Source organism: Vidua macroura, chromosome 18 (genome assembly GCF_024509145.1).
Source record: "Vidua macroura isolate BioBank_ID:100142 chromosome 18, ASM2450914v1, whole genome shotgun sequence".
Taxonomy (NCBI): Eukaryota; Metazoa; Chordata; class Aves; order Passeriformes; family Viduidae; genus Vidua; species Vidua macroura.
Window position 1 is genome coordinate 6,173,918 of NC_071588.1, and position 937,789 is coordinate 7,111,706.

The 937,789-nt window shown below is 44.3% G+C and overlaps 3 protein-coding genes and 1 long non-coding RNA gene across 9 annotated transcripts; 3 read left to right on the plus strand and 1 right to left on the minus strand.

The window, feature by feature from the left end:
• The first annotated feature begins 231,822 nt into the window (after positions 1–231,822).
• On the plus strand, positions 231,823–232,688 carry LOC128816522 (uncharacterized). The gene is made up of 2 exons (XR_008439929.1): positions 231,823–232,031; positions 232,131–232,688. It is a non-coding gene; the product is annotated as an uncharacterized LOC128816522 (long non-coding RNA).
• Positions 232,689–339,350: 106,662 nt separating this feature from the next.
• FBRSL1 (fibrosin like 1) lies at positions 339,351–842,319 on the plus strand. 5 transcript variants are annotated; one of them, XM_053993750.1, is made up of 20 exons: positions 339,351–340,019; positions 472,523–472,723; positions 558,022–558,123; positions 568,931–568,966; positions 670,684–670,713; positions 746,920–746,973; positions 786,977–787,022; positions 814,985–815,381; positions 816,962–817,215; positions 821,268–821,755; positions 823,880–823,930; positions 824,859–824,954; positions 828,297–828,368; positions 828,932–828,970; positions 829,816–829,887; positions 831,139–831,271; positions 834,416–834,493; positions 835,920–836,003; positions 837,016–837,256; positions 839,277–842,319. In XM_053993750.1, the coding sequence occupies exons 1-20, from the start codon at positions 339,726–339,728 to the stop codon at positions 840,508–840,510; spliced, it is 4,002 nt and encodes a 1,333-aa protein (XP_053849725.1). In that variant the 5' UTR covers positions 339,351–339,725; the 3' UTR covers positions 840,511–842,319. The 5 variants fall into 5 exon arrangements, with proteins under 5 accessions (XP_053849725.1, XP_053849727.1, XP_053849728.1 ...); XM_053993752.1 differs by having other exon boundaries at positions 821,520–821,755; positions 828,932–828,961; XM_053993753.1 differs by lacking the exon at positions 824,859–824,954 and having other exon boundaries at positions 821,520–821,734; positions 828,932–828,961.
• A 32,745-nt stretch (positions 842,320–875,064) lies between these two features.
• Positions 875,065–896,351, plus strand: CHFR (checkpoint with forkhead and ring finger domains). Of its 2 annotated transcripts, none has more exons than XM_053993903.1 (18): positions 875,065–875,137; positions 875,525–875,672; positions 877,502–877,601; positions 882,315–882,424; positions 883,989–884,048; positions 884,201–884,413; positions 885,100–885,315; positions 885,610–885,766; positions 885,994–886,148; positions 886,591–886,753; positions 887,562–887,704; positions 888,187–888,306; positions 888,583–888,666; positions 889,388–889,458; positions 890,064–890,151; positions 890,318–890,425; positions 891,463–891,535; positions 893,628–896,351. In XM_053993903.1, exons 2-18 carry the CDS (start codon positions 875,537–875,539, stop codon positions 893,668–893,670), a joined length of 2,040 nt encoding a protein of 679 aa, XP_053849878.1. In that variant the 5' UTR covers positions 875,065–875,137; positions 875,525–875,536; the 3' UTR covers positions 893,671–896,351. The 2 variants fall into 2 exon arrangements, with proteins under 2 accessions (XP_053849878.1, XP_053849877.1); XM_053993902.1 differs by lacking the exon at positions 875,065–875,137 and adding an exon at positions 875,187–875,292.
• Positions 896,352–899,993: 3,642 nt separating this feature from the next.
• On the minus strand, positions 899,994–932,030 carry LOC128816496 (uncharacterized). Its single transcript, XM_053994159.1, has 8 exons — positions 931,923–932,030; positions 912,955–913,949; positions 908,875–908,926; positions 908,672–908,774; positions 907,285–907,448; positions 903,262–903,507; positions 902,596–902,640; positions 899,994–902,499 (listed from the first exon to the last, which is right to left on the minus strand). Exons 1-8 carry the CDS (start codon positions 932,028–932,030, stop codon positions 901,885–901,887), a joined length of 2,328 nt encoding a protein of 775 aa, XP_053850134.1. The 3' UTR covers positions 899,994–901,884.
• Between the last annotated feature and the right edge of the window lie 5,759 nt (positions 932,031–937,789).

The window sequence follows — 937,789 nt, forward strand, 5'->3', positions numbered from 1 at the left end:
CCCTTTTAATTGGCATCTGATACTTGATTTGAACAGACAAATAAAGTGCCACTCAGCCCTTATTGCCAGTGAACCCTATTTTCCCCCTATTAACTCCACTATAGCTCCTGAAGACCAGACCAAATTACCAGCTCCCTGTCACAGCCTAGCCTGACACCCTGAAGTATTTTATCATGATTTCAGTGCTGATGTTGCATTGAAACACTGCATATGATCTGCTGGTTGCTCAATATGGTTTATATTAATACAAGTTGTAGACTGTCACTGTTCAGAGAGTAGGTACTTACAAGGAATGCATTGGTTACATTATAACTGGAATAATTTATTATTGAGCAAGCAAGTTCAACAAGCACTACAAAAATCAATTTATAATTTTTATGCACTTCATCTGGGCTGAAAAACGGTTTTGTTCTCCACTATTTTCTGACTAGACCTCTTTGACAGAAAAAAGGGGAATAAAGCTTTTAAATTGCAGTTTGGTCAGCAATGCACTCTGGAAATCGAGATTAAAGATGACAGTTTTCAGATGCATAAGTTATGCTTACTTTGTTTTATGGACCTAAGGCCACCATGGTGCCAGGCAGTCCCTTGGCAAAGAAAATCATCCAAAGGTTAAAGAAAGAAACATAGTTTGACAGAGTCAGCCAGAAACATAGGTGACTTGCATTAGCTGCAAAACTATTCCACTTCTGTTTACTCCTTCAAATCACTGATTCACAAAAGGTAAGCTGGTGGTTATTAAAAGTTTCAACAGCAATGTCAGTTTTGGAGGAATTAAACAAAGAGTACTAAAATCTTCAGCGGCTGTGCCTGCAATTGCTATGCAAGACACAAACCATACACCTTCCCAGTAGCATGAAATCCAATTAATACAGTCCTGGGAAGGCTCAGTGCTCCAGCTCTGATGAAGATTTAAAGGTGCAATGACAGATTGTAAGAGTTAGCTGAGACTCACACCCTTAAAGACCTTGTTAATACTGGCAAGATTTACTTAGCACGTGTCCAGCTGGTCAAGTTAAAGGGAGAGTTCATCATCCCTGTGGACATGAGTGTCTGATTTAAATTGTACTTCCAGACCAGGCAGAGGGAGGGAGGCACAGGCATCTGGCAAGAGCCTGTTCCAGCAAAGTCTACCCAGAGTGTGACACTAGGACATCAACCTCAGAAGGGGACCCCACCATCACACACCTCTGAGCTGTTCAGGGAGTAATAAATCTGTCACCAGATTGCCCTGCTCAAAACCAGACCCAGCTGCTCAGTTCTGGGGTGCTCCTTGTGCTGCATCCACTAAATGAGCAGCACACCTGCCAGGATCCCAGCCTCCTGCAACCACCACTTTACACATTGCTTCACATCACTCACACATTTATTAAAAGGGCCTCTGAGTTATCCTTGGCAATGATTAGCTTTGATGAAATGCCCCCTGTTCGCAATCAGCACTTTGCCTTGTGATTTGTTACTGAATTAGTTTATCATGCATGCTACAATCGCCCTCTAATACTTTACAGTCTGAACTGTTGTGCAGTTTAGAGTTACATGTTGCTATTTTCTGATGCTATTTACTTCATTTTTATAATATTCAACCTCCTGGAATCACACACCCTGGGAGGCTGTTGCACCAGCATCCCAACAGTGGAGAAGGGTGATGAACACAGTGCAAAGCCAGCCCCACACAGAACATTTCCTGCTGCACAGCACCTATTGCTTTCTGCTCTGTGCAAGGTCACAGCCCCATGTTTGACATGTGGCTCCTTAAGCCAGAGGGAAAGGGCATGAGAAGACACTGTCTGAAAGAACAAGCAGCTCCACACAACAACCCAAACCTATTTTGCAGGTAAAGGAAGAAGTGTATGGTTGGAGAAGCTTTGAACCCAGAAGCTGATGGCAGACAATGCACTCACACAAAAGTTCAGGCTTTGCAGGATCATTTATCACCTGTGACTGTGGCTTGCAGTGAGAAAAGCTCAACTTGTGTCACAGCTTTCATCTGGCTGGCACAGGCTGGGAAGCTTCAACAGGACACTTCTGGAACAAACCACTGGATTCCAGCTGGAGCCACGGGTATTTTTTATTCAGCACCTTGGAGATGGCACCTCCACAAGGGCCCTCAGGATCTGAGCTGTTCAGAGGAGAGCCAGCTGCAGGGATGCTGCATCTCTTCGATCTCACCTCTAAATATCACATTAAACTTTGAAGAGCAATGACAGACCAGCACTGCTCTGACACTGAGACATTTCAGCTTTGAAATGCACTTTGCCCTGACAGCTTTAGCCAGGGAAGCTGCAGAGGGGGGAATGATGCTGCATACCAAGAGGGATTTGTCTGTCACAGAATTTGGGTCTATATAATTTAAAGTCATGCATACTTACACTGCCTGGCTTTTGTTGTTATACTTTCCAAGGGCTTTTTAAATGGCTCCAGGAAACATTTAGGGGAAGAAATATAGGCTGAGATCTGGACTCTCCAAGATATTTTAGCATTAACAGATTAGAAAATTACCTAGGGAGGGTGAGAAATCATTCCCTAAGTAGTCTCAAAGGTAATGAAATAAAACCCACTGAAAGACAAATAGGAACATGAAGGCCTGAATATCACTATTTCTGCTTTAATCGGATTCCTGAGAGATCTAAATCCACTAATGCTAAATAGCAATAAACAATAATAGCACTTACATGGACCTATTCAATTCTGAGGTGTTATAGGCACTCATTTATGAATGCATAGCACATCAAAGAGATAGGTACAATTCTTCTGTATCACCAATATTAGCTAAAATTGGAATTTCTGTTCCAGAAGAAATGCTCTTGGAGTGTAGTTTCCCTTCCAAGCCATAATAATTATTCTAAAAATTTAATTTCATGGGCATTTTTAAACACACTTTGCTTTATTTTAGCTGAAAAATCATGAAAATAATTGATGCCAGTATCAGGTCTGCTCCACAACTTCCCAGCTCTAAAAGCTGATCCTCTTCAGATACTCCAACATCATTTTTCTTCAAAAATCTAGTTTCACCCAACTGCCACATACTGCAAAGTTGAATTCTGATAAAGCTGCTTTTTCTAGAAGAGAAATGTGCTGGTGAGAAAGAAACTGCTGCAGCAGGAAGGACCATGCACAGTTACTCACACAGCACCCCATTTTTAAAAGAAAATACAACCAGATTTTATTCAGATATTATTACACCACGAAAATTTGACAATTCAGACCAACTTCACAAATTAACAAGGATGAAAAAACTTTTGGCCGTGTAGGGACCACAGGCAGCAGAGCAGCATGATAATTTTATCCACAGAAATGTCCACAGACACAGCCACCACAGAGGCTGACTTGGAGTCACCCAGCCAAGCTAAAGCCACGCCATGTATCCCCCATCACAGGGAATTCCTTCTCTCCAAGCACTTGCCCAACACGATGGGTTTGCAGTGATTAGTGCTGGGAACCATTCACTTCCACCAGGCTGATTCAGGGGTTATTAAAAACACACACACACTCTCACACAAATTAGCCTGTCTTAATTATGTCTTCATCAAAAGCAATCACAGTGGCTGGAACGTTCAGCTCGACACCTTGTGCATCAAAGGAAATGCAATCCTCCAGGCAAAATGTTTACCAAGCTGAATGACCCAGAGCAGTGGGAAACCAGTGTCACATGGAAAATTAAGAGTCCTGGTGTTTGTAAAAGCCTTCCAACAGTGGGGGGAAAAAGCAATCATAATGCATTAGCAGAGGAGGGTATTCACACCTCCCCCTAACCCTTTTTTTTTTAAGTTATAAAAGCAAACTCTGCATGAGCAAAGCAGATAAAGCTTGAATGGGCAGGATTAATTAGAAAACAAAACAGTAATGGGAAATCTGCTGTGCTTTTTTTTCCCCCCCTGCAATTTTTAGTTCAGTAAGTGGCCACTTATAAAACCCAAACAAAGCACTCAAAAAACTCTACTATGGGATGACATCTCCTTGTCTTTCTCTGAGTAATGAACCTATTTTCTTCTTCCTTGAAGATAAGACAACTTTTGACTATGAGAAATATAGGAGAAAGTTTTCTATTATACGTATAGGTCAGCTAGAGTACAGAGGCAGAAAATTGCAATACAGCAGTGAGACAAAGTTGTGGAAGATAAGTTTTCCAGATGCTCTGCTACACCCTCTTCTCAGATTCTAGCATTTCAAGGGCAGTTTCTGGAAATGGCAAGAGATATGAAAAGTCTCTGACTGGAGTTCATTGATTTCATAGATAAATGAAGGAAAGGATCACAGGGGTGGGGGAAAAAGGGGAGTGGAGGAAGAAAAAAATGGAAATAAAACTTTTCTGTTCCAGAGCAGGGGTAGCTGAGGGTGCAGAGAGAGAAGCTTGGCCAGGAGGCACCATGGGCTATTTGCTCAATCTAGTTGGCGCTGAACGTGAACCTTCAGATCTTGGTGCTGGTTGTTGCCCTGGAACCAATGGATACAGAGCAAATTTCTCACATTGTGCCCATGTTCTTGGCCCTGCCAGGAGGATTTGAAGGCAAGGTGTCAAATCATGAAGCTGTTTAAGCAACAGATGAGTCAAGGATTTTGAAACACAGAAAGCAAGACTGGGTGACACCAAGGCAGAATAAGAGATGGCTGATTAGCTGTGAGCTGAGAGGCTGTGCCAGGGCATCTCTGTTCCACAAACATCATCCCAGTGTGACAGGGTGACACGAGAGATGGGGGAGAATTCTTCAACAGCAGCAAAGAAAGGGAGAAAATTAAATTCCCTGTCACTCAGCTGTAAGTAGTCTAATGAAGTGACAAGCAGATTTCCCAAAGTGAAAGCAAGGCATGTCTCTGTCTGAATAAGGACCATTAGACTGGAACGTGAAAGAAGCTTGTGAGCATAAATGCTGAACTGGAATAACCACTTTTTCTAGGGAAAAAAAAAATAAAAGAAATGAACAAAAACAAACAAACAAACAAAAATCTCACTAAAGTTTTCTAGCAAAGCATGTTTCCTTGCCCAGGCAGCAGAAGGCTGTGCCCCAGCAGCAGCACTCCCCAGCCCCAGGGCAGCACCCTGGGCTCAGCAAAGGCCAATCCTCAGCCCAGCCTGGGCTGGGTGGCTCAGCTCTGTGCAGTGTCCCAGGGAAGGAGCCCCTCTTCTTCCAGGGCAGTGCAGAACTACAGCTGTAAACGCTCTCTGGTCTTGAATCAAGCTCTCTTTTCCCAATGGAGATATTTTTTTCTGGTGGAGAAACTTCCACAGAACATCTCCAAATTACTCCCTGCGTTAGGGCAATTAGTGAGTCCAGGACTGACAGAGCTGGATCCCTTCCAGGGTCCTCCAGTCAAGCAAATCCAGCCCTCTACACTTAATTAAAGCACTAATAGGTTTGTTCATCACCAGGGTGCCCCACCAGCCCAGAGTTTTGCTTCCAAATGACCTAGCCAGAAACCACAGGCATTCAAGTGATCTGTTATTAGGAGTATTTATCACCAGGCAGGTATTTCAGCTCTCAGAAGTCTGCATGATGGGGAACTGAAAGCTACAGCAACCTGTCAGGGCTTTGGGAGAGCTTCTCAAAGCAGGGCTGAGCCTGCAGGACCCCAGTGCCATCACCTCCCTGCCCCAACAGGCTCACCTGGGTCCTGCCCTGGCCCATACACAGGTCTCATACCAATATATAATATTCATTATATCATATAGAGTATGCAGCTAATCAGAAAATGTTTTCATTTATGTGTGAGCAACATGGGTTTTTTTTTTTCCCGAGAGACTTATCTCAACCCTTTTTCTGAGTACATTCACTGACTGCTTGCACACAAAGGCAGTTCCCAACTCACAAACTGCCTGTGGAAGTTTCATTTCCTCCAGGTTGTCTTATTTTCCTTTCACTCAGGGATGCATCTGAATTGGCTCAGGAAGCTACACAAGATTCTGGGAAGAGGCACCAAGGACAAGACAAGTTTGGGGAATTCATATTAACACCAAGTAAGGTTGTCTGTTCATTGGTTATCTTCTTGGAACTATTCACACATCAGCAGTTCATGACCCATGTAAATGAAAACAAAGGGTTTGGTTTCATTTTTCGTTCATTTTACTTCAGAGCCTCTAGTCTGATCAGTTTACAGTATAAACACTCCAAATTTATTTACAGTGGCAGATATTTCCAATGTGGAAAAAAAAAAAAAGCAGCAAAACTATCAAAGGAAGAAGTGTCACTTTGGGCCACTTCCAATGCCATGAATTACACAAGGCTGGATTCAGCTGGAACACATCCCATAGGATGCATTAATTCCACACACTTCAAACCTAGCAACGTTGAGCAGATTTATCAGGAATAGACAATTCAGAATGTAAGAGTGATTTAAGATGGTGCAAAGGGGCACATATGCTGAGCCTCTCCTTAACTGGCCAATTTTTTTCAGCTGAGCTATCACTGACTGTGGCATATTTCATTACTGTGGAAACCCTCCTTGGAAATAACATTAAAGGAGAATGCTCAATCCATGCCTATGTTAAAGAATCTGTTACAAGTTTCTTTAGAGCAAAAGAGGATTTAAAGTACTGGGATTTTTTTTTTTCTGTAGTCCCCCCAGAAATTAAAAGACATCTTTTTTTTACATTTTGAGGTTGAGTAGGGAGCACCAACAAAAGCCTTGGCACCATTTCCATAAAGTCAATGATTTACTCGATCTTCCTTCTGAGTTTAGGTAACACCCAAAAGGCTGAAGGCCTCCAGCAAATCTAGAAACCTTCAAAAAATCTCAGTTTTGTCATCTACCTAGATAGCTCCAAGACAGCCCTGTTAACAAGACTAAATGACTCTGAGATATTTTAACCCCAAGCCCTTGCATGCGGACACTTTGATCGTGCCCATCATCAGGGTATTGTTTACACCTAACCTTAGCATTTGCCCTTTCTCAAAGCTGAGATAGGTTAGAAAGGATGGAATTGGCTTCCTGTTCACAGCATTTATCGACCTGAAGAGGTCATTATGATAGACTGCAAGTGCACAAGGTCTCTGCACTCCAGTCTGATTTCCATACAGTTATAGATTTTGTGATTACAGCTGCTCTGTAGAGGTGCATTCAGCTAACAGTTGCAGCCAGGTGCCCAATCCAGCCTGGCTGAAAGCAGAGCCTGCTGAGGAGCCTTGGGGCAGGGTCTGCTGTGAGCTCTTTGCTCTGCAGAGACACAGAGCATTTGTTCATGTGGACAAAGATGAGGTGACTTCATGCTGGAGACCTCCAGCCTCAGCTACACAGCTCCAGCCAGCCCCAAGACACGTAACAAGGCCATAGAAAGGCCCCTCAGTATTATTCTGACCAGACACTGTAGCTAAGTTGTTGTCCAGGACTGCCTTCAACATTTCTACCTCTGTTTACCAGCACTGCCACTAAAATAAAGTACTGCCAGACATTCAGAGTCCACTCTCACCTCCACATGAATACTGAACTGGCTTGTATTTCAGGAAAAAAGGATGGGCCTGAATGCCTCAAACTGCATTTTCCTCTCTTATAATGAGATCCATGGGTCTAGCAAGAGATAGCCCCACCTAACACACTGCCCACATTTTCTCCCATTGTTACTTAGATAAATGTCCATCCCAAAAAGTTTAAGGCACTAACAGGATGAGATACTGGCCTATACCCTGGTTGCTTGTCACAGTATTTTAACTTGTGTCTTACATTGTATTTTTATTTGCTTGTAAAAATATTATAAAACTAGATTGAGTTTTCCTCAGGGGGCACTGGGGGGAGGAAATTACAGAGACCAAAGTATTGCCATGGAACATTTTTCCTGGCTGAGAGGAAATTTTAAGGTTTCTGTTCACAAGACTTTTTAAAAACCATCAACTGTTCTCAGAGGAAAGACACAAATCTCCACTTTTATTTGCTAACTTGATTGGTGCTTTTTCTTTCAAGATTCTGCTGAGTCTGCTTGGCTCATGGCCAAGGGATGCATTTTGCCTCTCTATTTGTATCAAATTAAGAATGACCAAATCCAAGTTGATGGGGGACAGGCTGCTAGAGAAACAGAGTATTAAATAAGCCCATTTCCTTAGCAGCATTTCCTTCTTCTCTGGTACTTCTGAAGCTCTGGTTTTCAGCACCACTCTATGCTGACACAAACTTTCTGCCTCTTGACCTTAATCTGATCTGAGCTGTGCCAACACTAAGTGTCAAATTCAGATGGAGTAAATTGCTCTGAACCTCACCTTTCTTACAGCCTTCCCTGAAGCTGACAATGCTTCATATTGCAGGAGATCATTACCCAGAGGAACCCGTGGCATTTAACGTGGATGAGCCAAGCCCCAGAGGACACCTGGACATTTCCAGCCCTGCATTTTGTATTCAACCAATGACATCCTTAATTAAGGCCAACTGAAATCTTAATCCTGGATGTGCCTGTTGTTAAAAAAAAAAAAAAAAAAAAAAAAAAAAAAAAAAAAAGACCATTATCTCCAAGCAGACAGTGCATCTGATCAGGTTACATGATCAGGTTACAAAAGTTTTTGTGCTTAACATAAAACCTTTGGTAGGAATGAAGATGGTATTTCTCTGCTCCTAGAGAAACTAATTAGTGCTCAGAGCTGTGTTCAAACACCTTCCCCTAATGCAGCAGAAAGCAGCCACTGGTTCACACTGAACTTCTCCTAAGCCTGAGATCTGAATGTCTGTTTCTGTAACTTAACAGAGTCAAAGATAAATCCCTTCTCAGAAGGGGAAAAAACAATTGCCAAAACACAAAGGGGTTTAATTAAGAAACAACTCCTCATTTATCAGTATTGGTATGAACATGTAAAACCACACAGGGAGTTCTTAAGACAAGAGTCTCAGGAATGAGGACTTGCCTTTGACAGGTTTGTGGTTAGTTCTGTTCTCATCAGGAGCTGCCAACACCCACTCAGTCACAGTGGTGAAAACCAGGAGGAATCTCATGTGATCCAACATGTTTTTTAAGAGAATTCATGTGCTTATTTTTTGATTTAAACCTTCTGTGGATCAGATTCATTTTGGGGTGTGAGGTTTACACGCATTTGTCTTGAGAGCCTGAGGTGCTGTTAATCCATTTACACAAGCCTGATCGACTGTTAATTACTGCAGTCTAAACAATTGGGAATAACATGATTGAGATCCATAGTTACCCTCTTCACATTAGCTGGGCAATACCTGGCCCAGCACCACCAGCCTAACAAAAGATCATGTTTTTTTATAATTTCAGAGATATTGCTCACAAACTCATACTTGCATACAGATGGCTGCAGTACAAGCCACAGAACAAGGAAAATTAACAGGGGTGCAACAACGCTGATGCAAATCTTCCATTTGCATCCATTTTGCCACTGTGAAACAGGTGTTCTGCTGGGCTTCCCCACTGGATATGCAACTCACTAATTACCAGATTTGTCTCAGGACCACTGGCACTAATTAACACTGCAGTCTAATTAATCAGAAATTTAAATTCCACTGAAGAGCTTTTGAGCTATTTCTATTAGGCACAATGGAGGACATTTTTTGTTGTTTGGTTTGGCTCTTTTGACAGTTGTTTTTGCTTTGAACTAGTAGCAAGATTAATAGTCTTGATATGAGTAGAACTGATCACTTTCTATTAAACACCTTTTCTCTTTATGTGTTTTTTTTAAATAAACATTGTTCTTACCAAGCTCAAACACATACCCTTACCTTGCCTTTGATTTTATTCTCAAAACAGTGTTTTTTTTCATATGACATTAATCAATATGGTAACTTGCTTGCCATACAAGCTTCCATCTCCAGTCTATGAGCAGGCTGGGCTTAACCAAGGAGTCATCCTGCCACAGATTCTGAAGACTGAAGTATCTGCAATTCCCTCCTGGTCAATATTAATTTCAGTCCCACGGGAGAGAAACATCTTTTTTTTTTTTTTACCAATGCAATGATTTTTGGAATATGTGAAAAAATATGACTACTGATTGCTTTAACTAAAAAAAAATAATAATTACACTGGCATAATAACAGATGATAAATGCTATCTGCTTTAAATAATCTTCCTTCCCTACTGTTACTCCTCTACACCTCTGTGCAGGTTTATCATCATCCTTAGCCCTACAATCTACGATTAAGGTGCTTCATTAGCTCTTTGTACTTTGCACTACTTAAATAATTCAAATGCAACATTACACGAGCCTCTGCTCCAGAGGCTTACAGCAGACATGGCTTTGAGGAATTCCAGCACAGCTTGGAAACACAACGATTCACCAGGTCAAGACAACCCCTCAGTCCCCATCCAGCAGAGCCTCAAACCTCTGGGAATGCCCTGCCTGACTTTCAGGGCCAGCAGGAGGTCATCACAGCAGTGGTTAGTTTTGGAAAGCACAGACACACCAGCTAAAACCCAGGTACACTGCCAGATAAAAGCCAGTGAGAGAAACCCTGCAGTTCTGGCCCTTCTGGAAGGTCTGGGTCACTGAAAGCTTGAGGCAAAGGAGCCACAGGTGCTGCAATATCACACCTAACGTGGGGTGGGGGGAGTACCACAGGCAGGGCTTAATCCTGACACTTTGCCGAGTCAAAACAAACAGAAGTTAACCATGGTCGTGCTGGCTTCCACATGGGGTAACATGGCAAGTCCTGACTGGCTGCACACTTTGGAAAACTTTCACTGGTTTGAGAGATTAAAATCTAAACACATCTGAACAGGCAACAACTTGCAGAAAGGGAGCCCTCTGTGTGAGCAGGAGGAGGCACAAACAGCAAACCTCCCTGTGCCCATGCCCCAAGTCACCTGCACTGAGAAAAGCCAACCCCAGAGAAGCTGCAGCAGCTGAACTCCAGCAGTTCCTTCACCAGGTACAGCCTGACCCAGATGCTTTTACACTTGTACAAAAATAACATAATGCAGGCCTTGTACCCCTCTGAAAACCAAGGCATGTTTTCCATCTCCCATTACACATCCATGCATCACTGCATTTGCATTCCAGGGTTTTTGTGTGGAAGGAAGAGGGGCTTTGCAATCATCCTGCTGATTACACCTACAGCTGGTGAAAATTAGGGACAGCCAGATGGTGTCTCACCAATTGTTCTGCAGCTGGCCACAACGAAGGCAGCTGGGGAGACAAATGCTCCCACCACACTCATCACAGAGAACAGCACGGAAAAAAGAAATAGAGCTCCATAGAGCAGAACTCCAACTCATTGTTTGAAAAAAAATACAGGATGAGGAAAATTGTTTTGTGTAATTGCCAGAGGAGAAAGAAAAATACCACCAACATAGAAATTCAGTGGTATTATCAAACCAGTGCAGCAAAACTGAAATGAATGTGGTCAGTTCCCAAGGCAGGGAAGTGAGGGATGATCCTTTGGCTGCAGACATGCCAGCCACGTGTGCTCCTTGTGAGGCTGACACCTGCAAGCTCCATTTCCTGCTGTCCCCTGAACTGCTCAGATCAGTCCTTCTCTACAGCACACACCACAGAGGACAGATGCAGCTCTGAGGCTCACAAGTTGAACCCATTTTTGAGCAAACACGTGGTGGCTGACAAAGAGAACCATCCATTAACACAAGCAGAGAGGGGATACCAGGGGCTACAGTGGAATTCTGCTCTATTGCAGTGCTTACCTAAAAAACCCAGGCTTTGGATTTCATTTTATATGACACACATAGACCTGTCCTTGACTGTCACAGACACCACAGGCTGAGTGAGCCATCCTCCCACCTGAACGAGCCAAAGAAGGAATCTCCATCTCAAGCTTTCCATAATGCTCAAGCACCAGCTGACTTTAAGACGGGAACTGTCATTCTGATGATTTCACAGATGATTTGGAAAGGCAATTCCCTAAAAGGTCACTGATTTGTCTCTCTACACCTTTAGCTTCATTGCATTCAAGGGCTCTTCAGCTGCTGAATCCATTCCCAGAGCACTTTCCATTACATCTCTCCAGCCAGTCATGCCTTTAGCCTTACAACCCTAAGCTGATATTCCCATAGCCCTGGATAAATTTTGCTCCCAAGCTCTGATTTCTTATTCCAGAGCTGGGATGGCAACAAGTACACCAAAAAATGTCTACAACAGTTGTGCAAATCTTACTATTCCCATCCCCCTCTCACTTCAGCAGTCTTTTAAACTGCTCATGAACACTCAGGAGCATTTACACACCTGCTGAATCTTCACTGTGTCAAATAATTGGTTTGGCTCCATCACAAAAGGTAGGGGGAAAAAAGACCCCAAACATAATTTCAGTCTATGGCAGACTCAAAGCCACCAACATTCTTCCAGCATGACAATACAACACTGAATGAAGCCTCTTGTCTGTGATAGAAATTGCACAAAATTGCAAATTAAGCATTTGAAATGCTCATTTTCTTGAGAAGGAAAACCAGAGCAATCTCCAGAGACGTGGTGACAAACCATCACAGTTCTTCCATCATGCCACATGAACAGACATTTGTTCTCTTACAACACTCCATCTTTTCAATGCACTCAGAGTTTCTGGGGTCTTTTTTTTGTTGTTGTTGTTTTTGTTGTTGTTTTTTTTTTTTTTTTTAAGCCAAAAAACTACCCAGCACTACTACAAACCTTCTGCATTTCATCCCAGAGGCTTCACCAGCTAAATGACAAGGAAAGGGAATCCTGTGCATGCAGATCAGGCAGCTGCACCCTGCAGAGCCACCCAGCATGAGGCTGAGGATCTCATAATGACCAGAGTTCATGAAGCTTCACAGACTGGCTGCTCAAGCAGGGGCAATCTCACTGCTTGTGCATCTCACCCCAGAAAGAGGGAACATAGATTATTTGGGAGAGGCAAACGTGGCCACCGACACTTTGGCTGCTCAAGAGGCTTTTCAGTCCACAGCTTGAAGAATATCAAGACCCAACTCAATTTAGCCTGACATTTAAATCAGAGGTCCTGGTAGGCAAGTACCTAATAAAAGCAGTATTTTGACATCGAACAGTACATAAGAAGGAAAATTTTCTATCAACAGCAGGAAAATTATTAGATTCCCCATGCTTGTCCACATCTTCTTTGAAGACAGGTTTCTCCACTAGAGAGAACAACAGAGGGCCATACATTAGTCTTCATTTTTTTAATAAGCTCAAACTTATAATGTGCTGAATGGTTATCAAGGGTATAATTGTGTGGGCTTTAGCTAAAGGAGGAAGAAGAGAAATAGGTCAAACTTTCGTGCTTTAAGAGTATCATAATGCTTACTTTTGTTTAATTAATATTGCCACACATCTCTGTAATGAACTTGCAAGGACAAAAAATAACACCTCATGAGCTTTTTCCCCCTAAGCTTCATGTAGATATCAGTAATGATCAAGAAGGATCATTAGCTGGAGATAGATGTACATATATATATATATATATATATATAAAAGTTTCATGCAAGAAACTTTAACACTGTAAACTCATGCCTTTCTACAGATGATGATTCACTCATTAAATCTAGAAACATTTCTAGAAGCAGAACAACGTGTCTGTGTGGGTATGGGGTAACTGGAAAACTCCTTTGATGGATAGCTGGAAATGTTAAGATTCTATGTTAAGAACATACACTTATGATCAGAGCTGAAAAGACTTGCAAATTTCCCCAGAAACTTAATACCCATGTTTTGTCTGTGTTTGATTGATTTACCTATAAAACAAAAGGATTTCCTATAAATCACCAGTTTGGTGAGCTGAAGGGGGAACAAACCTATTTCCTAGCCAGGTCCCTTGCAGTGCAGCACAGTGCCCACACTCCTCCTTGCTGAGGGAACCCCCAAGGCAGCCATCAGGTCTGTGTGCAGCTGAACCACACACTGCTGGCTCTTGCAGGCTTTAATAACCCTCAGTGTGCACTGGGAAGGTAGGGGAATGCATATATTGTGTACACATAGATAGATTTCTCATTTTAAATTGAGGTAGGTAGATAGAGACACACAATAAGCAAATAAATAAAGTACCAGAAAAGAAACCCAGACTAAATTGGTACTGGGAGTGCATGGCTGCTGCTCTGGGCTCTGCTTTCAGCACACCACATCCCCAGGCTGCTCTCAGCCCACACTCTATCGTGCCATATCCACCAACTCCACATGGACCAGCTCCTCATCTGGTACAAGCTGGCACTGCTCCAATGACTTAATCAGAATTTTGCTAATTAGCACCAGCACACGACTGATGGCTTTCTGCCTGAGAAGATGTGAACGTTTTTCCTGCCTGCTGGCCTGTGAAAGCTTTTGCTAGCATGGGATGATCTTTTCTGATGTGGTGGGAGCACAGCTGTGTGCTGCATTTGCATTCCTGGAGAGGACTCCAGCAGTTCCTTGCCACCCCAATGAGACAGCCCCCAGCAGGATGCAGTCCTGTACGACCCAGGGATGTCAACCAGGGCACTGTGACCACACAGGTCAGCTGGAAAAGTGCATTCCTGACACCCTGCCAGAGGAAGCGAGCCCTGCTGGTCATCGGTGTGGAGTGTGCTGAGCCAAGCAGTGCCCCCATTCCAGAGACAACCCAGCATACCTGCAGGACAATTAACAGCTTCCCAATTAACTCTGGGAAGGAAATGAACAGGGACAGGAACAATGGAGCAGCTCCAACGAGGGACAGGGGACAGAACTTCACTCTCTCTGGGAGGGGGCTGTGTGCACACAGGCAGATGTAACTCTCCTGCCACCCCAGCAGGATTTATTGGTGATGTTTGTGGCAAGAGGCACTGCACAGTGCAACAGGGATGGAATCCAGTTGCACCACACACAGGCTCTGCCTCCAAAAGCACAACACACAAATGACACAGTGACAGATGAGGCATTTGTTAGTGAGGCACAGACAGGTTAAGTGATGTGACCAAGGCTGCACTGACAGCTGAGCATGTTACAGTCCCTTTATCCAACATGGGTAAGCTTGAAATGCATTCCCAGATGGAAACACACAATAAAAAACAGAGTCAGTACTGCCAGGAAGCCTAGGTTTAACTGGAGTCACTCAGATTTGCAGAACTGACTAGAAAAGCTCATCAATTTTACTAAGTGAGCATTTCATTAGATATAAAGAAGATGGACAATAATGGGCATGAAATTAACAGAATAAAAGCAGCCCAGGATCATATAAAATTACAGCCTGATTGGTGTCCAATAAAATGCAACATTCAGGGAATGGTAAAGGCACTGTCACTAATTAACTAAAGGTGCTTGATCACATCACCTTCCTCAGATAGACTCCAGGTTGTAGTTGCAACTGTGCTGGTGTTACGAATTGAGGCAGTGGAGAAGGCAGCACAGATCTTCTAGCTGACCTAACAGCACAGTGCTCCCACTCCCATCTTCAGCTGCTGTTCCTTCCAATGCTGCCAAATGTTAAACAGAGCCTAGAAGCAAAGAGCTCAGCAGTTAATGTGGTACAATTTACAGTAGGAGCTTCACCTATGTAAAATACAGCTCTTTGCCACCTCAGCTGCACGGGTTTCATACAGAAGACACAGAGGCTACTCTGACTCCCAAAGTTATAACTCAGCAGAAGAGCTGGAGCAATATTTCATTATGAGAGGCTGCAGGCTTATTTATTTATCCAGCTTGTGCACCAGGCAGGGGCTAAGAAGAGGATGCAGCCTTTCCCCCAGGCTCACACGTGTGTGAGCAGTTCCCTCCCAGGGAGGGAATGGAGCCTCGCTGAGGAGAACAATCCAGCACTGCAGGAAGCCAGGGAAGGATGCTGTGGGAATGCAGGATAGCACCACGATTCTCAGCCTTTTCCCAAATCCCCCTCTTTAACATTCAACTGAGAACCAGTATCAATCCAGAATTACATTGAACGACTTGATAAGGCTGTCAGACAGAAGCCCTGAGCCAACAGGATTTTAACCTCTCCATCTTGGATGTGAGACATCCAAGATGTGAGAGCATCCAAGTGTGAGAGCAAATGTGGCTAGAGGGGTGTTCAATGGATGGGGTTTGTATTTGCTTTATGGGGAATCTCCTCAGAGCTTTTGATCCAGATGGAAACCAGCAGGGACAACAGGGTGTACAAAGGCATCTGTTGGGTACAATTGCACAGGCAGCTGACCTACAGCATTGAGGCATTGCATGGGATGCTGAGATCTGTGCCAGGGACCACTTCAATTCACATAGGTTGTCATTGTCCTCAAGGGGCCACTCTTGAATCCAGGAATGAGTAGTGTGCAAGGGAATCAGCACAGGCAAGCACTGGATTCACCTGAGGAGCCCCTCCAAGGGAACTTCCATAATCCCACAGGCTGGTTTCATGGCAGGACAAACTGTGCTTAAGGAAGACATTTCCTGTGCTTTCTTTCTGGAGCAACTGGAGTTGCAGCAGGGCCCTGGAGAGGTTATGAAGGGGACAGGCATGAGAGGTTGCCTTTTAAAGATCAGGCCACACTCTGGCCTCTTCCCCAACATCCATTGTAGAGCTGCTCCCAGTGAGCTCTCCCCTGTTGCATGGCATTCCCCAGGTCATTAGCACACACCAGGACAACGTGACTTTGGCAAGGAGAAGGCCTGCCAATTAAAGTGTCTCTACAGCAGCCCTTTCACCTCACTGGGACTTATTTCTTGTGGAGTTAACTGTCCATTTGCAGCTTTCAAATGAAAGTTGTCAGCTGTGTAAATACTGCTGGTCCCACAGGAGCTGAGTTCCCAAGCCCTGTTCCAAATAGCAGAGAGGATGGGAAATCTGACAAACTCAATTCTTTGTAGGCTCCCTCTGAAGTGTTTCTGCAAATGATAGTCTGGAGCATCCTTCCAGGCTTTACATTTTCCTTCCTTCCTGCATCTGCAGGCAGCACATGCTCAGCAGCTGTGTCCCCACCTTCTTCCCAGTGCCAGCTCCTGGCATCAGGAAATGCCAGCTCCTGGAAATATACTTCTTTGAACTCCACTACAGCCAGGACAAAATTCAATGTGACACACAAAAAAACTGAGTGCTTGTTTTTTGGGCCTGGCTGCAATTTGAATCTCACGAGCTGTGAGATCACCTGGGGGTTCTAAAATTACTTGTGTACAGGTGAGAAAAAGGTTCATTTATTTTCTGGCACTTTCTCCTGGAGAGCTGGGTAGCATCTGCGAAAGGCAGTGATTTCATTTTGATTAACGACAAAGGTTTGCTGAGCACATCTGGAACAAGCCCAAAACCACTGTGAGCACAACTGCTGGGCTCACTGCTACCCAATAGCCAAACACAGCACAGGAGGGCAGGGAACTGGCCCCACAGCCAGACATGGGCATGTCTGTGCAGTTCCATGAGTCCAAAAGGACTCACAGTCCCTAAACCCAGCAGCCACAGAGCTTTTAGGGCCACAAGGACAGGCTCAATCTCTAGATGAAAGAAGGCACCATAATTACAGAGGACTCTGGCCTGTTTTAATCAGGGTGGTGCCTGTTTATGCCAAATGTCATTAACCCAGCACTTCCCCTGCTGTTGGAGGTAAATCAGGTATGGGTTATAACTGCCATATCGAGCACTGGCTTCCACTGCTAACAGCTGGACAGATGAGATCAGGCTGGTGTTGGGGCTCTGAGAGGCATCCTACCAACGCTTCCTCCTTGGCTATCCACTTTCTCAGGTCTTCTAGTTCATTCTTCTTTTGCCTAGAAATTATTGCTTGTAGTTTCTTTGAAAAATCCACATTTTCAAAGTAGTTTTTTCTACCTTCTTCCATCACTGTTTCTGAGTTTCATCTCACACGCTATTTCTAACTTGCTCCCACACAGCTCCGGCTCCATCCACCTTCCCTAGAATTTTACATTTGAATCATGTCCTCTCCATTTCCTTTCTTCTAATGAACTCAAGCCTAATTTTCTTAACCTCTCCACATGGCTCTAAACCATTGAGACCTTTTATCCTACTAGTTACTCTCTCCTACACCTTTTCTAATTCTTCAATATGCTTTCTGTAATAAGAACAAACTGCTAAAGGTAAAAGCCTCTTTTCTGGCAAGCAGAAAGAGATTAGAAAGAATAGAAAAATTCTCATGGCAGCCCTATTTTCTCTCTGTGAGAACAGACAGACACCTGCTTGCAGCCTGAGTAGACCCCAAAGTATCAATCCTGCAGCAGGGGCAAAATGGGAGCAGCTGATCTGTAGGGGATTCCTTCTGCTTCCTCGTTTACTCACACTGCACAGACTGCAGCTGCTTCTTGCCCTGCTAACAGAACAGTAAAAAATCTGATGCCCACTTCAGTAAATATTTCACTCAAAGGACTTTCAGCACTATTGCACAGTGCAAGTACCTTGCAGGCTGGGACAGAGCAAGTTCCTTTCAACAGTTTTACCAATTCACTTCTTTCTTGACCTAAAGAGATGGGGTCAAGCATTTCATTCTGTGAGCATGTCTATCAGCCTCCTCATCTATTTCTTGGCAGCACAATACCACTGCAAATTCACGAGAGAGATCAATCTAAAGACAGCAAAGATCAGCATCTTTACATCCTGGGTGTTACCTGCAGAGTGGTCTAAAGGTTTATTCATCCCTAAAATAACTGCCCCGAGCAAAGCCCCGGGAGTCTCCTGGAGGAGTTAGTGCAGTGTCACAATTAATGGGTGACAAACAAAGCAGTTCACAGAAACTTCTGAAAGACTTTGTCAGGCATCTTCATCCTACCAAATTAAGACAATATGAAGGAGACAGAGCTTTTCCCTCCTCATCTTCATTAACCCAGGAGAAACGCTCTGCAGTGACATGCTGCCAGCTGTCATCACATTCTGCCTGTTAGTCCTCACAGTAGGAGAAGCAGCAGTGTCTCTAGATTAGAAATGCCTTTAACCTCGAGAAACAAGCCTGATGCAAATCTCTGAATTACTTTGACTCTTCTGAATTACCAAAGCACTTAAGTTCAGCTCCTAATTCCCCATCTAATTCATAATTTGTAAAACCTGCAAGTAGACACACAATGCTAAATTTTAACCAACCTTGGAATTCAAATCTGGATCAGAGCTTCTGCTAGAAAGGTTCAGAGCAGTTAGAAGCTCCATGAAAAACATTTGCAGTAACAGTAACCCATGTTGCTAAGCTATTTTTTATTATTATCTGATGATTTCACAAATTAAGAAAATACAGTAATTATGTCAAGTCATTAAAAGACTTTTTTCCCTTTTCCTCCTTGTTTCCAAGGTGTACTCAGAGAAAAGACAGTGCCCCAGTGGTAGGAGCTGCTTTCAAGCCCACCCTCAGCTCATCAGCTCAGCAAGCCAGAGTGAGCAGGCTGCTGAGGCTAGTACGAAAATAAACCCTGAAAATACAACACCTGCAGGAACATTTTGATTTGATTTTTTTTCTTTAGTTTCACCCAAACTTTTAAAAACTGTACTGTTTCTTCTACCAAGCAATGAGCAGTTCCAGCTGCATTTTCAGCAGCTTCCTTTGGTGGAGGGCACAGCCTGGTAGAACACAAAGGCATGAAATGAAACATTAGGAATTCTTCCCAGAATAATTGAACCCATTACATTCCATGAGACATCTACATTTCATTTAGACTAAAATAAAACAAAGGCTGTGTGTCTTTCCTGAGATTTTCTTTTCACTATAGGACTGAGACTGTCAGGAGGCTTCTCTGGGCAGAATTCTCTGGATCAGAAATGCACTGAAGCACCCACATATTAAGAGGGGTTTGGGTGAACCCAGTGACTTCACATTAAAAAAGATCAATAAAAATTGCCCAAGAATTTTCCAGTGGCCCTGGACAGACCTCGAGTGTCAGGCTACAATCATTAATGTATAAACATGGGGGAAAAAATAGAAATATTTGATCAAGTTTAACTGGGCGATCTTCTGTCAGGAAAAGCACCAGGAGCACCCTGTGTCTGTTCAGTACTGTTGTAAAATTGCTTCAGAATCTCCTAAAGCTTTCTGCCTGCAGTTTCTGGGGGGTAGGAGAGGCCTGGCTCAGCATGGGGTGCTAACAGTGCCTGGGAGATTTAATGCTGCATTTCAGTACCAGCCCACGGAGCAAGCGGTGAAACTCCCTCATTAAACTGCTCTGAGATAAATCAGTGCTAAACTGTAATTGCAATTTGCTTTTCAAGAACACTCATTTCTCAGAAGTCTATAAAAGTTCAAGCTGAACATCAACGGAGCCAAATTCTACTCTTCAGCCCCTTTGTTTTTTGGATTTGAACTACTGACGATTACCTTCCTTATATACCCTGACATTTATGAGATCTATGGGCAATGTTTTGTGTGCCTTTTGGCAGGAGCACAGCATTATTCACAACACAGATACCACTGTCTGTAATAACTCAGCGAGGGGAAGGTGTAAGCACGGCAGCCTGGCCTATCTGCAAAGAAAAATAACATTTTCCTCTTCTATTCTACAAAAAAAAAAAAAGTGTGGTTTTTTTTTTTTTCCATTCACATCTAAAAAGGGAGCTTTGGGAGACAAAGGTCTCATTTTGAGCTCCATGCCCTCTGAGGATATGGAGAATAATCTCAGAGGCATAAAGGGGAGAGAAAAAAAAATTAAAAATTACAGTTAGCTCTTTCTGTCCAATCCTGTCATTTGCTATCTCAGCCAGACACACCTGCCCTGCGTTTCTGGGATCACATCTCATTAGCCTGGGGTTCACACATGCCCGGGGTAATCAGTGCTCTGCAGAGAGCCCACAGACTGCCATTTGAAAAAGGGAGCCATTTGGAAGCCCATTTCCCAAACAGATGTGAACAGTTTTCTCCCAAGGCTCGCAATGCAATGATGTCCTTGGCATTTCCTTCCTCACCAAACAGATGCCCCCAGGAAGAGCCTCTCTGGCCAGATACAGCCTGATCTGCCAGCAGGGTCTGGTGGATTCCCTGGCGCAATCTGGCATCGTCTGCCCTTGGGAGCAGTTTCATCAAGAGCCAGATCTGCTCTCGCTGTGCCAGCTCTGGGACAGACATCTGGGCCATTTACCCAGCATGAGAACAGGGAGGGCTCTCCTGGTGGAAAACTGCAGCTTGCAAAAGAGAACTGCAGCTCCACAGGGAGTTGAGAAATGAGAGCCACATGGTGGAGTCCCATTTTGGAAAAGACTCTCTGGGGAACATTTCAGTGGAAAAACCATATGGCTCTCCTTTCATATGAAGTTCTTGCCACTCTGGAGTGTCAGAAAAGGGAGCTGTGCAGTTAGCACAGTGAGCAACTCTTGCAGCAGTGATGTGGGGCTTTAGAAATGTACATACTGCTACAGTGCACATAAGGACAGAAAGTGACACTGGGAAAGAAAAAGGATTGTTAATTGGATTGAGATGGCATTTGGAGAGAATAATTAATCAACAAGGTAAATTTCACCGCTGGCATTACTGCATTCCTTAGCAGGGGCAATTTTTGTCACTTTGGACAACAGAATTTACTTTTTGTAGTGTCACCTTCCAGTTCTACTGTACTTAGAGATTACTTCTGTGAACTTCTTTTTTCTAGAACACAAACTGTACATTTCTTCCTTTTCAGCCCATTGTTTCCCTTCTTCATTTGTGCCTTAGCAAATTTACTAGGACAAGAGCCTACTGATGCTTTGAGCTTATTCTCAGTGCACATCCAGTCAGTCCTTTCTGCAGATACTTGTCATTTAAATATGTACTCCTCATTTTCAAAGTTTAATTGTGAGAACTTTTTAAATTGTGAGTATGCAAAGAAAATGGACTGCTGCTATAGTGCAAATAAATCAGTCAGCTGTGTCAAGAAAAACTTGGTTTCTATCTTCATTAGCTCCACTATGTGCTTATAAAAGAGCTCAAACCAATGAATCCTAATTAGAATTTAAAAATAAAAAAGGGTGGGGGAGGGCAGGGAGAGATATTTCTTTTAGTACTGACTTTCTGATTGCTAAAGAAGTAAATTTTGCAGAATTGCTCCATGCCATGGTGAGTATTTTAATGGGCACCCTCTAGTTTGTACTGCAGAGAATTTCATCTCTAGGATGTTAAAAGCTAAATTGCATAATAAGACAGCAGAAGCTGGGAGATCACAGAGGAGTTCCAGATCTGTTTGGGTTTTGTCTAGCACAATGGAGCAGCATTTTTCACTTCTGCTCAATATTTGTCATCCATTAAATCTGTTTAGGAGGTTAGTCCAGCAGTTCACACACACTCCATCTGGTTTCACAGAATGTTGTATCCCTTGGTGACTGGTAAAGCCAAAGAAATCAAACAAGTGACTAGGCTGTGTGGCTTCAAACAGTGCAGAAACACACGGAATGCTGAGTTACATCCATTTAAGTGTACCCTCTGCAATACAGTGTAAAATGGCAATGAGTGGTTTATGATGCAAGAATTGAAATTATTTATTTGCAGCTCCCCTGTAACAACCCAAAGACACTTTTACCTTTCCTGAGGAATTATAATCCCCTCATGTACCAGTCTCAGGGCCTCTCACTGAGAATTCCCTTGCAGCATTTGGCCCTTGTTCAGCAAGGCTGCACAAACCAAGCAGGAGGGAACACACTGCCAGGGGGGTAATGCACAGGCTTTCCTGTGTTTTAATTATGGAGAAGAGAACAAGGTATTTTGAGAGATGACAGCAGACTCATTGATGATTTCTTTGATGGAAGCCTGTCCTGGTGAATGGAGTGTCTTTCAGTACAGTGGAAATAATGAGCTCCCTAGAGTAGGCTCAGCTGTTTTTAAGAAACCATTTTCGTTCTGCTCCACAGCTATCAGCCAAGCTACACCAATCCTTTCAAACACAGCTCAGGGTAAAAAAAGGAAATGCATAGCAGTCCAGCCTATCATTATGGACAACAAAACACACTGTGCCAAGCAGCACTTCGCTCTCTGATTCAGAAATCCCACCATTTGATCAACAAGGCCCTTTACAGTCACAAGCAGCACAGGTTTCACACACACACAGGATTCAGCCCCAGCATCAGCTCCATTAACCTTCAGATTCACCCAGCACTTTTCCCCGGACACTGAGCCCCTGCCTTGGCCATGACTCCACCAGGGCACCTTCAGCTGAGGCTTTGTGCTTTAGATTTTTCTGCTGGATTTCCAAATCCACCACAGCTCAACTCTCAGCCACAGTTCCAGCCTTCCCACAAGTTATTTAGTGTTTCCTTCTCTCCAGGGACCATTAGGCCCTACTGGCTCAGATTTCTTTGGAAATACTTTACTAGCAGCTCTCAAGAAATAATATTTGACCCCAGCCCGTCTTAAAGCATGAAGACATCAAAAGTTTCATGTGACACACAGCTCCATGTACCCACATTTCCCACAGATGCCAGGTTCAGGAGATCATCTCTGGTTCAAGGGTTGAGTACTTGTTATCCTAAAATTCAGATTTCTCTATCAACAGGCCCAGTGTAACCCAGAGCAAAGGTGACTGTATTGTACACTGGAGGAACAAAGAGACCAACACCAGTGCCAGGGCAATGCTTCTTACAAGTAGCAAAATTATAAGCAGACAGGAGGAGAAATGCACTGAAATGAATACTGACCAGAATAAAACAGCATAAGAAAATTAACATAACATTCTAATTATGAGAAGGAATTAACTTTCAGCAATAGCATAGCCTTAATTAACCCCTACAAAGAAAATGTAGTGGTAAAATAAAACAAAAGTAAAAACTGCAAATCAGAAATTAAGTAATATTTTCCTCAAGATAATAGGTGGGTTTGCCCTCTCTTCCTTTCCATGTCCTTAAATATAATATACTCCCTGAAATTATTCCAAACCTACTTCTCCTTTTGAATGAATCAGCATTGATGCAGTAACTTCAAAAGCAGATGTACAAACCAGAGACCTAATGCTGAAACTTAAATGGGGGGGGATGAAAGAAAAGGTCTTCTCTACCATTATTTATCTTTCATGAGCAATCCCTGATTCCTGCAAATTTATTCATTATTTGAAAGCATTTCCCAAGTAGGCAGTATGAATAATTTCCAGACTTTGGGCAGTTGACTAAAATGTCCATTTCAGCAGATGCAATTCAAGATTGGCACTTTTACAGCACATTTCTGCTTCTGCCTCGCCACCGGAAATGTTTCAGCAGGACTCTAACGAATGACAAGGAGAGAGGCAGTGCACATCCAGCACAAGCTGCTGTGTTTTCAGGAAATGGGGAATACTCTTCAGGGAAAGCAGACACAAAGATGAATTTCTTAGACACTGTAAGCATCCTTGAGTATCATAAGCAGATCATTCAGGAGCATAATCGAGAGGGATGTGGTGAATTCAGCTGCATCTTTCAGTCAGAGCTGGGACCCGCTGGCAAAGGCCTGGCCTCTGTATGTGAATCACTGAGTAGAGCTCATTAGCCTGAGTTCTAATAAAAGGTAAGATTAGATTATTAAGTTCTTAATTAACTATAAATCTCTCTCACAATTCTCTGCTTCTGAAGTACACAAAGTCTACAAAGAAGTGGCCAAATAACAGAGAAATCCTTTAAGACTGACAGCTGTGCTTGGTGCACCTGCAGGACCACAGCTCTGCATCCCCCAGGACAGTAACTCCAGGAAAAACCTGGATGCAGAGCTGCGGTTCTCCCCTGCACAGCTGCTCCAGTCCAGAAACCAGCAGGATGCAAAATTTCCCAGAATAAACCCATGAGTCAAAACCTGACTCAGATTTCCCATGAGTCAAAACGTGCTGGTATTTCAAAAAAAAAAGAAGGAGGAGACCATGCACCAGGCTGCCTTCAGCTGCCACTCACCAAAGATGGATGCATTCATTTGTTTCAGGGAAAACCTCCTATAGCCCGTGCCCTCAGCAGATTGCCCTAGAGATCACAACTTTGAAATTACTACTCGGCCTGAATCTTTTTAACCAAGTCAGCCTGATTCACTGAAAGTCATTAAAATTTGGAGAAACTAATAAACCATACCAGATGGGTTTGGGCGCTTCAGCTCCATGTGCTTGTTTTCACAACTACTGAAACTCTAAGAGGAACATTTCTCCCTCTAACCAAGCCAGTGCTGTGGAATCACAATCATCCAGCAGCATCTTGGCACAAAAATCTTTCCCAATATCGAAGAGATCACCAGAACCTCTTTGCTGGTCAATACTTGGTCCATCCTCATTTTGCATGGGAAGAGATTGGCATTGTACTGACTAACTCTGAGGGCACAACACCCAACATGTCCTGTGTGTGTTGTAAATCCCCCTTCTCACTCACTTTGTGGTAACCATTCCACTGCTCAATAATTTGAGTGTCTCTGCTCACCAGACAGACCAGAGCCCACGTGCAAACCCAGCGTTTACCTGGATTTTCTTTCACTCAATGGAGACCGTTCACCTCCCTGACAACACGAGTCACTCAAATTTGATGGATTACAATCCCCACCGTGGGCAGAAGGGGATTTAGCTCAGGTACAACACAAGTGAAGCCACTCAGGGAAGCTCCACAGGACACTGAGTGCTCCTGACAGCCGCGGTGTCGTTCCGACGCTCGGCTCAGGCGCCGGCTGCGTCTGACAGCTGGAGAATAACAACGGGGGGAGCCTGACAAATCAGCCTGGGCTGCCTCAAATTAGACTGGACTGACTCCCTCTCTCCCATGCCGAGGACAACACCAGAAATTTGAGCCGTACGTTCTGCAGTGGAACTGGAAGTAGATATGAAATGGGTTCCCAGGGGCCTGGCTAGCTGATGCACTCGGACTCAGCGCTCCTTTCCAGCTGTCACTCAGGCAGTGCTCGGGGCTGAGTGCAGATAAAAGTCATTTTTTCGTATCCAAAGACTCCTTGATTGCTGTTAGAGAGCCTGATCCAGGCTGTGAGGAGGAGGGAGAGGCAGAGCTGTGAAAACAGAGGAGTGCCTCGCTCCCTGCATGTATTGTTTTAATTTATTTGTTTACCACTATCCAAACCTATGGCAATTAGCAATAAATTTAAATTATTTTTGAATCGAGGCTGTTTTGCCCATGATGGTAACTACCATTTGTCTCGATTACAAGACTTTCTATCCTATTTTCTCCCTACCACCATCCTGCTGAGGGGGAGTGAGAGAACAGCCCTGGCAACCAGCCAAGGGTCAACCCACCACTGCAATATATCAAAATCCACTGCCTATTCTCATGTATTTCAGATAAGGGGATTTAGATGAAGGCTTTCTAAAACTGGGGAAAACAAGGGAGACAGCAGCGGAGTGCACTGGAGAAATTTCCATCTTGAGATGTCAAGATGTTTTACAGAGATCAAAAAGCACATTTTATCTGGTTTTATGAGAGTCTACAGGAGCAAAAATAAGACCAGAATAACAGCTTCCTGGGCCCCACCCAGTCATGTTTGTAACATACATGGCAATACTGCTCCTAATACACATGAGGAGTATGAACAATAAAAGTTAACACATCTGGCATTTCCTTGACAGACTGGCAGGGAAATACAGGTCTAATATCTAGTTTGGGGTTAGGGTTCCCTGGCACCCAGCTGTTAAAAAACACAGCCAGGACTGTGTGGAATGAAACTGTCCACAGCTCAGTCTTCAGAAGCATTTACAAACTTCCCCTTTGTCAAAGCTGCGCAATTCTGTACGTTTTGCAAATCTTCAGCACTGTGGAAGGGAAAATAGACTGAAAAAGAAAATAAAAGCCAAAATATAAACCCTGTTAAAGAGAGGAAATTTTGCTTTGTGAAACAGAAAGGGTTTTTATGTAAGAAAATGGTTTGAGGGGAAGAGGTACATTAATCTTACATAGGATGCACAAGTAGTGGGAGCAGCAGAGGGTCCACAGTGTCATTGGAAAACAATGTTATTACCTGAGATAAGTATATTTTGTGTCCTGACAAACAAAGTGTAATGTTCCATAAGATATGAAAACAAATGAAGGAAGAGCTACACCAAGGTCTAGCAACAAAGTGAGCATGGAAGAAACACAAGCATTGCTGGGCTAGAGGGAAAAACTGAAGTTCAGAGTAGCAAAAGGTGGTGAGCAGAGCTGATGCTCAGTAAATTCATTGGCACAGCTGGCATCCACTGCAGTGTCAGTGTCAGTAATCTAGATGGAGAATCTGATGATATCAAACGGGGATCCTGAGCACTGAAGAGCTCCATGTAGTGAAAGAGACACCCAGGCAATGAGGCAGTTGCCTCCTGGTCCCCCATTCTGTCGTGCTGAGAGCCAGGGGCATTGCTGCTGTCACTAAAATACCTCACTTTAAGGTGTGCACTGCCTGGCTCTGCCTCAGGCTGTGCTGGGTTTGCTGGCCAGGATCCCATCCTTGCTTTCATTTCTTCAGCCCTTGGCTGGGCTAAGACACAACATGATGAGAGACCTGCAGTCTGCAAGGGAGACAGAAGCACAAGGCTTCAAAGCACAGCTCCCACCTGGCTCTGCAGGAATGAGGCATTTCTGTTCAGCACAATCAGGGCTTCAGAAGTGTTTTCTTCCATTTTCAAAAAGGAAAATTCTGCTTTTTAACTACAGTGTTTTCAGTCTGCTCTGTGGAGAGGAACAGCTGTGCTCAGACCTTTGCCTTTCTCTAACCAAGGATTCCTATCACCCAGAGCTGCAGCATCAAGGAAGCCATGGAAATCTTTTGAAAGGTAATACTGCACTTTTAAAGCCTTGAAACATGCTGAGAAGGAAGCAGGTCACCTTTGCTACATCTATCACCAGTGTGAGCTCTGTTCCCTGCAAGGGAGGCAATTCTGTGGGCACAGGCTCCTGTGTCTGTGTGCCTATTTCTCAAACAGCTACCAGAAAGACATTTCTCTGGAGCAGTCACCATGTTATAAAATTTGCTTTGCTGTAGGAAACCAGGTCCATCCTAGGAGCCTGCAATTGAGCTGTTAGACTTTCTCCTGTCTGTGCTGTCTGTCCATGCTGTTCTGTACCACCATGCAGCAATGACTGCTGGCACAGCTTCTTCCTATTGCTGCAGGAGCTTCTGAGCAAAAGAGAGCTGAGCCCATTAACTTAATTCTTCTCCTACCCAGCCCCATCTGATCCTCCCTCCCACTCCACCTCTGGCATCACTCCCTTCAAGCTCAAATCTGCAGGTGTAATTCCTATGGAGCTTTATCAATAGCTATCACCTCCCTCCTATGAGTTTCTAAGCCTTCCATTGACTTCTAAGGCAACAGGAATCATCACAATTTCTCTCCTTTATATATATATAAATATAAACACCATATATATATATATATTTCTCCTGTCACTCTGCAAATGCTTCAACTGGCCCCAGCTCCATGCCTTCACTCTTCCTGAGCTGAATCCTTCAGAAGTTGTTGATTGTGACTACAGATCTCCTGGCACATAACCAAATTTCTTCTTTACAGTGTTAAAGTCTGCCCAGCTGCCAATCCCCCTTTCCAGGTACACATAAATAAACGAGCTGCTGAGAGCATTTTCAGCCTGTTATCACTGTATTGGGTGTTCCACACAGAGAAAACTGGAGCAGCTACAAGTCACACTCCTTTATTTAATATGTATCAATGCCAACCAGTATCTAATGGACATAATGATTGAATACTGACAGGCATATTTCTCCAGCCTAGTTCTCCTTTGGCAATAATGCCTGACCAAGATTGATGACTCTAATACCAGAGCAGGCAGTTTGTTTGTTTCTTCTATAGGCTTCATTTTTCAAATAGCCTCAGATTCCCCTTCCCTCTCTCCCAAAGAAAAAGGGAATGGAAAATTGCAGTGACTGCTGAGATACCTGTACAAGTGCTGCTGCTGTCTCCTCAGGCCACCAAACCACAAAGGTCAGATTCACTAACATGCTAACTGGGTTTATTCTGCCATAATTCACATGGTTTTACATCAGTATCAAACTGGTGTGTCACAGTGACACACGCAGCTCCCCGGGTGAGGATTCAGCCACTGGAGTGGAGCAAAGCCTGAGCAGGTCTGGTCAGATCACAACAGGCACATTTCACAAGCACTCCCCAAGTGCCCACACAAGATTCCAGGCGGTTCTCAGGAACAGGAGTGTCAGCAGCACAAACAAAATGAACAAAAGAGACTCCGCCAGCAAGGCATGGGTTTCTTTTTACATTCTTGAGGAATCAGCAGCAGATGCCAAGGACATCAGAGCAGCAAGGAAACATTGATGTGCAGAGCTAAGCTAGGAGCCATTTTACAGCGGGGAGCAAGGCTGCAGTGTACGTGGCTCAAAAATAAGATAATTAAAGTTTGTCTTGCCTAAGGACAATCCACTGGGAGGCAAAGTGCACTGCTGCATGCTCTTACCTAAAGAACAGAAAAGGGAAGAAGGCTCTAAAACAGAAACTTGTTGGTGTGTTCTGCGCTTTAAGGAGAAACCCAGAAATAATTTGTATTTGCAGATCAGCTCTCCTGTGTTTTTATCAAGAATGCTGTGAACTTAGCCTACTGCTTAGTTCTGTTGTTCTACCACTTGCATTTTTATATGCTTTTTACAGAGAAGTCACCCGTGTTTTGGGGCACATGAAAAAAATTAAGATGCAGGTTTTGCTCCTTATTGGCACAAGGAACCCCACAAGGGAGATGCTCAAGGACTGGACACAGGAAGGTGGCAATACACAGAGAGGCAGAATTTCCTGTAATCCATAAGCAGAAACAGCCTCTCTCTAAAATTTCCTGGGCCTTATTTCCATGAGGTCTTAGACAGCAGCAGTACTTGTGCCTCACAGCAAAAGCAAAATGCAATTGTAGAGATGAGTCCCCAAAGGGATCTTTGCTCATCCTTAGCCTAGAGAGCTCCTCACTAGTCTATTACACTGTTCCTAATTTGAAGCAACGTGTGCTATACAGGAAAGGTTAAACAGGATCAGCAGGAGAAAGTGCATTTCACACAGAATTAGGTAGGCTAAACAGGAGCCAGCAGCTGTGTTATAGCACAGATCTACACTACAGTGACCCCATACTCTTCTCACAAATCCTGTCCTGAATGAAGCATCCCCACACACTCACACCTGAAAAGTATCCCTGCAGCTGCATCTTCAAATACAGACCCCTTTAAGGGGGGAAGAGACAAGACAGATTTCATTCATTCTTGAGGACCTTGAGCCATGATTGTCAGTCATAAATCCCCAACACCATTTCATTTCCAACACTTTTCATTCAACCCTCTGATTGTGCCCCATTTCTTTGTCTCAGTTTCCCCTCGAGTTCCACCAATAATTACTGAAAAGTCCTTGAAAACCCACAAGCCTGTAATCATAAACTACAGATTAGGCAAAGGTGATTTAAAATGCCTGGACTGAGTGCAAGGACATTTGGTAAATGTCAATTAGAAAACACAAGAGCCACAAAAAAGAAAAAAATCCCAGACTTTTATTGCTCTGAAGCACCTTTTGCACTCTGTAATACCTAAATCTAACTCATCCTCTTCTCACTTTATTGGGAGGTTTTTCTCAGAGCAGAGGTGCCTTTGAGCAAAGGGAGATCATCCAGGAGCAAAGTCTTACTGGTAAAGATTCTGAGAGGTTAACTGCTTGGAAAAAGGGGCAGCAAAGTAGGAGATGCACCATGAAAATATAAATATTCAGAGTACATTATGCAGACACTGGGAATAAAACCAAAGCAAGCTCTCACTGTGTTATTTATTGCTGTAGTTGTCATGATGCTCCAGTGAACAGCTCCAGAAACACAATGGACATTCTCCTGTGACCTCCACAGACACACAGGTACATTCTTACATAACCATCTTCATATATGGATGAATCCTGAATTTTAAGGTTTGAAACCAAACTAGCAACTAAGTTAAAAACCAGACTAAAACATTCTCATAACTATGAATTGAAATACCAGATCAAAAACCTCTTGCCCCAGAATCCACCATTTGCACCACAGAGATCACTTGTATCTGTAAGATTCTGGTTTTCTTTTCAGCTTGGAACTTTAAAAAAAAAAAAAAAGGCTTTTCTTTTACATTGTAATAAAAGACAGTCACAAAACACCACAGCTTCTAGAGAGTTTTGTATACCATGAATTTAAACTAATTCTTAATTATTCATGTGTATAACATGTGCCAAGGGCAGAAAAGATATTAAACAATTTAATAAGCCTATTTTTAATTTATAACCTGGATCAGGCAAAACTTTGCCTGGATGCGCTCCTTCTCCAGGTGCATCCAAGAATTTATTGCTAGCAAAACATTACAGTAAATAGCCCAGTGCTGTAAAACACAATCAGCCATCTACAGTATTTGATAAAAACATACCAGAGCGAGAACACAGACTCACAAGTCACTGAGCAGAGTGACTTGGATGATGTCCTGCAGTGCTCTGGTCAAAAGCAAATGCATGAAAAGAGACTGAAGAACTGACTTCTGTCAGCTGAGGTAGGAGTGAGGAACTGAGAGGACTCGAGAGCAGCACAACACTCTCAGGGAGCAAACTGAAAACAGGGTTTTAGTATTTGAACCATTTCACATGAAGCAGAGGCTGGGCCATTACCGATGGGTTTCAGTTTCTTCAATAAAATTTTCCAAACAAAGAAATGCAGTCAAGGAATACAGACAAAATAAAGAAAACCTGCTGCTTATCAAAGGCACACACTCATGGGGTTTTTTTTCTTCCTTCATAAATGCCTGGCTCAAATTCAAGATGTGCTTTCCTCAGAGCAGCGTGGAAGCCTCTAACATTTCTTGCCCTTTGATATTTGGTTTGCACACACATATCTGACACACAAGCAAGCCTGACACATTTCTGTGTGGGTAGTTCACAAGAGTAATTCTGCATCATTACTGCTCCTATTTGCTTTTACAGCAGCCTCACTAAAGCATTGTTGAGTAAGAGACCCTGCACAGTCCTACAGTGTCTAAAACTTACCAAATCCCTCACAATTCTGTTAAGGCAAAGAGGTTCATAAACACAGTTTAGGGTAAAGAGCCACTATGAAATGCATGTAAAGGGACATCATGCAGGTAAGGTGGTAATTATTGGTATAGATCACAACTTAAAATCACTTCAACTCACACTTTCTTTGAAAAATAAATATGTATCAGCAGACCTCCAAACTCTGCTCAATACACGAAAATTATCAGTAATTGCCTTAGATCTAACAGATATCACAGAAGTGGGTCTTGAAGATACAGCTCTCATAAAGTAAGACTTTTTCCCTCAAAAAGCTGCTTCATATTTGAATTCATTTGCAAAACATGGGTGATTCAACACAAATTCCAGCATCCCAGATCTCCAGGTCCTGAGAGATGCCTCACTGTTTGCCTCTCACTTGGCACAATGAACTCTGACATATTCTAGTCCCTGCCCAAGGTGGTGCAGCAGGCTTGCCCTCTGCACACCAGGGCAGGTGGTGCACGTCCCTGGGAACTGTAACTCCTGCAATAACTGCTTTCTTTGAGCTCCTTGGAAGCACTGTTACTATTCTTGGGATATTTTCTACCAGCCCTTGCTAAATGATCCATATCCTCTGCTGCAGCTACACAACAATTGATTTTTCTGTTCTTTCTAAGCACTGTCCCCTTGCCAACATATATTTCTCATTTAAGTTCCTGGAGCATTTTGTTGCCTCTCCAGCTTAATCTTGCCTTTCCATAAACTTGCTTTATGAGCCTCCCCATCTGCTTCTGAGATGTGTGTGCATGTTGGGTGTATCTCTCTCTCCAGCTACTGCCCAGACAGGTGTATGTTTGCTGACTGCACAGCATGTACATGCAGCCTGTCAGGAAAATGAGATTCTGAATCTGCTTCACTGCTGGTCCTGCTCCCTATTTCATACCTGTGACCACGATGAATCATGTTGGACACCCTGAATCACAGCCTGCAGCTCTCTCCTTGGTGCTCCACAGATTGTTTTGAGATTACAAGCTCTTTGTGTGCATTAAGACTCAATTTCTGACCCATTCCTATTGTGGATTTTATGCTGATAGTAAAGCAGGTTGTTAGCATCCTTCTCATCTATTTTAGCATTCCTTCTCATCTATTTGCCAAAGACCTGTAATATTGAAATAGTGAGTGAGGAATCACTGCACTGCCCAAACCTCCTGCCTGATATCAGTACCCTGGGGAGCTGCATCTGACACAATTAAATAAAGGTCAGTCCTAACTGGGTTTGGCCCTGAGTAAAATGGATTCTCCACCTCTTTGAAAAGAAAAAAAAAATTAATAAGTGTCCATAGCACTAACAAAGAGCCCCATATTGACATGTCCCTGTTGGCAGGGGTTGAGACCAGCCCTGCTGTGCAGATGTGGGCAGCAGCTCAGTAAGTGCAGGAGCAGTTACTCAGGAACTGGAGCAAGACCAGCTTGCAAGGGCTGCTTTGTTATAGCAAAAAGCACAGGATGCAAACCCACAGCTTATTTTAATGTTCTTGGGATGCCTTTGGGGACTCAGGTTAGCCAAAGACAGTAGCAGCCAGGTATTTTCTGCTCGAACTACTGGTCCCACAGGCAGGGCTCTGTGCCTGTAACCATCCCATCACATCCTCACAGCACTGTGCTTATCATGTTTCTGTCTAGGGTTTAAAAAGAGAGTACATAAAGCTCTTGTTTCACAGAGCTATCACCCAACATCACAAAGCAGGATGCAGGATTCATTCCCAGCTGATTCCTTCTGCAGGCAAGCCAAGGGTTAAAACACCTCAACATATTTTGTGTCTTTTCCTGCCCTTTGGTGAATTTTCAATTTCTCTTCTTAGGTCCTCAGCTGAGAATTTCACCTCACTGAGCTGCTGCTGTTGCAGGGACCTATGACCTCCAGCATGCCTCCAGGCCCTCCTGCTCTTTTCTTACAGCACACCATAACTGTAGCTTGTGATTTTTATTTCAAGTCTTAAAGTTGTGCAGGGAAGTATTTTGTGCTTTATCACTGTGGGAAGCCATGGAGGATGGATGCTTTCAGACACTGCATTTACCCCCACCCCCAGCTCTTTCCAAACTTGTCTTTCCACAAGTTGAAAGCCTCTCTCAGTTGGAGTAAAGAGCTGAAAAGAAAACCCATTTCCTCTGAGAGTTTGCAGACCAGCCTGTTTTTCTGGGAAGGGAGCATTCCTCTCCCTGCAGATGAAACACCAGGATGCCCAGCAAATGTAATTTAATCATCGGGAAAGACATATTACAGCTCAAAAGCACCCATGCTCTTGGAGGAAGGGCCAGGTGCCCACTTCACCAGATCTAAGCAGTGAGGTTCAAGTGGCAGGGAACTTTCCAATGAGTACCTGTAGAAAAGTACTCCTGGAAGTACTGAAATTATCATTAAACACAGCACAGGGTTCAAGTGCTGGAGACCCCATTTAAGTTCAAGTATTCCATGCTTCAAAACAAAGAACTTTCCTGCCCTACAAAGGGCAAGATCCAGCCTGTGCCTGGCATTCGAGGCAAGTGTTCTTAAAGTGAGCATTTCTGGATCCACCTAAGCTCATAGTTATTTTTTCTTTAAAGTTTACTGTAAAGCAGAGAAAGAAGTTGCAGCCCAAGTGTCTTTACTTTGCTACAAGATAGATTTCCCAAAGACCTCCTGCCATTGGCACAGCCCCTGTGCCAGGCCTGCTGCCAGGCCATGTGTCCCCCAGAGATGGGGAATGGCAGAAAGCGATGGGGGAGCATCTCTGACATGGCTGAGATGTAAAAGCCAGGGTGCAAATAGAAAAGGGAGGGAAGGCCATCAAACTAAAAGGTTTGTTTTGCTGTTGTTTTTCTCCCCCCACCCCCAACAAATTAAATAAAAAGTCTAAAGACTACAGCTTGCATAATTTAACATGCCTGTAAACATGGAACATGCATAATTGATGTTAAACAACATGCTAATCACCTCATAATGTGAAGAGAGGGGCAACCTACCCTCAGTTTATGTATAAGTAACAAGATGGAAGCCTGCTGAGCTCTGTATAATAGGTCCCCCCCCACCACCCTTGCATTTGTGTCTCAGCATGATGGTAAACCACAGCTTAGGCAGGAAAGCTAATGTATTATTTATACCAAGCTTTGAACTGAAATGCTTTTCCCTGTGTTATATAAATATATATATTACTCCTTCAAACACAGTGATTGATTCTGTCAGGTCACTGTGAGAACACTTTCTCTGCTACAATGGGAAGGAACTGCCATGCAGGGAACTCCAGCAGCAGTGAGGAGCAGCTCCCTGTGCACAGACACAGTCCCAGGCCTGTTCCCATTCCTGCAGCTGCCTTGGGAACTCCACAGAGGCCCAAAGAGTTGTACAAATGCTGCCACCACAGGGGAGCACTGCCAGAGAAGCCTGTGTGGGTGTCCTGTGATCTTTCACCTCTGCCCCTTTACATTGCTGAATGCACTGGGGAGCGAAGGGCCCTGCTCCAGCCAGGACACAGCAGGTGCTGCAGGGAAGTCAGAAAGTGCACCAGGATGCTGAGAGCAGGGACAGAGCTCCTGGTGACTCCAGAAGGAACATGGCTGAGCTTAGAAGTAAATTTAACAAGAATTTTATCACATTTTGTTTTCAAAAGATAATGCAGCTGGGGGTTGAGTAGAGCTAACAGATATTGAGCAGAGCACAGCAAAGAATCCACAAGTGCCTTCCATCTAGCTAACCCCATACATAGGACTTTTGCCTTGTCAGAGGTCTGGCTTTAATTAAAATCAATCTTAAATAATCTATATGGCATTTCATTAGATGTATGCTGAGCTAGACCAGGGCACTATCAGTACAAATACACGTACCCAGTGGATGAGCTGAGAAGCTGAGGTCACAACAGGGCATTTTGGGTTCTCCTTTTTAGAATCTGTTGTTTAAAGATGGAACACCAAATAATATTTAACCTTGCCCCAGGCAGACCAGCTCTCTCCCATGCAATATGTTAGCCAGATAATTAAAAGACTACAGATAGCCACAAACAGATGCAAGGCATTTTGTTTTAATGCCAGAGCTGTTACACCAGTGGCAATTTAGAAATTTGACATGAGTTCCAGCATGCCCAAATTGTGCTCTCAGCTGAAAAAGAGGTAAATATTTAATGCTGGAAGGAGTAAACTAAAAAAAAAAAAAAAAAAAAAAAAAAAGAGATACAAAAGGTTGTAGGACGTAAGAGATACAAACCCTAATGGAGGCAGCCAACGTAGCCAGGATCAGCTGTACTGAAAAAAAGTGGCTTTTCCATCTCTGAATGGAAATCATCCCTTTAGAGTGATGGCAGTACTGCTGGAAAGCTAATTGTGCAGACTCTAACTCCAGACCCATTCCCACTGCCCACTCTGCTCATCTACAGTGGGGTGAATCTCCTTTAACTTGGTTCACGTGAACTTCAACATCTTACAGCGTTAAATATTGTATTGTTACAGATTTGAGGAATTTTGGTGCAGCTGGGTTCCAAGGCTCTTCCTGCACAGCCCCTGTGAGGATGTGACCACCAGAGAAGACTCCAGGAGGAGCAGGGGCAGCCCTGGCTCTGCAGTGGCACAGCAAACCCCTCCACTCGGTGAAAGGAGCAGGGTGAGCACCCAGGAGGGGAAGATGGGTCACAGGGAGGGAGCTGGGTGTGAGGATTACATCACTGGGAATGAAATCCAGCTCCCAGACAGATGGAGCTGAGTTTGTTTACGAGCCTGGGCTGTGCTAGCCACTCATTCCATCTGGCTGCCTCTGAGGGGAAGTCCTGCCAGCAGATACCCTGGAAGGACCATGCTGCTCCAGCTTCCATTTCATCATTCCACGTTAATCAGCGTGCTCTCCAGCCTGCTGGGGAGGGTATCATGGAGAGGAAACACCAAGCTATGAAATGCAGCACTCCCTTCCTGATTAATACTAATGACTAAAAAAATTAGACTCTCTTGAGCAAACCCTGCCAAATTTTTGCAATCTCTGCAAAGACTCACTTGTACAAAGATTACCACTTGCTGCTGCCTTATCATGGCTGTAAATTGAATTAACCCATCCAGAGCCCTGCAGCACTGCCAGGGGATTTAGAGGTCTCAAGATCAACAGGAGTCTTCTTCTGGACCATTATCCTGACCACAACCACACTGGTGCTGCTGAGGGAAGATACAACACTGGACATCCTGCTACAAAGTGATGAGAGCCTTCAAGAGATTGTTCCCAGAGACACATTAAAAAGTACCCAAGGGAAAAAACCAAACCAAAACCAAACAACCAAATCCTTGTTGCAATCAGTTGCTGACAAGCAGTAATGAACAAGGGGTACCTTGGCTCATATTTATCCACCAAATGAGATGATGGAGGGCCACCATGAAGACAGAGCTATGTACTAAATATCTGTATATGCAGAGAGTATTTCATATTATTCCAAACAAGTTTTCATGGTTCAAAAACACCCGTTATAATCACCAATAATGAAACTCATTGAAGGCACCCAAAATACATCCTCAGCACTGGGGGCACAACTGTTTTAGTCTCATTTCTCTTAAGCAACGCTGGCATAATATCCCAAAATAAATAGAAGGAATGAACTGAACTGTTCTACATTTGATGTGAAAACTGCTTCTCAGTTCAGAGGGGAAAATAACAACAGAACAAGAACCTAAGGAGGGTAAAAGTGCTGATTTTTGCTTTTCCTTCAGCAGAGCTGGCTGTCCCCACTGTGGGAGCAGCAGAATTACCCCATGGAAGAGCCGAGTCCAGCACACGGAAAGTCCGCGGGACAGCACCGTCATCTAGTGGGCATCCGAGAGAGCACTCCCACCAGCTCCTGCCTTGGGACACACCCCGGCAAAGCAAGCTCTGGTCCCCTGGGCAGAGACACCAGAGAGTCCCTCTGCTCCTCATGCCCTGCATCACCGCCCAGGGACAGAGCTGTGTCTATCACACCCTCTCCTACTGAGTCTCAGATATTTCTTTTTGGCAATCAATAGAAAGACTCATTTTGAATAAGGGTGAAGAGTTCAGGCAGGAAATTCATTGGCACACATACCCAGAGGTTTTTTCTTATTAAAGCTGCCACAGTACACCAACCTTAGAGATCACCTATCAGTACTACTGCCCTCTTCAAAGTAAACCTTCCTAATAAAGCCAGAACAAGGAACTTTTAGTGACACTGATCCATCACTAAATTCTCTTCTGGGAGAAAACACTAAAACCACCAAAGGTAGCAAATACTCCTGAATCAGAGTGTTTAGGTCGGATCTAGGTGTCATTCTGTTTGTTCATCACCATCAGCTTTTCTCCAGCACTTTTCCTAAGGCAATATTATCACCAGGCCCTGCCTTTAGACTACTAAGCATTGGACCTTTCTTCCAGAGGATATTTAGCAGTGGGGCTGCCTCCTGTCTTAGCTGAGGGAAACATGAGCAAAGCAATGAATTTTTACTACAGTTTTGTATTTTGTCCTTCTTTTATAATCCCTCTCAGTGGCAGAGCCTGGATGAGGACAGAGCTAGGACTGGCAGTGTCCTCTGGGAGTTAGAACAATTCTCAGTCTCTGATGTGCTGCTTGAAGTTCCTGTTTTAAAGCTGAGCCTCTGCTGTCAAGACATCTGCCTGGTTTTGAGTTGTGGGATTTTTCTTCCACATTCCCATTCTTCTCATTGTTCTCACAGTCCCTCTTTCAGTTTTATATCCTCAGCAAAATTTCACTTTATAACACAGTTTGCCCCTCCTCCAGAGATATTAACCCACTTCATTTGCTGCCTGCTGGGTAAAAAGATAAAAGGGCTCCACTTGTGTCAATTTAAACTCTCTCTTAATAAAGGGAACCAGAGCATTTATGCAGCAACTATTTACCTCATTATGTGGTGTTATAGCCAGGTATGTGCTCCAATTTTAAAGCAAGCAGCTAAAATCCATTTTCTGTTTCTAAGAGAGGGAGTGAAATCAATTCCTAATGAGACTGCAAAGTCTCCATTCCCAGCAGAGAACAGAGCTACATTCACCAGTAGGAACAGCACAAGAAAAGGTGGAGTCTTAACTCCAAAGCAGACATGCACAACACAAATTAAACAGCCAAGATTAAGTGTGCCACATTGGGATCACCACGTTTGCTATGATGAGTACGTTCTACAATCCTCATCAGATCCTGGGGGATTTAAAGATGCAGGAAGGGCAGACACACTGTCATTGCTGCCAGAGCATTCCATTCTCCACTGCACACAGAGAAGACCAGAACACTCCATCCTCCCAGTTCTACCTTTTGCCAAATAACTGACTCTCATGACCTAAAATGATGCACTGATGCTTTAAAAAATGCTTTACTTGAAGTGTCACCTTTTTTTTATTTTAGTTTAAATCAATGAATGCAGTCAGAGAAGGCATTTTTCTTCCCTTTCCTCTGTGTAAGAGTTCTTCTGTCTCCTAGATAAATACTTCTGCTCTCATCAGATAAATCTGGTGCTGGAAATCCCATAGACATTGACTTTACTCTCACTTTGACTCAAAGAAGCTAAAGCAACAACAAGATTTAGTTCAGCTTTGTGGTGTACAGACAGTCATTTAGCCACAGAGCAAAAAGTGTTTCTAAGCTTATCACAGCCTCAACTAATCTGAAGTTATCATCCCAAAAACCAGCAACAACAAAACAAACCTGCAGAGCAAGCACTCAGCTTATAGTATTTTTTTTTAATGGGTAGGTGGCAGCGATTGAAAATCAGGAGCTGGATCTCTGGCATAAGAATAGCCAAGGAAAACCCTCACTATGCATTTAACTATTCTCACACAAGATTATCCGAGAAGTCTCACATGGTGCCACTAGATGTCATTCTCGGACTTTCAGTTGAAACAATTGTTTGGGTTTTATTTTTTCCTCTAGTTGTTATGCCAGTTGCCACAAAGAATGAAGACCTTGCCGTGATTCTACATCTTAATTTAATATGATAGTTCCACAAGAATATATTTGGCTTAATGTTTATGGGAGAAGACACATGCCAAATTCCTTCAGGACGAGACAGGAACTGGTCTGCTCATAATTCAGCCCACTATATAATCTTTATAAAAGGAACACTGGCTTCAAGAACTTCTTGTTTAAATATTGATCTTATCCTCAGCATTGTTTAATCCCTCTGAAAATATTAGAGGAAAGCAGTGCTTTATTGTGGGGAGGCTCTATTTATTTGAGGGTTTTTTTGGTCATCTCCTATTTGCCAAAGCTGGAGGTGTAAATGAAATTGTTTCTGAAGGTATTTTTATTTAAGGAAACTCTGATGGACACAATGTGCACAACTACCCATATTTTAAAATGCTTACACTTTCCACTTGTGAAGGGGGGTAGAACAGGGAGGCATTAAGCAGCAGGGTAAAAGAGGAGCAGGACTGCAGAGGGAACAGAGCACAGCAAGCAGATCAGAACAGGACACCAGAATCAAAGGGAATCTGAGAAAAAACTTTTCAGATTGCCAGCACCAGGCACCTCAGGAGAGGCACCTACACATGGCCATAGTGAACACCATGCCAGAACTGGTGCACATTCAGAAACAAGAAGTGTTTTGGGGTCAAATCCCAGACCATGGTGCTCTAAAAGCTCAGCACTCCAGACATCATTATTCCAAAGCCAGGGCTATAGACAGCCCCCTAACACACAGGGATTTATATTTTTTGCTGTGAAGGTTACTTAGATGCCTGAGTAAATCCATCTGACCCTTTTTCAAGGTTGATTAATCAAAACACTGGATAAACATTCCCTTGCTAGCAGCAAGTGCACTTAGGCAGGCAGCGCTGTGGCCCCCGAGCTGATCCCAGCAGGGAAGGTCACTGCAGCACAGGCACAGCCTCCCTCAGCCCAGGCAGCAGCTTTGGCAGCACCAGGATGGATTTCTTTGGGTCCAGATTAAAGGCACTTGAGATGGTATTCCATGTTCAGACTCAGGTGTTTATTATTTCTTAGCTATGTTACAGTCTCACTACCGTGAGTTCGGCAGCTTTTTCATTAGCAAGGCACAAAATGGCTAACTAACTCTTGTTATAAGGTCTTTTAAAACTAAACTACCCAATTAAAAAAGGACACCTAGATTATTTTCCCTTTTAAGCCAATAACTGATCCCCCAAGCCCACAATGGGGACCTTTCTGTCCAATCACAAAACATCACCCAAACCCATGAAGAAGAAGGAAGAATAAGGTAAAGAAAAACAACCTGCCTCCACCCTAAAACCTCCATCTTGTTTCATATTTATTTCTATATTCTAAAATCCCAAACTCTAAGTTTTCCACCCTGTGATATTACACATTTCTAACCAACTACACACCCGTAATCCCAGTGCTGTTAATCAATTTTAAAAGCCTGTTCCACGACCTCGGGTCAAATGCAGTGTTCTCTTGTGGGTCTGTGCCTTTAAGCACAGAAAGTTTAAAATTCTCAGCATCCAGGATTCCAATAGAGCAGGGCTCAGAGAAGCAGAGCTTTCCATCCTGGCAGGATTATCCCAGCCCCTCACCACCTTGCAGATTCCCTGCATTCAGTTCTTTCAGAGAGAGGGGCACAGAGCTGTCCCAGATGCCAGCTCCTCCAGCTGGGGGCTGTTCCCTGGGGTCCTTTGTGCCTTTCTGCAGCCAGGCAGGAGTTCACTGATCACAGCCCTCCCTGTTTGTCCCTGAACAGACTGCAATAACCAGGATGCATGGGGCAGGCTGCCTTCCTCCCACTGATGTGCAGAGGGAGGAGGGTTCCCTTTGCCAGAGCGTGCCTGGTGGCTGCAAAAGAGCAGATGTGCACCTGTCACCTGAAACCCATCACATTTGTGCTGGCCATCACAACACCCATCTCCTGTTCCACTTCCCACAGTATCTCTCGTGTTTAAGCATGTGGAAGTGGTGATCTAAAGACCAATACTCCCACCAAGAAAGGAAAAATACTGAAAATATTAAAATTCTAATCTAGTCAGGAAAGAGGAGGAAAAAAAGCAACTTGCACAAGCAACAGACTCACAAGAGAAAGCTGAGCACAATCTTTACATGGGAAACATCCACAGGGTAATAACAGATCTAAAAATGCAATTTGTTTTGAAAGAGAGCAATTTTTTTACTAAAGGAAAACCATGTGTAACACTGAATTTGAAATAATCCATCCAGCATCCATGAAAGATCCCAATCTAGCACTTACTCTCTTGAGGCACATTCAGAAGTGAACAACTCATGTAGGGGTTATTTCATTTGTTGCAAGCTACAGCCATCAGCCATGGTGGCCTGGTGGCCACTAGCACCACAGAGAAGTTCAAGATGAACTGAACAAAGGTATTTCTCTGGACATGAAGTCACCAAACTCAAAACCAGCACATTCTGCAGCTGAAGAAGCTGCAGCTATCCTCAGGATGGACACCCAGCTATAATTACAGCTCAGCAGCTGCTTGCTCTCAGTCTTGACTCAGTCTTTTTTATCATAGGAAGCTGCTTCCTATATAAGCAATCAACTTGACAAACAACCCAGATGTTTCCCCCCCTCCTGCACTACAGCAGCTACAGAAACTATGATGTCCTTCAGCTTCAGCATTCCTTCTCCTGACCAAGAAACAGGCCATCTGCAGTTGGAATTTGGGACACAGCATTCCATACCTCTCTCAGAGGCTGCCAGCACGTCCCAGTTCTGTTCTGGTGCTGCGAGTACAAGGGGCAGAGCAGCCTCACTGGCTGATTCAAGCAGCCTTGATTTATGCAGTCGGCTGGAGCTACAATAAATAGATTTGTAGCAACACAACACAACCGTGTTACAAGGGGTAGCTGGGGATGACTTCAGGACAGGTGTTCTGCAGAATTTATAATCCACATCTGTATCGTGAAGCAGCAGGCAGCTTATTTAAAATGACAAGGCTGGAGAGAGTCTGAACAGTCCTCCTTCCCTTTTTAATTTTTTTTTTTTTTTAAATACAGGGAGGCTGGTGGGGAGAAACCCAGCCAGCATTTGCAGCGAGCCAGTGGTCCCACTGCAGTTCTAACATGCTTAACATAGGGGAAAACATCTTAAGGGAGTGAGTGGTAATGGGCCATGAAGCATATGGCAGTGTTGTGGCATCTCAAGAGCCATATGCACAGACCTACAAACTGTTGGGATGTGATACACTACAGATAATATCCGTGATAAATTATTCACTTAACCAAAAATTGTACATCAACCCTCAACAGCTGGTAAAAGCTGGATCCTTGCCCAGTACATTAAGGAAGTTTGCTTCCTCAAAGCTCCACTGTTCTTTAGGGGATTTGAATTATGCATGTTACCATGAAAGCTAATGCTGTACATATGCATTCAAAGTTATTATTAACCTCATCAGGCAGAGGAGTGGAGCAGGCAGCTGTTTTTCCAGCTCATGTGCTTAGAATGTGGTGATGTTTTAAAGGACTTGCTGAGAGCAAGGATGTAGGAGAGTTGATTTTCCCCTTAGAGTAGCTTGACAGTAGCCAGTTCAGCCTGAAGGGTCTCTGGGGTGGTCACTGACAGAGCCAAGCCTGCTCTGCAGTATTTTTATACTAGAAGAACTAAAAAGTAACATTTTTTGGTGACCCACATTATAGCTGTGCTGTGCCTTCCATTTAGGGTTCTTAAAATGCTTCCCAGACACGTGGGGGACAGGTCCCCAACAGCAGAGCTGTTGCTTTTGGTGACAACACCAAACTCTACTGCACCTGCCAGAGCCCCCTGCTTGAAGTGTAACCATTGCAGGGTTTGATCTCATGTGGACTGACCAAGCTGTCTTTGCTGGCAATTACACCAGCAAGTAAGGACCTGAATCTTAAAACTTCAGCACACAAAAATCAGCTTTTTCTCTGCAATGTGCAATATCCAGGGTTTTTCCCAGCCACCAGTTCATCAGTCCCTCCTTTCTCAGCCTCCCCCAGCCCCTGGGACCACTTTTCCCCATCTGCTTTAGGGAATTGTCTCCTCATGACAATACTGTATATTTTCCCTCAAGCATCCAAATTCACCAGGCTCCCACCTTCAACGTTCACATTTCATTATACAAACTCTGAGTTGAATTTGTTATTACAGATGTAAAAACAAATCAAGAAGCTTCAAAAACCTCTCCTTGTCCCCATCCCAAATTCATTGGAGAAGCCTGACTTGCCACTAACAAGACTTTGATTTTTTTTCTATGTAGCTTTAAGGCTGCATCTTCAAATGTTGCCTGCAGGACTGACATTTTCCTCTTCATTCCAAACAGCAGGAGCAAGGCTGTGGCATGAACTGCAGATGGAGAGCCTGGGACAGTAAAGGTAGCACCATTATCTCCTGCTTGGCATACACGTGCTCCTGGCATTCATTTTTTGAAGCACCCCCAGTCTTTCATTTCTCTCCCTTTCAAATATTTTGCTCTGCCAAGAGATTCAAAGCCAGGCTCTCTGGATAAATGGCCAGCTGGTGCTACAGCACAGAGTGTCACGGGCTGGAAATGGGTTTGGAGAACAGTTTGGGGGCAGTTTACATCCCCTGCCCAAATGAGAATGGGGAGGCAGACCAGACATGCTGCTGGGACTACAGTAAGATTTTGCAGCATTAACTGAGCTATTCTAGCAGCTGCTGGATAGAGCAATAATCTTTGAACGTGACTTCTTGGTCTCTTCTTCCAGAAAGACAAGTTAATTAAAAAGGGGTTACAGAGAGATTATGTGGACCAAGGGGAGATTTCTGAAAGGCATAAAGAGCAGCTCAGCAGCCAGATCTCCCCAAAAATCAACGTGAATTAGGAAAGTAACTCCCACTTGGCCTTTAAAAAGCTCTACTTTGCAGCTTTTGAAGCTTGTCCTCTGGTTAAAAATAAATAATTAAATGCCAATTTCTTCTAGCAAAGCTGTGCATCACCTGAGACAGATTTCTGATCCCTTAGAGGATCAGTGCACACGCACTGTGCAGCAATTTTTGGTTGTTCTACTCTGTTCTCCCGTTCCTCAGATGATCAATTGTGTCAACACAACCCATCGACCCTGGCTCCACGTTCAGCCAAAGGTGTTTGGTAAATAAGGCCAGCACACCCCTGGTGCTGTGCTGCACACAGGAGAGGCACTCACTGGCTGTGGAGACACAGTGATTAAATCAAAGTCTCCCCAGGTCTTCAGGAGACACAACAGGAAGGAAAAAGCACCAAAGTAGAACACGGCTCACCCTCCTCCCCAAACAGCCCCAGCTGGCAGCAGCAGCTCTTTGCTGCAGGCTCTTCTCCAGGGCACCCTGGGAGGAACCAGCAAGCTGCTGCCAGAGCCAACATCTCAGCTTGAATGTCAGTGTCATTTACACAGCAAATGTCACTTCAAGCTAACACCAGAAGGAGCTTGTCGGGGTAATTCACCAAGAAGCAGCAACAGCAGCTCAGCAGCTCTTTCCCCCATACACACATAAAAAACATATCTATCTAAAATTGGATTTAGACTGTGAAAGGTTTTCCGGTGACGACATCAGAGTGATGAGTTTGATTTTACAGCACCAAAATCAACATGGTACAATCGTGTACCACAAGCCTGACATGATTTAGACACTGCTCCTGAAGATGCAGGCAGTTTACACTCAGTATTGGCTCAGCCTCTGGCAGCTCTGCTCAGATAAGGGCCCAGCTCTGCCTGTGGTTCTCAGGCTTGTCCATAGCTGGACTGAGGATTGTTAGCACACTCTGCACTGATCATTGACAAGCCAGCACAGTGACAGCCAGTCCCTGCTAGCCTGGATTTTAGCTGAGAGCTGGAAACAGGACAGTTTCTCTCCAGCAGATTTCTGCTGCCTCAGCCAAATGCCAGAGCTGCACCTCAGCACCTTAAATCAGCTGCTAGCCTGATGCCACCACAGCACACAGAGTCAATCTTCTTGCAGAGATTGCAGCAGACACTCACACCAGTGCTGCTGACAAGGGCAGGGAAGCCCAGCAGAGAGATCCCATCTTCCCAGCCCGCAGAGGAGCTGCAGAGAGCACAGGCACAGCCCATTTCCCCTGCAGGCTGAGGGAAGGGAAGCTGGCACTGCCTGGGGAAGCCATTTCGGGTGCTCATGGGGCTGACTCCAGCCACAGAGTTGGGGATAAAGGTATTTACAGCATTTCATACAGAAAGAACCTTACACTTGTAATTTCCTCATCTCTAGAGCAACTAAAATCATGGGGTGTTTTTTAGGATATGTCCTGTCCCTCTCAAAATCCTTCCTGCAAGTTACCTGGGACCTGCAGAGCAAGCACAAGGGCAGGCTTGGGAAGAATTACAGAAGAATTGCTCATCACCAAACAATAAGGTTTGGTGACTACAAATTCATTTAGTTACTCTAACACAACCCACGTGCCTGACACGTGCAAACAAAACATCCACCTGTTGAATGGAATTACCTGTGGTGATGTGCAATATATTTTTATAATGTAAAACACAGATTGGAGTCATCATTTCCTCCTTCCTTGACAGAATGCAGCTGCACAGAATAGAGACATAACACGGGAGCCTCATGAATCCAGAGCTAAGCTGCGGGAGACCAGGAGCAAATAAATATTTCACAAAGTGTTAGCACAAGACACGACAGCATAAATAAGTGTGAGGATAATGGCTCCGAATGCAATTTGGCTTAAGTCATCTGTGCCTTCAGAAATAGAAAGATGATTTATTTCAAGCCTGAACGACCTGAGAGGGAAGCAGTGGGGGTTTTCTTGGATTATTTATTTATTTTTAATCATTATCTTTGACCTTTCTGCAGGCAGCAAAGGGAGCAGGGGTGGTGGGTCGCTGGTACAATATGTAGGTTAGCACTGGAAATATTTCTCAGGGGTCTGAGAGATACATGAAGTTAGTTGAGGTGATCAGAGCAGTCCCCAAAGCCCCTTTTGCTGGAACCTGTTAACTGTGTGCCTGTGCTGAGAGCCCATGCTGTGGCCACAGCTGATGAAAGCTTTTACATTTAATAGCTCTCAATGGACATTTCTTCCTCCAGTTCATCCAATTGCTTTTTGACCCACAAAAACTCATCACCTCCCACCCCTGTGGCAACGTCAGCACACTCTGTGAGGAAGGATGTCCTTTTTAATTCAGGCCCACCATCTAAGCCCCCTTAAATCACACCCTAAGAGTAAATGAATGGTCACTCCCTACTCAGTTTTCTTGTTTCACTCAGGATTTTACAGCCCTTGGGGATATTCTCTTTGGTTATTACTTTCCTAGGAGGAGACTCTTGGCCCTTTTCTAGGTCTACTGAGCCCTGCTTGAGTCAGAGCAGGGCCCAAACCCAGCACACTTGTCCCACAGCAGATGTCCCACACACTCAAACAGTGGCAGAACAAGGCTGGACATGTCAGAGCCTAAAATGAACCAAGCTGCTGGAGTGAGGAACACAACACTTCAAGCAAAAGTTTGCTGAAACAGTGCCCTAAATCTGACTCACTCTGAGATGCAACCCCAGGTCAGAGGGCTTGGCAATTACAGCTGAGAAAAAGCATCTTAAATGTATTGTTTATCTTAAGGCATTCCCTGGTTTTGGTGGTTTTTTTTAATATTGCCACAGCTCATACAGAATTAAGCAAAATAAAAACAAAAGTGAACCTTTTGCTGTTCTAAAGCCTTCATCAAGCATTAACTCTTAATCTGAAACACTGGAAATAAAGTAATGAAACAAATACAAAACTCTGGAATTCACACAATTTAAATTAACACAAACTTTGACCCACAGAACACTCTCAGGTCAGCTCCTGAAGCAGAGCATTTCAGGGTATCACTCCCAGCTAAGCACGCTGGGGTTTGCAGCTGCACACACCAACTCCCAGGCACCACGAGAACGGATCTGTGCGTTCCACATCGCTGCAGGCTGAGCTGCCCACAAACCCTTTGGAGCCTGGTGGTGCTTCCAGGCGGTGCCAGCCCTTCCCAGCCGCAGGGGAGCCGCTCCCTTTCCCACTGAAGGAGCTGGAATTTTCCCTCTGGGACGGGGCTGGCAGGTTGCCACCCTGTGCCACACAGAGCTGGTGGCACCCAGCCAGGGGCAGAGCTGTGCTGGCACCTCCACTGGCACAAGCACAGCGGGGGAAAGGTGAAAGGCACGTTTGGGTGAGAGGGAAGGGCTGTGCACAGCCTGAAGAACAGTGGTGCTCAGCCAGCACAGCCACCTCCTCTCTGGCCCTCATCCCCATCACTTGCTGCTGGAGGATGGCCCCACTGGGGAATGCAGCTCCTTCTGGATGCTCTCTAACGCTGGAGTAGGAGGCAGGTTTGAGGAAGGAGTGCACAGATAATTATTTCCTCCTCTGAAATCCCTGCTGGATTTGGCATTCCTGCAGCACAAGCCTCAGCGAGAGCCAAGCAGAGGCCAGCCCTTGTTTGGTATTCCTGCTTTGAGCGACTGGCAATAACAAATCCTAACCTAAACAACCCTGGCTGGAAAAAAAAAAAAAAAAAAGGCAAAAAGAAACAGAAGCTGCACTCCTAGAAGAGCAGTATGTGTTTGGAGAGCGTGGCTCCCAGCCACAAAGGCAGCCTGCACTGCTGCCCCACACGGACGCAGGCAGAGCGGGCAGCTGACCCCCTGCAGAAGGGCTGAAATGCTCTGTAACAGCAAAGCAGGCACTGAATGCCTGCTCTGTGCCCACAGATGGATCTGTGCACACCCTGCAGCGCTGGCAGCATGTGGCAGGGCCATGGAAACACCTGCCAGGACATGGGGACAGCAGCCAGGAGGCAATGCCACCCCTTTGGCACTTGCTGCTTCTTGACAGCCATCCTGAGGGGCTGGACCCCAACACAGCAGCCCCAGGCAGGGCAGGAAATGCACTGACACAAAGGAGGAGGCTTTCCCTGCCTCTGCTCCCCCTCCTTTGTGGGCAGAAGGAGCAGCTGATCCCCAGCAGCTGTAAACCAGCCCAGCCTCTCTGATTTCCATGGACTGGAGCAGCTCCTCGGCATTCCAGCTCCAGCCTAATTGAATCCAGCCCATCAGAGCCCGGGCTGGATGCAGGAACACAACAAACAGCCCTCTGCTGCCCAGCAGTGGAGTCAGGCCAAGGCTGGATATCCTGACAGCCCTGCCCTGCAGCGACCACAGGCTGGCTCCAGCCCAGGAATCCCAGAGCACAGCAGGCTTGGAAATGTGACTCAGGAAAAATGATGGCCATGTTCTCAGCTGGTATAACCTGGCTCTACTCCACCGACTTGTGTGGAGCAGCAGCTATTCAGAGCAGCTGACAATCTAATCAAATTGCCCTGCTTTGGCCTGAGAGAAGGTGCACAGCTCCCAGCCACAGGGTGCAGCCACATGGGTCAAGGCCATGAACACACATACAGTTAAAAAAGCAAACTCTCTCCAAAAGAAATTGTCAAATCTTTAGTGAGAATACTGTCCAACCCATTGTCTGGTTCAGTTAAATTAAAAAGATGCTATAAAAGACTCATACTTGCCAAGGATTGTATTTTAAGCACTTCCCCCTCCATCTCTGCTTGTGCCTCCTTCCCCAAAATAAATCTTATCTCATGTACACGTGCCCTACTTGCAAATGCTTACACTCCACAAAGCAGTTTTATGAAGAGAACTCAATTACACCCAGGTAAGGTTCACATAGAGAAAGAGCTCCACCCAGGGAAGTGTGTGATTCAAGATTAATTAGCCCTACTACCTGACTACCCAGTCTTTTTAAATGGTATAACCTACCAATCTGTTTAACAGGACAATTAAAAAAAAAAAAAAACTACAGAAAAACCCACTAGATCAAATAACATTCAATACCCAAAATTAGCTGCATTACAAATATTGTTTTATCCAGTGTCATGATTTATTGCTGTCCTCCCCCTGAGAGCTTCTACTGACCTCAGATTCACCTCAATGAATCTTGATTTTTGAATGAAAACAGCAGTCAATAATATTTACTTCCTATTGACTTCATCCTCAACAGCACAAGGAGAAGACTGAACTATTCCTGACCCCCCTGTCTCAGTTCTAATCACAGTGGTGAGACCCCAGGCCCCATCTCTGAGGTCAGAGAGAGCAGTGACACCCGGCAATGACCCCACCATGAGGTGATGGACAATGCACACATCCAGCAGGCTTATTTATGCAGAGAGGCAATGGATCTCCTGAAATCTCCTGACCACTTCTGTATGACAAGAACTTTAGTTTGAAAAAAAGAAAAAAAACCTCATCCTGCTCCTGGCTAGTCACATCTGTTAATTCTATCATCAGGCAGCAGCAGCTTTAAACCACGATATGAAGACTTGCCATGAGCATCTGGCAGTCAAATTTACACAGCAGGAGTGATTCAATTGCATTCCAAGGTTACTGCTGCTGTTTATTTACACCTTTCCTGATGATCCTGTGGTTTTAAATGGAAAAGCTTCCATGTGCTACTCCTCACCCCATAGACCTTCCATCATCAGTTTGGCAGTCAGGTGTCTCTTAGATGGTCAAAGTCACAGGTTGGCTTAGCTGTGCCTGTCAATGGGAAACTCAAACCCTTCCCATCACACCTAATGAACAGACAGAGCCTTTCCAGTGTCAGGTTTATTCTCTGCCTGTAGGATTATCTGCAAACAGATAGTCCTTGATTCACACATGGTGGATCCTAGGGAATGCATCAGGCTCCCTTGGAAACTCAACCCTTGTATTTACCAACATTTTCCTGATCTATTAGTCATTATTTGAGTCTTAACTTTATTACAGTCCCTCCTTCAAATTCAGCTCGTTCTTTGCCTGACAAACCCAGCCACTGCACTGCTGATGAGCTGTGCTCAGCACCCTCCTGTGTTCCATCACAGACATTTCGTGCCCTGCCATGGCGTTCCCAGCGAGGCCTTGGCAAGGTGAGTCCATCTGCATTCCCTACTCACCTCCTAAACCATGGCTCCTGCTCTCAGCCTCCCCAGTTCTGCTGCCATTTCCCAAAACTGAGCTCCCACACCACAGAGTGTCCTTGCTCAGGTTGTCTTTAAGCCACCTGCTTGGGTTTCCTCTTCTGACCCATCTGCCTCTGTAGAACTTTGTGTCTAGACACATTATCAGTCTCTCTTTACAACAACAGGCACTAAACTGAGCTTACATCCTTCATTCTTGCTGCCATGAGCTGCAGACAAAGCAAATGTCACCCTCAGGGAACGTGGGCAAGTCCCATGTGGCCAGCAAAGCCAGTTGTGACAACAGAAACCAACTTGCATCAGCAGGCACCAGCTAAGATAGGCCAATTGCCTACAATTTTTTTTTCCCTTGGTACATTCAGGCTCAGGGAAGCAGTTCCAGGTTACCCCTCATTAGGCAGATGTTCTTTAAATGATTTATGCTTCTATCAAGCTTGATATCCCCACAGAAGATTGTTAGTGAAAAGCTCTGTGTAATCATTTATAGTGGGATTTATGATGTTTAACTTAGTAACTCTCTGCAGGCCCTCTAACAGGATGGAGGTGGGCTGTGGGCAGTAAAAGGTCAGTCCCAAAGGAAGCCAAACACGATGCTAAGAGGAAACTAGAATAGGGCTCTGAAGGGCTTTGTTCACATTAGAGGGGAAGCAGCACAGACTTTAATCATCCTTCCAAAGGCATGCAAGGAACACAGGAACCAGTCAAGATTTTGCCTCAGATTTTCAAGGTTGGTGGCAAATGTGGTTTTAGACTGGTTATTGGGCTTAATCTTGCCCTCGTTTCTTACTTTGTTTATATTAAGTTGCCTCAATTACAGTCCTGTATTAAGCAAGCAGATATGCAAATGTTTTTGTTTGGTTAGGGCTTTTAAGTGTTGTAAACTTATTTTCAGGCAAAAAACATACCCAATCTAAAAAAATCCACCAAAAGATGGGATAAATAGTGAGCAGCTCATTGCACCAGACTTTGGTCCCCTCTAGTATACTCAGAGGTGGGAAGAGCTGTTAAAGTCATCTCGGGGACATCTGCTAAACACCAGGACATTCTGGAAATAAATTTCCAGTTTTACTCATCTTTTTTACATCCCTGTTTCATCCAGAACTGGGAGGCAAAGTTCTAGAACACACCCAAAAGAAAACACAAGAAAAGCTCGATAACTCCAGAAGCAGGAATTACTGGCTCCTGGGAACATCCTGAACTTTTCTGCTTTGCAGTGCAGCCCCTTCAGTGCTTGGATAATTCAGCTGTTTGGATTTTACCCACCCAGGTTAACCTGAACCACCTGGAAGTGCCTTCTCCTGCAGCCCAGGAATCTCACAGGGATTATTCGGGGGCACTTGAGCCACCCTTTCTGCCGTGTCTGAGCTAATGTAACCCAGCCAGAGCCAATGGGCATGGACAGCATCACTGGGCAGGCTGGGAATGTGCTAAAGAAAACTGAAATACAGCTCATCTAAGCAAAGAGCATTATCCCAAAGTACCTGGGGGAAGGAACAATCATTCCTGGCATTATCCTCCCCAGCAAAGCCACAAAGGTTCTGCAGGGCTCTGCTCAGCTCAGTTACCTGCTTGCTGTCTCAGTTTCTTCACCTGCAACATGTGGTTTTGTTTCAAATCCTGCTTCTAGAGCACACTGTGAATGCTCTCACAGGACTGGAAAGTTTACACATCTTTTACTGGTTTTATGCAAAGCAGCCATGGGACACATTGCTCACAGCTCATCATGCTGCAAGGGATGCTTCCCACCCCAGAGAGGGGGCAGGCAGAGCAGCCTGGGCATCCCACAGTGGTGGGAGGGAGCAGCAGCAGCTCCAGCAGCTCAACCCCTGCTCAGCACCCCCAGCTCGGGCTCTGCTGTGAGGGCAGGCCATCAACAGAGCTCCACCTGCAAACCTGGCTTCCCCACAAACTCTACAGACACCCTGAGAAAAGCCTTGCTGCTTCCTTCCCACCCACTTGTCCCCCAGGCCAGCTCTGCTGGAAAATCCCATCCCTCCCTCCCACACAGCACAGAGCAGGGGTTTGACAGTTCCTGGAAGAAAATGTTTTAACCACACACTTGCACCTGCAGCCTGGCCCTGTGTGTCACAGAATTTGGAATTAAGCAGCACAGCTATTGTAAAAATGAGTTACAGCACAAGCTCCTTCATCTCAGTCATCACAAGGGCTATATCCCACTCCTGTTTTGGTACCAGATGGCTCAAGGTCTATTTTTCAACAAGTGCTGTCTGCTACACTTGCAGCAAGTCCTTTGAGTTACAAGGCAAATCTCTTCCCTTAATATCTTTTTCATCCTTTCCCCCTCCCCTCTTTGAGCTCACAAGTACATCTTTTCTTAAGAAACAGAAAAAAATCTATTATTCTTCAAAGGCCCAGTTGTGTCCTTCATTTACTGAAGTAGTCAAAGAATATTATGGGTCATTTTGTCACCATGGAAACCACAAATAGACCTTCAGGGTTTTGGAGAGGTGATATTATTTTGGAGAGGCTGTGCAGGGCTCTCTGACAGAAAATAATAGGGATGGCAAATCAAGGAGACCTTTTATACAGACTGTGTGAAATGCAAAGGGTATCAAACATCATTTCTCTGCCACCGAAGACTACTCCAGGCAGCAGTTTAATATGGTATCCTCTGACAGCTGAGCCCAAATGGAAAATTAATGAGGCAGCATGATATATGAGTCTTTTTAAATCTCATAACCAGCCTCCTTTATAGAATAAAAATGGCCAAATCAGTTTAATATTAGTGGAGAGGTTCTCTGTGTGTCTTTCTTCTGAGCCTTGTCAGTGCAGTGCTGAAGAGACAGTTTTGGTTTATTGACTGTGTAAGTCTAGCTGTTTTCAAGTTTTGGACTGTCTAAATCAAAATAATCCTGAGCTTTATTGGTTTATCAAAATACAGTAAAGATATGAAAGCCTAAGGAGCACCTGAGATCCCAGAGGAGCCACATCCTGCCACTCAGGAGCACAGAATGCCCTGTGTTGGTGGCCTGGGACAACAGCTCCTGCTCTGCCTCCTGCCAGTAAGGTTTTCCCAATCCCACTCATCAGAACACACCCCAAACTGTCATTTCTGTCATGAAAAGAGGGAGTTGTACACAGTGAGAGTGCTGGCTGCTCTGAGAAAAGAGCAGAAAACAGGAGGATACCCTGAACTGAATGTAACCCACCCCAGGCTCAGCCCTGCCCAGGCAGCTCTCTCCTCTCCCACACTGCTCCATCAAAACCCTTTGGGTGTTGACCTCGTTCTTTTGCAAGGGAAACTCCTAACAGCATAAATAATTGAACCCAGAAGGCCCTTTCTGTTGGCATTCTGGCAACCATAGTCTCACAACTGAGTCCAAGCTAAAGACCTACAGAGATAAGAGCAGAAGAAATTGCAAACAAAGTTTACATAAAATAATGTCAAATCCTACCTGGTGATGGATGAATCCTAAACCTACCGGGTACCCTGACACTTCCAAGGTTGCTGCTACTCTGAATTAGAACAAAACCTTAAAATCTCAAGTCATTTTGCAGAACAGAAATTTCAAAATGCTTCTGTTTAGAAACAAGCAACCACTTCACTGAAACACTGAAAAAAACAGCTCAAACAAAACAAAGGAGTCAAAACAAACACTCTTTTCCAAAGTTTTCTGTCAAAACATCCTTAGATGAAGGTGAAATAGACACCTTCATGCAAAACATTTCTGCTGCAGAAGAAAAAAGAGCTTCCTTTAGAAAACTGCTTTATAAAAGAGACTGACTCTGGCAGCTTCCTCCACAGGTGTAAGCAGATCCATGGCACACAACCATCCACTGTGGCTCAGATGTTGTGCTTTCCCTGTCACCCCTCAGCTGGAACAGTGCTTTTATCTGGGCACCTTCAGCATCCAGGCCTCCAATAAAACACAGTGCCCTAAAGACTGGAACTTCACCACATGAAAGCAGAGGGATCAAGAGAAGTTCGACAAATAACACTTTGCTAAAAGCGAACCCTCAGGGAAGAAAACAATGAGCATTGAACACAGCAACAGAAGGAAACTGCTGTAGAGTTCATTGCCTTGGTAAGACAACCCCAACCCCTCCAAAGCAGCACACTGGCTGTGCTTCAAAACACACTGATGGCACTTTGCCTCTCATATTACTACTTACCCAGCTCTGGTCATGCTGAGCGTCTCCAGTAAGGGAGAACACGCCAAGCAGGCTTGGAGAAGCAGGAGGAACTTGAAGTCACAGCCCTTCACACCACTCAACTCCAACAGAGACATCTGGATGTTTTCCTGACTCCTACCCCAGTAAAAACCACAAGCAGAGGGCCCAGGTAAGCACACGCCAGGGCAGAACCATCAAAGAGAAGGGCAGGAACCCCTACTGAGCTGCTGGTCCAGTCAAGGAGGAATTGGGTGAACGTGTGTGAAAAGAGGTGGGGAATAGAGCATCAGCCAAGCCTCAGTAGTTTCAAAAATGCCCACTTTGATATGTTTAGGAAGGATGATGAGGGGGGGAAACAGGGATATAAGATTTTTAAAGTAATCTTTCATTATTTTCCTCATTCCCCAGCTCTTTTGAAAGAGTGAATGCTTTACTTTTCAACAGTGCTAAAAGCTCACACTGCAACCAGTGTTTGGTGCACAACAGATGACCCAGCTCCTCCAGCACTTTGTGGGACCTCCTGCACCTGTGCCAGGCAGAGCCAGTTTCCACCCTCACAAATGCAGTTTTCCAGCAGCATTAGGAACGTGGGTGCTGTAAGGTTGCCACAGTGGATGGGGAATTAGTAATACACAAAAAGTAGCAGAGAGAAATGTTAGTGTGAAAGCAGAACTGCAGTGCACCAAGCTCCCAGGTCTCAGAAACATGGGAGATGAATTCTGGTGTCTTTCCTGTGACTTACGTGATCCCAAGATCCCAATCAGTTTCATTTCTCTAATGAACAGCATGATAGTATCAATAAATGTATTTATTGGCCTAATAACATCTCCATTCCTATTTCATCAAGGCTTCACTCAGAGGGTGGGAAGACAAGAAGGTCATTTAATATTTCATATGAAAAAAAGTTCACTGCCCAAAGCAAACAGTAAATGTGGAATAATGTGTGCTTGTTTCCTTTATCATCTGATGCTGTGTTGGTTTTGCTGAAGTTGTAAATGGCTGTTTTGTTCCAAGCCCTCCTGCTCTTAGCACCAGTGGCTGCACACAGGCTGAGCTAAGATTCTGCCTGCTTTAGCCATCCCCAACAAGCAGCACCACATCCCCAGAACAAGGCTCTGGCTGGCTTGAAATACTGCCCAGTGTCAGCAGGAACACAGCAGCCCAGTGTTTAACTTCTTACTGCACTAAGTACTTGGAGACCTTTCTTTCCCAAGGCTCTCTAAATGCTTTATAAACATTTATAAACAGGCAGAGTGAAAAATCAATGCAGAGATACTGTGGGGAGGAAGAGATAGCAAGGAAAGGAAAGACAAACTCAATGAAAAATGAAATAGTACCCATATATTTGCTACCAGCAGCCTTGCTGTTCCAGGGCTTTTTCCTCACTCTTCCCTGTCCCAGTCTTTCTGTGCAGGAGGCAAAAAGCAGGCATTTTGTTCTGATCAACCGCAACAACCAACGTGGTTTTAATAATGGCAGTGTTTTCTCTCCTTCCTTGAACTAAGATTAGGTTTGGAAACCCAGAGACGCTTTGAGAGTTCTGTAAATAATTCCAGGCTGGAGCTCTGAGCTGCAGTGGTCACTGCTCACAGCCTCCCTGGAGCCCTGGGGTGGACACTGGGATCCCACCCCCCATTTCAGAGCTTTTTGGGGAGAGGATGAGCACAGACATGTGTGGAGAAGCTGGGTGGGGGGGGGTGAGCAGTGCCAGGGTCTGTGGGTAAAAGCAGTAGGGCTGTACAGACATAAAACTGACATGAGATCAACCAGACCCCACTGCAGCCTCATTCTGCTGCCTGCATTGCTCAGGTGAATTCAGAGACTTTAAAAAAATATTAAATGTAATTACTCAGCCATACAAGCTCAGAGCCTCTGCTCAGCATAGAAAATACATGGTCTTGCCCTGACATGCTGCTGGGAACTTCACTTTTGCCTTCAACAGGATCAGCAGCAGAGCCTGCTACAAGAACATTTGCTGGGAACAGGCTCAGTGCACCTTGCCCAGGTGCTCTGTTTTCTGTAGCCTAATGCAAACACTCTTATCTCCTTTACCCTGGCAGGCTACTAATAACAAGTTTATACAGTTCATCTTAAACAAATATTGGGAAAGTCAGTCCTTACAAGGTCTGCTAAATTGCAGAGACGTCTGTGCAATTGCAGTTGATGACACAGTGCTGAATTATACAAAGGACGGGGTCAGTGCCAGTCAGGCTGTTTCTCAGAGCAGATTGCATGGAGGTCTCATTTAACACTGCCAACTCTGAACATGTGCACTGTATAAAGCAGAGCTTTTATGGTCCTATCAAAGGTCCCTAATTTGGCTCTAGGAGCCATCTGCTGATTTAATAGGGGATCTGGATGGTTAGGTTGGATTTGGATTTTTAGTTGTTTTTGGGGTTTTTTTTTTCCATTTGTTTAAACACCTAGTGCTTAGGCATTTAATAGAGAAAAATATTGCAATAAGTTAATCCTCTGTGCAGTAAAAAAGGAGAAAATTAATGTGTTCAGCTTTGTTTAATTTTGTCTCCTAAGCAACCAACATATTGGATATTGTGGGTACCAAACCTTAAGTGTGTGAAAGTCATTAAATTAGCCCTTCCAAGACTGCTGCAACCATATTATTAAGAAATCTTAGATGAATTACACTGTCAAGACTGTTAAGTATCACCTTGTGCTTTTATCAGCCACTAATCAAGACTGAAACAGAATGTTAATGCCCATCTTACTTTGGCTAAACAGACAGAGATAATACACATAATGCTACCTATATTTAGATAATAGGCCCAACACCCACAATGTACATTACTCCTCTAGTTCTCCATGCAGATCTATGTGATGATTAAAAGCCCCCCCCCCGATGCCAGAATAAGGAACCTTGAAAGGGTATTTCACCTCCTAAGCACTCTGGGGCTGGTGACATTTCCATTTATCTTCCAAGGTAACAATCTCAAGAGCCTGCTTCAGGAGGAGCACAGGGAGAGATGTGGGCTCAGCCCCAGAGCTCCATCTCTCCACACAGATGATTTGCTGGGAATTTATTAAAAAGCCTGAGCTGACACAAACCATCACAGGACCCGGTTTGAACAGAAGTGCCAGAGCAAACCAAGGATTACACAGGATCATTCCAACAGCTCAGGCTTTACAAACACCAGGGAAACCCCATGAGGTGCTCCCCAAACCCATCCTCCATCCCTCCCTCCCTCCCTCCCTCCCTCCCTCAGGAGCAAGGCCATCAGCTTTCCAGCAGCAGAGCAGAGTGAAGGCTTCATCTGATGCAAAATTAATGCAGTGCCACTGAAATCAGCCCACCCTCACTGGGGCTCCAATTCAATCACATTCCCTCATTTGTAAAGAGTCTTGAACAAACATTTTATGTAAAGGTCTCAGATTTTTCATTTCAAGGGCTGTGAATCCCACAGGCAATCCAGAGAGCACAGAAACCGGGCAGAGGTAATTACCTTTAACTGGGCTGCACCTCTGGTGCCTGGGGATTTCAGGGCAAGGAATGAGTCAGCAGCTGAGCACTTCCCCAAGACATTTTGGATGAAATCAAGGGCAGTTTCAGCACTCACATGTTGAAACAATATTATGAATGACCACTGGATGTGACAATTTACCTTGCCACCAGGATTTCTCTGAGATTTACTTTTTGCCCTTTATTCATGCAGTTGTTTGGAGGTCAAACATGTTCATCTGTTTTACTTCCCTGATTCAAAGTAATGTTTAGGAGCACAAATAAGCAAACAAACAAATCCTCCCCCCCCAAAAAAAAAAAAAAAAAACAAAACTAGAGACCTAAACTTATAATTTTTGTGTTATAACAATAAAGATGAGAGAGAAGACAATTTACCAACCAATTTACTGGAAAACCATGGTACATCTCCTGCTACTGCATAATGGAAAATGCTTTGAAAATGGGTTTCCAGATTTCTCACTTGTGGTGAGCTGTGAGCACACGTGGATTTAATATCATGGGTAAAACTGTTAATTAGACAAGAAAAAGTCTGCCTTGAATTCATAATATCTTGTGATCCAATGTGATTCCTTCTCATTCTCAATCCTTGCTTCAGACAGACCTGAAGCATTTTTGAAGCCCAGGGGGGATGAGGATCCATCTTGTCCAGCATCTGAACACAGTTCAAGGAAGAGGCATTAAATTAGTGATGAATTACACTCTGAATGAAAGCAATCCTTTTGATGTTCATTCAAACACAGCCTCTCCCACTGCAGTCAGCTGGGGCAGCCACAGCCTTAATAACCATCAGTTATCCCTTAAGCCATCATCTAGTGGGGCAGTGGGGCAGCAGCAGATCCCTGACTCACAGAATATGACTGGAATCCTGAAGCCAAAGACTTACTGCTGGTTTTTGTGTGATGGCAGAGGTCACCCCCTTAGTGCTCAGAGGCACACAGCCCATCCCAAAAACCCTAGAGTGCTTTTTGTTGTGCTGGTGTCAATTGCAAAGATCATGAACTGGACCTGTCCCCAAGAAGAAAAAGTACAGGGGCAAAATACCAACAGAACTCCAATTCCTGCAATTAGAAGAAGAAAGCCAGGAAGAGGTGGGAAATTAGAGAAGAATGCAGCCTTAGCCTGGGAGCTGGGCCTGTAGGGATAGACCAGAGAAAGCCTGATGCAAAACCTGGCACTGCAGTCTGGCACTCTGATTGACCTCTTGGAGGAGATAACTCAAGAGTCTCTCTGTTTTTGTTCTCTTTAAATACATGTACAGTCTGCTCCAGCTGCTTGGCTCCAGTGTGAGCTCGTGGTGCCAAGCCAGACATATTTGGCTTTGATACAACATTGGCTCAGCCTTCAAATAAACCACTGCTGTATTGCCATTAGGAAACAGGAGCTCCTGAGTGATTTCATGCAGAGGTCTCTGAGCTCAGCCGGGGCTGGGGCACAGCCCAGCCCAGCCCTGGGGCTGAACGTGACCAGGAGCAGCAGCTGCTGGCTGGAGGCAACAGCCTGCTGGGAGAAACCTCCCCTTCCCAACATCTGCTGTTTATTCCTCAGTCTCACACCATGGGTGACAAACAGAGCAAGCGCTGCTGGGACACTCTGGATCTCAAACTGACAGCCTGTTAGAATTTGGGTCTGTTCTAATTTATTACAGGGTTTTTAGGATAATGCTGCCCCAACTTCAAGTTGGTAACGCTAAACCTGAGGTGTTGGACGAGCTACACAGGAGCTCTGCTAATTCATTCACTCAGCTAAACTTGGCTCCTCCTGCAAGGCCAGGATTAGCAGCCAGGCTGAGCAGAGTGATGGCAAGGAGGCCTGTCCTCTTGCCACCACAGGACTTGGGATTTGCATTGTGGCCATGGTCCTCTCCCTTTCTTGGCAGGATCACACTTTCAACACTGCTGACACAACATCTCCCTTCTGCTTGGTTTGTGCCAGATCTGAAATTTGCTCTCAGCACCAGCCAGCTGCAAGGACCCATCAGGTTTGGGGTCACGAGGAAAGCAAGACCCTCCTGCCATCCCAGTGTGGCCATTCTGTGATCTCTACTTCTGCACCACTCACCCCAGGGCATTGCCACGGTGGGAGATGAGAAACTTGTGAGGTTTGACTGCAGCAGCACTGCTGGGGCAGGGTACACAGGAAAGCAGCAGCAGAACAGGATGGAGTCAGGAATACCTGCCAAAAGCCAACAGTGATCTTGTTTCATCTGCTGACAGAAGCTCTGACAACTGTGTATAATCTGCCTGACTTTCTCTAGCCCAAATAGTCTTTAAAATAGAAGTAGTTTAGCTTTTACAGGAGTTGGCACTAGAGAACAGAAATTTGACTAGACAAAACAGTGACCAGGGAGAAAGACTCCTCACCCTCATTCTTCCCATCTCTCCATCATAGCAGAACCAGAAAAGCAAACACATCCAGCAGACTGTTCCCCAGAAGATGGGAAATGAAAGAAGGGAGACAGAGAGAGAGAGACTTTGTTCTATTTTTAAACACTTGAGAATGGCTCCAGAACTACTGAGAATGGCATTGAAAGCACTCAGATAGGAAAAAAAATCACCCAAGTACACATCCAAACTCCAAGTGGCTCCACCACAGGCTTTGCCCTTGACCAGACGAGGCAGGGATGTTTTCTTTCCCTCTCCATGGGCTGGCTCATGTCCCCAGCCAGGCAGACCTGAGGGAGGAGCTGAGACCTGGCAGGAGGCTGCTGCACTGCCCAGCCTGGTGCCTTACCCCTTCCACGGCCTCACCTCTGTGCCCCACACAGCAGCACAGCTCGTTTTGCCCCAGCTGCTGTCGCCTTCTTCATTTTGCCTCCAAGCCCTGAGAACACTGACATTCCTGCTGCAGATTCCCAGCAAGCTGCAGGGCAGGAGAAAATAGGGAGAAGAGGAGTGTGAGCAGCAGAAGCCCTGAAAGGATGGATGTGATGTGCAGTGCTCTGAACTGCAAAGGATGTGCTTGCTGGAAGCTGAGAGCAAAAATTCTGAGTGATGTCAAAGGATTCAGCGTTTTTACTCACTTTCCTGAGCTCCCAACATTATCACAACAGTCTGGCAAACTTTAGGAAAAACTTATTTAAGATGTGAGAGTAGGCTTTTCCAATCATATTCTGGGATTTATGCAGGGTTGGGAACTAAAAGTTACAGCTGAGTTATGGATTTCATCAAAGAATTTTCCATTGAAATGAAAAATCAAACAACTTTCCAGATGCTAATGGAAAGCAGGTGTTGGGCCTTAAACACGAGAGCATTTACTGGTTTAGCCACATTAATATTATGGTTGAGACATACTGTACTGATTACAGCTTTAATTTAATAAAAGTCAGTGGTGCAGAGCATCATATCCTTTATTTACAGATGGCACCCTTCCTCCACAGAATGAAACCAGAAAAAACAAAAGGACTTTGACAAAGTGAAATTCACCTCAGATTAAAGAAAGCTCTGCAAAGTTTAAGGTTTTAATAAACAACATCATGTGCTGCTGAACTAATGGCACCCCTCTATTGGGGGGGTTCATATCAATAAATACCAAGGTTCTGATTTGGTAATCCCACAGTGCCCCTTCCCCATCAGAGCTCATGGTTCCTTTTGCCCTTTTCCTCACACAATTATTGTACAATTTCATTTCAAAGGACTTTGGGACCTTCTGGTCTTGCCCAAAGCAATGCTGACTGCAGCGACAGCCTGAGTTTCTTGGGACAGTTTCTTTAACAGGAACAACTGCTCAGCTCAGGGGCTTCCAGCCACTGGGAGTGACTGTCAGCACCTGCATTCCCCTTCTCCATTCATTTTTTCCCTTCTGTTTCAGGAGGAACAGGGCCAGAATCATGTTCAAAGAAAAACTTGGTGCTTGTGGAACACAGTGCACTGCCCGCTTAGGTCAAGAGGAAAAGGCAAAGGCCATAAAATTAAACAAAAAAGGAAAATTTTCTGCAAAACTGGGGAGAAAGGTGTCATGAAAGCCTGATGCAGTGGATTTAAAAAAAGAAAAACGCCTCAAGAAATCTTAGAAGCCCTGGCCAACCTTACAACAAAATAGAGGAAGAAACTGAGAACACAAAAATGACTTTGAAAAGAAAAGCAGCCAAGCAGTGCCATGGTGTGAGTTTACTCCACAGCACCTTTCTCAGTGTGTAATGAGCCCCCAAACAAAGCTGCCACTTGGGAGCAGGCCCTGGATCCCCCTGGAGATCCCACCAGAGATGGCCAGAGCTGATCCCAGAGCAGCTCCACAGGGTCAGCCCTGCTAGGAAGGGAGGGAAGGCTGATGGCCATTCCTAAGAGCCTCTGGAAAGCAGTGTTTGCACAGCCCCTAAGAACAATAGCAATAACATTCTATTGTCTCTAGGTTTTAGAGCCACTAAGACTAATGAGTTCATTTATAGCCCTGATGGAAGTAATTAAATCTGAAAATCAAAGCACAACATTCTTGTTTAGTGCTCTTTGAAACCAATATTCTAATGGAATGCTATCAGCAGCTAATTGAAGCACTAATCTTGCCCAGGGTTGGGCCCATTGCCCAGATGGCTCATACATCATTTTCTAGTCTGGCAAGCAACATATTGCACTGGCTGCATGAAGCTGAGATTAGATATAGCTATAGGATACAATGGAAGCACAAGAATTTTTCCAATCAATATTTTGATAAAATTGATATTTAAAGTCAGTCTGCCAATAAACTTCTTGCTGAAGTACAAGGACACATCCTTGGCTTTATAAAGAAAAAAAAATCTGCTGCCTTATGCAAATAGAAGCTCCTACCAACTGGGTAGTAATAGCAATGCAGAAACATTAGCAAGATAAATGCCCAGTGAGAGCCATGAGGACAACAGGGAAGCTAAAGAGCTTAATCTTCCTCCTAGAGCTGAACCACTTAACAAATAAAAGTCACATTTTTCTGCTGCAACACGTCCTTTCTTGAAGTTTCTGCATATTGCATGCTCTGTCAGGGAGAGGAGGGCAGGAGGGTGCAGTGGTGTGTAAGGTACAGCTGACAGGGATGTCTGAGGAGGCAGCAGGATTCTTGTCCTGAGGTTAATGAGCTTGGGGTGCAACATTCGGCTTTTCTCAGAACTGGAAGTTAAAAGTGTCAGGAGCCACGTTATCAAATCTTATCTCCAAGCAATATAATTTCTATGTTTTCCTGGCAGCTGTTAATTCCTTTGCAAAATTCAGTAATAGGACAGATGTTGGCATTTTAGTTATTCAGCAGCTTTGGCCTCCATTATCAACTTTTCGTACATTTTTCTTGTTTCAGCTGTGTGGTGTTTAGCCAGGCAGAGCCTCCCCTGGTGTCAGTCAGCAGAACTCAGAGCAGAGCCAGCTCAGGATGGGCTCCCGAGGCACAGGGCAGCAGGGAGGCAATGAAGCAAGATAACTGCAGAACATCCTTAAGGAGCCCAGTGATCTGTGTCTGCACTCTGAAAATGCTGTGTGAACTCCAGCCTTGAGCCATGAATTAAGGACTGCTCTCAGCACATGTTTTTCCCTGTCAAGCACTGCACAAATCCTGGAGTTTGTGGGCAGCACAAGTGCTGATCTGCTTCTGTGCTTTAGCTTGCTGCTCACACAAACTTTTGAAACTGAACAATTGTCTGTGCCAGCTCCCGGTCCTCTCTATAAAGCATGAATTATCTCAAGAATATCCTGGTTTATTGATATTTTTTGCTGCTGGCTGGTTAGATAGAGTGTTTTGAAAATATACTATTTTTTAAAATACCGGATGAGATATGGTTTAATGTCAGTAAGAGTCCAAATGCAGCATTATCTGGAGACCTAGCAGGAGGCAGCATGATACAAAACTCTGACTTGGGAAGACAAGAATCTGCCTTGACAGGTGGTAAAAGTGAGAGAACTAAACATCCATGTTCTTCTGTAACTTCTTTTTGAATATGTAGATCAAATATTTTGTATTTCTGGCCCTTTACCCTTAATACTCATTTTTTGGTTTTACTTTGCAATTTAAGCTTTACACTTACAGTCAAGCATTAGTATTTTCCCAAGGTGTCTAAATTAAAAGCATAATTATTCAAAACTCCCTCAATGACAGGGAAAGAGAGAGGCAGCTTCCAAGGACTGCTCAGCCCATCTGAGATCTGAATTGCTGCTCTCTCTGCCTCCCTTTGTCCCTCCACTGAGTCTAGGAGTAGCCTAGCACAGGAGTTACCCAGCTTACATATCACTGATTATTTGTTCAAATTCCAGGCGAACTGGAAAACAAAGGTTAAATATAATTCCTGATCCTTAAAAGCTCAACAACAAGTAGGTGAAAGAGTGAAGGCATGCTCATCCTGCTTCTTCAAGAGCCCTACTAAAAAGGAACATTTCTGGTGGAGTCAGGCTCCTGGGAAGCCCTCTTCAACAGGCATAAAAGCAACCCAAAAATCAGCTATCTGAAGATGTCAAAGATCCATTGGCTGTTAATGGCAAAACACATAATTGTCTCTCCTCTAGTCCAAAATGCTGTTACCAGGACACATTTCCTATTGCTTTCTTGTTTCCATCCCTATTTAAGCTCTTAATTAGGCAGAGTCATTCCACCCATGCACAGAGGAAAAAAAAAAAAAAACCCATAGGCGATATTTTAACTAATAATTAAAAGGCTCAGCGAGGGATCCTTCGGCACAGCTCAATACAAAAAAATATTAAAGCATCTCTTGAAATGTGCCCAACGGGTCGAGCTGCCACGTGAGGTGTGAGAGGTGCTGTGGCAGGAGCCAGGGCAGGAGGGGGCAGGGGAAGGGATGGGGCTGCTGAGGTGGATGTTAAGTGATGTTCAGCAGCTCGGTGATAGCTGCTAAGAATAATGAACCTGACCTTGTCAAAGGCCGTCATTATTGATAATAACAAAGTTCAACAGCATTATTATAGGATTTTACAACTGCTAACCTTTATTGCTGGAGGGCTAATTGTGACCTTTCTTGTGTCTCCTTCACACCTAATTAGGTTTCTGTTGTAAAGAGATAAAAGAGTGTTTGTATCAGTGGGGCATCTTTTTCTGCAGCTGAATGAATTCATGAAAGACTGAGATTGTTAAGTGAGAGAGAGAGAGAGAGAAGAGGAAATACAGAAAAAGGCAGGAGGAATTAATAGACTTTAGAATAAAATCCTGACAGATTCAAATTGATTCTGCTGCCTGAGAAAATTGAGTGCGGAGGGAATTAGATTTATGCACTGTTAAATGTAACTGCCTGGCAGTATCCATACAGAAAGCTGTTAAAATGGTAATCTTTAGAGATGTATGAAAATTGTGTGTGAATAGACCAATGAACCATCACTCAGAGCATGTCTCTTCTAGCCGAATAACACAAGACAGTATTATTATTATTAATAATGTATTACAAACACTATGCATTATGTATGTAATTTAATCACAGTATCTAAATGTATAAACAACAGCACAGGCACGTGGTAACTTTTTCGTGCTTGTGGTTCTATATTCCCTTTTTCTCTTTGAGGACCCCCTGAGGATGCTGCTGGTGCAGCTGAGCCAGGGGACCTCGCACTCTGGAGAGCCCAGCTGGGTGTGAGGGGCTGTGGAGGGTGTCCAGGGGTGCTGGTCCTGCAGCCTGGACTCAGGACAAGACAGCAGCAAAAGGCCTGGAAAGGGGCTCCTTTCAGACAAGGGAGGCTGGGCCACCGTGGGCAGACAGCCCAAGTACCTCTGACCTGGTTTTTTGTTGTTTTAACCTTCTCAGCTTGGCTGGTGAACCTTCAAAAGGCAAATTTCCAGCAAGGGGCACAGAGCACACCAGCGTGGGTTATTGGGAGTTTTGAGTTGCCATCAAGGAAGCTAGGAACAAGTTTCTAATAAACATATCCATGGCTCAGATTGAGGGGAAAAATCAAGCTAGAAATAACCTCTTGATTCTGCCATTTGAATTCAGATCTGTGGTTCTTATGTCAAGATCAAAGCGACTGCGAGTGAGACAATGTTATCACTGATGGCAGGGGCAATCACTGATTGATCTTTCACGATCTGATTTAGATTAGATTCTGTCCTAGGCTCTTTTTATGACTCTAATGGTGGTAAGTTTGCTCTACCCACATCTGGAAGTGCACTTGCTGCAGTAATTGAGCTATTGCAGAACAGAGAGTTGCTCTTTGGTTCTGGCTTCGTCCCATCAAGCAGAGGGGGCTGTGAAAAGTTGTAAATCCAGAAATACTTCCAGGTGAGCCACAGAATTACTTCCTTTGGATCTCTCTGGAGCCAAGTTTGAGTTCCTCACGTCCTCACACACTTTCTTCTATTAAGAAAATGCTGTTTCTACATGGAACATTAATTCACTAAAGTTTTGCAAAGCAGCATTGCCATTTCCCAGGTCCAACCCAACAAACCATCAGCCTGTACCCAGTGCAAGGCCTTGCCAAAGACACACACGGGTGTAAGGAATGGAAGTAACACAAATTAAAACTCTAAACCTGCAGAGAAAAGCCACTGCTGCCCAGCTCCCACCCTACCCTGCAGTCAGGCTGTTTATATCCTCCTCGGGGAGATAAGATACCTTATCTACTGCATCTGGTTCCATGCCAGAAACTCCAGAGTCAACACACTCCACCAGGCTTCCTGAAGCTGCTAGGAGAGAATCAGGGCTAGATCATCCACCCTTTGCCAGATAAGGAAAGAGCTTAATAAGCAAACAGAGAAAGAATTTTGTTTTCAAACATCATGGAGGGAGCTACTAAGTACATATTATAAACACAGGAAAATATCAAAAACTCTTAATGATTCCCTACATCAAAAATATCCAAAATGCTTTCCTGGCTAAAGAGCTGGATGAGCTGATAGATGTCTGTCTTTTAAGGGCTGTAGACTTGACTAAAGAGATATTTTCATGCATATTTTTGGAAAAACTTTCAGAAGAATACAGAAATTAGGGTTCCAAGTACTCAGAATTACGGGGATTTTCTGCATGGGGATTTTTTTCACTCTTGTTATAGACAGATGTGAGGTATTTTCTACAACTGTCCTGAGTACACCTTGGGGGAGCAGAGGCATCCTGAAAGAAGCACAGCTGGATGAAAACAAGCCACAGAGGAGAGCTTTTGGGTTTAGTGTTTCGTTTTTGCAGCAGATGTTTTCTGGGCATCACAGACCCCCTGCTTTAATTTGCTTTGTTAATAATACAGAGCAGAAAAACTTGCTTAAGGAAACAATTAATGAGAATTTAAAGCAATTTTTTTGGTAGCATGTTTCATCCCAGTGAAGACTGTAGGTTGGCTCTCCGAAGTGGAGGAACAATTGGGGCACAATACCCTGAGCAGACACTTGGACTGCTTATGAATATATGGGGAATAAACTCCCCTTCTCTCCCTTGCATGTTCCTCCTGGATTTTGGTCAGGAATTGTGCAGTGCTGACTGCTCATGACTCCACCTGAAATCGACAGGAAAAGCAAGTGCTCTGGGAATGTATTGAAACTGCTTAAATAGGCATATGCAATAACATGTTGACAAAAACATATGAGGAAAATATTCCTGGGTATATTGCTCTGCAGAGATGAGTATGATAGCAAAAGCAAGTGTTTTATTTACCAGACCAGCTCATTTTCAGACTAGCTTTCTATAACAAAAGGGTTTAATAATAATGTTGAAGGCAAGAAAGATGCCTATAAATAGGAGCAAGACCTGTCTATGGAACTTCTTCATGAAACTTTAATGGCAAGAGAAATAGCACTTGGCAAATTCTTTATTGCTGTCCTGCCTGCACTAACTTAATGTGAAAGTAGGTAGCAGAATCAAGAAAAGATTTCTTTTATGAGTTCACAACTCCCTTTTCTTCAGGCTTGTCTACCCAAAAGGCTGGCTACCGGTCCTGTGTTACCCCTCTTGGCCCATGCTTGGATTTGGGGACAGTAACAGCCCTGCTTCCCAACACCTGCTGTTCCCATCCTCACCCAAGCACCTCTGCCTGCCCCTAGATCAGGGATCACTGGACACTCCAGCCAAGCAAAAGGCAGTATTTTCTTCAGAGAAAAAAAAAAAAAAAAACAACTCAGCTCAGAGCTTTCTCCCACCTCAGTGACCCACCCACCAAGGGTCTGCCTCTGGACGAGGTTCCCAGCAAGTGGGGTTCATGAAGGATGCAGCTTCCCTATGGATAGAAGGCTCTGGCCCAAGCCATCCACTATTTCTGTATTTAGAAAAACCTTGGACACACAGGGCCTCTCAAAATGAACAACCCATTCATTCCCCTTCATCCGTTCAGGTGGCCTTTGCTGTGTCTATTAACCACCAAATCTCCAGCCTATCTAAAATGCAATCTGTCTTCCATGACATTAAAGATTTTATCTCTGTGCCTCAGAACACACTGCTCTGTGAAAAGGACAGGGATTTCACTCTGGGCACTTCAAACGTTACACGTAGAACATTTGGCATTTCAGGCAAAAAAATGTTTTTTACAAAGGAATGGTAGTTCTATAATTATTTTCCATTTTAATAATTTCATTGGTGTTTATTATCCATCGGTTATCAAACATTGCTGACAGGTATCTTCTTTTTAATGACTTATGACTAACACTTACTTTAAGTGGGATACTTCAGATTGCAAAGGCCTTTGTCTCTCCTTCCTCTTCAACCCCTCCCTCTTTAAATCTTTGCAGTGCCTGTAATAAAAGAGCAGCATGCCCAGCCTGAGATTCCTCAGAAAGAATCCAGAGCTGCATTTCTTTTCCTGGCTGCTGTGCATGTTTATGTGGACATCTGAGAAAGATTATAAATATCTCTACCTTTTAGTTATTTGGCTTCTTAGAACTATACAGGAACATTTCTAGTTGGTGCCACTGCTCATCTCTCAAGCACTTTGGTCACTTTATAGTGTTTGTTTCTCTAGTCCCACAGCTCTTGTCCTCCCAGAGGTTTTATTTTCCTTTAGATGCACTCCTATAGAAGGAGCAGAAAATGTCACATATCCCAAAGTGCTTCTACCACTCCACTGTCCTGTATAAAACTGAAATTTGCAAAGAGAGCCTAAGGGAATCCAGCAATGCTGGTTTGGGGGAGCAGTACTCTCAGGCTAAAGGAAGATTTGATCAATTCCCAAATATTCCATAGCAGAGCCAATAATAATATCATGTTACTTAATAACTAGCAAGGGGAAGGGCTGGGCAAAGCATGTTTGCAGCTGGAATTTGAAATGCACTGGAAAGGCCTGTGCAGAGGGGCTGGGTGGCTGCTTCAGGCAGGAGAAAAGGGTGTTGGTGGTGTCTGGAGGTTGCAGATGAACACAGGAATCGGGAAAATCCCGGGGAGGGAATGTGTATCCACCTGACTGACAGAGAAGAGACTTGCAACAGCCAATGCAAATCCTGACCGTGACAGCTCAGCCGAGAATTTCTCCTGCCCCTCCCTCGTCCATGATCTTACTTCACGATCAGTATTTCAGGCTGCCACTGCACCAAGAGTGATTAAAACCCAGCTCATGCTCCAAGGAAAATCACTTTGCAGCAGGCACACTCCGAGACGCCTGGATCCCAGCAGCCGGGAGCAGAGCAGGCGATGGTGATGGTTTCCTTCATCCCAGAGGTGCTGCAACCTTGTGGCCAGAGAAACAAACCCTCTCTGGGGCATTTTCCATAACTTTTCCTCGCAAAGATGATTTCATTTTCCAAGTGCACGGCAGTTTTGATGACCTCAGTGTCTAAGCCAGCAGTAGCTGTTTCCTTCTGCCAGATAAATAAATCCAGCAGTGCCGCCCATTTTAGCAGCACAGTTTATGCTACAACTCACCCCATTTTGTACAGCTGGAGCAAAGCCTCACTCACGGCCCTGTTACTCCAAGTTTCTGTCAGGTCCTGACCTTCCAACTCCGTCATTTGATGCTGGCAGGGTGAGTGGGTATCTCCCAGGACAGGTTTGTGGCTGTAAGAGCCCCAAGCCGAGCTCAGTGTGTCCAGCCTGGCTTGACAGAAATGTCTGGCTGGAAATCGTCAGCCTCTGCTCCACACCAGAGCCCAGCCGTGTTTACCTAATCTGAAGACCAGGCACATCCACTCAGGGAGAAAAAAAGAAAATCACAGGCAATTTGTCAGAGCATTAGCTGATAATTCAGACAGAAATGTTAGATCTTGAGGCATGGCTCGGGGCTGCGGGGGGAAATGTTATTGACTCTGACAGATCCCTGATGACAGATCCACTCCCTCTCCCAGGGGCAAGGCTACATTTAGATACACTTAAATTTTCCTTGGAATTCCAGGGTAAGGCAGCAAGTGGACAGCAGGGAAAGAAAGGGAGAGGTTAGTGGAGGAAGAGGGAGCTTGCATGGTTTGGCTTTTCATCCCACCCCTGTAATTGTGGACTAATTATTTCCTTTTAAACTCATTGACTTCACCATGGTAATTATTACTCAAGATTAGAAATAAATATCCCTTCTGCTCAAAGACAGCCATTCCTGCCTACTTAATGCTACTTTACTCCATGTAATAGCTCAGAGTCCAGATTTAGACAACAGTGGATTCTTTTCAGACTTGATGAAATGTTCCACAGCTATTTCCCAGCATCTCTGGCTTCCCAGCCAGTTGCATCTATTCCTGTCTCTCAGGCAGAGATTTTAAGAGCCTTCAGGTTATTTTGTTTTTCTTCTTCTTCTATGTATTCATAGCATCCAGCACAAAGCTGTCCTGAGCCTCCAATGACAGCTGTTAAGTAGCAAATAATAGTAATAATTGGAGCATTTCTAATTGGGCTTTAGTTTTTAAATCTGAGTGCCTGAGGAGGTGCATTATCCTTGAGCATGCCTCTGCCCCTAATTCACTCAGGTTGCCTTGTAAATGCCACACTCCCAGTTGTATTTATGCACCTAAAGAAAGATCTTCATTTTTGGAGAGCCTGAAAACAAATTTCAGTAGAGCTTAGGTCTGAGATCTCTTCACAGGAAGAAAAAATCACATTTCATTTGATTTTTCATCCGAATTGAACAAAATTCCTACAATTATTTTTTCCCTACGTGGTTTGACCCCCTTTGTCAAAACTGAGCCTTGTTAATATTGAAACACGCAAACTTTAGCATAAACTTGTGCTGCTCAGTGGTTCTGACAGCACTGAAAGCACATCTAACATTTCATTAGCATACATTACCTTTCAGGCTGTATATTCCTTTCACGCCTGCCCAGGTATTTCCACGTGGGAATGCTGTGCAGGGATTCAGCTCAGAGCTGCCTGACTTTTGGCAGGTGACCAGCCCCAGCTGCTCTGGTGGCTCTTTGTGTGTTTCAAATGGCACAAAGGCTCTGCTGAAGCAGGCACAAGAGCTCCCAGAGCAGAGTGTACCCGATGAATCAGGGCCACAACAAGCAAGAGGGAAACAGGAACCCATTTAATCCTGGACACGTGCAATAATTTAAAGAAGCCCCTCTTCCATCCCAGCCAGCACACGGGGTGCAGCTGTTAACTTTCAACATGCTGAGGGCTACAGACAATGAAAAATCCAGCCCTGGCAGAGGTTAAACCAGTGCATCTTTTGCCAGGGAGCTGTGAGCCATTAACCTTTCCACTGGCACTGGCAACCAAGAGCTGGGAGATAAACATGTTGGGGAGGAAACAAATTGGTTCATTCGAATACTATTAATGTGCCTGCCCTTGGAGGACACGTTTATGCTTTTGGAAAATTACACATTCATGCATAATGAAGTGAGATATAGCTCACCGATTGCCAACAGGGTGCAAAGCCCACAATAAAGATTTATAGCAGGTGCCTAATTCTCTAAACATTTGCAAATTAAGTATTTACGGGTGTAATGCTGGCGATTTTATTGCCAGTTTAAGTTACCATCATTTGAGCTTTTTATTTTGCACTGAAACTGAGCTGAGCGTTTAATATCCATGATGTGTAATTTATTCAAGTATAATTTGGTGATGTTATAGTGGGAATTAAGGCAATACCCAGAGACCCTAATTATGACACAACTACACATAAACATAGGAAGAAATCCCCTGTCCTAAAGAACATGTTCTTAGCTGACAAAAACAGATAAAGATTGTAATAGACACTGCAGAGTGAAGAAATGCTGTAAAGGGAGATTGAATGACTTGCCCAATGACACATGAAAAGACATCCTGTTATAGATGGAAAAAATCGAGATCTCCTTCCCCACACACCTGGGGCATGAAAGTAGATTTTTCTACCTGCTCACAGAGGATAGGCAGCTGTCCCAGCCTGAAGAGCCTGGCTCTCAGTGATACTGAGCACAGCCACAGAGCACACCCCTGCTACTGAAATAACTTGTTTCCCTGGGGAGCTGCCACAGCTCACAAGTGAGATAATATAAAGATTTCCACTAGTACCAAATAGACAGAGGTGAAAGTATGGCTAGAAGAGAACACACCACCTAAATATTCCTGTTGCAGCTCTTTCCCATGGAACATTCAAGGAAACTACAGGAATTCACTGTGAGTTTGTAAGAGATTTTGCACAGCAGCAAAGGAAACATTTCCCACGTGCTGTGCCACGATGGCTGTGCCTGGGGAGCACCAGCTCAGCCCCAAAGAGGAGCTGGCAGTGCTCAATCAAACCCCAGCTTGCTGTGTTTAACATTCCCCTCTCCCACCACAGCTGCTCTGCAGCCTGGCTGGACCACGGGAATGGGTTTGTTTTGGAGGGTATCCAGGTCCCCCCACAGCTCCATCCACAGCTGAAGGAGAGCATGGATGGTTGGTTGAGTTTCAGCCATGGAATGGCTTCAAAACTCAGCATAAATGACCCTCAGGAGGAGCAGGGGATGAAGTGATTCACAGTGGTGCTCTTCTCACAGGTGGAGGGAGCACATCTGTTTTTCTCAAAGGGTCTCTCTCCCTGCTCAAGTGGCTGGTGACATATTCAACCTGCTCCTCTGGATCCACTGCTCAGCCCTCCAGCTGCAAGAGAACTTCCCTGCCTCCTCTCATCATGTGCTGAGGAGCTAACAGTTCAGAAAGAGAGGAAGAGAGAAGATTACTCATTCATTAAAAATGTGGCTTTGAACCAGGCCTAAAGTGTTGTTCCAGGACTCTCATAATGAAACACATAAGGGCCACTGGCAGCTTTCTCACTCTGCTGAGCAGCACAGCAGTGCAAACCCAGAGATCTGTGAAGCCATTCCTCAGGAGATTTGTGGAGGACCTTACCTGATGTGAGCATTCCTCCCACCAACTCCCCTGCCAGCACACACCGCCAGCAGCATCCTAACCAAATCCACTGCAGAGACACGACCTACACATGCAGATCATGAGAGATGAAATCTCTCTTGGCCTCATCACCTCTTAGACCAAATCAAAACAGAAACTGCCTTTTGACATTGTCCAGACCCGTGTGAAAGGAGCAGACTGGTCTTTGTTGCATATAAATACAGCTCCTGTGAAACAAGATAGAAAAATTTGACACTCTGCTACCACAAGGTTTTTAAAGATGAAGATCAACTAATCCAGCTGAGTTCGTGGCACACCCTGGAAGCCACTAAACATATTCAGTATTTCTGGTTGGATGGAAAGTGGATAAAATTACATCATTATGGGAAAACTGTTAAAGCACAGTGGTTCAAGAAAGAGGAGAGGAGGGAATAAAAGCAAATAGGACTGGAACTACTAAGCACTTAAGCTGTTTTCCAGCCAACATGTATTAAGAATGTATCTTCAAGTGTAGCAAGGGATGCTGTCAATAACTGTAAGTAAGCCCTGATGCCAAGTGCTGCATATACATTTAGAACAATTGACACTTGTAGAGGTTAAAATGGACATCCTTCATCCATGAGATGCTATTTTGGTCTCTTCCTGAATGAAACACAGGTAGCTACAATGACAGATTCAGAAGAGCTGTTAACACAAGAGCAGCATTTGGAAGCACCTATTTTCCTGAGAGAAGCTAAGTGGGGAAACACATACAGGTCTGTAATTGTTTTCCTTAAACCAACAGTTCTTTCCACTCACTCTCATGAATTCCCCTCTCCTGGGAGAGCCAGAAATAGAAAGGCAGGCAGAATTTTCAGCTTTTGAGCTGAGTTTGGTGACAAAGCAAACAGGTCAAGGCTGTGTGACTTTGAAAGTCCCATCCATTTCCTGGGGTTGAAGCATTGACAGGAAAACAAGAGGAGAGATGGAAGACACAAAGTGCCATTCCACTCCTCTGAGATCAAAACACATCTCCACCCACTAGCAGAAATCTTGTGGGCTATTAACAGACCTCTTGGACCTTCCCATATGATTCAATATGCAGCATTAAATTTCTTCTCTTTTAATCGTTCCTGATTTGAAACTGTTCTTATGATACTCCTTCACTGTCTGCTTTTCCTTCTACAGGCATGATTCTCATCCCCCTGTCACTTTACACACATGTAAGCTTGGGATGGTAAAGAGCTTGAGTGATAACCACAGCGTGTTATAAACACACAGGGCATTCTTATCTCCTATTATTATTATTATTATTATTATTATTATTATTAATCCAGATTTTCCTGGAAGTTCTGTAGGAATTTATGAATTCTGTATATATAAATTCTGTATAAATAAATTCTGTAGGAATTTATTAAATCATCTCACCAAATAACAACACATTGACCCAGGGGGGAAAAATGAAAATTAGAAGCATTAAGTGAAATGTGGGCTGTGCATCAATAGAAGAGTTCTTACATCCATATTGGGTCTGACATAAATGAAGGACCCATGTCAGATCCACCCACTGACATCATCACCCTTGGCCATCACACTGGTGATGGTGTTTGTGCTTTCAGACCTCTCATTCATCTTTGTGATGTCTGAGGATTTTCACAAAGGGAGAACACACGGAAATCAAAGGCTTAGTTTTGTCATTATTTCAAACCACTTTCACTTGTTTTACTTTCAGGATGGATATGTTGTAAATAAAAGGGCCAGGAGACCTTGTGCTCCTTTCTTGATAAGGCCTTTATTAAAAGATAGCATAAGGGGGCCGGGGTACGCGGTTCGCGACGCCGACGACGCCAGGTGAGTCAACGTCCCAGAGGAGAGGTAGACGAGCCTGTCCATTTTGGTAGGGTCAGAGTCTCCACCCTCGGAGGATCCGTCCAGAGACTCCATCATGGCTCGTTGGTCTAAGGTGGTGACTCCGTTCGGACCTCTCTAAAGTTATGACGACTCTAGGGATGTTGAAAGCTTTCTCCACTTCTTTGAGACTTCCCTGTGCTGTGGATGTGGATTGTCGAGCAGCTCCTACTTTGGTTTGTGGTTTAAGTCCATTTTTATTCCTCTGCTGGGCTCCGGCAATCAATATGCAGCGCACGCTAGGCCTCCTGGGAATCAGGAAGTCGCCTCAGGGAGCAGCGGCTGAGGTACCCGACGCCATGAAGGGGACAAAGAGGGTTTAACTTACTAGGAAAAGGGGTTCCAAAACTAGGGGAATACAACTGGAGCGTGGACCGGGGATAAGGGCAAATGCATCAGGTAGGGAGAATACAAACAGGGGTAGAATCAGTGAATACATTCAAGCGAACTTTCAAACTGTGGAATAAACAGACAAAAGGTTAAACATACAAACCAATGGTTAAACCTTAGATTTATTCATAACAGATACAAGCCAAGCTATGTCCCTGTACCAAACGTTTTTGCATGTTTTCAGTTTTAGAAAGCTTCATTTGTCAGAGACAGGGCGCTCGACACCTGTGACACCCAACCCTGGTGAGAGGTCCAGGCATCCTCTGAGGTGGGGGCCCCATCACAGCCCTCTCTGCTGGGCTTGCTGGCTTTATTATCATCAAAGGAAAGCATTTGCTGTCAAACTGTGAAGAAGCAAAACCAGGATTGGCTTCACCTTGCACTTACAATCACCTGACACCCTGGCTGTGGCTGCTTGCTGTTTGCCTCAACCAGCTCACTCCAGCTTAGGATAAGGATGTCGTTTTTCAGTGTCATTTTTATTCTCTTGTTTAAAAGCAGCTGAAGGAGGAAGCAGAGTGCTGGTGTGTGCGTCCTCCCATGGGCACAGGTCACCAAATGCCTCAGCCACTGGCTGCAGTGCAGGCAGGACCCAAACACGCCTGTCAGGACACAGGACAGCCCTGCAGAGCATGGAAGGCACAGGTGGGACCCTCCTCCTCTCCACCGTGCACACTCCTCCTCCTGCACTGAAAAACCACGGGGGAAGCCCGACTGAGCCTGAAGCCAGAGCAGCCCCCAGCCTGGAAGGGCAGGCAGACTGGTGTGCTGTGCTGGTGTGGAACACACACAGTTGTCAGCCCGAGCACAGCTCACGGCAGCACAGTTACATCTCTTAATTATTACCAGCCTGGCTCCCCCAACGTGCACATTTTTTCACAGTTGCTAAATAAGTTAATCACTTCATGAACAAGGAAATCTGCAGATGCCTTTGAGGCTTTGTTAACATAGTGCCTAAGCCAGCTTTACACTCTCTTCTAATCCTCTTTAAGACCGTATGAGGCAGTGAAGTAGCCTATAATCAGTTTTTAAGGTTATAGACAATATCCCCACTCAAGCTGGTTGCCTAGAGCAACAGTGCAGGAACTGAATACTAGCAATGAGATTGGATTACTTGCCTTGTTTATTCATCCATATATATTTATCCTCTGCTCTGCCTACAGCAGAAGCAGGGATTTTTGTAGCCTGTGCCTTACACGTCTGGATGCAGAGCAGAATTTATGTAAAAAAATGCAGACAGGCTTCAAGAATTAATCTCCTTCCATTTCAGATTCTCTCCTTTCCCTCTCCACCTCAATACCTGAAGGTTCAAAACACTCCCAGAACTAAGATTGCCTGCAGTCTCTCAGCAGCAATAGCAGCCTCCCACTGCTTCTCATGCACATGGAGGCAGAAAGCCCTCTCCCAAAAGTGCTGCCATCACCAGCAACATTTCAGCAGCCTGAGCTGCCTCCTGAGCTGGTGCCTGCTCACCAGCAGGAGCTGCTACTGCACTTTCACAGAGGATCTGTGCCAGCCTGACCCACAGGAAACCCCAGATACCGTTTGCATAAAGCAAACTGTTCTGCATTTGAAATCTGCTCACAAGAAGTCAGTCTGTGTTCCTCTTTTGCTCAGTTACAAGCATTCTGACTTCGTCTTCTTTTCTGGAAAATTTGGATTCTCCCTCCGGCCAAAGCCACTTCCCTTTTGTACTTTAAACTTAGGCATAGTTTTAACCAGTCAGTGGGATTTTGGTATGCCTTCTTCCTCTTTGAAAATCCCAAAATGCAGAGAGTCCTGGTGCTGCCATGCTTCTGCTCATCTGAGCCTTTTTGGAGCTCACACCTTCTGTATCAATCTAAGCAGTCTCTTCTATGCCAAAATACCTGCCTGGAGCTCTCTCCAACCACAGACTATACAGAGACCTCCAGATCAGCCATGAACAGTGAAACTGAAAGGCCCTTCTTCACCTCTCACATTCCCTGGAGCATGGCTGTGTTCTGTGGCCAGAGCTGACCTCTGCTGTGCAGCAAACACCATTTACCATTCGTCTCTCAAAGAAGAAATAATCCACCCAATTTCCTGCCACAATCAGAGCAGCACATCCTCGTGCAGCCCTGGCACACGAGAGCTGGTTTTCACTGCACATCAACTCACTGAGGAGCTGGTGTGGGCAGCTTTTGGGGAAAGGATCAAGTCTCAGGGGGACTGCCACACACTTCTTCACATTATCTGGGATATCACTTTGTAACTCACTTCTTTACCAGTAAAATATTGTATTCATTCAAGCAAACCGAGGTTTGACACAAAATTGCTGAGAAAGTGATTTGTAAAGAGATGCAAGTGAATGGCAGATGAATTATGGGGGTGGTTGTTGCTGTTAGCAAAGAGGGTGAGGGGCTGTGAGGTTGCTCCTAGGAAGGAGATCTAAAAAAAGAGTTCAAGACACTTCATTTCAGGACAAGGCTGTTAAAATCAAAGGCTTCATTTTGGGAAGGACAAAATGTATCCCTGAAGTCAGCTCAGCTGGTTAAAGCATGGTGCTAGTAATGCCAGGGTCATGGGTTCTGATGGGCCATTCACAGAAGACTTGGACTCAGTGATTGTTGTGGGTCCCTTCCAACTCACATCATTCTGTAATTCTGTGATAATATTTTCAAAAAGAAACTTTTTTGGCTTCTCTGTTTGAAGTGTTTTTTTTCCTCACACTAAAAGCCACCTAAATTAAGAGGAAAAGCAGGTGATAAATAACCCCATATCAAAATAAGACTGCTTCATTTTTTGACCTAATCGACATTCCAGGTTGACCTGAAAATTTTAAATTTCACTGAAAAAATGGAAAACAAAAAAAAATCTGTCTCAAACTGACATGAACCATTTTTCCCCACCCATCCCACCTTGAAACCTGTCTTTGGTTTCTGCACTAGAGGATCAGCAATTCTCACACACTATTGCTTGGTTTCTTGCATCACTCCCCCAGCTGGTGATGTGCAGCCCAAGCTGTGTGTGACCCTCTACCAGGTGTCTGTAAAGTCTCTCCCACAGTGCCACATGCTGTTTCTGCTTTTCCCAAATCCTCAGAAAATGAGCATGTAAATATGGGAGCTCTACTCCTGCCCCAGGCCCCTGTGCCCCCTCTCCATGGGCTTCCCTGCAGATGGCACTGCAGGAGCATCTGAGACCCCCAGAGCTGACAGGAGCCTTTGCATCTTCCACCCCCTGCCTTATCCCCTGCACTCACATCATTTCCTTGGCCTACTTTCTATTTAGGTTTTTTTTTTCCTCCCAGAGAAATTATTTATCATAGGGATTGCCAGCGCCTAATAAACATCCCTCCAAGAATAAATTTGTTTATCTAAGGTATTTTATTATGCTGCCTCAGATAAAAGAGAGGGGGAAAAATCCTCCCCAGAATATTTTGACTGTGCAAACAGTGGAAGAGCAGTGTCCTTGAGCACAATTTTCAAAGGGGAGGTTTGTCAGAAGCCATTTCAGCTGTTAAGGAATGAGTAATCTTTCAAATAACAAAAAGAGGTGGCAGCACAGGCCCTGGCAACTGATCCAGTGTGACAGAGACAGATTTGAGAACCTCAAAGCATTTTGTTCCAGGGGCTGCACTGGCTGTCCTCCTGTTTCACCTTCTGTTTTCATCCAGACTGGGTGGCAGGGGAGGAAGGTGGAAGCATTTTAAATTCAGATTGCACAGGTTCGAGTCGCAACACAAGACGGCAGGTCACGGAAAATCAAGACTTCTGTCACTCAATCCCAGGGTGGCTCTGCCTCTGCCTCACCCCCCTCCCTCTGCTGGAGCAGGAGCCTGTGTCTCTGTGCTGATGAGCAGCGCACGAGCCAGCAGATCTGCTGCACCAGGCAGGCTCCCCACGCCACAGAGTCATCGAGTAACACCAGCTGGGGCCCTGGCAGGAGCAGCCCTGGGCTGTGCGAGGAGATAATGCACTGAAAGGAATGCTTATTAGAAGCAGGAAGCCTGGCAGTAGGATTTCTCATCCCAAATACAAGGTTTGCAGCAGTATAAATAATGCATGTCAATTGCCAGCATCCTGAAAATTAGTTAAAGTAGGTTAGGGGTGGGGGGGAAAGAGAAGGGAAAAAAATATTCACACCGCAATGTTCTCCACTGGAAAGGAGTTAGCTGCTTGTAAAGGACCAGTATGGAAAGAGGGGGCAGCAATTAAAAACTTTTTTTTTTTTAATGAGAATCTGTTAGCAAGAGATAGAATATTTTGCAAATTGTTGGACTCAACCCTTCAGCTTCTTGCCCTGTTTGGAACGTGAACAGCAAATCCTGTACCTTGGGCTGGAGCAGGTCACCCAGAGCTCTGCCGGGCTCTCCCTCCAAGAAAGCACCTGGAAATCTGCTGCCCACAGCTCCAGCACTGCTCAGGGATGGGGCAGGGTTTCCCTGAGGATCCACCCTGCCCTGAGAGCTCCAACCCCTCACAAGTCACAGCCAGGGAGCAGGAGGTGGTGTTCCAAAGCTCTGCAAAGTTTTCACGGAATTGGTGCTTTCAGACCTCTGAATTCTGAAGATTTTTGCCAGAACCCTCAGCACCTGAAGGAGGGAGAGGCTTTGGCTGCTCCTCTCACCCACAGCAGCCCCATCTGGGACTGCCCCAGTCCAGCACTGCTCTCCAAAGCCCACAGAGCCAGAGCCACGGGGAACTGGCTGGCCCAGGGGAAGCAAGACCTGCTGGAGCAGGGCTGTGGGAGCAGAGCTGGCAGCAAGCTACCCACCATGGAAATGCAAAGGACAGGCATGAAATGCACCAAATCCTCACTCTCTGTAGTGTTTTCAATGAATTTCATCTTTGTTTTGGCTGACAGGATTTGCCAGTGAAGTGCTGAATGCCCCCAGCATTGCTGTTGGGAGCACCCTTTCTGCACGTTGCTGCTTGAGTTGGACCCACCTGCAGCCTCTGCAAAAACAATGAAGCCTTTTGGATTTTCCTCATCTTCCTCCAAGAGCAATCTGAGCACTGCAGATACCTCAGCACATGGGAGGCCAGCAGCTCCCTCTGACTTGTCAGGAGCAATTTCATTACCAGCAGCAATTCAAGCAATGAGTTGTCCCCTTCAGATCTATCCAAAGTCCAGATCCCACCAAACTCCCCCCTCCCTCCCTCCCTCAGCTGCAGTCTTCCTCCTACTCTAATAGTAATCCCACCAGCAATAAAACACAGTCATGCTGGTAGAATGCTTCCCTGCTAAAATGCCTCTGTGCACACCAGTGATGACCTCTGTGGAACTGCTATGCTTAAATAAATATCCTAAAAAAATAAATCTGAAAACCCTGCATCTTTTTCCATTTCATTTTGATCACCATGGCTGACTTCCAGCTCCTCTGTCTAAGCACACAGGCCTTTGGAAAATACCAGATATCATGAAAAAATAGTCCCCAAGGAAAGCTAAGCATTAAGCCAGTGATTGCCTCAAATAATCACCATATGCATGAAAACATACATCTTTCTGCACATGGCACCAAACCCTTCACTCCTGCTGGACCACACATTTGTCTTCACACAAATTTTCCAGGACTGAACTCCCCCTCAAACACACAGGATAGCACTGCCTGCTCCTCCAGGCAATGAGCATGTCTTCATCACAGCGTCTGCTAGATCTGTCAGCATCACAGGAATTAAAAGCTCAGACTCCATCACAGCTGGGTTCTCCAGAGACTAAAACTCCTTACAGCATGGGAAGCAATTTGACTCAGAAAATACAGAAATGTCCCCATCTGGCTTCCTGTCTATCCTGACCCAAACTTTGGATGCCATTCAAAAACACATCAGGGATCCAGAAAACTGCTGGAGCTGCCTCTTTCACGTTGAAACAAAGTGTCCATTCAAAACATGATATTTTCTGGTTTTCCATGTTACTTCTAGAGGATAAAGTTGCATGAAAAACAAATGAGAATTTGGGAGATTATTTCTTCTTTTTTATATTTTTCTTTTTAATTTTTTTTTTTAATGAGGAACCTATGATTTTCATCTGCAAAGGCCAAAGGCCAAAGCATTCAGCATAAGAAAGGACAGAAGATACCACACATAGCAGGATATCTTTCTCCTGAGCTGAGCTGTGACCACTTTGGCTTTTTCCCTAGGAAGGGCTGTAGATACTCTCTAGATCCCAACACTTTTTACAGTCAAATTAGAAGCACTTTATTGGGAAGATCTTTTCAGCTGGGTCACATGCTTTTTGCTGTTAACCCATTCAAGCTGCACTTTGCCTAAAAACAGGGCAAAGCCCCTCCAGGTTTTGCTTCACATTTCCAACCAGAAGGGTGAATTTACAGAGCCAGGGGATCCACTTGATTCCAGGGACTGGTGAGGGTTACAAACCACCTTTTATACTTTCCCAGAGGATAGCCAGACCCTGGTGCTAACATAAGATAAATGTTAATGCATATGACCAACAGAGCTGCCCAATCCATCAGCCACCCAATTACACCAGGGTATGGCATCACAGGGCTGCTACAAACCAGCAGCAAAAATACCAACCAGAGTGCCAAAAAATCTAAATATGTGGCTGAAGAGAAGCCTGGTTTAGCTTTTCAATGGGATCAACCCGCATAAGACGAGGCAAAGGCAAGTTTTTAGGTGCTTCCTGGGCAGGACAGCACCTGGATTGCATCTCAGGAGGCTGCACTCAGCTCCTGGTTATGTCAAGCCTCCCAAGCAACTGTGAGCAATTGTGTGTCTGTGCTCCCCCTCTGTAAAATAGCAATAATAATTCCTCCCATCTCCTTTGCCCATTTCTATTAAGACTGAGCTGTGCATGGCAAAGAGCATCTCTCACAATGGGTAGCAGATACAGCAGCTGGAATAATTCACCTTCCCCAGTTGTCTGCTGAGATGCTTTTAAGATAAAACTGAATGACAACAGTGTAACTGAGTTCATTTTCCACTTAAAAAGAGAAGTCTCTCATCACAATACTGCAAAGCTTTGTAATGAATGTGTTTCCTGTGCTATTTCATAAAAACAGTGTTCAGGGAAATGCGTATCATGATAAATACACATTTTAAAATGCCATTTATATGTTACTTTATGACAAGTTCAAAAGCAGAGATTCTAGCATTGGGACCAGACACATTTCATAGCGCAGACTATATTTAATAGAGTTGTAATCACAAGAAAATTTTGTGGCATTTGGAACAGAGTACAGATAACCTTCCACAGGTAGAGAAGAACATAAACCAGCCTAGTGTGACTGTGCTCACCATTCCCAAACAAGCACTGGGGGGTGAGCAGGCTCTTAAGTCTTTTCTCCTATTTGCTTAGGGAGCCTGGTTTGAAGTTTTAATTTCCAGTGATCAAGTGCAGATTTTTTTTGCTTAAGCAGAACAAATAAAATGGTAATATGAAAACTGCTCAGTCAGGGGAGCCTCCCAGCCAGCAGAGGTGTAGGATTGCTCCTCGCCTGCTGCAGACTGGTTGCCTTACGTGCCCCTACAGTGCTGTGTATTGAGCACAGTAATTACAGCACTTCCTTCCCATCTGGGACTCAGTCCAAAGGCATTTTACCAAGTAACAATGCTTTCTCTATTCACCCTCTTCAGAACAGAATAGCATTGTTTGGTTTAAGTGGGCTTCCAGCCAGAAGAAGGTCAATCATAACAAAGTACTGACATTAAGATAAAGGCTAAAACTATGCTTTATGAAAAGTATCCAGCCCTTGACAGTTAGCACTTGAGTGACAAGTCTGCACTAGGGGTGTTTCATGTACTTAGCTTTTGTAATTTGGGTAGTGTTCGATTTCACATTTGTGTTTATTTATTGCAAACCACTGAATCACCCTCCAGGTTTTCTCAATTTTCTCTTAAGGAAAATACAATGTTCTACTGCAATTAAGTAAACAAAGTTGGTTTTAACATACACTTTAAAAAAACATTGATTTTTGAGCTTGACAGTGGCTCAGCTTGTTTACAGTTTGTGGTCTCAGGCATTTTCCCTGTGGTTCTCTGCATGGTAATTTTGCAGGAGAAAAGAGCTGACATTGTCTGGTCTCCTTTTTTTGGTGTTGTCTGCAAGGAAAGCTATCCCTAATAAAGCTGTAATGGTGAGAATATCTTTCCAGCTATCACACCCCTGCAGACTAATGCAGCTTCTTTTATTTCTACTTTTCTTCTTTAAAGCAGCCCCCCCCCCGACATTTGATCTGAACTTCCCCTGGTGTTTCCCCTCTGTGCTTTGATACACACTGCTCTCCTAGCAGTTCTCCAACAAGTCTCTGCTATCTGGATAGTATCCTCCAGAGCACGTGTTTGAAGTTTTGCTGTGTCTTATCTTTTAGTCTCTCCATAACTGAGCATTTTTTGCTCTTTCAGTGTAGGATTAACCTTCTTGGCTAATTTTCCTTCCCTTCTAATGCAGTGGGTTTTGAACTGAAATCCAAGAGAGGACAGTAACAAGTTTAAAACCCTAGACCAGAGTTGGGGAGGATCATTTTCTCTACAGTTTTTTGTTTAACCTTATGTGTATCACTTGACATCACCATGGTTTCCATTCCCATGTATAAAAGAGGACATTCCTTCCATTTATTCTAGCTTCTTTTTAAGGTGACAGGGGTTACACACATCCCAGCACATGGAACCCCAGGTGATCTGGGGTTTCCAGCTGCCAGTGTCATAAAATCAACACAGAGCACTTGCAGAGCATCCTTCAGTGATGCTGTGTGGCAGTTTTGCTCTCTGATAAACAGTCTGCAGACACAGGGAGCCCGTGACAAGTGAAAAGGTTCACAAAGAACAACTGCTTACCACGCTGTCACCACCCTCCTGTTGCCAAAGGGGCTTCTATTAAAAACAAGAATATATTTTTGAAAGATGAGGTTTTGTGATCCACAATGTACTGGCCAAACACTTAATACATGCCTCTGTCCAAAATTCCTCCATTGCCTCTCATATAATCCTCATTTAAGTACACTCTATGCACTGCACTGTCCAATGTTTTCCCTATGCAGACAGTAAAGGAAGAATTAACACCTCAATATTACAGTCAAAGGCACATTTCAGACTCAGATTGCTAAAAAGTTTAGGGGGCAACTCCTACTTATCTCAACTGCCTTGAACAAGAGCTGAAGCTAAGCAAGAAATCAGTAACAGCTCCCAGGAGCTCCTGGACTGTCACTTCCTGGACATCCCTCCTGCCCCCAGGCAGTTCTCTCTTGAAATATTCCAGGGTCTAGTACTCCAGCCAAAGGTGTTAAGGAGAAGGAGGTACTGCTTCTTGTTAAGACAAGACAGGGGAAAATAAACTTCCAGGCACTGAGTCTGTTCAGACCTGTCAGATAAAGACATTTCTGCCAGCTTATCAGAGCTGGGTAAGTGCTGTCAGCTGATTTAATGCAGGATGGTCTGTTTCCCCACAAACCTTACAGCTCTTATATCCTTAAACCACTCGAAGTCATTTTGAATAATTTATTCCTCCCCCTTCCTGCAAACCTAGAAATACATTGAAATATTAATTTAAAATATGCATGTTGAGGAATGGTGGGGAAGAGAAGAGAGGAAGACACGTGTGCACTGGGGGCATCAGACAGCACTGCTGGGAGGATTGCACTTCTCTGCCTTGCACTGGGGTCTCATCAGCCAAACCACCACCCTGCACACCCCTGTTCTGCTGGTGTTCACTGAGCCCAGACACAAATCCTCATCACAGAAGCCATGCTGGCACCAGCCCAAAGCCCTCCTGACAGCGTGTGCTAAGCACAGCCCAGAGAAATCAAACCATCCTTCATCTGTGCACACGGAGCCTTCCAGGGCTGGCCAGGAGAGTGTTAATGAGGCTGCACGTGATGCCTGGGATAACTGCAGCTTGTGGCACACTCTGTGTTGTCTGCTGGCTCCAGTCTCCAAGCTAGTTAAACTGGTTTCATTTGTCAGAACTAAAATTAACTCACACAGATTCTCAACGTTATCTTAATTTGCTAAATTCTACAGTTCAACCTAGATTATCCAAACTTCAATTATCCAAAACTCCTTGGTATTCAAAACAGGGTCAAGTCTCTTGACATCCATTAAGTACATTGAAAATTCCCTCAGTTATCAGAGACCTCATTTATATGAACATATTCCATATCCCCAATGGTTTTTATATAATTGAGGCTGAATGTCAGTAAGGTTTTGATTTCAGGATATTTTGACTGATAATTGAAACTTCCAGAGATAGCAATTATTTCACTATATTATTTTTGGCTGCCTTTTTTTGTTCCCCTGTCCTGAGAAATCTATTTTATTAAATATTGAAATTCTGACTCAGAACACCTTTTGACATGCCACCAAGCACTTCCAGACCTTCAATGCCAACGGAATGCATCACACTGCTCACTGCAGGAGCTCCTGGAGGCCCTGAGTGAGCTGGGAGTGAAGCACAGGGAAAGGGGGTGCCTTGGGGGGCTCCTGGAGTGCTCCTCCAGTGGGCAGGAGCTGGGAGATGGGGTGGGCTCAGATCAATCACAGAATTTACAGTCACACTTGGCTTAGCCCAATGAGCTGACAGCACCTTGAAATGGAAATTTGAGAACAGCACAAGGGACACAGAAAAGGTCTCAAATGCAGGTTTGCAAATTGAACCTCAGCCCCTGCAATATCAGGCCAGTGCCCAGCCAAAGACTGCTCTCCTGCATGCTTAACTGGGATGCTGCCCTGTGTGAGCATCTGACTCTGCAAGGTGTTCCACGGGTACCAAAATAATTTTTCTGTAGCTAAATGCAGACAGAGACCAGCTCTGTTTTCAACCAGTGAGACAAATTTCATTGAGAATATAGAAAAATGTGTCCAAAGCAAAATTAATATGAAATTCAAATACTTACAAAATGTGAGGCTTACATAAATATTGCAAATCAACTAGTATTACAATTTGCATTCCATAGTTATTTAATTTAAATATGATACGTTGCTATGACTATAGGTAAAGTGTACATTGTGCACAAAACTCAAATCTTTTCAGCTGTTTAAGCATTTCTGTGTTGCAAACAATTTGCATAATGCATGAACTGGAGATATTGATGTGGTGAGCACATCCCTGGCACTCACCTGTGAATGCGAATTTTGGAGCCACAAGCCATGAGCAGAGCATGTCCCTCCCCAGACTCCCTGTGCTCCCCATGTGTGATGCTACCAGGGCTGGAACAGGTCTGCAGAGCTATGGGTGAGCCTGACAGTGCTGGGAAAAGGTTGTGGGCAGGTTTGGGGAACACCAGCACTTCACCACCTCCTCACCCACACCCCTGGGAAGGAATGGGGGCTAGGGAGCTCCCAGAATGAGAATGGGTGCTCCCACTCCTGGCTCATGGTTATGCAGGCAGATGTGTTCATAGCTTACCAAACAGAGTTTTTAGGACCCCGAGGCTCTAAACACACCAGCTGTACAAATGTGAGTGAACAGAGAGGCAGCCTGACACATAACACAGGATCATTCCAAGCATCTCCCACAGGGTACCATGCTGCCCTGTAACCACCCAAGGGCTTGAGCTGCAGCTCTGGCCACCACACAGAGCCTGAGCCAGCCCACCAAGGCCACCCCACAGGAGAGGAGGCTGAGGAGGATCGTGGCACTGCATGGGAGTGATCATGAAACACCTGAATACACTTTATAAACTGTTTATATAAGGGAGTGTAATCAAAAGCACTAACAGATGATTAATGGCTGCACTAATCAAATTTAGTTGAAGCTCCCAGACAGGTCACAAGGCAGAAGATTCAAGAGGTTGCTCATCAATATTCCTTTCCTCCTACCTGCAACACCTGCTCCTGATGCTTAGAGCACACACACTGCCTCCTCTGTAAACATCAATAATATTTGTTAATTGGTTATTACTCCTTCCACAATGGAACCTTTAGGAATGAGCCTGGGTGTTTGGGGAATGAAAGCTTGCCCTTACCACTGGGATGGAACTGTGCTTTGGAACTGCTGAACTGCTGTTTTATTGCATGCTGTGTGCATGAAAAACATGTTCCACAGCAAACTGAACTGTAGCTCCAAGTACTAATTCAAACACTTAAACATCACTTCTGTATAATATTGAACTCACTGCTGCTGTCAGCAGGAGCAACAGTGTTTGACACAAGAGCTGGTAGGGGAAGGTGTTGGTGAATGTGCACGAAATGAGGTCACTGCACAACGTGACACAATTTGTCACCACCCCTCCCATCCTCAGGCTCAGGATTTTTGCTGATCCTGTATCCAGGCTGAGAAGGGATGGCAAGAGCAGAGCAGCAATGCTGCACAGCCCATGAACAGTCTGGACTCTCTTTGGGCTCACAGAAATTCCAGCTGATATGAAGTCACTGAGCAACGACAACCACAAAAATGTCCTTGTTAGCAGTGTCCTGGAAAACGAATATTCTTTTTGCTTACAAAACATTTGGTTAAAAATGGGTCCTTGTCTAAGCAAAGAGCCTCAGCATAGTAAATTTGTTTGCACTGTGGGAGGACAGCTCATCCTTCAGCACAAAAAAAGAGAGAACAAAGTGTAGGGATGAGAAAGGAGGCAATAAAAGTGGAAAATTAACAGCAACAGCAATAAAAGACAAGGTTGAAGAAGATCTCATGGGAGATCCATGTCCAGGAAGTTTTGGGAAGGAGGAAGAAGGACTGACTGTGCTCTTGTAAGAAAAATCAGATCCCTCCTGAACACTGAATCAAACAGCAGCAGAAGAGACAAAACATAAGGTGTCCTGCTTTCTGAGTTTAAGACAGAAAGCTGACTTCTGACATCTGCAGATTTGTCTAATTATTGTCTTTTTTATGTTTTAAATAAAACCAAGAGACACTGAGAAATTCTGGAACGTACATGAAAAGGTTCTTAGAGTTACACTTTGCAAATTTAGTTCAGAGGTATTTCAGGAGAATGTGTGTGTACTGATGTTATCCTGAGAAGCAAAACTGGATCTCTGGGAAGAGGAAATACTAGAAATTAAGTACTTGTGAAATTCTAGCAATAGGGGACTCAGACATCTCCCTTCACCTTGTACCCAAAGTCACAGCTTGCCAAAAAGCAAGTCACATATGGAAGTTTCCAAAATTTCCTCATTTCAGACAACACAAGCCAACCACTACTCAGAGGGGAAAAAGATCTTTTGGATTATTATCATGAGGAAAATCCCAGTCTGTCCCTGTGAGCTGGAAAACACCCTTGCACTCAGTAGCACTGACTAGAGGATCCCAGGAGCAGCCCCAGATCTGCTTTGGCAGGGGAGGAAGGGATCCTTCCCCGTCCCTCTGGCCAGCCTGCAGCACGCTGGCCTGATAAAGCTGCAATATCTGTCTGGAGTTGCCTGCTCTGACAGGCTTTATCAGGCCAGGCACTTCCCAGCACTGTGCAGCTGCCCCAGCAGGAAGGGAGCAGCTCCCCTCCCGGCCCCGGTGCATGCCTGCAGTAACCACATTAACCACAAAGCATGTTTTTATCTTGTTAAGCCGCTAAGCTCTGAAGTGTTCCGTTTAGTATGGTAATAACAAGGCTGAGTGATAAAGCTTTTAGTGGGTAGAGAAATAGCAGCCAAGATCTCCCGTGAAGGGGACATGCAGTTTGTTTTCTTTACAGGGAATCTTCTGGACATGCCAGCACAGAAATAAATCAAATTCCATAGGCTAGATAACACCCTGGCTGTGAGACAGACCAGCAAAAGCTGGGAACTCAGCAATAAAAAGATGCTGTTAAGTGACTTAGGCCAAGAAGCCAACCTGTCAAACCTGATAAGGAATATCATCTGGATATGAACCAACCAATAAAATAAACCACACTATTTAGGTACTTGACTGTTTTTCAATAAAGCCAATATAATGTCAGCATCTGCAGAAATAGGTTATTTTTTTCCTGTTTTGGTTCTGCATGAGTAGTTCCCTAATGAAAACAGGAGAGTAAACACCAGCCAGTGTTCCGACCCTACCCACAAAACAGATATTTTATCCACCCAAAATGCTCTCATCATTCAAATTAGCAGCCTGGCTAAGACCCTCTCACTAGTGATTTAAACCTGGAACGAGGGTCATTCATAACCACAGTGGTGTCTCTGCCCTTGGGCAATCCAGGTCACTCCTCTGACCCTCCTGCCTCCCAAAGAGCCACCTCCCCTTTTCTTTTATCTCCAACAGTGCTGGAGCAGGTTGTTCTTCAGGGTTCAGATCTTTCCTACTGCTCTCATCAATGTAAACTGCTTTTCATGTTTTGAGCTCAGGCCTCACTGATTGGAAAGTCCCATTATAGATCAAAGGGGATGTTCATTTGCAACCCAATTTAAAGTAATGGAAAGTTATTCAAGCATCTATAGATGAAAGAGTCCAGCCTTTAATCACTTTGATTGCTATCTCACCCCTCCACTTTCAACTAGGCTGCTTCAACCCATGGCAGCTGCTCCCTGACAGGTGCAGACCAGTGGTTCATTTCTCACCACTGCACATTTGTGCTCTGGGTCTATTTATGACCATGTTCTGCACTCTCAGAGCAGTTTCTAACAAACTCTAAAAAGGACAATTTTCAGTATTTTTTTTTTTGTTCAGATCACTTGCAACAGAAACTAAGCTGAACAAGTCAAAAAGCCCTCACAGAAAATGCAGAGCTCCAAACAGAATGCTCCAATGGTGGAGCAAGGCTTGGAGATGTCAGCACTGCCCACCCCGCTGGACCAAAAATTTGGCTGCTTTGCAAATCAACAGGATGAAAACACTCAGAAGGGTCAAGTGCCTTCCTCTTGTTGGTCAAGTGCCACAGGATCTTTGTCTGAAAGCAAAGGGTGGGATGCAAACAACAAAAATAACAGAGAATAAACTAGGATTTAATTATTATTTTTAAGCAGAATGGGTGACCATTCTGACTCCTTCAGAAAGCCATTCCTACTGCCACCCTTAGAGCTGCCTGGGAGGGCAGCAGCTGGTGCAGCACTGGCTAAGCTGGAATTATCCCAGGGTGCCCAGCAGCTTGGGCTGGCTCACAGCCTGTCAGGGGCTGCTCCTTCAAACAGCTCCAGGTGGTACCACGCCTGCCCTGGCTGCACACAGCCAGGATTAAACCCTGCACAGCCCACTGGGGTACCAGGAGAGGCTTTAACCTCTGAGAAAATGGACTGAGCACTCGGAGAGACCAACTGAGGAGCCTGTGGTGCTGGGCTCTGTGAGGGGAGCCCTCATCCACACACAGAATATCCACAAACAGATATCCAGACACAGAATATCCACATACAGAATAGCTACACACAGAACATCCACTCACAGAACATCCACCCTCAGAACATCCACTCACAGAACATCCAAAGAGTGGAGGAGCAGGCAGGCTCCATCCTGCTGCATGCCAGCTGGGTGAGGAAATGAATCCCCTCCACCTTTAACAAGCACAGAGTCAGGCTGATTGCCAGTCTCCCCACTTCCTCGTTCCCCCTGAAATACTGAAACTAGAAACATAAGGGAAAGCACTGACCAAACCACTGCAGCAATCCCCTGCTGCAGCAGCTCTGAGGCACTTGTTTCACATGCCAGGAGTTAAGCAGGACCACGGCAGCTAGCTGCAAACCACCCCATGGAGACTTCTGCAGCTTCTGCAAGCTGCACCAAGGAGCAGATTTTCAGGTGTCTCAGCTCCTTCTTCACACTCACTACTGCTCTGTTCAAACTCCACTTCACAAGCTGGGCCACTCTCCTGCTCACCTGAGATTTCCCAGCACTCTGGCTCCACACTCATGGACTCTGGTGCAGAGGGAAACCCCTGGTGATCAAATTCTGGGACCCTGGTCTCTTCTGATTCCCTGCTCCTGACATTTCTTGTAGTTCTATCAACCAACTTTGCATGTGTCTTCATAACTTCACTCCCCACAAATATTTTTTCTTCTATTCCCATCCTATTTTTCTGCATCCAGTTATCTCCACATCACATATTTATTCTTACTGACCTTTTCCCTTGTCCCCTTTCTTCTCCACGTTGATCTGAGCATATGCTGGCCTGCCTGAGGCTGGATTTTGAAGAGCTGTGAGTTACAGCTCACCCGTGTTACCCACTAACATAACCCGTGCTGAAGCTGCAGAGGAGTTTATTGGCATCACCTAGAGAGGAACTGACAGCAGATGACAGACTGCAGAAGACACTGGGCAGGTCTCCAGCATGGTTCCACTCCAGCCCCTGTGGACACCTGCCCACTTAGGCTGGGAGAGCTCACAGAGCAAGGGAACACTCATCAGCTGGCAGAAAGCAGCAACAGGCTCTCCTGTCTCCTGTTCCCTCTTCATTAGTGACAGCTGGAAGCTTTCTACAAATGAGAAAGGGGCCGAGGCAATGGCCAGTAACAACCTCTCCATTACCTGATGTGGTTTGGATAAAAACCATCCTGAAATAATAATCATAAAGGGAATAAAACCCCTGGGTATGTTACAAATTCTTGGACAGACAGTAACTTTGCAGACAGACTCTACAAGAACACTTTGGTGCCCACAACCAGTGAGGCAGGTGTTCATTTCCATAGTGTTTTATCTCCTGTTTAAGCTCACCAGAGTGCCTATCCCTCCAACATCTGCTGGGCACTGCTCTCACAGTGGAAACCTTGCCCAAACTAAGCACACAGCTGAACCTCAGGGGGCTGCAGGGCACTGTGGAGTCAGGAATACAGAGAGCAGGAGAGAATGAATGGAAGAGAGGAGCAGAAATTAAGATCTTGGGCTTTAAGGTTTGACTAACTGAATGAGACAAGATTATTAAAAAAGTGGGAATGGTAAGCAGGGGAGGAAAGCAATTTTCCCTAACCTGCCCTGTCCTGCCATTAACATTTAAATTAAAATGATGAATTACTGAAATAGCCATGGTCAAGGCCTCTGTATACTCCCCCGTAGTAAGTAGTGATGCACTGTCATGTGCAAACAGCTCCTTCATGAGACACCAAAAGGCTCTTAATAATGGATATTATACTTCTGCAATGATCACAGTGGAAAGCACCCAAAATTACCAGCTTTCCTTGCAGAATAATTTGTTATTTTAATGCTGTCAACCTGCAGAAATAGATTTATTGTTATTAATAATAGTGATTTGCCACATTTTGCTAGTTAAATTACAGTGCTGTATAGTTAGTTCCACAATAAAGGACTGGAAGTGTGCCAGGAGATTGCTCATAGCTCAGAGTAACAGCAGTTGGCACTGTTCCCATTAAGGCATTAAAATTTGAGTCAGAAACATAACAGATGCAAAACAAAACATGAGGTCGCTCGCGGGGATTATATAAAAACAATTAAAACAAATTAATTACCAGTTATGTTAGTGTTTCTCGGCGTACACGTAGAATGATTACAAATCCATGCAGAGGTCTTTTAAAGACCATAAAAGTCAATAAAGATCCCTGAGGGACTATGAGGGAACTTTTGGTTTCCAGCATAGCAGTGGGTTTACAGAGGTGAAACACAGGGAGGCACAGGCCGTGGGACAGGCCCAGGAGCAGCAGCAGCTCCTGGAGGCTCCCGAGGAAATCCAGCTACAAGGGTTCCTTGTACAAAAAGTCACTGTCCCTTGGTGCTGCAGGTGCCAGAGGGACCCAGGGGGTGTGAGCACTTTAGGATAGCCCTGCCAAAGCACCTTGACCTCAGCTCAGGAAAGCTGAGCTGGGGCCAGTGAGATAAACTGGAGCCAAGGCGATGCTCAAGAGCTCACAGCAGGACAGACTTCTCATAATTGAGGAGTTTCTTGGAAGAGGCTGCATCAATTTTCTCCCCATCTTCCCCCAAGCAAGCCTGAAGGTTTCTAGTCCTTGATGAAAATTCACTGAAAAGTCTCTACAGGGAATCCCTGTGAGGAATCCAACCATAACTAGATTCCTTTGAAGAATCGGGACTTTCTGGGGACAAACATACAGTGGCTGCAGCTTTCACCTATAGCAAAGTTTCCAGAACTGAAAAAAACCTCCTTGGGCAGCATACCAAAGGTGGTACCTTTCTGCTTAACTGTTACCTTTCTGTTTAACTGTTGTTTCTAGTTTTATGTTACCAGGGAAAAGAAAAATTGCCTTGGTATTTTAGCATCTGACTAATGGTGTGAAAACATTATCTTCCTATTGCTCTCCAAGGGGTGATTTAATTCTTTGGAAAGAAATAGGTATGGAATAATCACACCAAGGCTGCTTATTGTGCATGTATAATATCTAATAATAAAGAAATTGAGTTCAGCCTCACCACAGACCTCTCCTGCTGTCCCCCATGTGTGCACATCCAAGCCATCGTTTTTCTTATTAGTTCTTGTTAAGCATCATTTAAGTGCTTGATGCAGCACAGGAGAGTACCCAGTCCCTGTCCTGAGGAGCACAGCTCTCTCTTTTTTCAAGAGATGTAACAGCAGGCATCAAGTGTTCAGGTAAGCACTGATCCTGGGAGGTGGTCCAGACACCACTTAGAATCACTTGAAGGGGAAAATAATCTGATTTCTTTTCTGTAATTCATATATTTGAAACATTTTTTTTTTAAACTGTTTTAATTTGCACAAATACTGGCAAGGAAGGAGGAAAAGGGGAAATATACACCTCTGTGTCACACAGACTTCCAGAAGTGGACAGATGGGTCAGCAAACATTCTCCAGCACCATTTGGTGGAAATAGATCCTTTTCCCCAGCTCACATCCCCGGTGCAAACCAAGCAGCGAGACAAGGCCATATTGAGTTAGGAAAGAGGAAAGATATGTTATCACCTCCAATGGCCCTTGCCCAAGAAGCACCCACATTCCCAAGCCAAAAACAGGGCAAGCTGGCTGCCAGGAGCAGCCCAGCCAAGTGCCTGGCTCTAACTTACTTCTCAAGCAAAAAGGAATTTGCAGGCTTTAATTCCACCCTCTTAAAAAGCAGAGTGAAACAGTAAATATGGATGGGTATCACCAGATGTCACTGTTGTACAAAGTCATCCAAGATGCACATGGTAGACTTGAAAAGACACCTCGAATTTTGCAGTTGCCCACCCTCTGGCCTCCCCTCACCCCCAGCAGCCTGAGGAAAGGTTCTACCAGGGGAGCAGCAGCAGTTTGCTCCCTGGCTGGGTTTAAAGCCACTTTAAAGCAGAGGCACACCAGGCTGTGCTTTGGGGCAGGAGCCACAGTGCACCACGACAGCTTTTGTTTCAGACCTGGTATGTTTATATTGAGCTTTATTTTTTGGTTGTGTTCCAATACCATTCTTCCTGATGGAAAGCTAAATTGCAGGGCTTCAGCCACTGCTATCAGCTAGCAAAGAGATAACAATAATTAATACTTGGTAACATTGAGCCTGGAATGTCTTTTGCATGATGCTGCCTTATTAGTTTCAGCAGGGATTCTCTGAGATAATCAAACCCAGGATTTTGAAGTTCATTTGCTTCAAGCCTCATTCATACAGATTTTGATGCACTTCTAACATGGCTTGGAAATGAGCATTTGCCTTCCAATAGTATTGTTCCCTATCTGCAAGATATCTACCAGAAGAGAACAGTAGCTAGATGAGCTTAAGTTTAAACAAGATATGCACAGAGCAGTGTCCTGTCTAAAGTAAATCTGCTGAGGAAATAATTTCAGCTAAAAAAATAAACACTACTGGCACGGCATCAGAAGAGCAGCAAAATAACATTGATCCTCTAAAGGAACACACTTAATGTTTTAAACCAAAACAGATCTGTGCAAGGAAATGCTTGCTTAAAATCTGTGTGGTTTTATTTTGCAAGTCCCATTTAGAAACAAAAAGAAGACAAAACATACAAGCATGAGGCCCTTCAGCCCCAGCATGCTGCTGCTGGTTCGTGGTGTACCATCTGCTATTCCCAAGGTGACAAGTGATATCTGGATGCTGTTTGTGTAGTAATCCAGAACAAATTAGGTGTAATAGTTTTCTGTGAAGTACATTGTAAAAATAAAGAAAGCATGCTGATTGAAAAATGCACTTCTCCACGCTCAGGGCTGAGGTGGCACAGGCTCAGTGGCTCCCTGCTCTCCTTCATGGCCACGTGGACATGGAGCCAGCAGAAAAGGGACAGAACTGTGCTGGACTGATACCTCTGGTACTCAGCAACTGCAGCATGAGCCAGCCCCTCTCCTCGTGGCTGTTTTTACCTTAAGCTATTTTACTCTACTCCTCTCTTCAAAAATGCAGAGCAATTTTTTATTACTCATCAGCTTCCAGTTTGGCTCAGCTACACAAACCTTCATCCATGTATAAAACTGCCTTAAGCACAAGGAACAAAGGAAAAATAAGGACCAGAAATGCATTAGCTTGAAGGGAGATACTCTGGGGATACTACAGGGATTTGTCTGGAGCCTAATACAATTTAAATTATTTTTATTAATGTGCTGAAAGTAGAGCACAGAGCAAATGGCACATGAATTAAGTTGATCATTCCAGAATGGAAAGTGTTGCAAAGAAAAATCAAAGAAAAATAGCAGGTCTGGTGAAGTTCACAAAATATTAGCATGAAGTAGCAAAATGATATTCCAGCCAAAAAAATGCAGAGTTAATGCATACCGTGGAGGCTGGAGGAATAAATCTCCTGTGCAGCAGTCTGAGGAAAAGGAAGATGCTGCTGAGGCACAGTAAGGGGAGCGCTCTGAGCTGACACCAGCCCGTGTTCTCCAAGGACCAGCACAGCACCACTGCTTAGCTCTCTCCTTCTCCCCACCAGCCCCAGCTTTTCCATGGGTCATACCGAGGGGCACGAAGGCAGTGCAGACTTCTAATGAGACAGCATAAGGCAAAGAGCTTTGGGAGAAAGACTCCTTGTTTCAAGACAGAAAGCAAGCACAGGCTACCCGAGGTCAGGCAGCAGCAGCCCACATCGGGCTGTAATTGCCTGCTGCAGGATTTCTGACATTTTCTTCTAATACAGCTGGTAGCACAGTGGGAGACAAAATATCATACTCTGATCCAGTCCATGAGTAGACTTAATCTCTCATGCTCTCTCCCCCTGCCATCCTTCAGCAGCATTTTCTAATAAAATAGAAAATACTACTTGTGCTTCCATTAATAAGAGCTCCAAATTTAAAAAAAAAAAAAGCTTATTTTTGAAAGTCTGAAGCTACAGCCTTGTAATGCCAGAGCAGGGTCAGCTACAGGAGTTATCCCAAGGTCAGCCAAGCAAGCCAGGGCCAACTTAGCAAACCAACCCAGTTCTAAACCCCAGTCCCAGCTGCCTGAGCTCCTGCAACTGCACAGATTTTCTTTTGCTCTCAAAAGGGGCCGCTCAATGCCAGGAGAGATGAGCAGCACAAGTTTGAACAATTGTGAGCCACGAGGCACAGCAGCAGTGCTGCAAACTCCAGCTGCATGGGAGGGATCCCACTGACAAAGGGATATTAGAGAGCTGGAGCTGCCCCTTGTCCTTTACCCTTGCAGAAGGTTTGGGAGAGCAATTACAGCCTGTCAGAGCTGGAGGCTGGAGCTGCTCCAGGCTCCTCAGCCCCTGTTCCCCGGCTGACACTGCACCCAAAACAGCCCCTACAAAGGCAATCCCAGCCTCGTTGTTCCTGCAAGGCACTGGGGACAGCTTGGCTCTGGGAGAGCGCAGCCAAATGCTGGAGCACCGGCACTGGATAAACGCTGTCACCAAGCCAACAGCAGAGTCATCAGGGGCCAAAGAAAAGAGCAAATATTTGTAATCAGAGCTGCTGCAAACTTACTGGTTCCTTGCTAAGCCCTAAGAAAAACAAGGAGATGAAAAGTTGGCTTCTGCTCTTTTAAGTAGGCACTGGAAATGCCTTGGCTCAGTGCAGAGCGATGGTGTTTACACAGCCTCCCCATCACCTCCCGCCTGCACTCACCCCTGAGCTGCTTCTGTTGACAAGCAGCAGGGAATGGGATCTCTGTCCATGAAAATGGATGATGTCAGGGTTAATTAATCCGACCTGAGGTGACACGGCCAGCAGCAGCCGCTCCATGGGCTGGCAGGGAGAAGCTATATATAGTTCTGTGACACGATGAGACACATCAGTCACGGGGCAAGGGAAATACAAAGACACTATGATTTAACAGCAAATTCTGCTTGGTGATCCCAGGAGGGCTGGCCAGCTGAAACAGGGCACAAAACACAACACGAGCACAGTGCAATATGCATTTTCAGCATGTGGCATTTACTGGTGGCAGTTTGCACCTAGAATGAAGGATAGAGGATTTGTGCATCTTCAACAGGGAAATTTCCTTCCAAGTCTGGAGGTCACAGCTGTTCAAAACACACAGAAGCTTTGCTTCCCCAGGGTATGTGAACTATGTGCTCAGTTCAAGCTGCAGACTTTGTCTCCCCCTGATTTCTCTTGCAAATCTGTCTGAGCCCAGAATGCAAAGCAGAATTCAGTCAAAGATCCAAGCAAAGCCACACAAAGCCATGAATCTCATGTGGTTCTTGACAGGAAGCTATAAATCCATCCCGGGTTGCCCCTAAAGGTTTCCCAAACCTTCAGGTGACTTTTCAGCTATTTATTGATGGGATTCTAAACACAGGACACAGCTGAGCTAAGGTGACTCTCAGGGTGCTGGGCTTGTTCCTGAGCATTTTCAGAGCTGATGAGGAAAAGCAAAAATCCTCCTCATTCTTTCTTCTCACCAACTACCTGAACATAAATCCAGCTCACCAACCAGCGCCTTCAGGAGGCAATTTCAGGAAGCCTTTGATGCTGTTGGACAGAAGCCTTGTTTTTTGGTTGCAGGTTGTTGCTGTTGCCTGAGAAAAAAGCTGGCAGCTCTGAGCAGCATTTGATGGGTGGTTGTGGGCAGCTCCTGGAGGGAGGCAGCTTGCCTTCATCACATCAAAGGATAGCAAGCTTAAATTCAGGCAAACCCCACCAAGGGAACACTTGTCCTTGTTGCTGGTTCCTGCTCCAATCAAGAAATTGATCCCAATACCCCCAAAGTGCTGTCAATATTGACAACAAGTAAGGTTTTGTTTGCACTGCTACAGGCTCTGGTGGAGAGCTGGGCTGCAGGTGGGCTGGTGCTGTTCCACAGCCTGCACTGGGTAGAGTGGATAATGATAAGCGCTCCCTCTCGGCCTTCAAACACATTAATCCATAAATATTGATAGCCCTGAAGTGCTCTGTTTATCCAAAAAACAGGTGAAATCTTGGCAGGAGCCAAGTACCTTCCTGGAAATGGCTCAGGTTTATGTGCTTCCCCAGCCTGGGGAGAAGAAACGAGTGGTGCAGTGCAGCACCGGGTACCCAGAGATTGCCACCTGCTCCAGCAAAGCCAAAGCAAGCAGCCAATTTGTGTTACAACAGAAGCAGAGCTGTGGGATGAGAGATTTTCTTGCCTTAGATGAGGGACAAGAAGGAAAATTATATAAGGAAAAAAAAATTAAATTCAACAACGTGCTGCCTCTGAAGACTCAAGTGACTGAACACGGCAGGTGCAGCAGGGATTTCTCAATGACAAACATGTGCAGGCAGAGTGTGTGTTTATCCTGTACGTACACTGAGAAAAATATAGCCCCCATCAGTACCACGCCTGAGCACACAGCCTGTGGATCAGGACAGCCTGACAGCTGGGTATTATTTATGGCAGCTTTTCCAACTAGGTAGACATTTACAAATCAAAATAACTGTCATCTGTGTTGTCTGAATGCAATTTTTGGTGTGTTCTATCCTCTGCTTTTCCCCTACCTACTGTATTATTAACAGCCCTTGGCCTCTCCCTGCCAATCTGTGTTTCCCCGTGGATGTTTTCTCTGCAGCCACAGCCCCCCGACCACCAAAGCCCCTTGCCCAGCAGATGGCACTCAGAGGCTCCAGGAAACCCACACGCTCCCAGAAATCCCCTCCCTCCGAGAAGATGGGGGTAATTGAGATTTATTTTCTGGCTGACACCATCTCGGGGATGCTAAGCCTGAGAGCCCCCGAGGGCTACCCAAGGAAAACTGAGGTTGCAGCTCCCCTTTGTCAGGAGGGCTGCTGGTCTTGGGTGGGTGAGATGCAGCCACCCCAACCCCTCCGTGAAGCCCAGCCTGAGCTGTGGGATGGTGTCTGACTGCAAGAAGGGTGAATTTTGAACTTTCCCTCAAAAACTCCAAGGCAACCAAGAGGGGAGGTGTTACAGCCATTGCCTTTAGAGGAGGGATGCAGGAACTGTCCAGCTTGTGGCCACCTAGGACCACTTCTTCCCTCTAGGATGCCTCCCCTGCAAAACCAGGCATGGGGCAGATTGTGCTACAAACTTGGGAAATGCCTGCAGGGAATTTGGCCCAGGAGCAGGATCTGGCCAGCAGCTGGTCCTCTAGAGGACAAACAACTTCCACCAGCACATGGCAGCCGATGGCAAATTCACCTGTGCTCTCCCCCTGGTTTTCTGGGCAGCCACACAGCAGCAAGACCCAGTGATAATGAAGCAAACTCCCTTTGCAGCTCTGCTTTTCCCACAGAACTTTCATTACAGGAATAAAACTGAACAAATAAACCCTCCTCGCTTCTACTCTCCAAAATAATAACCCCCAAAAAGGGTGAACGGAAAATTTATTTTTACCCCTTCACTGCCACGGGAACACGCGTTTGTTTCCTAAAAATTGCACCTCTCACCTCACGCCCCATGACCTGCCCAGGGCTGGTGCAGGGTATGGAGGGCTGGAAGCTGGCAGGGGGCTGGATTAATGAGGGCACGGGGAGGCTGCAGCCCTCCCCATTAGCTCTCTATCATGTGCAGTAAGAGCAGCCATCCTACTGTGCAGCCCTTCCCATTCCCATGGAAACCACTGGTGCATCCCGCCAGGAGTATAAATAAACCTTCGCATGAACTTCATCCTGTGTGCTGTTCCACAGCTGTGATGTCTGACACCCACATTAGGGACACAGGTGCCTCTGTGCTGCATGGACACTGCTGCTCCCCCTCGTACCTAAAAACAGGCCAAGGTTGGGCACACAGGTGTAGCAGGCACATTCTTCTCTCACTCAAGATTTTTTCATAGAGCAATGGAGTTTTTCATGGAGTAATTACTCCAGGTAAACAATTCTCTAAACACATTCTACCTGGGAAAAACAAGGAGCAGAAATAGAAATTGTTTTCTCTTTCTTTCCTCTGTGCTCCTCTATGAAAAAAATCTTGAGAGAAAGAAGAATGTGCCTGCTACACACAGGAAACCAAGGAAATGAGGGACCACATCAGGCAATATAACACACAGTCAAATACCACATCTCACAACCACAGTGAACAAACATAGCCCTGCCACCAATCCTAATTGTTATTTAAGTGCCTAAGAACAGCACTAAAGAGACACTCAGAATGCACATAATCTAATTATAACGAGCCTTGCAAAAACTAGCCCTGCATCTTCCATTCCTGCAGTGCTCCCCACACTCTGGAAGGGAAGCACTGTCCCACCTCCAGAGTTATGATTCCTGTTAGATATTTGTGATTGGGAATATCTGCTCGAAACCCACCCACAACACAAGCCAGGGAGCTTGGGCAGGAAGATCAGCATTCAGCCAACAGGTTTTGTTTCATTTTAATTGGGACAACTTGCAGATTATTTTTAAAAAATCAGGTCCTGTGGGGCACACACAATACCCTTAGCTCTAGCTGGAGTGGTCCATGTTTTATCTACACACATTATACCTTTCCCATTCCTATCCCCCTTTCCATAACCATTTTGTCAGGGAGGAAGGTCTGTCCCAGTATTTTCCATGTTTGCTTTACACAAAGGATTAGACACTGCACAATATAAGATCACCTGCTGCTGCACCTCAGGATAAAGTCTGTAAGTGTTATCAGCTGCCACGCAGGACTCCACATCCCAGGGTTTAGCCCTTACACACAGGTAGAATTAATATCAGAAGCAATGGTCGCAAAGGAAATGTCAAACCTTTCCAGGTTTTGGGTTTTTTAGCCAGGTCCCTCAAGCCTGCTGCCATCTGCACTTTATCAATTATTATCTTTAATAATTATCAGATTAAACTCCCTGAAGAGAAACTTCTCCAATTAATTACAGCCACAAATAGTAACGACAAGATCATTTCCAGACCTAGAGCAGGCTCCTCAATGATTCTGTGAACCTGTGAACCTGAGGCTCTGACAGCAAGGGAAAAAGCCCTGCCTGACTTTGTTGGAGTAATTTTATTAACTCTGGCTGGTTCTGTTAGTTGACAAAGTGACAGGATCCTGGGGAAAATTTCTCTGTGTGTTTAGTACATCTTTGGCAGGTGTCAAGGTATATTCTCTGGCTTGTCACTCACTGTGCTGCCCTTTAGATAGTTATTATTTCATGTAATTATGATTATTACATGTGGAGATGCCACCCTTATGAATAGCCTCTGGTTGCTGTCACTCACTGCAATGTGAAGCGGGAGGATGAGTTGTCAGGAAGGAGCTGCAGGGTATGAAATTGCCACATTTCTCCATTTTAAAACAAATAATCCATGTTTTTGCTGGCCATCCCTTTTCACTTAGCAAGTAGCATGCTCAGGACCGGGCAGCACAGCAGAAAATCACCTGCTATGAAGCACTGTGCCAGAGTCACAGGGTAAGGGCACCCAGAGAATAACTGCGAAAGGAGGAAGGGTAACAACCCTGGAGCTGCACACCCGTGCTGTCTGTGAATCCTCTGTGGCAGTTCTGCTCCAGAGACGCTTTCTCCTTCACTGCTCAGTTCAGAATACCTCCTGCAGGTGCCCATGCCTACCCTCTGGGTGAGATGCATCCATCCCACCTTCCCACATTTCCCTGGCAGCTGAGCTGCCTGTTGGGGGTGACCCACACTCCATTTCCTGCAGAGCAAGGGAATTACACAGGATTTCACACCACCTCCTCAAAACTCAAGCATTCCAGTAAAAATCCTCAGTTTTGCAAAGCTGGGTTTCTGTAGCAGACATGCCAATAATTCCTGCTCTGGGACGATTTCCCACCAACCAAAGCAAACCAAAATAAACTATGATTCTTTCCCAAAGTCTGCTACAGACTTTAATTGACCTTGGGCAAGTCATTTTGTATTCCAGGGCCCTGCTGGAAAATGGAAGTCAGGGTATTTTCTAAAAACTCTTTGGTCAAGCATTCATTCCTACAGTAATCTCTGAAAATAACAGCACAAGGAGGCTGCAATCTTGACTAAAGCCTTTTGGAGTAACTGCAATGTTTAAAAAATGCACTTTCTCAGTCGATTTCAGATACCCAACACTTCTACAGCACACAGCTCCCACAGGGAGTTATTCACAATTACAAATAGATCAATATTCATAAATTGTCTCCCTACAACAGCTGAACAAATCATTTGTAACGATTCATTTCCTTGATGAATTTCACCTCTTTTCCAGTTTGCAAATTATGTGTGAACAGAGCTGAATTTTCCAAATTGATTTTTTTTCAAACCCCCCCCCCCCCAAGGTTTTTTCCATCCCATGTAATTTCTGAGAACAACTTTACGTCTTAAAAGAACTCCAGGTCTTTCAGCCTTGCCTGGCCAGAGCTCCCCACCAGACCTGAGCCCTCGTTAGCAGCAGCCCCTCACTACAACCCCAATTCCCCTGCTCAGTTTAATGGTGCTCATGAGCTGCTTGGCTGCCTGTGTTCCTTGCCAGGATGAGTGCAGCAGTCACCATCAAGTTTCTACTGCAAATACTTCCAATATCTCAGTTTGCAGTCCTCTTGGAGATTAATTGAACAAATATTTCCCTTCCACATGAACATACTCCTGCCAGTAAACGTGCTCACTAAAACATTCACAGCAAGCTAACACAAAAAGGACAAAGGAAAGGTAATATTGAAGCCAGGCCTGCTGAGGCATTTGCTCAACTTAATACCTGCTCCCTGCTCACATATCTGGAGCCGTGGACAACACTGCAAAGCATCCCAGCTCCAGATGCTCCCCTTGATGCCCTGATCTGTGTCTGTGTCTCACTGCCTCCTCCTCAGTGTGCAGAGCCATCCCCAGCCCTGGCACATTTGGGAAGGACATCTCTCAACACCACAGTTAAACACCTGCATCCCAGCCAGGCTGGCTGTAAGCCCTGGCCACCCCAGCCACGCTGCAGGGGTTGCCCAGCTCCCTCCAGCTCAGGGCCTGCTCTCCAGCCAGCTCTGCACTCTCCTCCCACAGCTGCCAGGGATCCTGGTTCTGCTGCACCAGCACTGAGACCTCCTCTGCTCCATGGGGGAAAGGCAGATTGATAATTAAATCCACTATTGAGATATTCACATCCTGTTCCCTTGCCATTTAAGCAGACATAAAACATTTTATTATTCTGCTGATTTAGGAACCTGAATTTAAATATTAGAGTATTAAAGCGATACTTAATTAGTTGACTGAATGTTCTCCCTTTTATCAGTGTTGACAGATCTTAATTATAGCATGGGCTGTGAAAGCTGATAGAACAGCTGATGGCAGCAGCACCGCCAGGAATACTAAAGTGTGTCAGAATTACTTGTCTGTTTTCCCTCTTCCCTCTTGCTCTGTTCTTCAGGCATGCTCTGAAGTCCTTGGCAAATAAAGCCAATGCTGCAGCCAAGCCTGAGTAGTTTGGCATTTACTCTCAAGGACGTCAGAAACTGCTTGCCCTTGAGAGAGCCAGGATCATCTACAGGCCCAGACCTTTGGGAAGGAAAAAAACCCAAAAAATAACAACAACAAAAAAACCCCCCATATGATGGGAATTTATCTCCTAGTTAATTGTTTTCCTATCCACTAATCAAGCAGACACAGAGATTATCGTGAAGCAGGAGTGCTGACGTTAGTTATTCACTGAAGCCACACTTTAAAATGCAATTCAGACATGCAGGTTATCCCAGTGAAACCTGCCCTTAAAGTTCCCATCATCCTGACAAGTCCTGCTGCAGTGACAGCAGGGGTGGCTCTGAGAACCAGCCAGGCAGATTGAGGCACACCCCTGGTTCCAATCCCCTCAGACAGTGCCAGCACTGCCCTGTTTCGATGCCACCCAGAAGAGGCTGAGGGTTCAGCCTCCTTATTTACAGCAAGGATTGTGCTTGTTCCTGTGCCACAGCACAGGGATGAGGGCTGTGGCTGGAGGCTTCTGCTGGGGTGAATTACATCCCTCAGCAGCACATCCTTCACCTTCCCGGGATAATAACAAATGTCCACCTTCAGGGAAGGTGGCTGGCAGCAAGTATCTCTTGAAGAACATATATTTTACCTGCTCCCTGCAGAGGCCAAGCCATTCACTCTGAAGCAGCAGCATTTAACAGAGCTCAGCAGCAGAGGCAGTGACAAAACACAGCACTTGCAAGAGGAATGAGGAAATGACAGCTTGGGTTTGGCTGGGAGCCCATGAAGGTGGGCTGGTCACCTGTCTTGGATTCCTGACTTGCTAGCCCACTTGCCCAAAATATACCATCCAGCTCAGCCTAAGAGACACCAGTCTCTGAGTTTATTTTTTTCTATTTATTTTAACACAAATTAGGAGATCTGAAGCTTTAGTTAGATCCTGGCATCCCACAAGGCTCTACCAGAAGAAATTCACTTTGCGAGGAAAGATGTTCAGCTGCATTCCAACCCCAAATGCTCTAAGTACAGCAAATACTGTCCCCCTTGACTGCTCAGGTGAGGATGGGGAAAGATCACTGTGCTCCAGTCTCATTTCTGCAAGTTCACTTCATAGAATCCAGGAGAATACAACCTGCTTACATTACATTGCTTGCAGAAAAAAAATTGCTATGAAAAATGTGAAGAAAATGAGGTAGGAGCAATGTGTCAGAGCCAGTTGTCTAATTAGCTAAAGTTACAATCCTAAACCAGTCCCCAGACACCAGAAATACAGCTCAGTTCTCTAAAGTGCTGAGTGCTGACTGCATTTCAGCTCTGCATCCCCACCCAGAATACTTCAAGATTATTAAATCACCCAGATACAATTTTATTCTGGGGGAAAAGTGTGGTAAAAATAGTGAATAAAATCAGAAATTTTCATCAGTTTGTGTATCCTGCCTTTAGCTCCTTCCTTTTAAGGCTGCAGAGAAAGAGAAGTTGAAATCCCAGTGGAACGCTGATGCTTTATAAGTTATTCCAGCATGAATGATCTCAACCTCAGGAACGATGTGTGCAAGCACTGCCAGAGCAGAGAAGACAGGCATGGAAGAACAGCCCCTTTGTTGTCACGACTCAGGCATGTGATGGGTTGTGACACCTTTTCTGTGAGTGCCATCCATCACTCCCAGATGTTAGCACAGAGCCTCACTGCCTCCCCACCAAGGAGCTTTTCATTCCCATTGCCAGGCACAGAGGGAAACAAGTGCTTTTTCCTGCCTTTTCCCAAGAGGTAAGAAATAACTTTGCGCTTTGTGCATCACGGTGGGCAGGCAGAGGATCTGTGCACTGGCTAAAGGCATCTCTCTGCTGCCCTGTGCCATGGCACTGATGCTGGGAGTGCAGCCTTGTCCCCTGTGAGGGCACCAGGACCTTGTCCCCGCTCTGGTGATGGCCAGCACTCTCCAGGAGCTCAGTGAGGAATGCTGCCAGCATAGTCAGTGCTCAGGCCTGACTCACATCAGGCTTTTTTAGTTTTTAAATTAATCTAGCTGGGGGAAGAAGTGCCCAGGCTGCATCCCCTGCCACTAGCTCTGCTGCAGCAGCAGGGCTGGATCAGTAGGGCCTGCCTGGCTCCTGGCCTTGCCTTTATAAACACACTTAATGATCAGCAATGATGTCTTGGCAGCCTCAGCCTCTCTCACTAATGCCCATGTGCTAGGAGGGCATTTTGCCTGCTCCCAGACAAGCCAATCCCGTTTAACAGGGCAGAGATTTAAGAGCAGCAGCCTGCACGGCACAGCCCAGTGCCAGGCAATCCTCTCGCTGCAGCAGCCAGGCTCCCTGCTGCCACAAAGCTTCTCCACCTAATGAACCTGCCTCCCAGGGAGGGAAAGGCATCCAGGGGACAGCACTTTCTGGAGTCCTGCTGGTGCTGGCTCACAGCAGCCCTTTCTGACAGGCAAGCAGACATTTGCTGCCTCTCTGCTCCCCCAGCAGCACCGACAGGGCCGGGCAACGAGGTGATTTATCTAGCAGAGGTTTGCAGGACTAAATGCCAAGGTGGCATCCTGCCCCAGTGATAAATCCACCCACACGTGGATTCAGCACAGTGTGCAGGCTGCAGGCAACAGGGGAAGGGGTCTGCCTGCCCTGCAGCCCCCCTCCACTCAGCAGGGACACCCTGATGCTCAGGTGTTATTCTCCATCAGTTCCTGGGTGAAGCCCAGTTTTACCAGACCCATAAAAAGGCAGCAGAACACAGCTACCCCTGGGCTGGGGTTGTTGGCACTGAGCTGTCACCAGTTGGCACTGCTGGCAGGGGGCTCTGGCTGGCCAGCCCCCAGTTTCACTCACAGGAGGGCAGCCTCTGCCCACCTGCCTGGAGGATGCTCAGTGAGTGCAGCTGCAACTCAAGGGCTTCCCCTGAGCAATCCAGCCTTGAGTGCTTCAAAGGACAATGCCATTTTTCTCCAAGGTATCCCATTACAGAGCCATTCAGGGCAAATCCATCATGTCACACAAGAGCACATTTCAGAGATCCACACACCTGGGCGATGCCCACGCAGGGAGAGGGAGAAGAAATTGGACCTTGTTTGCCAAGTCATCTCTCATCACCGACCTCAGCAAGCTTTTCTCTCACCACCACTGTTTTTCTGCCACTACAATTACACTGAATGAGTTGTAGCATCTTCCTGGTGTGTATTGCCTTTCTCTGGCCACCATCCAGTGTTTGCCCCATGAGTTCCCTGCCTCTCTCCAAGAAGCTGTCACAAATGGAACCACAATAAATGTAATACACAGACCACAGCTTTCCAGAGAGCTGGCAGGCTCAGCCAGCAATGATAAAAGATCAATGAGAATTTCAATTGTTGTTTTAAATGCCTGTTGGGCTGCAAACTCCCTACCTTTGATCACCAACCACACACAGTGAGTTGATTTTTTTTCTTTATTTAATTTGTATGCACAGGGTGGACGAGAGGTTTAGGATTCCACAGTGATGAGGGCACCAGAAACAAAAAATGCTGGCCATGGAATCCTTCCCTCAGTGATAGACAGGCTAAACTGGAAATACATAACAAAGAACAGGCATGGAGTAAGCAGAACCTTAGAAAGAGAACCTCTACTGAACAAAAGAAACACAAATGCCTTTTCCTCCAGGTTTCTTTGCATTTAGGACAATTCTTTTCTCTCAATATCCAACAACAGAAAGGAGTTAAACTGAATTCTCTCAGTCCACAGGCTGCAAGTGTATTGTGCTAGTGCAAGGACCAGACCCCTCCAGTGCAGCAAATGCCAGCTGGTGCAGCTACCCTGGCTTGTGCCAGCTGAGGCTGTGACCCCTCCTCTCCAGCTGCAGCTGGCTTTTCCCAGCCTCCTGCTGGCATCGCTCTCGGTGGGCAGCAAAAGCTTCTGCAGCACTGTTGCGATGGGAGCTCTCTATCAGAGGATGAAAAACAGTTTGCAGCCAACTGTAATATCATTTCAGCAAACAGCACGATAAATCAATGGCTGTAAATTAAGCATTTTGTTTACTCTCCACACAGCAGGACTCTTCCCTTGGATGCAATGCCAGCATCAGTGAGCACTGCCCAGAGGAGCTGCCTGGCACAGTGAGATTGTGAGGGAGCTGTGCCACATGGGGACATCCATCCACAGGACTGCTCCCATCCTACCCTGCTCCAGGCAATTAGCCCTTTGCTGATGGCATGTGCACGTTTCAGTGCTGCCTGGAAGGCTCCCAGGGACAGTGATAAGTCTGTCCCTTCTCTGCCTCTCTCCAGCTGCCTTTGGGAGGGCACAGGAAAGCACATGAGATCCCCATGAATGCAGCAGTGGGAAGGTAAAAGGGTCCCAGCTTCTGCCATGGAGCCCCAGGCTCACTTGCTGTCTTTGCTGAAGCTGTGACAGACAAGAAACTCTCTCCCCACCACCCCAAACCTGTTAGAAGGAGATGGGATGCTCCAAGCCTGCAAAACAGGAGAAAGAGAGGCTGTGTCTCCCACTGCCTCCACACGCAGATGTCAGTGTACAGTGGTTGGCATGGGGCATTCCCTCCCCAGGGAGGGGTTCAGCTGTGCAACATCCACCCCCAGCATCCCTAATACTGTTTCCAATGAGTGCTGATACTGACCCTGCAGCTGGCACTGCCACAGAGCCTCTGTCTGCAGAGTGGGATCACTCCCTGCCCGTTCCCCATCCAAACCCCTTCAGCCCTGTTCAGCCCACAGTGCATGGATGCTTCCCCTCGCTCCCACCCCCACACTGTGTGAGAGACAGGACCTTTATTGGTGCTTTTTATGATTTCCTGGTAACGTGTATATGCCTCCCTTCTGGCACTTTAGAGCAGAGGTGAGACTTGAGCTCCTATAAACCACCAACACCAGGAAGTCGAACAAGTCCCTCTCCCCACATAAAGCGTGCAGAATAAGCAGAGCAGTAATTCAGCCATGCTTTCAGGGAATCCCCCCCACACTTCCTTTCATCTGAGCTGCCACTCTCCCTCTCCCTCACAGTGCTGAGCTCCCCCTTGTCCTGCCTGTGCTATCCATGGCATTTGCAGGCAGGCACTGGATTAAGGGAAAAGCACGCCAGGAGCTTTGCTGCTATTGTCCATCTCACAGTCTGTCTGTTCACAGTTTAACCATTCTAATCCCTGCTTTGTGGTCTGATGTGCCTTCAGCCACACAGGAGACGAGTTGGAAAGATCTTACACAACTGTTTCAAGCTTAGAAGTACTCGGGTATCAGGGACCTCAGAGGGCCACACTCTGAGACACTGATGGACACAAACAGAGATAACCCCAAAGGGGCTTACACGGGGACAGGCTGGGAGAGGAAACACAAACAGAAAAATGAGGAGGGGAAAAAACTCACACAGCAAATCACAACACCTAAATACCTAACTAGGGGTACAACACCTAACACAGCCCTGAGAGCCTGGCCAAAAATTAGCACATCACCATATCCTGCTCTCATTAGGGGTAGAAAGCCTGTAAAAGGAATTGTTCCTCCTGTCTCTGGCCAAGAGCTGGTCACCTCCTCCAAGAAATGAGCAAAAGGCTATTTGCTGGTAACTCGGCCATGCAGCCCCTTCTCTACACTCAGGACACAGCTGCATTTTAACAGCAAGGCAATCCCTGCACTTACTTGTAGTTAGCATGGTGGCTGCAACCCCTCTGCGACTGGGGACCTTACATATGTGAATGACAGCAGTATTTCAGAGGATGACAGTGATAGCCAATATAGACTGGTGAGTTCCCTGTGAGGAAGTATTATGAAGCCCATAAAAGCTGCAAAGGACTTTGCAATTGCCATCAGTTTAATGGGGAAGACACTGCAGTGATGAGCAACAGCCAAAAACCTGAAAAGAGATTTTCCAGCTGAGACAGAAGGGAAATGGAGCAGCTTGGGTACAGACCTCAGGAAGAAGGGACCAGAGCTGAGAACTGAACACTGATTCCTGCATATCAAGTCACAGCCACAGGCTATAATGGGATAAGATATCCAAGAGAATTCATTCAATAACTTACTGTGAGGGCTTTTTTCGTTGTGACTTTTTTTTCCTGTAGACCGTTGAAAATGGACTACTGTGTAATTATTTGTGAACACAAGTTTCCCACATTTTCAGCCAGCTCCAGGGAAGTGAGAAAGCTATATTTACTCTGGTTCAAGTGCTTTGACTCTCAGCAGATCAAGTGCAGCATAAATCCCCAGGTCTCCCAAAGAGATTGTGTGGACCAGTCTGAACTCATCAACCCCTCTGCACCACCAGCCCTGGATTGCCCCTCACCTCCCAGCCCTGGAAAAACAACTGGGAGCCTCCAAGCCTCTGCTCATCTCTCAGATAATGCTTTCATTTCAGTGAGGTGGGTACAGGTACCCTGGGATGAATTCAACTGTAAATATTCAGAGTGATTCATTGTTTGGCTTTCCTCTCCAATCTAAATAGTTGGAGCTGTCAAAATTGATCTGAGTTTTTATGGTACAATACTTTAGAGAGAGAACAAACTGTGGATTAAATTTGCTGTTGTGGCCCAAAATAGCTTTCAAATATCAACACAGGCAAGATACACATAAAAGAGACTATTTCCTTGTGAAGCAAGGCAAGCCCTCCTATCTCCATTTAACTGTTTCTCCCTGGAGATGCGCAGCACTAGGCTGAGCATTTGAGCTTCCTCCTTCTTCCCTTCCCCATCACTGGGTTGACTGGGAGCTGTGTGAAAACCTCTTTTGTTCATAAAAATCCCTGCTTGGGCCCAGTAATCTGTCCGGGGTGGGAGCAGAGCTGAAAACAATGAGTGGCTCTTACTTTCTTACCATATCATTAATGTAGTGCTTATCAGAACAGCAGATTATTTTTGTTCAGTGGGTGGAACTGCTCTGATTTCTATTTCTGTACTCTGTACCCTTCCAGTAAAGAATAGAAGGGAATATGGATCATCCAGCTTTCAGGTTCAGGGACATTCATGGGTTTGCACACCTCTTTCAAGCACACAAGCATCCTTGTGGTGTCAGCGATTCTCTTTCCCCTTCCAACAGAAGAGCCTGACTCTGCCACCCCTTCCATTGCAGGGAAGCTACAGACACGAGAGACTGATGGCAGACTGGAGGAAAAAGAAAAAAAAAAAATCCAAGGAAACAAGGGAAAAAAAAACCACTTACAAAAACAAAGTGCAGATAAAATCTTGTCTGGTAACTCCCAGATTCCTGAGGTCTGGAGTGCTGAGTTGCCCCTGTGTGATTTTCTCCTGAGGCTGCCACAACACCTCCTGAAGGTGTTCAAGGACACAGGGATAGTGGCCGGTCCTGTTCTGCTGGGATGTGTCCTGCATCCTGGGATTTAACCTCAGACACTGCAGATGACAAAACCCTGCCCCTCTGAGGCTGCCAGGGTGGCACTGATAAGTTGGTCTCCACCACCTTTCTTTGGTGTAATCCTCTCTCCATGGATTCCCAACAGATTCCCCTCTGGCTGCAGTTCTGCTAAAGGCAGCAGGGTATGTTCTGTCACTTCATGATGAGAGAGGAGCACACCGATGAAAGAAAATCCCTGTCCAGAGGGAAAACATTCTCCATTTTAAAAGACAGAAGAAGAAAACTACTTTTTCCCAGCTGGAAAAAAAAAAAAAAAATCCATGTGTGGTTTTCTAAATGTGAGCTACTGCTTAGGTGAGAAGCAGTCAAAAATACACATGGGTATAGCTGTAATCCAAGGCAGTCCACATCCCTACTATGAGCACAGCAACATTCCAATTACACCAAGTGCTAAAGGAAAAGATAACATTTTCTTTTGTTGGTTTCACTTTAAAAAAAACATAAACAAAAAGACCAGAACAAGGCAGTTTCCTGAAAGAAGGCCAGCTTTTACAGGAGGCACCTTCCAGAATTTCATGCAAAAATTATCAAGCAAGCCACTGTGAGGCGATATTATATTGAAAAAGTACAAATAAAAAAAAATAAAAGAAAGCAGTAGCAGGAAGGGAAATTAAGAATTCTTCACAGAAATACACCACTGTTATCAGCTCAGGCACTGTGCATGAGCAGAAAGGGACACAAGAAAAGAAAAAGCCAAAGAACACTCCCAGTTTCTACAACAATTTTTCATTGTTCTTTACTAGGATGACTCCTAGTAAAGCTTTTTCTTTTTTGGGGGTGCACAATGTAAAAGTCACCAAATGTGTATTTTGACCTTTAATTCAATAATTAAGCTCATGTTGGGGTCACAGACTCCCCTGTGTGAGTTATGTACTTGGTTAAAACAAGCTTTTAAATCAGGTGAGTGCCCAGTGCTCCCACAAAGGTCAGGGCAGAGGCCAAGGCACACTCCTTGGCTGGAAGATCAGCAGGGATTGTTTCAAGATAAACAGATAAAGCCATTAATGCTCATTACAGACTGGAGATTTGAAATAAATTGTCCAAGACACAACCACGTTGCAGGTCAGACCAAGAATCACCTGTGCAGCCAAAGTGGTTGACTAAATTTTGGGCACGGGAGCAAAAGATGAAGCAGAAAAGCTTGGTGACAAGAGGGAAAAGAGTGGCCCAAGAAGGAGCTCTTTAGGCCAGCTATTCGCTGGCAGAGGCCTGGAGCCATGAGCAGGGAAACACTTCCCAATTTAAAACTGGAACCCTGAAAAAAAAAAAAAGAAGACTTGGAATATCCCTGCTAAAAAACCACCTGTGACAGTGACCATCCCCAGATTTCCTCCCAGTGACCAGGACAAGCTCTAACAAGAAGTACTATGAGAAGATGTGTATTGCACATCTATGGTCTTTGTATCTGTGTGACAGCATAACTGTGCCTCAGTTTCCCCCACACAGGACGAGGCTACAGCCTTGGCTTTGTCCAGTCCCTTTCTCTGGGGGCCGTGGCAGCCGATGCCCAGAGCAGGGGAGGTGCCACAGTGCCACAGCAGATGAAGAGCACTGGCTGAACTCCCTGCCTTGTGGCTGCAGCAGTGCTTGTGACCACAGCCACGTGGACACCATGCCATGAGGAGGAGTTTTCAGGGGAAGAGAGACATTTATTAAAAGAGCCCTGGAGGCAGGAGGAAGGGGCTGCTTCCCAAAGCACCAGGCTCCTCTCCAGAAGCCCCGCTGCGTCCCGCTGGACTGCCAGCGGCAGACAATTAATAATGTAGTGGCTGTCTGCTCCTGCCAGGGACCCGGGGGAGGCAGGCCAGCAGCTGCCTGCTGCTCCATTATTGAACAGATCTGAGAACAAACGTAATCTGTTTTCCATTTACTCTTCAGGGATTACTGCATGCCGCCTTTGTCTAGAAACTGTCTCCACTTTGCAAGCCTTTTTCCATCCATTTGCACAGCCCTGGTCAGTCTCTGGCTTCAGAGGGGCTCCTGATTTCATGGCACATCTTCAGAACTCTGGACCTTCTAATTAAGCCAGGCTGCAAAATTAGACCATGAATGACCTCTTGGTCTGGGAGAGTGAAACCCCCCCAGTTTCACAGCGGTCCTCTGCAGAGCATGTGAAGAGGAGTTACAGGTGTAAAATTTGGGGAAACTTTGGAGATATAGTCTTACATCCTTTAATTTAAAAATCAAATAACCCAAAAGACACAGATTTGGCTTTATCATTGGAGCAAGCCACCTCTCCTCACTATCAGCATCAGCTGACAGGAGATGGTCCCACACTCAGGACATGGGCATGGCTCCAGGCAGAGAGGGGCAGGTCTGCCACTTTACCTGCTCCTGCTTTGTTTGCCTTCTAGTAGCAGTAACAGACTCACCAAGGAAGGAGGGGCATTTGCCTTCTGATTTACCCAAGACTACAAGCTGTAGGAGAGGTTCTTTAACAAATCTCAGATCACAACTGCAAAGTAAATCCCATCTCTACATATATCCCAGAGGACTGAGTGGAAGAAAACAGGATCTAACAGGATCCCTCTGAAGTGGCTCAGACTATACCTCTGGCACCAAGAACAACAATCCTCCTCCTAGCAGATCATCTTCATCTGGATCCCTGGGGCTGTCCCGCTACAGAGCAGTGCCACTCCTGCAGTTTACAAACAAGGCTGGTCAGAGCAAGGCTCTGATTTGTTATTGCACTAAGGACAGATGGATGATAAGGGTAGCTAATCCCTGATCACCATCCAAAAGCTTTTCTGCAAGATCTGGAGCAGAAATATAAAATTTCTATTCCCCAGGCTATTTCTACACACTTGCCATTTGCATCTGTCAGCAGGTAGCACAGGAAAGAGAATCTCAGCTCTGCTGCCCGAGGCAAGGAGACCATGGATGATTCCTATGAGCTTTTCTGAAAGCTATCTGTAACTTTTGGGTTCACTCAGTCCCTCCAGCACTCAGTATTCCTTTTCTACATGAAGAAACAGCTTAAAGTGTTGTCATGAGCTAACAGACAAATCTTAATGGGTCTGCACATCACCACCCAACCTGCAGGCAAATGTTCCTCTGCATTGAGGCAGGGCTACGAAAGGAAGGACACCCTTGGGAGTACTGCTGGCACTCCTCACACCAGTTAATGCTCTCCCTGCAGAGAGATTAAAATTTAGGAGGAGAGGAAAAAGAAGAACAAGATGAGAACGAAGAGAAGAAAAATAGATGGAATCTGCCAGTGTTGCAAGATGTGCTGGCAAGTGGGCAGCCAACTTCTCTCTGCTTGAGAAAGGACATGTTACCACAGGCTGAGGCCTCAAGAACTTGGCTGCTGTACCTGGTAAGCAGACATTCACTTCCCCAAATTACCTGGTTTCTCTGCAATCACTGCTGGCTGCCAGCATTTCACTAACTGGAGAGTGAAGCCCCCACCTAAGGACACGCTGCCCATAACAGGACCCCAGTGATACCATAAGGTGCTGTTACTTTTGGGTCTGACCTCAGGGCTGAAGGGGTCAGAAGAGCTTGTTTGCCAACAAGATATAGGAGACCATTTGAGAGCTACTCAGAGAGGCTTCCTAAAGTCCAGGGCTGAGAACAAAAGCTCTTTTGGTACAAATCCATGACAACACTAATGTGTATTAACCCATGGCACATAAATCCTTTAAACAGCATGAAGAAACCATTAAGCAAAACCCATCAAATCCATATAAAATCATGCTTGCAGAGCAGGAAAGGGGTGGAGGAAACATACAGTGCTTTCTAAAAGTCTGGCTGAGGAGGAAATGTTTGCAGAAAGAGTGCAAAGACCCCAAGGAATCCATTAAATTCAGCATCACCACAATGCATTGCCAGTGTGGAAGGCCTCATTACTCTCAAATCACAGCCTCTAACCCAAAGCACAGAGCTGCTTCACTGAGATCTGTACCTGGAGAGGATAGGCAGTACTTCCTTTCAGAGACACTTGCTGTCTACAACCTCTTGCTCTGACACAGGAGGATATTTGATGTCCACGTGCACTGCACTGAACCAGAACACACTCCCATCTCAGCATCTTGAAATAATTGAGAGTCCTTGGAGCCAAATGCAGAAGTGCTGTAAGGCAGCAGCACTTCATTCCCATGCTGTGTGTTCATAAGGAAGACCTCAAGGCTCTTTGAGAACATCACAGTGTCATAAGGGCCTTGCTGCAGCCATTATTAAACTCATTTAGCTGGTGTGTAAATGGAGGCCCAGACAGGATAAACAATCTGTCTGCTGAGAAGTGAGCACCTCTGAATGGCAGCCCAAAATGATTAAAACTCTCATTTTCTTTACTTATCCCAAACATTTTTCCATTCCACTGGTGAGGCAAGGGGACCTTATTGCAAATGTTTCCCTCCCCATCCAAATTCACTCTTCATCCCTGTCTGTTTTGAGACAGCAGAAGCAAAAGAGTTCCCATTTGTGGGGAAGGAAGCATCTCCTTCCCCTTTTGGGTGGGTCAGCACACTTTTATGTCTTTATGTCTGTGCTCCTGCACAAATGCAGTCACAACTGGAAATCTCCACCCTCAACCTACAATTGCCATGGGCACACCAGTCTGTAGCATAACAACAGGTCTTGGTAAGCAGGAGTGCTTGCCACACACCAAGTGCTTGGCTGGATACACAGAAGTAATGGAAAAATGGAGCCATCCTTCTGCCACATTAAGGACATTGATCAATGAAAATGCTGCATTGAACAGCCTAATAGAGTTGTTAAAAGATCATTGCTGCTTCTTTAGCTAACAGGTCAGCTTCTGAAAAAATCATTTTTTATGGAACCCAAGAAGATATATCAACACTGGCTGAGATAGCCAGCAGGTGTAAATTGATGTAGTTCCACAGATGGCCATGGAATTGCCTTGATTTAAAATCAGCTTATAACTTAAGCATGTAGTATTTTTCAGCAGTAAATAATACCCATGAAAATTAGACAGGGGGTGAGGGGTCAGACAGGCTAAAGCTATTTTCTGTCTGTAGTCTCCATGCTATTTCCATGCTGTGGAATTCTTTCAACAGTACCAAGAGACTCAGGGTCACCTGTAGGGTCCTAGCTGATCTGTGACACTGTCATCAATCAGGCTATTTCCTTCAGACTGAAAACCAGGGAAGGGTGTGGTGGCAAAAAGAAAATGCAGGATTTCTTCTCTTGCCATAGCTACTGGTCTAACCCCAAATGATTTGAGCCAGAAGTGCTGCTCCAAAAAGGGCTTTATTTTAAAAATGGGGTTTGCTTTCATGACCCTTCACACTTCAGGATTCTTCACCCTGATCCCAGAAGGTGCCCTGGAGGTGGAAGAGCCTTCACCAAGAGAGCAGGCTCCTCAGGGACCATGCACTGGGGCAGGGTGGGTGCAGGTTCAAAAAGCAGGGGTGGTTTGTGAAGGAAGCCCCTGCTGTGCACACAGCAACACGATCTGCACAAGCCCTAATCCCATCAGCTCTGGTTAAACCCATAGAGACCATTAAGATTAGCAGGATTCCAAGGCATGGTATCCAGCTGACTTCCCACGGGAATTAGACAGCTCTGTCCTTGAGATCTTCCCCTCGGGCTCAGGTACTGTGTTTCACTTTCCACAAGCAAACAACGCTGGAGAGAATACAATCAACACAGCAAAAAACAAGGCAAAAAATGGAACAATTTCCTGCATAAGTGCCTCGTGTGCTTTGTCTGGAAGTGGATTCTGAGGACATGAGTAATACCAATCCCAGAAGAATAAAAGGCAATGTGACTGCAGCCCAGGGAAGGAAGCATCTCCTGAGAAACCCTGGAAGCAGACCAGCATCCCACAGAGAAGAGCACTGCTTTTGCCAGCCTGATCCATGAATGCCAGCAGCTCTGCCCAGCAGCAGCCAGGCTGGTACCACCCCTCCCAGGCTCTGGCATCAGTCCAGAGGTGAGAGCTTGAGCTGATTCCTGCCCTTGACCTGGGCCACCTGAGCTGTGCAGGCAAGGCTGGGCAGCAGCTCAGGAGCTAAACCTGCCCTCACTGCCCATTCCAGCACCACTGGCTCTCAGTTGTTGTCCTGTTTTTAACTCCATGAGCCCCAGAGCTCAAAAAAAGGCGTTTTCATCTTCCAGAGGAGGAAACAGCTTCACCAAGAAGGCAACAGATTAGAGAGGTATTTATCAGGGCCTGATCCTTTATAAAAAACAACAAGTAAGTGAAGGCAAACAGTCCCATTTTTGCTCTCTCTTTGCTTCTCTGAGCACCACAGACACGTGTTCAGACTCCCCCATGGCTGGTGCCACTGAGCAGAGCAGACGAGCTGCATGCAGCCCTTTGCTGGCACCATTGCTCTGCTGCCTTCCGGACGCCTGGCAAGCAGCAGCTTCCCCAGCCCATAAATCGCACAGGACTCAAAATTAAGTCTCCTGCCTCCACTCCTGGTTTATTAACCCCATGAGGCATTAGGAGACCTTTTTAGAACCAGAATGGCAGATAAAGGAAAAGGTAATAAAGCAGAATTGGCTCTCAAACAACCAAGATTTAGTCCCCAGGAAGATGCTTCTGGTCATATCTTTGAAACATTTATTCTGCCTCCACCAGCCCTGCAATAGCAGCGCATTCAGATACCAGCAGCTGATGATTTTCTAAAGACTGCAGCATACATGAGACAACAAGAAGCAACACACCATGTTGTAAGCAGCAAGACATTTCAGGAGCATCTGTGCCTTGCCAAACCAACTCTCTATGATCCAACACCTTGGAACACCTCACCAGGAGCTGGACTGTAGATGAAATCTCTCCCCCTGACTTTTAGGAGGAAAACCTCCAACAACTTCAAAGGCAACAACATTTTCACCTTTTGTGAGGAACAGCTGCAGAGGTGCAAGCCAAAGATGCTTTTATCACCTCATAGCACTTGGCATAAAGGATGGCACATGAGAGGGTCTGGTGTCACTTCTGTCTCATTCCAGCTCTGGTCTCCAGGCAGAGAAAGCACCAAGACACCCAACCCAGGGCTTATCCACCTTCCCAGCACCTTGGCACAACAATGCCAAGGGATGTAATGGTGACCTGTATCTCTAATAAGCTGCCAGATCTTGGTGTTCCTTCACCTTGCTGCCCCTGTGCAGTGAGGTGCATCTCACTAACCTGCTTATTTCACCGCGCCTCTGCCTGAAGATCCTGCCAACAGCAGCAAAACCCATTCTGTGTATCAGGTATGCCTCTCCTCCCCATCACCCAGCCTCCTGTTACATCCTGCTCTCTGGAGAAGGGAGCCTGCCGTGTTTTGCAGTTCCATGCCCTGCTCTTCAGACAGATTTCACAGTAATTGCAGAGCCGAGCTGCCTGGGCTGCGCGCGGTGCCTTCGCTTCAATGTTTATCCAAGGTGCCACGGATTTCCAGCTGTGATCTGTCAGTGATTATTTCCATACCCTTCACTTCACCCCTGTATGCAGGCATGTACCGAGGAGAGAGCAGTAATTAGAAGAATTGGGGTCTATTTAATTAGCTTCTGACATGATAACACAGTGGCTGCCTTCAAAGCAGGGAGACTCCCAGCGAATCAGGTGGAACGGCAGCAGCGTGGGACCTGCATCACATTAGCACAGGTTGCCTCTGCTGGCAGGGGGGATGGAGCATTTGGTCCTGGCTGGCTTAGCAGGAGGCAAGCTGGGCTTTGGAATGAAGGGGGGGTTGCCCAAATTCACCCACAAGAGCCAGAAAGAGTTGGTTTCACACAGGTTCACGACACCTCATCCCTCAAGCAGAGGAAAGGTCTCCTCCCACACAACTTTCCCCTCTCTCCTTAGCAGCAGTGCCTGATTTCAAGAAGACAAGAACAGCTTGGGAAGGCAATGGGTAGTGGAGGTTCAACCTGCACCTTCTATAGCCCAGAGACCCTCAGAGGACCCTGGGGAAGGATCTGGACTGTTCACCCACAGCCTTTTCCATGGGAGAGCTGAACAGTGACTATCAACCACCACACAGCCTCAGGAGAAGCACCATGGGGTGAGTGGTCCAGAGAGAAAACTCGAGCAGCCTGCACGTCCCAGGGTGCACTCCTGCACTGGAACATTGGCACTGAGCTTCTCACATTTGTTTCTGTGTCAGGATGTAATTGCTTCTCCTCATCACCCTTTCACCCTGCATCCCATGGGCTGGGTCTAAGTTTGTACTCATGAAGGTCATGGTTCTGCTAAAGGCATCTTATTTTTGTTTCCAGCTCAGGCAGAGGGCACAGAGCTCTGGGGAAGGATGCCCCACTGCCCTGCCTCCCAGCAGGTGACCTCAGCCCTCCTGCTGCAGGAGATGACTTTCAGCAGCTCTTCTTCCCTAACACATCTCACCTCCGAGCTGTACCCTCGATCCTTTCAGACACCTCCTGCCTTAGAGGAACACAATTATCTTCAGGGGTGTTTGGAAATTAATAAGGCCTGGGTGATGGCTGGAACACATCTGTGCCACGACCACCAGAGCAGCCTCAGGCTCGCTCAGTCCTGCCTTTGGGGATGCTAGCTGGCTCCCCACACCAATCTGTCACAAACCTGCGGTGAAGAGGCAGGATGTAAAACCCACAAACTGTTCCTCTACAGAAAGGAAATGAAAACCAAGCAAAAAAATCTAACCACACACACACAAGTTCATCAGGAGACAACCAGAAAGAAGGGAAAAAAGGAGATCCCTCAAGATGACAGCAGAGTCTGTGCCACCAGCCTGATTCACACCAACTCCAGGAGGAGCTGCAGGTGCAGAGCACCTCTAAAGACAACATGGTTTTAGCTTCGTAATTCACCTAGGAGCTCACAAGAAAGACACCCCACCATCTCCTCCTAAACAGAAAGCCCTTTCAGAATCTGTCAGGATATTGAGTTTTGAGTTTTTTCATGACAAAAAATTAGTTATGTGAAAGTCTCTTCCCCAGAAATGATTACATGCATTCTGTCTCCACTTCTCTTTTGGTTTTACTGGTGCAAAACAAGAGAAGAAGATAGCCATCTTCTCCTAAGCTGTTTGCTGGGTGTATGCAAAACCAGGATATTCTGGCTGATTTTGGATGTAGGAATCAATGTCCTATCTCTGTTCTGCAGAAGGTGGTTTCTCTCAGAGCCTAGCAAGAATATGCACATCTATGACTTGAAATTCATTCTCTGGAAAAGTCCTCCATGCTTTGTTTAAAATTCATTGTTTCTTGTAAAGCCATTTGCTAGAATATTAATAGAAGGAAAATATATAAAAGGAAGAAATGCAGCTGACAGGAGTTTGGTTAAAAATTTAAACCAATGTTCACAGTACTTTTCAATTTCTCTGCTCTGAGTTACATAATTTTCAGTGCACAGGCCCTGAAACAGGCCTGACTTCTAATGCTATTTTGAAAAGAAAAGAGATGATTAATGTTTTGGCAGATCCTTGATTTCCTTTTCAGCTCACTGTGAAAATATGATTGAAAATGCAAAGATGCCATAAAAAAGAAAGGAGATGAAGGACAGAGCATTACACAGGAGAAAAGAGCTTGCATATCCAAAGAGGTCAAAAACTGAATTTTCCTTAATGAAAGGCTTGGCAGTGCTAGGTTAACACTGGGACTTAGTGATCTTACATAAATGATTCTGTGGTTCTAAGTTTGGGTCCAAAGCAACCACAATAAGACCAAAAGGTGCACAAATCCATTTTCCTTTGGTGGTGCTCCAGAGGAGTGAGGAGAACAATTTATAAGACCAATGGCTTGGAAAACACCTGCAGCTCCTTTCCCACAGCCACCATTTGACTCCACAGTGCAGGGGTGAATGATGCCTGAACCAGTGACCAACTCATTACAGCATTCAGGTCTGTACCTAATTCACATACCACTGCATGTGTTTCCATTAGACAAAATAAATACATATGATTCTATGAGTAATATCATTCTAAGTTGCAGAAGAAAAGAAATTGGTGGGGAAGGCAGGAGGGAGAAATGACTGAAGCACTTATTAACGAGAAACTACCCTGTAATTACACAGATTACCATTACCCCATCAAAAGGCAGCAAAACCACACTGAATTAACACCCAAACACTCCCAACAGGCACAAACTATTTCATAGCAGAGCTCTCCTTACCACAGACCCTGCAAGTAGCAGAAGACTTGGCCTCACAGATGGCATCTGCTCTCTATCCACCCCCTATTTATCTCCAACCATAATTAGGAAAAACACCAGCAATCAGAGGCCATCAGCTGCTCCCAGCCCATATTGGAACAGGGCTGGAACAGCTGTGTCACAGCTTTGTACCATTATCCTTCCTCCAATTCTCTAACCAGTAACAGCTTCATGAAGAATAAACCTTGCTCCACCTGAAATACTTCAAAATAAAGGGATGGCCTGGCTCTGCTTCAGAAGCAGCAAAAAGGGGACAGCACCACAGTGAGCTGCCTTACTGGATCTGTTCAGTCACTACTACTGGTGTTAAAAAGTGCAAAGGCTTGATGTGACTGTGTCACACCAAATAAAGCAAAGATTCCTCTCAGCCTTTATTCAAGCAGTTAACCAAGATCACTGCTACCCTTCTGGGGCTGGAACATGACCCACAGTAATCAAACTCACCAGTACAGGCTAGAGGAGGGAATTACCCTCATGGGAACTGCAGCTGCAATTTCAAACGAGCAGAGCACAACCATCTGCACTGGAGTCTGGCTCCGACAGCTGCTCTTCAAGACTTCTTCAGACTTCCTACAGCCTTTCAGCCATCTTTCATTTGCTGTGCAAATCCCCTCCCAGAATTCAGCCCCTTGTAAGAACATCAGCAAAAATGAACTGTTGAGTGTTAACTTAATGCAGGGCAAGAACAGAGTCAAATTCAACACCATCCTCCACGAAGGGCATGACCAAGGAAGAGCTGGTCAAGGGCACTGGTGAGCCAGCCCAGCAGTGCTCTTCCCCCACTGTCTACTGAGAGCAAAGCTGAGGACTGCTGCAGCCCTCTTCCCTCCTAGCTCTGGTCCCTCCTGACACGTGGGCTATGGCATCTCCTGTCACCCATGGCCTGGCACTCCCTCCCTGCTGGTAGCACAAAGCAGCAGCACGGAGCTCATCCACAGAGCACTGGGCCACTCTGTTGGGCAGACGAGGCTGGGACAGCAGTGCCTCTGAACTCCCAGTGCTCAGTGTTTGAATGGTCTCACAGGGAGAGCTGGCACCACACCAGTAACAATGTGTAGGTACTAACTGCAAAAGGAGGTCTCAGCAGTGAGTAGTGCCACCCTGAGCAATGCTTGCTGCTGCTACTACATGAGTTTCCAGGGTCATTGCCATGGTACCTGCCCATGACACCCCAAAATCCTCCTGGATGGGCTGGGATCTGTGTGGGTGGCTGGGAAATCCTCTCCCCAGACATGGGGCTGAACCCAATCCAGATCACCCCCTCTCCCACTCCAACCACATGCACACTCTTGTGCAGAAGGCAAAACTCTCCTCATGGAAAACCCAAAAATGGCTATTGCTGTATTTGTGAGCGTGGAGGGAATTCTTCACTGGTGAGAAGCACTGGCAGAGACTCTTCCCAGTATGGGGCTTTGCCAGGACAGAGCCCATCCTGCCCAACAACTCAGCCCCAGTGCCCAGCAGGGCACAGACAGGATGGGCCCCCAGGTGCGTGTCTGCATCAGCAAAGTCTGCACAAACCACAGAGCCATTATCAGGGGTAAAATTAGCTCCTGTTACTGACAACATCTATCACTCTTTCCTACTCTAATCTCTACCAAGGGAAGGATTTACAAGCAACAGTGATGAAAGAGAAAAGGGAAGGGGGAAAAAAATCAAAGCAATACAGAGGGGAGAAGAAAAAAAATCAAAGCAAAGATAACAAAAGCATTTGTGAGGCTGGAAGAAACAAACTACATTGTATTACAGGGACCAAGGGATCCTTATCATGCCCAGATAAGATTTTCATTCACCATGTTGGGAATTTTTTTTTTAACTGTTTAAGAAGATTCAAATACACTGGCAGATACCTCCAGCTCTATAAGGATTTCCTTTTAGCCATGCAGCATTGCAGCAGCTTGTCCTAATAAAAATCCTAGGGAAACACACACAATGGGAAGCACATCAAAGGGACACATGTTGTAAGCCTCCTACCAAACAGGTATAAGAACTTAGGGTGGGGAAATTCAAAGATCAGATTTTATGTCAATGTTATTCTTTAAGAGGTTTAGTCACTCTTTAAAAAAAGGATTTATTAAAGACCTATCATTCACAGAATAACCAGTTTTAATAAACCTAACCTTTAGATCAATGGAGGTACACTACTAGATGTGCATTAGTAAACAATTATGTAATGCAGACATTAATGAGATGTTATGAAAATTATTATTAAAACATGACCAAAAGAAGAAAGCAAACTACCAACACTGCTGCTTGTTAGCTCCCAAATAACCTTTGCTTTGCTTGCCCTTAATAAAGTCCTTCAGTTACTGGCAGAATTAATCACCACAAACAAATGTAACTTGTGGATGCACTATTCTGTGAGCTGCCCAGGAACAGAGCCTTCCTTTCCTGAAGGGACACACCTAATGCCAACTCCACAGGAGTCAAAGGCACCTCAGCAACCTGCACCAACACCATCCACAAAAACAATCTGGTTAAAATGTGCCTTTTATGCACAGACCTCAGAACACCTGACCAGTGGTTATTAATGGAGCTGTTCAGCAAACCTACCCTATCCTGCTCCTGTGGCCGCTGCTGTGCCAGGGGAGAGCCAGCCATGAGCTTCCAGCCTGACTTGGTGTCACACAGCCAGCTGGAGAAACAAAGGAGAAACAAAACTGAGTGAAGGGCCTGCCTTGTCTTTACAGCTTCGCCACAGGCCAGTCTCCCACCAGGTTTCTCCAGACTTGTGCTCCTGAGCACCATTTGGATGGGGATGCCTGTAGGATATGGGCTAGTGGGAGCTGAAAGGCAGAAAGCCATGGGCTCACAAAACATACCTGCTGGAGCTGCTGCCAGGCAGGGTCTCACAGTGAAGAGTAAAGAGAATGTAGGGCTGTCTGACCACCCAGTAGTACCCCTCTCATCCCTCTCCCTTCCCTCCTGGCAAAGGGAAGGCATCAACATCTCTCTTGTAACAACATTGAAATAAATGTGAGGAAATTACCCATTTGCAAAGAGAGGCGATATGTATGCATATGTGTGTTGGGAAGTCTAATTTGCATTTCTGGGCCTCAGAGCACCCCTAATAGAATTTACAGTGGGTTGTGAAGATTGCCATCCCAGCTAATCAAATATAATAAATAGCTCTGACTGAGCAGATGACTCTCCTACAGCACTGTGGTTATCAGAGGGATCGGTCTTAATTTGAGACTCCATTCATCAGCCCTGCTAACAGGATTGTGTCGAGAGTGATATTTGACAGAAGTGTTTTCGAAATTCCTAAATGGAGAGTGTGCATTGAGGGAGACAAGATGGATGTTTCCATTACAGTGACCGTGCAGGATGTCACAGCAGCCCCAGATTCCCACCCAGCAACAAATAACTGACAGACACATGCCATTAAGGTGAATGCAGTAGCCACAGATTCCTTCTTGTTTTCTTTATCTAAAGGAAAATAATGAATTAATTCTAGGGATTAAGTGTGGCAGCAGCTTGTGCTCCTGGCTGTACATCACAGTGACGAGCAGCTGTAAAGCTCTACCTGGGGACAGTGGTGAAGGCAGGGGAGACCAGAGGAACACAGGCACACTTGTGCACATGAGCTGCTGCAGTACCTCCCACAGCCCTGGGCAAAGGGGTTGTTAAGGATCAAAGGGCAGAAAGGACCTCCTGATTTAATGATTCATGTACTCCGCAGGTGGAAACATCTTAGAATCCCTTTCTGCAAGTTATCATGTCTCCGTAAAACCAGTTGGGTTTTTAGACCTCACTGCTCCCACTGGGCACTCACCACTCCGTGTTTTGTCTTGATCTTGACCTGCAAGAATGGCTCTCCACCCTTCATACAAGGAGCAGCAGGAACTCCTCTCAACCTTTGCTTTGCTAGCCTGAATGTCCCTTTAGTCCCTTTAACCTCCATCCACAACATAAACTTCATTTTGCAGCCATGCCAAACTGAGCTCACCTTGGTCACCTGGGGTGACACCCTACTACAGGTGAGTTTATGCTTGCCCTTCCCCAGCCCTCTCAGGATTCTCCAGACCACTGGAGCTGTCTCCAGTTTGCCCCCACTCCACAGGGAGAAGTGCAGGGAGACTCATTCAAGCTGGGAAGAGCTGTGATGAAACCAGACCTGTTTGCTTTGAGAAGCTCTCCCACAGCAGATTGGGCCGTTGATAAGAGATTAATGAAAGACTTGTTAATTATCACCACCACCATCATAGACGTGCACAGGTTTTGAGACACGGTTGATAGCAACTTTCAGCACAGAAACATCCTCTTCCATTTCCTTGGAGGAGGATAATGCAAAGCCATTTTCTCCTTCTGTCAACAGCATTGGCGGAGGGGCAGATCAGATTCAGCAAGCTGATGAAGGGCAGCGTGAGAAACACCACTCCTGGCCCAGCTGTGCAGCAAGCAGGTACCCAAGTGCCCCACAAAGCATCTCAGGGGCTGTGAAGGTTGGTTGCTCCTGAAAGAACAGGGCAGAGGAGCAGAAAGGAGCAATAAAACCCAGGAATGACCAAGTTGTCTCAGACCCATTCATCCAGGCAGTATATTTTACCCCAGATTTTGTAAACAACACGGTGGAAATGGTAAATCACACAGTTAAAGCAGCATCCACTATTCTTTCCATCTTCCTTCTCTTCATCTGGAGCCATTCCTTTTGGCAGAAACAAAGGGAGTATGAAACATGCTGGAAAAGGCTTCTCAGCTCTTGCCTGCTTGTTCCACCTTGAATAGCCACAGAGCTGAGAGATGCTGTCCCAGTGTGAAACAAGAATCACTGTGAATCCTCTTCAGAGACAACCCCATAATCAAGGGACAGAGGGGAGCAGGGGCAGGTCAGTAAGGAACAGGAAAAATATATATAAAAATACGTTTTTTCTATATATTAAAAAAGAAAATATAAAAGGAAAGAAGGGAGCTTATTCTGCAAGTCAAAAACAGTTTGGCATTTCCAAGTTAAATAAAAGTGAAGCCTCTGTCCGCATACTTCATTGTAACACTGTTGCTCTAAATCCCCTTTTATCCCTTTAATTATGCATGGAAAAACCACACGACCTCCCTGCTCGTATGCTCAGCCGAGCAGTGGCTCACAGTGCAGAAGGCTCATTATACAGCTTTAGCGGGGCTGAGTGCTCTGAATTATTTAAATCTCCATTAAGCCTCCACTATGGCATATCTGTGTGATAAACGGATCAGGTGCTGCTGGATTTCTCCCCTGGCCAACCCGCTCTCCCTTCTCCTTCCCTCTCCCCCTCTCCTTCCTCCTGCAAAACTCAGTAGGAAGGGAGATAATTGCCAAGAGGGAAAGAGTTTGCACTCGTGCTATCAAGTGTTTCGTTGTCATTTAAAAAAGGCCAACTGAGCCAAGTAATAAAGACACTTAATCAGGATTAGCACTAGAGGGCATGGTAAGGTGGTCAATGCATAACTTGTTTAATGGCCATTTTATTGTTTAAATTAAATAAAATTTAAATCATTATGTTTGACTTAAGCGGTGTGAATGCCCTGTCCCTGTTCCCGCAGCACCACTTCAGCAGCACAGAGAAGAAATGGTGTATGGCCAGAGATGGGGCAGTGGAGATGATGAGGATCAGTGTAGCCAGAGTGGGGATCATCTCATTTATCCTCCCTGTCCCTTTTTCACATGCCCACTGTTCTACAGGCCAGTATCATCAGGAGAGCAATGGTCCAAGGAAGAGTGAGGAGAGGTGGACTGAGGGATCTTGGAGCACAAAGGGTGAGGGTGTTTGTGGAACAGCCTTCTGGACCCACAAAAGGGGGAAGAAAAAGAATAATAATCACAGTGAAACACAGCAGTCCCTGCAGCTTCCCTGGGAGCAAGGGAGTTCATCCCAGACCAAGGAGAGGCCCTTAATCCCTGTGAAGGGCAAGATCAATCCTCCTTAGAGACAATTTCCTGCTGCCACAGAGCTCTTCAAGCATGAAAGGATGGGGAAACAGGAGAAAAACTCTTCCTATTGCTATGCAAAACACCTCCTCAAGGCACGGGCAGACATACCCAAGAGCACCCCAAGGGCCATGGCAGGAAAGCTGCAGGTTAACACTTTTGTTTTCCTTGATTTCCTACCCCTAGGGACAAGTAGGCATGGGTGATACCAGGTCTGGGAACCCAGCAGCCACAAAGTCTGGAAAATAATTAACAGAAATCTCAGGTAGAAACACTTTCAGAATGCTTTTGGGTGTGGGGAAAAAAAAAAAAAAACCCTTTTAATGAAAAACACCGCCAGAGCTGAATATACCTCCGTGGTTATCTCAACACCAGGGAAGAGGAAGGATCCTTCCTTGGATGCCACCACTGAGGACCAGCACAAGTTACTGAGAGTTCCTCACCAAAGCACACTCGGCTCACCAAGAGCTGTGTGGCATTGTCACATGCCACAGGCACCTGTCACCTGAGGTACACACAGCCACACAAACACACCCCAGTAAAACAGACCTCCACAGTCAGTCCACAATGGCTGTAAGGGAAGCCACGACCCAAAAATACAATTGTTGTCATGTTCAAGTCACAATTCCCTACCCCCCTAAAAAAGTGAACAGGATCTTGCTCCTGATCAACCCCAGGTTTCCTGAGTGAGCATGAAAAAGTCCCAGATCTCCACAGGCTTTGGCTCCTGGCCTGCAAGATGGAGATAAGGGTCCATCTGTTCCCCCCTCGTGCTGTGGAAAGGCTGGAGGATCCCGAGGAGCTGCTGGAGGCTGAGATAACTGCCTGGCTCTCCCCACGGCCTCAGGAAGCACCCGCTGAATGGGGCAGGAAGCAGGTGGAGACAAGGAGGTGCATTAAGTTATTTATTTATGAAAGCAATGAGAAAATGTGTTGAGGAGAGGGAAAAAAAAGTCTTCTGTGTTAAAAAATAACCTCTGCCTTAAAAATATTTAAAGGCATCTTATTTTAGAAGTTTTCCACCATATTTTTTTGAGATAAATGGAAGCAGCACAGTGGCAGCATTTTCTTAAGACTTGAGAAATAGATGGCAGGACTCTAGAGACAGGTTTCACTCATATATCATTGCCTTCCCCTCCCAATCTCTGGGGGACACATGTTGCTGTGACATCTTTTACTAAGATTTACAGAGCAGTCATCCTGTCAGGGATGTGAAGGCAGCCTTGCTGCCACAAAGCTGCTGTCAAACCTGCCCCATGTTCAGGAGGCAGCAGCTAACCTTGTTTTCAAGCCACCATTTCTATATACAGAGGCAGCAGGGACAAAGAAAGAACCCAGTCTGCCCCGCTTCTTCTGCAAGGGGACTATTTGCTGTCTACTTACAGTTTTTTAAACTGGTATTTATTTTGCTGCCCTGGCAGTGCTTATTTCTTCAAGATGCAGGAAAGCGATTAGAGCTGGGCATCCTGTTCCTGGCTCTGCTCCTGGTTCCCTCTGGGTTACCTTTGGGGATGGTGTGGGGGAAGCCTGACCTCAGTGGCAGTGCTGGAGCTGCCTTTGCTCTCCCTCCATGCCTCAGTTCATCACACTCCTGCCAACTCCAGTCTGTATTTTTAAAAACAGCATGAGTCAGGCATGAGTCAAAGTCTTAAAATGTGAGGAACTGGCTTTAAATTCAGGCTGCATTTTAAGGAGGAAGGTGCCAAATTTTGTGTTTGTGAAATCTCCAGCAGTGACCCCTAGGTTCTTCTTCTAAAAGTCTGAGATTGATAGTAACTATAATATTTACAAGTGTGAATCATCTCAGTTTACACAATATGTTTTCCCTTTTGCTGACAACTCTCAAACTAACTTGACTACATCAGGGCAACCTTTCCCAGGCAAAAACCATAAGGCATTGTCTCCCATGAACAATAAAGCCAGAATAATATTAGGCCAGAAGGGGAACTTAGGCCTCAGGGCTTCAATGGGTGCCTCGAGTGACTGTCCAGACCAAAGTTCAGGGGCTCAGCCAAGGGGAGGGGATGCCTCAGCACCCCCAGTGCCCCATCCATCCTTCTGGGCAGCCACCGTGCTGCTCCCAGCTTCCAGAGACTGATCACAAGCAAATGCTTGCAAGATGGATACCCAGAGAAAGTTCAGTATTAAAAGAAAAGCACTATCAGTTTCTAACACAATTAACAGCCCCCTGCCAAGAGAGCCAGTACGAGCACTTCATCAGACCATTATAACCCTGGAGGGTATAGAGAGGCTGCCACGGTAACTCCTTTAATTGCCCTTAATGTTTCATTAAACACAATTACATTTAAACCTAAACTGTGCCATTTGTTGTGGTTTTAATTAGACAAAGGGCAAGATAAAAGGATTGGATTAACCCTCCTCTTCCCTCCCTCCTGTCTACCAGGGACTGGCCACAGTCAAACTGGATTGAAATAGGGAGAAAAGTAAAAAGGATGGAAGCACAAAGCACATCCACAGACCTGCACACGGTGGAGAACAGCTGGACCTGAGCTCATGAGAACCTGATGGGGAAGGTAAAGCAGTGGCTGTGCCTCTCCACAGGCCTTGCAGTCCCCATCCTGGGGCTGCCACCCACCTGCCTGCAAGGTGTGTGCCACTCCTGAGCCCTGAGATCCTCCTGGCTCTGCCAAGTCTCTGCTGAAGTTATCAGTCAGTGGTCATTTGCTTCAGCTAGGGCAGCACTGGCTGGATGTGGGATTCCTCAGTACAGCCACACCTGGGAAGGACGGTCCCAGCATGGGTGGGAGCTCTGGGTGGACACTGGCCTGAAGGAAAGGCATTCCTCTACTTCCATAATCCCTGTGCTGACAGCAAACAGCGCTCTCTGAGCTTGTGCAGATCACACTTACCCATTTTATCCATCTGAAATCAGTGATTTCCCTTCAATACACCCCCAGTTACAGCCCTTACACCATGGATTAAGGTCTCTCCAAGATCACCAGCTTGTTTCCATGCTCCAGCAGCCTCTGCAAGGAGAGCTGGCAGCACCTTCTGCTCTGAGCCTTTCTTCCAAGTCCAGCACCCCTTGCTGGAGTTCCAGACCTCTTTTTTTAAATCCAATTCTGCAGTTTCTTTGGCACAATGACTGATTCCCATGGCCACACAGTCACACTGGTCCTGATGCCTTTCCTCTGCTAGGAAGATGCATCAGCCCAACTCCTCTGAAGAGAGGCCACTGTGCTGGATGTGCTCTCAGTCCCATAAGCCTTTAAAGCCATTCTTGAAACACACACTGAAAAAGAGCATGCAAACACTTATTTCAGCCTAATAAAAAGAAAAACCATACAAAATTTATTTGGTACTTCTTTAAGTATTGCTTCCAAATTAGGTCTAAGGCTTAAATGCTGAGACTGTGCAGTCCTCTTTGATGCTGCAAACAGCTTTGGCAAACCAGGCTGTCTCCTCCATCTTTTCTGAGCCTTTCAGTGACTTACAGGAGAAAGAAAATAAGATTTAGTTGTGGTGCCACACACCCAAATCAGAATAAACTGCTGAAATGCTGCTCTGTTCAGAGATTTATGATACAATTAACATTTTCGTTGGTTTCTAATGACTTCTTTCTTCCTTTCTGAAGCTGACAGGAGAGTAGGAATAGCCACGGGGTATAATCAGACTGTCTGCAAGGTGGAAGGGAAATGAACAGAGCAGAAAGGGACTCTCTGAAGCAGCCGGGTATCATTATTATCTCTTTGTGGGAGCATTAGCACCATTGGAGGGCACTCGGGCACCACTGGAACAAGAGCAGCATAAGAACTTGAATAGAACCGAGGAGAAGATTAAAAGAATGAAACAGACACTCAGTGACAGGTCTGAATAGTCTCCTTTGTGCCACAAGACTTGCTGAGATTTTGCTATCGCTTGACAAGTGCCAAAACTCCACAGGTCTGATCCGAAGACTGCATGTGTCAACAGGAAGCCTCCCATTAACTTCAGGGAAACTTAGCCCCAGCCAAGGTGTAATAGATCATGTACCACCATTACAGGGAAATAAGGGAAATCCATCTTGGAATTCTCACTACTAATTTTCAGCAATTTTTCACAATATATCTCATCATCACAGTGTCTACTCGCACAATAAATCAATGCTTCTGCAGAGCGGCGAGAAAAATGAGGGGATGGGGCGGGTGGGAAAGGTGGTAGGGGAAACATGTGCCATGGCTGAGCAGGGAGTAATTGCAGCAAGAACAAACCTCCCTTTGGCCCATTAACACAGCTGACTAATTGCTGCCAAGGTACACAGTAGCATCACCAGTTGAGGAGACAAAGCTTTAACACCTCTGCTTGGGATGGGAGGGAACTGAGGCACGGAGATTCCTCTGCCAAGGTGCTGAGAAAGGAACAGCTCCTGTGAGATTGCTGTGGCCACGGCTTGGTGCTCCACTTGGAAAAAACTGCCAGAGCAGGGCCCTCCTCCATCAGTGGAGGCTGCCTGTCTCCAGTAAAGCTCCAGGTGCTGCTGGAGGAGCACGTGCACATCCCTGCTCCTGCCTCCAGGATTAAGGGGTGACCCTTAGGTTTGAGCTTTGGGAAGCCAGAGGGAGTGAGGGGCAGAGGGGTATGAGGGAGTGGGGAGAACAGCTGTTAAGCTGTTAGAGATAATAAATTGAATAGCTCTGAAATTGGACCCACAAGGATAAAAGTGATTTTAGTGCCTATAAGACCGACTATAAACTCAATCTGTCAGACAGCAGCAGCTGTTAAAGATAATGGTCCTGGTAAATTTAACTTCCAAACTGCCACAAAGGGACTAGTGTGATGTTAAGTTTCTCCCTTCTTTGAAAGGGGGTAGGGAGAAGAAAAAAAGGCATCAAAAAACCACAAGATCTTAAACATGCATCTCCCGTCAGCTCATCAAAAAACCTGCTTTGAAGAGCCAGGATGGGCAGTACCCCCATGGGGGAGAGAGATCTCCCAGAGGCTTTTAAGCAGATGAATACCTCTGGGCTGCTTTGATAGGATTCTACAAATAATACCAAATATTTGCTAATCAGCCAAGGTCAGCGGGGAAAGAAGTGACTCTCTGCTCCAAAGCCAGGCATCTCCTAATTATTTAAGTCCATGCTGTGACTTTTTCATCAGCTCTAGGCAAAGAAAATCATCTAGCTGGACTGCTCCTGAGCAGATGGTGACTCGGAAGTGTTCCCTGTCCCTCAGCCCTCCCTTATCCTGGCAGGGCACAGGGATTGCCCAGCACAGAGTGTGATGGGGCAGTGAGGGCACAGCCCCAGCACAGCACAGACAGGCAATCTTTGCTCCAGCTAGGGATGCACTTGCCTGCTCACAGAAAATTGTTGCTTGTACCAAGTGTCCCACCAAAAACACAAGGAATTTTACCACTGAGCCCAGCAGGGTCAGGGTGTGGCTGCAGAAGAAAGTTCTAGACTGGCAAGTAATTCTTCCTGCCAAGCAGGTGATACAGCGTGGCTAAGGACATGGTTTACACTGACCACTGTTCCAAACAAGCCATTTGCAGCGAGCGGTTTTAACACAACAACCAGAACTACTTAGGCAATTTTGGAAAGGCAGCAGGATTTGGCCACAGGAACTGAACACAGTCTAGGTAACTTCACCTAACAAAGCAGCTATTGCAACTACAGAACCATCATCAATTTCTTAGAGAATAAAGCAAACAAGACCCAAATGGCCCAGGTGAGAAGGGAGGGCTGGTCTTGCTGGACTGCCTCCTCATCCCTGCTTGGCTCCACACCCCCAGCATGGTTTGCAGCATGTCCACTTCTACAGCCCTTCCCAGGGCACACCACAGGGATGTGAACCTTTCCTACATGAACCTTTCCTTAGCACATATTCTTAATATCCTGCTTGATTCAGGATCAGAGGAGGGCTTCATCTCAAGAGGATTTCTACACAGCTCATTTTTCAACTGCCTGAGTGGTACTCTTGGCCTCTTGCCACTCTGAGGGAAGTGGTTCCTTTGGAAATGTTTTTATCCCAATGGAGACAAGATTTCTCATGTGCTTAGCATAACATCTGTGCCTGGATGGATTTGGATTTCACTGCAGTGAAGGATATGGTGTCAAATGCAGCAATGCTTCCAGTCAAGGTCTTGGGAGAGGACCATGCAACTGCTTTGAAGCAATATCCTAGAGTTACTTCCCAAGCCTGGGATATTTTTCAAGGGGTTGGAGGAATCACTCCTTTTGGATGTACTTCAGCAGTACTCATCATTTCTAACCAGTAGTCAAAGAGGGTTGAAGGTCTAAAGTCAGAAGCAGAGCAATGTAAAATAGCTTTAAGCTACTTTGAGTTAAAAACTCCTGATTTTATTCAACACTATGGTTATTTATCACTGTTGCTGTCACCCAAGGACACAAGAAGAGTCCAGTCCAACTTAAATACATAGAATACCTAGGGGGGCATTTACAGATATGCTAATAATAGAAGAGAGCAACCCCAAAGCCCAGTGATTTACACGTTTCATTGTCACTGGAAAGCCCCGATTCAAGAGCAGCTCCTCCAGCCTTTTCTGTATCAGTGATATGTAAGGACAGTATGGAAAGGATTGAGGGTTAATCCCTGTGAAATGATTTATCACAGCAACCATGTACAATACAGCTTCTGTCACAGTTGTCTGTCACTTCCCAGCAATGAACTAGGGAACATTATTCTCAGGAACATCCAAGTTTAGAACTGGAGTTCCCCTAAAGCAATTCCCCAGATATGAGCAGCCCTGTGCACACAGCACACACTGGTTATCTACCTCCCATCACATTTCTTTGTGCTCTCAGAGGGGGAAAAAAAGAAAAAAAGGGCGAGGGAGGGGAGGGGTAGAAAAAAAAACTGGCCTCTGCAGGCCTCCGGGTTAAACTGTGACCTACTTCAATCCACACTGCTGCCCATTATTACCAATCCAATTATTCCAGACAGGTTAACTCAGCTTTAATTTATGTCAATCCAATTACTTTTTTTTTATTATTTATTAAATAAAAAGATCACTTCATGCTTCAAATGATTTATGAATACTGGGTCAGCATCCCAGGGAAAGGACTTGGGAATGCTCAAGGTCAAGGCTGGCCTCATGCAGGAAATCCCTCCCAGAATTTGTGGAGAGAGCTTTACTCACCTCATCTCTCTTTTTGCATTTTAATTGGATCTCTCACACAAAAGCCTGTGGCTTCCAGGACTCTGCTCAGTGAGCAGGAATGGTATTCCAATTGCAAATATGTTTCAGCTGAAGTAAGAGGCACTTAAATTAACTAGATCTCTGTGTCTGCTGCAGTGTAATGGGACAGTCTAGCACACAGCATTCCCCTTCAGGGGAAAAATGAATCCAGGATGGACATTTTTCAAACACAAAGGGGAGTCAAGTATCCAATTCCTGCAAATGTCCCCTTCATCCCCCTTTGGTGACCTTCTCTAGAAGGCAACAGCAGAGCCGTTTTAAACAGCCCCATCCCTACTTTCACTCCTACCTTCAGTCACTGCCAGGATTCTGGCAAACTTCCCTGGGAATCAAGTGCCTTGTATCAGGGTGCTGTTAAAAGATGCTCAGCAGCTCCTCCTCAGCAGGGCACAAAGCCTCAGCCTCCCCTTTGCCTCCAGAGCCAGGACTGAGGCACCACGAGATGCTGTGTCTGCTTTCTGACACCTCTGGAACTGAGCCCCAAAAAGGAGCTCCAGATGATCCAGCTCAACTTCTGCCACTAACCCACCCTCAGACCTTGGCAAACTCCTTTTGACTTGGGTGCCCTGGTTTCCTGTCCCACAGAGCCACCCACCCACTCTGCCTCCTACCCCTGCTCAGCTTGGGCTGGCCACTACAGCCCCTGCCAGGGAGCAAGAGAATCTGACCCAACAGCCTTCTGAGTGTCTCCCTGACTCCCAGACAGGCCATGAGCAGAGCTGGCTAAGTTCTTAACACATATTCCTCAATTATTTTCTCCCCAGTGTTTCTAATTAGGACCAAAATAGTTTCACCCTTTTTTCTTTAATACTGTGCAGCCGATCTCGGCTGCCGTGGCAGCAGAGTCAGTTCTGCAGATAACGTGGATGCCAAACCATTTCCAAGGCTTTGAGTTAAAACCTTGAGAGGTACCTTGAAGATAAGATAGAGTTGCTGAAGTCGGTGAGACCCAGTTTCCCAAGCCAAATGGCAGCAGCCAGGAAGCCACACTCTACAGAGGATGGTGCTTCCAAGCCAGCCCTGGAGCAGAGCCTTGGGGGTTGAGGCCACAGAGGCATGCTGAGTCACAGGGAAGGGGATGTAAAGCCTAATTGCATCCAGATGGGGAAATACAGGGAAGAGAGATTTCAAGGATAAGCATAAAATCACTTCCAAAAAAGCATCTTCCTTTTGGAAAAAGAAAAGGGAAGAAAAAGCATCTCAAATCAAGAATATGATTTTAACAGCCTCCTAAAAATGCTTCCTTCACCTCCTTAGGTGAACAAAACGAGGACTACCTACATCTCAGCCTTAACCAGACAGTTGGACAATAGGGTTATCCAAAACCATCTCAGTCATGGACAACACAGCAAATCCTCTGCCTGAAAGCATGTGCAGACATCCAAACACTGAGTCATTTCAGTATCCCAGCCAGTGTGTCCTTGGGGGAGAAAAGCCAGACACTCAGCTGGGACACCCCAAAATGCCAGACACCCCCCTGAGGCAGAGCGCCTTCGGAGCAATGCCAGCCAGAGTGAGGATCTGTGGTAAGAGGTGGGATCTCGTATTACCCTTTCCCAATCTCTCCTGCCTTTGCATCCTCACACTACCCACTATCTCCAGCAGCCTGGGCAGCAACACCTTCCCATCCCTCCCACATTGTTTTGGGAATAGGGCATGTCTGTTTTTATCTAACATCCTAAGAATAATTATCCGTGTGCACAGATTGCTTGTAGCTGACTGGGTATTGTCATCCTACCCCAGTTTTAGATGAGGACACCAGAACAGGTCAGTAGGCTACTAATAGGTACTCAGTTCCCAAAGGCACCTCATTAAGGGGTGAAGGACTTTAGAATTTATTTAGTACAAAGTTAAATGCTGGATAAAGAAAGCATTAACATGCACAAGCCTATTATATTATTCCTTTCCTTATCCTCAGGAATAATATTAGAAAATATGTGCCATTAGGAAAGTACATGAGAAACTGGAATTTGCTGTATGGCTTCAATAGATGTCCACATGCTTCTCAAGGACTTTTTGGATACAGCTTTGTGGAATGCACAGCCCAAAGTCATTATGTTCTGAAGCAGTTGTTGAGTTGTCTGAAAGCAGACAAATGGAAACAGAACCCTAACCAAAATTACTAACTTTTGCAAAGAGGCATTTTTGAAATTCAGGAAATGCATTACTAAAGCCAGAAAACTTAAAACTCACATTTTGCATGCCACCAAAGAAATGTGGATAGGCCTCCTTGGAGAGAAAAAGAAAACAAACACACACAAATAAAAAGAAAAAGTACACGTCCACCAAGTGGCTTTGAAATTTCCATCCCAAACACCAAGATGGCCCCTTGGGCTGGGACTGCGTTGTTTCAATTAGTGCTGCTCTGCCCAGCCTAATTGTAAGAGTTGGGAACAGCCAGCATTCCCAAAGGGCCATAAGCTCTTCCCCCTATTGTTTTAGGCTCAGCATTGAGAGAGCAAGTGGAGGAATACCAGAGACAAACAGGAGAGAGGCAGCTGTAGTCACTTTCCCTAGGGCTATTTCTGCCAAGTCTTAAATTAATATTGAGATCCTTCACCCTCCTCCCTCTACATTTTCTACCACAGACACCAGGTTTGTCCCAAGTTGGCTGTGACCTGGCACTGCATCTCCTGAATGGAAGCCCCACTTTTGAGGTCAAAACCTAATGTGGGCAGGTGAAAGAAAAATCCTTACGGCTCCTGCCTTTGGCTGAATCCAGGGAAGAGTTTGCTCTCTGCAAACAAGGGCTGGAAACACTTCCAGTTCCAGGCTGGTATGCACTGAGGGGAACCAGTCCCTCAGGACCCTCTCTCTGCCCTTCATTTCAGAAGAAGTCCCTCAGCAGGCTCCAGCTCAGCATGTGCTGTCAGTTCACTCATGACACGTGCTCGTGTTGCTTTTCTGACAACCCTCTTCAGAAGCAAAAAGGAGGAGACAAAAAAAGAAAAAAAGTACAGCAAAAAAATGATGCCACTCTCAAGAAATGGCACTTTAGGCAGTCTCCACTACATCAGTAATGACAGTCAATAGTGCCTCCAAGGACTTCCTTTCTTCAAGTCAATACTACATTCTGACAGCCAGTTTCTTCCTGGATCCATGAGCCTCTCTTCCAGATTCAATCTTGCTCAGACAATCATTCCTCCAAGGCTTTTATCCAGCTTACAGATAGTGCAGAGATACAAGAGCCAAACTGTGAGGAAATCTTTCTGCTGCTCTCCAGAAATGCACTTCTTTACTAAGTGGCTTTTCTTCCCCACCAGGGTCACACGCAGCACTAAGCAAGCCAAGGGTCATGACAAATACAGCAGAGATGCTTAAACAAATACCTCATCCTGGATTCCACACAGCTTAGGCTTCAGGTGATCCCCTTCTACGGCTTTCCCTCTAAGGGGATTTACACTGCACTGGCTTGCAAACACATGCACAAGAGGAAAGCAAGCCAGAGAACAGGACCTTCCAAGAAGACACCACAACTTAAAATCTACAAAGCACATTTCCCTGACTTGGCTGCCTAAGCTAAGTCTGTCACCAGTTTTGGTGTCTCAGCAAGGAAGGTCCCATCTTGTTAAAGAACTGTTCACCTCCATCATTAAAAACATCTTTAGCAGACAGTCTTTTTCCTCAGGCACCAAGGATGAAATACACAGTCATCCTCTAAAGAAGGCTTGGAGAAGAGAAATCATGTACTAATATAATTAAGTTCAGTGCAACAAGCCCCTGGCCTTCACCTGCAAAGACACAAGTGTAATTGCAATATTAAACAGACACATGAAAGGCCTCCAGGGCATAATAGGTTTTGCAGAGATCAACAGCAAGTCCTGTGCCTTGGCAGCTTCCACACCAAAAGGGAGGTGCTTTGTGATCATCTCTACTGATGACCCTGTTTTACTCACAGCCTTGTATTTCAGGAAAGCCATATTTGCTGTAAACCTTGGACAGAGCCTTTAAGGTTTTTAAGGTACATTCAGTAAGGACCCGTTCCTGCTTCTGCAGAGGCCTGGTTTTAATGTACCTGAGTGTTGTGTGCTGCCAGGAGGAGTAGAGGGGTTCCCTGCCAGATGGTGAGCAGCACAGGCAAAGAGATCCACTGTAAATTAACCTGCTGCTCCCAGCTTTGGAAAGCCACAGTGGGAAAGTCAGGTAGCAGTGGTGTCCTTGAGGTGCTCCTCCTTTCCTACATGCCAAAAGCCTTTTATGACATGAAAGCTATCTATCAAAGAACATTTCATCAGCTAAACTGGGCTCTGCCTCATTCATCACCAGGGCCTCTGCCCTCCTTCCTGCACATCTGATACCTGGAGCGAAGGAGTGGACACCAAGCCCCACAGCTGATGTTGTTCAGTGAGTAGATGAGGGCAAGCCTGAGAAACAAGGAATGAGATTTTTTTCCAGCACCTTACACCCACCTCTGCAGCAGCAGTAAGAGCATTACACACCCACAGGCAAGACTCTCCGGTGTCACAGAAAGTTCACCATCTCAGAGTGAGAATGTTGGTGACTGATGGGGTCCAGGGAGGGAAGGATTACTGCTGTTTGTACAGCTTTATGGAGGAAGCTGTAAGAGTGTTCTGTAGATGAAATCAGTACATATTTGCACATTAATGTAATTTAACCTGAACTCGTTCTTTCTTTTAAACCTCTGGAGTGGCAGGGAAGACCCATGAGCAAACAGGCAAAGAACATCTTTATTAAGGAAAGGCTAAAGTGACAGTCTGTAACATGTCAGGCAGCTAAGGCTAGCAGGAGGCTGTAGATCCATGGAAGAACAGATTGCAGGAAAGAAATGTCTCAAAAGTGTTCTCCAGTACCCACACAGAACAGAGAATTTTACCTGGCAAATGCAGTTAAAGCAGTGTAATCCTACACACTCAGGAATAGCTTGTTTGCATGGCTGTTCTCTTAGAAGGAAATGCTTTACCAAAAACAGATGTTCACACAAAATCCCCAGAGGCTTCTGAAAATCCCCTGCAGTTAGGAGCTGTCATGATCAGTATTTTGTACAAAATAATGCCAAGGACTGCTCAGTTCCCCACAGGGCAAGGTAGCTCTTTAGAGATTTGTTACTTCAGCCCTCCTCTCCTCATTGTGCTGATCTAGGACAAACTCACCTTGGTGGCCCACAGCAGCGAGGACAGGCTGACTGTGCTGCTTGGCTTTGTCCCAGCTCAGCCTGTCCTTCCACAGATGGTGCAGGAGCACAAGAAGTCACCTCAGGTGCTGCAGCTAATTCAGCAAATATGAGCATAGACTGGACTAGCTTGTCACACACACAGCCTCAAATATTTTTGGCCACAGCGACCTCTCTGTCACAACACCTCTGTGGAGATGGCCCTTCCAGTGCCACAGGATGCACCTCCAGAGCAGCCCAGACACACCCTGAGCTGGGACACCCACCAGCAGCAGCAAGGGTGTCTGTGAGGGCTCTCTGCAACTCAAGCAGGTGTTCCCAGTCATGCTGAGCTCCTCACTGGCACCGCTAGGCAGATCCCAATGCCTGGCACAGCTTGCCACCCTGCTGTGTTCACAGGCCTGACATGAGTCCAAGCCCAAAGCTGTCAGCTTTGTCCAGCTGGAGTTAAAGCTCTCTACCAGTAACAATGATCACAGCATTCCTAGGAAGGGACTGACTCACAACAGACCAAGTAGTGGATAGAGCTGAGTCACATGGGATAAACTCTTAGCATAACCCACTTAGAAGAAAGCTACCTCCTCAGCAGGAAGAGAAAGGGAAGGAAAAAAGGAATATCCTGAGAAGTGATTAAGGACATTGCTTAGGAAAATGTCCTTAATGAGTTGTAGGATTTCCCATCATAGCTTCAGGGTGAAGCTGCAGAGACAGGACACAGAGCTCTCTCTCCCACACAGTCCCTCCATCCTGTGCTGCAATCAGGGAAAGCATTCCAGCACTCCTCCAGCCACAGGACTGCTGTTCCCCAGCCCTCTGACCACAGCTCCTCCAGTCAGGGAGGCCAGAATTGTCTGCACTACAAGCAGGACATTTTGCCTGGGCCCCCTCAGACTCAGATGTGCAGCATATCCCAAATGCCAGTGGTCCTGCACTCTGCCCTCATCCCAGCAACAGCTCCCAGTGGCTGAAGCACAGGACAGTGCTGACCCCCAAATCCAGGGAAGCATGCTGCTTCCTGCCAGGTTGAATGCATTAAAATTACACCAGGAGCTTCAGTGCCTCTGGTAAATACTGCACAGACTTGTTTAGCCTGTGGCTCTTTACACGCACCCACCAGGCTCTTTAGATGTTCCAACATAGCTTTTCTTATGGAGGACAGAGTTAGGAAAGGCTGAGCAATGAAAGCAGAGATTGTTACCAGCTTTAACAGGCTTTGGATCATGCCAAGAACAAGTTTCACTGTTTTAGTTGCTTCAGTATGATAATCCCACATCTTTTCTATAATAATCAGATGCTCCTACACTGCAGTCAGCAGCAGAAGACAAAATGAGTAGTAAAGAGATGAGCAGCAATCTCTTTAAAGAGCTGAGAGGACTGCCAAGAATATTTGTGATCTGATTTCATCCCTTGCCTTCCCTGACCTGTCACTGGAACCCAGGGTGATCTACACAGTGGGTTTCAGGCTGTGGTACACAGAACACTTCTGAGCAAACCAAGGAAAGCCAACTGACGGGCAGACTGAGATTCATCTCAGGCCTACATCACTGACCTATGCCAATTCATTATGAAGGACTTTCACTTTATTACCATTTATGAAGGGGTTTCACTTTATTACAGGTCACGGAAAAAAAACCTAGTCTAGTAGGGTGATCTATTTATTTCAGGGAAAAGATCCACTTAGTAAACTATGACCTGAACATCAGTTCCTCACTATCTACAGTGACAAAGACATAGCTGAGATTGAAACAAATTTCTAATAATTTTTTTAAAGTAAAGAGACTTCCGTTGAACAGTATTGAAGGTGAACTCCCTCATGGGGAAAGAAAAAAATTATTTATCATTTGCTGTCTGTCACAGCAGAGATGAACAGTGAGAGCCCAGCAGGGCCCTCTCTGTGCAGGACACTGAGAACTGCAGCCACTTGTCACCTCCTCCCTGCAAGTCTGAAGTGACACAGGCAGATGATCTTTTTGAGGCATGTAATACAACACACACAAAAAAGTAAAAAAGCCACACCATGATTCAGTGGCAGCACAACTGTCTTGCCTTGCACAGGATTGCTCTGCTCAGCCAAGGACCTTTTCTGCAGAACGCACAGGAAAACAGCTGCAACAAGAGCTCCATGCCTTCAGAGGGATAATAATGTTGACAGTAAAAATATGAACCCAGCACAGCTATTTGTGCTCATTTACAAACAAGACACTGCACTAATTTATGCTCATTTGCACGTGAAAATTGCTGGAGTATTTACTGTACATTTGGGTGATCAGAACAGCTTTGGAGCTGCTGTCCTGTGACCATCACAGCAAACAATTAAATACATTTCATTACTCATTTCAGGGAAGGCATCCACAGTTACAAGGGAGAGGCTGAAGTGGATGACAGGAGTGTTACATAAATGTTATTGATTTTGTTTCTCCAAACATTCACAGCAAACACAGCGACTGGTTTTGCTGAACAATGCAATGCATCATTCAGCTTTCCAACAGAACATATCAGACATCAGCTATGCACAGTGTGTTCACTGGATGCTGCCATGAAGGACTGAGGAAGGGTGAAGTGGTGATCAGATAAAGGGAGTGCATTCATTCCTCTGGCAGCAATGCAGCAGCTAAATTTCCCAGAAGCAGCAGAAATATAGTGGTACTTCTCAGGCAGAATTTACATTCTAAAATATATCTTAAATCAGCCTCTTTCTTGGTAATATCTGTAGTGACACAGGAGTTCTGTTCATCAGCACAGCAAAAAAAATCTCCACCCTAGTGCTGTAATTGGAAGTAGGCACAACAAAGGAGGAGGGAGAAGATATCTTGTTCTTCCCCCTTGGGAAGAAAAGATCCAAGTGCTTAATGTGGTCACACACCAAAAAAAAACAACCCAACAAAAAACCATAGCATTTTTATGTTAGAGGCAGGAAAAACAATGCTGAGGAGAAAATACCACCAAAAAGCGCAACAGATACTTATGGGCAGATCATCTGCAAGAGAGGGCGTTCCAAAAAACAAACCAACCCATGTGGCCAAGCACAAGGATAATGTTGTCCTTGTTTCACCCACACCTTCTTTCCCAATATGTCTCTTTCTTCATCAGCTAGAGATCTGGTAAAAAAAAAAAATCTACATTTTAAAAAAAAAGGAAAATTATGTAACTCACAATTCTCCCATATGCTCAGTGCCTGTTTAGCTCACAAATCATGGAATTGTGTTAACTACCACGGCAAGGGGTGGATGGACACACAAAAAAGCAACAAAGACTGGCTTTGGTATGTAGAGCCTTTGGGCGATGAAGAAATCTGTCGCTACATGTTTTTAACACTTAATGGTTTATTTTTCCTTACTCAACAGAGGGAGAAGAAGAGGGTGCTGAAGATGTGAAATACTAACTACTTTGATCTTTCAAGGGTTTGGCAACAGAATTTGTGCTTTGATACATCTAGTTCCATAAATCTCAAGACACAAGGAAATAAAAATCAATGGCTAAGAGAGATGGATCACTCACTGGGATGGAGAGAAACGAGTCAGCTTGTATCTGATCAGCCAATGAGGCCCAGGCAATCTGTCAAAATGCATTTTTTCAGGGGCAATAATCCCCTTAACCAAGGGGGAGAAGTCTCAAGTACCAAGGAGGTGAAAACTTAACGAGAGAAGGTAAGAATTCTCAAAACATTTTGGGTAATCTTTTTTATTTTAACTCTGAAGCATCGTTCTTAACTCTTTCACTCCATTGAAGAAGGATGGGACATCACAGACTCGTTGCAGCTTCACTCCTGTATCACACTTCGAATGGAACCCTTGTGGCTAACCAAAAAAACATCCTACATATCATTTGTTATAAAACTCAGATCATGGAAACAGACTGAACCCCTGCCCTGCTAGGAAGAAGGAAAATGGCATGGAAAATCCAGCTAGCTGCCTCCCTGCAGCACTCAGCTCTGTGGGCAGGGGCTGGATGGCATGTCCCACAGCGCTGCCATCACCTACACACCCCAGCTGGTACCTGCCCTCGGAGAAAGACATCAGCAAATGCCTTGGCAAGCCACACTCAAACCACTTACAGGCTCCTTCAGTAGGTCAAGTTTCCCCTCTAGTAACTCAGCTGCCCCACCCTCATGTATTTTTAGCATGCTTAGGTAAGACTTTTCTGGTATTTCCTCACATCAGAATTTCACCTGTTGCATCTTGCAGTCAACCTGGGTGGGGCTTTTTTCTCTCTCCTTTTCCTCCCAGAGCATTTTGTGGGCAAGCAACTACTTGGGTATTGGATGGGGGCCACAAAGAGGAAGGGAACGCAGGTGGTAAAGAACTGGAGATGCTTTTCCTTCTGTTTTTCTGTGCTGGCAACAATAACTGAAATGCCACACCAAAGCCACCCTCTCTGAAAAACCTGAGCGGGTACAAACACAGAGGCCCATCTGCTTAGCAACACACGGTGCCAGCAAACAGTTTCCAAGCCTCAGGCTGAGGCTCGCAGATATGGCAAAGGCACATTGGGCTCCCAACTCCACAGACAGCCATCCAGAGAGGGGGCAGGGCAACAGTGGCCTTCCCACAGCAGGCAGGTGCCACCAGCAGGGCACATCTCCTTCCCTTCTGGCAGCTTCACACAGCAGCAGCCTGCTTTAGGATCTCCTGTCTTCTGCAGTCCTCTTCAGATGCACCCTCTTCCTCTGCTCCTTCAGTGCAAGGATGCTCTGTGCAAGAACACCTTTCCTTGAGCTCAGGAGCAACATCCCCAGTCAGACAGCAGCTTCTCCCCCCTCTCTCCCCATCCAAAACACGTTTTCAAATTTTCCTAAATGCATTCTGACACCTGACCTGCTCTCCAAAGCTCGTAAGAAATGAATCTCTACAGCATGAGCTACATCTTACAAATGTCCCATTACAGGGGTGCTCCCTGATTTCCTGCTCTCCTTCCCATCTCCCAGTGAACCCCTTCACCTTCCTTAGTGTCAGCCTGTCCCAAGTGCTCAGCTCACAGCAGCTTTACCTCTTTCCTGGAGCTTCTCTGCTGTGCTGGGCAAGGATCAAGGCTCACATGTGCTGTCCCACACCCGTCCCTGCTGCCCTGACACAGCTCAGGCTGACAGCACTGCAGGGGAAGTGGCTTTATGGGATGTGACTGCAGGATTTCTGATGCATGTCACCCTTGATGCCAGCAGCTGCAAGAATTCCCCGCATTAGCAAAACACAATGAAAGCTGCCCCGTGGGTCACCCTGCAGGTCAGGGGATGGGAGCTGCCTTGCATGTGAGTCCAAGCACTGCCAGGGATACCCAGCAGAAGATTGGCTTTGTCTGAGAATAAAATCTTTGGTTCAAATAGATAAAATCCCACCCAGGAGAAAACATCTGAATGCTCTGCTCAGAAGCCCTCCCCAGGACAGACATCCTGGGTGTAGCCCAAACACAGCATCCCACAGACCTGCTTTGGCCTGGGAAAATACAGAACAGGTGGAGTGCTTGACCAAGAGAAATCCTGCTTTTTGACATCCAAGAGCAGACAGCGATCAGTCCACAAATCAGGACAAATAATGCAACTGAAGGCAACAGATCTATTAGCTGTTCATAACAATCCGGGTTGCTCTACAGGGTGACAAAGTTGTGGCACTTGAAAAACTCTGTCAATCGAGTGGGAGTTCAGAGAGGTTTATAATAGAGAAGAACACACTTGGTGGAAAGTTAACCAAAAAACCTGTGCCAAACATTAAAAACTGGCACAAAAAGCCAGAGAAAGTCAAGAACAAACAGAAAAAAGGAAAAAAAAAAGAAAACACAGTTAGAAATGCCTGAGTGATCATAAGGAAATGATGTTTTGTTGCATGATCCCAAGCCCTCTGCCATAGGTGTCATATAAATAATTATTAATTATGTTGTTGATTATCTGTGTGAGCAATAGAGCTAATGAGCTGGTTCTTACAGGATATAAATACAGCTTCTAAAGAGCAGGGCAGCCATTCTGCCAACGGCAAGCAATTAGAATTATTTCTTCTCTGCTGAGAGTTTGCTTTTTTTTTTTTTTAACCTAAGGACAACCAATACACACTGTAGATATTTGCTATTAAAAATCTACTCCCTTCACAGTCCCAGTAGACATAAACTGAATTTCCTTTAATGACTGGGCCCAATTAACTGGAACCTGGAGCTCCACTTTGAAAGCAGCAGGGTTCCTCTTTGGAGGCTTGGCCCCGATGGGCAGGAGGCATCCAAAGGTTGAGGATTAAAGTTGCTTTGTTTCACTGAGCATGTACACCATATTGCAGGATGGTTGGCATGGGAACACAGCTATGGAGCAGCCTGTAGTGCACAATAAACAGTCTCCATAAAATACAGAAGCAAATAACTGGAGAGATGAAGGGTAAACCCTTCACCTATCATTGGGAAAGCTCAGCAGATGGAGGAAGAAGGAGCAGCCCTTCCAATTCACAGCCCTTCATCCACACCTGCTTGCAGGATTTTTGTTTTAACATTAGTGCTTTAAGTGCACAAGTGTACTTGACCCATTTCACCATCTGGTGTCCAAACCACAGGATCCAACAGGAAATTCTACTTTAGCTGCTGTCAGCCTTGAATTGCCACATCTCTCAAGGTGCTGGTTAATCCTAGGACAGAATTTGAGAAGAGGGTTGGCCAGCAGGGGCCTGAATATCCATCAATAAAAGGAAAAGGGCAAGTTTCCTCTACAGAAAAATACTCTTTTCCCTCAGAGTCATAGATATAGGTTAAAAGAGGTTGGACCCTAAGTCTAATTGACAGAAAGTGCAGCAGCAAATAAGGAATAAAACCCATAATCCTTCTGCTGCATAAGAGGGGAAGTGGGGGGAAAGGAAGAGCAGGAAGATAGAGAACAACCTTAGGAAACCTGAACATCTCTATTAACACTTTGCTTTGCTTCTTCTTTTACAACAACAGAATTACCAGATGAAACACCACAAGCATCTTCTGGAAGTTCCTTTTCTCTCTGATCTCACCCATGGCTGTAGTTCCAGCACGCTGACCTTCAATCTGTAGAAATTTCCTGATCCTGATCAACGCACTAGATAAAACTTGCAAAACACTGACCCTGGGGATTTGCTCAAGAGTCAGGAACGCAAAGATTCAAACAGGAAAAGCTGGAATTCATGGGCTTGCTGGCAGTCTGGCTACAGTGTGGACATCAGTCTTCTGCAAGGGCTGAGAAAAGTCATTCTTTGTTACGAGCAAGACAGATCAAAACAGACAACATCCTCTGTATACTCAAAATTATGAATTCTAAGTACCATCCAGCCCCTCCACCACTAAAAGCAAAGACACATCTTACACCAACCTGCCCTGAAGGCCTTCTGATGCAGCTTTGTCCATGGTTTTGAAGTATGCAGTAGGAAATTAGTACATTTTCAGGCCTCTGAGTTACATTTCTTTTCTTTAAGAAGAAAGTCCATGGTGCACTGACACAGGAACTTTAAAAATGCAGCTTTAAAAGGAGCACCCTGGGCACTGACCTACACAAGCTGCTCCACTCAGCCAAGCCATCCACTTCTTTATTAGACATGATCCACAGTACTTTATGCATTTCCCTGCATTTTAAAGGGATCAGACAAGAGTTCCCAAACAGGCTTAGAGCTACCAAGGAGCCCTTGCTTTTTCCTCCCTCTTTTGTTCTTCAGTAGCCGTGTGCTGGGAGCAGGGCTCTGCATCCTGAGGTTATTACACATTTCTCTAATGGATCTCCATGCATAATAAATTAGCTCATTAATGAATTGATTTGAAGGAAGAGTTCACTGCAGGGGCTAGAAACCCAAAGACACACGCCTATGACTGAACAAATAAGTCACTTCTGCAGCATCACATCGTGCATCCTGCTGGTGAAGGCCCCATTAAATCACCTGGCGCTGCTGCTGCCTGTTCTCCATCCTCACCATTATAAAAGATATATGGGAACTGCTTTTGCCTCACAACTGCTTATTTGTGGAGGTCTGGTCTCATTCCTTACAGGCCTTTTCCATTTGGGACTGTCAGGTTTGTCGTTCACGTTGAGGGAGTTTGTAATTCCAGCAGCAGCTTTTGCAGTGTTTGAATGATTTGGATTGCGGCTCATTTGGATTGCAGCACAGGACTGCAGGTCCACCCTGAGGGTTGTTACCAGCCTGAAAAATCTCAAGGCTGTGGTGTTTGCCTGCTATTGCTGCCCAAAATGAGGGAATCTTGTCTGAAAACAGCTGCCCTGAGCTGCTAACTGAATATTTCCAGATGATCCCAGGAACCTACCTCCATGCTCCAGCACCGAGCGCTACCTTGTAAACAAACGCCCTTATATAGGTCTGTGTGGGCAAAGTTAATTATCTCCAAATAGCTTCCAGAAGCCTCAAATCAATTTATGAAAACAAAAATTAACTTTCCATATAAACATAATTACAGTCAGACAACAGTATCCAGCCTGGTGCTACTGCTGTTTTTGGAAGCTGGGCAGAAAGCCAAATGAGTTCATTAGGCAGTGTAATTAATAATGGTTTTTTCCTGCTTTAGGAAGCCATTTATGGTCCTAAGAGGCAAAGGTACTGGGGAAAAAACCCACAACTGACAAGTTTTTAAAGGTGCTTCTGCAACAACAATTTATTTTAGAGTCTCTATGAGAATATATATCATTTAATGAGCAGAAAAAAAATTTACACTGCAGTGAAATCCATTCACTCTGCTCACAAAGATGACTTGGAAGAACTTTCTTGAGAAGGAACCACCCAGTTTCTGCTCCAGGAATAAGCATCTCCTACTTCATAACCCAAGAGGCACAAAGACAGCACCACATAACCAGCTCCCCCTGTTCAGTTCCCCGCATCCATTGTGCCATGGCCGTAGAACAGCACAAGATTCTACAAATGCAAGAGGAGTCCACAAACAAACACCATTTCATGACTCTGGTCCCAGCAAAACCCTGGAAGTTTCTTTGGTTGCTAAGTCTATCTGATTATTACTTATCAGTTCTGAATTGCACTCTCTCAGGTTACAGAGACATGCTCTTTGCAAACACAGATCACTTTGTCTTTCAAGGTGGCAACACAATCTGAAGTGGAGCTTCTCCATGTGTGAGAAAGCCACATCTGTTACCCTCTGTCCCACTAGAAGTGTGTGTTGATGCTACCAGAGAAGTGCCAGCTGGTGTTGATGGACACTGCACAGGGTGGTCAAGCCAGAAGAGCACAGGAGTTGAGCCACTTTTCACTGTGCACTCGTTTCTGGGGAAGTAGAGGGTCAGAACTGTGCAAGTCACCAAATATCTACTTAACAGGACGAATTAAAAGCAGATAGAGACAGCAGCCATCTCATCATCCATATCTAAATATCTGTGTGGCTCTAAGCCACATAAAGGGAATATTTGGGTGTGCATGCACCAAAGCCAAGAAAGTTGGCAATCCCTGCCCTCTAACACCCCAACTCAGCTTCTTGCCCAGCTGCTTCACCTCCCCATAGCAGAGGGTAAATCCCCCTGCCATGGATTGCCTGGTGGAATACACAAACCCTGGCTCAGCCCTGCAGCACAGCAGTGTAATCTATTTATGAATGGCAGCGGAACTCCGAGATTGAATTAGGAGGCAGGTATTCAATCAGGCAGGATGTGTAGCTGCTTTCTAACAGACTGGAGGATTAAGAGAGCGATAGAATACATCCTTTCCTTCCACATGACAGCATCTCCCTCTTCTCCCCTCCCCAGTGAAGAAACTAGCAGAGTCTGTACTTGAAGAGAAGAGGATTTGCAATGCTCAGGACTCACAAGAAGGATTAGAGAAAGGTTAAAGAGAACATGCATACAAGAGACAACTCTCCTGTATCACACCCAGCAGAAGAATTATTTAAAAGCAGTCTGTGCAAGACAGTGCAAACAAACCTGAGCTACCAGGAGAAGAGAAGGTGCAGCTGGAGGAGCTGCCAGCTGCTCAATTTGCACTGTGTCTGGGATAAAACCACAGCACCTGTTTTTAGCAGAGCTCAAAGATGAGCTTCACAGTTTTTAAAAAGCCTGTTCAGTGCAGGGAATTGCAAGCAAGAGAACCTGCAGTCAGTTGGTTTGAATATTCCCCTAACACCCAGGGTTCATTGCCCTAACTGCTCTAGGTCCTGCACAAGCAGAAGAAAGGAGAAGTCCCTACTCAAAAGAACACATCACATGCAATGTAGAAATCCCCATTTTACCCATTGTCACCATTCCCAGGGACATGGAATGTCTGGGCAGTAGCAGAGTATGACAAAGAAATATGGAAATTTATGGCTTAGAACCTAGAGAAGGACACAGTGCATGGATGTGAAAATCGCCTGATGGGAAAAGGCTGCAGTCTGGTGCAAGAAGACAGAGGACAGTGTTTCACATGGCACAGGGAAGAAATTCTCTATCTGATGCAGCAGGATTACATCATGTCTGACGGCAGAGGCCCATTGTGCTCTCGCTTGTAAAGGAGGATTACTGTATATCTGATCTGCAAGAAGGATTATTGTGTTTGAAACGGGCTCGCTACAATCAGGATGAACTGAAAAGCAGTAAAATATGCTGGTGGAAAGTTTCACTGGATTTGTGACACGGCAGATGCAGAGCTGTGTATCCCTCTGGCACTAACAACTATGATTCACACATTGGAAGAAGCCCCCAGACCTCCTAGAGATGATTTCAGCATGTGGCACAGGCCCACTTCACTGCCAGCCTCCAACTCACTTGACAGGTCACTGAACAAAACTTATGCCTTAGCCTATAACAGAAGTCCATGTAGTTCTGGGAAGAAATGCCAAACTCACTTAATTCTCTTGATTTCAGTCTCTCTTCTGTCCAATCTGACCCAGAACCTATGCTTAGCCCTTCCCTGATCATAATTTCCCATGCTTGAATGGTCAATTCTTTTGATTTATAACTAAAACCTTAATTGGATTTGACAGTGATAAACATGCAATGTATTCTTTAATGTCTTACAATATATGAATTCTGGGACATGTATCTATTGCATTCTCCATTATCAATAGTTCAATAAACTTTCTGTTAAACCTTGTTATAAGAAAATTGAATTTTCATCAAAATCACAGGACCGGCCTATTATAGCAAGAACCATATCAGGGAAGACATCACAGCCACTCACACACAACACAAGCCAGACAGCTCTTAACACACTGGGGGCATTTATCAAGATACTGACTATAAATCATTGCAAATGGAACTGCAGGAGAAGGAAAGTCCTAGGGGGCTGTTGGGATCATGCAGGCTTTGTTTTATTTCATGCTGGGTCATGCAGGCCTTATTTTATTTTATGCTGGGTCATCCCTAGGTTTGTCTTCAATAATTTTCTTAGTTCTTTATAGACACCATCCCATCAACAGGAGAAACCCTGTGCCTCACCACCTGAGCTGAAAGTTCTGCATTAAACTCCACTTTCAGCACTTTAGCTGAGGCATAGCAGCCATGGAGACTTAGCAAGACTTGTGCCACAGAGAAGAGGGAGCCTATAGACTGCAGATAACCCTCCCAGCTCCTCATCTGAGCTGCTAGGAAGTTCATCCTCAGGTTTGGCACAAAAAGAAACCTCTTTATTAATATTCACCCACAAACACATTTCATTCTTTCGTCCTTCTTGCCAAATCCTCCTGCTAGAACCCATCCTTCAGGAGAAAAAAAAACCCAAACCAGTAAAACCCTTCAGCAAAGCAGGCAGACTTGCTGCACTTGTACTTGACAGAAGGGAGAACAGATTGGGACTCCATGAAGAGTGACTCATTATCAGCAAATAGTTTTAAGTGATGATTGTTTCATCACCACCCACCCAGCTCTTCCCTCTGTCTGCAGGCTAGCGCAAAAACTCACTGAAAGAGGATGACAAAAAAGAAAAATTAGGCAGACGACCTTACCTCTTGCTTCCTCTCCCTGGATCGTGAGCAGAACTGTCTAAAAAGGGATCTGTAACCTTGGGTTACAAATTGAGTGCTTAAAGGTTGTCTTTTCTTCCAAAAGCAATGTGTAATGTTGTCTCCCTTCTTAACCTATCCAAGAAAACGCTGAAAAACATTTTCAGATAGCTGCCCTTTTCCTGCACAAGCATATGCTGAGCCTAACCCTTAGGGACACTAACACCCTTGCAGTCATTTAGCCGATAAGCCCTCGCTGTAGGATCAAAGCTCCGTTGCAATGTGCCAATTGATGTTGCTGTAAATGAGCATTAGCACATTTGGGATCCAGCAGGACTGGTGCCTGAAGGTGAAGAATCCCATCCTTGGAGTCAAACACATCAAAACTCCATCAATAGCAGGGTACAGAAGGTTACAGCAGCAAAAATGAAACCCTGGCTGTATCACGTTGCTCTCAGCAACTACTTCCAGCAGCGAGCTGCGTTCAGAGCAGCTGCAGAGCAAACGGAGAGAGAGGGAAAGAGCAGAAAATCATCACACACACTCTACCTAGAGAGGGGGTTTGAATTGAAATGGCCCAAGGGCAACCATATAAGAAAATGGAGTTGTCTGGCTCCGGGCACAACAGACGAGCTTCTCCTGTCGTAACCGGGAGAAAAGAGAGAAGGGAAGAGAATGGGGCAGGCCCCCATGGTGGTGTTCTCCCACCCACACAGCAGAGGCAGCAGGGTCACAGACTGGGCTTTCCAGAACTGTGACCTCTCCTGTCCACGTCTCCAGACAATAAAAAGCTGTTTCAGGTTCCCAAACGCTTTCAAAAGGATTCTCGGCAGGGAATCCTGCTCACTGAATAGCTAATCCAGCACCTTCCCAACCCTTGCCAGGCAGAGAGGCACACAGGAATTCTGTTATCAAAAGATAATCACATCCCCGGGGCATTACCAAGCACAAAATGCAGCTGTGTCTCTAATCCTCTGGGTGCAGTTACCTCCTCATTCACCGTGCTCCCACCTGCCCTCAAGCTGCCTTTAGTTCTATTAGGAAATTGTTTGTACTTCTAGATTGCTTTAAATTATTGAGCAGTATCTGAAGCCCTGAAAGGCATTATTCCACCTATCCAAAATGAGTAAATAAATAAAACCCCTTGCCATCAGGACATCCACTTAGACCTGAATATTCCAAAACCAAACAAAATTTACACAAAGGCTTAAAAAATTCCTTGTGATATTAAACACAAACCCACACCATAAGAAACTACTCACAACTCCTATCATTTCAACATCCAGATATGCTTGCAGGCATTTTGCATCTCAGCTCCCAGCGTGGGTTGTATTTTGCAGGCTTCACATTGCTACCAAAGCTGGAGACAGCCATCATTGACTCGTTTGCCAAGCAGTGATACAAACTTAAAATATTCTTCAATTGCTTTTTTTGTACTGAGGGCTATCAGCCTCATCTAGTTTCTAACCAATGAGATCTATATCTTTTGATTTCTTCTGAGTCTCTGAGGAATATAAAACCAGACACAGTGGAAAGGAAGAATCATGCACAGTTTCTCCTCCAGAATTTAGTGATAAGGAAGGATTCAAAGCCAGATGAGTTGGAGATGATGCCAGCTATCTGTTTCCAGGGAGGGGCAGAGCAGGTAACCACCTCCCCACCCTCCCATCACCTACTTCAGGATCTGACCAGAAAAAAACCACACTGCCATGCTGGCAGCTGCCTCCACTTTATCAAAAGGTACTTTAGAGGAGAACTAAAGTTTTAATGACTTCCTGTTCTTAGCTCTCTGCCACTGTCCCTTAAAACATCTCTACAACATGGACGTAGGGAGCAAGGAGAGAGAAAAACTGCAAAGTGACCCAGCTGACCTCCCTGACTGACAGAGGTAGTCTGAAAGTCTCCATTATCCAACAACTCAATCCCTACAGGGTCATGCAAGTCACCCCACAGGCCAAGGTCACCCTTAATCTCCATTAGCATCAGCTCTTGTTTATTTTCCAACCTTTACTCCCAGGAAGCTGAAAGCCCAAAGCAGGGCAAGAAATACAATTACTTTCCCTGGACACTTACTGCATTTATTAAACATGGATTTAAACAAGGTTTTCTATCTGTATGCTAAAACGCCTTTTTTTTTCTTTAAGACAACTTTGCCTGAGGGAAACCACTCTTTGTTTTGGCTTAAATGAACACCCATTAATTTTATAGGAAGGTCTAGGGGGAAGGGCTTGTGTCTCCACAGATTTATAGTCTTTTCATGCCAACTGGGAAGGAAACTCTCACATGCTTGTGTAGCATCAGACTTCTCCCACAAAGCTCATATTTACAGAAGAATGCAAAGCTCCCCCAGGGAGTCTAGGAGTTGATGAGACTATGAGGATCTGTTATTTATATTATAACAGTGCCCAAGATTTTTGGCCATTGCACATATTCGGGGGAAGATGCAGCCCCTCTCTGACAGGGTTCACGCTCATAGCAAATTACTCACTTTCATGGAAATCAGCATGAGTTACACGTGTTTTTCTGGAACAGAGCTATTGGTTCACACAATCAGAGGCAACCTGATGCCTTCATCTCCCCACTCCAGCAAACAATGAGCCTACTCATTCGGATCATGGCTGCTGTGCCCAAACTTGCCAAACAGGATTTTTGGTCGAGCAACAGAAGAGCCATCCTGTGCCAGGTGCACCAACACCCCCTGGGAGCAACTCCACTGGAGTTGGTCACTGGTGCTGATTGTGAAAGAAATTTGTGTGCAATCTGACTGAGTTCATGAAGCAGTTGAATTCCTGAGAGAATGCTGGATCAACCTGCTGCCAACAGAGCTGGTGTCATCACTTCACCTTCAAACCACAGATGATTCATCCCAGTGAACATAACCTGTTTTCCACCTGCATGTGCTGGGAGGCACAGGGTGAAGGAAAGCTGCACCATGGTTTGCCCTAGGGACAGAGAACCCTTTCTTTTTTTTTCATAAGAAAATCTGTATTGAAGGGAAACAAGTTATTTCACTGACTCGAAGGCACTCATTGAGCTTACAGAGCCTTCCAGTATGAAAAAGGCTGATATGGCTATTATCTTTAATTCACTCTGAATTTGCCTACAAGTGTCTGGTGCAGGTTCTATGGGAGCTTTCTAAAATATCTACAAGAGAAAAGAAGGGATGGGGGAAGACAGCACTATTCAGGAAAGAACAGACTATTCAGACTAAGACAGACTATTCAGGAAAGAACCAGAATGGGTAGGGGGAAGAATGGAAAGGCCCAGTAAGGGTCAAACACAGAGTGACTTCTGCAGACCACAAAATCCTTTTCCTATTTGCAATTCATGTGCAGAACACAGAGTGATGGACTTAAAAACACAGAAAGAAAAATGTGAATTAGAATGAAGAAAACCCTTTCTAACAGAAAGAGCAAAATTTGTAAATGAGAGATGCCATGGCACCTCAGCTTTGGAGGTCTGCAAAGAATTGCCCAAGTGCACATGGTCTGAAAAAAGAACCAGACTGTTACTTGGAGTCCCCTACTAGTCCTACAATGAACACAGAACTCTGAAAACAAGTGGTGAAGAAATTCAAAGTGTTTCCTAATGGCAGAGCTCTGGCTGAGGCACACAGGCAGTTTCATCACGACATCCCAATCTCTCAAGCACACACCAGGCGGGCTGCATGTGAATGACAGAGCTCCAGGAGGAAGCTGGAGCCTGCTCAGGGGACCAGCAGAGCCCTCCCATCCTCACACCAGATTTGAGTAAGTCAATGTCGTGAACTGAGACCAGAGGCAGCACAAGCAGGAACAACTGTATTTCCCAAATCTTGCCCGGGGCAACACTACACACAGGATTTAGCCAGAAGTGCTCTCACTCCCAGAACAAATCTTCCCACAGCTCAGGTTCTCCTGGAGGTGATCTGAGCATCCCTGCCCTCAGGGCAGCAGGCAGGTGCCTACCAACTCCCTTTCCACATCAGATTTTACTTTTTCTCATTACTTTTAACTGCTGATAGGAAGCAAAGCCCGTTGTCATACAAGGGTTTGTAAGTGATGAACATTTGTCTCTCTGCCTACGGAAAGCTGCCAAATCATAAAGCTCCATCCTGTTTGTAAAATAAGCCCTGGGGTATTATTTTTCCTAAAGTCAATGATGTCACAGAAATACTACTTGAAAACAGAATCTAAAATTACACTCTTGAGTGCAGCGCATTCTGGAGTTTTCATTGGCACTGCTAAAATTGTTCTGTTGTGTTTTTCTGGCACAGTCCATAGTCAGATAATTGCTTGGGGCTAATCTTGAGAAGGCAAAATATACACAACCAGCACAATTCCACTTCTGCTCCATCTTCTATTAAGAAACAAATATTCTCCACAGCATGAAGTCAGGTTTTTGCCAACAAACTCTACTAAATGGAGCAGAGTGAATTTGGGGGAGCAGGGGGTGGAGTGTACAATTTTGGCAAGGCAAAAAGCTTTTGTGAATTATTGCATGGCCGAACTGTTAGCTTTTTTTAAAAGGGGGAGAAGAAAGGCTATAACAAGAGGTCAAAGAGTTTTGTTTAGTCTGAAAGATTTCCGAAATATTTTTCCCTCTAGAAATACATATGAATGAGGAGAAAAAGGGACACCTATGCTATTTACTCTACTCTGGCTCCAAGCAGAATTTCATGACTGTTCCAGACAAGTTCAATCAGCCATTTAAAGACCTTTCCACCTCCTATATTTACTGTACTATAAAAGATTTGCTGTGCAGCATTATTCCACCCTATTTCCAGTAGCAGTGCCAAGAGCCAGAGCACACCAAGTCATGTTGGTGAGGTGGTAACAAGCAGTGCCAAGTCCAGCTTTCAAGAATATGCTTGCAACACCACTAGCATGATTGAGTCAGATATTATGTAATTCAAGCAGATATTCACTTGACCTGGTCTGGCAGAAACACCCATCATTCCCAGATGGTGTTTTCACCTCAGCTTTGCTGGTGGGTGACTTACAGAGACTTGCTGCTTGTCCAGCAAGCACCCATTCCTTCACATGAGTTCCTCTGTGTGGGTGAACAGCCTTCCTTAAGCAAAGCAAGACATGCAATTTGGTTTAATACACTCGTTTCAAAGGTCTTACAGAAGTTAATACACTTTTAAAGGCTGCATAGTTGTCCTCCACCTGTGAGGAGATATTGTGTTTGAAGAACAAAAAAAATTATATGACCATCAAATCAAGATACTGAGGACCAGAGTGCATAAAGTGGATCACAAAAAGTCATGTATAGGATTTAATCTGTCAAAATAATACAAGCTGAGATTTCTGTAAGAAAGGTCAACCTCTTGGACTTGGAGTGAGAAAACCAGAGTCGGATAAGACCCAGCAACTCATGCTGAACCAGTATTTCTGGTTGCATGTGGCAAAGTTCACATTCCCTTTTGAACAGAAAAGCAAAAGCCTGCAGAGGAGAAAAACTGGAGAGAAATACAGGGGATGTCACCTCCCTTTCATATCCCATATTACCAGATAGTCCTGAATCAGTGTATTTAATACCAACAGTCATTTCAAACATGGGATGCTAACTTGCTCCAACTTATCACAAGTGAGAACACTGAACAGGGCTGAGCCAAAGCCTGCACCATAACCCAGCTCCCCACCTCTAAGCTGGCAGGGGCAAGACACTATTCCTTCACCCCCTATAAATCAGCACAATAATTAATAATATCCTATAGGGAGAAACAGCAGGATGTAAAATCTGCTTATTTAGGTGCACTGCCAATGCTTCCAGTGAAACCATCCCATCTTCCAGCCAGCTAAGATTTCTAATTAGAATATGAGGAATTTCAGCTTCAGCTGACAGTAAAATACTTGAATTAGCCACAAGCCATGGTAATTTGGGATCCTGGTTTCTGTCATCCCCTGCAAAGCTGACACTACAGTATGCAATTTCTGCAAAGGAAAAAAGTCAAGTTTGTTCAAGATAAGGCCCTGACACAGTTTATTTATTTGCAATCTTTAGGACTGCTTAGCAAGCTCTAGAAACAGGCAAAATGGAGAGTAATATGATGAATTCCATTTATTTAGTCCATCAATGACACTGCACACACACCCACCTTCCCAAAACAGCACTCTTCAGGTAACACAAGTCAAGGCACAGCCAGGGTGGTGGAGGGGAAGTCTGCTTTCAGCCCAGGAAAAAGGGAGTGGAAAAGCTGAGAGCTCTTTTTAACTCTAAACACTGCACTACAACCAACCAACAAAACAAAGTAATCTTCCTACCCATCAAGGACTGCTGTGACAATTTAATTCAGAGAAATACAGCATAATTTCAGAGAAATTATGGCAATTTTTGTTGGCAAACATTCTAGTGGCGCAGTGATGCATGTTTCTCAAATGCCAGTAACTGTTATTTAGGTTTCACCTGAGCAACATCTCTGTGGGCTGGGACCTTCCTTGGGAGCCACAATGGGTGACCTCTCTTTCCAAGCAGAAGGGCTCAGTGGCTATTTCATTGTCTCTCCAGACACAACAAGAAGGGGAAAAAAAGTCTTACTGTGTGCCTTCCTCAGCAATTTATCTAAGAGGCCAAATGCCTCCAAGACAGAGACTAATATTTCAAATAAAGTCTCTTGATTATCCTCACAAAGCTTCCCAAAGGGGCTGGAAGGAAAAAGATACTCTGTGCTGATCTGGACCGCTGGATTCCCTCAAGGCAGATTGTTCCACAATGACGTAAGAAAACACTCCAGCTAACAACAGGCCCTCTTACTTTCTTATTTTCTTTGTGAGGCTTGGAAAATCCCAACCCCAGCCACTCCTGCTTTATTTTGGCACCTTTGCTATTGATCCCAGATGAAGCCAGATACCACAGAACTGCGGAAACATTAAAGAGAAATGCACCACACTTCATCAAAACTTGAACTCCAAATCCTCACAGTTTGGGCAAGTACACAAGTCAGTTTTATTTTACCTAGAGGTTGATCCTAATTAGAATGAGCATATATGTAAAGAAAAATCTATGCAGAGCCCAAGTGTGCAGCTAGTCAGGGAATACAGAGGTCATACTTCAACCACTCAGACCTGATTTCAGGCTGGGATTTGAACACAATGCTGAAAATAAAAGCAAATACCTGGAGATCAGGATCAGCACAGGAGCAGAAGTTTTAGGAGCCTCCCAGGAAAGCCAGCACTCATGCTTTGGATTCCCATCCTCCAGGTTCAGATCAGCCACTGCATTTGATGCCAAACCAAAGCAGAATACCAGGTTTCTGGGGTTAAGTCAAGTCTAGCTTATTATGCTGTAGTGCTTATCAGCTGTGCTCATGCATGCAGTCACAGAGGAGCTGCTCTGGTGGAACTTGGTCAATAGTACTCAGACCTGGATTACAGCAGGGGTAGTAAAGAGCATCAAACCAAAGGAAAAAAAAACATCTGGGTGTGGAGCATGAATCTCCTCCCAGCCTGTTAAAACTGAGAAAGTGAGCATGGTATCCCTGCACCAGCAGCTCACCGATACCTAAAATGCACAACGAGTGCCATAAGTTGCTTCTGAATTCCCTCGGGCCAAGGCTTATTATACAGAGAACAAAGAGCTTTTTTATGTATTTTTTTTACTCTCAGACAAATAAAAGTCCTGCTTTTTGCCTGTGGGCTGTGCTGAGAAAAGGGCTGTGCCTTGCAAAGTGAACAAGCTGCCCTGAGGCTGACAAATGCAGGGAACAAGGCAGCTCAGGGTCATCCCGAGGGGGCTGGAGGACCAGAGCAACCTCAGCTGAGGGGTAGCACCTTGTCCACAGCTGCATTTAGCAGCAAAGATGGGACCAGCCGGGGCCAGACACAGCTGCAGTCAGTGTGGGGGTCATCTTCAGCTGCACTGGTGTTTGTGTGCTTTGAAGAAGCCAGAAGGAGCCCTTTAAGTGTAGGAAATCTGCTTTAAGGATGAAGCGACACCTTCACAAGGCTGGCACACGAGTCCAGCTTCAAAAGGAAAGCTAGAGGCAGGAGTTCTGGAGGGTTTCAGCCTTTCACGGGGGGAAGTCCTGTTACCTGCACATCTCTGTGCTGCACTCTCACATTACATTTCCTCCAGCATCACAAGGAATTTCACTGCAGATGAGCAATGCTTTCAGACAGACAGATGTGCAGAGAGGCTGGATAAACATCACAGCCCCACTGGCTAATTCAGTGCTGGCCCAGGGGCACAGATTAAAGTGGCTCACAACCTTTGCTCAGCCCTCATTCCCACAGGTAGCCAGAAGATGACAAACAGCAGGAAAGTCAATGCCTTGTAGTCATACAAGGCAAGCAGTGGCAAAAAGGTCCATGCCCAGCTGCAGCTGGTCAGGAAGCATGGCCACATGTTTTTTTCATTGCCGTTTCACTTCATAACAATCAAAATCTTGTGAACAATTTGAACAGGTTCTAGAGTTGGCAAGACTTCCCACAGGCAGCCAAAATATCACACTTCTGTCAAAACAAGGACTTGAGCCCTATTCTCCTCAATCACTGGCAACTGCTGAACTGTTATGCTTGCTATTCACAATTAAAGTTCATGAGATTTACAGGGATATCCTTATTTTGCAGGTGAAAGCCAGTAATTAGAAAACAGGGAGTTGTGTAAACACCTCCAAAGGGGATGAAAACAAGAACCTCAGCCTTCTCATGAGAAGCATCCAACCCCTTTGTCTCCATCACCTCTCAGCCACTTTCTCCAAGACGAGCACTGAGCTACAGCCACCAAGTCCCAGCAGAGAAAGCAAGGTGGCAATCAATGCTCTCCAGGGCCTGCACTGCTGCAGCAGAACTGCAAGTTGCCACCCAAGGGCTGTAGCAGCAGCCACCATGCCCTGCTGATTCAAGTGGGTTGGTCACTTCACACAGTTTGCTCAGCCGAGTCCCAGGAGAGTTTGGTCACAGCCAAGCACCAGCCCTTCTGACAGGGGAGGCTTGCACTGCACAGGGAGGGCAAGCAACAGAGATTGAATCCAAAAGCTGTGCTTCAGCAGTGCCCAGGGCCCCATGCCATCAATAAGAGCCCTGTTAAGCCTCAGGCTGTACAAGACAGACAGGTAGCTTCAAGCCCAGGACAGAGATTATTTCAGTTTGAGATGAAGCAACAGGGGAACAAAGTAAGTAGAAAATGAAAGTGGGTAGCATGAAAGGAGCAGTCCTAGGATAGCAGTGAATAGGTTTAAACCTGAACTCTCACAAGTGTCAGAAATGCTGGTCTAGCTACAGCCCTTGAACAGTTCTAGGGCTTGTGCAACCACTCACTGTGCAAAAATAAACTCGAACAAAACACCCACTCACTCTCTAGCACTGAAGTAGCTGTTAGAGATGGACCAGAAATGCAGATGAATGAGAGAGTGGAAAATCTTCTCTTTTGGTTTTGATCTTAAGATAATACTGTGGACAAGAGAGGTGGTCCTGCAGATATTTAATGGACGACAAGCATGTGCCTGAACACAAATGGTGAAGACATTCTACTTAATGTGGCAAACAGGCAGTGAAAGCTGCAGCTCTGACAAACAAAAGGGAACAACAGCACTCACAACAGGGCAATAAGGCAAGCAGTTTATGAAAGGACTGGAGAGAGCTGAGGCAATTGAAGTGACTACCAGCTTTTTGCAACAACATCTGGACACACATTTCCTGAATGCACCGGTGACTGGTGTGGAAATCCCTGGAAGATGCAAGAACTGGAGCAGAGATGGAGCCATGACATCTAATCTGGGGTGACATCTGCTTCTGGGCTAGAGCAGCGAGATTGTTTTTGCCACTACTGGAAAGAAGATTGCTGTAGTCAGGAACAGAGCCACTCAGGGAAAAAAAGAAAGCAGTAGTGTGAAGAGAAAGCAGAATTCAGTATTATTCAGAAAACTGAGGTGCAAACTGGACATGATCTGTAGAACAAATAAAGCAAATGCCAGTCTGTAATCCTTGTGGGTCACACATAGTGACTGAGGAGTGACACAGTTTGGGAGACAGGCCAAGTACCTTCTGTGTATCATTCTGACACTTCAGTTGTGGCAAGAGCCATTTGGCACAGACACCCTCCTGAAGTGGAAGGACGCAGCTGCAAAAATGGAGACCACTTCCAGTAACACAACCTGCAAGGTATGAAATCAAGAGAGAAGCAGGATGGACACAGGCAGAGGCATGGAATAAACAGATCAGATCAATTTGGGCTTAAAATGAAAGACATGTTAGAAAGTCAAAATGAAACGTGTCTGTTTATTGATAGATCTTTGAGACTGAGCTAAATTTAAATCAAGAACACTTGAAAATGAAACATTCTGCAGAGATGTGGTTATTTGTACAGCTTTGGTTAACACCCTTCCTGGCAGTGAAATGCGCTTTAATGTGGTAAAGGCAGTGCAAGAAGAATGTTGCTGTCTTCTTCTCACCGTGCCTTACACATTAATCTTTGCATTTTCCTTACAAAAATCCTTGCAGATTTTTGCCCCATGTGTCTCTGTGCAGCCCCATCCCCACAATCAGATATCTTAGAAGTTTACTCAAGTACCAGAAGGTCTAAATCATCAGTTCCCAGCACTACATTACATCCCAACCACAAAACAGAGCATCTGGAACAGCCTGCAAAGCATGGAGCTCCCTCAGCATCACCCAAATCTGGAAAAAAGGATTCTTCTTTCCATTAAATCCCAAGTCTGTCATTGCAGAGGGTCAAGGCAGACTCCTCAGAGAGTCACAGGCTTCATGCTGTCACTCATATTAATGATGCAATGCTTTATTAATTGGAGTTTTCCTGAACAGCATGTGTAGTATCAGTGACACTCATAATTAAATAGGCAGGCAGCATTTTTTTTTAAATGAGCTGAGAGTTAATTGAATTCTGGAGTCCCTGTGATCAGCTGTGAAATTTATACCTGCAATTTGTGCAGGCAGCAAGAACTAGAGCCTTTGGGGCCTTGTTATTCATCAAAAATAGGCTGATTTATTTGTGCCAAGTATCTCTGTAGGAGGCTCTTGGGCCCGATGTACAGTCACTTTCCTCCAATTAACCTCCCTGGCCTAGAGGGAAAAGAGAATTAGACATCTGTTAAAAGCACAAACCTAGTCTTGAGAAAGTAGGCACATTTCAGTGGAAGCCAGCTCTCAGCTGAGTTAACCTCTGGCCACCACGGGCTGAGGAGTTCCCAGCATGAAATATGTCAAAAACAGCCGACACAAACTACAGAGTTAAAGCAATCACAGATGATAAGAAGTGGAAGGGTCCTGGCACAAGTCAGCTGGACCACTCTGCTTCACAGAGAGCAGACCCCTCTGGATGAGGGGGAGGACTCCTGCTCTGGTTGACAAGTGCTGGTGTAGGACAACAATTCCTCTCCTCCTGTTTCCTATCTCTGCAAAATTCACTTCCCAGAAGAATGGGTGCTTAGCAACCTCTTTTCATGGCACCCTCCTTTCTCTTACTGCTCAGCATGGGTACTAAGTCTTTGTACAAGGACTGGAACTGGTTCACTTTTTTAGTTTCCTTAGGTTGGGGCTAAGCACAAAGCAGCTCACTGTGGTGAAACAATTTCTTAGTAAGAAATCTACACATACTTTCAGGAAGATTTCCAGCCACAGACTACTTTGTGTCAGAATCATAAGGATCAGCCAGAAGCTGAGAAGAGATCTTGAGGACTGGAGCTGTATCTCCATTCTGTACAAATCCTTTTGGGATCCCTTCTTAGGGCCAGTCATTGCCTAAGAGCACCCATGAAATGGTACAGCAGAGCCAGGAACCAATAATACTCCCTGTTCAATGGATTTTCCAGTCCAAAGTTAACTCTGCCAGCAATATGACAACATTGTTCTTCATCACTGAAGCACGGCACTGAAGCATTAGCTAATCCCTCTCAAGGGTGTGGGAAATAGTTTGGAGTTCTGCAGTTGGCTTTTATAAAACCGTCCACCAGAAATGGCTCCAAGGCACAGACAAGTCTGCCATGTGGCCATTCTGGAGAGCCCAAAACGTGACTAGTTTTGCATGGGAGAAATACAGGCCAGCATTTATTTAATAATGTTTGCTTTCACAGAGAAAGTCTCAGATCAAAATGGCACCTGCTACCCTCAAAAGTACACCAGAACAAGCACAGCCAAATTGTCCACCCTGCTTTTTTTTTTTTTTTTTTGTCCACAGCAGATAGCAGCACCAGGTTTTTATCTTCACCATACTCTTTCCAGCTATGGGACCTGTGATTGGGATTTTGTTTGCCTCTTTTTTCAGTGCTGGATTTCCTTTAAAAAGCTGTAATTTAGTTTGCAATTTATTTTGGTTGACTTGGGTATAAAGTTTACTCTGTCCACCACCTAAGAAAGCCTATATCCATGTCTGCTGGAAATCATGGGTGGTCAACATGCTTCTCTTGAACAGTTCTTCTCCCCCATACAGTATCACTGGTTGTTTTTGGACAGTCATTTAGGGGTAAAACAAAAACCCAAACACACAAACCACAATAACATACACCATACTGACAGCCTGATCAGCTGTTAAAAAGCCTATCTTTCCATATGACTAAAAGCAGCCATTTAAAATCAGCAGTCAAGACTTGTTAATGACTCTTGTAAAGACCTTCAGTGATGCCCTATGACAACATCATCACAAGAATCTATGTAAAAACTGTTTATATAGAAACCAGTCTCACAGGCAAACTATTTCATAAATAGTTTTAGAAATTCTTCTGTATCTCAACTGGTATTTGTTTATGAACTAGCATAAAGTGCAATGCAACTCAACCTCCAAGCAGCTTAGGTGGTTGATTACCAAAAAAAAAGGCAATGGCAGAAGCTGGTCCCAGAAGTCAGCCTGGGAACCTCTTTAGAAGGACATTTTAGTTCCCCGAGACACTCCTGCCACTGCAGAAATGAAGCTGCAGCACAGCAATTGTAGCCTGCCAGCATTAGGTGGGATCTTCAGTAGGTTAAGAACTGCTCCAGTGATCCTGGACGTCTGCAGTTTCTCGCAGGAGCACTTCATCGTTGAACCACGCTTTAGGGTACGCTGCTTTCAGCAGGGGTCTCAGCAGGTACCTTTGCTCATTAAAGCAGACAACAGCCCAAGATTTCCTGCTGATCCAGGAAGTTTCCCTGCTAAACACAGCAACTCCAGAAGCACACAGTTTCACATCCAGCCACTACTTATAGTGCCCGAGTTCAGTGAGCAGCAGAAACACCACAGTATATTACCAGGGAAAGACATAACACAAGTATAACTGCACAGGAGTTACATGACAGGAGTCAAATGTTTAAAAGCATGAGATACACAGGTCCACAGTGAGGTAAAAGAAATCCCACAGGAAACAACCAGGCTGCTAACTAGGACAACACAACCAGGACTTATCAAACAGCTTTGGGTACTTTCTGTGAATGCAAAGCTGTATTTTCAACTTCAGGCATTTTAACAGGATTTGAGTACTTTAAGCAACACAAGCTATTTGCAGTAGAGAACTGGGTACCAGATATCAGGCTCTGCCAGCCAGGGGGAACACCATGCCACCCCATGAATGAGCCTCCCACCCTGAGCCAGTGTGGTTGGGACAGAAAATATAACTGCTGGCACTTAGAGCTCTTCTGGATCTCTGCAGGCAACAAGCTGGAATGAGTTTGGAGCTGCCTTCCAGAAAGTCTCAGACAGTTCATGGACAGCAGGCTAACTCACAGCTATGTTAGAGAGAGTCACTCAGAGAAATCAGGGCACAGATGCAAAAAGGGCAAAGTTTTCAAGCCATTCATGGCAGAGGATCACCACTGAGATTTTGTGTTGGTTTCGTTGTTGGGTTTCTTTTAAGTATATACATACACCTACATGTAAACATGCTTACAATGAAATCAGAACATGTACCTGGAAGTTATTTATGCAATCTCTATAGGTTTAGTCATCATAGACAAAAACATTGCATCCATCTGTCATGCTGGATCAGATAACCAATCCCTCAAACCTAATAACTACTTCTGGAAAGCAGGCAAAAAACACACTTGCTTAATTCTGCCTCTTAAAGACACAGCCACTTGTCTCAGTGTGGGCACACAGGAGCCAAGCTCCAAAAGGACTATATCAAAGGGCATCAAAGGTTTGCTTCAGGTCTCTTGAAAAAAAAACTCAATCACCAGGAAACATAGAAGGATGAAACACCAAGAGGCTCTCCTGGTGAGCCATCCAAAAGTCAGCCATCAAGAACTGACCCTAAAAAGAGGTCATCTTCAGTACATCTCTTTTTCATCCACCATCATCCCAGCTAACGCAGCACCGCAAAACGCCCAGCACTCCCTAGGGCACTGGGAGTGAACAGCCCAGACCTCACGTACCTCGTGGTGGGCTCTGCAGCCTTCATCCCAACAGGAATCACACAGCGGGCTCTGCAGACCTGCATCCCAGTGGGGATCACACAGTGGGCTCTGCAGACCTGCATCCCAACGGGGATCACACAGCGGGCTCTGCAGACCTGCATCCCAGCGGGGATCACACAGCGGGCTCTGCAGACCTGCATCCCAACGGGGATCACACAGCGGGCTCTGCAGACCTGCATCCCAACGGGGATCACACAGCGGGCTCTGCAGACCTGCATCCCAACAGGGATCACACAGCGGGCTCTGCAGACCTGCATCCCAAAGAACTCACAGTGGGGCTGTGCAGGCTTCATCACAACAGAACCCGCACACGACAGGTTCTGCATGCCTTCGTCACAATGGAAGCCCCTCTCTAGGGTTCTTCGCGCCTTCCCCACTATGGAACTCTCGCACGGCAGGGATCTGTGCCCCTTCTTCCCACGCTGGCTGGGCACGGCAGCAGGCGGCGGCAGGAGCTCTTGGGCCGCCGCGCTTCAGCCATCGTTGCCCTGCAAAGCCACGCAAACCCCCAAATCTGTTCTTTATTGGAAACACATGTGCCTGCCAGGGAGCTGCCCGATACCCAGCTGCCCGACCCCGGGCCGGGGCGGCGCCGGCCACAGGCGCCTTGGCTTTGCCGCTCGCCCGGCCTGAGGGCCGCAGGCGGCGCCCGCACAGCCACCGGCCCCTGAGGGCAGCAGGAACCCCCAGCCGGCCCGGGGCTCTGGGGCAGCCCGCAGCCGGTCCCGCACAGCCACCGGCCCCTGAGGGCAGCAGGAACCCCCAGCCGGCCCGGGGCTCTGGGGCAGCCCGCAGCCGGTCCCGCACAGCCACCGGCCCCTGAGGGCAGCAGGAACCCCCAGCCGGCCCGGGGCTCTGGGGCAGCCCGCAGCCGGTCCCGCACAGCCACCGGCCCCTGAGGGCAGCAGGAACCCCCAGCCGGCCCGGGGCTCTGGGGCAGCCCGCAGCCGATCCCGCACAGCCACCGGCCCGGGGCGGCCACCAGAGGGGGACAGAGCACCGCACTGGGCCGGGCCGGGCCGGGCCGCGCTGCCCGGGCCCACCGCGGGCGCTCCCGGCCCGGCCCCTCGCCCTCCACCCGGGCTGGCCCCTCCGCCGTGCCCAGGCCGGGCGAGGGGCACACGGCAGCCTCTAAAGGGCTGCAGGAGGTTCCCCTGCTCCCCACGGTCCCCCCGTGTTTGGGGTGTTGCTGTAGGGTCTGGCCGCTCTATTGGGAGCTGCCCGGCAGTTCGGGGTACCCCCCGAACCTACAGCTGACCCCAGCAACGCCATCTGATCAAGCACCGCAAATAGTGTTGTTTGTTTAAAAAATACTAGAGCAGCTCTTTGCCATAAGTGACAAGTCATTATTTAATTCCTTTGGTATTCACGGAAATAACATCAATCAACATGAATGCATCTGCTAGCTAAATATGAATGTAATCATCCATTAAAATGTTAACATTTATGAAAACTGTTTATTAAAATAAAGTTATAAGAATCTCATTGTGATTTGATAATCAGTTAATGTCCCCTTAAGGCAGAATTTGAACATTTGATGTTTGGAACTAGATAACATTTTAAATGCCCCATCAGTTTATAACTCCAGTTATTCTGAAACATGATTAAGCCTTTGTGTTGCAGCCCTGGAAACAAATGTCCTTTTTTTATCCTTGTGCCCTGTGCAAAAATGGGCCTTCCTCCCTCCCCTAAAAAACCCAAATTCAGATAAAGAACCAATGAGGTGAATGTATGGAACCAAAATGAGGTGGTCTACCCTACCAGATCTAGTAGGGCTTATGTGACAACAAGAAGTGCTGAGTTAGGAGAGCCCTTTCCTTCTGGCAGGGTGAAACTGGGAGGGGGTGACAGAGGAGCATCCTCAGTACAAACGGGCTGTGCCCAAGGAGACACCGATGTGACCAAGAAGCCATCCACGTTCCCAAATGTGCCTGCAGCTGTGGCCCTACAGACCACGCTCTGTCCTTACCCTGTGTACCTCCCAGCTGGCATCTCCACTTGGATATGCACACTGGCATCCTCCACCTCAAACCCAGCCCCTTTTCCAGGAAGGGAGATGTAATACATGTAATTAGGTACCACTTTGCTGTAAGGCAGCTGACAGCCATCCGCAGGTTTCATTCTGAGTCATGCTTTCTATTAAGCCCATATCAGGTCTGCTTCCCTGTGCAGAAGCCCCAGCTCCCCAGGCAGCTTGCTGTGTGCCCAGCCTGGCGTGCAGGAACTACACGGTGCATTCATGTGCACTGAGATTTCTCGCCTTCCCTGTTCTGGTAACTCTTCGACTCAGATTCAAATGTGACTGCGACAAATTCAGTTGGCACCTGTTTGCTCCATCCAGCATTTCAACAGACAGCTCTGAGGGGAGCCGGGCTCCTAATTCCTGCTATGCTTTAATCTCCAGACTCAAGCCAGCTCTGGCATACCTCCATAGAAAGCTCATATATGCCATTGTCCTTGACAGGTACAGTTTGATCCTAAAGGACTATCTCCACCACAGTTAATAATGAATCATAATGAATAGACTTAGCAATAACTTACTCAGGAACTAAATTGTTTCAGACACCCCCAAAATTGGTATGATTAGTCATAAAGTCCTGTGTTGAAATATGAAACATCCAACACTATATGGGAATAAGAGAATTTTGTATCTTAATCTGGCTTTGTGTGTACTCTTTAAAAATCTTGAGAACTCTTAACACATAATAAATAGGGACTTTACAAATTTCTGAGTTTCAGCTGTTTCAGTTGAATTTAGTAAACTGCAGTTTCATAATTCCCAGTCAATTCAGCTATAAACCCCCAATCACTGCCAATTCATTACATATTAGTTTTACCAGAATAGATCCAAATTCCTTTGATAACCACGAGGAAACTGTCTTTGTTCTGGAGAATTTCCACTATCATTCAGCATTAGTCAAGCACTAATGGACATTAAAAAATAAAGAATTGCTGTAGACTGTAAAAAAATACATGATTTCAACTTTCCCATGTGACTGACGCCTTGAGAAATTGACTGACATAGCTATAACAAAATAATTATCCTGTTATAGCTGTGCCTATATAACTTCTCCACATGGACACTCTATTCTAAAATTTAAGTGACTTTATTACAGAATAATTACTCAAGGACTTTAGACCAGAATGAGGTTCTGCACAGGAGAGTTTTGCCAGTGTGGCTCTGGTGATTTAAATTCACCGTACTAAGCAGGTAAATTTTGCTGTGCGGACTCTCAGGAGAGCCTGCCAGCAGTATTAGATAAGACATCCCAATTCTGTATTATCTGAAAATTGAACTTCTGCACTGTGCAGGGCATAGCATCCTATTTTGCATGCATTGTCAAACAGGCAGGGCTTTTGCCTCCCAAGGGAATATCTTCTTGAAGCTCAGAAGGAAGGACAGACAGGCATCACTCCGTTGTAGAGAAAAGAAGTGAGGACAAACCCAGAGTCACATTTTCCAAGTGCACTATCACTTCCATTTGCAAACACGAACAGCCTTCCCACCCACTTGCCTATTCTTTTTGGCTAGAAAAACACACCTCTGAGGCCAAATTCCTTTTGCTTGCTGGTATTCTCCTAATGGGCTCTCAGGAACACGCGGGCCTCACACGGGTTACAGCTGGCCCTTCAGACATGCCGCGCTCCCAGCACACGCTGTCCGGACGTGCTGCCGAGCCCCTGGCTCCTCTGCCCGCTCCTGGCTGCCAGCCCGCTCTGCCTGAGTCACCCTGGCCACAAATTATTCATTCGAGCCACCGAGCACCATCACAAGCCACATTCTTTTAACAAGACTTCACACGCCTCTGCTAGCAAATGTCGTGATGATTTGGGTCGTGGAGACACGGCGAGAACCTTAAGTGTGGGATGCACAAGGGAGTCGCAACCTCCTCCTCCTCGTCCTCCTCCTCCTCCTCCTCCTCCTCCCCGCATCAGCCGGGCTCCAGCGGGCGCTGGTTACACTGGAACAGGGAGCTGTGTTTTGCCTGATCTCGGCAGCAGGAACAACTCTGGTCTCTGCACAGAGACCACCCGGGAACCTTGGGTGCTCCAGGCACAGAGTCATTTACCACGTGTTTGAAATTGAACTAGTGGAAAGATCTTGTTCGGTCCCAAAACACAGCTGAGCTAACACACAGGAATCAAAGGAAACAAGCAGCCCTATTAACAGCAGGATCAGTGAAGCCTGGTTTGCCGCACATTTGTCTTTCAAAGTTGAGCTGCTCTGTGGATTCCCTCGTGCCTAAAGACTGAGTTTGTGCTTTTTATTTGACGGACAAGTGTACTGGTTTGCATGACAAGGTTTTGGTGGCAGGGGGGCTACGGAGGTGGCTTCTGTGAAGAGCTGCCAGAAACTTCCCCTATGTCCAGGAGAGTCAGAGCCAGCTGGCTCCAAGACAGACCCACTGCTGGCCAAGGCCCAGCCCATCAGCAACAGTGGTAAAGCCTCTGAGATAACATTTAAAAAGGGGTGGTGGGGAGGGGATGGGGGGTGGGAGTGCCTGTGCAACTGCATCTGGAGAAAGAAGCAAGAGAAACAGCCCTGTAGGCACCAAGGTCAGTGAAGGGGGAGGATGTGCTCCAGGCACCGGAGCAGAAATTCCCCATAATGAATGATGGCGATGGTGAGGCAGGCTGTTCACATGCAGCCCGTAAAGGTCCATGGTGGAGCAGATACTCACATGTAACCTGGGGAAGACCCCTCATTGGAGCAGGGGGATGCCCCAAGGAGGCTATGACCTTGTGGGAATTCTGCACTGGAGCAGGTTTGCTGGCAGGTCTTGTGCTCTCCCTGGCATCCCTGAGAGGGTCAGCTTTCCACTGAGCTGTGGACCACTCCACAGGACAGCTGGGGGGGACTGCGCTGGAGAGATGGGAGAAATTGTTTTTCTGTAGACCTCTTCCTAGTCCAAAATCAGGGGGAGTAGCTATACATGGGACATCCTGTTTCGAAAGAGATTTCTTAAAAGTAATCCTTTTTTTCCCCCAGAAATTTTGACACTTCTCATTCTGGACTCTACTCACCATAAGTTTGTCATGGAAAAAGAGTTCTGTAGCATTAGAAAGCAAGGAAATACTGAACAGTTCTTGCCTTGTAGCTAAATGTGATCCAGGCTCCACTGCAGTCAGAGCCAGGAGTCGCACTGACATCAGTGAGGCAGGGATTTCACTTCTGAAAGTTTGGGTTTTGTTTTGTGTTTGTATTAAAGAGCCTGAGAACCCATGCTTGATAAGGTCAAGCAAGCCCAGCAGGGTCAATACAATGCTCTTCTCCCCTCTCAGATCCCAGGCACAGCCCAGACCACTCCGTGTGTGTCTGCCTCTGAATTATTTAACTGTCCAGCTGGTTAAAAATAGCACAGCAGCAACTCCCTCTCCAGCCTGTGACTGTTAAATGGGCCGTCAGAGCCCAGCCAAGGCCGAGGTCGTGGCCTGGGCTGCACATGTGGCCAGGGCGAGCTGGATGCCAGAGGGAGGGAGAAGCATGTCGCCGCAAAGCCTGGTTCCAGCACGATGATATCAGCCTGTGAAAGAAAGGCAAGGCAAACTCAGAACACTATGAAGCTGCCAAAGAAAACACTGTCTTCACAATGAACAAAAGTCTGATTAATTATTAATTGCCTGGCAGCTAATTAGCATTCCCTTGGGCAGCTGTCTACAGAGTGCCTTATATTTCCAACACACTGTGGGCCAACATCATTGATGCAAATGGCTTTGGATCAGAGTTAGCAACTGATTTGTTGCCTGAAACAAGTTGTACCCCTCCCATCTCCCCATCTCCTCCTGTCACTTCTCTTTTCTCCACCCAGGGACTTGGGCTCATTACAGTGTGCATTGAGCAGAAACCATCCCTTGCTGATGAATCTCCTTCCTGTGGTGCTTTTCCAAGGCAGCCGGACACCTCCCAGCAGCCACCCCTGTGCACAACCCCAGCCTGCATAACAGGAGGATGACTGCAGTGCTCCAGCCCAGGAAAAAGCCTTCCTTGGCTGTTTTGTGACCAGAGGGGAGGGGAGCAGTTCTGGGTGGTGAGGCAGCTGCCCAGTCTGGGCTTTAGAACTCAAGGCAGCATTTAGGGAATTCAGCATCAGCTAATGATGGAATCATATAGGTTAGAAAAGGTTTGTAATATCATTGGGTCCAACCCACTGCCAAGGGCACTACTAAGCCATGTCCTTAAGCACCACATCTACACATCTTTTAAATCCCTCTAGGGATGGTGACTCCACCACCTCCCTGGGCAACCTGTTCCAATTCTTGACAACCCTTTCAGTGAAGAAATGTTTCCTAATATTCCAGCTAAACCTCCCTGCTTGCATTCAGCTCCTATTAATGTTAATGGGACTTAGGCACATGCATCAAGGGCAAGCAGACCCCTTATGAGAGCATGAACATAAATTAAGCTATGCACAGGCAGAGCAAGCCTTCAACTTGCCAACAAAGATGCACTTTCCATTTTAAGAACTTAGCAGCTTTAATTTTTTTTTAATGGAACAAGTCAATGGAATTGGTGAAATGCTGCAGCAAAATCTGAAGATTTCTCAGTTTACCATCACACCACTTGGCAAAGGCTGTCCATAAACCTGTGCAGACTAGGAAACAAGTTTAGGATTACTAGTGTCTTCAAAATGCACTTTTCTGAGGTTTAAGTAAGTGTCATGCTGTCCCTGCAGTACAGAATTAATTTCAAAGAGTTTTTGACATTTTCCCTGAGACATTCACCCAGCCTCTGTATTTTTACACCTGACACCTGAGTGTACCTGTCACTCCTACTCATTAGATGAAAATGTGTCTTTAAAAGGCAAACTTTAAAAGGAAAGATGGTGAAGGAAGCAAGGATCAACTACAGAGTGGGCTCAGATGTCAGCTTTGGCCATCAGGAGCCAGGAGTACCAGAGAAGGTGAGCTGACCTGGAACCCAGCAGAGGTAATGGATATCACCCCAACAACTTCACCAGAGTTCAGCCTGATGCTCCAGCTCCAGACATTAGAGGAATGATCGCTTTCCTTGCAGACAAGGCCAGGTGATAAAAGCTGCCATGGTGATCAGAGGAGCCCTCATTAACAGGAGCACAGAATTGTTGAGCCAGAGAGCAGTTTCCTGGTCTGTTTACACATTTTTTGGAACAAGGAGTCCTGCATCTAAGACTATGTGTCCTGGCTGTTACTGCAATATAAACATCATAAAATGACTGTTTTCCTACCCAAAAGCCAGAGGATAAGTGCTGATGCAGCAAGATGATTGAGATAAGAACAGTTGTTTTCAGAGTGAAGGGATGCAATCTGTGGGAAGTTCTTTGTTTCTAGGCAAAGAACTTGAGCTACCAAGTGAAAAAAAAACCCACAGTCAAGTTTCAAGTTCTTATTCTCATTCCACAGGTTTACCCTGCCTGCTGCCTTGCTCTAGCTCTACACTGTGCCAGCGAAGCAGCACATTAGTCAAATATGAGACCATTAAGTTATATCTCTGTAGATATGGAATATAACCCCTTGAAATATATATGCACTGCAGAGGAGCAGAGCATGGTTCTGTTGTACTCCTGTTAACAGTTCTGCAAGGAACCTGCAGCTATGATGCACAGCCAGATATTTTATTAGACTACATTTCTCCTCGCATACATGAGTCACATAGAGTACATAAACTCATGAAGTCCATCTAAGACTGGCATAAATCAGGGGTAACACCAGTGGAGCCAATAGAGTTGCACTGGGGTGAAAGTGGCATAAATCAGAGGCTGATCAGGTACACATTTTCTTTAAGGTAGACAGACCATTAAGTGGCTTACATAGACTTCTTATCACATTACAGTTCTGTAAGGTAAATAACAGTCACCAAGCACTGTATATAATGAATTGCAGCCTGCAACATACAGCAAATGGCCATTTTTCTCTGGGAATCTCTCAGCTCAGAGCTCTGAGACCAAAAATAATGGGCAATATTCTCCAGCATTTGTGTGTGACATTCCCATTAGTATAAACACAAGGTATGTGCCCAAAGTCAGGATGTATTCATCAGCAATCTGAATTGGATATTACTGAGGCTCCCAATGAACATTCCAGTTTCATCCCCAGCCATGACCCTCCTAGGGAGCAGCCACAGCTCTTTACTTGCCTTTGCACGTGAAAATATTTATTTGGTGTCAGGTAGGGCTGGAATCAGAGGAAGCAGGGTAGTCTGGTATCACTCACCTCTGAGCATCAGCCCCCAGAGGAGCCTCACACGGGCAGCCCAGCTGGCAGCAGGACTCACAGTGCATGCAGTGGGCGTCTATCACAGCAAACAGCATCAGGACTTGGAGGCTGCATGGCAGCTGAAGCCTGAAAAAAGTAACAGAAGTGAAGTGACCACAAAGTTACAGGACAGATCAAGAATTTTACAACTTAAATGACCAGCCTGACTGTTTCCTCCCAATAAAGCCTGTTTTCTGCCTATATACACATTTATGGTACGTTGGAAGGGCAGTAAAGAGATCAGAGTTTGTTTAGATTGAAGTTTAAAAGTAATTTGTCTAGATCAGGGTAGAAAGATGCTTCTTGAAAGCTTGATATACACATTAATTGCTTAATTTTTAAATTAGACTTCAAGGTGACTGGAATACAGAGTTCAACAGGCAACCAAAGTGTAGCTGACACAGGCAGGGCAGGCATGTGTACGCAGCTCTGTTAACAGGAACAAATTGCTTCCTGCCCTGAATTGCACCTAAGAAGAGCCATAAGCTGGTTCAAAACTAAATATACACCACAGCATATGTACTTGCTAAGAAGGTCATTAGAACACAAACCTAGGGGAGACAGCTGTACCAGGAGAAAATAAATATAAAAATAAGATGTAGTGAAATCTGTGCAAGAGAAAACTGAAAAGACACAGAAGGCCAGGGAGCACAGCTGCTTGAAATAATTCTTTAGAAAAGAAATGGTGCAGCTGCATGCCTTATTCTAACCTCCTGTCTCTGAAGGTAGGAACCTTAGCAATGCTATTCCTGCCCTATTCAAGAGTAAGCATCTGGCACTACAGAATGCCTTATGGAGAGCCAAAGATGAGACTGCCCATCCAGCCTAAAGAATTTGGTTATAAGATTCTGAAGGTCTTGGCTTTGCAGTTTAACAAGTCTCCCTAGCAAAGACTTTCTCCACTGCACTAATACAGACTTCTCTCAGCTCTAAATGTGAGGGCTTAATCCCAGAGTTATTGGCTTGTCAACAAAGTCTCCAGAATACTGTCCATACCTTGGACAAGCTGCAATTAGTGTAACAGAACAACATAAACAGGCCTCTAACCTAAACGTGACTGGCAGTGATACAATAGAGGGGTCAGGGGGAAGCTAATCCAGAAATTCAGTGTGCACCCCCTTAAGCAAGGAATTTGAGTGCAACTAAAAATAGAAGGTGAGACTATCTGACAGCTAAATTGCCAGTGGTAGTTCAGCATGTATTCGGTTACATTGCTCAGCGACCCTCAGTGAATTAAACAGATTGAAATGCTAATGATAGAGTGAATTCCCAGTACAGAGGTAGAATAAAGTAGTCAGATTAGGCTTCAGAGAAGGTGAGTTCAACGGCAGCAAAGAGATCAGAGTTTGTTTAGATCAAGGTACAAAAGTAATTTGTCTAGATCAGGGTAGAGAGATGCTGCTTTAAAGCTTAGGGGCTCCCCAATGTTAAGTAACATGTCAAAAACAGTGTAGACCTGAGAAGCTATTTCAGTGACTGCTATTTTAGGTGATTTCTGTCAACACTGGAACATTTCTCACTGGTCTCAATACACTCCTAATGGCATCGTCATTTATCTCCTAATTAATTAAATGCTACTCTGATGACAGATGTGCGACAGTTCACCTGCGCTGTCACTCAGACTGTACTCATTTCATCTCTCTGGATATTCCAACCAGGGTAGTGCTGCAATGAAACCAAAACTGTGACATTTCTTCTCTTTGGGGTTTACAGGTGTTCACCATGACATCTCAAGTACACAGAGGCTCATCCCCACTGCTCCTCCTAAAGCTCAGGAAGCAGAAAGAAGTCACAGGCTTGATCAAGTGTCTTACCTGCCACTGCACAGACCAAGCCCAGGCCAGCTGCTTAACAAAATTTAAATCCCAGGCTAATGATAATGGAAAGTGATACTCACAAAGCACACACAAAAATTAAGACCTGAACTTGAAACTCCACTCAGGGTTAAGCTATTCAAAACAACTCTGGAGGTTCTGCAGAGCAGGTGTATTAATACATAAATTCTAGGATCAATTTAGCCTCAAACAACTGATCCATCCTTTCTCTTCCAAGGTCACAAGGCAAGTCAATGCCATTAGATTAAAACCAAACTTGATAGAAGATGCACTGTCCTCACAGTGAGGGCAATTAAAGACCTTACTTGACAAGATAGCGGGCTCACCATCACTCAGAGTTTTAAAAATGGGATTAGGCATCTTTCTAAAGGATGTGTTTCAATTCACTACCCTTGTAATTCAGGATAGTTATTCTCATAAGAAAGTGACATTGCAGCTTGTCATTCAACTATCAATCAGCAGTGTCATAATACTTCAGTGTCAGTTGTCTGTTTCCATTACAATAAATAAATAAGAATTACGTATTCTAGTCAAGAAAAAGCAATGTAAGCCTGTGTAAGGTCAGGGGAGGTGTAACATGTCATGCCCATGGGAGTTGCTTTTGCTGTAGTGCTTAAATGAAGCGAGAGCAAGAAATCCAAGCTCTCTGACACCCGTGTTTTCAGTCTAAGCACCAGACCTCACCATCTGGCCATTGGGTTAATTACCATATAGGAAAAACTACAAGAAAAAACATCTCCCAGAGTGATAATTTGATTTAGGTTGCTCTGCTTGAGGTCTGACACAAACAGGACCAGTTTTGAGGTGGCAGCTGACTTGGCAGGAGTCAGTCCCTCAGACAGACAGGCTGCACTTTGAGCAGTCACTTCTCAGACACCGCATATGGGATGGGACTCACTTCTGCCTTCCTCTTCACAGAGGCCAGTTGTTGGCTTACTCTCAGTATTACTACAGGAAAAGGCTCTGTGGCCAGTATTTAGGAACTGTGTGAGACAGCTTTGATGACTGCCCATGAGGCACCACCTCAGCACCAGCAGTTAGCAAGATCTGGGACCAGCGCAAATCTGAGGAGCTGCAGTCCCACAAGTACAGAGGAGCTGACAGCAGAGTCTCACCCCTTGTGGTTCCAGGCCAAAATGAGATGCAGCAAGTGGAAATAATTCTTGAGAAGCAGAGCCCTGATGTGCTTTCTCCATTCATAGTAACAGTCCACTTTATGCCAAGTGACTCATTACCGTGAGTGAAGGGAACGTGATTCAACCAGAAAAGCACATGTAATTTGCATAGATTACTTTTCCACTTGGTTTCCATGCTGTGAAGTAACAGGGACTGCCTTCAAGAGAAAAAAAAAAAAAAACAAAAAAAAAAAAAAAAAAAAAACAAACAAAAAAAAAAAAACCAAAAAAAAGAGTGAGTCCCATGAGTAATTCTGTGCTTAAGTATTAAGATATTATAGATTGAAGAGACATTTGGATATGGCAATCTAGAGGAAATAAAAACAAACCAAGCATTGTGTTCCAGTTATTTCTAGTGTTGCGAAAGTGAACAGAAACTATTGTTCAGAGAATGCTTCAAACATCCTTGCAAAAGAAGAAATAAATGTTTCTGTGAGCCCATGAAAGAAAGACAGAGGCAGCAGACTCAGCCATGAGTTGGTGGGATTTCAAGATTTGTTTTTCTTCAACGGCTGAGTGCATCTTGTGTTTTTGTCAGTGGTGACACCACCCTTACCAGCCTCTGAGGAAAGACCACTGCAGAGCTGGCTACTCCCTCTGAACAGGGTGTGTTCTCCTTCAGACTTGCACCTTGCTCTGGACACCGCAGCATTTCACAAGATGAAATTCAGAGAGCTTTCAGCATCCATATATCCAACCATTAACATAAAACTAGGATGTGATTTCACTTGTAACTGCACTGAAATGCAGTGGCTGCAGTGGGTAGTTTGCAATTTCTTTTGCTGAAGCACTTGCTGGCAGAATTGTGATAAGAATAAGCAACTGGTTCCAGTGAAGTCACAAGGGCAAACCCAAACTGCTTACTTTGTGCATAAATGGTTTAATGTGACAGGGCATGGGGAAAGCAGAAGATCTGTCAGAAAAAATAAACAGGAAAGAAAATATTACTTCAGAATAACTCATCCCAAGTAAATTGAGCTTTCCGAAGAAGCAGCTTGTAAACTATTGGGTTTCAAGAGTTGCATCCTGGCTCCAGGCAATGTATGATGCTTCACTTGACAAACAAACCAAGCTCAAGAAAAACAACTTTGCTAGATTAAGACAGCAAGGAGGTTTTGGGAAGAACTGAAGTGACACACGGCTCACCAGATACAGGGCTCGTTTCACTGCAAGAGAGCAGTCAGGCTTCAGATGAGGCAGATAAACAAACAGCCCTGACACCCACAAAGTCTTTCCCCACGTTTTGAACCAACTGCAAAGATCAATAACACCATATTTTAGGAAATGTGCAGAAGAAAAGTTGCACCTCCTTACAGCAGCACAATGAAGACATGCAAATCAACATGCAGCTACAAGCCTGGAGCATTACTCAGCTTTCTATCCTCAGGCCTGCATCTCCTGAAGCCTTCTCCCTCTGCCTTGCATTTCTTTTACTTCCATCTCAGTGGCTCAGAGGTGGTTACATACCTGAAATTGTGCTGCTGAAAGAGGAGGTTCACCTCTGCTGTCCTGAAGGATAGGAAATGTCACTGCAGAGATGGGTTACATTACACCCTCTAGAAGGCACTCCCTTAACATTCCAAGAAATTTATTATGAACCTCATATAAGAAACCAACTGAAAAATAAAGAGAAGATAAGTAATAGAAGGGCACTGCAAAAGTAAATAGAATTCGGCAATAACAGAACAACAAAAAAATCCCTGTTAAGTCTCTGATCAGCTTCACATTTTGATCTGGTCCATCTCAGCACATCCCAGCATCTTTGACAAGTGGGCCTTGTTTACAAGTGGCAGCAGCTGGAAATCTCAGCTCCAACTGAGATCTCCTTGGGCAGAGCTCCCTGAGGAAATGGGAATCAAAATGTGCTGGGTGAGAGTTTACAAATGGGGAACAGCGGCACAGGAAGGTTAATAATAATGATACTTCGCATTTCTTTATTGCTTTAAATGGCCCACACCCTTTACAGACGTTGACCCTCCCAATGCCCTGGGGAGAGGTGACTGGCTATTATTATCCTGTTTTTTCACCTATGGGGACAAAGAGGGTGAAATGTGTCATTCCTCAGGCCATGACAACTGATGAACATACTTCTCTGTTTCAAGTCCAGCTCAAGTGCTTAATGAAATAGCATAGTATTCTCCTTCTGATCAACCTTGTCTTATTGTTCCTCCTAACTGCAGACATTTGGAACATCCTTAACTCCTTTGCTGGAACAGTTGGTTGGAGGCCAAGCATAAGGTGCCCTCACCCTTTGAGGACAGACAGCTCCTTTCCCTGGGACATCACTCTAGCCCAGCCCCACCTGCCAGCAGCAGTCCAAGTGTGTGTCCTTGGTGGGCTCACTCCTCCTAAACATCTTACTACAACCACCGATTTTATTGCTCCAGTGCTTCCTGTAACAATCTCCTCCTTTTCCCCTGCTTTTCCAGCTGAAGGAGGACCACACAGGGCTGGGAATGGGGCTGAGCAATGATTTCTAGGAGGATAAATAGAGAGAAGGGAAATAGCTACCAGGCAATGTTGACATAAGTCTGAGTGGAAATTAAACAGTTTCTCACCAGCAGAGAAAGCTCTGGAACAGGCCTGGGAGAGCAGTAGTGGGGAGTAAATATCAAGGACAAAAAAAAAACCCTCAGCCAACCTATGTAGTTTTAAAATGGAGCTTGTTCAGTCTATAGGGATGGACCTTATAGGATGATTTGCTGATGGAGGAGGTCTCCCCAACCTGGAACTCCCTGTGACTTCCTTGAAAGCACTGAGCTGTGCAGCTCACAGCCACCAAGGTCATTTCTGTAAAACCTTGGCTGCCAAACAAACAAAGTAGTCATCAAGAAAATTGCATTGCAGCACTCAGCTCCAGCTCTGTTCTGGCACTTTGGGAATCCGTGTCTTTATGTCCTGAAGAAGTACCCCCATCCCTCCTATGGCAGGAGCTGCTCAAGTCCCACCTTAATGAGGTCCTGGGATGCTTTGCCATAGGGCTGGTGGTCCCTGACTCCAGTGGCACTCATTCTGCCTCCCCATGTCACACCCAGCTGCTCTGATTCATTTTGTTCTGCTCCAAAATAAATTTACAGCCAGGGCTTCCTGTGGCTGGCATGTCCTGTGGACACGGATCACAGGCCCCTTTGGTCAGGCTTGTGGAGAAGGCTGTAACAACAGCAAGGGGAGTTGGTGTGATTTAGGAAATGTTGGGAACTTACATTCAAGAAGGCAGCCCCTCCACTCCCCTCCTTGCTTTCCCAGGGTGCAGACTGCCCTCGTCCCCCCCAAAATCAGCCATGCAGTGGGCACACTTCCAGCCACAGGGGATGAAAGGGACGGGTCAGAGGCCAGGTCCTCCTGCCTGACCCAGGGGGTGTCAGAGGCAGCCAAAAGCCATCCATCAAATGTAAGTGCTTGGTTATCACAGAGGGAGTGCTCGAGGCTTTGTCTCCATGGGAAGATTGTACTGGTATCGTTCAGGGTATGAACACAAATTGCTGTGATCCCTTGGGGCCCTTCTTTGCTAAAAAATGTGAGTCCTTAATGCTCATTAATTAACTTAAAGGAGGCTTTGCGGGAAATGTGTAGTTTTCACATGAATCAGGAGGTTATATTAAAGACCAGCTCTGCATATTTTATTGCTGTATGATTCAGCAAAACTCAAGCATGCACTTAAGTTTAAACATCTGCTTAGAGCTCAGTGAAGTCAAGGGAAGGCTGCTAAAACACTTCAGTGAATTGAAGCTTATTTACACTGGGTGTGATTTAGGAATCAGCACTCAAAAGTTTCCAATACTTTACCTTGTACTGTAGTACCTGAACATGTCCTCCTTTCCATTTGGCTGGAAAACTGCTAGCACTATGGGAATAGACAAGACCCAAGAGTACAGATAATTCAAGGCTGGCAGTCATGGCACAGAGGTGCATATTTCTCTCTGCAGGACTAAATCATCCCAGTGCAATAAGGACCCATACATTGGTTTTCGGCTTTGCTGAAGGCTGTTGTATTACAGACTGAACTGCTTTGTGCCAAGAGGCTACAAGGTGCTGCCCAGATATGCTAAAGAGCTTGTAAAAGTGCTGTGTGTGTTTGGAAAGCACTCACAGCCCTGGGATGACGAGGTACTGCTGTAAAGTTGTGAAGATCAGCTGTGCTTTTCTGCCTGGATAGTGGCAGGCGTAAAGCATGTGCTGCCACAAGAAGGCAATTCCTGGAGCTCTCTTTTCCTACCATAAAACAGCGATATAAGAGGGTCCCAAAACCAGCAAAAACACCATCCTTCAAGCTGGGGCTGACTCGCAGCTGGAGCAGCAGATGCAAGACCCAGGCTGTTCCCCACTCAGCTTTTCAAAGGGCTCCCTTCCTCCACCAAAGCCTAATGATTGTTCTTTAACCTTAAAGTATGACAGCCCCGTGCTGCACTTCTGTGATCCTGTAATCATATCTTCCTACAGACGCCCTTCTCGTGCAGCTTAAATATTTTACAAATCCATGTCTAAGTACAAATCTACCACATTAACTCTTGTATAGAGGGTACTTATTTTCAGCTGTGTGGCTGGGATTCCTATCAGTGTAATTTACCATGCAGCATGACAGAGCTGAGCTAGGAGGCACAGCTTTTACTAGCTAAAATACAATAAAATATGCTACACCGTGTTTCACAGATGAATCACTTCTAAACCATGCCTTTAAGTATTGTCTGTCACTGCAGTTCCTTATTGTAATACTTTGTGAGAGCTAAGAGAAGGAGAGAGAAATTGCCCTTTAAATCTCTACAAAGCCTATCATCTAGAAGAAATAAAGGACATTTGTTCTTGGAGTCAGGTGGGTTATGTAAGATAAAACTATACACAACAGGTTTTATAGGAGTGGAGGTGAGGCAAACGTGTTTTCACTTATTTATATTATGTTTTATTCTAAGAATATTCAAGGACCAGCTCACAAACAGAACAACACCCAAACTCTGTAAAGAGCAGCTGCAGTCCAAAGGGTGCAGACAACTGTTTCCTCTCAGCTTAAGCTGCCAGGCCACCAGCATAGAGACCCCAGGAGAGCAGAACTTCCTGATAGCTGCTCTGAATTAGCTCCCAAGGGGAGAGTCAGCAGCATGTGGACAAAGTAGAGGAGCAGGTCAGACAAATCAGCAGACAGTAAGGTATTCCCATCGGCAGTCAGTGCCAAATGGTCTTTGCAGCCCTTGCTCCAGAGGACAGCACTAGAAGTACTGGCACGAGCCCCAGCAGCCACAGAAAACCTGAGGAGCAGACAGCTATTTGGGAAATGGCCATACAAGACCCATGCCAAAGATCTCTGAACACTTCCCAATGTCTAAAATCAAACTGAAGTAGGAAAGACCCAAAGTTGCAGGGAGAGAGGAGTAATGATCTCCAGTGGGATGTCTAGAGTCTGGCCAAAGTCTTTATAATTTATGTGATTGGAAGGCACACACTTCATTCCTGCTGCTAAATACATCTCCACTCACCAGATACCCAGATTTTCCCTGCATTCCCTGGCTTGCCTGCAAGGGCCCCAGAGCCAAGTGTCAGGTTATCCCCAGGGCTGCTGGAGCCCTTCACAGACCCAGAAGTTTTTTCTGCAGATTGCAGCAGGTTGTTTCTAAACCAGCATCTCCTGGGCTCTCCTCTCAGTTCTTTAAGGCCACCTCTGAAATAATGCAGTAAAGACAAAGCTGGAGCAAGAGGGCTTTCACAGCTGGTGGCCACAGCTGCAAGGTTGGGCCAGAACACATTGTTCTTCCTGCTGCAGATGCTTTCTGTTAATAAGACACTTACCACAGAGATGTTTTCTTCTTTGGGCATCTACAGCACAAACCAAAACCAAGGTCAAAGAAAAAGTCTATTTTTTTCATGTACCATTTTGGAAGGATAAACAAGAAACGCTTCAGTCCCATTTGACATAAATTAATAATGCTCCTGTTATTCACTACCTGTCAAAAGCTTCATCAAGCTCAGGTTTTGAAAGATATCCAAAGGAGATTAAAATGCTGCATGATAGAAGAACACTTGACCTTGAGGGCAGAGCTGCTCAGCAGCAGTGCAGGAGCTGTGCATGGCTGCTGCACGGGGGTGCACACACACAAACAGCCTGGTCCCTGCAGGGACTGCCACTGAGCTGCCAGCACTGGGATGAGTGTTAGAGCTCCCTGTCCCGTGCACACTGAGGGTATGATCCAGAAGGTTTCTCTCTCCAATATATTGCAGAGAAGCCTCCTCTCCTGCAGCTCTGAAATCAAGTGCAGCAATCATTTCATGCTGAACCCCAGCATTCAGCTCCAGAGATGAAGGCCCTCTGGATTGTGTAACACTGCCTTTTGGTCACATAGATCTGAAAATAACATAATCAGAGGAGAAAAACTGAGTATCAGCTCAGTGACAGTCCTCTCTTCCAACTTCAGAGAAAAGTGTGATTTGGGGTTGCTGGAGATCCCTGTCATGCCCAGGGCTGGTCCCAGGCTTGCATGCAGCTCTGGGTAGCTTGGCGCAGTTTCCCAGTTCACTCCACCCACAGAGTTCGGTTTTCTGTCTCAGGCTGCACAACTGAGTGTGTCTCAGTACCAAAAAACAACATTAAGTTAGTTGGACAGGTGCCTTCCTGTACATTTTGTAAACAGTTTGAGACCACGGGGTTTCACTATGTCTCATGGCTTCTGTAGAAGGAAGGTGAGTCAGAACTGGCCAGTGAAGAAAGCTGTTGTGTCTGGGACCCTGCTCCACCAGTTTCAGAAGCTGGAAGGTGCACATTACACTTTGCATGTATGTTTAGTTCACTTTCTTCAACTGCCCTAGTGGTCTGGGAAGGGGAGCCATGAGGAAGGGAGAATTTTTCCTTTTCTTTTTTGACAAAACCAGAAAAACCCCAAAACCCTCAGAAGTATCAAGTCTCAGTTTTATGCAAGAACTTTCACAAAGGTCCCCCAAGCATTTGCATCTAGAATAGCTCTGTCTCCTGCAGGCACTAACACCTGCTCTCATCAATTTCCATTGAGCATCACCTCACCCCGTGGTCCCTGCAGTCACATAGAGCTCAGACCAGTGCAGGACAGAGCAGACAGATTTTCCAGCCCCTCACTGCCTCCATCCAGCCATGCACCACACAAGAAGGCTGTGTGAATTCGAAGGCATGCAAATCTCTGCCTATAAACCTGGCTCTGCTCAGCTGCTCTTTCAGCCCCAGAGATTTATGTATCCCCTCCCTTTTAAGTAAACTCTTTTTCAAGAGCATGACTGTAAAGGTAAGTTCAGGCATAGAACTGTGTAAATTATATGGTTTGAGCTCCCCAGGGATCAGCATGGTTTCTGCAGTCTCTCCACTGCTCAGGCTCCCCCGTATGCTCCATAATCATTTCCAGGTCCCTTCATGCTCCCTGACTCAGAGCTGTAACTCAGACTGTCACCCTCTGTGCTGGAGAGGCCCCTCTGGCAGCTCTCAGCTTGCCTGGGGACCAGCCCCCAGGCAGCTCCAGCTGGGACGGAGGAGGTGCCAGTGGCCTGGAGCAGTGGTGCCCTTCCAGCTGCCAAGGTGGGACTGGGAAATATGCCCTGGTTCACTGGGGGACAATGGACTGTCAGCTGAGGAGACCTGGGTGTTTTTAAAGATCATCTATTTTACATCTACATTGTCAAACTGAGTAAAAGTTGCCCTTGTAGCAAACGACTTCTATAAAGATCAGAAATGGATGTTGCTTATTGCCTATTGATTTCCTGGATGAGGAATGTGCACATGGCACAGAGCAGAGCATTCACACTACAAACACTTGTATAATTATGGGAGAAGTACACAGTAATGAGGGGCTGACTATATTTTCCTTAAGTGGAAAGTGTATTTAAAAGGAGAAGGCTCCTAGAGCTTTTGAAGTCAGTAGTTGTTAAACAGTCAGCAGCTGGAAATTTAAAATTCCTTCACATCAAGGCTCTGTGATCAATAGGGATTAAGTCAGACAGGACCTTTCAAAGCCTTCAAAGCTTCTAGCCTTATTAACAAATAGGTATCTGAAACACAGAGGCACTGTGGAGGTATCTGTGAGACCTTGGTGCCAGGAGAGAGGCAAGGGGACAGAGGCTGAGGCAGAGACAGGACCATTGTACCTGGCTGACTCACCTACAGCCACAGCAGCCAAACCTGGATGCTCATTTCCCTTCTTTTGGTGCTGCCTACTGATCACATGCCAGTCTGAAGAGGAGGTTTCCTGCCAAGTTTCCAGGCATCCTACTCCTAAATATGCTCCTTTCCCACCAGGAGCTCTCTGTTGTAGCTCAGATGGTCACAGAGGATCAACCAGTCCTGGGAGCAAAGACCCACCTGTGGGCAGGGAAGGTGCAAACAGCTGCTTTGCATTTGCTCTACTTGCAAACGTCCCTGGTTTTATTCCAATTGCTTGTTTGGGTTTTTGTGTTAAACTTAAAGCTTCTCAATTTTCTTTGGGGAAGGACTCTGTCTTGGAACTTGTTTCTGCTGCTGCTTAAAGCCCCAAGGCCTGTGAGCTACAGGTAAAGTAAGATTCCCTCTGGTACATGTTCACATCACAAAGCAAGGGGACTGATTTTTAAAAAGATCAGCAGCTCATATCTCTGCACCTCTGGACCCACCTGAGCCCTGTCTGAGGACTGATATTGTGAAATGCCTGGTTAAGGGATTACAACAGTCTTCACTTTCTCCTGTCACCTGAGAAGCACTGAAAAGAGGAGAACAATGGATCAGAATATCTTTGTCTTTTTCTATTTTTTTTTTAATCAAGGAAAGGGAATAGATTAAGATCCTTTCCCTTTCCTGACAGTTTTCCATTAAGTATGGACTGAAAAAGCATTAGGTCCTGGGCCCATAGAGAAGGTGTCCAGGCAGCAATTCTGTAAAAGAGGAGCAAAGATTAAGAGCTTTCCTCTGATCAGTTCCAGAAATCAATTTCTTCTTCTTGTAGGATGTTTTTATACATCAGTTTTGCAGTTTTACTAGAGTTATAAATATGCTGTCTTTTGAAGAAAAAAATAGATTCCTGCAAAATTAAGAAATCCAGTCCCTTTCTTTTCTTTGTATCCAGCAGGTGCAAGCTACCAAAAGAGATTTCCTTCTCAGCAGTCGCTGTATCCGAACACTGCGGGTTCATTTACAGTATTTCCTGCATGAATGAGCATAGCCCTGTTGCTGCCACGTCTTTGGATTTACGATGTGGTCAACAGTTTGTTATTCTCTTCTCTGCCTTCCAATCGCCTTTGTCTCGCTCGGGTGACACGGGAGGCTGAGGTGAGCCTTGTGGCCACTGGAGACTGCTGTGCATCTTCCCCAAGTGGCAGTGGGAGCTCGGGGACCCCGCTGATGTCTCAGCCAGAGAGGCACTGCAGTGACAGATGTGAGACCAGAACAGCTCAGAGCCCGCTGTCCTCGGCACAACATCACCGCGCTGATGAGCAGAGGGAAATGTTTTCTGTTGCTGTGAAAGGAACCGACGCGGCTGGAGACTGAATTGTTTTGGATTCATCCTGGCACAGTGCCACCGGTGTGTACAAATGGAGCATTTAATGTTTAAAGCTCTGCTCTGGCTGCGCTCTGACCTCGGTGCGCCATGGCGCGGTGGGGATTTCCAACACCGCGGTGCCGCACGCGGCATCGCCACTCCCAGTGTTTGAAGTGGGTGAAAAGCACTCACCCTGACACTGCAGCCTGCCCTCCATGGGCTTGGCACCCAGCGAGGGACCCGCCTGAACCAGGGGGCTGGATGGAGAGCTCCACTGGTGGCTTCTTGGCATGGCAGCACATGGTTGTGGTGCACATCGTGACACTCCAGGATGTGACTTCACTGACCACGCCGGTCTGTGCCTGTTGAATAATGTCAGAGGTTCGGAAAGGACATCCTTCTGATAGTGTGGCACCTGTTTAGGGCAAACACAACCATGTGGAAAATAAGGTTGCAGCAGCTTCCTCTTCCCGCACTTCATTCCAGATCAGCTTTCCACAGCTGGAGACCACAGTAGGAGGAGACTGCAAGTCCTGCATCCCCCTCTCAAAGCAATAGCAGACCTGGGTGAGGAGAGCTGGATCTCTGCCTCACATTGTGCAAAAGTAGAATGAGTACTAGAATATTATGGAAATTGAATCAAATGGGGAAATGCCTTTTTTGTGCATATATTTTTTTTTCCATTCCTCTCCCCGGCCCAGCAAAATGACAGACTCCTACAACTTGCAAGCTTCCTGAGGATGCCTTTATCAGCCAAAACAGGGATTGTTTGTAACATTCCTCTCTTTCCTTCTTCCACATCACTTTTTTTGGCTGGTTCAGCTTCCGCTGCCATGTGCTGTTCACTCCTCCAGCAGAGGAAATGAGCAGCACACACAGGCTGGGCAGGAGAACAATATTAATGAAGGAATTGGGTACCATTTAATGCAAATTACCCTGGGATCAGACTGAGCCTAGCCACTGCTCCCCATCTAATATCATTTTTGTTTTTAAGAAATATCTAAACGCTGGGAGCAAATTTCAAGTGTTGTTTGTACTTGGCCCCAGTGTGGGCCAGACAATACAAAGCAAACTCCCACGTGCTCTGCCCCAAGGAGGCTGATTTCTTCTGCACTCTGATTTCCTCCTGCCCTGAGAAGTAGGTATCATTTGTTACTCAAGCATTTCAAATGCCAAATGTGGCAGGATTTGTTCTAACCAAACTCAGCAGTACTGCTGAGAAAGCAGCTCTGAATCTGAGATACTTTTTTTTCTTTGAACATTTCCTCTCCGTTGCTAAACCTTACAAGCACTTTCAGCATCTGGCAAGTTTCTTGGTTGGGTTTCCTGGGACTAGATCTCAGGAAGCCACACAGTTCATCTCCTTCCCCAGGGAAAGTCTAGTTAACAAAGTCATCCCTGACAAATGTTCACCCTTTTTAGAAACCTTCCCAAGATGGAGGGTTTGTAGCCTCCTCATGTGAGCCATTTGAGTGCTTCATAATTGCAGAAAATACATGACACCTTGGGAAAATCTCCATAATATTACCTCAACCCCATTCTGCCATCTGCTTTGGTTTTAGTAATGACATCTCTTAGCATTAGGGAAAATCTCTAACTCAGTATTTGCAGGACAATGGCACACACAGGTATCATTGCAGGGAGAAACTCCCAGGAACAAGTGGATTTAAAGAGATTTGCTGAGCTTTAGTTGTGAGGTTAACTCTGGATATGAGAAGAAAACACAGAGGGACTGTGAGGTATCAGAAGAGCTGAGTTAGACAAAGAGGTGTGGAATGGTGCAAGAGAAGAGATGTTCTGTCCTCACAGGCATCGTTATCCAGTGGAAGGAAAGACCTTACAGAGGGCAGTACTGCAGGCAAAGGTCAGCCTGTCTGGTCAGAGCGTCAGGACAGCCCTTTCTACACCATAGCTTCACAGGTGCCAGCCTACTGGGAACCAGACAGGACCTGGCCACTCATCAGGGCACTGAGCAGCCTCAGGGAACGCCGAGCACATTCGCTCATTACTGACGTGGTCTGATCTGGAACCTCTGTGGTGGAAGGGAAAGCACCTCTGAGTCATCCCCGCTCTGTTTACTGTTAGCAGTGAGTGCTGAGAAGGGAGCAGCCTCCTGGGGCACCTCCTGGGGCACCTCCTGCCAAATGGCCCACGCTCTGCAGAGCAAATGGAAAGGCTGCTGCAGCAGGAATTTCCTAGTGGGGAATGGTTCAGAGCGGAGTGAGGCTCACTGTGGTTGCAGTTTGCACATTCTATCAGCTTTCACCTCCAGCAAGTGCTCCTGCGTGCCCTGTTCCCAGGAGTGTATTTTGGGACATAATTTAACTTCCCGGCCAGGCAGATCAGCTGGGTTCCCCTCCAAAACACTCTGCCAACCCACTCAGAAGGGCTGGTGACCCTCACTCCCCAGCTCCCAGTCCCAGCTGCTTCCCAGAGCACTGGTTGCTGCCTCACAACCTCCTCATTGCTCAGGTCCAGGGGAGAGGACAACTTCAGCACCCCTGATCTGGTCCCACATCCCTCAGCCCCCATCAGCTCCAGATGCTGAATCTCACCTGGTCAAAGCCAAACCTGTGGATCCAGGGCTTGATCCCAGCAGAGAAAAGAAAAGGAAAGTCTCGGGAACACAGAGGCAAGAGACAGCAGGCACATTGTGTCCTATTCACATTCACACAAGGGTGCAGCTTGCCAGCATTTGAAAGCTCCCATGTTCTAATGTATTTTTTAAAATAGGCTTTTTTAAAAGTCCTCTCACACAGAGAGGATTTTTTTAATAAAATAGTATTTGAGGAAAGAATAAAGCTGGGATTTTGTTGAGGCCAGAGGGCCTAGATAACACCACTGAGTAATGAAACAGTGTTCCCCATCCTAATGGGCTTATCTGGATGGTCCTTGGGTTTCTCTTTGTCTCCAAGCCAAAACTTGAGAAAACACCTGCAGCAAAAATCTTATCTGCACTCTTCAGTTTTCTTCCCTCCCTCATCTCCTGCACTATGTGTTATAAATAGTTTCTTTCCCTCCTCCCACTATCCCATTTATCAGCACAGCACTGGTTTCGTTAAAATAACGCTACATCTAGAACTAGGCTCCAAGCCTATTCGGAAGGATTTGTAAGTATTATACATTTCTTTTGTTCAGCAAACAGAAATAAAGTGGGAATAAATCTGTGAAGGAGCTCGAGGCTGATACCCTGACCCCCTAGCAACACCATCAGTTCTGGCAATTTTCTTAGCAGGCACTGAGCTGCTGTGAGTCCCCCTCAGGTGGCACTGCCCGCCCAGAGCAGATACAACACAGATGGAAAAAGGCAGAAATCAAAGCCCAGGAAGGGACTCTGTCAGCTTACCAGAAGTTTAAGGAAATTTTGAGTAAATTAGAGCAGGTTGTGCTGGCCTGGAGAAGACAAGGGCACCTGAGATGTGTGCAGGTGGCTCTTGTAGGTGGTCTGAACAGGGAGCACACTGACTGCAGGGAAAGCAGATCCCCAGCTGTGCTTCAGTGCTTTTGGAAAGGGGGGATTCACAAGAGGATAAAGCAGAGCTCCAGGCCCAGACATAGGTTTGGAACAAAGGTGACTCCAGCCTGATGACTCTGAGAAAGGAAAAGCAGGTACTTGGGAGTCATCCTGCAGTAGAAGCTACAAGAATAAAATGGCATCTCAGCCTCAGGTAAATTTATAAAGGGAAGAGCAAGAAGAAGAGGACAGAGGATGTCAGGACAATGTGCAAACATAAGAGCAGCTGACTGTGCATACCCAGAAATGTATCTGAGCTGGGATGCATCTCACTGTACTTCAGAGGCATCTCTGTCCCCCTCATGGTGACTCTGGGCTCCCTTTATAGTCAGAGCAGAGAAAAGGGCCCATTTACAGAATGATTCATCTGACCTATTTTAGACATTTACTCTAGCATACAATGACTCATGTCCTTGGGGTGCCCATTTCTTTCCTATAAACAAGAGTCTAGACAAGTAACTCAGATGTAGACATTCACAATTAGATGTCTACGTTTGGACAGATGAATTCTGCCTCTAATGTTCAACCAGAAATCAGCCTAGAAGCTCTGCCAAAGACAGCTCTGGTTGATAGCCACGATAGGGAAGAGAAACAGGGTCATTCATTCTTTTTGATGGTGCGTAGCTCCCTGCACAAAACGCTCAAAGCACTTGCTGAAAGATTAAATATCCTGTGAAGGGCTGTGAGAGCATTCCTGGAGCAGCAGCAGGGACCAGTAAATGCAGATTCATTATTGCAACTATTTTTCTAACCTACACCTAACGTGTCAGATCCCTTTTCAATCAAAGTCATTTGGCAAAAGGAAACACAAATCAGAGGAGTCTGGAGTGCCATCACCTCTCGGGGTGGTTGGTGATGGTAAAGATGTGCCTCTCACATGGCCTTCCACTCGCCCAGACTTGAGAGGCCACAAGAAAAGCTGGTGGCAAATCTCTTGCTAATCCCAAGGTTCCTTTCTGCTCTCAGCAGAGTTAATGCTGGGGCTCTCAGAAGCTCCTCAGGCTCGGAGGTAGCTGGCAGGATCTTGTGATGCTTTAGGAACCAATAATCTGGACAAGTCAGGCCAGACCACTGGGAAGACTTTTTGTTTTGACAGTTTTAAAGTGTTTCTCATTTCAGCCTGTCAGTCTGATTTCCTATGGCTCACACGCTCACACTGGCTGTGTCTCCCTCAACAACTTTGAACTCATTGAGCAATTTCAGCCAAATTTGACAGAGAGATAACAGCCTCAGAGACAATTCAGTTCCTCAAAGGTTCACAAAAATAAACATCCACGTAAAGGAGAGAGTTGTTATGAGTAACCTCAACTGAACAAAAGGCTGCAACGTGAGCTCAGCCTTGAGAATCAGCACCAGACATTCCTCAAAGGAAGGAGTCTTTGCAGATCACTCAGACCCCAACCCTGGGAACAGTTTTCCTGACCTCCTCAGCATCCCAGACACACCACCCCAGAGCAAACTAGTTTCACCCAGCAGCCACAGAGCACAAGGGTTATTCTCCAAGCAGTTTTGGTAAGAATCAGCTGAAGTTTGAGCACAGTCTCACCTCAAATTTGAAAAAGCAGTTCTGTTGGGTGGGTGAGTTCTGTTTTTAATGTTACAACTGCATTTTCAAATGTGTAAAATCAGGTTACTTATTCCCATAGAGCTGAGTTGTGGAAGGGAAAGATAAGCGTTTTCTGAATTAAAGAGTGTGATAGGGAGGCTCCCCAGCAGCTCCTGCCATCACATCCCCCAGGGCAACCCTTCCCGGGCAGCATTGCCCAGGGAAGCGCTGTGGCTGCCGAGCCTGGGCAGGGAGCACAACCCAGCCCTCACTGCTGGCACCAGCCAGCCGATGTCCCTGCCCTGGGTGGGGCTCAGGAGCTGCTGGCTGCCCTCCCCACACCCCCCTGAGCTGAGCAAGTTGGGTTTATCAGTGCCACCAAGGTTCAGCTCTGCTTTGGGTCCCTCAAAGCTCCTTGTGGGCTCTGCCAGCAGTGGCTGGAGATGCCTCAGCTCAGCAGAGGCTCCAGAGAAGCCTCTTGCTTCCCTCTGATAAGGGGTGAGTGGATGGGAGGCTGCTGGCACCACATCCCCAAACTCAGGCAGGGGCCAGGGAGTCGTGCAGAGACAGGCTGCACAGGGGGACTCAGCTCTGAGGCTGGCACCATGGCAGCCAGGTTAAATGGCTCACAAGGCTGCCATGGCTATGGATGAAAAGGAAAAGTTCTGTGTCAGCAGGAAATTTGCACGCTCTGGGCCAAGTTCTGCATGGCTCACTCCCCAGCCAGAGCCAGGTGCCTGGCTGTAGGAGCAGCCCTGCTCCCAGAGCCCGGGCGTGCAGGGAATCAACCCTGAGTTACAGCTGGATAACTGTTACAACTTCCCTCTGCCTGCCAAAGGGACTGCCCTGCAGCAAAAGGGCAGCTGGAGAGTGAGTGAGGAATGAACCCCTTCCTCAGCACCACACAGAGCCATGGGCACTGCCAAGGCTGGGAGGCAGCAGAAGGCACAGCTCTGTGCGTTCCCCTCATGGCCAAGTGGTGGGAGCAGCCCCACATCAGGTCAGGATTTCATCATGGGCAAGCACGGGTTTATCAACCCAAACCAAACCTCACAGCTTCTGGGCACTGCGGGGGCACAGGCTGTGAGAAGGAGGAAATCTGCAGCATCATCTGATTTCTGTTGCCACCTGCCAACCCTCTCTTTCCCTTCCCACAGCACCCCAAGATGCAGCACCTGCAGAAGCCCTGGGACAGCTTTGCTGGCCCAGAGGAAGCAGTGGCATCAACGGCAAACACAGGGCTCTGTTTTCCTCAGTGGCTGACCCTTGCAGCACTGCAACAATCCAGCCCTGTACAGCCAATGCCTGGAAAATTCCTCCAGGCTGCCCCTCTGATGACCCCCAAGTGATGAGATTTTATTCCCTGTCTGACTTTATCACTCCCACAAGTGGCAGAAGCCAGAAGAGACCAGAAATGCATGCTTGCACTGGGCTGGCACAGTTTTGGCAAAAATCAAAAGGGCATCAGAAGAAGGGGGCTGACTCCAAGGGAAGAAGCACATAAAAAGTTCCAGACATCCTGAAGTGCTCAGACAACTAAGGCAGGCTGTCGGCCACCCTGAGAAAGCACAGATAAGCCAGAAGCCCCCATTTCCCACTTGCAAGAGCTCTGTGTGCTGCAGGAGAGCTCAGCCACCCCACAGCCAGAGCTGCCTGCTTGCCAGAGCTCCTCACCAGTGACAGGGGAGCAGCAGCAGGAGGGGAGACGTCCCTTCAAGGCACCACCAAGATCATTTAGACACACGCCAGTCTAAATGATCACCACCAGACACCAACTTATTTTCAATACATCCCTTTCCCCCCCAGCACAGCTTCTCCTGCAGTTCAAGCAGCACGAGTGGTGCATCTTGCTGCCTCATTTATTTTAAATGAGATTTATGTTGGCTTTACTGAAACAAAGCTGTCTCCCTTTCACAGCCATAACGTTAATGGACAGAACCAAAACCCCAAACCAGGCTCTCTCACCAGCTCTGCTGTTCCAGCCCAAGTGGCAGAGGGACCTAAGATCACACCTCATGCTCTTTCAGGTGGGTCCTTCAGCCCAGCACTGCCCAGTGCCCTCTGTGTCCAGGTGGCATCACGCCTCCCATGACACATCAAGGCTGCAAAGCCTCCTCTGAAACCCAAAGGAAAAGGGAGCTTTGCCCAGCCAGGGAAGCACCTGGCAGTGGGTGCAGAATGTGAGTGTGGGAGAGGCTCTGTGTCTGCAGCAGTGGCTTGTGATGGTTCCTTCCACACTGCTCTGCTGATTGATGGCTCACCAGGAGCTGTTAACGCAGCAATATCCCAGCCCTATTTACAGACATCTCTGCACATTTACTTTGTCACAAGTAAACTCTGCACACGGCAATAAAGCTTAAGGTAATGACTTCTTCAGCACAAAGCCAGCAATTTCCTGTCAGCTTGGTTTACAAATGGCCAACTCTGCGCTTAATTTTCAACTGTGGCTCCAAAGATGGCTATGCAAAGTGGGGGTGAGGGGAGGGAGAGACTCCAGGCTGTGCCACTCTGAGCCGTGGCAACCCTGCTCTGAAGGATGAACAGGGTGGGGCAAATGCACCCCATGCTCACCCACAGTCACGCTGTTCTGCTCTTCTTCCATCAGCAAGAAGGCCAGGGAGTGGCAGCCCCAAGTCTTGGAATAACTGCCTCATGTTCCTGTGGTTGTGTGCCCTTCTCAAAGCCAGCTTGGTTCTGTCACAGCTGCCGTGACACAAGGGGAGACCACAGTGGGTTTCCTCTCCAGAGGCCTGTCTGAAGGAGATGCAGGCATCTCATCCCACTTCCTACAGCACCCTGCAGCAGTGCCAGTGTGACCTGGGTGGGAATTGTGACCACACTCCCTCTACCATGCTCAGCATTACCAGAAACAGAGCAGATCATCAGCCTGGACAGGCCTGGGAGTACCTGCATGGGCTTCAACACCTTCCTCTGGAGCAAAGGGAAACAGGGCAGGGAGGCCATAGACCAGGGAACTGGGCTGCAGGTAACCTGCACACAACTCACTGCAGCCATCAGGGAAAGCAAAGTGGCTATTGCTGCTCTCTCCTGCAGCATCAACCTTCACGTGCTGAAACTGTGCTAAACATCTCCAGCCTCCTGCTATAATTAGTGCAGAGAGAGAATGTCTGAGAAGAGGAATCTATTTTAGGTGTCATGAGTCACCTTCCAGAGATGTGGATTTTTTTTTTTTTTTGCACTGACCATATAGAAAGATCTGAAAGTAGATACTTAAAATAGATGGTATAAATACGCATTGAAAGCTTGGAGCATCCTGCCCTTTAACTGGGTTATGATGTTCCTCCTTACCAAAGGGTGTGAAAACACTTTGTCACACTGAAATCTAAGCTGCTGCACCTAGGAGGGCTGTCAGCAGCCAATCCAGGTACAGAGGCACAAGATGATGCTGGTGGAGTTTTTCCAAACCATCCTGAACCAGCATCCTCATCCCACTGGAAAACAGCAACCTGCTTTCCAGCACAGACCCTGGACTGTGAGAAAACAGCTTTGGCATTGTTGAAAAGGGGGGGAAGTTAATATATTTCCATCTGTGAAAAAAGGGTCAAAAGATCAAGAGCTCTTGTCAGCTCAGTCTCCAAAAGGCAGGTCTATATGTAATGTTTTCATTTTAAGCTGTGGCTAAAAGGTGAAGAAAATAAAGATGGGAAAAGGCATGCTCTTGATCCATGAGGGGAACAGCTGCAGTGAAGCCTCAGAGGTTTTCCACACTGGAGCCCATGATTTGGGGGCTTCCCATTTTCCTCTTATCTTTCTAGTTTTATTTTTCCCACTTAATGTTTCTCTACTCTTTCACAACAATTTTGGACACAAAAATTGTGTTGGCTAAAGCAAACCCCTGTGTTTGCAAGAGCCCAGTCTTTAACATGTTTTGCTTATTCTTATTGAGATCTCACTCCCATTGTTTCATTTCTACCTTGAAACCCCTCAGTCTCCTGTTTCCACTATGAGCTGTTGTCATTGTTCCTTTTTTATGCCCATTCCAATTCACCCTCCTTTAAAGGTCCTCCTTTACCCTCCCAGCTTCCATGAAGACTCCCTCAACCCCTTCTGTAAATACTTCAAAGCTTTAGAGAATGAACTGTGTGCTTCAGCTCTGCATCGGCTTAAACAGTTCGCTGAATATGCTTCTTGTTATTTTTAAGAATCTCTTAGAATTAAATCCCTGTAAGAAATCTGCCACCATTGTGGGGGAGAGCACATTAATCAAAGACACAAGCTTCTCCCCAGCTGCCTGGGCATGGCCCAGCCTGGGATTGATAAATTGCACCTGGAGGTAACTAATAAATCTGAGAAGTCATTTGCTTTTTATGAACAGGAGCTGCAGGAGATCCAGCTCCCAAAGGAATTTGGGTGGAAGCAGAGCACCCAGCACATTCCTCTTCCCATTCCCCTGCTCACTGTTACACCTGATGCCACCCCCTGAGCCACTGCCAGGCACAGCAGGTCCTGCCACGCTCGGATGGGGAATATTTCAGTGAATCCCTGGGGTTTTTCCGAGGCACAGGGCAGGAGAGCAGCCAGAGCTGCATCTGCTGGCACAGCCTGCACAGCTCCAGTGGGAGGGGAGGATGCCCTGGCCTGCAGCTCTGCCCAGAGCAGCAGTGCTGCTCCTGCCAGGGGCTGTGACAACTGGAGACACCTCCTCCATCCACGCTGCCTGTGCTGGAGGAGGAATTTTGCTGTTCTCAGCATTGGAGCAGCAGAGAACTTCCTCATGAGGGGCTTGGAGGTGAAGTTCTGAGATTCCCCAGCTCCTGTCACATAAAGGTCAGCACCTTCCCCCTCATCATGTTCTGAGCAAACTGTCCCCACTCCCCACTGAGCAGGGGCTCCAGAAGAGTCACCCCTCGTGCTGCAGCCTCAGTGCCAGCAGTGGGGACCCTGCTTTCTGCCAGCATTACCATCATGTACACGTCAAATAACCAGCCTATGGGCAACTTTCTCTCACTGCTATCACTGTACGCATTTGACTATTACCTCACAAGTTTAGGAAACACATTCCTTGTCTTTCTTAGTTGGAAACAGTTACATGGTGCCCACATCATAAAAATCTGCAAAAACTAGGATAAATCATTAATTAGACATCTGGTCCTAGAAAATACTACAAATGACTCCATTCAAAAACATGGGGTCAGTGAAAACCCATCTTCTGTAGCACTGCCCAAATATTATTTCCTGTTTTCCCCAGATCACAAACTCCCATGGTAAGCAGCCTTTTGTACCCAATGCACTGCACAGAACTGAACACAGAGCTCTAGAAAACACACACCAAACACCTACACTTCAGTGACCCAGAAGGGAGGATCAGACAGGATGTGATCACAGGAGGGATCATACTTGACATGGGTTAAGATGTTTCCTCCCTCCCCTTCCTTTTCTTTTCATGTGAACATCATTAGGGCAGGCTGGAAGAGCTTTCCTGACACAAGCAGTGCTTTTTCCAGAAAGCCAGGACCAGGCATGGGCAGTGGGGCTCAGGCCCTGGGCACAGAAGGAGCAATCTGCTGGCACCCACTTGATCCATGGTGGGAAACAAATGCTTTTCCCTGATACATTACAGCACAATTTAGACACCAAACTTCAAATCACAAAGCTGCATTACAGCCTGTATTTCCCCACTGACCTCACTGCAAGAGAGGATCAGAAACATGTTTAGAAATTCAGAGGTGTTTGGGGTCATGCTGAGATAGAGACAATCCTTATTCTGCTCCAGGATGTGCTGGCCTCTGCCAAGGCTCCGATTCATTTACTATAAAAAAAATATCTCTGCTATCCAAATGTCCATTTTTTCAAAGTCATTCTCTCTGTGGGCAGGGAGAATGAAAGAGCCTCGTCTGCACCTCTCAGTACCACACCTGGGGATAAATGTGTCCCCTCCCCTGAGGCACTGTGCAATACATCCCACTCATCCAGAGATGGACACAGATGAGGATGTCACATCCAGTGGAAATCCTCCCAGTGCTCCTGGCCACATCCAACACCCACACCACTTCCATCACTGTGGAACATCATCCCCAGACCCATCCTCTGGGTCACAATCAGCAGCTGTGACTTTTATTTTCCCTTTCCTACACAGGGCTGCTCTGGTATTTGTTCACAACACGGGCTGTGTATCACATCAGAGGGGAATTACTTACTGCCAATTATTACATTAAAGTTCAAGTGGAACGATGCACTAATTGTCTTGTTATAGCTATTAAAGCTCTGGTGTGCAAGCAAGGCACTTTTCAGATTATCTGCATCCTCTGTGGTGACACATGAAGCATAACACGATCTGCTAAGAAGTGATTGCTGATACAGTCATAGACTCTTTAATAATATGTACATTAAATAAGCAGATATTATATATAAATCTAATAATAATTACATATATATGTAAATAATAGAAGCTTTCAAGTTCAAGATTTGCTGGGGATTCTGCAATCTCCTGGAAGCAGCTACTTTCTCACTGCCAAAGCAAAAGTCCTTATGAGGTACTGACCATATCCAAACTTTTAAAAGGGAGTAAATACAGCAAGAAGTACCACTCTAGTAAGAAGAGGAGAGGAGACATCTCATCTCTTCCCAACATGACACTGGCAGAAAGCCATCCCAGGCATTTCAGTGATCCCTGCCCTCCCCAGGGTCTGATCCCTCACTGGAGGGTTTTGGACGTATAGGAAGGAAGAGGAATCCTCTTGTGAAGAGGAATCCTGGTGAGATTTCATGGAACTCTGAGCTGTCTCTGGCATCTTTGCAGGGAGTTAATTCACTTCCTTCCAAAGGGCTTAACAGGTAGATAAACGAGTGAGCTGCTCCAGGGATTTCCAGCTGGGGGGGCAAGGTGATGTGAATGGCACCATGACTTTCTTGCAGCTAGGGGAAGAAAATAGCCTGCTGTATCCCTGCTTCCCACCACTGGGATCAAAGCAACCTGCTGGATCATGGTATCATGGTCAGAGACTCAGCAGGAGCCAGCTCTGCTGTTCAGACATTGCATGAACATCTCAAGATATTAATAGGAGGTAACTAACTATTCCCTCAAAGCAATGTGTACAAAAGGAGGGATGAAAGGCCAGAATGGGATAAAATCAAGTTTAAAAGGCTGCTGCAGGGTTTTATCCTCAGTCAGGTTCTTGTACAAGCTCTCTTGCAACTACTTATAATGTTTTTCCAGAGCCCCAGCTATACTCATTGCACAATTCTCATAGACCACCTCTGGGGCAAAGCCATTCCCTGGCCAGATTCACACAGAGGTGCTTTACAGCTTTACAGCTGGGACACGAGTCCAGCTTCCAAACACACAGCTCAGTCCAGCAGAGTGGGGTCTGTGGCTAGAAAATGCCTTGCCAGCCTGGGGGCCATGTGGACCCAGAAAGATCAGAAGCAAAACAGAGATGAAGCAAAGAGCACCAAGTCCCCAAAGAGGGAGACCTGGATCACCCTGCCACATCCACCAGGTACCTCTCCTCCTTGCACAACCTCCCCATTAGCAGCAGATACCTCCTTATTGTGTGACCAGAGCAAGAACCAAGATCTAAGTCTTTCTTTCTTAAATTGCTCCTCCACTGGCTCAGGTTGAGGATGCCAGCACAGCAAAATCTGTCACCAGCAGCTTCCACTGATGGGATGACTGAAAGCTTTTAGAGATTAAAGGAAAAAACATGGAGAAAGAAACTCCTTTCTGTGCCAGAAACACACACTAAAAGCTTTCCACAGTGCAGGAAAGGATGAGGATTTGGGGGGCCTATTCTAACACCCAGTAAAGTCAGTGAAAATATTTCCTGAGTACTTTAGTGGGCCCAGCAGAGGAAAGAGTAGTGCTTAAGAAGTCCTTTAACCTTAAACTCTTAGAGACCAGATCTGTTCAGATTGCTGCTTTTGTGGGTTTGGGGAGGATTGATTGAGAAGAAGAGACAGATAGGAGCTGAGTTTCAAAAAAAAAAAAAAATAACCATTGTTTTCTTTGTGATTATTTGAAACTGTAGCTTAATTTTATCAATCCCTTGGCCTGGTGCAGCATGGTACCAGCTCAGACCATGCAGGCTGGCTGGTGTCACCACTAAAGGGTGATCCTGCTTTTATAGCATTGCCTCAAAGGGAGGACAAAGCAATGAACTCATTTTGGCATAATCTTTAGTAAGACATAGGAAAAAAAGTGTGAGCAGAAAGTAGTGTTTTACAAAGGGGATAATGAGAGATTCAATAATATCCAGGTATAAACAGGAGCTCCTCTAAACTACTCAAGTTAAACTCCAGTCTGAAATTATGCATCACACTAGACACAAATTGCAACTAAAAATAGACAACTTTTGCAAGGAAACAACACTGCAAGCTAACCAAACAAATGGCTTCCCACTTCAGCCCCAGCTTTGTCTTTCTCCTGGCCTGGGTCCCCTTCCAGCACACAGGGCCCACTCACAACAGCCCACACCCGTGTGCCTGCTTGCAGGGATGGAGCCACCTCCCCCAAACCCCCATAAATCCAACCTGACCTGGAACAGCCCTGAGGAAGGCAGCAAACCCTCCTGTAGGCAGCAGGGCTCCTGCTGCACCTCTGAGGTCTGAGAGAGGACAGCAATGTGCCACAGCCCCCTGTAACCCATCGGGGTGTGCATCAGAGCCCCTGGGATGCACCGACTCAATTATCACCCACATGGGCTTCTCACCGACCCATCCCCTGACAGCCAACAGAGCTGCAGGTTCCAAACCTGTAAGGGGGAGGAAAACACCACCAAATAGATTAGCTCCACAGTTGGGCTCTTAATTATGGGTCATTTAGTTCAGTTAATCAATAGGCAGACTTCTTTAACCGGCTAATTATGCCAAACTGCTTCCACAATGAGCAGGTTTGCTGCTGGTTGTTAACCATGAAGGGATAATATTTCACTGTAAAGATAAGAACGGTCCCAGTCCTCAGACAAATGCTTTGCAGTCACAGGCTGCAGTTTAACCCATTCCACACCAAACAGAGGCTCCCAGCTGGAGCAAAAAGGTACCAGCATCACTGGCTTCTCAGGGCTGAAGCACCAGGGTGAGTATTGCCTCGAGTGAATCACTCAGATCATTTACTCTCCAAATCACTCCTGTTCAAGCTAAACAGGAGCTAAGAATTATCTATGCAAATCAACCAGGTGAACTTTTCTGGTGGCAGCCCTGATACAAACCAGCCAGCCTCCTTTGCCTTTCAGGCAAGGAATGCAATTCCCTCCCTTGCTTTGCCAGGGAGTTGCATGAGACAGCGAGTCCCAGCTGAGGCAGGAGTCTGGAGAGCCAAGCCACATCCTCCTTCCAGACCCTGCAAGAGCAGATCAGCATGCAGAGGAGGAGGTCTAGGCCCTCGTTTGTCAAAACAGATAAAAGGCCAAGACAACCTCTTGTAACTTTTAGTTGTTTAGAAAAAAGAACGGATTTTGTTGCAAACTCGAAGAACTGATTACTGGATTCAAGGCCTCTGCTGAGGTCATCAAATAGTTATTGCAATAGAGCAAGATAAGAGCTAAGTGATAGCAAAAGTTTGTAGCTGAATTTCCTGGATATTTGTTTTAACAGAACAAAGCAATCTGTGCTCGGGGTTTGCTGGCAAGTTGCTTTAACTGGGGAATAACAGCGTGCTGAGAGAGCATCCCCAAGAGAGCCCCTCAGGATGCTGCTCTGCCAGCCTGGGATCCCTCTCCCACTGCTGGGGTTTCAGACACCTCTCTCCTGGAGGGCTCCACTCCCAGCCCCAAGGATAACTGGGACTGTCCTCAGTGCCTCCACTGGCTTCTGAATGACTGCAAGGCAAGGCACAGTTCCTGTCCTACCTGTATCCCCTATTTTGATTTCCCCATCTCATTTCCCCTTCTTAACACCCACCTACTGGCAAACCAGACCTTGGCTTTTGCTGCTTGAGAAAGCCCATTAATGGAGCCTTAAATAAAACCCCTGTCCTTAAGAGCTGGCCAAAAATTTATCTGCATGGAAAAGTCACACTGCTGTAATTTACACCAGGATGACTGATCCAGTTTGATACTGTCATAAAAACACAACTGAAAGCAACAAATACCTTCACCAGTAGTATCAGCCATCTTTGTGAGGAGGACAGTTCAATGATATGAGCAATCAGAATCATTTTAGAATAAATCACTGTGTGTCTAATTCAGCCCATCACACCAGCACAAAACTTGCATTTCCACAGTTCTTAGTAACAGGGGATTCTTGAAATGCAGTGCCTGGGCCAGGGGATGGCCCACAAGCTGCCTCTGTCACCTCTTCACATCTCTGATGACTTTTTTGGGACCACTTCACTGCATTCTCAACCACAACAGACTCAATAGCTTAAAAAATTAAGATTTTTGCTGATAAAAGTTTTACCTTTGCTCCCCATCACCTTCTTTTTGGCACATGAAGCTGTATTGTTTTCCAAGGAAGCAAGGCTTTAACTTCCAACATTTGTCTGCCATCAGCTCGTTCTAAAATATGTTGTTGAAGTGCAAGCTTTATGTAAGCTTTACAATTTTAGAAGCTATTTTCTAACCTCCTAAAACATTACAAACATTGCAATGTTGACTGGAAAAAAAAATGGAACACAGACTTGTAGAAAAACAGGCATTGCTGAATCACTAAAAAAAATCTTTAAAGAGCAGTAATGTTTGTATCCCAAAGTGTATCATCTGCAGAATTTTCTTGCTGAAAAACAGGGTGCTATCAAAAAGGGCTGCAGTTGGATTCCAAGGGAGTTTGGGCAGAACTGCAGGATCAGATTCCAGGCTAATTCCATGTTTACTCTGCAAAAAAGCGCTACTGAGATTTAAACCCACTATTTCTAATACTATAAAACATCATACATTCCCACATGCAACTGATTTATTAAAATTTAGTGCATCTGCCAGCAGCAAAAATATCAAACTAGAAACTAGGAAACAGAAGCTTAATAGTTCATGTTAAGGAAAAAAAAAAGTCAAGACTGTTTTTACTGGGATCACGAGAAAACAATGGGACAAGGGGTATTCCTTTGGGACATGCAGTGCTAGATTGCAGATGTGATTCACAGAGACATTCAGTCAGATGGCACATCAAAAGCAATGGTAAATTACACGTCTTCAATAAAAAAAAACCCATTAACTCATAGATAGTTGGCCACAGAGGAAGGCAATTAGACTTAGCATTATTTGTTAAACAACAGGCACAAGATGATACATGGTGAATTTTTTGCAATAATAGCCATTCCTGGTCATTGGTTTTGAAGAGAATAAACCTGTCACTTGAGTGAAAACAATTGACAGCACCATTTATTACCCTGCATGTTTCAGAATAACAGCACAATTTACATGTTGCCCTTTGGCACTGGGACTCTGAGCTCGCCTAGAAACAAAGCAAAAATATCTACAGACCTGGTAGCAAGGATTTAAGCAGCAGATGACCTTATGGGGTTTATTTAAACTTCTATAATGGGGCTCTCTTGTTCAGCCTCTGGTTGTAGAAGAAATAGGTTCTTCTGGAGAATCCACAGCCTTGAGACTCTGAAACACGAAGGGTCATGCAGAGGTCTCTGTGTGTAATAGTTCAGAGAGTAATGGTTTAGCTCTGATCCTCTGAGATATCTCCTGGGAATTAAAGATATTTGGTTTCCTTTCAGAGGCTTTAAAGGGCTGGGTCCATCAAAAAGGAGGAAATTTTCCCCTAGCTCATGAAGATAAATCTTTGTGCTAAATCTTTCTTTTCCATATGAAAAAGGCCATGTCCTCAGTACATGCAAGCCATTTAGCCCAATGGAAAATAAACCAACAAAGTCTAAGGGAAATACTACTGGAATAGAATATACTCAGCCAAAAAAGAGACTAAATATCCGAAGATGCTGCCTTTGATAGTGACATCTGTGTGGCATTAGCTGTTGGCTGGTGTTTCTTTTTGAGAAGGTGTCCTATGGCACCTGTAACAAATACATGAGACACTCAAGTTTGGGTTCAGTTATAATGGAGGAGAAGTCTGAAAACAATTTTGGAAAGGCATTTTAAAGGTATAATTAGCTCTTTGAATCCAATAGAAACACTTAGGTTGAGAGCTATTATAAACCTCTACAAAGCACTTCTGTCTACTTCAGCAGCAAAAAGTTGTCCAGAATAGGTAAACTGAAAATACCTTACACTTACCCTTATGGAATTAAACTGGGATTTCAGGTCTATAAATGGATGCTTGGGACAGCCAGGTGCTGGCAGGACTTCCTCTCTGCACAGGGAGGTCTCCACAACTCCAGCACACCCCTGCAAGAGCCAAAACACAGCTTTTCCCACCACAGAGCCCTCGGTTTAGCAGTGGCAATTCCAGCTCCGAGGGTTCAGGCTGCTCTTCCCTTGGCAGTGATGCCCTGAGCCTGAAGAAGGGAAGGGCAGGCCAACAACCCTCTCTTGTTATGATTACCATGCAGACTGGGCTGTTTGGTTTCATTTCCCACCACTGCTTGGTAGCACATGGCCAGGTCAGTAATGGCTGGGCCATTTACTGAGGAAGGGCATTTCCACCAACCCCAAGCACTGCTCTGCACACGGTGAAATTCTAGGGCATTATTAGAGCTGGAAGTAGCATTTATATTTTCATCTCACACCTTGTGCCTTTGTGCCTCTTTCTGCAGCACCCTGGTCCTTGTAGAGCTATGAAGCACCTGTCACCCTGAATTTTCCTACTCTCAGCATTGTGATATTGTTATAATAAAGTCAATTAAATTCTGGATTTCAAGTACCTTGACAGATTTTAGCCCTGTGCTGTTAGAGAACATTTGCAAAGATCCAGGCTATATCTGCTTTCCTAGTATTTTTTTCCCTAATTCCTGGAGATGCTAATATATAAACAAAATGTCTTTTTTTTTTTCCTTTTTTAACAGTTGTCACCAAACTGTAGTTATGTTGTCAAATAAACTGCTGATACAGGTATATTATTTACTTCAATTTCTAGTAGGGCTGAGAGCAGAGTTTCTTTTTTTTTTTTTTTTTTTTTTTTTTTTTTCTTTCTTTAAACACCACAATGTAAATTCCCACCTGACTCACATGTCAGTTCAGAGCTCAAAAACACCCTAAATCCATGTGAATAGACTGAATGACCAAGAAACACATGAGAGGGTTCTGGACAGCCCAGGACCATGAAAGTCCCTGTCCATAAGAGCAGACAGAAACCACCAACCAACCACAACTCCTTGCTACAAACAGCAAACACCTGGAGGTTTGAACCTCTCCCTCTCCACTAAAATCAAGAAACAAAGGCTCTAGGTAGGGATTATTTAGCTATTTAACCATTCAGCTTCCATTCAGAAGGGCCTCGGCCAAATCTTGTAGATGTTCTAATTTTTATAAAGATATTTGCGCAGCAAAACTCTGCGCAATGGGATTTTTGTTTTACTTTATTTCCTCTTCCTCAAGTCTGACACAGAGATGTTCAAGAGGAATTGTGCCTAGTCTGTGGTGTATAAGGTGAAAGCTAGATCTCCTCACATTTAGAGTTCTCTTAACCAGGCCTGAAATCCTTTATCCAGTTCCCTTCATTGTGCTCCACATCTGCTTCCTCTTTAAAACAAAATTTGGCAATGGATAAAGCAGCACAATACCAGGCTTGTGGGGCAAACAGAGGTCACATAACCTGTCTCTGCCTGTGGAGTATAAAAGCAGAATACTGAGTGTTATTAGCTTTTCTGCATGAGTGACCAATTCCAAATTGGACATAAGGGTGCCATGGACAGACTGATAAAAGTAGCATTTATTTTTTTCTGAGTGAGCTATTTACTACTTACTTGGGACTACAATAGCAACTGCAAGCTCTCCTGCAGTGATGTGCTGCTATCATTCTTTGTGATAAGGCTGAAACCATTAGGCAGACAATAAACAAACAAACAAACAAAGGGGAAAGTGCTCATGTAAATGCTAGGGGAATACTTGAAGGCAAACTGGATGTCTGCTAAGAGAAATGACACCTCTAAATTTTATCCTTCATAGGGCTACTCCTGCTACCTCTCTACAGGGATATCTGAAGAAATAGAATAATCTACCAATTTTAGGTAGGTATTTACCCTCAAAGGCTCTACTACACAGGGGCAAAAGACTGCTTCCCTTTCTCAAACACACTCAAATAACAAAATGCCCAATTCTTGCACAGTTTTCCTTCACAGCCTTTGTTTATCTTTTATTTCATAAATGGAGAGACAAAGTCACAGCCATGCTGTGCCAGGCAGCACAGCTGAGTTTCCCCATGTATAGCTGTGGGATTTTGCTCACAAGAAGAATGAAAACCCCATCAATGAATCACATTAAAGTTCAGATGACCTTCAGCAAGTCTCAGAAATTAACTCTGACACATCCACACACCTTGTAAGGCAATGGGGAATTATCACCCAGCTTTGACACATGGTCCTCCCAGGGCCTTTTGCTCTTCAGATGAACTTTCTCTGAATTTGAAAAGTTTCTGCCTCCTGGGAAGCAGGGCAGCTGCATCCAACAGGGGCACGTCTCACCAGGTCAGGCCAAGCAGTTGTTCCTGAAGGTGAATTTGAGGGCCACCACAGCCCTTCTGCATCTTCCCTATTCTCAAATGTCTAGAAGGAACTGAAAAAAGTCACGTCCTGGAATCAGGGAAATCAGAGCAGGGCACTGCCTTCAGCCCAGTCATGGCCCCTTGCATCATGAGAGAGAGACACCCATTTCTTTAAAATATTCCCTCAGCTTCTGGTTTTTTGTTTCACTTCCCTTCCCTGCTCTTTGACACTGCAGACCTCAAGTTTGGGCTTTAGCACCCAGGAGCCAGCAGGCAGACCAGCCTGGGTCACTCCTGCCCCAGGCCAGCAGTGCAGGCACTTTTGAAGAGCATCTGGTCCACCACAGGAGGTAAAGCAGGGAACAGTCAAAGGGCTCTGAAATTCATACTTTGCACTTTGCCAGGTAATTCCCTTTTTAAGCATTGTCCTTTCTATATGGCAAGCATGCCAACCTGCACAAACACCTTGAAGTTACTTTGCTCCAGAAAATTGTTTTCTCAACCTCCACCCCCAATAGGAAACCACCCCACAGGGGCAGAGGGTCATTGCCCTGTCTGAGCACAGTGGGCACCAAAGGAGCAGCACAAGAACCAAACTCTGTACAAAACAGTGCACGGAATTTCCAGAAGCCCCCACATAAATCATCTTAAACCCACTGAAATCACAGCCCAAGCCAAAAAAACAGTTCCTCTTAACACTGGGACATTTTTAATTTTTTTTAACTGGCAGATTAACTGGAAAACCATTTTCATTTCACATGGCTTTACAAGTTGCTCCAAGTTGTTTGCAGCCCAGCAATTTGAAATGTATGGTGCTGCATAGCTGTCTACATTTCTTGGCACAGCTGAGTTTTCTACTGCAGATCCCATGAAATTAATCTGTTCTTTAGAAAGTGAAAGTCAAACGAGGAAGTCCAGTTGCAGTTTTGGGAATCTTTTCATGAGCTTTAATAGAAACTGAACACTGAGATAACTCAAGGCTTTGGAACAGTCCACAGGCTTGAGACAGCAGACATGGGGAATGGACTGCAGTGATTGATGCATCCCTGGATAGTGCTATTCCCTGCTCTGACTGGCCAGCAGAGCCATGTCCCACAGGCTGTCTGGGGGGGTTGTGGTGGTTAATTATTGTGGATTGATAAATGAAGGCAAACAGCACAAGCACACACCCACCCTGAGCACAATGCAGGTTTTACAGGTGCCAGGATGCACAGCGTGCTGGCCCTGGCAGTTTGTGTCACACACCCCACGTGTGAACCACACACTACAGCCCACAAGGAGATCTCCTCAGTGGTGCATCCTCCCAGCCTCATCCCCAACTGCAGAGACACAAAAACCACAGGGGACAATGTCAAGGAGTCAGTCAGCCCAGGTCTGGGATAAATCTCAGGAACCAGACACCTGGCAGGTCACCTTGCTCTGCTCCCCCAGCAGAGGCTTTTGCCTCTCTGGTGGAACTGCCTCCAGCAGCCATCCTGCAAGAGCTTGTTAAAACAAGCCCAGCAGCACCACTGCTGCCCATGCCAGAGACTTGAATCATGAGATCATAAACAGGGCTGATGGGATCATAACTAACACGCCTGACAGCTCTCACTGCTCACTCCGCTTTTGTCTCGCACAACGGGGACAAAAGGGGGCTTGGAGCTGAAAGAGAAGCCCAGGACACATCCCTGCAGCCTCAGAGGTGTTACTGGGCTGTGCTGGGCAGCAAACACAGCTCTTGTAGGGCACTGGAAAACAAGCTGCTGCCTTGCTCCCTGCATGCCTGAGCGGCTCCGGCAGGGACCCTGCCAGGCTCCCTCCCAGCACAGCAGCAGGAGCCCACGTGGGGAGCCTGGGATGGAGGGAGGGGGCAGGAGAGTGCAGCACAGCCCATGCTGGGCTCTTCAGCTGTGGGAATGTGAGAATCATGGTGAAAGCATATTCTTTGACTATAACCAGAAAATGAGACACATAATGAGTCATAAACATGAAGGAAACTGCTGAAAATCAGCAAGAACTAGGAAAATACACTTCCTTTCTGCATCCAGAAAGCAAGGGTAGCAGTATTTCCTTACCTGGACAGGTAAAACAGTTCTCTAGGTCTGCAGTTATTAGGTTGAGAGCATCTTCAGGGACTTGAGCAACAATGCCATGCTCAGGGAAGCAAAGGCTCCAGCCCCATGGGGTAAAAGGCAGGGCAGCTGCAGGAGCAGCCCAGCCCAGGCACCTCTGTGGGTATGGGATGAAGACAGATCAGCCCAGGGGGCTGCCTGGCTGAGTGGGGCCATGGCAGAGCTGGGGACACCCTACAGCATCACTAGGGAGGCAGAATGGCCCCAAACTGAGCCAAACCAGGCTCTTGTACCCCATCACCAATCACATGCAGGTGAAGCACTCACACACTCATCCCAAAGCAACTACTCTGGGGTGCAAGAGCCACCCCAGGCAGGGCGTGACCCCCTCCAGGGGGCTGACATCTCCCATTCATCATGTCCCACTGCACCCAGCTCAGGCTTCCATCCAAGGGGCAATCCAAAAATGCAACTGGGCCCCTGCAATCCCATGAGCTGCGGAACTAAAAGGAGATGAAGCTTTTTCTACAACTGCTGATTAGGTTATTTTCATGGATAAAACATTAATGATAGGTTTTTGGATGGTAAATGGGTATGGGAGGAGATGGATTTTCCAAGGTGTCAGAACATTTTGTTTCAACATTTTTCAAAATGAAAATGTTGACATTTTGCAAGGAAAAAAAAAAAAAAACTAATTTAGATTTTAGTTTAATATTAAATGTAGTTTCATCAAGAGGAAAACTCCAGAAAATTATCCACTTTTTGTCAAGCATTTTAGAACTTAGGTCAAAATGAAATTGGGGTTGAGATTTGTTTAATTAATTGAACCCTTCTGGAAAGTACAGCTTTCAGCTGGCCTGAAGTGATACAACCCAGTTTACACATTCAGGCATGGAGATAGATAATTCTACATTCAAATAAAAGGGAAGTGGGGGAAGATAAGCCAGCTTGAAACACAAGGAATAGGTTGGGAGAGGGAGTGAGATGTACAGGATGGAACAGTGCAGATGTCAGGGGAGAATATTCTAAGCAAAAAAATTATGTACAAGTGCATAGACCCCACTGGAAAGGGATAGAGGATTTGGCATTCTAGGGAAAAGTAGGATGCAGAAGACAAGGGGCTTTGCAAGCATGCCTTAATCCCTTTGCATCCTCAGGCTAAGCCCAGCTTCAGAAGATATAAATGCTTAAATAAACATGAGTCAATTTATTATTCCTCTGTGTTTCAGATCCTCCTCACCTTCTGCCTGGCTCATTTACTGCAATTAAATGCTTGTAAACAGATTATACCCTGAAAGCTACATTTTCCTGGTAAGTGGTCACCTTAATCTCCTCTGCTTTGACTGTGGCTAATATTCCCCAGGTCACACTATAATCACTGAGTAATGGGAGCAGAGTGAATCACGAGGTCACTTGGTTGGACAAAACTCTCCCCAGCATCCAAACCACATCTGGGACTGGGCTTTGCTGGTGGCTGTGACAAGCACTGCTTACACACTCAGCAAAAGGATTACTAATGTCATACTTCTTACAAATCTGAACAAAACCTGCCCTGAACACAGGGCACACGCTGCTGTGTAAGGCTGGTGAGCATAATGACAAACTCTGCACTCCCATGGGTTTGCTCTGTGCTTGGGTATGGCATTGTACACGTTGTGAAAACAGCAAAGTGGAGCCTGCTGTGACACAGTGCAATTTTCTGGAAACCAGAAAAGCTTCTCCAAACCATTCTGAGAACTGGTGTTCAATCACCTTGCTTTAACTTGGATCAAAATATTTTTCCTCACAACCAATACAGGTGTGGGGAACTGCATGGCCAGCTTGTGGAACCTTCAACAAGCCTGACTTTTTATGCTTTGTTTGGTTCTAGAGGCAAGGTCTGAGCTGAAATACTACTGACAGGGACAGAATTTATTATAGATTCTCAAATGGGAAGCAAGTTCTGAGATGGTGTGGATGAGCAACTCTCCTGAATCTAGAAGGGTCACCAGTTTACAGTAATTGGTAGTCTTGCTCTGTATTTTCTGTCCTCTGACTGTCAAACTGCATTTATTGTCTCTGTCAGAAAAAAAAACAAAACAAAACAAAACAAAACACATATATATAGGGGAGAATAAACAATATTCCCACATTCAGATTAGAAGATTTTGCTCTCCTGAACAGGCTCAAGCAGATAATTTCTCTCCTACATTTCTCAGTGCCCACCCTTCATCTCCCCCAAACACAAAATAGCTCTGCAAAAATGAGTAAGAAATTTGAAGTTGTCATGGAAAAGAACTGCATTGCCTAAGCTGAGCTTGTAGCATGAGTTTCACAGCTGAGTGGTGCCTGTCATGGGCTGATCTCTCTACATCCCTTTGGAAAAGCAGCCTGAAAGTCAAGACTTGTGCTCTCCCCCAAGCCAACACGCTGTGCTGCCCTTCAGTGCCTCAAGCCCAGCAGAACAGAGGAAAGGAGGCTGCTGCATGCCACTCACTACAGGAAGCCAGCTCTTTGTTTTTACATAATCATCTCTATTCTGAGCTTTATGAAAAGTTCATAAAAGGGAAGGAACAGAAAGTCACGGTGACAATGCAGCCCAGCTCAGAGATGCAGTGTGGTACTTAGCAGTGTTTACCTGCTCCAATAATTCTGATCCCAGGGCAGAGCACTGAAGATTAGCTCCAGACCTCATTAGGCAGGATAGAATTATGTGGGTTAACAAAGTAATACTCTTGGCTTTCTCTTGCATTTTAAAAGTGGCTTGAGACCTATAAAATCCCTTTGAATTTTATTAAAAGTCTTCTGCAATCATTTTTCATCCTGCAGCCCAGTTGAGCTGAACTAATAAATTAGCATGTTATCTGTGTGGATATCCATTAGAGCTTCAAATGAAGATTATTAGAGCCAAAGAACTAACAATGCCACTTACAGCTGGGGAGGAAGCAAACTGCTCCAGTGAGCAATGGGCACGGAGGATAAGGAAGGAGGGACACATCAGCACAAGGAGGAGCAGCTCCAGCTGCCCAAGGGCAGGCTCTGGCCACCCCGGGCAGGCTCTGGCCACCCCGGGCACTCCAGTGAAGGCAGGGAGCCCAGGCACATCCCACAGGGTGCTGTGTGGCCAGCGTGGATCTGCTGCAGGCTGCCAGAGCCTGGGCTCACCCTGCAGCAAGCTCATCACAAGGCAGGGTTTTAAAGGAAATGTCATCACATGCTGCCTGGCTCACTGAACCACAGCAGCTTGGTTGTGCTTCCCTGGGCTCTTTTCTTTCCCTTATACAAGACCCTTTTTCAGGGCTCCAGCCACAAACTCGCTTCTCAGCCCCCACCTGCATCAACACCAATATGACATTCATGTGGGCATGGGTTGTTCTTTCCCAAAAGAAGAGAGCTCCTGCCTGAGCTTGAGCTTCATGATGTGATATACAAAGTGAATTTCAAGATACATCTCCAAGCTGCTGCTCTTCCCCTGGGGTCATACAGTCAACCATTTCAGAATGTCTTTATTTCCAGCCTTCATCCTCTTCATCTAATTCCTTTTCACCTCCCACTCCTATCCTTTATTACTCTTCTATTATTTTCTAAGAGGAAAATGTTTCTTTTTTACTCTCAATCTTTGTTCTTTTCCTCCTGTCATTCCCTTCATGTCTCAGCCATGATGATATTTTTGTTCATGCAATAACTAGTTTGCTCTTTCTCCTCTTCCCACTGGGCTACTTTGATCTACTGCTCCTGTGTCTGTTTTACACATTCCTTTTCCTCCCTCCAAAGACACATCAGCCTATTTCCCATTCCCTCCTCCTTACTCATCTCTCTTTTCCTGCTCTGATCTATTCTTGCTGCACCAAGCTCGTTTCATGTGGAGATGGATTTAAAACCTGCTCTGCTGCCCGGATGGGCACTACAATAAGTGCTGAAGGATATGGTCTGTCAGTCCAGTCACCCTAAACCAGCACAGGATGCCACTGTAACACCCTGCCCATGCTTTATTCAGAAGAACACCACCTGAATTCCAGAGGCAAACCTAACCCAGGGAGCACTAGGGACCATAAACCCTCGGTCACTGCAAGTTCAGCAGATCAAGTTGCAGCACAAACCTGGAAAAGCCCCCAGGGAGCTGTCTCACTGCCTGGATCTTTGACAGGAAGTGTGCCAACCAACAGGAATGGGCTTTTTGTTGTCTGTAATCAAGAAAATCTCCCCAAAATGAGCAAAATTCACTTGCAGCTTCACAGCATTGTGGAAAGAAGAGCTTTTAGAGCTGTGTACAGTTACAATAAATCACAGCAAGATCAAACAGGAGGGAGCCTGTTGCCCCTCCACAGCAGAAACAACCTGAGGGTGGAAATTACTCTTCCCCTCCACATGGCAGCCACTTGTAACCATTGTCCCTTGCCTGAGAACCTGTCTAAAACCCATGCTTTTCCATCCTTGCCAAACAAGGCATCAGCACTCTCTGCAGCTTCTCCTCCTGATGAAAACACACTTCTACATAACCTGGCTGCTTCAGGGAGCGAGCAGGTAACAAATGGCACAGAAACTGCTGTAGCATCCTCTCCTGAGACAGAAAAATGCTTCCTCAGGGGCAAACACTGTGAAACAGGGGCTTTTGCAGCCAGAACATTTGGACAAAGAGCTCACATTTGACCATTTGGTGCCCAGCAAGTGCCCACTGGGCATCTGGGCTGGCTGCCAGGCCATTTGTCCAGCTGCCTCACCTCCAGGCTGTGCTGAGCAGCACTTAATTCAAAGGTTACAACAGAGAGTTTTGGCCACTTCAATTCATAGTACACCATCCAGCGATTTCATTAATGCTGTGGAGCTCTGGGACTCTTGCAAACACTGGCATTCTCCTGGAAAGGAGTAAAGAGGCTTACTGCATTTTTCTGGTTCCAGACTGGAGAATAGGGGAACAAAGTGCTGTGCTTGTTGTGATAGGAGTGGTCTGTCAGCAGAGCAAGTCTAAGCTAAAAGACCCAGCTGATGGCAATGAAGAATAGTTAATTTACCATTTGCAATGCCAGTCCCAGAAATCTGGCCTTGCTTCTTTTACCTCAAACCACCATGTGAATCAGTCATTTTCAAGATGAAAACTGCAATGAGAGTCACAATAATGGCAGCAACCTGCAAGAGAGCTCTGTGTGCACTCCAGCACCCATGAAACAGCAAAGTGGCCACAGCAATCTTTGTGTCATTGCAAAGGTTAGGTGCAGGCTGCCCTTTGCATGCCCCAAATCCAAACCTGGGCTATGTCTGAGCAGGGAGGCAAGGGGGGAACTGAGATGAAAGAAGTCTCAGTGATTGCTTCACACACAGTGCATTGTTCCATAGCAGTGGTCTGAAACATTACACTCTCACAAGGCTGTAACTGCATCACTTAGAGCCATTACACAGGCAAAATGCAGTTCAATTTGGCAGCATTTTGCTTTGGTTTTTTTTAGCACAGATGGGAAGAACTAGAAGCCTCGTGAACTTATGTAAGTCCATCCTAAATAATTTCACTGGAATGTAAAGTATCATGCCTCAAGTCAGTTCAATCTCTGGGGCATTAAATTAGCCCATTTGTTGAATAAATACCATTATTTCTATGTAGAAGGGAGCAGTTCAAGTAGCTGACAAGCATCTATTGCCTCTTTGACATTCAACTGTGCCTGTTGTAATGGGCACAGATCTCCTGCATCCTAGATTCCAGCAGTATGGCCACGTCTCAAATGCTGCAGAGCATCAAAAATGTCACAAGACACCTACACTGGGGCACCTGATCCACTCCCACGTGGCCCTGCAACAGCAGGTGATGTAACATGATAAATCTCAGTGTGGAAAATCCCTCCTCTGCACAATTTCCAACCCACTTCTGACCATGAGCTCACTGAGGCCTCACGAAATTACCTCAGGGTACAAAGACAGTTGATTTAACAACAAAGTCATAATTATTAGTATATTTATGTATGGCTTCAATATTGTATATATTTGTGTCTCCCCTTTGTATTCTGCTTACCAATGGTGAGCAAATTCTCTCCTTGGAGGTACGGTGAAAGCCTGTGGGCTCAGATCAGGCTCCAGTCAAGGGCAGCATTTGTTCATAAACTGAAGTGACACAGGTTAATGGAGAAGAAAGATAATTTCATTACCTGAATCTGAGCAGATCTCATCATATAAGAAATAACCTTAATGCAGTGCTGATGGCAAATATAAGTAGATACCTTAATAGCTGTCATCACTGCCTGAACCATACGAACACCTATCACAACTGCTGTGCTACAAAACAGCTTTTGACCTGCTGGTAACATTTCATTTTGAACTCAGCACTAGCCACAAAACCCAAGTCCATTGAACCTGTAAGGATGTACACACTGCACACACAGTGAACTCCTAGCCTTGAGGTCGAATGTTGCCTTACTTGGTGAAAATTGATTAGATTTGTCAGGCAAATAAAATTCTTTATTACATTTTCCCAGTTGAAACTTTGCCTGTGTATTTTATTTTTTCATTAGAGCACTGCTGAATTTGTCTGAAGTAGTTAAGAACATTTGTAAGTGATATGGCAGTAACAATTGGACCAAGCCACAGCAGAAACCCCCCAGGAGAACACACTTTGCCTATGGATCTAAACTCTAAACACTGCTGGTTTCAGTTTCTCCCTGCCAGAGGGGACCAGAAGAGAAACTAGGCTAGAAAGTTCGGGAGTTTTTTTAAATTTTTAAACAAGAGAAAATAAAACCCTCAAAAACACCTCTCCTCACTCGCACACAGACTGCCAGGAGGGACAGCACAAATATTTCAGAATTAGCTGTGAAATTTGGCAACAAGCATCAGGGCCAGGCACTCAGCAGAGCTGCCTCTCACCCTCCCCTCCCCTCTGTGCTCCCCACTGCCCTCTCCACACCAAACACATCCACGCCTGGGGAATTAGCTTCAGTTGCCCCAATCTGATTTCTAATTATGATGCAGGATGCACGGTGATAAATTTCCTATGGGATACTCATTATATAGAGCATATGAATGTGCTGTAATCAGGCGTATTTGTTGCTATGGAAAAGCACAGCAAGCACGCAGAGCCTTCTGTGTGGCATCTTTGGTGTCCCTGCACTCAGATTCCTTGGCAGTGTGTGGCATAGCAACATGTTATCTGGCACCAAAGCCAAGGACCATGCGAGTTTCAGCTGGAAAACTTGAGGGGTTTTTTAGCCTGTTGCGACTTCAAGGGGTGTGGGATGGTATAAATTTGCATTATTCCCTTTTAAAGCAGAGATCAAAGAAAACTGTCAGAGAAAGCAGGAGGTTTAGAGTGTGACCTTTCCCTCCTCCTGTTTGCTGCCTTCCTCATCTGCAGACTGGCCACATCCCTTCCAGGAGGTGGGATGGGATTGCTGGTCCTGTATTCACGTGCCATGGCTACATAGGGCCAGGTGTGGCTTTCCCTGTGCCCAGGTAAAGGGGTATTAGCCTGAACAGCACAGGGAGGGCAATGTCCAGGTAGGACACACCATGCTAAAGGGGAAAAAAAAAAAAAAAAAAAAAAAAAAAAAAACACCAACAAAAAAGTCACTCACTCTGCTTATTAATTAAATCCTGTGTTAATCCCTTCTGTGAGAAGCTGGTGGAGGTGGGGAAGGTGCCAAAGCACAGTTCTCTCTGTGCTGCTGAATTAAATGGATCTTGAGGCACATGGGAACACTCAGCCCGTTTGTTTTATGCCTCCCATACTCTAAAACACTTAACCCGTGGCAGCAGAGCACATTCCCTGGGGGCTTGCAGAGTCTCCATGGAGAGACAGGACAGCAGCAAAGCCACCTCACTCCAGAGCCTGCTCCTCCAAAGGGACAGGGAGGCAACGCTCACTTTCATCTGCTCTAAACAACTCTCGGCTCTGTATTGCTGGAGACTCTGACCCAGAGTCTGCTTCATGTGAGGCTGTGCTTGGTGTGAGGAGTGAGATGGCGTAGCTGAAGATCTGCTCCACACCTGCATGGCCCACACAGAAGTTAAACTGGGACAGTCTCAGCAGTCTTCTACTGGCATGGCCAAGCACCCACCAGAGGGATGTGGATCCTCCCAGCTAAAATTCTTAGAAATTCTTCCTTTCAGGAAAGCAGGGTCAGTTCTTCTGGTGGACTTTTGCTAGGCTATGTGCATGAAGCTGGGAGCAGGCCAGTTTATATGCATAACACCATAAAGTCAGGGCTCCTCACAGTGCACAGCTCTCACAGCAGTCTGGGACAGAGACTTGGCTTAGCTTGAAGCCTGACTGCCCAGAGAGAAGCACAACTAATGAGGGACACACCCATCCAGGGAGCCTTGTGGCATTGTTGCCATTCTTGTCCTTATTCTTATCTGAGCATCTCAGGATACTCCACAAAATCAGGTTAATACCATCACTCCTACTCCTTTTGAAAACTGGGAACCAGGGAGCAAAAACTAAAAAGTTGTGTTTCATTTTCCTGCCAGCTCCTCCTGGGTTTTGAGGGGACACCACGCTGTTAGCCACGTGTGTGTACAGCCCCTCACACACCATCCCAATATCCCAGATGAATAATATCATCCTACTCACTCCATAAAAATTTACCACCATCTCAAGCTCATATCATATCTCCCTCCAGAACAAGTTCACTGATGAAAACTCATCTGCAAAGAGGCTGTGATATTAAACTGAGCTGACAGCAGACCAGTGACTGCCACACTCCCCAGCCCCTGGCAAGTAGCAGGTTAATTGTGAAGTGTTATTCATTCAGCTTGAAGGAAAACTGTTCAAAACATAGCTGGTTTTGTTAGCACAGCTTTACACAGTGCTTATAAATGAGGAACTGGACAAGAAATGTGAATACACTGTTTCTCAAACAAAACACATAAAAGAGTGAAACTCTCCTCCAACTTCAAGGGAAAAGTGTCTCATTTGCTGATGCCAAATACTGATTTAAAACACTGACAGACCCAGACCACTAAAACTTCCCGTAATAAACTGTGGTTTTCAGTGTTGGTAAAAAACCTCAAAACACAACAGGAAATGAGGCAAAGGGTTTGTTTTGTTTCCCCTACTGGTGCTTATATCAAAGGGAAATCGTTATTGTCTATTGCTAAATCCATAACTCAGAAAAAAAGACCTGATCTTCCCACTCCCCTGCCCCAGCCCCTCCTTGATCCCACACTCCCACGTGTCCAGGGGAGCTGCACCACTGAAAGAGGCACAGGTCTAGGTCATGCCAGGTGCAAATGAAAGCAGAAGTCTGGTGGTTTTTTTGGAAAAAAACCTTCCAAAACCGCTTTTCTTTTCTGTCAGCTGCACACTGCCAGCACCACCACCATCATTACCACTGGGGCCTTTGGGTTTAAAAGTTTTTAGTGGCTTTTTGACTCTCTGCTGCATATATTGGTATTTTTAATCTCTCTGCTGAAATGTTTCATAGTCCCATGGGGCTTTTCTCTCTCCAAGCATAGGAAACCAACACCCATAAAGTTTTTTTCCAACTCTGAATTGAGTGTGAATGTAAGTATTTGAGGTTGCACTCCCAGTCTTGGGGACCAATCACACTTCTGGGCTAAGCTAAGTTTTACAAAACTTGAAATGTAAAAATATGCTTTTTGCAATGATTTCTGCCTAGAAACGATAAATAATTTTTTTTAATCCATAGAAATATTGCAAACACATTTCCCCAACTGTGTTCAAATTAGTTATGAAAGGAGCCTGCTAAGCAAGGCAGTATTAGCACGTGTAGCAGAGCAGCTCACTGCAGCGTTCATCTGCCTCTGCCACACTGCATTTATCCCCAAAGGACAGCAAACACACAGGACCAGCTCTCTGGAGTGAGAAGTGCTGCTGTTCTGTGAACAGAATCCAGCACGAGCAGCTGTAGATAGTAAAGGGGAAAAAAGAAATAGAAATTACCTTAGTTTTGAAGACAGAGTCCAAAAAGATCGCAGCAAAGATCCCCAAGCTGCGTCACTTTGGAGCTCAGCCAGAAGGTGCCATAAATAAGGTCTGGAGGGCAGGATGCATTAGGGAGGCACGAGGACAGTGTTCCCATGAACAGAGATGGCAATCTCTGCTCAGCTGCAAAGGGCTGCAGCTGCTGAATAATTGCTTCAATACCAGTGGTTTCAGAGAGGGCTTATCAGCCCGCCCTGTCCTGCCCTTGGAGTGGGAGGTTAAGGTCCAGGGACAGAGACAAATTTAGAGGGACAAAGAGATGATAAGTAGAAGGAAGAGGAAGGCCTCAGCTTGCTTCCCATTCCACTTCTAGTTTAGAGAGATAAGGATCCTTTTCTTTTTGTCAGAGCAATAAAAGGGAAATGGATTAACTGTGTTGGCCAGGATTTTCACTGTGGAGCTTGAGGGAGGGGGAACAGCCAGCCTGGGCTGTGACTCTCTCCTGATGTCTGACTGTGGCATTACTGATACCAGCTGTCCTGGAGGTGAGCAAAGCCTCTTCCAAATGGGAATTCATCTCAGTGTAGCTACTCACTTTTTAAGGTGAAAAAAAAAAATCACTGGTTTGTATACTTTTGCCAGAGCAGATGGGATTTTTTTACCAAAAAAACTAGCACAGATTTATTAGCTGGGGCACAGCAGTGAGCTGATGCTACTCTACAGCTTCCAGGAAGCAATAAAGCAATGCCCAGCAGTTCAGCACACAGGAGCTCATCTGTGTCTGTTCTGGCCTGAAATAAGACCCCTTAAGAGCATTAAAAATAAAAAATAAATAAAAATACACCTTTTAAACCTGCATCTAGCAGCAGTGAGACAGAGGGCAGGTAAGTAGGAAGAGGGAACCCAAAAGCTTCAATGAAAAATTTATGCTCCCTTCATTTTCAGGAAGAAAATATCCAGCAGTACATCGTGCTAACACAGCACTGCTGTGCTTAGAAAAAAAAAAAAAAAAAAAACCTTTGCAGTGGGTTCTCTTGGCAGCAAAGCTGCACTCTGCTTCTGGGCTGAGGCTTGTGGAGAGTCCATGTGCCCTCAGCCTGGACCTCCCACTTCATTGCACTGCTGGGAAGGGCACCGTGGAGGGGCACAGATGATTATCTTAGAACAGCATTTTTTAGTGGTTATCCATGGCTACACTCAGTTTTGTCAAACAGTACAGCACTGGGATGATGTCACTTCTTAAACCACAGTTTAGCATAATTCTTAGGTGCCTCATTGAACTCACAGGAAATTAAGCAGATGATTATCTAATCAAGAGCACAAACTGCAATAATTTTCCCTTATCTCCTCATCAGCCTAAGATCTCAAAGCAATTTACAGAATGAGTGAGTCAAGACATGTAGCTCATCTCCAAGGGATGGTACTGTGCCATTCTACAGATAGAGAAACTGAGGCACAGGAAACAAACTTTCACTTTACACTGTGGAGACTCATCCAAACCAAGGTGGGTGACTGTCACCGTTGAGCAGGACGGGAACGAAAGACTCCAAGTTAGAAGGCAAAGAGAATGAACTGATTTATTTCAAATGTTCTGCTCTATATATAGAGAACATCATGCAGATTAATTTCATTGGTCTTAGAGTAAAAACATCCCACACCATTGGTGTGCAGTGAATGATGCACGGTGGCAGAACGTATCTATAAACAATGTGAACAACAAGGTAGATTAGAGAATTATTTACATTCTTTCCCACCTGCTTCCCAGGCTCTCGCCTGGTTAGAAAAACCTTTCTCTTCCTCTCTGACTGAGCTGAGAATATCCACAGGTGACAGTTGAAATGGGAGGACGAAGGGAATAGGGACAGCCCCAAAAGCCTGAGTTACAGATCAAAGGGTGGATCAGAGCAGGAGAGGCCTCAGGAGCAGGCGCTGCTCGGTGCAGCCATGGCTCTGCTCTCCCAGGCAACACAGAAAGTCTCTCTCCCTACATCAGTAGGTACAACACACGTGTTGCTCTGTGAAATCCATTCCTACACCACACCGGTGACTTACCAGCCCTCTGCAGCAGGGGAGGGGTGATGGATTCACATTAACATGCATCCCGGGAAGCAGGCACATCCCCAGGGGAGCAGCATGATTCATTTTTAATGATACTTCCCCGAGTCTGTAGGCCCATAAGCCAAGAATTACAAGCCTTGAAAGTCATCACTGCTGACTGGGCTGTTGCTGGTGAAGGAGGGTTTCCAGCCCAAGTGGGAGTCGTTACAGCAGAGGGATCATTTTAAACTAAGTGACAAGAATCTATCAGGGGAAGGAAAATTACACTTTCCAACAACTGAAGGAAAAAAAAAAAAACCAACAAAACACACTTCCTGCCAGAAATTCTGATTCAGAAACAAGACAAGAAGGCAAATTGCATCCCCCAGTCTACCCGGCATGGAGCAAACCTACACACATAGGTCAGAGGCCTGGCAAGAGCCTGAGGCTAAACTAATTATTGTGATTTGCTCGTCTTTTGTAATTAATCTAGGAAAGGCTTAAGGCTGTTAGCAGCTTTAAAGAAGTAAATCTGAAGGACCAATTAATTAAGAACAGCAGTGCTTAATGAGGACCTTTTGGTTCTCTCATGTTGATTGTTATATTTGTTGAAAGTTAAGTTTCCGCTGTCTGTCAGATCTTGTCTAGTCTTGTAAAATAGATCTTCTTACTTGGTGCTTAACCACTTGACACTGGAACAAAAGCTTTCGATTACAAAGCAATTTGTGGGGATTATAATGGAATGAGCTACGCCCACACTCCCTGATTTAACAATCAATTTCAAGCAATGTTCAGTTCAACCCAGAAGGCTTAAGGATCCTGAAAGTACAGTTTGGATCTCCTGGTTCCCTGCCTCCAGGCTAGACCCCACAGGTGCTGATGGTGGAGCTAGGTTGAAGCATGCACCTCAAATCCTCTGAGAACAAAATAGGGATGTACTTTTCCTTACTCATTCTTCTCTCAAATTGGCAATTAAGCACCCATCTCTCTCCACATTTTCTGTGTGCCAGACTGGTGCAGACCAGGAAAATCATGGCCTGCTGCACAACCCAGAAGTGAAATTCAGCTGAGCACCACAGAGATACGGACACATCTTTATCCTCTCACAGCAAACATCATGGATCCAAACAGTCAAACCACATCCTGAAAGAGATCCTGCACCAGCAGAGCCCTTCACCTGAGGCAAATGCATTTGGGTGCAAGAGGAACAAGACACTAGAGATGTCACAGCCAGAGTTGACAGGAAAGGTCAGTGCTGGTTCTGCTGTGCTCCTCAACACCTTACCTGATTTTCTCACACATGGAAAAAAAGTTGATGCTTCAGTTTATTTAATTGGAGGAACAAATAATTCACCTCAAGAACAGCCTGGTTTTTTTCTGCTTTTGTTAAGATGGATCTCTGAACCAAGTCAGAACAGTTCTTCTGTGGGGGGAAACATGGACAAACACATCACCTAGAGGCCCTGAGCATCTTGGAGAGACCAGCAATATCATTCATCAACTGAGGGAGGCATCTGCCATTCACAAACACCAGGACACCTCTGCCTGTTCTGTTTTTATGCAAGATAAACACAAGCGTTTTGCGCTGGAAGAGAGAGACCAGCAAAGGAGTAAACCAGTGTGAAAGGAACAAAGATAAGGTTACCAGCTTACCTCAGAAACAGTCCTTTGTGAACAGTCCTATTTTGCTTTGCAAGGAGAGGAGACATACCCATGCTGTTCTCTTTCAGACACCTTCCCTGTCATCTGTCCCCACTGCCAGCATTTTTCACATGCAGCAAATTAATTTTACATTCTCAGCAGGCATCTCTTCTAGAGACCAGCCAACTTCCTGATATTTTCTGTTCAGCTTTTTTATCTGCAGATCTATTTTAAATAAAAAGCTATGTGTTTTACAAAACATGAGTGCCAGTAACACAGAGAAAGAATGTGACATTTTTCTCCCCAGGATATTTTGACTGACACGTGAAAAAGTCTATAATCTTACATAGGCTCAAGCTGCTCATGTTGACATCCAAATGTTTGATGAAAAAGAGCTTGACTGCCTTCCATGAAAGGTGTAGTCTTCTGATTTAGTCTCTTTAGCCCAGAAAAAAAAAAAAAATGACCCCAAGCTCTTTCTCAAGGTATTTTATTTTATTCCCCTGTCACAAATGCAGCAGATGAATTGTGGGTGAGTTGACTTCCAACTCCCTAACCAAATCTCCATGCAATACCTTGTTTATTTTCATCATGTTCTTATACTACCAGCTGAGCCTGTTCTGAAAGCCACCTCAGCTCAGTGCTCAGCATGGTGGAAATGCTCCCTGGCTTTTACAGCTATGTGATCATTAACTCAGTGGCCTTCTTAGAAGCTCCTCACAATGATCCCTCATCATCCTCCTGGAGAACCAGCCACCCCTGCAGACAGGGAGCATCTGACTGTGGAAGTGAAAAAGCCTTCCCTATCCCACACCACCACTGTGCTGCCTCATCTCAACATGAGTCAGCTTTAAACACCTCCCAGACAGCGGCACAAAACTCCAAACAAGAGCTAGAGCAACATTTTATACATTTTTTGTATCCTCTGGTTCTGTACTTGAGTGAAAGCAAGACAAAAAACATCCCCCAAGGGTTTCCATTCTCAAACACCACAGTGAAAACTCTGCAAGCTTTGAGTCAGTTTTAGACTTATTGTGTCATCAGATATTGGGAGAAACAGGCAGAACTCACCACTGAGCATTGCAGGGCATGGTAAATCTGCTGGAAACTGGGTCTCTCTGAGCAGAAACCCACAAAATCAGCTCTGCCACCCAAAATTGTAGAAGTAGGTGTGTTACCAATGTGAACAAGTAGCTAATCTCTCCAGGATGAGGACAAACACAGATTTCATACTGACCCTTGCAATGTGTCAGCACTTAGGAGTTCAGTTTGTGCCTGAGCCATATCAGCGCATAAGACAGGAAATAATATATGAAAGATAAAAAGCTTATTCTGCAGTGCAGGGAGAGGTCATCTGTCCGTGCTCCACACTAGGTTCTGAATCCAAGCACTGGGGCTGGGGAAGCTGGCAGTTCACTGCTGCATCCGTGGACTCAAAATGTGGGATGTGTATCTGTGTCAGCAGGTGTTACCATACTTCACTTCACAGAAAGGAAAACTTGGGGCAAACAGTGGAAGAGGGAGATTTTTTTCTGGTTCATGCAGATACACAGAAGTTGACTGAGGGAACTGATGGTGGGGGGATAAATGCACCTCTTCTGATCCTGGGTTTGGACATGAATAAGGTAATTTTGAAAACTGCAGAGCTAGAAGAGATTGCTACAGAGTCACAGCAGGGCTAATGCCTGAAAGGACCAGGGCCTTAGGATTAGCTCTGAGCATTTCATGGTCACTTAACTGTGGCTAACCCCAGTTTTGATTTACCTTATGGTAAGGAAAAAAAAAAGGGGGGGGGGGGTGTGGGGGAAGGACATTTCACTGCAGAGCTGTTAAAAAACAGGGCTAGCCTGAGGGATGAGGCTGGCAAAACCCTACTCTTATATTTAATATTAGTACAAGCACAACTGGGCATTGCTGGACCCAACCAGCCTCAGAGCTGCAAGGGCTGGATGTTTATATGTGCTCTGAGATCAGTTTCTTGCAGAGCTCCTGGTCTGAGAAAGCAAATATTTACACACAAGTGTTCCCCTGTTTATGTCCCTGTCCCCCAGCCCAGCACAGCTGGTCTGGCTCTGACCCAGCTGGGCACCCCCAGAGCCCATCCCTGCCCCAGGCAGGGCCCCAGAGCCAACCTGCTCCAGATCCTGGTCCTGTCAGCCCTCCCAGGGAACAAGAGCAAACACAGCCTGCACAGAGGAGATAAACACCCAGAGGTGAAGTCAACAATTTGTGTCTGTTGATACAAACCCAAGCAGACAGAACCGTCTGCCACAGCACAAACAGGAGCCCAGCCCTGCCTTTTAACTTCACTTTCTACAGGACACTGGGCTTCTTTTCTTTAGCACTCTTTAACTGAGTGCTAAATATTAAACTCACTAAGATATTTTTCTTCTCAGCATAAGGTTTCCCAGAACTCATTTTCCAGCAGATCTCAGCTTGATGGTCAGCAGTTTTGCATAAACACACACACACACATCAGCTTTGCAACTTCCCAACCATAAATGCAAGACAGGCAGAAGACTGGCAAGCTGGTGATTGCTCTGATGGCAACTGGGAAGGGAACAAAAAATCCTGATCCAGCAAGGTTAATTCCTTGTTTGTTCAGCTCAACTTGGTAAAGACCATGGCAGCATCTGGCTGCTTCTAAACAGAGAGGACAGAAGTGCATGAGCATCTGATTTGTTGAGTATTATCCCTCCAGACCTGGGCCTCAGCACCTCTCTAGGACTGTGATTTTTGCATATTCACTTCAGAGTAGGGCCCTCCTGGGAATGAGGGAATCCAGCAGTCACTGGAAACACTGACTCCCTGCAAATCACAAAGTAGAAAATAGTGTATAGTGATTGGTTTTGCCATAATTCAGAGTAAATAAAAATCTAGTAAGATAATCAGGAAGGGAACATCTAAATGCTGTCTGTTTTATGCAGGACAAGAACACTTGTTTGGAAGCAATCAGAAGATGCTTGATAACATGTTTGCAGCTGTGTCACTGATGACCTATCAGTCTCCTCACATATGGAGATGGATGTCAAGGCTGAGCTATTGTGTATTCTTGAGATACAAAGGAGAATACTTTGAGAAGTAGTCCCAGAGCACTCCAGTCATCACCATGAGATGAAGTACAATAAGACATGTGAAAAGCTGTGGCAGTTGTTTTATGTCTCATATGTGTCTTTGTGAATAGCAGCTTCAGTAATTTATGTTCCTGGTTGAAAAGCTTTTTGTGGCCTTAATACACAGAGTGGTTAACCCTTCTAACTCCTCAGCTCAAGAATCTGTACAAGTCACTGAAGACAAATAGCACCATCCTTGGCTCCATCTCCAGCATCCTTTTTTACAGCTGCACACCAACATCCCTTATTTTCCAGGCATATAGACTGGCTGCAACCCTGAAGCACAGAAGATATTTCAGAATACTTCTTTTAGGGTATCAACACATTAATTTCTCTACCCTTCTGCCACCTACCTCTCCCTCAACATCCTTTGTTTTGTTCCTTTGGTGCTCCATCCTCTCCTTCCTGAAGAATTAATCTTTTCCCTTTGCTGCCTGTACATAGCTTGCCACCCAATCCTTCCTGCAAACATTTTGCAAGGGAACAATTCTCTACAGATCAATTCAACACAATTTCCAGTCTTTTTGGGCAAATTCAGGTCTTTCAGAATGACCTCAACAAATCATATTGAGATACAAAGAAACCCAAGTTGCACCCATCAGCTACTCACACTTTTTAGCTGGTAGGATTTCGATAGAAGCACTTGCAGTGGTTTTGCATGTGTGTGAACATGCACACAATGAAGGAGGTGATTAAGAGAACAGCATCACCCAAAAAAAGAACACAGAGAATAATTTGTTGTAATAATATCAGTAGAACAAGAATTTTTAGTGCTATGTGCTGTAAAACCAAAATAACCCTATCTTTAACTTGTAATGGGCATTACCTCTTGCCTACATGCCTCTATCCACCCTCAGCCTGCACTGGCCTGTGCCCAACTCTGTGGGGCTGAGAGTCAACAAAACCCTCAGAGAGCCAGTGCAGGGACAGGAGATGCACTGAAACCCTCTGAGGTGTTCACACATCTGCAGGAGAAAGTGACACTGCCTCTGTTACATCCTGCTGCCACCACATGTCACTGTTACGACAGAATGGCAATGAGTGACAGGGATTTTTAGGGAAGGCTCTACATTTCTCATGGAGGTGAACCCCACAGTCCTCAAGAGCTGCCCGCAGCTGTAGCTCAGCCAGAGGTACAGCTCTCCTGACACAAGTGCAGCATCAGGGCCTCAATAGCATTTGGGCCAAGATGAAAGCAGCAACAGAAGAAAAACACATGCTTGGAAGAGGGAAAAGGGGGGGAAATAGATGTGAGAAAAAGGATGTCAAGGGGAAGGACAAAGAGCAGTGACTAAAGATCACTTGCAAGCAGAACAAAGTTAGGTTCTTACCTCTGACAGTGTCTATCAGCAGTGAGCAATTTCACAGCAACACAACCATGTCTGTTTTAATGCTAACAACAACAACAACAACAAAAAAAGAAACTTCAGTGTGCCCAAAATTAATAGCAGCTAAGCAGGGACCACTACTAGCTGCACTTTGCTGGTGTGTTGGCAGCCCATCAGAAGCACAGCTCTCAGCAGCACTGTGACAGCACAGGATAAAAAAGCCATTTTCAGAATCTCCCCCCTCTGCTCCTGCCCCTGCAGCCACAGGAGACCCTCTGCTCCAGTGCAGGTTCTGGAGCATCTTGTGCTTGGCCTTGTGTGCTGGCCTCGTTTCTAGTTATGAGATCTGGGAGACTCATTTGAGATTAAACAAAGGACTAAAGATTAGGTGTTCTGTAATTTAGTACTTCCTTTGCCTGCTTTATGTTTAGCAGCTTTTGGCAGAGGAAAGGAGCAGCAGCAGCCAAGATGGGCTCTCTCTGAATCCACACAACCTAACCAGAAACAAGAGCATATACTTGACTCTAGTTAGCAAGAGAATTTTCATCCAGGGTCCCTTTCCAAACACTACACTTGCATTCATTTTGCCATCAAGCCATGTGGTTGTTTAACTAGGCTCATGGAAAACACATTAAAAAATAAACCATAGAGCAGATCCAGATGTTTTGAAATGCTAAACTTAGTGCCTCACACTCTTCCCTCCTCATCCAGCTTAAAAAAATTCCTGAAAAACTCAAAAGCATTCCTGAACTGGTTTGTCATGAGCCATTACTTCATACCAAAAAGTATACTCTAGCACAGACTTAAATAATCAATCTTTTAGCCATAAACACAATTACCAAAACACTTTGAAGGTTTGGATCAACTTCATGAAAGGATAAAAATTCTCTGCTCTCTCTCCTATTTTAAGTGAGAGACTTGTTTCCAATAAAAGTTTCTTTCCACATTGAAAATATACACAGAGAAGCAGGATGATATCCCTGAGTTCCAATCTCAAGATGATGCAGTAGGCAAGGAAGGCTGGAAAAGAAGGAGGCAAAGGCACATCACACATGGTTTTCAAGGTGTTATGCACAAAGCAGGAGAAACAGAGCCCAGCAGCATTGCCCTGCTATAATACCCTCAAAATGGGAAGAAAAATTTTTGCCAGTTGTACTTAGTTCTGCAGTCAGGTGCCATTTCCATGTTACTCCTTTGTCCCACTCCTACATTTTATTTCCAATACAAAGATTTTTAACCTGATCTCCTTCCCTTGAGCTGTCCAGGAACCTCCTCAATTCCCTCCCCACACCACATGTCAGACTCTTAATTTAAATAGCTGCCAGGCCAGAATCAATTACCTCATTTTTCCCCCTTTCTTTTCCAGGTATTCTTCTAATGGTTCCTAAGCTCTCTCCCAGAATATTTCCTACAGCTTTCAGGCAGTTTGAGAAACAATGGAGATCACAATCTATTTTTTATAATCCTAGATGTGGTAATTGAAGCCTTACATCCCTGAAAAGCAGCTGAGGGTTGTTCACTGGATGAATGTCAAGTGCATGAATACATCCAGCTTCACATTCAGCCATGAAAAGCTTTACTGGGAAAGACATTAAGCCTAGGTCACCACAATGAGACAACTGAGGTGATGGCCACCTTCTTCATCCCTCAGGCCCAGTTTTCAGGTTTATTTATGCACAAATACCAAGAATGAATGAGTCAGCTTGTCCAGGTGCTTTTGAGAATGCCCTGAAGGTACTCATCACCAGCTATAAGCACTTCACTACCTCTGAAGCCTTGATCCACAAGCTCTCCTTTACATATGAAGCACAGAAACCCCATAAGCCACCCAAACCTCCTAAAAAATGAGGGGTTTTAGCCAATGGGATGGTCTTTGCTTCAAAATCATCCACTGAGATACATAAAAAGGAAAGGGGAAATTATTTTTTTTTCTAATAAAGCTTGCATAAAAATGTCAATATAGTATTCCTAATATCAAAACTCTGGTCATGTCTGTGTATCCTCTCTGCACTCTTCTCCCTCTTTTCCCCCAACCCATCAGGTGGTGCCACTTTATCCAGGCCAGTTTGTGGTCAGTGTAATTCTTACATGCATCAGTGAAGATTTCCTCAACAGAGTTTCCTGTAAAAACAAAGGATCTGAGTCTTTGAGACTTAACTACACATTGCGCATCAGCTTTAAAATCAGCTCCAAAACATTTGGAAATTGTTACAGTCCGCTGGCTCTGTAATTATAAAAAGCTGAAATTACTTTTGAAGCTTCATTTAGAGAAGACTAATGCTGCAATTACTCAACAGAGCCCTTTGCAGCCTGATTATCAATGAGGGTTCCTGTCTGTGCACAACCTGAGGCACAGAAGGGCAGGACACCACGAGCCACCACCCCCAGGCACCTCTCGTTAATGTGCTCCCCCCATAAAACAACCCGCTATCAGCTAAGAAAATAATATATTGCATGCTGGTTTAATTGCAATTTAGTTTCCTTGTAAAGCAGCGCATGCAAGAGGGCACTGAGAAAAGCTGGAATGTTTTACAGAAGAGGCCAGCAAATTGTGGCTCAGCTGTATGGGGGTGATTAGCACCTGCCTGTCGGTACAAAGCAGCAAAGCCCACAAACCATGAGCTCAGCGTTTGGCCCAATGCAGAGACTGAAAGGCCTTAAGTTTTCCTGGGCAATAAATCCAGTGATTACTGAGATTATTATAACTCAAATTAGCTCTCAACGTGGGTTTGTTTTTTTTTTGGTTTGTTTTTTTTTTTTTTTCCCTAACAGCACAAATAGCCCAGTTGGGCACAAGCCTTAAAGGTATTGCTTCCTGTGGGAAGGAGAGATGAGTCACATAGGAAAACCTGATCCTATGACCTCTACTCCACTCACATGAGTAGACTCTAAGCCTGGTGAATCTGCTCAGCAATCAAAAACTCTCAAATTTTACAGATGTTTGTGATGAGAAAAACTTCTTCAGTTAAAAAAAAATATATTAAAAATGACAACTTTTCTCTCTAAATGTTGTTCTTTCAATACACACACACAAGTAAATTCATTCTGCCAGCAGAAAACAACTTTTTAGCAATTTACTGACAAGCAAATAGTTTTGCCAGACATTTTAGCAAAATGAAAATACAGTTAAAAATAATTCCTAAGTAAAAACAACAGTTTATTTTGTTGGAGGGATGGGTTGGCTCAGCTTGGGTTTGAGTTTTGTCTTGTTTGTTTTTTTTCTTTGTTTGTTTGTTCTGTTTGTTTGTTGTGGGAGTTTTTTTACTCTGTCAGACTCATTTTAATTACAAAGCTAATAGTGAGAGTAAAGATTGCAAAATTAAGGTCCTTGAGTTATTTGGTTGCTTTCAGCAAAACACACAACAGCCAAGGGGACTGTTCTTCCCCATGAGGAAGATGCTGTGCAAGGGCCACCACGAGCCCTGGTGCACCCAGCTGACATGCAGAAAAAGTATTTGCTAGGAAATCTGCTAGGTCATAATGTTATTCACCCTCCAATTTATAAATGCTGTAAATTAGGAAAAAAAATAGAGTTGCTGCTGTGGCAAAAATGCTGGTTAGATGCAGACAGGGTTATAAAACTAGGCAGAAGCATCAGTCTTCTCCCACAAACACACAGGCAGTGAGGAAGAGGACGGCAACTTCCCACCCAGTTACTTCTTGCAGGTTTGGCTCTAATTCTTTTTACAGGCATGCAGCCCTTTCTCATCGATGGAGCTGTGTGAGGAAGGCCCTAAATTCTTGTCTGTTTGTTAATATTGACTATCTTGGAGAGTGGAAAAAGTCATTCTTCTGCCTATCAGTGCCAGGGAGACGATGAGCTTAGCAGGAAAAAGAGCAGAGGCAGGATAACAAACATCTCCATCTCCCAGCACCTGCAGGGAGCTGGGGGAACACCTGGCATCAGCCTCGGTGCTGCTCAGAGGCTGCTGATGGTCTCTGCACATCCAGCAGCAGCTGGCTGCCTGCAGCACACCTGGGGTTCAGCACCCAGCCGGTCCCCCCAAACATGAACCGCTTTGAACAGCACACTGCGGCCTCAACACGGCTGCAAACATCCCTGAACCAACGCCCTGCAGCTCGAGGAGGGCTGGGGCAGACAGGGCGTTGCCACACGTCTTCAAGCAGACACCACCTGGGAGAGAATAAAAGGCAGCACTTTCTCCTTGGGTAATACTGACACTTTCACTTAATTAAAAGCGTTTAATAGGCATCTCCCTCCCTCACACCTCCCTGCTAGCAGACACTTATTCAGAGGCGGAAGATTAACAACACTTTTGCTACTTTGATGGTACCCAGCACAAATTAAAAGTTTAATGAATCTAGTTAGTCACTTCAAGTACAATGCCTTTTGTGTTACATTACTAGGGTTTTTTTTTTTTTTTTTTGGTGGTTTTTTTTTGGTTTTTTTTTTGTAGCCTGACACCCAAACTAGAAAGCAATTGGATACTTGTGTGCTCACAGCGTTCAAATTTTCTCTGTTAGTGTAAACCTGCCCTAAAGCTTTGACTCAAAGTTGTGAAGCCACAGGTATATGAGGAGGGGGAATAATTGTTATGCAAAATTATCAACATCACTGCTTTATAGTTCTGTTTACCTCAGGGGCTCCTTTCAATGCCATGTCCTGTTTGGAAAGTCAACTTTGAACCAGAACAGATACAGCACCACAGCAACCACAAAGTCAGCCTGAGTATCCCTGAGGATGGAGATTCCCCATGCCCTCTGGGCCCCAGCTCCAGTGCTAGACCACCCTTGTGAGGAAAAATGATTAACAAAACAACAGCAGTTCTCATATTGTAAGGTCAGCAAGGGGATTTGACTGTTAATCTTTTATCAAATGTGCAATCTGAAGCAGCAGTGGTGTGACTGCATTTCTGCCTGAACCCCTGACCTCTGCTGTGCAGGGCTGCCAAGAACACACGCACAAGAGGTGAAGAGAAACCCTTTCAAGAGCATCTTTGCTTGCTGCCCATTTGCTTGCTGAGGGGTAGGTTGCTCCTCTCCCTTCCCATGGAAGCAAGCTGTTGTTTCACTCCTCTGATAAAGCTGTTGGTGTGGTAAACTCAGCACTGAGAGGCAGAGTTCAGCAGTTCAGGAAGGCAGCTGTGAAGCAGCCCCAGCAGCATAGACTGCTCAACCCATGTCTATTAAAAACCTTGCCCAGAGCTGCTCCCTCTCCACATGGGTTTTTAGGTGCTGCTTTCCTCCCTGGACAGAAGTGCAGCTTGTAAACTGGGAACTGCAGCTACTCCTGTTAACAGGCTTCTCACCGTAAGCTGAGCCACACGGTTCCTCTCTGAATATTTTATCTGTTCCTAGCATCGAGAAAAATTGGCTCCTTCCCCTTGGCCTCCTGTGTTGACCACAAAAATGAAGTTACAGGATAAAGTACCTCCCCAGCAGCAGCACAGCCACATCACCATGAACCAAATCCCCAGTTTAAGCAAAGTTTTTTTAGAGAACCCAGAATTGTGGGCTCAATAAGCTCGTGTGCCCATGTCTGCCTCTCTCTGCCCATCTCCAAGCTCTCAGACAGGATGCCCAAACATATCAGACATTAAACCCAGATCCAGCAGCCCTCTCAACTCTTCAAGTAATCCCTCCCCACCTCCCGTGGTTTGTCTTCTCTCTGTGCAGGGCAGATGCCACTCTCCAGGGCCATGAAACTGTACCTCTATCACATTTTCTCATCTCTATATAAAGTCACAATCCCTTTCTCCCAAAGGCAACCTTGAGACTACAGTAATGCTCGAAAATGAAAAAGCCTATGAAAGGTACAATAATTAAAATTCCATTTTAATTCCTCTGCACAGGGGAAGGAGACAAAGTCTCCAGCACATGTTCTCCCACTACCACAAACAGTTCGTGCATTGTGTTATAAAATTTTTCAGTGCCATTTATTTTTATTTGGCCTGTGAAATACTTTGGGGAAGGCCTCCTTGTAAATGGCCCATAAAATTTGACAGGAACTAAACCTCCTACTGGTTTTGTGACTGATATAAAAGAGAACCAACTTAGTTGGCACCCTTAATGCATGTTTTATGGGAAAAGGAAGACTGTCCCCTGTACGAGCAGTCAGTTCCCGAGCAGGCTGAGCTCAGGCCTGTAAGGATCTTTTGTGGCCTTTTACGAGGTAAGGCTTTCCCTATAAAGTTCGGGCCTCACCACAAACCCACTTCCCTCTGGGCTCATCCATTAATAAGCACTTTCATTAAAATTCCACCTTTCTTAGGGAAACAGCCGAGCTAATTTAACAGGAAATTGACTTTCGCCGTCACCCGCGCGCTCTGGCTGCGGTGACACCGGCCGGCGCTGCCCAGAGACATCCTGCCATTAGCATTTCCCCTTCGTGCATCGATTTGCAAAAGCCACAGAGCTCCTGGCACGGGTTGGGGGAAGAGGAAATGGGACAGTCACGCAGAAGATGCAGCTGCTTTCAGATAAACATTGAGAGGAGATTGATCCCTTGCATCCTCGGCAATCGCCAGCCTCAGGAAAGCACAGGAGCGGTGATGAAACTCGAGGACTGGGTGAAAATAGAGTTTGACTGTGGGTCCAGTCAAACACACAGAAGATGCACAGCAGGAGGAGATCTGTGTAAGGGGGATTAAGTGCAGGACAAGGTCACACAGACTGTGGGCAGGAATCTGGCTGTCAGTCCATGCTATGCAAGCATCATCCTCCTCCTGAGGTGTTACTACAGTACCAAAGGATCAGCCTTGCAAAGAAAAACCCCAACCTCCCGAGACAGACTACATTCCAGAATATAAATTTCATCATCATGCCAATACTTTTGGAGCAGAGTTCATTAAATACATTATATGTATCCTGCATATTGGCAAACTTAAAAGAATTAAGGACTTTTTTGGCTTTATTGTAAAAATCTATTTCATTCTCTTTTGGCTTCCAAGACAAGCTTTCAGGTGGAAGGCTGTACGTAACGCCACTGTATTTAGAAATGAGAAATCAGAAATGACACTGACTCCATCTGTCCATAAAAAAACACAGCATAAAAAATTCTATATGAATTTATTCTGCATTCTAGTGAGGTATCTCTCTGCATTTCACAAGAAAGTGTCCAGGGAAAGTGACAGGTTTATTTTTAGCCTTTCTTTAATCTTTGCAGAGTATGGCAGCAGATTGCAACCCATCATGAGTATCCCAAACTAGGCTGAGATATGCTGCTGAAAAAGAATGGGTTTAGATTGACTGTCATACTGCAAAGATATGGAGATGTTCTTAACAACCAGCCCCACTCCAGCTATAAGAAATTTGATCATATGCATTTCATTCTCAGTGTCACATATAAGTGGGAGATACATTTGTCACTGGATAATACATTCAGAATTAACAAGAAGAACTTGTCAGGTTTTGGCTGCAACCACTGAAGCTAAAGCCTAGAGCGAAATAAACTGTCAGATCAGAGCTTTGTTAAAAGGATTAAACCCATTCTTAAGGGTGGAGCTGTGGAAAAGCTTTTAAGCTTTGTACTTACACCTGAAAGGTTTTAAACCAGGTTTCTAAAAAAGACTGACACAAACCAAATGTTTTAAAAAACAACAGCTAACCTGACCTTGGAAGCAGGACCATCTCCAGGATCAGCTGTGTCATGAGCCCAGCATTGAGCAAATGCTGCTGAAAACCCTGGATCCATCAGGCCGTCACTAATTATTGGCCACATTTCTTGGCATCTGCTCAAGTTGCTGTAGAATCAGTAACTGTTTTGTGGGTTAGTCTCATTACAGACCTACTACAGTAATTGATTTGCACAGTGGCCATGTAGTAACTCATAAAACTTTTCACAGGAGTCCCAATTCTGCAAATATTTCCTCCTGCACTTACGGGGAACAAAGCACCCTCTAGAAGCCAACGAGTTCAGGCACACGCCCAGCCGGCACAGAAGCATTGGGAGGGTAGATCATTGCAGTGCAGCCTTTATGTGAGGGGAAAAAACTCTTTTCCTACATTTAATTAGTTGCAAAATTGCACCACATGATACCCTTGCAACTGAAGTAGGTGTTACCATCCCACTCCCCTGGCAGCTGGGGAGGCAGGGCTGGACTCAGAGGTGCAGGGAGCTGCTCAAGGTCACACAGTAGTTCAGTCATAAATAGTATACAGGTGCCCAGCTCTGAGCTTCCTCACACTGCTTCTGCAGCATTTTGGGAGCATAGCTTCAGCTGCAAACAGGTTTTGAACCTACTCAGTGTTTGGCCTGTCCTGCATCTGCTTCTCTGCAGCAGGGAGGCTGATGGACACCAAAGCAGCTCAGGGGGGGCTGCTGCTGCACTGCCAGGGCCCTCCTTACACTGACTCAAAAAATGTGCATCAGGAGTGTCATCTGGAAGCAAGTGAATGGTGGAATCTGCAAGTGAAAACATCCTGCTGCAACCATAATAAATATATCCTACCACAGAGGCCACAACTCCAGCTGTCAAATGAAAGGCTCCACTACTACACATAACCTGTGGGCAGAATCTTCCCAGCACCCGAGTAACATCTGAAACTTCTGCACCTGTAATCAGCCATTGGCCAAGGACAGCCTGGATGGGACCAGCTTCCAGCACCTGGTCTAGTGGAAGGATCTCTCAGGTCCTTTCCAACTCAAACCATCTTATGATCAATAAAATACAAAGTGTGTCCCTCAAATCCCTGGCAAAGCTCAGACATGCAAAGAGCTGAGGGTGACCTTTACCTCACCTGTTTGGTTTCAAGGCAAGGTTATTGGGCTCTGCAGCTGTGGGAGCTTGTGAGAGTTGAACTTCACAGGACTGGACCCAAGAAAGAAGGGAGAACCAGCTGCAGACCTCCTGGCTTTGCAGCCTCTACAATCCAAGGACAAGGAGCTAGAATGAGTGTGCATCACACAAGCCAGATGTTTTGCCAGAAGTGCTATAAAATGAATACTGATAAGATTAAAGTTTAGTGATTCTGAGAGACATCAGGTAGACCTTTGACACTGTAATGGGATCACAAGAGCTGAAGTCTAATTTCACTACCAAATTGGTACAGTCATCTAGGAATGTGAGCAAGTGTCTTAACTTCTCTGTGTCTCTCTGCCACGTGATAGGATACATCTCCATTGACTTCATCTGTGCAGTTTATCAAGTCATCAGAGCACAGCCTGTTGCTCAGCAGTGCAACCCCCACCGCAGACATTAGCCTTCCATAGCAAGCTCATATTTAATGCTGGCCTCTGAGTGGTGTAGGCATTACTAAATCATATGTTCAGGCTTCTTAAAGCAAGGAATTCTTCTTTCACAGTTGAAGTCAGTTTTGGTTCAAAAAGGCTCAGTTGCCCCACCTGGGAGGAAAAGCATCACAGCTTTTTTAGTGATCAAACCAAGCTTTTCAACCTCCCAACACCTTTAATCATTGTGTACCATAACTGTGCAGCACCAGTCCCTGTGTGAAACTCTGCTCTCACCCCTCCTGCTTTCTACACCAGCCTGTTTTAGGGCTGGGTTGTTTCACAGTTTTTTGTTTTGTTTTGTTTTTTTAATATTTTAACTCAATTGTGGTAAACATTGTACACTCACTGAAATACCAATACCTGGCCACCATTCCTGCCAGGTAATTAGGTTTGTTGCTTTCAAAAAAAAAAAAAAAAAAGGAAATAGAAAGCAAATAAAATAAAAAAAGTGTAATTATGGTTTAGAGCTCACTGGTCTAAATTTTTCTGTTCTCAAAAGTCCTCTAGGGAGACAAAGAATGAGCGCTACTTATTGATTTCATCCTCCTAACACTCACACACAAGACTTGCTGGAAAACAGGACCCCTTGCTAGAAATCACCGCTGTCCTCAGCTCCCCCAGGGAAACACAACTGAAGGCACTTGAGTTGAAAAGGGAAAAAAAAAAAATAGAGAAGAAAAAAAAAAAAGAAAAAGAGGGCAACAGTTTCAGCTTTCATTATAAGCACTGTTATATCAACAATGGCTGGGGAACAAAGGAAGCCATTTCCACTAGTTCCTGCTTCAATTAGTTATTTGAACTAGTGAAGATTGTGCCACTTTATCTCCCCCTTGTAACATAATCATTGTATTTTACATCTCATGAGAAAAAAGGCCTGCCAGAGGACGTTATCTGGCTCTGGGTCATACATCACAGGAGATAACATCGTTATTCATGTCAAAAGGGATGATCAAGGTCTTCCTGTTTTATCAGCGATTAGCCAGGAAAGAAAAGCTGCTGCTGCTGCTGGCCGGGAGCCAGGCGCTGTGCAAATCACAGGAACGGTCCTTCCAAAGCCTTCCAGCCCCGGCTGCTGGGGAGGCGCTGAGCGGCGGCGGAGATCTCCGCAGGGAGGGTCTGATCCTGCTCCCACCTTCGGCACCGCTGCAGCCCCCTGTGCGGAGCAAGGCTGGAAGCCAAGCCAGGCTTGTAACAACTTCGGGTAGTCTGGGAGGCACCCAAGTCCCTTGGGAAGGAGCCAGCCTGTCCTCTCACCCCCACATGCCCTCACCTTGGCTGCTGCCATCTGCGCTTCCCTCCATCTGCTGTTCGCACCGTTCCTGCTCATCCTGCCCACAGATGGCTCTGCGGTAAAGCTGGGGCACAGCTCAGCCTCTGGCTCTGCCACCCGCTGAATTATTCCACTTCCCCTGGAGCTCAGGGCTCTTCACTCCTGAATACTTAGCATATTCCCATTTTAAGCATCTCGAGCAGTTTACCTACTATCTGAGAGCAACAGTAAAACCTACACACCTTATCTCAGCTACAAGCCCAAAGGGAGTGAGAATTCAGTGCCTCGTGCCTCCAACACTAACAAAAAGAAGAAAACGGCTGCCATTTGAAAAATACACCGTGTTGAACTACAGAGGTAAATTCCATGGTGGCTTCCTGGAGCTGCTGAGCTTTATGTGCGTGATGCAGGGTTCATTGAACCAAGAAAGTGTTTCCACTCACTTGCTGAGCTCCAGCACTGTATCCTCTGGCAGTAACACAGCATCATGGAAATACAGTGCCCCAAATCACCAGACAAGGCCCATCTGAGCAGGGCTTTACTGCTTTCTCCCACCCAGCTGGCAATAGAGAGGTCCTTTCACCATCAGTACTGTCATAAATCAAAGCATGTAGAAGATCACATGCATGAGCTGGGTAATTCTTTTAAGAGGAAATATGTACAAGTTCTCAGTGTTGCTAAAATAAAAAAAAAAAAAAAAAAGTGATTAACAAGCACAGAAACCCGTAAGGCATACACAAGCTCCTGCTGTGGGAAAAGAAAGAAGTCCTTTGAATGCACTCTTGCGATGGATGCATTCTGTAGGTTTTAAAAATCTTCCCAGATTATCTATCATAGGCCAAAGATGAGGAAAGACACACAGGAACTGCTATATCAAAACACTCTAAAGTTATTCCAACAAGTTACCCCAGCTCAGAGCCCAACATGCAATTGTGCTGTTGCAGCAGCCAGCATGAAACTGGAAGAGTGTTAATAGCAAAAATAAAGTGTGAACCAAAAGCTATTAAACCTTGCCATACGTTAAAAATAATAACATAAGAAACCTGAGACTAAGTGCCATTTCCCTTCAAAAGGAGATAAAATGAAAAATGACTCAGCAACTATGAGTCAGGATGGGAAACTTGTCCCAGAGCCAGTGATTGTAGCTGCAGTGGAAATGGGCACAAGGGCTCTGAATTGCTGTGGCTGGCATGTTCATCACTGCCAGCCCTGCCAAACACAACGCGTGACCTGTCTGCAGAGCTGCCCGGGACGAGCTCACCACAGAGAGCTTCACAGAGTCAGATGTTCCTCCAGATGAGTTATGAAAAGGAAACATAACTGCTCAAACAGACCACAAAAATAAGCCCAGTTAAGCCAACACAGCTGGGGCGCTCTCAGGTCACACAGTTAAACAGAAAAACAGCGAGTTTGGGGCACAGGTTTTTTTTTTAGAAGGGGCTGTGGTGGAAGGCTGGGAACAGAACTTTTCTGAGGGCAGAATTTTCCTCCTGCCCACCCACAGTGCTGAGGTGATGATGTACAGCAACTGTACCCCAAAGTACAACCTAAACTTCCTCATCCTTTTGAGTCTGGGCACAAAAGGACTTGGACTGAGAGGCATCTTGTTTGACCAGCTGAGACAGCTGAGTCATCCCAGCTCTTACAGCAGAGCCATGGCTTGGATTTGCCACAGAAATCATGAAAGCGGAGCTGGAAGCAGCACCCTGGCACCCACTAGAGCTTAAGGTCCTGCAGTGCCCCTCCTGCTCCTCACAGCACAACAAGCAGCAGGTCCCTGCTTCTTTTTCATCTTGGGGATGCATTTTGCTGCCTTGGCATGCTCAGGACCAGGAGGAATCTCCACTGAAGTTTGGCTCAAACTCAGCTGATGTCCCAGCTGCTCATGAGGCAAATCTTGGGAAGCTGAGCTGTACAGAGGGAAGTCACCTCCACTGTCACCATCAAGACTAAGTCACGCTGATAATTGGGCTTCCACCCATGGACATCCTGGGCAAAAAATATTCAGCCCTCATGAGCTCCAGTTACTAGAAATCGTGGGATCCAAACTGGGAAAGGCTGGCAAATAAATCCATGAGTGGTTAGCAAACCCTACACTGCTCTTTTGGAGCAAGACCCAGGAGATCGCTATCTAGATAGAAGAATTCATGAATTTTTACTACAGAGATCATATAACCCCTGCAACCTTTAATAAAGCCATTGTAATTACAGAGGATTCTTATTTTTAAAATCAAATGCTTCAAGTAGCAGGTATCTAAAAACACTGTTGCACAAGCTGCCAAAAACGAATCAAGCAAAATATATTCTCTCCCAGTAATTAGTATTTATTAGTGGTAATTTGCATGCAATCCCTCATCAGATCTAGAAATGCCAATCCTGAATAACTGCCCAGTTTGTCCTTTGGGCATACTAGCCTTGCTCATATCCTGTCAAACCTCATAGACCTCAAAAGACCAGCAGAAAGAGCCGGTACTTGCTGCCACAGGAGGATCCTTATCGAGATGGAGCAAACTCCTCACGGGCCACGGCAGCAGAAGCTACAAAGCAAACCCCATATCTGAGCTCCATTAATTAGCTGATACATCTTGAGTTTAATCTTTTCCTCTTCAAAGGTGGTCCAGACCATCCCTCTGGTAGAGTCCTCCCAGGAAGCAAAGCCTTTCTTGCAGGATTTTCCCACCCTGCCTGGAGCAGTTTTCCCACAGCCTTGCACATCCCACCAGGAGCACCCTGCCCCCAGAGCTCCAGCCCTGCAGAGGGGCCCCACAGCCCCCAGTTAATGGGATCATCGTGGCTGCTGGGGGATCTGCAGGAGCAGAGCCAGGAGCACAGAGCTGGATGCAACCTGGCAGGGCCAGCCCGAGTGCAAACCGGCCCTGGTCTGAGCTGGAAGGGTCTGTCACAGATAACTGCTTCTACACCCACCCCAGGAAAGCTCTCTGGGGTTGAGTAATGGATATTAAAATACCAGGGAGATGAAATCCATCTGCAAGTGTTTCTCGTGGAAGCATTGTGCACTACAGAAACTGCACACACTGCTCCAAGCCAAAAGTGTTATTTTGCATGGGCTGTACCACATGGTTATTTTTATTACTACACTTCATAAAATATTTCTGAAGTTTCCTGGAAGATACTGTTTCACATGCCACCAACAAACACAAAGCTTGCTCCAAGCAACTCCTGACACACATGCAGAGGAGAAGAAAAACAGATAATCACCTAGAGCTTTTTCATAAACCATATCTCTTATGCACTGCAGAGATAAGAGCCGTGACTTGTGATGGATGGGGCCGTCACTGGAGTCCCACTCATGCAGAGCTTTCCCTGAAAACCACACACTCAGTCCATGAGGGCTCCCCTTGGATCTCAGCAGCAGTGAGATCACCAGCAGGACAGTTTCCCACACAAGTTTCCAGATGCACCCTGCCAGCACAGTCCCCTCTGCTACCACATATGGTCACTCCGTGACTGCTGCAGCCCAAGGGGAACCAGAAGGGGTTTTTGGGTGGCAGCAGCAAACCCCAAAGTGTGCTGCTCAAAGCCCTCACCAGCAATCCTCCCCCATGACTTTCACTTCTAATCCTGCAACAGTTGGACCTCAACAGCACAGAGAGAGCCCTGAGCACCCACATGTTTATTTCAGCCCAGCTCCTGAAGAGCCATTGCCCACAATGTGGTTTTATAACCTGGGTCTGCTCCACAGCATCTCCAGTAACTGGTATTTGTGTCCCACCTCCACACCTGGAACACCACTGAGATCAGCAGTGACAGGGTTAGCCCAGCAGCTTCAGCTGGGAGAAAAGGAAACACACATTAAAAAAAAAAAAAAAAAAAAATAGTATTTTAAATAAATGTGGAATGATAACTCTTAGAAGTGCTGCTATTAGGTAGCAGCTTGGAAAAAAAAATGTCTGATAAAAAAAAAAAAACATTTAAAGTGGTGCTTGTTTATTCACTGATTTCTTAGGTATTTATCAGCTTGGTATGGGTTAGCAAGGCATAGCAACACACTGAAAAATTACTTTTAAATCTCATACTGTGACAAAATAATAGCTGGATAATAATGCAATGACTTCTAAAGCCCACTTAACAGGGGATATTAATGAAGATATTCCCTAACTTCTAAATTACTGATATTGATTATATCTGTATAATGAGGATAGATAGGATTTCAATTTGAGAGTTAATGCGAGTGCTGAAATAATGCACATGAAAACACTTCCACAACTCAGTTACTTTTGTTTCTTTAGAAATGCTGACTTGAAACATATTAACAGATTACTGGGATCTTACAAGAGAACATCCCAAATTCCTCCTTCATGTTTCAGTGAAGTGGGTATTTCCTCAATGATTTCTCAGTAAATTTATTACAAGCGTCACACACAGAAGAATGTGGATTAAATACCTCAGTCTGAGAAATCATTAATTTTTGATATTTAATTGAAATTTTTATCCCTGAAAAGCTGATGGCCTCCAGGCAAGATCTAGCTATAAAGAAAAATAAAATCTATGATTCCTGTATTTCCTGAGGAGCCAAAGGAAGACTAGAAGCAAGCAGTGCTAAAAGAAATAATAATCATAATCATAGACATGCAAAGTTCCTTTAGTCTTTTATTAAATGATTCAATAATTTGAATCCTTATAATATCATGCAACAAATTACTGGGAACACAGGGTCATTGTCCCATTGCTACTGGATAGTGGTGCCAGTGTAATTAATAACTGGAAAAGGCTTGTCTTTGAAAATGTAGAAATGGGGAAAACCAAACAAAAAATGTTGACCCACACATTTGAAATAGAAGCACAGATTTATCAAGCCCTTCTTCCAAGAGCACATTTGCCAGAGAGCCATAATGCCCAGAGAGCATTTATAATGATAATTATCCATAAGAGTTATGGAGAATGACACTAAGCACTAAGTCCTAGACTCACTCATTGCTCCTGCCTCAAATCCCCTTGCTTTTTCCTTTGCTCTACTTCTACTTTCGTGGGGTTCATACACAAAATAAAGAAACCTTAAAATACTTAATTTCAAGCTCCCTATTTATCCAAGTTTCCATAATTAAGAACTTGGAAACAGCAAGCTCTATGACTTTTCATTCAGCACTAACCACTTTGGGATATACAAATTTTTTTTTTTTTAATTAACCCCAAAATTTCTGCCAATATTTAGGGGAGGAGGAGATGTATCCTGGAAGGGAGGTGCTTAAGATAAGAGTGAAGATTCCTGCAGGTTTTTTTGCTCACAACTTTGCATACACAATCAGTAGTCAGGGTTTAGTTTATTGACAAAGTTTGTGGCAGATCAGACAAGGTGTTTGTGAGATATGGGACTCTGAAAAATGAGGTGCAATTCAGCCTTTGAAATATTCCTCTAACAATTTATCCTCGAGCCATATCTCAAAACCTACTTGACCTAGAAACTTCAGGTTTGTTTTATTCAAGAGTCCTTGGCTAGATTCAGTGCACAGAAATACTTGAGATAAGGTCAAAGTCTTATTTACTATATGTTACCCCCCCCCCATTGGGTTTTTTTTTTTGTTTGTTTGTTTGTAGTTTTTTTTTCCCTTCCTTAATCCATCAAACACTCCTTCAGTCTGTAAAAAGACTGCAAGACAGGCTCTGCCAGGATTTTGGCAGGGATTAGTTGCTGCGTGGGGATGTGGACACAGAAACACCATCACTGCTCAATTAGCTTGACTTCCAGAAGATTAATTCTTGCTCCCCAGCTATTCCCTGGGATCCTCACACACTGGCACTTGATTCACTCCTGCTGGAGCCACACAGACAGCAACACAGAGCCATTCTGTAAACTGCAAAAGGAAAATCACTCCTGTCCAGAGCCAGCAGACATCAGCACAAGCAGCAGCCTCCCACACACCCCCAGCAGAGGGGCTCCCCAGCACCTGGGCAGGAGATTTCCAGACAAATCTCACACCATTCTAAGGGAGAGAAAAGGAAAAGCCTTGGATGAAAGATTTGTTACCCAGGTTTCTTACATCACTCAACTGCTCAACTCCAGCTTCACGTGGAGCATCCCAGATGCACCCAGCACAAAAACTGCTGGAGCCTCACTAAGTCAGACAAGCTGGTACCTTCAGGCTGAAGGTAGGAAGGCTTAACAGGATAAACAAAGCACACAGATTTGTGATCATACAGTGAGGTGGGGTGTGGCAAGCACATTTCTCTCTCTGTGCACCTCAATAAAAAATCCTGAGAGAGAGAGAGAAATGTGCTTGCCACAGTGGGGTTTACCCAGAGCAGAAGGGGAAGCTGAGAGAAGAGTTTCCAGAGAGTTTCATTTTAATCCAGCTATTATTTAGAAGAACAAAAATACAAAGCCTGCAACTGCTGAAAGAATAACTTCACCCTAGGTTTATAGATGTTAATGTAGCTTGTTAAAGTCTTCAGCAACGAGAGAGAACTCAGATGTTCTAGAAGTGCTCCTCATGGCATAACATCTCCACTTAGTATCTAACATTTAGACAGACACATTATCTCAGCTTACCTCTCTGATATTGGTGCTGGTTTCTGGCACATAAAAGGCACTCAAGCTTCTGGAGTCTGAAGAAAAAATGGAGGGGACAACAACCAGCAGCTCCTTGGTACCTCAGAGGACACCACCCAGCTTCCCCAGGCAATGCTTTGGCTGAAAACCAAGGGATGAGGCACCTCACCACCAGAAAGGAACCACAACCCCCCTCCCTGACCCTCTTTATCAGCCCCTGTTTCATCACTCCCATCAGGCCTCCCCTGCCTGCCTCACCTACCCCTCATCCGTGTACTGGACCAGCATTGGCTGTAAATTGCCATCCATGGCGGATGGATCCAATTGCTTTTGACCTTACAATTTCAATAATCAGGTAGGCTTTTCACCTGTCACCTACCCTGACAAGCAAATTGATGTTGCAGATGGGAAAAAAAAAAAAAAAACATCAAGGAGGAGGGGAAGAGAGGGGAAGGGGTGAGAAATGACAAGCTTTTCCTGTCTTGCCCCAGGTGAGTGTTGCAAATTGGCAGCAGTGGTGAGAGAGTCACCCAGGGCTGCCATGCAGTGATTTGAGTATTAACAAGCATCCTTCATTGTTTTAATCCATAATGTATAATTAACCCCTTGGAGCCACCAAGTCTGGGAGTGCTCTTGTAAGGGCTGATGTAAAAGGCAGCATGACACGCTGCACTGGGAATTCCTAACAGCCCACCATCAAAGGTTTAATCATATGCAATTTATGCCTTTGCAGTTTATTATATATTGGGGCTTGCTGGAGCCTCTCCTGTTATCATGCACCAACATGCAACAACTCCGTGTAATCTCCAGTTGAGAGCATTGTCTCACAAGTGCCCTTTCCCCACAGGAAGAAAAAAAAAGCCAAGCAATAACAAGGCATTTTTAAAGAGTCTAGACTGTAAATTGAATAGGAGGAGATGGAGGCTGAGAATGGAAGATATGAATGTAGCTCCTTTAATACAGGAGATCACGCATACATAACTTGCTTTACCTCTTGTGACAGTTTTGGAGCACACAGAAAGGTGAACAGAAAGGTTTGACTTTTCTGGGCTCTAAAATATTTCCATTAAATATGTATATATCACTTTTCCCAGATGGAATTTCTTAATACCCAATATATGTGTTCTAGCAGCAAGTAACAACAGAGAAATATTTATTAAGATACGAACTCTACAGCAGCAGACTGTCCAAAGGAAACTGCTGAGACTCAGTTTTTGTGTGGACAGTGTCAGCTCCATGGGATTCTCTGCTCCAAGCTAGAACAGAAAAAGCAGCTTCTCTCCTGGCTCCAATGCTGGTTCTGCACAGGTCCATCCCTATGCACAAGACTGATGAGTTGAGCCTGGGGAAAGTCACAGTATCAGCCCAAATTTCTTTGTATTTGAAAAAATAGCAGATTCCAGCCATCTGGGGACATCTCTCTCAGGATCTTTTTTTGCACTGGTGCTAGTGATGTTCTTTTAAAAGACAAGACAATTAAAAAAAAAAAATCCAGAGAACCCAGGAGCCAAGATTCTCATAAAATCAGTGAAGTCAAGAAGTTGGGATTTAAATATTGCAGAAAATCTCATGAAAATCTCAGTCTGGTTAGCGGTGAACTGGAGGAAACTGAAATATATTCCAAATCCAGAAGTTAATCACCTACTTTATTGGTTCCAAAGAGTCTGCTGAGACTCCTGCACCCAGAATAGCCCTGCCTGGACCACAATCTGATCCACAGAGAGCAGGCAGATGACAGGGAGGAAAAATGCAGTATTGTGTTACAGATGAGGAAGAAGACAATTAAGTGACTTTATATCACAGGCAATATATATTTAAGTGGCTTTAAATCACAGGCAATATATAACAGAAATGAGGGATGAATTTAGACCTCCATAACTGTCATCCCAGATTATTGGCACAAAGCTGGCACACAGTGCCAGAGAGAAGCACAGAAGAGTCACCCAGAAGTCACGGTGTTAGAAATGACGGACGGCTCCCAGATAACAAATGCAAATAGATCTTCATTGCAAAACGTGGCAGGATGTTTTTCACATCTCAAAGACAAGGTCTCAGTGCACACAGGGATGCTCCCAAACAGAGAGGATTTAATTGTTCTGCAGCCAGCACTGAAGGGGGAGTCTGCCTTTGCTGTAGCAATGCCACTGGAGGAATGTCATCCTCACCCAGGCCTGGGAGTGACACTGGAGCTCCTCCAGCAACGAGAGATACAGGATCACATGGCAGAACACCTGGGATGGGAAATGTCTTCTCGAGGGTTACTCAGCTCTTCTGCTTTCCAGTTTGCAGAGGAAAAAAAAGAAGTAAAGGTGGTTTGAAATTATGGAAAATCATCAGTAGTACTGAAAGTTGCAAAGAATCCAGCCAAACAGGCATATTGCTCCATTCCCACTCAGAATCCATCTCCCACATCCCTCTTCCTGTAAGGCTGTGTGTCTTTAAATCTCGTATCAGCACCTCCCTTCTTCCTGCAGCGCCGGGCTGAGGATGTGTGTGCCGGGCTAGCAGGGTGGCAATGGATTTTGTATTCATGGCTGCACAATGCAAACTCTGGTGGCAGAGGAAGCAGAGGTCACAGAATCGTTTGCTGCTGCTCACCCTGCGCTGGGCTCTCACACTGGAAGGAGGGGTTCCAGCTCACATCCTCACTCCCCACCCCAGCACGCCCTCCCGGCTGGATTTACATCAAAAGCAAACCCAGGGTCTGAACCGCTTGATGTAATCAGGGAACAGCTGTAAAAGGAGAAGCAGTGCTGGGCTGCTGCAGGGCTGGGGTGTGACAGCTCAGCTGGGGCTGGAAGCAAAGCCAGCTACCCCTTAGAGCTGGCCTGGAGGGGTTTGTGGGGACCAGATCACCTCTCCAGTGTTTCATCCACTGCAAGCTGGATTCCAGCTCACCCCTGTCCGAGATGTAGTTAATTACCTCTGAGCAGAAACAACTCCACCAAGAGAGAAAATGACAACATCTATAAGCTAAAAGCCCTTATTCTGATTTTTGCAGACTTCTCACACATGCTTTCCCCCCACTTTGAACAGCTACTGTCCTATCAAAATTCATAACATCAAAGTTCATAACAGAGCTATCTGCCCAGGAGCTAATAATGTTTCTCACAGCCAGGAAGCAATTTGGGCTCTGACTTCTTTGTTCTGGGATCCATGTCAGCAAACCACTCTTCCCAGGTCATTCCTGGTCATCTCCCTGTACTTTGAGAGAGGCTATGATCAGTAACGAGGTGCTAAGAGGAAATCAGTCATTAGATTCGGGATATCCAAAAAAACCCCAGATCCAGTTTAGGATAAACAGAACTGTTGTAATCTTGGCTGCTTGGGTTTCCATTGCCAGACACACACACCCAGAAATCAAACATTCCTCTGCACTTCAGAGGAGGGATTGTGACAGAGCAAAAGCAGGTCTGTGGGTGTGTTTCCCTATCTCCCCTTAAGCCTATTTTCTTGGCATCTATTAAGAAATCACTGTGCATTATTAAGATATCTCTTAATTAGCATTAACTACATTACACTCCAATTTTTTCATAGGCAAACCAGATCTCTTTACAGCTTCATCAGGTCAATAAATATCAGATGAACCTCAACCTCACATATGTTCAGCTTAGAAAGAAGTGTAGCTTCAATTTGAAGCGTCCATCATGCAGAAGGAGATCTGATACAGAAACTCTACTTTGCCATCATCCTCTGGCTGCTCCCTGAATGTGAGTGCAATGTACAGAGCTTCAGCTGAGCAGAGCACCTCCTAAAAAAAAGGGTATGGAAGCTATTAAAGTTTAAAATGCAATCATGTGCATGGAAGAGAGGTCATTCCTTCATACTGCTTTGAGTTCAAGGGAAAAAGAAAACAGTAAAGTATTTCAGCTGATTAGAAGAGGTCAGTGGAAAAGGACTAGAAAATGGAAGTGGTGGGGGAGAGATCCCAAAATAACTTAGACTGCAGTGTCCACATGATGCCCAGAACAAGGAGCAGGGCAGCTTGGTCAGGACACTGCCACCCCTGGCACATTCCTTCCCCTCTCCTGGCCTCAGCTCACCCAGAGAAGCCAGGCCAGGGCAGGGTTACACAGATGTGCACAGGTTTTCTTCTGAACCATCTGAATTTCAAAGTGAAAAATGTCAGGTGAGATGCAGCTCACATGGAAACAACCATCACTGGTCAGGGCTGACCTCTGTCCTTGCCCTGGGTGGAGCTGCCAGCACAGGGCAGGGCTGCACAGGGACAGGGGGACAGAGTGGGGACACCTCTCCCACCTCCCCACAGCCTGTCCCCACTGCAGACCCACCCCACAGCCTGTCCCAAGCTGGCCTGGTGGGAGGAAAGGGGAAAATATAGAAGACACAGATCTTACCCCTGGGAGACATCATGTCCTCCCCAAACCTGAGGATGTGCAGGGGGTGGAGGGTGAAATTGAACTCCCAGCTGTTCCACGAGGGAGCAGGTCGGAAGAGGCAGCCTGCTGTATCAATAAAACCAGGACAAAGAGTGCCAGAGGTGAGGAATACCTCACCCATGGCCCATTGCTCCCTTCCTCACCCTCCACCTCCACAAAACTTCTCCACAAATATAGGGGTGTTATTTTTTAACAGCAAAACTCCAGAAAAATGAGGGGAAATGGTGAACTGTGCCTCTCCAGCAGCATAAATATCTACATCTATTTTTCATAACATAATTCATTCTTAACCCGGGTCTCTGTCAAACTCCAATATTGGTTAAGACCTGTGGAAGCAATAATTTATAAATTACTAACAGTAGCAAACAAACAGCTTTTTCAGCATCTGTCATTGCTTGTGACAAAAAGAATATGCAAAGCTCTGGAAATCACAAAGTGTCACCTGAAGAAACATGCCAGGATGAGTTTCCCCATCCCTCAGAGTGACCAGCACATCTAACCACAGCTCAGAGCAGCAGAAAACAAATGCTTCCAACAAGCTGCTCTGTATTTGCTCTGGTGACTAACAGCTCGGGGGGAAAAATTTTGCAAGCAATTTATGAGTGGAAAAAAAAAGGTAACACTTGAATATTATTCATTACAAATTATTCATGCTCTTTTTCATGCAAGTAGTCTGCCCATTCATCAAAATTTTTGCTCCATCCAGGGCTGGGAAACAAGCTGTTACTCATTTTTATTTTCTTGTATTGCACTCAAGGTATAATATATGAAGAAAGTCATATTCTGCTGGTGCACAGGCAAAGGACAGAATTACAGAGTGGAAAACTGCAGGCAGCAGAGCCGTGGGGCTGCAGGCAGCAATCCTGGAAAGGGATTACCACTGTTGGTGGTAAATCCACAGAGGAAGGTCTGCTGTCAGTGGGGAAAAGCCAGGCTTTGGATTGCACCCCACCTTCAGCACTGCCTCTGGAGTGGGGGTAGTGGAAAACCTGCAGAATCTGCTGTCACCCAGCACAGAGGGTCCCAGAAGGCCAGGGAACCTCCTTGCCCCCCTGGAGGGCTGAGGGCACAGTGTCAGGCCACCAGCACTGCTTGGGGACACAGGGCAGTGCTTGATGGGCTGAGCTGCTCCCCTGGCCCTGCTGCACAGGAGGGAGTCATTGCACCTGCACAGGGATTGAGTCATTGCATGTGGCAGGTACCAGACGGGCCTTTGCATGCATAATTATCCAATCTGCATTGGTGATAATTGCCTGGGCGAATCCGGCACGCAGGCGGGTGTTATCCTGGGCTTGTTAGACTGCTGATAGAAAGGAAAAAAAAAAAAGATAAAAAAGAAGTCAGACTTGCTTATGCATTCCTGTTTTGTTGTTATTCCATCTCATTGATTAAAATGTGAGAGTGAATTTAGCCTTAATGAATGTCAAGGGCTCTCTTGCTGGAAGGAGAGCTAGTTCAGGCGCTGCTCTGCAAACTCCGGGCACGGGGCTGTGCCAAGGCAGAGTGCCCTGACTTGCCGAGCTCCAGCCCCACCAGAGCAGGCCACGGGGATGGGAATGCTGCCTCCCATCCATCCCCTGTGCCTGGGCTGCCCATCCAGGGGGAAGCAGCAGGAAAAGCCAAGCCAGGCTGGCGTGGAGGTGCCAGAAATGCCATGACTGTGGTTCTGCTCCTGGAGCACCCACCCGGGCCAGGCAGAGGCAGCAGCTCCTGCTCTGCCCTTGCAGAGTGAAGTGTTTACCTCGAGCCCTGCCTTTCTGCAGCAGCTGGAAGTAGGTTGAAATACAGGAAACATGACATCATTTGCCTTCTCCCAGCACAAGATAGATTAGCTCCTTTGTAAGGGGAAGCAGTGGTGAGAAACACACACCCCCAGCAGTAAATTCCACTATTACAGAGACACATTTATTGGGAGATAACAAAAGAAAGCTGCTTCTGCAGTGACTTTTTGGACAGAAAAGAGAAGACATCTATTTTATTCTTTGAAGTAGATGCTGTGTAGGAAATGGCTAGCTTTTTACAGCTGGCTGTGTTTTCAGCTATAGCTTTCCCCAAACCTGCTCCTGAAGCTATGTGCTATATGAGTCACTCCATCAAATAAAGAGCAATAATAAGTTATTGTGAGCACCAGGCTTTTAGATTTCTCAGTCTTCTCATCTGAAGAATAAAAATTACCCCCTTCCTGACTTCTTAACTTTGTTGGCCAAACTTTAAAGCTGTGGCTGAAAACCAAGCAAAACTACCAAGTATGCTACTGTAGTGCAACTGGTTTCATGTAGTTCAAAGACAACATTCCTGGGTTCATTTCCCAGCTCTACCATGGCCTTTTCTTTTCCTTTTTTTTTTTTTTTTATTAAACCTTCATCGAGTTATTTCATGAGTTTTTCCTCTGAAAGCAAGCCTGTCCTGAAGGACACCTGGAGGTACAGGAATTCATACAAGCAAATTGCTTTAAATCATTCTTTGCTTGTATAGAAAATCAAATTAATAATGAAATTAGTTGCTTCTTCCTGAAGAAATTAAAATTTAAGGTAAATGTAACCCCCTGTGGCTGTCTCATCCAGCATTTTTTTTAGGATAGAGTGCAAAGATGATCAGACCAGGGCCTTTGACAGGTCAGCCTGGGTTAGATGGGTTAGTTCTGGGGACATTTCACAGTTTTTCTGCAATTAGGCTCTTGCTGCACTGTTTTTTGCATTTTCCTATTCCTCATACCAAAATCTCCCTCCCGTCAGCCAGCTCCATCCCTGCAGCTCTGCTCCTCAGTGCTGGGATGGCTGGGGACAGGATGATATGTCCCATCAGGGACTCTGCAGGGAGGACACACAGTTTTGGCACTGCTTTGGGTGTGGGGCAGCCTTTTTTGTCTGCAGCAGCTGATGTAGCTCCACGCCTTGCACTTCACACCCAAACAGAGAAAGGAAACCACCTCTGTGTGCCTCTGCACACACTGCTAATTCCCACAGAGCCAGGGAACCTGCCAGGAAGGAGTTTTTTTTTGAGAGGGCAGATCCTGGCGAGGTCTGATTTCTAGCTGGGAAATGCATTATGCATCTGGTACCGTGGGGAATCCATGGAGAAGGCTGAGAGAGGCTGGCAGCGGGTAGCTATTAAATATATTGCAGCTATTATTACTGTGGAGAAGGCAGGCACCAGAATATCATTGAGGGGAGCTGAGGAGGAGAAATGCAAGCAAAATACAGGCATCACATAGGAAATTACACTGTCTTCAGAAAGTAACTCAGGGAAATGCAAAATGCTGGTAAAACGAGCTGGAACAGGCAGTTTTTCTGCAAATGTTCCCACATTGACCCCTCCACCTGCTCCTCAGGCACCATCAGAGCCCCATTTTGCACTACAGTGGAATGGTTAAACCCAGCAGAAACGCAGCAAAAGTAAAGGTTATGTGCTCAGTGTGAGATTCCGCAGCCGAAAGAGCTCATTGACTCCAGGGGTCCCTGGGTCAGGAATTCACTTGTACAGATTTGGTTGGAGCTATTCTGGGAAGGATGCTGGCTTGTTCTTCTGCTCTGCCTGTGCAGCCAGGTGTTTTGGAAATACCTGGCACCACGATACCCTGTGAACACTGGTTCTCAGAGGTGAAATTGCCATGTCCCCGAGGACTCTGCACTTTGGAGGAGCTGGTCTGGAGGCAGGAGCAGGCAAAGTGCAGGGCTCTCCTTCATTTCCTGGTTTTGGCAGCATTGCTTCCTTAGAAATAAGAATTAAGGCTATTCTAACCATTTCAGAATTAAAGACTCCACCCAAAGCCCAGTGAGGAGGAATGAGAGATTCCCAGTGAGCCCAAGAGTCAGCCCACAGTGCATATTGCTCTCCTGATTTATTGGAGACTGAAGCTCACACTCCCATGGGATCCCCAGCAAAGAACAAATGAAATTAAGGCTGCTGCCTTTGGAAATCAGATTTCAAGACAATTAACTGCTGCAAAAAGCTTGCTGTTCACATCACAGCCCCTAAAACTGCAAAATTCTGCCTTTTATTCCTCAGAGGTCCTGCGGTAGTTCATAGTTCTGTTCATACAAATAACTCTTTCCACCCATAAATACCCCTCTAGCTTTCACCTCTCAGCTTTTTCTGTTAGTGTCCTAGATCTGCTACCAGGAAAGCATCCTTATTATTCCTTGTAAAGATTGTCATAGGAAAGTAGATACCACATGATCTAAATGCTGTACTGATGGGAAGTAAATCACTGCATTCTCACTTAAAATGCGATGGCATTCAGGGCTCATGTCAAAATCTGGATCTCTCTGTGCATGGGGCGGTGCAGACTTCCAGCAGATAACCCCTATACAAAAGGCAGAAGGAATTGGAATAAAGGTGTGTTGAAAGCACCCCTTTTATTCCACTTTGTTGAAAGAAGAAGAACTTTAGACATGTTCCACTTCTTTCTTCTAAGGAAATCAATGTGGCTATTGTCACCGTTTTCAAAAGAACCAAGATCAGGCCTTTCACTGAACACACCAAAACAGAAAGGAATACACTTTCCCTTCCCTGGAATACTGCTGCTGTTTGGCCAGCCTGCCTGCCCTGCACAGACAGGTAATGCTGTGCCAGCTGCAGCACGCTGGGACATCACAAAAGCCAATTACACTGAGAAAATTCAGTGTATGGGATTTTCCAGCAGCCAGGCCCAGTTCGGATGGTCAAATCTTTCAGGATGGCAGAGCTGAGGATAAGCATTTGCCACCCACCTCCCTCCTGCTAGGGACAAGCAGGTAGATGCAGGCTAAGCTCTTCCCATGCTTTTCTCTCTCAGAACTCTACTTCCTGGGGAATTCCTAAACAAAGCTGCTTTTATTCCCAGCTAGACTGGAAGTTTCCCAGAGGAAATGTCATTTATGCTGAAGTGCATGCCAGGCTGCAGTGAGGCCCAGCTCTCAGCAGTGGAAATCCAGTGCTTCCTTGGCTGGAGCAGAGCACAGGGCATCTGTTCTGTCACACACGGGCAATCTGCTATCTGCAACCTGCTGTTAATTGCATGGGCTTTTGATGAATGAAGCACTGACTTTATCAGGTGCTTCCACAGGACAGTTCTGTGTGCTTCTGCTGGAGCCCCTCAGGAAGGTTCACACACTCCACATCCTGCTGCGGAGCAAGGCAAAATCCCCAAGTGCTCAGACACAGCTCCCAGCATGCAGGAGATGCAGGAGCTCTCCATCTCTGAACTGCAAACACTCCTGTCCCGTGGAGTGTGGGCTGAGGTGTGCCCCAGGGCTGGCTAGGTGTCTACAGCCAGAGGGTCCCACTGGGAGCTCTCAGACACTCCCTCCACCCCCCATTGTAACATTCATGTACATTTGGTCACTGGGGTGTTATGAACGCTGCTGGTGAAGGGTTTCTCCATGGAACAGCCCCATTCTATGCTAATGGCCAAGGACAGCACAGCTCCAACCAGCCCTGCACTGATGTCAGCCTTGTCCTGACCACCCTGCAGCCCCCCAGTGCCCTCACCAGCAGCTTTCCCTGCACACCCCTTCCTCAGCATCCCAATGTGCTCAGCAACACAAATTAAACATTTTTTCATCAGGCTGGGCTGGCCCTGGGCTCCATTTGTGGGCAGGCCAAGGCTTGTGAAGGCAGCACCTCCCTGCCTGCAGGGTATCTGGTGCTTCCTGTGGCTTGTCAAACCACTTGGGGATTTCATCTTCCCTCCAACTTCCTTTGAAAAACGCAGCCCCAAGGTTTCTCTTTCCCTAGCTCACATAGAGGGAAATTTGGGAGAGGAGCTGAGGCAGTCAGGTTTACCTCTGCAGGGTTTGAAGGACCTACCCAGTCTGTACAGCCTCCTCTCTACTGCAAGGGGAGGAGTGAAGTTCCACATGGTCAAGTCCTATTCCCCCTTTATCTTTTAATTTCCAGCCCTGCAAACAAGTACATCTGCCAGGCTGCATGTAAACAGAGTAATGGGTTCTCTGGCCAGCAGGAAGGTATGACTCATTAATTGCTTTACACCATACTATAGAAATCCATCAGCATCTGCTATGCCCAAGCTCCTTGTAGGAAAGACATATTTGAACTTCACTGCTCAAAAGAAGTTTCTGTGTGCTCTGCCACTGTTTGCTATGCAAATTTTGGTGTTAATTGCACCAAAATGAGAAACATATTACTTAAATCAGTGCACTCCTCAGATGGGCATCAGTGTGTGTGTGTGATATTCTGCCAGATGTTATTTTATTACTGCAGTTTAATACCTAACCATCTGCTTCCTTCTTATTTTGTCATGGTTTGTATTCTCCCTGGGACCTCTTTTCTGTTACACTGGCTTTTATCATCTGCATTATGTATTAGTGTGGCCAGGGCTAAAGGCTGGCAGTATCAAGAGCATGGGATTTGAGCAGAGAAGCAAATGAGCAGCAGATCATTAAAGGAAGAGAATAGAACTGATACTCCAGTTGGATCAAAGAACAAAGTTGATAACAAAAAGATAAAATCAGCGTTGAATGCTCAGGGATTAGCTACAGTGATCCCAACTCAGACAGAGCGTGCTATGCTCTGGCAAACACGTTGCAACTTGCATCACCTTGTAGCTTAAAAAATACCTATAATATTTTAAAGCCTAGGAGGGATGGACTGGAAAAAAAAAGTATTTTATGCACTTATTTGAAATTGCCTTTTTCCGCTCCTTTCTCTTTCCAGGCTGCTCAGTGCTGCAAATGCCCAAACACAGACTAAAAGAAGAGACAGCAGCAAAGATTTTAGCTCAATTTCCCCCTTGCTTGTACCATGTTAGCAGTTTGAGCCCTGGCACCTTGAGAGCACTGAGGTGCAGCACAGCAGCTGCACAGGTGCTCACACTGTGCTTGCATGAGGGCAAGTGAGAACAGAAGGCAGTGGAAAATGCAAGAGAAATTATCAAGATGAACTCTTCCATATTTCAGGAGGACAGTACTGCTAACAAAAACTAGGAGAAGGAAAAGCCCTGTTGAACGTGGATGTTCTCAGGGGTTGCCCAAACACAACGAACAACAACTGGAATTACAGGATGTTTGCCTAGGACACAGGCATTCCTACCTGAACTGCTTCAATCCCATTTCATAAACCAAGTTCTTCATTGGCAGAAAAGAGTGTAAATACACCATCTCATAGCCACCCTGCAGAGGTTTTTATCAAACCTCATTTTTGTCAAACAGGGCCATGTTTCACTGCTCTTGATAATGGCTCTGAATATTTCCCTGATAGCAGTTAGGATTGCACCACGTATGTCCAGGGAAGGGAAGATGTTGAGCCAAACAGCCACAGGGGCAAGAAAGTGAAAGCAGCAATCAGATAGAAAATCTCATTCTTATTTCTCATCCATTTTGAAAAACAACTAGAGAAAGTTTATAATTTTTCTTATAATTTACATGGAGATGTTTTTAAGGGTTTAATGGACCACCAAAATCCAGGAGCCCACCTTTCCCAGGTTCAGTTGAGGTCTTTGAGGCAGTTTCACATTCCTGCTCTAGAGAGGAAATGAGATGATTCAGATAATTCATTTTATGAACACATAAAGCAATATTTTCAATAATTCTGCCTAGTTTTCAATTTTATTGTCTAGTAAGAGATAATGGATAAAAACAACCTGACCTTTTTGTAAGTAAAATTCCACTGGCCACACATAAAATTAACCAGCACTTCAGAGCTTTGAAGCAGCATACAAATACTTAGTGTTGGTAATTTTCCAGTACACTAGAGAGCAAAGAGTGCAGCATTTATGGGAAGCATTGGGACCACAAGGTATAAATCTCACTGGTTTGGGGACTGTACTATACCAGGGTCATGTCCTTGCCATGCTATCCCAGTTTGCCCAGTGGTCCTATAACTGTTGTGAATAATGCCCTGTAAGGCCATAAAACAAAACCAGTTGTGTAACAGTAACCCATTTCTGGCTCCCTTTCAGTTAAGAACAAAATTAACTTTCAATTGATTAGGAATTAAAAGCATGGCAGGGAATATAACCCAAATGCACTGCTCGACGGGCAACAGACCTGAGCACCAGAAGCTCCTGCCTCCAACCTTTAAAGCTATTAACCCTGGCATGAATTTTTATTTAGTGTTAATTAGGGGACTGGCAGCAAAAATCAATTAATTAATTACATCTCAGATCCACTGGAAAGCATAATGGAAATCAAAGAGAGTTAGGTTATTCTGCCTCCATGGAGGAAAGGCTGCTGCACAGCCCTTGGTGATGGCGCTCCCTGTTTCTTTTACTGTAAAGAAACAAGTGTTAAAAACAGAATTAAAAAAAAAAAAAAATCTCGGCAAGATCATTTCCCCTAGTTGGAAATGCCAAATACCTCCTTGACTTGGCCCATCTGTCAAGGGCTGCTGCTTTCAGTTTTGCTTCTGGAACTCTCTAACCCTGGGGATTTCTTGCACCAGTCCTACAAAGTTCACCCTCCCCCTGCCTGCTTGCAGAGCACCATCCACACCCTGCCCACAGATCCAGGTTATGGGACCAGTGGAGAACGTCCAGAAAGTCCCCAAGGGAGATGTTTCTGCAGGACTCAGAAGGAGCCACATCCCTCACAAGAACACACACATTTGGCTATTTCATCTCTTTCAACAAAATTATGTGTGAGGTTTGGGTTTGCTTGGGTTTTGAATGCCCAAGGTACAATTAGCTAACTAACATGGCTGGCAGTGATTAGCGGGTGCTAATTACAATAGAATTCCTGTCAAATTACACGGTGCATAAGTACAGCCTGACAAACTAGTTCAATTTTTAGGGAAGAGGGGGTGAGTGGAAGGGCTGGCAGTGCCGGCAGGCGTCTCCAACATTAACACACCCCTCATCCTGCACAGTGTTTCAGGCAGCCAGCTACCACAGAGGGATTTTTATTTGGGCAGGACAATGACATTTGTCCCTTATGACTTCAAGAGACAAAAACCAAGAGGTGAGCAAGCATGTGTGCTTGTGGTGGGCATCAAGAGCTGCCCAGAGCACAAAACTGCTGATGTGGCAGCTTGAAAACGTTGAATTTCATTACAGGGATGCTTGAGAGCTGCTGGTTAACAAGGTCCTGAGTGTCCTAACTGGAAGTGTTCTGATGGCGTTGATAAGAGAAGGGCTGTGTTCCCTGCCAGCCCAGGAAGGTGCTGGTGCCAGAGCCCTTTGCTCCAGGAGAAGCAGGCAGAGGGAAGCAGCTCCACGAGCCTCTGCCGACACTGCTCAGCCCATTTATCAGTGCCACCACAGAGAATAAATATTTATAAATGGTGTGTCAGGTCTAATGTGATAAATTATCTCCAGTCATCACAGAGATGGTTCAAGATGTGTTAAGCCAGTTTTAAACATTTAGCTAAGAAAATGTCTCAGAGTGGAATTGAAGGAGGAAGAACAAGAAAAAAACCCACATGTGCCAAAAAGAGGACAAAACATTTACCTGTTTGACTTTGTACCATACTCCTGGCCCTGGGTTTGTGAAGTGCAAGTAACCTGTCGAAGTACATTAAAACTCTCTTGACTTACCCCAGTTTATTGTAAATATTACATCAAATCCATTGTAAACAGCAGCAAGAGGCTTTTGGGAACCCATTAATCAAAATAAACTGCTCTGGAAAATGCCTCTGCTCAGCTTGTTTAACTAGTGCTGCAGCTCCATACTGCATAGCTGATTTCAAAATATACAATTTATTGCCTTGGATGTCTTTGCTCAGAGCTAGAACTAAATTCCTCTGGGTACTTTAACATACAGTTAATCAAAGCACAATGCCACCCCTATCATATTTACAATCTGGCAGGCAATTAGTCAATAATAAATAAAATGCATTGGAAAGACAAATGATATTACTGTGTATGTATCAATGGGCTTATAGGCTCAAAAGATTTATCAGTACCACCGGAGAGAATAAATATTTATAAATGGATGTGTCACTCATAAAGTGATAAACTATCTCCAGTCATCACATGAAGAATGCATATTTTCAAGTTGACATACTTTATTATCTACCTAATCATTTTTCAAAGGTGTTTTTCAACTTTATTAGCTGTACTTAACAACTGGAGGAACTTATTATCATCATCACTGAATTGAGGTTGTGCAGCAAAGCCCCAGTCAGGATTTCCACTGCAGGTTGTACAGAGAGAATAATAGATTCCCTTTCTGCTTTGGTCCCAGACTACTGGAAGACCTTCAAACCCTATTTTTGTGAGTAAAACCACTTTAAAAGGATTAAAACCCATAACCTACCCCCAAATAAAAATTTCAACATTCATAATATTTAAATTTCAAATGCCACTGACATACAGATACAGGAAACCCATTGGGACTCAAACATTTTTTAGTTCTACAGCAGTTCCCTGCTGGGAGGGAGCCGGGTTTGAAACATCAGTACAAAAAAGTATTTTCCTTACAATTCTTTTCTCACCCTCTCCAAAAATAGGAGCCCTGTTTACACCCAGTCCCGACAATCTAAATGAGTGATTTACAGTGTCCAAACTAAGGATGTGTTTTAAAACCCACTGATTTTTTTGTGTAAATATTTAAATAAGAGTACTTTTTAGGAAAGTAGCTTGTGTTAGCAAAAGTGTGAATGAAGTTGTATTTGCATAAAATTTAAGCCAATATAACTGCATCCACACACAGAAATGTTCACAGCAATCACACAGAAACCCAGTAATTCTTTTCTGCTTACATCCTCACCAACAGATCATTAGCTAATGATTAACTCAGCCGTACTTATTTATAGAACTTTGATTTTCATCTTATTATATGGTATTTTATTGACTGAAAAGCTGGAGTGGTTACATTCTGACTTAGCCACGCAACCATTTTAGGTCCATTAATAACCCAATAACAAAGCTTTCCTTCACAACTAGAAATACCAGAGTTTGTCCTTGCAGGAGTCCAGCCAGACACCACATGCTGCGAGGACAGATGTTGGATGGCTGCTGCACCTCTGGGTTTCCCTGCCCCGGGGGATGGAGCTGTACTTGCACATGGAAACTTGTTAGTAAGCAAAGGAAACTGGATATTCTCCACATTTGCAAATCTGCCATGCCAGTTAGACCTGATAAAATTTTAAATGCTCCCTTGAATGAAGTTTTTTAAATGCTGCTGTTGTTATCCCACTCATTTTACATCGGAGTTTGGCAGCGGATGCCATTAGTGAACATTCAGTGTCAACAGTGTCATGATGTTGCTCTTAGAGATGTGTCAAGTACCGTAGCATGATCTTGTTGCATTTAAAATTAACCACAGCAGTGAGACTGTGCCAATTTCTTGCATTAGATCCAGAATGAAGCCAGCAAACGTGTCAGGTGCACAGAGCGTGCTTCAAGAATAAACAAGCAACAAAGGAAAACTCCTTTCTTCTGCTGCTTTTTTCTTTCCAGCACATCTTGTCACACAAATTAATTGTTAGGGAAAAGCCTTTCTTCTGCTCTGCTGTGCTGAGCAGCCTGCCTCTGCAAGGGGAGAGGAGAGGTGGTTGCCAGCCAAGGGCCCCAGAGCCCTGGGAATCCTGTAAGGCAGCCACTTACAGCCTGGGCTTAACTTGCTTCTCATTCAATATTCTTCACGGAATCTTTGGAGGCAAGACAGGAATTTAGATAAACCACACAGATCTAGTTCCCTAGGATAAGAAAAAACCCCTTTATTTTAGAAGTGTGGTGCCCAGGCCACGTTAGTTAGCAGATCTGACTAAATGTGCTTTTTTTTCCTGACGTAGTCACAGAGTTTCTCTCTGCAAGTCGTTTCTCTGTCTAAATCTTCAGTTTCTTGGAAACCACATGACTGATGGTCCTGACTGCTCGAGCTTGAGATAATCTATTGCACTTCAGCTGCAGACTTGCCCACTCAGCGTTATACATGGCTCGGGTTTGCACCACTTGTTTTATGAGGTATAATACCAGCTTTATATGCTTTGTAGCTGAAAGGCTGACAATTTTTTTTCCTCTGTGATTCAGACCAGAAATGCATTTGTTGAAGTGAGAAATTCTCATGTTAAACCACTTTAACCTTGCTTTTTCACATGAGAAGATTTAGGATGGAATCCCTGTAGTGTGCGTGCAGAACCAGGGTTGAGGCAGAGACCTGACATGTCAAACACCAAGATCAGTTTGCCCAGGGTCACCTGGGGCTGGCAGCAGGACTTGTGCATGACCCAGGGACTTTGGCAAGTCCAGTCATCTTCAAAGCTTTTGAAAAAACCAACTCTGTTCCTGTTTCATAACAGAGTGACGGAGACCTTGCCTTCCCAATACTGCTTCTTGCACAACTGGGTGCAAGAAACTGGAAAAGCTGCTGGAGCCAGGTCACCTCAGTCCTAAGGCCCAGCCCAAAGCCCTGCCCAGCTCCTGTGAGTGCAAGGCAGAGCTCACTCCCAGGTAAACCCTGCTGCTTTCATCCTGGGCACAGGGCTAGGTTCCCCATATCAGATGGGCACTGGTGGCAGCGGGGCAGGGGGCTCCACATTCCAAGGCCACATTCCTCCTGTGTGAGCAGTCCCAGCCTTGCTTTATCTGGCTGGGATGAGGCTCAGTTGCTGTCTGACCCAATGGAGATGTTTCCTAGGGATGAGAATTTTTTCGAGAGCTTGCAATAAAGCAAACTGCTGGAGGCAAAATAACAAAACTGGGAGTATGAGCTCTTCCAGTGGGTCAGCTGAAGCTAATGCTTTGAAAATAGCAATCTTTCATCCAACTGCACCTCACCAAAACATTTCCAAGACAGATATCAAGTGACCTGCAACAAATCACCCAGGAACTTAGGTTAGAGCTGAAATTCCAAGAAAATCCGAGCTCAGGGAATAGTGGCTGAGCTCATGCGTGGGAGAGTAGACTTATGCTGTGAAAGGTTATTCTGGTGTTCAGTAACAGCGGGGGAAATGATCTTTCAAGTTAGAGATTTCTCAGCTGAGGGTGGCTGTTGAATAAGCCGACACCAAGGCTCAGAAGGACATTTGAAGGAGCTGACTCCTTACAGCAGTGTGCCATGCAACTGGCATTTTATTTCTAGCAGTTGAGCAAAATTGCAAACAGCTGGTGGATTTTTGGAACATTTTAAAACATTTCTTTCAAGGTACATTATTGCTTCCTTAAAAATAAATACACATGCCACACATTCCTCCTTTTGCAGATACAGCGAACGTGTGTTCCAAGCACCAGTTATTAGCTGTGCTACAAAACCCCTGTGCTACAGTGGTGGGACTTGATTTTAATTCTTTTTTTTTTCCCTGAAGCCTGGTAGTCCCCCTATACCAGGTGAACAAGTGCACATGGTAAAGCAGGAGAGGGTGATCACAGAACAGTTGTATTATTATTATTGTTCTCTCCCTCCTGGGGCACAGCCCCTCAGCAGAGCATCCCAACTCAGCAGGGAACCAAGAGGGGGTTTCTAAAAGGTGACTGGAAAAACCTGATTACTTTATGCATGAGGGACTTGTTTCAAACACTGCTGTGAGAACTCCCCAGAGGTCCTAAAAGCTAAGGATAGATTGCAAAAACTGCGTTCTTGCACGTGGAGGGAGGAACTGATGACTGCTCTGCTCAATTCCCTATAGCAAAGGTCAGGAATAGAAAGGCAAAAATTTAAATCTCAGCTCACAAATTGTCTCCCTGCATGAATATTTTGCCTCCAGTTAACACTTACTGCTGCCTGCTCCCAAATCCTTCCTGTGCCTCCCTTCATCTGTCACTGCTGAGAACACAAACATCCTCTCCACCACACAAGGTCATCTCCATCCTCCAAGCAAGGCCCCGTTGTGCTCACCCTCCCCTCACCCTGCACTGGCACCGGGCTGCATCCTTTGCTTGCACCACTTGCAGTGCAGTGGGAACCAGCTGGAAACAAGCACAGACAAGGTGAGGCGACCCTCCAAGGCGAAGGGCACGGAGTCAACAGCACACAGCTGCTGGGAATGCTGAGAGCAGTGGGGGATGTGGCGCTGCACTCCGTGCATTTTAACACAGGCTCTAATTGAATTCATTATGAGAACCACATCCCAACATCATCAACACCATACGGTATTTTGCAGCTGTGGTCGTAACTCAGCTTCATCAAAAGCCTGCAGTGGCGAGGAATGAGCAATAACAACGGTGTGTCACTTTGTCAAAGGCTCTTGTGCAGGGTATGCATAACAGGCAAGTGAGTGCAAAGTCAAGAGGAAAGTTGGGGACTGTGATTTTCTTAATTTTAATGGCAGTTTTGAAATATCAGAAAGAGACACTCCTTTGCATATGGACACATTTTTTAAAAAATTAGCAAATAACAATGAAGTGCAAGGTCAGTGCTGTGGATGTACCTAGGGGCTGTGTTACATCAGGGACAGTTCCCAGACTGAGCAGATCCAGGTTTGTTGTTGTCACAGGGCCATACCACATTCAGTCCCACTTGTCTTCCCTCTTCTCCATCCTTTCCTCTGCTCTCAGAAAACAACAAAATGCAGCATGAGAGACATGTTGGAAACCAGGAGTGAGTCCTGACAGTCCATGTGCTTTAGCAGCTGTTACCTTGGGATAATGAGGTCAATCCTTTCCAAAGTGAACTTCACAAAATCACCATTCTGTCTGGAGTGACACATAAGGACGTCACAGCAGACCTCCTACAGACTTGGCACAACATGTGACACATTTTCACAGACTTCAGTTAACTAAGGCCTCACAGAGTTCTCCTGCATCCATGTGCCCAGGCAAGGACATTCCAGGGGGTATGGGGGGCTGTTCCCCCACTCACAGGGATAAGCAAATGAGGGGCAGGTGGGTGGATGTTACAGAGGGATGTTAGAGGGAAATGATAACACTTTCTCTTTTCCATCGTACAGCAACTAAACACTGGTATTAACTTGACAATGAATATTTGGTATTTCCCCTCTTTCCTAGGGTGTCAGTCTCTAGAGACCTCCCCTGCCCTATGCACGTGGGCACACTTGCACACACTCATCTATCTAAAATAACTCCTGCTTGATCCACACCATTTAAAAAGCCTCACAGGCAGTGGCCAGGACTCCTTTCTTTCTTTGTCCTATGATAAAACTGTTCAGCAAGCCAAAGGACAAAACGCCAGGAATTTCATCTTGGCTGATCATCGCTCTTTCTTCTCCCTGTCTCAGAAGTGCAGTTGCTTCCAGCAGCTCTGCTGCCTTGCCTTAGGAGAGGGTCTCTTTAGGAGGAAACCATAGTTCTCTTAAATTGAGAGGGGGCAGAGCTGAAAAAAAACTTGGAGGCTTGACAGGGCTTAGATCTGAAGCTTTGGTATGAGTCTCTCTAAAGACTGAGAAAAGGAAATTTCACAGAATGGTTGTTAAAAAAAGAAAAAAAATCTGTAATCAGTCTAATTTGATAACCAATTTGTCACAGCTATGCTCTCACCCTTGCTTTTGAAATGAATGTTGTTTGGAGACAAATGTCAGCAAGCCAGGCTGGAGTGTGAAATCCATCACAAGCACAGCCACCAGATGTGTTGGCTGTATGAACTTCGGATTTCCTGAACCTCTTGGTTAAAAAGCATCTGTCTCTATTACTCGAGATCAGGAGTGGTGAATTCAGCAAGTTGAAGCTGCTCATTGAGAAGTTTCTTATTTCTCGAGAAGTTTCATCAGATGAGGTTATTCATCATGGAATACATGCTCCATTCAAACAGTTTGATACTTTCCAACAATTGTTTGGTTCCAGACTCACTACCTGGATGCAAAATACTCTAATATAGTTATCATTTCCAGGTGTAAATGTTCAGTAATGAACCCAAACTTGTCTTTTGTTAAGGTCTCACAGTGGAACTTATGAGATTTATTAATCTCTAGAAGTACACACTTCTGATGCAAACTATAAAATTATCCATTTGAGGCAAATCCTAGATCTTCATTGGAAAAGGCGTGATTTATATGGTTGTAAAACTTTTGCAGGAAGCATACAGTCTTTGACTTACAAAGAAAGCTGGAAAAAGGAAAGCTTCTCCATTTGCAAATTCAGCGTTCAAGATCAAGAGCAACATTCTTGTCTTCAGACTTCCCTATAAAACCATTTTAACATCACTCTGAGCTACACTGAGTATGTACCCATATTTATAGAGAACTTGTTGGTATTTCTATCATACCAAGGTTTAAATTCAGCATTTTAGCTCATGCCACCTCTGCTTGCACAGCACACATGGGAGATGTCCCTTCTTTTCCAAAAAACTCTGGGGTGAGCAGGTCCCACAAAAAAAAAAAAAAAACAAAAAAAAAAAACAAAAAAAAACCCAAAAACAACAACAACAAAAAAAAAAAAAACAAAAAAAAAACAAAAAAAAAAACAAAAAAACAAAAAAAAAAAAACAACAAAAAAAACAACAAACAAACAAAAAAAAAACCACCAGCAAAGCTGTCCCAAATCCAAGTTCAGTACCAGCTTTGCAATCTCCTGTCCAGCAACATTTGTTACAAGCACACGTTTACACAAAGCTGGCTGGATCCATACAGAACAGGAATTGTACATTTTAAACATTTTGTTCTCAAATTTCTCTGCTAGGGTCAAGACAAAACAGCTGAACTGCTCATTCATCCTCCCTAATTTAGTTCCTTACGTCTGGGACTGAGGGGCACAGGAGGCATCCCCTTCACATCCCCAGGTTTCGGGGCTGGATGCATTTCTCCCAGTGGAGAACATGCTCAGGGAGGAACTTGCTCAGCAGCACCAACATCACTGAATGAGCCCCAGGCTGGGCACTGCCACAGGTGCCACCACAGTGCCCAAATGGCCTTCCCATTTTTCTCTTACCTCCTTTCTGCTCTTGATGACCATTCCTGCTCCAAAAGGCAAGAAAAGCACAGGGGATGCTACTCCTCCTCCTGTTTATCTGAGAGCCCAGCACAAAGGCAGTCCAGGAGCAACTGAAGTGTACTGCAAATTGATGATCAGGCAATAAAACTGTCTTTAGATAAGTAGAACAGTTTGCATACGCCTTTGTGCGTGCACCTGCCTGTTCGGTGAGTCATCGCTCATTTCACAGCTCATTTCGCTGACTCTGGTCTGCAGGTTTTATCTCTTTAATTGGCCAAACAATACACACCTTGTCTCTGCACATGAAGTCCAGTGCTAACCTGTGTGTCTCCTACAAGTTGGTGGTTTGGCTCTTTTTTAATCAGCTCGAAGTAATGATGAGCATTTAAGGTGGAGGGTTTTTTTGTGATTGTTCTCTGTCTGCAATGCAAATACTCAAATTCTTGCAAGGATTTTGATTCTGGCCAATCTTTGAGAGCCCACATCTACTGAAGCCCAGGGGCAGAGTCCCTTTGATATCAAATGGCTTTGGGATGGACCCAGTAGGGCTAAAATGAAAAGACAAGAAATGTGAGTTCCCCTCCCTCCCAAGCAAGGAGTCTAAAGCAGAATAGGGTAGTAGCAGAAATTTATCAGTTACCCTACTTCAGGGGGTTTCTGTAGAAAATGATTGGGTTTGTAAACTCACAAGCAGTCACAGGCTTTAGGATCTCCACCAGCAGAGTTAATGCAGTTACAGCCTTGGCTCGGCAAGAGCAGCTGAAAGTGCCCAGGCAGAGCACGGTCCTCCAGCAGTGTGCTCTCCCTCCTGCTGCACCTTTCACTGCTCCCTCTCCCAGTGCTTCCCGTGCCGTCCTGCAGGGCACGGGCACAGTCCCTGTGCATCCCGCAGGGGGATGCAGGGGATGCTGCTGCTGCACCATCACCTGCCAAGGGCTCTGCACAACCCAGCTCTGACTGTGCCTCCTGCCTGAGCTACCAAGAGCCAGGACAAACACGACAGAGTGGACGAGGCTCTCTGGAAAAGGATGAGCACCCATCCCTGCGGCAGTTTGAGCAGCAAGGCCAGAGAGAACCACTCAAAAAAACACACACCCACACAGGCTTTGCAGCATGATTAGTTTTTGGCGAAGACACACGGAATGTAGGGGGGGGGAAAGTGCTGTCTTTGTTCGAGGATGCAAATGAGCATCTTTTTTAGAAGCTGAGAAAGAGCCCCGACTAACCAAAATTGTGCATTGACTGAAATAAGCCAGGCTGCCTTTCAGATGTAGACTTCAGACAGAAAATGAAACATATCAAAGTGTCTGATTTGACGTGGCTTGCAGCTGCAAGGCAAAGCGACTGTCCCATTTTTTTCCCCTGAGGCAAACACTCAAGATTTTCTTGATCTTATCTTTGTCTTTCTATAAGTCTTTGAAAACCATCTGTAGAGATTCATAAAGGGTATTTGTGTTTTAAGTAAACTGCAGAAGTGATCTATACCGAACAGATGGAAACAAATCAAAAAGCTTAACGGGATGCAGAAAAACAGCAACACTTAGAAAAATACTAGATATGAATGAGTAGGCAGGTTGCCTCCCATTTGTATTACATTTCGTGTGGCATCTCTTTCCCGGAGCTCTCTCTGCAGCCTGCACAGTGAGCTCTCCTCATTCCTCTCCTGTCCTTGTTCACAGGCTGCAAAAAACTCCCCTGGCTGCGTTTGCTCTTCTGGACAAGCATCCCCGTGATGGGAATTGTTCAGCTCCTTGGCAGAGCCCTCCTATCCACCCGGAGCCCTCAGTGCAGCTCCCTCAGAAATAGATTGCATTTGACAGCAAAGGGTTCTGATTTTTCACGACTTGCCAAAACATTTCTGCACAGGGAAGGTGGGGGAGAAAAGTGCTACAAATCAATCTCGGCGTGCTCGGGGATCCTGCGGTTGTTTGTTTGTTCCGGGTGATGTTTTTTTCTGACAGACGATTTCAAAGAAGCACAAGACTGCTTCCTCAGTACCAGCTTTTCATAGAAGACACAATAAGGTGCAAAATGATGTGTCTTACTGGAGTGAGTGGGCGTTAATGGGACTTCCTGAGAGTACTAGCAAAACCCACAGAGAAAAAGAGAAAAAAACACTTGAAAAAATTTTCCCTGGTGTTTCAGCTGCAGCCTTGCTTGTTCTGTCCCCATTAGTCAGAGCCCTGTGTGCCCAGTTTGAGGAGGATGATGTGGCACTGCAGGGGAGCATCAGCCCTGGTTCAGATCAGTCATTGCAGTGAAGCTGTGGCCAAGGATGGGTTTTGCTCAGGGTTACAAAGACAGTTTTTATATCAGCATAACTCTGACTTCACAAAATTCCCAGCAGTTTGTTGGGAGAGTCTGGTCCCTGCTAACACAAAGTCTGGACTGTATAATCTCCTCCATAAATGTATCAGCTTCCATCATAAAACCACTCGGACACAGGGTTGCTGCACAGCTGTTTCATAACCTCAAGCCTCTGGTGGCAGCAATGCCTGTTTTCCTTCCAGCTTACATGTATTAATGGCCAGTTTGTACCTTTATTTTCCCTCCTACTTTTCCTTTCTTTACTCACCAGTCCCTAACAGGCCCAAGGCAAAGGTTAAGGTAAATTCCAAATGGGAGACCCAGATGGGAATGGAGAAGCCTGTTGGAGTGACATCAAAGCACTCCTCCACTTTGTTTCTGTAGGATGTTACATGATAGAAGTTCAAGATAAATGTGTGCTTCTATTGAGCTACTTAATTTATTACGAAGCCAAGACACGGGTTCTGCCTTAAGGATCTCAGGAGGTGGGTGTTCTCATCCTGCAGTCCCCAGGATAGGTCCTCAAGAAGGACATTAGGGACAGCCCTGTCCCTTTAGACTGAGACTCTCTGCTTGGGGTCCCCAGACACACTTCAAATGAAGGAATGACAGGAGATGCTTTGGCCCCACATCAACCTTCCCCCACCAAGATGAGAGTCCAGCAGGTTTAAGCTATGGGCTGAGCTCAGCGCAGACCCAGATGTGTTCCCACTGCTGTCAGAGGGAATTCATCTTTGGCTTTGCTAGAGCTGAGCGGGACGATGTCAAAAGCATCTGAAATCTCAATTCTCCTCTCTATGCCAGGAGTCAGGGCCAGAGCAAACCCCTGACATCCCTCCACTCCCTCAGCATGGGGCTCAGGCCAGGAGCAGCTGTAGTGGGAAGGGCTCTTCTGTGACTATCCCCCAGCCTCCAGGACAATCACTGTGCTGTGCTACCCACTTTTGCCACCTCTCTCTTTGATCAAGGAAATGAAGCATTCCTATGTTTTTCTCTGCTCCTTCCAAAGGGGTCATTGCCTTCTGCTCAGTCATGCCAGCTCCCTTCTCCAGAAGGGAACAAGCCAATACTGACTTCCAGCCTTGTTCATCAGGCCACACTCATGAGACTATGTGTGGATGACATCTGGGGCATTGTCACCCTGAACACACCCATTTTCACCCCCTCTGGAGCTTAGCCAGCTCCAGGCTCTGCCTCCTGAGCAAAGCACAAGGCCTCCCATGCTGTCGTCCCAATGGCCCTTTGGTATTTGGGTCCATATAAGTGCGAATTCCCAGTTCTATCCATCTACCAGCCTGGAGAGCCTTGCATGCAAAAATAGAGGCAATACTGTGACTGATATTTTTAGAAAGGGAATGCATATGTAAATTATTCCCCTGAAAATGTCTCTGTGCGTCAGCCTCTCCCCTGATTCAGAGAACATCCCTTCTATCTTTTCCTCAAGTACACGCTGCGTACAGAGAAGCTTAACATCTCAGGCAGAGAAGGTTGCTGCAAAGTGATTCATCTATCACATCCTTCACAGCTTCGGTAAACGGGAACGGTGCGAATCTCTCTGCCCCCAGCCTTGGCTGCTCCAGAGCTCCCGACTTCCCTCCCATTCACAGCTTCGTGCGCACAGCGGAAGGCGAGGAGCGCGGCTGGCTCCCTCACCTCGCTGTCCCCAGCCTCCCACCGTATGCTTCCTGCTGAGGATGCAGGCAGAATCCAGACAGGCCCATCTGCCGGCAGCTCCTTCCCGGCCGGCGCCTCGGGGGCTGTGGATGGAGCTGTCCGGGCGCCGAGGAGCCCTCGCTGCCCTCTGCAGCATCCCACCAAGCATCCCACCCGTGCTTCCTGCACCCAGAGCATCCCACCCGTGATCCTGCGCCCAGAACATCCCACCCGTGCTTCCTGCACCCAGAGCATCCCACCCATGCTTCCTGCACCCAGAGCATCCCACCCGTGATCCTGCGCCCAGAACATCCCACTCGTGCTTCCTGCACCCAGAGCATCCCACCCGTGATCCTGCGCCCAGAACATCCCACCCGTGCTTCCTGCACCCAGAGCATCCCACCCATGCTTCCTGCACCCAGAACATCCCACCCGTGCTTCCTGCACCCAGAGCATCCCACCCATGATTCCAGCACCCAGAGCATCCCACCCATGATTCCTGCACCCAGAGCATCCCACCCGTGATTCCAGCACCCACAGCATCCCACCTGTGATTCCAGCACCCACAGCATCCCATCTGTGATTCCTGCACCCAGAGTATCCCACCCGTAATCCTGCACCCACAGCATCCCACCCGTGATCCTGCACCCAGAGCATCCCACCCGTGATCCTGCACCCAGAGCATCCCCCCCGGCCAGAGCTGAGCATGCTCCAGGCTGCTCAGCCCCCGGCAGGCGAGGTATCCCACCCATAATTCCTGCATCCAGAGCGTCCCACCGGCTCAGCCCCCCGCAGCCGAGGCATCCCGCCCGTGCTCAGCTGGAGATGGAGAGCCTCCCAAGAGGAGGAGGAGGCACTTCCAGCCACCACCACAGGCAGCTGTGTTTCTCCACCCCCTCACATTCACATCCTCCATCCGTGCAACCTGCCCAAAACTTCCTCCAGAAGCTGCTGGGCAGCTCAGGCAGGGCAGGAACTGTGCACAGGGATCTCACAGTGCCCTGAGCTTGGGGAGGTAAACAGCCCAGTCCCCGACGTTATGTTCCATCACTGTCCAGAAGCTATTAGGGAGCTAATTAAAATGAATAAATCACTTAAGTATTCAGAGTTCATATCCCATTAATTCAACAGTGCAAGATACAGAGGAAAAGACAAAGGCTGAAGAAAAGGCCAAGGACGCTACAGAAACCTTCTCCTGTGTGGATTTTTTTACCCTCCATTCTTGTAATACAAAAGATAAGTCTGTCTCCTGGCTTATCTAGATACATTTGTAAAGATTAAAACCACACTTCTTTGCCTTTGCATTCTGCTGTAAATGATTAGCCCATGGTATTGTTAAGCAGGCACTCTGCCAGCCCCAAGGTTCTGAGTTAAGCCACAAAAACAGGGAAATTCAGAGGGGAACCTGCTGCTGCCTGTGAGGAGCAGCCAGGCAGGCAGGACACTGCCACTTCCTTGCCCTTGCAGGCAGATGGGGAGATGGGTCTGCACACACAGCCTCAGCTCTACAGGAGAGGCTGGCCCCAATACCTGCACCAGGAAAAAAGAGCATTTTCCTGTTTTTTGGTGCTGTTTGGGAACATGGACACTGGTACCCAGGCAAGGGCATACCTCCCACCTGGAGCAGCCCAAGATTCCACTCTGGCTTTGAGGCTGGCTATGAGATGGGAGTAGCAGTTTCAAAAGCCTTGGGCACAATCCAGGGAGGTGTTTCTGCAGAGAAACCACTGTCCCAAGCACATCCTGAAAACCCAGCTCAGCAGGAATGAGCAGGCTGCAGAAGAGGAGTCAGGTAGCTCAGAGGGTGGGAAATGGGATCACACCTTAGAAAAGCCACTGAAAACCAGCTGCTGCACAGCCCTGCAGCCTGTAAGGCCTGGATGTTCTCTGCTGCAAAGATCTGTTTGCAATGGTTCAGTGTGAGGCCTTGGAGAAATTCAAGAGTGGCTCTCGTGCCAACCCCACCTTGCACTGCCAGGTTTATGCTGCTCTATCACCCTGCTTCATATTCCTTTTTCAAACTGGCATTGCAGGCATCTAAGTCCTCTCTGTCTCCCTGAAAATATTGCTGGGTCAGAGAAATTCCTGAAGGCAACCTCTTGAAGAATGGGTGTGCTTGTACCCCAAAAGATTCTACTCTATGGTTTGGAGCTGAAGAAAACCTAACTCAAGGAAAGGCATTTCTTTGTCACATTCCAGACCAGCACAAATTAATGTATCGACATTAAAAGTCCATGAAAAATGGGGTTAATTACAGAAACGATGACCTTTATATAGTGCAGCTCAGGCATGGGCTGCTCTCATACATCATCACATTAGGAAGAGCCACTTACTGACACACAACAGCAAATAATAAATAATAAATAATTAATCCATCAAACTAAATTGAACTTTGTGTAATGTAGTCCTGACAAAGCATAGATTAATTTGCCTAATCCATCATCTGTTAATCCTTCATCCCCAAGAAATGCACATAAGTGCTGCAACTGTGTCTATTCCTACAGGCAGGGTAACTCAGGTACAGTCTTCCTGAAATCCATCAACTGAATTTCCCACCTTTAGCAAATACTGCCAGAGCTTTGCAGATTCCATATGTCAAAGGTGGATAACTGGAGCATCAGAAATTCTGGATTTATGAAGCCACAAAAATAACAATCAGGGGTTTATATCATCTGTAACTAAGACAGTTACACTGAGTTTAGTGCATTGTTTGCACTATATAAATAATAAATGCTAATATTCAATGTTAAAGGAAACTGGAGCTGTAACCCATACTAGTAGATTTACACAGTAAAGCTCATTGCATAAAAGCTCATTGCATGAAGAGAATAAGGCTCTTGGTAAAAGGAGGAAATGAAATGGATTTCTAGGTTTCAAATGTATTTTATTCTGAGTCATTTTAGGGTTTTGCAGCTGTGGGAGAGGTAACACAGCATAGCTGGGGAGCTGTACCTGGAGAAGACACAGAAGTGGTGGGTGTGCCCACCTTACTACAGGTACTGGAAATTGGCACTGTATTTCTGTAGCCACCAAGTGCCAAAGTCCCAGAAAAGAACAACCACTGGATTTAAGTGCAATAAAATCTCCCAGACTTTCTGTGGTAATCAGAAGCTTTTGTGTCAGACTCAGTTGAAGTCAAAGGTGCAAACCAGCAGCTGGTACCGAGCCCTGTAGCAGGAGGCAGGCAGGAAGGCAGACACCCAGGCAAGTTTGGTACTCAGATCTGCCCAACTTCCCCGGTTAGTGAGCAAATTTCATACAGAATCCTTAAATACTGAAGGAATCCAGTATTTTTTTCCCCAGGTCATGCTGAGTACAAGTTCCACAGCAGTGGAAATACTCACTTATCCAAACCATTATTGGAAAATAATGCACCAGAAAGGTGCCTACTCCCACACGAGAGCTGGAAATCTGTGTCTGGTTTTAAACAAAAAGCCAAGAAGCCAGCAATTAAATACTTTCCCTTCCTGTAACAGATTACTCCAAAGTCAAGTAGTTTCCTAGTCTTGTTGTCCAATCTAATTAATTTGTTCTTTGCAACACTGCTTGCATTTGCTTTAACTGTCAAGTGACACCATGAAGTGACAGTGCCAAACCTGCCCAAGAGGATCCCTGCAGCCCTTCTGCATTCAACATTTACCCCTTGTGTTCCCACTCAGCTTGTGCATTGTGGCTACTGCATCCTCACCAAGCAGATGGGAGAGTGTGCAGGCCTGCAGGGTCCTTCCCTGGCAGAGGGACCAGAAGGATGCCTTTTGTGGCACCAGCACAACACAAATCTTGAAAAACATTCCAGAGATGGCAGGAGCAGCAAGGACAGCTGCTGACAGGAGGGTCATGTTTTGCTGCCTTACTTGGCAGCAAAGAACAGCAACTTGCATTGGTCCTGCCCCCTGCAGAAGTCTCCATCCCCACACAATAAATATAGTTTGAGGGGAAAAGCTTTCAGAGTAGAAAGGCAGGACTGCTCAGTGGGAGACAACACAGCCAACCTTTGCTACACCTCAGGGAGAGGGCACTGCACTCCTAATGAAGTCTCTAGGGTAGAATGGCAAAGTATTAACATGCATGTGTGTAAAAAGTGCAGTTATGGCCGAAAGCTGGAAACCAAGGATTAATGGAAGAAGCCACAGTCACCTGTGCAAATGCATATTTAATGTTCTCAGAGGACAACTGTGCCAACTGCTCGGCAGGCAGGAACTCTTTCTTAAGAGCTACTGTTATAAGCTTCTGATCTAGTTCATAAATAATCATCAAATGAAATGATTTGCTGAACCAAAACTTTCTCTGTTCTTCCTCAGCTCCTCTTCAATGTCTGGGAGACGAGGGGATGCAGCAGAGCTGCAGGAGCTGGGGCTGATGTTGCTGTGCACAGGTTAAAATTGTCCCTTGCTTTGCCAGGGGCAGTGTAGGCAGCTGAATCTGGCACAGGGATACCCATGGGATGGACTTGGGGACAATCTCAGGATGCTCCTTGGGTCCCAATGGCCATGTCCATATCTGGGACCTGCCCCAGGCTCCTGCCCTGCACAGCATCCTTCAGGTCCTGCCTTGTGCCAGGCTGGGAAAAACTTATCCCAAAGCAATGATGATTAGATTATTACCCAGACTTTAATCTCAAAAATCCCAGTCCATTTCTCCAGTTATCCCTTTACTCAGAAGAGCCAGACTGACCATAAATTGACACCCAAGTGTTATACGATTATCACTATATAAATAAATGTCATCACATTTAAATCACAACCCAATCTAACTTTGAGGTCAGCTCTGCTTTCAGCAAAGGTTGGACTTGGTGACCTCTTGAGGGCCCTTGCAACCTAAATTATTTTTTGATCTGGTGGTTTTCCCTGACAGAAATTTCCTTCTCTTTTAGCAGAAATAACTTATTGCAAGCCACAGGAAGAAGAAAGTTTAATAACAGATACCTTCTATTTTGAAGCTATGTCGGACTCAAAGCTTTAGGAGAAGTAAATACATTTAAAAGACACTGGAGCCTTTAACAGAGGGCACAGGTTGCAATCCTGCAGCACTCTGCACAGGGCAGGCACCCAGTTCCAGTGCTGGCATGACTGCTTTCACATCCATTGCTATTTGATTTTATAATGGTATCCAATTACTTTTCATAGCATAGAAGACAAGACATAAAATATGCCCTATATTTATTTTTGTTTTCTTATTGCTAAAACCCAAACTCACTTGTAGCAATTTACAGGCTGCCCTCCTCCTCCTGTGAACACCAGTCAGCAGCACATTTTTGGTATATTTATAGAACCTTGGGGTCAGATGGTTATTGTGGGGTGGACAGCCCCTTGCTAAGAGACCCCAGGAACTGCGTGTGCCTCCTGCCAGAGCCAGGGCTGTCCCCACAGCCCCTCCTGCCCCGCCAAGCAGCCGCAGCCGCTGCGAGCATCAAGCCGCGCTGGTGTCGGGCTTTGATGTTCCCAGGTGGAGGGAGCTTTAACGGCGCGGTGGAGTGTTGTTTTTACACAAGATTTATCAGCACAGTTAACACACCGCCACGGAGCTGCTCTCTGAGCATGCCCTGCATGGCAATGAGCGCTGGCAAGCCCGGCTGCTGCCGCAGGTACGCGCTGGCACTCACCTTCAAAGGGCTTTCCAAACAGCAGCCCGGGCAGCATCACCTCCGGCTCCCCGGGGAGAGCCCGGCTCCGCTCGCGGGGAGGGCAGGGAGGAGCAGAGGTCAGGACTGGCTTTGTGATGGGCTTGGGAGAGCCGGGATTCAAAAGAGATTTAAGTATCTTATTTTCACACAGACGTTTATATGAGGCTTACACATTGTACTGCCTGGAGGAGCCTCGCACTTCGGCGCCTGAGACTTTTGGTGGGTTAGGATGTATTTTATCCTGAGCTGTGTAATTTTTCAATATCCAACAGGATGAGCTGCTCTGTAAAACAGAGTTCTCAAGCAGAAGCTTTGTTGAATTTTAACAGAGGCACATCAATGAATCCACACTGAGATCCCAGGGAGATCAAACAGGAGGCTAGAAAAATTACAGGGGAAAGCATCTGGGATCCTTTGGGGGGAAACTGTCAAAGTGTCACAGGAAAATATAAAGCTTGATGGGGTGTCAAGAGGTCATCCAGTCCAGTGTTTATAAACCTTTAAAAATCACTTAACTCTTTAATCTAGAAGTCACAGACTACTTTGTGCACTGCTGCCACAACTGCCTCACTTGCAAACCTAACCAGGATTTGGACCAATGCTGAAACACATTTTTTCTTCTCCTGTTTTCTTTTTTAATCTCCTGCATCATTTATTCTTTCCTGGTTGTCTTCTGAGCTACCATGGGAAGTTCTGTGAACACCTGGCCTCACCTTCCAAAGTCACAGGTGCCATCAAAACCATCCACACCAGCCCATGACAAAATGCTGTTCCCTTCAGTGACCTCCAGGCTCCATCCCACACGTCACCCCATCATCTGAGATCAGGGCTCCTGTGGTTTCTCTGCACAGGGACATGCTCTGTTACAGGCTTTTAAAAACAGACCATCCTTTCACATACCTCTTGTCAAAACATTCCCAGTTTCTTCCAGTCAAAGCTGGGATGAATAAGTCTAACAAAAGCAAATGGGTCCTTTGAATTTGCAAAGGAAGATTGCTTTGAGATACCAGAGTCATCCTTGGATCTCTGTGGACAGCACATTTTACAGATCCAGCTGTGCTGCCAAAGAGAAAAGCCCAGCAATTTAAATGAATACTATGTCTCTAATCCTTGTTGCTCACTGTCCTGCCCAAATTTGACTGTCTCCTGAGCTACCCTTTGCTGTAGGAGAGGCTTATCAATACCAGGCACTGAGACCAGATAATCTGTGCAGCCTCTGTACAAAATCCTGATCTCACGCAGAGCCAATCCCACCTCTCCTAACCCTTGGTGCAGGACTCTGGGCCCATAACCACCCACCCACCAGGACACACAACCTTTGGGAGGACACCAAGCAGCTATTTTCCATATCCATACACAAAACCATTCCCCCATCAGGATTCAAAGCCTTTGATACAACACCAAGCGTGCTTTGGGTTTGTTTTTTTTTTTTTTTTTTACATATTTGGGCAGATAGAAGCAAGCATTTCCCACACCTTTCCCACACCTCCTCCCCGGAACAAGCCCAGCCCATCCAACTCCTTTCCCAGCCACAGGAACCGCAACCCTCTGTGATTTGTGTACGTAACTAATGCGCCGAGGTCTGCTTTTTGTTTAAAGAGCTGTGAAAAGCAGAGTGTGTGTTTTACCCAGAGATATATTACACTTGATTAGCCGGGGCGCTGGAGCGCGAATGCTACAACAGGAGACGGACGTGCTTAACCAGCGGTTTGAGCCCGCGCTCCGGCACCACGGGGTCAAGGGAAAGATTAACTATATCTGACTGCCGTGTCAAAACACTCAATTGCAGCATTTATAAACCCACAGAACTAGTTGCCTCGGTCGGCAGAGCAGATTTATTTCCCTCTGTGTAGCTCCCACGAAACCAACCGGGGCAGTTGGCGGGGCCAAGCCTTGCTTTTGGCTCCTGCCAAAGGGCAGGGAGAGCTGAAAAGTTCAGATGGAGATGGGAGGCTTTCAATATCTTCAGAGAAAAAAAAGTAAATCTTGGGGAAAAGGTGGTGATCTTTCCATTGCCTCTGCTTATGGCTGACACACAGGCAGGTGTATAATTCAGCTCTGCAAGTCACCTGACTAAACACTTTTAATAGAAGAAAAAAATCCCATTTCCCTGCTCTTCAACACATGTAACACACACATAATAACTTCTGGTTTACACTCAAAAACCTTGTGAAAAACAAAGTCCTACTTTTGACGCTAGGGATGTTTGGGTTTTATTGCTCTGTAGAATCCTAGAAATGTGTTTCTGTGCAAAACAAGTTGAAGGTGACTCCTGAAGAGAGATTCCCAAGGGAGCCCTCCCACTTCAAAAATCAGCATCTTTTCAGGATGCTGTGTTCTAAACTCATGGTTAGATTTGGAACTGCACATACAGCTATGTGCTATGCAAGTTTAGTCCTTTTTATCTCAGTATACATCTCCACTGGAAAAGATTGAGTGATGCCCAGTGTGAGCAGACAACTGCAGCATGTGGCCACTGAGAATCAGAATTTGGACAACTAGGATCACCACTTTAAAAAACCAAACCAAAAAACCAAAAAAAACCCCCACCATCTCTTCAGCTTTATGATATGTATGAGTAAGGAAAAAAGCTTTGGTTCCCTTCTGCTCCCAAATTCAAGATTTTTTTTCTCAGCATCCAGACTCAATTCTATCTAATTTACTTCAAAATTTTCCATATCAAACTCAGTGGCCATCATGCGACGTTACTGACAGCTTATTCCTCCCTATTTCATCTGTGGTTTCAGCATCAAGGCCTGGACTGGAGATGTCACCAGCATTTAAAGAAAAAGGTGCCAGACATCCAGGGTCAGTGTCCCAAGAGCACACCTCCTCTTCACCACTCACACTGCAGGTACTATTGCTATTGCTCCTCACGCTCTTCAAAAGCAGCAGATTCTCTGTATTTCAAGCCTGTAAGAGCACTTTCGTTTCCAGGGGCAGGACCGGTGTATTCAAGACCTACCAGAACTAGAAAAGTTCATCCTTCAAAGCCTCCTAGGTGTCTCTGAGCCTACTCCAGGCCCTGTGGACTCCCCAGCTCCGAGCAGCCATTGCTCAAGGGTTCCTGCTCTGCACCCTGCTGCACGACACAGCTGTGCCCTGGCAGAAGACACAGACATGATTTCTCCACTCAAGTCACAGGAATGTTTCTGGGTAGAGACTGTCTGGATAAACCAGATGCTTCAGCACCCTGAGCTATGCTGCAGGGGTGCAATTTTGTTTTTAAACTGCACTTAGTAGGTTCTGACTTGTAGGTTTCACTTTTTAATAGTAAACACATTCTGTAGGTGCCAGAGAACATTTCAAAGCATTTCAATGGAGTCCTTTTACCCCCACAGCCTGGGGGCACATACACTGAAACAACAGCTGAAATCCAATTACTGAGGAATATTCCCAAGTGCATTTCCATAGGTAATTTGTTAGTCTGTTGGAACATGCAAAGTGCTTTTTCTCCACTTCTTGATGCTATACCATAGGCTCCTAGATTGAAGATCTCTATCCAAATTGCCAAGTAACTACCACTGGAAGGGAATCCACATAACCACGGGAACAACCTGCCAGCACTTTCCAGGACCCAGCCCTCACCTTTGATTTGACAAAAAGTTCATCAGCCCAGAACCACCACAATCCCTGCTATCACCGAGTTTCTCATTGCCCAATCGGTTTGATGCATAAAGACATGAGAAGCCTGAAAGTATTTTTCCTTCAGCATCCTGTTTATTGATTTAGCAAGGAGCTGACACAGATGTGCAGTTCTAGAGACAAGGCGTAATGCAATCCCTTCATCTGCTGTCACTCAATATCACACAAGCTGGCTGCTGCCATAAGGGGAGGAGTGGCCACCCTGCTCATTTTGGGACTTCCAAACAACCCAGCCAGGAGCTTTGTCCTCATTAGGGAGGCACCCCCAGATTGCCACCACATCTGTGCTGTATGTGCCATCACAGTACATCAAACGCTGTGCCCAGGAAACCTCCACGTGCTGGGACAGCCATGATGTCCTTCCCTCCTCCCCACAGCCAAAGAAAGGGAAACACAGCACAGACCAGCCCAGAAACCACCCCTTTGCTGGCCCTGCTTGGGGTGCTCTCCCACACTTTCAACCCAGGGGAAGAACCCCTGGCCATGTCAGTAACACAGGACAGGTTCACAGCACGGGCTGGTCTGCAGGTGGGAGTACCTCATCCACTCACTATCATCCCCACTGGTGAAATATCACTGGAAATTGGTCTAATTTCAGAAAGAGGAAACAAAAATTAAACAGACAAAGTTTGGGTCAGAGTGACAAGGAACGTAATCAGAAAAGAGCATAGATGAACTGCCTGTGAGTTAAAGATAATTCAGGGCAAATTAAAGCATCTGAACTCCTACTGAGAGCCACTGATTTAGAATTATGAAGTTAACTTACAGCAATCATTTTCTATATGAAAGCAATTATGGATGGGTTAAAAGCTTCTGTTATTATGGATTGTGTATGGCTGCCACAGAGGGTTCAGTCTCCCAGGATGAAAATTTAGCCTTCGTGAAAAACTGCTACATCCTGTATGCCAAATCTTGTTCACCCATCAGAAAGTCATTGAACATCAGACATTTTATTAACCAATGCAAATGCAGACGGCCAGGGAGAGGTAGATAGGGAACATCCTGCTCGCCAATAAAGCACATACACACAAATCACCATGGTTCACTTCCCAAAATAATCACACAGGCTCAAACACACAGCTGTGATGGATGGCAAATTTCCAAGTCTTAATGCATCAGAAAGCAGAACCGTTGTTTGAAGTGGTCATCTCTTGAGGGGAAGAGGAAAGTCGGGGGGAAGCTTGTGAGAAACCTGCAAGCACGGGGCCATCCCCAGGAACGGCCTGGTGGTGCCTGCAGGAAGGTCACCAGCCATGGTGACAGTGGCCTCCTCCATCTGCTGCTCCCCGGGCAGAGCCTCCCAAGCAGGTCCAGCTCCCACAGGGAGACAAAGGGATGTCAGAGAGCAACACCCCAGCCCCTGCTCCCCGCCCTTGGCAGGAAAAATGGGGCGCTTGGGGTCTGGGGGCACAGCCTCTTGTGGGACAGCCCATCTTCATGTCCACAGCCCCCAGAGCTCCGAGGAGCAGCCCCCAGGACAGCTGCCTGCCCTGCCTGCCCCCAGACCAGCCCTGCCTGCCCCCAGACCAGCCCTGGCACTGGGTCACATAGCAACAGCTCAAAATGGAGCTGACGAAACCACTTACCAAAACAATCTATTACACTGAGCCTCTTCCTTCTCCTCATTCTTAATTGGGCTTTATTTCTTGTTCAGTGTTTTCTGAGCAGTTAAACGAGTTGACAGACCTTTTGTTTCTGGAATGAAAATGAGATTTTGACTGCAATATGCATGGCAATGAGCCAAGTGTGTGAGGGCATCTCCATCATGTGTCTTTCAGGGAAGAGATTTGGAAGAGGGGGGAGAAAAGGGAAACCTGTCCAAGACCTATTGGAAACCAAAGGTTCAGAGGTGTTCTGTGTAGGTGCAATGGTGTAGTTATTTGGATTTCTCCTGCTGCACAGGCTGTGAGGGCAGGAGGGGTGTGAAGTCACAGCCAGCCTGGCCCTGTGTCCAAGGAGCAGCCCTGGGGCACTGCAGGCATCCTTCACCAGGGCAGGGAAGCACTTGCTGCTGCACAGAGGCCAGCAGAGACTCAGCACAAGGCTCTGATGGTCAGCATGGATCCACAATTGACAGTTACAACAAATGAAATTGAGCAGCTGAACTGCGAGGGTTGTGATAACAGCACTGAACCCAGCAGTGCTGCAGAGGCAGGAGGAAGCAAGGCTCGTGCATAATGCATGAGGGGGAAACCCAGGGCACTGACAGCAAGGGCTAAATGCTGCTCACAGAGAGGTGGAAGGCAAAGATCTCATTGGATTCAGTAAAATCTGAGTCCTAATGAGGAGATAGGGCAGCTCATTCTCATCACACCATCCTCCCTGAGGACACCCCAGATCCTGCTCCTCTGGCTCACCTAAGGGCAGAGATCTTCTGGCAGGAGGGCTGTAAGCCTGAACACAAACCCTCACAGGTACTTCTGTGCTCTCCTGCTCATGTCATCATGCAAGAGAATCTCTCTGTTTGCCACACACAGCCATCAGTACCTGTGGGTGATCGAGGTGGAGGCTCCTCATGGTTTTCCCAGGGCCAGGCAGAAATTCTATGCCAAAGCACAGCTCCAGGCGCTAAATGAATAATGGAGCATCCTCCCTGCAGCTTTTGGGAAACTTTAGATGCTGGTTTCCTGCATGGGTTCCTGGCTCAAAGGTAAATGTGATAAATAATCGAAACAAAGCTTTGCATTCCCAGAAATCCCCTGCTAAGGTGGATTTGGAGTCTTTATTACCACCTCAAAAGTGCTGTTTAAAGTGGTATCTTTTGGGAGCAAAAATCCCCAAAGTGGCCATAAAAACTGATAAATGATCACTGGGAAGCAACAAAAGAAGAAACTCAATCTTTTTCCCTTTCTGCTCATCTTTTCTGTGCATGTTTTCCATAGCATATTCAACACAAGAAATGGCACCTATTTAGCACTATTGATCCAGCTTACTTCAGTAACAAACCACATTAAGTTAAAATCAATACCAGCCACTCTTAAACTGATTTAGGAGTGTCCACACAAAGGGGCTCACACCAGTTTAGACAGATTTGCTTTGTAACCAATTTAGTTAAAACATGCAATCCAGGGACTGATCTGTGCTGTGAACAGCTGGGAGGCATTAATTCCTGGGGTTCAAAGGCATCAATTCCCAAGTGTCATCAATGGCTCTCAAAGGACAGGATACAGGAAGTGTCACTGACAAACATCCATCTTTCTTGGCAAAACATACAGGTCTCCCTCACTCCAAAAGCCAAAGAGATGGGGGAAACCCAAAGAAAACCAAATTAACCTCAGAGTTCATTTTATTTCTACAGCTCAAACTTTGCATTTAAAAAAAGAAAAGGCAAACTGAAGCTGCAGGAGACAAACAGCTCAGAAAGCTGTGTTTTATTGCTCCCCCTGGAACATTTACTCCACAGGACACATGCACTGCAGATCACTGTGCCCTCTGTAAATCCAGCAGCACTGGACTTTGCAGCTCAGGTTGCAGCAGCAGCCCAGTGACCAAGGTTAGGGAATGCAGCACGAGGAAGGGTCTGACAGTGCTGTTTATCACAGCAGCCTCCTGCTGGTTGAACACCCGAGGGTGTGCGTGGGGCTGAGGGGAGCCCTGGGGAGCACAGCACAGATTTCATCACACACCATGACATCATGGCAGCGCTGAGCAGGCTGTAAATCTCAACACAGCAGAGGGATCTTACTTCAGGGGAGATGAGGCTTTAGTGTTTCGTCAAGGGCAAGCTCAAGGTCTCCATCAGATGTGATGCCAGGGAAAGGCTCCAAGAAAACTTTTGGTGTTGCCTATCCTGGCCAAGGGGAGGGAGCCCAGGCCCTGGGAGGTCCTGCCAACCCTGTGCCTCAGCACCCAAAAAGCTGACACATCATAGAGAAATCAGTAAAGAGTATCTTAGGCTAGAGCTTCAGAGGGAAACTATCAAAAGTTTGCTCAGGACTTGGGGATTCTTCAAGCAAACAGCTTTGGGCAGGAACAGTTCTGGTTCACCTATAGCAAAGGAGAGAAGAGGAAATCAGGCTATTCATCCCATGCTTTTTGCCCACAATATCATAAAATTATTGCCTTCAGAGCTCTTTTACACCTTGAAGGAAAATGTGGAAAAGCATCAGGCCAGTGATGTTTGTTTGGTTTAGAAGCAGGTCTTTAGGTTTCAGATTCGTGGTGGTTACAGCCACGGGATGATCACAGAGCACCCACACAAGGCTGCCAGATCAGCAGAGGTAATAACCCTCAGAGCCCTTCAGGAGCCACACACCTCCATTCTCTAAACCCTGTTCATTTATTTCCCCTTTCTCCCCACTCCTTCCCTGCAGCTGCAGGCACCATTTCCCATCCCTGTTCATTACCTCAGGAGATCAGGATCAGCCAACCCACTAAAACCCTTCCAAAAGGCAGGAAACACCACACTTCATTGCTGCTTATCCACCTACAAAATATGCATGTTCAGGCATCTTCTCACCTCAGCTGCTTTTAAACCTGCCACTCAGAAGTGGTTTGGGGCTTCAGTTTCAGGCTGTAACTCTGCTTTGTGATTTTCTGGATACCTGGAAGAGATTTTTAAATGGTTTTCCCTGCTGTTACCAGGTAATAATTTGTTTCACAGAAAGAGTCAAGAATTATACTTATGTTGCTGAATTAAACACAGGAATGTTTTGGAAATAGAAATAAACCTTTTTGGGTTTTATTATTTATTTTGCTTTAAAGCCTCAGGTGCTAAAAATTAGCCTCCACTGTTCCATAAAAATACAAGGAATGGGTTTTTCCCTAGGGTAAATAAAATAGGTAAAGAAAAAAAAAATCATTTTCCACATATTGCTGCTGGTTGTAGAGCGTTCCTAAAGAGGGACAAATCCTGCCGAGATGTCCTGCCTGTGGTCTCCAAGGGCAACAGGCACTCGGATCCCAGAGCCAAGCAGGGTTTGGTGCTGGCATCCCAAGTTCCTGGGCAAGGGGTCAGGTCTGGGACACGATGATATCTCCACATTAACTGCTCCACATTAACCACACCGAGCACCGCATCCCATCCTCACACTGGAATCAAACACCTCTGGGAGCAGCCAGTGCCTCTGCCCAGCAGTGCACTGAAACCCTTATTTAGCTGACAGAACACAATGCCCCTCACTCCAGAGACCACAGCTGGAGCTGGGAGGACTGGCATCTGTCATCAGGCTTAATGCTGCACTGCAAGGCAGAGCCAGGGCTCCGTGAGCCCAGGCCGATGACAAACGGCGATCAAGGACACCGAGCCCGTGGCTGTGATTGCTATCAGGGCCTTACTGGCAGGGAAAGGCAGCATGCAGCTCACATGGCCATTTAAGGCCTTCTCTGATGCAGAGAAGGAGAGAAAAACCCTTCTGTGGGTGCTCCACTGCAGGGCAACATGAATTAAAATGCTTCCTGTGGTAAGCAAGTACTTTCCAAATCACCAGATCTAAAGAGAAAACCAAGACCCTTGTGGGCACAAAGCCCACGCTTGCAGAAGCTTCTGCTGAGGATGCTGAGGAGGATCTTCACTGCCAAATGCTAATGCTAGCTGCACTGGTGGTGGTGAGAGGGTGACATTTGGTCTGATCTCTTTCTTTTGAGCACGTACACACATTATACAGTGCCAAGGGCACTTTGCAACAGGAGGACTTAAAACCCAGTTGCAAAATGTGCTGCAAGCAGTGATAAGCAATTAATCTATTTTCACTGTCTAACCTAATGTGTGTGGCAAGGCTCCCACCACTCTGCTGGACCCACTCTGAGCTAATCTGAGAGAGCCCAAGAAGCTCTGCCCAGGTCACTCTGTTTCTGTTTTCATCAGAGCCACAACAGGAGCTGGAATGGGAAAAATCTGCAGTGCTCCGAAAAAACCACCTCCAAGCCCAGCATCTGAACCCCTCACCAGAATTTTTGGTATATACAGCCAGTCCTTAATTCAGTTTCACTCACAGAAAATGCCACAAGCCAAGTTGGTTTTGCATGATTCCAGAGAAAAATAAAAGTATTTTTGGGTTTGTGGCTTCAAAGGAAGCATGAAGTGCCTATTGACCACATCCTCCCAGTCATTCCTGCTAGGAGTTAAATTCACATGACCCTCCTGGCAGTGCCCTCACAGCAAGGTCTCACCCAAGGGCTCAGGCTCGTTCAGGGTGCTGTGGGGGCTGGTGTTCCCATCTCTGTTGTGTCCTCTCCCACTGTGAAGGTCCCATATAACCAGTGCTCCCCAAGGCACCCCTCAGGCACAGCCCGTGGAACTGCACTCGCCTCTGGCCAGCCAGGCAGGAAGAAGTTGAAGCCAAGGACTAAGAGAAGAAAAGTGGTCAGGTTAAGGCAGACAGAGGGACTTCCTGTCCTCAGTTTCTGTGTGATCCAGGCTGATGGCGCAGCAGAGGCCACAGGACAGGCAGAGGTTGTGTTTGTGGCCACAAATCCCCCTTCCTACCATCCTGTCCTGTCTCCAGCCTGCACTTAACTCCCTCCACCTGCTGAGCATTCTCAGAGACACAAAAGCTCCCACCTGACTACAAATTCACTCTGCACAAGGGGCCAGCAGCCTTGCTGCTCTCCCCACACGTGTGTCCCACGCAGGGCCACCAAGGAGCCTCTGTTAGTGTGAGCTGCCACACGCACAGGTCTGACCCCAGGGACGTCTCCCACCTCTCCCTGCTCTGGGGGCATTCCAGCCCAGGGAACAGGGACAAGCCCAGGTCCCTGTACAGGCACATCAGCCCCTGTGCCCAGGCAGCTCAGGCCAGGCCCTGGGAGAAGGGACAGGAGCCACCCAGCCCCCCTTTCTCTCTGGGCACATGGCTGTGGCCACCAGCAGTGGTCAGCTCGAGGGTACCTGGCTCTGTTTGCAGCACTGCCATTGATTCAGCACGCTCAGAGATTAAGAAAGCAGATTTACCACATCCTGGCAGTATAAGGATTTCTTAAAAAATAAATTTAAAAACAAATCAAAAAGCCATTACCTAAGGTTTATTTAATCAGGATTTGCAAAGCACTGAGAGATATTCAGGCACCCTTAAGTGCAGATGAACATCTCCAATCACCAAGTGTCAAGATGTACAGAGCTGCCTATAGACATGAAGAGGCACTTGGCCCACAAAAGCCCCCCTGTTCCCCTGCTTCTGGAGTATCTCTGTGAGCCTGGGGCTGGATTTACCAGGAGATGTGAGGCCTCCAGATGAATGCACGGGATTTGAATGCACCTGGGAGGGGGCTTCAGCTGGGTGACAGCCAACAGCATCAGGCCACCATGGTCCAGGGGCATCTTTGGGTTCTCAGGCTGCTTTGGCTGCAGAAACAAAGCACTTTACCTTCGAGACAGAGCACTAGGGGAACCAGAGCATCTCCAGCCACCCTACCTCAAGACTAAATCACATCTTCTCTTCCTTACCTTCAAAGCAATAAATGCAAGAAAGGATTTATTGCTTTTTAACAAGTGCCACAGAACATGCATTTCATTAATTTACACGGGAGGTGGGGGGGAGGTGAAGCCAGTTCAATAAATTCTCCCAGACTATTGCTTTGAAACAAACAACTCTGCAGATCCAGCCTGTGGATGTCACAGCAGAGGCTTTTATCCAGATGAGCTATGTGTTCAACAGGGTGACTAAAATGCTTCAAGAAAATGAAAAAAAAAAAAAAAAAATACCAAGAAGAAACCCAAAGAGGGTGGAGACAACAGAGCCGCTCTCTACAAAAGGCAACGTATCACTGACACGTTGTTTGAACTCCCAGTGGTGTATTAAAAAAATAAAAATAACCCCCCTCTGAACCACAGCTGCATCCTTAGCTCTCACTGCTGTGTTGTTTTAGCTCGGAGGGAAAAACGACATTGCTAATGCCTTTTTCTTCTCTCTTCCCCCCCCACCCAGAGAGGAAAACACGTTTGTTTTTCTTGCAGTGTTCACCATGTGGATGGTGCAGCTCCACTCCCTTCAGACTGGGGAGAAGGGGAAGAGTGTTTGGAGAGGGGTGGCTTCAGGGTGGGATCCTTCCCATCTGATTTAGTGGCCAGGCCAGAGCAAATAAAAGGGATAGTCTTTCCCCAACCCCAAGCACAGCAGGGCTGCAGATGTGAACAGTGAATACAAAATCCCGCCTGAGCCCACAGCATTTCTTTGACAATAGAAAATAAATAGCTCCATATTTGTTTATTTAGTTAACTTCACTTCTGAGGGATTCATTTTGTGCTACTGAAGAGGAGGAAATAGGGAGGAGATGAGGCTGGCTGGGCGGCCCTGCAGACCCTGCTGCTGCTGACACCAGTCCTTGCCACAAAGCCTGATGCTCCCTGACTGTGCCACCCCAGGGAAATCACAGGGATGTGGTGCCAGCCCTTTGCTGAGCTGCCTCAAGGTCACCAAACATCCCAGGAGTGATGTCTCACAGTGCCAAGTGCCCCAAGCCCAGGGCAGGTGGTGCTGCCTGGCCAGCCAGGCACTCACAGGAGACCCAAAATGTCCAGGGGTTCATCCCAGCTTTGCCCTGTTTGTGACCAAGGACCACCACTCCAGCTGTCACCCCTGCACAGCTACACAGGGTCAGCAACACAGAACAAAACTGTGGGTGGCTGGGGAGAACCTTCCATCTGTCACCTGGTGCCAGGGGCACCCCAACACTCGTGCTGTTTCCTGCACATCACCAGTGCAGGGAGGGATCAGGAGCACCCTTTGCCCCTGGGAAGGGTGGACTGGGATGGGATGAAGCCAGAGTGGGACAGGGAGTGTGATGGGAACCTCCAGACATCACGAGGGGATTCCCCCTTTCCCCACACAAACAGCTGCACGAGGTCAGAAATGGGCATGAGACCGCCGAGGGAGCAGAGGCAGGAGGATGGAGCAGTGAAACATCAAAGTTATCCAGTGGTTCTGCAACAGAGCCAGGACAAGAAGTATTTTCTGCTGGCACCTGCTGCACTGCTGGTTTCCATTAGATTATGGCATAAGGATTGGCACTTGAGTTGCACAAGCTCCAGGCATCCCAGTTTCCATTTCACCTTTCCATCTTGTATCACTTTTCTCTTACAAAAACAAACCAGAGGCAGACAGGTACCAGTGTGTGCAAACTCATTGTTACCCTCACCCTCCTGAAGAACATATCAAACAATCTGACACCAGCAGCTCAGGCACACACTGTTCTCTCCCCACGCTGCTCTCAATGCCATTTATCAGGCACAAAGCTTTCACTTGCACACCTGTTTCTGAGTTCCAAATCAAAAGCATCCTCTTTCCTTAAAAAAAACTCCCAAATGAGCCAAGTAAGCAAACCACAAAGTCACAGTGCAGGCCCTGCTCCTGAGATGGGGAAGAACAGACAGATCCAAGGGTGCTCCAGGCCCACTCCAGGCTTCTTTCAGGATTAGGGCTCAAGCAGCAGAAATTCACCATCAGGTTCATTAAGGTACCTGGGGGTCAGGAGGAGCAGCAGGGCAGCACTGGGGGACCATCCTGAATTACCCCTATCAGGGAGATCTGCTGGGGAGGAACCTTCCTCCAGAGCCTCATGGAACACCCACTGGCATTTGAAATGTGCCCTGTGCTCCTCTGGCCTCCTGGGAGCTGGCTGTGTGTCCTCTAACACAACTCACCCCGTTCTATGGGTTTTTAACACTGCTACCACAAAGTTAACTCAGTGTGGACATACACTCCTGGGATTTCCCATTTTCATTCAGGCTCTGTGCCTCTTCCCCAAGGTCTGCAGAGCTCCTGGGCACTGGCAGCCACTGTCCCCTGCCATCTCTAAAGGCAAATATTGAAGGTAAGGCTTGCAGGTGTTCATTTAAACAACTGGCAAATACATCACCCTTATCAGAAAATGTTCTGTTTGATCTGCTTTGCCATCAGATAAGAGTAAAAGCAGAGGGTTTTGTTTAAAAGTGTACAATTTTCCCCCCAATAATTACCGTTAAAATTATTCTTTTTATTTTCTGATGATTTCCAGACTTGTTTTTAAAAATCTTCCCACAAATACCAGCATTTCTGCCCTGCTCATTGCTACACCTTCTCAGCACCTCACAAATCTCAATTAACCTCAGCCAGCCTGGGAGGTAAAGGTATATTAATAATCCTGTCTCAGATATGGAGAGACCAAAGCTGTTAGCAAATGAGGCCAACACTTCTCACCAAGTGCCAGGGACTGACACTGCTTGATTTGGGGAGCAGGGAGGTAGAGTAGGAGCTTCAGGGCTCTGCACCTTCCCAGCAGCATGTCCAGAGCACACAACACAGGGAAGTGGCTCTGGGAGCTGGTGGCAGAGCCAGTTCAACTGGAATTATTCTGCTAATTACATTTCAGCACCCTCACTGAAACATTTCTGCTCCACAAGATGCAACACCGAAACCACTAAATCAGTTTTTTCCCAGAGGATTACAGATTTTGAAACTGCTACGTTTCAACCCTAAACTCAGTTGATTCCTTTTCCCCCCATCTTTCCCCATGCTCTGGGATGGATCCCATCACCACTCCCTCATAACTTTTACTGGGCTGATCTACACAGAATCTCCAAGATAACCAAGTGCTGTTATCCAAATTTTACAAGGCAGGAGGGGAGCACAGAAATTAATTTGGTTAGCTGCTATCACAGCCATCTATAGCACAGCCAGGGGAGGGACACCCCAAGTCAGAAGCTCAACTTAACATCTGTTCTATAATTCCTCTGAGATATCAGCTGGGATTTGACCTTGTAGCTACTTGAGCAGAGATAGTGAGCTCTAACACAATCTTCAGAGAGACAATATTACATGGCTGCTTCCTATATCACACAAAGATAACACTACTATGTTTTTAAATCATGTGTTATAAAAGAAGGCAATGAGAGATTAAGGCTACTGATATTTTCCTGGCAAAAATTTTCAGTCTCTCCACAGCAGCTTTGTCACAGAGTTTAGGGCTCTGAGAATTGCAGTTACTCTGCTTTATTCCCCCTGGACCCTCTCAAAAGCTAATTTCCCAGGTTATAAAGCTACTGGAATGTAACACACATTACCAGACTCCTGTCTTCTGAGGGCACCAGCCCATGAAGCACCACGGCAGGCTATCTCCAAAGCCTTGTCCATGAGCAAGAAAGCCTGGTGGGTCACAGCCTGCAGGTGACACCCACCAATTCTTGTGGACACACACCCAAATAAGGCATCACCACACCACAGAGCCCCCTCCTAGAGACCATGATAACAGCTTCTTACGCCAGCTTAACCAGGAGTTAACCAGCTCCGCTTCCACCAACCGCAGCCTCACAACCTTCCTCTCCTCATTTGTTACAAATGAGATACATCCCAGCCAATTAGCTAATAATTAAACCTTGACTGCCAGGGCTCAGAAGCTTTTAGGGCACCAGTTCCCAAGTCTAAGCCTTCTCCCAGCCACTTTCACACAGGTTTGAGCTCAGGATACGTTTGTGTGTCTCAGGGCTCTGGGGTGATTCTTGGCACAGGGACTGCGATGAGCCCAGGCCAGCCTCGGTCACTGCTCTCCCTTTATCTCTCCTTGCTGCAATAAACACCAATGCAAGGACCCAGAGTTCTTGGTCCCCTGCCAACGTCCCTTCCTCTCTGCAAATAGCCCGGAAGAGGGTTTGTGACAGCCGCCTTTGCACTGCCTTTTTTCCCTTTGCTTTGCAGGCGCTCCCCTCTCGCAGGGTGTGAGGTTTCCCTCACCTGCTCATTGGACACGCTACAAGCCTTCTGTCTGCTAGAGGTTATTCTGCCAGCCAGGAAACCGTGTGGGACTGGTGGTGAGATCCAAACTGAAAACAAAACTCGGGACAAAAGCACTGAGAGCCTGCAAACCTGCTCAGATTAACAGCAGGCGACAAAGAGGCTTTCACAGGCAGGACAGCAGCGCATGCTCTGCCCTCCCTAAGCTGTCACTGCAAAATGAAATTGCTGATCTCAAATGCCAAGGGAAAAAAAAAGACAAAGAACTTGATCCAAAGAGAAAATCTCACCCAAACTAGCCTTCAGATGGGGCAGCAATGGAGAGAAGTTGAGGCCCTGCTCCCCATTCTCCCCCTGCTCCAGGGATGCTCATTTTTATTTCCCCCCTGGAGCAACAAGTGGACCCATCCTGACTTAGATTAATTGCTTATGGAAGAAAATAGGCATTTCCTATCATATTTTCCTCCAGCACTTGGGTGGGACAGCAGCAGGCTGATGAGTTTTGGCAGCAGCAGGGAGCTGGGGAGTTGGTGGGAGCTCAGCCCAGCACTTGCTCGGGGTGGGACGGGAAATTCACTGTGGATGTCGGTCAGCAAGATGTGACTGCCTCGAGTTAAAAGCAGAAGCATTTTAATAAGAAATATGCCTCTGAGTCACGATGCTCCAGGGACCAGTGGTGTACTGTCTTACCCACCAGCCTCACTCAGGGACTTTTTAAGGTCAGAATCTGGGCTTAAAATTGCTCAGCTGTAAAGAGAATAAACACTTGGTCATGTTTGCTCACTCGAGCTAAAGGTGAGTCACCTGTAATAACTTTCAGAGGGAAAATTATATGAGTAATACTTTGAGAACAAGGTATGAAAAATACCAAGAGGGAGCCTTGTGATGTATTTAATAATCACGACCCCTTGCTGAATCATGATCCTCTCAAAGAACCATTCCCTCACTCCCCATCATTTGATTGCATGGCTCTGGAGCGTGCTAACCCTAAAACATTCTGCAAATACATTTGTGTCGCTCAGCTCTATCTGTGTTTAGAGAGTGCCTTGGAGAACACATTAAACACTTCAGCTGCTAAAGCGAGTGTCAGCGCCGTCCCAAGAGCCTCTGAAGTAAATGATGTCGTTAAGCACATCGTGGGAATAGTCATATTAATCTCCCAGCTCTGAGCAAACCTGCCTTTCACCAGAGCCACGGGGGTCAGAGTGGGTGTGCTGGCACATTTTCAGCAGCTCCCAGCTGCTGGTACCAGCAGCAGGACGAGCTGTGTGAGGCCTGACCCTGCTGCTGGCTCCTGTGGAGCTGGAAATGGAGGAGCAGGTGGGAGATTCTGGCCAGGGCTCCCCACAGCCAGTGTTTGCCTCGGCGCCTGGCAGCATCTCCTCAGCCCTGCTGGGCTCCTGCTCCCAGTCCAGCCCAGTGAAGGCAGTGGGGCACACCAGCCTCGAGGGATGAGCATCCACCCCTCAAGATAGCCTTGGAGCAGGGGATCAGGACCAGGGAAAGTGCCTACTGCTGGGTATTCAGTAAGGCCAGGGAGCCTGGCTGCTCCTCCCAGGCAGCTCTCATGGTGTGCTATAATCTGCTCCTGAAGGCTGGCCAAGTCCCTGGAGAAGCTCAAGCATCAGCCCCGAGCTTCCTGGAAGGTTCCAGGTTTGGATTTACAGCACGCTAAAGCACCATGGGGGGCTGAGAGAAGGCTGAGCCGTGGGCGCAGTGGTAGCAGAGCATCTCCAGCCCCAAGGGCAGAGCTGCAGGTGCCCCAGAGCGCAGAGGTGCAGGGATGGGCTGTGCCTGGCAGAGCCAGGTGCTCTGCTCCCAGCCATCAGTTTTCCTGTGCTGTCCTTGCCATGTGCTCAGGACGCATTGCTCACGCTGCCGGGCAGCAGGATCCTGACACGGCTGTAATGTAATTTTGCATGTGTTAATTTCATTTCTTGGCTTTGCTCAGGATCAGCTATTATTCTGCTGAGATCGTAACCAGGAACGGGTGAAGCTGGTTCAGAGAAAACAGCCAAGCCCATGCCTTTCATTTCCTCTCTCCTCCCAACTGCTGTGACCTTTGCCCATTATTAGAACCAAAATTGAAATAAGCCTTTTCTTTCGGAGGCTCTGAAATACTCAGCTCTGAGTCAAATTCATGGAACAAGGGAACTGATTCAGACAGCCACAAGCTATTGTTTCAGTTCCACCTTAAAGCAGTTCCAGCTCTGTCAGCTCTTTTCTTTCCTCCTTTTAAAACCCAGCTGGGAAAAGCCCCAGTAAGAGGCTGGTTGACACTGGGGATGGAGGCACTGGGCTGCTCACAGCTCTTTCCAAAGCAGCAGCACACACCTCCCACACTGTCCCAGGCAGGGGCTGGCTCCCTGTCACTCAGGGGACAGACCCTCTCCATTGTCACCTTGCTGGAAAACCAGTGCCATGATATGGCAAATATGGAGTGGGTGGCTCCTGAGGCAGGAGCTGATTCTTTGGAGGGCCTTGGTTTCACTAGATCCCAAAAAAGCCAGCAGCTGGTACTGTATCCCTTGGAGCAGGGAAGAAGTCCCACTTGAAGGACTGCTCTGCACAATCTCACTCCCACAACACAATAGTGTTATTTCAATAAATAAATCCTCCATCTTCAGCCAACAGCATGACAAATTCTGCCTGGACATCCCTGCAACCTCTCCCTGGAGGAGGGCTCCCTGCACTGGTGTGACCATTTCTCCCAATCCCACCCTGTTTCTGAACCACAGGTTCGTGCTGGTACAGACCTCGGTGCAGCTACACCCATGCTCAGTTCCCTGGAGAGGGTAAGCCAAGCCCCTAGGAAAAAGGCTATTATGGGATTCTCTGAGTCACCCTGTGCCTTCTCCAGTTGTACTTAAACCTGATACTGATCCATACTGTTGTTAAAAGCAGAAATTAAGCAGACAAACAAGTAGCTAGGAAGGCACTTTAAAGACTTCTCCATCAAAGGCGATTTCAAAATATTTTCCAACTCGGCATCCTTTAGCATAAATACACCACCCAGGTTCCCAGGGGCCTTTGGGGTAAGATCAGTGTGGTAAGGAAGCCTCTTCTCTGCCAAAGTCTGATATTTGAGCAGCTCCTACTTGCAAAATAACACAGGCACCTGTTGTTTGTTTTGGCAATTCTGAAATCACAGTGTTCCCATAAACTCCACACACACACACACACATGGGTCCTGGGAGAGCCCTCACTCTCGGTGCTGGAGAAGATAGTGTTATTTAAATAAATAAATCCTCAAGGTTTCTGAGTGGTTTAGCCAAGACTGCATGGAAAAATTACCATGCAACTGTCAGATAGTTGAGATTTAGGCCCAAAGGCCATGAAAGGTGTCTGTTCTTGTTTCATTGCAATGAAAGCTTGCCAGCCATGACCACAACTGAGCACAGCTCCTGGTAACAGAAGTGCTTCTTAACAAGGAGAGGTGGGATTTGCTTTTAGAGCACCTTTGACACCCAGTCCAGTGGAAATCTCACAAGGAATGTGGTAAAAGGTTAAATTCAGATGCAAAGCAGAATTTAAAACCACCAAGAGCTAGAGCAGGTACCCACATGTGTGCAGGCACGAAGATGTGTTGGTGCAGGACCCTGAGCAGGGATGGGCACAGGGATTCTGCACCACATTAGGGAGGAATGGACAGTGTTTGAAATGAGGCTTTTTGTCCTCTTCCAGAAAAAAAATTAAAAAGCCCATGGTTGTTAAAACTGCAGAGCTGTGCATGAAATAACAACCTGTTACCCAGCCTCTTGCCTGAAACATGTTTGCTTTGTGCAGCGTTTATACAGAAAATTTTTTCAGACACCCAAGACAGTTGTGATTACTCACCTTAATGTTCAGCATTTATCCATATCTATCTCATGGTAGTTAACATACACAAGCCAGCCAGGCTTAGCAAATCTTTGCCCTTTCCTACATTATTGATCTGACATTTCCTCTGGAGTATTTCAACTGAGAATTAAATTAACGCCGTATCTATGGACATTACCTAGTTAAAGCAGACCAGCTGCACAGCCTGGCACACCCTTTGTTCAGTCAATCACCATCTTCCTTTTATTAATTCATGAAACCTTGTTGTTATTTCTTAAAAGTGGAAGACGCCATTAGCAATGCTAATGAAAACTACCAGGCTCATTATGGGCAGAGCTCTGCAGACAGCCCTGAAAGAGCTCCCTCCATCCTACAGAGACCTCGCTCTGCCCTTCCCAGGCAATAGGAACGAGCTGTTTGCTTCCCCTCAGACGTGTTCTTGGGAGAAGATATGCCTGCACGTTAACTGTGTGGTGACCAGACAAACCTGCTCCACCTGGGCCATCTCCAGGAGTCCCCTGGAATGGTCCCACCTCAGTCCTGGCGCCAAGGAGGAGCCAGCACAGGTAGGAATGGCATCACCCCAGTTCTTTCCCTTCTCTTTTTAAGCTCAAACTAGATTGTTTCCACAGTTAAATATTAAGGTTGTTTCCACTGTTAAATATTCATTTTCCCTTTTGCTTTTATGTCACAGAAACACCACTGAAAGATCAGCAGGAAAAACAAATTACTCAGGAAAGGCTGTTTGGCCTCAGGAAGAGGTGTCCTCAGCATAGACTCAACTGCCTTCCTGGATTTACAGGGCTTTCTTTGGTATTTAATAAAGATTGCTGCTCTGACACTAAAGAGAAACATCTGCTGCCTTGTGTCTGGCCAGCTTTAACAGCCTTTATTTTTCCTTCTTAAGAGAACAGTTTGGATTGATTAAGACTCAAGCAAAGTATTTTATACTTTGATACATCCCCAGCTTGTTGAAATCTTAAAAAAATCCCAAACAAACCTACAAACAAACAAACAAAACAAAACAAAACACCCCAAAAAAACCCCAGTATGTGAAATGAAAGTCTGGAGGACATGTGAAGGCCCAGAAACTTCAAAGCAGCACTTTCAAGGCTGAGGACTGGATCTAAAGACTTTTATATTGCTCCAGCCACAAAGAAGGCCTTCAGCTGGGCTCTGCTCAGGCTGGGGCTTCACCTGCACAAAGCTTTGCTGCAGCTGAGGGGTTCCCAGTTTGTACACACACACAGAGAAGCCTCATGAAGACCAAACTGGGCAAAATCCCCAGTTTTGGACTCTGTCTGACCTTCCACCCAGTTGGAGAGCAAAGCATCCAGAAGTTTCATGTTGCTGGATCACTTGGAGATGTGATGGGAGAACCTAAGGATGCTCTAACACTTGCAGAACTGTATCTTCAGACTGGAACAAGACAAATTTTCAGTTTGAAGAGTGATAGTAACACAGAACAAAGAAAACAAATTGGAGGTGGTGCCTTTTATTACATACAAAGCTCTAAACAGGAATCAGTGCAGTCTTGTTGACTCCAAGCATAGAATACCTCTAGGTAAATAAAAATACTTCTGCGTCACACATTGCCCTGGGTTATTCCTCCATGGAATACCTAAAAAGAGGTTTTTGCTGTCAGATTTCACTTCCTTCTTTAAAACTCCTCTAGTTTTCGTTTGCAGAAAGGAAAGCTGCCAGAGAAGATGATAAATGTTAATGTTGGTAAATGCACTGTGCTGGGTGAAGTCGTGGAGCATTCAGGCAGATGATGGCTCTGTAAAAGCATTTCAGAGGAGAGGAGATCAGGCTCAGGGCTGGCTTGATGCTGGGACATGCTCCAGGTTGCTGCTCTGCACCCAGCATGAGCAGGCACAGGGTAAGGGGTTAAGCACATGCAGCCTCTGAGCTGCAGCAAGAGGCCTCCCTCACGCTGAAAACTCATCACTTGAATAGCCCAGCTCAGCAAAAAAGCCTCCATTTCAGAGATAGGGAAATGATGTGCTACGGTCCCTTGCACAGCTGAGCTGATGGGTTTTAGGAATAATGTGCCTTGCTTCTGTTATCAAATGTAAAAAAATTCCTTGCTTCTGTGCACCCAAAGAGTCCGTTCGTGTCAAAGCATGGGGTGTATTTTGTACTGTGGGTAACAAGTGCCCACTGGGGTTTAGGCTGGGGCTACTTCACCTCCCCCTGACCACAGGCACCAGCCAGGGACCACCCTCACTCAGCTCCTTTGTCTTCTGTTCCCCCTAAGGACTGTCCCTGTGTTAGGAGGGACATTTAATTCACTCCCTTCTCCTGTAGTTTAATTGCTGAAATTATATTATAGAACTGGAGAAGGACACAAACCATAGAAACCAAACCCCTGGAAACATTGTGACACCCAACCACAACCCACTCTCTTCACAAAGAAGAAATCACATCAGGTCAGCTTCTGCACAGCCAGTTTATTTAGCTAAGACAAGAGAGTTGCTGGAGCAAATAATTGAGGAATAATATGATAAAACACAATAACAGCAATAACTGCCTTTGCTGATGGGCCTCTGAATGAGACGTGCTCAGTGTGCTGCACGTGCCCCACGTGCTGTCATTTCCTTGCTCTGAACAGATTTGCTGAAGATTTGAGCCCTAATCTGTGCACTGCAACATTATCTCAGCATTTGTATTTGTGTGCTGATCTTCTGTGGTTAGACGTGGGCTTTGGCTCCCGCAGGGCTCCCTGACACACTGTGATCCTGTCTGCTCTAAATAACTGCACACCAGGTTTTACTTGGGGAGAAAAGGTTTGTTTGGGTTTTTTTTAATAGGTTTTTTTTTTTTGGTTGGGTTTTTTTTTTAAAGCAACAGATTTGTGGTGTCTGACCCCAGTGCTCACCCTGGATTTCAGAACTGCAAAGGCATCCACTGACTTTGGCAGAGGGCCTCATCCAGGTACCCAAAACAAATGACCTGAGCACAGACCCTCAGCTGATGTTAAATCAGTGCTATTCACACTGCATCCCAAGGCAGGATCTGTCTGATCCACTGTCCACTGAACATGCAAGAAGCCAAGTGAAGACCCCAAACTGTTACCATATAACGTTGTTTTTTTAATGTGCTCAAAACTAAACAGTCCATGTCAGGAGCATTATCCTGAGAAGGAAGAGCACCTGCCACTCCTATGGTCACAGTCTCCCTTTTTCTTTATCTTGGGCTTCTGACTCCTTAATCTGTTGTGGAATGTCATTTAATTAAGCATTTTCAGGGTTCACTCTAGGCCGTGGGATTATGCTGTAAGCAGGCAACGCTGGCCTGAAGTTGTGATAATTAAGGCCACGAAGGACAGCTTGGCACATTGTCTAATCAGGGAGCCAACATAAATATGCCAGAGCTGGTACTAAATATTTCCACGGTAGAAGCATTCAGACTTACTAGATGGGGTTTCCCCTAATCATAAAGGAATAGAGAAATAAGAAAAAAAAATTACTTTTTCCAGTTATATTAAATTAGAAAGGAAATAAAAGACGTTAGAAACATTCTTGACAGAGGAGGGCCTGAAAAGACTTAATTCCAACCTTAATAACTCTATTATTTTATGAATAAAGGATTAATGAGCACCAGGAAGGGGAGGAGCTGGGCAGTGTAGGGCACTGCTGCCTCTGCACCCCAGCTCTGAGCCAGACCCCAGCCCTGTGAGCTCAGACTAAGGGAACTGGTGCAACTGGGCTGACCCAGGGAAGCTGCTGTGGATCCACCAGAAGAGCTGCCAGTGCCACCTGTGCCAGTGCTGCCAGTGCCACCTGTGCCCCTGGTCCCTCGGCACGGAGCAGAGCAGGGCCAGGCTGCAGCTGCTGAGTGCTGGCACCAGCTCCACAAACAGTCCCTCCCTCCCCACGCAGGGTGTCACAGCAAGGGGGGCAGCTGGGATCCCACAGCACCCGTCGGGCAGCCTGGGGAAGGAGAAGAATAAGTTAGGGAAGGAGAAGAATAAATGAACTGCCCAGGCCCAGTTCCCTCAGGCAGTACCTCCGTGCAGTGGCTCACTGCCCAGTGGTGTCTCTGGGAGCCACAGGAGCACTCATGGGTCACATGAAGGACAACCACCACCTCCTCCTACACTGCAGGTGCAGAGGTGTTTCTTGTATTCCTGCCTTCACTTCTCACCTTCAGTTCCAGCTGAGTTGTCCACACTGCTTCCTGGGCATCACCTCTCCTCCTGTCTCCATGCTCTCCCTCCCACTCCAGTTCTGTGCTCCACACCATCATTGCATTGTGCAGTTTCTGACAAATGCCTGTGGAAAAAGACAGAATCCCTCAGCACAAGAGCACCTGCCAAGTTTCCATGCTGGTGAGACCCAGTGCGCACCCAGCACCCAGTGCTGGCACCCATCCCCTCCCAGCCTGGAGTTCCTGCACAGGCAACACCCTCAGGAATTTTCCCCTGTTCCCTGCTCCTCTCATGGGATAGGAATTTACACAGCATGATGTTTCTCTTAGTGATAATCTTGTCTGTTTTCCCAGTTTGCTTGGGCTTCTTATGTGCTGGCAGAGGTTTATTTTATCCTTGAACAGGCTCAAACACAGCAGATGGGTACAACCAGCTCAGCTACCTGCTGGAAAGTCTGTATTATGGTTGTACTATGAATGCTCACAGAAGTTTCTTTGAAAATTACCAAGTGTGACACACAGTTTTGGGTTTGAGGGCTCCTATTGTTTCCAGTATTGCCAGGCATGACAAGTTCATATAATACAACAACAATGTTCAGGGCATTACAAAGGAAAAGGGGGAAAGATGCATTCAATCTATACAATGTGATTATGGAAGAAAGACTGAAAGGCTGGATTAAAAAAAAAAAAAGAAAAAATAGAGAGGCAAATGATAAATAGAAAAGAGCTCTATAGTCTAAGCATAACTTCAAGTAATAGTGTCTCCTGGTTACTGAACTGCATTTTACAGGACAGGGAGACACTTGTGTGTCCAGCACTGAGCACAAACAGGGCTCTCTGTGATCCCGTGCACCAGTGGATCTCACAGCTGCCATTCACACAAAGGCTTGAAGGAACCAGGTCATTCTCCTCCTTTCACCTGCACCTGAGTAAAACGCCAAAGAGGCTGGGAAGCAGCCCTGTCCTCCCTTTCTGTGGCCCTGTCCTCCCTTTCTGTGCCCAGCAGGCCCCGAGCTGACAGCCAGGGCTGCGCGCGGCGTCGCTTCCCCAGCGCCTCCTCATTAGAAGCCTCTCCTGAAACATGCTCAGTGTCATTTCCATTTAGCATCAGGTGACAGGCATTTCCTTCTGTAACGTTCACTTTAACAGTGGTATTATTACTTTTACTTGAGTGCTTTGATTTAAGCCACGGGAGATGTCACAAATTAGTGTTTACAAAACTTAACACGAGGGGGCTGTCAGTACTTGCTTGAAGACAAGGATTTAGATGGTTGAGACCCCATTGAGGAGGTAGCAGACTAATTGCAGGAGCCAGGGTACAGAAGGATTCTAGACCCAAGTGTCACCTCAAGCAGAAGTGAAATTAATGATGCTCAGAGCAATGAAACACCCTCCCCCCTTCTGTTGTTTGTTGTTGTTGTTGCTTGGGTTTTTTACACAGTGCAAAAAGGAATTAAAAGAACAGAGTGACAGAGTCCAGCTCACCTTGGTAACTGCTCTATCTGCTTACAGCATCCTGCCACGGCCCATGACATACATGAACACACTCAAACAGTGAGCATCACTCATGAACCAGCACCAGAGTTATGTGCTGCAAGAGAACAGAATCCAAGAGGGCTTGAATAAATAAATTGCCTTGTGATTCAAGGAGGATATACAAATTCTTCTGTGATCCAAGAATTCAGTGATACTATCTGTTAGTTGGGAGACTGTTTTCCAGCAGTTAATTATCCAAGTGGAAGGAATCTATTTTGCATTTGAGAAAGTCTGAAAAATACATGTAATTGCTCTGACTAATAAACAGTCAGGAGAAATAAAAATTGTAAAAGCGTGATATTTAAAATCCTTCAAGTATAGAAGGCATCAGTGTGCAGAGGAATGCAGAGTATCCCTTAGAAACATGGCTCTCCTAAGAGGCCCTTCAGCAAGGCTAGGTATTCCCATGTTCATCATTAATGAACAACAACCTGCCACTAAACACACACCAGCACTAATGAGGAGTTTGATACAAGTGCAGCTTCCTTTGTGAGATGAGCACACCACCCCAGAGCCACCGAAGTGGCCGAAGGTCCCATCAGACACCTCCTCTCCAGCCTTTCATCATGATTCATTGCACTGCTCAGTGCAAATCACAAGCTACAAAATTGCATTATCAGTACAGCTCTTTTTAATCAATTCAAGGTACTGATGTTTAAATATCTCCTGCACTGAAAAGCAATTGCTGTTTAAATCCATTTTTTTAAAGAAATCATTATAACATTCTCATAATTGCTTATCTCTCAGAAGAAGATAACGCAGACACAGCTGCTATTTCAAAGGCCATTTTAAACATGTAACTCAAACAGTCACATCTGAAATACAGCAGAGATTCTTTTTAATTCAGGAACCTATTTACTGCTGACTGCATCGTGTGGCAGGGCTGTGGCCTTAATTACACTCACACCAGAGGTATTTATACACTGTGACTTGCCCAAGGACTTTTTCCTCTGCTGGGCCCCCCTTCAGCAAAACATTTCAAGAGATGCTCGAGATCACACTCGAGCGATTTACTGAGCATCTCTACACTGGCTTTAGGGAGCTGTTTTCCTCTGGATGATGCTCCCTTTGCTTCCCCCAGCCAGCCAGGCAGAGCACCTCGTGTGCCCCACCAGCCACCTCTGCTCAGGGTGGGTGGGTGGCTTCAAACCTCAGCATTGCCCCACGCTCGCCCTGGGAGCCCCAGGCCTGCCTCTCTAATAGAAAACCTCAGGAAAATATCTGTGTGGTAGATAAGGTCACATAATGCTGCTGGGGTCAACAGCCATCTCTATCTGTCTGGATTTTAAAGAGGAAATATGATCTTGCCTTGAAATTGAATATCTCCCTTGTCCACAGGTGAGCGAACGCTTCCAGCTGCCTGTGAAATGGAACGCTGCCTCCCCACCCAGCACAGCCACAGCAGCAAGGCTGCTCCCCTGGGGCAGCTCAAATGCCAGTGGCCAGGGCCACAGCAGCACCACAGATAAGTGCACCAACTGCTGTTATCAGTGGGATATCAGCTCCCACAGGGTTCCTCAGGAGCAGCCCTCCCATCCTGCCATCCCCCTTTTTGCTGTTTTCCTCGCCCTGTGCAGCCTCCCAGCCCAGCAGGGAGGGGATGATCTCCCAGGACACTGCACCCCTGCATGCAGCAGTGTCCCCAGACAGTGCCCACAGCACGTTCCCACTCCCACCCCCTGGGAGCAGCTGAATCCCATATCAGCACCCTTTGATGCGGCGCCTGCTCTAGCAAATGCAATCAGAGGCTCTGGGAGAGTGCAATTCCCATTTCAATCAGTGATTAGAGAGCCCAGGAGCCTTCCAGGAGCCAAGATTTCCCACCAGTTCACAAGCAATTCATTGCCCTTCCCCTGATGTGGCCTGAGATGCAGATCTCCAGCTCCACAGTGCACATTCCTCTGGGGTGGAACCCATGACCAAACCCTCTCTGCCATCCTTTCCTGAGGGGAACAGAACTAAACACAGTGCCCCAAGCACTAGGTTTGGGAAGTCCCAAAACATGATGGCCCATCAGGATCATCCATCTTCCATGTAATACAGGCCTCAGGGCTTCCAAAAATTAATGACAGTGGAAAACCAGAGACATTTCTTAGGAAAATACACATCCCGATGTTATTATTGCTAGTACTGAAGGAGGCACTGGTGCTTGTGTTGTTCCAACAGTTAATTATCTTCACTTTTAAAAATGTGCATCCTTTTTCCCCTGACAGAAAACTATGCCAACAAATTAGTCAAGCTAATCAGTGCCCTGACTCACTACCTAACATCTAAGAGCAGGAGAAAGAGATGAGATAAAATACATGGGTAATACAGGTTCTAGAAAACTACAGATAAAAATACTCTGGAAACTAGGTTAAATTACCAGGAAGATAAAGCACATTAAAAAACAGGAGGATATGAATCAATAATTTACATTTCAGAACAGTTACTCAGACATTTACAAGAGCTTTCAAATACCTGTCTCCCTCATCCCTCTCCAAATCTTGACCCTGACAATGATCCCCAAAAATTTCCTCAGAACTGAACTAATTTTACAACCTCCTGTGATTTTGCTAGACAGGAACATGGCAAGTGAATGGAAAGGGAGAATATATTTGGGGCGTAGGAGGGGCTCCAGAATCTCACTTGATTGCAATTGTTGCCACCAACACAGTGTAGGTGATTTCCCACCACTTATAATTTAAACAAATTAATGCAGTTCTGCTGCTAAACATTGTGTTTAAGGACACAGAGCCCCTGATGCTGTTAACACAGCTGGAATGCCAGCTCAGAAATGTCAGCTTTCCTCCCTGCACTGCAAAAGCTCTACTGTTAATTTTGACATCTGGTTTCTAGTGAGATGCATTTCTTGCAGAGCAAATGCATACTGACAAATCCAGGGCCCTCTGTGTATTTTGGTAAATTGCAATCCATTATGAATATATATCTTGCTGTAATTAAATGTTAGCTTTGCACTTGCAACGCAAGCTGTCCAAGTATCTGGTGGGAACATTTAATAACAATAATATTTTGCTACCTCATTTAAGTATCCCTAATACACTTGCCTGGATGAGTTTTTCCCCCGATATATTAACAGCTTAATAGCACACAGGTGAAAGCAACGAGGTGATATTGAGATAAAAAACTGCCCTGGCAGCTTGGAGCCTCTCTGCAGAGGAAGCAGAACATTGACATGTCTGCAGCAGCTCCCACTGGGATCTGGCTGACAGCAAACATCATGGATCAAGACAGTCCTGCGACAATGCACAGCTCAATTACTGCACACTGCTCACCCCGAGTGTGCTTTGAGGGCCTGGCCCAGGGACCTGGGGGTGGGGATGGGTGCACTGAGCACATCCCCCACAGGGAAGGAAGCAGGGCTGGTGAAAAGCCTTCCCTGCACCTGCTTTCCAGCACTGCAAGGAAGGAGTCCTTGCTCTTGTCGGTGATAAACTGTTTATTTTTCTTAATTTAGCCCAAAATATTCTGAATACAAAATCAGATCCTAATGTGAAGAGTTGCATCTGTCTCAGAGGAGAATGGCTGAGGACATGGTCAGGCATGCCAGGGAAGCACTGCATCCCCAGGGCAGCCTGAGTGCCCACTGGGGCTCGGGACTGTGCCTCCCAGTGCTGCTCCCTGCACCAGCAGCCACAGCCATGGCAGCCCAAATACTCCAGGCTGCATTTAGGCCTGACCTATTCCGAGATCCAGTTGCTTCAACTGGCTCAGTTTGACTTGGCCCTGGATGTGTATCCCAGTAAATCACCTCCTGTCAACAGCACAGGCTTCCAAAGGACTCCAGGTCAGTCTGGTGGCACACCAGCTCCCTGCACTCCAGAGGGGCTGGCTGCCTTCTGCTGCCCCGGCCAGGGGGGATCTGGTGGCAGGAATGCTCAGCAATGCTTTGTCTTACAGGATCACATTGCTCCAGCAGACAGAGTCAGCACTGAGCTGCCCTGCCCGGCTGGGAATGTGTTCCCTGCCTGCCTGGAGCTGCACAGGCAGTGCTCCCAGGCTGAGGGTGCCCAAAATCCCAGGTGACCACCCTGACCCCAGGCTCTGTCAGCAAATACAGGAGCTGGTCAAGAGCATGAGGCTGTATGCTTCAGACCCAGGGGAGAGGTGATAAAAGCCAGCATTTAGACAGACACACAAAGCCAGGTGCTCCAAACCCTGCAGTCAGGCACTGCTGGTCTCAGATCTGCACTCACACGGGGCCAGGGAGAGCAGAACAGAGCCAGAGCAGCCTGGGAAGTCCAGCTCATCTGCTGTTCAGTGTCAGAACCTTTCTGAGCAAAGCTGAAAGCAATCACCCCCCTGGCAGAGCCAGCTCGCAGCAGCAGGCTGGAGACACGGCCACCCCCTCCACGTGGCATCACCTTTTTCTGCTGTATTGCAAAGTTAGTTAATTTATCCCAAAGCTTCAGGAATATCTGACTCTACCTGATATTAAGGATTCTGTCGGAAATAGATTAAAAAGGAGGCAGCAGTTGCGTAAATCATGGCAAGTTATGACAAGAAAAAGAATACAGTGCGGCCTAGACACCAGAAAAACAGACCAAGGAGCTATTTAGACACAAGCATTACTTTTAATCTCATTAATTTTGCAAGAATTGCTCTCTTTCTTAAATTATATAAAACAAAAATAAACTATAGCATCTAGAAAGAAAACCTCAAGAAGTCATTAAAACTTTTGATGCTGTTTATAATCAAGAAAAATGAATATAAGGTAGCAGGGGGAAGGCAACTCAGCAGCACAGGTACTACAATTCCTGGGGATTTATGAGCAGCCTTGGTGTGGGGAGAGGGGAGTTTTCCCAAAGCTCTGCATGTAGACTGGATACAGCCACACAGAGCTTTACACAACAGGAAAACAGGCAACAAAGAGAATCACAGGTTCTCATTTCTTCTGAATTGCTCATCATGTCTTGCTCTAGCACATAAAATTTGGAATTTTATCCAACATATATCAAGACTCCAGACAGTAAAATCTAGAAGGAATTAGGACCTGTGTTTTTTCATCTCAAATCAGTACTTTGCCCATCTACTGGAACAGTAACAGTTATCCCAGATAAAAAACAGTTTGCACCATCTGCTAGTACTGTCAAACTTATTATTATACTCCTTGGATGTATTTTATTTTAAAGTGCTACTTCATAGGAGGGAAGCAAAGCTCACAGTGGAAAGACTTAACTGACATCAGGGATCTGGATCAGGCCCCTAGTGAGTGGAAGAGAGTTAATATGAATTCCGAACTTTCCTATTTGAGCATGACGTGCCCCCAGGCTCGCTGCTTGTCTTAGCAGAATCACTATCTCCTGTTTAGGCATGACAATATTTGTCAAGTGTAATGCTCATTAGGCTGCTGTGTGGTCAGGCCAGCAGTGGATAAACTCTGGGGAAGATCAGGTGGGGACTAAAGGTCTGTGCTTTGTGGTCAATTACAGCCAGCAGCATTAATGATGTCACCATGGAGAGACACATGGGAGGAGAGAGGGAAGTGCTTCTCCAAGGCTGGTCTTGACAACACACCTTGGCTGAGAGGAGCTGGCAATGAAAAATGTAGTGTGCACTTCCAGCCCCTGCCTAACCCTCTCAGTGATTTATTTCAAGAATAGTCTAGTGGCTTCTTTTTTTTAATATCTGAATAAAAGACAGGCTTTCTAACCTGAAGTGTGTTCTCTTGTATTCTTCAGAATTCACATTGTTGATGATACTTCAACTTGATGCCTAATCAAAGAGAGAAAAAGCAACACAGGAGCTGAAGGAAGTTTCGTATCTATGCCTTTGTTTTGAGCTTTACACTTCTCCCCCCCCCCCCCCAAACCCTGCAATTTCCCAGCAATCCCTGACATTTTGACTCTATTTGCTTAGAGAGTTCTTGTCCCAGTTTCTATGCAAACTGGAAAAAAACCAATATGGTTTCTTAGCCCTCTGCTCTTGAAAAATTACATGGTTTTGTTTGGGTTTTTGTTTGTTTGTTTTTTGGTATTTTGGGTTTTTTTGGTTTTTTTCTACTTTTAATAATTATTAAAATGGGGATTTAGGTTTGCAACCTCTTAAAAGGGGAAGGATAAAATAATCCACTTTAAAAGCAGAAAGATGCAGCAATATTTAAAAATACTCACTAAAGGAAAACTAATAATATGGATCATCATCTTCAACTGGCAACATCCCACTTACTACCACAGGAAAAGGGCCACTCGTCAGCCTCTGCTGCCAACCCATTGCAGGGCAGCGCTTTAGTGAAAGCACCATCAATGAAAGCAGAAACAGCACGAGCTTTTGCAATCCTTACTCAGCTCCCCAAGCCCACTGGAGCACTATAAATACAAAGGAGCATGAGACAGCAGTAACAGGTCCTGAAACTTGGCATATGCATAACGGACTAGGTAAGCACGGGTATTCCAAACTAAAAAAAATAACCCAAAAATCCATGGTCCAGCCTTTCCCTAAGCAGGAAATTACTTAAGCTCAATTTTAAGCAGGATATAAAACCATGTATTTAAGCTTAGGACAGGTTGAATGCCTTGCTGAAAGAGGAGTGCTTTGATCAGAGTCATCATTTGTTTAACCTATGACCATTCATTTCAATTTAATTGGCACCCATCATCCTCAGCAATGCAGTGTAACAGAGCACTAATATGGGGGGGGCTGGCCATATTCCATTCCTTTAATTGCATTTGTCAGCCTAAACAGAACCCTCCATGTAAGGTTATTTATGTACTTGTCCATGGACAAGCAAGCTAGCATTCAATATTTGATGCGTTCTCTAAAAAAGAAAACCACATTTTCTGTAAGTGAGGTGTAGCTCAGCCAGTAATTCAAACTCTCAGCATCCATGAAATCCTGCAATCCATTTATGCCTGCTTTGTAGAGCTGACGTGTGCTTGGTGGTCTAAAGCCTTTTATTTTTCTCTTTTCCTTTCCAGCATGCGCTCTTGTACTTACCAGGGCACTTACAATATTATTTAGGCTGCTGCCTGCAATATTTTCAAGCTACTAGAAGACAGTTTCTTAGACATTTTCATAATGTTTTGAAATGCTGATGAGGATTTAGCATTAAAATTAATGGCAGCCAGCCGTGGTCTTTCAGATGTGAGACTGTGCAGTATTTTCTGGGAAAAAGAGGGGGAGCAGTGGGGAGAAGAATGGAGATATAAATAGCCAGTCTTGCTTTTCTCTAAGCAGGATCCTTTTAATCATGTAAAATAGATTTTAAAGATTAAAGTTTCTAGGCTCCTTTCTGCCTTTGCTCATGTCTCGTATCACCAATTTTTTTTGTATGTAATTTGAATGAAAAAGGACACACATGGTGTTTTCATTTGCATTATCCCAAACTGGAATTTCCCCTTGAAGAACTTAGCCCCTATCTCCTTTGCTGCAAGGAAGAAGCCACCATACCTGTGTGGAACAACACAAAACAGGAGAAAAAACAACAACAACGACAAAAAAATCGTTACCCTATTTCTTGGAGCTGGAACTTCAGTTTTCTGAGATTTCATTTTGGAGCTATGTCTTATGATCTGAAAAGGAGACAGAAGAAATATAGTCCAGCAGCTGTGTATGTATGAATTGCAGCCTCAGATTTCATCCAAACACCACCTGCACATGGAAAACCTGCACTAATTGAAATAGGGGCATCAGCACTGGGAAAAAAATGGCTGCACCAGGGGCAGGAGATCTCTGTCCTGCTCAGAAAGTTCAGTGGTTCCAGGGGTGCTCTGCAAGAGCTGCCAAAAGTGCAGGGCAGAGAGGAAAGGCCCAGCTCCACAGAGGAACAGTTAATCAAGGTTGTCCTGCAGGACAGCACAGCCTGGCAAGAAGCCAGAGGAGATGCTGGGAGGAGAGAGTAGATGAAAGGACTGAAAATCTGGGGCAGAGTAGCCTGTCCATGCCCATGAACAGTCTGTTGACAAAGATGGAACCAAGAGACTTCCATCTTCTGCCACTGGCATGATAAACCCTGTTTTGTCACATCACTCCCTCTCACCAAGACACACAATGCAACAGGACTTTGATCTCAGCACAGGTCAGTGCTCATTCTTAAATCTACTTTTCCAATGCAGGTTATGGTCAATTCCCCTTAGACATTGACCAGAGCATCCTTTCTCCACCTTACACTCCTCAGACTTGCAGCTACAGTCCCACTCAGTTTCCAGCTGCGACTCTCCTGGAGCAGGAGGTCCCTCATCTCCTCCAGGATTCTGAGGCCAACAAAAATCACTGCTGGAATGCATTGGTTTTATTATCTGTACTTAGCTGTACTTCCCAAATGACACAGGCACAGGACATCTGGATAATTCTCCTTGATTATTTATGAATACTCAGAGCATCCTAACTTTGTTCCGTATACTAAAATATCAGTGGCCTCATCAGCTAGATATTCTTTCATATTCATAAGCCAAAGAATAGAAAGGAAACAAAGGACATTGTTCATCAGACACAAGCCCATAAATCCTCCTAATGACATTTGGAATTCACCTAAAAATCCTGACCAAACCTGAGACAGTTTTCTGGTGAGCTTCATCTCTGTGGGTTTAACAAGTAGAGTCTTGTACCCCACACAATTACTCTGCCATGCACGTGGCCTGTGGAGAGAGAGGTACCTAAGAGCATGTTTACATTTAAGAAGCTGTTGTCATTCTAAGCAGTGCCTTCTTGTTGGGACTGCTTGGTTAGAGTGAAAATAAATCATAGCATAGTTTGAGTTGGGTTAGACCTTTAGAGATCATGTAGTCCAATCCCTTTGCATTGACCTCAATGAGATCAGGTTCCTCAGAGCCCCATCCAACCTGACCTTGAATGTTTCCATGGATGGGGTATCCACCACCAATCTGGGCCATGTATTCCAGTGTTTTACCATATTCATCGCAACAAAAAAATTCTTCCTTACATCTGAAACAAACACACACCACCATACTACAAGAAAATAAAACATGTCTGTTATTACAGGGAATGACTTTTTCTTGACAGCTCTGGAAATGAAAGTTCACAAAGCACATGAAGTGTGGGAAGTGTCAGCACAAACCTCCCACAAGAGCCTCCACCAGCATGCCCGGGGGATGAGGGCAGCTTGTTCCCAGCTCCAGGCCTGGTCCTGCCTCTCTGCCAAAAGTGGCCACCAGCACTTTCAATTAATTCCAGGTGGGTTTGTTCCACAGGCACTGATCCACTTGGAGCTGGACCAAAACGCTCCCCTTGCTGCACAGATACTGCACATACTCTGCTCAGTCCCAGCCTGCAGATCTGTTTCAAGGTCCTGACCCGAGTTTTTAAAGCCTTTAATAGGCGAGGGCCTAATGAACCTTGGAGACTGCTTCTTATTGCACAGTCCAGAGCAGCAGCTGTGATTGCTCTGGGTGAGCAGGGCTAAGTGAGCTCAGGGTGAAGCCCTCCTCGCTTTCTGCAGCCAAGCCTCCTGCCACCAAAGCCTCAGCCCTGCCTTTTAACAAGAATAACATCCTCAGTCACACATCTGCAGTCCTGCCACAGCTTTCTCCACTATAGCTGCTGCAGCATTCATTAAAACATAGCACAAGATAAAGAAAGGCTGCATTTAAAAAAAAAAAACCTTCATTTTGGAAACAGGACATTTCTTCAGGTCTTTGCAGAAAGCCATGGTGAGCTCATGTCCTCCAGAGCAAAGGGAGAGGGACATCTTCTTAGATTGGTCTCTTCCCTGTGGGGCTACAGCAAGAGCAGCTCAAGCACGGGCACCCTGATGGAGCAGCTCTGCAGTGAACAGGACCAGCCCACTTCACGTCCAGAACAGCACAGCCAGACCCCCACAGCATCACCCTTCCTAGCAAACTCTGGGAGAGGCCATGCCAGATGTGTGTGTGGAATCTTCATACTTGGTAGGAGCCAACACTGCATGCAGCTGAAAGAAGAAATTCCCGATTCCTGATATATTAATGCTCCCTCGTTTGCTTATCAGGCTCTTCTCACTCCTGCACGTGCAGCCTCTGCTTTTCCTGCTACACAGCTATGAATAGAAATGCAGAATTACCCTGCCCCTAAATGCTGATTTGAAAGCTTGTCTGTACCTCCATCCTGCTTGCCACATGCTATTTCATACTTTATTATCAACTTTAAAACAGATGAGAGGCTGCTGAGCTGAAACACACCCAGCCTGTTACTCCTACAGCACTAGCACCACTCTCTCCCTGCAGTCTTCCTCTCCTCCATATCCATCTGTCCCCTTTGCCTCCCTCTGCCACCTGCCCTGTCCTTTCAGCAGAGCACAGCCCTTGCTCAGCCAGAGCTCACCTGCCCCTTCCAGGGGCCCACCAGGCACAGGTTTTGCTGAATCCCTTGTCTGGCCAAGCAGCTCATTCCTCTGTTCCTAATTTTTGAACTTCAGCTGGCCACACTGGGCCCTTCTGGACAGCATGTTCATCTGCTTTCACAGCCTGCTGTGTTTTGTAAGCACAGGTTTCAAAAGAATAAGCAGTAATTACTGCAGCCACACCTATACTGGAAATGCCTGTGCAATGATCTGTAGCTCATACAAAGAAAACAAGAGCTGTAAAGAAATGAGCATCCATTTGATATCTGGTCCTTCTCTGCAGCAGGGACCCAGTTCTTTGGAGCCCTGAGCTGCCATAGCCCCTGAGGGACTTCAGCTTCTTCTCATACATGCAAATACAAATCAGAAATCACACTACTGAAGCCAAGTGAGTTATGCAGGTGTAACCTCAGTGTGACAGCGAGAGCTCATGGACGTCAACAGAGCCTGGAACAGGTGCCCTTTCATTTTTCACACAATTTTTCATTCTCAGCCACTTGTTTAGTGCAGCTACAGCAGCACATGTGGAGCTGGTGCAATAGGATGGCTGATATTTAGGGGAAATCACACGCTTAGATCAATGCACACTGCAGGTATTCAGCTGGAACCAAATATGTTGGAAGCAGTGTAAACCCCAGGGGGCTTGTTCACTAATCAATAAACACGAGGAATGTATGCCACTGAGTTATTGCTGCAGTGTTAATTGCAGCTATACAGGAGGGTTTTTTTCATTGCTAAAGAAACTGACATCTTCAAGAGGTATGGCTTTTACAAAACAGAGATGATACGGAAAATACATTGCTATTCACTTCTCTGATGTTTTTGGCTTTAGGAAAGCACAGGAGGGTCTCTGTTTTGTGGCTAATTAGAATCTCCCTGTGCTGCCTCTCCAAGGAGAAAGGGAAGTTCAGAGTGCTTCCAATGCCCTGGCTTACCACAAGTGACATTTAAGCAGTCACCTGGGGGAAAATCCCAATGGGAGCACTGACAAAGCTTACCATTTGAAAAAGGTCACACCTCCTCTTCTTGCTCTGAATAGATGGTGCTGACCTTAAAAACCTTCCAGTCCCAGTCCCCCTCCTCACAAGCATGTGATGGAGCAGCCAGGCAGGGCCCTTCCAGCCAGGAGGAAACACAGGGCACCATTGCTCTGCAGAAACTTTCTTATGCCTTGTTTTCCTCTTGATAAATTGCAGATAAATCAACTCATCTGAGAGCAGGTGCTCCTGAGAATCAGCAGCACAGGCATCAGTACAGGAGCACCAGGCAGGGCACAGGCTGCAGGGGTATACATACCTCTCTCTAAGGTGACTGCCTTGAAAACGGGTGGCAAAAATGTAATAGCACTCCAAACTCAGGCAGACGTGGCATTTGGTGTAAGTATGAAGGAAAAAGGGGGATTCATAAAGAGCAGCTTTAATCAAGGCATTCAGAGCAGGATTTGCCATTTAGCAGCCCTGATTCAGCCTCTGGAAAAGCCTATTAGATACAGACACTAAAAGAAACTAGTCAGCTAAAGTTAGCTTTGTGAGACCCCTCTCTTGTTTCATTGATTAAGGCCCATCCTCACTCATCAATTTAATTACAGAAACAAAGAACAGGCAGATGGAGAAACAACATCTTCACCCTGTGGATGGAAACTAAACCTCTGGTAACACTTTGAGCACAGGGTCAGGCAAGGCTCCCAGAGCAGAAGTCAAATCTGGGTTCATGAGGTTCTAGCTCAGGGCCTCAGGTGAACCTCCCAGTGTAATCCTCTTAGTCTGAACCTGTAAGTGTCAGCCCTACCTGTTCAACCTGATGGGGAAATGGCACCCTAGCACCAGGCTGCAAAGTAAAAGTAGCACCATGCCAGGCAGCTGCACTCAAACACAGCTCTCTGCCCACTCAGGACCTGTCAGAGGGTGCTGATGTGGAGGGTGCTCTGCACGGGCTGCAGAGACTTGCAGCTGGTTTATCCTGTGGGATGAAACAGGACAGCCCACAGCAGTGATCCCAACTGCTGCAGTATGCTAGAAAATCAGTCCCTGACTGCTGCAGTCATGAAAATACAATAAACATGCCCTATGATTCCATTTTTAGTTGCTTTTCAATGCAGCACTGCAGTTTGTCAGGCTTTCTTGTCCCAGCTGGAATAGATGAATTGCTGATGCTTTTTAGGACCATTGGCAGATGAGCACAATAGAAACATCGCTCAGATATTGATGACTAATGCACACAGAACGTTTCCAAAAACTGTGTTGCCATCGCAGCTAAACAAAGTGTACTAAATTAACATTCACATGGAAGGAGAGGAGCTCATTTCCACATATTCAGCATTTAAATGAACCTATGGCACCACTGTGAAACTCAGCTGAAATCAAAAACTGGCCACAGTTCTCTTGAAAGTTTCATGGACCTACCAAACCCTAACTCAGGTTTCAGGTTGGCAGCAAAGCCTGGGATCTCTCACAGGGTTTGGAATTTCATTTTAGAAACTTCTAGCCACTACTGGAAGAGCTTCTCTCGGGTCACAGACCTGCAGATATCATCCTCTCTTTAAATTATTGTTGCCTTGCTACAGAATTGACAGGAATTACTTGTAAGGAAGTGTCTGGCACATTTCAAAGCTCAGAAATCTTTTACCAGCTCAAAGGAATTAGATCAGCTTCTTCATGGGAAACCTCCCAGACAGTTTTCCCTTCAGGACTGGAAGTAACCTGCTTGAGCTTGGCACAAGACAGGGCTACCCTGCAGTGGTAACAGAAATCCCTGCAATGGCTGAAAATGCCACCACCACAAGAAGTGAATGCACAGAAAAAATAACCTAATTTAGAGAGAAGCTAAACCAGCAATAACCAGCACATCTAAGAGCAAGACAAGGGAGCTACAGACAGACTAATGCAGCAGAAGGAAGAGCCCTCTGGAGCAGGGTTAAGAATATGACTCATGATGAAGTTCTGTTGCCATCATCTCTGACTAAACTTTATATTGAAGTCCAGATAAAAAATGATCTGACTCTATGGAGAGCTCAAGCACTTGGAAGGAAACAGAACTCCCAGCTCCAGTTCCCAGCTCACAGTCATTTGAACCCTCCTACACAGGGCTGATCCACCACTTGAAAAATTATAAGCAGGAAAAAAAAAACAAAACCACACCAACTTTTTTTTCCTGCCCTGTGTACTCTTAAACTTCCTATTATGACAACAATAAAACTTATAAATGCAGAAGCACAGACCATTTCAAGTCTCCAAGAGAATGCTGCTTGTTTTGTGGCTGAAGTTATGCATTTCCTTCAACATTTTGTGAGGATTGATGCTTCAACACACTTAGAAATTGTCTTAAGTATTTTTTCTAGCACCCTCTTCAGATTATAGTTTGTTCTTCAGGTACAAACAGACAAACAGAGCAGATCTCACTATCTCTGGCTATGATGCCAAACCCAAAAAGTCCCTTTTTGTACAGATTTCAATCACCTTTGCACAGGTAAAACTTTTATTGACTCATAGTGTGCTTTCTGCAATGCCACTAACCATTAAGAACCCTAGAAACTGGCTCATATTTCATAGATAAATATCCATCCCTCCTCTTAAAACAGGAATATCACCTCCATGCTCCTGGTGATTGCAGCTGCTGAGAGCCAAACAGGGTGGATATATTTTAACAAAAAGCTCCCTTCCAACAGACTGAGCCCATATTAATGAAATTGTTGAGGGGAGAGAGGAAAAAACAGGAAATGTTCTTGAAAATAGTAGAATGTTTTTATATATCTCATGGATTTCTGTTTCATTAGATATGGGAGCAGTGCCTTTAATGTAACTAACATGTGGCAACCACAGGGTAACCACAGAGAGTAAATCTGTCCTGCAGGAGGAAGCTCAAATGCAGCAGGGCTTGCTTCAACTGAATAAAAAAAATCTTTTTAGCACTGGTCTCAACTGGGGGTGGAGGGGAGGAGAACTGAGAAAACACTAATAATGACAGCTGAAAACAGAAATGTCTCAGCATTTGTGGGTGGGGGAATCAAACAGGTCCCAGCATCCTGTCAGTGCTCCTATTTCTGCTCCAGATTTGCTCTTGTTGGGGAAAAAAACATATCAAAGCAATAGATCTAAGTGTCTTGAGATAGTCTTGAGATATATCTTATTACCAGCAGTTAATCACAGCATTTCTAGAGATGTGCACATTTCTGTGCAGAAGCCATGCAAGCTGGAGGAACTGCAGTAAGGCTTGGCTCAAATTGCCCTATGGTTGGGAGATCACAGTCTGTTTCACTGCTTTCCTTCAATATTCCCATCAGGACTGCAGCTCCCTTGCTTTGTTCCCCACACAGCCCAGCATTTAACAGATGTCCTAAGTAAATCATGATCATTTGGTAGGCTTTGGGAATAGAAGCTAGATGGAAAAATCACAGTCTAATAAAACAATCAAAAAAGCACCAGCACATTACAGGCCATTTCAAAATAAATTAGGGTATCTTTTAAATCTCTACGCAACAATTTGTATTTGAAATCAAAAGACCGTATGTCATTGACTTTCCCCTGAGTAATCTAAGTGAGAGAGCTCTCTGAGGTGCAGTAATAGGATGTAAGTGAAGAACTGGGTATTATTTTACCCGTGCTGTGATAATCTGAATGCATCACTGCCCAGCATCATAAACAGTGAAGTGAGAAGAACAAACAGCACTTTCAAAACCCCCATTGCATTTGGGGACTGCAGGAGGGGGTGGGAGACCAGGTCTCCAGTGAGAGGGAAAGCAAACATTTAAAACTAAAGCAGAAGCAACACAGTATTATTTAAAGTCTAAAGAGGAAAACTACAAAAGCCTGCTTTCCACCTCTCCAAGAAGTAAAAAAGGCAAGTCAGAAGCAATGTCAAGAAATAACGTTGCAAGCAGGGAGTGCAGATCTTAATAATCAGCAGTATTTTAAAGATCTTCTTGAAGTTTTGCACTGAGACACTGTAATTAAGGAAAGAAATCAAAGCTTACCAGTTATCATCTGTCTGGAGCAGGGAGGGAGCTGATGCTACAGGATTTTTTCCACGGAGTAACACACACTGCAGAAGTACCAGAAAGGGAAAAAAGTAACAGAGCCATTACAGGCAACGACAGCAACCCCACAGGTCATGCTCTGTTTTCCTTCTCTTTCCCAGCCAGCCAGGGGGGGTTTCCTCCTTCTCCCCCAGGCACAGCCCCCTTCCCCTGCCCAGCATCCCCCCACCCACACGGGGACAGGCTCCAGGCTCCGTTTTAATGGTGTCAGGAAGGGGAAACCAAGCCTTTAAGCTGCCTCTGGAGCAGACTGGGGTGAACAATGCAGCCACCCGGGAGCAGGATTATCTAAAGGAAGGCTCAGCTCAGTTCTGAGTCTTACCTGCACTAATCAGGGCAAATCAATTCTTTTTAAAGCATGAAGACAGAGAAAAGGACGATTATGTGTAATTATTTTAAAGAACTGTTTTAACATCCTTTTCAATGTGAACTGTGCGAGTTAATGCTGCACACACTGAGGAACCCACAGAGGTTTCTCTGTCTGGGAAAGGATTCTCACACACAGATTTGCCTCCCAGGAGATTTCTGTATCTGCTTGCCTACCTGCATCCTCCACAGCCTACCCAGAGCCTGCCCAAGCAGGGCACACAGCTCCCTCCTCCTCTTTTTCATTAAATGTGTTTGCCCACAGACAATTGGGATCATGAAGCAGAAGAGTCACCCAGCACACCAGAGGGAAGGTGCATCTGTTACTCTGCACCAAATCTGGAAAACAAAAAAGTGGCAACTGATAATCATATTCAACAAGCAAACTCCTGCTTTTCCCTAGAAAAACCCTTTTTTTCCTCCTCACATTAGTTCACAACACAATTTTCAAGTGTTGTGGGTTTGCATCTGTTTGCCAGGTCATTCACATTTAATTTCTTTTGTCTGTAATTTTTGTTATGCTTTCCACAGAGAAAGCAGGTAACACTACACAGAGCTCTCATGTCAGCAGGACCCCAAGAAAAACCCAGGTACAGTTCAGTGGGATACATACCTGCACTGAATAAAAACCCTCACAGACTGATCTGTGAGCTGCTCCTGGATTACTAGGGGTGATTGGATCTGAGAAACACAATAGCTTTGTACACCAAGCCAGTCCTTTGACTCCAGATGCAAAATTACCATTTTTCTGCTGAAAGGGTGATTTCATGCCATAACTTGCATGACTAAGGTTTCCAGAGAAGACTTTTGTTTAGATAAGGACAAGAGATGCCCTGAGGCTTGTATTGTAATGTTATATGGATATATAGATAAAGAAATTTTTTGTTGAGCTGAGGGTGTGGTGTGATTTTTATCTGCATGATTACTTACTGACAGACACTGGGAACAGCAAGATTCTTCCTGACCTTTTTTCACCTCTGCCTGGTTGGTTACAAGCTTCACAGCCAGTGCAGTTCCTGGGTAGCACAGGCAGCCCAAAGTGCAGCTGGTTTCTCTGTGTGCCCACCACAAACTCTCCCAGGACACTCCAGGAGCATTGCTGGAAGCTTCACTGTCCTGTCTGAGGCCATTCACTATTCTTCTTCTTATCTTCTACTTGAGTCAGTGGATTATCTCAGTTCAGATTACTAGAAGGCTGTAAAACTCTATCTCAGCCTAAAAATTAATTCTCAGCAATTTCTGAACTCAAGAGCAAAGCAAGGGATTGGATGGTTGGGGTTCAGTAATGTCAAAACCAGACTCACTAAAGGGATAGCTAATCCTGATAACTGTGAAGCCTTTTCAACCAAATCATATAAATAAAAACCACTCCTGCTTTCCAGACAAAAAAGGACAAATGAAACCACTGGCTGTCAAGGTATGACAGAGAACTTTCAACTGCTGGCTGAGGAAAGCTGCAGTAAGGCAGAGGAGAAAGACCCTGGGATAAAGCCCCTGCTCTGGCAGCCCTTCCCCAGCCCCCTCTGCTCCCGGACTGCTCTGGGAACACACACACAGCAAGTGGCTGCCCTCCAACTTTGCAGCTGAATATGTTTCCCTTTTCCTTGCCTTCTAATTGATATCCCAAATCAGAAACCTTGAGCTTGTCTTTAAACATGAGCATAATCTCAGGCTCAGACAACTGATCCTCCAGCAGGAACATAAAGACAGGCAGTAATCAGCTCCAGCAGTGAACCAGAGTCATGAGCAAGTCATGGAAATGGCATTTCACAGTATTCACTGTCAGGTTTTGTGATATATGATTTCATGGCATGCTTTGTTTTGTCCAGCCATCTAAGTTTCAAAAGTTTCAATAGTAAAATTGAAGCTTTCTTCTAGCCAGAAGAATACCAGTGAGTGCACATAAGTACAACAACTGCAGTTTAAGTCACATAATTCAACAGTACCATTACAACAAACTCCTGACAGTGGGACAAACCCAGTACCCTATTAATTCAAGTCCCAGGGGTAAGGTAGTTCAAAAACAAATATGAAAATATTGTTGATAATATGAGTACTTCTAAAATGCAATCTGACTCTAGAAGCTGCAAAATAGTAAAGAAACATTTTCCCATCCGGTTTCATAGGTAACAGCATTTGAAGAAGCCTCTTTCAGCAAAAAAAGTTGACAGTTTGAAAGGGTTTGAGGGCTTCTTTCCTCCTACTTTTGCTTTCAAGCTATCTGTGATGCAGCCCAGCATCACAGTGGCACTGTGTTAAGGGGATTGAATCCTCTGTTCCTTTAAGCCTGAAGATTCTTCACACTTTCAGCCTTATCCTTATTCAGCTGTGGGAAGGGAAATAATCTGTCTTGGATTTTACTCCACATTTCAAAATACCAAAACCATCCAAACAAGAACTGCTTGTGTACAGGGCAAAGTCTTTGTTTTGACTGGCACACAGGAGGAATTATGACATACTATCATCAAAGCAAACTGCAGATTACGGGGTAAGCAAAACGAGTTTTCTCAGTTTTCTGAGTTTTCTCATCATACAAATATCTCTGTAATTAAACAGGTAAAATATATAGGTGTTAAAACCTTGGAACCAATGTAGAAAATTGATTTTCAAAAATTAACTACTGTCCACACAGAATATGTTTCTTGAGCATATGAAAAGCACATGCAACTTTATTATATATATGCTTTTAAATAGCATTCCATCAGGTTTTGTGGATATGTACACACATAACAGAAGTATTTAACACTTCCACATCATGGTCACACATGCACAAATACACTGTTCTGCAGTGGAAGAATGCTCTTCCTCTGCATAGTTCTGTATAGGAAATACTAATCTGCTATAAATTTCATCTTAGCATAAAGACTCATCCTGGTGCCTTGGAAAGAGGTTCTGAACCTTAAAAAGTTTGAGCACCAAGTTAAGACTAGCATTGCATAGAAATCTTTGGGCTGATTTCTTGAGAGATGTTTCTTCAGGAGCAGGAAAAAAAAAAAAAAAAAGAAAGATGTCATGACTTTATAGTTACCAAACACAGACATTAAGAGTTGGGATTTGAAACATTTCTGTAAGCTTATAAAAACTTGGAAGATGCAACAAACTAATTTGAATCGTTTAACACAAAACAAATATTGGGCACACACCAAAAGAGTCTTCCTGAAAGTCATGACCTCTCCCCACAGCACATCACCATCCTGACAAGATGAATAGGGCAGCCAGACACTGTCCTTGTATCTCCACATGAATAAAGTAACAGGTAAGGACAATGAGTAAAGATTTTTAGCCAAAATGCAAATAAGAAATTCTATATTTTCAAAAGTCTGGTTTTCATCAAGTTTGACCTCAGTTGGTTTCTTACCTCTCAAACATTTGCTTTTCATAATTCCACTTTTCTAACAAAGCTCTTCTGAAGTCCTCTAATCGAAGTGTATTTTTAAAGCCACACAGATCCTTTGTTGAAGTTTCTATTCTAAGCTGAGAACTTTAATTTTCAGAGAAGCTGATTCCTTAGAGGTACGGAAGCATCAAGATGAAGGTTCAGTGAACCCAAGGTCAATAAGTCACACATTTCTTTTGACTAGTATTTGTTCTTGACAAGCAGGCTGCTCACAAATCCCTTTTGCAAGTTTAAGGCTCTGTGTAGCCTGCAGAGACAAAATTAGAATATAAACATCTACTCACTAGAGAAAACAAGGGAGTTATTGTCACTGTAAGGAAGGAGACATCTAAACCATACCCCCTCTGCATTAATTCCATTATTGTGCACAGGCAAGATGACAGCTATACCACCAAGCAAACTGCAGTTATCTAGTCAAATGATCATTTAATGTTCTTTATTCTACTTTTTCTAAGGAAAATTGATTTCTTGCTATTTATGTTCTGGGTATTTCATTGTGCTGTGATTATAAACCAGACTGAATGCATTTCCACCGACTCCCTGCAAAGTGTGTTTTACAGCCCTTCCTGTTTGCACAAGGCAAGATGTCTTTTTTAATTGCCAGTCTGTTTTTTTTTTTTTTTAAGTAGGATGCATGCTTGTTTGTTTACTCAGAAGCTCTGAGAGAGCCAGGCTGGACTCCAGTCTTCCAACAGGCTGCTGTGAGATATGGGAGGAAATATCCCCAGTAACGATGTCTGCTATGCAAATGACAAAACCGCCCACAGCCCATTAAACTTCATCAAGGCTTTGCAGCTCTCTGAAATGTAACTTGTAAGGACAATTCCTGGGGTGGGTTCTGGGTCACAGCTGTCACTTGTATCCCATCAGGTGTTCCCTTCCATTCTGCTGGAAGGGTTTCCAGCCTGAGTGGACAGTGCAGAAGAGCGCAGCTGGAGCTGGCTGAGGCTGCGCAGCAGGAGCACCGGCTCTGAACGCACATCACCAGATCCTCTCTCCCACACACCCAATTAGCCCCTTATCTCTGCCCTGCCAGCACACAGAAATAACATGAAATGACAATTCAGGGAGTGCTGCAGCAACTGGTGTTTGAGCTGATGGAACAGCAAGGCACGGCCAAGCTCTGCTGCCAGTGTGACACCAGCACCACGCTGAGCCAGGTTTATCAGGGATTCACTCAAATTTCGTCATCTTTGAGGAAATTAAGTGATCCCTTACTTGAGAAGATGCAAACTTTCCACCTTTCATCTGGTTAATTTACCCACCCCTAGGCTGAGAGCCTTTGAAGGACAGACGCTTAGGCTCAGGTTTTGAAACACATTCAACATCCTGTGAATATTTTTTTTTAATTTCCTTCCCACATCTCAGTATGTAAAACCTTATTGCTGTGGAAATAAACGTGTGAAAAATCAATCAGGGACCTTTGCAAGCTATAAAAAAACCTAACATAGCATCACAGGTTTACCACCAGCACTTAAAAAGAAGCTCTCTACAAAACTGTGTGGGAGACATTCCCCATGACATGAGGATTTTGATGGACATACACAGAATTTTGATGGTCATACACAGAATTTTGCATAATCCAGCAACTATTTACCTAGAAAACCACAGTCACTTCCACAAACATATAGCTCTATAAATATTATTTTACTGCTGTCCTGGTCATCTTTAGCATCCCCCAGACAACCCTGAAACACTCAGGAAAAGTGGGATTTTGGCAACTGAAAAGTTGACAGGCACACACAAACACACACCCCATAACCCCAGCTACGTGACACTTTCTTGGCTGCTCATACAGAAAATTAATGAAAACTGCAGTGAACAGCATGGACAGAGGTCAGCAAAAATACAAGAGTCACTCCATCAGCATGAGTATCAGCCCTTTGCTGACAGCAAAAAGTAAGTTCATCAGAGCTTAACAGGGACAAATCTACATCTGAAAGAATTAAAAGCAAATAAACTCGCCTTAATCCAGCCTTGCAAACCCTGCTCTCCTAATTCCCTGCTGCCCAGGCTGGAGGGCGTTATGACACCTTGGCAGAACACGTTTAGTCAGCAGCATGACCTGACCTGTTGTGCAGGGAGAGCCCTCTGTGCCCACATTCCAGCCCTGACCTGTGCTGCAGCATTTCTCCACCGTTACCGCGCACGGTTCCGTCCCAGCAGCATCCCAAGTGCACGGGCCATTGCCCTTCTCCTGCACAGCACAGCTGACTCCAAACACCCCCACCACGCTCCTCTTTGGGTTAGACAGAAGCTCAGCAGCACTCTCAGTAATGCCTTTCAAATTCCCAGCCATGCCTTTTTAATGGATTCTCCCTAAAGCAACCGCTGCTCCTAGAAGCAGCCTCTTTGCTGGCGAGATGTGCTTCCCAGAATTCTCAAAGGCAAGGAGCTGAAGAGGGGGCTTGTCTACACCAGACAAGCACATTAAGCTCTGCATGAGCCTGTGTGTGCACTCTACTCTGCAGACAAGTCATCAGCTGAGCTATTTCCCAGTCAGATTAGAAAGGAAAATCCCAGAATTATAAAGTCGAACTTGCAGGGCCTGATTCTCTGCTGGATTGGATAATTCTAGCAAAAAATTCCAGATAAAGCAAGTGTAAGGCAATGCTACATGAGAATCAACCTCATTGAAATCACCAGGACTGTCCTTTTAAAGGACCATCTCATTCAGTGTCCACGAAAGTGAAGCTGTTCCCAAGAGAGGTCCAATTGCAAGTGAGAACTGCAAGGAGTTGTGAGAAAAACAATTCTCCCAGGCTTTGAGGATAAATCCTCACATCTCTTGGTCACAGCTCCACTTCTCCCAGGTTTGTGAGGAAGCTCACAGTGCTGATGGTACTGAGCTCATGTAAGTGTCAGTTATTTTGGAATCTCTCCAGAGAGAAATATTTTGACAGTCATATTCTGTTCATTATTCTTCCAAGAGAGGAAACACGCACATCGTTATCAAAAGGAGTTCAGGCAGCCCACCATGCTCTTGCCTGACTGGCTTACTTATCTTGATAAATGCTGGCTAAGATCAGGACTTAGTGCCATTAGATGTGTCTAAAACATGAAGCTGTCATTACTGTGTCAGCACCAAGGATTGTTTCCAACCGTGATAATGGTGGGGCCACGTTTTGAACAAAGATTTGAGCCTGCACTGGCCTGCCACACCAGCTGGTTCCCATTACCGCACGGAGACCTTTTGCTCACGATTATGAGCTTCACCATTTCTTTCTTTTTAATTGGAAACCAGAGATATCCTCCCCTTCTATGACTCATGTTGGGCCTAGCAAACGGTTACCTCATGGTTAGGGGCTGGCAGGGTTGGAGTCTGCAACAGTTCAAAGACCTGTTTGATGCAAAGCCTGAAGAACAGCGGGTTAAGAGCTCCAGACTGCAGCCAGCTCTGCCACACAGATCCTGCATCCTGATCCTCCCACACTGCCAAAGCTGCAGCAGCACGGGCACCACGGACACAGAGCTGATGACACACAATGCTGATGCAAGAACACATCTCTGGAACACCTCTTTGACACTGGCCAGCTCTAAGGTGAGCAGTTTCATACCAACAGCGAGATGGGAAGAAGTCAAATTCATTCCAACCTGACTCAGCCCAATATTTCAGCAAAATGCTTAAACACTTCCCTGTCCAGCAAAGCATTTAAGTGTGTGGTTTAATTTATAAAAGTAAATGTTTATGTGCTTTTGGACTGTTGAACTGGCAGGTATTACACCATTACACCAACTGCTATGTATGTACATATAATTATATATAGACAACTGTTGGTAAAAATACATCTATAGCTGGTTTTAATCTCAGGTTTAAGGGATTCTCAGTGGGTTTGTAGAAATTACATAGCCCTGCAAACAAACATAATTACATACATCATTCAGTTGCTTTCCATTTTCCTAGCAGAGCTCTGTCCCTGCAAGGCAGCAGCCTGTGCTTTATACCCCTGAGCCAGCACCTGAAGCTGCGTCGTGTTCCTGTCCCCACCAGACTGAGTGCAGAGGATTCCACATGAATATAGATTTAAGACTTGCTGCTTGAAAATGTGCAATGTCAAGTGTCCCACTGAGTTTTACTGAGCTGGCTGTGGCAATATCTGCTACACGGTGCAGCATGATCATTTTAGACTTTAATCCTGCCTAATCCTGTTCTACAGGGTTTCATATTCCCTCCCATCCTCTTGGCCTGACGGTTTTGGCACCTATACCACACACATCACATTACTTACATTGAAAATTAAGATCATCTTAGGGTAAGGACTTTTGCTGACCACAGGGTTTTTCTGAGACCCAAAACCCAGCACCTTGTGTTCTCACCTTGGAGTTCTGTCCAATCTCACCTTAAACCATTTAAATTCTATTGTGCTGAGAGCTCCCCACATTTTGCTCAGTTTACACTTCAGTTGGTGGCATCTCTTACTTACAGTACATTGTAATGCAAATAGTTTGCAGCTATTCAGCATAACAAAACTGTGATTTCAGAAGAAGCAGGAATCATGTGCCTCTTCTTTTGATTTTTTCCCCCCTATGGCAAAGCAACAACTTACCATCCCTAAAATAAAACCAGTTGGGAAAAAAAAACAAAACTAATTAATTTCCTAGTAAATAGACACAGCATTAGAAGAGGTTTGTTGAACTGTCTCACTGGAGCTGCAGGGTTACCATCAGGTGGAAGCTTGGCCCTTGCTTGATTAGGAGCTGCCAGTTTTGGAGCAGGCACTGGGCACCCTCCCCCTGAGGAAGGGAGGTGCTCTTTGGGTGCCCACAGAGGCACAACTTCATTGCCATTCACTAACAGCCAAGTTCCACATTTTTAAGTATTTGTCTTCTGTAAAGAAGGTAATAATGCCTCCTGAAATGAGGAGAGAGATGAACCCACAACGAGCACAAGACTGAAAGGGCAGAGACAGTAAAATGGTCTTGTAAACAACTTAGTGTGGAGACACTTTGCTGCATACTGCTAATGCTCCAGTCCTAGAAAAATGACAGGGCTCCTGAAAACAGCTGTGGGCACTGCAATGTGAAAATAAACATCAGAGACTGCAAGGGCATGGTTTCAAAGGGCAGACATGTATCTTAGACCTGTCTTCAGGGCAGGTATAATGCAGCAAACCAAAGAGAAGGAAAATAATCTTGTTCAGAATATGGCAACTCATGATCCCAAGTGGGCAGCAGTAATAAAGGAAATTGTTATTTACTATCCCCACAATGCCTGACAGGCCCTCATTTGAGGTAAAACACACAAAGGTCTCTTATGGACCAACCAGAAAGTTTTAAAAGGAGAGCACCTGGGGCTGTATTTGGTAAGAGCTTCCAAAGCCACGTGGGTGTCAGCCCAAGGTTTTAGGGTAGTAGCCTGTAAGACAAACTGCTTGCAACCTCCTCAAGTGAAGGACAATAAGATCTGGTACTTCTCTTCTTTAGACTCTGAAAACTGAGGTGTTTCAGGGCTTTTTCATTAAGCTCAAAGCATTGAAGCGATTCACTGATAGTGAGCACCCAGATAAGAACCTCATCTTTGGAGGGAACCCCAGAGGAGAGGAAGGATGGCCCACAGCCTTTGCTGTTAGCTGGGATGGGGAAGTCAGAGCTCATTTCCCTGGTTTGATACCAGCTACAAGCCATGGTTCCTCCTCTGCCTGGACATCTCATCTGTGCAGTCAGAAAGCCTGGGCTAACAGCAATCCTTTGCCTTCCACACTTCTGGTAATGAGCTGCAAGCCTCCCAGTACCACAGAGGCCTCAGACTAGAAGTGATACAAAACATGATGGGTCAGAGCAGAACAGATTTTACCACAAAAGCAGCTGTGGATATCTCAGGCAGAGGTTCAATGCAGTTAACACGCTCCAAAATCATTCTGCTATCATATGTTGTCACTATTCAACAACTAAAAAATACAGATATAGATTTTTATGCCTTGAACTTTCTTCTTTTGACAAAGCACTTTTGCTGAGAATTTTGGAAGGTTGCTACACTATTTTTACTTTGTTCAAGTGTCCCTGATGACAACCATATCCTGGAGTGTATTAGAGTTTAAAAATACAGCAGCAAGATAAGCAGTGGCAGGAAGATAGAAGAATTCAGAACTTTGAGAGTCAGAAGAAAAGACATTTCTAATCTCTGCTGAAAATATAAGACAAAGTGGATAAGGCAGACAAGCATGAGGAGGCTGTTACAAACAGGAGAGGCTGGAAAGAAGGAAAGGAGGAAAGGGAGGGGGAGCTTCTCACACCAGCAAGTGAGTTTGATAGCAAGATGAGAGAGAGAGGTCACAGCAAGACAAGTAGAGCAAGCAAGGAGAGCTCCACAGAGATACAGCCTAGAAGACAGGTCAGGGCAAGTCTGTGTCTATGGTTTGCTTTGTTCTTATTTTTGGCTTTCCACATACTTTCAAAAGGAGAGGTTATCAGATAAGATTTGATGGGACACCATTAAGACAGAAGGTTTTTCCAGCTCTATTGTGTGCATGGCATTCCTTCCCCTCTGGTCTCCAGAGAGCTGTACATCTGGGGATGTAATCTGCAAAGCACGAACACAGGACGGCACAGCGACGCTGCCTTTGGTGAGGAATTTGATCAAAGGTGCAATTAAAAGTGGGTGTTTAACGGCCTCATGGTGTTTCTTTACCCTGGGATTGTACAGCCCAGCCTGTAACATACCCCTTTGTGCTACCAACAGGTGCTGGGAAGTGTGCCAATGTCCTCCTCTCACTGAAAGTTTCTGCCTTTGCTGATGGACTCCCTATGCTAAAGGAATTCTAGACCTTCACTGCTGTAAGCCAGGAGATTCAGCCACCTCAGCTTAACAACAATAATTGGTACCAGATGTTGATTTCATGAGGGTTAAATCTACAAGAATATAATATATTGGAAGGGAAAAAAAAAGTAGTGTGTTTTATAGCAATGCTGAGGGAATTGAGGAGAGATGTAAACGGAAAGGCTGGTTTCCACTGCAGCAGTCAGAAGTGCCATATTTCTAAAGGTCAGAAGATTCTGCATAATCAACATGGGGAAAAAAAAATACTGGTGTGGAACACTTGGCAAAAAGAATCAGTAACCATAGAGGTGGATAATAGTATCACCAGTGGTGCTGCCAAGGTGAAAGAGGACCTGATGCTGTTAGCTTGCTGAATACACACTAAGACACCAGCAGATGAGATGGGGGCTGAGGTGGGAGGAAACTATCATTCTAAGATTTCAGCTGCTCTTTTACAGGAACCTACCAGTTCCTCCCTTCTCTGAGCTTTCTCTCCATTCACCTTCACACTGAATAATCTCCAACAATTCCATTCTCAAAGCATTTTCCATGTTGCCCACCGTATGGACCAAATTCTGCCAATTTATGCCTTGCATCAAAATTACTTTAGACTGCTTTAGTTTTAAAGAAACTCCAGACCTCCCATGGCCACGTGGACTCAGACAGATGGCACTGGAAAACTGCTCAGCACTCCCTTTCAGGCAGAACTTCTCTAACTGACACACACAGGATATCACATTGCCCAGCACAGACACTGCTCCAAACAGCCCACCCTTGAGCCATTGGGTTTTTTCCCTCCCACAAGCAGCCAGAGAACACAGGAGAAAGCAGAAGCTATGACACAGCTAAATGTAGGGGCTCTGGGAAGACAACAGGGAAATGGCAGAGATGCATGAAGATATCAGAGGTAGAAGGAAATGACAACAGGGACATCAGGAAGATGGGAGAGACGAGGCTATTGCAGAGCAGAAACGAAAAGTCTGCCAAGGTTGCTGCAGCAGAGGAGCACACAGGACTGGACAAACCCCCACTGCTTGTCAAACAACTCCTTGTTTGCCATTTAATATTCAGTGCTATTTTACAGCAGCACGATGCCCCTGACTCTTCCCCTGCTTTGGAATGTCAATAGCAGCTGTCTGTGCTGGTGGTGCAGAGCCGCAGGCGTGCTCTGCCTGTGCCACCAGCACGGCCTGGCAGGAGAGAGCCCAGCTTGCTAATCTTGACAGGCTTAGGAGAGAGATCAGATTTGAGCAGTTCAGCATCAACAAGACTTGGATAATTCTGGGCATGCAGAGGAGAGCTCTAAGTACCTAAGGAACCCTCTTGGTGGTGATACTCAGCTGCTTACAGAAGTAGGTGGGAGCAGTCAGGATTATCCTTTAGGATTTAGGTGCCTAAACTCTTCCTTAACATCCTCCTTAGGCATCCATTCCTTTCTGTAATTCCAGCACTTAAAAAAAAAAAAATGGAAAAAAAAAAATCACTGCCCCTTGTCTTCCCTATCCATGGTTAAAACCACCTCACTCTCCAAATAAATCCAGGCATCCTGGAGCCTCATTTGCTCTTTGCAGCTGACTTTGGTACAGCAAGGTGATATCATAAAATCACAGAAATATTTAGGTTGGAAAAGACCTTTAAGATCATTAAGTCCAACAGTTAAACAGAAGATAAAAAAACAGATAAATAGATAAGAAGATAAATAACCTTCAGAAATAGGCAAGAGTGCAAGGAACAAACAACTACAGCAGGAGATCGTGAAACAAAAATACAAAAACAATAACAAGATTGATCTACTTCTGTCCTAGTGAAGCAACTCACATTACTGCTCTGCCCCTGGGATTGCCTTTGGGTTCCCATCAAATTGACCACAGCCACACAATTGAGGTTTTGAGGGCTACTCATAATTTTTCCCTTTTTACTGTAACTTGGCCCCAAGAATCCCTCACAGGAAGCCTTTCTAATATCCTCTCTCTTTTACTAATTATAAATGAGTAGAAATATTAAGATCTCCTTGCAAGGAACCTGAGGATTCCTGCAGAGCTTGTTTCAATGTAAATCTCCTTAGTAACAAAGGAAATGGAGGGGGGAAGAGAAGGAGTCTGCACAGGATTTGCAGCCTGCTTTTCTAGGGGTGTTTGCTGCCACGCTGTTCCAGAGATGATTCAGCCTCTCCCCACCAGCACCCCTCACTGCTCCTAACTTCTGGCAAGGATCACCCAAGAGGAATGTGGGTTTTTTTTTTTCAAAGTTCTCAATGAGGTATCAGCTGTTCTTTAAAGAGATTATGGTGGGAGCATTCCTAGCACATTGACTCCACTGTGCAGCCAGCCTTGTGATTAAATGGCTCAGCAAAGGTGGTTTCCAAGGATAAACTGTGCCAGGGATGACAACATTTCCTCACCAAAGGGGGGAGAATCTAATAAAAAATAAGGATAGAGGGAAACTGCTCTAGCTCTACAGCTATTATTAGTGTCTCAGAGCATTGTCACTGCTTTGCCTGTGCTGTCAGATGTCACTTTGCATCAGTTCTGGGCAATGCTCAGAAGAAAAATGGTGGAACTCATTGAATTCTGCAATGCATGACTGGGCTCCGCAGCAGGGCCGCACAGAGGGTTAAGTGACCTCTTAATGCTGGTGGGAGCACTGCTCAACAAGTTCAAGTGGGCTCTCCAATAATTTATGCAAACACCTTTTTGCATAGACTGGCAATTTATAGTAATTTATCCCTTCTCTCCAGCTGCTCTCGCAAAGCATAAAACAGGAACTTAAAAATGAGTTCCAGCACTCTGTCCTACTGTCCCCTGCAGCTGCTCCCTGCTGAACTGGCAATCCAAACGAGGGGGAAAAGACAACTGAGGCAATGAAATGACTGACATATAATGGACACTCGGAATTTTGGGCACACTGGCTTGGAACCCAAGTCTGGGTCACGAGTAACACATTAGCAGCAGCACAGCTAAACCCCTACACCCACCCTCTCTGGAAATTTGCTTTCCCATAGTCATTCTACTTTTTGGATGATCACCCTTTTCATGTTCATTTGTTTTTCAGGGGCAGCTTCTCAGCATAAAGCTGAGCAACTTTGTCTCAGTGAAGAACTCTGCCCTCAGCAGATGCCGACTCAAATTCTTTCTGCTTTGAGGAAGCACGTTATGAGCATCCTCTGACCTCTCAGGAGGAGTCCAAAATCAGAACATGCTCTTTTTCCCTGCTCAGGATGACCGAATGGTTGAGTTCATTCTGCTGATCACGTGGCAGTTTACTTTGAACTCTGTGTACAAGCGAAGTTAATCGGAGCTGACGTGAGACCTACACACATCCTACAGCATCCACATTACATGCTTTACACGCCTGCCTTTGCTCTGAACTAAAAGCCACAGCCACCAAGAAGAAAGAAATGTATCTAGTTTTCCTTCTGATCTTAGTCACCTGCCAACACAGTTTGTCTGCTCTAACAGAACACAGGATTGTTTATCAGCCAGCTAAACACAAGTTAAAATGGCAGCTTTGGGGGTGAGAACCAAAAAACACTGGTTTTAGTGACTTTTTAAAATAGGCTAAAATCATACCTTAACATCCAAGCTGCAGACAGACCCTGTATTCTTGAGGTGAATTTTGGGAAGCTAATTTAAATTCTCCTTTCAAAACATCTATTAGCAATTCGTCACACTTGATGTGACTGGGAGCAATGTCATGCTGACGGCTGCAAGATTTCAGCCAGACTTGTAGATCAGAGGACCTGATGGATTGCACTTCTAAGTACCTGCACAGCTCTGAAGCTCAAATTGACTGTCTGGCAATATTCTCTCTGTCCTGCTGCACTGGAAAGCTTGATTTTAAGGAAAACCTTTCACAGTTTTGACCACAGTGTCCAAACCTCAGAACATTGAGGAAAAATGGATTTTTATTTTCTGAAGACAGCAAAAGACAGCTGTGTATACACACAGGCTGTGATGTAACATTAGGAAAATCAGAGAGAGACTGAAGCCATTTTTGTATGCAGACACACACCTGATTCCCTGGGAGAAGGCAATGCACTGGCATGAATTCTCCATGGCCAGCCTGGAGGTGGAAGGCAGCTCTGACAGCTGCATGATGAGACAGATCCCACAGCTCCCATTTCATCAAGGGCCCTGTCCCCTCCATTTGCTGGGTTCTGCTCCACTACAAGTTTATTACTGGCCATGTCCTGCTACCTTAAGAGTCAAAAGCTCCACTAAGCATCTTTTTTTTTTTTTTTTTTTTTGCTAGACCAAATCAGGAATAAACCCAAAACTAGAGGAGAAGGAAGTAAAAAAACCCTCATGCACAAATATTTGAGCTGTTAAGTACCACTGGGGAACTCTTAGACTAGAACACACAAACAGAATTTAATGATCATCCAAAGATGCAAGTGTGGAAGCATATGAATTCCAACTTGGGAATGAATTCTTTGAGAGTTGTGCTTCTTTGTTTCCAAGGTCTGAATTTGTATTATTTATTTTAGCAGCAATACTACTGGTAATGTTTTTCCCCTTCCCTCAAGAAAAAATAGTAATGTCTACTTTAATTTGTTTTCTCTAAGCTGCTGCCTTTGAGCTTTTCAGAGTGACACAGAAGTCTAAGCAAAATTTCACTGACTCCAAAACCTCTTCCTTTGGTTTAATCACAGTTAAAGCTTGAGCAACAAGCACACAAAGACTACCTCGAGTGTAAAAAAAATAAAAGGGTGAAGAAGTACATCAAGTGCATCTGCCAGGCAGAAAGCAAATGGCTAAATTTATAGAGGTGGCTCCTGCTAACAGAGGAGCTGCTCAGCCCCAGCTATTTCATTACTATTGCACTAAAGGATCCTAGGGACGTTCTTTTTGAGGTGTAGGCAATTCAGAGAGCAGAAACAGCACTGTAATTTGGCCTATGAAAAATGAGTAGGTGTTCACAGTTCATTTCCCAACAGAGAAAGTCATGCACATCACAGAAACCATCATCATGCACAGAACTAATAGCTGCCCTGCTCGGCAGGCACACCCATGCACATCGTGGCAGCCTTGCAGTGCCCCAGCTCTCACCACATAAGAACAAGAGACTTTGGTTGGCAACACTGCCAGCAAAGCACCTTTTTTCCCAGATCTACAGACAGGTGAAAAAATATAGCAGTGCTGTAAGTAAGTAAATACGAACAACCGACACTAGACTGCTGAAACCACAAAACAAATTGAAAACTGTGAAACATTCCCAGAGAAATCCCCTGCTCCCAGCTGAACTGAAAAAAAAACCCACTGAGAGAGTCATAAACACAAAGTGAAAAACTCAAGGATGTGGGGGAGAGGATGCAAAGCTAACAAAATGTTGGATAAATAGAATAAAGCCCACTGCTGCTTATCAGAATGAGTAATATCAGCTGTGGTCAGAGGGCAGTGGCTGGACAGGACAGTCTTTTTCACATTCCTGTTGTAGGCAAAGGAGAGGGCAAGGCTTGGGAACAACAGAGCACCAGCTCTTGGGATTCCAACAGTCAGCTATGAGCCTACACAGAGATTCTGCCTTAAGCCCATGCCAAGTCTTAGAAAACCACAAGATCCCCCTAAAAGACCATTAAAATGATTTCTGCTTGGATATTGTGAAAATAAACCAAAGTCAAAATTAGACGTGGCTGAGTCCAATTTCACCTTGATTAGTATTTACATAATGCACAGGAAAGAGGAGAGGAGCACATAAATAATGTACTGCTTGTTGCAGGCCTCTCAGGAGGAGAGTTCTCAGCTCTGGTATTGATCTGCACACACGCACCAGCTCCCTGTGCAGAAACCCCAAATCTGCCCTCTGTGCACAGCAGCAAACTTCCAGAAGCTGAGACACACAGGTTGGGGTGCTGACTCAGGCTTTACTACACCAGAGGGTCAGCCAGCTGCATTCCACAGCCCCTTATGGAAAAACATGGGGAGCTCCCAGATCTGGTTAATTTAGAGGACGTTCTCCATTTCCTTCACTTCTTTCCTTCTAGTGGATTTCACATTTATGACAACAGTTCCAGGAAATGCAAATTTGGGAGAGGCTGATTGTTGAATTTTTCCTTCTGTTACATTACCACTGCTTATCCACCCAGTCTTAATGCAAGTTGGGGGGACTCCAAAACAAAATTATTACCTGGGAATGACTCAGTACCACCAGTTTCTAAGGCAGCTGCACAATACAGTATTACTCAACAGCCACAAGCTGTCGGTGCCACCTGTGAGAATAAAGTGAGAACAGTTTCTCTTCCCCATTCTCATTCTTTTCATGTTGGAAGGAGGGGTTAAGTTCATGCCCAGTCCACATGGGTAGAGGTGGAGAGCATCAGGACACTTCTCTACTGTATCTTGGTGAACATTGTTAGGAAAATAATTCCAATACTCTCTTTGAAGAGACTTTTCCACTTCTACTTATCCTACTCTGAACTTCTGGGTTTTTTTTAATGACACCACAATCCTTTACCACACTGCTCCCCAAAGCACCAGATGTATCTGATCCTGGTTTGCAAAGTCCTGGGAAGCATCTGCAGACATTCAGCCAGAGTGACAGAAGATGGTCATGTGGCAAAGCAACAATTAAATCCCACCATATGCTGGAAGCAACAGTGTTCCTCTGCAGGTTTACAGCCCTAAAGCTGGAAGTTTACAGCCCTTAGCTGTAAGCTAAGTAGCTGAGGGTATAACTAGCGGCAAGAGACATCTAAACTGTCCAACACAACAACTATCCCCTGATAAGACACTCATACTGAGCCAGCAAGAGAGGTACCACAAAGATTCAGCATCACTATTTTCCTGATGCATCAACGTCTCAAGTTTGCAGCAAATGAATGTCATCCTCAAGCATACTGTTAGAAAAGATTGCTTAAAACTAATTAGCTCAGTGACAATGGCCTGTCATTATGCTACTAAGTCACCAGCACGAGCACATAAGTTACAGTGACAGCTCAGGGTATAAAATAAGTGCCTTTATATCAAAATTTGCAAAGTGCTTAGCAGTCAAATGCCAATCTATTCACTTCTGGTAATATTGCATAGTTTCCTCTTAATAGACTGCTCCAAACTCCCACACAAAGATATGACTTATTTTACTACAGAGAGGTCTTTCTACTTCACACACTGTCCGTGCACAAATATAGAAAGCTTTTTAAAGTGCATTTATTTCTACGGTGTTGATTCATTCCACATCAAGATGAACGTGAGATTCAGAACATGACTTTAGAAAAAGCTGAAGGTAATGGAACAAAAACTCTCTCTTGGGTGACTTAGCCAGGGATGCATGATAAACTGAAGGTAAGGACTGGATTTCGAGGGGCAAGAACATCAGCAGTTCCCACATGCAGCACTTTACAAGATTTCCCCAGTAGAGAAGGAAATAGTTATTGCTATAATTATTTCATAGTTCCAGTCAGCTGCATTCAGTTGTACTGTTATATTCCAATGGCAGGAAAATGGAATACAGTAAACTATAAATATCTGTCAGAATTCCTTTGAAAGGACAACAGTTAATTGCATAGCTTGATCTCCTGCCGTGCAGAGCTTGCATTTCAGGTTAGAAAGGTACAGATTGTTATTGATTTCATTCTCTTGAAACATGTGTGGTATTAAACTGTTCAAAAGACTTATGGGGGAGAAATATATGCTTCCAAAGGAAGTCCTACAGCACAAGACTGTGGCAGGCTACCTTCTTTTAAAATGCTTTCTGAAATTCAATACATTCCCTTCCAAAAGCCCTCACAGCCCCCTCAATAAATTGAGGCTCCTTGCTTCATTTGCAGAAGTGAAATTAAATTGTGAATCAGATGAAGGACAACAAAAGATTAGCAATAATATAAGGTGCATGTAAAAATTTTCTGTGTTAAGAATGATTCAGTTCTTATTACACACTCACTCTAACAGAGCCATTCCCATCTTTCCTGTTTTCCTTTCATCTAACTTCCAGTTCTACCTTCCTCTTTGCAAAATGATTCCAGGCAGTCAAGCCAATCCTTTTGACTATTATATTCTTCTATCTTTGAATCCCCTTCTGATTTGGCTTGTGCAAAGTTGGTCTGGTGACCCAAAGACATCAGGACATACAACTGTCCATTAATTAGTTAAGCCTCATCCATTCTGGGAATAAATTTCCCCTCATAGGCATGGGCAGCAGTGAAGGTGAAGCCCTGTTTAACACTTGTCCAGCTCATCTACTTGCCATGAACAGTAACTTGACCCAGTGTAAATTATGTATCATTGTGATTTTGCCAGCCTCCCCCAGTGCTTAGCCTGCTGCTGGTACACAGAGAGCCAAAATCCCACTGCAGGGAAGCCTTTATTAACAAGTTACACAGCTACTAATAAATAGCTTACGCCCAGATTCTGTAATTAAGATGACACAACTTCCTGACGATTGCTTTAAAGAGACAAAATATTAGTGGAAGAAATGCTGCAGAAATGTTTCAGCACCTGTTTATCATGACCATGTGTTAAGCTCCATTTGCACACCCTGCCAGCCTTTATTAGGAGAGGTCTGCAAGTTGCAGACTGCCAAATGTACCTTCTCTGAATCAGTTGTTACTAGCTTTCCCCTCACCTTCCAGGCTTAGGACACAAAACCATACTTACAGTCTTAATCTTCAGGTTTCCCAAGGTGGGTGGATGAGGGTTCTTTCTTGTTCATTTGGAAATTTTTAACATTTTTTTTTCTTTGAAGCATTAGCTGATTAATAATGTGCACTGAGGGATTAAAATGAAATGCATTGCTTTAACAAATATAAGAGTCAATTGAGCACAACCTATGAGACACTTGGAAACAGAAGCAACTTCTACCTGAGGAAAATTTTTAACACTTGCACCCAATAATACTGAAAAGATTGTGACTTTTATTCACCCCTAAACACCCTGCACCAGGACACAGCGAGCACTGAGGACTGCACACTCGCAGCGTTCTAAAGGCAAGCAAAAGCATCATCAAATAGATGACTGAGCCCAACAGGATTTAGGCATCCCTAGCCAAGCAAGACACAGCATTAGCAGGGCCTGACAGCAGGCACGGAGCTCTGCAGGCTTTTCCCAGGTGAGGCAAGAGGAGCTCAGAGCCTCCCCAAAGCCGCCCGTGCCACCCAAAGCCCGGGCACCGAGCGTCGCCTCGCCAGGGCTGCAGTTGGCACTGCCCGCACCCAGCGGCTGCCACCCGGCAAAAACACAGCCGTGGGAGGGCAGGGGAAAGCTGCACCAAGGTGAAAAAGGTATGAAAGAATCTCTGGAGGAGAAGAATAAAAGAAATTAGAGAGATATTTAAGATAACAGACAGGATGCAAATGAGGAATTCTCCCAACAGATTTTTACCACGCAGGATCACAGGAAGCGTTTGGGCTCACTGCTGCATAGGTGAGGAATACAGCCTGCTAAAGACATCATGGGAGAGGAACACTGGGCTTTTGTCTCTTGAGCTCCATTTCTGTGGTTTAAAGCAAGGATAAAGATAATAACATCCTGTCCTGAAACAATTTCAGGAGCTAAATAGAGTATATACAGTCAAGTAAAATTAAGCTATTGTTATTAACTCTCACCTTCTCTCACCCATGATATCAAATGAAAAAGACAGTTTCTCTGAAGAAGGAAAAAAGGCATCATAAGAGCTACCATTCACACTGCTATTACCTATAATAGCATAAATCCTCAATATCTGACTATTACAGATAGACTTGAACTTCCTCCAAAATTCCCTCTCCTTTGCCCACTCAGAACAGAAGCAGGGAACTCCTTCCTCACACCCTGGCAGTGAGGTGAATTGGGACAGAAGCCCCTGCTCTGCACACAGCAGCCTGGCAGGAGGGCTGAGTGTCCCAGAGCTGCTACAGCTGGGCTGGGCACAAGGGCTGCACCTTCCACCCCCTGCTTTATGGCTCCTCAGACCAGCAAAATCACCCCATGTCAGCATATGGAAGCAATTAGTCAACGAGGGGAGGGTCAGATCCAGCTCTCTAAGCATTGATTGCAAGCTCACAGTTTCTCCCAAAGGCAAAAAAAAAAAAAAAAAAAAAAAAAAAAAAAAAAAAAAAAGTACTTGAACCCTTACTTAGAGCAGATAGGCTGAAGCTGATTTATTGGGGTGATTTAGATCTGTTGAAACAAATTTAATTTTGAATACAATTTTATATCAATTAACAGAGTCTCACAAGTGTAGCCATTAAGGAATCTCTTTCCAAAACCAAAGCCAAATATTCAAGATTTATGAGACTGACTTGCCATATTGGAAGTAACTAATTATTCGTAATGATTCTTTGTACTCTGACAGTGATTATGTATTTTCAGTGCAAATGACCATGATGAAGCAAGTGATAAAGGCAGCCCATGTTTGTGAAAAGGATACTAAGCAGTTAAGGCCTGATTGTTTTGGCAAAGTATTGGTGTAGCAGGGAAAGAAACAACAGAAAACAACTAAGCCCATCGACACAAACCCCAGCTTATTTAACATCCTGAAGAGTCTCCTGGTGCATGTCAGAGCTGTAATGAAAGTCTGTGGTCTCCTTTTATTGCCTTAAGCAATTTTGTATTCAGTTTATTTATTGTGACCTTTTGGTTGTCCTTCCACCTTGGACATGACAGTCTTTAACAAAGCAAAGCCTCGCAGACTCAGCTTGCAGCATTTGCAACAGATTGTGGAGCGTGTTTGGGGTGAGAGGAACAACACAGATTTGGGGCATGATTCTCACTTGCATTGAATTTTCTTCACCTCTCTCTGATGGCACTGGGCAGAAAAGTATAGTAACAACCCACCTCCAGTGGAAGAAGGAAATGTCTCTGGATTATTCTGCCCTGATTAAAGTACCTGTGAATCGAAAATGATAGTTACACAGGGATTGGGTAGATTTTCACATTGCCTCAGGCTACAGAGGATACAAAAGCACCACCTTTCTCCTTTTTCATAACTTCCAGTACTGCCCCAGACACAGGAACAGAGTAATTGAGAACAAAGTCCCTGTTCCAGTGAGGTGCTCAGTGCCAGCAAGGTTAATGTCCAGGGGCAGGCTCGTGGCAAGAGCAATGCCATGTTTGCTGCTGTGGTTGCTGCTGCTCTGATACCACACTCACTCCGGCTATGAACAAGGGTCTAATTTCTGATCCTCAAAAGGCAAAGGCACAGCAAGTTTGTCATTAAAATCCGCAGCAGCATGCGTGTGATTAAAATGTTAATGTCAATATTGTAATCAAGGTCTGACTCACAGGACAGCTGGTAAGAGACTTGATCTGTATTGCTTAGCCCCAGTCACCTGATGCAGACCAGGGTTACAGAACCGTTGTGCCCCATCACATGGCAGGGATTGGCATTCACTGGCTCATGTGGCGAGCTGGGGGCTGCAAAGGGACAATCTGCTCAAACCCAGGTCCAACATTGGTAAGTTCAGCTGCGCCTGCACTCCAGCCACAGGAAAGCTTTTCAATAAATTTCCTCAGCATCACCTGAGCTGCAGCTCTGCTGCAAAGGCACTCATGTCCCCTGCCTACCTGCAGTGCTGCTCCTGGGTTGTCCTGTCCCCTGGCCTCACTCACCCATCTCTCTTGCTTTTGGAATTTTCTGTGCTAGTTTCTATCCAGTTGAGTTTTAGACATTTAAGCCTGTGGTAAATTTTGCCTGATGTTGTCTAAGCACCGAAAGAGCTATAGTCTGCAAAGCTTCTTTTCAGTAAATTCAGGATTAATGAAGAAGGCCTCTCTATTGTTGGAATGTCTAATACAATTATCCACTGAATGAATGGACTAGGCAGCAGTGGAGGGCTCCCAGGTTTGTGGCAGGGAATTGTCTGTTTTAACATCCATCTGTTTTCATTCCCTCTGATCCATTATCATTCACCTAGAGTTATAACATGATGAATATCATTGTATGGAATGCCATTTGATGCTGGGGGGAAACAAAACCACTGTAGGTCTGCCTTCTATTGAAAACACGAAATTGCCTTGGTGGAAGGAAAGGCATGATTGATTCAGAGACGCTGTTTCAAGCAGAGGCATCTTTTCCACGTGGACTGCTTGATTTTGTTAATTCCTTTGGATGACCATTCTGCTGCATCTTTCAACAAGAAAAAATATATATACAAAAATGAGAATAACTATGGACAATCATAGTGCTGCTGAATTTGTGGAGTTAATTGAAAAAAATAATGGTATTCACAACTTTCCCCAGAAGGCACCTTTGGTTTACGTTCCCAGTGACATTAAACTGCTGTACGTAAACACGGGATGAGAATCCTGATGACCCTGCTGACAGGAAATAAAGAAAGGAACTTTACAGGCAATTTCCACTGTCCTTGTTGGTCAGCAAATTTGGAAGTGAATGAAAAAAAGAGAACTAGAAATGCATATTAATGATGGAGGGCCTATAGCACAACGGGAGTGAGATGAGTCCTAGCAAGAGAAAAGGTTAAAAATGCCCCAGTTTATCTTTTTAATGACTTACCCTTGTGATGTACTTAAAAGCAACATAGGAATTACCTTGTAAATAAAAGGACATGCTCACCAGTGTAAAAATAACTTACTGAACTCAGTGTAAATGCTTTTTTCTATGAAGTGTCCCTTAAAATACTGGTAAAGCAAATGCAGTTGTTAAACCCAATCCAATGTTAAAGTAGGTAGATCTAAACTGGGACCTTTAATTAACAACCATCTCCGGGATCTTGGTTGTGCCTTTCAAATACCACACATTCAAAAAATTTCTGTACAGTCATTTAATGAAACAGGAGAGGAAATACCCTTTGGAAATCCACAGTCCAGCAAAACCCAGGGCAGATAACTGTCTGGCTCCCCACTAGCCTGTAATTACCCGAGGAAGCAGCTAGATTTAGCTATCTTCCTTCTTTAATTGGCACGCAAAAGATTATAGGATTTTATTAGGACACAAATGACACCGATATGAGTGTGATTGAGGCATGCAATGCATGACTGACTATTTGCATTAAGAGGCTTTGCACTACACTTGGGATTTCTACCTTTGGTTTTAAATGGCTTAAATTTAAATGACGTTTCTGTGCTACATTTTAAGAGGATGATATTTATTTTAGCGCTTGTCTAAGTAAGGTAGCGCAACGCTGTTGCCAGACACCAGAAACCCTTCTCAAAGAGCCTGTTTGGGCCAGGTGGAGCGGGGTTCATTTTTGACTGCTCCAGTGTTACAATTAGATCAAGAACATAAGAAAATGGTGGGAAAATGGTCATTGAAGTGCCCACACTGAAACCTTTGATGAGTGTCTTCTGGGGATACCAGCCTGAGGAAACCACCATCCCTGGTGATGACTGAACTGGAACACAGTGGGAGCAGATAGCTGGAGATTTTTTTGGTGTCCCTTACTTCCATGGCTTCCACTAACTCTGAATCTCCTTCATGGATTTTTTTTCCCTTATACATGAATCTCAATGGATTTCTTTAGGCTTTATTTCACAGCCTCTTTCTAATGCCTCTCACATCCAGAACTAAAGGCTACCCCCCAGGGAAGGTGAAAGCAGCTGAAGTAAGGAATTTAGGTGAGTCAGTCCAACCGAGCAAAGCCAGGCCCACACAAGGAAGAGAGTACCCAGAAGTGATGGTAGCGTGCTGCAATATCTGACTTTGTGCAATAAAAGATGATAACAGGAGGATTAGGTCCTGCTACCATTGTGATATGTAGGACAGCCCTGTGCAGGAGCCCTGATCCAGGCACACCTTCCTCAGTGCTGTCCTTGGCACCGGGCACTGCACTGGCTTGGCACAGTCAGCCACCAAGGCAGTCCCTGTCCCAAGGGAACGCCTGAGGACCAAGCCTTTGGTCAGGCGATGTTGGAGAGAGGGCCTGAAACTGCAAGGAATCAAGGAAGGAAACAGCCCCCTCCCACACTGCAGAGCCCGAATAAAACCTCGAAAGATGAATGGATGGGGAGCAGGGGCTAATGAACAGGGTCTCCTGTTTCCATCTCCATGAGTCTTAACCCTCGGTTCCCTTACACTGCTCCATGTCCCACCTAGAGCTCTGATGTCCAGCTCCCATGTCCTGCACCCTCATCACCAGCCCATTTCCTAACTTGTCTCTTGACACACAGATTGTTCCCTAGCTCATCCCTCCGCTCTCTCCATGTCTCTCAGCTCTTTCCTGTGTTCCCCAAGTTGTCCTGAACCCCCAAGCGATCCTTCAGCCTGACCCTCGGTTCAGCGTTTAATCCTCAACTCATCCCGCAGCTCGTCCCTGGCTCACCCTCCGACCCCCAGCTCACTCCTCGCCCCTGGGCTCATCGTTTGACCCCCAGCCCATGCCGCAGCTCAGTCCCGGTCCCACCGCTCGCCGCAGCTCGTCCCCTGTCCCCGGCTCCCCTCCATCCCCCGTCCCGGCCCGCGGCGCTGCCGGCGCTGGCCCCTCCGTGTCCCGGGGCAGGGCGGCCGCGGGGCCGCGGGCCGGGGGAAACTTTTCCCGGGGGCTCGGGCGGGCGCCGCGCCCCCGGCCCGCGCGGAGGGGAGGCGAGGCGGCGGCGGGGCGGGAAGGAGGAGGAGGAAGGGGGGGGGGCCGGGGGCACGGCCGGGCCTGCGCCGGGGAATGACGCGCAGCTGGCAGCCCTGCTCATGCGCGGCCGGCCGGGCGGTGCTAGCGCCGCGTCCCAGCTCGGGGAGAATGGGGCGGCATCCGGGCAGCGCCGACTGAGCGGCTTCTGGGGGCCGGGGCTGCGCCGCGCCGCGGGCGGCCGGGCTGGGGCGGGCGGGCGAGCGCCATCCGGCAGCGGGCGGCGGCGGCGGGGGCGCCGCGCCGCGCCGGCGGGGGGCTGCGAGCCGCCGGCGGCGCCCGGCGAGGAGGGGTCGGCGGCGGCGGCGGCGGGCGGCGGCGGCGGCGGGCGGCGGCGGGGGCTGCCCAGGGATTGTCTCGCTCGTTCCGCGGCAAGAAAGTTGGGCGGCGAGCGCGGCGGCGGCGGCGGCCCCCCCGGCGGTGCGCGGCGGCCGGAGCGGGGCCCCGGAGCGGCGCTGCCCCCGGGGAGGGGGCGCCGCGCCTGGATTATCCCGAGCTGGGTCGAGCCTCCTGGATCTGCCTCTCTCCTCCGCGCCGAGTGAATCCGAGGTGTCCTCGTCCTGATCCAGATAAATCTTCCCCCCCTTCTCTTTTTTTTTTTTTTTTTTTTTTTTTTTTCCTCCCCTCCTCTTCCCGTCGTTGCTTTTTTTGGGGGGTGGGGGGAGGCGGGGGGTGGAAATTTGTCAAGGTCATTCCGTGGATTTAATATTTTTTGTGTGTGTGTGTGCCGCTCGCCCCACCGCCACCGCCACCCAGCCTTGCTCTGTGGATTATCATCGCTCTGGATCCGAGGCTCTGAACAGCAGGATTTTTTTTTTGTTGTTGTTGTTGTTGATTTTTTTTTAATTATTATTGTTATTATTTTTTAAGAGCTCCGGGGTTTGGAGAGGGGAAGCGGTGAGTTGGAGGGGGGCGACTTTTCTCTCCCCCCACGCCCCCCCCACTCCCACCCACCCCCCCCTCTCTCCTGGCCTTCTCATTTTCATTTTTTAATTTTTTTTTTAATTATTATTATTATTATTTTTAAAATTTTTTAATTTGCTTCTTCTTCGGCGATGGATGGGAAAATCCGGCAGAGCCGGAGGTCGAGGTCGCAGCGGGACCGCGTGCGGCGGCGGGAGGCGGCGGCCCGCGACCCGCGGAACCAGAGCCCGTCCTCGGGCTCCGAGAAGGAGCCGAGCCCCGGCAAGGAGAACGGCGGCCAGAACTGCACCGCCCCGCGGGGCCCGCCGCCCGCCGCCCGCGCCGCTCGGCCCCCGCGCCGCCGCCGCCGCGAGTCCAGCTCCCAGGAAGAGGACCTGATCGATGGCTTCGCCATCGCCAGCTTCAACACCCTGGAAGCGCTGGAGGTAAGAGGGCCGGGGGGCTCTGCCCTCCCGCGGGGCGGGGGCTGGGGCGGCGGGGAGGGTGGGGGGGGTTGGAAGGGAAAAGGAACGGGGGGGGGGGGGGGGAAATAAAAAAGGATTTGAGAAAGGAAGCGCGGCGCTTTCAGGCTGCTGAATTTTGCAAATAGCAATTAACGTGCATTAATCGTGGTGTCAGCCCGGGGGGATCCCGGGGCTGCGGTCAGGAGGGTGCCGGGCCAGCCCCGGTGATCGCGGCTCTGCTGGCAACTTGCTGTCCCCCCCCCTTTCCTTGCTCCTTCCCTCCCCCGGTCCCCTCCTCTGCCCGGCTCCGGCCGGTGTTCGCCATCACTTCGGGCAAGTCAAATGTTTGTTTGGGGTTTTAACTGGCTGCAAAATAATTCCTGGCGTGTTGGGATGGTCCGGCATTGTTGTGAATGGTGGAGCTTCCCCCCCTCCCGCCCTCCTTCCTCCCACTCCCCCCTCCTCCAGCTCGGGAGTTTGTGTTTGCATTGCCAAAATGTTACTTTATCTGTCTCCGGAGATTGTTAGCAAATGGCTAGTGTTTGACATTTTGTGGAAAAGAGATGTTTAAATGGATAATAATCCCTCGGTTGTAATTCCCATTTTTGAAGTAATTGAACAAATTCTTCATCTCTTGTTGACTGTACATATTTTTCTGGTGTTAATAGGCTGGCAAAAAATATTGCTTGTCTAACTTATTACAAACAATATTTGCTGAGCAAATACTGCCTGCCTTGTCTGAGCTAAGTTAAGCAGAGCAGGAAATTTAATATTTTCAGAGGGGCATTGACAAACTATGACTTAGGCTTTTGATTTTTGTTTTGTTTGTATACAATTGGAAGAAGTGAGTTGTCGAGAGGAAGCACCTCACAAGTTGCTTGTTGGGTGTAATAACTTGAATTCCCAATAAGTATGAGCAATTCTGGTGCTTTTGCCCACTTTCTTTGCCACACCATGGTGGAAACCTGGGCAAAGTTTTGGGTGCTCTCCTTACTTTGGATTTCCTGCCACTTGTGTATCTGTTAACCCGTGTTACAGCAGTGAAGAGTTCTGCGTGGGCTAATGAATGCTCTGATTTGCCCTGGGATCTTGAACGTCTTTGGCTCAGACTCTGAGGTCCCATTTTGTTCGTGGGCTTTGCTGCTCCCCAGCCCACCCCTCCAGCCACGCAGGCCTCTGGTGACATCGTGGTTGTCTGGAGTTTTTTGCCTGTAGGACCAACTTCTCAGAGTCCCAGAGATGGTCCCTGTGTGCCCGAGGAGGTGTCAGCGGTGGCCTTGGTGTCAGGACCCTTGCTGGGGGTGCCAGGGGTTCTGCTCAGCAGGGACATTTAGCCCAGCAGTCCCTGAGCAGCTCTGGGTGTGCAGGTGCTGGAGAGGGAAGAAGGTTTGTGTTAGCTTGGTGGTGGCTGTTTTTTGGCTTTTTGTGCTGTCATTTGTGGGGTGTTGTCCTAACAGGAAAGCCAACTACTTTGTGTATGCAGAACTGATAATGAGCGAGCAATCTGCTTTCGTGTGCCTCTAAACCAAGCCCTAGACCTGCCTGTATAACCTTATTTTTTCTTTTTCTTGGGCATGCTCTTAGTCAAATATGCATCAGCAGATAGGTCCAATTAAACCCCTGAGTCTCTACTGAGCTGTCAGGGAAGAAAGAAAAATTCATCTTCCTGCAGAAATTTTCTACCATGATGAGCACATTATCAGGAAATAGAGTTCAAATGATAGTGCAGTCCCTCCAGGCTGACGGGGAAAACTCTGGGCTTTTCAGATGGGGAGAGCCTTGTTATTGAATCAACCAAACCTTGATAATAAGGTACACAAGGGTAAAAAGTGACCTTAAATATCTGCCACCCCAAGGTACTTCTGTTTGTGGAAGCACTTCTGGTTTTTCTTTAAAAATAATAATAAAAAAAAGTCCTTACAAAATGATCCACTTTAAAATTCTTGCAAAAAACTTCAACGCCACCTGAAATTAACCCATTTCTACTCTATTTACGAACATGTACGAGAACAGCTTCCTGGAATTAACTGCTACCTACTATGTTTGCCAACATGTACTAGAACACTTCCCTGAAATTAACTGATTTTTACTATATTTACCAACATGTAAGAGAACACCACCTGAAATTATTGTGTATTTGCCAACATGTTAGAAAGCAACATGTGTGCACCTCTGCAACCATGGTAGTTGACACCTCAGTGGGAAAAGTGTGAGCAGAATTCACCTGTTTCACACCAACCCGGTGTGTTACATTCAAGGTTGTGTTCTTGGACATAATGATGGTGTGCATTTCCTAAATCTCTGTAAAACTAGAAAGAAGAAAGTACATTGTGTGGATTTTTCCCTGCAGCACTGCCTTGGACCATGGGTGATGTTTGGCAGATGTGATGCAGCAGCAAGGGAAGGGGATGGTTAAGGCAAAAGCACTTTAAATCAGTATATACCCATGGAAATTACTAAAATGGCATGGTCATTTTGTGTGGTGTGGAACTGTGTTCTCTGGTGAACTTGACTGCAACAGGTAGTTTTCTTCTGCTTTGAGGAAATCTGTATATTGGTGTACATTGTTTTTTAAGAGGATTTAAAATCTGCTGTAATGCTTTTTTAAAAATAAATAAGAATTGAAACCTTCTGTGCTCATGAGGGGGAAGAAAGTGTAGAAGTGAGTATATGGCTTAGGGACAATACTGAACTAAGAAAGTATTTTATTTAATTTTTTAATCCTTAAAGGAGCTTTTGTTGCTTATGTTGTAGTTCATTGTGGTATTCTAGGTTGGTTTGTCTCTTGATGTTACAATGATCTCTGATTATGTTTAATAGACTAACTAAGCCTTGGGTTTCCCCTTGGAAATGAAATTTTTCAGTGTTTAGGTAGAACTTAATGGTAGAATCATTTGGGAGAGGTAAGGTGGTTTTTGGTTTGTTTTTCTTTGTATCTCACCATATTGTGAATTCCCCTTCCCCACTGAAGGAAATTCTCACTGCTGGTGTTCCTGTAAATAAAGGGTGCTTTATAGAATAAATATATGTATTCTTCCTTTGTGTTGACCTGGGAGTATGAGCAGTTAAGGTTAATGCTGAGAGATGGCTTTGAGGTCTCCTTTAGTTCTCTGGTGTGAATTTTAAGCATTTTGGATTTTAAGTCCTGTGGCAATGTTTCCTTTGGCAGTTGTCATCTGAAAACCATGTGTCTTGTTTCAGCGAAACTTGTGACTTATGTATCTCCTATCCTACCATCTTCCAAATAAAGACTGAGTTGATTATATATTTATTAAATTAAGTAAAAAAGAACACAGACACACAAGCAGCACCCTGTTTCTATGTATAAGAAGCTAAAACTTATCCTTTCTCTTCCTTCCCCTGGATCTTCTTGTATAAATCCAGCCCAGGTTTCATGCAGTTTAGGGCTGGTGTGTGTGTGTGTCTAGGGCTGTTTTTTTGGGGTTTTTTTAGTACCCAGCCACTCACCACGACTTTGGACTTAACCTGGAAATGTAGTTTGCTCTGACCTCTTGGCTTGAGGTGGTCAGTGAGACGGTCAGCTGCTGGAAAAACCATCAGGTGCTGCCCAGGAATGGTTGCTGTGCCAGGGGCCAGGAAGGCTGGCGGGCTGAGGAAAGGGGGATTTCTGCCCGCCTTCCGAAATGAATGGTGTGGATGTGAGCATGTGTGTATATTCATTACGTTCAGATGAAGCTGCTAATTATTCTTGAAGGTGATTGGTGAATCAGAGCGAGAGAATCTAAATGAGTGAGTCGGTAGTTGAGGGCTCTCTCTGATCATAGCTGTTCCTTTCAAGTATGAAAAACAGCGCTAAAAGGGAACTTCATCAGAATGTTAATGAATGCGATCTTTGAGAGCAATTGTTCTCCCAAAGTAGTTGAAAAGACAAGGGGTTGTGTTTTCTTTTTGGCTGTTGTTTATCATTTTTACAGATTCCAGCAAAGCTTTGGCGCTCTGAATGGAAATTTTAACTTTCTTGGGGGGGAGGGGGGGGTGTGTGTACAGTTTTTTTTGAGGAATGTTTAACCTGTTTATAGACTCTTGTGGAGAATCCGTGCTCAGACGTGTGTGGAGTGCTGTGTGGAAGCAGCTCCCCGAGCTGAAAAGGGGCAGACCTTGACTCGATGCACGTGGTGTTGAAGTGGAGATGCTGCCCTTACAAGCAGAGCTGGGGCCCAGCTGTGCCCAAGGAGATGGATGCTTTACCCACTCCCTGTTTGTATCCAGAGGTCTGGCAGTGCTGCCTCGCAGTCCCTGCTCTGCCTCAGTGTAGCAGAGTTTAGAGAGCCTGTTGCTCCTAGTAGACTCCTGGACAAAATCCATAAGTTCTCCAGCTGTCATCTTGATAAGACTGTTTTCACATGTGTGCTGTACACTGTCCTGTTACTGTTGCTCTGATCTCTCATTGATAAGAAAACCAATGTATTTAACTGCAGCTTTCTGTTCCAAAGGTTTTGTGCTAGCTCCACTGACCTAGTGATGTAACTTCTGATTTTTCACCATCTCCATGTCTGCTTTGCAGCTTAGATTTTCTCATTGCTAGCTTATGTTTTAAAACAAGTTTCTAGATATTTAAGTATTTTTTCCTTCTACTTAATTGTCAAGTGTATCAAGCTAGCGTTTCTGATGGCCAGTTATTCCTCTTTAAAAGTGCTTTTGACCCCAGGAAAGCTAATGATTTTCTGGATGATGCTCTAAAGGCTCTAAATGCCTTTTGGTTTTCCTGAAGGCTTGCTAGTCTCTATTGATTTGTTCTCCTAGCTGTTGATTTTCTTTTTTTTTTTTTTTTTTTTTTTTTTTTTTTTTTTTTTTTTTTTTTTTGTTTTTTGGTGGGGTTTTTTTTGGTTTTTTTTTTTTTAATCTTGTCTGAAGCAGGTACTTAAGGTGTCTTTGTTGTTGTTGAGGAATCAGAGGTGATTAAAGCAGAGGAGGAGAGCTCTAGAAAGCTGTGCCAGGAAGGGAGGTTTCCCTGCACACCGTGGCTGAGTGGTGGGCTGTGGTGAGGAGGGATCCAGCCCTGCTGCTGGGTGGGGAATTCTGCCTCCTCAGTGAAACCTGCCAGGATTAAAGGAGTGATGGGGTGCATGGCAAGTACAGCCCCTGCCTGGGGGCATCCCTGCAGCCAAGGTCAGGGCACATTTAGTGCACATAAAGTGGCTGCAGGGGTGTTGAAGGGAGGAAATTGCTTGGAAATCCCAACCAAGCTCAGGGGTCACCCTCATCCCTACCTGAGGTTTCATTTTTAACTCAAATTGCCCTTGATTCTGTCTGTCTGGGTGTTTTGGAAGAGCTTTTAATATCCTACCAATTTTTCTGAAGTAGTTTCCCATAGTATAACTGCTCAGACTTTCTTGACCACTCTGAAACCTGAGGCAGAACATGAGGTGAAGTTTGCTGAAATGTCAAGTAGACCAACTATCACAGAGAAATTCAGAAGATACAGTCAGTTTTAAAATAAATTAGAATCTATACTATTTAAAAAATAAAGTGCTCTGTATTGCACAGGTAATATTTTTTTTGTAATAAAAGGGACATAATAGAACTAGTGTTCCACTTCATTCAGATAATGTTTACTTGCAGTAGTGCATTTGACTTCATGCCTAGTAAGAACTGAAAACTTTACTGTCCTCTCAGTGTGCTAAGAAGATGCACTTTTTATAGTTTATCTCAGTTATTTCACAGAATGAGACTGACTGTCACAATGCTACTTTCTGGGAAAATAGCAGTGAAGAAGGGAGCTGGGTAGGATGAGATCAGCCTGGTGTTTCATGTTGTTTTTTGGTAGATCCCTGCTTGCTCTGCAGAAGGGCTGATGGTCACGGGACTGCACTCGTGAAAAAATTCATTTCGGTGCAGATATGCAGTACTGTGGCTGGAGACATTGATAGAAAGGCTTTGGGGTGGTTTTACTTCCCTGCTTTTTTTGGGTGAGGTGTGAAATTCTCCAGGCACAGCCACAGCAGGCTGCTCCCCTGTATCAGGCTTTGCATGCACACAGATCCCAACTCCTTGTGCACCTTGTCTGGGTGCAGTGTTGTCAAAATGTGCTTACTGCTTCAGCATCTGGGCTTTGTCCTGGTGGTGCAGGATGAGGGAATATTGTGTAGTTTGTGGTGCTCCTGCAAGTACTCGAAAGAGAACGGTATCAGCAGAACTGAAACGCTGTTTCCTGCTTGATGCAGTTTGGGTTTTTTTTTTTAAATAAAGATTTGAAATACAGTGCGTAGGGTGTGCAACTTGGTATCGGTTGTAGGTGAACATCCAGCTCTAAGTGAGAACAATTTCCAATTCACTGCACTTTAATGCCTCCAGTTTATCATGGTAAATGTATAAAAGAGTTTTATGTAGGTGAAGTGGCTCTTGCTGTTTAAATATCTCCTGGCTCTACCGTGTTCAGCACAACGGTGGCTGTGACTGTTCCAGCCATGCTCTTCAGACAGGAAAGAGTTGCAGCACAGTGTTACCAGCCCTGGTCCATCTCCTTGAGAAATTCTCTTTCTCAAAACTAATGAACTATTAAGAATACTGCTCTGATGCTGAAAGGAGAATCAGTCTTTATGTTCTAAATCCAGAAACATTTAACATGGAGGCAAGGGTTAACCAGCTCCAGAGCCGCCCAGGCAAAACCGACCTGTGTGTAGTAGTCGGTCCAGTTCCTCTGGTGCAAGAGTTGTGAAAGCTGGGCAGGTACAAACTGCACCAGCTGTGGGGCTCCCACCTGCACCAGCCAGGCCAGCAGTGCCGAGCCCAAGTGACAGGCAGAGAGGTGAGTGTCACCCTTTGCAGCTTAATTATTTTGTACTGAGTGACTGGATGGGAAGTGCAGAATTACCTGGCTAACAGGAGCACGGGGGCAGCTGAGTGCACAGCGCTTGGATGATCCAGGATGAATGTAGAGTGTTTCCTTTGTAGCTCTGTCTTGCTTCGAGCCAAAAAGGGACTGAATTTGAACAAAAGTTGCATCTGCAAGGTCAGTGGTTGGCATGGATAAGGGGATTGAAGGGATCAAAATTATTTCCCTGCGCCACTGGCTGCAAAACATGGGCTTATGGCACCATTCCTGTCTCTCCCTTTGTGCTCAGAGCAAAGCTTTTTTAAATCTTGTGCTGGCTATCTATAGTGCCACGCAAACGTGGCAATTTGAAGTTAAATGTTCTATTTTGAGGGCTGCCGTGCATGGTCAGCAGGGCAAGGAGCTGTGCTTGGGCTCCTCTCCTCTGCCCACAGCCTGCCTTGCTCTGTCTCCTGCACAGGTTGTCATAGAGAGGAATTCAGAAAACACATGATGCAGTTGTGCCTGTAGTCTGAGTGTGAAGCTTATAGTGTTTGTGGTTTGATATCATTGTGTTACCTTGCCCTTCAACAGATGTTCTTTCTAGCTTCATAAAAATAAGATAGTGATTGTTTGGTGTTTTGATTTCCCCCTCCCCCCCTCAATTTTAAATATAGATTGATTCACTCTGGTGCTGGGGTGTCCCTGACCTAACCTGTACTTAGTGATGAGATGCTGAAGTTAGGAGCAGCCCAAGTTGGGAAACAAATGATAATTCAGAGCTGTTGGGTGGCTGCTGAAGGCCACCAAGCTCATTCCTTTAACCCCTCCTCTTGCTGACTGAAGCTGCAGCTTCTTTCCTGGGAGCTCTTATTTGTAGAGAAGAGCAAAAACCCCCAAAGAGTTTCAAGGAAAGTGATGTCTCAAAGCTTACAGTGACATCAAGTGCATCAGGTAATAAAATGCATTATTGCTGTTGATGTTTTGGTGGCTCTTAAATGTCTCTTGCACTGCTGTGGAAGAGGATGTGCAGCCTCTTAATCCATTTAGCCTGAGCACATACCTGCACTCAGGGGGAGTGAGACTCAGGATGGTGTGCAGCTAAGAGATGTTTATTCAATCAGTCATACTTGATATAAAATAATTATGATGTTTTGACATCTTGTTAATAACTTGCAGCCATTGGGAGAAATGGAATTATGGCATTCTCAGTCCTTGATGGAACCTTGGCATTTCTTTCAGATTGTAAAATTAAAGAAAAAATGTGAAAGCCATTAAAATAGTTGGATGTGGGGCCTGGGAAAAATGATGGCCTGCTTAATTGAAAAAGTGCTTCTTTCCAATTGAGTTTCATTCCAGTTCAGTTCTGCCCATTTCCTTGCATCTGTAATGGAGAAGGAAAAAGGCTGATCCCCCCCAAAATCTGTCTGTGAGAGCGTTTTGGGTGTCACTTGGTTCTTCATCTTATCTGTGAATGAAGTGGAAGGAAATCCTAGTGAGCATTAGACATGAGAGAAAAGTCTTGTCACCTGTAATGACTAAAATCCCCTGAAGTGTTGCCAGCGTGTACTTTAGGAATCATATAATTATATGATTATTGAAAGAGACATAAAAGACCTCATGGCAAAAACCTTAGAAAGGGGGAGGGAGGGAATCCGTATGCAAATAAAGATATGCAGAATTTGCTGCCTCTCTTTTTTTTTTTTTTTCCCTAGTTATTTTTCAGTCCAAAGCTCAGTAATTGCTTTTATGGGGATTACTTAATAAAACTGGGGCATGCAAAGGAGGGAGAAATTGTTTATGCCAAGTCACAGGGCTGGCTTGAAGTCCTACGGAGTTGGAGTAAAAATGGATTTTTAAAAGTAAAACTGCAAAGTGGGTTTTCTGCTAAGAGAAAATAGCTATTTGTTGAAATGTTATCCTACAATAAAAGTGTTTTGTGGTCTGGTGGTTAAGCAGAGGGGTCCGGAAGTTGAGATAACGGGGTTTTCTTTCTGACTCCGCCACAAGTTTCCTCTCGCGGAGCTCTGGGCAAGTCCTTTCATCACTGCCTGTGTCACCCTGGCTGTGCCACTGCTGGGGTACCTGGTGGGTGCTGGAAGTGCCACTCAGGGAAACTCCTGTCACCCCTGACGCGTCGGAACTGTCTCAGACCTGACGTGAGTGTTTGCGCATCACCAGGAGGTGAGGGGAGAGCCTCTGATGTCAAAATCTCCTTGTGCAAACTCCTAGGGAAATGCTTCCCCTCTGCCCCACACCAGGTGTGGGAGAGCCTTTCTTGTGGCATGTCCTGAGCAGTGCCAGGCCCTGCTCTGAGCGTGCTGATGGTGCAAATGCAGCCTGAGATTTTCCCGAGCTCTAGTTCTCCTCTCAGAGTGAAAATACAGGCCTTGACTTCAGGCTTCTTAAGTTCCCTTAAGCTTCATCAGTCCTTACTGATGCTCTGGATTTATAATCTCGCTTCTCATAGCAGCGCTCATTCATGCCTTCACTAGGAAACCCTCCTGATGCAGAACAGACGTATCTCAAGAGAGGTTTTGTTGCAAGATAGGCAAAAACTGCCTTCCATTTTTTTCTCAGGCTTAACTAAAGCACTTGGTGCATTAAAAAAAAAGGAAAAAAAAAATCCTGTCATACTGCTGTTAATGTTGAGTTACTGAATTTTTTGCAAGATCTGCCCAGGAAAGAACACCACCACTTAGTCTGGTATTCTAGTTTGGCACTGAATGGTACAAAGTTGTGATACGAGTTTGCTGGTGTGATTTTTAGCTGAAAATGACAATGGTTTTCCAACCAGATGGATTTTATAACTTGCCTGCCATCAGCTCATCCATCAAACTCCGCAGAGATCTGTACATTCATGTCAGTGTGCACATGGCAGTGTTGTTGATGACATCAGACAAACTGATAACTCTCTTGGAGCCCTGTTCCCACTCCCTGGGCAGCCCCTGGGGTGGGTTTGGCAGGGAGGGGAGCGGTGGGGGTTTGTTCCCAGCCTGTCCCCCAGGTTCTCGCTGGCAGCGTGGAGCTGAGCTCTGTCCCAGCTCCTGTCCGTGGCTGTGGAGGTGGCTGCAGCTGCAGGGTCCCTGGAACTTGTGCAGGGAGCGGACACAGGCACTGGTGTTTCCAATGCTGTTTGTGTTGGGTGAGAGCTTGGGGCTGCACAGGGTCTGGAACTTGGTTTCACACAGCTCTTTCATGCTCATACACGGCTGTTCTTCCACGTTGCTGGAAGATGCTGTCACACGGGGTTGTGACTTGGAAATTAAAATTTTAGCTGCATCTAGGCTAGAGTGATTGCAGGGCTCAATCAGAAAAGGTTCCCATGTTCATTACTAGGTCTCCTGTAGAACTTTTCGGCTTTTTGCAAGGAAAGATGCTCTTTTTAGCAGCTGTTGGATACAGGAGCCACATGTTAACATCAAGCTGGTTTGCCTTGGTTAGAAGATGACCCTGTGTTTTGGCAGGGGAAGGACAGGCTGTTTCCAAACCAGAGGTTATGGAACTGCTCTAACGGGGCCTGTGCAAACTAATGTAAACTCCCAGGTGACACCTCAGACAAACAGCTATATGCAGTTTGTTTGCTTGGTAGATTCCCAAGAATTATTTTTGAAAAAAAAAGGAAATAGTTTACACAAGCTGTTTCCAGAGAAAGCATCTTTGGTTTCTTACATTCAGCTGTGTTATGTCCTGAGAAACACATGGATGGGTTGTGGAGTCTGAGTGTGTTGCCTGGTTCTCCTCTGCACAGGAGATACTCAGGGTTTTATAATTATAAAGTTGCTGGTCTCCAAACACTGTAGCTCTTGTGCCACAGCTCTGAGGCCAGCCATGCTACTGGACTGTAAGATTATTAATATTATTTCCTGTGATGATTGCGAGGTGCTGTGCTGCTCAGGTGGAGCAGGCGTGTGTGGCTTTCCAGGGGAGGCTGTTCAAGCCTGGCTCTCGGGCAAGAGCGAGGGCTCTGCTTTCCTGATCAGCGCTTCCTGCTCAAAATGTATCCGTGGATTTTCATCACCACTGCCAAAATAAATGCTGCAGACAATCCAGGGCCAGGAATGTCATCATCATCATCAGGTTACTGAGTTTCTGCCTGAAGGTCAGCTAACTGTGACTGCTACTAAATAGCTGTTTGCTGATATGGTGTCTGCAATCATACACCACGCCTGGTGGCACGTTTTCAGAGGAGTTTTGGCATGGAGCTGTGTGGCCCAAACACAGGGGCATGCTTGTTGATAATTGTAAGGGTGATACAACCTGAAAAGATACTAATTTGACCTAAAAAAGGACAGCATAAACTGTGAGTGAGTGTTTATCTGACTTAAGTACAATGTGCTGGCCATCCAAAATCGAATTAATTTAGTTTGCTGTCCTTCTGTGGCATGGGATGGGGTCAGCACCTGGGGTGGTCTTGAGCAGCATGGTGAGATGCTGTAATGCAGAGCATGTGTCAGCATCAGGGCTGGTAAATGGGCAGCTTCTGGTGTTTCCTGCAGGCAAATAAAGCTCGTCTTCCCTTGGGGTGCTTCCCTTGGTTTGTTCTTTTGTGTACTTCTGATTAGCTGCTAGTTACCTGCAGGTGAATTTTCACTGTTCAGTGCACATACCTGGACAAAAAGGAGCAGCTGCTGAAGAGGGGGAATAGATATTTGTCTCAAACAAAAAATGAATTCTCCTTGTTCTTTTATGTCTTCCTCCTTTTGTGCTTGTGTGTGTTAAAATTCCCATTCCCTGTTTATATATGTTTATCAGATGAAGTCACTGGTGTTTTTTCCCAGTATTACCTTTACAATGTTATGAACATAAGCAGAATGTGATTATTCACTGCTGAATGCTGTAGGAATAATGGGTCTGTGCCTAAAGCATAAAGCCAGGCACATAAAGCATGCCGTAAGAATACGGACATGAGGGGGAAATGCCAAGTGTAGTTTCTTTTACCAATTTTACCGGAGCATTCAAGTACTTACTTTGAGTTAGGAGGAGGTTAATCATGATGTAAGAGTGGTATTTTGATGTGAGGGAGCAGAAAATGGGGAGAGTGTGGGGGTCACTTCCCACCATGGGAATCTGTATTCCGTGGGGAGAGTGACAGCTCCCAGCAGTGCACTTTGTGTCTTCATGGGGATCAAGCCTTTTCAAGAAGAGTGAATTTTAGTGTCTTGCAATGTATTCCTGATGCTGGTGAAAGGAACAAAAATAGGCTGTGGAGGTTTTCCCACCTGGTGCATTGGCATCCCCTTGGCTCTGCCTTCCCAGGCAGCTGCCAAACTAGAAACTTTGGAATGTCTTTTTGCAGGTACTTTTTAAGAAGGTCAGAATTTGGGTTGCAGCTGAATTACAAAGTAAAAACTTTGCTGTGATGTGCAGAAATGTTTTTAGACTTTTTCGTTTTTCTAATGATACATTGCCAAGCTTTAAAGTTGAATGAACTTTAAATATCACCTCTGTTTAGCAGCAGTTGAACTTTGTTTTCTACTTCCTTCAGCCTCAAAAAAAGAAATAATATTGTGTCCTCTTTGGACTATGGCCACTGAAATGGTGTTTGTCTCTATTGTTAAAAAAAGAATGAGAATCTGGCTGCCTAATTACCCAGTGCTGCTCCTTTTAATTTTGAAAGTTCATCCTTTGCCCCTGCTCTTTTTAATGTAGATTTTCTAAACAGCGTCTAAAAATGTGTGTCTGAAAGACCTAATTAGTGTTGATATTTCAATATCTGAGCTTATAATTTAGCTTTTTTTAATAGGGCACCTGGGTATCAGCACTAAATATGAAGAAAATTGAACCTATCCCAAAAGCGAGTTCATGTAATTTTAATTGGGGATGGGGGAAGAAACAACCCTTAGACTTCAGACTGAATTATTTGTTTGGGCACACTTGGAGCGTGTCCCAGGGAGGGGGGGGGGGGGAATGGTATTTAATTAATGCTTTAGTAATACCATGCTCACTTAGCTTTATGGTTTTAGAAAAATTTGCCTAGCCAAAGTCATCCTGGCCGAGGTGGATATCTGTTTGCTTGATATTTTAAGTCCGATACAGCATTGTTCACACCTTCTTGGAATGTAATACAGGAATAAACGGGAAACCCAATCTCCTTAGCACCCTGAGTCACACAGACAGGCCGTGCTCTGAGACAGGGATTTATTTCATGCATGGTGGCCTAGACATGAAACAAATGTGTAGAAAGGGGAATTATGTAGAATTGAAAGTGACAATTATGCAAACATTCCAGTTGAGGAAGAAGTAAATTCTTCTCTTTTTCCATGTGCTCAGCTTCAGAGCTAACGAGCAGCCTCTTGGGGGTTTTGCTCTGTGTTTGTATCTGTCATATCTCTCTCATCTCTCTTGCTTCTTGTTCCTTTTTCTTTTTTTTTTCTTTCTGGTTTGACCTTATTTTCCCTTTTGTTCCATGGAGTCATTCAATCTTTGTACTGCCGGGTTTGTTTACCTTGCCAGAGGAAAATGTTAGCACCCTTCCATTTCGGAGCCCAGGGCTGCTGTGCTCAGGCCCTTGCAGCCCAGCACCGCGGCCTTCGCTCCCTCCCTGGGCACAGGAACATGGTGACTGATGGCATCCAAGCCCCTTTATTCAATTGTTTTTTTGCTTTGAAAGGGAGTAGAAGCTGCTGAGAGAAGAAACAAGCTGTGAAAATAGCTCTGTGTTTAGATGGACACCCTTTTGCAAAGCTGAACAACTTGATCTTCCACGCTGCTGGGTAATTCCCGTGCTCGCAGAAACAGGGGGAGAGCGAGCAGGGAGCTGGGGCTGTGACCACTTTAATCTGACATAAGTATGTGTTTTTGCTGAAGGGGATGGTCCTTTCCTGCCCTGGCTGCTTGTCCTGATTACCTCCCTTGTGCCAGTGCTAGCATTTATGCTGCCAGGAAAACTAATTCCCTGGTTCCCTGATCTGGCTCGCTGCACAGCCACGCAAATGCCCTTCTGGCACGGGGCAGGCAGGATGCAGGGGAGGAGGGGATGCAGAGCAGATGTGTATTGATTAAAGAAACCCTGCAAATATGGCCAGAGCCTCTGGAGCAGGATTACAGCTGCATGTTCTTCCTGTGTTTTAGGTCATCTTCCAAGTCTGCTGAAATGGGTAGTGTAAAATGATGGTTCTGCTGGAGTGACTCTGGTCTTGGTTAAGCTTCTGAAGTTGGTCATATATGGGGTAGTGGGGAGTGACTGAGGGTAGAAGGGAAAGATGAAACCTCACTTGCAAGTTAATTGCTCTGAGAACACAGTTTCTACCTTGTTTTCAGTGATTAGTTTCAATGTGACAGGGAGAAAGAGGAGACAAGCCTTTTTGTGCTTGGCTGGTTGCTTGGAGTGGATGAGGTATCTAACTCTTTTGATGGCAGAAAGTTAAAAGCAGTTCAGTCTGTAAATGGCATTTGTATCTCTGTTCACACAATGGTTCTTCCTTTTTAGCCTTCTGTTATTTTTTTCTCCTCCTGTCTTTCTTTCTGTACTGTATCCCATGCATGTGTTCTATTAAGGAGAAGCCTGTATTGGATGTTAAATCCAAAGAGTGGGAGAAGAAGGAGCTCTTCTAATCAGTGTCGTTTTCCCAGCTGTAATCCCACAGAGGGATTGAAGAAAGTGTCAGGAGGATAAGATCAGTGTTTGAGCCCAGCTAAATGCTGGCTCTGCTGTGTGAAAATGGCTTTAATGGAGCTTGGTTGTGTGGGGAGAAAATTGCACGTAAATTGTGCAAATTTCTCAATAAAAAGCATTTAATTGCGCTAAAAGAGGGGGAGGGCCCCTCTTGTGTGCACATCGGAGACTTCAGTGAGCATAAGTAACCTCTGTGGCACAGCAGTCACTGACCTTGTCAAGCCCTGCCATCGGAGGTCACGTGTGGTGAAGTGGGTTGCCACAGGGGATTAGCACATCTGGGCAGAGGGTTTTTCCTTCTGAGCCCGTGCACGCCAAAGCCCATCTCCAGCAGCGCACGCGGAGTCATCAGAGAGCGCGAGGGGACGGGGAGGAACCTGCCAGAAGAGCAGGGAGAAACCTGTCTGGAGCCAGGGGCTGTCTTGGCCCCAGCTGCAAGAGAAAAAGCACTTGGTTACACCACGGACTCCCAGCTCCAATGAGGAAAAGGTGGACTTGAAAATTAACCATAAAACCCCACAAACTTGCCTTGGTAATCTCATAATGAGATAGCTTTGAGCGCAGAACTGTCTTTTTCCCCAGGTTTCCCTTACAGTTTTGCACGTACAAATGTACTTTTGCATCCTGCCTGCAGCTGTTGGTTTGGTGTGAGAGGTACAGTTTTATGCAGGAAGAAGGCTGATATGCTGATTTACTGGGCTGGAAATATGCAGGGGATGATGTTTTGTTATAAGCCTCAGAAGGAATGAGTGGTGTATCGGCTCCCATGTAAGACTGCACAATTGCTGTGTGAAGATATTAGGCCCAATCCACAGATGGTAGTGTCTGAAGTACAGGGAAAACAGATAATTACTAGCAACTGATCCATTTGCTCTGTGCCTAAAGGAGAGAATATTTAAGGCTGGCTTTCCTGCTTGAATGAAGTGTTTATTAGAAAGCTTGAAGCCATGGCATCCTTGAAGTCTAAGCATTGCAGTGTCAGATTTTATACAGATCTGTTCTGCTTTGCCTCCTGTATTCTTTTACAATTCTGCCTTAGTTGAATTAATTTCATACCCCAGGAAGAAGGTATTAAAAGAAAATTACCAATACTTCCAGCAGGAATAGTTGGTATCTTAGTAGGCAGAAGAGGCATTAAAGTTGAAGCTCTCTAGTCTTTGTGTTTGCCAGTAAAGGATATAATTTGGCATTAATGCCCAGTCACCTCCTGGATGAGGAGAGAAATGATAATGCTCTGCTTCTGCCTTGGTTGTGAGCACCTAGAATGAAGCTATAGTTGGTTGTAGTTACTAGAAGACTGGGTGCTGATGGGGTTTGATGTTTGTGCTAAGTTTTTGCTAGGCAGGAAAATGAGAGTTCTGCAAATTTATGAGTTATAGAAGGCACAGTCTGAACATTTTCCATCAGGAAAATGATGCTGAAGGTTGGCTGTTGGAGATTCTTTGTTCAGGCTCACAAGTGGCGTTGATGACACCACAGAGATGCAGCCCACGCTGGTGTTTTCAGCACTGGTGGCTTCTCAGACTTCTTCAGAGGTTACACAATTCCTACTAAGAAGTGTTCATGACTGCTGGGCATAGGTGGTTTTTTACAGTCACCTTTAGAAGCTGTGCCTTGACTTCCTGCCAGGAACTGTGGGGCACAGATGAAAGTCTGGACCTGTGTCACAGTAGTGGTGGAGATCTGGATGGATCTGGATCTGTTTTGGCACTTACTGTACCATATTGCATCTGAAATACCAGGTTGGACTTGGAGAATTAAGTGGAGCAATTATGAAGCAGAGGGAAAAAAAAGCCCACTTATGTGGTGGCTGTGATAAATTACTCATTTTGTACCTCCAAATAGCCAATTATTCCTCTGACTGGCTTTTATCTGACCAATTTGCATGTGCAGTCATGGTAACTGGTTTGCAGATTAGGTGCAGAATTTCGTGTGGATCTGATGTTGCGTTTTCATCCTGCTCCCTTGGAAGCAAAACACATGGATGAGGGGTTCTGTGCAACTCATTACTATTAGCTGCTTTGTTTTTTCACTCTCAAAGCTTCTTCAGACTTGAAAGAAACAAGATGGCTCACTCTTGTAGGTTGGTGTTTTTTGTTTTGTTTCTTTTTTTTAATATCAGGCAAGATGATGTGAAGTGGTCCCAGCTCCATAGAAGCTGCAGCACAGATTTCATTTGTATTGGCGTTCTTGGCTGCACCTTTTGAGAACACATTGTTTGAGGGCTGGGAACTCACTGGAGTGTATTTCAGAAGAGATGTGAAAGGAGAAAAAAATAAAAAAAGCTAAAAGAAAGAAGGCAAAATGAACTGAAGTAGCTAGGAGTGACCAGGGGTGAAATGGTGCCTCACTGAAGCAAGTGTCAAAACTCTGTGCTCTCTGATTTTGATCTGAAGCTGAAAATTAACAAATGGTGGTATATATAATACTGTACACCTAGAGAGCTAAGTGAAGTCTTAATTTGAAGAATATTAATTATTCAGGTAGCTGAATTTTACTAGTAGGTTACACATAAGCTCTGTTTCTGTCAGGGATTTGTGTCAATTTAGCTTGCTGTGGACTTTAGAGAATCTCTGATATGAGCAGTCTTTGAAGTGGAGAAATGGTATAAAATATTTGCCAACAGCCATCCAGCTTTTTAAAGCTTCATTTCCTTCAAATAAGCCTTTTTAAAAAACAAACAAAACTGAGTTGCAAGTACAAAAATAAGTATCAAAAGCTGGAGTTTTTTGTATAGGCTTCAGCAATGCAGCTGTAGTTACCTTGGTCTCCAGTGCTGCTAAAGACAAATTAAGCTAATAAAACAGTATCTTGCAACATCCTAACAAATAAATGGGCTAATCTGCATGCAAGTTTCTTGCTGCGCCAAATTTACACTGCTTGAGCATTTCCTCTTTTGGTGAGAGGTAGAGATTTTTGTAAACATAACCTTTTCAAGGGTCTGTGGAACAATGCCTTGTCAATCATTCAGGATTTAGGGATTGAAGATTGCATGTGAAGAAGTATTTGAGGAAATTATATGTTTATTTTCTTGTGACAGCTTCATGTTAAACTGAAGGCAGGTTCCAGGGAGGCAGCTGTATCCACCTGCCTGCTGTTACACAATTCCATTGGTAGCTGAAGGAGTTCCCTGGTTTCCATCATGTCCCAGCTAGTATATGGTCAGTATAAAGTGTACGTGGGTGCACATCATGTGTGAGCAAATGTGCTTTCTCTCCTCTATGTGCTTAAAATAGTTGGACCTGTCTTAGGTTGCTTCTAAACTCCTGCTTGTTCCCCCTGTTCTTTTGGATTGAGCACTCATTACACTTTGTTTTTGTGTTTTTTTTTTTTTCTTTTGAGTGGAGCAGCACCTGTGTCCTGGTCTTGCATAAAGCCTTCCATTAAAATAATTGCAGGTGGACAAACATCTAGCTTTAAATTCTCTGAGCTGTTTAAACTTACGAGTTTTTTTACATCCTGCTTATTGAATTATCAGGGTGTATGTTCTATTAAACCTGGGTGTGAAATTTAATTTTTGCAAATAATTTTCTCTGCAGTAGCTGCTGAAGAGCCCTTCCAAAGCACTTTCAGCACAGCTTGGGGCAAAGCTGGAAAAATCAGAGTTGAAAATTGGGGCACGTCACTTTCCCCCCTCTCTAGATAAGTTATTTAATCTCTGTCCCTCTGTTTCTTCTGTAAAACAAGGATAACTTATCTCCTGGCACTTTACTGCTTAGTAGTTGTAAACCCTGCAAGCAGGATCTTTCTGATAGGGAGTACATTAAGATTAAAGTACACGGTGTTTTGTTCTGAAGAGTTTGAGGATGAAATTTATAGGCAACTGTAAGCTGCATGTTTGCTTATGATAAAATTGGGGGATGAAGTATAAAGGAACAGACATTGGTACTGGCCATGTAACTTGCAGCTTTACAGTACAAACAGCCTCTTGTTTGTGGTGATAAAGGCAAGAAATCCAGTGTATTCTACCAGCTACAAATAGCTGCATGGGGTAGAGCTTTTCACTCTGTAAAAATGGTCTTTTTCTCATTCTCAAATCAGTCTCTCAGCTGTTCCTAAAAGGTCCTCTCTCCACTTGTTTAGTGACTGTGAATTTTTGTTACTCTAACAGGAAAAAGCATCTTTCGCTGCTGAATGTCCTTCAGCCATTGCTCTCCTCTCCTCTCCTCTCCTCTCCTCTCCTCTCCTCTCCTCTCCTCTCCTCTCCTCTCCTCTCCTCTCCTCTCCTCTCCTCTCCTCTCCTCTCCTCTCCTCTCCTCTCCTCTCCTCTCCTCTCCTCTCCTCTCCTCTCCTCTCCTCTCCTCTCCTCTCCTCTCCTCTCCTCTCCTCTCCTCTCCTCTCCTCTCCTCTGAGGATTTAGTTTGCAAAATTCCCCCCAATCCTTGGGCTTAATCAGCTGGAAAGTGCAGCCAGCAGCCTGGCAAGGCAGTAGGTTGCTCTGGATGCTCATCCTTCTCCCAGCCCCTGTTGCCTGCTCTGCAGAGGCTCATGGATTGATGGCTCTGGAATCACACTGGGATTGCTGCAGCACATCAGAGTGCCCTGCAGAGCAGAGCCCTTCCCCTGCATCTGCCCTTGGGATTTCTGTCTTGCCTTCCAGAGCTCTGCTAAATGCAACAGCAGCCCTGCTTTGTTTTTCCCACCTCCCAGCTCTTCTGGATGTTGTGTATATATTGGGAATACTGGGGAGGGGGATGAGGTTTGTGTGGAGGATGAGGCATTTTGGAGAGGGAAACTGGCTTGGTATCCTTGGGATATGATTTTATAACTAATAACTGGAGATGTCTCTTTGCTTCTCTCTGATGGATCCACTGTCTTAAAGCTTTTTGGCAGCAAGATTCAAAACTGATATTTAATCTTCGACAAGGGGAAAGATGAAAAGCTGAAAGATCATTTCTCCTCAAGATTGTACATTTAGATATTTCTGGATGTGTGTCTGTGGGTTGTTCTTCATTCCCAGCGCCTTCCACAAACACAGCTCATCATCTTGTGCCATTGATCATTCCCTTGTGGTTTTGAGCCAGAAAATCTCAAAAGCTTTTCATACCTGCTTAGGAGATTTCTTAATAATAATGGGCCACTGGGGCAGGTGTCCAGGAAAGCTTTTCAATGGTGGATCAAAATTTAAACTAAAATTAAAAAAACCTAAACTGATAATACCCAGCACCAAACCCATCCAAACTGGGTAATGCATATAATGAACTGTGAGCCATTTGCTTCCCCAGAATTCACACTGGTGCACTGTTTAACCTGTGATGTGAGTTAAATACCCCTAAGAGAGGTTGTCTAGTACAAGCCTTAGATCTTGCAAAATGAACAAATCATGGTTTAGGCAGGTGTGTGAAAGGCTATTTTAAAAAGAGCAGAGGGCCACATTAACAGGGTTGTAGCTGGGATAATCGGGAGAGTTATGTGTGGAGCTGCTGTAATGGTTGCTGCCAGGGCTGGTCTGCATCCCTTTACAAGAAAGTTACATCCATAGCGTGGTACTAACGTGTTTACATGAAATCAGGGTGAGCCTGGGCTAGGGCACTACACCGTGCCAGACTTCTAGATCATTGCCTAAAGAGGGGATTTTGCAGTGGCAGAGGACCATCATGGGGAAAACTTTCCTTTGGGACTGTATTCCTGTTATTTTGTTGATATTTTTTCAATAAATTGCAGGAAAAAGCAGCAGAATACCCAGATATGGAGAAGCAGGTGGCTGGTCTGTGGGTCAGTGGCAGGGTTGTATTATGTTCAGTATTATTGTTACTTGGTCATTTTATTTTTTTCCTCTGCATTTTGTTGAATTCTCCATCTCTCCATGCACATCGTAGATGGGAAAATTGCAGGGAGAGTTGCACAAAGCTGCCTTTCTTGTCATTTCTGCTTAAATCTCACGTGACAGTTGGACAGAAGCTGTTTTCACTGCTTGAAGTGAGGGGGAGGTGAAATGGGTGGTGGATTTCTAAAGAAAACTATATATACTTATTTTTCTGCATGCAGGCAGCTTGTGTTTGTGGTGGTGTGGGCAAGGAAGCACCTCATTACACAATCTATATTGGGTCTGTAGTGGAGAGAGCTTGATTTCCTCCTGGGTACAGATTTATCTCCCCTGTCAATTGAGTTTGGATACCCCTGTGGAGGGGATTTATTCTGTCTTTCCTTCCCAACCAGTGACTGCTGGGGGAGATGCAGGCAGTGGGAACACAGGGTGTACTTTGCCTTTTTATTTCTTTCTTCCTTTTTTATTTATTTCTCTTTTCCCCTCCTTTCAGTGGAGAGTAGGTGCAGGGTGGAGATGTTTCTAAACCACATTAATTGGTTGTGACGCCACTCGGCCTCTGGCCAGAGCTGACCAGCCAGGGCCAGTCATCACCCCTGCAGCATGGCCAGACCTGGGCTTGCACCACAGCCCGAGCCCTTCACTCTCAGGAGGGTTGGAAAAAACACAATTTAGCCATGGCTGGGATTTCCTGGCTCGGATGCAGGAGCTGCAGCACTGTCTCCCCAGAATGGGGCAGGTGGGTTGGTAACTGTGTCCCAGCACACTGCAGGAAATGGCAGGGCTGTGCTTCCTCCATCTGCTGCTGCCTCCCCAGGGCCACCTTCCCCAGGGCTGTGCTGCTGGGGTTGGTGAGGCTTCAGAGACACCTGGGTGTGCTGGGACACACCCATGGGCCCACTGTGACTGAAAACAAAGGCAGGGAGTCCAACTAGAGTAAATACTGAAACGGTGGAGAACTAGCCAAGCTTGACCCCCGCACCCATCGCCTCCTTCACCCTGAGGTCAGTGGCTGGCAGGAGAACTGACTCACTCCTGGTTCCTACTGAATAAAACATTCCAGCTGCAGTCCAAAAGTGGAAGTGGAGCTGGTCCTGGAGTGCTGGAGCTCCTGGCCAGCCTTCCCAGCAGCAGCACAGTGCCAGGCAGTTGTTCATGTGGAGTTCTGCGTGGTGCAGCAAGCCAAGGAGAGAGGAGTGGTCCCTTGGTGGCCCAGTGGCTGCTGTCCCTCAGGTTGGGCTGTAGATGAGCAGATCTGTCCTCAATGTGTTGCTTAGTGCTAGGAGCAAGTTAGGCTCTGTGTCCTGGTTTCCTGTGGCCACAAAGAAGTTTTTCTGTGAGAGGTCAGGTGAGCTGCGGGCATGGGTGTGCTGCTGGGCTTGGCCAGCTTGGTTACACAGCTCTGCCCCTCCTGTTGCTCTTGCAGCAGCTGTAAGGGAATTAAACCTCAAATTTGAGTTGGTGTTTTAAAGTCATGCACTCTTCAGAGCAGCAGTCAGGGCTGGGATACAACACAGTGCTGTATGGGGGAAAGAGAGGAGCAGTTGGCACTGGTATTACATACACTGGTTGTTTTTAGTGTGATATTCTAGATGTCACTAAGGGGAAAGAATTTAAAATACATTTACTTGCTGATTTAAATCTCTACATCCCCGGACTTTGGGCCAGTTCAGGTCTAAAACGGAGGGTTTCTTTTGTTGCAGAAACTTCTTTTTTCTCATTCCACCACTTTCTTCTTTATAGGAGCGTGGGGATGCCCAGCCAGGCTCAGCTCGTGTAACATGGGTCGAGCAGTGAGCCTGGCTTTGGGCGAAGGCTGTGAGCAGGGAATGTTATCCCAGGCTGGCATTTGTGCCCTCTGGATTCATGGGGACACACGGTGTACAGCGGGAACGGGTGGGAGAATGAGCCCCATTGTTTGCCAGGGGATAATGTCTGCACAGTGTGAAAGTCAGCTGGAGACTTGGCACAACAGAATTGCAGTGTGCGCACGCACGTGGTGCGGGGAGCCCTCGGCACAGCCAGCACTTCCCTCTGCCTGCCTGGCTTCTGGCATGCTCAGCACTTAGGCAGGGTCTCCTATGGTATTTAATAGGAAGGATGGGTGATCAGGTTTAGTTTGGATTGCCTTCATGCCTGTCTAGGGAAAACAACTTACAAAAGAAGGAACAAAGGTCATCTCACACACACGACAAAAAATGTGGCAAAAATACATTGCAGTTGCACCAATTTTCTTTACCACTAGGACTTTATTGGACTAGAGAGGAAATGGGAACCCAGGAGAGGTATATTGAAGAGGTGACCTTTTGAAGTCCAAGGGAAAAATAAATTGTCCAAAAGCTTACAGTTACATATTAAAAGTTGTCACCTGCCTACCCCTCTCTCCGTATCTTTCTCCCGTTGTTTTTTCTGCATCAATCTCATAGACTGTTTTTCTCCTGGCTTCTTTGCTGACTCTAGGTATGTGGTACTTGTCTGTTCTCTCTGAATTCTGTTCTCCCTGGCCATCTGAGAAAACCTTCCTTTAGCAGACAGCAGCACTGAGCAGCAGAAGCACAGGCACATGTGAGTGAACAGCAGAACAGGATTTGAGTGTTGTTGCGTGTTTTGAGAAATGGTGATCTTTCCCCTGAAGGACTGAGCTCTCACATCTGAACCTGGCACTCCCCCTAAATTGGACTTGGCTTTCTCTGGGAACTGTAAAACCAGCAAATTTTCAAAACCTTCTGCTAATGGCTTGCTGAGTGAAGATCAATAGAGATGCCTAGAGGAGCCAGGCCTGGAGAAAGAACATATAATGCAAGCTGCCTGATTAATTTGCTCTGGAGAATAAAAGCCTTCAGAGATGAGAACAGGGTATAATAGAAGTAGTTATAGACTTGCTATCCACTGAGTAGAATATGTTAACTTCAGTCTGGTTAAGGGTTTCCAGCATTAGTTTTGTAATAGCATAGTGTAATTCAGTGTGAGAGGGAATAGTCAGAGTGTGGATGAGACCCCTGCCTATTGCTCTGCCACCCAAAGCCACCTTTACTTCTAATCCATGTGTCGTGCAAGCACAGGAAAGGAGATGTGCTGCCTTCAAAACTGGAATATGTATCTGCTTCTAGTCCTTGGAGTAGGTTCATGATTTCTATTGTCAATGCAGGAGTTTAAACAGTCCTGGCTGTAAACAACAATAAGAAACTGTTTTCTTCCCTTTTGGGCAGTTTCAGTCTGTATTTAAATACAGTATTTCTTCAGGAGGATTAGAGTAATCTCTGTTCTCTGAGTCACGTTTAACCATCTTTGTTGGGCAACCACATCTGGGGTGGAGTGTCCTGAAATTGAAGATGGGCAGTGAACAAAGCTGCCCTTGGAAGTGTTTGCATGTTTGCTTCTCAGCTGCTCCTAATTCAGATGACTGCTGCCTTCCCCAGCCCAGTGACTTGCATGCTTGTGGTGTTGTTTGTGTTGTTCTTCTTGATGGCTCCAGTTAAGAGACAAGTCAGTTTTCCAAAAGAAAAGAACTTTAAAGGCTGTTTTTTTGCACGCTCTTCTGTTGCCATGATGATGCCCATGTTCAGATATTGCTGGTAAAGAATGGAAATTGGGATTTTGGCCAAGACACTGGTCCTAATCTTCTCCCTCTGTTTAGAAAGGTTTGTTAATCACAGGTGTTCAGAACCCCCAGTAAATATCCCGGTGGCACTTTGCCAAAAGCAAAGGTGTGGTGGTGGCTTGACTAGATCCTGGAGTGATTACTTGGGCTTCCTGCACTACTGTGTTTCCACTGAGAAGAAAAATGTTATCCTAAAATCTTGTTTTCATGTTTGTTCTCAAGCTACTTAACATGCACGGTTTATTTTTAGAGAAAACAATGTCAGCCAGATTTGTGCTAATTGTTGGCAACAGTATGTTAGCCCCTCAAATGCTGACAGGGAGACAATGTTTGGTGATTGCAGCCATGCAAAGCTAAAAATGACTTTAATTAAACAATCATGAAGTATACTTTTCAATGTATGAGTAAAATAGTGGTTTTTGGATTGGAGTTTCATTTATGTAGCTTTTTTTGCTCAGTTGATTGCAGGTGTTGTGTGACAAATTGGATCTCATTGTGTTCTGCCTTTAATTATTATTCCTGAACATATGAAAAAGATGAAGACTGTGGCATGTCCCTCTCCTTATGACCCCTCCCCTTTGCTAGCATTGTAGTTGCTCTCTGCTTTAATTGCATTTGTTTGTGGGCTTTGTTTGGTTTTTAATTTGCTGTCGTGGGATTTTCGGTGGCGTTTTTTTGGTTGCATTTTCACAGATCTTTCTTTTCTCGTTTGAATGTTTGAAGGCCTTGGCTCACTTTGTAGTGCTGAGGCTCAGCTGAGCTACAAACACTGATTTTTCTTGTTTTGAGTGAGCAAGCAGAGCACATTGGGTGCCAGTTTTCTTGTGGGCCAGTTTGTGGGGTGCAGCACAGGTGGGTCCCTCACCTTCCTCATGAGCTGCCCTTCCTCTGCTGGGTCTGGAGGGGCCCAACAGGTCTGGGGGCTTCAGTGAGTCCCCACAGTGCTCTTTTTGTCCAGCCGTGAACAGCACAGAGCATTTCCTGCCCTGGTGTTTTGCTCTGTCTCAGGGATGTTCCAAAACCCCTGGAATCCTGCTTGGCCTTGGGAAGAAGAGCAGCACTTGCTCTCTGAGGACACACAAATAGTTGCTGTGTATCTGGTGCAATTACCAGCTGACTAATTTGGGAGTGTGCTTAGGCACCGTGTGGTTTATTGTCAAGTTTCATTATAATTTCACAAAATCTTAATAAGAAAGTTTGGGAAGGGAAAAAAATCCCCACAACTCAAAAATCCCCACAGTCGGGAATGATAAATGTTCTCCAAAGTAATATTATTAAATTTATTTTTAATTTAATTTTTCTTTAAATCTGAATATGCATGTAGAAGTTGATGCTTCTGACTCTAGGGAAGTTCTTGTTAGCAGCCTGGGGGTCCTGTTGATGGCAATTGTAGTTAATGAATTTTAATAAATATGAAATTATGATTCTGTTCCAAATCTCCTACCCTACTAAAATACAATCGTGATTTGGCTTGGAACACACCCTTTTACTTTTGTTTTATAGAATAATGGGGCTTATGGGGCTGGTTTTTCTAATTTCTTTTCCTTGAGAAATCAATTATGTATTTCGTGTGGTGCCAGAGTAAACAGTGCATTCCAGAGCAGAGCAAAGAGCACAGCAGCTTGACTCTAATTCCAGTGTTGCATCTTGTCTACCTTAAATCTCTAGCCATTTTAAAACCACTTAGAATTAATTATTGAGCTTTAAAGCACCCCTTCTCTTGTGCCTGCCTACAGTAGCCAGCAACAGAAAGGAGGATTCTATATAAATAAATGGTGTTGCATTGCATTCTCTGGTTTGAAGACATCTTTTTTTCTCTTCATTTATAACCTTTCAAGTGGAATTGCCTATTGAAACGTGACTGTTGGTGTTGAATCAAGTGGCAGGGCTCCATGAGGCTTCAGAGTGCTGTGCAGAGACAGTGCAGAGGAAATTAGGTGTTTCAAAGAGCTGAACAAATTAGAAGGCAGAGAGTGCTACTTATGGCATATTAAAATAGGAGTTTTAAAGGGCCTTTGAACTTATTTTTCAGTGGCTGGGTCAGAAACATGCTGTTTAGCCTGACAAAACTGCTCTTTCCTCTTTTGTTTGCTTGCATTGCTGGGTCTAGGGGAAGCAAGAAAGGAGGTTTTGTATAAGCAGCCTTGTCAAAAAGCTTAAATCGGTTGGGTTTATTGTTGGTGTTTCCTAAATACTCTTTAGCAGTGGTCATGTATTTCTTAATTCTCACTTTGCCGTGGTGGTTATTAAATCCTTTTGCCTGCTGCAACTCAGACCAGGTCCAGTGTGTGTGCTGTTGGTTGCTGGAGTTTTCTCCAGAAGGTAAATGTATTGGTGTGACACCTTCAGAGCATCCTCACCACCTTCGGCAGTTGCTGTGTACCTGTTCTAACCCTCGTGTTCCTCCTCCAATCTTTCCCCTAGAATGCCAGGCTGCCTGCTGTGGCCATCTTTGATCAAACAGCTTTTATTTTCATTCTGTACTCTGAGAAACTGCTCCAATTTTAGTAATGTAAAAGAAAAAGAAACTACTTGGAGGAAATGTAGTGTATCCCAATTAGCCAGAAGAAGCAAGAAGAAAAACATTGAGAGCAAACCCAAGCAAGCAGCCAGGAAAGCCAGCACTGTTTATTTTTGGCAGGAGCTGCTGAATGGAAGCTGCTTGTAGTTAATGCTGTTGGTGGCAAGATGCAGCCAGGGTCAGGTTACAGCTCGGATTCAGTGACCAGTAAATGGTTTTCCTTTTTCTCTCTCCTGTTTTTTTCCCCCCTTCTCTTCCTTTTGCATAGATGTTTGGAGGACTTCTCTGGCCCTGGGTGCCCTCGGAGGAAGATGCTGGGGTGGTGAGATAATCTCCAGCAAGCCCAGCAGCTCAGTGGCTGTTGCGCATTGGCGAGGGTCTGAGTGTGCCCGTTGTGCTGCTCCTGGCACTGAGAGTGCTGCTTGTATTTCAAAGCAGTGCAGCAGAAAACTTCACAGGGAGAGCCAGACTGGGCCAGTGCCGTGAGCTGGGCCAGTACAGCTTTGGCAGAGGCAGCAGGAGCTGCTGCAGTGGCCGCAGAGGTGCAGAGAGCCAGGCTGGCGTGTCTGCCATCAGCGTGCACACAGCGTATTAAACAGATCATGTCGTGTAATGCCGGGGTTTGATCACAGCCATGGGCAGGAATGAAGGCTTTTCAGATGAGTGAAAGGCCCTGATGAAAAGTAAATAGATGAATTCCTTAGAAAACAATAGGGAGATCTGCTGAAGGATGGAAAATGTATTTGCTGGTGGGTGGAAAGAGCCCCTTCCTTTCCCTCTGTGCATCCGCTACTGCTGCTGCCCCTCAGCCTCTGTGACTTTCAAAGTCACTTTTTGTTTGCTTCTCTCTGGAATCTTAGAAGGAGATACAAGTCACATTAAAAAATCGACTCCACAAGGAAAATAACCAACCCCTCCCTTTCAAACACAAGCAAACAAACCCAACCACACACAAGCAACAACAAAAAAACCCCAAACAATTTTAAAACTGTTTTGTGTTCTCTTTCCTGTCAACTACTCTGTTGCTTGTTTTCTTTCAAGGAGGAAAAAAAACCCAAAACATAATTTGTGTTCATTTGTAGATTAGAAGAAATGTACTTCTCTCAAAACAGAATATGGAGTAGATGTTTAAATATAATTTTGCAAGGTAAATAGTTTCCCCTCAGTCTTCCACTTTAAATACTTGAATTCCCTGTTTTACAGTTTCTGGATTGAAGCAGCAAAGAAAATTCCCCCACCAGCATCCTCTGAACTGGGAGCAGAGATCTGTTATCTAATCCACAGTCTGGCATGTTTATTAATACCTTTTGCTACAGTGTTACAGTTCATTAACACCACGTTAGGAAGTTTTAAATCCAGACAACAAATACTTTCTAATTAGAGTTAAGGGATAGCTTGTTGCAGCTGTAATCTTCTGTTTTGCTGTAATGGTTTTAAAGTTAAAAAAAAATTAAAAAAGGAAGCTCACATCTCTACAGAGTTTCTGTGTGGCAGAACTATTGGAAAATTGGTCATCTCCTGGCAGGCAATGTCTGTGTTATTTTTCTTTCTCCTCCCTACAAATCAATGATTATAAGTAGCTTTCTCCTTATGCTGTGGTTCCCTTTTTGGTGCCTGTGTAAGGGTTCAGATGTGAAATACAGCATTACTGTATTTCTGTGTGGAAGTGCAGAATTGAGATGCATTGGCTGTAGTGCTGGGGAGCCACGCTGCATTTTTCATATTCCCATTTAGTGAGATGCAAGGATTAGCTGCAGCTCAGTCATCCTGCAGCATTTCTGGAAGTAACTGAAAATCCGTCTAATTACAAAGCCCAAGGCTAATAAAAAGCACATATGTGCAACTCACAAAAGAGAGCAGCTAAAGATGGGAAGGCTATTGTAATCTTATCTCAGTGGGGGAAAAATTAAGGATGTCTTTGGCTCGAATTATTCTCTTTGTCTCCCTTGCTGTGAGAATCAGTAATGACCATCTTCCTACAAAACTAGTGTTTTAAATTATCTCCTTTTTGTCACTGGGTGGTCACTGCTGAGGTGGGCTTGGTGGCTGCTGTGGGTGAGACTCAGCTGAGATTTCAGAACCCTGAGTGTTTATACAGTGTCCTCTTCATGTTAGTGCTGGGGTTCTAATGTGCATTTTTCCTAATGTTAGGAAGTCTCACCTTGTGAATGACACCCTTTAAGTCCTGGAGGCTCCTGCTTGACTATGGTCACATAGGTGTTTGTAGAGCTACACTTGTTTGATGCATACATTATATTTAAATTGCTTTGGTTGTGAGCTAAGGGAAGGAAGGCCAGAGAGTAAATGACCTATTGATATGTTTCCTGCAATGCATATACCTGTCCCAGAGATGAGTTTCCAGGTAGCAGCAGCTCACTGAGTTGGTTCACTTAATTCAAATGTGTCCCACCCCCCAAATGGTGGGACTAAACACCAGCTTGAGAATGTAAATATTGAAACGATTGATTTTTACTTCTGGGGGGGAAAAAAAAAAAGTCTTGAATTATTTCCTCTCTAAAGGAAACATTGAATCTCTGGATGGAAATGGTTGGTGTGTATTTCTGGAAAAAACAATTTGCTGAGCAGTTCCCAGCAGCTACACTTGTTCCTCTTGGAGCATCTGACCAGAAAGAAGGTCTTGCAAGGGAATCTAATGCTCCTGACTGGGCACACAAATATTCACACACTTAGGAACCGAGTTTAAAATTTAATAAACAAGTGTAACTGTTGGAAAGCAGATGTACTACTTTTAGTTCAGTTGTGCAGAGACTTCTCACATGTTTACAGTTAAGGAAATGGGAAGTCTCATGGGAGATTGGGGGAAATACTTGGAAACATGCTGTGGCTCTCTGCTAGATCAAGGCTAATGCTGTACTCATTTTTCAATTTTAATTCTACTAACATTTTGCTAGCCAAAACCCCCTAAAATCTGCAAGAAAACTGTACAGCAGTGCTTTTATTTAATTTCTTATTCACAAGACCCTGGAGCAATTCCTAGATTTTCTGGTAAGTTGTTGAAGTGACTCCCATTTCACTGCTGCTGACATAAACCTTGCTAGTGAGACAAGAAGACAAGAATTTGCTTTAGCCAGTGTTTGAATGGGCCACCACAGTGTCCCTGTGACAGTTGACCCCAAACTGTGACAGGGTAGCCCCGCTGCCTGTTCTCCCCACGTGTGTGTTGTACCAGATCCCATCTCTCGTCTGGGCTGAGTCAGGAGTTTCCCCATCCTCCTGCACAAAGTGCAGCCTTCAGGAAATGACAGCTTTGAATGTGGTTTTCCTTCTTAAAAAAAAAAAAAAAAAGTCAGTTTGCCATATATTGCAGTTATTCTCTGAAGAGGAATAAACCATACTGCAATATTATAAGTGAGCCTGTGTAGTCTTTTCATTCCCTTTAGTGAGCTTCACCCACTCCTTGGAGCAGAGGGGAGCCTTTCTGCTGGCCACTGCTCAAAGCACTCTTGGGCCTTTTCAGGGCGGAATTAAGACTTTAAGAAATGGTGCAGTTTGTTGGCAGGAAAACACAGTGATGTTGTGTGTTCTCTGTGAGCACCTTCCCTCATCCCTTCAGCAGCAGTCCCAGTCCCAGAGCAGTGAACCCCAATGAACTCGAGTTTTTTCAGGTTCCATGGTTTGAGGCCTACATGTGGTAACTGTAGAGATGGACGTGTGTGACAGGCACAAAGGAGCAAAACAATAACCTCAATCAATTATGGTAATAATTGATTATAACCAGTTGTAATAATTGATAATAATCAGGCAATCTTCAACTCAGAGTATCAGCACTGATACAATGCTTTGTCTGGGCACTGCTCTGAGTCAAAAGTAGATGGAGAGTGAGCTGCTAGAGCTGAAATAAGTGGGAGCAGTTGTTTTTAATTTGCAGCAGGTAAAATAAAGCGTTGACCGCCTAGGTTCTTGAGAGTTTTGGGTGGGGGTTTTTTTTGGGTTTTTTTTTGGTTGTTGGGATTTTCTGTTGGTGTCAGTGCTGTGTGTTCTGGAGAAGCATTAGGGACCATTAATAATTGAGGAACTTGCCCAGCTTTGGTTTGGTTGAGCTGTTTGTGGAGGGCCTCGTCCTGCGCAGGGGTGGTACAATGTGCTTGGGGAAACAGAGGGTGTTGCACGGGGGCAGGGAGGTGCAGCTGCTGGCTGTTTGCTGCTGAAGACAGGGCAGCTTGTGCCTGGGGAGCCTGCAGCCTGTGTGGGTGAGCTGCTGTTCCTGCCCGTGCTCCCAGAAGGGAGAGTGTAGGCATGGACTTGAAGGAGCTTGTCTGCCATTGCGGGTTGAACTTGGTGGTGTGATTCCCCTGCCCACCTGCTCCGTGGAGACTTCCCTGCACGACTCAGACTTTCAAATATACTTTCTACCAATGGCATTGCTTTTGCAGCAAAGCGTTATGGCAGGGTCTCAGTGGATGAGGGGTTTTGTGTGTGTGATTCCTTCAGGCTTGCATTTGGAAGTGTGGCTGAGGTGGAAGGCAGTGGAACATGACTCACAGAGAGGATTATTTCTCTCCCACCAGTGTTTGAGCAGGTTGAGTTTGATGGCTGAGGAGGTGACAGTCTGACTTGTCTGTAAGGTCAGTAGGATCCAAGCACTTTCTGTTAAAGCTCTGTTTCTAATATTTTCTGAAGTTCTTGAATTCAGTCCAACAGTAATTTCCTAGTTTGTCAGGAAATTATTTTGCTGCTTTATTGAATGAACTGCAAAATAATTCCGAGGAGAGGAAAATGTCTTAAGGAGAGTCTGAGCAATGCTTTAGCTGCTAGTGCCTGGTAAAACTGTGTAGATCAAAGGTACCCATCCAGCTTTTTTATCCTTATTGCTTTCAGCAATGATATTGAATTGATTCTCAGGCAACTGGAAAATGCTGGGTGGAAGCTAATCAATAAATGCACAGCAATATCTCCTCACCCATACCAGCAGGACCCTGGTTGATGGAGGAGCTGCTTTAGGTCCATTGAACCCTGAGTGCAGCAGAGGAAAAAGGCTGTGATATTTTTCCTCTCAATGACTTAAGTGGAAGGTTTACGAGCTGGGTTGAGGATCTTTTCCTTAATCCTCCTGGGCTGCTATTTTGATGTTGGGTCATGGCTGGGTTTGGTGTTGGCCCTTCACAGTGTGCTTTTTTCTGGACCTGGCTCTTACCTTCCACTCTATGGCCAATGAATGAAAAACAGCACACAAGGAATATCACATTTTACATCAGTGTCAATGACTTTTAATTTACAGTATTATGGAAACAATGTCTCTAAGTTTTCCTTTCATGGGTCATACTTAGTATTTACTTTATTATGTGCTCTCTGATAGTGTCCCACCCTCTTGCTGCATAACTTGTTTTCCTGGAGGCTGGACCTGCCTCTAGTTGAAAATATTGCCAAGCAAAAACTAAATAGCTGGCTCAGATGAACAGCTAGAAAATGTTTCTACTAAGTCTGTGTAGGAGGGTAGAAAGGGAGAGGCTGTATCATGGCTGCAGAATAATGTAGAAGTCATATGCTAAGTAACTTCCAATAAGTAGTAAACTTTTTCACTAAGTTGGTATTAAGAAATATGAAAAAGTGACACAGTAATAGTGCACTTTGAGTATTGTCCTCCTTCTCTGCTCTGGCCAGGCTTCTGCTCTGCCTGCCAAAGCCCAAGCTTCATATAATAGATGCTTTCTTAAAATAAAGCTGTATTGAAAACGAGTGAGAGGCTTTAGTGATACTAAACCCCCACCCAGTTATGAAATGCTCAAAGGGGTTTTTGTTTTTGTGGGTTTTTTTTTTTCCTGTTGTGGTAAAACTGATAGTGTGGTTGGGGAAATTAGGGAAGGGGCTTGGAACTTGAATATGTGTTTTAGAAGCAACCAGACTTTAAATGTTTTATTGCTGAGGTGAAAGTGCTTCTTGGTGCTGCTGAGGAGCAGGGGCTGGGTCCGTCCCCTCCTGGGCTGTGTAGGGTATGGAAAAATACCTGAGGCTGTTAGCACCAACCTTCTAAGGCTGAGGACAGCCCGGATATCCTGGACCAAAGCCCTTCCAAAGGGTTAAGTAGTCTCCAGAGAAATGTCCCCTTTGAGATGCCAATGTTTGATCCCAGACACAACTAGCTGTGTAAAAAAACCTGGGTGTAATTTACTGGATTCCTGCTGCAGGGAGGCTTTTGTTTTTGATGCACAATTTGATGGGCGCCTTGGGGAGGGTGTGAAATTCCTTCCTGATACCAGTTTTGGGACATGAGGGAGTGGACTTTCCATGGAGGCTAATGGCCCATGCAGTGTAGCAAAGCCACATTACTTCCCTGAGCCAGAGGCAGTGGAAACAATCCTGAAGTGAAAGTTCTGGGTGATCAGATGCTATATTGTAAAAATTTTTGCCACAGACATAACTTATCTTGGGCTTGTCAGTGCTTAGCATCCCCCTCCTCTGCCCATCTCCCACTTTCCCATTGTGTTTTACAGCTGCTGTCAGCCCCAGCTGGGAGCTGTTGCAGCCCCTCCTTGGAGGGTCAGCAAAGCTGGACTCCAAGTGCTTCCACCACTTATGGAAGGAACAGCTATGTGACAGTAAGTCTGTTCCTGCTGTTCCACGGCCACAGCCTGAACAGTGCAGGGAAAATACCCCGGGAGCAAAGCGTGACTCAGCAGGAGAGCCCTGCTGTGTGCCTGCACCAGGCAGGCTGCTCACATGAAATATTCTTGTTCCCAAAGTGCTGCAGCAGCCCAAAAGCTGTGTGGTAGCTTTGCCTGTTGGCATTGCTCTAGGTAAGAGTTCTCTGCAGGCTTATCTCTATCCCCTCTAAGCAGGGACATGGCAGACCTTAATTCCCTTCGGGCTGTGTCATTGAACCTCAGCATCTCATTTTATGCCGTTACACAGAGACTTAAGGAGGATCCAGCCATCTGAGGGCTGCTGGGGCTGGACTGGACTGGTGCTCCAGGAGGATCTGCCTGAGCCTCTGATGCAGATTTCTGGCATTTCTTTTCAGTCTAATGGGTTCCTGCTCTGTCTGCTCACAGACTTCCCTCTGAGCTGAGCCCTGGTGCTCACACTCCATGAATAAAGAGCTGCTCTGTTGCTCCTGGGATCCTTAACACGATGCTAGGAGCTGTCTGATTTGTCTTTTGCTCTTCAAATAATTACTCAGACTTTAAAAAGTCTGAGAGCAAATTTCATGGTGAAGGAACTTCATATGTTACACAGAGCCCAGGCTGTTCTGCAGGAAGAGTTCATGCTTTGGCTTCTGCAGGATGTTTCAAAGCAGAGGAAAGAGCTGTGTGTGTATTGATGTGTATATAGCTGTGGGTCTGATGGGATGTGGATGCCTCAGGCTGCTGCAGAATTCACCACAGTCTGGTGATAGGAAAGTTGCAGGTAGAGGTTTGTTAAGCTTTGTTGAGCTGGCATGCGTTGTCTCAGATAAATGGGTTGTTAATTGTGCAGGATTTTATATTTCACTTGCTGCAAGGGGAAGAAACCCCCCCCTTACAAGGGTTAACTGATAGGGCTAATGGCTCTGTCTGCCTGCTCACTTGACCTGGTGTTCTGATACCAGGTGTACTCAAGATTCTTACCTGCAAAGAGATACCACATTAAGTCTCAGAGTAAATAGATGGATCCCACCTCACTCTGGCCAGAATAAGTGCTGTTAGCTGAGGAGGAAGGAGCTGTGCTGTTTCACCATTGTACCTTTTCATCAGCTCGGGCATCGCAAATTTTAATTCAACTTCCAAGGAACATTGGAAGAATTTCAAAACCCTTTGTTACTGATACAAAGTCCGGAAGAATTTCGGTGAGAAGACATGCTTGGCTGTCCTCTAACAATGACACATGTGTTACGTCCTGCTGTTGCTGCCTGTGCTCTGGAAACTTCTACAGAAGGCAAGCTGGATTGTAGCTGGAATGAGCTGGGCTTTTCTAGACATATTTGGTAAATACACAAGGACTTCCTTTTCCTTTTTCTGACTGGTGGCTTGGAAATGCAGCTTACACATATTTGATGAAATCAAGTATATTTATTATGAATAAGTATATGGGATTTTTTCTTTGCTTGAACTCTATAGTAGGAAAGACAGGTGTATATTCTACTGTCATTTCTTCCTGATAGTGAAATCTCAGACTGAGAAGCTAGGTCAGTGCAGATAAAAATAATAATTGAAAACCCCCTAAGCTACCCCCTGCCATTAAAATTGCAGTGGAATATGTGGCACAGTGTGAATTGTAGGAAAGGGCACTGCTGTGGGAGAGGCTTTAAAATGAAGTCTGGTTGCAGGTGAGAGAGTTCTCTTTTGGGTTCCCTTTGAGTGGTGGAGCAGTTGGTAACAGCAGATTTCTTTCTCCTTTCTTTCTTGCTGTCCGTGTGCTCGGTCCACGCCGCTGAATTGTTCTCTTGGTAATAAACTGCTCAGTCACAGAAATTCTCACTCAGGCACTGGGGTGACACTGCTGTGGAGCTGGCAGCTGTGGGCTATCATGACTGTTGGGTTATTTTAGCATCATCAGAGGGCTGAAAGAAAAAAAGAACCATCAATATCTCTTGAAGCAATGGCCAAAACCCAGGATTGGCAGGAGGAGACCAGATGCACACACAAATGTCATGGTTAAACACTTAATAGGATTTGGGGGAATTCTTCTTTTCTCCAGATTGATTCTCTTAGTATTTCTGTAGTCTCTACAGAACTGTGCCTTTCTTCAGTGATGCTAAAACCAATTAGGGCAGAAGTTCTGACTTAGGCTTTGAATTTTCAAGTTTAAACTAAGTTACAAATAGCTTTCAAGGTCAGTATGTAGTTGCATGCTATGAAATTTAATTGATATTTTTCTTCCCTAAAGCACTGACATATTAGCAGGCAGCTCATCACTTGCATAGTATTCCCCTGGACATCATTAAATTTAACCTGGGATGCTTTATCTCTGAAGGACTTGTATTCAAATTTTAAATGCTTTCTTTTTCCAGAAATAAGTGATAAATCCTACTTAATGTTTCCAAAGGAAGTATGCATGATGAGAAACAGGAGGAAGAATGATTTAAGAGTGGAAGTGCACACATGTAATACTGAGCAGAAATGTTTTAGGTGGAAAAAGATGGAGGAGCTGAAGTTAAAAGTCTTTAGAGAAAAACAAAGCAGAGAGTTTAAGTGTGTGAATATTGCCAAGAGAGAAGTAATTTTTTTGTTAAAATATTTAATGCAAAACAACAGCATTTTCATTATTGTGCTTTATATTGTGCTTAAAATATTTGGAGACCATTTCTAAATCATTAACAAATGTATAGTGAACAAGCACCATTTGTCCTCGAAAGAGCACGTTTTGGGGGATCATTTAAATCACATAAAGGTAATATGCAAACGCTCTTGCCCTCTTCAGAGGTTTGGACTCTTTTCAAGTTTTCACTGGGTATCTAAGCAAGACATTCCTGATTATTGATCACCTCATACTTAAGTCCAGGTTTTTCATCGCTAATGAGATTTTTCCAGCGTGGCCAGTACCTGAACAGTGCCTTTGGTATAATAATGTGCAGTAACAGAAAATGATGTGCGAGCCAAATGTTATGTGATTCCAGTGCTGGACTCTGTCCTATTTATTCCTGGCAAGAGATCACGTACCATAAGGGAGTGGTGATGCTTCCAGAAATCCGTGGCACGTGATGTGTTTTTCTGCACTGAGGCACGAGGCGATGTGCCATGAAATGTCAGCTCCCTCTCTGTTTCATAAGCGAGTTTGTTCATTCAAGGGAGACGGCAGCATTTGTAATTAGGCAGGTGAAATTGCTAGGAGAAGCATCCCGTGTCCCTTTCCAAATGCAGGTCAAGGTGTTGTGTGTGTAATCAAATCTATAAAGTAATTTGTGTTTATAATATAAGTTAGAATGAGCAAAATTCTGGCCTGTGGGAAGTTGGAGAGCAGAGGGGGGGGTTTATTTTAGTACATAATCAAGCAAAAAGAACAATATCTCTTTTATGTTGATAGCCAGGATTAAATTATTCTTGGACTCATTATTAAATGAAGCATATGATTAAATATTGAAACGAAGACTATTATTTTTCATATCTGCATTGGAATGAGGAAAAAGGGGGGGGAAAAAACCCCTACGGATGAGTCAGTTCCTGTATCCAAAGCAGTGGGAGAGAAGGGAGCTGTTTCCTCACAGATGAGTCCTGGGTTTGCAGTGTGGGGAGGAGGAGGTGTTCACATGTGACTGGGGGCAGCAGGCATTGCTTACTCCTCATCACAGCTGTGCAGGTGGAATGAGGCACCTCTTGTAGGTGCATCACCAGCATCATCAGTGCTTGGCATAATGCTGTAGGATCTGGTGCTTTTCTCAAAGGGATCCTCTCTCTGCCAGCACTGAGAGATAATGATCTCCCAGAAGACCCAATTTCCTGCTGCTGACTTGCATATGTGTATATCTCTTAAAGCAGATGCTGGCTCAAAATGTACATTTAAGTGGGTAAATAAATACTGGAGTATTTAGTTGCTGTGGGAGATCCCAGTGAGGTTAGTGCTGTGCTAAATCCTGCTCGACTGGGTCCTGTTTTACTCAACAGCCCCAAGAGCTGTGCCCCAAGGGTCTGCACAGCAAAGGTGATGGACAAAAAGGAATGAAAGGTGATTAACCCCAAAGTGCAGGAGTTGTGCTTCAGGTCCTCAGTGTGTAGTTGTCTAAAGCCATATGAAAGGCTTCCCAGAGATTGGAGCCCTGTCTTGTGTTTATGGCTTGGTTACACACGTGTGTACATAAACCAAACAAAACCCCACTACCACCAGCTCTTGCAGCGTGTTTCTGCTTTCAGGTGGGGGTGAATGTGCTTCTTGCCTGCAGTTTATGGGAAGAAGCTAAATTGGTAGAAGCATGCCTGAGAGACGTGGTATTTCTAGTGAAGTAAGAATATCGTAAGGGATAGAAACTGGGGAGGAAGTGAAATTGCCAGGCATAATTCTCAAGTCTGTTTAGGTTTACTGTATATGAATCAGTCTGATGGGAACTCGGCTGGGAGATGGAAAAAAAATTTCTTATGGATGCAGAAAGTTATGTTTTGTTGATTTGTGTGCTATCAAACCTCTTTACAGGAAAAGAAATTTCAGTTATGAGTGTTTTGGGTGGCAGCTGCGTTGTGCTGTCAGCCCTTCCTAATGGCAGTGGCCTGTTCTGCTGGGTTTACTTTGGTTTTTGCATCCACTCTTGTGCTAAGGTGGTTAAAGTAGAATAACCCTTTTTCCCTAAATGAAACTAGAACATTTTAATTGATTTCTCTGCCATGCCCACAGTTGAGGAATTTCCCTCATGCAATTACTGGCCTTTTTCACATGATGAAAAAATAAGAATTTGAAATGTCAGAGGAGAGCTGCGAATGAGAAATTGATTTCAAATTCAGGTGGTGTTATGTTATGTGTGACAGTCTGCAGCGTGAGCTGAGTGCAGGGAAAGACTTCATGCTGCAATGTGCCATTCGCAACCTCCTCCTCTGAAGGCACATCCCTGTTTCCCTTGTGTTGCTCCCAATTCCCACAGCTGGGGTTAGAGGGGAGAGCAGGTGAGGAATGTGGCCTTTTTTCCCAGGGCTAGACATGTCAAGCTCTCTTGACTCCATCCACAGTAGAGTGCATAAAAGTTTTCTGCTTCTGAGTAACATCCTCAGTGTTCCTATTTCTGCCAGATCTCAGAGGTGTGATTTTGGCTGCTGCAGCTCCCTGATGGCCCCATGACTCAGAACTTTGACTTCACTCAGCCTACCACTGTCCCCTCCCATGCCTTGGCCCACTGTGTTTTTGCAGTCTTCATATCTCTGCTGTTCCCTCAAAACGGGGAGAGGGAGCTTCCCAAATCATCATGAGGATGACTTTGGTGATAAGTGAAGCTGTGTTAGTTGCAAAAAACATGAGAGTGAGTAGCACAGCAATATGTGTGTTTTCTAAGGCTTTTTTTCTGCTGCTCTGGTAAAATAGCTGCCCTTGCACAGTTTGTTGCTTGTTTGGTAAACTTTCTAGTACAGCTATTAAAAGTATTTAGTTTGTTGTTGCATTGATGGTGCTATCAATAGTCTAACTTGGTAGGAGTGAGTGGAAGTCATGCAGTAGTACAGGTAAGCCTTACCCAGGCTCCATTTTGTTATTTTTATTAGTGACAGATGTGCTTTGCTGGCATGCTGTCTCCCACAGCTGAAATGCATCAAAGTCCTCATAGTCTTGGAACGATATCATTAAAAAAAAACCAAAAAACCTTGTTTGGACTGTGGAGCTGAATTTTAGATTGAGTCTATGGGGTTGTGTAATTTCTTAAAAGTGTATCCCCAAACTTGCTGAGCTGTGTTTCTAAATCAGGCTTCAGTCCAGTTTGCAGTGTCAGTAAACCTCACGAGTGACTTGGCAGTTGGCTTTTGAACGCTCAGTGGGCAAAGTCCAGCTCAGCCGGGCTTGTGTCATGAGCAATACCCAAATGTCCCACGAGACAAGTGTGTCAAATTGCAGATTAGTGTGTGTTTTCCTGTGCCTGGGATCTTGGAGTTCTTCAGCCATCCGAGGACCATCGGCTGCTGTGTTGGTTCACATCTTTAAATAACAGAACCTGCCATGGGCTGATCGCATCGATTCCAAACTGGCAACTAATGAAGCAGATCAAATACACCAGGGAGGCTCTGCTCTTCCAGAAATTAAAGTTTTCGTTATAGAAATGTGGAAATGGAAGACTATTAATTTTGTTCTCTTGACAGTTGTTATTAAATCCTACTTATTTCATGTGGTCTCAATTATTTTCAATTTTGACATTTCAGTGCACAGGAGATCTGTGCAAAAAAAAGCCCAGTCACTCTAGAAGTTACTGACAGATCTGGAAGTGTTTTAAGGGGGGACCCTTGGGGTTGTTTCTGCTTTATCTGGAGCAAAAATATCTGCAATGAAACTCCCATTGCCAATGCTGGGACCTGCCCCTTTGCAGCCTGCCTCAGTCCTGGATGGGCAGCATTGTGTTCTTTATATCAGAGCTCCCCTTCTGAGGTCTTCAGAGCTGTCAGTAGAAGCAGAATGGGTTTATGTTCTAGCACAATTTCTAGGTGAAAAATGGTGTGAAAATGATTCCTTTTATCCAAGTCTCTAGCAGGGATTTCCTAAGCTCATGTAAGCCTGAGCTGGGAAAACATAAAGGGAAAGGTCTGTAAAATAAGATCCTTTTGCTCCTATTAATGCTTAGAGGAGGCTTCCCAAGTTGCTTTCAGAGAAGAGCGTTATGGATTTTATTTTAAAGCTATGTCACATTTACTTCATTGCTCAATTCAAAATATCCCAGTGTTAAATCAAACTAAACTAATTTTTTTCCCCTCCTGTTTCTGCATTGCTGGTTTGATCCCTAGATATAGAAGATCAGCAGAAATCCCCCACCATTTAAAAGGATTAGAACTGGCTGGTGAGATTTTGGCTGTGGAATTAACTGGTGGGAGCAGTTTTAAAGTAATACTGCACAGGTCAAACATGGGGATGCATTGTGTGTTTCTGTATAGAGCAGAAAACAAGGTGTGCAGTCCTTAAGCACAATTCTGTGTCTGCTCAAAATGTGCTTTTATACTTTCTGTTGGGCTTCATGTTTTAGGCTTTCTTTTTCACTTGACACTTGTATTTCAATTACTCCTGTTGCCTTGTACCTCTTTGCTTGCCTTTTGTGGTCTGGGCAGTCCCTTTCTTTCCAAGTGAAATTCCCCTTCTGCCTCACTGGTCGTCCCTCTGGTGTGGAACCTGCTCTGCTGGTGAACGTGATTAATGACCACGCCAAGCCTGCTTGTCTGAACTCTTACTTTTTCTGGCACAAATGGGGAGGCTGAGGGGTCCATCAGGGCTCACAACAACAGCTTTTCACTTTACTGCATTGCCTGCCACCATATACTCACAAAACTTCCTTTTATTTCTTGGAGCAGTAACAGGCACTTGTCTCCAATGGTGTGGTGGTGCAGCAGGGAAGGCTTTGAGCTGTTTGGGATGCTAGAAGGATCTCCCCCTATTGCCTTTTTGTTCTTGAAGTCTGTTTTCTGTGTGGCTTCCCCCTTTCCCAGTCAGTGGAAGGTGAGGGTCAGAATCTTGTGCTGCTAGATCCTGCAGCTGAATCTGATTCCTCAATCTCCACCAGTAGGTTCAGGAAGTCAGTGAGACTTGGCTATACCTGAGTGTTCCTTACCCTGTGAATTATTTTTGTTAGAAATGGAAATGAGCCTTCTGAGGAAATAAATTTATTTCCTAGAAGTTTATCTTCTTACTCTCAGCTAATGTTTCTGGTGACTTTTTTGGTACCATCAGTATCTGATTGAACAGTTCTGCTGTACAAATCCAAGCTATTTTCAACATTGGTGTTAAGTCAGAGGTTTTAAGAGAAAGTCAATCAAACTGACTTTGGAAAACCTTTGTCCTATTCTGACTGACTCAAATCTTTGCTCTGGAGAGCCTGTGACCACTGCAGCAGGTGATCTGTGTATGTCTGCCCTGTGGTGGTGTTATCTGGGCCTGTGTTGGCTGTCCATGGCAGTAATTAACGCCTGCACAACATCCTTAATTTTGAAGGGCTACAGGAGATGTTTTCCGTAACACAGAAACTCTTGGGAACTGTATGAGTGAAGTGAGAGAAAACTGAACTAGTGTGAATTTACTAAATTGTCTCTATAAGGGGTTGGAGACAACATTCTTCTGCAAAGGTGGGGGGCACCTGTCTCACTGTGCTTGTAGTTTTCATGTGAACACCTGGGGAGAAACTTAGATTGGGAACATAGCCAAATTTCCACCTTTTAGAAAGTATCTTGCAAAACTGGCTCCAGTTGCCTTGCTCTGGGGTTGGCTTCTTGCAACTATTGGGGAAGGATTGGTTTGGGTTTTAATTGCTTGTCATCTGAAATAAAGCTCCAGACTTTCTCTGGCTTGGGTTAAAAAAGACTTGTCCTCAAAAGTGAGTAATTTCCTGGCTATACTTCACTTACTACATGTATGAGCCAGAAAAAGCTCTTCAGTCTCAGAAATCCATCAAGCCATCTGAAGAGTGAGGTTTCTGGTGATTTGAATCTCTGTCTCCTCATGTGTCTATTGAGCCAAATCTAGAATGCAGCTTTTCCAGTGTATCACCAGATTGATGTGCACTGGTTTTGTCAGAGATGCTGTAGTTAAGGACTGGGGAAAGTACCTGCACTCTGTATGCAATATTAAATATTACTTCTGAAATAAAATACTACTTTTGGTTAGTGTGTCCAGCTTAATCATTAACTTCAGGGAGAAAATTCTTCTAAATAAAACACTGGTTTACAGTTCAAGATCTACCCTGACTAATCAGCAGATGCTTTTGTACCCAAAAGTATGTATAGCTGCTTGACTGAAATGTTATTTTTCATTTTTAGAAGTGGAGTGCATTGGCTAAGGCTTGGAGTTTGGAAGCTCTGACTGCAGTCAGTATTATCAGTTAGATTTTAGAGAGAGGAAATTGAGGCAAAAAGTAAACAATTTGCCTGAGGTTAAATGAGAAATACGTGACAGCTACTGATGTCTCCTTATTCTTTGCTGGCCTTGTCTGCTTAGAACTTGTCAGAAGCTGTTTTTTGTTCCCCAGCCTTTTTATAGCACCTAGTACTCTGATTTTGATTTAAGCCTTTAGCCTTTGACTTGAGGGCACAGTGGCTCCTGTAACATGGTCATGTTGAGCCCTGTGAGTCTCTTGGCATGCAACGATCAACATTTGAACAGAAGTAGCAAAAAGATTGCAAATACTCTTAATTCCTTTTCTCATGCTGTCTGTTGTCGTGCTAATAAATTCACAAAGCTTATGTGCTTAAAAACTTGAGAACCTGGTGCACTGTATGAGCTCCAGTTAAAAGCAGTAGAGAACATGAAGCTTTCTTTGAAGGGCTGGAGGTGGCTTTGAGAGCTGGCTGCTGGCAGCAGGGCTGTGGCAGTGCGGTGGGGTTTGCTGCAGGGCAGGATGTGGTTGTGTGCTGGTTGTACCTCTGCAGCTCCAAGCAGCACACCCGGGGCTCTGACACAGGGAGTGTCTCACTGACTCACTGGCGTCTTGCTGTGACCTGGGTAGTTTTGCTCAGTGCTGCAGTGGGTCACTGACTGATGTGGCTGGGTTCCTAAAGAGAACAAAAGCAGTGCTAGTAAAAATAAAGTGCTTTTTGCCAGTGTCTAGTCTGTAAAAGTGGTATGTTTGCATGGTGAGAGTCTTTATGTAGTGGTTCCAGATTTAAAAAAAGCTTTCCCTCTGCCTCCAGATCCAAGGATGGCCCTTCATCTTCTCTCTTTAAATTGATGTGCTGCAGAAGTTGCACTCTGCTCTCCTGAGCTGCCGGTGCCACAGGGTCACTGATGGAATGTTTCAATGAAATAGGACTCGTGTCTAATTAGGATCAATGGGTAGCTGAAACCTTTGTGTCTAGGCTGCCTGGTCAGAAGCTGGGTGGGTGATGCTGTAGCCACGGGTGAGGTGATGGTGAAGGCTGGAGGCCACTGTTGTGTTCACCCTTGGCCATCATCGCCCAAGGAAAGCCATCACTGCCCTCCTTATGGAAGGAAATTGAAGTAAAGCAGTGTCAGGCTGTCCCCTGTCCTCCCAATTTCACTGCTTGGTTTTAGCCACAGTCCTGTTGTCTCTCTTAATTGGTCTGCTCTTGATTTACTATAAGAAAAAAAGGTAATTTTGGCTTTGAGTTGGTGCACTCAATAAACTCTGGCTTCTTGGCTGTTAACCTGAGCTGAGTAATGCTGAATGAATGAATCATCTCTGCACAGCAGCAGCTGGGGAAAGGCTTCCTTCAAGGATCAATCCTGCAGTTTGTTTAGCAGCACAAAGGGCAGTGGCTGTGGCGTGCCCGTGGTTCAGGGTACAGCAGGGTGGCTCTGTTAGGGTGCAGCATGATGAACTCAAATAAAGGAACACCAGGGCCCAACTGGGAGTGCTGCTGCTCAGCCCTGCCCTGCATCCCTGGGAACCAGGAGACAAGTACCCTACTCTGCTGGAAGCTTGATCTTATTAAAGAGTAATCAGCAGAGGATATGTGAGCATAATTTACTGGGTATCAGAAGGTCTCTTTAAACACTGCAGTGAATTAAAAAAGAAAAACTGCTATGCGTGGTTTTATTGTTTCTTTATGAAATACAGCTGTTCCATTTGTTTTTTCCCTCATTATATTCACTGTCCCTCAGCCATTCATCATTACAGCTCTCTGGAGCCGTGATTGCTCCCCAGTCTCAAATATTAAAAACCCATCAGAAGAGTCCAGTTGGAATTTTCCAAGCCTGCATGGCACCTTGGCATTACAGTTCTCATTACTTCTTGTGACGTTAAGGATTGAGATCCCACAGATAGTCTTTTGGAAATATTTTGTTTTCATGAATAAGAAAATGGGAGGGAATTTTTGCCTCCAAACTCCTTTTTCTTGGTTTTCTTTTTTTATCTCTTGAAGTGACTAGATGCAAGCACTTCAGTTATCCTGTTGGTGAAAGCTCCCCTCCAGCAGTAAATGGGAGCTGGTGGTGTGGTAGGGAGCCTGTAGCTGGCACACAGAACACTTGAATTAAAGTAGCATCTCTGCAGGTACATATTTAAAGCTAAAATATTACAGCAAGTTAAAACAACTTTGGCAGCATGTGCAAATTACTTGGCAAAAGTGTTAATTTCCTTGTTAAACGTCGTAGCAGAAAGGGCCTTTGATCCCAGCAGCCTGTTGGGAGTCCTTCCTAATTGTTATCAAACTATCCTGTAGCTTTAAACAGATAAGACCTAATTAGCTAAAGTGGTGCTGCATTTTTTTCAAAATAAAGAGTGCCCTCTCAGTGTTAGGCACCTGTGTTTCTGTGCTTTCAGCTTGAATTACAAATTTGGTGCAGTGCCCAACATAGGACTTCAAGCGAGAGCTTGGCTGTGGCACTTGGTGACTGTGGCTTGTAGAGACCCAGGAACAAGGTACAAATAACCCCCTTCAGATGGGAGGCAGAAAGTGACACATTTTTAATGACAGCAATATGAAGGGCTGATATAACAGCCTTTGTTTGTGTATCATTTGTGCTGTGAAAAGGAGCAGGGGAAAGTGCATCAATGAAGCGAGGTCTGAGTTCCTTGTCTTGATGTGAAGTCTTCTCCACTTCCAAAGATCACTTTAATGATGAATCTGAAATTCTCTCTGCTATTTTTATACTCAGGCTATTAGTGAGGCCACCACAGATAAGAAGGAAGGAGAGATGTTGGAAATGCAGTATTCTTGTGTCTCCTCCACCCATCTGCTTCCAATGGGAAAACTGAAGCATTAAGGATTTGGTTCAACACCTGTTAGGTTACTCAAGGAAAAACAAAGACTTTGCCAGATGTTTAAGAAGAAACATATGGCAGGCAGGGAGGGAGAAACTGTGCCAATTTGTCTGTTTAATCAATCAAACTTGTAACAATCAATGCTATTGTCCATACCCTTAATAAATAATTGTTCCCATGAAATGCTGGTTAATGCAGAGAACTTCATTAATGGCCCATGGCAGTGGGCAGAATGAAGTGAAGGATGCAGTAGGTTTTCCTTCCTTCCCTTGCTGATGGTGCAGAGCTTTTGAATTTTTCTTGTTCTATGTGCTTAAGACCCAAGCAAAACAACAAAAACCAATCAATTCTGGGAACAGATCAAACTACCTGCACAGTTTTCAGAGGTCACTTGAATTTTAGTTTCAGCGAGTATCAGGGAAAGTTGTTTTGCAAGGTATTTTGTGGATATGGGTTCCTGGAAGTTCTGAAGCTTAGGTTCCCTTTTGATATAAAGTAGAAATAAAAAATATCACCTTTGCTTTCAATGCAGGCTGCCACTGATTGCAGTCTAGAAAAATACTGTTGCTGTAAATCCAGAGAAACCCCTTTAGTGGTGTGACATGGGGTGTGAAAGGTTTCCAGTGGTTTATGGAGAAACACTCCACACCAGGTCCCATCAAAGATGCTTTTAGACCTGCAAGGATGGAGCCCTGAGTCTTTTGCCTGCCCCCTCACCCTGGCTGCATCCTCCAGTCTTTGGCCGTGGGTCAGAAGGCACTGAGCAAGCTGGGGATGCTTTCTTAGTCATACAAATGTGGAGCATGTTAGGATAAGCAACTTGTCATTAGAGGCAGGGCACAGTTCAGCTGCTGACATTATCTCGCAGTGGTTCGCCTTCTGTCGCATCGTAATGATTAATCACAGCCCTGTGCCATGTGTTACCAGGCAGCCTGCATTTGCTTAGCAGTCAGGAACTGCTGCACGTTCTCTGCTGCCTTAATCCCCTGTGACTGTTTCCTAATGCTAACAGTGCTGAACAATGGGATATCGTGACAGCTTGTGATTGATTCTTTTTTTTCTTTTTCCCTCTTTTGCAAGGAATTGGGAATTTCCTGGTTTAAGATGCTTACTTAGCTACCTTTTACTGTCAGTGATTAAGAACTGCACTGGTTGCTGCCATTATCAAATAGCTTCTAACTCCTCTAATACACTATTTGGCCAAGCAGAAAATAAGTGTATTTCCTTTCTGTAAGTTCAGTGTGTGAATTGTTTGGTAGCCAAGTACTAGGTCAAACAGAGGGGAGCATTTGGAGCTCAGGTTTACTTCAGCTGCCCTGTACAGCTCCTCCTCAGGCACTGGAGAAGTTGCAGCAGCTTGAAGGATCATGTGTCTTTAAAAAGTCTCAATTGACATCCTTGGATTCCAGCTCTGCAGTCTTTTCTTTATTACAGTGCAGATGGAACTAGTTTTATTCTGCTTAGGAAACAAAAAGCCCCAGTTGTCACAGAGCGTACAGTTTGGTAAAGGAAACTCAGGGTTTTGCTTTGGCCTCCACCACAAGAGTTGGATAGAAGAAGTCTTCTCCATAGCATGTGGGAACAGCAGTATGATTTTAAACAGCATTAAAGCCATCTACAGACAATATTTTTCTTAATTCATACATTTTTTTGCTGACGTCAGAAACTTGTTTAGACCCAGCTCAGTGTATACTTTAGCTGTCAGGCTCTTTGTGCGTGTGGTGATTATTGTTAAGTGAAGCATATGCTAATCCAGGTCGAAATATGCTTTTTCTCTATTGCGTGACACTGTGTTAATTAAAACATCCCTTTGCTGTAGGAGCTGATGGGGGGGAGTGCCATCCTGTTTCCTTAGAGCTCAGCTCAGGCTGGGCACTGCTGCCAGCCAAGGGCTCTGGGGGTTGTGGATCCTGGCCCTCCTTCTGCTGGGCACCGTGTGTCTTTGAGTAGAACTGAATTATTAGTGGAGGAATTGGCTAAAATTGCAGCTTTTGAGAAAAGCTGAAATTTGTGGGGGGAGCTCCAGCGTGAATGATTTATGGCTATTTCTTCCCTACCCTCTGCTCTGCTGTGGTGTTGGTTTTCTGGGAATGAAAGATGCCAGAAGGTGGAAGGAGAAAGGGCTGTGTGGCCTATCCTTTTTCCCCAACCTCATATAATCTCCTTAATTTTCTTTGCATAAACCAATTCTCATTTCCTGGCACTTCCAGGCACACTTTTTCAAACTGTGGGAAGCATTATGTCCACTGAATTTCATTTTGGAGTAATGAAATTGTGCTTTGCGTTAGGGGCTAAATTATGCCCCTGTAGAATTTTTAATTGTTCTTTTTTCCCCCTTAACTTTCTGGGTATCTAAAGGAGGCTTTCCTGCTTTAATCCAGATCACTGGGATTTGGTTATATATCAGATGCAAATCTCTTTGCATCCATAATCCTTCTTTATAAACTGTTGTTGACTTTTCTGCCAATTTTTTTTTTAAATTTTATTTTATGCCCTATCTCAATGAGTACATATATTCTGAGGCTTGAATTTTTGAGGAGTGCATCCCAAATGAGTTATGAGACAGATCTGTACTAATACGGTTTGACAGCCCGCTGTGAGGTTTGGAGGATTGTGCTAAAATACAGTATCTGCCCTGTATAAGCTCTTGCATTTTCTGAGATGCAGGGATGAAAAGTTTGTCACTGTTCTAAAGACTTCTGTGCATGGCTTCCCTGGCAGAGCAGTCCCTTGTGTTTACCAGGCTCGACTCTGGAACCAGGGGGAGGAAAAAAAATTGAGGCTGTGTTTTATTCAGCATTAATGGAATTGATGGGCGTCACATCCTGGTGTTGTCAAGTATGACGTTCTTCAACTCTGTGAGGGTTGTAACAGAGAAAAGAGGAATTCTGTAATTGAAATTTATTCTGAAGACAGCTGGATTTAGAATAAGTGTATTAAGCAATATGTGAGACAGTGGAAAACAGCATGTCCGTGGTTGAAAGGAGAGGGGCAAAGATGATGTCTTAGAGCCTGATTAATTGGTGATCTCATGTATTACTGCCCCTTGCTACAGATGGAAAAAATCCCTAGGATGACTTATTAAATGATTAGTTTAATCTTTGTGTAGTTGGTTGATTGCAGTGCAGTAAGTAATTTTGTTGCTATTGCTGTTTAAAATTCCAGTTTGATCTGGAGTAGAGCAGAAGTGTAGCAGAAATCGGGTAAAACATAATAGCACCAGACTCTGTGATTAGAGCCTGGAAACAGAATCAAACTGAGGAGTTATGATACAGGCAAAGACAGGAGAAGGTGCTGGTGGTAATTGATCAGAGATGGTAAATCCTCTGGGATAGGAGGGATATGGGAAAGACAGCAAATACCACTGGGCAGGGTCTGCACTTGGCTGGGAGGTGGCAGCTAGGACATGGTGTGTCCTGTGTGTCAAAAAGAAAGTGAATGCAGCAGTGAAAGTTTCGTGTTTCACCTGAAATGTGTGCAAGTGATAGAAAAGCCAGGAATGATAATTCTAGGGTGAGCTGCTGCTACCTGAACCTCTGTTAGGCAAACAGTACCTGAGGCTGGGTTCAGCATGGGCCAGCCCATTGTGTTCCTCTGTGATTCCTTTGGCTGATAATGGGAGAAAAAGCACTTCTAACCCCAAGTATCAGTGATCCTCACAGTTGATGTATTGCCTTCAAGTAGGGTATCCATAGCATGGTTTAGGTGGAAAAAGACTTTCAAGATCGAGTCCAACCATATGGAACAAATCTTTACAGCATCTTCTATGTTGGGTGCTAGGAAAAGAAAATAAAACTTTTTTTTTTTTAATCTTTACTAGAATGCACCTAATTAAAGACAAGAAAAAAAAGACATCCAGATTGTAATAGCAAAATATGCTTTAATCACAGTGTGACCCTTTTATAATGGTTTTCTTGTCACAACTGTAATTGCTGATGCTTTGATACCTCCTCCAGCGTGGCTTACAAAAGTTGCAACATGAATATAGAAAGGATGTGTACTGAGTTTTGCAGTTTTAAAAGCATCAAAGCAAAGCTGTGACATTGATTTTTATTCTTTTGTTGTTCATCTGCATATTCTTGCATCTGTAGGGAAAGCAGGCAGTGACTAACAGCTGGTGAGTAGTTAGAGAGTGGTTTGGGGTTGGTACAAGGTGAAAACACTGAGCAGTTATCCAAAATCCATTATGTATTTACATGCAGCTGTTTACCTTTTGAGGCAGTGGTTATAGTATTTAAAAGCCAGCTTTTGCTGTCACACTCTAGGATAATTTCCTTGTGTTGTGACAACAGCAGCAGTGCTGGTGTTTTGTCAGTGGATTTTCATTGCTCAAGATCCTTAAACAAAGAGAGCGACTCCTGGGCATTTCCCTCTGACAAAGAGTTTTATCTCCTTCTCCCTTGTGGCAACCCAGCCTTCCTTCCTTTACAAACATCTTGCAAGATGGTGTATGGATTGAAGGAAGCTTGGTGGTAATAAACCTGCTAGGATTTTTTGCCTGGATGGTAAGAATTTATAATAAATGCAACGAAAAGCTGCTCCTTGATATCACTGCCCAAAAGCAGCCTCAAACAGAAAGCTTTATAGCCCCAATGTGCTTGGGGTGAGACAGCAGGTTTATCCCATCTCCTTGGTGAAGGGCTCACATGAGGTTGTTCCAAATTCCTCTCCTGGAAGGTGTAACTCTCCCTGCTTGTTTATCCCTGTTTGCAGGCGGGAGCAGCTCCCACCGCCCGGGAGTCGCAGCGAGTGGGGCTGTCAGTGTGAGAGGCACACAATTGAATCAAGGCACTAAAACATGCCACTCCAAAGCTGTTTAAATCATCCTAATGCGAATTATGAATTTATTACAATACATATTACCTCAGGGGACAGAGAGGGAAGGGAGATCTGAAGGGGCTGTTTGTAAACATGTAAAACAATAAGCGTTTCCTGCGTTGCTACCGCGACAGGGAGCTCGCCTGCCAAAATAAAACCTAAATAAATAAATGTGTTGACAAGCAGCAGCTCACCTGGGCTCAGGTGGCTCCCAGTGGATCATGTAACAAACAGCTTCCTCCCCAAAAAATGAGCAGCAAACAACAATGACCCTGAGGGGGCCAGGAGGAGGCCAAACCTCTGAACATTATTTTGCTGTTTGTGGAGCAGAAGTGCTGTGCTCTGCATGGTGTAATGTGACCTGTGCTTTAGACAAGCTGCCACAAACTTAAAAGACAGACAAGGCTGGAAAACCACAAATTCAGCAGTGCTTCCTAAGGAGAGAGGAAAGAAATGCACACCTCTAGGGGAGCATCACAAAAAGTGCATGGACACTCGGCATTTCCCTGAACAATGCTTCTGAGTGTGCGTGGTGGTTGTTTGGGGATTTTTCTTCAGTTCTTAGCAGCAGTGCTGATCCTTGGTGTCTGACAGCCTCAGCTGTCACTTCTGAGATGCTTAGAGAGGTGAGATCAGCAGCAGCTGCCTTCCCCACCTTCAGCTCTTCACACCATCAGTGGGCTGTGTGCTCCAAAGAGGATGGGCATCCCCTGATGGTGCAGAGCCCTGCCAGCCCCTCCGTGCAGCTCCCTGGAGAGCAGTGCTGGGATAACGAATTCCAGGCACTGCAGACTGGGAGAACATAACAAAAGAGACAGCAGCCAAGGAGGGATGGCTCCATATCCCAGTGCTTCTGCTTTTGAGAGCAGTGTGCTTCACGGGGGCTCTGCAGGGGATGGCACTGACTGATGTGGAGGTAATGATTTATAAAGTGGAGGACCTAAACATAGTGCAGGCTGCATTGCCAGCACGCTGGCTGTCCTCAAAGGACTCCGGAATCTGCTGCGTTGCAAGACTGCAGCGATTTGGCTGCAAGCTATATTTAGCCTATTTATTCTTTGTTGGTGTATAATGTGCAGTTCAGTGGAAAACTTGGTCTCTCCAAAAAGGAGGTTTGAACTGGAGTCAAGACAGGGAAAACACCATCTGTCTAGAAACCATTTTTCTTAAGCGATTAGAAAGGGGAGGCTGTGTACGTAAGATAAATGTGCATGGTGCTTGGTTTGCTGCTTGGGTCTTTTTATTTCAGGTTTTTTTTTCCTTCTTCAGTGGTCTTTTACCCTGTAAGTTATTAAAGGCTATTAAAAATGTAGACAGCAAAATGCACTTTGTAATTCAGCTTTATAGACCAATTCTTTAGTAAGAAAATGGAAATTGTTTTTCTACTCGCATCAAAACTCCATGTTAGGGTAAAAATCAACTGTGCTTTGAGGTGGAGCTTATTCCTGTTGGAAGCACCTTTAAATGTTGAACAAGGATTAGTCCTATTGTGTTAAGGAATGGAAAAGAGCAACAAATACTGTCTGTTTTAAAGTGCTCACAGTCTGGGATGAAAGGTTGGCAAACTGAATAGGTCACAGTGAGCAGCAGCAGGCTGGTGGTGGCTCCCAGCGATTCATGCATGCAGGAAATATTTGTGCTCTGCCTTGCCAAGGAATGTGTGCCATCCCTTAGAAATCAGTTCAGGAATTACCTTTGGGAAGAGTCTGTAGCCTGAGATGTGCTCCCCTGGGATTTCCTGCTTTCCCAAGACATTGTCTGCCCTCATGGAAATTTGAGCCTGATCACCTACTCAGAGAGGTAATTGCAGAAGGTGTTCTGAGGTTGGCTGGGGGGGAAGAGAGAAATTCTGACAGCTTTGCTGTCTGTTATTTTTTGAAGCTCATACAGTGTATCTGCATAATGATATAGGTATCTTAAAATACTGCTCTAAAATGACTGTATAAATAAATTCTGGGTAGACCATACATGGAACAAAATTCCATCTATTCTTTTTGAGTTTAAATAGGCAAAGAATCTTTATGCAGATAACACTTTCTTAGATAACATTTCCTTAGTTTTAATAATGTTATATATGAAATATTGCTTTTTATGGCTGTGCAATACCTTTTTATGCTGTTTCTTGGGTGTCTGTTCATCTGTCTCCATAATTATATTTTACTTCCTGGAATTACACAATCCATCAATGTCGGGAAGGGCAGGGTGGTTAAGGGTTGCTCTGAGACTCATCAGACAAATGCAATGCATTGCTGGCAGTTACAATTGTATCCCTATTAAAATGGAGAAATTTATTCTCCCCACCACCTCCCCAGCTTCCATGATTCAAAAATACACCTCATAAAATAGAAATCTCAGTTTCTCACTGTGGCTTTATAAATTTAAAATTTAATTTAAAAATAGCCCATGGTGAGTGTTTTTAAATGAATTGTTCTTTGGCTTTGATACAGCGTGCAAATATCAAAGGGTTTGGCTGTAATGGTGTTTGATTGCTGCCTGGCTTTTCTGGCTCTGGAGACTTTCCATGGGAAAACTTGGGTTGTACCTGGGGAATGTTCCAGCAGTGCTGACAGCAGTGGGCAGGAACCACAGCACAGTATATGTTTTAGGCAGCCTGAGTTGTACATGGTGGCTGTCAAGGACCAGCTTCAAAAAATGTAAATAGATTTAAAAGAAAAACAAATATAAAAATAAAATGAATGCTGTCTAAAAATAAGTACAACTTAAAAATCAGTAAAAAAGAAAAAAAATTAAAAATGAGAAATACATCTAAAGTTTCTTAAAAGTAAGGATAAGGGACTAAAGAAATATAGCATGTGCTGTACTTAACATATGCTGTGAAAGACTGAACTGAACTATTTTAGGTAAATTTAAAATGGAAAATGGAAGGGACTGGAGTTGGGGGATACATGGTTCATTCAGACAGCCTTACAAATATCTTATTGTGATTATTAATCCACCCCTGCAGAGCCCAGTGCCCGGCTCACTGTGGAGCAGGCTGCTCAGTCTTAGGAAGAAGTATGAAAAGTCTTGTGGAACAAAAACAGGCAGCAAGGTCTCGACCTCGCTGGGCACCGTGAGCCAGTTGTGGTGGTGAAGATGAACAGCAGGAATGCTGCCATGTGGGTTTGGTGGAAATCTGCTCTGATGAGCTGTGCTGCTTTTGAAGCCAGCTTCAAGCTCTGTCAGCTGGATGAGGCAGAGTTTCACCCCCAGGGCTCAGTGTTTTGGGATCTGGTGCACTTTGCTCTGCTCAAGAAAAAAAATAAACCTGAATTTTTAATTCGTGGTCCAATGGTGGCTTTTTTCACCACGTCTTTTTTCACAAGCCGGTGAATACTGGGCAGGCAGGTATGATTCTCTAACTCCCTCAGCCTGTGCCATGCACAGATATTCCCACAGCAGACCATCAGCATAAGTGCAAATCTATAAATTATAAAAGCAGGTGATAAATGGGAGAGGCTGCAGGTGCACTTCAGCACTGCAGTCTCTTAAATCCTTGCTGAGGGTTTTCTTCTCTTCCCTTTTCTTCCTCAACAGTTAAGCATAAAGGCCTTGGGCTTTGCTTCCACCTCCTTGAATTCTTCAGAGTGCACATCACAGTGTCTTTAAACAGTGTGAGACGTGTCGGGGAACTGAAGGCATTAGCAGAGCGCTGGGATTTATTGGCAGATTGACAGCCTGATAGGCACACTCCCTTTCTTCTCTGTTTGTCACTCTTTGATACTTTCCTTTTCACGCTCCAGGAGGAGGGAGGGGTCCCACTGTAACACTAAATGTCTTCAGCAGTTCTGCTCTGCAAAACGCTTTATCTTGGTTTAAGATTATTTTTTTTTTTCAAGTCTGAAGTTCACCTTATCCTTAAAGGTGCATAATTTGCCAGGCCTCCTGTGATAACTTTGTATCTTGCAGAGAAACTGGAATGGGAACTGAGCTTATTAAAACTAAATTAGTATAAAAATAAAAATGTTTTTCCTTTGTGGGAATGCTAGCAACTAGTGTGAAAACCTGAGATGTGCTGCTTTGTTGGTGTGAGGATAGCAAATGAGGTGGTATCTTGGGAAACTGAATCTCTCTCATGATCTGTGTTGAGCAGTGCTCAGTTGCAGACTCAATAGGCTAGAGAGAGGCTGATTACGTGTGTGAGACTGGGATTTAAATACACTTCTCAGCTCTGATGTTTCACAGGTTAATCTCCCTGTGCCTCCCTTACCAAGGTTTTCAACAAGACAGAAAAAACCTCCCTCTGTCACTTGCATCTGTTCTGCCTTTTTCATTTAAAAGACATTTAAACCCAGCAGCACAGTCTGTGTGTGTTTTTACTGAGTGCACCTACACGCCGTGGCTGTGCAGCGAGCCTTGTAGCTGGCTCAAAGTTTGCACCCCTAAAACTGGGGTCCGTACCACTCAGAACAGTTTATTTTAACCTACACAAGACAGCACACAATGCTGACCCTTGGTATGCAGTTTACTTTCTGCAGCTCTGCCAGCTCTGACCGGGCACTGAGCTGAGCAGCAGCCAGTATTGCTTACCCTGGATCCTCTGCCTGCAGCAGATAATGCCTCAAAGCTCCTTCCTCCTGTGCATTTAAAGTACACAGCCGTATTAGAAGATTAAGTTACTTTGAACAGGAACAGCTCCGGTATTGTAGCTCGGGCTGGTTTTCACTTTGTTCCACTTAAGATGTTGCCAAGGCTCTCTGTGACTTTTTTCCCCCCATGATGTAGTTGCAGAGCATGAAATTGTTTGGTACTGGATAATTCGGTGACCATGGGGTTATTGCTGCTGCCTTCAACATATCAGGCAGCTGTAATTTCTCTTGACATTTTAGTGTCCAGGTGAGTTGGTTTCTGTGGGTTTTTTTAGGGGGGTGTGTGCTATTACTGTCACTTTTTTTTTTTTTTTCCAGAGCTTCTTTCCCTGCCTGGCTTTGTACCTCACCAAACTGTCAGATGAGGAATGAATACATTTGGTAGAGAAATTAGACCATTAATTCCGCAAGATGTTTTCAGTGATATGTCAAGATCTCAGTTTGATAGAAAGGACTGGTTAGAGGAGGAAACCATCTGATCACTTCAGATTGAGCAATTAACTACTTAACAGCTGGAAAAAAGATTGCAAGTGATGTGATTCTTCACACCGGCAGCACTTAGCTATTCCATCCACAGTTTTAAAATGCTTTGAACAGGAGATTAGTATCTTGCTCATTTTGCAGATGAGCAAACAGAAGTACAGAGGGGAGATGAATAGGCTGAAGCAGTAGGTCAACAGCAGAGCCAAAAGAATGAATCCTGGCTGTCTAAATCAGCTCTGTTAGAGCTGAGGCAATAATGTTTTCCCCTAGGATTATTTCATCTGCCAGGGACGACAGGGCCAAAATTTTCAAGGCTTTATTTTATGTTATTTTTTTTTCTTTAATATGTGGGTGACTGAACAAAATCCTCATAGTGAGTGAGTCTACGTCCAACACTTTGCAAACACGTGAGAGCCCCTGGTTCAGCATGCCTCATCTTTGTGATACCTAAAGAGCAAAACCAAAATGCTTCTCTGCACATTTGAGAGCTGGTTCAGTGATCCTTGAGCCCCAGCTCAGTGTGCTGACCACCTTTGCCATCCCCTTGGTGGTATTTTACAGCAGCTCTGGAAAAAGTAATGGGGCTGGAGCTGTGTAGCTCTATAAACAGACAGTTGTGCATCCTGGTGGTGAGAGCCAGAAAGCTTCCCGCTCTCCTGCAGCCTGTATTTGGGCAGACCCCTTCATTTTCCACTCCCTCTGGACTCCTGGGGCTCTGATCTGATGTAGCTGTTCCATGGCGCTGCTTCCCCATTAGTCACGGACCCGCAGCTAAATTTTGGGTTGGAGTTTGGCTGTGGGAGTTCAAGCAGGCTCTGCTTTGCACTCGAGAGGCCTTGCTGCTCCCCTTGCTGTGTTGTTCTGTAGCTGGGTTTAAAATATATATTGTTGCTGGCATTGGAATCCATATCTGCTCCCAGCATATGCTATTGGCACAATACCAGCAGATGCTGTTGAGCGGTATCAAATCTCGAGGCGCAGCTCTGCTCTGAAGTGTGACTCTGTGAAATGGCACCATGGGGCTCCTCCTCAGTGTCTCGGTGACTTACACGTGAAGTTCTCTCTTAGCAAGTGAAAGATGCTGGTTGTTTGTTTTTGACAGCCGTCCTGACAAACCAAACCTGTAACTGGATTTGGTTTTAAGGGAAATGGCAGGGCTGAGGTGGGTTTCCTGTCCTTGCTCACAGCTCCTCTCCTGCCTCTTTCTGTCTCACTTGTGCAGCAGGGAAGCTCTTGGGGCTGGGAGAGGGGCATTTGTCAGTGCCAAAGGACTCAGGCTGCCCTTGAAGGTTAGAAATATTCCCATTTTGCTGTTTAATAACAAGTTGGTCATGCTCCATTTGAAACTCTCTTAAAAATGCAAAATCCATTGGGGGGAATAAAAATTTCAGAGATGTCAATAATTAGCATTGTCAAGAGTATGGGTTTAGTTATAAAAAAAGAAAGTGAATGAATGCTGAGTTAATATTCTTCTTTACATCTTTCCATCCTTATTCTCCTTTTGCTTGTTTGAGATGAAATGATTATAAGCAAACTTACTGCACAACTGACTCTTTGCTTATTGTTCCTCCTCCTATGAAGTGCGGTGCCATCTGGCACATGGACAAGTGGGGAAGATTGATGGCTAACAAAGAGCACCATTCATTTTCTCCTACCAGATTTGGACAGAAAACAAACGTTTTTAATCAAATCTATATGTTTCTAAGGAATATTGGCTGCTGAAAACTTGCCAGCAGCTGAATTTTCCCCCTTTCCCTGCCTTGTGAGAATTATATCCTGCCAGGCTGATTCATGGATGGGACAGTGTGGATGCTTTTTCTCCTGTGCCTTGTTTTCTTTCATCTTATTGAGAGACAAGCAAAAAAAAGGGCTGTCGGTGCTGAGGAGAGAGAAGAGGGGGAATGGCTATGTGTGGTAGCACAAATAGTCTTAAAATTCAAGAGTACAGTTGTTTTAATGGCCTCACAATGAATCATGCAAAACAACTGTCTGAAGAAAACACACAGTTGATTTCAATGAAACAACTAAAACATCAGTGGAAAGTTTGCCTGCAGCATTCTTTCATTTTCCTGAGAAAAATGAAAGATTTATGGATTCCTTCTCCCATCTATCTTCTCTCAATAATTATGCAGTCACTGGATAATACAGGAATTTAGGATCCATAAGGGGAATTCAGTCATGGTGCTCAGCTGGGAGGGGGCGAGATTCAGCAGAGGTCCTGGGAGGGTGGATCCATGGTATGGAGCAGCTGAGCCACAGAGTGATGTGGAAACCCAAAGCTCTGGGTGAGGGAGCTTGGAGGAGGTTCTGGGATGTGGCTTGGCTTCCATGGAGCAGGGGACAATCAACTGCCTGGCGCAAGAAAGGAGGTGGTTAAGGCAGAGATGACGTCAGTTTTTGGGGATCAAGGAACATTGTCATAGATGTTTAAATATCCTGGCAAGTGCTGGATGGGTGCTGGCCTTGCTTAGCTGTGTTTTCACTAGGCACATTTAATGAAAGGGGCTTTTGCTTTCTGCTAAGATACAGAAAGGGGTGGGAAAAGACTTGGCCATTTGAATATTAAATTCAGATGCCTTTAATAGTACCTATAAATTAATAGGATTTCATGCCCAGCATTCAAAAATATTGTAAAGAGGATGTGGATATGTAAAGATAAAGTGGATTTTGTAGTGCTTCAGCTGTGGAAAGAAAATTATTTTCGTTTTGATTTTTTAAATGTATTTTTTCCCTTTGAAGTCAAATAATGGACTTAATTAACTCTAAGCACCTGGATTTGAAGCTTTGAAAATGATCCTTTCATTGCAGTGCTGCTGAATTTTCTGGAAAGTTGCATCTGCAGGTACACAGCCTTGTACAATGTACGTGTGCTGGTGGCAGGCACAGCCTGAAACTGCTGCAGGTCTGAGCCTGGAGTGTCCTGGGCCAGCACTGGGCTTGGAGCTGGGGTCCCCCAAATCCCCAGGGCAGGTGGGAGCATCTGCAGGGGCTTGAGGAGAGGGGAGAAGGGACAGCTCTGCTGTCGTGGTATTTGAAGGAGAAATAAAACCAACTGAGGGAAGGGAGTGACTGTGTTGACACAAAGTTTCCAACTGTTATATTTATATATAAAGTTCAGAGCTTAAATTGCTCTTGAAGCAGGCAGATTGATATTCCTTCCAAGCATTGCTGCCTGCATACTGTTCCCCTCTTCTTTTCTTTCTGCTGCTGTAAATCTGGATGCTCTTGTTGATACAAATATTCTGTCTTTTAAAGAAGTTTTCTAAACTTTCCACACCCTGAATCAAGTCTCATGGACTTTGCTTTGCATGGGATGATTAAGTTTTCCCTTTATAAGTCTTTAATTTGCTGCCTTTTCAATATTTCCTTGCACCTTTTTTGCATAATAGGAAAATACAGAAGGAAGTGTATTTCAGACAGAGGGACAGCTGGTCTTTTTATTTGAAGGAGAAAGCTTGTGTTTCTCTGCTTTAAGATGGTTTGTAGGAAAAAAGTGGCTCTGAAGAGAATGGCATGGCCAGGAAAGGGTTCAGGGTGGAAATGTGCATATTCCCTGCTGCCTTAAAATGTTCTGGTGTGGCCTCTTAGCAGGGCAAAAGTGAGAAGCAGTGGCAAATCTTGGAAGGTTTTCTTTTTCTGTGACTCTGCACAAAGGCTTTAATTAATGAATCCAGTGGTGCTGCTAAATGCCTGTGGTGCTCCCCTGGGGACAGCCCAAGCCATTTGGTCCCCAGGAGGGTGCAGATCCTCACTCTCTGGGCTGGATAGTGCTGCCCTAGGCTGGAGACAATAACCTTCAGTTTGGTGAGAGGCTTGGCTTGGTGTGTGAGAGCTGAAAATATTCAAATATGAGCGCTGTGAAGAGAGGGATCTCATAATCTTCGTGCCTGATAGAAATCCGCGGGTGGGCTGAGGAACCAGCACAAAGCTGTATTTGGGGCTGGGTGTCTGTCTGCCCCCTCTGCCTGGTGTTAGTGATGACTTTCATGTCATAAATGTGTACTTAACCAGCAGCGTGGCTGAGCGAGCTGATGTGCAGCCTGTAGAAGCAAAGGGGCGGCTTTCCATTGTCTTTAGTGAGTTGTGGATTAACTCTCAGGAGAATAATAATATCATGGTTTACTTGGCAGTAACAATGCTAGCAGTGCTGTTTGACTGCAGACAATAAACTGAGCAAGTTATGGAAAACATGATAGCCCTGTCCTGAACAGGAGGAGAGCCACTCAGACGTGAAAGCAATCCGTTTTGCATACTATTTCTGTGGGGAACTTTCAGCAGGGTATTTTGACATATGGCTTCTACGTAGATGAAGTGCCAGACCTTAACTGGATAAAAGATATAATTAAATTTTCAGTGAAATTGCTGGGAGTGAAGTATGAAACTTCATTTGGAAGTTCCCAGAGAAGGGGAGACCTGTCTGCCCCTTGGAAGTGTAGAGCTATGGCTGTGAGATGCTTGTTGAGTTTGAGGGCTGGCACCACCACCCTTTGTGCTGTGCTGAGAGGCTCCCGCTTCAACAGCTGTGCTCTGGAGCCGGTGGTGTGGTTTGTCAGGTCTGGGAAGGGACCTTCTTTGGTTTTTAAGTGGTTTTATATGAACTCACTGCAGCTTTTCCCGTTACGGAGATGCTGCTGCTGATCAGACCTGCTGTGTTCAGCAGTGTCGGTTGAGGAAACGCTCTGGGTTTGATGCCAAATTAATGATGTGGACTCTCAAGCTTCCCACAGGAGGATGAGAGCAATGTTGGAATGTTCACACAGGCTGAGCTTCCAGGAAGAGTCCTTGTGAGGCAGCAGTCATGGGTCTTCGGTGTCACTTAATGTTGGTTTCTGCACGAGACACAGGTGTGCCAGGGATTGTTGACTCACTGACTTGCTGTTTGTCCAGCTAGAGTGACCCTTCATGGTCCTGCCTGGTGGCTTCTTTGTTTTGTAGGTGGCAGTGTGAAATATATAAAAAAAAAAAAAAAAGGAGCATGCTGTTGTATGCTTATTTTAAAAAATGGTGAGGAAAACGAAACAGAGATTAAGCCAGGGTTCTTAAACAAAGGAGTGCAAATCCTCAAGGCACCCAATGGTCTGATCCTCAGAGGTAATTAGTGGGTAGCCCTATTAATTTTAATGGCAGCTCTGAGCTGTTAAAGCTTGGCTATTGCCTCTATATTTTAAATATTATTAAATGTTACACATTCTAAGTACTTCATTGCTCTCATTTAAGAAAAAAAGGCAGCTTGTTCATTGGGTGCCTCACTGAAAATTATTTTTATTTTTAGTGCCTGTTGGAAAGCAGGTAGGCTCTTCTGGGAGGCAAACTGCTGTTAGGGTAATTGTACTCCTGTGCTGCTCACAGCTTCAGGGAAATCCCTTCAGGCTGTGCTGGGTAAGAGGCTCCAGGTGATGAAGGTGTGTGTTGATAATCCTTGGCTTTGAATGTTCCTCCAAAGCCAGAGCTGTGCCACAACACAGCTCTTGAGTGACAGATGCTGGCAGCGTCACGCGGTGCCACAAGAAGTCATTTGATGCTGGAGTAGGGATAAGTGGTCCTGCCAAGTTTTCACAGCCTCTTATTTCTCTGGCTGGTAGGACCGTTCTTGGGTGGCAGAAGCTGCTTTGAAAGGCTCCCCCTTGGCACTTCCAGTAGCTCTCCCATACTTGTATGCCCTGTGTCTCCTTTTACTCCCCTGCTTCTCCCAAGCAGGTGCCTGGGCTCTCAGTTGAGCTTGAGACGTGTTTTAAAACAACCCTGGAAAATACAGATGTTTTGAAGACCTGATTCTGCGTAGGGTTGTAGCAGCTGAAGATGATTGTGTGGAGGGTGACAGTGACTTTTTGCTGGAGGGGAGGATGGTGCAGCGGGCTGTCCTTGGGCCAGCAGCAGATGTGACCTCTCTCTGGATTTGGGAGTGAAGTGCAGAGCATTTAACCTTTCCCAGTGCTCTGTGGCATGCATGAGGCGAGTTGGAAGCCCCAAGTTTAGTGATTCCTTTGAGGGTGTCCTGGCAGCCTGTCAGGTCCCAGGCTATCTAACATCCACAGTGCTACATTGTTTTTCAAGTGGAAGAGGTCAGAGCTTTTCCTAGGCTTTTATTTATTTTGCTGCTAGTTTATTCCAGGTCAAGTTGTGAATGGAGCTACCATGGGCTATGCCCCAGAAATGCTTGGCTGCCCTACAGCTTTCTTCTGTGTGCAGTGGGGCAAGTATTGCCCAGGGACCTGCCTGAGGAGGAGCTGGTCATTATTTTTAGGGCATGGGGTAGTCCTCAGCAGTCCCACTGTGATGGAGATAGATGTTTGAGAGCATTGCTGTGCTAAGGGCAGGTGGGCATGGTGTGAGCAAACATCCTTACAGGAGGGAGGAAGGATGAACTGCAGTGGCAGCCAGTGCTGCCCAAAAGCCTCTTGCAAAGGGAAGCTGCTTGAGTGATGATCCCTTTTTACTCACTTCACGTGTAAAATATAACCTGCAGCATCTCCCTCTAGCAGCAATGTCCTTCCCCATCTCCCTTTTATTGGAATACGTGCAAAGTGTTTTAAAACTCACCTATTCTTTCTGTATTATAGCACTGGGAGAGAGGGTAGTAAAAACAAGCCCCTGCCATTTCCAAGCAACCTTGTTTGTCTGGCACTGAGACTTACTGCTGCTTGCAGTTTGCTGCCTTCACAAATGGCTGTTAGAGCAAGAAGTGAGGCAGCTCTGGATTTGTGCCTCCCTTTGCCTCCCACCCTTAGGAAGCAGGCTTCCAGTGTGGTGTACGTGTATTACAGCAGCTGATTTTGTATTAACACAAAACCCCACCCGTGCTGTTATCTTCTGAGGGAGGCATTTTGAAGGGAGCTAATACTGGAACGTCTTCACAGGCTCACAGCAGGATGCTGAGTTACTCCAAGATGCTGCGCTCGGCTGGCACTCCACCAACAAGCTGATTTTGGTTGAGCAGATGTCTGTTAATCTTTGTGAGTGTGGTGGGCTGACCCTGGCTGGATGCCAGGTGCCACTCACCTCCTCAGCTGGCCAGGGAAGAGAAGGTGCAGCAAAAGATTTGTGGGTCGAGATAAGGACAGAGCGATCACTCACCAGTTACCATCACAGGCAAACCAGACTGACTTGGGAAATTAGTTTAATTTATTACCAGAGTGGGGTAGTGAGAAATAAACACAAATCTTAAAACCTGCCCAGGTTTTATTTTCCCCTTCTTAAATTCCTCATCCCAGAGGCACTCCCACTGGCACTGATGGGCTCGGCCTTGGCCAGTGGTGGGTCCCTCTTGGAGCCAGCTGGCCTTGGCTCCACTGGACACGGGGGAAGCTTCTGCCAGCTTCTCACAGAGACCACCCCTACAGCACCTCCAGCCCCTCCACGACCAAACCTCACCACACAAACCCAGCACAGTGAGCAGCTACCTTGCCATTCTGTCAAGCACAGCCTAGAGGACAGATGTTTGATGAAAGCACTGAAATATTTATCTAGGATATTTTTCCCCCTGCAGCCGAGATTGCTTGTTGTGCCTATTAATCTTTTACAAGTCTTGCATCTACTCAGAGGTGGGTTGTTTCAGGCTTTGAATGAATTCTCTGTGTGTGTGGCTTGAAAGAGTGGTGTAATGAACAAACATGATGTGTATATGAATAAATTGAATGCATAAAAAAGATGAATTAATCCCTTAGTTGCCAAAAGTCTCTTCCAGTAACAATAATAGAAAATCCTATAATGCCCTTTCTTCTATGGGCATTTACTCCTCTCTTTCAGGAGCATCTTTGCCCTGCATTTTGTAAAATTAGGATTTCAATGGGCATGTCCTTAAAGAGAGTTTGTCCTTTCATGTATGGTTTTATAAAGCCTGGGTACAGCATTGCTAGGTAGTGCAGAGTTCTCACCCTGAGTTAGTAGCTCTCTTGTTTATTCAGAATTTATTTTCAGCTGCAACAGTACCTTTCTGTAAAGCTTTTTTCTTCTGCATGCACTTGTAATCAGAGGCACTTGTGTCTCCCTTTCCTCCTGTTGTACCAGGTGTGTTCATCAGGGCTGGTGACTGAAACTCCGTAACAACCTTGGAGAACCAGGGGCATTGAAAAAAGCAAAGAAATCACATGCAAAACTTCCTCTCCCCCACCAGGAGTAGCCTTGTTGGACAGTATTTTATACCCTGTATTGAACTTCAGAAAAAAGTCCCAGCCCCATAATTAATAGTTAATAGGGATTAATACTTGTAAAGTTATTAAAGAGGTCCCCAATGCTCTTTTTTCTTTGCTATTTCTGACTTAATGGCTCATAGCTGTTTTTTTTTCCTGGTCTATTCCAGCCTGCTTTTCTTTGAATGTTGCAATTCTGAGCTTAAAATCCAGTATTGTCTTTTAAGTATCTCATGGGTGTAATCCAGTTTTTGTTTTCTTTAAAATTCCTTGGCTTTTGAATCCCCCTCTTCTTTTCTCCCTGTATTAACTAAATTGAAGTAAAATGGGAAATTGTCACACAGAGCCATCTAACTTTCCCCTTCTCTGAATAGATGATAAGTTACTCAGTAAGAGTAGCACCAATTTGAAAATGATTTAGCACAGCCAGAGTTCTACTAACCACTTTGAGAACATTTCAGGGCAATCCCATGAGATGATGGTGTATGATGATAATTATGCTTTAGCAGAATAAGCCTATGGGATGAACAGCTCAGGCTTAGACACTTATATCCAGTCTGTGCTTTAAGGTGTGCAATTTATTCAGTTTTAAGTATTCTGTTTTCTTCTCTGCATGTTCATATTTTATATGCAAGATTAACTTGCTTAGTCTGTAAAATTCACCAGATATTTTCTGTTTATGTGAACCTGCCTAGTTTGAGTGATGTTGCTCACGTCACAGAAAGTGACGACAGCCCCAGTGATGTCTTCTCTGAGCAAATGTTCTCAGAAGAGTCCTCACTTAATTGTAATGGAAAATTAATTGTTCAGCTGTCTGTCGTCTTTTTCCATGCCCTATGTATTCTGCTCAGTAGCATTCTTCTTTACTATGATTCATTAGTCTTCAGATTGCTTAAAAATATCCTGGACTGGAAAGACATATTAGCAAAGTCATAACTATATTGGCGGATGAATATAATCTCTTTTCAAGTGTCTGCATATGTGCCAAGATCACATCATGCATAGAGAGAATAAATGAGTGGGCTTGTGAATGAGCAGGCTTCTGAAGGGCTTCTTTTGTTAATCACTAGCAAAATTGGCCAGAGAAGTTAAAGAAAAATCCAGTCGGCTTTTTTTAGAATTTTTATCACATTTTACTCATCGTCAAGGTGCTTTTTTAATGTAAGAACTCCTTGTCCACCTGTTCCTCCTGTGAAACCTGTTGTGCTGGACCTCAAAATATAATAGACTCTTCAGAGGTGTTTGTAGAATTGCTGTATTAATCATGCCAGATAATTATGGATTTGTTTTGGCCTGCTTACCTGGTTTGCACATCTCACTCACAGCAGTGCTGCAGGGCAGCCCCCCAGTGCTTGCCATGTAAGCATAAGCAGGATTTTCCAAAGCACTGGCATTGCCTGAGAGGAAAAAATCCACAGGAGGGAGAGAAATTGTGATTCTTATTAGAAGCATAATTGTTACATTGTGATTTGCCATGGTTTTCTTGTTTTGCAAATCAGGCCCAGTTGATGGAAACCATTCTGTGGCAGAGGGACGGGAAGAGATGCTGGGGGCTGGAGGGCTTGGGAGGCTGACTCAACACTCTCATATCTGCTTGGCAATGCCTTTTCTCTTAACGGTGTTTAGCTGCTTTTAGGAGAGATGAGCAAGACATGGGTCTTGACTTTAGCTGAAGGATTGAAGAAATGACAGAACTTGTCTGAAGTGGTGCACGTGGTTGTGTGTGCCATTGCTGCAGGACGCCGTGCAGCTTCCACTACATCATTTTGCTGCGTCGAGCAAGGGGAAGAGAGGGGGGAAAAGAAAAGTTGGGGATCTAAATTGTGACCTCAGAGCTGTTGATACATGTTGTGTCTCCATCTGTTCTGCACACATTGCTAAGTGGGGGTGAGCCCTGGCGTGGCAGCGTGGGACAGGCTGTGCCTCAGCTGTGGGCTCTGTTTGCACTGTGAGCCTTGACGTGACTGGTTAATGGAACTGGCTTTGGCAGAATGGAGTGTGTCAGGCTTTCCTTTTTGTTACGTTCATAGGTTATTATGTAGGACATCCAAACTGTCTTTCTAAATATGGTGAGCTTTAGTACAAGGAGTACTAAAGGAGTACAAGGAAATTAAAATGGAAAGTATAAGCAAGGCAGGCGTTTATAAATGATTGAACTAAATTGCACTCGGTAGAATGAGCTGCAGCTGTGACAGTGATGTTTCTTTCTTCAGGTAAATAACATTACCCATCATTACTTGTTATGCTAAAGAACCATAATTCCATGTTAACATGTCTTATTGCAGTCTGATAAGTCATAGCCTAATCTCCATTACCAGACTGGCCATAAATATTAGAGATATGTGGGACAGGGAAGGGAAGGAATGAAACCTGGTTTTGATGCAGCAGTATTGGTTCTGGCTGGCCTCTGACAGGTCACAGCTGAGTCATTTGAGATAAGGCAATTCCTGTAATGTATATGATGACTTTGTTTTTATATAGTTAAATATAAAGCTGTTTTGTCACCTGCTCACTTTTCTAAGAAAAGGAAATTGTCCCAAAAAGCCTTGATGACTTTCGCACACAAGGAAATACAAACAAGTTTTAGCTTTAAGGTTGTAAGGGTGTTGTACCACAAATGCAATACTGCTGTTGTTTTCGCTTCACTAAGTTATTGCTTTTTGTGGACAATAAAACCACAGGCTGTTGAAATTATATGGTGTAATAATGGAGTCAAATCCACATGCTCAAGTGATCCTGTGTGTTTTTGACATTTTATTAAATTGATGAGCGAGTAAAAGGTTGGATTTTTTTTTCCCTTTGCTGCTAGAGTTTGAAGGAAAACAGAGAAACACAAACCTTTCCAGTTAACTATTCCTATAAAACATACATGGTATTTTTTACTTTTTTCCAAAACAGTTGAGAAAGTTCATCCCTTGGGATGGCCTGGAAGTGAATGACGCTGTAGTCCCTTCCTGTTGGACTTCTTAACTTTTCAATTCATGGTGAATTGCAACCAGCACTTGTTTACTGCAGAAACCCTTAGACTGAAGTTGAAATCAATGGATTAGCTTTGTTTTGTGACCCTTTCAAAAGCATCCCGTGCCAAATCCACTGAAACAATTTCCATTGAAAGCTCAGTGTGGTTTTTTTTCCCCTCCCTATTCTACACGCAGAATGTGCAGGAGCAGGGTTTTTAATATGTTTAAGTAACATGGGTGGCGAAGAGAAGTTTGAAACTGTTACTAATATCAGGTGAGGTGTTCCAACTCAGCTGTCTGTTCCCTGAAGTTATAATAGAATTGTAGTAGAGCAGCACACTGATAACTCTCTTGGACAGCCTCATGCCTGGGATGGGGTGCGAAAGGGATGCTCTGTGATTTGTTTAAAAGGTAAATAATTTTGGGCTTTAATGGAGCAAAAGCTGACTAACAGTTGTAAAAATCCTGTTAGGGAAAAGGGCGAGAAGAAACTTTTTTTTTACTCACAGGGGTGTGAGTAAATCAACGTGAAACAAGTTAGGGCATGAACTTGGAAAATACCTGTGATATTTTAAAGTCTTTTCCAAGCTAATCCCATAAATAGCTGTGTGTAGTGAGCGTGGGGAAGATCTTCCCCAGCTGCAGAGGTGGGTCAGTCTGGATTTGGGGAGGACTTCCACAGCAATGTGGTGATGGATACACTGGTGGTGTTTTCCTTGGATGAGCAGAGTGTGCACACCTTCATGGGTTCGCAGAGATAAAATGACATTTATTTCCATTGCTTAGTTGTGTGTTTTCCTCTGATTCTGCTGGATTTTTTCATTGTTCTCTGTTACTAATCCATGCTTTCCAAGCTTACTTTCCCTGCCTCGGATTTATTGAGGGAGCACGAGGGAAAGATGAAATGAAGTAATATATTTTGCTTGTCGTTGTCTTGCTGTCAATTGAGTCTTAGTGGTACCATTATTCATTTTATGACATGTTGCTGTACCTGGGTGAGTTTTGCTTCCCTCTGTGTGTTTGGCTGAATTTCTAAACATGTTTTTGTGGGTTGCCATACCCCCCTGAGACTGGAAAATGTGCATTTTCTAAATTCAGTGACTTTTTGAGCTTTCAGACCTTTCCTCCCCTCACCCTCTTGTATCAGTATGTATTTGTGAGAGCTCTCCAGGGCTGGAAGTGAGTTTTATCCTTGTTGACACAATTAGCTGCTTTGCAGTGTGAGTGTGACAGCGACTGTGTGCAAGTCTGGTGTACTGTAATTACAGATCCCAAAAGAAGATGTAATAGTGAGGCTGACCAAGGAATCTTTAATTTTGCAGAGCTCTTCTCTGTAAGGGTGCTTGTGGCAACCCCAAAGCTTATTTTACTTACATGAACATTCAGAATGGTTAGCTTTGTTAAATTTATAGAATCAGACCGTGGTTTGGGTTGCTGGGGTCCTTACAGATCATCTCATTCCAACCCCTCTTTTCCCCTGTGGCAGGGGACACCTTCCACTAGACCAGGTTGCTCTACCTTGTCCAACCTGGCCCTGAACACTTCCAGGGGTGGGACAGCCACAGCTTCTCTGGGCACTCTGTATCTCACCATGCTCACAGGAAGGAACCCAGTTCTGTTCCCAGTCAAAATGATCACCATCAAAGATGTTCAGGAGCCTTGACTCAAGGTGGTTAGAGATGGAGATGGATCTGAGCACAGCTCTTTGTTTTCCTACTCCTTCCTTGCAAACTCTAAGTACAGCAGAAAGGTTTGATGAAGTTCACATAGCACAGGAGGAACTGGAGTTTCTTTTCTGTCTGTGAAAGCTTTGGAGTCCTTTGTGTGTGCTGCATGTAGCTTATGATTGCTGTTGCTAACAATTGGTTTATAGAATGTGGTTAGTGGGATTGGCAAGTGTGTATTGGCTCCAAGGAGCTGGATGCAAGCAGCAGGCTGCTAATGCACCCCTACAGAATCCTTGGTTTGGCACTTTTTGCAAATTATTATCTTTGGGCTCTACCTGCATGAAAGGCCTCTTGGGTTCAATGCTCGAAGTGTGAAGTTTGTGGTAGCAAGTGCCTGGCTGACTAGGTATAGTTACACTGGTTAAAACAGAGGTGTTAAAAATGTTTTCACTGAAAACTTTTAGCTGAGACTATGATTACAGATCACAAACTGATTCTAAAAGTTGACTAAAAGGGCGGTAAACATGTCTCTAATCATAACAGTGTGATTTTGAGCATTTCTTACAGGGATCATTCAGCTGAAGGCTGAGAAATTTTGATGTAAAGCCTTCAGTGACTCACAGCTCGGGGGCAGGGAGGGGAGAGTTTGAGAGCAGAGAAAGAGAACCTACAGGTCAAATGAACCATCTTTTAGTCCAAAGTGGAGGTGCAGGCCAAGTTTTTTGTCCCCTCCACCACACTCTGAGCTTTCCTATATTCCAGCTTTCTTGAAAATAAAATAGAACTGAGTTTGTTTCCCTCCACTCCTCCTGACTGTGAGTTAGAACTGCTGGTTCCCTTGGTGTGAAGCCACCAACTGTGTCTCCACAAAGTGCAAGATCAGACCAGTCCAGAAACTAAGGCTGTCAAGTTCAATTTAAAGAAAAAGGATTTTTATTTAGTTCGGTTTCTTTAAGTGCAAGCATCAGGAAGACAAGCCAATGTCATCTACCACATTATTGCTATTTTGTGTTAAGGGTTATAATGCTTACTGTAATACTGACACAGGCTGGCATCTGTTTTGTCTCAGCTCTAGTGATTGAGAATTACCCAAAGCCATCATGCTTTTGGGACTGAGATGATGTGGAGGTGAGGGTTAGCCAAGAAGGCTGATCAAAATGGGGCTGTTACCCCTGCTAAAATATCTCTGTGGGTGACTTGGATGTTGGTAAAGGAGATTGCATGTTGGTTTGCAGGAGAATTCTTTTGAGCATAGACAGTAATTTCATAATTAGCCCTTAAAATTACATGGTAGTGAAAACTCAGAAACATTAAAGATCACTAACATTAAGGCATCTGTTTTATATTTCAGCTATTCTTGTCTGGATCCCACTTGCAGCTCCTTAAAAAGGACGTGGAAAAGATAGTGTGCTTTGAATTAGTGCAAGGACTGGTTAGAAGGGTAGAGATGATTAAAAGCAGCTACTAAACTGGCCATAAGCACAGGCCATGGGATGCTCTGAAAGGACAGGGAAATATTTTTGCACAGTCAGAGCATGTGTGTGCTGAACAAGTAGATTAAATCTTCACTGTCTCTAATATTCAAGGATGTAAAGTTTATTTCAGGTAACATAATTTTCAAACATCCATTGATACCACAGTGATACTTCCACAGAGTACAGGACTTTGTCTCTTACCATGAACTTTGTGAGTTCAGGTAAGACTTCAGTGAACAGAATTCACAATTTAAAAAAAGCCTGATGGGTGTTTCCAATATTGTTCTCTACAGAGATTTTTCATTTTCTTTCTGGTGACAGCCTGTTGCTCAAAAAAAGACAGAAAATGATGTCACTAGAATCAACTGTTATACCAAATTATGGAAATTTAGCATTGGTTTCCCCCTACTGCCTGCACCTTGTTTTCCTTACTTAGAAGCTGGTAACTGTTTAGGGATAAATCCTTCTTTTTTTTTGCATTCCAGTTGCCCAAGTTGCATGTACACAGCTGGTTTAGGGACACGCAAAAATCCTTTTTCTGACTGGGCATTCTAAACCAGCTCAATTCCCACCTATGACCCCACTTAAACCATTTGGAAGTGTTTTCAGAGCTTGTCCACAGGACACTGCAGGTAGTTACTGAACAATCCCACCTTTGTGTTTGAGCAGGTGGAACCACATGGCTGGGTCCAGCCTTCTAGTTATCCTCCACCTGCCAAGAAAGTCTGTGTCCAGTCCAGGTTATGGCCTGAAGCTCTGTAGACTGGAGCTGTGTGGGCCTTGGTTTTGTCTCTGATACTTGAGAAAAGGCTTCTTGTGATACAGACATGTGAAATGCTTTCAGCATCCCCACTGATGCCTGGCTGACAAGTCACGGATCAAAAACATTCAGAAAAAATCAATTTAGCAGTCTTTAACTTTGTGTTGTAGAGAAGGAAGATACAACTTAATTGCTTTTCTATAACAGTGGAGTTATTTTAAAAATTGTGTTGAAAAACATTTCCATTAGTGTTTGGTCTAAATAGTGGTTATGGTATTTTCTATCTAATTTATTCTGCCTGTATGTATTTCATTTCTAAATGTCAGTTTGCCTTTCGATGAAATTAAGTGTAAGGTGATGACTAACATCACAGCTTTTCCCAACAGTTTACACATTTGCATATTCCTAGGGCCTTCGTTCAAACAGAAAAAATACAGACTAGGTAGGAAGAACTTATTTCAGGAAATGTTTAAGTGAAACACTCATAGTACCAGCAAATGTATTGTCTTCTGAATTGTAATTTTTCCTGTCAAATCCATGTGAGTTTCTTGCTTTTGTTTGGGTTTTGTGCCTCTTAGGAGTGTCTGAAAGAGACTTGGAAGCCCAGATCTGCCTGGGCTCTAAAGGCAAGAACAGAGTCCTTTCCTTCTGGAGCAGATATAACTTGTGAAGAACCCAAGGCCATGGAATTCTGGTTCTGGAATCACTAAGGGAGGAGGCAGTTTCTGGCACTGAGGAGGAGAATGCAAAATAGCCTTTTCCTTGGGTGTGTAATTGCACACACACAGTGATTAGCCATGGCAGGCACAAGTGTTGGGAGCTGGCTGTAAAGCCAAACCTCTGGCACGCAGATCCCACCGAGCCAGCACTGGCCATGCCCAAGCCAGCCAGGCAGCAGGAAGGAAAATCACCTGGCTGGTTTTGAACCCATTTTCCTTTCTTCTTTGACACTGGCTTGTGTCACTGAGCGTGTTGTCCAGCACTCTGGTTTTGCTGTTCAGCCACAAAGCTGGTCAGAATTGTGAGGGGCAGCCAGGAGAGCAGACTGACACAGGCTGCACCGTGCTGCTGAGACCTGATCGTGGTTAACATCTTGCTGAAAGAGCAGGGAGACCTTAAAATCATCTATCTCGTCACCACAGTGCTTTCCTGCCGCTTATCACTTCTTGTGCCCAGAAGAATTTTAAAGCTTTGAAATGTTAACGCTTGTGGTTTAAGTATCTCTTGAAAATACAACAGAAGAATCATGTATTTGTGCACGGCAGTTGAGCAAAACTAGGCTGGTGGCATCTCCAGCCTAATTTTTTATTCTTAAACACTGTATTGCTCAGTTCAGAGAGCACTTATAACCCCCATGCTTTGGAGGAAGCTTTTTTGTTTCCTGGACTCCTCACTGCGCTGCCTGCTGAACCGGTGGCCAGCCACTGGGATGTTAATCTGAGTTTATCTAAAGTGTGCTATTTTCTGTCTGCTGACACCATCCAAATCTCCCAAATCCACTACCTCCTCTAATGCTGCTTTCAGGGAAGAGAGTAACAGATGTACCTCATCTTTTGCAGGGTGGTCTAGACTGTCATGGAGGTTTAGAAATAGAATATATTAATAATGAATGTTCATAACACCGCCATTACCATTAGCGTTATTTATTCACAGCTGCTTTGATCCTCCTCTCTTCAGTCTTGGCTGCAGTGCAAGGGGCAGCATAAAACCTGTGATTTGAAGCCCTGGTGGGGAGGGGTGAGCTTGGGGAGTGGGAAGTTCCTTCACATGGAGCAAACCCTACACGTGAGGGTGATTTCTGCTGGGAAAAGGGCAAGAGGAGGGAATGGGAAAAAAACATTAAATATGTTTGAGGCAAAGAGTGTCTTTTTGTTTAAACAAGCTTTTGTAGTTAAAAAGAAAAATAGGTTGAAAGAGGGGAGGGTACAATGAAGGGAGTTGCAGGGTGAGAATGTGAATTCAGCAGCCCAGACGTGCAGATCTGGCAGTCCAGGGTGGGGTGGAATTGCTGTGTGTCCAGTCTGGGCAGCAGAGTGGAGGTTTCAGATTTAACCAGAGCTCTTCAGCTGCTGTGGCAATCCCTGATGGCTGCCTGAGAGAAAATCTGTGTTCTCATGCATCCCCTGCCTTCTGAGGATTGCACAGATCCCTCTTTCCATGTGTGCTGGGAAGGGGTAATGTCTTAAATCAGCTTGCAAATAGGAACTGTACCCCAGTTTCTAAGGGGCGGCAAGTGGGGGAAAAAGCTCCGCCTGAATTCCTGGTATGAGAGGAAGCTTTATTCCAAGCAGACTTTTAAAATACATGTTCCCAGCATTTATCAGAGCATGCCTTGAGCCAAGTTATGATTCTTCTCAGATTTTTGTTCCCAGGGCCAACCCACCCTCAATGTTCATTAGCAAATAAAAGCACCACATGACCCACACACTTGGCTAGCAGCACCCCAGCCATCTTGTAAGCATTTGAAGTAATAGTACAACTTGCATACATTTCCCAAGCAAGCTCAGTAATTTTATGTTTAAAGAGTTTGAGCCAACTGGTATTACTTCCAAGAGAAACATTGTGTGTTCACCCACTTTACCTTTAAAGCAAGAGAGAAGGAAAAGGGTTGTATGGCCTGTGTTTTGCCATCTCTCCCATGGGGCTGCTTAACTGCCCTCTTGACATTTCTTTTACAAAAGAAATAGTAGCTTTCAATATTTTTCTCCTTGAGTTTCCTTAAGAAAATACAGTAAAAAGAAACCACTGAGGTGCTGGTCCCAGTGGAGGGAACTGACCCTTACTTGGTGATTGGCTTGTGTTGTTCATAGTTACCTTTTACAGACTCTTCTAGAAGTAATCAAAATACTTCAAACTGGAAATGGATGCAGTGGGAGACTCAGATGCTGCAGTGACACAGCTTTGGTACCCTCAAGGGGGATAGGCTGTCCCCACCATCTTTTCATCCATTGCAGCTTCAGATTTGTGGCAAGGCTGAGAGGAACGAAAGGGTTGCTGGTAGGTTTGAAAAGGCTAAGGGAGAAGTGAATGTGTTTGAAGCAGCCTCTGGGGATACTGATGAATGAACATCTGGTAAAAATTAAATATCAGTTACTGCAATAAAAATAACCCCAACAAAATGCAAGGTGGCTAACAGCCAGGAGATGGCTGCTGGTACATTCTGCAAACTGCACAGAGGTTTCTCCTGCTGCATGTACCCCAAGCCTCACAATCCTAAACATAACACAGATAGTACCTACTGCCCTGTCCTGGGCTATCCCCAGCCCCAGTTAAATAGCTCTCCTCTAGACCATCAGGCATCTGCTTTCTAAAGTCCTAACCACTACTGTGAAGTGACCTGTGACTGTGACAGATGGTTCATAAACACATGCATATTATTTAGGTGGTCAAATCATGGTGCATTTTAGGAAGCTGATCTACGTAGGAGGAATTTTCAGCAAATTGGGTCCCAGGTTGTAAAAAGGACCAAATAGAAGTTTTAAAACTGGTTGAAATGGCCATCAGGTATTAAAATAACTTTCTTAAATACTGCATCCTCTGCTGATGGGTCCGTGGGGTGTCTGGCTTTCAGTTTATGTGTCTGAGCTTTCCTGTTGTATCCTTTGTGTCTCGGCTAAATATGTTTGAAATCAGGGCAAGTCTCTCTATTTTACTGGACCAAAGGTAAGAATTCTGCTTACAATGCAGCCAAATTAATTGTGAGGTATCCAGAAGGTTAGGGATCCAGAAAGTTTCTAAGGAATGTCATACTTTTCTCAATAAACTAATTTTAGTAAATTGACAGTGTTCTGTATTAAAACAGATTAGACAAATCATGTGTTCGCTGCTGTCAAGTGTCAACAATGATCTGATTAATGCAAAATAATGTTGTTTGACTGATTGTTTGTAGCTGTCCATAAGATTTTGAGTTTGAATGTGGGGTTGTAAATTAATGAGTTTGGGAGCACTTTTCACTCCTGATGGTGGTCCAGAGCCAGATTTTGGAAAGAATCAAAGGCAAATGATTTGATTTGGATGTACTGTGTGAGGGAGAGAACATTCTGTTCCCGTGAGTGCTTTCCAGCAAGGGAACCTGCTTTGCCTGGTGTCTCTAGAGATGGCACATCATGCTCCAGCCTAGGGCTGATCCACCACCACTGCCCCTTGGCATAACCAGTTCAGGCTCTGTTCTGCCACCTGTGCAGAAGACTGGTATCTCAGGAAAAGTTGCAGGAGATGAGAGTTCTGGTTCATGTGAGCAATTTTACATTTTACCATAGAGCAAGGAAGCAGCGCTTGGTCACTGATGCACCTGAGCTGACTTCTACAAACCTACCTGGGTAATTATTTGAAATAGCATTTAATGCCTCAGGTGTACCATGTGTTTGACAAATACAGGAAGAAGTATTTTCTCTGAAAAGTATCTTTTAGGTGCACTGTGTGTCAATCACTTCTAGTCTTTCTCACTTTCCAGCTTATCTCTGACCAATTTAAATAAATTGACCTTTGGGGTTTTTAAGGTAGAAAGGAATAAAGATGTGACTAAAATGTCATGAAAGCCACTGGGTTGACTCTAGGGATTTCTATACCATGTTATCTTTGCTTTTATCTAAAACTCTGTTCTGATGTACTTTGATCTTCAAGGATTTTCAAAACATGTTTTTTTTTTAATGTGCAAATGGCTACCAAAAAGTTTACAGATTCATAATGTGTGTGCAGTGTAGGGCTCTCTCAAGACGGCTTTTGGTATCTGACTATATCTACCCCAAAAAATAATCCTTGAGCACCTAAATAAGCTTACTTTATATGATAACACCTGGGTCTTACCAGTGTGTTTTGTCTCTGGGCATTGAGGCTTTTTAAGGATTTGGTTTAATTTTCCTCATTTTACAGATAGTGGGGGGGAATGGGAGTTGGGAAATACTTGTTTAGGAGTGGGAGTGGGGAGAGAGAGAGAAAGAAGGGATAATTTTCATTTCCAAAAAGGCTGGGGAGTGGAGACACAAATAGCAGCTGCCTTGCCTGAACACCCAGTCTGGTACTCCATAGGATTGCATATGTTTTTTTCTCCTGGGCATGCGGGCTTACAGCTGATGAAATGCATGATGTCTGGTGTTTGGTTTGCATGAACATTTATTTTTATTTTGCTAAGGTTTTTAATATCTCATGAAGACATGTTTATTGTGCCTTAGAATCTGATTTTTCCCTTGTGTGATTTTTCAGGCTCTGGAGGACTTCTAGTATCTCAGTTGAAACCAAAGCCTGATCTTCCCGTTTGGCTCTGGCAGATGTTGTGGAGGATAAACAAAGAAAAATCTGTGGAGCTTTTCTGTTTATTTGTAGTGCAGTCTAATTTGTGTTCTGGTGGAACAGGAGTAGGGTGTAGGACTGCAGGAAGCGCAGTACAAGTGGTGCTGGAGGAAGGGTATCATCTCCTTCAGATTGCACAGTTGGACTGTGCATCTGAATAGCTGAACATTTTCATGTGCTTTGCTAATTTGTTGTAAAACAAGGCTGACTGATAGCAGTGTTCCAAAGAATCTGAACTGGAAATGGTCGTGCAAACTACTCAGCACCTTTCTGTCACCATCAAAGCCATTAGTTTCCTTGGAGAATGAGCATTAATTAAATCAACAGGAATGGACAGGGAAAGGAGTAATAGATAAACAGCTGTTCAGAGATGAGATAAAAAAATCACACATCAAGCAGGACACGTGATAATGTGGGGAGCTCTTTTAAATACTTGGATAGTGGCATCCAGGAGTGGAGACCGCCCTTCCTCCCAAGTCTTTCCAGCAGTCTCTGGAAGGAGGCAGAGATCAGGGGAGCGAGCACTGATCTTGGTGACCCTTCCATGCTAATGCCTTCCTCGGTGCCACCTCCTGTGAGCTGGCACAGCCTTGCAGCACCAGCAGGCACGTCTACCCTGCCATCTGTCCTGCGTGCAGAGAGGCAAAGGTGCCAAATTCCAGCCAGGGCCTGGCGAGAGACTGCTCGGGGTGGGAGACGAGCAGGGATGGACACATCCCTGCACACATTCCAGCATGCTGTTCCCAAACGTGGTGCTGCCTGCTCTCCTTGGGTGTCTGGGTGATTTGGGGTGAAGATGGTGCGTGGAGCCCAGAGCTGCAGCAGCATCAGAGCCTTGGGTCCCTTGGTTAATTTTTTGAGTCCAGCAGAGCATGGAGATCAAACAGTGAGGGGGCAGAGAAGAGTTGTGATAGAGTGAGGAGAGTTGCAGCCCTGATCTGTTCTTCTTTTGCTCCTCTTCACCTGCTAGCAGTTGGCTCTGTTTTTCCCAGTGCACTGCTGAGAGCTGCTATAAACTGCAATCAAACTTGATCTTGCCAAATGCAAGTTAAAATGTCACAATGTTCCTCAAATCCTTTTTTAAAACTACAGACTTCTAAGGTACTCTCCCCCAGTATTTTCTCCTCTTTATTCTTTCTTCTCCTATGATTCATGAAGTGACCGTGTGCTCCTGTGCATAAAAAAAAAAGCGAGCATTATGTTCATAATGCGTCAGATCACACAGAGCTACGTTTTGCTGGCACGTTTGTACAAGCTCCCATTCTGCACATTGGAATATTTTCATGCTGGCTTCCAAAATTCATGAGCAAGGGCAGGCTAGGTTTTTGTGTTGGACAGAAATCAAAGGATCTCGAAATGTAGCCAGTGACTGTAGAATAAAAGCAATTACCACATGCAACAGTATGTAAATGTGTTTATTAGGAATGTGTATGTCCCTTGTTAGTGTGTATCTTAGTGCCACAGTGTCTTTCATTGTGACAATGGTCTTGTGAAACATAATAGCGCTGTTTTTCCCCTTTTGTAAAGCTTCATCCTAAATAACTTCCCCTTCAAATTAATTCTCTTGGCCCCCTTTCAGACATGCTGTTATTTTCTTTTCTTACCAGCCATCTAGCGATGTGGTTGACCTTGGTTTTCATATCCTGCAGGCCAGATCAACTACTTCCTGAAAAATATTTGACCAAGGGGAAATGCAAGGCAGGACAGAGATTTCTGACACGTTCTGCTTTCTGTGCACAAGCTAGATGGTGATGAGGCAGGAGAAGATTGTAGAATAACCTTGGAGGCAGTGGGGATGATCAGGAAATTATCTTTTGGAAGTCTGTCAATGCTGACTGTTTAAAAGCAAATAACCCCCACCCCCCAGGTAAACAGACATAAACAAGGTGGTGTGTATGGAGTGGGCAAGGGAGGTTTTGCTGTACCTGGGCGAGAAACAAGATTTGACAGCTGGTTAAAGGCACAGGTGGTGCAGTGCAGGTTGCTCTGTGGAAACATTTTCTGAAGCACCGGGAGAGCTTTTGTTGTCATCTTTACCTTGAACCACATCTGTGCAACATCTGTTGTTTTAAAAGCACATACCTGTCATTAGGTGTACATAATTAACTTAATTTCATTTGAAACTCTGTTTATTTTTTTTGTAATGAAGCACAGGCTTGTTTTCTCTTCTGTGGGGAAACTTTGTTTGGAAGTATACTTACAGAAAGCAAGTCTATTCTAAAATGTAAGAGCAGCAAAGCTTTTGGCCTTGAAAAGAGGGTGAAGATTTCTGAAGAAAACACCTTCCACTTGATAATGTTTTGGCAGGAAAGAGTTCTTCGTGTCACATCCAACCTAACTTCCCATTCATGTAGCAGTACTTTAAAGGAAATGAAATAGATATTCTCATGTTTTTTTGCCAGAGCCTGTGCAAGGTGAGGGCTGCAGGTCAGCCTCTCTGTGCCTGTCTCCTGTGGCCACTGGATGCTCAGTGCTGAAGTACAAACATAGCATGGTGTCTGGCAAATCTGCCTCCTTTCCAGCTTGTGAAAGCCATCCTGAAGGCTGGAAACAGGACAGCAGTGTGAACTCAAGCCAGGGTGGCTTTGGAAGAAAGGGGAAAGTAAATAACAAGTGCAGACTGCAGCTCAAATGTACAACCCCCTTCCTTCCTGTGAGCAGTGGCGCAGGGATGGGCTGGCAGGTGAGTGGTGTTCACCCACTGGTGACTTTCCCAGCAGCTGTCATAATGTTATTCTTTTCAACAACCTCTTTTGTTTTTGTTAAGAAACTGTTTCAAACATTTCAGCCTTGATCCTGTGAGAAGGAATTAGAAGTTTTGGCAGCTGGAGTTCATCCACTGCTCCCTTCCCTCCCCCCAAAAACACTCCTCAGGGAGCTGTGGCCATAATCGCTGTCTGCAGCGTCCCCAGCACTGGGGTGGCTGTGGCTGAATGGCACCGGGGCGAGTGGCAGTGGCAGTGCCCTGTGCTGAAGCAGCTGTGACAGGCTTCCCTGCTGTGTCTGAGGGAGCCTTCATAAGAACTGAAAGCTCATTCTTGCTGTGGATACGGTTCAAAAGCCAGCACGGGTTGTTGTGGGGTGTTGTGCGGGGGACGTGCCATGGTGGGCGCTGGGGAAGGGGAGTCATTGCCCCTTGAGCTGGTGTTTGAGTGAGAAAGGACTGGGAGAAAGGCACCAGGGGCTGGCTCTCACAGCAAGTTTTCTTCAGCATTTGTGTCTGGTGGTGGGTGGAAGGCTGTGCTGGTCTGGTTAGCATGGCTGGACACCCAGCAGGACTGGTGTGTTTGAAGTGTCAGAAAAGCCGGGGCTGAGCCCAGGGGCCAGGGCAGGGCACCTCTCCTGGCTGGGTTCTGCACAGCTCTGTGTCACATTCGGGCTGAGGGCTCAGCCTGACCCACCTGTGCCCATCAGCAGCAGTGCCCCAGGTCCCTGACCCTGCTGAATTTTGGCTCCCCAGCGCTCCTGCCCTCACCTGAGGCCAGCTGGTGTCCTTGGCACCCAGCTGCTGTCCTGGCAGTGCCCAGCTCTGCCTCACCTGCCGGGGAGCAGCGGGCAGCAAGGGCCAGGAGGTGAGTTGGAGCAGTGTCCGACGTGGAATAAGGAGTTTGTGAGGAAAATCTGCCAGGGTTATATTTGAGGATGGCACTTGGAGCACGGGTGTGCCAGCAGGAGGGAAGGAGGGGCAGCAGTGCTGGGAAAGGAAGGCCTGAAGAAGCGGTGGGTGCAGGTGTGAGGTGAAACCCCAGCAGGTGCTGCTGAGAACATTGAACCAGGGGCTTCTGGCTCCTGGCAGGGACACAGCAGGGCTCTTTGTCTCAGAATTGGTGGGGCCCTATCTGGGTTTGGGAGACTGTGGTGCCTCCTGGAAAAGGGAGCAGGTTTCAAACCATCTCTGCCATACCTGTGACAGCTGCCTGCCAGCTGCTGGCCACGGTTGATGGAAGGAAACCACAGAGATACTCAAGCCAGAGGTACAATGTGGGAAAAAAAATAGAAAAGAGGTAAGACATGTAGCCAGGAGAGGGAGGAAGTCTAGGTCCTGTTGGAATGAGGCTGCTTCCACAGCAGTAAGTACAGGGAATGGATGCACATTTGTGGTACTTTGGGACTGTCAGGCTCAGGAGACCTTTTTTCTTTCCTTTTTTTTTCCTTCCAGTTAATTTCCCACAAAAGGTCATGGCCTGACATGGTCATGGCTGATTTGCAATCCCTGCCCAGCCTTTCTGTGCTCAGGGATCCTTCGGCATTCAGGACTGTTTGCTCAGGGCAATGATTTGACTCCAGTCCACTTGCCTGTTACTCAGACTGCTAAAAACCCTTCTCTGCACTTGCCTGAAGTTAGGCTGTGATTTTTCTAGTTCTCTGAGTGATTTGCCTTCTCTCCTGATATAATTTAGACAGGGAACTGTAATCAATCAATCAGCATAGTAATTGCCTGTTTAGCATTGAGGACAGTTGAGAGATTGCCTTGCATTTAACAAGTCCTCTCTGGTGGAGACAGAGCTCAGAGGTCAGCACCCTCTGACTCCAGGGATCTGCTCCCCGGGGAATATGTGACTCTCTTTTGGGGGATACACTGCAGGGAGAGCAGTGCAGTTCAATTTGTAGTGCTTGCTGTACTGGTTTAGTGTCCTGGACAAGAATGGCAGCAGTGGGATTCTGAGAGATCCTCACTGGCTGCTTGGCTAAAACATTGTCATGGGATACATATCCAGGAAAAATCACAGTGGGATCATGGGCAATTGGTTTCTTGGGTTACTTGGAAATTTAAAAGTAGTATTTGCTCATATTTGGCAAGGTATCATGGGGGATGTGGGCCAGAATTTCTTTTGGTGGGGAACATGTTTGTGAACTTCCCCCCAGATATGTCTCTTAAGAGGAGGACCTGAAACAAAGGGAGAGGACAGTTTGCCTGTAGGACATGTAGAAGTTGACAAGTAACATGAGCAGACTATGAAGCTTATTCCAGGTAGTTATGCTTCCTGTGATAGGATTTTCCAAGTCATTGGGTTGACTTTATCAGGTAACAAGACCCTAGTGGGTTTTGGTCAACCTACTTTTCTTGTCCACCTGCCTAACATCTCACTGCCTGGCAGATGTTTACAGCACTGTCCCAAAGTCCCTTTTCAAAAAGCAGTTATCCAGATAAATGGCAGTTCCTGCTTTGAAGCCAGTTCAAATCATTGGTCAGTGAACCGCATAGTTGTGCTGCTCTGAAATCTCTACTTCTGCTATTTACAATGTTAGAAACATGTAAAAAATGTACAGCTTTATCCCTTCCCCTCTCTTGCCTTGACAGCTGCTGTGTGGTGATCCCAGGCAGTTAACTTACACTGCCATTTTTGGCAGGAGCCAGGCTGGTTGTGTTCAGCAGCCACCAAAACCTCACACACTTTTCCAACCATTTGATTGTAGAAGTTTTCCCAGCAACAAGGTAATAATAAAACATGAAATCAACAAACACTCCTTCAGACCAGGACAGAAAAATAAAATAATGGAAAAGTCAGTAAGCGGCATTAAAATGTAAAATATTGAGAGCACATAAAAACAAACAGGTTCTGGACAGAAAACATCAGTGGATCTGAGCTCACAGAAATCTGAGCTTCAGTCCAGATGCCTGCAGTTGATGGTGTCCAATTAAACTGGGGGCACGGGAAGGAGTTCTCAGTCATACCGGTCCGAGCGGTTTTGTGTTTCTCGTTCCTGCACACGTGATGTGCTGTGCCAGCTGAAGGTTTCTGACATGGCTGAGCTCTTCCACACTGGTGGAAGCTCTTTGGTTCCCCTCCCCTTCACCAGTTCAGGGAATTGGCTGATCCTGGGGTGGCAGTGAGCCGTTTTGTGAAACCTGAGTATCATTTGTGCCAGCAGGAGATAGTCTCCTCCCCCCATTTTCTTTTTTATGAGGGTGTTAATTCCTTCTGCCATTCTTCATTTCCCGGTCTGGATGTTGAAATAGTTGTACTGCCACAACTTGCAGCTGTGAGCACCCAGTGGCATGAGGCCGGGTACGGGGTGGGCAGCAAAGAGAAGGGAAGACAGCATGACAGGAACTGCTGTAAGCCACTGTTACTGCCAGACACATCACAGAAACACAGCCTAAGTGCTACTGAAAGATTAAATATTCAGCAGCAGAAATATGTCCATTGTGAATTAAATTGTAAAGAAAATAGTTAATTCAGATTTGGACATCCAGAAGGAGGGTGTCTGTAGCTTGCTGCAGAATTACTCTTAGTGATTGAATATTTTTCTGCTTATTGTTCAGAATTCCATTGTAAATTTGATATTTGGTTTCTGGAACCTGTTTAAAGATAGTCTTTTGACTGTTTAACACCTTAAAATAAAAATTCTCTTGCAGTCTATATAGAGGAAATAAGCACTTCTTAAACTACTGTCATTAAAAATCAGCTGTTGAGGGTTTTACTGTGGAGCTTTGCATGTGGTTATGATCATTGTAGAGTCCTTTCATGGGGGTATGGGCTGTGCATCATTAGGGAGTGTACAGAAACAAGGAGTGCATCATTAGGGAGTGTACAGAAACTAAGACAAAATATGGCCATAGAAATTGCACTGAAATGCTGCATCTAAACCAGCCAAGAACAAAAAGGATAAATCTGATGGTGTCCCTTTTCTGAAGACTCTTTAGAGCCCAGGGTTGCATAAGAGAGGAGCCACCAGGTTTGCAACCTTGCTGGCTCCTGGTCTCATCAGCACTTGTTCTCTCCTGCCCATCTCCAAAGGCTCTCCATGAACAGCAGATTGCAGAGCAGGTGCTCTGTGACTCTCGCTCTCTAGCAAGGCAAAGGAGTGCTTTTGCTTGTGTTTTGCAGTAAGAGTTCATCTGTGTTGTAATTTAAGTAGATTCGTTGTTCTCCAAGAAGGTTTAACACGCACCTCCCCTTCCCAAATCAAAACCCCATCCCTGTGTCTTTACCCATCCAGTTTTCACTCCATGCTGCGTGGCAGTGTGAAGCCATGTGTTGCCAGAAGGCTGGCAGGTATTTTTAGCATAGCCTGTTTGGCAAGGAAAGGGACGTGTCCCTCTTTCCCCCTGTGAAAGGAAGCAGGACCGCAGGCCATGGTGTGGTTGGATGGTGCTTTTTAAAGTCTTATTGGGGTAAATAGTTGCCTTCCCCTCTTGTTTGTAAAGAAACATTTAGTGCATGGATGCTCCAATTTCCATAGCTGTCTTAGCTTTTGCCTTTCCCTGTCTGTCTCTCCCTATTTTTTCCTCTCTTTGTCTCAAATTAGCGCCACAATTAAAGTGTGAAGCCTGCTGGCAGCTCACTAGTAATTACTGTACAGTGAAAGAGAGGAACATCTGTCAAAGCTAGGACAAGATAACAGCTGTAATTGATTGCCACATCATGGAGCTTGACCACCAGCAGATGGCTGGGGCCAGTTTTGGAAAACCGGTAACAGCAGCAGTCCCAGGGATTCGGGGTGACTCTTCTGAGGTGACTGCATGGGAGTTACACCTGTTCAAAAGATGCAAGGCTCCATCCATTTGGTTCCTTTATTTGGTTTTCCTTATTTATTTTTGACTCCCAGCTCACCTCGGAAGCTGCAGCACGGAGCAGCATATGCTGGTGCTGGCGCCAGGCGCGGGGAAGAGCGAGCGAGGCACTGGAGCTGCAAGCCATGGCTCCATGGGAATTGGCAACACTCGGCACTCCGCGGCTCAGGAAGTGCCTCCCGTCACTGCAGCACTTGTGAAAAAGCACAGAAGCAAGTTCAAATTCATTGCAAAACGCAGGGATCCCTTCTGAGGCGAGCTTTTAACAAGGAAATGAAGGGGGAAGCCATTTACTGCAGAGCATGGGGCTCCTGCAGCAGAAGTAAATGCTCTGAGTGCTTGCCCCGAGATAACAGGGCTTAGTCCCCCTGTTACATCCCCTCCAGTTCGTAGCTCCTACTCTCATCTCCTGTGTTGGGTTTCTGTGGCAAAGCTGACAGTAAAAGGTCTGAGTTTGTTACACCATCACGATTGGTAAAACCTGCAGACTCAGGCTATCCGAGGAGCTGTCATTGTTTCCACTCCAGTGCTGGCTCTCTGTTTGACTGCGTTGTTTCCAGTATGTTTGTGGCACATTCTCTATACATCAGAATTGTTGCTGAAGAGGTAGAGAATGAATAATCTGGAGAGAAAGGTCTAACTTTTATTGCACATAATGTCACATGCTTTGTGGTAGCAGTGAGATAAGGCCTGAGGAATTGGTTCTGTCCTTATTCTGTAGTTTTCCTCTTCTGGTCACACACATATGTACAGGAAGCAAAAGGGATTTTTCTTTTCCAATGTCTTCAAACCCAAAGGAGTGTGTGCCAAGGGGGGCTGGGGGAATCTTCTCTTGTTTTCCATGAGAAAGCAAAATGCCTCAATGTAAATGAATTGCAGAGACTGGATGTGAATCCCAAAGTGCAGAAGGCCTGAATGAATAGCTGCTGCCATTCAGCTCTCCTGGTGTTCAGTCATAGGGTTAATTGTTAAACAATTAGTGCTGCATTTCAAAGGCAATCAGACAAATTGGCTCAGGTATGGTGAGCAGTTTCACCTTGCACACCACCCTCCTCCCATCCTTGCTGTGACTCAGTTGGATGGAGCTTCCTGGGTTATTGTGTAAAACAGCAGCTTGTTCTAAACAGTGCAATCTGTCATTAATTCAGCTAATAAATCACAGCATAAGAACAAGAGTCTTGTGAGATTAACATCTACAATCAATTGGGAATTACAACATTGGCTTTCATAGGCAAAGCTGGTCGTTAAGTCATGGAAAATTTATTACTTTACGAATCTGCTTATAGAAAGTGTTGACTTGAAGCCTTTATAGATTGTACTTATTATCAGATATTCACAGTTTTTGATGAAAGGTTAAATAACTGTATTTGTGCTCGGGGTTTGAATTGCAAAAAGCAATTGGCAATTTTTTAAGGTAGATGGAAATTTTTGTGCAATGATCCTATTCAAGTATGTGGTTCTTGTGAATCACAATCTTCTTAGCTTGACAATGCCTATGTTAAATGTCATAGGAGGCCAAAATCATCTTGTGAAGTGTTCCAACAAGTCTTCAAACAGTTTTTGCTGGTGCAAGGTGAAGCAAGATGTTTTATTTTTTCTTTATCTGTGATGGGAGAATTCTCTTAGAGCTGCAACGCCACCATTGTCGAGACTTTCCTGCCCTCTAATAAGAAAAGGAAGTCTGTTGAAGTTTCATATTAAGAAAACAGCAGATCCCTCTATAAAATAAAACAAAGTCCAATGAACACACCGTACAGTGAGTCCTGGATCTGTTGTGTTTGTTTAAGGGCTTTCTTGATCCCTAAAATTAAGCTCCTGCTTAAGTGAGAACATGGATTCTTCACCCTGAGTATCACCCTGTAATTTCTGCTCAGAATAACCAGAAGGTAACTGTACAGTGTATGCATAATACTAGATATTTTGTGATGTGCAGAACATATAACCTTAAATTTAATTGAAAGTGTTACTGGATATTCCAGTGGCAGCTCACTGAGAATGAGATTGAACAGCTGAATCCTGGAGATAACTAAGAGAGTTTCTGATATTTATTTATTTATTTGCCTATTTATTTTATTAGCTGGATTTTTAACAGTTGCAGCATTAAAAAAAAATGTACAGATGTGATCCTGGTAACTGGTCACTTAGCACCTGTTCATGTATGTAGGAGTCATTTCCTACCTTATGGGTAGGGTGTTTTTTGGGCTGGAGTGTCTGTGAAATGTTATCTAAAGGGTCCTAACCCAAGTGTTACTGTCACAATTTGATTTGGGAAGACTCCTCTTCTTACATATATATATATATATGTCTGTGTATATATATATATATGTGTATATTTATGTGTGTGCATATATATGCATATTTGTATATGTTTCCTCTTTCTGTGTACCCACCCTATTTTTTAATCCCAGGAGAGCTCCATCTGAAGCTGGCAGCTGGTGAGAGGCAGCAGAGGGGGCACTGGATGCTCGGGGTTTAGGTGTGGGATCTGGAGGCTGAGGCAGGCGAGGAGGTGATGTCAGCATCTGGGGCGCGTGCCAGCTCGGTGCCATTCATGCTGCGCTGGCAGCGGGCTCCAGAGAGTGCAAGAAAGTGAAGAAATGGAGGGGGAGGACAGAGAATGCAGAGAAAACAGCTTTGAAAATAGAGGAGAGGAGAGGGCAAATGCAGGAATTAATAAATGAAGGAGCGTATTTATGGTGTGTGGACTGGGTACAGTACCAGCTGGGACTATGTGAAGCACTTAGGCAGCTTCAGAAATGAATTCCCCATCCCTTCACCCCTGTGCCTTGTTGGTGGCACCTCGGGGTTAGTGTCCTTTGCATTTATATGCATTCCAGAGCGGTGGAGACGGCGGCAGGCAGCACACTTGACATGGAGAGCCCCTTTGTGCTCCTGAGCAGCAGGTCAGCGAGTGAGCAGGGTTTGAATAAGCAGCCCTTGTGTCTTCATATGTCTCTCTGATCCCTCGAACAAAACCAGCATATGAAAGGCAGTAAGGCAATGTGAAGGCCTCCTAAATGTCACCATAATGTCAGCAGCACTGGGAGCAGAGCAGCCTCCGAAGAGCAGAAAGCTTTGTAATATTTATAGAAACAGAATTTGTTAAAAATACATTTGCCTGTTACAGTTCAACCTTTTGGAGTCCTCACTCCTTTCAGCTCCGGGAGTGGGTGGTGAGTTGAGAGTCTCTGCATGTGTTCCAGGCTGGGTTTAAGCTGTTGCAGTCAGGCTGGGATCCTAGCACATGCTGGAAATATGAGAGTTTTGTAATACTGTGGGCCAGGAACAGTCGTGGTCCTTCTACCAAATGAGTTCTAAGTCTCTTAAAAATAAACCTTTTCTGCCTTTCTCTGTATAAACATGAAGGGGCTCAGAACCAGTTTTGTGTTTGCAAAACAAAGGTAAATGTGGTGCAAAGCAGATAGTGATATTTTTACCTCCTACTAGGTAACTGAGTCACTGGCAAGGCATGAGATACCTGGCACCCCATCCCTGGAAACCCGTTTTGTCTTTTGGTAGCTGGACTGGGAACTGACTGCTGAGAACAAGGCAGACCTGTGTGCTTGTTTTTGCAGAGCCTGCTGCCTTTAACTGCACTACCGTCATGGTTTGTCTTGTCACCATGATCACAGGCATGTAATGCTTTTACAGCATAACAAAGTGGACCTGGAAAACAACCAGGAAATGGAGCAAGAGAATGCTGTGAAACTACCCTGGATAAACCTGTCTCTTGCCCCCTGTTGTGCAGAAATGCCAGCGATGGCTCTGCTGTTGCACACTGCCTGTCAAACAGCAGTGGGGGCTGGCAGCAGGCAGGCAGTGTCCGTGACCCAAATGGTCAGCAGTGCTTTCCTCCCACAGCCCCAGCCCTCTGGAACAACTGGGAGATCTGCTCCATGTGTTGTGGGGAGCAACTTCTGCTGTTAGCATTGGTAAGAGCATCAGGCTGGACCCTCAGTCACCTGAAGTCACAGGCACTTGTGCAACGTAAAAATTATTTTCTTTAGCAAAGCAGAACTGCTGATTCTCATGTAGGCTTTTAAAATTTTTTTCTTGCTCTTGATTTCTTGCACTGTTCCTATTCCCCTTCTAATCTTAGGGGAAAACCTCTTTGGTCAGTCAGCACCCCATCCAGAACTGTTAAAAGACAAATATTAGTGCTTGAAAACTGTTGTGAATCCCTTTCCTTTCCCTCCCCTTTCCCCCATTCCGGCTCTTAGTTGCTTACATTCCTGATGTTCTGGTGAGCAGGAGTGTGGAAGATGCATTGATTCTTGATTCCCAGCTTGGTGCTCCTGGTTTTGCTGCTCCCATTTATCTGACCTTTATTGAAGTGAGGTGGAAAAAATATCTGTAATCCCACCAAGCTGATGATGTCTGGGTTGAACATGCAGCTGTCATGTTTTAGAGCACAGTCTAAGGCTACATAGGATATATTCCATTGGGGGAGCAGGAAATCATTCTTTTGTTCTATGTGTTTGATATTGTGCAACATTTCCTGGTACCAGATTTGCTACTGTGCTGCCCGCCTCTCACTGATGTCTGCTGGTGTGTAGCAGTGTGCTGGGAGAGCACAGCACTCACTGCCCCTTCTCGCTCAAACCATATGTTTTGCAAAGGCATTTTCTCCCTCCCTCCCACCCTTCTGAGCAGGAAAGGCCAACAGAAGACGTAACAGCTCCTCCTGGTTTCCCTTCCCTGAACATTAAAGTCATTGACAAACACACCTCTTGAATATTGTGGACTGAAAACCGGCAGAGCTCAGATGCAGAACCAAACTCTGTTCATGCGCGGCTGTGACAGCCACCCAAAATCTGGGGCGAGGCAGCTGGCCCAGGGTGTAACCACAGGAGCCCTCCTGGGCCCTGGTGAAATCTGCTGTTTGTGGGTTTGCACGGACACGTCCTGACTGCCCTCCCACCCCCTCTGCTCTCACTGAAACTGCACATGGGTGAGTGGAGCTTCATTTTACTCGTGGGGAATGGATGGAGAAGTGCTGCTTGGTGGATTAATAGTGTTTCTCAGCAGTTAGTGGGTGCTTTGATTACAGTGTGTCTTTTTTAATGACCACTTGACTGCAGGTGGTGAAGGATGGCTTTAAAAGGTCCTTTTAAAATTACTTTCAGACTCCACAAAGAAATATAAAATTGTACCTTTTCCCCTTTCCAGAAGAGCTGTAGCAGAGCTGTTACTTGCTTCTGGCATATAGAACTACGTGCACCTTTTTGATTTGTTTCTCTTATCAGTCTCTTCTTGTGTGGTTTTTTTCCCTGTGGGCAACTAAATTGGTTTGTAGGGAGGAGGAAGATTAGCAAAAGGAGTGTTTATCCATCTTAATTAGTGCTCTGTTGACAGAAATTATTTTGAGTATTTGCTGCACAGTAGTTACTGTTCATGTAATTTTTTTTTTTTTTAGCTTGAATTTACATGTTTATTTCTTGGACTAAGTTATTGATGGGACTTAGTGCAGGTGGCTACTGATTCCACTTTGCCACCAGACCCTTGGTGACTTTTTGGTTAGTCAATTGCCCTGCAGGGTTGCCATAGGCTGTACTTACAGGACAGACCGTGGTGGCTCAAAGCAGGAGAGCTGAGCTCTGGCAGTAAGCTGGGGTCACCTGTTTTTGGAGCTCCAGCAAGAGAGGTTTGGAGCTGCAGCCCTGGATCATGACCACAGGGTGACTGTACCCAGGGGTGGCTGCAGGGAGAGGGCTTGGAGAAGGAAGGTGTCAGGACATGTCTGCAGAACTAAACGAGGACCCACTTTGTGTCACGGCCTCCACTCTGTGTGTTATCAGAAGGTAGAAAAGAAATGATGGGCAGAAGGACTTGAATGCTGAGCACAGCACTCCTTGTGTTCACTGGCTGTTTTTGGAAGCTTGCACTGCCACTTTCATTAATCCTCTAATACATGTGAGAAGTTTTGTAGCAAAAGCTCAGCTATTCCCTGGCTTGGAGAGGAAGTAAAATATCTAACAGGGCTTGAAGGGATTTGTGGATTTGCCTAGCTCTTGTACCCTGTAAAAAACCAACCCAGCTCTTCTAGCCCATATCCTTCTGGAATAGGGACTCAGAAACTGCTGTGGGGTTCTGCAGGGGACTGACAATACAGTTCTGCAAGAACAATATGTGTTAAGGTGTGGGATGCATTGATTTCCAGTGGTGAGCATGCTGTTGCTCATAAATATCTCCCCTTCACAAGCTAGTAGATGACATTTAGTGGAAGATTCTCTGTAAAAGCCCTTTTGGTGACATCCTAGTGGTATAGAACTGCGGTGTTGTATACAAAGAGATAATTTTCTCCACACTCTTAGGAGAAAAGGTGTCCATATAGTGTCATCCTGGGCCTAAGCTGTCCTGGTCACTAGTGGCTGGTTTAATTTCACAGATTTATGTTTCTAACTCAAAAGAAAAATAATACATGGCTATGGAGATGGAAGGTTGCCATCACGAATGTTTGCAGAGTGCCTTGAAGTCCTTAAGTGGAGCGTGCTGTAATGGATGGTCTTGAGGCTTTGTGGTATTGCATTAACAACTTCCAATGACATTCCCTGCCTGTCCTCTCCCATCTCCCTGCTCTTTTCCTTGGATTTTTAAAGAAATGTGGCAGGACCATTTCAGTTTTGAACCGAACTTTTCAAATTTAGTGTGAAAAACCGCCTGCCTCTGTGGTTTACTGACTCCTTGGGTAATGTCCCTTTAAAGCAGCAGCTGCTGCCAAGGTCTGGACGCCGTGGTCACTAAATCATTTAGAGCTGTGCTGTAGCTGAGGGCTTCCAGCTTCGCCTTTTGTTACTGTCACACAGTGGGACCTGGAGGAGCGCCAGGGCTGCAGGCGCCTATTGTGCAGGAAAGCCGCACATCTGCAGTAGAAGACGAAAACTGGATGTCAGCTGCCTGAGCAAAACTTCTCAAAAGTGGTGTCGTAAGGCCCTGAAAGGGGGCCTGGCAGGGCTTTTTCTCTTCTTCTCTGTGCAGCCGGGCTGTTCTGGCGTGTTTTGAATCCTGATCTGTCTCTGTGTTTTTAAGCTCTACCTTTCATTTTGGTGGAGGGGATGGTGGTGGTAAGAGAGAAGCGTGGCCAGAATCTTTATAACTGTAATAGACTGCGACAAAAGGTCTATTCACTTCTTGATGAACCAGGGATTTACGTGCGTTAGTCCCCACTCTGTACAGAGAGGGGACGACTGCCTGATGAAAGGAGAAAATTCCTCTATTCTGTGCACCCCTTCTGTCACCCCCCACACCAAGTCAGTCAATGGTGTCTGTCAGTAATCAGGAATCTGCAAACTCTCTGCTTGGGGGAAGTGTTTCTGCACTTTGCTTTCTTGAACATTCACACAGAGCAGCAGGAGCTCCTTTATTTATTTTAGCTTTCTATTAATTTTAATTTTCAGTCCAAATGTTTGCAAACATAAATTAAGTAGGGATGGGTTTACATCACAGCCAAGATAGTTGTTAAATGAAATTTGTGTATAATGTATATATATAGTACAGAAACAGCATGCTTGTCTCATTAGTGCAGTCAGAAGTAATTGCTCTGAGTCTGAACATTTATGTTGCAGCAAAGCCCACAAGATTTAAAAAAGGTCCATGCTGCTGGATGATGTATGAACTTGTGCAGCAGAGTACAGTAAGCAAAAGTGAATGAGTTTTAAGACCTCCTTCAAAGTTCCAGACAAGGCTGTACTTTTTCCTTGAGTCGAGTCCTTTTTCTTACAATGTATTTCTCTACCCATCCCACCTCCTTGTAAGTCCTCTGGGCACTCCACTGAGTCAGTCTTCTCCATGTTGTGAGGGACTGAAACCATGCTCTGCCTTTCAGGGAGAGGATGGAGCTCCCACTGACCACTGCGTGTCCAAAGCTGTCTCAGGGCAGCGTGGTTATGGTGGGACTGACTGTGGGGCTTGGCCTGTTGCAGAGTTCTGTGGGGATCTCTGTGCCTTGAGATCCTGATCAACATTGGAAATAGCTGAAGTAACTGATGGAAAACATCTTGAACAGTGGGAAGGCCAAATTTGCTATATTGCAGGGTTCTGAGTGTCTGTTGACTGGAAAGGATTATTCAAAACAGCAACATACGTGTATGGCGTGTGGTGTCATGCAGAGGAAAACTCCAGCTCCTGTGGCATCCAGCCCCTTCCTGTCTGCTGGTGCTGAGGAGCTGTGACCCTTGGCATGTGCTGCAGTCTCTTTGTGCCTGCACAAGTCTGGCAGGGACGATAGGAAGGAGAAGTGCGGCTTTCCTTTAAAAACAAAGCGGAGGACAGGAAGGAGCAGCTGCTCTGTAAGCAGCTGTCTACTGATGCAAGTGTATTTTCCATTAAAACACAACTGGGAACGATGTACCCACACTAAGGGAAGATCTGATGCTGTAGTTTATGTATGTGTTTTGGGCTGGAAAAGTGTCCTTATCCTGTGTCCATAGCACTGTACTTTGGGAGCTCCTTCATTCAGGCTCCTGCATGCTGCCAAAATATGGATGTATTTCCAGGGACATGGGACCAACTCATTCTTAATTCCTCCTGAAGACACCTTCTCTGAACCATCTCCTTGGGCAGGCATAGAAAGAACCACATTTTGTTTCTTCTTTTAACATTTAAGCGTGACCCCATGCTACAGTTCATGAAGTCAAAGCTGTGAATCCCCATTCCCTGGGGTTTTCTTCTAGCTGTCTTTGGCTCTGGGATAATATGCCAGGAAAACTCTCTGGATTTATGAAACCACAGCCTGGCTGGATTATGCTAGCAATATATTTGGAAATGCAATTGGTCTCTTGAAACCAAAAATAACAGTGCACTATTTTTCATAGGGCTCTCATACTGCTGATACAGCTAATGATTAGAGAAGATTTGGAAAGAGTTATAGCAAATCATAAAAATAAATCTGAACTGAGGTCATAATTCAAGAGGAACCTTTGGTAAATCTAGGCACATCATGTTTTCCTGATTAGAGGTCACTCAGCTTGCATACTTTCTATAGTCAGTTAATTCTGCAAAGCCTGTGTGTTAGTGTCCTGTATCCAGTAAAATCAAGCTGAAGCTTTCTTTTTCAAGGTATTAAATTCTGTAGCACTCTGCCAGTCTACTTTTATAGTTACTGACAGCTGTAGTTGAATTTTGAAAGGTGGATTAGTCCTCCTCAATTCTCTCTGTGCCCCAGTGCAGCTCACCTGCAGTACAGATGGACCTGGCTGTGTTGGGTGTTGGCAGAGGCATTGCAGGAGCTCTGGGGAATCCATCCAGGCTCAGGGCTTGGGCTGCAGTGACTGTGATGGTGTTTTGGTTGCAGACACGCTCCTGTGGTGCCTAAAACACCAGTCAGAAATCTAGGGGAATGAGAAGGTTGATACACAAATTTGGGATAGGAGAGTCTACAGGGGGGTTTGGTTTCTAAAAGACAAGTTTTGATCTTGAGGATCACCCTGCTACTGGCAATGGGTCTGAATAGGCAGGAGTTGGAAGCAGGAGGGGGGTGTGGGATGTGCTTGTTGGTGGTTAATGGTGTGCAGGTCTGTAGCTGATACTGGCAGCTAGGGTCTTTAGATTATGCAAATGGCCAATGCATTATTAGTGAAGCACTGTTCAATTTTTAATGTAGTACATGGAAGCATAGTGATATTACTTCCATTATTTAATTAGAAAGTTGTCTGGGCAACAATTGCAATCCTACTTTGAATTTTTGCATGTTAATAACTGCTTTGTACCAAGTTGGGAGTGCCCGGTTTTAATAACATCACATGTGTAAATACTGTTGTCTTCAGATTGCTGAGACCTTTCAGCAATACTGAGGGGAGGGAAACAGTCTGTATACAAATGTTTAAACTTCATTCTGACCTTGTAAATCCTGTTTCCTCCCCAAGTGCAAATCTGGTGCAATGCAAACAGCAGTGCTTCAAAAATAACCCTAATTAGCAATTAGCTGCAATAAATCAAGCTTGGATGGGTGTGCTCAGTGCTGTTGAATTTGATACTATTTAATGGCACAAGTTGTGTAATAGACATTTAACTGTTTTAGCTTGTAACACTGCTTTTCTCACATTAAGTAAAATATCTAAATGTCATGTGAATTTCAGCAGCAATGTAGTGGATCATACATACACTTCTGGTATAGTGCAGATTTGCTTTCTGCATAAGGATAGCAGATAATCTTAAATAACTACATGCTGCTGTGGTATTGATGTCTTTATTCAATATTAATAAATATAAAGATTCGGCCATTCTGGTTTCCTTCTGAACTGTGTCAGGTTTAAATATAATGATTTCTGATAGCAGCCAGAAAAAAGCTAGAGACATGAGAGGGATCTGGGGTCTAATTGGGCTTGTAAAAAGGCAAATGGTATTTTGATGATATTCTAACCAGACTGATGAGAAGTGCATTTTTATGGCCTGGGATACATGAATTTTCTAAGATCCTTTAGAAGTAACTGGAAACTATTCAGCATTTTCTAACACGTCCCATGCTGTTTGTGGGTACTGAAGAAGCAATTCTTCTCTGAAAACAAGAATCAGTGCTGGTGGTTTCAGGTGTGGGAAGATGACAGCGGTCAGCAGAGCAAGCACTGACATATCTCTTCAGCAAGAGATTTTTTAAAATGGTTATAAACTCCACCTGTCTATAAATGGCTTTAATTTTTCCATAGCAGCGAAGGTTTGACGCCCCTTGTGCAGCTGTGGGGCTCTGCAGGGACCCCAGTGGGGTGTGGGGTGGGTAGGGGAGCCCAAAGTGCTGCTGGCCCCAGAGCCCTTGGGCAGGGATTGATTGCCCTGCAGCTGCTGTGACTCAGGATTGCAGGGTGGAGCTCTGCTTTCAGGGCTTTCCTTTTGCTTTTGTTTTCTTCTGGCTGGTTTGGACATTTATTGCACCAGTGAGTTCTTGTTTACTCACTTTGAATTTGCCTTTGAAACTTTGTATTGCTGTTAGATCAATGTTTTGCTAATACAGATTTGGATTTTGGGGGACTTAAGTGTTTTCAAATTGAAAAGTCAGTATAATCTCTAGACAGTAAATACCAATGAATGTATTTTTCAAAGCAGCGATATAAATAACACTTTATATTTTGCATACATCTATTTTACACAGTATTTGTTTCTCTTGGTCCTTCTTTAAGCTAGATAAATATTGCTGTCAGGCCTCTGGGTCAGCTGCTGAGATTAGGAGCCTTTTCCATCGATTCCCAATCCCACAGCTCAGTTAAAAGATTACATTGACTGGATTTGTCTTTATTTAAATTTGCCTCAATGTGAGCAGTGTGGCCTGGTGTTACATTCAGGGCCTCTAAAGTGGCCATAATTCATATTCTGACTTGGTCAGACAGTTTGCTTTCTTTCGGTTAAAAAAGTCAATATTATATTATTGTACAGGAAAGAATGGCATTAGTGTCTCTCACACCTCAGTTTCTTTGAAAGAGAATGGAATTATTGGTACTAATTTAGATGGCGGATCCCTAATTTATCACCAGCTATGTTCTCAATATGCTTTACTTAATTCCTTTCTTGATTTTTATCTGTGCCTTACAGAATTATAATGCTGGTCTTAGAGGTCACCCCCCTTCAGTTTCTGGAAGGATGGTGCCTTGCTGAAGTTGTATCAAGCAGGAGTGGTGCTGTTGTGTTGAAGGGGCAGAGAAAAGCAGGCACCCGAGGTCTGTTTTTGTTTGAAGCTGCAAGAACTCTTGGTGACTTTGTTCTGCTGGGTGAGGGAAAGCACTGCCCTGTGTATGGTCAAGTAGCAAAAGTGACATTTTATTCTTGTGACTGAATGAGCTTTGGCAGAGTAGGAAAAAATAGAGGTGCATTTTCAAGAAAATCTAATTTAAAAAAAATCTAATTCTGCATGTACAGAAGCAAAGACACTCTTTTGGGATGAAATTAGAAATCAGAATAACTAAGGGGTGATGATTTAAACTGTGTGTTTATGGCTTTTAATGTGAAATAAGTGCTTCCTCTTTGTCTATTTCTAAATCTTCTGCTCTTATCATACCTTATTGTTTCTGTTGAGCTTCCCTGGATGTCCTCACTGTGTGCTGAGGTCTGTTGTGCCCCTGGGGACAGGCAGCTGCTTTTGGGAGAAGCTGGTGCAGGAGGTGTCTGTGGTACTGACCCCCCAGCCCTGCCCACTCTGCAGGGCATCAGAGTTGTGCCCTTGTGGGTTCTTACCCTCCCTTGGACTCTTCCATATATTATGGGGTAGGTTGGACTGAATTCCTAAGTGAAATTCTATTCTCTGCAATGACTGAGTTTTAGGATTTACACCAAAGGAAGAGGAGTGTTTTCTTTCCCTACATGTTTTCAGTGTGCTGTTTGCATGCTTTGAATTTTTATGCAGAGACCTTCTCAGTGTATTTTGAAGACAGGTAGTTTAATTTTGAGCAGTGCTTTAAAGGATGCTGGCTCTTATTCAACTAACAAGTGAAATCCTTTAACAACTCCAATCTTAACCTGAAATTTGTGTTCTCTTCTCCATAATCTTACTCCACTCATAACTGACTGTGTGTCATGTAGTAGCAAAGATGCTGATAGTGTTGTCAGCACCAGCTGTCCCTCTTTGCTGCCGTTTCTTGTACTGAATTATTTACTACTGGGATTTATGCTGTGTATATAGTGTAAAAGTTTTATCACAGCAATTGTGCATGTAAACCAGTACTGGGTACAGAGATGGTCTCCAAAGTGTTAGAGGAATGCTGAAGGGGAGGACTTCAGTTTAATTGGTTTTATCTGTGGCTCCAGATTTAATTCTTCTCTTTATCTGTAGCTTTACAAGTAGTCATTCTCCATAATTTGACACATTATATGGCTCAGTAATTATGTTCCAATTATGGAATCCCTTAACTGCAAGGTATAGTTCCACAAAAGGTTTGGGTCTTTTATTAACTTGTAGGCACATTTCCATGGGATCTTTTTTTCAAAGGAATGTGAGGGGTACCAATACTGGAAAACTTTAGATTCATATTGTGATTCTTATTTTCAGGCAGTGAGACAGGAGTGAGTAATGGAAGAGAAAAATGAAAAGATTGAAGGGCAGCTGTTAGCCAAAAATCTTGGGTTAGTCCTTCAGTGCAGCCAGCAAGAATCACAGTACTTAAACTTTAGCTGAACTGAAAGGGAGGAGGGTGTCTGACTCATGAACTTACAGCATGATACATTGAAATGTAAGCAGATGATTTACGTAGTTTAACGTACCTGTGACTAGTGTCTTTTTTGATGACTTCTCTGGATATCTCTAATTCTAGAAAGCACTAATGTGCATCCATTAGGTGGCTGTTACAATAGTTCAGGACTTCTCCAAAGTGAAAGTCAGCAGATGACATTTTTTAAATGAAAAAGAAAAATCCAATTTATGAAAGGCTTAAATGTAGTGAGCCGGGAGTGTCCCTGGAGCATGGTCACCACTGCTGCTGGGTGGAGTATCTGCAGTGCTGTTGTTGTAGGTTTGGAGCCCATTGTTCACTGATGCTCTCCTGGGCAAAGACCTCACATTGTCTTACTCAATGTGCTCAGTTAGAGCTGCCTCCCTTATTACAGATTATTTCCTCTAATCTGTTGATTTAATGTCCATCTAGGTGACAATCTCTTTGTCCTTCCCCTGGGCAGTTGTCTGGCCTGACTGAGAGTGCTTGAAGACAACAGCACTGTGCAGTAAGGCCAGAGGTGCCTGCTGAGTTAGGTCATTTCTAAGGAGTTTGAAAATATTAGCAAATGTCCAAACCAGCAGCGTTATGTCCTTTGCCAAAGCAGCATTTGTTAGTTGCCAGCTATTCCCTGCTGTATTAGAAATCTTCAGGGAAGAAATGCTCGCCCTCCTCAGAAAGGGCTGCATTATGTGATATTATAAAAGATAGTATATTGCAGAGCTTAATGCTCTTCTAAAGTGTATTTCCTAAAGACGTGTCCCAATTTTATTGTAATGTAGCATCTTGGATCTATCAAGACCTGGAATTGTTATGAGATGCTGGACACATTCCCAGCCATGTAATTTGATGCTGTTTTGTTTGACAAACAAGAATACGTAGCTTGCAGTTGCCACAGTGTGAGTGGTAAGTGATAAATCACAGGTGTGGTGCTTAGCTGGGGACTGCTGGATTGTTTCCAGTAATTTTCAGAGTATGTGGAGGTGGTGCAAAGCAGACTTTCAAATCTGGTTTTCGGGGCTATGGCACTTGATAGGACAGGAGGGAAAGAGCAGAGGAAGACCCTTGATGCCAATCCTATTTGTGTGCATAGAGGCTGGAAAGCCAGCTACATCTTTTCACCTTTATGGGAGTTACTTTTTTGTTACAAAAGACATAACTATCACTTTTTGTTTAGCTGTTCATATAAATTTCTAAAGTGAACTGCCTTTAATTTTAGAGAGGGATGAAGGAGGTTTGTTTTCTTGTGCTTGAGCCTAAGAATTGCACTGCCTTCAGTTTTAGAGAGGAATCAAGGAGGTTTGTTTTCTTGTACTTGAGCCATGCTAAATGGGCATCAAAAGTAGCTTCAGAAGGTGCTTAGGACAAGGTGAAGGCAGGCACATACACAGCCTTGTGTGTGCCTGCACAAACTCAGGATATTTCCCAAGCATGTTTGTCAGTGTAATCTTTTAAAAAGAATGGTGGGAGGATTTATCCAGTGGTCTTCAGCCAGAGGCACTCAGAGATTGCTGTCCCATCCTCCTTACATAAAGGGTCCATAAAGAATAGGAGATCCTGGGTAATAACTATCCTTCTGTGCTGGAGGAGTTCCAGTTCAGAGGTGGACTGTCCTTTAGCTACCAGAATTGATGTAGAGACCCCTTTATCCAGTCTGGGTTTGATGTTAGATATTATTTCTGTCTGAAATTCTGAGAAGGGGATGTCCTGAGGAAGAGTCTGTTATTGCCTTTCTCGTTAACAGAAATTGTGTTTCACTACCATTGGGCAGAATTTGGCTCTTTGGAGACATCCTATTAAATTGTCTAGGGAATAGGTCATACATGATGTGTTCATTTCCTTAGTATAATTCCCTATCACCAATGCCATTAAATGCACCATTACCAACCATCTTATGTAAATGATTTTTCCAGTCTTTTCTCTTAGCTCAAAATACCCTTTTGGAGGGCTCTTGATTAGTTGAACTCAATTTGCTCAAAGGTTAGCATGTTAAATTGGTATTTGGTTTTCATTAACCTGTGGAGTAATATCTTGTCATTAGGAAAGGCCCTTTGCAGGGTTTCCATCATCATTCATTTCTTGTAGGCAAATGCTTTGCCTTTTCTATCCAATTCACTCCATAAAGGATGCTGCTGTAAAAAAGCAGCTTGTCCTTTGTACCACACAAGAAAAAACTCTGTGGCAGGATGTTGACCCAGAAGTGTTTTGTGTAGTGGGCTCAGTTAGCAAGAGTAGCTGTTTGATTCTGGAATTTTTTTTAGTTAGTCTTCAATTAGGTTTTATTGAAGTGTTATTGTTAAAATTTCTTAAGAGTATTTATTGTTTTGCTGACTGAGGCACAGTTGAGTGATCAAAAATTAACAGTATAAAGAAATAACCCTGGGGAAACAGGTGACTTTCTGCAGTGGCAGACTTTCAAGAGACACAGATTAGAAAATCCAAAATATGCTGCTAACGAAGGTTTGGCTTGTTTTTTGTTTCCTAAATAATGATGGCTTGCCTGTGTATCTGCAGGAGGGGATGTAAAGGCAGGGGTCTAAACATATGGATGCAGTAGATTTCTGAATAATGCTTGGGCTATCTATTACCCTGTAATTGCTGCCTATCAAGGCTGTGCTGCATTAATATGACTGATCATCCGAGGTGGTTCAGGCATCTCCTGCTCCTGTTCTGCCCAATGCCTCATTCTGAAGTACAATCATGTTCCTTCCTCCTGATGCATCTCTCTCGCTCGTACCAAATTGATAAAAGCAGCATATTTGAACATAAATAAAATTAATGGAGCAATAAAACAAAAGAAATTGTATTCTACTAAATCCTCTCTGTTTGCTTTGCTTAAAAAAACAATACATTATTCCAGGGATAAAGGGAAGCAGCACAGGACAAGCTCTGAATCAAGTGAGTTTCTTATGTGCTTTCCATCTCAAAAGAGGGGGGCATCCATACAAATGGTTGCTGTAAAAAAGCAAACCCAGCAATTAATCTTTGGTGTCTAAGACCAACAGTAGAATATGGAGTGAGATTTTCTTCCAATGCTGAACAAAAGTCAAAATTGGAGAGAAAAGATGGCAAGCTCCTGTCCTCATGGAAAATGGGAATTATTTTTGTTTTGTAGGCTAAAGTTTCATCCTGCTCATGATTTATTACCTTTATCAACTCACCAGTTCTGGCTGCGGAAACTGTTTGAGTTTTGCACCACAAAAAAAATTATTGTAAAAATCTTACTGCTTGTAGAAATATGTGCAACTTTGGGCAACTCCTCCCCCATTTATTCATTTTATTAGTAATTTCAAAATTGCAATATGTCCTTCTGGAGCTGCAGCAGAAATCAGAGTGTAGCTGAAATGCTGCAGGTTGGTGTCATCTCTTAGAGCAAACTGCTGACCTAAGTGAATTCATGTGGCACCTCTAAGATGCCACTGAGACAACTCTGTTCTTCTGCTCTGCCTGCAAAGACATGAACGTACCTAGGGAGAAGGAGGGAATGTGGATTTTTCAGAGCTTCTTCCACAGAAGAAAACAGCAGCTGTCCCCCAAGGGAAGAGTCAGCTGGGTCATCCCCATTCTCACCCAGCTCTGAGGAGGCTGCAGGCTGGTCCTGGCAGCGCTCAGTGGGAGGAATTGAGACCTGCACAATTCAGATTTTTACCTGGTTAAGCAGAAATTTGAATGCTTTAGGAGTTTGAATTTTCTGTGCAAAGCTTTGCTGCATTAAGAATTACAGAAACAAAAAAAAAAAACCCTCTAAAAAACAGAAGTCATTCTTACTTTACAAAAAATCGAAGAACAGAAACAACCCAATTTATTACGTTTCATTGAACAGAGATTTAGAAATTCCCTTAATAATTTATTTAATTTCATTTACCAAACTTTTGTTGCATCTTGGTTTTTTGATTTTTTTAAAGTTAAATTACACAAGTTTGTTATTACACATGAATAATAGCAAAGGAAAGAAAGTGGAACCTGATTAAAGTGTAAATTTCCTGGGGAATGTTGCTTTAGCAAAAGAATCACCTTTTGTTTTTGAGGTGTCACAGTATTCAAATCACATGGGTTATGAATGATGTATATTAGAACTTTGTTTTAAAACAAAGTTAGGTTGGTTTTAAGTGGAAAAAAGATATTGCTGATGCTCGAGACCTAATGTAGGCAAAGGTTTAAGGCATCTGTTTCAGCTTTTACTTTCTAATCTCGCTGGTAATTGCTTGTTCTGCATTTGCCCTTTCACTCCTAGGAGAGGTTTCACTTTTCCCTTGCCAGGAGCAGCAGAACCTGCAGAGTTTGCCTTGTGTGTGGCAGAGTGCAGTCCCAGCCTTTCTGCTGAGCCTGGGGAAGCAGCTGGTTTCCAGCTCAGCTGCAGGAACACCAGAGATGATGAGGATGCTCCCCAGCACCCCCAAACCTGTGCTGACGAAGAGCTTGGAACGCTGACTTGTTCCCCTCCGCAAGGAGCCGGAGCTCTGAGTTTCCTCAGCTGTGAGCAGTTTGAAGCATGGTGTCATAAAGTAATGGTGCTTGGCTCTGAGGAATTGCCTGGGATTGTTTCAGGCCAAACTATCAAGAGGGAAGAGTGGAGCAGCAGCTTATTGAATCTAAAGCCTGAGCTCACCTTTGATACGTCTGCATTCCAGTTTAAAGAGCCCTTAAAATCGCTTTATTCCGTGCCTCTCAGCAGTGCTGTGTGGGCAAATAGATTCTTTCAGAGTGTTTGCTCAGGATGTAAATACGTGCTTTTTATGAATAAAGTGCTTTCCTGAGTCGTGTGGCTCTGTCCTGTGAGGGGCTGGCTGCTCCAGGAACCCAAACAGCACAGACTGCATGGGAGTTTTCAGGGAGGGGCAAGGGGAAATGGCAACTGGAAAATAATTTGCAGAGCAGACGCTCTGTGTCAGTTTTTCCTGTTGCCATGCTCCAAATTTTTTGGGTCTTTGGGTGTGTTTTTCTTGATTTTTTTTTTTTGCTTTTTTTTTTTTTTTTTTTTTTTTTTTTGCTTTTTAACATTGCCTTTTGAGATCACTGGGATTCCTCTGGCTGAGCACTCAGGCTAGGTCAGCAGAAAGAAAATCAACTGCTAACTATTAGACCAAATGTGTTTAGATGAATCTGTCTCACCTGTACAGCAGGGAAGGCATCCTTAGTTACCAATGGAAATAGGGCCTCTCCTGCTGTTTCCCCACCATGCTCAGGTGCTGCAGCCCTTTGGGGAACCCTGGGCAAATAACACTGATCCTGTGAAGAGTGGGATTCCCCTGATTCCACCCTGAGCTGATGGGAAGTGTGATTAATTTCTGGCAGTGGGACACGGGAGCTGACAGCAAGTGGAGGGTGCAGGGCACAGGTATAGGCAAGCCTAAAGAATTTAGAGTGCAGATTGTGATAAGCAATGCTTCGAACAAAGGGTTTGTCACTCTGTGGATTCCCTTGGAAGAAAGCATACCAGTTCTTCTCTGCTTCTGTTGGTTTTATTCTCCTTTAAATCACTTTTGGAAAGGCAGAATAAATACTAACTTAAGAATAGCTGGGAAAATGAAGCCAAACAGTTGCAGGCTTAAGCTTTGAGCAGCACCAGCTGGCACAGGCACGTCTCCTGGCAAGTGACATCCTGACTTTGGAAAGCACATGCCACTTCTGGTTGGGGTTGTGTCAGGATCCTAGGACAAATTCTGAAGTTTTGAACCCTGCAGAAGTTCCTCTGATGCCAGAGCTGAGCTGGGCAGGATCATGTTGGAACAGCTCTATTTCTTTCCCCCAGGGCACTGTTTTCATCTCTGTCCTACCCCTGAAAGGGAGAATCCTGATTTGTTTCCCTCCCTACTCAGTGCTCAGCAATGTAAGTTTTAGTAGCAAATTCCAGTATATTATACCAGACTTAGACTTGCCAAAACTGCATACACCAAACAGACTTGATTGAAAATTGGAATTTAAAAAGTTGTAAAACCTGATCATTCATGTTTAAGACTTCCCTAGTTTGCATAGCTCTTTCATCCTCCTAAAACTGGTCTCTCAACCATCACACCTTCCCAAGCCTTCCAGATCAGAGCTTCCCTGCTCCAAAGTGCTGTGTTTTGTTCCTTCCAGGCAGCAGTGGGGATGGTGTTTCTTCTGGAAGGAATATTTTAGCCTTTTTGGTCTAGAATTTGTGGATAATTATCAAGGGTCCATGAGAGCTGATTGAAAAACCCATGTTTGTGTATGCTGTAGAGCAGTGGATGTATGTGAAAATTCTGTAGATATCCACTGGCAAGAGGCCATGCTTTGCAAAGACTGTAAACCATCACTTTATTAATCGATAAGGCCCTATTATTTTTTTTTTTTTAAGATTTCTGGGCAGAAGTGAAGGAATGTGAAATATGCTGAGTTAGGAACTTAATAACCCCTTGCCCTCACATGTGCACTCTGCTACAGATTGGAACTGATCCCACAGTGCTATTTGTATTTTATATGTGTTCATTTCTTTTATTCTTTTTATGTTGACCAAAAGAAAATCTTTCATGGGAGTACAGTGAATTTATTTTAAATGATGTATTATTTACACAGTGGTAATGGCTTCTTTGTAAAGATGTCTTTTGAAACTTTTTAGCATGCATATTATCATTTAAATTCACACACAGAGACTAGTTAAAATGTGTATTACAGTGTACATGTGTATTTAGAGGCTTGTGTATATTATTTTATCCTAATGGGTAATCCATCTTTTCACTGTGTATTTAGGGACACTTAAATCCATGGATTATTCAGCAGTTGAGCATGCACATTAGCTTTGCAAGCTGAAATTCAGATGAAATGTTACTGTGTTTAAAAAGAAAAACACACCCAAAAAATGAGGAGTAAACTAGCTTTCCTTGGACTGCTCATGGGGAGGGGGACCCTCTAAGAATCAGTCCATGTATATTTTGTACCAAAAGATATTGCCTTTATGTCAGAAAAAAAGAAAAAACCCTTTCATTAAAAAGTAATGCTCTTACTCCTCTCCTGTCTTGTATTTGCATTCCCATTGACTTGCAGACAAACAGCGGGGAATTGAAACACTTTTAATTTAAGAAAAAAAGATTTCTCTTCATTTTTGGCAGTAGCTCTGTCTGCTAAAGCAGAGTAGGGTTTTCTTTGTCAAACCTGCTTTCATTTGAAGTAGGGGCAATTGGCAGTTTTGGAAAACTCTTCTTTATGAAGACCTAATTTTTGGGCTTGATCCTGGTCATCTCTTGGATGGAGAAATACCACTGACAAGCTTAGTTCTGGTCTCATTTTGCATGTGGGTTTTCACTGAGACCATGAAAAAAACAGGTTAAGGCTGGCTTGCTTTTTTTTTTTTTCTTTTCTTTTTTTTTTTTTTTTCCAACAGCCTGCAAACCCAGAACTGCTGACACGTGGTGGAAAGCTTTACTGTCTAGAAGAAATAAAAATTCTGCTTTTCTCTCCATTTTGCTTGTTTATTTCCATGAGTGCTGACCTGAAAACAGATTGTTGCTCTCTGGATAATTTGTCTGCTTTTGGGCAGTCTTGAACTGTAGATAGCCATCAGTGCTGCTCGTTCTTCAAGGAACACAGAACAGCAGCTTCCAGCCAACAGCGAGCTGAGAACTTGGGCACATTTTAAAAAGTAAATCTTCAGATTTGGGGTGGATCAGGCTGATGAAACAGGAACGTACAGGCAGGAGAACAGGCTCCTGTGAGGTTCCTTCCCTTGCTCGGTGATCCTTGGCACAGAGCAGCAGTGTGTCCTCGGGATGCTGCCTCCCACCTGAGGAGCTGCTTGCTCTAGGCTTTCAGTGGTTGGGGTTTTTTTAAGGATATTAATCCATGAAAAACCATGACAGCTGCAACTGGATTCAGGACTGGAGAGGTGGCTGTAATCCACTGGGGTTTTTTTTCTTAAAAGAACTGTGGCTATTTTTGCTCTGAAGTCCCTTCAAAAATAGCGTGGCTGTCCAAAAGCTGGGAAGCAGCTGAAGGAAGTGGAGTGTAGGAGCTCCCTGCGTTCAGTGGCGGTAGCAAACAGTTTGTGAACTGCGTGCGGGTGCACAGGAGCATCTCACAAGCCTTGGCCAGCAGCCTCTGAGCATGGCCTGCAATCCTGCTCAAATCGACTCTTTGATATGCAAAAAGGGAAGGGATTGGCTTCAGCCATCCGAGACGAGGCAGCTCAGGCAGAGAAAGCACAAGCGTGTCCCGAAGAATGAGCCACTTGTACCTACTGGAGTCAAGCAAGCAGATGGCTTTCTGCTCTCTTGTACTCCACAAATATGGTATTTGCTGCTGTATAAGCAGCGATGCAAGCCAGTTGCTGGGAGTATCTTTTCGTCAAATGGCACAAAACTGATAATCAGCACAGTCTATTTCAAGGTGGAGGAGGGCATGCAGCAGAAAAAAAAGTCAAGCAGTAGCTTTTACTACATGTCCACAGATGTTGGACATGACCTCAGCCAAAGTTTGTATTGGCCCTCTGGGGAATTGCAGTTGGTGCTTTCTGAAACAGTGGAACTTGGGTATGTGTCTTTTTTTTTTTTTTCCTTTATTTTTTTTCTCTTTTTTTTCCCTGGAATATTATTTTTGCTATCTTCCTGACTATGCACTTTTCCAGTACTTGGGTGCATGCAGAGTTTCTCTTGGTGACAGCAGAAGGATTGCCATCATAAAAATATTTTTCAGCTCTAGGCTGTGAACCGTGGATAGAACAGACCAGACCATCAGTCCTGCTGCTAAGAGCAAATGCCATTCCCTGGGAGTCTCTTTTGCTGGAAGTAGCTGAGCTTGGTGAAGGGAACACCCAAACTAAAAGTCACCGTTCTGCTCTTTTGATTTTTGACATAAACACTGTAATTAACTTTTGATCACCATCAATTTTCATGTGCCTAATTCCATGGAAATGTTAATGTAGGAAAGGCACAGACATTTATCAGCTCTCAACCAAGTCATGGAGAGGTGTCTGTTCTGCCAAGAGCTTCAGGGTTTTGATACCAGTGTATTATTTACCATTTCCCCAAATAGCTCATAAAGCAGTGGTGAGTGAAGAGACAGCAATACCAAAGCATTAAAGTGTGAAGCTTTTGAATGTCTTTAATGGGTCATTTTGAAGGCTTTTTCCAAACCTCAGCTGTTCTAAATTAAGTGCTGTAAGGTAGATGTTACAGAATTTGCCTTCTGCATGAAGAGAGGGGAATTTTTCCACCCCCACTTCTCAGCCTACTATTACTGCTACAAGAGGCTTGTCATCCTACACTTCTTAAGGAAGCCAGATTTTTGGCTTGAGTTCAAACATATGTTTCTCTGCTGCTGCCTTGTGTGCTCTCTGATCTGCCATTGGAAACCAGTTTCAACTGATGCCCTTCCCCAAATTTCCTTCCCCCACTCCTGAAATGTTGCAAGCACCTATGAAGTACGACTGGTGGATTGACAAGAAAATTCATGTCTCCTCAGAAGACTGAACTTTATTATTCTATGGCCACTTTATAGATTTTTCAGTCTCTTTAAAATAAGTATTAAAAAATCTATAGCACTGTTATCCCAGACATCAGGAACCTGTACTAACAGAGAAAGGTACTGTATTTATTAATAGCAGTATTGTTAGTATTGTTTAAATATTTAATGGAGAAATTATAGACTGTTCATTGGCTGCAGTGCAGGAGTTTCAAGGACCTGAATTCCCATGTTAGCAATTTGTACAGGTCTGTGGTGCTTTCTAGTCTGTGTGAATGTGACCTGCATCTAAATGCAAGCAGCTGGTGGAGGCACGAAGTGCAAAGCATGGTGTTTAAACACATAAAGGCTGGCTGCTCCCATGGGCAGGCAGTGTCCTGGGACCTTTGCCTTCTCAGCTTTTGGAAGTTTTAATGACCAGTCTGGGGGAGTAGCTAAAGCAGCAGATGCTTTGTCCTGGGAGTTTGTAACCAGGCCATCCTCAGATTGTTTCAGCCTGTAATGAAGTGTCAGTGAAAGGATGCTCAGTGGGGTTACTGGATGTGTGATTTTAAAAAGTACTTCTATATGGAGTAAAAAATGTAAAGAAAAGCCCCAATTTTGGGCCATGGCTATGAAAGAGGAGGCTTAAACTCTGGGAACTCCTGTGCCAAGTCTGAGGCATAAGGGCAAGAGTAACTAGTGCTTTGTATTTACCCGGTTAGAAAGTGCTGGAGGACTTAATTGTGTGAAGCCAGGGTTTATTATTAGGTTTGGGCAGTCCTTTGTTTTGGGTTTGTTACAGGTAACTTCAGATACTGATTAAAGAAGAAAAAATGCCTCTGCAAAGTCCCAGTTCTCTGTGGATGTTTTCCTTTCCCAAATTAGCAACCTCTCCATGCAGGTCCTGCCTCTGTAAATAAACCTGCTGCTTCTGCCTTACCAATCAATTCCTGCACTCCAGGATCCTGCTGGGATCCTGATGCTGCCCATGGGTCTCAGGTGTGAGGCAGGGCTTAGCCAGGCTGGCACTTGGCTGCCAGCCCTGCAAACCTGGCCCTCGGGGCCACTGCAGGGAGGGTTTGATGTTCTTGCTCCCAGTGGGGATAAACTCCTCCAGCTCTCTGGGCTCTGCACCTCAGTAATTGCAGAGGACTCAGTCCACTAAGCTCATGGAGACTTTACTGAGCCATTTCTCACCCTAAATTTCTCTAGTCCTGAATCTGCACCTTTAAGGAGGAAGCAGCAAACAAAAGCATAATTCAAGAAAGAGTGAGTTAAAACTCAGCAGGTTTTTATCTAGATATTCTCTCAAGTTTGTGGACTGCAGAGAGGTGTTGGGTCACCTCTGGCAGCTTTTAGTGGGTTTGTTGCAGCAATCAGAACACACCCCTTCTGCTCTAGCACGTGTTTGCCAGTCTGCAGGGCTCCCTGGAGCCTCTGCCTTACCTGTTCTGGGCATCACCTCTCTGTTCCTACCTGCAAGCTTCCAGCAGGTGCATCACAGCTTCGTCTTCCTGTTATGGCTCAAACAGCAGGAAGCACTTCTGCCAAAAGGAGACATTTTCACATATTTATTTACTCAAGGTTAAGGTTACCAAGAAGGCTTGTAAAAATACAATAATGGATGTAGGCACATGGATGCATTTTCATAAAGGCTTCAGAAAGACTTTTATAAGTAGATGTTGAGTGACAGCTGCGTGCTTTGTTTGGAAGTTTTTGAGAAACGCTGGAAGGAAATATTTAGATCAGGTTTGGTTTTCTGGAGGTTTGTTTGTTTTTTTCAAGGGGTTTGGTTTGTATTTGTTGATTCACAAGGTGTGTTCATGAAGTGATACTTTTTCTACAGTATTTGAAATTCTCACAGCAGAGGGAGAAAAGCTTAGCCCTTTAGCCTTCCATTCAAGTAAACAATAGTGGGCATAGCCAAAATCTTGCTAACAGGCAAAAGCCTGTTTTTACTGCTGCTGAGACAAACAGTGTTAATTATATCAGATAATCAAGAGTGTACTTTTAGTCCAAATCTCTGTTTGAGAGCTCTCAGACTGTGACTAGAGGTGTTGCTTGCAAATACAGCCCTGCTGTCCAGGGGCCTCTGCAGTTAAAGGGGTTTCACTTACTCTCTTTCGACCATCACTTCCCCAGCTTTTTATCTTGTTTTGGCTGTGGTTTTCTGTGGTTGCAGGGGTGTGTGCGAGTGCTTTGTGTGCTTTGATTTAAAGGAGGATTTTTAAGTGGAATAATGATAAATATTTTCCAAATTATGTCAAAATCTGATACATTTTTCGTCAGTCTGACATTTTAGGATAGAAACAGGATGGAAACATTGTGCTTCAATAGGATCATCACAATGATCTATGTAATGTTATCCTTTCCCTGAAATGCCTCATGTGCCAGATGATGCACTTGCATGCTTAGATAAATTTTCCAAAACCTTACATTTTCCTGTTTTGAAGGAAAAGTAGTAACAAATTGATTGGAAAGAACAACAGAAAGAAACACTCATTAAAAAATTCCACAGTCTCTCAGTCCCAGGAATGAGTGTGGGCCAGGCCTTGGCAAGCTTTTTTTTTTGGCAGCACCTTCCCAAAAGTGTCCTGGGGCAATGGCCTGTCAGGGTTCCAGAGGCTGCAGCAGCTCTGGCAGGGTCATTGCTCACAGTGCAGGGAAGGCTTGGCAGGAAGGGAAGGTGATGAGCAGCTTTCAAGTCCTTAGCACTAATGAGACATGGTTGTTACTGAGGGAAACTGTTGGTGCTTCATTTGTGCCTTGGGTTTAAAATTGAGGACTAACTTAAGTGTAGCTTCCAAAATGTTGAAAGTCTTTGTGGTTGGAAATGTAGATCAGTAGGAAAATGGAAAGGACTTGTTCAGGAACCAAAGCTCTTCACTCTGACAAACCCCTGTCTTTTTGTTCCATTGACCCTCTCCAAGACTAAATACTGATGTTTCTTCCAAGTGCTCCTCCTGCCTTGACCTTTCTGATGAAACACTGTCCAGGTCCTTCTCATCTCTTGATGGCTTCAAGCCTCTCACTGCTGACCTCTTAGAGATTTTATACCTTTCCTTTATCTGCTCTGCCTGCACAGTTGTTCAAGATGCAATTTAGACATAATCTCTCAAGCTTATCTCTGGCTGTGCCATCCCTGGTGTTGCTGCATTAGATTAAAATGAGGAAGGGGACCAGCTTCAGAATTGGTGAGTAGTGGACAAGAGGTTTGTCCTAGAAATGTCTGCGTATTTGCTGAGTGGGGAGATCTCAGCCAAATCACTTATTTATTCATTCTTCCGTTCCCTGGCCTGCCTTGGCTGCAGGTGTTCTGATATCAAAAAGGCTGGTTACTCTACTGGTGGCAGTACATGTTTGCTTTATCTTTAACCTGACAAGCCATTTGTGCTCCAGGGCATGTGTAAGAAGAATTAAATGCAAACAGTCAGAGTCCTCTGCAGGTTAGAGACAAGAAAGATAGTGCAAAGGGATTAAGGATTAAAGGGAGAACAGCCATAAGCGGGATAGAAGGTTCATTTATGCACTTGGCTCCAACTAGATAAATATTTATGAGCAAGGGGAATGGATGGCTGTAAGAATTTCTGGCGTTTGCATAAGCAGGGCAAATATAAAATTCTTGAAGGTTTCGGCGCTGTTGACGTTCAGAGATTATTTTTGTTCCTAGCAGTTTGAAGGAGTTAGGAGCGCAGATCCCATTTAAAGCCCTCATTAGCTAGATATTTATGGCCACTCCAATTCTCTTCAAAAGTTTGAAAAAATTGTATTTCATGGTTGAGCTGTACTTGATCTGCTTTTGGTACTCTTTTCACTTGCTTCTCTTCAGAGTAAGTTTTCTATTCATGGGTTTTCCCTATGCTATGTAGATAACACACTACTCTCACCATAGTATAATTTTCAATTTATTGTGAAGATTTTAATTTATTGTGGATCTACAAAATAAAGTAGTATGAGATGAGAGGGACTCTTTACCTGGATTTTTTTGTGGGTTTTTTTTTCTTTTTTTGAAACAAATGACCAATGATTTTCATTGAGAGGACTGGGAAGTCTGTTGGCAATAGAAATGAAAGGAAATGTCTTTGAAAATGAAATGATGACACTAGGCCAAATTCCAGCAAAGTTTCAGGAAGACACTTGCAGGGAAATGAGGCTCGTTAATTGTTTGCCTTGGAGTATTAAATGATTAAGAGAGAATCTTGCCCTTAATGATTTGATGCTTTGGCGACTTGACTGGCAGCAGTCATTTGTGCAGTCTCAGGGGTCTAGGTTGGGTTTAACCTGCCAACTTTTGCTAGACAAGATAAAGGCTTTACACTGACGTGGCTAAAAACATTGGCAAGCATAGAAAAAGTTCATTTATATAATTTTTGTGATAATTCTTATGAATATATTCAGAACCTCATTTTGCGGAGATGAGTCAAATCATAATTACAGGAGTGTTTAAACAAAAACTTTGCATGGGGAAGACCTGGAGTTGTGGTACTTTCAGAGCTGTTGCTGCAGCTAAAGGAGTAGACCAGGAGAGCTTTGCCTGGTCTGATTGCAGACTCACTTCAAGAAGTCCTTGTGGTTGTTCCTGCCAGGCAGGATAAGGGGCTTGTCAGTTCTAGTGACATGAAAGCCACTGAAAAATGACTTGGCCAAATTTGCTAAGTGCTTTCCTTGGTGGGCAGAACGTAAGGAGGACAAATCCCTGGTGAGCTCGCAGAGCTGTGTGAGACTGATGGGAGAGAGCTGTGAGCTTCTCCTGGGCTGGATGTTGTAGGAAAGCTCCCAGTCCCTGCCTGCCCAGGCTCCCTGCCTTACTCCAGGCTGTTCCTGCCAAGTACAAGGAAAAGCAGCACCCTCCTTCAACCTCGGGATGTGCTCAGTGCTGGGGATAAGGTGCTATCCAGGCTCTCAATGCTGTAATGTGCAGTGTTGCCCATGAAACTGCCATTTTACATTGATTTCCTACACCTCTGCATGAATTTATCATTAACAGCTTTATCATGCTGTTCTTATGAGAAATTCCAGATTGTCGCCCCTGGGAAGTTTATCCAGGCTATCTTTACAGCTCTTTGGGAAGTGGGAAGAGGAATCTAAGCATGGATTTAATTTCTTTAGATGAGGGGATTGAGAGACACTTGTTCTACAGCTAATCTTAGGTTTTCTTTGCACTTAAACTTAATTCTATGCCTTTTATTCTCATCCTTAGTCCAGAATCTCAGCACTGACAAGGACCAGAAAGTCATAACCTCACTATTTTGCAGGTGAAGTTGCTTTTGTTTTCATTGGTGTTACTGATTCATTAGAGGACAAACCCCAGAAAGACAAAGGATGTGCTTCACTCCTGAGTCATCCCTGTCTTTGTGTGCAGGTGAGATTTCACAGCAGACCAGAAATCCTTTAAAAGTGTGTCACTAGTGTGGAAAGTAGGCATCTTTCTTTGTGGTATTCGTTTCATACTTTTCCTTGCACTGGCTTTTTGGCGGCATTTGAAGTTTGTAGTTTCCAGATCTTAGATTTGGAGTGGCTCAGGATCAGGGTAATTTGAGAGATGAAGGTTTTGTGCCATCAGGAGCATTTCTTAAAGAATAGAATTGGCTTTGATTGAGAGCAAGCAGCAAAGTAAGAGACAAATGGTAGAACTTGGCATTGACTTCTGCAGTGTGCAGACGTGGTGGTGCTGCTGGGAGGAGAGCAGTGGTGGGCCCTGCTGTCACAAGGATGAATTTTGGATTTTAGACCCAGAGGATTCAGCTGTGTGTATTTAGATATCATTTAGATGTATTCCTTGCATCCCTTTCTCATGCTTGCTGGTCTGTCAGGGACCTATCTCCAGCAAGGCTTGTAGAAACATGACGTTGGCTGTGGTTGTGGCTTTTCAAAGAGACTGCAGAGCAGCAGAAGGACTTTGCAATTATGGTATTTTGATACGGAGAAATCTATTTTAAGCACAAAGCAGGAATGTGAAGTCTGGTTGGTGGCAGGTAGATGTACTGGCTGGTTTCCAGATACATCATTCTGTGGAGATGGGGGAGGAGGGGAGTGCATTTCACCATCTAGTCTGGATGACCTCCTGTTCCAGTTCTCTAGGATTTAGAAGAAACTGTGCAATAACCCCATAAAATAACTTGTAATGTTATGGATCAGCAAGCTCAAATACCTCCTTTTCTTGAAGTGGGGCTGCAGAGTGTGCTTGTCCCGTGCAGCTGCCGTGGATGGGTGAGGCTGGGAGCTCACGGTGGAGCTGGCTGAGCTCTGGCTGGGGCTGTTTGTGCTGTGCAAGGGATGGGGGCACGTCTTGTACAGCCTCCTGCTCCTCTGGAGAGCCTTGTTCTTATTGCTCTTAAATCTCCTCCCATTACAGACAGTCTAATTCTATCGTGGTGGGATTAGGGGACCCCACTGAGAGGAGCTAAGGGGACCAGCTGCTCTGTGCTTTAGAGGCACAGCCCTGGTTTCCCTAACCTCAGAAGGCCACTCTACATAACCCTGAGGAGTTTCCTCTTAGAGTAGGAGCTTTCCCTTCCTCTGCTGGGTGTGCTGCCAGTGCTCCTCCCAGGCCTGGGGCAGGTCTGTGACACTGCCAAATGTGCAGCTCTGCTCTCCACAGGGACACTGTAGGTAGATGAGTGTGGACTCCTGGACACTGAACAAGCTTTAAGCTATTTACATGGTAGCTGGGAGCTCTGTTTTTCTCTGAGATCTGAAAGCCACTTGGTTCAATATATTTTGAAGTCAAGGGGTTTTGTCCCAGCATTATTATTTGTTAATGCAGATACTGAACAGAAGCAGCATGAGAGCTGCATTCCAGACTGTCCAACTGGAAGGTTTCAGAAGTGGGCAGACAAAAGCAGTCTCCAGAAGGTATGTTTGTACTAGGTTCTTAGCATAGCACTATTTAACTTCTTTTAATCAGTGACCTGGAGCAGAAAAAATAAAACCATTACTCATAAAGCTCTCAGATAACACGCAGATTAGGTGGAGTGCAAGATAAGGCAGGGCCTGAGTGACTGGGATCGCTCTGTGAACAGTGTGTTCTGATGCAATAAAATGCCATACTCTAGAGACAAAATGAGGCCCTTCTGGTATAATGAGGAGATGGAGGAGGGATAGCTGTCTCCTGGGAAATGGCTAGCCTGAAAGAGGCTGGCGTGTCAAGGCAGATAACCATCTGAACTGGAGTTTTCCCAGCCTAACTGTGCCCAAGATTGAATGTGTAGACAGGGAAGTACTGAGCTGAGTAGGGCCGAGGTGGTTATAGCCCTATATTTGGCATTGACACAAGTGTAACCTGAATTCGGTATTCCATCCTGATGCTTGCAGTTCAAGAACAATGGTTAAAATTGGAGAAACTTCAAGAGAAGTGTCATGAGGACTGTTAAAGATTCAGAAAATCTGTTTGGCAAGGAAGGACTCCAGGAGCTTTGTCTGTTTTACTGTAGGAGGGCAAGGGGTGACATGACTACAATTTATAACAGCCTGTGCAGGGCAGAGAAATTTGATAATAGAGAGCTCTTCTGTCTGGCAGTCAAAACTGTAAGGAGATCCAGTGGCTGGAAGGCTCTAACACTGATACTTTTAGACAAGAGATAAGCTGCAAAATTTTACTGGGGTGAATAATTAATGACTGTAGCAGTTTACCAAGGGTTGTGATGACTCCATCCCTGGATATATCTGAACAGAACCTTTCTAAACAAGAGGCTGTGTTTGAGCCTGGGATTAATTCAGATAACTTTGGTGGCCTGTGTTGTGGCATTGTGCCTGCAGTTTTGAGGCAGTAGATTTTTCTCGTAGAACAGTCTGGGAATTAATTTACACCTGAGGAAGCCAAGCTGCTGCCCAGGTACGCGAGTTTTAAGAGTTCTCTGTGCGCTTACCATTTTTGTAAGTTGTTTTCAAAGACCTTGATCAGTTCCAACTTGAAGATGCTGCTACAGCTCTTGCTAGGAAAACTGCATTTTTGAGGTTAGTTGTACACCAGAGAGAAGTGGATCTCTTTCTCTGTCATGCTTCTGCTTCTCAAGATCCAAAACCATTGGGGAAGCAATGTTTGCTGTTTTTTCCTTGATACTGCAGTTATGTTTTGTAAACTGATGAATGCTTGGTTGGAGCTTTTGAAATGGGAGAGATGGGGACACCTGGCACCTTTGATGCATTGGTCCCTTTTGTTTGCAGTGAGGAGGGTTTGCACTGAGCTACACTGATGTTTTTGCTGAAGAGTTACCTGAATTTTTGCTTTTGACCTCGCTGTAGAGGATCCTGCCTGCCTCCCTCCCTGTCCAGGATTTCGGGGGAATATATTAACAACTGACATGGATGATGTCAAGAAAACATTGTAATACAGGTGCATTACAATTGCTGGGGCTCTAAGCATTCTAATCTCTCACTTCTTGATGAGGTTTGTGCTTGTTTTGCTTATATGTCACCAAGTGGGTCATGACTCAAATTTAGCCAGCGCTGTTGTTAATGCTGGAGCAAGTCTCCAGCAGGCTATTTTTAGCAGCCAGGGCTGTTGTTGAGCGCTTGCGCTCGCTAAAAATGCCTTGGAATGATTTCACAGGCGATAGTGTCTGTGCTGGAATTCGCGCACCAGCTGTCTGTCTTCGGGCCAGTCGGTTGTGTTGACACGAATTCCCTGTGATTTGTCATCTCTGCCTCCCGCTCCCGATGGCTGTGACAGGCGCGCTATCGGTGTCTGATGGCAGGGAGGGAGGGCTGTGACAGCAGCAGCCTCGTCACTGACAGCCTGGGAGAGGCTGAGGTGGCAGGGGGACCTTGGCCTTGGCCGGGCTTGGGTTTCTCCTGTGCTGCCAGCCTCCCTGCCAGCTGCCTGCCCCCAGCCAGGCCCTGCCTCGGGGCTGCTCAGCAGCGTTTCCAACATCTCCCCGATTTTAGTGGGTTCCCCTACTGCTGAGCTTTATTTTGTTACTGGGGGTGACCTTCTCCCTTAAGCTGAGAGGGTAGATAAAATGTAAGCCTAATTTTCAGAGAGAGAATGTCCCACGGAACAAGGCTTGGCATGGGATCGCTGCAAATTGTGATTCTGGGTTTGACTTGTCTGCTGATTTCATGTGTAGCCTGGTTGTGCATGGCTCAGTTCTCCCATCGGAAGTTAAAGGGTAAAGGAAAGATATGAGGTTTATAAATTAAGTGATTAAAATTTATTATGTAGTGTATATCCGGGGTAGTTTTTAACCTTCCAAATACAATAAAATAAAAAAGACTTGCTAATATTGGCAAGTGCCCTTGCTCCTGTGAACACAATACACAGAAATGTGAAACTGCACCTGTGACTATTTTCTAAGTAAAATTACTAGTTCGGTTAGCAAAATAAAAGGGTGTTAATGCTTATCCAGGGATTTCAGTGTGTTATAAGTCCTGGAAATACAGAATCGTGACATACCTTTGTGTTTTGTGACTGAGAGGTGAATCAAAGGTGCTGTGATTAAATGATTATGAATTCATTTCAGGACTTTGTTTTATAACAAATCCACTGATGAATGCAAACAATACAAATCTTTCAATTCACAGACCTTCAAAGCAACCCTTTGCTCTTGTCTCTTGAATCTGAAATATCTTACTAATTTTTTAGTGTTACACAGATAGGGATCTCAAGTGCATCAGGTGTTATGAAGTGAGTGCACATGCTGCTTCTAAAAGTGTTTGCTCTTTAGTTATTGCTATGAATCTCTGAGTTGGTGCTGTTAGTTAATCCGTTTAATCTGTTATAAAGAGATTCAGAGATGGAGCTCTGCTTATTGTTCTTGTACCTTCCCTCTTAGCATCTCTCCATTCACTAAAATCATAAGTCACCATGGTATATTCAGAGCATCAGGATTTTTTGGTTCCTTGTGGTACAAGGAACTTAGAAAAAGGTTCAATGATAGGAGTTTCTTATTCAGATTTCTAGCCACTTAATGCAGCCTCTGACTGATAAGAGTAGAAATAAAGTGTATACATTTTTACTGTAGTGTCCTTAAATACCCTTAACACTTGAGAAAAGGCTTATGGGTTTATTTAAAGAATATTGAGAGCATTTGGATTTGGTGACCTTTCTTTCAGTCAAACACTGGTGGAACTTCATCATCACTTCTGAATGAGATGATTTGACCTTTATCAAGAATTTAAAACCTCTGGACCCAGAAGAAGAATCAAAAAAACCTACTTCTTTCAGAGTAATTATAAGCATATGGCTAGATCTAGCAGTGCCATTTCTTTTTTAATTGGAGTAATGTGCTCCACACAAATGCGTGCAGAATATGAGCACTACTAAAGGAAGCTCAAATGAAAGAAAATTCCTGGGCTGGTTCTTGTTGAAAGTAGTTTCAGAAAATGCAAGTTTTCACAGTATTACAGTTTTTGGGGGTTATTTTCTTCCTCCTTAAAATGCTTCTCTATGGAAGCCAGATGTGGGCAACCAGCATGGTTATTTACACAAATAACTTAAAAACATGCATCAGAAGAAATGACAGTGTATGGGACATCATACTGGGTCAGCTGTTGCAGGCAGAGATCTACTTTCCCCCATGAAGAAGTTTATGAGGGTCTTAAAACAATGAAATGCTGTTTCCTCACTGTTTTGTCAGCCCAAACACAAGGTAAAATCAGCTACTTTTGCAAAAGTGTTCCTTGGGAGGAGAATGAAATCCACACTTCTGAATGAGTAAGTTCAGCTAGAGTAGATTATTTCCTCTTCCTTTGGTGCACAACAGTACTTTGCTTGCTTGTTTAAATCTGTAACCCATAATAAACCCTTAATTTTTGTGTGGTTAGCTTGAATTTACAGTTCTCCCTTTTTATTTTTTTTAAGGTTTCCTTCATCTCTGTAACCAACAAACTGCATTAATCCTTTCTGTATACACAGATTTATAATCTGTTGTTGAAAGTATTATCCTTTGCTTGTAGGGATCAGATGTCAAAAGCAGTGTTTGGGATTCTCTCTTTTTCTTCAGATTGCTGCAACTGTAGGGTTTTTTCTTCAGTAAATGTAGGCTAAACCACTCTCTTCCTTAAGTACTGTCTGAAAACTAGCCCACCATAATGGTTTTAACTTGGTAATGAGGGGTTACTCCTCCTTTAATACATAAGAAGCAAGGGCAGAGAGATGAGGGATGTGGGTTCATTGTCCCTGAGGGCTTCTGCTGCAGCAGCTGAAGGTGATTTAACTGTGATCAATTTATAGTTTGCAGTAATCCATCAGGTTATGAACTGCTGTGGGCTGGGTGAGCTCTGTGCTGTCAGCTGCACTTTGGAGTGGTAAATTCCAGCAGGAGGGCAGGGAGGAGTCAGGGCAGAGCTCTCCCAGCACTGTAATGAAATCTAGCCGAGGTCACAGGGACAGGTGCTTTAAGGACACACCTTTGCAGCCATCAGTGCCCAGGGATGGCTGGAGGGATGGCCCAGCTGGTGACCAGTGGCTTGCTGGTGGCAGTGGCACCCCGGTCAGGACACCTGCGGTGCCCCGGGTGTGGCGGTGCTGTGTGTGAATTTTGCAGCTTTTGTTGCCCGGGTGGTGTTTGGGCTGTGAGAGGAGCTCGCTGCACTTTGCAGCCCTGTGGTATCAGCCAGCATGACCAGCATCACCTGAGCCAGCCAGTAAATTGTCCTGCCCAAGCCCCAGACTTTGCTCCTGATGTGTCCTGCCTGCCTTTCTGCCAGGTGCTGCTTCTGCCTGGAGCCTTGGGAGGAGCCTTGGTAATGGTTTTGCTGCGATGGGCCTGAAATTTCAATCTCAATTACTTTCAGCTGCACTTCTCTGAGAACTGTGCTTCCACAGTACATGCTAAATTGTTTGGAAGGACTACATATGCCTCAGGATCAAAATGCAACAGGAAACGTCAGCAGCATGTCTAAATAAACATCTCTGTCTCTCTTACAAGAGTGTTTAGCAGCTCCGTTGGCAGATGTTTCTATAAAATGTTAAATACTGTGCTTTCCAATCCTCCAAACTGTTTGTAATGAAACAAATAGCAAAGGACAGAGAAACCAGCTGAGGAAGGTGTGGCAAAGAATGGGAGAGCCCTAAAGAATCAGAGGTTCTGTAGAATCAAAAAGTGAAAGTGGGTCCTGGGAATTAGTGCTTCATTGATAATGGTGGGGTTTAAAATCCTTTGTTACTGAAGTGCTGTGGTTTAGATGTGTAAAAGTACAGAAGGCAATTGGTCAATTTTATGCAAGTAAGGGGCTTTGTGACTGACTGATGTCTGATTTTAATGTATTGGGAGTTTTCTACGAGCATTTTTGTATCAGTAGCCTGACTTAACAAGTTTTTGAAGTGTAAAACCTGAACAGAACGTAGTGATCTGGTTTTGTGGGTTGTTTTTGCAGTTGTTATTTTGTCTGGGGGATTTTTTTTTCCTTGTGCATCCCTTGCATCTTAAAATCCTTTTCTGTTTCTCTAATTACTTTTACTTTGGGGTGCTAGGGGAATAAGGGACTTACTCTCTCTTTTTCAGTTCCTCGTTGTGACTTCTGTCTCTTCATTCCTTCATCCCACAATATGTTTCAACTTAAGCTCAGAATATCACTTGTTTAAGAACTTGTCAGTGACTTTGCTGGCTGGGGCAGTCACCAACACCTCATCCCCTGCTTGCCAAGCTCAGCTGTCCCTGCGTGGTAGAGTGCTGCTGCCTGCTGAACTGGGGCATGTGCTGCTGCCCAGATGTTTGTGCTGCTGCAGCGGCAGGGACCCATAAAGGAATTCTGAGTTGTCCCTCGGGTGCCTCCATCACCCCTGGTAAAGGAAAAAGCTTTCTCAAGGTCATTCTCAGCAGGTTTGGGCACAGCTGGGATGGGTGGCAGGGATGGGACATGGCCTTGCACCAGCAACTCCTCACTGCCCACAGAGACAATTAGCACCTTCCTTCTAATCTCCCTGGGTGCTTCTGCAGGCTGTTTTTCTTCCAAATGCTTTAAATGCCAGACCTGCGATACTGTCAAGTACCAGAAAGTGAGATTAGATAAGGGGAAGTAGCAAGTGTGTGCTGAGAGCCGGTGGAGGTTGCCGGAATGGAGCCTTTGCATGGGGACAGCTCTGGGCTCTGTGTCCCCAAGTTCCTTGGCTCTGGAACCACTTGTCACGTTTCAGGCTTGAGGCAAGTGCTGGATCCTGAAACCACAAGCCAGGCATTAGGGGCTGGAGCTGGGAGAAGGCACTGTGCTGGCAGTGGTATCACTGCAAAATTGAGGAAGGGATAATTGGCTTGTTCCATAAAGCCAGCTGATCTCTGGGAATGAATGAAAACAGGTCAGGCTCAGAACAAGATTGGACTACTCCGTAATTTCTACTGAAATTTTAGAAGGTGGATAGGCTGTCTGTATTTTCTCAAAGTGTAACAGGCATTTGGTCTGATTTTTGACTTGGCATAAACTAAGATCATGATTGTTCTCTCTTCTCCACCACTGTAACTTTCCTTGTCTCAGTGGAGTTCACAGCTGCATAAAACCATGTAGGTGAATGCAGAATTGGATGGTAGATGTGATATGAGACATCCCACTTGCTCTCTTGAACAGATTGCAATTCATACTGTTACCTAAGTATCCTCACTTCCTTACTGCCAAATCATCCCTGAAATGCTAGAACCTGAAACTAGAAAAATCTAGTGCATTGAGTCCTGGTAGCAGGAGAGAAGGAAGGAGTGGCCTGTGCCATGGCTGGGAGGCCAAGCTTTAAGAAGTTCTAAGCCATGGAATAACATGTTGGTTTTGTCTGCTGTGTGATGCCAGGAGAATGTCATGCAAGAGTGAATGTGATAATAGAGGTGGGAAAACGGGGTTTTTTGAACTTATGGATTAGTTTTGAGGCAGGAGAAGAAGTGTGATACCCTCTGCTTCAAACCTATCCCAGGAAAAACATTTAGCATTTTTGTTTGGTTTTGTTTGTGGGGTTTGTTTGTTTGTTTTTTACTGTTGGCAATGCTTTCTGCAAACAAAACAAATGCTTACCTGGATCTTATCTGCATGAGAAATTCTCAGCCCTTCTATTGCCCTGAAGTCACTTAACTGGCCCCGTGTTTGCAGCCTGCTGAGCTGGCTTTGCAAAGGCTGAAGAGATTTGGAGTCTGTGCTGCTGCACTGATATGTCACTTCATCTGTCAGCCAGGAGTCTCTTCTGTCCTCTTTGTATACACATGCCCATGCTGGCCAGATGGTGCTGGATTTGGGTGCCATCCAAAGCACTGCATTAGAAAGGCCAGGTTATGTGTCGTATTTCAGAAGCCAAGAAGTGCTGCCAGTTCTGCTCCTCTGGTAAAAAAACAGCTTGACTTAATATATTGGTCATGTTGTCCTTGCTATTCTCAAGCTGATTTCATCTAAGACACTCAAAGGGATATAAGGTTGAAGCTGTACAGATACCACCTGTTGCCCACTCTGTAGCAAATATCTGCATTTGCACATACTGTGTGTCCTAGAAAAATCTGCTCTCTACCACCACTATGAAACCCTTCCCAGTGCCAGAAGGAAATTTGAGTGTTGGTTCTCCTGCAGCACAGTATGATCAGGAGCTGGAAGATGTAGATTTGCCAGAGAACTGATGTTTGATTTGGAGCGAGCTGCTTTGCATTTGTTAATTTCTCATTCTGTAGAAGTAGAGGTCAAAATGCTGATTCCCTTTGTGTTGTGCTTTAAGAATTGCTAATGAGAAAAGCTTGATAAAAGCCAAATTGTGATGTTATTTATAAATTATGAAAGAACTTTCCCTCACCTTCTCAGCATGCTTTTTTTTTTTTTTTTTTCCTAGAGGCAGACTTTTGCTAATGGGATGTGAAAGCCACAAACCCCATCTGTATCAATAAGAGAGTCGTGTGGAGAGAGAGATGGGGAATTAAGTGCCATTAAGCACGTGTTAATTAACATGGCCCTGCACTCCCCGGGTTGCTGCCTTCTGTGGGATGGGTGCACGCTGAAGCCGGTCTTTCTGGTTTTTAAAGCCTTTATATTGTCAGCCCGGGTCTGTAAGGTTTATGAATACACTTGCCTTGATATATTTGCAAAGAGAGTGCTGGTGTCTCAGTCACCTGCTTTTACAGATTCTGCTGAAATCTGAGAACTAATGCTTACAATTTTGCTCGGTCACAGTGGGGAACTTGAGAAAACCAGATCCTTCGCTGGAAACAAACACCTCAAAACCCCTGTGTTTTTAAACCCCTTTCTGCTTTAGTGAGCACTTCTGTTCTGATGTGTGAAATTTCCCCTTGTGCCCTTCTATCAGCTTTTTAAAACGGAGTACTCTTGATATTATCTTTTTATAAGCAGTTTTTACTGTCGTAGGGCTCCCTGAATTCCCTGACAAGAGCTGCTTTGCGCACAAAAGCGAGATTATCAAAGGCTCCGGGAGAGACGCTGTGACCCGTTGGGTGCCCGGTTTGGGAACAGCACTGAGGCACTGGGGGGGCAGAGCTGGAGGATTCTGCGGGCATCCCGTGGCACTTTGTCTCTTAGCAACAGCCTCCCGAGATGGAGGTGGCAGAGGGGACGCTGGCCTGCTGCACCCCAGCCTCTCCCTGCTCTGCTGGCCGGGGTCTCAGCTCACGCTGAAGTGCTGCTGCCTGCGTGTGATGTGCTGTGGGCACCAGGAGCGCCCTGGTTGCAGCTGTGATGGAGATTAGAGCTTTATTAACAAACAGGAGTTGCAAGATGCTTTTTATAGATCTTTGTCGTCTTGAAAGTTCTTTGTGTTGTTGCACGTTTGAGCTGTGCCTCAGCTTTTACGTGATTTTATGAGCAGGTTTTAAAACAACTTTCAGACCAAGTATCTCACACATGAGGTGTTCTCTGTTGCTTGTGCTGTTGTAGGGTTGTTAGGCAGTGTGTGTACAATATAATTGCCATGTCAGCTTTTTAGTTTCTGGTTATCTGCATAAGGAAGCAGAGAGCTGGTGGAGATGTCAGCTGTGATGTGGGTTATTAAGAACTACAAGACAGAAGTAATCACAAGAAACCCTGCTTCCACACAGGCTGTTCCCCAGAGTCTCTGGTTGCATCTGTTCCATCTTAACCGTCTCACATTGACTGGGTTTTTTGGTTCTTGCCAAAGGGTTATGCTTGTTTGAACAAATAAATGCTGGGTGCTGCCTCTGTATTTCTCTCTCTGTGATGTTTACTGTTGACAAGGTGCTGTGAACAGTAAATGAGAGGCAAGGTTGAACTCTGAGAGATGTACAAAAATCAGATGTTCAAGTGCTTTTAACTAATTTGAGTGGGTCAGCAGGGATGAAAGGTGCTGCTCTGTACCATGTTTAATTCCCTATTGTGTTTCAAAGTTGAAGGCTACCAGCAAATGGAAAACTTTGTATGAATGCCCTTTTCTCTAGTCTCTGGCTGGCAAAGTCTTTTTGAGTAAGGAAGAAAAATGTCCTACAAGCCAGCCAGCCTTCAGTTTCGGGTCTGGGAAGTGCAGATACAAGTTTTTGTATCTGAAAGCTAAGCATTAAGAGAAACTTGTCATTTAGCATGGGAATTGAGGAAATGGTTGCAGAGAGACAGAGTTTAGCACCTCTTGGCTGGGGGAAGACTGAGGTCCTCTAAGCATGATGGAGAGAGAGTGTGAAAGCCGATGAAAACTTGGAGCACTGGCTCTGGGTTTGGTGAGAGGGCGTGGAGTGAGTGTCAGCACAAGCTCTGTCTCTGCCGTGGGTCGTTGTCCTGGCAGCTGTGCCTGCCCCGGGCTGTATTTGACATGCTTGGATGAGTGGATCACATCATTCCCATTCTGCTCATGTTCTCCTCGCTGCAGCTTGCTGGGTTTGTTCTCTTTTATGCTTTAATTGTCTGCTGCCCTTGTTGGGTGTTTGCTTGGTTACTTCTTCCTTCATGGCAAGTGAGACTAATCAGGGAAAGTACAGAGGCTCCTTTTCCTCAGGACAGTAATGGATGTGCTGATGATTTATCTGTTCCTTCTTGGATGGCCCGTTGCAAGCTGATGTACCCAGGATCTGGTGGTGTCATTTGTCAGTCTCTCTTCCCATTAGCACTGCACTTGCCCTCCTTTTCTTGCTTTCAATTTCATGTCCCGGAGGAAACCGGGCTGGAAATGAGAATGAAATATGGGTTTCCTTCTTAAAAAGAAAATAAACCAAACCTTAAGGTCTTCCTATTGGAATGTGATAGGATTGGACTCCTATCTCTTATCCTTTGAAAATCCCAGCTGGAATTATTTAATGTCAAAGCCTGGAATTTCCCAGTGTGAAATCCATGGCTGGCTAAGGATGCACTGGGGATTAGAGAGACATCACTTTGCCAGGGTAGCGTTGCTGTCACTGCAGGACCTCAGTCACACAAAGGGACATTGCTGGCGTGTCCTGCTTCAAAGCTGAATCTTGGGGATGAGTTTCCTCAATTCCCATTGAGGTTACCTGCTGTGTGACTGACAGCTGGATTGGAGCAGAATAAACCAGAGCGAGAAACACTTTGCACTGGGAATAGAGAGGGAAAAAAATGAGGGAGATGAGCAAAACATAATCTGCTGATTTTCTTATGTGGTAAGAGGATAGTTTGCTAGTGCACATCTAAAATTTCCCTGAGACAACAGCTGGGTGATTTTGCTCATTTGACTGCATGATAGGAGAGTCAGATGGTTACAATAATTTAATCTGCCCCAAAATTACAATAAAATAAAAATCTATGTTATGGGACCCTGTTGTCTTGCAAAGCTTTAGCTTAGATAACAGCACTCTCCTTAGGAGAAATCTCTCAGTTTTGGAGGATGTCTTCTCAGTATCAAAGTAGTTGTATAAAGAAAAAACAGCATATTTAAACAGGATACTGGGTAACCACTAAATGCTTTTTTGTCCCTCTGATCAAGGATGAATATTTTAAGTAGGCATCAATGTCTGTATTAGGGATCTATAAAGGACTTAAGTAAAACAGAAGCTGGTGGCTGGATGTGCACTGATTGGTGAGGTGTTAACAAGGTGTTGTTTCTGAGACTCATAAATCAGCAGTGCTTTAGGTGATGGGGGGAGAGAGAAGAGCAGCTCTAAAAGCATAACCTTGCTGGCCTCTTTTTCTAAACTGTTGATCTATCTATAAAAGAGGATTTGCCCTGCTGTTCTAATAAGAGTGATAATATATGTGTAATTAGAATTTAATAATTATTTGTGTGACTGGATCTACTGCATAAGCTGGTTCAAGTGATTGTGTAACCTTTGCATTGTGTTCATTATCTAATGTTAAAATAACAGCTGGAAGTTGAGAGACTGACATTCAGTTTTAAAATTACAGAGCTTGAAATTGCTGCTGTCTGTAAACATATGAAAATCTATTAATGACCTTTGAGCTCTCTGACTGAAAATGTTTTGTAACATAGAACACATTAAAATTGCCTGCTACTATAGTGTTTCCATTTCTCAGCAATTGCCTAAGATATAAATGAATGTTTTGCCTCTGCCACAGATATCAGACTGTTTGAAACTATTCTAGGATGCCCTAAGGATATATTGAAACATTTGGCTGCTCATTGTTTGTTCAAGCAAACCAGTTATAGAAGAGCTGCTCAGGAGCACGTGATGTGCTCAGCCCCTGGATGTGGGAGAACATCTCTGCAGTGTTCAATGCATCCCTTCAGCAGCGCAGGAGCAGGGGTGCCCAAGGTGGCACAGATGCACTGTCCTGGGCTTTTCATTAGCACATGTGACATTTAGATAGTTAGAAAGGCATCTCTCTCTGCTAGAAGTCATCCTGCTCAGAACATTCCCCTTAGGTTGCAGTAATGTGCTATGGGCAGATGTTTCTGGAGGACGTTGGCTTCTACATACTTCCTCTTGTTGAACCATTTATATTTTTTGTTTGTTTCCCAGCCAGAAGAAAACTACCAGAGGACTAATTATTGAATACACATTCTAGAGCTCATGACAGCTGAACTGAAAATTGTTGCCTACCACTGAGGGCAACTGCAGAGTTGGTAAAAAAATGCCTCTAGTGTCATGGTGCTTAAACATAAATTAATTTATAACGCAGCCCCAGGGATCAGGATATGGCTGTTTTTATTTCTGGAGACTCTCACCCCTACAGCAGAGTTGGCAGGAGCGAGTGAGCGAGCGCTTGTCTCTCCTGGCTGTGTCAAACTGCAGAGCTCACAGCCTGCTCTGCTGGAGCTGAGGAGCATTCACCCCTCTGCTCTGCTGCAGCTTTGGGAGCTGCACCCTTCCTGGAAGGTGGGAATAAAGAGTGTAGGCTGGGAGCAGAGTCTCAAAACGTCTGCAGTTGCTGGTAGAGTGAATGTGTTCGAGGCTGTCACCGTGTGGGAGATTCGTCTGGAGCTTTCATGCTGTAGGTGCTACTGCCTTAAGAGCAGTACATTTTTCATGGCTGTGTTTTAAAAGTATGTACCATGAAGTGAACGTGTGGTGGAAACCTAAAAAATAGAGAAAAACTTTGTATTTAGTAGGTGGAAGCCTTGAATTACTTTAGAAATCAGGCTGAGGTTCTTGAAGTCATGACCAAGCTACCGAAGGTTATAGCTGTAGCTCTTCAGTCTCAGTATGAAGCTACTCACATGGGAGTCAGTACAATCACACTGTGGTTGTTGTGTATTTCACACTGTCAAGATCAACACTTTAAATGCAGGAGCATAGATGGAGGAGAGCAATTTAGGCCCCTGCCTTTTGTAAATGAGCCATGTGTCCAGTCCATCTGCCCAGCCTCAGCTTGGCTCAACTCCATTTCCAGAGTCCAGCTCATGGAAGCATGACATCCCCCTCAACAGAGGTAGGAGCAGTTGGGTCTTCTCCTTCTGTTTTTCATTTTAAAGAGTGATGTAGTATTTCTAAGCATTCCTGTCTATAGTAATAAATAGGCTGGAGGCCTATTTTACTCTACATTGTGTTTCTGGTTTTATCTGACTAGCTTAGCTGAAAATTGGTAATGATGAATGCATCCAGCTGCCACACCAGTTTGTCCTGGTAGGATCTTCATTGCCTTTTCCTTTGGCAGCTTAGGGCCAGCTGGGGACTGGGGGTTGTGTTACCTCCTGGCAAGACTGGAAATGAGGGATGAAATGGCCACATCTGGCTTTAGGGAAGGAGCTGCTTCTTCAGGTCCTGATTCTGCCACTTGGTGGGAGCTGTTTGAATTCAAGGAGTGCCTGTTTGAATAATCTGGGGAGAGGGAAATTATTTCAGATTAAGTGTTTAAAGGCTGCTCTGTCAAGAAGCATGTGTTTGCTAGCTGTCAGCAGTGAGGGCTCAGCAGTGTCCTTGCATATTGGCACACTTGAGGAATGTCTTCCCAAAACACTGCACCTGGAGCGTGTGCCTGACTGTGTCACTTTGCTTACTTGCTGGATGCCCATGGAAGTTACTTGAGATTGATGGCCCCAGGTTGCATTCTGCAAGATTGGGATGTTTTTGCATCATTTTGTAGTCTGTCAGCTTTGGGATGCTGGGCAGTGTGTGGTGCTGCTGACATTCCTGATGGGTCCCTTGGGATGAACTCCCAGGAGGATGGGAGTTTGCAGGAAGGATGTGCTCCCTGCTCAGCATTCACACCTGGCAGTGCAGCGATCAAATCAGCTGGAGAAGATGCTGTCTGACAGGCACAAGCTCTTTCCAGCTTTTTTGTACACTACATAAACCAGGCAGGCTGAGCTCCCAATCTTGGCTGAAAGCAGCTTCAGCCAAAATGTACTTCTTATCTGCAGTGAAAGCTGGGCAGGGTGGCCTGCTGGTGCATGGGCAGCAGCACCTTTCAGCACTCCTGCAGGGTGTAAAAGCTGGGCAGGCTGCACTTGCAATATGCCTCATTTCATCTACCTGAAAATGGTGCCCCAGCTTCCCTTCAATCATTTAAGCTCCCTTGCTCTCTGACACACTTTCCGCTGACAGTAATTCTGTGAGCACTCGTCGGGCATTTACTGCCATCACTGGAGGAAATACTGATGGCTTAAAATGGGATCATTTCCTTTCTGATGGACAGCAAGCACCTGTGGGAGTCCTAATAGCTGTGCAGTGTCTGTGAGTAGGCAGCGAGGAAGACGGGTGCAGTTCTCTGCGGCGAGGCGCCTGCAGGCTCTGAGGAGGAAATTGGAGGAGAGGGAGAAAGTCACGGCTGGCTGCCCATGGAGCTCGTGGAGTGCAGCTTCAAACGGGAGATTTTGTGTATCCACCTCCCCTATGGGTGATGGTGGACAGGGGTTTATACCAAAAACGTGGGCAGCCCTATGCTCGCATTAGTGTGGATTTCCTTGGCCTCTTGCTGAAGTGAAGGTGTTTGCTGCGTGCATTCTTACTTTTATTGTCCCCTAAATGAGTGTTAAACACTCTGTTTCCATGTGCTTCCTACTACTGTGGAAGGAGAGGACTGGATTTTTCCTTGAGTAATTGAAAAAAGGAAGGGAGCAGTATCACCCCCTTTCTCCTCAGTATTTAAAAACAATTACTGCTCAGCACTATATCATCATTATTTATTCAGGTCACGTGCAGACAAAAAGAGCAGTCAAAGCCTTGTAAATTCAACGTGGATTGAAGTGCATTTAAAAGAATAGTGAACCGACCTTCTTTTTTGTAATTTTGGACTATGTTTTGTTGAAGTAACATTTGTCCAAGCTTTCTCTACATGATACGATGTCTTTGAGGTCCTAGAAGCAAAGGTCTTAATTCTTGGGAGACATAACAAGTGGGCGTTCAGCAGAGTATGGCAGCTTGCTCTTCAGCTATTCATAGGTGACAGGAACATATCCTCTGGTAATAAATTTGAGTGTTTCAATTACAGTAAGTTTCTTGGTTCATCCACTTGTATTTTTAAGTTAAATCGTGTATCATAAACCTGCAGACCAGTGTCAGCTTCAAATGTCTTAGCATTTCCAAATCTGTCTTGTCAAAAAGTCATCTTATTCTTGAGCTAAACATGTGACAGGGTCAGAGCAAATGTGATGCATTTTAAAAAGCAGGACCCAAACTCATCTGGAATATGTCAGCTGTGAAAGGAGAATTGCAGTCCAAGGTTAAACAAGCAGGATTTCATTTGCAATCACTTTAATTGATATTGATTGCGCTTCTTGAATGTCGGGTCAAAGCAAAAAAGTCACTTTAGATCTAGACTCTTGTTTCTCCCTTTTAAAACAGCTTTAGTGTCTTTGGCTGAGAAGCTGGGGGGGCTTGAGTTATGTTTGCAGTGAAGTTTGCAGTGGGGAGAAGAGAGGGCTGGAAAGTAAAACAAACAAGTGTGTGTTATATTACAGGAGAAGTGAGAACTTCCCCATCGGTGGAAATTGAGCTGTCTGGCTGGGCATGCCAGCAGACTGCTTCCCCAAGTGCCCTGGGCTCAGACACTCTGGGAGAGTGAGTCTGGGCTGGCCTCCTGCCATGGGGGCTTCCAGCAAGGAGCCACAGTGCTGAGCTATGGGCCAGCCCTCCTTCCACACCCCTGCCTGTCCTTGCTGCCAGCAAACTCTGCCCACAGCTCTCCAGGGCAGAGCTCAAACTTCTCCCCTCTCCCACTGTTACATGTGCTTCTACTAATTTTCGAGGTCTCCAGTTGCGTTTGCTGCCTGTTCACCCTGCTGAGTTCAAATTCAGTCACATTGGTGTAGTCCTACCTGATCCCCTTCAGTGATCCTTTTTTATCCCTTTTTTCTTTCCTTATTTTTCACCTAATTTCATTTGCCTGGTGGCTATTCATCTCTTCTTGTGCTGGCTCCTATTCTTGTAGTGGTTTCTCTCTCTCTACAGACCTATCTTCAAATCCATGCTTTAAAGTTAATCTTTCATGTACATTTCTCATTTATATCTTCAATATTATCTTTCCATTTTAATTACTGTCTCCTGTGTCGCCTTTAAACAAATAAATGGACAGTAGTGATCTGTCTATTTGTAATGTATTTTGTCTGCTTAGAAAGCACGAGAACATTGTCAGCAATTGTTTCTGTGGTGCTGTTCTATAAACTCTCAGGTCAGTAGAAATATTTAAAAATTAACCTACTTAAAAATAAATCTGTTTCAGATCCTTTCTGAGCTGGGATCTTTCCCTGAACTATTAAACAAACACATTTGATAACCCTACTGCTAATTGCATGATAAAGCTGATACAAGGGTAGATGGTGCTCAGATCCTCAAGGGCTTTTCCATTGCAATTTTTTGAGAGAAGCTGGAGGCAGAAACATGGACAAGTAGGGTCAGTTTCAGAGGCAGTGGTGTTTTTCATTTCCTTTGTGTGGATCCTTCTCCTGTGTGATGTTCAGTAGGATATTTTGCATTGCCCAACTTGAGGAATAAGTGCTGCAGTGAAGAGCTGTGAAGAGAGAAGCTGCAGGCTGTCTTCCTTCTGGGAAATCAGCCCATATAATCTTCTGCAGTTGGCAGAGGCAGTCTGGCAGGAATGGAGTGTAACCAGTCCTTGGCTGAGCCTCGCAGTGTCCGATGGGCCCTGGGGACGGGGGATTGTAATGGACTTGATTTTGCACCAGGGCTGCATTTTGAACTGATGCTCGAGGGCTAAGGATAGTTATTTTATTGTCTGTAGGTGTTACTTTTACCCTCTGCATCCCAGCAGCAGACTCGAGGGTTTTCATCTAGCTGTATGGGTTTTGGACATTTTCTTCAGGTTCTTTAAGTGTTCCCTGTGTATGAAAGGTGTTTACAACCACAGCCTTCCCCTGCACGCTTTCTGAGATCTCAGAGCTGTGTAAATTCAGAGGATTAAGGCTGAGTTTGAGCTGGGCTGAGCAAACAGGCAGTGATATCTTCAGCCAGTGAATGGCTGTGGGATGTGAGCTTGTGCCAGGCTCCTCCAGGGCTAATCATTATTTCCTGATCAAACAGAAAACGTGGAGTCCATCGTGCAGAAGTGTCTTGCTGTGGCATTTTAGGGGTAAGAACAGTCTCGTTCCAGAGCTGAGGGCTGTGCACCCACATTATTCCCAGCTTTACTTCTAAACTGGGCAGCGTGTACCTTGAATGTCTTTGGAGATTGCAGCTGTGCCGTGGTGACAGAAGAAAAATGGCTTTTCAGGAAGGAGTGTTCCAAGTGATTTAGGGTTCCTGCCAGATCCGCTGCAAGCAGAGGTGCAGTTGCATAACTAGCTTGGGCTGATAGTGATGGGAAAAGAATCACAAAGGTTTTTATAGTGGACTCCCAAAATCTGTTGCAGGGCCAACTTGGGCTTCCAGCCTTTGCCAGGGTCTTTGTCAGTGAATCTTCACAGCTGCTGGTGTGCGAGGTATTCCAGGGAGAACTGGAGGAGGTACCACAACCCCATTTTCAGATGAAGTGTTCTTTGTTGTCTGTACATCCAAATAAACAAACAGGGAGAGAGAATCTGTATGTTTCATGGAGTAACTGCCAGAAAAGAGGCTCTGAAGAAAGGCCTAATTCTTCCTTATCTGTAACCATGCAGCCAATTAGAACCATCTGCACTCCGTCTGCAGCCCAGACAGACAAGGGGGCTGCAGATGGAGAGGCTGTAGCCTGCCCTGGAAGGTGTCAGAAAAATTCTGAAGTGAGGACAGGTAGGAGACAGTCCTGGAAGCAATGAGTAGTAAGGAACAAAACAGTTTTCTATATTCTGGAGCAAGATTTAGCAGTCTTGTTTCTGGAACTGAGAGAATGGGCCTGGACCCACCAGCCTTTGCTGGAGAAGGGGATTTACTGGACCTGTGACAGCAAAGGTGGTCAGGTCTGCAGACTCCTGGGTTGGGCAGAAACCACAAGACCTATTGACTTTGGGATCTGACTTCAGGTACTGTCACTGTGTGAATCTGCAGGTTTTACCTGATGTGCAGAGGGTGAAAATATCTGCTGCTCTGGGCTCGCCTGGAGGGGAAGGCTCCAGTGGGGCAGTTTGTCAGGAGGCCAGTCTCACCTGTAGGCTGGGATTTCTGGATTGAAGTCCATCAAGGTGCATCAATAAACGCCCCCTGTTGTGATGTACTATATATTCTGGATGTGCTTAAATTTTCCAGCAATTGCCTGTGCACAAGCACAGATGCACATCCAAAAATAGTAAGCTCTTGTGCTAAGTGAGGTCCCCAACTTGGAGGTCATAAACTTTAGTAAAAGAGCAATCACTGGAAGGCTCTTTTAGTAGAGGAAATAGAAAGGAAACAAAGGAGGCAAGAACAGAAACCCCATTAGCCCCCTCCTGCTCTGTGCCTGAGGCTGCAGAGGTCTGCATTTAGCAGCCCACAGAACAGCCTGCTGTCACCCTCTGTCAGCAGGGACATGCTGAGTTCAGTGTCCTGCCTTGCCAGGAAAAAGTCCTGTGGGCTGTGTCCTCTGCTGAAGCAGGGAGAAAAGCGACTCTGGAGTGGGTTTTCTTGTCACACAAATGTGGCTTTGTCCCTGTGGCTGCCCCAGGTCTCCCTCCACTGTCCCCCCACTGGAGGCAGGAGCAGCCTTGGCCTTGGGGCTTAATTCACGGCTGTTTGGAAAGTGCTTGAGATTCTTGGATGGCACTACAAGTGAATGAATTATTTCCTTGGCTTTGATCCAGCTATAACTGTATTTCATGAATTAATTTTGCTAGCAGCTCAGCAGTGAGACAAGCCTTAAATCTCCAGACAAAATAGGGATGAAAAGCTGCATTTCAAAGTAGGGAATTCTGTAGGATTCAGTAAGGAGAAAAACAGATTTGCAGACCAGTTCTGTGGTAATGGGAATCATCTGAAAACCTGCAGTGAATGTGTTGTGGGTACCAAGGGAAGACTTTCCCTAAAGCATTAACAGAGGCCCCACCACCATATGAAACCAGATTGAGTTTAAACCAAAAAGGCGATTTATTGGCTTTGAGAGCATCTGTAGAAGTGAATATTGCCCCTCAAGCCAGGAGTGCACGATTTGCTGGTGCTCTCAGGTGATGGCATTTCCCTGCCACAACCTCCTTTCTCCCCCATCAGGGGTCCATGTCATCTCCTGCAGCATCTTCCTTGCACCTGCTGTCACATCACAAGCTGCCTTTGTGAAGAAGTGTATGTTTGTGGTGATTTCTGTTTCTAATGTTTTGCTGAATATCAGTTAGCAGATACCATTTCCACGTGACAAGTTTTTGATTAGTTAACTGAAGATTAGCAATTTGATTTTTATCTCTCTAGCTTCCCAGTAAACAGCACAATATGACCTCCTTCAATTGGCATCTTGAACTGCTGCTTTAAAATGTTACCTTTAAACTAAACACCAAAGTGAGCAGGTAAACACTGATTTATAGTCCTTTATCATTCATGGATAATAATGCCAGACAGGTATTTTCCTTGCTCTTTCCCTAGTAATTGACTTTGCAAGTTGAGCTGTGTTCTGGTGTGTTCTGTGCCTCCAAAACAGTGCTAGTTATTTTAATTTTGGTAGAAGAGTTGTATTTTTGGGGGTTTTCAACTTGATATATCTGTGTGTGCTCTAAGAGGAGCCTCCAGCCCCTCAGGACTCCTGTGCAGGGTGTATAGAGGTTGGGTGCTGACTGATTCTCTGGGAGCCTGGGCTGGAAGTGGAAACAGCTGTATTTTATTGCCTTGGTTCTAATTTCAATGTGTCTGTGACCCTAAAGTGCCAATGCATCATCTCCCTTCCCAGGGAGGGGTAACTTTAAACAAGTGAGTGATTTGGAGTGGAATCAGCATGTTGCACACTGAGGCAGTCAATTCACTAATTAAAGGAGAGGGGGAGGAAGTAATCTGGAGCAATCAGCAGGGCATTTCATTCCAGTTCCTAATTTTCTTTTTTTGTTGGGCTTCAGTTTTTGAGAGAGTAGAGAACTAATGATTTTCATGAGCTCTTTTGCAGTACTGAAGGTGTGTGCATTGATGTGAGCAGTTGTATTGAGAACTCCATTCATGAAAGATACAAATACTTGTCATGTAACTGCTTGAGTCAAAAGCAAGGCATTTAGAAAAATATCTGTGGCTGAGTTTTGGCATAGTAAGCAGCGCTTTTAGGGTATTTCCTAATCTATTCACCTCACATTAAAAAATAATCGGAATAGATATCCTGCAAAACATTCCCATGAGGATTCAGTTTTTACCCTTGAGCAGTTAATAAAAGACATAAGGGAAAAATGTATCTCACTGTAGTGACCCAATGTCATAGTGATTTGTCATATTATTTCTTCAACTCCTTTTCCACACAGTGTGCATAGAGAGGGATTTTGGTACTGTCACTGGGAGTTCAGCTTCCAGTCCTCAGAGATGCCAGGGATAGCAGAGTAATTCCCTTCTCTGATCTCACTTCCAATGTTAATCATTATGACATGACATACCTGCTTTTAAACTGTGCTTAGATTGTGTGTTACAGCCTGGTTCAGGGCAGACACTTAACACTTAGAAGTGTTCAACCTCTGTTGTGTGTTTGGATCCCATTGATCTCTCTGGCTCAGGGAATTTGTGGTAGGGCTTTAGAAGTGCCTTTCTCCATATGAATGCTGCTGTGAATCACAGACTGTCAGCCCCAAGGGGGGTCTGATACTTCTCAGATCAGAAACAAAACAAAACCCACCTCCGTTTCAGTTGAACAGTTTAAGGCTTCCCTTCAGGATGCTGATTTGCTCATGTGCCGTTGAGGTATGGTTTCTGAATTAATCTGAAGTGAGCTCATTTTCATACCCAGTTTCAGCATCACTGGAATTAATCAAACGCATAGCCTGGAATATTCATCCTAATCTAATCTAAAATTACTCTTTGGGTTGTGCATGCCTAATTATTCATCTTAAGTCATCTTTGGAAGATACACACTGTCTTGTTATTTATACATCTTAATGCTTAAAGGTAGCCACAAAGAACATAAAGAACTTACCATTCTCTTTTTTATTCTCCTTTACAGAAGGACATGTCACTAAAGCCTCAGGAGCGGAAGGAGAAATGGGAGAGGCATCCAGGCAAGAAACCTAGAGAATCTGAAAACTGTGTATCTGCTGAGCCAAGTGAAAATGGCCATAACAATGATGCGGGGAGCTCCGAGAGAGAGGCAGAAAGAGGCAAGGAGCGGATGAAGAAGAAACTCCCCTTGAAGCTATCCAAACAGGTAGGGAAATGCTTCTCACCTGAAGAGACTGTCTTGGTGTTGGGCACTGTGAAATGTTGTCCTTGCTGGTAGCTGAGGTTGTCCATGTAAATGGCTTCTCTGGTAATCTGTGCTGGTGAAAACAATGCCTCTTATGAGACTTGTGGCCAATGCACAAATCCTGTGTGGAGGGCAGCTTCCATAGGCTGAAGTGGAAGCCAGATGTACTGAGTAATGTAGGCAGGAAGCAGCAGACCTCCCTGGTGCCTGCAGCTTTGAGAGAGCGCAGTGGTTCTTACAGTAGATTTGTGGCCCTGATGGTCTTGAACACAAATAGGAATCATCCATCAGATCACAACCTCCTTTGGAGGATTTATGCAGGCTCTGAGGAGGAAATGTGCACCTGGGCAATGTGCACCTGGAAGTTGCAGACTTCTATGTCCATCTCACAACTCGAGTTTCATTTACCCCCAGAAGAGACTGTTGAGGAGGAGAGACTATTCAAGTATTTGAGAAGTGGAAAGGCATTTTGCAGGAAGCTGTGCCCTGGGCAGTCTTTCCTGTGTACCCTTCTAAAATGTGGTAAGGCACTAATGAATGAAGAGTTGTCATGCTGGAGGGAATTATTTCAGAGACTCCATCTGAGTCGAAGTGTGTACAGAGGGGCAGGTGACAAAGAGAAGGCACTGAGGCTGGCAGGCTCTTTATCACTTAACTGCTGCTCAGCAGGGAGATTTGTTAGTGACTTAGTGTGCATTCATGGGTTGGCAATCCCCATGGCACAGCAGCATCTCTCCGTGGACACTTTCCCAGCTGTCCTTAACAGGGTGCCAAGTGGCAGCCAGTGGGAACACCAGTATACTTGACCTTCCAGCATTTGTTCTGAGCTAAGAAACACACTAAGATGAAAAAGTGGTTTTTATTCTCCATTTCTCTTGCAAAAAAAAGAGCGGTTTAACTCAAGCCACCTTCTGTTCTGTGAAATTAATCCCGTGTGTGTGCCAGACAGCCAAAGATTGAATTGTCCAGTTTCTGGAAGTGTTTTTTCACACTTGCAATACTTTTAACATTTAAAAATATGGTGAAGGTTATGTCATGAAACATTCCCCTATAACTTCTCCACCACATACTCTTTTGTGTTTCAGCATATTGATTTAGAAGGGCTCATCACATTTTAAGTTAGAAATTCTCATGGTCTGGTGAAAGTTATTTCTTCAGTTCTGTTACACTGCAGGAAATGCAGTGCATGGCAGGGATTTGCATAGCTGTGGATGTGTGAGACAGTGGGGAGGTTTCCCCTTCCTGCAGGAGGAAAAGGTTGTTAACAGTGACATCTTCTACATGAAATTTAAAACTGTTTCACATAGCTGCGTCCACTAGGGATTTCATGGCACTTCCATAGAAGCCTCTGGGGTAAGAGATTTTGTTGCACTGGCAGATTCCAATTTCTCTCATACTCTGCTGCCTTAGTTTACCAAATATTTAGTTTCTTTGTAATTCAGCTTTGAAAAATGAGGATGTTTTTTACTTATTTCTTTTGAATAGTATTTGGCTGCCATCAGTGGTTAAATAGGAGATTTGCTGCCGCATTCATAAAAACCTGAATTCAACTTCCATTGTTTATTTTTTTTTAAACCTGTAAGGATAAGAAACAAACTCTTTTTCTAAAAAGAGTGAGGAGCTTGCACAAAGAGTATAAAAGAAAACCTGTGATGAGTGGCTCATTAATACATGGTGCCTCTTTAAATAGGTCACACTTAGAATTCCTGTTGTTGGAAAGGGAGGTTTTTTAAATACCTGCTATTATCCTAGCTGATACAGTTGTGAAAACCAGACAAGTTTGGAGGTCTGTTAAGTTGATTAAAGTAGCAGCAAAATCTAAACTACATAAACTAGGCTATTTTTAGTTCAAACTCATTATGCAAATGATATAGACAAATTCAATAATTTTCCTTTTTTTTTTAGTAATCACGAAGTTCACACCTAGAATTCTGGCATTTCCTGCCAAGCTGTCTGGACAAATTTGCTGTAATATTAAGTTTCCTGGAATTTGGGGGGTGATTTTTGCATCTCAGGGTTATTAAACATAGGTTTATACCTAATTTGGATAGTTTACTGTAATTAATGCTAATTATATTGAGATGTTGCTTAGAAATTACTGTTCAATTTGAAGCTTTCCTTCTACTTTCATCCCTTCTCTTCACAATGCTACTGAATTGTCATCTTTTCTATGCAGCTTCCTCTAATAAATCAAATTGGGCATTATAATTATGGCATTCTGCTAATCCTTGTAGAGAGGTGCAAAGTGGTAAGCTGATTTCAGTGCCAGGTTGTCTGCTTTGTTTAGAAAATTAGATTTATACTTCACTCCATTTGACAAAGCATCCAGATTGCTATTGCTCCTGAATATTTGGTTGTTCTGTACCTCAGGCTATGGGGAGAGGGCTGCAAGAGCCAATCTGTCCTTTCCAGCCTATTACTCCCGACTGTGTATAAAAATCATTCAAACACATTTATCTCTTACTGTAACTAAGCAGAGGGAGAAAAAGGCATTTCAAATGGTCCTTTTGTCCAAGATTTGTCAGAGTTTGGGGCTGCTGTCAGCACATGTACACAGGGAAAGGTGCTGACTTAAAGCTGCTATTCCACAATGGGGATCAACAAAAGCTCTTGCAATCACCAGGATCAGGTACATCAAGGAGTGAGGAAGTGTTCAGAGCTGTGGTGTATTTTGGTGTAGCCAGAGTGGCCTGCAGTAAATCCAGCCCCTCTGAAAGTCTGTAATGCCTCCAACACAGGAGCATTCCTTGCAAGTTGAGTCATGGCCTTTTCAAAAGGCCCTGTCCAAAGCTAACCCAATGGTTGGGGCAAAGGGACAGTGCTGGTGGGGGAGAGCAGCCTATCACCTCTTTAAAGGTTGTATGTATAATTTGATTAGATTAAGTAAGAGGTACATATATGATGAAACCTCTTAGTTCCAGTACTCCCTTATGTGTCCTATGTTCTTCTTTTGGTTTTTGGAGAGTCACTCTTTGAACTTTGAGTCAGTCTTTGATTAGCCTTAGCTGAGCTGTTCTTCTCTTTTCTGGTTTCATTTTTGGAGTTGCTTATTCCTCTGAATGTCTGAGCACCGTGGACATAGAATAGTTGGGGTTTTGGGTTTTTTCCCATCTTTTTCTGGGCTTTAGAACACGTTACCCTTTCCTTACAATGACCTTGTGAAAAGAGTTGGGGCTAATATGAAAGAGTTGCTGTTATTTCCAGTTAGTTTAACCTCAAGCTCTCTGTTTAGTCAGCTTGGGAGCATCATGGTGTGTTGAATATATTTAGATGTTAAATGCGGCTGTAATAACACAGTGTTCTGCAGATAGTCATTTGTCACGAAGATTAGTGTCTTACACCTCCTCCTTCCTTTTCTCACCCACTGTTTAAATCACCCGAGATGAGGGAGAGTCTCAGAGAAGCTGAGGAGAGCAGGGTGGTGTAGCACGTATTTAGTGCTCATAAATAGCGTGCTGGGTTTGGAGCCTGGGAGGAGAGGGCAGGGGAGTTAACACGGTCCTGTTGCTCCGGAGGCGTGACATCTCTGAGACTTCAGCAGAGCTTCCTGGAGGGAGGGAAGGCACAGCTAATTCCCGAGCCTCATTCACTCCCCAGCCTTCCCCAAACTGCTGAGTGCCATTGGTGATTAATGTATCGTGTTGCCGCGGCTCTTGCTGGACTGGAACTGCTAAATTGCATTAACAAGTTTGATTACCTATTCATGTGGTTTCTCTGTGATGCTCATCATCTCGTTATCCAACATTCATTAATGGATAGAACACCCTCCCTGCCCCCAGGAGGGCTGTGCTCTGGGTTACTGCTGATCTGAGCTAAAGGTGATACACTAAGTCATTTTTTCCATCCAGGATGCATGTTGTTTCTTCTGATGTCTAGGTGAAAATTGATAGCTCCTTTTCAAACCATTTACGTACCCTTGGCCCCATTTGTGAGTGCTGGTGGTACTGAAAGGCTGTGGGGCCTTTCCCAAGACAGAGAGAAACTGTCTAGAAACTTGTCTGGATAATGAAATACTGTGGAAAATTTCCTTTGGCATCATACTGCTCATGCTGACAGTTGGGCAATAGGACTGTGTAGCTGCTTGAGTTTTACTTGCATTTTTCAGATAACGGTAAATAGTATTTATCATGCTTGGATTTGTAGCCACTGGTGGGCTGGAGGCAGTGTGTGCTCCAGTGGTGCACGGTTCAGAGGCTGAAATGTCCCTTTCTTAGCTGAGGTTCAGCTGCCACACAGGAGAGTGAGTCTGGAAAATAACCTTTGGAGTCTTTGTCTTTAGCCAGAGGACACGGATATGCCTGTTCTTCCGTGGCTTAATAATGTAGCATTTGGAAGCTGAATTGTGTCTAAGAGACTCTAGATATAATAGTAACATATTCTGTTAGCTTCAGTATCTCTACTAAAACCCAATGAATTCTAGGCAGTCAGCTTACAGGGAGGAAAAAAAAAGACAGAGAAGAAAGGTTGCCTTTAATGTGGGTTTTGGTGATTGTTTTGGTTTGGTGTGTGCTGCTTTGGTGTTTGCATTTCACTGCTTTTGAACACTGAAATTATACAAACTAGTTTCTTTTTGTTTCTAATTGATGTTACCCTTTTTGTTAGCAGATATTGTTATTTAAGCATTCTTTGAAACCAAACAACAAAGCAAGAGGAAAAAAGTCCATTTTCTTTTAATCAGTAAAATGTTGCTTAAAAGCAGGATCCATTTCTACCTTTGTGAGTACAGGAATGTACAATTTGGACACAAAAGCTCTTACACCAGTTTTTTTTAAGCAGGCATTTGTGTTGTCTGGGAGAGCAGGGCTGATAAGGTGGTGCCATTACCTGTGTGAAGCCTCTCTCCCAGACTTTGGCCAGGCTGTCTGGAAAGGAGAGCCAGGGTTTGGCTTTTGGTTGCATCCAGAGTGGACGTGGCTGGAGTGGAGGTCACTGGGCTTGGTGAGTTGTGGTGCTGGGCTCCAGCAAAGCCTTCCCAAACACCAACTCCCTCTGAAGTTACAAACAGCCTGGCTGGCCCCAAAGCTCCTGCTGAGGGTGTAGGGCAGGGTCCTGGCCCCAGGGATTTGGGAGGAGGCCCTTGTTCCAGCTGAGCAGGGCTGCAGGCGCAGCCACAGATGGCCCTGCCCTGCTCTCTCACGCTAATCTGCAACTGCAGAGGCTCCGCAGCTGCTGGGAAACCACTGGGGAGCAACGGTGCAAAGCACTGAAATGGGCAACACAGCATCCAGGCATTAGGTTTTGCTAATCCAAGGCCTAAAATCAGCCTCATTTCAATCAATAGCAATCTGTTTGCACTGTCAGGAACTAATTTAAAAATCTGCTTTAAGTCCTGGTTAGGCACTTGGTATTCTGTTTTTTGGATCAAAGTGGAGGGAAGCAGTGGGCATAGCACAGCAGTGGCAGGAGGAGGAAAAATCTTTTGTAAATAAAAACTGGATGTTTATTTCCCAAATGAAACCCTGCTATTACAAAGAAGTGCTGTTGTTTTTGCTAAATTTATCCAAGAATTCATCAAGATTCTTGAAGTGGCTGCAGAGCCCGCTCTGCAGCAGAGGGAGAACTTTGCAGTGCGTGTAGTTTGTTTAAAATGCTGTACCAACCCTAGACCATTAAAGTCTGCATTATAGCTGTGGCACAGGTAACTTCATCATGGGATTGCAGCCACCTCTGGAGAGCTACAGCACGGCTTCCATAGCAGATTTCTGTAACACACTGCTTCAGGAGTAGTGCAAAACAGTGCCATAAACCCTCTGGGAACTGTGACAGGAGGCGGCCTTTGCTTAAGCCAGAAAAAATGTATTTCAAAACCCTCTGCAGTTCTGGTAAGGAAACATAAATTGAAGAGATCATGCTCATTAGAATTGTGGGGTGTCCAACTATTTTTAGACTAATGCCGAAGAATGAAACAGAAGCATATGCTGGATTTTACTAAACGGCAAATATTATTTTCTGAATGGTGATGTAAAGCATGTTTTGGCTGCTGGAAGTGTGGTGTGTAAAAGAATGTGGCTTTGCCTTGCTCACTGAATAGTGAAACGCTTGTCTGGACCAGCAGGTTCCCGTTTAGTAGCTGACCCTCCCTTGCCAGTATGGCTGCTCCATGTGCCCCACTTGTCTCTGCTTTCGTAGAGCTCTCCTGATTCTTTTAGAGAGGCTCAGCTGCCTGTGCTGGCTTGGGCAGGGCTGGCTCACCTGGCCAGCATTTTACTGCCATGGGCTTTTCTTGAGTGAGGATTTGTTCCTGGGTGTCAGAGCAGGCAGGGCTTGGGGGGCTGTGGGGATGCAGTGCTGCAGTGAGTGCCTTGCCAGGTGCACTCTGCTCCCTGCTGTGTGTTTAAGGATCACACTGCTGCTGTTACGCATCAACCCTGCTGTGTTCACAGCTACACCCCAAGGCTTTGCCTGCAGCACTGGCTTCTGCTTTCTTTGTCCCTGCTTTTCCTCTACTCCAAAATTCCCCTCTGTCCCCACTCATCTCCATTTCAGCCTCTCCCAGCAGCAGGGTGGTCAGGCCTGCAGATGGCTGCTGGCACTTCTTAGGACGTGTTGGAGTCGATTTGGAGAGCACGGTGACGAAAGCACTGGATGCTGCCAGTGCTGCCTGTGCTGGGCTGTCTGCAGTGACTCCAGGGGCCCCCACCTGGGCTCCCCATGGGAGCAGAGGCAGGAGCTGCAGCCCCAGTGCGGCGTGGCCGAGCAGAGCTCTGGAGCTGGAGTTACACACTTGTAGGCATTTCCTAGCGGGGGCAATCCAGGGGAAGCTGCCCAGAGCAGCTCCCATCGGGCAGGACTCATCCCCAGCAAACAGGGGCTTGCAAACGGGTGGTTTGCAACCTGATGGTCCTGGTGGTTTCAAAGTTAAGACAGGTCAGAAAATTCAAGTGGTAGGAAGACAGTTAAGGCACGCTGGTGCAGTGTTAGGAAGTGATATTGTATGTGTGTGGGGAATCAAACCAGTTATAAACTCCATGTTTTAAAACTCTTACTGGTCACTTTTAACTTCTCTGCCTGCATTGAGATGACTGATAATGACTTTAGGTCACATTTGCTTAAACATAGCCTCAGAGAGGAGCAGAATAAAGGGAAACAAGGCGATCCTCTCTTCTGGATGACAGTCTGTAAGTACTTGTGAATGAATCTCATTAGAGCAGCTTCTTTTGAGAGGGAGAAATAAAAAGGAAATTTCATTGCTAACAACTTATGTGGCATTAGATGCTATAAAAAAGGTTGTTGGTGGTCATTGGTTACATTGTTATAAAAGAAGAGCTAAATGGTCTGTAATTTAGAGAAGGGGATTTAATTACATGAAGTAATTTTCGGGAAGCTATAACCACTTGTATCTTTTTCTCTGTTGAATATAAGTGGTTGACACAATGCTCTAAGTCCTCTTTCTTTCCCTCCTTCCTTCCTCTCACTTTATTTGTTTTTTTTTTTTTTTTTGAGAAGGTACCAAGATAAAGCACTTCTGTTGGATCTTGTGATTTTAGCAAGTTGAAAAATGGAGTAGTGTGGGCTATTTGAATAGATTCAGAGCCCTGGCTGGAGGTTTTTATTGTAAATCTCTTCATAGCTGTGAGACAGGACGTGCTCCAAGTGTCCTGTGAGATGTGTAGAGACATTATTCCCAGGTTCAGTGTGAATGCTGCAGGAGGGGCTAGGACCCTAAAGAAGCCACAGTCGTTTTGGATGTTGTTTTTCTGATTTGGACAAGAAGCATCTAAAGGGTTACTTCATCTTGATTTAAGCTCTAGCTGCCCAATATTTTAGCTAACTTTGCAGAAGAGGCTGGGATCTGTTACCTAATTGTAGCCTCTGTTCCTCTGCTTGCACCACGTCTGCATGATCTTTGGGATGATCACAGGTATTTTTATTGGTGTGAAATAAGCACAATTGATGCAGACAGCCAATATTCTTCTCCTAGCACACTTATCAGTATGATGACTAAACCATCTGCGCCACACCAGTCTAAATCTGAGCTGATTTAAAGCAAACAAAATGACATCCCAATGTGGTTGAGGCAGGATAAATACCTTTTTCATGAGGTACTGCTACTTTCTTCATGCAGAACTTGTCCCTGCTGACTGCTGGCCGTGGATCTCAGCTTCTGCAGGAGGCTGCTGGGATACCCAGTGTGCCAGGGCCTGCAGCAGGATGGCTTTGACAGCTGCCAGTCGTTGCCTGAAGTCATTCAGTGGCACTGGTCCAGCTGACTTGGCTTTCCTTGTGGAAGCCTATCAAAGCTGATGCTGTGTTCCACCTCCCAGTCCTCTCCCCTCCCAAACTGCAGCCTTGGGCAGTGTTGCCCACATCCTTCAGCCTCTTTCTGGGTGGATTCTTAAGGGAGATAATTTTCATACTTCTGCCTGATGGATGGTTTACACGAGCTGTTGAGAACATACCCAGTTTGAGTGAGCACATCTTTGGTTCGAAGGCATCTCTTAGGTAAAATAAGCACTTGCATTTTTCCTTCAAGCAAGGTTATTAGTAGCTATTCAGGTGAATGCCATTGCACAATTGTTTTGGCAGAATCAGTCTATTTTCCCTAATGTTTTGTCTTAAACAAACATAAAAATTAAATAAAGACAGCAGGCGTTTGTGATAGATTTAAAGCTTTTCCAAACTTACTGGCTGGGAGAGTCCTAAGGTGTAGTTGGGTATGTATCTTCTAACTCAAGAGGTGAAATATGTTGTGTCTGTCTGTAGGCTTTTCCAGCTATTAGCACTCTTAGTTGATTCTAAAATTTTTCTGAAGTTTAGCCTTGAAATTAATTTATTTTAAAAAATCCTAGCAACATTTCATGTGTTCATTTTAGGAATTATACTTGTAAAGTCTTGTTATTGTTATATGCAAAAGCTGGTGCTTTTTTTTCTTTCTGGTAGCTTTCTTTCAATTTTGCTTTTTTCCACAGTTGGAATTGTTGAGATTACAAAGCAAAGTATTCTTTGGGTAGCTGCTAGATTCTGAATGTTGGTCTCTGAAGTTAACTGTGTAAATAAGTGCAGGTTTTTAAATTTCAAACCAAATCTTTTATCTTCGCCTTTTCTTCCCCATTCCACTTTCTTCTGATTAAAGAGTTTCAGTTCAGCTCTAGGGAAAGGAGCACAGGCTCGATTCTTCCTTCATCTGCAGATCCATTGCCAGTTGAAGATTAGCAATGGGTTTAGCTTTGCTCTCTGACATTTCCTCTCACAGCTCTGCTTGACTCATTGAACTGAACAGTAAAAACAAGGAAAAAAAACTCTCTCCAGGGCAAATATTTTCCACTGGAATAATACTGCTAAAAGAATCCAGGGACGAGGTAATGGATCAAGTAGGGGGCATTGTCCAGGGCAGCTTGAATAACAGTGCCTTGGTGACCAGCCCTGTGATGCTGTAACATTGCAGCCTCCTGCAAAGTGGTACTAGATCTCATGAAGTTGTTTTTCTGTTGGTTCTCAAAAGTTTCAAGTGGTCATAGGGCAATATTTTATAATTTGACATGACATTTATTGGCTGTAGCATCAGTCAGAAATATCTCTTTGGAGTTAGAGCTTCAGTCCTTTTAGGGTCGGAGCTGGAGGTAGCTCAGCAGGACATTGCAGAGTACATCTCCAGCTTTAACATGAAAACAATGGATGTTCCACTTTCCAGTTACTTTTTAGCTCCTGTGGAGCAATTTCAGTGTATAAAGGTGTAAATGGCGATGACAAAAAGAGTCATATTGTGAGTGTTACCTGAACTGAGGGCTTTGAACTTGTTCCAAATTTGTACATGTGCTCCTTTTCTTCCTGGTTCAGACTGCAAAAAGCAGCGATAGAAAAATAAATCAGTCATTCTTTCCTTACTGCATAGGAAATAACAGCTGAACAAAGCTGAGGTCCTCAAAACCCAAACCCGATTCTGCAGAGGATTTGGTTTTTTCCCACCTTGTGTCCATGCCCTCTGTCAGAGGGGCTGGCAGTGTCACCTGGAATGTTCCTGAGCTGTGGTGGTGTGATGGCTGGGAGCCACTGGAGATTGCTTCCCCATTTTCGTCTCTCACTTTCCTTGCGGCTGCCTCATTTTGTTCATAAAGCAGCTTGTAATTGAGTGTTTGACAAAGAAGTGTTTACAAGCAGTGTTTCTTGTGCATAACTGCCTAGCTGAGGGGAATAACAATTTGGGTCTGAATTTCAGCCCTCCTTTGTCACTGTCGTATCATCGTCAGTGGCAGTGCTGTCTCTGCTTAAAGAGAAAGATGGATTAAAATTGTTTCAGGGCATGGCACCCGAGTGGGAGTGCATGGTCTTGGAAGAAGCTGCCAGCTTTCCTTTGTGGCCCCTGCTCGTCCTTTGTCAATGTCCTGATTTTGAGTGCACCAAGGTGTTGTGCTGGTTAATTACCAGATGTGGTGACTTAGGGGTTTTTACACCCCTGGAGTCTGCAGTTTTAGGTGGAATTCTATTCTGGCCATATGAAATGTGAAGGTTGGAGCTCTGCCAGATTTTAAACCTTCTCTAGCCATTGTGGTGGGTGAGATGCTGTCCTAATCTGCATGGGGATATGGTTGGAGTTCAGTCTTCATGGGTTGGAACTGACAGTGCAGATGGGACCGATGTAATCAAAATAAAAGCCACGTTTAGATATCACACAGGAAGAGAGGGGCTCTAGGATTAAGCTTTTTAGTTCAGGCAGCATGTGGGTGTTTCAATTGTCCATGCTAAAACCCTTCTGCAAATTATGCCAACCAGGCAGGGTATGAAGGGAATAGCAGCAATGAAGTTATGCATGAGTAAGGAACAGCTCAGGCTTTATTTAGACCCATTATAGGCCATTAGCAAGGGTTTTTTTTTTCTTTTGAGGGGGGTGTCTTTTAAAGGGGCTGTTTGCAGGAATTAACATGTTTGCTCAGAAGTGATGGGAATCAGCCATAGGGAACAAGCAAAGACAATCCCTAGAACCACCCACAAATCACCAGAGGCACATGGAGCTCCAGGCTCACTCCAGGTTGGGGGGCTGAATGGGATGGTTCCCAGTAATACTGGTACCAGTCTGTGACTAAAATCCTCACACAGAGTGAAAAGAAATAAATCACAACATTGAAACAAAAGTCATGCAGTCAGGCATGAGTAAGAGTGGTACTCAGCATTGTGGCCAGTGAGATTAACTCCTTTCCTGCTGCTTGATGCAAGCCTGAAGTGATTTCTGTAGCAAGTTTGCCAGTGTCAAATCTGCTTTTCTGAGTAGAGTTATTGCCTATTGGTTGATACTGATGTGTTGAGCAAAACCAGACCTACAGTCAGAGCTTTACTGACAAAACTAGGGGAGGGTTAATGTGATGACTGCACTGCTCAGAGCATCTGTGAATTAGTGCTGTTGCTTGTCAGGGTTATTTGACTGTAGCAATGTACTGAACTGTTAAATTCCTGTACAAAGATGACCACACCACTCTCACATCCAGAGTGCCTTTTATTTGTCCTCATGCAAAGTACTGCAGGTGTTTTGCTAAGACATCTTCCAAATCCCCATAGCCTTGTTCTGAATCATCCTGCTGCTTTGAGTAGCTCGATAAATAAACAGTGTGGTTTTATATGCCTCTACAAATGCTGGTCTCTTACAGCTGGGTATTTCCTCCCTGTTTACCTGACTTGTCAAGAGCAGAGGGAGAAGAAAAATGTCTTTGTGACAGCTTTTTTTTTTTCCTTATAGCAAAGCAAAGGAATAAAGGGATTATTTTTTTCCCCAGACAGTCTACCCACAGCAGCAGCACCAGGGACCTCTAGTAAATTGATCAAGGAACATATTTGACCTTAGGGCTGCTTGTTAGAGAACATTGTTATAGGCACGTTGTAATAGCAGATGTAATAAAGTCTGCATTGTCCCAGAGAAAAAAACCAAAACAGTAGCATGTTTTGTGGTGGGTTTTTTTGCTGGTGTTGGTGGGGGTTTTGTGTGTGTGTGTTATTTAGTAGGAACTGCATTGTTGTCTGATAATCTTGGGTCACCTCAAATAGGCATAAGCCTAAGGCAGAGCCAAAAGCAGATATTTTGGTAGTTAGTAGAGGCTTCACTGACCCAAGAAACAGGGAAAGAATATTTTTCAGGAATTGGCTATCTTTATAGTGCTTTGTGTTCATCCAACTATCACGTAGCTTAGTAAAAATTACTGCAAAAACCCATTTTTATTCCTGCAGCTTTTGAGTCCTAGCTGCTTCAATTGCATATTTGTCTTGCCTTTTCTTCAGTTATACAATTACCACCACTCTGGATCTCAGCATTTACTGACCTGACAGTGTACTTTAAAAATAGGAATTTATTTACAGTCCCATGGTAACTGGTCATCACAAATGATTATTTTTCTAGGAGAGTGTTTCAGTGGCTTGAGACTTGGTGCTTGTGAAGTCTGAACACATCTGTGTGCTCTTCATGTGAATAAAAAAATACAGGAGAGGATAAACTACGTTGGGAGTTTCTTCCCTGTGAGGGTGGGGTGGCTCTGGCTTGGACTGCACAGAGGAGCTGTGGCTGCCCCATCCCTGGAAGTGTCCAAGTCCAGACTGGATGGGGCTGAAATTGACCCCATAAGGATTCAGTTAATTGAGAGCCTAAATCCCAGTGACTTGTTGATGCAATGTGCCCCTCGTTCACTTCATCATTTACACAAATCCCACATATCAAGTTTACTCTGATTTCTAATTTCATATTCTGACATCTTTCACTAGAATAAATGTCTTTCTTCTACTTTGATAGATCCAGGCACATAAAATGTAAAAGGTGTTTTAAGATATTTGTTGTGCTCCATTAATGAGACTCAAAGTAGGATTTCTGATAATTCCAGAGATTTCCTTCTGTGGCATCATGTGCTCGTTTCCTAATGGTTATTATTTATTTATTTTGGCAGAATGTCTGTGACTTACATAGGCAATAAGAGGAATTTCTACTGCTTCAGCTGTGTTCATTTGCAGGATGTAGAAAAGGAGAGGATTTTTGCAGCCCTCAGCACCATGTGGCCCACATTGATCAGGTGTGTCCTGCTGTTCAGAGACCTGTGGAGATGAGCTGTCGTGGCCTGAGGAGAATCTGCTAAACCTGCTAAAAAGCTGAAGGGCTTTTTCACTTGCTTCCTGCAGCAAAGGCTGTTAATGCAACTACACAAATGGGAGCCCTCAGTTAATTCCTAGTTAGGTATTGACACACTTGTTGACTTGGAGCTTGTTCTGACAGAATTAAGATTTAATCACAAGTCAATCTTTTCTTTCTACCTATCAAAAAAAATGAGCTGTTTCCAGTGCTGAACTATATATGTTACAATAAATATTAAGCAATGATACATTATTTTTCACCATCAGATAATGTCTTTCACCTAATAGTCACTCTGTAAGGGATTAACTTGTACATGATCTTTTTATTTCTGTATTGAATATGAATCTTGATCTCTAGCGTGATGGTACTTGGTGTCTGAGTTGGGTTTTTTTTGTGTTTCCAGACTCTGCAGGCTCATAATTTTAAAACCTCTTCTCTTTGTTCTCCTCAAAAAAATAACTCTGTCTGGGAGAGGAGGAGAGGGCATATTCTTGCCAGTAGTGTTAGTTGGTAAAGTTGTCGAGTTTAAAGGATTTCTGCTACCAAGTTGTGCTGCTAGATTATTGGGCAGGAGAATTAATTGCTTAGTCATCCTTTGTGTGGCTGCTTATCTGTAATGGGGAGAAAATAATTTTTACTTCATTTTCAAAATGTTTGCAATACACAGAAGAAAAGTAGCAGGGGACATGATGATTATTGTATTACCATACAGGAAAATACAACACTATTTTTTCAACCTGAAGAAGGAATAGAGGAGGTCATTGCTGTAGGAGTCTGGGTCTTGCAGGATTTAAGGGACCAGCCTTAAGTTGTGGAACCCTCATCATCCAGAGACTTGTCTGGATTTGGAAACAGCACTGGCACATCAGCTCGGGGCTGACTCAGAGCACAGCAAGCTGGTTCAGATGAAGGACATGGGAGAAGTGACTCCATCCAAGTCAGTATTTCTGCATCACGCCAGATGAATGTGCCAGGTCAGGTGCCCAGGATGGATGCCAGCATCAGATTTCAAGGACTTGCTTAGAGGTGCTGAGCACCACTCAATGATTTAATCCAGCAAGAACTTTGCAGAAAGCTCTGGCAGTTGCTGAGGATGATCTAATGCTGGTATTAATCATCATCTCATGATTGAGAACTAGGTGTGAGTACTGAGGGTGTTTCCACAGTACAAACCCAGGCAAGGATCTTGATAGCAAACTCGCTGAGCCAGTTTTTAAACCTAACCATTTTCTTTTTCTTAATTATATACCCTCTAAAAGTCTTCTAGGGTGAAGAGCTGGTTAGAAGTACTGAACGTGTAATTTTGTGGTTTTCTGTCCTTGGTAACTGGTTCTTGGGTAGCTTTAGGAAGGAATAGATCCAGTTAAGGAAGCTTGAATCCTCAGGCTCAGGTATCTACTGCTCTGAAATAGCCCCGCTTGATTAGAGTGAGCTTAGAGTATGAAATCTACATAGAGCTGATTGCAGTGAGCTAAACAGCCTTGCCAAGAAAAGAAAAAATCTACAATTCAGTGTTATTTCATTTATTTTATTTTTCCCAGAAGTGGCATTTGTTTATGTGCTGCCCTTAGCTCAGAGTGCCAGACCTCCACCTCTCATGTGGTCTCCTGGTCCTCCTGCAGTGAGTGCAGGAGCCCTTTGCTTTCCTCACTGACCTCAGGTGGGAAGTGGCAGAAGGAGTTGTCAAGGTCTAACTGGGTGTGAGGGTGGCAGATCTGTGCTTCAGGGGGTTTGGCATCCAAAAGATTTTTCCTACCAGAAGATGGGAGGGAAATAGCAGCTGCCAGTGGGTTGTGTTGGCACCTCCGGTGTTAGTGGCTTACATTCTGTTTGCTGAAACTAACTGGAAAATATTCCAAATTCTTAAAATTCTGCCTGCCCAGCAAAATCCATGGGGAGTGTGGCATTCCTGGGCATGGGAATGGTTGCCTCATTTAGCAACAAGTAATGACTATTCAGTGGCACAGGCTTCAGCAGAGAGGAGGAGCAGGAATGCAGGCCCATGGGGATCCCAGCTTGTTAACCTGGGCTGCCTTGGACTCTGCTACCTCACGTGTGCTACCTGGAAGGAAATCTGGGGTGCATTCATCCATGTCACAGCCCAACCTTGGCTTTGCTTCGTACGTGTTCCCGTGGAGCTGCTCATGTGGAAGTGGGACAGTTGGGCTTTGTGTGAATGTGAATGCATGTGCATGTCTGTCAGGTTCACTCTTGCAGCTTAACCGTAATTCATTACATAAAGCCTGTTTGTCACACATGACTTTAAATATCCACGGGCCAGTCTCATGTACTAACTCCAGTGTCAGTTGTAAATACAGTGAGGAAAGGACTGCAGTTTACCTCAGATCCAAGCACAGAGGATGAATGTAGCCCATGATGGGAATCCTGCTCCTCACCCAGTGCTGTACCTGCCTTTGTTGAAGCACCAGAGGTTCAGGTGACTTGTCAAAGGCTGCAAAGCAAGGGAGCAACTCACTGACATTTGATATCAGGAGCCTTCTGCTTCCCAGTCTGCTGCTGATTTACACTTTCATCCTTCAGTACACATAACTGCTGCTTGAATTAAGCCGTGACACGTCTTCACTTCAGTGTAAAATTATTTCAAGTTAGACCTTGCAAAAGGAATGTTGTTCCTTCCGCAAACACCGCATCGGTTCAGCCCCTTCCCACCTGGTCCGTATGCCAGTTCAGCAGCACCGACTAATAAATTACAATTATTGAGGTATCAATTCATCATGTCTGAGGCATGGTGTTGCCTGTTCCACTGCATTGACCGGAGCCGTTTGCTGGCTGCTAATGTGCTGCGGTTTTACTCTGTCTTGTCCCGTAATGATGGCATCCCTTGTACCAATTTGAATCCTATTAGATTGCAATTAATTTCTCTCTGCTGCAAACTGAGGCTGAGTCAAGTGCTGTTCAGTGCAGAGCTTACAACATGGATATATCACAAGGGTGAAGTGCTAAGAACCCAGCCTGAACAATTTTTTAATCTGTGCTTCATGTTCCCCAACTTCCCTAATGGCACTAATTAGCAAAGCAAATTCCTTGCTTTGGGAGCACAAGTGTGAGCAAGTGAGGAGCAGAAGGATAGAACTGGTTTGAGAATGAGAATCAGAAAGGGGGGCAATTGCAGAAAGCTGCTCTGGTGGGGGAGGGATCTCTGCCTTCAGGTACAAGAGGTTTTTATTTCACTGCAGTGGGACATTCTGCTACAAGACTCGTTGAGCTGGCTTTGTTTCACAGTGAGTCATTTAATGCATGGAAAGTCTTGCTACAGGATCCATGAGGAGCCTATTCAGGTGTGGCTTTGATGTTCTTGGTAGGAGAGTGCCTGGGCAAGGTTAGTGCTGTTCTAGGATCGATGTTTCTCCAGCAGTGCAGGTGTAGCCTCATGGGCACAGTCAATACACAGGTGCATTGAAACTCCTTCCTGAGAGGGAAGTCCTCAGGGCCCCAGGAAATCTCTTAAGTGGTCTTCCTCAGCTCTGTTTCTGTAAACATCCTGAGAATGCCAACACACAGTGAAGTCACCTGGAGAATAGCAAAAGTGAAGTAGCTTCAGGGAGGAAAATTGAAAAAAAAAAAAAACCAAAACCTGTCCTGGGAAAAGAACCTCCATCTGTCCTTCTTGGTTGTCAATGCAGTGCTGGAGCTGTGCTTTCAGTGCTAAATAAATATGTAAATGTCAGCATGGAGTCATAAAACCGTTTTGTTTTATAGTTCAAGTCCAGATTTTGGAGAAGGAACTTGATTGCACCATCACAATGCGGTTTCTACTGGACAGATTGATCCTTGGAAGCAAACTAGATTAATACTAGGAGGAGACGGATTTAGAATTCGTCCTTCTCTGTGGTTTCTATAAACTGAGCAATACTTCTGGGCTCTTTGTTGCTCTAGCAATTTTCTCTCTGTTGGATGATGACCCTTTCAATAAGTGGTCATCCACATTGAATTTTTCTGACTCAGAGCTTAAAAAACAGGGCTTTTTATTGACTATAGAATTCCCATACTGTAGTTTGACCTCGCTGTCGGCTTTCTTTGGAGACCATACAGAGATTTCAGCTAATGCCAAAAGAAGCCGTTCACCTTTTAAGCTTTCTTTTCCCTGGCTCATAATCTACATCTGAGTGAAATACAAAGTATTGCTTATCTCCCATCTGCAAAGCTTCAGTAAGCTCTGGGCTACAAGAGTGCTGCCCGACAGCTGTGACACCGCTCTGCAGCACCAGAGCTGGCACACCCAGCCCTGGCACAGGTGGCTTTTGGGGCAGGCAGTTCCTCAGACAAACTGGGCATATTGCTTTAATTTTTCTTGACTTATAGAACCACTCACATTGGAAAAGACCTTTAGGATTGAGTATTGCATGTGAGCTTTGTAAACTTACTGTCTTTATTAACTTAAGATTGCTGTCACATATGACACTGAGAGCCCTCTTGGCTCCCTTCAGGAAAGGGAATGGATTTCTACTCGGTGTAAATCCAAACAAGAAAAGGAAATGCTGTTACATATTAATATTCGTAATTTCTATTTGAAATCTCATGTTGTATTTGCTCCAAATTTTTTATTGGCCTTTCACTGAGAGTTTACAGCTCTCTGGGGATATCTGCGCAGAAAAAAATACTTGGGGTGGGATAGGAAGGAGAAGGAATGAAGGAGAGGATGCAAAGAAATTAAGAAAGCTTCTACTAAAGTACGATTCTAGTACTGTTTGTCAAGCTGAAATGGTTTTATCTTTAATTTTGAGGCAGGCACTCTGAATTTCATGTGCTGCTTTCCTCCTTAATTAAGTAATTTTGTTCTACTGCATATTTATACCATGTCTTACTACTGTAAGTAAGTGGCTACAATATTACCTCTAAACAAGGCTTCTTGAAATGATTAAAAGTTGATGTTTATGTATACCTTTATGTATACCTGTAGTTTTGGGCCTTTCCACTGGAAACAAATATTTCACTCTGATTTACACTACATGAAAATCCCCTTAATGATAGCAGGAAGAAAGGTGGTTTCTCGAGTGAGGTGCAGGTGTATGGGTCATCTCTAGATCCACATATGACCTTCAGCAGGTTATTTAAGGTACTTTGCTCCCAACTGTTCTGTGTCTAAAGCCCGGCATAACACCTTCCTATTACACACAGGAGTTGTAGGTTGACATTTTGTGACCATTACATATTCCAATATTGCTGAGACTGGGATAGCCTATAAAAAGAACACTCTAAACTTCCACATGCTAGGAGTAGGAATTTGACTTTCAGACTCCCTTCAGAACACCCCTAATATAAAGCTATTAAATCTGCATGCCAGATCACAGAATGATGTAAATGGTGGATGTTGGTGGATGAAGGGTACAGATGGCAGTCTCTGGACCTTGTCAAAGTGCTATAAAAATCAAGCTTGGAAAAATGAAGGTTTTGAGAGTACCTTGTTAGGTTTGTGTGGGGATTTCACACTGGGCTTTTGCTTTGAATTACTCAGTGCTGCTTAGCAGAGGAGAGGTGGTGACTTTGCAACTGCACCCGTGGGCTGAATGCAGCCTGCCAGAGAAGTTGGCTTTTTTGTCTGTACTTGGAAGGTATCTCTGGATGATGGACCTCTGATTTACCCTAAAATAAAAAAATGCAGGAGGGGGTGGGTCCACCAGCCTGACACATGCTGATCTGTGCTCTTTCTGGTGAGCAGGGCTTCTTGGGAAGGGAAGTGCAGCGTGGCACAGATCAGCACGTTGAGGTGGAGCTCCAGGGAAGCAGAGGGGCAGGTCTCCATCCCGTTCCCAGCTTGGAATGCCGGATTTCCCCACCACGGTTTCCTGTCTGCCCCCTCCTCCTGAGGGCTGCTTTGCCTTGCGGGCTTCCCCAGTGACTCCAGTGACTGCTGGAGACTGACTGCAAGCTGGTTGCAGTCAGAGGAGATATTTTTACACTTCACATTGCCCGAGGGTCTGACCTGTGTTCCCTTCTTTGCAGCTCTCCCGCCTCTTGCCGTGCCAGGGATGTGAAATCCAGAACCTCTCCTAACGTGCACTTGGCAGTTTGTGTCTGTACCTCTCCAGCTGGAAGGGCAGTGGGGGTTGTGTGCATTGATTGTTGACCCTTTGAAATGTTGGCTCTTCCAATTGCTTGAATTTTTTATAAATATTAAGTCTCTGCATAAATGCTCTTGTACACCTTCTACAAAGCATAAAAGAGGAGAGATTAAATTGAAAATGAGGTATATTGGACCTCAGAGCACAAAGATAAATACGTATTTAAGTTGAAGTTTAAATGAATAGTTCCTCTGGATATGTACTGGTGGGTTCAGAGGGTAATTTTTTGTCTTAACCGTAATACGTTCCACTGCAGCCGTGCAGATCTAATTAGTGCGAGCAGCACTAACAGGGCTGAGGCACTATCGCTGTGCTGGGCAAGGCAGAAGGAAACCAGAGGCAATATTCTGGACTTTTCCCCCACTCATCATTAAGTTTCATTCCTCTCAGTCCTGGCAACTTGCTGATGTTTCCCGTCAGTGGCCTGGCCAGGGAGGATATTCCATATGCTGCATAAACCCAGAATATCCCTGGAAAGGGTGGGTACTCCAAATATACTGCAAGCTAGTAACTCTTGGATTAATCATCTTTATTTTGGTTGCTTTTTTTCTTTTTTCTTTGACTTTTCTTGAACTATTGAATAAGTGATGCATGAAGAGAGTGATTGCCAATCCTGTGTTGTCTTCAGTGGTTTTTAGCTGGTGCACCTTCAAGGATGTGACCATCTCCATTTGTTCCTCTGCCACTTGACATGTCTTGTTTGGCTTCTTACAGAAGTACCAGATTTTGCACAGATCCATCTGTGTTCTTCTCAGGGGCCCTATTTGGAAAACACATTTTCCAGACAGGAAGTTATTCAAGAATACTGTTGGGTGCTTTTACAGTAACACAGACAAACCCCATGTGAATATCCTCAAAGTGCAGAGGTATTCTCAGATCAGAGATGGATTAAAAAAGTTTAAAAGACCATTTTATCATGTAAGAATTAGTTGATCCTCATTTCTGCATTATTCTAATATCAGTCACAACTGATGGCAAGTCATCACAATTGTGCAGCTCTAACAAAAATGGAAGTTAGGCCCATGGCTTTGAGAATTCCTGTGTCTTTGTTTTGTAAGCAGTCATAAACTGTCTTAAAAAGATAAAACAATGAAAGATTTGGGTTTTGATCTAGAGATAAGGAAGTCCTGTATGCTGGTTGTTCAGTGTTACCAAATGTTCAGAATCATAATATTGTCCTCAAAATAGATGATAATTCAACACAAAATATTTAAATCTGTATACTTGCCATTTAGGTACATAACTTTCAAATCCTGCAGTTATGGGGGCTGCTTAAAAGGCTTTATGAAAAGAAAAAAATTTAGATATTCAGATCCCAAGACTCCAGGGTGTTGACTTTGAGAAAAATCTACTAAATATCAGAAGACTGCCAACTCTCTTGAGTTAATGACTGTGTTCTCCTGTCACAATGGTTGTGCTTCATTTTGCATTATAATGTTGTCTAACAGCAAGTGGCACTTCTGATTCTTTTGTAATTTCCAAGCAAAAGGCTGTTTGCAAAATAAACATGCTGAGCATTTCCTAAACCTAATGCCATCAGCAGAAGTGAACTGCCTAGCTGGGTCAGTTCTTTGGTGGAACAGAGATGGCTGGCTTCTCTTAATAGTTGCTGCACAGATGTGAGCCCCAAATTGTTTTCCTCCTTCCTTCAGCTTGAGCAGACTGCAGCTGTGCTATGCCAATTTATTGCTGCGCAGTGGAGAATGAAGCAAAACCTTCCTACTTTGCTGCTTTTCAACAGAGTTGACAGTAAGACGAAGCAGAATTGCTGTGCTGCTGTTCTTGGAGCACTGCTCTGGTGAAATGGCTCCAGGACGGCTGCCACACCACGGGGTTTGAGCACCAGCTCAGGACAGATCTGGTAAAGGGAACTGAGCCATTTCTCCTTTGTATCAGCCCTCCTTAGGGAAGGGAGAGAGGGAAAAACAAAAAAGGTTTTGCTTAACCCCTATTGCTGTGGATTGTTCTAGTATTTAATTAAAATAATAATCTAATTAATATAACAAGAATATATTATGTATTCTAAAATACAATAAATTAGGGAGGTGGCAGGGTAAGCAGTGATGTAGGGACCTGGTATTTCTTCTCTTCATCTTTTAATGCTAGAACAATTCAGGCTAGAAATTAATGTATCTGTGACTGTGAAGCTTATATAGCAGTGGGCCAGCTTAACTGGGATGTGACCAGAGGGGTTTTTTTTGCCAAGATTGAGTTTCTTCCTCAGAGAAGCCTTCAAAATTTAAGGGTAAACGCCGTTAATAAGCATGGTTACTGTCACCTCTTCACGTATGCCGTGAAGTTTATCAGCCTTGTGTTTGTAGAATACTGCCCTGCATTAGATGAAAACCTTGAAGCTTGAGTGCAGAACATAACCCTTGGTAATAATCAAGTAGCTACAAAATTTACCTTTTGCCGTCAATTTCTTAGTCTTCCGCAGAAGAGTTCTTATGGCAGTGCTGCAGATGGGAAAGCTGCAGGCAAGGCTTGCGGTGGGGCTGGATTCACCGTGGCTATCCAGCAGGCAGACAGGGGAGGGTTAGACGCAGACCCCAGCCCCCTGTTCTCAGCTGCTCTGGTGGACTGCATTTCCTCCCTGTTACTGAGCCTGCAGTACGAGTGGAGATAACTTTCAAGAGCGAAACCACAGGAGAGCAGTCAGCCGTGCAGTGGTATTTGAGTTTGTTCCTACACATGGGCGATAACTGCTGGTAGTTAGATAGCACTGTAGGAAAACTGCGGGTAAATGTTGATTCATGTGTTTAAGGGTATCCGCTGTGGGAGCGGGGGAGGTTCTGAAGTTGTCTCTCTGCGTGTGTGTAGGAGGGATATTAAAGATCCAACTTGTCAGGGTGTAAATTCATGCCAGAATGAAGAAAAGAGAACGCTCCAAGTGGAGGCTTGCTGTATGGTTAAATTCCCGTGGTGCATCGGGGAGACAACAAAGGTGATGTAAACCGAGCACTGAGGTTGGGTGATGCAGAGGAACTGGAAAGGAAACCACAAACCCCTGCTCTGTGCAAATGAGAGCAGTAGTGGCAGTGAAGATTCGTGCCTTCTCAGAAAGCTTCAGTGGTAGGCAGTGTAGAGGGGGTCCTGTCTGCAGGTCAGGGTGCTGGACCTGCTGGGCTGTTGGTAAAACTGAGCTAAAACACAGGAACTGTCTTAAAAATTTGCATGTAAGCTGCTGAACTTTCTTGGAGCAGAAGTTGTAGAAAGAAAAGGGAACTAGGACAAAAAGCTAGTCAGTAACCCTGAGAGAATGAGGTTTCTGTTATTCTTGTAGAGCACATCTCACTTGGAAGGAGCAAATGACCCGGGCTCTCCTCTACGTGATGTCTGCCTCTGGCTCACAAACACTCCGTGGTATCTTTTGGTGACTTAATATTTATGGCATGAGCCACAGGCCATCCAAGCCAGTCAGACCTAGTCTGGGAGAGCTGAAAATATGACAGCCTGAGTAAGTACCATTTGAGAGTATCAAAGAGCTATAATAATGTGGATAGCATTACATTAGAAAACCAAGGTGGGAGGATTACATGAAAGCAAAACACACAGACAGGCCCCAAGGGGAGACCATCCACCACAAAGGATAATTTCCTATGGGATTCAGCCCCAAGAGCACATTCCTCTGAGGCTGCTTTAAAGCATCCAGGCAAGACATCTAAGGAGAGAGAAAGAAATTCATAATGCTTTTCTTAAACAACTGTGTGTAGCTGGAGCAGATGCAGCAGTGCCTGGTCTACAGTTCTATCATTCGTCTGGACTCCTACATGTTTTCCTCCCTGTGATCTTCTTTTCAACCTAAGAAGGATGTTTTTGAGATTTTTTTTTTTCCCCTTCAGGGAGAGAAGAGGGGAAACATCTTTCATCTGTGTTTTGGTTTTGTTTTTGCTATGTAGGCAGTGCTGCAGCCAGATCCAGGCTGTTCCCTGGGAATTGTTCTGACTTTGCAGGACAACACGGTGGTGTTACCACAGCTTTTCCCACAAAAACAGGAAGGGTTTTCAAACTACCTTCAGTGCTTAATCCTGGTGGTTGATAACCTAAATGCAATAAGTAGTGATTTTTGTTTCCCCCTCCCAAGTTAGGTGCTGTTTATAGCCCTTTCTCCCAGACGTCCTTTGCGGTAAGTGAATCGCACGCAGACTTGTGTGCGTGCTCGTACACGCAGTGTCTGCATGCATTGCCACAAAGCATCATAGACAGCCTTGGACAGGGCAGGTTTAGACTCTTTGTGAAGCTGTTGCAGTGCTTTGCCCTTTGGTGTTTGTGTGAAGGGCCAGGAGGAGAATGCTGGCTGTGTTTCTCCTTTTTGCCCCTCTAGCCCATGATGGAAGCACAGCAGGACCGTGAGGTGCTGCAGTTCCAGACACGGTGCCCTGGCAGGAGGGTTGGGGTGTGTGGGGCACAGGTTTCTCACGTGGCAGCAGGATCTGCCTGTGGGCTTCTGTGCAGAGAAAAGCTGTAGTGCAGTTTGTCATTTCAGCTTCAGACCTCTGGGAACAGAGAGACTTTTATTATGGGGAAAGTGCTGGGGAAGGAGCAACAGCATTTAAAAAAAATAAAACAGTCCAGTCCCTCTGTGTGACAGTAAAATATTCAGAGAAATATGTGCTCTTTATCCAGTAGGCATCCTGAAACAAGGCATTGGCACCTCTATAATACAGAAACTGGAGCAAGATGTTTGGAAAAGACAGATAGACAGCTGGTTTGTGCCCAACTTGTGGTTGTATGTAATCCATCACTGCCAGGCCTGAAAACAAGCAGGAGCTCACAGGCACTGACTTCCTGGCACGGTGTCTATTCAGCAAAAACTCAGCAGTGGCACGAAGCTTTTCAGGGCTGTGGAGAGGTGCAGAATCCCTTCATTCTCCCTTTGCTGGGGAAGCTGCTGGTAGGTGGAAGCAGCTGAAGTTTTTGGGCTGCTCCAGTCCTGGAGGAGCTGTGAGTCAGGGGTATTTTTCCTTATGATCAGTCTGCACCACTGGCCAGCTGGTGGGATAAGCCATGTTTTCAGGGAAGAGGAGAACAAAGCAGGAGGATTGGCCTTGGGGCAGAAGATTGTGTTAGAAGGTTTCCTAAAAACTCTTTTAGTGTTCTTGCACAAAATCTGTTGTTGTTATTATCACTCCAGAATCCTGTAGTGTGATAAAAATTCCTTCTGGCCATAGTGCCAGTACTGTGCCCTCAGTGGTGATGACAGAGCAGTTTGTGGGACCATGCAGCTGACAGATATGTCTGTATTGGAATACCCATCTTATTGCCACGAGTCTTGTGGGACCTGTTTGTTCCTTGTTACCTCACTGGCCTGAATTCCATAACTCGGGTATGGATACCAGGCTTTCTTGTAGCTTATTGGATATTCAGCTTAGATATTCCTAGTGTGTGCTGTGTGTGAACTGAATTTATTGGATGTGAGGATTTTCTGGGTGGTTTTTTTGTTTTTGTGAGGACAACAGTACAGCCCGTGGTGCTGTGTGGTTCAGAGCATGCTGAAAGCAGCAGAAAAGGTGCCTGTGGATTGTGTAGGATTTGGAGGCCAGCCAAACACCACTTTATTGCAGATTTCATATATTTTTCTTAAGATGATTGCTACTGGATATATGTTCAGGCCTGTTACTGATTAACAGCCAAGAGGGAAATATCCTCTTTTCCCAAAATTGTTAATGATTTGCAAGCTGGTGCTCATGTTGGGAGAGGGTTTGGTGCTGGGCTTTACACAGAATGGGATTGATGTGTGGTGTAACTTCAAGTATCTGTTATCAACAGTTACAGCTTCTGTGAAATAATAGAAAAGATCATACAGAATCATGTAATTAAATATCCTGTTACAAGCCCTGAAGGCAAAGTATCAAACCAAGGAAAGGGCCTATTTTTTTTTTTAATTTTTTATTTTATTCTGGAGCCCACACTTCAACAGTTAACATTGTACTTAGCTGCGCTGTACAGTTCTGCTCACTGCCCTGCAGAACCTGAATAATGTGTCTCTTCCCTGCAGCAGGTGAAGAAAATATTTGGGGAATTACTGTGGCTTAGCCCTGTTGACTTCAGTACAGCTATTGACGTATTTGGGGTTCATTCTTTGTTACTTCAAAAGCAACAGTCTCTGGGTTTTGGGGTTTGATTTTTTCATACCCCTCCTCCCCAGTATTGCACAATCCCTTTGATCTTCACTTGCTTTCTTGGACTTTATTTAAGCATGTTTATGAGAGCTTCTCCTGGGTTGGAAAAATGGTTGGTAATAACGTATGTTCCAGTAAAACATGACACAAACAAACAAGTGATTCTGCAAGAAGTCCTGCTCAACAAAACACGGTAAAAAGCACAAAGCCTGTGATACAGTGTCTTTTCCTTTGGCAGCAATTGTTCTGCTCTTCGTATTATCTTACCCAACATGACCACACCACCCGCTGCTCTGACTTCTGAAAAAACAAAACTGTTCAGCCATGAGCCAAGAGGAACCAGAGTGATTCTAAATTACATAAATTGTAGAGGAAATGACTTGTTCAGTTGGGCTGCTTACTACTGAATGAGTTTCTCTTCATCTGCAGCGTGACACTGATCAACTCCACAGAATTCCTGATGGCCATGGGTTCCTCAGGGCTGTTAGAGGGTGGAGGCTGGAATGGCAGGTGTGGAGGCTGCTGGGTTCCAATCCATGCTGGTGGGCTCTGCTGAGCTGTTAGTCTCCAGAACAGTGCCCTGGTAGGCACAGGCACAGGATTTCCTGGCAGGAAACCCCAGGACAGCACTCCTGGCATCTTTATTGTCCCAAGACTGTCTGGCCTTCAGTCAGCTACACGGTGCTGCCAACCTACACCCCACATCCCAGCTGTATGCAAATGAAGCAGAATTATGGCAAAACTGCAGTGGCTGGTTGTCCCAGTGTTTTACCTTGTTACCCTGTTTTACCTAGAACAGATGTGTGTGTTAGTTGATTCAGACGTTCTTTTTTTGTTGTTGTTATTGCTTTTGATTGTAGCAGTTGAAAACATCTCAACTCCCAAGGCTTTTGCTGGAAATTTCTTCCCCACGCACTGTCTTATCACACATCCTCCCTCATTCTCACTTTGCATCCACTGTGAAATGGCAGTTTCCCAAAGGGGAATTCACCTTAGTGGTTGCTAAGCTGTTTATTTCACTGGTCCCTAACACCCTGCAATTTCCTGCAGACAGCTGGAGGGTTTAATTTGTGAGATGTCTCTGGTGGGTTGTGTCCTGCCTTTGCAGGGGACGGAGCATGTAATCTAATAGGTGGTTTGTTTGCTTTCCTTTTCCAAGTGCTGTAGTTGTGTTTCTGTTGGAATACCTTTTCAGTTTTTGAGGTGATGAATGTTAACAAATCACTGGAAGTGAAAATAAAAATAGAGAAGGAAAGTAGGTGAGATTACCACTGCAAGCTTGGCTTGTGCTTTGTGGATTCTTTTTTAATAGCAAAAAAAAAAGTGACATCAGCTCTGCTGCAGGCATGAATTAAAGATGAGAACTTAATAAAACTTGTTGGAGGGGAGAGGGAGGCAGGAAAGTGGAGCTAAAGCAACGATGTCTTTATTTTTAAGCAGACAGCACCACCTCTGCTTCAGCTCTCTGAGATGGCGATGGAGAAGAACAAAAGCTGCTTTTGAAGTGGTCTGTGAATCAAAAGTGCCCTCTGCTGGGAAAACCCTGCATGAGGGAGCGTTTCCAGACCATACCCGAAAGCCTAATTACCCTCTTTTGCTGGGGAAGAGGCTGGATGTGGTCCAGGATGCTCTCAGCAGTTGCCTTTGCCATTACATGCCCTGTCGGGATTGCAGTCTGAACATGTCACAGGGTATTGGAGCAGTCTGTGATTTCATTAGGGCTTGACATCATGTGTGTGTGGTTGCTCAGTCACTGCTCTGCTCCTTGTGAACAGAAAACAGGAATTTGCATTTGCAATATTGCAATGTGAAGGATAAGAATCTGGATGCGAATCCTGTGCAGATAACATCACCCTTGGCAAATAAAAAAGTGATAAAATGGGATGGAGCTGGGAAGGAGCCTTCAGTAGCCCTGATTTAATTCTTATTTGTTTTATGTGAGCAGCATTGATGAAATACGTGGTGTCCATGCCAAACTACACAGCCCTGCAGGGAGCCCTTGTTCTTCTCGGGCTCTTCTGTGCCCTGCCCCATTCTGAACCTGCTGGTGGCTTGGTTGCCCCAGCAGGAATAGTCATGGGATCCCTGCTGCTCAATCCAGTGGTTCTTCTGCATCTCCCATCAGCTCCTTCATGGGACTGCACAGAGGGGGCTCCAAGGGTGGAGGATGAAGGGCTGGGGGGAGGACATTGGTGTGAGGTCCATAAGGTGAGTCAGGAGGTAAGAGCTGAGACATTTCCTCTAGGTTTCATGGGGACCTGTGGATGTCCAGCCCTCCTGCTCTTGCAAAGCTGCATGCAGCCTGGACATCTTTCAAATTTAGGGAGAGTGAAGGCTCCATCTACTTGCATGTCCTGTGGTTCAAAACTGTCATGAAATAAACTATTTGTTTGCAAAAATACAGCTCCCACAAGTTCAGCTGCTTGCCTTCTCCAGCTGGGTGTTTCTGTTCCAATCTGTAAGTGCACAGAAGCACAAGCAAGAAGAATCAACAGAGAACAATAAAAATCCAATTGAAAAAAATAAACAAAGAACAATAAAAATCCAATTAAAAACATCAACTTAAGTGTACAAGGTTTCAGCTGTTAGTACTCTTTTCTGAGCTTCTTTAGCAATTTCAGTGACAAGGGCTGTTTCTTATCTAAAGTAATTTATCTTAACATCTGGAGCAAAAAGGAATTGATCTGTCTTGTTATTTGTCATCACAAAAGACTGTTTTAGAAGATGAATAGTCAGAGATATAAAAATAGCAGAAATCAGAGCAAATAGCTAAACTGATTTTAAAAATACGGTTAGTACTGGTGTGCTGTTTGTGCCCCTTGGGAAGAGAAGCTGCTGTATGATGCATCATGTTGATGTTATATAGCAGCAAGGAGTGATATTGATGAATTTTGAAAGAAGAGCTGGCCAGGAAAGAAGGGAAATAATCCTTGTGGCTATGAAACAAGCTTGAAATCCTCTGGGATTTGTAACGGAAGCCTTTTTTGTCAAAGGAGCTGTGGAGCAAGTGTCCCAGGTTTCACTCTGCTGGCACTGGTTGATTTTGGCAGGCAGGAGTTTTTCCTATAATTGTCCTTGAGAAGCCTTTGATTGTTCTGCCTGCACTCGTGGGTGGGAAGGCAGCTTGATTTAAGGAGGAATAAATATTTATTCTCTTGGAGCACTTGCCACAGCTGCTGCTTTGCAAAAAGATGGTAGTTTCAGTTAGAAGCGAGTCAGGCAAACTCTGTGCTTTTATGAATTTGCACCTGCTGAGCTGTGGTTTGGGTTTGAGTGAATCCAAAATCTCAGAGGTAAAGTTCACCAAAAGTGGTAAGTTTTGACTGTCTAAACCCAGTGAATTATTCATTCCTTTCTCCCAATACCATTGAATTACCACCTTATGCTCCTGCCGGTGCTCTGGGTGGATTTCTTAGTAAGTTTGGATGTTTCAGGTGCACAGCAATCATTTGGCCTGTTTTCAGATTTGATTTCAGAAGAAATGCAGAGCTAAGTCTCGTCATCCAAAATACCTGTGAATTCAGAAACGGGGGTTTGATGCCCAACTCAAACAATGCATTGAACAGACAGTGTGATTTCTGTCTGTTTCAATTTACAGCAAGAAATGGTGGTTTTAAACTATGTGAAATGCCTCTGTTTGGTGTAGAGCTGTTATCTCTGAAAACTACCACCAGTTAAATGTCATATTGCCTGTTAGAGTGTGTTGTGTGCTTGGCAAGATGTACTTGAGCAAAACGTGGATTGTACAGGAAGTATTTACATAATACATATGCTCCTAATGGTATTTGGTTTCTTAGTTACTGGGTGTTTGTTAGTCTGTTCTGGCACTTCATCCTATCATCAGCTTTTAGATCCAGACATTCAGGAGTGTCCTTTTAGGAGTTGTAGGAATGGAGAAGTGTGCTGCAGACAAAATATGAGTTCAAATGCACAGGATTTTTCTAATTGGTTTCTTCAGAAGTGGGGAATTTAAGTGACTTTGTAATAGTTACTTTTTAATCCACTCCAGTTTCTTCCTGCTTGTCCATGGACAGTTCTAACATAGAACTTACCGATTGAAGTTCCTCTTTCCAGCTAGTGAATATGAATCAGAAAACCGAGATTTAAAAAAAAAAGGAAAGGCCCCATATTTTAATATTATAATGCTTATTTCTAAGCAATATTTGGTGCATTTGTAAGAGTAGCAGTGATATTTTCAGAGGGATTTGGTGCTTAGTTCAGCCCCAGGATATCATTGTCTTGTAATGGAGAGACTTATGCTGGGCTTCTGTAAAAAGGCACCTACTGCTGCAAGCTCCTTGGGAATGGTGTCCTAGCACCACACTGCCCTTCCTCTTCCACTCTGCATGCTCTGTGTTGGTGCATGCAAGGCATGAGTCAATTCCACCTCCAAAGGGGAGAAACAGCAGCTGGCAGTGCCTGGGGGCAGTGCCAGCCTCATGCCCCAGCTCCTGTCCTTCCCAGCAGAAGCAGAGCTTCAGCAGCTCAGTGCCTCAGTGAAGGTTAATTGGGTGTGCTTGGGGAGAGTGCCAAGTGCTGATGGTATGGCACAAACGTGTCAGAGGCTGCTGATGTGTCTGTACCAGGTCAGGATTTGGTCTCTTTGTCCACACCGGAGTTTCCTGGAAAAGGGACAGGGAGTGCTTCTGATCACAGTGAAGGTCTGCACCCAGGGAGGGGACATGCACAGGGTCTTCTCTGGAGAAGCAGCACATTGCCTTCTTCACACCTTAGTGAAAGGGGATACATTTCAAGGGATTGAGCCAGTGATTTGGAGTATGTGTTTAGTCAGCAAATCAAAGGAGGCTCAGCTGAGGGAGCTGTCTTGCAATCTCAGCATGGGTCGTGGAACAAGATCTGTGAAATGATTCCTTGTTAATTTGTCTCATTAGCAAGATGGGGAGCTGTATGTAATGCAGAGTGTTCCTTTTCTATTGTTCCCCATGTTGGTGATTTCTAACTATAACAAACTAAATTCCCTCTGCATAAGCAGTCCCTGAAGACAGCTGAGCCACTAGTGTTCCTCATCTCTGCACCTCACTCCTGTATTTCTGCATGGAGAAACAACTGCTTGTCTCAGTGCAGAAAGAAACTGATTAAAAAGCCACACTTGGTTGCTCTTTTGTCACTATTTCAGCATGGAATTCCTCCTCAAAGAAGTCCCAAGTTCTAAAATACCTGAAAGCTCAAGCAGGATGTGCTGCTGTCTCTGCCCCTTGCTGGGGAAGCGAGGGCAGCCTGAGCTCCGGGCTGTGCACTTGCTGAGGTCAGACTTTCTTGTCTCTTCCTTCCAGTGCTTTTCATCTTTCCATCTTCTGATGAAATGAGGCCATTCTGATAGAAAGGAATGCCATGTACTCTCAGTGTGTCTGGTTTGTTTGTTTTTTAAAAAGCTTTAGCTTTTTTCATATTTCAGCAGTGCTTTAGTAAGAAAAATAAAAACTCATGCAGCAGTCTTCATTATTTTGATCATGATTCTTTTCAAAGATTTTTTTTCCTAATAATAACTCCTGCTGTGTACATATGTACATGATGTTTGATAGTGTTTGGTCATTAAAAATAAACTTTATGAGGAAGCTAAATTTTAGGAATTTCCTCTTACAGTGAAATAACAGATTTTGCTTGTGATAGAGCATGTGAGTTGTCACTCCAGCTCATGTCCATTGGTCTGCAGCAAAACATGAAGATGGGGGAGGCAAAGAGAAAGGAGATGGAAATGTTTGTTTGCTTAGTTTGGCATGGAGACAGTGAGACAGCATCCTGAGTTTGGTTTGGACATTCAGAAATGAGCAGATACAAAGGTTTTGCAAGGTGCACTGTAGGTCTCCTTCTGCTAAGCTGCATCTCTCTGCAGACACTGCTCTGTCTCTGCTCTCCTGACCCCCCCGTGACTGCCTGTAGCTCATCCCTGCTGCTCTTACTCTGCTCCTTGGGTTCTCCTTTCTCAAGCACTTTGAGAAGTGAAGGGTCTGACGAGCACCAGAGGTGTTCCACCAACTGCTCTGGATGTGGCCTTGTAGTCCAGTGTCAGTGGAAGAGGAGTTTGAGGGAGTGTCCTGGAGTTGTGACGTGCATAGGAAGCTCACGTTTTGGGGGAATGATCACCACTTACCCAAAGAATCCTGCCAAGTGAGATGAAGGAAGAGGCAAATGTAACACAAAGTTTAAGCATCCTTGAGTGTGAAACCAATTAAGAAACTTAGCCTGAGTTATTTTCTATGCATAAACTGAGCCAGGTGTTTCTGGAATAATATTTTACCTATTGATGTCTGTATTGGTGAGCATCTTCTGCTTATGGCCCTGGCCTGGCTCTGGGGCCTTGTTTGTTGTTGAATTTGAAGTGCTGCTGAAAACCAGTCCAGCTGGGGATTTGGTTTCCTGCTGGTTGAACTGGTATTTGCAAACACTGAAGGATTAGCAGTGTTGTGATTTGCAGAGCTTTGCTCTGCAGAGGGGAAAGCTGCTGCCATGGACCCATCCCACACTGGTGAAGTGCTTAAGCACCATCTCAGGCAGATCCTCACTGTCAGGGCAGTGTTAAAACAAGATGCTTAAACCCTTCTAAAGCTGCTGATTATTGAACAGAAACACTGAGCTCAGGAAAGCTATTAGTATGCCAAAGAAGCCTTGTTTTCTTACTTAATTTTAATGTGAATAACTTCATTTTAAATTGGTGCTGGTAAGAATTGGGAAAAGCTTTCTGAGTTTTTTCCTTGCTGTTAGAATAAGCTCATTTCAGGCTGTGCTGTGAGACTTTGTGGCAGCTCCTTTTTGTTGGAAGGTTGCCCCAGGTGACTTATGGTTCATGCACTTTTGTAAGTGCTATTAATTTGTGAGGTTTCAGTGGTTAGACTGAGCTGCTAAGTGGGCTCTGAGCAGATAATGAGGTCAAGCAGGGAAGAGAGGAAAGAATTCTGCAGGTTCCCACTTGGCATTTGTACCCAGGTTGCACATTTTATGGAGATTTTGTCCTAAAAGCGAAGTTCCTGTAAAGTCATAATTTTGCAGAGGTGATTTACAATGCTTGTCCAAGCCTGAAAACAAGCCTAGTTGTTCATGCTCTGTGGTGCTGCTCTTGAGATCACTGCTGTCATGCTGAAATGCAAATTTACTGCTGTTTGTTTTGGATCATTTTGTGCTGCATTAGAATGAAGAAACTACTCAAATGCTGGTCCTTATTTTCTGAGGGATTTTGCAAGGTGGAAAAGCTTAGGGCATTTTATATAGAAAGCAGGTTATGAAGCATAGGAGGGTGCAAAACCAGCTGTAGATGGAGCATTATTGTCATGTGTTCAGTTGCTGGAAAGCCTCAAATACATTAGCTGAAGCAGTTTGCAAACAGTTGTCTTCTATATTTTACTATAATCAGCTCCCTGACTTTGACCTTGTCATAATCTTCAACTTTTAATTATATCACAGAGGTCCTAGGTTACACAAGGATTTTGTATCATTTCTGGGATTTGATTATCCATTACATTCACTCTGAAAGTTTCAAATACAGTCATTCAGCATGTCCAGGGTGGGAGGTAGCTATAAGTACCTCATGAGAGGCTCTCTTTTTGCATTTTGAGGCAGGAGCATGACCCTACACTCTTCAGAGTTGACACAAGTGGAGCCTTTGGTGGATGTTAAGTCAAACCAAGAGTTAAAGGAAAGTCCCATTGTTTCATCAGCAATCCTGTCCATTGAAGCTTTTTGTGTAACACCGAATTTTTGCAGAAGCTACTCTACTCTTTTACCTTTCAGGTGGTAATTTCAGTGGGATTATTGATGGTGCATATAGTGAAGTGTTAATGTAGGATCAAGATCATCTTTAAATCTGCTCCTTGTAGGTTCAAATACAAACAGAGCGTTCTGCAAAAGGGAACTGGCAGCACTGGTTCTGACCTACAGCCAGCTGCTTGTCCACAGATGAATCAAAGTTACTTGAAGAAACCAGGTCTTGAAAGGATCTCTCTCTATTTCTGAAAGCATGGTATGATTTTTAACAGCTGTCTTATTGACCCAGGCGAGGAAAGCTTCAGTCTTTTTTAATAGAGCAATGAGAACATGCCTGTTCAGTAATACTGCAGATGGCAAATGTTTCTGTGCTATGCAAAGTCTGCTGGGCGAAGGTGACCGTGGTAGTCATAAGACGTTTTCTGTAATAGCGCCCTGTGGTTTCAAAATGTGCATTTACGCTCCCTTGACACTTATTTTTTTTCAGTGCTCAGGGTTTCATTAACATTGTAGTGATATCTTCAGTTGGATTTGATTTGCATACGGAATACTTGCTTAAAAAGGGGCTCGTGGCTGAGTCTTCTGTTGCTTTTTGGCTGATGTGTCTTTCCTCCTGAGCTGCAGCTCAGTGAACAGCACAGAAGTTCAGCATTGTGATGTTTCACTTGCCATTAATTTCTTTGAGAGTGGGAATTAGCATTGTGGCAACCTCCTCTTCTGTAAGCACAAGTGCACATGGAATAAATGCAGCACTTTGTGACTGTGGGTCTTTTCCAAGACACATACTGGGTGATGGTGTAATTTGGGTTTTTGCAACATGAACGAGTCCATGCTGGAAAACATGGGTTGTGGGGAGGTGTTGCAAGCAGACAGAAGCTGTTCAGGTTGGTGTGGTTAGCAGCACTGACTGAAGCAGTGGCTGAAGGAGGGGTGCTGGGGCCCTGCAGTGACAGGGGCAGTCAATGGCACTGGTGTCCTGGGTGTGCAGGGCAGCGCTGGGCGAGTGCTCACCTGTGTGGAAAGAAAAGAGAGGTGTCAGTACAGAGAAGCAGAATGTGTTCTAAAACCACTGTGGTTAAGGAAGTACGTGTGTTGGTTGTGGACAGGCTGGTGCTGGAGTTCAGTGGCAAGGAGGGATGCAGAAGACAGAAAGCCTTTGGGAGGATGGCACCATGTGAGCAGTGTGTGGTACAGTGAGCTGAATTCAGAGTCAACCTTTTGGATTTACAGGGCACACAACTCTGCAGAGGCACCATCCAGCTCTCTTGCTTACCTAGGCAAGGCACAGATGTGTCTGCTCTACCTCAAGTGCTGGTTTGAGTGCCCTATTGAGCTCTGTGAAGAATGTGGCTTTTCCCTCACAGCTGCTCTGGGAAGAGCTTGGAGAATCCTGTAAGCATGTGCTTAGATCTGGGTGTCGGAGCATGTGACAACATCTGTACTCTGCTTTGCTCAGGAACCTGCTTGAATAGAGTGGGAATATTGACAACAAGTAAATAAATGTGTAAAAAAATACTTCATCCACCCTGCAATACCCATTATTGTCAGTGTTATTTAGAGTTGGTGTATCAGGATCCCCTATAAGAGGTAGGAGCTGATGACACTGAGCAAATTGCAGCCTATTGCAGGGGGGTTTTCTTGTTTACATTGGGCTGCTGATGCCTAGAAAATAGAGGAGGTAGCTTAGCTATCATCAGCTGAAGTCACAGTGCTTGTTAGTGGCAGGGTTTGGATATCAAAGTGTGTATCACTGCAGTAAAAATGTGGAAACTTAGTTCTGTGTGCCTCACTTGTTGTCTGTTGCCAAATATTAGTCATAGGCTACTCCAGCAGTAAACTCAGTCCCTTCCTTCTGAAAGTATAACCACTTGCTATAACCTTCATAAGTTTTAATTAAAATGAGCAAGCAATGATTTTGGGATTGAATCCAATTTCATGTGCTGTTTAAATTAAGAAATAAAATTATTTCCATCAGGCTTTTAGTTCAAGGCTTGTGACTGCTGGATCATTTCCTTTTTCATCAGTTTCTGAGTTTTAAAATGGCTTATGAACTTTAGTGAAATCATTTAGCAAAGGATTTAATGCGGAATAGTTAATAAATGGATAGCACAACCATGTAGTGAAATGAATCTTGTTTGCATCTCAAGCAGCACAAATTTAAATAAAACGCAGGGCTTTGCATAACAGCATTTGTTTTTAATGCCGGCAGTATTTTTCAAGCCACCTCCAACGTCCTTCATTTTTCACCAGGATATCTTTGGCAGCAAGGAGGATTTTCAGGGGCTGATTCAAGGTACATAATTGGAGCAGTGAGACTACACACACAAAGTGTCAGTTAATGGATGAGGCTGGTTTAACTGTAAGCTGCTCAGAAATAACCCAAGAAATACTTCACTGGTAGCTAATGCAGAGGTGTAATTAGACTTCTACACAAGTGTAATTAGTCTGATTGCATGGAAAGAAAGACAGTTCATAAGGTTTTTCAAACGTGTGCAGAGACATTTTGTCTCAACTGCCTTGTCCCTAAGCTTCTGCTGTATTTGTGTTGAAATTGAATAAATAAGCACATTGGTCTTTAGCTGGCAGTTACCTGTAATCTTCCATCCTTCCACAGTGGGTTTTACATTGCTGTTTGTTTATTTTTAAGGAAAGCTCCAATGCTGCCATGCCCAGGCCAGGGTGAGGCTGTGCCCACGTTCAGCTGTGGGTCTTTAAAACAAGGAGGGGGTAGAGAGTTCTAGGGAGAAAAAAAGGAAAGCCTGTTTTTTGAGAAATGGTGTCTAGGTTTATTCTACATTTGTTTAAGCATTTGTTAAGTGGTAAAGAGGAGGATGCTTGCAGTAATCTGTAGTTGTTGCCAGTTGTGAGCATACAGAAATCCAGAGGAAATGTACCCCCGAATCAGGAGCATAAAACACAGGGCTGTTTCTAGCAGGATCTAACAAGGGAAACAATTTCTACTACAGAAAGCAAATGTGCTGCACAAGGGAGGGACACTGAGGGGATGCTGTGGATTTCTTTACATCAGCATGAATCAAAAAGTGTAAAGCCTTCCAATGGATGTTGTGTGTTCTCTGGATTCAGCATGACTGATGAATAGAGGTAACATGCAACATTTAGTGCTTATAAGCTGATGTTTTAATGAAAGAAACCCACATTTTAATCAAATATGGGCTATGTCCCCACTCCTGTTCCCAGCATCCCAGTGCATGGCCCAGAACCCCTCTTTGGACTAAGGTTTTTATCTTCATTTTGGAGAGACTGAACTAGAGATCAATAAATTAATAACTTTCTGAATCAACTAGGCATGAGTTCATCCTTAGTTCAAGTTATTTACTTCCCTGTTGAGAATGGAGTTAGGTGAAGTTTCAGCATCATTTTGCTGTCTTTGTGCTTAGATAGGTAAATAACTTCAGTGAAAAATGAGTCTCACAAAGAATCATCTTAAGTTTGCCAATTTGTACTTCCACACTTGAGTATCTCTGAATGCTTTTGTGGAGTAAATCCCAACATATGGCTCTAAGTTGATTATAAAATACAGACACTTTTGTGTGGTTATCTGGCCCATTCTTCTCCCAGCTCGGTAATGGCCATAACTGTTCTGTCTGACAGCTGTGCAGTGACTTAGAGAACGAGACAGTGGATGCAGTCCAGCTCCCAGAGTGCCAGCATCTGCACTCCTTGGCTCCAGCCTGCTTTTGGCAGTCCTGACTGAGAAACCACTGATTCATTCAGCAGAGAGAATGAAGCTGAGTCTGACCCTTAGAGGATCTGCTGCTGGGTCAGTGGAGACCCACACTGGTGCATTGGGAGAGTTTACACCTTCTGGCCTCCTGCTGTGTTTTCCTGTGTGTAAATGTGACTTCAGCATCCTGGAATACCTGTGCAAGAGCAGGGCTGCTGTCTCTGAAACCTCTGGCTGCAGTGGTGCCCTGTTTCACAGAGGAAAGGCCCATGGGGCTGGTCATCTCTAATGCAGGCTTTGTCTTTGCTGCAGAAACAGAAAAAGAGGGAAGAGTTCCCATAACCAAAGTCAGAGAACAAGAAAGCAGACTACAGTAAGCGAGGAGGTGGTGACAGGAAGTACGTGGTATGGAAGGGACAGAAGAGAAGCAAATCTCCTGTACCCTCATTGGGCTTGTTTTGGGTTAAGACCTTGTTGCTGTCTCCTGCTAGTCCAGCTTGCTCTTATGTGACCCTTAATTTCCAGTCTTTGCCTTCTCCACTCACATTTTTATTTCTTTTCCTGGTTACTGTGGGTTGTACTGATGGATAAAAAAGCAGGACATCATATGAGCTTTGATACTGCATAGCATTCATGACACATGGGCCCAAAAAACAGAGCTAGGGGTTTTATGGAAATGGTAAATATTTATTTCCTGTCCTGAATTGGTCACATTTCTCAAGCAGAATATTCCTGACCAAATCCTTAACTTTGGTGGTTTTTAGAAGACCTTCCAATTGTTTCTTTATCCAAGGTGACAGGAAAGAATATAGAAGAGCACCATCCTGAGTTGCTGTTACAGGCTGGCACCCTCTAGCTACCTTTAGCTGAGGCTCCCGAGCACAGTGTATCTTATTTTCTCTAGTTTTGTTAAGTGGTAGCATTTATTATCTGCCAGGTGCTGGTAAGTTGTGTGATTACAGCAGCTTGTTTGTCTTTGCCCTCTAGCTCAGATGGCTCTTGTGGGCCTCCATAAGTGAAGAAACACCATCTGGCTGCTGCTGCAGGATGCTGGGAGATTTCCATCTTTCAGTTCTTTCGAGCTGGAGACTTTTTTTTACATTTTAGAAAGCCTAGGGACACTTCCAGCTCTGTTTTCCCCTTGTTTCTTTCCGAGCTGAAGAATGTCTCATAGCCTCTTATTTCCAGCCACTTGCTGCAGGCAGGCATTGTCAGAGAGCATTAAATGCTGGGAGCTGACAGAGCTTTTCAGGGTTCCTGCCTCCCTGCTCTCCTGGTGGCTCGCAGGGGAGGACCCTGGTGGTAGCTCGGTGAAATGTCTGACGGAGAATTGTTTTTCTGAAATGCTGCAGATGTTACCTAGCTGAGCAAAGGTGGGTGTTCTGTAATTCCCCACACACACTGCACGTAGGGCTGTTGTCAAGAGGAAAAACCCATCTTCAGTGCGGGGTGTGTGTGTGTCAAATGAAAAGTTATATAATAGCAGCTCAGATCTGACCAGGCTTTTGGGTCTAAATTAGTATTTATACCAAGAGGGAGAGAGAGAGAAATAGATGTAATGGTTATTACTGTGCAGAGCTAAAGGTAGCTGGGGAGCAGCAATATTTAAGCAGGTCAATTCTCATCCCTCTACCTCTGCAGCTGCATTAAAAATGTTTCTTATAAAATACCTATTGTCAATCTAATGAGGTAATGTAATATAGCCATCTCTCTGTATTAGCTGCATAATTACAGGCAAGAAGGAAATCCTTTCCAAGAAGGAAATGCAATAAGATAAATGGGAGAATTGCTCAGGACAGGGGGGTTAAGGGTGAGCTCTGTGGGTAGGAAATGTTTGTGCCTTTGCATATGTAATGCTGCCTGAAAACCACCTTCACAGGTTGTTTTTCCCCATCCACCCTTCAGTGGGGAAAACCAGGGTATTATTTTCCCTTGAGAAATATAAAATGTGTGAGGTTTCCCCCATCTCCTCGTGTTAGAGGCTCCTGGTGGCACAGTGTGTGAAGGGACTGCTTTGAAATAGGGCTCATCCAGCCCTGAGTGTGTCTGTGGTTCTGCCATCAGGCTCCTCCAGGGTGTGGATTAAAGCTGGCTGGGAGAATGACAAAGTTGCTTTGTTGCAGCTTCTGAGATTTCAAAGTTTGTTTTGGTTCAGTGTTGCAACAAAAGGAAAAGCTTTTGAATGTTGTTTGCAACATAAGAGTGTGTTGAAATACCTAATTTTGGGCAGCCTGGGTGAGGATCAGCCAAGTAGCTGCCAGATGTAAAATGGCTGGAGACAGCTTTGTGCTAGAAGAGCAGAGACTGGGTTGTATTTTATTCGCCTGGCCTTTTTCTTTAACACAGCACTCTTGGCATCAGAGAAAATGACATTCTTGCTTTGTTGGCCAAAAATAGCCAGCTAATAGCCACCTCCAGGAAGATTTTTCTCCTTAATGCTATATGGGGGCCATTTGTTGCATACAGTTCTGGAGCAAGGTATTGTTTAGGCACTGAGCCTGTCCTGCTGCCTCTTTCCACCTGGCTATTCCCTAAGGCCAGCTTTCCCTGGTGGCAGGACAGCTGTGGCTTAGGATCAGAGTCAACTGGGTTTTCTCTTAGTGGGTCAGTTTTAGTTTTGTCTTTTTCTTCCATGTTTTGAGAGTTTTTTCAGCCATACCACTTTCCTGATGTGCACCATCACCTTTGCCGAGGTGCAGGAGCAGCAGTGACCTGGAGAAGATCCCACATTTCTGGCCTCTGTGTGGGTTTGTGTTGCATTGAAGTCCCTGTAAAATTACCTCCCTAAGGTTGTAGTAGGTACCAATATTTTATACTCATTAACTTCTTGAAGTTGGGAGATTTTTGATACGAATAAGTTTTGGCCAGATAGAGGATTTAGAGGGGAGGAGGATGAATTGCATTTAATAAAATAATACATCTTTCTCTCTCTTCAAGCCCCAGTATCCTGCTTGGAGCTGCCTTATCCCACCACAATGGTTTACAACAGCTAAAACAATCGTGGGTGCAGTGTGATTGCAGGTTTGAGCAGAGTTGAGCAATACTCTTCCACTGTGGACAACACAACCTACAGTTTTAACAGCACATTAAAGAGTTTTTAGTTTTCAGGCAGTACAAGCTATGACAAATTGTGATTTTTTTCAATTAAAATCAATAACAATGCAAGCTAAATAAAAGATTTAACAGCAGGTGGGTGGTTCAGCTGGTAAATTGATTTCCTTTGGGTGCAGGTGAATGTGCATCATGGTGCTTCTGTCATTAAATAATTTCTGTGGTGAGAGACACAATCAGCTTTATTAATGTGAGTATTCTTGTGGACATCTAACATAAATCAATGCCTGCTGGAAAACTTTGTGTAATTGGTTAGAGAGATGTCAAAGCAATATAATAGAGAGCAGTTTACTAATCTTTGCAAAGTGGATTAAAAAGTGTGTTGACTGGAGAGGAGTAGTAAGTGTTCATGCTGTCCTTTCCAGAGTAAAATCAAAATAAAGTTTACACAGGCTTAAGAAAAAAAAAAAACTCTACAGGATTTACAACTCTCTGTGTTGGTGCTACTGTGGCTTGAATGCATGATCAAAAACAAGATTGTATTGTTTTAGTAGCACAACTGAACAAAGTTCTGGATACTTCACATGTGGTAATAATTTTCAACTGTGGAAAGATCACAAAGTAACTGGCATATTGTGAATCAAGCTGGTTAATAATACACCAGAAATGATAAGATACAAGGCTGAAAAGTCCCTGAATCTTTACCTTCCTTATCTCTTATCACTCTCCTTAATAGTTATAGTTTTAGATTAAGTAACCTCTCATATCATAAAATAATTTATGGTTTATTGCTGCACGATACAATTTTGCTTCCTATTGCCTTTTATTGAGCTTTCAAAAATGTCAAAGGTCAGCTTTTTTTATTTTGTCCCTTGTAGCAAGTGCTTTTCAATTCACAAGTAAGAATGTTGCTACTTAAAAGCTACTGATACTCACTTTCCTGGTCAAGGTTTAGAAGAGGATAAACCAGAGCAGAGGACTTTCAGTCCAGCAGCCAGGGTTAGAAGCCAGACACATTTTATTCAGGGTGCTGTGCTCCTCTCTGTGGCTTTAAGAGCTCATTCCTCACCTCAGTTTCCTCCTCTGCAAAATGGAAAGAAGACTCAACCACGCACTTTCCTTACTGTGGCTCTGCTAGTTAAATATTCTTAAAGATTTAGGGGATGGCAAGTCTTCAGTGTTAATAATTAACCTGCCTCTCTAACTGTCCTGCACTGTAACTTTCACTTCTCCAGCTCTGTATTTTTCTTTTTGTTCATCTTTGTGACTTCCAGCATTTCTTGTTCTCACTGCAGTGCAGAACAACCTTTCCCTGGCTCCTGGGGGCCATGCAGGGCTGTGTCAGCCCAAACAATCACAGACCCTGCTGCTGTGGGAGCTTCAGCCAGGCTGTGGCTGGGCAAGATGGGCTTTCCGTGGCAGTCAGGGGAAACAGACCTGGGGAACTGGGGCTGCTGAAGGTGGGAGGTAGGAAGGAAATAGTTCTGGTCCTGCCTTTCCCTTCAGTTTCTCTGTTGTGTGGGTGCCCCAGCATGATTACTTGATTTCAGTTTTGACTACTTGATTTCAGTTTGGTGAGATGGTGGAAGATATAAGTATTTTTTTTCTTGTTATTTTCCTTGTTTTCAAACTTACTTGGTTTTGTTGGGGGTGGTGGTTGATGTACACAACCCTGTGCTGTACTCTAGAGATCCCAGTTCTGTTTTCAGTCCTTGTTTTTACTGAGAAACATTTAGTTCTCTTACTGGAATGTGAAAATACAGTGCAGACTCTTCTAATTGCTTATGACAGACCTCCACCTGAAGGAGAAGCTTGAACTGCTCAATGGCAATAGACTCATCCTCTAATGGGAGATTCTGCACATTTCCAAATCCTCTATCAGTTTGTGAATCATATCAGTATTGATTAAAAACGGTTGTGTGATGCAAAGCATGGAGCAGGGGTTTAGGATGATGATGGTAGTATCTGATTCTCTGAATACAAAACTGGTGTTAATGAAAACATTTCTGGAGCTTGTGAAGTTAAGATCACAAAGGGGAACAAGAGTTCTGGGTCTCAGCTGTTCTAACATAGAGCAGATGGTTAACTTGCCTTCTAAATCTTTGCTAAAATTGAGTAAATTCTCAGGACTATCTATGATCTTTCAACCCATTCCCTTTTTTTTTTTTTTTTTTGCATGCTAGGAAAAGAGTAATTTGCAAATCAGATCCAGGCTGTGCAAAAAGAAGGATTTTGCAACAGTGAGAAAGTATGAGTCAGAAATAAGACCTCAGGTTCCATTTGCAGCATTTTGCCTGCTGCAGGTTGGTTTGCTGGAAGCTGGGAATTCTGTCCTTGAGGCAGTGTGGAAGTGAACTGTTTAATGCCTCCTCTCTGGTAGTCTCAGATGAAGTGCAGTATAAAACTGCTTAGTCTTGACATTCTTCAAACTATCCCAGCAAGACAGTGAGAAATAATGTTATTCTGAGTTATTCTTTCTTGTAATATCAGTAGTAATTTCAATTTCTCTGAAATTTTCTGTTCTCTGGTCTCTCACAGAACCTTGAGTTTTGTTTCAGCATTTCTCATGCATTTTCTTTTATTTCCTTCATGAAGAATTCAATTTGCTGCAGCAAAATAATCTTAGTACTCAAATAATAGATATATTAAAGTTGGAATTACCTTGGTGGCAATAAAGGACAGGGTTTTATTGTTTGTTTATCAAGGGGGTTTGTGTTTATGAGTTCGCTGAGAAGTAAGAGCATTACATTAGAACTAAATTTAACCTGGCTTGGTAACAACAGCACACATAGATAATCCATAAAGACAGTTCAGATTTATATGGTAATAGTTTAAAGAAGTTTAAAAAAAATTTCAAGGGCTTTAATGTTTTTTTTATTTGACGATGAAGTTGTCAGTAGTATTGATAAAATAGATGAGTGTAGCTATTTTTAAAGATTTCCACGAAGAAAACCCAAACAACAGCTAATCAGTAAGAAAACTCTTGTAGATGGAAAGCATTCCTAGTCATCCAAGGAGGAGCTCAGGCTGCAGCAATTTGGATAATACTGATTAAAATCCATCTCTGTCTCTTAGGTAGAAATGAATGACTCTTTTCCAGACTGTATAGCTCAGCAAAATCAAGTGTTGTCAGCAACAGATTATAGGCCCTAAGTGTTTTATTCTTAGATCTTGTAAAAAGTAGAGGGAAAGAGCAGACCACTTTACAGGGTAATTCCATTTTCCAGGTTAATTTATATCTGGTGAGCTAGAGCTTTTACAAGGAGCAGTCGCATGTCAAGATTAGAAGCTTGGATTGACCAGAAATGTATAGTGTAAAGTGGTGAGTGAGTAGTTGGGCTGCTTCTACTGAATTTTCAAAAAGTCATTATTCACTGTGATAGTACTGACTAGTGCTTTGTAATCTGAAAAACCTGGTTTGAATAAAAAAAAAATTCAAGAGGGTTTTCTTGAGTTGAGCAACTTCACTAGCCTTGTTCCCTGAAGCACGGGAGTCTTTGGTTAGTGTGAAGATCAGCTTGGCAACTCAGCAGCTCAGCACCTGACATCCTTCTGATCCTTTGCAATTTAGGAATTTTCATGTGTGAATGTGTGAAGGCACTTAATAACAATTGTTTCAGGTAACAGCATGAATAACCACTCAAGACACCTGCTCCTCGGTCTCCATCTGGCCGCTGGTTTTGCGGGTACAGTGCCTCTGCTGTAAACTCCTGGATGGAAGATGATCTAAAATATCATGTGTTAAACAGCAGTTAATTAGAAGATCATTAATTAAGTTCATTTAAGTTATGGGCAGTAAGTTGCATCCAACCTATTCTGTTTGAGGGGAATATAGAATAGTTAATTCCATTATTACTTTGCCGGTGAGAGAGTAAGGCTGTGGTGTGGGACAGAACAACCACAGAAGGAGGAAGAACTCATTTTGTGTGGAGAAGTGTAGCTTCTGAAGGAGCTTTAATAATTGGCCAGACAAATATACTCACTTTTGCTTGCTTCAGAAGTGCAAGCAAAGTTGATGCAATGTGACCTCACATTTTTAGACAGCTCTCAGTAAAGGGGAATCTGAATTCTTTTCTATTTTGTTACGGGGTATTTCCTTTCATTCCTTAATTCGGTTCCCCAAATCACCATCAGCAGCAGTGGTCTCCCTGTGTTCCGGTGGCTGTGCAGACACCTCACACTCATTCCTGCTGGCTCTTGACCTTGGTGTTGTCACTGGCTGCAGAAGCAGCACACGGGGACGGGCAGTCCCCACTGCCACGCGGGGCCATCGACCCGAGCAGGTGGGCACGGCTGAGGCCGGGGTCGATGCGCTCTTTGTCCAGCTCAGCACAGCTGGGTGGGGAATTGTTTCCATATGCTCTGCTTTAAAGGCAGGCTTTTGCTTTCAAGGGCAGGCAAGGAGAAAGCAAATCTACAAAGTCTGAGCAATGTAGCTTTAATTGGAGTTGTACATCTTGATGGAGCAGAGGTGAAAAGGAGGAGACTGTATGGTGTAACCTTTATTTTTGTGAAGTTCCCTGATAAGCCATTGATTTGATAAGAAATACTGCTCCATTGGCTGAGCTTGCAGGGTGCAGTTCCCTGATAAGCATGTGTTTACTGTCTGCCATAAATGCCTGAAGTGACAGTTTATGGTGGGTTGGATTGGATGTTTTAAATGCTGAGTGGCTGCATCATAACTGTGCTTTCACAGGCGAGCTTGCTGTGCACTCAGGTTGGCTGGAGAAACAGGTTGAACTGTGATGTTCATTCCTCCTTGGAGCAGAGCAGTTGGACCCAGAGTAATGCACAGCCCTTGCAAATATTACACAAAAGGAACTCATTAGAACACAATATCCAGCCCAAATAACCTCCCAAAAGAGCCTTGCAGGAGGAACACAAAGATTATGTGTATTTTGATACAAACTGCATGGCTTTTATGACTAGATGATCACTTTCCTCCTGTGTGGTAGACACTCATGCTGTCCAGATCTTGATGTTGCCTCCTTTAGAGCAATATTCATACACACCCATATTTTCATACCCAGTGAATCAAACTGGTGGGATTCCTTGATGTAAGAGACCCAATGCTTTCCCAATCAGGAATTCAGGGATGAAAAAAATATTGGTTTTCACAATGTAAGAGAAAGGAAATAACTCCTCTCTCTTTGGGCTAAGGAAGGCTACCATGATATATTTATGGTTCTGTTCCTACCTGTGCTGGATAATTTTTCTGGAACTCAGGATATATTCTGATTTAAACTGAAGACACTCTCTTATTTCTTTAACTACATTTAAGTCCTGTAATGTAAACAAATTAGTTTGTGTTTCATGTTAGACACTGATTTATAGAGGAAAATGGGAATTTGCATCCGGTATGTCTCTTGAATCATTAACTTTTGATTGAAGAAAGGTTTTAAAATAGGATGTAAAATATTTTTCCATCTTTAGCAAACGGATTTCTTGGAGTTTGCAGCATCTGGTTGGTTTTTTCCCCCCCTGGTGTGCGTATACCAAGAAATCTTGAATTCCCTTTCCTGATTTTGGAAGCTCACCCTGAGGGAATTGAGCAATTTCTCTAGTTTGCACCGTTCACTTTCTGTTCATATGAAGACGACACCTCTGGCACACTCAGTGACAGCAGCACAGAAGGGACCTGGCCACAGGCTCCTCCAGGAGCTCTCCTCTGGTCACTTGGGTAACTTTGGTGGCTCTGCTGCACTTGCAGGTGCTGGGTGTGCCCAGGGCCATTGCACAAGAGCTGAGCTTGGCTCCCCAGTCCCGTGGGAGCTGTGGAAAGCCCAGGGTAAACTGCTTTGGTTCTAAAGCTGTTCTACCTGTCCCGTATGCATAAACATTATGTGATATAGGCTGCTTAGCATTGGAGTCATAGCAATGTCTTAGTAGCTTAATTTCACTTCTCTGCTCCAGCATAAAGAGAGAAATAATTAGGAATTATGTCAAGGCAGTGTCTAGTAACCAGAGGAAATTACATCAGATGAACTGATGGTTCTGTCCAGTAGGGGTAGCTGGTTTTGTTTTGGTTTTGTATGTTATTTGCCAGCTACATTTAGCATGAATAAGTGTTTTCAGATGTCCCATATATCAAAGTCTGACCTGATGTAAAAAATCTATTGCAAGAAGAAATGTAGAAAGAGACACTGGGTGTTCTGGCCAGTGAATGATTTGGAAGATGAGCCATTGAGCTAATCCTGCCTTGTGGGTGAGGTGTTCTAGGTAAAAATCCCATGGGCCTACAAACATATTTCTACTGTGTTACACCCAGTCATGCCAGGGCCGGGGCTGGTCCTGCCTCGTGTTTGCTGCCTTTGATTTCCCTCTCCTCTCCCACACAGCAGCTTGTGACAGATGCAGCCACCACTTTTAACGGGACCTTTGTCAAGCTGGGGAAAATGGCCACTTGAATTCAGAGGGAAAATAATGATCCTTTTGATGAAGCAAGCCGGGGTTGGTGGCTGGGCTGCGCACACCGGAGAGCAGAGCTCAAAGGGCACCTGCCTGTACCACCAGCATGGCAGGAAGTGTGCCTGGCTGCAGGAGAGAAAATCTGGCCTTGTGTTTGGAAAGGACCGAGGAAGAGAGATTAGAGGTTAAACTGGAAAGGGTGTTAAAATATTCTCAGTGTATGATGGCTGTAGCAGTGGATTTAAATTGCTGAAATTACCTTGTCAGGATGCCTTATCAGCTGCTGTTCTAGTGATTGTTTGGTTTAGATAAGAACTGGAGTGCGATAAAGCCTTGATAAGAGTTTAGAGATTACAGCCCTTTTGAAACTGCTGGCACTTGCCAGGGGCTCTGAGCTACGCTTGGATTTATTCCACTACATTTTTTTTTTTTCTCCGCCCCCCTTCTCTTCTTTTGTTTCATGTTTTTGTTTAAGTGCCTAAGCTGTTGGTTTAGATCCTCCTTATTCTGAGCCACGCAGCCTCTTCTGAGCGCTGCTGGGGAACGGGTGCATGTGCTGGAGGAGGGGAGCCGTGCTGAGGAGTGGAGGTGAATGCCGAGGCAGAGAAGAAGAACAAGGTACTGCTGACCTCTTGCCATCCCATCCCATGGCAGGCTCTGAGCTGTGCAGTTTCCCAGGCTGTGAGGATACAGAGGGCTGGGTCCCACAGCAGGCTCGGGAGCTTTCTGCTGGGTACTTCCCCAAAGTTCCTGTAACAATCTGTTAGTTTACAGCAATGCACTGAATGGGGATGTAAAACACCAGCCCTTAAAAATCTATGCTGTGCTTGTGGCAGCACGTTTGTGTTCTTCATGCTGTTTTTGACTGTATTATCTCTTGGGGTTTGTGATTTTGTGGGGTTATTTTAAAATTGAGACTAGTAACAAGCCTCCAGCTGAACTCATCCCATCTGCATGCAATGAATGGGGCAAAAACCAGTGTGGTATTTTTGTCTAGTTCCTATTGAAGGTGATTTATATGGTATGGCAGTATGGCTGTATTTTGGTCCTGCTTCTCTTCTAATAAATTAAGCAATCAGCAGCTCTTGAACATTTGAAAGCATATGCTTCTTAGTTTTCCAGAATAATTCAGATTAGTTTGGGTTTTTGTGTAAATATAATTTGAAAGGAGGAAGCACAGGAACTCATAAGTACAATGGAAAATAAGGAAAATTTTGAATTTATCGGACTATGGTTAGAAAATGGAATCTGAGGTTGAATTTTTGTAGTGAAAACCCTTTGTAGCATTTGCTTTCAGTTTTCTGCTTGTGCTTATTAGGATTAATAGTAAAGCAGTGCATCCAGGCATTCCATCTGTACTCATGTGTTTTTAGCCTGTCCAGCCAAAGGATAAAGTTAAAACATTATGAAAAAAGCATGAGGAAGAAATACTGCTGCTGTTAGATGGGTATTCATCCTGCTGCTGTTGTGTGAACCTGAAGGTACTTTTGTCCTGTGGTTATGAGGTGTAGCTCTGCCAGGAGCTGTATCCAACTCCAGCTGAAGTTACAGAGAAAGTGGAAGGTGTTGGTGCTTCCTTATCTTGGTTACTTGTGCTTTTCATCCAACCAAAGAGTCCTGAGATGTCACAGTGGTTGCAACTCGAACCTGCTTCTTGTAGTGTGCTTGAATTTGGTTTTACATTTGGTTGTGGTTTGTGTAGTTCAGTGATTTTTTTTTTTCTTCCCCTTTAGTAGCAAATCTGGCGTGTCCCCTGTTCCACTGGTCAGCCTGATAACACACTAAGTCTGCTCCAGTTGGCTCGGGCACAACGTGTTCTACAAAGTTCACAACAAAACTTTGGACCACATAAGTTTGACTATCTGGGGATATGTCAATAATTGCAACACAAAGTACCGGGGGAAACTGTACTCTGGAATAACCAGACTTTGCTTCATTGTTGGCTTTGTTTTTGCTGGGTTTTATTCTTTGTTTTTAAACGGAAATGCTTCTATTTTTCTTATAACATGGGAGGAACTTTTCTGGCAGTTGACTTACTGAATATATGCCCATGCCTGCCTGCAACTGCTGAAACATGTCATCTAAAAGCACCAGTAAATGAAATTTAAGGGATTGGTAGTTCTCTATATTAGTATATCTCAAAACATCAGTTTTAAAATATCACTGCAGAGTGACCACCTGAATTCTTTAGGGTTGTAAAGGAGGTCTGTGAAAGAGGAATTTAGCAACAGATGGACCACAGCAGAAATACTACTCCAAACTATTTGAGTTATCAAATCTAATCAAATAATAAGAATGAACAAATAAGCTATCCAGCAACCAAGACACTTAATGAGCACTGGTTTAGAGTCTTCTTAATTGTATTCAGGCACTCCTGGGCTGTATTTGCAAGTCTGTGTTTATGACTTGAGACTGTACACTTTGTTTTTTCCTCTTAATGAAAGCTCAACATTTCTTTTGTTCCAGCAAATTCAGAACTTAGAAGATGATGCCAAATTATCACATGCCTCACTACAAAACAAAGAGCTGGCAGCATTGCCTTCCTAGGGGAAACTGGAAATATCCCAGGCTTGCTCCTGCCATGTTCTAATTTGAGGTTTAACGCTCTGTTAACATCAGCCCACGGCTGCATCCCTCGAGTAGATGTGGGCTGGGACTGGAGAGAGCCAGGAGCACTGCACTGGCCTCTGCACTGCACGGGGATGGTCAGAGCCAGGAGCTCAGAGAGGACTTGCACAGGGAAAGCAGGGTGGCTTTTACCCCCCAGGTCAAGCTGTGGGTGAGGATTGCAAAGTGAGCTGCAGTTTGCTCTGTGGTGGGTGATTGACAGCTAATTGTCCATCAGAAGATTGCAGTCAGTGGCTCTGGTGAAAGTGGCCCTTGTGGGTCTTCCCTTCAAGATGCAGTTTCACAGAGCTCCTGTGGACACAGTCTCGCTGGTTCTGTGTGAGAAGAAGGTGTCAAAGCCAAGGTGAGCCATTTCAAAGCATTCTTTGCAAAACTCAGAAGTTTTGCTTTTTACCTTAAAGTTTCATTTTGAATCTCAGCTCCATTCCAGGTGATGCTAAAAGAGAAACTCAGCCAGCTCTTCTGGGCTGGAACTTACCAACAAAGGTCTTGCAGCTCACAAATGGTTTTCAGTGGGAAAAGGCAAAGGTGATAAGTCATTATTCTGGTTCTTAAGATATGTCTTAGGGAGAGTTACACTTCTGCAGGCACAAGAGCTAGATGTTCCTGCCCTATCCCCCTGTTGCTATCTGGATGTTTCAACTAGGACTTCTTACAGAAGGAGATCTCAGCCTACTGCTTCCTTCAGCACATTCTGCTTTGGCAATTAGGAGGTAAACTCTGCATTACCTCTGTGATTTGGTGAAAATAGTGACAAGACAGTGGTGTCCCTTCCTCTAGAGCCTGACTCTGGTTATGATGATATTATTCTTGAGACTCTTTGCATATCCTACACGCAAGTAATTCTGTTACTGTTCTCTACCACCAAAAAGGCAGTAACTCAAATTGCACAAAGGTTTTAATACCAGTCTCAGTGGTTGCTGTGGGCCCTGGCACCATGTCTGTCTGGAGGAAAGGGTGGTGACAGAACTGCATGCCCTGGGTTCGCTTGTCTTCCTCTGTGTGTGTGTGTGAAAATGGAGCATATACATGAGGAGGGTCTAACTAGTGAAACCACAGTGCTGTTGCAAAATGCAGAGAGGCTCAGAAGTTATGCCTCTAAAGATCTGGTTTGTGACCTGCTGGTCACCTTTCTCATGTCTCTTAAGACATTAACAGTCTTACAGTAAAAACTAAATGCAATTACAGTGCTCAGAACAGCTTCAAAGCAGCCTGGCTAATTTTGGGTTCAAGTTTGACCCCAGAAGCAGGTCAGTTGCATGGGATGGCAGGCTTACATCTTGAAGATTATGACTAAACCACACCAATTTATTTAGCTACAGTGAAGAATTTGAGTTATTCAGGGTTGGTTTTTCTTTTCCTTATAACCTCTCAAGAAAGGCAAACTTTAAGCTACCACACACAGCTGGTGTTTCTAATAAGACACAGATGTGTTTTGGGATCTCTTCCCATCTCCTGCAACATTTAAATGTAGATAAATAGAACTTAATCAGCTATAAATAACAGCATGTCATGCCTGTGGATCACTAACCTTCTCTGGGACTCCCACAGGACTAGGGTTAAGCTTAATTACTTCAGTCTACTGCGAACAACAGAATAATCAGCTGTTGGATATATATGTTGCATGGGGAAGGGTGGAGGGAGCATAAGGAAGCAAGTCAACATCCCTGGCCAGTGACTTGATGCCCCAGTGCTCAGTGCAGGATATTTGGAATGCTTCAAGACCGAGGGGATTCTTTTATTCCCTGTTTTGGTTTCAGTGCACAGGAGGTTTAATGTCAGTACTACATCTGTGAGCGTTGTTTTAAAAACAAACTCAGGAGGTGCCTATGAACTCTTTTTCCCTCTCCTTAGGGATATCTTCTTCCCCTCAGGGATAACTGCCCAGACTTGCTGTATAAAAAGGTGGTGATTGTGGTTGTTCAGCTCTGTTGTAGATGAAGGCAAGTTATTCCTCTGTGGCCACTGCATATTGCTAATTTAGGAGGGCAGATTGGTATGTCTGGTCTGCAGTGTGGTGGCCGTCAGCCACAGGCAGTTCTCCTAGGCTGGAGGAGTCAATGGCTGTCAGCTTCCAGCTCTGGGCTCTGTGTGTCTGGCCAGGCTGGCAGGCAAGGGAATGTGTTACAGAGCTGCTGTTTTCTAGCAGCTTTCTGCTGGAGCAAATGTGAGGCAGATGGTGGTGAAACCACTAAGACCAATCATCCATTGCTGCTGGGCCCTGCTCCTCCTGTCCAGGCACTGCTCAGCTCTTTGCTCAACACACAGCTTTGTTTCCACACTTTGGAAGGACCATGGACATCACTCCTCCAAAGGCCAGGCCATGACAAGGGAAACTGTGATGTCTCAAGCTGCTCATTGTTGGCATTTGTACCGATATTTTTGGCTAATTACCATTTCTCTCAAGAGCACTGGTGAAAAGATATTTGCTAGACATTTTTCCCTTTTAGTTTCTGTTCCTGCCTGATGGTTAACAGAAATGGGGCTTGTTATTTCATAACCTTTTCCCAGCTACAGTAAGTTTGAGCCATAGATTTGGTTTTTTACAGTAGATTTGATTTACAGCAAAGCTGTTTCTGCCCCACATACCTGCTGTCCAGTAATACAAGTGTTGGGCTTTGCTGGGCAAAGCCTTGGGTGATTCAGCCAGGAACTCAGGGCAGTCCTTACAGCTCTCCTGAACAAAAGGGCCTCACAAGGGCTGTCTGGAAGAAAAACTGCAGTGCCTGGCATTCAGGGTGTGATTTGTGGTGTGGGTTGTATGCAGTTCAAGTGCAGGGACTCTGGGTTGGGTTTGGCTCAACACTCCGTGGCTTTCAATGCCTGCTACTGTCCCTGCTCTGCTTTTCTTCTCAAAGAGAGAGCAGGTTTTGGGTGTGCAACTAACACAACGTTACCTCTTTGACTTTTTCTCTTTCCTTGTGTCCCTGTAAGCTGTGTTTCCTGCATGGGAAGGTAGTTAAAGGTTTTATGAGGGAGGAGGGCCCTACCTGGAGGGCTGTGCTGGGGCAGAGCTGGCCCACGGCAGCCCTGCCACCCCTTCCCGCACACAGCCCCAGCTTGTTTGATTTCCCCTGCTGCGGGCCAGGCTCGGGAAGACAGGGGAATATTTATTTATAAGCTGTCTGTACAGATGTTTTCGTTGTGGTTTGCGGTGCATTGGTGCCACTTAGTGGGAGGAGAATTGAATTGACAGCTTTAACGGTGCAGAGGAAAACAAGGAGAGATGGGTTTCGTATTCCAGCCCCCCCTCCACCTCCCTGCAGTATTTCTGCAGTTTAAAGACAAATCCAAATCTGCTGCTAGCCACAGAGCTGTGGTGGGTTTGGGAGCTGGCTGTAGGCAGAGTAGTGCTGGCAGGCTGGGCACGCACTGACCCTCATCCCAACAGGAAAGCTGCATGGAAAGCACGGAAGAATATTAGGCTAAATAGGCTTTGCTAATAGAAAAAGCTAATCCAGCCATACCTTGTGTTTAGCAGGTTTTGGTAGGCTTAAAAGCCATCCTCTCTCTGTTACGATTTCTATTATTTTAGGTGTAGCAGGAAGGATGATGGATCAGGATGGTGTTAGCTCTGATTCAGTTTTGGAGGAGCCAATCTATACAAAACGTTAACAGTGTTTATTCAAAATCATTTAACTAGATTTTGTATTGATTTCCCTACAGAAAGGCCTGTGGGAAAAAAAGAAAACCCTGTGCTGTGATATTTGAAAGTAGTCTATTCTGCTTCCCCTGATAAATGCTTAATGTTAACTAATGGTACCTGGAAATAGGCTCGATGTCTGCTGTTGGCAGCCATGGGCATGGCCATCTGCCACATGTCCCCATGGGCCTGGAGAGTCATGGTGAGGGTGCAGGGGAGCCCATGGCACTCAAAAGGCTTTGCAGCATCCTCTGTTGTGTGTGGGGGGTGTTCCACCTTGTCAAGATGCTCAAGAACATCTTGTCTTTGATTGGTATCTCTGTATTTTTGTCTTGTGTAGGATGGGACACTTTGGTCTGGTTTTACCTTGAGTTGAATTGAACTACTGAATTGTTTTTTTTTTTTGTTTGCACATGGACTCCTTACTCTGTTGAGTCATTTCTCTGTGCTCCTCATGCAGTGGTGCATGTCCCTGAGCTCCAGGGGCTCTGAGCCTGTGTTTGGAACTCCTCCATGTGGGGAACTGCTGCTAATTTTAGTGAAATTTCTGGGCATGGAACAAGTTCCACTTTCAGTCCTTAAGAAAACACTCTGTGCCCAAGGATTGTGCTCACTGGCTCTAATCATACATGCTGTGGCTTTCATCTTAGCTGGTCCCATGACCCTCAGCAGGAAAAGCAGCCCTCGGAGAGGCTGGCACATCCCACCTGTGGAGATGTTTCCCGGAGCCCTCGGTGGCTCCCTGTGTGTGCTGTGGTGCTCGTGGCTGGGACAGGAGGCGAATTGGAGCGGCTGTGGGTGCGTGTCCTGGTGTCACCCTGCGAGCTCTGCTCCAGCCTGACCTGTGCTCGCTGCTCATGGCCCGTGCCATTCCTTCCCAGCTGTGCTGACAGCTCCTGGGTGATGCTCCTGGGACACAAACTCTTGGCTCTTGTGCCTGGTTTTGAACCCGTTTGTGCCTCTGTTGTGCTCTCACCAGAGGGCACTGCACAACATGTCGCAGCCTAATAAATAACCTCTTAACCTGCTTAGCTGCTTTATGCTCAGTGGCATGTTTTACAACGTTACCTGGAGTCCTTGAATGCTGGTTCCCATGGCAACCTGATATAGCATTTTTATTCTTTATTACTATCACTGTTTTATTGCTGCCTTGTTCAAATGCGCTGTCATCTTTATTTTGCCTTGGTGTGTGCGTGCGAGCCACAAATCTGTTTCTCAGAATTATATTATTAAACCATTTAGTGAATTTAGAGAAAGGGTGGTGATCTGTCACTGTCGATTTAATATTAAATGGAGAAGCACACCATAAATGGAAACAAGCTAGAAAGGAAAATAAACTAGCAACCCAAATATTGATACAGACAGTTTAGGATGTTTGATGGAGGTGCAAATAGTTGGGTAAAATCAAATTAATTGAAGAAATGCTGTTTCTGTAAGGGAATGTAATAGTCCTATTAGAGGGCAAATTGACAGTGTCCAGATGTTCTTAGGAGTGGAGTTTGGCCAAAGATTGTAACAGGAGCAAGGACCTCGACTGTCTTAAGATGAAGTTTAAAACATTCAGAGAAGCTGTATGGCCCAGTGGGGAACAGCCAGAAATTAAGCTGGTAGTGTGGATAACTCAGGTTGTGAATAACTCATTGTTTGCACCATACTCTATTAATCCTATGGCTGATGGCTCCTGCTTCTCTGCAAGGGTCAGGGAAGATTTCTTCTGGGTGATAACTGGGCTTCAGGAGTTGGGGCAGGAGAATCAGCTTCTCTGGAGGATGAGGTGGGGCTGGAGATGGGGTGCAGGTGCTCCCAGGGATGCTCAGTACAAAGTTGCAAAAGGCAAGCGTTGACGGATTTGGTGTTGGGAAGGACCGGTGGGATTAACCCAGACCTGGGTAGAGAGTTTGCTTCCTGCTCAGTGCAGGGCACAGTGTTCATCTGCTGGGGGATTGTTTGGGGTAGCTGTTTGTGCTTCCTGTGGGACCAGCCCTGCTGCAGCCTGGCTGGCGGGGGCTCCTTGGGGCCGGTTAATCACAGCTGACAGCAGGAGGGGGTTTTGTGCAGGGCAAAGACTGCGTTTGTGGGAACGGCAAAGCAAACAGAGTTAAAGGCAGGGTGATGCTGTGCACACAGGAGCCAGCTGGCAAACCCCAGATAACAGATATCTTCCCAAGCACACGTTAGGAGCAGTGCTGTTTTCAGTGGCTCCCTTGTAGATGCTGTTGTCTCCCCATCCTGCTCAAAGTATTGGGGGCTGCTATAAAAATATTTGTTCTTTCTGAGCTCCTCTGTCTCAGTCACTGTTTCCTATCGACTGCTGCTGTGAGCGAGGCACGGCTGGAGGATTTAAGTATCCCCTGTGCAGAGAGAGGATGTTGAAAGGACTGGGGTCAGGGCTGACTCCTCCAGGGTGATCTCTCGTATCTGAGGAATGGAGAGGCATCATTTGGAAAGGTATAAATTATCTAGGACAGCACATAGAATTTTACAACCTGTACTTAAATCCTTCATTATGTCTTCTGCCAGCAGCAAGGCGGATTCTGCAGCCCTTTCTAAGGACACTGAGCTGAAGATTCAGATGCTTTGGAGGATGTGTTGTCTGTCCTTCCAGAAAAATCTTTTTTTTTTTTTTATCCCGCTCCCTTCATTCTTTGCCAGTTCCTCTATTTTGGGGCGATGCTTTGTAGTAGGACAGGTTTGGCTGTGATGCTTTGGCAAGAAAATGTCTTTTAAGTGCTTGAAGTACACCCTTGTTCATCTCCAGAACGCAAAGCAGAACAGATGCAAACTGATCTGTAAGTGGAATTCAGTCCTTGGGAAATTTAGGAAATTAGTCCACCTGGGCAGAATAGCCTTCCTAAAACAAAAACATTTCAGGATTGCCAGACTGCTGATTATTAAGAAGGAAAGTAGGGAGAGCAGCATGGGGAAGACAATAGGTTTCGTGGATGTGACTTTCAGTCAGCTCAGAGCTGCAGTCTTGGCAAGCTGCTCTGAGTGAAGAGGAAGTTTGGGAGAGTTAAAGGTTTCTTAGAGAAGCAAATTCAGTGCACAAGTAGAGCTCTCTTAATGGAGAGGACAGATGGGAAACATAGTAAAAGATTACTTTAGCTAAATCACAGGGTCTTTAATGACCTGAAACTCAAAAGCAACATAAAAATGTTGGAGAGTAGGTAGAACTATTGAGAATAATTTTATCATGAACATGCAAAGAAAATTGAGAAGCCAAGGTCCAAATGAGCCACAATTGGCAAAAGACAAAAAGGGCAGCCAGAGGGGTTTCTATGAATGTGTTTGCAGCAAGAGCTGGGCCAGGGAATGAGTTAGTCCACTGCTCAGTGGAAAGGAAAAGCTCTCAGAAGATGGAAGTGAGAAAGCAGAAGTACCAAATGACTTTTTTATTCCTTCTGTTCTTCCTGAGAGGGTCAGTGCAGCCAGCGTGCTCTAAGAAAAGAGGGAAAGAATAGGTTTGAATGCTTAGTAGAGCCTGGAGGAATTCAGCTCCAGACAGTTAAAAAACTGGCTTAAGTGATTTCAGTGCCATTAGTGATAATCTTTGAAAATCTGGAGGACAAATGAGGCTTGAGAAGACTGCAGAAAAGAAAATTTAATGTGATATCTTTCAAAAAGGGAGGAAGGGAGGAGCTGAGGGCTGAGAAGCTTGTAATGCCTAGGGAATATTTTTCAGGAAAGTATGATAAAGATGATGAAGTTGTTTCTAAGCACATGGAAGGCAGCAGTCCCTCGAAGCATTCTCCATCTCCATTAACACTTGGAAGACACTCTACTGCAGGGAGGTGGAGGGGGGGCAGCTATCCTGCAGGTCATGCCAGGCTGAGACAGGTACAAGCACAGCCAAGTTCAGGACTAGGATCCAGGGGATCTGAAATAATAGAAAAGGTCTGAAAAAGGTGGGTTCCAGCTTAGCAGTGCTAAGCAAAGAAGGAATGAACTGTAAAAGACCAGAAGTGGTCAGGGACCTCTTCTACCAGAAATGATAAAATAAAGTGTGAGTGGAGGGTTTGGGGTTTAGAGGAGCTTGATCACTAAGTGCTGTGGGATCTGCAATGGCATCTTTTTGTAGGGGGGAAAAAAGTCATCATGAAATAGAAATATGGTTCTCTATAAAATATTCAAAGCATTTAGTTCCCTTTAGTCAGTTCTGGTGGTGGGTGCAGTACGTTTCATTCTGAACATCACCGTTCAGGGAGGATACAGGCTGCCAGAAGAGACATTAGGAGAAATTTGCAGCATGGGGGCCAGCTTCCCTGGGGAGGCTGCAGCTGCAGTGAAGCAAGAGGACCCTCAGGTGATATTTCAGCTCAAGATAGGAGTGATTTATTTATTATTTTTTAAATCATTCTTTTACCTCATAGCAGAAAAGCTGAGAGATTTATTCACGCCCAGGGAGTAGTAATGTGAAGTAAATGAAAATAGAGAATTCCAACCTAATTGGCAAAAAAAGGGGACTTTTTTGGACATGCAAGTTACCAGGTAAGACAGGAGCTTTTGGGCATCTCATGTAAAGGCTGTGTATCTGGACACTGCTTTTTCCTTTCTTTTTATTTTTACCCCCAGGTAGCCCAGCTGGATAATAATAGCAATAAAGCTCCAACTTGTTGTGACTTTCACTTGCCTGGGATCCTTAAGTTGTTACAGTTGAAACATCAACAAAACTGTAAAATGTTTTCGTTTTGTTCTTGTACACAAACGTGGAATTTTCTGATTTTACATAGTGGGTTAGTGAGAGAGATCCCCGATTTAAATACTGGTTAAATCCCTGGTTTAAATGCTGGTTTGCATGAAATGCTGAAGCATGGTGCCTGCAAATTCCTTGGTTCATTGTTGATTTTTCATATCTCCTGTCTAGCTCTAAGGGTGCCTGAAGACCTATAAAAACATAAAACCCAAATAGACAGAAATTAATACCAAGTTCTTCAAAAGGGAAATGGAGAATATAAGTGGTGTCTGGGGTGACATCAACTTTTGGATTCCCCTCTTTCAGTCTGAAATCAGGCTTAGGATGGAGATGAAATGGCATCCAAGAGTTTTCATGACAGGAAGAGTCTTCAGACATCAGAAGACTCTTTAATTATGGGCAGAGTGATTCATTCAGTGGTCAGCATCTGTATCTCGTTAAAGTCTGAAATCCTTCACTGTTTCTCCTTTAAATATGAAGGTATCCCTGTTTTATCTTTCTTGGCTTAGCAGAGCTATATTTTATGTCAGGTCAGTGCAGTGTACCATTTGAATGAGCCTGAGTTATGTGCAGATTATTTAATGCTGAAAATGTTGAGCAAATGTAATTCACCTGTGCTGCTTTCTCCAGAATCTTTTCTCCCTCAGCAACCAAGCGCAGCAAAAAAGCAGCTTGAAATTAAATTGGAGGATTAATTTCAAATTATTTGGGGAATGGGAGTTATCAATGAAAATAAAATATTCTTTGTGTTTATTCCTGCTGGGCCCTAATCAACAAGTGAGGATTTTCCTGGAGCAAACTGTCTCAGTGAGCCCAACCCAACTCCTGCTCAAATTGATGGAAGAAAAAAATCTCCTGTGGACTTCAATGAGAGCAGCCTGCTTTGAACTAACTTTTATTGTGGCGGGGAAATATGCATTCTGTCTGCAAGAGATTGACCATAAATACCTGTGCAGATGAGCACAGCTGCAGCTCAGTACAGCAGGATGGAGGTGCATGAGGGTCAGGCAAGATAAGCACAGGTGAAAGCTTTTTGCTGTATTCCTTCTGTTCTTCCTTTCCCCCATGCCACCAGAAAACTGCAAGGGATATTTTGGATCAATAAAGGAGGACTTCTCAGGCTAAAAAGTATAACTTGCCAGAATGTCTCAATTTCTTTTCCACCATCTTGCTGTGATTTTTTTTTTAGATTTTGGAAAATGGGGTGTGTGCACACATAGGATTTTACAACCAAGTAGAAGCAAAAATCATTTTTCTTACATCAGTTGTGACTAGTGCAGGGGCTTTCTACTCTACTGCCTCTTTCCAAAATGCATTAAGGCTGTCAGATGTAAATTGGGGGCATCAAAGCACTTTCTGCATAGGGTTATGAGCTGGTCTGTAGTGCAGCTTGCTCTGAATTTTCCCAATGTGTCCAGTGCCAAGCACAAATTGCATTTTAAAAGCAATGTTTTGTTTGGCCACCATGTATTAGTGTAACTGCATTCAGCAGCTGTGTGGTTAAATTCTAGTTTGCCAGTTGGCTTTAGGGTTTAAAAGAGAAACACAGCAGCAACAGGTTTCTCAGCCTTGCCTGTGATAAAGTGGTGCTGGAAAGAGTGGGAGAGGAGAGAGTGTGGAGATGCCTTAATTCATCAAGGGCAAGCACTGAGCCACGCAGGCGTTTGTTGCTCTTTGGTGGGTGTTATGATCTGCCCAGAAATACCGAAAAGAGGGAGACCTAGGTGGAAAGTTGGGACAAAAATATATAAGGAGCTGGAAAGAGGGCTGACTGCCAAGATCTGTGGTGTTACAGTTGGCCCCCAGCTTTGCTCCTTGCTTGTCTTGGCACTGTAGTTGCAAGACAAATATATTTGTTTTACTGTTGTTCATGAAATCTGGCTGGCTGCGGAGCAATGGTGCTGAGCAGCAGGGAGACTTCATCTCATGAGTCATCTGTGAATGGGGAGCCAGGATGGAGGGTGATGATTTGGGTCATGCAGGCTGGGAGGTGGGGGTTTGATGCTCTCTTTCATAAGCACTTCAGCAATAAGAAATGGCCCCAGGCTGAAGGCTTCTCTCCTGCAGGCTGGAGCAGCAATACTCTGCTGGAGTGGGGCTGTCTGGTAAAGGAGAGAATGTGGGATGGACCAGGAGCAGTTTCCTGCTGTCCCAAGAGGAAGCAGGTGGGGGGAGTAAGGAAGAATCATTGATGGTTACAGTGTCCTGATTCAAGAGATTAAGTCTCCTTGAAGCAGCAAAGAGCTGAATTCAGTCTCCAAGCCCTGTTCTTTATCTGTGGAACAGAAATCACATCAGTGCCCAGCTCGCCCGAGCACTGTGAGGATAAATCCACTGAGGACTCTGAAGTGCTCAGATAAATACCTATGAGAGCACAGGGAGACATTTGTGCTTGTATGAGGGATAAATGCTTTATTAGTAATGACCCAGAAAGGACAGAGCTACTTGCAGGTGTAGTAAGCACAAGCAAGTACCTCCTATAGTTGACAGGCTCTTGGTATAAATCATTTGTGGAATAAATGACAAAAGAGAATTCATGCTTCCTAGAGGAGAAGGGGGAAAGTCTCTGCTGAGTTTAATAAAAATGAAAATTTGGTAATGGATAATACAAGTCTAGAGAGGGTCACAGTCTGCTTGACAGGAGCTGTAAGGTCACAGATTAAGTAGGTGCCCAAGTCAGTTGCAGCAATATACAGGAGATTATTGAAGGGAGATGCATCCTGGGAATCTCTCCCACAGAACAGCAAGATCTGGAGTAGCTGTAACTGGGGTTTTACACAGCAAAATTCAAAGTAATTATTGCAGAAAACAGCTAATTATCTATTTGACATCATACCTTCCAAACAACCAGGTTGGGTTCCAGCCTCATCCTCCTTTGAACTTTGGAAGATCCCTGTAAAACAGGGCAGGCAGAGCTTGCCCTTTGCTGTGCTTCCACCATGGTCCCCTCTTACAGGGAGAGGGGTCTCCAGCCCCCTCCCTGATACTTCTGGCCACACATTCCCTCTCCCTCAGCCAAGTGTTCATAACTGCTGCAGAGAGCTCAACCAGCCAAAAGCTAGCATGATGAGAAAAAAAAATTACTTTTTTTTGGGATAATTTCCTGAATTGTCTCACCACTTAGTCATAAAGGTACGGGTGCAAGAGAGAAGGTGGGAACATATGGCTGGGGGCAAAGAGAGGAGTGGGAATTGGATAGTTTATAACTCACACCACCTAAAGCTGCCATGGGACTGTCATGTCTGGGCTGTTATGGCTCTGTCTCCTTGGAATGGAAGAAGTGCATCAGGCCGGGGTGAGGTGTTCCTTTGGCGTGTGGCAGCTCTGTCTGACCACTCCCCGTGTTCTTCCCAGGCCTGCTGCAGGGAAGGAGTAGTGGAGGCAGCATCCTCCCCATGGTCTCCAAAAGAAAAATGGGTTGACTGGGGAGCAACAAGCAGCTGCTGCTGCTCTGCGGTGGCCACAGCCTAGGAAAGCTACAGAAACGTACCTGGGCAGGTTCTGTTTGTGGGAAAGCAGGAATTTTAGCTCATTAAACCACCAAGGCTCCAAACATTGTAAAGCCGAGGTCAGGAAGTGGCTGTAAATTGAGTGACTGCAAAGGAAACCCAATTAGCTGCTTGTCGTTGTTCCGGAGCTCCTGCGTGGGGGTCATGCTGCTGCTCATCACTGCAAAAGGCCTCCAGGTTGGTGCAGTTCATCTCAATCGATACAGGCTTTCACTCTCCTGCAGTCCTGTTCCCCAGCACTACCTTTAACTGCAGGAAAAAAGTATTTGAAAGAAGGCTTCTCTTCTATATGGCTGGATTTTCCCTGTTATAGCAGTTCAGACTTCTCCTGTGAGTCTGATTCCTCCTGCTCTCCAGAATTCACATTCTTCAGGCATATAGCAACTCCTACCAGTTATTTTCCCCACAGTGATCACTGTAGAGCCAAGTTATACATCTCATGTTGTAGAAATTTTCTTTTAAAAATATGTTACTTCAGCTCCAGTAATAAGTGTTTGTTAGTTTGGGGTTTTATTTCTTCCAACAACTTTATTAGTGTCTGGAAGACTGGCCAATGTACAGAATTAAGCTGCGTTTAGGCTGGAGAGGTGCAGCTCTCTCCCTTTTCTGTGTAATGGTGGCTTGTTTGTACCTAGCCAAAATTTTGCTTGCCCAGGCACCTCACTTCATCATGCTGCATACTCTTGCCTAGATTGCTGTTTTTCCTCACCACCCTGGACAGCTGTATGTGCCAGATGCACTTGTGGTTCTTGAGACACAAAGCCATGCCCAGTGGTGTAACTAAGCTGGGAAGACACTTGCTGGCCTGGTCATCTCACAGCTAAGCCCAGGGGTTTGTAACTCAAGAATGAAACTTTCATTATTACCCTGAAAACAGAAGCATAAAAGGAATCGATTTGGAAAGAGCTTCATGTAAAATGTTTGTATGCCACCCTGCTGCCAAGATACCTTGCCAGCTGGGTGGTAGTAGCATGGGGCTTAACTTCTCTCTCTGTATGCCAACAGGATGACTTAACCTGTCCTCTTTATCCCAGAACAAAAGAAAAAGCAGATGATTGGAACAGATGTTTTGTAAATTAGGAGCTGGCTCGTGGTGCGGTAGGGGAGTGGTGTGGTCTTTGAACCAAGCTTTGTCATTTGCCCCTGGTGCTTCCTGACTGTGCCCCCCATCTTGTGCCTAGCCAGGTCTTTTTCCAAAGGACAGAGATCACAGATAGCCAAAGGGAGAGACTTTCAGGGCAGGAAAAGCTGGCAGCTTGTGCCTGATTGTGAGCAGCTCTGTTCTGCTGTCAGGAGAAACAGCAGCACAGCTCTGGGGGTGGAGTGGGAGAAGGAGTCTCGGTGCTCGTGGTGGGAAGGCAGCAGCAAGGGCTGGAGATGTTTGGGACAGGAATTGCAGTGTGCCTGGACAGGGGGGATATGGCAAGGTTTTGGATATGCAGTGATGAGTGAGAGTCACAGCCTGCCAGGCTGGTTGTGGTGGCTGGAATGGATCATTCCCCAGAGGAAGCCGGGGCTCTCGGAGGCCTCCTTAATCCAAAGAAATGGCAGCAATTTAGCAACATCATTTTCCGAGTACATGTAGTTAAAGTGGTGCAGTCCCTTAGCATGAACACTCAAATTGGTTTAGGAGTGGCTGAGATAGATCAAATGTATTGGAACCAGCTAATTTGAGAGTGTCCATGCAACGGGGTTACACCAATTTAACATCATCAATTTCAATGCCAGTAGCTGCATTAGTGTTAGCTGCAGTGTTTGCAGGCTAACGGGGACAGCAACTAGGAAATGGCTTCAAGCAGCATTTTTCACTCAAAAAGTGTGCAAAGCTACTAAAATTAATAAAATCTTTGTGGTTTTATTCATAGCAGAAACTTGTGATCTGATCTCAAAGGGACTTGAACTTTCTGGGGACAGAAGGAATATTATTTTCTTAGTTTTTATGTAATGAATAGTGGAAGTGCATGATTTCCATATATTATGCTTGTATCTCCTAAAATCTTTCAGAAACATTCCCCAAAAATGCAAATTTTAAGACAGTGAGAGATTGATTAGGGTCTGCATGGCAGTCAGGTGTCCCAGCATGTGGGATTATAGTCAAAAATGAAAAATTAAGTCTAATGGTGGTTGGCATCCCTCGAGGTTGCTATCATGCCTAACTAAAGTTGGTGCTTTATGCAATGTATTTCTTCCTACACTTGAGAGATCTCTTCCCATCCTCCCCCTGCTCTGTGGTGTTACTGCACTTCCCCAGCTACAATTAAAATGTTGACACCTGGCTTGGCTCTGCAGATTAGGATTTGATTTTCTGTAATTATATGTTATCGCTCACATTCAGTAGCAATTTTGCCTTCTGTACAGTATGATAACACTTATTAATTCAATAAAAGAAATCAATTCACAGGCAATTTCCAAATGTAACACCTTGGTAACTGAGTACTAACCAATCAGATTATGCATCTGACATTGTGCCTTGTCATTTAATCAGTAATGGGTGATTGCAAAAGCAGATATATGTCAGATGTTAATTACAAGTAACACAGTTTGGGACCATAATGTTAGCAGTGCCTGTTTTGTTATGATGCTGTGCTGAATATAGCTAATATTTGACTTGCACTTAAGTATTATTTACAGTAAATGGAACGATAAGGATATTTATTCTGTCTCTGTGTTCCAACAGATGTATTAAATTTTCTTTTTAATCAGTGGAACACTGAGTGTTAATGGACTGCCACACAGTGCACGTGTATGTGGGATGTGGAGGTGGGTTTGTTTATAGTGAACATGCTCCATCTTATCTTTTAGAAAGTTATACAGCCTTGCTTTCCTGTGGCTTTTTAAATCTTTTTGAATTGTTTTATTTGGCATCTGCCAATCAACTCTTTCCATCAGAGTATTGTTATACTGTGGAAAAATACATGAAAGCTGTGGGTATGCACTGCCTCAGAACCTGCCAAGACCCTCCCACCTCTCCCTCCTGCCCCTTGCAACAGGTCCCAGGTGAAATTATGTTCTCCTTCAGTCCTGGGGACAATTAACTACGGGCAGATGACTGGAATCACCATCCTCACCTGCCATTTCACCCCTTCTGCTTTCACTCCTTTTACACCTGATGTTTTGTCCCTTCAGGACATCTCCAGGCTCAAACATGGTTCACAAGGCTTCAGCTGGGGCTCGTTGCCCTCCTGGGTCTGTGGATTGTGACTCACAGCATTGTCTGCCCTTATCTTCAGCTGCTTGATGGGCACTCAGTGCCACCCACTCTGCTTTCACTGATGATCAAAGACATGCAGGACCTGGCCCTTTAATTTCCTGTCTTCACTTTAAAGACCCATTTGTTCTGTGTGATTAGTACCTATTAGTCCACTTAAATCAAGATGAGAACAGGTGAAATATGCCTGAAACTGACATTTCAGCTTAGCCAAATGTTATCATGCTGACACAACCTTCCTTTCTGCTTTGTAATTAAGTTAGAGCCAAGGCCACCAGCTATTGAACTCAACAAAGCAAATATATAAGATGCAAGGAATCTCCAATGAAGTTGTAAACTTCAATTAGATGGCACCAGCCCAGGGTCCTGAGGTTTCATTGGATACTTACCTAATTTTATTATAACAGCAGAATTCCAAATAAGCAGCTCTGGGGCACAGTCTATTAATTTACCACTCTGCATGTTCATTAAATCTTACAAACGGGCATCAGTGTTTTGTTTTTAGCAGTTTATTTATTGAAAGAGAGAGGCATATTCGACATTAGATCACTTACATTTTCTGTTCAGTAAATCACTATCATTCAGAGTTTGCCTAAAATGAGGCAGTTCATACAAGATGGAGTAAACTTTCCCATTGAGGTGATTTGCTAATGGTTGATAGAGCAACGTGGAGCTTGTAAAACCATTTGCTGTGAAATTTCAACAGAGGTTTCTCTTCTGCCCCAAGATATCATTGTTTTCAGGGAGGTGAAAGCATTGCAGATGGAGATGGCAAGACATTTTTCAGCCATAGCCTGTTTTCCCCTCACTCCATTTTACATACAGACAATGTAATGTTAATTTCTCTATTTTTATTTTTTATTAATCATCCTTAGAGAAGAAAAAGGTGCTTCAAAATAATGCTCTTCTATGTAACCCTCTCTGTTGTGATGATGAGTACTTGTCTTGGCTTCTCTTTTCATTAGTGTCCCTCTATAACTGAACCAGTCAGTGATGTCAGCAGAGCTCTGACAACTCAGATCCCCCCATGTGTGAATCTTGGCTTATTACTTGCGTGGCTTTCTTGAACTTCTAAGGAAGCAGGGATGAGGAGAGCACCTAAACCTTGTAAATGGTCAGTTTTTTAATTGTCTTGTTGCACAGGAGTTTAGAAAACACCTTGTCCATTCAAGAGGTCTTAATGTGCTAAGTATGTGTTTCTCTAATGAAAGATAGTTATGGTGTTAATTCTTTTATGAAAAAGAATAACTTAAACTATTTTATAATGAGAATTTGCATTTCTAGTTTGGATCTTCTACAAGTTTTCTCAGTGTCCTTAAGGCAGTGAAAAAAGGTTTCTTCCTTCCCTGCAGCTGGGCCTGGGGAGCCAAGTATGACCCTGCTGTTTTCTGTAAGAGTGTAACTGATAGATAAATTGATACTGGAAATAATGTGGAACCACTGGAATTAGGTCAAGCTGCTGGTTTGTCTGTGATATGAGAGGCTTCTATTTCTCCTTTAGAAACGGATTTATAATGGGATTCTCTGCATGTTTGTGCATATTGAAGGAAAAGCAGATCATGGGCTGCAGGGTTTGATCAAGCTGGGACAGAACAGTGATTTTTACAAGGCAATACTGGCAGAAGCAGTGAAAATTTTATGAATGCACAAGTAACCTCGTGTCACACAGGGATTATTCCTTTAATGTGTTTATGCCTTTATCAAGGATGGGATGGCTTTGTTGCCTAGCTATATAGCATTAACTTGCTACTATCTGAGAAATAATACCCATTAGTAAGTTCTGACTTAGGTATTTATTTCCCATGTTCCTTATCTGGTATAAGTTGATATAAATCCTTCTCCTGACAAATCAGAACATGGATGAGTTTCCTCTGGCAAAAACTGATATTGCAGCTCGTCCTTTAGCTCTCAGGCCTCACGGGTTTAACATCAGTGGTTTGACCCCTTCCCATTCTGAGGACACCCTGAGCACTGCTATCTGTAGAGATGCACGATGACAGAGTAATCATACTTGGTGCTGAAGATTACAGTGCTTTTGGCAGTCACAGATAAACTCAGCCTCACAAGCTGAGCATAATGACATTATGTAGAACTGGTTTCTATTTAGGGAAGGAAAAAAAAGAGGGAGGGAGGATGATAGTGGAGATGAATGTGCCTGATGTCAGAGCTGGGGTAGAAGTTGACTCTGCTGTGTTTGCCAGCCACTGTGCTGTCCTGGCTGCTGGACAGACAGCTTGTGTTCTGCTGGATAAGCAGATGTCCTGGAGAATTAGGGATTGCTGTCACAGGCCTGATGGCAAGAGTCCAATCTGCTCTTTGACATGGAGGCTTTGCCTCTATTATCTCTCCATATGTATATTTTCCTGCCCAGGGATTTCATGGAAATGAGTGTTAGACATTGGGATGAGAGAGGCTCCTCAAGGTCACTTTGCTCTGTGAGCAGGTACATTGCACTGCCACTCACAACTGGGCACCAGTCAAACCTTCATGGGGCTATGGTGAAAAACACAGCATCACAGAGCTGAGTCTTCACCCAGCAGGACCTAGATTTGTCAGTGAAACTGGAACTCAGAGGCATTTAAAAAGCACTTTTAAGTACTTACATTCCTTCCCTATATTTAAATTCTGTTAGCACAGTTTTATGTCGGAAGTCTCATGGCCACCAAGAAAGGTTCACTGACTTTGGGAGCTGCCTCTCCTGTCTGGTTTGTACTGACTCAATACACATAACCAGTTGCAAAGCAAGTAAAATTTTGACCTGTACTAAGCTCTTCATTTCAACAAAGAGTATTTCAAGACTTCAGCACTCTCAGACAGATTTGGAAGGATACAATACAGATCTTAAAATGCATGGTTGATTTAGTTTAAGCTGTGATAGTAAAGATGGATAAAAACAGAAATAAGCTCTCACTACCAAGGTCATTATTTCTCAGTTCTAGGTCATTTGATTTATTTGCCAGCATACTGCAGGCTCTGAGAGCTGAGTAGATGCTTAACCATGGCAACAGTTTTACTTTACCCCACCAGTGTTGCTACTGATTGGTAGAGTAAAACCTGGCTTTCAACCACAATGGAGGGGCACAGAGATGCTTAATGGCAAAGCTGGAATCTCTGCTTTCTGTTGAAGCACAAGGTTTGTCAAAGAGCAGTGTTGTTTTTTGCCATGCTGGTTGGAACTGGCTCTTCATCACCTGGTTTTCCTTTGGGAAATCAGAAACCCATGATAGCACCAAAGGACTTCATTTTAAGGCAGCGTGTAGGTCTCTTGAGCAGATGGGAGAAACTTGGGTTGAATTAAAACCATATTGTGAAAGGTGATCATTGTACTCCTCTCTGCATTTTCTGAATTTACTTAGGAGGATGTTTAGGAGAAGAGGGAAAGAATTTAAAATACCAAGTTGTCATCCTGGGAGTATAATCCATGAGGTGCTTCCTTTTTTAAGGGGATTATACTCCAGAATTCAACAAATAATTAAAATTAGTCCTCAGAATGCTGACCATTGCACAACTATTCCTGTCTCAGCCATGCAAGGAATGTCTACTGCCTTTCTGCCAGCACCTCCCCTTCCCTTTCAGTGACCCTCCCATCTGTCCCCTGCTCGGGTCCCACTTCAGTCCCACTTCATGGTGAGGCTTTCAGGGCTCTCAGCCAGCACGTGAACCTTGTGCTCTGTGTGCAGCTGTAGCTAATCCCAAAAGCACGTTCCAGGTTGCTGTTCTCATCAGAAACGTGGGGAGAAAGCAGGGCTGGGAAGCTGGGAGAGGGCTCAGCATTCCCACACATGACAGCAGCCCTGTGGGGAGGGAAGGAGGGTGCTGGCTTAGGGGGAGGTTTAGGAGAGCAGCAGCAAATTTAAATCACTTCAGCTCTGCTTAGGGCTGTAGCTAAAACTTCCAGAAGTTCATGTGACCAATCTGAGAGACTCCCTACCAAGTTATGTGATGAAAACCAGAGCAGATGATGTGAAGGCTCCTTACAGATGTCCTTTGCAGAGCCACCACTGCTCTTGGATTGATCATAAGGAATTAAAGAGCCTCTGCAGTGGCTAAGCAGGGGTGTGTGCCTTTCACAGCACCACGAGCTGCTTACATGGTTTGTGTTCCATGGTATATCAACAACAAAGCAGCCCGGGTGCAAAGCCTGTGTGAAAACTGATCCTCAGTGAAATGGGAATTTACAGATGCGGTGTGTTCTCTCAAAAATAAAATTGAGCTTTACCCGTATTACTATTAAAGTATAAAGCTTTAATTATGCCCTAAATCCACTTCTTTAGCTGGGGGGGCTCACATGATTAGCAGCAAGGAAAAAAAAAAGGGCATCTGGAGAGGCTGTGTGGTGCCATGTTTTCCCATATGTGAAATTTTATACAGTACAAATTATTAAACACCAAACCTCCGGAGAAAGATTGTAATGAAAAATTTAGCACTCCCCCATCAGGCTGCAACTAATTTGCCTTCTGACTAGATCTGAAAGAACAGAGGGCTGTGCTGGTGGTAACCCTTGATGAGTTGCTGGCAAGAGGAAACAAGCAGTATTATAATATAGTGCAACAGGAGCTGTGGGGTGATGCTTCTGTGGACAGCCTCTCTGAGACACATTTAAGGTAAACATAAAATAAAAATAAATCACTGCTTTCAGCAAAGGTCTGTGGGAGCATATCCTCTTTTTTCTATTTTGGTTTTGGCCTCAAGCTCCCAATTTTCATCTTGCAACACTTTTTTGTAATAGAGATGTGCAGGAGAGAGGAGGCCTGGACCAGGTGCTCTCTGGCTCACGTGTTGGGGCGTTCTGCCCTGTTCATTCACCTTCCCCTGCCCTTCTCCTGCTCACAGCTGAACCCTGCACGCTCAGGGGCTTCAGATGTGAGAGCAGGAGCTGCTCACTGCTGTCAGAGGCTGTTCCCCAGGAGATAGTGATGGTGTTTATAGAAACAGGCAGCTAATGGTGGACTGTCTCTCTACCTGCTTTACATATTTGTTTGCAGAAGAACCTTAGTTAGCATTTCCTTTACAGTGGTTAATGGATAATTTCCCTTTTTTCCTCGATTTCTTCTCTGCCCCCACCCCCTTTTTATTTTAAGTTTGGCCCTGAAGAATTTTGAAAGCATGTAACTTGACAGGTAAAGCCAAAAGGATGCTGAAGGTAGCCTGATGTGACTGGGGGCACCCACTGTGTGCTTCTCTGTGATTAACCATTGTTACACTCTGCTAGGTGCTTATTACAATTAAATTCTTCCTTCCCAGAGCAGCCTGTGCCATCCTGATTGGCACGGGGGAGAGCTGACTATGTTGCAGCAAAAGGTTGGACTCTCCACAAGCACCTGCTTTTTTCTGGCCAGTTTTTTCCACATTTATTGCTAACAAAGGAAGGGCCCCGTGTGACCCCAGGGGCAGTTTATGCTGTCTTGTTACAGCTGGAACATGATTTTAACAACAGGAAAGTAACCTTGTCATGTGCAGTGTGTCCTCTGGCTCAGAAAGCCTCTGAATCCCTAATTTCCTTGAAGAATTTACCCCACCATCCCTAAGTTCATACTTGCCCCTAAAAGCCAGGGATCCATATTGCCTGGATACTTCAGAAGCAAAGGTCTGTAGGCACAAAAATCCTTCTCCTCACTGAGTCAATCTAAAATCCAGATTTTACAGTCTAAGTCCAAGAAAACTCAGCGCCAGCAGATTGCTCTTGGCCCCTGCCTGGCAGGGTGTTGATTAATAATTTGAACCTGCAAATCCTTTTTCAACTTCTGTGAAATCTAAATTGTCCATCTGAGGCTTGCTTCTTTCAAAACAATTCTACTGTGATTTTCACTGCCAGCATAATTCTTTGTAAAATAGATAACCCTGTCAGTGGCAAAGCTGTGCTGCACACCTGGAAGGCAGCACAGCTGCCTGGCTGCTGGCAGATGAATGTGGAGAGCTGAGAAGAGCAGAATGGAAAACTGAGTTCAGTTCAGAAATACCCAAATACATTTTGCTTCATTTGCACTGTACCATATATGTTTGTCTGCTTCAGAAGTTTTAATTTTTTTTCTTAAGGCTGAAATTTTGGGGATAGACCAGGAGAGATTGGAATCTCAATGCCTGTAGGAGTCAAGTTGTGGTTAGAAAATCTCAGTTTTAGGACTCGCCAGAAAATAATGGTGCAGCCACTTACTCGAGCAAGTCACAGTTTGAGGCCCCACTGCATTGTCCCTGGGGCAGAAGGAGGTGGTTTAGGGGGGTAAAACAACAGAGGTTTCTGTGAGATGAGTTACAGGCTTCTGCACAGGTGGCCTGGGAGGTGGGAGCATGCTGGTCCTGCTGGGTGGATGATTTTTAGGAGGGACAACACCAAGCTTTGACAAATGTGTTGTAGTTTGTGAACTTAATGGCGTTACAAGATGCTTTCATGTTTTCTGCTTAGCTGTTCTGTTTCCATTTCGGCTCCTTTTTATGGCTTTGGTAAAATTATATTATTTTACTCTTGCATCAGTGCAAATCCATAGTAATTCTATTAATGCAAGAAAAAACAACACCTGGTTTTAGAAACCGTGAGAAAAGCAATTGCTGTGGTGTTTTTGAAAAAGGACCTTGTTTGCCCAGTAATTCAATATTGCTCTATCATCTCAATAATGAGAGTTCAGCTCATAATGGCAGCACATTTCAAAAAAGGCCATACAATTTAAACATGTTGTAAATCCAACTAATAAGTATAAATGGATATTTAAGGGGAAAAAATGCATAAAACTAATCTTTTACCATATGTTTCAACTCTACCAGAAACCTTACTTGAATGGTATTTCAATGTGCTTTACCTATTGTGCTACAAACTTTTTCAGGCTCTGTCAAGTTGTACTAAAGCTTTTAAAATACAGATGGTGGTAAAATCCCCAGTGGAAAACAGACTTCTATTTCAAACTTCAGTACTGTTTTTTTCTCTTCTAGTTCATAGCAGATTTTGACAGATCAGAAGAAATATTCACAGCTTGATGCAGCTGGATTCTTCTTTGGCATGAGCAGAAACATCTGGCCCCAAAACAGCACATTTTACCAAAGGGCCGAAATACATGCACATGCATCTGTTGTGCTAATATATTTTCCTGTGAACTCAGATGTTAATTGCTTTGTTTTGCTGAGACAACAGTGTTAGTTCAGTGAGTAAGATTGTTTCCTTTAGCCCTCTGTTAATGGTTTCCTTTAGCAAGTAATCCTGTTTTAAATAGGAAACTGCCAGGTACAGTGTGAGCAGCAGTAAGATGCAAAGTGTTTTGAGCAAGGGTATTTACACTGCAGTGGTATCTGGATGTGTGTTGTTATGAAGAATTTGTATGTTGACTGAGACAATTATTAGCACAAAAGCTCCATGTGAGACCAGTTTCACATATCCAGAAGAAATGTTCCATTTCTGCATCAATATTTTAGAGGCTTTGGCCATCCCTCCTTGCTACTTCTGTTGTTCTCTTTCTTCTCCTCTGCAGCCAGCAACAAAGGAGCCATAAAATCTGGATAATTACCTGGTTATTTAGCTCTAGCCATAGAGCCTTCATGAGATTTGTTTCTTTGGGCTTTGTTCCTTCTCCCACAGTTGCTTTTTCAGGAAGAGCTACAGTTCAGAGAAGTCCTTTTGCTGACTTCTGGTCTCTGGATTGAGCTTTCAGTTTTGTTCCCCCTGGTTTGGGGCCCCAGTGCTGCTTGTAAAGATCCCAGGTGAGACAGACCTTGGTCATTTCCCAGATCTGTGTCCAAGGTACTTGGAAGCCTCCTGCCTAGGGCAGCACTCAGACACAGATCTTTGTGCCACAGGAAAACCTCACTGACCCATGTAGCAAGAGCAGTCCTGAATCCAAACAAATCTTCCCAGTAGCAGAGGCCATGCTCCCTTATCCGTTTCCACAAAACCTGCTTTATCTGGTGGCTTCATTTTTTCATGCTGTAACTCTGTGTCTCTTTTTACTAAAATATTTCCTGTGGAGGTGTAGGGTTTCCATGTAGTATCCAAGAAAGCAGCAATTCCTTTTTTTGCTTTCTCAGCAAGCTCTACTCTATTAACATTATGCTTTCATTTTAAGAAATATTTGCTTACATGTCACCCAGGGAGAATGATCTGGTGGTTAAGATGCAAGATGGTTGCTGTTAAAAGCTGCAGTGCTTTTAGCCATCCAGTTTTCTCTGTAGTTGTAGTCCCAGCCTTATTCCAGGTTCATTGCTTGATGTTCCCAAAGTCACCTAGTCTTTTCATCCCTTCCGAGAAGGGATGATAATACTACCCACTGCACATCCTTGCTATTTAAATTTGATGGGTATTTGCAGAGTATTTGGAGATGCTCTCAGGAAACATTAGTAGGATCATTAATAAATGCATCTTGCTATTACAGCATCCTCTAAGGTGCTGTGTATATAATTCTAGACTTTCCCACTGAACAAGTAGAAAAGCAGATGCTTATTACTGTTTAAAATACCCTTCTGCACCAAATGTGACAGGGAAGATGAGCATTTCCTGAAGCTAAGACCATCCTTATGGGAAGGACTGCAGCAGGCTCAATTAACTGGGCTGTTACTTTAATTTCATTTCAGAAGCTTCTTGTTCCAGTTCAAGTTAAACTGATTGATAACTTATTTAACCTGAACAAAATGAAGGTTTGGCTTAAAACTTGACAAGCATTTACAATGCTTTAAATCAACTTCAAATCAGGCTTTTAGTTGAACTAGTAGACTTGTTTATTTTGGGCTTTGGCAAGCCTTTGTGCCCTCTGTGAAACAGTGCAGGTGCAATGGCTCACATTTCTCTGAGCCTGCCTTAGGCAGGCTTCCCCTCCTCTGGACCCAGCTCATCCCCAGGCACAGCCTGACCCCTTTCTGGAAGGCAGCAATTACATTTTTCTCTCCAGAATCAGTGAGGAGAGGCTGTCTAAACTCACAGGGAGCAATTCAGGCCAGCTGGATAACCCTCAGTGTCTGCCTGGTGTCTGCCTCTGCAGTTTGCCCTTTCAGCTGTATCGAAGCTACAGAGTGTCAGCCAGTCCTTTTGTGACTGACAAATGTTAAAAACCACTGTTTTAGGGAATGGCTAGCTAATGCCAAGCCACTCCTGTGCTGCACATCATGAGTGTACAGCCAGGGCCAACAACAAGAATTTATCTCTACCATAATCTGCTGGAATCTGTGGGAAGAAGGCAGGGCAGGATCCTCGTCCATCTGCACTGAACTTTTGGTGTTGGCTTTAGTTCCTTGCACGTTTGGGTAGTGCCCTGTGTCCCTTGATGGTAGCAAGTACCAAGCAGGTATTTCAAGGAGCTCTGGGCTCAGCCTGACAGCAGAGCTGCCTTCTAAAGAGCTGCTTCCCCTTCCTCAGCTGTGAACATTAATCTCAAAGTTCAGTGGTCATTAGCTAAAATAATTGTCACCCCTTTTTAGTTACTCAGGACTGAAAATTACCAAAGGGTTTCACCTTAGTTGCTTAGCCTCTAATTATTCTGAGATTTTTGTTTTCTCCAGGATGTCAGTCAGCAAACAGGATGTCCCCTGGGCAGTTAGAGGAAATTGCTTCTGTGTTTCCTTGAGGAACTGGCTGTGCTTGCTCTGGTAGTTTCAACACTTTTCTCAAATCAGAAAACTTGCCCTGGTGGTGTAGGAGCTCATGGCCTTACTGCAAGTTTCCTTGACAACTCCAATGTTGTGACTGATCATAGTGGATGATCACAACCAGACACAGTGGTGTTTCAGGTTGCCTCTGCTTCAAGTCCAGACATGCAGAGGTGTGAGGTTTGCTCTGATTTTTGCCAGAGTTGGCTTGGTTCATCTGCTAGTGCAGGGAGCCTGGAGAAAATGGCTCTGGCTCTTGTGGAAGGGAAGCAGCTGTGGTCAGCTCTCCAGTGCCTCTGGGAGACTAGGGACAGCTGGCTGTGGGAGAAAGACCTCTGCCAGGGAAAAGACAGACCCTAAAAGTCTAGGCAGAGTTCAAGGAGGGGCTTTGTAGAGTTTGAATTAGTAATAAAAGCAAATTGTAGGTCTGGCTTGAACAAGGTAGGAGCTGGAATAAAAGTACTCATGGTGGCGTGCATGGGAATTGTCTCTGCTTTGCTAAATTCCCACTGTGCCAGCCAGCCATCAGTTCCTTCCACAATGAAGTGGTGATTCTTTTCTTGCCTTTAATGCCAGCAGCTCCCCCAGCTGCTGTGGGGCTGCAGCCTTGCTCCTAGGTTTTAGGGGATTGTCAGCCATAAAAGGGACATGACTGGGGCTGGTCTGCGGAACGGCTGAAAACACCAATGTCAGCCAGATCCTGGGCACGGGGGAGACTCTCTCCTGTGATTTGAACTGTGCCACTGCAGCTTAACCTCACTCCAGTGCTGGGCAAGAGAACTGGTTTGGGTCCATTTCTATTCCATGGGAATTGCCTGCTCCGATGGCCCAGGGCCAGGCTGTGACTGTCCTGCTGGGGGTAGGGACCAGCATGGCTGGAGCTCTGCTCAGCACTGTGATCTTTGACAGCAGTTTCTGCAAAATTCATTATTCCCTAGGCAGCCTTTGCATTTATTTATTTACTTTGTTTCTTTTCTTTTTTTCACTTTGGTTTATTAGTTGCACGTGTGGCTTTATCTGGATAAAAATGCATGCAATTTATGCATGCCTACAGTAGCATATGTTTTATATATTGGGTTTATAGGGATGGTACTGATTCCTGAATTAATTTGAACAGCAAATTGTTGTTGTATCTGCACACAGTATGTCTTTTCTTTTTTTAACATGTATTATATGACACACATCTGGTGGTGTTTTAATTGTGTTATTGTGGTGCCTCAGAGTCCTAGCAATGAATTTGAAACCCAACTGTACTAAGCACAGCTTTTTCACATGGGACTCTTGGAGGGGTTGAGCGAATTGTTGAGCTAGAATGTGGGTATTTTTGTCTCTGCCTTGAATTGTGGACAAGAACCCAAAGGGGTTTGCAGGCTGCCTTCACTGTTGGGCAGCTTTTGTGCCCAGCTCTAGGTAAGGAGAGACCTGCAGTGCCTCACACGTGGAGAGCTGCTGGCAATTTCTGCTTTTTTAAATGATGGTTCAGTTGGTCTCTGTGATCCCCATAAGAAGGACTTGGACCAGTTCAGGACAACTCTCCAAGTGTGTCCCATGGGTTAGGCTGTACCCACCATGGCTTATCTGTTCAGTAGAGCTGTGCCTTGCTGGTGCCCTGAGGAGGCTGAAGACCTTCCAAAATCATTCCTGTCAATGCTGTATCCAAGAGAAAGTGGCCTCTCTTGCCTTGCTGAGGGGTTGGATTAGTTCCCTTTGGGTGTAGCATTATGCAGGAAGACCATAAGGACACACTAGTCCAGTGTCACCTCCCAGCTTTTCCCAACAGGCTCTGTTTGGCAGCACAGCCTCTCTTCTGCAGGCAGCTGCTCTCATTCCTCACGACCACAGTGCAGCCCTGCTTTGGGATACTTTTTTTCTCCTGAGGTGTGTTTTCCATAGAATTCAAGCTGCTGCCTAAAGCTGCCTTCCCCTCCTCTTCCTTATTTTTTCTAAAAAGGTATCATTGGCATCTATGAATTTTATCTGCAGTGGTTTTGATAACATTTTTTCTCAGATATTGATGTGACTATTGAATAGCTTCAAACCTTGTTTAAATCCTTTTACCTTCTGTAGGGAACATTAATGTTTATTTATTGACACTACTTTCTGAGAACTCAGCTGATCTGGTCTCCACTTAAAATATGCTTTATTGATATTTATATAGCACTAACTTTTATCAGAATGTCTTGTAGTATGAGTGTATCTAGAATCCAAAATGTATCACATTTATCCAGTTCCCTTTTCAGACAGAATCACTGAAGAAATGAAACTAAGCTTATTCTAAAAAGATTAATTTTCCAGAAAACCTTGTTGAAATAATTTGAGTCAATTGACTCCAGTTCTGGTTTTCTTTTCTTCTGCTGCTCAAGCCTGGTATCACAGCACTGTGCCTATAGCAGGCCAGCCAGGCCTTTTTGCTCTTCTGAAATATGTGTCCAATACTTGTCTTTTGTTTGTCTTCTCAGTGGATATTCTAAGATCAGCTGAAACATCTGTGTGACATGATCTCCCATTCTATTGCTTGTGTGACAGGTCTGGACTGTGCTCTTGGCAAATGTTGTTTAATATCTTCCCTTAGCTATCAGAAGGCTGGGGAATGTCTGTTTTCTTCCCAACGTTGAGGCTGAACTGCACTGAATGCTTTGCCTGTCTGACATAATTAGTAATGAATTTACCTTGCTTTTTGGGATCTTCTTTTACTAAAATCACTTTTGAAAGTTATCATCACCTTTCACATTGAAATCAAAGTCCTCAGTTTTGTGGAGTACCATTACCAGAAGAGAACTACTGTAATACACAGATATTTTTCTTGGTGGAATTTCCTAATATATTTTGAAACATCTCCTCAAGCTTCAGACAATTTAATATGTATATTAAATCTACGTTTGCTTTGAACATCACAGCTGCTGATATTAGCCTTTAATAGATGGTATCTGTATGCATAGATGGCAGCAATGTTAAAGCTGTCAATTCTGATTGCCTCCTACATGGTGTTTAAAAGCATCGTGTAAGCTCAGCCTAATTCAGTCCGTTGGCTCCAGCTGAACACAGCTCTCTCCTTGCTAAGTGGATGCTCAGTCAATCATCCCCCTGTCCTGCTTGGAGCTACTTCCCTTACAGTGATCCTTTCGCTATGGTCCACTGCACCAGATTGGTAACACTTGATGCATCTGCTCTAAGAGTTCTCAGCTCATCTTCAGTGTATCCATTACTTTCCCATTACCAAAAAAACCCGTGCCAAATCAATTTTCTATTTGATGCATATTGGATGGCATTTTATAACCGAGAGTCACAGGTCCAAATCATCTTTATGCGAAACTTGAACCTACAAATCTTATTTTCAAGAGGCACGGAGGCTTTCAGCTCTAAGAGGCTCAGAGGCTTTCAGTTCTCTCATGGGCTATTTATTGGATGCTACTCCTTGAGACCTGTCACCTCATTATGATCTTCACCACAGGCTCCAGGGGAACTTCTGCTCTGCTGCCTAGAGCTCCTCCTCCTCCTCCTCCTCCTCCTTCACTGATATGGTGACTGCAGGGCTGTTTCTCTCGCATATTCTCACTCCCCTCTCTGGCTGCAAATGCTGCTGTGCAGCAACTTTCCCCCCTTCTTAACTGTGTTATTCCAGAGGTGCTGCCACCGTTGCTGATGGGCCTGGCTTTGGCCAGCCATGGGTCCCTCCTGAAGCGAGGTGGCATTGTCTCCACTGGACATGGTGGAAATTTCTGGCAGCTTCTCACAGAAGACTTTGCCACCAAGACTTCGCCACAGAAACCCAACACATGCCCCTCTGCTGCCCTGCCTGGCTCATCCAGCCCTGAGGGCTCGTAGGTGCCATCTGCGTGCCCTGTTGTGGAAGGCAGCTTTTAGTTAAAAAGGTTGGAATGCTGTTTCCCCCTCAGCAGTCCCAGTCCCAGCGCTGGCTGCCTGTAACCTAAGCAGGTCTACGCTGACACATTTTATCACTGACGTATGTCAAACCCAGATTTTCCCAGCTGTCTGCTGCCATCTGCCAAGTGCGGCTGGGGGCATGCAGAGTGCAGTTTGCTATGCAGGCCTGATGGCAGCTGTAAAATCGAGCAGTTTTGCCTGCTTAAGCACCAGCTCTTTTCCAAAATAAGCATTAGCTCTCGCATGGCAGCGAGGCTCCTGATCCTGAGAGCGCGGGCCGTGCTGGGGAAGCGGTGCCGGCTCTGCTCCGCAGCCGAGGCCACCTGCCAGCCCAGAAGCTGTGAAAAATCACTGCAGCAGTTCCAGAGCTGCAGAAAAGCCAACCCTGCTGCTCCATACGGCCTCTGTGTGCTGGCCACTGGGGAGAGAGGCTTCTCCAGGCCCCCAGGGCGCTGGCCTGCTCTTTCCATGGCACCTCACAAGAACCATCAGGTCAGAGTTCCTCGCTAGTCAGAAGTGGCACCAGGTCTGCAGAAGTGTCTCCCAGAGAGCTGAAGCTGAGCTCATTGCAGGAATTTGCCCTGGCTAATCACAGCACCAGACAGGAGTTCTTCCAAAAATTGCAAAGGCAGCTGCCTGTACCAAAGGAGCCTGGGTTTCATTTGCTCTTAGAAATGGAAGGTGACCCTCGTATCTGGTTGCAAGCATTAAGATGTAAAGTTAAGTTGTTAGTGAGTAGTTAATGTTGCTCATGTAGCTGAGAAACTATCAGTGGCTTTTGAATATTTTGGTTTTTCACTAATAATACTTTTTATTATAAGTTGTCGTGCTTGCCTTGCTTTAGCAGCTGACTCAGTCTAAGCTCAGAAATCCTTTGCTAGCATCAATTCAAGCTCTCTGCATCTCAGGGAGAGGTAAAAGCAAACCACTGTGTCAAAGACTTCTTGGCTGCAACACAGGTTATTGATGTAAATTAGCCAAAAGAAACTGGTAAACCAGGATTTGGGAACCAATAGTCTGCGTAGCAGGTAAATGTACAAACACTAACCTTGGAAACATCATGGAACTGAGTGACTGTTAAAAAAAAAAATGGACAATTTTCCTTCAGTATCATAACACTGCTGCTGTTTGCTTCTTCATCACAGTAAGTAAAAATAGACATGTCCTGTTTTAAATGACTTATGGCCACGATAGCCCATCACAGTATCCACAGTAGCACCACCTAATTAGAAAAACTACTCTAATCCAACCTGATGCTACTGTCATTTTTTTAAAATGAACCCTACTTCAATCATAACATACTCAAACCATAACATTGCTTTCTACTCCATATGTCCTTATTTAGAGGGGAGAAAAAATGATTGCACCCTTAATTCAAAGGAAACGTTTCCCTCTGAGCCAGAACTCAATAAAATGTATCAAAAAAAATTGTGGAAAAGGGCAAGCAAAGAAAATCAAATTGTAGCGTGTGAAACGATTTAAGGAGGGACCTAGGGAATACATAATCTCCAAACTGCCAAGTTAGAGCAAGTATAAAATATACAAACAAGCTTGATATTTTTCCCAGTTGATCTCATTATGAGGTATGCTTGGGATAGATAAATTTTGTTAGAATGCATTACGGCTGGATTTTCAAGGAAACAAATCAGAAGTAATGTGTTTAGCTGATTCCACCTTGTTTTGATACGTGGGTCTTTTCAGGTTTAAAGAAGTACATTTTTAAAGCCAAATGGTTTGTTTTGTTTCAAACATTAAAACCAGAGGCAACTGGGTGACTTCCCCCCCTTTCTGGAAAACAGACGTTTATAATTTCAGCGTGATCTTTAATCATTGGGGTAGAGCTCTGTGCACTTTTTCACTGCCACTTATTGTTGCCTGCCTAAAATACACTGAGTAAGCCTTGAGTGCAACCCCTTAACAGACTGTTTCATCCACAAATAGTACTTTTTCCAAGTCTCCAATATATTTTAATTAAATTGTCCATTTGTATTTATTAAGGCAGTTTACTGTCTCCTGCTGCAGAAAGCTGCTACTGCTGATAGTCTACCAGAGAAACATGAGCTTACCTGGGACTTGATAATAAAATGCAAGCAAATGTTAGCAAAAAAAGTCCCCGAAAATATTGTTTAAGCATCCTTTCCATCATTTATTGGGAAGGGGACAGGCCATACAATTATTTTTTATAAGTTTTTTGAACAATTGGTGTTATCAATTCTTGTAGCCATAGTAAATCATGATCTTTGTTGAATGAAATGTTACCTGCAGGAAATTTTTCTTTAACCCTGTAGAAAGAGTTGAAAAAGGGTCCTTTGGCAGAGCTGATGATAAAGTCATTACCTGCTGATGAGATGTAAAGTGGTGTTCAGCAGCATTAGTTTAGATAGATGAGCATGATAAGGTTGATTCATCCCTGTCTCTGGTGATCTGAAAGCTTGGACCTAAATTCTGGGACTTGGACGCCTCTCAGCTCTACCCACTTACCTCCAAGTGGCTCCTGCCAAAATAGATTTACCATGAAGTCAGTAACATGGAAATCCAAAGGCTCTGTTTGGTCTGTCCTCTCTCTCAAGACAAATGAAAGTGGATCTTCCACAGCTTTAAAAAGGAATTAAACTTTCTTCTCAAAGGTAATGTGCTCCTGAAAGGAGGTAACTTGGCTCAGTGCTGTGTGGAGCTCTTTGCCCTTCTGATCTGGAAGGGCAGCTTTGTTTTCATGGACCATTCCTGGCTCCAGAGTGCAGCACGAAGTGCCATTCCTGCTGGTGCCTGTCCACTGGCAGAGGTGACAGGATTAGTGGATTAATAGACCCATCTGAGCCACCAGAACAGGCATCCCTGAGATTAATATCTTCATTATGTGTCTCCCCGAGGCTTCTGCTTTCTGTCTTTCCTTCAGAACTGTGCAGAGAGAGGTTGCTGGGAATTTCTTTTCCCACCCTGTGTGTATGCAAGACCTGTTCTATGCAACACAGATACAAACCCAAGCAACAGCGAGGGGTTTAAAATGAGACCGCTGTGACTTTAAGAGCGAGGGAAAAAAAAAACTGTTAAGGAAGGAAAATAAAAATCCCACAGCCTGTTGTAGCAGCTGTAGCTTCAGATCGTGTGGAAAATGAAGGCAGATGATTCAATTTGGCCTGTGCCCCGAGTACATTTCCAAATGCTTCTGTGTGTGCGCAAGATAATGAACAAATATATTGAGATGGCACAAGATCAGTCCGAGCTTGCCGCTGCACAGGCCGTGGAGCTCCCAGTAGGAGCGCACTAGCTGTGCTGGGTTAATGGGGGTGAGGGTCGGCAAGCCCAGCACCTTTCAGAACAACTTAAGAAAAGAATTTGTCTCCTTTTGCCCCAGGCTCCCCGTGGCACTCAAATGGAGCTTGTGATAAATCGAAGTGTATTTATTAATAATGAGCAGGGGCAGCGTGCCCATGATGGGAAAATAGGTGTGCCAAATAAAAACGTGCTTCCCTCTGACATCGGAAAAGCTTAAGTAAATGGAGAGCAGGCTGATCAATTATGATTAAAAAGCGGGGGCTGAGAGCCAACATAGTGGTAATGATAAAGCCCTTTTAGGGAAGCAAGGCCCATTCTGCCCATTCATATATTCCTCCACCCCCACCCCACAGGAAGAAGTAGGGAGGGGGAAGTTGGATGGGAGAGATGGAAAGGCAGCAGCATTCCAGGATAGCAGAGCTGGAGCTATTACCGGGATGAGTTATGATATTTAATCATGCTACACGATGTCCAACAGCGCAAGGTTCATAATTCTTGGCTCCGAGCATGACTTGGGACTGTCCGTGAGCACCTGCAGAATGCAAATTGATCATGGCCTTACAAACCCTCTGTACCTGCCCCCAGCCCTTCCCTGCCGAGCCAGCCCCGCCTGCAGCCCTGGCCCGCTCCCACCGAGCTGGGAACAGCCTCTTCCACCTTCCCAAACACAAATCTGTCCTTCCTGCTGAAAGCTGACTGCAGAGAGCCGGGATTGCCTGCCACCAGCTTTGCTCTGTGGTGTGTGGTGGGTCTGGGGTGTTATTTATCTTGCAGGAGACTGCATTGGTCTGGTTTTAAAGCAGCTTTGGGTTTAATTAATGCTTTTGGGGAATTCCCGTCAACAATGAAACAGGCTCTGCTGGAGCAAAACTTTAGCACCTATTCAGTGTTTCAGTTCCTATGCATGGACATTAATGTCTTGCTGTCTTAGGGTTTGGAAAAGATAAATTAACAAAGAGCTTCAGTTGTCCCCATGTGCCTTTTTATTTTCTTACAGCTTTGCTCTCCTGAAAGTGACACAGTAGTCAGCTTTTGTCTAAGACAAGATTCCCTCCCACCTCCAGCCCTTCAGGAAATGAGGCTGAGGAGCACCTTTCCAAGCCCCTCTCTGCAGAGCTTTGGGCATCAGATTTGAGACATTTTCCTTCTCAGATGGCTTCCAAAACACTTCGAGCAGACCTAAGGGCAACTCTATCAAACACACTCAGGTTTGGCCCACACACTGGTCCCAGTCTCTGTTTTAGCTCTGTTACACTGGCTGGAACTCCAGTTCCAGTTTGGAAGGCAGTTTGGATTATTCCTGCCTCAAACAGGGCAAACCCATCCAAAGGATTGTTTTTGCCCAAGTACCTGGTACACTCAGTGGGTAACGCAGAGGGATGGGGACATGCAATGTGTGTCTCAAAAGGATTGGATTTTGGGTGAGAACAGCCTGTAATGTTGAATTGCATATGTAATTGTGGTTGCTGAAGGACATTGCCACTGTGTGTAAATACCCTGGACAATCAATATTGGCTGCTCAAGTTTTAGGTGGGATATTTGGCTCATCCACCTGAGGTGTTTCAACCCCATGGCTGGTGTTGCATTAATGCCTCTGGAGGTCCCTGGCAATGTGTTGTAGGAGAGGATGTAGCGTGTTTTGCCTGTGGATTTGGGGAATTGGTTTGTTGGGTCTATGCTGAGCTGGAGATGACATCCCCAGGCTGGGAGCAGGGCCAGGAGCCCACTTTTTGCCTCTGGCCCACCTCACCTTTGCGGGTTCTGGAACAATAATGACTTTTTCCAAGGGAGAGGAATACTAGTTTTTATAGTAAAACTCAATCAGGGAACGTGGTCAGGAGGAATTTCCGGAACTCAAGCAAAAACACCCAGAGAAAATCACTAGAAAGCAAGCAGCTGAGCCAGTAGCAACTTTGGGAAAGAAGCTTTGGCCAGTTTGCTAATACCCAGGTCTGCCGAGAGTGCCCCTGAAACCAATGCATCCATTTAGCAGAGCAACTTGTCCTCCTCCTTGGGTCCTGCATGTGGCTCATTAGGGTAATTACTGATGAATTAAGGCAGCTTGGCTGAGCGCTGGGGCTGCGGGTGTGCGGGCTCCCCTGCTGGCAGGCAGCAGGTGTAAATGAACAAGATCTGTCAAAAAGGCTGATGACCCTCTTAATTCACAGCAGCAAACTGGGGACAGAGGTAGTGCAGCAAGTTTAATAATTGATATTTACTTGGAAAGGTTAATGGCAGCAGTGATGCTTCTAATTTGCTTGCCTGTGCAAGACCTTGTCAGGTCAAATTGTCTCAATTTGTTACTGTGTGTGTAGGTGTAGTTTTCCTTTAATGAAATTTGGAGAAAAGAAACAGGTGGTGTTTGGAGCTGACTGTAACTCAAGAAAAGCAGCAAAAAGATCCAGTCTGGTAACAGGCTGGGTGAGTCTGTGCTAACTTTAAACAGCTGGCAGTTTAGTCCTTTTGAATTAATTCTAGCAACCATTTGCACTTGGGAAGGTGAAAGGATTTGGAATGGCATAATTTATTTTTCCTTTAATTTGCAGCTGTCTAGGAGTTGTTTAGGTCAGAAGTGTAATAATTTTGACAGGCTTTGATGTGTTCCTAGGTGGGAGGGAGAAGGTTATGGATCAGAAGTCAGAAAGCTGCAGAATTCAATGGGCATTTCTGTACTGTATTAGGGAAATTGTAATTCTGCCCTGTAATGGTTAAGTGGTTCCTATTTCAGGGTGAAACAAAGCACCTGCTGTGTCTGGAAGGATTGAAATTGGCAGGTCACATACTTTACATCCAAGAGTTTCAGAAGAACTGGCTGATGACTCTAAACCAGTGGAGTTGGGTTTTGAGTAAATGTAGAAAGACCCAGATGACAGAAAAAAGCTGGAGTGCCAGTGTTATGAAAGGCTGTAATTAATGGGGTATTACCATTTGTCTTATTGGCTTGGCATCAATCCTAGGCGAGATAATGGCATAGCTGAAGTAGTAATTGCTTAATAAAGACCTCAAAAAGAATAAAATAAGCGAATGACAATCATTTAATGTATTTAGGAAAAAGTATCTTACCAAATTTACTTAATTATATGTGGAATTAAAAATTTGATGGCTTATGGCCAATATTGATGTAGTACAGTTAGATTTCTCTTTTTGATGTTGTTGACCTAGTTATTAAGGAAACAGACAATATGGATTGAACATCATGAACTTCAAGTGGATTATTTCTTGCCTTGATACCTGGTGTGGATAGTTGCAAATGTAAACTCCCTGTTGTTGGAAATGCTTCTAGCAGACCCCAGCAGAGATTGCCTCTCATTGCTGTGCTGTGCTTTGAACATTTTGACATAGGAGCAATGATGAAATATTGGTCTTGATAAAAGTTTTTAGGTGGGCAGCATATTTGACAGGTGGTGGACAAGGAGTGAGACAGGGCACTGCACTGAGAACGGTGGTTGTATGAGGTGGCCATGAAAAAATTTTGATTTCTATCACTTAGATGTGTCTAAAAGTCTTATCCTGCAGAAGAAAGTGTATTGGTGAGGTGTAAGGTGGCAGAAAGGCATGCAGAGCAAGGACATTATTCAGAAATCTACTGAGCATTATACATTTCCTTCTACATCTTTTACTTCTGCTACCCAAGCCCATACAGGGCTGTGCACTCTGGATGAGAACTGGAGCTCATTCTCCACACAGTACCCTGAAAATTTCATTAAAAATATTAACAGACTGTGGGGCACTAACTGGCAGCACTATCAAACATCCATGGAGTGCAGTGATCAGTGCTCCCAGTGCTCAGAGTGCCGTGCCCACATGGTGACAGCATGTCCAGGGGCAGGGCTGCAGCACCACAAGCAAGCCCTGCTGGCTGCCAGCACCACCATGGAACAGGACAGCAAGAAACAAAGGGATTTTATTGCCATTAAAAATACCAATTTGTACAAGCCGACATTTTAAATAGTGTAATTTAAATGGAACCAAACTGATATGAATAGAACCTATTAATAAATTAAACACTTATTTCCACCCAATATTTCACGAGGGAATTAGCAGAATAATTTGTTAGTAAATGAGCCCAGGAATGAAGCTGTGAATGACATCTATCCTACCCCTCTCCTCCCCCTGTAACACTCCTTGCAGATGTAAGAGGAAGGTTGCTGTGATTTCAAACACTGGCTCTCTCCCTTCTATCCAAACACAAGCACAATTTCAGGTGAAGGCAGTGGGATGATTCAGCAGTTAAAGCACCAGCCTTGGCTGTAAGAGTTAATCCTGATGTACTCCAAATTCTGTGTAGTATCTCAAGCAAGTTGTTTCAGCAAGTGTCCCTCAGTGGCCATCATGACCTCTCAGTGCAGTCCCTGGGGTGGCCCCAGGGCCCATCTCTGGGCTGGGAAGGATGGCCTGGGTGGGCCAGGCAGCCCCAGCAGTGTTCCAGCTGAGGAGTGCTGGGAGCAGACTGAAGGGGGTCTGTCTGTCCGCTTCCCCCTCGTGTCAGGCCCGAGCGCTTTGGCACAACCTCGCCTGCTTCCAGGAGTGCCAAAAGCACCTTCCCTCCCACGCTGATGAAAAGGAGCGTGGACACACTCAACATGGTCAAGCACAACTGCAGGGAGCCCCATGCAGTCCCTCCCTTCCACGGTGCCGTGGGCGTGGGAGTGAAACATTGACTAAACTGCTGTCGGCAACCTCGGGAACAGGTGGCAGAGCAGTGCTTGAAAATCTCCTTTTTCCCCCTCCTTCTTCTCCCTCTAGATGAAGGTCCCTACAAGCAGAAGTGGCAGAAATAGCGAGGAAGACAGCATCAGGGAGGCCACAAGCTCTCAGCGGAGCAGCTCAAGGGACCGACTCAGTGATGTAAGTACCGTTCAGGAGAAAGCATCGCTTCATTGCAGCAATTCCCGCTGCTGACATGGCTTTTCATAAATCTTGCTGAACAAATGTTGGCATCCAGAGGTCACTGTGTAATAACTTTTTTTTATGTCATGATTGAGTGTTACGGCATAAGTGGTTGAGCTGCCTTGCAAACACTATAATCATGGTGCAAATAATATGATAAGCGAAAGATCAGAGATGGGAAAACAAAATGGAATTGTTATTCCTTGGGGAAAAATGGCTTGATGGTTTGTTTTGTTTTTTTCAAAGAAGTTGTGTTAAAAAGCTTTTTACAGCATCTTTGGGTTTAACTGCTGCACGTAATCACATAGTTTGGGTGCAAAGTTAGTTCATCTAATTTTATGCTTCCTGCCGCCAAGATATGAGAGGGTTTTGGGGGAAAGCTGTCTTTCTCTCAGGAAATTCGACGGTACATTGAGTGAAATGTTATGATAAAACAAAAGCAAATGGTGCCTTAGTGTGTAAACACACAAATGGGCTTTTGAGTCACCAAGAAATCAATGGCAGTGCTGGGATAATTTTATACGAAGGCTTTTTGTGTTAGCAATTAGCATTTCGCCTTCATTAAAACATGATTTTTTACTAATTAGGACCTTTCCCGTTAGGAGAGATTTAAATGAAGAACAATAATCAAACGCTGGCACGAGCATGTCTGAAATATTAAATTTGCCATTTCAATGGCAAGCCACAGAAATCCCAGAGCGAGTGGTTTTCATGTTGAGTTCTATTAATGTAAAATATGCTTCATAACTAAAACCTGTCACAGAAAACAGCTCACACCAGCTAAATTCAATTGGACAGTTAATTTAGCTTTAAAATTGAAAACACTACCTCCGCTTCAGGATGCAAAAGGAAGAGGGGGGGGAAAGCCTTTGATAAGTGTAATGTATTTGCTATTAAGGCTTTCAGAGCCCGTTCTACAGGAGGAGAAGGGAGAAAAAGGGGAAAAAAATGGCTCCCACAAATGTGTTTAAAAGCTGAAAGTATTTATTAAAAATGTCAGCAGAAAAGTGCTTTTGGCAGATTAAAGCGGGATTCAGCTTGACAGCTCTGACAGGGAAATGTGACGGGGGAAAATTCTCTCTACATGTTTGGAGTGTGAATGGGGTGCTGTAAACAGCCGACGCAGTGGGAGGAAGAGAAAAATAACATGTCCTGTGATCTGCTTCCAGGATTGCGAGCCCACGCGCCGCCGTGGGGCCAGGCAGCCGGGGGGGCCCGGGACCAATCCCCTTGCTGTGGGACATCCTTGGCTGTGTTGTTAGTCAGTAATGGTGGTGATTTTATATACACACACATCGATGGGATTCTCTGCTTCCCCTCCCCTCGGCCACTCCTGACGGGTGCGTGAGCAGGAGTGCCTGGAGCTGCACTGTAGCTGTAGAGTGGGGCTGCAGGAGAGGAATAACATATTCCAGCTTAGCCATTAGCTTAGGTCAAAGCGTTAAGTGGTCTTGGAGACTTTTCTTGTTAAGCCGATGCACTTCCAGTATTTCTCCTCCTTTCCCTTTGCCCCCAAAGTTGCAGGCTGAGCCTGTAGGAATTGACTCGGAGTGCCTAATTCCTGCAAAATCTTCAAAGCCTGTTCAGCAGCCAGTGAAATTCAGTGGGAAATAGGCACTCTGTTCTTTTTTAGTCAGAGGAGACGTTTGGGCAGTGCCTGGAGGCCGGGGCACACTTCAGAGCTTTGCTGAAGCTGCTCTCATGACCTGGCGACCCATCGCAAATGAGAATTTTTCAAATTAGTAATTAAACAGTTTGAAAAGTAAGGTTCATGAATCACAGAATGCTCTTCGTTCGTTATTTGATGAGTGCAATTTAGCTTTAATTACATCTAACAGTGCCTCGCGTACTGGTACACGTTCTGTAGCCTATTCAGTGACTGTCTCAAAGTCTTAGGAAGTCCCACGGGTGCAATCAGATGGTTTTCCCCATTTCTGTGCAAAGGGATGAGGAGGCAGGCTGGTTCTCTCGCTGTAGAGAGGGAGCAGGGAAAGAGAGAGGAGACAACAACATGCTACTGAGTGTTGATTTCTGCAGGATTTTCTGTCCAGCCATGCTTGGTCCCTGTTGGCTCTGGAGCCAGCACACAGTTTAAATAGCTGCTGTGCCACTGGAGTGGCACAACAACTTACGTGTCCTCAGGATCAGGAGCACAGGGCAGTCAGGATGCCCAGGGAAGGCAGGGATGGTGTTTCCTCAAGGCTGGTGGTTACAAACCGAGGCTCCAGCACCCAGCTGTGCCCCTGCAGATGGATGCTCTGCAGCAGGAGGCACCTGGGCTGTTTCTCACTGTCCTGCTGTTCCTTGGTGCATTTGGCCTTCAGGACTGCTCTCTGTGCTGCCTTTCCCTCCTGTGCCTTTCCCCATTAAGTGGGGTGAACAATGGAGTGACCGAGGCAGGAGGTGACAGGTCTGGCTGCTGTAGGGTAGCACACAGCAGGTGTGGTGGGAAATGTGCCTATCAAAGTGTCAGCTGTCGTGGTGCCATCTCAGGAGCAGTAGATCCTCTCTCCAGCTTCACTGGTTCCCATTTCAGAGGTGCTATTCTGAACAGCTTAGCCCCTCTGTGCCATTTGTTTCTTGAGGTGACTTGTTCAGTGGGATGCCAGCAAGTTGTTCTTTATTTACATTAATGCATGTCATTAGTCCCTAATGGACCGTGAAGTCAAGAGGTGGCCTGGTCTGTCGTGAAATAATTGCACTCTAAAGAAAACTGAGGCAAATGATTGATTATGTTGCGCACACACACACACACAAACAGCCATTGGTTCAACCACTATAAAACCCAGAGCATTTTGCTCCTTCCTTGCCACAAGTGAAAATTCTGTGGGGAGAGAATGACACGATTTCATAGTGAGACAGTAATTGTCTGGCTTGTAAAGTAAGTCTTTCCAGACATTACACCGAGTGCCATTTATTATGGGTCATTGGGGGAAAAAAATGCTTATTATGATCTAGTGAAATCATCTCTGGCTACAGAGGTTTGATTTGTTGAGGCTGGGCTCTTCTTTGGGATGATGAAACTTCAGAGCAGAAAACCAATGAAGTTTTAGCCCAAGTTTTGTGGTGCAGAGAGGAGATGGGAATCTGCCACTTATTTATGTTCCCAGTGTTGATGTAAAATTCCCTTAAAAACTACTACTGAGCTAACATCCTTGTTACACATGTACTCTCAGGTCTTCTACAATCAAAACAGATTCAACAGCCTTTCTCCAAAATGGGATTTTCCTCTGCTGCTTTTCAGTGTGAGGTAATTGGAAGTTGCCAGAGAATTAAGAGCCAGATAAGCCATATTGCTATTTTGTTGTGTTGACCCAAGTAAAAGTGGAAAGCTTGGGCATTTTGTTTTGGTTTTCCCCATGTTCCATAATTGTCCTAATCTTTTCTGATGTCCTGAACAGTCCAAAAATCCACACAGAGCCTTGTATAATGGCTTGAAAAAAGGGTTTTTATCTTTTTCTTGACCCATCAGCTTAAGAACTGCCTGCTTTTTAATGGATTTTCTCCCTCACTAAATTGAATGGATCGTCCCTCATTATCATTTAAATAGAAGCCTCACTCCCTGTGAACATGGAAAATTTGAATGTGGTAGTAGAGCTGTGATAATTTGAAATATTCGGAAGGTGGGGGCAAGGAGGGGGAACAGGCGGCAGAGTGCAGAATTGCTGAATGTAATTGTCATGGATTCTCAATTTTGTTGCCACAAGATGGGAAAATAGACTAATAATTGTCTTCCAACCCTAGTAGAATAGTTGCCCTAGTTAGCTGAAGCTAACACTCTAATTGTCATGGGGGCACAGAGATGAATGAGGATGTATGCAGGGCACAGCCAGGGCTAAATTGAGTGATATACTAAGGCAAAGAGCAAATTGGCAATTATTGGCCCAGCTGAAAAGGTTGGCAGGTGTGCTGCTTTCTCAGGAGCCCTTAGGGGGAAATTGGAAATATAAAATATCGACCATAAATACTTGCTGATTAGGAAATATGTTGCAAGAGGTGCTGGCCACTTAAGAGTCAAAACTCTCCTTTTCAAGGGATTGGCTTCAGCTGTGCATAAAACCAGCAAACACTGCTACTAAGTTGTTGAGAGCCTTTTCCTCTCATCCCCCAGGCTATCTTTTCTAATTTTTTATCATCCTATCCTCATATGTTTGTTTGTTTTTCTTTAAACATAATGAAAGAAAAGCAGTCTTTTAGGAAATACAAAGATTTTCCTCTCTCTAAATGTTCTTTGATAAGTGTTTAGCATATTGTATAGGCTAGATATAAAATTCTCTCTCTGGTAGATGAATACAAAATAACTTCTGTGATTTCTAATTCAGGCAGTTCACTGTGATCTGCTTTCCTTTGTGCCATCACAGGCACTGTCTCCCCCTTCCCTCCTAGTTCCTGTACCACGCTTCCCCTCCTGGGGCACAGGATTGGAGCAGCAGCAGGGTACAAAGCTGGAGGTCCCTCATGTGTGCCTCAGGCTGAAGTACCTTGCCAGAAGCACAATCAGATGAGCCTCTGAAGTGAGAATTGGACCACAGTCACACATTTATCCACATTCATCCACACTGTAAACTTTGGTGCACGTGGGATGCCTGGTCTTGGCTCTGGCAGGGTGGCACTGGGACCTCAGAGCCATGGTCAGGGGTGTCAACAGAGCACATTGAAGGAGTTTCTGGAAGGCTTGGAGTAGTAACATGTGGGCTGCAAACTCCTTGTGCTGTCCACTGTTCCCCATGTGTGACACACGGATCTGATCTGCAGTTTGAAGAGTGGACTAACACCATCCTAGTCAAAAAGAATAGCAACAGGATAGTTTTAAGATGCCTTGCACAAACCATGACTCTTGGGAAACTGGTTTGAATATACATGGAAGGGTCATGAAACCTTGCAAATCCCAATCTTCTGGAGGCAAAAATTACCTTCAGCATGCTGTCTGCTTTTCTCTGCGTCCCACAAAACACCTAATGCTTGCGTGGAAACAGCTTCAGCAGAAATTAAGTTCTAATGACTAGCACGAAGTTTCAGTGAGGGGTAGTTAGGAAGAAAGAAAGTCTGGAGAAGTTTTGTGAAGCTGGCAGAGGTGATGGTTTGAACGGGAGCAGCACCCCTGTAGGTTCTGTGCATCTCTGAGGTCTTTTCCTGTTGTTCCTGGCTAACTGCACTCAGTTTGTTCATTCCTGGTCAGTGGGCATCTTTCCTTCTGCTGTCTGCAGCCATCAGCTGTAGGAATAAAAGTGTCTTGTGTGGAAGCTGTTCTGTAGCTTATCAAGCCAGTTACAGATGTTCAGACCTTGTGTAGTTTGATACCTTACCAGACTGGTTTTGCAGTGTTTCTTAGCATAACACTCTCTGTTTATCCAACAGAATAAAGTGAATTCAAGAAGGAGCACATTCAAGCGTTGCACGACGTGCAAATCATTCATCATGTGTTGTAGTTATCTTGTCAGGTCCGGGTTCTAATCTCAGCGAACATCAGATGCACTGGTGACCTTTGCCATGTCAGTTGAACTCATTGTATCAGCACACAGGAGTGTGGCTGTGGAAATTAATTGCATTAAGAGTCTCTGTGTTAAGGTCTGGGATATCTCCTGCCCTTGGCTCTTTTTGCCCTCCTCTTCACTTACCCTTCTCATTCCAAGATATTTGAGTTTTATAAGGGATTTGCTTGGGAAGGAAATACGAGATTTCTCCAGTATTCAAAGCTGAACCCATAATCTTTTCTTGAATGCTCTGTAAATGACCAAAGGGAGGGTAAACTCATGCAAATCCTGGTGCCTCTGCCCTCTCTGACTGTGGAATTGGGAAAGAGTGGAAGGTGGGTACAGCTGAGGTGAGTGTCATCCTGAACAAATATTACAAAACAGAATTCAAAATCAGATCGCTCTGCACATACTATTGATTACCTCTGCTGAGTACTAACCAAGCAAATCAGGCTTTTGCAGCACTGATATGATAGGTTTGAGCCTGTGATTTGGCAAGGCAAGATTTGGCACTAAGTAGGAGTTGGGAATTCCGCCTCAGTTCCCTCCTCTGCTGGGGGCTCCTCAGGTGCCACTGGGCATATTTGAGTCTTTCCCTGCCTCTGTTTCCACACTAACACAAGGATGGCCTTAACAGTAGGTTGGAGGGTGGTTTTGGGGACTGTCCTGTGCCACATGGGAATAGCTATTGGCTGAACACAGCCATTTCAGCAGCTGGCTCGGACGTACTTGATACACTCTTGGTTTCAGCCAATGAAATGGCACATGTCATAAAAGCAGGAATGAACTCTTGACATTTCTGGAATATGTTAATTTGTCCTTTAGCCAAAGAGGATGGAAGGGAGCACTACAAATGACCTCATTTTGTGGTTGCGCTGCCATCACCTGCTTTTAACTAATCCCCTTATAGCTGGGTTTTATACCAACGACACAAAAGATCCAACTTGAAACCTGCCTGACCCATTGAGAGTGGGGAATTGGTTTGAGGTGCCCTATTACCTTGATTATTACTGGATTTTAAAGTCCTTCCAGTTGTCTTTTGAGTTCAATAGTAACCCAATAGCTTTAAGAATCTGAACAGAGGGTGTCTTAATTTCTTTTGCATCATGAGAGCAATGGAAGGCCATGCTTTTATTTATATAAGGGAAATAACTTTTTCTGTCAATTTAATGGACAATTTTGGAAAAACCTGCTGCAGGTTATTGGTGAGATTTTCTCATTATTTTCTTTTCTAAATTGCAGTTGCCGTTTTTATCACAAAGAAAGAAAGAAATCTTTTAAATACAGTTGCAGATAGCAGTGTAACTCAAGCTCTCAAGGACATCAGTGGGGGGGTAGCAGAGTCTTTTAGCAGTAAGATTTTGCCTTTGCTTCCAGAAAGGTGTATTTTTTTATATCCAGTGTAATTAACACAAGGGCTATCCCAGGGTAGAAATAATTCACTCTGTGACATAACTGAAATGTCTTGTCTGTGCTGTCTGGTTTTGTTTTTAACCTTGTGCTTAAAAGGAACCAAAAATCTTTAGTTGTAAAAGAGCACATCATCTGCAAAATATTCTTAGCCATTTGTCTTTATGCACAAATGCCACCTAGCAGTGCAGCTCCTCTTCTGCATCATTAAATGCACACACCATACTCATTCTGCCCCTAACTAATAACAGTCTCCCCTAGGAACGCTGGGTGTTCCAAACAGCCCTGGAAGAGGCAAAAGCTGGTGCTCAGCAGGCAGAGAGGCTGCTGCCCTCCCTGAGGCTCTGCTCAGGGTTGCTGTGCAGCTGGAGCCAGAGGTCTGGGATTCAGTGTCTGGCTGCAGGAGCTGGCTGGGTGGGGTCACAGTCCTGGCTTTGAACTGTGTGCTTGTCAACCCTTTTCCTGCCTGCCGTGGTTTCTCCAGGCAGTGTTTAATTTTGAGGGCCAGAGCTGAGCCTTCTTGGGTGCCTGTGTTGAAGCTGGTTTGGGTTTCAGTCTCAGGTGAGCCAGAGGTCCCAGGCAGGTGCTGTGCTGGTGGGAGCAGCACCAACAGAAATGTGGCTGGCTGGGTACCACGGGCACCATCGTCCCCTGCTGCTTGAGGCCCTTCTGACAAGGAGAAAATTGACCAAACCAGCAAATAGCCTCTTTGGAGAGTGAGAGTTGTCTGACAGCCCTCCATGTAAGTGCTCCTGTCCTTGTAGGTAAGAGGCTCGGTAAGTTGTTCCAGCTGAAGGCTTGCCCCAGTAATTACTCCTGCCAGACAAGCACTCATTCACTGTGAAAGGAGGTTTCTTCAGCGTTGGGTAGATGCCAAGTTAAACTTCCACTAAGATTTCTTATATTTGCAGCCACAATTGATTACTTTTCTCATTATTTGATCTTGATATAGAGACATACGGACTGAGCCGTGTTTGTATTAACCCCCAAAGATTTTTTTTTTCTTTAGGAACATCCATCACAGTTGCATGCAAACTGTTCTGCTCTGGCACTCGTAGCTGATATTAGCTGGTTTTTTTTTCAGAATTGCTACATGTGACGATTGGTATGGATTTGCCTAAAGAGCCGCAGTGTTCCCAGCTAACCAAAAAAGCAACAGTGGTTTGTTAGATGTGCAGAAAAATGCATGCAAAGAGCCCTGGAGAGCGTGGGGCATGGTTGTGCATAAACCTAATTGTTGGAAAAGATTTTACGAGTTGACTCCAAAGTATTCACCAGTTACTAATTTTATATATGCAAGAAAAATTCTGAGGGGGGGGGGAACCCCACCCTTTTCCACCGCTGATTTTTCAGGAAATTTGATGTTAAAACTTTTAAGAGAGAAGAGGCTCTTGGATGTGAAAAATACCAGAGTCAATTGCCATTCAGTTTTCATTATTTCTGATGTAACACTTTACCCAACAACTGGTTTTATTGTTTTCTACTCAGTGGTTTTAAATCAGTGGTCTGCAGATTCCTGGGGTTCTTGGACAGACAGCTTGGGATGCCTGCAAGTTGTCTTAAGAAAAGCAGGTCTGTTGTTAGTGTGCTTGATTTGTTGTCCAAGAGTCTACTTCATCCCAGGAAAACATTTTGCATGTGCACAAAGCTCAAAGATTAAAAATAACTGTGAGAGTGAAAATGCTCTGAGGCTGTTTCCCTAGAGAGAAGCTGCTAATGAAACCTCTTGTTTCTGTTTTTGGTTATTATTTCCAATTTGTTAGACCTTGTCATTTTTGGTTAAATCTCAGTTGATGGAGGGCTGGAGTGAGAACTTACACCCTTTTTCCTTTCCTCCTCCTGCCTTTCCAAGCAGGTAATTTGCCTCCTCGTCATTTCTGTGTTTACTTTAGGTGAACTGCCTGGTCAAGCTCTCCAAAGTGTTGGAACACATAATTGTGTTCAGCTGTTTGACATACTTATGTAGATAGCAAGATATTATTATTAACCTTTTTCTGTACAAGGCTGAATTCCATGAGTACTTTGGGGTATAGAGTATGTAGAGAGAGGGATAAGTTTGTCACAGTTTCTCAAAAATAGAGGTAAATGCCACTGCCCTTCATTTCACTGGTCTGTAGCCTTATTTCTGGGCAGTTTATATTTAGGAGGTTTATAAATAAATCCCTACTTTTTTTGTAATGTTTGAAGGCGGTGGCCAAATCTGTGTTCAATATGCAGAAGGTGGGAATTCAGATGGTGTTGTCAGTGTTGTTGCTGCCTCAGGCTCTCTTTCCAGCAGCACAGAGGTCTCTGGAGTTACAACAGGGCAGAGGTGCAGATGTAGCATGCCAGGGGTGGGGACTGGCACCCAGTCACACTTTGGCTGCAGACGTGTGTAAGAGCTGGGTCACATCTTTCCTTCTGTCTGGCACCCTTGTTCTTGTGCCAGCTGGTGAGAGGGTTAACAGGGAGCCCTCCTCCTATACCCACATAATTGTAGGACTTTGCTCTTGCCTCTTCTTTGCTTTGGGACCTTTTCCTAATGGGCACTTGGCTGCAGAATTGCCTGTCTGGTGTCAGAGGCAGGTGCAAGCCAGTGGCACGGAGCTTGCGTGGGCAGAGCAAGACAATTGTGTCTTCCACTGAGAGCAGGAGACTGGAAAAGGTTTCCTGTGTACATCTAGGTATCCTCTGATCAAAAGGCTTTCAGACTGCTAGTACAAAGGGACTGTTATCTTGCTGGTGAAAAATTACAAGTATTTGCAATCAGTTTGCATCAATCTCTTAGGGGTATTGTGCTGTGCTGATTTAGTAACGTGATAACTTTTGGCACTGCTGCAAAAAGACTAAATAATCCTCACCATCAGCCTGCAACAATTTCGTATTTTTGGTACCACTAGAACATCAGTCTTAGAAACAGGACTCCCTGGATCTTGTTTAATAAAATCATGTAGTGAGGGCATCATGATTATAAATCACACTTGGAAATTGGCCTGCAGAGTACTTGCTGGGTTATGTGGTGTCGTGTGTTCCTGGCTCCTTTTTAATTTCCGAAAAGAAGGCATATAGCAGCAGCTGGAGCTAGAGGTGGAATTCATTTAGCTGCTTCGAGAAAGCCACTGCCAGCAAAAACCCAGCAGCTCGACAGTCTTTGGTTGTAGAGAGAGGAAAGGGATCCAAGTGATTTGAGCTGGTGTAATGAGAAGGAAAAGAACCAAATGATTTGGCAGCATGTGAAAGAGGTAAGGATGTGGTAGATAAAGGAGCAGGAGGAGCTGAAATGAAGAGCAGGAGTAAACAATGTAATTTAACTTATTCAAAAGGGACAGAGTGCTTATTAAAGCTCTGAGAGATGATAAATTAGTGCTTTGCTGCTATTGTTATTTCAGATAGAGTTGTCATATGGTAATGCTGCAGCAATGAAGGCTGGAGGCTCACAGATTCATGGAGGGGAATGGAAAGTGGGATATTTGGTTACATGATTGAGAGTTGGAGTCGATGAGGCAAAATGTGCAAGCCTGGTTCTGGAGAACATCCTTACATGTGCGTGCTGTTCCCAGGAAGCGCCGTCACGTCCTGAAGAGGGATGGCTCAAAGTGTGTGTCCTGCTGCTGTGAAGACATGTCCCACACTGACAGCTTTTACCTTGGTTGGGAGGAGCTGTTGAAGCCCTGCTCTGGCTTATGAAACCCTGCCTGAAATAACCCCAGAGCCCTCACCTGGAAGTGCTCTCTGCCTGTTACTCCTGTGGCAGCACACAGAGTATCAGGAGATCATTTGAGGTTGTGGAGTTTTCCCCTAAGGAATACTGGGCTGGGGGAGGGAATCGCAAAATGATTCTTATCTTACATTACCCAGAATCTCTTGCATTACTTACTGTGGCATATTGTTTCCTCCCACAGAGTTCTGCTCAATCGCTTTCAGGAAGAGGCTACTCCGTAAGTCATTTTACAGCTAATTCTTTCACTTCTGTTGATGTTGATTGCAGAGGTTTACACTACCTGTTGCACAGCCACTGACATGGAAGAAATGCAGAACAGAAACAGGGTGAGAGCACAGGGCTGTCATGCACCTGGCAGGGGACAGCCCTGACATGTGAGAGTGCATTAAGAGCCTGGGGGCCTCTTAATTTAATATTATACTTATAGGGAAGGTTTTTTTGGTCAGTTTATGGTGTATTCCAGCTAGATAGTCACCAAGACCTGAGTGGGGAGAGTTTTCAACACCAGCAGGAGATGCCTCCCTCCTCTCCTCCCCTCCCCCATACACGTTTTCATTTGTGTGTTAAATACAAGAATCAAATACACAATTACTCCCATTTTACAAAGAATTGCAGCCCTCACCATTGTGAACAACAAGAAAGCCAATATTCTCTTATTTACAAGCCTCTTAGTTACAAAACAAGCTCGCTTGTTTTCAGGGGAAGGTGTTGCTGATGTTTCCTTCACAGGAGTGCCACGATGTTCAAGGGTGGTGTTACAGGGTCAGGACACGACTGCCTGTGTATGCAATGTACCAGACATGTTTAATTGTCCATTTCTGTTCATATGTACCTTATTTGTATGTGCAATAATGACATTTCTTCATATAGAGGTGGATTAATTTGTTTGGTTTGGGTACATTTTCTGCTCAGCTGTCCAAAAAGGCAGGCACAGACATCACTGAGTAAAGTAATACAGAAATAGGAGAGAGTGTGAGAGGCTTAGTAGAGACAACATGAAAATTCCTGGAATCACATTATATCTGACTCTAAAAACAAATGTATGGTGGGGAGATATGACACCCTGGTTGTTTAGACAGTAAGTCATGTGGAGTGCAAAGGTATATGCAAATCTGAACATGGATGTCTCAGTCCAGTAAACAATATCTGCCTACACTGATTGACAGTAATTGCTGTTTTCACAACCTCTGCCATGATAAAGTTTTGCCTTCTAGGTGAGTGGTCCCAAACTGTTTCATACCAAGAGCTAAAGCTGCTCATTCTCTATAGAACCAGAACAAGGGTGGATTTTATGTACTTCAGGAAGTTGGCGTGGAGGCCTGGAACACATTTCTTGTTACGATAATCACCAGAATTATTTACTTTCAATAATTTATGTTGTAAGTTTAGGGTGATGGAACTTGTTGAGCTTCTACCCAGTGCACAAAGAGAAAAAATTGCCAGGCAGTGCAGAATTTATGGTCCGATTTCATAGCAATACTGTCCCATGCTATCATGCATATTATCAGAAATTCATAATACAAGATTAAGTACATTTTCATCATAAAACCATTACAAAATAACATATGACTTGAAAAGTCTTACAGTTTTAATGAAATAATGTCACAATTTTTAGACAGGCTGTTAAGTAGCCTGTCTAATTTTTAGGCTATTAAGTAGCCTCCTGTCTTGCCAGTGTCCTCCTAAATCTTGCCAGTATCCCAGGTGAGTATCATTGTTTAATTCATTGAGGGATGAAGAATGTTTGCTCTAGGACCCATTAAGTGCTGCTTTCCATACATTTGGAGAATCAGATTCACCTAAGCTTCTAAAGGCAGATGCTTTATCTTCTATTTGTCTGTAAAATGCCATGCATGCCCATGGCACCACATAAATAATAATGAATCATCTTCACAGATTTTATGACTGAGGGCCTGGTTTGGGAACTAAACAATTTCCCAGTGGCTATAACATAGGTTGCAAAATCGTAATGGAAAAAGGCCAGAGAATTCTTCTCAGAGTCTCAAGGCCAATAAATCATAGGACTCTTTTCCTCCATTGCTGGCTATTCAGAAATTTACTTTTGTTTCTCAGAGAAATGATTTTGAGAAAATTACTAGTTCCTTCGCTGTGCATGTGTGGGGACAAGGTTCTCTTATTTTGCCAACCCATAACTTCTCAAGGGAGGTAAGAGTTTTCTGCATGCCAAGGCAGTATTTTGAGATCATGAGTAGTGTGAACTGGCATTGCTTTTCTTTATGGATTGTCATTTTCCCTGTTAAACTACCTTCTGCCCCACCATGTGCCAGCTCTTGAGGCTGGCTGTTTCCCCCAAGACTCTGATACTGCTTTGAATTGATTGAGCAAAAGTCAGAGACTGCCACTTCCATTGGCCCAGACTCCCATGGGAAGCTGATTCTTGCAGGTGGCACGGAGATGTTCAAACCACGAGATCCAGACAACTGGCCCCACAGCAGGAGTTGTCCTTAACATCTATAACAGTTCTCATTTTCTCACAAAAGCAGCTGTCTATGAAACATTAAGTCACTGTGGCATTTTGGCTCTGCCCCCGTTTACATCGGACGAGTTGTTTCCCAGACATGGTGAAAGCAGTGGTAGCAGGAGGCACGGTGGAGACACTGCTGTGCTGGGTGTTCCTCCTGATAGCTGTGCTGATGGCTTGTGTTGTGGAAGACTTGTGGAATGATGATCTGTATCGTCACTCGGTGAAGTTCTTGTACTGGGTTCCATCGGCAGCTGTTTAAATACCACAAACTATTTTGTGCGTGCTCAATTTTAATTACCTCGTTCTGAATCTGCACTCTTCACCATTCACTTGCGTCAGCTGTCCTTGCAGATATGTTTGCTTTCAGAAACATTTGTAGAAAATGCACATTTTAAGGAAATGAGCATTTGCCAAGAGAGAACTTAAAACCTGCAGTAGGAATCTTCATGAAAAAAATCTCAGTGCAAGGTTTGGCTCATCCAGCTGAGCCATCAAGGCCTGTCCAGGCAGTCAGAGCAGGCTCATTGGTGAAAAACCTCAGCAAATGCCTTGTCCATGAAGTGCAGACCCTGGAGCTAGAGGCAGGAAGAAAACTAAATGCAAATGTCTAAATAACTAACTCCTGAGGATTGGATATTCCAGCAACTTCCTTGACTTCAGGCTTCCCATAGAATATTAGGTGCCTAAATAAGGAGCATGCTTGAAATAGCTGTGAAATTTTGGTCTTATTGAAGTTACATCTGATGAGCTCCAGTTGCACGTAGATTTAATTTGAGCCTCAAAACCAGCAGTAACAGTGACCTGGCACATAGTTTCAGAGTCTCCTGTACATACCACGGACAAAATCTCTTAAAACACTATTTCCCCAAATTAATTTCCAAATTATGTTTACTTTTACTTGGATAGGACGAGAAATTTCTATGTCTGTACTGCTGCTGCAAGCTCTTTCTCTCCTCAGCAGCATGTGTTTCATATCCTTATCTCATTAAATGTATATTTCCGCTGTGCTGAGAAATAGAACACGAGTTTGTTTATGGAGGTTAATATCTCATTCCCTCTATGACTTGATGGTTACATTTGTGTGATAAACTACTCCAGTCATTTGTCACATTTCCTGCATGCACAAATGAGATTAGTGATCTTAGTCACAAAGGTCTGTCTGTCTTCTGAGCAGACAAAACAGATTCTCTTTTTGGTAACAGGATGAGAGGCCTGTCTACCTGAAAATGCACTGATTTGTTGAAAAGTACACAGAGAATCAGAAATTAGAGTTAGAACTAGTTGAGATTTTTATACATCACTGATACATATCCACGCTGTGGATGTTTGTCAAGTTTTTTTCTGGTAGTTAATTTTGAACCAAACATGGTTATAAACTAGTTACAATGAATATAAGATAATACATACAGCTTGTTATTAATGGCCAAAAAGTTGCAGTTGTTTATAAGGTTGAGCACACTGTAGAGACGAACTCAAGCTGCAGCTGAATTTGACTCAGTTTTGTAGAGAGGATGGAAAAGGATAGAGCAGGGGAATATGTGGTAGCTTAAAAAAATAAACAAAAAACCTCTTCCAATAAATTATGTAGTTTATTTATAGAGCATCTGTGCAGCTGTTCGTCTTCTGAACTGGAAGGGGCTAAAATATGGGAGTGAATAAAAGAATAAACTTGAAAGCATATGGCAAATGGATGGCCAGTGAGCCAACCTGTCTGAGTGTGCCTTGGAACAAAAGTACAGGAGGATGAGACATCTTTGTTTGGTTTTATTTGTTCTTGAAAGGGCTTTTTTTTTTTTTTAAATAAAACCAGTAACATACACTTGGCTACAGCAGCAGCTGATTTTTATTCTGAGCTTCTGTAAAATATCAAAGTCTTTGTAGCCTAGTCAAATCCCTGGCAGCTGATCAAATTCTGTTGATTTTACATCTTCTTTGTTGAGTGCAGGAAACCAGTGTCTCAGATAACTCGGGCTGGAGCTCATGGAGAGAGAGAAATGTGCAGAACACCATAAGGCTTGCAGAGACTCTTGGGTCATCCCGAGTCAGCTCAGTGCTATCTGCAACCTTCACTCCACCAGCTTGGTGATGTAGCATGAGAACACTTATCTCATTCCTCAGGTGAAGCTGAACCTGAGGTGACTCAGGCAAGTGCTGGGTAGGCTTTGAGCACCCTGAGCCCACTGCACTGTCTGCCTGGACCCCAGTCTGCCCCTTCCTGGCTGTTCTCTCAAATGATCTTGTTCATTTTTGGACTGGCTTTCCAGCCAGTTTGGATCTTTGCTGGCAAAGATCTTTACAGCCATCCAGGACTCCTCTCCTGTGCTGTGTGCTCAGTGTTGCTGTACGGTGGGGCTGTTGCCTAAAAGAGTTGCCCACAACCACCCTGCCCCTGTCAGATCTCTTTGGCTCGTGCCCATGAGTGCACTTGCTGGGACATCCAGTTCTGAGCTGCATTCCCCTGGTTTGCAGCACAGAGATAGTGCTCAGCTCAGCGACCTCAGTAGGAGGAAGGACAGGTACAAAGGCTGCAAAGTGCTGGGAAATCAGCAGAGGAACTGTTGACTCTGCAGGTTTGTATCCCCTGTAAAGCTCTTTTCATGGCCTCTCTCAGTTTTGTGCCAGCTCAGTGAAGTTCTGTGAAACTCTGAAGCAGATGGTGCCTGCTAAGGAGACTGCTCTCAGGCCAGAAATTCTTGGTGTGAGCATGGGCAGGTTTGTGCCTTTGGTGCAATGGTTACAGGGGCTCACTGAAGATCCCACCAGCAGCATTCCCCAATCCACTCTGTGCTTTGAGGATGCTCTTGTGCTGTTAGGTTGGATCCAAATTATCACTTGGAAAAGTACCTTTGACAACATCTTTTCTGTACAGACCTTGAGTCAGTACCATTTCCCACATGGATCCCAGGGATGATTGTATACCTTGACATCTTTGAGATGGCCATGGAGAAACTGATGTCCTGAGAAGGATAAATTTCTACATAAAGATAAAAAAATTATTGCGATGAAGCATGTCATACTTCTGTTTGGGAACTCCTGAGCATGCTTTCCTCACGGTGTGGAAGCACGCTCGGTGACCAGAGGCACATTGGAATTGTGACACACAGGGTTTTTCCACCTGCTTCTCTGTCACACACTAATGAAAAATATCTTCTGTAGGTGGGTAACATTTCTTAGCTGGGCTGGAAAATTCATTGTATTTTAGGACTTCTGATAAATTAGCATTTTTCTGTGCCAAAAATCAGTATTGGAAACAGGGCTCTTGTTATGACTCTAAAACTCCTTGAGCTGGAGCCAAAGGTAAATGATAAAACTGAATTTAATATGTATTTCCTACAATAGTGTGCCTGTGGGCTGGCAATATGAGCAAGACTTTCTGGACAAGATTTATGAATAAAGGAGTATTAATTCCAAAATAAATATCAATCTCCTTTTGCCATGATGCCAAGCATAAAAGAGGTACTCTAATTGTCTTTTTCTTCTGGACAAGAAAAAGAATGGCAGATAGGTCTCCTTCAAATGGAACAATACTTTGAAGATGGAGAAAAGAAAAAGGAGCTATAAAAAAGTGATGTGGCCTGCAAGTGCAATGACAGCACAATGGATTTAAAAAGATAGAAAAATAATAATATGGAATAAAAGTGTAAAGTATTTGAAAGAACTTTTCCCTGTAAGCTACCAGGACTTTTAGAGAGCCAGGAATAAAATGGTGGGTATCAGTCCAAAGCATTTAACTTCTGCTGGTTTTCTTTTCCCATGTTCCTAAATAGCTTCACTTCACAAAAACTATCCCCATGCTTGAATTCACCTGGACAGGCTGAGTTCACTGAATAAATAGAGTTTTGTTTGCTCTTAGTGCTGTGTGGGATGGAGCCAGGTTGCTGTAAGCCAGCTGAGGAGCTGGACCCTTGGCTGCAGGGACTGTCCCATAAGCCATGAGCTCAAATTGAGCTGAGTAATTAGTACACATATTATTCCAGATCCGTGGGAGCTCCTTTGAGGGTTTTTGAAAAGTCCCATGAAAAGCTTAAGCAGAAGTACAAACATAAATAAACTACATACTTCAGCTTTACAAATATTGAAGTCCGTGAACTTCCTTACAACACATTTTCCTTTAGAAGTTCCCTTTTCTGAAAGTCTGTTTCTTCTTAGATGACCTCTGCTTTTAATTAGGATGAAAAGTCCCATGGATTTTCACTCATCTCCACAGCCATAAGCAAGCACAAAGGGCCCTCTCTGTCTGAGTTTCCCCCTGCCTGAGCAGTGGCCTTGGCAGAGGGGCTGTTTCGGAGGCTCAGCAGTGGTGCCCCTTTGTCCCTGTGGCCGGAGCGGGACGGGATGATCCTGATTTCCATAAACCCCCAGCTGCAGGGAGGCACAGCCAGCTGACACCGTGAGCCCCTCGAGGGATGGGACATATGACTTGCGTGTGATTTTTGCCCATGTTTTTAATCTCCCTGCCACTGCCCTCCGCTCGGGGCACGGTGGGGAGCAGACCTCTAATCTGACTAGAAAGCCGCTATTGTTAAACAGATGCATCCCCCGAAATTCCCAGTGCTCCTCGGCTTTTGGGCTGGGATAACCTTGCTGTCACCGGCCTTGCACGCTAAAGTGAAAAGTTGTCCTAAATCCATCTTGAATTCACCAGCCTGGAAAGGATTACATCCTGCTGAAGAGGAAAGGCAGAGGATTTTGAGAATATCTGGTCTTTATTTCTGGACCTTTTTGATTAAGACTGTCCTGAAGCAGTTGTGTCATATATGTGCTGTAGCTTTCTTTGTGTAGCAGAGCAGGGTATTTGCTTGTCTGTCTCAGCTGTTTTCACATTGTTGTTTGCTCTCATGACTCCGTTTCCTTAGAATCCGTTGCCTTGTTTTAACTCTCTTTCCTTTCCCTTTACCAAAGCCAACAAAAAGATGATTAAAGCAGACAGCTGATTAGGATCAGGGCTCCTTACCTAACTACCACAGTGAGCAGGGGTTAAGTGTGGGGCCTCTTGGGGGATTTGTTTTTCATTTTTGTTTAATTCTCTGATTGTCTTGTGCAGTGAGAATGGGCAGTTTTGGTGTTTTATAATTACAGAGAGGGTTAAAATAGTCCATTTTTGAGGGCTGCCCATGCACTGGTGCTGGATGCTGTGGTAGGTTCTTCAGAGGAAACTCACAGGGGTGGGTGGAAAAGGGGCTCACACTCTCTTGTTTTGTCTCATATTTCACTGCACCCAAACCCCCAGCATGTAAGGGAAGCAGCAGTGGAAATAACAGTGCCACAGCAGAATGCAATTGTAGAAATAAGAGATGAACATGTTTTGTTGGCCTTGATGGTGAACAAGAGAGATCAAGGAAAAGGGGATCGATTGCATCAACTTTGTGGGTGTTTTGGCATTAGAGAACACTGCTTGTCATCTTGAAGCATCATAAATATTTAATTGTGCAGCTCAGTGGAATAACCTGATTGCTATCAGTCCTAAAATGGTTTTCCTTATGTTAAACTGTGTTGAAATAAAATAGTCTAGAAGAGGGTAAGTTCTTTGGGTGATGGTAAAACTAGTCACTGCACATTCAAGAGTGTAGGGAAGGGTTCCTGTAGGTTGGTGGGTTTTACTCACTTTCATCACTTGTATTTCTTCCTTGTCACCTTTTTTTTTTTTTTAATTGGGATTTGTTATTATAGATGAGAGAGATCTTTAGTTTCTTTCCTGTCCTAACAGAAGGCAAAAATGCAACTTTAGTTTAGCAAAACAACAGATGCAACCCTAAGTCAGCTCTCACACCAAAGAAAACTTTTGATAACATGCTGAAGGTGTGGGGGCTCTGCTGTGAAAGCTGCAAATGGGTGGAAATCTGCTGTAGGCTGAGGTTTCTCTCCTCACTTTGTGTTTCAGCCTGCGATCGAGCTGGCTGCTAAAATGTGAATATACTGGGCCATGTGGTTCCTCTGCAGTGGGAAGGCCGCTCTGCTCCATTCCTTGTGGGGTGAGAGAACAGAGGGGCTCCGTGCTGGTGTCCCTGTGCAGGTGGCTCAGGCAGGAGCCTGGGGCTCTGGGCTGCCTTTCCAGGAGCTGTTCAGCTCCTGCTGCAACAGTAGAAGAGTTGGTGAAGAGCAACTTTCTGATCTGCAGTGCTTGCGTGGCTGGAAGAGGAGCATTCAGATGGAAACCTTGGTCAGCCATGCGAGATGTTTTCTACGCAAGGTCAGTGTTTTCACTTCCTGCTGCCTCAGCATTTCAGCATCACAGCTACTCATGGTCAACACAAGCCCCAGTCACCATGACCTGCTGGTCACATTTTAGAAGGTGTCCTTTCTCCTTTTTATAACAAATACATAAATGAAACTGTAAGAGCCTTCCTATATGATACAAAAGGATCAACTGCAGTTCTAGAAAGCCGGGGAATGCAGGGCAAAGGCAGAAATGTCAATGAATCCATTGTAACTTGGGTGTGAGATAGGAATCACACCAGGGTGAGAGGTCTTTGCAATACCATTTGGCAAGTAATAAGGCCAAATACTCTCTGCTTGTTCCCTGTCTCTTTGTTTTATTAAATACCTTTAGGGAGGCAGTGGTGTAATTCTGAAATTCAAGCACTGCTGTATCCAAAAGTTGTTTTAAAACCCTTCGATCACTGGTACTTAGTTTCATGAAGAAATTTTTAAGTTCCAGTTCAGGATACGTTGTGTTTCAGCATAGTTTTCAGGTGATTGTAGCTGTTCTCTCTTTTCTCAGTTCGTCACAGGTCAGAAACTCAAAGGCATTGAGGTTGAGTAAAACAATTCTTCATCACTCTGAGCTCTGCTTTGTTTTTGTGGGAATTGTCTGCTTCTGTAGCACCTTCAGTTTCATTACTTGTTATAAAGTTTGGTTTACTAACCTGCTCTAGGAACAGATACAACCACCAAAGCCACTTTTTAATTAGCCCTGTAGCCCATCCGGTGTGGATGTGCTGACGTCCTGGCTGTACAATGTACTTCCAATGAAAGGGAACAGTCTGCCATAGAGTCTTGTGACCTTGAGGTCAGTCTTGTGTTCAAAATTGCTTTTGATTATGGAGTTAGTATGTGTCTCAAAAATATAATAAAAAATCCAGCAAGCACTAGCGATCCTTACACAGTGCTGCTGAGTTATGCACTGAAGTGGTATCACATCTAGATTTTAATGGAATTAACTGCTTTATTTATAGATACTTTTCAGATGCCGTGCTTCTGGTTGTGAATATTTAGAGGTTTGCAACCAGAATGATGGAAAATTGGCATACAGTTACATCACTGTGGACATGGCTGCAGTGGTTTCTACAGGAATGTAGCCTGATTCATATCTTTACTGTCTGCATTTCATCTCTGTGCTATATGATGGATAAGACTTTGTGTGCCTGAACACTTACAGCCTAGATGTGTAGTAGTATCCTGAGGAATTTTCTTGTCTGATTAATTCACACATGTGTTCACCAGAAAGCCTCAGGACATTGGCAGTTTTTGGGAAGATGCTAGATGTAGCTGCATGGTACTTGCAAACCTCAGTTCAGTTTTTTAGACTGGTACTTTGTTATCTGTAAACAATAAGACATTTTGGAGTTGATTAAGAAGCTGTCATGTGTGGTTCTTGGGTTTTCTGGACAGGGGGTTGAAATGGTTCATGCTGCCCTTGAAATCAGCTAATCAAAGCAGGACAATTTTTGGACATCCTGTAGCAATTAGAGTGCTGTAGATGAGGGATGGTACAGACTGTGCAGTGTGTGCTTTGAACTTGTGCAGCAGCATTCTCAGACCAGTTGGTAATCACCAAAGGAAAAAAAATGTTGCATTTGAGTTGGGTAAAGAATATATGTGTTTTATTGGATTGATGAAATTCTGCCATCACCTGCAGGGTAGCAGCGGCATTGAACAGCTGAGAAGCTAAACTTAGTGGGATGCTTGTAATGAACCAAAGATTCAAAATTTGATCTCAAAAATCACTTGTCTAAAAGGCTTTCTCTGCAAGTATTTCTCATAGCAAAATATGAGCAGGTGTTGGCACAAGCAAGGTTATAAGGCTCATGACCAAAGTTAGATCAAACCAGTTCACAGAACACATTTTCCCCATGTATTCATGTCTCTTCCAAAGCTGCTTAACAGCATCTAGTAGCATCCTGGTTTAAGAGAAAATGAGCTCTAGTCACAAAGATTAGGATGTCACAGTGGAGATGCCTGAGGCCACAGAGCATTTTGTAACTGGCAGGCATTGAGCTGTAACGGGTGCAGGATGCTCATGCTCACAGCCTTTGTGAAGTATTTTTCCTTTCCTCTAAAGACTTGTTCTCTGAGGAGCCCTAATTCAGTTCATTTCTAGAAAGCTGGGGAAGAGGGCAGGAGAGAATAATAAATGGTCCCTGGAAAACAAGAGGCAGCAATAGACGCCGCACGACGACACAAACAGCCTATTTAACTGCAGCCAGTTTCCTGCTGAAGATTCATTTCGAAGAGATTGCGAGAGCACTTGAACAGGAAGCTGCAGCTTCACCAAACGGTTTCAGTATCAGTGTGTTATCTGTGGTCATTCCCCTCCACAGCTTGCGGCTGGCTTCTGGTTAGCAGAGACAGACACTTTGAGCTGAGCTGGCATCAGTTCCCACCTACTTAATCAGTTAAGTTGTGAGCCCTGTGGTTAGCTCGAATCCCCTGGTTGTCTTGTGGATTGCCAGTGACAGGAAGGGGGAGATGCATTGAGTGGTTCCGGCAGGAATAGCTTGGTTATCTGATGGTCACCCCAGAAACTGATAAAATTATGTGAGCTCTTTTCTGAGAAGACATCAAAAAAGCAGAAACTGTTGTCTCTAACCACCTGAAGAGTTTACAACGTCAAGGGAAATTTTGCTTATCTTGAAAGCCTCAAAACTGTTAACCCGCCTTCACCACTGCAGACCACAGCACTGCCTCAGACTCGCAGTGCACAGAGTGAAGTACAGATTGTCGTGTGCAGAGCTGTAAATTCTTACTGAGGAAACATTATCGTTCAGATCTTCCAAAATTACTTTGGCACTTCAAATTCAATTACTTTGGCACTTCAAATTCCCAAATTCAGAGGTGAACAACATGAAATGTATGAGAGAACCGGGCTTTTCTGAGGAAGCGCACTCCATATTTTTAGAAAACTTGGCCTCCTTGAGTCTGTCATGTTGTCAGGAGTTTGGGCAAGGAAAGTGATGAATCACTTTTCAAAGTGTAGCCTGTTTGATGAGCCTGGATTGATCTGAAGCCAAAGTGATGGGGACTGACAAGGGCTTGCAAAGGTTAAACAGAGAAGGTGGTCATATCCTGGGGATGACTTAGGGTACTTGGTTTGTTTTTGGCATGTGTTTGCTGAGCAGACTTCAGCACCAACATGGATTTCAGAGAGAAACCTTAAGTAAATGAGATTTTAAATCAGTACTTTCAAAGAGCCTTGGGCAGGTTCCTCTGAGCTTCAGTGCCTGAGTGTCTCTAGCCTTTAAATGGAGTACTGGTACTCGGGTCTTTTCTTGAGGTGCGTAGATGGGAGAGTGTTTTACTGAGTATTTACTGAAATAAGTGAGGTGGTTTGGAAGATCCACCTAATGTTCTTGTCTTGTACCTAGAATATAAGGAGCTGCTTGTCCCATGTCCCTGTCTGATCACCCCTCTCTTCAAACCAAGCCCCTCAGCTTCTGTCCCAGGCCACAGCTTGCAGCCCAGCTCCCCATGCTGCAGGTGCCTGTCCTGGTAGTGGCTGTGCTGCTGCTGAGCAAGCATGGGAAAGGCATTGCCTCCTGCTGGAGCAAGGGGCTGGGATGTCTTTTTTCCATGGGAGAGAGGCTCCCGTGGCTGGTCCAGAGCCCTCATGCCCATCACACCAGCCCGGGGCATTCTGGCCCCTTCCTCACTGTTGGCCTTGGAATAAAAGGAAAGGTGGGCTTGGCAGCCAGGCTCCATCAGCACAGCCTCACCCCGTACCTGCACATCTCAAAACTTTACACTGAATTCACACAATATGATATGTGATTTGTAGCTGTAACAGTCATCATGATGAAACCCTGCTTGTCTGCTGCTTTTGTCCAGGTTTTGAAATCAAGGTTGGGTGTTTGTAAGGGCGTGTGTCCATACAGGAGGCATGAGAGATGCTTTAGTTTGCTGACGTTGTTTGGCTCAGCCTGTCAACAACAGCCACAGCAATCAGTGCATTTTGGACTCAAAGCTATTTCCTTTCCTGCTGCAGATTATGTCTGGTATGCATAACATGTTAATTTAACAAAGCAGTTCTTTTGATACAGCTTTAATTTTTTAACAACAGCTCGAAGCCAATGATGTACAGATTATATAGTGTCAGTTTCCCAATTAAAGTTTTACAGGAAAATACTCTGGTTTTGCTTTAAGCCTGTTTTGAATTCTTCCTTCTGGCACTTGTGCAAATGGAAACTGTGCTATTGCAAAGCATCCATTTGAAACTTTGAAATATTTATTGAGGCTGCATTGAATACTGAAGCAGGAATCTTCCTGTAGGCTTGTTGATGTCTGTCATATGCATTTATTTTGTAATTAAATATCTGGAATCTTGTGTGTGTGCCTGAGTGGTTGGTTTCTTGTGTTTTATTTTTTTGCAGGTTTTGTTGTTGCACTGGTTTTTCTGATAAATGCTTTTAACTCACCACTTTTAAGAGTTCTGTGAAAAATTATCCACAGCCAGACCACATCTTTGATGTATAGCAATGAACCTCCTACTAACTGTTGTGCAGAACACTGAGGAGGTGGCTAAACTGCTGCCCTTCCTAGAACACCAGACCATGTGAAGCTCATTGCTGTAGCAGAACATGCCTGTTTGAAGACTGGGGGATGGAGACTAGATGAGAAAATTTCATTCTTGAAACACTACCCACAAACAGAGCTATTTTATTATTTTTTCCTTCCCTCTTTTTTCTCCCCAGCCCTTTCTCTTGGATAATATCAGGTCAGTGTCCTTACCTGTTTATATGGGCTGGCAGCAATTGATGGTATCTGAAATTGCCCCCAGAGTGTGTTCCAAGGGATGGGATGGTGGAGCATAAGCTGAACCTCAGAGGGCAAGGCACTGGCATTAGACAGGACCAGGAGTCACCAGCTCTGGTGACAGCAGACCATGCCTCTGTGAAGCTGCAGAAGCAAATGCTCCTTGGCTTTTCCCTGGTGGCTCTGTCCAAGTACTCCCCACTGCTCATCCTGACTCAATGCATACCCCTGCTCCAGGAGTCTTGCTCTCCTGGAGGTTGTGTGATGACTAGAACTAGAGTATCAGACGTCTAATTCAGATTAACTTGCAGCCTGGAGTGGCACGAGTTATTGCCCAGATTTGCAAGGCAGCAGGGTAGTATGAAGGTCTCTGTGGTTGCATTCCAATCCAGCTGCTTTTAAAGGACAGGGAAAATGATCCCTGAACCTGTGCCCACCCAATGGGCTGGAGCAGGCAGCTTCTCTGCCCTTGGAATGTGCTGAGAGTCTGAAGAATTCCCTGCTGCCAGTGTGCCAAGGAAGCCACCTGGCGCACTTTGAAACCAAATGCTGTGTCTCATGTGTTTATCACTTCCCTTGTTTTCGTTCTTTTTCCGTTTCCAGCTAATCTCTTTGGATTAGTCCTACTGCTGGGTAATTATGACTTTCATATCTACATCTATTTCTCAAGCTTGGCTGCATTATTTTTGGGCTGCTATTTAAGACTTTGTTTATTTTAAAAAATATATTATGTCTGTATTTGCATATTTGCATTTCAGAGCTCACAAACAATAATACTTCTCACAGTACATCATCCTTCAAATATTTTTCTTAACAAGTAGAACTTTTTCAGGCATGCCAGAATCAGCTTCATTATATGAATCCTATTCATGGATCCTATTTAGAGCATTTGCAGGGAGGGAATTAAATGGGCTGCTCTCACAGATACATATGTCTGGTCCCATGTAAAAAGGGAGGGTAAAAACTGTTTGATATTTCAAGGAAATTGCAATAGTTACTGAGAAGAAAGGCCCTTCCCTTTTTTATTCTTTTCCTGTCTTTTTTTCCTTCCTTCCTGGAAATAAAGTACACATTTATGTGGGAAATAAAAGCCAAAGCCTTCATTATCAACACCAAGAAATTGATTCTGCAGCAGTGCTTTAGTTCAGTGACTTTATTTGTATAAAGACCAGTGAATGATGTAAAGATAATGGTTTTATCTGAAGGATGTTAGCACAAGCTGACATGTACCCTCTGCAGCACTGATGGGCTGCACCTGGTTGGTGCAGAGAGTACAAGTGTGGGCAGAGTGGTCTGTCAGGCCTGACTTCATCCCTCACCTCAGAGGATTTTAAATCATCTTGGGGAAAGGGGGAAGTAGCAGCTCAGCCCAGGGATTTTTGGAAAGTGTTTCCGTTGAGTTCCTCAGTTGAATGATGGCCAATGAGCTGTTGGGTTGGCAGAATCTAAGTGATAGCTGGCTTTTAGAACTGAATAATGAAATCTGCAAATGTAAAAGGAAAAATGCAAATGTAAAGGAAAATGCAAAGGAAATCAGTTCTTCAAAAGTTTCCAGTACTACTGCAGAGAAATGATCAAAATAATGGAAGTTGTTTTAGGCAATGCAGTTTAAATGAAGAGGATGTGTTCAAACATGCATAAAGAGCAATGCAAGTGCACTGTAGATTCATCTGGTGTTTAGAAAGGAGGAATTTGGTGTGTTTTTAACTAGAGTGTCAGCATGGTGCCCATCTTGGTGGCCCAAAGTGCTCTGACACGCTGCCTCAGTGACTTGTGCTTCAAAGTTTCTGTTCAGGTGGTTGGGTCACCCGTGGAAACAGGCTCATGGGGAGAGCAAAGGGGAAGGCAGGTTCTCCAAAGAGAGACAAAAATTAGAAGGATAGTTTCACATTAATTTTCTTCAATGCTATACTGGATAGCCAGGGAAAGAGAGCAGAAGATGGTTGTGTGGAGAGTTTGAGTAACGTGGAATCAAAGCTGCTTTGGGGGCTGCCTGACAGCTCTGAGGTGTGGGGCCAACAGGATGATCATTATGAGGTGTGTGAATAGTTCAGCCTCTGAACAGCACATTTGGCACTACCAACTGGTTTATCTAGAGGTTTGGGGGGACAAGGAAAGGGATTTTAGAGATTTTTTTCTTTGTTTTACTTGAGAAATGGAGTGTGAAAGAAAGATCCTCAATAGGACTAGTTTCTGCTTCACATCATGGATGGTTTACATCTGATCTGACCAAAATCTTATCTCTGATCTGTCTGCCTTGAGCAAACATCCTTGTTGGTATTCTGTTCAGGTAGCTCTTTACCTCACTGGCCTTGGACAATGAGTGGGAGAACAGTAGGATTTTCATCTCTGTCAATGACAGCAGTCAAAAATTGCAGGAATCCCAAGAAAACACAGTCTGGAGAAGGGAGTGGGTCTTTGTCAGCTCAGCAGGACCACAGCATGGCTGTGACTTGTGGCTTTACTGAGTGTGGTGTTTTTCACTCACCAGTACCTTCTCAAGTTGATTGATTTTGTCAGAATTTGTTTTAAAAGGAATGAATTCTAATCGGTGGTTGTGAAACTTAAGGCAAACATGTCATTGAAAATAAGCTTACAGTGGTTTGATCAAGATCCTATGATTTGAGGTTTTCAGACATTTAAATGTGTTCAATTGCTGTGAAGCTGGAAGCACAGGTAGGAAAGACTCGTAATTAAAGTTGCATGGTGAGGAGCCAGATTCAGAACTTCCTGGAGCCTTGCTGATGACATTTTCTGATTCCAGATTGGTAGTAATGTGTTTATAATATTTATTTGGGTTTCAATTTGGTCAAAGTCCGTTGCCATTTTACCCAAACCTCTTTTATAATGGTAGGTTTCTCTCATACCTCACTTGGAGTCTTGCTCTGGTGGTTTTCAACCTCTTCCAATTTGCAAACAACCTAAGAAAAACACCACTAAAGTTGCAGAGCCCTATATTTTGAATGCAAAGCCATCTTGACCACAGGCTTGCATTTCTTAGCTACCTTTTTATAGCTCATTTAAGAAGTACTCAGCAAAGCTGGAGGTCTCATGTCCCAGGGCTGAAAACCAGTAGCTTAATGCAGTGGGGCCCCGTTTCTGGTTCCTGGCTCTGCTGTAGTATGAATACAGACTGTGCAAACCATGTTTTACAGAAATTTTGTTCAATAAAAGTATGTCTTCAGTATTAGCACAGACTCTGTCTACCGCAGTGGATTTTCTTCCTTCTGACTGGAGTTGGGGTTGGATTTGTTTGGATATTGTGGTGCTTTCTGACGCCTATTTAATTTTGCTGGAGTGGTATTTTTGTGACACCATGGTGCTGTGAGAGTTGTAAATTATTCTTTTACTCAAGTAGACTTTGTAATTTGGTGGGAAAAATTGCTTTCCAGCAAAACTCAGCCTGAAAGTTAACATGTTCATTAGTCACTGCAGTGGCCCACAGTAGTACAACTTGTGGATTATTTTACAATATGTACTTTTCTGGTTGCTTGCACAAATGTAATACAAAAGTTGCTTTTATATTAATCTTTAAAGTTTCGGCCTTGAACGCTTGTAATTTCTGCATCCTGAATATTAACCAACAAAGGAAGCGAGGTTTTGTGTTCAAAGCCAGGAGGAGGAGACAGGAGGTCTGTGCTGTATTCCCAGCGCTCCCGTAATCTTGCTCTGGGATCTGGGGCGTGCTGTTTGCTGTGCCTCAGTTTAGCTCATGCATGGGGCAGGGAGACCTTCTGGGTGTGTTCACTGGCCCAGTTGTGTGGAAGCTTTGATGCTCTATGGGATTGCTAGTGGGAAAATGTCATAATTGTGTTCAGCGTGCAGGAATCTGTGGGTTTAGAAGTTACCCCAACAGTTCCAAGTGGCATTTCTTCCACTTCTGGCCAGGGCTGGCATCTGCCATGAGCACCCCCACTGCTATTTTCCCCCTTATATGTTTTGCACACAGGAGCTCGAGCAGATGTGGGCTTTCAGACTCGGTACAACCACAGATGATGGTTTATCCTTGAATTCTATGCGCTGTTCTCCAGTATCCTGATCTGTAAGGGTGCCGTGCCTCTCTGCAGAAAGTTCCTGCAGAAGCCCAGCACATTGTGTTACAGCTGGCCCCTTGTTAAACTCTGAATTTCCCTAGTTCCTTTGCCTCTCCAGGTTTGAGTTAGACGGCTTGATGTTACTTCAGAGCCGTCCTTTTGATGGCTGGAAACGATAATAGCCTGTGTCATCTGCCCTTTAGAGGGAAGGGTTATGCCTCGTCCTTTATTCCTCGTCTCTCCTGACAAAACCCGTCCCACAATGCGCCCGAGCCGCTCGCAGGTGTTCCCGCCGCTCTGCCCTCTCACATGCACCGCAAATTAGTAACAGAAGCTAATGGCCCAGCATGCGGCCATCAAAGCGCTGACAATTCCAGCCTTTGCAAAGGGCCCTTTATGTCAGAGCCCCCCACGAGAGCTGTCCGGCTGAAAAGGCCGTTTGTGTGTCCCTGTGTGCGGGCCGCTGCCGCGCCCCGCCGGCCGCGGGCCTCACGCTGCGCCCCGGGCCTGTTGCTGCTGGCAACAGATAAAAATCGCTGTTCGCCACAGCGGGGCCCGCAGCACATCAATCATCCGCCCAGATAAAGGCCTCGGGCCTTTGGCCCCATCCCTCGCTTGTTCCTAAATAATTTCCACTGGCTGAGCATGCTATGGTGTAGGCTGGGTAATTCAGTCCAGAAAACTTCATTTCACTAAAAATGCTTTGATTCTTTTCTTTTTTTTTTTTTTTTCCTTTTCTTTTTTTTTTTTTTTTTTTTAAAGACAGTTTTTGTTCAAATAGATGTTTGTTTCGAAAGGGGGAATTTAACTGATGAAAGGGATGCCGTGAAAGTTCAGAGTGAGAATAATAAATAGGACTGTGTGGTTAAATGTAAAGTACAACCAAGCGGCAGCAAAAAGAATTAGCATTTACCAGGAGTAACAAAGCACCTTCGCACTTCAGAAGACACCTTTCAGCTTTGGCATCATTCAGCTTCCTGAATTTATATATATTTAAATAGAGATTAATCTTTATATATGGATAGCATCATTTCCCACCACACCTTTATTAAAGAGATTTATAGCCGGGTATCAAATTACACTTTTAATATAGCCTAGTTGATTTTTTGGTAGCAGCAAATCATATTTGTAACTCTGAATAACTAAACAAATTTGACAGTAGCAAATTTTCTCCTTGACACAGCTAATTCTTCATCCTGTCCTAATGTTCTGCTGTAAAGCCATAAGAAATTGTGATGCTTAGAGCCTGACAGTCATAGGTTTTGTTCTTGCCACTTAGCAATCCTTCAAAGAAGAAACCATTGCAATTTAAATTGAGGGACAACACTCTTTGTAGATAAGCCCTGGTTTGTAATGTTGCTGGCTTATGCTGTAAGGATAGGGTAGGTGGGATATAGAGGAATACTGAAGGTAAAAATCAAGTGTTAGGTCACAAATAAAATTGCTGTGGAAACCCTAAAAATTAAATCTCAGCCAGCCTGCCCTCTGCACAAGCATCTTTGCATACTAATTGCATGGGGCTTTGTATTATTGCACATACTAATTACCAGTAGTTCTCAGAGGGAATTGGACACCTAATTCTCTAATGCTGCTTTTAACCTCCCAGCTTACAAGCCTTGCATCTCAAGGCTCCTAAATCCCACTGCTGTCTTCGAAGTACAGGCTTGATCCAGCACACAGGCACTGCTGCTGCTTCAGTGATAGAGAATCCTTCAAAATTTTGCAGTGTTGGCGTCATCTCAGGGTTGCATGCGATGATGGACTTCAGCAACAGCTGGAAAGGCTGGCTGACCTGGGATTCCTCTCTGAGTCTGCTGCAGTCACTATACTGGGCTTTACTTTCCTTTGTTGCTTGTATGGCTGTGTTGAAGCTGAAAGGGACAAATAAGGAGTTAAATTCTCACCTGAATGGTATTCATGGGAGCTGAGCCTTTCCTTTCACCCGCGCAGGACTTCATCGAGAGTGCCCTAACAAAGCACAGAGCTTCTGAAATATGACTTGTTGCTTTGTAGAACCTGGTCTGCATTTCACACTTCACTGGACGGATGTGATTTATATGAAGAATTTGAGAAGTTTTCCGTAGAAACAGGAGAGATATTGGCCTGACAAAATATGCTTGTGTGCTATGTCCTTCAGTATCATCTCTAAAAACAAAACAGATACTAAGATTGATCCTGTTGGATTTTGAAATAAGTAACAGTTTCCTAAGAAATAGTTTCCACCCAGCAAGGTTGCTGTAAATGCTGGCATCAGATCTGAATGATGTGCCACTACCCTGTTTCCACTTCTGCTTCTTCTTTTTAAAAACTCCTATATAATGCTGCCTAAGAAATATTGCTGGGAATGACAGGGAAGGGTAGGCTTAAATAACCCTGAGGGTGCTTATCTTCCTTGGCATTAACTTCATATCCACATTCATTACATGAATGGGCCAGGGAAACTGTTTCTGTGACAAATTGGAGTGCAGGGTAGGTTGAACAGACTCAGTTCAATTTTGGGTAATGGTATACAATCATCTCTATGGCGATGCGTAATGCATGGTGTAGTTCCTCATTTAGAGAAGTTTGAATGCATAAAGCCCTATAAGAAACACTGAGATAACTCAGTTTCCTATTTTCAGAAGGAGCTGCAGTGTGCACAATTAGCTCCTCCATTCCCTCCCCTTCCTCTTAATAACACCAGAGAGGAGCTTCCCTTCATCTCTAACACTGCCTTGTCAGGGCTGAGCTTCCATCGCAGCTGCAGTTGCGAGGAAGATGGGGAGCACGTGAGAGATGCTCAGGCAGGAGATGGACAGGCACATTGACACAGCCATTATTATTCCATGGCAGCCAGGATGGGTTACTCTTCCATCTCCCTGCTGTGTGCATACATCAGACAAAAGACAGCTTCAATTTGAATGGGAAGATGAGTGGAGTCGGTGCTTGGGGAGAGCAGCCTCCAGAATCTTAACTAACACGTCTGAGCCTTGCTGTACAACATAGCTGGGAGTTTGCTGAAAGGTTGCTTGTGGAAAATGTAACAGCACTTGTTGATAAATGTTCTTTGTGCTAATTGACCACTGTGTTTGCAGACAGATGCACTGACCTAGAGCTTCCCACGTGCTCGTGCAGATCCCTAAGATGGGCTAATTAACTTCTCCATCTTCATTTCCTTGGCAAAATCCACTAAACAGAGTTATGCAAAGCAAGTGAAAGAAAACATTGGGCTGCAAGGAGGAGGAGATCTGGGCTACATATAATTTGTGTGTTAAGAAAAGGCCAGCACTGGGTATCTCCAGGGCAAGACACAAAATTTCCTCTTTTATGTGTATAAATGAGAATAAAGAATGATCAGGAAGTCAAGAAATTGTTCTTCCTACCAGTTTTTAGATTTGGATGTCATTTTATCAGCTAAACCTAGAACCTACGTGCTGCTTTTTAAGGCTTTTCTGATAGGTACCCAATGGAAGGATTTTAGTCACAGTGACCGCTGCTAGGCAGGGGGAGGTTTACTTTAGTTATTTAATTACGTACATATCCACTGGCAACATTTTATTCCATTTGTGTTAGATGGATGCCTGACTTGACCGAAATGGTTCACGACTGTTCCCAGTATTACTGCCTTAGTTTACTGGTGTGCACTGGTTATTGGGTGCTGTACATTACCTGCTGATGGCACGTGCTCAGAGTTGCTGGTTGCACAAGAGGATGAGACAGTGTTGTCGTGCCTGTGATCTTTGCAATATGGGTGTGCTAATGTTTCAGCCTGCCTCGCCTTTTCTTTCAACATGGTGTGGATCCCACCACCTCGTGTGTTTAAATTATTGCTAAATTGCAGTGTTTTGAAGCCACAGGAATATTGCTTAAAGAACTCTTCTCATAAAACAGCTCATTAATATGTGTGATATTCAGGGTTTGCCAAAAGTTTTGTGGTCTGTCTTGCCTCCTCCACTCTTCACTGCTCTCTGCCCTCAAAATGTCTGTAGGAAAGCGTGGGCAAAATTCATTCCCCTGTGGCTGTTTCAAACTACACAGTTCGGGCTCATCCTTTGATCCCTCCTCATGACTTTATTTCATTATCCCTTAAGTATAAGGAGGAAAGTTAATGACATCATAAAAACTAGAACTCTATAAAAGATGTTTCTGCTGATTTACTGCCAATGTACTAGCAGCATGTCATATAACTGCCCATTAAAGATGGTGAGTTGCTCTCCTGCCTGCAGCTTTCCTTATCACCAGCCCTTTTATTTATGACCAGATTATAGGGATTGGGTGTGCACGGTAAAACATAAAACTTATTTTTATCATACATATAATTAACCCTTTAATTATGGAATTAAGTTGCATCCATCCTTCTTTTTTAATTTAAAAAGGAATTATTAAATGTTCCTGTTTTTCTTCAAAGAGCCTAATGTGTTGCTGGGAGAATGCAGTTCATGGTTTCTGATTATATCTCTCTTTCCCTGTCCAAGCATTACCTAAACAGTTATGATCAGTGAAGAGGACAGGAGGAATAGTAGAAGCTTCATTACTTAAATAAACAAAATCCTTTTTTTTCCTGTTAAAGGAAGTTGAATTTGGTCTATGGAAACCCTGATCTACTTGCTTGCCTGCTTCTTAAACTCTAGTTCTTTAGACATCCCTCCTCATCCCTTTGGATACACAGTCAGCTTGGTAAGCAGTTATTTGCCATCACAGAATTCTTCAGCACTCTCACTGGGAGATGTGTCTGGTCATGCAGCTTCAGGCTGTTGCTTTGAGCAGCATAACATGAGTGTTTCTGTAGTACTCCTCCCATTGGGCCCAGTACCTCCTGCTTGCAAGGAAAGCTTCTTGTTTTGGCTACCAGGAACAATTTTGAGTGCCAAACACTCCCTCCCTCCCACCTACAGCTCTAGGTACTTCAAGATAAGCTTTCCTGCTCTGAAATTAGGGCTTCTCTTAAAACATCTTGAATTGTAGACAGGAGTGAGGAAAAGGTTGGGTGTTCTGACATGACTCGTTGCTCCTGAGAACCTTTGTCAGAGAAGTTACTTGTTTAAAATTAATCATGTTCCTTGTGCATCAGGCACCTTCTATTAACACAACCATGGTGGTTTGTTTGGTGGATATGAGGCATTGGATCTTGGTCTTGGGAGTGCACTGTGATCGACTTTCTACATTATTAAAAGCTGTTTGTCTTTTTGTCTTTTACCCAGTTAGTTGTTCTGATTTTGTTTTGCTGATTATGAATTGCTGAGAAAGAACAGGCATTCCTCAAGTGAAAAGCCAGAACAAAGCTCTGCATTCACACCATCTCTATTACCCAGGCTTTTTATTAATACTGACATAGTTCTTGAAAACGTCTAAGAACAAATGCTGTCTAATAGCTGTTCTGTTGGGTTTTTCTTTGGCTAGCAGTAGGAGTTTAGGATTCCAATGTGTAGAGCTGATAGGCTGTTGTAGGGAGATGATAGTGAGTGGGACACTGTGCTGGCTACACATTTGCCACTTGTCTCAACTGGGAAATTTTCCCTGATTGTTTCAGTTGTTTTGAGCTGGTTTCCTCCCCCTCCTTCCAGGAAAGAGTGGGAAATGTGATGTATGATTGCATAAGATTGTTTTTATTCATGTGAGTGATGAAATAGGAGAAGTTCCAAATGAGGAAGTCATAAAGAAAAATAATAAAGGAAGGAAGCAATGAATTCAACTCTCAGTGCTTTGTTGTGTGGCTGTGATTTATAAAGAGGTATTTATTTATATCTTACATCTCTGCATAGAGTAAGACAAATAATAATAATGTTTAAAAATAAAGTATTTCTGTGTCCGTACTGGCTCCTGGCTGCCTGTGATCTGCTCACATTCATTTTATTTAGGATACAGTAGGTATCTCTAAGCTGACAATAGCACGCTCAAAATCTAGGCCATAGACAGTAGCTTTGGTTTTTTTAATATCCCCATTTTATGACTAGGAAAGAATAGCAAGTACCACACTGTTCTGAGGGAAAGGTATTGAGCATGACCCATTCTTAATTACAAAACTGTTTTAGTTGATCTGGTGGCTTTAAATGATGCAGAACAATGCTATTGCCTTTGAGGCAAACCTAATTGTAGAACTCTGTAATAGGTGGGTGTTCAAATTGAGTGGAGACTCCCAGGTCCCTGGGTGTCTATGCTGGAGACTCAGAACCTGTCAAACAGGAAAGGGAAGCTTTTTGCAGGAACCCCTCTTTACATTCTGATTTTAAGGGTGGTGGTATCTCAGTTTGTTGGCTTAATGAGAAGAGGCCTCCTAAATCATAAAGGTCAGCTATTCCATGTGTGCGTTGGACGAGGTATTCCACAAGCTCCCCTCCCCCTCTGGGCTTCCAAAGATCCTGTGCTCATTGAAAGCTTAATTAATTAATAAGTAATCAGTTTTCAGCTCTAGGGTATCAATTTGAAGGAAAAATTTATTTTCAAACCCAAATGTCTTAGACTATTTATATTTTGAAACTACTGTGCATGTCAAAGTTCTATTTAGAAAAGTGTCCAACTCCACTCAAGGGCAGGCAGCCTGAGGAATAAATTAATTTTTACCCATCCGTGGATGAGTGTTACAGAGAAGCTCTGAATATCAGTGTGCTGGTGAGAAGGAACCTTGTGATTCTCACACCTGAATCAAAATTGGCCAAGTATTTAAAATGCACATTTCATTGCTGCCAGACATTTACCTAGGATGAACATTAATAGGATGAGAGGGAAAAAAATTAGAGGTTCAACAATAATTTGAAGTTCTCTGTTTATAATGTGAGAAATCATCAATTAATTCCATACCTGGAATAAAACATGCCCTAAGGCCTACCATCTGCCCACATTTAAACTTGAAGATAATAGATTTGGAAGAGAAGTTTGTAATTATTTGCTAGGTGGTTCTGATTAATTTACAAGGAAAATTGCTAATACCGATAGTATATTACCCTGGGGCCAAGTGGAAATCACAATATTGCAGAAAGGGATAACAGGTAAATGATGGCTTGTGTGTTATCTGTTAGCCTGATTGGACAGTCTGATTATTTTTTCTTAAGCCACTAATGGATGCATATAAGATTAGAGTGTGCTTTGGACAACATGACTATAACTCTCACCTAACAGGCTGTAGAAAATAGGAAGTAAATATACCCCAGTGGCGCTCTTAGAAATTAAAAATGCTAAAGGCTAGATTGTGGAATTATAACAGATTTACAGCAGCATGACTGAGATCAGAATCTTGCCTTGTAGCACTGAAAAATATATTTATGGGGTGATCTGTACTAGAAAGAAATTATTACACAGGGAATGCATGGGAGCAGACTAATCTGGCAAGTACTCGCGTGCTTTCAAGATGTGCTGAAAAAGCCACTGCAGAGTCTTGTATTGAATTCAAGTTGAAAAAGACTTTACTGGACTGTAGCCCAGTGAGTATGGAAGAAGATAATTTATTTTGAACTCTGAAATATTTAGTTTTGGCTGCTATTTACTCTCTTTGGAGAACACTGTGGACCTTCTGTGCACCATTACAGTTACAGCTGCGCAGCTGCACGATTTGGGACTGACCTTTAAAAAGGGTGTGAATTCCGTGTTGCCAAGGTACAACTGGTGGAGCACAAGGCGTGTATGATGTAGAGAGTCCTGCAGTAACAGCAGAAAACTGGTAAGGTGAGACAGGGAACTCATCTCCCTGGCTGCTGGCCAGAGCCACTGCCATCAGCTTCACAGCTTCTCCAGTTCGCTCCTGCTCCTGTGTGGGTTGTTTTACTCAGTGTAGCAAGAGCCAAATGGAGAAGGATTCCTAAAATGTTTTGGGTGGGTCTTTAGGTTAGGGAACTGTCTCATCAATTTAAAACAGGAACAAGCTTCCAAACAGAACCTCCCTCCCTGTGATAGAATTCTCCCAGGTAGCTGGAATCAAGCAGAGCTGTTAGTCCTCAGCAGCTTGTGTGCACATATCCTGGTGCCTGGTGACTTACAGAGATCTCCCTCAGTTCCATCAGACCCAATAAGTTATGAGTCTCTGAAAGACTGCTGCATTTTTAGAAGGAAGAGGTAGCAGTCATAACAGAGCGAAAAAACAGACTGGAATAGCTTTTTGTTTTCCTTTTCTGTTTCCCCATCTTGTGTTTTCTCTCTCATTATAGAACCTTCCCTTACCTCCTCCCTTCTGCTGGGAGCTCTCCTGGCTGCCACTCATCTCTAAATAGTTGTGATAACTTGCAACATCGGGTTTGTGCTGGTGGATTGTTGCCATACGCCACTGTAAGTTGTCAGTGAGCATCTGAAGCTGTCAGTCGAGACACTCTTTCCAAGTCCTGCTGCTGTGTGAGCCTGAAAGCCTCTGCAGATGCCCCTGCCTTCCCCCAGGACAAGGCTTTGCCCAGGCTCAGCGTGCTGCTGGGATGCAGCCAGTGCACAGGGATAACTGTGCTGCCATCAGACCTGGCAGGGATCTGGGCAGGAATTTATTTCCATGGTCAAGTGCCTAAGTTAGAGGGAAGCTGGTGCACCAGCAAGAAGAGAGGCTGTGGCAGATGGCAGAGACAGGCTCCATGGCATGGGATTGTCCCCATGCCGTGGGTCAGTCCATCATCTCTCCGTGCTCTGTTCTCTGCCGTGGCTGTGGTGCAGGGGAATTGCATCCACCCAGCAAAATGCTCAGGAGGGGAGTGCTGAGAGGGGCTGAGTGTCTGTCTCATTCTGCTTTAACTTTGGCAGAGGGTTTGGTCATGATTGCCCTGATTTAATTGTTCAGACAACCATCTATTTACCATCAGTCTGTACAGAGCTTTCATTCAAGCTAAACAGACACATGCTCTTTGTCACTGTCACGGTGTCAAAGTTGCAGGCACTGCATTTCCAACATGTCCTTTTATTGTCCAAAAACTATTCTGGAGAAACTGGAAGGAGCTACCTGCATTGTCTTGCCTGGATCTTCTTAGTTACACTTCAGCCCTTCACATTCAGGGAGTTTTATCTGAGAGTAATGTAATTTTTTTTTCCTCTGGTTACTTTTTAATTAATATCCCGTAACTGCTTCAGACTTGGGAGGAAAGTGGTTTTGAATTTCTCTTTTATCAGGTAACTTTAATTATTCACACCATTGGCTTCATTAAGTTAAAACACCTTAAAATTATGTGTGAAATGATGATCTTTGGAACAAGACAAAAATTATTCCTAGTTTTTTGGAAGCAAATTGGCTAAAGTGCCACCAAAGCCACACATCCCTGCTGTGAACAGATGCTACATTACTCGTGCTCTGCTGTGTCCCAGTGGGTGATGCCTGCAGTCTCCCCTCCTCAGCACTGACCCATGGGGTTAAATGCAAATTGACATTAAATTAGTTCCTGCTTCTGTTCGTAGTTTTTCATTTCTGTTCCATAGCTTTGAGACTAAACCAAGGAGTTGATAGGTACAAGAAGGGACATTGGAAGCCAGTGTGGTGAGTTTGCTGTGTGATTATTGTTCTTCATCCCGTGACATCCTGAAATGCTGATCATTAAAAGACTTTTGCTTTAGAAAAGCACCTCCAGCTTTCAAACTCGGGCATCTTAATGCAAAAAACTTGTGTCTTAGTTATATCTCACAGCATCAAAAATTAAAGTCTTCTAACTGGCAGGATTACAGTCTCCTGCCTATTGTTGTGAAATTCACAACAATGCAATTGTTGGCAACATTGCAAATGAAAACCGGAAAATACAGGATAAAGGAGCGTTGTTCCAGCAATTTCAGTGCTCCCTCAGTTGTATTTATTTAGATGTTGCCTGTGGATTTTGTTATTTTCGTGTTCCTGTTGGTTTTAGTAATTGTGTGGATTGTGGCAGTGTGCAACAATCACACTTGCATGAATTGCTGTGTCCTGTTTAGGACTGCATTGTCCTCTTCAGTTTTGCTGAACTTCCACTGGTAATCCTGTCATTCCTCAAACTGGCTGCCAAAGACATTAGGATCTTTTCATAATTGTTTGCTTATGGTTAGAGAAGTACCAGGATCTGCTTTTCTTGTGCCAGTGCAGATGGGGCACAGATGAGAAGTTAATAACAGTGTCATTCAGGAACCAAATAACCTCCAGTACACACCAAATCTGGTTCAGAAACTATGATCCAGGGCAGTTCTTACAGCCCTCACAGGTGGATGTGCACCCACTGAATGGGCAGCTCCATTTCTGCCAGCAGAGGAAGAGTTGCAGCTGAGGATGGTGTTCCTGGCTACCTGTGGGTGAGGTGTATGCTGGTGGCAGGGCTCTCCTGCTCCTAAAGCCATGGACTCACAGCTGGGAAGGCACAGGGTCACAGCCCTGTGTCTGCCAGGCAAACCCTGCTCCCTTTGTTGTGCGGAGGTCCTCTCTGAACCTTCTGCTCCCCTTCAGAAAAAAAGCATTTTAGTTTAAATGCACACCGTATCAGTACATTATTATCCTGTAGCACAGCTATATACTCTCCCAGTTACCTGTTCTAAGTACATTTATTAAAATGTGATAGTCGGAGCTGACTTCTAAAGGAAAATCAAACTGAGAGCTGCAGGCTGCCCTTTAGTCATGTAACAGTCTGGTCTAAAGTGCTGCTGGGTCCTGTGCCCTAAAATCCTTTCTCAACCAGGGCAAGAAAATGAAACTTGCAAGCTAATTTGACATTTAAATATATATATATATATATAAAAAACAGGCAAGTAAATGTGTCCAAATCAATCCTTGAAAAGTGTGTTTTGAACTACAGAACATTTCTATCCTTGCAGAATGACAGTTAAAACAGTGCTGTTAAAGCAGCAAACGGAAATTTCAGTTGCTTGTCAAAACAAGCAGCACTTTCCTTCTGCGGAGCCGAAGATGCTGAACAATAGGCAGCACCTTGCAAAATGGCATCTTTGTTATGCAGGCAGGTTTCTAATTCATCCAGGAACAGTGTATTATTTCTCCATAACACTTTGTAATGAGTGGACATTAAATTAATGCTACATGACAATGGAATTCCTGCAGAGTTATGTACTACCCTGAGGCAAGTGCCAAAGGGATTTGGTGCGATTAAAAGGAGACAGTGGAAGTGGAAGGAGGAGGAAACTGATGGCTTAAGGCAGGCACCTCAGCTGAGCTGAGGATAACAGGACTGTTCAAGGGTTTCAGGCCTGAGGGAGGGCTAAAAAAATCCACAAGCCCAAACCTGAATTCAGACCATAAATGTTAGATTTTCTGGCTCAGGTTCTTGGGAAAATGATTAACATCCTTTGCTACATTCTCGCAACTTTAATCATTAAAATCCCTTTGTCTTAAATGTGAGCAGGATGCATATGTGAATTTGGCTCCATGGATCAGAGCCATGGGAAGCTGTAGCAGAGGGGAGAGTTTCACACACTTTGAACAGAAAAGGATGGGAGAGGATCACAGCTGTCTGATGTCCACATGGAGATCGTGCCAGTTCCTTACAAGATCTGTGATGGGGCCGTGCCACATGCATGAAACCCTCATTGGCAAGAGATCTTCTTTCCTCCCATTCCTCCTATCCAGGGTACTGAGTTACAGCATGCCGATTAAAAGTGTTTTTCAGAGGAAATAAGAACCAGACATGAAAAAGAAAGAGCAGCAGCATTCACTGTCTTCTTGATCATGATGGAGTCCCTTGGATTTGAAGAGAACACAAGGAAAAACTTATGTTCATCTCTTCCATACAAAGCTGAATTGCAAGTAACAGGGAGTCCTGTATTTATCCATTCCTATTGCCCATGCCAGTGTGCTGCCTCTGAAAATACCAATTTGAATCCAAGTGAGAACTCAAGAGCAGCATATTCATGGGACAAAAAGAGAGTTGTTATTCTCATGAGTATTTTTACTAGGCAGTGGCAGTCAATAGGCTTTTTCTGTGTGTGCCACGAAGGCGTAGCAGACAGTTAGAGAGCAGGCATGCAGGCATGCTGTATCATCATCCCTGCAGAGAACAGAAGTAGCAGGCCATTTCCTTCCTTCATGGCAGAGAGCCTGTAAATGAAATCTTCTCTCTGAAGACATAGCAGAGGCCAGATGGGAGAGGAAACCTATCCTGGAGCGTAAAAGCTGCGTCCTGCTGCTGACTTCTTGGAGGACAACAAACAGTCGGAGGCAGCCTTTGACCAGCTCGGTTGGTGGTAGGTGCTGATGAATAATTGGGCAGAAGGCAGCAAGTGCTGCTGTTTCATGTCACCAAGACTTGTTTCAGTCTGAAGCTGGAGCCATTTTCTCACTGGTACAGCAAGAGCTCTGTATTCCTTCTCTCCTGGGTCTGCAGCAGCACTGACCGCAGGGGAAGCTGCAGGGCCCATCCTTTCCCCTAAAGAAAACAAGACTTGAACAGTTCAGTCCAGGGAACTGCAGCCCTGTTTGTCTAAAGGCATGGTGATTTCTGCTCCCAGATCTGATTTCTCCACAGTCTTTACAAGAAGAAACTGTCATTGTATGTGTGCGTAGCCTGAGCACACGCTGTGGAGCAGGTGTGTAATTGGTTCCCTGTTTCACTGAGCCGTGACCTTCCAGGAAGAGTCCCTGCATTTGTGCAGCACTTGATAATAGTTCTCAAACTCAATCCCAAAATCTCACTTTGGTTTGGAGTAATCACAAAAATGAGTTTCTGTGAAAATAAATAAATAAAGCTTATCCTTGTTAGCAAGTGCTACCTGAGGCTGTCAAATAGCCGCACTGACAGGATGTTCTGTTTCCACAAAGCTGTCTGTATTCACGAGGGTATAATGTGCAATTCACAGGCTTGGCTGCTGCTTTCCAACTTTCCCTAAAAGATCTGCAGTCTCCTCATGAGCAGATGTTACTAAATCCCAAACCCCTTATAAAGTCTTTTCAGGTAACTCATCCTTCTCTCTCCTGTTTGATGCTCTGAAATATATTTTTTTAAACACCCACATTCAGCCAAGAAATACGACAAATAATTCAGATAGTACAGAGCTCTTTCTTCTTGGTGCCTTAAAGTTAACAATGCCTGCCAATGGTGTGCTCATGGCAAATAAATATCAGAAGTAGGATAGTCTAAAAGGATGTCTCAGAAAAGGAAATAGAGATAGGCAGAAACACGAAGATAAGTTGGAACAAAGAAATGTCACGAGCTAATTATTCTCAGCACATTATCAGAGATGAATGGCACGTACGTCATGTGCAGTTACCTTCCTGTGAACCAGAAATTACAGATTAGCAGCAGACGTATCTGCTAGGTCTTGACGGTCTGTTGGGCTGATCAATAGTATCAGTCCTATCTTGCTTTTCTCTAGATTAAAATAATAATAATGCCTTGCAGTTGGGTGGGCACCCGAGCTGCTGTGAGAGCAGGGACAGGGCTCTGGGCCAGTCTCCGTGGGGTTTCTTAGACACTTTCCATTACAAGTTTGCCTAATTGCTATGGCTAGGTATTACAGGACAAATAGTAGCAATAAGAAACACAACAGACATTACTTGAAAGGATTTGGATCAGCAGGGTTTTTGTTTTTAACTGCACAGAAGTAAATGCAACATATTGTGAAGGAAAAACTAGTGGTATTTAACGCATGCCTACGAGTAGATACTTGCTGCATAATCTCATAAAAGGACAGTATGAATGTTTTCCTTGGGAATTACCTTCCCTTTCATGCTAACTTAGAATATTTTTGTTTCATGCTGAAGTCTGAGCTGTGTCCATGGAATTTGCCAAGCCTTCTTCCCTCCTCTGCAGCTCAGTTCCAAGCCTGGGTTGGCAGCAGGGCTGCAGGAAACAAAGCCCAGGTCAATCTCTGAGCCATGTCCTTGGTCTGTCCCTTCTCTGCCCTCAGTGAAGAAGGTGCAGGTCACAGCTTCATTGTCTTTTCCATCAAAATGCTGGTGTGTCTCATGCTGGTAGTTGGTTTTCTTTCCCCATGCCCTCTCTTTCATTTTCTGGTATTCCTATGTCCTGACTTCCATCTTTCTGACTGGGGATTTCTAGAAAGATGCCTTTGTAACCTAATGGTGAGCTGAGGTTGATGATGCAACCTGTGCAAGTGAAGTAAATGAAGAGCACAGGTTCTAGCTCATTGCCTTGTTCCGGGCTGTGCTCTCTGGTGTGTGACTTGGAAAGTAAAGGTCAGGATAGTTCATTGCCTCTCTCAATCTTTTTTGCTTGTAGATTTATGCTTTCTTCCTCCAATTCAGCTTAAATTTCAAAAACCAATGGGCCAGACCTTTAGCTGGAGTAAATTGTCATAGCTCCATTGATTTCAACTGAGTGTGGTAGCTTTCACCAGTGAAAAATCAGTCCTGTAAGCCAAAATTATTAACTTACAAAAACATTTGATTATCACATTTGTAGTTTTCTATTGTTTTTAATGTACTGTGACAATCTTTAGAAGGATGGTAGCTCATGATTGAATTATCTTTTTGTCCTTTCTAAAAATGTAACTATTTTTTGTTCTGTTAAGGAGAGAGATGTCTGTGTTCAGAATATTTGTTTTGTAGTGATAATGCTTTGCAGATGCCAGTAAGATCCTAGTAGATGGGAGTTGAGCAGGAGGTTCTCCTTTTTAGTTATTACTTTAAACCTCTGCCATAAATTATTGGGTTTTGGTGTGCACTGCACCTGTGCATTATCTGCAAGGTATATGGGAATCCTTGGGAGATTTTGGGCTTTGTACAGTAGGGCAGGTCAGCAGCTGGCATGACTGAGCTGTCTTGTCTCTAGCCCACACCAGTTAAGAGTCTGGACCAACCTATGAAAATGACTGTGGAATAATTTCGATGTAACTAAGTCCTAGCTCTGTGTGAAAAGCACCTGGGCTGATCTGCTGAAGTCTGTGAGCACTGGGTAATCACAGTGAGGATGTTGTTAGGGAGGCTGTGTCTCCTGTCCTCTGGTGCCATGTGCAGCTCCAGCCATTTCCCTCCAGAGCTGAGTATGAGCCAGGAATGACAGAGAAATATCTGGCAACCGAATGCTTAGATTTCTTGTACATAAGGAAAAATATTGGTTTGCCTGTGCTTAGTACGTGGAAGAATTAGTTATTCTGATTTTCTGCAATACCTTTCCCCACACCGAGTGACACAGGGCATTCGTCATTTGCCGTTTGACCTGGTTTTTATAGAACATACTTAAATGCAGTTTAATTTCATCAAGATTTATGCACAGTAAATTTCCAATTATTACTCATGTCTTAACGGCTTCGTCCAGAAAGCTTGAAGCTTTTCCCCAGCATATGATCAGATGTTCTTTAGCACTATAAAATTAGTTAGAAAGTAATTTTCTTAATTTGGTTTCTTGCAACCAAATAAATGAAAATCCATCTCCAGCTGAAGCTGCGGGATTTAGGGTTTTCCTTTATTAAAGAGAAATTATAATCTATAAAGCAGGGATGTGGCTGGGGACGAATATTAACTACTGAAAGGCTTATCTGCCATAATATCTTAGAGATGCTTCAGCAACTAGTAATTCCCCATTGACATTTCTTATATATTTTGCTTGCAGCAGGAAATAGGACAACTCTTATGTATCCTAAGGAAAAAAAAAATGGAAGATTTGGTTAAACACTCTCTCCTCTTCTTGTGACATACTGGTATAAAAACAGCAAGGACCCTGATTTAATATAAGTTTGACACCAATTCATGGAAGCATTTAAGCATTTGCTTAAGTACATTCTTACTCAACAAAGCACTTAAAACATTCTTGGCTCCAGGCACTTTAAGTCCTGGTAATTTTAATGAAATTTAAGCGTGTGCCTAACTTTAAATAGATGCTTAGCAGCTCAGCTGAGTGGAGAGCTACATTTTAGATACATGACACTGATGTTCTTTTTCTGGTGAGAAGAGAAACAGTAATTCCCCATGGTTATGGTTACTGAAAGACGTGGAGACATGTCATGATTGACTGAAGGTAGAGGGAGAAAAATGACATAGTGCAGGTGCTGCTGACAGGACTTGAAGTGAAATTAGGAGCCTGAGATCACAAGCTCCTCCAAAACCTTGGGTATCTTCAATCCTGCCTCATCAAGGCTCTATTTTGCACTCCCAGCCTCTCTCCCAATGTCAGTATTCACACTGTAAACTCCTATTCCTATGGAATAAAGTCCTGTCACTTTCCTCCATCATCTGTCTGTCAATTTTTCCATGTTTTGTTGATTGACAACATTATGTAAGCTGACCTCAAGCCATTTCCATAAGTACAGATGATAATTGGGGCACCCAGCAGCCAACATTAACCATGCCAGCTCCCTGTCTTCTGCAAAGAAATACATAAAATGTGATAATGAGTAAATGAAGTGTGAAGGCTTTCCTTCCTCTGATTTATGTGCAGAAGTGTTTCTAATTTTCCTGATGTTATCTCCCTTTACAGGATATAATTACCTGATTTACTTGATTGCCTTCTGGGAATATTTTTTATAAATTGACTTAAAATTGTTTATACTGTTGCAAACTGATAATTTCATAAAGTGCCTGCTAATCTGCTTGAGTTGTTTGTTGTATTTTATTTTGTATTTTTTCCTCTCTGCCCTTCATTACTTCCATTTGTAGTTATTATGGGAAGTTGATATCATGCTTTGGACTAAGCTGGAAGTAGAACAGCTTGTCAAGACTATTCATGTTGTTGCCTCAACACGTTACTAAGAATAGAGCCCCTTACTTCACTTTATCAAACAAAACCAGGGCTTTAACTTTTAATATACATGACAGCACCTCAGGAGGTCTTAGGAAAAGTTCTCCATGTGAAATGTGGTGCGTGAGATCCCTTTTATTCAAACAGATGTTGGCGAGAAACCATCTCACTTCACTCGTCTTAAATTCCTGAAAAATTTAAGGCTTGGACTGAGCAATAAAACGTGTTTCCATGTTTCCATTGTCCTTCAAAGACATTGAGGAAGGAAACATCTGGAGGAACTCTTGGGCTTCCTTGAAGTTTATGACAAGACAATAACAGGCTTTTTGTTTACAGTCATTACATGGACATAGGGTAGCGATTTATTCTTTGAAATATATAAAGCTGTATTTGGGGACAGAGGAACGAGCCTGTTGAAAAGCATTGAGTATTGGGGTTGTATTTTACATTTCTGAATGGCCTGTAGATGTAGTCCCTATGAATGCCTCAAGGATTTTTGTATTTTCAGAGAGGAAAGCAATTTCAGGAGATCCTTTATGTGCACTTCATTTGGCAGCCAAGAGCTCAGTGGTAGTGATGCTCCTGGTACTGTGGCAAATTGGTCATTTGGCCCAGGATTTCATGGTGACCTAGCTGGCAGTTCTGAGCCATTTCAGCTGTCACCTCTCAGCCACATCTCTGGCTTTCATGTTCATATTCCATCCTATTGCTCTGTGCCCATTACCCCTGTGTGAAGGCACCTGTGCCAAGAAGGTGCCAGGATGCTTCCACCTGTCTCAGGGCCAAGCTTATGCAAAGATCCCCACAGACTGTGGTGATGTCTCAGTAACTTTTAGTTGCCCCTATTTTGGGCTTGCAACTTCAGATGTGTTATGTTTATAGAAGAGCTAACAACTGCTTGATGCTGTTAAAGAGAGGGATAATTATGATTTTATTTAATAGCTTCTCTACCATGCTGCTCTATCTGATTACCATAAGCTGAGCACTAAGCGAAGTGAAGAAGCCTCTCCTTCTCATTGCACTCGCTGTGTTTATTGTTATTGTGCCGTGTCCCCCCTCTGGAGCCGCCTTGGGTTGATGGCTTGCATTTGTTCAATGATACTTTACCTCCAGCTCTCCCAAAATGGCATCTGTTGCCCGGAGGCCACATGCTCCTCCCGTATAGGCAATTGTGTGATCTGTAAATAGCTATTAGACTGGCATGGCCTAAATTAACTGCAAATTGACAACTCAATTGTAAAACAAAAAATGACCTAGTAATTAACAGGATATTTCCATAAAGGCGTAATTACCATTTAGCAGGCCGCTAGTTGTACTTCCCCTTTATTCTAATAAAGCCTCTTTTTATTTCATCCTTCTGCCACAGAAAATATTATTGTTCCAGTTTTTATCAATTTTTCAAGCTGACTTTAGGAAAATAAATGAGGATGAGTGAGTCGTCTGTCTCTGTCCTCCCCTTCCCTCTCCTGTAAGGAAGAGTCAAGTTTATTTGTAATAAACAACCTTCTCTTAGTGGGGGTTTGGTTTCTTTGTTTTAACTTGGCGATAGCATCTTAACTCTGCTTCTCAAAGTTAAAGGCCTTTCTCCTTTTGTCACTTACAATCACTGGTATGTTGGGCTCTCCCAGCAGCTCTTCCCCACCCCCTCGTCCTTTCTCCTCCTCCAGCCCAGGGAAATAATGGCACTGATGAGCTCTTATCTTTTTGTCACACTCCTGCCAGCAGAGGAGACAAATTGATTTATGTATGTGGCATCCTACTCCTGATAGTGCCATAATTTACCACTAAATATTGCTTTGACACAATAGTTTTGTAACAAATACATAATGCATATTGCTCTACTTTCCCTCCACCTCAATCGGTTTTTGAATTAATGGAGTGAGACTCCCTCAATTCAGAGGAATCTCTTGTCCAACGCCTGCGTGGAGCCTCACGGAATACCAATCTGCTGCCTCTCCTCCTTCTCTGCTTAGTGTCACCTTGAAATGAAGCTGGCTCCCCCATTAGGTTTTTTCCCCTTCCTTGCACTGTCAAATGAGGCGGTTCTTCACTCCTTCACAAGGAGTGATGCTTTACTCAAAAAGGCCTGACTTGATTTATTAGATAAAGAAATAAATTGTGTAAAAGGCTGGAAGGCTTTGCATGTCCTTGCACAGAGCTGAAGTGGTGCATGGGAGCTCGCAGCCGCTGGTTTCATTACACTGGAGCAACACACTTGGAAATGCAAAATCCTTTTTGAATAAAAGAGGACAGACACTTTCTGTCTGACTTGATTGATAGACTGCCTCTTGTCCTCACCACCACAGAGAACAGATCCCACGAAGGGGATTCTTCATCCTCAATAATTATTCAGGCAAGTGAACAGTTCAGTGCTTTTTTCTTTTTTTTTTTTTTTTTTAAGGAATACCATCCATAATGATTCTGTCACTGAAACCATCCTTGTGTTTTCTTGTCACTTGGTTTAGAAACAAAGCAAGAGAAGCAATGGTGAAATTGGGAAGTGGAGGTGTTGAGGGCCTTTCAGACTATGTGGTATAAAACACAGGCTTAAGCTGGAAATGCCATAAACTGGACCTGGTTAACAGCAGCAGGGGTGTGATGACTTTCTCTCCCTTTTTTTTTTTACTCCTTTTGAGGATGTACATCAGACTGAAGTACATCTTTCCTCAGTTAACCTGATGAGTACTTTAAAAAGCAAAAAGAGGATGGAGAAAGATTTATTTTCCTGTATTATTCTGTAAGTATTTTGAAGAACAAGGAAGACTGTGCCCCCATGACAACATTTGAAATTACTCTGCATTTGTGTGATGAGCAGAGTCTGCTGAGGCTGATTGAAACCACATCCCTGCCCTCCAGAGTGGTCTGTGAGATGCCATGATTCCCAAAGTCTGCACACTTGATAAAAACCCTGGCATTTTTATGTTTGCCTGTTTTCTCTGCTTCCCCTTTGCTCTCTTTTTGATCTCCCATTTCTTCTTTACCAATCAGGGCATAGAGAACCTGGAGGTGTGGGGGAGAATTGTGAGGAGCAGCTGCTTAGCAAATCCATCAGTGACACAGGGCAAGCCTGGCAGGGGCTGAAATGTCATTTAAAGCCAGGCATTTTGCACTGGTTCCTGAATTCAGGTGTCCTACCCCACCTCCCTCATCCCCTCTAGCAGTTCAAAGCAGCCATGCTCCTGCTTTGTGGCAATTACCCTACACTTACGTGCTACTAATAATGGATGTTTGCTCCCTGCGGGTCTTGTACTAATTTTCAGTCAAGCTCTATTGAAAAAGAGGAACTTCTGAAATGATTATGGGTTGTAAACTCTATCTGGCAAATTACTACATATTTCTAGCACAGTTTCAGTTGTCAAAGATACTTCTCAGCCTGTATGCTTCCAAACAGTCCTATCAATTATGTTCCTTTTGACGTTTGAGTGGAGCTACTGTCAGCTCACTTAGCAGCAGTTTTTCTTTGCTTTTGCAGCTTTCTTGTGTAACCAAGTACACAAAGCCCAGGGGAGTCTGAATCCTAAAGCAGTCATAAATGAAAAGTTCTGTTTTCTATGATTTTTTATTTTCTAGCTGGGAGAGAGGTTATTTACAGGCAAGTCAGATTTGAATTTCAAATGATGGTGGAAAATAGAGATGGAAAAGACAGTTTTTCTAAGTTTGTCCCATTGCAGGTGATCAGATTGTGCCCAGCTGTGTACATGCAACCTGGCTGATGGTGGCCAAAGCAGCAGCAGCCTTTCTGCATTCCCCTGGGAAGGCTGCTGAACTTCTGCAGTTGCTCTACATTGTAATTTATTTAATGAATCTTAGTATTTTTCCATTGCAGACAAGCCAGAAAAACAGATTTAATGTTTCCCCTCTTTAGGTGTCTATGTTTCAGTATATTGTTAGTTGTAGTTTTTCTTAACGTGATTTAATGACAACATACTTCCCCTCCAGCATGGCATTTTTGCATGGCTGTTGCTGTCAAGGCCTTCTCGTTCACTTCATTCTGTCATAAGTCATGAAGAGATTGCTTCAGTTCCCTAATTATTTTTGCTGTTTGATTCTCTCCAGTTGAGCAGCATTATTGTAATTCAGGAAGGTCTGTTGCTGACCGTGGTCTTTGAGCAGTGTCAAAGCTGTTAGACACAAAATGATGGATTCTCTCCTTCTCTGTCATGTAGTGCCTGCTCATACGTCACAGTGATACATCATTGCTGTAAGATTTTTCAATCAGTGTATTGAGCTGAAAATGTATGACCCAGCCAGCTGATCTTAACTAAGACTGATGTTAATGCTTATGATTTGGCAGCAGAAGACAAAGATATTGCAGCATTAGGTGTACGTGTCCAACTTAACCTGTTCTGGATGAGCAAAGGAATAGAATTTTGTGAGGCTGCCACAGGTGTGTTCTGAAAATATGGGACTGAATATAAACCCTTTAACCCACTTTTACTGCTACCCATTTCCTGGTTTTATTGTCTCCTCTGTTTTGAGGAAAGGTCTCTTGCAGCATCTTTGGTTTTCTGTCATTTTAATGATTGACCCCATGAATTGTGATGTTGTCAGATGCTCATGCGTTTTGAGGGGGATGCCATTAGATGTGATTCCTTCAACAGACTCAAGGACTGGTCATCTGTAATTACATATGGCCAAGAAAATTTGTTACCTGCTGTTTGTTAGCCAAACAGCATTCAAGATGTGAGATATTAGTATTTATTTCAAATTCCACATTTATGAAATGTAGAAAGCTGTGCTGATGAAAATTATGTGCAGTATTTAGCAAAGACAAGGCTGTCAAGTACTGGATTACTGCAGTTTTCTTAAATCACTTTTCTCCTTGAAAATCACAGCATCAATTTACTATAAACATTGCCTAAGTAACCAACACTGAGCCAACTCTTCCATTTCTCTTTTGTTTGAGAAATCCCTTCTTGAATTGCTCACTAAAATTACAGCATTTAGGAGAGGGAAATAGCTCACAGTCATCAACATTATCTCTTCAATCTTAAGAATACCAGTGTCTTATCACTCAGGCAGTTGTTGAGCAATTCATTTCTCTGCCTCTATGCAAGAGGAAACAAAACAGCTGGGTGCCTATCAGAAACATTCATTATAATGCCAGAGTAATTAAGAGGTTCTCTTAAATGATAACTTTGCTGATCTTTCAGATGATCCTAAAGTAGGGTACTTGCTAAGGCTGCAGTGTAAGGCTCCCTTATTGGTCACAGTTGGTTAATTACTGTCCTACAAGTCATTAAAGTTTAAAAGAGGAGCAGTGCTAGTTGCCACTAGCTCTGTGTGTGCTTAGAAATGCAACATCATGGAAGAGAGCACCAGTGGAGGCACTGAGCATTTCATACATTTGGGAGGTTTGATAGGTATGGGTAAGGTAAATCAGCTTGTTCTTCACAAAATCATGAAGAATTTGGCTCCTGTCAGGAAACTGCCAAACCTTCGAAGTATGGACAGTCAACAAGGTATTTGTGCTGTAGTTCACAGCCACCTTAATATTTCCAATCAGGGGTAGTGACAGTTCAAGTACAATGCAGCCAAGTGCACTGTCTAATAAGGTTGTATAATTTTGATGTAACAGCCTAGCTCTGTTGTACTATTAAAGCTTTAAAATATTAATGCTCGTTAATGGTGTCACTCAGCCATTTTATATGATTAGTTTTAAGTCTCTCTTGGGTAGGCAAGAAGGGGAATTTTTAATGAAATGTTCCCTGCTCATCTGACCTGCTGTATTACTGCATGAATGCCATTTTTATGAGGCAGGTTTATGACGTTCATTACTCTGCTCCTTGAGCCACTTCATGGCTGCTGTAATTTTTAAAGAAGAGATAAAAATAAGTCAGTTCTTTCTTTGCAGTCAAGAAGCTCTGCATTCTAGCTTTGACCTTTAAGCTGTCATGCATGGATTAATCACATTTCAGCTGGAGATTGTTTTAGACTTAATACTAGCAGTGGACTGATTAGCTTACTTGCCTTACTGGAGACTTCTTAAGGAGGTTTGTCAATGATTTAGACAAAAAAGACAAATAGCTTTGTTTCTAACCTGCCAGCTTTGTGTGTCTGTGTGCATTCACACAGGTATACTTGCACATGTCAAATCTACGTGGTAATGCATATATTTTGTATGTAGATAACCTTAGTGCTACAACCACAGGTTCTTAGCATGGAAATTTGTGATTTGAGCAGCACTGGAACAGGAACCAAAAGCCAGACTCCCACTTCAGAGCTGTAACTAAAGAAGCTTTTTCTTTGGAAAAGAGAAAAAAGCTAAATCCAAAAAAAAAGGAAAAAAAGAAAAAAAAAGGAAAAAAAAAAAACACTGCCCCAAAATATCAACACTTGAACAGCTGTTTCCAGGTGAAATGGTATCACATTGTTATCTACTGTAAATGGGATCAGAAGTTTAACTGCAGCCAGCAGCTGCATACAGAAATTTGACAGAACAATAGTACAGAGCTGCTGCTGTTATTAGCAGCAGTGCAAGGTTTATGACCTTTGATAAGCAAATCTGGTGGGAACACTACAGTGAAGTACTCAGGACTGGCAGAAATGGTATTTCATGATTCAGTGATCATTTAAAGAAAGTTCTTGAAGTAGGATAAGAAACAAGTGCTGTCTCAGTCAGAATCAAAGTGTGGGAGAGGGAACTCTGCCGTTGGAAGGTGCAAAGACATAAGGAAAGCCTAGATGGAACATGCAAAGTGAGAAATTTAAAAATCTGACAGTTCTTAACTTTTATAAGGGAACGCTTGTTTTTCCCTTTGGTGTCAGAACATTCCTGTAAGCACTAGAAAGTACACTTGCTTCCTAAACCAGATGTTTTGAGGACGTAGGTGAGAAATCACATTATAAAATCTTCACTACACAGTGAGAGCTGTGGCATTGCACAGTAAGTAGAGTTTTAGCCAAGTGTAAGGCTATATGTTTTCTTGTTAAAAAGATCCAGCACCTCAGTGCAACGCAGCTCTTCATTATCCAGCTGGGTAAAGACTCTGACTGCAGTCATCTGTTGGGGAAAGGCAAGAATGGTGAAGTCACCTGGTGACCCTGGGTGCCGAGCGTCAAAGAGCAGTCAGCAGGACCATGGCAGGTGTTCACGTGGAGAAATGCAGAAATGAGAAGAGACTAGAGAGTCACAAAGCTCAGCCTGGGTCTCCTGGACGGAGGAACAGCACAACATCCTTGTGCTGTGCTGTAGTGTGAAATAAATAGAGCCTGTAGCTTGTCAAACAGCAGACAAAAGATTCTCTTGTATGGGGTTTTGGGGTGATAAAATAAATCATGGCAGCAGAGGCAAAGCAGTTTGTGCATTCAACAAGAAGGACCCTGTGATAAAAATAAAGCTGTATAAGACATATTATGTAGATGTACTTTACTGTTTGATACTTGTATATCAATGAAAGGTGAAGATATTTTATTCCAGCTTCAAAATTTCTGTTTTCAAATGCCTGGAAGTGATTTCTCCATGGTGCCATTGCTTTCATGTGACCTTCTGTGAGCTCCTTTCTCTCCCGCAGTGCCTTGCTGCCTCCCTCATATTGCTGTGTTCTGGGGTGGGAGACTGAAGAAATGCTACTGCAGTATAGTAGCCAGTTTTTTCTTCAATATTTAAGAGCTCTAGTTTTCATTTGTGACAGCAGTTTGAGGAATGTTACAGTGTATTATCACAGTACATGGTATTACTTAGTGAAATGTAAGGCTCTAAAAGGCACTATTTTAGAGTCCTGGTTAAGAAACAAATGTATTATGCATGCCTACATCTGCTTTTACTAAAGTGACAGGTACAAACTGTGCTGCTCTCCTCTTCCATTCACCTATTTAATATGATTATCTGACTGTTTCAACAGAGCATAATTTGAAGAATGGATTATATACTGAGCATTCTTAATAAGACATGATAAAAGAGCAATTCATTTACTCCTCCCTTAAGTTTCACATGAGCTGAGTGAAATTTCTGCCAGTGCTTCTTTTGTGAGAAAACCAAAAAGCATTGGTGCTGGGAGCTGCTCTCAGTCATCCTGGTTTCTTTCTTACCTTTTTAGGTAATGAGACAAAACATGCTGCAAGTGTTATCACATCAATTAGATTCAAAGGAGGGCTGATAAGATTAATTCTGTTTTATGGACAAATAGAGTTGTTATCACATGTGGGTCATTATTATGAAAAAGAGATTTAAAATAAGGAAGATATTCAGTGTAGCAGGGATGGCCTTGGTGGAGCTGAGGATGAGGTCAGGGGTATGATACTTCACTCTGAGGACAGACCTGTCACCATCTCTTGATGATGATGTTTAACCACATCAGCTCTTGGATTTGAAGCCCTGCTAGCTTAATCCTGACCTTTTTTTTTTTTCCCCTAAAAATTGATTGTGCAATTATTTCCTCTAAAAGTCAGTAGCTGTAGCTTTATCCTTTTCTCACTTTGCCTACCATTGAGATGTCAGTAAAAAGCTTTCTCAGGAAAGGTTATGGAAGAGGTGAGGTACCTAGACAATATTTTATTGGACAAACTGCTGTAGCTGGAGAAAACAGACAAGCCCTTCTTTAGGTCTGGAGCAGAAGTGTCAAACTTCCTGCTGAGTGCAGCTTAGGAACGGGTAGATGGGATGAGCTTATTGTGTTCAAGCACCTCCAGTCTTATTGAAGAAAAAATGAAGAAGCAAAAGCAAATCCAGCTTAATTTATCATGTGGGAGCTCACAACACGGCATGTTTTTCCCTTGCTAGGTGGTTGTGTGTTCTCAAAAGGCATTAGGTATTTCACACAAACACCAGGCAGAACATGTGCCACGTGGTTCAAAGCTCTCTCGACTTGGCCTCAATCTGCGAGGGCTCAGCTCTTCATAAAAACAGAATAATTATCCTAGCATGGACAGGGAAGTGGCTTAGTGTTAAGCAACACAGAAAGTACTTGTTTTGCATGCTGAAATAGCTATTTTCAGAAAAAAAAAAAAGCCTTTCAACCACACTCCTCCCTGGCCATGATAGCTTCTTCCTCCTGTTGGTGTGGGATCTGTATTGGAGCACTGAACCTGATGCAGGTAGCACTCCATTATAATGTACTTAAAGTTGTATAGCTAGATACATAAAGGGATATAAATTTAATTTAATGGAATTATGAAAATCAATAAAGTTAAACATGCAAACTCGTCAAACACCCAGTCCTGCATACACAGTCTTTATCTTGATGTTCACTTCTGTGTTTCCCCAGTTGCAAACACTATAAAATCTTCCCAGTGTGACCTCAGACAGGGTACTCACCATCTGTGCCTCCTTACCTCCTATGCACATCCTGACAGTATTTGCAAAGTGTTGGTTTTTTTTTGGGGGGGGAGGGTGGGTAGTTTTACACGGGCAACTTTCTAGCAATCAATTATTTTATGTGACTCACATGCTTTTCTTTCTTCGTTGTGCTCTTATGGCCTGAAGATTCCTAAATACTTTGCAGCACATTGTGTTCCCTCTGCAGGCACCAGAGAGGGAATGTGGCTGTGCTGTGTCTGACCCTCCTGAGGGAGTTTGGGAGTGCAGGTCTTTATAATGGACAGCTCAAGAAGAGAGTGATTATCCTGCAGCAGAAAACTCTGTTTTTAGAACAACCAAAGCTGCATTGCTTTCCCTCCCTTGTCACGCTCTCCAAGGGACCCTCCCTGCTCAGAGGAGCTGCCTGTGTGTGCACCTTATCCTTGCCTAGGCTCGTAAAATGATTCTAAACACAGACTTTGTTCTCTGTTACTTCCCACTTTCTAAACAGTGCCTATCACCCCCTTCCTCCAATAAAATAATCCTGGAAGCCTAATTGTGGTGGCCTTCCCATTGAACTGTATATCATGCAGCTGTCTCTGAGACAGCTATAAATTCCAGCATTTATGTACCCTGAGCTTCCAAGTATCTTTAACTTTTATTGAAAAAGACAACATTAAATTACAGAGTTGGAGTAACTCTCCTCCTCCCATCTGGCAAGAGCCTGCCCTGCCTTTCCAAGTGGGCAAAGCTTGCAGGCACCTTTGATAAATTCACTGTTGGCCTCCTGAGTTTGCATTTTTCTCCACGATGCTGAGCATTTATCAGCATGTGGGACCTTTGTTTCCATCTCCCCTGTTGTGGTCCTCACAAATAGCCCATATCAGTGCCCCTCTGAAGGGCTGGTCAGGAGCAGGGTGCAGCCCAGGAGCTCTCACCAAGCACAGAATGCAGGAGGGTTGTCTTTGTGGTGCCGGCACCTATCAGCACACTGCTAATTACCTCGACGTTATTTATACCTCACTTCTTGAAGTCTGGAACACAACCCTTCCATTTTAATTTGAAGCCTTATCTTGGAGCTGAAAGATAAAACCAAAACACTGCATTTGCATGTAGATATCAGTTAGGAAACAATTTGGGCAACAATTAAGATACAGTCAGAGGGGGGGAAATTCCTCATGCTGTGGGTCTTTAAGGAAGCACCAGAAGAGAATATTTTAAAACTTCCAGTGATTTTCTGTGCACTCTGAAATGGCAGAGTTGCAGCAAGCAGGCAGGGCTCATTTCACCAGTGTTTCACTGAAGTCTGTACATTTATGTGCCCTGTAGGGCTGTACATTGTCCAGCTCAAGGGCTTGCCCTCTGCCTTCTGCCCAGCAGCGGAGAAAACCTGCACACAGCAGATGTGGAATTTGGCTTGACCGGTCCTGGGTTTTGGTTCGGGTGATGTTTTTTCTGCCTGTGGTGGTTTTTCCTTAGCTGGAGTCTGCAGTGGGTGTGCTGCTTTCCATCCCTGCCTGCAGAGCCATGGCTGTGCTCATGCTGCAGCTCATACAGTCCGTGCTGTAGGCTGCAGAGGTTTCAGCTTTTCCTGGGATGTTGGCAGAAAGGGCTACAGAACATTCCCAACAAGGCTTTGAACCTAACTAGAGGTGAGGGTCAGTCCTGCCTGGGGGTCTAGGCTGGTGGAATGACTTCTCCCCTCCACAGCCATGGGCTCCCAGTATTTCAGGAACTCTCTGCCACTTTCTTCCCACAATGATAAATTGTACTGCATTTCAATTGTATTGCTAAATCATGTAAACCTTAATAGTTAAGAGTCTCTGTTGAGCAAGATGTTTGTAGGTCTGCTGCACGTATCAGTAGAGAGTTTTATTCATAAACATGTTTAATTTGGTGATGTGCAACTCTGCACTCAACATGCAAGTAAAGATTTCACTGTAGCTGCTTATTAGTAATTATCATCACTTTATAGCCTGCGTTCTCTCTGTTTCATTGTTGCTTTATATATTTCCTTAGAAATGTGGATGGGCAGAGGAGTCAGAAAATCCTCCTTATCTTCTTTCCTGAATTATATTTTAAAACTAAAAATCGGAAGTTAAACTGCATCTTGCCTTATGTTATTATTTTCCTGTCATGCATGGCGAAGGGGGAATCTTTGATTTAAAGGGTTTATAGACAGGTTCATTGACTTCTGACTTAGTAAAAATGCATGTTTCCCTTGGAAGTCTTGGATTCTAAAACTGATCCAATTGTCCTAAATTTGAAGAAAATTGTGCTCTGTTTTCCCTTTAGAGCTCTCCCATATGCTAATTCTTATTTTATATCATAAATATGCAGCGACAGCACTCGTGGGTTTTCTCTTTTTTCACACCATACATTATGTTACATGTTTGAGAGCAGAATTCATCATTTACACTCTGAGTGACTGGAAGGATGCTCAGTGCTGTGCACAAGTTGTTTGGGTGTCCCTGTCAGATACTGGAGGCAAAAACTGTCTGTGCAGCTCTTGGAGGACCTACTTTATTTGTAGTTTGTGTGTTCTGGCTAGATTTTAAATGTACTTCAATGATTACATATTTTCCATTTAAAAAAGGAGAAGGGGAGGGGAACAATATGATGGCAAACCAATAAACCCAGCAGCATGAAATGAGATCTTGGTCTAGGAAGTCACATCAGGAAGCAGGGAAAAGAAGTGGGAATGACCAATCCGAGCAGTTTGCTGTAGATTCCCTTTTATTTCCAGTACAACAAGCTGTAGGTCTTCCTTGCAAAGCACATGTTTAATTACAGCTTCAGGAACATAAAGCCTGTTATTATTTTAACAGAAGGAGCTGAGATTGAAATAAAGCTGAGCTGGGCCCATGTCTTTTCCTGGCAACTTGTAATTTCATGGATGGAAAAAACACCTGTTCAGTGGGGAATCCTTATCATTATGTTTTAGATTTCCCCATTAATTTATTTTACAGTCTTTAAGCACATATACAGATGGAAAGCAATCACGTTTAAGGCCTCTCATCACTCTCTCCCTAGGAATTATGGTGAGGATGTCACTTCTTCATTAATTTACCACAGCAGACTCAGGATTTACCTGTGCAGTGAGTGCTGGCTGGTGACAGTGGGACACAGGGACATGTCCTGCAGGGTGCCAGGCACAGGTCAGCCCCATCCCTGGGAGGGGGTCACCTGTTGCTCAGCAGTTGTCATGCCTCGGGACTCTGCACCCTTGTCAATATTGAAATCTTCACCTTCAGTTATCACCACATAGCCAGGAGTTATAAAACTATTTTACTGAAATAGCTCAAAAAAATTAGACTCAAAAAGGCACCTTTGTGTCCTTGTAAGCAGGATTTAGCAGCGTTTGTTTTTGGAGGTGGCTGCCTTTAGATCCCGACCCTGGGGCAGGCTTTGAGGACGTGCTGTCCCCCCTTGCTGGCAGTGGCAGGCAGGGTCAGGGCAAGGTGAGCTGTGTGGCCACACCACGTGTGACTTGGAGCATTAACAGGAGTATTTCCCAGAGCTGGAGGTTGGAGTCACAGCCATTGGGCTGGATTTGAATGAAAGCAGCAAATCTGTGAAGTGCTGAAAATACTGATTTGGTTCTTTAGTCTTTTTTTCTATAGAGAATATCTGGTTTTATTTTTTGTGCTGTCAAAGTAGAATAAGGTTTGAACATTGAACTGAAGTGACCCTTTGCAGGACCAAAGAGAGCACCTGGAGATGAGGGCTGAACTCGGTTTGGCTTGGAGCAATTAGCTTGTATTACAAATGACAAAATGAGATAAGGTGATCATGAGGTCTTCGCAGCTCAGGGAACTGCTAGTGGGATATAGAAATTTCCATTTTCACTGGGCAGCTCAAATCAGAATCAGTTAAAAACTGTAACTGCCTGATGCCTGTTGAAGACTTGAAATGAAATGCTCTGGGTGACAGCACAGTGTGTCCCAGCAGGTGCTTTGTGTTATCCACAAACTCTGGCAGTTCCACTGGCCCCAGGGCGACTGGGCTCTGCTCTCTGAAGCATTCACTGATACACAGAAGAAACTTCTCCCTGTAAAGGTGGTGAGGCACTGGAACAGGTTGCCCAGAGCAGCTGCCTCATCCCTGGAAGTGTCCAAGGCCAGGTTGGATGGGGTATTGAGCAAGGAGCAGCTGTGGTCATCCCCAGCATGGATGTGGCCACATGACAGCAAGGGAGCAAGAGCCTCGCATGTGTGCAGTGAATTTTGTGCCACTTCTCCAATTTTTAGCACCAGCACCCTAAAGGTACCGTGTGGGTAAGAGGCTGTGGGGTGGGCACACTGCTGGCACCGTTCCTTGAGCAGGGCCTGGTAAGGCAGAGGATGGAGTTTGTCGTAGGATAGACTGGAGTGCAGCTGTTCTAGCAATTTGTTGTTAATAAATATGCATAAAAATTGAAGCAAAAGAGTATCAGTGCTACTTCATGATCATTTGACTCCACATAAATTTCGTGACAAGGAGGAAAGTAATCTGTTGTGGGGGAGAGCGGGGAGGCTTCTCTTCTTTCACCCTCCCCTCCTTCATTCCTCTTTTAATAAAGAAAATCACTTTTCTTTGTCACCATTTTAATGATTCCCAGGGCACTTCACAGCACAGACATAAATCTGGAAATCAGCTCTCAGAAAGAATGAGAGATTTCTCTTCTCTAAATCACAAAAGTATGCTGAGCTCTTTGTAAATCCCCACAACAATGTAATTGCGGTTCTCCCATCATTATGTGGAATGTATTTGGTGGCTTGTTTACAAGCTAAATAAATAGCTGTGCAAAACATCTGGAACCACAGTGTGTCTTAAAAAGCTGCTTTTAGTAGGGCTTACAATCTCAGTTAATACTGGGTTTGAGTCTTTCTGATCTGATTGGCATATATTAATAAACTGTATGGAAATATTTGCCTGAAATATGATTAATGCTCTTAATTATTCATTGTGAGAGATGGAATGATTCGTGTTTTATGGGGAAACTGCATTGATCTTTCTGTATAGTAAAATACCCACAAAACCAAGGTGTAGCTACCTTTTGTCCAGATGGTTCCACTGTCCAGTTGATGTCAACAATTTACAACACAGGGTTAAGGCAGAACCAGGAGAGATGGAGGTGTAGGAACTTATATCAAAATCTTAGGTAAACTCCTGGTATCCCAGGGTTCTGTTGTTGTACTGTGGAGCAGTGTTGGGGTTCTTTTAACCCTGTAGATATGTTTCTCAAGAAGAGAAGCTAAAATTCTTAAAATGAAAGATAATCCATTGAAGCTTAGCAGATTAGTTTGTGTAATAGTAAATAATAATAATTGTAGGCAGTGGCAAGCAGTGTGGTCTCCTAAAGTCTTGGCTGAAGCATCAGGAAACCTGCAACTGCATCCATTAGCTCATGGTAACTGAATATTTCTCAGCTACTGAACTTTCAGAGCTGATTTTGAAAACCCCCTTGCATTACTGCAAGCCTGGCCAAGCAATCTCATTTCAGCAGACTTTTTAAGATGGGTGGGAAAGCTCATAACTAGTTAAATCTTTTCCTCTGGGAGGGACACCCTAATTTTTTGTCTGCGATTCACTCAGTTGCCTTTGTATGGTCCTATGTTTAACACACTGTGGACATTTGGGATCAGTAGGAGGAAGGGTCTGGAGTGGAGGGGCTTCAGCTGGACACCTGCACTGGGGGTGCCCCTGCACTCTGAGTAGACCAAAACAGTTGTCATTTGAGTTCTGCAACATCCAGTGTAAGTTTTAGTTCCAGCACTCATGTAAGGACTTAGTAAATCAACATGAAATGTATGATAGTTACTGTACTGGTAAATCATGTTGCCTGGGTCATTGCCCACATTAGCCTAACACAGTAGCTCTTGTGATTTGTGTGGGGTTGTCAGTGCAGTGCTGTGCCTGGTACAGGTCTGTGTGTTGTTTTCCAACCCAAAAAAAGAAATTGTGAATAGGCTGGCCCAGAGCAGAAATTCTCCCCTGTGTTTTTGGAATGGTTGTATTAATCTAAAATGATTTCTCAAAGGCAGAGGCAAACTGAGCCCATGAAAGGCTTTCCAAAGCTTTTGGAAAAAGCAGAGGTGCTGGGGTACGTTGTCATCCTTCCAGCAAAGAGCATGGGAGAGTTGATCCTCCTAAGAGAAAGGAGGGGACTAGATGGTCCTGTCCAGAGCTGGGATGCTGGAACTTCACTGCAGGGTGAAGTTCTTCCCAAAAATCCCAGTTTATTTGGTCAAAAACCAAAGCTGGGTGGTAGGGCCTGGACTCTGCTACTTCTCACTCTTTGCCTCATTCTTCTAATTTTGTGGGCCTTCAGGAAACATTTGGGATTCTCATCAAAGTTGGACAGTTCTCTACTGTGCTTCCCTTTTTTAGGTTTTTACTATTGCAGCTGGGAATTTCCTCTTTCCCCCAGTACACAAGGGGATAACAGGCTCTGAGAGCAAGTGCTGCAACAGCCAGGAACCTTTGAGACAATAGGCCAGCCTTCAGAAGACTTTGTGTGACTGTGGACGATTTACTGGGGTTACCAACATGTTGAGAGAAGGGATAATTGGCAGATTCCCGTCCTTGTCACATGCAATGAAAAAGGCTTGACCCAGAAACCTTAAGTACTTTTCTCTGTCAGGTGTTTGGGAATTGCTGTAGCCAGCTCATGGCCCTGCGAAAAAAATTATTAAACTCAATGAGAGCAGAACAACTGATATGAATATGTGATTAAAACAAGCTTTTCTAGGCTTTACACTAGTCCTTGTGCTGGTTATTGAATACAATGGAAAGTGCACCGTAAATTTTCCATGCAACATTGAGAAAATAATACTTACGGTATGTTTGATGGTCTTTTACACTGCAATTAGCAGGGAAAGATTGCTTTGGGGAAGGGTTTTCCCTTTTAAATACAACATTTCAGGATGGAATAAGACTTTGTTTACTACTCTGATATTGAAGTCATTACTTTTAAAGCGTGACTTGAGCAACCCTGATTGCCTCCTGCAATGAAGGGGGAGAGAATGAAATTCCCATTTTCTACCACAGCAAAGTTTCCTTCCTTGTGTTGCTTGAAGGATCTGTGGTGCTCAGCCACATGAATTGAGTCCTATGGATTTCAAAAGTTTCGCTTTTCAAACTTGAGAGGAGCTGCACCAGTTGTAACTTTTATGAGGAAAAATCTGTTATAGAATAAGCCTAAAAGGGAAAAGAAAACATGCCTGTCCAGACTGGCCAACTGGCACAGGCCTGCGTAGTAGTAAAATGGGTAATTTTCAGCCACATGGGCCAGGGAAGATCCAGAGCAGGGCTTTTTCCCTTCCTTCCTTCTTTCAGAATGCTTTGGAGACTTCTAAAATAAACCACAGTTCAGTCCAAAAAAATAGCCACTCTAAAATCACTTCCATCCGTGGCTGGGGGTATGTCATACTTGAGTTTACTGGAGCGCTGTGGAAAGCCTATGCACTTGTCAAAAAAAACCAACAAAAAAAGGGAGCAGGGGATCTACCTCATCTCCTTTTTCTTCCAACCACCCCCTCTTTCATGCGCCTTCCCAAATCTGTCATAAAAGGTATCCCAAGGTGGTTGTTAGTGAGCTCCCCTCATGAGAGATGATTAAAGCCAGATGAGTCGGAGCCCCGAAACACAGTCCCTTTGTTAGGGAAAACAAAGGCCTTGGTAATTGGATTCACATTGAGTGAGGCACTTAAAACAGCAAAGTAACAAGAAAAATCTGCCGGGTTATGTCATAACTGCCAGGGTGGGTGTTTTGTTATTTTAAAAGAGCATGACCGTCTCATTTTTTTACTAGCTTAGTCTGGTATATTGAAGTGGAAGATTAAAAAAATATATATATCCCCAATTGTAACATATTTTACACAACCGACAGAGAGAGTTTGGGACATGGGAAGCAGCAGGATCCGGAGCAGGTCGCCGTGCTGGTGCAATAGCCATAAAGCAAGGAGCTGTTTCCATCTGTTTGCCAACGCTGTGATGTGCTGCAGAGGATATACCCTCCCAGAACCTTTGGCGGGGCAGAGTCAATCCCAGCGTTTCACTCATCCTTAAATCTCACTTGTTTGGCTCATGGATAAACTATTCAGCTTCCAGTTGGCCTGTAGAGTCGTTTTCCATAGCTTGGGAGCAGGCGTGTACAGATGGGAATTAGTCGTCACCATCTTGTGCTGTATTTGGGGAAAAAGCTAATAAATACCAAATTGAAGGGAGACCTGAGCTGTCTTGGGGATTTACTGCAGGAGTGCGTGTCTTCCAGACCTTTGATCATTGATTTTGCTTGGAGCACTAAGAGTACAAGGAACAGCTGAATGTGCCAGGTTATCAGGCCTCCAAAAAAACAGGTTGGTGTTACTTACAGAGGTGCTAGTGAGATCTTGCAGGAAGGATGTGAAATGGCTTTCAAGAATTGCTTTTCACTGTGTCATGGCAAACAATTTTAGATTTAATATGCAAATGTCTGCCAAAGAAAAGTATCTGGTTTGGCAAAGACTGATTTATTCCATCATAGGCTCCAGAGTAAAAATAAAAACAACTACAGAAAATAATCTGCTCTGAAGATCCCAGCGCCTATAAAAGATTAGTCTTAAGAAGAGTTAGCAGAGTGTTGAAAAATGTCGTGTCTTGTTTTCCATTGAAACTTGGCTGGCAATCTTGGATGGAAAACCCAGAATCACACAGCCTAACACCCGCAAAGCTCAGCACTTTTCAGCTCAGATTAAAACACTCGTCTGCTTTCTTGTTGCAAAGGCGTGATGCACACAGCTCCTGGGAAGAGCAAACCTTTGATTACCAAGTCAGTCATAGGTAAGGGGTAGTGCACATTCCTCACTTTGGAGACAGTAGAGATCTTCTTTATTAAAATTTCACAAAGCTCTCGGGGATTAAGGCACCCAGTTTCCATTAATTTGAACTAAGCATCCAGATCCTGCTGGTAGCTTTGTAAAAACAGCTTTTCTTCCTCAGAGTCAGTGTACCTGTATTCAGGATTTTTTTTCTGGATCCCAGCAGGAGCTGGGTTCAGTGTGAGCCACAACAGGTTTTGCAAATATATCAAACTCCTTCCCTGTATCGGGGACTGAGGTGATGCACAGCTGAATGACAGGACTTCTTTCCTTTTTCTCTTTGGGTGGGGTTACTCTCCCTTGAAGGAGCTGCAGCATTTGTGCTTCACAGGGTGTCTGTCTTCCTCTCCTCAGCTGCACAGTCTGAGCTCTTGGTGCTTCTCCATCATCCCTGTTCAGACCTGAGTTCCTGTGGAGGTCCATCAGCAGCAGCTTCTCTCTGTGCTGGCCTTTCTTGGTTCTCATTCAGCCTCTGGGTTTAAGCTCGCAGGAAAAGTAAGAGAAGAGATCTTGTAGGACTAAGGAGTTCCCACTTCATTCTTTACTTAGATGGGAACGAGCCAAAGGGATTAAATTCTCTTTTTGCCCTTGCTGACTCTGAGAACAGGGGGAGAAAGCTACCAAATCTGCTCTTTGGCTGAGTTGTTGCAGGATTTAGAGCCTAAAGCCATGTCTCATTTCTGTAAGGCCCTCATGCTCTGTTGGTAATCTCTGAACTGTTTCTTCAGGGATGAACAAACCTCAGTCACTGAGTGTGAACTGAAAAAAAAGGTACTAGACTGGTGCTGCTTTTCCAGGAGCTGTGAGCACAGGCTGATGTGTTCCATCAGGGAATAAAGTCATTTCCCTCCTACACATGTGTTGTTACATCTTTGCTCCTGGTCCAGCACAAGCATAATTTCCCAAGACTCTCCTGCAGGGAAGAGTTGTGAATACAGCCCTTAAGTCCTGACTGAGCCCCTGAATCTTAGGCCTTAGTAAGGTTGGTGTGATATAAATTAAGCCTAACCTGTAAATCAATTTGCCAGTTACTCAGAATTGGCTGGGGTTAGCAGTTGAAACCCATTTCTACAACAGCTACAAATGATGGGGTTGCAGAAGCTCATGCATTTGGGGAGCACACAGGGGAAAGCAGGGAGATGGATGGGCTCTCATCTGGGAGAGACCAGGTGGAAGAGAAAAACCAAGAGCCAGCAGAGTCTTTGGACACTCTTCCCAGCCTCATGCCCCCATGGTTCAGGTGTAGCAAGCGGCCCCTCAGGGTGCTCAAAGCACATCTCCATAGCAGCCCCGCTCAGAAATGGCAGTAGCAGGGTAATAAGCAGCTCAGCATCTAGAAGTGTGCTGGGGAGGAGGGAGCCACAGCTCTCCTCATCCCTGCAAACCCATTCCACGTTCTGCAGTCAGGCTTATTGCCGGCAGAAACCTGAGCTGCCTGTAATGCACCAGATGTGCAAAAAGAGCAGCCGTTCCTCTTGCTATCATAGGCAGCCACACTTACAACAACAGTGACTTGTGCTTTGATTGCTTGTCTAAAACTAAAATTCAATTATGCAGTGCAGGCAGGCTTTGCTGTGACACAGAGGGTTAGAAATTAATGTTAACACTGTTTCTGGTTAAGACTTTTTGTGTTGATAAATAATTCATAAGGCAGTTAGCTCTTTGAGTCTGACAACACAAGAATATATTAATACAGTAGACTCAGCTAAAGGTCAGCCCTGAACAGTGAAGCATCTGAGCCATCTTTTATTCATTTTCTGACACAGACTCATTAATTATTACCACATTTGAAGGTCTGCACGGGAAAAGTGCTAATGAGAAAAAGGATATTGGGTTTGATATCTGACGCTTACTCTTTGAAATTACTTTAGATTAAAAAAAAGAGAGCAGAGAGAACAATACAAAACAGGCCAGGTAAGACCTTTTCTTTAATAAAAATCAGAATTAAAAAATGAAAGACTAAAGATAAATTGGGAGACATTATTCAGTCAAAACCAGATGCTGATGGGCTGCCAGTTTGAGTGGCTGATGGGTGATGAAGTTTTTAAGAAAGCATTAATAAAGACATGATTAAAATATGTCCCTATTTAGGTGAGATGTAGTTGCTTTGACTCTTATTTGTTGCCCTCAGGTTTGTTTTCCACATTTTTCATTTTGGCTAACCATTTACCTTTCTATACTGTTTATGATCACAAAAATGAAGGTTGTTCTGGCTTTGTGCTGTTGCTCCTGATGTTTTTCCATACTTTTTCCATGCCATGATGGTTTTAAATACCTTACAAAACCTGCCTTGATACACTTATCCGTGCAGCCATCTACCACCAAAGGAGATGGTTGCTTTTCTCATTTAGCCTGGTTTCCTAAGAAAGCACGGTCTGTGCAATCACATGTCCTTGTGTGTGTGTGTTTGTACTTCCCTGTTCTAATAATTGTTTTAATCCCATCAGAGAGTTGGTCTATCAAATTTGATGGAACAATAAATATCTCAAACCCAGTAAACCTACAGTGTTTGTGGGGGAAAAAAAAGAAAAGAACACATCTTCAGTATTCCCATAGGGAAAATGTTGAAGCTTAAGCTTACGCCTTATTGGATATCAGAGAATTTACACAAGAAGGAACTCTAAGCACAGGCCAAAGGCAATGGGGCCTCGTTGGCAATTCTGCTTGGGGAAGTGCCTGGGGACAGGATGTGAGCAGAACTCTGTTTATCCATAAGGCAGATGAGGTCTCCTCATGCTTTTGCATTTGTTAGCACAGGTGTGTCTCGTATTTATTAACGAAAATACAGGAACCAGACCTGGGCAGTTTGTGGAATTCAGTGATACCAGCTTGAAGGTTTGACGTGTGTGTGTGCAACTTGAAAAAAATACATACTTCCAGCTCCTGGACTTCCAAGTAAGGGCTTGTCTTTAATATCAGGTTCAAGTCAGGCCACCACTATACCAAATAACCTTTACTGCTTACAGCATGTTTCCATGGAGTTCCTGGGGAAATGCAGCAGCCTGGTAGGAAATACTGCACTGCTTGCATGATGTTGGTCTATGAAACAATCCTTATTTACATAGTGCAGCCTGTGCTTTGAAGTGATACTATGCCTGTGAAAGAGGTGAACTGAGGTTTTTTTGTGTGCTAGTCAATAAATGGAAACCTGTCTCATATGGGCAGAAAGAAATGATCGATCTATTTTGAGTTTCATCTAGTCTCACTCAGAAAAAAATATATTTTCTTAAACTGTGATGAAATGGTTGCTTTACAAATAGAGCTTTTCTCCATGCAGTCAAAATTGCACTAAAAGATACACCCATTATTGATGGGAAAATTGAACCACACTGAAATACAGATATAATATGGTGGGTTTGATGTAGTCATTGAAGGGAAGAGAGCACTAGAGCTAAGACCAAACTTTTCCTTAGCTTTCATGCCACTGTGCTTTGTTGCTGCTCAGTGTGCTGGAGGGGAGAGCTTGCTCCTAATACTGCACCATCATTCAGGGCCGTCGTGCTTCGTCACAGGTAACCTCATCTGTCTTACAGGAGTTTACAGAAACCTCTTGTCTCTCCACACAGTAAAATGTCCTCGTCTTCACACCCAGTTGCCAACCTAAAACTTCCAGTACAATATCACCTCCTACAGAGAGCAGCTTAGACTCCTGAAATAAGTGCAATTATTTGTTGAAAATGACTGAACTGTGATTTCTTCCTAAATTCAAGGCAAAATTAACAATTTTAAGGTGAATGTTACTCACCTTGGTTAAAAGCCACCTGATATTTCAAGAAGGCTTTGAAATACAGACCTTCACTTCTCATCCATCCCTGGGTTATAGCTGCTGGTCAAACATTAGAGACCCTCCCTTTGTCAGAGCTCTGCTGAACAAACTGGCAAACTATTCACTAAACCAGTGAATGATGTTTCAAGGCTGTGAAAATATTAGCATGTAATGTAACATCTCTGGAAATGTAATGTTTGCTACAGCTGTGTATAAATTTGTTTAATGGGTCTCTAACTCACCATCAGACTCATAAAGGCAGCCACTGTACAGGCTATTAGGCTGCAGTAACTTAATTGCTCGTTAATTGGGTAATTAGTGCTTTGTTTTGCTTTAAAGCCTAAACACTCATAAAAAGTGAATTAGCTGAGTAAACAAGAATGGAATTTTCATGATATGCTGTCCCAGTTATTGCACATAATTAATCAACCTTTTATTATCATTCCTTTTTTTTTTTTTTCCCTCTTGGTTACTGCCTCAGGTAGGTTGGATAAACATCCCAGTTCAAAGCCCAAGGAAGGAGCCCCCAGTATATCTCATTAGCTGAGGGTGGTGCCTATATTCCATGGCTAAGGGTGTACTGCTCCCAGAAGCAGAGAGGGCAACTCAAGTGGCTGGGACTTGGTGGAGCCAGTTGGCTTCTAGGTGGGAAGCTGTGCAAGAAAGGACTAATTTACATCTTCCTATTTCCTGGTATAGTGGTGTTCAGTTCCACAGCTCAGACTAATCTACCAGAAATGTAAATGAAAACCCAGCAGCCTGGAAAACTGGTTTATTTAACCAAGATGTGCATTAACATGAAACTATTGCTGTACTACTTTAGGTATTTGGGCAAGAGATGGGCCTGCAAATGAATGTTCTTAGCAGTAAATGTCCCCCTGGCTTTAACACAGGTAGTTAAACTAAATATTGGGAAAGGAAGAAATTAATGGAAAGCCTGTTTGCACCCAACTGTAGGAAGCTTAATTTGCACTCCCAAACAGGATCACAGCACCCTCATCCCTGCCAGGGTCACACAGTCCTGAATGCCAAAGGGATTGCAGTTGCCATGCTGCTTAAACAGTGCGCGTCCTTAATTGGGATGACGGCCGTTGTGCTAACGAGCGGCTGCAGTCGTGCTGTAGGTGCTCCATGGTGCTCTGCCTTCCATTGCTGGGCCTGGCTGTTTAATGATGTCTTAATTGGCTTTGAGAACTCCTCAAGAGGACGAGAGCCAGAAAGAAAGGCATTGGTGCATTTTTTAATATGTTTATTTTTGCTTTAGAGAAAATTTTAAAGGGAGGACAGCCAAGGTAGAGTAGTGCTCTCGTCGTGTAATATTACACATAGAATTTTACATGGGAAGAACAGTTTGGTTCCAGTAAAGCAATGGAAGTTAATGCTGGATTTCCACATTGAAGGGAAGTTAAGTATTTACTGGTAAATGCAAATGTCAGCTGCCTGAGCGTTCACTGACTAAGGCTAAAGGATTTGGTGCACAAAGAGAGCACGAAATGCAATTAAAGTGAGTCCCAGTAACTTTTATATTTGGCACTTGTGGTCAGATGTTGATACTAAATATAAGCAGAACTGTGCTGTAAAAATTAGACCTCTTTTATTGCAGAGCAATTGAGGTTTTACGAAGAATGGCACCAATCCACGGAGACTTTTTCCTAGTGAGCTGATAAAGGGAACAGCTGCAAAGTTTGACGCGTAGAAAGTTTGAGTTATAAATCTTTGATCTTCTTGAATATATGAAGTTAAACACTTCTTTCATGCTTCACGTTTTCCAGATTCAGCACTGTCTATGGTTACTTTCTTGGCTGTGCTCTGCACAGGCATCAGTTAGCAAAGGGCTGAATGGTCTGTGAAGGAGAGCACCAGTCTCTTCCCTCCAGCATCGTAGGCTGGCTCTGGATGGCCTCCTGGGAGCAGAGTTTCTTAGAGATCTGGTTTGGTGTGTGCTTTTATTTAAAACCCATCTGTCTGTAACGTGCAGAAGTTTGCCACGTAGCTGCTGCTGCACTGTGAGACACTGGAGCATGCAAGGGCTTGGCTGGTGGTGTGGCTGTGGTTTTCTAGTGCTCAGAATCCAGCTGAATGTGGCCTGGTCCTTGTATTAATTGTCAGGAGGGCTGGGGCTAAAGGAAGGACTGGCCAGAGTTAGGAACCAGGCGCCTGGAGTTACAATAGCCAGATGAATCCTGTCTTGATTGTCTCTCACAGACCTGGCATTTCTTGAGGTCACTAATTGAGCAATAAACACTCCTTTTCTATGTTGACTGCAGTAACTCCACTAGACCATCACTTATTCTTTTTTCTTCTTGAGAGATTGTGCCATACCAAACTTACAAAAACTCAGGAAGAGACTTTGCTGTTTTTACAAAAAGAATTAGAGGAAAAAGTGATCTTAATGAAAAGATTGAAACTATTTGAAATACCTTGCCTTTCCCTGCACTTTTTAAATGTATGCTGCAAAATGCCCTACAAAAATGCTGACTAAAAAAACACGTGTGAAAGGTGTGTATTTTTTTCCACATAATCTTATACCCTCACTGTTTTTTTAAAGTAGCATTCCAGATAAGTTTTAGAGAATTGCAGAAAATGTATTCTGTAATTTGTACTATTCATGTACTTCAAGGGTTTATTTTTCCCTTTTGCAGAGATTTTTCCAGTCTACAAGGAAATATTGGCTCCTCCAAAACTGTGCTGGAATTTTTTAAATTGGCTGAAGGTATAAATGCCGGGAATTAACAGGTTTCAGCCTTTCTTTATGAACGCATATTAAGCTATATGTAAAACATACATTTCTCCCAAATAGCAATTCATCATCTATTAATGCTCAGGCTGCAGTGCCTGGCACGTGCTGGAAGGAGTAGACAGCAGATTTCCCGTTAACCACTGCTTGGCTCTGCCCATGGATTACCTACAGCCACATTCGTCCCAAGCAGGGTGCAAATTTGCAAAGCAGACAGACTGCCAAGGCGAGGCAAACGTGATTTATTGTTTCACAGTTGCGTAAGTTCTGCTTGTGTTTTGGAAACTTCACTTGCTCAGAAGCTGCTGAGGAGAGGGGGAAAGGAGGAGACAACCCTGTAAGCACCAGTGCTCAAGAGCCTTCTGTGATGGTCTGTTAGGAGCAGTCAACATCCAGATTGAAACCTCTCATTGAAGACAGTCTTCAAAACTGAAGCTCCTTGTGTTTTTTGCCTTGCATGCAAATACACTCTCACATTTATCTAACCAAGTGAAAGGTAGATTTCAGGTTTTAACCTTTAATCCATTGGCCAAATGAAAACTTCTCTCACTTTTGCTTAGGATCTCATTTTTTCAGGATTATATTTTCCGTCTTTCATTTGTGAATCAAATCAATTTTTTCCTTGAAAGCACAGTTCATAGTGGAAAAACTTTCCAGCTGGATGCCATGTGTTCCTTAGTGAAACTGAGCCTGAGAAGCAAAGTGAGCATTGATGGAGCTGGGGGAGGAGGGTGTTACCTGGAAGCTGGCATGAACTTCTTGTTAGCTAAGTGCTCTCACGGGAATTGGTGAAGTTCCTGGCAGGCTTGTTATTAGGTGTGGCCAATTAGTAGCAAAACAGATCATAATGGGGTGAAGCATTGTCATGGAAGAGTTGTCCTCAGTGAATCCCCCAAATGTCAGAGGGGGATTCTTTTTTTCCCAAGTGTCTTGTCCCCAACCCTTTGGACCTAACCAAGGAAGTCAAAAGAGAAGCATGCAGACATTCCTTCTCCCTCCCAGATTTTTTGCTGAGATAAAGTGGTTCAGCTGGATGTTATTGTTATTATTGCTGGTATCATAATAAGGGTGACAGTTTTGTTGTGAAGGGATACAGCCCTCTGCAGAGCCCCACCCCTGGAAGGCTGTGACATTGTTTGGCAGCTGCCTTGATCTCTCTGTTTCAGGGAGTTTTCAGGAGGACTGTAAGGGCTGATAAAGGCTGACAGAGAAGATCAAGCTGATAAATAGTTGGAAAATTTTCACATACAAAACCCAGCAAATCTGAAAACAGAGCCACAGCAGCAGAGAGATTTATGTATTATGTATTGAAAAATACAAGCCTGGCATGCTTTGTGAATGCTGAATGGCTGGCTCTCCTCAGCTGGGCTTTCCAGTCTATTAAATTTCTCTGGGCCATAATCTGTTATAATAAATCGTTTGCATAGCACCTCTGGAGCACACTGCCAAGCAGAGAAAAACAGGCGACTTTTCCTCTGAAAAGCTTGTGGCCTGACCAGTGAGGAGTCACAAATGGGGCAGTGGTTCAGGAGAAAGGAGATGGAAAAATTATTAGGAAGGGGGGTGGCAAGGGAGGTTTTCCTGGGAGGTTTGTTTTTTATAGTGGCTGTGTAAAGGATGAGAGTTGGAGCTGAAAGATGAGGAGGGAAGAAGATGCTGGAAAATAAAAGAAGAGAGCAGAATGGGATTTCTATCATTTAGCCTCTGTGGGATCAAGTGCATTACTGCTCTGAATAATGCCCTCGTTTAGCTCCATTGTGTGATGGATTTGAAGCTTCAAAACATAAATGAAACTAAGGGCCTAGATAGCCTAATGCTGTTATAAATTTTGAAGACTTGGTTTCAAATATGATTCAGGGGCCTTAGTGAAATGTGTTTGGGGATCTCTGCTCCATCCCTGTTGGGTAATTGTGCACATCACAGAAACATCACATCCTGGCATGATGCTGGTGCTCTGCCAAATGGAGGCTCTGAGGCTGCAATAGCAAGGGCAGCTGCAAGTTGTGATTTAGGAATGTTGGCTGGGAGATGTGGAGGCAAAGTCTACAAAGTTTCTGCCTAGAAAGCATTTTAAAAAAAGGAAAGAAAAAAGAATCTCCAAGTTTATTCTCTTGTGGAAAAAAGCATGTTGGGAAAGAGGCAAGTACTTTGTGAAATTGCCAATGCCCCATTTCCCTGCATTATAAAACTTCTGGCAAAATACATCAGCTGTATTCCCCTCCTCTTTCAGATTACATGTAGTGTGTTTGAAAAAAAACCAAAAAACTTTTTAACAAATCACAACATTTAAAAGGAGGATAAAAGTCTGAATAGTATCTGCTAGGTCAAAGATGAAATACTGGCCTAATGTGCAGCAAAAGTAGCTGCTTCCGTTACTGCTGCTATTCTAAAACTCATGGTCACTGGCTGGTTGTGTCCACCATGTGGGATTACTGGCATTTTTCTCTGTCGTCCAAAAACGTAGAAAAACTTAGGCTGCAAACATCCTCAACTCTGTTTGAGTAGCTCTAATTTACATGACTTAGGTAGGCGTAAAAAGTGAGAAATGACCTTTTCAACATGACTTCAGATATTAAAACGATCTTACAATCTTATTATCATGAGAACATTTCGCAGAGTATTAAGCTCAATAAATTACCTTTTCCCCAAGCTGCTAACCCTCGATCCCTCAGGGGCAGCTGCAGCAACGATGTTGGTTCACGGCCTTCTTATTTTAGCTGAATTGCTTAATTGGTATGTGTTCTACATCCCCGATTGAGTATTTGGAGCACAAATGAAGGTTAGAACCTTTGCGCTAGTTATCGACTGGAAGAAAATTGATTCACGCTCAGGAGTACAGTTGGGAGACAATTCACAATCCTCCCTTGGAAGGAAAGATTCTGCTCTTTTCTTTTCCCCTAGATTTCTTGCAAAGGTCACTCCAGCTGAACGCGGTCATATTTTTGGTGTGGTGGTTGCTTTTTACACAGCAAATCACTGTTAGAGAGCCAGAGTTTGAGTTTCCTGGGCGTGTTTGTAGCTGAACTTGAAATTGAAGTGCTGGGGATGTTGTCCTTCCCTCTCCCTGCCTCCCCCTGGTCTTTGCACACCTGCATTTGCTGTTCTCCAGAAGAGATGTCCCTGTGTGGGGAATCTGTGGAAAAGCAAGTTATAATTCCCCAAGTGTTCTCCACCTTTGTTGGATCCAAGAGAAGGGAGGAAAGGGTTATGAAAGAATGCCACTGTTTCAGCTCCTAATCTCAAGATGTATCCCATAAGGTGACTTCCCGAAGACGTCTTTCCATTGTGCTGAGCATCTTTAGTTCAGTGAGTGAAAATAAATCCTTATGTAAAGGTCATTCAAGATGAAGCTCAGAAATGCCAGAAAGCGACAGCAAAATTTACCAAATTGCTGTGCTGAACAAATTTAAACTGAGCACGTGCTTTGTACTGCCTGATAATTGATCTTTTCTCTGCAATATGATCAAGCCCTTCTGCATCAGCTGCTACAGAAGCCTTTGTTTTTTTTGTGATCCTCGTAGCGGGAACCTGAGCTTTCTTGTGGCCTGTATTAATAGAAACATCAAAATGGCAGAGATTCTGCTTTCTTTTTATTGTTCATTAAAGGGCAAACATGTGACTTAGCCGGCCTCAGCAAGATTCCCTGTGGCTCCATGAGCATGCCAAAAAGAGAGGCAAGGCAGCCAAAGCAAGAGGCATTCCTGGACTACAGAGCCTGTTACACATAATCCAGAAGGGAAATGGAAAGAAAAAGCTTAAAAGTCAGACAGGCACGGAGGGGGCAGCAGGATGTCAGCTCAGCATGTTGACATGCCACAATCTGTTAGCTCAGTCTCATTAATACGGAGGCCAGTGAGAGAGGAGATAGACAGGATTGGAGGAGGAAATTTGGCAGCATCAAATAAACCCAGATAGAGTCACTGAGATACCATGAGATGCTTCGTCTAAGGAACACTGTAAAATTAGAATAGAGCTCTTCAATTCGGCAGTGAGCAGTGTGCCACCTTGAGTGCTTTGTTCAGTGGGTGGTAACTAATCTGAGCACTGGTAGATCTCCCCCATTGCTCCAAGGGACAGCAATACAGTAGAAATGGTGAATTTTGTATAATGCATGACCAGGTACAATGGGAGAGTCCACTTGCTCTGACAGGTTTCGCCTCTGTAACTCACTCACCCTGTGGGCTCTGCAGAGTTCCAGTGGCCATTGGCCACCATCCCAGGGTCTGTGGCTTTCCCAGGCACTGCAGAGGTGGAATGTTAGTGCAGCAAAGTGAGACAGTTGGTATCTTAAAGATAATTCCAGTGCTGGCTGTTGTCTGAAGGTATGTAAATGCCATAGTGGAAAGCTGGAAGTTTTTTCATTTGGCCACTTGCCTTTACATTTTCTATTTTGTGGCACCCTATACTTCATTGAAAGCCTTTGGATGCCACTGATAGTCTTACAACTTGTGGTAAGCATTTTGATGGTTTAAATGTATAAATTTAGATTTGTTCTTCTGGCAAAAGAATAAGTGTTTTAACTACTTGCATAGAAAATCTAACAGAAAATTATCCACCGCATGAAATGCAATACAGAAAGATATCACTGTCCTAGAAATCTGTAAGGTAAAAATATAAAATATCAACCACGAATCAGCATTCAGAGATATCAACAGTAGTTCTGTGAATGTCTCCGTTTGTTTTTGGATTTACCCTGAGTTGTATATTATCTTTATTTTAACGCAGCTAAGATTTCAGAGCCAAAGACAAATATCAGCATGATCAGTGACTGACCATAAAAATAAGTAAATGGAGCACTCCCCTGATTCTTGGCACTTCTGCAATGTTTTTTCTTGGTATTGTTTGGAAGAGTCTCTTGGGACCTTCAAAATGAAAACGTTTCCTTATGTTTTCTCTTCCATTAAAGCTGACACTGAACTGGAGGTTACTCTTGCTGTCAAACTCTTGGTGTTCAGGGGCTTTTATTTTGGCTTTTTTTTTTTTTTTTTTTTTTTTCTGAGAGAAAAGTAAAAAGCTTTTCAGTCATTTATTTTAAATTCTCTTGCTTCTCACACAGTTAAAACAAGATAGGTAACAGCTCATGACTTAAGCTGAAAAAGAGATATTTTCTTCTTGTGTCACAGTAGTTACCTTACTTAAGTTGTTCCAGATCTCCTGCTGTGCCTGGAGGAGATGGGAATGTCACCTTTCCCTGTGGAGGAGACTCCCCTCCCAGAATCAGAAGGGCCAGCAATGCCACACCAGGGTTTTTCCAAAGGAAATCCAGCAAATGTGAGCATGTTAGGAAAGATGCAGTTGCCTCATGCTGGAAGCAGACATGGTGACCTGCCCTGTCCCCAGGGAGCATCCCCAGGACAAGACCTCCTGATGGACCACGCGCTCTCCTGTCTTGTCTCAGTCACAGGAAAGAAACTCCGTTCTGATCTTGGGCCTTCAAAACTTTTTGTCTGTTTCTCTTTTTCTTTAACAAAGAAATCCACACACACATGGATTTTGTGTGGTCTAAATGTATTTATAACTCTTCTAATAACCCACAGGGTTATCCTGGCTGGGTTTGCCCTATGACACGGCTGCAGCTCGTTTTGCCATTCTGATAAAGCAGCAAAGTCGTTAAACCACTTGAGATCTCTCTTGGCTGAAAAGAAATATGTTTGTTATTAGGCTGTGTAGGGGAACGTAAATAATTGTATTGGGAGTGAAATAAAATTTGTAGCTTTTATTTGTATCGTGAATGCTTGCAGTGAAAGGTCTAAGGAGCAAATGAGCAAATACCTTTTTTTCAGTGTCTGTATCACGCACATTGTCTGCAGATACCAGACACCAATTCCATAACTTAAAAGTTATAGAAAGCTAACTGTAAATATGTCAACATTTTCTTTGTCATCCCAGAGCACTCAATAATCTCTTAGATAACTTGGATGTAAGCCGGGGAGTGCCGTAGCAATAAGGTCCAAGGCTTTGAACTTGATTCAAAATTGTATGGAAACTTAGTTTATATCGAAGATTTTGATGTTCTTACAGTAAGTTCTCTTGCCAAAGGGACAAATTCCAATATTTTGTATTACTTAGGATATTTGAGTTCTGTAGTCTTCATGCCTAACGTGCTGTCAGTTCTGTGACCTACATGGCATCATTGAAACTGCAGTCCAGCTTCCCCTCCCTCTGGACCGTGTCCTTTGGCACTGCCTCAGTTCCACCCCAGGTTTTTACCTTTTGTGTGTGGATCTTTCATAGGAAGAGAGAGACATTCCTGCACAAAATGTCCAAGCTCTCTGTGTCGGCAAAACCACCAAAGTGGTGGCAACTTGGAGGTGAAGTAATGGAGGCATGTGACACTTTGGGGACCTATCAGGTTTATTTCCACCTTCTTTATTCAGTGGTGTCGAGTCTTCAACAGCCTCTTCAAGGCAAAAGAACATGTCCCATCTTCCTGTAACATGTTTTTGCCTTGTGCCTCTCAGTTGGTGAGCTGCTGTCATTGACTGGAATAGCCAAGTTACTGAAAACCCAGGAGTCCTGGCCGTGTTCCCCAGGGGAAATGGGGAGGCAGAGGCACCCCATATTCTCAGCGCCGTTGCAGCAGTGCCCAGGCTGAGCCGGGGGCACAAGGTCCATGAGGAGCCGGGAGCGGAAGCGTCCAATTCTCACCCTGCCAGCTCCGGGCTGGCAAACCTCCCTGCTGGCAGCCACGCCACTGGGGGCAGCCTCCGATTGAATTTCCCAGCCTGGAAAATGTTCTAAGAAAGGAAAAGGAGTTAAAACAGAAATAGACAAAACATGCCAAATGGCAGCCAGGAAGCCGAGAGCAGGTTCTAGGCCAGAGGCCAAGCGAGGCTGAGCGCAGCGGCGTCTGACGCGCAGTGACAGGACGGGGACAGGGCCGGCACCTTGCAGAGGAGCAGCAGCCACCAGCACTGGTGGCAGTGGGGTTTTGGAAGAGGAAACAGCCCTCCTAGTCTCCTTCTAGGAAAACCACATTCTAAGGGCAGAAGGGATGACTTTTTAAGAAAAACCAGGCAAGCCAGTGCAGCATTTGCAAGCCTAAAATTCTGGATTCTCAAGCCAGTTTTTAATTATTTCTTTTTGCCATTTTTTCACATCCCGATTTTTCAAGCAAATGTTTAAACTTCGGGACAAAAGTGATCCCTGTGACTCAGAGAGCAGCCGTGGAGGTGTGAAACGGGGGGCTTGTGGGTGTGAGAGCAGGCTGAGCACAGGGAGGGAGTTTGGATGAGCAATGCTGAGCAGCCAGCTCAGTCAGACTGCAGGTGATCAAATACAGGTGGCTAAGAGCTTTAGGGAGTTTTAAGCCAACATAGTAAAGTACAGAATATTCTTTCATAAAAAAGTAGTTTTCAGGGCCAGATGGAACCAGTTCCTTTCACACTTTATGTATAACCCAAACCAGGTAATTTTATTCTTTAAGTCTTGTGAGCCTGGTAACTTGGGTTTGGCCAGTTCATGTCGTGCTCAGCTCTCCTAGTCTGGGTCAGAAGACTCTGAGCAGTGATGAACCACAGCAGCTAGGCCAGGGAATGGGGCAGGGAGTGTTCTGGGAGGATAGCTGGACAGACACCTCTTGGCCTCCTTTCCTGTGCATACTGCATATCACAGCTGCTTCCGGCCTTGTCTTCGGGATGGTTCAAATCCACTGGTTTTCTTTCTCCTTTTTCATATTTCAGCAGCAGCAGTGACCCAACATCCTGCACCAAATTTTTGAATTTGTCCATCCACCTTTTCTTGTTTAGTTTTCTGTTCATCCAGGAATAAAAACAATTATATTACCAATAAATCGCTTCAAACCCAGTGAAGGAAATTTTGAAACAACAGTGATTAGCTTATAATCATTGTGGCCCTAGTTTTGGATTAAAGCAAAGAAGCCCTTGTGTCCAGCATGTGAAAAGATATATAATTCTAGTTTCCATCTTCTGAAGCTCTTGAACCAGCAGTAGGAATCCTGCCCAAATGTGGAGGGCAAGTATGAGCTCAAAAGCTTTGAGGTTCTTGGATCTGTCTTTTCCTGGGAAGGGTGGGAGCAAAAAGAAGGCACAGAATGTTCTCATAAGCTTTCACAGGGAAAACAATATGGTAAGATTGAGAAGATACACATGTGGAAGGAATGTACTCTTAAGATCAAGGCACTCCAGAGGGAGATCTTGGATACATGTGATTCCTTGATTAATTCTCATTGCCTGCACTTGTGGCAGAGGGAAAAAGGGGAATGAGTATGAGCAAGGTGGGCTTATGTCTTCTCTGCTGTGCTCTTCAGGTGCACCTTTTTGTTGTGTTCCTCAGCTCAGACATTTACTACAGCACGAGGAGTTGCCTGGCTTACACCATCACCCAGGCTTATGTGGGCTGTTTTTTTCACTGGTTTTCTCTTGAAGTTATAGCTATGCAAAAGCCATTTGTTTTCAGTGAGTTGAGCAAGTTTCTTCTTCCTGTTTCTTAGAAGGATAGCAAGCAGACAAGCAGGTTGAAGCAGAAACTGAGAAATGTTTATTAACACTTGCTTTGAATGTGTTTTACTGAAAAGAAGCTAAAGAATCAATATATATTTTAATTCTGCTAAGGAGGAATGGGTGACTCACTGACAAAACTCCACTGTCTGTGTTGGGTGGAGTTTTGCAGGTTTATGCTTGTTAACATTAGTATCTTCTAAATAGGCAGTTTTAAATAAACAACCCAACTCTAGTCAGAAATTGTGTTTCTTTAATGCAAAAGAAGTAAAATTTTGCAAGATAGTCTTACCAATTAAGATCAGGATGTAAGTTTATCAGATGAAAAGTAAAGCATACTTTTCTTTGTTCTTTAATGGAGGGCTGGTTGTTTTGAGCACGTAGCCAGCCCAGGTCACTCAACCACAAAAGTCTTTTCAAAGGTATTTAAATTGACAACACAGCCTAACGCAAAGAACTTGTTTTTGTTTCTGTTTTCATGACAAAGAATTACATTAAATGAGGGAAGTTATCAGGCTGAATCTTTGTTATCCTAAACTTATGTTTGGAATAGAATAAATTACAGGATCAGGTTTTTCTGTAGTCGTTGCTGGATTTAGTGATTGTGTAACTGAATATGAAATTATGACCTAGTTCTTTTGGAAGTGGTCGAATACACAAGTACAGCCAAAGATTTCTTTGATGTGGTCTTTTATTTTTGTTTTGCAGTTGTAGGTTTTAAACACACAACTAAGCTTTTGTTAAAAACCCACAGGACACAGGTGATGATTAGGAACCAAAATGCTTGACCTTGAAAGAAGAGTTGAGATCCAGATTTGCCTGTGTTGAGATTTGGAAAAGGAAGAATATTTGGTGATAACGTTTTTTTTTTTATATGCACATCTTAGGATGTGCATATAAAAATGGCAAAGGATGCCACATTCATAGAATGTAAATGTCAAGTATATGTGAAGAGGGGACTGTGGCCCCTATTACAGATGTGGTATCATTCCTCTCTCAGACTCCATGTGTTTTGAATAGGTGAGTTAATTTCTTGTGTTTAGGATGATATTTGATACCTGGATGATAAGATTTTTCAGGTCCAAGGACTGTGTTTACTCTAGAGAAGCTTAAAGTGGCCGAGAGAGAGAAAAAGAGAGTAAACAGTTAATGTGTTCAGGAAACAGACTTCAAAGATTGCTGTGAGAGTAACATTCTTCCTCCCGAAAGTTCAAAATGCCAGACTCTAAAAGCCACTCAGTACTTCAAAAGCAAATGTATCACAGTAATGCATAACCTTCTAGATAAGGTGTCTCCTGCCAGCAGGAAAAAAGAAAGTAAGCCTGAGTGTGTGTGAGACAGACAGAGATGTTGGGGTGTGGTGGGCAGGGTCTGGGTTCCAGCTGTGTAGAGATGGTTTTTCTCTAGTGAGATCCTGAAGCAGGGTTGGAGACGGAGCCAAGAGCTCCTCAGTGGCACTTGACTTCATCCCATCTCTCCGTATTCCTCATGGCAGGAGGCGTGACAGAGTGGGGAGCCATTAGACCCCACTGTGCAGCTGCTCCTGCTCAGTCCAGCAGCATGAAAATTATCCTTAGAGATTGCATGTGCTCTGTCCTCCACATTTCTCAGTATTTCCAGTCCTGTTTCACAAAGCCATGTCTGCACCAGTTTCACCAAGAGCACACACGGAGCATTTGGCAAGTGTGCTGCTACATGCAGATTTTTTTGGGAAGCGAGTCAAAGTGGGAGTAATGACTTTCATGAATCATTGTGGTAATGGAGAAATTCTCTTTATTGACCTGTGTGGCTGGCACTGATATCAGTCTTTACTCTGTGGGGCTGTGGGAAACCTTATGAACATCATTCATTTAAGCAATAAACAATAAAAAGAAAAAAGGCATCCAGACTGCATATTGTTCCCATTGCAGCCTCTTAGCAAAGAATTGTCTCTAGTCCACTGCAACTGTGTAACATTTCATACCTATATGCGTTGTTATTCTTCCCCTATTTTTGCAAAGACATTTTAACTGTTGTTTTCTATAATTAAAGGATTGTTCTTCTCCTCCAAAGAGTACTGTACAGAAATCACAGGATTGTTAAGTGTGGAAAAGACCTCCAAGATCATCAAGTCCAGCTGTCCATGTAGCACCACCACCAAATACTCACCACTAAACCATGACCTCAAGTCCATATCCATGCATTTTTTTAACATCTCCAGGGATGGCAATTCCACCACTTCCCCAGGCAACAAGTGGCTGATGGTTAAGCAGTAGCTGTGTGACAGCAAACCCTTTACATTGGTGGGACAGTAATTTCAGAGGGACCTTTCCTGCAAGAGCAAAGACAGTTTTGCCCTCTGATGCTGCTTTCCATCCAGGTGCTTCGTACACTCTGGGATCAAGCTTCTTTCCATCCCTCTGTACTTGGTCCTATTGTCCCAGAAAGAATAAACAGCCTTCTCTGAAGCACTGGACATGAAGTTGTGGTGGTGGGTCTCTTAGAAGAGCAGGACTGAGGGCCTTCAGCTCCACTTCCAAAGCTTCTACAACCCTGCACCTGGCCATTCCCTGCTGCCTCTTTAGCTTTGGAGCAGCAAATGTCTTTTATGATGTTTTGTTATGGCACGTAGCCAAGGCTTGGGCAAGGGCAAATGATGGAGAACGATTTTTTCCCACTCTATCACCAGACAGGTACACAGGTGAGTCAGTAGGTAGAAGGAAAAGGATGCAACTAAAAGTATTTCCTCTCTTTCAAGCTGTAGCAATCAGCCAGTCCTTTCCCACTGATGCATATCAGATAGGTGCATAAAACCATACAGCTTCTTTTTTCCTTAAAGGCCCCTGCACGCAGAATATTCTGTCCTGTTTTCAGCAGCAGTGCAGCTGCACCAGGGCTAACAAAAATTAAATGCTCGTGTAGACAACGCCTATTCTCTCAGTGGGTTTTTTTCATGGCATTGTAGTAAAAACACCTGAGCCCTGTCTATTTTCAGATGCACAGGGCTGTTGGGAGGTGAGTGTGTTTTGTAGGGTACCAGAGGCCGCAGAGCTGGCTCCTTGCTCTATAACAAATACTGCTGGAGAACATTAAGCAGCAATTCGCTGTTTCATTGGCAGGAAATAGGATGTTTTTGAAGTGTGACAATGTGTCTGTTTAAATTTTGATGAGACACAGGTTCACAAAAGGTAATAAGGGTTTGTTAACCATCCTGGAGTGCTTGCTGCAGAGGTGGGTGTCTGTTTTCAGTGTCAGCTGTTGGGGAAGGATGTTTGTCAGGCAGTGTGTGACTCACTGCTCATTCACTGAATCTGGTCTCCATGTGTTAAGGAGAGGGACAGAAAAGTGTCACTGGCCACTGAGCATTTCTCATGGCTGACCAGTACCTTGAAATCAAGCTATTCCAACCTGCTGGAGGTATGCACTGGAAAGAGTCCTTAATTAAAACTCACTTGGAATTAGAGCCTCATACAGGCCAGCTCACTGAAGAGCACTGCAGGGAGTGAAGGCTTCTGGTGTTTTACATATTAATTTGTTAGATATGCTGTAGGGCAAGCTTTGTCCTTTCCTAGGTGCCAGGACTGATGCTTTTATGATCTGACATGGGATTTCTGTGTACTAATTTCCACCTCCCTTTGTAAGGCCACTATCCTGGTGTTCAAATTGTCCCTTCAGAGCAGATCTGTGCTTCAGGAGCACTGTGGGGTTGTGTGAGTCTTGCTGGGTTATCCCATGAGCTTATTTTCACAAGGTACATGTGAGTTAATAAGGCAGCTCCATTTCAAGTCTTAGGTGGCTTTATCCTTATCTTGTCTTCTGCTGGGAACAGTTAGTAGCATTTACCTTCTTCTTTCTCAGATGTCTGAGATGTACTTTGGACTCTTCCACATTCTTTGTTTGTGTAAAGTACAGTAAAAACTGCAAACAGGAAGGATGTATGTGATTGCCTGCTGGTTATGAAAGCTCCTGTAAGCGCCAGCTTGGAACAAAGGAAGCACTGAAAAAGGCAACTGTAAAGAAGCAAAGGATTAATTTTAATGCAGTTTAGAAATTCCAGCAACTTTTTTCTGAGTGTAGAATAAACATTTTAGTGGATCGAGTGAAACAATCTGGAGGAAACAGGGATTTGTGTTCTTCTTGATGGACTTGATCCAATTTTTAGTGGAAATTATCCTTCAAAGCTTTACTGCGGCCCAGATTTGAAAAAAGCAGCCCTTCCTATCAAGCCTGTTCAGATGAATCATTGTTCATTATTTGTGTTATACATTAATGTGTGGTTGCTTCCATCCAGATAGATGTTCTGCCATATGCAAGCACATATTAGAGACAGACTTTGCCAAGAGCCTTCTCGATAGCTGAGGGGGGAAGCAGGATGGGAGAGGAGGAGGAAGGAGGGCTGGATGACGAACCAAGCGCCAACAGGGAATGTGATTTCCAGAAAAAGCCTCCACTGAAAGTCTGCCAATGTAAAACCAAGGTTGCCTCCCCACACATCTTCCTCTAATAGTCCATCATCCATGGACTCCCAAGACATTTGATTGCACCTACCTCCTCCTTGTATGCATTTCCTTAGCTGGGAAATCACACTGCCTCTGAGCATGATTTATTAAGGCTCAAATTGTCATAAATAATGGGAAGTGACTTGGTGGAGCTGTGCTGCTGTCCAGAGCACCAGCATAAAGGTCACAGCACGTGCAGAAGAGTGTCACCTTCACAGCCCAGCTTCTGAGCTCTTATTCCTGGACCTAACAGTAGCCTTAGGAGGAGAACTAATAAAAACATAATGGCAGAACAAATATACAGCAGCCTGAGTACACCACGTCTTCATTTGATTCTGCATCAAATACAGTCTATGATTTTTATCTCCATCACCTCAAAGCAAAAATAAATAAATAAAATACAGCTTTTCCCACCTGTTATGCATTACTATACTTATCCTGTGCAATTGAATCAAAAAGAGATGAAAAGAGGGTTAATTACCATATGTCAGTGTTTCAGATTCCACAGATTCTGGGGATTATGACACTATTTAAAAATTGCCAAAGATAGAGAGATAAATATTTTGCTTCTCATCAACAAAAAAGTTCACTGTCTGGAAATATCCCATCTCTCCATCATACAAGATCCTGTACTGGAGCAGTGGCTGGGATCAGGGTAAAAAACATTTGAGTGCAGAGTCATTCCTGTAGGCACATTCCATTCCATAGATTCAGTGGGCCAAGCACATCACTGCATGCTTTGCAGCTGAGGAATAAGACAGCAGAGGTTTTGGCCCCTCTCTTCAGAAGTGAGAACCATTTATCAGGACTCCATTCCTGGTTCCTCATGTGCTCAGGGGGGGAGCTGCGCTCAGCCAAACGTGAAGGGGTGTTGGAGCACTAGAGATAGTTTATCTTTCACTAAAACATCCGATCTTGATTTTCAAGTGTTACAAGGTATTATGGTGTTAGTGATGGACTGCCACATTCAGACCTTCTGAGTCTGGCAAGAGCATGCGTGTGCCACATTATCTGCACTTCACTTCTTTTTGCTCATATTAAATACTTGAATTTATTCCTAATTTCTGTAGGTAATTATAATTAACTGCATAGTTTTTCTCTCCATTTTTGCTAGTTATAATTAGATGTCACAGCTACTGTATGTTACTGTTCTTATAACTTTAGGAAGACAAAAATCACTGATATAATAGCTGTCATTGCTATAACATTTTCATGCCAACTTCAGAAATCACAGAAATGGTGAAAGATCTGAAACTCCCTCACTCACCAAGAGGGAAAGCGAGGAACAGCTGAGTTAGGTCAGTTGCTTCAATCCCAAGTGGTCATGGCTTGGTTCAGAGCAGAGATTTCACCTCTGCACCTCAGGATCTCTCAGACAAACTGGGAGAGTGATAGGTACTCTGGGCTCTCACAGGGGTTTTCAAATCTTCTTTTTACCTTTCTTTCTTCTGAAGAAAGGTGTAAAATAGGGTTGCTTTCACAAGATGTGCATAAAGAAGGCAGCTGTTACCAAGCTCTGAATAGACCTGATTAATCAGATGTATCCACAGCGGGATGTTGTGTGTCTTGTGTGTAATTTGGAGTTGGATGTTTTTACCTCTAGCACACCTTAAAAACCTCTCTGGATAATTCTCAGTAAGTCTTCCATCGATCATATGGAATTTTTCAGCTGAAACCTGCTTTCCATTTACTTTTCACCTTCAAATTGCAGTTCCCCAAGGTCCTTTATAGAGAACTATAAATTGTAGATAGACGTTTTTGATTCTTTTTATTCAAGCTTAATATCTTGCTCAGTTAGTGAACCCTTAGGAATTGCCGTGTGGCCCCTTATAACCGGGGTGGTAATAAAGTGGCGGATTTGCAGAAACCCTATAAAAATGTGTGCAACGGTAAATTGTATTTAGGCTACTACTGGGGAGAGAGGCATGAATGTACAATTATGAGAAGGATGTCCCTGAAGAGAGATTTCAGTCCGTTGCCATAGTCTAAATCCTCTATCTTGTGGTGCACAAGGTAATTCAGGCATAGAGCAGAGGATTTTTTTTCCTAAAGAGATTATATTACCCATCTCCTCTGTTGATGGATTTTATTGCACAGGTTCACTGAGAGTTTTATTATTGCATTACTTAATGTGTTTTTGAGGTTCCTGAAACATTTAAAATATAATAATGAGTTCAGCTGTATGCCTGCACTTGGCTCCTCTCAATCTGTGACCAAGGCAGAGCTGTGACCCCGGTGAGCGGCCGGCCCGGCCGCTCCTCGGGGGGTCAATGGCTGTGGTGGATCCCAGAGCCCTGACTCCCTGGAGAATGGCTTGAATGTTAAACAGACTTGTCAGAGATCATCTAAATAACAGATTCCAGTCTTTGCCTTCTTTCGAAACAGGGCAAAGGCGAGTTATGACAAAGATGGAGCAATGGCTACGGGATGTGCCTGTGATTGACAGGCTGCTTCTGCCACCCGAGTTCCTGGTGCCACATCTCCTTCTCAAAGCCAGCTGCTCAGATAACGAAGTGTCGTTAAGAGCCATGACACTTGTCACACCATTTTAAAGAAGTGTTGTGGTGTTACTAAGAAAAAAAAGCACTCCTATGTGGAAATCGTGGCATAACATCCTTCTTCATAGTGTGATAATGTGGACCACAGTCTTAAGTTCTCTTCAAATAGATAAGAAGTTCTTCCTAATTAGCAAGAATGTTTATATTGTGTTGATAGGATGATTTTTGAGACTTAATCCAGAGCCTTTTTTAAAAAAAAAAGTGTTTCTTTATTACAGGGGTTTTTTCATAAGGAAAACAGAGGATTTTGCTGGCCTAACTGCATTTTTTCTGTTATTCTCAACAGAGTGAGAATAGTAGACCTGTTGGAATAGTTCAGCATTCATACATTGTTTGCTAACCCAATCTAAAAGCAGCTTGGGAATATAGATCTCTATTACAGTGAATTCCCATACTGCTAATGTCAGAAATGATACAATATTTTGGTAAAAGAGCAACTTGCACTACTAGCAGTAGGAAGGTTCCAGGTTTGTGATGTCAATTATATCATAAGACAAAAATTAACAAAACCACCATGACCGAACCATGCAAGAGGTTGACTGCTCTTTCACAAGGTTTCCTTTGGGCTTTGCTAGGCTGTGGACTGCTGGGCAAATCCTGCAGAGTGCTGCCATGGCTGAGACAGGTATCTGAGCAGTCATGTTGGATTTCTTCTTTGGCTTTTCTTTTCCCAAATGGTTACCTGCAGCAGCACAAAGTTCTCGCAACAGGAGGAGTTTTCTGCACCCTACAGGGCTTAGTGAATTCAGTTTTCAGCATTTTTCCATTAATGGGACCCTGAAGAAGTTCAGTAGAATGCACACAAGTGCAGGCTTTTTACAGCTTGGTAAAGTCTCAAATGAGTTTGCCTGAAAGTTTGTATTCATAGCTTACAGAGCAATGCTTAACATGAGTAAGGCAGTACTACTGGATAGGGTCTCTTATTTAAGTCTTTTTCACTCTCCTTTCCAGTGAATTACGTGGATTTAGGATTTAGATTATGGCATCTGAATGTGAGGATGAACTGAGACCATTTAGCTCAGTATGAAGATGATCTAGCATCTGGATTTTAGAGGAACCATGTCTCTAAACTCCAGAAAGTTGCTTTATTTTTCAGTATATTGAAAACAAATCTACTTTATTCCCTTTACTGTTATTGCCAAATACACTTTCCTTTTGTGTTACCTGTGCCTTGCCATGTTTCTGATGCTGGTGAATAGCAAGTATCTAATGCTCAAAGGTTCCTTCAGGATTACATTCAGTACAACCAAAGCAGCCCACCTGTGCCTCTGAGCTCTTCTGTCTAGTAGTCTCTATATGTAGTTATAAGCCACATCTACAAATGAAAAAAATCCTGGATAGGCAGCTGGAGACAAGGGAAATGTTCTGTTGCATGGCTGAGGACAGTTAATCTGGCAGCCTTCCTTAGGCGATGCTTAGCTGATAATGAGCCTCAGCAAATGGCCTGCATTCAATACAAACTCCTCTGTGTGTTTCAATGTTTCACCAGTCCACAATATAGTTTAAGCTTTATGCTTCTAATTTTACTCAATGGAAACCAGATGAAATGAAAACAAGAATAGTCAAAAGAAAACAGTTTGAAATACAGGCCTGTGAGCAAGGAAAAACCCTGAATTCTTTCTAAACCCAGATGAGTCACCAACCCACTGTAAGAGATGCCTCAATCACTTGAGTACTCTCCATCTTTTATTAAGCTCAGCAGGAAAAGAGCTTAAGCCATGATAAAACTGACCCTGCAGCTGCGTTATTTTCTCGGGCTAATCAGCCTGGGATGGAGGACGCCGTGATTTCACAGATCTGGATGGTGGAGGTTGGCCACATTTCACCCAGCAGATTAGTCACTGCTCTGGTGGCTTTGCCTGGTACATTCCCCTCTGCTTAACCATTGCCCACGATCGATTGGGCTGCGTCTGTGTCGAGTTTCCTCTTTGTGGTGGATGTGTAGGAGGCTGAATTTTGGTTCTCATGAAAGCGAGAGAGCGAGCGGTAGCCAAGCATGGGACGTGCAGGTGCTGCTGGGGCGCTCAGTCATAACCCAGAGCCTCAGCTGGGACCTGAAACTGCCCCAGCTATTTAGGGTTTAACTGCAGCCACCGTGGCCCCAGCGGGACCGAGGTGTCTCGTGTCTTGGGGACACGGACACGCTTCCGTGGAGATCAATCTGTGACTCTGAATCTTATTTGCATTACTAGTAGAGACAGATCGTTTTTTAAACATAGATCTTTAAAATGTCAAGGTAATATATCAACACAGTTTAAACATATTAGTAACTAATAAACAGAAATAAACCTCTTAGAGAAAAGAAATCTGGGAACAGACATGCTTTAGATCTTCTCCTCTTTGGTGAAGGATTTGTCCTTTCTAAGTTCTGTCTCTTCAATCAGACTTTATATTGTAGATTGGACTCAAACCGGAAAATTAAATGCACTGGGTAATAATTTAAAAATACACAAGCAGAGATGTCTGAAGGTATAAGCAGAAACAGAGTATCTGTGGTTTGGTACCATGGAAGTTCCCCTTATACCTAAAGTAAATGGTTTTTCTGTGGCAAATGATAGGCCAGCTTTAAGTTCCCGGTTTACTTTTTGAATAAGAGTACATTTTAATTTTTTGCAAAGCCATTACCAGCACTGTTTCAGCTCTGTTTCTAGGACTATCTGGGAAAAACATGAGGGGTCCACTCTTTTATATACAGTCATTATGTTTGTCTTCTCCCTTGGAGGTTTAGTTACAGGATGTCTGGTAAAGTAGAAACCAAATTGGTCATGCTGGTAGTGCTGGTGACTCACATAGAGATATTTTCTTATTTAAAACTGGAGCAAAGTGGTGCAGTTGCTGGCTCTGCAGCTCAAGCTTGATGAATGTTTTGGGCCAGCAACAATGGACGAAAGCTGCCCTCATTTGCTCCATTATGTTCTCAGTGAGGAGCTCCAGAGCACAAACCAGCTACAAATTGATCCAGCTGAGACACTGATATGAAAATCTACAGGACACTTTCCTCTAGTCAGAACTTCTTTGTGCATGAGCTGCTCTGCGATCTAACAGATTTCACTTGCAACATTGCGGTGATCTGAAATGAAAGACAGCACTTCCCACCATGGCAGGAACAGACAGGAGTGCAAGGGAAGAACAGTCAGGGGAAGCAACAGCTTTGTTGGATATAAAGCAAACAGAAAAAGAAGGCGCTTGGCAGCAGTGAAGACTGAAACAAAATGGTTTGCGAAGGATTCGTGTTCACTGATACTGAAATTAAGTGGTGGAGCCCAAACACTCATTTCAGAAGGAAGCTGGTCAGGATCTCAGTAGCCTCAGAGTGGGAGGAAACTCAGCATCAGTGCAGGATTGACACCTGAACCCTGCTCTGTTGTTCCCCAGTGCAAACTCAGAAATTATTATAGAGGTATATTTATTTTTTCTTTTTCATTTGCGGGTCACCACAGTGTTGCATGATGAAGAGGTGCAAGCTCAGGTCTCAAGAGCAGCAAATGGATTTTGAATTCTTCTGGCTTTTAACAGGCCAGGTGTTTTCTTAGCAGTCACAAAGTACTGTTCTGCTAGAGTCGTGCTGGAGTCAGGCTCAGACTGGGACCAGAAACTTCCAAAATATTCCACACCCAGTGCTGAATTCTCCATGTGTCTACCAAGCACTGAAACAGCCATATGTGGATGTGATTTGCGAGTGTAGGCTGTCCAAAAGACACAGTGAAGTACAGTGTCAGCTTTAGAAAAGCAAAATTAGTAATTTTACATCAGCTGTCTATCCCCACTCACTGTTCCCAGCAGATTTAGATTGCAGCTGAGAATCCATCCTCACAATTTTGCCAGGAAGGCAAATCTCTGAAAGATACTTCCTGCAACAAAAATACACGTCCCAAGAAGGAGAAGATTGTTTGCTCAGAGAAGTGCAGCCAGGGAGCGAAGCATGGAGAAGAGCAGCTGGGAAGAGCAGCGTTGTGCCTTGCTGCACCCAGAGCAGCTGGGAGGAGCTGAGGCAGCGGTGCTGGAGAGCTGCGTGTCCTGGTGCAGCCATGTGGGAGCTGAGCACGGTTAGCTCAGAGCCTGTGGCAGTCACACAGAGCAGTGTTGGTACTTGAGAGAGGCATGCTGAGGTTAAATTCACTGCATTTTTCTTTATCACCCAGTTAAGATACAGAATTGATGAAGCCAGTGTGTTTATTTACTTTGCCTTTGAGTTTTCATCTCTTGTTTACTGTGTTTCCTCTAAACATCAACAGATTATCTTTCAAAGGCCAGGATGGCACTCATCAGCAACAGTTTATAAAAGGAGAGAAAGAAGCTGCTATCATTCTTTCCTGTCACTTAATTGTAAAACAAAGACTTAGTATTCTGAATAACTTTTTTGCTTTTAGAGTAGAAGTTGAATCCCGTTTCTTTTCCAGGCAGGGTCATGATGGCAATAGTTGAGTAAAATTTTTGTGAAGGAGAAAGTATATTGACTGAAGAGTTTGCTGCTTGTAAGGGTTTGTAGTTCTTGGAAACTTAAAACTTCCTGATTTTGGTGGCAGACACTTTTGGGGGTTTGACTGCATCCCTCATGAGTGTTCAGAGTCTTCTGCTTTAACTGATGGGCTGCAGCTTTACTCCTAAAGGCTCAGTACTGGGAAACCTAATCAAGTGTTGCCTTCCAATTCCAGTGTCATTATTAGAAAATTCTGATAAGTACCTCTGTGCCTGCCAAAACCCTTCTGGGTTTAGTGGTACCAACTCTAGCAAGAGAAATACCTCCCAGGCTCTTGAGTCACAAGCAACATATGGTGTTACATATGAAACTAAGCCTAGCACAGGTATAGGAAACCCCTGCAAACCATTCAGACCAGGAAATTTGGGGTCTAGTTTCAAAACAGAGCTGTGGGAGAGAACGAGTAAACATATGTGAAGTCTTGTTTCCACTGAGATCTTAAACACACTGCCATGATTATGAGAGGTTTTTCCTTGTTTAGTAATATTTTTAGCTGAAGGTTCTTGCCTAAGTTCAGAGACTTAAGCATATGTTAAATCTGTCTACTTGCCAAAAAAGCTTTCTGTGAAGTGAGATTAATTAAAAAATTACTCAAATTCACAATTCAGGCATCCCTTCTTGCAGCATGTTCCATGCTACTCATGTGTGGTGTTTTTGTGAGATCAACACAGATAGAGCACACAGACTGTGGTGAGGTTCTTGGCTTGTCTTTGTCCAATAGTCTGTTCTGGAAGAAGTGGTATGTTGAGAATTGAATTGGTATGTTGAGATGGTATGTTGAAGAATTTGATGCAGAATAATTTTTAAAAGCATGGGAACACAGGGAAGTTTTTGATTTGAAGAGTGATTCTTAGTGACTCACCTGAGGGGTTTCTCTTTATCAAACTAACAAGGAAAGAAAACATTGAGCAGTTCAGACTTTGAAGGCCTCGTCAAATTCCTGCTTCTGCTGTGGTGAATTTGATTAGGGAAGGGAAGGAGTTTCACATGATCCCAAAAGCTTTTGTGTTACACTTGTTTCTTGTTAGTCCACTAAACAGCCTTGTTCTCCTCACACTTGATCTATGCCTGACCTACATGTCAGCAAACAGCAATTCCTTTTGTAATCTTAAGAAAAAAAACACCTCAGCTGAGTTTTAATAAAGGTGCAGCCAACTTGCAAAGCATTCGTGTGTCTAAAGCCAGTTACTTGAAAAGAGGGTTTAGATCTTCTTAGAAGCCATGCCAGACATAGTGGGATCTTGCTTCCCATTTAAAAGGTGACATTTTGGACTGCGCAGAGTCCTGATAATTTTTTTGTGACCGACAAAGTTTCCCTGGAGCCCAATATCTGCTTCTCAGCACAAAAGTACATTTGGGCCATTTTCACAGCGATATGCAGACATCAGCATTTCATGACACCAGATGAACCATCTTAGTTGCTGTGTTTTGGACAGGTTGGTGTAGTGAGTGCTGTGCCCTTAGCAGAACAGCCATTTCAGTGTTCACTTTTATTGTAAACTGGGTGAATGATGCTGGAAGACGCCGTTGGCCAGTGAAAATACGTTGACAAGGTCACATGTAGCCTATAAAACTCCTGTTCCTTTTAGATCCAGTTGACAAGCATCCTTTAGACTTGAATATTGCTGTGTAACCTTCCCAAGGACCTCCAGAGCTGAAATATTTGACAAGAAAACTGAAGCTCAGCACCAAGGTCTTCCCTGCTCATGAATTTTTCATGTCTTTGTTTGAAAAATGCTAGGCAGTAAAACCCTCTTGTTATCTCTGCTGTAAGGCACGGTAATTAACATTCACACTGGAAGAAAAAAAAAAAAAAACAACAAACCAAAACAAAAAGAACTGTCTTGTTTCTGTTGAAGCCTAATTGCTATGTTGATTTTATCTTTTGGATTTGTGTGTGTCAGTGAAGCCCCCACTCATGCTCTCCTCTTTCTCTTCCTTCTTCCTCGCTCACCCCTTCTATTACAGATCCCAGTATCAGTCTCATGGCAGCCAACAAAACACACACCATTGGCTACGATGAGATCAGGATTCAGCCTTGAATCCTGCATCTCCCCGTGAAGCAGGATGGGTTAACTATCCCTGCAGGTAGTTGGTGTTAGCAATGCCCTCCTTGGCATTTAGGTGCTGCTAAACTGTTGTGTTGTGATGGGTTTAATACAAGCCATGGTATCTTAGACCTGGCAGTCTAGACTGAAACAGTCCTGTTCCAGCAGCAATGGCTCCATCCCGCTGTGCTCCTCCAAAGTGATACCCTGTATCACAGCTCCTGCCTAGGTCTCACACTGGTATCCAAAGAAAATACTGTCAGCTTGAAAGTATATTCTGGAAAATTGTATAAATGCCCTTAAAATATGGAAGAGTATTATTCCCTGCCCTATAAGGGAATAATGTTCATCCAGGGAGAGCTTTGGCACATGCCAGCTGTCACTTTTCTCAGGAAAGGAGACCTGATGCTTCCCAGGGCCTTCTCTGATCCATACTCATTAATAAACAGGACCAGAGAGAAGGCATATGATATCCATGTTCCTCAGGCTTTCTACAGTAGCTGAGATGAACTTTTAGTTTTGCTGACCTTCCTCATAGCCTACAGTGACTTTGAGACCCCAACTTCCCCCTGATGAACCGAGGTGCTGTACAGATCAGTCATGTTGACCTCCAGTACCCCTTTTATGCGCTGTGGGCAAACGTGTGGTTGCAGAATGTTAATGGAAAGATAACAGTATAGCCTGACTTGCCTTTTTTTTGGTGCAAAAAACAATATATTGTGATAAATGACAAATTATTGTGCATTGTAAAGTAATACGATGACTTTAACACACTCACTGATAGTTCCTACAACGGGAGTGTATGAACAGGTCAACCACTCCTCAGTTCTCTGGCCAACTTTCCTAACCCCTAATTATTAGCTATTTTATCAATGAATATCTGAGAAATCCTTTTTTTTTTAACCAGAAAATCCTGAAACTAGTCCTTATTGCTGCTGAAAGGGAAGGGAGTATGCTGATTTACCTACGTGCCAGTTGCTCCATCAATGCGATGTAGTAAAACAATTGTGGCTTGGAAAATTTGCAGTTCATTTGCATTGAGGGTGAAAAAAATCTTTATTCAAAGATAATTATTGCTTAAGAACTTGCTACAAAAATACCAATGGATTTTTCTTTTTAAATATTGTTTAATATTCATAATATGTTACACAGAAGAAAAGTACATATCCCTACCGATCTGTCAAAGGTAGGACTGGTGAACAATAGATACTGTTCTACATGGGAAGTGCAAAAAGCTTTAGCTAGGATAAGGGTCATTATCATCATTAGTATTATCATTTTACTCCTCCTTAAACTCCGAAATAAATTGAACTAAGACTTTTCAACAGTTAAGAACCTGATGGAGTTTAATTAACCCGTTAAAGAAAATTCCACTACAGAGTTGAAAACTGATGAGGGGAAATTTAAATTAACGTATTTTAGTTGATCAAAGCTCAGTCTGTGGAACAAAAGCTTCTGAACATAATTTTTTTAGCCTCCCCTAGATTTTGAAGAGCATTAAGCCTGTAAAAATTATCATTAATGTATGTCAACTCCCCTAGTTTCATTTTCTGGTGACTTTGAGCAGATGTAGTTCACATTTATAACCAGCATGATCTTCACCATCTGAACATTCATGATTTTATGAAATAAGACCCTTGAGACATAATGTTTTATTCCCTCAGGGTGAGATGTACCCATGAAGTGACTCAGATGGAAAGCTTGTCTCTGTTACACTCACTAAACTTTCTCTCTGTGGTGGCACCAAGACTGTCAAATCAGTGGGCGGCGTGGTGTGATTGGCAGTGCCGTTTTGAAGGTCGTTTTGCTCAATGTATTCAAAGTGAGACAGATGTGGCTTTTTTTTTTTCAGTTCTTACTCTGATTAATTGCCTCATTCAATTTCAACTCTATTGCAGTTAAACATTAATTCAGTAGGACTTAATAATGTATTCATTTATGATCTTGCTTGTGCATTAATGACAATGATTTGCTGTTTTTTTAATTATAGGGATCCATGCAATGCGTATTTTACATCCACTTACAGGAAAATGCTATACACTCTTGTTCTTTCATGTCAGATAAATTAAACACTCAAAGAAGTGCTGAAGTACTTTATGAAATATTTCATTCTAAATATTTGCTGCAAAATATGTGTTGCTACAGGCTCTAGCTTTAAAAACACTTGGCAAAGATTTGTATATACCTAGGGATTACATCTTTTCATACATTATGTGAGTGATAGTCCTAGACCTCTGCAAGAGCCCACTACAGACAAATGTGCATTCTGCATAATAAGAAAGTGCCTTTGTTTCATTTTAACAGTAATTAGGAGGTTTGCTTGTTTTGTCTTTCTTCTGCCTCGGTTCTTTTCAGTAACTCAAGCACTGGAGAATAAGTGGTTTAATATGGTTTCTGCATCATGTTAATCTGTCTCCCAACCATGGGGCATCACTAGAAGACCCCACTTTCCCTGGTCCCCAGATATTGTTTTTGACATCAGCTCACAAAGATTTTGCTAAGCTTGAAGAGCAACTGTGATGCATCTGTAGTGGTTTTAATTCTGCATGGTTTTTCCTTGGTCACATTTCTTACTCCATTAAAAAACCCCAGTTTTTGTTCTCTGAGCCTCCATGTCTATTTCTGCATCATAATGGAGTTCAAAAGTGAATATTCACACACTGAGTATTTCCTTGTTTTGTGCCTACTGTTTCGGTACATTTCATCTTTATTTCATTTCAAACCACGACATGCAGTGCCTGCTCCCGCAGATGTGGTTACCCCATCTTGCTCAGTACTTTTATAGGATTAGAGCCACTCATCTTCCCTGCATTGCACTGGATACAGCTGCCTCCTGGGACCTCAGTCTCCATTCAGACATGGCTGGAGCTGCAGGTACTAGTTTGCCTGGTAATCCTCAGAGGTTACCAGATTGGGCATTAAGAGCCTTCCCGTGGCCACATTTATACTACTCGTGGTTCCTGCTAGCATAATTACTTAGTGTAGCTTGAAAGGTCTGATCACCTACCGCTAAAATGGCACTTCAATGGGGATTACAGCTTTCCAGCTCGAGTGTTCAGTGGCTTTAATTAAGCAGGAAAAGGCCAGATCAGTAGCAGAGTCAACATCTCTCTGTTGGGTGGCATTCTGGTTTGATCCCAGGCTCTGCATTGGTCCCACGAGAGTGATGTATTGGGATGGCCTTTTGGCTGTAAATGACTTTACATATTCTGCCACATACTGTTCCTCTGATACAGATTGCATTCTGTATTACTGAAGTCCAGTTCCAAAATTTCAGATGAAAGCTGGGCAGGAATTTCTTCTTTTCTTTTTCTCTTTTTCCACTCTCCATTCTGGGGGTACATTTTTTTTTTTTCCTTGTGCATGTCAGATTAAATATTTTTTTCATTCTCATTACTACAGAACAACTCTTGGGAAGATATTTGTTTATGTTCCACTAAGGCCATTAGATTTTTGAAGTTCAGCAAATGTTTACTGATTCCTGAGATATCTCTGTATCTCACAAGCCAATGGGAGTATTTCTGGTGATAGGAGAGGGAGGTAAAACAGTGTTTTTCAAATAATTATGAGAGCTATCTTTCTGTCTTAAATATTTTCATCTATCTTAAATATCTTCACTGGGGCATTGAATACTCTTTCTCTCTCTCTTTTATACATTTGTTTATCCACTTGAAATTTAAAGCATTTCCTTGTGTCTCATGGGTTCTTCAGTCTTTGGGCAGATAGTTTAAACTTCTGCAGTTTCTTATTTACTGATCTGGATTGCATTGGGGCATCAGCAAGCCCAAGCCAGAAATTCTAATTAGCACTTTACATCTTCAAAGCATTGTACAAATGTGAACTAATCATATATTAATCATGCTGAATTTTATGTTGGCTTATGTATTCTGTCTCATGTGTTGTGTGTTACAACCATCATACTATGAGCCATAGTATTGGAGAGATGAATACAAGCTCATCAGTGTTGTGCTCTGTAGAAGAAAGGCAGTTGTCTCAAAATAGCTCCTACTGCTTTTCTTCGTTGTCTTTAACATTTGGCACTATCAGTAGTCATTTAAAAAATTACTATGCTTATTTCTATGGATTGTCCATTTATGATTGCTCTAATCTGTTCACTCTGATTTCTGTTTCTTCTGATTGTTGCTTCACTGAGCTGTTATTTGTCATTATGTAGGTCCTGGAGTTGCTAAGTAGAACATAGCATTGCTTTAATTTAAAAAATATACCATGTAGTGTTTGTGCCCATATTGATTCTTCTTCCCTAAGTCCATTTAATTAATATGGAATCTCTCTCTTGCTCCTTGCTATTTGTTTCTAAATGAAATAGTAAGAAGTTGTTAGGATACCAGTACTGGTGGGTGCAGTGAGAGCATTGGCACTGTGCTGGGCTGTCTGTTACAAATGCAACCCTGTTACTTGTGCAATGGTTCTGATTCACATCTTGTCAGGCGTGACTTAGCTACAATATCTACCAAAAATAAAAAAAAATGTAGGCGATTTATTTTTAATAGCCACTCCTTGAGTAAAATAAGTAAATTTAATTGTGAGGAAAATTAGCTAGAGAGCATCTAATCAAAGTGTCCTGGTGTCATACTGTGGGTAAATATTTGGAACCTGGTCCTGTAGCATGTGAGTGCTGTCATTTCCCACCATCCCACCAACCATTTGCTCATTGCAAAAGGTGTGTCCAAATGATTTCCAAACCTCAGGACAAATCCTTGTAGAGCTGTGCTGAACACCACAGGTTGGTAAGGAGCAGCAGAGCATCTGAGGTGCCAGGGTGTTTGGCAGGTGCTTTAGGATCCTGAAGGTTTTCAGGTGACTGAGCGTTATGGAAACTTGTAATTCTTGCTGCCTGTGCTCAGAGGAGTATTTCTGATCTGAACCTCTATTAACTCTAGCATGATACAATTTGCTTAGACATTACTGTGCTAATTACATGTTAACTTTTGATACTTACCATGTCCTATACCTCCCAGAGGAAAATACTGTATTCAGAACAAAAAAGATTTAGAGTTCATGTGCTTAAAAGAATGCATAAGACTTTGTCAGGAAGAGAGTATTGAAGTAATCTATCTTCCTAATAACTAAAATAAGCAGCATTGTGTTGCTGTAGGAATTTTTTAGTCAACTTTGGTTAGTTCTTTGAAATATGGTAGGATGATGGTTCCTACTCATATATTTCATTTGTTTGTCATCCTTTTCAGAATGGAAATTTATGAGAACAGATTGTGCTGAAAACTTCTATGAACTAATTGCACAAAGTACAAAAATTTGTGTGTGGACTTAAGTTACAAATACACTTCAGAGCAAAATATAACTTTTGTTGACACTTAATGGGTTAGTACTGCATTTCTGGATATTACATTAAATCAGATCAATACAATAAATGAGGAAATGCATCACACAGTTGCTTTATCATGTGTGTCATTGTCTTTAGAGGTCATCAGATAAGCAAATAAGAAAGTAATTTCTCATTTCTTATTTTCAATGAGCAATTACTAGTAATGTTGAAGTATATTATGCATCATTACTTATTCGGTGTCCTTTATTAATAAAGAAGTGTAGAGGTTTAATGAAAGGTCTTTAGATAACCAGAAAGTTGTAGAAATATAGGGAAGTCACTTAAAGCAAATTTTAAATGAAAATTGAATATTATTGCTCCTTTTCTTTTAGCACTGTGTTCTCAAAACAGGACTGTGGGGTGAAAGATGCATTACCATCATCCTCCAAGAGTCAGGAAAATTAAGGTTCAGAACCACTTGGCAATCTGTGGTTCAAGTTAGGAAGTGAATCCAGTCCTTGCTTGCACTCTTTTCTTCTGACCACTTCATTGCTTTCCAGACCTCCAGTGTATGAGCAGCAGAGAGAAAGGTGAAGTGGATGTTACCAGTAACATTTGCAGTAACATGAAGAGGAATTATTTTATTAACTCTGGCTCAGTACAGGAGAGCCTTGCCACCATCCCTGGTGGAGGAGCAGCCGGGGTAGGGAGGCAAAGCTCGAGCAAAGGTGGCTGATGTGCAGAGCCATGTCTCACTCTGCTTCACTAATGGTAGCCATGGCAACCCCAGGACATTAACTTATGCGGTGATTGCAAGCCATGAGCATCAAAGCAAGTAATTAGGGAGACAAATGGGAACTCTTGATGGATTCTTCCATCAAGATCAAAGCTTTATATAAGTTTTTTGTTCATTTGGGAGCAAGCGCTGAGATTATGTCTATGTTCTATTAGGCTATCAATGAAAATTGGGACCAAAGCTAGAATGTTTCATAACTTTTCAAGGAAGGGCCACTCAACTGAGCCCAAAACCATTTAATAGCCATGATACTAAATCAGGAATTGGACTTGTTGATTCAGGCCATTGGAGTATTCCATACACACCTTGATATTTTCAGGAGAAAATTGTGCTGAACTGAGATTTTCCATGTCATTACCAGGAATGTTAACTGTAACTAAAAAATTTTAGGAATGCAATTTTTAATCCATGACATGTGCTTCTAAAGATTCATATGATTAGGGGATTCACTCTGAATATTTTCAGATCAAGAACAGAGGAGAGTTACTGTCTGAAGTGTAATGACTTGTGCTATATGAATGCTCTGAAGTGATGCTCTGTGCTCCCTTCTGCCTTTATACTTTTAACATGTCTTCTTCAATGAAAGACACGGGACAGCAAAAACCCTGTGGGCAGCATGAGGTCCTCAAACAAGGGAGAACATAAATTGAATGATGCAACAACAGCTACTTGTAATGTAGATCTTTGCACAAACTTTTGGATGGGCAAGTTCTCTCAGTACTGGGCATTTGGAGTGAATTTTCAAATACTGCATTTCCTATTTTCCCCCAACTGCACACACTTCAGTAACCATAGGGTCTGTTTCTCTTTGTTTTGATTGAAAAAGATTTGTTTTTCTGACAGGTAACTTATCTAAATTAGGCAGGAGTTTTTCAAATCAATGAAATTTCCACAGCACTCCATTGAGTACAGAGCTTCATGTGGGATGCAGCAATAGTCCCTAGAGCATCAATAATTTCATTTTGCTGGGATTTTAAGGCAGGCATTAATATTTGGGTTGGGCTTTCATTTTTAATTGATGAAGGAAAAGACTATCTCCCTTTCTTTGCTTCTTGATAACGCAAGTTTCTCTTTAGTAACTTCAAACACCCCAATTCTTCAGTTAAAGGCGAATTAAGTTTTCCTGTATTTAAAATTAGCTCTCTGAGGGTGGTATCAGCTCTCTTTCTTTTATGTTTTAAGTCCCAGTCCTTTAATCTGTTTCTAATACATTCTGTTCAGCAATTTTGCATTTCTGTTTTAGTGGAAGCAATGCTGATTAATTCCTTCTTATGACATCTGTGGCTGCATCCTAGATTAAACCTACTCTAATACAGAGCCTATCATTAAGTGTTAAATATTCTTGCAAGGCTACTTAAATTAGATTCAACATCAGTGGATCATTTAGTAGAGAGTCGTTAATTCTCCATCTTATGGCAAGGCCACATTCTGGTGATGCTTTTAATCAGAAGATTATTGAGGTATGATTTGAAAGGGATATGCTGCCCATATTTTGCCTTTGGGCAAATTATGAAAGGTCAAGTTGCCAAGGAAACAAAACTAAGATAACATTACTAATTCCTGACTCCAAGAGTTGTCTTTCCTGATCATATCATTTGCTCACTGTACATGCTTAGAAAAGATACCAGCTGACAATATCTCTGCCATTTAGTTCAACAGAAAATGGCTTTATAATTCTTGCTCCTCTAGATAGTGTTTGCAGTGATGACAAGGCTCACCAGAATACTTGGCCTCCATGGAATCCACAGATTGGTTGGTTTGTTCACAGATAAGGTAAATTATTTCTGATTTATGGAAGGGAGAAGAAGGAAGGGAAGGGTTACAATTTACATATTCAAAGATAGCTGCAAAGTTAAGATGTTACCGGTTTTGACAGGCTAATTTACAGCTCTTTAGAGAACCCTGATGTTCATAAAGTGAAGAGCACTTGATAACACAACTTCATTAAGGCCCCTCAAGTTAAACACTCAGAGTCGCTTCTTCTGGTCACTGGTCAGGCCAGTAGAAGAGCCAGGAAGATTTCTCCAATATTTGCTGCCATCCTGAGTGTCATGCTTCCTCTTTTTCTGCCATTTTCTCTTCTCCTTTCCTACTCCTATTCCAGGTGGGAAACAGCAGTATAGGATTGGCCCTGGTGCAAGAGAGCCTGCATGGAGTAGCAGTGTGCTGTGATGAATCCATTCCTGCCCCTTTTTCCTTTCCATCCACGTGTGTGTGTGAAATGTGTGTGTGTGTGTGTGTTTGTGTTCAATTTCTGGTCCTTCTTTTGAAGAACTCATGAGAAAGGAATCATTTAATTCCCTTAAGTATCAGTATCTGAGATTGTGGTAGATTCTGTCCTTAAATTTTCATTGGGAACTGTGCTGTGTCGTAGGACACTGCATAATGAATACGACCCTGCCAATCAAGACACTCTGTTTTATATCACTTATTACTAAATTGAAAATGGTGTTTTACTACAGCCATAAAGGGCTGGTACAGCATGAGGTACATTTTTATACAACTCTATGAACTTTGTCATTGAAAACATTATAGCCTTGAATTTGAGAGCACAGTGGAAGGCAGTATAATTTGATTACCTATATTAATCAAGTAGAGTACAACATATAAAACCAGTAATGCATAAGTCTGACTGGAGCCAGATAACCCTCTTGTGCATCTTAGAAAGATTTATTTTCTGTAATATAATTCATTTGACATGAAAGTATCATAATTGTAGTTGCTAGGAAGGATTTCTTTCTTTCCTTTTTTAGGGAAAAAAAAACTATCATGCTTTCAAGAGCAGTTTGTTCTTCTAAAGCTCTGTTTACTGAAAATTGAAAACAAAGATTTGTTTTTGTAATTGTGGCAATTATTCATTAGCCAGCTGAGCTAACACAGTGGTTTGTTTTGAATACTGCTTCTGCTTCATGAACAAGTATTAGGTGTGAATTTAAAAGAATATTTTTTGCTGTACATTGATTACATTGATTATTAGTACTGTCATTCTCAGCCTGTGCTTCTAAAAGCTGCCCAGAAGCTCTTGAGCCTTCAGTTACCTTTGCATAAGCTCTGAAAAGAACTTCCCCTCACTCACTCTATGAAAAGGCTTTAAAGCATATTTAAAGACACCTAATTGCTGTGCAGTCTGTGAAAACCCCTGTTGTTATTCGATATGCAGTAGGGACACGTACTAATAATAGCATTATCGTGAGTTGCTATTTATGCGTTTTATTGCTGAGTGTGGCTGCAAGCCACACGTGAGCTGGATGGTGTATCACAGCTGATACAGCAACATTCACAAGTGAAAAAGGAACATCTGACTGTGCCACAGCTCCCTTTGGAGCAGGAAAACTTGCCTGCTCCATAGTGACAGTGCACACAAACTGAGAGGGGTTAAAATATCATGGTCAAGGTATTTTCCAGTCCTTCAAACAGATTTCACATTCACCTCTGTTTGTCATAACTTACTGGAAAATAAAAGGTTTGTATAATTCAATGTTTTCTGACTCTGTGACAAATACATAATAGCTTGTTCCAGCTAATTATTATTTCCTCGTTGTGCTAATGAAAGGTGATAGAGTCCATTCCCAACAGTGTTGCTAGCCCCATCTCATTATTGGTCCGCAGAGCAGTAAGTTGTTTTTTTTCCATTCTTACTCTTCAGTCTTCTGTTCTTTTTCTCTTCTTTCCCCTCCTGTTGAGATGTTTTCTCTTCTTTTTATTCTCTAATTGCTCAAGTCTGGATTAGATATACAGGGGGTCGTCAGTGCTGAGGGAACACTTTGGCATGTTGGAACTTCTATTCACAAATGGCATCTATCCACAGAGCTGAGCATTTCCTCATCAGCTCTGGAAGGAAAATACAAATTTTAGAAGTGACGACAGAAAGCATAAATTTGCTCAAGCCTGTTCAGAAAGTTTCAGGATGGCTTAGCTAAGGATACTCACATTCCCATCTTTCAACATGTACAGCCAACCCTTGTCTTGGTCTTTGAGGTCAGTGCTGGTCAAGCTACCTTGGAGTCTGAAAGCAGAGCAGTGAGGTAGGAGGCTCCATTTGTAAATCATCACATTTCCATCAGTCATGGGCATTTTGGAGGCTGACAAGAACAAATGAGTATCTAGGGGCTTTGAAAGAGAGGAGCAAATGTACAAAGGTAGGGAGAAGCCTTTACAATTTTACCCGAAGTAGGTTATATATTTTTTCAAAATTACTTAGTGTTTAAAGGTTTGTCATTTAGTGGTCCAAATAAGTATTCTCCAGGTAATGGCATAGGTCTTGAAGCTTTTATATTCAGCTTTGATGGGGCATAAATCTGTAAGAGTGAATAACCAAGTGTGTTATTTTCTTATCAAATTAGCTTGAAGTCTCTGCTATATTCCTTAGATTACATTGAAGATGCCCCAATGTATGTCCTAGGCAATGCTTGTCCTTCAATTCCAAGACTTTAATATTTTTAAGATCTAAATGGAAGGAAAGAAAAAAAAGCAGACTTAATTAGCATTGTATTAATGCTAATGACAACTGCTGGATATTGGGGGTGTGGGGGTGTGCAGAGGTGGTTTTTAGTTTTCATATTTAAAATCTTTTTTATTTCTCTCTTGGTGAATTTCTTTGTTCCAGGGTAGTTCTCCTGTCATGAGTGGGGCAGCCATCCCTTAAGGTTTATTTTAAAAGCAGTGGTTGAAATCTGTAAGCACATGCTCTGGGTTTCCTTGGAGGAATAGGCCTTCTGTAGATGTCTCAATTCTTGTGCTAAATCTTTTACCAGATTTGAATTTTAATGTTCAATAATGCAAACATCAATGGTAGCTATAGTAACTTAATATTTTTACCCACAACAACATAAACCTTGCTATGAGTTAAATAGCAGTGGAGTTAAATAACATTAATTATTATATTAATTATATATGAGTATAGTTAATCTTGTCCCTGACAGCAACTTTTAGGGACTAAAGGCATTTGGCAAAACAAAGCAGCTAATTCACATAACCTTCATATATTCATTAAGTGAAGAATAAGCTGACGTTCTTTTCACTGAATTAATGTATTTTGTGAACACAGTAGGTGCTTTAGATTGTTTTCCACATCCAGAATCCCTAATTAAACAGTGCTCTAAAATACTCTATTTACCAGGGCAGTGGTGTGTTTCCAGGTGTGTAGCTGGTCAGTCCAGCTTCACCCACCTGCCAGCTCCAGCCTAAGTGCACAAGGCACAGCAGAGATTTGCCTTCACACCTGAGTCATGTCAGCTCTGGTTCTAAAATTAGTCCCCACTTCTAAATGTTCATGCTAGACATTTTTGGGCCTTCAGCTTGAATTTGAATGCAAAAAGCTGTAATATACCTGTGGGGGAACTTTAGGGTTCTCAGATGGGTGTCTTCATGCCTAACCTGGTGTGTTCTTTTGTTGCTGCACCACTTGGACTTAAAGGGAGAAGTAAGGAGCAAAGAAGTTGGCAGCATGAGAAAAAGTGTGTGTGTGTATGTGTAAATACATCAAGAAGTGTATAAATGAAATAAAGTAAACATTCACGTGAATGAGCTGTAAGAAACCACAGCAGGCTTCATAACCAGAAATCCATCACCCTGATTCCGGAGGGTGGCTGTCATTAAGCAGGATAGGGAGGTATTTGGGAATGCCTTTCCTCCTGAGTTCCATGCTGAAATCCTCTCTAACAGCTTCCTGCAGCTCATAATGGTTCTGCACAGAGGGAAGACAGCCATGCATGTTCTCTAAATAAATATGTAAATGGAGCTCCCAAGCAGAGTCACATACCATGGAGTCACATAGCTGAGAATAACTAAATGCTTTCCCATTAGAGGAGGGTACTTTAACAAATTCTGTTGTTTTGTACCGGCCCAGTAGTTTTTGGTGACTCCACAGTGACGTGGACATGGCATAGTAATAGACTAGATTTGCAATCCAAATAGAAGAAAACTGATGTTTATAGTAAATGGGGAATTACTAGACAGATCATTATGGTTAAAGTGGCTTTTGACTATATCCATATTAAGTCCTGAACTCCTTAATTTTAGAGAAAGCTTATAACCCCCCTCTCCAAACAGCAGCAGCCTCTCATGGTTATAAATAATGGCTTTAAGCCATTTTTCTTCTGTTGGATGTATCATCCAGGCACCCTTGCATTAAACAAAAACAGAGTTGCTCTGTGCAGTCACTGCATATCCCATCTTGGTTTCTGCTCCTCCCAGGAGAGCATGAGGGACCAAAGCAGCTGGGGCAGAGGGTCCAGGTAACCCTGTGACAGGAGGCTCGTGGTAAAGGGGACAAGATGTCTCTTGCAAGCACATGGTGTTAGTCATAGCCTAAAACAAGAGAATTAGAAAGTAATGGGTATTTCTCTGGTTTCTTAGTGAAAACCCATGTAACAGCTTCTGTAACATCCCCAAGAGTGTCTGTCTAATGAAAAGAAAAAGAGTGGCAGGTGACACAATGCCCAAGGAAGGGAAGAGTGAAAAGAGCTTGTGAGCACTTCAGAAGAGAAGCAGACTGCATCCCTTTTCTTGTCAGAGTTTCCTCTGTTCTGTAAATTGGTGAAATGCAGCATCAACCATTCAACTTTGCTGCACTGTTCTTTCAATTACCCAAGTGTGGCTGTGGGTGCACCACCGGAGATGGCGTGGAAGCAAGGAGAGATAGGAAAGAGGTGAAAAAGCTTCAGTTCATTATTTGTGTGATCCCTGCAATTGCTGGGCTAAGTGTGGTCCATAATTCACATTACCCTTTGGTGTAGTCATAAACAGTACAAGTGAAAATTACCTCCTGCATTGTTTGATCACTCTCCTTGGGAAATATGGGCTGAAATTAAGCATAAAAATTGTATGTTGGGTTTCCCAAGCTTTCCCAAGGGTGCTGAGATTCTGCAACCATAGATATAATGAGTCAATCACAGTCAGTAAATTGACTTCCAGGCAGCTCCATCAGCCTACCATTAAATACTTAGAATGAGTCCAAATGGTGAAAGAGAAAGTGAGGGAGACTATATATTGAAAGAGGTGTATTATATGGGGATAGATAGATAGATAGATAGATAGAGCTACTTTTTTCTGACTATTGAGTAGAATAGATTGATTCTGGAAAGAGCATCATTAATTCATCCAAAAATTATGGCAAAGCATTCTACTGGTATATTAAGGCCTGAAGTAGGAGGTATAATATGGTAAACCAGCCAGAAGGCCTCTCCTGAGTGTGGTACCAGACTCTGGTCTGTAGATGACATTGGATGCTGACTTTTCTTTTTTTAATGAATGTGTCTTTATTAAGCATTTAAGTAGCAACATTCATGTGTGTAGGCTCCAGTAAAAGACTGCACTATGGAAAGATCTTTCTACCTTTCCTGTTGGGGGGGAAGGGCAGGGATGTGGGAAATGAAGCAAAATCTGGTGGCTCTTACAGCTTTTTCAAGATGGGTTGGTCACTCTCTCCCTTGAACTAGGTAATTTTTAGACTTGGCTGGAAAGTAGGCAGCTGTAGATCTTATCTTGTAGATCTCAAGGAATAATTTGTGATTATTCCTTTTTCTCCAAAGTGCTTTCCTGTGTATAGGTATAATAATAAAGAAACCATTTTCAGCATAAAAGATGTGCTTGTCAAACCACAGCAATGATTTTCCAGTTCCTGGCTTTTTTAGTTGTGCAGCCTTCTAATATTTCTGCTTGAATTCTTTCACGACAGAAGCAAATGAAAATTACACCGTGGTTTTTAGGTCTCTGTTCCCTGATTTTTGCTTGTCATGTCATGAACTTCTTCGAAGCAGTGAAATGGCAGCCCATCTCCCTGAGAGCTCCAGACAGATTTCTAAAGTTGTCTTGTTAACAGCTTGTCAGAAACCTACATTTCAGTCTCGCTGAGTTTATATCATGCAAAAAAAAAAAAAAAAAAAAAAAAAAAAAAAAAAAAAAAAAAAAGTTGCTGGAAATTATGATTTTTACAGGTTCTGACATTTTTCTAAAGAACTGAAATGCTCAAGGCTGCTGTCTCCCTTAACAGGCTGTGCTGTTTTGGGTAATATTCTGCGTTGCATCAACTGAACATCAGAGCAACATTCAGTTTCTTCCCTTTAACATGTTCTTTGAATTATTTAAGGTGTTTTGATGTTGGCTAGAATTCGTAACAAAGTCCTCCAGCTTTTATCCTAAAATATCAAAAAGGTTGAGATTTTTTCCTTCCCCCCACCTCCCTTTTCTCCCTCTTCTCTAACCCTTCCTCCCTCCCTCCTCCCGCTTTTAATAGATCCTTGCATGGATCATCAGGGGACTTTCTTTTATGTTGTACAGCATGAAATGACTTAGTCAGGGTCTTCCTGATTAATTTATGAGTGCTATGAAAAAGGGAAGGGGGAAAAACAGTCCTTGAGGGATTGACCCTAAGCTGCAGCAGATCAACTCAATTTTATGGAATGAAAAGAGACTTAAACAGTATTTTTAGCGTCGGTTTCTCAACCCACAGAGGCAGAGAAGCTCCCTGCATCCGACAGGCTGGAGCGGGGCGAGAGGTGCCCATCTCTCCGGGTGGCTGATGGAGTGGAGCTCGAGTCTTTGGAGGCACCGAGCACGTTTAGAGTTAAAGCTGTGGCAGATTGGTGGATTAATGTGCTCTGCCTCCAAGGGACAAATGCTCTTTTTTTTTTTTTTTTTTTTTTTTTTTCTTTTCCCCTTTTCCCTTCCCCTTGCTCCCTCCTTCCCCACTCTGGGCTTGCAGATGACAGCTGTTGGTCACTTAACAAAATGTCCTCTTGATTGCTGCTTCACAACAGGGGCCCCCTCAGACCAAACAGCACATAGCCCGTACAATGCATCACTGCCCCTCAAAATTAGTTATAGTGCTCTGGGCTATTCTCGGCTGCCATAGCTAATACTCTCTTGCTGTTCTTCTCTCTCCCCCCCTGCCCTCCCCCTCTGCAGACAAAGGCTCAGCCTATACATCTGTAGTGCTCATAACCTCCCCCTTCCCCCAGCCAAATGCTGAGGAGAGAAAGGGAAAAAAAAAAATTGCTGCCCTGAGGCTCAATCTGTTTCTTACAGCTCTACCCCGGCACTTGGAAGCCTGAGCTGGTCTAGCCGTGGGGAGGCCCTGACTCATTTCATCAAGCTGTCAGGGAGGCAGTGGAGCTAAGAGGACTCTGCTGCCTGGGGCAAGTTCAAGTCAACATTCGATTTCCGTCCTCCCCCCGGCCCCCGCCTTTCGCTTGGACACTTTCTGTGCTCTGGATCTAAACTTCTCCCCGAGCTGCAGCAGCTCACAGCTTCTTGCCAGGAGGAAGGACTTGTGGGACCTTATAAAGGACACAGTGGCAAAATTGCTGCAATAAATCAGTGGCCCTCTGACACTTGGCGGTAGCTTAATGTTTTGGCACTTTCTTTCCTGTGTATGCCTCAAGTCCCATTAGCAAGCTTTTCTGTCAGTCTGGCTCATGATAAAACTCTCTTTTCCTATCATCTTAAGCAAGCCCCTGCAGACATGAATCTGATGCCAGACTTAATAGGAAACAACACCCTCCCCTGCACACACAAGCGCGCATCCATACGCACTGCCACTGCTCCCGGGAAGTCAGCTCAGAGGGCATGGGGAAGGGAGGGCTCTGAAAAACAGGCTTGATTTTACTCCTTTCTTTAAAAGAAACATTAACAACCCGGGATTTAAGCTTAGTGCTTCCCCAAGCCTTGCTATTAAAAGGAAATTCAGTAATTAAATGTGGTTGGAAATAATAAGATAGCGGTAATATGGCTGTGGAGTGGGTGTGCAGGCTGCAATAGGTGTCTACAGTGTTCAGATATTCTGTGCAACTTTCTGCATACATATTCTACCCTGCCAGCTTTCATTGTAATGTTATAGGCAGTATATTTAATATTTTTGCCTCCTCTCCTCTCAGCTTTGCACTTCCCCAGACAGTTCTAGGTGCAGGTAGACTGGTTAGATTACATGTCCCTCCAGGCTGGGATCTGTTTCTTCACATGGCTAACTTAGATGTCTATCACCCTCTGCTTAATCATAATGTAAATAATATCTATAGGTATGTGTGTTTATGTGGAGAGTTAAAAACAAACCTTTCTCTCAGCTGTCTGGGCAGGAACCTGTAACTCCTGTGCTGTACAGCATCTGGCACAACAGGGCCCACAGCCTTGGGACTGTGTAGGCACAACCTAAATCATAAACCACTGGGTTTGGGTGAAGTAGGAGATAACCATTTTTGTGTGGATAAGCTGAGGTGACTTCTCAGAAGCTTGGAGGAAGTGGCTCCATGTGAAATAACCATATTTCTCTGCACCCATTGTTGACATAACATCCAGGTATTACCAGTCTTGTTGGAGTCTTAGGAGACTTGGGTGGCTTTGTTTTCATTTCTTGAAGCTCTTATTCCTGGTATGAGACAGTTTACATGACAATGTGATGTCAGTTAATCAATGTAGTGTTTTTATTATGTGAAGAAAAGCTGGATGATACAGTAGTTAAAACATTGGTGGTAAGAAAAGAGTCGAAGGACATTCTCCTGATTCCTAAACTTACCAGAAAACAATGAGAATCATAGTACAGTTTTAATATAGCTTGTAAGGAGCTCGATGCCAGTCTAATGGTAAGAGAAGGTCCTTTGCCAAATACGCTGTTGCCTGTTTTACAGTAGGCATAAGTCCATCTTGAGGTGGTTTGTAGAAGGAGGTGATGGAATGCATCACAGCTCCTTGCCTGGTTGAAAATCCATGATGGAGAGGGGTCTTGTAAAGAGATTTCACCCCAGGCGTCAAAAAAATGAGAAGCCACAAAGCCCAGTCTGCACACATGGATGCTCCGTCTGTGGTTCCTGAGTTTTGTGTTGTCCTGCTGAACCTCACCTCACGGGAGGCTTCCTTCCAACTGGAATCTGTCACTGCAAGAAATTGTTTCCAAAAAGCTGCACAATTAGGGGTCGACTTTGCAAACATTCTTGGTGGAATTGAGATGCAATTGGCACAACCCAGTGAATAATCCCTTTAGGAGCCTTTATGAACCCTGTACAATGGCTGTTTACAGTCCTGCTTATAGACCGGGAGTGTTAACAGGACTTTAGAAAAATCCAGGTAATTGAAGCTTTTGTCTTTCAATGAGCCCCCGTTGCTTTCAACAGTTGCCATTCTCCACATTTTCTTTAACTTTTTTTGTTTTGACAAGGGCTTTTGTCCCTCAACAACAGCAGCGTGGGAGGTGAGCCTGGCCGGGTGGTGGCCTCAGCCTTTGCAGCATGGCCTCCTCCTCCTCCTCCTCCTCACACCGGATAAGTTGGCTTTTAAGACACAGAAAATCCTCTGTGGCCAAACCAAAGTTTCTCCCATGACTGCATTATCCATTCCAACATCCCGGCGAGGCAGGGTCCCTGCCTCAGTCTCTGTGCTGAGCCGGGGGTGAGGAGGAGGCTGGAGGAGAGCGGGCGTGCAGAGGCTGAAGGCGTTCCCACAAAAACTGAACCAGCCCTTCGAAACCGGGGGTTTTCAACACGCACACCCCGGCCAAGGGCAGGGAGAGGGGTCAGCACTGGTTCTGCTTTTCTCAGCTCTGTCTGGGCCCGCTCGGTTTTGCTGTCGTCAGTTTTTCTGTGCTGTTGCTCGTTCAGCAGCCTCTGGGTTCCTGTTTCTTGATGCAAGTGTGGGAGCCTGTTCCTTTTACATAAAACAAAGAAAACCTGTGGGAATTCTGAAGCTTGGGGCCTTTTCCACCAAAGCTGGTTGTATTTTCTTCAGGAGTCGGTGGGAGGTTAGCATAGGTTGGTAGCCATGAGTCCCAAGTTTTTATTTTCTTGTATGTTAAGCAGAAGTCCAAATTTTATAAATATCAATGTGTTAAGTTTTCCCCACAATCTCTCATCCCGTAGGCCAGTTGGGAACATCCTCACATGGATTAAGATAAGTAATTTGGTGGTTTAAAGCCAGGTAGGAACCAATACAAGGGACAGTTTGTGAGTGTGAGCGATCCTACATGGCTGCAGAGGGGGCGGAGGATTTGCTTTCACAAGGCAAACAAGAAATTAGGCAACTCACTGCCGCAAACACAGTTTTTAAACCACTCATCTTGCAATCACAACTTCACAGAAGGCTCTGTGTCCACATGGAGCCACATCGACATGTGGATCTGCATCCACAGCCCTGCTGCCTTCTGCAGTTTCAAGACTGATGCAATCATGATTAAAGTAAGGAAGATGTAAGCTAAAACGAAACAAAATTCTTTGCTGTCTTTTCCATTTTAAAAGCAATTAATTATGAAGTCTTTACAGATCCTGAATGGGGAAAAATGTATCCTCAGAGAGCAGATGTTTGCTTCGTTCGTATGTCTGTTTATAAAATCTAGCATGTGGATTTGATGGTTCACTGGCTTTTTGCAACTTTCACTTATCTACATGAGACAAAGTTGCATATCGGTACAAAGCAAAATTAGGCACCTAAATAAAGCAGTTCTGCACCTTTTAGTAATGTAAGCCATCTGTAAGAGGGTTTTATACTCGTTATAGGTATACAAATTTTGGAAGTCAAATCTGTTTTCAACAAGAAAAACCCTCTTGTCTCTTTTTTAACATCATAATGCAGTAAGAATTAGGAAGACAAGTTCTGTTACAAAACCAGAGAAGACTAAAATACTACCTTGTATTTGAATAATGGTTACTAAAGTTTCAAAAAAATTGTTTGCATCTCAAATATTTTTAAGCTAAATTTGGTAATGTTTACAGTACTGAGGTTTTATTAAACCAGGACTCATAGGCAAAAGTATCTGAGATTTAGTGATAATTTCAAATGCTTTCTGCTCAATGGATTTCAAAGTTTAATTTATTTGGTTATTTTATTACTGCAGTTAGAATTAAAATTTGTGTTGATATTGCCTAAGCATACAATTTGAAGAAATTCTGAGTGTGCTAACTTATTTTTATGCCATTCTTGCAATAGGTGTAATTCTACTGTAACATGCTTTAGTCTGAACGATGAATCACAGTGTCAAAATATTCTGCCTCTAAAATACTATTGTTCATGTGAATAAGCACCAGGATTAAAATGGTAACTTAGGATACTTTAATGTAGACAGGCTTTAAAGGGTAAAATAACAAGGTCTTTGTGACCCACTCCATTATGCCAATAATTCGGGGGAATGCACAGTCCCTGTAGCATTAGGGCTTGATTTGAGCTCCCCCTGGGTGGAGGTGAAAGGCTTCCCTCCACTCAGCCAGTGTTTCTCAGGAGCATGTAAATAATAAGTGGACTGCTGTGACTGCACCCTCCCCCACCCCCCACCTCAGTTGTGATGAATGTGTTGCTCTGTCAGTGTGAATTATCGCTGTCTTGGGCAAGCACAAATGCAGCAGGTACTGGGGCAGCCTTTGCCCAGCAAACCTGTTTCAGCATGTCTCAATGTGATGGACCATTAGTCCCATTCCAGGCCCAGAGCAGACACTTCTAATTGTTTGTGGTTGTGTGACACAGGTTTGGGGAAGTCAGCAGATGGCTGCTCGTGGTGATTTATCAGGACTGATTTTACTTTTGGTTTGTGAAAAAAAACCAGAAACTGTGTTTCATATAATAATTTTCATAAAGGTCAGTGACAGAATAAAAGTCACAAAAAGGCACAAATGGCTTATGGCAAGGTGTTTACTAAAGACATGGCTATCTGATGTTCTTGCCTACTACAAAGCAATTGGCTGGGACTTTGTGCAGTTTGCTGGTGTTAACTCTGGTTTTTCCCATAGAGCTTGCCCACCCACAGCTCCTGGCCCCTGCAAGGCAGTGTCTTATTACTTCTTCCATTTTTCTTCGGGTTCTTTCTTTTCCAGAATGGTTTCACATACAATTAGATCTCTGCACATCCTGCTAAACAGTCAGATTTCTCTGTGAAAAACATGCTGCGGATCATGTGAGACAGTATAAAATGGTTTCCTTTTGAAAGAAAAAGAGTTCTGCTTAGTCAAGACTATAGAAAAACAGATTCCTTAAACCAAGCATTTTCACTGCAGTAAAATGAGAATAAGGTGTCAGTTGGGAAGCTGAGCACTCTTCATTGCAGAATTACTGTGGGAGATTCCTCCAATATATCAGGGCTGTTTGTGTGCCCGGTGTGTTTCAGAGAATTTAAAAATAGAAGGTTCCTCAAATATTTCGGGTCAGTCATTCCACGTGCCAAATAGAAGAAGAAGAGAAGAAATATTCTCTCATAAATCAGCAGAAAATTAAGAATGTAACAGCTGAAATTTCTGCTGTGTGACTTGAGAATAAAAGGATGTGACAGGAAAGATCCCTCTTCCCCACTCCAGGAAGAAATCTGGACAAAATAACCAAACAGATCTATTCCTTCTTTGACATTCATGGCACCAAATCATGTGCATTCTCATGGGCCATTTCCACATTTGGAGGTTGTCACTGCTGGCTTGCAGAGTCCCCTCTTGTTGACCCAGTGAAGTCTGTAGGGTGCTGCCAGTTACAGAAACCCACCAGGCCATGCCCATCAGCAGTTGGCTAAAGGAGAAAATTCCCATTGGGCACCAAGGCTACAGAATATACTGACCACTTCTGTCAGCATAACAGACACCAAGAAATTTACTGCTGTTCCCAGCTGTAAATCTTTCTGAGCACCAGCCAGCAAGATGTGCATGTCCTGAAATGTTCAGTGCTCAAGTTATCTCTCCATCATTTGTGCTGTGAAAATAGAGCATTTCATTTTCAGAGCCTGAAAGAGATTGCACTCCAAAACTAAGTAAACACTTCCCCCTGGGATCGTGATCTCATTCAAACTAAAAAATGTACCCAAATTTATGATGTATTTTAATTACCATTCTTGGTACCACTCATTAAATAGGAAATTGATTGCCAGTTTCACAGTTTCCTTGTTAGATGACAAAGTTCTTATCAAGGTGAAGCAATGCAAAACTGTTACTATATAGTCCATGATTTGGGATGATAAAAAGGCATGCTTTTTGTTGTGGTACTCAGGTTACAGTGGTTGTTATAATGTATCGCTGATTGTCTTTTTTTATTTAAAGTTTGCTTTCCCCCATCCAAGTAAGAGTACACCATAAATTTGTATAAAAGAGGATCTAGCTTTGTCTGGTTTATGCTAGCAATGTAAAAGGCATTACTGCCGACATCAGAAGTGTGTTTCATTGAACTGTGAACATCATAAACAGCTATCCTAAAGATTTAAGAGGATGATGCAAAAGATCCCTATACATAAAGGTGTTTCTCAAAATCTTTTTTTCTCTCTCTAATCCACAGTGTGACAGCGAGAGCGATATTGACGATAAGGTAAGACTGAATTTTCTTATTTCATATGCTTGGAAATTCCATGATAGTCAAAATAAGAATGAATTTGAAAATAACATTTTCCTCCAGTCTTCATGTCAAATTTAAAAATATCTATAACTGAATGAAAAGGCGTCAGATCAGCTACTCTGTGATCTTCACTAGCTTCTATTTACAGGAAAGAGAGTCCCATTAACATAATAGTATTTATTGATTATTATGTGAGCATTTTGTGAGACCTGAGTTGTAGCATTAGTGCTGTTTCAGTGGAAGTTTCCTCTGATAACTTGTCAGGAGCCAATATTTTATATATAGTAACCTTTGAAGATGTCAGTTTTGTAATCAGTTAGAAGATGGGACCTGCCCTCCAAAGGCAGTGTGGTAACTGTCAAGGAGTGTTTTGTCATGTTGCATGCATATTTATCACAGAGCAATGATTTTTCTGACCTTCTTTTGAATACAGAGGTTGGTCATTGAAAGGTTGTAGTTTGTGTATGGGGATTTCTTGTTCACCTCTGCAAGGAAAACAGACAAGTCCCACTGTGTAGCACCAGTGGCACCATGCTTTTAAACATCAAATATATAAAAGACTTGAGTATTCCTTGCCAGCCTCTGGCAGATCAAACCTGTCAGTCTCAGGTCAGCTCTTCATCAAACCTTTATTATATTTTGGCTGTACAGTCTCTTGCATTCATTGAGGAGAAGCTGTGGCACAGAGTTTTCTCCTGGATCAGCATTACACAAGTAAAGGCTGACTTCAGACAGCCCTGTGTCCTCAGCAGCACACCCAGCTGCATCAGAGGTTACCATGAGTTCAAGAGACTACTCTGAAAGCTTTTTGTTAGTGTTGTTAGAGCTTTAGAAACATCAGGGTTTCTTCAACTTCTTCTTTTAAAAATCCCATCAGATACTAAATATTCTTGGAGTATGGCTAAAGCTGTGTTTTGAGATGGCAGCTTGATGGAAGAGAAACATTTAAATCATGTGTTGAATGAAAGATACTGTACATATTTTATTTCATATTATTTTAAATTTATATGAGTATATATGTATAAAGTCACTCACTGAAACCACACCTCTCCCCAAGTTCTCTTTCTTACAAGGTTACACAGCAGCAGAGCTGACAGCAGGGATGGTGAGGGTGAAATATTATTCCCTAAAAGCTTAGATACCATGGGGTTAAAACGTTTCTCTGACTGCCCAATCAAAGGAAGTAAAAGCAATCACTTAGAAAACTGTTTAAAGATCTGCCAGTCAAACCTCAGATGAAGTTGTAAGTGACATGTAGTTTTATTATACAGCTATGCTATTAATGATTATCTAAATTACACTGGTAGACCCAGCTAGCGGCATTACATCTGAGACTGACGTTTGTTAGATTAGGTTTGACTTCACCTTGTAAAGAAGAAATTGAAATCTGAACAACATTGATTAGCTTTCAGAATGTGGGATCTGAGGTTACCTTCAGAGGAAGCTGCATTGTGTTTGGCTGGTAACTTGCTGTCCTTTACAACGAATGAAAGGCTATTATAGTGTTCCTTACCATTAATATGACATTTCTTTACGTTTCTGTAACTGTAATTTGACTTTCTCAGCTCACCTATTTCCCAGCTACCTTCTCCTTAAGGTGACTCTGCCTTAATAATAACATTTCTTCATAAGGAGAGCAGCACAAGATCATCATCTTTCTATCTCTTGCCTGATCTGTGGAGACATAAAACGTGACACAGTCCTATTAAATAGGTCTCTGGAATTAAGTGGGGTTGCTTTTCTTGTCAGCAAAGACGTGGGCACATGCACACAAACTCACCAGGGTTGAAGTGAAGATGCTTCAAGCCTTTCATGGGGATAGTGTAAGTGCAATGTTACCTTCCAGCTGGGGAGCACGGGGGCAGCCTGACTCGCTCTGTTGATAGCTGACATTCTGCACTCCCCTGGAAACTCATGCAGTGTTTGTCTAAAACTTAACCTGAGTGATGCAACAAAGAGCTGTAAAAATTTTGGTGTGACTGTCCTGAGGGACTACACTCATTTTCCTCCTCCCTGTGATGGCAAAATGTATCTCCTGCTAATGCTCCCAGGCTATTGCAGGCAGGTGGAGGATTCAGCACAGTGCCTATCCCAGCACCAGCCTTCCCAAATTACGTGATGGCTCGGCTTCTTTCCCCACTGCTACAGAGCAATGCTGCTCTGCTGCCTGGTCAGCAAGAACCAGCTTTTTCAAGGTACACCTACACATGCTGGCACTAAGGAAGGGCAGGGCAGGAATTACTAATGTACTTTTGATTTGCATAACATTTTTTGTTAGTCATAAACAGCGGGCCAGTGTTGCCTGCATAAAACTCACGAGGAAAGCAGACCAAAAAAGTTTGTGTTCAAGTACAAACTGAGTCAGCGACTGAGCTAGAAGCAAAACTGAAATTTTCCACCTCCTACTTCTCTCTCTGTACCATGCTAGTAATTATCCACTATTTATTTAGTTCATAGGTGTATGGGCTATTGAGCTCCTAATGTTTTCAAACATAGAGTAAAATTAAGGTTTTACCTTCCCTGCATTGTAAAATATAAACACACTCCTGATGGCTTGGTTTTTTACCTTGTGCAGGGCTCCAGGGGAGAAAAGCAATTGAGCATAGTCAGGCACACGTACAGTGTATCAGAGAGAGGAGCCATTACTTCAGTGCAAGGTACAGTTTCACAGCAGACTGTGAGTGTTTCCAAACATTGCACTGCTGTTTTTAATAACTGGAGAAGAGGAGCTCAAAGCAGGGGACTCGTCAATCCCATCTACTTTCTGAGAACTGTCTCTGGCCAAGTATAGCCTTTCACTTCTGCATCACTGCTGAAATCTCAGAGGAAGTAAGTGGGATGATACTTTCTCACACCTATCATTCTGTCACCATGTGCTTCTCACAGAACTGTTTGAGATACCCAAACTAATAAAGTGAGCTGTCCAGCCATTTAACCAAGCGAGAAACTTAGCAAATCATGCGTTCCCCGAGATGGAAATGCAAATCCTGTTTCCTTTACTCTGTGTTCAGTGAAGGGCATTGGGTTGGGCTCTGCAGCTGTAAGGAGGATTGCAGTGTTGCTTGCTGATGCTGTGGAAATGATACTGTGCTTTTTGAGAGGGAGGAGGGAGAGAAAGGGAATCAGTCTGATACTTGCATTACACTGTCTCTTCTCTGTGCACTAGCTGAGATGTGAAGCTCACGGTCCATAAACATTGTTACTGAAAATATATACTTCCTTTAATAGCAACAACAGCATTAACAGATAGCAATTACCCTTCATTTTCAGGAACTATAAAGTCTCCATTAATTCAAGATTTATGTAGTTATAGCATTTAGCACAGGAATAACACCACAGAGAATTGGTTTATACACATGTAATGAGAGAGCTTATGGCATACTTTAGTGAACATTAACATAATAGAGTAATATAAACCATCAACAGTTCCACTTATTGTCTCTTACCTGCTTTAGCATCACTGTGAAAAGTGGCTAGCAGCTTGGTAATGTGCTCTGTTAAATGGTGTTCTGCAGAAAGCCAAAAGTCAACTTGTGTAAAACAAGGGAATGAGTAATCTCTGCTCGTTACTCCAAAATGTTGCTCTCATTTTTTTAATAACAGTGTTCAAGATTGCATTAAAAAAGGCGCCTGTTTCTTTCTTTGAAAGTAATTCAGTGTTCATGTTCTTTCAGTCTTGGACTTCTGTCTGCTCTGTGTGAAATTGTGGGTTGTCAGCTTAATTACATGGCCCCGCCATGTAAGTGAGCTCTCCAAATCAGGGGTTAGATATCAAGCATTCTTCATTTAATGTGGTGCTAAGTAAGATGTGCAAAAATGGAACTGTATTTCTAAGTTCAGTCAGTATTTACTGTATATTCATTCTGTAGTTTATCTTTTAGCTATAGCAAACAACCTCTGAGACAGGCAAAGTTAAATCCAAGGTGGAGACAAAAACTTTTGAAGTAATTTTTTTCTCATGAATTTCTGCAGCAGCCCAGTGAGTTCCTTAGGCTGTGCTTGTGGCAAAGTGAATCAGCCTTGCCATGCTGTAGTTTGCTAATCCCAGCATCCCAGGAGGTGCCTGGAAGTCGGCAGCAACACGAGAGCAGGTGCAGTTCAGCCTGTGATAGATGGGAGGGGAGCAGCACTGTGGTGCTGTGATCCCTCCACCTGGGGCTGGGTTCCTATCCTGCTACGTGCTGTAGAAACACAGACCAGCTCATGGGTTAGGGATGAGATGAGAGAGAAGGGACCCAGGTGAGTGGGGGGACACTGTCAGCAGCAGCGCTGTTTCAGTATGCCAGCAGCCTCGTTGTTGTCCAGCTTTGATTCCCTAGGTATTAATCTAAAGGGAGTATTTGTAGGTATTAATGTTTCAGGAGGCATTTGAGAGGGAAAGTCAGGTAGCTTTATGGCCATGAATGGGAAGTTCTTTGTAGCAAAAGGCACAGTGGTAAGTAGTGAGGAGGTGCATATTTGAAAGTTACCAAGGGGGTGATTGAATCAGACCAGTGAGAGATGGAAGTTTGCAGCAATGCTGAATGTCAGTGTTGGGAAGAAGAAGTAAGCTGTGAAAGAGTCAAAACACAAAGAGTGATAGTTTGCCATTCAGAAAGTGAGAAGCTGTGTAGGAAGCAAAGCCACAGACTAGGAAAATGATCTTGCAGCTACTTTTCCGTGGCACATGGACACAGTTACATCTGCTGTCACCAAAGGAAAGTGGTAAATGAAGGGTGAGGTAGCTTGACCAAGAATGTAGTTGTGTGGATAAACAGAGGATGCTCATTATCACAAGGATATGCAGGACTTAAAACATAGGTTGAATATTTTGATGTCTGGAGTATTTTGAGTCAAAGAGAGTGCTGAGAACTGTGGGCTTGAGTGAGAGATGGAGGTGATAAGAGTAGAAGCAATGAGAAGAATAAACTGTATGGAAGATCTGGGGGATGAAATTATCACAGTTGTTTCAGCTGTGTTGACCTTGAAAGGGTATCCACAAGCCCACAGGAAAAATCATAGTTCAGGCAGCAAGAGAAAGGGATGCAATAATGAAGAGAGGCCTAGGAGCTGCTCTAGCAGGAATGGTCACTCTGTGTGTTTGTGTATGAGATAACCCAGCAATAAGAAAAGCCCCCTCCAGCGCTATTGCTGGAGGCTTCTCTTCCTCTGCTCATTACATTTTATCTGGCAGTGGAAAAGGTGGGTTCCATCTGATTTGTTTTTGTGAGGCTGGAAGTTTAGTTCCCACTTCAGGTAATCTGTTATTTGCTATTTCTGAAGCTTACCCAGACCAAAGTCCCCAAACTGGTTTTGTCCATCATTCAACTGTCCTTTTCTCTGAGAAATTAAACTTGGTGCTTTCCCAGAAATTGAGATTCATACTGGTTGCAGCAGAAGGGAAAGATCAAACATGGAATTGAACTGAGGGCTTTCACATGGCAGTATTTGCACTTCTGTTAGCATTACACTTCAGTCTATGACAGTTTTCAGCTGTGGCTAATAGTGAGAAATCTCCATTTGCCAGTTACTTCCCAGCTGGGTTCTCAGACAGACCTGAAGTGTTTTTTACCATAGGATGCTCTGGCGTATGGACAGCAGTGCTGAATGTCCTTGTGGAAGTGTGTGGCTGGGCTCTGCTGCAGGCTTGGCATCCTGCAGTAGTGTTGCATATATGCATGTGCATGCACATACATTGCACAGAATCAGTGCTTCTGCTGAGCTTTATTTCTTACAGACAGAAAACCCAGTGACACAGAGTGAAAACTAGTGAGAAAGCTCTCTCCCATTTAGTAATAACTGGGTAAAGACTGTTAGTTCTCCTAATGGAATAAAGCCTCCGTTTTACAGACAATCTGCGTGTTGTTATTAAAAACAGATCTGCTTTTTAAACAATATCAAAATATTGAATTTAAAATAACCTTGTAGCCCTTGAAAGATTTGGGTGCTATAAACAGGCAAATGTAATCTTGTTGCCAGTACAGGAAGACAAAAATTCACCACTTAGTGAATTTGTTTTATTTCATCGTTCTCCATTAATAGATTTACCAGAAAAAATAGCATCCTCTAAGCCCACTGCATACCCAGTTCACTCAGTTGCTCTTTGGGAAATGCCATATGGGGGAGAGGCTTGGCATGCCCTGGGCTTCCATCGTTCCACCCACCATGTGCGTGGAGCAGACACAAAGGTTCCCACTGAGACTTGGGGCAGTTGAGTTAAGCCCTGCAAGTCCTTCCAGAGGGAGAGGAGCCTTCCAAGTTGTGCTTCTCAACTACAGCTCTGGTAAATATTATTAGTAATAATAACCCTTCTTGACCTTTATATTTAAATAAAGCAAGAATGCAGTTAAAAAAAAGAAACAGAGTCAAAGCTTCAGCACCAATGTGCTCCCCTCCTACTGAGATTTTGTGGTTTTTTTTCTTATCCAGACAAAAACTCCAATTTTAAGTACATTAGTCTGTATATAACAAGCTGAGTCATCACAGTCTGTAGTGCCCATATTCATTCTTGAAAATGTAGAGAAGAGTTTTCAGAGCAAACAATGAGAAGAGCCTTTTAGTTCACTGAAAAAAATCCATCATTAATTCACATAAAAGGCTTGAAGAGATCTTATGTAGAGCTCTTGGGCACAACAGGATAATACCAGTTCTGTTGCTGGCAGTCAGCATGTCCCTAGCTCCCTGCTTTCTCCATTGTTTAAAATCTCCCTGTTCCAGTTCCCCATCCAGGAGCATTTTCTTATCTTACCAGGGACCTTGTGAAGAAACTTTTAAGATGTGAGGCAAGAGAGAAGAGAGCAGTTGTGTACAGCTGTCTGCCCACATCAAAAAAAACCATTATAACATTATAAGGTAGTCTGAGTCCAAAGGGCTACCTGTGCAATGGCAGGAACTCCTTGGAAGGCGATCAGATAGAACATAACAGAGTAGGCAGGTGATAGGAATTGGCAATTGAGTTAAGCAATTCAATTAATTAAATCGAATTATATAATTAACCGTAAAGATGCCAGGAGATGAGAATTCTGGAGGATGCATGCTCCAATAGCCACAATTGCAGGCCCTCATTTGGCTTGCAGATCATCTCATTCCTGTATTCCAAAATCATTTGCCAGGTTAAGTAATACAGAAGGGCACGGTGTGCACCACCGTGTCCCCTGGGCAGGAGTGAAGGATACAGCTCAAGTGGGCTCTGTTCCTGCCCTGGCTGCACCTGGAGTGGGAAAATGAACCTTCCTCTGCCCTGCCCACCCTTGATGCTCAAAGCACATTATCTGCAAACATGATACTTTTCCCTCATCACAAAATTCAAGTTAGAATGTCACTTCTGATTCCATATTAGTCATTATTAGTTTCTCTGTGTGTACTGTAAAGATTGTGTCATTCCACTTAATACTTCATACTTTTTAACATTTCCTCATGGCCTTTAATACTGAGTTCTACCCACTGCATTTTTCTTGAGAAGGGAAATGTTCTCCTTAGCAAATGGCTCACATTTGGTTTTGTAGTACCAGAAAGCTTCACTTGATTCCTGGTACGGCTCTTGGTCTTCCAAAGTTTCTGCATTTTCATGAGTTTGCTCTAATTTTGTTCGATACCTGTATGATTGTCTGAGGAATGTACATTCAGTCAAAGCTGTGCATAAGTTCAAAACAGAGCAGTGGCTTGAATGAAGCTTTTATGAGTTCTTGTCTGCTTAAGGTGAACAAGCTGAACTCTGCAGCATGTGCTCTGGGGCACACAGTGCAGCACAGCTCCCATCACCTCTGTGTCTGGAGTGTCAGAAGCATCAGCAGGTCTTGATTACACCCACTGATGCCCAGTTTCCCACTCTTGGATGGTCAGATTGAAGTATCTCACTTAGCAGGCTCAGTTTCCAAGGTTTCCAAGCCTTTCCCTGGCCTTTGCCACACCTGTGTCAAAATTAGTTGGAGATCTTTGCCTAAGTCTTTGGCAGCAGCTGACTTAATTTGTGGTTTACTACTCCTGACAGTTTATTGGGGAAGCAAAGCGTGCCTTCATCTCCAATAATAAACAGCCCACCCGCCGACACTTTGACAGACTTAATGGTTTTTTTATACAAAAATGGACAGACTTAATGTTTCAACTGTAGCGATCATCTGTCCTGATCTCCTTAATGAAATTAGATTAAGTGCACCTGGGAAAATGCTGAGACGGCACATTGCCTTCATCACCTTCCTTAATTTAAAACCAATTTGCGGGGAAAATATCCTCTGAAGCTGAGGGAAGCAGAGAGAAGGGGGAGGGAAGGGGATTTTTAAATCTATCTGGATAGCTACTGGCAGTTTTAATTCCTTTCCCTGCTGGCAATGTGAAATATTAACAGCCATAAGAACTGAGAGTTTAAAGACTTACTAACCTTTTTGCCTTTCTTAGGGGAAACAGAAACAAAAAAATATCTTTACCGTCAAGATCACATATAGGAACAAAGTCCAGGATATGCTGGGGCTCAGACTTTGTGCTGGGCAGGGAAGAGAGAAATGGCTGAAATATGAAAGTGTTTTCTTTCAAGAGCTAGACCATGTTTTCCTAAAATATATTGTAACCTCTAGGTGTTGGTGGTGCTCACTGTCTGCTTTTACCTTGATAATGATTTAGTTCTGCCGAAAAATAGTAATTTACCCGCATAGCTGTGAAATCAGCTGCAATATGTGCAATATAATGTGACCTGGAAACGACTGCGAATGTTCCTTTGGCTCATTCTGAGGAGAACAAGAAACATGTCTTTTTAATTAAAAATAAAGCGTTGCAAAGAATAACAATAATTTTTCTTTTTCTCCATGAAGGATGATTCCTGTTCTCTTACTGACTCCACTGATTGGAAACATGCTAACAGTTAGCTCAAGGTCTTCCAGTGCTGAGGTGGTCAGAGAGCACAGTAGTCTGTGATAGGCTGGAAAGTCTCTTTATAGCAGAATTTTAAATGCTTACAGCCTTTGTTATTTGGACTGTTACAGTCCAAGCTCAGCAATGCAGTTGATTTATCCATCTCCTGTCTCTGATTTCAGTATTGCAGGAAGAGGAGAATTCACACTAAAGATGGACATTTTCTGCTGCTTGGAGATGGTTTTCTCTATTTGCTTAGAATTGGTTTTGTTCTTGGTGAGATCTTTCACGCCCAGCTTGGGCAGAGATGTCCACCTCATGTCTGGCTGCTCTCAGGATCACTGTGAACCCACACCAAGAAGGGAAGCCCAAGCTAACCCAATGCTCTAGAAATGTCTGGTGACAGGCTGGGGTTTTGTTGAGGTAATTGATGCACAGTCACTCCTGTTCCTCCAGCTGCTGCTGATCACCCCTCAGGACGTCAGTCATGGTGACCTGTGAAGAAAAAGTCATTCAGAACAACCATGTTGAAAGTCTCAGCTAAATCACATTCATTAGTGAAGGTGGGGGCCCATTTTCAAAAGTGCTCCTCACCCTAATCAAAGTCAGCAGTGTCTGTAGATGCTCCCTGCATCCCAAAATCTGTTCAGCCATCTTCACCCACTTGACTGGTCTATCAGTGGGACTCCTTATGTAACTAGGAGTTTGTATGAGTAGCCCAGTTGCTGTCAATGAATAATTTAAATGATTTAAGCCTCAGACATGCTTCTTAATAATGAGGGAAATCAGCCCCATATGTCCTTGTCCATAAATACTAGAAGATGGGGACAAGTCACTTTTAAATGGGATTCATTTATTTTTAAATGGAATAATGATAAGTGTTTTAAAGGTAATCAAGCATGTGTCGCTATCCTGAATATTATAAATATAAAAGAATATCAGCCTAAAATTGAAGGGGATCCCATTCATATATAAACTCAATTAAGGTATCATGCAAGGATAAAAGCACAGAGTAACCTTTGGTAACCAAAAAAGATTTTAAGATGTCTGTTCTTTTTATTAATTGCCACAAAGGAGGCTGAAGTGACTAACGTGTTATACATGTCCCTATATATTATGGACACTCAGATCCCAGTTACTGAGTGACTGCAGCCATTTTCACCCTTTAAATTTGTAGATAGCCTCACCCTGCCTGTAGAAGGTGAAGTCCAAGGAAGTAAGATTTTTTTGTACTGTGATTATTGAGCTTGTTCCCACAAAACAACATAAATCCTACCAAAAAGGTCTCCTTCCTATCCTTGTATTTTTAGTCTCCCTTTATTTTGTGAAACATGAGTTCCTTGTCCTTTTCCCATCTCTCAGTTTTTGTCTGACAGCATCAGTGGCACCTCCTCTGCTCTGCCCGTGCTGTTGGCCCTGGGCTGTGAGATGCCAATCTCTTGCTGGTGGTTTCTCCATGAGACAGGCTGCCTTCAAGGACCAATCTGTGGCTCTTCCCCACAAAACCTAACAAATGTTATATATAGGGTGGTATGCAGTTAGTGATTGCTTGTATTTATAGCAAGTGTTACATTTTAGGATCTATAAGACAGAGAATCCATATTGAGACACAGGGAAAGGGAGAAGTATGCCTGCCAGTTATTTTTAGTAGCACTATAAAGTCAATTAGAACTGAAAGCAGATGTGTATTAGAACTTAATTCATATTAAGACTAGCACTGCACTAGCTACCACTTTCATCTGGAAGCAGGTGCAAGTCTGTCTGTGCTACTTGCTTTTAATGTGATCTAGTGCAAAAAAAAAATAATCTTTTTAAGCCATCTTATTAGCTTCAAAAGTTATTATATCCCATCTTCTTAGTCTGTATGATTAGTGGTGTTGAATTGATTTGTCAATGCTGCCAGTTTGCATTGCCATGGATGTAAAGGAGGCAGGAGGAAGGACAGTTCTTGCCTGGGCAATCTTACAGTTTCCAGCTACAGTTCTTGGCTGTTCAGCTGGTGGATATATTTGGTACAGCAGCAGTGCTTGAAAACATTTCAAACAGGCCTGTAAGCCCCAGTGAACATTTCAAACAGGCCTGTAAGCCCCAGTAATCATTAAGTCCATTCCATCTTATAATTTCACTTCTATATAAAACACTTCTCCCTCCCTACCCTGTCTCCCTTTTGCCTTCCCTCTGCCTTGTGGTCCTTTCAAGTTAATGTTGTCCAAGGCAGATAAAGAACACAAAAAGGATTGAATGGAGGCAGGAGAGGTGGTGTTGTTACCTCTCAGTGTTACACTTCTGCCCTCCATTCGGCAGAATGACTGAGCAATGCTAATCATGTCCCTAAGTCTCCTCTGCATCAGTTTAAATACTTGGAGTGCTGTGAGAAGTGGATTAAGCTGTGCCCTCGTGCCCTGCTAAGACCAGATCTCAGTTTTCACTCCCTCCCAAGCACACGAAGCCCAGGGGCGCTGGGATCGTGTTTGGAGCGGGGCTGTGGCAGCACAAGAGCCATTTCTTGTGGCTGAGTGCTGAAACTCGCTGTTCTCTGACCTTCAGTTGTGGCTGTGTCTCAGGCTTGTACCTTAGGCAAAATTCCCATTCATCGTGCCATTGTAAAGAGCAAACATTGGGGGGGCAAAATAACTCAGCGGCGAGGACTGGATAATGTAGTTCAAGTCCATGGCCTAATTCCTCTGATGATGTTGTTTAAAACATTATTTTCTCATTACCCTTTGTGAGCTGAGCTTCAGAGCTCTCCATTAAAAATAACAGCAGTGACTTGAATTAATTGGTTAGAAAACATTTCTTCTCTCAGCCATGTTCCACAACAAAACCTGAGGAAGCCAAGAAAAATGCTGGCCCAGATTTGGAAGAAGTTTTGTTTAGAGGCCTGAAGCCTCCAGGTTGCTCTGCAGACAAACACACACATCCGTGGGTCTGTTGTAACTGCCTTGGGTTTACAGGAAAATGAGCCAGGCCGGCTGCAGGGCTCAAAAACAGTTGCTTGCCAGATTCTGATTTATTTGACAGCCTCCATAATAAAGTAACTATTTATCTAACTCTTCCTGATTAGTCTGAAGAGGTTCTGCCAATCTGAAGAAGATTGACTAGTCAGGAAATCGCTGGTATTTTGGCTTTTTTTTTTTTTTTTTAAGGGCTGTGATATTATTTGTAATAATTTCTCCTTTATTAAGTTTGGCATTTCAAAATTATTCACTGCTGCAATGTGAACATTTTCCACATCAACAATAAGTCTATTACGGAGAAATTTACAAAAACAAAATGACTTCATATTGCTTGCAGATGTATTCTGTAAAAGTAATTGTTTTTCACTAGATTTTAATGTTTCTAGGCCTTTGTAAACATAATGCCTAAATACTTTTATTCAATAAACGAGACCCATTCAGTAATTGCTTGCACATTTGAAGTCCAGTAAATAAGGAGCAGATTTCAACCAAAATCTGTGTATCATTTAAGCTGCTTAGGTCACAGCCCTAGGGCAGAAAAGAACTGGTGAGAAACTTGTGTTTTCAGAAGTGGAGAACTGTGACTTCAGAAACCAAGACAAATAAGCCCCATTTCTCTTTAATTAGTGGATTCCTGCTTTCTTTATTCTTCGTTCAGTAAGGCTGGGAATTCAAAGGAGGCTGGAGATGTTAAGCATTCTGTTCTTTGGACTTCCTTTATAGTCTAGGGATACCAAAGTCCTTGAGGCTCCATTGGAAATCCCATCACACAAATCCATATTTCTTTCCTTGAATGCATTGTTTTCAGGTTGGAAGCACCATTGTGCATAGACAGAGAACATACACACATGTGGAATGGAAATTGTGGCTGGTGTCACTAACTGTGTGCCTTGGGTTTATGTGTACTAGGTTTAGTATGTACTAGTTTTTAAAAGCCAGAAGTATGGGAGACCTCACTGAAGCTAGGAGAACCTCTAGGAAGCATCTTGTTGTCTTCAATTTGGGCAAAATGTCAAAACTTAAAACAAAAAAGGCAGTGCATGAATAACTGGATATTGCTTGTCATGGAAGAAAAATAACTTACAGAGCAAAGTAGAATCCAGAAATAAAATTGAAATAAAAACAAAAACAAACCAATACCACATGTACTGTAGTTTTTGTGTGAGACATGTTTGGTGGAGTCCTTAAATCAAACAGCTTACAGACTGCATTGATGAGCTCTCATCATGCCTGAGGAAAGTAATACCCAGTGAAGTATTTTCTGTGGTGGTTTGTTTTCCTCTACAGATATTTTACAAGGCATGAGGACCTTTTAATGGAATCAAGGAGGGAAAAGGTCTAAAAGACAATGTGTAGTTTTTCCTTGGACCTTGTTACCTTCTGTTCTCCAGACACTGTATTTTCATGGGTGAATCTTTGGCCTGTTCAAAGGCAGCAATAAAATCCTGTTTCATTTAAGTATGACCAAGATTTCAGCTAGTATCAGCAAGAATGCACCCTTAGGCCATCATGTTCTTTTAACGTGGGTGCACAGGTAAGCAGTGGCAAAGTTGGCTTTTCTCTGGATGAAGGTGTGTGCAGGAAATGAGCAGTCAGCTCTTACGGCACTGGGGATGTGGGGTGCAGCAGGTCACACTGACCCCGTTCCAGGTGACAAGTCATGAAAAAGCAGACCCTTTGAGAAAAACTGGTTTTGTATATATCAGCCCTTAATCTTTTGCTCGTGTGTATGACAGGGTGCTTCCCTGCCATCGCAGGTCATTCCAAGCCAGCTCGCTCCATGTCTGATTCCCTCTCCTTTCCCCCCTCCTATCCAAAGAACAACAACCCTAAAACCTCATGAAGCTTTGCAGCTGTTTTCACACATAATTAAATTGTCCTGGGTAATCCTTGCCGGTGGCCTTTCGTACAGTGGTGGGGGAATCGCATTGAAGCCACCACCGTGATTTGATTACTGGGATTCCTGTCCACATCAGCTGCTCCACGAAGGCCTCTGTGATGTTTCCAGGGCTCAGTAAAGCTTCACACAGGGAGGAGACATTCCTTGTTCCTCATAGCAGCTGCCTCTGCCCGTATAGGGTGGAGGAGACACTGAGCAGGGAGAGGAGCTTTAGGCTCTGTACCTGTGGCTGTGGCTTGGATGTTGCTTGTGAGCCCTCCCTGTCAGACCTCTGGACAGGCTGCTGTGATCTATTCCATGTAGAAACTCCCTTAGTGGTTTTGGATTTATCATTTTCACTTGGCCAGAGGTGTGCACCTGCTCTTCCATCTGCACATCTTCCTCTCTTGTGCCTCTAACTTTTGGTTCTTGCTTTATCAGATATTTCATGTTAAAGCATAGTGTGAAAAACATCAAATCAAAGGAAATAAGGGGTGATTTGAAGTGACCCTTGTCCATCAAGAACTGCAGTTTTCTTCTGGAGTTTGCAGAGGCTTAGCATTTTTCAGAGCAGGAATGAGCTGAAAAGTCTTCTCTCTTTCAGAAAAGTCAGGAAAATCAGTATAACAAACAGGGACATACCAAAGCCTTTTTTTCTCACTGGGTAGTCTCTCCAGGGAATTATATATGCTGAGTATTGCCATGATACATGCTCTTTATTATGTCTCTCAGCACACAGCACCACTGCTGAAAGTACTTCCATTCACTTGTTATCTAATCTCTGTCATCAGAGGTCAATGGATACAGCCCAAGGTCCTCCCTTGGCTTATTTCCAAGCAAAAGCCCTGCATCCCTTGAAAAAGCCTGTTTCAAATGAGTATAAACAGGGACTTGCTTCACACACTGGCCAGGAATCCAGTTTCTTCAGTATTACTTTCCTGGGTTATGATAGTCAGTCGTGCAGCTTTGTCACTGATTTCCAGAGATATCTGTGTTGGTGATGCTGGAGATGATGTGTTGTATCAAAGCCCCCAAGAGCTCTGGCCAAGGACCATATCCTCATAGGGTACTTAGGTCACAAAAAGGCTGTCCCCCCTACAGGCAGCTCATGTAGCAGGGAGAAGGCAGGAGTGTACATGGGCTCTAAAGAGGTCCCATAAGCCAACAAGGTGAGGAGTGGCTCTGTCAGACCTGGAAGGCCTAACTGCTGTGTGTGGCATTGCCATTAAGGTAAATTTTGAGAAGGATAAGGAGACAGGTCTGTAGGTGTCAGTGGGAAGCTCCTCCCAGCTGCAAGGGGAGGCTGGAAGGAAGCATGGTCCAAGAGGTGGGTGCAGGAGGCTGGTCTCAACCTGTTCCCACTGTGGTTGGGCGTGGAGGTGCTCTCCAGAGAACTGGAAAATGATGAGAGGAGATGCAGAGGAGGTGCAATGTTGTGTGCAGTTGGTGTGTTTTGTAACAGCCTCTGTTATTAGAGGAACAGAAGCTTGTGTCCTAGGGAAAACACCCAGGTTGATAGGCTGTCCTATCCTGCAGTCTGACTAGACATTTATGCATGAAGGAAGGTCACATCATAGTAATTGGATTACCTAATAAATAGCTGGATGTGTGCCTGTTACAGACAGGGAAGGCTTGCAGAGCACTCCCACTTCTTTAATTGCTGCTTTAGCCTGCTGGTAGGAATTGGGAGGTGTTGGGAAATGACACAATAGCAGTTTCAGGAGCATTGCTCATGAATCACTGTCTGAGTACATCCTCTGCTTTAGTCTGTGTCATGCAGCAAGGGGGTTTTATGACTATTTTGTTTGTTCCTATGATTTATTCCTAGCATTCTTCTGAAGCTGCCAAGGCAAGGTAAAAGATGCTTGTCTCTCAGTGTGTTCTTGTAAGTCTAAAGTTCAGGGTTATTTTCTAAAGGCAAAATGAGTATGGAAAATCTTGTCCAATCTCTGCAATTTTTTTTTCCTTGAAACAGCATTTGTCTCTGTCATGTGCAGCTGACTTCATTCGCTGCTCGAAGCTTCTCACTGGGAAGCTTTGCTGTCATCCTGGATGCACAAATTATCCTTGTTTATTTTGGAATAGCTTTGGAGACATGTTCTCTTCATTCTGCTCAAAGTTACAGAACACAGAGGTCTTTTCCACCCTCCTGTAAACAGGATGGGAAGGAAAGCCAGATGTCAAGGTTATCCTAAAATTTATACCATGAAGCCCTGCTTTTACATGCTTACAATCTGCCCAGACTTTGTCATTGTGAATTTCCTTATTGAGAGCCTTCTTCAGACTGAATTATTTGGGTGAATTTCAGCTGAAACACTTCAGCAGAGTGATATCTTCAACTTAATTCTCCTTGCTGCCAGCAAAGATCTGGAGCAGCGAGCATGGTAGATGGCAAAAGCACATCCGTTTACACTTACAGCTTTTCCTGTTGGCATCCAGCAGTGTGGAAGAGGATGACAGGTGCTGCAGGGTGGAGGTGTGGGCCTGATGCGGTGTTGGGGAACCAGAGCCTGTGAAGGGATTGCTGAGGAAGTGTGGGAGCCAGATTTTGAAAACAAAACACTACTAAAGCATGTGTGCAAAGGGGAGCTAAACTAAGATCGCATGGACAGCCTGAAGTATTTTTTTTCCCCAGATTTTTTGAAGTGCTTTACTTTGCATCTTTAAACATTTGCTTTTTTCATGCCTGGTTTTATGGCACTTGAAATGAGTGAGACTATATAAAAAGCAGTGTTATATTTTGTATGAGCCAAAGAGCCATCCTAAAGTGAGAAACAAGAAAGTGTTTATCAAATGCCTGTGTATGTTGTTGGGTGCAAACAGATGTTCTCTATGTGAAACTTGGATAGGAACACAAGTTTAGCAAAGCCTTCGCTCATCTTTTGCTGCTGCTTTTAGGGATGTATCAGCCTTCCAGAGATCAGGTTCTGCAGATGGTACAAACCATTGTTTTTTCTTAACAAGGTTTGCCAAGCTCATCCCTGATTGTAAACCTTTATTTCCTGTAATTTAAACAAATGGTGCATTTCAGAAGTGACTCAGTTCCTTGAAATACAGATGTATTTCTGCTAGCTGACTAGATGGAGGCCTGGTTCATCTATACTGCTGCCTTTCCCAAAGCTACTGCATAGCCCATAATGCTGCATGCAGCTCTTCTCAGCTTTGCTCTGAATACTTCCACAATCTCTTTCATGCCAACCTGAGTCTGAAAGAGTGTTTGGGTAAGTTTACAAACCATAAAACCATGTTTGAGTGGATTGGCAAAAAGCAAGGCAATTGTTTCTAGAACTGACACTGCTTTCCAGAAGAGCAGGCATGTTTGAGATGATCTCTGGCTTTGTGTCCATACCAGGTTACTCAGAAAAATCAGTGCAAGTCAACTAAAATGATAAAGCCAAAAGCCAAGTGAAAGCATGTCCACATGGAGGATGCCTTTTGTGACATTTCATTTCTGAACTGATCTGTAAAGGTCTGAAGTTGTTTTGAGTTGTGTAACTATTTTAACTAATCTGCCTTGTTTTTGAACCTCTGCTTGCCTTCCTTTGCCTTTCTTTACCATACCTGTATTTTGGGTGTCATAACACTAGTCTGATGCTCAGAAAGTTCTGAGCATTACCTCTAGTTAACATTAGTTCTTCCTTCTAACCTGTCTTACTTGCTGTCTGATGACCCATTAGGCAATTGTTTTTAATTAGCAAGTTAACTACTAGTTTGCAGTGCCATGATTTAAAAAACCCCAAACTAAACGAAACACTTAGCTTCTCAAAAGTGTGGGTTAAGTTATTTACAATACTTCTTGTAAACTTCTTGAGTGTTTTTCTTAAGAATGGTGAATTTTTGTAGCTGGTGGCCTCCTTATCTTGTCCTGCAGTGTCTTTGCTAAACAGAGAGAAAGAAAACGATGTTTGCTTCTGTTTGAAAAACCCCAAATTGAGCAAATTATTGTCTAGAACAGAGATTTCATCAGATACTTGTGGTCAGCCAGAGAGATTTGCACAGGCCTCAGACACCTGCATAAGAAGAGCTGCAAAACCTGTTGATGGAATGAATGACATGCAGGGACTCTACCAAAACTCTCCTTAGATTTCAGCATAAGTGAAAACAAATGTTCTGCTGTAAATATCCCCCAGGTGAATACATTTTTTCTCTTCACAGCTTTGAAACACGCTTCAGGCTAGAGAGGCTCCCTGGAGAGGGAATTTAGCACTCAGAGCTAAAGGTCAGGGTCAGGTCACTCTGCTCCATTTGAAATTTGGCACCTAGGTACATATGGCAACTGCATCATCCCAGGGGCTAATTTGCCAAATCAGATTGCATCCTCTTTCATTGCTGTGTGCCAAGCTCTTATGTCAGTCTACTCCCTGCAAAGTTGAATGTCGAACATCCAAGACCTTCTTGTAGCACCAGCCACTTTCAGCAGCTGAGCTCCCTTGGAAGAAAACCAGAGCACACCTACCTGATAATAAGAACAACATTTACATGGTGGTTTTGATTTCAAAACTTTATTAAGCATCAAAGGCAAAGTTGCACTTGACCCTTGGAGGCATTTACAAGCAGCTCTCTTCCTTGCTCATGCGCAAGGGCAGTGAGATGAGTGGATGGAATTGTAGCCTCCATAGAGGCGGGTGCAGACCCTGGCTCACAGCCTCTCCTGTGAAGCCAGCACCTCCCAGGAGTTCCTCAAGAGCTTATAATCAAGGCACAGAAGGATGAGAGAAGGAAGCAGAGACACTGGAGAAGGTAAATGGTAAGGATAAGGAGCATTTGTTTGGCTGAGTGCAGAATCCACGATGCTCTCGGCGTTATCGCGCTTCAGTCAGAGTCAGGTTATTACAAAGCCCCACTTGGGATGCCATGGTTATCTTTACACTACAAGTTCTAGCAGCTTAATTAGGTTGGTCTGGGGTAGGAGGAGACTGGCAAAAGCTCCTGCTGCACATGCAGTTATGCTGAGAAACTAGTTTTTTTCCCAGTACAGCTTAGCTTTGATAGGTTCTGTTACTGGGATGAGTGTTCCCGGCATTAATACACATAAGTCGTTAAGAGTTTCTAAACCTGGATGTCCTTTCTTCAAGACAGAAAAGAGGAGTCATGGAAGTGAAACAATGGAAGAACTGCAGTGAGTTTCTGCCAGTGATTATACTGAGATTTGGGATGGTTTTGTTCCTGCTTCTGTACCCAGGCAGCTATAAAAGGCGTCTCTGTTGTGTCAGTCATCTGGATGCTTTTGCAGAGGCTGGGGCAGGGAGGCCGCAGGGGAGGGCAGTGGAAATGCTGAGATAGAGGGGGAAACCTTGGAAAACCCAGAAGGTGCTGGAGGCTTCAGCTTGCTTCAATTAGTGGAAGTCATTGTGCACCTCCTTCCCTCACTGCCTCCCTTTGATCTTTCTTAAAGGTGTAATGCTAGAAACAGATTTAATCATGATACAAAAAAAATGGAAATGCAGTCTGTAGCTTTTATGATTATTCCCTCAAAAGGGCCTTGGAGATTTTAGCTTTCCTTTTCTTCTGGCCTTGGAGATAGGCATGTTCATATAACCCTGCTGGTTTATCATTTCTATCAGTAACATGCCTGCTGCCAAGATCCAGCAGTTCCTGATACAGAGGCTGTGCCTAAGAATTGCCAGCTCTGAGGGGCTTTTGAGGATGATGGCTGTTTTCTCTGCAGATGGGTGTGAACAGTGGTTCTGGAGAGCACATTGCCTGCTGGATAATGGTGCACCCACCCTTTGCCCTCTGTTTCTGCTGAGCACTCAGTTGCCCTGATTTGTAGTGCTCTCCAATGCCTGTGCTCTTTTTTCCTCCCCTTTTTCAACATGACAAAAGGTTCATGTGTTTAACCTTCAGAGGCATTATTGTTGGCCTGTGTTCCCCTTGCCAAGAGGATGGGGATGTTTCTGAGTAATGAAGTCCAGGAGCAGGATGGGACTTTGGACCAGAGGGTTGTGTTTATCTGCTATGGCATCCTCACCACAGTCATGCAGTTGGGAGGAAAGATAATCTTGTATTTTGAGTGATTGAAGCCTCCTAACAGGAGATAAAAATACCTCTCAGAAAAATAGCTGGCTAAATATCCATTGGTATTATGCTGCGTCCAAAAGTCAGGGAAGAATTTTTAGCCTGTCAAGCTACTGAGAGCAAATGTGAGCCATGTTTTACCCTAATTCAGTAAAATAAAAAACAAGCCAAAATGTTTTGTAAAAATTAGTCTTTGATCTTTCCTAATGTGCAGCCTGTGTTAGTGGTCACAGCTGTCCAATTCTCTCAGCCTGTTTCTGTTCTCCCTGATGCCATTTTTACATTGGTGCAGTTTCAGTGGCGTCAGTGGAGCGGTTCCAGATTTATACCAGCAGTTTGGCAAACCCCAAATGTTTAAAAATCATGAGTCAGGCTCCAGAAAATTATGTGATTTTTCTTAAAAATCATTATTTAGAACAACACATTGGATTGGGGGTATGGTTTTTAATTTTCTTTTGAATGTTTCTGCTGACGGATGCAGCAGATTTTCTTTAACCTATCTGTGAGGTCTGGAAGATTAGTTTGCAGTTGCCAGTGAAAGCTGTGACTCCTGCTTGAGCACAGCACTCCTTTATAACTTGTAAACTTGGAACTTTTAAAGCAGAACTTCAGTCAGATATTCTTCTTGCTCTCTGGGCAGCACTTGGAGGGAAGTCTCTTTTCTGGCCCATGCTCTGAACTCTAACATGTATATAAAATGTGGTAATTTTTCAACACAATTAATAATCACAATTTTAATCAACATAATCAATATAACAGTCATCAGTATTTTATATTAAAATCCTGAGAGTTGTCAGAATTGCATTTCAGTAAGAACAGAATGCATTGATTCACCTCTCTGTTGACTGATTTTTGCCAAGCCTGGAGACAGAACACAAAGCATCCTACCCCAAACAATTTTGGCTTTAGCTAGGAACCACGACACCAAGAGTGCAGCCAAGTGCTGGAGTTCCTAGTGAGCTAATATTTTATACTCCTGGTTGGATTAGTTAAACTGCTCAGCAGGAAAGCCTGTGTGTGTGTGCACTTGCACGGATCTAAACAAAGCTTCCTCTCACACACACAGGAAGCCAGCCAGCTACTCCATTGATTGTGGGTTTGTCTTTCTGTTGCCTATGCCTGTGCCTTTTATCATTTATTTGGAAAGTTAACGAAAACAAGCTTAGTACAAGGAAAAGCACCCAGCAGAGCAGCCATCAATGCTGCAGAAGTTTCTTCTTGCTTGCTTATAATTAATGCCTCTTCCAGCAGAGAGAGACTTAATGTGGCAAAGCCAGCCAGCATATGCATCAGTCTGCTGGAACGGTGATTATTGATAATGGCTGGGAGGGAAAGCTGCCTTAGGTAGAAGGAAGACAGCATGTCTTACCTTGTGTCAAGGAAAGTGTGAAGACCATAATTTTTTTAAAAAAATAATTTAAAAAAATTATTATTTCAGCTGTCACAATGACACCATCAGCTCTGGGTGGTGTTGGCTGTGCTGTAGAGCTGCTCTGAAAGACCTAACATGTATTAGAAGTCCAGTCTGGCGTGCTGGTGCACAAATGCCACTTGTGTTGCTTAAAAACAGTGAGCCAAATGTATTTTGGAAACAAAAGATGAACCCAGTATGGCATCTCTGGTTAGTGTAAAGCATGGATTGAGTGAACTGGAATTAAATATGCATTGAGATTAATGAGGAAAGTTGTAAGCAAAGCAGAGGAGTGATGGATGGTGATCTCTACTGAGGTGGTCATGCACATCTCCTGGAATAAATGTCATTACAATTCACGTGGTTCATGCCACCAGGCTCACCACAAACTCCTGCAGCTCTTGGCCTTGGGCTTTGGAGACACTGCCCCACACAGAAATGCCTTCAGCCATACTCATACCAGCCCTTTTCTGCCGTGGGATTTTAGAATTCCTGTGTAGATGGTGAGTTAATGACCCGGCAAATTAATTGCTTCATGAGGCTGCATTAATAATTGATGTTCTCCTTTTCATATTATATACAAACTCTCTGTTCAGCATCTGCAACTAAAACAGGCAAAATTACAAAATTGCTTATAATCCCTCACTGAGCATGCTGCTCTGGCAGGATGGGACGAGTACTCAGGTACTGCTTTTAGTGCTGTACCAGGGAAATCAATTGTATCAACAGGATCTGAAGTTGCAGGAAAACTTGCTGCCCAAGGGGTAACTAGAGGTCACTTTTTCAGATTAGGGGTTATGCCTTTTTTACAGGAAGCTACATTTTAGTTGATACCTGCCCGGTGTCTGGAGGAAAGAGCTGTGAAAGCTCTGACTTAAATCCACACCAGCAAGAGAACACATTTAATTGAGAGGCCTTATCTACACAGAGTGTTGTTGGTTGTGTGACTTTGTTTTCTCAATACATATTTCTTATTCTTGCAGCTCTACCTTTGAGACCCCCTGATAACAAATCACTGTGACACTTAATTGTCTGGGACTTTCTCCTTTCTTCAGAATATTAAATGAGGTGGTTTAAACATTAAGTGCAGGAGATCACTGATGGGCCTCTGTTAAGCTGCTGTAGTGCTGGGAGAGATAACTAGAGATACAGAGACATGTTTTCAGGAAAAAACAAACATTTCTAGGAGGAGGTGGATGTGCTAGTGACTGGTGTTTAACGTGGTGTGAGGTTTGATGGCAGCTGATGACCCCTGAGTCGCAGCCACGTGTTCCCTCTGGCACTGCCACCATTCTGTGTTTGTGCATGAGCTGCTCCAGGAAACTCAGCTAGCTGAAAAGTTGGAGTTTTGGGGTACTTTTATTTGGCTTCTCTTCATCTGGGATAGGTCTGGATTTCTGTGTTATTTCATGAATTCCAGTGCTGGCACTGAAGGGGAGATGGGAACATGCAACCCACAGTGAGGGAGCCCACAGTGTTTAAAGCTCCTGTGGCAGAGCATCTAGGTATCAAAGATGAAGGAAGTTTATTTCTAATCAACCAGTCTTACATTTCAATCAAAGAGTTTAAATTTATACACATAAATAATTCATGCACTTATTATGCTCCACATTCAGAATGCGGAACGCACATTAACTTGTCCTTGTCCCACTCTAACAGATATGCAAGTGTGATCATCCCTGCTTTATTAGGGGAAAATGATTCCAAAGGTGAGATCTTGGTGCATTAAAATTCGAACACCCCCCCCCCCCCCCATTGCAACTAGATTTTCTCTTGAAATAACTGAGGTGTCTGACTGTTGCTCTGAGGGTAGTAGTGGCACTTTCTAGCTCCAGTGCAATGATTGTGTCACAGAAAGGATTTTAGGGTAGTTATGTAGCAGAAATAAGTGAGTGTGGCATTGCCTCAGTGCTCCCAGGAATGCACCCAACAGGGATGTGAATGCCTTACCTGCTTTGCCATTTTTAGTCCACGGGGCAATGCCACCTCTCATCTGGTAAGTGTGATCACTAATGCTTTATGATAAAAAAGTATATATCCTTGCCACTTATAGAAGGATAAAATTTATTATTAAGCTTGATTGTGTTCAATTTTAAAAAATTGGCTGGTTCCTGAAAGAATTCTTTCATATTATATATATGAGTAAGCCTTTGGCTTGGGGAAAAGTGTTGTGCCTTTCCAGTTGATGCTCAGTTTTGTGTTGTTCTAATTCATTTTCTTTGTTTGATTTTTTTATCTTGGCAAGATCCTGACTTGTTATTTCACAGTTTGAGGAATTAACATTTCCATTTGATTGGAGATATAATTTAACATTATATGTAAATATTGTGTTGCAGCAAGTGTCACCTAAAATGTCTAAAGTAGACTCCAAATCTGTATGAATAATGGGTGAGTCTGTCAAGTGTTATGGAGTAGCCGTGATTGATCCATCTTCCCTTGCTATGAAGCCCCCCAGTTGTAAGGCTGTGCCTTCTACACTTCAGCCTCCACATTGTCAGCAACCCACTCACAATGCACACCACCTATCACTGCTCCTGACTCATCTTAAAGAGCTGGCTGGGAGAGGGCACGGAGCTGACACAATGTCCATGCCTTCCTGGCCAGGCTGCAGGTGGAGCTGGAAGCCCAGCCCGATGTGGGGATTGTCTGGCACTTCCCTTGCAGGGCTGTTGACAATTGCCCGTAGCTTTGCCAAACTTTAACTGTTGGAACTGAAATTTTCCATGTCATGTGTCTGCCTGCAGCTGATTTCCTTTTCTTTGAAAGTTCAGATAGAAAGATTTGGCTGCCTAAAAAAAAATAAGGTAGGGAGAAATAAATTGGTTTGGTCATGTTATGAGTGCTTGCAAATAGTTTGCTAAGGAACTTGCACACTTGCAAACTTTGAAGCAAGGATGTGAAATTTGGCCAGGACTTAGCCCTGTGGAAGACAGATGCCTTTTGCTATCTCTACAAAAGCTGCATAAGTCCTGCCAAATCAGAATACTCCCAGAAGGATCAGTTTGCACATTCTAAGAGTTTCAGGAAAACACAGGTAGGCTTTTAAAAGGAAAATACCATTTCCTAAGTAGTTTGCTGGATATTCTATATATGGAGTTTTCCAAAAGACAGCCTCATAAAGACATGTCTTCCATCAGGAAAAAAATGAATGCTCAGGATTGCTTAACAGCCAAGATCAGAAGAAACCCCAAGTGTACTTAAAGGGCACCTGATAAGATCAGTGAAAAAATACCCATTACTGCCTCTTGCAGTCATGTAAATCTGTCTGCACTTGCCTTTCACACTTTTAATTGGAAACATAAAGGGGTGGGGGGAGCATTTGAGCAGATTAGTTAATTGATTGATTATTTACAAGGAATCAAAATTAGAGGGACAATGATGTCTTTTTAGAGAGGCGTCAAGGCAAATTATATGATTATCAAGTTTCCCATATGCACAGTTTGATATGCACAACTCTGCAGCATCCATTTGTACACAGATCATGCACCAGGGGTTTTCCTAGCACATTTTAAGAGAATATAACATGCCTTTCTCAAAACCACAAAAGCAATGCCATAGTGCATTAAGAATGAAATATTTAACTCTGGCAGCAAGTGCTTGTCTGCCTCGTGGATGCCAGTAGAGGTTTCAGTGCAGTATTGACCATGGCTTTGCTGAATGCTCTGGGGCCAAATCCCTCTCCTGCTTATTCCTGGGCCAGAGACAGGCTCATGAAGAATGTGTGTTAATGTGCACCATATTCTCAGCCATCTGTTGACCCCATCTGACTTGCTCTTGCCTGTGCCTGTGGGGTTGCTCTCTGGGGAGAGCCAGCAAAGGTCAGGAGGGCACTCAAGCCTTGTTGTAAGCCGCCGAGTGACAGTACCATCTGTAAGACTTTCTTCCTCTGCTTCTGTTCCAAATCTGCCTTATTGAGGGTGGTGGACAAGTATTTTGATATAATCAGTTAATCCTGAAAAAGCCAGCCCCATCCCCACCAGGCAGCAGTCCCGTCCCAGCTGGAGCAGACCTGCCAAAGGGAGGGACCTGCAAGTTCATTCTGGTTGTGCTGCATGCTGACAGCCCTCGAAGCCCATGGGGATAGCTTGGCCAGAAGTGATTCCTTGCAATGAATGGTGTGATCTGTGCCAAGTGTTTAGAGACGTTTTCTTTTTTATTTTTTTTTTCAATATTCATGTATTCAGTACTTTTGTCTAGGCATGGACAGCCTACCATTTTGGCATTTTGAAATTTAAGCACCTTCCTTAGCAGCAAAAGGCAAGTTCTCAAACGTTTCCCCTGGTGACATTCACTCTTGGATGTCTGTTACAATCTTGGCAAGCAAAGATGACGGATCAAGCACAGAACCTGGCCTCCTCTCCAGGTTGCCTTGATTTCTTATCTCTGAAGCTGGATTATTTTGCACAGATCTTGCTGTTTCATAGGTTTCACGGTCCTAATTCATTTAATACCATCCTGGGGACACATGAGCCCAGTGTAAAATGTCATCACAATGTTTGAGAGTGGTTTTGAGAGTCTGTTCTGCACATACTAAAAACTGTGTCAATACATAGTCAGGCTTTTAAAAGTGGTGTTTATAGCACCATAATGACTCTGTATCTAGGTCTTGAATCAGAACAGGGTGTGGGCCCTTTACAATGAGAATACAATAACATGTATTAAATAACATTGAGAAGTTACTGCCAGTGCCCAGTAGCCAATTTTCCAATGTTAATACCTGAGAACAACAAATCGTGAGTGAGGCTGGCCAGGCTGGTGGCCTCGGGCCAGCTTTTCCCCAAGCAAGTCTCTCAAGTCAGCCTGGCTCAAGGTGAGCTCAGTGCTCGGTGGGGCTGAGCCTTTGCAGCCAGCAGCAGCGCCCTGTCCTTCCCCCTCCAAAGGCAGGAGCCCTGGCTGGGCTGTCTCTGACCCGCTCCCCAGGCTGCCCTTGGATGGCTGGGTGGGGGAGCCAGACTTTAGAGACCCTGTTGTGAAAGTGTTGATCTAGATCCCCAGGAAATCCTGTTAAGCAACAACAGAAGTGCCTGGGGCAGGGAAAAAAAAAAATCTGTCTGCTCTGAGCTGTGGCCCTTTCATTTGCATGCAACATATGTCCTCTTCGTTTGCGTGTCAAAATAACCCTGCCCCAGTTGCCTCAAGCAAAGAGATTAGATCTGGGGAGGAGGCTTGCACCAGGACAACTTTTAACACAACAAGGAAATTCTCAAAGAGTAAAGATAATTAAAAACAAGAGATGAAAGCTAGCTCAGTCAGCTTGCTTGACATAGCCAAGTATCTCCCAATATTTCAAGAAACCTCTCAGTATCCAGAACTGTCCATCATCCACCCTGTTTTCCCCTGCCAGCACGATCTGGCATTTTAAAATTAAAATTGTTGTGCTTGTCCTGCTGACTCATATGTTGTGCATCTCTCTGCTGTCCAGATTTGGGATGAAATCTTGGCCCTGTGCTGTAAGCCTGTGTTATGCAGGAGGTCAGAGCAGTTAATCAAAATGGATCATTCTAGCTTTATAGCATAAAAGTCAGTTAAGTCATTGGTAAAACTCCTGCGGATGCCTATAAATGCGGAATTCGAGCTATATAACCCCAAGACATCCAAATGGCTGGCTGTAAGATTCTGTGCCCAGCTCTTCTGTTTAGAACTCCAGAGTCTCTCTCTGCTTATTTACTTTCCTTTTTTTTTTTTTTTGCACACGTCCCATGGATTTGAAGTGCTGAGATTTTTTTTTAAAGACAAAAGCAAAGCCTTGTTTCTTAGGAATAAAATGTGGTTTGAATGTATTATTTTTTGAGTGAAAATGAATGACTTGAAAATACCCCTAATCCATTTCTTACCTTTTTCACTGTGGATTTTCTTGTGCCATTGCAATAAAGCACATTTATTTTTAATAGGATCGAGGGGAAAAATTCTAGGATCAGTTTGCACCATATTTCTGCCTACAGCTGAAATCTCAAATCTAACATATAAACCCTTAAAAATAGTGAGGAGGAAAGGATCATTAATAACCTTAAAACTAGTTTTGAGACTCACCATAAGAACATTATCTGTAAAGGCTGCATGTTGGTTACACTGACTTAGCAACAATAAGCAATAAAAATAAAGCATACTGCAAGGCTGAAACAAGCACAAAATGTGAGTTTTGGAACATTCCATAGTGACGTGGTTGACCAGTGCTGCTGTAGTCAGGGTTTCTGCATGAAGATAAACCTGCTGATTAGCACCTTGCCCCCTACTTTGTTTGGAAGCTCTTGCTCCTGCTTTTCATTAGCCCCATTGCTGGAAAATGCAGCTGGAGCTGCACCACGGAGGACGTTGGTGGTTGATGGACCTGTGGAACACATTTTGCTGTGCATAGGTAACCTGGCAGACCTTCAGTTTAGGTGAGTCCTAAATAGAATGAAAGCTAGCCTTGGATCAGATGCACAGTTACCCTTGTGTCTTCTCAGGGGGCTGAGAAGTCTCCGTGGGGCAGAGGAAGCTCGAGTAAGTTATGCAAACGCTTTTGTGTGAGACTTGTGTAAGGGCTAAATCATTTTAGCCTCTGGGCTAAATTGTTTGATTGGATGGAAACCATTTAAGATGAGACTGGGGTTTTTTTTCCTTGAAATAGTTTATTCCCTGACCACATTTTAAGTAGCTAGAATGTTTTGCTTGGTAGAGTGTATGACTGTGGGGGGTAGAGAGCAAGGGAAAGGGAATTGGGATTCATTTTTGTGGATATCCCAAAATAACCCAAATGAAGACAATCCAACCTGAAATGTAAGAATTCCCAGAGGCTGCTTGGTCACAGGATATATTTCCACATTGTATTAGAGCAATTCCCTGAACTGGAGAAGACAGAGGCAGTACTGGCTGACTTGTAGTTTTACTGCCCAATTGTTTATTAGCAATCCTGCTGTGCAAAAGCATTGAAGAAATAGAAGTTATTCAGAGGCAACTCTGAGCCAGACTTGATTGTTAGCAGCTTTAGGGATTTGGCTATTAGCTGGTGCGTTCTGTGGTAATGGAATATTGTAAAAATGTTTATATAAAAAAGTGCAAATGTCAAGGCTGTGTGTATGTGAATAACTCTTCATACAGTAATAGTTCTTAGAAGCAAAATTTACCAGAAGTGTAACAGTAAAAAAAAAAAAAAAAAAAAAAAAGTTACTCTGACAGATTTGGTTAGTCTTTAATTTACTTTGCTGTAAAACCAGGTCCTTTACCCTAGCCTGCACACCGGGCCCAAATTATAGAGTTTGGAACCCCAGAACTGTCTGACCTGACTACTGATGATCAAGTCAATTCTTTTTATTACTGCCATGGGGTTTGCAGCGGGCTGCAGGGTTGTGCATTGAAAGTACATCAGTGCTTTTAGGGTGAACTGGTGTTTTAGGTCGATCGGTAGGAGATAAATTGGAGCTTTCAGCACCCACTAAAGAGATGGAGGTAATTTTTTTTCCTCTTTTTCATCAGCAATTTGCACAGCCATTTCCAGTAATGGGGATAGGGCACATCACAGTTTGGGGGCCAATGATGACTTCAACAGCAGAGCATGAATGTGGAACCCTTCATCTCCAACACAGCAACTCGCAGCTGCACCTGACTGCTCTGCTGCTCCTGTCCCCCAAAACTGACATCCTTTTTGGACAGCCACAGAAGTGTAAATTAATTCAAGCTATCATTACACAGTCAGCCAGTTGTATTCATCTCCAGCCCGTGCTTGGTAGATTTCTGAATAAATGCCCGCTCGTGCTGTCTCGGGGTCGCTGTTCCTGCCTGTTTCCAGCCTGGATGGCTGTGGTTGCATCAGCTTGTGCTCGAAGGTTATCTACCCAACCAGTAGGATTACAAGGGCAATATATTTCTTAATGAAAATGTTGATTCTGGAGTACAGTTATAGGGTCATTTACATTATTATGCACATAATCTATTTCAAAGCAGGGGGTCTAGAATGACCTTTTAAGGTCCCTTTCTGTACTGCATTTCTATGATTCTATGAAGTCCTTGCTGAAAACAAATAAATGTTATCAACATTCCTATAAATTATTCATTTTTTAAATCCACTGGTCATTATAAGATGATTGGCATAAGTAATAATCTGTGTTAGGGATGAGAAGGAGAGCAAAATGATAAAAAGCCTCCTTGATGTTCTGCTGCTGTTTGTCATCCTTTTGGGAGAAAGAGGGGTCTGACAGCCCTCCAGCTTTGCCCTCAGAGGACCTGGGCACCAGGCCCTGCACTTCCACTGCTTCTTTTGTGCTCTTGACAAGTCATTAGGGAAAGACTGAAACAGTGTTTTCAAAGCATCTTAGCTGCACTTCAGCTGGCTGCCCTGCTGCTCCCATCCCCCAGACTGCCCGGCCTCGCAGACTGCATTAATCAAAGCTGTCCGTAGACATTCAGCCACTTGTATCCATCTCTAGCCTGTCCTGCTTCTGTTTGGCCCACAAGCAGGTTTTAAATGTGCTTCTTGCCTACATTCTGATTTTTCCAGGTTTCTAAAAGACCTTTGCTTTGCATTTCTGTTTTCAGACATGGATTGTAAAAAATAGATACTTGGTGTGTAAACACTGTGTCCCAAAATCAGCTTTCTTCTCCTTCTGCTAACTCTCATCTTCCAGTGACAGAGAGACAAGGGGAGCTGCTTGCAAGTGGCTCAAACACATCTGACCAGACACCCAGGGCTGCAGCTTCATTGTGCTGTGCCAGGTCAGTGGAGTCACCACAAATAGAGGGCTCCTCACTCCCCGGCTGACCAAACTGCTGCAAAGCAAAGAACAAGAAATAAAGTTGCTCATACTCATTTGGCTGCAATAAATGGGTTTCAACCATAAGTCTTTGGTTTCCTCTGCAGACACTTTCAAACACTGTGCCTGTAGTTATTATTTTAATCCCTATGAACTCACAGCATGGGCTGGATGTTGGTGACCATGGTGGCGTGGGTTACACAGCTCCTCAAAATTTTGAATCTCACTTTAACTTAACCAAATGTTCCTGGTGGGCTCAGATACGTACAATTAGCTCACTTAAAATGATGCCTCCGGTGTGCTAAGACACTTAAAATTAGGACCAGAAGTTAGGCAGTTAATCTGTAAAGCTCAATAAAGCCCCCTGTTTCATCCAAGGGTTGTCAGAAAATTCGTTCCACATCTGTACAGAAAAAAAGCGAGGTGTAAACTGCCAAGAACCATTTTAATGATGGCTGGAGAAAAAAGCAGCCAGATGGCAGGCTCTGCTGTGGCTGCGGTTGGTATTTAACTGCTTTTTTATTGGAAAAATATGGGGTGAAAAATTGTGTGGGACTCATTAGGCAGCCTGCTGCGATTCTGATCAGCTTGCCAATCTGTTCAGTGTGGCAAAGATCCAAACAGCCATAAATTTTTAGCAGAGGCTTATAATCTATGACTTGGAGCTTGTTAAACCTTCTCTACTCCCCCCACTGCTTTTGTACACTGCTTGGTTTGGGGTTTTTTTTTTTTCCCCTTTTTTATTTTTTAATAAAAGCTTCAGGGCTCAAGCTGTGCTGGGAAAAAAAAAAAGGGGGGGGGGGAAATCAAGTCTCTCAAAAAAAAAGCTCCAGTGAATAGCATATCTCTTTGCTCCTTCTCAAAGTAGGAGCCCATAACACAAGTTTAATTTTCCTGATCCTGCATATTAACTAAAAAATTGGGTGTGCAGCAACATCTAAAGCAAGAGAGTGAGTGGTGTTATCTTTCCACTGGCATAGAGGAGCAGAGGAAATCCTCCTGCTCCTCTTTTGTCATCTTCAGAGGGAGGAAGGTTGTTGGAGGAGAGGGCTGTTTTTGCGGGCAGGCAGCTCCGCGCTGTTTTACCTTTTTCCCGAAACAATCCCAAAGTGAAGAATATGCAAATTTCAGGATTTCATAGCTTGGAGCAAAGTGTTAGGATCACAGCACGGCTGGCGCTCAGGGGAGACAGTAAACTGCTGGCAGGGTTTTAATTTTCCGTCGGAGTGGTGTCTGGATACCGAAGGATTCACAAAGGATCCTAAGAGGAAACTTAAAGCTTCCTTTTTCTTAATATTTGCATATTACAGAAATCAATTTCAGACAAAGGAAAAAGAGGTTTTAGAGGCTGCTGTGACATGTTTCCAAGTAACATACACAGAGCTATTGATCTGGCCACTTTTATGGAGATGGAAAATAAGCAGCCAGCACTCCTTCATGGAAGTATAAATATTGGTTTTGAAAGATTTATGGAAGCAAGAGGCCAACAGTGGTGTATATGGTCTCTAGTATATCTACTGTTAAAAATATGAAGTATTTCTCAGAAATTGCAACAAGAAGTGAAATAAAATTATAAGCTGTGGAGTTTTGATGCTTAACTGAAGCACTACTCTACTGAAATATTTTTATAATGATAACACTGAACTCACACATGTATTTATATCTGGGCATGCACACTGCACATATGCTGTAGGTTCAAGGTTATTTCAAGGAAATGTTTTAAACAGAGCAGTGAGCCAGTTAAAAAGATGTGTATGCAAATAGATGAGTGTGCACAATTGCTGTCACAAGCAGCTAAACCAGACTCCTTCTTGCTTGGACAAGGCAAAGGTGTTGACTCCTGGAGAAAGTGAATGGGACTCCAGCTGATTAACTTGGATTTTTCATGCAATTTTAAATATGGCAGGAGCATTAAAATGAGCATCTGTACAACCCCAGTGTCAATGATTGAGATTTCTTTTTATTTGAACTAGCATTTCCAGTAGCACGTCTCTTCTCATTATATTTTGGGACAACAGTGCAACAGAAATAGAGAAGAGCTAGCAGACTTCCTTGCAAATGCCAATGAATTTGTTTTAATGCTGGCCAAGCCTTCTCTAGCTAATTGCACCAAAATCAGAGCCCACATGGATGAATGTTCTCCTGCTTTGTCCAAGCTTACATGTACCTATTTCCCTCACCTTCTACTAAACGCTATGGCATTTCTTGCTACTAGCTGATTTCTTCTAGCTGTTGTCTTTGTCTAGAGTACACATGTAAATAGGGAAGATGAAAGGTGAGTTCTTTCTTTCACAGAATTTATTGTAAAAACAAGAAAAGAACACTATGAAAAAGCCTAGGGATGTTGTCTCATATTTGCTATAAACATAATACAATCAGAAACTCTATGTTGTGAAAAGAGGATAAATGAGCAGATAGCGGTAAGAAAATGCAAGGGTGCAGTGATCTACTTGCAATCTTCCTCCTTTTTTGTGTTCTGCCAGTGGGAATATTTGTATATTCCTGTTCAAAGAAAAACTGTCTGTTTTCTTCATAAAGTAATAATTTATGATGCATGAAGGACACTTTTTATTCATATTGACTTGTCTGTGTTTAGAGAAAGTTGTGTTTTTCCTTCTGCTGCAGGATTTAGGGGTTTTGGGCTCGGGCTGGTTGTGGGTTTTTTGGGATATTTCTGCCACTTGCAGTGGGTTTTCTTTAAACAAAAAGTTGAATCACGCCTCTGTCTTCCCAGCTGGCCTCAGACTTGCAAAGACAGCCAATTTTTCTTCACTTCCAGGAAACTGGTTTATTCCTTCCCCTCCCCACCTCAACATACATACATTCATAAGACAGCTCCTGCCCATGGAAAACCTCCCTCGCCCTCCAGCACACAGCATCTCCTAAAGGTGTTGAGAGGACTTTACTCTCCGTTGCCGCCTTCTTGTTTCTCTTTATGCCTGTCTGCGGGGTGTGTAGCCATGAAAACAGCCTTATCACAGCCTGTCTAGCAATAAGATCCATGAATACTTTGGCTGTTCCCCAGGATGGTGAGAGCACAGCATGCCTGTCACTCACGGCAGAGCGAGGAGCAGAGCGGCAGGGTGACAGCCGAGTCGCTGAATTTTATTTGGTGTGGGAGGAGGCTGAAGAGGGACTACTGGAGTGTCACCAAATCTTATAATTCTGCTGCAAAATGTGTCCTTAAAGGAGCAGCTCCTGGAAATCTGCAATGAGATAAGGAATTTCACCTTTGCTACAAAAGATGAATTAACCCGTGCAGCCACTAAGGAGATTTGGCAATAGGAGTGACCCCACTGCAAAGTCAGTGAGCAAATAGAAGGAATTGTATTTATTTAATTAGGTTTTCATCTCCCAAGTTTGAAGCCAATCTTCTGATTTGTTGGTAGAAAGGGAGGAAGACAAAGGGGCAAATATTGATTTGTGTTCTCTACCCTTTGGTGGTTCATTGGAAATAAGAATTGTCAACATGCCTCTGGTAGTTCCACTGGGAAGAGCTTTTCCTCCTTGTTTTGATGAAAGTAAAAAAATGAATTAGGATAGCATCTTCTCAGACACCACTAATCTTGTCTCTGTCTCCAGAGGTTTCCATCAAAGGCCAGCAGTGGTTCTGGGAGGTGAATGCTACAGGTGGGGTGGATTCAGCCTCTTCTCACAGCCTCTTCTCTTCTTCTCACATAATCAAATAGAGGCTGAATTAAATTTATGTCAGGAACCTGGAAAGGAAGGACCAAATTCCCCAAAACTTTTTTCCTACTGCACAGTACAAAGCCTCACATCCTCCTGGCCAGGCTCTTCAGCACAGGGCAGTGTGAAAGGTGATGCCCTCAGAGCTGCTGCGATCCGGGCAGGAGGCTCCTGAGCTCTGTGTTGGGAATGGGCACCCATGCCACCTCAGAACAGGTCCCAGCTGGGCACAGCCATGTTCCAGACCAGGTGCTCACCACCATCACCTGCTGCATGGGCTGTGGGTGAGCAGAGCAGCATCTCCAGGACTACCTTTGTGTTAACAAGTGGACAGGAAAGATCTCTCTGGAGCTGCTATTATTTAACGGACAGCATGATACCAGCTGGCTGTATTTAGTGAGTGTATTTTTTTTCCTGTGCATCAGCAACGTACAGAAAATGTTGTTTGCCTTATTTTAAATGCCATGTTTCTATACACAGCAGCTTTGTGGGGGTTACAGAACCCACACCAAAGCTGGGGTCAGCAGCCCCTTCCCTGTGCCACCTGCATGAACAAGCTGCTGTAACAGCCTCACTTTATAAGATGCTCTTTTAAATAAATAAAGACAACTCCCAGCAGGTACTAGCCCTTTACTTGCTAATAACACTCGAGTCCTTTTGGCTGTCCAAAACATCCCTTAAGAGAGGGGATTCTGCATTAAGCAACTTGTTCTGTCAGGAGCGATTCGCTCTGCGACAGGTCTGGCCCGCGGAAGAGACGGTCGTCATCTGTGCAGCCTCTGCCTGGGGAGGAGGAGACACAATAAATGAAACAGATTAGTCATCTGCAGGAGGACTTGATCGTCTGTCTTCCCAGATCTCTACGCTTCCAATGGAAGATCTAATTTTTCAATAAAGATAATTCAATTAGGAGGTTTTAATTAGGGAGTTGAAGCTGATTCCCCCCACACTCCTTCCTGTAGCTGTCAGCCTCTGCACGGGAGAATCCGTGCCCCTCCATCCACGCTTCTCTTTTATTTATTTTTTTCAATTTCTAATCATCCTGGTGGAAGAAAACGGGGAAGGGGGAAGGATGATGAAGGGAGAATAGGGACATAAAAAAAAAAAAAAAAAACCCAAAATAAAAAAAGACCCACAGCTTGTTGTGTCATTAAAAAGTGCCTTGTATTACCCGGGAGCTTCTCCATCTGCTTTCGGTGGGCATCCCAGGAGGACTTGGCGATTATGAAGGAATTCTCGGAGGCCATTACTGGGAAGAGGAAAAAAGGCTTGCTGCAGACAGCTTAATGGACTAATTTGTAACTGTGAGAGCAGGAGAAATGAGTTGTTGGCCACGTTTTAATTTGACAGCGAGTGGCAGAACGAATGCGAAATGTGATGAGTGAGCAGGCGCGCTCCTTTTCGCAGTGCACTTTGCAGGGGCCCCTTGGCTTTCCCCTGGGGGCTGTCACTATTATTTTTTGCCTTCCCCATCCAAGCGAGGATGGTGGGGGCAAATTGGTGGGAGGTGCAAGGGGAGAGGACAGGCTGGAGGAGGGGAAGCGTGATCAAGCAAGCAAGGCTCAGGATGCAATTTTATGCCAGCGTGAGGAAGACAGGAGGGGACAGCTAAAGAAATTACCAGTATGTCTTAATTCTTTGTGTGATGAATGAGAGGAAGGTGCTGTATGAAGAGCATTTTCTCTGTACATAATGACTTTGTTGTCATCTGACATATGTGCAGCCCTGCCTCTAGTGATCCATGTGTCCAAAGGTGATGACCTGCCAAAGCAAAACTTGGTGGTCTTACCAGGAGAAACTGGAGCTCCTAATTAGGCTCATAAAGCTGACGTGCAGTTGTTGACCATTACCCAAAACTTGTGTCCTTGCTATAGCTACTCAGAGGCCCTTACCTTCCAGTGCTGGTGCTTCCACCACCTCACAGGGACCCTCTCACCACTCTGACACTGCCCAGTCCTACCTGTGCCCTTTGGGGCATGGCATTAATTCAGGTGGCATCTGACATGGAGCCAGGAAAGCGTGGCGATTGCCACCCCTGCTTGCTGCCCCCATGACAAGCCCTGATTGTGGTCTGATAGGCAGCTTCAGCACCCAGCAGCCTCCCCTTGCCCTCGGGTGCCTCTGGGCACATCTCTCACCCTTTGGACTGAGGCTTCTGCCTGAGGGCAAAGGCAGTGCATTGCCTTCCCTGCATCAGGAGGCCTCTGTTCCACGCTGACATTTTGTCAGATCCGTTGTTCTGTAGCTTGTGATGTTTAAACATCAATGCTTCCCCACCCAGAGGCTATAGCAGAGCAGCTTGTATGAACTGATAGATAAGTGTTGTTCTGTCCATGCTACCTTCTTGGCAGCCAGTGCTCACCAGAGCTCCCCATCATGCACTGTATTTTTTCAATTACATGTTCATCACTGAAGCTCGCATAAGGGGAAGAAATTCCAATTGGCTGCTGTGTTTTCCAGTGGGTTCTCTTCAGTGACCTGTTATGAAGTTGTATGATTTAAAAAATACTAATTCTGCCAGAAAACACACATGGATTGCTAATAAAATAAATTGATATGTATGAGCTGAATATTTATGGTTCTCTTCCCATGCTGCACTGTCAAGGTATCATGATGACATAAATTGCATGCGAGTTTCTTGCAGGACAGCAGTCCAGATATCATCCCACACCCATGATGGGTTCTTGGAGTTTCCAGTTCCCTGTCCTGGACTGCTGTTCCTCACAGCTATGTGCTGTATGAAGGGCTCCTCTATGGGCTGAGGGATCCACTACATGGCCCCTCTGTCCACCTTTAAGCGCCTGTAAAACCTAATAGGAGCCATAAATCTCCCTCAGAGCTTTTACTAAGCACCTAGAAGGAATTTTACTCAAATACCTGAGTTGGATTACAAGAATTTATTTCTATTACTGCTGATGGCAGGTACACAACATCCAACTGCCCTTGATTTTCTAAATGTTTTTTTAAAGATAGATTAACCTTGTTTGAAATCTTCATGTGATTCACCTTAATTATATGTAGCTCTGGACTTTTAAGTGGGGTGGGAAAAGATCTAAGAAGACAGAAGCCCACACTTGGTCATGGCACGGAGAGAAGAGGACAAAGAGAAAGGAGACTATTCTTACAGTACAAAACATTGGCTCTGTGCCTCCTGTACTCATTAAGCCTCGGCTCTTGCTTTGGTGTTTTGATAGAGGGTGACGGGCAAAGGACCTTTTCAGTGCTTATTTTCATCTCACCTACTTTCCTGTTTCATCTCTGTCCCTGAACATGGATCTCCAGAAGAGAAGGCATTGGGATTTCTCCAAGCTGTCACCCAGCCTCAGGATGTGATCCATCTAGGGCAGCAAGGAAACTAAATATAAGGAAGATAGAGTGTATATGGCTGTATTTATCAAAAAGACTAAGTGAATGAAATCCATGTTGCCTCCAGGACTTCTGTTCACACCTCAACCTGTCCCCTTTGAATCTAGAAACATGGCCCTCTGGTTTCAGTCCCGCATGCACAGGCAGACGAATGGAAACTAAAATTCCTAGATAGCAGCAGCCAAGATGTTAATTTACAACAAACATGATTTTGTATGTGGGACTTCCACTCCCACTGGGCTGGAGAGCTGGGGGTAGGGAATTTCCAGGCTGTCTCATTCCCAGGTAAAATCTTTCTTTTAAGTCTGATGTAAACTTTTGGGAGTCCTGTGCCTTGGATCTGTGGTACCTCAAAAAGCAGAGCTGGAGCTTGGTAGATGTGTAAATCCCTGCCTTGCAGCAGCTTCCCTTCCCAAGCCAGCAAGGCTCCCGCTGCTGCCGTGGCCGCTCGCCCCCCTTTTACCTTCCAGCTCACTGCGTCTGTTCCTGGAGGCCCCGGGAGGCTTTAACAACCACTAGATTGTTAGTGACAGTCAGACACTTTAACACTTAAAGTAGAAGGTTTGATTTAATCGCAAGGCTGTCATTTATTATTTGTCTGCTGTGTTCCGCCGGGGCGCCCGCTGATCAACTGCCTGCTCCCAGGAGGGCTTTTTTTTTTTGTCTTTTTTTTTTTTTTTTTTTTTTTTTTTGCTTTTTTTTTTTTTTTTGTTATGTCTAAATCCTCAATACAAATTGCAGCGCTCCTAGATCTCCCAGCGGGACCCATTACCGCCTGTGGGGCATTAAGGATCATTAATAGTGCTGTCAGCAAGCTAGCCAGTTGGTTAGCTTCTCATAAATAGGAAATTAATCCATCTACTTCATTAATAATGCCGAGTGTAGCTATTTTGTTGCACTTGATGTAAGGGGCCCTGTGTTTGTCTGTAATGCGATAAGACAGGACTCCAAATTAGCATTGAATGTCTGATACAAGAGTGCAGACTCAATTACTTAGTGGAAAGGTTTTTGTTTTGGTTAGGATTTTTTTGTGGTTTTGTTTTTTTTTTTCTTTTTCCCCAAACCTCTTTAAAGTTCTTGAGCAGCAAGGGAAAAAAACAACAACACTGATTTGCTACATTATTTGTATTTTACAGGTTCTGTTTCCATTGCTTGTTTCTGTTTTTAAGAGTAAATTGTTGGGGAGGGAAACCAGTGAGTGAGAAATGGGGCCACACCTGGCAGGAAAAGCAAAATGCATTAATTAGAGACAGGGCTAACTAGCTGTGCTCATCAAGCCTTCTGTGCTGAGGGCTTGGGGAGGGGGGTTTGCCTTTTACTTGTGTCTCTAGTTCAGGAATCATTACTCCACTGATGGATATTATATTTCACTTTGGAGGAGGAGGAGAGGAGGAGCAGTAATAGAGCAGGTTAAAGGAGAAAATGATCCATGGTAAGAGTCGTCCAGCTTTTTATGAGAAAATCATTTGCCTACCCAGCAAACGCAGAGTCCCTGATGGGTGGTATTGGAACCACTTAAAGGATATGAAGAATTCAGACTACATTTATCTATTGCATTTCTAATTAGTTTTACTTAATAATATCTAAGCACCAGGAACAAAATAGAGAGTTGCATGGCAATTATCCATAAAAGTACTTCATCCTATGCTTCTGTGCTGTTCAGATCTTCCTGCATTTCCTTCCTTCCTATAACTTTCTCATCAGTGCATGGGAAAATACAAGTAATTTTTCAGCCCTAATTATTAAAGAAAAGCTTTTCAACAGGGGAATGGTTTCCCTCTTGCCCTGGAAAGACTGTACATTTGCCTTTTTGTACTTCAGCTTTGTGAGTTTTTTTTCAGCCAAACAAAAAATTCAACTCAGATGACTGGCTCTCACTAGAGCTGGAGTTACAGTATGGGGAACCACTCAGTTTCATGGGAATTTTATCTAAAGCTTTGGGGAAACTTTGCTGGCAGTCTCTTTTGTGATACTTGAAGAAATTGCTTTCACTGGCTTTTGAGCAATATGCTGTTAAGTAGCATGTAGAGGAGGGATTATAAACATGTAACCATATCAGGTCCCTGCCTCTGTCTGGGGCTCCACAGCACTGCCACAACATAAATAACAATCATTATAACTAATTACTGTTTGGGCATTGGGGAGGAAAAGCACTTGTATTTATTTTTATAATGGGAGGCAAATAAATTTCTGAAATATCAAGAGGAGGGAGGAAAGAGCTTCTATAAAGTGATGTGATAAATAGATTTGGAAACATTCCAGTTCTCAGAAGCCAGTAGTCTGGAATGGATATTTTCTGTTTACAAACTCTTCAAACCATGTGAGCTGTGCTGTATTTATTTACATCAGTTTTGCAGTAAAAATGCATTTTCCAAAAGTGGCATGTGAATGAAGAGGTACAGTACCACAGCAGGGATGATCCCAGAAGGAAAAGATGTAGAGGATTTCCATACCAGGCAATGGAGAAGTTTGCATTGTTTGTGCTAGATGCACGTTGCACGACGGTGCCATCTGAGAAACAGCCTGAAGTTCTAAACATACAAAGAAATACAGGAGGCATAGACCCTATCTCTAAAAATGCCACTATGGGCACCTTCAAGCTTTACAAATATTCATTGTCCAAATTCCAGTGGTGGTTCTGGATTTCACAATTGCCCTCTAGGACAAGCAAGAGCAAAGGGATAAGCCCAAACAACTTTGAATGTAGATTTGCACTGGAGGGAGGAAGGAGGAAGTGTTGGAAATTCATATATAGCAACTGTGCAGTTCCAAAGTTTCCAAAGTATATTTTTTTTTGACTGCTACCTTTTCCTGTTAGGAACTGTTTTGTGGTGTACAGCGAGTGGCAATCACAGCAAGCTGTCTGTCTCCATGTCCCCTCACCTATGTATTATTAGCAGCAGTGGTGCCGAGAATCCAGTGGCCGTAAAAAGCCCAGCTGCAGCCAAAATCCTAATGCACTTCCAATTCCCAGTGTATTAAGCTTGGAAGAGTCTGTTGTGTATTATCCCAGGCTCTGTCCAGTTTCTCTAGAGGTTTTCTGGTGCTAAAATCGTTGCAAGCATTTTTGTCAAATGCTTAATGCTTTAAAACTTAACCTCATTACACTCCAGTCTATTTCTGTATTGAAGGAGAAGGGAGCATGGGAAGGATCTTTTCCCTGAAATTAAAAAGTCCAGCCAACATAAGTTAGATGCTTTGGAGGTTCTTTTATTGTAAACTACAGGAAAGGACTTTGGCAATGTGTTGAAATTGTTAGATTAAAGCTTTCTCCTCCATCATGCCCCATTCTGCCATTAAAGACCAATGCTGCTGTAAACAATTTATGGCTTTCTTAAAGGAAGTCAGATAATCCTGGCTGATTTGTGGCCATTCCTTTATTGCCTTGCCAAACTTTGCTTTGTCATTTCTGGTTGGAGGAGAAAGCACACACAGCCACATATGTGCAAGTTTCTGACTTAATTTTCAATGTTATGAGAGAGTGAGCAGATGTGTCTTCAGAAAAAAAAAAAAAAGCCAAAGAAAAAAATCCTAGAGTAAAAAAAGAATAATTTCCCTAGTAATTTTTATATTTTTTAAGAAATATGGGGTGTAAAATATACCATTACTGATTTTACAATCACTTGGCCAGTCAGGCAGGAGAGCTGGCTGACCCAAGCTAGCAGAGAGCACCACTCCGCATTAGTGTCAAAATGGATGTTTAGTCGTGTGCAGCCATGGTGAAATTGGAAGTGGAAAGGAGCCAATGCTTCTTTCAGTGAGAGGGGAATAAGAAACCCTCCCTCTTGCTTTACAGATCTCTCCAGGGATGATGAAAATGGCTCTCTTCAGCATCCATCTCGTCCTTAGTTCTAGATCAGCACATGTGGTAGGAAAATGTGTAAATATGTCATGGCTTGAGCGAGACTGTGAAAATAAAAGGGGCACATTTTCCCCTCTGCAGCCCTCCTCCTCCTTGCATTGTGAATAATTATGTTACCAATTAGTGAATATTTATTGTTATAAGCAGAGCTTGTAGTTGAGTGTATAATGACAGTGGCCTGGCACATTTCATTAGATGTGCTTTGCGGTAGCAGGTGTGCACTGCCTGTGTCTGTCTGGTCTGGAGTGTGGATACACCCTGGATGGAGATTAAACTACTTAAGTTTTGGGATGGCATAGATGTGTCAACAAAAAATGTAGTGAAAGGCAAGAACTGACAACAAACAAAATTAGGTTGATTTTTAGACCTGTCCTCTAAAATACCTGGTGCTAAGATTGTTGAGCAGTTGATTCTGCTCTGTCCATTGCAAGTGCCCAGCTCCTCTCCAAGCTGGGCCAGAGAGATTTCAAGAAGTATATCCAGAAATTCAGGGACACTGGACTACTGTGCCATCTTTATTCTTAGAAATTGTGATTCTGAGATTTGTGTCCAGAGCCATATGGAGAGACTTTGTTGGAACCAGATTTTCCACTTCCTGGAGTCTACACTCTTCAAACTTTCTAAAAAGCAAGAGTGTTGAGTCTTTTACCATAATGGGAATTGCTTCAGGAAATCTAAATCTGAAGGTATTTTGAAAAGCTGGTAACAAGGAGATTCTGATTTATATTGCTCAGAAATGGCTTCAGTGGAGAAGGCCTGCACAGGTTTTAGTGCCACAATGCTGCTACAGACTTCTCAGATACCAACTTCATTTCTCTTTCCTTCTGTCCAGTCCAACTGTGCATGAAGCAGCAGACTAGACTGGAGGTAACTGATGTAAAGCATAATTTGGCAAAGTTAAGATCTCTCCTGAACAGAGCATAATCCATGTTTGTGGTGGGGTTGGGCTGATTATGTTATGAAATGGCATTTGATGCAGAACAAAGTATTGCCACAGCAATCATTTCCAACATCCAGCTCTAACAATAAGTCATCCCCAGATCCCTACCACAGAGGGCCAGGCTCTTTGTTTACAGTCAAAATGAGAATTGTGAGACTGCAACCCTGCTTGCCTTAAGCAAGAGCTGAGGCATCTCAGCAGTGTTGTATTAATAAGAAAACTATTAAGACCCTACATGGCCGAGTCGTGTCTCCAGCCTGCCGTGACCTCTCTCCTGACTGACTTTGTGTCAGTGGGATTTCTCCTTGGAGAGGAGCAGCAGGACTCAGCCAGAAGGGAATCTGCTCCTGAGGAAGCAACACCTGGGGAGGGAGAGCTGTGCTGAGCTCTGCCACATCTCAGCACTCGCTGTGAACACACACTTGGAGGTGGTTCCTTTCTCCAGTTACACTGCTGAATTGGAGTTGCAGAAGCCCAGGGCAATACAGCTGTAGTAACACTTCCATTTTTTCAGAAAGTCATTGGTACGTGAACTAATCCTTTCAAAACACATGTAACATCTGTAGGTTCTTAACTACTTTCCTTATTAATACAACAGTGGTGAATAAAGGGACAATGTTGTTATAGATTATTAGTAATAAACATGTCACCCCTTGAAGCATATATACTTTATTAGCCTCTTCCTAGCACAGCCCATTTTTCAACTGGTTATAATTTCTCCTACTTATTCTTTCCTTCATAAATTTTAGAAGACTTACTATGTGCATGCTTGCAATAGTGAAAATAGCCTTTGAAGATATGTGTGTACCTTTTTTCAGCCCATTTTTGAAAACTACTTTATTTTGTGTTTAGAAGGAGTGATTTTTTTTTTTTTTAATTGTAAACAAGGAGGACGTTTTGGTTTTAAAGTCATAATCAATAGCAATTGCAGGGGAGGCCAGAGAACACTCTGGATTTGTAATGCCAGGAAAGCCTAAATAGGCTTTTGTGATATGATTCCTTGATATCTGGTGATGGTTTAACTCAAATGATAAAGGGATTTTCCCTATCACTCTGTGTTTCAGTGATGATGTTCCACTTCTTTGCTGGCTTATATCTGCCAATTTCCACTACCCACAGAAAAGAGAAAGAGAAAAAGTAAATGAAACACCAACAAATAGGGTTTTTTTCCAACAGTTTCTTTCAACTACCAGCTTCAGCAGTGGCTGTTAGATTTCTTTAAACTGAGCAGTCTCCAGTAGGAGCACATAATAAGTGTTTGGAGTCTTCTTCATCCTCTTGGAGCAAAGTTGTTTCACCAATTCTTGCTCTCTGATGGTGTTTGTATCCAGTGGTTGTTACTGAACCCGATTCCCTGCATGTTTGGTTGCAACCATTGAACAATCCCACACTGCCACTTCTTTATTGATACTCTGGATTCATCAAGCTCATAAAATTTAACTGGATGTGAAATGCTGCAATTAGGCTTCAGTAATATATGTGGTTTTAACATGAAATCGTCACTGGTTTAATCCTGTCCATTCCTGCTTTTTCATATCCCAGTGTTCCTAATCTTTGGAAATGCAGTTCCCTCTGCATGGGGTGGGAGCCATCCCCTCCAGAGCAAACCTGCTGCAGCTGGGTCAGGGCAAACCCCATCTGGCTAATTTATGAGCAGCACTAATGGGTCCTCAAGGGACCCCATCAGGAGCCTCATCCAGGATGCAATGCCCATGACACAAACCTCCAGGGGAAACTGGGGCTGGTTTTAGGAAGAACCTCAAGATGAGTGGGGGCATGGGGAACAGGAAAGCACAGGATATCTCTGGATGATGGAAGAATTATGACACCCACAACTACCATTGTTCTGTCTCTCATGATCTCTGAACAAATGTCCCTGCATCATCAGGTCGGAAATCTGCACAAATAAATTCGTGTGACATGTTTTTTTTCTCCTGTGTTTAATGGCTACCCAGTCAATAAATAATTATTAAGCAATGATATAAGAGCTGCACTCTCAGAAAATTCAAAGTTTAGTTTCAGGAAAATGAATTCATTCAGGAAAAACACCTTTGTGCAATAAAGACTTGAGAAAGTAAATGAGATTGAGGGCTTTCTTTCCCCAGGCTTGGATATTGCTTTATCAATACAGTTCTGTCAATAAGCTGTGAACAAACGCAGGCCTTGTCAGATTTACTAACTAATCACAGAAAAGTGTTGGCAGGGCTTAAAGGATTGAGTGACCAGACATAGTAACTCATTTTAAGTGTTTCTGCTTGCTGTAATTTTTTTCCTTTCCTGCTCCTTACTTTTGCTGTTTTGAGTGAATAGGACAGCAAATATCTTTTCCTGGCACCTTCTGTGACATAAAAAGGAAAGATGTGCAAACTCCATAGATTTTGCTTGTCTTCAACCTAATTCCTGAGCCACAGACACAAAAATATATATGTGCTTAAATACTGCCATTCATTAGGTGCATGCACATCTTTACAAGCAAATATACATATTGCATGTGTGTGCTGCCTGTGTAAGCATGTGGTAGATTTTTAATTGAAGGGATTCCATGGCTCTGATGGCTCTGCAGTGATTTCCACCCTCAGCTTTAGTGGAGCTGCTCATTTGGGCTCTTGATAACAGGTTTTCCTTTAACTGAAAAGACGAAACGAGTACATTGGAAACACTTTTTTCCTCTTCCTCTCCATAATTTGTCATGAATTCCTCTGTTTTTGCTGTTCGTTCCCTGCTGGCAGTTGCCATCTGTAGCAATTTTTCTTCTGCCAGAAGGATTGGCAAGCAACTCCCTCCAGTGCCCACATCAGTGATGCCTGGGCGACAGCCCGGGTGCCAGAGCGCTGCACTACCTGCACCTCTCCCCCCGTTCCCCCACCCACACATTCCTGCTCACACAGCCTCAATATGTCACTTTTGGAACAAAGCTGTGCTGCCAGGGCCCCCAGATCTCTGCCAGCCTGCCTGGGGACTCCTGGGGTCCAGCCCTGGCATGCCCCTCCTGCAGCCTGAGCATGCCCCAAAGGTAGGGCTGCTTTTCCCTCCACCTTTTTCTGCAAGCACGGGAGGATTATATTTCAGTATTGCTTGCTTGAAAGGCACTGCTTGGCTGAAGCAGCTCCAGCTCACATTTGCTTTCCGTTGGGAGATTCAGACCTAAAGTTAGAGTTAATTAAGTCGATAGCCCCTGTTAGAAATGCCACAAAGCAATGATGGTGTGAGGAGAATCCTCCCTCAGAAAGGCTGGGGTTTAGATTGGAAGCATTAATCTTTGCAAGAGTGAGGGAAGGAAAGAGAGAAAGAGAAAAAGAAAGGGGGGGGGAACTAAGAAAGAAAGAAAGAAAACATTATTCAAGTATGAACATTTTTTAGATCACAAAAAAAAGAAAAAAAAGAATGTGTGCTTACGAGAGGGAGCAGATCCTCCATTTTCTAAAAAATGGGGGGGAAAGGGTTTTATTACAAGTTAAAAATAGTTTCATGTGTGTGAGGGTTGTGATGGTTATTAACCTGCTGGTTGCTGATGTGATTTGAAGGATGGAGCTGGTGTTCTTCGTTCAGAGGCAAATTTTAGATTATTTGCTGTAAAGGGACATATATATTTGTGTACACATATACAAGCACAAGATACATGTTTCCATGTGGTCTTTCACTTCATTTAAAGCACCCATTCTGTACTCCTAATGCCTGAGACTCTGCATCATCTTGAAAGAAGTTCAAACAAAGACAACTCGTAACTCAGCGCAGCGGTGGAAGGGAGCTGGCAGCTGGAAGATGCGTTGGGGCTATCACAGCTGCCATAAATATCCCCGAGACCTGCAAGGAGCCTGATGCAGTAGCTTGGTAGGCAGGAGCCATCTCGTGTTGGATTCTTCTGTCAGGGCCAGGGTGAGCAGGAGTCCTGCTGCAAAAATGTCCTGCAGAGGATTGCTGGTGCAATTTAGCAATGGCCAGGGGTCAGGGCTGATGTTAATTTCTCTGCATGTGAGAACGTGCATATCGACCTTAGGGTGAGCAGTCTGTTATTTCCAAAGCCCCAGGAAAGTCTGGGGCTCTGGTAAACCAGGGCTTGGCGTTTGTGGTGTGAATGAATTTGGCCATGGGACAATTGGCTGTGGGTCTCGTGACCTGTGTGTGTCAAGCCTGGGTGCAGCTCCTTGTGCGTGACTTGAAGGGAGGATGTGGCTTCGCAATCATCTCCCTGAGCTCCTGTCCTCCTTTCCAGAACCCCCAGAGCTCTGCCTCTGGCCATGTTTCACAGTCAGGCTTTTTCCCTCTTTTCCCTGGTGGCAGCCCAGGAGGACCTGAACTTGGCTACCTAACTGCACCTAATGGAGAGAGCAGGGCTCCTGTTTCACCCGGCAGCCAGAGCTGCACAGCTTCCCCCCAAAGTCTCTGCTGGTGCAAGAGCAGTTTCAGTGGCTCAGGCTCTGGTGGAAAGACTAAAAGCCTCTCTCTCCCCCAGCTGTCAAGGAAACTTGAGGAGGCATTCAAATGAGAGACACATGGATGTTTATAATTCACAGTTTTGCCATTGTTGTCACCAGAGATTTGTTCTTCCTGCTTGGTGAAGGGAAAAAAGGAAGGATAAAATTGGTACCATAACATGGCCAGACATAACTTGTTTGAAAGATGGGCCTCCAATTATTTACTTAAGGAAATAGTGGGAGATTTATTAATAACCTCTGGCGACTTAAATAGCTCTAGTGATTTCCATGTGTGACCTGAGGCCTCAGCCTTCCTGGCTGATTAGACACGAAACTCAACTAAAGAGCTGACCTGGTTGGTTTCAAGCGCTCTGCTGGTTAAGTCCCAGATGTGAGGCCGAGGAAAAACAACGTCTGTCAGAGCCATTACAGAGCGCTCTGCTACAACAGATTTAATCTTGCCCCTGATTTCAGAGGAAACTGTGCAGTAGGAGGGCTGAAGCTGTAATGATCTCTTAACACAAAAAAACTATTCTCTTCCATGCATCTGAGAGTGAGCAAAAGTCCTCATCTATCACTGCCTGCGCCGGGAAGTCTCCGCTGCCGATTGTGGATATGTCACTTCTTTCTTCTTGACAAAAAGAAAGATTTTTTTTTTTTTTAAAATATAAAACCCAGAATAGTATATTTTTTTTCTGGCTATGTGTAGTAGTATTTCCTGGGGCTGGTATCCATATTGCTGCTGTATGGCTTTGCCAGATGTTGTCTATATAAGATAGCTGGTGACCCTGAAATATCTCTTAGGCTTTACGTCACCACAACAGGATCTGCTCATTCTCTTTGTTTCTCTTCTAATGGAAGCTGCCATAGTTTAGAAAAAACTTTTCTTAAAAAAACACCAAACAACCCTCTTCCTGCCTTCCCATTGCCTCCAAATAAATAAAAGTACCCCATGAGGGGAGAAGAAAAAAGAGAAAACCAGAGGGAGAGGTTTGTTGGGGACCACTGCCTCTCCTTGGCTTTTGCTGGGGTCACCACACTGATTTCTGATGCTTTTGAGCACAGGGTGGATAACTTCTTACAGATTCCAGTATGTTCCCAACTGACGGGGATGAGAAGAAATGTTAATGTCTTACAGACTTTTTGTGGGACTAGAAGACTAAAAGCAAATTAGGGAAAAACAACAAATTAAACCAGCTAGAATTGCATTAGCATAGCATGGCTCTGATTGAAATTAAGGAGGTGTTCAATTACCAAATGGTTGCTGGTATCTGACCTGAAAACAACTAAACCTGATGCAACAAATTGAATAAAACAGCACTGAAAAATAATTTAGATCTACATAAAGAATATGCTGATGGTGTGAAACTTGGTGCTGTGTTAGCATTCAGCTTGATGTCTGTCTTCAAATTGGCTTCCATACTCAGGCCCTGCTCATGCCTTTTCTTTAATTTTGCAAAATTTATGACTAATAGAAACTGAAAGGAACAAATGGCGGTGTTGTTTATAGGTGGTAGCTTTAAAAAGAAAAAAAGAGGCTTAAGTGTTTTCCTGTGATTTATGAAGATAGCCAAAGGCTGACTAGGGGAGTTAGGGGTTTTGCTTGGTCTGTAAATCTTGGTTTGATCTGTAAATTTTCTGCTAGTCGTGCATTGTCCAGCTGACTCTAAAGGACTTATGGAATCCATGGAATTACATGACCAGGAAGGATCATCAGATGGAAAGCTTAAAAGAATAAAATAGTTTTACTCAAGCTGTTTAGGCTTTCTACTGCTGAAGATTCTTGTGTGTAAAGTACAGTGGATAAGGTCTCATTAGGTATATACATGTATGGTTAAAAAACTGTTTTGGACCATCTTTGTACAGCACAAGGTAGCAATAAAAGCACAAATGAGCATTTAAAAAAACTTTTCTAAGAATTACTTTTACAAGTGCTAAGAAGTAAAATACATTCTGACTTAGGCACTGTTTGTATTCACATTTGTACTAGTCTCTAACTAAGGACATGACTTAAATAATTTGGCTTAAACTATGCAAAACTCAACAGGGACTTTCTTCTTCCCTTTTAAACCAGGATTAAATAGATTTATCTTGATCTTAATTTAAATTTGCCTAGGCTTATATCAAATTGAATTTGAAACAACTCATTGAAGTTTTGCCACACATTAGCAAAATTGTTTTTTAAAACAGTGGAAATTTGTACATAGACAGGATGTTATTGTGAATTAGGCTATTTAATTAATTAGATGGCTTTGGCTAACTGTTAGCCAAGGATTTTGAATCATGACGTTTTCATTATGTCTTACAGCAAATTCATACAGGTTAATTCCAAATCTGTGCTGTGCTTTGTATCTGAGATATGAGACTAAAGAATGTGATTAAGAACTTGTGCTATTTTGGGGTTTGCAGATTATGAAATTTAAGTTACATATGGGTGCTTGCAATGTGGGACTCAGTTGAGTCTGATAAATAGATTTGAATCCCTTCCTCAAATATCACGTTTCCCAGAAAATGTTTTGTTTTTAACAGGGAGGTCTTGGTTTTTAAATGAGATCTTTTTCTCTGTCTTACCCCAGCCTTTGGGTGATGAGGGAATGCATTTAGATCACATTTTTAAGCTTCACAGTACTAGAAATGTATCATTTTCTGTTTCATTGAACATCAAGATTCCCTCAGAATTACACTTAGAGATGGGCTTCAAGAAAAACAACAACAATCATAAGACTTAAGAATTGCACTGTGAATTTAAGTCAGAGAAGGGGCTCTAGACCTCGGAGTTATGTCCCTGTTCATTTGCACCCTATTGAAGCAAAATCCTCCTGCATAAAATGCTGTAATAATTCTACTTTTGCAAGACATTTGGACACAGCATTGTTTAAATTACTTAGAGGAATAAGAGTCAAAAAACTCTGCTGAATATGCTCAGCTGTTTCACCAGAATTTGATCACAGTAATAGAGCAGCTGCACGATTCCCATAGGAATAAACTATTTATTTTGTTTAATATCTTATTTGGATCTTCTTTTTGAATTGGGATGGCAAGAAGTGCGAGATACTTTGTCACTGAAATAACAGCAACTGAATTAGCTGTAAGAGTCAGAAATCCATCTTTTGAGTGCTATGACCAAATTCTTTCACATAATTTGCCTGACTGGCAGAAAAATATGTTGCTAGCATCAAACAAGTCTAGAAACTTAAAATATTTTTAATTCTGCAAAAAAAATAATGCAGAGCTTCTTGACTCTAGAGATTAGCAAGGCTTGTTTTTTATTGGGAACTATGAAAACCTGTGCAGAATTTGGGGCGGGGGGAAATGGCAGCATTCTGCATGTGACCGAATTCCCCGCTTTGCATCAAATTTTAGAACTTTGTTCAGATGCAAATGTTGTGCGGATCAGAGGAATCACCATATGGGGCTGGTTTGTCTAGCACTGAAATCCCTGCTCTCAGTGGTCTGCAGGAGGGAGTGTAAGAAGCAGGACTATGCAGGGTGAACTTTTCCCCAGTCCGATCCTCCCCGTGCCTGGCAATCGGCACTTCAGGAACTTCCTGAGCCAGAGGTCGTATCCCGACCATTGTGTTTAATTGCCACTGGTGGACTTATCCCCCGTGAATTTGTCTGATCTTTTTTTGAACTCATTTATATTTTTGGCCTCTGCAACATCCTGTGGCAGTGAATTCCACAATTTAATGGCATGTCAATGTGGAAAAACTGCTTCCTTGTGTTTGCTGTAAAGAAAGGTTTACAGGTTTCATTCAGCAAAACCGATTTCAAATCAAACATGAGAATTAGCACTTTTTTGAAATGAGGTCTTGATTCAAAGCTCTCTAGAGTCAAGAAGCTCTGCATTATTTTTTTGCAGAATTAAAAACAGTTTAAGTTTCCAGACTTGTTTGACACTAGCAACATATTTTTCTGTCAGTCAGGCAAATTATGTGAAAGAATTTGGTCATAGCACTCAAAAGATGGATTTCTGACTCTTACAGCTAATTCAGTTACTGTTATTGATGGTGTTAGTAGTAAAAACCCACTAATACCCAGCCTGAGCAGAGTGATAGCCAACATATGGTGCTGCCTGAAGTCCCTGTTTCCTCAGAATTTCATTGATAGCAAAAAGCATTCGAGCTGGAATTAGCCAAGTGTTGTTTGTAGTGGAGTATGTTTTACTTCATTTTGACCACTTCAAACAAGTGTTTTCCTTTGGCTTTCTCCAGTTCTTGGTGACATTTCAAGATTTCAGTCAACCAAGAATTGGTGCAAGAAGTACTTTGGGGCTGGAGAGGGAGCAGATTTGGAGCCTATCAAGAGAAAGAAGCACACTTCTGCTTCCTACTGTGTCATCCTCCCAGCTCAGCTTCCCTCCTGTCCTGTGAAAAGAGAAAGGAAGCATGTCTGGGAGTCCTCAGAGAGCTCCTGGCTGTGTCCAGAAGCCTGGAGCTGGCAGGCAGAGCGCTCTCTTGGAAGTGGTGGGTCCCTGACAGCAGGCATCCCTTCAGGAAGGAAAAGACAGGGAAAACACAAATAACCAAAATAACACAGTGATCCCAAGTGTAAAACGGAGCACCAGCCTCCTTCTTCTTTGATGGGATAGGCCAAGGCAGGATGTGGAGGGAAGCAGAGGGTGCCTGGTGTTTGGCCAGCAGATGGAACTACGGCAGAAGGACGAGAGTTCTGGCACAAGGCCCTCACAAAAAGGCCACTGCAGAGGCTGTGTGTTCCATCCAACAATTTAGTACAATTAAAAAAAATTATCTCTGCTATAAACCTCACCCTGTGCTTGTGGTGGCACGGAGGGGTTAAAGTGATCAGGACTTCCAGGTCACCCAGCAGCTCTCCCTCCATGTTGCCAGGTAGCTGCTGTCTCCACAGAAGGCTCTTGTGGCTTTTTCTGAAATGGAAGTGTGACAACCCATGCAGCTTTCTCTATTTTTTCCCCAAATACTCCATCTCCTAAATCTCTTATTCTTAGTGGTGGAAGTTTTGTTCTGCAGCTGCTTGAGTGGAGTTGCAGAGGGCAGAGCTGTCCCACAGCTGGTCACCTCCCTACCCAGCAGAGGAGTCCCAGCAGAGCCAGAAAGGGAGCAGGTGTTTCCCAAGCAGGGATTTCATTTTGGGTGTTGATATCAGGAGGTTTAGTTAAATCTTTGCCTCTACTATAAATTCATTAGTATAGGTGTAAAAAGCTAAGAACCAAAATCCATTTTTGAGTTTTCAATTTGTCTTGATTTTCAGAGCTCCTTATCTTGTATTGACTTAGGTATCTAATGACCCAATTCATCAAGTAGTTTAAGCATGTCGCTAATTTTAATCAAGTGCGTAATCCCACATTTAGTTAGGCACACATGTAAGTATCTTTCTAAATGAAAAATGGGTATAAAGCCTAATTTAAGACAAATCCCTGCTTGAATGTGTTGCCATTGTTCTTCCTGAGGAAAATGAAGTATTTTTGTAGGGAGATGTTTCCAGAGCAGATCTTCAGTGTGGAGCAGAAATGTGCAGGTGAGCTCTTCCCCCCGTGGGCCGTCTGTGAGGCGCGGCAGCGGCGTGTCCCGAGCTCCGCCTCGTGTGCTGACCCTCGCCTCCCTGACATCCATCCCCCTCGCCTAACAATGACAAATGGAGTTATAATATTGGTTGTTGAACCATAAGCTGTAGATAAATGTGCTTCTGAGAACCACCATTAAGTCCCTAAATGGATTATATATATTTGGTTTAGAAACCTAATATTTAATATTAGTGTACTCTCCAGCGGTTGGCTTTATTTCTCTTGATAATCTATTCCCACTCCATTTCCTTTTAGATTTCTAACCTCATTAAACCTTTCATATCACAGTTATTTTCTGTTCTAAACAAAATTAAAGACACACCATCCCCAGGTTTTAAGAGTCTAATTTTACTCCCGAACTGGAGGAAACACAGAGATAAACATTCTTTTCAGTGATGAATTTTAAAACCGCTTTACGAGTCAGCTGAAATTGCTAACCATATTGAGGATTGTAAAAGTCTGTGAAAGGCAGCATAATAAATGATGCTTGAAATGGCATTTGTTGTATGGGAGATCAGATGCTTACATGCTATCTTCCCCTTCTTGGTTTTGTATAAAATGTGAGGCTGTATCTCACGTCATACAGTACCTTAAGAATTTATAACATTTTGCTTCTGGTCTGATTGTCTGCAAGGAATCTCTGTTACCAGCAGGGGTTCCTTAAATTCACATGGCCAGGAGAAAGCTGTATCTGTGTAATACTCTGCTCCCAGTGTGCACATTAAACTGGTTTTTCTTGATCGAGGACACATTTCTTCCTTATCATCAGGCACTTTGGCACATTGCTTGTTCTGATATATATAAGTATTGCACTCTGCCTTACTAGACACATTAAAATTGTGTTTGACCATTCTTCTTGTTATACAATGCCCTGGCCCCTACAGTGGCTGCTGTAAGAAAAAATGCAATATATGTGCTGTTGGAAAGAAATCTGCAGGCTGGAGGAAGCTCTAAAACATATCCTTTATTTGCTTAAATCCATTTCTTTTTCCCTTGTTTTCCTGTAAGGCGTATAGTACCTCTGTTAATTATCACATTGCATTAATGGCATTAAATGAGGGTTATACACTTCATAGCCTGCCTGCTCCTTCTCTCTCCACTTCCACCAGAGTCCTATGGCTGAATGATGACATCCCACCAATGTGCAACATTCCCATCATAGCTGATGGGGATCTCACAAGCACAGGATCACAGGGAAGTCTCTGTTGCAGGCCTGTTGTCTGTGGTGCTACAGCAGCTCACATAGTTCTGCTACTTGTAATTCCAGTGCCAAGACCTGTAGTCTGAACTAGTAATTAGCACTTTGCATCTTTAAAAAAACTTGTCTTCCCTTTGCCTTGTGGCAGGGCATATACTGATATTTTCCATCCCTGTTGTGCAGGCAGGGAAGGTTGAGGCAGGGGCAGGGTACCCAGGATATTATGCCGTGCATCAATAGCCAGAATTACCACCAGCAGCTCCTGGCTCCCTGTCCTTTGCTCATCTGTTAGTCATAAGGTGGGAGCTAACATTTTAGGGATTTAAAATCAGAGACAGGGGGCTCTGCAATTTGCAGAAGCTCTCAACATGTCACAGGAGCAGGCCTGGTGACAATAGGCATTTGTTTGACATTGAAAAAATGATAGTGAAAATTGGCTGAGCAGTTTCTGATCACTGAAGTCCCTGCTGATAGCTTTGTGCTACTCTTGTTCGAGTTCACTGTAAGAAACAGCATGGTGCTAATCGCTGAGAAGTTCTGGGAGAAGGCTGGTCAGCAGGGTGCTTATATGAAGAGTGATGTGATGAAATGACAAGGAAATAGATCTTTACCCTGACCCTTTTCCTCTGCCTTCCAATTGCATGGAGCAGTTAACGATCACCAGAAACTTTCCTGGCAAACTGACCCACAGGTTTACATTTGTTTCCAAGGGTTCAGCATCATTGTCTTCAATAGGATGCTCTCACCTGGGATTTGGTCGTGGCTGTGTATAAGGTTCCTACATTTATGTTCTCTTCCTGTTTTCTTCCACCATACATAGCATCATCCAGATGAGGACAATGCCCTTGAGTGCACTGTGATGCAAGAGGATGCATTATTACCACAAGGGCATTTTGAGCCAGTTTCCACCAGGATTATTACACCTTGTGAATTCATTAGGCTCCTGCTCACCTGTTCTTGGAGCATGTGACAGTGTTATCATCCTTCTTTCAGAGGGCAGGAGCAGGCAGCTGGGCTGCTCAGTTTTAAGCTCTAATGGCTGCTTATTTAATACGATTTTATTTTCACCCACCCGTAGCAATCATCACCTTAAAAATCACCTCCAGTATTTCCATTCTGTTCTCCACTGCTGAACAAATCAATGCCCCTCTGACAGTCAGAGGCTGTGTGAGTGTGCGGGAATCCTGAGGAATCAATCGCACCCAGGTGCATCAGAGAGGATTAGAGGTTTTCCCCAGGGAGAAGCGGCTGGCAATAGAGGCCCCCTGTTCTCATGACTCAGCAGCTCCACTCCAATTTCCCATTTCAAATACAGAACAGCAAGCTCTAAATCTTCCATGCCTGAGTGCAGAGTGGAGAGCCCAATACAAAGTTACATTTCAGTTTGCACTGACAGATGGAAAACCATAATAACGTCCCTTTCTCCATGAGGAGCGATGGGTTCCCACAAGGCAGGAGAGATTCCGAGTGCCGCTGCAGAGGCTCAGGCAGTGCCAGGAGCTGGATGCTCATGTGGGAATCCAACGGATGTTGCGTGGTGTCTCGCCCTAGGTGGGATAGTTGCCATCTGTTCTACAGTGATGCTGTCTCAGACTGTTTGCAAATCTTCTCCAGTACCCCAAAAATACTGGAGGTTGCAGAAAGCAGGGGGAGTGAAAGCCTTCAAGGGTTGGGATAGATTTCAGGAGGAGATCAGGATGAGAAGGCATGTTTCTACTCCACTGCAGAAGTGGAGACAAAGGATTTTAGATGTGGGCTTGGTACATCTCACCAATATTATTTTTACTCTTAGGGGTTAATATGGGGCATCTGAATCCACTATCACTCAGCAGGCATCAGGATGAAAGAGACAGATCCTTATGACCATAAAATAGTGATAATCCAATGCCATAATGTTAATGAGCCTCAGGTTTCCAGGCTTGCCATATGCAACCCCCCGTTGGCTTTAGCAGACACTACCATATGCGTCAGATGTCCAGAATCAGGGTTTTTTTTTTCCATTTCCCATGTTGGAAGAGATTCCTTTCTGCAGAAAAAAAATCTGCAAGTTTGCCTGTAGGTCAAAATAAAAAGGTTTTTCATCAAAGGAACAAGTTTCCTTCCCGTTTTGCTCACTGGTGCTTTCAGAAGCTCTTCTCATTTACGTCCGTCGTGCCAAGTCAACTCTTGGTGTTCCTGTGCAAGAGACACTCAGCCTGCCTCGGACTGACTCTGCGAGTTGGGAGCAGATGTTGGCTCCGTGACAGGTCTGTGTCAGCAACGTGTTTTGATAAGAACAGACTATTCCCAGCTGGTTTCTGTAGAGTTTTTCTCTTTTTCTGTTTTCCTTCTCTCTTGCTTTGAGCCCTTCATCAGCCTCAGAGCACGCATTCTGAAAAGATGTGCCCAGCTCTTTTCTTGATGTTGTTTTTTATTTTCTGCACATTTTGAGGCCCTTTTTAAAATATTATCCTACACATGGTTGGGAATCCCCCAAATTCAGCTTTTCCTTTGCTGACTAATTTCCATGGAAGAAAACTCTGCATTTCTTTCAATCAAGCAAGAATATGGAGACATGCAGTCCCTGTTTAATGTGGCTCTGCCACCAGAAACCAAATAAAAACCCAGATTTAACACAGTTAGCTACATCCTTTCTGGGAGCTCTTGGTGCTGAGCTTTGGTATCACTAATCTGGGCAGGCTGTGGGAGATGGGCACAGCTGAGCCCAGGGAGTGTCAGTGGTGGAGAATCACGTCCAAATGGGAATGCGTTCCCTGCCTGCAGCCCAGCAGTGCTGTCAGCCAAACCATGGGTTTCTGTCGATGTGTTACTGGCCTCCAAATAAAGACTTGAAGAGGAGGAAGCTTGTGATGTCTCTCTAGATTAAATGTGGGAACCGAAGTTCACCCACCATGCTTCTTATCTTCGATCAGATTCAGTGTTAGATTAGTGTCAGAAGACTGAAGACTGTTGGGATAATTTTTTATTCCACCTCCACGTTCATGCATCTGCTTACCTGGTTAATTGTGGTTGGAAAATCCTGCCATCCCTTATTTTAAATATATATGACATTTCTGTTGCCCTGACAGGGCAGGAGCTCTTGGCTGAGCCCACGCTCTTAGAGGATTCTTCAGAAAGACATCCATTTGCAGAGCCAGTAGCCAATTTCCAGGCTCATTATTGAAGCAGTGTGTGAACAAGTTCCTTGTCCTCTTTATGCTGTGAATCTATAAAACCAGAGGGAAAGTAGAACCTCTTGGAGCTCCAGACAATTCGCATGCTATGTATTCTCTTGGGTGCCAGTGGAACTGCACGAGCCACACTGGCCCAAGTAAATAACTCTCCTTTTTTAGCAGGAGTCTGTAAGACCTGGTTGTTCATTCAACTGCTTTCTCCTGGAGTCTCAAACTCCCTGCAGCAGTTTCTAGGTGAACAGCAGGCTTGGGGACTGTGTTGAAATGGGAGACCTCTGTTTCCCTTTTAACCAGGACTTCAACCCTGCAAAACAATCAGCTCTTCCCTTTCCATTGAGAGGCAGCAGTATCTAATCAGGTTTCACTCCTTTGTTGTATCTATTGATCCTCGGCACTGTAAGATGCAAATTGCCATGCCTGACAGGATTCAGGGTGTTTTATCATCAATGGAGAGTAATTATCCTTGGCTGCACCAATATTGGATTGTTAAGCCCCAGGATAATGCACAAGGTAAAGACATTTAGAAGGCAGTCCACCTTGGGGATTTGTGTAAATGTGATGGATAGAGTGAGAGCAGGATAGCTGAATTACAGCCCCAGGGACTGACAGCTGCATGGGGCTGTAGCCTTGATAATCCTTACAGAGAAGCTGGTGCTGCAGTTGGTATTGAGACACAAAGTGTCTCTAAATCTGTAAGTTTCCCTTTCTGTTTAATCCTTGTAATGTGTATGTGCTGAAGAAGAAAACTTATGCAAGATTTTGAATTGATTCTATGCTCTTGTGAGAATGGTCAAACAACTACTTCTGTTCATTTATTTATTTAACCATATTTCAGGCTTTTCAATTGAGCATATTTTAGAGGCAAAAGGGTGTTCAGGTGCTTATTTCTTTGTCTGTGGATTCCAGTTCAACACTAAAAGCAGAATTACAATTTAATAAGTAGGAGATGCTTTTATTTTTTTGGAAAATATCTGGTTAACCATTGCAATATTCTGGAGCATAAAGTAGTTAAGCTGTCTTAGCTGTGGGGAGAAAATGTATGTCAACAGAGATGCCATGTTAGCTGACTAATCCTTGGCTGATAGCAGCAAACCTGAAAGTAGTCTCAGGGAAGAAAATCTCTTTTTCCAGAGTTATCCATATGAGCTGAGTCTTATACCTGTCACTTTTTTTTTTTTTTTTTCCCTAAACAGACCATTTCTGTAGCTGTGAAATAAATAAGAACAGAGATATAAAGAGGAAAAGGAGTTTTGGTGCCTAGAAACTGCTAAGATGAATGTTGAGAGTAGTTCCCAAAGACCTTCAGGCTTCAGGTGCAACACTAAACTTGCAAGCTGCGAGTTCTGTTAATATTTTTTAATGTTTTTAGTGGCAGTTTTTTCTTGTCAAGCAACTCCTTGTGTTTGACCAAGGCCATGACTAAGATCAGCCAACTTGCTTGGCATGCAAAGCATGCTTTATTCTTGTTAAAGCTGCTAAGGATACTGCAGAGCAAATGCCAGAAACTTAAGCAAATAGTCCATGTTTTACCAGAACTGGGCCAGATTTTGCAGCTCTTTGCAGCCCTGTGCTGCCACAGAGGCTCTGGGGTTACTGTGCTCCAGTGGGATTTTTCTGACATCCTTCACAAGTGCCCCTGGCTGCTTCATTTCACACATTATCATCAAAGTGTGCAGCAAGCTCCTCACAGTGCTCCAGACCTTCAGACAAGTGAGAGAGGGAGTTTGCTCCACAGTCAATTCTGACTGCAGTTTGGAAATAGGAGAAAATGGAGAAAGATTAAGAAAATTGTCTCACATACCTATGCCGTTTGTCATGGTTTTAAAGGGGAACAAGTCGCACAGATGTTTTGATTGCCAAGTCAGAAATGCACTGCTCAGGAGGATGGAGTCCAGGGAAGTCATGCTGGGGGACAGAACAGCCCCCCAAGCTAGGAGGGTGTTCTGTGAAGGAAGAAAAATGATGCAGTAGAAGCTGATGCTGGTTGGGCTTCTCCCCCTGCCCTTGGCTGCCCAGAGCTTTTGGGATGCCCTCCAGGGAATGCTGCTGGGGGAAAGCAGCTCCTGCAGCCTCCGGCCCCATCTGCCCTGCACTGCTGAGCTGTGCTGGCCTCGGCCACATCCCTGCAGGTGATCCCGGTGCCGGCTGTGAGCGCAGGAGCCCCGCAGCCGCTCGGGCAGATGCTGCGGGCGAGCAGCCCGGAGCCTCAGATCCGTAATTGGCTCCCTGCAGCGCTGCAGGCAGCTCCCACCTCGCCCTGTGTTTTCCTGGGAAGCTGCAGCACCACTCTTCCCAGCTGCCCTGGCAGCCCACAGCAGCCTGGGCGTGGGACAGCCGTGCCTTGAACCCCTGAGTGTGCTGGACACGCACAGCCTCGAGCAGAAACACTGAAATCCACATTTCATCGTGTCCCTGCTGCTTTTCTGCCCGTGCTCCTCCCGTGCTGCATGGGAGCACCGGGGCTTCTGCAGGCTGTCAAATCTGTGGCCAATTTCTGGAAATGTCAGTGTATGTAGGGCAGTATCTTTGGGGAATTTTGTTGCGTGCTCCCTCTTCCCCACAATTCCTCCTTTTTTTTCCCCAGAAGCATCTCAAAGCTGTGCAGTTCTGCAATTGAAATGTGCCACGGCTCATAGAATTCCTTGGGATGCAGAGAACGGGTTTGTGGCCAGCTGACAGGGCTAACCAATGTACTCATGGGGGAGACCCACAAGCAGAGCCATACTGTAGCTTTTAAAGATGAGCTGGTGCTAAAATTCCAAACATCCGAATCCTGGAGTTTGGGGAACTCAAGATCTAGACCCTCATTTTGTAGCAGGGCCTGAATCTGACTTAGACCAAGCCAGAAATAGTGTGAGCTGAGAGGTTTGGCCCTCAGAAGGGGGAAGATGCTGGTGCAGAACCAGAGCTGAGACCTTTTCTGCTCCATGGCATCGTGCCACAGCACAAAGCCTGCAGAATCCTGTAGTCAGTACAGATATTTTAGGTGAAGTATATGTGAGTGGAGGATCAATACCATATGGCATGCATGTTAAAATAAAAACATGCGTACACTCAGGGCTGGATTTGCTGTATTCCACACGAAAGTAGGGTTTTTTATTGGGAAAATGGTTAGATTTGATGGCGGTATGTAATTAGTAGTTTGCCAGCAATAATTACAGGGCTGTGCTCCAGAATAAATTATGTAGCATTCCTGTGCATATAATATGGTATACCACAAAATAGGAGTTGGAAAATTGCAACATTGCTGGATCATCATATATCTGACATGTTGAAGGGGGTTTTTTTTTGGCTCTGATAGTTTATGAAAAATAGTAAGTATGGTGCACTGTGAACCAAAAGGCTTGCTTTGTTAAATTAACCACAATTGCAACCACAAATTATGGCTTCACAAACTATAGATTTAAGACTGGCTTTTCATAAATAGAGCTTCTTTGTGTTACAACAAAACATACATGAAAGAATGGAGCTGTACAGTGATGCCAAAGTAGCACTTTCAAAATCATCAGCCCATTCAAGCCTTTGGAATACAATCATAATATTTGTTTAAAGTTTAATATTCAGAAAGGAAATTCATAGAAACTCCATAAGCTTAACACAGTTCTAGTGTAATTTCAGTGTGCTGTAATGAAATAATAGCAAGATAGCAACCTTGAAAGATAGGTTTGTATTTATTTGAAAGTTTGTGTACATTTGAAAGTTTCGCTTACACAAGTGAATAATTTGACTCTAAGTGACTGAGCAAAGTTTCCACAAAATGAAACAGGATTGAAAAATCCTTCTGTGTTTTTTACACATAACATGTCCATATATACAAAGGATCCAAATCTTTCCAAGTAGAGGGAGTTATGCCTGTTTCTACCAAAGGTAAGTGTGCCCAAAAAAAGAGTTTCCTCCAATACAGGCTGATAGCTGTAGATTTCTCCAAGTTTTAAAATATCCTACAGATTATTGGCGTGCTCATCCCAATTTTGAAAGGCATACTTTTGGCAGCAGCCAACTGAGGAGGGCCATGTGTTAACATCCTGGTTTAGCAATATGTATTCCCACATGCTAAGCTCTCGTACAAATGTAGTTTTTATTGCTGTTGACTTCAAACAAAGATGCTTTGACATCTAAAGTTGTATATGTTACAGATGCGATGCCTAACCATACTCATGCTGTATATTTTAGGATGAGCTGGCTGTGCTCCCAATTATCCAATGGAGTATAAACACTCCTAGGATACAGGGCCCCATACGGAGAGTCGCTTCCCTGTGTTGTGCTGTGTTGTACTGCACTGGAACATCTTGCCGTGTCTGACGTTTTGTACTCCAGCTCATTTGCACATTGTTGCTTAACACAATGTATAAATAACATAAAGGAGCAGGCAACATCTCTTGTAGTCTGCCTTGGAATGTGGAACAAGCATTGTCAAGGATAGCTTGAGTTCGCTCCCAAATCCACAGGGTAGCAGGCTCTCCCTTACTTTCCCATTCCACAATCTCTCATCCTCACACTAACAGTGAAAAGGAGGATAATAATCCAGTTTGGAAGCATTTCTAAGGAAAAAAAAAAAAAAAAGTGTTATTTATTGGCCAAAATCTTTATTCTAAGCAGTTTAAGGCTTGCCATTTTGAAATGGTGGTTGGTGGTTGGCTGTTCCTTTGCAGCAATAGGTTGGCTTTCTGGAAAAAAATCCTTTAAAAGTTGAGTAAATAATTATTCCCCTTCCATCACTATCCTCAGCAGGAAACCAGAGTTCTGCTTTATTTCTGCACCCGTCTTTACAAGTTACCTGAGGCCAGGAAAGGCTGGCTGGAGCTGTCTTCTTCTGTCCTTGTGAAAGCTCCAGGTTTTGTCCTAGCTGCCATAACAGCTGTGTTGGGTCTCCAACGCAGTTAAAGACGACTCATCCACTACCTGTTTTGTTTAGACTTTCCCAGCAGCAGAAATCCTGACACTCCTTTCATTTGCATCCAGGAGGTAGCTGAGCCAGCACTTTTAAGGTGTGGAAGCACCCCCAATCTCTCAGGAGCATCCCTTTGGGGATGGTTTGCCAGGAGGGAGGTCTGTGAGGGCTGACAGATCCATGGGGAGATGGGGAACCCCCAGGGCTGCACCACGCTTGGCAAGAGTCCAAAAAAATACAAGTCTCACCCGTCTCCTTGTGGTTTTGTTCTTCAAAGGTAACTGGATTTGCACATAAGGTTTTCACTCCTGTGGCTGGCAGTGTGCGTACAGGAGTTCTTGTAATAATAATTAGCTGTAAATATTTTGCATCTAATTCTAAAAGGTTACTTCAAAGAAACATTCTGTCTTACGGCTCAGGATCTTTTCTGATGTCGAAATACACATTCATGAGTGAAGCACTGCAATTACAAGGATGTTTAGAGAATCACAAAGGTATTTATTCTTGTCCTGGCTAGTTTATAGTAGCAAAAATTGCAAGTGGAAAGGCTAAGAAAATGTATTCTAAAAACAAACGTGTAATTGTTTTGTTGAGAGTTAGAGTCAACAGTGTTTATTCATGAGGCTTAGCTGCCCCAGGCGAGAGCAATCAGACTGGAGGTACCACCTCCTGTATCCTTGTTCTCTTTAATTGGAGCCATAGCCTTGGATGCCCCGAGGCAAAGGGCCGTCTCTAAATGTATTCTGTTCGGTTTATGAACATTTGAAAGTGCAGTGGAAAAAAACATTCTTTTGTTTAGACAGTTTCTGACTTCCCCTCCCTTTTCTGTTCAGCAAGTGAAAATTGTATGTCAAAATTAAGCTCTTGAGCAGCTATAGATTTTGCATGTAATGTGATCCTCCAATGGCTAAATAGTTTTGCAGTGTTGTTGGGCCTGGGAGCAGAGCTGTGCGTCACCAGCAGGCTCTGGGATGGATGGAGAGCTGCATTCCTGCTCCAGAGCTGTCTGCACAGCCCTGGCGCTCCTCAGCCCCACCGCACTCCCTCGCCCCGCACACACCAGCTTTGAGGCAAATCAGAGCATATTTTAACAGTTGCACTGCAAATTCCTGTGTAACTTCACTTCTGCTTTAGGCCCTGTGAGGGTACCTAGCACAGCCCCAGCCTGGGAGCAGGTTCAATATCAGATTCAATAAAACTCCTCTCCGGCTGCCTCCCAACAGAAGCCCAGGTGGGGACACACGATGCAGGCGGTGGAGGCAGCATCTGTTATTGAATCTCACCCGGAGTTTATCCAAGCTCTTCCTGAGTGTTTTTCTACTCTCTCTACTGTATAATCCTGATTTCCTCATGATATCTTTATGCAACACAATAGTTAAGTGCTCTCTCTGTCTGTTGTCAGCACTGCCAGTATCAAACTGCTAGAAGCTTTTAGCTCCAAAATACGAAGTGTGCTCTGTCTCACGGTGAGAGTCTTCTGTGCTCTCTTCAAGCATCAGTCTGGTCTGATGGATCCTGTCTCGAGGGAGAGCTCTCCACTTGAGACAGATATGCTGGTGGAGTGGATGGCCGTGATCCTGCAGCCTTGAGTCAGGCCTGAGTGAAAACAATAGCCCCAGCCTATCTCATCTCATCTCATCTCATCTCATCTCATCTCATCTCATCTCATCTCATTTCATCTCATCTCTGAGAACAATCACGCTGGCCCCACACCCTGGCGTCCCAGCACCTTCAAGTGATCAGCACCAGCTCAGTGTGGTCTGCTCGTGCTGTGTGTAAGGTGTTGGTGGTCAGATAGCATCTTGAAAAGACGAGAAAACAAGAATACACTCCATCTCAGCTTGGCTTTCACATTGCCCCAGCCCAATGCCTGGCCACGGTACTCTGAGAGTTCAAGCAAGTAACACCCGATGTTGTCATCGTGGTTTGCACACATTCAAGGGCTGAACCGAGAACACAAAATGAGCACAAAATTGCAGCCTGTGTGCACTTAGCCACCAATCCCTGCCTTTCTGGAAGGGTGTTAAGTGGTTTCCCCTGCCATTGATGCTACTTCAGGTTAATTCTGTGCTGCTTCAAACCATCTTTGTCCCCATTGTGTTCTACTGCAGTCAGAAGTAGACAAGAAGGGAAAGGGACGGTGTGGCAGGTGACTGATGAGATGAGTCCTTGGTTCCAGAAGACTTGTCTTTCACTGGTGGTGACTCACTGCCAGTTCCTCTGTAGGTCCATGCAAACAGAGGTTTGGAGCTCTTCAGAACCCTTTCAAGGGAATGGCCTTTCATTTCCCACATTTTAAAACAATGTTACTGAGTGGTTTACCAGGTATACCAGATTTTCTAGGCTATCACTCCAGTCCTACCTTCACTGCAGCAAATAATGAGGCTTAAATAGCAACCTGTTTATTTAGTTATTTCATACAACTTGCAAGGCTTAAGTCCTGTCCCTGAATGGTATCAATTCTACTAAGAAGTATGTCATAGCCCTGGAGACTTTATCTAAATAATCACAGCTTTCTGGAGTGCCGTTTTCAGATTTGAGTTATTAGATTTAAACTTCTGGTCTTCTTAGCAAAACACCTTCCCTTCCATCCCGTTTCCTTGCCCCTGATCCAAGGTTGAACTGTCTAGAGGCTGGCATATTTGCTGCATATTTGCCTTGACAAATGGCTAATTCCCATTTGGATCCATGGGGGTTTGCTGTGCACCAGGGACAGCAGGCTCCTTGGCTTCCTTGCCGAGAATATTTGTTTAAATGCAGCAAGTCCTTTCTCCACTGTTGTCTTTGCAGAATGTGGAGGGGTGAGCCTTTTGATGTTTGTATTTACAGTGTTTTCACATCTGGATGTGATTTGTGACACAGGCTCTCCTCCTTTTTCTATCCCTGTGTCTTCCTGTAAAATACATTTTGAACATACAAGCTCATGTGGCTTTAATGTGTGGTAGTCGGCCAATGCATTTAGCAGGCCTGTAGTAGGCCAATAAAGAGGTACCTTGGGTCATGCTGTGTGCTCTTGTAAATTTATCCCGAATTAACCCTGATTGGCATCCAGCTCCCCTGCTGTAAAGATACAGATGTGCATGCTCTCCAACATCTGCTGCTTCATGAGGAGCTGTGCCATAAATCCACAACCCCCTGTGACCTGCAGTCTGGGCTGGGGGTTTGGAGATGCTCATGCTCCTGTGCTCCCAGATCAGGGTGGGTACCTGCAGGAGGCAGGTGGCAGCTCTCCTGACACAAGGGCAGCTCCATCCTTGCGTTTTCACATGAAAATCCTGTTGGTGTTGCAAGAGCGTGTTCTTCTCCCTGAGCAACACCAAGGTACAGCCTCCAGTGTAGATCCTTCTTGTGGCTCCCTGTTTCACGCAAGTGGTTTGAATATCCTCGTCCAACAGGTTTCTTTGGGGCTCGTATTAATTCAGCTTCATCTTTTAAAATGCAAACTTGGGCATGGCAGAGCAGACTCCTTCTGCTGCCTTTACTTGCAGAGGAAAGCTGGGGAATGAGATCAGTCAGAGCAGCCAGAGCGTCGCTGCAGTCCTGCAGCCAGCCAGGATGCAAAGGGAAAAATAAACCCATCAATTTCTAAATGTCAGCTGAGATCCCCTGGAAATTATTTATTGCATCTGCTGTCGTATTTAATGATTTAACAATATACTAATAATCATAATATATTAACTTTGTGTAGTGATATACCAATCAATATAAAATAATGAACACATCTAATGGATTTAATAGTATACAGATGTTTACCACCTTTCTCCCTGAGGATTTTCAGATAATTTTTGCAGGCCAGCTGAAAACCAAGCTCGGGCAATTCCTTCCCACTACCCCAGAGACAGTCACAGTGCTGGGGCCATTTGGGGACACCCCAAAATCCTGCTGGGCGAGGGCCAGCAGTGCAGAGCGGGGTGTTGGGGTGCAGAACAGGCTGTTGGGGCGCAGGCTGAGTGCACAGGGGCCGTGCTGAAGGCACATGGGTGTGACACCCCATCCCACAAAGGGAGAGGAGGGCAGGGGCTGCCCCGTCCCCATGAATCACATTTGCTGCAGCAGGTGTAAGCAGGCATGTCAGGCAGCGGGGATTGTCGGCCCTGTGGCCATTGATTAACCATTTATTAAAGCACCTATGAATCACAGCAATTGTAATTATATTTTAAATATACCTACTAACAACTGTTTTGCAATGGGGAAGGTTAATCACGATTAAACATTTCCTTTGCTTTTCTCTTCTCCCTCTGCTTGGATCTAAATCCCCTGGGGGTCCAAATGCATATCAGGGACACAGGAGGTGCAACTAACATGGAAAATAGAGGGAAAGGAGCCCAACCTCAGCCCATCCACGGACTGGTGGGGGGGAGGGAGCGTGTGCACACACACACCAGGGATGCACACGCCCAGGCGTTCAGAGAGCACTGGCACACTTCATCCACCCTTCGACCGTGTGCACGCACACGTGCACACACACGGGCTGTGCACACACTGGCTGTGCACACAGACACGGCACACACTGCACCGAACCGCAGAGCACGCACACACACGGACTGTGCACACGCAGACACGGACTGTGCACACACAGACTGTGCACACACAGACACAGACACGGACTGTGCCCATGTGGACTGTACACACACAGACTGTGCACACACAGACAGACTGTTCACACACACACACAGACTGTGCACACACGGACTGTGCACACACGGACTGTGCACACACAGATCGTGCACACACAGACATGGACTGTGCACACACGGACACAGACTGTGCAGACACAGACACGGACTGTGCACACACGGACTGTGCACACACAGACAGACTGTTCACACACACACACAGACTGTGCACACACAGACTGTGCACACACAGACAGACTGTTCACACACACACACGGACTGTGCACACACAGACATGGACTGTGCACACACGGACTGTGCACACACAGACTGACTGTGAACACATGGACATGGACTGTACACACACGGACTGTGCACATGGACTGTGCACACACAGACAGACTGTGAACACATGGACACAGACTGTGTACACACAGACACAGACACGGACTGTGCCCACGCAGACTGTGCACACACGGACTGTGCCCACACAGACAGACTGTTCACACACACACATGGACTGTGCACACACGGACTGTGCACACACAGACTGTGCACACACAGACATGGACTGTGCACACACGGACACGGACTGTGCACACGCAGACTGTTCACACACACACACGGACTGTGCACACGCGGACTGTTCACACACAGACAGACTGTTCACACACACGGACACGGACTGTGCACACGCGGACTGTGCACACACAGACAGACTGTTCACACACACACGCAGACTGTTCACACACACACACGGACTGTGCACACGCGGACTGTGCACACGCGGACTGTTCACACACACACACGGACTGTGCACACGCGGACTGTGCACACGGCCAGTGCGCGCACGCAGACCGCGTGCCCGGCTCGCGCGCACCTGCCGCGCAGACACACCCCGTGCCCCTGGCTGCGGGCCGCGTGTCCGCGCGGCCCTGCGCACCTGTGCGCGCGCGCGCGCGCCGACAGTCACGGGGCGCGGAGCGGGCGCTGCTGCGCGCGCGCGCGCGGTCGCTGGCAGTCGCGCGCTCGCGCTGAACTCGGGCTCACTCTCGCGCGCGCCCCCGCGGCGCGCGCGCCCCCGCGCCCGCTGCCCCGACGGCGGGTCCCGCGCGCCCCCGCGGCGGGGCGGGGCCGGGGCGCGCGCGCGGGCGCGGCGCGGGGCCGCGCGTCTCGCGGCCGGATTGGCCCCGCGGCGCGGGCGGGCGGGCGCGGGGCGGGGCGCGGCGGCCGCGGCCGCGCGGAGCAGTCGCGCCGCGGAGCGCCCGGGGAGCGGCACCGCCGCCGCGGAGCGGAGCGGGCTCGGCGCGGTGCCTCCCCGTCCGTGCTTGGGAATAATGGCTACCGAGGCGTGAACCGCGAAAAGAAAGAAAGAAAGAAAGAAAAGAAAGAAACCCGCCGCCGGGGGAAGCCCCTGGATGGGGCCGGGCTGGCGCTGCCTGCGGAGCTGAGCGTTCCCCTGCTCCCCTCCTCGGATGCCGGCCGGAGCCGCCGCTTGGGTCGCTTTTTTTTTTTTTTTAAATTTTTTTTTTCTGTTTTTTTGCCTTTTTTTTGGTGCGTCTGTGGGCTTTTCATCCCTTCGTGTGTTTTTGGCCCCGCGGGTGATGGACCCGTAGCGCCGTCTACGCAGCAGCTCCGGGGCTGAGCGGGCGCAGGGGCGCAAACTTTGAGCCCTAGGTTCGACCGGGGGGAGAGAAAAAAAAAAAAAAAAAAAAAAAGAGGAAAAAAATAAAAAGAAGAGAAAAAAGCGAGGAGACGCTGTGCCTGCAGCCCCAGGAAGAGCGGAGGGAAGGAGCGAGCGGCGGAGGACCGCGGCGGGAGGAGGAGGCGGGGGCCGGCGGGACCCCCGGGGCACCTCCGGGCCGGGAGCCGCGTTGTGCTGCTGCCGGGGGGCCCCGAGCGGCTCCGCTCCGCGCCGCGCCCGCCCGGCCGCGCCCGGAGGATCATCCCGCGGGGGCCCGGCGGGCCGGCGGGGCTCGCCATGGTCTGCGCGCCGCGCGGTGAGTAGCGGCGGGCGGGTGGGATCCCTCCGGGCCGGGGACCCCCCCACCCCCAGGGACTTCTGGTGCCCTCCCCGAGCCCCGTTCCTCGGCGGGGGAAGTGTTTTCCTGCCGGGGAGCTGGCGGCTTTGCGGTCAGCCGAGGGGAGGAAATCGCCGTGCTTCCCGCCGGTGTGGTGGTGGCTCCGTGCGTGCGGTCTCTGTGTGTTTCTCTTTTTCTTCTTTCCCTCTTGCGCCGTTTTCGGTGCAGCCGGAGAGGATGGTTCGGTTTTCCCGGCCGCGCTGCCGGCCCCCGCCAGCCCCGGTGGCTTCCTCGGGGTGGTTCGCGCCGCGTTCTCCCGAGCGGGGGTCGGGATGCGGAGGGGCTGGAGCCGCTCGTTGCCCATTCCCGGAGGCGAACCGAGGAGCTCTCCGAGCAGAATTATGGAGGTTTTTTTGCGGGTGAAACTGGGTGTGTTTAAATAAAACAGAAGACAAGAAAGAGGCGTAGCAGCGCGGAGCTGCTTGGATGCGATGCGCTCCCGAGCTGCCTTTTATTTTTTTATTTTTTTTTTTTTACCCCATTTCGCACATTCCTCCAGTGCGACCGCATCCCCCTTCCCACCCTCGCGGGAGCGGGGAGGGTGAATAATAAATATTGAACGTCTGCCTTCTCTGGGCGGCAGCGGCAGCTCCCGAGCCGGGGCAGCGCGGGTGACCCGGCGGACAGGGCTGCTCCCACCCGCGGGTGGCCGTGCCGGCCCCGCAGCGCGGCTCCCCGGGCGTCTCGGTGGTCCCCTTCAGCGGAATATCGCGACTTGGCTCTGTCGGGTGTTGCTGGCTGGCGCTGGAGCCGGCTGCCGGATGAGGCCGGTGTTGGTCTGGGATTTCTGGCTGTTCAAAACGGTAACAAACTCAAAAATCCGTGCCCGGCGGTTTAACCCCTTCGGTGCGGCCACAGCCCTTCTACTCGCAAGGAATAGCAAGTCTGAAAATGGTCGTCGTGGATTTTTTTTTTTTTTTTTCCCCCGTGTGTCTTTTGGCCAGAGAAATCACCGCCGCTCCCGAGCCGGGCAGGTTGTGCGGGCCAGGCTGGATCGCGGGGTGCGGGGCTGCCGGGCTCTGCTCCCCTCCCCGCGCCTGCTGCGGGGCCCCTCTGCTTAGCCTGAATGAAAAATTTAATCCAATTAAGAAATTAAACCTTGTATGTTTAAAGTGACAAATTTGAGAAGGGGAGGGGGAGGCGAAATAAGATTTCCAGGTCACTGGTTAACTAAAGATGGTTTGGAGAAAGAGCTCGGGAATAAGGTGAGGGCAGAGGGAAGGAAAGAAGGACCTTTTTAAATGGCAAAGGCTTGTTTTTCTCTCTGGAATTTAAACTGGTTTTTAGGCTTGTAAAATCTTCTTGAAGTTGCGAATTTATCTCAGGAGGCTGCTTGCCAGCTAATCTTCTCAAGGCATGTCCTGATTTTTTGTAACGTTACAGTATCTGAGGTCCTTTTAACCTAATTTTGTAACAAAGATAATTTCTTGTTATGTAAGTTACTGTTCTGAATGATTGCTTTGGGTCTTGGAGAGCGTCCTTAACTGGTCTCCCCTGTGCCGCAGAAAGTGGAATTATTTACTTCGTTATCAATTCTTGAAAGAAAGCCTTGCTCAACTGGAAAAGGCTGCCAAGGTATTACAGGAAAACAGAGTCTTACCATTCTTCTTTCTAGAGAGTTAAATCTTTGGTCATCCCTGATCAGAGTTTACTTCAGAGGTTTATGTTTATGTATAAATCCGATTTTCCCCACATACAGACTTACAAGGGTGAGCTGCTTGAATTATACACACGGCATTAACTTCCCACAAGTGGCAGGCTCCTAATGCTCTCTTCAAGAATTTTCTTCTTTGCTGACAGCAGTTCCCTAAAAGTGCCCTGTGCTAAAGCCAAAAGGCACCAGCTTGAGATGCCTGATTTTCTTTCCAGGGGAGATTAATGCTATAAGACAAGGCAGGCAGTATTTTATTTAGCTGGATACCAAGTTTTCACTAGTATACAGTGGGTTTTTTTAACATTTTATTTTGTTTGGACGGTGGGCTATTCTGAGTGAAACCTTAAGCCTTGTTTATCTGAGAGGGGCAGTCTGTTCTCATAAACAAACGAAGGAGTAAAATATATCCCAGTGTTATTCTATCAGGACACGCAGTCATCTGCTGGACCCTGTGGCCTGGGCTGGCTAAATCAAACAGCAGTGTCACACGTAGCTCTGGTATTTTGGAGTTTAAAAAGGGATTGGGGTATGTCTGCAGTTCCAGTGATAAACTACAGATATTTCGCAGTAGTTGATACCTATTTTCCTCTGATTTTCAGCAATGTGCCATCTTGAAGTGTTAACTTTGAACAAGGGGTATAAATACTAGTGTTTGCTGTTGTTGCTTTTTACAGTAAAAGCTGGTAGGATCTTTGGTGGTGGTATGTTGACAGAAGTGGCTGCATTCTTCAGCTGGCTGGTCTGTGCTGTATGGTACTTTTGGAGAGCACAGATGTGTATGTCATTTTCTGCCTTAAATATTTTCTTTCTTTCTTTCTTTTTTTTTTTTTTTCTTTCTTTTTTATTCTTTGACTCCCTGCATCCTTATGTTGAATGACCCACAATATCTAGGGATTGTGGTGTCTGGATACACAGGAATATGAAACAGTCTTTTAAAATCCATTCAAATAAATTTATTTGTATCATCAGGTTAGGAAATGTAAGATGGTTAATTTTAATGACTTTATGAATTTGCAAGATCTGAGGTCAGGCAGGTATAAGAATGTGTTACACCTTGTTTAATAGCATGTTTGAGGAAAGACTGGCATCACACATCACAAATGGAAATTTTAGGATCTCCTGAAAGTTTTTTTTTTTTATCCTTCTGAATAAAGATGGAAATTCTAAACTAGGTAAAGAAACATATGGTTTTACCAGAAATTATTTCCTAGACTGATCAATTACTAGGAGATGTAATGAGAAATTTACTCCTTAGGGGGAGGAAGGAGGGATTGCCATTACATAATATCCCTTGGGAGAATTTCTGTATCGCATAATGAGGCTGATGATGGAGCATTTGGGGAAAATGCCTATGGATAGGAATTTGTTCTTCAGATTTCCATCAGGAAAACATATTACTGGGAAACAGGCTTGTTAGAAGTAGTACTGATATGTTAGGAGGTGGGTGCTTTGCCTCCATACACATTTCTTTTGTTCTCATAACTACTGTGTAAGAGATTAGGCAACTGTAAGATTGAACCATCGCAGAATGAGAGATGCCAGTGAATAATTTCCTCATTTACTTAACACCAAGGGTAAACCATTAAGGGCTTATGTTCTGTTCTAGGCTTTGCTAAATTATTTCTGTTTGTCTATTGAAAATAGGTCCTGAGGAGAAGTAAATCGCTAGCCTTGATGAGGGAAACTCGAATTGCCTTACCCTCATGCTAGTGAAAATGAAATATGTGGAAACATATATAGGTGATGTGTGGATTCAGCAAAACTTGGTAGCTGGACACATATTTTCAGAGTCTTTGTGATATCCTAAAGATCACCTAGGAGTTGTCTTTCAGATGGAGAAGCAAGCACTTGTTAAGAGTTACTTAAATAGAGTCTTACTCTTTTAGTAGCAGTTGCCTTAAGGAGGTAAATAATCCATTTCCACACACCTGCCCTTCAGCACTGTTGATGCTCAGAGTCCAGGGAGGCTCCAGGAACCACAGCCTGGCCCAGAGGTGTTAAAACCAACAGAGGAAAAGGTGAACAACCTTAGCACCTCTGTCACTGCTGGGGAATTTGCCTAATTTGAGCTGCTCATTTAAAACCTCGAGTGCTGGTGATTTTAGCAGTGTTTCTGATGGCTCGGCCAGCTTCTGTCCCCGGAGTTGCAAATGCGTTCCAGCTTGTCGGGCTGTGGGGGCGCAGTGACCCCTGACGGTGCCGGGGGTCGGTCCCAGGTGGGCGCAGCCCGGGCGGGGTTTGGGGGTTCAGGTGCGGGGCCGGGCGCGCTCGGAGCGCGGCGTGCGCCACCGTGTGGCTGCGGGCGCGCACTGCGCCCAGGTGCGCCCCCAGCACCGCCCCGGCCGCGGGGGCTGCGCCAGCCCGGGGCAGTGTCACTTGTGTCACTTACCTGTCCTCAGCCGTGAGATCCTGCCCCAGCTCGGGCCAGTGTCACTTGTGTCACTTACCTGTCCTCAGCCGTGAGATCCTGCCCCAGCTCGGGGCAGTGTCACTTGTGTCACTTACCTGTCCTCAGCCGCGAGATCCTGCCCCAGCTCGGGCCAGTGTCACTTGTGTCATTTACCCGTCCTCAGCCGTGAGATCCTGCCCCAGCTCGGGCCAGTGTCACTTGTGTCACTTACCTGTCCTCAGCCGTGAGATCCTGCCCCAGCCCGGGGCAGTGTCACTTGTGTCACTTACGTGTCCTCAGCCGTGAGATCCTGCCCCAGCTCGGGCCAGTGTCACTTGTGTCATTTACCCGTCCTCAGCCGTGAGATCCTGCCCCAGCTCGGGGCAGTGTCACTTGTGTCACTTACCTGTCCTCAGCCGTGAGATCCTGCCCCAGCTCGGGCCAGTGTCACTTGTGTCACTTACCTGTCCTCAGCTGTGAGATCCTGCCCCAGCTCGGGGCAGTGTCACTTGTGTCACTTACCTGTCCTCAGCCGTGAGATCCTGCCCCAGCTCGGGCCAGTGTCACTTGTGTCACTTACCTGTCCTCAGCCGTGAGATCCTGCCCCAGCTCGGGCCAGTGTCACTTGTGTCACTTACCTGTCCTCAGCCGTGAGATCCTGCCCCAGCTCGGGGCAGTGTCACTTGTGTCACTTACCTGTCCTCAGCCGTGAGATCCTGCCCCAGCTCGGGCCAGTGTCACTTGTGTCACTTACCCGTCCTCAGCCATGAGATCCTGGTCCATGGAAGCACAAACCACAGTGCTGGCCTCTCGCTGCTGACGGGTGTCTTACTGTCCAGGTTTGTGTCAGGGCTTGGTTTTCCAAAAGTTAGGAACATGGTGCTGGATTTAAGCACTGAGAGTTCACATAAAGGAATTACTGATGTTTCTGCACCGTTGCCATCAAGGAAATGGAAGATAAGCGTGATTGATACTGGTGTCAGGACTTGCTTGCAAGTGGTGATTTTCCTTGCTGCCTGTCCTGTTAGAGCTTCACAGACGGGGACCCCTGCATTAACCATCTCAGAGGCACAGGTAGTGACAGCATCTCTCAAGGTAGCTAATGTAATTTTGAGGACAACCTGTGATTGATTGTTCTTGGAAGCTTCAACTAGAATGGTGCTGTTGGCATGGACATAGAAAAATAGGTTCTTGAAAACACCCATTTGTACCTTATGTGGGTGCATGGGAAGGGTTAAAGATAAATGTGTGATCTTGATTACTATAAAAATAAACCTTCTTTTCTGGTGGGTGGTAAGAAGAGAGCTGGAGTTTACCCAAAGCCAGCATTTCAAGGTGGCTGTTTGTGTTGTTACCAAAGATAATTCTAGCTTGCTTACAAAACGAGTTTTCTTTAAAAATGTTTTTATTTTTGCAGGTACTCAGTCTAGCTTTTGTTCTTGTGGAAAAGGTGTTACAGTTAAATTGTTGTGGAAGGTAGCTGCAAGGTTTTTAATATTGAGTTGAAGCAGTCAGGGTACATTGTTTGCCATAATGTTTCTGTGGGGGGTAAAAAACATCTGTACATGGATACTGTTCCTGCAGTAACTGCTATTCCAGAGGAGAATCAGGGACAATAACGGATATAAATCTTAGGGTTTTTTTTCCTGGAGGAATCAACAATAAAAAGTGTTTAGGCTATTAAGATACCTGCAAGAATATCCTCACTCCAGAGCTGTCGGTTATAAAGTTATAGTGCATTCCGCCTTCAAAATGGTTGGAAATCCGTCATAAATATCTCTTTCCCACATCCCCTCTATCTCCCTGGATGATTGGCTTTCTAGCAAAGCCTTCCGTAGAGGGTGTACTGTAATCCTTTTACGTTACTCCTTCAGTGCAGATTACGCAGCGAGAAATAATTAGGAGATTAATTTTCACCTGTCACTGCCAATAATAGATAACCTTGATACAGTGACAGGGCGAGGAATTTGGGGGGAGCGGAAAAGCGTTTAACCCTGTAGTGATTGCTGCAGGGACCAGGCAGAAAATGGTTGCCAGAGCATGACCTCCCTGCTCGCTGTCACGGCAAGGCAGAGGCGTGTGGGGCTCCCGCGGACGCTTTGCCTTTATCCGCGAGCGTGCGCTGCGAAATTCGCTCTGTGCCGCAATGGTGCCGCGCGCGCCTCGTGCTAATCAGCCCGGAGCAGCCGTCGGAGACCTTTGTAGCTTAGTCTTTTAATTCAAATGCAGTTCTGTTGCTTTTCATGATTTCAATTCCCAATCTGACTGGTATTCCTAGGCTGCGAGGGAAAGGAGCAAACTAATGAAGATGGCTTCATTAGGCAGAGCGTGGTTTAGCCCTTGCTTCTCTCCAATAAATGCAGCTGAAAAAACATCCCAGAAGTAACTGGGGTTTTGGTCTTCAGAGAAAGCAGAGCTGAGGTGTTTCTGCTCCCTTTCAAAATTAATTACTAGCTCTCATCAGGTGAGCTTAAAAATGCAGCCTGTGCTCTAAGGCACTGAAGGTAAATGGGAAGGGGAAAAAAAAAAGCCTCTCTCCCCCCCCACACACACACAGTCTTCTTTTTTATTTTTTCTCTTTTGTGCTTAAGTTTACAATCTGTTGAAAATGTAATGGGAAACCAGCCTACAGAAAATGCCATTATTCATATCGTCGTGAGCTCATTTATTTTATCTGCAATAGTAATGATAAGACAGACTGCTTGGCAATGCTGATAAGCTGAGAAATATCTTAGAGCTATTTGTAAAAGTTAAAGCAGATCTTGGTACTGAGAGATAGGGAAACTGATGAGCCTTTGGGCAATCTGCAGAACTGAAAGCTAATAAAGATTTTAATAGGAAGGCCTCATTAGGATTAGGGAGATCTATTATCTGCGATTTATACAACACAAACAGTGGGGCAACTTCAATTTTTGCTTCTTTGTTCATTAAATACTATTGCTGAATGTGAAGCCTTTTAACTTGGATCTGGATCTCTTCCTCTTCAAGGAGCCATCACCAGTTGATGGTTGAGCAAAGATAAAAGGGGCAGCTGATGTGGGAATGTGTTTTGCACACAGGGGCAATGCCAGCAGGCCCTCATAGCTGGGGACCAGTCACTTGTTGGAGGTATAGAAATGCAGCTGTTTGTAGGTGCCTGGGTGGTAGAGTTCTCCTTACTGTCTTTTTTTTTTTTTTTTTCTGTTGTGAACAATATTTATAAACTTCTGGCCCTGAACAGCATCTTTAGAAAGAAATAAGCACATTGCTGTTGTGCTGGTTCTCTGGATGGTGACGCTGAAATACTGCTATTGATAGCCTGGCCACCCAGCTCAGCCTGGTGGAGTGGCTCCTTCATTAATCGTGATCACCTCGTGGATCTGTTCTAGTAGAGGAGCTGTCTCCAGTGCCATTGCTGTGGTAGGAGTGTGTGCCATGGGTGACCTGATCCAATGGTTTGGTAGTTGCACACAGGACTGATTGTAGCACCAGCTGCATTCTTAGACATCTGATGTAGAAAACCTCACTTTGAGAGGTTGTGCAGACACCTCATGGGCTCAATTGCTTTACTCCTCATATGTAACACGGTGTGTAAGGTGCATGTAAGCTGCTGAAAGAACATTAGTTTACCTGGGTTTACAGATGTATTTAATTTTTTTTTTCAAGGACCATCCAGGCATTTTTTGTGGTTGAACTGAATTGTAAAGCAGGAGCAGAAGCTGTGCTGGGAAATTCTTTGGTTTGCATTTGAGGTTCAAACCATGTTGTAACCTGATTCTGCTCACCTACAGGTGAAACCATTTTTACCACAGGTGATGAGATCTAACTGAACCTCTAATGCAGATGAAGGGCTTTGTTAGTTGATATCCATGCTGGATGTGAGAGGCCACGTGTGACCACACTTGTGTTTGGGAGTGGTCTGTTTTCTTCTCTGTGTGGAGCACACATGTGTACAAGAGTCTTAGCTTCTCCCCATTTTCAGGGCACACACCAGCTCCCTGCTGAGTCAGATAACCCCAGTGGTACCTACAGTAACATTGTGTCCATGGAAAAGTAATATTTGGAAAGGATATTCTTGTATCTTCAGCTGCCTTTAATATGATGTAGCAGCCAAAACCCAAAGAGGACCACAGCACCACCAGCCACAGAGAAGTCTATTCCAGACTGTAGATTGAGTTCTGCTGGTTCAAACCAGTGCTTTCATAGGACCTACAGAGGACAGTGCAATGATAGATTTAACTCCAAGTATTGCATCCTCCATGTGCTTAAGGAACTCAGAGCAGCTGGAGCTGTAATCCCCTCCCCTGTGCCGTCAGCAGTGTGGAGACAGATGGGCAGGGCCGGGAGCACCTCCTGCCCAGGACTAAAATAGGTTTCTCCCAGTGGGTTGGTGTCAGTCTGTTGTACCTTGTCTGTAACCACTCACAGGTTCTGTCAGCCAACCAGCGTGGCCTCCGAAGGCAGTAGCGCTGTTTGCACCTAACGTGTTGCTCCAGCAGAGCTGCCATTTGAGACGTTTCTAATATTTATGTTTGATATGAATGAAACTTTTTGTTTTGTCTGTAGACCGCAACGGAACTGGAGCTGACTCGTATCAGGAGTGCCTTGATAACAAGCAAGGTATGAGATCAAGTCTCTCCAACATGGGCACTTGGGACTGATTTAGCTTGATTTCTTGCAGCTGAATTGGTTGCTGTCTCTGTCTCTCTCACTCTGTCTCCCTTTTTTTCCCCCCCTTTTTTTTTCCCCCCACTGTCTCCAAGCCAATTCACTGTTAACAGTTCCATGTCAGCTAACCTGTTAGCTCAGGGTCTCATTGCACATTTGTGATCAGTCTTCTTGTTTCTAGCACCCCAAACCCTCAGCTGTTAATGGAGGAAGTGAGAGGATTGTAAAACAGAAGTAGCATGTGCAGTTGCTTGTAGCTGTCTTCTTCCTCGAGGTTTAGTTGCACAGCCAGGCAGAAAAATATTAAAGTTGAGCTAAGGGAAGGCACGTGCTAGGCTGGCTTACCTTAACACCAGACATCCTGTTATAATTTGTGTGCTGACATGCTGCCTCAGACTTGTCCAGCCTGCTGTCTTCTGCCATGCTAAACTTGGTAATAGCTGGAAACATCTCTTGTGATTTACAAGAGAGTGATGACGGTGAAGGAGGAATCTATTATCCTTTTGCTCTAAACCTGAAAACAAGAGTCACATCAGTAAAAATGAAAATTGTAAAGAGTACCTCGGAAACAGGACTTCAATGGCAAAATCATGGATATTGGATTTAGGAAAAGGGTTGGTGTGTTGTGTTCTGTTCAGATACCTCTCTGAGAACTGCAGGCAGAAGTGCCACTCCATCGCTGTAGCCATGTAGTACGTGTTGAACCTTCTGGTAATCAGGGAGCATAAGCATCCTTCAGCCCAGAATATCATTTGTCATAAGCCGCAGCAAAGAGATAAGAGGAAATGCTTATCCTAACCACGTTATAGGCATCAATTACAGGTCAACTTTTACCCTGCTGTTGACCCAGATCTGTAAAAGTAGCTAGAATGATCATTTCCTGAAATTCTGATCTTTCTTGCGTAGTTTTCTAAAGTAGGACCAAGAAACACAAAAAAACTGTCCCAGTTTTGGTGCTTGGTTGGGTTTAATTTTCCACAGGTGTCTCTGCTTTCAGTATCCATCAATCAGTGTTACATGTGCTTTAAGTCAAAGCTGCCATGAAGTGCATCTCCCCTTGCTTGTTGTTGGGTTTGGGATGGGATTATTTGGGGGGTGAGGGTTGGGATTTTTTGCTTGTTTTATTTTTCTTCTCTTAAAAATTAAAAAAAAAAAAAAAGAGCTACGTTGTTTCTCTGATGGCCTTTACGATCATCTTTTTCTTCACTATTTTTCTCTACTGACTGTAGTAAATACCTAATCATTGCTAAGCTTTCATTTCAGAAGTTACAACTGGAAGACTAATGTGGAAGAACTGTAATCAATAATGGCAATTCTTATTAGATTAAGTTTAAAAGTCTTGTAGACCAGTGTAATTCAGGAGGCTCCTTTGATAGATAATTTGTTCTTAGGAAGAACAGTTTTCTCCAGTAACATTTTTCTCGTTGGCAGGGGGAGGCTGATCCACTTGTCATTTTGTAGAAAGCAATCAAGTTTCAGATTTAAAGAAAAATGAGTATTCTCATTTTTGGAAACTAATTGCAGTCCCTTTGATGTGCCAGTTACCCTGATTTATCTGACAGGTGGTATTAAATAGCGTTATATCCATTACTTTCATTTGTCTGTTAATACACCAGATTTTTCTTGTAGTGTGATAGGTTTCTTTGGCTTCACTGTTAACACATGAACCAACTGTATCATTATAAGTACTTTCAATCCAGTATGAATTGGATCTGGTTTGGGTAACTTACCCTGTCCATGCTGCATCATTGTGTTTAAAGCAACAACCTTTAAGAATGCAGAGGTTTAAAGGAAAAAGTATACACTTGTAGTGAGTCTCTTACTGACTCCGTTACATTTTTTGAGCATGCCTTAGAGTTGAATCCACCATTTGCAACAATTTACAGAATATAAAATACATAGCTGACAGTGGACCCATAATTTTGGTTGTTTCTCTTACGTTCAAAACAAAACACCACCAAAGGCTGAAAGTAGCGGTGGCTGTTTAAAAGTATTAAATCTTCAAGCTATGTGAAATGCTATTGCCATGGATTCCTTTTATAACAGCATGCTTGTCTCCTGGAAATTATGCTATAATGAGGTTTGGTTTATATATTTTACCCCTCTCCTCATTAAAGTGCTGTCTCTCAGAAGAAGCGCTTTGTGTTTTGAAATACTGCGCGGTTAAAACGAAGGCAGGTTTATAACGATTTAATGTACTTGGGAGCCAAGGTTTTGCAGCTTTATGGCAAAGATGTTTTAACAAAGGGCTTTATGGTAAGGGTGTGCTGTATTTTAGTCAGGCAGTTGCTCAGGGGAAAATTTTCAGTGTGAGCACATCACAACAGCAAAGAGAAATTCAGAGGGAAGCAGGCTTCTGAGATCCAGTCACCAGCTTGGCTGATATTAAGGCTTAATTCTTTGTACTTTCAAGCCCTGAAATTTTTTTTTTTTTTTTTTTTTTTTTTTTTTTTTTTTTGTCTTTCACTTCTTCACTCAAGGAAGACAAAGCCTTCTGCCATATAATGTAACATCACAAGCAGGCCATTTATGCTTCCCAGTTTTGTGCTTCAAGGTAGGGTGCAGGAGAGTGTGCTGGCAACAGCCACAGGTGGGATTATTACACCCTCTCAGATTGGAGCTTGCTTTTTCAGCCTTATAACTCAAATATTCTTTATTAAAATTGTACCCTAAAAGCAAGGCATTTTCTGAGCGTTTGTGGTTTGGAAGTAGAGAGGGCAGCAGTTCAGAGCAGTTGCCCATCCACTGCAGCAGAATACATGGATCTGCCTGTTTCTCTGGGATACACTTAATATCCCATGGTTTCCTGAGAGCCAGGGGGTTCTGCCATGGAAAACAGGTATAAAATTACTACCAGACTTAGTTGTTTCTGGAGCTTCTCAATAGGAACTCACTGTTATAGTTATTAAAACAGTGCTGGTGTAGAGGTTTAGGCAATGAAAAGCCCTTAGAGAGGGCCCTGCTGGCAGCCAGGTGATGTCACCTCTCATCCTTGAAACAGTGCATAGAGAAATTCAAGCTGATTCCAAGTGTTTCATATTATCATGTGTAGCACCTTCTCTTATTCATAGAAAATGGTGTTTTATTTTGCTTGAGCAGTCTTCTCTGTGTCTCTGTGTCCTCAGGTGGGCTGGTAATGGGTATTTTGCCCTAGTGGGCTCCAGCTTTCCAAGCAGAGCTCCAGGTTCCTGCTGGAGAAACCCAATACCTTTCACTTCTCCTATGCGTCCTGAGGAGTATTTCCCCACAGGTAAATTAGCTGGTATTTTTCCAAGATGAACATGGCTTCATCTTTTTGATGGCACCATTAACTCTTTCTGGTTTTCTTCGGATATGTTACACCACTTCCTGAGTTCAGTGCTGCTTGCTGTTGATGGATTTTGTTAGCTCATCTCAAGAGGGAGGATGAATGTAATTTGGAGCAGTGTTTGGGGGCCAGGAGGAAGGATGGTTAATCTTGACAGGGATCAAAATGTGGCTGCAGTTGAGCCAATAGCACCTCTGTCTGGGGGGATGGAGGACTGAGTGCTCCTCCCCTGGGTTTGTGCTGTGGGTGGATCCCAGCTGGACTGCTGAGCACAGAGAGGATCTCTGTAGCATCAGGTTTGGTTTTGAAGCAGTGGCAAAAAACCAAAGACTTTCTCATCCTGTTTGCAGTCCCCTGGGCTGTGCAGTCCCAGTGTGTGTCATCTTCTATTAGTCTCGATGCAACCAATGACCTTGTTTGTGTGAGCACATTAAGCACAACATTAATAGCTAATTTGACTACTTTGGATTCAGACAGGCTGCAATCCATCACCTGAACTCTCCTGATAGCAAATATGGTTGGATGGGATTAAGGAGAAAGGATAAAATGCCTGCTTGGGCCATAACTCTAGGAAATTGGAAAACTGCTTGTGAGCCTGTGTAGCTGATGAAACTGTAGCACTTGGTGGAAGCATGTTCTTCACCGAAAAAAAAAAAAAGCTGCAGAAGTGAGAAGAAGTGTGTGGTCTTCATAGATGTTTGTTCAGCCCTCTTCCTGCCTGTCAAATACTGGCATGGTAAATGAGACCACCACGATACAGAGGCATCTTTTAGAAGATGTTATTGGGGTAAGTTCTAACCTGTTCCAGTTTTTGGATCCCTTTTGATCCCTAACAGGATTAGTTTCAGGATGGCAAAGATAAATCATGAAGCAGATAAATAAAAATGGCAGGCTGGCATATAGTTGGACTGGAAAGTGCGGTCAGAATAGTTCTGTCACTGAAGATGTTATTTCCATTAAATGTTTTGAGATTTAATATTGATTTCAGTGAAACTACCCTTGAAAACAGATTTCCTCCAAACCTTTTTTTTTATATATTTGTTTTGGAACTATTTTCGGAGGCAGAAAAATGAAACTCCAGCTTCAAACAGTTTTTATGTTTTGAAATGGGCTCTTTTCACTGTATGAACAATTTTTTAAATATTATTGTTATTTGTATTCCAGTCATGCCTGTGCACTCTAGTTATGGGCTAAACGTCATTTTGCCAACCACAAGGCAGACTGGGGGGGATCAGTTTGCCTGAAAATGCTTTGGGGTGTATTTCTGACGGGCTGCATTGATTGCCAGTACCTGTTTGAAGAAAAACCCAACAACATTCTCATTTTACAATATGTTGGCTGCCTTTTTGTTTAAAAAATTATAAATAAATCAGCAGATTTTCCACGAAAACACATATGCTTTTTCCTGATGAGCACGATGATGCACCAAGAATCCTTGCAAGAGGCCTTGAGTTTCCTTCCAGTAGAGGGTAGGGCTGAGGTTGAAACTGAAATTTTAAATAACTCTCTTCTTTAAGAAGGATGCTGCTGGAGCCTTGTTAGCGGAAGAATTGCCATTTTCTGACTAATTTTTTTTTTGCCGGCATGGGAACAAAGAAAGAAAGGAGGAGGCAGAATAAAAGCCTGTGTGAGTGTACATACAGAGGCTGCAGCTCTCTAGACTGGTAATGGTATCTGGAAAGGGTCCAGGCTGTTGTAAATATGAACTTTTGTCAATATTCCCCAAGCTTCTCTGGACTCCAGGGTGGGCTTTATTAGCTGAAGGTCACACCATTGTCTGTCTCCCTCTCCTGAGACCTCTGATACCTTCCTGAAAGGACAGCCCATTATCCCTGGGCTTAGAAGCCAGCTTTCTCTTCAGTGGCGCTGAAGCTGATAAGCTTAAGAGGCATATTTCATCCCCCCACTGCTGCTTTCAGGAAACAAACAGTGTTTATCATTCCTGATTAATTCCAGTTGAACAAAAAAATAAAATAGAAGGCATGTGTGTGTGCACACGGGATGCAGAGCTGAATTTTTTTTGAGGCTGTTCTTGTGTAAGGTCAGCTCATGGCACCAGCCACAGCCAGCAGTGTCTGGAGCTGGAGCTTTGCTTTTTCTGGGTGCTGTGTCCAAAGATGGATTTAGTAACATGAGAGGATCCTGGGCTGCAATCAGTGTGAGGAGAACGGGGTGCAAAAGGGGATGGGGTAGCAGCAGCCTGAGCATCAAGGTTGGAATTGATTTGTGGCAATTAAGCATTAAGGTCTGTGAGAGCAGGCCCACCTGCTGGGAGATTGGCTTTCCATCACCTGGGGAAGATGAATGGCCCCAGGAGAAAAAGGGCAGGGATTTCATACTCAGCTACCTGAAAAGAATCGTAAAAGCACCGTATCTCACTTGGGTATCTTGCAACCCTTTTTATCACAGCTAAATCCCTTTGCTGAGAGTTGTATGCAACCAAGTTGGAAGATAAAAATGCTAGTTGGTGGTGCTTTTTCTCCATTTCTCTCTTTGGCTCTGGCTTGAAATTTGCTAGGAGGTGTCTTACTGACTTTCTTGTTAGTACTCTCTCAGTAGGACTGTGTTCCATACATGGCTCTCAATTTCTCAGGCTTATTTTTTTCCCCTTGTACAGAGATTCAGAGTGTGGAATTAATAGCAATGAATAACACGTGCAACAAATAACATATTGCCCCTCTGTGCTGATGCAGTATGTAAAGCACCCAGGCAGTGTGTCCCAGTGGCCAGGTCACCCACCCATGCTGTGTGCTCCTCTGCAGCACACCCTTGATGGGCAAGGCACCTCACCTGGCTGTGCATCTTGAGGTTCTCGAGGGGAAAATGGGAGTCTTGGCACTGTCCACAGTCCTGTTCGTTTGGAAGAATGTGTAGCTGCAGCCCAGGTCAGGTCTTTTGGTCACAGCCCGAGTTGGGTCACAGATCATCTAAGTAATGTGTGTTGCATCAAATATTTATTTCACTTCCAGCATGGGCTGTGTTTAAACCAGATTCTTGATACTGAGATTACAACTGGCTTCATTTCCTTTGCCAGAACAGAGATGGAACAAAATTTTAAAACAATTTTGCAAAGCTATGTTTAATTTTAACCAGTGAGGACCATATTTAAAGACAGATTTTGGTATCATTGCTCCAGTGCTAACGTAAACAGAGTCTGATGGGAAAGGCTGTAAAATAATAGGGCTATTGGTCATGTATGGGGGAAAAATAAATTTCCATAGCAGATTTCAAACTGGAATAGCTCTGAAGGTTTGACTGGACAAACCCAACTAGCATTTCTGATTTAAAATTGCTATAGTAGCACGCAGTGGAATGGTGGGCCACTAGTAGCATTTTTTCGAAGATAAACTACATGAGCCTTTCTAAATTTGGACATTTACTTTTGTGAATTGGGTTAAACTTGTCATTCTTCACATGAAATAGAATACGTTTAAGTTTTAGATTAGAACCTCCTTAGATATACTGCAAAAAAAGTAGATTTGAGGAAGATAATTATCTAGTAATCTTAGTGAAAGCTGCATATATGGTTTTTTCTCCAGATGGGTTAACATGGTGGAAAGATTTTTATCAGTCCAGTCGTGCACCACAGACTGCAGTAGCATATGTACTTGCTTGGACCCCGAGTTTAGTGATAAGTGAAATGTTAATATATGCTTGGCAGAGCAAGCTCTTAATTTCCCTTAAAATGGAGGGGGCAGAAATGATCTCATCGGACAAGATGTCTTTGGGCTACTGCCCACTGTTAGGTATGTCCTAGACAGGGTTTATTTACTCGGTGTAGGCAGATTATTTCCCTTTCCCTCCATAAATCTGGCCTGCGGTAACGGTTAGCAAAAGAGCTTTCCACCTCCTGTATTGCAGGAAGCATTTAAGCTCTTGTTGAAATATGAAGCTCCCTTCCTTTATTAAAATTAAGAACCACTTTCTCACATGGCAAAGTGATAATAAAGACTGAAATTGGATCTATAACTTCATGAAGAGAAAAAGAATTTTTTTAAAGACAAATCATGCATGGTAATGCCTTCATTGTTCTCTCGCTGTGTTCTTTGTATTGCTTAACTCCCTGCGAACAAAGAACCCATAACTGGAATTGTAAAAATAATCCAAGCATTTAAGTCAAAACTCAAAAGGCCCTTGGGAATCTCATGCGAAGGTGTGCCCTTGAAATGGTGGTTTATGAATTGTCTGAACAGGTTTGAACATCCTGGCCCTGAGGAAATCTATGGGAACTTTGCTGCTGACTTCAGCGGGGTCAGGATTCCAGACTTGGCGCTTTGTGCGCACTGCCGGGCATTGAGCAGAGCCGCCTTTCAGCCTTTGAGAAAGTCTGACTGCCTCCTCACAGGCAGGCGGGAGATTTTCTACTTGGTTGCACTTGTGAATTCTAGTTAAGGGAATTGCTTTTGGTCCCTCCATCTTTGTCACTTACTTAAACAAACATGCAAACTGGAAACATGCACTTGCTCAAGCTTCAGCAGCGAGTGCCTCCTCGAGATCTCTTGTTAGTGATCTAGAACTTAAACTGATTGGGAAAGTGGCTTTAAGATGAGGTTCAGTCGTGCTTAAATGAAACCAATTGGGCAGAGAGATGAGAAATTTTACTCGTACTTGCCATTCAGATATCTGAACCCAGCTAGTTTGAAGTATGAAGGTTCGGTCCCTGAGCTTGAACACAGATCAGTAGGGAGGTTGTAAATTGAAGCAATGAGTATTTCTTCAGCAGTTTATTGCAAAATAATGGGGTTTTGGAAATACAGGGCTATCCAGGGTCAAAGTCGCTGGGAAAGAAAGGTTCTTAAATAAACAATGAGGGAATTAGTCTGAAATTTGCATGCAGACTCAGATAACATGGGCCCTCTAAAACCCAATTGAACATACATTTAGCCCTGTTGAGGAGGAGACAGAGCCACAGGACCTCTCCCAGCCCCTCCTACTTCAGTGACTGATCAGATGTCTCATCCCTGCCAGGGTATTTGGGCAAACCAGTGGTTTGTCTGGCTCTGATTGTTGTAAACATGCACATTATCTTCCTCTGTCATGTCACAGTCCAGGGAGAGGAGGGGGGAGTTACCAGAGTTGGAGGGAATTTCCCCATGTCCCCACTCTTCCACATTCATGGTGCAGTGGCCCATGACATCATCTGTTGTTTAAGAACTGCTGTTGATGAAACAAGCTCTGTATTTAATGAAAAACAAAACCCAAAGAAACCCTATTCCTCAGAAATATGATCCAAGGCACCAAGAAAATTGGCACACTTTAGTTGCCTCATCCTAGTTCTCCATCAAGAGAAAAAGTTAAGGAAAAATTAGTAGAGAAAACTTTCTAAGCTTTCAGCAACAATATCCCACAGACTGTTGTTCATCCAGAGTAACCCCACAAAGCAGAACAACCTGGGTTATAGCCAACTTGTTTTTAATTAATGTTAGTAAAATTAGGTCCAAAATGTGAGCTGTGTGCCACTTGTGTTGCTCTCACTAGCTGGAAAGGGGAGTTGGAAAGCTACATCCCAGGTATATCACAAGATCTTATTTAGACTTCCCTGCCACTCAGGTTCGTAGAAATGTCACAGTGGCAGAAAGATTGGCTGTAACCTTTCTGTGTTTAGCTGTAATGGAACGTGCAAAAGCTTGAAAATTTCTGGAAGGTGCCTGCAGAGGCCTGGCTGTTGTGTCAGCAGGAGTATGCATTGAAAACTGCTCAAGAGAGGGACACTTGTTAGAATAGTTTGCAAAAAGTAACAATCACAGCCCAGTATGGACAAATAGAGAATATTAGAAGTAAATGGTTATTTTTTCCCTACTTTTCTTGCTCAAAAAAGAAGCTTGGTTGTTCCTCACTGTAGCTGTGTCTTGAGGGCTTTCCTTAATGAGCCATCTCTTTCTGTCCAGTATGGAAAGAAAAACAAAAGAGTTAGAGACCTTCCTTTGTCTCCATGTGATTTTAATCTGATTCATCCATTCCTAATCATCTTGAAGGATTATAAAAGCAAAACCTGTTAAATCTTGATTCTTGCTTCTTTTCTTTCTCTCCCAAACATAATTATTTGTTCTTTTATCATGTTGCATTTCTTTACCCATGAATCAGCTGCCTTTTTATTTTTCCTCTCTATAACAGAAGTCGGGTGGGGAGGGAGGGGGCGATGGGAGCGCTGCTTCCTTTGATTTATTCGACACACAAGTGTTCCTTGGCCTTTCATACTGAGGAGTGGATGCAGCTCTTGAACAAATTGGACCTACTTGTTTGCTGGCCTAGGCCATCTTGTTATCCAGCCAGCTGTGTTTTGATCTTGGAGGGCCATTTGAAGATTAAATTGAGACATCTTTTGTTACTATTAAGTGCAGTAATTAAATCAGCTCAGTGTTATTTAAGTGTGGAAAATGTCGCTTTGCTGGCCCATGGGTGTCTGAAGTTGCCATTAGACAGCTGTGTTGCTTCCAGTGCTAATGATGAAGAGGTAGGAGGAAAGAGCCAAGTGCTCTCTAAATAATTTTCACCTCTTTCTGGGTTATGCTGGATCCCCTCCCCACCTTTTTGTGTGCTGTTTCTCCTCAGTCTCCTCAATTCATGAAGAACAAGGTTTTTGAGAGGGAACTTGAGCTTTGTCGCGTGGAGAGCTGGCAGCAAGTGCCCAGTCCTGAGCGGAGGGTGGAACGGTGTGGGTGAAACATGCTGACTTCTCTGGATGGCAGCTGCTGCCCCATCTCCGAGTTTGCAGTTGCTGGCTCTGTGAACAACAAAGAGGCTGACCTAGCAGGGTGGATCTAATAAATGAGCAAAGTTGATTGCCTCCCCCCTTCCTCTGTGGTGGGAGTCTGCCAGTCAAGTCAAGCACGGCGAGTACATTTGTTCCCATGAGGGTCATTGTAATACAATTTGGTGGTGCAGACTGGTCTGACTGTGAAGCGGTGGCACCTGGGAGATGTGAATTCTGGTTCAGGCCAGGGCTGGTATCATTCAGAGGTCACCTGGGGCTTACTAGGGCAAGTCAGTTGCCCTTCCCCAGCCCCTTTGCCTGGTGCTTGCTGAGCAGATTGCTTTGAAAGAGGTGGCTGGAGGTGATGATTGGCAGCAGGGAGCGGAGCAGACAGACGCTGGAAGAGAAAGTGAGAACCTCAGTGGGAAAGGCAGTTCTTCAGAGGTCGAGTATGTTTTAATGCTGGGTTAAGTTGCACAGCAGTATTGGCTCATTGCTACTGGCAGCACTGATCACTTGAGCGTTGCCTTACCCTTCCCATCGTGCCCTTTAGAGCCCTGTCTTACCTCCTGTGTGCAGCTGAGCATTCTCCTTGCTGCTCTCGCTCCCTGGCAGGGCTCAGCCGCTGCCCGTGCCTGCCGAGGCAGAGCGTGCTGCTCCCTGCAGCCCACGCTGCCAGCCTTGCTGCTCCTGAGCCGCCTCGTTAGCCTGGCCTCTGTTAGTCCTGGCCTCCGTTAGCCTGGCCTCTGTTAGTCCTGGCCTCCGTTAGCCTGGCCTCCGTTAGCCTGGCCTCCGTTAGCCTGGCCTCCTCCGTTAGCCCTGGCTTCCATTGTCCTGGCCTCCATTAGCCCTGGCCTCCGTTAGCCTGGCCTCCGTTAGCCCTGGCCTCCTCCGTTAGCCTGGTCTCCGTTAGCCCTGGCCTCTGTTAGCCTGGCCTCTGTTAGCCTGGCCTCTGTTAGCCTGGCCTCTGTTAGCCTGGCCTCTGTTAGCCTGGTCTCTGTTAGCCTGGCCTCCCGGATGCCCCCGGCTCTGGGCTCCCACCCCAGTAATTGCCCAGCAACGTCTGTTTGCATTGCTTTTTTACGCCGCCGTGTTTTACGGAGGGGGAAGTGTGTTTGCACTTCGTGAGTGTTTCTGAGCTGTGGCAAGGGCAGAAGAATGGCAGATGGGTGGGGATGAGAGAATCGGGAGCGTGATGAATCTGTTTTCCTTACCTTGTTTAAAACTGCCTGTTAAAATTCAGCAGCCGCACCTCCGATCAGCCTAATGGTGTCTGCCATGTTGCGAATACACAGTCATTAGTTGGTCCAATTCATGCATGCTGAGGTAGGAGGGTGATGTGAATGCAAAGGAGCTGCAGAGAATGGGAGCTGGGGGGGCAGGGGAAGGAGGGGGAGAAGCTTGGTAATACAGTGACAATGAAACATACGGTAGTCACACTGGAAAACTTTCTCCTTCATTAGCAGGGATCTGTTGAGTTTCTGCTCACATTAGGGTAATTAACACAAGTACAGATTGTTGAACATCTGTGCAGTTTAACTATATGGCCGGTTCCCAGGCTTTAAACAGGGCTGTGAGGAGCCAAATGCAAAGCAGTATGAAAAGCCCACACACTATTCATTTTACTGAAATTAGCATTTCTGGATGAAAGCTGATGTTGCACGTCGGCTATAAATTTTCTCTGGTCTGTTGCCAGGTTGGCTAATGATCTGAGGTTAGTGTTTGTTAAAAAAATTTTAAAATTTGTTACTTTTAATATTCTGGAGGGGAAGTTTCTTAAAAGGCAAAACAAAAAGCAAGCAAAACAAAGCATATGGGTATATTATATGTAATGTTCTTCTAATCTTTTTCCAGTGGCAACTCAGGAAGGAATTGCTGGTTCAGCCTCTCTCAGAGGCTCTTGGCTCCATGAAACTACCAAGGGTTTTTTAGTATTTCGGACCGAACTGCAGTTTTAATTTTCTAGCCTTGTAAATGCCTGGGAGGCTCCGCTTACTGTGTGTTGTAGACATGAGCTGAGTAAATGAAATGAGGAATTCTGTCTGCAGGATAGTGACTACACAGGTATTGCCTCTCCACACATCACCATATTTATGGACAGTCTTCTGCAGTGGTTATCCCAGAGGAGTGTTGTGTTGCTGTGGCATCTCGAAGCTTCCTCCTTGCTCTTTTTACCTTGCCCAGCTGAGAGCACACATTTTTTTCTACAGGTGGAATTAAGTGTGTTCAAGGCCAGGCTGGATGGGGCTTTGAACAGTGTGGTCTAGTGGAAGATGTCCCTGTCCATGGCAAAGGGGTTGGAACTAAATAGGCTTTCAAGTGCCTTCCAACCCAAACCATTCTATGTTTCTGTGAGCTGCTGTGAGATGGACAGCCCTTATAGATGGGACAACAATTAGTGTGCCATGCATGCCAGGAAATCTTGTCTTAATGGAGAAGACTTTCATGTGTGAAGATGAAAAGCCTACCAATGTGTGTAAAAAGAACAATCCTCATTAGCACTATTTTGTCCCTGCTGTTTTCACTAAGTAAAAATTTTGTTCATAGTGGAGTTTTTTTTTAGTGTAATCCCTGTGGGCTGATGTGAACAGAGCTGACATTTGAAACACTATTTAAATTATAAAAGATTTGTATTTTTTTTTTTGTTTAATTGGGAAAGGAAGGGGCTTGGTGTCTTGCAGGAAGTGTTATTCTTACCAAGAGTGAGTGATTTGATCCTTCAGTTCACCCTCGGTTTCTGCTCTGTAATGGCTTATGCTCCAGCCCAGAATTTAGTTTGGCATCACTTGAAATTGTTGGTGAAATTGTTGCACTCACCAGCTCCTCAAAAGTCTGCTGGCAAACATCAGAAACTGTCAGAGCTTCATATTCTTTGTGACTAAAAAAACCTTCTGGGACCAAAATCCAATCTTCAGATTCAGTCCTGCAAATGTCTCAGCCTCAGGAGCACCATCACCCTTGTCTCTGTAATTCAGCCTCATAAATGCTTTGTCATTGAAGGATCTCTTTCAGGGGTGAAAGTGTCCACACAAGACAGACTTGCTGAATCATACAAAACTCTGGAAGTTCAGTTAAATATGTGGTTTATTTCTGAAGCACTAATCTAGTCCAAAATGAAATTTAGTCTGACCTACTTAATTTTGTAATAGCTTTTCAGATAATTATGTGTGTATATGTGCACACAGGTGCACACTGGTTTAGTTAGGAAGGGAAAAACTGAGTGAAATGTTCAGCTACATTAGACTTCTTACCTTCTCCACAAAGGATGTCAGAAGGTGGCATGTTGCTTGGTCACAAGAGCTCGGAGAGCATCTGTTTCAAGAGGCTGACAGAGGGCATTGGCCCTTTCAAAGCAGGGCTGCAGTGAACTGAGCATTGAGATTTCCTCTGTGGTGGTATTGCCAAAAGGGTCCTGACTCTTTGGATAAGAAATACTTGTTTAAAACTAAATTGGAAGAAAAAATTACCCTTACTGTTACTGTTTGTTTTTTTTTCCTGGACTCAATAATATGGTTACTTTGAGTACTGGCAGAATAGTGTGACTGCAATTAACGAGGATGTTCAGTCTTAACCATGGTTAACATCTGTGCTCCATGGATTTGTACCCTCTGTATCTCTGCTTGGATTTTATTTCGTCTCATTCAAGGAAAACCCAGCTCTGTGCAAGAGAGTTATGCTCAGAAAAAAACCCCAAAGAGTATTTCTGTTAAAATAAACAGACCTGGGTAATTTTCACTATTAAGTAAATCAAACTCCCCTTATTTGGGTATGTGGAACTGACCATGAAATTAAAGGGCTTTTGTATCTGCAGATACACAGCCAAAATTAAACAAAATTTTTCTTTATTAATGCCCCGTCCCATTTCAGCCCTGCTTTTTGAGAATATTTTCCACAAACTGGACTTAAAATGCCAGAAAATGGCGAAGGGTCCAGAGAAGTGGTTTTGTGATTTTGGTAGATAGGAAAACTGCAGCTGGTGAAATGTGTCTGTCAGCCTTCAATCACATGGTTGTATCTGAGAATGTATGTGTAATGATTTTTCAAGCAGAATTTTCCAGTATGTACTGAAATGCACTGAGAAACTTGAGGACATCATTTTGAAGGTCTCCCAAAGTTTCTTTGGAGTTTTCACTTCATGTATCACTAAGCCAGCTTCTGTGAAGCAGCAAGTTCTCTTGTGCTCCTGCTTTGAGCAGGCAGATGTATTTATTTAGATACCTAAAATAAGCTCAGAGAACTTGACCCTGTTGTTAGTGCAGGCTGCACATCCTCAGGATCTCTCAGACCTTTATCAGACTCCAAACTGAGCGTGTCTCGCTAACTCTGCAGTTGTGTGGTTGGAATTATCTCCATTGTGTAGATGGGAACACTGAAGCAGATTGGAAATTACTTGCCCCAGGCCATCTAATGCTGACAATAGACCACACAGTCCCTCGGCCTCTTTCTGTGCCAAAACTATTCTCTTGTGTCTGCATATGGAAAAAACAGAGTAGATCGAGCAGAGAGCGGTATTTGTTGTGATAACAATGTGCATTGGGTCCCAAAAGGCCATTGGACAGTGATGGATACATGGCTGTGAAATTAAAATCACCCAGAGATGCACAGGAGGAAGGGCTGGAGGGGTCTTTGGGCAGGGGAGCAGGCAGGGAGGTGCAGCCAGCAGCGGGCCGGCAGCCCCTGCGCCAGCAGCACATTTGCATTCTCCTGTCAGGGAGCTGGAAGCTGCCACCGAGCAGTTTATACTCAGCCTGTGCTGGCCTTGAATTATGCATGACCAATTTATCATGCCCCCAGCTGAAAAACTAATTGTGTCCCTGGGATATATTTACTAGAAATTGTAGTTTGCTGTGCTGGGGTCCCCGGAGTGTCCAGCAGAGCAAACGACTGGGAAGTAAGAGCATGTTCAGAACAGGACTCCTGGCTCCACTGGAGCCTCGTGCTGTTGATAGATTTTTCACTTCGATTGCCTTTCCAAGGGTTTTCCCCCTCCTTCCTATTTTTTTACACTGCATTACACTTAATCGGGCTGCAGGAGTCCTTCCAGTAGTCTCCAGTATTAAAAAGCACACGATGTGCCGGAAAAAAGGCAGTTTATTCAGGAAATGCCAGCCAGGTTGGGAGAAGGGGGCTGGTTTCCTCTGTGTGTGGTTTTACTCTTTTTTTTATAAGCACAGTGTGGCTTCATATAATGTCTCCAATTACCATGAATGTCCCCTCCCTCTCCAGGTCTAGAGTGATAAGATTCCCTAATTACTGTCATTTGAGCAAGAGGTTCAGGAGGAGAGGATTTCTTTTCCTCATGCAGAGCTTGTGGGATAGGCTGAAGCTTGCAAACTATTACCACCAGGTCTGTCGAAGGAACATACAGTGACCCAAATGGAGTTTCTCAGTGGTGAAGTGACAACTGCCAAACCTGTATCAGGCTGTAAACCCCTCATGAGGTAGTGCTAAATCATAAAGATCATCAGTGGGGGCGAGGTTTGAAAGGGAAGGTGGCAATTCACTGATAAATTAATCACTGAGTTCAGTCTGTCCTCCCCCACTTGTCACAGAAGGAGGATGTCAAGGAGTTAATCACAGTAAAGGAGTCAACAGTAACAAGATTCAGAGGCAGAAGAGCCCTCTGGAATCTCTTGTTCCCTTTCTGTTCTCCTCCTTGTCTGATCTCGTACATTTCCGCCTGATGCCGAGGAGCCACATCTCCGAGGTCATCAGGAGCTGTGCCAGCTCTGTCTGCATGGCTTCACTGCTGGCAGCACGGGCACATGAATCACAAGGCCTGCTCTTCTGAGAGGCTGGGAGCCCACAAGCCAGGGCTTAGGAGAGAAGGATTGCTCCCCTGCCCCTCCACAATGTCAGGAGCCTTTCTTCTGACCGGGCCAAAACGGGCTGTACACTCCATGGCCATGCTTTGACAGCATTCACTGCGTGTCCTCTTGGGAACAGAGCTGCAGGGAGTGTGAACTGGGCTGGAAGAAAGGTGCTGGCAGAGGTGCTTTCTTAAATAAATTTAAGATCTATGAAGTAGTTTATGCAAACTGTAGCATGAGAAGTTGAAAGACCTGCAGGTGGTTTTACGTAGTTTCTGAATGCCACAGACCTGGATCAGCTTGTAAACATTCAAAAGCTCTCTGCAGCTTACCTCTTGGTAGTTCCCCAGATTTGTATTCATCATCAGTTCCCCAGAAAGATCTGGTGAAAAGATTTGTCCAGGGGACTACACGTCTTGCTGTGGAAAAAGTAGAGCAGATCTGCCATGTGATGAAACCATGCTCCTCCTTGCTGAAATATGTGATACAACCAGCATAAAAGTGGATCTGAAGCTTGTAAGATTGTTTCAGAGGGAAGGCATAAACAGGTTTGTCTCTATGCTGCCAACCAAAGCAAAACCAATACAGAGTTCAAGGTTGGCATGAACTGCCAAATCAGGACTACCCATAGTTTATCTCTTCAAACCCTGGTGAATGAGAAATAGTCACGAGTCAAGAGATGTCCTTGCAGATCCCACACTCTAAGGTTGCCTTGCTCCCTTGAAACTGCTGATTTCCAAAGAACAGTGGGCTGGTCATGGAGCTCAGTGGTTTAATGAGTCTGTGCAGAGGGACAAAGGAAATTCTCGAGCGAGCTGTACAGTGTTTGTTCCAGTCCATTTTTCTGGAGGATGTTGTAGCATTTAGGAAATTACTGTGCTTTTTAAACAGTGGGCAGAGCACAAGATACACAGCCTGGCAATAGGATGGAGACCACTTTGATGTAGCAGCATTTGTACTGGTATGGAAAAGATAGGGTAGTGTGCATCACAGCATCTTTTGTTAGTTTTTTTCTAGCTGTGGCAACTCAGTGTCTGGATGCCTTTGCCCTTTCATCATTCAGAATGAAACACTTCAGTGAATCCAGGTTATGTTCCTCTTGCTGGTGGTTCTTGTTAGCTTGTTAATGATCTTGCTAGATTTTAAGTGCCTACAAATGTGAGTTCATGGATAACTTCAGTTCAGGGCAGCCATCCAGGCACAGTGTCCTGATTTTTCCTATGAAAATCTTCCATGTTTTGCTCTATTCCAGCCCCTGTTAACTTGTCATTATACACAGAGGAGAAAAAACCACTGGCGCTGTTGCCTTATGGATATTGCTCTTCCCTGAACCTGCCTCTTATGCTCTTTCCAAGGGAGCTTGTCTGGCAGTTCAGTTTCTGAGTGGCTCTACTGGGGTTTTTTTCTCCGTTTTATTATTCAAGCACTTTTGGCTTTGCTGTTTTTTGTCAGTCTGTTGCTGTGCTGTGTTCAAGTTGCCTGAGCTGTTTGGTTTTCTCTCGTTTGTTTTGCTGCTGCAGTGGGATGAGAAGCTGCAGCGTTGCTGGGGAGGGTCAGGTGCAGAGGAACCCACAAACAAGCCATGGCAGAAGCTCAGAAGATGCAAAAAGGTGGTGAAATTGGGGTAAAATAGAAGTCAGTGGCTGTTTTAGAACAGGCTGCATGACAGAGAGTGACACTCCCCTCACTCTCTTACATTCTTCTCACCCAAAGGTCCTGTCCTCCATCCCTTTCTTCCTTCTCCTCTTTCCTTCCTGTAACTAGGATACACTGCAGTGTCAACTTTCATTTAGTCCTGTGCCTAAAGTTATGTAAATAGAGAAAAGCAAGTTGTGATCAGCAAAGGGAGATGTGATTTTAAGAAGGGATTTTTTTTGTTCATGCTGAAGTGTTGAGGGGAATTACGCTAACATCAGCTGCAACTTAAACACGGTACTTGCTACCACAGTTTCAAATCAGTGTGAACTTAGCTAAAACACCATTCTAGATTGGGAATTTTGGGGGGAGTTGGATGGAGCCCCATGTTCTGAGCATTTTTAAAGTGTCACCATCTTTTTCCCGGTCAGGAATGAGAACTAACAAAAATAGATGGCGGAAAGGGAGCAATGCATTTTTCTCATAATACAACCATGGAAGCATCTCTGGAGACATGTGCACGTACAGTGGCACATCCACATCCCTGGCTTAGGGAGCTGTGGAGGAATTCTGAGGCGGGGGGGGGTGTGGTGGTGGCAGGGAGCAGGAGAATAAACCTCGCCGCTCTAAGAAATCCTGAAAATGTCCATCAGAAACACAGCGAGTATTCGGAGGCTGCTGGAAGCGTTCCAGTATCGGAGTCTTTGTCTCCATCCATCAGAGGCACTGCAATCTTTGTGCCCCCAGCTTCAAACAAGGGCTTCACGCTGTCCTTGCAATCTGCCTTTATGCAGCGGAGTGTGGAGGCTTCTAATTACGAGGCCGAGCGGCGCGGCGGGTGGGGAGCCGTGCTGCGCCCCACAGCCGCGCACCTGATTATCCGTTGCCGAGGTCGTTAGAAGGGTTACTCCTGAGTTTAAGCCTGCTCTGCAAGACCCCTAATTATATGCTGCTCTGCAAGTTGCATTAAAAAGAAATTGTTGAAAAGACAAAGGACAGAATAACATTTCCTCCCTCGTCTTCCCCTCTCTCCCCACCCCCCCCGCGGCACACACAGACACACTCCCCCACCTCTCCCTGCTGGGCCCAGAGCTACTTCTCACGCTTGAGTTGGTGCAAGCTCTGATAAAGCCATTGAAAGATGCAGCAGGGACACAGAGCGCTCCCAGGGACAGAGGGAAGCAGAAGAGGAAGCCGAAGTAAAATGACCCCCTCCCAGGTAGATACAGCCAGGCGCTGCTTGCTGAAGGAGTTGTCCCACAGAGCAGAATTAGAGAAGAGATTAACCGTCCTTTATTGTTTTGTTTCACTTCCTAGGGAGCAATGTAATGTGGTTTCTTCCATCGTGAAAAACCTGCTTCATCTGGAGCTCCGGGAAGCCTGAATCACTATAGATAAGGCATTCAAAGTGCAGTATCCCTTGCACATGCTGCCAGTTCTCATTTTAATCTCCCCAGACATCAAAAAAATTAAAATGTAAAATTCTAAGCTATGCAGTTGAGTGACATGAAGGCTGCATTTGCTGCAATGCAATTTGCAAATCTGGGACATGCACACATGTGTCCATTCCTGTCAGAGATAACAGGTTTATGTGTGCTTTCCATGAGCCCATGAAGTGTACCACTAGCAGAGATGGAGAATTGAATGGGTTCTTCATTACCACATGTCTGGGCTGCTAATGAAACTAAACCCAGGTTCATAACAGTAGCATTAAATATTTCCAGCACCTCCTGGTGCAATGGTAACATTTTCTTGTTATTTCAGGGGTATCTGCAGTACCAAGGGCAATGTTTTTTTTAAGATTGTTGTTTCAAGGGTGGGTGTTTTTATTACTCTCTGTGTTCTAGTTGTACCTGAAGGCCTGAGTGGCAGACCAGGATTTTACCACACTAAGTTCTGTACAAACAAGGTGGGGAAAAACGTATTCTGTGCTGCAGATAGGGGTTTTTTGAGATGTGGCTATGAAATTTTTTTCATTGCTTCTGTAGCTGTAGAGAAACTCATATTTGAACAGGAATTTCAAAGTCAAAATGTCAAGGTTGGAGTCACTTCTGCAGTGGAGTACCTTGCCGACTCTGTCATGTTTTAGTGTGCTCTAATCTGTGAGCTTTAAACCTTGCTCGGTCTCTTGGATATCTCAGCAGCAGTGCTCCATTGTATGCTCCATTTTTCTTACTAGTTTGGCTTCATTTCATTCTGGTGCAAAGCACTGAATTCACTGCCCACCCAAGGCACTAACAGCAGGGGAACTTCTACCCCTCCTGTCTCACGAGGCACTTATTTTTTTCCCTGCCCATGTTTTTGTGCATTCAGTTTGTCTCTGTTTAGTGAGGAAGGTCCCTGCAGCAATCTCTGGGGTTCTCATGGCTAAAGAGAGCAGAAGTGTAGCCATGCTGGCAGCACAACATGTTGTTCCCATGCCTTTGCTGGCATTCCCTCCAAAGCTGTGGCCCAGGCACCAGGGAAGGGTTGGATGTGCTTCTCTTGGTCACCTTGTGCTCACCCGCATTGCTCCCTCCAAGGCAAGATCCCAAAGCATTGAAGGATCATTTCCTTGTGTTAGTGTTTAATGTGGACTCACAAGCCTCTCCTGTGTACAATGTGAAATAATCCCAAACCCTAAATCTGATAACCCCCATTTTTTTTCTCTTCATCAATTTGACATACCCCTTTTGCTTGCTCGTGCCCTGCTTTTCACTGCTGCATCTTGAAACATATCTTAGGTGTGGTTATGGTGGGGCATCGTTCCTGGCTACCTACCCAAGAGCAGGATGAAGATGGCCCTTTTCCCACCTGCAGGTTTATATGGCTTTTATGTTTTGGCAAGATGGTACAACAAAGCTCCTTAAAGTTACTCTAGAGAGCAAAATCTTTGTTTCAAACAGTGTTTGGAGATCTTAGAGTCATGCCTCACATTTTTATGACATCTCTGCCTTAAGATAGTTCAAAATCTCTTTGATTTAAAGATGTCATTTTGTTTGGGCTGGAGGTGTAACCCTGTTTTCAAGCCAGGTGCAGGAGTGCTGGTGCCTGTTCAGTAGCTGTGGTACTTTCCTTGTCCTGCACACTCTTCAGTGAGTCTCTTGTTGGCTTTTCAGTTTTGTTCTGTGATATCTCCCTGCTTTAAAAGGTGCAAAGAGCGATCACGGTGTTTTCATGCATGGTTTGTCGTTTCTTCAACCCCAAAGTCCCCAGAGTCTGCAAGCTGAGTCATTTTTCTGCTGCCAGAGTTGTGCAAGAGGTTTGCCTCTGGAGACAGCAGAGAGTCTTGAGGCTTTAGCCATGTATTGTTGAACAGTCTCCAGAGTAAGTGTCAGTTTGAAGTAAAAGAACTTGAAATCTAGAAGCAGGGAAGATAAAAGTGAATTTGATTATAGTGCTTTTCAAACCCCATATATAGGCAAGATAATGAAGCAGGCAGCGTGTTCAGCCACAGGTCACTTAATTCATGTTTGATACCATAACCCATGGTCATGGCTGCTGCATTTGGAACACAGAACTCTGACTTCCATCTGCCGAGGAGGGGTAGAAGGAACCTGGTATCTCGTTTGAGCCACGACACCTTTAATGTGATCATTTTCCCTGTCTTAGAATCAGAAGTGTCTAAATTCTTACCTGTCATCTCAGAAGTCTGGCTCTGGTTCAGAGGTCACCTAGATATGAACTCAGACAAGCCAGATATGGCTCACTCCCTTTAGACTGGGAAAAAGGTAGCTTATTATTTTTTCTGTTTTACCATGCTTTTCTTTCCATTGTGTGAAAATGGTTTGGGGAAACAGATAAGCAGTGGCTGAGATCAGGTGTATGTTTGTACTAGTGGAGGTGAACAAAGAGTGCTTTGATAGAGCTGTATTTCTTCATTAATTACTTCCCTGTTATAAAGACTAGATCTCCTGGCTGTAGCCCAGGTAGATGTGAAATATCCACCACAAAATGCTGCAGTAGCAATGCAGAAGTGTACTTAGGTCTATGAGACAGTGATAAAATGGGCCCTTGAAAACACATGTGCCTGATGCAAACCCTGGCCCTATAGCTGGTGTTCATACTTGATGACCTTGCACACCAGAAGGATTTGCTGCCATGCACTATGACTCCAGTTCCACCCTGGACTCCGTCATTTTAGCACAAAAGAACTGAATACTTTACAGTGGCTGCTGCAGATTTATGTAAGGATTTGTGACAATAAGTGTTTGTGGCAATTGTCTGCATCCACTTCAGTTTGGTGTGGCAAAAGTGTATTAAATGAACCTGGTCTGCAAGGACTTGGAGAGATCAGGGAGCAAAGGAAGGGATACAGATGAGGCAATGAATGCTGGCAATTATCTGAATTTCAATGGAGTGTCTTAGCTGGGACTTCCGGAACAGTAGTGAATTTTTCTGTTTGAAAAACTCAAGACAAATCTCTTCCACTCTTGTACAGCTAAAGAAAATGTTTATATTTGAAGTAAAGGATGAGCAGGTGAAAGAAAGTGACTCTATTAGTGCCAGCCCTGAGTCTTGCTGTAATAGAAGGTGTAAAGTCATAGAGTCAGTGGTCATGATTCAGAGTCAAAAGGTTACAGGGTAAAAAAGAAGTGAAAAAAAATAGAGTTCCTTATTTGTGCCTTCTAAGTAGTTGAGCTTTCTGTCTGGCCAGCTGCCACAGCCTTAGGACTGTAACCAGCCTTGTGTATGGAAGGTTTTCTTTTCTTTTGCAGTTGATCCCTCAGTTTATCCCTCCCACTCTTTAGGATTGATACTAGGCAAATATGTTTTACAAACATGGTCAGTGGCCACTGCTCTCGCCTTGTCTTCACCAGCACTTGTGTTGTGGCTGCAACTGGTGGAGCTGGGTGAGCAGAAAGCTGGGATGGATCAGTTCAGCAGAGGTTAATGCCACTGGTGTGCCACAAGAGCCCCATATTAAATGTGAGCCTTGCAAAGATGTCTGAAAGCCAGCAGAGCGGGTGGCTGGAAGATTAACTCTGCACAGGGACACTTTGGGGAGCAGAGAGCCACAATAGCTGTTTCAGTGCCAGCTTTGTCCCAGCTGCCAGAAGGGACTTTGTCAGGGGACTCCTTTACCATGGCACTGCTCCCCCAGCTGCTGGAACAATTGCTTGAGACCACTGGCAGTCAGCATGATTAAAGCAGCCTTCAGGCAGCTTTATTTTACAAGGGCAGCTATCCAGGCCCAAGGGTTGGCTCAGCCTGGAAGGATGCAGAAGTTTGCTGTGTTGTAGCCTTCCACATCTCTTCTTCGTCTGTGTTTAAGGGTCAGGCCTGGCTTTGTGGTTGATCTGTAGTCACCCCGTGTTGAGTCCATTAAATGCTCCCAGTACCTCTAGGTATTGACTGATCTGACAGGACAGACTGTTTTTCCTTTGCACAGAAAGGTGCCATTTAATTGAATTCGTTACCTAATCTATTGCTAGATGAACTGGGATTTTAGCTGTATGGATTAATAGTACAAACTGGGAGCACCCTTAAAACTTAAACCCCTTTCCTTTCTCTCAAACTGGGTTGCAGCTGTTACATCCCATTTACAAACCATAAGTAATGGAACTGCTGATAACACAGTTATCAGTTCCATGTTGGGATTGAACTGCAGGAACCAAACAAGGCTGCTTGCTCAAGCTTCAGTTGCTTCCTTAGACCAGGTAAAGCCTTTCCTTTGTATTTTTAAAATACCTTTCCTTTGTATTTTTTGTATATATATATATATATATATATATAATATATATATAAAATACTTTGCCTTTGTATTTTTAAAAATGGGAGCTAGGAGGTATGTTTACCAAAATGGATTTTTGTCCCAATGGGAATAGCCCTCTTCTGCTTTCCTCTGCTTTTTATATGTGAATATGTAAATATATGTAAATGTATACAGGGGCTTGGATTTACCCTCTTCGTCTCCCCCTCCCATGTATAATGTATGTGTTAAACACGTAATCATTAATCAACTTTGTGGGGAGTGGAGACAAGAAGGGCTCTTTGATGATAGATGTATACTTGTGACTGTGCTTGTATGCGTGTTTATTAGGCAGCACAGTGCTATCAAAAGAAACTCCAGGTCCCCAAGGATAAGAAACAGCACAGGGAACAAATGAAGAGGAAAAAAAAAAATCCAACCCCTCTTACTGTAAATCCCTCTGTCTTCTACCATCTGTCTCCTTTTTTTGGAGTGAAATAAATTGGGGAGAGAGCTTTGAATAAGGTGCTTATTTGTAATGCACTGAAACGCTCATGAGGAACAGGAGCAAAGTTATGGTTAATGTTGCCTCTGATGGCTGGGAGTGTTGGAAGCAGGATGACATTATGTCTTTTGTCTGTACATGCTGGAAGTGGCTTAGAGAAAAAAAGCCTTCAGGATATCATGCACAAGCACAACTATTTTTAAGGTCTTAATATCATGTTTGATGTTATGGAGGGCACAAATTAAAGGTGGTCATTGCCCTGAAGTGTTCATAATAAAGACAACAAAACCCACAGTGGTTCTTTGTGAGTACCCAGCTCAGAATATGCTTCAGGCTGCTCTCTGTTGCTGGAGGAGGACTTGGGGCTCTGGAATTATGTCTGGAGATTAAGGTAGAGGCATAGGGATGGACTTCTTTGCATTACTTGCATACAGCAGTAAGTCTTGAGACCTGAAAGCTTTGGGCTGGATGTAGAAAACCAAACATTTCCTTGGTTGTGCTAGAGGGGAGCTTAGTCTGGTAGAATTGTGCTTATCGTCTTGCACAAAATTGTGTTGTCCAAAACAATACAGATGCAACAGACATGTTTGGGGGAAAAATTAAAAATTCAAAGTATTTAGGTGCCTTTGATTATTTTTTGCTATTCTCATTTAGCTTGTGCCTACAAGTGCCTATTTTGAGAAATACCTAGTCGAATAGATATTTTAAATGAGCTTAAAAAGTGTCTTTGGCTCATTGGGTGTAGAACTGCTGCACTGTTTGCTTTGTGTTCTTGCAGAGCTAGGCAGGAGACACCAAGGTCTGATGGGAAGCGCTGGAGTGCGTAGGCAGCAGCAGTCCCAGCTCCATCAGCCATCTGCTCCGAGTCCAGGAGCCCGCACCAGCCAGGGCACAGGGGAAGGGCTTGCAAGTGTGTTCGTGGGGAGCAGCAGCAGTGAGACAAATGGGAAAGCAAAATTCCATTTTCTGCAGTCTGCTCGATGTAGAGAAGCTGATGGATTGGCTGCAGCATGCCAGATTCGTCAAGGTGTATCTGGTATTGTTTGAGCAAAGGAAAAAAAACAGTAAAATCCCAGGAAGGTTATACTCAACAACAGAGACATACATTTGCTTTCCACTAAGCTAGGCTCTGTTTATGATAACACACCCTCATCCATTCTGGCTATTTTTCTTTATTTTCTATTGATTTCTTCCTCCAATATGCCAGAGTCAGCACTTCCAAATTATTTTACAGATAAGCTGAAAGCCACAGAACTTCAGAATTTTCCTAAACTGTTGAATGTTCAGGTCTACATTTTTGGTTTTGGAGGTCTTTCCACCATTTTGTTTTTCACAGAAGGAATAAACAAGGCTTTGGTTTAGGAAAGTGCTTCAGCTATAGTGAGATTAAGCACATACATGGAGCTAAGCATTTGATCAAGTGCTTTTCTGAATGCGCTTTCTAGAAAATTGATGTCCCTTCCACTGCTCTTGCTAAGCTAATCAGGAGATGCTGAGGTCTGATCAGAGTCTTTTGTACATTTTCAAGATAGTGTCTCTGGAGGATCATTACACACATCCCTCTGCAGAGACTACAAGGAGATTGTCACTAGGAAAGTGTTAGTCACTGTGTATTAACATGCAGGATTATTCTGCTTCTTTCTTCACTGTAAGCTTTTCATCTCCTTACTAAGCAAGCACAGTCGTGTCTGGGCTAAAATCACAAAGGTTTCTTACAATGCTCCGTTTGTGCTTCCAGTTCAGAAATAAACTCCTGTGAAATGAGCTCTTAGCGGCTGTGGGACTTTGGAAGAGAGGCAGGGAAAGGGCAGTGGCTGCAGCCTCTCCTGCCACAAAGAGTCCAAAGGGAGATGAGCCAGAACCATGGCACAGGAGCCCAGCACTCTGCTCCTGGAGGTGCAGTTGTGTGGGGGGGTTAATGACCTGACAACTGAACAGAGTTGTTGATGCCTTGGCCAAGGAGCAGATGGTCAGCCAAGGAAGGGTCGAGTACAGCTTGCTCTCCTGTTCCTTCCAAAAGCATCTCCCGTGCAAAGCAGTGGTTGAACATACACCAGGGATGTTCCTCCTCCAGCTGGACAGCTTTCCTGCCCAGAGCCATGGCCATGCCTGTGGCAACAACAAGGCAAGCCATGTCTGTGAGTGTGCTGGAAGCTCTCCAGCTGGTGGCTGAGCATGGCAAGCATTAGTCAGTGACTGAAAAAACATTTGCCCCTCAAGACATCACCATGAAGGGAGAAGAGCAAAGCCAGATCAGTGGCGCTCTGCATTTTCACAGGTCCATGAGCAAACACAGTAGAGAGTTTTAGAACACAAAACAGACAGACATCTATCGCTCGCCGAAGGCAAATGAAACTTTATGGGTGAAATTGTACTGGTATATATGGAAAATTAACCTAGTAATTGCCCTGCAATTATGCCTCATCAAAGCAACTGCTGCTAGATGGCGTGTCCTGCTACACCACCTTCCCAGTACAAGTCATGCATCTACACTTACAGCCTTCCATCCTTCTTGAGAACCACCAGACTCCAAATGGAGCAGAGCCGTGTTTTTGTTGGAAATAGCTGGTTACTGATACAAGCCAATTACTGGAGATATTTCTTATAGCTTGTGTGTGAGGAAATGGCCTGTTTTTGTGGTCAGCAGTTGGCATGGTATGCATTTGACTGCTTTAATAGTTTTTGCAACCCCACCCAAATATTTGCTGTTGTACAAAAGAAATAAATTTGGAAGAGCTGCCTGGGTGTAGCTGATCACATATTCACCCTATTAGCTTCAGCTGGCCTGTAGAGTTCCTACACTCAGAACATTGAGAACACACAGCTTTCTGAAATAAAACTAGCTGCTCCCTCTGTCAGATCAGTTCATGTCTGTACAAATGGTTTCTCAACTGGAATTGCCAGTAACATCATTGGCAACGGCTCTGAATGACATTTTTTGTCCATTTAGGTTTGGGGCTTTTTTTTTTTTTGTCTCTGATTGTATTCATAAAGGAAAAATTGCAAAGAAAAGAGTCAAAGGAAAGTCAAGAGGCATTGTACAAGAAGGAAAAGATTATAGCAGGGAGGCATAATGTATTGGAAGTGAAAGACTGTTCCCATCTATTGGGAATTTTCTCAAGAATGTGAATGTACACATCTACTAGAAGAATGGGGAAAGAAGGGCTGACACTTTGTGGGGTTCAGACAAAAGAATATAGATCCTTTTCCCTTCGCATCAAGTGGTCCATGGAAATTAAATTGTCCTCTAAATGCAGGGGGGAGTTCCTGTCCAGAATGGATCACAGCATGGTGGTGACTGTAAAGAGGGTTTCTCTTCTACTACCCTGCTCCACAAGGCATTTGCTTGAAGAGCATAATTAGGATGTGCATCTGAAAAAACACACTGCCAGACAGAGATACAGTAACACACTGGAACTCGAGTGTATTTCAGTCTGCTGCAGACGACAGAAAAACTCAGATGAGCACTGGCTAAACTTCCTTCCCATGAACTTTCTCTCATCATTTCTTCACATACTTTGGCTTATTCACATACAGACCTCTTTCTGTAACGGAGAAAGTTGGGTTGTTTAAATGCCATGAAAGAAGCTGGATTTAAGAGGAAGTTTTAAAAAGAGAATGAAGGCCTGGCTGGTGAGGCCAGGAAAGCTTTTCGTGCTTTGGACAGAGGGCACAAAGAGCCTGGGTAACTCTGTTGGCCCAGGGTTTACAGTGTGGCTGCTGGTGCCACAGCTGGTTTCTCACAGCTGGGAGGTGCTGAAGGGAGTTTGTTGTTTGCCAAGTTAGTCTTAGATTGCGGGGGGTGGCGAGATGCAGGAACTGAGAGTCTTTTAGGATTTTTGGAGACAAGGATGAGAAGATTGTTTGTGAAAGCAACTGGAATGGGGCATGGAAAAATCCAGGAAGGCTGCTTTACCCACGGGTGAAACTCTCTCTTTGGTTTGGACCATAGCCAGTGGCACAGAGTAACAGAAACTTTTGAATTCATGCATCTGCTGCTTGGCCAGTCCTCTCTGGAGGCTCAAATGGAGCTGCCTGTTCTGGAACCATTTTAGCTCAGATCAGCTCCCAGAAGAAGGTTGTTAATAACTCATGTCTCATCAGCCCTCTCCTCCTTCACTCCACTCCCTGCAAACTGGGCTGGGAGACTGTGCAGGAATCCAGGCTCTCCCGGGCAGGCCAGCAGCAAGGTGACAGGCTGAGGTCATCTGCTAAAGCCATCGCTGTCCTGCAGAGCAGCCACGATGCAGAGCACAGCCCTGTTCACTTTCTGTCTGTTTTAATGCTTTAAACAGGGCTGTGCATTCAGCAGTTATTTGTATAAGCATTCTCCAGGCATTTGAAAAAGACTTCTGTTTTCCAGAGAAGAGGAGGAAAGGGGCCGGAAGGAACTACGTGGGGCAGAGTAGGGGCGAGCAATAGGGGAGCAGCCAAAATAGAGGGATTTGGGTGAGCTCGTGTGGGGGTGGCTGTGGGCAGACACAGTGCTGCACATAGGCTTGATCAGGCTCCCCCACACCTGGTATTAAATCAGAGAAAAGCCTTCCACCTTCTGGTGCTGGGAGTTATGCTTTTTAGAGCCGAGTTCGACAGTTGTTATTGCAATTTTGTGGTGCTCTTTTGATTTACAGCTGTTTTTACGACCATTGAGGCAGCCACAAATCGAGGAAATCTCATAAAACAGAGAGTAAACGTCTCCTTCACAACCCAGGCAGAGTTTTGGCATCCGTGCTTATTCCATAGAGCAGGATGTGTAAACAATATTGTGTCCCCTGAGTGGCTGATATCAGTACAGTTAAGTGGTAACAGCTTGAAAAATGCATTTCTCGTATATTGGTGGTAAAATTCGAAATGGGCCCCCAGGCTAAAGTAAATTGGTGACATTTTGCAGCAGAAGCGGGGGAAAAAAGGGAAAAAAAAAAAAAGGGCAGCGATTGGAAATGCAGAGCCCCAGCTTTGAAAGCAGTGGGACTGGAGCCAAAGTTGGATTTATCTGCATTATTGCAGTATGGAAATAAATGGGTCCACCACACTTGTTGCAAAGCGTATCTAATTGGAGAAGACAGATTATATGTTGGCTGCAAATGGGGGACTGCCCCATTCACCACCTCCTTATACAGAAGATGAGGTCAGTTAATGCCATATTTAATCAAGGTACTACAATGAGAGCTTCTTTCTTGACTTGCTGTATAGCACAGGAGAAAGTCTGGTGACCCTTTCCTGTAGAAAGTAGGTGAGTACACTTCACTGCCCTTGAATGAGTGAGGGATAGGAAGCCAGATGCTTTGCAGATGTGAACCATAGGCTTCCTTCCATAATTTTTCCTCTGCAGCCTCCATTTGTAGGGAAATTTATATGCTGTCCTTTTCTAAAATATTCCTAATTCCTTCTGTTGGGTCTTTAAATACATGGCCCTGTGGTGTGCCTTCTGTGGTGGGTGAGGGTGTCCACCAGTGAGAACAGAGCTGTGGGGAACAGCCAGTGCAATGGAGACTTTTTTTTTCCCTAAAACACGAGACCTGAGACAGAGGGAGAAGGGTTGATGGGCAGACTTGATAATGGAGTTAAAAGAGTCAATCTAATAAACACCAGAGAGACAGCTTCTAGAATTTCACCATGTTTTGGGATTACTGCATTCGTATTTTATCCGTTTACCCAATGAATATTTGATGTTTCCTTCATGTATAGAGTTGCTGTTACGTGGTGGGGGTGACAGGAGGTGGTGTTGTCCTGTAGCTTCTCCATCTGATTACCCAGGGTCTGCTGAGCACAATGAGTGAGGGTCCAGTCCAGCTCAAATTAATCTGGTGTCTGTTGGCGAAGGAGAGCCATGAGAAGACCTTGGGCAGCTGTCTGCTTCACAGAACCTGGCAGGGAGTTCTCAAATAAAAAAGCTGTCATTCCTTTCCTGGACTCATACTCAGCATCTACTTGCCCAGTTCTAATTAACCTAATGGATGGTGTTAAAACTGGGCATCTGCAAGGGTTCATAGACCAATAATCCAGGTGGTTTGGGAAATAGTTTCCTCACTGGATCAAGAGAGGGGGAGAAGGCAGATGATCATTCATTTTTGTTTGATTTGCTTTTCCAGTGCTGTCTGAAAAGAGCTAGTCTGAAGATGTTGAGTTAGGAGGTGGCAGCCCTCTATTTCTGCAGTTTCCTTGGGCAAAATGGGAATGGCCATTTCCCAAGATCATGCACACACCCGGCGCCGTTGGTGGTAAAGCTGCAGTGAATGACACTTTTATCCAGAGGTCATTTGTTAAATTCTTTACTGGTGTGTTAATAGAAAGCACTGGACAGGAGGTGATTGCACTGTTTGCTTATGAATGTCTTCATATTGGTAATATTTTTATTAAAATTTTACCTTCTGGAGTCGTGTTGCTGCATGGGAATCTCAGCTTCCACACATTTTAAACTTCAAAGGAAAAATCCAGCTGTGTGTCTTGGTCTCAAGGATTAAACTTGAAAACTTAAATTTAGAAATTAATGTTGACAAATGTAGACAGATGTCCAAATTGGTTTCCTTTAAAGTTGTATTAGATTTTAAATCTTTTTAGTGAGTCCCCTTGGTTTTTATAATTACTTTGCATTGTCCTGCCATGAGCACAGAGCTGAAGGGCTGCAGCAGGTACTAGCACTGAAGCAGAGAACAATCCCTGAACCACAGTCCACTAGCAGAGGCAAATCTCCTAAATCTCTGTGCTCTTACAGCAGCTGAGGTGCTCAGAGGGGCAGGGCCAGCACTGCTCCAGTACAGCTCACATGACTGTAATATTCATCTTGTAATAAGAATCTCTCCTACACATAATTCTGGTGGGAATGAAAATTTCCCAGTAAACCTCTTAGCAAGGCTGCTGAATTAAAAAGAGGAGATACTTCTTAGGTGGTAAAACCTGCCTGAATCACACAATCTCAGCAGGAGCTGCTCCTGCCTGCCTGTGCTCCTGTGCCTGGGCACATCCTAACACTGCTTGTCAGCTCCTGGTGGGCCAGTGGCCCCATCCAAGAGCTCTGAGTCTCATGGGATTTGCCTTCACATTCAGTATGAACACATCCAGCACGCTGCAGCTGTGGGTGAAACCAGGGATGTGCTTTGTGTCCAAACTGAGTAATCTTCTGCATGAAAGGGGAGCCCACTTCAGCAGCCCCATCCTCCTGGGCTGCACAGCTGTGCAAGGAGTGGACCTGGGAAAGAACGGTGCTTTTGTGCAGCACAGTTATGTGTTTAACATAATAAATGTTTATTGTCCTCTGGAGCAAAGGAGCAATAGGCTAAATTATAGCCCGGGGAGGGAAAGCTAGAATCATGAGGTATAGGCTGTTAATTATCTTTTTTTTTTTAGCTGTCGTAATGTACTGGCGTTTGTCTGCCCCTCCCACCGCTCCATTACCTTCACCACCACTATCTCTTAAATATCTGCTTCCCCTACCACTGGGCCCTCCTCCTCTCTGGCCTCCTGCTCTTTCATTTGTAAGGCATCTCTGGCCTCCTGAGAGATTTGTGACTTCTCTCCCAGCAGCCGCTTACGGTGATAAAGGCCCTCAGACTGCCTCTCTCTGATTAATCAGCCCTCGTGCAGCCTCGATAGGGTGTTAATTTGTAAACTCAGTGGACAGGCAACTGTGATAAGCCTCTGCAGCTGCTGTGTGTCTGCCGGGGGGATGGGCAGATAAGGCTTCAGCCCTGGGATGCAGCCAAGAAATATTTTGGAGCAGTGAATTAGAAACAACAACAACAAAAGAGCCTTCTGCAGAGGCACTCCTTTGAGGTTGCTGTGGGTAAGACAGCAAGTTTCAATGGCAGCAGACAAGAGCTGCTTTCCTGATAAGTTCCCTGACCCCCCAGGCCCAGGAAAGGGCCACGTCAGGATTGCATCCACAGTGAGAAATTGTGTCAGAGGGATGTCCGTGTGTCACGTGCCACGGTCTGGGCTAGGAGGACAGTGCCATCTTCTCTGTGCCTCACGTACTCACTGCAGTTAACCTGATGCTTTTCAGAGAATTTGATGCTGGTTTGTCAGGGCTGTCTGGCATGACATGTCACCTGCAAGAAAGGGATGGACACTAAGGGTGTCCAGAACAGCATCAGTGTCAAATGATTTTTGAGTACCCGTAAATGTTTGCTCTGTGATATGGTTCACATAAAATTCTGTATGGAATCCACTGTGTATCTAGTGTATGGATTAAATACAAGAATACAGCATTTTCCTTAGAGAGTAGACCATGCTGAGTGGTCTGAGACCCAGAGTAGGGCTCTGAGAATTAGCAGAGCTGGGGGTTAAGCTTTGGAATACCCAGGCAGATTGGAGAAGGCTGCAGTGATGACAGGCATGTATTCTGTTTGTCTGCTCAAGGAGATTATGTTGAATGTTTCTGGTGTGCTCATGCAATTTTCCCTTTTTTATTGATTTGATTATGTTTTCTTCAAAAATTGAAAGGAGGAGATATTTAACTGAATTTTTATCAGTGCTTTGGTTCAGCTGAATCCTAATGATCCTGCCATTGTTGGCCTCCCTAATTGTTCTAATATTATCTGACAACATGCAACAGACGATGGAAGCGGTTCCTTCCCTGTCTGCCAATGCAGGTTGTTATTCAGTTCATTTTTGAACTGCAGCAATCCTCAGCCAGACAGTGACCTTTTTATGAAATCAAATGTCTTGCAAAACCCTCTTGGTCTCTGAACTGTGATTTATAGCCATTTGTGTTGGAGAAAGCTGCAGGTGGGATTTGGGTGACACATAATTGGTTAAAAGATAAAATAAAATGAAGGTTGCCCTGCTGGTACAGTGATGGCAGGAGCTACAGGAATGAATTGCTTGGCAGTGCAGAGCCTGGCCCTCCTCCTCCCACCCTCCTCCGTTGCTTGCCAAGTCCTGTCTGGCAGGCCATTACAATGATAAATGCAGGTAGCTGGCAAAGACCACAGCTGAGAGTTTGTTCTAGCATGCCAAGCCCTGCTTGGCATTCCCAGTTGGTGCCAGCATTTGCACTCTTACTCAGTTTGACGGAAACCAGGACATGAGGTGTGAATTTATGTCCGCATCCTTCCAGGAGAGAGTTGGGATAATGAAATGCCAAGGCAGCCCTGGGAGCAGCAGAGTAATTTGGTAGGTACCAAACAACAGTCTGCCACCTGTCATTCGCAGCACAGTCCCTGCTCTCCCCCATCACTCTTCCTACAGTGCAGCCTTTGAATTATAAGAAGTTTTAGATAGTTCTGCAAAGAGCACTCGCCGTTCCCTTTGATTTAGTGCAAATAAAAAGCCATATCCCCGCCAAATAGATGGGCTGACTAGATAGGATCAAGCTGTAATGACAATAATACAAACTGCTGTAGCAGTGTGTTACACAGCGGTGCCAACCTTTCCTACCTGAAGGTAGGTTTCCCTTTACATTTGTAGCAAAAGATAAATCAAATCTGTGCTTGCCTTAAGTGAGTGTCTGGGCAATGAAAAAAATTTGAATATGGAAGTGTAGGCTGAAGTCTGTTTTGGGAGGGGGTCAGCTCTCTGAGAAAAGAATGAGCACTCTGGTGTTTGGGATGTTTTAAAGCAGACCACACAAAGCCCTTTTCTCAGTGTGTCATGGCAAGCTGTGTTTCCCTGACTGTGGTGTGTATCAGTTGCCTTTAACACGGACACATCATTGCCTCCAACTTACACCGAGAGCTGCAGCCTCATCCAGTGGCACATCCAGACTGTCCTCTGGATGCCACTCACAGACCAGAACACCCAGGAGCATATGAACATGTGTTATGGGGAAATCAGTGCTGATTAAAGTGGAAAATAGCAGAAATGTAAAGTGAAGGTAGATTTGGTAGTGGCTGGGGAGTTGAGGTTTGAAGGAGGAAGATCCTGCAATAAAGACCAAGTGCACCCTACTTTAAATTAGGACACACAGGCACACTAACATTAAGCAAGTATTTTGGCTGGTTTTAATGAGGGACAGCTGAAAATTTTCTTTCCTTGTTGGTGTCTCTGGAAGCAACCAAGGAACCTTCTGCAGCTGTCTGACGAGGTGAGGTCCAGGAACTCCCCAGCTTCCTCCCTTCTCCTCCTTCACTAAATTTTTTTTCAGTACATGTATCTATTTATTTATTTATTGGAGCTGAGCTGGGAAGGAGAGGGAGTTTGATCTTTTCCTTTGGGAGACAACAACTGCTCAGAGGAAGATGAATCATAAAGCATCGCTAATGGAGGGGATGGGGAGGGGAGAACTCTGGGCTGCAGCCATTCCCCAGGGGCTGGGGGGATGGTTTGAGGAGAGAGAAGGGGAGTTAGCAGGCCTGTGCCCCGAGGCTCTAATGGCAGACATGCTGTAGGTCAGATGTCCCTCTGTGTCAGAGGATTCAGTCACCCTTTGTCACGGGAAGAGGCACATCTGTGCAATAAGCAGCACACCACAGCCGCATATGTTTAAGAATTACTGCTGCTGCTCAATTTAAACTAGTTTGTTCAGTCCCATGATGGTTGTAAAATGATGAGAAACATGCTCAGGGTTCAAAACATTGTCAATTTAAGCTTATCACTGTCTTGCCAAAAGAGGACCAAAACAAGATGTCGAACTCGTGGAGGAGCAATGAGCTTGGTTCCTCACTGCCCTGCACTGACTGAGTCAGATCCATACAGCATTTCCTTCAGTGCCTTCCAGTTCCCATCCAGTTTGCCTCCCATTCCACTTGCTGTTGTGTAAAGTCAGTGTAATTCAGTGGTGAATTGGGACCAGTGATCTCTGCTTCTAGGCTCTCTGTGGCCTAATTTAATCTATGTTCCCAGACTCATGCTAGCTTCTCAAAGGGGCTGTTGCAAAAAAACAGTCATGGTTATATAAACTGCTGAGAGAAATGAGCATTCTTGGAAGAAAAAGTGACAAAGAGGCAAGTGCATGGTGACAGTCCCTTCCAGGAGCAGAGCAGTACTGAATATGTGTGTGCTAAATGATTGTAGGTGGGAACCTCAACAAGTGTGTTGCTGTATGGAAGTACAGTCCAAGAAACATTTTGTTTCTGGTGAGCATTCTATAGAGTAAACTCATGAAAAATACAGAAGACCCATCACTACCTCTCAGAGATGGCTTTAAATTATAATTGAACTAGAAGGATCTGTGGCATTTAAGGCATTGCCATATCAATAAGTAGTTGCTGGTTTGGTGTGTTTGTGTTGTGTGTTTCATTGTGATGTGTTATGGTGTAACTGAAGGTACAAGTGTATAGTTAGGATTGCTAGAAAGGTGGAGACTCTTGCTATGGGAATATTATTTATTATTAGTCCTTATTTGCACTGGAGGTCAACAGACAGAATTTCATAAATGATCCCAACTATCAGCTGTAACCAGATTTTTCAGAACAACCTGGTCACCATTCAGGTTTCTAAATGGATTTTTGGAAATGCTCTATACCCAGTAGCTCCAGTCAGGCTGATGCCCCAAAGGCAGCTGCTGAGTGCTGAGCCCTCTTGAAAGCCCAGTCTATAAATTCTGTGGGAAGATAATCACAGTGTGGATTTGTAGAAGTCCTGTTCCCTCTTGCTTAATACCTCACACAGCTGGGCTGTGCTGTGTCCCAGCCGGCTGTGTACCACAAAGCTGGATATTCCTAGAAGGTTCACAAAAATGAGTGAATTGCAGATCTAACTTTTGTCTTCCTAACTGAGCTGTGGTTTCTCTCCAAAACTAATGCAGGTTTTGGAAAGACTGTAGGCTACTTTGAAACGTCCCCTCACAATGCAGGCAGTGTTGCCCATGAGCTGCTTCTATATCCTGAAATGTGTAGAGTACTTTGTTGGTCTTAAGGGGGATTTTTACTTTGGGGTTTTGTGTGCATGTGTGCTATTTCTAGGCTACTCTTGCACCTTTCCATATGTATCAATTTCCATTTCCTACAGAGAATCACAACCCAAACAATACCTTCCTGTTTTAGTTATTGTTCTCATATTACTGGATGAGGGGTCTGGTATGAATGACTTGCAGAGTGAACTGCAAAGTAGTAAAGCAGTACTGACGTGCTGAAATTCTCTGCTGGACAAACGATCAAGTGGCATTGGAGTGGTTGGTAAAAGCAAGGGATACAGATCAAAGGAAAGAATGAAAATTGATACAAAATTTTCAGGTAGTGTCCGTGCTTTATGCTAAAACTTTCTTGAAGTGTATCGAGCACTTCTAGTTTGGAAATCTCCCAGAGAAGGGTTTTCTTGTGAACTTTTTAGTGCTTGCTAAGTTCAGTAATTGTGCAAACAGTCTCTCTTGAGACTGGCTCTTGGCTGTCTAGTAGATAGGCAGCCATCCAGATCTAAAATTTAAACTGTATTTTACTGTCTCCTTCTTCTGCCTACTGTACTGGACTCACTTGGAGGGAATGCTGTACATGACATACATAGCAGGTCCTTAACACGACTTTGCTTGTTCCTTGTGAACCAGACCTGCAGCCTTATTAGCAGTTTCCCAGTGTCTTGCTATCAGGCTCCTGGAGTGTCAGGCTTGGATCTGGCATTTGGTGCTCCAGGAGATGGCATGAAGGTCCACAGAGCCTCTGTTTTGGTGATAAGGAGCAGTTCTATTCCCTGTTAGCCATTTATAGGCTACGGATAAAGGGGACAAAAAGAAGTAATTGCTGTGATGCCTGACATAATTTATAGTGCTGTCTTTGTCAGATGATGTTGTTCTGTTATATATAATCATTAAATTATTAATCTGCAAGAGTTCTTGGACCTTTCAGCTGGCTTGGGTTGGTGGGAACCAGGATGGATGAGGCATGGACTTCATTATGCCTCACTGCTCACCATCAGAGGAGAGGGTGTGCTACATCCTTTGTGGTTACCACCTCACATTTGAGGAAAAAGCTGCCTTTGCTGAGCTTTTAGTGCTGAAAATTGAATCAGTGTTTATATGTGCTGGGTTCAAGGGGAGGAAGGGGGAGGGACTGCAGCACCACTCCTCTGCTTGCTCTCCACAAAGCAGAAAAGGGCAGAAATGTTATTTTCCTCTGCAGTGTATTCAGCCTGGTTTCAAGCTGTCACAGAACTGGGTGGAGGCATTTTCCCCCTTAGGTCTAGAGTAGAAAAGAAAGAAAATCAAAAGGTGACAAAGGATTGGTAACTTCATTGACTAAGCCACAAAGGGGACTGGAAGGCTTGGCGTCATCGGAAGGGTGCTGGGTCTTAGAGATTTCAGCAGCATGAGGTTACCTCAGAAACTGCTGCTCTGAGGACAGATGTCAGATGTGCTTCAAGTGCCACAGTTGTTACTGGGGACGAGGGTGGGACTGTGCAAGCAGCATTTTCATGAACACAAGCCTGTGGTGGGTTCTGTGGCTGTGGGCTGTGCTCCAGGGCAAGGGAGATGAGCAGCCAGTGAACAAGGAAGGGTGGAGGTGTCTTCTGTCTGTGAGCTTCAGGCTGGGCAGGTCTCGCTGCCTTATGCAGCAACAAAAAGGAGCTTGAGGGGTTTGTGAAATGGTTCTTCAGATGGAGACAGGCAGGAGGCAACGGGGGGGGGGGGGGGGGGGAGGAAATTTTTTGTTTCATTTTGCAATCAAAGAACATGTGATTTCCTGTGATGGCTTGAACTCTGCATAAAAGACTCCAAATGCCTGGTTTTGTTCACAAGGGAAGAATTCCACTTTATTAATATTATTTTAAAATCCCTTCTTAAACATATGCAAATGATTTTCTTGGAACAGCAGTATTTGGGAGGGGACTTGTTTTAGCAGATGTGTTGGTTTGCTGGATTTTTTCACTCATTAGTGGGCTCCCTCAGACACATAGGTTTTATTGTAAGCTTTCTTTAAAGGGTGACTGATAGGGTTGAATGATGTATTCAGGCTCTTCCTCCCCCGGCTTCCCTCCTGCCTTTACAGCAGCTCGCAGAATGTCCTATAGCACAGGCGTTCACTGTTTCAGAACGGTGCTCGTGCCAAAAACTGCTCAGATCTGGAGCTAGAAATCACCAGAAGTGAGAGCAAAAGTTACTGTAAACTCTAGGTGTGAAGGATTGTGTCTGTGAACTGAAGCTGCGATGTTGAAAACGCTGCTCTGTAAATGTTGACTCTGATTGTGGAAGGCGGTGGCACATGCTGATAGCAGAAGACTGAGCAATAATCCGGGTGTTTTACTTTGTCTTTAAAGTGAATTTTCTGGCTTGACTTCCTCAAACATTGTTTTTTATATAGTCTGGACCTGTAGCACTGAGATCTTTAGCTCCTGGCTGAGCACTGAGCCCGCGGTACCGAGGTGCACGGGAGGGAGTGAGCTGGTGGCTGCCACAAAGTGGTGGCCGTGAGCCTGGACTCTGCAGACCAGGGGAAGCACAAAGCTTCTCCCAGCCGGGGTGGCTGCCACGGGCAGAGCAGGTCCTGCAGCCGTGGCTGGCTCCCCAGGAAGGGCTCTCCCAAGCAGGATTCCCTGGAGGGCTCCACACCTCAGCATCTGGACCCGGCATTTAGGATTTGTGGCTCAGCGGCCGATTTACTGCTGGGGCTTTAGTGCAAGCCACACTGAAGTTTCATTGCCTGTAAAATGGGGGAATCTTATTTATCCACCTGCCACGTGTCCGAGTGCTTGTGGAGTGCTTCGAGAGTAGGCCCTGGCTTTGTGTGAGCTGTTAGCATGGGTGAGTTCCCAGAGCCTGCAGATGTGTTCTGCGTCCGTGGTGACTTGGTGTTGATTATAAGTGAAAAATCTCCTAACAATGGATTGTAAATTCAGAGTTGGCTGTCAAACGTTTTATGCACCACTGTTGTTGCTGCTGTGTGACACTGTTACACTTTCTTTGCAAACCAGCCTAGGCAAAACGTTGTTTAATCCTGGTTCTTCCTCTTTTTAATCCATGCAGTGAAGGGATCGTGCAGGTAACTGATTTTCCCTAAGATTTTAGGATCTTTTTGCTGAGCTGTGTAATGATCATACATGCCACAGCTACACGTGCAGCTTTGTTGTGGACATAATTCAGAATTTTTTTCTTATGTGTCTCAGCCTCAACCTATTTTTCATGTTGTTTTCCCTCTCTTTTTTATACATTTGCATTAAGTAAGACATTCAGTGCTTGCAGTGCCACTTTTCTTAGAAGTAACATTAATGGATCACTCTTGCTTCTTACTATATCTCATGCAGAACTTCTTGCATTTTACTATTTGTTTTTTTCCTTCTGAGTCGTCATTTAAAATATATAGCAACGTAATACAATTTGTAATGCTCTTTATCATGCAAATCTCCCAAGGCACCTTAGAATAAAATCAATAAAATAAAAAAAAATCAACTTAGTTCAGCCATGTGTTGAATTAATTAATTGTTTTTAAAGCAGAGCCAGGGGAAAAAGGCTTTTTTCACTTTCAGTATCTTTTGCTCGTCAGCTTTGTACTTCACCCATTTTATTCATGCAGCAGTCAGTGCCAACACGTTGATGATACTTTCTTGTAGATGGTAGTAATGTTGATCGTGCTCCTGCTCCCAGACCAGCTTTGATTCTGGAAAGGCTGCTTGCTATTTTATCAGATAGCGAGGAGGAAAAGCTTATGCTGAAATCGGTTGACTGCTTGATATCAGTGGGGGGAGGAAAGGGAGCCATCAAATTAACTCATAAAAGCTTTAGTTACCATGAATGGACTTTTTTTCCCTGTCTGTCGTTACCATCTTGTCTGTAACCCAGTGACCCTGATTATCATGAAGCTGTTTACAAGGTTTAGGTTAATTGGATTTCTTTAACTGTTTCCCAGAGCTGTGAGGAGCACAAATACACTGCTGTGAAGTTCAGACAGCATAGTACAACCCAGTCTGCAAGGATATGGGCTTCTTCCAAGAGGAAGTCATTTTATTTCATACTCAACTAAGTGCATAGCAGCATGTACCTGTCATTTGGCATAATATTGAACAACACCTCCTTCATACAGATGTGTTCAGTTGCAACTTGTGTTTCCAATACACAAATTACATTTTGCATGTTCAGCAAGAATTGAGCTTATTTTCAGTGAGAGAGCCTTTGAAATGTGTTTTGGTTTCTTTTTTTTTTTTTTTTTCCTTCAGCTTGATAGCAGTTTCACTGGTTTTGTTTTTATATGAGGAATCATGGATAAAATAGCTGTGCATTGCATGGCTGCCTAAATAAACGAGACAGGAGGATGTAGTTGGGTGAGATCAGGACAGTCCTCTTGCTTGGCTTTCATCTCCTCAGGATGCATGCTCGTTCTTTAATGGCACAACATTGCACCCTCCAGGTGCAATGCGCAACTGCAGGTCTCCAGATAACCCACTTGTTTTATGAGCTGTGTTTTTGTGAGCAAGCCTTCCAAATTTCTCCTTCACGATTATTCACCCTCTCTTTCTCTTCCTTTTTCAGGCTTCTGTAGGCTCTGAGAAGCTGTTCTCCCCTGCAGCAAATAAAGGTAAGTGATCTGCAGAAATGCTTTCCTTATCTTACAGCAAGAGATTTGGGTTGTGAATCCGTAGCGTGCGAATAGCAGGACATCAGTTTTGCCAGAGCCTGTGGCTTGGCCACACACATTGTCACAAAGATCAGCTTTACAGGCTTGTGATGATTTAAGTTAAAATTTAGAGCTGCATTGTCTCAGTGTGGGGTGGGACTTCTTCCCTTCCAGAAAGATTTGTATTAAGTGTCTTGGAGAGAGGGATTACTGACAAAGGAGAAGTCAGTCCTTACTGTAGGGAATATGCTTCTCCCTCTAATACAATCAAATCCTCATTTCTTTTTAAGAAATCAGTATTTCAGTGCTGTCTGTGTCATCCTGACAAGGGCGTGCACATCCCTCCCCTGCCAGTGCCCACGGAGCGTTTGTGCCTGTACATCTCGGTTCTCCAGGCCGTGGTGGAGGGTGCTCAGCACGGCGCAGCTCCACTCCTGCTGTTAATGACAGTTACCTGTGATAGGCACTGGGTGTTGCTAAGAGACTGCCTCGTTCCACATCCCCTTGGGGGGCACAGCCACGGATCTCTAAATAAGCCAAGTCCTCCTCTGAGGGCTCGGCACAGCCACAAAACCGGGCTGCTCTGCTTTCGTGTGTTCCCAGGGATAAGCTCACTGAGATGGATACTGGGCAGAAATGCCAAAGAAACAGCCTTGGAGGAGGCAAACTGTGGTACACGGTGGAAAGCATTGTGCTGGGAATGGTTTCACTTTGCCATGCAAGGCGGTTTGTGTGGCTCCAAATTAATTGCCAGGGCTTGTGGCTGTCTGCAGCATCCTCTGCATTGAGCTGCAAAATAAAATCAGTTCACAGCAGTAGTGGATGTTAGGGGCATGCAAATAGCCCAAAGAGGGGAGATGAGGCCCATCAACAAGAAGTGATGAAATAAGCTTCTTGCATTTTTTCAGTGGGGCCAAGAAAGGAACAATTTGCAGTTGTGTAGGAGTAGGTGCTGGACATGGAAAGGCGTTTTGGTGGTTGTGTGCTCCATCACCTGGATCCAGGCCCAGTTTTTAACTGGGCTCTTCAGCAGCAGTAACTATTAGGAATTCTCTTTCTTTCCAAGCTTTGCAGATTTTCAATGCCAAATGTGGAAACCGATGACAAGCCCATTATGTTATTACATTTGTAGATATTTTTACAAAAGTATGCAGCTTTATCTGGGGGAAAGAGGGAAATTTAAACAAATGGTGGGGAAGAACATTTCTCTTCTCTCACTTGGCTTGCTGATAAGGCAAACCAGATTGCCCATATGGCACTGCCTCGACAAAACAAAAATCTTGCCATCCTGCATAATGCCTGGCACAGAGATCTGCTGGAGAGGCTTATGTTGAAGCGTTAGCAGCTTTGTTGGCTCCTCCTTGTGCTGAAGCCCAAGATCCTCCACCCCTTCATATCATGGAGCAGCTCAGCAACATGAGTTTTCAAAATACCTCCCTATCAGGAAGTTAAATGTGCGAATGCCTGTGAATTTGCTGTCTTGAAGTTTGCGTTCAGTGCTGTTTATATCTCTATAATTTCAGCCTGTTCCTGTTTGCTTTAATGTGGGTGTAGACATTGCCAGCTTTGGGTTCAGATCATGGGTTTTGTCTCAGACTTCTCTTTTACCCTGGCCCTGTACCGGTGTACCTCGCTTATGGCATGGCCTGCCATCGTGGGCAAGCTCCCCTGGGGCTACCTCAGCATTTGGCACTTGGCTTAATAGGTGAGAGAAAGTCACCTCTGCAAAGATTTTGTGCAGAAACCCAAACAGTGCTAAATTTTACCCCTCGCCCTGTTATCACTCCCACAATGCAAGAGCCAGATTTGTCTCTTGCACATGCAAATGAACGCCGCTCCTACACGACCAGGCTCGGGGATGCCATATGGCCAGGAGAAAGTGACTTTCAAAGCATTGCACTTAAATTCCTTTTGTGAGATAAGAGCGTTGATTTAAGGCCGTGTTCTCCAGGGCTGGAGCCCTGGTGGCTCTGTGGGGAGGGGATTAGCTCGACACAGTTTCCTGATGGGCACACGCATGGTGCGGCACGCGCTCGTCCTCTCCCGTGGGCATTTGCACTGTGCCCTTCTTTTGTAAACACTGGCGGCCTTTTTGGAGAGATATTAGCTAGCAAATGTGCAGCATCCATGCTGCAGCTTTTATTGAAGGTAACCAGGCTTCTAAAACACATAAAGTGGATTCATTGTCTGGTGCAACTCCCCGTGTTCCCAGTTCATTGTTCTGTGTAACTCCCTCTGTTCCCACAAACTTTCCCTGGGGATGTGTTTGGCCCTGTGTATTTGTTTTATGCCGTCCTAGTTTATCAGCAGCTTAGCAATGCAATTAAGTATTAAGATAGGCGGGTTACGCTTATTTGAGGCTGGAACAGCTGTAAAATGTAACCTTTGACCGCACTTGAGAGCTCCACAAAAGGCCGGAGGAGCAGCGTCTTTTGTCTGGGGCTCTCTGGGTAACGTTTGCCTTTGCCCCCTCCCCAGCAGGGCCACGGTGGTGGCCGTGCTCCTCCTCCTGACACCAGTTCATCTGCAGCAGCAGATGCACGGCGTGGATGTCCACTTCGGGGACCAGTCACTATTATGCTGCAGAGAGAGGTGTCCTGACCCGGGGTGACCTCAGTAGTCACAGCTGTGAAATAGGCTGAATGGGGCACTTTGAGCTTCCAGCAGAAGAGGAGATTAAATCCTCTGTGTGAGGAAATAATAATTAAAAGTAAGAGCAGAGAAGCCCTGATCTGCTCTGCTGACAGTCTTTGTTTTCTGACGCAGAAAAGTGTTTGTTTGGCCAACTTGTCACTGCAGTACAGAGTTACAAGGGCATTTGCTGCCGAGGGCCGGGTGTTACATCCTCCTGGAGAATAAATCAATAAACAAATAATAAAGGTCTGTTTGCTCTCTCATGGAGCTTCTTTCTCTCAGGAACCTGCCAGCCAGCCCTTCCTTTTTCTGAAGGGCGAGTACCAGGAAAGGCAGGGGAAGCATAGGCGAAAGCCAAATCTGTCCCTCTGTCTCCAGGTAGGAGCACGAGGCAGAGGGGTGACGGTCAGGGACAGGAAGGCAGATGAGTTGTGGGGCTGAGGAAGTGAGAGGGACAGTCACCCCTAGGTCATGGCAAGGACCTCCTCCTGCCTGCTGTGATCATATTTTGAAGTGTGTGGGGTAGGACAGTTTGTATTTTCTGGACTTGAGCGTTGGGTCCTCACTGCTGGCTCCCTCCAGCTGTGGGCTTCCCTTGTGAGTCTGGCTGGAGGCACTTGAGCTCCCTTGCACCAGTCCTTGCTCCAGAGCTGCTGTATGCCAGGGAAAGCAGGAGAGGTTTGTACCACAACAGCCTTGCAGCTGCAGCCCAGGTGACCTGCTGAGTCCCCAGTGTTTGAACCCAAGGCCACTGTAGCAGTGAGAGTGAAATGGATGTCTTAAAGGAGCTGTTCTCTGCCTTGGTTTGATAGGTCGGAGGCTCCAGGGAGGAAAACCTCCAACAAAAAGTGGAGCCTGGGCAGCAGCCAGGGATTCTCCATTCATAACCCTGGGCAGGCTGTGACTGGGGAGGTGCCTGTGAGATGAAAGAAGTGTCCAGGAGTCCCTGGGGCATGCGATGCCCATGGAGGAGCCAGACCTGCACATCCCCATCTGCCCTGCAGCCCTGGGAGGCAATGGGGGGCAATGGGGGTGAAAAGAGCTTTGAAGCCTGTTGAGGACAGTATGTTGCTCCTGTCTTTGGATCCGAATCAAGCTGGGCACTGAGGGAGCAGTGTAATCCATCTATCTGGTGGCACAGAGTGGCTGGCCAGGACCCAGCCCTGCCCTGGCTGCTGGGGGCTCGCTGAGCTCCACGCCTCAATTTCCCCCTCCTGCGAAATGAAGACTAATGCTTGTCAGCCAAGTGCGCTCAGAGACTTAATTAATGAATGTTTGTCAAGCGATTTATCAAGAGATCCTTTTAATGAGAGATTCCATAAACAGTGCAAGGCTTCATTTTCATGGCAATAATAAATGACAGTGAAAGTAAGTCTTATCCTTCCCCCGCATATGCACCCCCCAGGAAAAAAGATTGCTTACCCTCTGCTCTTACTTCTCCCTGGGTTTCTAGGCAGAGGGCTTTGAAGTGCTATCTTTCATCATGAACTGTACACATCCTCAAAGCTCTAAAGCTCACAGCCTGTGTCTTATCCCTCTGACAAGAGGGAGGCAAGCTTTCTCGGCATGCAGGTCATAATTGTCAGCCATGGGATGTGCCGCAGCCACCCGCCCCAGCGGGCTAATGCAGCTTATGCTTCTTTGAAGTTCCCTCCCTTTATTTTCTGTCCTCTTGACCACAAAACTGTGCCTTGGGCCAGTAAGAGAGATTTCTTGTTCAGAGACGACACTGAGCTCTGACAAGCACATCTGAACCAGAGAAGAACCCTTGTTCCTCTGAGATCACTGCTCCATAATGTTGTTGCCTTAAGGGTACTGTCTCTCCTTTTTCTCTCTGCTTCTTCTCTTCCTTTCTCTTATTCTTTTTTTTTTCTTTAATTCAGCACTAAACTGTCACACTAAATCATTTTAAAAGCTGGAACTACAAAACCTCCAGTGTAGGACATGCTGTTAAAAACTGATGGTTATTACTGTGAGATGGGGTGAGAGGGGAAAGGAGGGGCAAGGGGGGCAGGGGCAGAATGGGAGAGCAGCAAGTCAGCTCTCCAGGAGGAACCTGTGAGTGCCTGGTGAAGCAGAAAACAACCTGAGTGCAGCTGAGCTCAGAATACTGTGCTTGGCACAGGTTTGCAGCAGCACAGCTCAAAGGATGCTCAGCACTGACAGGGGAGTCAGGAGCCCAGTGTCTCCCGGGCTTGCCGTGCTGCCTGCGTGCCTTGGTCCTGTCCCCCGGCACTCTGTCTGCAGTTGTCAGGGCCAGAGACTCCCTGTCTGGGCTGGGACAGCATCTCCTGTAATCAAGTCCACCTCTCCTTCAGGGCTTTACCTTACTGTGCCAGGAGAGAGGGCTTTCCATCACTGGAAGGTCTGCACAGACAGAGCAAACAAATCTTACCACACCCGGTCAGGCCGTTAGCTGTGTTTTACATGAATGGAGGTCAGGAGAGATGTCATCGGTTTTCCCAGTTTTCTTCTGTGGGGTCCACAGTGGGATCTGAGCTGCATCCTGTCTCTTGATCTCAGTTTTATCCCCATGTTCTGGTTACATTTTGATGAGGTCATCATCTTGTGCTTGATTACCTGCGCAGCCAGGGAGCTTGAGGGAGATGATAATTTACAGCTGAGCCTTTGGACGAGAGTCCACCATGATTACAGGCATGCAAAAATTTCCACAGCAGCATCTGTAATAATAAATAAAATAAGTAATGCATTTATTTAGATAGGAGCCATATTGCTATGATTTATTACAGTGCTCAGGATGCTCTGCAGCTGCTCTGCTCCCCATGCTGCATCTCTGGTGATTTTATCACAAGCTTACTAGACTCTGGGTTTTTCATGAAACCCAGGCCCTCAGAGGATTGTACCAAAATCTAAGATTTAATTTAGTTATTTAGGCAAGACTTCAGTCTTCCTGACTACAGAGAAGAGCCTAGAATTTTTGATTCTTCTGTGCTTCAGAGCCAGCAGGCAGTCATAAAGAAGTCCAGATACTTTGGTTTCAACCTTGTTTTAAAGATAGTTTGTGATCTGTAAACGCTTCTGGGGTTGGCAATACTGGATACCCTGAGTTTAATGATAAATCCAGTGTGTGAGCCCATCCCAGCATCCTCTTTTTGAAGAGTTCTATCTAATTTTGCCACCAGGATGACTGAATTAGCTTTCTTGCGTATGTATAGACATAATTATACAGTGGTCTGAGAAGGAGGATTTCGATTTTCAAAAAGCATGGGTAACCAAGATAATCACCCAAGTCACAGCCAGTTACCCACGTTACAAATCAAAACTAAACACAGAAAATAGTCCAGTAGGTGCAGTCTTTTACTACTGTAGTTTTCTGATCTTGCAGGCTCTGGAAAGCTCAGCTTTCTCTTTGGGAATGGGAGTGCACTCTGTGTCTCCCCTGTTAGCTTTTTGCTGTGTATATATTATCCAGGCTATAGCCATCCCTATCTGCAGCAGCTGTCTGTGAAATTATGATGGGCAAGCAAGAGACCATTCACCGTAACCACACTGTCCGGTTAGTTTGGTAAAACTCAGACTGCAAAAGTGGATAATTTATTGACTTTGACACAAACTGAGTGTTGTGTGCCTCCCAGAGCGAGAGCTGCCTCGTGCAGGCCAGCAGGGTCTGCTTGCACCAATGGCCATATGGTTTGTACAGCCATCTCCAGGCTTCTCCCTTTCCACTGAGCCAGCATAGAGCTTTCTTTGTAGCTTCAGGCTGCAGCCAGGAGAGTTGAAAAGTTGAATTATAAACATTTCCAGGCCTTCTGGTTGGTGTCTTGTGTTTTGTTTTGTTACTTTAAGGATGTGGTGGGGTATGTAGCTGCATTCCTGTCAGTGGGATTAGAATGAATAGAAGCAATACTGTAGGAGATAAAATGTGTTTAATTATTTATTTGAGAATTACAGACTGAAATTGCTTTTTGATTTAAAGCTTCCAAGTCATGGATATGTTTTTGGAGTAGAGAGAGACTCACAGAAACATATATATGCACAATTATCTAGGGTAATGTAAGAAGTCTCTTTGCTCAACTGCCCTTCCTCCACAGAATTTGTTAATTTCCTTAAAGATTTTAAATTTCAAATGCGGCTTTGTTAAGTATCACAGAAAGCTAACAGCATGCTGTGCCTTGCCCACCAAAACGTAAATAAAATAAATAAAGTCTTCATTGTATAAATGTTATGAAGTGGGTGGTTTATTTTCTTTAATTATACTTTTTATTTAAAATAAACTATAAAAGCAAAATATTATATATCCTGAATGGGCCAGCTCAAGCTCATATTGATTGAGTAGGCACATTCTAGCTTTTTTCAGTCCATGTAAAAGTAGATAAAAGGACCATCAAACTGTAAATCAGAAGAAAAAGATAGAAATTCCTTCCAAGTGCCTGTAGTAGTTTACATTGCCTAGGCTTTTAAAGGACATTTGAAAGATACCATCTTTTTCTCCTTGTTTGTAGTTTGTTTTTCTTTTTTGTCGAGTAGCAAAAGCCAATGGGTAAAGTCTCAGTGCTGTCTGCAGCTGTGGTCCCTGGTTGCATTTCAGCACAGAAGGATGCTGTAGGGTGGTGATGTTAAGAGCAGCAGCTGCACCCCCCACAAAACTGTTGGGTCTTCTCAATTCTGCTTTTAAAATACCTCAGAGACTTGTTTTATTCATGGAAGATTTTGTAAAGCTTCGGTTTCTGAGCAAATTAAACGCTGGGTATAAACCTGATTCCCTCTTCCAAAGGGCGAGCAGTGCAGGATGAGGGGAGGTGTGTGGTATGGCTCTGAGCTGTGCCCAGCACATCCCCAGGATTTAAATCAGCCTTGCTCCTTGCAAAGGAGAGTCCTTGCTCTCTCCAGCCACCCAGCCTGAGACTCTGCTCAGCCCAGGCTTGTGCTGGTTTTCCCAGCTCTCCGATGCCCCTCTCTGAGCTGCTCTGCAGCCTGAGCTGTTTCTGTGTCAGTGGAGCTGTTTGACAGGGTATCCCTGGGCAGCTGTGCTGGGCTCTGTAACAGCCCATTAGGGACTCCTGCAGACACAGCAGCCCCTCACAGTGCAGGTCACCAGCACAGAACAGGGCGGCCTGGCCATCCACAAGGGATTTGACAAGGCAGTGCTGGTGCAGGGGGGGAGCTGGATGTGACCCGGGTCAGCTGGTGTTTCCTTCTGGGCAATCAGTGGAGTGATCAATGAGACCAGGGCATGCTGTTTAATTGCAAATGGATCTGGCTACTCTTTGTGTGCAATGCTGGTGAGGTCTGTAAGTCCCAGCAAGAGACTTCAGGAGCAGAGGATGCTGTCAGCGTGTCGCTGCTTCTCCTGCTCCTCTCGCTGCCCCTCTGGAGACTGAGTCCTTCCTCCTGGGCCAGGGCTGGGGCTGATCTCAGGATCCTGCTGTCCTGATCAGCCTGGGGCAGTTCATGCTGTTTCTGGTTTGGGCTTGATTTTTTTGTATTAGCTTCATTTGAAATCAGTGCTGTGAGTGATGGAGCTCTCTGTTCCTGTCCTGTGGGAGGGGAGGGGGGAGGCCGGGTTCGGGGTTTGCTTTCAGCCATGGGGTTCCTGCCGTTTTCTTCTTTAATAACCGTGTGAGCCGTGCACGCATGTGCTCGCTGCCTCCCTCACCTCCGTGCTTCGCTGGCCATCCTTCCTGCTAACAAGGGCTGAACACATTCCCCGTGGAGCCTGTTAATGTTGCTGCCGAGCTGCCTGGAGACTCACAGCATGAGGCTTTCCTTCCATCTCTGCTGCTCCGGGCACTCGGCCCCGGCTCCCGGCCTCGGTTCAGCCAGGTAAAGCCATACTGACTCCATTGACTTCCCTGTATTTATTTGGTTTACACCAGTGTATAAGAGCAGGACTTGGCAGAGTGTTTGTGTTTGTGTGTCTGTGTTTATGAAAAGGATACTTGTTCTAGTTTGTTGGGTTTTTTCACCAAACAGTAAATATTTTCTTGTAAATTGCTGGGACAGAAAAGTGACTACAGTGCTTTTAGTTCATGTAGTTGCTTTAAATGGATGGCAAAGACTTGCAGAGGTAATAGGAAATTAAAATCTTTTAACCATCCTGAAAAATTTATTGCAGAATTATATCCTCACTCTGGGATTCTGTCGGACAGTTCAAAAAGCCTTTGGAAAGGTTCTTGTTCACCATTAAATTTTTAAAGTTATTGAAGTAATTTTATGGAACCCTATTAAGTTTCTGAAGAAACATACTGGTTTCATCACAGATAAATTCTTAAAGGTTTACCCATAAGGGAATAGTCAGTTCCAGATCTCTCTCCAGTGAAGTGGACATAAACATTTTGCCCTGTTGGAGATATATTCTTAAAAAGTGTCAGCAAGGTGAGTGGCAAAGCTGGGAGAGCATGATTGCACCCAAGTACATCATCGAGCACTGTGTTAGGTGCTTTGCCAGTCAACCCCGCTGGAGTTAGGGTGGAGATTTAGAAAGTGGAAGTTTGTTTGTATTAAAATGTAAGGAAGAAGATTGCAGATGCATCTATACAGATACATCCTGGTGTGGTGTTAAACTTAGACCCTGACATCTGTTTCTGAGCAGCATCATGTTCAAGAGAGGTTGCAGCCTTCTCAGAAAGAGACACAGTGAGGCCTGGAACTCCCTGTGTCTCAGGCACTCGTGGTGCTTTCAAAATAATACAAAATAATGCATTCACTGTGCTTTCACACCGCATCCAGAAAAGCACACAGAAACTTCCTCCCAGCGAAAGCAGAGCATCAAGCTGGCTTTGTGCTTCACTTAGTGCTCACAAGCGCCTTTGGTGTGTGAGTGCAGAGCCACCTGATGCACAGCAAACGGGCTAGCAGGGAAATAAAATTGTGTAATTGCCAGTTTCCTTCAATTCCGCTCCCTCTCCCGTTGTGCATAAAGGAGCCTATTTAAGTCTCAGCTGGAGTGAAGCTTGGTAATAAGCAGACATCTATGAACCTGCATCTGCTGCTGGTGTCTGCTAGGTTTGTTCTGTATTTCCATATTTGTTGACAATCCAGTTTTGGGAGAGATCTGTCTGAACGCTCCATGTCCCATACTGTGAAACCTGTGGAAGATTGGTTTGTCCCTTCAGTCCCATGAGTCCTCGTCCTTGGGACATCTTGGGAAGTGCAGGACCAGGCAACAGCACCAAAGCTTACATCAGAGTTTGCAAACCCAGCCCAAGCTGCATTGGCTTGCAAAGCCAGAGCTGCTCCCTGGGAAGCTCTGTGCAAAGCAAGGTGGTAGAAAAGGGCCAGCCTTGTTGGATGAAGCAGCTAACATTTTAATGTTTTTCAGTATTATGTGATTTGGCTTCCAAACAGCTGAGCTGTCCCCAGCCACTTGCTTTTGTACATGGCTGGCCTTCTCTGGGCACAGGAGAGGTGCTCACAGTGCAACCTCTGCAGAGACAACCTGATTTAATACAGGCTTAATGGCTGGAGGAAGAAATTTACAGGGTGAGCATTGAATGTTTATACAATAATGAACATGTCATTATTTGTGTTATTGAACCAGTCTTTGAAACTGCGCTAGAAACATGCAACCAACAGCTAGAATATGTTCATTGCGTTCTGTACTGATCAATTGAGTAACCAAAGTAGAGCAGATTATTTTATGCCTTTCATTGTATCAACAAAAATGTTCTCTGAGCATAATGTACCTTTTGGCCTGAAATATTTTTGTGTTACAGGCCAATTTCTGGGCTCTTTATGTCATTTTAGCAGTATGTGCTGTAAAGCTGCCTTCAGCAGACATCTGGGGACTCCCCACTGACTGGCAGCACACTCAGCCAAGCTTAGTCCTGAGACCAGGGCAGAAAAGGGCCTGACTCAGTGGTTGTGAGCAGCAGAGCACCCTTTTGCCAGCCACAGAAGTGGGAGTAATTCAGAGACCTCTGAAGGTACTCCAGATGGCCCTGTGAGCTGTGCCAGGAGTTCAGATGCCCCCGAGAGTCCGTGTCAGTCATCTCAAGGCTGGTCCTGTGAGAGATACTGCCCGGGCTACGCTGCTTGCAGTCTCTCACAGTAATACCATTGCTTCACACTAATAGGCCAGCATGGCTACACGAACAGCCAGAGCTTGAAAACACTGCCAGAGAAGCTCTCTCCTTTTCTCTCATCAATTCTCTCCTCCCAAAGACTGAAGAGAACTGGGTCTAGGTTTTTGGCTCAGACCCCTGCCTGCTGCATACATTTCCTCCACCAAATGGACACAACTATAAACCTCTTTCTGCATCATTTCCTGCAGGCCTGTACTAAACATGCCACCCAGGTGTCCCCGTGTAAAGCCACTTCTTGCTGTGTCTGCTTCTGTTGCTGCTGGCAGACTTGCCTTTGCGTGCTCACGGCAGGGCTCCCATCACAGCGTGTTAATTTTAAACAAACAAAGACTGCATTTTGATTTGGAAGGGACTTTCCCATCAGTTTGTGTCAGACTTTCTTTTAAAAGGAAAGACTGGATTTTGTTTTGTTTTATTTTCTGTTTTCTTCTCTTTTAATATGATCCCTGCAATTTTGTTTTCACTGAAATATTGACTGGCAGCATTGCAAATTGCCTGCATGCAGTCAGGAGCTTGCCAGCACTTTCTTACTCAGCTAGCCGTCAAGGTTGTGGATTCCACCACAATCAGTGCCAGGAAAGCTGTTGATCAAAAATATTCCTAACATCTGTGAGTCCTCTCCATCCAAATGAGATGTAGTTACATTCTCCTTTTCCCTACGCTCCTTCCAAAGTGTTGCTTCAGACACCTAGAAAGCCCTGGTTGCAAATCATAAGCTGATCTCTGTTTGATTTGCAGCTCCATTTCCAACTCTGTCGAAATCCAATATAAACTTCGAAGTGCCCTTCCCCCAAGCACAATAAGTGAAAAATATCTGCCTCCAAAGGGAGAGCAGATGGGTTTGCTTTGCCCCAAGCATCATTTGATCCAGATGCTGTCCCATGCTGTATATGGCCACTGTGGTCACAGGCCAACAAGGAGGGTCTTGTGTGGGTGGGGAGAGAGGACAGGGTGCAGAGGAGGCTGCTAGGCGTGCCCAAAGCCTCACACACACGTGTGTGCACACACAATTCTGCCAGCACAAGGAGGGGACTGGGGGCAGGGGGGGAAAAGCCTGGTTTCCCTTCCCCCCCGTTCCTACCACCACCACCAATTCACAAGCCAACTATTAAATAATTAACGTACCCAGTGGGGCAGGAGGAATCAAAAGCTGTTGTGTTCCCAAGTTTTCTCTGGCTCTGAAAGGCACGTCTCGCTGTGTATTCTGGCACCTCGGAGCGGGTTTTCCTCCCTCCTTCGCCTCCCCCTTATTATCCCGTATGTGTGCTGGAGAGGGAAGTGGCGTTCCCAGCCCAGCGGGGGATGCCTGTTATTTCAGACTAGCAACAGGGGAAAAGGAACAGCCTGTTGCCTGATTGATGTTTGTTTTTTGTGGACAGACACCAAAGGTTCATTAGAGACGGAAGGTTTGGGAGGAGGGGGGCGGCAGCGGGGGAGACGCTCGCTCTTAAGGAACTATTGTACCCCTGTGCACTAACCTGGGCCTGCACTTTCTTTGACTCCTGTGAATGTCTCAGCTGTACCATTTTGGCCCTGGCAACTTTAGGAAAATATACACGCCACAGAGGTTCCAGTGAAAGCTCTGTGATGAGGGGGGGTCAGGGAAAAAGGAAGGGGAGGAGAGAACAATGCAGTAGGTTTTGCTGTAATTAATTTCAAATGTGCTGCTCATCTCTTCTCCTCGGGTTTCAAAGGGAACAAGGGGAGCTTGCAGGGCTTTTCCTACCACATCTGTGTCTTTCCAGAGGTGGGCTTGGAAAGGCATCTTTCCTTCCATCTGTGGATTTGACCAGTCTGGCGATGTGGAACGCCAAGGGCAGCACAAACCCACACTGAAAATGATGTGCTGTCCAGAGGTGGAGGAGAGGGAGAGGAAGGGTGTGGAGGAGCTTCTCTTCTTACCACACTGGGTAGATGAAGCTGGAGAGACTGAGGAGGTTGGTACTGGGTAAAGCAGATTTCTCTGCAGAGAGTTAGGAGAGCACGTTTGCTTAAATAACAAATGTTGCTGTATACTACTGTTGTTGGTCCTGAAATGCTTCCAGGTTTTGGTGCAGGTGAACTGCTACAAAGCTTTTAAAGGTTTGGGTCAAACTCTCAATCTCTTGGTGACTTTATGCCTTCGAAAAATCTCACTTCCTAATTGGGTGGTAGCTAATAAATTTAGTGTTAAGCCTTTGGTATTATGGCATCTTGAGTCGAAAGAGTTTCTTCTGATTGCTGTGTCTGAAATGTCATCTGTTGGACTCTGCTGTATCACACACAGAATAGGAGCTTGGTATCTGCCACAGGGCATTGTCCTTGTGTCCTTTGCTTTCAGGTCTTAGTATCGATGAAGTCACACAATTGCAGCAGTAAAGAGAAGCGAAATGGGCCTGTTAGACTATTGACTTCACTCCCTCAACAAGATAACCAGATGCTAATTTGATAGCACTATGAATCTTAGCCAGAAAAATCAGTAAAACAGAAACTTAAATTACACTAAATTACTGTTACTGCTTTAACAGCTCTATTTTCAACTTGCTTCTAGCTTAGAAGCTTGCACTGAACCCTGGTGCTGGTGGATAATAACTTCTTGTTTAAACACATGGCTACTTTACGACCCTTAGCTCTTAGAAAAACCAACCTCAGAATCGGGCAGTGGATATTTCTGAAGTTTTCCCATAAGGAAAACATTTCTACAGGGTGATTGAAGAAAGTGTTCTCTTTTCTGGTCAGAAACCAATTCAGTGCAACCACAACATGCTGAATACCCCAAAGGTACTTGAGGTGGATGCTTGTTTGTGATACAGTCCTCTCCAGGATGCCAGTGCTGGTGTGTGACAAGCAGAGCGTGACTGTACAGTGATAAATGTTTCTGTGGTTCTTTGGAAGGGTTGTAAATACTGCAGCGCTGTTCCAGGCTGTGTAAAGGAGTGTGTTGGGTTTTGTAGTCTTACAAACTAAATAGATTTCTGGCACTGGTGTGGGGGTGGCTGCTGAGAAGCTGGTCAGTGATGGAGTTTCACCAAATGTATGTGCAGTGCATGGGGTGAGGCGGGCATAACTTCAGGCTGTGAACAGGCAAAATTGGTATGGAGAACCAAAGATATGGGGAGAAGCCCAGAGCTTCTAAATGTGGCATATCTGTAGAAGACTGCAAGGACTTCAGACCTTTTTCTCTATAAATTTCTTGTGGAGGAAAGGGAAATCACATTTGGAGAACGTTCAAACCCACTGCCACCCCCTCTTTGTGGAGAGAAACCCATATGAGAAAGGAGGAAGAGCTGAGTCAAGTCCAGGTTTAATTTCCTGATCCTCCTTCATAGAAAGAAATATCCCTTCCTTTTTAACTCTTGAACAAACAACTGCATTAGCCACATCCCTAGTGAAGTATCCCTTAGATCACATCCAGATAAACCTGGATTCCAGCATTTGCTCCTGGAGGTGGATGTTTTTGTACCTTGTGCTTGCCAGCAAATACAGGAAAGAAGCAATATCTGAGGTCTCTGTAGAAAGCACATCTATTCCTCTGCCTCCTTTGCTTGTAGCTGGATTGGAGACCATATCCTAATTCCCTGCACACAGGGAGCAGCCATAACAGCACTTTGGAGCACAGCAGGGGTGCTTTGAATGCTCGCTCTGGAGTCTTGGCCATGCTTTTCCAGCTCGTCGCCTCTCCCTTCATCCATTTTGACAACAAGGGAAGAAGAAAGGCGAATGGCAGGGCTGGAGAGGGGAGCTGAGGAGTGAGCTGCTGTCCTGGGGCTGCAGTTCTTTCCAGGAGAGCTGCTGTCTCCAAGTGCCACACAGCGAGCCCAGCCTTTGCCAGCCATGTCCTGGGGGTCCTTTCCAAGTCAGACTTCTTTACCTGTCAAGTATAAGGCAAGAGATTAAGGTATATTGTTCACCTCAGTGTATTGTGATGTTTCTCTCCAAGGCTGAAGATCAGAAAGTTACTGTAGAGGGGTTTTGCTAAAGAATAAAAGCAAAGCCCCAAGGAGGGTTTTGCAGGTCTGGCTTTTTGATCTAGCACAAAACTTTGTTCAAACATTGGATGGTTTCTATATGTTTGAAAAGGATAGAGGCTTTTGCTGGTTTTGTAAAGCTAGATCTCAAATCCAGGGCAGAAGACAGACTCAGCCCTTAGCCTGTCCCATCAGTCTCTGGAACTGATGCAGTGTTCCTGAAATCCCCCATAAAGCAGGCAGAGCCACCCTGCTCCCTGGCATCCCGGGAGGCAGGGGGTGCAGGGACAGGGAGGATGTTCATCCTGCCTGGGGCTGGGGTGCCAGGGGGGCACAGAGCACACAGAGCAGCAGGATGTGCCTGCCATCCAAGCAACTCCCACAGGTGCTCAGTAAAACCACGGGAATCAGACTTTTTCCTCTCCTTTTATTGGTTACAAATGATTTTTCTCTCCTTTTGAAGGATTCCTACCACCTGTTCCTGTCAGCCAGCAAGATTTGCTTTAGAAGCTCATCTTAAAAAGGGAGAAGGGAGGGATATGGGGTATGTCAGGAGCCTTGAACCACTGAGAGTTTGCCTTTGGAGATTCACAAGGGAAGAGCAGGAATAGGGAATGCTGTAGGGAGGTATTAAATGAGGCCCTTTTGTTTCACTCCTTGTAGAGCATGAAAATGCCCAAGGCATGAATACTCTGTTAAGATTATTCTTGAACATTTAAATGTCTGTTCTGGTAATTTATAAAATGAAGGGGAGGGAAATGCCTTACACAAGGAAGAAAAGGGAGACCTTTACTGGCATCCAGGACTGGTAACTGGGGAGTTGTTCTCTTCTGCTGTGGGAACAGGGGGAGAAGGTGGATTTATCTTGTGGATGCAGAAAAGCATTTGTCCCCAGAGATGTGGTGTGGCATCGGAGAGGCTGACTGCTCCCTCGGTGTCTTTTTCCTTCTTTCCTAATGGGGAATATCATTGCCTCCTTCCTGCCACTTGTGCTTGTGTTCAGTCTTAAAAGAGGACAGGATTTTTCAGAAACATGCAGCACCCAGCATAAGGGGAATCTGGCTTTGGTTTTAACAAATTCATGGGAAGAATTCATACTCATTCTGAGCAGGTTCTCTGAGCCTCTGGCAGGCTGAGAGCTTGTTGGGAACAGCCAGCTCAGAGCCAGCCTGCCTACGAAACAAAGGGCTGAGGAGAACCCTCTTAAAAACACAGGAATACTTGCTGTCTGTGAGAGATTGTTCCAAAATTTGTTCCCTGCTTCCCATCTCTATATATAAAATAATGGGTGCTCTGTCCCTTCTGGCCTAATTCCTGGTTGTGGAGTGACCATAAGGTGGAATGTGATACCCCAGTCATTGCCATTAGCCATGAGCATAACCTGTAACAAAGCCCTGTTGCTTGTGTTTTTCTTGTGACAGTTAGCCCACTGTGAGGTCCACACCCCCAGCATGGACCAGTGCTACTGTTTTCTGTCTCCTGGGAGCACTGACAGTGCAAAGCAAATGTAGGTCACTTCTGTGTTAGGGTGAGGAAGCAGGAGGATGGTGTGGATTTTATTACTTTCAGATATTTGGGCTAGAGGCTCTCATGCTGTCAGAGCTGAATCAACTCTCAGCCAGTTTGCACGCAACATATGTGATAGATTTTGCAAATGAATATGTTAATGTGGGAGGAGGTGGTTTTCCCTGAAACCAACCGCTGGCACTTTGGAGTGTTGTGCTCAAAAACAAAACCATATTGTGTCCTCAAAACCAAAACCAGTGGCACCAGCCCTTGGATTCTGCCCCTTGAGAGATGAGGCATTTCATTTGTAATCGTTGAATTGATTAACCATTTTGAGGTCCATTAGAAGAAATGCATTTCCCCTCCCTGCAAGGATCTGTGATGTCATCTCCAGTTAGTTTAATATGAGCAAAAGTACCTCAAACCATTGCTGAAGGGCTGAGATGAAGAACTGCATCATTGCACTTCCCTGTGAGCCTCTTTGGTACAGAAACTATGAACTGCTTTTTACTGGACTAAGAGTTCTTATCAGTTGCAAATATTTCTCTTTCTGAGCCTTGCCTCGTGCAGAGGGCAGCACTCCTCCAGCCTGTGGGACCTGGAGTTGATGGCGAGCCAGGTGGCTCTGGGGGAGATGCAAAGGCTCAATTCTGACTTCACAGAGAACTGCTTGAAAGGAAATACAGATATAATGAGTGAATGCTGATGTCTGCTGTGCTAATGGGGAGTGGAAACTCTCAAAAATGAGCTTAGACCCCCATTTTCTTCTCCTAGTGTGCTAGAATCTGGGAATACAGGAATTTGCCAAACCCAAGTAGCTGGTTAGTACAGGACTGTAGGCATGTTTGTGTGTGTGCAGTTTGGAAAAACTGTGACATGGAGAGGACTTGAAGGAAAAACTTAGAGTGATTTCAGTGGGATTGTTGGTACACATGGTGAACATGTAAAAACAAGATTATGAATTATGCAGCAATTACTGTCTCGGAAAAGTATCTGCAGGCTAAGCCCACATACTTAACTTGTCTCTTTTCTTTCACCCAATATTGAAATGAAAATGTGCAGCAGTTTCAGACCAGACTATTCCTGTGATTATCTTTGCAGAAGTCTGAGCCTGTACTTGTTTGTTGCCCGGGACAGAGGTTAGATGTGGCAGTGCCTGCCCAATTCCAGCTCAGAGGGTAACGTGGGGATTGTGAGAGTTCTGGCTCTGCCTGGGGAGAGCTCAGAGCTGTGAGCTGCTGGGGCTCCTGCAAACCCCTGGCACCAAGAAAGCCAAATGCCTCAGTCAGTAGGGCAGTGAATATTCTCCTGAGCTACTTCCCTCACTACAGTGAGTAGTCTCATGCACGTCAGAATCACAAGGGTTTTCCATGGCCTTGACAACCTGCAGCAGATTCCATCCAGCAGCCTTGTGGAAATTGTTGTGCTTGATGATCTTTGCAGGGCCACTGCAGTGGATGTAAAGGGACCCCAAGGAGTCAGTGGGAAGAGGAGTGTAGAGCACACACATTTGTGTTTGCAAGTGCTCAGTGACTGTTCCAGGCTTTTTGCACATCCAGGTTGGCATTGCAGCGATCCATGCTGCCTTGCACCCTCCAGCCTCATAAGACTTTTTTCCACAGCCATAAACCCTCACACAAGAAGAGATTCAAGAGTACCTTTTCATTAATAGGGTGTGATTCCATTGCAATGCACGGCACAGTGTTCCTCTGTTAGGTCTTACTAAATGCCAGGTCATACATTATCCTCCAGCATATCCAGCACTAAAATATTTCCAGAATTTCTACTGCCCATTGAAGAATTCACACTTCATCAAAGGAGAAAGCTGGAAGGAGCTTTGCAGCTGCACTTCACACACTGAAATCATGCTGAAGGAGTTTGCCTTCTGCAGTGCAGTGAAGTGTTCTTTTCTTTCCCTTATTGCATACCAAACCACTCTTTCCTGTTTAGAAGGGAAAACCAATCATCCCTGGCATTTTTCTTCTCGAGCATTCTGCAAAGCCATCCCTCAGATGCTGTTGCTTTCTCTTAAGTGTGGTTCCTGTCGACCCAGGTGGGACAGAAAAGATTTTTCAGAAGATGCAACACCTTCCAATGTGAGGTGTGAAAACATTATCACAAAAAATCAAGGATTGAGAACTGAAGTGAAGGAAAGCTCCTCTGTTCTAGAACTTTTGTTATCAGTAGTTCATAACTGTGCAACACAGTCCAGTTTTCTTGATAGTGGGCATGTTTAAAGGTAGAGTGAACTTTTTCAATCTTAAAAAGCAAAAGGCCATCTGTGACTTCCTGATGCTGTTTACAAACATTTTTTTTTGCCCGTGCTGTGCTGTCAGTAGCTGTATTTATTCATGGCTCACTCTGTGAATTAAAATGTTGAGGCAGCTCCTGACATGCTTCTTCCAGCACATCCTTTTGGAGTCAATTTTTGGTTGCCATAGGGACCAAATCCAAAGGGCACACACCATTCAAATAAATGTTCCCTGATTAACAACTTGCAGCTTCTCCCTTAAATATTTTAATCATCTATGATGCAACTGGAAATGTTGTTGAATGTATTTAATCTGTTCATTTCAATATCTCAGTTTTTCTTAAGATGCCATTCCAGTAGCTCAGGAGCTGGATTTTGACCACGCAAAGAGAAGTGACGCCTTAGTGCTTTTGAACTTGGAGGAAAATTCTTCCAGTTTCTCTTCATCTTGACCCTGCATTTTCAACCAAGTTAATGGCAAGAGGTGCTGCTCCACAGCTTCTAGTAAAATGGAGGCAGCTGGGTAACTGGGGAACATGCTGGTTTAGGGTAGTAATGTGCTGCTACCATGGGAGGGCTCTGTCTGGAAGGGGCCTCCTTGTGCCTGGGAATGAAGAGGGAGGGCAGTGGGAGAATGCAGGGTATGGGGAGCTGCTGGTTGGAAATCTGTGGCCCCACTTGACAAGCACTCGACCTCAAGTGTTGTTTTCACAAATTATGAGCATATTAGCACTAATGTGACAGCAGCTACTGAGCTGTGAGGGCTGGACATAACAAACAAACAAGATGGGGTTTTGCTAATTTGTGCATGGTTGGTCTCTCCTCTCGGTTCCTGCTTAGCAGAGACTGTCACCTTGCAGCACAACTTTGCATTCTCACAGCTCCAGCCATAACATCAGGTATGGATCTCACTCTGAAACTGTTTCTAAACAGATCTGTTTGCCACCCTTTAGGAAGGAAGAAAACTGGTTTTGGGGGCTCTTTCTGCCTCTGATGCAGTAGGGAATAGATAATCTCCCTGCCTTCCTTTGGTAAAAGCTGCCCGCTGGTGGGAAGCCATGGTGAGAACCCAGCAGTAACAATTCCCCTCTGCCTGCTGCTTTTCTTGTGGTGCCTGATCTGGTGCCAGTTTTCCATGCCAGCAGCAAGGGGAAGCAGGTAGGTAGGAGCCAGTGCCCCTAGGCTGAAGGGTAAGGTATGAACTCATCTTGATTAGCTCTGTGGTGTGGATCCATCACCACTTAATTGGCTGCCAATAGCTCCCCTAATGAAGGATGATGGATTGGGCTCCAGGGCTGTGGGAAGGGGCCAGCCTGTCAGAAGCAAGGATGTTCAGGAAAACATGTCTCACCTGGAAAGGATGGAGAGCCAAGAGCTTGAGCACAGACAGTTCTTTCCTTGCATCAGGACATGCATCAGTTGTCTTCCAAGGCAGAGACGGGGATTTCTGTGACCCTGCATATGCTTGGCTAGTTAGGACAATCATCTGTTCCCAGCAGAGATGATCTGGTTTTTCAGAATGTTGTTTCTTGCCTTTTTCTGGTTTTGGTTAGCAAGTGTGCTTTCTCAGCCAGACGTTGACTTAACTTCTCCAGGCTGGAAGATCCGAAAGGTCATTCACGCTCCTCCGGAACAGTCTCACTTTCTGATTTTACTTTAAATCATTCTTTGGGAGTTTGGAGCTCTCTGATGTCATTTAAAAAAAAGAATCAAAACCTTCATAAGACTGTGCAGATGAAACAAAATTGTTGTCTTAGCCCACACAGGGTATTATGCAGCCTGGCAGATCCCTTCCTTGTAGCAATAAGAAAAGGATTTGGCATTTAACCTCTTGAAATTAAACCAGAGTGTGAACTTCAATAGTTCAATCTTATCGGGGCTTTGCTAGAATAACAAATTGTGAAAAAATGTAATCATGTCTCCAATGTGACCTTGGCAGATCTGCCTCTGTGATGTGAGAGATTAGGTAACTCTAAGCAGATGTCTGTTTATTTTGAAAATAATAGTTATAAAATCTTTCTTTTCCCAGTTTGTTTGCACTGCCTGTGAAGGATATGACAGAGAGAATTGTGGTCTGCATGGAGCTCTGTGTTACAAGCTGCTCTATTATGCTGAGCAGTAATTGCTCTTGGAGGTTTGAGTTATCGATCTATTGGTGGGGGTTCAATTTCAGTGTAAAGACCTGTGTTCATGATTTAATTGGAGTGATTAATAACTCACTCGCAGGCTAGATGGGAATCGATATGGATTTCAAACAGCAAAAGTAGTACATTTTCTCAGGTAATGTAGTATTTGATGGTTTATTATTTGCCCTTGTTTGCCTAATTAAAATCAAAAGATTCCTTGGTTTATAACAGTTCTTGGTTTATAAAGCTTACAGCTGGAGTTGAGGATGTGTGCTTGCTTGCTTTCATATTGGAGGAGTGACTTTCTAAATAACTTATTTACCTTGTTGCTTGTCTGTCACTCAGATTAGGTGTACAAAAGGCCATCATACATAAAAAAAAAGAACAAGACAAACATACCTCTAGCATACAACTACCAGAAGCTTTAGTAGTGTTTTCTGGCCAGGGAAGTAGAGTGGCTCCTATGTCACTGGTTTGTAGGCATTCAGCATCTGCTTAGGAGCATTGCTGAAGAGATTTAACCCATTTGATCCAGCATTATAGCCCTGGATTAAAAAGCCTGTATGAAACTTTCAATCTCATTACAACGCCAGCATCCACAGTAGGTGATTTAGCTGCAAATCCAGTTCCAGCTTTGCATTGAGATATTGCCAGAAGCAACATTGCTAGGAAAATGCAGTGTGACTTACTTTGGGGGGATTTGAATGGTGATCCTTCTTCTTTATGCTGTGGCCCCAATCCTTGTGTTTGGCACCCATTTTCATTCAGCTCCTGCAGCTTTGGTGTGTCATCATGCATGCTTACAGCTAACATGCCTCGATAGAGCATGGAAAGCTCCCAAATCTCTAGGAATAAAACATCCCATTAAAGAACCATAGAGCAGCAAATAGGCATCAAGTCCATAGATTTTATTGCTGCTGCTCCTCAGTTTCTGCAGGAGGGGGTGAAAGCTTTCTGTGCTTCAAGCTTTGTCAACAAAGGCTCCTACCTACAGAGCTGGCTGAGGAAGACACTCAGTGTAGTGCATTTGAATTTTCTTTTTGATTTCTACAGTCCAGTAAGCTTTCTGGTGGATGGCAGATTCCTATGTTCAAATTAATCCTAGTGATGGCAGACCTTTTCTTATTGATTAACATTCACAAACATCTTGGTATATATGTGAGCCACAGACTGAAAGCACTGGTCTGGATGGAAGTGTTTTAATTTTAAATAGGTATTTCTTTAAGAAATTTTTCCTACCAGTTCTGGAAGAATCAAAGTAAATGTAAATTTGCTATGCTGGAGTTTTTGGTTGGGGGAGAAACTTTAATTATACTGAGAGTGGGGAATTGCAAAGCCCTTGAGGTGGTCAGGGTAACCTGAAGCCCTTGGGTTGCATCAGCTTTACCAGGGTGGTGGTGACCCATACCTGGCCAGAGCTGGCTCTGGGGAGTGCCCGCAGGATGTGTCTGTGCAGGAGAGAGGAACTCTCTGCCCAGGTGTGCCCCTAACGTGGAAATCGTGGAGCAGGTCAGTTCCTGGCTCTGTGGTAAAAATATGAGCTGCTTTCTGTGTTGTGACATTATGAAAATGACTTGAAGATATTTCACTTTTTAAACTTGGGTGCTTCGGGAGGGCGCTTGGAAGTTAATTCTGAGGACCAAGCTGACAGCTTTTTGCCACTGTTGCTTTCTTCTAGGTTGAAAAGCTGAAGGCTTGTTACAGCCCCAGCATACAGCAATCTAGCAGGTTAAATGACTTGGGCAACACAGTTTATTAAAACTGGCAAGTGCTCGCTCCAGTTCTCTTCCTGAGAGTCAGGGCTGCCTGGGAGAGTAATTGATAGTGGCAGCTGTTGGGAGGGTGTTTCAGATTGCGGCGGGTGATGTGACTTGACAGACAGCTCTGTACAAATGAACTGAGTGATAGGGGACGAATCCAGACCGGGCTGGGAAGAGCTCCCCTCTTGGTCTTGGGAATGGGCTGTGGGAGCTGCACCAGGAACAAAGGCAGCTCCTCAACACACGGGTTCAGAGCCAGGCACAAGGGCTTGTGCTCACACTCAGATTGCTTTTCTCTGTGAGAAAACACTGTCATTTTTTGTGGAAAATCCACCAGGAGCCCATGGTGTTCAGAGGAGCCCATGGCACAGGAGAACATTGTTTTGACACAGCCTAATGTGTTGCACTGCTGTCTTGATGGAAACTTGGCCTTTGCTTCTCAGTAATGTTAAAAATCGTCGTGTGGCACAACCTTGGACCCGTCCAGACAGTAGTTTTATGTGCAAGTCCCACGTCTTTATGTCTTATCTTGAGTTGATTTGCATTAAAATAGGTGGAGGAACTCTGTGCTCCCTTTGTTGGGGAGCTTCTGTGCTGTAGTTCTGCTTGCCTTACCTTTGCAAACAGCCTAATCGCTTAAAGTCTTAAGTAGTGCTACTCTCCTAAAATGCAATGAAAAAGCCATTTATATAAAAGCAAAAGCCATCTAGGGATAAAGAATTAGCACTTAAATATTGATTTTCCCTTGTAAGCACTCTACCAGCATCAGTGTTATCGTTGTCAAAGCAAAATGCTTTATTCTCTCTTCTGGTTATGATATGTTCCATATCCACAATATATTATGCAGCAGCCTAAAAGTTCCATTAAAAACCACACAAAATGTTTACTGATGTTTATTTAGTTATTTCTTTGTTTTGACCTACTGCTGTAAAGTCCTGCTCTTCTTTATTGCTGATGTTTCAAAACTCTTCTCTGGGACTCATCAACTCGCTCTGAAGTTCTCAGCTTCTTGCCATGTGTAATTCCTGTGGTGCTGCTTTTCTAGCATTTCTTGCTGGAATATGGAGCAGGGTTCACCATAGCCAGTCTGGCCTCTGTCTGTTTTCAAGGATATGTACAGGGCGGATAGATGGGCTACAGATGGTGGTTGTTGTGTTTCTTGGGAAATTGCCATTGGTAAAGATGTCATTGATGGATGTAGGAGAGGAATTTCTTTCTCACATCACCCCATCACCCTTGCTGTTTGAATGCAACAAGGGAGACTGCAGAGGGAGGCTGCAGAAAGACATCTGAATGACTCCACTTTTCTTTTTTTCAAGAGACAAAGGAAAGGCGTGCAAGCAAGATTAGATTATTTCCAATCACATTGTACGTGTGTTGACAGTCCCCTTTCAGCAGCAACCAGCAGCTTGCAAAGAGCAAGAGGCAGGGCTGGAACTGCTGTTGCCCTAAGTACTGTTTGTATAACACAGTAACTGCTTATTGGAGTTCTCAAAGCAGCCTTTACATGTTTAATCCCTTGCACTTGAGCTACTCTTAATCAGCTTGAAAGCAAATTCCTGTAACAGAAAGGTTTAATTTGTGTCTGGGACTTTCTGTATTGTGCTTAGCCTGCAGTGCCGTGTAGTTACACACTGGCAGGCATGTCACCCTCTGCAGCCTTGGGGATGGGCAGTGCACGGTTATTCCAGTCACAGATTCAGAATTCAGGGAACTTTCAGATGGGGTCTTGGCTGATGGTCTCTCAGCTCGGCTAACTCCTCCTGAAGCACACTTTACACAGTAATTTAAGCTGTTGTTGACTTCGGGGTTTCCCTTAACCTTCACCTCCGGTTTCTGCAGATTTACACAGCAGGAGCTAAAGCTCTCTGTGCTTTTAAAAATTGTTAACTTTTCTTCTTTACCAGTTGAAGCTGGAATTGGATGTAGCCCAGTACATAGGGAGGTTAACCTTTTGCAGCACTCCAAATGAACAAATTAGTCGATAAGGGAGGCAAGAATTACTAATCGCAGGTTGCTGGGATTTTTTTCTTGTTAGAGCAGTTTCAGCCTTTTCTTCCCTGTCTCTCACACTCAGTCATCATTCATCCCTGTGAGATCAAGACATGTTTCACTATCTGTTCATTTAAGAAAACCTCTCAATGGAAGAAGTCCAAGGTGTTTGGTTAGAAAATAAACAAAAGTTGGCATGCTCAAAAGGGGTAGTGCTCTGCACGGTGGAGAGTGGCAGATGTGATCCAGCCTTCCCATAGCATGGCTGGAACATGAATCATTACAAATGTCAGATTTCCTGTGAAGGGACAAGCTGAACTGACATGCGTTCAGGTTTAATTAAGGTTGAATTATTGGAGCTGACTGTCAAGTCTTAGGCAAATTGGCTCAGCCTGTTATCATTAAGCATGAAAATTACTCTAGGACTTGGTAAAAATAAACACATTTTTGCCTCTAGAACATTGCGGTGTGGTTGGGTGGGTCTGTGTTTTTGTTGGGGCAGTTGTGCTCAGCTCCCTAGGTCCATCTGCTCAGGAGGGCTGGATTAGCAGCCCAAGAACAGAAATTTCTGAAAGGATCTCAGTGCAACCTGATCCAGTTTGCACAAAAGGGAATATTTGGTTGCTGTCCTTGGGATATTTCCATATATGAGCAGCAGTCAGCCTGGTCAGAACTTGGGCATGCAGGAGTGTAGTTCTCTTAGGAGGGATATTCAAGTATCCTGCTGAGAAACTACAAAGTTTGAGATCCTGATCAGAATGGGCAACATCCCTCATTAAAAGCATTAACTTTCTGAGGGATTTCAGGAAAGATCTCAGAGACTTCCATGTGTGCATTGCAGCCATCAGGAGGAAAAATGACAAAGTCAACGAATACCAGCATTCTCCCCTTCTTGTGTGGTGGCTGAGAAGGCTTGGGGACTGCTCTCTCAGATGTTTTTCCCCTCTTGCCCATGAATTCACATCGTATCTTTCCCTTCTCAGTGCTTCTGCTTTTGTGCAACATGGCTGCAAAAGGAGAGAAGATACTCCCACTCGTGCCTGTAGCTTTTCTGGCGAGGGGGAAACTGGCACGTGGATATTTTCATTGCTGTCGAGAATGAAACGCAAAAACATTGCGGCACTGCATCCTGAGAGATGGAAGTTGGCAGCAGGAATTAGTCATGTACCCCTAATACTAACTAGCACAACCAGGCTTGGCTGGTCAATTCAGTCAGCAAGGGAGACTGAGCTTTTGCTTTGAGAAAATTGCAAATGAGAACTAATGCTGAAACCACAGGGAATCAATAGTTGCACATAAAACTGGTCAAACAGCTGCTTTTAATGTGGGACTTTATTGATTTGTTTTGGATCTAATTGACTTTTTACTCAACTAACTTTTGTGGTGCCAGTGTGTTTTGAATATACACCATTAGTCTACATTGCCTATAATTACACAATATGAAGTTTAACTCTGTAGGAGGAGGCCTGTTGGATGCAAAGAGCTAATGGGCTCTGAGGAAACCTATGCTCAGGAATGAAACCAAATTGCTTTTAATGGGTAGCTCCTGAAAAATAGTGGAATCTACAGCTGTGAACACACTTGATCCAAACCGCAGTGTTGGGAGCCCTGGCTTGACTAGGCAATGACAATTTTTCAACAGTTAGCAGTAAAAATTGAGGAAAATTTGCAAACATATTATAAAAAATAATGATGCGCAAAAGCATTGAGAATTTTACTTCAAAAATAAATTCTGAATAGCATTGGAACCAAGTCTAGCTACAGCTCACAACCAGGTCACCTGTGATGCATGAATTCATATTTGATAAAGGAATTCACTGAAATGAAAGGCTTATATTTATTGTAGAGATTAATTTAGGATCTCCAGACATTGTGTCAAACCTGTAAAGATATATAAGGTGCTGGAAGGTACAGTGTTGATAGTACTTGCTGCCAGCCAAAACACTGGTGTTTGGAAAGGCTTCTGTTCCTGTTACTTGTGGGTTTGAGGCCCCAGGACCTCAAGACATTTTCAGCTGATAAATATAGTTCATATGTTTCCATTCGTCCTCTTCTTGCATTCTTAATTTATACATTTACAGTGATGAGCTGATTGATTGATGGCTGAGGGAAATGGTGCATTGGTGAGAGTGCAGGCAGAGCCAACAGCAGTGTGGGAAGCTGCCTTTTATCTCAAGGGAGGAGATGCCATCACCACGTGGGCATTCTGGGTACAGAACATGAGCTGGTGTGCTGCAGGCTCTGATTCATGCTGTCCTCCTCCCATCTAATGCCAGCACGGTGGCACACTCAGGCTGTGGAAGTGGCACTGGGGGCTCTGGCCTCGCATGGGCTGGTTCACAGACCCTGGTCAGAGCTTCTGCATGGCCAGAATTAGCTCACAGGGTGTGCTGTGTGTTATTTCCACACCCTCCTACATCAGGAACTGGCTCGGTCCTTTGATGAGACGGGAGAATTTCAAAGGTGGAATTTGTTTGTGAGGGTGTTGGGAGCATGTTAATGAGTGTAGGTAGCATCTCCTGCCTGTCTGCAAGGCAGCGAAATGCCAGCAGCCCCCAGCACGTGTTGGTGGGTAACAAAAGCGTGTCTCCTAAAAGTCAGAGGCGCTGTGTGTGCACAGTGGGATGTGTGAGTGTGAAACACACCGACAACCTTGTAGCCCATGAAGAGCTTTTCTTGTAACTGTGGGTATGTGTGCACTTAAGGATCCACAGATTATGGGGAAAAGGGAGTTACAGTGGGAGTTGAATTGCTTTCATGTTGGTCCTTTCAGTTGTCTTCAACCTTTTGGATACTGCTTGATCTGAAATATCTCTTCTTTCCTCCCTTTTTCCTTTCCAGCCTTTTAACTCTTTGGGATGCTTTGTTTAGCTTAATTATGAAAAATGGCAGGGTTTGGCACCACAGAAGGAGTAATTCCACACAGAATTCTCTCTGTAGGTGCATTTTGCAAGGTTGCAGCATTCCTGATAGTCTCAGCATGCTGAGCATACAGATGTTTGCACTCTTTGGGGTGAGCAGAATTACATTTGGTTGCCCGCTGACAGAAGTTCAGTGTTCTCTGTTCTGTTCTTCCACACAAGTGTGTGGCCAGGGGACAGCAGCATCACAGCTTCTCTAATCCTTTGCTACAGAGATCCCAGGTACTCTCTATCCTAGAAGACAGGTAGGGTTATCATTAAGGATTGATGCTTGGCTCCTGGTGCATTGGAGCTGGAGTTGAGCCTAAATCCGATGTGGATTACCTTGAAAGGGCATTGAGAAAATGAAATGTCTTAATGATGAGGCCTGTGTTTCATGAACATGAAACTTACATTGAGCAGGAAATACTGTAGCAGTAACTTGAGATATGTTCACACTCCTATTGTACATAACCTTGGGCCCCTGAAGAAGTCACAAAGCTGTGTGTTCTCTGTAGTATGCATTCATTTAATGACAGCTAAGTCTCTTGCACACATGCTGAAAGTACTGTGGACTGGCCAGTCAAGGACAGCGGAAGGACAGACTCAAACACACATCCATCTTGTAGCAGCAGTGCTCCCACGGCGCTCCCACGAGCTGAAACATGACTTGTTTTTTCCCAGGCATATGTTCTACCAAGCAGAGAAAGACAGGCAAACCTTTCAGCACGCACTTTGTTCTTTTTCTTGTTGCTCCATAAGGTCCCACCTTGAATGACAAGCCAGAAGCGAAAGCAGCCAATGTCCCAAAGGTGTCTGGGCTAGAGCGGAGCCGGGAGCTGAGCACCGACGTGCCCTTCGCCCTGCCCATCCCCAGCCCCCAGCCAGTCGCTGCCGTCGTGACTTCGACTTCCTCAGCGCCCACGTCAAGTGCCAGAGCAAGCCCCCTGCTGAAGAAGGAGCCAGTGATTTCAGCACCAGCACCACCCAGGCTCACGCCTCAGCCGCAGCCTCGGCCGCAGTCGCAGCCTCAGCCTCGGCCGCAGTCGCAGCCCCAGTTAATCCCTGACCTTCGGAGCCAGCCTCCGAGCCACATCCCTCCGCCTCTCAACTACCAAGTGCATCACCAGGTGGCCCACAACGGACTCAATAATATCAGGTAGGGGGAAGGGATGCTCACGTCATCTTCAGGCTGCTGCAGGGCTAAAGCTTGTTTCCAATAGGTGGAAATTGCTGGGAGGCAAGGCGAGCACTCATCTGGGGTGAGATGGTCCCTGCTTTGGATATTGGACTTCATGGGCTGACTCCAGGCTGGTTTTTCCAGCTGTAGTGGATCAGTGCATTTGAAACGTGATAAATGAGGGGATGAATGCACACCTTCTGGAGAAAGGGACGTGCTCCTTTCAGTCCAGTTTCAAGTAAAATTTTGCATGGTCTTGTCTGAGCTGGCTAGTTCTTGACTTAGAAATTTACGGTGGTTTGAGTTTGAGCAGCGCTTTGTTCCATATTTAGAAATTCTTCCACTGCTCATGGTTCTCAGTTTTTTTGGCTCACCAGCATCAAAAGAGGGATATCTGTGTTGGACTCTGATCCTTGTGGGTCCCTTCCAGCTCAGTATATTCTGTGATCTGTATTGAAAAATGCTGTGTCCCTGGAGACCAGGGCTCCCGTGTGGGCTGAAAAATCTGCTTCAATCTGACATGTGCAGATCTTGCAGGAGGCTTAGCTCTGCTGTTTAAATTGCCTCCATCCAGTAAGGAGGGTGGGTGAAAATGGTATGGATAAAATGTTTCTAGAGAAAAGAGTTTAGTCAGTCAACTGGAACCTGTATAGTCTTTTTGCTGGTACAGAAAACATGCCTTGCCTCCCAAGCAAGAGCTAGACTAGTTTAAACAAGATGAGAAAACTGATTTAAAGCATAATATTTGACTGCACAAAGGTCAGAATATGAATACAGAGAGCTGCCATTAATGTGTATTTCATAGTATTCTGCATACTTAAGCTCTGTTGTGGTTTTATCTTGTAAATGCCACCATAGTATAAATGGTGAATAATATTTCAAGCTATTCGAGATCTCTCCAAGGTTTAACTTGCAACAGATATTCAGTACTGTGGGAATTACACAACTAATAACTGCAGTGATAGTGTGTTTCAGCCCACAAAACTTAGATCACTTGCAATGGAGTAATAATAATAGAAGAAGATGTAAAATACAAATTACTATGAGAAAAATTATTAACATGGTGTGCATTTGCATGCTTGTGTGACTACAACTGCACAGCACATGTGCAGCAGATCCAGTGGGGTCCCAGTCACTCGTGCTGTGCAGCTCTGCACTCCCAGAGCAGCAGAAAAAGGAATTGGTGTCACTGTGTCCTCTGGTCACAAGGATCCACGTGGACACTGCAAGGTCATCAGAGGCTCCATAAAGGTGCAAAATCCAGCTGCCTCTGTGGCCCTCATCAGTACTTACAGATAGCTCTGAGGATTGTAGCACCGGAGGAATGTCCCTCCAGAGAGCCCAAGGCCCGTTCTGCCCTGCTGGAGACGTTCATTAAGATTCTCTAACTATCTCCACTGCCATTAAGACAAGCAAAAGCATAACCTGGGGAGATCAATGTTCCATAGTTGTGTTGTCTCTGGCAGTGTATTTCTTGTACCATTTCAGTCCTGTATTGTAACATACTCTTTGTCTGTCTGTCTGTCTCTCTCCCCTCCCTCCCATCTCTCTCTCTGCAGCCGGAGCAGCAGTGCTAGCAGTGCAACGAGCATCAGCCTCCCGAAGCACCTGCCCCTGTCTCCCCAGATTCCACCACACCATTCCTCCGGCCCAGCTCTGCCCCTCTCCATCTCTAATCTTGCTACCTCGCACTTCTCTCTCAGATCGCAGACCCAACACCAGCACCATCCGGCCATGTTCGCCACCCCACCCACGCTGCCACCTCCACCAGCGTTACCCACCAACAGCCTCGTGATACCAGGGCACCCTGCGGGTAGGTCCCTTCTTCTCCAGGGCTAATCGGCCGTGCATGCACTGGAGGGTGTTGAGAGATGGGCTGGCTGGTGGGCAGGTGAAATACCTTGACACAGACCCCTCAGTGTGTGCTGGAACTGTGACAGTGCTCACAAAACAGGTAGGAGACCTTGACGTGCTTTACCAGATGAGAGATTGTAGACACATCACTTCCTATAGGAAGTCTTCAGAACAAATGCTTCAAAAAAAAAAGTCCTGTTTCAGGGCATGAGTTGTCCAGTGTGGCATTCCACAGCCATCAGATATTTTTTAGATTAACAGAGAAGTGATGCACAGTTTGCTCTTCTCCCCTTTCCAAAGAAAGCTGCTGCTGTTAGAACTGATGAGGAAATACTGTTTCTACAATTGTTCTAACCGAGCACTTGAATGTCACTGAATCCCCTGCCTGATCCTTCAACCAGCAGCACATCCTGCTGGCAGAGCAGGATCCTCTGCCTGCAGCAGCACAACTGCTCTGTGCCTATGGCTCCGTGGCCTTTCAGTCTGAGTCAGAGACAGCTCAGCTGACAAGCTCTGCTGTTCTACTCTCACTATCTTTGCATCCTTGTAAAAAGTTTCCTTTGTTCACCCTGGCCCCCATTCTATTGTCACTTCTGCCCTAAATGCCGTGTTTATAGCTTATCCATTAGCCTACAGCTGTCCCTGGAAGAGACCCTGGCAGCTGGAGACTTCCCAGCAACTTTCACTTGCTGGGGCCTCCTTTTGATCTGGCATTTGAATCCACAACTAACTCAGCAGGGATTAAACAGGACAAGCATTTTGCAAAAAACACACTCTCTGTTTCCTATGAAGTCAGTTAAAGGAATAAGGAAATGACAGATTTGCTGTGGAAAAATCCGATGGTCTTCCCACCCCCCTTTTTTGCTTCCAGGAGCTAAATAATGTCTCATTATTTATTACTGCTTCTCTAAATGAAAAAAAAAAAGAAAAATACGAATTGGTCCAAAGTGAGCTCCGAGAACGATGATAGTGCTGTGGGTTCCCTGCCAGAGACAGGACCACATAGGCCAAAGCTGGCAGCTGTCACGAGCCCTGGCACCATCTAGAATTTCAACCACATGGCTGGGAAGATGTTGGCAGCGCTGTGGGAGACCCATTCATTGCTTCCCCTGTTTAAGGCGAAGGACTACTGTGATGGAGGCTTTGAAAGCACAGCAAAAGGAAATAGCAGAGCGCTCACTAAAAGCATGATATTGCAGTCACTGAAAGCAAGTGTGTTTTCACCATTAACTTCAGGAGATGCAAGATCAAGTGACCTATTCACATTCAGCAGCTTGCCAGGAAACAGTAACAGTCTTGCTCCTACTAAAAGGATTTCTCCTGCAATTTAAGTAGGAGAAGCTGAAGTTAGTGGAGGGAAAGGTCTGGGTGTCTAACCCTGCAGACAGTGAAATGCCTCTTGTCTGCACTATATGAAATGCCTGCAAAATGGCACATCATAAAATCAATACAGAGTGCTGCAGAGCCAGGAGCTTCTGTTGTCATTCACATAAAACTTCCTTAAAAGCAAACAATAATTGCTGAGCAGCCCTGAAGAGTGAGACAAGAATGCGCTTCTGGTGGCATTTCTTCCCTTTGAAACCTAAAGCTAATACAAGTAACTTAGGAGCAACCCTTTCTGGGCTTCTGCTGTGTGCTCAAGGGCTGCCCTGATGTGGGATACACAGAGGAAACAGTGGTCTGTGTCTCTCCTCTCCTGAACTGAGCAGGAGTGACCTTTTTGTGCCATGCCCAGCTCATGTGTGCACACAGGACAGTGTTGGCAGGTCCCAAGGGCTGCTCAGCACCCTGCTCCTGGTTGTGTTACTCTGTGACTGGACCTGACATCACTGGCAGGTACAAGAACTTAGTTCTGATCCAGACATTGCTCAGAGCCCCTGACAGAGCTGGCCTATTCCTTTGCAATTCCATCCTTACTATGAAGCAGCCACTCCTCCAAGTGCCACTCAGCTTCTCCAAACATCTCCAGGCCTTTTCTTTTCCTGACAGAGGCCAAAGTTGTGGTGGAAGGCTATGGGCTGGAGCCAGCTGCAAATCTATCAGTCTGACTTCCAGTCTCTTAAAGAAATTGGATATCAGAGCACTTAAAACTGCCAACTTGCTTTTATCTCTCCCTCCAGAAAAGTGGATTATCTTGATGCTAACAGAAGGATTCAGTTTCTTTAAGTCATGCCAGATTTAAAAGCATAAACACACACACACATGAAATCATGCTCATACTCTCTAAAGAGGTTAGTTTTTGGACCTAAGTGCTTTCAGCCTATAGTTTTGTTTTTTTTTTTTTATTATTTGCTCAATCCAAGGAGAACCCATTATAGACTCTTTTGCTCCAGTGCCTTAGGCTTCAGTATCACAAATATATATACTTTCTGCTTTTGGATTAATTATTATATGGATTGTAGCAGTACACAGTACCTGCTCTTAGCAGTACATTTATTACTGGAAAGCAAATTACTTAGGCACCCAAAATTTGCTTTCAAATGCAACTTTCAATTGTAGGCTTCTAAGTGGTAGTAGAGACCTTGAAGTTCCCCATCAGAGTGCCTGTTTTTAAAGATCTTAACCATGTCACTTCAGAAAGTGATTGATTTAGACATTTCTAATGTTACTGTAAAAAATTGAAGTGAAAGAAATCCCTGCAGAACATGAAATAAAACTTTAAAGTGCAGGTGTTCTTTTGCCCCTTTATATTCAGAGCTGTAGTTTAAAGGGGTTGTTACAGTGAAAGAAGTGGATTCATGTAAATTCAGAATCAAGTAGATCATTCAAGACTGGGTTTGTGTCATCCACAGCTGGGGACACAGGCTGTTCTTCGCTTAAAAAATATATAACATGTTGGATGCTAATCCCTGTTTGAAGTTCTAAAGCAAAGCCACAGATAGATTTAATTGTTATATCAGCAGACATTTTGGAGAAGTAGACATCGGTCCTTACTGTCTTCAGTGACATAATTTCTAAAGCACGGGTGTCTTTCCCTGCCCTGAACCACGTTCACATTCAATGCAAGTTGTTATTCCAGAGGAAGATGCTGAGAAGAGGCCACGTCATATGGTGGAACATTTTGTTTCAGCAGTCATTGCAACCTTGATGAGAGCTTGAGGCAACTTCAGTGTTTGTCCCCTCCCCACTGATTCCTCCTCTGTATTTTCTCAAAGGAGAAAAGCCTGGAGGCAATGACAAAAAAACGAGAATTACAGCCTGTTACAAATTGAGGAAAGGACTGCAAAAAACTTACTGCAAAGAAGGCCTTGATTTATAGGATAAATGTTTCTGGTCACTGCGTGCATGTCCTGGGGCTGAGAAGCAGGGGATGGCACAGGGATGGATGTCCAAGCAGGCAGTTTCCAGCCACCCAAACCCACGGTTATCTCATTGCACTGCAGATCTTACCAAGATTTTACCTGTGAAGTACCTGTATGTCAGAGCTTAGCACACATCAATTCTCAGTGTGTGTGTGTGCCTCTGACTGTCACACACCCAAAGGATGAAAGTCAGTACTGCTTGTTTTAAAGTGAGCTGTTGGCCTCCAGAGCACTCCCCAGCACCTCACTGGTGCAGGAACATGCAGCTCCCGTGAGCCTGGGAGGTGAGGCTGGACCCCTGAGGTGTGAGCCCAGAGGTGAGGCTGGACCCCTGAGGTGTGAGCCCAGAGGTGAGGCTGGACCCCTGAGGTGTGAGCCCAGAGGTGAGGCTGGATCTCTGAGGTGTGAGCCCAGAGGTGAGGCTGGATCTCTGAGGTGTGAGCCCAGAGGTGAGGCTGGATCTCTGAGGTGTGAGCCCAGAGGTGAGGCTGGATCTCTGAGGTGTGAGCCCAGAGGTGAGGCTGGATCTCTGAGGTGTGAGCCCAGAGGTGAGGCTGGCCCTGTGGGGCGTGCTCCCAGACACAGCTCGCCGCAGCAGGTGCCGGGGAGGACAGAGGCGGGCGGGCGCGGGGGCGGGTGGGCCGGGCGGAGTGCGAGCCCAGTGATGTTTTCTGCTGTGATGACTCATGGTGTTCTCTCTTGTCTTTAGATACCAGCCTGTTGATATCATTCAACCAACCAATCATGTATTGCCAGCCTCATTCGGGGATTCTGATTGGTACTTTGTCACAGGCATCTCTCTTACCTCCACCAATGAGTCCTCACGTAGAAAACCACCACAGCATGACCTGCAGAAACAGGGAATGCCAGGTGAATATTGACTCTTTCTCCTCCGTCTTTGTGGTACTCACAGGCCCACGGGCCTCTGTGTCTTTTTTTTTTCTCTCTCTCTCTCCTCTAGATCACGAACTGCTCAGGCAAGAGCTGAACAACCGGTTTTTGGTTCAGAGTTCGGACCGGGCCGCTGCCTCACTTGGCCCGGTGCCGCTGCTGAGAGCGGAGTTTCACCAGCACCAACACACGCATCAGCACCAACACACCCACCAGCACACATTCACTCCTTTTCCATCCAGCTTGCCCCAGACGCCGCTCATGCCGCCCTCTGCACCTCCCATGGTGCGTACCCCAGCCCAAAATGTGAGGATAAGTAGAGCATCTCTGGTCAAAAAGCCTAACCCACTCTTGTCAAACAAAACCCAGCCCTCTTCATTTCAGCCAGGTGTGCTGTCCCTGCCCTTCCCACCTGGAGGCCAGCACTCCCAAAGGGACCCCTTTCTACCCAGAGCCCCCACACCAAGCCTCCTGGTCCCCCGTGCTGCTTCCCACGAGCAGATACAGCACCCACAAGACAAGCCCAGAATCCCTTTATTTTCCTTTTTGTGTGTCCTGCTGTGTATTTCTATTCCCCCTTTCCCAGAGCCAGCTACCTTTACATATCAAAAGATGACACCAACCAGGATGCCACAAGATGGGTGGCTTCCAGCCCCAAACACTGTCTCCACAACTGCTGGGTGCAGGGCAGACCGTGCTGGCTTACCCAGAGCTCTCACCACAGTGCAGCATCTCATCTGAGGCCAGTTCTGTCCCTCTTCCTCCTAATACCCGATCTGTATTGATTTAGGCATTTTATTACTTGATTACATCAACAAGCACTAATCTGTGTGTGGCTGGTTCTGCTGGGAGAGATCCTCCTGGCCGTGTAATAAGCATTTGGTCATTGAATTTGCTTGTAACACAATGGGACTTTGCTGCAGCTGTTACAAAATTGTTAGAGGTCTGCTACAAATGGATTTTGTCAGTACTTTAAAATGCACTCTCTCCCCATTTCTGGCAATTACTTTGTGAGATTGAAAGCACAAGATTGAGCTTTTTTTCCTCCTCTCAGTTTCACACTGTGTCCAAAATGCAGAAACAACCCTGTTTAAGGCTAGCAAAAGCAGCCTTTGGGAAGAACTACCAAGGACTCAAGGAGCATAGTGTTTCCCACTTTTCTTTCCCACTGCTGGCTGCTCAATGACATTCTTGGGTTGTAATCTGCTTAGCAGCAAGACAATTAAAAGCAATATCATCCACCCAAAATCCAGCCCCAGGTGTTTGCTCAGTGTACTTGTGTGTAAACACCTTCCCTTCTTTGCTTGGTCTGTGTAAAACAACCCTGAATCTTTTCTCAGAAGTCTCCTGTGTTATTTAAGAACTGTGATACCCAAGCTTGTGAACAGCTCCCTCTCCCTCCACCCATGCCCACTGATGTCAGCCCTCAGACCGAAAACAACTTGCAAGGCTCTTTTGTTATATTTCACTCACATCTTCTTATATTCCACTAGATCAGGTCTGCTAATCCTAACACCAGAGAAGAGTGTTGAAATTACAGCTGCATGTGTTTGGTAATTTACAGTATTTACACTGGAGGGGACATGGCTCCAGTAATAACTGTAATTAATGAAATTACAAATCTACTCTCCTGCACATAGAGGAGTGTGAAACAGCAGCTGACTTGCCAAATAAGCAGCTTTTCCTGGGGTCCTACAGCTCCCTTCCCTGCCTTCCTTCCCATTCCCTCCTCCCCAGCAGAATGTACATACTGTTCAGAAATGCAATGTGTGTGTGCTTTGGGTTTTCTTCCGAGATGGTACAGGACAAACAGGGCACAGACTACACACGTGGAGGTGTTAAAACCCCATGCTGGAATGGAAAAAGTTTACAGTCACCTTTTCTCTGGGGAACTCTGCCTTTTGCAGGGGAGAGAGAATATGCTGAGATTCGTGTATCTGAAGTAATTCAGCCCTTTCCCAAAGAATTTTGATGCTTAGAGGAACCCAGGAAACTGGGAGTTGGAATTGGCTGCCCCACAGTAGATGTTGGGGTCTAATGGAAAATGTTTCTTACCCACTAGTCTGTGATCTAGTTCAGCGATCCAGGGGCAAATCCCAGATGTGGACCTGGAGCTGAACTTGCCTGTGTTTCACTATGCTGCAGTATCAGGACTGCTCTCCTCCCAGAGCAGGAACCTGTTCATGCAGTGCCTGAGACAGGGTTCTGCAGTGAGCCTTGGCAGTGGCCAGCGTGGCCTGGGGGCTCCTCTCTGTTCTCCTGGGGAAGTCAGTCATGTCCCCGATGAGCGAGTGTGGAATGACCAGTCAGTTCTGCTCTGTTAAACGCTTACACACGGGCCATGATTATTTGTCTGTGTTGAAATCCTGATGTGTCTGTTACTGCCAAAACCAAACTCACCTGTTTCCTTTTTTTCTCTTTTCTTTCCAGTTTGACAAGTACGCTCCCAAATTAGACAACCCTTACTTTCGACATTCCAACGTGAGTGCTCACCTTCCTCGTTGGTTTCTATGCTAATGGTTCTGCTTGCTCTTCTTTTGCTTGTTTTCAATTGATGAGTAGTGTTTTGATCCATTCATTTCTAAAGCTCTTTTTTCCGTCTTGATTTTTATGTTTTTAAGGTACCAAGTTTTCTTTGGGCTTTTTTTTTTTTTTTTTTTTTTTTTTTTTTTTTTTTAAATTCTCTGTCTCCTGCATTTTTGCTGCTGCGGCTCTGTATGGCTGTGCCTGGGATGGCAGGGAATGCGCAGGAATTGCTCAATCAGTGGTCACTGCAGTACCTTTGCAGCTGGTGCTTCTCCCAGTGCAGCAGCCCGGAGTGCATGGCTCTTTCACAAGGTTTTGCTCAGGTCACAGGAGTAAGTCAGACTGGTGGTTTCTTCCTGGTGCTCCCCACTGCTCCAAAGCACAAAAAACTACATGTTTTGGGACTTGTAAAACTGCTGTGTGTGCTCAGGAGAGGCCTAAGCAAAATTTCACCCAGCCTACAGAACTACAAGGTGGTGTGCATGTTGCCTGTGATTAGAGTGCAGTGCAGCATCTTGTGGTTCCTTTTCTTTAAAAATTAAAGCGGGTCACATTTCAAAACAGGATCGATTTGTTTGCAACAGCAGAAAAATGCAAAGTTAATGGAAAGTGAACAAAAACCCCAAATTATGCTCTGTGCTTCCTGCATTAGTCCACAAATTTTAAAGGCACACTCATTCAGCACTGTCTCAAAAATTTATCAGATGAGTGCATTTTTCAAGTTTTGGCTTTGCTCTTAAAAATTTTGAAAGCAAATTTATTGTGTATTTTCACTGTGGCACTTGTTCAGCACAGTACTATTTTTGTATGTGCCAGGCTTGGCACCTACCTCCATTATTGTTCAAGTCATCCTGTGACATAAGCATCTCTTTTTCTTTTGTAGTTCTTTCCAACCTATCCTCCAGCAATGCCTGGAATGCCACCCATGCTTCCACATTCAGGTCCCTTTGGGTCACTTCAGGGAGCATTTCAACCGAAGGTACAAACTTCTTCTTCTGAAGGCTTTGTTCTTTTGCCGGGAGAGAAACTGTGTTCAGAGTCTTGTCTCTGGTGATTTTGCAGCACATGATTTGAATAGCAGAAGTGCAGCACAGGGTTGGAAAGGATCACCCCACAGAACTGTGAGCATCCTCTGCACAAAGCAGCCAACACTTTAGCAGAAATTTTCTCTTGGCACTGCAGATCCTTCCTTGGAAGGGATGTAGTGGTTCACTTGGGAGGTCTGCTGAAAGTGGAGGAGAAGCATACAGTGAAGTGCATTATTTTGATTGAAATATTTACAGCTCGTAACAGACCAATGAGTCCCAAATCATTTTATAAATCTAATGGTCTGAGATTGCAAAAGATAAACTGTGTTTATTCCCAGAAAAAACAATAAGAATTTGACTGCACAAGTGTGGGAACAATAGGGAGAGACTGCTGGAAGTGGGTAGAGCAATTTGAAGGAGCTGAATTTTTATTCCCAGCTCCAACACTGTCTGACCTTGGGCAAGTTGCTTAAACCTTCTGTTCCTCAGCTTCCTCATCTGTAAAGTTATCTTGCAGTGGGTTTTATAAGGGTTGATTAATGCCTGCAAGCTTCTTTGAGATAATGTGTTTAAAAGGTGCACTGCAGCTGTAACATGTCATTACAAATAGCACTGATTGGCATTTGGAAATGTTGCCATCATAACCCCCATTTTTGGCAAATTCTGTGGTGTGCACTGCTTTTTTTCCCCTCCCAAACATATTCTTTTTATTAACTATTTTTAAATGTACCAAAACTGTTAAATCTCTCCAAACAAGAAATAATGGATTGTATCTATATAGCATTTGTTTGAAAATGGAGCACATACTCCATTTGTAAGGTGACATGTTCAGCTTCCTTACATGCTGTGATTTTAGAGATTTCTTATCATGAGCTGCATTTCCATAGAATGCTGCTACTGTGTAAGAAGGCTTGAAGGAGCAGCACTGTGGCCAGGCCATTCCTGTTTGCATTTGGAAGGTGATTTCTATATCCACACCAGGCAGGTCTGAGGGATGTGCTTCCCTCAGCAGTCTCACTGATGTCAGTGGAAGTCACTAATTAGCAACTGCTGCAAACAAGGGGGAAGGTTGTAAAAGGCCTTAACTTAATTCTTTTAATGGAAGCCAGATGATTTCCTCAGTGCCCACTGAATCCTTGACGTTCTTTTGTTTTAGGGATACATTACAAATAGCAGAGTCTCTAAAATGGCTTTGTTCAGAGGCAGTTTGGGTGTGGTGGCTGCGGGCCTGGAGAAGGAGCAGTTCATGGAAGCAGAAGGGGGCAAGAGGGACAGAACATGGAGTTTTGTCTGCCAGTGTTAATTGTTGTTACTCTTGCAAGGGATGACAGGGAGTCCCTACAGACCCTGAGTAGTCAGGGTGTGAATTTGATTTTCCAAGAAAAGGAGCTGCAGGAATAAGGTGGAATTGGACAAATTTTGCTCACGTGCAGCCACGGCTGTTTTGCCATAAGACTCCTTCCTGTTCATGAGGAGCTGCTGTTAGACCAATGGCACATTCTTCTACTTTCCGTCTTCACTGTAAAAAACCATTAGGCCAAGGAGCAGTTACATAGTGAGAAAGAAAAGGTGAGCACAGACCCTTTACATTTTTAAGCAGTTCCTAGTGCTGTTATAAGTACCTTTTAATTCATTTTAGGTACACAACATTTGCTACCTTGAGTTTAAGCAGTGCAATCACACTCTGGTGCCGTGGATAATCACTGACATCATTTGATCTTTGCACAGTGCAGTATTTACATACAATCTAACATCTAAAAAAGAGAAGGATAGGTTGAAAAATGGATCTGCTGCTTTGGCATGTTACTTTCCCGTTTCCCAGAGGAGGCAGAGCTGAACTGGCAAAGCCACTCCAGTCATTGTTACTGCATCGTTCTTACATGGCCTCTCCCTCCCAAGCTGTTTGACTAAAGCCTGCATAATCACTACAGACCTGATGATTTGGCTTTAGCACTCTGACTCCTGCACTTCTTGCTTTCCAAAGCAGAGATCTTGGTTTTGTTTTTCCCCTTCCCATGTCATTTGCCTACAGCTGTGCGTGTGAGTCCACTGCACATAAATCCAGGCTGACGGTAAATTTCTCAGTGAGTTTCCCGAAGGCCATTTCTCACAAGCTAAGAACTTGAAAAGGTCAGAAGTATTCAGTTTACTTTGCTGGAGGAAGCATTCACGTCTTTCTCCAGGGGACAAAGGGACAGGATGACACCATACTATTAACATGTTGTGATCTTTAAGCTCTTGCCTGTATGAAAGCTGTAACTTATTTGCCACCTTATATCTACCTCAGCTGTCAGAGAGGCCCTGAGAGCTCTGATCTGCCTGGGGAGTGCATTGACTTACCTACACACACACACGAGAATTCACTCTTTAATGAGTCTGGAAGTTACGTAGCCTTAGACAAACTAAAACCTACCTTCCTTCCTACACCCAGGATTATACTCATGCCTTGTACTGTTTGAAATCTGCTATAATTTGACCTAAAACATGAGTGAAATAATCTCTTGGGGAATGAGGTTTAACCCCTCTGAGCTCAGCTGTGCGGAGGCACCAGGTGCAGTTGCTCTGGGAGTGGGAGATGGATGAATGCCAGAGTGAGGAGATGAACGAGTTCTTGGGGATCATTAGAACAGGACAACAGGTGGGATCCGGAGGAGGAGGAACAAGGATTCCTTCAATGAGGTGTTTAATTCTTGCTGGAAAATGATGGGGTAAACAATGCAAAGCTATAAAAGACCCACAAGCACCTTCTAAGGTTTCTCATTTTTGCCTTGTCGAAGCAAATAGATGGGCTGTTGCTGGTTCAGGCATTGTGTTACCTGGCCCCAGTCAGAGAGGGGCCATGGTCCAGTGTGTGGAATATGGGACTGGGATTGTCAAACATTCTATTTTCTATGTTCCTGACTGCTGTGCTGATTGCTGCCTGGAAAATGGAGTGAGTCAGGCCACCTCTCCAGTTCTCTCTCCTACCTCCTGCCTATTTTGTCTAAAGAATGAGCTTGGGGGACAGGGACTGTCTCTTCCCATGCACATGCACAGCACAACGGGGTGTGATCTCAGCTGGGCTTAGGGGTGCTATTGGAACACTGTTACTGCTGCTCAATAATAATAAATGACATGGTGGTTAAATGCTGTTGGCTGTCAGTAAGAGATAACATTTAGCACTAATGTAGCAATATGCGTGTTCAAAGTGCAGTGCAAACACGGACTAATTAATGCTGTTAACATCAGATAGAGATGTTAAATGTACCACTGGTGTGATACAGTATTATTCACGCTCTCTTCTTGTCTTTCAGACTTCAAACCCTATTGATGTAGCAGGTAGACCAGGCACAGTCCACCATACGCTGCTGCAGAAGACTCCAGGGGTAGGCAACAATATATAAACTTCTTTTCAGCTTATCTGGGTTTACAGTAAACACAGTGATTGCTGATAAAAAAAGGAGAGTTGGCTGGTGAGCAAATTGGCCTTCTGGGAACATGCAGTGAGGAGAGAGGTTGTGTCTTTTTCTGATGAGACAGCAATCTCCACCAGTCGTGAATTCAAAGGGATGTATTGGCTTCTTTCAAAAGTCAGAAGAAAATGGGGCAGGAAACCCCTTCAATGTCTTTCCTCTAAGTATTGCTTGAAGAGTACTTTTATGTGCTCCATTTCAGAATAATTACAAGGTTCAGAAAAGCACTGGCACTGTTCAGTTGCTGGCATGAAGCTGCTTTGTTTATCATAAAATTCTGCTGAGTTTGGTTCAAGGAATGAAAGAGAAGTTTTAAGCCTTCTTTAAGCCTTTTAGGTTTCCCCTGTCACAGGGGACTTCTGTGGAACGTTGCTTTCTAAATGCTTTCACTTGCTCAGAGGAAGGAAGTTCCCCACCTTTCTGTATATTGGCTAGTTTTAGAAAGACTGATTGTTTTATTTCTGCTTTTTCCATAGGTGTCAGACCCTTATAGGCCTCCAGTAAGAGTAAGTAAGGTTTGTGGGGGATTTTATATACATACTTATACACAGACACTTGGAATATTGTGCATGTGCTTTTGAAATTTAACATGTCCAGTAGAAAATCTCATGCTCATCTTTTACTTCAAGCAAAATGTCAGTTAGCTCTCTGCCACTTCTGATTAATAACATTTATGTTGAATCCTGGCCTTATTTTGCATCCATTTATGTGCATTAATAGTTCACAGTATGAAATGAGGGTCACAGAAATAAATGACTGTGAGCATGGGCAGACATTCACCAGTGAACAGATTCGTGGTGGCTTAGTTCAGTGTGCTGATGTTCCACATAAACAGTGGAACAGTGAGTACCATAGCTCAGCTGAAAATAGGGATTTGTTCAGCTGTGGCACTGCTCATCTTGGGGATTGTTTCTCCCTACTTTTCCCTCCCCAAAAGCCAGTAGCCATAATAACCACGCATGACTTAGCCTGCAGTGCAACAGGGGTGAATGAACAGGGCTCTTTTCAGACACAGAACTCTCAACCATTATGCCATGCTTTCTCTTAAGCATGGCATACTGTTCTTTGCTGCCATTCATTTCAATTTGGGAAGGGGGGAGTGCAAGTAGGAAAGAACAAGGCAGGATCTCAGATGTCCATGAGATGGGGAAGATATCCCACATTCTTCCTGTTTCCTTCTTAATTTAAACATCATCTGCTGCAGTACAGCAGAAAATGTTGATCACCCATTGTGCCGTTTTAGTAATCAGCCTTTCTCATTGCTTAGCTGCCTGGTTGACAGTAAGGGAAATGAAATGTTCTATCTGATGTAGATTGCTAACGTATAAATTAATCTAAATTCTTGTGCTTTCCACTGCAGAAACCCGGGAAGTGGTGTGCGGTTCATGTACAGATCGCCTGGCAGATCTACCATCACCAGCAAAAGATAAAGGTAATTCAGATGGTTTCTGGAACAAAGCCAAGTCTTTTAGCTTATAGATTGTATTTGAGTGAGTAATGGGCAGGAAGCAGTTACTGTGGTGATTCTCAAGCTTGCCTGTATTGATTAACTAATACTTACACTCCTTTAACATTTATTGTAGCAACTGTAAAGTTTATCTGAGGGCAGAGGAGCTGTGTGGAAGGGTGTACAGCCAGAAAGAGGGGAACAAAGTGAGGGGCAAAGTAATTTCCCCAAGTCAATCTTTTTTTTTACAAAGCATGCACATTTAATGTCGCTTCCCTTCTGCATTAGTACCTCCTGTGGAGGAGGTAATGAAATGGCCAATGCAGTGAAGAACATTACAGAGCAGAGAGCAGCAGAGTAGATTGATAACATCAGTGTTAGAGGTTCTGGGGCTTCCTGTGCTGCTGTGATGGTGGGCAGAAGAAGGGGGTTTAACACTCGAGAGCTAACAGGATGTAGGTACCCTGGGGTGCTGTTGAAGGCTTTAGGCTCCCTGTGGCAGGTAGAATAGCTGATAAAGGGACTCGTGTAGATTTTATTTTTTCATAGCTCCTGCAGCCGTTTTTTTGTCCCATTACTGAAGGCTATTCTCTGCTTAAATAGGTGCCTCTGGAAGGGGTGTATGTCCATATACTTTTATAAGCAAATACATAATCTTTAAGCTATTCATAGGCTTTTGTGACTAAGGTGCAGTTCTGGCCATGCTCACTTCTACAGGGCAAGGATAATAACAGTCTCTGGAGCAGCCTCATAGCTTCCTTTGTCCTTTGCCCCTTTCCTGCACACTGAGCTGTCCTGGCTGCAGGAAGGGCACACTGTGGGCACATCTCTCAAACTGGAGAGGCAGAACAGACGAGCCCATCACCCAGCTCTCGAGGCTTCTGTCGGCAGCTTTGTGCCTGCAGAGTATTTTCTGTCAGGCTCACAGCGCCGGCTGCTCCTGGGGTGCCGTGCACTCGGTGTGTCGTGTTCCTGCTGCAGCCTGTGCTGCAGGCTGAGTGCTCCCTGCAGACCTTAGCCTGGCATGGGGCAGGCAGCTGAGAGGCTGCGGGGTGGGGTGGCCCTGCAGAGCCTGGCAGAGCACGGCCACGGCCTCGCTGCGTGAGCGGGGACGCTGCTGTCACTCTCACTAACGCTCCCTGGCAGGGCTAAGGAGGAATGAGCCTTAACTCCCTCTCTTGTTTTCCCATAAAAAAAGGAAGTGTATAATGAGATTTGTTTTATATCATTTGACAGCAAATGCAGCTGGATCCCCACAAGCTAGAGATAGGTGGTAAACTTGACCTGTTCAGCAGACCTCCTGCCCCTGGAGTGTTTCCAGGCTTCCATTATCCACAAGATCTTGCCAGGCCTCTGTTTTCTACCACAGGTAAGGGAAGATCATTCATTTTTTATTAAAAAAAAACCAAAACAAAACAAACAAGAAACAGTCAGTGTATGTCCTGTATGACTTTACAGCTACATATGCCTCAAAAATAGAAGCAAGGTTGGTTCAAGAGGTGCAGAGACACTGCTGTGACCAGGGCTCTGCCACCACCTCCAGTGCAGGATCCTCTGCACATCACTGAGCTGCAGCAGTTGGCCCACAGTCCCGTGTGTGCAGCTGGTTCTTATGTCCCTGATTAATAGACTATAGAGTGATTTTTTTAAAAGCAATTTTGACAAAACACTTGAAAACATTTCCATTGCACAGGATTGGAAGTGGCTCCAGTCTCATTCTTGCTTTTATATTTGCCATGTTAGTCTTCTCAGCTTCTCCACTCACCAAGTTTCTGTTTGTTTTCTGAAAACAAGGGTTTTTTTGTAAAAGGAAAACTTCAATAACAGCATTGAAGATATCACAGAAGATGTATTTGTCAAGTGTTTGTTTTTTAAATAGAAAATTCCCCTATGTGTTACAAAGTTAAGCAAAGTCCAGGGCTTAAAATGATATATTGAATTTACAAAAAGCCCCAAAGAATTAAATACAGTTTACACTGATCAATTGTTTTCCAATCTGTTGGAGAAGTAATTACAATTACACAATTACCAAAGGACAGTAACCTTCACTGTGTTGTTCTTGATGGCTCTGACCATGGGAGACTGCAGCTCTCGTATTCTGGTCCAGGATGCCAGCGTGGATTCATGTGGACAACTGTCTACCAAATGCCAAATGTTGTTTTTATTCTCAAACTTAACTTTCTTCTCAACTTCTTCACATTTTCTCTCTGTGTTTGAAATGCCAAAGTTTGCATTCTGAATGAGCTGCATCAGTTGACAAGATGTAACTTAGCTCGTTATGTATGTAATTAATGGGCAAATAATGTAATCTTCTTCACTGATGTTACTCTGGTTTTATGATGCAATATTGCACAATCACCTTAACTCAGTGCAGACGTGGTCATATTCAGCCTTGGTTCAACCATGTGGAAATTAATGACTTAAGAACTGTTTTGAACTCAGTCCCAAAAATGACAGAAAAGCAACAGATGACAATCAAGCTGAAATTTCTGTGAGAATTGAGTTTCAAATGCAGGTGCCAAATAGCCTCCAGGACCTCTACCAGTGCTTCAGTCTGTCTTTCTGCTCTATCTGTGGATGGAAATTCTTAAGCATCAAATGCACCTTTCTACCACATGCAATCAGTGCTGGTACTGGCTCTGCATTGTAGGGTGCTACCCTGTATTTTGGTCTCTATAAAGGTGTTTTCATAGTACAAGGTCAAGATATTTATTGCATCTACTTGGATGCATAAGCACTGCTTATTTACAAACCTCTGGCTGTTTTTCTGTGGCAGATGTTTCCCTATCACTGTCCTGTGTTGTCATTACAAGAATCTTGTTTCATGTCTGGTTTTGCTACTGAAGGCTGTTCTGGACAGAGTTGTCCTAACAGGCAGAAAAGCACCAATCCAGTTGGTATCTGGGGTTTTTTCCCTTAAAAGATGCAAGCATGGCTTGCTTTTCATTCGTAAAAGCAAGAGGGAAAATAGTATGAAACATAAACATTAAAGAAGGCAAACTAATAGAAAACTTTCAGTAGAGTGAAACAACCTTACAACGACTTGTCTGTGAGTATATTAATCACAAGAGCCATCACACAGTAAATCCAGGTAAAGAGTGCTGTCAGTGTGAGCAGACACTGCAGCTGGAATACTGGAGGAATAAAGCTTTTACTCTGGAATATCTGAGGCTTTCTTTTCACCTTACTGAGCACGTGTGCAGTTGATGTGAATCATTGGTTCTGCTGCATTGCCTGGTTACTGGGGGAGACATAAGTTATCTTAGGGCCACCTGTCTCCAGGAGGGATGCTGGGCTGCCTGGCACACGGTCTATTTAATAACTGCCTGACAGCCTGCAATGCTGCTCCTGGCTTTCTCCGGAGGATTTTTTATTATCAGCCCATGTAGTGGAGTTTGTAAGCTGTCTCCTTTGAAGAAATCTCCCATCCATTATACACCTTCTGAAATCTTAAAGGATTAGAAAGATGACAGTCTCCATCCGTCTTGAAGCATTGGAGCAGTCAGAATGTTTATAGAGAGGTATTAGATAGGTCTCGTTGCCGTGGTCTCTCTTAAGTTTCTTCAACTCATTTTCTGGCTGCTTAGGTTTGAGGTGCCCAAGCTGGTGAGGGACACAGAGCTCTGTCTCCCTCTCAGGTTTCACAGTTTGCTCATGTTCTGGACACATGAGTGTATTTCACAGCAACCATCAGGAGTTGGGCTCTGTCTTCAAGGAAGGCCAGGTCAGGGGCTGACCAAGTACCCCAGTGACAGGTGACACCAGTGCTTTTCACACTGAGATTGCAAGCCCATTCAGATTCACACATGCCTGCCTGCAAAGGAAGAAAATCTCTCATTTTCTGCTCTGAAAGGAGAGCAGAGTTTTCTGCATAAGCCTGGTCCACCTTGAAATACAGGGCAGACCTGCTTGTTTCACCCCCTTCCTTCACATCTCCTCAGCCTCCTGTAAGCCAGCATGCTCAGCAGTGGTGTTCTTTCCCACGAGGAAGTGTGGCACCATGGCAATGAGCAGTGTCTAGGAAAGGGAAAAAACACCAGGGGGGGAGCCTGTGGATGCAGAGACAGATGTGAGAGCGTAGCTGGAGCTCTCATGGGAGAAGCATGATTGATGTTCCCTGCGTGCCTGTCATTAACTGGTGTTTCATACAGACTAATCAGTCACTTCCCAGCACCTTCTGTCTGGGCCCATAACCTGGGCTGGCCCTTTTTCATGTAAACCTGGAGTAAAGACTGAAAATGTCAGACAAAGAGCTTGGCTTCCCTGTTACTCCAGGTGAGCAGCAGCTCTCAGTGCAAGGTCTTCTCCTGCCTCCTAGTGCCCTGTTGGACTCCTTGGTAGGGCTCTCAGGGAAATCCAGCCTGTTGCTCACTCAGCCAAGGTTTGGGGTCTTCCCCTGCCTTTGTTGTTCAAATGTGGCCTTTGCATCCAGCTCTTGAATGTGATGGCCAGGAGCTCTGTGTATGCAAGGAGTCACTTGCCCCTGAACTAAAAAGGGACCTTGTTCTCACAGGTGCAACACATCCAGCCACCGCCCCTTTTGGTCCCTCACCTCACCACAGCAGTTTCCTGCCTACGAACCACTTGGCAGGTAAGTGTAAGTAGCCCTGCCTTCACCTCTGTACCTCTGCCCCCTTCCTGGCTCTCAGTGTGGTCCTGCACTGTAGCACTAGGGGAGGGAAAGGCTTAAACTGCCTGAGGATCCAGAAGCTGGCCAGCTTCTCATCCCTGACAGCTCCTAGCACATGCCCTCACTGTTCCCCAAAGGAGAGGGCAGTGCAGAGCTGTCACATCTGTCACTGCTGGGACATTGCACCGGAGCCAAAATGTGACCTGTAGAGTCCTGTGCTCCTGAATGTGCCTGAAGAAATGGGGGAAATTTATGCAAAGATACCTCAGACAAGCCCCAGCTTAAAATGGGCTCCTCTTGTACCATTTTCCACCTATGAAAGGTCTTGAATGGTTCTTTAAAAGAGTTCAGGGAACAGTTCCTGGCAAGTAGATGTTCTGCACATTTTGCCAGACTTTCAGTTTCCTAATTGGCAGTGAGTAGAGCCTGATTTTGTCAAATTTCCTCATTTTAAAAGCTCACAAGCAGCTCATTGCCAATTAAAGTTCAAGCTCTGTTGATTAATGTTTTAGTAACATTCATCCAATCAGTAAATGTGGCATGCCACATGACCTAGTAGACTTTTTTTCTCTTGCAAATACCCAGATTTACATCAATTCCTGAACATTCTGTCAAAATTAACTATCTCTACTGAGTCACTCAGCCACTGAAGATCAAACAGGAAGGGCAGGAACATCTGGTTTAAATAAGTAAATAAGCAAATAGCTGTTTGCTTAAAGATACAAGCTATTTGTGCCATTTGCCTTGATATTTTCAATGTGATATCTGTGAGGAAGTGGAGAGCAGCATTACCTCCTGTAACATGGCAAGTTAAGGGCTTGAAGGGGACAGTCAAAAAGCCAGTGGGCTGGAGGAGGAGTTGTTTAGAGATGACCAGTAGGAAAGAAAACAAGTACACGGGTAGGATTTAACCCATTGCTGTCTCTGGAGTGTGGAAACCTGAGATGGGCTGTGTGCTCTCAGAGAGGAACCTCTTTACTGGAAAAAAAGCACTGAAACAAGACAGTCATCTCCTCAATGCTGGCCACGGGGCCTGCTGAGATTCTTCTTTCAAGGCAATTGCAATGTTTCTACTATTAGTACTGATAAGGAAAGAGTTATAGCTCAGCAGCCACCCTAATTTCAGCTATTAGACCTTAATTTCTAACTCACTTCTGACTCGCATACAAAAGTTTATTACAGCACCTGTTTGCAGAGTGAGCACTGAATCCCTTCTCCATTTTAACATGATGGGAATTTTCTGTGCAAAGAACCTTGCAATGAGAAGGATCAGCTTAAAGTCTGACCTAATCCTACTTGGATTCAAACCGTTAAGAAGGGGAGGGGTGCGTTTCATTCTCCAACATTCTTGGCTAAATGCCTGCTAAATCCCTGTTTGCCTTTCCAGATCCATTTAGCAGGTCAAGCACCTTCAGCGGCCTTGGGAACTTAGGCAGCAATGCCTTTGGAGGATTAGGCAGTCATGCTCTGAGTAAGTACTGGCTGGGTTACTGCAGACAAACATCCCTTCCAGAAAAGCCACATGCTAATATTTACAGCAGCTGGTGGTAGTTTTTAAAGAAGTTTAATTCCTAACCTCCATTCTCCTATCTGAAAACACTGCACCTAAGATTTCCAGGTCTCTGCGGTGGGAGCTTTTCTGCATGTCACAGAGATCAGTAGCTGTGCTCTGTGCCTCCTCACTGCTGAGGGTTGGTACCTTGTGTGCTCAGAGAGGCACTGGAGCTGCAAAACCCCACCGAGCTCTGGGACCCTGTGGGCACCTAAAGTAACACCCTTCACCAGCGAAGATGCACAGTGGAGCAGCTATTGATACTATTGATACTTCTAATCCATGTAGACATCCTCTGTAACTGTTGGCTGAAGTTTAAATTATCTGTATAAAATAATTCTACTTCAAAAACATGTTACCTATAGGCAAAACATGCTTGAGAGCCACACATAAGAGAGCATGCTTGTGCATCTCATAGTGCAACAGGAATCAGCTGAAGATGGATGGAGGAAAATCGAGTGACTGTTCTGATAAGCCTACAGCCAAGCTCTGTGTTAATACACACACATACATACCACCAAATAGTCTGGGTTCTTCAACAAAAAAAGTCCCTGAAGCCTCAGCTGCAGGCAGCTGATTGCTTGTAACTACCCACAAATTAAAGTTTCTGCCAGAGAGAGGAGCTGAAGAAAAATACTGCTTTTGTGCTGGAGCCCTTGCCTGGGGTGGGGGGAGAAGAGAAGCTGGGCATTTTCAGTAGTCTCTTGAGTTACTGAAATGTATAAAGCTTCCTCCAACAACAGCCTTAAAAGAGCTGGTGGATCTTACACCCAGTGTTGGAATGATCTGTCTCCACTCAGTAGTAGCTCCCCCTCACCATTAAAAAGCCTTAAAAGGACAGTTCTGGTTGTGACTAATATTGTGAGAAATGTCTGTATAATTATTTGCTTTGAATTATTTTTAACTCTTCCTCCCCCTGCCATTATTCTAGCTCACAACAACATTTTTACTCACAAAGATGGCCCAAACCTGCAGAATTTCAATAACCCCCATGAGCCATGGAATAGGCTCCACCGGACCCCGCCGTCCTTCCCAACACCTCCACAGTGGCCCAAGCCCTCGGATTCGGAGCGGAGCTCCTCGGTGACAAACCATGACAGGGACAGAGAGCGGGAGCGGGAGCCCGAGAAGAGGGATCTTTCTCTGAGCAAGGACGACAGAGACAAAGAGAGGTGAGCACTGTGGGCTTCTGACCACTTCCTACTGGAACTGTTTTTCCTCTATATATTTTCTGTTCTCCCTAAAATGTTGCTGATCCTTAAAGCAGCTGAGAGGCCTTTTCCTCAGATAAGCACAAGTACTAGCAACACCAAAAAAATTCCTCTTTGCCTTTTAGGATTTGTCTCCTGTGGAAATGCAGTAACCCAGACCCTGCTAGTCGGTTAACAAAATGCACCATGCAGAGGAATTGAGTGTGCTGCTGTGTTTTCAGTGTGCTGAAAACTTGGTTGTTTTCAGTGCAGCTGCTTTAGGATTCCTGTGTATTCTGAAATTGTGATGGTTCCTTGGGAGACAGTCATAGTTCTCATTAATGTACAGATATGCTGATGAATTCAAATGTTAGCTGGACATTAACGAGATAACAATGCAAATGCCTGTGTCTGGAGCAGTGTGCATGAATCCATTAGCAAAACTGATTTTAAAAAATTGCATTGTGGGCAAATCCTTATTAAGGATGGCAGGCCTGTATCACCTGGGCTATAGTTACTTCATTAGCTCCCAGTTATATGATTTTGAAGCTGTGAAGCCCTTTCTATTTCAGAGCCCAGTTGTCTCCAACAGGCTACTTCTTTGTAGGCAATAACAGCCTGCAAGTCTTAGATGTGTGTGCTTGACTAGTGACAGGGGTTCATAGTTTGCTGGAGTGCTTTTAATGAGATCTTCAGGCAGTACCTGTGAACAAGATTATATGGGAGCAATAGGCTGAAAATCTTCTTGCTTTACATGTTAAATTGTCTGACATCCTTGCACAGATTTCGTTCAGGTAGGGAAGATATTCCTTCTTGGCTCTAATGGAATTCATTTGCAGACCAAGGTTACTTTACTCTCAGGGGTGTTCACACAGGGGTTAACAGCTCTATTACACTTCTATTAATTTAGCTTAAGCTGTCCCCAGCATCCCTATTTGGCCATGGTTTAATAAACCACATCCTTGACCAGCAATCAGGACTACCACAGAGAAAGAAAACTGGGTTAGCAAATGTAATCATAAGGGATAAATACTTACACAGCCCCCCAAAACATCTCCAGCTTTCAGCGCTTAGATCTTACAGCTCTCAACAACAAACACAGCATAAAACTTAGGCGAAGTGAGCCTTTCAGCTGCATAATGCAGTTCTCTCAATCACACAATCATATTTTGCATTTAAAGTGTCTCTCATTCAGAGCAAAGTGCTTTTAGAAGGTGAGCAATATTTATTCCCCTGTTAAAAAGGTGGGATTAACTGTGACTAATTGGCTTGCTCAGAGGCAGAGGTGCAATTGGAAATGTAAACCTTTGTGCCTTTCTTTCTAAACCATGGATGTTGTCATCAGACCCCTTGTTTATCACAGCAGGTCCTCTTGAAACGCAGCTCAGTTGCTCAGTTTCGTGGCTGATTCAAGGATGTTTCTCCTGAAGCATCTGGCTTACCTGCAAGAACTGCCAACAACAAAAAGTCTTGCAGTTCCATAGGAAAGTCAGCTTCACGTTATGACTGCTTCCAGTCAACGAGGCTGACTTGGGAAGGACCTGCATACATTTCTGTAGGCTTCTGTTTTGTGTGCCTGGATCCCTGTTTTAGGAAAGGAACCCAAGTTTTGCAGCTGAGAAGGTCATTATCTGGCAGCAAGATTTACACATGAGCACACAATAAGCATCTTTAAAGAAAAATAACCTGTCTAGAATCCTTCTTTCCCTGTATGTCTCAGTGAAATGGTCTTAGGGTGAATGTAGTAATCTGCCAGCCACATCCCCAGTTTAGTCTTACATTTGTGAACGTTTAACTTTTTTTTTGTCTTTGAAGTATGTAAAGGCAGCTCGTGCATATTGCTTAGCATAGCATCACAGCTGTAGCTGATGTTTGTAGAGCTTTCCAAATCCTTTCCTGAGCAATCTCAAAGTGTACAACCGAGCACAGCACTGTGCATGCCCGACATCACGGGTGTGTTTGTTCACACATAACCAAGGATGTACCTTCTGTCTTTTTACAGGGACCTCATGGATAAAAACAGACATTCGAACAGATCCTCGCCGGCATCAGCCCCAGTGACGCACCAGATAAGCAATCTCATCCGCAGCAACAGCCAGAGCTCCAGCGAGCCCATCAGGCAGGTCAGCCTCGGGGACAGGGAGAGGTCCAAGGAGCCCGAGCGAGAGCACCCTGACCGGCTGAGAGAGCCGCCCATAGCTGAACACAAGATCAAAGAGAGCCGTTCCCCAGTGAAGGAAACTCCAAGCCATGATAAGAGACCCTCTGAGGACAACACAAAGCCAGTAATCCAGTCTGTATCCCCATACAGCAAACCTGCACTAAGTGAGAGCCTGAAGCTTACCAATCTAATGAGCAAGGACATGGAGAGAAAGACAGAGCTTCCCAGCGACCTCCAGAAGATTAAGAATGACATCAAAGTCAAGGAGGAGAGGAAGGAAGACAGTGATGTGCTAGTGGTTGGGTCTGAGCCTTCCCAGCACTCCCGGTCAGTGGAGCATCCCCCACCGCCCACTCTCCATGGATTATCATTGCCTCACTCGATGGCTGCCTCCATGCCCATCTCCATGGGCAGCGTGCACCAGATGAACAACATGAATGTCCTGGACCGCAGCAGGATGATGACCCCGCTCATAGGCATGAACCCTTTGTCAGGAAGAGAGAGGCTGCCGCATCCCGGATTTTCCTGGGACCCGATGAGGGACCCCTTGCGAGATGCCTACCGGAGCTTAGACCTGCACCGTCGAATGGACTTCCAGCTCCGGACAGATCCTATCCATAGGTTTCCTACCACCTCTGGCTTTTATGACCATGAGCGTTCCTACAGAGACAGGGAACCACACGACTACAACCACGAGAACCTTCTGGAAGCCCGCCGAGAGCAGGAGCGGTTGCGGCAAGTGGAGGAGCGCGAGCGCTTGCACTTACGGGAAGAACTTGAGCGTGCCAGAATGCACCACTTGCACTCGTCCCCCATCGAAAGCCACCTGGCACACGTGCCATCCTTCATGCCTCATTTGAGCGGGATGCATTACCCCAGACTGAGTCCATCCACTGCCATGCACAACGGGATTTTGAACAGGAACCCGCCGACCGCAGCGCTGAGCGCGCCGCCGCCTCTCGTACCAGCCAGCAGCACCAGACCTGCCTCCCCTCGCAGGACTACTCCACTCACAAACTCAGAGTCCAGGGACTATTCCCCCTCTAGGAACCCCAAAGAAGTAGAGGCACGATAGTCCCCAACATTGAATTTTAAACTCACCTGTACATAAAACAAGCAAGCAAACAAACAAGCAGACAACAACAACAACAACAACAAAAAAAACACAAACAGGAAAAAGAAAAAAAAAACAACAAAAAAAAGAAAACAACAAACCTTTTACAAAATGCACTGCTGTAAACTTTTTTTTTTAATGTAAAATTTGTAGAAGTTAAGCACATTTCCATAAATAACGGGGTTGGGGACTTTCCAACAAGAAGGTTGCTGAGAATGGGAATTTAATATATAGGTATTGATTTTTGGTTTTGTTTTTTGTTTCTGTGCTAAAGAAAAAATGAGTTAAGAATATCAAGTTTGTACATTTTTTCCCAAATGTGAGAAACATTTTTAATGGATTTGTATTTTTTTTAATTTTGTGCTCTTTATTCACTTAAAAAAAGAAGAAATTTTGCTTTTGTTTTTAGTTAAATTTGCATTTTAAAGGCCTCAGATCCTTAAGAAAAAAATACCCAGGGTTTCTTAAAAGTATTATTTATGGAAATACTGTAGTTTTACAGTCCACTGTGAGGTTCCCTTCTGAGGCCAATTGATCACTTACCTTGGTACTTTGGAACCGAAGTTACAGATATATATTAAAATATTAATAATAATAATAATGTACAAAACTGTTTGTTTTTTGCCTTATTATATTATGCAGAAATTTAAGAGGAATTTTTTTTGACTTCTTGTTTTAAACAAAAAAAAAAAAGAAAACAAACTGTAAATATTCTGTTAATATAAATGTACACCAATATTAAATTCTTAACATAGGTAGACTTTATAAAAATGGTTTCTAGAACCACTCTGGTTATTTGTTAACATGGTTACAACTCATACTCTTGTCACAGTCAGAAATTCACACTCAGAAAGCTCAGTACGGCATATATACTTCAACTATGCAAGAACTTGGAGGCAGGTCTTAGTGGATGTTGGGGGGAGGAAGGTTTAAAAAAAAAAAATTAAAAAAAAAAAAACAACCCAAAAACAACCAACTCGCAACTCTGGAGACAGAATGGCAATGGCATGTGAACAGGAAGAAGGATGCTTGTGTTTAACAAAAAAAAAAAAAAAAAAAAAGAGAGACTGAATTTTTTTGTACAAACACAAGGGACAGTTCGTCAAGGAAAGAGAAAGACACACGCTCCTGGAAGGGAATTTCGGTTTCCTACTTCTCAAGCTGGCAAAAGCAGATGGAACTGGCACAGTACCATGCGGCAGACCCTTTCCTTATTTTTTTTTCCTTTTTTTTTCTCTTTTTTTTGTGTTGTGGGCAGGATCGCTGGCAAGCAAGGACAATTTTCCGTGGACCCCTTGTGCTAATTGTGCAGTGTTCTTATTGGAATCTGTATACAAGACAAAGTAGAATTTTAGGAGTGCAAAAAAAAAAGTCTAATGGTTGATTAAAAAAAAAAAAAAGAAATTCTGATATATTATCTATAGTACATGAAGACCATAAGCAAATGTTTGTTTCAGTGTGGTTCTGCCTTGAACTGCTTTTTGGCATGATTTATTTTTTATTTCCAATTTTACTTTTCATCCATATGTAAATTTTGCCATGTTTTACTTGCTGTACCATCCCCCCTTCCCTTATTTTATTTTTCAGTGTCCATGTTTTATATATCCTGGGCTTTTTCTCTCTAGTTAATTCAGCCATCCGCTACTATTTTCTTGGCTCTGTAACTCTTGTTTCCCCCCCCTCCCCGTCCTCCCCCCTGCACCCCCTGTAATTTTAAACATTCAGTTTCCTTGTAGATCAATGAAGATAAATACAACATTGATTTTGGATGAAAAAGGCAGTTGAGTGTTTGTGTGTCGTAGCCAGCGCTGTTGACTCGAGGCTAATGGTTTATTGACGGCTGGGAGGAGGCAGCTGGCGGAAGGGGCTGGTGCTGGGACAGGGATTTGCTTCTGCCTGTGAATCCTTCCCAGCAGAAGGAACACGCTTTGGAGGTCGGGATTTGGGGGTCTGGGGAGGAGAGCGGAGCAGTGCCCCCAGCCCTGCAGCATCTCCACCCCACGCCCCAGGGGCACCTCGGGCTCAGCGCCCCCGGGGCTGATCCAGCATCCCCTGCCAGGGAAAAGAAGGACAGCGAAGGAAGCACAGCCTGTGTGCAGCAGCTCGTGTGGAGGGACCCTGCTGCTGGCATCACCGCGGGAAGGTTATCACCTCCAGCGCTGCTCTCCACCTCCCATTTGCTTCCCAGGCTTTCCCGTGGGCTGAGCCGTGTGCGGGGGGATGGAGCCGTGCCCCGAGCCCCTCGCGCTTCGCGGCTGATGGAGCGGTGGGCGACGACGGGGCTTTAACAGCGTGGCACAGCTTCTGGGTTTAAGTCCGCGTGTGACTAAATTACTGAGCGTGAAAAAATAAAATGAAATAAAATAGCAGGGTCCTTAATCTGATGAAAGGAGGCTTAAAACAAAATAGGCATTAAAAATCAGCACCTGCTCTCCCAGCTGAAATTGGAGGAACATAGAACACATGGTGGATGTGAAAAGTGTGTTGGACTCAGCATAAAGATTCATAATGCTGGCTCAGGGGGATTGTAATTCTCCTGGTGCCAGTGTCCAACATGGGATCTTGTTTGACACCATTTCTGACATGGAGCGGCATAAATGAGCCCCCCTAACCTCTGTTAGAGTCCATAGCTGTGTGTTCCTAATACATGTGAGCAAGGAGGTTGTTACTGCAAACTTTAGAAAAAAATGCAAAAATGGGCCATACCCTTTGGAAGCATTTGGTCTGTGTATGACTTCAAAAGTGAGCATTAAATCAATGCTATGCTCCCCTGGCATTCCTGAAGGATTGCTTATTGCAGCCACCCTGGTGCCAGAAGAATTCATCATGAATGATGTTGTGGTGGTCTGAATATTAAAAGAAAATCAGTGGTTTGCCATTTACTGTATTAGGAGGCATTGCTCTCACGCCTTCGGAGGATGACCCATCAATTATGCTGCACTACAGTGGGATTCCTGTGGAATTACACAGTGTCGAGTATCAGCCTTCTCGCAAAATGGTTCATCATGATTAATGGTATTATTACCTAAACAGAGAAACTAATTAATTCAGCCTTATTCCTTTAAGCCACCCCAGCTGAGCTGCCTTCTGCTAAAAGAACTGGTACAGAAGGACTTCCTGGGTTTTATGCATTTCTACCACTGTTCAGCTTTCATTTTGTGCCATTTTCACCATTTTTATTCTACTTTTGACTGTCTCCCCAAAGACTTCCCTCAGTCACCAAAAAAGGGTGGAATTTAGCAAACAAATGACAGTAGGTGGGAGGAAAAAGATGGGATTTGGAAGGTTCATTGCTTGCCTCAGGCAACCTGTGTTTAAAAAGATACTCAGGAAGCTGTAAGGAGGGAGACCAGTGGTTGCACTTACATTACCTTTTGTCCAAAATGCCACATGCCCATGGGGGCTTCATGGAAGATGTGTGCACCAGCTTCAGTTAATGGGGGTCACTCTTGGCCCAGTCAATAAAATAGACAACCAGGATACCAGGGAGTGAGGGAAAAAGCCAATCTGTAAAGCTGTAACACATCCTCAGATCACTTGTCAAAAATATTAACTGTTCCTTGGCAAAAAGATCTAGTGCTTCCCTAAAAAGCCAGCTTTATTGCCTAAAATAAGCATATGGGAATTGTCCTTTCCAGCCTATATAGATACCATAAATATGTAGTTAGCTGTTGGTGACCTGGAGTTAGACAAACAGAGGGTTGATGCAGGGGAGCCCAAGGACTCGGCAGCAGGCTGAGCTTCCACGGTCAGGTCTGCAATGCCAGCCCCGCCCGGGCCCCGAGGAGGGAAAGCAAAGGGAGCCAACTAGGCAGGAATGCAGCGTCCTGAGAGCTTAGGGAAGAGCGAGACACACCAGCTGTGCTTCGGGCAGCCCAGCAAGTGCCAGAATGAGAGCAAGGGTAGAGATCAGTGGTGTGCAGCTCAGGCTGGAGCCGAGAAACCGTCAACAGAGGGGAAAACAAGATGTGTGTTTTCCTTGGCTTGTGCCAAGCCAAAAAAAAAAAAAGGAAACCTTTCCCTTACCTCCCTCAGGAAATTCCTTTTTGCCAAAGTCTTAAGAAAATAGTTGTGTTGCAGTGTTGGGGGATTTTGGCAATGGTCTTGTGAGAGGCCAAACTGGCATTACCCGTCACCAAAACCTGGGTGTCCCCATGCCAACACCCATTGCAGAGCTCTCCCAGTGCTTCTTGGAGCCCCTTTGCACAGGCAGTTGGCTTTGGGGAAGAGTCCAGCTAAGGAAATAAAGAGAAATGGGGCTTGGGCAAACAGATTTAGCACTTCTGCTCAAATCTTGCGGAGCTGGTAGCCCAGGGCTTAGCTCAGAAACACAGTGCTTTGGGAAGAGCAGGGCAGGTCATGGGCTCTGCCTCAAGCTGGGCATCGCTGTGGGCAAGCAGCATTGTCCAGGGAGCCACTTCTTGTCCACTTGTGACCAGCAAGATTGCATCCCCCTGCTGAGGCCACGGCTCTTTCACAGCACCAAGATCAATACTTTGTCAGGAAAATGCCTTTCCTAGTAGTGCACTGTATTATGTGAAACTGAATAAAAAGCAAGGAGTGGGGGAAGGCTACACCAGGCCTAAATTACAGGCTCCCGTTTCTGAACATAATAGAGAAAAAGAAAAATCAAATGATGTTTTGAAGTTTAACTTGGAAAATATTTTTCCAAAGCCTTTGAGGGATGTGTGTGTGAAGTAAAAAGGTCGGCTCCCCTCATCCCAGCCCCTGCTGCTGCGGCACAGCTGGAGGCTCCCTGCACAGCGGCTGGGACCTCCTTGCAGGTGTCGGCACGGCAATTCCTTTGTCTTCTCACAAAAAACCTTCTGCTCCATTAAGCTTCCCTAATTGCTGCATTTATCATCAGCCATTTTCTGCTTGTTCTCTTCCTCATTCAGCGAGGATGTGTCAAAATAGAGATCCACCCGCCGTCCCTCCGAGATGAAGCTGTTGGAGGCAGCGGCTGCTCAATTGGCCGTTCAGCAGAAGGTCCCTCATTACCGGCGCCGCGGCGGCTCGTGTGTCACACACATCACAGCAGCCGGGCTGTGCTGGCCGGGTGTCAGGCCCTTTGCACTGAGCCTTGATAAATAGCTGAAAGGAGAAAAATACAGGGCTTCTTTTTTGACTCAAAACCCAGCCAGCTTCGTCCTCCTCCAGCTCCTGATTGGAATTCACGCAGCGAAGTGCAGCTGCCCGCAGCAGGGTGAAGCCCTTCATCTCCCCCCAGAGCAGTTTGAGGAGCGGAGGATGTGTTTGACACCCAAAGGAGATGGGGCCCAGCTCACACCCACACCGGCCTCGGTCACACACCAGCAGCAGGGGGAACCCTGGAAGAAGACCACTGTGGCTCAGTGGGGCAGGCAGGTTTCTGCAGCTGCTTTCCAGAGGAGTTGCCATCATATACGAAGTCATAATTAGCTCTTCTGCAGCATTTGCTTACTGTTTTATCAAAAACACTTTTGTTAATATTAATATTTCAGGAAAAGGAAAAACCAATCAAGACACTGAAGGAAGTGACCAGCTTTTCAAAAATGCTCCTCTCCCTTCCACAGCCTCCCATCCCTCCAGCATTTCCAGCTGATGGAGGGCCAGAGCCCAGCGGCGTTCCCCAGACACGCTGGTGGTGGTGGGATCACTCAGAGGAAATTGCAAAGCAGAAGAATTCTGCAAATCCAGATTCAAAGTGCTGGCCAGAGAAACACACAATGGTGAGGATCTAGTTTGGGGAAGCTTTTAGGTTTCAGTATTCAAAAATCTTTCCTTCCTTTTTGAATGCTATTAAAAAGCCTCCTCCTGTGGAGGGAACAAAGGAAAAGGGATTAATTTTATGGGGCTCTTTTCAAAACTGAGATGGTTCAGGATTTTTGGTTTGTTAATGGACATCTAAGAAACTACAGAGAGTGAAAAATGTCTGACAAGGGAATCTCATCTGAGGGGTGATTTGCACTAAGCCACTCGGGACAGGGGCAGTGGCAGTACCATAAAACACACTGTTACAGCTTCCATTTAAAAGAAACCCACCTTAACTCCCAGCACATACCACTGGTGGCCCTGAAAAGGCCAGAAGCTGTGCTCTGCTCTCACGGGGCTCTGCAGGTTAACCATGTATCTGCAGCTGGGAAAGAAGGGACCAAAAGCAGCCCAGCTATTGAAGGAATTAATTCAGCTGATGGGGCTGGCTCTGGAGATCACGCACGGCCAGATCAGCCTTTCCAAGAGCTCAGCATTTTCTGCCATGTCCTATGGAGTTTCACTTGTCCAGCTCTGCAGAATTTAAAGGTTAAGCCTCAGGCGCGATGCAGCTACTTTGCTGTCAGATACAGAATCAACGCCACTTCTCTGGCCAGCACACAGGGGCACTGGGCTGCTAATGGCCCGTGCCCAGGGCACAGCAGAGCCACAGGAGCAAGGAGACTCTCTCCTACATGGGCCTGCAAAGTCCACAGTGGCCTGTTTGGACCATTACTGACAGATCTTGTGGCAAAGGCACAGTACGGTTTTTCTACACCCTGCCTCCAATGTGTTCACTGGATGACTTCACGCAGCCAGACATGGCCAAAAATGTGCCTCTGTGAACTAATGAATTGGTTTAATTGTCTGCCAAACCTGAGAGCAGCCAAAAGTAACAAATTAAAGTTTACAATCCTGTGGTCTCATTTACAAGGGGATAATACAGCAACTGTTTATTTTGTGAGATGTTGGAGTGAGTCGGGAGAAAATTACAGCCCCTATATAATATTAATAATAATCAACATAATAAAAATACTTTTAATAGGAAACACCGATGGTCGTTTTGCTCCGTTAACTTGCGCTATTGTTCCAGCCCGTCTGGCTGCCAGCTCACAGGGCAGGGGGTGTTGATTCCCTGGAGGCCAAGCTGGCTCCACAGCCACAGCAGCTCACAGCAGCTTCACACTCAGAGTTTAATAATCGCTCTGGCTGTAGCACAGCAGCACCCATGGGAGGATCCACAGGGCCAGATGATGCTTCACAGGGCCATGGGAAGGGATGGGAGAGGAAGGAGATGCCAGCATGCCTGGAAGCTCCGGGGAGAGTACAGCCGAGGTCCCCAGCCCAGAAGGAGCAGGCTGGGCAGGGAGGTGGGAGCAGCAGCTCTGCAGCGTTTGGAAGACGTGCGAGCCACGGTCTTTGCCAAGGGATGGAGGTGCAAGATCAGCCTTGATCACCCCTGCAGCCGTGTCCCAGGCAGGAGGGAGAGCCCAGCAGGCCCAGGGACACATCCCTGCTGCCCTGGCACACGCCCTGGGAACACCCATGGGCAGCTGGTGTCTGCTCAGCCCCGTGGCAGTGGCTCTGCTCCTGCTGCTCCCCGGGACAGGGCAGCAGAGCCGTGACACTGCCAGGGCAGGAGCAGGAGCCTCCTGGGCTGGAGACAGCGTGAGCCCAGTGCTGCAGACACTGGCACAGGCCCCAGTGCCACAAAGCAGTGACCAGCTGAAGCACGTGGCAACATCCTTGCACAAGGATAGTCTCAGGCTTTCAGCTCTTTTCAAGCCACTGCATCAGAAGCCCTGGTTGCACCTTCCCTTGTGCACAGGTTGCTGAGCACAGGGTTCCCCAGGCTCTGGCACCCCGTTCACTCCAGCCACGGGCTCCAGAGAAGTGGGGGCTTGTGAGACGGGCTCTGGGATGAGGGACAGTCCTTAATGTGGGAAAATTGCCACAACAGACTTCTTTTTCCTGCAGAAGAGATGAGGCCCATATGAAGCTCAGCAGCTGGGTGAACGGCTGTGTTGCCAAAGGCAGTTGAATGGGAATGCAAGAGAGGGAAAAATAAATAAATATGTCCGTACATCCCCATGAAATTAATCCCTCCCCATTCAGCTATTTCCCTTTATTTCTTCCTTTTAGAAGCAAGGTTATCGGGTCTAACATCACATCCAAACATTTCAGCACTAGCATTATACGGGATGCTCCAAGGTCAGCGCCTGCAGCTGTAAACTCATTAGTCTTGTCTTTTGTGAGAGAAGAAAGCCTCTTCATTCCTCTCTCACCCCCTTCCCCCCTAATTAAAATTAAAGTATTTCCTGGCCAAAAGTCATTTCTGCATTCATTCATCTCAATTCTTTTCTGTTTGGATAAACCACCCTTTGGTACTCCCAGGGTGTTATGTATACAAACTATAAACTCTTAATGGTCCTGCAGTGTGTTATGACTGGCCTAAAGAGCTAAAGCAGGCTCCGAAAAAGTGGTTCTTGGCAACGCTGTGTATGGAGTTCAGGCTCATCAGTCATATGCAATTAGAGATTAAAAGTGCTTGATGGACTATAGGGGAGACCAGCACAGAGGGAGATTAGGAATGTAGGAGAGAAAAGGCAAACAAAAGCTTTTATCTCAGCACAGCAGTTGCTACTACAAAAGCAGCAATGGAAGGATCGTCCCCATTTTCCAGAGGCACCCATGGCCTTTCCAGCCCGAGGGCCCCAGCATGCCCCATCTCCGTTGTGATGACCACCCACACTCCAGCAGGGTGATGCAAGTCCTCAGGAACACCAGGCTTGGTGGCTGTTGCCCAGGCAGGGCTCAGGAAGGCCAGGCTCTGGAGGAGGCTCACACTGCAGCCCAGGCTTTCCAGATCCTGGGCCAGCTGCCCGCAGGCACAGTGCCTGGCAAACCAACCCCCCCAGGTGCTGGCAAGGGCCAGTCTGCCCAGAACAGGAGCACCTGGGAGGCATCAGAAGCCTGGTGGGTCTGTAGGGATGGAGAGGGAACAGCAGCTCTTCTTCGTAGAACAAAGGGGCGTTTCCCCACTAGGATCCTCTTGCCCTGAGGGAAGGTGGGTGGGTGGCATGTAAATGCTTTTGAAAGGTTTGTGGCCATTTATTTCCTGTTTTGCTGAGTGTGGGAGCCTGCTAAACAGGGAGCACGCTAAACAGGCTATGGGGCACAGCAGCTCCCTCCTGACCATCCCAGCTGGATGCTCCCAAATACAGGAAGGAGCAGGCCACAAGGGCTGGCAGGGACTGTCTTCCCCTCTCTTTCCACATCCTCAGCCTATGCAACCGCTCCAGTTTTAGACAGGTTTAAAACACTGGGCTAACATAAGATACGGGGAGACACAGAAATTTTGTTTCTTCCAGCAGAGAAATATTTGGGTTTATAGACTGGAGGCAGTTTGTGCTTTGTGTAGGGGGAAGGTCTGAGCAGCTCTTCAGAGCACAGTGATCACCGTCTGATAGATTGATTGTTACAGTATCAGGAGATGCAGGTGAGACTTAGTGCCTTGTGCCCTTCTTGGTGAGGCTCAGAGTGTCAACCCTGGAAAAACAGGGAGCCTTCCCTCCTTTCTGTGCCCACAGCACAGTTGTGCTTCCATCCATTTGTTTTTCCTACCCACAGCTACCAAGAGAGCCATGGAGGCACTTGGAATGCCCAGCCTGAAGGAAGGAGCTGACTTTTTATGGAGTTTCATTATAGAAGTCTCAATCAGCCATTAGAGGTTCATTTAAATGGGTTTTCTTGAGCATTAACAGGATATGGTAGTGCATTCATAGCCAGCTTTCCTCAGGTTTTACTGAAAGTGGCATAAGTGGGTTTCTTCAAGTACATGTGATTGCTCATAGCCCCTGAAGTTGATTTGAATCATTTGCTACCAGGCTCACCAATTTAGCCTGATAAATTGTGCATTATTAAATGGGGGAAGGGAACAAAGCTGCGTTCTCCCAGAGAAGAAAATGCAGGATTTCTCATCAATGAAGAATGATTCCTCTCATCAGCACAGTCTGAAAAAGGCCATAATGAACCATTTGCACCTAAGAGCACAAGCCTTCAGTCTACTTCATTCCTGATCGGTCCTTGCGCTCCGAGATTCAGAGATGATGGGCTCTGCCCAGAGCCAGCCACGAGGGCAGGTAAATGTGACCAGCAATTCTCTGTGTTTAGCTAAAAGTGTGCTTGTATCAGTGCTGCCTGGCTGTGCTCATCAGCCATCAGTGCTATCCTCTGTACAGGCAGCTCTGCCTTTCTGCTCAGGAGCACTCACAGGCTGCAAACTGTCCATGAAAAGGGATTCAACCCCTCACTCCAAGCATTAGTTCTTGATAAAGAAACAAACATATTTGGAAGGCTTTTTCTTTGTGTTGAATAGGAAGCATCTGCCATGCAGGAAATCACTCTCTGACTCTGGGGAGCTGGTCTCACCCTCAGCCACACAAGCTGCTTGCCAGTCAACTCATGATCACACAGGAGGTCATGGACTGGGGCTTGGGAAGGGGCTGGTCTCCATTACTGCTGTAATGAGAGCATTGTTTTGGGCTGATGTTCTGAAATGCATTTAAGGCGGTTTCAAACCCTCCCTCAGCTGCAACATGTCTGGGTATGGAAACAACCCACTCTGGATGACACTGAATTTGGTGTTTTTAATACACTGTAAGCACAAGGCTTTCTGGATCCACTGCTCCATCGAGACTGGCATCCTGCTTAAGTGTCCCAGCCTGCGTGGGGCTGTGTCATCAGGCACCAGGCTGCATTTCCCGGTCTCAGCAGGGTTATTAAAGCACTCTGTGTGACAGCCCCGTGCGCAGGCTGTGCCGCGGCCCCGCGGGGCCCCGCTCACACTCGTGGCCTGATGGATGGACCCGTGTTAATGAGCTCCGAAGGGAACCACATGGAGCCCTCCTTGCTGGAGGCACAGGCCTCTAAGGGAGGGAGTTAAAAGGGGGCAAAAAAGAACGGTAGAGAAAAGGGATAGACTCCAGATAGCTCCTCTGGGGATGTGAGGGTTGTGCTTGATTAAAAGCAGTGCTTTATGAAAATGTTATTTGCTATGCTTGGAAGATGACATTCAGTGCAATAAGAGCATACAGCAAACCTAATATGGTCCCTGTGGAAAGGGCTGGGGTGTGGGCCTGGGAATGCATCCTGCCCTCTTATCTTTGATCACTTCTCGGTAGTAGCTGGGTTTTTCCTCCTGGTGCTGGGAGGTTCCACTTTATCCCAAATACACAGGCATCCTTACTCTGTGCCAGTGTGCAAGGAATGATGTGGAAAACCTCTTTCATGAGGAGATTCTCAGAAGCAGAGGACTGTGACTGCCTCTCTGGGAGACAAGGATGACTGGTACCCAAATCTCAACCCTCCAATCCTGTCCTGAACTCACAGGGTGTATTTGTTTTGGCCGCCGTCAGCTTGGCTACACCAGCACAGCTGGAATGAGCCTTTCAGAAGGTGATGCACAGATCTATTTCCAAGTAGTTTGCACTAGACTTTGTCTGGATGTATTTGGTTTTTAATGCTTTCCCAGAACACTTGTAAATTTTTTATTTCTGCTGAGAGCAGGAGAAACTAGCTGCTGTGCACAGAATAAAGTTGATTGTCTACAAAGTTTAATGCTGTTTTCTTGCTCTATTATTTGGCCATTCTCTGTTTGTGCAAAACTGGTTTAAAGCTCACTCAGAGCTCCTGGGCTGTGCAAAGAAGAAAAAGGGGAAAAGTTATTTCTCTGCTCTGCCAAAATATACAAAATTTTATGTACCATGATGGAAAGTTAAGGTGAAAAGGGCTGGATCTGAGACAAGAAACATTTCTTTAATTTTCTCTACTTTTTTTAACAGGATTTGCTGTTGCTTTGAAAGCCTCCTGCTATTTTACAGGCAATAAAAAAGAGAGACTGAAAGCATTTATTTCCTGAGACCTGCTTGTTTCTTGGGCTCTGTTAAACTGAGCTTGCCTAGCAAAGGAAGGGAGCAGCATGAGCCCAGCGGAGCCTTCATCCAGCTGGGGAACCAGGCTTTGCCCATAATAACTGAAAGCTTCGTCCTGCTTTGCAGCCCTTGTGCTGTGCCCTGTCCCGTGCAGCCCTGGGAGCTCCTGAGGATGGGAGCTGCCTCCCTGGTGAGCTCCTGGTGCTGAGAGGCCGTGCAGGGGAGCAGCTCCCTCCTGCGTGCCTGCCTCGGTGCCTGCTCTGGGCTCACAGGTGGGGCTGAAGATTTTTCCCAGCCAGAGGCTGCTGGCTGCACCAACACCCCCTGCTTGGCCCCCAGTGCCAGGCAGTGCCCTCCCCAAGGGATGGCAGGGGTTGCAGGTGGCAACAGGCTCAGGTGTGGCCCATGCCCAGCCCGGGGAGGCTCAGGCTGTGCCAGGGCTCCAGCAGGACAGTGACCCTGTGCTTCCTCAACTGTTGGCAAATCCAGGCCATGGACATGAAGGTCAAACCTGCAGCTGCACGTTAACATTCACAGACCATTTCAGAAGCATGTGCTGCAAAGGAGAGGATGTGTGAAATCAAAAATATTTTCACATGATTCTCATACAGTTTAGCCTTCCTTTGACCCACAGCTTTACTTTCACTTACTGCCATTGTTTTTGGCTGAAAATTACAAAGCTGAAAGAGCATCTGTTCCAAATAATGCTGGTCAGGCTTCTGGATAACAGCTTGGCAGCTTCCTGCCAGGAGCAGTTGCTGTGGCTTCTTGATTACTCTTAAGTATTCAAAGTTTTGAGGAGGATAAGAAAGTATCGTGAGGATATCATCATCCATTCCAAGATATTTATTAGCAAAAATGATGGGAGTATAGCCACAAGTTGTACAAAAGCTAGTATTTTAGCTTTTAAAGAGAATAAATAAATAAAAATAAAACCTATTGCTGAGTTTGAGACTTGATCTCTCCAGCAGCAATAGCTGGAGACTGGGAATTACTGAACCTGCAAGCCCAGGGATTGCTGATGGGATCTTGTGTACACAGTGCTGGTCTGCATTCCTGCCAGATGGAAATGCACAGCAAGTTCCTTGTGTTTCTTGGGATGGGGTAGGAAGATCTGGTTTTCTCCTGATTTACTTGCCTCCTGGTTTCTCTGGTATCTTGGATGACTCTTGTTTGTGAACATGCCTGAAAGTTTCTCAGCATTTTTTTTTCTCTCCCTCAGTTCAGATTATTCCTTAGCTCACAGTACTTTTCTATTATCTATTCAGATGGTTAAACTAGAAATTAAATGGAGTAAAAAGTTATTACATTTAAAAAAAAAAAAAGAAACTTCTAATTTTTTTTGGCTGAATTCCCTTGACTAAATTATATAGGGTTTTTATTTCCTACAGCAGGTCCCCAGGCTCCTAACTAATGGTGCAAAATATTAATGGTTTCTCTCACTTTCCTGCACTCTTTCACCCAGCCCCCAACCAATATCATGGTCTGCCCATCCTAAGTGGGTTTTTGGGGTTGCTTTTAAAATTTTTTTTGAAGACTTTACTTCCCCATGGTAACAATGCTAGTGCTAGCACACATGGGCCATGTGGTTACCCCTAGGCTGTCCAAATCTGTACCCTAATCTTGACAGGATGCAGATGATCAAAGACATTATAAGAGGGAAATCAGTCAGATTGCCATTCTTGTCACTAATTTACACCCATGTGTAAATAAATATTTTCTTGCAGTCATGTTGCTAGGCCTGAAGGTAGACAGCTGAGTCTTTCAAGGATAAAATCGATCTTGCAGTGTTGGGCTATGAAGTGATTTCTTGGGATCTCATGGAGGAGCAGGCTGAAGCATGCCAGGAGGTTTCAGCCAAAGTGGCTGCCTGAAGGTTACATCCTCCTCTGGAGTGTTTGGAGTTTGGGAATAAACAGAACTTCCTTGGCCAGCCCTGAGTTAGGGACAGACCCAGGGTGGGAGAGGCTCCAGGAGCCACTTGCCCAAAGCACAATCCCCCATTAATTACCAGGAAGGTTTCCATGTGCTGCACATTCCAAGAGGCTTTGCTTGGCAGCCCTGTCAGTCATTCCCAATGCACTCTAAGAAGGGAAATTTGGGCAGTTTATAATTCTTTGTTGCCTGCTGTGTGTTGAGCACAGACTTTTGCACCTGCCCTGCTGGTGTACCAGGGGGGCTGCTTTGCCTTGGGACTGGGCATGTGAACAGCTGGCAAAGCAGAGTCGTATCCCTCCCACTCCTCTGTGCTGTAGAGGCCAAAACCTTGCTGAAATGTTCATTTTTCTAACACCCTGCAAGACATGACACAGCCCTGCATTCTGGGGTCTGTCATGCACAAACCAGCTGCAGGTGGCCAGAGGGCAGACTACAACAGCATCATTTCAAATCTTTGAGTTTATTCCCATACTAAAAACCCTAAAAATATTTTTCCCTGGGTTTTCCCTGAAATGAAGCTCAATATTTCCAAGGCAGTAGGAAAAAAAAAAAAAAAAGACCAACTAAAATAAATATAAGGGAATTGTTATTCCCCAAACAATCATTAAAAATGTAGGAACCCACAATTTGAGCCACATTTTAAAGACACTGCTCTAAAAGCCTAAGCAGAGCACAAACAAACAAAAAGGTGATTTTATGGGTATGACATCCTCAGTAACCTCAACCTGACCCTGCAGTGACCTACAGAAATGTGGTTTAGGCTTGATCACTTCAGACAGAGCTTTCCAAGCAATGGGATGGTGGAGGATGTTGTTTTTTCTTTCCTTGACCCTTTTTGGCACTGCTGTGGGCAGCTTTGGTGTGAAGCAGCTGGACAAAGTGGCCTGGAGGTGCTTTGGAGCTGCAAAACATTTCTACAGGGACATGGAAACCACTGGAGCTAAAACCAGGAGTTTGCCACCACAGGTCACCCCCTGTGAGCTGTACAGCTCCTGCAGTGCACCTGGTGCAGGGGTAGGGGCATGCCTGATGGAACTGGGATGGACTGGTGAATGTGGAGCTGGATTTGGAGCTAATTCAGTCATTTATAGGCTATGCCAGACCCTGTACCAAAGGCTTCAGTGCTTTACAGGGGTTGCATTCCCACTTCAGTTTGTCCCCCTCACTAGTGCCACCCTAAAGCTGAGGAAAGGGCAGCCCTTAAAGATCAGGTTCGGGGCACTCACATGAACTTAAAAACAGGGGCAGCTGAGCAAGCTCATCTCCCAAAGCATCCCCTTCTGATGGAGCACTGCCTTGTCCCAGAGACATCCTTCCCCTTGTGCAGACCATCAGTCACAGGAAGGTGGTGAGAGGCTGAGTTCTTCTGTCATAATAACTCCATTTTCATTCCTTGAGGTTATTTGTAGCCTATATAATCATAGCAATTACATACAACCACTCTTAGCTGCATAGCTTAATTACAACTAATGCACGTCATTTCAATTAATTTTAATTATATGGAAAATGTGAATAGTCTGTTATTCCATTGTTAAAATCATTTGGGACAAACAAGACTAAAGTGCTAAATTTCATAGAGGACCTAGTTATTCATTTTAACTCACTAATGAATGGATGTATCTCTAAATTCTCTGAAGATATTGTCTCTACTTGAAGAGTCAGTGCTGTAGATTTATGGATATGCTGGCTTGTACAGAGATATTCAGACCCAGCTTTAAATGCAAACTACTGCTGTCTCAAGCAATACTACCAAAGTTATTTCATCTTAATTAAAAGTAACCACCTTAAAATTAACATCCACTGTTGCTGAAATATCACTGTGTGGACATACTTGTGACAAAATAAATGTGGGCATGACCATTTACTTGGAATAATTTTAGCTTCTAGTTAATCCAACACATTTCTAAGACATTTTCTAGACCTCCTACTAGCTCATTTCTATTTAGTCTTTGAAAGAAAATGTTTTATGTTCCTCAGGCAAGTTCGGAAAGTCTCATTTATGATATGTACTATTTTTATCTGCTCTTAACAAATACAACTCCCTTAGAAATAAAATGTTTCTGGAGTTTGCTACATTAAAAGGAAAAGAAAACATAGCAGAAACTTTGAGTCCAGTTTTAAAGCATAAAAGGGTTTATCTTATCTAGAGCAACCAGTACAGGATAACCAGTGTTATCTTATCACCACATATTGATGTCAGGGTTTAAAAGGACTTGAGGCTGTTATGCTACACGGAGCAGAACTCCTACACTGATAAACACTGATAAAGCTGCAGTGCTCTAATCTAAACTACACCTTCCTTCTGCCCCAAATACACATGAGAAGAGCCAGAAACATTTTTTTCCTTGCACAGCACAATCCTCCGAGTGAGGGTGGGCTCCTTGTCCCACTGGTGCTGCCAGAGAAGGTCCCTGAGCGTAGCCAAGGCTGACAACAACCTCGAGGAAAAGAAACAAAACCTGTCTCCTGGCTGAGCTTTGCCCATGGGGATTGCTGAGCTCCATCCTCACAGGAATAACCTGAACCAAAAGCAAAGTTTGTCAAAGGGTGATGTTCATGTGAGAGGGTAATGAATGGGCCTAAAGCCAGTTCCCTTCTCTAAGTGGCAGCAGCCTGCACTCAGTGTTGACTGCACCAGTTCCAACCCTTCACCAGCCTGGCTGGAATCATCTGCAGTTCCTTTAGGAAGGGATGCTCAGCCCTAAGGACTTTGCTTGTCAGGTGTGGGATGCAGGGGAAGCCCAGGCTGCATAAGTGGTTTCTTCTTGCCTGAGTAACGTGGGTGCCAGTGACTGATGCTTAATGCAATCTTCCTGTGTTAGGCCATGGAATCAGCTTTCAAAAGGAGCAGCACGGATTCTAATTAATAGAAGGATGTTAATGACTTCAGGGGTCCTGCTTTGCCCCTGCACAGCCAGGTGCTGCAGTCCAGTGTTGCTCACTCACAATCCCAGGCTCTGGACATAGCCTATAGCTGGCCTAAGTTTCCTTCAGGGTTTGCTTCAGGGAAGGAGTGAAGGCACAGTGAGGCTGCTGGAGCCAAGAAGAAACCAAGTCATGGACAAGGTCCTGGCTCACCTCTGTCTGCACACAGCCTGTCAGTGGGAGTGGTGCAGTGCAACGAGGCAAAGGGCACAAGGGTGTACAATAGAAATAAGGATGTACAACATCAGTAACCAACATGAAAGCTTGTAGCAAGGACCAAAGTACAAGGCAGAGAGAGTCATGCTGCAGATGTTCAAAATGTAGTACATAGGACACCCACACAATCTACGCACGAACTCAGAGCTTGACACCTCTTGCCTGCTTGTGCAATTCCAATTAAATTTGGGTGCATTAATCTCTCTATTCTTAATAGAAACTCACTTGCTTGCTCTCTCACCTCCATTTTCTGCCAACTGCAGATAAAACTCGCAGTCAGCCCTCTGCTTGTTTGATCCTAAGGTGAAGCGATCAAACACGCTTGCAGCCTCGCTGAAGGATCACACAGAATGAGAAAGTGGCCTGCAAGGCAGATTAGTGAAATCACTTCCATTACAGCTCCAGGCACGGACAGTTGCTGTCTTGGCACGTTTCTTTTATGACAAGCATAACTTTTCCTACCTTTCCCTTTGGTTCTGCTGTGGCCTTGGTGTCCCCTTCTCTGGGTGCTGAGGTTAAAACCCCACACCTGGGAATCATGGCAGCCTTGAAGGGCCTGATGTTATACTCTACCATCAGCTGCACCAGCTTCTTTTACTTCAGTAGAGCTGCTCCACCCAGACGTAGGTGTCATGACACATATGGTGCAACATACATCCTCTCTGTGCTGCCTTGAGCTGACAGAGTGTGATTCCCAGCCGTGTGGCAGCAGAGCCACTGCTCTGCAGTCCTGGGACCAAGACTCTGCTCACTCTTTCCACACTTTTTTTATAAACAATATGTGGCAATTTTACCAATTAAGTGTGTGGGGAAGCAGCAAGTTTGGATCAGATGCACACAGCAGCTGCCACAGCATGACTGCGCAGCACAGAGAGGCTGCAAGCACTTAAGCAAGACAGAATTATCATAGCACAAGATTAGTGCAGATATCATGAAGCACTGTTCCAACAGCTCCCCACCAGGAAATCTCCACCCATCCCTGCAGTGAGATGTGTATCCATCTTATAATGTTAATTGTGCTGGCCCTGCCACTTTGCCGTGGTTTCTGTAGGCAGCTCAACATAACAAACCTGGACAGTAAGGGCATCCCAGTGCTGGAGTGCACAGTCCAAGGAATAAATGTAAGTCATGTAGTTCTGCTGAACCTGTGGTTTAAAGCTTCTAATTGCTAACTTTCATCTTTTACTAGCATAAATAATAAATGTGGCATGTTCCCCATTTTCCATCACCACCACATTATTAAAGCAATAAAACAATTTCAAAGGTGTGGTTATCATAAGCTAATGGCACCTCTAGGGGATTACTAACACCCCAGGAGACTTCTTAGTCTTAAAAAAACCGATACCCACTGTCAGTGTCTATTAGCTCAGTTGTGTGCCAGCATGTGCACAGCGGGCCCTGCTCATGCGATGCCACTCGGCACACAGGACAAGCCAAGTGGCACAACTGCAGGCATAATTAGGTCAGAAGATGCTTCCAGGCAGACAATTAAATAAAAGAGAGGAACCCTGCAATCACACGCAGTTCAGACAATGCACACATGCAGGTAACCCAGCTGCCTACAAACCAGCTGCAGCTCCTTCCAACCCGGTTCAGAGCGGAGGGAGAGAATCCCCCTTACGGGGAGAGCTGGGGGGCAAGAGCTCCCTTGCAGAGCACTGCAGAGGGAATGCTCTCCTCACTGCACACCTGAGAGCAGCTTCTCAAGAGCAGGATGGTGGGAGGGGAGGAGGTGACTTTGAGAGAGCCACCCGCCTGCCTGGAGGCATCGCTTGGTGGGGCTTTGTTGTGCTGACAGCAGAGCTGTCTGTGAAGACGAAATTCCCGTCTGCCACATCGGGTGATTTGGGAGCACTCCTTACACGCCACTGCCTTGTGGATACTCCTCCCTTACCGCCCCAGTCTCTGTAATCTTGGAATGACATCATCGGGAATTAGTTAGTTAGTTTTAGTATCTGCTGGGGCGTTAAGCCCAAGCTATTTAGCACATCAAAACAACAGTATTAGCAAACAGACCTTCCTTTAAGGTAATTACGCACCAAGGAGACTGCCTTATCTTTCATCTCCTGTTTATTTTGCTAACAGTCACCCAGATTCTTTAAGTAATACCTTCCCTGCTATCAGTTATCAAAGCAATGATGGAGGTGGAAGACAGCTGAATGCTCTAAGATCTAACAGCAAAAGCCTCGCAGGTGGGAGGAGGAGGAGGAGGAGGGACAGCTGAATAAGGATGAGGGATGAGGACTGTCTGTCTCTGCCTTTGCCTGCCTGCCAGCAGTGCTAAGCTGGGAGTTCTGATCCTACAGGACTTTGCACAACCTGGAGCAGGGATGGATTTGGAGGACATGCCCTACACTCTGTCATGTCACGGAGGCTTCACGTGAACACAGGCTTTTGCTAATTGCTCTTGCAAATGATCACAGTGAACCTTCAACTTCCACTGTGCCCACACTTCACTATCATCCACAGTGAAGATAAAGGGGGCAAGAGTAGGAAGATCTAGAGAATGGGCATAAGGCAAGGCACAACGGCCTCAAAGATCAGTATCAGGGTCTTTAGGTGAGCGCTGCCGTCCTCCCCCACATGAAGGATGAATCCATGCTCTGTGGTAGGCAGCAGAAGGCACCACAGTCTTGGCCACATCATCCAGAAAGCACCTGGGAACTGAGCTGCTTGACCCCATGCTCAGCTTTAAAATAATAATGAACAAAGGAATCTTAGGAACATTTAAAAAGTCCTGCAGAAGGGAGTGGGGTGGAGTAAGTCATGTCTTGGTGATATTAGAGCAATGGAGTACTTGAGTTTGGGAAGAAGTATTGCAAACTGGGGAGTCTTGCTGTGGTTTGTGAGGACCTGGTAGGCCATGAGGCCAGTTGTAGAGGTAAAAATCCTCTTCCTGTGACTCATCAGAAGGACACAGTACCTGTGTCCTGTCTCTCAAGTGCATTTGAAAGAAAGAGCAGTGAAATGCCTTGAGAGAACAAGACCTTGGAGAAAATCACAGTACAGCGCTCAAATTGCAAACCTACCAGGAATAAGAGTGAAGGTAAAATGCAGGGTCTGTCTCCATTAAGAAAAGAGCAGAGGGAAATGGAAGTAGCTCTGGCTGTAAGCAACGCTGGGACACAAGCAGACAATGATGTGAGCGTGCTGTGCAGCGCTCACCAGCAGGGAGCTCGGGGTGAGCACTGAACCACCTCCCTCTCCTCACTTAGGGCCAAGCAAAGCTGTGCAGAGCAGGAACAGGGGCTGTCCTGCAGTCGCTGGGCTGCACTGGCACTCCGGGCAGCTCTGCCCTCTGTGTGTCCTTCAAGGGGAGCTTTCTCACAGGCTGTCATAACGGGGAGCTTTAGGGACTGTGGCAGCCCCAGTTGTTGGCACAGCCACAGCATCCAGCTCTGCTCCTTTTTCACAAGACAGGTTGTGCAGCATTTGACCTCAGAGCATGAGGGTTGAAAATAACAGCATATCTGGATGAAATACAGGAATGCTGACAAGAGGAAGCGTGTTTTGGGGACACAGTCTACATATGCTTTCATCCTGAATTCAATACATGGATAAAACAAAGGGCGGAAAAGGTACTCTTTAAACTCACTCACCATCTCATTTCATTCTGTTGCTAGGTGTGATTGCCGCCATTCAAAAAAATTCATTTATTTTATTTTTATTTTATATTTTATAATCTTATATCCATTAATTAAAGGACAAAATAATATTTTCTGCTAGCTACAACTAAGAAATGGACAATTGATATACTGGCAGAAAATAGGGTGAAAATTAAATATCCAAATAATTTTCAAACAGGAATCAAAAGTAATCTGGAAGTTACTGTAAGCTTATATTTAGTAAAATAATGCAGATACTAAGAGGAAAATCTTTTAACATTAAAAAGATAATGTAATTATGGCTGATAAACAGAACAATTGGGGGAGTTATTCTGGTTTTTATAGCTTTTTCATATGTGACTGATGGAAACAGTAATTTAAATCCTTTTGGGTATTGGCACAGTCATGCAGATGACAAAAGCATGAACTGTAAACAAAGGACTGCAGGAAGTGAATGCACTGTGTAAAAGAAGGACATCCAGGAATGTGTGATTCATTCATAGTTGAATACAAAGAGTAAATTGGGATACCAGAGCACTCTGCTGATTCCACTAAATGGGGAGATGTTTTAATGCACCTGGAGGAATAATAACCAAAAAAAAGGACCTAGATAGACTAGAAAGCAACAAAATTGGGAGATTTAATGTGGAAAACTGTAAGTAAATCTGTCTAGGGAAAACTAATCCAAAACACAGATGTTTTCCTGGAGAGAAAAATCTTGAAAGCAATCATATTAAAGCAGACAAGGAATGACAACAGAGTTAATGGCAAGTCCCTGGTGCAACAGGCAGCACAAATTAGGCTGGGGAGTTTGTCTGCATGGACTGACAGCCCAGTGTTCATCCCATACTCCTGCAGAGCACAGCTCTTGCTGTGAAATCCTAATTCTAGCTGTGCCGTGGGCACAGAGAGAACTCAGAGGGGAGGCAACCCTAAGAAGTAAGGTGTAAGACAGGGGATAAGCCCATTAATTCTGAAACTGAAATGTTCCTTGGCATGGCAGATCTAAAAACTAAACAGAAACTAGAAACCCAGTGGCAGATCATCTGTGTTGCAGAGTTCAGGGAGTCCTTTATCATTCATCTGAAAATTTCCTCTTAAAACCTGCCCATGACTGACAGATAAAACTCCATCCAAAGACAACAACAGAAAAGGCTTTGTCTGTGATTTTTATTAAGAAAAATACTTTCCTTTTAAAGAAAAATTCACTGGATTAAGGGTGATTAATAAAATGTCCAGAAACCAACTCTCAGAAATGTTATTCTGGAATCAGGAAAGGAAATGTTAACCCTTTCTGGGCAGCAAATTTGCAGAAGGCAGCTAGTGGTGGCAGTGCCTGGTGGTGCCCAGGCTGGTGTGCCCCAGCACTGCCTGCAGAGCTGCAGATATGTGGCCTGGTGACAGCTTGGGCACAAATGCAATGCTGGCACATGGGCTGCCTGCCCATGGGGTTTCGTGCCCCATAGTGTCTTCCATGGATCCCGTGGGTCCCAGCAGCAGCAGCTCAGGCTGGGCAGCGCGATGCTGCTCCCCTCGGCAGGAACACGGGTTGTGGCCAGCACTAAAGGCTGCTGGCTGCAGCTTTTATTTCCGGAGATGGATAAAATCTAATTTGGGAAGAGAAGCAGTTGTTGGGGGCACAGGACAGCGACAGCCACCCAAGCAGCATTTCTTTCCACGTTTTGCCTGAGGTCGGGCGGGATGCAGAGGAGCGTGCAGGGATGCGCGGTGATGCTCGGGGGTGCCCAGGGGTGCCCACCCCCCGGGCTGCCTTTGCAGGGCTGCTGAAGAGCCACATTGCCATCTAGTGCCGCGGCAGCACAAGGACAGCCGGGAGGCACCGCCGCCGCGCACAGGTGGCCCCGGGCCGCTCGCCCTGGAGCCCGTGACTCTCCTCGCTGCGGAAGCGCAAGGCGGGGCGGTAAATCTTAAGCCGCTCTGCCAAAACTCAGCGAGTCACGTGCAGCCCGGCCATAGATCCTGCTTTGTCCCACGGACACTGAAGGGCTTAGGAAACGTGCAAATAGCTTGGCTTAAGAGCAAAATATTACAGCTACTAACAACTCATCCTAACAATGGAGTAACTGAACTAAAGTTCAGCAGTGTTTGAAGTACCTAATGTTTCTATATTTTCATGGAGCTTTACAAGGTGATGTATCTCTTACCTACCCACCCTCAGCCTGGCTGCTGTGGCCCTGCTCTGCCAAGCAGGGCTGGGTGGGTGCAGGTTTAGTGCCCACAGGAGCACTGAGGTGGTGCAGAGGACTTCAGTCAGGTAACAATAAATGGTTTCAGTTCTGGTGAGAATTGAGGTGTTCACCTCGGTGCCCTAGCCAGGATCCGGCTGCGACAGCCCAGCCCTGCCAGCTGCGGTTTGCCTGCAGGGAGAGGGCGAGGGGAAGGAACGAGGCTGAGCGGGTTGGGTCCCGCCCGGTTCCTGGTGCAGCCCCTGTGTGTCTGTCCTGGCTGTGCTGCTCCTGCGCTCTCCACCCAGAGGTGGGCACGTTGCAGCAGTAAATCTCTGCCTCCAATAGACAAGACTGCAATTACAGTATTTTATGTGCTATCCTTCCATGCCAATCACTTTTATACACAAAAAGGCAGATACTAAGTATTTTTCATGGGACTTCCCACCTTAAGAGATTGAACTGTGAAGTGTTACTATGTGTGTCACAAGAACACCTAGAAGCCTCAGGTGAGACAAGGGTTGCAGTGTGCTCAGTGGAGTATGCATGTTTAATAAAACTCAAGGCTTGTCTATGCAGAGCTGGCAACCTGATTGGGATGGGACAGTGGAGTGAACACGGCACAGTGATTTGTTCCACATCATAAAACAGTTCAGTAGCTGACCCAGGTCTCCCAAGTTTCAGCTTGCCAGCCAGTCTTTTCAGTTAAATGCTGTGCACGGTGGAGTTTGTTTATTTTTCAGACTGTGGTTATGCCCTTATATCAGAGGACTCCCAGGAAAAAAGAGCCCCTCCATGGTTTCATGGATTCAATGATAGAGGAGAGACCCTGCTCACTTGCCTTCCCTTCTCATGCCATAACTGGGAACTCTGAGCACCACTTGGCAAAGGCTGACAGATGTGGCACACTCAGCTGTAAGGACTCCTGAAAATTGTACCAAGCAACTTCATGACAGCGTGCAGTTACTACACTTCAACAGTGAAGTGACAATCTGTGACCAGCAAGAACTCATGGCTTTCCAGCCATGTAGGTACAACTAATGAGGTGCAGAGCAAGATCAGCCTGCTCTTGTCCCAGGAAGGATGGCTGGAAGGGCTGAAGCTTGAGGGCAAATGTCCTCCTTGCAGATCTTTGTCTTCTGCCAGGAAACCTCATAAAGAAAAAGCCACTCAGAAGCATCAACTGATTGTGATCAGCCACCCAGCCCTCACTGGAGAGTAGGTGCTCTGAGGGTCACTCATCAGGCAATGAAAAGGGGAAAACAGTACTGCTTTGGTAGCTGAATGTTTGCAGGTGTTCAGAAGACTGGGGGTAAGAGGGGGCTTAAACTCTTTCCACATTTTGCCTAGGAGTCTGTCTACAGTCTTACAGGTGTCACAGGGGTGAGACAGAGGGGTATGCAGGGATCCACAGTGATGCTCAGGAGAGTCCAGAAGTACCCACCTCCCCTTAAGTTGCTGCTCTCTGGAAAAACATCACCTACTGAAGCCCTATAAGCAGAACATCCTTTTATGGAGACAAGGAAACTTTTAGAAAACCAGTCACTGTAAAATCTTTCACCCCTAATATCAATTTTTCACTGAAATCTATTTATTTTAGGCCTGCTGTGTCAAAACAGATCCAAGAGCTGCATTTTCTCTTGGAAAGAGACAACGTTTTGTTTAAAAATATTAACTTTTCATGGCATTCAGTCTCAATGTCCATACAAGCTTATAAACTCTGGCTCTCTGGTGCAGATGAAGGAACAGCTTCTTCCCCAGTGTAATTCTGCCTAAGCCCATGCATTTACAGGGTGGGGGGGGGTGAATTTTGTCCATAAGGTTTGTGATTCTCAGGCAGAGGCTTATTGACAGGCAGTGTGCTGAAGATATTTACATTCAGCAAGGCTCATAAGCCACTGAACATCTGTTCTCTCGTTAGCAGCCTCCTCAGCATTTGCCCTGTAGGCAATAATCTACAGGACAAGTTTCCCAGCATCTAAACTACTGTAGGATAATTCTTTAACTAAATGGAAAGCAAAGCCCAAGGCCCTGGGAATTCGCTTTTGTACAATAATCTTTTGTGTGCATACAGTGGAAACCAGAGGATTATGGAGTCAAATCATGAGAATTCAGGTCAAGTGAGATTTGGAGGGGGAAGGAGAAGATGACAGAAGCACCAGTGGGAAGGTAGTGATCCCAGGGGAAGTAACGTGACGCTTACAGATAAGCCTGTTCTGCTGTCATGGTTTAATTTTACACATCAGTATTAAAATTTCTGAGCATTGCCGAACACCAACTCTCCTTTGCTGCATAAAGTCCTTTTGTGTTGGTTGTTTTCTCCTCTAGCAACTGTGTTATTTTGGAGTATCCCTATGTCTGAGTTATTTTCTTGTGGCAGGCCTCCATTTTCTAGCTCTTTATTATTTTTTTTCTATCTGAGAATTTGTGTGTTTAAATCTCCTTCCGCCATTCAGCGTTATTTTTCTCATTCTTGGTAGATCAAGGGTTTCAAAGATCCTCTAGATATACAAAGCAATTCATTTATCTCCCCTGGACATTTGCTTAATGGAAGGAAGGAAATGTCACTAAAGAAAAGCACTATGAAAAATGTGATGCTGCTTTTTCTCTTTCTGGCAAGGGATTGATGTGGATGTCCAGACCAACACCCAGAAACTCTATTCAAATGCTTGTCTACTCTTCCCACAATGCAGAAAGATCCAGCTGAATCCAATCAAATGTTTCACGTGCTCTTGGCTGGTTTACATTGCTAAGCTGATGGGAGGATGTGCTGTTGGGCAGTGACTGCTGAGAGAACAGTGAAATAGAAGGTGTTAAATTAGACATTGGTGTAAGCAAAGGGGAAAACAGCATTGAGGAAAATTCACAAGACTTCTGCAAATCTGAACAGCTGTACAGCTCATCTGAACATGAGGATTTCCCTTACCTTTGTAAGAGATAGGCAATATGGTAGAAAGGTGATGTTCTACCTGTGGCCTAAAATCCTGTCTCAATTGCCATATGTGAGACCTGGAAAAAATACCTCCTCTACTGCCTTTGTGAAATATACCGTGCTAAGCAAGACACTGCAAAAAGCAGCTTTACTTTCTGCTCTGCAGTGGTGGTGGTGGTAGCAAAAGTTTGAGTCTCTAGGTGTTTGGAACCATGAATGTGCTGCAGATTGGGAAATGTAAGGGGAAGATGGTTTGGCTGGGTTTTGTGTTGGATTTCTTGGGGGTTTTTTTTTGGTTGTTTTTAATGTTTTATGGGGGTTTTCTGGTTTGTTTGTGGTTTTGTTCTGGTTTTCTTAGGGTTTTTTTGTTCTGGTTTTATTAGGGTTTTTTGGGGTTTTTTTTTGGTCACAGCATTTTTGCACTTCTAAGAAAAGAGTAAGTGAACCTGCCTGGATAGAATAGACCTAAGCTTGTCCAAAGAATTGTAATTCAGTGTTTCTCTGTGTGTGTTATGATAGACCTGAGCTGTGTGCCTACACAGTTTTCCTTAACACCTCTGAGATGTTCTGAGTTCTTGCTCTTTTTCCTTTGTGTCCACTTTTTAGTTGTTTAATTCATATGCTCCAAATGAGGACAGACTGCATGCTGGGCCAGGGAGGGAGGCAGGAGGGATAATAGAAGTCGTTGTGGGAAGTAACCCACAGTTTGGATGTCATATTTTAAAAGTATGATACAGAGTACAGATGTTATGGGTTGTATTAGCTTGGTCTGCAGGGAATGACATCCTGTATTGGATGAAATGGTTTGACCTCTTCTATTGAAATGCTAATGTTTGACCATTTCCTCCAGCAAAGTGAGTCTCATTATTTCTCATTGTAGCCTACATTTACCCTTCCTCCACTCTGCGCCACCCTGACCCCAGAGTTTCTGCTTTTCCAATATGCACTTAAAATTCGTCTGCTATGTGATCGTTTTATGAGGTGATATCATGAAGCATAAGTATGTGTTCCAGCTGTGTTAGTGACCCTGCCTATAAACCAGGGAGGTTGGCTAAGCACTCTCTTGCCCTCTTGCTTAATGTGACTCACAACAAGAAGATGCAATGATCCAGACTGCAAATGTGAAAGAGAGTGAAAAATCCAGATTAGACCCTGGAAAAAGGAAACTCTAAGTGAAACTGACTTTTTATCTCTTTGTGTCTTCATGTTGACACCACATTAGGAAGGCTGACATCAGATATCTCCAGAGGCCCAAATCCAATTTTGAATCAAATGTAAAAGACCAGCTTGTAAAGGCCAAGAATGAATTGGTTCTGCCAGAAGAAAAATTAGCACAGAAACAAGCTTATTTCCAGAGAGTCTAGTGAAATAATAACATGATGCCTTAATAGGGATTGTGCTTGTCTGATTTTCCATTTAAATTAGTGAAAGCTCACCCTTTGAAATGACCAATCTGTAAAAGGAACATATCCATCTCCAAATTTGTTGCATGCCGTAATCTGTAATTATTTAGTTAGCATTGAGACATTGCCCTTTTTATTCTGTGTCTGTTTTAGCACTAATCCCTGAACAAATACAAAGGCAAAACAGATATGTGCCTGTCCCATTCCCTTCCACTTACATCTGTGAGAAGCTGCAGCAATTTTGTGCTGCTTAGCTGTCATGCCATTTCTTAGTGCCAAGTTCTCATATTGCTGCAGTTCTAGGCCATTTGCTGTTGCAGGAGAAGATTTAGGTCAGTGGTTTTTCAACCTTTTTTGATTTGTGGACCCCTAAAAAATTTCCAGCAGCAGTGCAGACTCCTTTAGGAATTTCACATATGTAGATTGCTGTCTGGCACATATTAATTTTCTTTTTCTCAATCACTCTTTTTCAGATTCTTTAGAAGTTTTTAATGGGCTTGCCAGGCTCTGCAGACCATAAACTGCAAACCAGTGATTTAGATGAGCTCTTGAACCATTGCTTCTCCACAAATACATTGCTGTAAAAGATGAGAATGCCATAAAACCAGTAACAAGACCAATGTTTTGGGATTGTGACTTCCAGTGCTTTACAGTCTGTCAAAGCTGAATGCAGGGTATTTAAGTAGCCAGGGTTCACATATGAAAAACCACATGGTGATGGTGTGCCACCACCACGTTGTCCCATGCTCTCAATGCCTGTGGATGTTGAGCTATGGGTGTTCCAACACCCCTATAAATCATAGCCAGTTGCCTCCAGGCTTTTTGGCTTCTCAAATCCTACCTCAAATAATGGTCTCCAATTTGATTTCTTTAGAATGAGACCAGGCTTAGGAGAAAATGTGGAAAAATGGAACAAAGAGGCGATACAGACTGACAGTGTAGCAGGTAAGAGGTGAGCTTTGACTCTTAAAAGTTAATTAAAATGATAGGCTGGATAGACTTGGGTCAAAACAGATCTTGGAAAATTAATAGAATATCTTTTTCCTTGCTGCACTAAAGAATGGTGAATCAAAGGAGGGTTGTAAATAGAAAGTCATTTGGTCAAAGCAGGTCACTGAGCTGGCTAGGAAAAGGAATGGGGCAAAAAACCAAATGACAAAAACAGAGCGAATAATGCAGCGGTGAAGAGGCAAAGCAAAGAGAACATAATTAGGGGTTCCAGCTTCATGGATGGACAGAAAGCATGTATTTCATTTGGTTTACAGAAAGAAACTATAAATGTGGGCATCTTGTGACCAGGAGTGCCAAGAACGAGGTCGAAGTTGAAGATGATGTCTTGACCTGCATTTCCTCTTCTTCTCCTTTACTCGGCCTTTGTTTTACTATTCTCTAGCCTGACACTGATCTCAAGGTCACTGTTTTCATTCTGCTCTTATCCCTCCCACCAAGAGGTTTATAGAACTTGGTGTTCTTTATAATGAAAGTATAGTGCCCATCAGCCAATACTTCCAGATTTTCAATTTTCTTTTTGGCCTCCTAAGGCTTTAATCTGAAGCCTTCCATCTCACTGTCCATCAGAACTACTGCTCCTGAATTATGGCCGATTTCCTCTTAATATCCACAGCAGGGATTTTTAAGAAATCAAATAACAAATAAAAAATGTTGCCACATCCCCCAGGGTTGACTCCCTACCGATAATAAGCCAGACAAGATGTTTTGGGACCTTTTGTTTCTGTACAGGACATAGAAGACAGAGCCTTCCCTTTCTCAGGGGACAGCTCAGCATAAACCAGCTTAGTTTACAACTAACTGCACAAGTCTGCATCTACAAAGGTAATGCCAAACAAAAATATAAACATGTCTCTAGAATATGGCATTGAGAGAAAGTGAGGAATAAAGTAAAATGTTCCATTAATCCCAGTGTCTAGTCTGAAGATCATGCTATTTAGGGCATGTTATCATTTACCAAAACCATTACTAGACTTCCAGGTATGTACTGCAAGTGATTTTTATCTGTTGTCTCTGCTTCAGTGCCTACACCAGGCACAGCTCCCTCCATGGTCACAGAAACCACTCCCAGCACTCAAGGCTTTGGTTCATGAATTCGCTGTGCTTCCCCAGCAATTTAAAGTCTACACAAGTGATCATATATTTAGCTGATGCAAAGTTGCTGATCAGTGACTGCACTGGAGCTCCACTGTTATAAGCAGCTGAGAATTGAGTGAAGTGATTTTTTGGAATAATAAGCATCTCTTCTGCATCTCAGTAGGGTGTTAACTGACAGCCCTGGGTCCAATATCACTCCAATAATGGATTAATATAATATTCAAGGTTTTCTTTCATTCTGACAATGTCCACGCTTATATGATATTATGGATTAAGTATGTTGGTTTTCACTGCTGGCATTGACTGTTGTTGCTAAGCTCAAAGTAAGAAAAGTAAAATTGCAAGAGGTCAAATTAAATATATATCAGAGATTTTTGTCTTTTAGTATTGGAGTCTCACAGAAATTTTCTCCTTAAATACTTATTCAGCAGAGATTTTACTGTCAAGTAGAAGATAACCAGGCACTCTTTCAGTAATATTTCTGTGGGAACCAGAATGGCTTGACTGTGTGATTATTTTAGCTGCTGTGTAGATAAAAGAAAAACATGAGCAGTGAAATGTTGAAAAGGTTTTGATATTATTATATGACTTCTCAACAATTTTCTTTTTTTTTCTTGCTCCTTTGTCTGGAAATAGTGATTAGATCAATTTCCCTAAGAGTAAAGCAGTCGCCTGTTCATGGCAAAGTTTCTGTTTTAAGTGACAGATTTCTATTTTCTGAGCCAGTGAAAATTCTCCTCTGCTCTAATGACATTTACAGACATCCTACTCATAGCTGACATTCCCTGCAGACCTATTGAAAACCTGATGACACTCCTGACCATGTTTTCTCCAGTTTTTCTGTGTCATTTTAGTTCTTGTGTCCAGGTTTCTGTCCTTATTAATAAGCTGGTTGAAGCTACATACAGCTGCCACTGCATTTGTTACTTCTTCCTTCCCCAAGGTCTCTTTTTTTCCAAAGGCTGAGATGGATGTATTTCTCCACTCAGCCACTCTTAAAGCTCTTTTCTCAGGGATGTAGCCTATCTGAACTTGGCAGAACATGTGTGTGACATTAATTGTAGGACCAGTCAGCAGTTTCTGACTTGGGGAGAGTTTTACAAGAGAACAGCTGAAAAATTTCACTCTGGACACTGGAGCCTTTGGCTCAGACTGGAGGAGTGCATCACTCACAAGGCACTTTGAAATGTGCAGGATGGACAGTTCTGTCCTTGGTGTGGATAACTCACACATTTTTATTTTCCAGTGATGTTAATCTGGCACCCCCTGGAGGAAGTATATTTCAAAACACTCAAAGGAAAGAAATATTTTTTAAACCCCCTTTGATGCAATCAATTCTGCAACCAGACTGTAAATTTTCCCAATTTTCTATGGATTCTTTGCAGAAATACTAATGTAATTTTTCTGTAGGCAGGTTTTCATCCTGAGATAATACATGCAATTTTTTTCTTCCTTAGACTAAACATGTCAATCTAAGATTTACTGATGAAGTGCTGGAGGATTTCTCAAACTTCATGAATTACGTGATCAAAAAGAAAACTTGGACTGTCACCTATAAATGACAAGAAGAACCATTAAAAAGGTCTGTGTCCAATCTGGTCCAAGAAAAGTGTATGTCCATATGCTTGTGGCTAGGGTGGGCTCCTGTCAGGTAAGATGGGGGAAGACTTTACTGTAGGGCTGAGCCTGGATCTGCAAAAAACCCCAAACCCATGTCTTGGAAAACCTAAGGCTATTAGGAATAGTTCCATTTTTCAAATCAAGTGGAATTGCTTTCTTTATTCGACAGAAGAGACCATCTGCTGGGGCTTGCAAGCTACCTACAGAGTTTGATGTTTGAAAACAAGAAAGTGCCAAAGGCAAGAATTTGAACTGTTTTCCCCCACCAGCCTCTGGAGAAAAAGGGAGTAAATAACGCCAAAAAATGTATTTATACTGCTTTAAAATTCCACTTGAATGTAACAAAATAGTTGTTAGCAATTTCTAAGTGTCAATAAGGTTTTTTTAAAAATTATTATTATTATTAGCTCTCATTGGGAAATACCTGGCTGCATTTACAGAGTGGTTTCAAAGACAACTGGGAGTGTTGTTGATCAGTGCTGCATCCAGTGAAACTCATTGGGGAAGTGTGAAAAACAGTTGCATTATTTTTGATCTCTGTTTGCCAGTTGGGCACAGAGCAGCCTCTCCTCATTGCTCCTTCTCCCCCAGCAACCAAGCTCAGCCATGGTCCCTGCTGAGAGGATCTTCTCCCTGGGAACTGCATTGCTTCATTAGCTCCCCTGTGCATGATTTTGGTGTGTTGGTTTTGTTTGCTTTCCTGGAAGGACCTCTTAATTTCCCAGGGAGTCCTTCCTTTGGAGGTACTTAGACTCATTGCTGCTTAACTTTGTAATTCATGGGTAATTCCATACTGGCTTTCCCCACTCTGAAAGTGTCCTAAACACTAGAAGTGGTTACTAATGGATGTCTAGAAAAGGACATAAGTGACACTTTTCTTCTTTCCTTTTCATGTGATGTCTCTGGCTACCTTCCTTTCTCTATCACATAACAAGGAAGAAATCTGGGGCTGACTGCCTGACTTGGAAAACCCCTCATTTTAATAATGTACTCTCATTTACAGCATAGCAGGAACACAGATTATCTGCAGGACTGGCCTATCAGTATTTGGGAAAATGCTTGAGTAAAAGCCTGTCCTTGGTATGTTTTCTTTCGCACCACAAAATTGGTTTTTCCTTACCTACAGACAAGCAGCCAGTGGTCAGAAAACACAGCTGAAGATGGCTGTGGGATAGCATTACTCTTGCTGGCTTAGGGTGTTTTAAAATACTTTCTTTTCCATGCAGAACACATAGTTATTAATTTAATCATGAAATATGTTTTCCAAGTCGCTTTTTCCAGATCTGATATTAAGAATTTGATATTGCTTTCTCCAGAGGTGAAAAAAAAAAATTGAGGAGAAAATTAAATAGCACCAGTCTTTCTGAATGTTATCTACAGGGTGATAGAGAGCTTCAAATATTAATGCAATACAAGTGCATTTGAACATTTACAGTAGGATTTGAGTAGCTGCCTTCAGGTCCTTTTCAACTGAATTCATTTTTATATTGTACTTTGTAAGGATGTCCTAAATTTCTTCTGCTAGAACCAGTATCAGAGGTGACAGTTTCTAGCTCCATCCACGATGGGGTATTTTCAAACTGCTGGTTTGTGTATCACTACTTGTAGGGAAAAAAAAAGAAGTAATATTTGTAGCTTCTTTTTCTGCTGGTATATGTGTACCTACACAGTTCAGAGCCTGAAAACTAATTCCATCTAGAATGAGCTTCAACAAAGCTAGGAACAAAGAGGAGGGGGAGGTATATTGCTAAACAAACATTAACTGAGGGAACAGATGGGAAAGGTGATCTCTAGAAAGAAATCCTCTCCATTCTTCCCAGCTCTGGAGGGTGACAAGTACAAAATGGGGCTGTTGAGAGATGGGTTACTTGGAATGTGGTATAAAACTACCCTGAGCTGGGAGAGAAGTGTGGCGAGTGTACATGGAGAGCAGTTACAGCAGTCAACTGCACACAGCAGATCAGTACATCTCTAATTATTATTTGTCTGGCTGGCTAAGCAGTGCAGCATTTAAAACCTAATTTGTTGTATAATTTAATTTTAATTGAGTCTCCTATCCACACAGGACTCGTTAAGCTAGCTGTATGTTTCACTTGCTGTCTTTTTACATGGATACTATGGGAGAGCTGCAGGAGCTGAACCAATCATGTGCTTGCTCTGTGCTATCACCGAGGTGCAGTAATTCCTTGGTATGATTGCAGAGGGATCTCTTGGCAGGAATATTTGGAAAATACGTTTTCTCAATGCCACAATATAACAAAACAACTTCCTCTCTCAGCTAATGCCACAGTTTACACAAAAGATTTGGTCTTTGGGTTGTTAGTTGCATCTCCCATGTGCTGGTATTTTCCTCTGCCACTCAGAGATAACAATTACCAGTCACTGTGAGCAGTAATAAAAATGAAGCACCATGACAATGCTTTTGAGTGATTGTAACTTCCATTGATGTGCTTCTCTTCAAATGTATAAAAGGCTCTATTCCTCAGTGAGGACAAAGTTGAAAGCAAGCAGGGTATTTTACAGACAAATCCTTTTGGAGGAATGTAAACATTCAGGTCTCAAAGAACCATTTTTTCATACTATTATTACTAAGGGAAGAGTTATAGACTAAGGTCAATAACACAAAGCTCTTAAATACATGCATCAATTTTGACTCATGTGTGCTTATATTTTTTTCCTCACCTGGGGCTCATGTGATTGGGACTGTGGAACAGTACTGTGTTAGGTATCAGTTAAAACTGCAGATCCAAACACGGCTGTATTTGAATAATTTTGCTTCTATCAGTGGCTCTGTCCAGATGTTTTGCACAGGCTGGTGTTACTGTGAGATTTCTGTGGCCAAGGGGATGTGCAGGGCTTCCAGGAAAGGTAAAAAACCAAAATCTGAGAGCTCAAGCTTGTGAACCAAATGAGAGTATCAATACCAAGAATTGCAAGTGGTTTTGTTTTTTAATGTTTTGTTTCCATATTTTTTGTCTTATTTAATTCAAACTTCAAAATCATTTAAGTGAAGGGGAAAAAAGGGGTCACTGCCTCTGTATAATTTAAGAAGCAGGGACATCTAGGATAGCTCAGCTTCTTGTTCCTGTTTTGATTAACATAAAACTGTTTGGAGTCCTTCAGATGAATATGATAAAGGGATCTGTCACTAGAAGGATGCTGCGCAAAAGGACAAGAATTCATTCCGCTAGGAAGCCACTTTATACGGGGTGCTAATTGGTCTAAAAAAATTGTGGTGTGCGTGGTACAAATATCCCAGGAAAAAGAAAGGAAACCAGTATAAACGAGCAGATCAACAAGTGCACAGCAGCGATACTGTTTTACACAAAGGAGCACCAAATGGAGGACACGGAAACGAGGTGTTCCAAAGGTACCGAAGGTACGAGTCTCAAGGTTCAGAAGCTCTGTCCCCTGCTCTTGTCCCCGATAATGCCAGGGTTTACTTTGTAAGAGTCTCCTGAGCAAAACTGGGGGTGCCTCCTCCGTGCGTGACCCCTCCATCAGCGGACACTGATCCTGCCTCAGTCCGAGCTTGCTTTTTAAAGCCTGGCCCTGGAACAGCAGGGTGTGTTCTTTATTTAGCCGCTGCTGGCAAACCAATGCCTGCTCAACATGCAAGAGTTAAACTACAACAATTTTTCAGGGGATGAGACCCCTGAAACGACCCCAGCCGACTGCCGGCACACACACACGCGCGCGGGGAAGGCGGCCGATTTGCCCGTAACAAAGATGGCGGCGCGCGGCCTGTCCCGCCCACACCCCACATGTCCGCCCACACCCAAGATGGGCGCCTGGGCATCGTCACCGCCTCAGCCCCTCCGCAGGCCCGCTCTTCCCTACGAGCGGCGCGCGGCGCGGCCTCACCGGAAGCGGCGGCGCTCCGGCCGGCGCGGCGCGGCTCGGTGGCCAATGGGCGCGCGGGCCCGCCCCGGCCGCATCAGCTGCTGGGGCAATGTCTGTTGACAGGAGCCGCCCGGGCCGCGGCGCTGCGGTGAGGGGGCCGGGACGGGCCGCGCGGCGGGGGCGCCGCACCCCCGCGCCTCGCCGGCCGCCCCCGCCCCGCTCCAGGGGAGGCAGCGGACGGACGGAGGCTCCCCGCCGGCTCCCCCGGCTCCGTCCCCGTCGGGCGGGGAGCGGCCCTGCGGGGTGGGGGCGCAGGGAAGGGGCTGGGCTGGCTGCGGGGGGCCGGGGGGGGGGGGAGGGAGGGTTTTGCGGCGCCGCACAAAAGGGAGCGGCGGGGCCGCGGCGGCCCCGGGCGTGTGAGGGGGCTGCGGGGCAGCGGCGCGCAGCGCCCGGCCCCGGGGGTGCCAGGCAGCGCCGTGCCGGCCCGGGTGCCGTGTGGTGATGGGTATGGGCTCGCTTTGTTTGTTTTTGTCAGATGTGAATCCAAATGGAGCAGTCGGAAGGAGGCGGGCAGAGCCAGCAGCAGCCGCAGCCCTGGGGGAAGCTGATCCGGCTGGGTGCGGATGAGGCAGAGCCGCACGTCCTGCTGCTGAAAAGAGAATGGACCATTGGGCGCAAGAAAGGTGGGACAGGGAGGCGCTGCCCTGGCCCGGGGCGGTGTTCGGGGCACAGCGGCCATCCCCCCTCCTGGCCTTTACGGCGTTGGAAGGTGGACTGAAACTGGTTGGGTTTGGGGCTTCCAGCTGTTGGAGGTTGCTCCCCGCCGGGCTCCCCGCGTATTCCCAATTTATTTCTTAGCTGTACGAATATGTAGTTTTATGCTGACCTTTTCTTTTTCAGTAACTTGTGACACGGGCAGGTTTCAAAGTCAGGGTGCCTTTTAGGTAGTCTGTGGCAGTTCGTACAAACAAGGAAACCCGGTTGTTGATTCAGAAGTTTCTGTGCTTCAGTCTTGTTTACGTTCTAGTTTCATTTCTGTGGTTGAAATAAGTTGGAACTGCAATGCAAAATGCTTCGGCTTCACAGAGAAGAAAACACCCACATAAAAGCCCTTAATTCTTCTGACCATATAAAGACTGCCAGCAAGTACTGAAAGTTTCTCTGAGAGTCGATTTGAAAGCTTCATTCCCAGAGTCTAGGACTTGTACTACTTGTCTTTATTTTAAAGGATTTCATGCTCACTGTAGTTGAAACAAGGACTGAAGTTTTTAAACTTTCTTTTATGCTGCCTTGACAGTGCTAATTTTCTTTTTCCTGTTTCTCAGTTCAAGCTGTTTGGCTGATCAGTCACTTCCTGTAAATAGTTGTGAACACCAGATGCTATAGCTCTATGACAAAGGCAGACAGTGTCTTGTAGGAAAAATGTTTTGCAAATTTACAGTTGGTGATACCTATTGAGATTGCTTATCATTAAACTGTGGGTAAATTCTTCAAGCTGATGTCTGTTTGAAGGTTGTCTGGCAGAAAAAAAAGGTGAATTCTTTCTTGTTCAGTTGCTTTCATAGCTGTTTGCTAATGGATTAGTTAAATGGGTGGTTACTAGAATACCAAATTGTGATTTATAAGCAATATGAGGTAGTGCCTGCTGCTTTCCTGCTGGATCTGTTGTTGAGATCAGTTCACCCACAGTGTGAATAGGTGGAGGGGAATCATGGTTGTTTATTATAACTTTGTTGTAAGCTAGTGCTTTGAGTCCTTTGTGAGAGATCAGTGGAGAACCCTGAGTGTTGCTTTGAATATTCAATGTTAAAGTGAGGTAAAAAGACAAGGTTTTCTCAGAGCCCTTGAGTTGTAGGTAGGAAGGTTTTTATCACATTGTCATGACACTTCTCCTGTGCATCCCTAAATCTTAGTCCTGGATTTGTAATTCTCTTCAGCTTTATTAACATAATAATGTCAACAGAGATGAGGAAGACTTTCCAGTTTAAAAACAAACAAAAGACTGTAAGATAGAACAGTGATAATAATTTTTACTTTTTTTTTTTTTTATGACTTATTGGTTCCTACCCCTTCTCCCCAGTACACCAGAATAAAACAGAAGTTAACCCCAATGAAACAGCATTACAATGCTGTGGAAAAAGATCTGAGTGCTGTGACATGTGTGCCTTTAGGAGTTAAACTGAGCACTTCAGATATGTGTGGATATTTCTGTAGCACTCTAGAAAAGAGTTACTGTGATTTGATTTCCATCTTTGAGGGCTAAGACTGGGGGAAAAAGGCAACTGAAATATCTTCACACAGCTGAAGTGGTTATATCAGCACACGGGGCTATCTCACCACTTGTGTTTATGTGTCTCACACTAGTCTGTGTTGCTGCCTGTGTGACAGCAGAAGTTTTGAACTATTGCAGATGTACATGAGTCAGTTTATGTTGCATTTATAGCCATGTAGAATGCTGATCTGACTGTGTAATGTGTATTTTTAAGCTTGCTGGAAAATCTTTCTTTTTAAGGCTGTGACTTATCTTTCCCTGGCAACAAGTTGGTGTCTGGAGATCACTGTAAAATTGTAGTGGATGAAGAGTCTGGTCAAGTGTCATTGGAAGATACAAGGTTGGTTTCTCAGAATGTTCTTGGAGGGACTTTTGTCAAAAGCTCAGCAGGTATTTAATACTACCCCTGAGCTACCATAATAACATATTTAATTGCCTTCTGGGTTGAAACAGGGATTCAACATGATATCCTTCAAAACCTCAAATACGAAACTTTCCTCTTTATCTTTGTACATCATGGGCACATTCCGCTGGCCTGCCAAAGTGCCCCTGATGGCAGCTCTGCCCCTGCTTTGTTGTCATCTGCAAGCCTGATAAAGGTGTATTCCCTCTCCTCTTCAAGGTTGTAATTAGAGATAGGTCCAGGATATCCAGGATAGATCCCTGCAGAGTTTATACTCCCAGGAGCTGTGGGACGGAATGCTAAATTTTTGGGAAAAAAAGATTAGCTGAGATGTCTGGGAAAGGTTTATAGTTGTCATTCTCCAGTATAATCCTGAATTTCAGGATGTTCCAAATAGCAAACCAAGCTGTGTTTGCCTGTCATGGCAGTCTCAGAGTGTAGCCGTAAATCTCACTTGAGAAACTGTCCCTGGCAGAATTGGTTTAAACCAATCTTATGACAGAACAAGCTAAATAAATTGTGCATGATGCAGGAACATACCTATTTTTTTTTCCCCTTACCACCCCCTGAGGCAGAAGGTGCAGCCAGCAGAAAACTAGCAAAGCCGAATTAAAGTCAATTTTGTGTATGGTGTATTCATGAAAAGGTGAGGCTTGTTACAAGGTAGTGTAGCAGAAAGGCTGCACCCATGGAGCTTTGCCAGGGAGCTGCTTGTGCCTGTTACACTTCTGTGTATCTAACAAAGAGTAAATCCTTGGAGTGCTCTCCCTCTTGTGAGTTGAAGTGTGGCTGCCAGTTGCTGAATCAAGAAACCAAACAGGTTTGATACGACTGCTTGCAGAAAACTCTTCTGGTTCTTCTGGGTCTTCCAATGTTTGTGCCAAATAGCAGACGAGTCCCAGAAAATCAAGCTGAAAGAATATGGTTCTTGAATGTTTGAGTTGGCAGTAAAGATACCCAGAGTCACAGAAAAATACTGCAAGGTCAGCTTTTTCTTCTCTGAAGTGGAAAATAATTTGGAAGCATTGCTGTGGTCAAGCTCAGATTTTTCTGGTGAAGAGGAATGCATTGAAGGAGGCAGTAAGTGTGGGACAGTCAAACTGAGTGGACTTTGTTTCTCTGTTGTGTTTAATCCAAAGAATATAGCCAAATACATGTAGACAGCCAACATTTTGTCTTCTAATGCATAATGAGTTCTTGAATATACTTTGGAAAAATTACCCAAAATTTGCAGGTGAAAGAAAATGTGTAGAGCATTCAAAATTACTGAGTAAATAAAAGTTTGGAAGTAACAAAAGCTAAGAGTTAGCAAATAGTAAAATAAAATACTCAGACTCGCCCTCTTTTGGGATATGTTTCTGCTTTATTTTCCAAACCATGCACTAGTTGCTTTATACTGCTTGAAAGAAAACAAATTGTACAAGCTGACCTAACACAGTGGAGGCAGCAGTTGGATTTCTCCCAGTAAAAGCAGCTGTGAGATTCTCCATTTTGAAAAAGAAATTTTAAAGGCAACTAGTGTAATTTCTTGTTATTTTCTAGGATTTTTTCCTTTTAAGATTCTAAGTAGTAGGTGATGTTTCTGATCAGGAAGCTATTTAGACAAGGCTGATACTCATGCAGATACTCCCTTTCTGTGGGTAAATCAGAGGTTTGTCTGCAGTTGGTGCAGGTGTCCCCTCTGCTACTGAATTTTCCTCACCCTCCAGTCAAAACTATATCTATGAAAATTTAAAGAGTAGAAAATTACAGTAGAGAAAGGATTCTGTACCTTAATAGAACTTAAAACTCATTTCAGTTTACAGTGTGTTCAGGATTATATGCACTTTAATATCAGATAACTGTTAACCCAGAAGCTTTAACATAAACTACATTATTTTCCTGGATGGATGCAAATAAATATTAGAAATTATTAGACTGGCATTTTTCTTAGAAGGATATGAAAGTTTTGTACAGTACATAAATCATTCATCTACTTCAAAAGTAACCCTGTTCTGAGTGAAGCTGTTCATATCTATTCTGCAGAGCAGATGGAATTGGGAAGTAAACAGAATTTATGGTTCATTAATGAAATTGTAGAGTCATCAACCACATTGGAATTGAGTCTGGAATTGAGTCAAGGCCTGATTTTTTTTCTTTCACTGTTTAAAAAAGTGACATTGGAACCTTTTGTGACATAGTTTCACAACACAGTTTATATATGATAGTACTGTTTTTCTTCTCCCCCTGAAAAATGGTATAGCCAGTTGGCATCAATTCAATATCAAGTCCTAATGAATGGCCTTCATATTTGGGATTCTCATTGTACTTTCTACTTATTTTATGGGGAGTTTAATTTGAAACATCAGAGGAACGTACAAGTGTCATAATTTATCATGTGTGTCTGGTTAAAAAATACCCACAACATTAATCTGGAATGTCACCATATCTGTTAAAAGCCTCATGCTAAAGCCTGGAATTGGAAGTGAAAGACTGATAAAATTATCTGGGATATTGAATAATTTTTTCCCTTTGGTTGTTGGCTGAGTGATAAATATGACTGCTTTCGTTTACTACTGCATTGAAGGAAAGCTTATGATTTTCTGTGTTAAGTGATATCCATTTATTCCTATTTCATTTGGGTCCATGTGTGCCAAATAATTAATTAGTCAGCTCTCATTGAAGTCTGTGTAACTACAGAACTGAAAAGATTTGGCTGTCTGTGGTCGATTTGATGAGAAGGCTCTTGCATAGCTATTTCTGCATCTTGCTTTGTGTAACCAAGCCTGAGTGGTTACTAGATGTGTGATATTTTGGGGTTTTTCCTTTACCCAAAGATAGCTCGTGTTATTGTCCCCCAGAATAAGCTTGGAACTTGGCAGTCATGACAGAGTTACTTCATAAAATACATTATTGTGACATTTTACCCCGTGTTTAGTGGAATGTTGGGGCTACGAATTACCTGTAGAAGCTAAAATTCAGTAAAAGACGAGTCTTGTTGCTTGAATTCAGCTGATTTATTACAAAAGAAGGTCTAGTACACTTGGGGCAGGTAGGAGATGCCTTCTGGAAAACTGAGGAGATCAAATTTGATGTTTCCTAGTTTTGTTAAAGGACCTCTGTTAGGTTTCAGAGGTTGGTGTAAACTTTATTATTTATTTGGCAATTTAAGGAAATACAAATTTTGCTTCACATAATCTTTTAAATGTTATCACTGCCATCGGTGCGAAGTTGAAAATCAGTGTTGTTTTTAACATACTGACTAGATTCTGTTTTCCTCTTAATTGCTAAACTTTGGCAGTCATTCAGTGATTTCTCTCTTCTGCTGGTTCTTTGGTGCTTATGCCTTTCAGCCTAGTCAACATGTGTAGGCCTGAGGGGAGAAGTATAAGCTATGAGTAGTTTTCTTGCTCGTAGGAGAAGCTTGAAGTTTCATCAGTGTGACCCAAAAATTTTTGTTCATTTCTTGAAAGTTTAAAGTAGCATCTCATTTATGTTGGATTAGTTGATTCAGCCACATAGACTGTGGAAGCAGCTGCAGCAGCAAGACCAAGAACTAATACCTTCATCACGACTTGCTATAGTGCTTCCAAAGGGCTTGATTTTCCTTTTGAAATTTGAATTCATACTTCTGTGTTAGAAAAGAGAAGGGGGAAGGTGCTTATTTCCAAAAAACCCCTGCAGTGAGGAACAGTCCATGGTGCCCTCGGCAGGGGCCGTGCCTCCAGGAGGTGGCAGCACAGCTTTGCTGTTACTTCTTGCAGCTGCTCTGCAGAGGAAGAAAAGCAGTAAAAGCAGATATTTTCTGTTCATTCATATTTGGTACCATTTGCTGAGATTTTGAGTGGTAGGAGTCTGAAATTCGAGAGGGCTGCAGCCCTGAAGGATGCTTAGTGCAAGTGAGCTGGAATTATTCAGTACTTCAATAACTTGACTTGGTTATAAAACATTAATGGCTTATGTATACAACATGCCCATAAGGGGATAAAGAAATTAATCAGCAATGCTCTGCATTTTCATTTTCCCTAGTTTAATTTCTTCTACAAGTATTGAATTTTTTATCAATATCAAAATAATTCATTCAAACTCATCTTTCATTATGTATCACTTTTTTCCACCTTGTTAACTTCTCGCTTTCAAGTTGCAAACAGTCTAAATAATGTCATGATTTTAGGTTTTTTCCTTTTTGAAGGAGGAGGGATTAAAAAATTAACACTGCATGGCATTCCTGACTGTAGAGAAGTTCATTTGTCACGGAACCTCTTATGAAATTTCCAGTATTAAAAGGAAAACACAGGCTGGAGCTTTTTGAATAGAACTTATATTGTCCTTTCAATTTTATACATAAAGGGTGGAGACTATTGTACAGAAGCAATCATGTAATTATTTGGAGACATTGGCCAAATATCAGGGGCCTTTTGTCTGTCAACTGCCATCTCTTTACCAGTAGCTGCAAATGAGCTTTGAAGTTCAGTTGCTCTGCGTTTCTGTCTTTGGAGAAATGTTTTGTTTCTAGACTTCCTTTTTTTAAAAAATATTTTTTAGTCTACTTACATTTTTAGGGGGCAGCCAATAGCTTTTCTTCTTTAAAAATATCTTGTGCTTTCCCTTCCTTCTCCCATGTAATTATGAAAACATTTATGCTAAGTTATCTTTTCTTTCTCTTTACAGTACTAATGGAACAGTAATTAATAAACTGAAAGTGGTTAAGAAGCAGACATACCCATTACAGACTGGGGATGTGATCTATGTTGTTTACAGAAAAAATGAGCCAGAGAACAGTAAGTGAATAATACTTTTTAAATGGCATGCTTAGTCATTTTCTTTTGAGTCATGAGGGAAAAGAAATATCAGTGTAATAAAATTGAGTAGTTCTGCTTTAAAGGGAAACGTGTTTAAAAACAAGTCTCTAGAGAAGAGGTCATAGATGTGCCAGTTCTTACAGAGACAAATCTGAGCAACTGTCTGAAATTGAAATGTGCCTAGAAGTAATTTTGGTAGAACTAATGCATGGAATGGCAAGTAATGAGGTTCTAATCACATGTCCAGTGCTTCTTTTAGAAGTCAAATTGCTGGGGTAGTTAGTGATACTTTATATATCCCAGTGAAGCAGTTTTTAGCACCAGTAGGAAAGGCTGCAAAAGCTTTTTGTTTTGTATGTGTGTGTTTTTTGTGTGTGTAGGTTGGCTTTTTTTGTTTTAAAGAGGGAAGAAAAATGGGAGGGGAGATGGGGAAAGCCCTACAGTGAAAGTAGAATTGGTAAACCTGGAACAATGCTGTATTTACAATTTTCATACAGTAATAAACATATAAACTGTTAATTTAAAAATTCTAGATGCATACTCACTGTTTAAATACTTCTTTATGAAATTGCTGTTAATTTATATACAGACAGATTTATGCTGTCTGGTGTAAATGTTACATGAAGCAGTGATAAGCTGTATTTTTCTGTCTGTGGAGTTTATCTCACAAATCCTTTCTAAGTTGGCACTATTGCAGTTGATGCTACTTAGATGAATCACTTGGGTGAATTTTCCAGGCAATGAACTGAATCACTGATTTCCATTTGGGTTAATAAGTAGTTAAATTACCAAGCCTCCAGTTCTGCTTTTTCAGCTTTTCCACCTTCAAACACAGAGAAAAATTTAAATGGGGCATGCCTGTTTGGCCATTCTGAGTCCTACTGAAGGAGACAATATTTTAACTTCTGATCAGAAAAAGGATTGCTGCAAACTAAGACAGTCTTACTTGCTTGTAGGTGGTTGGAGGTGACAAAAAGGTAGCGAGGTAGACGAATTTTTGGGACAATATTAAATTCAAGTAAGATTGAAAAGAAAAGGATATTATCCAGTTGGTTTTATTAATAGATTCTAAATTAGTTTCTGGCTGAAACTTATGGCATGTCCCAATCTGTATTTTTGAGAGTTCATGTATCTCACAAAGAAATGAAATAATATTGATTGAAGAGAAGTGAGCTCAGAAATAATAAGCTTCTTCGAAGAACTTTGATTCAAGTATCAGTAAAAATACAGTCTGTTCTGACAGAGCAGATTTTAGGTTTAAGAAATGATTAAGCCTCTGGTTCCATGGCTGGCACAAGTTAAACGTCACACAAAAGCTGCTCTGCCTGGTTTCCTGGGAAGAAAAGATCTTGCTGTGCTGCTCCTAATTGCCTCCTAAGTAGGAGTATTAACATGGTACTATTGAGGTGACCCCTCATTTGCCTCTTCCATTGTCAGACACTTTAGGGATGCAGCCACTTGTGAATAGAAGTTGTTTATGTGGGATTAAGTTTCTTGAATTTTTATTTAAAGAGCATGATTAATATTTTTAAATCTCTTTCAGATGTTGCTTATCTTTATGAATCCTTAAACACAAAACATGATGCAACTCAAGAACCAGTAGGTAAGGAAGTAATTCAAGATCCATGAAGAGGAGCTAAGCTCCAATGACTAATATAACCCTCCTGAGAGAGTTTGATTCCTTGGAATTTTGAAGCATGATGTGGTGACTGTGACACACATATTTTTCTTTCCTTTCCCTCCTTCCAACTGTAGAAGTTAATGTAGAAAACCAATGCCATGTGACCAAAGATACCTCAAGTACAGGAAGAAGTAATGATGAGACCCAAATTACCTCATCACTGTCAGCTACTCAGTCTTGCTATGAGGAACCACAGCCATCTACTTCTACATCAAACCTCTTTAATGCTTCTCCTACCTCTCCGGTTGAGTCTGCATCTGTTCAGCAGGATAATCCATCTACATCTGGTGAGACTTGGGTCAAGTATTTAAAGTTTGATCACACAGTCGTAGAATATGCTGAGTTGGAGGGGACCCATCAGGATCACTGAGTCCAGCTCATCAACTGTTACTCCAGTTTTTAATTTAAACAGTTTGATCTCTTGCCCCTATCTCAGTCTAGAATTTGCTTTGTAAAGTTCTAGTGAAAATACCAGGTGCAGTAAATGTGCAGTTTAACTTTCTCTCTGTGGGCAGGCAGGGTGAATCCTGATGGATGAGTTGGAAGGAATTGTGAGAATTCCTGTATGCATTTGTCAGCAGTTCATTGGGACCTCATTGGCTCCTCTGGAAACAAAGCTTTCCCTTTGCTGTGATCCCAACCTGTTACGTATGATCAGTATTGCAAAACTTTGGCCTGGCATCTTTGTCAGGAAGACCTGGTGTGGATAATAGTCTTAAGAAATAAGTACTTTCCAGTTGAAAGAGGAATGGGGATTTTAAGGAGGGTTACACAACTAATAGGTTTTTCCCCCCAGGTTTTCCAATTAGATTGGTTCAGAGTGTGTTTAGTAAGTTTTGCTTTTCTGCTCCACTTTTTCCTGTTCAGATGTTTGGATTGATGTGTGTGCCATGTCAGGATTTGAGTGCCTTTTGTTTTCACACATCCCATAGCTGTGTGCAGCCATGTTCATGTTTCTGTTTTTATTTTATAGGATCACAGTCCTCAGCTGTCACTCCTGTGCCTGCATTCCCCATCTTAGAATCTGTGTGTCTAAGAGCACTGCACGACAAGCATGAAAAGGTGGATGCGAATGCTGAAGCCTCTGCAATTGCTTCAGAAATCACTGACAAAGAAAATGCAGAGTCAGATTCTCAAAGAACAGGGGAGGAGGAAAGTTTGGAACCTGCTAAGAAGAAACTAAAAGGAGGCTAGTATACTATAGTATTCTGCAACTTAACCCTCACCCCTGTCCCTCCGGATTTAATTACAACAGCTGTCATCAGTCCTTCAGCTTGTTTCTTTTGTCTCACTTACTTGATTTCTGGTCCCATGAAAATAATGTCTTCAGTAGCAGAAGCTGTAGTGTGTAAAGCAAGAGCCTCTTCTGGGACTGTTACCAGTAAACAGTGAATCAGTGCCTATCTTTCAGGGATTTTTTAAAATACTTGAATAAAAATAAGTTAAAAAGCGCTTTAAAAACTATTTCCTTCTGTCTTTGTAGATGAAGATATTTGTCCAAATCTTTCACCAGCAGCTTCAAGTGAATGTATAATTAAAATTGGCTCTGAAGATGCAAAAACATCAAATGTGAAACCAGATAAGATGGAAGAGACGTTAACTTGCATTATCTGCCAAGAACTGCTGCATGACTGTGTAAGGTATGTAAGAGTTGACAAAAGATTTAATCATGTGGTAATAATGCAAGACATCCAGTGGCAACTGTTTGAGGAGGTCAGGATAATCAGCATTTTCACAAGCCCTTTCGATTTTCATTTTCCTACCCTATGTAGATAGTCAAATCAATGCTAAATAGTTTTTTCAGGGTTATGGGTGTATCTGAAAAAATGAAAGATTTATATTTTGACTCAGTTTCTTTGTTTTCCAGCTTGCAGCCTTGTATGCATACTTTTTGTGCTGCCTGCTACTCAGGATGGATGGAAAGATCTTCTTTATGTCCAACTTGCCGTTGTCCAGTAGAACGTATTTGTAAAAATCACATATTGAACAACTTAGTTGAAGCTTATCTGATTCAGCATCCAGGCAAGTTGAACACTGTTGTCTATAAAATACCTGTGTGGGTTTTTACCCTGCTGTTTTCTCTGACATGGCTTGTCAGAAAACAAGTGCTTTAACATCACATAATAACCTGTGGAAGGTGATGTAATAATGTGAGTGTGCTAAGAATGCTTCATTTTAATTTGTTACTTAATCATGAGAAGGATGCTTTTGAAAAATATACTTGAATGTAGATTTCATTAAGTTTGATCATGACCTCTTGAAAACAAAACTTAAGTTGCCTGATGCTGGACCTCCTTAACAGAGAGGGGAATTTAACAAAGATGATCTACAACTCTCTCATCCAAAAACAAGTCTTAATGGAAATGAAAACACAATAATGGTAACTGCATTAAGAAAGTAGAGTGCAGATAAGGGATGTGAGGTGTTATTTTCTCTTGAAATTGGAATTTGGTTCTCGTGCCAGATAAATGTCGCAATGAAGATGATGTTCGGAGCATGGATGCCAGAAACAAAATTACTCAAGACATGTTGCAGCCTAAGGTGCGGAGATCTTTTTCAGATGAGGAGGGAAGTTCTGAAGATTTACTGGAATTGTCTGATGTAGATAGTGAATCCTCAGATATCAGGTATGTCTGTTTTTAAGTTGTGTGCTGAATTAGATGTGCCTGTGTTTGAGTGCACAGACCCACAAACTGAGTTAGTTTCACAAAGGTTCTTATTCCTGATAGTGTTTCTGTGAGCATTGCCAGAATCTGTTTGCAGATTAATTTCACTCTTTACAGTAATTAACTTCATAGTTTTGCTGGCCATCCTTTTGAACCTTGAGCAATCAGCAGAAATTAGAACTTTTAAGAAGTCCAGCAAGATTCAGTTTGTGACCAACAGTTCTATGTTGAATTGTGCAAAAGAAAAAAAAAAAAAAAAAAAAGACAGGTTTGTGGCTAAGATTTTATCAGGAGATAAAGCAGTCCATGATCTATGAATGCGTTTGCAATGATTGTGCTTTCTTATGTGCCTGCAATGCTGCTCTCACTTGGTGTATGGTACCAAAGCAGCTGATGCTTGACTCTAGGAATTCCCAAGTACCAAAATACCTCCTCTTTATTTTCAACAGCAAACCCTTTTTGCTCAATGTCTACATTGGAGCAGAAGAATTCTTGTAGATAACTTATCCAGCTTTGTTCTGCTCTCTCTTTCAGTCACATTGCTCTTTTTTTTCCTTTTGTTTAAAATTTCTTGAGGAATACTGCAAAACCCAAAGTTTTTATCTGTCACAACTACAGCAGAGCTAGGTACTGAGTTACATAAACTTTCATCTGTCACTGAATGAGGAAGTCCTAAATTTAAACTTTGAGAGTCTGACCAGCCTTGTCTAGCATAGTGACGTAAGTTGTATTTGCATTTGTTTGGTATAATTTCATATTGTTCTTTCAGTCAACCATATATAGTATGCAGACAGTGCCCAGGGTACCGAAGACATTCTGTTCCAACTGTGCCTGGCACAGGCCAGGAGACAGAGGCAGGAGGAATGCAGGCTCTGGGAGATGCTCCATCAACCTCTGCCAACTTCCCTGCAGGTCAGTGTCACATTGCCCCAGCAGTGCAGCACTAAAATACTGCAACTCAGACACTTGGGGCAGAGTCACAGAATGGCTGGGGTTGGAAGGGACCTTTGAAGATCATTTCCAACTCCCCTGAGCTAAGGAATGAGCTGTGCTACAACAATGAACTAAATTAGACCTAAGCAAGCTCCCTCTCACAGGACTGTGAGAGCAACTCCACACCGATGTCTTTGCAAATACAACATTTGGCTGTGATTGTCCAAAATGGGTTATTGGTGGTTGAAAAGTTCTTAACCTTTTCTACATACTGAAATATTTTACACACCTGTGCAGTTTAGAAGCCTGAATGCTGTTTTTTTGCAGTTTTATAGAGTCTTTAAAAAGGTTGCTTGTTACTTCAAGATTTTTATATTGTTAATATTCACTAAGATTCCCCATCCAGATTGCAATTGTGTCAATTGCTCAATCTTTTTTTCTTTCCTTTTTAACCCATCCAGCTGTTCAGGAATATGTGTGTCCTGCTCAAGGAAGTCATGTAATATGCACCTGCTGCTTTCAGCCAATGCCTGACCGAAGAGCAGAGCGTGAACAGAATCCTCATGTTGCTCCTCAGCAATGTGTGTACACTTTTTATTTTACTTTCTACAGAACTCTCTCCTTATTTATTATTAAACTTATATTTACTTGAAGACTGTTTTTTATATGAATCTTCTTTATTTGGACACTTGGAGTGACAACATGCAAGAATCTTCCTTTAAAGAATTTATTAGTCCTTTAAAGAATGTATTTTAAATGAGAAAGTTGTACCTTTTTTAAACCAAGTTTATTAGGGCTCTGTTACTGATTTATGAGAATGTGTTCATGTCCTTACAAGGGTTTTCTTTATTTTACAGGCACAGTTTGTCTGCAGCCCTTCTGTCACTTGTACTGGGGCTGCACTCGCATGGCATGTTTTGGCTGCTTGGCACCATTCTGTGGTATTGTGGAGTAATTTTTTGCTTATCAGCCTGTTCAATTTGCAATAATGTCTGCCTGTTGTGAACTTTAAGTAACTTAAGAGACATAGATTAGTTTGTAGCCCAGTCATGCAAAAAGAAGCAAGGCCTGTGTCCTCACATCACAAACACAAAAAATTGAAGTGGTGTGTGTCTTAACTTTGAGAGGGTTTTTAACTTTGTGTCTTCATGCAATATTGGGGTTAGAAACTACACTTGCTGAGCACAATTCTTTCCAATATAAAAAAACATGGTGTGTTTCAGTCTAGTAAGAGAATCATACAAACCAGTGCAAAAGCACAGAACAACTGATGGTAACGGATCAGAAAATAACCTTGCCCTCTTGAACATGCAGACTTCTGAAACTCAGGGGTTTTTGACATTTAAAAAAGTAAATTAGAGCAGTTGGAATGGCTTGGCTGCAGTTTGGAGCTAATGGAATATGCTTTACTAGCACAGGTAATTTGTGCAGCTTGGTAATGTTTGCGGACTGAAGCTGAAATTTTAAAATCTCAGTATCTTCTTTTTGCCACTAGAAGTTATAAATCACATGCATTAGCAAATGTTGAAGGCAGTCATGTACTTGGTGCTCACGTGAGCCTGTGCATGTTATTTCAGGAAACAGAAGAACCTTCAGAAAATGTGTGAGGGCCACCGGGTTTGGGCAAAAAATAGTAACTTTTCTTCTTCTTGTTCTGATTAGAAATAAATCTTGGTGATAAGTGTTTAGATGGAGTCCTGAATAACAACCACTATGAATCAGATATCCTAAAGGTATGTTTAAAAATCATTGTGTGTGATAATAACAAATATAAAAGTTTAAGATGTACTCACTAATGAAATGGAAGTGACGTGCTGCCTAACAGTTACTGTGTCACTTGCAGAACCTGATTCTAAAAGGCTGATTAAATGAGCTCCAAATGATCATCCAAAATACTATTGAAGAGAAAAATAATTCAATAAAAACATACCAGGAAAGCTTGTTAAATATTTTGTCCCAGACAAGTATGGGAAAATATTTTGCCCATACTATAACAGGGTTGCCTAAATTAGATAAACTGAGTGAATTCTTCATTTGAGGGAAATGTGACCAAAGAGAGAATGAGAATGTCACCATGAGAATGTGACTAGAATGAATCTATTTGCAAACTTTTGGCAAAAGTGGAGATCTGAAAAAAAGATACTTAGTAGAAGGTTTTATTGGTGGTCTGAATGTATCATGGTAATTAAGTTACAGGTATTTAATTTTTACTTGTCATCAGCATAAACCCATTCTGAAAACATACTGATAGATTTGGAAATATTTGAGAATAAATGGCTTGCTTACTCTTTAAGATTAGAGATTTTTCTAAATTAAACACTTAAATTGCTCTTTTCAGGATTACCTGGCATCCAGGGGTCTGACATGGAAAAATATGTTAAATGAAAGTCTCTTAGCTCTTCAAAGAGGAGTTTTTATGTTGTCAGGTATGTGTTGTGTTCAGTTTGCATGTGCATGACTCCTTGATTGGATGTAACTCAGCAATGTTATCAAGAAGTTTGGAGTTCTGTGTACAGAACAAGTGCAGTCCTGGCTCTTCAGTTAAACCTGATTCATTAAGCCTTGCATTTTACAAACTGTTTTTCTCCCCAGATTACAGAATTACTGGGAACACAGTGCTTTGCTACTGTTGTGGCCTTCGCAGCTTTCGAGAACTCGCCTACCAGTACAGGCAGAATATTCCTGTTGCTGAATTGCCAGGTGGGGACTGTTTTGCACAGTAAGGAGGGGAAAAGTAATTTAAAGAGTTAACATGAGTGCTATCTTTGTATCAGTGTTCTTTTGGCACTTTACATGTCGCCCAGTGCAAATCTTGTTGCAGGGCTAATGTCTTAGCTCCTTGCTTTACTTGTCAGCTGCTAAGCTTGTGTATAGTTATTTTCAGACTCCCTAATGGAACCTTTTCTTTCAGTATCATTTCTCATCTGTAGAATAAATACATCTGCAGAGTGAAAAGAGGAACTCAGTAAAATCAGAATATAGTCAACAGGAACCAATTGCTGCAATTAAATACATTTTCCCGTTTCAGTACATAAAATGATGCATCTCATGAAGAATTTAACATTTTACCAGCTCTCAACTAGGAACAAGAGTGCTTTCATAAACTGATTCTAAATCTTTGCATTTACAATTTTAGTATAAAACAGCATGCAAGCAGCTCTCCCTCCTTCAGACCTAAATTTTGTTTGGATCAGAAGCTGTTCCAACAGTTTGCTTTTAAATATTACTTTTGTCAACTTAGTTCTTGCTGTTAACAACATCTTCCCAGTCTTAAGTTATTGAGAACTCTGTTTGTGCTGCTGTGCACAATGAGCAAAAATTGTGTACCTGGTTTGCCCTTAGCATTGCTTGTCAGTTCAGCTGCTGGACAGCTGAGTTGTAATATATGTGAAGGTGGGGGAAAGCAGCAACTCTACCCAAATTAATAATCTTTCTTTTGTATGGAAATACATCTAGACAAATGCTGAGTGTCTAATCAAGTCCATCTCTATTAAAATAAATGGTAAAACTTCAGTTGACAGCACTGAGAAGCAAATACTTTCATCATAAGTCTGCATTAACATTAAAAACTAATTTTTTGTCCTTCACAGTGTTGTGAAACAATACAGTTCTACAGGCATTTCTTGCCAATTATATGTTGTTTCTGTTGAGAAACCACCATTAGCAGTGGCTTAATAATCTGGGTCACTTTAATGACTTTTGTAATAAATGCAGCATTTTGTTTGCTCTTCCTGTAGTGACTGTCACGTCACGTCCTGATTGCTACTGGGGACGCAACTGTCGAACTCAGGTCAAAGCACATCACGCCATGTAAGTTGTACACTTTAGAAGGTGGTTTTGCCTTATGTTTCTTAAAAAAAACAAGCCAACAACAATCTAAATGCAGCCTTTGAAGTGCCAGAACTTAGAGCATAAAGCAGGATTTGGTGAGCATTGGGGAATTTTTTGTCATTTTTCTTCTTAACACAACTTTGAAATGAGTCCTCCGTGCACATCAAGGGCACTGCCAGCACTTGTAAGTTAATGTAACCCATGGCTGACACTTCTTGAGTCTGTTTTTCCACCCACTGGGGTGGAAGGATTCTTTTAGTGAAGTGCAGCTTCCATTGAAGGGATCAGTTGGTGGGAATAATTAGCAACAGGAGCAGCTTGGAGCACGTAACATAAGCCACAGCAGGTTCCCGAGGAGTTTCTAGGTCTTACATCTCTGACCCAAGGAATCTGGCCTGCCTCAAAAATTAAACACTGAGCCTGAAAAGAGATTAACCCTCTACTTGTCAGCCTTGGACTCCTGGTATCTGGTGAGAAATGTCCTTCCAAAGCAAATCAAGCTTCTTGAGTAAAAATATCAAGGCCTCTGATGACCAGTGCAGTTTTATTCTTACAAAAAGATGCACATGTAGTAAGACAAATATTAAAGACTAATAAAACAAAACAAAAATTTTCTCCCTAAGAACTTAACTGGTTTCTGGGAGGGTTGAAAAATCCTTCTAGCCTTATGAATAATTCTCTAAATTCTCAGTGTAATTTAAGATAGAGGAGCTGTTACCCCTTATTGAGGAATTGCCTTAATGAATAGAAGATTCTGCAGTATTTTTCTAATGTTGCAACGTACATACCCACTTAGCATAATTCCTTTAATATTTCAGGTACTGTGGGTTGAAAATAACCAGTCTGAGCAGCTCAGGCAAGCAGATCATAAGACAGACTTGTAAAATATTCATCTGCAGTCTCTTACAAATTCAAGGGTTTTACCAAATAGCTTTCAAAAATAATTTTGGATTTAAGTTGCAGATGTAATTTGAAGTACCACTGCTATCTGTAACTTCACATTATAGGACTGTCTGTGTCCCCAGAGGAGATTTTGTTTTGAAATGTTAGCGTTAATTCAATATCAAAGTACTCACCAGTCATCTTTGTTCATGTTGTGGATAATTTCATCTAGAATAAAAATGACTCAGGGTTTTTTTTCCTTTTTTTTCCTCCTTTCTTTTTTTTTTTTCCAAGCATTAGTCCTTCCTAGAACTTTACTGGCTGCTACTCTTAGTTCCTAAAATCCATAAAAGCAAACAATCCTGTCATACCACTCCTTTATATCCAGATAATATTTTAATTTTTTAATTGAGATAATTTTTTCTGCCAAGTAATTAGATTATGTGAGCAAGATTTTCTGATCTTTGATCTAGTCCAGCTGAGGGGGAAATTCAGGGTCTCCTTTGCACCATTTCCTCCACACGTAGTGACACACTCAACACCCCAACTTCTGTTTCAGTTGTGTGTGAGGGGCCACATGGCCCAAGCAAGAGAAAAACCAGGAGTGAACAGTGAAATGTTTTTGAGAAGTGGGAAGAAGTGCTTGGTACTAAATTATGTTACCTGTTTAATCCATGAAGACAGGTTTGCCATTCCCATAAAGCTTACATAATACAGGCTGAGAAACTTTTTCTTTCCAGAAGATTCTAAGCCACTAAGATATGTGTTTATGTTGAAATGTAAAATTAGCCTGGTTAATTCTAGTTCTTAATGACTTGTGTAATGCTGTCTACTAAAAGTTACTAATATCTTGCAGGGGAAAATTAAATCACCGATTCCTGTTTTAATTGCCTTCTGGGTTTGAAGTATGCAGAAGTATAGAGGAATGCTTTTAATAACAGGTTTTCTGTGTGCATAATAAAACTAATGAGGGTTAGGCAGGAGAGATGTTGAAAATCCTGTTACGTGTAAAATGACAGTAAAGTATGATCTAAACAGGTTCTGAAAAAGAGATTTTTAGTGTGTAAATGGTCTTCTTTAGAGTATTTAACATTTAAAATACCCTGTGCAAAATGCTGACTTGCTTTTGTTGCCTGACTTCTGAGAACTTTGTTATATTTTAATATTCTTATGTTTTTCTTTATTTCAGGAAATTTAATCACATTTGTGAGCAAACACGATTCAAGAACTGAAAACTTGTAGTCTGTAGAGAGGGGACAAAAGCCTGTTACACTGCTTGTACAGTTTAATGTTTCAGGGGATCTGCTCAGTTCCCCCATAGCAGGGAATCATTAACTTTTCCATCAGGTAACCTGATGTGAAATTTTTAATTAGTAGAATTTTACAGCTGTACATGAATAAGGTAGATTTTTTTTTTTCCAAAGTAGTCCAGCAAGCATTGCATTCCATGCTCATGACTACAGTGTCCCTGTGTCACTTCAGTGAAGAACACAAACAAATCACACTCACAAAAACCAGCCATATCTTGGGATGACCTAAGAATAAGGAGTGTATTTGCACTACTTGTGAAGAAACTAAGAAAAATCGTTAGACTTAAAATAGAGAAGCTTTGTAAAAGTATCTGATGGGTATTTCAAGAGCCATTAATATGTAAGAAGGATATTGTCAGTGTATATTTGTAACTGCATTTTGTTGCTACCCATTGCATTTGGGCTAGAAACCACATTAATATTCCTTTTTTAAAAATCCATCCAATAAACAGCTGTTTCAACTGAAAGCTTCTACCATATGTGCAGTGTTACAGTGGAGGTAATAGTTTCCTTTCTTAGTTTAGACATGTTGATGTTTTTATTCACGTGATATTGCAAAAAGAATTGCACAAAAATTTGAAGATCACATTTAAAGTTGGGGTAATACTTGAAGCAGAAGAGACATCTGCTAATATTACTTCTGTAGTGTTTTATATCAGAAGACCAAACAGTGCTTTTGACATAGAGCAGCCAGTAGGACACACTGGTTCATTTTTTTGTATTTCTTTTTTGGTTTGATACCATGTGCTAAATATGTACCTCTGCAATGCAGCTGTTCTCTAGCATGCATACACTGGTGAAAACGTAGAAAAAGCTGTAATTTAAGACAGAATATAGCAGCTTTACTGGAAGGAACAATCTTACAGAAAATGAGTGTATTTGGACAAATTGTAGCAATATGGATGCATTTCTGGATAGGGATAGAGATAGGGATCATGAAGGGGCACACTGGTGTCACTGACATAGGAAATGTAGATTTTACTTTCATGCCTTCTGCAGAGCTCATTCAGGAGATGTCCCAAGTGTCGTTAAAGAAATCCCAACTTTCCCCCTTCCCTACAAATTGATATAATCATAATCTGGTTGCTAATGTTGACAGACCTCGACTGGGACCAATTTTGTTTTCGTCATACCTAGAAGAGTGAAGCAGAATGAGAAGAAAGCATACAAAGTTACCTCTGTAGAGACCATGTTGTTTTTAAGTATGCCTTATTTTATGAGCAGGATTTATACTTGGATGTTAAAAAGTGTACACACAGTATCTTGTGATATAATGGAGCACAAATGATGCAGCACATCGTGTCTACTGGTTGCAGTGAATTAAACAACTATTTCCAGTAATGCACATCTTAATATAATTGCTAATTAGAATGATGTCTTTCTGTTTAGATTTTTTATTTTTGAAAATAGCTGTCGCAAGGATGGGTCTGTTGACCATGCCCTTATGCTATTAAAAATACACTTTGGTGTGGACTTCTCTTCCTAATCTCTGGGCATTTTCTCCTGTGAGTAGGATTGAAATTGGATCTGGAATATTACTTGAAACTTCCTTTGACAACAACAGTGTGTTTCTGTCTTTTAGTATTAACAATGTTCTATTGCTTCTGTATTTGTATTTTATGTTTAGATTTTTTAATGGTTATTGTATCTTCTCAGGACAACCATTCCCAGCTGGTTTTGATCTCATTTCATCTCTGGCTGTGCATGTAGCAAATTGAGTGCAGTTGTGGAGATCAAGCCTTTGCACATTATATGCAGAAATGTGCTTTACATTCTCATTCACCACTCCCACACCCCAGATGGGCGTTCAGCACAGCCTTGTCACTGTGCTGGTGTTCAAGCCTCTTGTGCTGAAGTTGTTTTGTTGGTCAGGAGTAATTTGCACTTACTCAAGTCATGTTTGTGTAGGGGTGTATTGTGTGACCATAAGGAAAAAAAATGGGGGAAAAAACCCCAACAGCAGAACTCACGTGCTTAACATCTAAAGTACCTGTGCAGTAGATGTTCTTCAAATTCTTTTTCTAAACCCCTCTTCCTTTTTCCCTGTCACAGGTAATTAATCTGCCTTTCTATGCATATAGGGTTGCAGTAGTGCAATGGAATGAAGGGATTTTTTTGTCATTTATATTGTACCAGGAAGAGATCAGAAATTGACTTGCAGATGGAGAGGGTGAATAAATCCTGATCTTTATATGCTCTTAAGTAACTAAGAGTATCTGTCATGGGTATTACATACTCTACATTAGACCTTTTTAAATGTATGGTTACCAGGTGATAGTTAATGTGATAAATGTATGAACTATGCTTGGTGTAATTGTTTAAATACTTTAAAGGTGCAGCATATTTTTAACCTGTCTAAAGCACATCCCCACCTCCTTTATAAGAGATGTTTGGAAGCTGAGCATGAAGTGTGGTAGAATAGATGTGGAAACTGAGGTGATTATGATAGGATTTGACATAGTGGTGAACAAGGTAAATAGTCTCTCTCTTTGAGAAAAGTTCTTTTATAAAGAAGGTGGAGAGTAGTTCTTCCAGTTCTCTTTTGTGGTTTATTTTTTTTCCTGAACTAAGAAGTTATTAATTAAAAAAAGAGAAAAAAGCTACTGAAGTTGTCTGTTTGTTTCTTCTGTGGCATGTACTGTCAGCATGGAAATGGATGTATGCAACACTTGCTAATACTTGGTGAAGCTGTTAATTATGTGGATGTTGAGATTTTACAAGTAATTACTATCCCTGAACTTGTAGTAACTGAAAATGACATGAGTTATATCATTCTCAAACTTCCTTAAAAGTGTCTGATGATACTGCAGAGGATCATCAGTATCCCTACAGGATGTATAATAAATTGTATGAGCAAAAGATTATTAAATAGAACCAAGAGGGCTTCAAGATGCTAACAAATTAAAAAGCTTGCTACTTTTTAAAAAGTAGTTACTATTTTAGTTTCTTGCAACACCATAAACACTGAAGTGACAAGTATTTTACCACTTGACTTAACAGCAGCCTAGATGAAATTACTGTAATACTGTGTTCATCTTTATTATAATTTAATTTGTATAAATTATAAACTAACTACTACAATGTTTTCTGAACAGAACTTTAGCCTTGTTGAGTAAATAGGAGAACTTGCCTGCACCCTGTTGTGTCTGAGGTGGAAGACAGGGATGCCACAGTGGTTAAGCTTCAAGTTGTGGTTTAGCATCGCAGGATTTTTGTGCTGCTGCCATTCCCATACTTGAAGCTGGATACCCTTTAATGTTGTAGCTAATTTATGTTGCTGTTCTTAAACCAGCTGTCTGGCTAAATTTAAGTGAAACTCAAACTCAGGTTAAGTATTGTGAAAGTGAAAATACAGTGTTGTTCCGTGCACCAGAAAGATGAGCTGATAGCCTTTAAAACTGGTAATTTTGACTGGCCTTGCACTTGCAGTGGTGGGTTTAAATGTTTTATACTCCATTATGTCAACAAATGACTTGTAACTAATTTAGTTTGAGGAAGCTGCTGATTTGGGATTTATGCACTATTGAGAGATGAGGTCTGGCACAGCCAAAGCTCTTCCAAGCACTTTCTCTATAAAGAGTAAAGAAAAACTTTGGTGGGACTGAGGGGAGCAAATGCATGGCCACAGGCAGCTCCTAGAGCCCTTGGAGTGGCTCAGGCACTTGAACTCTGCAGGATAATTTCTGCTTAAACTCTGAAACACTTTTCATTGTATTTACCAGGAAAAACTTGGTATTTGACAGTCCAGGGTTAATCATTAGCGCTTTCATTCAGCAAACAAAGTACATGCATTCGGTATCAATTTCTAGTCTTCAGCAGGACTGTGTAGGGCAGATGGCTTAGCCTGCAGCAAGAGCTTAGGGAAATAAGTTGATTCAAGTAAAAGGAGTTAGGACTTTGGGAAGTGAATGCTTATTCCAAATTATGACCTGAAAATCTGGTTTCTTATGGCCCCTTAGAAGTCTGCTGGAAGGGAGCTTTATTTTTTTATAGTCTGCCCTCTTAAAAATAAGTCAACAGTCACTGAAAGTTAAGAAAAAAACATCTTGATTTCAAGAACATGTGAGGATTTTGCATTTTTTCCACCTATTTTATCTAACATTCTTTCAGTATGATGTTTGGGAGCTGAAATATCACTTACACAATTCCAAGGAATAGGTTCTGAAGAAAACTAATTATACTATTTCCCACAGCAATGCTTAATATGCAAAGATTGCTTCTAAATCTGCTTTCCAGGTCATCCATCTTTTCTTCACACTTCCATTTTGACTTTCAATGAGGTAATTTCACCCTTAAGCTCATTAGTTTCCATAGGAAATGAATTATAAAAAATGCTAAGTGTGCCATATGAGGTTTAACATCAAAGACATTTCTAGACAGACCATGAATATATGTTGAAGCTGTATTTAGTCTCTGTTGGGTATTCTTTTCAGTGCTGCTGAGTTTCACTTGCTTTCATTAGGTAAGTGTTGGCTTAGGACTTACCTTTTCTTTTCCCTTGCAATTCAAATTAATCTTTAATTGTTTAGAATAAAATCTACTGACTGGACTGTTTGAGTCAAATGTGTTTTGTTAGGGCTCATGTGCTGCCCTCCTGAGGGAGAAAAAAAACCCCAACAAAACAGTTCTGAGTAGAAAGAGTTGCAACCAACTGCTCTTAACAAAAAGTTAAGAGTTCTGAAAAGAAACCTCAGTTCATGTTTTGCTACTAAGTTATAAGTGGATTTTTCTTGCTAAATGCTATTCTGAATCTTCCAAGTTAGGATGCATTACCTGGATGTTAAATCTGTTGTTTTCCCTTTGAGCCTCCATTCCCAACCAGTTCAAGTACCTGACAGTAAGAACCTCAGCACACCAGATTCTTGTCAACTTGTATAGTTCCAAGCTTTTATTTTGAAGCTCTCTTTGTACAGTGAAAAAATTTGGAATACCGACATATTTTTGTCCTATTTAGTCTACCTAACACATTGGCTAGGGTTTGACTAGTATATTCCAGAATAATTAATTTAAAAAAAGAATAAAGGTGAATATTACTCACTTTTGTTGAAAAGATTACTTCTCTTTGCTAGCTCCATAATGTTTTTTTTTTTACATTTTTCTCCCATGCAGTTGTGATTGGAATTATTTTTTTCCCCCTCTTCAGTGAGTGTTTGGAGAGCTTATGCATTTTGCTGCTTGGTTACAGAACACAGAATCATGCAGCAAACCCTGCACTGCACAAGGGTAAAACTGAATCCAAGCCCATGCATGAGGGATGAGGTTTTCTGTCATTAAAAGTGGCACCATAGCTCTCCAAAGTAATAATAGCTGTTGGGAACAAAATAAATGCCATAAGTAATACTATTTAAACCTAATCCTAGTCAATATTTACAGCTGAGAGTATTAAAGCACTTTATTCCACCCAGAGCTTTCAGAATTTCTTAACTCTGCACTGTGACTTTTTGGAAGAGTTTACGTAGAAGCTGTTTCTGTTTGTGATCTGGGGTGGGGGGGGGAGGGAAAGAAAATATAAGAACTTTTAAACAGTTGCTTTAGCTGTAAGAGAAGGAAAATATTTTATACATTCTTTGAAGGTACAAAATAAACACAAATACCTTTTCAGCAGTTATTTTTAGTGATCTGCCTAAAAAAAAAAATCCAAAAAACCCCTAATCAAACAAAAAAACTTCAAAAGGCTGGTCAGGAACTGAAGTCTCCCATGGGGTACCTGCAGCACCCACCTGCAGGCACTGGGCTTCAGCATCTTCTGGTGCCAGAAGGCATCACCTTTAAATAATTGGTAAATTAGCCACCTCTGTTCAGAGAATAAGCAGCACTGTTCAGTATTGCATGTTTGTCAGGAGCAGGGCCTCTCTCACCACATCCATGTGTATATATATGTGTGTGTACAGTCCAGGCTGCAGCCAGGGTGTCTGGTGCAGTCCTGTAAGTAATTGCCCATGTGCTGCTGCAGCAGGCACTGATGGATCTGAAAGGAAACACAAACCCCCACAGAAACCTCCTCTGGCAGCAGTTAGACAAACCTGGTGAGCAAAGTCTGGTCTTTGGTTACACAGGTAGTGGAGGAGGTCAGTGTAAACAACCACCTCATCTTCAGTCTCGGAGAAACTGGGAAGGATCTAAAAAGGAGTGTTTGCTTTTCTGCTCTTCTACCACCACTGGGGTACCCCACACACTCTGCTGGTGCTCTGAGGCACAACTCAGGCTTTCAGCAAAACAAATTAAGTGTTGTTACACCATAGAAATGAGTAGTTAAACATGCTTTTATTGAAAAAGCCACTTTTTCCAGCCCTTCAAATATAACTATTGTCAATAATTGAACACAAGTACTTTTCAAAAGTAGATTTTAGTATTTCAAACTTTAGAAATGTAATAAGTAACAGAACAATGTATATGAATTTAATTCAGTGGAAGTTACTGTTAGAGTGCTGAAGACAGAATCTAAGTATTTTTAAAATCATAAATATATTAATCTCTTCCCTTTGAATCAAGTAGCATTAATTTAAAACAACAACAACAAAAAAATACCCACCAAAAAAGAACCAACCAACATGGAGCCAGACTTTGGCACTGAACACAGTCTGGAAATAATAAATGCAGAGACTTGTTTGCTGTTCATGTTTGAGTCAGCTGCTAAAGGGCAAATGTGTTTTTGCTTCCACTGCTACCAGCTGCACGGCTTCTATGTCTAGGTAGACGTGTAAACACACATAGAAAATATAAGGCAAAACCTATAGTCTTGTGTTGCATATCTCAGACATTAATGGTGCAAATGGAAGCTGTAACAGCAGGTGAAATCACAAATATTTCAGTTAACTATTTCAGCAATCAGTCTTAAATGCCTTCACAGAGAAGGATTAAGATAACTGGATGCACACTGCAGCTAATACAGGGGAAGACTTGTGCAGAAGATTTCTTTCTGACACCTGTTTTTTGACGTACTATTGCTTTAAAATTATGTGCTGTCTCAGCTGCAAAATGCAGCTTCAGAGGGAATTGTTTCATTTAAGAAATTCTGAATTGCGGGACAAACATGCAGGAGTCTCTTGCAAAGACAGGAAAATATCACCAGGAGGAAATTAAAATACTGATGGGGTTATTAAAGGCAATAGGACTAGCAGGCTTCCCTTTGGTTCAGTGTTCCATTGAATGCCCTGGATTTGTACTCAGGGAGGCACAGCCACGTAGGGTTAATTTCTAAAGAAAATGAGCACTCAAAGTTTGGCCCACCTTAGTTTTGTCTTTCAAGTCTCGCCTGCTAAAGGAAGGGGAATAGCTCTCTAGTCAATGTGCGTTACCAGCAATAAATAGCTGGTGAATATAGGATCAGAGCAGCTGCAAATATCCAAGTGTTGGATGCTGAAGACTATTCCTAGTATTTCAGTGTTTTTGTACACATGCTCCTGTTGCCATGAGGAGTCATTTAATGTAGTGGACTGAGGTGTTCTAAGCCTATGTAGACCTAACAAAGATAAAGCTACATCAGACTTTAATAGAACAAGCATCTGGTATTGGGTTGCTCAGCTTGTCTGTACACTTCTCTAAAGAGTTAGGAGATGAGATAATCTTGCTCTTTAATATTAGAGTTGCTAATGCTTGGTAAGCTTTGTGCTAGACTGCAGAAGTTATGAAATACTTAAAATGAAGTTTACAGAACTGTATGCAAACATGCATGGTTGAATTCTTACCCTTGGCTTGGCAAGGCTTGGATTGTACAGGCAGAGCTATAAACAGAAGCTAACTCAGAGCTCCCAACAGAAAGACTCAAGTGATGCCACAGGGACAGGGGACTGATTTACATTTCAGATATAAACCACGGTGTGACTGCTTCAGGTGACTTTCATTCCCATCCCAGAAAAGGGGTTTTGCAGTCTGAAGTATCTTTTCAGAGGATGCTTTCTTGTACAAACTACATCCAAGTCGCATGCAGGAGAAGAGAGATGAGGTTAGTGAGCTGAAGGGGAGATGGTATTTGTGCTGTGCTGTGGTTCGTATCCTTGTAATCTCTGTCCCAACATGTGGGAAGCAAAGACTGCTCTCAACAAAGCTGCCACATGTGACTGCCACACTCAACTGCTCGGCACAGCTTCTGCTCTGCTCATGTCCCTGTTCCCTCTGGGTTTGGGAACTGATGTTTCAGTCTTTCCCAGGACATCGCTGGACTGAAGCTTGGCACAGCGTAGGAGCAGCGGGGGTGTCGCAGTTCTGTGAGGGCTCAGTGGTGTTGGCATCTCCACCCGCTGAGCTCTGCTGCTCCCTGGAGGAGCTGGGGGCCTTCCCATGGCCTTTGTATGAAGTGGGGGATTTTGCCCAGAGGGGAAGGCTCGATGTGAAGGGGGCAGAGCTGTTCCTCTCCGCAGTCAGAACCACCATGCTCCGCTCTGGCACGGCCGGAGCATACACAGCATTTTGCTCTGACAGGTGATCTCCACACTGACTAAGGTGTTCTGCCAGGACCAGAGGCTGCTGATCATCCCCTTCTTCAGAAATAACAAAAACTGGTTTATTTTTATCTGTTTCTACCATAAGCTCCTTTGTTTTTGAACCATTGACCAAGTTGATTTTCAGGGGGTTGGAGCTCTCTAGAAGATTTTTTTGGCTTTGGCTGTTAACTGGAGATGCTGCCCCTAGATGTCTTGAGGGATCCAAGGACCTCATATGTTTGCTGTCAGGGGAACTGGCTAAAAATCCAAAATAAGGGTTCCCAAATCTGGATTTCTTCAAATTGCAGGAGGTTAACTTTCTCTGCCTCTGTGCAGACAGAGTGAGGGGATATGAGGCATTACTGGCAGATGAATCAGAGTAAACAGTCTCTGATGCTCCCTCTATCTCAGTGGCTGAGATTACCTTTCTGGTTGGCACACCTTGGGGTCTTGCAGCTGTAGAAAAACCCTGCACAAATAGTACAAAATTAGTAGACGTGCCATGAAAAGCAGCTCTCTCTCGAAACTTTGATCCCAAGAGAACTAAAAGTTAAAATTCCTGGTTATTTTAGAGGCAAGATGGATTCCTTAGCAAAAACCTATGTTATTACCTTAAAAAGGAAGAAACATCCTTTATTAGCTTTGTAACAAGCTGTTGGTTTGATGACTTCAGTCAGTGAGACCCAGATATCCCTGCCACACCTACGGATTCCTTGCAGTGCAATAATAATACATCAATTATAATAAATTCAAGGCATAACCAGGGGAAAAAAAGCACATGTCAGAACACTCAATGAGATAATCTTGTCTGAAGGCATTTCTTAATGCTCTTCTGGACTGGGGATAATTTCTTAACCAGGTGCCAACTGCTGGAAAATACAGCTGCTTAATATTTTAGGAAAGCCTGGCTAAATTACAATATAATTAGGCCACAGAGTTTCCCATACACCAAGGAAGATGGACTGAGATGTGTTTGCACTGCAGGACAGAGAGGTGAGGCACTGGCCAAGGGGAAAACGTGTTCTATCAGTGAACAGTGGGAAATACTGGAGCTGAGACCCCAACACCCTCCCCTCCCTGCAGGACTTACACTGCTGTCAACCAGCTTTGTGAAGGGGCTGTTGGTGCTCCAGCTGCACCATTTTTTCTGTAGCTGTGGTATTGGAGCCAGGAGGTCGTGGAAGGTGCGGGCGCTCCAGGTGCGCTGCCTGGGACAGGGATGCTCCAGCTGCACGTTCCCCTTCTCAGCAGCGTCTGCCCCTGCAGCTGTGGGGTGGGAGCTCAGCCAGTCAGACACAGAGGCCGGGCTTGTGACGCTTCTTTTCAGGTTTTTGTCCTGAAAAGAGTAAATAAAGATCGTTTATAGGCATCTTTCATCAAAACATTTTTAAAACGCTTTGAAAACAGACTGTTAGTGAGAAACTGATTCAGTCGTTCTCAAAGGACTCAGGAATGCAACTTCTCCTCGTTGTTCTTCCAGTGAGCTGCCTGAAGCTCGCTGGCTTCCCTGGAGGAAACTTTTACCTTGCTCCCCCAGTTTCAGGTTTAAAGCTGAAGTGGGAAATTTCAAGATAAGATATAGTCCTACAACCTTCACTAAATATATGAAATATCTACAGCTTAATTTTACTGGAAGTATTTGACAGATCAGAGTCATAAACTTCCCTGTGTAAAACAGAATTCTTACACTCTGCTTGGCTCTTGGAAGGCTCCAGGTGTGTCTGTCTGGGGAAATAAAACTTAGAGGGGGATGGAGCCTACTGAAAGAAATCCAGAAGCAAGCAAGAAGAGAATCAGAAGTCTCAAAAATGCACAGTTTGGGAGAAGAGACTGAAGTAAGTGGTGCTCTTTATCCTATGTTAGGGAAGAATTAAAAATAATGAAAAATAAAGAGAAAGGAAATAATCTGTTCTCAGTGTCTGCACTGAATAGAACAAGAAGCAGAAGAACTGGATTGGAGCCAAGGAGATTTGCATTTCACATAAAAAATGCTCTTCAGGTGGACAACATGCTTTAGGAGTAGAACAGGACATCCCATCAGCTGTAAAATTGGCATCATCAGGAGGTGAGACTACATTAAACTGCTGTCACCAGCCCTGTGAATGAGCAGAGTTGATCAGACATGGGAATGAATTATAGACAAACATCTCTTCCATACTTTGTAAGTTCTGATGTTGCATTTGAAATCACAATTTTTGTCCTTAATATTGATATAAGCTTAGAGCCAGGAAAGTTCAAGAATTCCTGACATTCCTATGAATCTCCTTTCATTCTTACTAATACTTCACCTGTTATTTAGGCCTCCTGTTACACAACTCTATACATATTTTTAATTTTCAGCTGTGTGAATATGGTTGTCATGAGAAGAATGCAAAATCCATATTCTCAAAGTTTACACAGTCCTTAAAGAGTGTCTGAAATAAATCCCACAGTGTCCTGGATTTTAAAATCCTGAGAAACCAGAAACACGTAATTTGTTATTTCTGAGAATCTGAATCTCCCAAGTTTCTGCAAATCAAAGAAACTATTTAGTGAATGTGTCATATTGGAAATGGATGGGCAGAAAGGCAAGAAATTAGCACTAGATCAGAAAAAGAAACTCAGTAGGAAGCTAGGAGAGGCATCAGGCTCTGGATAAGTTGGTTTCAATATTAAGCTCCTAGTCTAAGATTTTATTAAAGGGACAATCTTTATTGATAAATTTTTAAGCCAGCTGTCTTCTCCTTAGTGGCCCCTTCAGGCTGTCTTAGGATTTATTATTCTAATATTATTATAAATACCTCCAAACTGATGTAAAAATTAGCCACCACTTTTGAGATAGATACACTGGAAGTAACTGTGAAGATGAACAATGTATTTTCTAGACTTTTGAAAATGTTTTGGCAATAAATGTTTGTTAAACTTCCATGATCATGCTCTTTACTCAAACCTTTGCATCTGAAACTTGCAGTGTCTGATCAGAAATCAGAGATCATAGTCATAAGTCAGCCAAAGGGTGAATGATGCCTTAAACCAAAGGGGATTTAGAAAGCCATGACTACTGGAGGACACCTGGAATCTCCCCAGAAGCCATCCCACCCTCTGTTTCCTCACGCCAGTCACAAACACAGGGGATTTTTTGCTCTTCCCTCATAACACAGGACTGGTGTCTTCAAATAGGTTTGAAAAGCACAGAGCAAAAGCCAGTTAATCACTGGCTCAGGCCCAGCTGAGCTGAGGCTCACACTTGGTGGGCAGCACAGGACCAAGCAGCCAGACACAGTTTCTCAGGGAAAAGGTCAAGATAATTTTCTTAATGAAAGCTCCGTATAATTTCACAAATTCTAGTCAAGCATTTTGCGTGAGGTGAGTCTGCTGGCATTATTTACTGTACTGTGAAGGCCCAGGATTTCACACATGTTTTCACAAGGGGATAACTGCTTAGCTCCTGCCAAGGAATGGGCTGTGCTCCAGCAGATATCTCATCCCACTGCCTAGTGCTGGGCCACAAAGCCATGCACCAACATCCTCTGGGAGGCCTGGAGGCTGGCTGGCCAGCAGCATTTCACACCCTAAAAATACACACCTAAAAATTCAACTGTAAACACGTCTAACATCCAGGAGCCCTCAGTATAAAGTGGCCTGGTGAGAGCCCGTTTGAGTGCAGGTTTGTAATTAGTCTGCTGTGCTCAATTTCCACAGCCCTGGAGAGGATGGTCTTCAGCTGAGGGGAAAGGCCCAGGGCTTTTAAAAAGGCCCTGCCATGCTTCCAGCCTTGGTTCCTTGAGGAATTTGGTTGGGAGTATTGTCTCACTTGTGTGCTGCATGGCCATCACTGAGGAGATGCTTTCTGACTTAATGATGTGTTAAATTCTTTGGGTTACTTTCACTGCTTTAACACTCTTTTATTTTTTTATGTATAAATGCCCTCTGAGGATTGTTTGCAGAATAATAGAAATGGGGTGAGTGTGTGTATTTGTTCCTTCTGGCTAAAGTGGGGAAAAGGGGCAGGACAATGCTTTTCCCTGCTGCCTAGAAGCTGGATGTGCGTGGGGCTGCCACCAGGTGAAGCTCTCTGCTCTGGAAAGGACTGGGGAGTGCAGGTGTTTGTTCAAGGGTGCCCATCTGGCTACAGCTCCCAGTGCCCTGCTCCACAGAAGGTCACGTTCAGGCAAGGGAAGGCTCCAGAGCTGTTTTCCCTTCTTTCCCTCTTTCTGTTCATCAGGGTGGCCAGCTGGAGGCAAAGCTCAGCACGTGTCTTACACCAGTGTAGGAAAATCCTGACCGGCCTGGCCTCCTGGCTAATTTCCTAATCAAGTGCAGGGATACAGAATGCTTTTGTTTTGTAAACTGTGACAGAAGTATTGCACAGCCTGTCCTGGGCATGTGAGTTCCTTGTGCTGGTTGTTTATCCTCTTGTGGGAAAAAGAGACAGGGCACTGGAGAAGAGAGTATTGACCTGGCAAAGGCTTTAGCAGACACTTGCAATGAATGTGCTCTGTCTGCACTCACTCGAGGTTGAAGAGGTGACAGCCAGATCTGAGGCTTCTGAGCCATCATCTGTTTCTAAGCAAATAAAGGACCAGGAGTCCAGGGGGAAAAGCTAAAATAAGAGAGAACCTGCTGAATCAATTCAGGTTTCTGTCTATGAATTTGTGAGGGCCTCAGTGCTTTCACTTGAAGTATTTGATTTTTTTTGGAGCCTAAGCTGTTAATTTTCACATCAGCTTGGTGAGACACTTTCTGAGGAGCTGAGAAACTTCCCTGATCACTTGGAGTGGTGGGCAGGAGTAGGTCTGACTCTCAGGTCCTTCAGTTGCTACAGGTGGTAATTTTAATGAACATCAGCTTTGCCAATTAACATTTCTGCAGGTTGGTCCTACTGTCTGCTGGCAAACATCTCCATTATTTGCTAGTAGGGTTCTGCATTTGCTCTTCCCAAAGCTGGGAAGATACTGGCTCAGGGGATCACAGTCCACATCATTTGATGGCAGCTCAGCTTGAGGGGTAGGAGAACTGCCTGGTTCAGTCCCTGCCTTTCTAGAAAGTGGCCATTAGGCAAAAATGGACAGGTATGACAAGTGCTGTCCAGGAGGGACATCCTGCAGCCTGCTAGAAATGCTGGGGAATGTACCTGTATCCTGTAGGTGGTAAAGCTCAGCCCACTGGTCCCAGGTCCAGCAGAAATGATAAACACTTCATCACTCCCAGTCTCAGTGGTCACCGCAGAGATGGAGGAGGGCACATCGGGGTCAGTGTCCTGAGGAGACCGTTCTGTGCTGCCTCTGCAGGAAGTGACTGAGAAAGGAAGAAAATCAATAAAGACTGCTTGCAAGAGTCCAAAACATCTGTTTCCAACTCCTCCCTCCCTCACCAGACAATCTAGAACAGCCTTTAGCTGGCTGTTGCACCAGCCAGAACAAAATTCAAGTCAACAGTTTTCTCTCCTGAAACTGCAAGCTTTTAAAGACAAAAGAGGAGAGGAGAAACACCCTTGGGTCTGCTTTCTAATAAAAACAGACATGAACTGAAATTCCTTGTGTTAAACACATGAGGTTGTGCTGCAGATCAGAAACTTGCAAACTTGCTCAACTCATTATTTATTTTTATTTACTCAAACCTGCTAATATTGGGAGCTGTAGTTTTTGGTTAAACCCCAGTGAATCTGCTCGTACAGGCAGCCTGATGCTCCAGGGACTGCCATGGAGGGGGATGTATGTCTGCATGTGTCCCCAAGGCCTGTCATCTGGTCCAGGCAAGGAGGACTCTGGCCACAACCTCCTCCAGAAGGAGACGGGAAGCGGTCATGGCTGGGAGTACAGAATTAGCTTTTTGTGGAGATACTCTTGTGAGAGCTGAGTGTGTAGCAGCTCATGGTTCACTGGGAAACTGATGGTGTGTCACAACACAGCACAAAGCTCCTCCCTGCTGGCCTCCACTAACCAAAAGGGGCACTGGGACGGTTCATGTGTTGTGACTCAAAATTGCAGCAAGTGACATTCTCTGCAGCTTGGCTGGGATGCTTTTTCCTGGAAGTTCACTGTGAGGTAAATGTCACGCAAAGCACCTCCATCCCTACAGACCCACAGAAACAGGGAGCTCTGGGAGCTGGAGTTGGCCAAAGACAATCTGAGCATTATAAAACCCATCCTTTCTGGACCAATTTAGGCCCAGGGCAGGTGAAACTCTTCCCCAGTTTATGGGTCTGTGTAAGTTGTTTGTAGCAGCCTGAACCCAACACATTTGCTCTGCTAACCCAGTGTCTCAGCAATGCCATGTGCTGTGACAGCTTGTGTTGGCAGCGCGCTGGAGCTGTGCTTGTGCGAGCTCCTTGCCAGGGGAATTACCCTACCAGGGAGGGGGGAGCAGCAAGGGACAGTCCCCACAACAAAGGCTTTCTGCTGTGGAGTAGCTCTCCAGCTGTGCATGGGCGAGCCAGTGACGAGGGCTGCGGGGAAGAAAGGCTCTGATGACCTGGCTCGGGGTGCCCTGACCCGCTGCGGCCCATGGCCCGCGCTTACCCGCCTGCTCCCGGCTCACAGAGTGGTTGTTGTTTTCATTCTCCCGGCTTGGCACCACCAGCTGGAGCTCATTGATATCGACAGTGGAGTTCTGGATCCTGTTCTACAACTCAGAACATGCCCCAGTAAACATCGTCAGATAAACAGTGCAACAGCCAATATGAAAGAGAGAAACAGAAATTGCTGAAGCCAGTAGCACTAACCTCCTGGTCACTGCATGCGTTGGATGAGCTCCTTTTGGGGCACGTTCTCTGCCTGAAAAGGAGAGACAGCAACAACAACAACAAGCCCTCGAGTGAGTTAAAGATCCACAGCAGGAAAGTTCTCGGCCCTGCTCATCCTGCGAGGGGAACCCAGCAGGTTATAAGCATCCAAAATACTTGCCAAGACTCAAGGCAGCAAGGCCTGTAAACAAGGGGAGAAAATTATATGCTCATGTGCTGGAAAGTCAGCTGAAGAAGAGAACCTGTCATCTTCTTCCTCTGCTCACTGCAAAAGCAGGAACAGACCTCAAACCTCTGCCAAGTCCCACCAGGCTCCCCCCTGACAGCTGCTCTTTCACATCAGTAACTGAATAGCAGGACTGAGATCCTTCAGTCTGGGCAGTGACACCCTTCTTATCCTGCTAGACAGAATATTTCATCTGCATAGCTAATCCTGCATACTGGGTTAAATTTAGCAAGCAGAGAGCATCAGATGCTGTTCATTTGTGTGACTTTCACTAAAAGGCAGTGCTGTGGCAGATGATGATGGGATGAACGTGCCTCTTGGCTGAAGGGAGACACATGCATGTTCTTAGCCATTTTTTCCACATTTTTACTAAAATTGAGATTACAATCTTTTGGATGAGTAAGACTTAAAGACATCACAAAGAAAGGCTGGCACTGGTGGACCTGATAATGACTGAAACAAGAGTAGTCTGTGCCCAATGGCTCTCCAGGGGACAGTGCAGACACAGGGGAGCATTAGGCACTGACTGATGGGATGCAACCCAGGTTATTGCAAAGGCAAATTCTCACCCCCAGGTGATGGATGGGCAGCAGGCAGTGACTGGCGGGGCAGCTTGGGTGGGGAGAGTTGGCAACACTGAAGGCTTGGTAGAGTCACTGTACACTCAAGGGTTGGGAGGCTATGCAGACATAAAGTGCAGCTGCAATTCATGGGTTGCAACCATACAGTGAAAGTTTGACTGCATGGGACAGGATTAAAATTAAATAAGATGGACGTATCTGTTGTTCTTGGGGCTTGGGAAAGAAAATAAAAAATCCCCCATTACTCGAGCCAGGCTTCATGGCCAAAAGTAATTAGAATTATTGGCCAACTAACAACTGAAGCTTTCATTCCCTCCCCAAGTAGAAAACAAAAGCTGCAGTGTGGCAGAGACTTGGAGTTTCCCCAGAGAGCTTTGCCCTGCTCAATGCAATGAGCCTGAGCAGATACTGCTGATGACTTGGTGCACTGGAGTGGCAGTGGGTGCCAAGCCCATCCCAGGCCATTTCTACTCCTGGCAAGGCAGAGCCTGCTACTTTTAGCTAAGCAAGAGCAGCAGATAGAAATGGAAAAAAAAAAAATCAACAGCTGAACCTGGTACCAGAGGAATAAAAAAAGTATGAAGAGAAAGTTTATGAAGCAAGTTTACAAGGCCAAGAGCTTCCAGGTTCCTCTTGGCATCCTCTGCAGTGCCCAGTCCAGGCAGGACACTGTCCCTGTGCCTCGGTGGGCTGGTCCCAGCTCTGAGTGTGCTGCACTGGTAAAGCAGCATCATTTCCCCCTCAGCCCACCCTGTGCCACCCTGACATTTTCTGCAGAGAGGACAGACTGTGGCTAACACACATTTGACACCTCATTTCAAGCCTCTATTTAGGACAAGAAGCATAAAATAGAGCTTGATGGGCTCAATCTAAAAGAAGTTTAATGCTTAGTGCTTAATGGCCTCAGCAGTCTTATTCTGAGCTACATTAAAAACCCACAGCTGTGAGTTGTAGGCAAGATCCAACCAGTGCCAGTGGTTCTGGGGCCAGAGACCAATACCCTTGCAGCAGTTACCACAGTAGAGAGGGAGAAGAGGCTCTTTCAGTGCAACACAGGTGAGGTAACTCAGCACAGGTCATGGCATCCCTTCCACCTGGTCTCACTTAAATGCTCTAAGTCTGATAAAAAATAGAGCAGTGCAATCAAGGCCTCCCAGGAAAAGCATGCAGGGAATACAGGAGGCTGGGGTAGTAAACACCCTGTCAAGAGCCTGAAGGAGTAGGGCTAGTCTATTTACATTCAGTCAATAGCTGGCTGAGGTATAGATATCTTTTTTAAAAACAAACAAAAAAAAAAAAGAATTGTAGAGCAATTAAGAGGCATAAATGGCAGTGTTAAAAGAAGCAAGCCCAATCCTGTGCCATAGAGACCCCTGTAGGATGTATTCCCAGTGACCAGAACACACAAACACTGGTGTGGGGGGCTGAAGCCCTGTGAACTGTTTTTTCTGTTGGTCAGCAAGAGCAGAACATTATTTTGTAAACATCTAACAAGCAAAAAGCCAAACTGTGACTGTGAGCAGCATGGCTTGACTTTCTAAACAGGCTTTGCAGAGGAAACCTCAGCCAGTGCAGCCTCAGATTGCCGGTGCACTTTTTGGGTTGAAAAATACTCTGCTTCATGGATCGTTACAGTGAAATTAAATAGGGGTATTGGAGCAAGAACAGCCTACTCAACATGTGTATCAGCCCAGACTGCTGCCATAGCAAAGGGAGCCTGTTTCTGTCTCTTTTGAAGATTGGCAAGGGTATAAAAATAAAGTATTTGGTATCTGGAAGACATTTTCCACCAGAGATTTTCCTTTAGAGCTAGCAAAAAATTGTGGTCTAAATTAGTGCTCTGTGAGCTCTTTAAAAACAAAAAGGTTAGTTAAATGTAGTACATGCAAATTTAACTCTTACAGCTACAAAAAGCTCAGACCCTGAAAGCAGGAATTTCTATACATACAGCAACAGAAATGGTATTTAAGTTTCATCACTGTGCCCATGTTCTCTGGTGCCCACTGTGATTGGCCTGCATTTCGTGTTTATTCAGCCAGAGCTAAAATGCAGCCTCCATCAGGACAAGGAAAACCAAGCTGCTCTGCCAAACCAGCCCCAGAGGTGAGGGGTGTCTGGGCAATCCTGACACTCTGGGGTTGGAGGATGAGGCAGGGGATGCAGAAGGGAGAAGCCAGAGCAGCTGCTTGATGGCTCTGGGGAATGAACACTCCTGACAGTACCCAGCCACCAGAGTGGAGCCCTGCAAGGGGCACTGTTTGTTTCAGTTCACCTGATGTTTTCATGGAAGTCAAATAATTTGAAAAACGGCGTTTATTTTGTCAAAAACCTGGGGAGAATGGGCTCTGTTTTGAATTTGTTGGAAGGGAGAGAGATAAATCACTGTTTCTACAAAAATGTTTTCACTAGGGAGTTAGAAAAATGCAAACATATGCTGGGGGGCGGAGAAGTGTTCCTTGGATAGATATAGAGAAAAGAAATATATAAAAGAAAAGCAATTGACTGGAGAGGCATGCTTGTGTAACTGTTAGCATTTAACCAGTTAGCATCAGGACCTGGAAAGCCACAACCCCGCCTGACCATCAGCTCATTTGACTGGATTGTTTTGGATTGCATTTGGGAACAATGAGAGCTACTGCAGCATGGCTCTGGGCTCTTCCCCAGCATCAAAGGGATGTGCAGATGCCTTCTTAACACACTGAATGCATTGGATTTAGAATTTCTGCACAGTCTCTTGGATAAAATACGCTACAGATGGAAAAATATTTTTAAATCTTAATTCTATGTGGTAATACTTCAGTTATTATTTACTTTTCTGCAGAGTGCTAGTGATGGTTAGTTAGAGCCAAACTGTGGGATCTCTGTGAAAAGATGCAGTGAGTGTCAGCTCAGCCAGCTCAGGAGAGTCAGGAAAGGATGATTTTGTCCATGAGCCAAAGCTGAGGTTCAAAGGCACCACTGCCATTGAAACAAAAAATGCCCAGAAAAGTCCTGACTGTTCAGGTATTTCTGTAGGAAAAAGAAAATAAATTTGAGGTAAAGGAGCTGTAGAAGTAGGAAAGAAACCTGAGGAGCTTAGGGCAGGAGCAGTGAGGGGCATTGACTTCCTCTGTACCCACTCTACCACATTTGGAGGACAGCAGGAGTTAGCAGAGCAAAGGGAAGGTAACTCTTCTCTGGAAATGTAACTCTTTTCTGTTCGTTTCCCTATGGATAATATCACATGCTTCTAAGGCTCTGGCATCACCTTACCTGCAGACTATGCAGAGGGCAGAGAGCAAAGCAAGAGCAAAGACAACAATCCCGGTTACAATTGCCAGCATCATCATGTTTTCCTTCCTCTCCTGCCTCACAGCATCCACAGTGCTGGGGTCGGTGATGTTCCTGTACTCGAACAGCATCGCAAAGCCTCGGCCCCGGTCCGTGGTGGTGATCAGCTCCATGATAACCTCAACCATTTCCAGAGATGAACCAAAGACCATGGTCTTGTTCACAGGGGAATTTGGGCCGCAGAAGCGAGATGAAAATGTGATGAGATCGGAAACGTATAATACATCATGGGGACAGACATCCACTGCTGACTGAGGGCTGGAGGAGATTTCCATGGGCAATGCTGTTGAGGGAAGTGTCCAGCTCTCTGCTATGACTTCATCTCTCTCACTAGCAGCTAGGTGAGCAAGCAACATCTTCCTTTCCAAATCCTCTCCTGTTTCCAGGCCGCTGGTATTTTGCCTCTGCATTGAGGCACTACCAGCCACAGGGAATGGCAGCTCCTCTGGCTGAGCCTTGGTAATTGCTTTGGGTTCCTTCATCTGCTTCCACTGGTTTTCTTCAGATGCTTGTTTGGCTTCATTTTTTTTTGAGATGGTTCCTGGAAGTTCATCCAGATGACCAGCAAGGTCCTTTGACTGGTCTCTGGTGCTGCTCAGATTCTGAGCCACCTTCGATGTCGAGGTCTGGAGAGAGGGTTTTGTGGTGTGGACAGCAAAGTCCAGGTTTTCCTCAGGAGAAGGCATGTCCTTATTTTCTGTTGTAGCAGGGGCTGAAAAGCCGTCCCAGGGGGTTGGAGTTTCACTAGAGCCCTCAAAAATGTCAAAGTCAAATATTTCCAAGATGAGATGGGTTCTCATGGGAATGAAAAACTGCCAGACGCAGTGTGTCCCTGGGTAGTAGTTGTTTGGAAAACCTGGTGACAAAATCAGGCCTCTTTCCATTGATTCCACCACTGCACCACAGGAGTAATACACCTGGGAAACAAAACAAAGAATCTTACATCTTGCCATAGATTATACCCAGGATGCAGTCTGCCAGACCAATGGAAGTTCCAGCTCTTTTCTCTCCCTTCAGAGACTGGTTTAAGATACCCTCAAGACAGGGAAATTCACTAAGCTTGTGCAAGTCTTAGCTCCTACTTTTGTGGAGCATCAATCTAATATAAGCAACTCTTAGAGACTACGGAAATGTATATTGGATAGTCAACCTCCAAGAGAAATATAACCCACATAATTAATTCACATAAATCTCACTTCCTACTACCGATAATTTGTGCTGTTGGCAAACACACAACTTTTTGACCACACAAATGTGTTGCCCTAAACAGTTAGTTGTGTGAGAAAAATCTTAAGAAGCTAAAGGGGAAATGTGTCACAGCATTTAAAATTCTGTGTTATTTTCATTACAAAAACATTTTCATGTAAAAAAGAACCTTTGCATTGATGATCACCCATGATTCATCCAACCAACTCATCTTCTGTTTCAAGGACATCCAACCTTATTTACTTCAGTAAAATGTAGCTGCTTTTGATTGGGCAAATTGTCTCTTTTTCAAGAGCAAAGCCTCTCAGAATAGTAACAGCAGATAACAGCTCTCACCAGTAAACCAGCAACCAACATGCATTTTACATAACACAGTGACAGTTCCATGTAAATCTGCTATTTCTCCTTCTCCACAAATAGCCTCCAGCCTCCAAGGAGGAAGGAAGTCCATAAATGGTGGCACTAACCACCATTCTGTGCTTTTCTAAAGGCGCATGAGGCTGCTTTTCCACATCATATTGACAACTACCTTCTCCCAAAGCCACTCTCAGAGGCTTTTTTTCAAGATTCTTTCATAAATTTGCAGAGCACAGAGCCCAGTCTGTGCCTTAGGCAATTGTTTTTGAAAAGGAAAAGAAAAGAAAAAAAAAACCAGAAGTGCTTAGGTCACAAGCCTGGTCTAGGAGCATGGGTTTATGAGCATTAATTGGAAAAGAAAGGGAATGCTTTGGGTTTGGTGTGGTTTTTTATTGGAAATGATTAGTTGCCTTGGTCTGTTATCTATTTAAACACAAAGGAACTTGGCAGTAGAACAAACGAAGCTTATGAAGTCCATATAAAGCCACAAAGATCAAAATACTCCAGATTTTTTTTCTCTTGGTCCCTCCCCTTGGCTCATATTGAAATGGAAAGGAAAAAAATGCAATGCCAAATGTTAAAAGCTCCTAAATAGAAACAAAAAGCCAGACCTGCTCTACGAGGCACAGCCTTTGTTTTCCAGCAGGTGCTGCTCATATTCTGGGGGATTTCAGGGTGGATGCAGGATGGCCACAGAAAAGGACCAAAACAGTAACGTGGGTGGAAACTGTGCTCTGTATTCAACTTGGAATCCAATATTTGACTTGTAAAAGTGTCATCTAAATCAAAGCTTATGTTAATTATAGTGGAATAAACTACAGGCTGCTCATTTAAGGCACCTGGCCTGGATTATGGCTGGAAGTCTCAAGTGGAAAAGAAACCACATTCATTGCCACACACATATTATTCTCTGTCTAATGCCTTAGGAGTCCCATATGTAAAACCAAAACATATTAATAGAAATTTACTGATCTTTTCTCCAGGAGGCAAAATGTTCAGCTCAGTCTGCATTAGTTAATTCATGGTAAAAATCCAGGGGAAACAAGCAAAACTTTATGTCAATTTAAGAGGCTACAGGTCATAACAGTTAGAGCCATTTACTAATTCACATCAGAATTATAGATACAGTTGTTTCCACTTAGATTTTACTGAAAACTTGCTGCTTTCCAGTTAATATGCTCCTCTTTCCTCAGGGAGAGGATGGCTCCTACACTTGGAAGAATACTTCTCTTGTATTCCTTCCCTTCATCCCAGCATATCAGTGCAGTCTTGCCTTTGTTCCACACTAATCTTCTGAGCTCACTTTTAAACAAGTATTTGCATAGCAAGAAACAGTAAACACCACCTAACTCTTGCACTAAAATATGTGCCCAGTTTAGGAGGCAGAATGTGCACCAGAACTGCTGCTCTCACAGGGTGGCACTCCTGGATGTGGGAGGATCACAGATTGGCTCAAGCCTTCTTAAATTAGCAGTGATTGAGGGTTGAGATTTTGTTTTGAGGAATATGTGAACTGATCCAGTTGCCTTTTTTCAGACACTGAGAAGGCGCTTGGAGGCGTTCACAGCCCCTCCTCTACTACCAGGAGACTTTGTTAACACCCCAGAGCTGCAGCCACCAGATCAGAGGGTCCTGTGGGATTCAGCAGCAGAGTGCTGAATGGGGAAGTGCATCCCCCCAAATCCCTCGCCCCCACCCTCAGGATAAGCTCCTTTTCCTGCCTTCATTTTCACTCAGATCTGTCAAACTGTCAGCATTTGAGGAAGAATATCTTGCACATTCTGTGTACATCCAAGGAGTCTCAGATGCAAGGTGCCTCTTGAGCCACCAGCTGGCTACAATAAAAACCCCGAGAGCTGCCTTGCACCCCCAAATCTGGGCAGAGGGGGAAGTGCAATGTGAGAATTCCAGAAATATGGCTGAAAGGTTGTGGCAGTGGGGGAATTGTTAATGTATTATGGCTTGTGAGACCAAAAAGATTCAAGACTTGCTCTGAGATCAGGGGAAAAAAACCCACAAGGGACAGGAAATGCAAGATGGATCTGAGGGAAGGGGAGGGGGAAGGATTTCTGATTAGTTTATAATCCCCAACTGAATGAATGACAAAATGGTTTTGTTCATTTGAATCACCCATTATGAACCCTGAGTTTTGCCAATTAGACACAGATGTTCCCTCTGCAGCAAGCTACAGACTTGTGGGCTTTTGACAGATGCATGCAAAAATACTGGCACGTTTTTAATCTTTGCAAATGAAAGGTTGTTATCTTTTCAAAAACAACACTTGATATATGCCCACACCAATTAGGTGAATTATGAGCAGAGAGAACCAGATTACCAGTCCTGTTTGTCTGCTTTCCAGTACCTTCCTCTCTGGCCAGAGATTCCAAATGTTTCCAACAGTCATGTTGAGCTGAATCTCCAGTCCATCGTGGTCAGACAAATCCTGCTTTCTGCATTGGGGTAACTGGGGAACTGCATTTGGTATGTTTAGAAATAAATCTCAGCTACTGCTGCTCAGCCATAGACACAATGGTTGGCTATTTCAGAACATGCCAAGATGTTGCATTTCCCCCTTTGACACTACACAGCTCACTCAAAAGCTTAAATCCTGTGCCATTACTAAAAAATGCCCCATTGTCATGCACTTACCTCCTCCTGTGCTGGTGTTTGGACTGAGAAGTTAATATTGACATCAGCTTTGAGCTATTTAAGATACACATGTGTGAGGAGTTATCAGGCCTCTGCACCAGGAAACACAGGGCTGAGGAGTACAAGGAGGACCTTGTGCTGTCCCTCAAAGGTGACAGTGGAAGTGGTGCTCTGATGGTGCTGAGAATGCTCTGCTGCCCTCTGAGGAGCACGTCTGCATGTGTGATGCAGCTGTAGATTTATTACACATAAAGCTGTGCTGGGTTAGAACAGATGTGGCAGAAGTGGCTGCAGGACATTGCTCAGGAATCTCACTGCAGACACTGGCAGCTGCTTCCTGAGGAGCACCAGCTCCCAAAGAAAGAGAAGCCCTTGCTGTGTTATACATGGGTGCAGGACAAAGCCAGTGTGTCATTGCTTCAAACTGGATTCTGTACATCAAAGAGCTCTTGAGAAGCAGGAGGCACTGATGAAAAGCAGATTTCCCATGCATAAAAAGGAGAAAATTATTGTTCTGGCCAGATGGGATTTTACCATAAGGCCCACCCAAGAATATACACCAAGAAGAGTAGTTATCATCATCTGATATATAATATAACTCTTAACTCTGCTATCCACTCACACAACACCTACAAATGTAGGCCTGGAGCCTTTGCATTCTTCCTGTAGGAACACTGTCAGGGAATCAACACATTCTAAGGGAATCCCACTCTCTACAAGATTAATTTAATCTAATAATATAACTATCACCCTTTAGTCACAATTACTCCCAAACAAGGCACCAGGCTAGAGCTGGACTAGAGGCATGCACAGAAGCAAGCTCCTCACTTTGCCAGGACAGGATAAGTTCTTGCAGCAGCTCAGAGCAATCCCATGCTCAAAACCTGCAGGGGTCTTGGAAAAAGCCATGAATGGCAAGTTGTGACAGCCTCTAGCTGCCCACAGCCTCTTCAGTGATGGGTACCAGCCTCTGCCTGAACCACAGGGAGCAGGCATGGCTTGGTTTCTCAAGCTTCTCTGTCCTGCCTCCAGGAGAGAAGTGCTGCTGGCCTGAGGTGATGCTGGGGACCCAGAGGGAACGTGAAGGATGCTGTGACATGCAGCTGGTAAGAGAAGGTGACCATGGCCATGTGGCTCAGCTTGTTAAGATACTTCAGCCCTGCTGAAGTGAAGTGGAAACAAAGTGATGCAAGGCCCTGGGTAGGGAAATCCTCAGCCTATTTGTGTTCTTAGATTTTGCTTCTCTTTCTTCATTCATGTTAGTGCTGGTTAAAGGAGCTGCTGGTTGCAACATCCTAGAGGACACTGTCTCACTTGCATCCCAAAGACTGTTTATTTTTAAAGTGTAGTTATTTCAAAGAAGGGGAAGGAGAACATCCTGCCTTGATGTTTGATATTCCTCTGTGAGTACGATCTCAGATTCTCTGGCTTGGGACCTATTCAATGTAGCTTGTTTTCTTTTATAAAATACCCAAGAAATAGCAAGTTCTTGTGGTGGTAGTGGTGAGTCAAAGCTCAGCAAAGGAAACTGAAGACACACAGCTGAGCCACTGAATTTCCACTACATCCTCAGGGCCAAGCCACTCACCTAATAGAGACACCCAGCTGCAGGCTTGCAAGGAAATGATGTGCAAAGTTCATAACCCACTTTGCCCTCATTAATGCTTTATGCACATCTCAACTTCTGTGCATTTCTCACATGTATTTTGAGTTTCGGGCAGATTTAAAAATGTCACTTCCACTTCTTTTTAGAAACAAGCGTAGGAATAATCCACTATATTTCAAACTGACTGAACATTAAGAAATGGTGCATTTACTTTTCAAGCACAGATGTGTATTAACTCCTTATCCAAGTAAAAGGGCTTTTTGGTCTTTGCTTGAAGGGAAAAAATAACGAGTACTGGAGTAATTAGTGGAGGTGAGGATAGAAGCTTTTCATGCAGACCTTAGGCCCTTTAAAAAATCATTCTGAAGAGAGAATATTTGGTTATGATCCCCTGATTTGAATCAGAGGGTTATTTTATGTTTTGTCCTTTCCTGTAAAATAGCCCCACTACTTAAACACTTCTAAGAGTAGAAAAGAAAGAATTCCTCTACAGGTAGATTTTTTTGCTTAATCTAAAAATCAAAATCCACTGCAGCTGCCTAGTGCCAGAACAGCCAGTGTATGGGCATCCCACAGTAGCCTTATCTGGTCAGGCTACAGCTGATTCCACAGAAGCCACAGGGGTAAGCAAATAGTTTCTGCACAGAGATGGATGCAGTCTTAGAATGCAAGATTGTTCAGCCTGCATGATTAAATTTAGTCATCTGAGCTCAACATAGCATCAGTGGGATGAAAATCCAGCAAGCTTTATTTGGGATCACTCACCCCTCCAAAATTAAAAACATCTTATGTACACACATGCACACACACGTGTGTTTCTTTCAAAGAGCTGGAAATGCTTCAAGGCTCCTTCACCAGCTCCTTCACATTTATCCTGCCCAAGGGACCTCTTTAAAACTCTGGCTACACCAACATCTTTGCTCAAAACACAGAGGGAGAGGTGTGGCATCCCAGCTACTTCCCCCTTCTCCCCTCCAAACATAGGAAGTTCATCCCAATTTAAAGATCACTTGGGCTCCTGAGGACATTTGAACAGAGCCAGCCACCTGGGATGAAATATGAAGTAGCCCAAACATTCAGCCTGAGCAGAGAGAAAATGCTAAACTTGGGGTTTTAAAAAGAAAATGAAAAAGAAAAAGGGAAAGTTGTCATTCCACAATCCCAGCTTACAAGGGAAAACAAAATAAAGATGAGTCTTTACTTGCTGACATGGCTGGAACTCCCTGCAAAGCTACCAGAAATACGTTCCTTGTGGTTCCCAGAAAAAGCCCAAGTTTTTCTCTCACAGTATTTCCAAGCTAGGGAGGTCTGAGCTTTTTGGATGCTCATCAAACACAGGATCTGAGGAAAGACTATCCCAAGAGTGAGATAGAAAACTCCAGTCCGTTGATTTAAGAAGTGACCACATTTCCTTCACTAGCTGACTGATCTAGAGATCAAAGCTGGTAGGACTTTTTCCAAGCACAGGACAAAGTTAATCAGAGACTTTGGAAAATTAATGCTCTATTTAATTTGGTATTTTCAGCTCATCATTGCATGCAAGGTTTATTTTCTTCCATTAGAATGAACTAGATACAGCTGAAGCACATCTAACCTATTTTTTCCACCTGGCAGTACCAGAGTTCCTAGAAATGCCTTGGAATCGCCACTTCCCTGTCTGCCAAATTGCCTTTGCTGTTTGAAGCATGAGGCAGCAGCAAAGAAGACTCTCTCATCCCACATTAGGGCAACTCTTCAAGTCTCTCTGGATGATTGAAAGTAGCAGAGTTAGCACAAGCAGATCAGACAGAGCAAAACATTTTGCTTAGTTATTAGCTTCCCCCATCTCCTTTTTTTTCAGTCTTTATTTGTAATTATTTTTCAGCTTGATCTCCAAAAGAGTTCCCATCAATTATGAGAGCACCCTGCTTGCTGAGGGGTCTCCCTTGCCCTCCCAATATCCCTGTCCCAGCACAAACCCACCTTCTGCACACATGTATGTTCTCCTTGCTCACTGAGCCCATTCACACAAAGAAGCTCTGAACGGGGTTCAGTGTGGGACTCAAGCTGGGCTGTGCATACATTTGCTTTTAATACATTTATGGTACCAGAGCAGTTGCCCTCATGTTTTTAAACAAGGACCTAATATTTCTTGAAATGAGTGCAACCTGCTGGATTTAAGCAAAACCAAACCCACATTTTTTAACAGATGCTCTGTTATTTTAGTGGTGGGCAGCAGCAGTTCCACCACATGAAAGTGATTATGGATGTGACATTTCCACTCTGCAAATCCCATTTTCAGGAAACGGACTTGTCTTGTATTCCTTCTTGGCCCACATCAGACAGCTTCACAAGGCCCTGTTTTCACATTTATCTCCGAATTTTCTATTGTTTTTAATAATTTGCAGGACATTTGAAGAGAACAGATATGCAGGTAGGAAGGGAAGGAGTCTGTGAAAGCCTCTTACTGAAGGAGACAAGGAAAACAAAAATACTGCTAAAAGAGTAGGGGAGGGAAGCAGGAATGCAGTTCAGCAATTAGAGCAAAGAATGCAAAGTCTGAATGAGACTTGAGGACTTGGAGGCCCAAATGTGCCTCAGACTGCAGACATGCTATTCTCTCTTATTCTTCCCATATGTGACTCTGCTGCAGTTCAAGCATCACAAGATTGCTGGGAAGGCACTGCTTTATTTCACTGGAGAACAGGCAACCTTCTCCTCACTTCCTATGAAAATAAGAATAGTCGGGGGGGGGGGGGGGGGGGGATGTTTTCATGTCCTTGGATGGAGGCAAATAAGTTCTGCTGGGATGGAAAGAGGCTGGCAGGGCTCAGGGTACCCTCACCTGCTGTAGGTCTCCAGGGCCAGCTCCCAGAGCCTGCCTGTGGATGCAGCATTCCCTGCAGCAGCTTTCCAAACCGTTAGGCAGGCATGGCCACAACAAATCCCTGGGAATCAAAGCAGCTGCAGAAGAAGTGGCAGGAGAAGGTCAGTGATCTCATTAGAGCCAGGAGGCCAGGGCCCCCAGCCACAGCGAGGTCCCAGCTCCACAGCTGCAGTGTGTTTTGATACCTGGCTCTGGCAGATTGCATAACTGCACCATGAGGTCACCATCCCTCCTCCTTGATCCTCGCTCAGAACAGGAGGTGGGGAAAAGGAAAATCACAAAAAAACAAACACGGGCACTCCGACAACCACCAGGCACAGGATGCACTCCAGCCTCTGTGGAGAACAACAGCCCTCCTCATTTAACTCCAGAGATGCTTGTTCCCAAACAACAAAAAAATGCTTGTTCCCAGGGACACAAGCAGGGGCTGTTTTCTGAACAATCACCCATGGAACAGCCCAGCTTTCCATAGCATGATCAGCAGTATATGCACTCTGAGCATACATTGACATTTTGTGCTTGCCTTCAGAGCATGTGGAGGAAAGGCAGCAGAATGCTCTGCTGCTTTTGGGAGGTTCTGGTGAGAAGGAAAACCAGTTCATCCTCATTAGGCCAGAGATGCCAACCTACACCGCAGTTATGAGCAGCTGGCAGATTTTTCTGCAGCAGCCACAGATCTTTTTGAGTACCTGATGCAAGATTCCTATATAAGATGAAGAACACACAGCTCTGGGTGCAAGGAATGCTGGCCAATTTAGCTCATTTTCTTCTGCAGGCAGAAGCCAGAGTTGCTTCCTACAGAGGGAGATTCAGAGCAATAGTTAGAGGTGGTCTTAACAGCCCTCTGGAAGAATATGTGCCCCTCTCAGCAAAGGTGGAACTGCAGGAGGCTCATTGCTAAGTCAGCTACATAAGGGATCAGAGGTGAAGTCTCAGAACACTGAAAGAATTCTTCTTTTCCACCACATCACAAATAGGCAGAAGTTTTAGTTCTCCCCTTTCAGTTCTGTAATTCGGAAGGAGTTGGATTCACCTACAAGATCTCTTACAAGTTACAGCTATGATCTATATTTTTAGAGCTATAAATGCTTATGATGAATAGTTTTTCTCTGGGCTTGGCAGCTCATGGGTACATTTGCTACCTGTCAGATTCCAGGATTGAAGTTATCATTACAGGAGTTATCCTAGCATTCACTGATTACTCAATAGTTGATGCATGTTAAGGTGCAGACACACTTATGGAGTGAATAAAATGTTGGTAGAGTGTGAAATACAGATAGAAATGCTCTGGAAGAGACCTCGGCCAAGGCACAGGACATTCTTCCTTTAATTTCATTTACATCCAGGTGCTTTTACTAGAAACTAAGTGCCAGGTCTTATTCTGAACTTTTCTCTATCTTGACTGCAGTCCCACATTACAATATTAATTTCCTTCTTCTCATTTCAGTCTGAAAGGACAAAAGCCAGATTGTTTTACTGTCAAATGATTTGAAAAATCTATTTAAAATATGCAAATCCAGTGCTTGGAAAGACCCACTTGACTAGGGAGTGTTCCCTTGGGGACTGTAACCATTACACCCATAAAGCAGAACTATTTTAAGCAGAAACCTCTGATAGCTGTCTCATAAATTCATTGTGCTATGCTCATGCAACAAATGTGATCCATGTCCCTAGGAGAGCAGTCTGAACATTGGCTTTCCCCTTTCATCACAACACCAGCTTTTATGCCCAAGGAAACATACAACGTATCTAACATAACATCCACCAGGGAGTGCTGGAATTCCCAGCCTTTTCTTGTGGACCTTTCAGACTAATCCTTGCAGGGGGGGGGAAACAAAGCTAACTCTTGTGACTGGACACTCAGCAAACAAATAGAGATTCTCTAACAAGGATGCAAGATGCCCTATCAAATAAGATCCTTCATCTACACAAAGCTGCTATCCATGTTCTAGTTTGTTGGGTTCCTTTTTCAGAAAATACCCTCATTCAAACATACAAAAAAATGTAAAGCCTTAGAAAGAGAAACAAAGGCATCATTTAGAGTGTCTCCTCAGGCAAATAATCCTGAATATGATGGGACCATGGTAAATAAAAGTAAGGCAGTGTAATGAAGAGTTCAAGATGCCATGGCCATTTGCTTCAGGGCTTTAATAGGTCACATAGGTCTATTCTCTACTGGAGCAAGTTCTCATTAACAAAGTGTACACAACATATCATAGAAAAATTAATAGTAAACGATAGGGTTGGTGGGAACTGACAGGGGTGATGAGGCAATTTCCAGAAGATCAATCTGGTTTTCATTTTCTATAAATTGAGCAGTTTAAATCAGTTCAAACTAAAGAGCAGAAAACATGGTCAGATTGGTTTCTACTGCTCGGTAAACAGATGGAATATATAACAAAACAAAAGCTACAGTCCTGCAGTAAAAGTTTACTTGTGGAGTTCAGTATAAAAATTGAACACCATTAAACAAGTTATGTATATCCATAGGAATCTGTAAAACTAATGTTCCCAAATTAACTTCATATATATCACCTCCCAGATACATGGGGGAGGTTTAAATAATGAAATCCACAAGCACCATAGGTGCCCAAAACTGCTTTGTTTTGTTTTGAAAGGACAAGAAACAGGAGAAAGGAGAATTGAAAGGCAATCCCATACAAAATTTGCTGGCCACTTCCTGGGAAATAAACTTGGATTTTTAAAAGCAAACAAAACACACACGTATACGTGTAAACTGGCCTGGCAAAAGGAGAGCTGTTTGTGCTTGGACTTCCAGCTACGTGACCCTATTGTTTCATTCAGACACTTCAGATGTTTCACATGCTGGAAGCCTATTGTACAAACATATGGAGAAGAAAACATTCCATATGTGAATGCCAAACCTGCAAATATTCTGTGTCACCATTACCCTGCTGCAGAGCTGTTATCCCAGCCTTTTGGGAACCAGGTTGTTGTGTCACTAAATGTCACTAGCAGGTGGGAGGGCTTATGCAGAAGACATGGGTAGTGATCTTTCAAATGCAAGCAAAGAAAAACCCTCTCGCTTTCATGCAATCTTTTTAGCTGGGCTTCCACATGAGCCATTGCTGCAGCTGGAGCTGGAGCATCCAGGGGTCTGCTACAGTCCGAGTGCTCATCCTTAGTTTTGGATGGTATACAAACAGCAGCACTTCTCTCCACCTTGTTCTCCCAGGATTAGTCTCCTCTTGGCCCTGTGGAAAGGGAAATTTCCAAGACTTCTATTTTGCCAGGATTTCAGAGAGCAGGATGCTTGTAAATTTTACTTTATTGCTTACACATAAGGAGAGACCATGAGGGCACAGCAGGGAGGGTTGGGAGAAAGCTGAAAAAAGTATCACAGATACTGCAAACAGAGGAAAAACTAAGCCTGGGTTTGTTGTTACAGGGTCCCAAACAGTGAGCAGTTTGTTTTCCTAAAAAAATCTGCTTTGCAGACATCCTTTCTTCTTCCCCATTCAAGTTTCAACCAGGAAACCTGGAATAAGTTACTGTTGATTTTAGAGGCAAATCAAGTGTTCAGCCTGCTAAGCTTGCATTTAAAGTTAGTCTTGATGAGCAACTCCTTGGGGCCCTTGTATTCAAATAGTGAAGGCTCTGATTTACCTGAAGTGCCCACCCATGCAGACCTGGAGCATAGGAGGAAGTCAAGGTCATGGGCAGCCTGGGCTTTGAGCCTCAGTGCTACCAGTAAAGGCTTCACATTTTCAGTCAAAAAATCCCTTTAATAAAAACTGAGGTTTTTTTAAACAGTGGAATAGTTACTAACCAAGCCCAGGAGAAAGATGGACTTAAGTAGAATAAATGGATTAGATCTCCCACTGCTAAACCCAAATGAAGCACAGTACAGAGCAGGCGCACAGTCCTTGCAAAGGCTGAGTGACCAACTTTCTGGGATTTGGATCAGGCTGGACATTCAGAGGCATGTCATCCCAGAGCTCCTGTGCCCAGGAAGCTGTCACTATTGGCCTCCTTAGCACTCAACCCTAGCGAAGTCCTGCTACACCCTAACAGAATAAAGAAATAGAAATACTATGAAAACAGATCAGTAAGAGATGGATGAACTTCCAAAATCCCTTCCTAAGAGCTGACAGTAGTTCTGAATGGAGGCTTGTGGCAGCCCATTTTGTTTAGCTCATTTGGTGTTGAAACCTGGCTGCTAATATAAAGAAATGAGAGGAGTAAAACACGGGATGAAAATGAGATAGTGCAGCAGGTTATGGCTTGCATGTGAAAAATTGCTTTTGTTTTGCCACTTTGAACACCACCCACCCCTGCTTTCTATTGAAGCATAATGGTACTGCCTGTACTCCCCCAGGACCAAGGATTTCACATAGTTTAATAGTTCCTGTAATTAGATATTTGTGAAACTCTGAAATGCTCTGATGAAAGGTACTGTAAAAGTATTACCAACTCTTCTGCCATGAAAGGGCTCCACCCAAACCCAAATACAGATGTTGTCCTCAATGCACATCATTACTAATCCAAGCCAGCAGTACTTATGGCCTGATTTAAATCCTCCTGAAGTCTTAGATGACTTCTGTGAGCTCCAGTAGGGCTCCAAGAACTCTAGAAAGGAAATACAGGCAAATTAGCCTTTGCTCCTCTCAAAATTGGAACCTCCTTTCCATTGGCAATGATGTGAGTAAGGATATTCAAAATGAACCATGGGGCCATGAGAGAGACAAGCTGCTGAGAGCTTGTAAGAGGAATGATAATGTTCTTACACTGAGTTTGAAAACCAAGACTGACAGTCAGGCTTCTCCCTACTGCTGCAAAATGGTTACACATATTAATGCAAGCCCCTACAGTGCCCTGCCCCTACTCCACCCTTCTCCTGCCGTGAATTTGTACAAGAGGATGACTTTTCTGTTTAGTACTTCCCATACTCAAGCAAGTATCTAAATACCACACTGAATATTTATCATTTATAGATCTGGGATATCAGTGCATACAAAGAACAGTGTGTAATGGCAAGAACTGCTTTACCAGACCTGGTCTAGGTACACTTCTGCTGGGTAGCCACTCTCTGGTACAAAATATGCCATGAGTTCCTTTATTTTTTATGAAGAAAGAGAGGCAGGAAGAAGGAGACCTGAATATTTTACCACCATTCCTGGTCTGTCACACAAAAAAGCAGAGGAGAGAATAGTAATTATTGGTTACCACAGGAAAGGTTGTTTGCTGGGTCTTTGCAAACCAGTGCAACAGGATTGTTTGCTCCAACCTCTTAGATAGTAAGGAAAAAAAATTATTTCAGCATTTTCACCCCAAGGACGGTTGGTATCTCTGCCAGCACAACAGTCTTTTAGCTCCTTCTGCACAAAGATTACCCACATAATTCCAGAAATCTTCTCCACTGGCTTGTTTCTCTTACCTTGGCTGCTGCTTCCATTGCTGGCCTTGGTAAACGAGAGAATTATGGTTCAGCTCTACAAAGAGAGAATCCCCTGTGCTGTGCAGGACTTGAGGCCAGCCTTGTCCATCTTCTCAGCTTTCAGCTTCTTCAGTGCTTCCGTAATTAGAATTATCAGGACTAAAACACTGTGGACATTATTGCTGCTTAGCGTGAAGCTAACAAGCGAGCGCCAGATTTATAACACTCTGGCCAGACAGAATTAAAAAAGAGTTACAAATCATTGCCCAGTTCCAGGGATATGTACTCCAGAATCTTATTTTGCCAGAGACTCCACGTGAACTTTAGCCTCTAGAAGAAATCCGCCTGCAATTTTCTAATTTAAATACCAGTCAGACCAGTGGCGGGATGTAAACTAACATGCATGAAAAATAAGGGTTCAATGACCCAAATCAATTATGTTTTAAGGGCACTGCTCTGGACTCAGTAGGAAATATTTTAAACAGGAAAAAGAACTAAATAGGATCATTCATTGAACTGACTTGGAAATGAGGCAGAAATTTGGTAAATAAGAAGTCCAATGCAAGCCAGCTTTATGAACCAAATTTAGTGAATTAAAAAAAAAAAACAAACAATAAAACAAAACAAAACAAAAAAAAAAGCCAGAAAAAACTGAACCAAAGCAACAAAAAAACCCCCAAGTACAGATATTTTTTAGACTCAAATAATGTTTCAGGTTCCTGGGTACTAAAGTCAACAGGGCAGTAAACAAAGCAATTCTCATGCCTTCCTTGAGCCCAGGCAGTTTAACACCATTTACTTCCAGACATAAAAAAAAAAAAAAAAAAAAAAAAAAAAAAAAAAAAAGTGGTTTATAGAAACCCTGAAACTGCATCTTTATTAAAATAGGACAACCTGCAGATCTTCTGTATAAAGAAAAATTAATCATTTTAAGAAAAAACAGCTTCTGAAATTCAGAACCAGACACTGTGACTGGATTTTTAAAGCACATACACAGAGGCTAGGGAGAAACAGCTCTACTGCTTCAGAGTATATGAAGATATCTGCTCCCCAAACTGGCCAAACACCCAAACTCTCTGCATGGTAAACATCTGATCTGCCAAGATACATTGTAAACACAAAAGGATGAAGTTATGGCAATTAATCAAGATACAAAGAAAACAGGAAAGACCTATCATTTCTCTCCTCCTCAAGCACAAAGTACTTTCACAAAAAGTGAAGAGATTAATAGATATTATCTACTGCCAACGAAACTTTCAGGTTCTTTGAAGGTGCCTTATTTGTCTTGACTGGCTTCATCTCCTGAGACAGAAATACAGCCTAGTGTGCATACCCAGTGCTTTACAGTGAGGAATAAAGCAAAAGCTACCTGGACATAAAAATCCCATTAAAGTGTTACTAAAATAACCCCCACACCTGGCAGCTGCTGGGATTGGAACCAGATGTGCAGTACATCTGGTAAAGAATGGGATTGCTGCTAAGAAACACTGAGCTATTTGAGGGACATATTTTTCCAGTCCAGCAAGGGTCCAGAAAGACTTAGTAAAAGTTATGTATTTTGCCCCTACTTTTCTCAAGGCAGATGCTGACCATTGACAGACCTATTGTGTGCTAACTTAAAACATTTGAGACCTTCCCTATCCTCCTGCCCCAATCAGAGGTGCATATTTTGCTGCTCCAGTTGCATAATTTACTGATTCAGCTGCATGCTTGGTTGATCTGGTAGGTTGATCAGTTGAGATTCTGGATACATTGCCAAATGTGCAGCGTGCTTTGTTGATCAGGGCTGTAGAATTTAATAGCTGAAATTTCATACACTTTACTAATCAGGCCACATTCTTTGCTAATTGAGGTGCATATTTTAGTAGTTGATTTTTTTTTTAATCTTTCACTGATCTTGGGAAGGATCCTGCTCTCTCTGAAACCAGCAGGAATTTTGCCATAGTTCTTGCTGGGTAAAGGACTAAGACTTTCACTAGAGGATCTAGGATTGCTAAGATTTCTTCTCTTAAACAGAACAAGAAAGGCTTGATTTTTTTCTTTAAGCCAGCAAGTGAACAGAAGAATACCAGATGAAGGATGGCACTGGCATAGAGAACTCCTCCACAGGGATTTGATTAAACAGATAATATTTAATGGACATACAAAGACATAATTTTGACTGTGTTACTCTTTCATCAGGCTAACATTCTTCCTTCAGGATAAACAAGCCGCTTATCTACACATCTTGTTCCATTTGATACAGACACGCAGAAGGAAACATCATGCACCTTATCTTCAAATTTTCTTTCATTTGATCTAACTCCTACTTTTAAATTGCTGTAGTACTTGGTGAAGGATTCCAGAGAGAGCTATACTTTGCCACAAAACATGTTGCAAACATCCACGCTACCTCACAGCATCACAAATTTTCTCAGCTCTTACTGGCAGAGACCACCTTCCTGGATGAAAAGAACAATTCAGTTCCCTGTACCTCATGCAGACTTTGCCCTTGCCAAGGGAGTTTCTGTTATGTTTTTACATTGTTAACTCTAAGCCAGAAGACAAAAAATTTCTCATAAATCGTTGAATACCTTTTTTCAACTGATAAATTGAACTACATTTGAACCACTAACTTAGAGTGGGATGTATATTTCTTTACTAGCATAGCAACACTATCAGTGTAGCCAAAAAGATAAAAATAGTGACGCCTACGCAGCACAGTGCAGTCCTTGATGAGTGAAGAGCAAGTGCAACTTACTCCAAGAAATAATAAAAACAGGGAGCAAGAGATGTATACACACATCTGTTTGGACACAGAATTCCTTGTCACATTGAGGAAGATAAGCAATAGAAAATGCTTTTCATTCTACAAAATAAATTGTCCAGTATGTTAAGAGCCTATAAACAATGTGATTAAAAGAATAATTGACACAGTAAGAAGTCAGGTCGGGGAAAGCAGGCAGGAGACTGCTGCTTCTTCATTAAGAAGGCAGTTTCTTTTCTATAGTGCTGTTGGTCAATACTTTAGTTCAGTTACTGCCTGGTGTGAAATCAAACACTCCTGATTTCAGAGTTAGAGAACGATTGAAGTTGACTAGGGAACATTAGAGAAAAATTAATAAAAATTAGAGAGTTTACTGATGCATTCAGAATCCCACCATTGCCTTTCACCCCCAAATGCACAGCACACAGCCAGTACTTGCTCCTCATGACTGTACACGCAAAGGCAGAAGAGAAACAGCACAGGGAGGATGCAATAATTCAGGGAAGCAAGCAAGTTATGTAGTTTAATAAGAGAGGTATGCAACTGCATGAAGGTAAGCTCGCATTCTGCAATGCAATCCTGACTTGGAAGAGAAACAAAATACAAAGCCCTGCAACCATACAATTCAATAGATCTTAGTAAAGTTAGTATTTCAGGGCCAGAAATGTGGCTTAATTAAGTTCTCACTGTAGCTATCTTCACTAGGATACCAAAGTGAGATAAAACATCTTCATTTCAACCACAGTCATTTCTGTGTGTTTGTGTGCTGTGGCAGGGAATTACTTTATCAGGCAGAATTATAATGCTATTTGCCACCAGAGAAGGCAACCCCACACCTTTTTTTTCTCCTTTATATACACATATATATATGTAACAAGATATAAATGTATGTGGAATTATATTTTCTAATACTCTAGTGGCTCATGTTTTATAGAATTGAGAATCTCTACTAGAAGTGTCAAACCGTGGTTCTATCGGGATCCATAGGAAAAGTCCCACTCCCTTCAGCGGGACCAGGACTGCTCATCATTCCCGAAGCTCAGAGTGACTGCTCTGCAGCTGCTCCTGGTTGTGGGCTGCTCCGTGTTTCCTCCTCTGCCTTTCCACAGCAGCTCGGCTGCCGCCCGTGCTCAGTCTCTCTCAGCTCCCCGTTCCCACTTGCTCTCAGCTCTGCCCGGATCCCTGCCCTGGGAGCTGTACCTGTCACTCGCAGAGTTTACCTGCTCTCCCTGCTACAGCCGAGGTGCACAAGAGCGGGGAGAGCGAGCGTGGGGACTGTAAAACAGCACGAGGTATTTGGTTTGGACTCCCCAAGCCAGGCTGTGCCCGTGGCAGGGATGCCTTTGGGCAAGTGTTGTCATTTCTGCTGGGAATCCGTAGTCATCGGGCTTTCACCGGATTTCTGGTCCGGCTGTACCGAAGCGGTGGGGTTGATTCGGAGTCCCGGAGCATCACGTATCGCGGTGCCTTTCGCACTCCGAGGCGAGTCCCCGGCCAACCCTGCACCCCAAACACCGAGAGACAGGGGCCGAAGGGGACCCGCAGCCGCCCCCGCCGCGGACGCCCCGCTGCATCCCTCCTCCCGGTGTCCGAAAACAGATCCCTGGGCGCATCCCTCGTCCCGGGAGCACCAGCGCACCCCTCACCCGGGCTGCCGGCAGCTCTGCTGCACCCCTCGCCCCGGCACTCCCGGCCCCTCTCCTGCTCCCGGCGGGGCTCCCGGGGCTCCCCCTCCCCGTCGGGCTCGCCGCTGCCGCGCTGCCCTGCCCGGTGCGGGCGGGGGCCGGTGCCGCCGGTGCCGGGGGTTACCTTGGCTCCCGCCCCGCCGAGGCAGAGCGCCGCGGCCGCCGCCAGGACGAGCCCCGCGCCGGGGCCGCTGCGGAGCATGGCGCGCCGTGCCGAGCCGTGCCGAGCCGAGCCGCGCCGCGCACAGCCAGCGGAGCTGCCGCGCCGAGCCGTGCCCCGAGCGGCGCCGCTGACAGCGACCCCCCGAGCCCGGCCTCCCCGCCCCTCGCCCCCTCCCCCGGCCGCTCCCGGCCCCTGCCCTCCCCCGGGGGGTCACCTGCGGCGCGGAGCTCGGCGGGGACCGGGCGAGGCGCCGCGGGAGCGGAGGGGGCTGGGGGGCAGCGGGGGTAGCCTGGTGCGAGCCCCCCTCCCCGGGCTGCTGCATCCTCGGCGGGCTTGGGAACCGCCGGGCTGGAGGCAGCTCAGCCCTTGAGAGCGGCGGCGGGAGCGGGCCCCTGCAGGAAAAGTTTCTCCTGCGGGGCCGTGGGAGATGGAGGGGCTGCGGTGCTGGCCCTGGAGAGGGCGGCTGTCCTGGGCAGCGCCCCCGGCCGCCGCTCCAGTCCCCTGGCCGACGCTGGAGCCCAGTCAGGGGAGTGAACGGTCAGAAGAATGGGAAATAGGAAAAGGGCTCAGGTCTTTCCAAGCTAAAGGGCTCAGGTCTTTCCCCGGCTTCATTTGAGCACGAAGCAAGGGATGGGAAAGGAATATTCACGGGCATCCTGGGGAGCCCAAAGCACAGGACCTGCACAAAATCCAGCAGTCAGGGTACAGCAGCCAAGTAACCTTTCTGAAGGTGATGGGAGGGCAAGGGACACTCCTTGTTTCTGATGCAGCTTTCTGTTTTACACTCTCCTATACCCCATTGACTCACATCACATCCTGCAGTGAGTGTCAGACCACAATGTAATCAATGGGAAAAAAATGGATAATACCTTCAGTTGATGTCCAAGTGGGTGCATATAACAAGTATGAAATTGGAGGGCTAGTGTCAAAGAAAACTTTTTTCTTCATAAATGCAGTCTTGTGTTGAATGCATCCTGGCACTGACCTCATGTCTAGTCCAGGCCCATTCACCTGCTCCATGGGTTTGATGTTCTGATTGTAGGAGATAATGACTGAATCCCAAAGAAGTGAAACAGATCTCCACCTAATCCTTCCAGTGCTTGTGAGGTGAAGCTGCCTGTTAGCCTTTACTAACAAACACCTACAAAAAGTAACAACATGATTAGTCTAAGGCTGAGGGAGGCTCAGGGACAGGACTGCTCACTGCCCACAGGGACCTTCCTGGAAAATGTACATATGCTAATTTAGAAATAGCCCTTCTATGGAAGGACACATAAAGAATGTCTCGATAGCTTAATTGGCTTCTTTATACTTCTTGCACTGAAAGGAGAAGACACAAATAATTCTTTGTGTGACTAATTCTTATTTTACCCTTCTTTTTTTCAGGGCAGACTCTTGTAAAGGGTGTTCCTGGGCTCTGACCTTGTCAGTTATTTACTGTGACTGCCTGTGTTTGAATTTACATTTTGCTCCTCCCGGGTAATATTTCTTTGAGTTACCTGTCAGATGAAAAAGCATATATCAGAGAATTTATAACTACGTTTTATCTGTTCTGAATAAACACAAAACCCAGGACACTTGGCATCCTTGGCAGGAAGGTTTTTCTGAGCAGAACACTTCTGCCTGAAGGGCAGTCTGGTCTCTGTAGCATAGCGTTGTGGCACATTGCCTTTCTCAACACTCATGGTTAAATCTCAGGGCGATGTCACCATAAATGTATGTTAAGCTTTAAAAAATCTCCCAAACAAGAAATCTACTTTTTTTCCACATGAGGCTCAGTGTGACAAGAAGTAAATGCAGAGATTCCATCTGCTGTTTCCTTACGCTGATGCACAGTTGTTGAGGATGTAAGTCAAGGACTAGCTGGCAGAAAAGGATATTCAAAACCCTTCTTTGCTTGGACATTGCTGGAATAATAATATAAAAATATCTAAATGAAAGAGAAAGAACAAGTCTAAGTCTAGCAGCTCTCTTTATAAGGATCTTACACCCCTGTTATTTGGATTCCTTTCCAGGGGTCATCTGAGCGCAGGCACCCGTAAACCTTTAGAGGCAAAGAGGGTGCTCTGTGGGCTACGCTGCCATTCCAAGCTGTAGACCTTGGGCATGTAGCACAGACACAACTGTATGCTGATTTCTCATGTTTGTGTTTGCCCTGCTGTTGGCCTTGCAAACTCTGTCAGTGTGTCTTTGTTCCCTTATCTCAGCATCCCTCTGCTAGCAGAACCTGTCCACACCACATTTCATCACTACGGCTTAGCAATGACTTAGCATCTAGAATTAAGGATCAAACATACAGTAGTCTGCTCATACAGTACTTTCAGCTCAGGTTGTTCACCCTTTCAAACCATATATTTAATGAGGATTATGTTTTATATTTATTATCTCCTTCTGTGAGCAGGCAGGAGGACTCTGTATGGGCTTGAACAACTTCCCACAGCAGGCGGCACAGAAGACTGGGTCCAAAAGGTGTCTGACTGCCCACTGGAGGTAACGACCACGAAACCAGGCTTGCAAGTGTACCTGCAAACCTCTTCTAGGTGAGCTACCTTCCCCCAGTGTCACAGCTGCCTGTTGGACAGATGGGTCAGGCAGCTGGAGGGTTTACTGGGAGGATCAAAAGACAGAAGGGTCAAAGGCACTTTGCTTCCTGCCTAATCTTTATTCCCTGTCTCCTACTCCCTACAGCCCCACATCTCACAGAGTTGCCACACAGCCCAGATCAGAGCTGTAGCCCATTCTCACCACACATCACAAAAGGGAGATACAGGGGCAAAAACTGTGCACATCCCTGAACAAAGGCCAAGCCTCTTTCACAGTTATTGAGACATCTTTAAGAAAGTAAATGTCCTGCTCTCTGTGTTGGACTCCCTGTTGAAAACTTCAAGGTTTTCATGCTCTTTTAGCAAGTCCTTCCAAGGATAGTGTTTCCTACTGTACTATGCCATTTTGAGAGCTCTTGAAATGCTGAAGCAAGCACCAATTTCAGTAGAATAGTGACATTTATGAAGTTAGTGGATAGGACTTGTGTATGTAATGGCAGCACTTTCTTAACCAGTAGCTCCAGGCTGGGAAAGTAATTTCCAGGAAAAAAAAAAAAAAACAAAAAACAAAAACTAGAAACTTACTGCTTCCAGACTGGCAGCAAAAATCATTTATTGTGGGAAATCTAAGCTTGAAATAAACCCCAGTAATTTCCATCAACTCTCTCTCTACCACACACACAGAGATACATGGAAAGAGAACTTTCTGAATTAATTTCCTGGAATATTAAGGCATCCCGATACCAAAAGTAATTCTCCTTGCCCAGAGAGACTATTGTAGAATGTCCCACAGAAATGAATGCAGCTCTTAGCAGTTTCTGTTTTTCAAAACAGCTGGTGTGATCAAACTGAATCCAGATTTAAACAGGAGAAGGGCATTGGCAAGATACTTTCAGTAACAAGGCCTTAAATCTTAGTTTATTCTCTGTACGCAAGAGCTCCCATATGCAAACCTTATGGTTACACAATGTGGCTTTTTATGCTTTCCTAGCCTTCTCTTAGGTATAGTAAAGGTTGATTAAATCCATTCTGAGCTACATTGTTATATCAGACACACCACAGTTGCATCTATCTTCACTGTTTATAGAAATGAGTCAGGAAAGCAACGTTTTAAATACTTATCCATGCTAGAAAAGACATGCTAAAAATTGCTTAGGTATAATGCCATAAAAATGTTTCACATATATCAATAAAATTTATGGGTAAATAAAATACATAAATTAAATATTAAGGCAATGTTTAATAAAGCATGTTTCTGAAGACCTGCATTCTAATTCCATTGTCTGTATTTAATACAAAACTCTCTTTTTCCTCAGTGGGTTTGAGAGGTGAGCTGGATGCCTGAGTCTGATTGCAATCTGCCAGTAATAGAGCTAGTTTTATGTGGTTAGCACAGGTTTCTTTTTTGATGAAGTTTTTGCAGACTGAGTGACACCAAATAATAGAAATATGTAAGCAGAAAAACATGCAGTAAGTACAGGGAATTGGAAAAGTGTGTCGTCAGTGGCTAGAGAGCAAGAACTTCCCTAAGGAAATATTTAGAAAAACGTGTTTGTAGCTATAAAAGCTGTAAGTGGAAAGCACCACACATGGGCTTTGTGCTGTGCAGAGAGTGCCACCCTCTGCTCCTGCAGAGTATGGAGCCTTTCTCTCCTACCTGACTCTTCTTCCTTCACTAGTGCAGTTCTCAAGCAGTGAGTTACAAAATTAGCCAGCTGGACAGGAACTCTACAAATGGCCAGTACTCCCTGGTAATTTTTTTAGGTCAGCTCTTTAATTGCATTATATGTTGTTTTTTTTTGGTTTTGTTTTTGTTTTTGTTTTTGTTTTTTTTTCCCTCAGAGGAAAGATGAATAAATTTCCCTTTCCCTTTTAGGAACAAGGCCCTGTGGGTTCCTGAAAAAGACAATTTTTATTAAGGTCTGACAGAGCTCACTTGGAGAGAAGGCAGCACGGCAGCTCCTGCATACAATCTAGTTGCAGGGTGAGAGAATGCTGCAGTTGGCTGTGGTTAAAGATTTTGTTGTGGTACCTTCTGATCTTTCTTCCTGAAGAATTAAAGAGTGCTCTGCAACAAGAACTCTAACAGGCTTTGGGGTAAGCCATGGGCTCTTTCACTGCTGGAGACAGAGACTGCACTTTATACAAGTTGTCTCCTGCAAATTTACAGGAATTCCTTCCCTTAAAGGCCTCATTCGTGATACTGTTTGACATTTTTTTCTGGCTTTTTAAACCACGACATTCCTGTGTTGTGCTAAAAATTACATTACTGATGATAGACATCTTTCAGTATGAAGGATTCTCCTTCAGGCAGCCTGGTTTAAGCCTGTTGCAGCTTTGTGCCATTCTTGGGCAATAGTCTCCAAACAAGTGGTTATTTCTGTAGCTGGGGCTTTGGTGCTATGTGGCAGAGTAGCAAGTAAAAAAGAGATACTTCAGAGCTTTACCCGAACATTACATTGTTCTAGACAGATGGGGTCAAAGTCAAGAAGCAAACACAGACAAATATTCCAACTGAAGAGAAAAGCTACTTCAGTGACTCAACAATTGAGTTCTCTGTTGGTTATTGTTTTCTGGTTTTGAGTTCTCTGCATGAGGCAAAACTCCAAGCTTTTACATTCTTACAGAAAATCAAAACCAGATCAAATGAAGATCAAGCATTCAAGTCTTCCTCACCATATTGCTTTTGACATGTTCTGTGGAAGAGTATGCAGTGAAGGTCCCTACTAAAGATTTGGAACACTCATTCACGCATACAATTCTCAGGGTTTCCTCTCATATCTCAGCAGAGGCTCGCTCTCTTTCACTCTGCTCCCCTTTACACATTCAAATCCCACATATGGTTTATGAGCTCAGTGCCAAACATGCACGCAGCCAAGGGCAAACTTCAGTTGTGGTGTTGAGCCACAGCCTGGGATTGCCCCTTCACACTGGCATCTGGCTCAGGCAGCAGAACAGCAGGAGGCTGTCCCGTGAATCCAGATCCACTTTCTCTGGATACCTCTGATCATCACGCTGGGAGCCTCTCTTACATCCATGCATTTGCACTTGAGAACAGTCTTCTTCCTGACTTAGTTTGTAAAGTAATGGTCTCTTCCAAATAATGCCTAGAGGGCTGTGTAATGTGTGCAGGAAAACCCCCAGCTGCTGGCAATATCCAGGAGCTCGGTTAACAGGTTTGCAGTTCAAACAACATGCTGGTGTTTTGGTTTATCAACCCTCTTGACTTTGGAACAGCCTCCCGTCTTCCTAGAGAAACAGCTCAGAGGATTCATGTTCATAGTAAGGATAATTTGGAAAGGTTGATAACACAGGAATATCTGGCAAAGCAGACACTGTTTACCTGGCAATTATATTAAGGGTGGCAGTATGAGGTTAGCAGTAGTTTTCATTATGAAATTATATGCTCTGATGCACCAGCTCCCAATACCCCAGAGGACCTGTGGGATGGCCGGCTCCAGAAAGACGCTGAAAACTCTAAGATTTATGAGGAAAGGGCCATCGGGAACGGTGAAAATGTGACATTTACAGGACATGT

Bases quoted from the DNA above. Each gene is read 5' to 3' on its own strand.
- FBRSL1 (XM_053993750.1), top strand. From the start codon at position 339,726: ATGGATGGGAAAATCCGGCAGAGCCGGAGGTCGAGGTCGCAGCGGGAC. The intron at 568,967-670,683 runs GTAAGTCATTTT...TCTAATCCACAG, and splicing joins TTTCAGGAAGAGGCTACTCC to TGTGACAGCGAGAGCGATAT. The intron at 817,216-821,267 runs GTAGGTCCCTTC...TCTTGTCTTTAG, and splicing joins GATACCAGGGCACCCTGCGG to ATACCAGCCTGTTGATATCA.
- CHFR (XM_053993903.1), top strand. From the start codon at position 875,537: ATGGAGCAGTCGGAAGGAGGCGGGCAGAGCCAGCAGCAGCCGCAGCCC. The intron at 875,673-877,501 runs GTGGGACAGGGA...TTTCTTTTTAAG, and splicing joins GACCATTGGGCGCAAGAAAG to GCTGTGACTTATCTTTCCCT. The intron at 890,426-891,462 runs GTGGGGACTGTT...CTCTTCCTGTAG, and splicing joins TCCTGTTGCTGAATTGCCAG to TGACTGTCACGTCACGTCCT.
- LOC128816496 (XM_053994159.1), bottom strand. From the start codon at position 932,030: ATGCAGCAGCCCGGGGAGGGGGGCTCGCACCAGGCTACCCCCGCTGCC. The intron at 903,508-907,284 runs GTACATTCCCCA...TACTCTTTTCAG, and splicing joins TTACCACCTACAGGATACAG to GACAAAAACCTGAAAAGAAG. The intron at 902,500-902,595 runs GTAATCTCAGCC...CTGTCTGCACAG, and splicing joins AAGGTGTGCCAACCAGAAAG to AGGCAGAGAAAGTTAACCTC.